We start from the raw sequence: 1,082,651 nt of genomic DNA on the forward strand, positions 1-1,082,651 counted from the left end.
TATTTTTACACTTTGAGATTACGTTACGGTAAAAGAGATAAGATGGGTGAGCGCTCAAGTTGTTCAAGGAGCGGCTCACCCAGGATCTCATAGCCGATCGCTACCGGCAGGTTTACTGTCACCTTTTCAATGCTATCCACCTTGAAAATGATATGATATCAAACCCTCAAGGGTATTTCGTAAGTATTTTGTACCGATATTCATCAGATACGCGAGATGCCAGACTTATGGTAAAAGATGTCAAGTCCAGCATGTATGACGTCCCATTACAGAAGTGCAAATAACGAACGAATCCAGGAATGCCCAACTTTTTAGGAGCGTAGCTAACTAATAATCGACTCGTACAAAATAGGAAGTGCGAGAGGGTCCAACCCTTAACAAAGATATAAGTCGAATCTAGGCGTTGTATGTGATTCACCACGAATTATACTAGTAATTCCCAAATCTGGTTGAAAATCGCAAGATAGAATAAGTCTGGCATTCTGTATATAATCTAACTATCACTTTTATAATACAGAACGCATAATAAGCGAAATGAGCGCACAATTCCAAGAATGTCAAAAATGAAAAGCAGTTTAGTGCTGTACAATACTTTTATCCATGGATCCACCATTGGAATCCCGACATGAATAATTAAATGTGGTAGGGAGCGCTGTAGGCGAATACACGTGACTTAACATAATATCAGAACAACCAATCACGTCGCCTGGGTGTCTACCTCACACGTTCTTTCGGGAATCTTTCTCAACATATCGGCTTGCGTTCTGATAGTCTTCATCTTTTCTTCTTTGGAGTTTCATCAATATTATAGTCTCTATGACGCGTTCACAGCTTCTATAGTATCTCCCGTTCATGAGAAGATGCAATATTGTGTCAAGTGGCGCGGTTACAGCGACTCTAAGATGACTTAGGATTCATGAGTTATCGATAGTGTACGATACTAAGGCTCTACAGATCTACGAAGATGCGCTTCAAGGTCGCATTTAGAAGCCAGGCAGGAAAAAACGGAGTCCATCATCTTGTCATGCCCCGAAGGGCGCACCACCACGGAAAAATAAAATACAAACAGGCCACCGCCGACTGCCCCCTCGCCGTCAGGATGGGCGTCTTTAAGCCACGTCCTTTCGACAGCAGAGGGTGCAGCCGGCGGTGCCTTCCCCCCCACAAAAAACGCCCTTTAGCGGGCGACCAGCCGATCCCAGCCGGCCTTGGGGGCCATCACGATGCGGCGCCAGATCGACTCACGATTGGCCTGCTGGGCGGCGGCGGCGGTGTGCTCGGCGGCGGCGGCGTGCTCGGCGGCGGCGGCTTGCTGATAAGCGGTGACAGCGTCATGCTCGGCAGTGGCGGGCTGCGGGGGGGCGGGCTGCGGGGGGGGGGCTGCTGGGGGGCGGACTGCTGGGCGTCGGCCTGGGCCTCCTCGTCGGCGGGCTGCTGGGCGTCGGCCTGGGCCTCCTCGTCGGCGGACTGCTGGGCGTCGGCCTGGGCCTCCTCGTCGGCGGCCGCTCGCGCGTTGGCGGCGGCCGCATTCCTGAGGTCGGCAGCGGCGCGCTCGTGGGCGGCGGCGGCGGCCCGGTAGTTGGCAGCGGCGGCCTGCTGCGCCGATTCAATCAGCGGCAATGAAATCTCTTCGGGGTCCTGGCGGCGGCGAAGACGGTGCACGGCTCGGTCCAGCCACGCTACAAGTACGCAATGCCCGTCAGCACGTCTCTCAATAACACATCCCCCTAGGGAACTTACACGGCCGGCTCTCACGGAGAGCCGCGACGGCGAACTCCCGGGCCTCGGGCGAGGCATCGGCGGGGACCTGGGCGAGGTCGATGTAGCTGTAACAGATGATCAGAATAAGCTTTTGCGCTGCCTGTACCTCTACTGGCTTCATACCGGTTATCAAGCCAGGCCCGGCAGCAGATAATGGCTCCGTACACCACGAAAAAGGCCAAGGCGACGCCCAGGGCGCCGAGGACCAAGTGCCACACCTTGGTCCCCGGGCCGAGGGCGCTCTCCAGGGAAGTGAGGGCGGAGGTGGCGGCTGCAGGAGGGGCAGGAGAGTTCATGTTGGCTTTAGTGGAGAGAGAGAGAGAGAGATGATGTTGATGTTGATGGGGAAGGAAACAGCGAGAGTAAACATCTAAAGATGCCCTGTGGCTCACTACGAGGAACCATCCTACTCGAACACCTTCCAACTTTGAGAATAATATTTCATCAAACCCTCACCGTTTATTTGTAAGGCATTTTTACCAATATCCAAGATTTACAGCAAGCCCATTCCCTTCGCCTCGAGCTCAACGATGCTTGGGATGAGATCAATCAGCTTCGGCTGCTTAGGCTCCCAACCAAAGAGCTTCCTCGCCCGAATAGCATGACCACGAGAGTTGGTGCCCCAAGCATAAACACCCACCGAAAGAACTTCCGTCACCTGGGCATCATTCAACTGCTCCACCTCCGGTGAAGGAATCAGCTTCTTCTCAAAAGCCGCCTGTGCAACAGCGCGCTGGATATCGCCCCAAACGAAAGGCCCATCTTCGGCAAGATAATAGCCCTCCTCGTTCCAAGTAGCCTTCCCACCACCGGCAGCGGCTGCTTCACCCAGGGCCAGGTAGACGTTGCTCAGGTCCTGGACGTGGACCTGGTGCCAGACGTTCTGGCCCGGGCCAACGAGAAAGCCCTTCTTGCGCTTCAGCACTGCGGCGCTGAGATGGTACGCCTGGAAGCTCTTCTGATTGCCTGGTCCGCGGCCGGGGCCATATATGGCGGGCGGGCAGACGATGGCCGTCTTCACGGCGGTGGGGTCCTGCTTGTTGGCGCCGATGATGATCTCGTCGACGTTGCGGTGGAAGGCATCCGCGGGTAGGTTAAGCAGCTCGCTAACACCATCCCAATCATTGTACTCCTTGGGCCGCTCGATGCCATATGAGTGAGCGCGCTGGTCTTCTACTGTTAGGATGCCGGTGCCTGAGGTGTGAATGATCCAGACCGGGCGCTCGCGGGTGTGGTGCTGAGCGCCTTTGGCAATTGCAGTAGCCGAGGCGACGTGGTCGCAGTCGGCAAAGTCTGCGGAAGATGTGAGTGAGTGGTGAATGCTATTAGGAGGGAAGATACACTTACGGAAGACGATATCGGCGTTCTTGACCTCTTCCTCGATGAGATCGGCCGAGTTCAGGTCGCCGTGCACCACGCGGATCTTGGGGTACTGCGCCGTGACCTGGGCCGCTTTATCCTTGCTGCGAACCAGGGCCGACAGTTGCCAGTTGGGGTGGGCATTGGCGACGGCGTAAAGGCCGTCACCGCCGATGTAGCCAGTGGCGCCAGTGCTGGGACGATCAGAAGGTTGTCAGATTGGTCGATGAGAAATACCTACATGAAGACTCGGGGGGAAGCCATAGTGGGAGAATTGAAGCAGAGAAAGAGAAAATGAGAAGAAGAAACGAAATAAAAGAAGGTCAGTGCTTTGAAATCAACGCAGTAGTTCCCACCCAATGGCGTCATCGGATATGCACGGAAGTATGCTGCCTGAGGATAGGCATGGTACTACAAGGACAGGACACAATAATAGCAGAACAGGACTAGAGTACGAAATTGATAGCTCGATAATAAACACGCAGAAGCACACGCAATACACAACAGAGGGGAATCTCAAAAATATCTCATGTCCGACTTTGGATATACATTGCATGCTGGACGCCGAACTAGAACGTGCTGGTAGCGAGCCGACTGGCCGCATTGCGCGCATCCAGTCGGTCATCGTCCTCCTCCGCAATCGACCCGACCTGGCTAGTCGACCGCACACGACCCTTGTCAGCGCCCTGGCCGTTCGCCTCATCCTCTTCTTCGCCAGCCGGAGGCGCCGTGAAGCTCCCGCTCACGCTGCCACTGATGCTGCGGCTGAAACTGTCATTCCGACGGGGCACGCCACTCCACGCGTCGCCCTTGGGGCCTTGGCTTGAGGCAAGATTCGGCCGCCGCGTCGACGGGTGGGTTTCACGGCCTAGTCGGCTCAGGCCACCGGAGGCATCAATGGCGCGGATATCCGGCCGGACGCTCTCCAGAGTAGCCAGGGTGCGCCGCTCGGCCTCGATCTGGCGCAGGGTGTATTCACGCAGGCTGAACAGGAGGTCGTTGGTCGTTCGGTCGAACCAGCGGCGTTTCTCCTGCAACAGATTCGTTGTGACGCGCTGCGTGCGTTTGGTGAGGTACTCCTCGTGGCTTTGTGCCTCCTCAAGAGCGTTGATCGCCTCGTCCACCTTGTCTGACCGGACAGACGAGCTGACCTTCAATCGGTCAGCCGCGGCGCGCTTGCTGCTGGCGCTCTGTTGAGCTTGAAGGAGATCCCGCAACAGAATGTGTCGGTTAGTCAAGGTTTCCTTGACGATGAAAGCATCAGACGAATGATAGCCCAGAGGATCGCCCATAGTAGTGGCCTCCGCCGTGGCCTGGACGGCATGGTAATCTCCCACGGTCTGAATGATCTTCCCGAGCTTGCGATAGGCCGCGGCCAAGCCAGGATGTGTCTCCTGGACGTGCATCTGACCGAGCTTGACACCGAAATCGGATTCAGCGAGACCCAACCCTACAGAAAATCAGCATCGGATCACGGCGTACGGCAATGCACTCCATACCTCGGCGAGCCTTGACTACACGGTCAACCTTGTGATTGGCGTCCATTGTCCCCAAGTAAAACATTTTGACCATCGGACGGGCCGCCTGCAGCTCAGGGGTGTCATCTGGGGGCGGCGCAAACTGCTTCAACATCTTGCGACGCACTCCGGTTGCCGGCTGCTTCATGCGCACTACAGGGCTATATCCAAAGTCGCTCTCCACGAACAGGACCATTTCGTCATCCTGGGTGAGGACATCATTGCTCAGCACGTAATTGAGCCACCGCTGCATCGACGACTTCACCCGGATCTCATCCTCATCGGTGCCTGCACCTGCGGGAGTCACGGGAGGGGGCACGGCGGGGACCAGCGCTTCCGGGTTGGCAGAAATCAAGTGGTCGGCGAGCTTGACGAATTCAGAATGGGTGCGACGGACGTCTCGGTACTGGGTGGTGCGGAACTTGGGGATATTGGTCTGGATAGCGGAGACTCAGCTACGGGTCTGCGGGCGCAGTAGCTCTCTTGACTTACATGGATATCGAACCGAAGGATGGGGTCCTTTTTCCCCGTTCGTTCTAGACTGGTAATTTTGCCTTGAATCTTGTAGGCTGGCGCCGGTGGCCTGGCGTTCGACCTTGGCCCGGGATGGTAGCGTGCGGGGTGGGATGATTGCTGCTGCTGAGGCGCGTGCTGGGGCTGCTGTGTGGCAAAATGGGCCTGCTCTTCCGAATCTGCCAACTGGGCACGCTGCAGCTGGGCCGAGAGGTTTGGGGATTGGTGTTGGGATTGCTCCGATTCGTCCGCCGATTGCTCCTGGCCTGGTAACGGTGATGACGGAACGTCATTGCCGGCGAATGTGGTGCGGTCGGCACGCGGAGAACCCCAGGGCGAGGAACCGCTGGAATGGTCTGGGTCGTGGGAGATGGCAGAGTAGTCCATCTTGGATGCAAGGGTCGCTGTCTCGGGGGCTGGAGGGAGGAGGAAGAAGGGGGGAGCTGCCAGGCGTCCGGGTTAGTACTTGGGCTGACCCCACCGCAACGGCCGAACGAACGTACCTTTGGAGATGGATGGGAGAGGGCTAGAAGAGCATGACACTGGGATGGACAATGTATTGCAATTCCAGTTGAGGTCAACCGTCGAGTTGTTTGTTAGTTCAGAAAGTGAGAGAGATGGGAGAAAGAGAGAGAAAGAGAGAGTAGAGGAATGGATGCCAAGCCTGCCGGGCACTGGACGGTGAATGAGTGACTTTAATCAGCTCCGGCCGTAACAATTCTCAACTGTACATACACCCCAACTATTGCTGATGGTCGTCGCTCCATTGTTGCGATCCCCCAAGGGGATGCGCTCGATGGTCTTCCGATTATCTTCAAAGCTCAATTACTATACCTTCCCTCGATGCCACCTACCGCGACAATGCTTCTCCACAACCCCGACGTTATTGAACGACGCCGCCGCCCTGGAACGGACACGAAACATCGGCATCATCGCCCACATTGATGCGGGCAAGACTACTACCACAGAGCGCATGCTGTTTTACAGCGGCTTCACCCGGCGCATTGGCGATGTGGACGAGGGTTCGACCGTCACCGACTTCCTTCCCGCCGAACGAGCTCGCGGGATCACAATTCAGTCGGCGGCCATTACCTTCCACTGGCCACCGGGCGAGGTCAATGCAAGCAGCCCAGATCAATCCCTTCCGCGCTCCGCAAGCCCCCACACTATCAATCTCATCGATACTCCTGGCCATGCAGACTTTACATTCGAGGTGATGCGGTCTCTGCGAATTCTTGACGGCGCGGTCTGCATTCTGGACGGCGTGGCCGGAGTCGAGGCGCAAACCGAGCAGGTTTGGCACCAGGCGAGTACATATCGGATTCCCCGATTGATCTACGTCAACAAGCTTGACCGCGACGGCGCTGCTTTTGGCCGGACGGTGCGAGAAGTGAGTTCGCGTCTCGGCGTGTACCCAGCAGTGTGTCAAATACCTTGGTTTGACAGAGGCAATGGGCCCTTTGTTGGCGTGGCGGATGCAATTCATCTCCAGGGTCTACGCTGGAAGGAAGGAGAAGATGGACGGACAGTGAAAATGGTCGACCTGCAGCAATTGGATGCCGAAGAACAGCTCCTAGCCCAGGAGCTTCGACGGGCACGAATTGCGCTGGTAGAGTTACTGAGCGAATATGACGACCATATCGTTGAGAAATTCTTCGAGTGTGAGGAAGACCATCTTGCTGTCCCACCAAGTGATATCGTCGACAGCCTGCGGCGGTGCACATTGGATCCAACGAGCAGAATTGTCCCACTTTTTGCTGGTGCAAGTTTCCGAAATATGGGCGTGCAGCCCTTGTTGGATGCCATCGTCAACCTCCTGCCCAGCCCACCGGAGACACCAGACCCAGAGGTAAGCATAGGTGGAGCGAAAGGGGGTCTGCGGCGACTGCTCTCGGGCGATTTGATCGTTGAGCAGAACGAAAAGGCTGCTAGCCTTTCCAAAGGCAAAGCGAAGAAAAGACTCGTGCAACAGACCAACCCGAAAGAGGCGATTGGCAAGCTTCAGAGCTGTGCACTCGCCTTCAAGGTCGTCAATGACGCCAAACGTGGAGTGTTGGTTTACGTGCGCGTCTACTCTGGGTCCTTGGATCGCAACAGCCTCCTTTTCAATACCAATATCCATGTCTCAGAGCGCGCACCGCGACTGTTGAAGATGTATGCCAACGACGCGGTGGAGGTTGACTCCATCCCTGCGGGTCATATCGGAGTGGTGGTTGGGCTGAAACATGCTCGGACTGGCGATACTCTTGTATCCTACGCAGGGAACAAGGCCAGCCCACCGGAGCCTCTGACCACTCTCCAACTACGACCAATTGATGTGCCACCACCTGTCTTTTTTACCAGCGTTGAACCACACAGTCTGAGCGAGGAAAAGCGGATACACGAAAGTCTCTCTCTACTGCTGCGTGAAGACCCTAGCCTCCATGTCAATATAGACGAGGAGTCGGGCCAGACGCTCCTGAGTGGTATGGGAGAGTTGCATCTTGAGATCGCGCGTGACAGGCTCATTAACGACCTCAAAGCTAAGGCGTCGACTGGTCAAATCGAGATCGGCTACCGAGAAGCTGCGCTTGGAAAGGCTGGCCCTGTCACAAAGATCTTCGACAAGGAAATTGCCGGCCGCCGAGGCAAAGCTGGATGTACTGCTACGGTAGAGCCGTTTGACAGTAAGGATGCGGAATCTGAACAGGCGGTTTCAGACGAGGCCGTCCTCCACATCGGCTCACACGATGGCAACCAGATCGTCATCCTTGCACCTGGCCTGCAAGTCGACCGCGCACCCAACAGCGACGAGGAGACAAGCCCATTCCTGCCCCCAGGGTTGGACCCCGCCATGGTGCGAGCGTCGTTACAAAACGGCGCTCTTGCTGCGCTGGCCCGCGGGCCGCAGTTTACATACCCGATGCACAACGTGCGAGTTACTCTCACTCTCGACCCCAGCGCCCATGTGTTTGGAAATGAGACCACCGCCTCTGCGCTCTCTACCGCCGCACGTCAGGCCACCGCCGCGGCGTTCCGGGATCTTATCTCTGGGGCCGGAACGGCAATGATGGAACCCGTCATGAACGTCATCATCAGCGTCGATGAGGCCAGTCTTGGCTCTGTTGTCCATGACATCTCATCCTCCCGTGGTGGTCACATTGTCTCATTGGATGAGGAAGTACCTCTTTCTGCAACAGATGCCTCGCCAACCTCCGACACTGCTGTGTCTGAAGACCAGCTGCCTGCCATTGACCCTCGTCGCGTCTACGCGCCCCCGGATCCATTCGAGTCGCCGTCTGTCGGCGGCGATATTCCTGTGGCAACTTCACGCCCGCGTACGATCACCGCCAAAGTGCCGCTTAAGGAGATGGTTGGGTACTTGAAGCACCTTCGAAGTCTAACTGCTGGCCGTGGTACATTCGTCATGAGCGTGGATCGGTTCGAGAATATGACCGCCCCGAGGCAGAAGGCAGTGCTTGCGGAGTTGAGGGGTGGCTTTTGATTTGGGGTAAATCGGGCACACACATAAAACGGCATCATTCGGGCATGCTCTGCATATAACTCGACATTGTATATTATCATCATCTTCCAAATCTCAACCCTGCCAGCGTAAACATGATGAAATTGCATAACCCTAAGCCAGGGTTCATGAGCGGGACCCTTCAACCGATTCATCAAAATATCTTATTGCGATTTGGGGCAGCGCGTTCCCTTTTCGAAATGGCAGCGGCTTTTCCCAGCACAGACCCAAGCACTGCGCGGCCCCTAGGCGATTTGTGGGACGCGTTGACTGGCCAGGTTCCTGCCGGCCAACGGTTATTTAATATCCCCTCGCCCGTCCGCACCAGTCCAATTAGCGTGGTTTTTTAGCGTCATACAGCTAGTGTAGTAATGACGCGGTCTTATTAGTTAATCGCGTCAAATTCTAGTAATCAGGCGTATTAGTGTAATTATTAATAATTAATTCGAACTATGAAATTCATCCCAACATCGACCTTTCAAACATAGCGCTATATTACCACATTGGGCGCACCTAGATCTAGATCGTGCTGCTTCTAGACCCTTTATTTCACCCTTATTCCTCTTATACTAACACCATAAACAAGCTTGTCGCCTATTTAGCTGAATTCGCTGGTGATTTAGCCCTGAATGTGGCCTTAGTAGGTCAATATCTTCTACTTCTACAAAGGCAAAGAGCTCCTTATAGAGCTTCTCACGAAAGCCTAGCTGACTAGGCAATCTAGCGCTTCCCTACTACTGCTACTACTGCTACTACTGCTTATAGACATACTAAATTCTAAAAGCATTAATAATTATAGCGTTAAGAAAGAAGTAAAGACAGCAATGATTTCATCAAGCTTACGCTTAGTGCCTAATAATAGAAATAATAGAAGAGATTAGTAGAATTCTTAGCTAAAGCAATTAGATAATTACTTTTCGCCATGATTTTGATGATTTGGATGATTTTGTAGGCCAAATTTAGTAGTTGATTAATAGAAGTAGGGAGAGGGATTATGAGCCTACTTGTCATTAACGCGTCTAGAAAATAACGCGTTGATGACTAAATATCCAATAAGAGCCCATAAATTCTAGTAATGCCTATCATTGGTTAAAAAAAATACACTAATTGAAACCGCGCTAATTGGACTGGTGCGGACGGACGAGGGGATAGTTCAGCCTCAGTGAGTTCGTGATGATGATTCGCTCAAAGATGCAGGCATTACCTAAGCCTGCTTGCTGCCATCCTGGTATTGTAGGGGGGCTGTGAGCGCTGACTATCCCGGTCTTTAATGCCCAGAGTCTCAGCCTTGCTTGCCAGCTCATAGAGCCTAAATATGGGGGCCCATCGCCCGTGCGGGTTGTCTATTCCCCTCTCCACACGGGCACCATTCGAGACGTAAACCCCTTCAGAAAACCGCGGGTGATGGAAGACCACAGCAGTGCCATCTCTCTGTCGCCGCTTACTCCTCGGAGCGCGGTGATTTCAGAAGTTGAGTCCGATGTCAGCTCTGAAGATGAAACGTTAGGACATTCCGGTTCCCAGCTGCCCCCCGGTGTTGCTGCTGTACATCACGAAGAGCACGAGGAACTTCCACCGTACTCACGCGCTCACCCGAATCAACTTGCGGGCAGGAGAGGTGAACACAGTACCACACTTCGTCGCTCGGTCCTTGCGCTGTTTCTCACAGTCATCTACGCGGCGCTGGCGCTATACTCCTGGGTTATACTTGTTCGCCTCTCGTTCCGTCCGATCCACAACCGCTCATGGCAACCATACACGATTGACACCGAATATTCTCCGTGCTATGATTTGCAGCCAATGAGTTACGCGGTGGATGCTCGGTTCTATCGCTCTGCGCAGATTATCCAGAGCATCGTTAGCGTGCTTACGCTTCCGATGATTGCGGCCGTGTGCGCTAGTGCCGCGGTTGTCTTTGTGCAGAACCAAAAGGACGGGATGAGCATGAGCATGCGCCATGTTATGGCCCTGGCCGATAATCGGTGGATGGATCTCTCTCTGGTCAATGATATAATCCATGTTGGCTGGAAGCGATGTGGCAGCGCCCTATTGATCCTGGGTGTCTTCCTCCATTTCATCGGCGCAATTGTCTACCCCATCCAGTCTATTTTCTTGACAAGCAGGCCTATTCATGTCCCTTCCTCCTGCAGCCAGTCGTACACAGGGGGTGATATTGGCGTTCTTTCTTCTACCTCGTCAGAATCCGATGGAGTCGACTCGGCCGTGGGCGGCATGGATGTGGTTATGGTCCGCAGTGCTCTCGAATCGGCCAATTCCAATAAAGTCTTTCCCCAGCTATGGCAGAGGAAAGCCGGACAGCAGTTCAACACCTTCAACAGCTTTGCAGATATGACCGACCCTTTCTACTCCGAGGTGCCTACGGGTTTCAACACGGGAGTATTACGCCAGTTTGCCCCACGAGTCAACTCCAGCACCACATACAGCAGTATCAAAGCGGCCCAGTGGCCAGCCAATTGTGACCATACTGACAACGCCTTCTTCGCTAGCTACTCATCCGTTTTCAGCGGAGATGCCAGCTGGGCAATCACCGCCTGTATGCCGGCGGATGTCAACCAATCCCCCTGGAGCTCAACCCGAGATCGTCAAGAGTTTACTGAGACCTTGTATCTGAACATATCTGTTCCTCAAGCGGTTGAATACGACAGTACGCCCGCTGGAGGTGCATTGTTTGAAATCAATGTCACTACGACAGCAGGGTATTTTGAGTTGCCCAATTACATGAACGACGGAATGCCTGGCCCATTGCTTGAGAGTGATCCCACGACTAATCTCTGCGGCACGGATTGCATTGCACAAGACACTGAGGTGTATGCGAAAAAGCGTATGCGCCGCTCCAGCACCGCCACTGGCAACACCACCTTCTCTCCAAGTAATGGGTTCACAACGGTAAACAAAGGCCCGCTGCTGACGACTGCATATGCCATGTTTGGCCCGGGTTCATTTATTGAGACTTTTCCTGCGGATTTCAGCGTCATCGAGAATAACATCCCGAGCAGCGACGTTGGCGGCTATACCTCTTACGACGTCAACGCTTGCATCGCACTCGCACCTGCCATGAACCTTTTCAGCACTCCTGTAGATGCTCTGGGCGATAATTCCGACAGTTGCATTTCCATCAGCTTCATTGAACCTAGCGAATACAGTGGCAACGCCTATCAACTGATTGAGACCTGGATTCTCGCTATATCATCGAACCAACAGCAAATACCCAATGCCTTCACGTCCGCTGCCTTCCTCTCCAACAAAAATCTCATTGAGTCCATGGAACCCTCGTGGGTTATCAATCAGGATCTCGGGTCCGAGATGGAAATCCCGGACATCAGCCTCGGCGGCATCATCGCGGTCTCCGTGCTCATGGGCCTGTACCTCCTTCCGCTACTGGCGTTAGCGTTCTACGCGAGCCGATATCCGCGCTGGACGCGCCGACTTGATTCGTTTGCCATGCTGCGGCTCGGCGCGTCGATGGGCGAAGAAGTCTTCCCGATGTTCGTTGCGTACGACAAAAACGCCATCAAGGAGCTTGATGAGGTCCCCGGAGTGGTTCGCGACATTGGTCTTTCTTCAGGGAACGCGGTCATCTCCGCTGGAAGAATTGGCCTTGGAGGAGGAAAACCGCTGCAGAAAAGGCGGAAGTATCAGTGCTTTGAAGGAGATAATCAAACTTGGAATACGGCGGAGCGTGTCCAAATACAGCGGAGTGCTAATGCATAGTTGTATAGTCCGTCGCAGAGATAGTCATGACCATGTATGGATAACGAATATTTAATTGATTGCATTCGTCTTTGATTCTGGGTTGCGTCGAGTACATATCAAATCGCCTTTTGGTATACAGCGGATCGGGTATCCGCTGTGTAGGTCCTCAAGTCTTCAAATGAGATCTTTCTAAAAACACAGCCCGTTCTTCCGCCCAAAGCCACCGACGAAACGCTGCTGCCAAGGCCGATTGACCGTAAGTGTTCCAGAATCGGGTAACATGGTGCGGTTTCCGCCCCTTGGGGGTCCACGATCCCAACGCCCAACCTAGTTCGAGTCTGTCTGAAACGGTGCTCGAGCGCCACGTGTAAAGCATAGCCTCAGGCTTGCGGGATTGCAGTTCCTTCACAGAACGATGCCGATCACCCTCAGAGGCAATGACATCACGGTGCCTGCGCATCTTCATTGGACGGCGCGACATTGAACCGAATGCGGTTAGTCTGGGTTTGGGGGCTAAGGCTCAGCCACGGCGAAGTATACGGCCTTCGAAGATATAAGAACAGGCCGGTCGGCTGCGAGTTCCATTATCCTCATCATCACCGAACCAAAGTATTCTCATTAATTGAAATCAACCATGGACTCTATCTCAGCTGCCACCCAGTCCTCCACCTTGAAGGTGGACTTGGCCTGGTCCAAATTCAAAGCCCTGATCAGCGACGCCAACGACCCTCAATCGAAACCTCTCTACATCGTCGGCTTCCAAATGATCCGCTCGCCCCATCTGACCTTCAAGTCCGGGGAATCCGACACAACCGTCGGAACCGGCACCCTGCACGCAATCGGCATAAGCCCCGATTACGAACTACACGGGTTCAAGGACACGATCAAGGCCCAGAAGCGGTTTAAAACGGCTTACACGCACCAATCGCACGCATACTCGGTCACAGACTCCCCGGTTACCATGACATGGTCCAGTAACTGCGGGCTCAAAACATGGGACTTTGTCTGCATGGACGAGAACCAAATCGCCGTGGCGAAGTTCTCGGCTAATATGTGGGCGGTTAAAAAAGCGGGGCAGATCGAGTTCCTTGGCCCCAAGGCCAATGACCCTGCTGTGCGGGATGAGATTGTTGTCACCGGTGTTACTCTGTTCTATTGCATGTGGCTACGGGCGAACAATGTGTTCAACCTTGTTGGCTCGATTTTCCTTCGCCCGGATCATGATACGAAAGAGTTGGCTTCTAAAGAGGAGCTCGCCAGTTCATAGTTGGGGTTTCGGTTATTGTTCAAGGTTCAAGGACGTGGAGTAGGAGGGTCTGTATATTTTTCAAAGGGGAGCTCAGTGTGTCCGATCAGATATCTATAGGAGTTCGGTATTTAGAATGTATTATACACAATCATGCTCTGATTGTATCTTCTTAATTTGCGCCACAACGCTAAGTGACGATAAAAACAAACTCTTCTAAGCACTTCCTCGCCCTAATCAACTCACCTAGAAAGCAATATTGCACTTTCCGCTTTCGGGCCTATGAACTCATAAAGAGCATTTCTATGAGACATCCGCATCCTTTCAGTAACTAGTGCTTCATGGTCAAGTACCAAATAGCATGGCTTCTTCTCTGCTTTCTAATTCCTACATAACCTGCAGGCTCCACCACCTTCACATGCAATTTCTCACCACCTAGGAATATGTGGTGAGAATTCTGGACGAAACTTCTTCATGTAAGAAGTATCATCCCTCTTTGTCATTCCACAGTCAAGATACTGCTGGTGAAGGTGGGCCAGTTTTTCCCTGTCGAGTTTGATCCCGAGGCCGGGTGCAGTGGGCACAATCACCCTGGAGTCTGGGCGGCCGGGGTGAGTTCGTACGGGATCAGTGACGTGCGCGCGCTGCAGGCAGATTCGTATAAATTCGAGAGTCAGGATGTGGACCGCTTGCTTTTGAGTGGCACGCCGGTTGGGGAGAGAGAGGCGGAACTGGAGAGGAGGAGTCCATGTCACTATGCGGAGAGGATGCGGGCGCCGCTGCTATTGTTGCAGGGGACCGAGGATGTTGTTGTTCCTGTTGCTCAGGCGAGGATGATGGCTAGTGCGATGCTTGAGCAGGGAAGAGTGGCGGAGGTGGTTGAGTTTGAGGGCGAGGGACATGGATGGATTGGGCAGAAGGCCATTTGCGAGTCGTTGAAGAGGACGGAGGGGTGGTGGACAAGATTTTTGACCTGATTATATACTTGTGGTATAAAATGTCATGCTAGATATATTGAGTCTTGTTTGTTTCAACAACGGCCGAGACACCGGTTACAGGTATACATATGTACTACCAGTTCTCATCCCAGTCCTCCTTCCCCTTACCCGTAGACGCAGCAGCAGCACCCTCCGCGCCCTCTATTCCGCCAGCACCAGACGGGACCGCGGCATCACCTGCAGTGGAAGAGTTGGACAGCGACGATGTTGGCACGGGTCCCTTTCGCATGGCCGCGGTGCCGATAGTACCAGACCGCGAGCCGCTGCGTTGATGCCCCGAGGCTTGTTGTTGTTCCGAAGCCAACGACGAGAAATCGTCCCAGAAGTCCCTGCGCTCGGGCTCGACGCGAGAACGGCGATTGGCAGCACGGCCATCTTCTTCTCCTTCGACGAACCGATTGAACTGGTCTGCGGCACCTTTAGCACCGGCTTGCAGGTTTTGACCCCAGCTGGCGGCTTGCGTGCGAGCCTGAGCAGCAAATTCGGATTCTGCGAGCTGAAGTGGGGAGAGAGCCAAGTCAGCTTTGTGATATTAAGCCAAGGGGGAAAAAAAGGTGACGTACCTGTTTCGCCGTGGGCTGCAAGTACGAATCGTTCACCGTCTTCGCGCCCTTGCCGATTGTCGAGGCAAACCATCCAAAACCCTTGGTCAGTGTGCCCATGGGGTCTTTTTGGAGATCATCAAAGGCTTGGTTCCCGCCTCCAAGTCCTCCAAAAGGTGATGGCCGACGCTCACTTGCAGCAGGTGGAGGCAACCCACCCCCGAACCCGGTGAATTTTCCTCCTTGTGACGGCGGAAGTGAATCAGGCCGGGTAGCGTTCTCAGACCCCAGCTTCGCAAAGTATGTCTCGTTCTGCTCTTTCTTAGTCGCTGGTCCACCGCGCTGGCTATCAGATCGCCCCAAGGAAGTAGCAGGCGACCCTGATCGGGCGGCCATCCCAGCACCCGAGCCCGCAGCGCTCAATGGCGTGCTAGACCGCGAGGCGGCAGCGTTCTTCTTCTCCTGGCCGGGCACGTACTCACGGCCCTCCACTTTGCAAGATAACCGCTCTTTCCACTCCTCTCCGGCATCACCCTCGTATCGTTCCTTGATCGTCGAGTCCTCGAATGTGCGGCCCTCGGATACGGTGACGGGATGGTTATCGTAAAAGGACTTCCAGGGCTCATTGCCTCCGAGTTCCATGCGTTGGATTTCGGCGTGCTTGAAGGCGTCCATGGTAATTGAGCGCACGAATGAAATGTGCACGCCCAGCCCGCGGTGGGTGCCAGCGCAGTTGAGGCAGATAAACGTTCCGAATTTGGGGGAAGCCTAAGAATTGACACGAGAGTGAGCAAATGCTATGATTGTATTGGTTGTGCGCGGCGTGCGTGGTTAGGGATGAATTCGGGCAAGAAGATCCTGGGTAAATGCGAGAAGGGAGGGAAACCAACCCATTGAGGTGATGGAGCACCGCAATCGCAACATCTGTCATTTCCATTCGTCTTGGAGATTCGAAGGAGCTGTGTCGTTGCCTGGTCAGTGTCGTTATCACCACACCACTTTCAATCACAGGAGTTGCGCACCTTCGTCTTCGTCTCCGGATCAACCTCCCACATGCGAGACATTGTGTTCAAGGAAAGAAAGCGAGAAATGTATAGCGATTGATAAAGTAACCTCGATCACGAGGGAAAGAGAGTGTGGCTCGATCCAGCAACCGTTGTTGGCGCTGTTGCGGGATCTGGTTGGCTGTGCTCGGGCCCCCCTCTTGTTGCCCCTTGAGTTTTTTGGGGGGGATAGGTTCACTGCGCCCGATGTGCAGGGAAATCAATGGGAACCTAGATAGATTTTGCGACTGGGGATGGGAGAGGGTGGTGAATGGAAGGCAGTGAGTGGTGTAGAGAGGGAGAATTGTTGTACGGAGCAAAGCAAGTTCCGCTTTGGCGGTGATCCGCAAGGGCTATCGTCATCCCGCCTTTACTACTTACTGTGTTTACAACAACAACAACAGACGAGCATATCATCAATCCGTGGGGTTAAATTGGGGCTAAGATACAGTACAGAAGTAAAAAAAAAGTCGTTAGGGATGAAGGACCTGGCTTATAAAGGGCTCAGGCCATGGTATCATCCGTTAAAAAGAGTCATCATCCTCCATCATAGTCTCCAGTGCCCAGCGAATTCGCTCTCTCAGACCACACCGGTCGAATAGCTAAAATATTCACAGCGGATCTTGGCGTATCCATCCCCATAGCAATCAGCAAAGGTGTGTGTTGGGTGAAAGACTTTTAAGCCTCGACAGGCGCGACGGCAGGAGTAGTGCTCTCGTCAGCCGGCGCGTTGGCTTCCTCGTACTTGTCAGCCGCCTCGTTGACATCGTCCTCCTTGCCGGGGCTATCAATGGCCACCTTGACGGCAATCACACGGCCGTCGATATCCTTGCCGTTCATCTCAGCCACGCACTTCTCCTGCAGCGCCTCGGAGGAAAGGTTGACGAAACCGAAGCCACGAGTCTTACGGCGCTCGTTGCGGGCCTGCAGCTTCTTGATCATGAAGCGCGGGATGGGGCGCAGGGCAACCTTGGCCGACACGGGCGAGTATTCGGCGAAGATCTCCTTGAGCTGGGCGGAGGTCAGTAAGTAAGTCTTCGACTGTCCGAGAGCTAACGCACCTTGTCCTCAGTCAGGTCGTAGGGCAGGTTAGCAACCATGACCTTGGTCTTGGACGGGATACCATCCTCGGGAGGACCACGCTGCTTCTGGGGACGCGCCACGCGGGGCTTGCCCTCCTTTTTGGCTCCTTCCGTGCCAGCAGCATCGCCCTCTGCGGTCTCAGCAGAGACGTCAACAGCGCCGTCAGTGCCTTCCTGACCTTCCTGACCCTGCCGCGAGGTTAGTGTTTTTTCAAGTTGAGGATGGGGCAGAAACATACAGCTTGGCCACGAGCGCCACGGCCGCCACGGCCACGAGCACGGCCACGACCGCGGCCTCGGCCACCGGTGCGCTTGCGACCCTCATTACCGCTGGCGCCCTCACCACCGCTGGTAGCCCCCTCCTTGGCCTCAGCTGACTCGGGTTTGCGGGCCAGCTGAACCGACACCTTGCGCTGGAGGATCTCCTTACCGGAGAGTCCCTCGATGGCAGCAGTAGCCTCCGCCGCCGTGGCGAGGTCCACAAATGCGTAGCCAACGGGGCGGTTGGTGCGGGGGTTCACCGGGATCGAGGTGGTCTCGCTGGGACGAAAGTGAGTCAGCATCTTGGTCTTCAAGCTCGAGTACCGAGTCGACGATGTATGCGTGGTGGTCGCAGCTTACATGGTATAGTCCTTGAAGAACTCCTTGAGCTCCTCCTCGGTGGTCGCATAAGCGAGGTTTCCGATGTACAGACGACGGCCCTCATCCGCGCTGGCAGCTGCAGCATCAGCAGCCGCAGCAGCCGCGCCGTTGGTGGCGGGGGCGTCATCGATGGTGGTGGCAGCCACGCTGTCAGTGATGGTATCGACGGTCGCAGACATTTTGAATGGGCGGTGACACAAAAGAGAATTGATGATAGATTTGTGTTTGTTTGTTGATTTTTGCCTTGATGGGTGGGTGGGTGGAAAGAACTTGACGAGGGGAGGTGGAGGGGAAGGAGCAGGGTAGCTTGGTGCCCTAGATACCGGTTGAAAAGGGGGGGGGGAAGTTGAGATGGGATTGAAGTTGCAAGTAGAGTTGACCTTTGGGAGAAGAAGAGGAAGAAAGGAAGGAGAGGCGGTCGACGGGGGGATGAGAGGGAAAGGAGAAAGGCGGTGTGCTTATTGCCGGTGGCTGGTACAAGCCGTGGACGACGAACCAACTGTACACTTATCTACGGTCGTCACTGGAAATGCTCGGCCGGCCACTTCTCCACTGGCGTGTAATCTTCCCAGGTATCAATCTCGACTTCGGTTCGAATGACCGGTGACCTCCGCGTGCGACTTCTCAACGGCTGGATGTTCGGCTCATTCGCCCAATCTCGGCTGTCCTGTGAGGTCGGAGAACAGGCGGGCATGTCCACGGTAACGCAAGACTGCCTGTTGTGTCAGTGCTGGCGACAAGCATTGATCTGGCGCAAATCACCCGTTTTTCATCAAAGTCTGGCTGTACGCCGACACTGCTAGATTCTCTTCCAGCAAGAGATGCGGACGTCGGAGAGGTCTGTGTCACCAATGACGGAATTATCCGTGGTGGTCTGCATCTGGCTTGAAGTTTGAGAGAGATGGAGTAGAGAAAGTGTCTCCTAAGATCTGGGCGCCATAGTGAGTTAGTTCCAGTGAGTGGCCCTGGCGCAAGAGCCAACAGCACCGTCTATGCTGTTGTATAGTTCCTCTTGGTCGTCCGACTCGACGACCCATTTGCCACCACGTGGATGGAATTTGGTCCTCCTGTCAAGATCGGTTGCCACACGCCATCGGTGGTGCCACCCGATCCATCGCAGTCCAAGCCCACCGTAGCTACTCTGTGTGTAATTCGGAGGATCGACGGCCTACAGCCACTAGTAAAAAGCGCAGTCTTGGCGCCCGTCACTCGTGCGAAAACAAGATTTGCTGAGTCAGGCGGACTAGCCTTCATCCCCGGTTTGTTTGGCTCCGCTTAATCTTTTCTTCTTCGTTTTGCCTTCCTGCCCGGGCCTCAATGGATGAAAGGAAGTGACTTGTGTGCTTGTCATTCTTGGTCGCCAGTTTCTCCCTCCCACCCCTGACTGCGCACATTCCGCTCCCTTCCTTAAATCTGTTCTTCCGCCCGGGGTCCTCCGCAGAAGCCCAACATGGATCACATCGAGCCCGTTGAGGATTCGACTTCCCAGGAGGGCCAGGCCGGAGCACACCCGGCCCCTCCTGAATCCTCTGCATCGCGTCCACCGCTCGCCACACTACGTCCGCGAGCCCCCTCAACCCGCGCGCGTCGCCCGAGTATTCGCCTCTCCCGCCTATCCTCCTATTCGTCCCTGGATACCGTCAACGCCCAACATCTGGCCCAACCCGAGCAAGCGGCAGCGCCGGAAGTCAGCCGGCAACCATCTGCCCGGTCCAATGTGCCCACAGACGACGAGGACGATGGATGGCAGGGCCGTCGGCGCAGCAACTCGGAGCCACGGCCAGGACGATGGTCGTCGCCTCCCCCGGATGTGCTCACGCGGATGTCGACTCCTATGCGAATGCTGCCCTTGACCGAAGAATCATCGCTCCAGAGTCCGGTTGCAACTACCCCTACAGGACTACCCGTCGAGGAGCAGGAAACTGATACTCTGCAACCGCCTCCGCCCGCTATCCCACGGCCGGAGAACAATCGAGGTATTCTGCGCCGCACCAGTCAAGCGGCTCTGAATCGGTTTTCACGGAACCGGGCGTCAACTGTGACCGGAGCGCCGCCAACACTAGCCCGAGAGAATTCTCAACGGATGAGCGAGTATGGACCTCATGTGGTTGATGTACTGGACGTGATTGGTAAGTTGGACCCCCTATATATGCCAAGGGCGGATTAACTAACGCATGATAGATCCGGAGGTGTCGGCTCTGTCCACCCTCACCAATGTGCAGAATTCTCTATTCGTGCCGAACTTGGGTGGTTTTATCAATCGCATGCCCACCTATACTATTTCGCGACCTCCACCCTCCTCCGACGAAGAGCAGGGAACTACCGCGGATGAAACTGAGACCTCGGAAGATGCCAAGAAAGAACGGCCGGGTCTGGAGCAGTTGCGCCCCTTCACGAGTATGTCCTCGGTGGTGTCGGGTCCCCGGTTTGCTGTGCTCCCTGAAGGACACGATCTGGACGGGTGGACGAAGGAGGATTTCGCCGAACTGAACGATCATGTCCGGCACATGCTTCACTCTCGCCGATCCAAGTTCAGGCGATCCATGAAGGGGTTCGGTCAATATGTGCGCAAACGTAAGTCTTTTTCGCGATGTCTTCAGGAAAACGAGCTCACCGTTTTGCAACAGCACTGGGATTTCTTGTGACTCTCTACGCGACCCTCATCACCCTGTTTGGTCTTGCGTGGGTGCTTTTCTTGATCGGTACGGACCCCTGATCTCCACCTACGACATATAAATTGATCACTAATTTCATGTAGGCTGGATCAACGTTGGCGGTAAAGAGGATTATCTCATCAACATCATCGATAACATCTTAGTCGGTCTGTTTGCCATCATGGGTGACGGACTAGCTCCCTTTCGAGCCGTGGATACATACCACATGATATTCATCGCCCATTACACGCACCTGACATGGAAGATCCGTCGCAAGCGGAGCCTCCCAGACCTGAAGAACAAAAATGACCTCCCAGCGCAGCGAGAGACGGAAGTCGATGTCGAATTCGGCGACACCCCCAAGGAAGACGAATATGAGTTCTCGGTGCTTGACCAGCGCCAACAGCTGCGATTGATCCACCACCAGAACAAATTCTCCAGATCGCACACCTTCTACAAGCCCCACGAGACAGTGACACACCACGCGTTCCCGCTGCGAATGCTCGTCGCTATCGTCGTCATCCTGGACTGCCACTCAATTCTTCAGATTGCTCTCGGCGCGTGCACGTGGAGCATGGAACCGCCCAAACACCGACCCTTCGCCCTGACCACCGTCATCCTCTGCTGTTCTATCACCTGTAACATAACAGGTGGCGTGCTGATCATGCTCGGTGACCGACGATCTCGGAAGAAGGATGTCGTCGAGCGCCTCTTCCGCCAGCAACTGACCGAGGAAGCCATGAAAAAGATGGAGAAGCGGAAGGTCAAGGAGGAAGAGCGCCGCAGTACTCAGCTCGAGCGCATACAACCGTATGACGGGACGTAAACCGTCCACCCCACCATCAATCCCCCTTCATGACTGTCACGACATCGATATCAGCACTGCGGATTGGCATCCATATTTGCCTACCAGTGCAGATGTCCTCCATTTTCGACTGTATAGTTACCTTAGCCTTGGACCTTTTGCTACAATACATGCTTGCTGCCAATGGCGATTTGGCATCAGGAAACTCGGCGTTTCTTGTGTTTCCTTCATTGCCTGGAGACAATCTTCTGATCTTATATGGCATATTGCTTTGTAATATCTTGTTTTTACCCTTCTTTTGGCTTTTGGTTCCATTGCGAGTCCATGTGTTACAATAGAGATTTGAGTAGTAGAAGCTGAATCACAAGCTTGGTCCTTTTGAGACTTGCATTGCTGAATTATTAATCCCTTTCTCTTCTTTCTTACACGTACTACGTCTTGCCTTATATATTTACGTAGAGGTAGTTTGAGAGAGCTGCCTGGTGGCCTTGGCCATTTGCCTGTTCAGGTATAGGTCTTGGCTGTCTACCTAGAGAAGAAAAATAGCCAGAAATGGCAAGAATACCCCCTTTTTGTCTTCATGTGTGGAGAAGTTCTGATGCACTAGGCCAAATACCGTTAGTGCTTCCACCAGATCGAGCTCCAATAGGGCGGTGAAGTTGAGACATCATATCTATCGATGGTGACCCTAAATAAAACGTATCTGCCTTGCAAATTTGCAGCTTATAACGTCTGCGGCTCGGTGAGCCTTTGATATTGATCAAATGAAAAAGGTATGCCATAGGTTTAAGAATGAGAACCTCTCATTACAAAGGGACCGAAAACAAACCTCTTAACACTGGACAGAGCCAAGAGAAATAGCCTCTCCCGTCTGATTGGCAGGCCAAGGCCCACCATGAAATAATTAGTTCCGACTGTGTACGCAGAATCGGTGGAGAATTGAGACCTTGGCGACGTATTATTACCGTTCACTTCCACGAACTTTCATGATCAGTCTGGACTCGCATTGGATAGGTATTCAAGGTCTTACCATAGAAAGAGTAGCCATGGGCTAACCGGTTACATTGTAACAGAAGGTGGGTCTCGGCTGGATCTGCCCGTCGAGACAAGGATCTTGGTTATGACATACGGAATTAATCGCCCCCTAAAATCGGAGCCCCAACGCTGCCCGGTGGTGGGTCCGATTTTAGGGGGCGATTATGTAGTTTTTCGAGGCCTCGCCGTGCTTTTCAGGGAGTGACCGCCGCTTTCTCTTCCTATTCTTGCTGCCCATAATGAGGCTGGATCGGAGCCCTATACACGGCTTTCGACAAACAACGACCAAGTTCAGCTCTCCTACCCTTCGTTTTCTCCTCTGCTTTCTATTGTTTTACACTGTTCTTGCGTTATATGTGCGGGCCCGGTCAGCCCGCGATCCGGGGTCGGTTTTCTTCCAACCCTCTTCCTACGAACTCTCCTATTCCGCCGCGAGACTCGAAGAAGCCGATGCCTTCATCGACCAAGTGGATCAGAATCCAGACATAGAGATACCGAAAGCGTCGAGCAACCCACAGCTATGTGTCGGACTCGCGACCATCGCCCGCGAGGGTCGGCGCTATTTCAGGAGCGCCGTCGGTACGGTGCTCGAGGGTTTGAGCGAAACGGAGCGCGCGGAAATATACCTAATTACGTTCATCGCGCACACAAACCCGTCGGAGCACCCGGCATATAATGAGACATGGCTGCACAAGGTGTCAGATCGAGTGCTGCTCTACAATTCCACGGTGGTGGATATGGACGTTGACATCGAGCATATTCACAGCCTGGAGTCTGAAGAGGCAAAGAAGGATGCGAAGGAAAAGGCCCTTTTTGACTATAGATTTTTGTTGAAGGCGTGTGAGGAAGTCGGTGCTCCTTATGTGGTCATGATGGAAGACGATATCGTCGCGCAGGACGGATGGTATCACCGAACTCGGGCTGCCATACAGTCGGCAGAGGAGCAGACCAAGGAGATTGAAGCTTCAAAGTGTAAGAAAAGCCCTTCCATAACACCGCTCGGAGCCGAGATTCGAGAACCACGCTGACTGAGTGGACGATCGAATTTAGGGTTATACCTTCGTCTCTTCTATACCGAGAAATTCCTCGGCTGGAATGCCGACGACTGGCCCGTATTCCTCTCCTACTCCGTCTTGACGGTCGCCTTTGTCGCTTGTTCGCTTACCGGCTGTCGACAATACAATAAACGTTTGCGCACGATGATCCCGAAGGAGATGATCCTTATCGCATGTGGGATCTGTACACCTCTTTTAATCGGCCTCTTCTTCGCGGCTGGGCAAGTGACGACGCGCCCTATTCCACAAGGTGTGCACCAGATGCCACGATACGCCTGTTGCTCTCAGGCATTTGTCTTTCCCCGAACACGAGTCCCCGATATTGTGGGTTGGTACACAGAGAAAGGTCGTGGAGAAGCGGATAGTCTTACGGAAGAATTTGCGGACAAGTATAATGAGATTCGCTGGGCTGTGACACCGAGCATTGTGCAGCACGTCGGACGGACCAGCTCCAAGACGAGCAGAACAGGTTCAGTGGCAAAGCTTTGGAATTTTGAATTTGAGACGAATGATCTGGAGGTCCTGCGCGAAGAGCATGATCGTATCAAGGATCAGGAATATGCCTAGCTCTCGTGTGTTTTCCCTACATTAGCGCCGGCGCATATCTCAATCTATTCAATGTTGTAATATCCATTTTTTTAATTCTACTCTAGGTCTGTCAGGACTTGAAATTCCAAACAGGTCCTTCTGTTCGTCCTCGAAAGACTATTCATGTCGCATGATGGAACCTATACTAATGTGCTAGATACAAATAACTTCCTTTTCTTCTCGATAACTTTTTTATCCTGTTCTCGCTATTTTCAAAATTCTTTCCAGTTGATAGTTTGCTCCCACGCATACGCAACTCGTAAGACTGTCAACTCATCGTGCCACCTGCCCACAACCTGCATACTAGCAGGTAGTTTGGTGCTCACATCGTCCTTTGCAGGCACAAATCCGATTGGCATTGCCAGCGCTGGATGCCCTGTAGCATTGAATGAGCAAGTGTTCTCCGTCATTCCTTTCGCCGCTTCCATTTGGACCACTGGCTTTGCGTCTACAGCTGGGAGGCGGTTCGCGGGCGACAGCGTCGTGGGCATCACTATCACGTCCACCGAGGAGAGAACGCCATCATATAGATCTTTCAGCTTACGCATGATGTTTGCAGCCTTCGGATATACGGTTGCATAGCGTTGCCAGGCGAACTCGCCAGCGAGGAGGCCATCTTTGCTCATAACGCTCATCTACATCCGCGAAAGTCAGCAGGTTTCAATGAGATATGCCTGTCTTCAACTAACCTTGCTCACCACTTCAGGTGTGTAGGGAAAGCCCTTCTTCTCGTATAAGTCTGTCAGCATCGCTTGTCGCCGGCCCGTGGCCTGTCCCATCATTCCCATATGATTCCCCATTTTGCTGAGTACCGAATATACCCCTCTGCCATGAGCGTGAAGCGGGACGCTGACATCCTGCACGCTAGCTCCCAGTTTTTCGAAGACTTTGACCGCATCTCTGAACTTTTTCTCCACGTGCGGGTCGATATCGGCCGGTAGGCCTTCTTTCAACACACCTATCCTCAGCCCCTCAATTCCGGCCGCTGCACTTTGCCTAATCAAGTGCGAATAACGTGGCACATCCTTGGGGGATGGGATCCCGGGCCCCGAGCGGTCATCAAGACCATCTGCGCCGGCAATCGCCTCTAGCAACACGGCATTGTCGAGACATGTCGTGGTTATAGGCCCAACATAATCCAAGCTCGCATCATTACTCGCGATTCCCGTATATGGCACCAGCCCTGCCGTCGGCTTGAGCCCATACAGCCCCGTCAGGGCGGCCGGGATGCGAATACTACCTCCTTGATCGCAACCGAGACCCATGTCCGTGCCGCCGCTCGCCACCACTGCCGCCGTGCCCGAGCTGCTGCCCCCAACTGAATACCCCCGCGCGTATGGGTTGTGCACCGGGCCTGTTGCTGCAGTCGAGCTGACAGCCCCACGCGACAGATTCTCGCATACGGCCTTGCCGGTGATGGTGCCGCCGGCGTCAATGATGCGCGTCACCACGGTGGCATCGGTGCGTGGGATCCAGTCGCGAAAAGTGTCAGTGCCGAGTAGGCACGGCACGCCGGCGACGCAAATGTTGTCTTTCAGACAGAAGGTCTTGTCTTGCAAAATGTTCGAAATTGGCGACTTAGAGGATAGTTCGAATCGCCAGGCCCATGCTCCAAGAGGGTTGTCCGCTGCTTGCGGGAAATGGACGTTTTGCCTAGGGCTGATAGTCTGGTCGGGTTCCGGCTGGTAGTCTATATGATAGTTAGCGAATTGATGTTCCAAACGAAACATGCAGCACCTCACTTGCCGTCCATCGCGGCCACGGTCTCCAATGTCTTTTCCGTGCGCGCAAGAAGCACCTCATAGTCCTCGATCTCATGGTCCGGTATCTCAAAGGACAGCCCTCTTGCCAGAGAGAGCAGCTCTTCCCGGGACGGAGCCATGATGACCTCTGTCAAAATATTAAAAGGCTGCTGTTTTGAATCTGCTGGCAGCGTAGTGAGAAGGTCGTGCTCCCGTCTTCGTTTGTCAAGCCCTTATCATGACCGAAGCTAAAACCTCGGCATCGCAAACCACTTCCCTAAAATACAATCAGCTGCCTGAAAATAACCATGTTGAGTGATTTGACTAATTTTCGGTATCTTCCGCCGCGAGTCAGTCCCCGCCCCGCTAAGCTCAATTCCGTGTCTCGCTCTGAATGCCGCGCGAGAGCCAATTTCCTCAATGCGCGCCGGAGACTCCGACGGAGGGACCGACCCCGCCAGATATCGGTTAGCTATCCCCGAGTTGATAACAACAACCAATGGTCACACATTATTTATTCAGTCAGGACCTCAAATAGACTCCAGGGGGTAGATACCAATTCATTCCTAGTCTAACACAATTTCCGCGCTCCGAAAATGGTCCACATTGAGCCAAAGTACCAAGTCCCCCGTGATTTTGAGGGTTACGGCGAGGAAGGGTTTGACGCCAAATGGCCCAACGGCGCGCGTATTGCGGTGTCGTTTGTGCTGAACTATGAGTGAGATTGCGAAACTCAAACACTGTTTCAGATCCATGGAGGCTAACTCGCGCCAGGGAAGGTGGTGAGCGCTGCATTCTGGACGGCGACAATATGTCGGAGCCGTACCTATGGGAGAAGGGTTCGTCGGGTGGACACCGTGATAACGCCCGGTATCTCAATGCCGAGCACGACTTCGAATACGGTAGTCGAGTGGCTTCGTGGCGGTTGATCCGCCTGTTCAAGGAGTTTGGCTGGACCTTCACGACCTATGCAGTTGCGATGGCCCTGAAGAAGAATCCAACCTTTGCCAAAGCCTTGGTGCGCGATGGTCACGAAATAGCTACCCACGGTGTGCGATGGAAGGACTTCTGGGACTATAACTTGGAGGAGGATAAGGCGTATATCAAGGAGAGCCTGCTGCTGCTGAAGGAGGTTACTGGAGAGATGCCTGCTGGTGCCTACTTTGGTCGTGGTACCCCACAGACACATCATCTGTTCCCTGAGGTCTGGAAGGAGCTGGGTGCGGAGTTCCTCTGGTCATCGGAGTGCTACAATGACGATGTACCTTACTGGCTTGACCTGCCATGGGAAAACGACCTGCCCGAAAAGGATCGGGAGGGTATGCTCTTGATCCCATATAACGTAAGTTCATACTTCTTCCATCAGATTCAATCCGTTCCGGCACTGACACATCGGATTAGTACGACTGCAATGATGGCAAATTCCACATGGCGCCCGGTTTCGGCTCCAGTTCAGGCGAGAGCTATGAGAAGTATCTCAAGAACACATTCGACATGCTGTACCGCGAGGGCGGCAAGATGATGAACATTCCAATTCACACACGTATCATCGGAAAGCCCGGCCGATGCGAAGCGCTGCGTAACTTTATGAAGTACGTCGCCGACAAGCCTGATGTTTGGGTGACGAACAGACGAGATATCGCCAAGCACTTCCGGTCTAAGTTTCCTTACCAGCCTGACCGAAAGTGGGTTGAGGACGCCAGGAAACAGGAATAAGGGCGCTGGACCTGCGCATCTAGCCCAGGTGAGGTGGACCAAGCCGAGAAATAAAGGCTTGATCTTTGCATTCGATCACTCTCTATAGCGATGATTGCAAGTACTCTGTTAATTCAATAAGTAACTTCCAAGAATTCTCCGTGGTCGTAAGTTCGACTATTATCGCTATCGCGTTATGTAGTTACACAGCTTGGCTAACTATGGCAACTGCCATTCCTCCCAACTGCTGTCACCAAAGTTCCCATAGCCGAGCGTCCAAGGTATTTGCGCCGAGGGCGTGTCGGGATCTGCCCAGGTGGCAAGCTCGTTCACAACCGCCATGGTGTCGAATTCCATCCATCGGTCCTGTAAAACCTGCAGCGGCGGTGGCATAGGTTCTCCCGGGACAGATTCGGGTCCATTCATGAATTCTTCACTCGAGACGACCGCATTGCTATCAATTTGAGTATCCTGGGCCGCCGGGGCTGCAGTGTCGTTCATGGGAATATCTTCTGTGGTTCCCGCACCACCTACTCCAGTGCCTGTCTGTTGTGTCTCCAGTCTCTCCATAGTCACGCTCACCAGCGCCTCAAATGCGTCACGGTATCGTCGTACCCATGGGGTTCGTTCTCCCATGACGAACAGCACGCTCGAGCATGCTCGAATATTATTGCTTAACCGTACACTCCACACATCACTCGCATGCGTCCACAAGCAGTAGAGCAGCACGATGCCAGAAACAAAGACGGTCTGTACGGCGATGAAACTATGTCCATAGTCGGAGTTTTGATGCAGTCTCTTGTGAATTTGACAGATCTGACCCGCCGACTCTAGACAGGCATTGTAGTAAGGGTCAGAACTCGGCAAAATAGAGAGAAAAGGCTGGATGAGGAGGCGCATGGCTCGGTGATAGTGAAGAAGAAAGTAGTCTAGGCGACGGCTGCTGTATAGATCCACAGACGCCACTATGCTGTCCTTCCACTCCTGCAGTTGCTGGTAGTGCCCTTTCGTCTTGGGAAGTAGATCTTGCAGGGTGCGGTCATTGCGGTATATAGAATGATGAATTCTAGACTCAATCCTCCTGAGCTGGAAGATATGGATGGCCTGTCGTAGTTTGTGGTCATCGTCTCGCATCACAGTGGGCATATCCACGTCGATCAACCGATCAGGAAGACTGACGGGGTAACCGAGTGCGATTGAAATGTTGCGCTCGAGTGAGTAAACAGTCCAAAAGAGCTTCCGTCGCTTTTGGATGGTCGCGGGGAGGAGATCGACCTCGCGCCGGGAAAGGTACATTCCCTGGTGAATGCAGGTACGCATGGCGAATCCAATTAAGTACCATAGCTCTTGGCTGAGGGAGCAACGGAGGTGGAAAATGCCCAGAAGGACCATGGCCTCGATGCTCTCGAGCGATTGAGGTTCTCGTGCCGCTGAAATATGCTGTATGGCTGTTGCATAAAAAGCCTGTTTGGATAGTTAGCAATATGCTTCACGGACGAGAAACCCGAATTTTCATGAGACTAACCTCCGGTGTTGGCGAGGATGTCTGTTTTTCTGTCAAAGCAAGCAGTCCAGACCCTATAGCATACACGAGGTACAGTTTGAATAACCCAAATCGCTGGTTCGCTGTCAGGGATTGCGGGTCCACACGTGAAAGGGCTTCTCTCCCTTGGTGCAGTTCCAAAATCTGATCCAGATCCAAGAAAGGATACCTCCAATCTAGTCTCTCCGAGTAGGTCTCGATGAGCTTCATACCCAAGTCCTCTGAAGGCGGTCCAGCACCCTCTGCGTGATTGTCCATAATGGAGGTAAATGGATAGCTCCCCGAACTGGGAGAGGTATCCAGACGGTCACCCTGAGAATGAGAATCCTCCGTTGACTGGGGGCTGGTCGTCCCTGCCTTGCTCATCGTTGAAGCTTGCGCGACATCACTGAGATTAAGGGCAAGATGAAGCCCAAACTGTGAAGAGTCGGCGAACGAAGATGCATCGGGCATATCGAAACATAGAGAGTTGACTTGAACATCGCCAATGCTGATACGTCCCGGCAACCCGCCCGGAGGAAACCTGGCATCCGGCTGTTCAGCCCGCGCCGGCTGATGCCGCTGGAGTTGGATCTCTAGGCAGGCGACCTTGTTTTCTAGGCTTTGAACATACCTAGACTAATTTCAGTGTCTCTCCCAACAAGTTATACATATTAATGGACGCACTTTGCCACGACCAGGTCTTCGCCGCGAATATTTTGCAAGTCGCATGATGCCCCTGATTTTGTACAGCTGGAGCAGGCGGGCAGCCGTCCGTCACACTATTGAAGATTAGCCATCAATATCAGGGACTTAAACATCTCCATCAGAGGAAATTCTAGCCGGATGTGCATACCCTCTGCTTCCTGGTCTTGCAACGCGAGCAGGCTGTCCTCCCCATTCCACGTTTACGACTTTGACTGGAAAGCTGGCCGCCCGGCGTCGTGGGAGATCCCGGACCATTGCCAGGTGGAATTACCCCAGAGAAGCTCATGCCTAATGGATAAAAAGTGCTGATGATCGAGATGGTGGAGGGGAAGCGGAGGATCCGGAAGATACGCATGCATAGGCCGTAACAGCCGATCAACCAATGGGCGGTCCACACTTGCCACCACTCCACTTAGGCGTTATCACAGATAGAACAAATGTACTTCTAGAAATGACTATGAATATAATAATTCCGACCCGACTCGTAAGTATTGAGCTAGGATTGGCGCAATACGTAATGCTAATCTACGAACCCTACCGATCGGAAATGGCCATTACGGTACTGCACTCGGCTCGGGTGGTAATTCCCTTGGGAAGATGAACACATTATGTAAAAGTCCTGGGAGCAATAAATTTAAATGCTATTGTCTTGCTCAGAAGATTTCAAGCAATGTCTTTCTCTGACATCACAGCACCATTGCCCAGCCTGATAGTCAGAACGCTTTCTCCATCAAAGAACCCCTCGGAGTCCGCCATATATTCCCAGGTCTTGGGGGTATCCTGCTTGCCCTCGGGGTAGATCTGTGTAGGAAAGAGCAGATTTCCAGCATAGTAGACTGCCGAGCTCATGAGGAAACTTAGGAAGAATCCAAGCTTGTACATGTTCTTGCTGGCCTGGTCCGTCAGGCCAGGTTTCAGGGCGCCAGCCACGCCATGAATGACGAATGCTGTACCTGCAAGCCAGGCTGCCATGGCACGGAGATTCCAGCCTTTCCAATATGTATAGGGAGAAGCCGGCTCGCGACTGTACAGTGATGGGACGTGAATATTACCGCGCCTAATAAGCCAGTAGTCAACCACCATAATACCGCAAACGGGCATCAGAAAGACAGTATAGGACGACAGAAATGTCAGGAAGCTAGTTGCGTTGGCAATTATCTTCCAGGGGAAGAACAAGGGACCTAGAAGACCACAGATGATCTGTCCACGAACAATATTGATATATCGGGGCACAAGACCGCTCATATCCGCACCCGCCGGAAGCGAGTTAGTACCAGCGTTAGTAGCCATAATAGCAAGAATCATTCCCTAAATGGAGTTAGCGTCCTGGATATTGAAACAGACTGGTTGCAGAGTGACTTACGAAGCAGGCAAAGAAAATACCGGCACGGGCACCCGCACCCCAATAGGTAGTCAGGATCGCGTCGTAAAGATCCCACACATTCCAGTAGGAAGTACCCAAGAACCCCTTCGCAGCGCTCGTAGTTCCGGCGCTGAGGAACATGATCAAGATCTTACTGATGAAGATACCCAGAGTTTGCGACCAAGTGGCTTGAGACGGCTTTTGCGCGTACCGCGCAATGTCAGGCTGGTTGATTAAAATAGGGCAAAGAGCAGCGCAGACGGAATTGATGGCTGAAATCATGGGCCAGACGAGGCTCGAGCCTGAAAGAATGACTTGCCCGTCAAAGTGGAAATTACCTAGCGAGCCGTGATTCTGGTGGATAGCCCATCCCAACACGGCGAACAGAGCGACGGTGCTGTAGAATGCCTTGACGACGAAGATGTGCCTGAGCACAATAGGGTGCACAAACATCAGACCCATTTGGAAAAACCAGTAGATGAAGAAGGCCAGCATATTTGCGCTGGTGATACCAGCATTGGCGGGCAGATGGTTTGGAATGTTGTCCCACGCTGAGCCAAAGATGCATCGCAGCAGGACGGCCATCAGCATTCCGCCATAGTAGAGGTTGGTGGAAAAGAAGATCGTTGCCACAGCGCCGCGGATGAAGATGAAGAACTTAGCACCACGCGGGCCGCCAGCTGCGCGACCCATGACGGGGTATCCGACATGATATCGTGTCGCACCTCGAGAGTTCAGAGCAACCACGATGGACAGGAAGATGGAGGCGATTGTCGCAGCAATGAGGGTGTGCCACCATTGCTAAAAGGAATCTCCATTAGGATACTGGATAGCCCCTGCTTATCAGGGGTTCTTGGATCACTCACCAGGCCAATAGTAGCCAGAGAAGCTCCAAGGTTGTAGCTCGTAGGCGAGAAGGAAGTTGTCAGGTAATATGTGAAATAGTGAATCCATCCCCATGATCGACGTTCTATTGAATATTATCATTATGTCGGTCGCCCATATTAGGGAGTGAGATTCTCGAATAGAGAGACCTACCAGGTTCTGTTGGCAGCAAATCCTCATTGTAGGCGGCCTCCTCCCCATCAACTTCTTTCGCCTCGATGGCCTTGAGAAAAGCTTTCCGAGAGCCAAAGGCGTCCGTAGTCCGTATAGCCCAGGTCATTGTGTCGTAAACAAAACAAAAACAGTACAACGAGTGGACAGATGCGGCGGTCACTCCAGGTTTATGTTAGAGAAAAGTTTAGCTTATTGCCCCGGGGAGGACCCCAGATAAAGAGACACTTTAGCTTGTACCGGGGGTGCCTTAGTGAAACCTTATTCGTGGATAAGAGATAGCTACGGAACATCTACTATCTGGGGTTGGGATTTGTTACCAGGAATCTGTCAATTTCTGCCAGTCAAAACGCTTCAACAGTAATAGTGCGCGAAGGCATAATTGCCGACCGGGATGCCCTATTAAGCGGCTGTGGTACTCCACGATAACGGTGGAGTTAGTATCCAAGTGGGGGCCTGTTCCTCCAAGCCCTAGCGGACGGAGGCTCCGAGGATATGCGGAATGACCGAACCCACTACAGGACAAGATACCGAGAATAATCTTATTCCTTTCGGGCTTACTCCATATTCCGCTATCTGTGTATCTATATCGCCCGAATGGATTGATAAGTTGGGAAATCCGACAGTTCCGTAGAGCTGACTAGCTCGTCTGGCCCGACATTAACCCACTTAGTTAAACGCGCTGAAGACAGAGAGGATGTGATGTGATAACTAAGATGGACTAACACAGCAGAGGATTACTGGTATACTTGAATCTTTGTCCTTTGGAGACTCCGAAGGCTTGAGTATGTAGAAGCGATCGGCATTTCCCCACAGTCGTAAATCACTCGGGTGAAATCATGGGGGTGGCGTCTTTTGACATGCAGCCACCCTTCAGGGCTGCTATGCGCGGACCCTCCGATGTCGGCGGAGACACGGACCTCCGATAAAGTAGCAGAACCCTGGCAAACAAAGTCAGAATTCCTTCAAGCCCGACACTTGATGAGAGCTGGTGTTCGGGACGTCTTGCCGAAGCATCACTAATAAATATATCCCAGGTCACAGCTGGTGGGTGGAATAAGACACTTAAAAGAACAGAGCAACTAGCAGATCCATAACACAGCCTTCATCGTCCGGAAACACTCATCCGAGCAGTTTCGCGCTTTCAACACATCATCAAATCTTTGCTACTTTTACTTTCAACAAACATGCCAATTGCAACTGGGCCCCAAGCGTGGAAGACGGAGGATGTCAAGCGCGACAACTCATGGATTCTGAGGCTGACCCCCGAGGAAGTCGAGGGCTTCCGTACCGCGCTTGCTCACGCAAAGGCACACCCCAAGGCTCTCCTGGATATGACGCAGGCCGATTACCCGCTGCCAGAGGCCTCTGCAAAGGCCCTGCAGCGCGCTATCGCTACCACCCAAGACCGCTGGGGCATGTGCCTCGTGAAGGGTTTTCCTACAAACGAATGGTCCGAAGCAGACATGCGTGTTGCCTATTGGGGTATGGGTCTTTACATGGGTGTTGGTCGCACGCAAAATCGCGCCAGTGAGGTGATTAACGACGTGCGCGATGCCGGCGGCAGCTATAAAGTCAAAGGCGGCCGTGGATACAATACCAACGCCGGTCTTGACTTCCACCAGGACTCGGCCGATGTGGTGGCGCTTTTGTGCCGCCGCACTGCTAAGGAGGGAGGAACTTCTAAGGTCATGAGCAGCATTGCGCTGCGCGACCGCGTCGCTGAGCTACGCCCTGATCTACTCCCCGTTCTTGAGTCCAACAACTGGTTCCACAGCTTCCAAAACGCCCAAGACCCTACCCAGCCCCCCTACTACCGTTGCCCCCTCATCGGAAAGAGTGGTGCTTATTTCTGCGCCCGTGCCAACCGCAAGAACACAGTTGCCGCACAGCGTGACTTCTCCGAGGTGCCGCGCCTTTCTGCACAGCAGGAAGAAGCCCTCGATCTTCTCGACACTATCATGCCGACGGACGAGTATTGCTATAGCATGGAACTGGAAGTCGGTGATATGCAACTGCTTAACAGCTTCGTAACACTGCACTCGCGCACGCCTTTCGAGGACCATGAGCTGCCAGATGAGAAGCGTCACCTCATGCGCCTGTGGCTTTCCATTCCCACCTCTCAGCCTCTGCCTCTTCAGTTTGCCGAGTACTGGGGTGACGTCCGAGCTGGCGCAGTTCGTGGTGGTGTCCGAGGAAGTGCCATCACTGAGGACTTCCTGAAGTATGAGAAGCGTCAGGCCGATGTCATGAATATGCCTCTGACTGGGTTCAAGCCAATCGTGACGCAAGAGGAGATGAGCAAAATTGTGGCGGCGAACTAAACAATAAATGACATTCTTGAAGGTATGGAAAGTTGACAGTGTTATTTATGTACATCGATTGAGGGTGAATTTTATGTCTATTTATTCTTGTTGTCATAATGTATTGTATGGTTAGATCTCAGTTTTTACTGGTGAGTATTCTTTTATGAATCGTTGCTTTTCTTGATTTGAACCAAAATATCAACGTATCAACCTCAAGCACCAAAAGGAAATTTTAATTGGAAAAGTTTGGTCTGCCGCAACACGGTTTGAACTTGTAATAATCGAAACCAGAGGGTCGTTCATAGGACATTGTTATCCACGGAAGTGCCAACGCAAGTCTTACAGGGTTAGGTGATTTTATTACGTGGGATACAAAACACGTCAAAAAGCGCCAATAGATGACAGTTGAATCGTTTCTCTAGTGAAACTATGCAGAATTCTGTTACACTTATGTTTTTTATGCCCCGTTCGCGAATGATACGCCTCCTGCAAGACGATCAATTTCCATCTCTCTCTGCAATCCCATAACATCAAAGAATCCCTTTGGATCCAAGCCTTGTGCCGCTGCATCATCTTTGCCAGTTTCCATGAGATACTTGTACGCACGTCTAATGGTGTGCAAAACCGACTTTCCAGCAGCACCAGGATAGATAGCGAGCTATTTCGGTGTTAAACTAAACTTCTGCGAGGGAAGTAAACAATTCAAAAACTAACCTTTACCCCCCACTCACCCAGTTGCTCGGGTGGGAACCATGGGGTCTTACCGTTGGAAACAAGATTCACCATGAGCTGGGCCAAGTCAGTGTCATCGAGTTCTTAGCGGGCAAAATGATTAGGCTTTGAACTTACCGGCATGGGTGAGAGAACCTTCACAGCATTCTTGATCTGCTCTTCCGTCTCAATGGCTTCCAAAAAGCCCATGTCAGCGCCGCATTCTCGCGCTGCAACAAGCTGCAATAGATTTTCAGCCATGCTGTAAATTGTCAGGGGCTGTTGAGTATCAAACATACTCTCTCAAGGGCAGCTTCGTATCCTTCAACAGCCAATGAGTCCGTCCTCGCAATAATGAGAATGTCACTGCCGCCATAGATTGAATCCCGTCCGATAACACAAGCGCGAATCCTTGACTTCCAGGTTCTATCAGCACAAAAAAAGGTGTGTTAGTACCAAAAGCTCGTTCGACAAAGTCCAAGCCAAAGTCTCCCAGCTGAGAACCTACTCAATGTCCACGACCTCCTTGCCCTTCAAGTGACCACATCGCTTATTTGACACTTGATCCTCAATGTGAAATCCGGCAACTCCGCACGAGTCATACGTCTGTACCATGCGAGCGATGTTTGGCGGCGACCCAAATCCAACGTCCGCGTCAGCGATGAGCGGGATCCGAGGGTCGATATTGGCGATCATCTGTGCATTCTGTGCAAAGTCGTTCAGCGATGCGAATGCGAGATCTGCTCTTCCCAGACGCGCCGCTGTAGTCATAGAGCCGCCTTGGTACTGCAGATAGATTAGCCACGCACGATAGTCTTGTCCGTTGCCACAATGAGGCGACAACGAAATCACCCACACCTACCATGACTTGAAACCCTTGCTCAATAGCAAGGCGCGCGCAGATTCCATCGTACACTCCCGGAGCCTGAATACATACACCTGGTTGAGAGAGGAGCTTTCGTAGCCGTGTTGCAGGTTTCATGTAATGCTCCGTGGCGGTGCTGTTTCCAGTGTTGTCTCCCATGGTTTCTGCTTGAGCGTCTGGTGTGCTCAAGGTGATATTCAAATTACGATGTCTCAAGATAAAAGCGCTATGTGGCGTGAGATAATTAGTACGGTAGCTAGCTACAGCCGTAAAGCATATGAATATCGGGTGCTCCGGAAACATGGGGCCTTCTGTCGGAGCATCCGACCCCATAACTTCTCCACGAATCGCACGCAGGTTCCGCATTCTCATCTTTTTAACTATTGTATATTTACCCGGACCGCTGGCTACATGTATCCCAGAAGCTCTTCCTAAGCTTCGTACATCCCGAATCCCCGGGTAGGACTAAAAAGCGACCACATCATTCAAGAAAAGACAGAAGTGTACAAACTCTCACATTTAGTACATGGTTCGTTCGCATCCGCTCAGCTGCACTTAAGCCACATATTGTGTGCAGGATCAATTCTCAAGGCGTCATACTAAAATGGCGATGGAAATCGTCCTAAAGTAAGTGTGGGTGGTCTATAAGAAATTTAGACTAAGGTAGGAGAATTAAGAACGATCTAAGGGATATGAGAGCAAGGCAAAAAAAGTGAGAATAGGTTAGAATTATGACACTTGAGAGGAAGAGGACCATGCTGCCTAGGCCCTCCTCATAAGAAGGTAAAGCCATCCTGCAGAGCGTTAGTCTATACTTTTTTTGAACTTCTCCATTTTCTATTTTTGCCTCTTACAATTCATGATATTCTACAATACAGTACCTATTTCCAAATGTATCCCTTGGTTTGCTAGTAAATTGAGTACATTAGCAGTGCTCTACTACCTAAAGAACCCCACCATTCCTTTTGGACGGTTTAACCGAGGTCGTCGGTCATATGTCGGACATTGGCCCTCCCGGATTACCCCTCCCCCTCCTTCCCATTCCGAGCGGCTATTATTCTTTAACGCGCTTCACCCACCCTATCACGCCATCCCGTCAACCTGTGAAGACATTGAAGCGACAACACACTAGCGAAAGCAGGCATTGCAGGGTTCTTGAACGGGACAGGCATGTCAGAAAAGCCAATTTTCGTGGCTGCTCATCCCCGAGCGTGTTCCACGGCTTTCGAGCGCGTATTCATGACTCAACATGACACTATTCAGTGTGTTCATGAGCCATTTGGTGACGCTTTCTACTACGGCCCAGAGCGACTCTCGACCCGATTTGCGGATGATGAACAAACCCGTTTGAACAGTGGATTCAGCAAGGCTACCTATGGCTCGGTCCTGGAGGGAATTAAGCGAGAAGCATCTCAGGTTCGACATTTTTCCCCTGCGAGCCCCCTATCTTGGATACCCCTCTGCTGTAATTCACCGTCTGCCCAATTCTCCCTCCCACAAGCACACACGGGCAAAGGGCAACCATGAAAAGGCCATCGCAGATTACAACGATAAACTTGTAACTAAATTTTCGTACCCGTCATGTCGGACGTGAATCTGTGTGAGCGAGATCATGCTTACCCTATCGACAGGGAAAGCGTGTGTTCATCAAGGACATCGACTATTATCTGTTTGCGCCTGACCGGAAGCCTACCAGCATTGCACCATCTTTGCGAAGCGCCACAGGTGATCATCTTTCTAGAGAAACCGCAAGAGCCAACGGCTGTACTCAGAAGGAGTTGAGCCCATACCCAACCTCAGACGAGCCAGAAAACCCAACCGTGATGCCGCGTGCGATACAGGAAATGTTTCATTTTACGTTTCTCATCCGCGATCCGCACTATAGCGTGCCGTCCTACTACCGATGTACGATCCCACCGCTGCGTGAGATCACAAATTTCTATTATGATCCCCTCGAAGCCGGATATGACGAGCTTCGCCGACATTTCGATTACCTGAAGGAGACTGGCCTTGTAGGACCGCATGTAGCAACACGGCCCGACTTAAGCAGTCCAGAAGCCAAGGCTGAGTCGGACTTGAAGAAATACATCGGCCACGAAATATGTGTTGTCGATGCAGATGACCTACTAGATGCACCAGCAGCCATGATCGAGGCATTTTGCAAGAGTGTCGGACTGCAGTATGACCCTCGAATGCTGCAATGGAATAGGGAAATCGATCATGCAGTAGCAAATGACAAATTTGACAAGTGGCGCGGCTTCCACGATGATGCGCTCGATTCCGAGGGACTTCAAGCGAGGACTCACGTAAGTCATAAAAAACCGCCTGTGAGACCAGAAAACACTAACAAATGACACTACAGAAGCGCGCTCCAAAATCAGAGGAGGAATTTGATATCGAGTGGAGTGCAAAGTATGGCGAAGAGGCGGCGGCTATGATTCGCAAGACGGTTGTCCAAAATATGCCCGACTACTTGTATCTGAAGCAGTTCGCTATGCGGGTCTAAGAGTGATATTGAAAATTCAAATGGGTTTTTTCGCCTTTGCCTCCATCCCCCCTTTTTTTGTACTTCCTTTTCTATTTAAATTAATCACCGAGGCAATTGATGCTGGTATCAAGCATTGTTATATATATGCATCAGGATTTTCTTGCCTGTTAAGTGGGAAGACTATTTCAACTGTGGATATACATATCTGAACTGCAGCGAAAGAATGTACGCTTTCAACGGTGATTGAATAAAAATTAGCGTATCCCATTCTCGCAAACGTTTCAGGGAGGAACTATGAGACAAACTCGAAGCAAAATGGAAAGCTACATAATATGACAGGTATGCGATCAAGGCCATACGGGCTTTAAAATATCTCTACCTATAATAGCATCCTTTAGACGGCTTATGTTAGCTTCTTTAGTAGAGATCAACGAAATTCTCTGAATTCGCCATTTCTTGAGACCACCATATAGTAGTATCGTAAACTGTCAGACCGCAAATCTGACAAACAGTCGGTATCTAGTTTCGACGTGCTCTGAGTCAGCCTCCTTTGCGTCTCCTTATTCAAGTCTATTAGTAAATATGGAAAACGAGCAAAAAAAGGTGTGGAATGCGCAGATCTACAGTCCCAGCAATTTCACCGACGCTGATGCATGGTCAAATTTTGGACTAGTGAGCGGTGCCGAAGCTGGTTCGGCAACCTCGGTTCCGGTACCGAAATGTGTATCTACTTGTTGACTCCACTCCGCTCCTATCACCCATAGTCGTATTCTTCCCAGAATGGGACGCGAAAATATGCACTGCTTTGCACTAGGATGCACGAGATATGTATGATTTGAATGTATGCAGTCATGCCAATTACCCCCACCCCTGTTGAGACTGTGATATTACACCATCTTAGTAATATTCAAGATGACGACATTTGACCATTAACTAATTGTATAAGAACACCTATGACACTGGTCATTGTACATTGATTGATATCCACGTTGGGCTTTTTCAACGGCTTGTAGAACAATGAAGATCACTCGGCAGTTCTGGCGAGGCTCGGCAAGCTCGGTGCGGGGGTGGGTGGGAAGGGTACTTTGACCTGATACAAGCAACTTATTCCATTTTGTGCACTAGACACAACTGTATGCTACCTTTGAGCTTATTTCGGACATGGCAGATCGTGCGAGGGTTGTCTGCCTGCACTGTCATTCTCGCAAGGTAAGCTCAGCGAATCCTTTCCGGGCATAAACGGCTACCAAACCGGGATTAGGTGCGATGCGACCTAGAAGATCAAACCGGTGGTGTCTGCAGTAATTGTAGAAGACGCGGTCAAATTTGCCGGTAAGGTGATAAATAGACGGCCTGTTCACATGTTAATAGATTGTTTAGCCGTCGAGGTCGCAAGGTATACGAGACTCGCTGTCTACCACGGATGATACGAAGCACCAGCCCGCGCAATGTCGAAGCAACTGGTACCGAGAGCCCATATATGCCACCGTACTTCCAGGAGACGAACATTGAGCCTTCGCCTAGCTCGACGACAACAATCCCCCAAGCTTATGTCGGTGACATATCCTTTATGTCTCCTGTGACATCTCAGCATGAGCAGTTACAGTCGCAGTTGCCAGTAGCTGTGAGATCTATCCATGATAACTTCTCCAGGGCATTGATCAGAACTATTGAGGCCACATCACTTCCACCGCAGGGCAAAATTGACGGTCTCGTCGATATATATTTCAAACACCTCTATCACCGTGCTCCTATCCTCGACCGAAAGGATTTTGTTGGTGGTAAATTGTCAGTCTCACTTTTGCAGAGCGTCTGTTTAATTGGAACTCTTCTCCGGCATCCCGGTATTGAGTCTACTCTTGAAGAAAGCGAGAAATATTATTGTAAAGTCAAGGCACTTTTATATATGAACCACGAAAAGGACTGGCATACCGTACTAAAGTGTCTTTGCTTATTAATTTTCAGGAATTTTACACCGCACACGGTGGTGAGTCTTGATTGCTCGTGGCACTGGATGGGAATGGCAGTGCGTCTCGCTCAGCAGATGGGCCTCCACCGTGAGTCGACCTATGCAAACCTCCAGAATCCAGGGAATGCACGACGGATAATGTGGTTTCTATTCGTAAGTTCGTTTTTCAAAGGGGTTCTATCAAGTTGCTAATATCTATCAAGGTTGAAGATAAACTTCAGACTGCTTGTTTTGGACGCCCATCCACTGTCGGAACATCAGAATTTGATTTACGGCCTCTAAAACTGACCGATTTTGATTGCGAAAACAGCCAGGCCGAGCTGTTTGTCGAATACGTGAAGCTCAATATTATTCTTGGCAGGATACTCGACAGTCATAGCCGGAAGAGTGATTTTGCATACTCAGAGGTTGGTGACAGGCCTATCAAACTTAACCAAATGGAGAGATGAAAGACAGTGCGTAAATATTGCTTGCTGACTTTTTGTTACTCCTAGGCAACATCTATCCTGCAATCATTACAAAATTGGCTTAATAACCTCCCAGCTCATCTTCAATTATATGATGAATTCGATCGCTGTCTTTTTCGGCGAGATGTTCATGAGATCCACATCAACTACCTTGTCTGTGTGATCGTGTTCTGCCGTCTCCTTAGTACCTCGATCTCACGTTCCACAGCAACCGTCGCATCCTTGGTGGCATCATCCTGCATTGCTCGCCTATATGAACAAATGTACTACCGCGACGAGATAAGCTACCTCATGCCAATGAATAATTGGTTCCTTATGGCAGGGTGTGCACCACAAATTCATCAAAATGCAGTCAGCCGCGGAAGAGACCAGCTTTGTACCGAAGAGTTGCATATTTTGACGAAAGTGCTAGAATGCATGCGCATAAAATGGCCTGGAACTGGGGCTCTCCTGGATATTCTAGCGCGATTATGCACCATCGGCTCCAACGAGGATGTTCATTACAGCCAGGATGCAAGTGGATCTCAGGAAACAGAGCGTATAAGTGGATTATGGACAATTGGTGCGTCAGGTTCCGAGGTTTTGAAGGGATTATTTCCATTCCCAAATACGCTCAGCCCTCGCCTTGTTTTGATTGACGAAGAAAGTGAGGAAATTGATGCTCAGCCAGCGCCCGAAAAGTCCTGGGACCTGGGAGATGATGACTTGAACTGGATTTTCAACCAGTATCAGCGGGCGTTTTAGTTTTGAATACACAATCCAGCTGGTGTTTTAGCAGAGCTCTACTTGATTGAGCATTTAAAACAGTGGCCCTGGCCTCCAATAATACACACACAGATTCTTGGTGACAGATCTGCACTGAAAGTGCGCTCGCCACTTTTCCATGTTGAGAAAAGGATTCAGAGAGGATATACCCATCCTGTACATCCGACACTCAATGTCAAGTTATTTATTATTATGTTTTAGTCGAGTAGAGATCTACACACCAGGCGAGAGCGAGCGATATAAAAGATTTGAGCGGCGTGTGTCGAGGACGAGGCGATAAGTAGCCATTGCCAGACGAAAGGAGCTCTAAACCAGAACGATTCCAATGTCTTAAGGATTCGACGCTCAATTACACGATCTCCAATCAATCCAGATTCTCGAACTAAAGTGCATGTCGCACCAGCCCTGAATTATTCCATTATTAACAACTCTTCCTGAACTTGGGCAATGCCTTTCTGCAGTCACTAAGCCCACTCAGAGCTCCCGCGTGACAAGCTGACGCGGAGCCAGGGTGGCCTCGGCCAGTGAGTGATTAACAGAATTCGCGGCCACTCCAGCCTAGACACGCTTGTTCCGTCTTGAAAGCTGGTTACTGGAACTCTGAAAGATGATTATGGAAGCAGTGGGTTGTCTGAAGAAGAAAGTTGTGAAGCTATTCTGGGCTATCTAAAACGGCTCTCACGAGGGAGTGTTGCATGTCAACCATGCGATCTCAACACTCCGAAGCTCGACGATCGTCTCTGATACCCACCTCTGTTTTGGTCCTTGAGGTAACCGCACATGGATTTCCCTGGTGGCGGCTAGCCTGAACTTTCCACTTCGGCACAGCCGAGGTTTTTTGCCGAGATTAATGATAGAGATAAAAGCAACGTTCTTGTTTCTTTCACCTTGCCACGTACTCCCCCTTGCGCTACACTGTCCGTCATGGCTCCCTTCTTCGCGCTGGGTTTTGCTGCCGCAGCGCTCCTACTGTATATTATTCGCCTGCTATTTGTCTCGTGGCAGCAGCTGCTCAAGGCCAAGAGCTTGGGCTGTGGTGCCTTGCCGCTCTACCCATGTAAAGACCCGTTGGGAATCGGCAACCTCAAGGAGTCGATCGCCGCCGACCGCGAGAACACTCTCCCAGAGCTGTCTATGAACCGTGTGACGGTCATTAGCGAACAGGAACATCGTTATGTCACGACCTTCATCTTACGCAATCTCGGCCGCAATAATATCTTTACCATCGATCCGAAGAACATTCAGGCGCTGCTAGCGACTCAGTTCAAGGATTTCGAACTTGGATCAGCTCGACGCACTAGCCTACACCCGCTGCTAGGCACAGGAATAGTAGGCCTGTTGCTTTCTGAAGCTGAAGCGACATATAGCTGACAAGGCCAATAGTTCACGGCTGACGGAGAGGAATGGTCGCGGTCCCGTTCGTTGCTACGCCCACAGTTTACCCGCGAGCAGATCAGCCAGCTAGTTCTAGAGGAAGACCATGTTCAAAAGGCGATGGAGGCATTACACGTGGCGGCGAATGGGTGGACTGCAAGCACCGATATCCAGACGATCTTCTTCCGACTAACCATCGACTCCGCTACTGAGTTTCTATTTGGCGAAAGCATAGAGAGCCAGATGGGTGCATTCTACTGCCTGAACCGACCCGAAGATAAATTCGCTTCATTCTTCGACCGCTCTCAGTGGGTTGCTGCGCAGCGGGGACGTTTCGAGAAGCTCTCCTGGATTGTTAATAATAAGGAAACCCGTTATTCGGACAAGCAAGTACATGATTTTGTGGACAAATTTGTTAACAGTGCTCTGGCTACCGCTAAGACTACTATTGAGAAGGCCCCCGTGGACGAGGAGAAGCCTACGAAATACGTCTTCCTAGATGCACTAGTTTCTATGACACATGACCCGATCGAGCTTCGCTCACAACTCCTAAACATTCTCCTAGCTGGCCGTGATACTACCGCTTCCCTACTTAGCTGGACCATCCTAATGCTAGTGCGCCACCCGAAAGTATTCCGCAAACTACGCGAAACGATCATCTCAGACTTTGGTACCTACTCTACGCCTATCAACATCACATTCGCCACCCTAAAATCATGTCAGTACCTACAGTATTGTATGAACGAAACCTTGCGTATGTACCCTGTCGTTCCCTTCAACCGGCGTTCTGCCACTCGCGACACCTCCCTCCCGCGCGGCGGTGGCCCAGACGGTCTTTCTCCTATCTTCATCCGAAAGGGCCAACACATCCTCTATAGCACACATGTCATGCACCGCCGCAAGGATCTTTGGGGCCCCGATGCCGACGAGTTTAAGCCCGAGCGCTGGGCCAACCGTAAGGCCGGCTGGGAGTACATCCCTTTCAACGGCGGGCCGCGCATCTGTATTGGTCAGCAGTTCGCGCTTACGGAGGCGGGCTACGTCCTTGTGCGTCTGTTACAGCGATTCGATCAGATCGAGGATGTCAATCCAGACCGGCAGATCCGCTGCGGATTGACGCTGACAAGCTCCCCAGCAGAGGCAGTGACGGTCCGCCTGCACGAGGCAACAGATGCTTCGACAGGAAAGTAAAATGGGAATGGAGACTAGCCTGTTTCCTGGTCTGTCTGACTGGCTCTGTCTTTCGAGTTGAGCTTTCCGCTCTTGAATTACATTTTTCACATGTATCGATGGAAATGAACGCCTGGTAGCCTAATTCTATAACATCCCTGTCGACTTAGCTTCGACTTTATAGGAGTATCTAGTGCAAGATAGATTATGCCTAGGTTTTCAAAAGTCGAGTTGTTGAGCCACGATAACCTTGTCGTATCGATACTTAGTTTGAAGTAATCCTTCATTGAACGGTACCTGTTAAAACAATAATTCGAGTCTATATTTTTAATTTTCGTTCGGCCGTCAAGTACTTCAAAATTATCACTAAAATTTACACCGGAGAACAACTTGAATTTTTCTCGTCGTTACTGTGCAGTAGCAGGCTTGACTTTAAAGAGTATAGTAAAACCCCGCCAATCCTTCAATTTGCAATATGCCTCGCTTTGCTTTTTTGTTCGCTTTGTGCATATGGAAGGTGAGTATTCCGGTGAGTACTAAAATAATGGCATTGCATCTGGCAAAATGGACTCATTAGCTCAGGAGAATCAATAATCAAGATATAGAGTCAAGACTCACACAATTGAAGCTAGCACTCCTGGAAAGTACTTTGGCAGATCTTGAGACCGAAAGACAAGGGCCCCAATAATACCCCCAGTACCACCACAAGAAATCATACTGGCACTGCAGAATGCCCGCTTCCATTGGCCCCGAATGTTGTTCGCCTGCCAAGATAACACGGCAGGAATAGTCGCATTGCAGCCGGCACACACAAGGAAGACGCCAAAGTATTGCACTCCTGGGGAGCTTGTCCATTCGAAGAGACATAAGCCGAGAATTGTCTGTAGTGAGTTGTAAACAATGAAGGGGCTGCGACACCGCCACTTATCACCTAGCCAGCCCTCAGTATACATAATAATAGCGGCGAAGAAGTATGGTGGTGTGCAAAGGACTTGCGAGATACCAACGCTAAACCCAAGCCTGCTTGATAGAATTATGGGTAAGAAAAAGGCGAGAGAATAGGCGATCACAGTACTACATCTAGAAAGAGTTAGCCAATCGAAGAGAAGAGAGGATCGACAGGTTTACAAGAAAATCATTGCAAAGCCCCAAATCTTCCACTCGAGAGCGGGTTTCAGAAATCCTGACCAACTGAACACCTCCTCTTTCGCATCATGTCGATCCCTGTCAAGTTGGTTCAGGACAAATTCAATCTCCTGTCGCGACAGGAAACTATGCGCCTTGAGCGCATCTTGAGGGAAGCTTATAATGAGCAAATAACCGATCACTGCTAAGACACAGGTGAGAAGACCCTCCATAATAAATATCCATTCCCAGGCACTGAGGCCTCCAAGACCGGCCATTTGCATGAACCCGTATGCGAGGACACCCGAGAGAGAAGCCCCGACGGTACTTATCAAGTAGAAGGAAGAGTAGCGTTTGTGGACATCATCTAGATGTATTAATTAGTTAGATGTCAGGAGAAAAGAAGCAAGCACGTTTTGATCAACTTACAGCGAGGATACCACAGCGAGAGGAGGTAAACACCCCCTGGGAAGAGCCCAGCTTCAAAGGTACCGAGAATGATGCGGAGCCCCATCATCACCTTCCAGTCCCGAACGAAAGCAAAACACTACGCCGGTCAGAGTTGACTCAGTCAATGAGGGAGGTTATATTTGTACCATCATCACAATCCCCCACAAGAAGGTGATACCAGCGAGGAATTGCCGAGGACCCAGCTTACGGACGATCATAGAGCTCGGCAGTTGGAAGAGGACATAGGGAACGAAGAAAATCAAGACAATGAGAGACTGTGAAATCAGTAAGAAAACTACCGAGGAAATAAACAGATACTAACATATCTTGACCCAATATTTAATGCTAGATCTTTCTCCATCCTACAGGGAATTAGGTCACAAATGGTATATTTTGACGGCTCTGGCCACCTACCCTGCAATTGATGCATTGCCCAAATTGGTGCGGTCCATAAGACTAACGCCAAGCAACAAACCAAGGCCTGTAATAAGTCTTCGGTCAATCTTGTGAAAAATGTGCCGCTGCTGGCGCGGCGTAAAGCCGAAGTCGTCGTTTGGGACTGGACTATCTGTCATCTCGACGTGCTCGGTGCCTTCCTTGGAATCCATTCTGAGAAGTTAGAGAGCAATTTGGTACGAGCAAAGAATAGTTTTGAAATAGTTCCCAGCACAGATCCATTAAATCATACATCCAGAGTAAACGCGGGGTTGCCGAGCTCGCTTCGGCACATTCGGTACGTGGACCGAGATGACGCGAGATGATCACTTGGCGCGGTATACTCGCCAATGGACATCATTCATTCAGCGCAGCAAACCCTGCATAATGAGAGCTTGAGGCCACGAATCGCAATTTGCAAGACCGGACTGTGCTACCACCGGACTTAATTTGAAGTTTCTTTTGTATATTTTCCCATTGGTCCCCCCGGGGTTGTGGGACTGGGTGCCCACGTATCCGTCTTAATCATTAAGGAGGCGGTCCCTTGGCTGCTCACCCTTCACACCTATGTATGTATGCAAGCTCTATTGTTAGCGTATCATAATTAAATTATCTAAAACTTATATATGCGACCATATGGCGTGGAGAATAGGGCTTCCCGCCCGATCAGCCGTACTTAAGCCCATATATTGTACAAGGCTAATTCTTAACGCGCCCTCGACACCCCTGTCATTTTAAAAGGGCGATAGAAAGTACACTAGATGCCTCGATTCCATGGGAAAGATCAGGTGATCAGGATGCGGCAGATGAATCCTAGTAAATTACTATTGGCAATTACACTCTGACAAAAGATCATTAGACTGTAGAGGGGCCTCATCAGTGAGAGCGGGGAGGGCCCGACTACTAGTGGGTGGGTAGTTGGCATGTACCTGTATAGGCTTGTAGTGTTATTAGAATGTTGCAAGTTGTTTTCGTGAGTCTCGATCTATGTTTCCAAAAATTAAACAGAAAATAAAAATTTCTAGTCCTCATAACCGTATGCTTCATAACGAAACGACACGACACGAAGCGAATATGTGCCAAGGGAAATATCTTTAACACATTGACATTTCGTTCGGTAGTTCCTGGGACTGTATCTCGCACAGTTTATATCTCCATTTCAGGATCAACAACCTCGTAAGCACTAGGAGTTGGAGTCGACGAAGGTGCTGTAGAACTCGGAGTTGATGAGACTGGCGTAAACGTGATTGGAGTGACTATCAGAGGAACTGTCATCTGAGATTGGGTTGGAGTCGCTGATGGCTGTGGTGACGGCGACGGCGGGATAAGCGGAGTAGAGGTTTTGGTTCTGGATTTGAAAGTGCTTCCCATACCATCAGTCACGCTCTTAGTTAATGCCGACCACTGGCTTTCGAGCTTTGCCACGAGAGATGCCCAGGCGGCAGTATTATCCACTGTATCGTCGAAGGAATCAATGAAGGGGGTTTCGACGACCATCGAAAGTGGGACTGATGTACTAGGCGTGCTGGTTCTCTTGGGACTGGACGTTGGAGAGGATCTGGAAGGAGTGCTTGACGGCGTAGAGGTTGATGGAGAACTCGTTGGCGAGCTCGTTGAGGAGCTGCTCGGCGAACTAGTCGAGTCACTGCTTGAAGTTTGAGATTGCGACTCAGACTGATCTGGTGTGTTCGATGGGTCACCATCTGGATCGTTGCCGGGGTTGCTTGGATCGTTGGGGTCATTGGGGGTAGGATCAGGGACACTAGGAGGATTGGGCACAGGGATGTCTGGATAATCAGGACCCGATCCTCCACCACCACCACCGCCTCCTACTCCTCCAGGAGGCCCTCCACAGCCAATATAGCATTTCCACCCCCGTCCATGCGGTCCAACAATCAGTGGAACAATATGGCCGCCAGCGTCTGTCGTGGTTGTTGTGGTTGTGCTGGTGAGACTCGCAAAGGCAGGGTAATTCGTCGATGAGTACCGGGGGGTAATCGTGATACTACCACTAGAGATCACAGTTGATGTCTTCGCTGGAGCAGGAGTGCTGGATGGACCGGGGGTGATTCCCTGACCCGAGGTCGGGATGAGAGGCCGCGACGTAGGATTGCCTGATGGGCTCTTTGAGGTTCCTCCGGGTGTATCTGGGTTGCCTGACGAAGGATTGCCATATCCAGATGGACTATTTGGCGAAGAAAGACCTGACGAGTGCCCGGGCTTATTTCCAGTCTTACTTGTCGTAGTGGTGGTACTGCCGGTTCCAGCTAAGCTTGGTGACGTGGTGGTTCCCGAAGGAATTACTGGGGTAGAGCCAGATCTGTTGGTAGGTGTAGACGAGCCTGGCCCTGCGGTCTTGGTGTCTGAATGGGTAAAGGTGTATGTCACTTCTTCGATGATTTTGCCGTTGCTGGTGTGAGTGCTGCACGATGACGGCACTCCCAGCGCGGGACCAGCAGAGCATGTTTGTGTGGCAGCTAAAACTAGCCCAGCTAGCTGCAAGCTGAGCAGCAAAGGCGATAACTTTGAAACAACCATAGTCACTTCTTGTCGTGTCAAGTCCTGCGAACAATAATAGTCGTAGATCGCGAGGAGTTGGCTGCAATATGTATTATTTAGCCTATCAGCCAAACGTGGCAATAATGATCCCCCGGCCCGCTTTTCTTTGGTTCCAAATTAAGATCTTGAGCATCTGCATCGTATGTAACTACATAGCCTTTGCCGATCCCCGGGTCAGGGAACCCAAGGTCTACACAGTGATCAGCAGCGTGCTGGTCTCAGGTTACAATAATGAAGTTCTGTAACAGGTTGGGCTGCCTCGGAGGGCCACCCGGTTTGACCATTGTGACGATCCCATTATCGATTCCGAAGATTGTCGCTTCGAATTGGAGGCTGAGCTATTTCGTAACTAATTACTGCGACAGCGCTAACTAGAACCAGCGAACTTTTGGCCCGAGAAGGCGACGGCCTTCTCTCGGCCTGACGATCCACCGGGCGAATAGATCACATCTACGACCTTGTTACTTCATATTTGGAGCTTGAATTGCGGATTGTACCGCAACGAGTAGAAGGCGAGGGCCAAAAATCCATGTGGGTACCTGCTTCTCCACATAATTATGTTGCCCTGACCCACCCGAACTAGCGTTGGAAGTCCCTGGCGTCACAGGCCAAGCACGCCACAACCATTGGTTGATAACTAGTTGCATGCTCTCCATAGTACATGTAACTATAAATATACACCACCTTTAATTTTCACTAAATATGACCCGTGATTGTATACGATTGCGCCTTTGACAATTGTTAAGCTAGCCATTACTAAACTTCGGTATCTCGAACCCTTTGTAGACCTCCAAATTTCTCCAAACAAAAAATCGGCTTTCTGTCGGAGGACTTCACGAGAGACTACAATAGAAAACTCTAAACAACCCTAAACTTGACTAGTGTTTGCGCTTTAGTAGGGACTTTTTTAGATCATCGAAGTAGGTGGTTTTGGGGGAGAGAATTTCAGAGGTAGAAATAGGGCTAATTCGCTGGTCGTACGTGTCCTCGAACCACTACTTGATTGCGAGGAATTGCTAATCTGCGGGTATTGGTATTTGTGTGCGCAACCTGCTCGCTTCTACTCGAGGGAGATCGTTGAGCGACGGGTAGAGGGGTAGGCAGCTGGTTTTGGCATTATTATTGCCTCAATATAGCGAATCTGGTGGGAGAGGGCTTGGAGAGCTCACGAATGTATGTGTAATCGAAAATATTCGTTGTATGTAAGTAAAGAAAATTTTGGAGCCTCGCCCCCATGAGGCTGACAGAGCTTTACAGCCTGTGGCCCGACGATGTCTACCAATTTTAGTGACAGCACGACACGGGGTGGATTGTTTGCGTTTTAGTTCGGTGGGTCAATACAACGCGATCTGTGATAAAAATAATGCGTAGCTTTAGCTCCACATAGCAATATTGCAGTGTCCCACAACAAAGGCTGTGAACTCCACGCCACCGGCCCCAAAGTCCTGAATAACATTGACTAGCAGGGCCCTTGGCCTCACAATTTGATCCAGGTCTCAGGGGCAGGGAGGGCGATCTGAGTAGCTGATCTTCAATAAGCATAATGGACTAAATCTGTTAAAGATGCCCATATCCTCCTGGCCCGCACTGCTGCCTGGGTCTTCATTCTAGTCACATCCTCAACCCTGTCGTAATGAAACTCTTACATTTTGCATCGGCCCTTGCCAGTGCCAGCCTTTTCACCAGCCCAGTCCTAGCTGTCACGGCCGGAGACATTTTCCGAACCATTCCTTCCCCGACGGATGGAAATTGTGCCGAGCAAAATATAAATTTGATGGTCCAGGAGGCTATCACACTCAACACTAAGGCTATCAAAGCTCTCGATACCCTCACACAAGACAGATTACTTTCCGTTCTTGGTGAAGAGGGACGGCTCTCACAGATAGCCGCGGCCGTATGGGGTGTTTGGAGGATGCCAGATTTTGGCTTCACGGGAGCCGGGATTCGGTTCAATGACAACGACAAAGCCTTGTTGAATAAGGCTAAAGGTGCATCAATTAAGTGCTCACAACACTGTGTGATAATTCTGACCTTATATTCCTAGAGTACTACGAAGAAGCGAACACCAAGCTGCTTAGCGGCAACAACAACGATGACGGAAAATTGTCCTGTGGAAAAGGGGATTGGTTATATGCTCCCGATTGGAAAACTCTGGGCTATCCTGACAGGCCATGGAAGCTCCCAAACGGTACTTGCACCTTGAGTTCTTGAAGTATATTGGTTATGCAAACTAACAACCTTTTATGGCACAGGTGGTAAATTCGTTTCGAAATATTTCTCTCAGAAGGTACTAGGCCAGTACCCAATGACGAAGGAGACCATTATGACAGATGCGGTTATTGAAGGCCACGATTATTCCCAAACGGGCCTTTGTGATGGCAAGACCCAAGGTCTGACCATAGCGAACAAAAAATATATCACCATGTGCGACTCATCGTTCAAGGCTAGCACCCTCGCCGACCTATTGATCCAGCAATCAACATGGACAAGTGGGCAGAAGATAGACGACCTCAACACGGCAGGTGCGGATTTCCAGCATGAGATGTTCCATTACATCAACCAAGGAAGTGAGTGATCGCAACTTGGAAAGGAAACCACGAATGATAGCTCTAACATCATTTTAGTTGTCGACAAGTTGACCCCCGGGGGCAACCGTGCGTATGGGTGGGCCAATTGTGCCTTACTTGCCTCGAAGAGCGACGAAGGTGTTAAATCTGCCCAATTGTATAATGCAGACAACTACCGCTTATTTGCTCTGGCAGTATTCTTCGATCGCACCTGGTGGAATGCGCAAGGGCAGAAATATTGAGAACAACCGGTCTACCATCGCGTTACCAGGAAAAGCTCCGAAAAGCTCCGAACGATTTAGTGAATTCGTTATTGAACCCCCTCTGAGTGGTGGTATCCCGAGTTACTTCTTCGTGTAACATCGCCAGGTCCTCTTAAATAGGTTCTCTAGCAGGGGAAATGCTCCTGCCATCATGTACATATACGTAAGATAGACGGAGTGCTCGTCAGTAACGGTATAACGCTTTGTTTTCCGGGTTCTTTGTCCTGAAAGTCCCTTAAAGTCTCTTTCTGATTATTTCGCTGCTGTCTTGTGCTCGACTCCTAGTATCCTGCAGAAGAAGGAGAAAAGATAAGTGGAAGACGCGCCGCGGACGCCTCTGTGTACATACCAATCACGTTATCGCCCCAGGTCAATCGATACTGACTAATGGATCGCGTACCTATTTATAGTCACTCGGGCACTAATCCTTTCTGGCCCCAATAATTTACCTATTGATATTTACCTATGCCAAGTCTTCTGCCTATGCACTGATGTCAGTGATCAGCGGTCAAGTGCTGGAAGGCTCCCAGGCATTATTGTTGTTGACAGATTTGCCTAATTGTTTTAGTTATATACTAGTACCACGTCTCATTCATCAACCGGGATTAAACATCCCACTGTGACCTACACAACCAATTTCATTCGACGATCAACCAAAAGACCGACATTCTGAACCCGCCAACTACCGCGACCTAAAAATGGATTCTAAAGCCGCAGCACCTCATGAGCTGCCCACCGATGAAGAAGGATGCAATAGGCTCCTCGAAAGCGTGTCGCAGCCGAGTTCGTTAGTGTCTGTACCAGTGATTCCACCAGCACCAGCAGACGCCTCCGAACACGTGCGGAGGGACTGGGAACGGGAGGCCTTGAAAGCGTACAACGGTCCGGGTCCACTAAAGACCATCCTTTGGAACTACAGGAATCCCGTGGTGTGGATGAATGCACTGCTCGCAGTGATCATTTTGGCATTTGTGGTTTCACAATGGGGCCGGCTGTCTTTGGCTCTGATGGCGGCGGGGCTGCTGGTGCTATTTGTGGTTGACTTCAAAATTTCGATGTATGTATTTTGGGTTTTATTATTCACACTGTCAACTTGAGGCGGTGTCGCTAATCGTGTCCTTAGTTGGATCCTGCGCAAACGCCCATTGAGACGTAATTTTTTCACCGAGTGGTTGGCGGAAAGGGGCGTCAAACGGTGAACATGGTTGAGCCAAGTCAAGCGTGGCTGGCTTATTGCTGCTCATCGCCGATGAGATCATCTGCAGAACTTATGCTGGTGTGATATCTGCGACTATGGTCCTGTAAATTTCGGGCCGCAGTTCTTACTCAAGTTGGGGGTAGGAATGCTCCGTTGTTCTTCACAACAACAACCCGGAGACAGTGAGTAATTACAACTTTATCGTCTCTGGCCAATACACACAAGTTCTTTTCGGCTTTATGGGGCTCAATATGCCCGCCCCTCGTACCGTCTGGCCGACTATATGTGGCACACCACGAGCACCCGGAAAGCCAAGCACATGTTCACTTAAGTCTGCCTTCAGTTCTCTAATCGAACACAATTGCGGCTTTAACCACCGACTTATTCTTCATTGCATCAAGGCATGCCTGCCATTCCTCCAGCTTGAACGTCTTGTTGACAATTCCATCAACGTTAACCCGCTTTCCATCTGCTCGATGTATTCTCCATTAGTAAATCAATATTGTAAAGGTAGTTGGACACCGACCAAGATAATCGATAGCAGCCGGAAATTTATAAGTCTGACTGAACGAGCCTATCACATTGATTTCCTTCTTGAAAATAATGTTTGGCGGTAGTGAAACACGATCTTCATCACCGTAAACACCGTATACTACCAACTTACCACCCTTTGTCACAAAGTTTATGGCGTCCTCCAGGATCCTCGCACTGCCGGTAGCTTCCACAACGATGTCAAACCCATGTGGGTTATCCGTTCGAAGCTTTTCCATTCTGGTAGTCGCAGCTTGTGCCTCACGCGGGAGCTCCACGTACTCATCAGCCGCGTTAAGAGACTTGGCAAGCTCCATCTTCAAGCCGGGGGGTGCAGCAATTACGGTGTGGCAGCCGCCATTTTGGCGAAGGAGCTGAGCCAAGATCAGTCCCGTCGGGCCCGCACCGAATAAAAGCACACTTGATCCCATCTGAGGGGCGATCTTGTCCAGTCCATGTGCCGCACAAGCCGCAGGTTCCAACAGCGTCGCATCCACATCAGACAACTTCTGAAACTTGAACACGCGGTATGCCGGATATGCGGCATACTCTGCAAAGCCTCCATCGACCATAACACCATGGGCAATGAAGTTGTCGCAGAATAGCTCCTTGCCCCGACGGCAGTAGTAACAGTGTCCACACAACTCGGAGTTGTCTGCCACTACGCGATCTCCGACCTTGAAACCCTGAACACGGCTGCCAAATGATGCTATTACACCCACGGTTTCATGGCCGGGGACAAGAGGAAACTATGCTTCGTTGTCAGTATTCCCAAGAGCAAGATTTATGGCTTGGCCTACCTGAGCTCCAAATTCACCATCGTGGATGTGTAGGTCTGTGCCACACACCCCAGATGCCTTCACTTTAATCTGGGCAAATTATTAGATATGAAATTGTTGACTACTTCGCTCGTGCCCTACCAAGACATCGTGCTCCCGAAGTTTTGGAAGGGCCTTCTCAACAATGCTGAACTTTCGAGCCTCACTGTACTCTATATCATCATACCCTATTCTCAGCCCAATGTACTCTGATATCAGCCTAGCAACAGTGCCACTAACCCAGCGCTCGCATAGAAAGGGGAAGATCAAAGGAGTCCGTGCTTCCCATGATGGATTCGAAGAAGATTGCACGAATTTGGGATCTGGCGAATGTGAAAAACGCTTCGCTGGAGCAATTATTTTTTCCAAAAAAAAAATTGACCAAATGCAGTTCAAGGCTCGGACTATTTACGTATATGAGGCCTTTCCCGAAAATAAAGAAAATGCAGGTTTGGAGGGGCCGGAACGAATCAGTTGGGAAATGATGAACAAGGACCCCCGAGACGGGGATTTGTGGAGACGGGGCCCCGCGTTGCTGCACTGGTCATTACGTGAGATTGGTGTCAACATGTCCCCGCAGAAATTGGACACAAGGCTTCCCTGCCTTGTGGGGACAAAGACGTTCTTAAATTAGGGATATTTTCTGGACAGCGGAAGAAAGATTATACAGAGCCTGCTGGCTTGGTCACGTAGGTGGCTCTCAGCAGATGGCCTTTGCGTACGAAAAACTGCCTGTCTAAGCTTGTAGTAGGACATGACTGATTTACTTGATGCTACTGAATAGCAAATAGGGGATGGAAGCGGTCTGCTGAGCTTGATCATACATCAATCAGCATGATATTGAACCTGACTCTCGTACTCTAAAGCAGGCTCTCGGGAAAATATTGATGAAATATTTGAAATCCAAATACTCTAACATCAAGCCTCGACATCTTCCGGAGTTTCCAGATGCTGCGCCGTCTCTCCTCCTTCCTTGGTCCGAATGATGTGCTCATCTCGAGTTTGGTATCTCTTGGGACGCTTGCTAGAGATTGCTTCCTTGTCAAGACATGCCAAGAGAGGAGGATTGCCGCGATAGTAGTCATCCATGTCCTCCAAAGTGCGGCCGGCTGTCTCCGGATAAAAGAGATAAACCGCAGGTACCATACCCGCGTTCAAGGCGATCCATACAATATAAAAGCGCCAGCCTAGATTCTGAATGCCGACGGGAGTAATCTCGACAACCATGAAATTGAAGATCCAGTTTGTAGCTGCTCCCAGGGCAGCGCCTTTTGTCCGCATTGTGAGAGAGTTTATCTCAGTAGGGTACACTAAAAGTTGATTAGCATGAAAATCCATGGGAAGGGTGATGCTTGGGTATTGAACATACACCATGGCACACCTTGCATGCCAATCCCGAAGAAAACATAATACAAGAAGAAAAAAGCCACAGATGCCGAAGCCACTTCCTCCCGGTGAGCATAGCCAGGCATCTCATTATACCGGATGAGAGCCGTGATAAAGATGTAGCAGAAGCACATCCCTGCTGCGCCGAACATCATAAGCATCCGACGGCCCCATCGCTCGACATTCGGAATGCCGATTAGGGAGAACAGCAAATATTGAACGCTATTGCAGGCTGTGAGAAGCCTTGCCAAAGACTCATCTAATCCCACGGACTTAGTCAGTACAGTTGGCAGATAGTAGGAAGTCACATTGATTCCCGAGAATTGTTGCATTGCCTGAGCGCCCATGCCAAGAATGAGACGGCGAACTGTCTTTGTGCCCGCTTTTTCATGGGCTCGTCCACGCAGAATGTCGCTGAAGCTGATACTATTTGCTTGCTCGTACTCCACACTGTATTGGATCTCACTCATTTGGAGCTGAACAAAAGGATCGCTGCTGTCTTTATCTTCAAGATCAGCAATAATTTGTACAGCCTCATTTGCACGACCATGGGCAATAAGCCATCTGTGAAAGAATAAGTATCAAAAGCACTCAATACCAACAAAAGTTTTTTTCCATACCTAGGAGACTCGGGTAACCATGGAACTGTGCAAAATAAAATTATGTTAAAGACGAATTGGAACGACAAAGGAAAGCGCCACGACACAGGACCACTAGCGAACGAGAGACCGTAATTGAGCCAATTGGCAAGAGAAAAGCCCACGAGCACTAGGACATTTTCTAAAATGACTAATTTTCCTCGCAACTGGACTTTTGATGTTTCAACCTGCCAAATGGGTGCGGTCGATGTATTGAGACCTGGAGAAGGAAGGCCGGTCAGATCCTGTATTCTTGAAGTTCCACAATGCTTGTTCCTACCATTGCCGATTCCTGCGATGATTCGACCCGTCATCATTTGGCCCAGGCTGAAGGATGACGCCTGTAGAAGAGCGCCAATTGACATGATGGTGGTGCCCAACAAGACGGTGTTTCTGCGGCCCAGCCGCTCTCCAAGTCCGTAGGCGAACAACGAGCCGAAAAAGCAGCCGACATCATAGATGGCGGTGACTGTGCCGAGCAAAGTCGTTTTTGATGGTCCTTCAAGGTGGTGCAATCGAAGAAAGTCTTGCGAGATCACGACTCCACTGAAGACTCCCTAGAATGGAATGTAAGTCGTGCACATTTCTAAGCTCGCTCGGTGTTTACACACTTGGTCATATCCGTAGAGGGTCATGTCTGCACCACAGGCCAGCGTGATCCAGAAAGTTAGCCATCCTCCTCGGAGGCCGAAATATGGCTTTCCAGATTTGAACATCTTGTGCAAAAAAAAATTCACGCAGATGTCCTTTCGCTTACCCCATGTTTCGGGCGCCATCACAGTTATTTATTACCTTAAGTTATTTCTGTGGAGATGAAGTCTGGGGTCCCGGCTTTCCCCGCCAGCATCACTAGAACACGAGCCACGAGACGGGTTGCCCGTAGTACAATGTAGGACATGTACCCTCAGCAACTTGCGAAAGTGGATCTCAATATTGCCGAAAGTGGGCTAGTTAATTCAGGGAGCTTACGTGCTTCCGCCTCTCGACCGGGATTCGTGACGTTCCCCGAGACGAGGACGACGTCAGATTGCTGGAACAAGAAAGGATTCGGCTCTTGACCACTACAATGCCAGCCGCGCATGGTTCGATGCCACCGCAACGATGCCTTCCCGCTCGCCCCACAGACAGCCACGCATACGGAAGTCCCGCGGCCGCGGCCTGCGGACGACAAGCGGATGGTGAGTCCCTGCGTCCGGAGCGTGTCGTGCCTTGCTTAATATGATTAATGCAGCATAACATGTCGGAAACGACACTTGAAGTGTGACGAGGCTAAGCCGATATGTGGTGCTTGTGCCAAAAAAGATAATCTCTGCGAATACGTCCGCTCGGGTCTTCGCAGCGTAAACGTTCCGGCCTCGGACAGAGCCATTACTGAGGCTGTCCCTGAGCTAACCACGCAGCAGACCACGTCCCAGGCGGAGAATAATAATCACGCACCAAGCGTTGCTAATTCAGACCCCGCGCTGTATGAGCCGCATGAAGCCACTGACACCGTTTGGACTATTCCCGAAGCGGACGCTAACACCCTCCCTCCTGCTCAACTTGATCACCTGTCGGGGAGTCTGGCTTCGAGCCAGAGTCCGGTGGCATTACAACATAGCTCTCTGTCGCCCTCTAATCCGTCTTTTGCGGCAGTGCGATGGTTCGGGTTAGTAGCGAGTGATGCTGCTAGGGACAGCTCGCAACTGTCGACAATTCCCAATTCCTGGGCGAATCAAAGCCTCTCGCTTGACCACTCTGGTGCTAATGGTCTGTCCCAACCCAGTTCGCTGCAACGCGCGACTCAGGTGCTGGATAGACCTCTTGCCAGTGATGCAAGTCATGACCCGACACATATCGGTGCTCCAGCAGGTAGTACGCCAGAACAGGAGCAAATTTGGCATTCACGGGAGCCAATAGAGCTTCTGCCGAGCGAAGCGACATTGTTTGAACATTTCGTACATCAAGTGAGCCCTTGGGTGTGTCAATACTGCCACGATTGTGATTTGGACATTTTTGGCTTATAACTTCTCTCTATAGATCGATCTTTTTGATCACACAAGCCAATTTTCTACATTTGTTGCACACTTGGCTGTAAGTTAATCTCCGTTTTATGGAGAGGGTTCTGCCACTGGAAGACTGATCGGGTGTCCACAGATACACAATGCTGGGCTGATGAATGCCATACTGGCTCTTGCATTTCGACATCTGGCCTTGAATCCCCGTCTGGATAATCAAAAAATGCCCAACAAAGAGGAAGCTGCGCTCCAATATTACTATCAAACTCTCCACTACGTGCAAAGAGCCATGCAATATTCTGGTTACAAGACAAGTCTGGAGCTGCTTGCAACCACTCTGATCATTTCCGCTTACGAGATGCTCGACAATTCTACTAATGACTGGGAGAGGCATCTTGAAGGAGTTTTCTTGATCCAGAGGTCTCAGACCATCCATGGAGAGTCTGGTGGACTGCATTCGGCCGTGTGGTGGGCATGGCTCTGTCAGGACATCTGGGCGGCTTTCCGCGAGAAACGCAAGACTCTTACATTTTGGGTTCCGCAGAAGCCCCTTTCTGCATTATTACCGCACGAGCTCGCCACGCGCTCAATATACATTACTGCGAAGGTGGTTAGCTACTGCGCTGATGCCGCAACCGAAGAAAATATCCTGCGTCGAATTGACGAGGCAGTAAGCCTTCGCAAGATGCTGGACGACTGGCAACGACATCTGACGATTGAGTTCTCCCCGTTGCCGCTCGGCTCAAGTGAACATTCATCGTGTTTTCGACCGATCTGGATCCGCCCATCTGCATTCGGTAAGGATGAGACATCGACTCTTCAGTAAAATCGTTGGAAAACTAACTAAGGCGATCATGTAGCTGTGGCCGTCCAATTTTTTAGAGTGTCGCACATTCTATTACTTGCTCATGAGCCAAGCCTGGGTGGGTTAGAACAGTACATCGAGCGACAGAACGTCATAAAGCGTTGCGTGGAGGATATCTGTGGCATTGCTTTGACGCTGAAAGATAATCCGTCTAGCTTGATGTCATCACAAGCTTTATTTATTGGTGAGTTATTTAATGCCACCTATCTAGGAAGCAGTGCTAACCAAGACATAGCGGGGATATTTACTCAGGAGCTTTATGCCCGAGAGGCTATATTAGAGTTGTTAGAATCCTGTCGTAGGCGGACTGGCTGGCCAGTAAGACCTTTATCTGAGGAGCTACAGCAGTTCTGGGAAAACCAAGAGCCCAGCAAAGCCGCAACTGCTGCGAAATTGTCTATGCGGCCTACTCTATGATGAATAGAAGTGTTTGGACTGACAGTGTTCCTTTGATGTATTATCTCATGTTATAAAAGAGTCTATAATCAGAGCAATGCTCCCTTCACACGTGAGCGAATGGGTAGCCTTGATGCTCTGCGAGGAGCTGTATTGTCGGAGACGGGCCAATTATTGCTGAAAAACCGCTGATCATGAGTCCGTAAGGAAGTGCCAGAGCTTGTGGACATGGTGAACTGCGTCTTGACGCGTCGATAGTGGGCTCTACGATCAATACTACTCCAGAGGGATGAAATTAGGGGCTGTTAACTGTCGTTAAAGCCGAGAGCCGTAACGAAGAACCTGAGAGTAATGAGGTAATGATTGAGACTGATGGAGACTTCAACAAGTTCAAAAGTTAAGGGAAGCAGAGTCCGAATAGAAGCCAGCTTTGGAGCCTCCGGTGGTGGGGCAGTTCGTACGCCCGTCTCGAGGTCATGCCGTCCCCCTCGCAGCTCACCACTTTTAAATAGGTCGACTGGAGACTCTCACGACGATGATTACGACAAATTTATTCCAGACCGTGCTCAGTTCCATCTAGTGCCTTCTCCTCTTATTCCCAAAATGTCCTGGAAAGACTCAAACTGCCATAAGCGCATTCTCCGCGAGGCCGAAGCCGGCCGCTACGGCGTCATCGCCGCCATCGCCTACAACATCGAGCAAGTTTTGGGCCTGGTCCGAGCTGCGGAGACTGCTCGCTCACCGTTAATCGTTCAGTTCTTTCCTTGGGCCATCGAAGCCACCGATGGCTTGTTGGTGCGTACCGCTGCCGACGCCGCCAAGCGCGCGAGCGTGCCCATCAGTATTCACCTCGATCATGCTCAATCGGAAGCTATCATCAAGCGAGCAGCAGATCTTCCTTTCGACAGTATTATGGTTGACATGTCACACTACGAGAAGGATGTTAACTTGAAGTTGACCCGCGAGCTGGTAAAATATTGCAACGAGCGCGAGAAAGCTACCGAGGCCGAGCCAGGTCGTATTGAAGGAGGAGAGGACGGAGTCATGGACACTGCGGGACTGGAATCATGCATGACGACCGCCGAGGAAGTGGACGAGTTTGTCGACACGGGTGTAGATGTGATTGCCCCTGCATTTGGCAATGTCCATGGTGAATATGGCCCGCGCGGCCCACAATTGGATTTCGAAAGGTAAGATTTAGTGTCCCATGTAAATGGAATCACTTTACTAATAGCTAGATGATTAGATTTGAGAAGGTTCGCATCCAAGCAAATGGCCGTATTAATTTGGCTCTACACGGCACCAACGGATTTGCCCCAGAGCTGATGGAGCGCTGTGTGGCTGCTGGTGTCACCAAAATCAACGTGAACCGGTTGGTTTTGGATGACTACTACGGTCACCTCCGAGAAAACGTGGGCAAGATGCCGCACACTCAGCTTATCGAGGAGGGTATCCAAAAAGTGACGGATCTGACCATGAAATGGATGGAGATCTGCGGGTCCGCGGGCAAAGCATGAAAAGGGAGGGGGGGATGGGGGTGGTGATTGTACATAGCGATATGAATTCTTCAACTCTTCTAACCAAAAGATTAACCGTGAAATTTGACGATTACTCCATGGCTTGCTTATTCTTTCCGTAGACCGTGTTCCTCCGGGTCTTAGTTCAATCGACCTTGCCATTTCCCGCCAAAGATCTTAAAAGAAATGGTGAAGTCTCATTGAGCAAGTTTTTTCGTCAAAGCCTCTAACAGAAGATGAAAATATCCTTGGCTAAATTCCAACTATCTATCTCTGTTCTGTATCAATTACCGGACAAAAAATACTGATAATCCCACAATTACTGTAATTTACTGAACATCCCACCATCAGCCAGTAATCCCGTGGCATTCACATAACGGCTCATTTCCTCGCAAGCCAAGAAAACTGCTGGGCCTGCCATATCTTCCGGGTTGCCGATGCGACCGAGGGGAATGCGTGCCTCGAGAGCGGCTTTCTTGGTAGGGTTCTTCATATCGTGGTCGGCTAGCTGGGTTGCAATAGTGCCGGGCATCAGTGCATTGCATCGGATCTGATGTTGGCCAAGGGCAATCGCCATAGACTGCATCATGGAGAGAATAGCGGCCTTCGTAGGTGTGTAATGGGTCTGTAAGCCACCGCCGAGCAGGGCGCTGACAGAGGAAATGCCAATGATCGAACCGCCGTGCCCCTGTTTCACCATCTGGCGAGCGGCGGCTTGGCAGGAATAGAAGCAGCCCTTGACGTTGACATCGACACTGTGATCAAGAAGGGATGGCTCGATCCTAGGTATATTAGCGCATTTGGCTCTTTGCGACGAGGGAAGGAACGAAAAGCTTTCGATCCCGTCATTTTATATTCAACTGACTTGAGAAACTCCGCTTGTTTGAACACACCCGCATTGGCGACAAAAATGTCCAATTTGCCCCATTGAGACTCAGCCTCTTTGATCAGGTTGGTGCCGGTCTCGGGGTTTGTCACGTCGCCGGGTAGCTCCAGAATATCGCCCGTCTTGATAGCCTTGTTTTTGATTGCCTTTGCCTCCTCGAGAAGACTATGGCGATGCACTTCATCCTGGGGTAGACCCAAGTGGTTGACGGCGACATTGCATCCTTGCGCGATATATGCCAAAGCAATCGCGCGACCGATTCCAGTGGTGCCACCAGTGATGGCCGCGGTCTTGCCTTTGAGCAGGTTCCAGGCGGGCAGCGCAGCCATCGCAAATCAAGCTATAGCAACGAACAAACGAAGAACTGGACAAAGGGAGAGTTGCAGAAAAGCAGAATGCTGTTGTCTCGAAGGGTAACAGTTGGTGACGGTCTGGAGCTCTCCCAAAAGTTGCCTCGCCGCATTGTTAGCCGAGAAGCGACTCTCTCACCTGTCGTCCTCTCGGCCTGCAATGATCTCCCTCAGTCTTGATGGGCCCAATGAGGACGCAGCGAGTGGATCGGTTTAGACCGTCTCGGGGACTCAGGTCCGCCTTCTCTGACGTCGTTCCCGTCTCGGGCGACCCGCGACTCGAGATGTGCGGGGTGGGTCTCAGGCACCCCGGAGGATGGTTTGCTTGCAGTTGAGTCTTTTTGAGGAAGGGTAGCAGGGGGGTGGTCCCGCTTGTCAGTGGTTTATAAAAGATATTTTGTCTTCCCGAATTGTCCATTTTCTTCTTGTCAATCATTCCTGTCTGCTTTGTACGCGCTTCTTTTCACAATGGCTCCCTCCGAGATCTCCGAGCGACTGGCTACGCCCCAGGCGGACACAACCCCTCAGACCCAAGTCACCCTTGGTGGAAAGATCATTGCTAGTATGTACACTGGAAGATTTATTGGGCATCCAAAATTGTGTCAACTAATGTCACGTCCGCCTAGTTACTGGCGCCAATCGCGGAATCGGTCTGGGTATCGCCGAGTGTTGCCTTTCCAATGGCGCGGCCAAGGTCTACTCCATTGATATAGGTGAAACCGGAGAGGATTTCGCTGCTATGTCCAAGCGCTACCCCGGCCAGCTCTTCGCTGTCAACGCTAATGTGACCGACGAATCCACTATCACCGCTGCGATTGATAAGATCATCGAGGAGGCCGGTGCTTTGCACGGAATGGTGGCGAACGCCGGACGTACACACCATAAAGCTGCCCTCGACTTCACCAAAGAGGAGATTGAGAACCTGTTCAATGTTAACCTCTTCGGGGCTTTCTACTCCGCACGCGCCGCTGCCCGTGCATTTATCAAGCTCGGAATCAAGGGATCTGTTGTCTTCACAGCATCAATGGCCTCTTACCGCCCCAATAAGGTATACTTCTATTAATTTCGTTTCTTTTTTCGGATAATTACTGACTTTGCATCTCAGCGCGTCCCCTCCACTCCCTACGGCGCCTCGAAGGCCGGCGTTCGCAACATGACCCACACTTTGGCAATGGAATGGGCACAGTACAACATCCGTGTCAACAGTGTATCCCCTGGCCTGGTCAAGACCGCCATGACTTACTGGGTGCCTCAGCAGCCGGATTGGGAACAGCAGCTCAAGTACTATGGTGGTTTTCCTCGGTTAGCTGAGGTACAGGAACTCGGCGGTGCCTACGTGTACCTTCTAAGCGACGCCGCCAGCTACACTACCTCCATTGACATCCCGGTTAACGGTGTTATTGGCAGTAAGTGCTTTCGAATTTTAAACTAAGTAAACTCTATATACTAACGTGTGCAGTTTGCTAAATGAAAAGGAAGGGGGGGAAGGACATGATTTTGATTTGTACATGTGAATATTATTGGTCTTCATGGATAGAATTTTGACACTGTCTAATTTCATAAATGAATGCTCTTGCATAGGTAACTTTTCGAAAGATCACCTCTTGTTGTCCTGAATTCAACTGAAAATGCCAACAAACAAGTAAAAGGCAATGAACTTCTGAAAGAAGATTTCTGTCTGATTCTCTAGATGGTAGAATGGAGATAGCCTCCGATGACTCGATCAAACTTCTCGTTCTCATTCTATGACTCGTTGTATACACATGAGGTGGGTATTTCCTTAGAATTTCGGGGTAGACGCAAAGGTATTTCCACTCGCGAATATGCAAATAACCTACAGTAGCATGTGTGCTTTGGATAATCACGCCTATGTTTCACGATTCATATTGGCTATATTTATATGAAGTTGGTCTGTAGGTGCAGACTGCGAAAAAGTATACGAACAAAATATACCACGAGAGATTATCTTCTAATGGCTAGAAACTGTCTCTTCATGCTCAGACTCGGCATGCCATACCTTCTCAGCATCGCCGACAATGCTGTCTCGCTGACGAGCGACACCGAGATTCGGGTTCTCTATCATGAGGTTTGCGAAGTTTGACTCGGCTGCCCAGACCCAGGGAGACTTGGCCGCAAAGAGCAGATCCATTTCCTCGAGTGTACGTCGGCTAGATTCAGGGTAGAGAGCCCATACTGACTTTTTGTTAGCGGGGTCAAGCATAAATACAAGGATCATCACAGAATGCTCACCGATCGGGATACTAATGAGATTGACAGCACCGAACACATGCAGGGTATTCTCACCTATAGAGCCGAAAATGTAGGGAAGAGCCAGGGTTAGTGATCTGGCGCATGTTAGCATCCTCTAATGAGACGGGGGTTGAGGAAGTCTCGAATAACATACCCATTGCCCAAACTCCAGCCAACAACACCCCAAGCATTTCCCTTAGCTCGCACCTTAAGCGGGAAAATTTCTGCTGGGTACAGCCACGGAACAGTTAGCCAGGTAGCACCGAAGACAAACGTGTATAGATAAACCATGGAAGTTGCTCCAACACCCCATGGCCCCTGGTTGTTGGGATGATCTAATCCACCACGAGCGAGACCACCTGCGGCAAACATGGCAATTGCTTGTCCTGCTGCTCCCCACCAAAGGGTCCAGCGGCGACCAATGCGATCGAGGGTGAAGACACAAATAAGGGTTGCGAAAGCGTAGAAAATGTTGTTCAATCCCGAAATCCACATTGTCTTCTGAGAATCGAATCCGGCGATTTTAAAGATAGCTGAGAGCACATTAACACCTCGGCAGACAGGTAAAATGTAGAGGTAGCTTACTTGGTGCGTACATGGTGACGCCAGCGATTCCCGACCAGCTTTGCAGAATCTGAAGCCAGATCACTAGCTGCACACGCCGTGCAATATGCAAATTTTCCTTGCCAATGCCAAAGAGCATATGGAGATAAGTGATATCTTCTCCTGATTCTCTCTCGAGCTCGACAATTGCCTCAATCTCCCTCATCTCTAGTATGGCAGCAAGTTCGTTCTCGGACCCGCGAAGACGCTTGAGGATATAAAGGGCTTCCTCCCGACGGCCCATCATGCAGAGCCAACGAGGTGACTCTGGGAAAGCCCAGCATGTGACCATGAGTAGAAGCAGCATGAAAATCTGGAACGCAATAGGGAATCGCCATTGGAACTCAGACGTGCCATTGTCAATGTAGCTAAGCCCGAATCCCAGCCAGTAAGCTATCACCACGCCAACGATGTTCAACGTGAATTCCATGGCGATGAACATGCCACGAGTCTCGTAATCGGCAATCTCAGAGCCATATACGGGAACAGTAGCGTTCAACACTCCGGTTCCGATGCCGTTAATTAGGCGAGACACGATCATCCACGTTGGGTTCATTGCTGTGCACTGCAGTGCGGCGCCAATTATCCCCCAGGCGGCACCGAAACCAAGGGACTTGATTCGGCCGAATCGATCACTGACATAACCACCTAGGAAGCATCCAAACAAAGTCCCCAGATAGTAAACTGAGACAATGCCTCCCTGCAGCAAAGTGTTGCTTACAGTGATTGACCCATTCTTCTCGTATCCCAATCCCATTCGGTGCACGTACGCCCGGGAGTCGTTGACTCCGCCCATCATACCCTGGTCATAGCCTGAGTGGTTCATCAGCACAAGCCATTCTAGTAGGCATGTAATCATTTGCAGGGGTACTCACCGAAGAAAAGAATTGCAAGGCCAGCAAGGGAGTTGACTGCTATCAACAGTGACTTCTTTTCTAGCCTGGAGGCGATCTTCCACTTCGCCCGCTCGTCATTCAACATTGTGAACATCATCATCTTTTGAGGAAAATAGTTCAAGTGTTGCAGTCCAAAGCAAACGGATTTTTATATTTGATGGTCTTTTGGGTGCGTCGAATAGCGCATGCTCCCCGTTATTACATGATCCTTTTATGCCCCTTATACTAAGTTACACCCTACCATGTAAGCCCCTGATTCGCTCAGACGCCTGATGGCCAAATTTGGTATAGGTTGGCCCGATCCTGGAGTCGGAACTGGGGTACGCTCGACTCGGGGACGCAGGACGCGAAACGGGGGCCGCTTCTGCTGACTGCCGGCATGTCATTGGATGATTTTCTATGGAGGATCCCCAAAGGCAAGGTTTGGTCGTCTGGGCATTGGGGAGATTGAGGAAGCCGCATGACGTATGTCGTGTGATAAAGAGGCTTTGCTAAGAAGGTGCACTTGGTACTCTGGTTCTGGAGGAAATCGCGTGCCATTCATAAGCATCAACCCATCTAAGACTTCTATTGTTCCATGTAATATATTTGATTATCTGCAAGGCAGCAGCAAGCCCAACTGGCGTCCTAGTTTTTGATTTCTTGTTCCATAATGTTGAGTCGCTTATTCACAAGTTCCCTGTACACACGCTACTTAAGCACATTCCAAAAATACCTCATATTTGGCCTGGAGAAGCCCTTGCTCGCGCATGTTGGTTACGAGGGTATACAGCTGGCTTCCTACTCGCTATTATTTCCTTACCTGATCGACAGGCTTTCTACTTTGACCATGAGAACCTTAGAATTTGACGAAAGAATGTCTTTGGCATAAACTCTAATTTATACCCTTTTTCCAATGACCTCTAGGAAATACCTAGTGGGTTTTGCCTCTCACAGTGCCGTCAATGCCTTCCAGGTCACTGTACAAACGCCATCCGTAGTCCAAGCTGGGATCATTGAAGCGAGCCTTCGCATCCAGAGTCGCGATCTGGGCCATGTCCTCAGGCTGTAACTCGAAATCGGCCTCTAAGTTCTCTTCAATCTGCCAGTCGATAACACTCTTGGGAATGACAGAGCGACCGCTGTTGATACCCCATGCAAGTACAACCTGCACGGCGCTCTTACCATACTTCTGGCCAATCTTCTTTAGAATCGGCTGGTCGATAATACGCATCATGTGCGCAATCTCCTTAGACCATCCAGTCTGTCGGTAGAAGTCGTTCATGTTGCCCAGGGGGCTGAACTGGATGACGTGGATTCCCTTTGTCTGCAGCCACTCGTTGAACCCTTTCTGCTGTAAATAGGGATGGGACTCCATTTGGTGAACAGCTGGCACCTGCCAAATTAATTAGCCTCCTGTCATTTTGCGACCGTATAGTATTACTGACCGTATAAGACTCGTTGATTAAGGACTCAATTTCGCCCATGCTGAAATTCGAAACTCCGATCGCCTTGACCTTGCCAGTTTTGGTCAATTTTTCCATCGCTTTCCATGTATCAATATACGTCGTTTCGCCGCGAACCATTCCACCATCAGCATCCCGAGGAAATCTATCAGATCCACGTTTAAAAGTGCATGGATAGTGCATCAACAAAAGGTCAACATATGGGGTATCCAGATCTCGCAGAGAGTCATCCAAGGCACGCTCTACATCATCGGGGTGGTAGTCAGTGCACCACAACTTGGTGCCAAGGAAAATGTCTTCACGAGGAACACCGCTCTTCTTGATGGCCCGTCCGACTTCCTCTTCTATGTTGTAAACCCGAGCTGTATCAATCAGGCGCATGCCCTTCTGCAAGGCCCGGCTCACGGTCTCTTCCTGAGAATCGGGGTCTTGGAATGTACCAAATCCGAGCGCCGGGATCTTCGCGCCGGTGTTGAGTGTGTAAGAGGTTGCACGAGTGGTCAGAGAGCGAGAAGAGGGTTGTCGAAATGGAAGAAATGATTTCCTGAACACCGTGGTCCGTGTTGCTTTGGCTGCAAGAGAAGCCATGATGTGAGATATGGATGCTGCCCAGCTAGCGGAGTTTCCTTTTCGCGGGGTTTCCTGCTGTCTATTGCTTTGTCCCGCGGAGTTCTGCAAGGCACATATAGACGGCTTTGTTCAGGATGGGCGAAAGTAAAGAACAGCAGGTCGATGATAGCTTTCCCTGGGTCATTGTACCTGAGCAGCGATTTAAATGTCCAGCTGCAAGGAAACGCGGAGTTGTCGATTTCGAGCAACTCTAAGCGGGGACTGATGGGAAGCCGTGCTCCCCGTGTCGGAGCAGTGAGGACGCGAGACGAGGGCCGAGTGCCAAGAAACACCCCTGACAGAATCGATGTGTTCTGAATCCCCACACCGGATCTGATTGTTGGAACTAAAAACCAGAAGCTTATCACTCATTGTATGGCTGACAGCAGACCCAGTTGTGGGAAACATAACCTTGGTTATTGATCGTTGTCTCGTACGAGGAGCAGAAGTCAATGGGTCAGACCCTGCCAAACTTCTGAAAGCTTCGCTGTCGGCTAATTGGTCAAGTATATTATGTTCAAACCAGTACAGTGGTGTTTCAAAGGTCTGAGACTCGCTGTTCACATAGGCGGCAGGTAGAGGTTTTCAGACTTTTGGAACGTCACTGTACAACAATAGTCTGCAATAACGTCATTCTATGATGTACTCCTACATCGGTATCTCTGAACTAGATAGCGGTTCAGATCTGTGCAGTATATAAGAAAATGTTGAGAAGAGTGCGTCCCAATCTATCAGTGACATTGTATCTATCCCTTTTGAAACAATTAACCTAGACGTCGTGCTACGCCACTGTACTCGGAGAAATCACTCAACCGTTCAAGAGTAGATTGGCTTTCTTGCAGTGATTAGTCCAACGCTTTCAAACATGGTTCCCAGCCTTTTCTGTCAGGGGCTGAACCAGGATGTCAGGGATAGAAAGGTCGTTAGTCGTAGAGCAAATCATCTTCCTTTATCACAGGGCACTTTGCAATCACTGACGGGCAAGGTACTGAGTGATCGACGGGATCGGGTAGATCGGCGGGGCCGAAGGCGAGAGCGAGGAGGCAACCGAGGGTGACCGGAGGGCGCGACGGCGGCATCGGCGGGGCTCCGGGGAGCCATGGCGGATGCCACAGCCTCGCGTGGAATGTAGGGCTCGTACAACATAGAAACAAGAAACAACGAATTTGCATAGCTGCCTATCTAGGCAAATTACGTTGATCATTGGCCACTAAGCTGCCTTCCCTTCGCTGGGGATATCCAAGGAACGTTTACGGTCCAGGTCGATAATTGCTTTCTCCATGGCCTTGAGATCAGCACCACGCACCCGCTGGACTTCCTTTCCATCCATCATGAATACAAAGGTCGGCATCGCAGTCACAACCATTTGCTGAGCCACCGAACGCACTTTATCGACGTCGACTTGGATAAAACGGACATTCTCGTACTTTTCGCTCAATTCGCCGACTTTCGGGGCCGCGACCTTGCAAGGGCCGCACCAGGTAGCGAAGAAGTCGACAACAACGGGGCCGGAGGAGGTGAGGGCTTTGAAGACAGCCTCGCTGTTATTCGCATAAACGTGAGAATTCAAAGATCAAAATCAAAGGATCGGGCCCATGCTGCTCTCTTACTTGTCAACGTTGGTCACCTTCCCGTGGGGCTCGGTGCTCGTGGAGGAACCCGAGTTCCGCGACATGTAGACGCGGAATGCTTGCGATAGTGTCAGATCATACGTTTGAGCTCTTCGTGCCATTCTTACCGATGTAGAGAAGTGTGAGGATCAGAATGTTCTTGAGCTCCATGGTGGGCGAGTTTGTGTCGTGTTGAAGTTGTCCGTTCGGTCGCGGGTTTAATTCGGTTAGTGGTCATGTGACTTCTATCTATACAACTCCAGCAGTAAACAAACAAGAATTGAATGTTCTAGAAGTATATGATCTCGTCTGCTTACTTACTAGGGATCTACATATATAATCGAAGCCCATTGCTCAGCGTTGGCAATGAGACCGTCTGACCAAAGATATATATTTGCTTCGGACCAGCCCCAATCATTTATTTTAACCAATTCCACGCCTCAGCCATCAGCTGTGCAGTCAGTTCGGGACGATCCGATCCCGGCAATTCCTGACTGACTTGGAATCCGTTACGGGCCATCAGCCAACCAATACAGCTATAGCTTGGACGATGACCCGTCAAGTCAAACTTGGCCGGAGGTGACGACATGGGAACAACCGGCGTAATGGTATCACGGTCATAGATAACATGCAGAGTTAACAATTTCCATTCTCCATTGACCTTTTGGAGGCGTGATATGAATCGTGTATAAGATGTGCAGTCATAATTGAGGCCTTCGAGATTGAACCGAATGTTAATGCTGCCGGTAGATTCGGTCACGGCTTTATCACCGTTCACTTGGACAACCACTGGGCAGAGAGTGTGTGTGGCATTGGCGGCGCCGCCGCGAGCCATCTTTTGGGACCCAGCAACAAATCCATCTATATCTCCCTCAAACCTGGAAACGTTGGGGAATGTATCAGAGGGCATGGACTGCGGAAATAGGCTAATGTAAGCGGGGGGTAATACCAAGTAATCTTGATCCCTGTCTTCGAGACATCTGGGTGGTAGGAATTCCGCAGGTTTTCCCACTGCGCCGTGTCTCGGTAATATCTCTCCCGAACAAGGAGTGACTTGATTTGTTGTTCCACCAACTGCTTCTCCAGGTCTTTCTCCATGTTTGCAAGAATTGAGACTATAAACTGTTGTCAAGTTAGGACAAAAGACGAATTTGGGAGGATACGCCGCTCCTTAAATATTGCTCACTAAATACTTCCCCGCAGTATGACCGGCTTGGCTATGCGGGACCTAAACGCTCATGTGGGACCTCTCGGTACATACACTATGCCGCTAACACCCTAAATCCATAGAAATTATGCACTGTGCATATAGTATTAGTAATACTTAAAACAAATTGGCCTTTATTCGCGAGTAACATCAGTCGATCGATCATCTTGAAGTGTTTCTGGTCGTCACAAGCGCCCCACATGGTGCGGTACCAATACACATTGCATTGTTACAAACACATATTGAGTGTGAGGATAAATGCACTGATTGAGAAATCAAAATAAGCATTGACTAGGCAGTAGTGCATAGCAAAAGCCAAGGTGTGCGTCACATCCATTCAGGGATAAAGGGGGGCAGATGAATCTGACGAAACATGAGACAACTCTTCATTCAGTATCAGACAATGCGTGCGATAGAAAGGTCTGATCTCGTCGAATGATAGGAAACCGCTGATTATCTGTTAAATTCAATGCAGCAGTATCTTTGAGTATCATTTGAAATAAGTATCCAAATATTAAAGTTTATAGCCAGCCCTACAGTCGCTGACTCAGGTTCTGATGTAGTTCGTGCAATAGCCTTGCATGAACAGTGGACAATGCTATATTATGCGTCAACTCTGATTATCAAGCGATCTTTTTAATTGGGCATTGCAAGGCTTCGGCATGTTTTGTGATTCAGGTAGGTATGCATGGCGCGGCTTCTGGTATGTGGAGTGTGCTGGTTCCTTGAAAGGCCCTGCAAAATCTCCAACGAGCAGCATATAAACTGGAGCATTGGCCAAGGGATAATTGCCAAGCCCGAAAGATCAACTCACAAATTCTTATTTTCTCTGGGCATTCCCAGAGCTACTCTACAATGCGTTGCGAAACTTCTACTTGCAGAGACGACTTGACACCTCAATTCCCTCCTCTAGTTCGCGTTGCAGCAAGGCAGGAAAGCCCAAAAGGCTCGTCAGCATCCATGATACGATTTTCAATATGGATATCCTTTGCTGCGTGGATTGCGAATTTCGACAATGGCTATTCCGGTGCCGTGTTAATAATGCCGGCTTTTCGAAAAGCATTCGGAACCTGCCACGAGGTCCAAAATCTAGCGACCGGAGCTGTGATACAGGAGTGCAATATTACGGCAATACAACAGTCTCTGATTAGTTTGAGCTACCTCTGTCTATCAATCGGAGCTTGTCTCTCTGGCATAGCTGGCAGATATATGGGCCGTCGATGGTCAATCCAGGTTGGAAGTGCGATGGCCATTATTGGCGCTGCTGGCATGCTTGGAACAGCAGGTAGCTTCCGCAACTATATGGTTTGCAAGTGCATCAGTGCCACAGGAATTGGGCAACTCATATCTACAAGCGTCACCTACGGTTCAGAGTGCATTGCTGCTCAGAGACGTGGTTTGGGACTTGGGATCTACAACATTGGTTTGGCAATGGGTAATTTTGCCTCATTTGCAGTGTGCATTGGGTCTGCAAAGCTGGCGCCTGACAACAATTGGCAGTGGAAAACGCCGATAATTTGTCAAATTCCTCTAGGGATCCTTCTCGGCGCTGGGATCTTGATGTTTCCCGAGTCGCCGCGCTGGCTCTTGAATAAGAACCGAGAAGAAGAAGCACGAAGGTCGTTTGGCATTTTATATCAAAGGGATCCCTACTCGCCGGAGGTGACCGCACAAGTTAACGATGTCAAAAGCCACATTGAATCCGAGCGTGGTCCTGGCACTGCCATTGAGTCCTGGCTCGCGATTTATCGACCAAAGTACATTCGTCGGACAGCTGCTTCTGCCCTTATTATGATTGGAATAGGAATTACCGGAATTCAATTTGTGCAGCCATACGCAACCATATTTCTCCGCGGGGTGGGAATAAGCAATCCATATCTGATCAACGTCATTATTGGGCTTTGCATTTTGGGTGGAGCCTGTGTTGGACCTTTTGTTGTTGAATATGGTGGGAGAAGATTTGCCCTTCTGTACGGGTTCGGCACCATGGGAGTTTGCATGCTAGTACTCTCATCTGTGAGTACAGCCTTGGGGATGGCTGATATGGTTGCCCGAATGGTGGTAGTTGTCTTTCTCTGCCTGTGGGCATTTATCTTTGGCGGAACTGTCGCTCCCAGCGCCTCTCTGGCTGCGGTGGAAATGCACAGCGTTTCTCTGCGCACCTATGGACAAGCAAACTCGATGATGCTCTTCGGGATATTTTCCTTTGCAGCCACCTTCTGGACACCTTATATGCTTGGTCCGAAATACGGCAACATGGGCCCCAATGTTGGCTATTTCTATGCTGGTGTGACTATGGTTGTAGTGACCTTGGTCTACCTGCTCGTCCCAGAGACAGCTTGTCTTACACTTGAACAGATTGACGATAGCTTCAATTCTGGAATCAAGGCATGGAAAACTTCAACTGCTCAAAATAAAAGATTGAATCGCACTGGAAGAAAAGCGCAAGAGAGTGTGACCGAAGAAGGAGTTGGGCAAAAGCCCGAGGATGAGAAGGCTGCAGATCTCTGGTGATTAGATTGTCTTTCTTTCTGTTTCTAAATATCTGTACAAATATGCTTATTACTCAATATACGAGCTAAATACAACCCTCCCGGGGCAACGCAAACGACGCAGCCCAATCTCCCCGGGACCACGCCGTAGGAAAATCGGGAATAGATCAGGAATTCACATTCATTTTGCCCTTCACCGAAGTTGCATTTTCAGTGGCGATATCGACATTCGGCTTCAAACCGTAGTATACGGAATTGGCCGAACATCGGCCAACGCAGGCGCTATATACTACCTTCGTGCGGGGAAGCTCGGTACCGCACAACTACTGTGGTACAACTCAGCCTAGGCCTTCAAATATCCTTTTTGCGTGACCAGTGTTAAAGAAGTCCAACTGAGCGAACCTTATAAGCTACGTACTGCCTTTCTATTTTTCAGCCAATGGTGCGCATTTGAAATTAAATTAATATTCTTGTCAGCTTGTAACTTACGTTTGACTCAGGGTTGAAGGCGTTCTGTCTCCACTCAAAAGCGCCCTACTCAGCATCATTAATTAGTTCACTCTACTCTCACAGAAATAACATAAAGGCAGCACTTATGCACCATATACTTGAAAAGGATATAGAGACTGACAAGAAGGCTGAGTCTCAGACGTTCACCAAGTTTACAGTTCTAGCTGTGGTCTTTCATCAAAAATTATATAGTACTAAGAGTTTTACAACATTTTTTCGCAGGGTTGTGACCAAAAAACGATGAGATTAGTTGAGAAGACTAAAATTAGGCATCAAATTGGCCTTTTTCATGATAGAAATGGATTTCCCGAGGCTCGCATCAACTGGCCGATGAGTCTTCCAAATGATTTCTGAAAGCCGACCTTCGGCCTTTTATAGAAGGGAATCTTAGAATTAAACAACTGATTTTGTTGACAACTCATCTCTTGAAGGTCGACAAAATCAACAGTTTCCTTCGTTGCCTTGACTGGACCAAAACGCTGAAGAGGCACAGGAGAAATTGCATTTTCTTATACAGCGTAGACCTTATATCTACATCTGTCAATTTATCTATTTAGTTGTCATACAAGTCAGCAGCGGCTTCGTTTAGGATCCGGCCGATATTGGACGATTCGCCGATTTTGACCAACTGGCCGATGCCCAGGTTGGCGCATGGACCTTCCAGGAACATAAACCAAATATTCAATCCTTTACAAAATGAAACCATTGTCTTCCAAGTTGAGGGGGTCCGATGCGAAGAACCGAGGCTCCCTGGAACATGGGGTATTGGGCGCTGCCCAGACATAAAGGGGGATTTATGTACTCAAAAGAGCGGTTCTCCCATGTATAGCTCCCTCAGACTTTGGCCGATCTCGTTCCTTTTCGGTCTCTTTCACAAATAACACCACATCGCACTCAGAATGAGATCCTCTCCCGAAAAAGATGAATTTGAAATAAACCACCTTGACAATATTGAAGCCCATATACCCGGTGACGAGTTTACCGAACATGAAAAAAAAAAGATCATTCGGTGCGTCGATAGACGCCTTGTAACCATGTGCGGTCTCACAGCCTGCGTCAGTTTGATGGACCGAACGAATATCTCTAGCGCCGCAATTGCGGGTATGAACGAAGACCTGCAGTTAAACGAGGGCAACCGAAATTCGGTCGTGGTGCTCGTGTTCTTCATCACCTATGTGCTTGGGCAAGTACCTGCCACAGCCACAGTGCGCAAATTCGGGGCAAGGTGGTTCTTATCTACCCTTGTCCTGTTGTGGGGAGTTACCATGATTGCCTTTGGCTTCGCGCATACCTGGCAACAGATGACAGCCCTTCGCTTGCTCCTCGGCCTTTTTGAAGGCGGGTTCTTCCCAGGCATCATCTTCCTGCTTTCGACTTGGTATGTTCGGTACGAGTTACAAAAACGATATGCAGGATACTATATTATTGGAATGGTTGCATCGGCATTCTCCGGAATTCTCTCCTTCGGCCTGATCCAAATGCAAGGCGTTGGAGGCCTAGACGGCTTCCGCTGGATTTTCATCATTGAGGGGATTCTGACGTGCCTCGTGGGCTGTCTATGCTACTCCTTTCTGCCCGATTTTCCTGATTTTGAATGCAAGTCGACCTCCAGAATGAGTTTCCTCAGCCATGCTGAGTGCATGTTCATGATCCATCGTGTCCAACAAGATCGAGGCGACCAAGACGTAGAGGAATTTCGATGGGTCAAGTTCTTCGCGCCAGCTTTGGACTTGAAGGTCTGGGCGTTCGCCCTCATATTCTGCGCCGCCACAGCAGTGTGCTACTCCATCGCATACTTTCTTCCGATCATATTGTCGGGCAGCCTGGGGTTTAGTGTGGGCGCATCTCAGTGCCTAGTTGCACCTCCCTATGCCTTTGCCGGGATTGTGATGGCCGCAGAGGCCTGGGTTGGAGATCGTTACCACATCCGCGGTCCAATCATCGTGGTCAACTGCCTCATGGCTATCTGTGGGCTTGCCCTGATGGCCTATGGCCAGTCAGCCGTGGTGCAGTTTGTCGGTTGCTTCTTGCTTACGGCTGGAGGTAATTCGAGTATCCCATGCGTTATTACTTACCAGGCGAACAACATTAGAGGCCAGTGGAGCCGGGCTTTCTCCAGTGCCTCAATTGTTGGCTTCGGTGGTATTGGTGGAATTGTGGGCGGGCTTATATTTCGTACCCAGGATGCACCACGTTATATTCCTGGCACTTGGGCAAGTATTGGTCTGATGCTGCTGGTAATAGTACTTGTCGCTGCCCTCAGTGTCTACTTTCATGTACAAAACAGACGGGCAGACAGAGGGGAGACTGTTCTAGAGGGCTATGAAGGGTTTCGGTATACCATCTAGGAACTCAACAATCCCCGAAAACTCATAGGATAGTGGCAAAAGAGAACCCATTTCACTAGAGATGTTTTAAAGGCTGTAGACTGAAACCATCAAAGTAGAAAAATTGGAACGCCAATGGGACAAATTACAAACAGGTTGGGATCGGACCCGCTCTGGCGTACATTGGTATAGACAAGGCAGTTGGCACTTATATACAGGTAATGAGAACCTCGCTCCTCCGCGATCAGGGCAGGATCGAGTAGCGATAGAAATGATTGTGGGAGACTGAGTCAGGCTAAACGCAGTGAAAACAAATGTCAACAATTGGGTAACAAGGCTCTGCTTGAGGCCTGAAGTGGAAAAGTCCCATGTGACTTAAGAGTTTTCGGGTGCAAGAAGCCATCATCAGGAACATGAGCAAATATGAAAAGAAACCTGGAAGGAGGAAAAGGAACGAGAGGGGCAGTGTCAGTGATGCAAGCTGCAATGGTGAAAACGCTTAAATCGCTCTCAAACCCAAAAAAGAAGACATAAACAATACAGAGAAGAGAAAAGAAATATCCAGTAAGGTGTACGGGGGAGAGCCCTGGAATAGGCCTAAGGTATTGAGTCGAGCCCTCACAGTTCGGGCCGGATCGTCTCTTCGTCAACGGCCAATCGCTCCTTGTTCTTGCTTACCATCTCCTCCAGGACATCGAGCCGTTGGCGAGTGGTCCGAATTGCATGGTCCATCTCTCGATCGGAGACCCGCTCCTCGCGCAGTCGAGCATTTAGCTCGCGCTCATCTGCGCTATTGAATCGGGAGGACCTGCGGCTAGAGGATGACCCAGATGATCGATGGGTAGCGACATTCGGGAAGACCATCCCGTCCATGCCCACGCGGTCTTCCAGCCAAGTCCAGAGCTCGCTTTCTTCGCGCCGCCACATTTCCTCGTATGCAGCCAGGCGTTGAGGTAAGTTGTGTCCTGGGCAGCCAACATCATGCGAGAGCATAGACGACCCTGACGGGGACCGGAAAAACACCATATACAGCAGAACACCGATGACCAAGATTGCAATATTGCCGCTCCATAGAGGCTTAAATAAGCTGGCAAAGGGCTCGAGGATCGGACGAACAGGCTCGAGTAAGCCCCAAGATTGCGCCTGGCCTGCATTGGCATCCCCTGCTGCCTTCAATGAAGTTCCGGCAGACGCCTCACGAGCTGCCGCGTCACCCTTCTTGCGCCGGCCTTTGGTTCGCCCAGTAGCTGCACGCCCGCGAGGAGGGACAACACCCATCTTGAGAGCCTTGACCAGCTCGTTGCCAAATGTAGTCTGGCCATCGATTGCACCTTTCTCAATCGGACCTATGAACTAATCAGTATCTAACGCTTCTGGAATCTCCGTAGGAAATTGACTTACCCTTCAACCAACTTTTGCCCGTCCACTCGATTGTACAGGTCATGAGAAAGCGCATTTGGTTACCAGCAGCCCAGGTGAAGAGATATTTGGTTTTGGTGGAAAAAACGTTTCCACTAGGCACATCGGGGGTCTGAGTAGTCAACGTGACGAGGACGGCTTTTTCTAGGTCCAGGAAGTCCAAGTTTTCTGTACTGATACATTTCGTCTGCCTGGGCCCGATGGAGCCGGGGAGAGGCTTGATGTATGAGTACTTCCGGATCCGGGTTTCATTGGTAAGGCCTTTCAGCCCTCCCTCGAATTGTAGCTCGCCGGACTTTTGATTCTCAACCAGGAACTTGGTCATGAAACCTCCAGACGCGGGACCGAAAACTAGGGAGTATACCTTCCCAAGTGGTGCCGGAATCAACTCATCTTTGATAACCTTCTCGTACTGTCCATCGGACTCCGTATATTCGGTGGGTGCATGTGTAGGCGGACCGGGGAAATCATTTTCAGCATCCTTGGTGGGCGATGATTTGTTGCCATTCTTGGCTTCGCCATTCGACCCAGCAGCAGGTGGCGACCCGTTCGCAGTCGACAATAAGCCAGAAGTCTGGCGGCTCAATCTGCCTTTTGCTGGCAAAGATGTTGAGCTACCGTTCATGCTCGCATCTCCAGCTTCGAATAGGCTATCGGCGTTGTCGTCTTCTTCATCCTCGTCGTAGATGTCGTCTTCGTCCGACAACTCAGTCTCCGAATCACTGTCGCCAACCTTCTCTGTCTTGTCACCGGTACCCGCAACACGGGTTCCGTTTACAGAGCTTTTGAGCGAAGGATGGTTGATCTTCCAAATATTGACCATTAGATCATAAGTGGACTCGCGGCTAAGTAAACTGCGGAAGGTATGCCGCGCGTGTAGAGTCTGGATGGCGATTGCATTCGGGAAGACCATTGCGGTGTTTTCTTTCTCCACCGCCACAACTTCATCAAAACTGATCACAAGCGTAGTAACCCAGCCGAGAATGTTGCTAGAGAAACAGATATGGCCTTCGGAGACATAGATGCGACCAGCCAAGATGATTTCTCGTTGCAGTGCACAGCTGTAATCCTCGATCAAGTAATCATCTTCCGGAACACTTCGGAAAAGCTGGTGGAAGTCCCTATTGCGCTTCTTGCTCGCGACAGCAAAACCGGTCAGGCGAGGAACACTGGAGTTAGCACCAGATACACCCAATGCAAGTGTACTGCCAGGGGCAGCGATCGTCGATCCTGTCGCCCCAGAAGAGCCCCGGTGCCTCCGAGCCTGTCGGCTGCGGATACTATCATTGCGTTTGATACCACCAAGGTCGCCGTCAATGATACTGCCGGTCGGAGGAGTATGATCACCAGTAATCGTACCGTCTCCTGGAAGGGAGATTGTAGATTGAACATCAACAGCCTCTTCGATTGGCGGACCGGTCAAGGTGGGCTCTGAGGGCTTCTCGTAGGCCATGTGCACCGCGTGTGCTGCACGCTTGTCTTCGAGTTTGGCAGCCGCCGCGTCTCGCTGATAGACAGCAGTGTTTCGCCGTTTCTCAGTGGGCGAGCCGGGCTTGGTAACCACAACCCCGTCAGCGGTAGAGATCACCTCGCCGGGGGGTGCATCAATATCCAAATGGCTGAAATTTAGATCACCGGCCCCAAGGGTCTCCACAGTCGTCGATTTCCCCTCTTCGCTTTTGCTGGACGTTTGATCGGCCTCATCATTAGTAGATTCGACAGAAGGGTTGTTCGCAGAAGCAGTGGCGCTCTGAGAGACGGGTCGATTCTTTTGTTGGGTGCTGAGGGTGTTGCTCAATGAAGATGCTGCGTTCTGGGCGACAGAGAACACCGATGAAAAGAAGCCACTCTGTTGATGAGCAAGGGGCTTTGCCTCTTCGAGGGGACTCAGTGATGTCGAAGTAGACAATTTGCTCGGGCCATGAGCCGCAGAAGCAGATCTCACTCGTCGATGTGAAATCATGTTCCCAGAGGGGCTCACTGTGATCCCTGCCGAGGAAAAGGAGTTCCGGGGTTTGATTGATTCGGGGGAGCCTGTCTCATTGGGCATCTTTTGGGAACTGAGCGGGCGATTCTCAGTGGGCGTTGGTGGGGTCACTGTTGTTTCCGGTGCGGGGAGGCTTGGCTGGCGTGGAGTAGTCGGCATCGGGCTTTTGCCAGGGGGATTTTCAGAAGACGGAGGCCTTTCTTCTGCGCCTGGCTTTTCCTCCGTAAGGTCGGTCCGAATGGGCGCTGGCATAGGCGGGGCAGGATCCGGGTTCGGCTGAGCTCGTTTTGATGACACGCTGCTTCGCCGACTGCTAAACAGACTCCGCCCACTTCGGTTCCCCCCCGACTTGGATGATGCACGTTCTGAGTCCTCATTGGCACTTTTTTTGTCTGGTGATGAGGAAATAGCTTCCTTGAAACGTTTTGCTGCTGAAGCACGCCTACTCCCATTGGGATCTGTCGGAATATCTAGGGTTGTTTGGGTTGCAGATCTTGGGAGACTCTCGCTTGTGTTTGACTCCGAGCCAGTCGCACTCGGGCCGCTCACTACAGAGTCCAGATCGGCATGAGCCCCGTCAGGGTAAGTCGGGTCGACAGAGGTGGTCTTGATGAGCGGAGAAGAGAGGGTGTAGAAACCGGAATGCGAGTTGTGAGAGGTGAGAGGGGGAGTTCTAGGCAAATTGGCAGAGCCAGTTAGAAGCGGTCTTTGGAGAACAAGGATACGACTCACTTGTCAGGCTCGGAGTCATCTGTCAGTAAGTTGATCACATCACCTTCCGGTGGTACCGAATCGACGGTTACGGATGACGAGGAGGTAGCCGAGGTGCTACCTCGAGACTCATTCGACCGACTCGCCTGTAAGGATCGTTCCACCACTCCGCTTAACACCGGCGGCAGATCCTCCACTGGTTTTTGACTGTTCTTTCTCTCCTTTCGCCTCCGACGTGCGTTCAACAGTTTGGAGAGACCGCTGGAGCCAGCCTTGGCGGAATCCCCTGCCTCTCCATCCTGGGTTTTCGGTCTTTCGATACTGGACGCGACGGATGACTGCTCGTTACTCCGGCCGGAGCTCGGAATCGCCTCCGAGTCCGCTGGAACCGTGTTCGAGCGACGGGACCTGCTGTTGCTCCCGATGCTGGAAGGTGGGGAGTCCTGGGGGGGCGATGAATCCTCCATGGTTCCGATCAGAGGGACACAGGGGGTGGGGGGGGGGGGCAATGCGTTTGACTTCGGCTGTGACTGATACCCGTCCAGGAGATTAGCGACGGACGAGATCAGAGACAAATGGCGATGACCACAGCATGGAATGTGGTACACGGTACTGTGTCTAGGTGGACATGGGCATGATGATCAAAGGGAAACACCGCAGCAGCGACAGAGGTGAGGCAGGAAGCAATTGGCGACGTAAGAGGGGAGTGGTCTCCGCACCTTAGTCAGCTCCAGTCACTTTCGTTGGTAACTAACTACTTAATCTCAACTATCACAGGGAAACAGTTTCTTCTTATTCGTTACTACTCTACGAGCATGAGTTAATTAGTATTTTGCTGCATTGGTGAAACGGCCTAGGTGTAGTTTCCTCGTCAGTCGCTGCAGGAATGTGGATGTCACATCGGGGCGGCCGTCCGTAGCCTGAAAGCAGTAACTACCGTCACCCACTATCGTCTCAGGTTGCTTCGGGGCCAGAGCCTAGATTAATTAAGTAGTGGAGCATCGAATCGCAACAAGAAATAGCACCCTGGTATATCGGGCGGATTATTAGGTATTGTTGTTCCTAGTATGAGAGGCGCATGTGACCTGCGCACCATACACACCGACCGATACCGCCGGCGCATGGCGTCACTTCCCTCCGACGGACTTCCCTCTTGCGCGCCCTGTCATGGAGGCCGCACCACTCACCTTGGTATGCTGAACTGCCTATATGCCTGCTTCTTGCCGCTGACTTCATCCATCTAGGCGCATACCCACGCCCGAAATGCGGTGCTCGAGACTCGCAAGTCCAACCCGGTGGCCGCCAGCGAGGAACACGATCTGGCGGCGGGTGAATTTGCCACTGCAGCTCAGAGTAGCATTGATCACGAAGTGAGTTTGGCTTCTAGACTCCTCCGTTATTTTCACCTCTGACCGGTAGATGTCCCGAAGGCTCTACGTACCCTCCGGCTACTCGAAAGCCACCACAAGAAGCTCGCGGAGATCCTAAGATTCCAGCATGAACATCCAGTTAGCGCCAATTCAGAAGCCACGACTGATACTGCACTCCCGAATCCCGCGGCTCAGCCATCCTCACCAGACGTCGGGGCCATGAAGACCACACATATCACCCCAGATACCCAGAACCAGCCTCCGAGGCTGCCGGGGAATGCCCGCGTGTCAAGTCGGGAGTCTTCCTCGATCGCCAGTGACCTCGCATCTGCACGAGGTATCCCGGCTCACCCGAGGCGTGCATCGCCTGTATCGCCAACTCTGTCCTCTCAGCAGGCCGGAGCGAAGATGGCAGAAGCGCCATCAAGAATCAAGGCGGGAGACTCGAGATGGCAAGAGGTTCCGATTAAGGGACGACGAGGCCGTGCATCCACGCCTCGACAACCGTGGTCCCCTCCCTTGCCCAACGCTGCGGAGGTTGCCTCCCAACAAGCGGTGCCTCCGAGTACCGCGGGCTCAGTCTCCCCGAAGAACACGACTTCAATGGCCGATGAGCCATTCCAACGTTTCTATTCAACATTTGAGGGTCTTATTTCTAGGATTTCTGCGCCACTGGCCTTTGCCGGACTCCCTCTTGGGCCTGAGGAGCCTAAAAAAGCGACCCCAGCAGGTCGGAAAACTGCTGCTGAAGCGAAACTGGACCGTCATCACGCAACTTCGGATCGGTCGACTGCTTCGGCTGAGCCAGATGTGAGTCGACTCTTCTCGCGAGCTGCGCTGCGATCGATTCAGGACACTCCTGGGACAAGTCCAGGAAACCCAAATGAATCGTTCTACGTTGTCCCTACTACGGGTGGCACGATGTCTTATGCGGGCATCTTGACACGGGCGGAGAAGGAAGCCCGTAGGAACAGTCTGGAGGATGCCGATGATGACTTTGTGGATGCACGCGAGACCCCTTCTTCCCCAGAAGTACGCCAGGGCTCCAATTCACGAACCTTGCGGAGGGGAGCTACCGAGAAGATCACCAACCTCCAAAACCCCAAGACTCTTGAAGAACTGCAGATGGAGAATCAAGCACTGAAGCATCTGTCCGACACGCTTTCAAAACGACTGCATATGTGGGAGGTCAACGCCCAGTCGTCATCTCTGGCATTACAGCAGTCGCTGAGGGCGATGCACCACCACAATGTCCCGTCTCCAGAACACGCTTCATCCACCGCTACATCTCCGACAGCTCAACTTTCTAGCGCTCCAGCCATGTCGGAATCAGACCCGCGGGTCAAAGAACTGGAAGAGATCGTTCGCCGCGGTGAGCAGGAGCTAGAGCGCGTTGGCCGTGAGAACGCAAAGTTGACGAATGTGCTTGGACGGTACCGAGACCGCTGGGAAAAACTGAAGGAGGGCGCCAAGACCCGGCGAGCAGAGGGCCGGCAAGGTGGTGATGGCCAAAGCAATCCGCCAGCGGCCAGCCCTAACACGCCCAAGATATCAGAAGGCACGGTCTCTCCAACCCTCGATACGGGAGCGAGTCCCAAAGCGGCATCTCGCGTGGAGGATAGCCCTGCGGCAGAGGCCGGGCTCCACATGGATATCGGAGATACTTAGCCTTCTGTATCAGGCATGTTCGTACTTGTTCCGTGCTTTACGCTGCCTCGGTTGAGAATACAGCAAGGTACCTCGGGATCGTGGTCCAGCCGGATTGAATGTCCTAAGCATCCCGGCAAGATGGCCGAGTTGGTCTATGGCGCACGGTTCAGGTCCACCCGAATCCGATTGTTATCATCAATCTCCGTGTCTCGAAAGGGGCGTGGGTTCGAATCCCACTCTTGTCATTCTGTTTTTTTTTGCCACCTGGGGATTTGATTCAATTATCCCATTATGAGTTTATGATAGATGTATACATATGATCTAGCGACTTGCTTTTCACACCCTGAAAGTTGCCAGCCCTCACCAAAAGTAGGAAACAAGTAAGGCTAGCCCTACAACCATCACACCTCCGAAGACCAACATGTTCCTCGCAGCCCGCCGATGATGCATCTCCATGGTCGTAGCAATGCGCTCCGCCCACGCCTTGGGCGGGTTCCCATTCGGAAAATCCAATTGCGGCACCTCCTTGCCCAAAAACCGGCACAGCGGCTCCCAGCCGTCATCAACAGACCACTCCAGGAATTGATGATCAGGTAAACCCAATCCCCGGATAGAAGCAACATGCTGGTCATACACCCACTTCCCATTAGAAAGAAAACTCCCCCGAAAAAACCGCGGCATCATCGTCCGACACATCGCCTGCCGAACCCAGAACAACTCCGCGCTAAACCACGACTTGCACCAGTCCCAGTCCACGGGGTTCGAGTCAAAATAGCCCATTGTCTGCTGCATGCTGTGGTACCAGCCATCGAGATCACGGCGCACGTTCAGAATTACTTTGGCGTCTGGGTACGCCGCGATGAGCTCGGGTGCAAACTCCGCTGCTAGCAGGTCACTCACGCCGACGCTGTCGCCCAGAATTGTGTCGAAGTCTTCTGCGGTAAGCTTGGCAGATTGCGGGCCCGAACTTGGCGTCGTGGTGTATTTCTTCTGGAGCAGGCGGTATGTCGCTTCTAGTGAGCTGGGCGGTAGGATCGTGTCGAAGCCATGGTATGTATGATCGAAGCCGAGGATGTGTAATGCTTCTCGTAGCGATTCGGTTCCTGACCTGGATATTCCTACTGCTAGCACTTCCATGGGCCTTTGGCGTTTGCCTGCTGGTACAGGGAGGCCGTAGACGGCATGTAATAGCCAGTCTGGTATGAATTTCATTTTGTGCGGCTGTTGTTTAAGAGAGAGATGTATCAACGCGTTTATATGGCTGCTGACAGCGGCGCATTTGTACTATTTTGGATGCTGGGGGCCTAAAAGTCGTCGATCTACCCCCTTTCACGGAATAACGACGAGGCCATGCCAAGGCGATCTGCAATGCGCCTAGGTACTGTAGAACATTGGCAAGGGCGAGCAACCGTTAGTATGGTTATCATTGATTGCAAAACTGATACATGCGACCGCGCGCCCTGGCGTGGAGAACAGGGCTTCCCGTCCGCTCAGCCGTACTTGAGCCTATTACTGAATACGGCCAACTGTCAATGCGCCCTTAGCTCTGAGATGGTGACGATCTTTTTCTTGGGGTGAGTGTGGGTGATATGCCGGAGGATCCTGGAGACTAGAGTGAGAGAGGTGAGAACAGGGTGAGAACGAGATGAGAATTCTCATGCTAAGGTGGCTACTCCCCACTTGTAACGGGCCAGGGCCGCTATTTAATCTTGGAGTCAATAATAGGCGTGTTACTAGCACATAAATGGCTGCCTGAAGCCAGCTCGAGGTAGCAGATTGTTTCTGGATGAGAGAGTGGATGGCTCTACTCTATAGCTTAAGTTCCACATCAAAGACCAAGTCAAATAGTCGTAGCTAGATTTCAAATATCTACTATCGGGTTTCCTTAGGATACCTCGCTCGCTCTATAGAGTAATTTCTAGTATTGGTGTAGCGATTTAATTCATCGACCGATTGTACTAGTACTATGCAAAGAAGCAATCATTCTTATGGTCAAAAACTTCATCACTCATTCCCAGCATAGAAGTGTTACCGGTCTAAAGAAGGTAAATCATGCCTCATTTGTCATATTGGGTAGTGTGGCCGAGTGGTATGTTCTAACACTTAATCTCACCACAAACGTCTTCTAACAATTATTTCAGGTCTAAGGCGTACGACTCAAGGGATCCCTTACCTTCCTAAGGAAGGTGTCTTCGTATGGCGCAAGCCGCGTGGGTTCGAATCCCACCGCTATCATATTTTTTTTTTCCCTGCCTACCAGCAGAGTAGCCTTTTAATGCGACCGTTTGTTCAGTGCCACCATATAAATTACTAAGGTACTAAGGTGTTCCAATCCGACTAAGGTGTTCCAATCCGACTAAGGTGTTCCAATCCGACTAAGGTGTTCCAATCCGACTAAGGTGTTCCAATCCGACTAAGGTGTTCCAATCCGACTAAGGTGTTCCAATCCGACTAAGGTGTTCCAATCCGACTATTTTGCCATTCCTCACTCGCGATCGGACTGTCGCTGACCCCCATCCACACTGGTTCCGGCTTCTGCTGAGTGATACATGGGGCGCAATTCATACTGTCATTGCTGAACCAAGAAGTAGTAATAATCTCTATATCTACTATGTTATCATGATTCTGAATAGATTTCTTCAACACAATTTCAGTCCGGCACTAAGAGCAGCCCCGAGATAGGTTGAAGACATGTCTGGTTCTCGGGCTTATCAACGGGAAAGAATTTGTATGAAGATAAATTATCCCTTGAATCCTAACGTAGAAGTTAAAAGGGGCCATCCTCCAGGATTTCCCTGTGGCAGAAGATGGCCGAAGGCCATCTGCGAACGCCCCCTTGGGGCGAACCCTCAGGGGCGCAATTCTAAGCATATATATTTAGAGCGCATCTCCCGCCGAATGTGTTTCGCCAGAAGGCGACCAGGACGGCGGCTTGAATTTCGGCCTCAAAATGTTGTTCAAAGTTTCTGGAACATTATGGGAAGCTATTTTTTATGAATTCGACGAACCGCGGCCAAGAGGAGATGGGTTGAAAGACGCTTGTGGCTCAGAATGGTCCGGTCTTGTCGTCAAACGGAGCAAGGGAAAAGAAGCATTTCATGGCGGAAAGGTGAGGCACATGCTCGAACACGGTTATGTTCCCAAAGTATACAAGGATCTTTGGATACCACCAAGCGAGGAATACCCAAGAGGCGAGTCACTCGTCGTTATGCAGAGGATGGGTAGGGATGCCTTGGGCCTATTGTGGAGCTACCCTGCAGCGCTCTCGGCAAAAAGATCATGGATTGCCAAGTTCAATCGCCTCCACATGGTGCTTGATTTAGTGACAGGGTTGAAATACGCTCACTCTTATTACTTAATTCATAGGGATACCACATTGTCCAATCTGATGCAGCAGATTCCCACCCCGGCAACTGGTTATTATCGATTTCAGATCATTGATTGGGATACAGCGACGAACGTTGATCAGGAAACTTTGTGGGATACGAAAGGCAGTCCACGTTATATGGCTCCAGGTAAGACTGAGAGCCTCAGCTACTATAGATGATACGGAACTCACACTCACAAAACCTTAGAGGTGGCCAAGCAGCAGAATCGAAGATGGCCTTATGGATCTGATGTTTACTCAGCTGGAATATGCTTACTATTCGCTGTTCAACCGCACCTGCTAAGCCCTCAGTATACCTCCATCGTGGAAGGCATTCATTACGCATATTTTACTCCAGAGGGGATCAAAGATTACCTGGCAACACATCTGCAATGGAACAGAGACCAGTATCCAGATGTTCTCAATCTGTTGTCCAAAGTGCTCTGTGGACCACAGGCAGGACGCATCACAATGGCGGACTTTGAGACGTCGCTCCTTGACTTGATGAAAAATCCCTCTTATAACGGCGATCTTCCATTGATACGTCGCCGTTAGGCTTGGGTGAAGGGAATCATTCTCAAATTTGCAGATCCTTCCGCCTTCCTACTTTGCGATCATAGTTATGTACGTGACTGCCCTGAGCATGATAAATGAGTCTGGGCCTAATTGTCGTTACGAAATCCACTAATTGAGAGTGTGGTGAGTGATTGGTTCTGTATCAAATCTCAAATCAAAAGTGTAGATTTGCTGAGTAAGAAATAGGGGCGAAATTCCCAATGTCATTTGCTGAACCAAGAGTCTGTTGTGTACGCGGTGACCTGCCTTTTTGACAAAACAGGCTGTATGTCATGGGGCTGAATGACTCACAATGATTCATATTGGTATAATCAACTAATGAAAAACCTTCAATCCGGCTACCCATCTAAATTAAGGCTCTTAGAATTTAAACCCCATGTTTCCCTTTGGTGGGTATTTGAAATCTGTTGGCTAGTTGGCATTCGGGATGGCAGAGAATTCGAATCACGCTATCGTCTTTGGCGCGTCAGGTCTAATTGGGTGGTCTCTAGTGGACCAGCTCTTAGGTTCTTACCCATACGCTAGCTCTTTCTCCAAGATTACTGCCGTTACGAACCGCCCGCTCACATTGTTCGACTCCTATTGGCCTAAACCGGACCATCGGTGCGACCTGCAGCTTGTCTCCGGCATCGACCTTCGTCATGGCGATGGCACCACATTAGCAGATTCTTTGCTGCAAAATGTCAAGGATATTCGAACAGTCACCCACATCTATTATTTGGGTATGTCAGTTATAATACTACTTCACCGTTCAAAAATTGACATTTGAAAGTGTTTACCGCAATTGATGACGATATCGAAGAAGTTGCGACCAACCGGCGTATGTTTCAGAATGTCATCGAGGCGCACAACTTGATCAGCCCCAGCCTGCAGTTTGTGGTATTTCCTGGCGGAACGAGAGTAAATACCTCGAGGAGCTATATTAAGATGGTATGCTAACATTTCAGGGGTATGGCATCTATAGCCCTGGTGGAACGTTCACACCCCCGTTGACAGAAAATATGGTGCAACATCTCCCAATCGACTACGCAAAGACTGTCGTATATCCGGCCTACCGTGAGATTCTTAGCGCAGCGAGTACAGGAAAGAATTGGACTTGGTGTGAAGTCTGCCCGGATGCAATTGTGAGTCTGTCTATCCCGCATCAGAGCGTAACTAATCCATTTAAGATCGGCTTCACACCAAACGGTTCCCAGTTCAGCTTAGCACTGCACTGGGCTCAGTATCTTTCTCTATACGCCTATAACCATGGCGTTGGTCCGGGTGGGCGTGTCAGCCAATCAAATGCCGTTGATATACCCTTCCCTGGCAATGCCGCCGGCGCCAATTCCTTGTTCTCTCCGGTGTCCAGCAAGACCATCGCCCGCTTCATGATATACGCCTCAATGCACCCTAAGACATGCGGCCAGGGCCAACTGTTCAATATTGCTGATAGCGAAATTCCATGCAAATATGGTGAGATTTGGCCTCAGCTCGCGAGATGGTTCGGCCTTGTCGGAGTGGGACCCACAGAGAACTCGCAAGCCCAAAAGAACACTCTGAAAGTTGGCGAACTTCCCCAGACCACACCCACCATGACACCCGGAGAGTATGTCGCGGAACAGAAAAACACATTCGCTGAATGTGGTCGCTTGAATGCTGTCAACGGAGGCGTTGGTGCCGGGAGTCGGCAATTGGACAGCGTGGGATACTGGCTAACTTTCGACCGACAAATGAGCTTAACGAAGTTAAGAGAGACAGGTTTTGAGGGTGATAGAGAGCCGATTCAAGGCTGGCTAGAGAGCTTTGAAATGTTTCGAAAGGCTGGTTTGATAATTTAGCTTCTCAATTGTACATGATAATCAGACGCTATTAATTTCAAATCGGTGCTGAAGGCTAGAAACGGTGTTGTAGACAAGAAATCCAGTTTTGTTAATTGTTAGCATTGGCAAAAGGCTGTCTTCACGCCTGCAGCATACAAATGCCAGCGGTTCTCCCAACTAACCAGGTGAGCGTTTCAGCTGCTTACCCTCAAACTGCATATCTTCAAACAAGACTGGTAAACGAAAAAGAGCGTTTAATTTTATTGGTTCTCTAATATTACAAACCCGATCTCTTCCTAATTTCCACCTCTGCCCCTGCATCGCTCAACATTTCAAACCGAATGTCCATGACCTTATGCTAGTTGCTTCAATATCAAGGGGTCGTGGTATGTAGTTTTTATGTATTCCAAAAGACTGGGGGTTTCGTGAGATCCCGACGACCGTATGGCCCCTACGGATCAGCTCGACTGAAAGATACTAGCCTCCAAAGCCAGCATAACCGATAATACCAACGAGTTGGCTGTTCTTTGGTTTGGACATGTCGTATATCTCTCGGGTAATAAATTCAAACTAGACATCTTTGCATATGAGCAGGCCTCGTTCTTTTTTGTATCTAGTTGACTCTGTATGCGCTTGCCTTTGTTGATAGATGTTTCACAATTTGTCACGAATGCATGGATCTCCTCGCAAATATGCCACATAGACCTGCTACGCTATGTTGCCTAGCCCACAGGGGTATAATGGCGGGAAGCAAGGGTCGTAGAAATATCCGTAAAGACTATGAAAGGTATCCGACTCCGCATAGAAAATGTTGAATCTCGATCTCAATATCGAATCTTCTCTAATTCGGCTGCGTCACTTTGCTTCCAGGGATGTTCCTGTTCCACAGACAATATAAGAGCTTCCTGCACGGGACTCCGGGCCTTAATTTCACATTGGAACGGTGCTGGATGACTGATGACGCCTGGCTCAAATTTTGGATTGATGATCTCCACTCCCTCTTGCGTGGCCTTGCTAATGTTAAATACCGTGAGAGACTGTGCCACGCTCAGGTAGACAGTATTGTCTGCCAGGAACCGACCGGGGCAGATGCGGCGCCCGAATCCGAAGACGAGATCGTGGGGATCTAGCGCAGGATTGTCACCCAGAAAACGCTCTGGCCTGAATGTCATCGGATCAGGATAAACCTCTGGATCATGCATCATGGCCATTTTGCTGATTGTCAGAGGTTGAAATCCCAGAGTCAAGCATAGTAGTATAGAGCTTACCAGATATTAGGCATGATGAGGGATCCCTTAGGAATAAAATATTGACCCCAGAAATCATCAGCGGTTGACATATGCGGAATAGCCATTGGCGCCACTGGATGCCAACGAAGAACCTCTTTCACTATAGCTCCGATATAAGGCAATATTGCGCGGTCTGCTATCTTTGGAAGCCGGCTGGGTCCCAACACGCGATCGATTTCTTCTTGCGCCTTTTGTTGCACCCCTGGAAATAGAGCCATTGCGAGGAAGAAACATTCAATAGAAGAAACAGTCTGATTCACGTTAGTAAATTAGTAACAGAAAAATCATGAAGGTGTCTTACTGTATCTGCGCCGCCCGTGTAGAGAGACGCAGCAGTCCATTTTGCGACTTCATCCTCCTCTGATCCTCTTGCGGGGACTCCAGTTCGAAATATATCGGCAAGGTATGAGGGCCTGTACTGGCCGCTCTCCACTTGTGCTCGCACAAAGGCGTACGGTCTCTCTGAAAGACTCAATAGATCTTTCTTCCAACCCTCCGCGGTCCGTTTGAACCCAGCACCTGGAAACCAAGTAGGGATATATCTCACTGTTTGTGTTACTGGCCGTCCATTCAGAATAGGCATTACTTACAGATGGGTATTATATCCACTAGCCAGGTCCCTGGCGTCGCAGCTTGTACACCATGTTCTAGTGCTTCGTTTGCACTATGGACTAAGGGATCCCGTTTGAATGGCTCGATCTTATAGCCGTAAGCAATCTGGAGAATGATGGCTCCCGCCTCCCTAGTGAGATGTATCAGAATTTCATATTCATTTGAGAATCTATACGTGCTAGATCGCTTACGTCTGAATATGCTGCGCAAGCCTGAGTGGATCTTGAAGCACTCGTAGCAGAAACCGATGAGCTTCAACCTCTTGCAGAGAATCAAATTGCGCTACCGTCGACTCCGGGCCAAAACTTGATTGTATAGCCTTTCGATAGGCTCTAAATCTTTTGGTATAGCCTTGGAACGCAAGACCTTCTCCCCATCCGACCCTGGTCGTAAAGACAAGTTACATTAGTTCGCACTTTTCCCCTTATGCTTGCAGAGGAACTTGAAACTCACATTTCTGACGCAAACACCATCCTGGGCCTTGAAGAATGAATTGCAGAGCCCCGTGTCAGTAGATCGACGGCTATTTTTGCGTCACTCACAATGACGAAGGTTTGTCCCAAGACTGTGATAGAACTGATTGGTCCTGGACGCATGTCAGTATGTCTTCATTGCAGACAGCGCCATTTAATATAGCCAAAACATTTGTTGTAAATTAGCCAGCTTACCATAGAGTGTTTTGTGTTTCAGCCAGTGCACCCAATCTTGCACACCCTTGGGTGGCAGATCCATGATGTTACCCACAATGGGCATTGGGTGGGGGCCTGGTGGCAGCCGGTTGCGTGCTCTTTTGCGAATTGATTGAGAAAAGGCATAAAGAGCCAGTATTCCAAGTGTTACGCTCAGTAGACTGATGAAATACATGATGAAAGCGAGAGTGACAGAACAGTAAGAGGAGTGTGAGCAGGTATAGCCAGAGAAATCGAAAGGGAGGCGGCTGACCTGGCTTTTCTGCGGCGCGAGATACGCCGTTTTATGTCAGGGTAAATCTCCCACTAGTAATTTACTATCGACCATCTGCCGCATCCTGATCACGTCGCGTAGAAGCTAGCGTCCAGCGCAATCTCCACATTACGGCAATTTTTTTCCGCTTTCTGCCCTTATAAATATCAGACAGGATAGATAGACAGAATAACATCGTTCTCATCATTGTCAAATAAAACTACCAGGTAGATTTACTAGTGAGTACGCGAATCTCGCACTTCAAAATTATTTGATGGAAGTACCATTACAGTACTAAGTATAGACCACAGACTATTTTCCAGGCTTGCAGGAGGTCCGCACACCCATATACTATTCCCTTGGTGCCTTTTGAACCTGTCTGCCCTATCTGGTGCCACGTAAGCTGCATGTGCGTTGCTCTAGATATGTCCAAGTGCCTTCAAAGCGCAGCCAATGATGAGGCCGATTTTTACCGATTATTCAAGGCTAACGCGATTGGGTTTGCTCTATCAGCCTGTAGTCTGAGGCGGGGAAATGGTCGGGACCTTTTAGGAACATACATCTCACCGGGATTGACTGTTCGAATGCCGGAATCAAGCCGCTGTACTTAGCACCGTGCTCGCCGGACCCAAACTCGATCGAACATTCCTTTGCATAGTTAAAGGGGTTTGCCAGAATTAATTGGCAGAAGCCCGCAGGCCGAAATTTTAGAAATTCCCTTGAATGGGGGAGTAGATGTCGTGGGGGCTCCGTAAAAGGTCATTTTCGACATGCAGGCGTTGAGGTTAAAGGATTATGAGGAGAAATATACTCCCCGTACAGCAAACTTTCTATTTGTTTTGAACAAGTATCAGCTCGAAATTAATATGCACATAAATGTTTCTTTTTACAGGCTGATATATCGGTAGTCAAACATAGAATTGGAAATGGAATTTTTTAGATGCGTTATGCCGTGGTCAGCTTCTGACAGAGTAATGGATATCGAAATTAAGGTTCGTCGGAAATAAGGTTCGAGAAACAATTGAAGAAATAACGTTGACGTGAGGAAGCTCCAACGGCCCCTCTTCCATGACGATCCGAACCTTCTACATACCTGAAATGCAAGGCCCAATTAGATTGCATATCCACCATCTATTACCCTTAAATAGTTAATCGTAGGTGCTTGATTGTTGTTCTGATTCAAAACTACTAATTTTGAGGACTGTGACCACCTTGTTTACCTTTCCTTCCTGAGCCTTGGCAGAACGAGGGGCAGCATGGCATATGGGTCAGGGTGGCGAGGTAACTTCTCCTGATCCTTGGAAGGAAGGATTCGGCGCTTTCTTTGAAAAGAGAAACCCTGAGTTCAAGGCTACGCTAGAGGAGGATGCGCCGCCAATTTTTCCGTGGTGGTCTGAAGTAGACGCTGGAAATAGGCCTAGGGCTGAGAAGCCGAAGCTGTAAATATCGTGGGACAATCACATGCACCACCGTGATTTAACAACTCTCGCCTTGTTGGATAGCAATCGATCGTGGAATGCGTACTTCATCTTTTATTTACTATCTGCACTTCAAATTTTCAAAATCAGCAGGACCAACCAGATGGAGTGCCCACTCCACTCCAAGCCCAATCACCGCACCGTAAACGTGGTATTGCCTCGAATATCCGCTGAACTGCTGCCGACCAAAACGGTAAAAGAACCAGGCTCGACAACATATTTCATGCGACTATTCCAAAGCCCCAAATCCTCAACCGGAATGGGAATCTTCACATTCACAGTCTTCCCAGCTGGAATGACCACCTTCTCAAAGCCCTTGAGCTGGCGGTTTGGAACAACCACAGTAGCAATGTCATCAGAGACGTACACTTGCACAACCTCGGTACCATCGCGATGCGGGTCAGTGTTAGTAACTTCAAGACTGACAGTAACGGTATCCGACGCAGAGACCGTGCTACGATCCACGCTAACATTGCCGTACTCAAAGTTCACGTAACTCTTCCCGTAACCAAACTCATACCAGGGAATTGGGCTTCCAAAGACATACTGGTGACCGAAGGAGAGCGTCCCGTTGGGGTATTCGACGCCCGAGTCTGTGATCTGACGACCTGAGTTCAGGTAGTCATAAAAGACCGGAATGTCGCCGACATATCGTGGAAAGCCCATGGATAGCTTTCCAGAAGGGTTGTAGTCGCCAAACAGAACTTCCGCGAGCGCATTTCCCCCTTCTTCAGATGGGTAGAACTGTTGCACCAGGGCCTGGGTCGTGTTGGAAAGCCATACCTCTGTGATGGGCTTGCCGCTGGAGAGAACAACGACAGTCGGGACGCCGGTGTCGACAATGGCTTTAATAAGGGGTGCTTGGGCACCAACTAAAGACAGGTCATCTTCGTCAACGTGCTCGCCAGTCCTGGTTTGAGATTCCAGTTAATCTACAGTATTGTCACAAAATTCAGCTCAACTCACGTCGCATTGAGTCCCTCCCACAGTTGGACTTGATCTCGCGACCACGTTCCAACCACAACGACAGCCACGTCGGACTTCTTTGCAGCTTCAATTGCCTCTGGGAAACCGGTCTGGTCATTGCTCCACCGCTCACATCCTTGCGCGTAGTGGATCTGGGCCTTGTCGCCGACGGCGTTTCTGATACCATCCAAAGGAGTGACGCCGTGCCATTGGCTCTCATAGACAACATAGTCACCATACTAACGAAGTATTAGTGAGACAACTTCCCGGTAAGTGATATGGGAAGAGACACAATCGACTGACATTCATGTATCCGTATGCCATAGGCCCAATGACGGCAATGTTACCTGACTTTTTCAACGGAAGCGTCTCATTATGATTCTCCAGCAGGATAATAGACTCCTTATCCAGATCCCTTGCAAGCTGTTTGGCTTCGGGGCCGTTCAGAATGTTGGCCCACTCGCTCTGTGGTGCGATAGTATACGGATCTTCAAACAGACCCATCTCGAACTTGGTTCGGAGGAGTCTGGACACAGCGGTGTCCACGAGGTCAACGCTGAGTTTTCCGGACTTGACCATCTCCGGAATCTTCTGAAAATTGCTACGTCACTGTCAGCTTATCCTAGACTGTCCTTTTGTGTCGCACTTACAATGAACCACCTCCCATCTCAACATCAGTTCCTGCATCCAGAAGCTGCGTAGTAACGGCTTCCATGTCAAGGGGGCTGCTCTGGCAGAGCTTGAAATACAGGCACAGTCTATCACTTCCACCGGCGTCAGTCATGACGAAGTAGTCGTAACCCCATTCGTTTCTCAGGATTTCCGTGATGGTGAGGTGGTTGGCGGCAGCCGGGATTCCATCATAACTAGAAAAAGTCAGCATGAGATACAGCCAGTCTTTCTCAAAATACGTACGATGAATAGGCAGCCATAACACCCCAAGCACCGCCATCGATAATAGCTCTCTTAAATGACGGCAGCCATCTAGAATAAACATTAGTACCAAAAATCCAGCAAAGCCCGACCAACGTACGTCGTCCGCAGTTCTCTCTCGCCGCCATGTACCGGTCCGGTATTGAGTCCTTGCTCTGGATTGCTGTATGCAGCGAAATGCTTGACCGTTGCGGCGACCTTCTTGCTCTGGATGCCTTTCACGTAACTATATCCTATTTCTCCAGCGAGATAGGCATCCTCTGAGAAAGTTTCTTCGACCTGCGACTCTTTCTTAGCTGTGTGCTCAGCATCAGACCACGCATTGTATCGCTATCATACCCGACCATAACGGGGCTCGCGAGCCAAGTCAACAATAGGCGCAAATAGCTGATTGGCACCCAGTGCGCGGGCTTGTTGGCCGATGGTCTCTCCCATCTTTTGGACGAGCTACAGGTATAGCATGTTAGATGATTTCTACGCTGCAAGTGCATGTTCCCAACAGAACAATTACTTACTTCCCTGTTCCAAGAGGAGCCGTATGCAATAGGCGAGTTGAAGATCGTCGCATTGCCAATCAGGAAGCCGTGGATACCTACCCGCGACGAATTGATCAGTTTAGTTATAGAAGCCAACTTAATCTTTTCCATAAAAATACTTACCCTCAGTCTGGACCAACGCAGGAATACCCAGTGTAGTGTTCTGCAGGAGATAATCCTGACCTCTCTTGATATTCTCGGCAAGTAATTTCCAGGACACAGGGTATCCGACTGTCAATAGAGTCAGGCATGAACACCTCTCACATATCTAGCTTGAAACTGATTCATACCGTAGAACATGCCCGCCTTCTCGGCCATATTTGCTTCGAGGCCGGAGTAGTTAAACGCCCCGGTATCTTGATTCATCCAGTTGGTGATATCTCCTGCAAGAAAGAGAAGATCAGTATTCGAGACAGTGACAGATAAAAGAAAAAATAGCGCACCCTGCATCAATTGAGCCATCTTATCCTCGGTAGTCATTCGGCCCAGCAGGTCCTTCACTCTCTCATCCACGGGTGCCTTCGCATTCTTATAGAGGGGAGTGCTAGAACCGCCATGACCAGCGACCAGTGCAGCAAAGAGCTGCCCAAGCAACAGCCCGTTGGCAAACAGATTGACCATCGCAGACAGAAATTGTTCCTGTGTTCTTAGTGTTAAATCTATGTGACTAGCTAACTAGCCATGAGGTCAGAGAGTGGAAGTGGAGGAAAAGCGAGCGCGGTCCTGCATATTAAATATGCACGTTTTCCGCCAGCCCATCTGGTCTATCACTCGGCCTGCATATCTGCGGGGGAATCCAATGCAAGCGAAGCTTGTCGGAAACACACTGTGATTGCGCCGCCACCAAACGGAATGGGGGGCAAATTTCGATCTGTGTCAGTCTCGTAAGTAAATTATACCTCGGAGGTGAGGCCGCAGTAGTACACGGCATTTGCGTCTAATGAGAGACCGCGTGTGTGTTGAGCTTAGCTTTGGCTTCCGGGGCTAGGACTATAAAGAGACGGAGCAAGTCTCCGCCCCGTCTGACGCATGGATTAGTCTCTGTTGTTTGTGCGAGGCTAATGATCCGATATCCCGGATTGGAGGGGGCAATCTCGCGGCTAAATTCAAGGACCAGCCAGCGGGGGCTCCGGCAGACATGAGGAGATATGCTCTTTGCTCTTTTTTCCACCTATTAGGGTTTCGTTCAAAACCCCCGCCGGAATTCAAGTCTAGAGTGGAGTAAACGGATTTAATTCAGTGCCCCAAACGTCTGCAACTGTCAGGATTGTTATGCCTATCGGTGGAGGAAAAATCTTTTAAACTATCGAAATCATATGTATTAAAAGATATAGTGGCATAGCATGTACCCGCAGAATGCAATGATGCCAATTATCAGTAAAACTAGATACTTCTGAACAAAAAGAAAAAGGCCCCGCGAAAGAAGAATTGAGAGAGGTGTACAAGAGTACGAATAAGTGAGTATGTATAGCTCGAGTGACCCAGCCACTCTCCCATTGTTGCTATAGTATACGTTCCGGTGCGATTATTGCCGTGCCTCGGCCTGAGAGCCAGTATCACCGGGTCCATTATCGCCATTTGCTGGAGTCGGTGCCCCTTGCAATACAGCAGTACTTTCGGTGCTTTTGTCGGCATCAGTCTTGCGTAGAGTGCCGCCCAACCATGCAAGTCCACCACTCATAGAGTCACTGAGACTGCGAACACGAGTGGCCTCCTCTTGTGCGCTCTGAGTTGGCAAGGCGTAGATCTCGGTCGCGAGGGCTGGCGTAGAGGATCGTCCGACCTCTGCAGGGGCAGCAGCCAGACTCGTGGCAGACTGAAGTCGCGCAGTGGCAATCGTAGCCGGGGTGTCGTGACCATCGCCGCCGGCAACACCAGGGCCATCGTCCCCATCCTGATAGCGAGCGAGCCCATCTCTGAATTCCCCGTCCAGTTGTCTCCGGCGTTCTAGTTTCCGTTTGGTGCGATTCTTGATTGATTGAGTTCCCTCGCCTCGCCGGAGAGATTCTGCAACTACAGCACTGAAACCAGCAGAGAGTGTGGGGAGAAAGGGTCCGGGAGAGAAACGACTTGAGATGGAATTGCGCAGTGTGTGTCGTGTAGGTGTCTCAGCACTTGTATGGCTCCGAACAGGAATATGAGGCTGGTCCACGGTGGTTGGAGTAGAGGCTCGCCGACCCTCGTTCAGCGGCGAGGTTTCTTCCACGCCGGGGGCTGGTGGGAAACGCAGCTGGACCGTTGAGCTCGGAGCCACTTCGCTGGACTGCCCTGGAGGAGTAGCGGGCCGTTCGGTACCCACAGGATGTTCATTGCGGTCAGCCCAAGGATTGGACATGTGAGATGGAGGCCGCAATGGTGACGGGTGATCAGAGGATGGAGCGGATAGTGGTGACTCGGCGGTGAGAGAACCACCAGGAGAAGACGTAACAACGGAAATGGCCGCTTTGGGAGTGGATTGCCCGCCATTGATTCCTTCAATGCCTTGGCTCAACAAGGATCCTGAAGTTGACCGACCACGCTGTGTTTCGGGCGCTGTCCGCAACAGCTGTTGACCTGGAGGAGACAAGTCGACTCTGTCCTGGTACCTTTCACCATGCAGCAGGCCGATAGCTTCTTCCTCGTCTTCTGAAGAGTAGGATGACGCATCGTCGCCCCGGACTCGGCCGCTTGTAATAAAATACACCCCCAAGAAGGTCAACAGACAGCCCCCGACAAACTTTACTGCACGCGTAGCTGGAATCGACTCGAAATCACGATAGAGCACTGCACTACCGATGATTACCGAAAGCGTAAAGAGCACAAATTGGGTCGGAATCACTTGAGTGGAATCGAAGCGCTGCAGAGCACGATTGATGTAGCGGATCTGCATCAAGGCACTAAAGACGAGGACGAACACGAGGAGGTAAGTGATCGGGAAGGTGATGACATGCCACAAGGTAAAGGACAATAATGAGGCAACGCCTTTAGTAGACAACGCTGTATATCCACCTATTGCAAGTCAGTACTAGAGGCAAAAAGGAAAAAGACATAAACACTTACCAAACAAGGCAACAAGCCCAATATCAATCAGAATGGACCTTGGACCATACGTGCCACTCGCCCACATAAGACCGATGATCAAAACGACCGACAATCCGAGATAGAGCAGAAATTCCCAGCGCGTGATCATGACCCAAATCTCATGAGGGCCGATTTTCTCCTCGGACGATTTGGCGCTGAGCACAACCACCACTGCTCCAGCAACAGCGACAAGAACGCCCCAGAAGTCACGCTGACGAAACTTCTCTTTGAGCAAACACGGCGCGATGATACAGTTGGAGATCAGGGCCACCACCCCGAGCGGCGACACGATCGATGCCGGCGCAAAGCCGTACGCCAGGAAGTTGCCCGTCTCGCCCAAACACATCAGCACCAGTCCCGCCCACCAGCAAGGGGACCGTAGGTAGCTCTTCTTGCTATCTGTGCGCGCGGTCTTTTTGTCTCCTGGGCGAGCAGTTCCATCTGACGTGAACGACTCGCGTTGACGATCCCGAGAGCGCGAGGTCCCATCTGTATCTTCGGCAGTCTCTCCCTCCTCATCACGGTACTCCTCGAAATGCTCCCTCGATCTTCCACTCTGTATCTCAGCAGTCCCATATGGACCTGCCGACCCCGAGCCCGTATGTGACTGTCTCCCGGCAGCCTCCTTCTGCGTATTATCGTGTTCCCACTCCCTCGTAATGCGGATATGGGCGTAGCGCTGGATATTGAGAGCCAAGGAGATCAGGACGTTTCCGATCAAGGCAGTCACAATACCGATCAGCGATGACCAGTGGTGTATTCCTCCAGGTTGGCCGGGTGGCGCGACAGTCGCAGGAATCAGAGTCGCGAGCCAGCCAGCTACCAGAGGCTCCTGTGAAGAGTCCATTGGGGCTAATCAAACGGAGAGCGCCAAATGACTGACTCCCAGGATCAAAGCATCCGCTGGCATTTACCAAGTGATGTCCGCGGTTGCCAAGCACGCAGACAGATAATCAATCTCCCCTGGAGCCTCGCCCCGCACGGTTTGGGGGAGGTCCGACAGTTACAGTCGATGATGGAAATAGGTCCGGATGTATTTGGTCACAATGCGACACGTAGCATGTTGGGTTCAGCTCGAAGAGAGCTTGTCAGACAACCAAGAAGGCGATGTCGAAGTGAAAATGGGCGGAGCTGGGCGGGAGGTGCATCAGTCATCATTTATTGCCTAACCACGCTGCGTTAGTTAACTAGTGACTCAAGTGAACCACACTAGGCTTGCTAACTAAAGTAATAATGCGCCACTGAAACACTAAAATCCGAATGCCCCGTGCGAATCCTCGTGTAGCTTCATTGGAGTGCCAACACGCTCGTCTCGACCGGTCGCGGGTAAACGTCACGGAATATGTAGATCGCAAGGAGGGGAAAGAACACATTTGTACAGATGGTTAGATTGGATGCAAGGGATGCGTGGGGTATCGTGTCTTTTGTTATCAGATAAATGCGCCATTTAGTATACAATTCCAAGTTGTTCATATTAAATCATCGCCGCGCTTTCTTCTTCTCCGGCTCGGGTTCGTCCTCATCGCTAAGCTCGGCATAGATCGCCTTTGGCTGTGTCTCCTGATATGCCTTGGTGAAGATGGGATCTTTCTGCGCCTTTTCCGCGTACTTCAACAGCGCCTCGCGCGGATCTTCATCGCGCATGGAGCTGAGAGGGATATTTTCACGAACGTGCTTTTCATCGGGCGTAGACTTGCCAAACGGAGTCTGTTGTGGAACATGTGGCCGACGGGGATCGCGAGAACGACCCGAGGCTGTCAGACCAACGTTGGGATGGCGGGCAGACCAAGTCGCCGAGCTGTAATGAGGCACACCGTTGGTGCCGACCACCACCGAATCGCCGGAGAGACCCTGGGATATATCAGTGGTGAAGGTCGCGCTGTCGTCCACATGGCGGCGTTTGGGTGCCTTGGACATCACGAGAGCCGCGCCCTTAGTAGACATGGTCGGGTTGTAGAGCACATGGGTCTCGGCATTGGCGGAGCCGGTTAAGATTTGGTTGAGCTTTTCGTGCCATAACACCGAGATCACCGGCGATCCAGGCGTGACGGGAGTGATCAGCTCTGCCTTCAATGTAGCCGGGTTAAGGATATGTAGATGGCCGGTTTCTGAGCCCGTGATGACATTCGCAGATGAAGGGGAGAACTGGATGTTGGATGAAGGGTAACGGGAGGATGTTGAGGGATGTGTGACTGTGGTGATTGGAGTCTTGAACTTCCGGGTATCCCAGAGCTTGATCGTGTCATCTCCGCCCCTGCTGACAACAAGTCGTCCATCAGAGCTGATATCCAAACCGCTGGTCCAAGTATCTCGCGTATGCGCATCTCGTATTTCAGCGCTCGGTCGCGTAAACGGCCCGTTACCACTCCACATAGCCAAACTGCCATCGAGAGCGGCACCAACAAGGACATTCGACCCGCCCTGCTTTGGCGAGCCCCACGCGACGGCAGTCATCTTGGTGCGGCCAGCGGATCCAGCAGCCCGGGACTTGTGCACAATGACTTCCTTCTGCGAGCGGCCTACATTGGCGTCCCAGATGCGCACCGTACTATCTGTCCCGGCAGTAGCGCACAGATTCTCATCCGTGGGGCACCAGGCACCGGTGGTTACTTCCGAGATGTGTCCTTTCGTATGGTGCATATCCCGCAAGTACATGTCCCCTTTCACGAACTCCATCAAGGTTTCACCATCACGACTGAGAACTCGCGGCTGAGCTGTTGCGGGCACCGCCAAGACATAGGCCGGCGAGAGCGGGTTGAATGCAACGTAGTGGACAGCATGGGTATCCTGTACAGCGGCTGTCTTTTTCGCCGAAGGGTCGATGGATTTGAAAGCGCGGATTGTGGAAGGGGTCATTGAAGCAAAATCGTGAAGCTTCAAGGTGCAGTCGATTGAGCCAGTGATTAATCGTGCCCCGGAAGGGTCCAGAGTCATAGTGGTCACCGCGCGCTCATGGGTTTTGAGAACAAGCTCGTGAGACACGGGGAATTCGTCCTCATCATTATCGTCGGAATCGTCAGAGTCATCATCGTCAGAGTCATCATCGTCAGAGTCATCATCGCGGCGCCCTTCTGCCTCGAGAGCGGGATCAGTGGCGGTCAATTCTTTCCTTTCATCCTCGTCCTCTCGCGGTTGCGGCTGCGCGGAGACCTCGGCGCGCTTCGAGCGGTCGATCTGAGAGTCGACGTCAACCGTCTTCTCCTGCTTGCCGAAGCCGGAAGGGAAAAACTGTTTGAATGCTTCCTCGTCGAAGCCGTCCATGGTTGGTTGTCAAGATGAAATCCAGAACGAAGAAAGTCAGACCGATAAGAACAAGCTTGTTTGCACTGTTTGTCTCCGTGGGGGGGTGGATTTCTAATCGACGAAAGAAAAAAGATATTCTTCCTTTCATTCATACCCCATTAATATACATACCACCCCTTAAACATGTCTTCCTCCAATCCTCACGATGAGGAGAGTGACTTCGTCGACGCCGACGAGGCCGAGGAGATTTTCCAGCGCGATGAAGATCAGCCTATGGACTCCGACCCGGACGACGACGAGGACCAGCCCATGACCTACGAGGAGCAGACTTTCCAAAATGACTCCGCTGCACATTTCGACTCGCACAATGACTCCGTCTTCTGCGTGGCCCAACATCCGATCCATCACAACATCGTCATCACTGGTGCCGGCGACGACACAGCCTACATCTTCGACTCGACCCCGGGCCCTCGCCCGGTCCTCCCACAGAGCTATGAGTCGAACCCACAACCGCGAGAGCGAGAGTCACTGAATCCTCTGGCTAAGTTGGACGGACATACCGATACGGTCAATGCAGTCGCTTTCACCGAGCCCACTGGAGAATATGTCGTGACAGCCGGGTTGGACGGCAAGTTGCGGGCATGGCGGGATACCACTTCCCAGACGACCGGAATGGCGTGGGACTTTGTCGCCGAGGCACAGGAGGTGGAGGAGATTAACTGGGTGGCTGTTTGTCCCTACGTCCAGGGCGCAGACGAGAAACGCAATGTCGTTGCTATTGGTGCCAATGATGGCAGCGCATGGGTATTCCGCATCGATCATACGGATGCTACGCAGCCCATTGCCATCATTCAGAGTTTCTTCCAGCACACTGCATCCTGTACGGCTGGTGCGTGGACGCCCGACGGGAACTTGCTAGCGACAGTCTCCGAGGATGGCAGCTTTTATGTCTATGATGTCTTTGGCGCTGCTGCCGCAGCAGGTATCTCTGGATCCCAGGGTACGAACGCTATTGTTGGATTGACTGCGGAGGATCAGCGGTTTGCTGTGGATGGCGGATTGTACTCCGTCGCCGTCTCACCAGGCGGCGGCATTGCGGCCGTGGGTGGTGCCGATGGACACATCAGGGTCGTCGGTCTACCTCGTCTGGCTGCTGCTGCGGCACCGGTACAAAGGGCCAAGGGCAAAGCTGCCCCGGCTTCGCAGGCTACTACGAGTGCCTCTGCGTCGGGCACGATCCTGGCTGCGCTCCAGGCCCAGACCGATGGCATTGAGACTCTTTCCTTCTCCCAGCCACCATTGACTCTTCTCGCTGCCGGGTCCGTGGACGGTTCCATTGCTCTCTACGATGCCGCTCACCGATTTGCCGTCCGCCGGCATATCAAGGAGGCGCACGAAGGCAGTGCCATCGTCAAGGTAGAATTCCTGCAGAGCCGTGCTCCCACCGCTGCTCCGCGCCCGGGTCCTCTTGCCTCTGCCAATGCCGCCCAACCAGGGCGGTCGTATTTGCTCACATCGGCTGGACTGGATGGCGTTGTCCGACGTTGGGATGCGCGCGGTGGTACTGCTGCCGCTGCGCAGGGACTGTTGCAAGAGTGGAAAGGGCACCTGCCTGCTACGGAAAACGAGGATGGCGAACAGGCTGGTGGCATTATGGGATTTGTGCAGGGCCTCGATGGAAAGCGCATTGTCACTGCCGGTGATGATGGCATCGCCTTGGTTTTTGAGGAGTAACGCTTCTCTCTCTGCATTAATGTGTCTGATGATATCATGCTATACTCATAGAGGGGAGGTTATCTTTTGTTAAGAAAAAATATATCGAGGAGCTTAGGAAAGGCCCGTTAGTGTGAAAGAAAAAGAAAACATGTTGTGGTAATTGAACATGGGACTATGTACATCCGAATCAGCCAACCCAAAGCGCCGACGGCTTCTCGTTTGAATATGAGAACAGACTCTCTGACCTGCTCCGACAGACATTCCTCCGATGAGATAACAGACATCCCGTTTCTCGTCTTATAGGGTATCCCGGGTATCCCGCATTCCACTCCGTCGTTCGTCTGTCGGCCAGCAGTTCCTTGCAAATTTCCTCTCCCTCAGGATTTCTCTAGTGGTGGCCCTCGCCATGGTTGTCGCCATGATGGTGGTCGTCCGTCAGGAAAAAGTGTTCATATGTGCAGTACGCCGCGAAAGCGACAGTAGCGATGCCGAAGCCCGGGAACAGGCCCTTGAAGCGGTTGAAGCGGCTGAAGGGACCGTAATACCGCCATGCCTCACTGGAAACTTGTTAGCATCCGATCATACCACCCATAGAGCAACCAATCGTACTTGCGAACCCAGGGATCGCGCTTGGCGAAGGCGGAGGATGGGGAGGCCGCGGCCTTGAATTGGGCCATGTCGAAGCCGGTGGGGTTGCGGGCAGGCATTATGGATAGACTGCCTGTGTCAGGAGGGGCGAAATAAAAATCAAACGAGATCAAAGCCCTCGGACGGGAACAATTGGGGTGACTGGGGTTGTAGTTAGCTGGGAGGTTGCGGGAAAGAGAGGAAGAGAGAGCGAGATCTGTGCTGGGGCAGAACGGAGGCGCTAAACCCAACTCGGCGAGCCAGAGCTGCCCGCCTTTCGAAGACCGAAAACTGACCATGAATCCCATCTTCACCCTAACCTCAAACACATCCACTCACTTCCTCGTTCACCACAAATGCCTCCTCCTGTCGGCAGATACGGGCCCTCGGCTCTAGGTGCCCCCTATGCTCTACAACAGCATGTCCAGTCCCAACACCACCCCGCCCACGCCCCATCCGCCAACTCGGCGCTTCCTCCCCCTTCGCTCGGTGGCCACCCTGGTTTTGCAGGAAACCCAAATACCAACATCAATCCCTTCACCCTGTCCGGCGCGGGCCTCGCGAACGGAATGTCCGTTGCCGGATTCGCCGGTGCCGGCGCATCTGATGGTGGTGGAACTGGGCTGGCGAGCCATGCGGCGCAGATGGGGTTTGCGCGTGGGGCACAGATGCAACAACAGCAGCTGCACCAGGCTCATGATGGCCGGTTGGCATTAGAGACGAAAGCGGGCGCGGTCAAGACGCGGATACGGGATGTGTGGAAGCACAACTTGGCTCATGAGATGGCGGTGTTGCGGCAGTTGGTGGATAAGTATCCCTATATCAGCATGGTAAGCAGCCAACATCTTTTCCAAATATTGACGTATGAATACGACTCTGGTACTGATTGCGGTTTTAGGATACCGAGTTCCCAGGGATCGTTGCGCGACCGATTGGGTCATTCACGAACAAAGCAGACTACCACTACCAGACACTCCGATGCAACGTCGACCTCCTCAAAATGATCCAACTGGGAATTACACTCTTCAACTCCGAAGGAGAGGTGCCGCCAGCTACCGGGGCAGACTCCAACGGACAACCTTTTAGCAATGCCATGGTCCCTGCGCCGTGCACCTGGCAATTCAATTTCCGATTCTCGCTGGAAGGGGATATGTATGCGCAGGAATCAACGGCAATGCTCGCCAAGTCCGGTATTGACTTTTCCATGCATGAGAAGAACGGCATCGACCCCTTCGAGTTTGGCTCCCTTCTGATCAGCTCGGGTCTGGTACTGGTGGACGACGTCAACTGGGTCTCCTTCCACTCCGGATACGACTTTGGCTACTTGATGAAGATCATGCTCTGCTCCCCCTTACCAGAAAACGAAGAGGAGTTCCATAAGCTTCTTAACATCTTTTTCCCATCGCTATATGACATAAAGTACCTCATGAAACACGCTGGCCGCAACCAAGCAGTCAACGACTCTCCTTTGACCCCAGCAGCTGCCCAGATCCTTACCAACCTGGGGCAAAAATCTGGTCTGCAAGATGTTGCAGACGAGCTCGGCGTCAAACGCGTCGGGATTGCTCATCAGGCCGGGTCAGACTCGCTCGTCACTGGCGAGATCTACTGGAAGATGCGGCAGCTGGTCTTCAATGGGTCCATCGACGAGAGCAAATACTCCGGCCAGATCTGGGGGCTGAATGGCCAGATGCCCGCGATGACCCACCACATGCCTCACCAGACCCCGAATCTCAATGGAGCCACCATCTACTCTGCCGCTGGCACTCCCGGCACCCCGAACACAGGCCACCATGCCGGTGGAGCTCACACCCCCCAGCACCATGGGGCAGGCTTCGGGGCTGTGACCCCCGGCGGATCAATGGGGGCCTTCCAGATGGGCAAGATCTGAGTTTAAAAACAACCGAATTGGGGATTGATTGATACGATATGATTGCATGTACATAAGCCCAGGGGAAATCTGGTTCTGGTTTTCTTCAATCTCCGGCATTGCTTTTCTTCTTGTCGCGTCGCATGGGCTTCTTTTTTATTCTCTTCGCTGGCACATATGTCTGCGTCTGGAGGGAGGTGTTGCGCCGGAAGGGTGTACGGCGTTCTCTTCTTTTTCTCTTTTCTTCTGATCTGGCTGGTATCTGAGTTCATGTCTGGGGGCGTTTTCACTTCGTCTCTCTACCAGTTGTCGTTCTTCTAACATGGTCATCTCGACTACTACGTTTGCTCTCCTTGGGGTTGCAGGTAGATTGGTGGGAGCGTGTGTTTTTCTAGTTAATAATGTACAGTTCATGTGCTTTATACCATCATCTCTTCCATTTCTGTCAAGCTCGCAAAACACCCTATATTTTGGGAACTGTAGTCCGAGTCCGTAGTTCATCGTGACAAATGGAAGAACATGAACAATGATTGCCGCAAAGGAGCATCTAGTTGCTCCTTTGGGCTTCCACGCTATGCCCGATCGGGTCAACGGATCCGGCCTCCGCAATGCTTGATCTAATCGCTACGTTTCGAGATAACCACGTTGATCCGACTGGGAGCTTAAATACTCGTAGGCGTTCCCTACAGGAAAACATCAAGACAGTTAAAGTGATCGAGTGACTTCCTTTGTGCATTTGGGTTGGTGGTTACACGCTCTCAACCACTTGAAACACGACACTCCAACGATATATACTTGCGATAAGAGACCAGCGCACTACGGAACGGAATGGTTCTCGACCGGCTCCAGCAGTTGACCTACCAGGTCAGCGCGACGGCGCCGCCCGCGCACCCCTTCGACCCTCTGTCAACGGTCGAGATCGATGCAGCCGTCGCTATCATTCGCAAGGAGCATGGGCGGCTCAACTTCAATGCGGTCACATTGTACGAGCCTCGCAAGGCCGAGATGATGGCCTGGCTGGCAGACCCGAAGCATACCCCCCGGCCCGCTAGAGCAGCAGATGTTGTTGCCATCGCTCCGGGCGGCCAGGTGTACGACGGCATGGTGGACCTCGACCAGAAGAAGGTTGTTAAGTGGCAGCACACGCCAGACGTGCAGCCTCTTATTACGATGGAGGATCTCCAAGAGGTCGAACATGTTGTGCGCAAGGACCCGAAGGTTATTGAGCAGTGCGCTATTATTGGTATCCCCAAGGAGGATATGCACAAAGTATACTGTGACCGTAAGTTGCTTGGAGCTGCTCTTGTGATGACCAAGTGCTAATCCTAAATCCCAGCATGGACCATTGGATATGATGAGCGATTTGGAGCCGGTGTTCGCCTGCAGCAGGCCCTAATGTACTACCGGCCACATGTCGATGACTCCCAGTACACCTACCCGCTGGACTTCTGCCCCATCTTCAACTCCGAGACAAAGCAGATCGTCCACATCGATGTGCCTCCCGTGCGCAGACCCATCAACAAGGCCCCGCCCAACAATTATTACCCGGCTGCAATTGAGAAAGAAGGCGGCTTCCGCAATGACATCAAGCCCATCCACATCACCCAGCCCGAGGGCGTCTCGTTCCAGGTCAAGGGCCGTACCATCGAGTGGCAGAACTGGGGCATCCACGTGGGATTCAACTACCGGGAGGGAATTGTACTGAACAACATCACATTCAACGATAAGGGCAATGTCCGGCCCGTCTTCTATCGGCTTTCGCTGGCGGAGATGGTCGTTCCCTACGGCAACCCGGAGCATCCGCATCAGCGCAAGCATGCCTTTGATCTGGGCGAGTACGGCGGCGGATACATGACGAACAGCCTGTCCCTGGGCTGTGACTGCAAGGGAGCTATCCACTACATGGATGCGGCGTTTGTCAACCGCGCCGGCGCGAGCACGACCATCAAAAACGCCATCTGCATCCACGAGGAAGACGCGGGAATTTTGTTCAAACACACAGACTTCCGGGACGACTCCGTGGTCGTAACTCGCGGCCGCAAGCTCATCATCTCCCACATCTTCACCGCGGCCAACTACGAGTACTGCGTGTACTGGATTTTCCACCAGGATGGAACGGTCCAGCTCGAGATCAAGCTGACTGGTATCCTGAACACGTACGCTTTGAATCCGGGCGAGGATACAAAGGGCTGGGGCACGGAAGTGTACCCAGGTGTCAACGCGCATAACCACCAGCATCTGTTTTGTCTGCGGGTTGATCCCAACATTGATGGACCCAATAATACCGTCTTCCAAGTAGACGCCGTCCAGGGGCCTGGAGAGGTCGGAAGTGCAGAGAATAAGTATGGAAATGCCTTCTACGCCAAAAAGACAAAGTTCTCCACCCCTCTGGAGGCCATGTCGGACTACGATGGCTCGACGAGCCGTACTTGGGATATCGCCAATACGTCCAAGTTGAACCCGCACAGCAAGAAGCCCGTCACCTATAAGCTGGTCAGCCGTGATGTGCCTCCATTGCTCCCGAAGGCGGGAGGATTGGTCTGGAAGCGTGCCGGCTTCGCACGACATGCCGTCCATGTAACAAAGTGTAAGTTTCTCTCTTTCCCTCCTGCCTGTGTTCCCCTGATAAACGATAAAAAGAATGCAACTAACAAAGTACCCCTAGACTCGGACGACCAAATCCACCCGGCCGGCCGCCACGTCCCCCAAACGTCCGGCGAGCCCTCGCAAGGCCTACCGGCCTGGATCGAAGCCGCGGGCAAAGACTGCTCGATTGACAACACCGACGTCGTTCTGTGGCATACTTTCGGCTTAACCCATTTCCCCGCACCGGAAGATTACCCCGTCATGCCCGCTGAACCCATGACACTCCTTTTGCGGCCGCGAAATTTCTTCGACCGCAATCCCGTCCTCGATGTGCCGCCTAGCTATGCGCGTTCTCCGTCTCAGTTGGCTGCCGGGGCTAATGCATGTGCTTGTAAGAAGAGTGATGGGTCCAGCGTTCAGGTTTAATCTGTTAAATCTGTGGGATTGGTAGTGGGGTTATGTACAGTGAGCTACTACTTTAGGGCTATTTATGTTTTTCACGTAGTTCGGGAATAAAGAAACGATTCTTCTGGATATTTGCTATGCGTTGGTCTGGTTGTTGCCTTACTCGTACCTAAGTATTGATTGAGGTGCTGCCTATTGTTCATCTCGAATCTACTTCCTTTTTGAATCAAGCCTCTACATTGTATACACATGAGAATCACCATTCAGAGCTCTAGTCTCCTAGCTATGATCACATAAAACTGGTGAGACAAACACACACCACATAGTTACAAGATAAAAGAATCCAACTGATAGCAATAGTCCTATTCATTCACCCCAAACGCCTGGCATGGAATATGTAAAAGAAACAAGAAAGCACATCTAAGCCAAACCGGACTTGGACTGCAAGTCCTTCTCAACATCCTCCAACAAACCCAGCAATTCCTTCCCCCCCTCACCATCCTTCCCCTCAATCTCCAACCCCTTCACCAAAAACTGCTTGGCCTCCTCGAGCCGACTCATCTCCGCCAAACACTTCGCAACCCGCCACCAAGCCTTGACATTGCCCACAGCCTTGGAATCAACACTAGCCTTGGCATCAACCAGCCCCTCCGGCCAAGCCTGCTGCGCCATCTGCGCCTGCGCGCGGTTCGCATACAAACCCGCCATCTCGTCGCGGGCTAGCGTGACAGGCTCCCACCCGGGCCGGGCGAGCGCCATCTCGATGGCGTACGTGTACAGCCGGACTGCTTCGACGTAGTTGTTCTTGCGGTAGGCTGTGTTGGCGCTGTCGCGGAGTTTGGTGATTTGGGCGCTGCGCTTGGGGTTGATGGGCAGTGGGGGAGGTGGGATGTTGGGCGGCTCGAGTGCGATCAGGGCGCGGTGCAGTTGGTTCAGGTCTTGTAGTTCGGCGTGCAGGGCTGTTTGTTGTGCGCTGCTGTAGGAGGAGGAAGAGGCGAGGCTGATTGCTTTGGAGCTTGGGTCTAGGTGCAGTGGGTATTCGTTGAAGAGGTCGACTTCGCTGGCCATGATGGGTGGTAGCTCGTGGCTGGGCTTTGGTTTTGGCTCAGGTGGTTCGTGGTAGATGTGGTTATCTGTAACTCATGGATATGTTAGCATGTAATTTGAAAGGAGAATGGGAAATCATTATTGACATACGCAGGAGTATGCTTGTCTGTCCGGTCTGTTGTTTGTCCAAGTGCTCCGTCGGGCAAGCTGGCCATAATGATTTGGGCGGTGAGAATCTGCCAACTACGTATCCAGCAGGGAGACCAACATTGAACAGCTAACACGTCGAGAGGCGAGGTTCACAAGTGTTGGATATTTGTTAGGATAGATAAAACATCTGATTCAATTGATCCATACCACCAAGCACAGAACAGGCCATGTTTATAATAGGTTCGCCAGCAATTATTCATCGGACCAGAAATCAACAAGTAAAAAACCAGTGTCGAAGTCCTCCAGAAAGTAACAAGAAGATCAAAAAACATGCGCCTGAAAACACCGCTCCATGGCCATGTCCAACCAAGACACAGATTAAGCTTTGGGGTATTGGTGGTTCGATTTTCCCGTCTACCAGTCAGTCATCACACATACCCCCCCTTCAACGTCCATACCCACTCATCGACGACCCATACTCCGATGGTGGAGCATAGTGCTGACCAGGCGGCGGGCCGCCATACGGGTTATACCCGGAGCTGTTATAGTCATGCAAGACACCGGCTGGAGCCGGGGCGGTGGGATCGTAGGCGCCGTGCAGGGCATTCCGGCCATTCGGGTTGCCCATGTCGTCGATTTCGCTCTGCTGCAGCAAGGCGTAGTCCTCGTCGCGGTCACTGCCGGCTTGGTTACCCATTCCGCCGGCGCGGCCGGAACGGAAGTCATCTTCTTCCTCGAAGTCGTGGGCCGGATTCGATGAGAAGGCGGCTTTGCTCTGCGCGGCGAAGGTCGGGTCTGAGACGGCGTCTGGCAGAGTGCCCGTGCGGCGGAAGTGCATCACATTGCGGAAGGATAGGTAGGCTGTGACGGCGAAAAGGAGGCTAAACGAAGAAAAGAAGGTTAGCATTGAGAGGGGGTTTTGTTTTGGTAGGGGGTCCAACTTACAAGATCACGACGCCGATAATAGTGGTCGCCGTGCTCAGCTCACACTTGCTGGCGTTGCCATAGGCCCAGTTATCGCAGCCGGACTTGCCGCTGCTGCCACTGGAGCTGCTCTTGTCCGCACGAGTCGACTTGCTGTTGCTGTTGCTACCGCTGCTGGTATTGGTGCTATCTGAAGACGAAGAGGCACCCTTTCTCTTGCCCTCAGCGACGTAGTCAGCCACGGCAGCCCACGCGGCAAACCAGAGGAGGGCATAGAGGATATCAACGGTCGCAAAGGCGTAAACATTGCCGAAGCGGCGGGCGCGCGGCCACATGGGCACGGCGACGAGGTAGATCAGACCGGGGATACTGAACCAGCACTGTCGAAGAATTAGTAAGAAGCAAGGTTCCCAGGCTCCTTCCCCTCCTCTTGAGTTCGTCGGTCTGTTCTGCAAGGAGAGAAGAAAAGAAGTGAAACTCACCAAAGCCCAGTACCAGGCCGTCCGACCGTCGATGCCCGAGCCACCCTTCGTCCAGATAGCAATCGTCATCGCCCATGCTATGAAGATGACGAAGGCCTGGACGAAGTGAATGATGTTTTTCGTGCGGCCCATGCCGCCGGAGGGTTGTGGCAGGCGCATGTTGTGGTTTTTTGGCTTGGTCGCAGTAGAAGGGAGGGTTCAGCCCAGTGTGGAAGGGGGAAGGAAGAATGAAAAGATGTCTCAGGTAGACAGCATGCGAACACAGGAATAAAAATACAGAGGAGCTGTAATATTGTGTCGGTGGTGCCAAGTAGAAGTAGTGTCCAGGAGGAGAGAAAGAGGCTTGGGGAATGATGCAGTCAGAGGATGGACGCGCGCCCGCTTTTCTTAGCTCAGCCTCATATTGTGGCTCGCCTGGTGTACTTCAATCCGCGGTGCAACACCATCATTTGATAATAAAAGAATCGGGCAAACTGACAGATTCAGACCGGTTTGCTTCTCCTGCCTCCTGTCTTATTCCATTGCTCCCTCGATACCCCAGAACAAGAGCAATGTCGAAGACACTGGTAATCACCGGGGCGACCAGGCTGTGTGCTATTCTGGGAACCCTCAGTCACGGTGGAGCCGGCACTCAGCCTGTCGCCGATCTACGTGGGCTGGATTCCACCGCATTATGTCAAGGCGGCAAGATTTTAATTAACTACGCAGTACGTATCCCTGGTCATGATTCCCTGTTCTAGGTGGCAAACAATTGATCTAACTGATCTGTTGCGAAAATATTAGTGATGGAGCTGGTTGATACAAGTGGTGAATTGGACTAGAATGTCCGTTTCTCTGCCCCTATAAATACCAGACAGAAAAGATAGCCAGAGTACCATCGTCCTCATCATTGTCGAATCAGACTACCTGGTAGAGTTACTAGTGAATATGCAAAGTCCGCACTTCCACATTATATTATAGGGGTTGAGGCTGAATGGAAACCGCTTACCAGCAAACACAACGCAAAGTAACCCGCCAGTCGGTCCGATTCGCACGCGGTCTAGATATGACACACTATATATAAGCTGATGAATCGATCGTGCCGGAGCTTGTGTCACGCGTAGTGCCCTTACTCCAGTCAGTCCAATCGTGCGATCTGCACAGCTCCAACATCTCTTCCGCTCCCTGAGGGTTTATTAGTTATTCATCTATTGATTGGTTGATTAAATCCAGTAGACCCTGTTGTTGAAGGAGAGGAGGTAGTAGATGGGAGGAATGCACCTAGTGGGCAGCCAAAATGAGATTCATTGAAGATTAAGGAGTTGTAATAGCCCCTTAATGAAAGGAGATACCACAGTGACTAACGACGACTGTAGCGGTGGTAGAGATGTTCTTCTTGATCAAGCCGGCCGGGATGCTACTTAGTACGCGCCTAAAGCATCAGCAATTCTTTTCTCAATTTCACTAGTTTTGGTCATTGTGCGGGTTGGTAATAAGAGTTCAAAATTGGTAGGTAGGGATATTTTTGTATTTCGCTGGGTTTGCATTTCGCTGGGGAGGGCCCTCACCAGCGAGAGGGGCGAGGGCTTGACTACTAGGGGGCGGGTAGTCAGTATCGCAGAATCCACAGCTCTGAGCAGGCAGCTAAAGCATGTCTTCTCACTAGTTCGGCTCCGCTGCCGAGGTCAAAATACCAATGCGGGGGATACGACTAGCCCCCAACTTCTTCTCCGAACACTGAAATCATAACTATTGTGATATACATCCTCCAATAACTAGACCTACACTATTGAAATTGTCATACCCTAATCATGTCCGACATACGAGACCTAATCCACACCCTCGCCATCGGCAACGAAGACCTTGCCTTCTTCTCCGCCCTCCCCTCCGTCCAACCCTACCTGAGCAACACAAGCCACTACCAAACCATCCCCTTCATATCCCGGCACGACAGAGGACAGAAACACGATCAATTCTTCAAGAAAACCATCAACACGCATGACACAGTCCCGCGCGTGCTGACCTTCATGCGCAGACCCGACATTACATCCAATCATGAAGACCGCTCGCCTGAGCCGCATTTTACTGTATTCGCCCAGCTCGAATCCGGGATAAACGGGTGGGAAGAAACAGCGCACGGAGGTGTTCTCGCGACTCTGTTCGATGAGGCCCTTGGTCTTTGTGCGGAGGTGTATCGGGCTTTTACTAACGGCTTTAAGGAGACTGGTTTGCTGTATACGGCTACTTTGGAGGTTACGTATCGGGCTCCCGTGCTCACGCCGAGCGTGATACAGATTCAGACATGGGTGAAGAGGATAGAGGGGAGGAAGTGGTTTCTTGAGGCGAAGATATTGGATCAGGAGGGTGCGGTTAGGGCCGAGGCGCGGTCGTTGTATGTTAGTCAGAGGGCTGGTCTATAACTAACTGAGAAACTCAACGAATGAGACGATATTGTCTTAGAACTAATTGGAACTAGACTTAACCGAAATCTCAACCACTTGTTTGTATTGCATTCATTACCAGTACAGACCACAAAGAAACGAGGCCCGCCACCGTTCAGAGTGGCATCAGGGTCACATCGTCCCTGCAGCCACCATCCGGCCCTAGGCTAGTTGGGCGCCTGGGGTAGCCCCTGTGGCCGCTAGTTCGGCTTCCATAGCCATCTCCATGCAGTTACGCTCCGCAGGCTCTTTCACCCGCATTTTGTTTTCTAGCTGCGTCTTCCTATCTGCGTGATTCAAACCTAGGGGGTTTTTTTTCGCGTCAACACCCACTTCTCTCTACTCCCCCCCTTCCCCCATTTCTCTCTCTCTCTCTCTCTCTCTATCTGTCTGTCTTTGACATAGTACGATGAGACTGATTCTACGCTTCCTAGTTGGTTTCCTTCTTCACCCCCTAGTAGCGAACGCGAAAGCAGACGCAAAGTACAACGCATCTGTTCCATTCCGACCGAGCAATATCACAGGACTCAGCGATGTCTATCTTTGGGTTGGATCGTATGTCCTCATTCATAGTGCTTTCTCTGTCTGCTCGCCTCTAAAACCCAGAAACAGGTACTACAATGCGACAACGAAGATAGAGTTCTCCCCCGAGATCGGACCATCAACCAACGAATCCGTGTGCAACCCTCTCAAAGGTCAGACATTCAGCGCGGAATATGAATCGTTCCTCGCCATAACGGAAAGAGGCCCTTACAATCTGGGCTCAAATCCAGTAAATGCCCTCTTGACCCTCTGGAACTCTGGCACAAATCTTTCATCACTCTCCGAAGACTTCGGATTCCCATGGGAATCGTCATCTCTTCGATGGTACATCGAGTCTTCCCCGTAAGTCACAATCGAAATTGCTCATGCTAGAAATTCTTATTAATTCCATGCAGCTGGGTAGAATTCGCGAGCAACACCTCAACTGAAAGCGACGCGGTCACGGATCATTTCATCAAAGATGTCTTCAACCTAACATTGTCGCCTCGCAGCAACAAGACCCCATACAACCTAACAGGCACAATTCAAAACGCCGACTTGATGCTGCGCAGCTTTGACATGAATCTCAAATCATGCGATAGCTCTACCGAAAGTAGCCAAAATCGCATGACCCTTGTTGATCGTGACTATTCGAACAATGCCGGTTGGAACTGGACATATCCCGCCGTTGAAATCCAATTTGACAGCCAAACAGCAAATTTCACTCTGAGTGGATATGCTGCTGCCATTCCCTATTACATTAATAGAGCCGATTCCTTGAAATCCTTAGGCCCAGACGAGGTGCAGGGGACCATTAAGGTTTCTTTCTCTGGTGTCATCGATTCATATCACTCCGATATCCTGGTCAACACCAGTTCAACCCCTACCTGGCAGAGAACTGTCGGGTTTGGAAACAATTCCATGAATATCGGTTACGATAGTGGCTCCTTTGGCTTTCCCCGCGCGTTGTACTGGGAGGCTGCTACAATTTGCTCTGTGGTTTCTTTAGCTTTGGTTTCTTTCTGATTACCCTCTGGGAACTGTACATATGCTTGTATGACTATTTTATTGCTAATGAAAAAGAACTCATTACCTTTGCAATGGTTTCTAGGTCGGTGGTTATATCTCCCAGCGTCCATGATGAGAACGTTTGGCTTTCAAGTTCAGTTCCCAGGAATATTCCATGTCGTCTAGCACCTTGAGGCAGCCGAGTATCCGAAGGTGCGTTTTTTGTGACGTCCTTATTAGGGTACCTTCTCTCCCCAGCTTCGTCGACCTCGAAACTTTGATCATAAGCTTTAGGTGCCGAATGACCCAGGAGGGCCATATAGGATTCCGAAACATATTCTGAGAGCAATGAACCCGAAGTTTCCTACTCCTTCTAGAAAGTACTAATAGACATGACTAGTAGAAGAATGACTTTGCTAGCAGCATCGAAAAGCGAGGACACAAAGTCATTCGTTAGATCCCCATCGAGTATAGAGCGCTGATCATCAAAGTTGGTCATAATTTGGCGTTCTTGCGTCGTGACACCGGATGTGAAATGGCCTAATTCTGCCCTAGTATCCTATCCTTTATAGTCATCTACTAACGTAGATTCCGCCACAATGGCATTGACCAGAGAGCCAGGCAGTAGTAATGAGTCATCAAAGGATGTTGGTCTTAGCCTAGAAGATGTAGAAAATGGTTCTGAGATTGGCAATTTGTGACGATTTGATGTCTTCTTAGGTAATATCGAGTTTGTAATTGAGAGTGAAATAGACGTAGGCACACATGATCCTGATGCCGTGTGCCTACATACGAATGTCAGCGATAGCGTCTAGAAATGAAAATATATGGACCTGAGGAGTTGTAGACAATAGAGAAGAAAGTGGGACAGAGGTTTGTGCGTATACTGAACTAGAAGAATATTTGCGCATCGTGATTTGTTTTTGAGAGCAGATCACTCAGTTCCACAATTCTGTAGAGACTTGGAATTCCCCGCAGGATGCTTAAAGGTATAAATCCTATTAAATTCATATATTCAATCGATATAACCTATTCGCGATTCCCTAGCTATTTTATCAACCTCTAACTATAGTATTCAGCTCTTATAATAACCCTAGTAGTCGTAATTAGGCCTATTACAAAGCCTGTTTCGTCGAAGTTGTAGATATCTTTAGGTTGAATACTATTTTCGTCGATTATACGTCGTATAAGCTCAAACTAAGGCATAATAATACGCAGATCTTCGTATAAAGCCCTTTTGTAATCATATCGACGAGAAAAGCGGATTTCAGCTCTAGATAGCGCTTCACATAGTTAGTAGCCTAATTCGTACCAATAGTCTGATTACAGCGCGCCCGTAATAAAATGTTAGCCATTTCCCCTACCATTGATGGTCTAGGGGCAGATCTACGCGAATCCATAGATAGAATCCATTGTAGGAGCGATTGCTCTTCTTTAGGAGTCAATTTATGACCATTTGCGCGCGTATCTTTGCGAAATTGGTGGCCATTCATGCGATCGCGGAGCGACGAAAGGGGTATGTCAAATATGCGCGTAGCTTCGCGAATAGAGGGAATTGCGCCATTCTGTAAGGCTTTGATTACAAGCTGGATTCTACACTCTCGATTGACAGAATTTTGGGAATTTTGATTGCGAATAGGGGGCATGGTAGGTAGTTGAAATGAGGAAGTTCACGCGTTGGGGCGCGACGGCGTTGGGTGAGCGGGTCGCTTAGGAATTACGTTAGTGAAATAGATGCTCATAGAGTAGGCAATATTGACGTGATGTTCAACACAAGGACTTCATTGCTCTGGTTTAGATCGTGGTCTCGTTATCTCGTTATGTAAATGATGCTGATGAAAATGGCCGAAAATAACAACAAAAAGGAAAATCATTCGGTCAGGCCAGCCTCCCGAGTCTGCTTCATGAGCATCCATATCTCTCGCAGGGGCTGGTAGACATGGACATGCCACCACCATGGCAGAGGGTCCTGGCGTGTGAAGAGGGGATTCTCCCAGAATAGGAACGGGGAGATCTCGGTGTACAGTATTTCCAGGAGTGGTAACAGAGGACGCAGGAACTGGAGATGCTTGTGTGCGGGGATATACGGGGCGATTCTCTCGACGAACTTCGGAGTCGGAGGCGACAATGCCGCTAGAACCCGCGCAGGTACCGGGTCTGGAGATATCACGGCCAGATAGCCGGCGATCGGACAGGGAGCATCGCGCAGCAGGTTCGCCACGGCCTCGGCACCGGGAGTGCATCCTGCAATGTGGATGGAGTGCCGGATGGAGTGTGCGTCGAACTCTTGGTCCACCAGGAGTCTCACCGATACATGACCCGTCATGCGGGCGCCAGCTTTTGCCGCAAAGCTCTGCATCAGCTTGTGGATGGCAACTGCCAGCGCCTCATCCAGACGCGACGCACCCCATTGAGATGCGCGACTATCCACCAGTCGGACTTTGATGGCGTGGACATGGCCACGCACGGCCAGGACGTCCGCAAAGAACTCGCCAAGACGAGTCTGCTGCTGCAGGACCCAGGGCCGGTCCTTGGTGACTTCAATGTCGCTCACTTCCGAGTACGTCTTGCTCATCGTGCGTTTCGGCAAAATCACCGCGCCCTCGTTAGCTATCGGATTGAGGCGACGCATCTGGTAGGATTTCGTCGGCGACCGGTGCAGGATCTTGTGTATGGAATCGCGCGACTGGACCTGATGCCGCTCGAGTACGGGCAAGCCCTTGTCCATGACATAATGCCGGAACGAGTCCGGGTGCAAGAGGCAAGCCGTCAGCTCGGTATCAAAAGCAATGCACCTGCAGCTCGTCCGACTCTCCACGACCTGGTGGGCCGTCGCATCCTCAAGGGGGGACACCTTGGGCGAGCAGGGGATCCACACATCCACTTTCTCGCGGTGGATGATATCCAGCAGGCGCGAGATGTAGTGGTCCTTGGGGATACGGTAGAAAACCAACAGGGTGCGCGACATGCCGCCGCCCGAGCGCACGGACAGGGCCAGGTCGGCGACATCGGCGCCCACGACGCGGTGACCCGCTGCGTTCCAGGCGCGAGCCAGCGCCAGGCCCGGCGCTGTGCCGACACCCGTGATTAGAATGGTTTTGGGGTAGAAGTGCACATCTTGCGAGCTCTTGTGTGGCGGGGCTGGGAGCAGGTAAGCTAGACTGCTGGTGAAGAGGAGGATGGCGCTGTCCAGCAGGATCAGGGAGCAGGACAGGGAGATACGGAGTAGATGCCAGAAGATACGGGCGCTGAGGGAGTAGAGAGTGTGGACGGACATGGTCTGTTGGTTGAGGTGAGTCATGTCGTGGGGAAAGGGATCCCCATCCCTGGAGTGGCGTTGATGATGCAAAGCTAGGAGGGGACATGCTTATCGGGCTGAGTTGCCCGAAAGATCTATGGATCATTTATCCCCGAGGCCGATTAGTTCTCACCTATATTCTCACGCTCGGCTCTGTCTGACCCCTCCTCCATTCACTTCTCGTTCTTTTGATTCATTCCATCCGTCTGTTCTTCCACGCAACCACAATGTCCACCCAAGACCGTGTCCCGAATCAGCATGCTCGCCCCGGCGAGAAGTCGGTAAATAATCACCACCCCCAGCCTATATGGCTACATGATAAACTACTAGAAAGAATAAATCTAATGCAAAAACAGCGTGAATCTGGCCGTGAGCTAAAGCTCCTGCACTTCATCTACGAGCAACCCAATCTCGATGAGATCCGCGGCCACCCCGAGAAAGTGATCGACCTGATCCATGAGTTCGAAAAGGACTACCATTTCATGAACGTCGGCGCCGCCAAAGGCCAGATCGTGACTGACCTGATCGACGAGCTCAAGCCGAAGACCATGATCGAACTAGGCTGCTACGTGGGCTACTCGGCCATTCTCTTCGGGGAGCGTGTGCGCCGTAATGGCGGGCAGCGGTACCTCAGCCTAGAGTTGAACCCCGAATTCGCCGCCATCGCCAACATGCTCGTCGAGCTCGCGGGCCTGCGCGACTTCGTGCACATCATCGTAGGCCGCAGCGACCTATCCCTGCACAAGCTGTACACATCCGGCGATGTGACCAAGATCGAGCTGATGTTCATTGACCATTATAAACCGGCTTACACGACGGACGTCAAGCTGTGCGAGCACCACGGTATGATCGTGCCGGGCTCCGTGCTCGCGGCCGATAACGTGCTCTACCCGGGTAACCCGCCGTACCTGGAGTACGTGCGCAGCACGGTCGAGCAGAAACGCGAGGCAGCTCAGAAAGGGCCGGCGAAGGGATACGACATCACGGGAATTCCCAGCACCACAGCCCAGTCGTTCATGCCGGCGAATGACGTGCCCAGCTTTGAGACTGTCGGGAACCCGGATCTGGTGTATGATAGTCAACTCCGGCAGCCGGAGGGGTCGCGGGTGAGTTTCTTTCCTCTTGATTTCAAATCCCATTCAGTGTCTCATGCTGATTCTTGGTAGGATGCAATTGAAGTGTCGCGGTGTGTGGGAGTGCAGGGGCAATAAGTGGCTAAATGGGGGTAAATTGGACATGGTGGAGTCGGCGATACTCCGACTGATCCTGAAGGTCCTGACTTGACGTGAAGAGGGCCACACAGGACTGGCTCCAGACCATCACTGCTTAGAAATACAATGTAGATGCATAGTGAAAGACTATACGAAAATTCTTTCCTCCTAGTTCGTTACCACCTATCGTATGTCATCGGGAACCCGAATCAACCCCGACTCGGCATCTGCCCCACCGGAACCATTCCTTGCCGTCGCCAGGACCTTCCGTCCCCCCGCACTGCCTCTTTATATATTCTGCGCTCGATCCTTCCTGTCCTGTCCGTCACTTTCAACTACATTCACACCACACATCAACGAAAATGGCCTCCAAGATCTACAACGTCGGCGTCATCGGCTACGGCTTCAGCGCCAAGATCTTCCACATCCCCTTCATCGCCCAACTCCCCGAGTTCAAGCTCCACGCTGTCGTCCAGCGCACCCCCAAGCCCGACGACGATGCCGAGAAGGACCACCCGGGCATCAAGTCCTACCGCACCACCGAGGACCTGGTGAAGGATCCCGCCGTCGATATGGTGATCATCACCACGGCTCCGGACTCTCATTTTGCTCTGGGACAGCTCGCCCTTAATGCGGGCAAGCACGGTATGTCTTTTTTGTTACTAGAAAGCTGAATTATACTAACCCCCGACAGTCGTCTGTGAAAAGCCCTTCACCCCGACCAGCAAGGAGGCCGATGAGCTCGTCGCCCTCGCCAACAAGCAGAACAAGCTGCTGGCCGTGTTCCAGAGTACGTCATTTCCCCGTAGAGAAGAGAGAAAAAAAAGACATCTCGTTAATGGGTGATATCGAACAGACCGCCGCTGGGACGCCGACTTCGTCACCCTCTCCAAACTAGTCAAGAACGGCTCTCTGGGCCGTATCTCCGAGTTCGAAACCCACTTCGACCGGCACCGTCCGGAGGAGCCCGCAGCCGACGCCTCGAAATGGAAGAACAAAGTTATGCCTGGCGGCGGGGCAATCTACGATCTGGGCACCCATCTCCTAGACCAGGCGGTGCATCTGCTCGGTCTGCCTAAGCGGATCACGGCCTTTATTGGTTCTGCCCGCGGCGTCAACACCTCTGGCTTTGAGGACTCGTTTACCGTGCTGCTGCACTATGCTACGGGCACCATGGTGACCGCTAAGGCGACGGTGGTTAGTCCTGAGGAAGAGCAGTTGCGCTTCTGGGTGCGTGGTGAGAAGGGGAGCTTCAAGAAGGTGCGCAGTAAATTCTTTTTCTGTCGGTCTGGACACTTTCTCACTAACCATTGGTGTATATAGTTCCACCTTGACATCCAAGAAGACCAACTCAAGGCTGGTATCATGCCCACCGACAACGGATACGGCCGGGAGCCCAGCGAGAGATACGGTAAGCCCTTTTCTTTCCTTTCCTATTTTGGGGGATTGTTGGGAACTTGTCTGACATGTTATTCCGCACCAGGCACCCTAACGACCATCCAAAACGGTTCACCCGTCAAGGAGGTTGTTCCCACCGTGGAGCCGCCCACGTACACGGAGTACTACCGGAAGCTCGCACGCGCCCTGGGTGGCGAGGGCGCGCTGCCGGCTAGCGGCGCGGAGGCCCGCGAGGTCATTCGCCTGATCGAGTTGGCGCGGGAGAGCTCGGCGACTGGCCGGACCCTGGATGTGTAATTCGAGAATATCCACGTGGGGATAGGACGTAACACGAGGTGATGAACATGATCTGCAAAAATGGTTGGATACGCTGGTAGTAGGAGTAGTAGAACTCCATGAAAATACGAAGCCCCTCTTTTTTGAATGTTTTGCCTCTCAGACGGTCTGGCAAGAAAGCATAAACATGGAAATGTGACAGCTCAGCACATGGCCCGGGGCCATGTGGCATAAGCATAAAGGCACACGATTCGACCCGACAGGTTGGGGCGGGAAACAACAAACCACAACAGGCACTGGCGGTTAGAATTCACTATCGGGAACAACTAATGCAGTCAGCGCCCAGCCAGCTTGCGGCCCGGTTTGTCGAGAGATCGATCATCGTTTCGGGCCAAGAGTCGATTTGTCTCTGGACGTCTCAGATTTGGGTTCGTCTGAAACACGCACACATGCTCGCTTGCTTTTTCCATTTCTTGTATCAAACGAGATACTGCCTGCCAGCTAGTCAGCCGATTCATTGCGTCGGTGAGAGGAGGGAGGGAGGGAGGTCTGAGCCTTCTTTCTGCCCCGTGCACCCGTTGCCATTTACATGTCTAGTCCTCCTCGCACATCTGTATCAAAATCATAACTATCAACATGAACGCCAACTTACTCCCCGATTTCAAGATCTTACCCTATCCTGAAACCACTTCACCACAACCAGAAGTAGAGCCGACCAGCAAACTAACCCTCAACACCTCATCGTCATGGACATACTGCGGACCGCTATTGCCCCTCAATGCGCGCGATCTCCCGCCCTCCTTCCACACCTGGGCACAGTCCACGATTCACGGGTGTGTACTCGACCCGCTCTTCTCATTCCTGGCCTTCGTCCACGGGTTCCTCGAGACAAACGGCTTGTCCCACTATTGGATTACGGTCCGGGCTAGTCAAGCGTCAAGCGACTTTGACGTTCCGCGTTGGCATACGGATGAGCTGTTCTTTGCAAAGCCTGAGTCGGAAGGTTCTCGGTCAAGGTTTATGTCAGGGCTGTTGTCGAGTGTTGCAGTCCCGAGGACGCTACGATTGAGACGGTATCGACACCCTACCACCAAGAAAGAAAGAACAAGCCGCAGCAGCACCCACACCAACCGTATAGCGCCAAACCCCAGCAAAAACAAGAAGACCAATCCCACAGACTGGAAACTAACAACAACTCTCCTCGGCCCCGGCACACTCTTCATCCCCACCAAAACGAGCGCCCAGGCCCGCGCCGCCCAAACCGCCGCCAAAGCCGCCGCCCGCGCCACTCACCGCGAACAAATCTGCCACTCCGTACGGTGCGCCGGGTGTGCCATGGCCGCAGAGTCGGTGCGGCACCGTTTAGGACTGGAATTGGAAGACCATGCTGTCGTACAGGCGTGGCGTGGTGAATGTGTCTTTTTGAGGATTGGCGAGGAGCACGGGGCGGTGCATTCTGAGCCCGTGGCGAGTGGGGATCGAATCTTTGTTAATGTTGTTCCTGGGCGGGCTGATGAGTTGGTGGGGTTGATGCGGAGGTGGGGGATGGCCTTTCCGAGGGCTTGGTGTGTTGGGTTGGGTGGCTAGGTAGGGTTGGGAGGTAGATATCATGGATGTGTACAAGGACATCGAGTCGGAGGTTTTTTCTGTTGGATGGATTCTTGATTTTATATCATCACAGCTTTTAATGATCTCTATGCAATTTGTCTGATCCCATTACCAATAGTCATTGCTAATGTACATACATACTGAATGGGATTCCAAAATGTATATTCAAGTTCCTAGCGGGCAAGCACCTCTTCAACCGCATATCGCAGTCTTGGCTGTGAAATCCCAGTTACAGATCACGTATACTTTCCCTCATACATCTATAAAACACAACCTAATCCCCTGTTTTCCATTCTTTGCTCTAATGACTCTTACTTCAAAACTTGACTTCCACGAACGCCTGAAGTAAATAAATGCTGAGCTAATGGCGCCAAAGTCCACCCGCTAAACCGCATCCGGGTTCCTATTACCACATGCAAATGCTGTGAGTGGAAGACCGTCCTTGTCGGGGTGCGACGACTGTATGTGTATTACTCAGCTCATAGCTTTAGTCAGCCCTTAGCTAGATCCCCGGCAACGTCCGTTGCCGGGCAATCCAGCTTTTATGACCTTCTCACTTAGCAGTCCTGATCCTCAGTCCTTATGTAATTTCGTCATTGCTCCTGACCCTAACTATTTGTCCAGCCAAGTCCGCGGAGATATGTAGACGATGTGCGCGTCCGCCAGACGATGATGTCCGCCAGTTCCACCAGCCCGGGCCTCCGGGTCAACGCTTAGCTTGCGCTACTAAATAAGGGTTTACAGGGCTGAAATATCCCCCTGGCCTGGCCTGGCGTTGCGGATATAAAAATCCGAGTTCTTGGGAATATGGCTCAATTCTCACCGCATGGTCCGGCCACGTCCCTCTCTCGGCCGTCGACATGGCACTTTGATATTGATCGCTTCATCAACCCGTTTCTTCCGGCGCCGAGATGGCATTTGATCCCGAAGCCGCTGGCCCATATGCTTGGGCACCGGGAGAATACCCCGAAAACCCTGGGCAACATCGCCCTTGCCTTTTGGTCCATCATCGGCGTCTTTTGCGGCCTGGCCCTGGTGGCGGAGGTGTCGAAGCGAGTGCCATCGTTTGAATCGAGAGATGCACCGACAATTATCGGCAGTTTTGTAAGACTCGCGCGTCGCATCATTGGACCTGACAATGAAATACAACCAATATATCTAACAATAACTAACACCGTGTCTCCAACAGGGCGCCGCCGCCGTCCTTGAATTCTGCGCCATCGACTCGCCCTTTTCACAACCCCGCAACGCAATCATCAGCCAGATCTTCGCCTGCACCATCGGCGTGGGCATCTCCAAGCTCTTTGCCCTAAATCCGCACGCAGAGGCCTACACCGAACTCGGCGGCGCACTAGCCTGCGCCCTAACGGTGGGTGTCATGGTGCTCACGAACACGGTGCACCCGCCAGCGGGCGCAACCTCGCTTCTGGCGGTGACCAACTCTCAGACCGCGGGGCTGGGCTGGTTCCTCTTTCCGGTGATGCTGCTGGGCATCGCGCTCATGCAGGCCGCTGCGTTGTTGATCAATAATATCCAGCGCCGCTTTCCGCTGTACTGGTGGACCTCGCAGCCTTTGGCTCCACCGAGACAGGATGAGGAAGTGAATCGCCACAAGGATGGGGGGACGACCATCCCTAGTCGTTATGAGGAGAGTTTAACGGATGAGCCGAGGAGATTGGTCGTGAAGCGGGGAGATGTTCTGGTGCCCGATGGAGTGGACCTGAACGAGGAAGAGAGGCGGGTGCTGATGAAGCTTAGCGAGCGTGTTTAATGCAATGCCTATAGTAGATATAGTAAGAATCGATCACCGACAACTCTGGACCCAATGATTCAGGCCTAATGGAAGACGGTTGTAACATGGGCCTACCATTCTACTAGTTTTACGTCCCAGCCCCAAATAGTGATCTGTATCTTCAATCAACAACTGCTACTGATTGAATCAACTACTATAAGGATTACCGGAACGACAGAAGCCCCCATATTGGGGTTTCTTTGGCCGAAGCAAGACTAAGTCGACGATACATGCCCTATTCATAGCCGTTGGATAGCCCTGAGTGGCAAACCAGCCTTGATGCCTCAGGCCACCATGACGTCTCCCGCCCGAAGAATTCAGCCCCACCGAACACAATTTTTGTCTCTCTTTTCTTTCAACCCTCGAGTCTGGTGTTTGACAGTAGACACCACCACAATATACAGTAAGTATCGCTTCGATCTCTGGGAGACATGCTCCCCCGGTTTCTTCCACTGACACCGTTCAGATCATTAGAGGCTGTTGACCCAAGTGGCCCCTCTATCTTCCGCCCCGCCAAAACTCGATCCACTCAGCCTTTTTAGATTTCTCACATCGAAAGAGATTGTTCGAGTCCTCTCCTGTCTCTCTCTTTCCCTCCTCAACCACCCACCCTCCCCTTTTCTCACCCCATCTTTATCCTCACCACCGCAACCATGGTCTCTGCGTCCAAGGCTGCCCGGATGGCCAAGCGTGCCGATGATCCCAAGAAGAAGGGCGGCAAGGCTGGCAAAGGCACTGACACGCCTCCCCTGCTCGATGCCAATGGCGACCCTCTGCCCGCCGAGGACCAGCCTGCCACCACCGACGCTAAAATGAAGGAGGTCGAGAAGCTCACAACCCAGATGGACAAGCATGGCCTGTCCGACCGGGTCACCACCGGTGTGCTGTCGTCTCTGCCTGCCTCTCGCGACGCCAAGATCACCTCGGTCTCGCTTGTGTTCCACGGCAAGGTCCTCATCACCGACTCGACCCTCGAACTGAACTTCGGTCGTCGCTACGGCCTGCTGGGTGAGAACGGCTGTGGCAAATCCACACTGCTCAAGGCCATTGCCTCGCGGGAATTCCCTATCCCCGAGCACATCGACATTTACCTGCTGAACGAGGGTGCCCCTCCCTCGGATCTCGGTGCTTTGGAGTGGGTTGTTCGGGAGGCACAGAACCAGCTCGACGGGATGGAGAAGAAGGCCGAAGAAATTTTGGAGCACGACGGCCCTGACAGCCCGATCCTCGAGGATCTTTATGACGTAGGTGTTCATGGACCTTTTTTTGTCGAAACGTTGAAGACTAACACCCTATCCAGCGCATGGACAAGATGGACCCGTCCACTTTCCACACCCGTGCATCGCTCATTCTGACCGGTCTCGGTTTCAACAAGGTCACCATCCACAAGAAGACCAAGGACATGTCCGGTGGATGGCGGATGCGTGTCGCCCTCGCCAAGGCCCTGTTCGTCAAGCCCTCGCTGCTCCTACTGGACGACCCCACCGCACATTTGGATCTGGAAGCCTGCGTGTGGCTGGAAGAGTACCTGAAGAAGTGGGAGCGTACACTGGTGCTGGTTTCGCACTCGATGGATTTCCTGAACGGTGTTTGCACTACCATGTTGGACATGCGCATGAAGCAGCTGCTCTACTATGGCGGTAACTACGACTCGTACAGCAAGACCCGCGAGGAACAGGAGACGAACCAGACCAAGGCGTACAACAAGCAGCAAGAGGAAATCCAACACATCAAGAAGTTCATTGCCTCGGCCGGTACCTACGCCAACCTGGTGCGCCAGGCCAAGTCGCGCCAGAAGATTCTCGACAAGATGGAAGCCGATGGTTTCATCCAGCCCGTCATCCCCGACCGCGTGTTCACTTTCCGCTTCGCCGATGTCGAGAAATTGCCTCCTCCCGTCCTGTCCTTTGACGACGTCAGCTTTTCCTACTCCGGCTCGTGGGATGACACTCTGTACGAGCACCTCGACTTCGGTGTCGACATGGACTCCCGAACGGCCCTGGTCGGCCCCAACGGTGTCGGCAAGTCCACTCTCCTGCGCCTGATGACCGGCAAGCTGTCCCCGATTGGCGGCGCTGTCAGCCGTCACACTCACCTGAAGCTGGGCGTGTACAGCCAGCACTCCGCCGAGCAGCTCGACCTGACCAAGTCGTCTCTGGACTTCGTGCGTGACAAGTTCTCCTCCGTCTCCCAGGACTACCAGTACTGGCGTCAGCAGCTAGGCCGCTACGGTCTCAGCGGTGAGGGCCAGACTGCGCTCATGGGCACCCTGTCCGAGGGCCAGAAGAGCCGTATCGTCTTCGCCCTGCTTGCCATCGAGTCCCCCAACATGATCCTGCTGGACGAGCCGACCAACGGTCTCGATATCCCGACCATTGACTCTCTGGCCGACGCCATCAACGCCTTCAGCGGTGGTGTCGTCGTCGTCTCCCACGACTTCCGTCTGCTGGACAAGATCGCCAAGGACATCATGGTCTGCGAGCACAAGACCGTCCGCCGCTGGGACGGCAGCATCGGCGCGTACAAGAAGCACCTCCGCAAGAAGATGCTGGACGCCGGCGCTGTCTAGAGCGATTTCACCAAATTGTTATCTCCAATTTCTTTTGGTTTGATTTGTTTATTTTCTGCTTTGATTCCCTCTGATGACGACGAAATGCTAGATGAGAAAGTGAAGGAATGGAAATGGAACGCGAGCGCGAAGAAGACGCGCCCAGCCCAGTCTTGAGGATTGGAAGGAGGAAGGAGAGAGAGAGGTCACCAAAAATTTTCCTTTTTCTTTTGTTTTTTATTAGACTTCGTCGGGGATCCTTTCCTTCAAGACTAGATTTTGTGCGCTTTGGAGGGGGCTGGCCTTTTCTCTCTTACTGCTGGCTTTTTTTGTTGTCTCATGAAACCCCATCCACTACATTACCCCGATGGTGGCAACGAATTGCTGTTTTTGTTTTTGTTCCTATGCATCTCCGATAGACGCCATGCGTGGTGCTTTGCAGTATCTAGTCTTTCCTGATGTCAATCTGAGTGAGGGATGCCAGTTCCATATCTGTTTATTTGGCTTGCACATTGAAGGTGTTTATTAGATTGAGAGCTAGTCGCTAGGTACTATATTGCAGGATATGGCTAAGATGTGGAGGTTGTCGGGATCGAGGGATTGACTGTCAAGTCAAATAGAATATGGCAAACTCAAAGCAGAGTCATGCTCTGGTATTTTCTAACACAATGGAGCCCAGGATGGCGAGTTTTAATGCCTCCAAAGGGTTCAAATTCATACCTCGTATATCCCGTATGCTGGCGACTTATCAAGGAAACACGCCGGGTTCACACCCCGAGACAACTGAGGTACCACTCCGTGTCGGGGTAACAACAGAGAAGGGGAATGTGAGCTTTTTGGTTTTCTTGTTGAGATGCCCAGCAAAAGCGCAAAAAGCGCACTTGTGACTATCGTCGCAATCAGTGCCCCTTAGTCCGGTCCGGCACCAGCTCCGGCCCAAACGGATCAGCGTTGCGAGTCTTCTGCTCTCGGTCCAGCTTCCGCTTCTTCGCTAGTCGATCCGACTCGCTCTCAGAGGTGACGGGCCCAGAGTCAGCAGCAGCGCTAGACGCGGCCCCGGATGGAGGAAGCTGAGATCCGCGCTTTTGGATTGCGGCTAGATTGACCTTTTCTGGGTTCTGGCAGTGATATAGCTTCTTCGCGATGCGCTTGAGATTCTTCATCTGCGCTGGGTCGGATGAGAGAGGCATGTAAGATTGGAGGAGGGCAGCGCAGTCGTTTAGGATGGCGAGGACTTTCGTGCGGAGATCGTAGAGTGGGTTTTGGAGGTTGTTGTTAGGGTCCTCTGTTGAGGCGGTGGTGCTTGTGAGTGGTCCGCCGAGTTTCGTATCGAGGTAGAATTCGGTGAGGGGGCGGTCTGCGAGGAGAAACGCTGAGAGCCAGATTTGGGAGGGTGTGTAGAGGAAGTAGACGTCTGTCATCTGCGCGGCGGACTTGAGCATCTCGCGCGTGGTGCCGTGCGCGCGTCCGATGCGGTCTGTAATCGAGGAGGAGGGAACGGGAGGAGGAGCGATGGACATTAGGCCCTGGCGAAGGTCTTCTGGTGTTTGGTGCACCATGTGAGGTGCTGGCTGGCCATTGCCTTGGGCGATGGCCGTGAGCTCCATGGCGCCGCCTTCGAGGCCGCGGAATGGGTGTCGAATGTCGAATGTGAAGCGCAGTCCCTGCATGAGCAGGAACTCGGGGGCCAGGACATCCTCAGTGGTCGTGTTTCCTGGGATGCCATCGGCAAATTGCCGTAGGGACATGTAATAGTTCTCGGTCTTGGTCGCAACGAAGAGCGCGCACGCCATGATTTGTTTCGGGTTGTAGGTCATGGGCGAGTTGGACAAATAGAAACGGCGCAGGTACTGGATTGCGGTGGCCTGTCGCATACACGATCGTTGTCAGTTTATCGATTCCATATTTGATTAACAGTGTTGGAAGACTTACCCGGACCAGTGTGGGCAGCGGCGGTTTGTAGGTCTCCCCAAGCTCCAGCAACTGCTCACAGTAATACCGTACAAAAACCAGCTCTTCCTCTGGAGTTAAACAGTCAATCTCCTTCTCCTCGTTTCCCCTGCCTTCACTTTCGCTCCCTGGCTGGCTCGTTATCGGTGTTCCCACAGCAGAGGATGCAGTCGATTGTTGCGCCTCACGGGCCCGGCGTAAGGCCGTTCGCACGCGCTCGATGGCAGCGGCATTGGTGTTGGCGCGTAGAGACTGTAAAGAGGTTTCGGTGTAGGACCATAACCGGAACTGGGAGGATGTGCGGTAGATGTCGTCTTCGATCATCGTGGAGAGGTGGGTGTGTGAGGAATGGATGATCCTCCAGGCAGTCAGAGAGAAGATCAAGTGGCTTATCGATAAGGACTCCAAAACTATTCGAAGTACATAGTCGAAAGAAAGAAAGAAACAACACAAGACACAGAGCTACATTATTTGTACGTTTCGCCATATGTAAAAAATAACAACATCTCACTCCCCCAGAAGTTGTGAAGTCACATCGCCCATCTGACCCTCGTTCAGCTCATAGTCCTGCCCTCCTCGCCGGTCGACCCCCACAAGTTGGAAGGCACCAACGACTCGTTCCACGTCAAATCCCATGCTACAGAAGCGGTCGACCAATTCTTTGTTGTATCCATCATACCTGTGGGATAATGTGAGCTTAAAGACCTTCAAAGCGTGGTGGGGAACAAACTGGGCCACATTATCTTGTGCTATTTCTTGAGTCTCCTCTGCTGCACCCTTGCTGCTCTCGCTAGTTTCTCCACGGGGAGCACCAGCATAGAGAACTGCCCATTCGCGAGCAACCCGTTCAAACTCCTTGGGTTTCCGCAGGAACATGTTGGCCACCTCGGCGTCTTGAGGGTCTTTGGGTTCCGGTGTGCAGAGCAAAGATTGCAACGAAAGAAGGGCTGACTTGACCGTTAGGACGGGAGTCCAGGCACTGGACAATGTGTCCAGACAGATGGCACCCTTTTATTCCATGCGCATGAGTTTAGGTATTTCGGAACTTGTGGAAGCGCACTAACCGTTTGGCTGCTGACATTCGGATGCCACACCTTGGTTTCAAATTTCATAGTGGGTGGACGGAATGGATACATCTCGGGAATCTTGATGTCGATGTTGTATGTCCCTCCCTCATAGGGTGTCCCCGGTGGCCCGGGAAACGAGCCTCGGAGGTGTGTGACATCGTCATCGCCGCCGACGGGCTCCGCGTTGATCTGCGAGTGGCTGTCGGCGTGGATGTCGGCAATTTCTTTCCTCATCCGCCGGATTCGGTTGCTGGCCATGGCTAATGGGCGTGTACTCGGATCAATCGGTGGGATGTGTTTGTGTCCAGCAGGATACTTATTCCCGCATCGGACAAGGTCGCGTGTCCACTGGCCGAAGGCAGAGGGGAAGATCGGTAGGGAATACTAGTGGAGGAGCAATATAGTTAGAATATAGTTTGAAAGAGAGGGCAGCAACATGATTGTATGTGCTCCTCCGAGGGCGTAGGACCGAAGCAGCAAGCTCACCTATGGCGGGGTGAGTATGAACGACCAGGTCTGAGGAGCTGGATAGGCTATTGCTCTGGCCGATGAAATATTGTAAGCTGCACAATAGTGGATGGGTGTCTCAGGTATACAGCGCGCTGGTCCAGTCAAGATTGCAATAAGAATGGATCATACATTCACGGTCAGGAAGAGAGAGGGAGGCAGGCCCGGTTAAGGCGCCGAGGCACCCACGTCATCTGTGGCCTGAGGCTGTCAGTCACGTGCACCGACAACAGCTCCCAGCTTAGCATCATCTCATCTCCGAGCATCACCATCTGCCACCCCATCCCTTCCACCCCTTGGTTTCCATCGTCTACGGTATCCCCCGAGCTCGGTGTTATCTTTGTTTCCTATATTTGATTCATTTTCACCCTCGGGACTGTGACTGCGCCCAAGTCCCTGACCTGCAAACATGGTTCGTGACCCTGCTTCATCCGCCGTCCCCTAACCCCGTCTTTGTGTGTGCTGACATATCTCAAAACAGGGTAACCAGCAGTCTAACATGGGTGGAGGCACCGGCGGTGATGGACGGGACGACAAAGATAAGAAGGTATGCCTTGATTTGCTCGCGGCCAGCGTGGCCCTCGCTCACGATTGCGCAGAAGGACAAGCCCAAATACGAACCTCCTCCCCCACCCACTACTCGCATCGGTCGCAAGAAGCGCAAGGCCGCCGGCCCAAGCACAGCCTCCAAGCTTCCAGATATCTATCCCACGTCGCGATGTAAGCTGCGGTACCTCCGCATGCAGCGCGTTCATGACCACCTGCTGCTCGAGGAGGAATACGTGGAGAACATGGAGCGCATGCGAAAGGCCAAGGCCCAAGCGACGCAAGACCCGGTCAGCCGAGGCGATCTGGATGTGATGGATCGGAATGCCGATGAGAGGAGCCGTGTTGATGACATGCGAGGCAGCCCGATGGGAGTCGGTAATCTGGAGGAGTTGATTGATGATGACCATGCGATCGTGTCGAGTGCCACTGGCCCCGAATACTACGTGTCCATCATGTCGTTCGTCGACAAAGATCTCCTGGAGCCCGGTGCCAGTATCCTTCTGCATCACAAGTCAGTCTCCGTCGTTGGTGTGCTGACCGAGGAATCCGATCCCCTGGTCTCCGTCATGAAGCTGGACAAGGCACCCACAGAGTCCTACGCAGATATTGGTGGCCTGGAGTCTCAGATCCAGGAAGTACGAGAGGCCGTGGAGCTGCCGTTGCTACACCCGGAGCTCTACGAGGAGATGGGCATCAAACCGCCAAAGGGTGTGATCCTCTACGGTGCTCCTGGAACTGGAAAGACTCTGCTCGCCAAGGCCGTCGCGAACCAGACAAGCGCAACCTTCCTTCGCATCGTCGGCAGTGAACTGATCCAGAAATACCTGGGTGATGGCCCTCGCTTGGTTAGGCAGATCTTCCAGGTCGCTGCTGAGCACTCCCCGTCCATCGTGTTCATCGATGAGATCGATGCCATTGGTACCAAGCGGTACGAGTCAACATCCGGTGGCGAGCGCGAAATCCAGCGGACCATGCTGGAACTTTTGAACCAGCTGGATGGATTTGACGACCGTGGCGATGTGAAGGTCGTCATGGCCACCAACAAGATTGAGACCCTGGATCCAGCCCTGATTCGACCAGGCCGTATCGACCGCAAGATTCTCTTTGAGACCCCGGATCGTAAGCAATTACCCATCCCATTGATGCTGGACATGGATACTAACCCTTCTCAGAAAATACCAAGAAGAAGATCTTCACTCTTCACACGTCGAAGATGTCCCTTGGTGACGACGTTGATCTGGACGAGTTTGTCAACCAGAAAGATGATCTTTCCGGGGCCGATATTCGAGCGATCTGCACGGAAGCCGGTCTGATGGCGCTGCGCGAGCGCCGGATGAGAGTGCAAATGGAAGATTTCCGTGCCGCCCGGGAGCGCATCATGAAGACGAAGCAGGACGGCGGCCCCGTGGAGGGATTGTACCTGTAAAGGGGGGTGGTGACTTGAATGTGCCAGCAGGCGCATGCTGTGTGTATTTTATTGAGCTACAAGAAGCAAAGCAGACTCGAAAAATCCCATTCCAGGCTATTTGTATACATGTAGGGAAACGAAAACAAAGGGCCCAATCTAAGACTATAAATTCCTCCGCGAACTGTATCGATCTGAGAGCAGCTCAGAGCTAATTTCTTAGATAGATTCAAAGTTCATGTCAATAACTAGTTGAATGGCCTACTCTCTAGGTTCCCGCTATACATCAAGATAGAAAACTGACAAAGTGAACATGGTCGAGTTACTATTACACCATTTATTTTAGGAGAAAGCACGTATAGGTTAGTTTCGCAAATCTACTAAATTTCCGCTCCGTGCAGAGAATCTTAAAGAAGCACTGCGCAGGTTTAAGTTTCCATGCAATAGAACTCAAGGCGCCAGGATAATTCCATCGATCGTACTTGCGGTGCAGTCTCATTTGACGCAAGTAAAGCCCGAGTGGCTTGACCTTCATGTAGCGACCCTGCCATGAAGAAAGTCTTTACCAGGCTTGTGTACTTTCTCAGATTTTATTCCGGAAGTGCAGTTCCATGATCAACCTGCGCAGCCCATGTTGTCAACTCCTAGTTCGTGACTTTAGTCACGAATTAATATGGGGTCTGGACTTACAGCTTCAATGTTGTTACCAATAGGGTCAAGGACAAAGGCACCGTAGTAGTTTGCGTGATACTGCGGCCTCAGTCCCGGAGGACCATTACATTCACCTCCCGCATCAACAGCTGCCTTATGGAACGCATCAACAACCGCGTGGTCTGTAGCTGTAATTTAGTTCGAATGAACCGCGTAATAGCCATAGGCTCTTTCTCACCAGCAGCAGTAAATCCGATATGAATGGAGTTATTGGACCAGTTCTCTTTCGCAGAGATCCAGAAGTCCGCATGACCGTCAGGACCCATCCCAACAACTCCGGGAAAGCGCCTAAGCTCAATGTATCCCAATGGAAGCAATGCTTTTTGGTACCACAGGACGATCTCGTCGAACCGCGCAGCTGGGGCCGTAATGATCAGATGATTTATCTTGCCAGCCATTTTGCCTCTTTGTCGGGTTTTTGTGAAAGATCTGGGACGCGATAGTCTTGTATCCTTAAATGACTCCTGCCTTGGGCCAGTAGCAAACACCTTAGTCGACATCAGACACTAAGCGGGGTCGGGCCGCTTAGGTGAGCAGTCAGTGAGTGCTCAGTGAGCGGACCATTGTGATGATGTCATGCTCTATGAGCGGATCAGGGCGCTCAGTTCTACTCAGGGAGCAAGCAGTGAGCAATAAAACGGAAAGAGCAAGTCACGAAGCGGTAGACATTATCCGCTACATATTGCAGCCGGGCTGGCGCCCAGGGCCCACGTGACAATATAGGCCTTACAGGCGAGGCATCAGCATGATCGGGGGGAGAATTCCTGTAGTCTAGATTTTCTACCACGTACAACACACTCCTTATTCGATTACAATCAGGCGTTCGATTGCTTCATTATTCTATTCCGTCGCAGTATTCGATTCAGTGGGAGCCGAATTCCCCTAGTTCTCCCGTCGGTCTGCCAGCTTCGACCTGGCGCGCCACTGTGCAACGTTTCCCGCTCCAATATGTCTTGTGTGTATACTGGGCTCAAGAAACAACCGGTATAGAATTACAACTTGACTCCGGCCTTTCTCCGCTGCTCCTTCTCCTGGTCCCGTAGAAACCGGCGCAAGATCTTGCCACTTGCGCTCTTCGGGATGGCATCGATAAACCTCACACCCCCCTTCAGCCACTTGTGTCGCGCCTTATGGTCCTCGACGTGTTTCTTTATCGCCTGAATAGCAGCCTCGTCATCGCCCGCCGAGCCCGACTTGACCACGATGGCCTTGGGCACCTCGCCTGCCGCCTCGTCCGGCACGGCGATAACAGCACAGTCGGTGACGGCCGGGTGCGTGAGGAGGTGGGATTCCAGTTCGGCGGGTGCGACTTGCATGCCCTGTTTGAGAGAAAGATTAGTCGCTGCCTTTCCAGACTTGAGAGATGAAGTGGGATCGCGAACCTTGACCTTGATCAGTTCCTTGATACGGTCGACGATAAAGATGTGTTCGTTTCCATTGGGGCTGACGCGAACCACTGCTTCGTCTCCTGTGCGCATCCATCCGTCTTCAAAGGTCTCCTTGTTTGCCTTGTCGTTGTTCAAGTAGCCGATCACCACGCTTGGGCTGCGGGTGACAAGCTCGCCGGGCGTATCGTACGCAGTGATCTCTTTACCCTCTGCCGTCACGATCTTGGCCTCGAAGCCGGGGACGAGTGTGCCGGATGAACCGAGCCAGATATCTTCGGGATGGGTTGAGCTGACCACCGTGCATGTTTCGGTCAGGCCTGCTTTACAGTCAGTTACAGAAATCTTGGAGTTTAGTGGGAACGTTCTCACCGTAGCCTTGCCGGACGGCCACGTTGGGGTACAGTTTCTGGAAATCGGCAGCCGTTTCCATGCCGAGTGGCGCTGCACCAGTGAAGAGAGAGCGGACGGAGCTCAAATCGTACTTGGAGCAGACGTCATGACTGCGCAGCATATTGATGATGATTGGAGGAACCTGGCGAATGTATCAGCAACCTGCAGCCGTAAACCCGACGAAGAAAACCAACCAGGAACAGCGAAGAGATCTTGAAGCGCTGAATAGAGGCCAGGTACGACTTCAACTCGAACTTGGGGAGAACAATCGTTTGATCGCCGCGGTAAGTACCGGCATGGCAGATCACCACCAGAGCATAGATGTGGCTCTGGGGTAGAAGGCCGAGGGAGACATCAGTGAACGGAGTCTTGGTTCCGGAAGGAACCTGCGACTCGCGCCAGGTCTTTTCAAAGGCAGTGACCTGTAGCGTGTTGGCGATGACATTTCGGTGCGAAATCATTACTCCTTTCTATATCCGTGTTCAGCAAGATGGACCAGATCCACAGATTGCAATGTACTTACGGGCAATCCAGACGTCCCACTCGAATAACACAAGAAAGCAGTCCGCCGGGCACCCTCACCGGGGCCCCAGTTCAGAGGCTCCAACGCTGGGAGAGATCTTCCCGCCTGCTCAATCTGGGAGATGGTTTTGTACTCTGTCGGGGGGTTGACCCCTCCGAGGATCTGCTCTGGCACATCTAGCAAGTAGATCTTATCCTTGGGAAAGCCGACCTTGGCTGCAGCCTCCAATGCAGTCGACAGCAATGGAGCACATGTGAATAGAGCCTTTGCCCCCGAGTCGAGCAGCTGGTGCCGCAGCTCATCCGCCGAGTACGCTGCGTTGGCGGGTGTGAGAATCCCACCAAGGCGATGAACCGCCCAGAAAAATGGCAATGCGTCGATCTGTTCAACGCAAACCATGCTCGTTAGATTTTGACGGAATTTCCCAAGGTGCCACGACATACCGTGTTCACGGCGAAGACCCCCACGGTCTTATCCCATTCAGACCCCTGATTCGGTGTCCAGCCAAACTCCTTCGCTAGGCCGCGCACCATGAAATCCACGCGATCGACGACTTCGCGCGAAGAGTATGTTTTGCCGCTGAGACCGCAGGTATAGGGGTCCTTCGACACCGCATGTGGCACGCGCCCATGCTGCTCATTGAGCATGAACTCACTGATGGGGATGTGGTCAGGAACATGCCCTAGCGGGCTGAGATGTTTTGGAGGCAAAAAAACCATGTTGATTTCCCTTTCGTATACAGTGAACGGTTTGTATGTACGGTGATGCAGAAGAAAATAAAAGAAGCCGGGGGGCCCTGGGGTATGTGCGGGGAAGCTCGGTAACTCTCGGATGGCAGCCGACCACTGCCTGCCGTAAGCATGAACTATTCTGTGTCGGCCGGGGTTTAATCACAGGCACCAGCGAGAGCTTAAATATTACCGAGCCCGTGCACTTCGGCCGGATAGGTGTTGGCACCCTGATTACATCACTACGTTTACGGCATCGGCTGCTACCAAGGTCCCATTCATTGAAGTGCTAGGCAGATCCATCACTCATTTTATTGTCCTTGCATTGTGATCACTCATTCGTCATGATCAGTCTGTGCCCTTGGTGCTTTGATTTCCAATGGACATCTACGTGACCACCACCGTGGGTAGTCAAGATCTGGCCAGGATCAATTCTTGGGCATGAGATCGGCGCTATTATATACCTCCTCTATCAAATCACCCATGCCTGTGGCGGAAATATACTTGCTGCGTTTCTGTTCTCTACCTCGCTGGCGCCTGATTTGGTAGGCCCGTAACCATGGTCCCCGTGACTAGAGCGCACCATGACCAGCCGATATTGTTTTCTCTCTCCTTCTTGTCTCCCATCCAACCATCCCATTGCTTCTTTCATCCTCGCCATCCTTGTTTTCATCAACTCCGTTCGTCTCTTGAGGGGTTGAGACCGTTCATCATCTCACAGAACCTCACATCCCGGTCGATACCCGTACTGCCTCTTGTTTACACCGGTGCGTTCGGGTCGTGCACCACCTTTTTTTCATCAATTTAAACCATTCCCTTACCTCCTCCTCACTCGAGGACCCGCTCGAGTCTTTGTACTTGCAGAGCTACCCAGTGAGTCTTCGCCCATTCTCAACTTCATCAAATTTCTTTCATGTGCCACATGGGCCATTGATATCGCACGATCAACTCTGTGATCGGAAATTGACTCACTAAAAACAATATCTAGATACCCCTTCTCATTTGAGAGAAAAAAGCCTTTCTTTCCTAAAGACACTGACCGGGTTGGAGCAGGATGGCTCCCACGACCAGGTCCACGGTGGCGGGACCTGTTCAATCAGACGACGTTCAATCGGGTCGCGTCACCAGAGGCAGGAAGACAGCAACCAAGAAAGGTAACGATCGCACTACCCTTCAGTCTCATACCATGGATCGCTAATGCCCAACAGTTCCGATCGAGCCACTTGCTAAGGCCCTTCGCTTGCAGATCAAGGAATCGGATCCTGAGCTGGGGCCAGTCTGTGGTAACCCGCCAGCTTGGTCAGAGGTTTGGGGCTTGGTTTTCATATCCGATAAAGCGAATACTGATGTCGGTCACAGAAACGTCCAGATCTCTGCGATGCCCTCCCGTGGTTTCGTGCCACCCAAGGGGGCCTCTATCACCTCCACGGTTTTTGCTGGGGCTTTCTCGTGGATTCTGACAGTGGTGAACGCGCATATATTGACGACGAGATTATTATCACTCGAGTGTGAGTACCATCACCCTGCTCAAAAGGTATCTTCTGACATGTTCAGTGGTGGAGGTTGCACCAAGGACAAGGACGGGAACTTGACTCTTATCAGAGACCAGGATTTTAAAAATGTCACCGTCAAAAGCCTCCTTAATAACCAGCAGTCCAAGCTTCCTGTTGGTCTTGTGATCGGTAAGCCTGGAGTTTCACATCCTTGTCCAACCCTGCTAACAACATTTGCAGGCAGCAAGAACAAAGAGCTCAAGCGCAAGCTCCCCCACCGCTACAATGTCATGGCCTATTTCCAGGTCACTGATGTCTGGTACGAAAGGGTGGGCGAGAAGACTGGGGTCAAAGTCCGCTTTGAGAAGCTTGAACTCTCGGAGAAGAGCTGGTGGGCCGCTCTGGGCTCTCCTAACCCGCCGTCGCTTGAAGAACGAGACTTTGACACGAAGCCAGAGTCTATCCAATGCCTATCCTGCCACCGCAAGAGCCCGCGCATCTACAATGAAGGATGGATGTGTCTTGAACCAACCTGCACCGACTTCTGGTATATCAACCAGAGTCGTCCAGATGCTCTTACTTTCCACCCAGACTTCTTGAACACTCGGTCTCGTCCGGCGAGAACCATACGGCCCCACCACAGCCTCATCCCTAATCTTCTGGGAACCATCAGCGAGGACGATCCCGAAGTGAGCTCGATGCGTATCGCATGGAAGGCCATTGTTTGCCCTCTGTGCTCGAAATGCGTCCCACGGATGTTCTGGCGAGGCTGGAAATGCACAGACGACGGTATTACCGGTCCTCAGCATCAATGCCCCTTCCAGAAGCTCTTCAATATGCCCCCGGTGTCTATTCGCTCGGTGGTGGATGACTTCGACCTGGGGCCAATCCAGCGGGCTCTCTATTTCAACCCAAAAATGGCGATCCCAGAAATTGATGATGAGTCCTTGTTCCCGTATCGGAAGCTCACTTACCGTATTCGGGGTGTTGGTTCCATCACTCATTTTGTGGCCAACCGAGCGATCAATTCCCAGTATGGCGGCCCAAACGACATGTTCAGGACTCTTCAGACCGGAGATCTCGGGCTGAGACGATATCGTCTTCAGCAAAGCGTTGGTAAGCACATTAGACTCCGAGCATTCACACGCGAGCTAACTGCGCATACAGTCGCCGGAACCCTGACCGCTCACTTTGCGGTCAATTTTGTAAGTACCCAGCCAGAGATGTGTAGTCTGCAGCAGAATAACAGTGAATAGGGCATGCCGTACAAGTACGTCGTTTCGGTGGACTCCAAAGGGTTTGACGAAGCCCCCGATCCCATCCTCCGAGCCCTGGGCCGTTTGACATGGGCCACAGAGCAGGCTGTCAGCAGTGCCGGGGATCATTTTCTTCCCCCGAATGAATTACTGATGCTGGGTTATTTCGAGGACATGAAAATCGGAGTATGTTCCGGGCTACACAACGTGGGAACAAAGCTAATCATGATCCACAGTTTCACGACGATGGCGAGTCCTCTCTCGGCGCCACAATCGCTACTCTCTCGCTCGGTGCCCCTTCTACCATGTCCATCCGTATGAAGTACAAATACTACCACGGACTTACAAAAGTCAAGCACCTTGTGGACCATGATCCCATTCTGGAGGGTTGCAAACATGAAGAGGAACGACTGGATCTCAAGAAGCAACTGGATGCCGGGAAGATCTCACTGTCTCATTACAAGGAGCGACTCTATAGCCTGCTGAAGATTGGCACCACCGCGGGTGGAGAAGCACCTCCGAGAATGAAACTGGAGCTCCACCATGGCGACCTGGTGGTGATGCATGGGGAGAAGCTGCAGAGCTACTTTGAGGTAATGTGGTACCTTTTCTTAGTATCTGGCACGTCCTCTGACCTCTTTCAGCACTCGGTTGCCCCAGAAAATAAGATGCGTTTTGCACTGACAGCGAGATACATCAAGCCGGACCACGTTGACGAAAACGAGCTGCACAAAGGCCGGTTCACCCTCAGTCCTGACCAGATCTACAATGGACAGTGATGATGCTGAATGAACGCCTCAACTCAGGACCTTTCCTCCTTCGATCTTGGGGTTACTACTGCTCTTATCAATTCTTCTTCTTCACCGTGGCTGATATGATTACCGATGTATAATTAGCCCTTGCTTTCTGATTTTCCTCCGTCTGGTTTGATCTCGTCTGCTTGCATTTTCCCGATGGTGTTTCTTTTCATTTTACATACCCTATTCTTTTATTCGTCTGGCTCTGCGACTTCGTTTTCAACTTGCTCCTGATACTATTCATATGCATGCAATCTACTATTTTTATCCGGTCTCGTGTCGTCATGGTCAAGTTCCAAGGTTGCCAGTGCTCCCCACATGTGGCGCAGCCACGGCTCAGCCCTGTGCCGACCACCGAAGCCATGGGTGGGCCCTTGGTTCCTCGAGGGGCCAATTCCAAGCTAATTATTCCGGTCTGTCTAGCGGGCGCTTGGGGATACTGCCAGGTAACATTTCCCCGGAGAATGATAAAACTGGGTTAGTGCGCAAGAAAGCAAGTGAGCGTAAGAGCCTCTAGTTCCCGGTGTTTGTTGTCTGCCAGGCGGTGTCGCGAGGCCCTCTACCTCCATCTGTAAGCGCCTCCATCGTCCTCCCTGCCTCAACCCGACCGCTCGCTCGCTCGCTCTCTCTCCCTTCCCACCGCCAGGGGCTGTTGTGGTTCCTTTCGTTTTTAAAATCTCCTTCCCTCCTTTGTGACGACCGGTGTCCCCCCCCCCCATCTCCACCGTTTTTCTCCATTTCCCTCGAGCGTGGGGATGCCAGCAGTTCCCCGGCAGCCCAACATCTGCCCGCGTGGCTCCTCGCACTAACACAAATAGCGCGTCGGCTCCCTCTTTCTGACCGAATTCGCACTCGCTCAAGACGATGTCACAATATCCCAACGGCTACCCCAGCGCGCCGTCGGCGCCGGGTCGCTACGACGAGTACATATCTCAGCACAACCCCGCCCAACGGCAACAGAGCCAACGCCAGCCGCGCCGAGTGCCCAGTTATTGCGCTGGGGATGATTCGCAGCAGTACTTCAATTCCCACAATGAGACAGCCGTCGAAGGGAACGGACAATACGCGGTTCAAAGCGGTCCTGGTTATGCTGGCAGTGTTGGCCAAGGGAGCTACAATCCCGCTCATGGCGTGTACGACGATGAGATAGACTCGCGATATTCGCGCACCTCCTCCGAGAACACCTCACTTATGTCGCCCAGTCGCGCTACCTCCCAGACCTCGACCATGTCCAACTATCAGCACCAATACTCGTCCGCCATGCCCACGGGCCAGCAATCTTACAATCCGCAGCAGTATGCCCTTCCGCAAACGCAAACACAACACAGCCTGGGATATAATCCAATGGCTTACACCAACTCGATCTCTACCTCGGCCTCAACCCATCAGCCCTACAATCCGGCGGCATATCAGCCCGCGGCAGCGCCAGGCATGGGGGCTTCCAGTATGGGACGACGGCCAAGTGCAGCTTCGCCGTATGGACAAACCCCTCCCACTCCACAGACCTATGGATATTCTTCTCAGCCGCCACCAGTACCTCCTCGAGGTGCGGACCATCCATACGGGAGCCGTCCGTCGACGTATGGATTGCCCCCCACAGGTCCGCCGCCGGCAACAACGATCCCGGTCACATACCAAAGTGCCTCCTCACCGAACGCCCCAACTTACTTTCCCGCTAGCTCACCATTGGATGTTGACATGCCGCCGCCCTCATCACGCCCTTACCATTCCTCGTCACAGGGGTCTGGATATGCCTCTCATGGACACAGTGCTTCCTACGATGATCGGCCTCCGGAACCACCTGTGCACCAGATCCAAGCGAACGGTCTTTATAGCCGGCCCAGCGTGTCTGGACGGACTCTACCAGACCTGCCAGTGCAGTCGGGCCCGTCCCCGGTGCCACCGCGACGAACAGACACTTTGACTCGCCATCCTCAAGCGCGACCTCTGCCCGGACCGCCACCCGACGCGGACAGCGACACCGACGGCGACGATTTCGCCTCGTTCCGATATGAGGAATTGATGAAGGAGGTGGAGGCCGCAGTGATGGATCCCCAGGGAAGTTTTACTCAGCGGCACAGTGCAACAGATATACACCTCTCGCCTGATGAGCAACATACACACACAAATGGCAGCGTGGCTACAGGGGGTGGGTATGAAATCAATTACGGCGCTTACAGTGATGAGAGCGATGCCGAGGCGGAGGCAGGCCTTGCCATGATGCGAATGGCCGAGGAAGAGGATAAAGCCCGCGAAGAACGCATCCTCCAACGGCGGGCGACGAATGCTTCCATACTCAGCTCCGGCGGTTCCTACATGTCAAACAGAGGGCCTTCGCCGCATTCTGATCCGAATGAAGATAGCGATTATGCCGCCCAAGATCTGGCCCTTTACGAAGGAGGATACGCGGGTAACATGCACTACGGCGAGGACAATACCTTCAATCCAGAGGAACACGTCGACACTGCCTTTGGCAACAGGCTCGATGTCAGATCTGGCTCACTCAGGAGTACCAATCTCTCTCCCGACGAACGAGGATATCTTGATGATTATGAGCACCCACGGATCGCATACGACTATGCCCAGCGCCTACATCATCTTCCTCCCGACGCTAGGGTTGATGCCGGAGGAACGGGGGGTCTGGCAGCACCTAATGCCCTTAGCCGGCGAATGAGTTTCGATTACGGCGAAGAGGGAGACAGCCCTTACGAACAACACCATGACGCAGATCACTCCGGCGACGAAAGCCCTTACGGGGGCGCACACGAAGATTTGTTCTTCCACCCCGGGATGCGGCCGCTGCCCCCTGCACCCGTCGAACCGTCCAATACTGACCTTGTCTCGCACCTCATGCCTGCCGGGACATATCGACCTCCGGAAACGGATGACTTGCGCCTTTATACACAGTATAGAGACCCACCGACCTCTGCAGGCTCAAGCGGGGAGACCATCACCAGTCCCTCCCAAGTGCCGCGGTCGTCGTCCATGTCCACGCCTATTGGCCCTCGTGCTGATGCACCCATCAGATCAAAAACCGATGCAGACCGTATCAAATACAAGCAACAGCAGGCCTTCCTTCTACATCTCCAAAACAAGGACCTCCCCAAAATCAGTCCGGCCGAAGCCGCTGCGGCTATCACTCTCGATTTGCCTGCCATACCTTCGGTGCGGCGCAAGAGGTTTAGCCCAGCGAAACTGTCCTCTGAGCAGTTCAAGAAATGCACTGAACCGTGGGCTCTCAGTTCTATCTTGTCATGGATTCAAGATTTGAGCAAGGACGAGACCGATCTGAAGGAGCAGGCCGTTACCGACGCAATTGTGGCGCTCTTTACCCACAAGGTTCCGACTATGAACATTGCTGATGCTGAGACGCTGGCCGCTCGCGTTACGCGCAGCATGCTCCGAGAAGAAGCATTGGTTAAAGAGGAAGAATGGGTCAAGTTCGGGTCGGGTGGTGTGTCGGGTGTTCTCTTCCAAATTACGGGAACTGGGTGTTACTCGTCGAAGCTTCACGATCAGGAAATGCACATCCAGGATACAGACAGCTTCGGACGATGCTACGCTCACCACTGTATGAGAACTTTGAAGAAAGTCAATCTGAAAGCGCAGATGATGGCCCCGCAGAAGAAGGTGGAGGACTGGGTGACATTCTACAAAGTGTCCAAGGAGGCATTGGAGTCCCACACGAAGAAGGAGATCGATCGACAGAACAACTTGCATGAGATTGTGACCACCGAAGATGCCTATATCGGTCAGTTGGATGTTCTGCGAGAGCTGTATCGCGATCAATTAGTAAACATGAACCCCTCGATCATGCCGGCCAAACGTCTGAACAAATTTCTGGATGATGTCTTCGGCAAGGTGGACTTAGTGAAGAAGGTCAACGAGGATTTCCTGCTGGCGCAGCTCAAATATCGTCAAAAGGAACAGGGTCCCTTCATTGTCGGATTTAGCGATATCTTCAGAGAGTGGATTCGCAAGGCCAAGAATGCCTACATCGACTACGCCGCCACTTTCCCAACTGCAAACTACCTGGTCCGCAAGGAGTCCGAGCGAAACGTCAATTTCAAGCAGTTCTTGAACCAAGTCCGCGAACACAAGTTGTCGGGCCGTCTCAGCTGGGACACGTTCCTCAAAGCTCCGATCACCCGCATTCAACGGTATACGCTTTTGCTTGCCACGGTCCACAAGAATATGCTCAAGGACTCTGAAGAAAAGACCAACTTGGCGCAAGCCATTGAGGAAATCAAGGTCGTTGCGTTGGAGTGTGACAACAAAGTGGGCGAGATGAACAAGAAAGCCGACCTGATGGAGCTCGCTGCCAAATTGCAGCTGCGTCCGGAGATGCAGAAGGAAGTTGAACTTAACCTGGAGCATCTGGGGCGGCAAATCATCTACCGTGGTGACCTTCAGCGTCCAGGAACTCGCACCAGGTTCCTTGTCGATACTCACGCCATCCTCTTTGACCATTACTTGGTGCTCGCCAAATCATTCAGCACGCGCGATTCAGCACGGACGGCCAAGTACGAACGATACGATGTGTCCAAGCTACCTGTTCCAATGGATCTGTTGGTTCTCGAAAGTACAAACGATGACCCCGTTGTCAAATCCTCTGTGCGGGGCGTTTCAACCGTGACACCCTCCCAAGGCGCCATGTCTCCCATGGGACACGCAGGCAACGGGACTGCCCCGGGCGCTCCATCTTCTGGCAAAGCCCTCGTGCCCACCACATCGCTCGAAAGCCCCAGGGATGACAAGATCCTCTACCCGTTCAAAATCAAGCACCTGGGGAAGAACGGGACGTACACGCTCTACGCTTTTTCGGCGCAGAGTCGCAAGGACTGGTGCGAGAAGATCATTGAAGCGAAGACGAAACATGCGGCTGCTCTCTTTTCTCAAAATGCAGAGCCATTCCGGCTTCGTGTGCTTGCAGACACTGCGTTCGCCTATTCCGATGCCTCGGCTGGCTCTAAGAGCGTCACCATCAAGGGAACGCCTCTGTACCGCGCGATTAAGGAAGTTGAAACACGATATGAGAGCTCGAAATCGCGCCCACCTCCGGTGTGTAGGACTGCAGTCAACTGCGCAACAGTCTTTCAACAGCCCCCTGGTCGAATTATGTACGCGATCGGGACGGACAATGGAGTCTATCTGGCCGACCATCACGACCCACGCGGTTGGTATCGGGTATGTGCTATGTCTTTTTTTTTAATCCGTGCATAATATTAATGCTGTTCTTCAGGCTATTCACATTATGCGGGTCACTCAGATTGCCGTGTTCGAGGAATTTAACCTCCTCCTGCTCATTTCTGACCGTTCTTTGATTGCCTACCACCTTGATGTGGTGTGTTCAACCAGCGGTACTCCATCTCATTCGCAAGACTCCGCTCGGCGAGCTCCACAGAAGTTATCTGGGAACCGCGAAGTGGGCTTCTTCGCAGCAGGGCGCATGAATGACCGGTATGTGGTCTTGTATAAGAAGCGAGAGGGACTCTCGTCCACGTTCAAGGTATGTTTCAACCAAGCCCTACTCCGGCTTTCCTAACACGAAACCAGGTCCTTGAACCTATCCTCCAAAAATCCTCCAGCAACAAATCCAAACTCCAGTCGCGCCGCTCGCAAACCGAGTTCTTCCGCGAGTACGACGAATTCTACATCCCCGCCGAAAGCTACCACATCAACATGTTTCACTCTTCGCTCGCCATCTCCACCCACCGCGGCATCGAAGTCCTCACCCTCGACAAGAAACAGTCCTGGTCCGTCCCAGACTTCCGCTCCGAAACCGCCGACGCCCACGACACCCTCCACGGCATAGCCAACCGCATCAAAGACCTCCGCCCGCTGGGCATGTTCCGCCTCAGCGACAGTGAGTTCCTAGTCGCGTACCAAGAATGCGCCGTGTACGTCAACAAGCACGGCGACGTCTCGCGCAGCGTGGTCATGGAGTTCGTCGGCAGCGCACACTCTGCGTGTTTGTACGGCAAATACCTGATTCTGTTCAATGACGACTTCGTCGAGGTCCGCAACGCTATGAACGGTCGTCTGAGACAGGTTATCGCCGGCCACGGCGTCGCCTGTCTCGACGACGGCAATAAATTGCCCGGTTCTCTTGCGAATCATGTGCAGGCCAGCCAGGCGCTTGCCAGCCCTGGTAGTGCTATCAGTCTGGCGAGTGGGCTGAGTGCTAATGGAGTACTCGGTGGGTTCCCTGGTCACACGGTCAAGATTTGCATGCAGCATCCGCAGTATGAGCGCAGCCAGGTTGTTTTGGAGCTGGTGGAGAATGAGGGCCAGAAAGAGTGATCGGTGGTGCACTTCGACAGTCATGTCTTTCATGATGGGGTGGCTGTACTCTTCTTTTCTGATTCACGTCTGGGGGGGGGGGGGGGGGGGGGGCCTTGTTTTATACCCTTTGGTTCTTTGCTTTTTTTTTTTTTTAATTGGGTCTTGGCAATGGGAGGCATCAGCTGCAAACGCATTTACAAGCATCTTGATCTTTGTATCATCTTCTGGAATTGTTGGGGCAAGGTCAGCGACTTGATTTGGTGCTTTTGACGACACCGTCTGTACATAACCTCGCGATTTAGCCATATCGTTTATTTACCGCGGAAGATTGCTTCCTCAACATGTTTTTCTAGACGTGACTTCTCAAGTATCTCAGCCTGAAGAGAACGTGAAGTGTATGAATTTGCTCTATCAAGTCGATTCACAATCGCCATATGCACAAGATATATAACTATTTACGCGCTCGCCAACAACAATAAACTCACTGCCTACCATCGCAAGGAATCCGACTAGAGAAAAAACATCTGCGATTCCACATACCTCAAATAGACTTTCTTCTAGCAAAAGATATATAATGGATGCGAGTCAACACATCAGAAGAGGCAGGAGTGGAGCAGAGCGGAAATGCGATGCGATGCAATGCAAGCAGCCCAATCCAATCCAATCCAATCCAGGGCAAAAGGATTTTATAATGGCAAGAAAAACGCAGCTTGACACGCAAAGACAAGAGACAGAACAAGACACAAGGAGAGGTAGACAAAACACAACCCCCCTCCTTCCCTTCCTCCATACATACAAGGAAAGACAAGGAAGGCGAAACGAACAAACGACACGGGATATCATCATGACTCGAACTCAACAACCTTGCTGACAACTTCGCCATCATGTCCCTCATTCCCACCTGCCTGACCAGCAGCGCCAGGAGAATTAGCAGCATCTTTCCCACGCACATTCACAACCTCTGCGCCTTCTAGAAGATCGCGACGAAGATCCTCGTCATCTTCTTCCTCATCATCCTCCTCCTCGCGGCCAAGAGCATTACGCTCCATTTCACGCTGCGCTTCGTCCATCCTCTTCTTGACTTCGGCAGCCATGCGGATGCCCTCTGTGGCGATATTGTCGAGGACGCCGCGGAGACCTTTGCCCGGCGGGACGATGCCGCCTGATGCGCCTGCGACGGTGACGGTTCCGGCGGCTGTGAGGTTTGAGGGGCGGGCGCTGCCGATGTTGGAGAAGGTTGTTAGGTTTGAGGAGAGAGAGGAGGCGGCTAGGGCGGCTGGGTGCGGGTGGTCAGATAGGTGGAAGGATTGGGGGAAGAAGGACTCGAAGAATTGTTCGAGGAGTTCGTCGGCTAGGACGACCATTCGGAAGGTCGGGAGGGTGATGTGGAGTGGGTTGTTGGGGTCGAGGGCTGGGTTGGCAGACTCGGAGACCTGGCGATTGGTTCGTGTGACCGCTGGTTTCGGCGAAGTTTCGAGGGTGGGCGAGGAGGAGTCTGGTTTGGATTCTCCTCCCACGTCGATCAGATCTTCTTCCTCGTCTTCCTCATCGCCGATGGCAAAGGAGTCCAACTTTTCAGTCACTTCGGCCGCGGCGTTCTGAATGGCGGCCTTTTGATTTCCAGGGTTGCTGGGGTCGGCGTATTCGAAGCACCGACGGATAAAGGCGCTGACACTACCCAAGAACCGTTCTTCAGCGGAGAGCCTGTTCTGCTCGACATGCTCGCGGTCCCGGGCTCCGTTCAAATCCTCCAGCGGTTGAGTGACGTTGATGATCCCTTCGAATCCGCGACGAGAAAGGAAGAGCAGGCCCTCGGACATTCGGAGAATTCCTTCACGATCAACAAGACCGGAACCACTGTCATCATAGAGATCAAAGAAGTAGTTGATGTTGTTCATGATGTCGGGGGATCCCTTGAGGCGCGCCATGCCGTTTACCACGTTCTGGAGACTCAGCCCTTCCTCAGAATCAGTGGCCCATTTGCGGTACAGACGTTGCAGGAACTCATGGTCAGCTGGCTGCGGGCGGTTCGCCCACAGTAACGATCTCCCATTGCCTCTGAAGCTGTTGTAGCTTGCCTCTGACTCCTTCTTTGACGGTGGGGGTGAGTCGGCCACAGCCCACTTTGCAGTAGCCGCAAGAAATTCACGGAAGGCGTCGTAGTCCATGTGAGTTGGGCTGGGCCCAAGACCCACGCGACCGACTTGGTTGTCTGCAGGGTGCGCAAGCGCCGAGAGGCGCTCGGATTTCTTCTTCGCCTGGAGTATTCTCTCCCCTTCAAGAGATCTTTGGTGTTGCTGCCACTGGTACAGGGTCTCGTAAAAGCGGTCGTAGATTGTTCCCAGATCGTCCACACTAAGACGCTTGCTCTCCGGCCCAAGATTGCGGATGGAGGTGCGTTTGGCAAAGTTCTCGATGTTCTCAAGAACAGCGTCCTTGTGCTTCTCACGCTGCTCGGTAATTGTGTTATGGGTGATACCCGAGAACTCCTTGAAAGCAACCACCATCAATTCCTGGAACCTGGTGATGGCCCGCAACTTCGGGTTCTCGGATCGAGGGTGTGCAGATTCATCAAGGCGAGCGAAATATGATTTCAGAATGGAGATAAACGATCCATCATCCTGGATATCCAAAAGTTCTTCGCCATTGATGCGAAGAATGGCCAAGCCAACTTGGAAAAGCACCTTCGGCCCTTCCAGGAAGAAGACGTCCAGGACTCGGAAAGCAAAGACGAGGGGCATCGAATTGATATAAAGGGAGAGGAACCATGGCAAGGAGACCACGGAGAGCTGTACATCGGATTTGACAAGGTGATCCCAGAGCACCGGCATGGTTTTCTCCACTAGTGACTCGAAAACCTTTTGGTCGAGTAGTGTGCCGTACATGGTCGTCGAGTAGTAGCCTGGCACAAGACGGTCACATAGCACGGAGAGAAGGAAAAATGCCTGGGCCTCAGATGTGTATCTGCATGGATTAGTAGTGTGCTAAACAGATGAGATCCAGGGAGGCTTACATCAACAGTGCCGCAACGACAATGTTCATAGCCTGACAATAACCAATTTCGGCGTTAGTCCAACTGTAGGCTGTCAGGACTCGACGGAGTCGACCAATTCCCTCTTCACTTTGGTATCCAGGATATTCAGGCAAGCTGCGGTTGAGATCCTTCTCAATCTCATCAATGGCAAGAGACTCTTGGCCCTCAAATTTCGCCAATGTCTCTTGGTACAGTTTAGGAGACCCAAGGCGAAGGAAAAGTGACCCAGCTGTCAGCTCCCAGATCTCACCGCGCAATCGATTCGGAAGACCGACTCTGATCAGCTTGTGGAACGTCGGCTGGCGCACGAGGGTTGTATTGCGGCCATTCTCTATAGATTCTGCGTTAGAACGTCCAGATAGAGTGATTTGATCCAAATTCATACCTCTAAAATATTCACCCCAAAGCCTCATCTTACTGCGATCACGGAGCTTGCGAGCATCGCCGGGATAGCGAAAAATCATACCCAACCCGGCATCAGGTGGTTGACGGGCATCCGAGTCAGTTCCCTCGACAAGTTTTGACTTGGAGTTCGACAGAAGGTATTCCGAATAACAGTCCGAGACAACAAGGCGCAGGCTCTCCACTTCCTTCATCGCCTCACGCAGGCCTTTCTTGAGACAATCACAGAAGCGCTCACAGGTCTGTCGACTGCCCACAAGTTGGAGGATGAGTCTTTGGGGAGCCGGGCTCAGCTCTTGCGACTTGATCAACAAGCCGTTCCAAGTAGTCAGGGCCAAAGAGAAGACATGGCTAGCGCTGTGTAGTCGTTCAACACGACGGATGCAAGAAAGTGGCAGTGTGAAGCCATTGCCCGAGGGACCGGTGCCATGTGTCTGGCCGGTCCAATTGGTCGAAGCGTTATGTGTAGCAGAGGGAACGAAGCTCGTCGGCTGGGTAGAGAAGCAGATGAATCGTTCGCTTATGTGCAGACGGCCGGTGTAGCGGTTCCCGCCGTGGGCAGCGCGGCGAGAGCTATCGCTCGGCGAGCCGCTGGATGAATGGGGGAGCGGGAGAACAAGGTCCGCGGTGATCTCCTGCAGCGGGTTCTGCGAATCTGGAAGGCGGAATTGTTGGCGGAACAGTGAAGCTTTGGAGGGATTGTTGTCGGAAGAGGACAGGGTGGGGATATTGAAGTTGGCTGGATCGATCAACGATGACGCCTTCTGGACAAACGATTGGAGCATGGTGGTGGTTAAGGGGTCCCAATGCGGTTTGGGGGAGAGGGGGGACAGCTGTTGAGGTGGCCCCGGGCACGGCTATCTGACGTTGGAGCAGAGCTAGCTCAGCCGGCAAGCAGACTCGGGGGAGGAAAGGATGCAACGTATGGTGTCGAGTGGATGAGTCAGGGGCAAGGTCATTGTAGGGTCAAACAGAGCATCCTTGGCCACAGTTGGCATCCACGGGGGAGAGGTGAGGTGTTGATCTCTTCCTATGAGGGGGAATGCTGGTGGTGCCCCTTCACGTGACGCTCAGCCGTACTACGGATTGGGGGGGCGGAACTATACATTGTTACAATTCAAGAACAGAGCAACAGAACGAATCAATTAAGGAAATAGCTGCTGTACAAGCTGTCACATAACGGGTGACTCCATGAGCCAGGCGGATAGCAATCTCATACGGTAGTAAATCATGTCACAATAGACATTGCCTCCCACTAACATATAGGGAAGACAAGGCCAATTAACCCATAGTGTAAACCTCTTTAGTTCTTGTCCATGGATCCCCGGGCCTCATCCTCGGTGTACTCGGGGAGCACATCCTCCGTGGACTCGGTCATCAGACCCTGCTTCTCGCACGCGTCACCCTGTTCCCACGCAGCGGTATGCTCCTGTGGCTGGGTTCCGCGGTAGCGCTGCCAGATAAAGACCACGACCTGTCCGACCAGCATGCCGACGGCGCTGGCAGTCAGGCCGGCCAAGACACCGAGAATGGCGGGGACAACGATGAAGTGAACCACCCGAGAGAAGGTGCGAGAGAAGGCACCGTGGTGAGGGTGGTGCATGTGGTGGCGGTGAGGACGGCCCACCTTGTCGCCCTTGTGGTGGGCGTGGTGCTTGCCCTTCATGTGCTTGCCCTTGGCGCAGTCCTTGAAGCCGGACATCTTCGAGGTAGAGGCCATGCCCATGACGCGCTCCTTGGCCGCCGCCAGCAGACCCCGCACCCGGGAAACCAGGAGTGCCTGCAGGCACTTGGGATTACCATTGCACTGCTTCCAGGACAACTGCTGGGGCTCGGTAGTGGTCCTTTCGATCTCGGTTCGGGCGATGTACAGATTGCCGTCGGGGCCCACGATGAGGGCGATCGCCACGGTGTCGAGGGGGACGGGGAGCATTTCCAGATCGAGGACGGTGAAACGGACATCGAGAAGTTGGAAATCCTCCTCGTCGGATGTGCTGGCCACCGGCATCACCTCAAGGGCGTATCCAACGGTGACCGGGGCGCTCAACTCGCCGTCGTCACGCTCCTGGGCGGCGATGATGGGGCTAGGCGGAACGGGCGGGAAGATCTGGCGACCGTTGGCCAGCAAAGTGTTGCCTTCGATCGAAAAGTCAAGGATCTAAGCAAGGGATTGAGTTAGCCAAGGAGGACATCGGCGGCGGTGGTGGTGGCCATACCAGAGATGAAGAGTGGCCATCAGTCCAGCTGAGTTCGCCGCTGTCCGCCATCTCGCGGAAGAGGCACTCGGTGCAGGGCAGGTCGATCAGCGCGTGCTGCGTCTCCTGGACGACCACAGGATGGACATTCAGGAAGCCATCCTCCACAGGCTCAACCTGGGGCTGCATCTCGGGGACGACCAGCATGGCGCTGACGCCTGCACTCAGGGCGGTGGCGCCCAGCAGGACGGAGGGAAGAAACATGGTGGTAAAGAGTGGACGTCAAGGACAAGAAGAAGGGATCAGTGAAGAAAAGAAGTAGTGTGGTGTATGGGTGTGAAGAGGAAGAAGGAAAAGTCAGAGCATTTGGGGCGGGATGATTGATGGATGGATCGATCACAGACAAAGAAGGGCGAGACAAGGAGACGGCGATCATTGCGCGGCCCAAGCGCTGATTGGGCCCTGGGCTGGTTGCGTCACACACCCTACCGGATCACGTTTTTCCGTTCCCAGAATAGTGGATTATGTAACCTTGTCGATCTAGGCTCACGGACTATGTAGTGGACTGGATCTCGAGGAGCTATCCCAACGACACCCGGTCCACGTCAAACCACTGTGCCAATCCATACTGCATCGACTCCATCCATCTCAACTCTCCAATACGCCGGTGCCGCAACTCGGCCATGACACTGCGCGGGATCTGGTTCACCGCCATCCACTCCCGATGCACCCGATGACTATGCCAGAGATACAGCAGCGTGACCAGACTGACCATGCCTAAGATCACGTCGCGGGGATGTTCCTGAAGCATGCGCAGAACCCATCGGGTGACTGCCTGGCGCACTCTCTGCTGTCGGTTTGCTAGGGCAGGACGCTGGTTGGCCATCATCGTGGTCGATGGATGATCTCCCCATCCAGGGGTGGTGTGTCGTGGCCATGTTCCTGGCATCAGGCTAGTGGCTCCTTCGTCGATAGACAGTGCCTGGGTTCTGCGCTTCTGAGGTTTGTCGGGAGACCAGGCTTGCTTTTGGGTCTCGATGTATTCTGCGAGGGACTCGCCCATCTGAACCCCTCGGGACGCAAACTTGAGTGTACTGGTCTGTGTCTGCGTAGATTTTCGGGGAGGGTCATCGGAGTGAACAGATACAGCAACGGTCTTTTCCACAGCCGACGGCTCTTCTGTCTGTGTTCCGTGCGATTGCGATGGAGGAAGCGGAGGGAGCTTGGCGAGCTTGGGGCTAACTGCGTACGCAGTCACTGGTTCAACAAACCGCAAGCCGATGCCGAGAGAAGTAAAAGGCGTGCCTGGCTGTGTCGGCGTGACAGGGGAGCTCTTGGCTTGCTCCACTTCCTTGCTGTTCCGGGTGCCTTCCCGGGGCTGCCGCAAGGGTCGGGGAAACACCTTGATGCGCTTGGACTCGAGACCGTCATCTTCGGTTTCCGATGATCCAAGTTCATCGGAGGACTCGATGTACCGAGCACGCTTCCGGGAGGGAAAGCGAATACTCCCCGGGCGACTTGGGAAGCGAGGCTCGCTGTCGGAATCCAAGCTGTTTGAGCTCGCCGAATAGACGGAGGGAGGCAGTGAGCAGGGGAAGTCCATGCCAGTCCAGTCCCCTGTCATCTTGGTGTCTTGGTCGTCGTCTTCTAGCATCATTGGATCCGTGTCTGTCGAGTCGGACATGACGGAATCCGTGGCCGAATTCTCCATCTTGATATCCCCATCGCGAGGGCTGTCTGAAATAATGGAGCAGATACTCATTAATCTGGGCATTGTCGATGCATGATTTGGGCCCGAACTGTCGAAGGAGTCACTCATTTTCACATCTCCCAGTGCTGTCGACAGGCGCTCAGGTCTTCTCGGCTGTCCAACACTCTTGCCGTTCCGTCGAACACGTAAGTGGTCCATGACAGACTGACACAAGGTCTCTGAGCCATTTATGACCTGCAAGACACTCTCCATAAGACGGCCAAGCCGTTCATTCTGCGGATCTTCCAACTCATTGCGCTCTCTCAGTGCGTCCTTCAACAAAGTCCAGTCATCCACAGTTTTGAGCACTTGCTGCCTGTACGTCTGCAGACTGGAAGACGATGTCGAAAGCGCCTCTTCCAGATCATGAACCCTCTTCTCTGTCTGGCTCAACTGCCTCTTCCAGATCTTCTCCCGTTCCGCCGCAGACCGCCGCAGGTTCGAATTCATCATTTCGAGCTCGTCGCACCGCTTCTCGACTTGCTGCGTGTAGTTCTCATTGGTCTGCGCCAGTCTCCGCTCCCGCGTCAGAGACGTTCGAAGCTCCTTGGCTTTTGTTTCGTTCGCATCCGCTCGCGATTCGCCGTCGTGGATGATGCCCTCATACTCGCTGACCTGGTTGCCCAACAGGTGGATCTGCCGCTGCTGCTGGTGAGCTTTTTCCTTGATTGCCTGGCTGTTGGCTGCCTCTTCCGAGATTGCGTTCTCCAGCTGCGCTTTCTGGATCCACTGCGTCGGGTTGTTGTTGTTGCTGAACTCCTCCTTGTTCATGCGAGTGACATCGGGGCGGGTGAGTCGGCTACCTGGTGACCTACCAGGCATCTGGTGTGGAGGTGCCATGGCCGGTGTGAGAGGCTTCCTCGGAGTATTGGAGCGGTAGCAGAATTGTCAACAGGCGTTCGAGGGTTTTATGTCTTTGAAAAGAATCAGTGTGATTTTCTCCGCTGAAACCTGGCGTTGTAGATCGAAGTACATCATCTTTGAGCCGTAGTGCAGGGGCTCTTTAGGTCTGGCATCACTGGGACAGTAGCCATTGAGAACAAAGGAGGGAGATGGGCATTCATTATTCACTACAAATAAGCCAGCTCTATTGTTTCCTAGGCCCATTCTCATTCACTTTGAGCATCTAGTTCTTGATCATGAATGGCCATCAATAGAGTGACGTCGAACTTGGTCGATCGTAGAGCAGGGCCAGTGGAATTTGTTCAATTTAAGTCACTATGCTGAGTCCTTTGCTCTGGTCCGATTTTGGGTACTTACTGCTTTCTAGATCAAGGGCGTCAAGAGATGTCTTGTAGGTTCTTTGTCCTTGTCTTAGCACCCCGACACTGTTACAAAGAACTGGATAGCAACAAGGCCAGAACAACTGCAATACAAATATGTCGGAATATCCCAGCACAAGTGCCTTATATAACGTCAACATAGAACAAAGAAAACGCTAAATGTCTCCGTCTATACAACACTACCCACGAAACCTCCGTGGCTCACAGCTTCGACGTCTTCTTGCCCGTAACATTGGGCACATCCATTCCCGAGAGTAGGAAGTCCGGGTAGCTCAGGCTCGCACCGGCTATACCACTACCCGACATGCGCCAGTTCGCGCCGTCCACTGCATGACATATCCATCTCAGCATCTAGCAGGTACATCATAGGGAAACAGAACAACTTACCGACGAGCGTCTGGCCACTCACGTAGCTCCCTGTGTCTGAAAAGAGATACACCGTCGCATCGGAAATGTCGCGAACATGCCCGAAGCGGCCGAGGGGCTGGGATCGCGTGTAGTCTGCCTTGGCATCGGATGGCAAGAGACGCTCCAGACCCTGGGAGTAGACCGAGTCAGTTTGGTGGTTTTTTTTAACATCATAGAAATGACTTACCTCCGTTTGGGCAATCGGGCCGGGGGAAATGATGTTGGAGGTCACGCCGAGGGGACCGTATTCAATGGCAACATTGTTCGACAAAGCGTCGATGCCGGCTTTGGCAACCGACACGTGGGTCTGAAACGGCATGCCCCGGTAGTGGATGGTGGCGCTGACGAAGATGATTCTTCCGCCTGTGCCAAGGGGGGATGGCTTGACTGGAGAGGGTTCAGCATGACGAGCAGGACCATGACGAAGACAAGGTGGAACTCACGCGACTCCGAGTCCATTTTGTGTTTGTTTCCCGACTCGACCAGGTGAGGAATGGTGGCCTTGAGGGTATTGTACGAGCCCAGGATGTCGATATCCATGACCGACTTGAACGCATTGACGGAGAGCTGCTCGATCGAGGCCAGGAAGTTGCCTGCTGCGCCGGCACTGTTGACGGTCCGCCTCGTCAGTATTTGGTCGCCACCAAAAAAAGAAGGAGGGGCCGGGCCTTACATGACAAAATCAATGCCTCCGAATTCCTTGACGCAGCGATCCACTGCCTCCTTCAAGCTCTCGAATTTCCGCACATCCACGGCCCCAATGCCAATCACCTTAGCCCCCTGTCGGGCAGTCGCGATATCCTGAGCCACGCGCTCTGTCTTCTCCACATTACGGCCGATGATGCATGCGTTCGCTCCGAGATGGACTAGAGCGCGGACTTGGGCGCTGCAGATGGTCCCTGCGCCGCCGGTGCAGAAGACGACCTTGTTCGCTAGGATTGGGTCAGCTAGCGGTGTGACAACGTTCGGACTCGGCACGTACCAAACAGGCCATCCTTCCAGGACTCGCTCATGTAATCTGACTTGGGCAGCGGCATTGTGGTGAAGCTGGGGGAGGTGGAGGAGGGAAGTTGTTGCGCGGATCCGTTCCATTTAGCTCTCGATAACCAAACCCGACTATCGATCGCCCCGTCGCCTTTTCCCCACAGCCGTGGACCGGACCTCGGCTTGATTATGCAACGGGCTATTGGTGTCGATCACAATGATTATTATTCTGCCCAGGACGTGGACTGAGGTAGGTTCGAGTCTGTTATAATTTTTATAATCTGCTCCGTGCTAGCATTTTGGGAGAAACTATATCCCATCTCTGCATGTCTCCAAGCCGAATAAGCTGGTCACGTATATCACGGTCTCCATGTCACGGATGACCCTCAACCTAAGCTAGACACCCTCTCTCCCTAATCATGATTTCCGTCGACTGTAGCTAGCTATACACTGTCCCCTCATAATAGCCTGTCAATCCTTCCCTGCTGCTCCTACTTTCCATCTTAGAAATCGGCGGTTGCTGGTTGGCCCGTGCATGACTGATGTCACCTCCGCCTGTTCCACTCGTCTTTGTCTCTGCAACACAACTAAACACCACGAGAGCTCGATCGATCACCTACCATGGCGTGCCCCATCACCGTCACCAAGTTCGTGGGCACGGTCTCACTCGGTCTGCTGACGGTCAGTTGGGATCTGCCTCGTTTTCCGCTACTGATGCTGACGCGATAATCGCAAACCTCCAGGGCCTATCCTACTCCACCTCAGCCATCACCGTCCCGTCACTGCAGCTGCTGCCCACATCCACCACGGCATCCCGGTGTCTCTATGAAGTCAAGCGCCTGAATCGCAAGCATGCCCTGCGCATCTCCAGCCTGGCCAACGCCTGCTTCCTCTTCGCCTACTGCATCTCCCCACCGCGTCGCAAACACCCATATCTGCTGTGGATGTGCGCGACCTCCACACTCGCCTCCCACGGCCTGGATTTCTGGTACAATCGCCAGCTCGGCCTGCAGAATTGGTTCATCAGCGTTCTTCGGGACACAACTTGTCTGACGCTGGGTCGCAAGTCTTCTGCTAAGAAAGAGGAGGACTTGGTTGTTGTCGAGGCGGAGGAGGATGTCAATGGCGAGATTGTCCAGCGGGAGATGGCTGCGGAACGCCGTCTGCAGGGCATCCGGGCCTGGTTGTCTGGTATTGCGCTGTCGATGGGAATTGTCGGGCTCTGGGGCGATCGATCTTGATCTGTCCGGATGATTAATCGCTCTGTCCTGTTCACACGGAATGTTCTTGTTTGTTGTTCTCTCTGGCGATGGCGAAATACTGGATGTTTCCCTTGAATTATCTGCTTGATCTGTTTGTGGACGGCTGTCACCATTCCCTTGTTATGAAGCTGTATCGCCACTCTTTCCCTGCCTTTTGCTCGGGATGATGTACGTCGAGACGAATAAAACTAGATACGAACTGCCACTGTGCCGAATGCTGTAATAGTTAAACAGTAGTCCCCCACACATTGTGTTCCCCAATGAATGTGGCGGTGGGGGCGGGGGTGGAGAACCTGACGTTATCACCGAACATATAAAGACGATGACCGACAGAGTGGGAGAGAGACCGGATAGAGACAACTCACCATGCATACTCACACTCTCCTCCTCATCCTCATCCTGGTGGTGGCTCTACAGTTCCTTTTCTGCATATGGAAAGCCCTATTCAGCCCCCTTCGTTCACTCCCCGGCCCATTCAGCGCCAGGTTCACAAACCTATGGTACTTCAACCGTGTGCGCCGCGGCCAGTTTGAGCACGACAACATCCGTCTGCACGAGGAATACGGCCCAGTCGTGCGTGTGGCCCCAGATCACTACAGCATCAGCGACCTCTCCGCTGTCCGCACGGTCTACGGTACTGGGTCGCGGTTCGCCAAGTCGGCGTGGTATGATGGATGGAAACACCCGGCGCAGTGGACGGTGTTTGCGGATCGGAACATTAAGCGACATGGTGGGTACACTTGATCCTCTTGCTCTTCTGATGTAGAGCAAGACGCACTCATGATGATACTAATAATGATGGGAAACAGCCGATACGCGAAAAAGATTTACCGGTCTGTACTCGATGAGCTCGTTGGTACATTACGAGGCTTTTGTGGATGACTGCGCGGACTTGTTTTTGAAAAAGTTGGCTGGGTATGCAGACCGGGAAGAACCCCTCAATCTGGGACACTGGTTCCAGTGTTATGCTTTTGATGTCATTGGGAATATCACCTTTGGGGGACGGTTTGGTGAGTTCCTCAAACGGCGAAAGGTGAAACGAGTTTAACAAGGCCACCCAGGGTTTCTGGGCGATGGACGCGATACAGATGGAATGATGGCTGCACTGGGCAAGGTATTGAGGTACAGCACAATGGTCGGGATCTATCCAGAATGGCACCCGCGACTCTTCGGCCCATTAAGCCATTTCAATTGGTCCGGTGCTGGTGGAAGAGCGCATCTCAGCAGTTTCGTGAGAGACAAGATCCGACTCCACGAAGAGAAGAGAAACGACCCGGAACCGGCGACTGATGGATTAAAGACGCAGGATTTTGTGGAGAAACTGATGATTGCGCGCGACAAGGACCCGGAGAAGGTGACGGATAATCACCTCTTCATCATGGCCCTGTCAAATGTCACGGCTGGATCTGATACCACGGCCATCAGTCTGTCGACCATTGCATGGCATCTGCTTCACTACCCCGAGACGCTCAAAAAGTTGCGATGGGAGATCGAGGATTTCACCGCACAGGGAAAATGCAGCGCCGAAGTCACTTTCAAGGAAAGTCAGGACATGCCGTATCTCCAAGTTGTTATCAAGGAAGCGCTGCGCATGCACAGTGCTACGGGGCTGCCTATGTGGAGGGTAGTCCCCGACGGCGGCGCAGAGATCAGTGGACGCCATTTCCCTGCTGGCAGTGTGGTCGGCATCAATACCTGGGTGGCTCACTACGATGAGAAAACATTCCCGGATGCAAAAACATTCAGACCGGAGAGATGGTTGGAAGCCGAAAGTGATCCGGAGCGGCTAAAGGAAATGAACCAGATGTATATGCCTGTAAGTGTGGCAACCCTTTGATAAAATGGTGGCTCTTGCTAACGTGATAACATAGTTTGGCCTCGGTTCTCGAACATGCTTGGGAAAGCACATATCCATCCTTGAGATGTCTAAATTGATTCCTCGACTTGTGCGTGACTTCGACCTCACTCCTCTACGTAAGACATGGCAGACGGAGAACTTCTGGTTTGTTAAACCGATGGATTTCGAAGTCCGAGTGCAAAGAAGAGCACAAACCACAGAAGCAAAGTGATATAGCAGTTAGCTCACACCCAAATTCAACCTCCGGTACTCCATAATAAGCTCATTTACATCGCCCATGTCCGTGTGATCGTAGCTAGAATGTGTCTGAGATGGCTCCGCCTCTAGGTGGTCGTCAAAGTAGGTACCCGTTGATCCGATCTTGGCTGCGAAGATCCGAGCCAGGTGCCAGAATTCCGATGCCTGGCGCAGAAATCCAACCTTTTTCCATATATTCTCCGCGGTATCGGGAATATCTTGATCTTCGGGGACTCTTTCATTCCAGATCCGTCTCCAGTTGTCAAGCCCTGTCTGGACGGGTGCTAGTGTCGATTCGAAAACAAGGGAGTTTTGGAGGTGAAACATGAGGGAATGAATTGCTTTGGCAAGTCAGTAAACTAAAAATATCTGAAAGCAGTCAAGCCTACCTTGTACCACTGTAAATAGATTCAGTGTCCCCAACTGCGCGTACTCGTGGACCAGATTATCCTGCAATTGGCTCTGGCAAATGCGCCTGACCACTGATACAATAGATAGTCTGTTCCTCCAAAAGCGAGTGTGGGCCCAGTCACGAAGGAGGATGAGACATTCCGATTCAGACTCGGCCTGAAAACACGCCTCGGGGCATGATACATCCATGCTCATCTCGGGGATAACCATTCGGGGTGGCGAATTGTGTAAAATGACAAGGGCTGCGTCAATCAAGAAGACAAATATGAGAGTTCTAGAGAAATCAGCTGGATTCTTCTTGTCACAAGTTGAGTGTTTCTTACCTGACTAGCTCTTCTTCCTCGGCGAACTGCTTCCACCATGATAGCGTAGCTTCATCAAGACAGAGATTTCGGTGAGAAGCATTACCAGGTCCGATGTGTCTTGCCAACTAAGATGCTGATTTCAGTATGGATGGACAGAAAAAGCACAACTGTTTTTTTTTCCAACTCACTGTGACCATAGAAGCGTGACGATATCGCCGAATGCGGGCCTGGGCTTCCACAGACCCCTCTCTCTTCTGCAGAGAGCTAACAAGATATGCCGCTTGAATACACCGCAGCATCTCCTTCTTCCAAACAATATCATCATGGCCCTGCGATTGGCTCTTCCTAAAACAAACGTGACCAAAAACGAGCTCTTCCACGCTATCAAGCCACATCTTGGCAGACTGGTGATCACTGTCGCGCGAAGAAAGGCATGCCCCAATAACCACCATCACGCATAGTAGTGCCGGCGTGGCTGCATGTGGATCGAAAAGTGGCCTGTGCACAATCGGACAGTGGGGGTACCATAGTGACCAAAAGTATTCGAGAAAGCGGCGTATGTTGGGTGGAGAGAAGAACTCTTGACATAGTTTGTGCAGAGATGGAGACCAATCCAAAGTGATGACACCGTCGTTTTGCCTTCCGCAAATGACAGTTCGGAGACTGGCGACAAGTTGGTGAGATTTGGTGTATAGTGAATCAGAGATAGAGTCTCGTGTTGGAGATGAGTCTAAATCGTGATGTAGTTCGTGGGCATCCGCATGATCTATACGAATTGCAGACTGCTGTTGCAATTTGGCTTCGTAGGCATCCACCGCGATCTTCTGACTTCGCCGGAACGACTCGCGATCTGCAAATGTTTCCAATCCACGTGAGCTAGTAAAATATGCAAGATACTCTAGTCGCTCAGCAAGGACGACGTCTGAAGTCAGTTGCGGAGAATACAGAAGATCCCAGGTGGAGAAATCCAGAGGTGACGGAATGTCTGCCAGAATATCATTCTCCGTGAAATAGGCAGAACTATCTAATTTGGCCAGCTCAGACGTGCTCCTGGAGTTACCCGCAAGTGAATCCAATACTTCTGTTGGCTCGGCGTAGTCACAACCAGTAAATGTAAAATCAAGCGCGGGTAGATCAGACTCGGGTAAAGGCAAGCTTGCCGTTTCATTCAACCCTATTGAGCAACGTCGTTTTGACTGTCTGTCTTCATCTGAATGGCAGCGGCCCTCACTTTCGGAGAGTGATTGGACTCGAGATTTGCAGGTCCTTTCATGTCGCAGGAGTACATCTCTAGGAAGAAAATCAGATCCCATATTCAAGATGCATAGTTACAGGTAGCATTCATATAATACCTTCGATTGAACGTTCTTCCACAAGACGCACAGGCGTGCGGCCGGTCATCAACGTCTACATCGGATCAATCAGCAGTGTCGGACCACAGGGCTGGTAGGTAGACGAACGAGATGCAACGTGCCGTTTCAAATGTTCTGCGCGAGTGAAAGTAGCGGGACAGGCTGTACAGTGCCATTCTGAGGCCATATTCGTTAGTTGTTGAGAGTGTTGGTTTCGGCAGCGCTGAGATGAAGTCGGGGCTGCTGATCAGTCGGGCCTCGGGGTCGTGGAGTACCGAGATGTGGAGTAACGGGGGCCCGAAGCAGTTCATTGTCAGAAAGCTTACTTTGTACATCGTTACATCGTAAATAAACGGATATCCAGTGTTCTAGGTCATGTTTTGGTTGGAAAATCTGATTACCCTAACAGTGTGTAAACCGGGACAACAACAACTGTCGAAATTAATTAATCTCAAACCGTCAAGGAGGAAGCGGAGGCCCCGGAAATGAGGCCTTGGCAGAGAAAACCTCCCCAAACTTACAATCATCTCGATCTTGGGACCTCTAGGAGTTCTACACCGTCAAATCATGGGTAACTTTACTCTCGTGAACGGCCAGATCTACACGCCAGGCCTGGCGATTGTCGACTCCCCACAGCCCTACACCCCCGAGGGTGGACGTGCGTCATAGATTCTTCAACTCCGCTGACATCCTAACTGACCCACGATACAGAATATCTCCAGGTCGCAATCGATGTCTCTGGAGACGGACGGCTGCCATGGCCCCCATCTACACAGTCCGCTAACTCTCCCACTCTCTTCCACAACATCACGTTATTCTTGACGTCCGAATCTCTCTCGCACAACTTCACCATCTCCAATGGCACAGTACCATCAAACGACTCTCAAGGCTATGTCGGCCCAGTACTAGACCTTGAGCCTTCTTCCACCGTCAAGCATGTGAACTGGGTTTGGCCCAATTGCATGGTCGGCAACGGCGGCAGCTCTTCCGATCGGGGAGAATATAATGTCTCCATGCACCAGTCTTTTCGCTGGAACGGCACCGACTATTACACCGTGTTTGACCTTCCTATCTCGGTCACTAACAGTATTCCAGCGGACTCGGCAAGGGTGGATTGTGCCTTGCTGGAGAACAAATTGCTAAGTGTAGCAGAGGTGGAAAAGAGCTCCGACGCGCTCCCGGGCCAGCCTTGGGTACGAGGAGTTAGTACTCGCATCACGGGTGACACTCCGACTGGCACTCCGACTGGCTCTGGCGCACCGGCGACCCATTCGGGCATGGGCAGTCGTTCTCATTCAGGGGCAAACCTGAAGTTGGCAGTGGCAGTGGCCGCGCTAGCCATGTTTGGTCATATGTTGTATTAGCAAGATCCGCGCGTACTAGCTTGGCAAGAGTTGTGTTGTTGCTTAATTCGAGTTACATTCCCTCCCTTGTTCGCTGTCACCGGTACTGTACTCCCAGCGATTGTAAATTGCCAGTAGAAACTGTGTAAAGCGACTTTCATGGCGAAATTATCAGTGAGACTAGTCAACAGGGTCCGCGGCGCCTAATCTGGATTCGGACAAGGGTCCCCCTAATGATTGACTAATCCCTCCAGCAATAATGACCACCTCTTCTCTCTCTCTCTCTTCATGTTGTCGACAACTCCGCAAACGCTCTCGATTTAGCATGCGCTGATCTTTAGGCTCTATGCATTCCCAGAATCAGTCTCACCCATGACATGACCCTCTTGCCTTTCTCCTCCCCCCTCCGAGTCCGCCGCCGCCAGCGCCAACGCCAGATACTCCGCGCGCTGATTATCCTTCTTGTGTTATGGAACTGGGTAGAAGTCCACTGGGTCTACCGACGACTACACAAAGCAGACGGTCTTCATCATGAACAGCCACGGCGGCGGATTGAACTGCCGCAGCGACGGGAGCGGATCTACATCGCCGGTGTGAATTGGAACAGCGAGTCTATTCTACGGAGCCACTGGAATCAAGCAGTGCTTGACCTCGCTCAGAAACTAGGGCCCGACAATGTCTTTATCAGTATCTACGAGAGCGGGAGCTGGGATGGGACCAAGGGTGCGCTGGCGGAGCTGGACAAGGACCTAGATCGTCTCCGCGTGCCTCGGAATATCACTACCTCGCCAGTCACACACGAGGATGAAATGAACAAACCACCTGCTGGCGATGGCTGGGTTGAGATCTCTCCGGGGAAAAAACAGCTGAGGCGAATTCCGTACTTGTCTCGAATGCGGAATTTGAGTCTGCAGCCGCTGGCGGAGCTGGCAGAGCAGGGGATCATATTTGACAAGGTCTTGTTTTTGAACGACGTTGTCTTCACGGTTGGTTTTGTTCCTGTCATCTCATGCATGCTTGTACTGATTTATACTGTTTTCATTTAGCCCAGTGATATACTCGAGCTATTGAATACGAACAAGGGCGCCTATGCCGCTGCCTGTTCGCTGGATTTCTCAAAGCCACCCGACTACTACGACACCTTTGCGCTCCGAGATATTGATGGCCATGAGGCGGTGATGCAGCAGTGGCCGTATTTCCGTGCAGAGCCATCTCGGCGAGCTATCAAGAACATGTCGCCTGTCCCAGTGAGTAGTTGCTGGAACGGCATGGGTAAGTTTGCTAGAAAGCGCCTGGTTCGTTCCAAAGCTAACACACACTTAGTCGCCATGCCCGCAGGTCCCTTTTACGCTAAATCACCGCTCAGATTCCGAGGTATCCCCGACTCCCTCGCAAGTGCTCACCTCGAGGGATCGGAGTGTTGCCTTATCCACGCGGACAACCGATTATCTAAATACCTGGGCGTCTATCTAAATCCACGTGTCCGCGTAGGGTACAGTGGCGATGCCTACGATGCCGTGAACCCGACTGGAAAGTGGCTATCCCGATGGCAGATTCTGCGGGGGATATGGAGTAACCGTCTTCGCCGCTGGACAACTTCCCCATTGCCGAAAGAAATGGTCGTCCGGAATCGGGTGGAAAAATGGGCTTCGCAGAGCGAACAGAACCACGAGCCTGGTGTTTTCTGTCTTGTGAATGAGATGCAAGTCCTCCATCCTCGTGGATGGGCTCATGTAGATTAATCCTAATTTTTGTGCTTGGATATAGCTGCTCCATATCCAGTTGAGCTATTTGTGAATATAGAGGCATATTTCCGTACTCTGCTCCGCAAACTCCGTAGTTTCGAGTAGAAAAAGTGAGTTGGAATGGAGGTTTCGATTTCCAATCAATTTCCTCGAACATCACCACTAGACAAAAAAAAATAGTTGGTTCAACCTCATATACGACGGAGATAAGGCAAAGACCGGCATTACTAATGTGGATCCATTGTAACGTAGTAACTAGTATAAAGAGACGAATTTGCACTCGAAAACAAAAGAATCAGAGACCAAATCGCAATAATAAGCAAAAGAAAACTATCTACAACGATGTCTGTTTCATCCGCTCAGCATCAGGCCGCCATTCTCCTCCAAAAGGGTGGACCACTGGTCGTTCAGCTGCGCGACACACCAAAACCCGGTCCCCACGAATTGCTTGTCGAAGTGCATGCTGTCGCCCTTAACCCTGTCGACCATTACCAGCGAGACGTGGGCGCTCCCTTGGTCGAGCAGTACCCATCAATCGTGAGCTCCGACGTTGGCGGCGTGGTCGCCAGCATCGGCAGCGAGGTTCAGTCCACCAGCCTGAAGCCCGGAGTACGAGTGGTGGCATTAGCTAGCTCGTTCTACTACAGAGGAGCCCCGAACTATGGAGCGCTTCAGCGCTACGTCGTCGTGCGTGCCGAATGTGCGGCCCTATTGCCCGACTCCTGGTCCTTTGTCGAGGGGAGTGTGTTCCCCTTGGCGACCTTTACGGCTTGGAATGGTTGGAAGTTCACAGGGGTCCCTCCCACCCTTGTCTCGGCCCCAGCAGGTGCTAAAAAAGAAGTTGTTCTTGTCTGGGGCGCATCCTCCAGTGTCGGAACCGTTGCCGTTCAGGCCGCCAAGGTGATGGGGTACACCGTGTATGCCACGGCTAGTGCGCAGCACCTTGATTACATCAAGAGCCTTGGTGCCACGCGAATGTTTGACTACAAGGCTGAGGATGTTGGATCGCAGATCAAGAATGCTGCGAAGGAGGATGGGGTCAACATCACAAAGGGGTATTTGGCGCAGGGAGATCAGCAGCTTGTGGTAGACCTGATGAATGAGTTGAAAGGTCAAGAGGCGAAAGCAAAACTGGCTATTGCACCCCTGGTCGACCCTGAGTTGAAGCCTCCTGAGACCGTGGAGACAACGTTTGTCCTTCCGCCTGCGGATGTTGCAGAGCGGAACCAGTGGTGCAGTTGGGTATTCAATGCCTGGCTGCAGGAGAATTTGGCTGGTGGCAACCTGGTCTCCAGTCCGAAGATTAAGGTGGTGGAAGGGGGCTTGGAGTCGGCCAACGAGGCTTTAGATGAGTTGCGCGCTGGCGTCAGTTGCCTGAAGATCGTGGTGAAGCTGTGAAAGAAAGGGCGAAATGTCCTTGTGAGATAGTGTGTTGATTATATGTCTATTCATTTCAATGTCGGCTTCTCAGTCGACAATAATATACACGAATCGCTTTTATATCCCCGCATGTATGCTCAATGCCGCAATTAGTAACGAAGTCGCCAACTACTAAACGGATGCCTTAGTAGGCTGATCGGAGTCCTGTGCAGAATTCTCCACCGGCACCGGCACCGGCGCAGGGGCAGGTTTCGCCGGCGCGGAAGGCGCAATCCAGAAAACAGGGTATCGACGGTGCAAGTTGTTGATGAGCAAGGCACACCCTAAAAGCAACATCGACGAAAGCAAGATCACCGGTAAAAAGTACCAGGACAGTTGATAGATCGCTTCATCGGTGGCCGGAAGTAGAGCTGTTGCTCCGGCGGGTGGGTGTGTGGTGCCGGTTAGCTGCATGACCACGATAGCAAGGGCAGTCGAAAGGGAGGCGGCTAGCCAGCGCAGGGACTCGAAGCGCTCAGCATCAGGCATGAGACTGAACAGTTTGATGACGCAGACACCGATCAGAGCGCTGAAGAAGTGGCCAAAGACTAAGGAGCGTGGCTGCGCCAGGGGTACCTCGATGGAACCAAAGACTAGGACTGCCGATGCGCCCTATGTGGGAGATGATCTTGTTAGCTGACACCGGTGCGGACCCCTGGGGGAAATGGTTCTAGCTCACGAAGGATGCGACGATCCCTGGGACATGGCGCTCTTTAAAATAGTCGGAGTAGTTGAAGACGCCCTGCAAGACGGACAGGCCGCAGAACGCGGCTAGGAAGGACCAGCCAGCCACAATGTATTTGTTCAATGGCGCCGGAGTCTCTGGGCGATAGCCTAACCAGTGGCTCATCCACGAAGGAAGGCGGGCGAGGCGGGAAGGGGGCATGATGCACAGCCGAGCGAGGGTCGTGTTGGTTCTTGTTTTTTCGAGGGCATTGCCGACCGTGCATATTTAAGGGTTCGGCAGCCGGCGTGAGGGGAGCGACCCACTGAGGAGAAAAAACTGCTGGCCAGCGTGCGGAGAAATTTGGTCAGCGACAAGGACGCGGAGGAAGACCTTGTTTCGGCCCCTAGTGCCTTCTAGCAGTTCGTCGCAAGGTTCCTCGTAACCGTCGAGTGCGAGCTGATGACACAGCCATCGCCTTCTCATTAAATGACCGGTCTCAACGCGATCTGACCAAGCGGTCCGACAATTCCGATACACACCATGGAGAAGTTGGCACCAGAGACTGTCCATCATATAACGGCACTTGCCGCAATCGACAAAACGGTAGCATGTTCGATTTTTGAAACGATTTCAAGTGGCAAGCCTAATGCGTCGGTTCCATTAGAAAGCCTTGATCTTAAGGCTATCAGGATCGGTGAATTTGGAAAAACTGTCACATGAAATACTCAACACATTCAAGACTATCGCAAAGGGGTGGCGCGTTGAACGAAACCCACGCGATGATACTGATGAACCTGTCGCAAAGGAGACAGGAGAGCCCGTGCATTTTCTAACCCCAACCATGGCCCTATCGAAAGAACTTACCAAGGTCTGGCGTTTGCTTTGGCCTGAACATGAGTCAGGAGACTGGAAGGAAGAGTGGCACAGCTTTCCCCTTTCTGTCTGAACCATGACATGGCCCGATACTACATCTTCTATCGGCTATATTTGACGCTGTTCAAGCATTCTCTTTACCAGTACATTGTCGTTATCTATTCATGTGAGTATAGATCACACACTTTCAACGTGCGCTCTCAACGTGCGCTCTCAACGTGCGCTCATAAAAGTGCTCCTGGGGTGCTCTCCAAGTTTACCAATTATATAACCGTTTTTCTATCGCCTTCTTCTACCGATACTGTTGGGACCACAGGCGCATCAGCACATTCGACTTGAATAACATGATGCTCAATTTCCCCATCGGCAGCCGCAATCACAACCGTGCTTAACTGATGGCCGTATAAACACGCTGAATCCAGTCCAATCGTATACCTGCCCAGCTGCAAACGACGCTTTGCATCGTGCCCGAATATCACCGTAGTCTTGGATGCTAGCCTATCTTGCCACCGGTCCCATTCCATAACCCAGCTTTCTTCTCCGGAAGTTTCAGCCGGTATATATCCAGTCTCATCGCCCTGTATACGGACGAGGCTCCGCATATGCATCACAGCATATGGATCCTGCTCTTCAAGTGGAATTCCAGGAACGAGGCCCGCATGTACGACAATTAGAGTGTCACCGAGGGAAGATGCTAGGTTATGAGGTAGCTTGATGCGCAAGATCAAAGGCAAAGCGGCAAGCCAGTCGAGTTGGCGCGGCGAAAGTACCAATGCCGTACTATGCGTTGTAGCGCTATGTTTCATACTAATGCCGGTTGTAGTAGATACGCCTTTGTCCGGGGTCTCGAAATCTTGGGCAGGATCCCTCGGCAGGTCGGCTTCAGGGTTCTCAGGTACGGCCGGACTGCCAGTCACGCCTACAGAATGCAGTAGACTATCCTTTGTGGCGTTGATCTCTGCGGCCGCATCAAGAACTGCATTGTCGTGGTTGCCCCTCACTGCGCTGGCGCCCAGCTTAATAGCCAGATCAATAACACCAGGGCTATCGGGCCCTTTATTGACTAGGTCGCCCACTAGTATCAGATGATCTCCTTTGCGTTTGTCGAAGCGGACTTTGTCTAGGAGTGCTTCCAGGGACTTTCTCATGCCATGTACGTCGCCTACAATGACCAAGCGTCCACTTGCAAGGCCATTTTCGGAAGATGATTGGGGGGAGTGCGGGATAAGATTGGTCGGCAAGTCTGAAATAAAGGTTGCGACTGGAAATACCTTGTCGGCAGTTTTCGTGGAGGTCATTTTATTAAGACTTGAAGCATATCCTTGTCTGGATGGAAAGGGAAGACGGAGACAATGAGATCAGGACCGTATGGGTGTAAGAAGGCTTCCCTCAACCCCTTGGGCGGAGAGGCAAAATTTTTAATTATGCTGAATGTTATTTACGCTGAGGCGGGCCCTCACCGCTCGCTCTCTTCCAGTGGAGGGATATGCTAATTAACACGAGGCACCCGATTCGGCCGTCATGGGGGGTATCTTCATATATGCAGGCTATATTTACACTTCGTACTCGTCATGCATCAACTCTCGGCTAACAATATGAGACTCGCCCAGTGTGCCCTTCATGACAAGAACCAGATCATCGATGGCAGCCAGGAACTTAAGGTAAGAGTTAACCGCAACGCAGAACTTCCGATAGTTCTCATCACGGATGGTTTCTGTACTGAGTACAATATCCACATGACGTGATTGCCAGAACTCGTAGCAGCGTTTCAGAAGCGGCGTGGGCAGGACCTCCGGCAGCGGGTCTCCGGTTTTCAGGGCCTGCTCCACGTTTCCTAGCACGGCCATGATATCGCCGATATTGCGGTGATCGAGAAGACCAACATAACGTGCGAGACGTGCCTGTAAGTACTCTGGCAGCGACGCAGAGAGATACAGCAGTCGGCCGACGCTCCGGTTCATATCCTCGCACAAGGTTTTTACCTGGGCTAAACGGTCGCTGTCGAATGGCGAGCCGGAAAATTCGAAGCGGAGCATCCCGATAGGAGCGTTGAGTGAATTGAGTACTTCACCAAGATCGAGCGCGATCTTCTCGGCCACCAGTCCCGCATGGCGATCAGGATGGCCCCAGCACGAGAGGAGGAAGGCATAGTGGTCAGAAAGGGAACGGATGACGTTTGAGAGCGACTTGCAGATGTGCCGCGAGGCAGAGGGTGGTCGTGGGAAGAGCTGCACGATCATGGCAGCTGCGAATCCTATGACAACGAGCACGAGTCGTCGCCAAAACACGTTGTATCCTTCACCAGGGTTGCCGTACTGTGGGATATGTCTAAGATTTGGGTCAGCGCCGCTGTATCACTGGGGGAAAAAACCGCAACTTACGTATCGTCGTAACTGTAACCCACGACGAGAATGCAGGTGGCACCACCCATCATGCAGGCCTGGAGCAAAGCGGGGGGTGCGAATAAACGTCCCCACATCAAAACAACAATCACGACTGCCATGATGGCGGCAAGGCCGTAAGGATTGCCGGGTCCATGGCCCGACCCGATATACCACGCCAGCAAGCCTAGAATACCTCCGATAACAGTGCCAATAGCCCGCGAGATAATAGAGAAGGTAAAGTCGGCCATGTAGATAAGCATGGTTGTTTGGCCCATGATGAGGCCCCAAAGTCCCTTTTCTCGGAAGTAAAAGCCTGCGCTTGACGGAATGACAGCGGGAATTCCGAGAGCAACGCTCACAACCACCATTCGTAGCGCATACATGCCATCTGGGTTAATGAGCCAGTGATAAGTGCCGAGAATAGCTCGTCCCAGACCGTTCCGTCTTTTCACTCGGTATCCTCTGCTGATGCGAAGACGCTGTTGGGCTTCTTTTGCTTGTGATTCAGCGATATCAGGATCGGTTGTGGACCCTTGTGCGGCGATGGTCGGGGCCTCGGCGTTTCTTCGGAAAACCCAGTTGGCTGCATAACGCAATCCTTTGGGTAGCCAAAGTCGGATCTTCTGGCGTTCTTTCAGAAGAGCAGTGATCTGAGAAAGAGCTTTCTCCCAGGAGTCGGCGACACCGAGGACGTGCTCTTCATAAACCATTCCTATCATGATGCCCCTAACCGAAAGGGATGTGGGGTGGTCAAGGCTTTTCAGCTTGCCAGCCTCATCAAAAATGTCTGCATAGGTCTGAATCAGTCTCTCTGTAGCCTCTGTGGCGAATGAGTTCCGTGCAGCCTGAAGAGCCTGAAGGGTCGATTGACTGCGCTCCAATGCCTCGTTCAAGTTTCGTTTAGATGGCCGACCAAACCATCCAGCTGAATTGACCACATGGATGACTTGGGCCACGGTTTCAGTGGCCTCTTGACAAGTGGGAATTATCTCTCTACTGGACTCTCGCATAGCTTCAACGGTCTCCAACCGAATGGACTCATGTTCCGGACTGCGCAGAGCGTTCACAAGATTGAAGCTCTCCAGTAGCTGGCGCATGCCGACCTCGTGCGGCTTCTTTTTGCTTTTCTTTTTCTTTTCGCCGAGCTCGGCGTTTCCGGGCTCAGTGTCCGAATCGTGATTGTGACCGGCAATGATCTCGTTCAGCTTCTCGAGCTTTGTCGCCCCGCTCAAACGAGCGATGTGGAGCTCGAGAAGAGCCACACTGTTGAGCAGGGCCAGCCGCATTGGCTCCCTGAGACTCTGGATATCTTCCGCGTTCCACCATCCTAGACCGAAGTCCAATGGCAAGAATCCTAGCGCTGGCTCTATGGTCCGATACGCTTCAATCGTCTTCGCTTTGCTTTCACGAAGACTCTTGAGAATTAGTGGATCGCCTTCTTTGGAAAGACTGACTAGCGTAAAGTCCAATGGTGCTTTCAGGAGCTGTGCCAGACCCTCAAAGCCGGCGAGCACCGTGTGGGACGTCGATCTGGGAAAAAAGAGTAGACAGCAAACCAATCCAATCCCTATGCCAATTGCTGCGGGCTCAATCAAGAGCTTGGGCAGAGTTCCATTAAATGTGGGAAGCAGGGGGGCAAGGGTCAAGAAAAGGTCGGAGATGATGGTGCCAAAAATCTGCAAAAGCGTGAATTTAGGGTTCTTAGCCCGTATACGTGCCTGGGAGACAGTTAACACACTTCTAAGGGACACTTAGCACAGACCACTGACCAACACATAGATAAACAGGCACATGAGGGAAAAGTAGACTGCCGTCACCCGGGCATCCAGCATCCAGCCGTCATAAACCAGCTGCTGTTCCACGGCTGCGACGGGTTGTCCTGTCGCATTGGCCTGGCTGTAGGCCTGTTTCCCTAGGGCTTGAAGTCTAGCCTCGGTATCAGACGACGGTCGCGCGGCCATCGCAGCCTTCATGACAATCGTACCCCATGCCCAGGCCAGACCCACGCCGACGAGAAGCGTCAGGGCTCCCAGGATGAAGATGAACACGATCCCGCTAGGAGGCACTATGAACAGTACAAGGCTGAAAAGCGAGTCAGAAAGTACTGTGATTGTGGCAATGCGCGGCAACTCACGTCGCGAAAAAAGTCGCAGTCCCGATCTGGGCATGCGAAGGCCCGATGAAGATCAGCAGCGATGCGACCCACGCTGCAACCGAGCAGCGAAACAACACTTTGAGGTCACGCGCGTTGAAATGATCTAGCCATCCCGGCAGTTTCCTCTGATTGGCGACCGGTGTTGATGTCTGGGCTGGTCGAGTGGTTTCGTCAGCCGGAGTCCCTGGCGAGGACTCCGGGGGAACTGCATCTTGTCGCGAAGCTTCGGACATGAGGGCAGTTGGCGCAGCTCGTCGATTCCGCGAGAGACCACAACTCAATTGGCAGAGGTGATCCCGATGAAGCCGACTGAAGGGGAAAGGAGCATTCCTCGCAGCCTCGAAAAAGAATGAGAGGGGGCTAAACCTCGGCTGATTAAGGAACCCGAAATCAACTAACTACGGGGGGACGATCGGCGCCTGGCCCCCCGACGTCCACTGGAAGCTTTCCCTAAGCCGAATCAGCGCACGAATTGCTCTGTTTGGGGCTGTTCTTCGTACGGTGCGGTCTTATCAATCGTTGTGTTTGTTAGGCCTAGATAGATCCAGTCCCTTTCTGAGAGCAGGTTGGTCCGGATACTAATCTCAAAGGAGGCATTGGTCTTGCCAAGATTCAGATCGAACACAATGATAATGCGCGTCATCAATCAAGACCCAGGAATTCGCTGAAAGTACCCTGCTTATTAAGACCTGCCTCCTCTGGTACTCCTATTTCTCACCAAGTTAGGTGTTTATGCTTAGGCATTTAGGGACTTGGGGAGGCTTAGGAAGGTTTAGGCTTTTTTTTTCCTGGGAAAATTAGGGTGATTGAGGGAAGTTTTATGATCTCTGAGTACGCTCACGTTGGAGGCTGTTGGAGGGCCAGGGTACTACTCTCAGCTACATGCCCTATCTCAATGGTTGCTCGCAATTTGTACCCATTTTGCTGTCTAATGCTGTCAATCCTAACTACCAATGGAGTAATGCACTTTCCCAGCAGCACATCAGTATGTGAGTAATCTTAAACCCCTGCCCGGCATTCTCCCGGCCGCTTCCATGGTTCCACAGATACAAAAACTAATAGCCAACTCCGAGCAATCCGAGCAATCTCAACACCAGGTGGGCTGTCAATAGACTAGGTAGGCAGCACGGACCCATGCTTATTCCTATTGTTCTCTACGTTCTTCATAACGTACTCTATCTCAAGACTGACGCACTCTTTCGCTGTTTCTTCTCCGATTTGATCATCTTCCAGGTAAGTGGAGTCGGGAAGGATTCAACCCAATGAGGCTCGGTTAAGTGGGGAAACCCGATGTGGTGCAGAGTCAGAACCAAATGTCGTGATTTAAGATTTTCGGAAGCTCAAAAGAAAAAAAAATACATCTGTTTTCACCTGCTGGCAGCTTTCGAGAAATTCCTGCAGTGCATCCGGGGGAGATCCTGCATGGGGTGACCATGACCGTTTCAACATTACCCACCATGGACAAGTCCGCTTTCGCTCAGGACACCATCGAGCCGGCTACGGCCAACTTCGGCGACTATGAGGCGAACTTGAAGGATGAGCTGCACCTCAACGTCGGTGGTCGTGGAGCCACGCAGCGACGTCTGCGGAATTACCAGGTCACCATGATCGGTTTCTGCAGCGGCATCGGTACTGGTCTCTTCGTGGGAACGGGTGCGGCGTACGCCAAAGCCGGTCCGGCTGGACTACTGCTGGCGTTCATTATCGTCGGAATGGTGCTGTGGTGCGTGATGCAGAGTATCGCCGAGTTGGCAACGCTTCTCCCCACGGCCGGGTCGTTTCCGCACTGGGCTACCCGCTTTATTGATCCGGCCGTGGGCTTCTCACTCGCTATCTCATACGGTTACTGTTACACCATCGCTATCGCCTCGGAGACATCAGCTGCTGCGGTTATTGTCTCCTACTGGACAGCTCTTACCCCAGCCGTGGTCATCACTGTTGGACTCGTACTGATCTTGGCCATCAACCTGATGAGCGTTCGGTTCTATGGCGAAACCGAAGTGATCGGTGGCGCCGTTAAGGTACTCTGCTTCTTAGGCTTGATTATCGTGTCCATTGTCATATCCGCTGGTGGTGGACCGAATCATGAGACCATCGGCTTCCGCTTTTGGCACGATCCCGGAGCCTGGACGAACTATAACGGCATCACCGGCCCAACCGGTCACTTTCTTGGATTCCTGTCGTCGTTCGTCAACGCCTCGTTTAGCTTCATTGGTGTCGAGACCGTCGTTATCACAGCTGCCGAATCTGTCGATCCACACCGGGCGATCCCCAAGGCTGCACGTCGGGTGACATACCGCATTGCTTTATTCTACGTTTTGGGTGCTCTCCTTATTGGGATCATTGTCAACCCGAATAACAAAGCTCTTGTCTCGGACGCGGATAACGCAAAAAGCTCGCCATTTGTTATTGCGATTACGGAGGCCGGGATCAGTGCTCTACCCTCTATTGTGAATGCTTGCATTCTCGTTGCCGCGTGGTCTGCTGGCAACTCCTACTGCTGGGTTGGCTCACGTATGATCGTGGCCATGACGACCGATCACCAACTGCCTCAAATATTTGGCCGTGTGAACAAACATGGCGTGCCATACGTAGCTGTTTTTACCGCATGGCTTTTTGGACCGTTGGCGTATCTGAGTCTCGGGAAAGGCGGCGCATCGCAAGCTTTTACTTGGCTTCTGAACCTGAGTACAATTGCCGGGTTAATCGCCTGGGCCACTCTCAGCTTCTGCTACATTCGCTTTTACGCCGCGATGAAAGCGCAGGGCATTAGCCGAGACACATTGCCCTGGAAGGCACCTCTGCAACCTTATGCGGCGTGGGTGGGATTCATCGGGTCTACCATCATCACTCTCGTTGCTGGGTTCCCCGTTTTCCTCAAGGGCAACTGGTCCACCTCAAGTTTTGTCGCTTCGTACATTGGCATCCCGATCTTCATTGTTCCGATCATTGTCTGGAAAATCGTTAAGCGAACCAAATTTCAACGCGCGGCTACTATCGATTTATGGTCTGGCCGTCTCCAGGAGGGTGAAATCGTGGAACAAGATTATCCGCAAACGCCGTGGAGGCGATTTATTGACTGGGTTGCTTGAATCTAGGCCTTTGTATATATGTATGCCTAGTTGAGCCTGTTTATCTGCATAAATAGTTTCTCTAGTTGTCTATGGTAAAAGCTCGAATAAATCACTGATTTTTGAGTCTATCATGAAGTCTTTCGATATCTGCATGAGAAGCCTTGCAACAGCCACCAACAAGGACGGAGTGAAAATGTCCACTTGCTGTCGCATCTTGGACAACTTGGGCAAGCTGTGATTCCCAAGGGCACTGCAATCAAATTAGCCATGGCGTCTCTCTCTATTAGGCTTGAAATATCTGCCCTTACCCTGGTTTTTGCGTCATCTCTGGAATCGGCTGGCTTCTCCCATGTTTGTGTGGTCGTGTTGTAAACTTCGCCATTGGTTCCATCGGGATACAAGACAAGGCAAGGGCCAGCACCCACTCTGGCCGCAAGACTGTCGCCGAATTTGCTCACCAAGCTCGGAAGCTTGTGTATTTTCGTGCAGTTGATTCCAATGCCCCATGGAGAGCCAGCATCTTCCCCAAAATCCACAGCAGCACTGACAACCTGTTCAATTGAACTCCCATCTGGTAGAACATCATCCTTTTCAGGAAAGACACACGAGATCCAGAACGGAATTTCAATCGCCGCAGCACGAATTGCTCTTCTAACAGCACGAACCTCGTCGAGCCGCGGCAGGGTTTCAAAGGAAACATACTGCACACGCCGAGTTAGATTCACCTCAGCCTCTGCAAAGAGGCGCAGTCGATCGAGATGCCAGCGGAAAAGGGCTTCTTCATTATCATGCTCAACGTCATATTTGCCGCTGTACTCCTGTCCTGGGATCATGCACGCGCCATATGGGCCCAGACTGAGCGCAATCTTGGTGTTTGCACTGCCCTTTGCCCGCTCTGCAACATCTAACGCGGTACGAAGAAAAGGCCCAATTGCATTTTTCGGGACGCCATTTGGGAAATCAGCGGTCCTTGTTCGCTTGAATCCTTCAGCAGATACTTGGTAGGTTGCGGTCAGAAGCACATCCGTGCCTGCATCAACGAAATCCTGCTGGCAGGCTTGTAGGGTTGCTGGATCAGCGACCAGCAAGTGGGATGCCCAGAGTGGGGTGGAGGAGTCGAACTTGACCCCATATTTGTCTTGCAAGGATGTTCCCAGGCCACCATCCAGAATTTGCACTGAGACCATCTTGCAAGGGTTCTATTAATTTAGATGATTGAATAGTTGGAGAATGAACGACCGAGCGAGCGGATCAGAGGCAATGTGGAACACCGAGGTTACATAATCGGAATCGACTAAGTTACTTTTTCTTCTAATTTACCTGAAAGTAAGTATAATTCAAAGTGTAATTGGTTAAAATCAATGTTCAAGCCAAACTGATCACGCCTCCGGAACAGCTGATGCCAGAGGTCCACATAGCCCGTCCATCACTGATATTCGCGCCGTTCAGGAAAGCATGGAATACGATATTGGAGCCATCGGAAGAGAAGTCTGAGCCTCCGGGTCCCGCTAGATTGCCAACGTTGCTTGGATCTCCAGACACAAGCAGTGGCGCATCCGGAGCCTGAGCCTTGGTATATGGCCCGGCCACAGAGCTGGCCGTTGCATAGCTAACATCGTACAGCGTTGTGTCATACATATTGGACGAGAAGGAAAGATAGTACGTCCCATCCACATTCACCAAACTGGGAGCCTCGATGAGCGGTCCGTCCGCATCATCACGATCGAGAAGTTGAGTGGCGTCCCCGGATAGTGTGACGCCATCGGACTCAACTTCCTGCAGCATGATGGGGGTGGAATGCGTGGTGCCGTCGCCATCGAGACTGTTACCGTCTATCTTGTAGACGACGTAGTATGTGCCTCCGTCGTCGAACCAGTCTGCATCAATGGCGCCGCCTTGGTCCAGTGGACAGGCCAGGTAGTTATCCTCTGGGGTATATGGCCCTGTGACGCTGCTGGATGTGGCAGCTCCGACGCAGTGCTTGCTGTCGTCTTCACTGGAAGCAGCGGAAAAGTACATGACAAACGTGCCGTCCTCCTGAAATTTGTGAGTATTTTCTAATTGTCTTCTTGGATCAACGAACGTACCATTTGATTTACATCAGGAGCCCACACTGCAGGGGTGGATGCTACCCATGACGGAAATGGGCCTGGCATTGCATCGACGCCAGACATAAGCTCCCATGTCGAAAAGTCTGACGACGAGGCAACCTGTACATTCACACCATTACCCGAGGTAGCAAAAGCATAGTATCCATCAGTCGTCTGAATCAGACAAGGGTCTGGAAAATCTGTGTCCAGCACTTGAACAGGGTCGGCCAAGGCCAATTTGTTAAAAAGAAATGTGTATAAAACTGGAAACAGTGCTCTGCGTGCCATGCTTGAATTGTGTCTCGTTCAGTTGACAGTATGTTTGTTTATATCGACCAGCTAGGAGTATCAACGCGAGGGTTCTACCCGTGTTTATATATTTGACACTCCCCAGACCCCGCGGTGTTTACTGATGTGGATTACTCCGGCCCCAATTACTGCAATGCTGCATTGCTACCGAAACTGGCCAAGATCCCTGAAACATCGCCCCAGAACGGCATGGCGCGCCAGGGAAGAGGAGAAAAAAGCCCCCACGACCCCACACCCTGATGCCGATCATCTCGACAGCTTAACCAAACAGAGGATACGTAAGACGGGTCCCTTTTCAAGGCAGATCTGCTTGACGATGAGGCTTTCAGAAATGGAATTTATCTGGATGTTATTGGGCAGCGCATACGTACCTAAAACTAGACCAAGAATCGCGCCACACAAGGCATTCCACTCAGCAACAATTCTCTCGATAGGCTGCTGCTGAAGGCTAAAACCCAGGCCTTCTTTTGGAACCCTCAGGACAGCCTAGGTGCTAATTTATCATCGCGGAATTTGTAAAATTTCCAGCATGGTGTGTAGCCCGGGCTCAGTGGTCGATCCTGCATCAATGCCCGCATGAACTCGATCGGCATGCGATTCTCCTTCAAAAATCGATCGTGGAAGTCAATCTCTGCCATCCGACCTGTGTCAACAACCTCCTTCCGCAGGGCATATATTTGTAACGCTCCCAGCATGTACCCGGCCTGGTACAAAGGTGAATAATCGCCGTTCAACGATCGCCTCACCTCTCCTTCAGCTGTAGCGCGTTCGTGCCCAACCTTGTCCACGAGAAGATCAATACACTCCTGTGGTGCCATCTTGCCAAGATGGAAGTTGAGAGAAAAGATAATACGGGCGCATCGATGGAGCCGCCAGAACAGCATTCCGATCCGGTTCTGGGGCGTCTTTTTGAACCGATCGTCATCCCATAGGATAAACTCCCAGTACAAAGACCATCCTTCAATCCAGAATGGCGTGTCGAAGAGACGACGGTATGGTCGATGTCTCGCATTGATGTGCATTTGCAAGTGATGGCCAGGGATCATCTCATGGAAGACCGTGGCGCGCGAGAAATGGATGTTGTTTCCACGCATACCCATCAGCTTGGCTTCATGATCCATGGAGTCGGTAGGATACGAGACAATGATTGACTCTCCCCCAAGGAAAAAAGGGTTCACTTTCTGGCGTTCAGGCGACATCATGAACATTTGCCAGGTTTCTTTTGCGATTTTTGGAACCGTGACGAGCTTGAGGTCCTCAACAAATGAGACTGCTTCTTGTGCCAGGTCCCGGACTAGCTGGGTCTGCTTTCCAGGCTCAACATAGTCATTCTTAACTTCTTCCAGGGCCGCTTGCCAATCGTCCTTGTAACCCATGCTGCGAGACGCCTTTTTCATTTCATTGATACACCAATCAAATTCTTGCTCGCCAATCGCAATGATCTCCTCTGGCGTGTATGGAATCATTTCGGCTAGCAGTTCGTCGACCAACCCATGGCGCCCGATTGGATCGCCCACAATCGCATCTTTATTGCCTGGTTTAATTCCAACCAGCTTCTCACGAATACTGGCAGAAGCAGTTTCAAGACACTTTTCCACCGCGTTGTATGGTTGTGTAACCCACCAGTCGAATGAAGGGTCATATCCTTTATAGAAGCCAAACCACTCCTTCAGATGGTCTCGCAGAGAGTCGATCATTCTGGATGCACGAAATGCGCTTGTTTTACTCGTGATCACTTTGTCGAAACCTTGGTCGACCTTTTCAATCAAGCCTGTAATTTGAATCTGCGTCTCGAAGAGTTTCTGTGCGGCATCTTTTGGGTCCATTGGAAGCACCAGAGCTCGAGCCTCGCATAGCGCCACCAACGTGCTTGCAAACGGGAGCAAGGGAGCCATCTTACAATCCTGTCTCAAATCAAGTTGCAGTTGCCGCAGTTGTCTTTCGATGTAGTTTCCCAGAAGGAGGTAGTCCACTTTCTCTTGTTGGTCGTAAAGATCAAAAGGTTGCTCATGCAGGCCGTCGAGTTCAGACATGAGAAAATGGTGCAGCTTGTCAGCTCTGCTTGGGGATATTCTTATTGGAAAGAATTTGTTGTTGTCCCTGAGATCTTCATTGAAACGTTCAATCCTGTCGCGGATTGTGTCCCCCTGCGCGCGCCGAAGGGCAAGGCCACGATCTGAAGTGGCGGAAACCATGATGCGGCTAACTGCGCCCGAGATCTCTCGTCTTTGGATGCTGTTATTGCTGGGGAAGCAGTTGTACTGTCCCGGGCTTGGTTCCAATAGGCTCAGAAAACGGGGAATTGAGGAAGATAGGGAATTCCGACTTGCAAGAGGTCGGGTATATATAAGCGATAACCAGCTGCCCAATCAACAATCACTGAATACCACAGTAGGATATTATGATTTTGTCGGACCTAGAACCCGATAAAAAGCCAATGTCGCTGGGTGATCCGAGTGGTGGGTTTACTATCTGTCAGGGTGAGCTTCCCACTAGTAATTTACTGTGCTAGGTTCATCTGCCGCATCCTGATCACCTTATCTGCCATCGCGGAAACTAGGCGTCCTCTGGCACGCCTAGTATACAAATTTTTTCCGCTTCTCTGCCCCCTATGAATACAGACATGATAGCTAGCCTGAATACCAACGTGTTCATCATTATCAGTTCTGACTATCTGGTAGATTTACTAGTGAATACGCCTATTCCGCATTTCCACAATATTGCTTCGAAATGCTTGGCCTCCCGTTTATGTCGCTTTACTCCGCATTTTTACCAAATTTGGCGCCTCGTTATCGGCCAGTGCTTGGCGGCTACACCCGGTTGCGGGGAAGAGAGCTCAAGGGTTACATTAGGGCGTATCGGCAGATGGACAAGGAAGACTACAGAAGCCGAAGCATTTTGCTTATAGTCTATCGCTGCCTGAGTTACTACCTCCATGTAAATAAATTCGAGCAATAATGGCCCTTCATCCCACTACCATCGACGGCGTGGAGCTGTGCACACAGCCGGATATCTCGATTAGCCATGACAAAGAGGCCAGCAATAAGGTCCAAGAGTTACACAAGATCAAAGAGTCGCACCAGTGGGATCCAAACCTACCCCAGGAAAAGATCGATGCAATCAATGAGGCCATCAAGACTGATGACCAGGAGAAAGCTGCCGAGTTGGATAAATCTTTCCAGGAGGAATCCCCTTATGAGTCTGTGCGCGCGGCCGTGCGCAATACGGATGGAGGTGAAGTTGCGAACACAGTGCGCGCCTGGGTGCTGGGGATGTTTTTCACGACCTTAGGAAGTGGGTTGAATATGTTCCTGAGCATGCGGTGGGTTTTGTTTTGGTCTCTCAAAGTATGGTCACTCACGAAGAAGTCTACAGGAGCCCTGCTATCTCCTTCCCTTCCATTGTAGTGCAGCTTCTTGTTTACCCAATTGGCTGTTTATGGGCTAAAGTAATGCCTATGAGGACATTCACCACATTTGGAGTGAAGTGGACACTCAATACAGGCCCTTTCACGATTAAAGAGCATACTGTCATCACGGCATGTTTTAACTTTCCAATCTCAATTTGATTTGAAGGCTGACCATTTCTAGATCATGGCAAAGTAAGTGGACTAATCCAAAAGCCTTGAAATTGTTATTAAGCGGTAAATAGTGTCTCAATTGGGTACGCTTACTGCACAGATGCCCTCTTGGCTCTCAAAGCTGAGCGTACGTATAATCAGTTATCCAATGATATTCATTCTAACATGTCTTCCAGCTCTGTACAACCTGGATATTGGATGGGGGTTTCAGCTTCTCTTTGCACTGAGCAGTCAGATAATCGGTATCTCGCTGGCTGGAGTTTTCCGTCGCTTCCTTGTGTGGTAAATCAAGCAATATGTGTCGGTCTCGAACAATATCCATTGACACTTCACTTTTCCAGGCCTGCTGCTATCATGTGGCCGGGGCAATTTGCAAACACATCTTTATTCTATGCCCTTCACGACAAAAGTCGATCGGATGCTAGCGAGACCAATGGCTGGAGTATTTCACGCTATCGATACTTTTTGTATGTGATGTTAGGAGCATTTCTCTGGTATTGGTAAGAATCCATAGCACCAATGCGGCTTCTTATATTCAAGGCTAAAAAATTACGCAGGGTACCTGGAGTCCTATGGCAGGGGTTGTCTGTTTTTGCTTTTGTCACCTGTGGGGCCGTATCTGTCATTCTGAACATACGGAAAGTAACTAATTACATATAGGGATTCGGCCGAACAATGCTGTTCTGAACCAGCTGTTTGGGGGCTTCACAGGGCTTTCGCTAATTCCCATAACTTTTGACTGGACGTAAGTTTTGAAAATTGCGAACAGCACAACACTCCATGGATGAATCTAACTCCGAGCAGCTACGTTTCAGCATATCTTCTGGACCCACTACTCGCACCTGCCCATGCAATTGTCAACACTTTCATTGGACTTATGATTTTTGTCATCATAACAACCATTGGAATCTCTTATACTGGAGCCTTGTATGAGATTATTTCCAGGCAACATTAGAAAACCGCTAACCAGGTCACAGTTACTCTGCCTATCTTCCTATCAACACTGCCGAAACCTACGACAACACACAAGCGACTTACAACGTTTCCCGGATCCTGGGACCTAACTTTAGCTTTGACGAAGCAAAATACAAACATTACTCACCCATGTTCCTTGCTCCGACATTTTTGTTGAACTACGGACTCTCATTCGCCGCTCTCACAGCTGTTATTGTTCATGTAGTTCTCTTTCATAGAAAGGAGATTTGGCATCGTCTTACTGCTGCTCGAAACCAAGAGCCCGATATTCATCTAACGCTGATGAAGAAGTATAAAGAAGCACCTGATTGGTGGTATTTGGCGCTGTTTCTGGTCTCCGTTGCATTGGGACTGGGTGGTGTTCTAGGATATGATTCACAGCTCCCTTGTGAGTACTTTATCTTGACTTACGATATAAGCCGCTAATTCAAGATATAGGGTGGGGATTCTTTGTGTCCATTATAATTGCTCTAATATTTATTGTGCGTTGTTCCTTGCCGAATGGAAGATAATCGCTGATAAGAGTAGGTCCCTACTTGCATGATCCTTGGGATAAGCAACATCCAACTGTGTATGTTTATTCTGCAACCAGATTAACTCGATATTCAACTAACATTTTCAGCCCTCAATGTTATTTCTCCATTTCTGGGTGGATATATGATTCCAGGAAGGCCCATTGCCGTTATGGTGTTCAAAGTTTTTAGCACCATTACGCTCGGACAAGCGTAAGATTGACTATTCCCGCCAAAGACAAGGGCTAACCTCATCATCAGCCAAATCTACTGTTCAGACCTTAAGGTAAGGTTGATTTTGACATAGCATGGGCCATCCACTGATTTATGCAACAGCTCGCCCACTATATGAAAATACCACCCCGTATTACTTTCTGGTGTCAAGTCATTCCAACCATCTGGGCATGTTTCGTTCAGATAGCTGTCATGAATTGGACTTTGGGTAATATCGACCAAGTCTGCACCCCGTACGTGGATTGCCCAGTGAATCTACATGCTTGAACCATTGATTTTAACATCATCCAGTGACCAATCCGCTCATTTTACCTGTCCCAATGGTAGAGCATTTTTCTCCAACAGCATTACATGGGGTAGGTCCTGCTCCTGGTGAACCATTCTCATAAATTCTCTAACTCCTAATATAGGAGTCATTGGCCCACAGCGCATGTTTGGTGCAGGCGCCATATACAACAAGGTCCAATGGTTCTGGTTGCTCGGAGCTCTTCTCCCCGTGGCCTTCTACATTCTTATCCGAGTCTTCCCGAGATCGAAGGTCAGACTTCTCAACGCACCTGTGTAAGTGAACGTATTTGAATATCTGTAGTTACGTCCTGCTAATTTGATGAAAGGATGCTTGGAGCCATGTCCTGGTTACCTCCGTAAGTTTTCAAGATATGAGTACCCTAAATTACGGCAGCGACGCTGACTACATATTCAATAGAGCCACGCCAATCAGCTACTTTTCGTGGATCATGTTCGGTCTCATCTTTAACTACTACATTCGTAACAGGTGGAGCGGCTGGTGGCATAACTACAACTACATCACGGCTGCAGGTCTTGACACGGGTCTCATCTTATCTACCGTTGTTATCTTTTTTGCAATCACCTTCCCCGGCGTGAGCGCTCCAGATTGGTGGGGCAATACAGCCCCATTCGAAACAATGGTGAGTGTCTAATTTAGCTCTTGATTATGTTGGGAGGCTGAGCTGACGAAAATATGAATAGGACTATTTATATACTGCATTTCGAAAAACCGTCCCCAAGGGAGGGAAATTCGGACCGGCAACTTGGTAATTGGCAAATGGATCGAGCATCAAGGCCATGAATTTGTTGAATGTAAATTGGGAACCTGTTTATACATTTGAGGGGCTAGAGTGATATCTAGCGTTTCATATTTCATGCAAAAGATGGTTGAATCCGCCCAGACGCTCGTTCCGCCAGCCTCTCCCTCATGAGGACCTCATACATATGCGACGCCCACGCACAGCAGATCTTTCTTGTATCTTTGGGGTCAATTATTTCCTCTACCCCAAATGCATTGGCTGTCCGGACCGGGTTCATCAGGCGTAGATACTCTTCTTCTAGCTCTTTGTATCTCTCTTCCTTCTTCCCAACTTTATCCGCCTCGCGAAGCTCATGTCGGTGTCCGACCTCAATACCTCCATCCAGCGGCAGCGAGCCCCACTGTCCGGACGGCCATGCTACTTGCATGACGGGATCGCGGCAGCTGAGCATGACACCACCAGCCACTCCAAACACCCGGCGAGTCACAACATTGAAAACTGGCATCGTTGTGCTGAAGTATGCTTTTGCTAATTCGACCCCCCAGCGCATAGTAGCGGTGCGCTCAGCGACAGTGCCGATGGCGTAACCAGCTAGGAAGCATTAGAAAATTGAAGGATATTTGGAGGTAGGAAGCAAAAACTTACGGACGTCGAGAAACTGCAAAACAGGTAGATTGAACACATCACACATTTTCAAGAGTCGAGTGAGTTTCTGACTGCCAGCCGCATCAAGAGCTCCGCCATTCACTTCACAGTTGAGCGAAATGATGCCGACCGGATGTCCGCCTAGGCGTGCAAGGCCGCTAATAGCAGTTCGGCCCCAGAGTGCACCAATTTCAAACCAAGAGTTTTTGTCAACGACAGACATAATGATGGTCCGAGGATTATACATGCGCGCTTGCCGTCGCGGGATGATGCTGCGCAAAGCCACATCCTCACGGTCCTCGGCGTCTATACATGGAACCACTGGGGGTGCTTCGCTTCCGCAATTTGGAAGATAGCCCAAGATAGTTCGCAGTTGTTCATAACACTCGGCCTCATTAGCGGCGAGATTATCAATAGTACCATTCATACAATGAACCATTGGCCCACCTAGATCCTGAAAGTCGAGACCCTCTTCAAAAGTTGCGCCTTCAACTACCTTTGGTCCCGCATTAAATAGCGCTCCAATGTCCGCTGCCATAACGGAGAAGTGGCAGGAGACTACTCGGGCCGCTCCGAGACCAATCTATCCCAAATATCAGTCAAAATCCCGCAAACAAATAGAAAGTGTTAGCTTACAGCCGGTCCAACAACTGCACCTAGGTTTGGAATTCCCATATTCAACTGCTGGATTACGTGCTTGAACGGAGCGACATGCGGCAAATAGCTCCATCCTTCTGTGCGAATGGTTGTCACGCTGCCTCCGCCTGAGCTCCCATCCACTAGTTTCACTACTGGTAGTCTCAGCGCAATTGCAAGCTTTTCAACATAGACCGTCTTTCCGGCACTTGCTCCGTCGGCATGGCCGGATCGAATACTGAAGTCGTCCGCCGTGAGCAAGACTTTCCGGCCTCGTAGCATTCCGGCGCCCTGGACATTGTTGCTTGGAACAAAGGACACAGGCTTTTCTCTCATAGGAGCAGTTTTCTTCCATGCTACCGTTCCAGAAACGGATCCAATTTCCTGGAACGAGTCGGGATCCAGAAGCTGCTCGATGCGTTCGCGCACCCATAGTTTGCCGGCCTGCTTCTGTCGCAAATAGCCACGGTGGTTGGGATCGGGGTTTGCAGCAATGGAGCGCAGCGTTGCAATCTGTCCGAGAACGTCGGAATGGTCTGCTGGCAGATGAGAGCTCGCTGCCTTGGACCTAGGCTTGGATTTGGTCGATTTCTGCGTATCTGGCGGAGAAGATAAATGCGATGAGACCTGGTTCAGCCGCTCTGCAGCCTGGGCATTGCCGCCTCTGTCGGAAGGTGGTGTGTCGCCGTCTTGTGCCATTCTGCCTGACTGTTCTGTTGAATTGGTTTTGTTGTTATCTTTGTTTTTTTGGAGAAGTTGGGGCTAGTCCGCTGGAGGGGCGGGGAAGTCCGAGGGCCGAGGTCGCTCCCATGAAGAAGTTATTAAGGAAACCGCCATGTCCAAGTGCTGTGCCGCACCAATCTGGTGACGAGTAATCTCTACGAAAACTTACATTCTTGATCGTTCACTTTCATTATACTTAGAGCTCCCATTCTGTCTTCCTCCATTCCCGATGTCGTCATCCCCGCACTCGCGGCCCATCCAGCGACTCCTAGTCGCCAACAGGTATGAATTTGCTAAAGTGAGACCCTCGCAGGCGCTTATGTACTACACATTAGAGGTGAAATTGCGGTGCGAATATTGTATGCCGCCCGGGAGCTGGCCCATCCAGTTGAAACGTTTGCTCTGTACACATCGGACGACCGTTCGCACTGCGAAATAGGACGGCCGGATCATGCAATTGAGATTCCATCTGCCCTATCTTATCTCGACATACCTCTGCTTGTAGTTCTTGCCCAGAAGCATTCTATCGACTCCATCCACCCAGGTTATGGCTTTCTCAGCGAGAGCCCCGAGTTTTCGCATCAAATGTGGCATGATGCAGGCACTATCGTCATAGGGCCAGGCTGGGAGAACCTCGCCCGCACCGGGAACAAGCTTCAAGCCAAAGTTCTAGCAGATCAGTGCGGTGTGCCGGTCTTGAGGGCTATGGACCAACCTACTGGGAACGTTGATGAGGCACGCGCCTTCGCCACACAGGTCGGGTTTCCCGTTATGATCAAAGCGGTTGATGGGGGCGGCGGTCGCGGTATTCGCCTTGTACGTGAGGAGCAGGAGCTAGATAGTGGTATTCAGCGTGCCATTAGCGAGTCACCATCCAGTACGGTGTTCGTCGAGAAAGCGGCGGTGCACGGGTTTCACCATATCGAGATCCAAGTCATCGGTGATGGCACTGGCCAAGTTCGTCATCTGTGGGAGCGAGATTGCAGTGTACAACGCCGCTTTCAGAAAGTTGTGGAGTACGCGCCAGCCTTAATGCAGGACCGAGACTTGATCGGCCGAGTGATCGACTCGGCTTTGAGGATGGCGAGTGAAATTCGTTACCGATCTCTAGGTACATTCGAATTTCTCGTCAATGAGCAGCGCGGCGAATTCTACTTTCTAGAGATCAATCCGCGTCTTCAAGTGGAACACACCATTACTGAATCCATTAGCGGAATAGATCTGGTGCAAACACAATTGCTGCTATCCGAAGGTTACGCCCTGAGCGACCTTGGGCTAGGAGTCAACACCAGAGCATCGCCGCCAGCCAATTGCTTCTCACTTCAACTCCGGCTATGTGCTGAAGACCCAAGCAACAATTTTGCTCTTAGCATTGGCAAGGTTACTGAATTTAACGTTCCCACTGGAAACGGAATTCGGGTAGACTCCAATGTCACCACATCTGGAAATAACCCGTTGGTTGTCGGTTCAAGTTTTGACAATCTCCTCGCCAAGATAATCGTTACTGCATCTAGCTGGGAAGGGACCGTCAGAAAAGCCCAGCGTGTTTTGCATGACTCGAGGATATCTGGAGTAAAGACGAACATCAACCTCTTGCGTGGTGTTGTGGCCCATGCGGACTTTATGGCCGGCAAAGTCGACACACAGTGGCTAGGATCAAAACTTAATGAAGTCCTAGAGATTGGGGAGAGACTATCAAAAGAGATTCGCAACAAGGAAGGACTATCTGGCTCTTCTCCACAACTACCAATCGCGCAAGGTAGTATGCCAGCGTCGAGTATGCTATTCCGCAAAGGTGATGCATGGTCCATCACGCTGGAGCCCCTGTCAAAAACTGGCTCCCAGCAGACAGAAAAGATCGCGCATCATCTTCGCCTTTCCCGGGTGCTCCGCAACGAATTTCCCTCCTCCCTTGCTGCTGAGATTGAGTACACTACTCCGTCGTCACAGACTGCTGTTCCATATCGGATGCAGTTTGAGACCACTTCGACTGCCGCCTCAGCTCTGGTTTCTTCGTCACACCGACGCGGTGATCCCAAAAACCCAAGACATGTGGTCCTTCCTCTCTCGGGAAAGCTCATTGAGATTTTAGTTGTCGAGGGAGAAGACGTTGCGGAGAACCAAGTGCTTGCGTTTGTGAAGCAGATGAAGATGGAATTGGAAGTAAGAAGTCCTCGAGCAGGGAAGATCCAATGGGTATATGAGATGGAAGACGAGGAGGAGGATGTTGCCGAGGGCATGCTTCTTGTTGAATTGGAGGATGAGCCAGGCCGAGCCAAGGGCGTGGAAGTGAGAGGCAAGTTGTAAGAAGGGGCCATTATATGTCTGTAGAAGCACCATTGCATGCCTGGTTTTGTCTTGGCACGCCTTTGCGCCCTGTTCCCAGTCCAAAACAAATTCTTCGCATTTGGCATAAATGCCGAAACGTTGCCTAATGAATGTCATAAAGATTCGGTTCCGGGATCAGGACTAAGTACTTTTCATAGTCAGGATCTCGCGCTAGTTTAGACCTTACCACAGCCCTGGACGGTCCGCTGCGGGCTCAAACCAATATCGACCGTCAGATGGCACGGTTTGCGCATATCTTTCGAATTAGCCGTCGGCGGACCAGAACACGACGAATACATATTAGTTATTTCTCCCCGTTACACCACTCGAGCAACGGGACCCGATCTGGCAATACCTACCACATGATGTTTACTTAGCACTTAGCTCTTCCTCTTACTTCCACTATTGAAAATATTTCACCACCTTGCTCGGCAGAGCTCTCTCGCCGCTGCTGCTTATCGCGTACGTAAATTCCCATTGCTTTGCCCTCTAGGGGAGGGTGGAAGCTGACATTAAACAGAGACGAGATACAGATTGGGTCGCAGAGCTTGGAATATATATTTAGTCTCCATTATAGGACAGTACACTAATATTGTACCCTCCGGTCTGTGTAGTTTACTTCGATGGTCTTGTCCAGAATAGTTAAGCGGTGTCCAGATACCCCCCAGGTTCGTCAACCACCTTTGTCATTCTTTCTCCTCCGTACCTTTCTAACAACCACGACAAAGAATGCAATGGCCTTTCCCTCCCCTTTCCCTCTGATCTAGCTGACCCTGGCCTTTGATATTATCCTCCGAAGCCCTGTCCTTTCTTATCGAATGATCCAAATGAACACAGCATCACCCCTCTTATCATGGTCCAGAAAAGAAGCCTGGACGACTTGGAGGTCATGTCAACCGCCGAACCTAAGGTCACAAGATTAGAAACTCAAACGTTGGAAAATCGAAACAATCGCTGTACACAAATATCCGCAAGAGATCCAAAGAAAGGCCATGATGCGTCAGTCATCTCGGCACCCCCGAAATCAAAGGCTGCGAAATTTAATGCTCATACATTGAGGAAATTACAAGCTGCTGTCGATAAGGACCCAGAGGTCAATTTGATCGTACAGATACCCATAGACTACTCTCTCCGTCTGGTAGAATTTCAAGAAGAGTTTCACGAAAAAGCCAATGAAACAACCGGTAGGCTCGATGGAAGAACAAGACCTACGCGGGGCTAATAGATGTTTTTGAGCAGAAAATTCTGAAACCACCAAACAAAACAAAAATGACGATATCCGGGATTCCCTTCGAGCTTCAGATTCCGTTGATATAGTATGGCCTCTATCTCCAACGGTGTTGGGACTACTGGGAGAAACATCGGTAATTGCAGGCCCTTTGCCAGATGGTCTCTCGAAACGATTGTTTGAACTCGTGCAAACAAGTGAGGTTCTTTGGAGGTCTCCATTCCCGGACAAGATGATGGTTTTCAAGTGTCCTGCCAATGTTGTCGTGAAGGCGATACGACGCGTGGATGATGACACTGAATATACGACGCTGCAATACCTCAAGTGTCACAAGCCTGCCATCCCTGCTCCAAGGCCTTTAGGGTATGTGCGAATGAGTGGTATAACCCTCATTTTTCAGACATATAAGCCCTCAACAACTCTTGCGACAGTATGGCCTCAACTGCACAGCGGCCAAAAAGCTGCTATTAGAGATCAGCTGGATGTGATCATGTTTGATCTAAGGTCCATACCTTATACTGATGGTTCCGTACTTGGGGGTGTTGCCGGCGAAGGTTGCAAAGACATCAGAAGGCATCTACGGCAGAGTCAGAAGCCGATTCGGAGCCTTGACGAATTTGAAGAATTCCTGTTCTCGAGCCCTCACCCCGGCGGTCAGGTATTTGTTGAGTTGCTGCGTCAACTTTATCCGCATCAATCCGAGATGAAGATTGTCTTCACGCACGGTGATCTTCGACCGGACAACATCACGGTGGATATGGACGACTGTAACCAATGGGTTGTCACTGGGCTTCTTGATTGGGAATACAGTGGTTTCTACCCAGAATACTGTGAAGCCTTCAAGTGCACTAATTGCTTAGCCCCATACGAGGAGGATGACTGGTATCTGTTTCTGCCCGATTGTATTTCGCCAAAACGACATGCTCATTGGTGGCTCCTGGATAGAATTCGAGAAGCCAGGGTCGTATGAGGTTTTCGAGTTGGCAGCCAGCTTGGGTGATGAAAGAACAGACATTGGTTTTGTGGGTATTCTTTTGGCCCTGTGCAGCTGCCGGACGAGGGTACAGTAAAGGAGAGTCAAAAGATATACTTGCTTATGGGTACAGTACTATTCAACGGACAGCGCTCATCCGCGACGTGAAGAGATTCAGATCTGTTCACAATGGCAATGCTAATACAACCCGACATGAGTGAGGGTGGCAGCTACGATTGCGCCCCAGCTGCCTGGATTATTGTTCTGTGTCTCCAAAACCTTTCCATCATCAATCAACAGATTGAAGCATCCTCTCGTATTCAAATTCCACCAATAGAGCTGGGTCGGGTTCCCTATGATCTCTGCCGCATTGTTCTGACACGTCCTGTTCACACCGAGACAATCTCCTACATCATTAAAGAAGGTCCAGAATCCTGAGCCATAAATATACAGCTCAGACCCCGAAACGACCCGTTGATACCATGCCATCCTACAGTTTGGATCGTTCGAGCCACAATTCGAGAAAGTAGGGTCAGAATAGGCAGCATCGGGGGTCCACGGCGCAGGAGCTTGGGCAGGTCCGCCGGTACCTTGCCAATATGGGGTCTCGGACTGCTGCATTCCGATGTAGAGATTTAAGGCAGAGACGACGTTGTATTGGTAAAGGGTGTTGTGCTCAAACGCGGTGCCTACTAGCCATGTGCCGCGGGTGGATTCGATCAATGCTCCTCGGCCAGTACCGATGAGTTGATTGAAATTTCCATCTAGGTCGTGATCGGCTGTCCAACCCCACATGTCTTCGATATATACCGATGCACTTGGCTTCAGATGAAGGAGCAAGAAGGCCGCTTGGCACGGACTTGGGCCCTGGCATTTCGTCTCAACAGCTGATCCGGCCGCCCCTCCAACACGAAAGTGACTGTTCCAAATGCCGACGTCTCCTGGAGAGATTCCCGCCATATTCACCTCCATCAGGATACATCCTGGTAGGACATCGGCCACGGTGAAGAGCATGTCGGAGATCTGAGCCACCCCGACCTCTCCTGGCTTGCCAACTTGCACCATGGGTTTCGGTGACTTGGCGCTGGCGAACTCAGCGCCCACCGCACTTATAGCCGAAAAGGCCTCGCCGATAATTCGGGATCCAGAAGGAATGTAGATGGTATCTGACACTAGGTACGTGCCTGCCGGAAAAAACGTGATTGCACATCCTGCGTTACGGGCGAGAATTGCATTGATGTTGTGCGTATCGTCCTAAAAGTAATCCTCAGTATGCCGGTCTGATATGGATGGGGAGAAGCGTACCATTTGGCCATCGCCGTAGACGGGGAAATTCTTCACCGTCTTGATGTTCACCACTTGCTGCACGTCATACTCCTGGTAAGTGGGGGGCGCCACCGTAAAATAACGGTCAGACTCTAGGAGGACTGGCGATCTAGGAGTCTGATAGGTTGTGCCAGGGTCATGTATACCGGCTGCTGGACCCCCCGCGAGATATGCGTTGCCATACACCCACGTTTCTGGAACATCCCCTTGCAGAAGGACCCTATTACCAGCGACAACAGTACTGTCAACCTGACTTGTTCGAAGGTTCTGAATGACAACCGAATCATCACCCGTAGTTGAATTTGGAGAGACGTTCTGGCTCTTCGTGACTACCACCGTCTTCACAGACTGTGCGATCGAGTCCAGCAAAACAAAACTTCCGACATTTCCTGCACCACCACTTGTAGCGTTGATTCCAACTTCGCAATTAGTAAATTCCATGCCCTGCAAGACCATATCAAAACCATGGGTGATGTATATCCCGGTCCTCGTCCCGGTAAATGTACAGTCCTTGATGCTGTACTGCTGGTTGTTCATGTTGATGCCGATCGCACCTCCCACAAAATCTAAATTGCCCATATATGTCCCTGATCCACCTCCGGGTGTTGAAACACCAGTGTGCTGCGAGGAAGGAGCCATATTGAACAGGACGTTGGTCAATTGGGTGGCTTGAGATACGGACCAATCCATGAGAGTGAACGTCTTGCTTGAAGGGTAAGCAGTTGAATCCAGTATCAGATTCTTGACGATAATATAGAAGTTGATGGTTGAGTCGTAAGAGGGATCCTTCATGTGGAGAAACGTCGAATTTCTAAAGCTCGACGAAGCTTTCAACGTGGGTCGCTTGATGGGGTTTCCGATAAACATTGTATCCACATATGACTGGACACTATTCCCCATCAAATACATTCCTTCGGGGAAGTATATAACAGCTGGTTTTCCCGTGGTTCCAAAACTATTGCCACTCGCTCCTCTGCCTCCATCGTCAATCGCAGCCTGGATGGCCGGAGTATCGTCCGTGACTCCGTCTCCCTTCGCTCCATAATCTTTCACGTTGCGAAAGACTTTCCACGATGAACCATTGACTATAAACGGCGAGATACCGTTATGATCGATCTCTTCGTACCAATACGATGTAGGGTATAGAGGAGTGCCCAGAGGAGGAAGGCCGGGAAGCGGAGTCGATGGCACCGGGACTAACCCGGGAACCAAAGGGTCAATAGTCAAGTTGCGCTGAGAGATTGGAATCCCATGGGGATGCGGCTTGTAATCAGCATCAACGGATGGTACGTAGGTATAAGCAGGATATAGGGCCGCATGTCGGTTTGCAGAGACTTGCTGCGCGAGCGACCTCGAGTCGAGGGCGACAAAAACGAACAGTAAAAGAAAACGGGAGAAGCGACGCATGGTGGGCAATTAGTCTGCCTCAATTGATAGTCCCAACGAGTCAACCATAGAGGAATACTTCAAAGAACAGGTAACGTATGTACACGGGTACATCAACCCTTTATACCCCTGGAAAAAGCGGGAAAACATCAGCGCAGATATTTTGATTTTGCACATCCCGACCACCAGCAAGAATTTGAATCTTTTTTAGCGTACGCCACGCTCCTCGCTAGCCTGCTTCCTCCACTAGTACTATGTATGAATACCTAAATAGAGTTTGGCAAGTCAATTTCATTATGCAGGATGTGGAATTCATGGATAAAACCCGAAATCAGAGAATGGGCTCCACTGCTTATAAGAAATGCGACATGAAATTGTGACCTTGAGACAAAAACAAGCAACACCAATTACTTATTTATTACAAGTGTCTTTGCGGGGGTGGGGGACCTCAGGGGTAGTGGCCACCAAATCACTCTGACCAGTCATGACAAGTCTGCCAAGCTGGAAACGGAAACTCCTCTGTTTACTCCGAAATCCTCCAAATTCTACCCCATTCCCGTGATTTACCCACCCTCATTTAATATCAACAAAACTTGCCACGACGCAAGACTGATTGAGCTAAAAGAGACGCAAGGGCCGAATACCGGGTTTCAGCAGCTTTTACGCCGTCTGCGATGCGACCGCGTCCGTGTAGTGCTAGCCAGAGTTCCTCTCCCCGCACGCGATAGCGCACTTCCTAGCATTTGGTGGATCGGCACAGGCCTCTCACCCGATTTCGCCGACGATTGCCCCAGGAGTCGCGGAGTGTCGGAATATGGGGTACTACGGGTATATTGCAGGCAGGCATCAGACCATGCCCCCCCCCCCATAAATGGACTTGTGGGACTCGCTATGTACTCCATAGCAGACGTCGTGGTGCACAATTCTCATGCCAATTTCTCTTAACGTCTACGTACTTGACTCTGGAGAGAACGGAGTGATATGTATAATATTGCGTCACAGGGAAAAGGAAGCCAGAGTAACCCCCAAGGGAGTTACAGGCCGAGGGGAACTGATGCGTTTTTGATGCCGACCGTATGATAAGAAACAATGATCGAATCAAGTAACTAAGTGAAGCTTTTCCGTAAAGAAGGAAAACAAAAAACCCTGGCATGTTTATTTCAAGGTAGTAAGCAATGCCAGCCTACTATAGATTGAGGGATGAATAATTTGCCTGATTGGCCCTGCTGGCGCAATGGTAGCGCGCTAGACTTCTACTTCGAGTATTAAATCTAGCGGTTGCGAGTTCGATCCTCGCGTAGGGTATATCAATTTTTTTTTTGGCCCTGGTGCGGCACACTAGGTAAACCTACCATGGTACAAGGTCTTCCCACGAGCTCCAAAACCCATCCGGGCAGAAACCAGATTTAATTCCCTCTAAGCCGCGCCTCCGCCAATCGCAGAGCGAACGTCGCCCCGCCGAGGTCGTCGGTCCATGTCTCTGCGATCTCGATCGAGAGGCTCTCAGACGGTTAGTGGTACTGGCTAATTTTGGTATTAGTACTCCTCCAATCATCTTCCACGTTGTAAGATAGCATCTCTATTTTAGGAAGTTGGTACTCATCATGAGAATTCACGCTGATTTTTTTCTCTCCAACCTTGTCACTACCTGCATTCATTAACTATCCGATAGCACTGATTTTTTTTCAAAAGCAAATTGCAAATCTGTACGATCGATGCCGGATTATTCGGACAATAGTGGCAAACGCTCGAATCACCGTTCCAAAAATTTGTGAACCTTTTGCCGGCACGATCCAATCAATGTGGCCGAACTTAAATCATAGCGCGTCAGTATGTTAAGCTGCAATCTAATCTCCACCACTTCAAATCAGCGAATGACAACTTGAACATAGCGAGATCTTGCGGGAATTTCTGTTCATCACAAGATCAGCCATGATTCTATAGTTGGATCTTAAACATAGAGTAGATTAAGACATGGCACTGCTGAGCGTTTTGTGAACATGTTTGCCAATATTGACGTTGAATCCCAAAATCCCAAAATCCCCAGACGGTAACCACACATGCTTGAGCCACTTAGATCAAACTGTAGCCGTATTGAATCTGATTCGATTAATCTCGATCAAAATATACTTCGTGACGGGACTTCGAATTCTGCGTACCTCGATTAACTCTAGATCTAGGACGTCATCATCAGTCGTGATTTCGGGCGACAGCTGAACATCCCTCCAGACCATGTCTGCATAAAGGACGAAAGAACACCCGTTGCTTCAAGGTTTCAAGACCATTCACAGATCAATTATCATACCTGTTGAAATCAAGTATCAATATGACTCCCAAAGACGGTGCCCGCTTCGACTTTGTCGTGGTCGGTGGCGGTACAGCTGGCAACATCGTCGCTAGCCGCCTTGCAGAGAACCCGAACGTCACTATCTTGGTTGTTGAGGCTGGTGTGGGAAACTCCCATGCCATCGATGAAATCACGACCCCTGCTGAAGCGATGTCCCTTCGCAGTAGCAAGTACGACTGGGCCTACAAAACTACGATGGTCAAACGTGACGATTACGAGCGTATCGAAAAGCCTAATACACGCGGCAAAGCTCTGGGTGGTAGCTCGTCGTTGAATTACTTTACCTGGGTGCCCGGCTGCAAGGCCACATTCGATATGTGGGAAGACTACGGAGGCAAGGAATGGACATGGGATCACTTGGTTCACTATCTTCGGAAGCCAGCGACATACCATGACGATGAGAAAAAGTATCCAAAAGAACTCACAAAAATTGGCCTTGGCGGCCCTATTCCAATTGCTCACTCTGCCTTGATTCCGGAGATGCAGCCATTCCGTGATCTGCTCACAAAGGCATGGAAGTCGACCGGCCAGCCGATTACAGAGAATGTGTTTGACGGCGAATTAAACGGCCTGACCCACAGCGTCAATACAATTTATAAAGGTCAGCGATCTGGAAGTTTTTTGGCCCTTCACGACAAACCAAACGTCACCGTTTGTGCGGAGGCTCATTCGAAGTGTCTGATCATCGATAATGCCGATCGCTCCTGCAAAGGTGTCACTGTGATTACTGCTGGAGGCGAATTGAACTTCTACGCCACTAGAGAAGTCATTGTCTCTGAAGGGGTGTTTGAAAGCCCTAAGCTATTGATGCTGAGTGGAATCGGTCCCAAGGACGAGTTGGACAAACATGGCATTCGCACGATCGTCGACTCTCGTCATGTTGGTCAGCACTTGCTTGACCACCCTGGTGTATCCTACGTCCTCCGAATGAAAGATGGATACGGCATGGACGACCATGTTCTTCGCAAAGGCCCTAAGCATGATCAAGCTCTTGCGGCCTACAAAAAAGGCCATGGTGGGCCAATGGGATCAGGATTCCTAGAAATGGTTGGTTTCCCTAGAATCGACAAGTATCTAGAGAAAGTGCCGGAGTATAAAAAGGCAAAGGCTGCTAATAACGGCGCGGACCCTTTTTCCCCATATGGTCAACCGCACTTTGAGCTCGACTTTGTCTGCTTATTCGGCAGTGCTTTCCAATGGCACTATCCGACTCCTAAGAAGGGCGACTATATGACCGTGATGGTTGATCTGGTCCGCCCTGTTTCGGACCCGGGCGAAGTCAAGCTCCATAGCGCCGATCCTCTCGAGCAAGCCAGCATCAACCTTAATTACTTCAATAACGATCTGGATATCATTGCAATGCGCGAGGGTATCAGATACAGTTATGACGTCCTGAAGCATGGCGAAGGCTTTAAAGACATCATTATTGATGAATACCCATGGGAGATGCCATTGGATGACGAGTCTCTCATGAAGAGGACTGTCCTGGATCGATCGCAAACTTCATTCCATCCCTGCGGAACCACCCGTCTCTCCAAAAATATTGATCAGGGTGTTGTGGATCCTTCCCTCAAGGTACATGGTATCAAAAACCTGCGTGTGGCAGATGCATCGGTGATTCCGGTCATTCCAGATTGCCGCATTCAAAACTCGGTCTACATGGTAGCTGAGAAGGGCGCCGACATGATCAAACACGATCACAAAGATCTATTTGCTCATTAAACGAGCATGTGCTATTGTTGAGGTTGCCACGAAGGAACAAATTGCCAATGTCTTAAGATTATACAATGTGAAGAGCACTGAGAGCCAACAAAAAAGGACAGAAAGAGGAAGTGGGGGTATGCATGGAAATTGTGCCGATTTTGACGTCCCCGTTTGTCTTTTTCTCGTTACTTGTATCTGTCGGGGTGCCAGCAAGGTGGATCTATGGATAAAAGTTTGGTACAGCACTACACTGCTTTCGTTTTTTGGCCTTCTTGGCATTGTACGCTCATTTCGCTTACTATGTGTTCTTGATTACAACCGAGATAGCTAGATTATACTCAGAATGCCAGACTTCTTCTATCTTGCGATCTCTGACCACATTTGGGAATCGGGCCAAAGTCGCGCTCTAATCACGTGTATGCACCGGACCTGTTCCCGTTGTTTATCAGCCTCGTACCTTTAGTTGTGAGATATCAAATCACACTGTCCCTTCTAATATCTATATTCTCTGGATCTTCCATGGCTTGCCTCAGGCTGTCAACGCTCATTCAGGTGTAGAATTTAACCCTTCTGGGAAACAGAGCAGGACTCTTCAGTCCCCACTGAGAGGGAGGGAAAGTACCTCTGCCCATTGCCCCAGGCCATCATCGAAAGGTCATCTCATTCAGAAAACGAAAATCTGATTCCCGCAGTGCTCACTAGGATTTTTTCGTGTTTTGCATACTTTGCCATTTACACTTGGACTTGGGGCTCTCCAACTCACGTGCCCCCGCATACGTCATTGCTCCCCAACCTCATTTTTCTTCTTCTTCTTTTCGCCAACCCAAAACTCGACTGAGACTTACTCAAAATGGATGACCTAAGGGTCTACATTCTCACTTACAACTGTGCTCGAAACCTCATCGACCTTGACCTCTTCGCGCAGCACTTCTTCGACACTCTCACTGACGCCCCTAACTTCCCCGCGCCGGAGCTGATCGTGCTCTCACTCCAAGAGGTCGCGCCAATCGCCTACGCGTTCCTGGGCGGCTCGTATTTGATCCCTTACTTCAATGCCTTCTGCCAGGCCGTCAAAAAAGCAACTGCCAAACAATGGGGCGAGAACTACGTGAATCTGGTGAGGGACCACACGGGAATGACAGGGTTGATGGTTTTCGCGCGCAGTGACGTGTCCGACAAGATCTCCTGGATTGAGACGGCGCACGTGGGATTCGGGGTTCAGGAAATGGGCAACAAGGGAGCTGTCGGAGCTCGCATGGGCTATGCCGCTGAGGGGCGCCCGTCGGAGACACTGGATTTGACGTTCGTGGCCGCGCATCTTGCACCCATGGAAGACGGTCTGGAACAGCGAAACTTGGATTGGCAAAGCATTGTCGAGCGCCTAGTCTTCTCCCAGCAACACGAGGGCGCGCAGTCCGACGAAGCAGACGAAAACACTGCCTTGCTTCGCGGCCACGAAAGACGGCCCTCGGACAGCCGCCGACAGGATATCTTCGCTCCCAATGCCTACCTCTTCCTTGCAGGAGATCTCAACTACCGCACCTCCAGCATCAAACCCTTGAAAGGCGACACGATACGGTTCCCTCGTCGCACTGCCGAACCCAGCAGCCCTTCGCACTATTCACATCTGCTGGAAGAGGACCAGCTCCTGCGCGAGATGCACCAAGGCAGGAGCTTCCATGGCATGTGTGAAGCGCCGATTGATTTCCCTCCGACGTACAAATACTCCGATGCAGCTCGCGATGCCGCGCGCAAGGGCGCAGACGGCGTTGAAGGCGATGACCAGGAATGGCTATGGGCGAGCCATCGTTGGCCCAGCTGGTGTGATCGCATCCTCTACCTCGATGGCCCGTCCTGGGCTGGAGCCGCAGGGCGAGTCAAAACACATGCATACAATGCGCTGCCGCTGCTCCCACAGTCAGATCACCGCGGGGTTGCACTTGCTTTGTCTGTGCCTGTCAACCCCGTTCCGGATATCGATCACATGCCATCTGATGCGAAGGTCGTGGCTCCGTTCTCGATCGATCCCAACTGGCGACATCGCCGAGATGTTGCCCGTCGAAAGGAGATTGCGGTGGGCTTGGTTGCGTATCTAGGGCTGACGTGGGAAGGAAACGGGATGCTCCTCGCATCTACGCTTAGTCTTTTCGGGGCGTGGTATATTCTTCGGACTTTCCTGGAAGGTTGAGGCGTGGTTTTTTCTTATGGTGGTGGCTCGCTTTTCCTTTTCCTTTTCCTCTTCCTATTCCTTTTTTTTTCGGGATGCATCGTTCCGGTTCGGGAGTCATCAATTCATCATAAAATATCCTTATCCCCGTACTATATGATACGGTCCAATCAAAAGCATCTAACTTTATACTGGTCGCTGTACGATCAGCAAATACAAGGCGATCTCGTGACGAAACCTCCAATACTCGTCCGTCGCGGTAATTGTAAGTCACCCGTGCGCTCGGCGAGCGACCTGACAGAGTTACAAGAAAGGTTTCTCCTGAGCTGGAAGGATCCTTACTCAGACAGGCTTTATCAGCTTCTAGCCGGGGCGAATGGTCGATCACATGAGCCGAGCCCGGTCCGGAACGGTCTGGATGCAGAATGCAGTGTGAGCAAATAGCGCCGAGTGTAAGGAACGCCGTGGCTGATCACTGCCTTGGCAGAATAGCAATAATCAGATGAGGTCACTTTTCCCTTCTGCTTGTTTCGAATCTGACATTCAGCAAGCCTTCGTTTTGCGTCCGGTCAGTCACAGTGACAGCACAGCCGGTGCAGAGGGAAAGAAAGAACTGTTGCCGACCAAGCCGAGGCTGGTTATTCCCCTTATGGCCTGTTGTCATAGTAAGGTTTTCGACTTTTGTCATACGGATCAACAGTGCCACAGATGCGGTGGGGAGCGATCTAGACGAATCGAGGCCGATGTACCGTACAGTTCCCAGCTTCTATTGTCTTCTAGGTTGAGCCACTCTGCCAATAATTGCGCCGTGAACACCTCGTTTGGTTCAATAGTTGCCTGTACTGAACCACCCGTGTTTGACCCATGGCTTTGTATTCCGGGCCGCGACATCCAGAGCAGTTTGCAGGCCCAGCCGTTGGTGGTCCACTCAGAAGCGCCGGAAGTAACCGAACCGGTCATTAGGAACCGGGCGACGACTGTGTTGCCGTCGCATCGAAAAGAAAAGAAAAGAAAAGAAAAGAAAAGTAGGGCAAGCGCAGTGCACATGAGCCAGTCAAGTGACCGGGACTGACTGGTTCTCCCGCTCACCGCGCAAGTACGACACGCGGTTGCTGACGAAACCGTCGTGTCCCAAGCTCGCTGGCTGGTCTGCTCGGGATGGTGACGATGGTGATGATGATGGGGCGGTGTGCTCGCAGCCATCCCTGTTGATGACAAGCTTTACACGCACGTCGGTCGGCTTCATCTGCCGGATTGCTGAAATGTGCAGTCCTGGAGACCCTCTACTCCATACTCTTCCTCAAACAAGGCTCCCAACAAGTCCGCCCATTAACTATTCTTGTACCCGGACCGCCAGACACAAGAAACGACCACCGGGTCGGCCGGCTCCACCGCCTCCACAGGAATACGAACGAACAGAACAATTCCCAAACCCGTGAGTGGCTGGACCGGCCGTCCTGGGATTGATTTGCATTGTTTCAAAGAAAAAAGTTCATTTCACTATCCGGGGACTTGCGACTTCAAAAACTATAGATCAGACTACAGATTTACAAATAGACCAAAAGGGGAAAATCCAGAACCCCGATCCGTTTCGATGGGAGTTTTTTTGAGTTTTTTTTTTCTTGGTTCCAGAACACACGCCGGGTGGAAACCGTGAAACGAGACCTTGGAATGGTTCGGTCCAGAACCCCGATCCATTCAGCGCCTCAACTCGAAACAACAACGTGTAAACGGCCTTGTCGGGCGAACAGACACTTAATCTGCGGCCCAACGGTCGTTAGTGAGTTCCGACTCTGTAGCGTTGGAAACAACCCAACCGTGTCAGCTGCTCCACCAGGTACTGCGAGTCATTCCAGTGCAATCCGGGCCCATGCATGGGGACTGTCTGGACATTATTGGCCCGTTCGTTGTCATGCATCGCCGACCAGCATCTCGCAGTAGATCAGAAATTGATGTACGATCGACGATCTGACATTTGCTGACGGCCCCCATTTTTGCCGGGCTTATGTTGGCCAGTGTAGTTAGTCTGTTTGAGTCGAGATGACAAGGCAGAAAAAGGAGGGCCACGGAAGCTACCGACACAACGGTGGGCGCTCCTTTTTTTTCTTTTTTTTTTTTTTTTGGTCTTCCCGCCAAGTCGTGCCCAGAGTCCCGGATGTTCAGCGCGCCCTACACTAACTACTGAATAAGGAAAAAAAGGGCGAAATAAATCCAATTAATTAAATATTAGGAACACAGCCGTTCCGTATGTAATAGAAAATGGAACCTTAAAATTCTAGTTAATCCTCCTGGTTTGTGTTTTATTTTTTTATTTATTTTTTCATTTTGCAGGTTGCTCGGTCTTCCGATATAAACCGCCTGCCTGCCTTCCCTCTGACCTGCCCTTGCCTTCTTCCCGCTATCTAGTGTCCTTCGCTCCGCGTTCTCGAAAAGACGCTACCTGACACCTCCGACGTCATCACCGCTGTTCGCCTTGGCTGTCCGGCCTTTTTTAAAGTTCGACACTTCCGTCGTCCTCTTTTTTGCTTTCTCCAGTCCTCCTTTAAGCTGCTCCCACGCCGACTTTCTCCACCCTACCACACCCTGCTTCTCGAACTCGCAAGACTTCACCAGCCCACATGATGTACTCATGCGTTAATTACCCTCGCGGCTGCCGAGGCCGGGTCAACCGGGAGGGAGCCAGATGCCAAGATTGCATTGTACGCTCGCGCTCGCCCTTTTCCACCGTGTGACATTCAACTAACTCCGGCAGTCGCTCAACCTGCGCCGTCCATCTACTACGGCCTCCCCGTTTGCGCAGCCCCGAGACTACAAACGCCAGCTACCCTCGGAGGCGCTCAACGAGTCCCCAAACAAGACCACCTGCCAGCACCTGTGACCGGCTCGAATGATGATACACCCTGGGACGGCGCGACGGCGGGATCTATCCATCCATGATCTCCGTCTGCCTCCTCACGCCCATTTCCTTTATTTCTTCTCCTCGCATATGATGCATTCGCTTGGGAGTTTATGATCGGGCCACAAACCTAGCGTCACGGCGGCTCGTTTTGTTTGCGTTTTGGTTTTTTTTTCAGCTTCGATTCAACTTCCCTTCGCTTGACCTTCTTCCCACCCGCAGCTTCTCCTTCTGTCCGCTCGCTCCCCATGGTTTTCGCTGGACTCGCGCCTTGTCCTCTTGCGCGTCTCCTTTGTTAACCGTTCCCGCCATGTGGGGGCGCCTGGGGGGAAACTTTTTTTTTTCTCCGCTCGCTTTTTTTCCTTTTTTTCCTTTTTTTTGGTGTGGATTCTTTCTTTCGTTTTATTGATTTTGAGGGACCAAGATTACGGCTGGTCTCGTGCACGGGAAATAGAGCACATTGCATGGATACCAACGGACACAAGAATCTGCCACTGGTGGGCAGTGGCGCAGATGGGCATTGGGTTTGAAGTGTATTATTTGACGAGCTTCGTCGATCCGCGATCGACCTCTCTTTTGTTTTAGTTATCTCCTGCGCATACGTTGCCGCATGTGTACTTTTGCGGATAAACACTGTTTTTTTTTTGGCTTTTTCGCGATGGCATACCCCCAATGTTTCTGCGCTTATTGACTGAATCGAATTTGCTCTTATGATGAACATTACTACCTTGTTGAAACTACTAGATCCCTTACTCTGCATCGGCGTGTGGTCTGTCCGTCTGGTTTTCTCTCGTTCTCGTTCCCGGATGAACTGCATGATTGAATTCCTATCACAGCTCCGACGTTCTAGTTTCACGCCAGACCATTCTGTCGGTACCTTCGGAATCACCGGAGCTCCTTTGGCCCCTCTTTCTGGAACACCCCCCGAACAACTAATCTCTTTCCTTCTAAAACATACAACACACTCGTCGGCAACGGTTTCCTTCCTGACTATCCGTCAGGGGCCAACAGATTCTTGTTTTGCATCCTTCGCCTTGCTCCACGTGTAATCGGGTTGTACCTAATTCCTGGGTCCGATCCTCGGTCGAGGAGTGGATTCGTCTGCAGCTGACATGGCTGACTCGGCGAGTACGGCGATGTAAGGTTAGGTCATTCTTCTACATGCTACCTACTAGCTACCTACTAGTCATTATTAGTATGAAGTGGTGCGATGTTTGATATAGTTCCTTCTTCCTTCAAAGGGTCAGTCAGATCAGTCAGGGGGCGCTGCGCTCTCGAGTCAACCCATTCCAACCCCCCTTTACACCATCGTATGGAGCCGAGCGTGTGGGTGCACAATGCACAACCAACCGGGGGGAGAGCACTGATCGCGATCGGCTGTCTCTCATCGCACACAGACAGCACATCTCCACCACATCCCGGCTGCCTGGGCAATTATATATTAACAATCGTGTGGCCGTGCCTGTCTGAAACAAAAGACATCGAGGCTGAGCAATCCCTGTTCCCCCACAAAAAAAAAACGAACTGGCGTGTTTGGGGATGTTTTGCCTGCGTCAGCAGGGGGGATAAGCCCGGCCGCACAGAAGGCTTCTAGATGTTTCGTTCTCCCCTTCCCCCTTTTTCTCGCTCAGCGACGTACTAACTACAGTTGGATCCATCGTTCGCTGTTTCAGAGTGGATTGTGGGGAATGCCACCCCCACCGTCTTCACTGGGATCGGCGGTCGATGGTGGCAGTGGTGGGTGTTGCGGCGTGGCTTAGTTGGTTTGAGTTACCTAAGGAGTGGTTTGGCTGTCGGAGGTAATCCAGGCCGAGGCAAGGTTATGAGACACATCACATAGTAATGGATTGATTGATTTACCTTACCTAAAACAAGACGGGATGGATTTTGGAAAATTATGCATGACACTACAATCAATAATGTCAGGGTTTATTGACCCGGGGCAATGGCACTGTGATGTGCAGTAGCCGTTTGGTACGTGGGACGAAGGATCCAACGTACCGCGTGGATAAAGCATAGTGCTTGCCAGGGACGGGTCGAAAAGGAATGCGATAAGGTACTGTTGGATATGCTCAACACCGGCACTATGGACAGGGTTCTAATTAATAACCCAATCTATAGTCCGGTCCAATGAGATGCAACCAGCAACTGCGAAAAAGGAATCCGTGGCTTGCCAGGCCGCAGTACTTAGTGCCCGCCCGCCACGAGGGGGCCAGCTTCCTACATAATATTTGTTGCAAGACCTTCCTCGGATGGATCCGATAACACCGAAAGGGCCCCAACCAACGTTAGGCAGGCACGGTTGGGTCTAAAGCCAAACGGCGGCTCTTCGGCGTTCTAGAATGACGAGGCTCACACCCGCAAATCCATACAAGCGCCGCTCCAACAACCCCGTGCTTGAGAAGGTCCGCATGACTCGCCAAGATTTCGGCCCGTGCTATGCCGGGCGCGCATCCTGTCAAGCTTAAGGAGGCTAACGAACTATAAGAATAGAATCACGGCCGGCCCCCGTTATGCAGAAGGCTGCTTTGGTTTTGGAAACAAGGCGGGATCTATTTCGTCTTAACCTAGTATCATTGGGGATTCGAAAGCGTCGAGGGAATGAAAGAACTGTCTATATTTAGAGCTGAGTATTTGCGTTTCCAATTTTTCTTATTGCTGCAAATTGACACTGCGCTATCCAGAATTGGAATTTGCAGCGGAACAAGGCCGCAATTCTGTCAGCAGGGATGACGCAGCGGAGGAATAGGAACCTTGCTCCTAGATCTTTACTACGGACTGGTAGTGGCAAGCATTATTGATCCTGCGTAGTGCAAAAGTACGAATCTGTAGCCAACGCTTGTCACATGCCTATAGTCAACCAGTGTGTAATAAGGCAGGATGAGTATTCAAAGAAACTCAAGCAAGAGATACTTCAAATAGATCATCATCTCAAAATAGACTCTCCCATCATTTGCCGACACACCCACCGCGCAGTTTTAGTGTGCAGTGACCATTGGCTCTCATCCTCTTGTTCTTCAGGCCGGCTTTCCTCTTGTCCATCGACCAACCCCTGCCTAGAAAGCTCACCCAGAGCCTCAAAAACAACAACCTGATCTCTCATGTGCACGTCTAGGCAACTCCTCCTTCCTGCAGACCCTTCTTCAAAGAAACCGTGAGTTTCCTCTGAAATCTCCTCTACAAATCCTCGCACGCACTGGTTGACAAAATCAAAGGCTGCAGAAACTTCGCTGTGATCCTGCTTTCTTTTGCCCCCTCGGTTTTTGGTTGCCTTGGTTGCATGTCCGCCGCCGCGACCACCATCGAAGCCGAAGAGAGCGTCGTGTCCGATTCTGAATCCCGTGGATGTGTGAGCCACGACCAGGATATACTTATGGCTGCGATGAGAGGTCGCCTCTGACGTATGGATTGTGACAGGGACGGGTCGATCTCGACTTGTGCCATCTGTATTGGAGGCAAATATTGACGGATCGAGTGTCTTCATTCCATTGCGCAATGCTCTGATGGTGATGTCTTCGATATAGTGACGGATAGTTCTCGGGGGAGCTCCAGAAACTGGATCCGAAATGTCATCGCCTCTTTGATAGCGAGAGGAATCCTGGTCCTTCCATTTGCGCTTTTTGAAATTGTTTGCTTTTTTTTCATGATTGGCCTTCTCATACGGGCGCATCTCATCCTCTTGCGAGGTGCCGGGAATAAAACTATCCGGTGCCAAAATCGTGACATCAATCTGCGTGATTTTGCCTCGCTCGTGATTCAAAAGTCTAATTGGTCGGAAGCGACTCAAGGAGCTACCATCCCACTCACTCTTTCGGGACCGGTCAATGGTTCCTGAGGCCGGGAGAGGATGAATGCAAAGGCTGACCGAACCGAGATCGACAGGTCCGCTCGACCAGCCGCGTTTGTTCAACTTCAACGATAGATGTGGAAGACCAAGCCTTGCAAGGTTTGGTACCATAACCTGGGATACATAGTCATACGACGGAGAATGTGAAGAGTTGGTTCCGCCGGTGATGTTTAATCTGATGCTATCGGTGGACGCGCGGAGTCCGACGTGGAGCATATAAGGATATAGCGCCTGGAACACGAGGAATACGGATCCTGCGGTGGGCAGGTTAATATTGTATTCCGGCTGGACCGATATATTCGATAATGAGACCACGGAAGCGATTTCCTGTCTCTTCGGAGTCGGTGCTGACGGGGGGATGAAAGTCACGGACTGTGAGCCAACTTCTCCGCCGACGACTTTGCTGCCGCTAATTTCAGCCAGAAGCTTGACTGCTGCTGCGTGAGATCCTTTCAATCCCCGTTTCCCTTGCCGGTTGCCGCGGACGTGGTCGATGGTCACCGGTCGCCCGGTCAAGGCGGACAAAGCTAGCGTATTGCGGACCAGCTGGCCACCACCTTCGAGGGTTCGACCATCTAAATAGACATGGTCTGCCATCGCACTACACGAGGAATCGTTCTTTTGATAATCTGGAGCCGCGGGGTTTGGAATGATCCGGCAAATATACAATTTGTGTTGTGTGCGAGGTAAGCGAATGACGCATCACCAACTCGCGAGTCACTCCTGCCCTAAACCCAACTCAACCACCCGACGTGTAAACAACCACATCAGACTCGCCCTTTCCTCATCCCAACCATGGCAGCGACCAGCGTTCTTTGGCGCAGTCTGGCGCTTCTTCCTTCTTTTCTCCTTCACCCACATCTTCAACTACCCAAGTCATACTTGAGCATAGTCTTTTGGCAGTATGTTTTCTTCTACATTCAACACCAGGGACCGCCTGAGACGGTCCAAATCCGCTCGGTCTATTCACAGGGCCCGTCGCGTACCCGACCCAGACAACGTGGGACCAGAAATGGCCAAGTACCATGCTGCTGCCGCGGCGTCGTGTGCCATGCGCCGGAGTGAGAGATCATCCACCGACTCCAGAAACCCCTACGACAACCACGACGAACGAAGACACCAAGGCTCGAGTCTTCAGCACTCTGAGGAGGCTTGTCCGAATGCTTTAACCTCGGTCACAATTCCTGTGACTCCGCGCCAGTCCTTAGAGATGAACGATGCGCCACGCAACCGTCACCATATCGAGGATGTTGCAGCACTCCCTTCCATTACAGAGATTGCAGGGTTTGATGGGCGTAACAGCTCGCTGCCATCGTCATACCGCCGTTTGCGCAAAGCCAAGTCCATGTTCTCAACCAGACAGCGAACTTCACAGGTCGCCTCAATCCCGTATGGAGGTCCTGCTGATCTCGAGCGCAGTCCGGACATTGCAATGCCACGAACTCTCAGGCGCTCCATGTCTTTCCTTCGAAGTGGTAAGGGCGACCCTTCGAGAGCGGTTCGACGAGCCAAGAGTCAGGACGTGGCTATTCAACTTGCCCGGCACCAGTTCCTTCAGGACAAAGGTGGAACTCCCGCTCAGCCCAGACGATCTTCTTGGTTTGCTTCCAGAAGCAGAAGGGAACACAAGCCGTTCCGGAAGACATTCCGCACCACGAGCGAAACCGAGACTGGCGTTGTTCCTCTTTCTGTACAAGCCAAATCTGGACGCGCTCACAGCAGGCCTCGAACCTTCTCTGTATCATTCAAGAGGGGTATCAAGCGTGTGTTCGGCTATTCCAAGACAGTCGAACAACAGCCTCTGCCACAGCAAATTCCTAGATCTCGTGGCGATCTAGAATACCCTGGTCGGGTTGGAGTTACTACTGATACCAATTCCGAGAGCAAACCCTACGGATACGCCATGGCCGAGCCTTTGAATTTCAATATGCCGCAACACCTCTCAGTCTCTCCCAGCCGCGACAGTCTTTGCACATCCAATTCGCGTGTTACCAGTTGGGTCGACTCGACCACAGCAAACACCATCGCAACACGGCATGACAGGCATCGAAAGTCGTTGTCTTTGATTGAAGAGCATGATGATCTGAACCAACAGCTTGCACAGGTGACCGGGACGGAGGGCATGGAGATCTCGTCTCGGCGTCCTGTTGGCAGACCACCGGGGGCCTTTGACAGCCAAGATCTGTATGCGGCGTTGATGCGGCAAATTAACAAGGATGTCTTGGAAGACGATGATGAAGAGATGATCCTTGGCACCGTGGCAGAGCATCGTGTTGTTCCTGAGCGCACCGCGTCGATATATTCGCGGCGCAGCAGGTGCACCGTCCGTCGTGTTCCCAGCGAAGAATCATTCACGTCTCCCAGATCCTTTGCAACAGCACACCGTGGTGATTCGTTGACTCCGCAAGGACGTCCCCCACGCTCGATTGCTTTTATTCCGCCTCTCAAGGTACCTCGATACATCTCGGGTCAGGAGATTGATCGGTCTCTCAGTTCCATCTCGGCCAATCGACCAGTCCGCTCGACGTATGCCGCAGTGGAAGAGTTCAATGATGGTGGAAGTGTAATCATCAACCGCTCCCCAGCCTTGACCGGCGAAACAAGCTCCCCGAGTGTGTATTCTCGAGCTACAGGCGGCGATACTCCCCCGAACAGCGATGGAGATAACTTCCCAGAGACGTGCGGAGAACCAGGAACGGCGACAATCTTTGCCAGCGAACGAACGGTTTATACTTCTCCAAAGCGTGGGTCCCGTTGCGCCTCTTCAAAGTCCCAGGTTCAGCCAAGTGCAGACTGGCAGCAATGGATGAATACCCAGATTGAGCGAATCGAGAAGATCTCTCCGACCCGAGAGCATATCAGGGAGACTGCGCAATTCCAAGATGATGATGACGAGATTTTCAAGAACGTGACCCAACGAAATCTCATTACAGCCAACAGCTCGCTCATTGGACCTAACGAGGGCGAAGGCGGCGACTACATGGCGCTAGAGCACAGATCATTGACTCAAAGCAATTTCTCTCGTCCATTCAGTCGATCTTCGAGTCTTCGGACGGTGAGATCATCTCAAAAGATCGAGCCGGGATTCAGCGAGACCAATCCGTCACAATTATCGAGAATGGATTCCGCTGCCGGATTGAATGATCAGACATCGCCTCCGCTTCCCGAGGATCAATCGCTGTCACCGATACGATTGAAGGCCCGCAACTTGTTGCCACTCCCCGAGTCTCCGACACCCAAAAGGAACAACGCTGACTGTCGGAAACGGATGCGCACTGAGGAGCAGTATCGACGGTATTCGGTGCGACGCTTGCCCATTGCAGGTGACGGCAAAGCTGCCGTGCCTTTCCGATCCCTGCGCACGCGTCTTGACAACCGAGGTTTGACAAACGAGAATGTGCGACAGCAAGAAGAGCCCGACGAGAGGATGGACAGCTACCACAGTATTCAGGATGGCCATTCGACGATCTCCAGCAAACGCATGGTGGAGATGTTTTTAAGCAGTCGACGCCAGCTCACAGGAGCGGAGGTGCCTGGTGAGAACAAAGTCAACGGGGCGTTTTTGTAGTGAATTTTGCCTGTGAGGGTGTTTGTTTTTGGCTTTTGGGGGCCTCTTATATTCTTTCCCCGGTCACTCCTTTGCGATTCGGATTGGATTGGATGGTAGGCAGTATTGACTTTGTTATAGCAGGGATGCCAGGATTCGTTTTAGTTTATATCCGCAGATTGGTGCAACACAGAACAAAAAATATGTTTATTCTATCCTCAACCAAAAACCCCTCGGAATTATTTTCTTCCCTACGACACAGAAAAATATGTATGCTAACCAAAGCAAAAGCTAAAAAATAGAGGCAGCAGAAGCAAAAAATTACTCTCCCTCGGGGAATCGAACCCCGGTCTCCCGCGCTTCTCAGTGTTAATGACAAGCGGAAATCATGACCACTAGACCAAGGAAGAAATTGACCGAGTTACTGCTCAGCCACTTGGTGCGCTGGCAGAATATTGCCGGTAATGAATTATGACCCCCAGAGACAGATCCTGAAGGAGGTATTAGGTACCTGAAGGGTACCGGTGATGTACTCTTTTGTATCTGTTGCCGTACACAAGGTACTTCTGAACCACTTCTTCAATACCTATTTGTGAGTCCTCGGGGATCAGGGTATTGCAGACCTTTCTACAAATACAACATGATATAGGGCTACACTGAGGGAACTACAAAATACCCAAAAGAGTAGAACACGCTTCAAAGAATTTCAATTGACCAGGTATACTTAAGAAATAGATACGAGCAATGCAGCAAAACTTTGCTCCGCTAACAACCAACTCTAAAAAAAATACTTACATATCATCGATTCATCATCAAGGACAATGTCAGTCAGACTAGATTCACCGCACTTAAATAATCTCCACGTAATTTGCAGGAAAGGACCCCTTCGCACCCGCCAACTCGCCCTCCCACCAGTCATCCGTGCTGTTGGTACGCTGCACGATCCGAATGCGGTCGTTTTCACGGAACGCAAGGTCTCCGGGACCCTGGCCGTCGAAGTCGTACAGGGCGCGCACGAATTTCTGCGACAGCCCGCGAGGCGGTGGTGGGGGCTTCTTCTTTTTAGCGATGGCGCTCGCATAATCTGTCTGGGCGGGCGACGGCGCGTTGTTGCGCTCGCGGCTGAAGTAGTCCATTTTCGGGCCCGCGGGGGCGTACTGGATGACGCCCGGCTGGGGGGTTGCCGGCTGGTAGTCTGATGCTGGTGGGGAGGTGGCGGCGGAGCTGTTGATGGAGAGGGTGCTGGGGCGCGTCATGAGTGAAGCGGGAGGTGAAGGGGATGGGTATCTTTGCGGTGCGGGCTTGTTGTTTGGCAGGGAGGGCGGCAAGTCCTCAGATAGGGATGGGGACATGCTGCCTTGGAAGGACGGGGGCGGGGCGGAGGACTTCTTGGTGAAGGGGATTTGGGGAATGTTGCCGTTGGAGCGACTCTTGCCGAGGATGTTGAACCGGCCGGATTTCTCTTCGGGCTGGCCGGCTGATGGCTGTCCGATGGATTTGCCCTGGGCCAGACAGTCAAAGCTCTCGAAGCGGTTTCGGGTGGGGAAGTGGGCGTCCTCCCAGTCCATGATGATTTGGTCCATTGGCGGTGGCGGCGATGGGAACCCTACTCCCTCGCAGTAGGCATGCAGGGCCGTGTAGTACTGAGCCAGCAAACGATTCTGGATCTCTATCTGCGCATTCAAGATGATAGGAATGAGTGAGAACGTGAGCGCGATCAGCTTTGGCAGGCGCCGGATGAGGTCTTCGTCTGCAGCTTGGTAGTTCTAAAGTAGGGATGAGCCTCTGTTGGTTTAGTGTATATCAAAGGGCATGCGTACTGCTTTGCCTTGGATCAGCTCTGTCTCGGCCTTGGCCAGCGACATATTGTCGCGATCGGTGCGCTTGGTCTTTTTCATGTAGCCATCGACCTTGTTTTGGTAGCGCTCGAAGTCCAGCTGTTCGGGGGATGTGTTAGATCAATCTCTTATAATAGAAGAAGCGGTTTTACCTTTCGCTCTTCACGCTTTTTGATTGTCTTCCATATTGGCGACAGGAAGTGTTTGGCCTGTTCAGCGGGGTTCGTCATGCGGGCCTCGACGTCCATAAGTTCCTGCGACAACTCGGTCCGCAGGTCGTCAAAATCTCGCCGCAGCTTGTTTGTCCGGTTCAGCAACATGGGATCGGTGTCGACGGGTCGATGGGCGGTGGGCGCGGTCGAGGACCCGACAATGGGAGCGTACAGGCCGTCGAATTCATCGGCCAAGCGGCTTTGGTATGTCGCGATAGAGGTCCAGGCATCGCGCCAGGCTTTGGTGGAGTCGATGATCTGGGGAGGGCGGGCGAAGGTTAGCAATGGGGGCGCGGGCCAATGGTTGAGTGAGGCCAGCGTACTTGGGTCAAGAGCTGATCCGCGTCCTTGATGTCTTTCAGCAGCACGGCGACCTGACTATCGTCAGCCGAGCGCTTGGTGGTCATCCGACCAAACTGGCGCTGCATGCTCTGCATGGTGGGTGATAATAATAAGGGGTGAAACGGGGAGGAAGAGGGAGAAAGAGAAAAGAGCACTTAGTTGTCACTCCGATGCGGCTCGGCCCCTTCCACTGGCTCCCCGCCTTCGCTATTTTTACATTTCCGCTCCACTTTTTGTTTCTGTGGCCACTGGATTACGACGGTATGATGATGATGATTAACTGAGGGGTGTGTTGGCTGGAGACATGTTGACTATGAACTGTTTAATTTTCTTCTATCCAACATTCATTCTGTGGTTGCTCGTAGAATGGGGTCAGGTACCCTTGATTCCACCCATGGATCTTGTTTCTGCCTCAGGCACCACACCCATCGGCTCTTTGCACCGCCGCAGCTGATCAACAACACGTCCCTCCCGCACTACTCTGCCTGCGCCATCCATGCCGCCCCCTTCCCCTGCGGGTCACGGCCCCGGACCCTCATCCCAGGTCACGGCAGACGTCGTCAAGTTTCGCTGTCTGTTCACCCATGATCTGCGTCGCAAATCCAAACGCTGGCAAGATGGCTATCTCCGCTTCCATACCTTCAACAGGCGAATCATGGTCTTCGACGAGCAGGGTAACTTCATCGGCGATCACCACTGGCGATCGGGCGAGCAAGTTCAGGATGGTGATGAAATGGAGCTGGATAAGGGCGCGCTGATCCAGGTCGGCGAGTGCATGGGCACCGTGCAGACAGACTTGTCGAGTCTGTTGGAGAAAAGGAAACCCAGTCAGGGATCGCCACAGTCTGAAACACAGCCTCGTCCGTCGCCCTTGTCTTCTCGGTCACAGGCCACGCAATCACGCTCACTCAATGATATGCTGGGCATCAAGAGGACCCCGATTGCGCACCTGGTATCGCCGTATGAGGAACGGCACCAACCCACTCCGGTTGAAAATGTCCGTCCTTTACAACCACCGCCCAAGCGACAGAAGACTTCTGCACTGGACTCCAATGCCCAACGCGCGGTGGTCGACTTGACACAACCGAAGAAGGACTCGAAGTCCATGAGGAGCGTGCCAAGCGTCACGTCAACTCGAGAGAAGCCAAGGCCTGTCGCAGATAGCCAGAGTGCACGTTCTAGTTTATCCAAGGACACACCGAGAATAGCGCCGCTCACCAAGCCCGGCTCCAACGTGGATAACATTTGCCCGCCAGCGTCGAAACCGACTGCAAGCCGTCCGGCTCCAACATTTCCTTCTCGGGATTCACCCAAAGATGCGCCGCCATCATCAGCTCAACTGCCTGAAAGACCCCAATTATCCAGGAATAGCCTGCTGGAAAAATCACACTCGTTTGCAGGGACCTCTTCAGATACCCCAATGAACACCCTGCGCATGGCCGTCGAGAAGCCGCGCAGGAAATTGATGTACCAAGCACTCCTACCGGGCGAGAAATCCCAAAAGTCGTCGAGCGAACCGTCCATGCCTCCGCCTAAAAAGCCAAGCAGTCGGCCGGCTTCGACTTCTGTAGAGACGCAGTCAGTACGTGCCCACCCGTGTCTCCAAACATCTGTGCTGATCCCTTTTTTTAGAACAGCCGTCAGTCTAAACGTTGATTCCAATGAGTTTGCGCCTTCGGCATCAACTCAGTTTATCCTCGAGGAAATGATAAGTGGCCCTAGGCCAGAGCAGCCTTATCAACCCCCTCCTACCAAGACAACATTGTCACCCGTTCCACAACAGCAGCCCTCCGCGGCAAGACGAGCTGCAACAAGCAGGCCAGCAAATGCAACCAAAGCGTCGTCCTTCTCGGGCGTTCCTGAGTTCCCAATGAACCCACCTGCAATCTCTATCCCACCAGTCCCGAGCCAAACACTCTCTCCCAACGACAACCAAAACGTTCGTCCCTCAACGGCCCACCCCAGTAAAAATCCTCAAAATACAGTCCCAATCCTACCTGCGCAAAGGCGCCTGAACGCACCTTTACGCAAATCTCTCTCCGACCCGACAGCACTTATTGGCCAAACCAGTCTCCAGCCTCGACCCGCGCTCACAAAGAGCTCGTTGAGTACGCTGGCCGAGCAAGAGGAACCCCAAGATCAGGGGCCTTGGTCAGCTGAGGCGTTGGACCTGTTTGATTTTTGGCCGCCGGGACGACCGAAACCGGGTGAGTCGAGGCTGTGATTGCTCGGTGTGTGATGCTGCGCTGTCGATCATCCCCCGGCTCGTTAGTGCCAACTTGTACAGATATACATATACCCTGTTCGACGATCTTTTATGATTAGCAATGACCATGATACCCATTTCACATTATATCTGATGTATATATATCCTGCCCTCAAAGCAAAGGTCACAGCCTACTTAGTGCATATGAATAAACAAGTCTCCATCAAAAACCCATCCCTTCTCTAGCTACCCACTCTTCTTAACCAAAGTACCTGAAAGATACGGCATAGCAGACCACTCAAAGCACCTATCCAGCTGCATACTCTCCCAACCGCCATCTCCCTCCGCCGCGACCCGCAACACCTTCTCCGTATCGCGATCCAAATGACAATCCCCAATATACCAACTCCACCCGAGAAACTGGTAAACCGCCTGCGCGAGACGTCCAGCCAGCGACCCCTTAGCCGTACGCCAGGGATTCACCACATGCTCCGTGATCAGTAGCCGACCCCCCGGTTTGAGAAGCCGATATAGCTCGCGCACGGTGCGTTCCATTTCAGGAACGGAGCAGAGGACCCGCACGCAGAGGATCGTGTCGAAGACGCCTCCCGAATCAACGTCGACGCCAACATCCGCCAGCGCAGGCACAAGTTCCGCGGCTGCGACGCCGCAGGGGAGGATGGTGTACTTCTCCGCTAGACCCTCCGACGCGGCTTTCTTGCGCAGCTCGGCGTGTAGGCCGGCGCATGGCTCTGCGCCGTAGATTGCTTTGATGGCCGGTGAGCGCAGCAGAGGCATCTGCGTGCCGGTGCCGGGGCCGATGTCTAGTACCACGCCCGAGGCGGTTTTGAGGAGTGGTGGGATTAGAGCGGAGGAGCCTACGGGTGCGTTGTTGGCCTCGTCCTCGCTGTTGGGTTCTATGGCGGCGGTGCGTGCCGGTGTTGCTGATCCGCCGAGGATATCCGTTAGATGAGATGAGTGAAGGAATGGACAAACATGTAAAGACAAAGGAGATGAAGTCGGATCCATCAAGAAGACATAGAGATGACAATGCTGTCTAGGGTAGATGCGGGATGGACTCACAGCTGAACTCGATCCAAAAGCGCCCAAACGCTTCATCGCGGAGTCGACCAGTCTGCAAGAGAGGCGCGAGGACCTGTCCTTTCTGGAAGACTGCTTCGGTGCAGACGCGGAAGTAATCTGCATAATATTCGTCAGTGCGGGCCTTTTTTTTAAGTTCCAAAGAGTAGAGAGGGAGATCCGGGTTAACAATGAAAAGGGGGAGTATATATGTATTGGGGAATCAAATGAAGGCGGCTTATTTAGAGGATATGATGTTGTTATCAACCAGATCAACAAGTACTTACGGGACATGGCCCAGATCATTAGCTGCGCTGGCTCGAACAGTCCAGAGATCCGCTCGCCGAGCGGCGGGGGAGCGTCGGATGACATTCGGGCAGGAATTTAGGGGAAGCAGTATGCGTAGAAGTAGATAGACTCAGTAATGGGGAAGCGAATATAGAGAGGAAAGAAGGAAGAATGGCATTTTATACGTTCTTTCTAGTGCGGGATTTGATTTGATGTCACGTGCACTCGGCGTTTGATCTGATGTGGAGTCAGAACTACCGTACGTCAAGATGGAGAATGTGGAATACGTTTCTGGCGCTAGTTCATTGCAAGAATAGTACTCCGCACGAATGGAGAAATTAAAGAAAGACTGGTTCTTGATCTGGACAAAATATGGAGAGAGAATTGTAGAGAAGGTAGATGAACGAGGTCACACAGGAATTATCAACAGAAGGAAAAAGATATAGATAAGAAAACGACACGAACGGGTCAAATTGGTTCCGAAAAAACAAGACTCGGAATGAACATAAACAAGGGAAGGATGGTCTCAGGAGTGAGGAGGGTGGAAGAGGTGGGAAAAACAGAAATGAAAAATAGTATCGAACTGAATAGATACCAAATTATCCAGTAAGAGAGAGACATTCTTTTAGCGCACACTGGATTGAACGAAGGTGGGCAAATTGTCGAATTGAACCAAAAACAAACAGCAAGGAGAATCGTGACATTAAGGGGTGGCGGCGCAATCGGGTTGAGCTCCCACAAACTCTATCGAAACGATCACTGGTCGATCGTGTATTGCAGACAAGACTACCTAGTGGTAGTGCTGCGAGTGGCGGTCGACCTTGGGGCTGTACCGACTGTTACGAGAAAGCGAGCTGACATCGTGCTTGCCATCGCAGCACGCGCGGACGTTCTCAAGTCGATCTTCGTCGTCGTCCTGTTGAAGGTCGTCCGCGCTGTCATTGTCATGCAGACTCTCGTTGTGAACACTAGCTGCCTGGCTGTGCCGGCCCTTTAAACTGGCAATCGATCCGCGGATGGACCCGTTGAAGATGGTGCTGAGTCGAGACGCCGATCTTTGGCCGCCGGGGACTTGCAACGAGTGGCCGCCTGGGGAGCTGAGTGCCGGTGAGGCACGGCCGGTGGCTGACCGCATGGACATCGAAGAGGTTGTGCGTTGTTGTCTGTTCTGCGACGAGAACGACATCCGGGTCTTCTGGCGAGAAGCGGACCGGAAGCCCGGGTTGAATTCATCGATATCATCCAGGGTCACGCCGTTATCTTGATCCTCGCAGTTGTCATTGGTCTCCCTCAGCAGCAGGTACGACAAAGCATTGAACCATGTCTCATGTCTCTGGCTGGTGGTAGCAGTGAACCGGACTCGTCGGCCGGGGCTGACCACTTCTAAGCTCCTGTAGTGAAGACCCGGTGGGTAGGGGTTGTCGTCTGCGACCACTCGGACGGCTTCGATAGGCACACTCTTGGTCCGCAGCTGGCTCTTTCCAGCAGTCTGCGGGTCTTGGTCACTCCAATACAAAGTGCGGGTGTACGGGTGAACCCAGAAGTAACGCCGATGCCGCGTTGACGAAAAGTCCCCAGAAACAGTCTTGCGGGTGTATTTCCAGAGGAACTCGCCGATCATCGTCTGCGTAATCGCCTGGATCATGCGTGGATCCGTGCCTGGGCCGTAGCCATGAGGCATGGGACCCGCGTGAGGGATGTTCATGTTGAACCGCTCCTCCAGTTCAGATGCAAATGACGATACCGACGACCTTCGGGACATCTGGCTTTGGCTTCCTGCCCGCAGTCTGGCTCGCGACGACCCAGTTCTGGCAGAGCCGGTCTGCACAGCCTGTTCGTTGGGGGTTCGTGGGTGCGTTTGCGCGTTGATTCGGTATGCAGATGCCGGTGCTAGTGGTGGACCCATGATAGTAGGCGAGGGTGGCGGCAGGTCGATGGACTTCTTCTCGGCGGCCATAATCACCTCGCGGTGATCGACAGGGAGTGGTGGGTGCGCATTGTGGGCAGAGACCTGGCTGTTGGCACTGCTCGGCCGCCTGTAACTTGGTGTTGATGACTGTCTCGATTGGAGACGGGGCCGAGCCTTGGGCGTTGCGAATGGGGACGCGGCGGCAGAGTCCACAGCTGCCGCTTGGATGCCTTCTCGGGAAGAAAGTGGGCGGTTGGACTCCCGATCCATGAGGATTTTATCGATCTGCTTCGAAGACAAGATCGTCTGAGACGCCTGGTCCGTGTTGACCGAGCTGAAATGTTGGCGGAGGGCGTTACCAGAAATGTCGCTCAATGCCAATCCGGCGTTATCAGAAGCGCTGGTAGTGCGACTACGAGTAGGCGGATCTTCATGAACCACCACGGCAGCGCCACCAGCTTCGCTAGGCTCGGTTTGGGTGGACAGATCTGCCACTACAGGAACGACGCGCGGTACAGACTTGACCGGCAGGGTTTCAACTGAGTTCACGGTAGACAATGAGAGTGGCCTCACTGGAGGTGCAAGGGGCTGGTGTGTTCGTGGCTGGGTGGAAACAGCATCAAGCATGGAGACCGATAGCGCTGGGTGTTGAACCTTCGACTCCGGAACCACGACAGGCTCGGGTATCCGGGCTGCGACCGGTTCGGTGTATGCAGAAGAGATTGACGAAACAACCAGTTCAGGGCTGGTTCCTGCGTCTGCAGTGATCACTTCCGGTACAGGTACAGGAAGCTGTGCCAGAATCGGTTCCGTGGATTGGCTGTATAGCGACGAGAACGATAATTGAGGAATCTCGCGCACCGGCTCGGGAACCGTGGCCACAACAGGCACAACCGGCTCGATAGTTTGGGTGAAGACGGAAGACAGGGCGAGCTGAGGGATTTCCGGGGCAGGAAGCTCATGTTGCACAGGTGTCGTCACGCCTCCCATTATGTAGGAAACACTCAGTTCTGGCCACCTAGGTGCTTCAGGCACAGTCTCCTCCGCAAAAACAGTTGCAATTCCAAGTTCGGGCAGAGGAGCCGTTTCGCGCGGTTGTTCTTGCGCTGAATGGTCATCCCATGCCATCTTTGGCGGCGTAGGCACATTGGTCAAGTGATCCGCATCTGCGGCCGTGGGCTTCAGAGGCGTCCACTGTGTTCCTGAGCTGACCAGTGTCGGAGTTTCCACTGCCTGCGGAGTGGCTGGGGTAGGATCGACAACAGTAACAGGAGTCATTGAGTCCTCCCAAGGGTCAGTCATTACGCCGGAGTCGACCATAGCAGGTTTGCGCATCGACTGAATAACGGCTTCGGAAGATCTTCTGGAGTCCAGTCCCCTGGCCGTGCGCGGCGTCGAGAGCTGCGAAGCTGCGCCGAAACCCTCATCATAATCTTCTTCGGCACCCTCCAAGTCAGCAAGCTCTGCAAACAGGCTCTGGCCGCCCTGGGCCGCCTGCTCCTGCTCGGAACTGGGAGCGGGCGAATTGCGGGCGCTGTTGGGTCGGCTGGTAGAGGCCATCGGGGCTTCTCCGGACGGGCGAATCCGTCTGAGGACGCTCCGCCTCGACCGAAGTCGGGCTCGAGGGAGGTTAATCTGGCTTGGTGAAGCACCTCCAGCCTCTTCCTCATCTTCATCCGTGGAAGCCGTGCTGTAGTATGAATTTCGATCGCGAGGTTTGCTCATCGTCAGGTTGCGAGGAGTGGCCTCGGTTTCCGTCAGATCAGCCGAATCATTACTGCTGTCATCCGCCATGCTTTCCACACCGGTCTGGAATGCTTCGCTCTCGGTAGCGGTGCCCCGCTCATTGGCCGTTTCGAATCCATCCTCTGCCTCGGTGGCAGTCTGGTAGACATCGCTCGCCTCATCAGAGGACTCTGCCACAGAGCGGCTTCCGGCTGTGGACTTGCGGGTCGGGCTGGCCTGGCCGGCATTATCCTCCCAATCGGTTTCTTGAAGTTCGACAAAGGACTGCTCCTTCCGGCCGGCACCCAAAAGGTCAGGGCGCAGAGGCTTGCGGAACGAATCTTGCTTCGTCTTTTGACGCTTGCCCGTCGAACCGTTTGCTCCAGGATCACGACGGCGTTGCTCAACTTCATCCCGGGCTTCTTGGAGCATGCGCTTCAGCTCAATTTTCTCAGTCTTCTCACGGTGAATGGTACTCTTGAGATTCTGGATCATGCGGTGAGCATGGCCAAGAGAGCTCTTCAGCGTTTCCGACTCCAAATGATTATGGCGCGGAGTGAACTTGTTTGGTGACGGAGGCGGAGAGTTGTCCGGAGTAATTTGCTCAGGCTCGTCGCCCTCGGCGTCGAGAGGCAGATCCCGAATGCCTTGTATGTCGTGCTGCCGGAGCCGCGTAGCCACTGCCTTTGCTAGCTCTTGGTTCTGGGAAGTCAACTCCTCCAGCTTCTTCTGCAGGGCACCCTTTTCCGCGTCACTGGCGTTGAGGTTGCGTCGCAAGACATTGTGCTCGGTATCGGTGGCCTTTTGCACTGCAGTGTGCTCCTCCTGTAGCTTTGCGTTGGCTTGCCGCAGTTCCTCCAACTCGCGCTCCACTGCGTTCTTTTCCGAGTTCGAAGTGCTCAAGGTGCTGGTCAGGCGTTTTTCACGGTCCGTAGCTTCTTTGACCTGGGCCTGGAGTTCATGTGTTTGTGTCTCAAGAGACCAGTTCTCGTCCTTGTAGCGCTGCTCGCTCTCGTCCAGGGCGCGTATCCGCTGCGCGTATCCTTCCGCCTCAATCTCCAGCCGAGATTTCTCCAGATTGACTGACTTCAACGTCTCCTCCCGTTCCGCGAGAAGCGACTGCAATTGGCGCACTTGAGCCAGGAGAGATGTCGAGATTTCCGTGGCGAATTCGATATCATGCACACGATTCGAAGGTTGATTGCGCTGCTTGCGAGAGGGAGCGCTGACTTTGCTGGGCGAGTTGGTAGCTTGGCCTGCGAACAAGGCCGGGCTAAGGGGTGTCTATGCGAAAAGAGTCAGCCTTCCAACTTTCCCTCAGAGATTGTCCTTTGTACTGAGATAATACCTTTTGATCGAGGGAGGGAACGTCCTCCAAACCCCCAGCCAGCCGTTTCGGAGCCAAAAAGGCGCGCGCAGACTCCCGACCGACTTCGGTATATTCCTTCTCCAAATCGGCCAGCTTCCGTCGCAACTCGGGTCCCATCTCACTCTCATCCGGCTGCTGTTCCACTTCTTTCAACTGGTCTGACAATTCCCGCTGCTGTTCGATCAATGCTGTACCCAACTTGGATGCTTCTTCCAGTCGCCGCTCAGTCTCGGCGAGGTGGGCCTCGAGGGCCCGTTTGGCCTGCGCCGGTGAAGATACATTCAGGCTGAACAGCTGCGTGTCGAATGACGAGTAGCGATGCGGTTCTCGCGCCGCGGGCGCTTGTGCAGTCGGTGACAAAAATGGGTCCTCCATCGAGGCCAAGGAGCCCCCAGCTCCAAGGCGCGTATCCATAGTCGGATTCGAAATGCTTAAGAACGGACGTGTCTGGTCTCACGACGGCTTCTGGATCCCCTTTGGTGCGAGGATACAGCTGCCGTTCAGAGACTGTGGGCACGTCGCGCGCGTCGTGCCTCCTAGTTGTGGGGTCGTTTAAGCCGCAAGCATTATCTGAATTGTGGGTGTCGAATGCCGAACTGATCGTTGGAAGATCGCCCCGCTGTGTGAATGGTCAAGTCGGCCGGCGGTCAGAGACTTATCAGTCTGCCCGGGGTCGCAAACGCGGAGTCACGCGATGAGAAAAGAGGGGAGCAGGTCGGAGAGCAGGATTCACACGTCCTGATGGCTCTCGGGGTCGGGCGGTGTTGACGATGATCCCGAACCGGCGAGATCGTTGACAGGCGCGCGTGGTGCAGCTCGATCACAACAAACGGCACGGGTTGGGGATGGAGTCGATAGTACTCGACTCGGGTAGGAGAGGGGTTAAAGAAGGAAAGGAAGAAAGACAAAAGAGAAGGGAGTACGGGCTAGAGAAAACAGAAGAAAAAAAACCCCGACGAGGGGAGGGAGGGAGGAAGCAGAAGCGAGGGCCCAGGGTGAAGAGAGTCGTGACGAGTTTGGCGTGGTGGGGAGAAAGACGGGAGAGGCCAACGTCGCACCTGGCCGATTCGAGTATGGCGTTGGGTCAATGCCTGTGTTGTTGTTGTTGTTATTATATTAAGAGAGAGTAGGGATGGGATGGGCTGAGACAATAACAATAGTATCTAGAACAATAATATTCCGCCCGCAACCGACTATCTACCACATCCCACCGTGATCAACCAAAAGCAAGACACATGCCAAAATGTTGTTGTTGTTTTTTCTTCTTTCGTCCCAAAAGAGAAATGTTTGCTCTGTTTGCGCGGCTGAGTCATGGGCATGTCGGCCCTTCCAGAAGACGATCATGTGACTATCGGGGTTGATTGATCAGCTACTAAGAGAATCACTTGGAGCTTCTTTTACTTCACTCCACCAACTTCCTCTCGACAACTACCCCAACTCTCGCCATGGCCGAAGACGCAGCAGACCCAGTCCCCCAGTTTGCTTTCAAGAAGCGCGGCGGCAAAGCGAAAGCGACCTTCCGCAAGAAGCTCGTCACGCCACCGCCTGCCTCCGACTCCGACTTCACCTCATCCGACGATGACGAAGGCCATCGCATCAAGCGACGGCGCAAGAATGCAGCCGTGACCGCATCATCCACCTCTAATGCTCGGATACCCGCAGAGGACCAGCCTACGGGCGCCGGTCCGGCGCCTTTAACAACCAGCAACGATGCGACCAAATCCTCCAACTGGTACGATGAAGAAGACCTGAGCGCGAAGAACCTACTGGGAGCAACCCGAGCACGGCCGACACCATCCACATCCTCGACCATGCCGGACGGCACCTACAAGGGAACGGCCAACTACCAATCCTTCATCCAGAAGAATCCGGACGCCCCTAGCAAGCAGTTTGGGCCGATCAAAGCATCGACGAACGTACGCACGATCACCGTGATGGATTATGCGCCTGATGTGTGCAAGGACTATAAAAAGACAGGATGTACGTCCCAGTTCCACCCCCTCTCCCTTCTCGCTATCCCTCATACTAACCATTTCCAGTCTGCGGTTTTGGCGACAGTTGCAAGTACCTGCATGCACGTGAGGACTACGCGCATGGGTGGGAGTTGGATCGCCAATGGGACGACAAAACCAAGGGCAAGCAGTTGAACGGGCGGGTGGTGTCTCAGCGCAAAGGCGCGGGCAAGACCGCCGAGGACGCGGATGACGATGACGACGAAGAGCTGCTGGAGAATATCCCGTTTGCCTGCATTATCTGCCAAAAACCCTACCAGAACCCGATCATCACCAAGTGCGGGCATTACTTTTGTGAATCGTGTGCGTTGCAGCGATACCGCAAGACTCCATCCTGCGCTGCGTGCGGGGCGGGGACCGGGGGGGTGTTTAATGTGGCGAAGAAGCTGACGGCGCTGCTGGAGAAGAAGCGGGAGCGCGCGCGGAAGCTACGGGAGAAGGCGATCGAGGAGGGCGAGGAGGTTAGCGAGGAAGAAGAGGAGGAAGAATGAGCAGCTGGACTGCAGGATCCCGATTTGTATAGTACAAAGCATGATTAGACTACACGCTAATCCGTATACTCTCATCGCATCTTTATTCACCACTGGTACTTTCTCACTGGCACCTCCCACATCAACCTTGAACTATAGATTCACGCCTGAGGCACCAAGGCTGCACCTGCACGCCCACGGGTCCTGGCAGATTCATTGCCCAATACGATCTCTGTGACGCAATTCTGCCTTGCACTCGTGTTCGGTCCTCGTTAGAGTTTGGCATAGCCAACAATAACTAGGCAACTACTAACCACCGTCTCCGCCAAGCAGTAAAGGGACGCCCTATCTCCTCAGGCGTGCGGTGTACACTATGTCGACCCACCCGGCCAAGCAGCTTGACCCCCCAAGTGAAAGTTAATGCCCTCTACGGAGGGCACGACCAGACACAGTACACGGTTTCGCTCGCCCGGGGTCTACCCAAACGCCTCGTGAGACCCATGGATAGGCAACGCTATTCCGCGGTGATTGGTGCCATCGCAAAAAAAAAAAAAAAACGGCAACTCAAGCTTTGCGGTTGAGCCAGAGCGGCTCAAGCCCACACCCGAGTGGGAGCCAATGACCCGGCCCCCGTGGGCCCTGGAACTGTTCGTCCCGCCACTGCGCCATTCGCTCGTCTCTCACCTTCTTCCTCCTCTTGACCCTAGTTCACTCTCACGACATACTCCCCTCTTCCCTCTCTTCACTCCTCTCCCCCCCCCCTCGATCTCCTTCGTCCACCTCTTGGCAATAATAGTATTAATTCACGACACCCTCCCTCACTTGCCACGTTCGCCCTCGTCCCGTTTTCCTCGAGGATTCCCCGGTCGCGATTTTTGTTCAATTCGAGTGAATTGATACTCTCCTCTTCATGGATTAGCCTTCCCTTCCCCCCTGCGATTGACCTCGAACATCCCTGGGGCTCGTCCTCCCAGTCCCCTCTCCCTTTCTTCTCCCTGTCGTTCTCTCCCGATCTCCCTCTCGCAACCACCGGTTCACGATGAAAAGCGGACTGCGCATCACCTTATGCGCCTCACTCCTGCTGTGTTTCTCATTGTGGCTCCTGGAGTCCCATCTACAGGATCTGTGCAACCAGTATCGCGCGGGCTCGTACCTGGCGGAATGGCTGGATTTGAAAGACTCGGGTCCGGCCCCAGCGACCGGCGAGGGCCCGCCTGGTGACAAGGTGATTGTCATGGCCAAGTTGGAGGAAGAGCACACCGAGTGGGTGGAAGAGGAGCTTCCAGAGTGAGTTGTTCTATTTTCCTGACAACCACAATGCCCCTTATGCTAATCACAACCCCCCATCAAACAGCTGGCAACGTGCGATTTACACAGTCAACCCATCCCTCGACTCCGGCGCCGATCCAGAACGGCTCACAACCCCCTCAAACAAGGGCCACGAGTCCATGGCCTACCTCTCCTACGTAATAGACCACTACGACCACCTCCCCTCCACGATCGTCTTCCTCCACTCCCACCGCTCGGGCTTCCTCCTCGCCTGGCACGTCGACGCTCCATTACACGACAACGTCGCCGCGATGCGCATGCTGCAGCTCGACTTTGTCCAGCAGAACGGCTACGTCAACCTGCGCTGCAACTGGAATCCCGGCTGCAAGGAATCCCACCGCTACAACCGCCACGTCACGGATCAGGTGTGGCACGATATCTTCGAGGGGACCAGTACTCCGGCCTTGAATGTCTCCGAGGGCATCTCGCCTGCGACCGAGTGGCAGCTCGACGCACCGGTGCAGAAGTACCTGCGCAAGCCGGACCAGATCGGCGCCGCGTGCTGCGCCCAGTTTGCTGTGTCAAGTGACCAGGTGCGTCGCCGTCCGCGTGAGGACTATGTCAAGATTAGGCAGTGGGTGCTGGACACCGAACTGAACGATGCCTCGTCCGGCCGCGTGCTGGAGTTCCTGTGGCATGTCATCTTTGGCATGGAATCCGTCTAGTAAGTGTCTTCGTTTGTTCGTTTCCAATCTACATATCCGCTAACAGTTATGATTCAGCTGCCCCGACGAGGAGGCCTGCTATTGCCAGGTCTATGGACGCTGCTAGACGTCTGGCCTATAACGTTTTCCCGACTTGAGCCTTTACCAATGCCCGTGGCGGTAGCTCTTTCTGCACATAGGGTTTCCATCGGCGTTATACATAGACTTTACTGGTCCTTATACCTTTTTTGTTAATATGGAGTTTGGTTTGAGGAATTGGGACCAAGCGAAGGTCTTTATAGATTGTCTCTAGCTTGAGATAACGAATATAATAAACCCATGAAAACAAACTACCAGAGAATACATAACCAGCGTGCGTATCAACTAGAGCAAGACCTTGACAGGTATAGATTTAAGCTTGTTTGACGTGTCGATCGCACATGCCATGCTTACAGTAGCTATTTGCCGTGACTGGCTAGCGCGTGTGCGACTAGTGCTGATGTAGTATCCCAGCGTTATAGGTGTCGGCTTTAACAGCCGGGAGGGGCATGCATATGATGTGTAAGGCGGGAGCTGGACAAACTGATGAGAAGGGATGGATGGATATTCCAGAAGAGTATTGTATATTTATCCGGTAGCTTTGACATATATATCTCTCTCTGCGTCTGGCGATTCGCCAACGGCCTGAAGCAGGTTTGACATGTTCCGGCCGAGAACTAGAAAGGGGTCGAGGAATTGACCCAATTGATTGGTTGCGTGAGAACAGAGAGATGATAACAGGGGGTGGAGCGAAAAAAAAATGTCCTGTTTCCTTGAGAAACTGCTTAGTAGTTCATTTCCCCGGATCCGTTCGGATACCACCGCCTACGAGCCGGCGAACAGGGATTAAGCATAAATTTATTTCATCAGTCGTTAAGTCAATACTGCGCAGGAGAGAGCATGTGAAACAAAGCAAGTGTAGCCGGCCTAGTACTTCTCGAAATGCTGCTCTACTCGTTCTACGAGCTCTGCCTTCTTCAATCCGGCACCGGTCCGTCCATGCGCAGTCAAAAACTCCCGGAGCACAGGCACGGTGAGCTGCATTCCGAGATTTGCCAATTAGTCAATCTCCCGTGCCAATACACACGGAATATCTTACCTTGGACACCGCTCCCTTCTCGTAACTCCGTCTGACTTCGTCATCAATGCCAGAGGTGCCTCCTTCGATTTTCGCCTTCTTGGCTGGAGGCCCGTCAGCATCGCCTGCTGGCTCTTTTGCGCCTCTTTTAACTAGGGTCGTTGTTCCTGCGCCGCCAAACATCGTGGAATACTGCTTGTCAAGTTCTTCGGACCACGCAAGGACATAGTCGCCCGCACGCTGCAATGTAATTAGTACACGAGGAATCGGAGAAGGTGGGTAGAGAGAAATACCTTATGGATCTGTCGATATTTAGGTACAGTCTTGTCCTCTGGCGTTCCGGGATGGTCTTCATCCAGAGCAAGAGCTTGAAGAATGCGATAATGCCATTGAAGAGCTGAGATCGATCAGCCCAACTGCATTTCCTTCGACGGATACAGACCATGACTTACAAGGGTTTGGGTACTTTTGGGGGTCATAGACAGCTTTCGGAAGTTGTAACTGCTGAACCACCTCCCGCATGGCATCGATCAATGAATCTGGAGCCACATTCAAGGTAGACTCTGGATTCTGTCGAACATCATCCGCGAAGGGCAGCGGGATAATCCACATCCCCGGAGGAACTTTCTGCACACCTTCCTCATCCACCTTCTCAGTGCCGGCAATCATGGCAGCCAAGACCGGCGACGCATTTTTGCGAGGAATGAACCAGACCAAGGCCATTTTCTCATCCTCGAGGAGTTTTTGCTGTAGCGCAGAGAAAACCCGCGTTGAGCCAACGTAGTCCTCCTCAGAGGGATAAATGAACGTGGGATGTTTGACGTTGGCCCAGAATGGGAGCGCAGCCAGTGGCTTGAACCCGATGATTCGAATCACTGGGTCGCCGAAACCCCGTAACGCCTGTTGCTCTTCGGTCGTAAAGGAAATCTGCTCGCCGCCAAATTTGTAAGCTTTCCGAATCTCCCCCTTTTCGACGGTGTGTGCAGTATCATCGGCCATCAGAGTGGTGACACCCTGTGTAATCTGAGGAGTCTCTCCTCCAAGCCAAACAAAGCAACTTCTCGCGGGTTCCTGTCGTTTCAGTAGCAGGTATCCGTTGACTGAAATCTTGAAATCGGGTCCGATTTCGAGGGCAACATTCGAAAAAAGCGCCCGACGGGCGACTGATCGAGAGTTGATGCTAGACAAGAGAGAATTGAGCAATGAAATCCCATCTCCTTTGGCTGTGGATGCGTGGGTGTCGGGCTTCAAGTAAGCAGGCGCCTCTCCGTCGCTGGGTGACGTTTTGTAAATGATATCCTGGAGGTTGTGAGCAGACAATCGGCGCCCTTAGCAGTGATTAACTCACATCATAGAACTTGGCCGTGTCGAATTCGTGGTCGGGCCCAGAAATGGGAAACAGTTCGATTGTGACGCCCAGATCGTACAGGTCTCTCGCACGAACTGTCGCAGCTGACCGAAGCGACTTGCTGTCTTCATGCGGGTTGTCATTGTCGGTGACGATGAACAGTCGTCGGGACAGGAAATTGGGAGCCTTGGACGTGAAGATCTGATTCGCACAGAACAGCACATTGGCCATAGACACTGGCTCCTCTGACGGCATCAGAATTTCGCGCGCGCCCGCTTCATCCTCTGCCAGGTCTCGTAGTTCTTTGACCTCCTGCGCCGACGGAATCCCAAGGTCTGTGAAGAGATAACAGTGGGGATATGAGAGATCTCCGCGACTTTCGTCATCTTCGTCGTAGAACTTGGATGACTTGGTTCCGTACAGCAAGACACCGATCATGTCATGGGGGTTGCTGATGATGCGTTGCTGCATCAAATGGTATGCACACTTCAGAGCTGCAGAGGTTGGAGATACTTCGCCGGGTTTCTTGGGATCGGAGGATGGACGAGGCGTCAACATCGAGCTGCTGACATCGATGGCGAAGAGCACGGCATCTTTGACGGATATGAAGCCCTAGATCCGACAGTCAATAAATTGCTCTACTATCTATAGGTTCGGCCAAGGGGACTCACCGTCTCATCGAGCTCCTCCTCTTCAAAAGCGTCCTCCTCGCGCGGGGGATTATCATCCGACATGGCCAGTCTCGTGTTGCTGGAGATGATAAGTACAAGACAAGGCCAAGAACAGCCTCTCCAACACCACTCTGTTGCCTGAGACGCGCAGGTGCAACACGGAAGAGACACGAGGGTCATGTGAGTGACCGCCTTTTGGTTCTGCCTTCTTGGCGGTCAGGAGTGCTGACTACCGACCGCCCACTGATTGGCTTGTTGTTTCCCGCGGTCTGCTTGCTTTCGCCTTCCTCTTCCATCAACCAATTGTCCTTGCCCATCATGGCATTCCGCAGTCCATTCAGGATATCTCGGCAGCTGCTCAGTGCCACAGGTGTGCGTTCGGTTACTCGCAGCTTTCTAGGATGCGGAGACCGACGATGCGGACTCGCGACTGCTGTGCCCCCGGTGACGCAGGACGTAACCGGTTCCAAGGGTCCGACAGCAATGGTGTTTCTCAACATGGGCGGGCCATCAACAACAGGCGAGGTGGAGGACTTCCTCAGCAGACTATTTGTATGTTCCAATGCCTGATTCAAACCTTGGCACCGGCTAACTTCCATGGTTGGTACAGGCGGACGGTGACTTGATTCCGTTGGGACGACTCCAATCCTATATCGGACCCCTGATCGCGCGCCGGAGAACATCAAAGATTCAAAAGCAGTATTCCGATATTGGCGGAGGATCGCCAATCCGGAAATGGTCCGAATTCCAGTGCGAACAAATGTGCAAGCTGCTGGACAAGATGTCTCCCGAGACCGCACCACACAAGCCCTACGTCGCATTCCGCTACGCCGCACCATTGACAGAAACCATGTACCAACAGTTGTTCGCCGATGGATTCGGAAATGGGAAAGGAGGTCGCGCCGTCGCCTTTACGCAATATCCACAATACTCTTGCTCCACCACCGGCAGCTCCCTCAATGAGCTGTGGAAGTGGCGGAATCGCTTGGAAGCGAAGGGAAATGGCAGTACCGAGGGAGCCATCCAGTGGAGCGTCATCGACCGATGGCCCTCCCACCCAGGTCTCGTGGAAGCCGTGGCCCAGAACGTGGAGGCCCAGCTGAAGACGTACCCGGAAGAGCAGCGCGACAAAGTGGTGCTACTGTTTTCCGCGCACAGCTTGCCTATGAGCGTCGTCAACCGAGGCGACCCTTACCCTGCGGAGGTTGCTGCGACCGTCCACGCGGTGATGCAGAGGCTCAACTTCCGCAACCCTTACCGCCTGTGCTGGCAGTCGCAGGTGGGTCCGAGTGCATGGCTCGGTGCGCAGACGAGCGATACGGTGCAGGAGTATGTCAAGCGCGGGCAGACCGACTTGATCCTGGTACCCATTGCCTTTACGAGTGATCACATCGAGACCCTGTACGAGCTGGATCTGGAAGTCATTCACGAAGCCAACAGCCCCGGCGTCAAGCGCGCCGAGAGTCTGAACGGGAACCCGGTCTTCATCCAAGCGCTGGCGGATATTGCCCACGCGCACCTACAGAAGGGCGAGCCGTGCTCGACCCAGATGACGCTGCGCTGTCAGGGCTGTCGGAGTGAGCGCTGCTTGGAGCAGAAGAAGTTCTTTGCCGGAAAGGAGCTTTCTTCGCTCGTTCTGTAAGAATTATGGAGCATCTATCTGTGTGTATATATTTCTGGCGTTTAGCTTTCGAGGCATTTGGGAGGTTCCGGAAAACGATTTGGATACTCCGAGTGTATAATTCTCTCTTGATTAATCAAACTAACTTCCGTTCGGAGCTCGGATGTAAGCGCCTTATCAGCTCAACAACCGGTTTTATCGGCCATTCCTCCTCCGACCTCTCTCTGCTTATCATCGCATCCCTGTTCGATGATGTAGGGGGAATTCTGATTCAACCGTGTGTTATTTCCCTACCGTTTGTTGAAACTGGACCCCGCGCTCTTCCCGCCCATTACAAATCATCCGGCATCGACCTTGGCATCGCGACTATTCCTTCCTGCTACCCCCATGCCCAGCGCCCATGATCATTGACCATGGAGAATGAGCAGCTTTTTGAGGCCGAGGCGGAGGCCGACACGCAGCGACAGGCGCAGCAGTCGTGTCGCTGCCGCCGGACGTGCCTCAGCTGGGCGAGGACTTTGTTACCAGGCACCGCGGAGGACGAACCAGATGCTGAGCAATCTCGCGAGACCGGCAGCCGGTGGTCGTGGAAAGGGTTCAGAGAACCGAGTGTGAGTGATTTGTTTCCCTCCGTAGTCACTACCCCAATAGTAACGGCGTCATCGACAGATCTTTTGGCTATTCCCGTTCATCCTCCTCTTCACGCTCGGTTTCGGCGGAATCGCCGTACCCAAGATCAACTTGATCCTGACCCTGCTTTGTCGCGATTACTTGTCCGAGCGAGCGGCTCAAGACCCGAGTTTTACCTACCTCCCTGTCCTCTCCGGAGACGAAAATCCCTACTGTCGCGTCCCCGAGGTTCAGTCGCTGGTCGCCCGGTTCCAACTCTACATCAATCTTATCGCGGGAATTCTTTCTGCTCTCGTGAGCCCGCGAATGGGTCACTTGTCAGATCGCTATGGTCGCACTAAAGTCATTACGTTGTGCGCATTCGGCTCTGTCTTGAACGAATCAATCACCGTGATGGTGGCTACTTGGCCCGATCAGATGTCGGTCAACTGGATGCTCGTTGGTGCCGTATTTGACGGATTGGGAGGATCCTTTACCACTGCAATGGCCCTGCTGAATTCATACGCCTCTGACTGCACGTCGCCAGATCGGCGAAATGTAGCATTCGGCTTCTTCCAGGGCGCCCTCTTCTTCGGTATTGCGGTTGGGCCCACCCTCGCAGCAATAGTGATCAAAAAGACCGGAGGTCCGTTGTTGGTATTTTACCTTGCGTTGTCGTTCCATGCGCTGTTCTTGCTGGGCGTCTTCTTTGTCGTTCCCGAGTCTCTCTCAAAGGAGCGACAGGGAGTTGCGCGCGAGAAACACCGCAGGAAGTCTGCAGACGATACCAGCTCGTCGTGGTCATGGCGCGTTCTGAACCCGATGAACCTCATCACCCCTCTCTCCATCCTTCTGCCTGCCGTAGGACGACCGAGTGTTTTGTTCCCCAACCGCCGAGGCGCCAGCCCTGCGCTGCGCCGCAACATTATCCTGCTGGCGGCTATCGACACAGCCGCCTTTGGCGTTGCCATGGGCACAGTTCAAGTCATCATTATCTACGCGGAATACATGTTCCACTGGGGCAACGTGCAGTCCAGCCTGTTTGTGTCCATCGTCAATGTTGTCCGCGTCGGCACGCTCCTCGTGGTCTTCCCCACTTTAGCCTATTTCTTCCGCACCTCGTCGCCGGACGACGGCCGTGTTCGTGGATCTGACATGATGGACGTGGTGGTGATTCGCTCGTCGCTTGTCTTCGATATCTTGGGCTACGTCGGGTATGCGTTGTCGAAACATCCCTCTGTCATGATCCTATCGGGCATCATCGCGTCTTTGGGTGGCATGGGATCGCCTATGCTGCAGTCATCGCTCACCAAGCATGTTCCCCACGAGCGGATCGGTCAGATGCTGGGTGCCACTGGCCTTTTGCATGCCCTGGCCCGCGTCGTCGCACCGACTGTCTTCAATCTAATCTATAGTTTGACCGTCGCTACGTTTCCCCAGACGGTATTTGTCTGTCTTGCCTCCGTTTTTGGGCTTGCACTAGGCCTGAGTTTCTTAATTCGGCCGCACGGTATGTCTGCCTGTGTCGTTAACCTTGGGAAGAGTCAACTAACGCTGCATCAGTGTCCCTGGAGGACGAGCCTACCTCTGGCCTGCGTGAGGCAAATGAGGAGGGAGAAGACGAACAAGATCAGCTTTTGGTGAATTAATTTGGATTGAATGCTGCCGTCTAAATAAAATATAAATCAGAATACACGAACCTTGCTATATTTACAATTTCGATTGAGTCGCGTAGATCGAGAGTTATACGGTGGGCGACACAAGCACCGAGCGCAGTTTTGCTTCCGGCCCAACTTCCTTCCTTCCGCAAAAAAGCTGCGCTTCTTATTTCCTCCGAACTCCCTAAGCTGTCCAACTCCCTCCCCATTCGAATCTCAAGTAAGGGAAGATTTTACTCTTCTCCGATCCTTTCTCTTTTCCTTCCTGCACAATTGATTCCCAACGTTGATGCACGCCCAATAACCACCCGGCCGCACTTGGCGGTGCGCAATCCTTAACCCCAATGTTTGCGACCACCTCGAAGGGGACCGCTGCTGTCCCCTCACGCAATGCCCTCCGCGCACTTCGTCGGTTAGCCTTCACTGGCTCAGCAGTGGGCAGTGTGTGTGCCATTTCAGCGATCAACTACGACGTCTACTGCCGAATCGGTGTGGCCGAACAGATTATCGAGAATAAACGCCTTCTGCACTCCTCCGTCCCGAACTACGATGCGACCGCCGCAGCACGACGACTGGCGGATCTGATGGGCTCTGCTGAGGCAGGCGAATTCATGGGACTGGGTTCCTTGAAAGACAAGCCTAAGAAGAACCCCGACCCACGGGTTAAGGGTGAAGCGTCTATTTCGGACGCGGATATCCAGGCTTTGATTCGCGAAAATGTCCAAGTCGATGTATCTTCCCCGGCGCCTGCTCCCTTGGCAAGCATCAATTGGGCGAAGAAGACCGTTGCCAAAGCCCGCCGTGCCGGCCCCGAAGAATCCGCACGGTCTCCTCTCGAGCAAACAATTCGCGGTCTGATCAAGGATAACCAGGAAATCGAGGCTGCCTATGAGTTCTTAAAGAAAGTCCCTGAGAATGAACCCATCTCTGACAAGGTACGGGAGACGGCATATTTCTTATTTGCTGCCAACTGCATGAAGGGCAACATCTTCATAGCTCGGAGACTTTTCAACCGGATTTCCACTGTGACCGAGGTGACATCGGAAGTCTGGGCGACAATGATACATTTGCTCGCGAAGGAAGGTCATGTCGAATCCGCCGCATTTATCTATGACAAGTACAAAAAGGGGCTTACGGTCCCGCCCCATTTGATGGAAATCGTGCTCCGGTGTCTCATTGAATCGAAGCGGTTGACTGCAGCGAAATGGTTTTTCTTCCGCAGCATCAGGCACGACCGTGACTGTGGGTTATGCGGGGCATATCTTGACGGCCTGTGGAGGAAAACCAGGAGCCTGGAGCTGGTCACCAATCAATTCCGAGATCTGATCCAGGTTCTGTCTGAAATTGAGCGGAAGCCGACGGAAAAGCTGTTCAACCCGGTCATCAGAGCCTGCGTCGAATGCGGGAGGCAGGAAGATGTGGTGGCCTTGTTGAAAGAGATGTCTGAGAAGCACGGGGTCCAGCCTGGATGTCGAGCGTTGGGTCTACTCGCTTACAGCAAAGCTCTGGACTGCGATTGGGAGGGCGTCATGCTCTCCTTGCGTGAGATGCACCGGCTTGGGTTTACCCAGGATAAGAGGGATTTCACGATTGTGTTCGACCGCGTCTTTTTGGAATACTGGCCGGTTCACACGGGGTCCCAAATCATGGAGTTTCTCATGACGGGCATCGAGGAGTTTAGTCTCTCGCCAGACAAGGTCCTATACCGACACATCCTCGAGGCGTTGCTTGAGAAAGGCACAGAAGACATGATCGTGGAGGTCAGTACCATGGCCCGGGAGCGCGAGTGGAGGGCACAAATCAATGAAGAGGAATTCATGAACATTATGAGGGTGCGCCAGAACGCCATGGAAGGTTCCCCGGTGGGATTTTGGCGAATGATGCAGGCGGCGAAGGACCGACATGGAAAGGCCGCCACCTCCCGTCGTATTCTCGGGGTCGATTCGATCTTGAGTTCTCAGGACCGCAACAAACTCATGCCGATCCATACACGGGCCGAGATGAGCTATGGAAAGACAATGGAAGATCTGGTAGCTGCTTCGAAGAGCAGCAACCACTACGTGCCCCTGGAAACGAAACTAGAGCATCACATCCATTCAGGCAATTTCGGGTCCGCATGGAGAGACTTTCAGGAAGCTCACGACGAGGGATTCACTAAATTCGCCCCGATTCATACCAAGCTGGTCGCCGTTGCGTTGATTCTCGACAAGGGCTCGGAGGGTCTCTTGGAGGCCCAAGACTTTATCAAAAAGGAACAAACCTACCATGGCATGCGCCATCACAACAAAGTCTTTACATCCATTTTCTTGCAACGAATCTTGAAGGTCGACGCCGACCCGTACATCGAAGGGGTCCTTTTCAAGATGGCCGTGTTTGAATTCCTCCGACTGTGCTGCGACACGCCCAAACTGCACCTCAAATGTCACGTCGTGTCTGCCCTCTCTCAGCAACTGATTGTAAACGGCAAGCCAGAACTCGCCATCGATGTGCTGACGGCATACTACATGTCCCAGTGGCGCCTGCATCTCGGCTTCAACGGGGTGCTCCTCAAAATGCTTGCGCGGGCCTACGCCACCACTGGCAATCTCAAGGGGGTCTGGTGGTGCATCATGACTGGGTTGTCGCGGCCGAAGGTGCATCAAAATGCCGACTTTGTCGCCGAATGTCGCCTCCTCCTGCCCTTACTGGAAGACAAGCTCCCGGCTGACGAGAGCGTCGCCCCCGAGACCGCGTCGACACTACGCAAGCTCTCAGTGCTGCTAGATGTGCTGCAGAAAAAAGCGACCAGAGACCAGTATTGGTTGAGTTTCCATGTCAATCCACAAACAAAACGGAAGGGTCGCTTGCAGCCACACACGGCGGACAACTTCGAGAAGTTGGTGCGGGCCCCGAATATGTGTGTCGAGCAGATCATCCAGGAGTTTGATGAAGAGATCGAGCTGGAGGGCGTGCTTGGACGGACGTTCATGCCGCTCGAGACGCTCGAGCGCGTGTGGCAGGAGTCCCAAACGACGAGCCCGCGAATCAACCGGCTGCCGGAGAAGCAGCATTACGAGCGCATTGACCTGGAGTCAACGGAGTCGGCCTCGGCTGAATGTATATAATCTTGATATCCAAACCAGTCAGGGACCGAATTGTGTTCTAGGATCTATAGATGTAGGAACCGGGATGGGCGCTACACGGTAGCGTGCAGACTGGGCTAGGCGGAGAGTTCACATGTCATGCCACCCCTAACTCTTTAGTTCACTCACTCAACACTTTTTTTTTTCTCTCTTAAACAACTACCACGCCATACAGACCCTACCATGTCCCTGCGCTTCCGATTCCCTTAATTTACCTACTCCGCGACACCTACTTCCACCATGTCCTCCCTCAATGGCCACGCCACCCCCGAGAAATCCCGCCTCGAGAAATCCCGCCTCGACCACCATGAATCCGATGTCGTGATTATCGGTGCTGGAATCCTGGGCTCCGCGCTGGCCGTCACCCTGGGACGACAAGGCCGAAACGTGGTTCTACTAGAGGCATCCATGAAAGAACCCGATCGCATCGTGGGCGAGCTGCTGCAACCCGGCGGAGTGCAGGCGCTGGAAAAGTTGGGACTGCGGGATTGTCTCGACGGGATCGACGCGATCCCTGTCAAGGGCTACTATATCTCGTACTTTGAAGAGCCTGTGGTCCTGGACTACCCCAAATTGGCGCCGTCGGAGCCCGCGCCTGAGGGGTGGACGTTCCACCATGGTCGCTTCGTGATGAAGCTACGCGAAGCCGCGCTGGCCTGTCCCAACGTCTCCGTGGTCGAGGCCAAGGCCACAGCGCTGGTGACCTCGACGCATACGGGCCAGGTGCTGGGCGTCGAGTGCATACGCAAGGAGCAGGAGATAAAGGACTGCTATTTCGCTCAGCTCACCGTGGTCGCCGACGGGTACGCTTCGAAATTCCGCAAAGTCCACCACCCGCACGCACCCAAGTTTCGCTCCAAGTTCTGGGGCCTGGAGATGATCGATGCGCAACTCCCGAGCCCCTACTACGGTCATGTGCTCCTCAGCGATCATGCGCCGGTCCTGATGTACCAGATCGGTTCGCACGAAACCCGCATCCTCGTCGACATCCCCGAGAACCTGCCCTCGGCCTCGGTGAAGAACGGTGGCGTCAAGGGCCACCTCCGCAATACGGTCTTGCCCACACTGCCGGAATCCGTTCAGACCGCGTTTCTGGACGCGCTAGAAAAGGGCCAGTTGCGCTCGATGCCCAACTCCTTCCTCCCCGCCGCCACGAACAAAACCCCCGGCTTGATGATCCTCGGCGATGCTCTTAATATGCGCCATCCCTTGACGGGAGGCGGGATGACAGTCGCACTCAATGACGTCTGTGTTATCCGCGAGCTGCTCAGCCCCGAGCGCGTGCCCAGTTTATCAGACACAAGCCTTGTTCTCAGGCAATTATCCACCTTCCACTGGACGAGAAAGAACTCATCCTCCGTCATCAACATCCTCGCCCAGGCGCTATACATGCTTTTCGCCGCCGACGGTACGTGTCCATCCTCTTCCAGACTCATTTTTCATGCCGCTGATCTGACATCATCTCTATTGTAGACCAAAACCTCAAAGCCCTCCAACGGGGCTGCTTCCGCTACTTCCAAATCGGACCGGTTGACGGCCCTGTCGGACTCCTCGCAGGCCTGATCAAGCAGCCCATGGTCCTTTTCACCCACTTCTTCTCCGTCGCCTTCCTCTCCATCTGGGTTCTGCTCCGCGAAACCCCTTGGACGCACCTCATCCTCTTTCCATACCAGTCCATAATGGTCTTTTGGACCGCGTGCGTGGTTATCTTCCCATTCATATGGGCCGAGATCTGGAGTTGATGCAATGCAACCCTGAAAGAAAAACGAAAATGCTTTCGAGCCGGGAGTTTTCGGGTACCTTTTTTTTTTTTTGGGATATTCTGCCCTCCTCCTCCCCTTCGTCGCAGGCTGACATGGTTTGATTCCATTGCTGTCCCCCTTTTTTGCCATCCTGTTTTCTCAGCGGAAGCTATATTATTCCCTGCATCTTTCGCGCCTGTACCTGCATTTCACTCGGTGTGGTTATATCCCACTCCTAGTTCCATTGACATGAAAGCAACGAGTCTCTTGAGTGGCTAGGCTGGGCTGGAATACCTGTCCTCTTTTCTGTGCGTGCCACAATTGTACTATACTATACTTTTATACCAGACCGTCATATCTGTCATACATATTGATATTGTTAATAAACATAGTCCTGATTCGGATTCCAATGCTGTAAATCCAGCCCCAATGCAAAGTCATCAGGCCTTACCGGGGTGCGCATGCAAGTGATGTAGGTGGTGATGCAAGTGATGCGCCGGCCAAAACTGACGTTTCGACGCTTGGCAGGGATGTTTATCTAGAACAAGCGCTGCTAGTTGTTATGCCACAGTGCATCGGTCTTGTCTTGAGCAATTATAATCTTAATTCTCACACAATCCATTATATCCGCCCTGCCCACGTGCAGTAAATGATACTGGGAAGGGAAAATAAACAAGCATCTTCGGTGCAGCCTACCGCGTTTATACCAGCCAATATAAACAAAGAGCAATGGCATTTTATTATCCTCTAACTTCTAGAAGCAATAGTACCGACAGCCATATGATCTACTCCCCGCATGACGCCAATAATATAGCCAATGCACGAGGCACTCCACCCACTCGCACTCATCACGGCAGGTAGGCTCAAATTGCGCCATACCATGACGACACGTCTAGCACCAGGGCCCCAGCAATCAGGGGGTATATAAAAGGTGCAAGCAAGGTCCTGGCAAGTTCTTTTCTCCTTTCTCTTTCTTTTTTCTGGCTCCCTTTCCCCATTTGACTAAGAGTCCATCACAATATGAAATAAGAATCTATACTATCTGGCTGTCTTTCTATTCCTCCTGTTTCACTTTATTTGAATGTTCATGTTCATTTCATATCCACTATTTGATCAAATCAAGACATGTCAGGTGCAGCAAGAAAGAGTCAAGAGTTCAAAAAACAAAGAAAAAAGAAACAAACTGGTCATGCGAATTCCTCCATGCAGTCAGTCAATGCACGCAATTTCCGATGCAAGCGCAGAGCAAAGCAAAATAGAGCGAAAGAAAGAAAGAAAGCCGAACAAACAGGACAGGACAGGATAAGACAAGCAGAACGCAACTCCGACACCGAATGCGAAGAAAGATATCCAGACCCAATTTTCCTCCAGATTTTCCTTTCTTTTTTTGGCCTCACTTCTTCGGGGAGTTGATAGCAGAAGAATGAAGCAGGGAGGAAGTAAGATAGAAAGCAGAAACACTCATTCGCAAAAGGGAATGTTGTTGTTCTCTCTCTCTTTCCACCCTCTCTTTTTATACAGAAACTGAAACAGAAAAAAAAAAGAAGAAAGGGAAAGAAGATGGCAAAGTCATAAGGGAATCACTCAATTAGAAACAGGGCCCAACAAACAAAAACCACGTCTAAAGCCATTTCTCATCCAAACACATACAGACAGACAGACAGACAGACACACAAGAAGAAACCCAAACAGCTGGAAAAGAGACAAAGATCGGTTCGTCAACTGAGTGCAATGGACGATGAATGCATGGATAGTAGGGCTATCTGTCTTCCTTTCCCACTCTTGCTGTTTTTCAGTTTCGTTTTTCCAGGAAGAAAAGAAAAAGATGAACCAGCCAGCTTTCTCTCACTTGTTCCCAGGACCAAAATGTGTGATGTGGTCTCGGCAAGTCCTACCTCTTGTCGAGATCCAAGGGAGTTTTTTTTCTTTCTTTCCTTCTCATTCGATTCTTTGCTCAAGGTCATCAACAATGCCGGAGATGGATCGACAAAAGACAGCCGTGCGGGGCGTGTACAGAATGGTTCCTTCATGTCCGAAAGGGTGTCAACATCAGCCTGTGAGAAGAGGCCACGAAAATGGACGTGCCCATTGTTCAACACCAACCAGACACTTTTATTCAGCCACCCTTTCGCATAGACTCGTCAGCAGGAAGCGGTTCCGCATTGCCGTTGACAGTGTTCCGCGGTTCAAGAGACGACTTGGCGGTTTTGCGGTGCTTCTTCTTCGTCGTCTGCCATCCACCATGACTCGAATCGTTCACGCCATTAACAGATCCACCCGCAGCACCAGACTTCCCTCGATGTTGGTCGACATGTCGCTCTTTGGAGTCAGACGTTGTATTGGACGAATTGTGCGACGCATCCTGGCGGCCCTTGTTGGACTTGGACTTGTGGTTCGCACCATTCACTTTTTCGGACAGCTCGACGCCGTTCTGGCGGCGCTTCGAGTGATTGGTCTGATGGCGGTTGTCGTTTGAGTGCTGCGCGGACTTGTCCCCTGGTTGCTTCGACTGGACTGTATCCTTGCCACCACCTCCTGATCCGTTTTTCTGGCGATCCAAATTCAATGCCTTAGCCTGGGTCTGTGATTGAGCCAACTTCTCAGCATTTGACAAGTGGTAGTTTTGCAGTCGGCTGGCAAGAAGCTCCGGCTGCCCGTTAGCCCCATTGGTTTGGGCATTGACAATACCATTCGGCTTGGGAATATCTGCAGACGGCCGGGTGAACCCAGGCAACTGTTCCATCTCGAATGGGACATCTTGGAAGTCCTGCGACAAGGAATCGGAAAAGCTGGCAGGCGTATTGATGGTATGGTCATCCGACGTCGACGTATATTGGCTCACGGCACCATATGGATCGTTCAACTCCGACGCATAAGGCGCACGATGTTCGGTCGGAGGAACCGAGCCATCCACGATCAAAGGACCCCGATCTCTCGAGGCAGTTGGCCGTGAAGCAGAGCGCTGCAGTTTCGAGCCTGCGGTAGGGGTCTGCTCAAAACGCCCGTTCACAGCGTCCGTTTGAAAGACCCCTGGCCGATATTCGTGAGGCACCGGAACATAGGGCGTATACCCATTCGGTAATGTCAACCCCATAGGCGAGGACAAAGGCAACATAGAGGGTTGCTGGTACGTCTGCAACTGCGGAGGGCTGATATAGTTATAAAGCCCCTGGAACCCCTGCGGCTGGTTGTCGTCGATAGAGTCTGAGCGGGACCCGTTGCTGGGCAGGCTGTTTGGAGGAAGACCATTCTCATCTTCTCCACTGCCATCACCTTCTGACGACTCGGGAGGCGGCCGTCGTTTTGAATCGAGTGGCTGTGGGAGTGTGTATAGAGGTGGGAAATTTTGAAGGGAAGGAGAATTCTGGCCTCGGGCGGGTTGGGAGTGCGCCCTGGATCCGGTTGCATTTGACGATCGGCGAGGATTACGTCGGAACTCGGGCAAAACAGATGCAGCCGATGGCGAGGGAGGGTTGGTTGTGCTGCCTTGAGTATTGGAGGCACTGATGCTGGCATACGTGGGGTTGTAGATCTGTCGGGGGGGCATGGTGAGCCCTGGGTTGTTAACTGTCCCCGATCTTGACCGCGCGTTTTCGTCGCCTGTATAGTCATGCTGTTGCTGAGGCACCGGAAATTGGATAAACGGCTGCCGGACAATCACTGGCGGCGGTCGGCCGGTAATCAGGGCCTGATTGTGCAGCTGCAATCGTAGTTCTTGCTCCTGGGCTTGAAGCAGTTGAATCTGTTGCCAAAGCTGATCATGCAAAAAGGTCTGGGCCTGCTGCTGGGCCTGCTGTTGCGCCTGCATGGAGAGCTCAGAAGGCATATTCGGTTGCCGGAACGAGTTGGCTCTGTTCGCGGTGTTGGAGGCCCGACGGCTACCCGCGAACCCTCCGCGAGGGAATTGGTTCGTATACCGGCCACCCCGGCCGCCTCCACGGCCTCCGCGAGAAGGAAGGGCCGGCGTCAGTGTAGGCCGCGGCTGAGGCGGCGGCCGCTCCCATGTCCGCTCTTCTTCTGGTGGGTATTCATACTGTAGACAGCAATCTGCCAAATCCCCTTTCACAGCAGACTTGAATGCCCTCCGCAGTTCAATGTGGAGACCCCGAAATGAAGTGTCGTCGGCCGTATTGCCCAAGTTTCTTGATGTGTTGAACGGCTCCTCCACACAGAGTCCGTTGTTCATGAGCAAATTCCAGCCCTTGGCTTCTTTGGAGATCAAGCCGCCTTGCCGCACCGAAATGACATTCTCCTGGTATTCGACCTCATGCCCATAGTATCGAAAGAATTGGTAAAACAACGCGCCTACTGACAGCTGATTCTTTCGTCCAAAGCTGGCCAAAGATTTGAGATCATCGTCAAAGGAGCAGACCAAGCCGTCGGGGGTGACTTTTTTCTCGTGCGGGCGAGCTTGCAGACTTGGGAGGATGGGAGGATCTCGTGTTTGCAGGAAGTTGATGATCAAGCAAATCCAAGTGTAGGAACTGAGGGTGCCCCCAAGCGCTACATCCTGAGGTCAGCTGGTGCAAAGTCTTGGGAGGGCATTGAGCTTACCCGCATCGTTGAGAATCCGCTTCTTCGTCCAATGTTTGATGGCCATGGCTAATGGCCGTACCCGTTCGTCGACCTCGACGTAGGTGCGAATCATGCGGGTGTTTTCTAACGCCAGAGTGTTGTTGACATTCATGTCACAGGCCAGCCTGAGCTCTGGATCCCAAATCTTGACAATCGGCACCTTCGCGTGCGACACACAAACCACTCGTTCCATCCCATCTATTCAGCCCATGTCAGCCCTGTCGTCGAATCATCGCTTGGGGTTCCAGCTTACGCTTTGCCAAAACCTCTGCCAACTTGCAAACATGTTCGAGCTCCTTGTAATCGGTGGTGATACAGATATCCACTGTAAGAGTCAGCCTTTCTGTTCCGCCCTCCCTCTGCGCCCACGATAACCTTACCATCAGAGTCACTGGAGCAGAGCTTGTTGCCCGACGAGCCAAAGACGTGGACCTTGATCTCGTGGCCCGGCCATTGCTCATTGAACAACTTTTCCAACTTGCGAAGGAGCTGCCGGCGTCGATCGTCACTCTCCGCCGAGGGTAATAACTCGTCGTAGAGGTCCATAATGTCTGCCGTCAACTTCTTCTCCGCTTCGGGCTCGAGTTTTTCTTTGAGCGCATCCTTGTCCTCCGGGAGTACCTCGGCGCCTAGGCTATATGGCATTCGTCTCCGGAAGTAGGCCATCGCGGTCTCGTATTTGCAGCCATCGAGCGGTTTTCGGGCGGAGGGGGGCAGGTGTGCGGATTCGGAGTGGGTGGAACGGGGGGAGGTACTGCCCTGGACGGGGGAGGGCGACTGGGAGTGGAAGGAGAGGTTGCGCGCATGTTGGTAAGGGGTGGATGGGAGGGAGCTCGATTGCTGTGAATTCAACGCTGGGCGAGCAGGAATCTCGGACGCGTCGGATGGCGGCCATGCCATCGTGGAAGGCGGATCCGACGCTATGGGTGAGAGGTCACCAGGTAGGTGAGAACGCTTCGCCTTCCCATCGATGGTTGAGACCATAAAGCAACTTCCAACCGTCGGAGGACTCGAACACGAGAAGACTCTCACACCACCGCACCACTCAACAACAGAGCCCCTCTGCACCAGCACAATTGAAGGACGGGGAGTGCCTTTGCACACGTTCTGGTTGGTCCACAGGGAGTTCTGGTCCGTCGATCGGGGCTTTGTGGTGTCGGAGGACGGGAGGTTGTGATGTGGTGTGGTCAGGTAAGGTGAGGTGAGGTGTGGTGAGTTGGAGGCGGCCCGGGGCGTGATGAGATCGGGTTTGGGACAGAAGAGGGGAGGCCAGTCGGTCGGCCTGACGGGCTAGTGGTCGTGGAATTGCAATGGTAGAGGAAGACCGACCCAGTCGGCGTGTGGTTGCAGAGTGTCGAGAAGAAAGGAGCAGGAGGAGGAATTCCCGCGAAAAAAAGAATCCGGTGCAGGCTATTGTTCGGGAGTGTCGATCGGCGGTGGTAAAGGGGGAGGGAGTATGAACCGAGTGTCGGGGCAGACCAGAAGAATGGAGATAGAAGGGTGGCCCCTAACCACCTCACTAGTTATCAACCACGACTACTCGTCTTCTGATGCTGTTCCATCCCTCATTCATGATTCTGGGCGGGCTCTTGATCTCTTTGTTTCGGCCGACTCTGGCGGTCGGTGGCTGTCCGACTGGTGCATTCATGCAGGTACAATATCATCACTACCGACCCAGGTAATCCTATCCCTACGAAACTATCTGCTCTTCCGGCCAGAAGAGCCGGCGGTTTGATCGTCCTGTCTTCAGCCCCCGCGATCCTTCACCCAACACGTGCGGGCGATACCCTAGTCACGTGGTGGGCAATGGAGGTTATCGTCAACTCCGCTCAAATCAACCCAAAGCCGTCAAAGGCCGAAATAGAGAGCCAGGAGTGGGGCAGGCCGTCAACGCGGACCGCCACATCCTCGATTGGCCACAAAGAGAGGCCTCGACTTGCTGGGGAGTCCTCTACCTGAGGAGTACCCTCCGGTACTGCTCTCCAGGCGGACTCGATCAAAGAATGACAGGTACCCGATACTTCGCTCGTATAGTCCTAGCGCCGGGTCAAGCCTGTCCTTCGCGGCTTCTTTGTCCTCGTCCTCGTGCATTAGTAAGAGTCGTTCAGTTACGGTCGTTGGTTCATTCTCGTTAGTTCAACTGTCCGCCACCACGAGGGGCTCGTGCAATCGATGACCAAGCGTCCTTGGCGGGCTGACTGCATGCGCACTGGATCATCATCGTACATCCAGAGAGGCGACAATGTCTAAGTGTCTGTCCGGTGGGGAGAGGTGTGGGCCGGGGTTGCCCCCGATGCCGGGCACCACGTTGTTCAGTTCACCGGAGGGGACTCGGGGCGCAGAGAACAGAAAGAACAAAACATCAAGAAAAAGAACAGGAGACAGACGAATACATAATCCTGTGCGACTCGGATCATTACTACTGTACCCCTCCACTATTAGTTAATACATAATACTGATACTAAAGACTGACCCGCCCCAAAACACCAGACGGGCCGGACCCTCTCTCTCCTTTTCGACTGGTTTTATTTCCCTCCACTCCTCCCTCTTTTCTCCTCTTCCCTCGTGCCCTCTCTCGTTCTCTCGCTCGTGCCCCTTCTCTCTTCGTCGACTCGAGAACTTCCTGCCTCGTTCATTCGTGGTAGATTGTTTTCCTTCCCGAGCCAAAAAAAAAAAAAAATCTTGGCTCCTCCGTAAGTGTGCACCTCACTCCTCCAACTCTCCCGCTCGCACGAAACACTCCGGAGTGTCGTTTGCGTCTCGGGTCAACTGGGACCGTTGAATGAAGTGGTCGCTGGGAAAGCCTTCTCAGCACGCATCTGGTGTTCCGGTGTGTGTGGACGGACACCCAACTTTACCCGAGGCCATCGCGGATGCCCGGAGGCCCTCCCCCACCGAGTCAACTGTTCGGGAGATTTTTCATTTCATGTCTCGTACTCGGATCGATCGCTCATGTTTCTTTTTGGTCGTTGACAGGTTCCTGCTGCCCTCCGGACGGATTTTCATTGTCGCCGTGGGCTTCTCCTCTCCGCCCCCCTGAATCCTCGCCGCTCGTCTCTCCGCCCCGACGACGCTCCCGGTCCCGGACCATGTCTTCCTACTACGAACCCCAGGGTTGGCAGGCGCCTTCGTCCCGCCAGGTCTCGTGGGAACAACCAGCGCCGCCCTCGCGGTCAGGTATGCTTTCGAGTCCATCTCCTCGAGTCAAAGACATGGTCAACACTCACACCTCCGGCGCTACAGGCTCGAGCTCGGTCTCTCAGCGTGAGGAGAGCCCGGCCTTCTCCTCCCAGTTCGATGGTATGGACACATTTCCCTTTTCGCTCGATTCGGCTTCCTTGCCGACGAGTTGTACACCGGATCGTTGCGGAACTGTTGGGATCGCCAACCATGCCCGAATCATGTTTTCTTGCAGATCGCTGATGAGTATATGTTTTTGCAGAGATCGACCGTGCGATCGACAACCTCGTCAAGAGCGGCAAGCTGTGGAATGCTCCTCGGCGGGATTCGATGCCCATGATGATGGGCCGGGCCTATCCCGACTACGGTATGTCGCGCTGGACGAATACCCCAGGTCTTTCCTAACTGTTTTTGAGAAGATCCTCGTGTCCCGAGCGGCCCCCAGCGCCACCATTCGATCAGCGAATTCGATAACTCGCGCATGCCCCCCTCGGGCAATCTCCAGGGCTTTTATGCCTCCCAGCGGTACCAGGGTCGCCCAAATGAGGTGGAACAGATGATGCAGGCAAAGCGTCGGATGGCAGCACAGCGTGAGCGGGAGCTCCGCAACTACCACCAGGAGCAGCAGTACAACCGAAGTACGTGGTAGCCTCTGCTTTTCTTTTCTTTTTTTTTTTTGGACCTTTGCCAGATTCCCCCCATTTATTTGCACATTTTCTATGTATCCATCGGCATTGTATAATATATTCTGGTTTGAGCTCCGTTTTTCTGTTCAGAACATTGGGTTTTAATACGTGGTTTTCTTCAAAGGCCTCCTCGCCGAGATGTCCGCAGCCAAGTCCGATCGCTCTGTCAGCCCGGCCGCCGTGAGCGAAGAAAGCCGTCGTGACCTGCTCGCGCGCCAGCACCGCGCCCTGTACGGCAATGAAAGTCCCGCCTTCTTCCCACCCGGCACCCTCTCCGACGACAACACGGACAGCCAGGGCGACGCCACGCCCTCCTCCGCCGGAGTCCGGGGAGCCTCTCCTCGCAGCGTGGACCCCTTTGGCATGCCCCAGCCTACCGGCGCGGGCAACGCTGAGGGCCCTTCGGGCTTCCAGTCGCCCAACCGGGCCAACAGCACCTCCTCGCCTAGCTTCGGCAGCGAGCAGCCTGTGACCTCGACCTCGTCCCCCGGCGGTGCCGACTCGCCTTCTTCCCGCCAGCCCTCATCCAAGCCGGCTGCCGGTGCCATTGGATCTGTTGGCCCCATCGGGTCCCGCCCTGCTGCGGGACAAACCTCTGTCCCCGGAGGCGTTTCCAACCCTGCTCTGAACAAGCGGGCCACCACCCCGCTGCCGTCCCCTCTTGGCTTCGGCTTCACCCCCAGTGATGCTCCTGGCGCTGTTAGCGAGCTTTCCGCCTCGGCCACTTCTAATCCGGCCTCGAGCGGTGCACAGGGTGCCAAGGACGGCGGCGTGGCTTTGGCTTGGAGTAACGGCAGTGGCGTCTGGGGCTCGAAGAGCGGCTTGGGCGTCCAAGCCTCAGTGTGGGGCTGAACGCCTTGACCTAATATATTCGACCTGGCTTTCTTTCTGGTGGGCGTTGCGACCAATTCTAAAAAAAAGCCATGGCCAGGGAAGGTCGACCGGCTTCTTGTGGGCGACATACAGTTTACTTCCTTGCAACGGTACATATATGGCACAGATCCTCAACATCTTGTGCCTGATCCGGTGTTCTTTCTGTTTCTTTTGTCAATCTACGTCTTTATTTCATCCACGCTGGCTTGGGTGGGGAGAGGAAAAAGGGACTTGTTGGGATTCTCTTTCCTATGGAGTCCATTCGGGTTGTTTATTCCTCTTTTTTTGGTGTCCGTGGATGTTGATTTTTTTTTCTTTTTGGTGTTTGTGTTCTGTGAAATGCTTCGGCGAATTTCCTTTTCGGCTTTCCTCCGGGCTCTGGAGTCTTCCTTTTCATCATCTACTTCTTGCGGTGCCTCTATGTATGGGCGTGGATTTCGGGTTTGGATTGGACATGGCGCTTCAGTTCTGTGAGCTTGCGTGTTTGATTGAGACGGGTGTCGAGTTCCTTGATCCTGTCGTTTCATGGTTGGTTTTGGGTGTTCATTGTTTCTCTTTGGCTGGGGGCTGTTTGGGACGCGCGTCTATCTGGTTTGGACCTGACATACCGTCCGTCTATAAGAACGACGTCAGGAGAACGGCTGGTTGGTGAAAGGATGTGTGGTTTCTGGGTTACTCTCTCTTTTTAATATTTCGGCGACGGAGAACCTGCTTCGGGGGCTGTTGGGTCGTGCAGGCATTTCGTTTCTCTATTCCAGGCACTATTGTAAAAAGAGCTGGAGTCTTCTGGTTTCTCGTTGCTGTTGTCATTCGGTTGTTCTTTTTTTTTTTTCTGGCATCGTGTGGTGTCCATTTTCTTTGCATTTCCTTATATTTTTTTTTCTCCTTGATATGGATAGGTTAGGATCCGTGTGCGTTGAAATTCGGAGTTTTTCTTATTTTTATTTCTTTCTTTCTCTGCTTTTATGTATCTCTCTCCTCTCTTCTTTGCATCTCACGCTCGTTCGAGGGGGTTGGTTTATATTTCACGGACTACTTGTTTAATGATCCTGGTTCCATAGTAATTCATTTTTAATGAATGATGTTTTCTCGAGATCGTTTTAAGGAAGGTCTATATTGTCCTAGCTACGAGGTGACGAGTTTCTTAAGGCGTCGTCCATGGATAGGTAGGCATCGTCTAGAATCAATAACGCGCAGGACGTTTCATTTCATTCTCATAATCGACGTGTATATATATCGAACCGCATCTCCCCAAAATTAAGAATTAAGACGCACCCAAGGCGCACACTGAGCAAGCAAGGTTTACTGGTCTTGAACACGGTCCACAGGACAGTGACAAGCGCACAGCAAGATCTGTACAGAAGGAGATCTAGGGGTTCGTGGTCGTCGTCTCATGTATATACCATAACGTCCATCATCCCACTTCTACGGTCAAATCAACTCACACATTCAACAAAATCATGAACAAGAAAAACAAGAGAGTAGTCCCTGACTAGCGAGCCAGCAGCTCAACTTAGACAGAGCTCGTGTTCGCAGCCGGGGGACTTTCAGGATCATGGTCCACCGGGTTCACGCCCTCGGGCACGGTAGATTCGATCTTCTTCTTAGCAGTGAAGAGGCCGGCAACACCGCGCTCCTGGTTGCGGCCCAGCCAGGGCTTGCGTGCTTCGCCGAGGACCCTGCGGCCCAGGTAATAGATCAGCTGGCCGACGATAATAAGCACGAAGGCGATGGGGTACATCCAGTGGATATGGTAGTGGAAGACCTCGATGCCGATGCAGACGCCCCAGAAGTTCATGGTCAGCATGGAGATGTTGAAGAAGGCGGCGGACGACAAGCGGAACAGCAGCGGCGCCAGGCAGTAGAACATGAAGAGACACAGCGTGTACCCGGTCAGATAGCCGCCGACTTTGCCGTCCCAGTTCGCGTTGCGGAAGGACTCCCGCTCGAAGATCGCACACTGTACGCCGTTGATTATCATTCCGAAGAACGACATCTGGCCCAGCACCTCGTACACGGGCCGGGTGCTGACGAAGTATTCCTCGCCCGTGTTGGTGAAGCCGTAGAACGTGGCGCCGAGGAGCGCGAACAGGTCGCCCTTCAGCTGGTTGCCTTTTGTCACGTCGCCGCCGTTCGTTCCGGTGATGTGGTCCGAACCAATTAGGATGCCCATGCCACCGATACAGATGATGATGCCGAGCACTTGGGTGATGTGGTAGCGCACGCGCAGGAAGATGAACGACAGGATGACGACCACAACGATGGCCCAGAAGTTGATCAGCTGCGCGCTCAGCATGGTCGTGTATTGGTATGCCAGCACAATGAAGTAATTACCCTCCACGTCACAGAAGGCAAGAATGATATCTGCCCTCAAAAATGCTGTGTTAGCCCGAGTTCTTCATGTACGACCCGCAGCCCAAACCCTCGGGGACGGGATGATGCAACATACATTTCCAGCCGTCACGCCACACCAACTGGAGCCAGCCCTTGATGCCGTAACGGTAAATCGTGTAAGAAGTGAAGACCAGGTTCAGGAGCACGTAGTTCATGAATGTCTGGAAAGCGGGGACTGCCCAATGCTGCACCCCAAGGAGCGTAGTGAAGGTACTAGTGGAGGTATTGGCAATGGCTAGCAGTTGTCTGCGTCGGGGTTAGCTTTGGACTATCCATAAGAGTCAATCTTTCTTACCCCAGAGCCAAGGTGATGTAGAACTCCTTGGTCTTGAAATAGGCCAGCCAGCCCTTCTTCTGCTCATCAACCAGATCGGCCGCCGGCAGCTGCTCCTCGGAGGAGTGCGTAGGGCTCTGGGAAACCACAGCCACGTCGACACCGTCCTTGGGCAGCGACTGCGACGACGAACTGGCATGGTTGTCCTCGCCAAACGTCTCGATGGCGCCCTTATCGGTGGAGGACATGTTGGCGAAAGCGGGGGTGCTCAATGGGGAGAAGAACAAGATGAAGAAAGAAGAAGTGAATGCCGGATCTACCAACCGAACAGGCTCAAAGGGAGCTTTTCTAAGTATGATCGAGCGCAAAACTCCCAGAAGTCGCTCGTCGATGGTTCGTACCTTCGAAGTAAGTGTGTGAAGATGAAGAAGAGAAAAATCCGAAACGGAAAAAAAGTCTAGAACCGATAAGGACTGGTGGGGAAGGGTCCGTGCTGATAGTTCTGGGCGTGGCAGAGTGATCGAGAGAGAGAGAGAGAGAGAGAAAGAAAGAGAGAGAGGGAGGGAGGATGATAATTCAGTATAGTGGTGAGGGAAGTGATAGTAGTAGTGATCCTGGCAGTGAGAAGAACATGCTCTATTGCGGACGGAGTATAGATGGCCTGCGTGAGGGACCGACCTACCTGCTGCTGTCCCACCGCTGAACAGACTCTTCGGCCCGAGATGACAGTGGAGGCCCCTGACCAGCATTTGTTCCAGGGAGCTTCGATGCGGGATCCAATAACCGACATTTATGACCTATTCACCTCGCACTTAAGCATATTTATTCTTTCCCCAGTATATGCATGCCCCCAAATACAGAGGGTCTATACTTCCCTACTGACTGTACCTGATCAAGGGGCCTGGCCGAACCCACTTTTCTCGGTCGCGTGTTGCGGCCAACTTCTGCTTCTCCTTCACTATCCATCTCGGATCCTTTCCACTCACCCACACCCCCTCCATCCATCCTCTTCTGTCCTCGACCTCTCGTCCATTCCATTGCTGTTGCGACACCTTTGCCCCGAGTGCTGCTCAGACCGGCCGCGGTGGATCCCTGCTCCCGGCGCATCCTCTCCCTTCGATCGTCATCCCCCTCCGCAGACTTTGCCATTTCATCATCAGCATTCCATTCCTTCCATCCACCCCCATTTTTTTTTTCTTCCATCCGCCCTTTCGCTCTTCGCTTACCCTGGACACTGTTGTCTCTTCGCCTTCCTCCCTGCCTCTCCTCCTCGCCGGCGCACCTCTCCCCGAGCTGGCCCGGAGTGACGAGGCGCCTGGCTGTCTTCCTCCCGGATCATGGCGCTGGACTTGCAGCCGCCCGACGGTCGCAAACGGGTCAAGGTCTACGAACTGAGGGATAATGACTGGTTTGACCGGGGGACGGGTTTCTGCACGGGGCAGACATTGGGGGTAAGCTGTCTCCCTCTCGGTGCTCGGCGCGCATTCCGCGACCACGCCCTGGGCGCCGATCGACCGCTGCCGTCACTCGGCTGGCAGCGCGCATGGCGTAAACATCAAGAACTCTAACCGATTGTTGTCTTATCAGGAGGAGCCTCGGATATTCGTCGAATCGGAAGATCAGCCCAACCGGGTGCTGCTCGAGACCAAGATCACCAAGGATGATGGCTATCAGAAGCAACAAGGTTTGTGTCCCGCCTCGGACTTCTGGAGCAACAAGCGATTGCTGATGACTGTATTACGCGACAGAAACCTTGATCGTTTGGACAGAACAGAATGGCACGGATATGGCGCTGAGTTTCCAGGAGGCAGAAGGTTGCGCGGTGATCTGGTGAGGCGCCTGGTCCACGAACCTGCCTGGCCGCATTCAGTGTCAAACTAACCATCATACTAGGGATTTCGTCAACACCGTCCAACAACATCTCCTCAGCCTGGCGGCAGCTGGTGAGTCTCATCTGATCGATCGCGGCGCAACGCCCAACCATGCGCCCCATTGCTAATTGTGCGGCCTACTTTCTCCAGATGATGCCCTATCAGACGACCTCGAAAGCTACCAATCCATTGTGTTACCGGCGCCCGAACTCGGAAACCTCGCGGAGATAGAACAGATCGTCCGAGCTGCGAGCATGACGCAGGCCGGCCGTGACGCGCTTTGCAAATTCATCATTCGCGACGAGTACATCTCCAAACTTGTCCCATTAGTGCCCATGGCCGAGGACCTGGAGAGCCTAGCCGACTTGCATCGCCTTTGCAACATCATGAAATCCTTGATTCTTCTCAACGACAACACCATCATTGAAACCGTGGTTGCTGACCCGGTTATTCTGGGAGTCGTTGGGGCTCTCGAATGTACGTGTGGTGCTTCATTTACTGGTGGAAACGGTGTGCTAAAACATGTCGCAGATGATCCCGAATTCCCAACCCATAAAGCAAACCACCGACAGTATCTGGCCGACCAGTCGCGTTACAAAGAAGTAGTGCCCATCAAGGACCCCATCATCCGTAGGAAGATCCGGAGCACTTGGCGCTTGCAATACCTAAAGGATGTGGTCTTGGCTCGGATCCTAGACGACCCGACCTTCTCCGTGCTCAACTCCTTGATTTTCTTCAACCAGATGGAGATTGTCAACCATATCCAGTCGAATGCACAGTTCTTACGCGAACTCTTTGCGGTCTTCGATCCGAGAAACCTGGATACAAAGCGCAAAGACGATGCCGTGCAGTTCCTCCACCAATGCGCAGCAATCGCAAAGAACTTGCAGACCCCGGCGCGCGCTAACCTCTTCACCAACTTCATCAACTATGGCTTGTTCGCCGTTATCGCCTTTGCCGTGAAACACCCGAATCCGGCGATGCGCACCACTGGTATTGATATTCTGATGGCCTTGCTCGACCATGATCCGGTGATTATGCGTGGGTACATGCTCAAGGCCGTTAACGAGAAGAAGACGCCGCTCACTGACACACTGATCGACCTCCTTCACACCGAGACCGACCTTGGAGTCAAGAACCAACTTTCTGAGGCGGTTAGGAGTCTTCTGGATCCTCAGATTCCCATGCAAGACCCACTCGGACGGCCTGGACCCGACTACTTCAAGGCTCGCTCCGCTAATCTTCTTTCCGATACATTCGTCCAACAACATTTCGATGAGTCTGCCAAACGTCTTTTCCGGCCGCTCAAAGAGCTTGCCAATCGTCATAGCCGTGGGTTGTGTTCTTGTGTGTTCCAAAAAATGGAAGCTGACCTGAGTCCTTGTAGTGGATAACTTGACTTTCCAAGAAGTCACGCTCTACTCGCATCTTGTTGAGATCCTCACCTTTTTCGTTCGTCAACAACAATACCGTGCACGCAATGCGATTCACAACGAGTCTCTCGCGCCCCGGGTTGCCCAGCTCCTCAAAGCCCCTCAAAAACACCTAAAACTCGGTGAGAGTGCTTGAATTCTGTGGTTAAATGGATAATCACTAACGTAATACTGTGCAGTTGCCCTCAAATTCTTTCGTGCTCTAGTCAATGTGTCGGACACCTTCTGGCAAGCTCTCATCACACACACCCCTGCCTTCGGGTTGTGTCTCGACATTATCTACGAAACCATGCCACGCGACAACCTTCTCAATTCTGCCTGCCTCGAGCTTTTCGACTACATCAAGCGTTCCAATTGCAAGTCCTTTGTCATTCATATAGTGGAGGAATACCGCGAGAAGCTTGAGAGCATCAACTACGTCGAAACTTTCCACCACTTGATTCTCCGATACGATCAAATGCAAGGATATGGCATTGAGGCCGACTTGATACCGCTTAGACGCCAGGATGAGGACATCAAGTCGCGGAGGATGCCGCTCAACGGCGGCCGATGGCAAGGCGTTAGGGAAATGGATGCGGCCGAAGAAGAATACTTTAACACGTCGGACGACGAAGAGGAGTGGACTCCGGACACTCGCGCAGCCCTTGCCGTCCATCCGCCCAACGGGGCTGCTTCTCCGTCCGTCAAATCTTTGGTTGACTACCCAGATGACGACGAAGACGACGATATTATGGATACAAACCCGGAAGACGCTCAACCGGCTCAGCCATTGGATGCCGCAGACGTCCCTGCCGAGGCTGTCACCTCTCTCGCCTCGTCTACCACTCAAACGCCACCTGCGCCTGAACGACTGGCCGAGAAGCGTCGTCGTGAGGAAGAAGATGAGGATGAATTGATGAAGCTTACTGCAGGGCCCAAGCGGAGAAGTTCCACAGCCAGCAATTCCAGTGCAGGGAGCCTGCGACGGAAAAACGGGTCGCCCATCAGCGTGGCGACCGGGGATAAGAGTGCCACCCTTGGTAATGCCACGGGCGGCGCGCCGGCCAAGAGAATCGCCATCAACTTGGGACCGACGTTGAAATCGAACGTGGACAGCGAAACGCCCGATTCAGAAACAGCTGCCGACGAGAACAACGAGAAGGAGAACAAAGACAGCCGCGGTGATCAAGGCGGGTAATCCGTTCAGCGCATTCGCATATAGTACCTCTGGCGTTCTGCGTTTCTTTTTATCCTCTAGCAGCAGCCGCTTTTGATTCTTCTTCATGCTCTTTGTGTTTCTTGATGACCTAGATACCAGGTACAGAGCGCGGTTCATCTTTCAACGTCTCTTTTCTGCCTCGTGCTGCAGTCTCTTTGGCGAATCTCTTTTCAGCTCATTTTGGATTGCGACTCATGCAATTCTGTTTCTGTGTCATTACATCTTCAGCGAGGACCTGTGTCGAGGGGATTGTGTATATTGCGCTCTGCGGGCGTCCGGGCCATTGCATGGGATCGGCCTTTGCGGTGATGATTTTTCTTTCTGGATTTAGAAACCGTGGGGAGAGGGGTGCTTTGGTGGGATCTGGGAGAGGAGTTTGGTTGCAATACATATTGCGCATTCAGTGTTCTTGATGTTTTCCACAGTATCTTTTCATAGCTCGTAGTGGAAGACGGCCGTACAGCGATAAAAGATAGTGGGGGCTCCACTTGGACCTCGGAACTTCACTTCGTCCACCGCCATCCACTTGACTGCCAGCGACATGTGGGAAAGGATGTTCTCCTCGCATTGAGCGAAGTGAAGGACTTCATTGAGATCAAAGGATGTCTCTGCAGTTGATTCGATCCATCTAAGGCACGAAAAGAACGCCTATCTGGCGGCAATCTTCCAGACAGAGGAAACCATGGCGTCACAAGTCACCCCAAACACATTCCTCACACACTGTGCCGGGCCATCATCATCATCATTCGAAACAGGCGCCACCGTCACTACAATCTTTTTCATCTCAGGAAACCCAGGCTTGATCAGCTACTACCACTCGTTTCTATCCTTGCTCGCAGACCAGCTCAAAGTGTCCGAGGGGAGCAAATTAGGAAGCTCTTTCCAGATTTATGGGTGTAGTCTGCGTGGATTCGAGCTCCCAGAAGACGAAATCCAGACGTCCAATGATCAAAACCACAAACCAAACCCCAAGATCTACGGACTTGAAGACCAAATCCACTTTGTGCATGGCAAACTCCACACCCTGGTAACGGAGAACAGCAAGACGACTCTCTCCCAAACTCGAAGTGCGGATACTACTGCTACTGTGCCACCAAGACAGAAAGTCATTCTGATCGGACACTCCGTTGGTGCATACATCGCCATGGAGATTCTCAGGCGACACCGCGAAACTTCGGGTTCGAAATCGGCCGAGTTTGATATTATTGGCGGTGTGATGCTCTTCCCCACGGTTATGGATATTGCGGATTCGCCTTCTGGACGCAAACTGACGGTATGGATTTGTTGTTGACTGACTACCCTAGTCGATGGCCATTTTCATCACTGACACTCTTCATCTCAGACCCTGCTGTCCTTTATCCCCCAACTCGCCCTCATCGTTGGGTTCTTCGTCAGATTGCTCAATTTCCTCCTGCCCAACCCGGCCTTGCGATCTTTGATCCGGTTCATGATGAACTCACCACCGGACCATGCGCTAGACGCGACGTTTGCATTTCTGAAGAGTCCCACTGGCGTCCAGCAGGCTCTGTACGTATCCCTCCCTCTTTTCCTTGGTGTATCTCATACACAAGCCGTAATCTGATATTTTATATAATATTAGACACATGGCCGCGGACGAAATGCGCACGATAACAACAGACAAATGGACCGACGATGTCTGGGGCGCTGCCAGCACACGCCCGCCAATCACGAAGCTGGTTTTCTATTTCGGGCGCAATGACCATTGGGTCGCAGAGAAGACGAGAGACGAGATCATTGCGCTTCGAGGGCAGATAGAAGGGAAGGGGCCGATTATGTTGGTTTGTGAGGAGGGGTTGCCGCATGCCTTTTGTTTAAGTAAGTTTCTTCCTTTTCTTCTGGAGTCTGAGGGGAATGGGATCGTACTGATTTGTCTAGAACATAATGATGTTATGGCTCGCAAGGTTGGGGGGATGATACGGGATATTGTAGCTGGAGATGAGGCGAGATGACGAGCTAAGTAGATCTTTGTGTCTTTGCTTAGGAGAGTAGATGCCGATCCACATAACGATAGATGGAAGTGGGCCAGGCGGAGAATCAATGATGTCCGCGCTTTTATACTTAATCGTTTGCGTAGAAAGTGACCGTCCCGTCCACACGGATCCAGCCGCAATACCAATACCATTTGGCACAAGCCTACCGGCCCTAGACAGTATGGCTAGAAATTCAAAAAGAAAGAAGAAGATTTGATTTCCCACTCGACCAAGAGCTCTAACCCCCCACTTTGTTCTGCTATATGTACGGATCTTCATTGCCCATTTGAAAATCTTCTGGCTAACTCAAGCACTGAGAGTAATAGGAGTTTTGCTCCTGACATGTAGCACCCGAAGCACAGGTGGTTAGGCCTGTCCAGCCAGCACCTCCACATTGACCCCAGAGGGACTGAGTTGCACCTGAACCGGAGGAGGTGGTAGTGGTGGTGGTAGTAGTAGTAGTAGTAGTAGTAGTAGTAGTAGTAGTAGTAGAGGACGTTGATGAAGTTTCACTTTGTCCCCCACCAGAAGTGAGACCTTCCGGGGTCACATCGGTTGCTGTGTCCCCATAGCAGACGCATGTTTCCCAGTCTGATGTGGCCTGGCCGGGACAGGCCACCGGCTCAAAGTCGACGACTGGGTTGTCCCCAAACACCTCACTCTGAGCCATGATATCAAAATGGTAGCTATATCCGTATTGGTTGGTCCCGCCAACCGTAGGGCACCATTGTGCATTGCCGTTGTTGGGACAGAGGTTGGTGACCATAACAATGATACTCTCGCCCGCATCGCCTCCAGTTCCACAGCCGCTGCATGGGGCGCTGCCAGTCGATGTCAGGTTATAGCACTTGCCACAGCCTCCACCACACCAGGACGCGCCGGCCGTGTCAAATAGGGCCTGCGAGCCTGCCGCTGTATAGACCCCATTGCCGATACCGAGCTATACACGGCGGGTTAGTGATAGGCGCAATTGAATATGGTCAGGTTTTGCTACTTACTTGCCAAGAGTCAAGGCTAGAGGAAGTACCACAACCGCAGGCGCCTTCTTGACCATCGTAATAGTGCTGTGGATCTGTCAGCTTTCCTGTCTCACGACAGCAGGAAGGAAGAACTTGCAGTTGTGGTGGCCAGGTAGGCAGAAGCAGCAGCAGTAAGCTGGAGAAGAAGGAATACTGTGGACTTCATGTTTGTATATCCAGCGGGTGATGGATCTAGATAACCAGGGTAATGAATGCCTTGGACGTATGTGTTGCTCTGGAGCGCAGTTCACGGACAAATACTTGGATTTATAACTTTCTCACCTAACCCAGTCATGTCATTAGCGTAAATTCATTAAAGCCTGAAGGGGAGAGTATCTTCATAACTTACCCGCAGAGCATTTGCCGGAGACCCATAACCGTCGCTCTAGCCTTTCCATTCGACTATAAATGCCGGAAATGTGGAGATTACTAGGAAATAGTGGACTCTACATCCGTTACAAGTCGACCGATCCTTTGAGCAGAGCGCTGCGAAATACGCCACTACTGTACATGAAAAGTTTCATATCACAGTTTGTCCAATTGCACGGCTAGATGGACTGCGTGTGGGCTGGTTTCACATAGGTGCGGGACACTAGGGATAGCGCGGTCCGTGTTAAATTAAGCACGGGGATCTCTGCAGAAGCCTCATCGTTTCTGGATATGGGGCAGAATCAAGTATTCGACATTAATCTTACACAATTTAGAACTACTTTATGTTTCACTTTTGTGAGATTGTTGCCAACTGTATGAGTTGTAGTTCGGTATCTTTGCCTGAGAGAAAATGGAAAATTTGTTTCAAGTCTTTTCTCTTGTATGTTTCAGAAAACAAGGGAATATGATACCCGCGTGGCAGGAGTACCGAAGTATAGATCGCGACACAGCCTAAATTGCCACGTAGTAGGTGGGGGGACTTGCATTTATCCTCAACGGTACTTAGAATTAGGATAAAGCAATACGCCATTGAAGTCGATTCATGACCCCCAAGGTAGCCATTTTCGGCGCCCGATTTACCGTCACTTCGCGTTGTGGTATAGATACTGTACTCAAATTTTAATGAAAGTAAGAGAATTTTCAGGTACTCTTCTCGTTAATAATCCTATCTAGCCACCGTATCATTTTCTTTACAAGTGCGTTTCGGAAAGCATGTTTCATGCTTTCTCGATCAAGCGGGGCTAGGACAACTGATCTACAGCCGAGTGTGAGATGATGGAATCACTAAAGCCCTCATTTGCTTTTAATACCACAGAATCACCAGCTCCAAGGATTTGGTCCTTGAGCTCCTCGTGCTGTAAGCATTGCTTAAAGAATCGCTTAACCGGAGACACCGTCAATTCCTTGCTATGTGCCGCACCAGGAACAAGATGCATGAAGCTATTAGCCCCGCAAGCCTCTAGCTTCTTTGATCTCATGGCCCTTCCGTATTAGCCATCCTTGCGGCGGGCATCGTTGATATTGCGACCACGAGCAATGGCATGAAATTGTCTTTGTCTGTATCACCTGCCTGTGATAAATATGGTGGGGATCTCCTTCATCTTGTTCCAATCGAGTGGCTGATCGAAAGTTCGCTCGAAGTATTTAAACCCGTCAGGAAAGGGCGTGCTCGAGTCAAAGAGTCTCTACGTTCCGGGAGCGCCGCTGCTAACGTTCGGATACGGTGAGGCTGTAGATACGCGAATCGGTCGACAAGCTGGCCACCACTGATGCCGAATAGGATAAAAGTTTCACCCTCAACCCTTCCAAAAAGACAGTATTTCGTCAATTATCGCAAGGAGAAGATGTTCGTTGCGGATGTCGCAATACTTGATCATCTTGTACTTGTTGACATCCTGAGGGTCGAGGAGGCCAACGGGGGAGCTTGTTTAAGGATGATCGAACGATCAACCAATAGTGCCTCTGCCGGGGAAAGCGGAGACCTATAGACCCTGTTGATCACGGCTGCTGGACCATATGGAGATGTAAAAGGCACCAACTTTGCCATGTCGATGAATTAGGGACGAGAAATTGTTCGAAATTCCGAATAATGGAGACTCGTCTCCCCACCATCAGCCCTTCATCATGATAAGCCTTCGTAGATTACCAACTGCAGGATGCTAATCGTCTGGCAATCCAGCTGAAGCAAATAGCCGCTGAAGGTGAAAGTGCAGGGGAGGGAAGAACTCTTATCCAAAACCTTCAGTCGGGCCCCCACGCTATCATGTACTCCACATTTTACCCCCATATTTTTTTTTCTCTACCGTACGACCTTTAGGGCAAGACCAGTAGGCTTGCCTCGTTGACCGTTTATATATTAAAACCCCATTGCCGCTAAGGCACGGAGATGTTCTAAAGCGCGCTTGTATGAACAGACGGATAGTGCTCATCGGGTAAGTGTTGTGGAAGTCTGAGGGAGAGAACCCTAACCCCACTGCTCCACGAGCCCGATTGGAATCCCTGTTCTCGAGCCTCTTCCCCGGCTTTTAGTGCCGGGTATGTGATAAGCCGCCAGGCAGCCCGAGAAGCTTGGCCACACTCGCTTATTAGCCCACGATCAGGCGGGGAGGGAAGTATTTAACATTCCGCCTATCCTTCGATGAGCAGCCTTGTTCACATCCACTTTTTCTTGGCTTGGATCTCTTGTCCACCATGGCCACTGAAATCGATACATCGCTAGCCCGAAAATTATACTATGCCCTCCCGCCTGCCATTGCAGGCTTTGCCTATGGGTGGGAGAATGCTTCGATGAGTGGCATCCTCACGATGACCCAATTTCTCGGCTACTTCCATACACCGTCTGCGTTCAGACAAGGTGTCATGACCGCAGCCTTGCTGGCAGGAGAATTTGGAGGCTCCCTCCTCATTGGGTTTTTGGTTTCTGATCGGTTTGGACGCCGTGTAACCATCTTGATCTGCGTTCTCGTCTACCTCATTGGACAGACAATCATTGTTGCCTCTCAAAATCAGGCGATGTTTATTGCAGGTCGTGTTGTTAATGGCCTGGGAGCAGGTGGATTGTTTCAAACTATTTCACTGTGAGCCTTTATGCATATGCACTGGAGACTAGAACTTCATTTTTAACCCTATGTTATAGGTACACCGCTGAAATCACTCCGCCCCAAATCCGGGGCATGATGACTGCGATGTTGAATATGGGTATCGCAGTGGGGCTGTTGGTTGCATATTGGGTCCAGTATGGGGCAGCCAATATCCAGGGCACAGCCAATGTGCTACGGGTTTCAGTTGATCCCTGGAGCTATCGTTGGCGCTATCATGCTATTCCGCCCTGAATCACCCCGATGGCTGTTTCAACACGACCGGAGCGAAGAAGCTTTACAGGTTCTAGCCAATCTTCATGCCAAGGGCGACCAGAATGCACCGGTGGTGCAGTCAGAGTACGAAGAAATTCGCGTCGTGGTCGAATATGAGAGAGGCACACCTGCTCCCTCATACATGTCACTACTGGTGGACAAGCAATATCGTCGCCGCACAGCTCTTGCCATGGGACTTCAATTCATGCAACAGATTACCGGTGTCAACATCATTCTGTACTATGCGGCCAAAGTCTTTGCGCAGACGGGCCGAACAGGACCCCAGGCTGCCCTGCTTGCCAATGGCATTGAGTCTGCCCTGTTTCTCGTCGCCTCTATATCTTTAACCCTCCTGATGGACTTTTATGGGCGTCGCAAGCCGCTTATAATTGGGCCCACTCTGATGGGAATCTGTATGATTGTCGTGGCGTCCATGATGGTCGGGTACGGTTCTCCATTTTTCAACGAAGCGACACAAGAGGTGGAGTTCAATTTTGTCAACACAGCTGCAGGAAATGCAGCAGTGACATTCATGTTCCTTTACATGATTACATTTGGTGCGAGCATAGCCTCCCTTCCCTGGACCTACCAGAACGAGGTGTTCCCGATCAATGCTCGTGGGCGTGGAACTGCCCTTTCTACTTCGGTGAATTGGTTCGTCAATTTCTGGTTGGGACTGTACATGCCAACTGCTCTGAACGAAGGCGCTTGGAGAGTGTATTATGTCTTCGGTTGCATCAATATCGGCATCTCAGTTGTTGTGTTCTTATTCTTCCCAGAGACATCACGACGCACTTTGGAAGAGCTCGACCTGTTGTTTACTCCTAATAGGCCCACGTTTGTGTTCCTTGACAAAGAAGCATGCCAGAAAGGGTCGTTGTTAAAACATGGCCTGGAATCTGGGGCTGATGCGGCTAAGGAGCTAGAGACCGCGCTGGTGACGAGCACTTATCGGGATGAGAAGGAATAGAGCTTGCCTGCGCAAGAGGAGCACTGTCGCCTTTTCTGATTTATTATATACCCTAATTTGTTGATGTTGGTAAATACATAATTTCTGTATAAAGGAATAACAACACAATCGATGTGTTGCTTTGCATGGCCAAAATGCTTTGACAACAAAAGGAAATACGAACGTAGATTCCTCGTAGCTTCCCCTAGACCAAGCTCTTCGCGAAGAATTCCGCACACTTGGCCCCCGCCTCATCGACATGATCATACAAATCCGCATGCGTAAGCCCATCGACAACATACAACTCCTTCGGCTGCTTAGCCTTCTCCACCGCATCCTCACTGTACCACTTAGTCGCCGCCTTGGTACCAGTGATCATCAGCAAAGGCCGGGGGCTGATCATATCAATGTGCGCAAAAGCATCAAAGTTGCCCATGATATCCCAGCTGCGCGGCAAACAGGTATTCGTCGCACGCGGGTGATGCGCTCTGGGGGTGCGGTAATAGTTCATCAGATCGCGGAACGAGTCTGGGAATCCTTCTGGTGCATCCTCCGGCTTGGGGGGTAGCATGTGCACGATAGGAACCTTCTCGCCGCCGACGTCACTGTTGCGGTCCTTGCCTGCGGCCTCGAGTTGCGTCTTGAGGATCTCCAGGTTGGACGAATCTTTGTCGTATCCACGGCGGGACATGGTGCCGACGCAAACTGCGGCAGACGTGGCGCACGCCTTGATGCGCAGATCTGTCTGCGTGGCGAAGGGGGCATATCCGCCCGACGCGCAGATGCCGAGCACACCGATCTTGTCTGAGTTGACATCCTGTCGGCTGACGAGGTAGGTTACAGCGCATTTGATGTCTTCCACGCGCTGGTAGGGGTCCTCGAGGTCGCGGGGTTCGCCCTCGGATTCGCCCTGGTAGGCGGCGTCATAGGTCAAACAGGTGAATCCGGCTTGGGTGAGGACCCGGGCATAGTTGGCTGGCGACTGCTCTTTTATAGAGGTCCAAGGATGGCAAATGATCACCGCGGCGCCAGAGCGGTTGGGTGAACCTGGTGCAGGAGGGTAGAAGTGGCCCGCAAGCTTCCAGTTGCGGGCGAGGAAAGTGACTTTTTGAGGCGAAGACATGATTGGATTTATTCTGAATTGAAAAGTGTGTGAATTGTTCTTCTTTTCAGGGGGGCTCTGGCCCTTTTTATACTCCTATGAAGTAGAGGGCGGGATGCGTGGAAACCCCGAAAATGATCGGAGATCAACGAGTTCTTCGGTATGACATCAGAGACTGCGCCAAGAGAACAAAGCTCCAGATATGCATTGGTTGGGATCGCATGCAAGGTGGCGATTCAAAAAAATGAGGTTGGGATTATACTTTGCGCAGGTGGATGAGAATACATGGAATAATCCTGCAGATTGAGACAGCAGTCAAAGGGGTATCTCGAAAGCATACGCCACACCCGTCTCCAATAACAATATAAAATGCCCCTGGAACACCAACGATGAAGCCAATTGATCACAGACAAGGTTGCCAATGGAAAAATGCAAATGCCATGGAAGAATCCAATTCTAGTATCCCTGTCCACCGCCCTGATAGGCCAATCCTGCTCTCTGGAATAGAGCCCCCAACACGTCCGGCTGGCGCTGCGGTTGCGATGGAGGCGGCGGCGGCGGCTGCATCATGCCATGGTATCCCGGGTGCTGCTCTCCAGGACCCATATTATGAGCGCGCACACTCCACCCATCGTCCTGGGCCCGCTGCTGGCCGAACAAATCCTTCAGTGAGATCTGGCGGCCCAAAGGCACGCTGGCCTGGACCTCCTCCAGCGGGGCAGCTTGAGTTGACGCTGCGGCTGCAGCAACATGCATACCGTTTTGACGCATAGCCTGCAGACGCTCGCGTGCCAGCTTGAGGCTCTGGCCGGCGTGGGTCGCACACTCGTGGATCAGCTGGGCGTTGATGGTGCGCGTTTCAGCAGTGGAGTTAGGCGGCGGTTCTGAGTAGATCCAGAGACCGTAGATGCGGACGTCAGCGCTCCCGGTGCCGTTGTGATTATTGCTTCGGCCGCCCTGCGGGTTCAAGGGGTCCGCGATCCCGTTCTCGCCCTGCTCGCCCTCCTGGCCCTCGTCCGCTTTCAGAATCACATACTCCTCTGTGATTTCCACGTTCTCGCCGTCTGTAAGAGGTAGGTCGAAATTGTTGAGGCCGCGCCGGTTGAGCACAAAGACGCTGTACCGTTCTTCGCCCAGGTCGCCTTGCGATAGTTGGCACACGAAAAGTGAGCCTTCCACCCCGTTCTTTTCCCACTGTCGCGTTGTCGGACTGAAGATGTACACGACGGAATAGGGGGCCAGCGAAAGGATAGAGTTCACGGATGGGTTGTGGCGGCGGATGACGGCGAGGTTGAGGTCTTCGTTAGAGCGCAGCGGCGGCGCGGGTTGCTGTTGCTGCATGTCGGAGAGATAGGTGTCGGACTCATAGTCGGTGGGATAGTTGTTGTTTGGTCTGCGTTTGCGGGCGGCCATGGTAGGAAGGAAGGAAGGAGGAACAAAGGAGGACAGAGAGGTTGTTGGGGGTGAAAGGAGAAGGTGCGAGACAATAATCTGGCGGGATGGAAGAGGAAGGTCGTCGGATCAGCGTCATCGCTTTCCACCTTGGTTCGCCTTTCGATCTTCTCCTCTTCCACTTCTCACTCCCTCACCCATCCTTTCGCTAGGGCATTGTTTCGCTGCTGTCTGCGAAGGCTGCCTACCTGGGTACTCAATTTATCTATTCTCTTCCCTCTGACTGAGCCGCTCATCCTTGGTCCGCACTTAGTTCGGCTTGGAATAACTGTGTCCACGCCCCCATCGTTTGCGCCCCTGCGCTGTACGAGCCATCCACGTCTTCAAGTGGTCCATCCATGCGATGCGATGACGGGTCCTTGATCACCTTAGTTGTTTCGAAGCTATTCTATCGCCATTGTCATCGACACTCTGTCCGGCGAGCATCTCCCAAATCACATTACTCCCCGCCGGAATTGAGAACCGAACTGCCATACTCCCTATACAATTCGGACGCCTTGATATTGTCGCATTATATAGCGGACCATTTCCAAGTCATGCGAAAATCCCTCGCTCTTTTTTAATTTCAGACCGTCCTTATAAACAACATGGCTTCCACCGTACCGCAACCCTCGCCGCCCACGTCAGTCTCCCAAGATCCTTCATCCGAGGAGGCGGAAGAAATTGAAAACCCTGGACTCGACCTCTCGTCTCTGACCCGCGCACTCAAGGCCAGAAAGGCGGAATATACCGAGCAGCGAACTATCCGGGTCAAGGTCGGCACATGGAACGTGGCGGCCCTCTCTAACACTGAGAAAGATGTAGAGAAATGGTTTGTACAAGGCCAAGGTGTCTGCCAGAAGCTTTCGGGGGAAAAGGGCTCGCATGATCATCAAAGATCTCGAACGTCGGATGGAAGCATGTCTACTGCGGGCCCCGAAAAGAAGGATGGCCCGGCCCCGTTTAAATACAGCCCGGAAGAGATAGACCTCTATGTTCTAGGGCTTCAAGAGGTTGTTGATGTCTCCTCGCCTACTGAGACACTGCGTCCATATGTCGATCCGGGACCTTCGAACCGATGGAAAGAATCAATCCGCAAGGCGCTGCCTCCAGGATATCAACTCGTCTCTGATATTCAGCTGGTTGGCCTGCTGCTCATTATTTATGCCTCTCCGGCCATTGCCGAGAGTGTTTCATCTGTCAACAGCATCAATGTCGGTACGGGGCTCATGGGGTATATGGGTAACAAAGGTGCGGTTGCAACCCGCCTGGTTCTCGGCGAGACTACAAGCTTAGTCTTTGTCAACTGCCATTTGGCTGCTGGTTCAGATAAAGGCAGCCTGGAGCGGCGCAACTGGGACGCCTCTCAGATCGTCTCGCGCGCCAAATTCGAGCCTATAGAGTCCGAACCAGGAGGCGACTCCCACATAATTGGCACGGAGGATTTTACCTTTTGGTTTGGTGACCTCAACTACCGGCTGGACATCCCCCGAGATGCGATACGGCAGGCTCTGGCTCGACACACCGTCAATGCGTTCGACACTGCACTTCAAGAGAAACACAAAGAACACAATCAGTCTCAACAGCCCTCGAGCTCCTCAACGTCAGAGGCTGCATCAGAACAGGATCTCCCCCCGCCCTCCCACAGTGAGAATAAGAGAATTGGGCCGGTGACAGACGAGGAAATTGACCCTCGCAACGACCCGGCATCTCTCCAAACGACGATATCATCCCTCCTTGCGCACGATGAGCTCATGGCGATGCAGCGTAAAGGAACGAGCTTCCACGAGGGCTGGCGTGAAGGTGAAATCACATTCTTGCCGACCTATAAATACGATGTTGGAAGTGTAGCCCTGTTTGACACGAGCGAGAAGCAACGTGCTCCTAGCTGGTGTGATCGGATTCTCTTTCGAACACAACGAGATAGGAAGAGGCATGAACGGCTCGACCGCGAGGCCGAAGAGGCTCGGAAAAGAGACCAAGAGATGCAAGCGCGTGGATTGGACAAAGCAGTTGCTGACGACAATGTTCTTTTTGATTATGACCCCGATGTTGATGGTGCGGCAAGCGCAGATGAATATGCGTCGGAAGAAGACCATGCCGATGACGCCGCCTCTCTCACGTCGCAGGACTTTGCGGAGGATCCAATTCAATTGAATAATTATGTATCGCACCAGGGTATCTTGTCATCGGACCACAAGCCCCTAGATGCTACTTTTACGTTGGCCTTCGATGCGGTCAATCCACAACTGAAGGCCAAAATTCATCAAGACGTGGTCCGTGAATTGGACAAGGCCGAAAATGAAGGCCGCCCGGGTCTCACTGTTGTCGTCGATACTCACGGGCATGAGCAGCGCGAGCAAGCGGATCCGAATGCAGTGGACTTTGGCAATGTCGCCTACGATGTGCCGTCTCAGCGGTCGTTGACTATTGCCAACACTAGCGGTGCCCCGGCGACCTTTTCGTTTGCCGAGCAGCCCGGTCCCGGCGCAGATGCCCAATCCGAGGTGACCTCATGGCTGGATATCCGCATTGGCAAAGTGGCACAAAACCTGAACGAGGAGCAAGCCGCTACCTCATCAACCGCAAGCCATACCTTACTTCCTGGCGAGGTTGCTAATGTTGATCTCACCGCACATGTCCGTGACATCGGCCTTGTGCGTCTTCTGAACGCGCAGAAAGTGAAACTGGAAGAGATTCTGATCTTGCACGTGGACAACGGCCGTGACCATTTTATCTCTGTATCTGGACATTGGCTTCCCACATGTTTTGGCTGTAGTGTGGAGGAATTAACTCGCATGCCCGAAAGCGGTGCTCGCAGCCTGGATTCCACGGGGACTTCTCACCAATCAACCAAGAACGCTGACGTGCGATTGTCAGCACCTCGGGAACTCTTCCACTTGACAGAGAGCATTTCGGAGCTGGCAGAACGTGCAGTGGCGGAGTGGAGCATGACAAATGGCGATTCTGACGAGGGCCGCCCGCCTTGGACGATAGAGCCGAATGGGACAGCATGGCCCTTCCAGCCTGATACTTGGACTCTGCGAGATCCGTACGAGCGTGCGCCACTGTCAGCCTTGGTCCGCGAGGCCCTGGACACCAACAAAGCGCTCACGGCTGTCTTTGGACCTGAGGTTTCCTCTTTGCATCGTCTGGAGATCCTTTCAGAAACTCTCCTGACCTTTCTCAACTCTCTGAATGACGGCATTGTCACAGCATCTACGTGGCAAGACATCGATCGGCAGATTGTTGAGCGCGAGAAATCCAAAGCCTCACCTCGATCTTGGGAAGAATCACAGGCCTGGGTCCTCGAGACCCTCGCCGATTTGCCCGCACATAGCGTTTCTTTCACTTTCGTCACCTTCATGCTCGCTCGTATCGCCAACGAAGTAGCGCCTGTGCCATCCTCCGCTAGCTTTGTGCCGACCCCTTCATCTTCCTCCAAGGAATCTTCTTCCAAGGACAAGAAGAAACCTACCAGCTCAGAAGAGTCAAATGCGGAATCTACAAACTCCAAAAATCAATCCTCTGCTGGTAATCCGCAGCCGTCACAGCCACCAACCCCGGCCTCCGCCGCCGCATTCATCTCCGCAGGCAGTTTCCGCCGCAAAGCACGCTCAGCAGCCTCGTCGTCTACCGGCGCTGACTCCACGGCAAACGGCAATGGTCCTGCGTTGGCTCACCGACAAGCCGTCGAGTCTGCGCTGACGTCAATCTTTGCTCTCGTGCTTGTCTCTGCGGCTGCACCGACCCCGGCGAAGGATAAGGAGCGTCGTGCATCCGAAGAACGGAAACGAATCATCATCGAGCCATTCTTAAAGATGATCGGGGTGGATGATCGGGGACCATCGGGTGGCCGTTCTTGATTCTGAGACGTTTTTGGAGGTATCGGCCGTTTTTGCTTGGTCGCACGGCGGACCATAATGCTGCTCGGTGGGGATAGACTTGTTGACCTTGGACACTATCCGTGTATATTTTGTTCCATGTCATGTGCATACCCGCCATTGGATTCAACGTGATCAAATAAACGAATTATTCATTGTTTCCAAAATGCAGAGCTCTTCTGCGACTGGAATCATATAAAACCATGTACAGCTATACTCATTCTCGCCTATATGCCGTGAATATAGTCAACTCCAATCTGTATATCGCACCTTTCAGGCATGATCAATTCTCATGTTTATAGTGATGACCATAAACACAGCAACGAAGTGAAAAGGAACATTATTAACAAATCCGCTCGGGCCATGCTCACTCCACGCCTACCCTTGCATCAGAATTCAAATTCAGCCTCCGCCGAAGAAGGTTGTTCTCCTGTCGAAGCTGCTCAATATTATTCTCGTAGTCTTCCAGCGTGCCTTCATTGGCAGACTGTAGCTCCTCGATGATCTGGAATACGCGCCAGAGACGCAAAATGATGACCAGCGGGCCGACTTCCTCGACTAGGCCCTGGAGGAAGACTTCGATGATGAAAGCCACGACGATGACTAGGGAGTCGAAGATGTGGAATTTCGTTGAGAAGTAACTGTTGTCCGTAAGAAAATACAACCCGGAACAGAGAGAAGAAACTAGTGAAAAGGACATAACTTACCCCTTCCCAAAACTAAACACCGAAATAAGCAACTCGACCATAAACAGACACGAAATCACCAGGCTGGTGATACCGAGGACATTCGCCGCGATGCCCCAACCACGGTCCACACGCGCATATTTATGATTCAACTCGCAGACGTGTAACTGGATCAGAAAATCCGCAAAGGCACAGCACACGTCGACGGTGACCAGGCCTAGCACGAGATAATGGCCCCATTGTCCAGCTAGAAAGTTGCGGGCGGATCGTCTCCACCGCGGAATGAGGGGCTCGTTCTCGCCCTCAAATAGTTGCGTGTGGGTAGTGCCAGCGTGACGGTCACCGAGTAAGGGGCTCAGGGCTGAGTTCATGGTCACTAAACTAGGGTTTGGGACAATAAGTGTTGCTCGAGGGTGGGACAGAAGAGGGGGTTTCATGCCTACGCGGATGTATCAGCCTCGAGGATCTTACCCAATCTGGACAGCTAAAGAAAGCTTAGCACGGGATTTTGTTAGGCCAAAGTCAAAGCACCGGTACTCGTCATATTAATTGGTGAGCCGGTCACCCAAATAGCGAGGTAAATATAAAACCGAGAAATAATCCATGTCCAAGCTTAGGTATCTGTGTACATACTCCCCTATTTTCGACCCCCAAAACTCGTTGTTCTCCCAACGAAAAGAAAAAGAAAATAAAAGAGCGGAGGGCATTTCACATCAAGACATTGCATCAGTTTTAGATCGGCTTCGCCGGAGTGCTCCGTGCAGAACTCTGGGAATATTCGTGTTGTCGCGAAAGTGGCGCAACAGCCGGCGCACGCGGCGGCGGAGGTGACTGTGAGCGTACTCGAGAATCAATTGACCCCATAGCAGCTTTTCCCTTCCCAGACTTGGACCGAGGCTGCGGAGCACGACGGCGACGGACCAAGCGCTGAGCAGCGAGGAGACAGTGTGATGCCGCACGACCGGGGAGGCCAAGGACCGACAAGGCCAGCTGGGAGGGAATAACAATGCATGCGCAGGCCCAGTTGATCAGCGTAAACGCGTAGTTTGGCCCGTGAGCCGCGGCGGAGCGCTGCGCTGCAGCGGCGAGGGCGAGAGCATCGCGCGTTTGCGCTTCCAGGTGCTGCAGACGGGTATCGTTGTGGTGGCTTGTGATTGCTGTGCGTTTCTCGTAGCGTCGGACAGCGCGGTTCAGGGCCTCGATCTCCGGTTGCATTGATCGTCGGGCTTCGGCGACGGCCTGGGCTACCAGCGCCAAGCCGTTGTTTGCAGGTTCCTGTGGCGAGAGCGCTCCCTCTTGATTGGAGCCAGAGGAGGCAGCCATGCGGGCGGCGGCTGTCTCGGCGACGTGCGCTTCGAGCTCGTCGAGGCGCGTGGAGAGATCTTGGACTTTGGCGGGATCAATGTCCTCGCTCGGGCCCGAGGATGCCACGATGCGCTGCAGGTGGAGGGTTCGCGATTGTACTAGCCTCAGTAGATGTGCAACAGGTCGGACTTCCGATGCCAGCAGGAAGATCGTCAGGTTATAGTTCGAGACCAGGCCCTCTGATGGTCGGGAGAGGCTGGACCGGATGCCATGCAACAGCCATGTCCCAATGACGGGAAATATAAAGCAGGACGCCAGCGCCGTGAGCTCGTGGATGTGCAGCTCGTGAGCCGCTGCTGCGCTGGTCGAAGGATGCGTCCGCGGGTCATTATTGTGCGCGTCTGTCGCGTCGGACTCATCCGCTTCCGACTCGATGGGATTGTCGGCAGCGGTGTCGAACGCACCCTCTTCTTGTCGAACTCCTTGCGCCGAGCGATACCAATCCCACGGCAGTCGAACGGACCAGTTGAGAAAGATGGCCGCCAACACCAGCAGGGTGACGTCAGTCACAACCGCGCTGCCTTCCTTGAAGAAAACCCCCGCGATGGCGGGCAGGAGGGCCAATCCCAGCGGCGCCGAATGCCAATGTGACTCCTCGGTCGGGATATGGCCTTTCGAATCCTCGAGCACGCGCGGGAGAAACAAGGAGTCGGTGGAGGAGCGGATGGAGTGACGGGCCTCGGATATCGAGTCGGAGAGAGTGGAGTTGCGTCGCTGAACCCAGCCTTCGACCGTTGGGGCGCGCAAGGGAGTCGCGCGGCGACGCATTGTCGGGACGGGGGACACCGAAGGCATGGCGAGGAGGAGGATGAGGAGGAAGAGGAGGATGAGGGTGACGAACTCCTGGGGTGGCGGCAACAACTCATGTTCATGCGAGGTATCGTGGATCTTCATGATGGCTTGCCTGTTCGGTGGAGGCCTCGGCCCAAAGTGCCCAATAGCTTCTTAGTGAACTATGACATGGTTGGCCCACTTGTCAGCCGGCGCTGTGACAGCTTGATTTGGGTTTCTTTGTCCGGGTTCTGTTCGATCAAAAATGCCTTTTATCCGGGCATGCAGTCGATCCCCACGAGCAGCCCTAACTACCCAATAATTCAACCGGCCATGGACAACCACGCCTTGACTGCAGGAGTTTGCGCGGCGCCAGACCGGTTCATGACGGCTTGCAGTCTGAATCAACTGAAATTGCCAATCCGGCTCCTGTGGTGACACGACGAGGGTGGCCATGGGCCCGGGAGGAATAAAGCTCTATTGAGTCCCCAATGCGGGTTGGCTCGGTGCGCCCAGCCAGACCCAGCCTCAATCAGACCCCCGGTCTTGTCATCACCTCCCCTTTATTCACGCGTCGGATAGAGCAATCTGCCAGTATTTCAATGGGCAGGTTCCGTCGGTCGCGAGGCCTGTCGGGGATGTGGTGCGGTATCTCTGCGACAGCCGTGGAATAGTGACTCCGGCATTGACATCGACCAGCTCGAAACACCGGATTTTCAGCGCTCTCTTGGGTTCCGCAGCAATGTCTTGATTCAGCTCGGACAGGTTGGACTCTACTGTGAATCATCCGCGTGGTTATTCTCACGCTTCTCAATAAGAATCAATAAGCCCTGATTCACTGGCGTCCCCGACAGCGGCTTGATATACGACCTACTCCAGCGAGAGAAGATGGTTCGCATCCTTGCTCTTCTTATCCGGTCGTTCCCTTACTCTTGTTTCTCCAGGGTGACTAGTTGAGCATCCAAAAAAATCAAGTTGCCTTCTGTTGAACCTCAACTGTAACATACAGCCTGTGCCACCATGGACACTCCATCAGACATGAAGCTCTATCCGACGGCAGTGGTTCTTCCCCTTCTTTCCTTCATTATCATCGGTCTTTGTATCACCCCTCTTATTCTGCACGCGAAGAACCGCAACTTTCCTACTACTTGTCTCGTCTGCTGGTCCATTGTGCTCAATATCTTCAACATCATCAACGCCTTTCTCTGGCCGAGAGACAATGTGGACGAGTGGTGGGATGGGACTGGGCTGTGTGATCTTGAAGTCAAGATTTATGTCGCCGGGTATATCGCCGTGCCAGGAACCCTGGTGGGCATGTTCCGCGGCCTCGCTATTGTCATGGATACCGACCGAGCAACCTTGGTGCCTAGCAAGGGTCAGCGTTGGCGCAATCGCTCCATGGACCTTTTGTTCTGTGTGGTTGCTCCAGCCATTGCAATGATCACCCATATCGTGTACCAGGAGAGCCGGTACCTGCTCTACTCCATCTCGGGATGTGTCAACAACTACGATACCAGCTATATGAGCCTTTTGCTGGCCTACATATGGCCGCCAATCATTTGTCTGATTGCCGCTTACTACTGCTGTAAGTGTTCCCATTATTTTGCTTCAAACTCCTACTCTAACTCGTCACTCGCAGGCCTGGTGATCATTCGGCTCCACCGGTATCGCAATGACTTCGGCGCAATCCTGCAGTCTTGCAATAGCAACCTGAACAAGTCTCGCTTTTTGCGCCTTTTCTTCCTTGCCCTGACTATGCTGGTGGCCATTGTACCCGTCGAAGGATACGTGCTTTACTACAACATTACCCTTGGGCTGCCCTGGCATCCTTACTCCTGGGACAAGCTTCACGGTCCAGCATGGTACGACATCATCAAAGTGCCCGCATACGGCCAGATATTCTTTGACCGATGGAGCCCTATCGGATCGGGCTTTTTGATCTTTGTTTTCTTCGGTTTCGGCCGCGACGCAACTCGCATCTACCGCAGATTTGCCCGGTTCCTGGGACTTGGTCACTGCTTCTCCAGCGTGGCTGGCCCAACCGACTCCCTGGGCACTGCACCACCTGGCAACGCCTCCTCTTCCACAACTCTCATCGGCTCCATTGGCAGCCGTGCCAAATTGATGTTCAAGGGGCGCAAAACCTCTGCTGTACGGTAAGCAGATAGTCCCACACCCATATTCAGATTTTTTACTGACAACTCTTAGAAACCAATGGAACTCTACCCTCGCATCCACCAGTACCTACAACGACATCGAGAAAACCACGCGCTCTTCTACAGCGCAGCCCCATCTTACCGCAACTACCCGCAGGACCCCATGGTTCCAATCTCCGTTCAGACTCTTCCGCCGCAACCCCCCGTCCCGCAGCCAGGACGGAGAAGTACTTCTAGATGACCTGTCAGCCCCGTCTCAAACAATCTGTACCAATGCCTGGGCGGAAACAAGCGAGAATTGTGAGAGTGGAGAGTTTACTCCTACGTTGAGTTTGTCCAAGAGAAAGAATTTTATTCGTGTCAAGCAGGTTATCAGCCAGCAGAGCGAGGTGCAGGTTCAGGTTTGAAGTGTCATCTGGTTTTTGACTTTCTCGTGGAACTGCGGGCGATGTGCCCTTCCTATTCTCTCGCGCTCTTTTCTTTATTATTTCATTCGGTCGTCCATAGATCGGCTGTACATGGTGTTTAATAGTTTCGAATTCTGATTTCACATTGTGCCACCTCCCGTAGTCAAACCCATGGCCTCGTTGGCAAACAAGTCTGCATACAATGACGGGTCAAAAGCACCGAAGCCTGAGCTCCCGAGGTCAACATGATCATACATGCCCACACCATCGGTCCAAGCTGCCATTAGTGGTGTTGGTGATGCACTGTGACTATTCAACATGCTCTCGTTGAAGCCAATCATGGTAGCCTCCTCGACCTCCTTCCAGAATTGCTCGGACCGCTCATCAAGGGCCTTGACGACTTCTTTCCCAAGCATTTCAATAGAATCAGCGTGACGAGCGATGGCCGGCCACTTTGCTGCTATGTCCTTTAGCGTCTGTTGACAAAGATTGACGCCCTCCTTAACGTGTTCGGGGTCGAAGGTCCCAGCGCTGGAGGACATTATGCAAAACACGCAACAGAGCCCGGCGGTATACAGAGCGTAAACGTATACCCACGTGTACAGCGAGTGTTTGCTGTTGAATATACTAGCGTAGGCAAAGATTACGCCTAGTGATGATTCAAGACAATGGGCCGTGATCTCAGGCCGGTCTCTCCCGAGAAACGGCCGAAATGCCGCCAGGACTTCCATGTGGTATGTTAGGTTGAACCACTCGACCCTCTGATAGATGGAGCGTGGTGACTGGTAAGCGGGTGCCTGCGAGCGCCATTCATCCAGGCTCTTGTGAACATTTTGGAGATGTGTGATGGTGCTGGTTGCATCGGTAGAAAGCAGTCGTTGCACCTGACGTGCCTGAGAGGTAATTTGACGAAGACGAACGAGATGTAGAAACGGGCTGATGGAGCTTGGTCCGCCTCTCCTAATACCCGCGTCTGGAGATGATAGAAGCATCGGATCTTCCGAGGGCATGATTAGCTCATGATCTTCCATATCGTACGGCAGCTCCGCTTCAATATCCTCGTCTTGTATGGCAAATGGCCAACCGAGCATTTGACTACTCCGCCGATCTAGCACATAGCAATCCCAGAATATGCGTCGGCGCATCTGAAGCTCCATGGGTGCCATCGCAGTGGTAGATAGTGGTTCAAGATGTAACCCTTCCTCAATACAGATACGGATGGCGAGCCGGGATAGATCCCACACGCTCGGGCCAGGTGAATGGTGGTATATCCGGAATAAGAGGACCAGTAGAATGCATTGGATGGCTTTCACACCCTGCAGTTGCAGTACATCCTTCGCGTGCACCATCGCCGCTGAATAATACCCAGTAACTGAGCGAGGCTCTTCTTCGACAGACTGGGTAAATACTCTTCCAATGGCGAAAGTCATGTTTAACATAAAGAGATCTATCGCCATCGGTTTTGGCGAGGTGTATACGCGATCTAATATTAGTGCAATTTCTGATACTTGCTGAAAGGGATGGACAACATGGGGCCCTCGGAGACTAATATTGGTCACTATTTGAATTGGGTATAAAGAAGGTATAGGCCACCTACTATGATTTTAAAAGACGGTCTGCCGCTGTTCTAGAAGGCAAATCGGTTGGCTCACAGGATGTGCCCTCGTCCATCCTCACTTGATTGGTTTGTTGTGGAGACGTCGAGCTTCGTCTAACATCGAACTGACGGGTTATTTGTTGCATTGTGCCTATTATTAGGCTAGCCAACCTAAACGCATGCGTGAGATATACGACCTTGTTCCCATGCAGGACCACTTACTGTTTACCACCAGCATCCCCGAGAAACTTCGAGAGATTCTCGGGCTCAGCTCTCTCCTCATTGCGATCTCTGACAGGACTATCATCCATGCATGCCACACTGTTATCTGGGGTGTCGCCCTGATGCACGTTGTGCACGACAGCATCTGAGCTAGGTGGTCGACCACCTTCTCGTAGAATTCTTTCCAAGGATGCAACCTTCATTTCCAGCGATTGTACGTATCTACCTTTTATCAGTAATGTTGCTTCTTTATGTTTGAACTATTATGGATAGAGAGAGGTCATACCCCCTTTCATATTGCTTGTTCGTTACTAAGTCTGCTATCATGCACTCGTAGCTTCCTCGCTGACATGATGAGCATGAGGGCATTTGACTGTCACAGCGAATTTTCTTCGCTCGACACCGGACACACGCCAGTGGCATTGACATGGCGATGGCTCCGGAAATGGTGCGGCTGAGAATGAAAATATCAGCTGCGGAGCAGGCGATGGTTCCGATCTAAGTTTCGCTCCCTCGAATCGCCAATCAGGGGTCAAAAGGATGAACAGGACGTTTCAGCGAGGTCTTAGAACCACCAGTAGATTGACTGCAGAGCGTGGAGATGCTTCAAAGCGGGGAAATGATAGATGTGGGGAAAGGCCGAAGCCCTAGTTCGGGCCTTTCCGGTCCTAGATCCAATATAACGAGGTAGAGACCATTCATAATAATGCCCAGCCGTGTTGACTGCAATCCCTTTATTAAAAGAGACAAACTTTTATAAGAAAAGATATGAGATATGGCGACGACCACCAATTCTCAACAGAACGGATCAGCGCCTGCGGGTGTCTCTGTCACTCAAAAGAAAGCCGAATCGACTGCCACCATTTCAAATCCGTTGCGAGATGCCCTTAAACAAGGTCATGTCGTCTCCTCACTGTCACTACGGATCTGTCGATCAATTGAGATTGTCATGCTTGCCAAAACGGCCGGGTATGAGGGCCTTTTCATTGATATGGAGCACTCCTCCTTTGATCTTGACACTGCCGGCCAATTATCAATTGCATGTTTGTACGCAGGGATTACTCCCATCGTTCGAGTGCCTAGCAATGATTCATTCTTTATATCGCGGGCTTGCGACGGGGGTGCACTCGCTGTGGTCGTTCCTCATATTCGCACTTTGGATGACGGGCAGATGGCTGTGGCAGCGGCCAAGTTCCCGCCCATCGGAAAACGAAGTGCGACAGCGGGCCTACCTCAGCTGAACTTTAGGGGCCTTCCAGCCCGGATCGCGAGCCCCGCGTGCAACGAAGCGACCTTGGTCATCCTGATGGTTGAAACGCTCGAGGCTCTCGAGATCGTGGACGATCTGGCTGCCATAGATGGAGTCGATATGCTTCTCATTGGGACCAACGACCTCACAGCAGAGCTGGGAATTCCCGGCCAGTACGATGAGCCTATCCTCAAGGACGCATATGCCAAGGTCATCGCTGCTTGTCACCGACATGGTAAGTGGGTTGGTTCGGGTGGCCTGCACACACGTATCGACAAGATTGAGGAGTTCTGCAAGATGGGAGTCAATTATGTCATGGCTGGTGCGGATATGGGATTTATTCTTGAATCTGGAGGTGCAAGAGCGATGGAGATGAAGAAAATTGATTCTATCATTCAAGAGAAACAGTTTTAGCCCATATCATAACATAATACATATGGCCCATGCCTACTTTGCTCGTTTGAATTCTACATTTGGGGACAGGCCATAGTTAATATTGTACATCAAAACGGAAAGAGTTGAACTTTAGCCACTTTCTTGTACGGAGGAAGTGGAACTAGGGAAACATCAAATCCTCCTAGCTGCCATACTTGCGATCTCAAACTCTGTTTCGAGGACCAAGGCCAGCAGTGCCGTAACAATCGAAACATCCGGATCCGAATGCAACTTGGGCCAATTAACTCGTTCGATTTGAATTTCCCCTCGGCATTTTTTACTTGTCGGAGCTTTCCGTTTATCAATGACCCGAGTCCCCGGCTCCAAGTCGGCGTTTTGCCCGAAGTGGTTCGCACCCCCTCATCTGGGGTTTATAAAGTTAATTCATTGTTCGAGACCGGCGGTAATATAGCAGACCACCTGCGGGTCTTTCCGAAAAGTATTCACTTAGAAAATTTCAGAGGGAATGATTATTATTATGGTCGTGTTGGATATGTATAGAGGCAGCTAGCTTCATGGGCAACCCACATGGTCTCTACATTAATGCGCTCCACATAGCTGCACCCCGGATTTTGTTGCACTCCATTACCCCAGACTTTCTCCGACATAGATCAGTATCTAGCCTTTCCACCCCACATAAACCTGACTACCTCTCGTCGAAAAAGGAATCTACAATTCACGATGTTCAAAGTGGTGGATCATCTGAAAGGCACGGCATTGCTGTCCATGTACGTTTTACAATCATCGTCAATGTGTTCTTTTACGTCTTACGGAAGGGACCTGCTCTAATGCATATCCAGGATCAATTTCACATGCGGAATTGCCATTCTCTTCTTCGGTTATGATCAGGTCTGATGCATACCTTCAACGGAGGGTGTCGGGGATATGCTGATCTTTTTTAAAAAAGGGAATGATGTCAGGAGTGAATAACTCCGAGTAAGTATTCCCTTCAAGACTAGAATTTTTTGCATCTCTGATCATTTTAGTGATTATATATACCGAATGGAGCTCGGTTACGTCGCTGAAGGAGACAAGCCCGTTATCACCCACCCTGTGAAACAAGGTGGCATTATTGTATGCATGAACGACTTACTCAAGAACAGTCCATAATACTGACTGTAACAGGCCATATACTACCTTGGAACTCTCACAGGATGCTTAGTTGGCGGCTGGATAGGTGATCGCTGGGGTCGTACTACTTGTATCATGTTTGGCGCCTGTTGGGGTATGATAGGTGCGGCTCTGCAGTGTTCCGCTCAAAATGTCGCGTGGATGTGTTGTGCCCGCACTATCAACGGCATTGGCACAGGAGCTCTGAATGGAATTGTTCCTGTGAGCTTAACCTCCACCAAAACATTGAAATTTTTCTTTTTTGCTTATCGCTACAGGTTTGGGGTGCCGAAGTGGCCGAACACAAAAATCGCGGTGGTTTCGTGGCCCTGGAGTTTACTTTGAACATCTTTGTAATTCAATTCTGTACCCTTTTGTGGAATAATCAGCTGATAGTTTCAGGGCGTGGTTTTGGCGTACTGGATCGAGTACGGTCTTCAATTCATCGACAACGGAACTAGTCAGCTCCGCTGGCGGTTTCCAATTGGGTTCCAGATGGTCTTCCTGATTTACTTACTGGTTTTCACGAAGATGATGCCCGAAAGTCCTCGTTGGCTAATTAGCAAAGGGCGGAATGAAGAAGCTTTATATATTCTTTCCCGTCTGCGAGCTAAAGGCGAAATGGATCATCAAGTGGATGATCCGGCCGTGCTCGCAGAATATGAGGATATTCGTGCTGCAGTTCGTATGTTTGGCCTTTCCCCGTTATTATATAGCACTCTAACTCGGTGAACAGGTCTCGAGCAGGAGATGGCCACGAAGAATACTTACTGGCATATGATGACCGGCATTGGCCAAGACAAACTCCATACTGAGCGTCGTGTGCAGCTCGCCGTATGGATTATGATTATTGAAGTCTGGTACTAAAAACACCCCTTCTATTCACTAGCTTCTCAGACACATTTTGTTAATAAAACAATAGGGATGGGATTGCTGCTGTCACAATATGGGCTCCAACCATTTTTAGGGCTGCGGGCTATAGCACTAAATTGGCCAACATGCTGGCTGGAGGTAATTCCGCCATTCCTGATTGCTGATTTCTTTCCTAATCATTCAATAACACTATGATAGTGAACAATATCTGCTATATGCTTGCCACTTTTGTGGCTGTCTTCACTCTGGATCGTGTGGGTCGGCGATTCACACTTTACTGGGGGTCCGTCTTACAAGCTATCGGTCTCTTCTTAGCGGTAGATATTTCACTTCTTCTCTTGCTGATGGATTATTCTAACACAAAAACCAAAGGGTGGCTTTTCCCAACTCGCTCTGGATCACCCTGAAAAGGGTCCTCAGTATGGTGGAGCAGCAACATTCTTCGTTTTTCTATACACTGCCGCTTTTGGTGCGACCTGGTTGACCGTACCATGGCTCTGTTTGTTTCCACTTATCCCATCATAATTCACATGACTGACATTCTATGTTAGATCCCACGGAGATTTTCCCCCCTTCAAGTGCGGGCCAAAGGTCAAGGCTGGGGGGTTGTTGGCTGGAGTATAGGCTTTGGCATGACTACCCTCCTCATTCCAAAGATGTTTGATGGTGTGCAATCCCGAAATATTTTCACAATCTGAATCTTATGGACTAATATTCATGAAAAGCAATGGGTTCGTCAACCCTCTACGTCTTTGGTGTTGTCAATATCTTGTCCATCCCGGTGGTGTGGGCTTTGTTCCCCGAGACTTCGCAACGAACACTAGGTACGTAATTACATGCATTACATAAAAGTCTGTTCGACAGTTTACTAAAACACCGCAGAGGAAATTGACCTGCTCTTCGCCTCTGACTCAATATGGGTTTGGAATGCAGAGAAGGAATTTGAGAAGCAAAAGGCCGAACATTTGGAAATGACTCATGTTAGCAACGTCAAGGCTGGTGGGGATGTCGAGCTTGGTCATGGTGATAAGTCTGAGAGTGCACATACAGAGGTTTTGGCCAATGATGAAAATGGGTTGTGAGTGGTGGCTTGAAACCAATGCTGGTCACATCTATGGATAATCTACAATGTGGAAGGAAATCATGGGATCAGAATGGACTCTATGAGTGGCTAAGGGCAGGGACAATGTATAACTTCCTAGCTATGTCAATCATGGGATGTTAGAATATCCTCTAGCAAAGATGAGAAGATATAAGAGAGATATGCGACGGACGATGACCATTTAATTTCGCCTATATCAGAGAGAAAGAGAAGGTCTAAATATAGACGTATATTGAATCTGATCACTAGATATAGCAACAGGGGTACATCTATTGATACTTCTATGGGCTGCAGAGCATTACGTGTTTCCAGTCCTTTCCTCCTCTATTTACACAGACTATGAAACTGTGACAAGGGTAGCTGATTTCACATGATTTCACATGATTTCACTGTATAGTGACCTAAAAAAAAAAAGCAGTAGGAAGAGCAGAAATATATAATTTAAGCCAAACAATCAATATAAATATCTTGCAAACCCCTGAATGATCAGTCTCTAATCATGAGGTTTGAAAATAACTTTTTGCACCTTCCTCTGATTAAACAACTCATACCCCTCCGCAGCTTTGTCCAATGGCATTATGTGGTGAGCAAAGCCCTTGAACATGTCCTTTTTCTCTCGCATCAAGTCCAACGACTCCCCATATAGGCCCCTGGCAGGACAGCGACCGAAATGCATCGTCACATTCTTCGCATAACCATCCTTGGCCGTGAAAGGAATCTCACCGTTGTGTGCCCCCACGGACGATATTACCCCAAACGGGCGAATAAGATCATACGCGAGCCCCAAAGCAGGCGTCTGGCCGACAATCTCGAGTACGAACTCAGCACCACGACCCTCCGTGGCCGCAAGAATAGTCTTCTTGGGGTCCTCATTTAGATGTAGTGGGATAGCACCAAGCGCCCGAGCTTCTTCTAGCCTCTCAGGCACCGAATCGATTGCGTAAATTTTGTTCACCCATTTCGTGGCTGCTATTATGGCACAGAGACCGACGGGTCCACAGCCAATAACAACGCTGACGCTATCCTTCAATTCATCGGATCGCATCCGGCCATACGCATTCTTTGCAGCAAGCAAACCTGTCGGGAAGATGTCTGCCAAAAGTACAACGGAGGATTCGGGTAGATCAGTAGGTTGAGGAAACAGAGTGTTGTCCGCCACGGGGATGCGCACATATTCTGCCTGGCCGCCGTCGAGTTGGGTCGAGCCAAACAAAAAGCTGTCTTCACACCGCGAAGTAAGGCCGCGTTTGCAGTAGTAGCATTTCAGGCTATATATCTGTCAACTTTGTATTCTTCCATTTGTCTGCAAATAATAGCGGTATGGATGCCTACCAAGCAGTGGTGAAGATGGAGACAACGTGGTCACCTTTTTTGAAATTCTTCACTTCTTTGCCGACCTCGACGACTTCGCCAGTGAATTCGTGCCCCATAATAAAGTTGTCTCCGCGTTGTTGGTGGCCGCGGTATACATGCATCTCACTAACGCAGGTGTGATAATTCCCCGTCAGCAACTTTATCCAATATGGATGGCCACTCGGAAACTGTGGGCGGGACATACCTGCCACACAAAGCAGCCATGCGTACCTTGAGGACTACATCTGTTGGCTTCTCGATTTTAGGCATGGGTCTGTTTTCGATGGCAATAACGCCGGGTTCTTTAAAAACCACAGCTTTCATAGTCGCAAGCTCTGCTAAGGACCCCATAAAATATTTCGATCTCGGTAAATGCTATTAACTTTATCTCCTTTGCAAGTATGAAGAAGATAAAATGAAAAACACAGATTTAAGATTATTTTATAATCTTTCAGATCTGACGGAAAAAACTATCATTGAAACGTCCACCGGTATCTGACCTGTGGCGCTGCCTTCGGAGACAGCCGAGGCCTTAAGACCCCGCTGTCTGGGGAAATCCGATGTTTCTCCCCCTCCTACCAAGACATCGGCCATCTATGCGACCGCCAAAGGCTATAGAAAAAACAGTAAAATTATTCATGAGATATTAAATGGTCATTATTTCAGACTTTCTCAAGATCGCTATCTTTATCTCCGGAAAAGTTCACCAATTCAAAGCATGGGTTCAATCACCAAGTTCACTCTCAACGACAGCTCCCTCCTACGGGACGCTGCTTACATCAATGGAGAATGGACCAAAGCCTCTACTGGACAGACCTTCACGGTCATTGATCCTTCCGATGGCGAAATAATTGCTACCCTGCCAGATCTCAGCGTTGAAGACGCCACGAGAGCTATTGAGCACGCCGGCAGCGCGTTCAAGACTTTCAAGAAAACAACAGCTCGTGAGCGAGCACGTCTTCTCCGTAAATGGGGCGAGCTCATGCTAGCCAACATTGATGATCTCGCCGCCATAATGACTTGGGAGAATGGCAAAGCCATAGCCGATTCACGTGGCGAGATCACATTCGCGGCCACCTTCTTTGAGTGGTATGCTGGCGAGGCGGAACGGACGTATGGTGAAACAATCCCATCGGCCAACCCGAATGTGCGGATTCTCACCATCAAGCAGCCCATTGGGGTTGTGGCGGCCATGGTCCCCTGGAACTTCCCTGCGGCTATGGTCAGTCGCAAAGTGGGGGCAGCTATTGCCGCCGGCTGCACTGTCTTGGTCAAACCTGCAGCGGAGACACCGCTGACATCCCTGGCGCTGTCTGTACTGGCAGAGAGGGCGGGCATTCCTCCGGGGGTTTTTAATGTGGTGCTCTGTGGGAATGACAGTCTGCCTCGGATTGGGAAACTTCTGTGTGAGAGTTCAGGCGTGAAGAAGGTTTCTTTTACTGGATCTGTAAGCTTGTGGATCTATCTATTTTTGGCACTTATACGCAACTAACAGCTGTTTTAGACTCGAGTGGGAAAGATACTGATGAGCCAGTCCGCCTCGTCGTTGAAGAAGCTTTCCCTCGAACTTGGAGGCAACTCGCCTTTCATTATCTTTGACGATGCTGATATTGCGAAAGCAGTTGAAGCGCTCATGGTGGCCAAGGTGCGCAACTCCGGGCAGACTTGCGTGTGTGCAAACCGCATTTATGTCCAAGAGGGCGCCTATGACCAGGTAGCTACTCTGCTGGTTAAGGAGATGCAGAAGCTCAAAGTTGGGGCCGGGTTCGAATCTGGTGTCAGCATCGGACCCCTGATGCACGAGGCCTCAGTCAAGAAGGCAACTGGGCACATCAAAGATGCCCTCTCTAAGGGTGCCGGATTGCTTCTGGGTGGGAACGCGTCTGGCGGTGCTTCAGGCAAGGGTTTCTTCTTCGAGCCCACAGTACTGGGAGATATGAATTCGGAGATGTTGACAAACTCGGAGGAAGTCTTTGCTCCTGTTGCTTCTCTCTTCAAGTTCAAGACCGAGGAAGAGGTGGTTGCATTGGCTAACGAAGCGGAAGTTGGCCTGGGGAGTTATGTGTGCACAAGCGACATTGCACGTATGTGGCGAGTGGCGGAAGAATTAGAAGTTGGCCTTGTTGCTGTCAACGGTGGTCTTCTGGCTGCGGTCGAGTCACCTTTTGGTGGCGTCAAGTGGTCTGGATTCGGTAAGGAGGGAGGCAAGTACGGAATTGAGGATTATTTGGTAGTCAAGTCAATCATGATTGCTGTACCCCAATCAGCGTCATGATTTGCGGTGATGAAGGGAATATGCGAAGTGTACATTCAAGGGAAATAGCCCATTTGGAATAACAATCTAGCAATATCGAGATAAGTGTACTAAGACAGGATTCAATTGTGGTTCAACAACATTAATCCCAATCATTAACTAATCAGAGTAATTTGATAGTTATATTGCTTCAGTTTCCATTTATAAGCAAAATGCAAATTCCAAATCAACTACATGTTTGAAATCCGGGTCGAATACAAAAAGTCTTTTTCTTTTGGATATAGGCTGCGCTCATAACTTGGGCTGACCTGATCGGAATACTACCGGTTCCGCAACCATCATATCGAGCCATTTAGTATTGACCTAGTTTGATCAGCAAATTTTCCGGGAAGGGCGAGTTAGATTTAGAGGCTTACATGGTCAGGCGTAAGCTCATCTATGCGGGTCACACCAGCGAGCCTCATCCCAATCTCAAGTTCTCTCCGAAGGACTAGATGTGCATACATGTCAGTTATGTCAAGAAGAAAACAAATGACAATTCGAAAAGAAAAAACCCCTCACTCACCGTCAACAGCCCTAATCACACCTTCATGCCCATACGCACCTAAGGCGTACATGAATGGCCTCCCTAACCCACATGCTCTGGCTCCCAAGGCCAATGCTTTGATCACATCATTTCCTCTTCTGAAACCCCCGTCCAGGTAGATTTCCACCTTCTCCATGATTTCTGGACAGTGCCTGCGGATCTCCAGTAGCGTCATTAACGATGGTGGCGACGTATCCAGCTGCCTACCTCCATGGTTTGACAGATATATGGCCTGAACGCCATGCTGTGCCGCTATCAATGCATCCTCTGCAGTCATTATCCCCTTGACGGCGATGGGTCCGTCCCAGATCTCGCGGATCCATTTGAGATCATCCCAGCAGAGGGTTGGCGTCAGCCACCCACCGTACGTGAATCCCAAAGGCTTTGGTTTCTCATTTGTGTCTGAGATCAGGGTGGCTTTGTATCGCTCATCACGCTCGCGTTTTCCTGGCACAGCAGAGTCAACGGTAATTACAAGCCCTTTGTAGCCAGCTTTCTTGACACGACGGAGGATATCCTCTGTCTTGTGCCGTTCCGAAACTACATAGAGCTGGTAGAACTGGCATTGCGTATCTGTCACCCTGCTGGAGGCGATAGCCTCGGGAGTCATAGATGCACTCGAGGATACCATTTGAATTATCCCAGCTTCGCCGGCGCCACGAGTAAGGCCACTTTCACCATCAGGATGAGCGAGCTTTGCCAGTGCAGCAGGTGCAATAAACACTGGAAGGGGCGAGTGTTGTCCAAGAATTGTTGTGGAGAGATCAAGGTCCTTGACATTGCGCATCACCCTAGGACGGAAGAGTACGTGGCGAAATACTTGTTGATTGAGTTCGTCGGCTTGTCTTAGAGTCAGTTGCTGTCTCTTTCTTAATTCGTGCGGGTAAAGTGTACAATGGGGATGGTATCATTAATACACGTACATAAAGAATCATCGGCACCGGAAGAGAAATATGTCCACGCTCGCTGCGTTAACTTCTGCTTACAGATATCCTTTATTGGCATTTCTGTCAGATACCTCATGCGTACTAGAAAAGTGCAGACAGCCCAAGCCTTACCTCGAAATCATATAGATTGATACAGTGCAGCAAGGGGACCTTTGGCGTGAGAGTGCTGTCCTCGACTTGACGTTGTACAACAGCCACCTTATTGGCGGACTCTGGGAGCATTCGGACAGGCCCTAGCCGTTTTTCCTTGGAAAGAGTTTCTTCAATCAATCCATCACGATGGACAGGCTCCTTTTACGGATGACCCAAGTTGTTCGCGTTAGCAAATATACGACCAAGCTGACAGAAGCCGTTTTTTGACAAGAACTTGCAGGCTTACAAATTCTTCGGTTGCATCCCTCCCCGCATATTTCAAAATAATTTCTGGTCCAGCGGGATGTTGGTCAAGGAAGTCGGTCATGTCGTAGGCCTCGCCGCGTATGATAACCCAGCAGGACGAACGCGTATTATGGCGTGAGACCTCATCTTCTGAGAGCACCATCCTGTTTGGTATGGACCAGTGTATGCTTAAATTCCCGTTGTGAATACAAAGGGGCTTTTTAGCTTTCGGTGGTCGATGACTGTCAAGTTCAACAAGCAAACAATAGTTCACGCAGAGAGAATCTCCAATTGTTCACGTGCCGTTGATTCAAATAAAGTAGGACTCTTTCTTCCTCGTCAATCATACGTCCACATCCTCGGGTATAGATTCCCCGCCCTTAAGTTTTGTATCGGCAGTTTGGCTTCCCCGCGTCGGGCCTTTCCGAGGTACAGTGCTAGAGGATGAGACGTAACGGAAACAACCGAGCCGGCATTCATGTTTGAATTAGGCCAGTACCTATTTGGATATGTCTCCGAACGGGTTGCTTGGATAGATGCACCATCTAGGTGTACAACTAGGAGACCATTTTATTGCTGGCGACCGACTCTTCCACACTAATTGGAATCTTGGTTGAGACATCTGTCTAGTCACAACTCACAAATGTCCAATATCGAGAGAAAATTGAATGAAAATAACACAATGCAAAAACAAGCCAACCAGGGCGTTGAAATTCTATCTATCACCAACGTCAGTCAAACTTACGTCTAACTATTCCTCCCAATGCTATTTGTGAAAACGATATTTGAAAGCTTTGATATTCAATATGCCAAAAGACTAACAATAAACAGTTCTTTGGGTCCCGTTCTGGAATAGGCGAGAGCATATTCTATCGTCCTTCTGACTCGACTATCCACTTTGTTGATATCCGTCGACATCTCTTGCATCGTCTTGCACTGACTAAGAACGCTCAAGGTACATCATCGTGGACGAACCATTCGGTGATAGAAACGCAGGATGCTGTCGGCGTAGCTGTTGAACTCGCCGGAAGCTTAAGAACCCTTGTAGTAGGAGCTAAATATGGGTTCGCGATTATCGACACGGTGACGGGCAAGATGAAGTATATCGCCAAGACATATGCTAATGATGAAGAAGCACAGAGGTACGTAATAAAATTACTGGATCTGGTTGGTACGGGCCAGTTCAAAGCTGTTCTGTTCTTAATGGTAATTTTATAGATACCGTATGAACGATGGAGCAGTTGATTCTCGGGGACGACTGTGGGCAGGAACAATGCGGGAGTAAGTATCTTCACGAGTAGCATTATCGTATGACAAGCAGATGCTAACAATAAAGCAGTGGTCCCGTTCTTGATAGCCCTAAAAATCGTCATCACCACGGCTCATTATTTCGCTTCGATCCCTCAGGTCACATGTCGGTGCATATCAACGGAACGTGTGGAGTGCCCAATGGTCTGGGTTGGTCTCCAGATAACAAGATCATGTACTGGACTGACAGCGTCGATGCCACCATCTACAAATTTGATTTTCGTGTCGAAGAAGGCACAATCTCCAACCGCCAGGTCTTGATCACATTCACAGACACACTCGCCGGAAAGACGACCGAAGTACCTGACGGCCTGTGTGTAGATACTGAAGGCTGTGTGTGGACTGCTATGTATGAAGGAGGAAGGGTCCTCAGGTTGTCTCCTGATGGCGAGATTCTGATGCAGGTTAGCGTTCCGGCATGGAGAGTGTCGTGTCCGTGCTTTGGAGGTAGTCATATGGATGAGCTTTTCTTGACGTCAATCGAGCTAGACGCCGAAGATATAGAAAATAGGACGAAATATGGACAGGATGGGAATGTACTTTGTGTAAAGGTTGGTGGAGTGAAGGGGTTGCCAAAAAACCGATTCGGGCAGGTTGGCGGGCTGGATCAACAGCTGTTCTCAGTTTAAGCAATGGAATAATGTGAAATCGGCCGAAAGAAAAAGTTACAGGTGTCTTTTTATGTATTGAATGATCAAGTTAAAGCGCCCGAACTTTCAGCACTGTCTGTAAGAGTAATCTCATAATATGATACCATCTCATCGACTCGGGCATTCCCTCTGATTCGGTCTACTAGAAGCCTAATTTTCCGATTAGAAATGGCTGATGAATCCAACATTGACAGCGATCCAGGACCCAACGACGTCCGCTGGTTTTGCGTGAGCATCGATTAGTAGTGTTTCAACCTAAGTCCAGAGAACCCAACTTACAGTTCTCTCCGCCTCCACCTGCTTCTTCACTGCTTCGGCTAAGGAGTCAAACATATCACGATATGCCTTCATAAACCCCCATCGACTAGCAAGTGTGGTCAAAATATGGCTGCAAGCCGCGAGATGTGCTGTCAATTTCGCGTAGGTCCATTTTGCACGAAAACTTGCCAGATTTTGCAGGCAGAAGATTAGGATCACGCCGGAATTGAAGGCAGTGCATCCCATCAGCCAAGTCATAAACAAACCTCGTTTGCTCCGCCTATAGAATGACTCTATCACCATGACGGCCGCATCTGCAATTGTGACTAGCTTTGTTTCATCCACCCCTGTGAGATCGAAAGGTCGACGAAGAGCTGGAGCGAGAATGGCTTGCCAGTACAAGGACTCGAAGTAGTCGACGCTAGTCGTGTCGTTGACAGCAACCATGTCTGGAGACTCGAGGCGCCATTGACTAAGGTGATTTAGTATCTCTTCATCTCGCGAGCTGTACGATGATTTATAGAGCGCGCTCATTAAGCGAACATATCGAATCATATGCAGACCACACTCGTGCGTATGTGGGCGTTTTAGGAACCATATAGGTCCATTAAAGGATGCTCTGTCAACTGCAGCTGGAACCTGTTCGAAATGAGTACAAGAAAGATAATAAGAAGACATGAATATACCTCAATATCGATATCTGCATCGGCAATGGCGAAAGGCCTGCCAAGCGCAGTGCTCACAAACCTGAGTGACGTTAGGTGGACATTCGGGACAATCGATTCGCCGCAACTCACCTATCAAGAGAGTATGTACTCCAGAACAACCACTTAATTTGCGCAATGTCAGTACTAGACAGCTTTTTCCGTGCGTGCGACGTCAACCGACGGTGGAATCCCAAACTAACGCATCGTCGCATTGCCAGTGCAACGAAATGCCAAGTGCTGCCTCCACACGGACTGAAGAGCGAAAAGAGCGCGAGAAGGAGCAGCACTTGCGTAGTCTCGACATTGTCAATTGTGAAAATATCGTCCAGGTACTGGCTTGCTACCAGGAAGAAATGGTTGGCGAAGAAACTTCCGTATTGCGCCATGTCGTCCGTCGCCGAGATACCCACGGCCATGACCATGTGCACGAGCACAGATTGTATTTTCTGATGGAGGGTCTGGGGGGACTCAGTGAGGACTACCCGTTCATAGTACTGGAGCACAGTCGAAGGGTGAAGGAACGGATACGAAATATGCACGTAGCGAAAGAAATGCTCGAGATGCTCGACGGCTGTCTCCTGTGGCAGTTTTTTTACCAGGTTCGACGAGATCGGGGATAAGCGGGATGTGAAAATTTTCAGCGATGAATCAAGTGGCTTTGAAGACGTTGGGTCCGAATTATCGGCTTCCATGGCCGTCTTGACGATGTGCGAAAGTGCAAACGGCTCGGCTTTAGAGTGACTGGACAAGGTACTGGCCTCCGCCATGGCGTTTAACGATAGAAAATCAATTTCGGATCCAATATCGTCTGCCACGTCATGCTGATCTTCGTTTTCCTCTTGTTCATTCCGGGGTTCCGTCTGCTGGTTGCTATCCAGACTGACCTGCGGAGCGGCTGAAGCAGCTTCCGAAATCGCTTGCTCTAGGGCCCTGGCCTTCGCCTCCAGGCTTTCAATATAGCTATTTTCCAACATTCAGTGTGATATTACTATAGCGCCAATGATAGTTCCTACCCGCGAGGCAGTTGTCGCGTACTCACATCCGCTGCGGATGCCAGCCGGTCCTTTGTCAGACAGGGCACGCGAGCTCTAGCGCACTCACCACAGCTCGGCAGCTTATTATCGCACTACATGTTCAGGCTCAGTTTATGTCTTCTTCACAATAGATTCATTGGCCCACCTTTTGTTTCCGCTGCCGACATCGTTGACATGCTAGCAGCAGTCTCGTACGTTGGCGCGATATTCGCGGACGCGAAGTCAGCGCACCGGAGGAAGGACTTTCTTCCATTGGATGCTAGGAGGTGTAGAGAAACTAGACGTCAAGGATCCCTAGAAATGTCAAATTCCAAGAAAGAAATGGCAAAAAGAATTTGGCCCAGGACGACTAGAAGGTAGCTAGCTACTCACATGACTCGGAGCCACGGAAGCTCAACACCCCCGCACGGTAGGTATCAGCCATTTAGGCCGTAGATGGCTTTTAGTCAGTTGATGATAATGACATGGACACGAGAAAAAGCAATCGTGCTACAGATATGATTCCACAGCTCATAGGCCGAATTTACATTCCCAGTGGGAACGGAAGTGTATTCAGGGTATACAATTACATTATAATCACAAAAGCGACATGAGAGGAGATCGGAGAATCAGTCACTCATCATAATTCGAAGACCCGACATAACCAACAGACAGCCGCCCTATTTCCAAGCGCCATTATCCAGGTCATGAAAGAAATATTCGTCAACCAGCAACAGATCTAAAACCGTACCACGCCTGTTTAGTGGGACTCGCTCTCGTTCTCGTAAGCGCTAGCTGGGCGTTTGAGGACCTCGAGTGAGCCTAGTAAAGGTCATATCAGCAATGAACTTTAACATTATAGTTCGGAAATCAAGCAGGGACACATACGCTGCACAATGCTGAGGCTGGATTGCTTCTTGCCCTCGGCGTCTTCATACTGGCGCATGCTAGCATCGCCCTCGACGTAGACCAGAGTTCTGAAACATAAACCGTTAGCAATCCACCTTCATTTATCCGTGACATCGCAAGACCCATACCCCTTCTGCAGACCGAGGATGTAGTCCCGCTGCGCGCCTTCCGGGATGAAGCTTGAGACGCGGAACCAGCTGGTGTGGCGGTTTTCTTTGGGTCCGTACGACGTGGCGAGGGCGTATTTGATGACGTCCTGACCGGTCGAAGTGGCCTGTAGCTCGGGCTCAGCAGCCAGGCGGCCAGTGAGGATCATCTTGGCGACGGAACGCGAGGACGAGGAGCTGAAGGTGCGCGCAGGCTGGGCCGTGGCGGCCAGGCGCAGGGAAGGGCGCAGCGATGAAATGAAGGCGGACATTGGATGTGGTGATTGGGATAGATAATGTGAGAGAGTGGGAAAGGAAGGTGATGGTGTCCTTCAATCAGGGGCGCGGGTGAGAGTGACGCGACAGTCACATGACTCGACTTTCCGCATTCGGTAATCAGTGTCGGTCTGGGTAAGTATAGGTATGGAGCAGAAAAACAATGCAGGAATAGAGACGCACAGAGAAACGGATAGTGTTATTGCGTATGCCTCTCATTGGGGTCTTATGTCAACGATGAAGACAGCCGCCTTCTATCAAAGACATCAACGCGTTCTCACCTCCGCCCCTTCAGGTTGCAACAAGCAGATAGCTGTCAAATCTCCAAATGGTCAATCTGCTCATTGGGCATGTTGTTTGTTGAGATCGTATGAGCACATCATGACGACACTCCCTCATTGCGAGCCGTTTAGGATAGTCGTAATAGCTTCATTTCTTCCCTTCTTAGACAATTCATCACATTTACCCTGCATTTCTCCAGATAGCTAGCTCTTCATTCTCAAGATTGTTGATATAAACGCCACGTGTAGAGAATTCCTCGACAAAGACCGTTATTTCAAACACCATCGTACCGTATACACAGCCGCGCATGTTCTTGCCGTGGGCCAGAACTAGTGGAACATCTCGGCACTCGAGTTGATATGCAAGGCAGGAGCAGACCTAGAATGAACTGATTCTCATAGACGCACAATTCTTCAATATGGGCTCTATGGAGGTCGTTTTGAAACACGATACAACGATCAACGCCGTCTCTCCTTGCAGTGTCTTGACACAACTGTGGAATGGCAAACCCTCTGTGTTCCATGACGCCTGTCATAACCACGGGCCTATCGCCCTTTCATCGATGTTGGAATAGATTTAGGAGCGAGAGACTCTTAAAATCAAACGCCTTTAACGAGAGCATGCTCGACTTTGGCCCAATCCCGCGTCTTGGAGAATGATTCACACCAAGCCAATTGACATTAGCTGGAACAAATATCCATGCCGCAGACGGCAATGGATCAACGCCCCTTCTACTTGCTACCCAAGCAGGCTGAAACAAGACAGTGAAGCTGCTACTGGAAAAAGCGCCAACATCTCTGCCACGAATAGCGAAGGCCTCTCTCCATTTTACTGCGCTCTCGGCGGACCTAGTATAAGCGAAGCCAACAGATTGGACTTCGTAAAAGGATCCATAATCAGCTGCCTCTCACACGCAGCAGCAGAGAGCAGCGTATTCATGAAGGAAGAATAGCGCTTTGACAAAGGTAAACCCTGTAGGAATGATCATCCAATCCAATTAAGCCTTTTATTTTCTACTTACCTCACCAAACCACTGTTGAATGGGAGTAGCATTTAAGCTAACATTCGGTGAGTATACTCGGCCATTACCGAGAGGAGTATCATGCCCTATCGCAGTACTACTACTTAGTCTTAATATTGTCCCAGATTTAACCAGTATCTCAGGAACTGGCCACCACGGCGGGCTCGTTCCCCCCGCTGCGTTGATCATGGACTTAGGGTTTGCGTTCTATAATGATCGACAAGGTACTCACCCAAAATGGATGCTGTCTCAGATGCTCCTTGCCTCGATTTTGTCCGGCCCGACAATGCCTCGAAGGCATTGTTTTCCGGTCATCAGCGGCGCTCATAGGCCAATAATATGGGGCCATGTAAGCTAAATCAGCATGCGATTGGTCCAGTTGAAGCGTTCATCCAGGAACCGCTCGAAAGTGATAGATCGACCCGACGCCACCCGCCTCCTCACCCCTGGCCAGTCGAGAAGTCTTCGTCTGTGCTTACATTTGACGGTGAACACCCGCTCGCATATATTTTATGTTCGGGACTTGATCCCAAGACGCTGGGTTGTGATCGATCTGACCGATCACCGAATCGGCTAATTGCCCGCATTCCCGTCGGTGACCTAGAGAATGGATCGGCGTGCAAGATTTCTGTATTGTATATGATTAGAATTGGCATGGTAAACACAGTCAACCAAACATCGGCTTCATCTCACAACAGGGATATTGTCGCTGCCCTGGTAGAGACGAAGTAATGCAATATGATCTATGCGGCTTGGTCAACAGCCCCGTTATCGGTCAATCTTTTCGCGAGGGACTCCAGCAATTTATGCAAGTAATTATCATCCTTACACAAAATCGTCCTGTCCAATCGACAGCTCACTGGTCTAGCGTCTATTATCCATACCCGCCCCTCCCCCTTCCCTAAAACCGGAAATATGTCCTAAACAATGAGAAACGATCACAGGGACCCCGGCCTTCTGGAATTTGGGACTAGCGGTATCAGCTCTCACGTCTCGCTCTATATGTAGGGAGAGAGTCTGGGGCTGGGCCCGAGGCTGGTCTTCGTTCATTTTTTTCCCGCCCTTTCGTTCATTTCATTATTACTTTCTGGCCCAATGGATCCCTGACGCCATTATTCTGACTGGGAAATTGGTCTGATTATTCTACTCCTCCCCTATTTTTATCCCGATAACGCGTCTCATGTCTAAATACACACCGTGACTGGAGTTTGTTGTATTTGGATGTTTGAGCGGTGTCCGGCATAGATCGATCGAGTGCAGCCAGTTTGACTACGTCTGAGATACACAATCAAAGACGCGCTTACTGTGCGCAACCCGGTCAAGATGCGACGCCAATCATTTCTCACCATCGTTCTTCTTTTCTTCCAATTCGCGGGCGCATTTGCAGCGCCCACAGCAATCCAAGAGTCACGAGAAATCCAAGAGTCACGAGAAATCCAAGAGCTACAAAATGTCGATACAACCGCGACTCTCCACACGAAACAACAATCAACGACGGCGACGTTAGTGACAAAGACCGGCGCAAATGATGCGTCGATGACAACTACGACAGACGTCGCAGCAACGACAACCACCCACGATGCTGTTTCAAATACCAGTTCCTCTATAGCGACACCAACGACGACCGTCCCTTCATTGAACACACCTATGACGGGTGGCTCTCAACCGCAGCAAGGCTATTCAAACCAAACATACTCGGGGGGTCTTCCAATTCATCCTCAAATCAGTCCAGCGGTGGGGATTGGAGGCATCATACTCCTCTTCCTCGGAGGGACTCTGGCTTTCATCGGCGTACTCAAGAAATGGTACGTCGTGGCTTATTCCAGGTTAGCATGAGTTGGTTGTTAATCTGGATTTATAGGATTCAAATATTCGTCTCAGCGACATTCATAACAGCGTTGGGTGTGACTGTAAGTGTGAAAGTGATCCATACATCAGACAACTGCTGAACCATTTTATTAGGTACTGATTGAATACGTGATGAACCCTCCCGTGAGTAACGCCGTTCAGGGTGGGTACCTGGTCGCCATATTCTGCACTGGTTTGATCTTCGGTGGATTGGCTCTTATATTCAAAGAAATCACCGAAGGTCTCGGTTGTTTTCTCGGCGGATTCTGCATCAGCATGTGGCTTCTATCATTGAAATCCGGCGGCCTCCTCTCAAGCACCGGGCCGAAGATTGGACTGATTGCTGCGCTCATCGTGGGCTTCTATGCCCTATCATTCAGTCATTACACCAGATCATACGGGCTAATTGCGTCCACCGCCTTTTCTGGTGCCACGGCGATTATGCTTGGGATCGACTGCTTCAGCAGAGCTGGGCTGAAGGAATTCTGGTTGTATATCTGGGGTAAGTTGATGGCAACAACTGACAAAGATTTCCAGTTCTGACGTCTCTTCTAGGCTTGAATAAGGAACTATTTCCTCGACACACCTACACTTACCCACTTACCCGCAACATCCGGGTCGAGCTGGCCGGGATCGTCATCATCACTGCCATGGGCGTGATATCTCAGCTGCGACTGTGGCGAGTGATCAAGGAGCGCCGGTCGAAAGAAGATAATGTACGAAAACAAGAAGAAAAGAATAAAGAAGCGGCGGAAGAAGAAGTCGGTCGACAGGTGGAAGAAAGTAATTCCCGAGAACGAGCCGAGTGGGAAAATATGTACGGAGACAGCCATGAAGGGAAGGTGCCCTCGCTGTCCGAAACCGCCGTGGCTGATTCACGAAGAGACTCGAATGGTTTTGGGTCCACAGATCATGAGAAGGATGCAGTCGAGATGCAGGATATGGGCAGCAACGGTCCATCGATGGAGCCCTCTGGTAGTGAGAAAATCCGGGAGACTGGTGACGATGCTCTGTCTGAAGGAGAGAGTTCACAGGCATGGCATGACCATAAACCAGAAGCAGAAGCGGCACAACATCCACAGGCGCTTACGATAGTTATTACGGATGCTGGTGCCAACCCGGCTGGTGAAAATGATTCGGAAAATGGCGCTATTGCGGGATCTGAGGCAGGTACACGACACTCGAGGCGCTTATCCGGGAGGTCCCTTTTGCGTCGATTTTCTCGTCAGAGCAGCAGTGGCGTCAAACAATCCTCTCAGTCACAGTCAGAAGAAGCGCTTATTGCGGCTGAAGATTCCAATCTGTCTGTGGCAGGCGTTGCGGATGATCGGGATTCTAGTTCCGACTGTCCCACCATCTCATCCGATATTCTGAACGATCCAGCCGGTGATATCCAACAGGACCATACAATGAAATTGCCCGACAATCCAGCCGTCCATGAGAAGGAACCTGTCCTCCACAGTGAGTTCGTTGAAGAGGATATCACTGTCCAAGCGAAGAGCCCGGATGGATTTTCAGCAGAGGAGGCAAAAACCGTAAGTTCTGCCTCGCAGGGAAAAGACGGCGCCAAGGACGAACGAATCCGATTAGACAGATCAAGCGTGCAAGATATTCCAGAGCAAACATCGAAAGTGGTCCATTCATTTCGCACTACAGAATGGGCAAAGCACCTGGAAGAGGCGGATGTCCCGGACTTCGAGCACATTTCGGCGGATAGTGAAGTGAAAGACAGCACGTCCGACAATGAAGAGGCTGCAGTGCCCGTCGACGTTGAACGGCTATTACAGACACCGTTTACTGCTCAGCTGCCACGGGAAGTGACAAGGTCCATGTCGACAGACTTGAGCAATCGTCGATCATATGCCCTTTCACCCGACCCGGCACACGAACTGCGTCGGACGACATCCCGGAACAGCATGTCCAGTGGCCCAGTATCCCAACTACCCAAGTCCGTATCTCGTGCTTCAATGGCTTCGAGAAACCAATCATCCGAGTCTCTTGCCATGAGACCAGACAACAACAGGACGGCACCGACACGCAGCAGGTCGACTCCATACCTGACGATTACTGCTCCCGGTGATGGGAGCGACGCGACCAATTCAAAGAGATTGAGCAATTCGCCTTCGCTCCTGGCAGTGCGAGAGAGGATGGTCCGCAACCGACAATCCATGCTATCGCTACGGCAGGACCCCCGGATGTCGCGGAGCGGGTCATCGCGCACAACACTCGCAGAGCCGTATCCGCTTGCATCGTCCCCTTTCTCGATCCCCGAGGAGCGAGAGAATGAAGAGGATGAAGAGCGCGGGAATCAGGCAAATGACGAAGACGACGTGCCGCTTTCCAGACGTCGTGACATGCTCCAGCGGCAGGCCATGCACTCGCCCTCGGCCGTTAGTCTCCAGAGCATCGAACCCATTGGATCTCCACGAGCTACGACTCCTGATTCGGGCAGATCAATCATGATGGCGGCCTGGCGACAGTCGGTCCGCGAGGACCTCTTCCAGCGCCGGGATCCGTTAGCGTTCTCTCCGCCAATTGGATCGGACAGGCCACGCAGTCTTTGGGGATCGGTGCAACAGATGCAGGAGGCCTCGTCTGCACATCTGGGAAATACCATTGCAGATGGAATGCAACGGGGCAGCATGACCGACCTGCATCGACAAGCCATGCGACGGATGCAGGCGGCGGCGCATCAACAGTTGTAGCTGGAGTTGTTTCTTTTCTGTTGTGTGTGATAGATATACCCTTTTTAACCATATTTTATTTTATTTCATGACATACTACCTCTCCTTGCAGCCTGCAGGCCTGAAACAAGGGTTATCCCCGCGATTGGCGCAAACACGGGGCACTCGTATGAGATAGATGGGTCTGATTCTTAGTTTCCGGACCCTCCGGTCCTTATTAGGGCTCGATGGTTCCGGATCGTAGATTCACCTGCCTGGGCCTCGAATTTGAGGCTGCCAAGAAATTCCAAATCATCGCTTCCTTCAATTCGTTTCGATTCTTCAATCCACTTCAATCCATTCATTCCTTCGTGTTCGTTTTCTTTCAGTTTTCTTCTTTTCGATTGCGTGTGTCGTTCTCTCCATGTCCGTCCGCTCGTTCCCCCTCCCCGCCGATTCCCAACCCGCTCTTTTTCCTCTTCAAACACGGCGTCCTTCACTTCCTCCTCCTCTTCGCTATCGTCGCGGCAGACACAAGAACGCTTGGCCCGTGGTCCCTATTCCTTGGTAGCCCCTCGCGCCCCCGTGGAGGCGACTTCGTCATTTTCGCGAGCGCAGCGGCGACAGTGCGTCCCCATCTCAGGCCAGTCGTCGCTCCCTGCCATCCTTCGCCCGCCCGCCGTCCGACTCGCCAACCCTGTCAACCACGTCCCCCGAATCACCCCGATCAGCGTCCCACCTCGCCAGCTCTCCTCCGACAGCCTACCCCTCGAATCTCCGTTGCTGAGCATCCCCGAACGACGACGCAGTCGCCTCACCCCGTCCCCGACCAGCCTGATCGTGGAGCGCAGTCAGGGCGAGAGCGAGAGCAGCCGCACCAGTATCGGTCTGCCTCCAGGCCGGCGGCGTAGCCAATACATATCACCCGCGGACATGGCTGCAGCATTTACCGGTAGCGCGGCCAAGGAGGTGGAAAATCTCCAGCCGCCCGCTGAAGTCCATCTATCGCAAGATGGCACTCGCCGCCAGAGCAATGACGACCGGCCTCGCCACGTCCAGTCACAAACTTCACTCCGCTCCCAATCCCAGATCGCTTCCGTCCCCTCGAACACCGGCCAACCCGCCGCCCCTGAGGTCGCCGAGGAACTGGCCTGGGGCCCCGCTCACCCGTGTTTTCCTCATATGAACCCGCATGTACCGATTGGATCTCAGGAGTATCTCACCACGCGTGTGATCCGGATTCGACGCGACTGGATGATCAAGGGCGACCTGGCGCCGACCTTTTCGAACCTGTATCCCGAGATTTTGGATCCGCTCTTGTCAGAACAAGAGTTCCGTCAAGTGATTGCCACTGTGAACGACTGCCTCATCAAGGCCTTTGACCCGTTCCGCCTCCGCAATTGGTTCGATGGCGCGATGGGCCTGCTGACGGGCTGGGTGTGGGATGATATCAATGCCCCTGGGATCAAGAGCCAGCTACAACATGTCGAGACCTGGCTAGAGAACTGGAATCGCGAGGTCGGGGCCAAGAACGGAGTGCATATCTGGAGTCTGCGGCGAACCGCCTACATGTCTCTCGATATCCAGATCCCCGATCCCAAGGTGGGCATTGTGCCCAGCGAGGGTCCCTCTCAACCCAATACCCGGCCCAGCACCGGCATAGGGCGCGGTGCTTGATTCGGTGTTTTTGTGTGTGATTCCCCCATCGGCCTTCTTTTTGTCTATTTTTTGTAATTGTCACTCTTGTCCTGGCCTTCTCCCTGATATCCACCAGCGGCTCTTGGTTATACCTCACTTTCTAACATGGTTTGTAATATTTTCTCTGGGTCGTGTGCATACAACTGCTCTAGCAAGCATCGATAAAAAAAATTAATCAGTCTAGTAACTATTCCCTAAGCTATGGTATACTACCTAACCGGTAAATTCCTCCCAGGGTTGAATGTTCAAGAAGGCGGTGTCCGTCGATCCCGGACCCCACATCTTCACATCTTCAACCGTCGCAGCTCCTGAAGTGTTATGCACCACCCACCACCATGCTTTCGGGCATCCTCATCTTCAACCAAAAGGGTGAGAACCTCATCTTCCGCGCCTTCCGCAGCGACTGTCGCCCGCGCCTGGCCGATATCTTCCGTATCCAGGTTATCTCCAATCCGCAGGTACGCTCGCCTATCCTGACCCTGGGGTCTACAACCTTCAGCCATGTCAAGCACGAGAATATCTACCTGGTCGCCGTGACCAAGAGCAACGCCAATGCCGCACTCATCTTTGAGTTCATGTACCGGTTCATCATGCTGGGGAAGAGCTATTTCGGCAAGTTCGACGAGGAGGCCGTGAAGAATAACTTTGTCTTGATTTATGAGTTGCTGGACGGTGAGTCGTTTGCAAAGCTTCAACGATGAATCTTAGATGGCCATACTGACTATAACCCTTCACCTACAGAAATTCTCGACTTCGGATACCCGCAGAACACCGAGACCGACACCCTGAAAATGTACATCACCACCGAAGGCGTCAAGTCCGTCATCGCCAATTCGCCCACAGACTCCAGCCGCATCACGCAGCAAGCCACTGGTGCGCTCTCCTGGCGCCGCTCGGACATCAAGTACCGCAAGAACGAAGCCTTCGTCGACGTGATCGAAGACGTCAACCTCCTGATGTCCGCAACGGGGACCGTGCTCCGCGCCGACGTGAACGGGCAAATCATCATGCGGGCATATCTAACCGGTACCCCGGAGTGCAAATTTGGACTCAACGACCGACTCCTTCTGGACGGCGGCGCGCCCGTCAGCGGAGGCAAAAACGGAGCGGGCAATTCAAGCGGCGCGATGGCTACATCCAAAGCGACGCGCGCGGCAGCGGGCTCCGTGACACTGGAAGACTGCCAGTTCCATCAGTGCGTGAAACTGGGCCGATTCGACGCCGACCGAATCATCTCGTTCGTGCCGCCGGACGGCGAGTTCGAGCTGATGCGGTACCGAGCCACGGAGAACGTCAACCTGCCGTTCAAAGTGCACCCTATCGTGCGGGAAATCGGCACGACAAAGGTCGAGTACAGCGTCGCGATCAAAGCGAACTACAGCGCGAAGCTCTTCGCGACCAACGTCGTCATCCGCATCCCCACGCCGCTCAACACCGCAAAGACCACCGAGCGCACCTCCCAGGGCCGCGCCAAGTACGAGCCCGAGCATAATAATATCGTCTGGAAGATCCCTCGCTTCTCGGGCCAGAGTGAATACGTCCTCACGGCTGAAGCGACCTTGACCTCCATGACGCATCAGAAGGCTTGGAGTCGCCCGCCGCTGAGCCTGTCGTTTAGTCTCCTCATGTTTACGTCGTCGGGGCTGTTGGTTAGGTATCTGAAAGTCTTTGAGAAGAGCAATTACAGCTCGGTGAAGTGGGTGCGCTATATGACTCGTGCGGGGAGCTACGAAATCCGGTAAGTGGTCATGGTCACATTGTGTTGTGTTTGATCTGGTGCTGATGAATTTTCTTTGTCAGGTTTTAATAAAATCGGGCATTGTTTCCTCTTGAGTCGAGTCAAATCGAGCCGAGTCAAGTCGAATCGAATCGAACATTGTCTCTTCTATGCTTGTTTGGGGAATCAAAATCAGGCCGGTGTCTGGCGTTGGGTCAAGCCACATATACTTTTTTCCTTCTTCTTTCTTTTTTTTCTTTCTTCAACATACCATACATACTGTGCTGTTAGGGTTCATAGTTCCTGACGCCAGAAATCAAGTTCTTTTTTGGTTTACTGTCTTGTTGAGAGCACGGGTGACCTTGTAGTTTCATGGACATCGAAGGATATATTAGAGACGTTTCGCCAGTATATAACGTGTCAATTCTATCCTTTCAGGTTTAAATGCCAGTGCGTATTAAGTTATTTTCTACATGGATGGGTGGATGGGAGCAGGGTATTCTAGGCTCGCAGACGAGTACCTCGATATATAACCATTCTGCCTTTACCACTATCTACATCAACCCTAAAGCGACAGCACCGAATTCAATAACTTCGTAGCCAGTCTCGAGCGCAGTATATAGTATACGAGGATATATAGTTGAAGATAAATAATTATAGTGGTATCATTCTTGAATAAGTAGAAATACAAGCTCAGCCGAGTAAAGATGGATATACTAGTACAGTGCTGCCGCCACAAACAGTGTGCAAGAGCAAGAGGGGGAGCAACGAAGAAAGAAAAGTAACGACCCGCAGAAAAGGGAATATGCATGAGAAATCGAGCACACGAGGAGGGGGAAAAAAGAAAGAAAGACAGAAAGGACAGTCGGGTCAGCTGGGAGAGTTGCAGCGAGGGACAAGTTGACACAAACAAAAAGCATTATCCGCATAGCCTGATGCGCATGGATCAATAAGGGGGGAAGGAGACATATGATCGAGTGCTGGTGTAATGGTCCAAGAAAAGAAGAGAAGAAACACGAAAAGAAGAAAAAATAACAATGCAAGACATTTTTTTCCCCTCGCAGACCCAAAAAGGGACGAGTCATCATATAGTACAAGATCCGAGACCGAAAGAAGAGCAAAGGGAGTACCTAGTTCATCGTCTCTCTTTCCGCAACCCGACGCGACCCTCTCCGACAAGAGAGTTCCACCGCCGGTTGACAGTAGCAGAGTTGCTGCGACCCATTTGACGGGCGCAGTCACTCCATTCCTGCTGGGAGAGGCGGAACTTTTCAAGGACCAGATCGATGAGATGCTGGTCGTCTTCGTTCGTCCAGCTTGTTTCTGGTGGTGGACATGAGGACGAGGGCTGTTCGTCTGCCTCTTCGATGGAAGGGAGGACGGTATCACAGAAGGCATTGGGTTGTTCGAGTGGTTGTGGTTGTGGCTGTCGTTGTTGACGCGCAGGCGAAGGAGGAGACTGGGTGATCGGTGGAGAGTGCAGAGAATAGAAGTCTGTGCTGGAGAGGCCGAGGGGCAGGTCGTAGGGGACGTGCCGGCGGCGTTTAGGGGTTGAGAAGCGGCACCGCTGATCCAAGTCGATGCCGTCGTCGTCATCCGCGCTGGCTCGTCGCCGTTTATTGGCGCCGCGCGCAGGCGCAGAGGGTGGTGGAGGAGGTGTCAGGGCGAGAGAGGCAGGTGGAGGAGTTGGGCGAGGCGACGCTGGGCGCGCGACTTTGCGCGATGAGCGTCGCGGCGACCGGCGCGGGGGGTTGATGGGCAGCGGGCTCTGAAGGCGCTGGGCCTTGGTTGAGCCGCGCGACGAGGGCGCCGGCGATCCATTCAGGAGAGACTGCAGTGCGCGACAGGTGCCTAGCAGGCCGTTGCCAGAGGTGTTGTGGCCGACCGGGGGAGGCGTCGAGAAGAGGCGGCTGGGGGTGAAGCGAGACGACCGGCGCACATCGCAGGGGAGAGCAGATGGAAGAAGCATGATGTCGGACGGCGATTAGGAGAGTATGGCAGGGAGTTGTTGTGGTGGGAGTCGCAAGAGGTGAAGAAGTGCGCCAGGGATTTGTGCGCAATCCCTGATTTGCGCCGGAGGCCGTTCCAAGGCGCGCCGATGTAGTTGGCGAATATTGAATGAGTGGAGGATGGTCTCGGCAATATGCGCTTTCGAATGCACCAGTTCCGAAGGCGATGCGACAGTGGGAAGGGTGGGGTGGTGAAGAGAGAGGGAGTTGTTAAGGGGAAGAGGAGGCGGAACGTTGGGGGGGCATAAAAGACAACACCCGCAAACGGTCAAGCGAGCATCACCCGCATTGCTCCACCGGGCTGGACAACAAAGGTTCCAAATATGTTCTGAATGGATGAGCCGGATGAACCTGGGGGCGAAGAATGAAAGAGTCTGTGTGCCCAGATTTAGATCTGATGTCAATGAATGACGATGCCTGGGTATTTGTTGTTCAGCCTTTCGTCCTGTCTGTGCTTTCCTTCCTTTGAGGATTCCCTCGTTTCGCCCTTGGCTGGGGGGTTCTTTATAAAGATCACATTCTTTCTACTGATATCGATTTTTACTTCTTCCTTGACACCCCTCCTGCCCTCGTGGCCGTGAAACCGCCCTTCCTGTACTGCCGAACGCAAGGACTGGATCCTCGCGCGAATGCCCACGAGGCGGTTCGGCCCCCTGAGACTGCACGACACTAGGGGCGATCCTCATTACGTTGCCTGTTCGGGACGACGCGTTACCATCTCGTGTACCGGGGATCAGCGTTATCGATTGTGCCTGCTGATCGGGCACGTTCTGTTCTTTCACGGGAGACTCGGTCTGACAGGGCTGTCCCAGGACACGGCCGTCTTAAGAATTACAGGGCCCATTATCGACAGGGCAAGGAGAGACTTTCCACCATTCTTGCCTGCTTACCCATCTTTACGAGTCATGCCGGCCCTTTCCTGCCCGTCCGCCTGATCGGTTCTTAGTTGGTCCCCTAATTGCGCTCGGGGCGGATCGATTCGGATTCGAATTTTCACGTCGACGCGACGCGTTCTCGGAGCGCGTCGCGCGTGTGGGGCCAATCCCAGCAGTGTTCCTGTTGATCGGGATGTCATCTATGAGCCTCTGAGGTCATCGTTCAACTCGCGACGGCGATGCGCATCGCATTGGGCGCCCGAAGGACTTGATGCTGACCGGATCTGCGCCCGGCTTATCGTCTATCATCATCGGAGAATATCCCTCGGTACGGGCCCTCCTATGACGGTGAGGCTTGTCCACCGCGGGCGGCCCTTGCGTTCGGCAGGATTGTGACTGGAGTGTATACACAAAGCACTGGACATTGCCCGTCCCTGTCTTAATCCTGCCGATCTTTTAATCTATATGCAGTGTGTTTTGTTTTGCCATTGTGGGGTGCTGAGTGCACCGGCGCCGTTACACAGACTGCCGACGCTCAATATCCATTCAATATACACGCAGTATACACGAGCTACTATCTATGGACAATCATTTGTCGGCCATTGACGATTGTGAATGGTACTACACTTCTATTGACGATTCTCATCTCATCAAGTCTCAATGGTGGAGAAAAGGGATATTCCTCCTTCCGCCGGGCTTCAAATCAAGGACCTCCTGTTCCACACACCTCACATTTCCGATATTATTGAAAGGGATCCGAACATAGTAGTAAGTGGCTGGTCTGAGTACAATGTTTGCAAGGACAGTTGCCGCTCCAACCCTCGGCCGGGATCCCAGCCCCCCCGGTTTTTCACAACTCGCATGCAAGGGGTGATCTGATCTAGTGGCCCCCGAGCCCATTCATAGGCTGCGCTTAAAGAAACACAAGATTGTGACATGCACACGCAATTCTCCGATTGCTTCTAGGGCAAGACATCGCCCTTCCCACAACGGCCGCTAAGGCAGGTCGTCTCCACTGTCAACTACCGATGTGGCTGGGCTGGTCCGTTGCCCGTACAACGACTGAACCCTAACACTATACTCGGTCTCACACTTTCAGTGACTTCCTGGAGATCCCACTCCCTTGGCAAGTGTCTTGCACCTCGACCAAACTCCCTTTATGTGAGAATCTACATTCCTGTCATGCTAGGCGCGAGATCACATTATTGCTATTGATACACAGCTGACACTAGTGCTAGGACCCCTTGGTCACTGAAAGTGGCGGTCAGCTTGATGATTATTGTGCTCAGCTCCACGGTGTGATGAGGCTATTGTGGATATTCCACTGGACCGCAGTCCCATTTGAGACACGGCCAGTGGTATCGAGTTTGATACTCGGCCCTGCGCTCCACAGCGACACCGTTTGCTGTGAAAATGTCAGACATCGTGATTAAATCCAATGGACTCACTGAATCAATTACGAGGCATTTACTCACTTCAACCCCCGGCCACACACCTGACCATACAACGTCCCTCTTGAGGCCACCGGATCCCCTTCCAAGACAAACCAGGGGCAAAGAACTTCGTGCCCTGCCGCAGGTATTAACCACACAACACCATCTCCACTTCCAATTGATGGTGTGTTCATCTCACGCTCCGTCCATGATCATGATCCAGGGGCCTGTCAGGTCTTCCCATCGCCTCCTTGGAGGAGAGTGGCTCCTGTCTCCACGAACTAGTGGTTTGACACGGTAAATCCCAATCAATGACAAACACAAAAGTCTCTCAACCCTACTTACTCATTTAGGCTTTGTCAAGGAGGTCTGGTCTCAAGGCCCCTAGGAACAAGCTGCCCACTCATTACGTTCATCATATCCACAGCTCGTTTCCTCTGGACCCAGTTGGCCCGATCTCCCTTTCGTCGGTCTCACTTGGTCGAAGCCGACTGGCTCCCTTGAGACAAGCTGACGGTTCTCATACTGCCTGTGTGGCGATGTTCCATGTTCCAGGGGCTAATTATTTAGGTATTTCATTCTATTGATCGTCCTCGACTGATTGACTGATTACAAGACAAGACGGCTTGTTATCATCGTCCACTTTTCTTTTTGGGTTAAGAGCAATTGTCTCACGAGCGCCTAGCCTCGAACTTTGGGGTTTAAGATACCCCCTGAGCGGCAATGTTCGTGGCAAGAGAAACTGGTCGATGAAGAGTTGGTTGAGTTCGTATCCCTTTTTCTGATCGATTGGATCTGTTCTTGCGCGGCCTCGCCCCAGAACGAAATTCAGTACTACTCGGCTTTTGTATCTGCGGAGATGCCGAAGGGATGATTTAACACGAAAGTAAAGGTCTGATTCAGCGTCTGTTGAAAATTGAAGCTTACTGAACGGCGTGGATAACAACATTCAACGCTGAAAGAGATCCCATGAGTTTGCTCCCTTCCATGAGGATACCATACTCTATCTATACTCCCATCTAACCCCCTAATCTCTCTGCCTCCATATCCACCAGCGAATTGTAATAATGAATTAATCAATCATACCAGTCAGCTCCCCCAAACTCCTCCCTCCAGTCCCTCCCTATAATATAAATGCACCCACCTCTATAATAATGCATACCATACCAATAAGGGTCTAATGCATATAACCCTCCACCATAACATCACCACCTCCACAGCTCGCATATAACGACCATCCCATCCCATGCCATCCCATCTCACACGAAACCAGCTACCGTTTCCCCCCCGCGTCCGTAAATGCGTCGCTGTCGCTTCCCTGTCATGGGGTTTCGCACTTCTTCGTATACCTGATCGTCTTCGTCCATGCGGTTTTCCTTGCTGTTTGTCCATGTAGTAGGTTTGGCACCGTCGGTTTGTGGTGGTGACGGACTTGCGCGGGGAAGGGGTCTCTTCTTCGTGTCCCGGGGTAGTTCGCGTGAGGACAAGGACAATCGACGGAGTGGACTTGGAGCAATGTGTTGATGGTGTTGAGCTCGAGTGTGAAAATGCGCACCAGACATCCGAATCGACGGAAGGTGTTTCTGAGCAGTCCCTTTCTGACTAGAGCGAAGGGGTTCCGGCTGGATATGGTTTGTGATTCTGGCGTTCGCATGAACTGGACGCAGATTGCTCATATGCTGCGCTGGATGAGGACAAACCTCCTCACGTTGATGAGTACGTGGTCCAAAAGCAAGAAACGCCATCGCTTCAATATCTGTTCCTGTTGGCTTATGCGGTGGCAGCAGCGACTCCGCATGCGTGGACGGCAACAGCAAAGAAGAAGAGCCCGTCTTATATTCCGGGGCATCCTCATACTCCGATTCTGAGACGTGGTCAATCGATACCTTCCGAGAAAGGTCTTCCGGACCACGAGCACGCAGACGCACTTCCATCGGCCCGCCAGCCGGCGCGGTACTCGCACTCTTCGCAAAACTCGCAAGATCAACAATCCTATTCCGAGCCTCATCCGGGCGTACAGACCTCCTCCACTCCCTCACAATCGTGCGATACAGTTCTTCGAACCGGCGTGCGTGCTCAATGTTCGTGAACCAGCTATGCCGCAGCGACTGCTTCACATCCAAGCGCTTCTCCTCATCAGTGACCAGGAGTTTGCGCAGAAAGTTTCGCGCCAGCGGGCCGGTGTTCAGTCGATCGAGCTCGTCTTCCAGGTCTTCGAGATCGCTGGGGATTGAGTTGAAGGGCTCGTTGAAGGGCGTGTACCCCGTCAGCACGACGGCGGCCACGCAGCCCAGGGACCATAGGTCTACGGCTTTGGTGTAGCCTCGTCCGTTGGAGGTATTCACTTCCCTGTTTTGTGCGTGTGAGATGCAGTTTAGGTATGTAAATTCAGGGGAGATGGGATGGGATACTCACGGGGCGCAGTATTCGGCTGTGCCGACGATAGTGGACATGCGCTGCACGGGAGGGTTGATGTACCTGGCGCATCCGAAGTCTGTGAGAACAACCCTACCCCCATCGTCCAGTGAGGTCATCAGGATATTGTCAGGCTTTAGATCGCGGTGCACGATGCGCTGATCGTGGAGATAGTCTAGTGCGAGCAGGATCTGATGGATAATAACTGCAGCGGATATGTCCTCCAGTCGTCCGCCTTTGTAGCTGAGGAAGGAGAAAAGGTCGCCGGCTGTGATGAGCTCTTGGAATATGTAGCTGGAGTGTAATTTCTCAGCATGTGTTCTGGACTTTTGTCTCTGTCGTGTTTGCTTACATTGTGTTGCTGGATCGGATCACCTTCTCAACGCGGATGATGTTGGGCTGGGCAGACGTCCTCTCAGTAATAGTCTTTAGTTTTGGGGATAAAAGCAAGCTCACATGGGATAGTTTCTGCAGAATCAGGGCTTCCTGCTGGTATGTCTGCAGTCTCTCGCGAATGGATGTCGAGTGGGAGCTCTCTCTGCGCACGGCGACCAAAGCTTTTGAAGCTGTGCCATGACGACCAATAAAGAATTTCGACACCTGCTCTTCGTTCGCGGTCTCGGGGGCTTTGGCTTTTGCGAGCTGCAAGTCAATAATCTTGCAAGCGAGTTGCTGGCCATCTCCCTTTTTGAACGCCATATGAACTCGTCCGTAGGCACCAGAGCCCAGAATGCGCGGCGTGATAATGTAGTGGTCATTGAATTCCTGACAAGATCGCAGTTAGGGCAATGAATTAATTCCACGAAAGCAAAAGAAAAAAAAAAAAAAACAAACCCTCATTTCAATCCGCTGCAGACAGCTGAATGGATCTGGCCTATTGTCTCTCGCACAGTTAAACCGCAGGTACTCGCCCTGTGCGATTCGCAGCGTATCACCATCACTGAGCAAGAAGCTGCCTTTTCCCCGTCCCATGGGATACTCATTCCATAGCGTCCCATTCAGAGAGAGATCCTGGGCATATACGAGCGGAGGGATCTCGTGTAAGATTTCTCGGTCGTAGAGAATGGTGTAGATGCGGAGATGCTTGTTGGAGACGAAGTGGTTGGGGATCACGAATTGGCTGAATGAATGCCACATTGTTAGCCATGCCAAGACGGAAGAGACCCAGAATCTTACCAGGCACGCTTGTCTCGTCCGATGTAGATGTCGTCGGTGCTGTATACCTCTTGTGGTGAGCTGGTTTGGTGCGTGGATGGGTCCCAGCGGGTGAGTGTGCCCACCAGGCAGGTTGATGCTGGGGGAAAGGAAGAGGACCAGAACAGCTTGAACATGATGGTGTGATTACGATGGAGGAAGAAGGGATGGGATGATGGGATAGAGTGAGAGAGTGCGGTGGATGAAGATGATCATGTGTGTGATACCATGTGACTATCCAGCTATACAGTTACTTCGACCGACGCATTCGCTCCTCTGCTGCTCTCGCCCGTCGCTCACGCTCCAGTCGCATCCGCATCTCGGGCGTCATCCCCCGTGTCTCTTCATCCCGTTTCTCGGCTGCGGTCTTCTCCACGGTGCCCAGGGTGCGTCCACCGGATTTACTCGATGCCTGCTGCGCTGCTCGTTCGGCGTCCTCTTGCTTGATCCGATCCATGTCAGCCTTGCGTCGATCCTTCTCTTCCTCCTCAGCTGCTTTGCGCTCCCTCTCAGCCCGGCTGTCGGCATCTGCTTTGGAGACTGGCGACGGCACCTTGGCTGCATTCCAATCCCACTTCGACTCGCCGAGCTCGTGGCGGGCAATACGGAATGCATCGCGGGTGGCTCGATCCCCAGCAAGCTCAAATGGGGTCCGGCCCTCGCTGTTGACGGCGATTGGATCCGAGCCGGCGCGGGTGAGAAGCGCTAAAACGACGGGGGCTGCATTGAGATTTGCGGCAAAATGAAGGGGTGAAGGACAGCGGAAGTTCTGTGGGGAATCGGTGGACTGGAAGGTGAAAGTTGAGGGTATGGAATTGTTCGTGATATAAGACATGAGGGCGGGGATTTTCGAGCGGCGAATAAACGCCTGGATCTGCGTTGTGTGCAGCTGGGCAGCCTCTTCTTCTGGGGATAGCTTTGGCTTCTGTGGTTGCGGTCGAGGAGTCGATGGTTTAGACGTTTCCGCCTGTCGTTTGGCCTCCGCTGCTGCGGCCGCGGCTGCCAACGCAGCCTCATCCACCTCGCTCACCTTGACTCGAGTGAGTTCCTTGAAGCACCTCATTAGCTCACTTTGGGTGGCTCGGCGCGTGTTGAAGGGGAAGCCTCTGATCCTCGGGTCATTCTGCCGAAGAACCTGGCCATCATATTGCCCAAACAGAGTCTTTCGATTGGTCTTGCCGGTGGCTCGAATGAACAACAGTTCTGCGCTATCGATCATCTGCCGCCAATCTGCCAGCAGGTCTCTGACATCCTTCTCGAGCGCCGCCTCGTTGTATCGTCGCAGACTCGAACCGGCCGAATGGGCGGCTCCCCGTGAAGCGTCACTGGCTGATTGGGAGCCACCTTGTTTCCGGCGTGTCGTGTAGCGGTGAAAAGTCTTGTGCGCAATCACCCGGGCCTGTCTCTCGTCGACGCCTCCTTGTTTCCGGTGAATCTCGGGGGCCAGCGACACGAGCATAGCAGCAAAGTGGCCACCACCGATCATGCACATAAAAATGTGCGGGCTCAGCGCCGATGTATCTTGCTGCGCGCTCGCATTGTTGGTGCGAGCCTTGATCGGAGCCAACTGCTTTCTGCGCAGGGAATCCACTAGATGATCGGGCTCGGCTTGCTCCACCGCGGAGAAGATTGTCCTGTAGACGCCCAGCGACGTATTCGACGGTAACTTGGAGCTCGACAGCCAGAACAGCGGGTGTTTGGGAGATCCTCGTTTTACCGCAGGTTCAGTCTCCTCCTCGGTCGCCTGCGACAGCTTGGCCTGTTTCTTCAATAGAGCCGCCAGGGTTGTATTTCCGCTACCGTCTGCCTCCTCGTCCTCGGATTCCGATGACTCCGACCCGGAGATGGACTCATCCAGCTCGCCAACCGCTTTCACAAACTGAATCTCATCGAGCGGCGCATTCCCACGGAGTTGAGCTTTGAGGTTATATCGGTGGTGATCCGAACGGACGTGGCTGCGCTGTTCCTGCACGTTCTGGTAGGACACTCTGCAAAGAGAGCATTGTGTCGAAGTTGCGATCGCAGCCTCTTGCGCCGCTACCTCTGGCTCTATCGGGGTTGGCTCGGGCTGTTCGGCGTCAACGGGTTGTTGGTTCGCATTCTTCGGGGACAGGGTTTCCAGAAGCTCCTGCGGCAAATCGTACACTACGATTGGTTAGTTGGGGGGAGGCTCAAAGACCGGGGAATGTTTCTGCGCACCATAAAGAGGCCTCTTCAAAAGCTCTTCCAAGCGCGCTGTGTCTACAGCCATGGTTAGCGGGGTGGAAGAAAGAGAAAGTCGGAAGTGCCCCACGATGATGGTGACGAACGATAGGCGGGATATCCACCGCCTTACATATCTTACGGAGCCATGCTATGCCTCGTTCCTAGCTAAGAGGGACACTCGACCATGTCTTTATACGTCGCCATCTTCGACTCGGCAATGATCGTTAGACTCAGTCCCGACTGCAAGTGGGCTCCGCATCCCCATATCACCCCCGGAAGAGGTGTTGTGGACGTAAAGCGTGTTTCGCGGTGCTCATTGACCGCCTTGTTCAATCCGTCGGAGCTCCGCGACATCCGTCGGAACGTGGGCCTGTCGATCTTCGTTGTATCGCCATCTGAGTGAAAAGACTCACCGTGTTTTGTCCACAGAATGATCGCAGGTCTTTTTTTTTTCCATTTACGGAAGTGGTCTCTGATTGAAAAATTCAATTTCTTTGTTTCTAGTAGAATACACTTCGATTCAAGAAAAGCGGTGCGAGGCGGGCGTAGAAAAGTATAGATGTGCCATGACCTCATAACCGAGATAGATAGACCTGCCCAATGTCCGGTCGAAAACTCCACACATCTGCAATCACATCATTCAGTGTTTATACCATTCCCCAGATCCCACAAAATCTCTAGCGAAGCTGAAGAACAAGAAAGACTGGGTGGCAATCGGGTTCGGCAAATCGCGCGGCCAGGCTTGGCAACCGAACTGTTCCGTCTGGGCCACATCCCTTGTGCTCTTCGTCATACGATAAACTGCCAATTCGGCCTCTCTGACCCAATCAATTGTGGATTACTCTATGGATGCACCCGATTCCAAGTCGCAGTGGTCGTCGCACCGTCGAGTGCGCCGCGCCTCGCGGGCCTGCGAAACCTGTCGCGCTAGGAAGACCAAGGTACGTCTCCGTCTAGAGGGGCTCAATCATGCATCGATGTCTGAAATATCTGGCTAATCCACTAATGCTAACTAGTGCGATCAAGCTCAGCCATGCTCCTATTGCGCATGTATGTTTGTGTCCTTTGGCAACTGATCAATCTTACGGTATGTAGGAGATACCAACTGATGTGAGTTTACAGACCACGGGTTTAACTGTTACTACCGATCCCCGAGCAATGAGCCTAATTCCACTACGCGCCCTGCTCAGCAAAAACGTGCTGCAAGGGCTGCCCAACAAAGGTGAGATTTTTGCCATGCCTGTAGGCGAAGACTCTAACGTTAAAGCGTCCAGTCAATCTGCTATCAGCCGCCAATCACCATGGCCTGAGGTTCTCCAGAATACGACTCTGCAAGTCTCGCATCAGGATGGATCTCCAAATTTCGTAACGAGGGACAGTCCGCGTATAGGCTATCCAAACGAGGGTGTCAATATCACATCAGACACGCCGACCGCCTCGACAGACCATCAAGATAATCCCACGCGTGAGTCTCTAACCTCACTAAGATTACTAGGATGGAAAACTAAGCACTAACAGCAGCAAACACCTCGGAGGTCTGCGATTCTGCATCTCGGGATGGGCTCAGCGGAGTGAATCTGCATACCAATGGCACCGAGTTTTACGGAAATTCATCGAACCTGGCATTCCTCAGCAACCTCTATGCCAGAGCACAAAACCAAGCAGAAAATAAAGCTTCTAATCAATCAAATTCCGCGCCCGAGCGCCATGTGAACTTCAGGCAAGATAACAATGCTCACCAGCCACATCCATCTTCACCTCACGGCAATCTCGGGTCCGGTCGCAGGAGATCCATGTCTAGTAAAGCTCAGCTTTCTATAGTAAACCTGCTATACAACGCAGATTATACCGGTCATCCTTCGCCACAATCCCAAGATGGATATCGAAACCCGTCCGATGGTGATGGCTCGAGAGGCAATTCAAATACAAGTAAAGGTAAAGTCTGGTTCAGCATGTTGTCTCTAAAATAGCTGACCGACCCCCCTCTAAAAAGCTGAACAAAAAGGCTTGGTAGCTGGGTTTGGTCATCTCCCGCATCAAGCGCAGTTGGAAATTGAAACGATCTTCATCCACAGCTACTTTACCAACAAGCACTATATACATCCGATGCTTGACAAAGAAGCTTTTATGCGACGCTGTGAAAATGAGGCACGGCCTGCTTTTAGACGTGAAGCGCTCTTTCGCGGTCCTTCCAAGTTTGGAGGACTGTATTTTGCCGTCATTGCTTTGGGTGCCGTCAACGCCAGTCCCAATGAGATCTCTCTTCTGGACCCTTTCTGTCAACAATCCGCTCAGACTCTGAAAAGCTCAACATCGGGCAAAATCACAGCAATGGACTTTGCAGATTTCTATTTTGACGCCTCCAGGAAAGCGATGGGTGATCTGTTCGCAAGTAGTTGTTTGGAGACGGCTCAGGCTCTTTTGCTATTGGTATGTACCGAATGATGTATACAGTGTTTTACAACTATTGATTGATCCTTGCAGAGTGTATTTCGTCAGAACTCACTCCAACCTCACAGCTGCTACATGTATAGTGGTTTGGCGGTTCGAACAGCAGTTGCTATTGGATTGGCCTCGGGCTTGTCTTCATTGCCCCCCAGTGCGAAGCGAGAGGCTAAGCGCACATGGTGGTATGTTGGCCCATTGTTGATATTGTGTCTCCTGACTAACTACTTTAATAGGTGTATATATTCCCATGAGATGTGAGATACACTCCAGCATATTCATAGATCTCGGTATTGACTTTCACCGTGCAGAGAGATGTGTTGCTCTTCAGGACGTTTGGATAGCGTGAAGGACCTCGACTACTACCAAATATCACCTCCGCAGCTGAAAGTAAGTATTTTCTCCCTTCCGCCTATCTGTATTAGTCCATTTTATAACATCCGTCAGCACTACACCGGTACTGCCGACCCAGACGCCGAAGATGACGATGTTGCCATGATCCCTGTAATGGTGGCTTTGGCGCAGATCATGTCCGAGGCATCTCACAAGCTCTACCACTCCACGCGCCTGTCCATGAGCGAAAAGTCACGATTGGCAATGCAACTTGAAAGACGGCTCCAGCAGTGGAAGAAAGACTTGCCCGGTTTTCTGGACGTGGATAGGCGTAGGTTAAATGATTCCGAGTGGGCGTTCAAACAGAAACTTGTATTGAGGCTGAGTGCGTGAATTCTCTCTTGCTCAAGCTTGAATGTTTGGCTGACATACTATGCTACCAGGATATTATAACACACAAATCCTAATCCACAGACCGTTTCAAGTTGCCGCAGCCGCCAACCCCGAGTCTCAAAAGTTCCTCGAGCATATCCATATATGTCTGGATGCAGCTCGCACTAGTATTAACATGCAGTATGAGTCCTTCATGCATCGCATCTATATTCGAACATGGTGAGTACATATCCGTTTCTCGAATCCATCACCTTCTCAACAAGAAAGCTAACACACTCAAGGTGGTACAACACAATTTACGCCCTTTACGGCTCCATGATCCTTTTACACCTCATTCTCTCCAATTTCTCAGGCCTACCGGACGACGAGCTCCTCGAAGATGTCGAGAAATCGCTCGAGATCTTCTCATCCATGGACAACATCATTGTGGCGCGTCGGTGTGCCGAGATGATCCGCGAAGTACTCGAAGTAGCGCGAACATGTCTCGCTCGGCGTCAGCGTAGTGGAGAAAACAGCTATCAAAGCAAGCCCCATTCTCATCTCCAAGACCAAATTCAGAGCTCGAGTGACTTAACGGGAGCCGCGACGTCTTTTCTCGACGGCACCACGAGTCTAATACCTTCATTTCCAACTGGCACAATACCAGGACAAGCAGCAGTCCCCTCAGCCGCGCAGTTCTCATCATCTAACCAGCCAGACCAAACTACTGCTACCCGATCCCTATCCTTCGAGAGTCCCCTGATGCTAGCGCAAAACGCGGGTTATCCAAGCCTGCTATCACAGCCGGATGATGAGAACTTCTTTTTCTCGCTGTTCAGCCAGGATCCGCAGCAGCAGCCGGATCCAACTCGGGTGGAGATGCTGGCGAATCTTGTCGATCCGAGCATTCTGGAGAATTTTGCGTTTGAAAGTGCTGGCGGTGGAGTATATTAGAGACAGACACTGGTTAACTAAAGTTTCTCGCTCATAATGCATACTATAATACTCTAGGAAACAGCATATCCTAATGGGTAGATACATTCGCAGCCAATACTCCCTACCATGCAATCAAAGCTCTCTTCGTTTCACGCTAAGAGGGAGTTTTATCACCCAATTTAGCCCTAGACTGACGATATCTTCTCCAATCCTTCAGCATGAACAGAACAGAGATGACAAGGCCCAGCCCCGCGAATCCAATGCCCAGATAGAGAGCTCCCCGGTATCCACGCAGGGCGTCCTTCCCACCATTATTCACTCTGGATTCGACGGTCCCTGCAAATCCGAGACCGAGAGAGATGGAGTAGTTGACGACTGTGGTGACAAGCGACGCAGCGAGACCTTGCTGATGGCGATGCATGGAGTTGCTGAGAATGAGCGTGCCGGAGGGGAAGGACATATCCCTGTCTTCGTGTTAGTTTTTCTCACTTCAGTCGGGGGACGGAAGGAGGACGTACATTCCCCACGAGGTGATTAGGCTAGTCACGAACGCCTGTGCCCAGTATGTCTGGTTCACTGGTACAGTCGCGAAGATGGCCTGCCCAGCAGTGAAGAAGCACATGGCACAGAACATGATGACACTGGGTGGTAGCTTTCCCAGGAGAAAGCCGGTGGTCAGGGCAGCAATGGCGCCTGACGGGGACGCGGCACACCACTTCGCCGTTACGAGCAAGGGCGAGTCCCCCTTGACGTTGAGCATGAACTGGTAAAAGTAGTAGATGATGATGCCGAAGCTCGACCAGCCGGCGGCAATGCACCCGAGCACCCAGGCGAGATTGCTGTTAAGGGCATCGGGAGGAAGAAGCGGACAGCGGGCCTTGCGTTCGATGCAGATGAAGACGCCGAAGAGGAGAAACCCGACGATGAGTAAAACGTAGGTGTACACGGTCTGCCAGCCGACGAGGGCGGACTGGTTCCAGGCGAAGTTGATTAAGATCAGCGCGGCCACGCCGGCGGCACCTCCCAGAAGATCCAGACGGATCCAGATCGGCATCTGATCCTTGAACCGAGGTGGAGGTGTGTATGGAATGACCAGCAGCCCGAGAAAGGCGAGAACAAAGCAGACTATTCCCATCACCCAGTAGCCCCAGGGCCACCAGACGAACTCGGCGAAGATGGAGGAGAAAACGCCGCCGACGATGAAGCCGCTTGGGGCGGTGGCACCGAAGAAGCTAAAGATCATCTCCTTGCGCAACCCCGGCGGATACGTGCGGCCGAGGATGGCGATGGCATTCGGCAGTAGCATGGCCGGACCAATCCCCTGGAAGGCACGGCAGCAATCGAAAAACATCTGGTTAGACCACACACTAAACCCGGCCAGAAGCGACCACAGCCCAAACCAGCAGAAGCCGATGATGAACATCAGACGATGGCCAAAGACATCGCCCATGCGCCCGGCCATCAGAATGAACGTGCCGACCGACAAACTGTATGCGGCCGCGAACCAACTCAGTTCGCCGGGGGTGGACGTGCCGAAAGTCTTCCCAATAATATTCACGGGAGCGATGGACATGCTCAGGCCGGCCTGGGTCATGAATTGCGCCAGGCAGACGACCCCCACGAAGGCCATTTCTCTCCATAGTTGTTTCGGAGGCGAGACGGCCGACTGAGAAGTTTCAATCGGCGCCAACGCTTCGGGTTCTTCATCTTGTTGGGTCGGTCTTACGTGCAGCTCCGCTCCACTCACGTTCGATGCGGAGGAAGAGGAAGTCCGGCGATCATGTTGGTGGAAGGACTCGGCGGCCGTCAAGGTCGACATCTGGACTTGTTGCAACCGCTCAGCCACCGAAGGGGATTCGAGATTCGCTCACAGGCAAACAGCCGACATGGATACGGATTATATAGTGCGGGTAAGTGATAGCGTAATGGAAAAAAGATTCCCATCTTGTCTGCCGAGGACCCACTCGGAATCATCGTCAACGGATGGTTCCATAAATGGTTGAAATTACAGCCGGACAGCCGTCGATTTTAAGTGGTGATGCGACAGCATTTGAACCAGTCAGAGCGATTCCGGGGGGGCGGGTCCTCTGGGTCGAGCGATGTTCCGTCGGGATGACGGCCAACTTAAAAGAGTCGGGAAAAAGCAACCTCTTCCGACGGGTCAACCCCGACGGAACTGGCACCCAAAGTCATCGGAGGGAGACCTAGCAACCCGGAAGAAGAGAGTAAAAGCAAAGAAGGCAGTTATAACACCCAGTAGAATTGATAATTGAACGAGATTGATCCTGAAAGCCTGCTCAGATTGATGATTGGAACTCGACTTATCACTTGAACCTCAGTATAACAGTGCATATACAGCGTTTGCCTGGACTCATGTTTCCCAGCCTCACGAAAGTGAATAGTCACTCTGACTCCATGAATCAACTCTTTGAACTACTGGCAAACAAGAACAGCGAATAGCAAACAATCCATTGGCATTGTGGTGGTGCAAACATGCAAACATCTAGGCCGGTCAACAGATATATAACTGAGCAGCCCCCTCACTTCCTCTTCTTCTCTTCTCTCCACACCACTCTGATCCACCCTCCACTCTCCATCTCTATATATCGCCAATATGGCTCCTCTTCCAGCTGTGTCCTTCTTACTTCTCAAAGACGCTGAAACGGAACCTTGATCCCTCTTGGACTGGAGAAGTCGATTCTGATCAACAAAGAAAACAGAGAGAATTAATTGACACTCAACCCAAGGATCTCAAATCAGTCGAACAGAACAAGATCACCACGGTGGATTGCAACGTGTCTGCTACAGAGTTGATGCCCCAACCTTTTCGACTTCACACCTCCCGTGGTCTTCGAGGTCTGGATATTTGAGCCAAATTACTGCTGCTTCTACCAATCGGGCTCGACAGAACAGCCTGTTGATACAACACCTCGGAGAAATCGGGGATGCCCGTGGAGTGTCCAAGATCCCAAAGAAATGTCGTTGTGCCTCGTGTAAACGACACGCAGCTGGACGACTGTGTCTCTGGCGTTTTGGAGAAAAGTGCAACAACTGTCTGTACCGTGGCCACCAAATCTGCTCGCTCTCCCAGAAAAGATAGAAGTAGCGGATTAAGGCTATGTTGGCGTGTTTAACTACTGGTAACTTATAGAAGTTACTAGTTTTGTTCTGGTCATGACTTTGAAAAGGACTCCCATGTTGCGGTCCGACGTTCCTATCACGTGTATGTATCTTGGTCAGCTCTTAGTTACTTGCAAGACAGCTTTTATTACACCTCCATTCAACATACCAGTTCCCTAATAATCATGCACATCTAGCATGATATCTGTATGACGAAATAGATACCTTCGCCGGACTGTATTCACGTACGACCGGTTCTCGATTTGCCCCACTGGTTCATCCGAGATTCTCTGTGACACAAGCCCTTTCTTGGTCTGACTAGGCTCATGGTCACTCTCATACTTGTATCCAGCCGCTCACCACTGGCGGCGTCCTGATTTCTAAGCGCCACCAAATGCGGTTAAGCGCGCCGGCTTCGGCTTCTGGTTCGGAGCTAAGGCCGTTAGTCAGCTCATCCACCATCCTGGAGCAGCTCGAACCTTTCTTCTCTCATCCTTCTGCGCCCAAGGACCGATTGGCTGCTACGAAAAAATGTTGGATGGCAGTTCCCAGGTGGTGCTCGAGGGTGCCCACCCGGGATTCCTCGAGCATTCGCGCCCTGGATCGGCACTCGGACCCCGCCAGCGACAGCCCTTCTGCTCCGATCCCGAGGGCTGGGGCCCCCTCAGCTCATCGAGGTTTGACCTGACGCCATGCTTTCTTGACGTGATCGTGACCCTCGTGGCGGTCTGGGGAGTGATTGGTGGTGCCGGTGCGCTGTGGCTCTTGTTGCGGAAACGCATTCCCCAGCCGGTGGCCAAGGACTGGCATTTCTATGCCAAGCTGGTCAGTGCATTCCCTTGCTTCGAAAAGGTTCATATTGCTGATTACCAAAAATCATGTAGACAGTGCTCGGCACTCTGATCTTCGCCACCGCCCTGCAAGCCGCCATTCAAGTCGAGCGACAGCCAACGACCTTTTGGGCCGACTTCCGCTTCTGGTCCTCCATCGTGACGATCGCCTCGCTCGGCGTGATCTATGCAGTGCAATACTTCGAACATTGGCGCAGCCGACAGCCCAATGGGGTCGTGCTGTTCTACTGGGTCTTTTTCATCATCGCCTACGCTATCAAGCTGCGGTCGCAGGTGGATCGGAAGGAGTACCTTCACCACCTCCCATACTTTGTTTGCATCAACGTCAGTCTGGCGCTCGCGCTTCTTGAATTTGTGCTGGAATACTTTGTTCCCAAGAAGCAAAGCGCCTATGACGCCCTGGGCGATGAAGACGAATGCCCTTACAACTATGCGGACATCTTCTCCGTCCTCACCTTCGGATGGATGACGCCTATGATGAAGTTCGGATACACCAACTATCTGACCCAAGATGATCTGTGGAATCTCCGGCATCGTGATACCACCCGTGTCACCGGTGGTGATTTGAAAGCGGCGTGGGATGAAGAGCTGCAGCGGAAGAAGCCGTCTCTATGGATTGCGCTTTTCCGAGCATTCAGTGGTCCCTACGCTCGTGGTGCCATGATCAAATCGGGGAGCGACATGCTCGCCTTTGTTCAGCCACAGCTCCTTCGGCTTCTGATTAGCTTCATCGATTCGTATCGCCACCCGGATCCGCAACCGGTGATGAGAGGTGTTGCAATTGCCCTGGCCATGTTTCTCGTCTCGATCTGTCAGACGATGTGTCTCCATCAGTACTTCCAGCGAGCCTTTGACACTGGGATGCGAGTCAAGTCGGCTTTGACCGCTCTTATCTATGCCAAGTCATTGCGGCTGTCCAATGAGGGTCGCCTAATAAAGACAACTGGCGATATTGTCAACCATATGGCTGTTGACCAACAGCGCCTGGCGGATTTGACACAGTTTGGTACCCAGTTATTGTCCGCCCCGTTCCAAATCGTACTGTGCATGGTGTCCCTCTACCAGCTTGTTGGTATGAGCATGTTTGCCGGTGTCGGAGTCATGATTCTCATGATTCCGCTGAATGGCGTCATTGCGCGGTTGATGAAGAAACTCCAGATTATCCAGATGAAGAACAAGGACTCACGGACAAGATTGATGACCGAGATCCTGAATAACATCAAGAGCATCAAGCTTTACGCTTGGAACACCGCTTTCATGAACAAGCTCAGCCACATTCGAAACGATTTGGAACTCAACACTCTCCGGAAAATTGGTGCCACCCAGTCCATTGCCAATTTCACTTGGCAGTCGACGCCTTTCTTGGTGTCCTGCTCAACCTTTACGGTCTTCGTCTTAACCAGTGATCGCCCCTTGACCACCGAGATCGTCTTCCCGGCTCTGACCCTTTTCAATCTACTCACTTTCCCGCTTTCAATTCTGCCCATGGTGATCACGTCAATCATTGAGGCTTCTGTCGCTGTGAATCGGCTGACGGATTACTTCACTGCGGAGGAGTTGCAGACCGACTCTGTTCTCTTCCAAGACGCTGTGGCGCATCTGGGTGATGAGTCGGTCCGTATTCGCGACGCTTCATTCACCTGGAATCGCTATACAGGTGAAGATGTTCTCAAGAACATTGACCTGAGCGCGCGCAAGGGCGAGCTCAGCTGTATCGTCGGTCGCGTTGGGTCCGGCAAGTCTTCGCTGCTCCAAGCATTACTCGGTGATCTGTGGAAGACGCGCGGTGAAGTGGTTGTCCGGGGCCGTATTGCATACGTTGCACAGTCACCGTGGGTGATGAATGCCAGCATTCGAGAGAATATTGTTTTTGGTCACCGCTGGGACCCGTCTTTCTACGACCTCACTGTTGAGGCCTGTGCCCTGCTTGACGACTTCAAGATCATGCCTGATGGAGATCAGACAGAGGTCGGCGAGCGAGGCATCTCACTTTCAGGAGGACAGAAAGCACGACTGACACTCGCTCGGGCTGTCTACGCTCGGGCTGACGTTTATCTTCTTGACGATGTTCTCTCGGCAGTGGATCAGCATGTCGGCCGTCATATCATCAACAAAGTGCTTGGCTCGGGTGGTCTGCTTAACGGCAAGACCAGAATTCTCGCGACCAATGCTATCACTGTTCTGAAAGAGGCGGACTTTATTGGGTTGTTGCGCGACAAGACCATCATTGAGAAGGGCACGTACGAACAGCTGTTGGCAATGAAGGGCGAAATCGCTAATCTTGTCCGTACTACGATGGCTGAGCCGGAGGATGACGGCGATGCCAGCGGCTCCGAGGATGGTCTCGCCAGCCCGCTGGACAGTTCGGACTCGACGACCGTGATTGCAAACGGAGATGACGCCTCAGATGAAGAAGTGGAGCAGCCCGGGGCTCTCGTTCCCATTCGGGCGGCTGCTGATGCTCGTCGACGCACCAGTACCGTTACTCTTCGACGTGCAAGCACTGCGAGCTGGCAGGGCCCCAGACGCAAATTGGGAGATGAAGAGAATATCCTCAAGAGCAAGCAAACCCAAGAAACGTCGCAACAGGGCAAGGTCAAATGGAGCGTTTACGGCGAGTACGCCAAGGAAAGCAACCTTGTTGCAGTTACCTTCTACTTGCTTGCCCTTCTGGCCGGGCAGACGTCTCAAGTGCTTGCTAACTTCTGGCTGAAAAACTGGACCGAGTGGAACGAAGCGCATGGGACCAATGATGACGTGGGCAAGTTCATTGGCGTCTATCTCGCCTTTGGTCTGGGCGCGTCCGTCTTGGTTATTTTCCAGAACCTCATCCTGTGGATTTTCTGCTCGATCGAGGCATCTCGTAAACTGCATGAGCGCATGGCATTCGCCATCTTCCGCTCTCCCATGAGCTTCTTTGAGACGACGCCGTCTGGTCGAATTCTCAACCGCTTTTCTAGCGATATCTACCGAGTTGATGAGGTGCTTGCTCGCACGTTCAACATGCTCTTTGCCAACTCTGCTCGCGCTATCTTCACGATGGTCGTCATTGCTACCTCGACTCCCGCCTTTTTACTCCTAGTCATTCCGCTGAGCTGGGTTTACCTGAGCTACCAGAAATACTACCTGAGAACCTCGCGCGAGTTGAAGCGTCTTGATAGTGTCACTCGGAGTCCGATCTATGCCCACTTCCAGGAATCGTTGGGGGGTATCTCGACCATTCGTGCCTATCGACAGGAGAACCGTTTCGCGCTGGAGAATGAGTGGCGTATGGATGCCAACCTACGGGCGTATTTCCCGTCCATCAGTGCTAACCGGTGGCTCGCGGTTCGCCTTGAATTCATCGGCTCCGTTATCATCCTGGCGTCCGCCGGGCTTGCCATCACCTCTGTGGCAACTGGCGGCGGTCTTTCCGCTGGCATGGTTGGTCTGGCCATGTCTTATGCGCTCCAGATCACGCAGTCACTGAATTGGATCGTCCGCCAGACTGTGGAGGTCGAGACTAACATCGTGTCCGTCGAACGAGTGCTCGAGTACGCAAGCCTCCCCAGCGAAGCACCAGAGGTGATCTTCAAGCGCCGCCCTGCCATCGGCTGGCCGGGACAGGGTGCTGTCTCTTTCAAGGACTACAGCACCCGTTATCGTGCTGGGCTGGATCTGGTGCTCAAGGATATCAATCTTGACATCAAGCCACATGAAAAGATCGGTGTTGTTGGTCGGACGGGTGCTGGAAAGAGCTCTCTTACGCTGGCTTTGTTCCGGATCATTGAAGCTGACAGTGGTAGCATCAGGTAAGCCTCGATTCAATTGCCGAAACTATATCTAGTGCTAATATGGTTACAGTATTGACGGACTTGACGTTGGTACAATTGGCTTGTTTGACCTTCGTGGACGCCTAGCCATTATTCCCCAAGATCCGGCTATGTTTGAGGGTACTCTGCGCGACAATTTGGATCCTCGTCATGTTCACGACGACACCGAGCTCTGGAGCGTGCTAGGTACGTTGGGGTGTGATTTCTATGAGATGAAAGATTTCCTAACGAACTTGAAATTTCCAGACCATGCAAGATTGAAGGAGCACGTCTCCGGTATGGAGGGCCAACTGGATGCTCAGATCCAAGAGGGAGGTTAGTGAATACCTGATGTTCTGTCCACTTTGAAACCGGTTTCTGACCTGAAGCAAAATAGGCTCCAACCTGAGTCAAGGTCAACGGCAGCTGGTGTCCCTCGCGCGGGCACTGTTAACACCTAGCAATATCCTGGTCCTAGACGAGGCAACAGTAAGATTCCCCCTTTCCGCTTTTCGCCCCAGGTGGCAACGTTGGCTGACAAGGATGGTCAATTCTAGGCGGCTGTCGATGTGGAGACGGATGCGTTGCTTCAGCGGACCCTCCGCAGCAGCATCTTCCAAGACCGCACCATCATCACGATTGCGCACCGTATTAATACGATCATCGACTCTGATCGAATCGTCGTGCTGGACAAGGGTCGAGTGGCGGAGTTTGACACGCCGGCAGAGCTGATCAAGCGAGGGGGCTTCTTTTACGAGCTCGCTAAGGAAGCTGGTTTGCTTGACAGCGACGGCCTGATCGCCTCCCCGCACATTGCGTAAAATCCAATCAGTGGTAATGGTTCGGTCAGTCCCTGCGTATTCAAGGACATGACAGGAGTGCTCAGCCAGCCCGTTGATGACTGAAGTCTCAACACGCCAACATGAGTGGCCCGGAAGCCCCGAGTCACCGGGGCCAACTCTGGATCCTGATTGTTCAATGTCAACGCTGCCTGCATGGACCACGCCTCTGGTCTGGCCGTTTTCAGGTGCCTGGGCGTGGCGCGGGCGTCTGTGCATACTCAGCGCATGTCAAGGCAAAATTGTTGAACGCAATTGCAGGGGATCCCCTGGATCAAAGGCGACGAAAAAAGAAAAGGAGAAGGAGAAAATCGGTCCTCAACAAAAATGTCGCGCCACGGAGCCTCCGGTGTTTCAGGCTTCCTTCGAACCAGTGCCGCATGGTTGAGCTATTTGCGCGAGAAAAGAAAAAAGTCTTTAAGTTTGTTTTCCTTGTTCTGATCGAGATAGTGCAGCGAGTTGTTTGTTTTGGATATTGTACATACCACGTACAGTGTAGTTAGAAAGAAATCCCAAGGCTGCATATACTGAATGACATCAGGGTATATCTTGACTCTTTTCAATCCCCGTTTCTGTTTCTGCAAGTGCTGAGGGAACGTGGCGGTGACAGCTTTCATCTTCGGCAATTGGGCATCAAGCCGTTATTTTTGTAGCGGTGAACGCTGCCACGGCGTCTGTTCGCGGTTACCCTCGACACCGCCTGTTCAACTGCATAGTCACTCCTGTCTGACAATCCAGACACTGTTTTTCGCTCAAAAAAGAGGGTCGTTTCAGGCGTAATTCGATATGGCTTCACTGAAGTAGGCAGCCAGAGTGAGTACCGGAGGCCGTAGCCCAACCAAGTCCTCACCCGCCACTCCCACCCCCCGGGTCTTTGCTGGGCCAGCACGTCAAGATCAGCTCTGTATGTCGACATCGTGGCATATGTGAGAATCAAATAGTGGCCGCCCCGGTGTATTCACTCCTTGCTGGAAACAAAAGTATGCGGAACATTGCCACGCATCTTGTGCGGCCTGGAGTACACACCGTACATGCGTCCTGCAATGTACAATCCAGCCCCCCCTTCCCCAGGCGAGCAGGCCCAGCCTGATGTCATTGCAAAAAAAAAGTGGGAGATAGCCTTTGCCTCCATCCCCGAGTGACGGATCTGAGTGAATCGTACCCCTGGTCTCCAAGGGGTAAGTGAAGTAGAGTATACAAGTCAAATCTATCAGATCTCGCATGGCATGAAGCCCGCCTTGATTTTTGCAATGTGACTTGCATAGTTTCCCCATCTGTGCTCTGCGATTGAGATGATTGGACCGCGGATGCAATCTCTGGGATGATGTTCGTTTCAGCTACGCAGGCAAGGGAGTGCATGTAACAGGAGGGGATAGAAAAAGAGGCTCGAGCTCCATTCCCGCAGGTCAAGTCGAGGACGACGTCGGCTAAGTGACAGCAAAGTATGCTCAAGGAAGGTGCGGGCCGGGGAATTATTGCAATCCTTCCAGCCGTCATGGAGAACAAGGTCATTGTCACTCGATGCGCCAATCACGCCACAATAATGCCTCTCAGATCAGATCAGAAGGCCCAGGCTCTAGATCCGATCGCCCTACATCCTGGACGAGATCATGGCACATCCTCGTCGAGTCAGATGGCTGGATCCTCCTCCTTCCCCCCCCCCCCCTCCATCATGATCGGGTCTGGCATACACCGGACCCTGGAATAGAGTTGATCATCTTAGCTTTCTAGATGAATGTCACACCCCCGAGGAAGCCCGAAAAATATTTTGCCGGATCAATCCTTCCAAGAACCTTGTTTTGCGGTTGACTTTCGGGTTCCCTCCAACTCGCCGCGAGAATCGGTACAGGGTTGTAATATCGGTGCAGTATAGATATACGATCCGCGGTCTTTTGTACAAGCCTTCGAGCGAGCAATGTTCCAGCCAGGCTCTTGCCTTTCCGATCTCCAAATCAGGTTTCGCTTGCTGTATGGGTTGCACACCGGCTCGGTAGTATTCTCTACATTACATGGCTAGAGCAAGCAGGTGGAGCGCGGGATTCAAAAGCTGCATGGCCCGGACCGAACCAACCAAGTGATCCACGTCTGTCAGCGGCGCACTTCTGTTCTTCCTAGATCGGATTTCAATGCAGCTTGGATGGAGGACCCGCTCAGCCCTGGGGAGCGCAACAGGATCACAGTTCGCAGCGCTGCATCAAAATCCACTATCTCCTGCGAGAATCTGCTTTACACATTTCAGTACTGCATCTGATCAGAAAGTGTTTCTACACTGACTTGCATCCTCCAGATCTCTCTGAACCAGGACGGCGGGTCGGGGAGGAGTGCGGATGTGATCCGGCGCTTGGACTCGGGCTTCGGAGAACGAGCAGAAGAGGGAATAGGGCCCTGATCGTCGACCGGGGGCTGCAGGATAGAAAGCCCGATCTCTCTTCCGTTGGTGTGTCGCTGGCAGTGCCTTGCGTCTAGCAGTTCGGGCTTTACGTGAAGTGGTTCCCGAAGAGAGGGTCACCGAAGAGAGGGTCACCCCACCTTCGGTATCTCCACGTCTGACACGGAAGAAAAAGAAAGAAGAGGAAAGAGGGGGTGGGTACGGAGTAGTGGGATGGATGTAAAGTCATGGCTGATTAGGTCACATCCACCCCCCATAGGGTAGTTGGCCCCAGCCACAGATCGACCGCGTGGAGCGCATATTCCCGGGAATAGAAAAGACAAAGCAGATGTTCCCACGACCGGAACAGACGCCCATTGGGTTGAGATATTAGATATCAGAAAAAGATGTGTGCATTGTGTACACCCGGGCGATCTTTTCAAGCACAATGACAACTGGAAGAATAGTATCAGCCACATCGATCGAGAGCACGGACGCAAGATCTCCGCCAGGGACGATCGAGAGTCGCTATTTTAGGAAATATCTCCGTGTCTGGAATTCTCCAGAGTTTCTGGGCCTGCATGGTATTGGGCCGGGGAATCTCTCGCCCACGCCGGAGCGGGCCTGGTGGGGGCGTTCGCCCTGGCCCGCAGTCATCTCCAACACTAAGTGAGTGCATGCATGCGATCGTAAGAGTTTTGCCAGCGACGGGCCACGTTATTTCTGACTGGGAAATTGGAGTTCTGGGAAATGGAGGATACCACAGAATTAACTAGCTGCATCGCTAGCTGGGTGGTTCGTGAGAAGCCGAGATAAAAGTGTACATAGGTACGGCGATTGTGCTCAGGGCTTCCACTGCCCTGGGACGAGTCAAGCCACACCCCCAATCGAGCGTATCCTGGTAGCTGGGTAGGTGATCCTCGGTGATGAGCAATACATGATCTCATCGCAATCCTTTCCTTTTTCAATGGTTTCTGCTACTTTCGATTTGGTGAGAATGCATGAACATCGATTTGATCTTTAATACCCCGACTCGCGTGGTTGACGTGCCAAGTACAATGCGAACAATTAACGGCCACGTTACACAGAGAACAGCGGACTTTTCCTCCGAAAGGGAGGGGCAACACAAGGTTGGAGCTATTGGTTGTCTTGGAGCTACTAGGCCAGGCGATCACTGAACCCAGGCTCCACCTGACGACAGACCCCACATCGAAATGCAAAGGGACAAGAACGAGAACAACTTGCTGAACTACTGTAGAGAATCAAGTATATGGTGACTTCGATGTGATATCGAATTTTCGGCAAGCGCGGACAATGCGGTGCCAAAAGGCCCGTCTGGTAGATAATCTTTGCAGCTATCGGGTAGTTTTTTTGTTGAAGGAGGGTACGCTGTACGAGACTAGCAGCATCCTTCCAACTGCCATTGGCCTCTAAGAACGCCGTGCCTCGGCCCTGAAAAACTGCAGAAACCAATCTTGCATCTGCTGCTGTACGACTATGTAGATTCCAAAGCAAGCCAATCCGCCAGGGCGGCAAGACTGCCTGCATGCAAGCACCAGCGCCGGGAAGGAAGCGGGTAGGAAACAAGTGTGGAGAGGTGCAGTCGTTGGGTTAGGGCTAACTAGGTATCCAAAATGCGAGAATTGCGGTACGTACTCGGCCCGTCCCAGACCCAACCCAACACAACGATGTTTTTTTCTGGAAGGACAACTAAACCATTGTGCTTGCCCCTTTATCTCGTTCCCCCCCTTCCATATACAGTAGACCGGCCGACCGCCCCCATCGCCTACTGAAACAGCCCGCCATCCAAATGGTACCTGGCCAGTCTTTCGAATGATTGCCAACCTTGACCTTCCCATTGGGACCGGGCCCCATGACACTATGCCATAAGTGGAGTCTGACAGCTTTAGTCTGCCGGACCGTCATCCCCGGGCCGCCTACCCAGGACCGGGGCGGGTCTAGGCTTGAAAGCTTTGCCCGTCAGCCAACCACAGTCCCGAGAACCAAAGTACAAGTGTGGGCCGGGGCTGCCACTACGCGCATCAGTCCAGATGACCATGAACCCTGAACCCCTGGCCCTCGGCTAGATACTCGCGGGTTCGGCGACTCCATCCCCCGAACAAGGGCCGCTGCATGACGCAACACCAGTGTTTGTCGGTCCGATGAGCGTTCGATCGCCGTGCATCATTGATCGATCGTGCCTGCGGCTGTTCGCCTCTGCATGGGACTGTGCGCTGGCCTGCGCTTTGATGTCCCGAAGATTCAAATAAAGTATATGACATTTTGTGGAATACGACGACAACATGGATATCGTTATCCCGTCTCTGCTTCCTTCCCGTCTTCCGTCGCCTAACCTCCTAACCATCCGATCGATCGTTGATCATGAGAGGAGCCCGCCCCCTCCGTACTTTGGGCTGTTGATGCCAGTGCACAGGAGACAAATTGCGTCAACTATTGGGTCTCTGGCGAGTGTCTTGCGATCAGACGTCGTCCTCGCCAGCCGTCTCTCGATCGATACGAGAACCAATATTCTGACTACAAGATTGATGAAGCAATTTTCCCAAAGTACCAAGCCCTGCTTTATGTATACAGCCACTTCAGAGTGTAACCAACCGATGAATTCTCGAGCGTTCCAGGAGTGGAGAGTGACTCGGGCACAGACATCACTTGCAGATCCACGGCGAAATTGAAAACTTCTCAGTTTACCCAATTGAGGATCTTATGCAGCAATCCCAGACACTACTAGGGGGCATTCCAGTGCCCATACGCCATTCCACCCCCAAGTGTCAGTGCTCACCTGTCATAACGCCTATTTGGAATATAGCTCCGAGGAACTATACGGCACTATCAAATGCTACTCTTCAACGCCAAGTTTCATTCCTGAGTTTCAGGGTGACAGAGATCTCCGATTTCCGAACATCTCCGTAACCCTTTCTGTTTTCTGTCCATGGCGGCAAAAGCGGCCGACCGGGTAATAACTGGTGCTGTTATGGGCAACGGCCATCTGCAACTCCGGTGTTTGCCCACGGCGATCCACCTCGAACCCAGTCGCAAAGCCCTGCCATCAAGTGTTTATTGGGATTGTTGGGAACCACAACGGGCTTCTTTCTGGGTCTGTTGTGCGCTTCCCTGCATCTGTATATGCAGATCAACCCTGCCATCTAGCTGTCAGTCCCTTTCATAAGCCCCTGTAGCGGTGATGGCCTCGAGAAGCTGCGAACCATCCCACGTTGTACTTCTTTTTTTGCTTGCTTGATTGCTTGCCCTCCTTGATAGCAATAGTGTGGCAGGGGTCAATGCGGAATACACGATTCACTACTATTGGAAGCAAATCACTCTTGATCCCCCGTCTTTGAAGTCTAGGCCTACTTGAAAAGTAAATGATCGCCCTTTCACCGGGATGGCGTAAACATGACGGACCATTCTCGCCTCCGTTGTTTAATTTGCTTGTTGGGCAGCTGTCATATCCCAACGGCGGCCTGACGCTTACAATAATACCCGAAAAAGCAATTTGGGGCCAGGAAGAACGGTCGAGCACAAAGGAATGTCAAACAAAGATAATCCCCCCTAGTGGAAATGAGCATGATCCGGTGTTAGACCGTTGTTGATAGTGTGCTTCGTTGGATAATTAATCTGGCTCTGAAGAGTATAGCATGTTGGCTATCTGATCGGGAATTCTTAGACAATGACAAATACTCAAACGCGATCTGCCTCGCACCCGCAACCTAACCCTAAACCATTACAATGGGTCTATTGATCGTCTCTGAGAGGTAAAGCGTCGCATGCATGACCTTCGAGAGGGGCTAGCCTCGCGATCAGACGAACAGAAGATTCGCAGAGACCAGACATCCGGTGTCTGGCGGGTGCATGTCGACATCACATTTCAACTAGTGTTCCCGATGCGGCACTGGGCCAGTTGCCTTGCTACCCTCCCAAGCCTCCCACCCAGCCTCACCCCGGGACGGGAGATTAACGCGGTGACAGTCTCTTGGGTCTGGATTTCATTTCATCGGTAATTTTTCATCCAGCACAGACCAAGGGGCAGCATTTGCTTCGCCCTCGGCGGAATTGTTGTCAGCCGGGCAGGCGAGAGGGTGGATCGGTGTAGAGCAAAGGTACGGCGGCTAACTCGGCGTAGGATAGAGGATTCGATCCATTGGTGACTGGCTTCTGATCTGCTTCAAGGCGAAATGCTTCAGGCGTCTCGATCTGTGCTAGAGCGTACTGCCTCCGTCTTTTCTTCTGTCTATTCGCGCCTACGGATACTCGCTCCGCAGTTAGTTAGTGTCCATCGCTTATGCCCAATTTGCTTGTATTCTCCCCCCTCGTCCTTTTGCCTCGGGAGGTCTGACCTCAGGGGTTCAATGACGGCAGTCAGTTGCTTCTGGTTCAGCTGAAATCCGCTGTCGCCGAAACCCCAGATCCTGTCATGTTAGAGGCTCTGAGAGCGCAGATCGGCACTGGCCAGTTGACTGACGGAAGCTGAAGAAAAGCGTATGAGCCACTTCTATCTCGATATTATTCCAGGATCCAGGATCATGGGCCGCGCAACCGCTTTGACTTGCCTAGTGGCTCAGGGGGGCGCCACGCGAGTCTCATTGGTGGTGACCACTGCAAACTAGCGCCGGGGCACATCGCGGCCAGATCCGATCACGAACAATGGCTGTGCCTAGTGATAGCAATGGGCGGCGGAGTACCTTCCCCCAGATTATCTGCCTAAAGACGAATCAATGCGTCTCATCACACAGAAACTCCGAATGCTGAGGACTGATCTGCGATGGCAAGAATAGCACCCACATTTATCCACACAGCGTGGCCGTGGGTCCTTCCCGACGCAAGGCAGGGCCTGTGCGGCCAAGGATAAATAGATTTTTTTTTTTTTAAAAAAAAAAAATAATAATTAAAAAAGGAATTGCTGTGCCTGACAGTCTAGTCTACGTAGGCTACAGATCGGAGGCGCCGTCAAGCAACAGAGAGGCGAGTTTGTCCTCCTCTTAGGGCTAAACAACACCCGCCCAAACAAAGAAACCACCTAGATAGAAAAGAAAGCCGAGGAACTATGCGGACTATGTGGGCCAATGGACGCCCGATCCCGAGATGATCAAGGGACAGTCTAGAGCAAGTGACAGTCCATGGCGTTCCGGAAGCCATTCCCCCCACCCCGGTCGGTGGGGTTTATGACACTAGGGATCCAGCAGGCTTGTCAAGCCGTAATGTCAAGTAAGATCTGCAAAATAGTCGGAACAGGGATCAATGCTCGATCGGGACAAGCCAGTCCGACTGCATAATGGTGCATTTCGATCAGAAAGCTCAAGGATCACCCATGCTGCTCGGTGGCACAGTGTTTGATGGTTGTGCTTTTGTTCTGTCCGGCCTAGATTCGATCTCTATTTTAAATCCCAGATCCCATCCCCTCTCCTCCCTGGTCCATCCTTCTCAATTCTTGTCCCTCCATCTGACCCGCTGTTCTGGTTCCTCTTTGTTTGGGCAATTGCGTATCCAACTATTCCACCCCGACTTTGTGCCACCTACCTGGGGTTGGGATCACAAACCAGTGAAGCTCTCCTCCCTCTTGTTCCTGCATTGCTGTCGTCGGTTGCGAACATCTATCTCGCTGCAGTCTCCCTGTCCAGCATTGTATGTGAACCCTGCGTCCCGTCTCGTTTGTCTCAACGGGCCGTCCTCCTCTGGGAAGCCGCCGAGTATCAGAATGCTGACTACCAGCCGTTAGACATTGCAAAGTGCACTAGAGCAAGTCTGAACCTGCTCCATCTCCCGCCAGTGGATCTCTGTTCTATAAAGAGAACGGTGTTCTTCTCAGAGGCCGTGTTCTCTTGTTTGATGATTATCGCTCCGCCATCAATTTCAGTTGTGCCACAGATCTAGAGATCGCCAACGAGCATCTCTTTTGCTCTAGCAACAAAATGGTTTACAGTAAACCATCTCCCGCAGCAGGCATGAAGCGGTCTGCCTCGAGCCTCCATGACGGCCCACCTGGCTGGGATGTTGCTCCAGTGAGTCTGCCTTCAGGACACGCTCTAGGCTACTGAGGCTAACCATCCAGCACCTGCAGCCCATGATGGCATCTTCGCGCCCATCATTTTGTCTTCCCTATGCTCACTACGCTCTCATCTACCTCGACCACGAGGGCAAGTTGAAGGTCGACGAGTCTGCATCCATCAAGGAGCAGAACTCGACCATCTTCACTCCGGAGGTCCGCCAGAATTTCTTGGAAATTCTGGGTGAACGAATTGGTTACCAACAGCCTGTTCGCCGTAAGTGTAGTCCCCACAATCGCTTGGTTGCAGAGTCCTGGCTAACCGGACTGCTCAAACAGGCACTTTGGAAGCATCACCTCGCCGGGTGAGGCGCCGCAAGGGAGATTATCACAGCTCCTCCCCCTCCGTTGAACGCCTGCCTGAGCAGGTATCCGATAGTGAGGACTTTTCCTCTCATGGATCGTCAGAGATGGTCCCCCTTCGCGTCGGTGACACCCAAAAGGTCCTCGGATACTACGAGGGCGCACTCAAGCACTTCCAGCAGCTCAACTGCCGCATGGTTGCCAAGGCCTTTATCAAGTTTATCGAGCCTCGCAAGCAGGTGAGACACCCTTACAATGGGGGCAAGCCTCCCCCAGGATCAGCTCCCGGAACAACCGGCAACCCTGAAAAGACCAAGCCCGAATGGTGGCCCCCGGGTGTTATGCACAAGGAGCCCGACCACTTGAGGAAAGAGTGTACGTCTCCCCCTATTTCTATCCACTCCTCGGCGCAATCTAACGTGAACATAGATCGCATTGAACTTCTGCTTCACATTGTCCGCAAGCTCGGCAATCATGGTATCACTGCCGACAAATTGAAGGAAGTCGCAGGCGACACCAAGCGCAGCCTGAAGCACCCTTCGCATGTCGAAATCATCTATGAGATCCTCCGGGTACGGAAGATGGAAGAGCGCTTTGAGCGCGGCGAAGTTGGTATGTACCACGCGGTTGCTTGCCGTGGGCCTAAACTAATCTGTGCTCAGATGCCAACATGGTTGTCTATGTCATGAACCGTGGACCTAGTCCCAAGGGCGACGAAGACGAAGAGTCCGGCGAGGCTCCCTCTTCAGTCATCGAAGAGCCAGAGCATGTCGAAGAAGGGCTGTTGTCGCCGGCGTCATCGATCGAGCAGGCATCTGCACCGCTCACAACACATATTGACACCATGTCCGCTCGTCATATCCCGGGTAATGACCGCCACATCTTCTCTGTCCCGGAGCCGCTCAGCTTCGAGAGCGCTGGCCGACATGATCGTGCGTTCTACACCACGCCTCCCCATTACGCCGACTCCTTCTCGTCCCAGGCCATGCTCAGCACTCCCGTGAGTGCGGAGATGATCAGCCCGCACGAGTCATCGGTCTTCGACTATCCTGCCACCAATCCCTTCCCAAATTCCACGCCTGAGCTTCAACGCACCGGCCAATATGACCAGTGGACGACACCGACCTTCCGCCAGAACATTTTCAGCCCCATCGACTATGGGACCCCGGGCTCCGGTCATGCACTTCCGCCGCCGGCAATGCCCTACCACATGCACATGGCCTCGCCTGCCCAGCTGCACGACATGTCGTCCCACCACGCTCATGCTCCCATGGATCAAAGAGCGCTTCCCTTCCGCACGGGCTCTCTTGGTCATCCCCACGGGATGCCGCTGTCTCATCAGGCGTGAGAACAATCTTCCCAAAAAGATTGGAAAAATACGTCAACGGACGGGCTGAGCCCGATTGACAGGCAATGAACGAATCGACTCCGAAAAATGTGGCATGGATCTTACGAATATATATGACTGATGGCTCTGATTAGCTCGAGAAGCTTTGCGCTCGTACAATGGCCTGGGCCTTGGAGTTCTTGTTTCTCTGTGCGGGATAAAAAAACGGACGGTGTCGTCTAAAGAGGTGCTGGGCAGATTCTTTTTTTTTTCCCCCTTTGTTCCTTTTCCCTTCAAAATACCTTGGGAGGCTTTACTCTCTTTGATTGTTTTTCGTTTTTGCTTGACGGTGGTCTATCTGAAGTAAGGACTGATCCCTATTTACTTTCTTGTCTCTCGTTGGTCCTGTTGGTATCCTCTGCTTGTTGAACATATACATGCTTTTCTCGGGATCGTCCGAGTAGGCTTTGTGGATAAATTATTGTTTGGTAGATATTTATGATAACGAATTTGTTTCTGGAAATGCCCTTTTCTCATGGTTCGTAGAAATGGTCCTATTGTCAATTCACTTTTCCATTGTATAGTCCAACACTAAGCGCTGGCGCGCGGCTAGCCATAAGTGGACCCGTAAGCTCGAACCGGCCCGACATCATCTTTCCCTTCAACAACGTCGCTCTCAACCACCCGCATCTTACCCGGTTCCACTGGATGGTGGTCATCCATCCCGGTCGCGTTCACCTATCCCCTTGCCGCTTCTAACACGACCGCGCAGGCCGTTCACCGCCACCTGACGTGCGCCTCCCCTCCCCCCAAATCCTTGGTCGAGCGACCTGTTGGAAACACGAGCTGCCTGGTTTGAACAGCATGGGCTGACTTCTTTGTTTTCGCCTCGGCGAATTGTTCTCGATCAAACAGCGCTTCAGATCTCTCTGCCCTCAATCCCGTCGTCCGGACCCATTTCCGCTCGGAATTTTGCCATAGGAAACAACCCAAGACAACACGCGCTGAAGGTATCTTGCAAGGTGGAGTGTTGAAACAGGAGGACGCGGCCTGTCCACTCTCTTCCGCTGCCGCGGATAGGATGGCCACCCCGTTCAACCCGTTTGCTGGCCGTGGCCAGAAAGCCGGGGCAACAGGCACGCCTGGACGCGGGCGTGGCAGCACACTCAATGCGCGCTCGGCGCCCTTTCAGACCAAGGGCTCCAATACCCCGCAGCAATCGAAGTTTCGTGGTCGTGGGCGAGGCTCCGGTGCGCGGTCAGCTCGAGGCCGTGGCGCCGCTGTTTCTGGGTCGACCACCAGCACATCGCACACTGCTGCCGGGTCATCTACGTCAGGCTCGGTTAATTCGCCGTTCGCTCAGTTGAACCAGAAACAATCTTTCTCGTCTCTCTTTGGCGGACAGGCTGCGCATCAAAAACCCTCCTTTCCCGTTGTCCCAAATGGCGTCGCGACGTCTAATCCCACCAACGGCGCGTCGAAATCGGTTCAAGCGAATACCATGGGTGGAGGAATAGGAGAATCCGTGCCTGTGGAGGATGCGTCGGTTCTGAATCATTACCACGAGCGCTACGAGCAGGTCAGCGATCCCCTCCTTAGCAAATTCCGCAGCCGTGCGTGACAGACTATCTCATAAATACTACAGCTCAAAGTCGATCGGGCGAAACGACGACAGAAGGCCATCAAAGATGGACAGATGGCGGACCCCAACCAGCCCACCTCGTTAAATCAAGCCATCACCCCGATTGGCACTTGCACCAGCATGTGTCCCGAATTCGAGAGCGTGGAACGCATTGTGCAGAAGATGGTCGACAAAAACGAAAAGGTACCTTCGACGTGCGTTGGAGTCAGTTTAAACGATGCGCTTACATGGCCACCTAGTTTCTTCACCCGTCGACGGGGTCTCTGCAAAACATGGAAACGAAAATGCTCAAACGTTTTCGACGATCGGCTGCTGGATATGACGAGCAACTCCCTTCGGATATTCGAACACCCAAGACACTACTCCAAGCCACCAACTATCTTACTCGGCATATTCTTGGTGGAAGTGAGCCGCTTGGCACAATCCACAAATATGTCTGGGACCGGACGCGGTCCATTCGCAACGACTTCTCGGTCCAGCAACTCACCCAGGAGGCTGACGTACGAACAGCAGTCACTTGCCTGGAACGGATTGCCAGATTCCACATCATGTCTCTTCACCTCCTCACCAACCCGGCGAACGAGGAGCCGTTTGACCGCCACCAGGAACGCGAGCAGCTGAACAACACTATGCTGTCGCTTATGTACTACTACGACGACAATCGCGGCCGCATTGCGTTTCTGAATGAAGATGAATTCCGCGCCTACTACATTATCTTCTCCATTCACGATCAACGACCAGATCTTGAAGCTCGTGTACAGAAGTGGCCGGCCGCGATGCTGAACTCCCCACGCGTTCAAGTCGCCCTGGAGATCTTCGCGGCCGCCTCGAATACATGGGAGTACCAGGGTGCTCTGGATGCGCGTCGACCAAATGCCATCGCACAGGGGTTTTACGCTCGCTTTTTCAACTTGATCAATTCTCCGAGCGTATCCTACCTGATGGCATGCGTGGCGGAAATTTACTTTAATCACATGCGGCAGACTGCCATTCGTGCGATTTGGAAAGCTTACTGTCGTTCGCCGGCTTCGCAGCAGCACAAGAATGAAGAATGGACTGTGGAGGAACTTACCAAGGTGCTCCACTTCGACGACGATGACCAGACGATCAAATTTTGCGAAGAACAGGACCTGGAGCTCGCCGAGAATGCGGATGGGGATCTCTATCTCAACTGGGGCAACCGCCCTGTTGATTCCGTCGGTATGTTCTATCTTCTCACGGGACGTTTTTAAGGTCCAAGGTTAACACATCTCCAGGCTTTCAACCGTCTTCTGAGCATGTCTTTTCCGACACATTTGTGGAGTCAAAACGGAGTGGAAGAACTTTGGTTGCTATCGTCCTTGGCTTGAATATTCGGGAGGCAGCGAGGATGGGCATGGTGGACCGTTCTAGTCTGCCTGAACAAACAACCACGCCATTTGCCGCTAAATCCGAGACTCCTACTCAGGAAGACTCGCTTTTTGTCAGTGACGAGGACAATACGACACCGGCCCCTGTCGTTCAACCATACGCTCCTCTCCTGGAAAATGTCCGTCCGGAGTCCCCCCCGCCATCCAGTTTCGGAAACATGTTTGGAGGTGCCACGCAGCCGCCGTTTTCCTCTCCTTCGCAGTCCCAGAACCCCTTCCAGCCTTCTGAACCTTCTAAGATGTTCGGTTCTCCCTTCCCTGGGACCACCACGACTAGTAACCTCCCGCCATCATCTTCAACATCTCCCAATCCTTTTGCTACTCTAGCATCCACCACATCGAGTCCCTCCGCCCCTTTGCAATCACCATTGGCGCTTCCAAAAGAGCCTGAGCCAGCTGAGAAAGAGGAAACCCCCGCCACTACCACACCTGCTCAGCAGCCATCGTCGATATTTTCTGGTAGCAGTTTTACCAGCACAACCGCAAAGCCGTCTACAGCACCCAACCCGTTCGCAGCTTCATTATCTTCATTCCCATCTTTCAAGGCTCCAGGGCCAAGTCAACAAGAAGCGGCCTCTGTATCGACATCGACTGTCCAGCAGACACCCTCTGTGGCTTCGAAGCCTTTTACAGCTTCTTTCTCGCCTTTCACGCCTCCGAAAGAACCATCTCCACTCCAGCAAGTTGAATATGCCACAGAATCAACACCGGAGCAGGCGCCTTCTCTTTTCCCTACCTTGCCAGCCCCTGCTGCTTCAGTCGAGCAGAAGGAGACCAGTACCTCGACCACTCTCACACCGCAGTTTGGCCTTCCTACTACCTCTCAACCACCCTCTTTGTTCAACTTCCCAGCTCCTCCATCTGCCTCCCGAACCGAACAAACTGCTCCCTCCGTTGGATTAACCCCTGATTCCAGCCAGCAGTCGGCTGGTCTCTTCAACTCTGTGAACGCACCATCTTTAGGTGGTATCTCTCAAGCTCCCTTATTCGCGTCTCCTCAGGCTACTACGACGGATGAAGAGAAACTTGCCCAAGGTCCTCCGGTGACGGAGCCTGCCCAGCCTGTATTCTCTAAGCCCAAGCCCGCACCAAAACTTTTCGACCCTGCGCCAACAACTGCCTTTGGTACACTCTTCCAATCAGCAACGCCTTCGGATCTATCCGGAAGCACTTCCGCAGTGCAACAGGAGTCGAACCAATCACAGGAAAGCTTTGATGGTTCGACTGAAGCGAGCAAGCCAAAGTCGACTGTACTAGACGATACGGCTGCTGCGAACAACGTCAATGGTCCTCTTTTGCCATCACAGACTGTTACGACCGAGTCCACCACCACCAAACCCGATGATTCTACTGAACAAATGGTGTACCTCGAGTCCACTACGTCGCCTGAACCCCCTTCCGAATCGAGAGACCCGCCAATTTCCGCGAGTTTACCTACCTGTAAGCACCGGTACATGTCGAATATCCCTCACCAAATACTAATCTATTTATTTCTTAGCTCCGGATATGAGTGAAGAACGACACCGTGCTTGGCTGGACGTGTTGAACAGAGCTGCTATGAGACGACGATACACACAAGCGCCCAGTCGGAAACGGGTTTATGAAGAGCCGATTGAAACTGGACCGACCGAGAATGGCCCAGGCCCCAAAGCAGCTAAGGTGTCAGAAGCAAAAGGACATTCTCCGCCAGCCAAGTTTTCGATGGCACGCTCCTCCATCAAACCCCTGCCGACTCTTCCTATCCTGGAACGGGTCAAGGCTTTGACAGAACGCAAGCGACCCAGTAAAGAGGAGACCGAGGCCGCCAGGCCCAAATCCACTCAGGTGGACGAAGACGAAATGCTTCTTTCTGCTGCACGGATCGCTGCTGAATCATTGAGGAGCGGTCCAAAGCTTTCTGACGACTGGTCTGATTACGGCGAACCACGAGGATCTTCCTTCAGCCCTAGCAGCAGTGTCTCCTCGCTGCATTTCGCCCGCAGTGCCTCGCCTCCGCAGACCTTTTCCCAAAGTTACAATGTCGCCTACGCTCCCGATACCCCTTTGGGACTGGGCAGGACGATGTCGCGTACCGAGCAGCGAATTCGAACGACTGGTGGGCATGGGTTGGCATACAAGCCTTTGAACTTCACACCGGATGGCAAACCGAAGTTTACACGGAGTAGATAGTTGGTATGGATGATGGCTGATGGGTTGCTTTGCGATTGATTATTTTACATGCCTCTGGACGGCGAGGTTCATTTTGCATTTTGGTCGAAGGGCGTTTGTTTGAGATCATCAGCTTTACATTGTATGGTGTTGGGGAAGTGTGCCTAGTACATAGTGTCCATGATATTTTCTTGACAGAATACCCACCAATCCATTGACTATGACATGATTGTGTTGAGGCGTCAAAGTAAACACGGCGATCTGCAGCGACTATTGCATCCTCAGGCATCAACAGCCGCACTCCCCTCCACATCGCCAACGCATCAACTTCCTCTATCCAATCTTCGCTCAATTCGCTCAATTCTCGACTGAATCGAGAGCGCTACATCATCTGAGTTAAACAGAAGCAGAAAGCTTGCCATACTATCATTCACACCACCATCCTGGCAACAGCAGCGCAGAGGTTCGTCCGTCTTGGGCCCGCGACTTTGCGACTTCATCATCATACATCCCCAGCACTTGACAACCACCATCATCTTGCAAGACTGTGCATACGTCCTTGTACTCAGTGGAGTGTGAGAACCTTCTCAGCCTCGCGATCCTCAGAAATGAGAATAGCGACCCTGCAATTCGCCCCGAGGCTGGGTGATGTCCAAGGAAATATCGAGAGAGCAAATGCTCTTCTGAAAAGCGGCAAGACCATCTCGCTGGATGGGGAAAAGCTCGGGCCTGGGATTGACATTGAGGTTTTGCGACCCGATATCTTGGTGCTGCCCGAGTTGGCCTTGACAGGTATGTGATTCGTTCTTTTTGATTGAAAGGGAAAAGAAACATTAAAATGGCTAATGTCTTGCCAGGCTACAACTTCCCGTCACTAGAAGAGATCAAGCCATATCTTGAACCAGCTGGTGGGGGTCCAAGTGCATCTTGGGCTCGGGAGACGGCCAAGCGACTGCGGTGCAAAGTCTGTGTGGGGTATCCCGAGATCGAAAAGACCCCAGAAACCAACGAAACGATATTCTACAACTCGCTTCTTCTGCTTGATGAGAACGGAGAATTCATCTTAAACTATCGCAAGAGCTTCTTGTATCTTACTGACGAGACCTGGGCTGCAGAGGGCGATGTGGAGCGGGGATTTCACGCGATGTCGTTCGGGTCCAAGCAGATTGCTACTTCATTCGGCATCTGCATGGATATCAATCCATACAAGTTCGAAGCTCCATGGACAGAATGGGAATTTGCACACCGCGTGCTAGATTCCAAGTCCCAGCTGGTGATCTTGTCCATGGCCTGGCTGACGACGTTGAGTCGCGACGAACTGGATGCGCTGAATGGCGAGCCCGACATGGATACGTTCAACTACTGGATCCAGCGGTTCTGGCCGCTTCTCAAGAAAAGAATGCAGCACGAGGAGGTCGATCTAGACGACAACAAGCAAACCATTATTGTATTCGCCAACCGCGCGGGCGAGGAGCCTCCCGTGGCGGACGGCAAGTCCCCCGCGCGCTATGCGGGAACGAGCGCCATCATTGCCATCACGCAACGTCCCGTGCCTGGGTCACGGGGAGAGAAGAAGGCAACTGAGACAAACGTTGCAGCAGAGCCACCGTTGGATGTGAAGATCCTCTGCTGGGACATGCTGGGCGCGGCGGAGGAGGGCATTTGTTTCGCGGATACCACGGCAGATCCCCAAATGGTGTTTGGGCTGCGAAAGGCGTCCGTCTGAGGCGTCTTCCCGACGCGTCAGACCCACCCACACTGGACGCAGTGGATGCCGGTGCCTTGTTTTTCTATGTTTTGGGTAACTCCGTTGCAAGGCCGACGCGGTGCAAATCCTAGGAAGACTACAATGATGGTCGTGGTGACTTGTGATGCCACTCCCCCTCCTCCCTCGTCTCCCAATCCCTCCTTTCGCCATCATCATATGTATATACATATTATCCTCCACCCCGGCCGCCGATCCCGCTGCCGTCCGGCGCGACGGGTTGCATCACGGAACCAGACGTTGCCACCTTGGTCGATCCCCAGAACCCAGGTGACGGGATGCAGACACCCGCGATGACATACATGCACCTTGATCGCCCCCGATCGGCTTCTTCAGACGCTCAGACACCCACCTTAATTTCTCCGTCGATGATTTTCCGTCGCATGACCTGCCTCCCACGAGGATGCAACCCTTGCCCAGGTTTAGCGCCAACCGTGAGAGTCTAGATCACGGGCTAGAGAGTGTCTAGACAGGTGGGATCCGCCATCCTCTCATCTCGATTGTCGTGCAGCCCTCACCACGTGATCTGGGCCTACCCCCCTTGGTTCGGGGGGGCCAATCAGACCGAGTAGCCACAAGAGGGGCACGGGATCGTTGCACCTGACTTGATACTATGGAGGATAGTGCTATCTATTATTATCAACCATTCTTGTTTCCGGCGAGATGATTATTATTTATTGAATCTGGGCGAATAGTTCACTCCTAGACGGCTCGATTATATACGGCCCCCGGGTAGCCCCCATCCGGCGATCGGCCCGTCACCTGATCATTGTGCGCAACTGGCCTGTCTGCCTCCCCGCACACCCTCACCCACCCTCGACTACGCTCCTCGCCACGTGAGCAGTCCCTCTCGACTTGACTCTTGCTCTCTACATCTCCCCCCCATCAAGCATCCCTTCTTTACAATTTATCCCCGTTTTAGGCGTTGGCTGTCGTTTTTTCTACGGCCACTTGTCCCCCCAACAATCTCCCACCTTTTCTGATTTTCACGTTCGATTTGCCAAATTCGGCTCGCGCAAACAACGTGACTTCTTGTTGTTTGAGCAGGTGACTTCTTGTCAGGTGATAAAGCGATCATCCCAAGGTACGCCTTCCTCATCCAGTCGTTCATCCCCATCCCACAAGTTGTGCGCGACGACATGGTCGCTGCGCGTCTGCCATGAGTCCGGGCCTGCCTTGCCCCCTGATGATGTCGCTGCCCCTGTGTTACCCCCCAACCGATCGCGAATGACGCGTATCTGATGTCGTTGGGGTATACACTTGATGAGCTCCTCGACTACGGCCGCTATCGCGTAGACGGGAGCTCAGTGTGCTTGTGATGGTCAGGGGGTTTCAGTTCGGATGAGCGGAATCCCACTGTGCGGTCGCAAAGGCCTGGCAAGCGCGTCTGCACCACGCGTCTCTTGTTTACCGTGGGGAGTGACTACAGATGCTCCACTGGGGCTATCTGACATGCACTGACCCATGATTGTCCTTCTCTCTCTGACTTCTTTCGATGCCGTTACTCTCCGGTCGGCACGCGATGGCTAACTCTGATCCTAAGCAGAACGACTGACGTCCTATCCCACAATGAATAGCCCCGATGGAAACACTCACAAGCGCAAGCGCGACGGCTCTGACAGCCTCGGCCCAGACCCTCAGCGTCTGAACCGCTCCTCCCACGGCAGTAATGGCAGCATGCCTGGCGAGAACCAGCCCAACTTTGGCCATAGCTCCCTGAACTACGAGCACAGCTCGGACCTGAACATTGACCAGCAGATCCTTCAGCATGTTGGTCCTCAGAATGGCATGTCGGATGACAATGCCCTGACTGCGAATGCCAAAGCGGCGCTGGCGGCACACACTCCGCAACACAAGTACCCGCCGCCCCCGGATGCCCCGTTTGATGCCAACAACCTCACCTCTGGCCTGTCGTTCGATGAAATGAACCAGACCCCCATGGGAGGTGGCCACAACCACAACTCTACCGCTGCTGCGGTGTATGCTGCCCGTGAGGCTCAGAGCATGAACCAGAAGCCGAATGTCGGCTCGCCCGAGTGGCACCAGGTCCGCAAGAACAACCACAAGGAAGGTAAGACAGATCTATCTCCATAGTATCTGATGTCAGTGCTGACCCAGAAACCCAGTTGAGCGCCGACGTCGTGAGGCCATCAATGAAGGGATCAACCAGATTGCCCGTCTTGTGCCGAACTGCGACAAGAACAAAGGTGCCATTCTGCAGCGTGCCATCGAGTACATCTGCCAACTGCAGGAAGAGAAGAAAAGCATGGACGAGCGGTTTGAGCAGCACAGCCTGACGGCCAACCACGCCATCACCGAGATCAGCACCTCCAACTCGAAGCTCAAGGCCGAGGTCGGTCGTCGCAATGCCATTGCCATGAAGTGGCTGTCGCGCTGCCGCGAGGCCGGCTTGGACTTTGATGACTACGAGGATGCCAAGGTGCTCGAGACGCTGGAGATGGACTAGAGTGGGTTTCTTTTCTGCATGTGCCACGACCGTTGTTTTTTTCTTTTTTCCCGGAGGTTAAGATTGACACCCGAACATACCCTCACTTTTCTTGTTTCTACGCGTGATTGCTTCTTCTTCTTCTTTCTTTTTCGCTGGTCAAGACTCCTCTCTTCCATCCTTCCTCCATTCCTTGGCGCTATCATCAACGATACAGTGCATCTCCCTTCAGAGATCTGTATTTTTGATCCCTTCCCCGGCACCCGCGTGATTCCCAACGGGTGCCCTGGTCGTCTGGCGTCTTCTCTTCCTCGTTTTTCTTTTTTGTGTTTGTATGCTACCACTTTTCTTTATCGTTTTTCTTTTTTTTTCTCATCTTTAATGGACTGGGCGGCGAATCTAAGGTCGGGATGGGATTTGCCTTTCGAGGCTCTGGAGCTGCGGTATAATTTGATAATTCTTTCTCATTCCCCTGCCCTCTTGCCCTTGCCGTAGTGCTGGTGGTACTTGACTGTTGTTAGTAGAGTAGATACGAAACAACGAATCCAGCATAAGGCTACATGACCAAGAACCAACCCCTCCTCTTCCCATCACCCGCTCCGCATCATCGAAATATATCTCAGAAATTCTCTCCCGCCTGCACCACATTCCCCGATCCGCACCCAACACTCTTAACAACAACGCTCTTCCCCGAACTCCCCGTCACCCTGACATCAACAGTCCCCGTCCCAAACCCACCGTCCTTCTCAAAGAAATTATAGTACGTGCGCGTGGTGTCCGTCCACGAGTTCCCATTGTCAGTACTAACCTCCAGCTGCGTGACGGGCTCATTGGCGTTAACAACCTGCATAGCGAACCAGTAGGCCGATGCACCGTCTTTCGACTGTAGGGATAGTGGGCCGGACACGTCGCAGGATGTGAAGGACCAGGTGATGTCGATTACGCCGGTTGCCAGTTCCGAGAGGGTTGAGAAGGCGTTGGTGAATAGGTCGATGTGGTTGGCTTTGCAGGAGGGGCATTGGTCTACGATCTATGGGGAGTGTTAACTTGGTTAGTTTTGGGATGTGGGTTGGTTTGTCGAGGGTTAGTTATGGGTAGGGGGAGAATAATGTATGAATTTTGAATGAATGAATGAACTGGTCTTCACATACCATAGCCTTAATCGAATTTCCTCCCGGTCCTTGGATAGACACACACGCTCCGCAATGCGCTGCATTGTCCCATCTGTCGACCGATAGCGCAGCGCCGAAGATGTCGCTCGGCAGGGTGTACCCCGTGAACGAGCATGTGCCGCTGGAGACATCGCCAGAGTAGTATGTGGCTTCGCCGGCGTTGTTTCCAGCGGAAGAGCCCGAAGAGGAAGAAGAGGAAGAGGCTGCGGTTGTTTCAGCAGCAGGCGACGTTTCCGAGGTGGTTGTGGACTGCTCGCTAGCTGCTGCATTGTCAGCGGCAGGAACGGCGGCAGTAGCAGCGGCAGCAGTAGTAGTGGTGGTAGCAGCAGCAGTATCAGCCTCAGAACTAGTAGTCGAAACAGGAACAAGGGTAAGTGTCTTCGTCCTAGTTGATTGAACCGTCACCGTCGACGACGGAACAACAGCCTCAGTAGTGGTAGTCGTAGTAGTCGTAGTAGTGGTAGTAGTAGTCGTAGTCGTAGACGGGGTAGTGGTAGTGGGAACCGACGAAGACGAAGATGGTGTCAGCGTCACCTCGACAGCGAAGGTATTAACGACAATCATATACCCCGACGGACACTGTCCTTCATCATTGGGTTGAAGGCGCGAATTGACAGACGCAGACGCGGCGGCGGCGATGCCGAGAGCGGCGGCGCCGATGAATGGTAGATGGAGGTATTTCATCTTGTCCTATTCGCAGATTTTGTCCTTGTTCTTTGACACGAAAAGGCTCGGCTGGTGTGGTGGATAGGGTGGAAGATGTAGATTGTATACAATGATAGACCTAGCCCAGACTAGGTAGGGTATCTGTTTGAAAATATGTCCAAATGAAGAAGATCAATCAACAGCATAAACTGTCTCAAGGAAAGAACAGACGTGCCAAGTTGCTACACCTGGCAGTTGAAAGAAAGGAAGGGACGCCTGGATATCGAATCACAGACTTAATAATGGAGCTGGAATGGCTAAGGCACTGCCCGATAGCAAGAGAAAGGAACGTACACTCTGGAAACAGAGAAGAGAAAGAACGAAAAGAAAAAGAAATAACAGGAGGAAAGAGAGGGCTACTATACTCTGCTGACGGGAGAGCAGGAATGCGTCCCGTGCCATCTGAAACACGCGTGGAGTAGGGCTTTGGGTTGCTAGTGGTGGCTTAATTTAGCACTTTAATCAAGGGAAATATTGCCAGGACTGACTAATTACCGAATCAATGGGAGCGATGATGCAGAGAAGATAATAATTTCGGGAGAGATTCGCTAGTTGCCTGTTGCTATCTAGGAGTAAATACTACTAAAATCACGAAAAATGCCTGCCAACCACCACACCACTACCGGGCATCCCACATAATCTCACTCAGACTCAACATCGCATCGCCACTAGCCTTCTTCGCCGCCATGAAATCCTCACGGTTGTCTGCACCGCGGGGCCCGCGCAGGATCTCCGAGAAACAGAGGTCGACGAGCACGCGCAGTTCATCGTAGGTGAAGGGTTCGCCGTTCCCAGCCGCAAGGGCCTTATCGCCTTGAGCGGCGAACTCCTCCTTCTCATACTTGGCATTGTCGATAGTCTTCTCCGCACCCTCAAGGAACCAGTCCAGGAACTTAGCGCTGCGAGGCAAGGCGACGATCTCGTGCGAGGAGTCGTTCTCGTCCGCTGCTGTCGGGTCGATGATGATGTTCTTCAGGTTCTGTTGGAGGACCAGCACATCGAGCTGGAGACGTAAGGCGCCGTTCTCGTTCATAGCCCCAATGTAGCGCGTGCAGGCGACAAAGACATGGTCGATGAACCGTGCCAAGCCGGAGGTGATGAACCAGCGCTCTGAGGACCCGAGGTATAGCGAGACGTTTGTGTCAAAGGCGATGAGGTCGTTGTTCAGCTCGAGGATGGTTGGTGAGGCGGCTGTCGGCTGGTTCATGAGGATGTGCCACCAAGCTTCGCTTGAGCTGGGGGATGGGGTCTGGGGCTCAGAGTTTCGGAGAGTCGGGGGATTCGGGCCAGACATCGTTCTTGTTAGCATGTGGATGATTCCACACCGGATGTCAACGTGCAATGTCAGAATCGCAGTACAACCAAGACCGTGCAAGGACTGCAGGGTTCGATCAAAGGCCGCTGCGGTCTCCTGATTGAGTGGAAGAAACACGGGCTGGTTAATACTGTCACGCTTAGGTCTCATCGCTCCAAATAAGGTCCACCGTCGCGACGGTCGTCCGCTCGCAGTCAGAGATGGCGACGAATCAGCTTCCGCTGCCGGGTCCAAAACCAACCGAATTTTGGTGAGATGACTGCCAAGCCATTTCTACAATGTGGATGTTAGTGGTTGCTTAGACACGGATACACACAATTCTCTTACCATGCTGTTGTACAGGAGTGAAAGAGCAACGACTGTTTTGGGGTCGGATATGATGTCGTATGGTTCCAGTGGCACCTGATTAGTACGTTTGAGAAGAAGCTCGATTTCCTGCTCTTATTAGTCAAGGCCATTGTTTACGAAGGTTCAGGGCTTACTCTATCAAGCAAGGTCTGCTTATCCGTTGTGCCTCCTTTCCACAGCTCATTGACTGTGTCACGAATATCTCCGGAGTCCGCAAACTGCGCTGCAGCTTTGAGTCGGACTCCACCTCCTTGATTCCGAGTCGAGACTTTTGTAACCATTGCTAGGGACAGATGAGCCCGAGATTTCAGGAAGAATGACCGGAACATTCTTACCTTTATACCATCCAAAACACTTGTCGTAATATGTCACAATCTGGTCAATGAGAAGCTGTGTGAAAGACTGGTCGTGCGGGATGCTCGATAACATCTTGCTAAATTCCCGCAGAATGGACATGAATTTGACCGTACCCTGTCAAATAGTCACATTAGACAACGCAAAAAACCTTGTTTGTGAGAAAACTAACCCTGAAAATAGGACGAGGAGAAACCTTCGCCCACTGAGGGTCTTCCGTGAAGGCATCAGCAGCGATAAAACTCAGCGTACACAAGTCCGTCACAGTCTCATCCAGCTGAGGGTGGAAAACGTTGACCATGAAGTCGTCCAGGAAGGAGGTCAGTGTGTTCATGGAGATGTCCGAGTTGTCCGGAACAATATCCTTCAAGCGTTGGATGAAAGAAAGCGAAGGCGGTAACAGCAGACCCATGTTGAAAACACTTGGCTCGATTAGGATCTTGTGGCCAGTTCCGGAGTTGCCCTGTCTGGATTGGGCAGTGTCATTTGTGGACGATTTCTGTCTTGTTTTGGAAACCATTCCAGGCACAGAGCTCTTTAGAATCTCATCCAGCTCATCCTGCTCAGCCTTCATCTCTGAGTTCTGATCAATATCAGATAGCTTGAACATTTTCTGCCATACGCCTTTCGTCAGCTACTGTCAAATCAAATAAAACCATGTGAATCTTCTACCTTTGTTTTATCTCGACCGGAGTAGAGCTGCCGTTTAGCGTCGGCTTCCTCGTTCCGAGAACGATAAGAAGTCTCGCCATCAGTTGCAAGATAGTCGTGCATGAGAGATCGGATCTAGTAAATATAATTAGTAAGAAGGACAAGGGAAAAGAAGTGTCTCTTACCTCGCTTTGGTATAGCTTCCACAACTCCTTGAACCCTCCGGCAAGTGCGTCGCCGGTGGTGAGACCCTCACGTTGCACAATAGCCGCGACCACATCGTGAATGACCCGATGGCCCTCAGCGATGGCCTCAAATTTGGCATACAACGCCCATAGAAACTCCGCAAGCACGTGGCCTCGCTTTTCGATCGCCTCGGTGGGTAGGCTGGTCTTGAGGAGGTTGTCTCGAGTTGGAAACCCTTTGGCCGTGCTGGGGTAGCGAGCATCAACATCTGCGTTCGTTTTGTCGACCACAGCGAACAGTTCAACCGGAAGACGCTGTTCAATCCGATCGATCGCTACATCAAGGTGGCCCATTTTGTTCAGGGCTTCGATCAACAAGTGAATATATGAGAATGTGTCGGCCTCAGGATTCCGCGAAGCGTCTTCGACCATGGGCGTCAACGCATTCAACTTTGCCAGAAAAGTGTATACTGGCCGTTCCCAAGAGCGGTTGCCGGTCCAACTGTATGAGCTGATGTCTCCCTCTGGGCTCGGTGGTTTCCATCGATCTGTGCAGTACGGAGACTTCAGGTACAGGTGATCGTGCAATTCTTCAATCAAGATATCTGTGAGTGATATTTCTTGATTGCTAAAGAACGCACGAACATCTGCCAAGGCACCAAGGTTGTCCAATTCAGAGCGGCGGAGCAATCGCAGGCCAGTGTGAAGCACCTCCACCGCAGCGAGGAATCGTTTGTCGGAGATGTGAGCCTCCAGCTTCTCAGGCAGGGATTGGATTTCCTCGATATGACAGAACAACTGAATGATATCATCGTAGTTCTGAGAGGATGTTGCCAGCCCCTTGAGTTCCGGCTTCGTCGACAGTAACCCGGACTTTGCCTCCTCCAGGGAGTGTCTCAGATCACGGACTCGGCCCTGGGAACTTGTGATACTCGACTGGATTTTGTGGTATGTTCCGATGGAGCTGTTGAATCCCTGGTGATGTTCTATGACCCGTCATGTCAGCCTCGAGCCCGTGGAAATCACTGTTCAGTCACCTACCATTGACAATCGCCTTCAAGGTCCTCTGGATCTGACTATGCATTCGGAGAAAGTCCGGCTCGCGATCCGCCTTGCCCAATGTACTCATGTCCATCAGACTCAAAGCCACATGCACCGGTATGCACTCGGTATCCGTCATGAAATCCCACTCGCGCTGGATCGACTGCAAGACGGCTAAAAAGTATAAACGTATCAGCAAAGATGTCTCCTCCAACGAAACGTTTCACGACGGACTTTCAACTGATTGCAGCTCCCCAGGATTGTCATCCACTTTCAAAGCATTAGATCCATTCTTATCCCGATTCCTGCTTTCTGGATACCGCGGCGCCTCCTTCGGACGATCAGTTCTGGAGCCCTGATATCTGTTCTCTGCATCCCCATTCCTTGTGCGCGACTGCGGATTGGATGGTGATGATTGTTGCTGCCCGTCCCGATCTCCTTGATCGCGCCGCTGCTCCGGAGATGGATTGGGGGACACAGAGCGCGGCGAAGACGACTCGCTGTAGAAACCACCGTAGCCACCAGGGCGGCGGTCCCTGCTTGCTCCTCCTGCTCCGCCGTACCCGTTCACACCGAGATTGCTGCCACCGTAGCCGCCATCGCCGCGGTCGTACCGGCCGGTGTCGCCGTATCCGTATCGACCGCTCATTCCAAACGGCTTCGAGGGGTCAAGTCCAGAAGATTAAGCTGCTGAGGACACGCTCGTTCGGTGCGATCAAGGGGCCGTGGAGGCGCAATCGGAGGGGAGAGGCGGTAGAGGTGTGGCTTTAGGTCCAGTGGATTTCGCGCAACGAAGGGCGGACAAGAACAGCGAGCATTCTTGACCGCGCAATTGCAGGGTGCTTGCGAGCAGCGATGGAGTGGTTGTGGTTGGGGTTGGGGTTGGGGTTGGGAGGGTGTTGTGTTGATGTGTTGGCGGTGGTGACGGAGGAAAGGCATTCGGAGCGGGACGAAAGTCGGGGCTCCACACGAGCTTCCCTCTTAACACTCATTCATTCTGCTTATTTACTTACACTCCATTTTACACGAATTTCCACGGAGAGTCCTAGAATCATACCGAGGATATCTTCTTTCTATCCTATTCTCTCTCATACTAGCAGTTTATCTACTTAGAGATAGGCTTGGTCTCACGCTCCAGCCACTTGGTTGTCAGCTCATCCTCCGTGAAGAAGTGGTGCGTCTTGTCCCAAATCTCGGCGTGGTAGTCGTTCACCCACTTGAGCTCAGCATCGCTCAGCAGTGACGGCTCAATCAGCTTGAGACCGATTGGCGTCATGGTAACGTGTTCGAAGCCTAGCCATTGCTTGTCGCCGAACTTGTTGGGCGGGTTGACCTCCTTGCACAGAACGACATCTAACAGCAGAGATATCAGCACATATAACAAGTTGGGATTGGTGGAGCTCTTACTCTCGATTCGAATGCCAAATTTGCCGTCCTCGTAGTATCCGGGTTCTATGAGCCACAGTTAGCGTTGATGAAGATACACAGGAAGAGGTTGACAAACCATCCGAGATGACGTTTCCAGCAGCGAGGGGCACTTCCGTGTACTGCACACGAGTCCCGATGCCCATGGGTCCCTCGTGGACATTCTGACCGGGATTAGCAAGACGAATGGCGCAGGATTGAGCTCGGCGTGCTTACCAGAAAAGACCCAATTCCGTGCCCGGTGCCGTGTAGAAAGTCAAGGCCTTCCTTCCACAGGAACTGACGGGCCAAAACATCGATGGCAAACCCACTGGTGCCCTTGGGGAACACCGCAGTGTCGATGCCAATCATACCCTTGAGCACCAAAGTGAACGCTCGCTTCTCGAACTCCGTGGGCTGACCAAAGTGGTGCGTCCGGGTGGTATCAGTGGTGCCATCCAGGTACTGGCAGCCAGAGTCGCAGAGATAAATGGCCTTGGGGTCAATGACAGAGCAGCTTCCCTTCTCAGGCTTGTAGTGGATAACTGCACCGTTAGGGCCCGTGGAAGAGATGGTATCGAACGAAAGACCGGCGAATAGATCCTTCTTGGAGCGGATTTGTTCGAGCTTGTCTGCAGCGTCGACTTCGTCCAGGGTCGTCTTCTTGTTGATCAGTTCGTTCTCAAGCCAAGCAAAGTACTCGGTCAGGGAGGCGCCGTCCCGAATGTGACACGCCCGCATGCCGTCCAGCTCAGTGTCATTCTTGACGGCTTTGGCATCGCCGATCGGGCTGCGGGCCTCCTCGACCTGCTCCTCGCCTCCCAGATTGAGACTAAGAGCCCAGGAAGCTTTGTTTGAAAGCAAAAATTTGAACGGGGCTTCGGCATTGTCACTGGACTTGCTTCGAGCTTCGCTCAAAGATTTCGCGTCCGCATAGATGGAGTCGTACGGCTTGACGGTCACATCACTCCCCAGATGAGCCTTAACCTCTGGCGTCAGCTTGTCATCTTCGACGTAGAGTTCCGCAGTAGTGGGCGTGATCACGGCATATGAGAAAAACACGGGGTTGTAGGGAATGCTAGGAATGGTCAGTTTTAAATATACCGTCAGGAAAGCACGGATTCTTACTCGCTTCCTCGCAGGTTGAACAGCCAGGCAATCTCATCGAGCATGGCTGTCATCCGTCAGCAATGTTGGGTGGGAAGAAAATAAGAATAAGGGGGTTCCTACAAATAAAGAAGGCGCCTTTTTTCTTGGTCTCTAACTCCTTGCGGAGGTCGGCCACCTTGTCCTGGAAGGACTTGCCAGCATATTTGTTGGGATGCACCCGCACCTTCTCACTGGGGCGTGGCGGGCGGTCTTTGCCCCAGACCGAGTCGACCAGGTTTTGCTGGATGCCCACGAGCGACGATCCATTCTTCTCAAGAGTTTCGGCGAGTTTGCGTGCCCCAGCTGTAGGGATTAGCACCGTGGTTCGTATCTGCACAGGCAAGACCAACTTACAGGCTGTGATCAAAGACGGATCAACCCCCACTGCCTTGCCGCCCTGAGCCTGTTCCGTGGTCCTAAAGCACGTTTAACTTCTGCGCCAGATCTATCCTTTCGGTCAATCGATCCGTACCATTCCTGCCAAGTAGGGACCCCTTCAATTCCACGCTTAAGCAGCTCCCAGTTGCTGTCCAATTGCTTCGCGGCCTGGTTGAAGTACCGTCCGTCCGTAGATAGGGCGGCCTTGGTCAGGGAGATGATCGCGGTACCGGCGGACCCGGAGAAACCAGAAATGAACTCTGCAAGGCCAGTGGTAAGCTGAGAGTGAAGACAGGGAGAAAGAAGATCGATCGCTGACCTCGACGGGCATCACACGGCGCAATGTATTCGGATTGATGGCTATCTTCAGAGGGAACAACTGTGTGATGCGAACATGAGTCTGGACCCGTCGCACATGGGATTGAATGATGGCGTACTGTATACATCCACCTTGTTCTCCTGCATCAACTGCCTCAGCCTGGTCAGGCGACCAGTGGTATCCACGGTCCCCATCTCGACCGAGTATCGTGGACCGAGGACAGAAAAGAATCGAGCTTGCGAAAGTGGCCGTTGAAGCAAACGGAAAGGTGTCCAACAAGAGCGGATGGATTGGGAGAAGAGCATGGACACCGCACGAGCGGGAAGGGGAAAGGGAGTTAGTCGCGATAACTAAGCGACCAGAAGGGAGATGAGGGGAGGGAGGGAGGATGGGTAGCCGCGCAGTTAGTGGATGTGTTGGTGGTCTCCGATTGAAACCGCGGGTCCCCACTGTGGTCATGGTTGCACTGGCCACCCTGATCTAGAGACTCTGGGGACTATGGGCACACACGGGACAAGGACAAGAATGGCCTGGTCTATTACTTGAGCTAACTAAAGCATTATCATTCGTCTTCACTTATTCTCTCTCTCCTATTTGTTGGCCTTCTTCGCTGGGCGGCTTCACCGCCCTCCCATTCTGCCCGCCCCTCTATCAGCACGTGATGATAACCATCTGTTTGTTCCCTCCTTTGACCGTCCGGAGTTCCTGGCCTCTTCGTGGAGACAGGCTAGGGAGCCATGGAGTCTGCGAAAGAAGCTCATCTGGTATGTGTTTTGCGCCTCAATCTTACCTTCCAGTTTGCTGACCAGCGTCTCAGCTTGTGACGGAGCTCTACGATCCCGCCAACCAGCGCAACCCTTCCAAGGTCAATGAAATCCAAGCGCGTCTGCAGCAACTCCAGAAGGGCGAGCATGGGTGGATGATCGCAGATGTGCTTCTTCGGGAGCCATCCACCCACCACCGTTTCATCGGTGCTCTCACTTTTACAGTGAAGATCAATGTCTCCGGGTAAGGACCCGCATCTGGCTTACATTTCCCAAGTCACTGACTCCATTTCAGCAAAGAAATCAAAGAAGATGCGGCACTGGAGGCCATGCAACATCTGGTTAACCACTTCGTTGCATTGGTCACAGAAGGTGAGCAGGCCATGGTGATCAGGAAGCTGGCCTCCAGCTTGGTGGCTCTCTTCATGCAGCCGGCTACGCCGTGGAAACGGGCCGTGTTGCAGCTTGCAGCTAGTCTCGCCAACGGAGGATATATGTCCGAGGACGGTTGCCGGGCATTGGACTTCCAGAACACGGTAATCCCGGCTCTTTCCCAAAAACAAGTCATGGCCCTCCTGTTCTTCTCGAATCACCTGGCAGAAGAAACCATGCGGCTGGGTGGGGACAAGTATGATCAAGACGTCGTTGCAGAAGGGGATCCGGACATTATGCATGACCGCAGAGGAATGTCGGTGTCTGTGCGCGTGGCCCATAATATCCGGGATGCGTTTCTTCTTTCCCAGTACGTCTTGCGGCAGGTTTCCCAGCAAGCTACAGTTCCGGAGTTGGGCACAGAGGCCATGAATTCTTGGAAGGTAAGATCAGATTTACCACTAAATTTGCTGCAAGAACCGAGTATTGATGGTGGTACAGACCTGGCTTGTTGTACATGGCAACCATCCATTGCCGACAACGGAAGACATACCAGATGATGTCTCTCACCTCAAAACGTTATGTGCCCATGACATTATCGAAGCCGTGAGGGTACCTGATCTGAGGGATAGCGCAGTGTCCGTCTTGACCTCGGTCATGGAGAGCCGACTTGTGTCCCTCGACAGCAAGGCTAAAACTCGGCTTTCACAAATTCTCATCAAGGCCATCAGTGCAAGGGAAATGTCCGATGAAGAGGAGGACGGGGACCATCTGACCCTTATAGATCTCCTGGTGGCCTTTGCTTACTATTTGGACCTGGATCTTTTTAGGGAACACCTGTCCCCTCCAAATAGCCAGCTCTTGGAAATTCTCCACAATGTTTTCAAGAGCTCTGGATATGCCGCAACAGAGGATATGGCAACACCTCGAGTGCTCGAATTTTGGAACGAGACCGCTGAATACCTGCCGGACAAGCTCGAATCCGATGATCCCCTATTCGCAGTCGTGAAAGATCAACTGGCCGCGGTCGTGCTAGGCTTATTCAATAAGCTTCTGTATCCGGATCCAGAGCATCTTCGGGGCTGGACTGATGAAGAGCGGAGTGAATTCAACGTTTTCCGTTTCGAGGGCTGTGACTACCTCCTGTCGATCTATCAATTCCTCGGCGTTGACCTCATCCGAGTCTTCCAAGAGAGTGCAACATCCAACCTTAGCAACCAGGACTGGCGAAGTTTTGAGACGGCCATGTTCTGCCTCACCTACCTATCAGAGGCAGTTGATGAGAATGGACATGCTGATGAATGCTTGGATGCCATTTTTGGGGGTAATACACTTACCCAGATCTTCACAAATGCTGGAGCAGCCATACCACTCAAAGCTCGCCAGACATTGGTGGATGCAATTGGGAAATACGAATCTTATTTCAAACGACACACCCCTTTGCTCCCAGGTGTTTTAACCATTTTGTTCGAATCTCTTAACTTTGAACCATGTGCTCAGACAGCATCACGGTCTATTCAGACTCTCGCCAGATCATGCTCTCAAGCCCTGATCGGAGACATTCCAGTTTTCCTGGATCAACTAGATCAATTTCGAGTCAAACCAACGGCGACGGTCAACACGATGCCCAGAGTTCTACAGGGAATTGCAGCGATCATTTACGCCTTGCCTCAAGACCAGGACAAGGTACAACCCCTGGAGCGAATTCTGCGGCTTCTGGTTCAGGAAGCCCACACAGCAAGGGAGGAAGGCAATGCTTCTGCCTATGAATCTGCTCGCGCCCGGGGCGACCTTGTTCTCAGCTGTATCGCCAGCGTTGGGAAAGGGCTTCAATCCACCGAAATAGAGCTCACGGATGACGAAGTACCTGAAGACGAATCGTTCTGGAGTTCTGGACCAGGTACCGAGGTTCAACGCCTAATTATGGAGGCCATGAGACTCCTCATTGTCGACTTTCCGGTCGATATCAGCATCATCGAAGCCGCATGCGAGATCCTACGGGCTGGCTATACCGAGAAGTCCGGCCCATTCGTGTTTCCTCCGTCCATGACGGTCGACTTTATCAAGAGCTTCCCACTCGGCATCTCCGGCACTGATATTATCATGGCCACCGCATCCTCATTTCTGGCGTCCTACGGCTCACATTCACTGCAGATCCGGGACGAAGCTGTGGCACTGATTTCCCATGTGGCGCAACTGTTCTACACCATGCTGGAAACCCCGGATCTCTATGACCCAGAAACGGCGAACGCGGGGATTGACTTTCTCGAGCGCCTGCTACCTAGATACCATCCAGTCCTGTTCTCACTTACAAGCCCGCTGCCATCCCCGAGTGAAGACCCGGGCTCGCAGCGACCACCCATTCTCGCCGTCCTGGTCAACTTCACCCTGCATGCCCTCTCGCGCCCGGAACCTCTTCCCATTCGATCCGCCTCCACATTCTGGGCCAACCTCTTAGCTCTCCGGCCCAGCGCCTCAGAGGATACAGTCGTGTTACAGCAAGTGCTCGAGCAATTCATGCCTTCCCTATGCCACACCCTGATTCAGCAAATAGCAGGCCGTTGCGCACGCTCAGATCTGGTATCTCTAACCGATGTCCTTCGGCGTGGGATATTCAAGCACATGACGATAGCACGGCCAAGCCTCACAGCTGCACTGGATGCAATCGACGCCCATGTCGTTGATGCAAACGGGCAGCAGGTTCCGCTCTTAGAGCCGAAAGAAAAATCACGCTTCCTCGAATCTCTCTTTGTGGCTCGAGGAGCCCGACAGCAGTCACTGGATCTTGTGCGGACCTTTTGGTTGAAATGTCGGGGCTTGAGCTATGACTATGCGCGGTAGATTGGGGATTTTGATATGGTACTGGGAATGCATAGATGGAGTGGAGTTGCGGATCTATGATATGGGACTTTTATGGCCGAGTCTCCAAGATATCTACTTGCAATTGACATATGGTGCCTTGTACTTTGCTCCGATTTGGAAGTATTTTCACGCGCGACCGGAGTCCATTATCGTAGATTAGGACGGTCATGCTTCTCAGCGAAATCATTCTGAGATGGTACCAGATGACCACTCCCACATACCCCGTCATGCACCGCCTCAGTGGCGGTGCACAATAAAAATAGCAGATACCCACACCGATGAGATGGACATTGCCTGACGCACTAAATATTCTACGTACATTCCAGAGATTCTTCATGATGAAATTCGTGCAGGCTGACTCTCCTTCCCTCCGCATCCTCTCCCGTCCGGAAGATGCCCCATATCGCCAACACGCCAGAGTCGCGACTCCCTCGCTCGGATTCCCGCAACCCGGCAACGACCTGTAGAGGGATCACCACGAGTGGCCGGCCTTGTCGCCGCTCTCTAGCCTCGCAAGTCTACGCAAATTCATGGAATGGACGCCCGTTGTACAATACACATTTGTATTGTTGGCAGCATAAAGATCAGGCTGTCGCCTCGGCATCGACATGGGCCAATCCGAATCTCCAGCCTGAGCCTGAGCCCAGATCCAGCATCGATACGCTGCTAGATCGGCTGGGTGTGCTTGAACTTTCGGACCAATATGAACGGCCTACCGCTCAGCAGACACATCGCCATGATCGCAAAAGAGCAGATGTTCAAGTAAAAGAGAAGCATCGTCCACATCCAAAGAGGACCTTTTGCTGCTTTGATATTGCCGACGATGACGAAATGGATCATCGAATTTCCCAGCCGGTTACCAGACCAGTCCAGCGGCAACAGATTCATTCGGCCCATCGACCAGCGTCCGCGCCTCAGAATATCCATCAACAAGGCTCGAGGCCTAACTCAGCCCCGCGGCGTATGCACGCGTCGCTGTCGTCAACTCCCCACCACTCACGCCCTTCCTCGTCGGAGACCAGAGTATCACCAACTCCGCAAACACCATATCGGCCTCTGCAACACAAGCGGAACTCGTCTTCATCATCGCAGACCCAGTCCCTCCTTTCCTGGATCCCACCCAATCTCTCTCCCCAGACGACATCACTTCTTCTCACCGAACTCGCCAAGCCCATCTCCGACAACGATGAAGAGGGCTACATCTACATGTTCTGGGTGACGCCTCCAAGCAGTACACGCAATACCGGCAGCACTTCACCTCATCCGCCACCACGAGAGATTGCATCGTCCCTACTTCCCCCAATTCCAGACAGTAGCAGACCAGCCCAACGCCGAAGCATTAGCGATGCTCTCCGCGCGGCACAGGATCTCAACGCCCTAAGCAGCAACCCAACCGCAACAGCACCCGGCACAATACAACTGAAAATTGGGCGCACAAGCAACGTGCACCGCAGATTGACCGAATGGACGCGCCAGTGCTCCAACGACCTGACGCTTATCCGATACTATCCATATGCCCCATCAATGTCAACGCCAACACCGTCACCGACACCACAGCAGTCCCCCTGTCCTGCCCATCTATCTCCATCTAGACAGAATCCCCCACAGCAGCGTCCTACATCATCAGGATCATTGAGTTCGACGCCTGGGAGGAAAGTCCGGCACGTCCACCGTGTCGAACGCCTGATCCACATCGAGCTCGCAGATCTGCGCGTGCGAGACTTGGGTCCGTGTGCGGAGTGTGGGAAGGAACACCGCGAGTGGTTCGAGATCGAGGCGTGCAAAGATGCCCTGCGGCGGGTGGATGAGTGTGTGCGGCGGTGGGTTGCTTGGGCGGGAGGTGATGTTTGGGGAGGATGAATATCGCAATAACAGATATATCATTATCATCACATTTCGTACAAGTCGAAAGACTCGAGCCACGAAGACCATTCCGGGTCTTGGGGATATAGCTCTGTCAGACCAAAGTCCATCGAACCCAAAGAGAAAGTTTCTTGTACGTCTGCTCCTCCAGGCTCACTCATTAAGCCATGAGAAGATACCGCAGTTGGATTCAGTAATTGGTCTAGGCCTCGCGAGAAAACCGCCTGAGCTTGCTTGCACATCTGATAGTTGCTCTGTCCAGACACGGCTAGTGAGTCACAGCACGAGATGAGCACGCTGATGTCCTGAATCAAAGTCGACCGATTGAGCGCCGCAGACCGATGAAAGCTCAATACCTAGGTGAAGAGAGGGGTTCTTGCAGCAACGTTTCAGCATAGGAGTCTGTGTTTCGTGTCATCGGCGATGGATGGTAATAACACTGTCGTTGAAAGTTGCGGCGTACGCAACGAGTACAATGTGGCCTTCCATGATCGCAACGAAGCTTCGACCGTCAGCAAGGCTCACACGACGAAGGCTGGCCATTGCGGCGAACTCTGTCGGTCATGACGAGAGGTGAGGAGGTTCCATTACCGATAATACAAATCTTGGAGGGCTTTGCATGCAGAAGAGGATCGCAAAAGATTTATCTATCACCCTGTTGACAATTAGATGTGCTGACCCGGGCTGTCGGAGGTGGTCGGAGTACTAATCCATATGCGGCTTAGTGTTCCGATATCAAATGCTCGGATCTAGATTGTCGGAGTAGACTCCACGCCGATTTCTTTAGAACTATGCCTTATCGAGCAGGAGGTAGGACCTCCGCACCTCTGAACTTACTTCCTAAGCCGTATTATTGCCGCGAATTAAATGCAGGGTTCGGACTCAGAATGCAGCCATGCCCGAGCACGCTCGAGCCGCTCCGAATGCTGCGCCGCGCTTTCGCTATAGTATAAAACCCACGGAATTGCAAAGCTAGTCTAAGCAAAATGATAAAGCATTTTACCCTCGAGACGATACCACTTCTTTCGTAGTAGTCGTGCCGTATTAGCGCCCAAAATGGACTCGAGAACGTCGCAGACCATTGTCGACGCCGAGACTGATGCGTTTGGGATGGAGCCACAGCATGCCGGTGAATTTGATGAGCCTGGAAAAACGCTCAATCTCTCGCAAGAAAAGGCCACGGCTGATGCAGAATCCGGATCTGTGGCCGCGCAAGCCAACGAAAAGCCAGAAAGCATCCAGGGCCCCAAGGGCATCAGATTCGCCCTTTTGTTTACATGCATCCTTCTTGGAAGCTTCTTTATTGGTTATGTGAGTACCGGTATGTCGCAAGAGATATGTCCAAGCTAATGGTCAACCGTAGGATACCAGCTGCATCGCGACATTGACTCCGGTCATCACCGATCAATTCCACGCTCTCAGCGACGTTGGGTGGTATCAAATAGCATAGTAGGTTCTCCGAGACAAGTGCAAGACGAGTTTTCCCAGCTGACATTTTTCCAAAAAGCCTGCTCGCAGAATCTGCGACAATGCTGGTTTATGGACAACTGTACTCCTTTTATTCGATGAAGACACTCTACATGGCGTCACTATTTGTCTTCATTATTGGCTCCGTACTATCTGCCACAGCTCCAACATCCCCGGCATTCATCGTCGGACGTGCACTGAGCGGTCTGGGATCAGCGGGTATACTAGCGGGCACGAACATGTGAGCCCTCTAACGATATACCTCGATCAGGACGACCTAGGTGATATTAATTCATTGTCTCTAGTATCGTCGCACATACGACCTCCCTCGAGCACCGGCCTATCTATTCTGCAATCTCCGGCGGCGTAGAGTGTATAGCTCTGGCCTTTGGTCCTTTCATCAGTGGAAGTATAGCCCATTACTCGACATGGAGGGTCAGCTTCTACATCATCATCCCGATTGGCGCTGCCATTATTGTACTGGTCTTCTTTAGCATCGGTCACATCCGTCGACCCGAGAATGCACACCTCAGCAGCATGGATGGGCTGAAGCGCATCGACTGGACAGGTTTCGCCATCAACATACCGATGACTCTCTGCTTGGTCCTGGCCTTGGCGTGGGCAGGAATGGCATACTCCTGGTCCAATTGGCGAATCATCCTCCTGCTCGCAATTGCTGCGGTGCTCCTTGCTATATTTCTGATCGTGGAGTACAGGGCTGGAGACGGCAGCATGGTCCCACTGAAGATGCTGCGTCAGCGATCTGTCGCTTTTGCTAGCCTCATCACCTTTTGCAATTTCTCGCATCTCGCAGTGATTGCGTACTACGTAAGCTGCAGTCCATCCTCTTTGCACTAGGAAAGTGCAGTGCTGACTCGTGACCAGTTACCTTTTTACTTCCAAGCCGTGCGCGGCGCAAGCACCTTTGGATCTGGTCTCATGTACCTGCCCTTGGCCGTGACATTGGCCATTAGCGCACTAGCCGGCGGTCCTTTGACGAGTTATATCGGCTACTACAATCCGGTCTTGATTTTCGGTAGCGTTCTCATGGCGGTGGGAAGCGGGCTCATAACTACCCTCCGGCCTGACACCAGTGCCGGAGAGTGGATCTCTTATCAGATCATCTATGGGATCGGCATCGGCCTAGCTTTCCAACCGCCCTTCATCGCCGTCCAGACCGTTCTGCACGACTCCATGGTGCCCACGGCACTGGTTCTGTTGAGCTTTACGCAGCAGTTTGGCGGTATCGTCATCCTATCCATTGCGCAAAATGTGTTCCGGAACCGACTGGCCAACAATCTGGCTATCCAAGTGCCGGGGTTTGACCCCAACAAGCTGCTGGGTAGTGGTGCGCTTGGCCTCATTAATGCGGTCCCAGCCAAATTTCGAGATCAGGTCCTGGTCGCCTATAACGGGGCGCTTGTGGACGTTTTCTATATTGCATTAGGTCTGACATGTCTGGTCGCAGTCAGCACACTCGGTATCGAATGGAAGTCGATTAAAAAAGGGAAGAAGAAATAAGCGCGTCACGTCGTGCGAGGTTTCCGCACCAAGAAGGAATGCAACGCGGCTAGCCTCGCGCTGTTTGGTATGTATTCGTTCTGTGAGGCTCGTATAGTTCATATAACGCTTAATGACTCTCGCCTACTATTCTTTGTTCGTCATGGTAGAGCAAATGAAGGTGAGTAGAGGAAGAGCTATATTATTGATAGATCCGCTAGCACGAAAGGTGAAGTAGACCTCAGTGTAGGCGAAAAGTAACAGGCCCTCCACCTGCTGTCCGTGGATGTGGGAGTGTAAGCGCGACAATCCATAAAGACTAAATCAAGTTCTTAACTTTTCACTCGGCCAGCCGATATCTTTCTCAGGGATACCCTCCAGCACACTCTTGAGCGTCCCATTACCAAGATCAACAGTAACACCCTTCTCCTTTTCTGTGTTTCTTTGCATTTCCCTCTCCTTCTCCTCCCGCTGCACCGTCTCCTTAAACTCCTTCACATAATCCCTCCCCTTCTCCTTCTCTTTCTCCTTATCCCGACCCTCCTCATCCTCCCCCCACTCCCCCCACCACTCCACCCGCCCCCCATCCTGCCCCCCATTCCCATCCCCAGAACAAAGCTTCAGCACCCATTTCCCTCCAATAAACACGGCCCACCCCCAAGCCCAGAGCACCGTTGCAAATACCGAAGACATAAGCAGGGACGGAATTAGGATCAGCTGCGACAGATCGACAAAGACGATCAGCGCGATCAGTGCGGCGGTTAGCGTGGTCACGGTGGCACCGACGACGAAGAGAAGGAGCGGGAAGCTTGCGCAGAGGGTTTGGCTTAGGAGGAAGGTTGAGAGGCGCGGGTAGCGTTCCCAGAGAGTGAGGGTGGTGGAGAGGAGAGCGGTTGCTTGGGAGGGGAGGTGGTTCAGGAGGGCTGTTAGGGTTTCCTGGAGGGTATTCGTTGTGTTGGTGTTGGATGTGGTTGGAGTGGTGGTTTCGTCATTGTGACTGGGAGGGTCTGTGGTTGTATTTGTGGCATGGTCATCGCCTGGTGGGAGGAAGGGGAAGGAGGTTGTTGGTTGGGAGGTGCTGTTTGTGGATTGGGAGTTGGGGGTGGCCATTATGCGTATATAGTAGACGGTGGATGTTGATGTTGATGTGATGGAGCCTAGAAGAGGACAGAGCTCTCCACTTGCTGATAAGATTGTGGTTCGTGTCAGCCTCAGGCACAATTACAGTCGTATCTTACATACATGCACAATACAGGATCCAGTCATCGCCCGGCTGCCGCCTTCGGCGATCCGATGATCTCGGTGTCTGGCACCTATCAGATCGCCGAGAAGGACATGAACTCTGGACGAAGTAGATATGGTATACCCGCCAGCGAGAGTGGCGAGGCCTGGTATTTGGAGGCGGATAATGCCATTCACATCTCAAAGACAAGGGACTTTAAAGAGAACATGAACACGGGACATAGTATCTACAGACAGTATATTGCCATTCAATCCTCAGTCATATACAAAGAACCCTGGAACTTTTAGATCTACCAACCGCGACCCGCCAATTTATCTCCCTCCGCCATCGACTTCACATTAATACCGACCATGGCCTCACCCAACCCCTGGCTGACCTCCGCCAGCATCTTGGCATCCTTATAGTGTGTAACAGCCTGGACAATAGCCCGAGCGCGCTTCTTCGCATCGCCCGACTTGAAGATGCCCGATCCCACAAAGACTCCGTCGCAACCCAGCTGCATCATCAGTGCCGCATCAGCAGGGGTAGCCACACCACCAGCAGCAAAGTTGACAACGGGCAGCCGGCCCTTCTCCGCACACTCGCGAACAAGCTCGTAGGGGGCCTCGATCTCGCGCGCAAAGGCCCGCAGCTCGGGCTCGGGGTCCTCGCTCGCGAGCAGGATGCCGCGCGCGCGGGAGATCTGCGCGTTCACAGTGCGCATGTGCTTCACCGCTTCGACGACGTCGCCTGTGCCCGCTTCACCCTTTGTGCGGATCATGGCGGCGCCTTCGGAGATGCGGCGGAGGGCTTCGCCGAGGTTGCGGCATCCGCAGACGAAGGGGGCCTTGAAGCCGGTCTTGGTGACATGGTAGACGTCGTCCGCTGGGGTGAGGACTTCCGACTCGTCGATGTAGTCGACGCCGATGGCCTCGAGGATCTGTGTCGTTGCCCGCCGTGTTAGTCCTTGGTCGGTGATCTCTCCTCTTTCAATTTCCACTCCTCGGATCACCCACCTGGCACTCAACAAAGTGGCCAATGCGAGCCTTGGCCATCACGGGGATGGTCACAGCCTCCATGATCTCCTTGATCATGCTCGGGTCGGACATGCGCGCCACGCCGCCCTGGACACGGATATCGGCGGGGACACGTTCGAGCGCCATGACGGCGGCGGCACCGGCTTCTTCGGCGATGCGGGCCTGGGAAGAGTCACAACGTTAGCCTGGAAACTCCATCCAATGCATTGAGTCACCCACCTGCTCGGCATTGACCACATCCATAATCACGCCACCCTTCAACATCTGGGCTAGGCCGGCCTTGACGGTGAAGTCGTTGGCGGGGGTGCCATTGGTAGCAGCCATTGTGATGGATATCGAGGACGACGAGAAGGGAGAGGGCGGAAGAAAGGAAGAAAAGAAAGAAACAGGGAAGGGAAGTGAAGATGAAGAAAGAAGAGAGAGAGACAGTGAGTCAACCACGAAGATAGCCAACATTAACCTTCCCCGCCAATAATTTCTGCCGCCAATCAGGGCCGGTGCCCCTCGTTCTCGTTCCTCTCGCATTAGAGTTTCCCGCCGACTTTCCCGCGTCGAAAATACAGCCGATTACAGTACGAGGATTATCGTTCCTCCGGCTGCGAATGGTTCAAATGACGTCAGGCTGTTATCGAACTACAGGGACAGAAGCTCTCACCTACCGACTACTACTTCATTCCCTTCCATCTATCGATAAACCACACCAACACAATGCTTCTCCCCTCAACGGTCCGCCTCGGCCTCGGCCTCTCCATTGGTCTCTCCACCGCAGCAGCCCTACACCTCCACCCGCAGTCCCCCTTCCGCGCCGCACCGATGCAATGCCAGTACACCCCGTCGTTCTTCCGGTCCGACTCCCAGACAAATCCGGACAACAGCTGGGCCGTACATGCCAACGACCCCATCTTGCAGCAGCAGGGCGGTACTACGCGGTCATCTACATCTACGGGATTCTTTTCCGCGCAGACGATGCGCCAGGCTAGTTTGGGGAGCGTGTTGGGGCTTGTGGCGGGTGTTGGGCTCCGTGCGTTTTCGAGGGTGTTGGTTGTTGTTTTGGGGATGGGGATTGTTCTTGTTGAGGTATCCAACACCACCAGTCCAGACGGGGGAGGGGAAGGTTGTGCGTGATGTGCTGACTTGAAAACTAACGTCGTAATTACTTTGCAGTGGGCTGCCTCCAAGGGATACAATATCCTCCCCATCAACCGTATGCAAAAGTACGTCAAGAATGTCGACCTGGGGCGCGCGATGTCGGCAAACCGGCCGTTCAAGATGACGTTCGGGACGGTGATGGCGCTGGCTGCGTTTGCGCAGTTTTAAGATGCGGAAGAGTTTTGTAACATAAGTATAATATAGGTAGAGGAAGTGGATAAAATTACAGGGGGTATCATGAAATTCTCTTTGTCGGTAGTCCAGTCCCGTCCCGTCTCGTCCTAGGCCAGAACCAGGTCCTCCAGCACGCCCTCCATCTCATCGCGGGACAGGGGCACGCCCAGGATCTCCATGCCGCTCGCATCCATGCGCGAAGTGATCATCTGGTGATCGTGGAACTCCTTCAACAATGTCCGGAACATCATCTCGGACGAGGCGATGAACTCCTCCGTCGCCTTCTGGTAGAGCATGCGGAACTCGATGCCTGTCTCGTTGTGTTGCTTGAGGTCCGCTGCTGCATCCGCGGGAGACTCGTCGTCCGATACGTGCCCATCTTCGTCACTCACCGAGAGCAATTCGGTGAGCAGGAGGCGGTATAGATTCCGCGCATTCTCCGGAAGACTCTTCAGCACGAAGCCAACGCCCTCTTTGCCGCCGACGCGGCGGCCCTTTCGGCCTAGCAGCGCATGGACTTCTTCGACAATGTCCGTTTCTGTGGTGAAGGGGGCGAAGGTCGTGCAGTCGTGGAAGACGAGGTTGAACTGGTCGCGCAGGCTGATGTCCCACATGAGCGGGAAATTGGGCGTGTCGGCCGTCACGAGAATGCGGATGCCCGGAGTGGCAGCCAGACGCGCGAGGAGGGCTTGGTTCGTTGCGCGCCGGAGCGGTGGTGCGTCGACCGAGTTGATCAGCACGGTCACCGGGTCTTCTGCCGGACGAGACTTGAGCACCGATTGGAGCAGCTCCAGCACCTCGGTTGGCTGGGCACCGAGCTTGGAAGGCAGGTCATCACCCATCACGGCGGAGGCGATGGTTGCAAATATCGACCGGATCGAGATGCCGGGTGTGTAGCCATTGACAATAACGATCGCCGGAGGAGACTGGGCGCCACGTTGATAGATCCAGTCGGCGAACTGCTCCACAAGTTTTCTCTTCGAGCCGTATCCAAACAAGCAGATGTTAAACCCTTCCTCGAGCTCAAAGGCCCACTGCGGGAAGGACCGGTGGTGCAGTGCACGTAGATAGTCCTTTTCATCCCTGCAAGGGTCGCGGTACTGTCTCAGTTTCTCAAAATACTCCTCGTGTGTCAACAGCGGCACTTTGTTGAGGGTCGTGTTGGATGTCTTCATGGGACCAGCACGGTTCTGGAAGAAATACCGCTCATGGGCCGGCAGCTCGCCCTCGGGCGTTGGGGACCGTTTATTCTTTGCGCCCTTGGGTCGTCCCGCGCGACGCTTCGGGCCCTTTTTCTCCTTTTCGGGTGGTTGTTCTGCCGAATCCTCTCTGGCCTCGACGCTCTCCACGGCCTGGTCTACCTCTGGCTCGTCGTCGTCGTCATCGTCCTGAAGAATCTCCTCTGCAAGCCGCTCAGAACCATCCCATTCTCCGTCCTCGTCCGGCTCGAAAAGGACCCGTGCGCTCTTCTTCTTTGCAGACCGGTCTGCATTTCTAACGCGGGAGGGCGTCGGAGCGGCGGTGGCAGACTTTGGTTTTGTAGGCGTAGCAAACAGTCCCCGAGCCTTGGATTTGTGGGTAGGCGTCTTCAGGCCAGACTCTTTTAATGGCGTCGCTGCTGCACCATTGGCCTTCTTAGGTGTCGACTGTCCTTGAGATGGTGGGAGTTCGTAGGGGGCGTCGCCGTTGGGCGCGCCGTTCAGGGCGCCATTGGCCGGCACCAGAGCGGTCCGCCGCGGCCTCTTCGGGGTTGAGGCGGCCGGGTGGTCCTCTTCTAGACCGGAATCTGAACGTTTGCGCTTCATGGTGGCGGGCGAGTCAGAGGACAGAAAGGTCAGAAGGGAAGGGAGTCAACAATACCATCAGTCCGATCCGGAGAATGTGTGCAGGGGGAGCGACGCAAGGGAGGGGCGGGTGCCTGGCAGGCGTCTCAGAGCTGATCTGGCCAGTGGAGGGTGGACTGGTGGAGCGATCGATCCGGGGGGTAGAATGTGCCAGGTAGGGTGCAGTTCATTCAGTGAGTTACTCGAGTCAAGTTGTGTTGATGTGTTGATGTGTTGATCGATCAACGAACCGATTGGTTTCACCGACTCCACTAATCATCAGCCGCAACAACAGCTTCAAATGTTGTCCACTATTGGTTTATAATTATTGACCATAGTAATAATATTCGGCTATTCTCATAATCCACAGAAACTGAGTGTTTTATCCAGGAACGAATAAATGGAGATCCACGTGACCCCCAGATAAGCCCGCGATCTGAATCCATTCAATCCTCTCATCCTTCGTGACTCACCGATTCCTTGTCCACCGGGAATAACGCCGCCATTGAACCCCCAGCGGTTCCTCTCCTCCCTCGACAATGGCCGGCCACCCCTCCTCTACCACAATGGCAGCCTCCTTTGCCCGCCTCATCAAAACCCAAGTGCGGAGCTACTCCGCACCCGCCGACAAGGCCATCCCGGCCTCGAAGCAGCGCTACATCCCCACAACAGGCACCTACCCTCAAGGCTTCTTGGTCTCGGGCACTCACGTCGGGGTCAAGGCATCCAACACCCGCTTCCCGGACCTGGCACTCATTGCCTCCGAGACGCCCTGCTCCGCTGCGGCAGTCTTCACCACCAACAAGTTCCAGGCGGCGCCGGTGCAGGTTAGTCGGGAGACGCTGCGCAGTCGGATGGGAGAGGGCATCCGGGCTGTGGTGATCAATGCTGGGTGCGCGAATGCGGTAACGGGGAAGGGAGGAATGGAGGATGCGGTCTCGATGGGGAGGAAGGTGGACGAGTGTAGTGGGGTGGAAGGAGATAGTTCGTTGGTGATGAGTACAGGCGTCATTGGACAGCGGTGGGTTCTATCCTTCCTCAAAAAGAAGAAAGAGAGAACAATTGACTGACGGATTATGAGTACAGACTCCCCATCTCCAAGATCCTCGACGGCATCCCCACAGCACACGCCAACCTCGCCTCAACCCACGAGGCCTGGCTGACCACCGCGCGCGCCATCTGCACCACGGACACCTTCCCAAAGCTCATCTCGCGCACATTCACGCTCCCCTCCGCGCCAGAGCGCACTTACCGCCTAGCAGGCATGACCAAAGGCGCCGGGATGATCCACCCCAACATGGCCACTTTGCTAGGCGTGCTCTGCACGGACGCCGCCGTCTCGCCCGCGGCCCTGCAGTCCCTCCTGAAACACGCAGTCTCGCGCTCCTTCAACTCGATCTCCATCGACGGCGACACGAGCACGAACGACACCGTCGCCGTGCTAGCCAACGGCGCCGCCGGCGGCGAGACAGTCCAAGCACCCGCATCATCGTCTGCGCAACCAAGCGCCGACTACAGCGCCCTCCAGAAAGTACTCACCTCCTTTGCCCAAGATCTCTCCCAGCTCGTCGTCCGCGACGGTGAAGGCGCGACCAAGTTCGTAACCGTGCGCGTGCGCAACAGCTCGGACTACGACTCCGCGCGAGCAATCGCCTCGACCATCGCGCGCAGCCCGCTCGTCAAGACAGCGCTGTATGGCCGCGACGCCAACTGGGGCCGGATCCTGTGCGCGGTGGGATACTCGCAGGGCGTGCGCGACGGGGTTGTCGTGCCTGAGCGGACGTCGGTTAGTTTCAGGCCTGTTGATGGCAGTCCCCCACTCCGGCTGCTGGTGGGTGGGGAGCCTGAGATGGTGGATGAGGAGCGCGCGAGTGCGATTCTCCAGAATGAGGACTTGGAGATCGAGATTGATCTCGGTGGAGGGGAGAAGGGTGCTGATGGATGTGGTGGCGAGGATGCGGTGTATTGGTTTTGTGATTTTAGTCACGAGTATGTGACTATCAATGGGGATTACCGGACGTGATCTTGGTCTGGAGAATAACCCGGACAGGTTTGAGGCTACGGGTTGAAGGGAAAAGTTCGGCATATAGAACGAAAGCATGTACTGACAATAAAAAGCATATCATTGTATACCTACCTGTCACAGGCGGAAGGTAGCAGTCCAGGACAGAATCACGGCAAAGTAGATTTATTTTGGCTTTTTGAAAATATATGATTACAGGACTCCCTGCTGAACAGGGCGGCGCTCTCGAACCTAGCGGAGACAAGAGACCTTCACTGAACGCCTGCCTCCCACCAGACCCTCACCGTCACTACCAAACCACACAGTACCACTTGCCCGTGCGAAGTACTCATACACCGGTCCGTCGAAAATGCAGGGAAGAGCGTGTGGACATGCTGTTGGCGCTAATGCTAATCCACCAGCCGGAGAAGATCATCTTTCTCCAGGCCAGCCAACAACAAACAGCATACCAATACCAATCCGGTCACCCCAAACGGCATCAGCCAAGCGAAGGGCGGGAGGAAAAGTTAAAAGACGAAGGAACAAAAAAACAAACACGAAACGAAGACATTGCGAAGGAACTGCAGCGGAGCAGTCTCTTCGGCATGCTGTTTGTGGAAATAGAAGCAGGTCTTTTGATCCGTTTAGCTGCCGGGCACCAGACCCTTCAGGCCCGAGCCGATGTCACCCTCGCGGGCAGCAATTTCGAAGTATCCGTAGATGATGCTGGAAGGACAGTTAGTGTCTGGTGTCTAGAAGATATGAGGAGAAAAACTTACGTGACAGCGAGCAGAATACCCGTGCCGCTACCCAGAGCTCCGAGGAGGTCGGAAGCAACAGACAAAGCACCAATGCAGGCACCACCGAAGGCGGCGGCGGTGGGGATGATGCGCTTGAGCTCCTTGTACATGCTCTGCTCACGGTGGCCGGACATGACCAGGCCCTGATCCTTGAGCTGCTTGGCCACGTCACGGGGAGCGGAGCCCGAGACCTCAATCCAGGTCTTGGAGAAGAGGGCACAGGCAACCAGCATGAAGCTGAGGTAGATGGCCGTGTGGATGGGGTCCAGGACGGCCTCCTTGAAGTTCAGCGGGGGCGACATGTAGTAGGCAATGCCCGACGAAGCGTAGAGCTGGGCAGAGCCCTCACGGGGCTCCCAAACTCCGAGAAGCTTGACCAGCAGGTTGTCCGAGAAGCGCGAGTACAGCATCTGGCTGATCAGGAAGACGTTGGAGGACAGCGCGGACTGGAGCATGATGGGCATGTTCGAGGTGTAGAAGAGGCGGACGGGGTAGGAGCCGCGCATGCCACGCTGGCGCGAGGACTTGACGGGAATCTCCACACGGAAGCCTTGCAGGTAGATGACCGCGGCGAAGACAGCCAGGGTTGCCAGCAGGTTCATCACATTGGGCAGGTTCTGGCGGTAGAAGGCCTCGTACAGGGCACGCTGCTTGTCGGGCCAGGTCAGGAGCAGGTGGAACAGAGCGATGATGGCGCCCTCGAACTCGGGGCCACGGCCGGTGTTGATGGTCGTGGGGGAGAAGGCCTTCCAGACAATCGACTCGCAGATGTTGGTGGCAATGAAGAGCGAGATACCGCTGCCGAGACCGTAGCCCTTCTGGAGCAGCTCATCCAGCAGGATGGCCACCAGACCAGCCACCACCAGCTGAACAATCAGGAGAACACAGATACCAGCACCCAGATCACTGGGCTGGCCGTAGAGGCCAGTCAGGACGTAGACACAGGCTTGGCCGAACGAGATGATGATGGCAAACAGCTTCTGAGCAGTCTGGTACAGCTCACGATCGGTCTTGAGGTCCAGGTTGACATCGATGAGGTGGGTACCGGCCAGGAGCTAGCGAGAAACAGGTTATGAGTACATGCCAACTCACGAATTGGGTGATGACATACCTGGAACACCATGCCGGAGGAGATGATAGGGGTGATACCCAGCTCCATCAGGGTTCCCCGGTTGGAGGCCAGCATCATGCGAAGCCAGTACAGGGGGTCGGAGGTGTCGGAGGAGACAATGCCATATAGCGGCATCTGGCTCATGACCAAGAAGATCAGGAGAGTCAACTGCAATGCGTCAGTCCCGCGAGTATTTTTCCGCGCCAGAAAACACAACGTACACCCGTCCACATCAACTTCTGGTTGAAGGGCACCTTGGTCTCAGGAGCTGCCACCTCCGGGAGGAGGGGCGTGAAGGGCTTGATCAAATCAAGGAAGCGAACTGGCGAGTGTTGTTAGCATTGAGCTGGGCCCCAAACGATGCATGGTCGCGATCGCGTGTGCGGTGGGTGCGACAACAGGGCTGGGGGGAAACTCACGGCCGCTCATGGTGACAGTCCTCCCTCAATGCGACAAAACAAGAGAAAAAAAAGGGGGAGGAAGATGCTGGAGATACCAGCAAAAGGAGAGGAAGGAATTGAAGAGAAGGGGAAGGGGAAGGAAGGGAATGTGGGAGGGAAAGGTTGGGGAAGAGTTGGGGGGAAAGAGAGAGGAAGGGAAGGGAAGTTGTTCGTGGCCACTTTTTCCGGTCGGCGCTAAGGACACTTGTTCGCCTGCCCTCTGGACACCCTGCACCATCATGAACGATGGGTGACTCAACCCCATCGATGATCGTAGACAGGACAGATGGACGAATTCCCATGGACCACCAGGATGGACTACCATTCTCCAGACAGACAGACCCCGGCGCCAGTCCACCGTCGGGGGCCTGGGGCCCTAACGAACTCGGAAGGGAGCTATCCCCACACTACGATCTAGTATAGAAATGACCAAAATGCAGCCAATTCATGAGTTGCTAACGAGGATGCTCTAACTATCGGGTATACTCTATCTGAGTCCTGCTCAGGGCCCAACCATGCTCAAACAGTCATCAATCACCAGCTCGAGTTCGCCTAACCGCGTCTTCAGACCCCGGTTCTCGTCCTTGAGCACCCCCATGACACTCCAGGCCTCGGAGGCGGGAACGCCGTGACAAATGCCACACTGAGATGAGTAGCCAGACAACCCCCCGAGTCGCGTCGATGCATATCCTTTCACGCGGTCGTAGGTCGAGGTGCGTGCGGGGGTTGGGGTTAGGGTTGGTGCCGGTGCCGGTGCCGGGGCTGGAGCTGGTGCAGCCGTGGATGTGACAGGTTTAGGTGTAGACAGAGCAATCTGCGAGATATTCGGCGACGGTGCCACGAGCGTAGAAGGCGGAGATTCGATCCCCTCGCGTTGAGAGAAGATACTGTCGGCGACACTCTCATTGTCCCCCGACTCGAACCCGGAGTCGCTCGTGAAGGTACCGTGGCTGGCGCGTTTCCCGCCGCGCTGAGGGGTTTGAAGGGCAATGGAAGGAATGTCGTCGTCGGTGGACCGTGTCCGTGTCCGTGTGGTGTTCGGCGAAGCGTCTTCTTGTTGGTCTTGTTGTTGCCGGAGACGTCTCTCCTCCTCCAGTTCCTCAGCCATGGCCTGCATGGCTTTCTCCTGCTCCAGGGCCTTGGCGGCCATCCCATCCAGCTGCATCCTCAAATGCTCGACCAGCGAGCGGGTCTCGACGAGTTCCTCCTGCTTCTCATTCTTGTCAATGAGGGCCTGGTGCAAGGAGAATGTGCGCTGCTTGTAGGCCTCTTGCATCCGCCGGAGCACCGAGTCGGCCTGGTCCCGCAGGGAGTTTAATGAAGGCTCGCTGCTTGCCAGGTTTGCGTCCGGTGCGAGGGCCTCGTCAATATCGAGGTTGAGGAATTCATCGTCCACGGGCGCTGGGAGCCCTGGCTTGACCTCTGCTGGTCGGCGCAGGCCAAAGAATGAGAACCGACGCGTGGGAGAGACCGACTTTTTTCGAGATGGAAGCGTCGAGCTCGGGGTGAGACGGGTAGCGTCCATGGTTGTGGTCGGGTCCGGGGTGATCCCCTCGGCGCGCAGCTTGATGTTTCCCAAATCCACCGACTCGGACTTCCCCTGAAACCAGTCCGACAAGACTCTCGCTTTCCGTTTGTTGAGGGTGTCTGTCCAGGAGAGTGGTGGGAAAGGACTGTTGGCGGCTTGATCTTCCAAGGTCGCGTCCAGCCCCTGTTCGAATAGAGGTGCTCGGGAAATGTATTCGGTGTTCACTCGACGGTGTCGAGACGGGAGACTCTGGAAATAACGGGTACTATCTAGAGAAGGTCCAGAAGGGATTGCCTCTGGGGCCAAGGATGTAACAGGGGCCGTTGGGCAAGGCTGCCGGGGAGCTTCATCGGAATGTAGGCTGACAGGCCGAGGAGACGAAGGGGTGGTCATCCTGCGTGAGAGAAGGGGAATGTGGGACACAATAATATTGGAATGTACAGAAGATGTCAAAATATGTATGTACGGCCGATCGGGGGAGATCAAGGAAAAACAAAAAATAAAGGAGAGGCTGGAATCGGATGATTAACGGTGAAATCGTGGTGGCTGAAGAAAGACTCCACATTCAAGCAACTCCCACGTTCTCTTTCTACCGATCAGCCATGGCACCCACGACAGGGTTGAAGCATCTATCCAACGCCCTCGCCACCCCGGATCAGCTTTCCAATTCATCATCGTCCCTCGATGGCGTTCCCTCCGACCTCGAGACCTCCATTCGCTGCGCCGGGGCCCAGCTCACCCAAACCGCCGGCGTGCTGTTGCGCCTGTCGCAGGACGTCATCGCCCAAGCGATCGTGACCTTCACCCGGTTCTGGTTGGGAGCAGACGGGGGCAGCCTGCGCATTTATTCTGTCAAGGTAAAATGCGATCTTCTTATCGATAGGATTCACACTAACGCCCGATTCCAGGATGTCTCCGCCGCCGCACTCTACCTCACAGCCAAGCTCTCCTTCCAACCGACCTCCCCTCGCTCCGTACTCAACGTCTACCACCTTCTCCTCTCCCGCGATGCCTCTCCGCTCTGGTTCGTGAATCCGCGCGGGACCCCAGCCCAACCACCCGCACCAGAAACCTACATCCTCTCCGAAGGCGGCTACCAGTCCGCGCGCCTGGTCCTCCTCCGCATCGAATCCGTCATCCTCCGCACCCTGGGCTTCGACACACATGTCGCGCTCCCACATACTATCGCGCTGACCTATCTCCAAACGCTGGGCGCAGCGCGGCCGGCCGTGTCCCGGCGGGTGATCCAACATCTGAACGCCTCGCTGCTCTCGCCGCAACTCCTGTACGTCACGCATCAGCCGAATGCATTGGCAGTAGCGGCTATCTATCTGGCGTCGCGTGAAGAAGGCGTGAAGCTGGTCGATGGCGAGTGGTGGGAGGTTTTTGATGTTGACCGCGAGGAGCTTGGGTTTCTGGTTGTGGCTATGAAGAGTACGGAGGGCTTTATGCGCTCGGAGAGGGAGCGGTGGCGGGATCAGGGCATTCCGATGGTGGTTGAAGAGGTGGAATCTGAAATCAGAAAATAACTCCTAATAGAATAATAGAATAATAGACATGATACCATATACACAAACTACACATACCACGCCCTCTGGTTATGTCACTGATAAGCACATGATCGCCCCGCGTGAGCTCCCCCTCCTGCTTCACTTCCACCGTTTGTCTTTTGTCAACTCCCACATCGATGAGTTATTCCTACACTCTTATACCGCCACCATCATGAATATCCTGCATTCCACACTATCCACCTGGCGAGACCGTCTAGCCCCGGTCTCCCGCACATCCACCTTCCGCTCCACCGGCCAAATCACCCCAGAAGAGTTCGTCCTGGCAGGCGACTACCTCGTCTACAAGTTCCCCACCTGGTCCTGGGCCGACGCCTCGTCCGAAGCCAAGCGAGTATCCTACCTGCCCGCGGGGAAACAGTTTCTCGTAACGCGCGGGGTGCCGTGCCACCGACGGCTGAACGACAACTTCGCGGGCGATGCCGGCCAGGACGATGAGATCGTGCGGGACATGCTCTCCGGTGGGACCGAAGAGCAGGAGGGTGCCGCTGGTGGCGATGAGGATGGCTGGCTCCGGACCGGCGGCGGGCGTGATCTGGCCGGGGACCAGGCGGCCAATATCCGGGATGTGCGCACCCTCAACGAATCTGGGAATCTGGGCGAGCAAGAGGACGAGGACGAGATCCCTGATATGGAAGATGATGACGATGACGATGAGGCTATCATCCGGGAACCCGCTGGAGGCTCGGGCACGACGCAGTAAGTGACCTCCCATTTCATCCCGTCCCATCACACTCACTGAGGTACGCACGCTCTTCTAGACCTCTTCGCACCTACACCCTCTATATCACATACTCGAACTTCTACCGCACGCCGCGCCTCTATCTGTCTGGGTACCTGTCACCATCGGAACCCCTCCCACCACACTTGATGATGGAAGACATCGTTGGTGACTACAAGGACAAGACCGTGACGCTAGAAGACTTTCCCTGGTTCGATGGCAGCGTGAAGATGGCCACAGTCCACCCATGCCGGCATGCCTCCGTCATGAAAACCCTTCTCGACCGCGCAGACGCGGCGCTCAAACTCCGCCGCGAAAAGCTGAAGCAAACCCAGTCGCGCGAAGAGGCAGATCGCGTCCTGCGCGCGGCGGGGAGTAGTGGTTTGGAGGGTCTAGTCGATGACACGAATGCCTTGTCCCTGGGTGAGCAGCAACAGCCCCAGACGGGTGGCGATGAGTGGGAGGTTCTCCAGCGTGACGAGGAGGAGCAGGTTGCTATCCGCGTGGATCAGTACCTGGTTGTCTTTCTCAAGTTCATCGCCAGCGTGACACCCGGCATTGAGCATGATTTCACCATGGGAGTATAAGACTTTTTCTTTTCGTTGGGGGGGTTTTTTTTTAAATTTCCAGTTCAAGATTTTGATTTTGGGGAAGTATGTGATCGATCTGCATGATATGACATGACATGACCTGGCGTTGATCTTTCTTTTATTCTGGCTGCTATCTCTGTTTCTTCTTTTCCTTTTGATTACTGCGTGGCAACACTCGAACTGTTTATCTTCGATGTTACACAACTTGCCTGCTTTTGCTCTCATTTGACTCGAAAGACTTGCTGCCGGACTTGTGGAAGTAAAGCACAGTCAGTATAAAGACCTTCTCTTCTGCTTCCTGCATAGACCTGTCACATTGTAGAGAAAGAAAGAAAAGAACATGACATGGCACTATTCCTTTCGTGCATATCATATCCCCCGCGTCCGTCGATCACCGTCAACCCACCCAGAACGCGGGAGATCGTCTTTCCCCAGGTTTGATGCGAGGGATAGACGCGAATATTATTTGACGTGTCTTAGCGTCTACCCCTCATCTTACCTCGACGAGCCCCTGGTCATTACACGCTCTCGAAGTATGGATGTTGGGTTTGTTCCGTACCTGGCAATACAACTGGGTCGAGACTGTAGTCGATTCGACGGGCAAAGGAAAGTGAGGAAAGGGCAGGAGAAGATTCACGACTGTGTCGAATGTAAACATCAAAGATAATTTGTCACTAGGCTGATGAAGAACATGTATAAACCTAATGAATGCAAGAAAAAATGTAAAAGTAAATCAAGACCGAATGTGCACGCGCACGCCCGGACGCCCTATTTCAATGATCCAACTTTCTCTCCCAAAAAAAAAAAAAGCATAGCCCTCATACACAGGCTCCGAACAGGTATCTGTAGTCGACCAGCGAGAGATCGCGGCGAACATTAAAAAGTAAAAGTAGACAGAAGAAAGAAGTGAGAAGTCACAAACAAACACAAACCCTAAACAAGAAAAGGGAGACATGTAGAAGAAAATCATACGTCGACAAGACAACAAGATGATATCGTCACAAGCAACCAAGCAATAAGCATCTGACAAAAAGAAAAAGGTCTTTCTCTCCACGCGAGCCAACCACGCCATGTTTTGTTGTTTTATAAATGTTCAGGATTGTTTAGAACAGGCCCAGAAGGATGGGAAGAGCGACAGCTAGGACGCCAGAGCCCGGCACAAGCGACGAGCCGGCGTTGTACGCGGGCAGGGAGGGCTTAGCAGACGGCGCAGGGTGCGAGATCAGCGGGGTAGAGTGGATGGGCGCGGAGGGTGCGACGTAGGCCGGCGCAGAGGGCGCGACATTGGCAGGCGCGGCGGGTGCGGCGGGTGCGGCGGGCGCGGCGGGCGCGATGTAGGCCGGCGCAGGGGTGGTGGAGGGGACGACGATGGGAGCAACAATGACGGCCGAAGGCTGCGGCTGCGCGCACGGAATAGCCTCGTGAGCCTCGTCGGCGTGGGCGCCGAAGGAAACGCCCGGGCCACCGGGGATTCCAACGCGGAAGCCACTGCCGGCGTGCTTGGCCTCGTTGTAGCCAGGGCCGCAGGGGCCGTTCTGGACCTTGTGGACGCCCGCACCGAAGTGCACGCCTGGGCCGCCGGGGATGCCGACGCTGAAGCCGCTGCCGGCGTCTTCTTCGGAGTTGCCAGTCGCCGGGGTGGTGTTGCCGGTCGTCGGGCTCGTGCTGCCGGAGCTGCCACCAAGGCCGGGGATCAGGCTAGAGCCCGTGCCGCTGGAGCCAGTAGAGCCGGGCATGGCGAGGCCCTGGGTCTGGAAGTTAGTTCGTGTTGTATATAAATTGAGAGGCTTGGATCTTACCTGAGGAGCGGACAGGACAGCGGCGGGGCCAACGGCCAGAAGAAGACACAGGAGCGCCGAGCGGTTCATGTTAGAAGGAGACATTGTATCGGAATGGAATGGCGGGTGAGCAAAGGAATGGAATGAGAGATATAGAAGTATGCGTAAGTAAAAGACCGTTGATGGGGAGCGAGCTCCAAGAATAGACAAAGATTAAGGACAGGAGGAGAACGAGTGACTGTCTGTTGATTGTCGGATGCTGAATGTGATGAAGAAACAAGAAGAGCTGGAGGGGGCCGAACTCGAGGGCCTTTATGTAGTTTTTTTCCTTTCGGACGAAGTACGTATCACAAGAGGAAGCCGTACGTGACCATCCAAGGGCCGAGCCTGGAACCAGGATGCTGCAAGGCAACAGGCTAGTCCTTGGTGGCTCTCCTATATGGCAGCCACAAGGGCCGGCGGATCAGCAAGGAAACCAGGAGGACAGGCGGCGTGAGAGGCATCATCTCGGGATGTATGTACTCCTGTGTTGTGCATTGGGAAGAAAGAAACAGGACTAGGTAGACGTCGATCCGAAGTTTATGCACGAGCCTCAACGGGGATTAGCATGGACGCAGTCATTGTTAGATTTAGAGTCGGGATTTGCGCGCGCGGTGCAAACTAGGGCGAGAAGCAAAGCAATTCCACGTGGAGTGCAGTGGAAGATGCAAGGGAGATCGCGGGACTATCGGACACCAAGATCCCCACGGTAGGAGACTGGCGCAATCGGATTGGTTCGGCGGGTTAGATCCACTGCAAGTGTATACACATCACACGCAAGGCATTTTCCAATATCAACGACAATAGGAAGTTGTAGGGGTAAATCTCCCCCCTATTATTCAGAACAGAAAGAAAGACAATTGGGTATTGAGAAGAAGAAAAATTGTATCGCATTATCTCGTCAAGCGTCTCCCTCGGACGCATAGGGGAATCAGGCAGAAAGCAAAAACGCGTCCAAAGGTCGACAGATCACGTATGTCCGAAGGAATGGATTTTCTTAGATTTCACGGCAGTTCGATCGTCCAAAGGCAGTGCCAAAATTGGTCGAGTTCTTGAACTTGATCTCCGGTTCCGCCTCACCCTGGCTGGCAAAGTCATCCGGATCAGTTTCATTCCGGTCGTCGCTCGACCCTGACGAAGTGGAGAGGATCCGCCTCGCCTGATCCAGGAGCTTTTGATCGAGTTCTGTGAGGAAGCTGTTATCCGTTTTTTCGTCATTGGTGAGACCAAGCGGCCCTTTGAGGGATGGGTCGTCGGGCAGATCGGGGAAATAAGAATCCGAATTCTCTACAGGCTGCGTGGCTTTGGTAACCGTGGGCGCAAGAGGCGCCTCCTCGCCCTCCAGAAGAACCTCCGCCTCCTCAGACTTCTGATCCTCCTTCTCCGGCTTCTCGGTAGGGGAAGCTTCTTGGGTGGATCGCTGGCTGAGGTCGCTTTCGATGACTACCATTGGGGTGTGGCCGGCATCCCTCACCAAGTTCTCAGTGGAAGGACCCAGCTCGGAGAGCTTCAGTTTGAGACTGTTTCGACGCTCGACGCTCGACCTTGCAGAATCCGGAGAAAGGGCGGTCGCGGGTGCAGACGTAGTCTCAAGGGGCGATGGGGATGGCGGAGTGATCACCCGCGCCACGACCCCAGGTGGCAAGGCGGTCGATTTGAGCGTAATCCCGTCTAGCCTGCTGTCAAGCTTTTCGATTGGCACTGGGATGACGCTCAGGCCAGAGAGATCATTGGCACGGAACTGCGAAGAGAGTGCCGCATCAAGGGAGGGCGGATTGTTACTCGTCCCTTCGAGGATCGGCGGCAGGTGGCTTGGGTCTGGGGCCTCTGCTTCCAAGAACACCCGGGTAGGTCGACCGCCCGGGCTCGACCCTTCCCACACCTGCGCCGAGGCGAGGGCCACACCACCTTCCAGCGTTCCTGTCGTCCCATTATACTGTGGGGTGCCGAACGCCGGTCGAGAAGAGGAGGCGAGGGCCGATGTAGCCACCGCAACCCCTTGGCCCTTTAGCAACAACTCCAATTCAACAATCCTCGATCTCAAGACCCGCCGCTCCTTCTCCCACAGCTGTCTTTCCTGCGCAAAGAGTCCCCTCTCTGCTTCGAAGTTCGCCCGCTGGCTTTCGAGGAGAGCTCGCGACTGGTCCATATAGGACGCCTCGAAGGCGGGTGATGTGGGGGGGTTATTCGAGAATTGTGTGCTCGTGGAGGGATTGCTGCCGGCGACCGATCTCGTGCGGCGTAGCGGTGTCGCTGTCGGAGAGAAGCGTACTTCCTTGTAGAGGCTGCCATGGCCTTCAGGCAGGGTTCGAGCGGAGGGTTTCATGTTGAAGGGTCGCACAATGGCCCGCCCGTGGGGAAATATGTGTTTATAATAAATCTATCGAGCTGATCACGCGGTAGAGACGGTGGATCTTGCCGGGGCGGACGATAGCAGAGAGTAAAAATATACGGTGTAAAGAGGAATAGGTGCCAGCAACGACGGAGTGTCTCTAAGCAAGCCCGAGAAGGTCGAGACCGTCAGTGGAGTCCGATCCAGCAGGAACCAAAGCGGTCAATCAGGGCGCGTGTTGTAAGCTGTCACCAGCATTTGCAGGGCTGCCACGCGGTCACCAGCAACTGGCGGATGATGGAGTTGGCTAGGTTAGGTTGGGCCGCAACAGGGCAACATTTGGAAGAAGAAGGGCGATGATGATGATGGATCGCGGGGAAAAGGGTGGGAATTGAGGTGGTGTTTTGAGTTGGTCAAGTTAGGGCGAGCCGAGGCTGGAGCATTTTTTCCAGTACCAGCCAGGCAGGCGGTCATAAGAATACCTGGATAAGGTACGATGTTCAGAGAACTATCAACAGTGGATGAAGATAAGGGGAAAGACCAGGGTGAAAGCCAAAAGGTGCGAACCCGACTGAAGAAGGAACCGGTGATTGGCGAGTCACGGGCAATGACGTCAGAAACAGAATGTATACGGGAGTATAGACGGGATGTCCATTCGATGGTATTGAGTCCTATCATCCATCCATCGCTTTTTTTGATATATCGACAACACCCGTGTAAACAAATATGCATAATCACGAACGCCCTTTTGCCCAAATGCCAAAAGTCCTGCGCCAAATGACCCTCCCGCTTAGCCAGTCAGCGGGCATATTATATGCACCATCAAATATCCGTGTATGCCCTAAGTTTTTCCATGTTTCATCATCATACGGGAAACCCCGGGGATGACCTCCCGGCCATCTCCTCCGACGTCATGTTGCAGGGGTGCGTGGCCGGTCCAGGCCGATGTGTCGAGTGTCAAAAAAAATATAATTATGCCACCGAGCCAAACCCCTAAACGTCAGATCCGTCTCCACATTCACCACACCAGCGACGACAATTGTCGATACACGAGGGAGTCCTTGCGGAGACCCTTGTGGACATCCTTGCGGATCTCGTCGATGCAGCCGTAGTCTCTCGGCTCCAGCGTGGACGGCGCCTCCGGGATAGGCGGGTAGTTAGGGACGATAGGGGCGACGTCGCTCCACAGCGGCAAGTTCTGGATCTTATCGGCGAGATGCTGGTGGCCGGACGGCAGCGGGTAGAAGCTGAGTTCCTTGCGCAGGGGTCCGAAGCGGGTGGCTAGGTCGAGGACGCCGCGGGCAGCGAGCTCGCCGCCGCCGACGCAGGCGGACGGGTAGTAGAAGCGCGGGTCGAGATAGAAGAGGATATTTTGGAGGCGGGGCAGCCGCGAGGCGAGCATCTGGCCGGCCTTCTCGTACTGCTTGAGGGTGCGCTTGGGCACTCCGATCTGGGTGTGCACGAAGAAGAAAACCTCGAAGCCGACGCTGCGGATGCGGCGGCGGGCGTTGTCGCTCAGCGTGTCGAGAAATGCGCCTAGCTTGTCCAGGTCGACGGAGTTGCGGAAGAACAGCGTGTTTTTCGAGTACAGGTAGTCTTCGGTCTCGGCGTGGAGCTGGCGGTTGGCGGCCATCAGGTTGCGCGCGGTGCCGTCCTCGTTCGCCCAGCTGGGACATATGTTCAGGGCCCTGAATCGGCCGCGCGAGGTGAAGACATTGCCGCGGTCATGGACGACCATCAGTGGCTTGTCCATGTACTCATTGGGCATGGCGAGCGCGTAGTCGTAGATCTTCAGCCGCAGCTCCATTGGCAGCTGAAGGAAGCGCGAACCATTGGGCTTGAAGGAGTGGTTCTCCACGGACATTTCGGTGGTTCTTGACTCCAGCACCGCAATTGAAAATAAACAAAGGGTAATGATCCTGAGCCTCAAGACGACTCTGAATGGCAATCACCAGGGTGATCTATCCCACCACGCGATGGCGAGCTGGATATCAAACGAATGAGAGAGAAGGGGAAACAAAATTAGTAGATACTAAAAGGCTGGGTGTGAACGGTTTTCCAATTCCAATCTCCTCGAAGGATTCGACTGTTCAGGAGCTACTATATATGTTCAACCAGAAGGATCGACAGCCAACGCCCATCAACGCCGTGAGCACATGGACCTCCATCCTTTTCTTGCACATGGCGCTTGTTCTGCAGCATCGATTCCGTTAGCCACATGGCAGCGGTCCCTCCCTACACGCTAAAGTTCATTTGGATAAGCACCAACTTGGGGCCGCGGACGACGAAGCCAGCACCGGCGATGCACCATTGAAGACCGGCCCCTCACTGGGGCGGGCCATGAAGGCTCGAATACCCTGCCGGAGAAATTTGCTGATCATGCAAGTCAAATCCTGCGATGGAGGACGCGGCATATCTATGCTTGATTGGGTGCGCGGGAACCCAGGGGTGAGTGAAACTACTGGCGTGGGCAGCAGACGTCGGTCTGATTGAGGATAGCCCGGCAATCCTTTGTGTCCTTTATCTTCCACGACGTTGGAAGATCGGCACCTGCTTGCCACCTGCTGTGTTTTACCACATGGCCAATTAGTGGTGGTCGTGCCCACGGGTGCCCTAGCTAGGGCCGCGCTTGTTCTGCCGTGGAAATAGATATGCAGCATAAAAGGGGGCATTGGGTAATGGTCTGATAGTGGTGGCCGCGTGAATAACTCCAGTGGAGTATATTTCCCCCTCCCTTCATACTCAACACAGTCAAGGAAAACCGGATGCAGTACATTAGTCTCTTGCCCAATTAATAAGGGAGCATCGCCTAATAATCCCGCTGTCATTAGCGGACGCCCGCCGCAACGGTTCGACAGAGGGTCGAGGCCGGCCAAATTGGGGCGAAAACACCAGGGGACCGCTTCCTGCAACTCCACCATTACCACGCGAAAGGCCTGAATGGACCTGTCCTGGCGGCGATCTAATCTTGGGGTTCGAATCCTTCGCCGATGGTGTTTCGTACCTATCGAGTGATTAACACCTCGGTCTGGCCTGGACCACCAGGCTAAGACCCGGCGCAAGGGTGAAGGAAGATGAGCAAGCATATCACGTAGGTATGTGTGATAGTCGAGCGCTAACATCTCCGCACGATATGCAGTAGCATAATGAGTTGTCCCAACGGGGAAACACCGGACAGGATCGATAGGATTCAACGAGGGATTCCGTTCGCTGTAGGAAACGGCAGCCGGTGGAGAATTACCCCTCCGTGTCCGCTCATTGTTGATGCGAATCAAGACAAAATAAAACGAAATGGATACACCTTCCTGGGATCATCGTGCAGATGTATGTATCAAGGGTTCTACAACCTGAGTGCCGTTTCGGGGCACTTCCCTACTGGGAAACGATATACCCTCCCAAACAACCCTTGTTGTTCTACCTACTCCGGTCCACTAACTACTGCATGCACCGATGGAGTCCCGCCGTTCAAGTCTTGTAAACACCGAGAGACCACGCTGCCCGCAGCACGGCTAATCCCCAGGCCATGCCGACGCTATCCCACAGCACGTTCAGCTTGCTCCCCTTGACCTCTCGCCAGCCCACGGGCACCTCGGCCACAGGAATGTGCGCGAACTCGGCCAGCATCAGCATCTCCACGTCGAAGATCCAGCCCTCGGAGTGCATATATGGCACGATATATGGCAGGGCAGGCCGCGAGAACAGCTTGAACCCGCACTGCGTGTCCTTGATCATGGCGGTCTGAGGCGGCGTCATAAGCCACAGGATCAGATGGAAGGAATGCATGAGGAAATTGCGAAGCTTGGAACGCTATATTTCAGCCGATGTCAGCTCCTCCTAGTTCGATCTGCTTTTTCCTTCGTCCGGGGTCTTTCTTGTTCTTACCTTCACCACTGCCTCACTGCCCACCATGTGCGCCCGCGACCCGACAGCCACGCCACGGCCCTCTGCATCCTCGATCCCCTGACACGCCGTGACGAGCTTCCCAAGATCGGTGAACTTGCTGGCCCCATCCGCATCGGCAAATACGACGTACCGACCTCGAACATGCCGCATTCCATGCGTGACGGCGCCGCCCTTGCCCCGATTGTGCGTGAGATTGACCATGCGAATGGTTCCAGGCGGGATCGGGACACCCTCTTGCGCCTGGGGAGTCCACGGCCCCGCATAGCCCTTGGGATGCAGTGATAACTGATGGTCGCGCGCGAACCCAAAGGCCACATCCTCCGTATGATCCGTAGACCCATCGGAGACAATCAGGATCTCCCAACCCCGATCCGCCACCGCGTCCGTGGCGTGACCGTTGGTGGCATGTCCATTCGTGGCATGTCCGTTCGACTTGCGTTTCCGCATCGATCGCGTTGCTACAGCGCCCGCGCTGCTGTCTTTTTCACTGGCTAGCTTCCCGTACATATGTTCTAGGTAGTCCACAGCCTCTTCCAGCATGCCCGTCAGGCGATCTTCCTCGTTGTAAGCCGGGACCACCACCGACACGAACAGCTCGGCGGGTTCCATCGCGCTGCGGTCGGCTTGCGCGTGTTTTTGTTTTTCGGCGTCTAGTGCTTTGACCCAGCATGGTAGCGATTGTGGTTCGGTGACGGCTCCATCTTTCGCGAGGGTCGTGTACTTTTCCTCCTCTGGTAGGGGCTTTCGGGGAACGGGTGCGACGAAGGATAGAAAGAGAAAGAACTGTTTTCCAAACCGACGAGGGAGCAGTTAGCGACCTGCAAGAGACAGACGACACGAGTAGCCGGAAATGGGCTTACCAGGGCAAATAGTCCCAGAGCTGTCGCTGAGAGTGCCGCTAGTAGGATATGGGCTGGCACGTCGGACACGAGCTGGGCGCATTGGTGGCAGACAGCCCAGGAGCTCTCCATGGTGGATGTGGGCCAAGCGATGGAGACCGGCGAGAGATAAAGAATGCCCCGATAGAAAGAGCGTGCTTAGTGATAAGTTAGGGAACCGCCATGAAGAATCATGAAGGAGCGAAGCAGAGAGGGGAAAGTTGGGGAAGGGGGAATGTTGACAATCGCCAGCTTGGCCTTACCGGTTAATGCGCAATGCAACTCCACTGAGTGGAGAGCCGGGGTTAGGTGGTATTTCTTCCGTAGTCGCTTTGATACTGTTTACTGTGGTTTAGACCTCCTAATGGACTAATAGGGAGGGATTGGTTTCGTGTTCCGGTGGACGCTGGATATATATATTTCTCGTGGTACACTCACCATGGGCTCACCTAGACAGTAGTGGGTCTATATATCCGTGAGAGCAGCATGAAAGAACTAGATCCATAAACAATAAATCGAACTACATCCGTTCACTTCAATTCCCATTACTCACCTCGGAGTCGACATCCGAACAGGTCGTGGAATGAACGCCCCCGACAAAGCGAAATGTGGCTGAGCCATACCTCGACAGTTGCCCACGCCTCGACAATCTCCCTGCTCACGCTGCGCCTCTCAGCCACGTCAGATCCCCAATGTCAGCCACCCGTCCTCAATTGTAACGCATGCAAATACCGGTGTGATCCACTGTAGGGCTGGTGTGTGTCTTCTCCCCGGGGACGACTTGCTTGCTCTCCACAGCGACCACCGCAGCCATGTCCGAGGCTCCAGCACCAGCGGCTCTCAAGCCGGGCATCCTCGTCATCACACTCCACGAAGCCCGGGGCCTCTCACTGCCTGGACAATACCACAACCCCTCTCTTCTCGACCGGACTCGCCGCTTGTTAACTCATGGCAGCCAGGGAACGCCCTCCCTGCGGGACCGCGAGTTTGCCCGATACATGCCGTACGCTCTGGTGGATTTCGAAAAGGTCCAAGTATTCATCAACTCCGTCGATGGAACCCGCGAGAACCCACTCTGGGCCGGCTCCAACACGCAGTATAAATTCGACGTGTCGCGCGCCGCCGAGCTCACCGTGCATGTTTTCATCCGGAACCCCAGCGCGTCTCGAGGAACGGGACGAACACAGGACATCTGTCTCGGGGTCGTTCGCCTCCAACCACGATTTGACACGCGGGGTGATAATGGATCGAGGAGTGCGGGATACAGTGGAGTGGAGTGGGTCGATATGCAACAGGGAACAGGCAAGCTCCAGCTCGGCGTCGAGTACGTGGAGAACCAACCTGGCAAGCTGAGCATCGACAACTTCGACCTGCTCAAGGTGGTGGGAAAAGGTAGCTTCGGCAAGGTCATGCAAGTGCGCAAGATAGATACCAACCGCATCTACGCGCTCAAGACCATCCGCAAAGCCAAGATCATCTCCCAGCGCGAAGTTCTCCACACTCTCGCCGAACGGTCTGCGCTGGCGCAGATCAACAACCCGTTCATCGTGCCGCTCAAGTTCACCTTCCAATCTCCCGAGAAACTATACTTTGTGCTGGCCTTTGTGAACGGCGGAGAGCTGTTCCATCATCTCTCGCAGGAAGGCCGCTTCGACATCAACCGCGCTCGCTTCTACATCGCCGAGCTCCTCTGCGCACTCGAATGCCTGCACGGCTTCAACGTGATCTACCGTGATCTCAAACCTGAGAACATCCTGCTGGACTATCAAGGCCATATCGCACTATGCGATTTCGGGCTCTGCAAGCTCGAAATGAAAGACGAAGACAGCACGAATACATTCTGCGGCACACCGGAGTATCTCGCACCGGAACTCCTTATCGGAAAGGGGTACAACAAAACGGTGGACTGGTGGACGCTCGGCGTGCTGCTATACGAAATGCTCACGGGCCTACCACCCTTCTACGATGAGAACATCAACGAGATGTACCGCAAGATCCTAATGGAGCCACTCTCTTTCCCCGGCTCGGACGTCGTCCCACCCGTGGCCAAGGATCTGCTCACCAAACTGCTTAATCGCGATCCAACCAACCGACTCGGGGCCAACGGCGCGCCGGAAATAAAAGCACATCCGTTCTTCCATGCCATTGACTGGAGAAAGCTGCTGCAGCGGAAATACGAACCGACCTTCAAACCGAACGTGGTACGCACGCAACCCTTTTCCTTCCCCTATACAATAAACATATCCAAGACCAGAGATATGCAAGCTAACACTGTACACAGGCCAGTCCCATCGACACAGACAATTTTGAATCTATTTTCGTCGACGAGCCCGCGCAGGACTCGTGGAATGACGATCCCATTCTCTCCCAGACCCAGCAGGGTCACTTTGTTGGCTTCAGCTTTCGTCAGCCCGTTGCCGGGCTGAATGCTGCGGGTGGGAGTATTCAGGATCCAGCCTTTATCCGTGGCTCGCAGTGAAGGGACTGGCAAGGGTTAGTTGGTTGTAGCATTTTTGCTACTTGAGTAATGGATACTGTGGTGTTTATGAGCGAGTCACCATTTGCGGACACTGAGAAGTATTTTAGAAGCATGATTCAAGGTCGGATCTCAGATTTACAACTAGAATCTGAGGAACTATGAAATTGACGCCAGAAATGGCCGCCTTTCCACGCGTAACAATCTCGCAGAACCTTGGGTTCATCCTTTTCGAGAGCTAACTTAGACAACCAGCCGATGAACATAAGCCCCCTATGTGGAAAGAATGTGTTCCACCGCCTATAATTCTACAAAAAAAAGGACGGAATACAGATCCTCACATTCGTCTCCGCCCATCACTGCCACCGCTCCAGAGAACCGAGCGCGTTAGTATGTTCGTAAATTGGGACGGAAACATTATCCCGAAAGAGGCTCCATATGTCCTCCGTGTTTTCTCATATATTGCGAGAAAAGTGGTCAAGACCAAAACGTTGAAACTATTGTCATACGATACGTAGAGTTCGACAATGGCGCATTTCTCAGCGGTAGAGGTCGGTGTATGAACGACTGCTATGACGAGACCTGTGTTATCCACTAGTTTCAAACTCGGACTGGTTGTCCACAAGAACGAACGCTGGACCGAAGTATTTGGGCACGCGGCGCCGTTCTCGTCTAGCAGCGGCACAGCACACGTAAAGCGGCGATCGGGCGTCATTTTCGTATGTTGGATCGACTGCTTTACTCCTGGCTCGCGGAATACGCGAACGTCGTAGCTATCGCTACTTTCCACGATAATGCAATGTGCCACGTCTGAGCCTGGCACCTTGTTCCGGACGAGCAAGTCCGGCGTCCGTATAGTCCGTGTCTCAACGCAGAGTATGGCCTCAATGTCTTCTAGGCTGACCACGTAGCCTCCGAACGTAGAGCGGTAGATGTGGTAGCTAGCTGACCTGGCTCGTTGCGCAGCGACTTGGCTTGTAGATGAGCTTACGGCTAGTGGATTTGGGTCTTCAGCTTGGTATGCCGGCGGGGGATCTTCATTATCGTAACGGCTCATGGTTGCTCTGGTTATTGCGGGAGATGTGTGCTGGGTGATCTGACAAGACCGCTAGGACGGTATAGGGCGCCCCGCTTGTTTGTTCCGTTTGGACGGTACATTCAACAAGATTCTATGGATGGATTATTTCCGTACTATAGTTAACAATTACACATTTGTTACTGTCAGTCGATACGATTACAGCTAAATAGGGGTTTTTGAGCAACCAAACAAAGTCAGATTAGTGTTTCAAATTAGGGTTCGGGGAACTTTCGTGAGATAATATGGGGTAAAATAGTAGTCAAGGCGCTTGAACAGCTGGTTGAACACGAAAGTGTTCCGACTCGGGACTGAAACTTCAAGGAAGTGGATAAAATAGCACAAGAATGCCCCTTAGGGAATTAGAGAACCCCTCGCCTGATCATAGAGGTCACTCCAAAATATCATATCCTGTTCCTCCACGAAATGCTCTATTTGAGTTGGATTCAGGTGAAGGCACTGTTACTGGTTCCACGTGTGCTGCTAGCTCATATTGACCGGAACGAATCCAACATTTGCTCCAGAATCCAATCCAACCTCGTTTTCTTCAGGTAACTAATTAGGAAGCCTCCATAAACTGTAGCAAATCTGCGGAATCGTCATGTTCACCATTCAAAGCTACTGACGGGCCTGGTCTTTCGTAGAAAGGCCACTCAAAATGTTCAGGGAAGAATCCGGCGTATTCCCAGTCGACAATAGCCCGGATTTTCAATGTTCGAGGATCGACAATGATATTATGCTGGGAAAGATCATTGTGGCAGAAGACATATTTGCCATTTTGAGACACTTTCCGTGGCCATTCATCTTTGTCCGAGAGCCGCATTACTCGATATGGTGGGAGTACTATCCCCGAAGGACCACCAATAGTGTCCGATTTGATCCTACGGAGGGTAGCTAGGTGTTGCTCAACCTCAGTACGGACGACACTTTTTTGATCTTCTGACAATCTTGACATAGGCACGCCGTCAATATGCTCTATGATTAACATGAACGAGTCGTCGACCTCGAAAGCACCGTACAAAGTTGGAACAGGGATATTGCTAACGCGTTGAATGAAACGTAACGCTGCAGCCTCGTTCTGGAGTCGTTCTTTCCCTAGTTGAGGGATATGCTTCGTGCCTCGAATAGTGGTCATGTATTCGCTCGGCCGAAGACCTCGTTTGATAAAAAAATTACCACAATGGTAGTAAGCTCTTTCGGCGGTCATCGCAGTAGACGTAACGAGCGACTCAGCCCCTGAATAATCTTCGAGGTTTCTAGGTTCGCTAGCATTGAGGGCCTCCTCGCTATGGCGGTTCTCTTCCATGATAGAGGGGAAATATCGCACTTCAGTCGATAGCTGATCGAAGTCTAACTGAATGAACCTCCTCTGGGGAAGTGAAGATGGCGTCTGGAGAGAAAATGAAAGCCGTCCGAAGCGATCAATTTAAGGGCCAGAATGTTTTGCGGTGTAGGTGGTGGAGGCGGAGCAACACCTCCAATGGGGCCTCCCAAGACGGCAAAGTTCAGCAGATGCTGGAATCGATATCAACTCGACTGTAATTTTCGGATATGCTATGAGCAGGTCTGGGTGAATATTATTAGGGGACCTCAAGAGCCGTAGTGGTGGTTACACAGTATTCTCGTTTGAATTTCTTACACGAGTACTGTAATACGTCACTGACCCATCTGTAAAGATATTAATTGAGCGGCAATAACCCAACAGACAACCTCTTCCAATCTCATCTGATTTTGTAATGTGAAAAGACAAGTTGAAACACCCAGTTCACTATGCCCCATAATTCTTGGTAGCATACTCCGACTTATGCCTCCCACGGCTCCTAGAAACTACAGAAACTACACCTGGGAGCTTCTGTCTCTTTGGGAACTATGGCAATGGTGCTGAAAGGAAGCAAATTGTACCCGGTACTGTACCGCAGGTCTTGGGGCATGGGATGAGTCTGAGAACTCATCTTTGCGGCTGGCCTCGAGGTAAATGAAGGTAATAAAACAGTCCATTGGATGTGGCCTCTTGATCCAGGGATTCAGGTCAAGTCCTCCGAGGAAGGGAAGTACGGGGCGGCGGCCTTGGAATCCTTCGGCGTCCTCTGCATTACGGGATGATCCATTTCCGGGACTGTTTATTATGAAATAAAGGAAGATTCGTCATCTAGAGATCCCATTTGTACTGAGTGGGATGCTGCATCAGGTCTGAATTCAGATATACACGAGAGAAAGGGAAAGGCCCTCCACCAGCTATGTTGTAGCGTCTGAAGCGCTCCCGTCAAGAGAAATTAAATGCATGCAAATTCCATCACATACTATTCTCCAAACGGCACAAGCTCATAGTGGAATGACCATTCCTCAGACTCCGTGCATCTCAATATCATCAGGTGGTGGTTTCTCGGCGGTGGTGGTGGAATCTTGTGGCGTGCTGGTGAGACCGCCACAAGTCTCTGCGATAGGTGCGGATGCTAGAGCCAGGGAAGTTGCTGTGAAGCATGGTGTAGTAGAATTGTACAAGAGCCAGCGGCCGAACTGTTATCGTCGATTAGCTGAGTGTTTCTCTTTTTTAAAGTCAAGTACGAACAGTTGCAAGCCGGACGCCTAGCCAGAGACACCGGTGTTTCCTTGGAATAACTGCAGATGGTTCCTCAATGGTTGGCCTCTCGTCCTCATCGGGGGCATCCGCGAAGAATCCCTCTGGGTAGTACAGTCGGCTCCATGCTTGACCGCGGATGTGATAGTCTTCAGCGAGTTGGTGGGGGACTCCATCTTCGAGACGGGGGAATGATTCGCTTTCGATCTTTGAAATGTTGATATCGCCGCGGATCAGAGTGTTTAGGAAAGTGACGATCCCCGCCCATGGGATCAATTGTTCATGGTGTCGCATCGCGGAGGGGTGAAGTGATAAGCACCAGATAAAAGCCAGGGAAATGTGGGTGCTCGGATACATGTTTGGATCCCCGATTTGGCTGATAATAACGGAGAGAGTGTGTGATGCGAGAGAAGTTCCCATGTTCGTAAGATATTCGACTTTTGGAAGGGTAGAAGCTGCTGTGCTAGATCTCCATTGCTCTTGTGCAGAGCTATAGACCTCTGTAAGACTAGCGTGTTGTTGTTGCGAGAACGCTTTTGTAATGACCGCTTCGGAATCGCCATATTGAAATACTGCGGCTAGATTACAGGAAGTAATATAGACGCCTTGTTGGCCCTGTTGGCCCAGGCGTCCAATATCCTTACGCAGCAGTGACAAAAACTCAACCCCTAGGGCGACGAATTGCTCAGTTGGGCGGCCAGTGAAAAGAGCTCCATGTGCTGCCACGAATGCTGTAACCATCGTGCGATTTTGGGATGCTTGCTCATTCAATAATGGATTGAAGAGCAGAAGGGCGCTATCCCTGGCATAAGGAAATGGCTGGACGCTGATCATGGCCTTGGTGTAGTAGAAGAGCTGCATGAGAATGTCTGGACGGGCGAGCACCGCGAGGTGATGCTGAATCCGTCCGACCTCGGGGTTTCTGTCAGAATCCTTGCGGTACCAGTATCGCGATACATTAGCCCAGACCTCACGATCGCGCATGTCAGTATCCTCAACGGCCATGCGATACCGCGCCAGATCACCAAGGCATTCGATCCAATTCTCCTTGTAGGTAGGCACGGTCTCTAACAACAGTGTCATCATCGAATAGGCGATATAGATGAAGGAGAGCATATACTCCAAGGAGTCCTGGAGCTTGTGGCGCAAGAGCTCGAGGAAGGAGTGGATGCCATAGCGCCACATTCGAGCGGGCATGGCATATTTCTCCGCTAATCGCTTCACGACTGGACTTGCCGATGGGTGCTGGGAGGCAAGAAAGAAGTCGTGGTGCTCATACAGCAAGCTTCGGTGGACGGCGATCATCGCTTGCCATTGTTGGGATGTCAGAACGGTCTTGGATTCTAATACTTGTTTGTCGAGCTCAATGCACTTCTTTTCCACCGCAACCAGCCCGGTATAGATCTGCCGAACTTCACCAATCAATTGTTCGTCCGTGATTGAATTGATTTCTGGCTGGCGAAACATTTCAAAGGGTGTGTTGGTCCCAGCGTCAACTACCCCCTGGTCTTTCTGAATAGCCTGCTTGGTATTTTCAAAAGGTGCACTCTCATCCTGTGAATTAACATCTTCCAGAGCAGCAGCAGGGTGTGGTGGTTGCGATGGCTGCGAAGTATCATCGCATGCATCTTGCGCCACGTCTGTCTCAGTAATGATCCCAGAGGTCACGTCCTTCTCGGAATTCCATTCCTTGGCTCCAGAAGACACAATGTAGGAGCTTAATTGCCGGGGAGAAGTTGCAGAAAGCCTCCGCCGCCTCGGCGAAGCTCGAGAGCTGCCCTGGCGGCGATATTGTGCGGTGAACGCTGCACATACGCGCGGCGATCCCTTAATGGCCCGTGTGCTTGGACTGCTGATCGGATCCCGAGGACAATCGTCCATCAGGACACCAGTTGAATTTGCGCGGCCACTGGAGAGCGGAGGACTGGCCGAATGACAGGCCCGGTTGGCCATAGAAGATTTTGAACGGAATTCTTCCGATAACAATAGTCCCATGGATCTCCTGCAGAATGATTAGATGAGCGAAACGCAGGGGGGCGGAAAGATATAACTTGCCTGGGCGAAAGTTCGCCACGAAGTGTTTCAGGTGTCCGGAGGGCGCTGGAGTCTCCGGCGATGCCGTGTTTGCGAAAGGCTCGCCGAGCTGGCCTTGTCGCCGTCCGGAAATATGGAGGGCTGTCACCCATCGTCTATTTCAAACATGATGCCATCTAAACTACTGTATAAGCTGACCGGTCGTTGTTGGTGGGGGAGAAAGAGAGGGTGTGAGAAATGGCGGGAACGACCCGGGGGCGAACCCACAGTTTTCTTTGTTTTTGGAAGTATAGAAACTCGGCGTCACTGATTACTTGCAGAGTGGGAAACAACTACTAGGGAGGAGGGGGCGCTTTTAAACAGGGACGAGGCAAACGGTCGACCGAGCTAGAAGGCGCTGTGGAATGGAAGTCCGTGTGATGTGCCCAGGGCAGGGGGCTAGTCGGTTGCCTCATGCTGTGAGTGTGGACCACGCTTAGTTGTTAGTTCTAATATTCGCGAATCTAACCCGATCTAATCGTGACTCGTTTTGTCTACTCCTAACAGTTGGACGCGCTCGTCGTAGATGCTATGGAATGCTATTGTTGGCTGGCTGCCTGCACAATGACATTTCAGCCCCCAGCGGATAGCTACGACTTGTCACGGACGCCCGGGTTGCTTCGCGCCTATCCACAGGGCGTCGTGTACAGTTGCAGAGTAGCGCAAGCGCTGCCAACACTTTTCAAAACTATAGCCTCATGTCTCAATCACTTCGTCACTTTTGCATCTTTGGTGCCCGGGAAATGGTCTTGATTTTGGGGGATGCTCCCTTGCTGGACCTTGCGCGGTTGTATGCGCCTACGTGTGTGCCCGCCGTGACCGCTCTTTCAACTCCATCCAGGCTACCGGCCCTGAGCTGTGGCTGAAGCCAATGGAAAAGAAGCCTGACTCTTTTGAGACTTCTCAAGTACCTGGGTGGGCCGACAGGATCCCCCCTCCTTCTCTTCCAAATCATCCCTTGGATCAATTGCGGACGATCTCTCTGCAGGTGCCGTGGAACTCTCCTTGGAAAAATTAAACTAGTGGCTTTCACTGGAGCATCACAGCGATGACGAACAGAGTTCGATCATCAAGTTTTGGTAGGATAGTCCGCTGAGGCCGCCGCCCCCGTCCATCTGGGTTCAAACACCCCAGCATAAGCCTATTTCTCCCTCCGCACCTCACAGTGCTCGAAGCAGTGCCATCACGAGGCATCGATGGGCCAATACTGCCAGTAAACTACTGATAATAGGTGAACACATGGCTTGTCTAGGACTCAAGCACGGCGCCCAACACGCAGATAATAAGACACAGAGTCGTCCTTCGCGGGTAAATGATTGGAGTCCGGCAACCCCCATGTCCAAGTCACATTCGGCAATCTGCAGATCTGTCTACACAACGTGACACAGCTACTGATATGATCACCTCGGAACTACGAATTTGGCAGTGACAGCAGCCAGCCCTGGGATGAAAAACGGCCTCGACCTTTTTAGTCGTGTCTTTTCGATCCACCCGGGCATCTGCTCCACACCAACCTCGATCTAGGCATCCAACCATGAGGGAGAAATTTTGACTGTATTTTTTACTATGCGCAGGATGACCTTTTTCGAAACCCTTTCAATGCAGCTATGGCTCATGTGGGCGCCAACACTGAGCTGTTTTCGCATACTCCCACCAAACCATCACAACCTGAAGAGGGCTATAGCATTGCCCTCTATACATCAAGTGGCAATCTCGAGCGCCAGTCACCACGTCCATCCAATCGCGATGGTGCGGAACGAATCGTGTAGGGTTAGGAACATACCTCCACGCCGGAATCCGCTGGATCCTCGGGGAGCCCGGGTGTTATTCAGCCGGTGCATGGTTGACCATGGCTTCGGAGGAAGTACTGTGTTTGGGGGCTGCTGCCTAAGTCATAGAGCTACTTAGTATTAGGTCTCGCTGACCTGCATAGTATTATTTGTGAGACTGTTGTTTTTAGATTGATAAACCCTGTTGCGATGATTAAATTGTGACGCACGAGGTAAACTCCGCCCTGCAGGGACATCGAACCTCAATTGTGTTGCATTTGTCTCACCATTGCTTGCGGATCTGCTTCACATCCCGAATTTAAGGCAACCCTTCAATAAGGAGGGCTTTTGGCTTTTGCGTAGTAGGTGAGTAGTACCTCGCATTTGCGATCGACACAGGATTCGTATCCCTGCTTCCACGAGCAAGGGAGATTCCTGGATTGCGGAGAAAAGTCTCTTGAGTCCGGAAGTACGATACTTGATCCGCCTCACGCAGGCATACACAGACAACGCAGATCGTACACAATGTAATCACTATTATCTCCAATCATCTTAAAATTCCACATGAGCAATTTACTTCACGTACATTACTGCACCAGACTTTCTCCGATGACACCGGCCGAGAGTTGTTGAGGTGGGGTGATCCCGTCACTAGCTTACATGTTCACCCGGGTGTCAAGCAGGGGTGGCTTTGCGTTGTTCTAGAGCACGCGAGAAGTGACCAAGAATATTTTGGCCCTGCATTTGCATTCTCCGTCCTCCGCAACAGGATTAGTTGGCGGGAAGCCATGGCTAGTGGAATCTGCCTCGTAGTCCATGCCGTTTCCAGGGAATATTATTGGCGCTGGAGTTGCTCTAAGGCAGGTTAAATGCATTGACAGTGTCACTAACAAAGTACTATATTTTGGAATCTAGGTCTGCCCTTCCCCTCAATAGGGCCGAGCGGACTAGCTATCACCTGGGAGAAGGTGAGGGCGTGACCGACGGAGGGACCAGCTGCCACTTGACCATGGTTATCGCGGCAATGAAAATTATATGATAGGAGATCATATTGAAGCAGCAACATCGGGGAAATTATTTGACCCTGGTGATTTTCTGATTCTCAAAATGGCCGTTGACTAGGCAAGTAAGTAGTAGGCCTGACTGGTAAGTCCATGAGATAGATCGGCCGAAAGGAAAAGGCAAAGAACGAAGGAGAGAGTTAAAAGAAAATGTCTCTCATAGAAATAAATTGTAAGGAAGGGAAATCAACATGAAAATACCATAGTAAATATTGGTGGTGAAGGATAGATATAGATCAGAAATGGCGGTCGCGAACGACGTCATATCTATCGCGACGCCAAAACAACACCCGTTCAACGCGCAACACCAATCCAGCCATCGTCCAGAAGATACAGAAACCACTTGGAAGTATTGAAAGGCTTTGAGCACCCAACATATCCACGTTTCAAATCCATGATCCCCCGACTCCGTCTAGCAGCGCAGCATTTCAGCTTCCGAGCAGCGACGCGACTAGACCGAGCAGCCATGTCAACCTTCACATTTCCCGGGTCGCAATTCCCGATCAAGAGCACGCCCGATCTGTCGCGAGAGGATCTTCTGTCGTTTCCCGCGTTCAAAGTATGGATCGCGACGCTGCAGCGCTCGCTAGCTCGACAGCAACACCCACAACACGAGTTCCACAATGATCCATTTGTCCTCCGACAGATCGACATCCAGTCGATTGACCGGTTTGGCGGCGGTCGGTTGGGATTTGTGAAGCTCAAGGCGGACGTATCGAATAGCCACGGCGAGTCTCTGCCGGGGAGTGTGTTTCTGCGAGGAGGGAGTGTGGGCATGCTGGTATGTGTCTCTGAATTTTCTTTTATATCGGTGTATGTATGGGACTCACATAACCCACTAGCTCATCCTCCAACCCGATGATATCCCCACCTCGCAAGAGGCTGGCAAGCGCGCCATTTTGACAATCCAACCTCGCATCCCCGCAGGCTCACTAGCATTCCCTGAGATCCCAGCAGGGATGCTAGACGACAGCGGGACATTTGCCGGCGGTGCAGCGAGAGAAATCCAAGAAGAGACGGGGCTATCTGTCAAGCAGAGCGAACTCATCGATATGACCTCTCTAGCGCTGCAGGGCGCCCCAGAGCCAGAAGATGGCGAGACGCTTCAGCGAGCCGTGTATCCTTCCCCCGGAGGTAGCGATGAGTTTATCCCTTTGTTTCTGTGCCAGAAGCGGATGCCGCGCGCGGAGATTGAGGGGCTGCAGGGGAAGTTGACGGGGCTGAGACAGCACGGCGAGAAGATCACGCTGAAGGTTGTGTCCTTGGAGGATTTGTGGAAGGAGGGTTTGAGAGATGGGAAGACGCTGGCGGCTTGGGCGCTTTACACGGGGTTGAAGCAGGATGGGAAGATCTAGACACAAAAAAGTAAGGCATGTATATGTAACACTGTGCGTACTTGATATTTCTTATTGGAATCCACGGGATTCTTTTCTGCTTGCTATTCACAGCGGGTATCGCATCAATCCGATCAAACCTTCACAGCTTCAACCTCTTCGCCAGCTCGATTCCCTCCGCGAGTGTACCTACCCGCGCGTCGATAGCATAGCCCTCCTTCTCCAGCCTCTTAATTTCCTCGAACAAAGTAGCCATCGGGACACTGAAACACTCAATAAACTCATTATCCTCGAGCTCGGGCTTCGGATCCTGGTTCTCGGGCAGCGACATATCCACCCGAACATGGACCATGTTCAAGTTCGTGGTACAGAAACCAGGATCTAACAATGCAAAAAAAAAAAAGAAATCACTCAGAGTCAGCAAGCAAGATGTAGTTATCCACCGGCGAAGTAGACCTAACTCACCATTGTACATAACCGGACTAATCTGCTCCGCCTCACCAACATAACCCGTCTCCTCTTTCAGCTCGCGCACGGCACATTGCTCAGGCGTCTCGCCCGCGTCAATCAGACCGGCGGGAACTTCAATAACGACCTGGTCGATGGGGGGCCGGTATTGTTTCTGCAAGAGGAGCTCGGCGCCAGTGGGCTTGTTGAGAATTGCCACGACTCCGACGCCGTCAATGGTACAATCAGCTGGGCGGGTCTGGTGAGATGAGGCGAGTTAGTTAGTGCCAATCGTGGGAGCGGTTAGGGAATTCGGTCATGAGATTGGTTGCTTCGGGGGTTGTGCTGTGGGCAGAGAGATGGGTCTTGCTATTTTGGGCAGCCAATTGAGACTTCAAACTTCATGTGATGATGGTGGAATATTGCCTCTCGGCCAACATGACAGTTGTAGAAGCCCCGCTGTAAGCTGATGCCCTCCCTCGGGCGAGTTGGTTCCAACAGCATTCGTTGTCAGCGGCTAGCTATGTATCAGCTAGCCAGCCTTGGGCACCTGGGCAGCTATAGTTGGAGAGTGGTATTATCCCGAAAAGACAAGACCAATCAACCCTGCACAGGTCTAAATGTGGCAGGGCATATCACACCACAGATATGCAAAACACCAAAAGAGGGCAGAAAGTAAAAAGGGAGGCAGAAATGGAAGAATCCGGATGTCTTTCTTACCTGGCGTTCAGCTGACTCCCAAGTCCGCTCTACGCCTAAAGGATCGCAGTAGGTGGTCTTGACGAGTCGAGCCCATTTTGCTTCACTGTTTTCCTGATTTTGAGGTTTCTGTCAGCGACGGAACAACCTGTGTTGTCACACATATACTACTTTGGAGAGTGAAGACAGGCGAGGAAGTGTGCATCATAGTAGGCTGACATACTAAGGGTCCCCGCGCCAGGATCTTGGACTTGGCCTGGCTGGGCTGTGTCATATCGATCAAGGAAATGTAGATATTTGGGAGAACCGTATATGTTGCAATCAGTGTAGTAGGTAATCAAGCAAGTAGTCAAGAAAGAGATTCGAGGCGGGGAGAAAGAGAGGGGCCAAAATGACGGGGCTAGCCCTTATCTTATCGCTGAAGACCGATCTATATTCTACAGATTCTACAGATTCTACAGACAGACACGAATTGAGAGATCTCAGTTGATTGCACTATCTCTGCAGGCTCGCCTTGATAAAGGGCCTGTCTATAACTGACAGCTAAAGATACTACGTAGTAATGCATACAGCTTCGTGCCGAACGAAAAGAAAAAGAACAAGTCGCAGCAGACACAGTCCAGAGCGGCTGGAGGAGAAATCCCCCAATTCGCAAGAACTGCAAGGGACCCCTTCCGGAGAAAGTAAGATAGAATTCGCACGCGCAAAGGAATCCGAAACAACCATTCGCTCGCTGTCATGACATCATGTGTGTATGGAAATTCAAGAGGAAAAGCACTTAGAGAGAAGTTTGCCGGCTGGGGCTGGTCGGGGAATTCTCGACATCGGCCATGCACTTCTCAAACTGGGACCAGTGCGTCATGATGGTCTTAACTCCCAGGTCGGTCAGGCGGCTGGCCATCTCCTTCTGCATTTCTTCGCCCTTGTAGCTGCCCACATACCCGATGACGGGAATGCCGGCGCGGATAGCCGACAAGGCGCCGGACTTGCTGTCCTCGACGGCAACAGTCTCGGCAGCGGTCTTCTTGACGTACTCAAGGGCGTGCAGGTAGATAGCCGGGTCGGGCTTGGAAGTCGGCTTGGGGAGCGAGCTCGCCGCGCTGAAGACTTTGTCCTCGTCAAAGAACTGGTCCTGGTGGACCTTCTTGATGGAGGCGCGAACGCGACGCAACGCAGACGACGACACCACGGCGAGGCCGTACGCCTTGCTGGCATATAGTTTCTCGAGAACCTCGGTGGCGCCGACGCAGGGTTGGGCCCGGGCCTCCAGCTTGGCGATGACCTGGTCCTCTTCCTGGGTGACGTAGTGCTCCAGCTCGTCCTTGGCCATTTCAAAGTGGTACTTGGACTGCAACGAGATCATCATGCCGCGGAAGTTTTGGCCGACAAAGTCCTTGATCAGCTGCTCGCCCGTGTAGCGATCGGCGATGTTGTGCTTCTCGAGGATCTCGTTGGCCAGGTCGGCGCAGGCCTCGAAGGCCAGCTCCTCCGACAACACGAGGGTGTTGTCGCAGTCGAGGAAGATTTCCGTGATCTGCAGGGCTGGATTAGTTGGTGGGCCAATGAGTGACAGGGTTGCCGAACGAACCTTAGGCATGGTGTTGTACTGTTGTGTACGAGAATTGGAAGTGCAAGGGGAAGAGTGAGGGAGGGAAGGGTAGCAATTGAGGAACAGAAAAGGTAGAAGGGATGAGTGAGTGAGTCCGTGCCTGCCTTAAGTAGACTATTGGGCCCGAGTGAAGGAGGGTCCTTGCTTCAGAGCGGGCAGGCCCGGTTCTGGGCGAGACTGGCATTATGGCGCCTGAGATCATCGACTGACGTCGGGGCCGAGAGGTACTATTACACCAGTTAGTACACAGACCTACATACAAAAAGAAGTATCTGGTACTTCCGACCATAGTGGACCAATCATGTGTGGCCCGTCCACCCTTGGTGTAGTCAGCAGCGCTTTCCCTGTTTGGTTCTAGTGTTCACCCAAACGGGGAAGGTGCCCCCCCTTCACTCCTCGTAGAAGGTCGCAGAATGAGCAAGTATAGGTAGTCCCATTTGAATTGACGATGGGTTGATGGTCCTAGTCCACATAAACCATCACTTCGTGGCAGTCACCAGACTTTGCAAAAGCCCACCTTCGATATCAGCTGACCATCTCCGGTTCTACTACAGCATGGCCAATGTAGAAGATGGCCAGAATGTAAACGGCCGGGCAAATTCGTCTCGCACGGGGTCAGGTCCCGCGTTTTTGTCGTTGCAATGTCACCCTCTCGGATATTTATTGTATGGTGGTGTCTCAACCAGGCCCTAGCGCCGCTCCATTCGTCCGCCCCTGGCTCCATTAGTGCAGCTACTAGGTACATACTGAGCAATCCTAGTGACAAAGAAGTATAGACCAGAGACGGCCGCAGAGCCACCTATCTCATCCCGACTTTAGCGTAACTATAGTTATTTGGGTTTGATTTTGGATCCTCAAGCTCTAGTCCGTGACCAAGCTCCACCTGCCCAGCCCACAGACGAGCCTGTTGTGTTCTTTCTACCAGTGAGTGAGTCGGATACAACCCTAACTTTTTCGCATCTAGTCTGCCTTTGTGTATCCTTCATGTCTAATTGCACGTTGCACACCGTCCGGTACTGATTTTCTCCTGCCCCACCCCCACCAGGTCATCCTTGATTGGCCGCTCCGGCAAGCCCGCGGCATCATTTTCGCGAACAACACTTACTCTTGTTCTCGTACATTCGACAGGCGGAGGATTGCGCTCCGGAACCAGACTGAAGAAGCACCCGTTTCTCTCACCGAAAGCCCAATCGCAAAGAAAGCCAGGGGTCAGGTAGCGAGCTCCGGAGCCAGCCCAATAGTCTCCGTGGGCCGGGACGTCTCGTGCGCCGAGAGCACATACTTGGCGCTTTCAGAATATGTCGGACTCATTCCCGACACTAGAGGCGCTACATTTCCCGTCCGCCCAGCAATCCATCTCGCAGACCCTCTCCTCCCTGCGCCGCTCGGCGCTAACCGTCTCCAACCGGCTACAGTCCATCGAGACGGACGCGGCGTTCGTGCAGGAAGTCGCAGACCACTACGCTTTGCCGCTGGTTGCCAATGAGCGCTGCGGCAGCTGGTATATTCCGCCGGCGGCCAAGTCCGGGAGTGCTTATTTCAAGAGCACGGATGGCCACGCCGGTCAGTGGGATTTTAGCTTCCGGAGGCTGAATCTGCAGTTGTTGCCCTTGGCTAGGGAGCATGGGGGGTTTGTCAGCCCCGTCCATAATAGCTACGGCTTGAAAGAAGACAAGAAAGAAAGTGGGAAGCTGACGAGCAATTGCATATTTCTTACGTCGCTGCAGCTGTGTAATCGTTGATTCTACCCGTCGGGGCAAACGTATGTGTTGAGTCTAAAGTGGACCACCGTCAGTGTCACAGTGTATTGGATCAAAGAAGCTGACAATCAATTGCGTGCCAGTCATGCCGGATGCCCTGTCGAAAACGGTCCCCATTTGGTGCGCCGTGCTCAATCGAGCTCTGTTCCCATCCGAGACAGCGTATCACCCCGTGCAATTGCCGCCGAATTACCTCGGAGTTTCCGAGGAGTCGCAGATTGAGAGTCGGATTGATGGATTTGTAGATTCTCTCACGGTATGTTTTGTTTCTTCAATCTTGATTTTCAATTGTCATTGTTCCCAGCTGATAATCAATACAGGACCTCAAACTCGACCTCAACCACCTCCGCCAACAGCTCGGCAAGCCGATCCGGGTTGCCTGGGCAAATCGAGCATATTTCTACCCCACAGATCTCCAAAAAGGCAATGCCTATCATCTTCTAGTCCTCTGCTCCGCCTCCAAGCGCGTGCACGGCGCAGAGATGTCCGAGGGCGGGTATATTCAAGGTGCCGGTGATGACAGCGAGGGATGGGCGCATGGATTGACACCGCCCGTTTTCTGGGGAAACCAGGCGACCCTGAAACGAACCGCAGAGGAGGACCTGCCCGATCTGATTGCGGATCTGGTGGCTGAACATCAACGACAGAATGCCGCTGTCGATGCGACACTCATTGTCCCGACCTACAACCTCTACATCAGTGCGAATGATATTGATATTGATATCGAAGGAAGTCGTCGGTACGATCTGGTGATTGATTGTAATGGCATTCCCGCAGCCGTCGAGGGGAATCCCAAACGTCTGAATCTGGGCTGTGCGTCGGCGAAGCTGGGGAGTCGCGATCTGCGCAAGTACCTGGATAAAGTCCGGGATTTTGTGAGCTCGCAGCTGGGGCCTGATCCGACACGCTCGTTGCTGGTGACTTGTGATACGGGCAAGGATCTGGCGGCGGGTGCGCTGCTGGCCATCCTCTGTCTGTTCTATGATGATGAAGGTAACTTGAGTCCTTTATTTACTCTGAGAACTAACCACATTATAACGCTAGAACGAACAGCTGATACATAAACAAATAGGACATTTCGATGCGTCTCCCAAGACACGCAGTATAGGCAAACAGTTCATCCGACAGCGTCTCGCGTGGATTGTGTCATCGAAGCATGACGTGAATCCGTCTCGGTCGACGCTGCAATCGGTGAACGCCTTTTTGATGCAGCCGCCAGATTATTGAAAGCGGACTGGTATCGTTTTTACCGCTTGAATCGATCCGTCCTCTTGGGTTGATCCCGTTGCGGTGCTCACTCGTTGACCACCGCCTCCACAATGGCTCCCGCACTGCCCTGGTCGAGCGAATCCAAGACTACCATATCCTCCTCGCTGATGTTGAAACCGAAGACATCCGCGTTCGAGACGATGTGCTCTGGGGTGTCCGTCTTCGGCAGTGGCACCCAGCCCTTCTGCAGCGCGTAGCGGATCAGCACTTGCTGTGTTGTGCGGCTGTATTTCTTCGACACCTCGACCAACGTCGGGTCGTTGGCTTTATAGTTGCGCACGATGGGCGCGTAGGCCTCGACGACGATCCCGTGCTGCTTGCAGTATTGATCAATGGTTCGTTGCTGGCACCATGGATGGAGCTGCACGAAAGGCATCCTAGTTAGTTTTCATTCCATAGAGCAAAGAAAAAGAAGAAGAAAAACCAACCTCGAGCTGATTCACATGTGGCGGCCAGACTTTGGCATACGCCCGCATCTCCTCAATATGTTGCACTCCGAAATTGCTGACTCCAATACTCTTCGTCTTTCCTTCCTCCAACAACTTCTCCAATGCCTGCCACAGCTGCTTGCGCCCCGCAGATCCAGATTTGGAGCTATGGATCAGAAAGAGATCGACGTATCCGCCGGGGCCTCCGATCTTCTCCACGCTCGCCAGCAGTTTATCGTAGGTCGCCTCGGGCGTGCCCGCCGGACTGAGGATCTTGGTGGTGACAAAGACCTCGCTGCGTTCGACATTGTAGGTGCGTAGAGCTTCGCCAACTTCGTCCTCGTTGCCGTAGAACTGCGCCGTGTCGATGTGTCGGTAGCCCGCGTCCAGCGCATTGTGGCACGAGCTAATGCATTGGTGGATCGGCGACTTGTAGACGCCGAAGCCCAGGCGCGGGATGCGCAGGCTGGAGTTGGGGAGGGGGAGGCGGTCGGTGATTCTGTAGGAGGACATTGTGGTGGGCGGGTTTGACAGGAGAAGAAGAGAAAAAGAGTGTCGGAGTCACGCCGTAAGAAATGCTGCTCGTTTTTACCCCTCGCCCCGCTTCGGGCGGGTGATATCATCGGGCTTATTAATCGGAGGAAGGGAGTGGTGAATGAATTCTTTATTAGGCAGTGTGTTATCCAATGCGATCAAGGTCTACTATGGAAAGGAAATACATCGTATCGACTGAGGAATATGTCGTGGTGGTGACTGATCACATTGTCTAGGCCCGATCGTCCTGGACGCTGGGGGGTGCGCCATGGTTCAGAAAGAGTAAACAGAGTCCATAGTTCGATCATTCATCAGATGGAATACAATATATTTGACTACCAAGCATATTCATATAAAGCGGTAGTGCCAACTGTACTGACGGACAACTGGAGGTATACTTGGTCCTCCGTGTATACCTCTGTGTGGTTGCCCAGGTGACTTGGGGTTCCCTCCCCGCCCCTGGCCTTAATCCTTCCCACTCTTTATCCGATAATCAGTCCATCAATCAGTCGGTGAAAGAAATCCTTCTTCCTCTGACATTCCACCGATTACCTTCCCCCCTCTTGCCTTCTGACTACTCTGCTGGTCATTGACGCATTCACTCTGGATGCCGCCCTGATTCAGCCACCATGTTGACGGTCGAGAAGTCATGGGTCAACGTACAGGAAAAGACCTTCACCAAATGGTCCGTGGCATTCCCTCCCCCCCTTTCCTCTGCCCCTCCACGGACTGACGAATCTTTCCAGGCTGAACAACAAGCTGAAGGCACGCGACATAGCCATCGAGAATCTGATCACTGATCTCTCCGATGGAGTGAGTGTCCCCACCCCCGAACGACAAGAAACACCATCCTAACATACCTACCCCCTCTTACAAGGTCACCCTCATTCACCTGCTCGAGATCCTAGGCGGGGAGTCGCTGGGCCGATATGCCTCCAAGCCGAAACTGCGCGTGCAGAAATTCGAAAATGTCAACAAGAGCCTCGATTTCATCAAGTCGCGCAAGATCCAAATGACCAACATCGGCGCCGAGGATATAGTCGACGGCAATCGGAAGATCGTGCTGGGGCTGATCTGGACGCTGATTCTACGGTTTACGATCAGCGACATCAACTCCGAGGGCCTGACCGCCAAGGAAGGGCTGCTGCTCTGGTGCCAGAGGAAGACGGCATGCTACGAAGATGTCGAGGTGCGGGACTTCTCGTCCAGCTGGAATGACGGATTGGCATTCTGTGCCCTGCTTGATATCCACCGTCCGGACCTGATCGACTATGATACCCTGGACAAAAAGGACCACCGCGGTAACATGCAGCTGGCGTTTGACATTGCGGCCAACGAGATCGGTATCCCGGACCTGTTGGATGTGGACGATGTATGCGACGTGCCTCGGCCTGATGAACGCTCGCTCATGACATATATTGCCTACTGGTTCCATGCATTTTCGCAGTTGGAGAAAGTGGAAAATGCCGGGCGGCGGGTGGAGAAGTTTGTCAACAATATGCACGGAGCGTGGGAGATGGAAAACTCGTACGAGCGCCGGGTGAAGGAGTTGCTGCGGGTGATTCGCACCCAGCGCGAGGGGTGGAAGAATGCTTCATTTGAAGGCACCTACAAGGATGTCAAGGAGCAGGCCAACCAGTTCGCGCTGTACAAGCGGAACGAGAAACGTCAGTGGGTTGCCGAAAAGTCAGACCTGGCCGCTTTGCTGGGCAATATCAAGACCAAGCTGGGGACCTATCGCCTGCGTCCCTACGAACCGCCGCGCGAGCTGAGTCTGGAGATCTGCGACCAGGAGTGGGAGCATCTGACCCACGATGAGCATAAACGCAGCCAGCTGATCAACGAGACCATCCGCGATATCAAGAACAATCTGCGCCGCACCTTCGCTGATAAAGCCAACGACTTTGCGCTCACACTAAAGACCTTGTCGCTAGCCATTTCCGGGCTGGATGGCGATGTCGAAGACCAGCTAAACCATGTCAAGAAACTGAATGACAACTTGCCCCCCCTCGACGCGTTCCTCGACACGATCGCTGACCTGGATGAGCAATGCGCAGAGGCGAATATTGAGGAGAACGATTTCACCACCTACACGCTGGACGAGCTGTCGTACGAGTTGAGCCTCGTCAAGTCGAGCATTTCCAAGAAGCTTGCATTCCTAGAGAACCAAACGGTTGCCCGAAACATGACCAATCTGACTCCCATTCAACTGGAGGAGTTCGAATCAGTCTTCCGCCACTTTGACCGAGATGCCTCAAACACCTTGCACGAGCTTGAGTTCTCCGCCGCGCTAGCCAGTCTGGGTTTGGTTTATGATGAAAATGAGATGCACGAGGTGTACCTGGAGGTCTGTGGGCCGAGTCGGCTGTCACAAAATGCAGGAGTCAGCTTTGAGCAGTTCATTCGGTTTATGGTCAGCGTGACTGAGGACCAAAACACGGCGGAGCAAGTATTCCAGAGTTTCAAGGAAGTGGCTGATGGCAAGGTATGGTTTCTTACTTTCGTTTTGTTCTTAATATATGCAATACTGACATGACATGATTCAGCCCTACGTGACTGAGCTTGACCTGCGTCACTCGCTCATCCCCGACGAAGTGATTGAGCACTTGGTGAAGACCATGCCTCAGCATGAAGGCCCTGATCTCCTTGAGGATCGGGATTTGGCCAAGTTTGACTACATCAGTTTTATGGAAAAGATGATAGAGCAGAACAAGAGGAACGGAAAACAGTGAGTGTGCCATCGGTTTTGATTTTGCACAGCGTTGCCGGTCCATTTTGGGGAGGGGGTTATTGCTTTGCTGCTGGTGTTCCATGGATTGTACTGGGAGGAGTTAACTTTTGTATGAGTCGGAGCATTGAGTGCAATTGATTCCTGATGTTCTCTTTGTAATGATTGTTTGTTCATCCTGCGCCTCTGTTTGTAGACATATCATCACGTGATGGCCCGACACTGATCCCCGGTTTGCCTGGCCTCTGCCTCTGCGACTCCTTCAACCAACATCTCCATTCTCTGCGGCCAGAACAGACGTTAACTAGACACTTTTTGTGTCACATTTCATTTTCACTCCATCAATCCCTTCTCCCACGGCCTCCAAGATGGATCGCAGCTTGGATGAGATCATTGCCGAAGACCCAGTAAGGCTCAGCCAGCCCCATCTTCGCAATGCTGTTCGCAGCTCCGGCGAATGTCAAGAAACAGCAGTACTTACTAGGCTATAGCAGAAACAGAATCGCCCCTCCAGTGGCGCTCGACGCGGCCAGGGCCGTCGGCGTGACCGTGGCGATGGCATTAGAAAGGTATGATTGCGTCTTCTCGGGTCTCGACCCCAGCATTGCATTGAACAACAAGTCGCTAACATTTGTCCTCTCAAGGTCCGCCCTCCTCTTCCTCCTTCGAATCCTCCTCTTGTGCCGTGATCACTTCGTTCTTCGCCTGCTCTCTGGATCATCGGAGGCTTGCGAACGACCATGGCCGCGGCTAAGAATTGCACAAAACGCAACATTGAATACACCTCAACTATCTGACTTGGAGCTGACCGCTCACTTTCTTTTGGATCGCAACAGCCCTATACCCAAGACCGCGTCGATTTGAATCTGTAAATACACCTTCCCTGAACCTAACCCCGCCGGCTACTAGATTGGATGGACACTGACGCGTTGCGATGAATCTCTAGCGACTGGGTGCATGACAAGTACGACGATAATGGTATGCGATGCGCTTGGACGACGGCTCTCTGCGTCCTTTTCTGACAGCTCTTCCAGCTCGCCTGTCCCGTGGTGGTCGCCGTGGCCGTGAACGTCACTCTGCGTCGCCTGATCGGTATGAAGCTCGCAATGGCAGCATGTATACATGGTCTGCGATGCTAATTACATACCAGCGGATCCACTCTTACCAAAGTTCGCGTGGAAAACCTTCACTACGATATCACCGAGAGCGATCTTGAGGTACGCACCAGACTATGCAGTTTATACAATAAGCCCCCCGGTTAATAAAGATACAGGATTTGTTCTCCCAAATCGGACCCGTCTCCAACCTGTCTCTTTCCTACGACCGCGCCGGCCGCTCTCAGGGCATTGCCTATGTCACGTACGGCCGCCTGAAGGATGCACACACTTCCGTCCGCGAGTTTGACGGAGCCAATGCGAAGGGCCAGCCCATCCGCCTGACGCTTGTGCCCGGCCGTCGCAATGCCGAACGCCCAAAATCTAGCCTCTTCGACCGCGTCGAGCGCCCAAGAGATTCACGCAGTCTGAGCCCCGGATCCGACAACGAAGATCGTCGTCGTCGCCGTGGTGGTGGAGGCCGCTCCGGCCGCAGCGACGTCTCCAAGCCTGCTCCCGATAACATTGACCGCTACGTCCCGGGGGGTGGCCGCTCTCCTACCCGCCGCTCGGGCGGTGCTCGGCGCGGGGGACGCGACAACCGGTCTCGTAACGATGAGGGCCGGCGCGCGCCAAATGGCCGTCCTCGCAAGACGCAGGAGGAACTCGACCAGGAGATGGAGGACTACTGGGGTGGTGCCAAGGAGGGCGCCGGTGAGGCTGATAAGCAGCCTGCTCAGGAGCAGGCCGCTCCGGCTGCGGCCCCTGTTGCTGCCCCTGCGGTTGCGGACGACGACATCGATATGATCGAGTAAGAATACGACGAAAGAAACGGCTTGACTGGAACTTGGTGGGGCATACGAATCTGCCCGTTTTTGATATTGGGGAGGTCTTTGTAATCTTATCTACCACATGAAATTGCCACTGGGATCTTTTGCATCTGATTTCTCTCTTTCTTTTCTTGCTTGAATGAGTATCCTGGCGAGTTGAGGTGTCTGTTTCTGGGTTCTCATTTTCTCTTAAGGACAGAACAAGATTGCTAGAAGCCGCTGAAAGAAGTACCCACGGGCCTTGAGGTACCCACGTTTCCATACAGATGCATGCGCAAGAACCGCCATCCGTTGTACGGAATAGGTAGAGAGCAATTAGAAGAGCAGAAAGCGTCCTCCGCTGTACACAGTTGAGACTGGATATCAAATCTGGACGACTACCGCCACAGGCCGTACGGCTCCCGGCATGCCTTCCACAGTTTGATGGTGCCATCTTCGCTGCCTGTGCCGTAGATCTTGCCGTCGGGAGAGAAGCTGACAGACCAGATGGGGCCATGGTGGCCCTTTTGAATCTCTGCGGACTATTAGAACGAAGCCATGATAAATATGGAGGGGCGAAGTAAAAAGACATACCAAGCTCCTCATCTGTGTGCAGGTCATAAACCCGAGCCCAGGTGTCGCTCGCGCTGCCAGTAACCAAGCGGCCGCTCTCGCTATTAACAGCAGCGCTAGCAACCTCATACCCGTAATCGGCCTTCTTAAGCAACCGCCCCGGCTGCATGCCATCGAACAGGTAAACACTCTTCCCCGCCGCGACAGTCAAGATCCCCGGGTCATTAGGTTTCGCCGCGAGACTATTCAGTTCGCAGCTCCCAATCGGGCCTTCAACGGCATACTCTAGCACGGGGTGGCGCGAGCGCAGGTCCCACCAGCGCACCTTGCGGTCCTCCGCCGCAGTTGTTACGATGTTGTAATCCTGGCTCCAGATGATGGACTTGATCGTGCCGCCGTGCACGCCAGGTCCGATCTCAAAGCTGGCTAGATCCTCGCCGGTGCCCGAGGACGAGGATGTGGTAGGTGCTGGTGGAGGGGGTGGCGACGATCCGTTACTGTTGCTACCGCCGCTTCCTGCTGTGCTGCTGCGCGTGAGGTCGAAGATCCGTAGCTTCTTTTCGGCGCCGCCTGTGGCTAGCACCTGTGGGTTGGCTTGGATGGGAAACGCCACGGACCGCACAATGTGAGCGTGCTGTAGCGTGTGCAGGCATTCGCCTGTAAAAGTGTCCCAGACCTTTCTGCGGGAGTTGTTAATTTCAGATTTGGGGATGTTGGGAATAGACAAAAAACCTACGCAGAGAAATCGGCTGCTGCGGTGGCGGCGATGGTGGCGTCGGATGAGAGACGCGCTTGCCAGACTGCGCCCTTGTGGCCGAGAAACGTTCCAATCCTGGAAGGGCTATGTTAGCTGCTATTGAACGCATGGAGAACATAGTGGACACGCACCAGTCGCCAGTGATGCCATCCCGGAGCATGGGATTGTTATCTGGAAAGCGGGTCAGTCATACATTCCACGCAGAATGATAAGCAGCTCTACCTTTGCACGCCGAGATTAAGTAGTACTGATCATCCTCGACGGTGGAGGAGAAGCTGAGATGCGTCACAGGGCGCGAGTGTCCATGACAGGTCAGCGGGACGACTTTAGGGGTATCTAGTTGAGCGGGTTAGCCACAGACACATTTGCCTGGTGGAGGATCAGTCCAGCGTACCGGAAGACATGGTGAGAGCAGGATGATGGGGTAGTCCATGAGACAGCAAAATTCAAGACGTGATCAATCGCTGCAAAACTACATAGGAGATTCGTCAGGGTCGTCAAGTCATCAAGTCAAAGCGGACCAAAGGATCGACGAGGAGCGAAAAACCCCCAGACAAGAAGGGGAAGTGAGTCTGATGCACACACACAGTCAGTCGCAAAGTCGAGCTCTCTCTATCAGGGTCCCGCGGCTTATGTCATCGAGGGCGGAGCACGTGAGACGGCGACTATTGCTCTGCTCACTCACCGTAGATATTGGGTTTCACCGCTGGATCCCTGCCCAAGGACATGTGGATTGGTATGTGGCTACCTGTGGTGAACCATAAAGAATCGATTCTGTATATGTGAAGAAGGAACAACGCTAGATGCTTCAGATTGTCTGTTTAGATTGTTTCTGTGTCCGACTGTGTACTAGGTACAAACAAAGCCAAATCATGATATCTCATGAGAGACTCCCTAATGGAACATCATCATAGCATTCTCATGTCCTTACCATCGAAGTTACAGTAAGTAGCCCTGTAAGTTCTCGAACCGTTGTAGATCGAATCCTGACCGCCCACGTGAGATGATACGCTTTGGCGGGGAACAGGGCCGAGGACAAACGACAGCAACGACATCACCAAGGAGAGCATCAGAGCTTAGCTTTACCTTCTTTGCAATCCCTTACTACTTAACCTTTCACTTCACCCTCTCTATCCCTCGGCCCGCTAGTTGTATGTATGCCTGACTTCAAGCTCTCCGCAACTCTCGAGGGCCACGGCGATGATGTAAGTCACGACCGGATCAACAACGCTTTCGCTTGACTGATTGATGCTCTATCCTAGGTTCGCGCGGTGGCCTTCCCCAATGCCAATGCCGTCTTTTCCGCCTCTCGGGATGCAACCGTCCGGCTCTGGAAGCTGGTGTCAACCCCTCCCCCCCACCTACGATTACACCATCACCGCGCACGCCTCCGCATTCATCAACAGTCTAGCATATCTTCCACCGACCCCAGAGTTCCCCGAAGGGCTTGTTCTTGCTGGTGGCCAGGATACAATCATTGAAGCTCGGCAGCCGAGCAAGGCGGCAGATGACAATGCGGATGCGATGCTGCTGGGCCACGCCCACAACGTCTGTGCACTCGATGTATCCCCGGACAGTGGCTGGATTGTCAGCGGCAGCTGGGACTCTACTGCGAGGCTCTGGAAGGTAGGGAAGTGGGAGTGCGACGTTGTGCTGGATGGTCACGGCGGCAGTGTCTGGGCCGTGTTGGCTTACGACAAGGACACCGTCATAACCGGTACGCTCTCTTGACTTTCTATGTATCTGACCTGACACACTAATGCCACTGCAGGTTGCGCGGACCAAAACATTCGGATATTCAGCACCTCGGGCACTCTGCGCAAGACTATCAAGAACTCCAGCGACGTTGTCCGAGCTTTATGCCGACTCCCTGCATCGAATCCCACGGGGGCCCAGTTTGCCTCGGCCAGTAACGACGGGGTCATCCGCCTCTTCACATTGGACGGAGAGCTCGTTGCCTCTTTGCATGGCCATGAGAGCTTCATCTACTCGCTCGCCTCGCTCCCCTCGGGAGAGCTCGTCAGTTCGGGAGAGGATCGGACTGTGAGAGTGTGGCAAGGAACGCAATGCGTGCAAACCATCACCCACCCGGCTATCTCGGTGTGGGGTGTTGCGGTCTGCAACGAGACGGGTGATATTGTCACGGGTGCCAGTGACCGCATCGCTCGAGTTTTCAGCAGAAACCCTGAACGTCATGCAGCCGCGGAGGTCATACAACAATTTGAGCAAACCGTAAAAGAATCGGCTATTCCGGAGCAGCAGGTTGGGAAAGTCAACAAAGAGCAACTCCCCGGCCCGGAATTTCTCCAGCAAAAGTCGGGGACGAAGGAGGGCCAGGTGCAAATGATTCGAGAAACGGATGGAAGTGTGACGGCGCACACATGGTCTTCCGCCACACAGGAATGGATTGCCGTCGGTACGGTGGTAGATTCGGTTGGGAGCAGTGGACGCAAAACGGAATACCTCGGACAGGACTATGATTATGTCTTTGATGTGGACATCGAGGATGGAAAGCCACCGCTAAAGCTCCCCTACAACCTCTCCCAGAACCCATACGAGGCGGCCACCAAATTCATCCAGGATAATGAGCTTCCTATGGGCTACCTCGACCAGGTAGCAAACTTCATCACGCAAAATACCCAGGGTGCGAGCATTGGCCAGTCATCTGAGCCCGTAGCGGCAGATCCCTGGGGGTCGGAGCGACGCTATCGTCCTGGAGAAGCAGAGACTGCCGCGCCATCTGTTCCCCAGTCCCGTCCTAAAGTTCTGCCGCAAAAGACATATCTGTCAATTCGGACGGCCAACCTCAAAGTTATCTCCAAGAAGCTCCAGGAGCTAAACGAGAAGCTCGTTTCCGAAGGATCCAAGGACATTGCCTTGGATCCCACGGAGATGGAAACGGTTGTTGCTCTCTGTGGCCAAGTAGAATCCTCCCAGCGCCTGAAAGACTCGGCGGCCGTGGAGTCTGGAGTGCCTTTAATCTTCAAGGTCGCAACCTCGTGGCCGGCAGCGAACCGACTGCCCGGACTGGATCTGCTGCGTCTATTGGCAGCCGCAACGCCGTTCGCTGCAACCGCTGAATACCGGGGCGAGGATCTTGTGACGGGCCTTTTATCAAGCGGGATCCTCGACTCGCCTCTGAACGTCAACAACGCGATGCTCACCATCCGCACATTCGCGAATTTGTTTGAAACCACCGCAGGCCGTAACCTCGCCATGACTCGGTTCGACCAGATCCTGACCGCTGTGAAATCCGCCCTGGCTGGGAGCGCGAGCGCTCCGAACCGCAACCTCACCATCGCCGCCACGACGCTATACATCAACTTTGCCGTCTATCTCACCTCGGAGGGCAGGGAACTCACACCTGAATCTGCTGAGCGCGGCCTCGTTCTTCTGGAAGAACTGACCAGGATCATTGCTGTGGAGAAGGATTCCGAGGCCATCTACCGCGCGCTTGTCGCCATGGGCACCCTGATCCAGGCCCTGGGAGGTGAAGTTCGGAGCGCCGCCAAGGAAGTGTACGAAGTCGGCTCGATCCTCACGAAAGTGTCGACATCTGGTCCGGGCAAGGAGCCACGCATCAAGGGCCTCGTGGACGAGATCCGCAGTGCGCTGTAAGTCTGAACAAGAAATGGGTTCGCGCATAGAAAAGATACATAGCACTCCATGATAAATGCAAGCAAGTCAGCCATTTGGCAAATTCTTTGATTTCTACTGCTCTCCGTAACACTCGCAATGATTACAGCCTTCCCTCCGCATCAACCCCAATCTCCAAAACCTGCTCAATCCCGGGATACTGCGGACAATCCAGCCCGTATTTGTCCGCGATCGACTTCGTCAAGAACCTCCCCCCAATAAAATGCCGTCCACGGTAATACTGGACACACGGCTTCGGCGCGGTCAAACTAATCAGCGCCTGCGGCATGAACTTGGCCCCCGGGCCCTCCTTCGGCGGCCCGCTCTGTATATCCCACGAACTGGGTGCGTCAACGCTCAGCACGGGGACGGACGAGGACTCGATCTGCGAGACGATCTCCCCGAAGGGAGCGCGGAGGGGCCCCCCGAAGGAGAAGCCGAAGATGGCGTCGACGACGAAGGTCGTTGAGCTGAGCGCGCTGGCGAAGTCTGTTGTGAAGGGGACAGAAAGGCTGTGTAGCTGTGTTTTCAGGCGCTGGTACAGCTCGTTTTTGCCTTCTTTGGGGTAGTACACGCTGGGTGTGTAGCCGTACTGCGCTAGGTGGCGTGCTGCTACGAGGCCGTCTCCGCCTGGATGGGTAGGGAGTGTTAGACTTGGTCGGGTAGAACCGTGGTTGGATAATGCTGTGAAAGCTCATACCGTTATTGCCTGGTCCGCAGACGACGAGGACGTTCTTGCCCTTGCTCGGGGGATGGACTTTCCATACTGTCGTTGCAATATGATTGTAATCAGCTATTTTGATAACGCTTCAGAAGTGTCGATTCGAGAGAGAGCTCACCGGCTTGCGACACAGACAGGCCCGCCAGCTCCATCAATTGGTCCAAGGACCAGCCGCCCATATCCATAAGATCCTTGTCCAGGGAAGCGGCATCTTTGGCTGAAATCGCCTGGCCAGATGTTAGTTTCCGGTGTGTCCAGTGCGTTGCAACATGCCTACTTTTAACGACATGGTTGCTGTCTTGGCGTAGCGACGAATGGTAGTAACGGATAATAGTCGTGGGGTCAATGCCGAGCGGAACATCCAGATAGATAGAACTAACGTGAAGTTGTATACAATTGCATCATAATCGAGCCCAAATCCGCGCTAACCCGCATTCGGCATCACCGGATCAACCATTCTCCGCCGAACTTTCCTTTCCTTTGCAACTCGGCGAGTTTGCGGCATCGCCAACACCACCACCACCCTCCATCTCACTGTCTTCTCCTCAGCCTTAGGACGGGCATTCGCCAACATGGTCCTCCGGATTCGGCTGTCTCGCTTCGGCAACAAACACAACCCATTCTACAACATAGTGGTTGCGCAAGCACGGTACGCTTTTTTTGACTGCCCTGGCTATCATCATCATCATCATCAACGACTTGGCTGCTGCTGCGCCAATGATCCAGATCCTTCAATTCCTTTTCCCGCATCGAAAGCATATGAATTGCAAACTGACGTGCGCTCCACTTAGATCCGCCCGTGGCGCGAAACCCCTCGAAGTCATCGGCACCTATAACCCCGTCCCTAAACAGCCGACGAACCTGTATGACGAGAACGCCAATGCGCGCGCATTCAAGGAGGTTGCGCTGGACCGGTCACGCACAAAGTATTGGCTGGGTGTAGGCGCGCAGCCCAGCGATCCTGTGTGGAAACTCTTGAGCATGGTAAGTGAAGTGTTAGATGCGGGTGTGATGAGAGCTGGGCCTTTGGGTGTTGTCCTTTGGTCATGATGGAGTTCTTGTTGGCACTTGCATTGGTTTCGGAATGTTGGCTGACTCGGGTGGTTTCTTACCTAGGCTGGTTTGGTTGAGCCGAAACCGATCACCCATAACAAGGCCTGATGGTCTTGTCTGCCTAACTGAGTGGAGTGGAGGGCAAGTGTATGGATATTTTTTCGAGAATGGGTGGATCGTCGGTCGGGGATATCCCAGCTTCTACTGGGGTTCTACTGCGGCCCTACTGCATGCTGATCGCTGCCGAGGCACTATCTCTGTGTTATGATTCTCTATTGGCATTTCTGGCGTTTACTATGACTTCAGCCGGCCTTGTATATTAGACGCTGAACTTGACATCTATTTCTTTTTTTTGGTGCCTCCTCCTTCTGCCTATCGTTCAATATCGTACCTGAGGCATATCCGTACCTCGCATGTGCCTAGCCAGGCACTAACTAAGTAATCAAAAGTGACGCGCCTATGACTGGTCGTGGCCCGGACTAAGCCCGTTCTGGCGGGAACGAGGTGTGTTCCCCGAACAAAAGGCCCTTGTGGGCACGGCCCAACCATACCCACCCCAGAGACCCCCGAATGCCTCGATCAAGTCCAGGCCATTACGCCGCCCACCCAATCCCCCAGTCTATTGGCCCGCACTGGAGGATCGCCGGTGTAGAGTTTGCGCTTCCATGGTCGGGCTGAGAGACAGGAGTCGCTCTCCTTAAGAGAGATGAAGCTACTAGGAACCATTATGGATTTCGATCGTGACTGACGGGATGAACTGCTGCACGCCCGTTTTATAGCCTCCCCCTGCTTTGTTCTGGGTATAGGCGCCATTGGCGTCTATCGTGTGGCAGACTCGAGGAATGCACTTTGTGTACATATAGGTACATTCTTGCATAGGGCCTGCCAGTGCGGCTGCCATGTACCCGGGACACTTCGTAGCGGATTATTGGGGCACGCCCAGGCTCTGAAAACGGCACCTGATTGTATTCGTGACACGTATTATACCGTCACATTGCTTCCCTGGGTACCTCGGCCCCCGCAGCGGCTGGTATGTTCCGCACAAGTATCGCCCCCTAATACTGTACCAGGCTATACCAGTCTATGTTCGCGCGTCGCAGAGGCGAGCGTACCGTGGGTTGTTGCGACCGTTCCGGCACTGCTTTTCTTCCCCCCTTCTGCCTCCCTCACTCTCTCATCTCTCTCTCTCTCTCCTCCCACTCTTTCGCATCAACTCATCCCCCCATCCGCCTCCCTTTCTCTGCCATCTCTTCATCCACGCCATCTCCCGCATCCTCTACTCAACGCGACTCTCTATCTCTCTCGTCCATAAATCACTCCCGGTACTCCCCATATCACCCACTCAGTCGCATTCGCCTCCCGCGCAGACTGCATCCGTCCATCCAAATCGTCAGCGCGCGACCAAAAAAAATTAAATTTCAGCTTTAACCGTGTCGCATCCGATGAGCGATCGTCTCACGCCTTCACCGTCCGACTGAATCGTTCATATTCACCCGTCGCGTTTTCGCATCGCGCCTTACTCGAGATCACTGTTCGCGATCACCACGCTCCCGTGCAACTCTCTTATCGTTCTTCTCTGCACAATCACGCACCCTAGGTCTTGTGGAAGACGCCACTTTGTGAGGGATGAGCGGCAGCTCCAACCAGTCCACTCGCACGAGTCCAGGCTCTTTTGGAACCACGCAGCGCACTGAATCTGTGTCATCGGGCTCGTCGCCACCGCGCCAGTCACTTTCGGAGGCGCCTTTGACGGCTCAGCATGCGATGTCGACCGACGTGTATAGCCCGAATGCGTCGCAAGCGCCCACATCGCTAAGCAACTCCTTTTCCTACCCTTTCTCTCCTCTCGGTCCGTCGGCCTCGTTGGACACCAGTATGCGCCTGAACGACTCCGACCGGAGCCTCAACGGCCTGGTTCGCGCCAATAGCGGAGGCGCGATCCTGATGCGCAAGCTGCCGCGCAACACGAGTCGTGAAGCGCTGCGCAGCATGCTTCTGTTCGCAAAGGATTTTGTCGATGCAGACTTTGTGTCGCTGGATCTGCCAGAGGATAATGGATTTTTGAGCGCGGTCGCGCGCTTCAACACTTTGCCCGCTGCCGAAGAAGCAAGGGCTCTCCTTGATGGGAAGCCAAACTCGAAGAACGATGCCACCATGATCGTGGAGATGTATCCAGGTCCCGTCGGGTCGAATACGCGTCGCAACACGATCGATCACACGGCCAATCGCGGGCTTCTGGGTGGCGTTCCGTCTAACGGCCCTGTGTCGCGTCAGTCGTCCCGATTCAACGGTACCTTCCAGAGCCTCGAGCGCCTCTCAGCCGCCAATCCGTCTTCCCAGACCATCGGCGAAGGCTTGCCCCCGGCCTCAGAATCCGGATCGCGCCTCCACAGTCTCTTCTCTCCACAGTCTCCGATCGGAAACGGCGTTGGCGATCTGCCCCGCGTCACCGGAAAGTCCATGATCGATGAAGACCCGGACGAGGAAACGGGAGAGCTGCTCAAGGATCCAGTTGGTTACGCAGAGAATGGTCACTCTGCATCGGCTTCTGCCCAGCGCCGCTCCACAAACCCTCAGATTCCGGCTGGTCGTTTTGCCAACATGTCTCTGTCAACCAATATGTCCTCGCCACCTCTCCCCGGCTATGGCCCCAGTGGTCACTCCTCGCGCATGGGAAGTGGATCCTCTGGCTACCCGCCGCAGGTCAACCAAGCACCCGTCGGTGGTGGTCATGGCTATCCATACGGTGCCCAGCACACTCCGCGCCATAGCCTGCCCGCTGCAAACCCGAACGATTTGAATCCGCCCTGTAACACACTCTATGTCGGAAACCTGCCACCCGATACGTCGGAGGAGGAGCTCAAGGCGCTCTTCTCGAAGCAGCGTGGCTACAAGCGACTCTGCTTCCGCAACAAGCAGAATGGCCCCATGTGTTTTGTGGAATTTGATGAGGTGGCCATGGCGAGCAAGGCGCTGAACGAACTGTACGGCTACAAGCTGTCCAATAGCGTCAAGACTGGCATTCGTCTGAGCTTCTCGAAGAACCCGCTGGGTGTGCGCTCCGGTCAGCCCGGCAGCATGAGCGCTTCCAATCCTCTGTCTGCGCCCGGGGCGGTTCCTGGCGGTAGCAGTCTGGGAGGCATGCACAACCACATGTTCTCCGCTGTGAACGGCCCGCCTCCTGGCCTCGCAGCTCCTCCCGGTCTCAACGTGCCGATGCAAGTGCGCAACGGCGGAGGAGCCATGCACCCACCTGGCAATCCCCACGCAGGCATGGTGGGCAACGGATCGTTCAACCCCAACTCGGGCTTAGGAATCCGGACCAACGGGGTGAACTCGATGATGATGTCGCCGCCGCCGCCGCCCCCTGGAAGCGGGGCTGGCAACAACGCGGGGCCAAATATGAATGGCTACAATTCCTTCTACCCTGACTACATGATGGGTCGCTAAGCCCCCCTGTCTTCAAGAAGCATTATATCTTCGATAATGTCCGGCATGTTTTGACGAACTGGGGTATCAGGCGCATTGGGACCTTCCTTTACTATTCGCGAGCTAGATCAGCATTCGGCGGCTGCATACCTCTCGGGAGTATTGTTTTTCCTCTTTTGATGTTATGGATGATGTTTTTTTTTTTTTTTTTTGGCTTTGTCTTTTTGCATGGGAACCCGGGCGCTCCTTTTTTTTCCACAGTTTGCCTTTCTTTTCGCTTGGGAGGATTGCATTTCAGGTCATTGATAAGTTTGTATTCCTATCTGGTCGATGCGCTCGGGCAGTGCGGTCGATTATGTGCTCGCTTTTGTTCACCCTCATACCCTTGTGTTTATTCTTATCTTTTGTTCTTGTCTTACTTGCTCATTTCTTTCTTCACACACCTACGTCCTAGGTCTGTGGCCGGACACGTCTTGTGTCTGGCCAGATTAGGGTCTCTGATCCTCCCTGTTCTTCTACTGTGATTCCCCCCCTTTTTTTACATTCATCTGCAGGATCCTTATTATTGTTGCATTGTCACGCGCGGGCTGAAATGGATCTTGTGTTTTGTCTTATCCTGTTTGCGAGTACGGAAGAATGGTCTAATGTCGACTTTAATATCTTTTTCTCTTCCTTTTCTCCCCCACTGGCATGAGCTACTGGATTCCGTGGTCCTCGCTCGACATTGTCGCTGGCGTTTCTCGGTATGGTCTTTGCCGCCATAACAACATGTTGTATCTCCCCTAGCGATGGGGAAGACGGCGTCCGGCTCTCATGTTTGGTTTCCAATTTGTGCATTTGCTTGGGGAGTAGCTTGCATTGCTTTGCTCGATGGCTTTCTGCTGTATTAGCTGCTATCACTTGACCTTTTTTACCAAATCTCCCATCTTGCTTGGTTTCACTGATAGTGATACAGTTGCTTTCATCTGTACTTTATACACAAATGGACTACTGCAGCGGAAATCATTCTCAGAAACGGGTTGTAGGACTCTGATGTACTAGTTATTTATTCATAATGTTAAGGGCTTCATGGTCACGTGCTGTGGTGGAAAAACTTCTTCCTCCGCGGTTCCCCTGCACTTCCCAAACACCTCGTCCACCTCGCGGCCACCAAACCCATTTCCTCTCCAACTGGGTCAATGGTGATGATACCTCTTCATCCTTGATTTTCTGTCTCGTCTTTTCTTTTTTCTTCACTCCTTTTCAAATCATTGCTGCCACAATTTCCTCCAAGATGCCACCCCGGATACAAAGCCGGCGTGTGTCCAACACCCTCCTCCCCTATCTTTCCTCGTCCTCCTCATCTCCAGCCTCCCACTCCTCCCTTCTCCCCTCCCGCCAATTCTCAAGCACACCAGCACAGCAGACGAAGCTGCGCCGAGAAATGTTCGCATGGCTCAACACCACGGGAGCCACACTGAAACATCACGTCCCCGGCGAGACCAACTACGTGACCGGCGTGGTCCGAAACGTCATGAGCGATGGCGGCTCGAAGCTCCCATTCCCCAACAATCCTACTTTTTTCAGCGAAACCGTCTTGAGCGAGGAGCTGCGCAATGAGATCTACGCGCGTGTCACGCAGCAGAAGAAGAGTATTCGCGCTGTCAGTGTCGATATGGGGATTGATATGAATCGTGTGGCGGCTGTGGTGAGATTAGTCGAGTTGGAGAAGAGGCAAAGAGCTCAGGTATGCATTGTTCTCTCGTTTCTTTTTCTTGCCCCCATCCATTCCCTTTCATATGATGAGACACAACAAAATCGATTAGTCTTGAAGACATCGGGCATCACTGCCTGACTGGTTAAAACTCCCTTTGTTGCTGAAAATTGCTGTCACTGTTCACAATTTGTTTCGCTATCTTAATAGTCTGGTGACAATGACTTACTGACTTTCAAATCAGGGAAAACCACTGGCCCTGCCCTATGCACGAGCAATCCACGAAATGGTCCCTGTCACACCGCTCTCTCAAGATGGCGAGCGACAAACTTACCACGAACCCATTAACGACCTCCCCGCCCACCCATCGACCGGCGCCCAGATCTTCTACCCGGTGCCTGAGTCGCGAAAATTCACCCGCGTAGACGCCGGCCGAGTCTTCTCCGGCGCTCCGGCAATGGACCACGAAACAGCTGCGAAGATCTCCCACCCCTCCGACCTAGCCGAGGGCATAATGGAGAAACCCAACTCAATTGAATGGGTCGGCAAGGGGGACAACGCCCGCCAGGTGCTGCAGCCCGCAGATGTGCGCATCCCGCACCCACAATTAGTCAACTTCGAGATCGATCGCATCAACGAACCTCTCGCCCGCCGGGAACGCGCAGAACGCCAAGCCCAACGGATCAAGAAGCAGGATGAATTGGAGCAGAAGCGTCGCGAGCGCGCCCAGGCGCGCCGCGAGGACCGCACCACCAAGGTCGAGCCCGCGGACTCGCGCTTTGAGTATCACTTCCATGATACTGTCGTTAGCAAGGAGACTACCGGTCCTCACGGCAAGGGTCACCTCGCTCCTGGTCGGAGGTATGGAGTGCCTTCTGAGGATCGTAAGCGCGGTATCATTAAGATTCCGACGCGTGTGGGGGCCTGATTTACCACGGTGTGGAAGTTGGACGTTAGCTGGATGCGTCCCGGCTGTACTTGTACTTGTATATGTAGATGGAGTTTTGTCAATCTATACAGACCTACAGAAGATACCATTGTTATAGGTGGCCTGCAATGAATGACCTCGAGGCATCTTCTCGATCTACAGCATCTCGAACATGCATGTTTTCTCAAAGTAATAATGGAGGTACTCCCCAAGCGGATGCTGGACGGTTTATATATATCTGCATATATATTTCGTCAAACCCATCTTCTTTATATCACCGAGAGCAACAACATATAGAGATGGAAGAAAGAGAATCACGGACTCATCTATCTGTCCACTTTACTCAAGAAATTGGCGCCGGAGCAGCGGTTTTTCGGCCTCGGTTGACTTTACGATGAAACCCTTTCCCGACGCACGCGAGACTGAGAACACGAGGAAAGAGACCCGCCCCACTTGCCCCCCTAGGATATCTGGAAGAGCGGTCCGAGGAAAGCATGCAAAGTGCGGGGAACTGGCATTCCCGAGATCATTTGCACCTGATGCAATATTCTAAACTTGACTATGATAATTGATCCCTGATTCTCTCGCTTGAAAGGGCGCGGTTTTCTGGGGAAGTGTCTGTGCACACAGCAGGAATATTGTGGGTTATCACAATGATCCCCAAGGTGGGAGAGGGTCCTGCCTGTCAGCTCCCTTCGGAGAATTCTTGTCTAATAAGGACTATCATTCAAAATTAGTTGATTTAATGGCCCTCACCGAGCTCAATCCTGAAAGTCACTCTTCCCCAAATGTATCAGAACAAAGTGTCTCGACCACTCGAGAGGCGCATTCGAAGGGCAGCGGCGGCTTGCTATCACTGCCACTGGCGTAAAGTACGATGCGATGCAGCACTTTCCGGATACCCCTGCACAAACTGCAAGCTCGATGAAAGGACCGATTGTACTTTGCGCCCTAACACCACTGCACGCTTCAAAAGACTTCAAAAAGACGATGGCGAATGCTCGCCTCCAAAATCGACGGGAGCGGATGGCCACAAGCGTGTGACCCCTTCGGCATCCAGTGAGAATGAATCCAGTCCTCAAGCCGAGTCTCTGCTGCAGGACTTGGGCTCTCCTGATATGCCGGCGCAGATGGACACATACTCACCCATTGAAATGCCCGATTCAACCAACCTGCCTGACCCCTTAAGCATGGACCCATCTCAAATGATGATGGATAATGCTGGGTTTGCCGTTCCTGGACAGAACTTCCTAGACTTAGAGGGTCTACCTACTCTTCCAATGAGCGAAGTACATATTTTGGCAACCAATGGCTGTCTGGAGATACCACCGAAGCCTGCAGTCGATGTGTTCCTTGGGAAGTACTTCTTACTTTTGCACCCCTGCCTTCCTATATTGGATGAATCGCACTTCTGGAATGTTTACCTCCAGTCCAACGACAGTCCGATTGGCTCACCAAAAATTTCTCTTTTCGTGTTTCAAGCAATGCTACTTGCTAGCTGTGCGGTACGTCATCCACAGGTGTATCCCATCTTCTTTTTCGAAATCTTATGAGCAACCTAGTTTGTACCCATTGGTATCATCCAACAATGTGGCTTTATCGACATTCATCATGCCAGAAAGACACTTTACAATCGCGCCAAGGTGAGTTTTGAGAAGCCCACCATTTTGTAGCCCACTATTAGTTCTAAAGAACTATTACTGCGGCTTGCTTAACATGAAGCAGTTAATGGATTGGCTAAAAACGTGCTGTTTTTATCTAAACAGGTTCTGTATGATACAGGCTTCGAAAATGATCCCTTAGCCCGGTCTCAAGGTTCTATGCTGCTTACATTTCACACCACCGCGGAAGATCCAGAGGCAACAATGACGTGGAATCTATGTGCAATTCAAAACGCCATGGTGTTGCGAATTGATACCAATATCCCAGAGAATAACCCAAAGAATCTTTCCAAAAAGCGGCTGTGGTGGTCCGTCTTTGTGCGCGACAGAGTACTGTGGCTCGGACGTCATCGTCGGCCTCAGTTTATTTCAGCTAATTTCACACCGAGAATCGGTTATCTGGAGGAAGAGGACTTTTCGGAGGAGATCATGTTTTCTGCGGTATATGAGCCAAAGGCTAAGCGCGCGTCTTTGGAGATATTCCAAGCGCAATGTCGACTGGCAATAATTTTGACAGATGTCATATTGATCGCTTTCTCAGCATCAGACGGGTTTGTTCCATGCCTGTCATCCGAAGAACTTCGTACAAGCCTCGATAGGATTCGAACAATCAAGAGCAACCTTGCTCGGTGGAAGAAAGAGTTCCAAATGACTTTGCGCCCAACGGAGCTCTCACAGCAAGAGACCATTGATATTCTCACTCATCTGACAATGATGCACTATCAGTAAGCACTAGTGGCTTGGTTGAATGCCAGGACTTGCAAGCTTAAGTTCTGAATTTACTAATTACCGATTCCTTTTAGGACTGCCCGCATGGCACTCGCTCACCATGAGACTCTTCTTCTCGAAACGCATCGCGAGATTCTACGAGACAGGTCTGCTACGATGCTCTTGGATATAGCAAAAGAGCTGCAAAGTTCTGTGTCTCAAATGACCCAAGCCATGGCGTATTTTGCCTCCAAAGACTTTACAGAAAACATCCCACTGGCGGTGTAAGTACATCAGATTGGTTGCGTTTATAGTCATGGATGAATTTCTCAGTCTTACAAAAACTATACAGACTGGCGTACTGCGGGACTCCCATGGTTCTAGCAGCGATAGATGTCAAACTGTCGTCCTCATACTCAGAGATGCTCGAACGAGGGCGCACACTCAACAACTGCTCAGGAGTGGTCACTCAATCTCGAAAAGCCTACGACGTGACAGACTTATTTTCGGAGGGTACAAATGAGATACTTCACCTCGCGTACACAATCACGAAGAATCTCTTTCGCGAAAATGGAACGCAACAGAACGCGACATCGACGAATGAAACCCCCGCATGCTTAGGTTCTCGCTCCACAGGTGCCGAAGAGCAACGTGGCGGAATGGTTCCTTCATTCAAACGAATAAAAATCAAAGGCTGGATTGAGGCTTTTCTGAAGTACCCCCGAGCCTACCTCTTACTATCCACGTGTATTGATCAGAGCATGGCAAGCGGCCGACTTCCACGAGCCGAGTCACTTCCGCCCCTGGTGCAGGGGACAATATCTATGATTCTGGGACTGCCTAAGCTGCCGTGGACTATCGAGGTGCCCAAGGATTTGATTGGTGACCAGGCAGAGACGGCAGTCGAAAAATATAACAAATTTCGGAACAACAGTGCTCCAAATGCATAGGAACCCCGTCTCAATGATATCTGGTCCTGGACGCCGTTGAACAACCTGACTGGGAGCTCTAACAGTTCTGGGGGCCTAGGCGGAAATGGAAACATGATTGGCACAAGCGCAGAGTTTTGGGCCGGTGACAGCAGAAAATCTGCAGAGATCAACCGAGATCTGGCTTGAACAGTCATTCAGTCCCATTATACGCGAAGTGTTGTTGCTAAGTTTCTAAATCTGAAGATCGTACGATTCTGGAAGCTCCATGATGTTATTGAATTAGTGGAAAGGTGTATTCTATAAACATTTTTGCTCTAATCCTGGGTTTTAATACTCTCCCCTCTCTGTACTTCGTCACTCTCACTCAATTGCGACACCGAGCTTTCGATCTCACTGAGCTGCGACACAGGACTTTGGATAGCCTCATCCCGGGGACCGGCCTCTTCATCCGTCTTTTCCTTTGTGCGAGCATCCAGCGCTGGCGCAAATTTGCTTCGGATTCTGATCTGCTTTCCATACTTGTAGAAGAGGAAAGGAATACACGCTAGCAAGGTAGCAACGCCACCGATGAGACTTCCTCCACCACCAACACCCAATGCGGTGAACATTTGGTTGGTGAATAGCGGTGCAGCAGCGCCGCAGGCCGAGCGGGCAATGGTGTTTGCAGCAATGGCAGAGGCAGCGTACATCAGGTAACAATCCACAAGGTAGTTCAAATATGCAACAAATATGAGAACCAAAGAGCTCGCGAGAAAGCACCCAGCGATAGTAGGAACGATCCAGTGGACATAGCTTCGAGAGAAAGTCAGTCTCTTCGCACTGCCGCAAGTCGGGGACCATAATACTCACTTATATTCAGCCGACCATGCAAACCAGAACATGGTTGCAGGAAAGGCAACGCCACCAATCATCCCTAGGACTAACCGATCTTCAGGAACGCTGTCTTCCATTTTCTTCTCACCCCTCTCAATACGTCGCTGGCGGATCTGAGTGTCAACCAAAACAATAAGGCTACCGATCACTGCCCCAACAATGGTACCAAGCAAAGGCAACTCGCCCACGCCCGAGTTCCACCCGCGCTTTTCTTGGAACACAATGGGATAAATGGTGAAAAGCATGTAGAGCAAGGTATAGACGACTGCCATGTAGATGGCGCATAGTAGAGAAATCGGGTCGAACAGAATAATCCATGGCCGCGTCAGCGCCACCTTGTAGATCCCGACAAGCGTCAGATCGCTGCTCTCGATCTTAGCTTTCACATTCTCGTACCCAGGAATCTTTGCCTTCCGAATGCGCTTTGCCTTGTTGTACAAAACTATCGGTCCGTATGTCTCCGGGATGGTCAACATCACGACAGCCGTTACTCCGCCAAGCCAGAGGAGCACGTAAAAGCTCCATCGCCAATCCTCCTTTAGCTCGAGAAAGCCTGCGATAACGGGTCCAAGGGCTGGTCCGACGTAAACCATTGCAGAGAAGCCGGCCATGGCGTTGGCACGCTGTAGCGGATCCCATAGATCTGCGAGGACTCCCGGGGCGTTGCTCAAAGGAGCGGAGACGAAAGTTCCTGTGAGGAACCTCCCCACCAGCAGGGCGCCCAGATTGGGCGCGAAAGCACATAGGAAGTTGAACGCGATGTAAAGCGTGAAAGTTGTGTAGAAAATCCACCGACGGCCGTAGAACTCGCTGAGCGGAGCGAAGATAAGAGGACCGGCGCAGTAACCGAGCAGGAAAAGTGTGACGGTGAGCCCTGCTACCTCGGTCGACACACCGAATTCCTTGGAGATGGAGCCAAAACAGCCACTGGGGGAGCTTGAGGCGAATGTGGCGTTCACGACGAGTAAAACGGCACTCATGGTGATGGTAACACGGCGAGCCATCGACCAGTTGTGAGGGTTCTCGACGTCGCCGGGCGCGAAGTCGACAAATCCATCTTCGTTGAGGTAAAGGTGAGGTTCGTGACGAACATCTCGAGATCGATAGGGTTTATTGTTCGCGTAGGACAGTATACGCACGATAGCTTCCATCACGAGTGGGGGAGGATGAAGAGATTTGAGTCCCGCGCAGGTGACAAAGTTGGCTAATCCATTTCTTAGCACATGCGCGGCTGCTGGCCGTGATTTATTTCAAGATTATGACATAATTTTCTGGGAATATTCGCTCTTCTAAGCTTTGGGGGGCTGTAGTTTGTCAAAGTCCGCGCCCGAAGCTTTATCTCCGGGAAACCACGTCCGAAAGCGGCCTGTGGAGCGTTGCGGTGAGAGATGCCGATTGACCGAGACAGCCCATTACGGCGTGAGCGCCGAGTGGTCACATCTATCGCTGCAGGTCAAGCTTTGCCCTTTAATGCAGGGGCCCACATGCATAATGACTTTGTGAATATTTGTACGAATAATCCAAGTCGAATGCTGTACAACACTTATGAATAAAGTCATGATATGTTTGGTCGTGGAATTGCTACTGACACTGAGCCCATCCGTGAGCAGGGGATGAGCGGCTTGAGTAAGCCCACCCCCAATAAAACGCACCCCACCAGCTTCGTTTACTGTCCAATGATTTCCCCTCTGCATCGCCCGTCTTTCTCCTATCAACAAAAAGCTAGCGTCAACAATGTGACTCTTGTTGGGACTATGGCCAGGCTCTTATTTCAGTGGCGAAGTGCGTGGTGGGTCATGTTCAATAGGCCTATTAATCCTTCAACATCCTACGGTATTCTAGCCGTTTACACTAGGATTTCGAATCCATAATCATTGTTCGTCCGCTAGCGACGTGAATCAACACCGCTAGGCTTTTTATACATCTACCTGCAATTGACAAACATCGATTGTCTTTAATGTTGAAGCGCAACAACCAATTCTCCTTCTACTAATTTGCGATGACCGATCTTCTAGGGCCATGTTCTGCTCCTAGGAATAATAGGACATAGGGCAAATAGGGTTTGGCGCAGTCTAATAAAGACTACCTACTGACCTACCATTACAAAACAATAATGTCAATCCTTCTTGTCAATGACAATGATTGAGTCGAAAAATTGACGGAGATACGCGGGCTGAACAATTCGAGGTCACTCATGCCAAGAACTAAATGTCTTCATTGATGTTTAGTTCCATTAGAACTCTTGTATAGCGCCTGCAAACACTAAGCAGTCGTTTCCACTAGAAGTTTCTCGTGTTCACTTGAAGTTTCTCGTCCTCACTTTTCCTTACTACTCAGACGCGCCTCTCGCTCTCCATCTCACGGCCAGAGCCAACACCTCGCTTCTGGTTCTCCATCTCACGGCCAGAACTAAGACCCCGCTTCTCATTCTCAATCTCATGGCCAGATCCAGCGCCCAGCTTCTCGCGCTCTATATCAAGGCCGCTAGCATCACCACGTTTTTCATTCTCAATCTCATGGCCAGATCCAGCACCACGCTTCTGGCTCTCCATCTCACGGCCAGAGCTAAGACCCCGCTTCTCATTCTCAATCTCATGGCCAGATCCAGCGCCCCGCTTCTCGCGCTCTATATCAAGGCCGCTAGCATCACCACGTTTCTCATTCTCAATCTCATAGCCAGCGCGAGAACCTCGCTTCTGGTTCTCCATCTCACGGCCAGAGCTTAGACCCCGCTTCTCATTCTCAATCTCATGGCCAAGGCCAGCACCACGCTTCTCGTAGATTCCGACCCCTTGGGCTCTAGCAATGCCATGTTCGTTTGAGATAGGTGCAGCAAGAGCCAGACCAGTGGTCATTGCGATCATGACAATAGAGAGCTTCATAATGATAAATGTAGTCTAGAAAATTTTAGTTAGCAATTCAGCCTCATCTCAACAAGCTTTGGACAAACCGGCTAAGGTACGTGTATTTCGAACAGTCGGTACTTTAAAAGAGCTTAAGGGAACTTTGATTCTGGGTTCTCGAAGCCAGCTTTAGTAGGTTTATATAGTCTGATCAAGATCGACTTTACATTACTTAAGTAGCAAATTGTTCAGGCATGCTGAGCATGAGGGACCCTAGAATTCGTCATATGGGATGACATCCCTTGTAAGTGGTGCTGATAACACACATCATTCCAGTCCACGGTGGATCCAAAAAAACATCTGGAGCTAACATCACGCGTATATTCATGTCTAACAAGTCTTAGAATGCGTTTAGGTGACGTTTAATATTGTTCAAACAGGATATATACTGCGTGACGTCTTCGTTAATGCTTCGAGACTACAAATCATCCCTAGATTGACGTCACATACAATGTTCATCGCCTTATTACATATGTTCTTATGCGAGGCCTGAGAATGATGCTGATCGAGAAATGGGCGTGTTTCAGGGACGCTAAAACTTAGATGGGGATGTAGAACATTATTGTCCCTTTTTTACGTCAGGCTCTGCAGCGACAAAATCCAGATGATTTCAATTCACAATCCCGTCATGCAAGGAAAAATTCCCCGATAAGAAACATTAGATATCCCATTCGATGATAAGTACTTGAGTTTCCTATGTGGTGTCAGTTTCCGGGTCTTGCTTAAATTTCATAATTGAGTCTATCGCGCAAGCCAGATTATCACGGAAGTTATCCTTCGAAGGGTCCTCTTACAAGTTCGTCGAGGCTAGCCTATAATGTCCGCTCCCGATTCCTTCAAAGAACAACCCTACTGGCCAGTCCGTGGAGAGGAAACAGACTCAGAGTTTTCTGAAAGATCTCCTTTCATTAAGTCTACAACTGGTCAGAATCCCCATTACCGCCTCGTTTGGCCGTGGATACTTTCTACGGTTTCACTGGCTTCCGTCTTGGCATACGTCCTATTTCAACAGCAAAACGATCACTGGTCTCAAAGTTTTGCATCAGAATCCCCGGCTTTTCGGACCGATCTCCACGATGCACACCCGCACATTTTATATGAAGAGCGCGTGTTCTCTGGAAAGCTATGGTTTAACGAGAGCACCGAGACTGTCTACCGAGACATCGACCCATCCGAGACTCAGTACTTTGGGCCTCCGACCCCTGAGATAGATGCCGCCTGGGCTAATTTACTTCGAGGTAATTCCTTATCCGTTATTCTCAAGTCTCTTCAGCCACCGAAGCCTTTCTTTGACTTACCCATCGTTAACTCCATTTGTTTTAGGCGAATTTGTACGAATGACTGCGGAAGAAGCGGCACCGTACACGCCGGAATTTACTAGAGATCCTGACACGGATTACTATTATTTCGAGTAAGTTTGGATAAAGATGACGGTGTCTCGCAACAACTATCTAAAGCGTCTCTTAGACCAGACATGTTTCATTCCCTCCATTGTCTGAATGCAATCCGAAAAGAGCTTGACAATGACTATTATTCGAAACAACCACCTAGCCACATGGACATGGAGATTCAAAACGCAACCACCTTCCCACCAGACTGGGATCGAGTTCATATGGACCATTGTCTTGATCAGCTCCGGCAAACCATCCAGTGTCAGGGAGATCTATCTCCAGTTCCCTTGTATCATCACAAGGGTGTGCCAATTGGACTTGGAGTTGGACAGACTCATACATGCCGTAAATGGGAGCCGATTAGACAGTGGATGGATGATCGCAAGAAACGTCATCATGAGAATTTGGACTGGTGATACTCTCATAAAGGTGTAAAATGAGAAAATTAGAGCAAAAATGATAGATATTGGCTGCTACAGTGGTTCTCTCTAAGCACCTACCACCTGAACTACGATGTTGTCAGTTTCCTTCGTTAGGGAAGTCAAGGGAGATATATATCCTCCATTTGATACTGTACCTGAAATGGGAGATTTAGGCTCCGATCATCAACAAGCCCTGCGCCTGTACAGTGTTTAGACCAAGGATGAGACGCATGGTCCGTTGCATTGCAGCTGGCCCGAAACACAAGCAGAGTACAAGGATCTAAACACTCCTCAGTTCCACCCATCATGCCCTCCTCTTTCTCTTCTCTACGTATATACCTAATCGACAAACCACAACCAGCAAAATGACATCTCCACTGAAAGTCCTCATTTGTGGAAGTGGCTGCGCGGGCCCAGCACTAGTCTACTGGCTCATGCGGCTCGGCCACCGTGTGACAGTGGTAGAGCGATACCCCACACTACGAGCAGCAGGCGCACAGATCGACCTGCGCGCGCAAGGGATTGAAGTGGTCAAGCGTATGGGGCTACTAGAGAGCGTGCGCGACAAGCTCGTCGACGAAGAGGGCATGCGGTTCGTGGACTCGACAGGGAAATCATGGGGCACGGTTCTCGCCAACAAGAGCGGGCAGGGCGCGCAGAGCTTAACCTCTGAATATGAGATTATGCGGGGGGATCTCGTGCAGATTCTCTACGATGCGACGAAGGACCACGAGGGCGTGGAGTATATCTTTGGAAAGAGCGTTGAGCGCTTCGAGCAGGATGACCAGAAGGTGACGGTTTATTTCTCGGACGGCGCCGTCGATGACTATGACCTCCTCGTCGGGGCGGATGGACAGGGCTCGCGCGTTCGCAAGGCCATCCTCCCGCCTGGCGCGCCGGATCCATATCGCCGTATCGGGGCGTGTGCGGCGTACTGGAAGATCCCGCGCCGGGAAACGGATGATAGGATGGCGAGTGTATATGCCGCGACTAAGGGAAGGGCTATTTTCCGGCGGTGCAATAGTGGCTCGACGCAGGTGCTTGTGTCGAAACGGGACGATGGCAACGAGCTTAACAGTCTGGCGCGCGCGCCGGTTGAGCAGCAGAAGGAAATATGGGAGGGGATCCTTCGCGGTGCTGGGTGGGAGACGGAGCGGTTTGTGGAGGGGATGAAGTCCGCGGATGATTTCTATTGCCAGGAGCTTGTTCAGGTGAGAACGGAAACTTGGTACAAGGGGCGGGTGGTTCTTCTGGGTGATGCGGGTTACTGTCCGTCGCCGTTGACGGGGATGGGGACCACGGCTAGCTTTGTTGGGGCATATGTCCTCGCCGGAGAGATTACGCGACATCCTGGGGACCTGGTCGCTGCACTGGCAAGCTATGATGCCGTATTCAGGCCGTTTGTCCATGAGATGCAGACGCTTTATCGGGGATTGGTGCGTCTTGCCATGCCCATGTCGCCGTGGGTGATTCGCATACGATGCTACTTTACGTGGATGGTTTGTTCCCTGAAGATTCCTGACTTTATCTCCAAGTTTTCTGCGGCGGATCGGGGTGGTTGGAAACTGCCCAAGTACCCGGAGCTCATGGCCATTGAGAAACAGTGAAATTGTTGGATCATGTATGTATGTGATAGGCGGATAGACCGTTAGATACGATTCTTTGCCCAAGAATGAAAAATGTTGAACTGCTGGTCAGTTATAGATGCATTCATATAGTACTAAGCTTATTGCTCGATAACAAAAAAGAAAGTAGGCCAAAGGCCGAGATAAGCAAATATCTCAAACATCAGGAAAGACATTTGGACATCTCAAAAGTCGTGTGCGAGATGCCCGCTCCGTGTATATGCAAGTAAACATTCAGGAACACCATGCCAAAAGACACGAGCAGACAGAGGAAAAGGCGGATGCGTATGCAGTCACAAAACGTTAAAAAGGTTAATGCAAAGAAAAAAAGTCAGATGGCACTGGTGCAGGCCAGAGAATTATTCAGAAGGATAGTGTTGCCATGCGGGGTATCCAAGTGGAGAGACAGATAGTCGAAACATATGGAGAGATCGGTGGTGGCCGTACGCCGAGAGAAGAGTGGGAGAAGCCTAGATCACTGACCATTCTGAGAAGGCTCATCGACAGGAGCAGGAACAATAGATTCTGCAGGCGTTAGGTGCGGACTCGAAGGCGAATCTGTGTCGCCGCTGCCGCTGCCCCAGGAGTCTTCGCGCATGATCTCTGCGGCATCAGGTAGGGTAGGGCGTGGTCCGTGTGGTTTGTTGGAGGTGGTAGTGCGCAGAGACGATGGAGAATTTGGTTCTAGGTTGACCAGCTTATTATCGCCTGTCTGCATCGGGCTGACTGCGCTGTCGGCGGAGGGAGACGAAGACAGGGGCGAGTCGATGAACCCGCGCCATTTGCGCCAGCCCTCAAAATCGATCAAGGCCTGCATGCAACCCCACTCTGTCATCTTTTGCCGAAGCCATGGGAAACCGACGGGTTTTGTCAAGAAATCATTACAGCCAGCCGCCAGCGCCTCGTGGCGGTCACTTTGCAAACTGCTGGCCGTCAACGCGACAATAATCACCGGACTCCGGAACAGCGAGAGATCAGCCAGCGTATCCTCCTCACTGACAGAACGATAGAAGCCAGGTCGTTTCTCGTGTGGAGATCCAGCGTTGGTGCTTGAGGCGCTGGAGCGCCCAGAGGCCGTCTTGGAAAAGACTCCAATTCCATTTAACCGCTCCAGCCGTCGGATCTCCTTCGTTGCATCTAATCCGTTCATAACTGGCAGCTGAATGTCCATCAGAACCAAATGGAATCCACCCTGTCGCCATTTCCGCACCGCCTCTTCTCCGTTTGCTGCGCACTTCCAACGCACACTCAATCGTTTCATAAACGCCTCCAGCAACCGTTGATTGATGATGTTGTCTTCCACGATCAAGACATTGATGGGAGGCACCGTGCCGTCGATCAGGCCACCAAAAACCGTAGCGGGCGACGGAGAGGGCTTTCCTTTGCGTAAATTCCGCGGCGATACTATCGGTGCTGGCGGAGTGTGCGCCTTCATCTGTGAAGATTCAGCCGGTGCTGCGGGTGGTGTTGGCACAGCCGGGGCCGATGGAACGGAGGGAGTTTGACTATGAGGGGAGACGCCAATATCTGAGAAAGTCAGTGATCATTCTGCATCTTGTTCGGATCACATACCCGTCACGGGAGGCACTTCATGTTGGGTTGGCGAATTTGTGGTGTGCCGCGTGAGCGGAGGTCGACGGTGATGCCGGGACCTCCCCGGGGATGGCAGGGGAGGGGGCACACCAGTATTAAGGATGGAGATGGCTGGTGCAGTGGTAGCACCGTTCGTCGGGTGTGGTGGCGGTGTCTGTCCATTGGCGTTCACAGGCATGAGAGGGAAGTAGTCGCCATGTTCGCCGGGCTCGGCATGGTGGTGATGATAGATCGAATGGCGCGGTGACGGTTTCGGGGTTCGACGCGCTGGCGCATCGATGACCAACGCCTCTTCGATTGCCTGACCTCCGGGATAGTATATGTCGAGGACTGTGGCTAAAGATTCCTCCGGGTTGAGCAGCCGCTCCGGGTGGGCTTGTCGATTCGAGCCTTCTCTTGGGGTGATTCTGATCACAATATCCGGAGAATCAAAGCTCTTACCGAGCGAATTAGCGTACTTCATGATAACCTGGTCGCGCAGCTCGTCCACTACCGCGTCCTCCAAGCACGGGACCAGCGTGGCCGAGCCACCCGGCCGCTTGACCCAAATTCGGCGCTGCACCATCTCGGAAGGGTCAGGAGGATCCTGTCCACTGCCCTGACCACTTTGCGAGGAGATGGGATCTCGCCGCAACAGCCCGTTGATCAAATGGTTGTGCGATACAGGGAGAAGGGATTGTCGACGGACGGAAAGGCTGGAGCGGCGGTCGGACAAAGACCAAGACGCAGAAGGGCGACGGTCGTCTACAGGGGTCTCGACGACGGTGTCTAGGGTTGTTGGGGAGATCGGAGTCTCGACTGGCGTCGGTGCTTGAACTTCGACGTGTACCGCCGGGAAGGGAGTGTCCTCGGAGGTTTGGGGCGTCAGCAGCGGAGGGGTGTCAAGGAAGGACGGGGCGTCGACGGTGAGAGGTGTGTGTAACGACGAATTCGTGGGCTCGGTCGGCGGAGGGGTACACGCGCGATGGTCGTGAGGAAACTGGAGATCTCCGGGCGGTGGCGAACCGGCCGACGGAGGCTGCGGGCTCCTGGTGGAGGAACCTTCCTGGGCGAGCGGCGACGGAGCGTCGTCGTCGTCGTCGTCGTGGTCGGCAGGATCGGAGTCGCCTGAGCAGCGGGAGACGATGCTGTAGGGGGACTTGTCGCTGGCGGAGTCGAAGAGGTGCGGAGGACAGGAAGAAGAAATGGGGTGGTGGACACCACGCGGGCCCGCCCCGTTGCCCGTTTTGGGTGACAGGGATGATCGGCGTAGTAACTTGGCCTTCAGACGCGACAGCCGTCCGTCGGGCATCATGAGAGTGATGGTGCTGGTCACATCACCGCATGCGTCGACCACAGCTACCGAGGAGGATAAAGGAGGGTTGGAGCTAGTAGCTAGAGGGGTCAGGGGAGGGTCAGGGGCTGACCAGCTCTTTGTTAATTTGTTTTTGGGGGCAGAGACCGATGTCTCGGATGTAAGGCTTGAGTGAAGAGTCCTCGGGCCGGAAACGCTGGATGAAAAACGAAGAAGACAAGAAGAGAAAGAAAGAAAACAACAGAAGGAAGCAAGAAGAAGAAGAAGACGAAGAAAAAGAAGAGGGGGAATAGTTGACGATCCATTCATGCACCTATCCGACACTAAGTATACCCCAGGATTATTGTTGACTGGTTTACTTTTGTTTGAACTTCATTCTGTCTGCCCATCGTCTCCATTCCCGACACCTAGGCCCTTTTCCGAGTCCTGATTTTCCTCCGTGTCATTTCTCTGCAATTCCAACAGATCATCAATACTCTTCCCCGCAGCCTTGGCCTCTCTCCGAAGTTGGCGGTACCGGAAACGCCAGATGAGGTGGCTAATGTAGATGCCCACTTCCAGGGCCACTCTGTGGAGAGTTGTTAGTTGGCATGCGATCCTATCAGGATAGGTCAACCTACACAATGATATACAAGACTCCAGCCAGAATGTCAAAGGTCCCTTGTGCCGCTGAGAATAGGTCAGCCAGGGACATAGCGATCGATCATTTTCCAAGGCATCAATCATACCTAAAGCGAACAGGGAGAAGAGCCCGCCCATCGTGTCAATACCCAAGAACACCCAATCTGGCCGAGCGGTGTTAGGGTTTCCATCTCCATCTCCTCCAGGGATGACCACACTCACTGAACCCGATCACGCGCCCATCTCTCTTCCACAGCTCATAGTACGGAGGCAACAAGCCCGCAGTAAGTAGGATGGCTGCGACGACCCCGACAACGAGATCCGGCCATCGCACGCCGTTATTATATGGAATCTGCGAGCGACGATGAGTATTGCTGATATCTCACTTCGAGGAGAGGCACATACTCGCAAAGTGAGGATCAAAAGGGTCTCCAAGCCACCAAACAACACAATCGTGGCGGCACATATCAAGGCTGCCTTCGCCCGGCTATAATTACTATTGCCAAACGATTAGCAGGAAGTCCTCACTTGCCACCGGACAGCGCTCACTGATTGTAGTACAATATCTGACTCCAACTAATCAGGGAAAAAAAGCAAAAGATCTGAGGCTGGATCTGCAGCGGAATGTTCACTTGCTGTGCCAACAGAAAATAAAATGGTCAGTCACGGATGGCATGTATCGATGTCTTCCGAGTCACGATCTCACCTGCAGAATCAGATATGCACCCATAGGAACGGAGCCTGCACGAGACACGGACATCAGCATAAGCACGACTTTTATCTTATTATTAGTCCAACAAGAAGGCCAACCTACAGCTTGCCCACAGAAACATCATAGCTGCTGGAAACCCATCGGTCTTCTTGCGTTTCCAATTGTACCAGATCTGAGGCACCAGCTGGATACACCAGAGCACGGTGCCGATGGTGCCCAAGACATTAGATGCCACTGTGACGTCGCCTGCGTTTGACATGGCGACGAAATGCAAGACTCGGTGGTTCAAAGATCAGACCAATATTCTCTTCTATCGCCTCAGGACAAACTCCCGATATCTATACTCGACCCAACACTCACAACCCTCACGGCCACGTATACCCAACGCTCAGAACGTAGCTGCAGTTGATTTCAATATGCACCGCGTGGCACATGAACGGCCAAATAACAACTTCCGGAGCCAGTCAGAGCAGAAAACAGTGTCGCGTGTGGGGTTGGAAGCAGCAGCAACCAAGGAAATAATCCCGAGGGTGTCCGTTGTCTGGCGGCCAAATAACTAGATTTCTAGCAGGTAGGAGAAGTGTGATAATGTCGAGTCGGGACGATATATAGCTAGCAAACAATGCAGCGGTGAAGCTGAGACCCGACCTAGACAGGGGAGAGATGAATCAAGATGAGATAGGATGCCACCAGCTTGGGGGTATCATCAAGTTTGCAGCAGCACAGTGCTAAGTGTCCGATTAATACTCCGCATTATGATTATCTGTCTGTCTGAAGATTCGGGGCCAGAGGGTGATTATCTCCGCTAATTATCAGTCCTCTTTGTGACTTGCGCTTGGCAGAGGGGGACTAACACTGTTTTGGTCAATCGATGGAGAAGAGAGTGACTAACAAACTGGGCATTGTGAAGGATGCGATCAATCTCACCAATCATTGTTCGCTCGGCGGAGATGAGGGGCCCTACGATGTCATCAACCTCCAGCACAGAACTAAGTGTTAGTGCATAACTACGACATGTACCAGTATATGTACCGGATTTTGGACATAACTTGACCATTTAGAGTACAAATTCGGCCTTGGCACTTTTTGGCTTTGAGATAAAACACATCACCTTTGGGTTGCCAAGAACCAGGTACTCGTCGTAATAACCCTCCTGCCTCCGAAGCCTGTGTATATTTCGCAACCAATAAATCATGGGGCCATCTATAGGATTATTTTTTAAAATATCTGCAGCGCGAACCATCTTGGGGATTTGAGCACGAAGCTCTAGATGGTGGCCATGCGGTTTAAGGACGGAACCAGACGTCGCAGTTCCGCGGTATCACGAAGCTCTAGATGGTGGCCATGCGGTTTAAGGCCGGAACCAGACGTCGCAGTTCGGCGGTATCGCCAACAATATCATCCAAGATGACACGATATTCCTCGCGAAACGGAACCATCCTGTCCGTCAGATCGATGTTACTCGCGTCTATAACTTTGGACACCGCTCCCTAGACCACCGTCATGCCCGCTACCCAGTCAATCGACGAACTTCCAATTGACTGGGAATTCGATAAGGCCATTCAGCACGTAAAGACTTTCAAGGCAAAGGGTTCATGGTCAGCTGTGGGCGACGGAGACTTGAAGACATCCATTTCTATGATGAACAGGCCAGGTTCTCACACCTCCCCAGCCATCCGGAGATACTCGAAGAAAGAAAAAGACTTGTAGAGCAAGCCTTTGCCATATCTGGTGAAGAGCTAGACCTGCTGTGGGTATGTTTATGTTTTTTATCCGTTTATTGAAACCAAAGGCTAGCTATGACCAATCTTGCAGCTACAGCAAAATCGGTCACTGTTGAGATCGCATGAGCAAATCATGACGACACTCCCTCGCCAAGAGCCGTGGAGATAGTTCAGAACTTCATAATTTCCTCTTCTAGACAATTCACTGCATTTTCTACATTTCATTCTCCAGATCGTCAGCTTCTCATTCTCAAGAGTCACAATTCTATTTCGACACTCTGTGCCACGAAGAGCTCAGAGTGGTCAGTCGTAGATTCCAGGAGTGCAAGAGGAGGAAAGCCTTATGCCATAATGGCTGATAGCAACGGAGAGAACCCTGGCGAGTCCTAGAAAAGGTTTCTGCGTGCTGAAGTTCTCACGATAATCGCAGCCACAAGAACTCGCCTTTTCTAGCTTGAGATGCAAGAGCACTTGTCCACCCCCTCAGTGCTTCCACTTGTCATATTCTACATTCTTTACGTGTCTACCTTATGCTAGCTTTAAGTGATTCTGCTTTCTGCCATTGAAGCTCACAGCTGAATCTTAGAAGCTCATTTTGATGGGACCGAAATTCTCATTAGGAAATCGCGGTTTTGGAGGTATTTGAGCCACCCTCCGAGTGTATATATAAGAGAATCGCGCGGAATTTGGGCGGTGAGTCAATCCTAGGTACGCAATAATGGCCTACTTCTGAGGCGACGGCATAACTAAACCAGGACGGAAAAGTTCTGGAGGCGAGGAAAGCCTGGTCCCGGAACACACGGACGGTAGTTATGAGGACGACCAAACGGGCGGACTTGGCACTGGGTCTGTTCAGACTACTGATGACGCCATGGTAGCACACACAGGTAGTGGCGAGGGCCGTAGCGGAGGTGGTATCGAGAGGGAGACTTCCGGTAATGGGCTCGGGGAGGAAAGCTTAGTGATATGAGACCTCAATGTTCTGGAATAAGCGCGGTTTGGAGGCGAGTAATACAATTGCACAGTCTGAATTTACACTTATTTAGCCTCTATGCTGCAGCTTCAGGCGCCCATACTCAGTGGCTTGAGAGGCCCTAGAGTCCGGGGCTCAGTCTTCATGGGGCGGACACTTGCTCGCTTCGATTCGCGCTAGATAGCGGTCTCGTATAGCAGCATGCATGTAAGCAAGCTAGATGGAGCAAAGCGAATTCTACTGCTACTTCACACTACTGCTATTAGTAGTTTAGCTTGGAAAATCGGGATAATATCGGTTTGATGGCCCCTAGTGCAACAATTTTGCACATTTCTCTGTTACGGTTACACTTGTCAGAAGGATCTGTGCCGAGAACCCGTTGTTTCCTACAGGGTAATTTCTGGGCTCGGTCTAGTTGGATGCGGTGTGCGTTCTAGGTCTTGCCTTTCCCAGACGTGGCTGCCTACCCTGGAAGTCGCGGGGAAACCACACCCCTAGGCGGAAGGTAGTTAGCCTACATATTGACCCAGCACTTTGTTTCCATGATTGTTGACAGCTCTCAGTGGGCACCGTCAGGGCAGCTTCATGCATGGAAGACCTTGTCATCCATTCCTAGAGCCGATAATCTCTGCACTAGTCTCTAGTTGATCGAAGAGAGGATTTTAAGAATTCTAGGATTTGTGAGGGTGAGGAGAGGATGGGAACGAGTAGACCCTGGATCCCCTCCACCGCGGAATATCGGCTCTCTCGCGCCCCTGTTGAATGAAACGCGACCCGGGAAGTGGTCGGAAGTGGCCCACTTGGGACTAGCATCGGCCTTAATTCCCCGCAAACCAAGCAAGGACCAAGCTTTCGAACAACTGAGTCCCATTTGATTTTCTCTATGTTGTTCCTCTCTTAATTTCGTGAGCCAGCAGACCGGAGTCGGCGCCAGGGTGGTGGCTTTTGGCGAGCAGGTGGCTCAGATCGGATCAAAGCACCATCTGCATAGGCGATGGCCAACAAGGACAGTCTGCTACGTAACATGAGACATAATGCAACAATTTTAGAAGTCATACTTGGGAACTCGAGCGAGTTCAAATATATGTAATGCCGAGTGGATGTCCACGACCGTTGGTATCTGGAATTATCAATAAAACAGAACAGGGTCAAATTTCTAGAAACATCTCGCCAAGGATTCCTTGGGAAAGCAGGACCTTTGGCTTTTGTGGAGTCAGCTCGTGGCAAATCTACCCCCTGTAAGCTGTAAATACACGGACCCTTTATTGCATTAGCGTGGCGCTACTGCAAGCGCAAAGACACTACCACAACATGCAAACATGAGGAGGACCAGGGGGGGGGGAGGAGACCCTATTGTGATCCCCACTCTATGCCCATATCCGGTCGCAAGAAGATTGGCTCAGGGGCATTCGAGATGTATGAAGGGTGAGCAGAAGTAATACGGAGAAAATGCCGACCGATTCCCAGATTTAATGGAGACGGATCACATTTCATATAAGAAGCAGCGGTTTCAGCTGCCCGGGACTTGTCGAGGGGATCTTTAAATCAGAGCTCGCTTCTCTTTTCAAGAGGCACTGACCATTCTCAGTCCCTCGAAGCGCTTGTCAATTTAGTTCAGACAGTCTCTAACTATCCTCAAGCATGAAGGTGTCCGCCTTCGCTGTTGCCGTCCTAGCGAGCTGCGACTCCGTGGTCGCAGCGGGCGTTAGCCCTCGCGACCAAGATGGCACTGATGTACGTGAACCCATGGATTGGGCCCTGACAATCCCACAACGAGATGCAAAAGAAACCTTCATTAACACCAAACTCTTTCCTTGCTGACAGTCTCTCAACAAGAGAGCTAAATTGCCCATGCCTCCGTCGCCACCCAGCTACCCATCCCCTTGGATGAATCCTAAGGGAGTGGGCTGGGAAGAGGCCTATGAAAAGGCCAAAGCATTTGTCTCCCAGTTGACGCTGATGGAGAAGGTTAATCTGACGACTGGAACTGGGTGAGTAGAGAGTTTTAGCTCCATCATCAGCTTTTGTTATGCACTGGACGAACGCTAACGCCAATTATTTAGTTGGGAGAGCGATCAGTGCGTCGGAAACACTGGATCTGTGCCCCGATTGGGCTTCAATGGCTTCTGCACTCAGGACTCGCCAGTTGGCGTCCGTCTAACCGACTTCAACACGGTATTTCCTGCGGGAGTGACGACAGCTGCCACGTGGGATCGTGCCCTCATGTACGCCCGTGGACTGGCGATGGGCCAGGAGCATCATGACAAAGGCAGCACTGTCCAACTCGGCCCGGTGTGTGGCCCGATAGGCCGTGCCCCGGAGGGCGGTCGGAACTGGGAGGGATTTGCGCCGGATCCAGTCCTTTCGGGTGTTGGAGTAGCCGAGAGCATCAAGGGCATCCAGGACGCCGGTGTGATTGCATGCGTTAAGCACTTCATCGGTTACGAGCAGGAGCATTTCCGGAGCGCCGGTCAGGATGATGTCGTTGCGTCGTACTCTTCCAACATTGACGACCAGACCATGCATGAGATGTATCTGTGGCCCTTTGCCGATGCCGTTCGTGCTGGTGTTGGCTCAGTTATGTGCTCATACAACCAGATCAACAACTCGTACGGATGCCAGAACTCGAAGGTGCTGAACGGCTTGCTAAAGAACGAGCTCGGGTTCCAGGGCTTCGTTATGAGCGACTGGACTGGTCAGCTTACTGGCGTCGCGAGTGCTGCGGCTGGTCTCGATATGACGATGCCGGGAGACACTGCGTTTGACTCGGGTGAGAGCTTTTGGGGTGCGAACCTGACGTTGGCTGTGGTCAACGGCACCGTTCCCGAGTGGCGGATCGACGATATGGCCATGCGAATCATGGCTGCCTACTTCAAGGTTGGCCGTACTATGGAGAACCAAGTACCGGTCAACTTTGACTCGTGGTCCTTTGCGACGGAAGGGCCCCTTCATTTTGCCGCGGACGAGGGCCACCAACAGATCAATTGGCACGTTGATGTGCGTGGCGACCATGCGAAGGTGGCCCGGCAAGTTGCTGCTGAAGGCTCCGTGCTGTTGAAGAATAACGGCATCCTTCCTTTGAGGAAGGTGAAGCAGGTGGCAGTGATCGGCTCCGATGCCGGTCCAAACTTGGACGGTCCCAACGGTTGCAGCGATCGGGGATGTGATAACGGCACTCTGGGTATGGCCTGGGGTTCCGGCACTGCCAACTTCGCCTACCTCGTCACCCCTGATGCCGCCCTCCAGGCTCGAGCTATCCAAGAGGGTTCAGCGTACCAGAGCATCTTCGACGACTATACAACCGACGATTCTAACACACAACAAGGCAATGGCCTAACCGCCATCCCGGATTTGGTTTCACAAGCCGAGACGGTATCCATTGTCTTTGTAAACGCCGACTCGGGCGAGGGCTATATTACTGTTGGCGGGAATACAGGTGACCGTAACAATCTGACCCTTTGGCACAGCGGCGACGACCTGATCAAGAATGTGTCGGCCCTGTGCGACAAGACCATTGTGGTGATCCACTCTGTTGGTCCTGTGGTTGTCGAAGACTGGTACAACAACCCTAACGTATCTGCTATTGTCTGGGCCGGTATCCCGGGCGATCAGTCTGGCAACGCTATCGCGGATGTCCTCTACGGAGACGTCAACCCGTCGGGCAAGAGTCCTTTCAGCTGGGCGAGTGATCGCAGTCAGTTGCCCGACGTCCTCTACAAACCCAACAACGGCAAGCTGGCACCGCAGATCGACTTCACTGAGGGTGTCTTCATTGACTACCGCGCTCTGGACAAGGCTGATATCACGCCCACATTCGAATTCGGTTTCGGCCTCAGTTACACTACGTTCGAATACTCTAACATTCGGGTCAAGAAGAACAAGGCGTCTGCGTACAAGCCAACCTCAGGCAAGACCATCCATGCGCCTACCTTCGGCTCCTTCAGTAATTCTCTGTCCCACTACCTGTTCCCCAGTACCTGGAAAAACGTGAAGTACTACATTTACCCGTACTTCACCAGCAGCGACCCCGCCAAGATTGCGGGTATGAGCGATCTGCAGCCTGCCTCCAAGTTCCTGCCCCCCAATGTCAATAATGGAAAATCTCAGCCTCTACTGCCCGCCGGTGGTGGACCTGGTGGTAACCCACTTCTCTACGAAGAGCTGTACACCGTGACAGCCTCCGTCATGAACACCGGTTCCGTCGCCGGCGCCGAGGTCGCGCAGCTGTACATCAGCCTCGGAGGACCCAAGGACCCCAAGGTTCAGTTGCGTGGCTTCGATAAGTTGTTTCTCAAGCCGGGCGAGACGGGAGAGCTCTCTGTCTCGCTTACCCGTCGAGATCTAAGCAACTGGGATGTTGTCACTCAGGACTGGTTTATCAGTGAATGCCCAAAGAAGGTGTATGTGGGGTCTAGTTCAAGGAGGCTGCACCTTAGTGCCGAGCTTTAAGTAGATTGATAGGTAGTCAGAAATACTAGGTTCCTGATTCGTTCGGTCACTCCATCCATTCGTAGTACCGAGCCCCTCATGGACCTTTAATCATTAGTCCTCTCTTCTGTGTCACTCAGCTAGCTCTTCCAACTTAAGTCTTTTGTGCTCTTACTAAAAGCCGCTATAACATTCACAAGTCCCTTTATATCAAGCTCTTTCTAAAATTGACTTTGGCTAAGATTATGAGCTTTTTTGTGTATAGAGTATTTTGTAGACGTAAACTTTAGATACGTAAGTTAGCCTCCCAATCCTAGAACCCGAGGATCTCTGTTTACAGATGCGACACCCTCGGCCCAACCTGACCCTTCCCGCTCAGACCCAAAGCCTCGCACACCTGCCCTGCGACTCGATCGCCACTCCAATAAGCGCCAGTCGTAGTTCCCAGACCTTCAAAAGGCGAGGTATGCTCACCAGCAAACCACACCCCTCTCTCTTTCCCCATGCCTTCCCTCATAACCTCGATATCCTTGTCCGCCTCCTGAACCCCAACCTGGAAATTGCAGTAAGAACCATTCCCAGCCCAAGGATCATTCTGCCACTCCGTCGCAAGGAACGCAGTTGGCACGCAGTCTGAATTGGAGGCCGAGAATTCCGGGAGTAGGGAATAAAATGGTCGAACAAAGGCGTCCAGGAAGGCGTTGTACTGCTGCGAGTGTTTAGGTAGGTCCTTGATTTGCGAAACGATGTAGCTTCCACAGTCGCCGTAGGTGTAGAAGAGAAGGGTTGGGTGGGCAAAGTCCTTGCCCAGGGCGGCCAGGGAAAGACATTCTTGGTTCCAGGGGATGTTGGCTGGGCGTACGGTGCTCGAGATATCTTGTGGGTCTGGTTCGAGGAATTGGGTGAAGGGTGGATAGCTGCTGGCAATGGCTTGGAAGTTGGTTGTCTCGCTGTGCCACCATGCCCGCGGGAAGGTCACATATACTTTTTCCAGGCGGCCGTAGGAGATGTTGTCAATTGCTGCGGATAAACGGGGGGTCAGCGCGGGACTGAACATCGATTTGTTCCTTTTTAGCCAGCCTAAAGGACTAGTGACAATGACTTCATCGAAGGTGTACGTTTTATTGGCCGAGGTTGTGACGGCTATTGGAGACCGGGGGGTGAGTGATTGTCTCGGCTGAGCGTCGATTCTAGTAACGGGTTCGCTGAGGTGGATATCGGCGTGCTGCCTCGCGGTGCGGGCAACGGCGTCAAGGATGGCCTTGAAGGTGGCGGTCACAAAGAGATTGGCTGTGCGAGTAAACATGTCAGCCCATCCCTTGAGCGGCAAGGTGTAACTTGACTTACTTCCATCGATGCATTGCTCGAGTTTGAAAAACTTCAGACTCTGTCGCCATACCGGCTCTCCCATATACGTCCCCCACAGCTTGCACGATTCCAGACAAAGCGCTTTCTCCGCGGCTGTGAAGCTCGTTTGTTCCACCTTCTCGCAGAAGTAGTCCAACAAGCTGCGTTCAGAAGAAATGCTGTCGCCGTGGTTCTCGCTATATGCGAAGGCATCATTGATGGTCCCCCATACGAATTTGGAGACTTTTTCGTCCATCTGCTCGTCTATGAGCTTTCCGTCCGGCCCCAAGGTGGCCTGGACGCCATCCCAGTCCTCGAGATGGGTTTTGGTCAGTTCGGCCAGCTCGATGATGGGGTTTGTTCTGGTGCAGTGGATCCAATTGGCCCCGCTATGCAATCATAGAATTAGAGTTGTTGATCGCAAAGAGATAGCGTCATGACATACAGGTCAACGAGATGTTCTCCAATCTTTTCTTGAACGATCTGATATCTAAACCGTCAGCACAGTCATCGGAGAAGGGATTTGTTGACGCACTCTGCCACCCATCCGATCCCTCGCCTCAAAGATGGTAACACGAGCGCCGTTTTGGATCAAGAGATCAGCACATCGCAGCCCCGCCAGTCCGGCGCCAATGACAGCGACATGAGGTTTTCGTTCCATGATGGATATGCTTTGTTTGTCAAGACGATGGGCGTGTGGTTGTTACGAGGCAGAGATGGGTGCCCTAGAAGATGAGCCGTATTTTGGAATAATGGCCAGATATTCCGCATTAATTAAGGTCCCTTGGAAATGAGTGGTTGTCGAAATACCGCGAGAGTGGGAAACAAGCCTTTGGGGGATTCGCGTGGACCTGCTCCATTCGGCATGGACACCTTCCAGTATCACGCTAACCCGATAGAGATCAGGGTCTATCGTTCCTGCGTAGTGGATCCGTGCGTAGATGATCTCGGGAGGAAGAGGTACAAATGCCGATAGGTACTCATATCTGGCTCCACTAGTAGTAGAGTTTAAACCTGTTGGAACTCCGAAAAATTGGCTATCAATTTCACAACGATCCGGATAGTTGTATTACAATCCCTTAAGAGATTAGGCAGGCCAACCGCGTCGTGTTCAAGACCATGTCAGCGTATATTTACAATATCCAAAGACAGCTCCCGGCAGTAGAAAAATTAATAAGTGGCTGTAAAATATATAACGCCAAAATGCAGGTCGCCCATAGAGGCAAAATCGAACAGAAGATGGAGGAATGGTTGCGTGGCATCATTGATCGGTGGTTCAAGGATAAAGACATGACGAGGGAGCTCCTGATGCCATGAAGAAAGCCCTATCAATTGCCATCGCGACGAGATACGAAATTTTCATATCGCGTGCGTGTCCAGCGGCGCGCGGCTTTGCCCCAGGTCATCATTGGAACTGTGGTCATCATAAACACAAAGCTGAGGATGCCAATCTCGACAAATACCATCTTGGTGCTCTGTACGTTTAGCCAGATTCCTATATCCACCAATTGTAAGAAAAGCTGTCACAAATGCTGGAAGTGAAAAGGACTTACCGGCACAAAAAGTAAAGATACAGCCAATTGAGTTGTTTATGACCGACACGCCAACCATGCCCTCCAGAACCATTTCGGGATAGGCATCCTGCAGGTAGGCCAGAGACAAGTCTCCGGCGCAGCCCCAGCCAAAGCCAATCATGCCGAGACCGACATACGGCGCGGGCCAGTTCATACCCAAGTCAGTGCCTATGCCGAAGAGTATCAGACCCGCCGATCCGATGAAGGCGGCAGGATACATGAGCCACAGACGATACTCAGCTTCAAAGAGGTTGTTGTTTCGCCGTGCATACCACTCCACAAACTTGTCCGAGAACCAGCCGCCATAACAACAGCCGATTATCGCGCCGATCAACGTCGGGATATTCATCATAGCGGCACCGTTGGGCGAGTAGTTCCACGGTGGCATAACCCAATCGTCGTCCTCAACAGTGAGATAAAAGGTGAGCCATGCGTCCTGTGCACCCCATTGCAGGCCGGAGTACCAGACACCAGGGAAGCTGAAGACGCGCAGGATATGCCACATCGTTTTCAAGTATTGCACGAAACCGGTGCCACGCAGAAGTGGTGACGGTGTGACGAGGGCGATCCGCTGCCAGTATGGTTTGGGCGCATCGCTGCTGCCGTTGTCATCCAGATCGCTGAGCGATGTGGCCCATACAGGTGTATGCTCCTTACTGGCGGATTTCACCTCTTCTGCGGTCGGTGAGGTACTAGACGTGGTATCGGTCACGGGCATATCCCCGCGCAGGTAAACTTTGCGGTCAAACGTAGTCTCCTCGAAAGTAAAATAGAAAACGATGAGGGTCCCGAAGGAGATTATTAGGGCGAACCAGCCGACCCAGCGCCAGCCGACGCTGTTGGCAATGAAGCCGGCCAGCAATGGGCCTAGATAGGTGCCGATACTAGTGGCCAGAACATAGAGACCCATGACGGAGCCACGCTGCTGCTCAAAGAAGAGATCCGAAAGCGACAGCTGCGCAGTGGCCTCAGCGCACGCCTCTGAGGCGCCGATGAAGAGCTGGTTCCACAAAGCGTCATTTGGGCCCATTGTACGCGCCAACCAGGTACATCCGATCAGGGATGACAGCAGACACACGATATACATCATGCGGCGGCCATACAACGAGGGGATTGGCGCGGTCAGCAGCGTGCCGTAGCCGATGCCGATAAAGAGGATGCCGGCTGACGTATTCATCAGGGTCCAAGAAATGCCTAGTTGACTATTCATACCATACTGGGCAGCTGCTACGTCGTTGGACGTGGCGGCCGTGAAGCCGACAATAAACAACACAAGCGCGGCATGCCAGTATTTGCGCGCTGGTGACCAGTTGAGCGGGTCATTGGGTGATTTGGTCGGCTCCGGAGTCAGCTTCAGATGCTCGTCGCTGGTGAAGAGGATGCGAGTGCCCGCCAAGTTCTCTAGGTTCTCGGACGCGGCCATGACGAGCTGACCACCATATACCTAGGAAGAGAGTGGGTGACAATTTCTTATTATATGTTAATAATAATACATCAAGATCTAGAATATTACCTACCGACAACTCGTGCAGCTGCTGTTATCCCCGGTGGCATCAACTGCCGACATAGCAACGGAAGAGAGTTTTGCTGGCGTGGCCCAAAACATACCAGACGGGCGTCTGTGCACCCGTCTGGTATGTTTTGGGCCATTATCATAAATTAAGCCTTATCTTCACCCGGTTGGACATACTGTTTTGAAGCCCCGATTTGCGCCCGAGAAGCAGCTAAAGTGAGGGCAGAGGGGCCCAAGCCCAAGCAGGGCCTTTCTATCTCGTGGGGTAGATAACAAGAACTAACAAGCACTTGGCAACGCCCTTGATTCTTTCTCATTGGGTATTAGTTTTGTGGGGAAATACATGTTATGGCAGGGGAATGAAGGGAACACTGGGAAATCTCGAACGACCCGGGGAATTAGGATATTTAACAGTCTGTCGAATGGCAAATGCTTGTATCAACTAGTCAAGAGCCTATGGTGCTTTTGGTCTAGCGGTATAGCATTTTTGAGAGAATTCCCTGGAGTAAAACTCCACAACCACTTGACCCGGGCAGCAGTTACTAGACCAGAACGATCTTTAATATAAGCATGGACATACTGCTTTGGTCTAATGTCAGCAGGGGAGCCTTATTTATACCTTCCGAGGATTTACGCTACGATCTACCACTTCACCACTGCAACTACTGCTAAACCCTTGCAACACATCGATAGCAACCATTACTACCACGAAATTACACATAGATGTCTACTTGCCAACTCAAGATGTCTCAGAGTTTTGCCTATGCCTCCGTGATATCCTCCAGTCGGAGTAAACCAAGTAATTGTGGCTCTGGCCTGGCTGAGATGCTGCGCAATACCCTTCAAAGCAGCCCAACCGTCACGCCAGCGCCAGAGTCAAAGCCTGTCCAGGAGGAACATAAAAAGAAGCGCATCATCGTCATCGGCGCCGGCATCTCCGGCTTGCGTGCCGCCTCGACTTTGCAGCGCCATGGAGTCGACGTTGTCGTCCTGGAAGCGCGAGACCGCATCGGCGGCCGCATCTGCACGACGCGCAACGGAGGCCAGACGACGTGGGACTTAGGTATGTGTGCCTTGTACACACGAGTCGGTACTGACCGCCGGGCTTGCGATGGGCCCTTTGGATATCACGCTTGACGCTGTGTCAGAACTCTCGGTTGCTGGACTTTGCTCCTCTTCTCCCTCCCTACTCCAAACCCCCTGTAGCGAGGCGACTAAACGTCTCTAGGTGCGGCGTGGATGCATGAGACGTCGCAGAATCCGCTCGTCAAACTCATTCGCGCCCTCGGGATCGAATATTACTACGACGATGGCACCCCGCTGTACTATACAGCGCAGGGTCGGGCCGGCGCCCAGTTCAAAGCCAAAAAAGTCGCTGACGAGTTCGCGGACTACGTCGACTGGTATTACAAAGCCCATCCAGATGCAGAAGACCGCAGCGTCGATGATTTCATGCAGGAGTTCATCAGTCGGCATGAGTTGATCACCCACGATGAGCGCCTGTGGGCACCGCAGGCCGTCCGCGAGATTGAACAATGGATCGCCACGAGTACGGCCGAAGCCTCGTCCAAATATCTCCAGTATTTTATCACTGAGCGCAACCTATACATGAAAGGTGGCTACGACCGAATAGTCGACTGGACCGCCGGACCGCTACTCGAGAACCCGCATGCGCTGCAACTGAACCATCGGGTAACCCGCGTGACCTGGAGCGATATCGCACAGGGACAGGATGCTGTCCGTGTGGAGTGCGAGGATGCTGCAGGCTGCACTAAGACGGTGACGGGTGACGCAGTGATCGTGACCGTGCCGCTGGGCGCCCTCCATCACAAACTCCTCACATTTGACCCGCCGTTGCCGGACGATATCCAGCGTGGTTTTTCTCAGCTCAGCTACGGCGCACTGGGGAAGGTATTCTTTGAATTCAGTGAGATATTCTGGTCAAAAGACAACGACCAGATCATCTATTATCCATCCCCACCCGAGCTCAATGAGGACATCGACGACTTCTTGGGCTCCTCACCCAGATCGTCCAGCAGCCGCGAAACGCCAGAGGACAACATCCTCAACTATCCAACGGTGACTGTGAACCTGATGCTAGTCGCCGACCGCAGGGAGCTCTGCGTGCAGATCGCCGAGCCGCTGACCCAGCGGATAGAAGCCATGACCGATCCGAAGAAGCGGTACAAGTTCTTTGAGCCGCTATTTAAGCTCATCCGCACCGAGCCCTACAAAGCTCTTCCACGCCTAATCAAGATGGAATGCACCCAGTGGACTCAGGACCCGCTGGCCGGCTTTGGTACCTATTCCTGCGAGAAGGTCGGCGATAATCCACACCTCATCATCGCGGCACTCGAAAACAATCGCCACAGCGTCCTGCAGTTTGCGGGCGAGCATCTAACTCGCGTAGGCCAGGGATGCGTCCACGGTGCCTTTGCCACTGGCGAAAAGGCGGCTAAGCGTCTGCTCGAGAAGTTCAACTTTTCCTTCAACGGCGACGGTATAGTCAGTGTGCCTAATTAATCGATGCCCGTCCAATGTTGGCAATTTGTATGCGCAATAATGCCTAGCCTAGTTTTTGATCTTTAGTGAGGATATAATCACGACATAGTCATAGAGATCTGTTTGCTGTTCTATCCTGTAGCCTACTCTCATTCTTGCTGATACAAAGCTGTAGCCGCGATGCATTGAATAGGCGGTAGCTCAAAAGCTCCGTCGCGGCTGGCAGGGGTAGAAACTGGTCTAGTGACGCAGTTGCAATGCACTAGCGTCCTTGGTTCGATAGTACTCTTGATTGCGATTTCTAGAGCGCCTTAGCCCAGGCATCTCCATGAACCAGTCAAAAAGGGGGGTGACGTTCCACCTGACTAGAAGCCCTGGATGACACTGACCGTTTTAGTGGGTCTAGCTCTGACTAGGTCGGGGCTAGACACCAGTACGTACTATAGTTAGCTGCAGCAGGGGCGCAGGGGTATCTTCTTATGACATAAGATGACCACAGATTGAAAATCCCGCAGACAGGCAGGTGCATGGATGTAACCATATAATCTATCAGCTGACTAGGGCGGGTATCTGATAGAGGCATGGGGCTATATAAAGACCCTATAGCTCATTAGATTTTATAGTTGAATGACGCTTTCTGTCCTCATTCCTCGCTATACCTCAAAGCAAAATAATCCAAAGCTACTACATCATAAAGTCTATCTCTTGCTCAAAAATTTATCTCCATGAGTGTCGCCAGAACGGAAGATAATGGGCTCGGCATAGAACACATTATGCGTGTACCGGGCTCTCAAGATGCAGCCAACCCAATCTATCTCGATACAAAAAAAGGGACCTACTTCAGAAAATACGTTCGCGATATCAACAATGCGACAGCGCCTGAAATGGACACTATCGAGTATATGTGCGCCTATAACCCAGATATCCATGGAGATTTATGGCTAGTGTATGAAGGGAAAAAAGGTGTCGTTCAGTTGACAAGAGAATATTCTGAGGTGTTCTATGTCGGTTTCGACCTGTCGCCTAGTCCGAGCACCTACTATTTTGACCAGGAACTATTTGATAGCATGTTAGCGCAGGCGAGGAGTGATCTACCTCTCCAGGAGGAAGCTCGTAAGTGGAAAGTAGGATTGGACGCTTGTTATAAGGCTATGCGGACTGGGGCCCAAGGCGAATTTTTCTTCAAGTGCGATAGTGCATAAATGTTGTTGAAAAATATGACTCCTCATATGCCGTAGGGGCCAAAATGACTCTCCCCTTGGATATGCTAGTCGAGTAAGACACACAACTATACAAAAACAATCATCGACCAAATCCATTGTTTCGCTTCAAAAGCAAAACTCTGTTCACTTAACTGTGTGCACAGTACCTAGCTGGTGAGACCAGTAGTTTCTGAAAGCACAACATTTCATAAGCATATTTGTGCTGATTGGTTCCGCAAGACACATGCTCAATCGACGAGTAGAACTGGAGATATTATAGGAGATGAGATACATAGAATGATCCAGTGAGACCTAGAGTGAAAAATTCCAATTTCCAGCGCGGATAACGAATCCACAAAACTGATAAACGCCAGGATCGGATGCTGTAAATGATGACAGAATGGGAGGAATGCGGGGATAGTCTGGAAATTAAGTCTTCTCGGTGATCTGCCGTTTTATTGTCTACTACACAGACAGCGGAGCCTTGTGCAAATTATTGCACCGGCGTTTCGGCGTTTTGAATTGCATAAATTTGGGGTATTAACGCGGACACTGATTCCATGATAAGTAGATTTATCTTAAACTTGCCGCAAACAATTGTGATTTACGAAACTGAAAGTCAAGTTACAGAGCCTTCCACATTTGCCAAGTTGGTAATGTTTCAATCGATATTCCGATATTTCAGTTCCGTGATCTGTAGAGCGGACTGAACTTTTCGTCGTCCCTAGCCAATGCGAGATTTCTCGATAAAATCCAAAGCCCTGTTTAAGTAGACCAAAAATTGCTCTGGGTCTTCTGTCATCGGGAAATGACCCATACAGTCCATCTTCTCAAACTGAGCACCCGGGATTTTAGCTGCCGCTGCTGCACTTACTTCCGGGGTGCAGCTATAGTCATACTCGCCAGTAAGCATATACACGGGACATCTTGAAGTGTCAATGTGTTCTAGCCGGTTTCTGCCATCCCAACCTTTGAAATAGAATTGTAAATCTCCTTGGAACACTCGTGCGGCTTGAGACGAATATATCCACCATATGAGTTGTTTGCGTGCCTTCGTTGATGTTGGAGACGTCATCCCACACACGCGCTCTGGATTGATGATCGATTCGTTGAAGTGACCTCCCAGCTCATAAGGAGGTTGGACCAGGGGCAGATATTCAGCTGCTTCAACCGGGATAACGCCACCTACCCCCATTTCTTGGGCTCGCAAAGCGACCGCAAGACAAATATGACCAGCCATGCTGGCACCAGAAACAATGGGCTGCATCAAATGCAGCTTTTTAATCACCTCGTGTATGACTTCGATATATACTTCCTCGCTATTTGCATAGCCTTGCGGTACTTGTTTGGAGCCCGGAGACGACCTACCATGGGCTGGCATGTCGAAAGCATACATGGTGTACCGCTCTTGAAGACTCTTGTTGTTCATCAACTCATGGAATTGCCGGGAGTCTGCACCAGCTGTATGTAGCCACAAGATATGCTTCGGTCCATGTCCCGCGCACTCGTAAAATATCTTAGTTTGACCGAAGGCAGAAATTTTGAGCCATATGTATTTCCCCACGATGCTATCCTCTTCCACGCTGCCATCGTCGGCGTTTTGATCGATTGCCAGTACTGGCTGATTGTGCATGATTTCCCGAGCGGTTTCAAGTACAATGCGCCATACGCCGACGCTCTTGCTAAATGCACTGATATCGCCTGAAATCCCAACGCCGGATTCTTTTCCAAAAACACGCAGAATGCCCCAGTATGATTGATAGGGTGCTTTCGGCACCTGTTCAAAGAATTTTTGCCAATCTTGTGACCTTGCCGACAAGGCAAATTCCGCAACTGTGGAACGATCGAACTTGATGCGAGCAGCGCTGGACTGGATAGACACGAGGAGAGTTTCGTTCGTGTCCGATGCGAGAATAGAGAATTTAACATCATGTTTAAGAGTAGCGACTTTGAACTCCTTGTTGCCGTTAAGAGATGTTTCAATAGCAGGAATAAGTTGTTCAAAACATAATTTGAGATTCCAGGATGCCATGTTGGCAAGTTTGAAAGCGAACGTTGAAGTAGCGAGCAATGTTATGAGTATCGGTGATCATGAGCAGGGCTTGCGCAGGTTTAGCTGTTTGGATATAGCGGGTAACTTAGTAGTAGACCTCGAACCTCATCGTCTTCTTAAGGTTGAAGAGCGGGGTCGGGCGATAAAGAAAACATTCGGCGATATTTTGAGACCTTTCTCCGCATTCTGCGAAGGATTCCCTCTAATTACCCCGGATACGTCGGCACAACTACATTTGTCCAATCGGCGATCATTGTTTCCGGCGTTTGCTAGAACATGTCGTCGGATTATCCATTTTGGTGTTTTGTTTGACCGGTACTTAGCACGTGTCGCTGTCCCACAGCTGCTCGCCTGTAAAAGATTGTTAACATTAAATCACTAGGTGGGTTCAATTATCCCCATCTTCTTCTGGTGTGCTAGGGCTGGCTACATAATAACTACCTTTTTTCTCGCCTTAACGGCTTTATTCCATCTGTCATCTTTCTATCAATCGACGTAAATCCGAGGAAGGAATTTACCCAATAAACAGTTCCGAAATGCCACTAATTCATTCCGAAATTCATAAAGAAGGACCATAACATAACTCTGACTTTCTGATAGAAAGGAGAGAATGAAGACTACAAGACACTTTCAGACCTACGCGTCCTCCTTGTGCAACGTGAACTGCAGCTGCTTCTCAGTAATACGCTCACCCTTCTCCATCTCTCGCCCTTGAGCGAAGCCGCCCTTTGTCTTCCAGGCTGGAGTGTTGAGAGCAAAAATCTCCTCGACCTCTTCCAATGGCTTGCCGGCTGTCTCAGGGAAGCATAGAAAAGAATGAATTGCCATGACAGTACAAAAGACACCGAAAACTAAAAGAATTCAACGTTAGGCAGGGTTCCGATGCGAGAGCAAGTAGGGGGCATATCGTTGGATATGCACTCACCGAGGTAAGTTTTCCAAGCAATATTGACGAACGCTGGCGGAGTGAAGTATCCAAGCGCAAAATTCATGGCCCAGCAGGCTGCAGTGGAGATTGACACGCCCTTGGCACGGAGACGAAGAGGGAATAGCTCTGGCGGATATGTCCACGATACTGGGCCCCAAGTCGGAGCAAATGAGGCTACAATAAGATATGATGCAGCAATGACGGCTTTAGATGCGTGCCCGGAGATGACCCACGACTCAGCAGAGACGTGGTGCAGTCCTCCTGGCGGGGCAGGATGGCCGTAGGTAGCGAGAATACCGGCCGTGGCATACCACCAGATGGACAGGGATATTGCGCCACCGACAAGAACAGGGCGTCGGCCAATGCGGTCAATTAACAAGAGAGCTGGAACTGTCATGCAGACATTGATCACGTAGTTGATCGATGATGCGATGAGCCCGGCGTTTCCAGAGAGGCCGGCCTAGAAAAAAATGGTCATCACAAAGCACATTGTCAGAGGTCACGGTTTGACTAGAATAAACCATACCATAGCGAAGACGTAGGTGACATAGTACATGATGACGTTCATGCCGGTCAGCTGAGACCAGAACTGGGTGAAGATGGCAATATGCGTCCGCCAGATCATGTTGGGCTTGACTAGCTCTAGCCATGTCACATCAGCATTCTCCCTCTCAAACTGGCAGAAGTCCTTGATCTCTTGCATCTCTGAGACGACAAACGGGTGTGTCCTATCGCCCTTGGAATGCACCAAAGCAATGACATTCTCCGCCTCCTCCCACCTGTCCTTCTTGGCCAGCCAGCGCGGCGACTCGGGAAGCAGGAACATGGCAAAGAACAGGAAGATGGCGGGAATCATCTGCAGGCCCCAGGGGATCCTGAACGCGGTGGACGAGGGTGGATGATCGTGTATGCCGATAAAAGAGCACCCGTAAGAGATGTAGTACATGATGAGGATTCCCCAGGTAATAGCCCATTGCTGGGCACCGACGAGGCGGCCTCGCTTGGTGGGAGGTGCAATCTCGGTGATGTAGACGGGTACCTGAGCGGAGCAGATACCGACTGAGATACCATTGATGATGCGGCCGACGATGAGCATGGGGATGTTCTGGGCAGCGCAGACCAAGATGGAGCCGACACACCTGAGCTGGTGGTCAGTACAAGGACAAAGTAGAAGATACACAACGAGCGTACCAGATGACAGAGCCAACCTGAATAGACGTCTTACGGCTGAATGTGTCAGATAGGGGACCAGAGATGATGGCACCAAGAAAGGAGCCCCCAGCCATGGATGCAACGATGCCGCCTTGGACATCCGGCCTGGGCCCGGCACACTGCTGGACGTCCTTGGTCGGATCGTATGTCTCGGGGGACTGGTTGAAGTAGCAAAGAAATTGCTGCGTAGAGATGCTGAAGAGGCATGGTGGTCAGTATCTTATGAAGAGGAGGGCAGCCATTACCTGCTGCTGAGGACTTACATGGCAGACATAGAGGAGATGTCAAACCCAAACAGGCCCCCGCCAACAATCGCGACAGCGGCGATGGCGTAGATATTGCCAATAGGCTTCATCTTGGGGGCACTGAAAGATTGACTTGATAAAAATGATAACTGCTTGTCACTTGAAGGACAGAGAACCTCGGAAATGAAACTTGTGGCTCGGATCACTTGGGAACTATAGAGTACTGATTTCACTGGGGCAGGAAGCGGCCATAATATATTTATCTCTCCAACCCCAGATTCCTAAGGTTTTGCTTCGTCCCATCCGGCCAAATCGAGTCCGAACGAGCAGTATTACCTAGGACATACTCCGGATGGAATGCATCAATGCTATGTGCTGCCTGCTGAGATTTTTGGGAGAGTCGTAGCCAGTTACCGCTTTAGGCCAGGAAAATAGCCGCCTTGGCAGATGAAAGCCGGTTAAAGAACTGTAGTCAATTTCCTAATCCTCTAGATCGGGGCTTGAGTACTCATCTGCTTCTCCGCATTTTCTCTAAATGGAAAATGGGGCCGACTCGATGTGCGGGGAGGACAGCATCACCAAAAACTTATCCGACTAACGATGCTTTGTGAGAAGGTAATACGCCGAGTGGCATCAGCTGCGGGACTCGCTGCTGTTGAGCTCTTCTGGGTGTCTGGTGGCCCGCCTATTAATATGTGAGTGAGGTCGCTCTTTTCATGTGTTATCAATCCCCCACGCCTTGCGTTCAAGAGCTGGTTTGCAAGTCAGTTTCTGCACCAAGATAAGGGTCAAACAAGCTACAAGCAAAACACACGGACTGTTATTCCAGAATGGTGCAATTGGAAATCGGTGCGGCCGTTTTGGCTGCTGTCCTCAACATTGGGACTGTCTCTGCATCAAACAATGGCCTTGCCCTCACTCCTCAGATGGGATGGGTATGTCTCGGCATCTTGAATATGTTCATTGACCGACCTATAAGTGACTGGACTAACAGCTCCTCAAATAGAACACCTGGAGCTCCTTTGGCTGCGATGTCGACGCCAGTGTCATCCTGGACACGACCAGGCAGATCGTCAAGTACGGCTTCAAGGACATTGGCTACGAATACATCATCCTTGACGACTGCTGGTCCGATGGCCGCAACGCCACTGGCTACCTGCAGCCCAACATGACCAAGTTCCCCGACGGCATCAAAGGCCTCGCAGACCAGATCCACGACCTAGGCATGAAGATTGGCATCTACTCCAGCGCCGGCACCCTAACCTGCGCGCGCTACGCCGGCTCTCTTGGCTATGAGGACAAGGACGCTGCTGTCTGGGCCGAATGGGGCATTGACTACCTCAAGTACGACAACTGCTTCAACGAGGGCCAGGAGGGAACCGAGAAGCTGTCATTTGACCGCTACAATGCCATGAGCGTGGCCCTCAACAAGACTGGCCGGCCCATACTATACAGCATGTGCAACTGGGGCGTTGACGGCCCGTGGCTCTTTGGTCCTACCATTGCTAACTCGTGGCGTATTGCTGGCGACCTCATAGATACTTTTGACCGGGACGATCCGCAGTGCCCTTGCGTTGAGAAGGAGGGCCTGGACTGCAAGGTTCCTGGCTTTTACTGCTCCATAATGAACGTCGTGAACAAGGTCGTTTACTTCCCCTCCAAGGCCTTCCCCGGAGCTTGGAATGACTTGGATCTTCTCCGTAAGTCTCGCAATCGCAATTTCCATTGCTTCGAAAGGGGACTTAGAAGCTGACATCTTATATAACAGAGGTCGGTAATGGCGCAATGACGGACGAGGAGTACATCACGCACTTCTCCCTCTGGGCCGCAATAAAGTCGCCCATGGTCATGACGAACGTCTTCGCCAAGATTGACGCCCGCACGCTATCCATTTTGCAGAACACGGCTGTGCTAGCCGTCTCACAGGACTCAGCCGGCTCATCTGCGACCCGTCGCTGGCGCTACTTCGTCGACGACACCGACGTCTTCGGCCAGGGCGAGATCCAGCTCTTCACGGGTACTCTCTCGGGTAGCGACCGGCTGGTGCTGTTCCTCAACGCGGGAACTAAGGACCGCGAGATGAACGCCACGCTCGAGGAGATCTTCTGGGAGAGCGGCGTGGGTGGCACGGCGCCGCAAATCCAGGAGGCATGGGACACTTACGACCTGTGGGGGGGCCGCATGTCGAACGCCAGGGCCGCGGGCATCATTGCAGGCAACGCTACAATCCCGCTCAATATGACTGCTCAGGGTGGCTCGCCCAGAGAGGTCTACGCGCAGACACCGCCGTCGAATAGCACAGCGCTGATGGGCACCCGTGTCGGAGCCGTGAAGCCTGGCGGTAAAATTACGGTGCATGCGAAGGCCCACGGCGTCGTGATGCTGCGCTTGAGGCAGCAGCTTGACAAGGAGAAAGATGAGCTTTGAGCAGTTGCAAGCTTGGTCTAGTTTCTATCATAGTATCAAAAACATGAAACCTGTATATCTCATATGGATTATTTTTCTTTCACCAGGTGGTACGAATCATGGATTTTTGAATCTCAGTGACTAGCCAAAGTCTGTCTATGTTCGCGCTTCCACCTCAATTAGCAGACGTCTCTCGGTACCTATGTTTGTAGGCAATTCCAGAGATAGCATTTGAATTTACCCAGAAAACCGCCGATGCCAACGTTATATTCAAGTTGTCAATGCATAGTTAGTGTTCGGATCAAGAGATACTCCGTAGTCATGCCATATTCCCAGTCAGATGCTTATAATTATTTCACTACCCCACAGCTCCGCGCAATTCCAAAACGCGGGCAAAAGCCGGAGACGATTGGTTTGAAAACGGCCGCTCGCTCCGACTGTGTTTATCGCATCGATTCTTCGCGGTGAATTTTGACTTGTGATGACGATCAATATGCGGTATTTTGCCATTCGCTAAAGATGAGTTGGTGAGTTCTCCTAGCCCAGCAGCATGGGATAGGACGTGCATCTGACTGTCAGAACAGCAAAGCATGTCGGCGCTGTCATTACAAATGTAGAGCTCTTAGCAGTACCTTCGTGTGATTACTGTGCTCGTCAAGGAAGGCCCTGGCTGATATTCTCTGTACCAGGCGACGGACAGCTTCCTCGCTGTGGCCGATGTGTCCGGGCACGGCGTGACTGCGTGCGCGAGCCGCCCCGTCAGTTCTACCAGGTTTCTCGCCATGGGGTCGAGCGCTCGTTCTCATCTAGCCAGACGTGGATGTCTCTGCCTCCAAAGGGTGTGTACGAAGCTTTCTCTCAATAGTCGTGAACTGACACCAAATCAGGAGTGGTTAATTTCGTCAACGTCGCAGAGCCATCCGGTGCCGGGTCCAGCGCCGATTCCGCTAGTCCTGGCCAGGGAGGAAAGGATACGCATATGAACATGACTGCAGCTCCGACATTCTTTGCACAGGAAGCCACCGGGTCGACTCCAGCTGGGGAGAACCCGGCCTCTTCTAGCATGTCTTCTCTTTCTGCCTCGCCACCTCCAATCCCGGTATCTACATCCCGAGCTCAGGCCAAACCTACTTCGCGGGACGTACCTCTGCACCTGTCTGGAGGCAATGTGCAATCTGTCTTTCAGACAGATCAGTCCATCCTGGAAGATGGAACCACCATAGACGCTGGCACCCATCTGCCGCTCCCCGTGAGGCGCATTTATCTGAACCCGCCAACCTGGCCATTGCAAGACCCCGAAGAGGCGACTCTTCTACAACACTTCATCAACCAGGTATCATTATTTGTAAGTGAGCCCGTGAGATGCCTAGTTGAAACCCTTCATAATTTGCCCCTGCTAGTTCGACTTCTGTGACAAGGAGCGCCATTTCGCAACCGTCGTGCCCCAGCGTGTCCGCACATGCGGCGCTCTCTTAAGCGCCGTCTTCGCCCTGTCCGCTCGCCATCTCAGCCGCATCAGCAACTTTGACCCCACAGTCGCGGACCGGCACTATAATGATTTTCCAGATATTCGCTACACCACTGAAGACCAGGTCATAGCATCGCAGTTCTTCTCTCTCGCCCGGATTGTGCTCGACAGGAACGACCCGGCGCATCGCATTACGATGCTGGCCGTAGCGGAAAAGGCGCGGCAGCGTGTCTGGATCATGTGCGGTGTGGGCTTGTCAAACCCGTCGAGTCCTGCAGCCATCTTGATTGCCTGTATGGGGATTGCTCTATGCGGAGACTGTTTTGATGACCACCGGGATCGGGAGAAGCTGTGCTTTGTGCTGGAGTTTACAGAGGACACGCGAGGGTGGCCTACGGCTTCTATTGCAAAGACACTGAAGCAGATTTGGAACAATGCTAGTTAAAATTGAATACCCTTAAAATTGAATGAGATTACGTCTCAACGTTTGAAGATCATGCTCTATCTGGACCCGATCTTAAGCGTAATCATACACCGTCGCTGGTTAACAATTGTTAGTGACACTGGAAAGACACAATTCGTGTGCAAAGATGTCTTGAAATCACGTACTTCACATCAAAAAAGTTACACCATCTCTTGTCATAGGGTCTGGAGCTGTCGCAGAATCGAATATCGGTTGCCAGCCTGATGACATTTTCAGGGCTATAATTGATAGTCGATGCATGAAGCTGCCAAATGTCAGTACTACTCACTCAGGCTGGCTTCTCTGCTTGTCAAGACTCACAATATAAGGTAAATGGAGCACCACGTCTCCAGCCTCGTAGTCTGACGCCATCCACCGCTTCCCGTATTTGCGCCCAAACTCAGCCGGATTGTTGGAAAGCAGTCCGTTGGACAGCATGTTGCGGTTGAACGCATTCTTGGTCTCTATTTCCGAGAAGCCTTCCTTCCTAGCTCTCTCCAAGAAGTCCTTCTCAAACTGCTCGCCCAGCTCCTGGCTACCCTCCAAATAGATCAGCCCCCCGCCATCGATGCTGATGTCCCCCATCGGACACCACGCCGTCAGGTTCGACAGGTCGCCCCAGCGCAGGAAGATCTGGTCATAGTGCACGCCGATGGCATGCGTGCCGGGAATATTGTTGCGCAGCAGGCTGCGCCGGAAGAGCAACGTGTTGTCGCCCCAGCCAGTCAGACGGGCAATGAAGGCTGTCAGGACAGGGTTCTGGCAAAAAGCCTCCGTATACCACTCCTCGCGATGTGCCTGGATTGCCAGGTCGACGAACAGCTGGGCCTGCTCAGCGCCGGGGCGAGAGTTCTGTCCGGTTGAGCCTGCGCCGATGCCGGGAAAGGCAGAGGTGTCCTTTGAGCTATCATAGATGCCCTCGACAGGCGCGGAATCAGGGTTGAGGACGCCGCTGGGAGACAGGAACTTGAAGTACTCCTCTCGCGCTTTCAGCACATCGGCTCGAGGCAGAAGCTGTTTGACAAAAAGGTAACCATCTCTGTGTAGACGAGCTAGGAGGTCCTCGACGGGTTCGTCTGGCGAGGACGGTTTCAGACGGGTCACACTTGCTGGTGCTAATGGGCCATCGTTGACAAAGAGCTGAGGCAAGGTATTGTCTTTGCCATTGATAGCAAGAACATCCATAACAAGGAAGGCAGTGAGTTCTTGAGGGCAGAAAAGTCCGGACGTATTAGCTCCGGCGAAATATGCAGAGGAGAAGGAGGTGTCGTCGGAATGACCGTCCTATATATTAATGACAGCGCTGAACGCAGGCAAACGGAATATCATTCGGCCCTCTGGCAAATCGAGCTCGGGCTATCATCGGATCGAGGAGATATTGCTTTCCATCTTTTTGCCGGCCCTTGTCGCCACAAAAAATGGGCTGGATTGCTTGATCGGGGCCTCCGTTACGCGAGGATCGCGGGTGATTTTGATCGGCCACGCGACATCTGATGAGGCTGTCGGGCCTTTCATCTGAACTAAGAGTCGGGCCCTATTTCCGCTTTAGGCATACGGGAAGTTGTCTGTGCTGGAGATCCATGTGGCACGCCCGCAACTCCGAAAGCACCGACCTTTTTAGGCGGTATTGTTTCTGAGACTAATCTTTGAAAAGTGAGGATTATCATGTATGGGAATTGGGTTGGGGTTTGAAGTATAAAATTAAATAAAATAAAATCTCCGACGCATGTCCCACACGTGGTTCAGATATGCACGGTATGTACATACCTGCATATACATAATCAGATCTCTTGAGATACATATAGAGTGGAATGCTGAATGTGGAACTCCGCCGAAAGACCCTTTGTGGGCGAGACAAGGAAACGAAATGCCTTCACAACGGTCTGAAACTAGGCACTGTAACCAATTACAATACCCAAATAATACGCAGAGCAGAGACAGCAGATCCAATCCTGAGATATGTAAAATTTTTCTTTCCATGTACCAATCACTCACTCAGGGGGTTCGAGGCAAGTCCCAACAATAATGAAGGAAGCCGGAACCAGCACGCAAAAACACATCGAAAGAAAATACCGCGGGTAAGGCACCCGCTTTTGAGGACAATAAATAACTAATTCCATCCAAACTAAATACGTTCCAAAAGTCGAAGAGATAGAGAGAGAGGGAGAGGGAGAAAGAGAGCGTGTATGACAAGAAGAACAAGGGAGGCCATCAAGACGTCACGTTAAATAGGGGAGACAACAACATCAACAACACACACATACATCGAGATCAGATTCCAACGGGTATCAAGGGGAGAAGAGGAACCGATTTTGCGGCAGAGAGTAGGGAACCCCGAAATGAAGAGGGGAGTAGAGCGGAGGACATCAGGGACGCGACAAACTGGCACGATCACAAGAGGATCAGGTAGTTTGATGGCGCAATGCCGGTGTCTCCGCTGGCTTTTCTCGCCTGCCACCATCGGCCGCTCACGTCGGATACTTCGAGAATCTCGTGCTTGCCGAAGCTGATCTCGTTGGCGTCCTCTGGGTTGGCATCGTATGAGTAGATGGCCTTGGCACGGTAAGGGTAGTCGGTGGGCTGAGGCACTTCGCCGCCGACGTCCGGGGCGGTCGTGTTGGGGCCGGGGCTGGCGCTGGTTGCGCCGAAGCGAGTGAGAGTCGACTCGCGTTGCTCGGCGCCCGGAGCGCCGCCGGGGTAGCCGGACATGGGCGACGAGGTCTCGAAGCCGCTCAGCTGGGCGGATGTGTACATCTGGGGAGTGTTGCTGGTGGCCATGGTCTCCGGGCGGCCGGTGAACGGGGTGGACATTGGTCGGCTGTCGCGGTAGGAGCCCGGGTGTTCCTTGTTCAGAGCGAAGGAGTCGATGAAGCCACGGTGCGAAGCCTGGGGGGTTGAGCCGAAGTAGAAGATCCACACGATGATCACCATGGAGAGGAGGATGAACCCGGCTCCAGCAGCTTGCCACGATCCCGCGTTACCATAGACCAGATTGTTGGCGCTCAACGAGGTCAGGACGAGGCCGCAGGCAAGATAACCGACAATCTAGATCCGGTTAGTTATACCAATCGCAACAATTGGGAGGGGAGGTCCAGTAAACACATACAGCAACGCCATAGATGTGGGCCGTATCCGTTCCAAACACGATGATCAACCCGATGATCACACAGAACATGTACGAGTTGGCCCACCACGAGTAGTTAGGGTAATTGGGGATGCCGATATCGCCGATGATGGACGAGATGAAGGCGATGAGCCATGCTAGGATGGAGATGGAGACGGTCGCGAGGGCGAACGGATCACCGAGGATGTTGCTCGGGCGGAATCCGGCCATTTTGCCTGAGGGGTTGGGAAAAGATTTTTCGGTATAAGTCACCATGAACGAGGTTCACGCAGGGGGTGGACGGATGAGGGCCGGCTCGATGTCGCTGGGGAGTCTGCAGACGAGTCGGGCGCGCAGGCGATATGGCAGGACAATGATTCCCGCGGTGGATTGGCTGAAGTTCGATGGCGACAGGGCTTTTTTAATGAGAGTACGTAGCTTGATGAAAGTGTCAGTCAAAAAGAAAAAAAGTCGAAAAAGGTATTCGTGGGGTCCAGGAACACGCGGTCGCGCCCCGTGGAGAGAAGCGAAACAGAGGCTCAGAAAGAGGGGGCGTGACCCAGGAGACAAAGGGGGAGGGGGAAGAAGAAGTTGGAACACCCCGGATTTGTAGGTGACACTTACCAGAGAAGACAGTTCGCAGCACCAGGCTGGGCAAGAAAGAAAAAGAGCGAAAAGAGCGAATAATAGATAATATTGATGAAGGAGAAGGGGAAAGAGGAGAGAGAAAAGCCAACAAGGCGGACAACGGAAAAGGAGGACGGTAGGGCCCAGGCACGGGTGGGTCCGGCCCCAATCACATTCCAGGGGCAGTGTATACTTGGGCATCAGCCGCGGTGTACTGGTCGCTTTCGATTCGTGCGGATAATGGTACTTGACTATGAGCAGAGTGATCGATCAATCATTATGATCTCCTACGGAGGAGATACCTAAGCATACTCCATCCCCTCCGGTGGAATAATACTCTCCAGCGGACCGATCTATTAATATCGAGGCTAAAACGTTAGTCCGATGGCACACGAGCCACCTGGGCTCGCCGAATTGTTGTTGCGGACGAGCTCCACTTTCACGGACTAGTGTCGATGTAACGGGGTTGGTCGATGGACTTTATACCTATGCAGCTGCACTATATCTATACAGTAACAGTGTCATGCACCCCGACATGAAAACGTCGACAGACATTCCATGACTTCACCCGGAATGCGACTGGAAAAGGACTAAAAATAATGATGACAACATCCAAGCCCGCCCGATAAGGCTACGAGCGATCCAATGACAACGGAATTGGCATGGAGGCGCAGACTAGCCAGCCAAAGAAATAAACACGCCCCCAACACCATCGTACATGTGGATGTCCATATTCCCAAGAAAAAAACAAGGTCCGACCGACAGACCGACAAACACACAGGAAGAATCAATCTAAACCTCATTCTCTCTCCCCTCTCTAACAACCTCCAACCTCCTAACCTCCCTCTCCACCCCCTCTAGCCTACCCTCCCATTCAGCCCAACACTCCCCGCTCCCCACAACCCCGACCTCATACCAGCGCTGCAGCACGCGCGCAGTTCTTATCCTCAACTCCGAAATAGAAGCCGCCTGTTCCGCCTGCGTGCGCGCGAGATTGTCGAGCTGCGGCTGCAGCGCGATGAGCGACGCGGAGCTCTCTGCGTCGGGGATGGGGAGGTCGTTGAGTGATGTGAGTCGCGAGGCGGTTTCGGGGAAGGCGGTTGCGTAGGAGAGGATAATTGATGTGAGGGTTTGGGATGTTAGGCCTTCCGGGATTTGTTGGGAGGTTGATGAGGTGGTCGTGGGTTGGAAGAGGTCCGGGAAGCGGGAGTCTATGCCGCGCTGTTAGTGGGAGTAGAGATCTGGGGAAGAAAGGAGACATACGGAGTTGGAGCACATCGCGCACTGCGGGAACGCTTCTGCTAAGTTTCTCCAGCTCGTGGTCCAGTCGGGCGACGCGGCGGGAGACCGTCTCGTCGAGAGAGTCTGGTCGGTCCGGGGTAGTGGGCACTCCCGTGTAGTCGCTGGCGCCGGTGAGGAGGTAGGACAGACGACGGAGACGCGCCTCGAGGAGCTCGATGGTCGCGCCGGCTATGGCATCGGTGTCGGCCATGGTGGGTGAAGGGAAGACTTGGGGTTTATTTAGGAGGATGGATGATAAGGAGGGTGGATGCAAACACGCCAAATAATAGTAGGTGGGGACACTCCACTACTAAACAACTGGGCTTAATCAACAATAACATCGGACAGTATCATTAACGAACAGATCTAGTAAACTAGATACATCTTTTGTGTCATGGCATGCTCGTTCTATCATCGCTCATATCGTGTGGGCATCATGCATCTACTCCGGCTCCGTCATGTTCTCATCAGGCTTCACCTCCTCCCAACCCGAATCCGCCGTGGCTGGAGCACCCAGTAAACTAGACCCGGCCTTTTCCTGCATCTCTTGCTGGCTTTGGCCCGGAACCTCTCCGGTGGAAACACCCACCTGCTGGTCTTTCTGGGAAGCGGACTGGCTCTCGGGGTGATTCGGCGGCGCATCCCACTCAGCAGGCCCCGGCCAGTCACTGTCAATCGGATCCGCCGAGGCCGGGTCGCATTCCGCCGCGAATGCCTCGTTGTCTTTGTCGACGAATCTCTGTTACTGGATTAGCTTCGCACCATGATATCACATCACAAGGTAATCTAACCTGAAGCTGTGACAGAGCGGCCTCCTCCGGAACGCGCATGGCGTTGTCGCTCGCATAAACCAAAAGGGCATTCCTCCACTCTTCACGCGCCGCATGGAGGACTTCAACCTCACGGACTGGCTTAGCGGTATAACCGATCACGTCGCCATGTTGCGAGGCGTTGTTGTCGCCTTGTGCTGCCCGTTTTTCGGCCTGTTTGGTCTTGCCATCCTCTGCGGAAAAGCTGATCCGCCACCAGTGGTACTCGCTGTCGACATCCATCGCGTCTCCAGACCCGCTGGGGTTGTTACGGCGCAGGACATAGGTTACATGTGGTTCGGTACACACGCCTCGGAGGGTGTATTTGTGGACTGGGGGTTCGGTGGGAGAATCGGAAGGCTCTGTGAGTGTCTTGGAGTAATTGCGAAGAGCTTCCTGTGCACTCTGTTTGCGGGTCTCCAGGTCTGCACATCGGTGATTATCAGCAGGTTAAGCGCACACATACTCTCTCGGAAAATGCTTACTTTTCAGCTTTCCTTCGATCCAGGCAATTTTCTTTCGCAGTTCCGCCGCAATGCCCTCTGCGCGCTCCATGGTCAATGGGGGCTTGCGTTCGCTACCGTCGTCATTCTTCGGCCAGTATTTCGGCACAGCAATAGGCACCGCCTCCGCAGCTTGCTCAAAGAGCTCGACGTATGTCAGATTACCCTCGATTGTCTTTGGGTGGGTGTAGTGATCGATGCGTCGCTCCACTTCCAACAAGTCTTCCTCCATCTGCAGTCGCTTGGTCCGGTACTCACGGGCCAGCTCTCGGCAACTGCTCAGATATCGATCCGGGTAAAAGACAGCTGGGATCTTGATCCCCACTGACGTCGCGTCTCCGGTAGCATCGAGCTTGATTGTGAGAACCTCTGCGACATGCTCCAGCCAGACATCATCCAGGTCTTGCCCGGGCGTGTCACTCCACATCGCGTAGTCGAAGACGTCGTAGAGAGTCTGGCCTGCCGTCTGGCGATGATAATTCTCGACGGGAGGGGCGAAGGTGAAGAGCTCCTTGGATTGAGGGTCTTCATAGTCGTAGGGGTCGTGTTTGTATGCGTGTGACAGGAACGTAGCGGCCATCTGGTTGTCAGGGTCTGCTCGAATGGCAGCGCCGTGCCATGCTTCGAGGAACCGAGTGACGGACTCCTCCGAGTCGGCCGAGGTGGAAAATATGCATTTGAGGTTTGTCAGAGCGTCGGCGCTGCCGAAAGCGCGCTCGGTAGAATCCAAGAAAGCCACTAGCCGTTGGGTTTCATAGATGATGTCGTCCCAGCCATCGTCGCCATCTCTGGCCTCGTGGATGGTCACAATCTTGGGGAGGTTGATGGTTTGGCCATTCCACCACTGCGTATCGTGTCCATAGTCAAACAAGACCTTGTTTCGTAGAAGAAGAGCCTCGCGGGCGAGGGGGATGTTGTGGAGAATGGTCAGGAACCCTCCCAAGTAGAGATTGTCCTGGGACGGTCGGATGAAAGCAGGCTCGTCGTCGATTTTCTTCCGATCTTCGGGGTCCGGGCTGATGACGACCTCTTGGGAGGACGTGTTGAACAGGGTCATCGCCCACGCGCCCTCGTCGTAGTGGTCCCTTGTGGCCTTGCCAAAGTGCGATTCGCCGGTCGAAGTCACCACCCCAGTCTCTTGCTCGTCCATTCGCTGGTTAAGAGACATGGCGACAGCCCGCTGAAGTTCCTTTTCTTCTCGCTCGGCCAGGCTTAATCCCTGCCCGGAATCTGTGACGTCGAATCAGCACGTGTTCCTTTCAAGGTAGTTGGAAGGGCTTCCTCACCTGTAGGACCTTGCGCAGCAGGCTCTGCCGGTGCTTGGTAGCCTGCTTGGTAGCCAGTGCCTTCCGGAGTATCATGTGTATTTGCTCGGGACGGAGGACGAGAAGGAGGGACGGTCACTGAGGCGCGCGGGGCATTGTCGCGAGGAGGGAATTCGAAAGCTGGAAGGAGAGATGTCAGTCACTGCGCAAGTCGCCAAAGGGCAAAAAACATACAGGGCAAGGGGGCTTCCTGAAAGTAGCCGCTCGTCTGTGTGTGTAGCTGTCTGTCAGCGCGAATGGCGAGAGCATGGAGCTCCAGGGTGTCAACAGGAGGCACTGTACCTTTGGGTGAGGACCTGTGGGATCTTCAAAGTAGGCGTTGATGGCTTTCTGGGAATCGAGGTAGTTTGCCTGTGGTAATCGACTGAGTCAGTGTCTGTGTGGGAATGGGGGAGGGTTATGGGGGGTCGCTTAGTCGTACCTTGAGGAAGCTGATGGCCTGCTCGCGCGTGGTGCTTGTAAAGCTGACGAAGTTGGCGATGGCCTCCTCGGGCGGTTCTTTGTCCATGGTGGGCTGTCAGTCTTCGGCATTCGAAGGAGTGTGCGACCGATGGTTAGCGGGACATGGCAGGCGGAGGGTCGGTGGAAGGGGAGGAAACAAGCCCGTCGCGAAGAAATGCGGGAGTCGATCTTCCCCACCACATGACGAATCCGCAGATAAGCAATGCCTGCATGATGTAGTTAGCGATGTGCTTTACATGCCTATGTAGTTAACTAGTGCACACATGTATAGTTATAGATGTTCAGTATGAATGGTTCATGTGTCCGGAAATACTTTTAAATCTATTAATGTATCACCAATTTTCTAAGTGCCTATTTAACTATACCTACCAGTGATGCATACAATAGAGAAAAATATATATCTATCCCACATGGTCTTCAACAGGTACACCTAATCCTATACATACACATCACGTCACTCTAATCCAGCAATTCAATACCCGTCATTCATTCTGAGACCTCATGAACCAGAGAGAAAATGGTTAGGCGTACCACACATCAATCGTCGGGAGTGTTCTAGGCTAAACCCTCCCCACCATACAGTCCTTCGACCCGACCAACCTATTATAAAAATTACTCTTGATCACCCTAGCCTATATTTCATTGTGTTTATCTTTTCACTCTATCATGATTGCATAGGTCGGTTGTTCGGCCCCGCATCCATCCCGGGTGGGTGCGGGGAAAGCTCCCCGGCTAACTTCGTACTTCACCTTCTTTCCCTTCTGTCATTCTTTCCATTTTTTGCTCACTCCTAGTAACCCTCGACGGTACAGTCCATATTGATTGTTCCTACGCCATTAGCCTATTCCGGAACTCCATCACCGCCCACCGGACACGCAAGTCATGCAGCTTCGGTAACACCCTACCTACCCCCCACTTCGAAAACAAACATGCCTGGCTCTCACTACGGACTGCTGGGGAAGGCCGTCCCCCGGACGCGTCTTCTTTCTGGCATCACCTGTTCAACCCGAATCCGAGTCCAACACCAGGTCCGAAGGGGCCTGTTGACAGAGAGCTATGCCAGGGGCCCATCGCATGTAAACACTTCTTTCTTTCTCCTCCCTGATAACCAGTCGCAATGAGTTCAATGCGAAACTAACAAAATCCGTGATCTACATAGCCTCCCTTGATCGAATCGACAGTTGGGGAACACTTTGCCAAGATCGTTGCGCGGTGCGGAGACCGGACAGCGTGAGATAGCTCCCTTGTTTGATCGGTGTCAGAATAGGGCATTGATCAAGTGTTTAGCGTTATCTCGAAACACCAGAATGATAGAGCTACCTATGCTTCGCTCGACTTTAGAAGTAATGCCCTCGCCCGTGGGTTGGAGTCGGTTGGTGTTCGCAAAGGAGAACGGGTTGGGGTTATGTTGGGGAATTCTATGGAGTTTGCGGTGGTATGTCTGTCTATTTCTGCGCGTATCGCCAACACGATATTCATCATGACGGGCAGGCTACGTACGCATTGTTCAAACTCGGGGCGATCCTGGTAAGCAACTCAGTGCTTGAGATAGATGATGGCATTAACACCATAGTCCAGGTCCCCATCAACCCATCCTTCAATGCTACCCAGGTCGTCTCGGCACTCAGCCACCTAGAAGCCAGCCATCTGATCATCAGCGCCGAAGCCAATCTGCCCCGAAAAGATCCACGCAGCAACCTCCCGCTGCTCAAGAACTTGGCCGATGATTTGTCCCAACCAAAGCTGCAATCAGCCGTGGTTCCTTCGTTGAAGAACATTATCACGGTGGACAATTCCGCGGGCCGTGTAGACCTCTCGGCATATAAAAGCCTCACGCCGTTCTCCTCGGTCATGTCTCAACTAACCGCAGACGGGCACCCACTGCCACCACAGGACCTCTCACCGCATGACATCGTCAACATCCAATTCACCTCGGGAACAACAGCCATGCCCAAGGCCGCATGCCTCAGCCACCGGTCAATCCTGAACAACGGCGCCCAGATCGGAGATCGAATGCTCCTCACTCCGAACGACATCGTCTGCTGCCCGCCACCACTATTTCATTGCTTCGGCTGCATCCTGGGATACATGGCGACAGCCACGCACGGCTCCGCGATCGTCTTCCCAACGGAATCATTCAACGCCCGCGCCACACTGAAAGCAGTCCAGGAAGAGCAATGCACCGCGCTGTACGGCGTTCCGACCATGTTCCTCGAAGAACTCGGTCTGATCGGGGAAGGCGAGGTCGCTGACGAGGGCTTCCAGCATCTGCGCACGGGGATTGCCGCGGGAAGCAGTATCCCCGCGGAGCTGATGAAGAAGTTGCACCGTGTGCTCAATCTCACCGAGCTGACTATCTGCTATGGCATGACGGAGACCAGCCCCGTCTCGGCGATGACCACGACCGATGATCCGCTTGATAAGCGGATAAATTCAGTGGGTAGACTCATGCCTCATGTTGAGGCCAAGATCGTTAGCCCGACGGATAAGAGCCAGATTCTTCCCGTTGAGACACGCGGTGAGCTGGCCGTTAGCGGATATTTGCTTATGAAGGAGTACTGGGACGACTCCGCGAAGACCGTGGAGGTGATGATCCCAGACGAGACAGGGAAGGTCTGGATGCATGTAAGTTGAACATCTCCCTCAGTTTTGAACAGTGCTGACCTTACCTGCAACAGACCGGCGACGAAGCTTCCATGTCTCCGGACGGCTACATCAGCATTACCGGCCGCATCAAAGACCTGATTATCCGCGGCGGCGAGAACATTCACCCCCTCGAGATCGAGAACTGCCTGCTCGCCCATGAAGGGATCGCCGATGTGTCTATTGTCGGGGTTCCTGATGTGCGATACGGCGAGGTCGTCGCCGCATTTGTGATTGCGCGAGATCATGGCTCGAATGCCGTCCGCTCGGAGGAAATCCAGCAATGGGTGCGTGAGAAGTTGAGTAGCCATCTTGGTAAGTTAGACATGTCACTGAGGTGAACCATGCTGATCCGTCTGATAGTTCCCAAGTATGTCTTCTTCCTGGGACCGTCGGAGCCCTTCCCCAAGACGGCAAGTGGGAAGATCCAGAAGTTCAAACTGAAGGAGATGGCTGTCAAGCGGTTAATGGAGCAATGACTGTGTGTACATAACTAAGCATGAGCTGTAAATAGTCCACCAAAAGATGGATATGCAATTGATCATGTTATCGTATCGTAGTATCATCACTTCAGCCCGGCGACCAGCGCCAAAGCAGCCAGCCAGCCCAATAAATCAAAAATCCTGAACCCCCGTCTCACCCTTCAACTCCCTCTCCCCATCCTCCTTCCCCCCAGCATCATCATCCCCAACCACCCACTCCGGCTCCTCTTCCTCAAAATACCTCTCCTGCGTCTCCGACCAATCATCCAACTCCTCATCTTCATCCACAGCCCCATACTCAAAATCCGAATCATCGCCGCGCAGAAATCGCAGCCCCATCTCCCAGCGCCACTGCTTCTCGCCCTCCTCCTTGCTGCCGGGGATCTCATCGCGGTCCTCGGCGAGGATCTCCCCGTCCGGACCGCGCGCGTAGCTCAGCATGGCGTTGGGATCTGGGTGCGCCAGCGCATCCATCTTCGCTTCAGACCGTAGCAGATCTGCCTCCAGGACACCTGAGAATCCCTTCGCGCGCCCGGATGCTTCTCTTTCCTGCGGGGATTGGAAGCGGCGGATTAGGCGGTCATAGAGGAGAGGGTCTGTTGGTTGAGTGGGTATGTGTTAGCATTAGCATTTGGAAAGACGATAGTTATGATTATGGTGTTGTTGTTGCTGCGTTGTGCGCGGGAAAGAGAGAGAGAGCACGCGGACCGGCTAGCTCGAGCTCTGCCGAGAAGTACTCGGGATGTAGGTCTAGATACCGTTTTCGACGGTTCTTCGTCTGGATGGAGGGTTGGTGAGTGTTGTCGCGGGAAGATTCCGGCGAGGACGACTTGAAGCCCGTGTCCATGGGGAAATGGGGCATGGTGGTTGTTGTTGGAACAATGTTAATGAAATGATGTCGTCAGAAAGAAGTTGGGAAACGCGGAAAGAGGCGGCAAAAGCAAAAGCTCCAAACCATATCGTAGCTCTTTTTTTGCTTGCTATCCTGGCACACCCTCTCTTGAACATGTAAGATCTTAACTCAACCGATTTTTTCTATTCTACATGCTTCAATTCTCCAACTGCATGCTAACTATCCTCAACAGACGCGCTGCTCCCCACATTGCGCGTCAATATGCCTGTTGATCAATTTCTCCGGCAAGTCGACCTCCCGCGCCTTGGCGCCGGCGCAGGGCTGCTCGTCCTCCTGGCATTCTATTCTCCCGTGACGGTACTGGTACTCTCCCCTGTGTATGGCGGCGTGCCAGCGCACATCTTCCACAGCTACGGCGTAGCCATCTTCGCCGGAGCAGGCTGGTTTCTAAAAGACCAGGTGCAGCGACGCATCGGCCGTCTAGCGGGCTACCTGCTTCCAGTGCTGGCGTTCTGGATCCCAACCCTGCAGTACTTTGTCATGCAGCAGAGCTCGCTGCTAGGGAACCCCGCTGGCCCTGCGGTCACCGAGCTTTTCGGGTACTACCCGCTGGTCTTTCTGACGGTTGCGTTTGCTGGCAAGCAGATCCAGGCGTCGCTTCGCCTGGAGGCGCAGGGGGACTTGGTCACCGAACATGTCCCGTTGCTGGGGTCGTATTTCATCTATTCCATCGGCGAGCACTTCGCCAGGGCTTTTGTGTCTAGAGTCATTGGGTTCACGTTTCTTTTTACTCGCACCGGCATGCAGCTTCTCATTGCTGCGGGCTATGCCGCCGTGATCCCGTCGAAGTTGTTGCTTCTGGCACTTCCGTCACTGCTCTTCTCGATGACTTCAAATGTCCATATTGGCCGAATCTCCGCCGTGAACTCGGTCCTGAAGACTGAAGGTTACTCCTTGCTTGCACGCCAGGACTCGTCGACGGGGTACATCTCCGTCTTGGAGAACCACCAAGATGGTTTCCGTGTCATGCGCTGTGACCACAGCCTCCTCGGCGGACAGTGGACTAAGATGGTGCCAGGTTACCGGCCTGAAGTCGAAGATCCTATCTATGCGGTCTTTGCCATGCTCGAGGCTGTTCGACTGGTTGAGCCGGAGCACACTGCATCGCGCGTGGACGCAGCCAGCAAAGCGCTGGTGATGTATGATCTCCCCCCGGTTCCATCTTATTTGCAAAGTAGATAATTGACAACAAGCTTCTAACAGCGGCCTTGGAATCGGTACAACGCCTTCTGCCCTAATCAAGCACGGCATCGACACGACCATCGTCGAGCTCGACCCTGTCGTGTACAAATTTGCCACGCAATATTTTAACCTGCCTTCCAACCACATCGCTGCCATCGAGGACGCTACGAAATTCGTCAAGCGTGCCCAGTCAAATGCCCAGCAATACAATTATATCGTGCACGACGTGTTCACCGGCGGTGCCGAGCCCGCCGAGCTATTCACCTTCGAGTTTCTGGAACAGCTGAACTCGCTGCTCAGAGATGACGGAGTCATCGCCATCGTAAGCTTGTCCCAACACCTCCCCTAACAACCAAACCTTTATCTACTATATTAACCAAACTCCAGAACTACGCCGGCGACCTAACGCTCTACCCAACCGGCCTAATAGTCCGCACCATCCAATCCGTATTCCCAAGCTGCCGTATCTTCCGCGAGGAAGCACCCGGTGGCGCTGATGAAGAGAACCCCAACTTCACGAACCTAGTGCTATTCTGCAAGAAGAGTACCAGAACCCCGCTGCGTTTCCGGGAGCCTGTGGAGGCGGATTTCCTGCGTAGTAAGTCGCGCGAGTCGTATCTCGTGCCGAAGCATGAGCTCGACCCGGACATGTTCGCTGCTGTTCCCAAGAACGGGAGAGCGGTGCTTGTGCAGAAGGAGGTGGGTAGATTGCATAAGTTTCAGGACCGGGGCGCGTTGGAGCATTGGGCTATTATGAGGAAGGTGTTGCCTGATGCTGTCTGGGAGAATTGGTGAGATAGGATTGAACTGTTGGTGTATGTGTGTGTATTGGAAGGGGATCTACTCAGGAAGGGGATAATTGTTAAAACCACGGTACAACTCAACATCACATCACATATCCTCTACAATTCACATCATGTGCCAATTGGATCCATGTATACCCCAAGCTTCTATCCTAGCTGACGCGCACAAGCAGACTTCTAATCGGCCACACTTGTCATTTCAGCAGAAATCAGAGTGTCTTGGTTTCCAAGAATCTATCTCTCTATACTTTCCGATCCCCGAAATCTTTTTTCACTCCCGTTTAGCCCAAAATAATGGATTTTGCCTGTTTACACCTGAATAGAACCATTCCCCAAGTGTATATACATCATAAACAGGTAATCCTGTCGCACGGCGAATCGCTTCGCCGTGGGGTGCCATATTGGTGCACTCCAGCACAATGGCTCCGATTTTGTGTTCGGCGTTATTGATTAATTGTTTGGACTGCACAACGAGCTCGTCTTCGACCTTTTGAGAATTATAAGGTTCACCTTGCGAGACGAATCCTCTTAGATGCCCCTGGGATGGAGCACCGCAAATCCGTACTATAGCTGGATCAATATCGAGTTCAGTCAAGTGCCTATCTGTCAGCCGGCCAGCATCGTACGTCAGGACTCCGATCTTGTGGGCAGGGTGAATGATCGCGCGGAGTGTTGGAATCTGAATAAGTGACGATGTGGCTATAGGTATGGGCAGTCTGGCAGAAAGTCTGTTCGAAATAAGCCTCTTGAGCCGCAGGGCAACTAAACTGTCCTCGAGGTGATACCTTTTTTGAGCCATAGCAAGAAACCCGCAGCTTGTAATAATTCCGACAGCCCCGCGCTCGGCTAGTTTAATTCCAGAAGCGACAAAACGCTCAATGAAGTCATCATCGTACGCTTTATCCGTCACAATCTCAGAGACAGATGAACCAGGAACTGTCTCCCGAATAAGGGGGAAGCTCCATGTTCGCTCGTTATATGGATCACCCGGGGGCCTAGCTATGTTAACCTCAACAGCCAAAAAGCCCATGGGTGGGGCATTCTGAGTGGTCATATTGTGATAAACTGTGATTGGGATGGATTCAACTGTCTGGTCGGTGAAGGTGATGAATTAAAGGAGATCTTTCTGGAGAAGATCGTCGATATTAATGATACTAACCCACGTATTACTGGTCTTTTATCTTCCATCTCCGAAGCATAGATAGCGCCCGAAGGAACCCCTATCTGTTTGAGAAAAAGAAAGACCATTAAGATACGGAAAGTGCCGGTCTCGAAATGCGTGGAGATACGTGAAGCGGGGAAGCGGAGGTACAGCGAAGGCGTGGTAGTGTGGTCGGGAAGTCCCGAGATATTGAACCTCAATCCGAGGAAAGTACTTGACGCGTGTCAAATAAGCGCAAGAAGGCCAGAATCATTTAAAATATCGTCATCGGCCAAATCGCACATCCGATTTCTCTATCTCCTCGTCTCCGAACCACACCCACCAAGTCCGCTGATTCAGAATGTCACCCGGTCGAGCTGAAAGTAAGGCCAGGATCGTTTGCCTAGGTGCACCCAAATACATCGGTAGCGATTATCTCAATGATTTCAGCAAAGAGTTTGACTTCGAGGTGCTTGACGCCTCGGATCGCGCCGAGACCAAGGAAAACCTCCCTGCCTTGATCAAGACACGAGGTCCAATTGACGGTTTCATTATCCGCATGGGTACGCCTCCTTACGAACCGTTCGACAAGGACCTTTTGAAATCCCTCGTTCCAGAATGTCGCATCATCACGTCGGCCTCAGCCGGTTTTAACGAATTCGATATCGATTGGATGGCCAAGCAAGGTATCGTGTTTTGCAATTCCGTGGATGCAGTTGCCGAGGCTACTGCCGACATGGCCATGTTCCTGATACTTTCCGTGTTGAAGAACGCCTCGAATGCGGAGAGAAGCGCAAAGGCAGGGAATTGGAAAAAGAATATGGTTCCTACTCGGGATCCAACCAATTTGACATTAGGAATCGTTGGCATGGGCTCCATAGGCAAGGTAAGTGCTTCGAACCATGGTCAATCCTCGTGGCACTGTACTTCAACTAAGAGAATGTCTTCAATAGTATCTTGCCAGGAAGGCTCTCGCCTTCAACATGAAAATTCGCTACTATAACCGCCGTCGACTTCCGGAAGAGATTGAGCGGATGTACAACGCGATTTATTGCCCCTCATTGCACGAACTACTTGGCAGTTCCGATGTTGTATCTCTAAATTGTCCGCTCAACCCGGAGACAACAAACTTAATAAGCGAACCTGAGTTTGCTGCCATGAAGCACGGTGCTTTCTTGGTCAACACGGCTCGAGGTGCCGTAGTTAAAGAGTCTGCTCTGAAGGAAGCCTTACAATCAGGAAAGGTTGCACGTGCTGGAGTCGACGTCTTATGCAATGAACCTAACGTTGATCCCTGGTTTTTAGAGGAAGTCAACAATGTGACCGTGCAGCCGCATTTGGGTGGCCTTACAGATGTCGCTTTCCACAAGGCTGAGAAGGAATGTTTTGAGAACATCAAGGCTCTCTTTAAGAGAGGCAAAGCAAACAGTCCTGTAAACCTGGGACTCATGAAGCAATAGGCTTTGATGGGATTTGTGATCTGTTACCTTGAAGGTTCCAGAGTATATAGAATTCAATATGCCTCGTAAACATCGTACTGCACAGCACAAGAACTACACAGTTATCAATATCCTTAAATAGTTATTATGTGTTATATTATAGGATCTAGCCGAGGATCTACGAGGCCAAAGATGCAGAGCCAAGTAACGTTTATTGAATAGATTATAGATTTCAATCGCGGGTCAAATATAAAAATCTGTCAACTGAATACGGATCACACCTGACTCTGATATGTCAACACATACTAGCCTTTTCAGTATTGGCCTCCACTGCAGGCTCAACGGACCTATAGCGAAGAGCAGTATATCAGACTTGTATTCCATCAATGGCCCAAGATCGTGACTTGAAACTTACTGCAATTTGTCAGATGTCTCAACACCTGTCAGCAAACTCGGGTCACGGGAGCGCTTGTAGGCGTTGAACCACGGCCCGCAGAACAAGCTATCAATCTCTTCAACGCCCAGGCCAGCAATCTCAGGAACCATAAAGAACACATAAGCAATTGCAATACAGTTGAAGGCAGCAAAAAAGACAAAAGCGCCCCAGTCATTCGTATTAGCTAACAACGAGGGAATTCCGGAATTGAGGCCGTAGAAAAAAAGCCAATGGAACATTTGACAAAATGCGCTGCCAAAGGATCGAATTCGATTGGGCCATAGCTCGCCGCCAAAAAGGTAAGGAAGAATTAATAGGCCTGATTGAATATCAATGTTAGTTCGAAAGGGAAGAAAACGAAGTTCAATCAACACGGGCCCTCTCACCAATGGCGTATCCGAAACCGTGGAAGAAAATAGCGACGATGGCACCCTGGGCGGCATTGGTAGAGACGGGGCCCTCTTGGCGATATTTAATGAAGATGCCAATATACAAATCGGTGATGACCTGAATGGTGATTCCGATAAATGCTGACTTCCGACGCCCCATAGCATCAATGATGAAAAAAGAGGCAATCAGTGTGAAGAAGAACTTTGCCAGGCTGTACATGCCACTTAGAAATATACTGTGCGTGGTATTATCGCTAGCACCGACAAGAGTCAAGATCGGAACGAAATAGGAGCTGATTGAATTTGCGCCTGATAGTTGAGCAAGAGCAAATGCCATGAGGGATTGTGTCAGACGGCGTAGGTTTGCCGGGATGAGAAAAGTCTCGCGAACAATGTCAAGCATTCCAGGCAAGCCGGTCTCCTCACCTCGTTCCTTGGCAATGCTCTCTTGGATCTCCTGGAGTTCTATCTGTACTCGAGGGTGCTCAGCTGGTAGTCCACGCAGACGTACCAGAGTTTCGGTAGCCTCTTCCTGCCTGTTGACGAGGAAGAGCCAGCGAGGCGATTCGCTCAAAAAGAAACTAGCGACGATGCAGAAAAAGATGAAGATGCAGGGCCCGAACCAGACAGCCTGGTATTGCAAGCGACTCACTTCTATACTATGGTACACACCATAGACACAAAAGACTGAGACCCATAGAGAGAGGAGCATGGCCACACTAAACCATGTTGCGAGGAGTCCACGGATTTCGGTAGGCGCAATCTCGACAATGGAGTTAGTTCCTGTCACTGTGAGAGGGCCAATTCCCAATCCACTGATGATTCGTGCGGCATATAGCGTGCCAATATTCGGGGCAAAGGTGGCTACCAGCTGTCCGGCAATCCAGATGAGCATATGGAGGCGCAGTGACCAGAGTCGACCGACCCGGTCATTGATGAAAAAGGAGAGTCCTGCGCCCACCCCGCATCCAATGTACACCAGGGACACGAACTTGGATATTTCGTTGGCATTTGCCCCGGAACTAATATTAAAGTGCCGCTCAAATCCTGGCAGCGATGCCACGACCGAGGATGATCCTTGGTCCCAAGCTGATCGTTCTCCTGGTCAGCAAACTTCAGAGGGAAATGCAGTCTATAGAGCGAGACCTACTCAGGGGAATACCAGAGCAAGCATAGAGGGCCACAGAAAGTAGCAGTCGGGCGTTGCAAATCAGCTCCCTGGGAGTCGCCCGAATTACACGAACATATTTGGCGACTGTTGATTCTGTGAAAATCGTCTTGTAACCCATCGTTTTAGTTTCTGACAGAGAGAAAGAGAGACAGCAGAGGGCATAGATCCCAAGCAGAGCAGAGGATCATAGTAAGATCCTTCACAGACGTGCGAGTCTCATGCATTTTAACTTGCCGTAGAAAGTAAAGATAAGCTCAGGCCTGATGCATGGCCCCGGAAGCGGCGAAGTGAGGAGAAACCTAAGAGAAGTCGGTAGAACCCGAGCAGCCACCGGTTTCTTCCTATCAATCCACCACTATAGCTAGACGACATAGTACAAAATAATCTGGGTGCTCTTTGCATACCACACTCTATCGCAATCAATTATGGAGAAAGGAGATTCGGTCATCGTGGTGGGCGCAGGCGTTTTCGGTCTCAGTACCGCCCTGCATCTTGCCCGCCGCGGCTACAACGTGACGGTCTTTGACCGACAAGCCTATGACGAGTCACAATACTCCTATCTGCAGGGGGCAGATGCTGCCTCCGCCGACATAAACAAAATCATTCGCTCTGCCTATGGAGGACAGACAGAATACCAATCTCTATCCACTGAGGCGATTGCCGCGTGGCATGAGTGGAACGAAGAGCTCGCCAGCGGCAGGACAGTTCCTCCGGGAATGACTAGCAAGGATCGCGTTTTCATTGCAAATGGGAATATCTCCATGTCCACGGATGAGGAGTTACCCCCGTGGGAGCAGGCTTGTATCGATGGGATGGAGAAGGCTGGGCACCATAACACACAGCTAGCGACCACAGACCCACGCCACTGTGAGGTTGCCGCAAGCCGTGGGCAATCATCTTACATGGATCCATTTCAACAGAGGCGCCGCGGACAGAATCCCGTTGGGGTGCTAGACACAACAGGGGGAATGGCCATTGCCGACAAGGCCTGTCGTCTCGCGCTTCACAAGGCGCGTGAAGCTAGTGCGAAATTCATCTTCGGAGCCCAAGCTGGATGCCTGCAATCCTTAAAATTCAAGGGGAACAGGGTTACTGGAATTGAAACCCGGGATGGAAAATCACATCAAGCTGCAATGACTATTCTGGCCTGCGGCGGTTGGACTCCAGTGCTGTTGCCAGAACTGGATGGTCTCTGCGAAGCCACAGCTGGTAGTGTGATTCTCATGAAAATACCTACCAATTCGCCACTATGGGACCGTCTGGGACCGCAGCAGTTCCCGACGTTTACATTCAATATGCGTGCTGGAAGCCAAGGGGGTCTGTATGGATTTCCTCGCAATGAAGATGGTTACTTTAAAGTTGGGTATCGCGGCACCAAGTACACCAATCCTGTACGACAGAGCGATGGAAAAGAGCGCAGCACGCCCGCCACAAGATGGTCTGTCGCAGAGCGTGATGGAGCCCAGCCTGTCGGCGAACGACTTACGGATTTCCCGCTACAAGCGTGCCAAGTCATCAAAACATTCTTGGACGAGTACCTGCCGGAACTGTGCGAGGAGAATATTTCCATCGCAACTACACGAATCTGCTGGTACACTGATACGTTCGATAACCATTTCGTGATTGACCGAGTGCCAAGAAAGCAGGGCCTGATGGTTGCTACGGGAGGCAGTGGCCATGCATTCAAGTACCTTCCCAACATTGGAAATTGGGTGGTAGATGTTATGGAGAATGTCAATACAGATCGCAAGGCTATTAAAGCCTGGAGATGGAGAGCCTTGGGAAGTGGGAAGCCAATCAATAATGTCATGGAGGGTTCACAAGGAGAACGCGCCTTGGGGAACATTGCATTGTCTAAAGAGTCAGTAGTGAAACAGTCGGCAAAGGCAGCGCTCTGAAAAGCAATTCTATACATTAGCATGTTTAGCAGAAAGCGTTAAGAAACCATCTCTATTTTCAAAGCAGAAACACAGGTGATCAATGTCAATATAGTGTCAAATATTAATATTTGAATCTAATAGAATACTCAACCTTTTTCAGATTTTTTGTCATTTGCTACATACAGAAGATATATCCATGCGGATTATTTACTGCAGAAAATCGCCTTCGGACACCTTGAGGACAAACTGATATTCCGGCATGAACTGCATGTACATCACTTCTGGACTGCCAGTTCCCTTTTTCGTATACTCAGCTTCTTCATCACCCACAAATGTCTTTTTCAGTCTCGGCGAAGCAAGAGAAGCCTCAACAAGGAGCTGGTTGTGACATGCCCGCTCCAAAGCAATGAAGAAGGCTGCCGCTTCGGCAATCGTGCCACCAGCAGTCAATGAGCCGTGGTTCTGAAGGAGCAAATTCTTTTTAGTCGGACCCATAGCAGAGGCAATACGACAACCCTCTTCGGCCGCAAAAACAACTCCCCCGAACGATGGGTACACGGCTAAGTCATTGTAGAACATGCAGCTATCTTGATTGAGCATGTCGATAGGTAATCCAAAGGTGCTCCATGCTCGAGCGTGGGGGCTATGAGCATGACATACAGCGTGCAGGTCTGGTCGAGCGGCATGAATGGCACTGTGAATCATGAAGCCAGCGGCATTGACAGGCTTGTCGGCGCCACCCACACGGCGGCCTTGATCGTCGACCTGGACCATGTCGGAGACAGTGAGCATGCCAAAATGCACGCCATATGGGTTGAGCCAAAATGTCTTTGTGTCAATAGGATCTGTTTGAAATAGTCAGGCTAATTTCTCGCTCCGTAGTGTTCAGTAAACAAGACAAGTAGTTAGGACGTACCCCGTAAACTGATATGTCCGCTACCTCCATCGGCAAACCCAAGCTTCGCAAAAACACGAAAAGCCCCCGCCATCTGCTCAAGCTGCCATTTTCGTCTCTCTAAAGCAGTCTCAGGCCATGGGATATGATGAAGACGCTTGACTTCGCCTGTCCCGGGTTTGGATATGTTCAACGCCCGGCTAGTGCCTTCGGACTTGGTCGAGGCAGCAAGGGTTTGTTCTGTGGTGGCGGTAAGACTCATTATGGCATATGTTCTCGTATCTTGATATGGAAGCAGATTCTGACAGCCCTTCGTAATAGATTGAAGCTTCTCAGGTTGCGCTTTGCCTCGAGGGTTGGTGCGATTGGTCGAGTTTCGGCTTCTCCCGAGATTGACTACGGAAATTCCCGAAATAACAATTTCAGCCTCGTGGTAGCATCAGCATCGCAATGATCACGTTGATCGGGAATCCCCATCTATACTGACCAGAAAGGCTTGTGATGGAAGTTTCCGTCTTGTGGTTATGGGTACCCGTCGAGGAGTTCATTTATCATGAGCCGATATCCACGATAACCCTCGTGGATTATCAGTTCTGACTAGAGAATCCCAATCTTTCTGTGTTAATTCTCTATCTTTCCATGATGCCAGTTGATATTCCCGTTGAAGCTTATAATCGGCCTCGCACGTTTGAGCACAGATATGTCGACGCCGATATCCTTCGTACTCGCTTCGCCGTGGCCATGTCCAACATGTACAAGGCGGAGGTACCACTTTACGGAGATTTGGTTTCTATTGTACAAGGTGTTAACCAGTCTGTCCTTGCCCAAGATAGTACCAACGATAGTGTCGAGCGCATTACTCTCGAGCGCCACGGTGCTATACGTCTAGGCAGTCCGTATGAGCTCCAGGTTGCTCGTCGGCTTTTTGGCCTATTAGGCATGCATCCCATTGGCTACTACGATCTCTCCATCGCCGGTCTTCCAATGCATGCTACATGTTTCCGACCGCGTGATGCTCAATCTTTGTCCAAGAACCCCTTTCGAGTCTTCACAACACTTCTACGACCTGAGCTCTTGGAATCTTCCGAAGCCCGGGAGCGTGCTCTAAGCCACCTTCAACAGCGCAAGATCTTCAGCGATGTGTTGCTTGATGTTATGAGTATTGCAGAATCACAACAGGGCCGCTTTACCTATGACCAAGCAGAAATATTTGTCGACAATGCCCTGGAGTCTTTTCGCTGGCAATCTCTGGCAGCCGCCACGTTTGAAGTGTACAACACATTGAAGAAAGAGCATCCTATCTTGGCAGATATTGTCTGCTTTCAAACTGCTCATATCAATCATTTGACACCCCGAACTCTCGATATCGGCCTCGCTCAGGTTGCTATGCAAGCTCAGGGTATGAAGGTAAAGGACAGGATTGAAGGCCCTCCAAAACGCGAATGCCCCATTCTTTTACGGCAGACTAGCTTCTTGGCTCTTCAGGAAGCTGTTAGCTTCGCGTCTTCGAGCAATCAACCTGGTGAACTTATCGATAGCCATCACAAAGCTCGTTTTGGAGAGATTGAAGAGCGAGGAGCAGCTCTAACTCCAGCTGGGCGCAAGCTATATGATGAGCTATTCAACGAGGCGATGGAAGTTTCCCGTACCACGGCACAGAAAATGGATGAAGCTGTGGCTCGGGTCTTTACTAAATACCCGGATACGTGGACCGAGCTCCGTCAGCAGGGATTAATCTACTGTGAATTTACTCCAACCATGAAACTCCTCCCTGTACACTTAGCAACCCATGACGAGACACGCGGGGACTATCTCGAACAGCTTGTGCTGGCGGGAATTGTGACTGCTGCACCAATTACATATGAGGATTTCCTTCCATTCTCCGCAGCTGGTATCTTCCAGTCCAATTTGGGGGATTCGTCGTCTTCCGTTATGGGCCAGAACAAACCATATCCCGACCGGAAAGGTCTCGAAAAGTCTCTTGGTTGCGCAGTTCTGGATAGTAACGCCCTGTATGCCAGCATTCAGCGGAAGAGCATTGAAAACTGTGCGCAACAGTTGGGGTTGAGCACATTTAATCTATTTAGGAATCTATCATGATAATCGGAGTACCTTTCTTTAGCAGATATAAGGTTTCGTACAAGTTCTGCGCTTATTACCATATCGTATCACGCAAGGTCTGGACGCAAGGTATACTGTATGGTCTATATTTCTGAAAAGGTATTCTTGATCATAATGCAGTTCCTGATTTTAGTCCACTCATCAACAAGTTCTTCTGCTTCCACAAAGAGAGCAAAAATTAGGAGGATTCCCGGCTTCGAAGTTGCATGTACACAGCTGGCGCGCCGTGACTTGCTCTTTCCACTTTAATGCTCACCCTCGCTCCATGAGTAGAACTGAGCACGGCGCTGAGCGATGTGAATAAACAGTCTTAACCTTTTCACACATCTGCCTACCGTTGTCTAACATCGATTGTCTTTATAGTTGAAGCTTTCTAGTTTGGGAATAGTGGAGGATATTATGTGTAGGGTCGCGGAGATGTATATTGTGGAAGGGCGGGTCTATCGAAACTCTTGGTGGAGAACTTTAGTTGGTTACCGGTACTGATAAGATCGGCCCGTTTCTAGTTCTGCGTGGGGAGAACTTCTCCCCGCTCCTCCCACGATTCCGTAGACACACCCTTGTCAGAATACGAAACATCATGGGTGAGCAGGACGACGGAGACCGTTCGGCCAAAAGGCCACGCATAAGTGAGCGTACCCTCCTAGCTTGCATAAGCTGCAAGCAGCGCAAATTGAAGGTCGGTACTCCTGTTCCCCGTTGGCTCAGCGACGTGGCGATTGATTGAGAAACCATCGAATCTGATTTGGGTCCTTAATATTTCAAAGTGCGACGGCAAAAGCCCAAAATGCAAAACTTGTGCACGAACAAATCGAGGTACGATTCATTTGAACTATCAACATAATTTTGACTAACAGCACCCAAGAATGCCTCGTTGAAGACCCAGCAACCGGCTTGCACAGACCGCGGGACTATGTAAAAAGCCTGGAAGCTCGCGTAGCACAACTTGAGGGACAACTGCAGCAGTACCAGCAGGAAAAATCACCAGATCACCAGGATTCTCCAAGTAATGATCCAAGAGGTGCTTCTGCCGATGACGCAAGCTCAGTTGCTGTGGAATCGACTTCCAATCTCGACCTGCTCAGTAATGAGGTAGCCCTGTTGTGCCTGAGTGCTGCTGGTCGTGAGCCACAATTCTTTGGTCCATCTTCGGCCGTCTTCTTCTCCCGTATTGCCAGCGCGAGCATCGACTTACCTCTCAAGCAATCTGGTTGGAATGACTCACCCCGGATTGGAGACAATATCGAACATCACACCAGGTCACGCTCGAGTCCAATGCCTCCAGTTGAACTCCCATCTTCAACAAAAGCCGCCATGCTATCCCAGGCCTACTTCAAAAGCATCCATCCACAATACCCCTTTTTGCACCGGCCGACTTTTCAGTCCATGGAAAAAGAATGTCTGAGTACCAGCACATCAGGTGATATCAATACAGCTGATTCGGCTTCTCTGTTCTTTGTGCTCATGGTCAGAAGCCCAATCCTTGCGTCGCGTAACGGATTGATCATTATACTGACACCCTTTCCTATAGGCTTATGCAATCGGTTCATTGGTCCTAGGACAGTCTGAGACAGAAGCGGCCCAAGTGATTTAAACCCCAAGACAAATTTTATCAGTCTCATATTTGCTAACTCCTTCAGGTGTATTTTTCATGGGCCGTTGATCGTATTGCGCCTTTGCTCCACGTGGATGGGCTGCAGTCAATCCAGGCTCTTCTTTGCTGTGCAGTTTATTCAATAAGATCTTATAATGGGGCTAGTCTCTGGTTTGTCCCCTATTGAGTGTTCACAGAAAGAATCGTTCGTGATTGCTGATGGTCTAAATTAGGAAGCTCTCCGGCATGGCAATTCGACAATGCGTCGAGCTCGGCTACCACCGTAGCACTGAGAAATACAGAGCCGGCGCAGACTCTTTAACCAGAGAGATCTCCAAACGCTGCTTCTGGGTGGCCTATGATTTGGATTGTGTAGCATCGTTCATTCTGGGACGCCCAAAGGGAATTCCAGACAATGCTATTGATGTCGAGGTAGGGCATCCTATCCCTTTCTTTAATTTACTAAACACCGGCTTATTGCTGACGGTCTGAATGATAACAGCTGCCTTTCGACATTGATGATGAAAACATCACGTTCGATGGTTTTCTGCGCCCCCCGCGATCGTCGCCTGGGGAGCCTCGAACAAGCATGACCGGAGTTATCCACGTTATTAAGCTGCGACAACTTTGGTCAAAGATCAGTGACAATCTATACCCAAATATATTCCGCCTGGCAGAAAATAATTTCTATGATTCTACTCGGTTTGAAAATCTACGCCAAGAGCTAGAAGAATGGCGCTCGGGTGCGCCAGATGAGCTTGATACCTTGAACGCCTCCCCACTCTCTGTATTTGACTCTCCAAATTGGTTCCATATCGCTTACGACTATTCAATTCTTTTATTGTATCGCCCCCGAATAACATGTCCGTTGGCAACACTAAGAGATCCTCATAAATCTCAGTCCATCGATGCGGCTTTCCAGATCTGTTCAGACTCCGCTCGCGATATCTGCCAGCGATATCGTCGTCTATACCAAGTTCGAAGTCGCATTCAATTCACATGGGGTAGTCTTCATATTCTATTTCTCGCTGGACTGACCTTCAATTACTGTTTGTGGCGTTCACGTCGCGTCCGTGAATCCACCCCCCAGAGCGTGGTGGTCAACACTTGCATGGCTTGCACTACGCTACTAGTCATTATTGCCGAACGCTGGAGTCAGGCATCGTCTTACCGTGACATTTTTGAGTCCCTATCTGAGAGGACTATCAATATGATGTCCGGAGACAATTGTAACACCCAAACTGAGGGAATGGGTGTTTCTTCTTCCGCGCAGGTTGCTGAATTGCTAGCCCCTCTGGCGTCAAATCCAGACCTCGATCCAGATGGCTTGGATTGGATGAATAGGGATCACAACCAGGCAAGGCCTCCAGATATGGAATCCTATGCGCCAGTCCAGGAGTGGATCATGGGAATTGACTATATGCCTTCGGCCAGTGATCCCCAGTGGTTTACTCAAGAACTACTGGATGAAATAGGGGACTTTGCGAGCCTCCCAAGTAACAATGGCCAGCTGTGAGGGATTCTTTGGTTTATTCAAGGTGCCTTAGCAAGTTTGATTGGCAATGTGTCATTTCTCTGTACAAAACTCGTCGAAGGTTGACTGCAGCTGTTTGGCACACCGTAACACCAAGAATGTCGAATTCCAGCGAGTCTTCACATCCTGGATAGGAGCAAGCCCTTCATTCCCTATCTGTAAGTTGTAAAAGGCCTCACGTCGTTGAGGGCTGGCATTAATATAGACAGTGAGGCTTCGAACCTTGTAATTCCTTTATAAGCTATGTAATAAGGTAAAGGATAGAAGATTGACTACTCACTTCATTCAGAGTAAGAGCAATGTCTGCATTTTGTGATCTCCCACAAAGAAACTGTACACGATCTTCTGACCACTGTCTCTCTGTGGTTTCATTGCCTGGGTTTGCTTTCATCTATCTTACAAGAACATTTAGGCGAAGTTGAGTAACGTGGGCAAGGTAAGAGGAAAATATTGGAGAGACCAATATAGTAGTGACTAGATAAAAACAGCATCGATTTTGGCCACGGATCTATAGTCCTTCTTTTGATAGTAGAATATGAAAGCCCTTCTCGAGCCTCTCCATTACCAGGACATCCACTTTGTTCTCAGCGAACATGTTGGCCAAGTCTATGAAATCCGGTTCCTCCCCTTCTCCCGCAGTAGCCCAGATTTCTTCCACCATCTTCTGCAGAATTGCACTTCGCCGTGGAGGGTTTTCTGCCGCAATAGCTAGATTTTCTGCAACAAGGGACATTCGACAGATGTTGGTCTCAGAACCAGGTCTCCTCTCCACTCGATATCTTGCCATTATACCATCATAGATGCTGCGGTAGTAGGCAAGACATTGCGGTGAATCTTCCCATACGCCTTCTGGTTCGTCCACGTATTCCATAGATTTCTTATATCCGTACATGGCTGGGTCCCAATCGCGTGTGAGCCATCCGGGGTATCTCTCGTTTCCGAGGCTGCGGGGCACAGCAGCGACCCCATCCCAATCAATGAGACCCAGGAGCTCCCCTTCTTCAGATACAATAAAGTTCTGTATGTCAAAATCTGGATGCGCAAGAACGAAGGGATCCATTCCACAGGGCTCGGGAATCCAGCTAATGAGCTGACGTAAGAGCGCTACGAGACCTTGGGAAATCGAGTTATGTTCGGGATGTATGTCGAGCATAAAGGTGTAAAGTTGTTTTGGGTCGCTGGATACTGCACACTCGATATACATAGGGTCATCGTCTGGGTCTTGATGAATAAACCATCGGTCAAGCATAGCCTTGTGGTCAACTCGTCGCGTAGGCCCAATAGTGGGTGGACTCTGCGTGCTGTCGGAAACAATACAACCACTGGTTTGAAAGGTGAACTTGTCTAGCTGCACCATTGCCGAGGCGATACTTTCTAGGGCGCGAACTCGGCGCGAGTGAACGATGTCCGGGCTAGCGCCGTTCATGCGGTGTCCAAACCAGACATCGTATAGAGGAGTTCCAGAAACAAAGCCCATCAGAATATAAGGGCAACCGAGAGCGTTTTGTGTGGTCGGAGAGAAGTCGAAAATGTCAGGTAGAGGGATGGCGGTCTCGCGCTTTAAGAGGCGTATGGTCTTCGCCTCAGAAGCTAGGGCCGCGGCAGACAACTCGTCCCATTTTCTCTTTGTGCCGTTGATGGGGATCTTCGCTATCCAGCGCAGACCTGTATCGAAGGTCAACGGAAATAGAACGTGGTAAGACCCAAATAGAGGTTCAGCGATTGATGGTTTCGTATTTGGCCTTGTATGAAGTGGCTGGATACGCTGTAGAACAGCGCTTGCAAGCACGGCAAGCTGCTCTTTGTCAAGAGCGGAAAGAACCGCAGAGAATAATTCTGCGTCCTCATCATTATTGTCACGAGAGTGCAAAGAGGGTGACGGCTCAATTCGTGGTTGTGCCATTCTGGTTTTAAGGGCCGGGCAGGAGAGTCGAGAGACTGACTTGATGTTAGGCCAGGTCGGGAATTTACTGGGTTAAATGTTGGTCGTCTGACATAAGATGATCCGAAGTAGATTGTTTTGGCGCCGAGTCGAGGATCACCCGTCCGGGCGCTTCTCTCAAATAGGCAATTATATGAACAGGTGCCACTGCGTCGCGGATAACCGCCAGGTTGGGCTGAGTGGTGTATGCTCCCAAAATAAAACAATTATCATGATACGTTGTAACCGCGAGCTCTTGCCGGTTTTAACAGACTCTCCGCCAGTATCTTGCTTTCTGCTATTCCCATGGTAACCAACTGACCAGATACCTGGGGAAACGAATGCTGTCGGACGTTAGTGGACTTGCGGATGGAAGTGGAGCGGAGGGAGGGCTACCTCGCTGATCGCCTGATCACGTGGCGGTACTTTGTGCTTGGGCCGGTGCTGTTTAGGAAGGCCTGCAGGCGCGATCACATTCAATGTAGATTGATTTGGCCTAAAGCTTACCGGTAGGGCGTGCCAAAAACAACGCGAGTGGGACGAATTAAAAGCCAATCTTTGGTACTCGGCTCCCGAAGAGCCCCACCGGCGGCATATGACCATACGATAAACCAATAGCATCGAATCTTGTCGTGTGTACACTGGCGCGGCGAATGCACAGGCCGGTCGGAGTTCTCACAGTTCCTTTGTTTCTCTTTTGCAACATTTCGTTTCCAGCTATCTTAGCATTGGGCTGTGCTGCGAAATCCAAGGTCCCGCAAGTTCTCACCACGGGGTGCATTCACCAGAACAACCTCCCGCTGCTACTTTTATCATGACACCACAGACCACGAGGTGGGCCGACTTGTCTATGTATCTGAGGAATTCGACTCAGAAACCCATGAATTTCGATACACAATGTTCGCTGTCGTCGACTCAGACGACGTCATCTACTACGGCGAACTACCTACCCGCAAAGCTGAGATCTTATTCCCAGGGTTGCCACTGTCTGACGCCAATCAGTTGTGTCAGGCGCCACTGGAGCTCGCCGCCAATGTCCAAGTCTTCATCAAGCGACCCAACATTTCCCAATATGATGTGTATAAACGATACAATGTAGTACACCTGCTCGCCCAAAGCTTTTTGGAGGCGGCCCGTACCATGGAATTTCTGTTCGCACACCCACATCCTTATTTCATCCGGTACCACGGCTGCCGCTTCCGGAGAGGCTACCTGACCGGAATCGTGCTCAGCCGCCATTCGCACCACCTGAAGAACTATCTCAGTCGCGGAGTGGGAAATATCGATAAGAAATCATTCATGAACGCGCTTGAGTCCGCTATTTATCACCTACATTTACTCGGCTGGGCACACAATGACCTCAACCCGACGAACGTGCTGGTCGACGACTCTGAGGCCAGCGGTGGAATGCCGGTCCTGATCGACTTTGGCTCGGCCGGGGAAATCGGTAGTCTACTGGGAACGTCCCGAGGTACGAGTGGTTGGATTGAGGGTCGGATTGAGGACTATACCACTTCTAAGAAGGAACATGATATCTTTTCCCTGGAGAAAATGCGTCTCTGGTTGGAGAACCCGACTTTTGACGACGATTGAGTGGGAAAATAGTGATCTATGGAGCCTATCCACCACATGGCAAAAGCACGAGACTGGCTTTGCCACTATTCTGTTGACACATCATTACTGCCTTGTACCACGGCCATGCGGACATCTCTTGACCCTGGCTTTGGATTCCTAGCCCCTCACATGGATGTTTCCTGGGCCATGATAGTAGTCTACGGGAGAAAGGATATGGTGTGTTCCTGGGAGTTAGAACGTCTCCTGGGATCAAACAGATCAGCTTCGGGAGATCCAAAACAGTTTCCTGCGAGAGATGATGGTTCCTCGTGCAGCTCAGATCATAACAGGGGCTTTTCGGACAACGGCCGGTGCAGCAGTGGATGTCGAATCTACAGATAATACTCGAAATACCGCCAACGCGTGTTCCCCCGAACAAGCGCGCCGTCATATTAACCGACAACCAAGCCGCCATCCAAGCCATTCAGAGTCCCAAGCACCCGTCTGGCCAGTACATTCTGGTCGAGACGGTACGAACGCTTGACGAGGCCTGAAGCCAAGGATGGGAGGTGCAATTTCGATGGATCCCGGCACACGTCAGAGTGCCTAGTAACGAGGCGGCTGATCAAGCTGCGAAAGACGCCGCTGGGGATGATCCGAACGTGAGAGCAAACGCCGAACCGCTACCAGAACCAGACTCCCTGCGAGCACTCACAGCAACCGCCAAGTCTACCATTCGTCGAGCGATGAGAAACGAGTGGCACCCTGCGTGGGAGAAATGCAAACACGGCAGAGAGCTCTTTAGGCTCGGAGTGCGACCGAGGAAAGCGATCCTCGATACACACGTCGTCAACAGATCAGCACCTCAGGTAGAGCTGCACAGCGAAAGAGAGAAGAAAACCACGTGAACAAGGGTTTCCGTGCACTGGATGAAGCGTTTGAAAGACACCTTGAGCAAGAGGGCAAAGGACAGCAAGGCAAACCTAGCCAATAAGGGATTGCCAGACAGAAGTATGGACACCGTCAAATGTCGCCCCGTACGAACAGGGAAATGGTAGCCAGTCGTTATAAGGATAATCTTTGTTCCATCCAAAGTCCTTCATTGCTCATGTTTTCAAGTATGATCAGAAAGACAACTATCAGAGCTACTTTGCGAAAGCATTTTGAAGCTCACGATCATATTTCTTCTTATCGGCGAGCTTGGTCGCCACAAATTTTCCCACATCTTTGTCCCAGTAAAATGGCATGATTTCACCAATCTCCCCTGGGCAGTGCTTAGACAGCAAGGGTTGAATGTGCTCGTAGAACAAGCTGAATAGACCCGTAGGACTAGAGAGTGCCAGGGAATACCAAAACGTCCCTGTTGTCCATGCTTGTTCCATAACTTCCGATAGTCGTATCGGTGCGTCCCCGGCATCCTTTGAGAGTATATTGCTAGACTTCTCTGTCTCCTCAGCACTCATAATGGTCAATAACTCCTTTCGAATTTTATCATATTCCTTGACATCAATCTCATCCACACCATTATTCGTCAACCAGTAAGGAGGTTCGACCATTTGAATGGGCCGAGAGCAGGCCCATTCGAGATCAACCAGGCAAGTGATATTCCACTTATCATCAACGAAAATGTTGCTCTGATGGAGATCTGTCAATGTAAACACGAAAGGTCCACGAGCAAAATCTCTGCAGAAAAACAACGGCGCTACTGTCCGCATTGCAGCCAATGCCGACATTTGATAGCCGCAATCTTGTACGTTGTTCACAGCATTGGGCTGATTTCGCAGGCGGCTGTCGTGTACTGCTAGGATATCCGATACATAAGACCCCACAGTGGAATAGGTATAGTCGCGGGACAATTCGGTCGGGATCTTCTCATTTTCCAACTCTTGCAGCTCCATTGAAAGCGGGCGGTTGCTCAATGTTACATATCCTTCCCTGCTGATAATGAAAGATCCAATACGAGGTAACGGTGTTCTGCTGATACTCAGCAGGATTTGAGAAAGACCTCTGAAGAAATTCGTCCGCAACTCGACATCGGTTTGTTTTTCAGACCACGTGTTCGAAAGCATCGTCCCTTGTGTTTCCTCAATGTACTCTATCAACAAATATCCAGCCTCGCTCACGCCATACAGAGCCTTAATTTTATTTGGATGGCGAACGTAGTGTGAAGGCACCGGCAAACGAAGCCATTGCAGAAACCGACGGCGTAGGATGTGGAAATAGCGGCTAAAAAAAGGCAGGTGTTCAATTCGGGCGAACTATATTGTAAGCATTAGTCGGTACGTCTTTACCAAGGGCACGCTGTCGTACAGTTTCACCTGTTGACATAGCAAAACCGTATAGTCGTGGAATTGGGACATCTGGACAGTTTTGTTCAAGCCATGCGTAAGTACCAGCTTCGCATTGGATCTTTTCATCCCCGTTTCCAGGCCGAAAGCCCTCCCCGACGCGATACGGAAGAGGAAATCGGAGCATGACACGATGTCCCGGCTGCCGTCGGTCCGTCCAGTTATCAATAGTAACAGGAATGCAAACGTTGAAGCTGCCACGGAACCAGTCTTCCATTTTCGCCACATGGCACACATTGGTCGATCTGAAACCCAAATGATGAGCTATAATAGATTTCATCCATTCGCGTTTGTCATACAGACGGGAGAAGAACCGACACTGCTGGTCGAAATATCCCAGCTGATGCAGGATATTTACCTCTCGTTCCTTGGCGAGGGAATACGTGATTTCTTCTCTGAGTAGCCGACGCTTTCTCATCTTGAAAATGGCTAGGACCAAAGTTCTGCTATGGGTCACAGTGCGTTTATAAGATACATAAGTAGTGGTTGCAGGTGCCAGGCCCTTCAACAAAAAAAGGAGCGAAGGGGAGTTTGGCCCTAGTCCTAGCTTGGTGAAGCTGCCTGCATTCTTCGGGACGGATAGACATTTCGCCGAAACTAATGATCGCCCGCGATCTATACTAACTTTATTATTACAATTGGTTCATTATACTAATAGTATATACATTACAACTCAGTATTCTTGAACTACAAGTTTATTAGTTAGTTCTTTATTATCGGTGGACCTGTTCCCTGTCCGGTAACACCGATCGAGTGTGGGGCGTTCACTATCAAGACAGAACAGAGCGGAGACCACGAGGGGAGACTTAAAGACGCGGGTCACACGGACGGAGTAGCAGGATGGGCACAGGAAAGGTGGTGAATTGTCAAACCAAGGCCGCAAAGAAGGTCATCGAGGGAAGAAGTGAGAGAACAATCCAGTCATTTGCGGAACGAGTGGACTACATAGGTTGCGTGAGCGCTCTGTGAGAGAGTAATCTGTACCGCGTCGCTCGAAAAAAGGCCGTTCCAAAAGCCGGCTAGCCTTCTCAAATCGCCACCTGCGTAGGAAAGCAAAATAATCTCGATCCCAAGAGGTCTGAAGGTAGAGGCAACATGGGCTCAGCCGCAGGTAGTCTGATTTGACAATGATGAGAACGATGGTATTCAGTCTATCTATCCTCTCTATTATTTATAGGGGCAGAAAGCGGAAAAAACTGCCGGAATGTGGAAATTGCCCTGGACGCCGAGTTTCCATGATAGACCAGGTCATCAGGATGCGGCAGATGGACCACCTAGTAAATTACTAGTGGGAGATTTACCCTGACAGAATATCATAACGAATGATATCATTGGCAAACTGCTGTCTCGACTAGGGTTCTGTTGTTTGCGGGCGAACAACGGCCTTTTCGGGAGCTGATGGCGTGGGCCTCAACTAAAAATCACTAACGACAAGTCCGTCTTTACAGGCCTCTCTCCTGGGTCTTGATGAAGTGCGCGTACCTGGCCTGGACCTTGCCCTCCATTGACGTCACCCTCTTGTTCAGCTCAACGTTCTCGTTTACGACCATGTTCAACCTCTGCTGCAAGATCGCTTCGTGCACGGCGGTATGGACATGACCCCGGTCGGCAACGAGCCCGTGACCATGACCAGGAGGCCGTCCGCGGAAGCACTCGCTCACTATGTACACGAACTTGGCCATGCGCGAAGCGCAGAATCACTCCGGGAACAGCAACTTCTAGAAATCCATCTACGAGCCCATGGAGCCGGTCGACAGGCACTACGCGACGTCAAGCACCTAGATATGAACGAGGGCAGGGACATGATATCACGAATTCGGAGTTGATCGCCTCCAGGACCTTGTACGCCATGTGAACTGCCTGTACCAAGGAAAAGTCTAGATCAGAATTGCTTAGGATTATCTACCGCAGTAGTATGTGGATTTGTAGACCTGCACCGATTTTTTTGGCTCACTCTTCCTGAGGCCCTGTGATGAACGCCTCATAATCGAACGAAGCCACTTCACCACTATGTCATTCGATTAGCCAAGCCAGAGTAGGGGCTAAGGAAATTTTCTTACAATGTCCATCTCATATTTGCAGCGCGAACACAGCGAATCAGCTTGATTAGTTGCCTTTCTGCATCGGTGAAATCCATAACTTTCTCTAACTCTTGTATGAATAGCGGCTCGAAGGGTGCATCGTATGGAACCACACACGGAACCATTGCGATCTCGAAGAAGCGGGGATAGAGGCCGGCAAAGCCCCAGTCCACAAGACAGAGAGAAAACCCGTCCTCCTTTAGGATCATGTTTCTTCGACAAAGATCTAGATGGCATAACACGAGAGGGTAAGGGGTTAGGTCGATGGAGTCGTTGCGTATCTCTAGGCGCTTGTTCATGTAGGTATTCAATTCTTCGATTGAGTAGAATTCGGTGTTCGCGCCATAATCGCCCCATATATATCCCTGTGGTTTACCACCACTAGATGGGCCGGGCCTCTTATCTCCTTGGATTTGACTTAGGTGTAGGACTATGTTAGCCATGCGGGGCACAATGTCTAGGTGGACTTCGAGATCCACGTCTATTAAGCTCCGGCCGGGGACATATTCCATAAAGAGATACCCTTTAGGGTCTGACGATTCATTCGATTCAATAAAGCGGTAAACGCGTGGGATATAGGCAATACGACGATCGACTCTGCGGTATGCGAAATCTTGTGTGGCTGCTTCGGAGGCTGTCACCCCATAGCCATACTTGACGGCGATTTGCTGGGAGACCTTGATGACCCGGTCTCCATACTCTTCCCCCCCGATCTTGCCCCCTTCCTTCTCTGCCTGGTGACAAAGGTTGATCAGCCATTTGTCGCTGGCGGCTGCGATATCCCAAGTCATGGTAGTCTTGGGAGGGTATAGGTCAGCTGCCAACTACGGAACGTTCACTCCAGACTGTGACTCACACTAGTCCAGATTTGGTTAGACTATATGAGTCATGAAAGTCATGTGATCGAATTCCCATACATGAGCTTCCTACTTCCACGCTCGTACTTCTCTCTGCCCACTACCGCCTTATAGATCGGAATAGAAGTTTTCTATATTCTTAAGTTGTTGACATTACATCTAACCTCCTAGAGTATCCTTATATACATCTCAGTTTTAGGCATCTTAGCCTTAGTCTTTCTATAGGTATTAAGCACTTTATAAGCGCTTATAAAGCGCATAAGAAGCGAGTAAATATCGATTTGCTTATTTACTTCCTATCGTAACCCTTAACCTTATAGAACGCCTTACTAGGCATAACAATAAATGATTCATTCTTTTAAAATTTAGTATAACTACTTTAGATACTATATATATAAAGAGATAGGGAAAAAAGAAGATTTTTAGGGGTAATATAGATAGTGATAGTTATCCATAGGCAATAATTTAGGTGTGTGCTTAGTATACTTTAATGTAATTATTCTGTAAAATACGCTAGTAAAAAATATTAGCGAGTCCTTAGTCCTGATTGCTTGCTTTTAGCGTCATTTGTAGTTAGGACTAAACGCGCTCTAATTGGCATATTAGATATATACTCTAGTCTTAGGGAGGGGGGAGATGAGCTAAATGATTAATAATATTAAGTCTAAAGTAGCTAGCTCTAAAATGAGCTAAGCCTAATTAGTTTTAAGTTATAGTATATAATATTAGGGCAAAACTTATATAGAGTTTATTATAATTAGGTTTTATAGAAAAATAGCCTTAGGTAGTAGCGATAGACTAATATAGTATATAGTAGTAAGCTATTTTTACTATAAAAGAATGATTTAAGGGGAAGCTATATTTAGTATATAGTAGTATCTATGAATTAATAGTAGTAGTAATTATAGGTATATACTTAATACCCTATACGTATTAACTAATAAGGCTAGGGTAGCTATTATATTAATAAAATATATATAGTCAGCTCTTATCTAATATACCGCTCTATTAAAGATAATTTATAATAGCTAGTTAGAGAAAGTCGTACGTCTTCTAGGTAATAGGTCTATTAAGGGAACTACCTAATAAGAACCTTAATATAGTATTATAAAAGGTACTAAACGATAACCTTACTAACGATAAGAGATTATATATTATAGCTAAGATTATAATTATACCTTTATACTATAAAAGTAATATATAGAGAGTAGCGCTAGTATAGTTTCGTAGTAGGGTACCTTAGTTCCTTTATAAGCTAAGAGTTAACCCTCTTAGAGACTAATAGGTCGAGATAGGAGATAATAATATTAACTTTAACTACTATTTCTTTAGATTTACCTAGCTCTATACGCTAGACGAATAGGAGCTAGTAGTTACTAAGTAAGGACTTTTATAGTTATAATATCTATACTAAGAGGGGTAATACTAACTAATAACGCTATATAGTATTATTACTATTACTAGACTAGATAGATATATATATAGATTATAGTAAGGAAGAGGAAATCTTAGCTAGATATAGCTCTATAACTTCCTATTAAAGGATCTTCTATAGTACTATATAATAATCTATAGGTATAACTCTAAGCTATTAAGCTATAGAGTTAATATAATCCTTAACTATAGGTAGGAGCTAATAGAGGAGATTAAGAAAGTTAGGAATATAAAGGAGGTAGGAGATACTATCTAGTAGTACTATTAGACTTATCTATTAAGAGTAAGTTTAGGCTAATTATTCGACTAGCTCTAGTAGAGACCTCTAATATTTATTATATATAGTTTTAGAGGTATTATCTTAGCTTATATATAACTACTATCTAATTTTAGGTACTATATATAATATACTAATACTAACTTCTAGTATCTAGTAAGGGCTATCTAGATAATAGAGGGAGACTACCTAGCGATTATATCGCTTTATCTAGCTATATATAGTATAATCCTCTTTACTATCCTATATAAAGGATTAGTAATAGATGATATCTAGTAGATACTAGTAGGGGAGAAGAGCTATCTATAAGAGTAGTTACTATAGTAGATCTCTACTAAATTAGACCTACTAATCTACTAGCTAGCGGATTTTAAAAACTTAATTAGAGATTAAAAAGTAGTTAGCTTCTATAAGATAGGGTAGATAAGGTAGTTAGTACTAGTATATATTAGTCTTAGTCTAAAATAGGCTATAATATATACTAACGATTATAATAGGACTTAGAAAGTAGATAATAGAAACGTACTAGGGATTTTATAATGATAGTTAGTATAGACTTAACTCTTCTCTAGCTTCCTAACTATATTAAGGATAAGGTACTACTATATACTAATTACTTAATAGTAGTTAAATTTAATATATATAATACGCCTAGGTATCGAATAGCGCTTAATAAACTATAGTAGTTCTCTAAAGATACGCTATTAGTAGTAGTAGCTTAGTTTAGTAAGAGACTTACTCTAGGGTTATTTTATAAGCTAATAGGAACTATTTCTAGTATAGACGTATCTAAAGCCTCTACTATACTCTATAGTACCTTTCTAGAAGGACCTACTATTTATAGGCTATATATCTAAGATTAGTATAATTAAGGGAAAATATAAGGCGATTAGCTAGGGTTATAAGTAGGTAGTATTAGTAGGGTTAGCTAGTATTAGGTTAGCTATCCTTATAAGGCCTTTAAATAAAAACTAATCTTAATACCTATTAGAAAAACCTAGATAGCTATTAAGTATTTATATTATATATAAGAATTAATACTAGATATATAGGTATTTTAGATCTATACTAGTAATACTATATAGTTAGAATAGGGCTACTAGTAGATTACTATAGTTATAGAGATTCTAGGATAAGACAATCTAAAGATGAATATCCTCTAGCTCATATATTATTAGCTATATGATCTAGGTAATAGGCGCTAGCTAATGGTATTAGATAATATAGATGATGATAGGATCTTTTTTAGTAGTAATATATCTAATAAATAAGGGCTACTAGTAGGTTTCCTACTATAGGCCACCTATAGGGCGATCCTAATCATATTATGAAATGGTCTTATAGCGTAGAATTTAGTAGGGAGTAATAGTTATATAATTACTATTTAGCTAATTAATAAAATAGAGTCCCTAGCCCTATTATAGGCTAGGATGCCGCCCCTATAATCTAGCTACTTTAAAGAGGACGAGAGGTCGCTAGTTTAGGTATTAGAGTATATCCTACTTGCTATTACGTAAGTAGGGGCCTATATCGTAAGTCGATCACTATAGGTTATAGTCTCCTAGTACCTTTAGTTATTCTATGAGAGCGTATCAAACCAGATATATCTTCTATAGCATAAGGACGCTAAAGACCTCTAGTAGGACGCTAGTATTTAGTATGTAGTCATTATAATATAGTAGCTATCTTTTAAGCAAATTCGTTAGGAGCAGCTAACAGCGACGGATTTGCTAGTATTAATGAGCATGTTTAATCGGTAGGGCATCCTAGAAGGCCTTATCTGTAGGGATGGTGATGGGCTCTAATTTGAAGATGTAGTAGCGCTGTTAGTCAACTATTTGCTGATTCAGGTTGAACTTAAGACTATGTCTTTTGATATGCACCGACTTATATAGTTATTAGTCTGGACGTGGCTAGCGATCTACCTTGAGCTAATATAATAGTAAGAGAAGTCGCGAGCGATCATGGTAGAGATGTTTCCTAATAGATAGTATGAGAGCTGGAAGGAATGCCAAAGGCTGCTTTCGCATACGAAAGAGGTAACGAGGTCTATATATAATTAGTATGAAGAGGATTAATTGAATATGGCCATGCTCTTATCTAATTATAGATGGTTTTAAGATCTCTAAGGGAAATATGAAGAAGCAGAAGTAATACATTGATAGGCGTTAGAAAGATATGAAGATATGCTTAGATATAAGCATCCCTCTACGCTCGCTAGTATTAATAACCTTAGTAATGTACTTAATAGCTAAGGGAAATATAAAGAGGTAGAAGCAATATATTAATAGGCGTTAGAAGGGTATAAGAAGGTACTTAGATATAAGCATCTATATACTCTTACTAGTATTAGTAACCTTAGTAATATACTCTCTAGGTAAGGGAAATATAAAGAGGTAGAAGCGATGTATTAATGAGACCTATAAGGGAATAAGAAGGTGCTTAGACGTGAGCATCCTAATACGCTTATTAGTATTAGTAACCTTAGCTTAGTATTCTCTAGCTAAGGGAAATATAAAGAGGTAGAAGCAATATATCGATAGGCGTTAGAAGCGTATAAGAAGGTGCTTAGACGCGATCATCCGCATACTCTTACTAGTGTTAGTAACCTTAGCTTAGTACTTAATAGCTAAGGGAAATATGAAGAGGCGGAAGCAATACATCAATAGGCGTTAGAAGTATAAGAGAAGGTGCTTAGATGTAAGCATCCTAACACGCTTACTAGTATTAGTAATCTTAGCTTAGTGCTCTCTAGGCAAGGAAAATATGAAGAGGCGGAAGCCATCCATCAGACGCTAGAATGACATGCAGACGTGTTTAATCATAGACATCCCTAAATGGTCCCTACTTTCGATATTCTTAGACTTCCTAGATCAACATAGGAAACGTGAAGAGGCTTAACAATTCTAGACGTATATCTATATGATTTAGTGTAAAGCCCGCATAGAGATATAATAGCTATTCTTGGTGATTTCTTTCGCAGCCCTATATACCCCATAGTGTGATGTGTTCCCGAAGTACTTTTAAGTTACTAGAGTTATGTTTCCTTAAAGCAGGCCATCCCCTACTTGCGGAGAGTATTATGGGGCGGCTATTCCGTTTAGCGGCCCTAGTAATTTTCATACATCCAGTTACATCACTATTCACTTCCTGTGTATTCGCCTGATCCGTATTTTTGTTTGATGTACCTTTTTGCTGCCAAGAATCCTACCAAAATTGGTATATTTCCAGGTTACAGATTTATGACGATAGAAAAAATAATATGCTAACAAATTATGTAAAATGAAACAACATATTGTTTTCGTATCCATCTCAAGCGTTTGTGTGGATGATGTTGACGTGATGGTAGAAAACAGCGGATTTTCGAGTAGTGCGAGTGGTCCTGTAATCCACCACTTTAATTCTTGGTAAAAACCATTTTGCAAAGAGATATCGAATAAGAAATCAAACGATTATTCTTTCTGCTGCTCGCAGGCAGTATTGAATATGTGGATGAGGAGTAACAGTGCTCAAATGTGGAGGTACCTGGTGAGCGTTTCATCACACAGGGCATTTCATGTCATCGGGATGGGGGTTAAACTGCGTTCCAGCGGCAGTTTAGACCACATGAATATAGATAGCGCTAACGGAACATTGTTTTGTTGAACACAACTTTGTCTTGTTCAACCTTGATAGCATCGACGGTGATATAGCTGCAATTGCTATTTTGGTTGTCTAGCTACGTTCACCTAAAGGTGAGTTTTGTTGGATACCACTGTGCAGTTCAACATTAAATATCTAGTACAACCCCGCCATATGTGTTGGTTGGTATTACACAAGTCCAGGCAAGTTCACCAGCCCTTGCCTATACTGGACGTTTCCCTTCAGTTTAACCTTTTTTTACTACAAGAGCGTTACTGCATTTAGCGTCACATAGGTTTAGCGAGTTTCACCTAGAACGCATCTAAGTTCGATTCAGCTGAATATTGAACACAGCTTCTTTAGTAGTGATGCAGTTAGTACCAATCAAGTCTAGCCTAGTTCAGCCAACGTAATCTATGTTGAACACAACGAGTCGTTCCATCCCTGACTACATTCTAACACCCCAAGGCTGTAGCTGGCATTCCGCGCGTCTATAGGACACCTATTGAACAGTACCGTGTTGGATGCAAGATCAGGCTATACTTATAAAATAAGAAACAATTTTAACAAAGTTGGCATCATACCGGATTATGGAGATATTCCTTTTACGAGGGTAATTTAAAGACACAGGAGAAAAATCTTCGTCTTCATTAAAAGTATAGTCCATCACTTCATGACGAGATCAAGTAATATCACGCGCTCGGAGGAAAGAATGAAATGTCGAGAAATGCTATGCGAGCATATCCGTAAGAGCCGCGAGACCCCTTACCCTCGAATATTTAATATGGACTGCTAATCAATCAACAGGGAGAAACCTCGGAATCAGTGTAAAGACCGTGCATCTCCGACTCAAACCAAAAACATATGACAAATATCACTGGAAACTAATAGAACCATACAACGATGATATCTGGAAATTATTTCAACATGGTCCGAACCAGATTCCTTTCAGCGGGCTTCCTAAGAGTGCACATGAGACTCTCCAGCGATACATCGGGAGCAAGTTCGAGGCGCTCGCCACCGAAACTTGTCTGTCTATAGAAGTACCTGATCAGGTAATTGCTAGGTCTTGTGAAAGTATTTACGGGATAACATTTGATTTGGTTTAATAGGATGGTTCTCTGTGGCGACAATCCGATTCTATCCTCACGGAAAAAATTGCTGTATTGGAAGATGAGCAAGTAGAACTTGAAGAAGAAAATGCTGAATTTAAAGAAAAGGTAAAATTTCTTGAAGACATAAAACGCATAGTAGAGGGGACTTTGGCGTAGGAACGGCGCGCTTAGGATATAGAACGAGGAGAACTTTGCTAAGAAGCCGAGAACTTGAAATCAGCCGCCGACAATCTTCGCCTGGTGATTAAAAGATTTATGGGTAGTGTTATAGGATATTACCAAATAATGACTAGGCTTTAGGAAGATGAACAACTACCATCTATCAAGGAACTGCTTAAGCAGGCCGATGAGGAGGAAATTTTTGATTAAATTTTGGACGGAGTGCAAGCCAAACGACAACCCTAGATTATTCCGTGTCCTATCTTGTCTACATTGATTTTTAGTTATTATAGTCTGGGATGAAACATTTATAGCATAGGACAGATGTGTCACCTACGAAAGATTATGTCTAAAATGTGAACTTCACCTTTTTTCTTTTTGGAACATCCGTACCGCAGATTGGGTCTTCGTTCAGTCGTTTCTTATTAATTGTGCTCTTATCAATTGGGCTTTTATTAATTGAGCAGTAACATTCTCGGGAAGGCGGCCATTGATCAGTCTTATGGTCCGACCGACCGAAAACTGCGTGAGCTTGTTGCCTTTTACGGAGAACAGTCAGCGATGTTGGGAAGCCACCAATTTTTCTACTACCAGTTTTGCTAGTGATTTCAAGTCAAAAATCTTTATAGAGACTAGGGACGTAGAAGGAGATTTGTTTGCGGTAATATCTGCAGATTTTGCAGCCGTCATGTTCCTGAACTAGACCCAAACTAACTCCATTATGCATCGTAAATCGTGCCGATAGTAACTCTTTCTCCACAAGGGCAAGAATTCCTTCTAGGAAACTTCTACTATAGAGAACAGATCTATTGCAACGGTACTGTCCATCTATGAAAGTAGGCTCTTCATCGAGTTCAAAGAAGAACGAAGTCGTCAAGAGCGCACGCGCAAGATCATCAGGGATCTCACATGGCATTTGAGACAGCTGATCGATGTGCTCAACGTTGTCTAACTCGGGCAACTCTTCCCCTAAATCTTTGTCCAGTCGGAATATGTCTTCCTTTATATCTTTCGGGAGATCATCCAGAGCATCTTCAAATCCTTTTTTTCCATTAGCGGCTAGTAAAAAAAGAAATGCGCGTAGGCCACGGCCAATAAACCCATTTTGAAAGGTTCGTTTGGACGGAAGCTTGTAATCCTTAGAAGTTTTGGGACGTGCGTATCCTATGCCAATGCTGATCACAAGGTCTGGCCTCCTAGCATCTGGCCAAATACTCATGGCTTCTCGGATTGCAAACTTAAGTGGATAGTTAGCTAGAATACCTGCATCTTAGAGGGTCCCTATATTCTGTAAATACTAGGCTTTGAAATAGCTTTCCATTCTCGTTAGCGGACCTTTGGACGAACGCGAGAATGAGGATAGACCTGCCTCAGAGCAGCAACACAACACCTCACCCTAAAACGAGTTAATCATTTATGAATCACGCATTGACAATTCATCAAATGCTGGAATAACGCTACTCACGCTTGCCAGAGCAACGGCTCTTCATCAACATTCTCTAGCATAATAGATGTATACGAGGCTTCCTCGCCTTGGTTGCGAAAGTGCCTATAGTTTGAGAATAAGGAAACGGTGCCATCGCTTTCTACTTGGCTTGTGGTCAATGCTACTCGGACTCCGGGTAGCGAACACGGAACATCGAACAAATATTGGGTAGTTCCGAAAGACTTCTGAAGTGCGCTGTTAAGGTTTGTCAAGTCATAAAGAGCATCGGCCTATAGACGTCTCAGGAAATCCAAGAATTTGGCTATCTGGTTTGTATGATGTGATTTAGATTTGAATATCTCCCGAACAAGCGGTTTGAATGTTTCCATTGCATGTCGTGCGCTAGATTTTTTAATGGCAGTCTCCACCAAGATAGGCGCACCTAAATATATGAATTAGTCTACGGGTGCATTTCAAACCCAGGTCGGAATTCTCTCGAGCAAAGCACTAACCGACACTCGTGCCCATATTAAGATCAATATCTTCTCGGATTGGTCTGCCCCATCGTCTTCTCTCTAGTTCAAGCAAAAATTTTAAAGTTATTATTCCTCGAACTCTACCACCATCAAGCACAAGAAGATCAGGACGTTTGGTAGGTAGCAAATCCCGCGCCATATGATTTATTTTCCTTTGACAAATAACACAATAAGGGATATTATAATGATATTCAGCCCGGCCAGCCTGTTCTCCCCAGACTTTAACACAAGTAGTACAAATCGCGTGGCCGCATAGAAGCATTTCGTCTGTTCCTCGGAGCAGACAACTTAAACAAGTTGTATTTGACCGCAAAGGCGCCCATAAAGAACTATGCTTTTCCATACTGTTTTTTCGATAAATTATAGTGTTGGAATCTCGTTTGAGCTTAGTAAAAATGAAGCAAAATTGGAGCTTTATGGCATCACATCCAAGCTTCGCTGTCTCTAGAGAGGCCACTATCCAAGCTTCACGGCATAGTTTCGAGTAATGTGTGTTGAAAGTAAGAAGAGGATTGAATTCTAATATTATTAGGATACATATAAAACTCTGGGAAATCGGAATTCAAAAAACCCGAGTTGAGCAAACAAAGCGGAACTTACTATGCATCCCGTTCGGATATGCATCCATGATCAAAGCGGACGCAATGCAAATTGCAATTTCGGAAACGGTTTTCCCTGAATTAGTGACTAGCTTAATGAAGCTTTCAAGGTGCCTTGAAGCATTTGGAGCGACGTCGTTGCCTTCTCTAGCAGCTTTAATTGAATTGAACGGACGATTGGGCTCTCGGGTCAAATGCTCTATAGCTTTGCGGAAGAGGGCCTCGATGTAGGTAGCTGTAAACAGAAGATTACTTCTGTCTCGTAGATTACGAACAATCTCTCTATCACGTGTAATTTCAGCATGTAGGTCAAGAAATCTCGCATCGGGCGACAGAATATGGAGTTTCCGGAGGTCGATGGTTAATACGTCAGAAACCAAAGAGTTTAGTAGAGCCTCTCGTAGAGACTAGTCGATTAGGTCGAACCCAGCAATATTTGCGTTCGGGTCAGTAAGCACAATGACTAGCTTAGGACGGGAGAGAATAGGCTCCTTGAAATTCTCCGTTATCTTAAGCCACGATGTTAGCAATTGGGTTGTTTCGGGCCCACCGATATCATCAGAAAAAATGTAGATTATATCCGAGAATGGGAATAAAAGAAGACTATAAATCAAGTCTCAAAGATCCGAATATGATGAATTATCTTCGTAACACATTTCAAACTAAATGCCCTGAGATCTTCGGTAGTTCAAACATGGCCGGGTGTCTCTATCACACGGTTTGTCCATATTGCCGTCGATTATAAAAGTCGGATACTAAGCTTCGACGGCAGTTTCACTCAGATGAAGCTTAGCGAGACTACGGGAAGGATTCTTCCGTATGTTGTTAGAACGAAATAACACGCGTAGAGCCTCTGATTTGCTCTGTTTGCCGATAAAGGTAAGCACCGAAGGATATTACCGATTTGGGTCAGACATGCTCTAGACAATCCTACGTAATTGCCCGTCATCCTCAAGGATCCACCTATCCTCCCGCTTTGTGATTCTCAACCATTGCGACATTATTAACACCGAACGGAACCCCAAATTCAAAGAACAAGTTCAAGCCATGTTCTCTTACATTATATAGAGAATTTAAAGGGACAGGAATAGAGACCCTCAGCTTGACTCAGTCTTGCCTTTCGGCCGACGTCTCCCAAAATTAATTCGAGCAGGGAGAAATTGAATGGGCCGCAAAACAATTCAATGAAGTTAATTGATGTATGCACCTATTCTGAACACTAGAAAGCAAGGAACTCAAATATTTGCAAAATTCACAAAAAAGTAAAGAAATCCCAGTTGTGCTCATACTTTGAAAGGAAAATATTAGCGTCAGATATTTGATCTAACGTTGACTACCAATTGTCACAATCCAAAAGATACCGACTGCACCAAAAATGATTCAATTTTTTACATTCAATAAATCTTGTAGCGATGGTAGTTCATTCCAGCGGACCTATTCAATAATCGGTTCGATAGACGAAAAGCAGCCAGTTGATTTGGTAGAGAATTAGACATAAAATACCTACAGTTAGACTTTCAGTATGTACCTTAGTTATCAGTTCCGCAGAAACCGAGATTTCCGTTATTCCTCAATTTATTATCGATGCTATAGACTGTTTTTCAAACGGAAAAACTGGTGATTGGATGTTGTCTTGGTCGAGGGGGTTTTCACCATGTTCATCAGCTACCTCGGGCCGCGTTGAATGCTTTCCTTTCCCGCTGCTACCTTCACCTTTAAGGAGTAGAGCCGCCTGTGCCTGGTTTGCACTTTGCGCATGAGCCGTCCATTCGTTCTTTTCGACACCTGTGAATGACATAGTGGCAGCTGAGGAACTTGGAGTGAATACTATCCCATAAAGATCTAGCAGTTTGGAGCGCTCTAGTCTTTTTCGGTTCTTGTGCTTAGCCTTCAAATGACACATGATGCCGTGTAGAGTCCCGAAACTGTCCTTCCCACATACTGGACATGCAATATAAACTAATTCACCATCAGACTATCGCTTCTAAAGCGGACGGCCCATAGAGTCATATCCTATCGGACGGCCATGTTTTTTCTCTGAAAAGGTGTCTTCTATTATATGGAAATTATTCAAGATCATTGAGGAATCACCATCAACAACTTTTTCGGACGCTGTTGTGGTTGGTATATGCGGAGGTGATTGCGGAAAAATCTCCGTCTCCACCGAAGACGACGGCGATGATCGGTTTGATTAGAAGAAATCTCGCTGTCCGAAATGTTGTTGACTCAATGATTCAACTTCTATTGGGATAGAATGTGACGAGACTAGATGTAAAATCTCTGTTGCGGCGGTTTCATTTTCGTGGTGTGTCGCCGTGCCGTTGTAAAATTTTTCCCAAGAGGTGCGCAGACCCTACATAAGGAGATTAACATTGCAAAGTCCAACATATTATCAACTTACGTACATATTCCTCGCCATCTAATCTTTTCATGGTTTGGAGAAACTCAGCATCTTCCCGTTTCCGCCCAGCTACCTAGAGATTGTGTTTCGCCAAAATGGTGGACTTTTGTTGCGTGACGTTTGCTAACCGTGAGTGAATGCTATTCAAAAGTGCCACTCGTCTCATCGCGGCTGTAGGATCCAAAGACTGTCTACGGGGCCAAAAAGCAGTGGTTTGCGAGTTGGGGTCCATGTAGTAGTATGAACATCAAAGAAAATATAGTTGTGGAGAACAACAGCAATGAAAGCATTTAATTCAGGAATATATTCGGAGCTTCAAGGACTTAAATAGGGTTCAGAATATCAGATTTCTAGTTTACCGCGAAATTCAGCCTTGCCCTACCCACGCAGAGAATTGTTCAACGAATTTTTAAGAGTCTACGGAGCATTATCCGCTATAGTCAACTTTCACGAACCGTGCGCATCTGAGTTCAATTGATCGTTCAGTTCACCGGTACTATCAGTTATTTAAGACGTAATTCTCCATTCATGGCTGGTTCCCGAATGGGAAAGTTCAACAGAAGGTTGCACGGTAATGGTTGACCGTGAATCAACTCTTTCCTCTGTGACTTGTCCTGATATGGATCAGCTTAGGAATTGACCAGGTAACATCTTAAGTATGACATGTTTTGCTTGATATTAACGTACGATTAATTAACAACATGATGTTGACACTCGTCGCCTCTGTCGACCTGTGTTCTCCTCCCACCTCCCAGCCATTGCTTCGTTAAGAATTGCCCAAATTTTAGTTTATTCACGATATACCTGTCTCAGTTTGACCTGTTTTCAGGCAAACCGTGTTTGTACGCGACGAATTGAAGCTACTCCCTTTGGCCATTTATTGCTACAGCTAAATTCGAACTCGGCTTCCATGTTTTGCCCGGAGAAATTATTTCAAACCCCAATGCCAAGCCGGTAGTGAAACACACTAGACCAAAGCCGGTTAGGCCGCAGCTCACTCCCAACCCGTCAGGAATGGAATGTAAATTATTTGACAACACTCATACAGAATATTTTTGTCAGTTACCGTCGCTCTCCCCAACCGAGCCTCAGCTGTTGCAACACTAATCAACCTAAATACAGTAGAATTTGGAAACAATTTCCCCTCTGGACACATTTTGGTTGATTCTCGGCTTGTACTTGATAATACGCTAGTCCAAATACATACATAGCCGTAGAAATCATTTTCTGATAATAGACATATTTAATACGTGGACAATTCAATTACGTATGATTTCTATGTTACACACTCCTCCCCTCCATGCCCCTTCAGGCTGGTTTCTCTAACACCCCATCGTTTTGCAATTACCACTTTCGAGAATCACTAGATCGACAATAGTGCAGTCGCTTGCGGAAACTGCTTCCTCCTTCATGGAATGTGTTCTCCTCTTGGACCCCACTGCCAAGATACTAGCGTTAAGGTTTTATGGCGAACAAGGTGCTGAGCGGTAGTAGGCGGCAAAATTGCGGTCTAAGTCATGACGTTATCAAAACCGTTGCTCACGCGATAGGTACTGGACGTCTTTTCTTTTTCCCAAAGTGTCTTGACAGATCAATCCAACCTTATAAAATCATCTACTCTTGTAAGAGCATCTCAAACTTCGGATACTCATAGGAGAAAAAGTTGTTCTCTTATCTCCCAACTATAGACCGCGGTAAAAATCTTCTTTTTCAACTATCAACGGACAATTAGTTAGCTTAAGTGCTTTTCCTTAGCATATTGAGCCAAATCCTATCTATTCAAGAAGCGTTAGATATATCTAAGTAGTTTAGATCGGATGAATGGATTCCTAATGGTCAAGTCCTCTAGAGTAGCGTTCCTCGCGACATAGCCTAAGATTAGGCTGATGGTAATTACCTCTAGACGTTAACTACTGCAATAGGGCCGCTTATAAACGAAAAACATCTAGATTGTCTCAAATCAAAAAAAACGTCTTAGCAGTGGAGTCGCTATATCTATGGTGCTTCTATAGTCTTTGCTTGGCATATAGCTTAGGGAGAAAAGGTTATACTACTTTTACCTCCCCCTCTAGAGCGATTCCATCCGTTGGGTCTATCTTACTACTAAGTTCTTGAAGAGCCTATTATTAAGGGCTTAGTTAGCCGCTCTACTATTGATAGAATAATTATAGTATATCCTACTATTAAAGAGAGTAAGAAATATTTATATGAGCTATAGCCGAATAACGAAGGTGACGAATGGTTATAACGATTTGGATTAAGGTGCTTTGAGACAAACTGGAGGCAAACTAGACGCAATATAAAGAAACTGAAATTTTAGATGCTGACGACTATTCTAAAACAATATGATCAATATAAAACAAATAAGGTATGATCATTCATAGGATCGCTTATTTCTAGCGGATCATCGCTCATGGTCTTACCTAGGTCGCCTATATCTAACTAGCTAGAATTGTTTTACTAGTTACGATAATTTTGATTTTATTGAATAAGCTGCTACTATTGTTGTTAGTCGGACTTTTATACTCTCTTGCTAATAAAATACTGGGGGAAAATAAAAAATACTACTATTCTTTATAGTAGCAAGCTGATCAAGCATTTACAGTTGAAGAAAATATTATAGCGACCTAAACGGCTAAGGCCCAGTAGGAGGTAGCAAAGAATCTTAAGGACAAGAAGAAAGCTGAGACAAAGGCCTAGTAGGAGGTAGCAAAGAAGCTCAAGGACTAGAAGAAAGCTGCGGTCGAGACCCAGAAGGAGGCAGCAAAGAAGCTTAAGGACAAGAAGAAAGCTGAGACAAAGGCCTAGCAGGAGGCAGCAAAGAAGCTCAAGGACAAGAAGAATGTACAAAAAAAGGTTTAAAGGAGGTCTTTTCAATTATGGGTGTTATTTGTTCATAACTTTTGTGGATAAAAAGTGCGCGCTAATGCCCCAGATTTAACAATCTGAGGGTGGAAGTAGTTGGCTTTTGCTAGTCTCTGGTACATGTATAACTATATTCTTTCTACAGTACAATGTGAATCGAGAGCAATGTCTTATATTCACTTACAGTATACCCCCTGCAGAATATCATTTCATATACTGTACTGTACAAATTTGGGTACACTCTTAACTACCGGCCATCAAGGCTCATTACAACCAACCGTCAGTCATTTGAAGCGCTTTGTTTCTCATATGTTTAACGTACTGTATCCTCTGTTGAATTCTGAATTTTGTTGTGTAATAATTTTTTCTATAATCCACTCACTAGGAGTCAGTCTACTTTTCAATCATGCATTTGAACATCCTAGACATGTAAAGCAACGTCTTTATGTTTTGAAAGAACCGTACGCTGTAAGTTTGGCGTGACGGCCCCTGTATCCATGTTATCCGTATCGGGCCTAGTGTGTCTCGAGTTAGGGTTCCAGAAACAATTTCCCCGCATAAAGCATGGAAGCCAATTTCGAATTTAGCTGTACTGTATTTGAATACAGTCAGAGACAAGGACTACTTTTTGATTACATAAGCCAAAACAGACAACAGATTGTCTCCGCATGGTCATCTCCCCCGCAGCGTTCACCACTTCTCCAGTCTCTTCCTCTCTACTCTCACAAGAGAGCACCAGTCGCATAGCCATGGTAGTCGGCCGCACGAGGAGCCAAGGCTGTTTTCTCTGCAGAAAGCGCAAAGTGAAGGTGAGTATACAGCACCCCCTTTGCACCAATGGCACCAATGCCTATGCTGAATTCGTAGTGTGACGAGACTAAACCCTCCTGTCGCAATTGTGCCGCCTATGGCCAGCAATGTCCAGGATACCGCACCACCGTCCCCTTGGTTTTCCTTAGCGAGAACAAAAAGGCTGAGCGGCTCGTCTTGAAAGATCAGAGGAAGCCCGCTAAGAACATACCGAAACCCGCGGATAATGGCAGTGACAAGGATCAAATTGTTCGCACGCCGTGCGCGCTCCAGTCAAATGACTTAGCAGTCCCTCCCTTCCTATTTGATTCATCCTGGGAACACCACGCCCACTGTTATTTTCTCGACCAATTTACCCTCCCCACCGAAACCGACGGCAGCCCCGGACCACTCGACTCAATACCCTTGCTATATGCATGGTGTGAGAGAGCGAATACGACTGCGAACTGGGCTCCACTGTCCAGTCTGTGTGCTGCATTAGACGCAGCAGCGTTCGCATCCCTTGCGAATCGAGCCCTTGTACCAGTGCTAGCAGTTCAGGCTCGGAAGAAATATAGCGTGGCTCTACGGGAGCTCAGTCGAGCCCTACAATCCGTAGAGGATGCGGTCCGTGATGAGACCTTGGGAGCTATTGTAATGCTCATGCTCTTTGAAGATATCAACGGTGAACGGAAGAGTCTGATGAGCACCCATGTTTCGGGCATCCAGTACTTGCTGAAAATGCGTGGGCCAGGACAATTAGGGGATCCTGCGACCCGATCCTTGTTTCATTTTGCATTCACTCAGATGGTGAGCTCTTCTCTCTAATCCCTGGAAGATCTGTATTGACGAGACTAGTTGATTCAATTCATTGGGCTGAATGATCCCATGCGGATCGATCTAGATTGGCTGCTGGAAGTGCTGACCATTCCGCACCCGATCTATAACATGATGGCGGGAAATATCAATATCAGCAAGTTTTGCGCCACTGTATCACATGTCATCTCCGACAGTTCGAAATGTGACACCTATACTCTGACATCGCTGCTCGAGCGTGGCGAGCACCTGGACTTAATGTTCTCTCAATGGTTCAATAGCCTCCCAAACAATCGGCTACCGCGCAAGGCCCAATCACCCACCGGCGAGTCTATCATCCTCTACCCCGACTCTACCTCCGCTGGGGTATGGAACTACTACCGTGGAACGCGGATCATTCTACAACGGGTAATCTTGCAGATACACCGTTCTCTAGAGATATTAGTCTTGGGAAACGCCTTCACATCGGGTACATTCTTACCACGTAACCCCGAAGAGATCATCGTCGAGATGATAGGCGAGATCTGCGAGTCTATCCCCTTCTCCCTAGGAGACTTAGACATCTTCGGCCAACATACCCCCGATTCAAGCTATGGCAAGGTGGGCATCAAAGCGGTCCAAGGATTTGCCCTCATGTGGCCACTTTTCAGCGTCCCCCAGAGTGGCTATGCGACGCAAGAGCAGGAGTCGCAAGCGCGAGAGGCTCTGCGTCGGATTGCGACGACCCATGGTATTCGAATGGGAATCGTTATGAGTCTTGAAGAGGTGCAGCTCGGCCGTTCGTGCAGTTCACATAGCTCTGCATCAGGACAGTCGTGAAGTGTGCAAATACTATATTGGCGAATGAGTGTATACAGCGGATGCCATGTCGATTGTACGAGTAATAGGATGATAAATTACAGCCTGCGATCAATAAATAGTTAGTAATTGGATGCAGCATTGACACTTTTGACTGCGCCTGCAACTTACCAACGATCTTGCCACGGTGAGTACGAGTATACCTAAAGTGGCCGATTTGCACAGTCCACTGCTGCTGCTGCTGCTGCTGCGGCGATCAAACAAACGACGGCGTTAAAAAAAAATATTGCTCCTCGGGCAAATGTGTCGGAGTGGAATTCCCACTAGTAATTTACTAGGATCCATCTTCCGCACCCTGATCACCTGATCTGATCTATCGAATTCATGCATCCAGTGAAATTCCCACACACAGGCAGTTTTTGCCGCTTTCTGCCCCCCTATAAAATCCAGGATAATAGATAGACTGAATACCATCGTTCTCATCTTTGTTGAATCAGACTACTTGGTAGAATTACTAGTGAATACGCTTATTCTGCATTTCAACAAAATGTAAGGGCGTTCAATTACTGATATTGGCCAGGTATTATCAAAACGTGAATACCCCCTGCCCTGAGCCCCGCACGCGTCACGTGTGTTTCTTAGTAATTTAACTCCTTTTGTTTTTCCTTTGTCATCATTTTATTCTACTATGGTCACGTGCTCTGTTTCAAACCAAGCGCTTTGGACACTATTTTGGGCTCTGGGAGTCATTCTCTCGGCTGTCAGGCAGGCCTGACAGCACCCCCGCATAGCGGCTGTATCCAAAGCAAGCTACATTGGACGAATGAAATATTGATTGATTGATCGATTGCTTAATGTTAGCCTCTAGCTACCGCGCTGTATATTAGGCTAATACTTGAAGAGTTGTTTGAGCAGTCTCATCATTCATCATGGCAGCATACGCCATGAATATAAACAGCCTTCAATATCTAGAGGGCTAAATATTACCCTTCTGCCCAATTATGTTTGTATCTGGAACTTCGTTTAGGTTATATAAAATGAAGTAAAACACTAGAATTTTTCGAATTCGGAATCCAGGTCATTAAATTGACATCGTTTTTTAAGTTCTCTATAGGCATAGTGTCAGGACAATCATTCAATTTAATAGCATAAATAACTATCCTAAATAAAGCGGCTGGCATAATATTATGGCCATTTGGCTTACGATAGCTTAGCTAAGTAAGAAAAAGCCAGAAAATTCTGTATGCCCTATGACACTGTTTTGCAGCAAGGACCAAAGCATTATAAAATAGACCTAGGAACGAAGACTTCATAGGTATCCAGCTCTCCGTCTTGAATCTCTAATTTTCTCTCAATATTAAACGAAAATATCAAATGGCAAACACACGGTCTTCGGTTTCAAGGGTTCGGCAAGCCACATCTCGAAACACACGATCTTCTGCTTCAAAGGCCCAGCAAGCCACATCCCGACCTAAGCAATCAAAACAGACGACAGGTTCTGCAACCGTTGATAAACAAGGAAAAATTTCTCAGTTCTATGTGGGTTCCGACGACGGCCAAAAGGCGTCAGTGGCCACGAGGAACGTTTGGTATGAAAATATTGTTAAAGAGTTTCTGATGGAGCAAGTGATTCTAGACCCTAGGAATTCTAGAATGACTGGAAGAGTGAAAGCAGGATATCTCTTGCAGATAGCGCTCCCGAAGGCTATGGAACAAATCGACGAGTTTGCTGAAGCGATCGCTGCATTTGAACGCCGTTCTAGCCTCAGATCTAGAATGATTGGTTGAAATATAGTGAAATAACCAGAAGAATGGGACGAACATAGCTTGCTTCTTAGGTTTTAGCGAACAATAGTTTCCAGCCCTAGAACTTATTTCCTTCTCGATTTCCTTTTTATCTTAGGCATCTTTTTTAATGAAATAAAATACACAGATTGACAGTATTTCTGGAAAATGGTGTCACCAAAGGAACGCTAGGCCATGTCTAGCATAAAGAAAGACCTTCAACCTCTACGCCTCTGTTACGTCAAAATACTAGATTATTGTATAAGCTTGGTTTATATTATTTATCTCTTCACTTTATGTTTAAATATGAGCTTTCCTGCATCTCAAATCCGAGTTTGCTTTCACTTTGGATGTCGCATTGACAAATCACATTTTGACCCAAAAAACACTTTCAAGTGATCATTATATCTCGGTCAGATTTTCAATTATCGCGGTATTTCTCAAAGGTGATGTAAAGATTTCATTTCCAATGCCTAGTATAGCGAGGAGTCCGGGAGAAGAACGAATCAAGATGTGTCGATCCATATTTCGAGGAAATGTGTTATTGTATGCCCACGACAAGAATAGTGTTACACTAGACCTGAAGCCCACAGCCAGGAAACTAGCCACGTAAAATAGGTGCAAAATAATCAACATTGTAAGGATTGTCTGGTAGTAAATGATTATATTATCCGTGCTTTTTTCCTATAGCACCTGGTATTCCGAGAAATGCAGCTAAATTGGATGCCAATAGTCAAACAAAGAAATTGAATTTCTGTTGAGAGGGTAGAGAGTCTGGTGTGACATTGATGCCTAGGGCAACAGCCTCATAGGACGCTACATCGCCTGCCTCTCTCTCCTCTTCTCCTCCGGTTGAGAGCGAGCCAGCTTTAGCATCTTCATCTCAAGGAGATTCATCTGCTTCTGTTCATTTATGTCCCGTAGGCGTCTCCTGCCTCTGAGATTTCCAACTGTTTTCGTCGATTTCCTGCCTTCATGTATTTGCAATAGAAGATGCCAACCATATTTGAGGACATCTTATAATCAAGATCTCCCATTCTAGGGGACACAGATGAAAGAACTAGATCAAATAGGAAGCGATCAGGGGTGGCAAATTGTCCTGAGGTCTGTCGCTTACTCGGGTGAATTAGGCATTATTGTCATGCCAGGACTGCATATGAATGGATCCTAGATTTACGCTCAGATATGAACCATCTGAGAATGCTGTTGACCAAATGCAACTTGATTACCGCTCGAGAGTCTGCTGTAGAGCGTTCTTGCTTTTATCCTAGAGCTTGATCCTCTTATTATTCGAGGCAGACGCCAGAAGTAGGCCATTGGGGCAGAATGCCTTTGGCGACACCAAATTCTGAATGGGCCTTGAGAGTCAGCTGCTAGTAGCACGAGAATGCTCTCACTCGCCAGGCAGTGACTGAGGAAAAGGCACTCGCGAGATCGGTAATGTTTGACTACGCTGCTTTAGAATCAGATGACGACCAGCCATCAGCAGCAAGAACTCGTTAGTTCAAGAATCGTCGCTGAGTCCTCGCTATTATGAATCGGTATCCTGTATTTATCCTTGGTTCTCTTATTGTTGTTGTTGGATGAATGTTTTAGTTTAATACGTATAAAATGAGTCGTAGTAACAATTTATATTGTCAGCCTCATCGTAGTAGCTTGACGACTGTCTCATGTCCATTCTGTGCCTCTAAAGATAGCGGCGTTTGATTGGATTTAGGTAGAGATTGAGCATGGGCTCCTTCTAGCGATTTTTGAGTTGTCGCTTCTTGCCCATATTTTGCAGCCCACAATAATGCCGAACTTCCATGTTGTTGTACATCGTAATGATAAAGATAGGGATTTAGGAGATTGTAAGGGCGAGTATTTGTTCGAGCAAAAGTATTTATATCCTCCCCTAATTGCAGGCTCTCTGCGATACACTGCAGCAGTTCATTTGGTATTCGCTTGATGGTAAACTATCTGCAGGGAGGCAGTGTAGAAGTGTAGAAGTGGAGAATAGGGCATTCACTATTAAATTTACCAGGTAGTGTCATTTGTGACAATGATGATAACGATGGTATTCTTTCTGGCTATCATGTCTGTATTTATAGCAGAGAAGTAAGAAAACCCTACATAATGAGATCTGTCACATCACGGCATAGGGCTCCGGATTAGCCGAATAAGCTTCAGGATGCGGCAGTTGGAGGCCTAATAAATTACCCAGTGGGTGATTACTCTGAGAGGCAGTAATAAATCGGATGATAACAGCCAGAGGTAGGGTGAGGACGAGGAACCACTCAGGCATACATAAATGAAAGGATGGTTGAGGAACAAAGCTATGTGGGAATATTAGACGCTCGCCCATCCCCTCAATGGCGACCCGCGTTCTGTGGAAATCCGCCTCTCTAATTAGTCCCTGCGCCCGGAGATACACCGCCCTAGGCGCGTCGCTTGTTGGGTGAGAACTTGTCCGTGTCCTTCCACTCGCACTTGTGACTTCAATCTGCTAGTGACGTTCATCGGTAGTATTGTGTAGAGGCGTCTCGTGGGTATCTCGGCATCTCACATGAATATTGGGAAGAGGATTACGCGCGCTTGTGAAATAGATTGCATGCATACAGTTATAAGATGCATAGTATGATACATATTACATACAGTGGTCATTGAGATCTACCCATTATCTGTGGCTAGTGTCTTTGGCTGTGGGGCTCAAAAACAATTAATGTGTGCAGTGGTGAAGCTGGTTTTGCTCGCCTCTGTATGCTGCTCTGAGTTTCTTGGTGGTCTCGCGCTCGCTGTCTCCCTTGGCCATGAAGCAGACGTAATTCACCCAGCCATTGCTAGTCACGCCGTTTCCGCAGTTCTCAATGAGGTCTGCGTTGTAAAGGAGATAGAGGATCGGGGAAATCGGCGACCCTTGGGGGATGCCCGTTGGTGTCGGAACAGCCCGAGGAAAATTAATAACAACAACAATAATGGTGCTTAGAATTTTATGCTGGCTTGTTTGGCGCAAAGACCTCTAAAGAGGATGGCTTTCCATGATCGCAATTTTAACTCAATGAGGTTAAAATAAGATAAAGAAAAATGATTAATGAAAAACAACTGTAGAAAAAGACAAGCAAGCAATAATTTCCAGAATATACCGGGTTTTATTTCGGATAATATAAAAAATACGATACCTTCGATTATTTGATTTCGAATATGAACGATTAAATCTGACATTCAAAATGAATACATAAGAGCCTGTATTCTAATGAAAGAAGCTTAAGGTGCCCAAAGCTCGCCTTGAATGTCCTGAAATCACGATGGGTGAACTCAGCCGGCGATCATGCTCTGTTTTGTCATATCTTCTTTTCATGGTCTCAGCCCTACTCTTAGTATTTGTGGGGATCGGATGTACTGAGAAGTCAAGCCCACAAAGAGGCCTTTTTTTATGGAAGTACGAAGCCACCCTGACGGCTTCCCACCTTTTATGTGCTGAAATATTGACAATATGCAGGCTAACATGACGGGATTTTCTGCTGATTTGGGAAATGTGATAGCAGGTAGTGTAGATAAACGATCATTAATAGGCCACACCTCTTCGGTAGTTTCAAGTGCGGAAGAAAACGCCAATGACGTAGGCTCTTCAATTAAAGATGGATCAGAGCACATTGGAAATACTGCAAGTGGTGCTATTCAGAGTGCCGCATCCGCTGCGAAAGAGTTACCAAAAATCGCTCAAAATGAACTTGCTGAAGTAGAATCAAATATTGCAGAGTTTTATTTGATAGGTTTGTTGGGGTATTGTAAAGGAAAATACAGTGAAGCAAACTCAGTTATCACAAAGTGCAGTTCTCCGAGTGCTGGCTTCTGGTTTAACTTTACGGAAGTATTAGGCCTCGAGACGACCTGGGCTGAAAAGCTTTTTCCCATCAGAGATTCAAAAGGCGGAAATAGTATATCGTGACGCGTCACAATTTATGGATGCAGCTTATATGATTGCCTTTATATTAAATATCGCAACTTGCATCAGTGGACCACTTATTGAAACAAAATATCAAGGCTCTCCATGGATCCGTAAAGTGTTTGCCATCATTTCAAGTGTAAGAATCATTCTACCCATGTTAGAGAAAGTACAGGCTAACTTGTTGCTACAACGCTCAGATAGCTATGGTGTCTAGCGCGTTGGCTTCTGCTACAGCAACCGGGATTTACGTTTCATTTGTTATAGCTCTAAATGCGGTTTCTACTGAAGTTGGCATTCAAGCCAAGATCGGTTCAGCGATGATAAGTGTCACTTGGCTGTCTACAGCATTATCTATTGTTGGTAGAATAATTTGGGGCATCAGCTCCCACCCCAGCTCACGAATCATGGGAAGAGACCTTCTATCGTGAGTCCATTTGAACAATGGAGGCAGTCATTTTCGTCCTCGCAAAGTTTTGTAATACAGGGAAAGTTGGGAGCGGGTTTGGACGGTCAGATAGCGCCGCCAGGTTACGATCGTACCTGTACTTATCACGGAGGCAAGGCAAAAAAGGCTTCACGCGGTGCACCAATGTGAATTAAGTATCTAGGTCGCAATGGTCTTCATTATGACCCAATATTCAGATAGAACCATTCAAGTACAGTATTCATGCAACTTCTATTGGTAGTTTTGGTAGTCTACATTTCGCTCAATGGAGTGAGCATATGGGTTTCCATGAGCATCATGAGAATCGGGCAACCGCGTTAATACTGAAAAAAAGAAAGCGCTTGGCTAGTCAACTGTGGATGAATGAGTGCGAGGTCTCCAGGATATGCATTGTAAACGAAAGTGAAATGTCAGTTTTTGTTTCTCATTGCCCGGTTCGGATTCGAAGACACGCCATGGGAGCAGCCTCGCAACACGAACACAACTAGGCAACGACAAGCCTTGACGAGGCTCCAGGAAGTGGCACACTTTGGATATATGTACACGGATATATATAGTTGTGGTATCCTGCATATCGCTCCGGCAATTGATTGTAGCCCACCAATCACTAGGCTGAGCGCGAATTCGTATTTTGGCCTAGTGGCTATTCAATTTCGGCGAGAGGGGTCAGGGTAAATGAAGACTACCTACCTACCTACCACTGTATAGTAGATCAGACCCGGGATACACTCCCAGACCTCTCACGGTATTATGTAGCTGGAAGCATTTCAGAGATTCCTTGCCCAGCTTCGTCCAGGAACTGCTTCCAACGTCAACGAATCACATCTTTCAATCAGTGGACACATTTTGGAAGTTCGAACCGGCTTTGGGCACTGGATTAAATCACGCTGCCCTCGTCGTGGGTAGGCTTGCCCCAGCCATTCATTCCATTGAGAAAACAGATGTTATATCTCTGGTACGGTAGCTACGGTGTGCCCGAAATGACAATACTTAGTCGACTTGACCCACAAGCAACGGCAGGCCTAGTTGGGTCAACGTGAAGCGCATCGCTGACGGCGATGCGTCGAATTTACCAAGCGGTGGTCATTTCGCAGATGCTATACAGTGTAGCGGCATGGTGTCAACCACTGTTAACTACCATGAGGGAACCCAATAATATCTGCTAGCCAGGTGTCGATACTGTACAGAGGCGAGCCGTATGTCTGATCAGTGGCGCATCGACCTACTCCACCATGACCTGGTCTGCGGAAAATGAAAAAAAAAGGAGTTGATTACCTCCGCTCGATGCTACTGGATAACTAAGTCGTGCCTATGAAGCCGACCTCGCAGAACTTGATCGCAAGCTGAAAGCAGATGGTGACACGTCTTGGCCAGATCACGAAGGCGTGGAACCTGCTTGGACAAGTGGTTCAGCGGGCGGCAGCGGAGGAGAAGGAGGTCGGGTAGGAAATTGGCTCAAGGAAACTGAACGGGCAAGATTATTGCGATAGAAATCTCGCTCGGATCGGTAGTGGTCTTGCTGCTGCATCAAGGTACGGATTATCTCGGTCTGACCCCGCAGGCTCTCTCCATGCCTTTGGATCTTTTCCTGCTGCGATTTGATGTGCTGCTCAAGCTGTATTTTGTTTCGCTTGCGATTGCGAAACCTCCGCGTTGCATCCCTCATTGCTTTGCGCTTCTCTGTCTGTCTGGAGGATCCAGATTTCAGGTTCAACCCGCACGGAATCAACCTGGTCGTAGACTGTGTGCTCTGCGCCATCGGACCCAGCCCAGAACACTCCTTGACAGGCCACTATCCAGTCGTGGCTGCTAGTGCTCGGTTCATGGGGTCGATCGTCCCGTATAGCGGCGCATTCGAGCAGGATGCCGCACCGGAAGAGGATATGTTTCTCGTGGCAGCGGAGGAGCACCCAAACTGAGAATATGCCGACTACACTGTAGCTGGGATGCTTTCCTGTGAGCTCGGGGTAGTTAGCGGGCCCGGCCTAGCACTGGTCGGTCGCGAGTGCAGGGTCGGTGTTGAATAAAGCGAGGCCGAAGCCGAGGGTGGCGTACTCGGTAGAGAGGCAATTGGATTGAATACAGAATTCAACGATAATGGTGAATTTGAGACAGGCTGCTCAGAGAGTTTGGGTAGACTAAGGTCGACGGCGGCTGCGCGATGCTCCAAAGCGCGCGGCTCCCGGCCTTTACCGCCCATAAACCCCACCGACGGCGACCCTGAAGTCAGCATTGGACGCGGTTGAGATCTGGGGGATGACGGCTGCCGAGCGAGAGTATGCACAAGATGGGTCGCCTGCGAAGAGCCATGACGCGGACGAGGAAGAAAAAAAGGACGGCGCCGGAAGGCGCAAGGTTTCGCGAGGGCAGCTATAGCCTGCCTCAGCCATTGCCTGCGCGGGGGAATTCAGGATGGCAGGGATGCCGATGGGACGCAGCGGTATTGATGAATCCAGGGGCGGCTCGACAGGGCCATAGGAGGACCGCCGGTGGCTTGCGAGCCTACGCTCAAAATCATCTTGAGGCGCATTTTCGAATGAACCTGAGCATTGAGGTCTCTGCCACATAACACACGTGCTCAGAGTATCAGTTACAGAGGCGCTCGAAATTAGTTTCACCGGTTTATTCCCACGGATTCTTTCCTGAATAGACTGGGCGCTAGAAATCCCCCTCGCAATCCAGGAATGTCGCATCCGAGAATGACCACAAAGCTCATTTTTGAATATCGCTAAAGGTCCCTACGAAATGACTCTCTCCACCCTTTCGTTGCTACCTGGTGGCCCGGCGGTGGGTCCCTGTCTCTTTCTTTATCTCGCCTAGTAAGCGTGAGGCGAACCCAACAATTAATCATTCTACATGTGAGGCAATTGGCCAACTCTCAAGGACTGCGCCAGTGAACACCATCTCCAGCCAGCATGTGGAGCCGTTCGGGTTCGGCGCTGGAGGCGAGGAGATTTCCTATTGGCGGTGTCTCACCTAACCCAACAACTATCCTTGTCGCCCGTGGGGTGATTAGACAAGGTCATGAGGTTTGCCTGACTCGCCTGCTAAAGTCGGCTAGTTCCGGGGAGTGGACTCTGTCTCTATCAGCTGTGCGGCACACTCAAGGAGACATATTTTCTGCCACTAGGTCACAGCCGCACCTGAACTTGCCGTAAGGATGCTCACCATAATGTCAAAGTGAGAAGCGTCATTTTATGAGTGTAACCTTCCCTTCCTTCGCGCGGTGATTGGTGCTTCCTGTGCTGATATAGACATGGCGAATGTTGGTTGGCCTGGCCGATCGTTGTCGGTTGGACCCTTACAAGTCTTACCGATCAGCGGCGTGCTGCCGCGACGCATGCGAGTCTAGATTGGCGCCGCTGCATATATTCGCACCCTTCCCGTGTGGGTCCCTGAATAGCCTACGAAATCCATTAATTGTCCCACTGTCCTGCCACGGCCGCTCGGGTAATTATGTGCTTTGATTGACTCTTGGGCCCTCACTCTCAGGGGCGAAATACGGAAGATTTGTTCACCTGCATAAGTGGGTCACCTTTCGCTAATGATATTCAGCTTAGAAGCGCCGTTGGTGATTCAAGCCGTCGGGGACCACGGAATGCGGAGCCTTCTTAGCGGACGGAATAGTGTGCAGAGAAGAGCCAGATGGTGTTCGGGCTCCCCATTTTCACCTAATACACCAGCCGATCATGTGTCTAGTGGAAACGAGGGTCATGACGCGCTAGATACATTCTGATTGGCCTATCTGTATTCTATTGTCAGCCTTTATTTAGCCTGGCTGCGCTGCGCGATGTGCAATGGCATATATTTGACCGCTGCTGGCGCTCGGAGGCAAAGGATCCATTCGAGGAGAGTCTTCGTTCTTTTTCGTACCCATCCCCCAAACCCTACCCCCTCCTACGCGCTCTCTCCCTATTACTATATCCGACCGTTCTTTCCAAGAGTATTTAGTTTGCGCAACCTAGGTGTCTTTGGAAAGTAACCTAACCAATCTTTCTTCAAGTTGTTCAACGTTGAAAATGGATTCAAATCTTGTGGACAAAGATTCTTTAGATGGCGAAAGACAAGAAGACAATACAACATTGCCTGATAGGGAGGGACAACCTCGCTTACAACAGTTCGATCCCTCACACTAAAAACTACTCGCCATTCTAGAGTTATCGCGGTCATTTCACGCTATTTTCCAAGGTGACACTAGCATCGCAAGGTATTTCAATGTACCGCTTATGAGCGACACTGTGGTAGAGAGGGTTGCCTAGCTATTTAACGAACCGCATCCGCAGGTCATTGAATCTGAGAACGATGACTGTGGTGACAGTATTAGTTAGATGGACATCATCCGCGACCATACGTGCGAGCCGAAGCTCCAGAGCGATGGCAGCTATTATTGTCGCCTTCAGAAGCGCAGGGCGTTGGTCAAAATATCCGAATATGACCGCAACTTGATTTTCTCTAACGATCTCCGAAATCTTGTTCACATCAAATCCTACGGAGGTGATGTGCAGGCGGAAAAAGATACGATGACGCTGGTGAGGACGGAAATATTGTCATGGAATGACATTGCCTTGAAGTGTTTGCATGCCCCCGAGATGCTTAATTTTCTAGCAATCGCTGATTTGGTTGAGAGCAGTGGTTGATATGAATAATAGCATTCTTGGCACCCTGGATTCCAAGCTGGATGAGCTTAAGAAGCCAGACAAACCTTCTTGTTCCGCTCAAGCTGAATCGAATTCCGCGTGCGTCTCTAATGAGACTGACTTGCAAGCTCACTTGCCACACGAAGCTTCTGGTAGGCGACAAGGAGTAATGATGCGAAGGAGAGGCAGAAAAAGTGGGCGTGAGTCTTGCTTTATGGTGACTTGACAGAAGCTTTTTGTTGACTGAATATAGGTTTGCCTCGCAATCCTCCCTGGACCGATGGGGAATTAGACAAGTTACCCTTATAGTTCGAGCCGCGGCGCCATCAGTCCCGAGACGAGATTGAGCGTGATTTCCTGCGCGACTTTCATCGTTACCGAAGCCTCCCTACCATCCAGACCAAGTTCTACGATCAGAAAAAGAAGAACAAGAAAGGCGTCGGACACCGCAACAAAAGAAAGACTGTTCGTGGAAAACAAATAGTACCGTCGGCTACTGTGACCCCGCTCATTCCTTGTACGATAGTAAATCCTGAGACTTTTGAATCGTCCTTGATAACAGATTCGCCTGCTTGTCCTGAAGAATCTCCTTGCTCGACCCCTCCTCGAAGCTCTCAAGAGCTATACACATTGGGCAGAGATATTGCTGAACCTAAGTAGTCACCGTCAGGGCATCCTCACGTAGAACTCTCAGAGTCACAGGGTCCAGAGAATATGGCGGAACGGGCCTTATTAGGTCAGTCTGCGAGCTCGAATGATTCTCAGCTAAGGACACTTGAGCTTAGCCAAGCTTATACCACCGAGATGGTCCTAGGGATCGAGAGGTCCTCCAAAACAGAAATTCAAACAAATGGGCTCTCTTCTATTGATCGCGAAGGCGCAGTTGAGAGCCACAAAGAGGACCAGCATGTGTGCGGACCAGAGTCCGGTTCCTCACAAGTCGAAGGCAGGCGGCCGTCTAGTTCAGAGAACGGAATACTGTTCGAAACGTTGGAAGCTCGCGGGGAAGCCCTGATTTCTCAGAACCATGCGGCCGTCACAGCCAGCCCCGTGATGAGCAACCACAGCAGAGGATCCTACACTAGGATTGAATTCACTTGTCCCTCCTTTACAGCTACCGATGACCACGACTTTATGTCTATCGGTGCAGATGGAGTGCAGCCGATGCTAAGCAACCAAATGGAATGCGGAGGACCAGAAAAATCCGAATCCGAGTATCAGGAGAACCAGGAAGAACTGCGACAGAATGTCGAACAAGATGATAATGATCGAAATATCTCACAGAGACCCTTGAAGTTTGTTGGCAATCACAACATCGTGTTGCCTAAGCCTTCCAGAAATGAGGCTCAGCCAGAACGGGACACAACTTTTACCAGGGGCTTTTTGAATCCACCAGATAACGTTCCGTCTATCTCAAACTGCCCCACGTCCGAATCCCTTGAACGAACGAATCTCGATACGGCGTGTGATCACCTATTTGACCACATCCGAATTTTGGGAAACCCAAAACCAAACGGGAATCGGTCCAAGCCCGATGCGCTGCTCAGCTGCGCATCGCATCTCCAGCAGAGAAATGTCTCTGGCGTACAGGAAGAGATGCAAGACCAACAATCACAGAGTCGGAATGCCGGTGCTCCGGTACCATCTACACCAAATTTTCAAACTGCATCCTCAACTAGTGTCCCTGGACTCGGACGGTGCCGGGTGACAAAGCGAAAGCGAACGTATAGCCCCAGAACCACGACTAACTATGTGACTTGTCGACGCAGGAAAAAGAAATGTGACGAGCAATCTCCTTCATGTAAGTCCAAAATTACTTTGAAGCGGCCTTTCCGGGCGACACCCCAGATATCGTTTTAAAGGCTAATTGTGCTCTGTAGGCAACACCTGCATTCGGGCTGGATTTAAATGTGAGGGTTATATGCTACAGACTACTCGACGCAGGCGATAGAGGCTTTCAAGCTTAGAGAGGCTTGTTCCGCTAATGCCGAGACAAGACTGTTTAGACATCAATGGATGGTCTACACAAGAAATGCCCCAGCCCCTTAACAGACAATCTAGCATAATCGAGGTCCGCTGGCCACCAAGGCCAGCTGTGACTGATACGCAGGAACGGAATTGCGGCACAAATGGCACACGTTCCAGCCTCACGTCCTGGTCGCAACTTGACATGCTCAGTGACTCCCATCCCTCACATATGGTTCTAGATAATCGGAATGCTCCACAAATACTTGGATCGCATGAGAGTCAACCCAGGTCCGATCCTCCCACACTTAGACATCTCCTGAATTGAAACTTGGCAATACCGCACGAAGTATATCAATTAATGGTGCATTTTTCTCAAAAACAAGTAATGGGATATTGGAACGCTCTACTATACAGTACATGTACATGGACATATACGGCCAAGATAGTTGCATACAGCACCGCTAATTGGTGGGTCATAGCCATTGGAAACACACACGCTCAAGCCGTAATCGGTCGATGTTACAGTGCCTTGAATACATTGAAAGTTCCTGTCTCATGGACTATATTTCATTTGCTAAAATGAGAAGATGTTGACCTAAATACAGTAGGTTCTCGTTCAAATCATTGGCTACTGGGCACCGCTGTTCTACTATACACTCATTATCTTGGCATTGACCTGTTCACTACGTTTCGCCGCCGAGGAAAATGCATTCCAACTTTCTGTTTCCGCTGCTCCTCGTGCTAGCGAGCGTCTCTGACTTATCGGACCGAGGTCGCCGCACGCTCGGCCCACAGCTTCCATTCTGGGAGAGGTACCCCAGACAGTGTCAGCGAAGTTGTTGCCCTCATCTGTACCCTTTTTAGTCGTGGTGCTAATGCCTCCGGAGATATCCTAATTGGTTTGAGCCCACAGGCCAGGGTTTGGGGTTCGCCATTGGTCCCAAGTGGTGGTAAACCTTTCGACCGTGGGTCCAGTCCCGGCGAGTCTTCTGACTATGTTGTGCACTGTACAGTTATGCTGGTCTGGTTTTTACTTCTTTCCATGGTTTCATCTACTGAAGCACTGATTCTCCAATTCCATCCTGGTCAGCAAGATCGTAGGCCATTTTTTCGCCCTGACTATCGGTTTGCACTGCGTTCCGAGTACGTTGCCCCGTAGCCCGAGCCGTACTGTAAAAGTGAAGTGGTGTCGACACTTGGGGCCTCACAAATAATTGCACCGTTCCCAGTTGGGTCCAGCAGAGTCCCTTAGGAGGACGATTCAGATGATGGATACAAAGATATCCTGTCAGATTTCACTGCACAGAACCCTTCCGTGAGGTAAGCGCTACAGTATACAGTGGGAAAGTAGGTACAGTAATCGCATACATTTCTCATCCAATCAATGTAACCAGCTGATGCTGTGTTGAATAGAGGGTAGATAGACAGACCATATTTTTTTCCGCATAAGACTTGGACATTACTTCTGCTTGAACAAACAGCGTGAACCAAGCAAGGGATATTGGTGGGTCCATGAGAACGAACGAGCATTTAAATTCATACGGCATTGGCCACTGTGCTCGAAGATGAATATGTTATTTTCCACTTCCACAACAAGATGCAACTGCACAGTTGGCTTTACCTGCAGATTCACGTGGTACCACCCTATCCGGAATTGGTGGAGCCTGTGGACAAGGAGCCGTTGACCAAAACTAAGCCATGACTAGAGAAGATCCGGGGGCGTACATTATAGTGCGTTGCATTATGAGTTACGCGGCCTCCATTATCCTTGCAAAGAAAAGCAGGCACATGCATTTACCGCGATTAACGTTCCGAGAATCGTTCATAACCGCTGCGCCCCGCGTCTCTCAACCGTTCGCTAACAAATTCACTATCGCTCCCGAATCTGTTCGTTGTCACCGCTATGTCAACGAAAATGAAAACGTCCTCTCAGAAAAAGATTGCTTCTAAGCTCTTGCACATGCTAAGAAATGTGGCAGGAGGGAAAGAAGTCTTAGTAAGTATTATAATCTAGCGCCGGTCCACAGTTTGCTCATCACACCTGCCACAGGATTCTTTGATGTCCGATCACAAACGCTGTGGTTTAGTAGCTAAAAACCTCTACAATGTCTGCGAAGAATTGGTTCAGGATAGGGAGCGCATCGAAAACCGTATCGAAAGAGCGACACATCTAGATCCGACCATGAAAAATATGCTCAGAGAACTGGGGATCGAATCACCGTTGCTGGAGACATCAGCTAAAGCAAGCGGTGGACAATGGATTGACCACGGCCAAGTGAATGATCGTTTCTCCGCTGGCGATACGGCGCCATAGACTCGATAGCCTCGGCCGAGTGCGACGCAGCGCTCGACTCTTCATCAGGGACTGCCGGCCACAACCCAGAGACCGTCTCCTCCGCAGCCCATCTCGGACCTGGGCGGGCCGTGGCCAACGAGCCAACACCCATACGCAAGCTCGGGAAATCCTCTATCGAACCACGTCCAGCCCCCGTCTCATCTTGCGCCGGGGCTCCCTCAAGGCCCGATGGGCACAATGCAGCCGTAGAATGGATTCATCGTTGATCCAGGCCAGTTTGGCGCCTCGACTGCCAACGGCAACGGGCTCTCTGTGCACCCCTCTCAGATTCCGACGACTCAATAGGGTATAGCTAACTAGGAGTTTGCTGGATAGAACCAGAACCTAGTTTCCGCCGCACCTACGAATGGCCATGCCCAACATCCCGATATATACGACCTTGACCGCTTTTTTGATAGCCTAGGGGGGAACATTTAAGTGTTAAGGGGCGGCGGTACTATGTATCTTGTGTTATCTACTTAATGCGTATCATCTATATGAAAGCCTAGCTCCACGCTAATATCTCGTATTCGATCCACGGCAACAGCTGCTGGATCTCCTTACTTCGCCGAGACATCCTAATGTGCATTGTGCAAATAACGGTCGACGTAGGAGGCTCTTAGTACACGATGCCCTCGGTGCTAGGCAAGCTACCGTGCATAGACTTAAGGTCCCGTTTAGGGACGGCAGCTGCATCTGCCACACAATGATCCTTTGTTTGTATATGCCCGTTTCTAGGGCATCCTTTCCCTCGTCCCTTTCCTAGGTTCTGCTTGTGTAGCAGGACCCTACCCAACTCTATAGGGGGCGACCCTCGTTACGATCTGATAGAGCTTCTTGAGTGGATTAAAGATCGCTTAGGATCTAGGCTTCTGAGCGGAGGACGAGCCTAAGGTATCCCAAGGACTATCGGAGATGGAAAAACGACCCGTCCGAGCAAGCTCTCGCTACGTCCATGTGACTATCGCCCCCTTACGCTCTTCGGCTAGGAGGATAGATGCATGCCCTCGTCCGGTCTAGTGTGGCGAATATGGCACGTGGTCGGCCTTAAAGTAGACGCGGCGGCGAGGGGCCCTGTCCCACAGTGTCTGATATAACCCCGACAAACCAGAGAGCAAGCACAACGACAAATTGACAAATGCAACCCTGTCTAGTCTAGTAAGCTCTAATGGCGGTGGTCAGGGTCAGCGTCTAGTTCCTAGTCTTGCCGCTAACGAAGTCTAGGCCCAGCGTGTCTAGTACCTGAGTAAATGTATATTATCTAAGAGCCATCCTATTATCAACGTAGTTTCCTAGGTTGAAACGATGCCGTAGGAAAGAAGGCTTAGACAATTTGATTTCCTTTCAACGTAGCCTAGGGGCTCACTCTGGCAATGAGAGGGGCAATAAAATCGTCTTCCTACCAATAGACATCAACACCGATCGTCAAAAGTACTGGGCGGAGACTAGGCGCTAGTGAGGGTCTGTGCCAATCAAAGGATTCTAGCCTGGCGGCCGGAATCCTTCTGATTGGTCGAGGATGATGCCATGGCTAACGGTCGAGTAGGGATCCAGTTATCGATAGGACAACGAGGTCGCTAAAGCATGAAACTATAGCAAGCTAGGCTTGATTTAGTAGGATCGACTTGATCAATCTAGAATTAGGCGCTGAGAAATCACGCTAAATACGGTCGTCACGAGGGTTTCACGCCTAATGCATAATCACGTGCGGCGCGGTGTGGTGACGCGACGGGCCGCTGATCAGGAACACTCCTATTATAACGACCTACTCACTCGCCATGTCTACGTCAACCTAAGGGCCAACATAGTGGCATCGCGATGGACGCGAAGGTTACGCTCCTGGGATGGGGCTTCCTATGGTGGAACGATGGTCAGGGTCTGCGGGACAGCTGCGTATGGCGCGGTCGTGACATGATGGCAGGGGTGCTAGTCTGATTGACTGCGCCGTAAAATTGATTGACTGCGCCGTAAAACTGACATGGCGAAGGCCTCCTCCCTAGAACTAGCCCACCTGACTAGGCGAGTCACACGAACCTGATCGCCTAGCCTAATAACCTCATTGGTGACCAGGATGATTGTTGGGTTCGCTAAAAGGCCGTCTACAGGAGATCTCGCCTCTGACATCAGAGCTCTATCGGTTTACCAGAGAACGGATTGCGTCATCTTATAGACAGATAGCGCTGCCCTAGAGACTTAGCCAATTGCCTTACGTATAGCAAGGGTCATTGTTGGGTTCGCATTTACACCTACTAGTTGGGATAGGGAAGGAGACAGGGGGCCTGCGACGCAGCGACTACCATATGGTAGTGAGACATGTTCCTAGGAAAGAGAGGGGAGACCGTAGCACCTATCCCAAGATGAGTGTTCTGGCCATCCTCAGATGTGTCGGTCCTGAACTATGGGACATAGGGTACTCGCTGTGACCTGCTGACGCAATCGGTATTAGTCCATTTTTCTAGCCAATACGAATGACGGTTACGTTAAGGAGGCTCACTTTGAATGGCTCACCCTCCGTACCGCGGGGATGGGACTTGCCGTAGTCGAAAATGGCCCCCTTGAGGAATTCTTAGAGGCACACGGCTAACTATTACGGAAATGGGAGTTTCTACGAGTGGGCCACGTAGGCACAGAACTACTGCCACACTAGTCTAGACAAGGGGTCAATAGATCAGGGTCTATTGTTGTTGACTGTGGGGAGGTTGCAGTTGGCATCCCATCAGAGTGAAAACGGCCAACGGACATGCGCTGTCACAGTTTGCTATCGAAGATGAGCGCATTTACGTAGCTACGTCTGGCACTACACAACTCTGGCCGAGTTACCTAAACAGTGGCGTGATGGATGTTTCTCTTTTGTCTATGACTTAGTGTCCTGCCGCTGAGGTCATCTCGGTGGCGTGTTGGCTTCATCCCTACTGGTGAATAGTGACTATGGAGGCTACAACGCTGCAGTTGAATCACACGAGTCTGGCTGGGTTGACCTGCGCGGTGTTGGCTTCATCCCCGCGGCTGAACATTGACTATAGAGGCTACAACGCTGCAGGCGGATCACACGAGTCTGGCCATGTTGACCTGCGTGGCGTGTTGGCTTCATCCCTGCTAGTGAACACGGACTATGGATACTACGACGCTGTAGTTGAATCACACGAGTCTGGCCGGGTTCGCTTGCGCTGTGTTGGCTTCATCCCTGTAGTTGAACATTGACTATGGAGACTACGACGCTGCAGGCGGATCATACGAGTCTGGCCGGGTTCGCTTACGCGGTGTTGGCTTCATCCCTGCTGGTGAACACGGACTATGGATACTACGACGCTGCGGTTGGATCTCCTTTGTCTGGCTGGTTTAGCTGCATGGTGTGCTGGATTTACTCATGTCTTTCACTAGTGATTATTACTATTATAACACTACCGTACACCAGATTAGTCTCCATAAGCTAAACCTTGGTGCCCCCTTGGATGGATTATTTTAGGCAATATGGACCTCATCCACTCTAGCGTAGTTGTACGTAGAACCACGCTAGCGTAGGCACCGCATATTGAATAGTATGGTGTTAGATGCGACGTGGGTCTAGTTTCTAGGCTCAGTATAGAGTGACTAGTATCTGAAGTTGCTAGTCAATAGGGGATTAGCCTATTGTGTCAAGCGGAGACCGTCACCACGAATCAAAGAGCATCTATAGGAACCTCTATAAATTCGGAAATTAGATTGGTGGAAGAAAGCTTTGCCGATAATTTCCCCAGCCATTTGGATGCATCTCACTATAAAGCTGTTGAACATTGCCGTCTGGAATCCGTGCTACCGTCTCTGATCCTGCATGTTCGAATGCAACAATAGGGCTTGAGTAGGCCATTCTGTAGGATACGTGGAAGCTATTAATTGGTTCCCTCGATGTATTGTTTTCTTGACCCGTTTTTATATTTGGGGCAATGCACTGGTGGTTGAGTACTCGCAACATTCTACGCGTACTTACAGATCTTGATCATCTCTTATAGTAATATTTTCTTCCATCTCTTATTGAACTGGCAATATCCTTTAAATACTGTGCTTACATATACTGTACTTTGTGCACAGAGTCACAAATATGGGAGAGTCCAGCACTAGAGGGATCACCGCCCTCGCCACGTTCCCTAATAACTCTGGCGCCCTCCTATGGCAACCAGAAGACAATCGACTAGGCAAAAAGTTGTAGGCACTCCAGAATCAATAGCCGTCTCTAGGATCTGATCCTCAAATCCCTAGCTATGGGAGACTGAAGCGGCTCTCATCCAAGAAAATCGTAAGGTAGAAAAAGCCTAACTCCCGTCAGCGAACTTCTATGGCTGGAAACTGGACAGATGAGGAACTCGAATCCCTTCTTCCTTTCATTAAGGCGAGACGCTCCATTTCGTGGAGCGATAAGGTGAAGCTATGGAACGAAATGTTCGGCACAACCTGGTCTACAGAATCCCTACGTGGGCAATACAACCGGATTACAGGGCTGGGCACACGAGTAAGAGCTCTAGTCAGACCCCTAGCAACTAGCGAACCGGCGGAAGCTTCTTGTGAGCCACGAAAGTCATTGGTAGGCCGTTCGCCCACGTCTGCCAGTGTCTCACATGCCTCTCGCCTAGCGCAATAGATCGACCTCTCAGGCACACGCGGCATTAATAGCGTCAGTAAGATTGATCCTTAAGAACGGTTGGCAGGCCATGTTGCCCCTGATGCTGTATCAGACTATCGACAATTAGGCTCTAGCCATGTCTTTACAATCAGTGAACTCCTTTCCACCTATGATCCTAATGAAGGTAAATCAAAGACACCTTTTTATGTTACCAGAGATCTTTAAAAATCCTAGCTAACTAGTTCGTTTAGGCATCTCGAAGGGACCAGCAGGCCAGGAAGGAGAGGTCTTTTACTCGCTACATCAACATCAGGCATCTTTGCCACGTATGGATGAAAAGATCTCACAGCAGGCCTACGCCATCTGCCATAACCCGCTTCTCTCTAATCCTGCCTGTCTTTGTCTCAAAACAGCGCGAGATGACGGCTGTGAAAGACTAAGTAGCCCCATATTCAGGCCGATGTTAGCTCGATCGCCCAGCCCTCAATCAGGACGGAGCTCCACGGCCAGCCAATCCCTACAGTTGTAATCATCGCCAAGCCAAAGCTTGGCTTCTAGTTAGACGTCTCACAGGGAAAGCATTCAAGGAAGCAGCGGTGGTAAATTATAGTGGCCGGATGACAGTTGTGCTCAACTCTATCAAACATTACATGAGCAGTTATGGGAGGTCCTCAAGACGTAGAGTGGGCCCCCACAAACCCCAACGCGCCAGGACCAAGAGGCGCAGATCGAACATGCTTAGAGGCCGGCACGGCAGGATCGCGCAACACAGACCGACCTATCGCAGAACCTGGAACCGCAGAGTCTAGTATTGCAGAAAAAGCCCCTACACGAAGATCCTCCCAGGAAAGGCGATGGCTATCCTGCTAAGTGCCAAAAAAAGAACTGCCGGCGCCTTCAGCCTCTGGACGTGTCGCCGGATCGGAATTCATTCGGCCATAGTTCCGCTAGCACATCATCTTCCCAGGATGGTACCTGGCGCGACTGGGTGCTAGGAGGGCTTTGGGGAAGAGGAAATGGCAGGACAATGTAGCTCATCTGCCTAGGAGTAAATCCATCCGCACAAGTTTCTTAGTGAATCCGATTCGAGTTGCAATCTGCCCGTCTCTTTTTTTCCCAGAAAATAAATCCCTGATGTCTACTTTAGGACACCGCTTTGTTAACTTTGGCAGAAATATAACGGCGACTGTCAAAAATCGACAGCACGATTACCCTAAATGGAAATGCAATACATGAATGAATATTTCCCCGATTAAAATAAAGCTGGGGGTGCCCAACAATTTAGAGGGTAAAATCATTAATAAAGACTAGTACCTCATGGGAAATAGAGAGAGGGTAATGTGATACGTCCAATTCTTGACAGTGACTAACGTTAATGGCCGTAACCAACCGATGGGTCATCATTATAACACCGTAATGTCCCAGGGGTCATGGTAGTTCTGTCTATTTTTGTCATCCTCTACGTTTCTCCCTTATCCGTCGCAGCCTTCGTCTTAATCTCATCGACCACATATCTCATTCCATGGAGCCGAAAACAATCGAAGCAGAACAACTCACCGACCCCTCCTTTTGCTGGAGCAAGGCACAAAAGCATTTGTTCGTCACCGGAGAATTCCGCGCGGCATTTGTACCAAAGCTATTTCTCCAACTTGAGTCTCACTCACCTTCATCATCCGTTATTCACCATTATCCATTCCTAGAGGCGGGAAGATGTCCAACGGTCCTCGAATTACCAAAATGTCTCACCATTTGCCAACAGAGATAACGCTTTTAATAGTGGCATGCTTACTGTAGAGGCAGAAAGAGATATGAACTCGTTATCTCAAACCAACAAACAATTTTACAACGTCTTAAATCCATACTTATATCGAAAGAATTCTCGAAATTCCAAATCTTCAGCGCTGCTTTGGACTGCTCGAAATGGGAAAACTGCTACAGCCCAAAAGTCTCTCCAGGCAGGGCCAAACACCATGGCAAAATATTTGCCTTTGCGGACAGGATTGCACCGATGCGAATATCAGGGAACAGCGTTATCCCGTGCCGCAGAGTTTGGACATGAGGCAGTCGTGAAGCTGTTACTAGAATCCGGACAGGTCGATCTGGATTCAAAAGCCAAGCTAGGTTACTGTACACGCCACTCACCCACGCCGCAAATAGTGGAAATAAGGCGGTAGTGAAGCTGTTACTTGAAACTGGAAAAATTGATCTGGACTCATGCCCAGACTCTCTGGCATAGGTTAATGTTGTTCGACCTTTATGGTATTTTGAGGCGATAGTGAAGCTGATAGATACTTGGGGCTGGGCAGGTGGATGTGGATAAGTGAAGTGACCAGTTCACTGATAGTTAGCATCCAAGGCACAGTTTAGGTGGATCCTACGATGGTTTATGTGAACACGCTGGGTACTGTACATGTAATTGCTTGTCGCTGGGCATCGCTCATGCAGCTAAGAAAAGCTTTGTCTGTTCCCGCTCATCAAAGCGGAAACCACTGCAACATCTAAAGACATGACCTCTATTGCGTAGGGAGTGTCTACAGTACTGTAGCGCCAATAGTACGGTCTACTGCATTTGTTTAGAGCACGTGACTCACGGTCAAAATTCAGTGTGAAAATTCAGGAAGTTCACACTTCTTTGCTGCGCTAACGTAAACGAATTGGGTTCGGACGGACAGGCTGGTCTCCGTTAGGCACGGCATCATTACAGGTAGCCAGCCTCCATCGCGACCAGCGGTACCAGATACTGCCCGCATATTGTCAAGGTGCAATTGTGCTCTTTCGTTATTTCAGGGCTCCTCGGATATTGTGTAAACCCGAACGTTCAACAACGAAAAATGTTTCCTCAATCATCTGACTTGAACGTTCTAAAGAACGACCAGGGAATCTATCGATCAATGCCTCAACCTTTGGAGGCCGATAGCGTCCAATGAGCCTTTCCAGTGGTCTATTTAGTGAAACTGAGACGCAACTCACTCACCATTTGAGTTCTTTGCTCTCTCAATTCAGGCAGTGTTGACATCTTTCCACAGTATTGTCACACCGGTTGACCAATTTCCATTTTTGTGGATTACCTTTTACTATTAGGCCAATGCATGAAGTGCTATTCACCTCATTCTTCATGCAATAAATGCCACGGGGACGTCAGTGATAGAGTACTTTTTGGTATCCAAATAGGCTATCCATGAAATCCCTTAAGCAGATGCGCTAAGTAAACATATTTTTCTCAATTATGACTACTAGTACTATTACTGATTTTTGTTTAGAAAGTCGAGGATGTTTCACCAAGATTACCCGCAAATTGCTCTTGAGCAAACCCAAAAACCTAGTGAAGACTTTTATTCCTATTCCTACGCGGAGCCAACAACAGATCCACCATCATACCAGTCACAGTTTCCACTCCAACGAAGTGAATGCTTTTCACGTTGCTTTAAATGCCACCGCCATCGTTATCCAACACATTGCCGATGGAATCAACGTGACCCAATGAAAATCCCACGAAAAGGAATTTGTTTTCGGCCAAATTGTGTTGCCAGGCAGATCATGTTAGAAACGATACCTGAAATGCCAGCATAAGAATGAACGATCTGGCTGCGACGCAAGCAACTGTCTCAGACCAGCGTAAGGCTGTGCGATATATGGATATATATCCTCCAGCTTTTATTCCTTTGTGGCCGTAGAAATCTAAAGCAAGCTACATCGGGCAAATGAACTATTGATTGATTGATTGATTTGTGGCCGTAGAATATTTAATGTAATTATACTTGAAATATTTCCAAAATCAAGACCTGATGTTTACTATACGGAAAATATAATACTATAATGCATAATATTTAGGTCTTCCTCCGGTCTAAATCATTGCCTTCGAAACCTCGGCTTATATAATACGAGTACCCGCCCCCTAATTAGTCGGGCCCTCACCAACGGAGAGCGGTGAGGGCCCGACTAATTAGGGGGCGGGTAGTCATATTGCGGTGAAATGCATAAATTGGGAGAACCAAAATTTGCTAACTAGTTATTATTGGGACATTTAGCAATCCAGATTTGCTTGCGTCCGGGCAGCCAGATCAGAAGAGAAAACGATGAAGGTATTTAATTTGAGTGCTATGGATGACGGGACTTCCAAGTTAGTCAAGAGAAAGAGGAAGAGGGAAAAGAAACAAAGAGATTCTCTGCTATCTACAGAACCCATATCGCGTGCCAGGCATAGTAGCCTCAGACACCGCTCATCAGGCTGGTCACATTGCTATTTGTCGGAGCGAGTATTCTGGTACACAGAACAGTAGTACGGAATGCAGCCAATGATTCCAAAGTAGAGGTCACAAAATGACTTGGTTCCTAGCTATCTGAATTATCGCTATCTATTGCGATGATTCTCCGCATTCTGATTATTTAATCGTTCCGACCAGGAGCTGTGGGTGAAGCGCTGGAATGCTAAACGTATTATACGGCTGACACTTATGATTCCATTGGTCAGACCGGTTTCCACTGTCCCGTAACGCGACATACTAAGCCATAACATTAATTTTTATTTTTAAGGTATAACTACCGTGTGTTAAAGAAATCCGAGGAAATCTTCTCAGGAGATTGCGCAAGATAGACAGAAATTATATGCTCTGAGCCAACAAGGTCTTGATAATCAGGCCCAGAAATTCTTTTCATCTTTCGCTTGGATATTACCATTCTCACCCTGTCTTTCAGATTGTAAAGAAAAGTCGGCAGAGTCCTGGGCATTTTCAAGACGACCGACTCCGACGCAATATGAGGGGCGAGGCAATGAAAACACCGGAGGACTTCGCACGATCAACCTTGGTTCGGCATTCTGAACATAGTCTGCAGGGGTTTTCCGGATTATTGGGAGACTTTGTAACTGCTTAAATATTGTTAGCGAAACTATCTAATCTAAAATTGACGACTTACGAGCTCATCCTCAGTGGGGCACGCCTCATCTGGCTTTGTAACAAATGTATAAACCCATCCACTCGGCATCCGCATGGTCATCCATATGTTAATATCGTAACGGTCATTGAATTCTTTTAGTCTTCTAAAAAGATTATGTCGGCGCTTACGTATCTGTTCTTGCTGCGCTCGGTCGTTTGTTCTGCTACCGGTTTCCCCGCCTTTCGGTCGCGCCATCACAGTAAATGATTCGCGCTTTTGTTCACAATTCCGAATCAAATTGCGCATCGACTTATCGATATGTCATGCGGAAACAAATGAAAGCGTCAATGGCTGGAAGGACTGAGAGGGGGTGTTAAGATTATAAGCATTACATTCAGCTGTCGTCGGTTGAACGTGATAATTTAGCTTATTTTGAACCTATAGGAATCTGGTAACATACCTCATTCAAAGAGGTAGACATTTGATGGAGAGGATCTTTAAGTGTGAAATTCAATTCCGTCGATTTTTTTTATTAATTAAAAAAAAAGAAGTTCCGTACTTCATGAGGAAAAAAACGACGGAGGACGCTTAGTAGGGAACATAACTTCCTATTTTGATATTTTCGAACGATATGGTCCCAAACGTTCATAACATCGATAAAAGCCCACGTAGAACAAAGAACGTACGAATATGTATCCCCTTACAAAACGAGGGAAATATAATTGTTTCTAGAAAAACTATAGAGGCGGAAGAAAATCTTTCTATCCCCGAGCGTTAAGCCCAGCCGCTCCTACCGTAGTCGCTTCAGCAGACTACGATTGACATGAAATAAAAATTATTATTCAAAACACGAAATCAAAATATCTCAAGGCCGGGCACAGTTTGTCTTAGAAGACGCGTTAAACATTAACTTTTGTATTGACCTCGTGTTTCTATGGGTGAAATTGCCATAGTTAGCCAGATTTGTAGAAACTTAACATCTTTGTCGTGAGCAAATCTTAACCAGTGGGCTTTTATTATACTTATGTATCTATACTAAGTTTTTCGGATCAAGATGATTTATATTCAAGCCAACCTCGACTTTCTCTAGCTTGAGACACGCAAGTGGTTTCACGTCAAACACCATATTCTACGCCAGGTCTCCCGCCTAACCGTCTAGAAAGACATTCCTATTTTAGATTGATAATGCAGGTCAGTATATACTCTCCTGAAAACAGCATGTAGTTTTCTACCAATCCTACCACAAACAATCGTTTAATTAGATCTTGTTGAACGCTCCTAGTGAAAACGTTCAAATGGTGAGATTTACTTAGACGAACGTAGCTATTTTGCTCGACCATTGACAGTTAAGTATCACGTTCGCTTTTTCAATCTGACTGCGCTATCAACTTCTACTTAAGACTGTTTACTTTTTGCTCAGCTGACAGTGTTCAAATTCTCTCTTGTTATTCAACGGTCAAAACACGCTATCTGGGTAAATCTAAATACTGTGGCTTTTTTGCCTATACTGTAGTTTAAGGGTTATTGATGTTATAAGTCGTTCATTTTTTTTTAGTTTTCGTTATTACTATATGCGCCATCAGCTACGCTCAAATAATAGTGTTTAAATCCTCTCTTATTGTTTAACAGTCAAAAACGCGGTTTTTTGAGCAAATTATTGATACTACATTACCATTATCGACAGACTTGTAGGAATCAACAATAACTGTTAAACACGCACCAATCGTTCAGGGCCTGGCAAATACATCAACAGTCACTAAGAATCCATGACTTGGGTAAGTTCAGCATTCTCTAGAAATCTTTATTGGCAGGTTGAGGAAGCTTCTTACGGAAATTCAATGCCGCTTGGTCACCTCAAGATTTTGTAGGATTCGTCAAGTCTGTAACTAGAGAATGCTATGTATTAAAAAGGATCTCATTCAAATCGCTAGTTAGGAATAATTCAAATATTGTATTGTACCAACCTAACATATAGTAATATGTCCTGGATTTCCCTTAAGTTCCTAGCTACACATGGCCTTCCGGTTTTTGCTATAAACTCTTCTCCTATAGTAGCCGATGGGCTATCGCAAACCTCTATTCCTTAATCACTTTGAAAAGGAAAAGTATTACCAATACCAGCAATAGAACACTAGCCATAGATGCGATCAAAGTGCTAAGCTAGTAGCAACCTACAAATAATAGGGCACTCAAATATCTCTCATCAGACGAGGAGGTTGCAAGGTTGACCTATATACAATTCAGGATAATCGAGAAAAATGCGAATGCAGATATCATAGGGCCTTGAATTCGAGCGAAGTACGCTTGATACTAATAATCCACCCGTTGATAATGGCTTTTTCCTAAGAGAAGGGGCGCATAATAGTTTAATCAGGTCAATCAGATCTCTCTGTAAAGATATCGTCCTAAAACTTCGTTATCCGTGATGTCGTGGAAACAGGTAGTGAATTAGCAGAACTAAGGCTAGGTTACTTCTTTAGGAACTAGGCAGAGAGCTAGATCTTATGCAATTCGTAGATCTGATTCATACTAAATCAGGTAGAAATACGTTCGTAGATATCTGAGTACGGCCTTTCTTAGCTTCACCGCCGCACCATATTTAGACGGATCGCCTATAAACGTATCCTAAAATAAGTAGGACGTTATGTACTTAGGAAGGGGTTTAAGAAAGATTTGGTTATCGAACCAGACGAGATGTAGTTAAGGATCCTTAGTAACGATAATCTATCGGCCCTTTACTCGCTATCGATACAACAGAGAGATATTGCTACTATCCTACTTCGACATCTACTAGAGTCGGCCTAATATCGACTTGAGGTCCTCTAACTAGACTTCTTTGAGAATGAAATCAAACAAACCCTTATAATCGCTGATTTTGATCTAGGGATGACCTAGCAGATAATCAAGCGATGTATCGAGATTACTATTGAGCTGATCGTCTTTGTGGAAGGGATATGGCAATGAAGAGGTTTCTATGTATGTTAACATTCTCTGAAAGTGCTAGATTTGAAATAAACTAAAGCTTAAGATGATGCTGACTATTGGGAAATAAATTAGAAGGATTGCTTTTCTCAATAAAAATTGTCGTAAAATAGTAGGTTTACGTTTAGCCTTGTGAAAGCTTTTGGGAGCTTAGCCTCGCTGGAACGCAATGCTGTCTGACACGACCATCTAGTACAAGGCACATCCACAGACAGCCTAGTCAACGCGGATCGGCTTTAGTAATGACAAAACTACTTGTCGATAGCTTAGGTATTATTTACATTTTGAGGTATCGCTAGTAGATAGTGGTATGCGAGTAGAGAGAAATATATATATTCAATAGCTGGCCAAACGAAACGTCGAGCCCCTTCTACGCGATGAATTAATAGAAACATAGGAAATTCTCATATGCTAAAAGAGTCTATAGATCTAAAACTAAACAATAATCACTTATGTTGCATGCTTGAATCTCCTACTCAGCTTTACGCTTCTCCTCTGATTTCGAAAGTAGCTTATCCCTAGCTTTAGACTTCTTTTTCTATGTGGAATCTTATTTCGTCACTATTATGTCGCGTTTCTTCTACGCCTTAACGATATCTTCGTAGCTCATCACTTTTGCCTATCCTATAACCGTTAGGCTACTAGATTATCGATACGCCTTTTCATTGTTCTACTTAAATAGGATCTAGTTCTCCTCTAGCAACAAGGCGCACTCTACAAAGACATTTTCGGCTACGCGGCTTAGTATCTATAGACGATGTTTAAACACACTATCTAGACTCTAGGTGTCTTATTCTATCTCACTACGAAGTAAGGCGAAATGATTAGAGGTGTTTAGAGTATAATAGAGATTAGCAGATATGGTCGGATGGTCTATAGGGATCGTAGTCTATATCTTAGGCTAGGACGCTTCAAACTCTTAGAGGACGCGAGACGGATTAAATAGAAAGAGGCCGCTTCTTGACTAGGCGGATCGTATATTACGAGGTATAAATGCCTCTTTTTAGGCGCGATTATAAAGATACGTAAAGTATGGCTTACTAATAGTACTCACCCTAGCCTAACATGCCTACTTAACCTATGCCTAGTGTACCGTTTTTAGAGGACTAAAGACACCTATATCGCATAGCTATAGTTTGTGAGACGTATAAGAAGGGAGACAATATAAGATAATACGGTTGGCAAAGTAGAATTTCATGACTTCTAGGGACTTATAGGTGCTAAAACCATCGTAGATTAGAAGCTATAGCCGACCCCCCGCTTAGTCTTAAGTCTATAGATCGAATATATGTTTCACCTAGTATAGACTAATATCTATATTCGTATAGCCTATTTTAGAGTAGGCAAAATGCTACCTAGGGGTGGCGTGAGTGGTCTACGAACTACGATAGGTTATAGCCGGCTAGATAATAAGAGGATGTAGGAAGCGACTATTAGCGGAGATACATTTAATCACTATAACTAGCATCCGCTTTACCGTGGTCCCTCGATGTTTTCTTAAATCGTCCTTGCTAATAAGTACCTTAACGGAGTTGAGAACGCTAAGTAGAACTCCTATCTCGTCTATATTATATATATTCTCTAGGAGAATGGCTAGGTTAGCTAGCTCTTAGCCGATGATGGCAAACCAGTGTTAGACTTTGTCTTTAATCTAGTAGCCATCTCGCTTCTAATCGATCGCTCGTAGCCGTTGCGCTTTCAACTATAGGTGGCGTTCGTAAAAACCCTGTGACTAATTCTTTCTTAGAGGTCGGACCTCAAGACTAGGGTCTATGATCTAGAAAACTAAGGATCGCTAGCGCACGATAATTAGGGCGAGCGATCGTAAAAACTTGACTAGAAGTAGATAGCCGTTATCTACTAACTATAACATATATATAACTAGCGCTTGTTCCTCTTGTAGGGTGAGATACTACTAATTAGCGGCTTTATCGGCGATAGAGGGTTTGTTATTAGCCCGCCGCTATAAGGTAGACGTGGGGATCCTAGTCGATCTCGACTGAATAGCGTATGATGTCCGCGCATGACGTAGATAGGTGGGAGACATTGAGGACATTTTTTAGTGAGAATCCTATAAGAGATCTAACTTACTACTTAAAATGAAGCTATTTAGACTATGAAAGGGTATAGGAGTATGAATACTGCGAATTTATATGGTCATTACTAAGTAAATAGATTCTAGGACACGATATGTATTCTAGATAAGTACTTGAATCCTCCTTAACCAGCCTTAACTAAGATCCTTTTGAAGCAAATTTCACTAGTTAGATATAGCGAATCCCACAAAATCTTTAGGAGACTAAACGGCATCGAATCTCTATATGAGGCTTTACTACCGTGTTAATAACGATATCTAGAGAACGCTAAACTTACCTAACTCGTAGATTCTTGATGACTGTTAATATATTGCCTAGACTCAAACAATTGCGGAGTGTTTGACATTTATTGTTGATTTCTATAGTCTATTAATGATGGCAATCCTAGGTTTGAAGTTGAACTTAGATACTATATATTTCGAACGTTGAATAACAAGAGAGAATTTGAATACTATTAGTTAAGCAAAAGTAAATAGTCTTAAGTAGAAGTTGATGGCGTAGTTAGGTTGAAAAAGTAAATATGATACTTGACTACTAACAAGCGAGCAAATATAGGTGCGTTCGTCTAGGTAAATTTCACTATTTGATAGTTTTTACTAAGAGTATTTGTTAAGATCTGAGTTGAATAGTCGTTCTTATAGGATTAGTGGAAAACCATACGCTACCTAGATATAGGTCATTAGTCATATATAGTTCTAGGTCTATAGGATCCCCTAGAGAATAGGAAATTTTTGGTTCGCCCTAGATATGTCTTACGTAAACCTTCTCCTTATAAGGAGCTAAGTCTAAAGTAGCTAGCTCTAAAATAAGCTAAGCCTAATTAGTTTTAAGTTATAGTATATAATATTAGGGTAAAACTTATATAGAGTTTATTATAATTAGGTTTTATAGAAAAATAGCCTTAGGTAGTAGCGATAGACTAATATAGTATATAGTAGTAAGCTATTTTCGCTATAAAAGAATGATTTAAGGGGAAGCTATATTTAGTATATAGTAGTATCTATAAATTAATAGTAGTAGTAATTATAGGTATATACTTAATACCCTATACGTATTAACTAATAAGGCTAGGGTAGCTATTATATTAATAAAATATATATAGTCTACTCTTATCTAATATACTACTCTATTAAAGATAATTTATAATAGCTAGTTAGAGAAAGTTATATATCTTTTAGGTAATAGGTCTATTAAGGGAACTACCTAATAAGAACCTTAATATAGTATTATAAAAGGTACTAAATAATAACCTTACTAATAATAAGAGATCATATATTATAGCTAAGATCATAATTATGCCTTTATACTATAAAAGTAATATATAGAGAGCGGCGCTAGTATAGTTTCGTAGTAGGATGCCTTAGTTCCTTTATAAGCTAAGAGTTAACCCTCTTAGAGACTAGTAGGTTAAGATAGGAGATAATAATATTAACTTTAACTACTATTTCTTTAGATTTACCTAGCTCTATAGGCTAGACAAATAAGAGCTAGTAGCTACTAAGTAAGGACTTTTATAGTTATAATATCTATACTAAGAGGGGTAATACTAACTAATAATGCTATATAGTATTATTACTATTACTAGACTAGATAGATATATATATAGATTATAGTAAGGAAGAGGAAATCTTAGCTAGATATAGCTCTATAACTTCCTATTAAAGGATCTTCTATAGTACTATATAATAATCTATAGGTATAACTCTAAGCTATTAAGCTATAGAGTTAATATAATCCTGAACTATAGGTAGGAGTTAATAGAGGAGATTAAGAAAATTTAGAATATAAAGGAGGTAAGAGATACTATCTAGAGGTACTATTAGACTTATCTATTAAGAGTAAGTTTAGGCTAATTATTTAACTAGCTCTAGTAGAGACCTCTAATATTTATTATATATAGTTTTAGAGGTATTATCTTAGCTTATATATGACTATTATCTAATTTTAGGTACTATATATAATATACTAATACTAACTTCTAGTATCTAGTAAGGGCTATCTAGACGATAGAGGGAGACTACCTAGCGATTATATCGCTTTATCTAGCTATATATAGTATAATCCTCTTTACTATCCTATATAAAGGATTAGTAATAGATGATATCTAATAGATACTAGTAGGGGAGAAGAGCTATCTATAAGAGTAGTTACTATAGTAGATCTCTACTAAATTAGACCTACTAATCTACTAGCTTATAGATTTTAAAAACTTAATCTAGGACTATAAGGTAGTTAGCTTTTATAAAATAGAGTAGATAAGGTAGTTAGTATTAGTATATATTAGTCTTTATATAAAATATACTATAATATATACTAACGATTATAATAGGACTTAGAAAGTAGATAATAGAAACGTACTAGGGATTTAATAATAATAGTTAGTATAGACCTAGCCCTTCTCTAGCTCCCTAACTATATAGAGGATAAGTTACTACTATATATAGATTACTTAATACTAGTTAAATTCGATATATATAATACGCCTAAGTATTAAATAGCGCTTAATAAACTATAGTAGTTCTCTAAAGATATACTATTAGTAGTAGTAGCTTAGTTTAGTAAGAGACTTACTCTAAGGTTATTTTATAAGCTAATAAGAACTATTTCTAGTATAGATATATCTAAAGCCCTAGCCATACTCTAGTATACCTTTTAAGAAGGACCTAATATTTATAGGCTATAAAGCTATAATTAGTATAGTTAAGGAAAGATATTATATAATTAGCTAGCATTATAAGTAGGTTATATTAGTAGGGTTAGCTAGCGTTAGGTTAGCTATCCTACTAGGAAGATATTTAATAATAACTAATCTTACTACCTATTAGAAAAGCATAGATAGCTATTAAGTATTCCTATTATATATAAGAATCTATACTAGATATATAGGTTTTTTAGATCTACGCTAGTAATATAGTATAGGTAGAATAGGGCTACTAGTAGATTACTATAGTTATAGAGATTCTAGGATAGGACAATCTAAAGATAAATATCCTCTAGCTCATATATTAGTAGTTATATAATATATATAATAGGCGCTAGCTAATAGTATTAGATAATATAGATGATAGTAGCATCTTTTTTAGTAATAATAAATCTAATAAATAAGAGCTACTAGTAAGCTTCCTACCTTAGGCCGCCTATAGATCTATCTTAATCATATTACGAAATAGTCTTATAGTATAGAATCTAGTAGGGAGCAATAGTTATATGATCTAGGTTTAGCTAATAAATAAGGAAGAGTCCCTAGCCCTTTTATAGGTAAGGATTCTAGTCCCCTATACTAGAGAGTCTAGAGAGGATGAGAAGGTACTAATCTAGGCATTAGAGTATATCCTACTAGCTATCACGTAGGCTATAGTGTATATTACTAACTAGTTGCCCCTTCTTACCATCTCTATATACCTTTGACTTTTCTATAAAAGCGAATTAAAGTAGATGTAGCTTCTCTAGAATAAGGATTCTATAGATCTCTAGTACGATCCTAGCATTCAGTATATGGTAATCATAACATGGCAGCTATTATTTGAGTAGATCCGTTAGGAGCGGCCAGCGGCGATAGATCTCTTAGCGTTGATAAGTATGTTTAATTAGTAGGGAATCCCTAAAGATCTAGTATACGACTACGATCAAGATATCCTAGACTTTCACAATGCATTAGCGCTGCTACTCAGCTATTCTCTAGTCTAACTAGAAAGGAACGAATAGTTGTTTAATATGCACCGCCTAGTGCAGCTATTAGTCTAGGCGTGGCTAGGCATGTACTAGTAGCTTAACGGCTAGTAGGCCAAATCTTAAGGGATTATGGCATAGGTATTTCTAAATAGAGAGTATAAAAACTAGATATAATGTCAATCGCTCATTACGTATGCTAAAAGTGTGCTAAAGTCTATATGTAACGTAGATGATGAAGATTGACTAAATGCCGCTAACCTCTTATCTAATTATGGATGGTTTCTAGACTATTAAGGAGCTTATGAAGAGGCGGAAGCGATATATCGATAAGCGTTAGAAGTATAAGAGAAGGTTATTAGACGTGAGCATTACTCTACGCTTAGTAGTATTAGTAACCTTAGCAATATGCTCTCTAGCTAAGGGAAATATAAAGAGGCGGAAGCGATGTATAGATAAGCGTTAGTAGTATAAGAGAAGGTGCTTAGACGTGAGCATCGCTCTACGCTAAGTAGTATTAGTAACCTTAGTAATATGCTTAATAGCTAAGGGAAATATAAAGAGGCGGAAGGGATGTATTAATAAGGCCTAGATAGGAGTAAGAAGGTGCTTAGACGTAAGTATCTCTCTATACTTACTAGTATTAATAACCTTAGCTTAGTACTTTATAGCTAAGGGAAATATAAAGAGGCAGAGGCAATATATTAATAGGCACTTAAAGGATATGAAGAGGTGCTTAGGCGTAAGCATCCTAATATACTTACTAGTATTAATAACCTTAGCTTAGTACTCTCTAGTCAAGGGAAGTATAATGAGGTAGAAGCGATGCATTAATAGGCGTTAGTAACATAAGAGAAAGTATTTGGATGTAGGCATCCATCCACGCTTACTAGTGTTAGTAACCTTAGTAATGTACTTAATAACTAAGGGAAATATGAAGAGGCGGAGGCGATATATCAATAGGCATTCAAAGGATATGAAGAGGTGCTTAGATACGAGCATCCTAATATACTTACTAGTATCAATAACCTTAGCTTAGTACTTAATAGCTAAGGGAAGTATGATAAGGCGGAAGTAATATATCAATGAGATCTAGAAGGGAGTAAGAAGGTGCTTAGACGTAAGCATCCTAATACGCTTACTAGTATTAATAACTTTAGTAATGTGCTTAATAGCTAAGGGAAATATAAAGAGGCGGAAGCGATGCATTGATAGGCGTTAGTAGCATAAGAGAAGGTGCTTAGACGCGAGCATCCATCCACGCTTACTACTATTAGTAACCTTAGTAATATACTTAATAACCAGGGGAAATATAAAGAGGTAGAAGCGATGTATTAATAGGTGTTAGTAGTAAGAGAGAAGGTGCTTAGTTATAAGCATCCTAATACACTTACTAGTATTAGTAACCTTAGTAATGTGCTTAACAACTAAGGGAAATATAAAGAGGTAGAGGCGATATATTAATAGGCACTTAAAGGATATAAGGAGGTACTTAGGTATAAGCATCCTAATATACTTACTAGTATTAATAACCTTAGTAATGTGCTTAATAGCTAAGGGAGGTATAAAGAGGCGGAAGCGATGTATCGACGAGATCTAGAAGGTAGTAAGAAGGTACTTAGACATAAGCATCCTAATATACTTACTAGTGTTAATAATCTTAGCAATGTGCTCTCTAGGCAAAGGAAATATGAAGAGGCGGAAGCGATGCATCAACGGGCGTTAGAAGCACAAGAGAAGATGCTTCAGCGTAAGTATCCTAAATCAGTAACCAGTCTCGATCATGTTTAAACTTCCTTAATCAATATATGAAACGTGAATAGGCTTTATAATCCTAGATCTATATCTATAGCATTTAGTATAAAGGCACCACATATAAAGACATAATATCTATTATTGCTTATTTCTTATGCAAAAATATGTACCCTTATAGTTTAATGCCGTCCCAAAGTACTTTTCTAGAGTTATGTTCCCCTAAAGCAGGCCATCTCATACTTGCGGATAGGGTTGAGGCTATTCTATTTAGCGGCGCTAGTATTTTTCAAATATTAAGTTATATAATAATTCCCTTCCTATGTATTCCCCTTATAAGTACTTTAGTTTTATGTACCTCTCTGCTACTAAGAATTCTACCAAAATCGGTATATTCTCAGGTAACATAATTTTGATGCTAAGGGAAACTAATATAGGTAACTAGATGGCTGAAATGATGCAACGTTCTCTTTCTCTTCTATCTCAGACGTTTTTGTGGATGATCTTGGCGTCATAGTATTAAACAGCGGATTTTCTAGTAGTGCGTGTTGTTCTGTAATCTGTCGCTTTGGCAGTGTGAAATCTTTATTTGAAAAGAGCAATTGAATCAAAAATCAAATAATTATCGTTGCCGCTGCTCTGAGACATTATAAAATATGTGAATTGGCAGTGACGTCGAGGACCACGTTTCGAAGGTCATCGAAGAACTTTACAAGGATCCGGCCCTTCGGCAAACATTCGGACTAAGAGGTTCGATTCGTTTTGAAAACCATTCCAACACTTTGAGCCCGGAACAGGAACTAGTAGAAGGATTACGGAGCGTGGACATTCGCGGTCGCCCTACGCGAAGACGTTCGCCTCGTTTAGCTGAGCGTGAAGAGAGGGCATCGAGCGCGGCCACTCGCAAACCGAAGACACCACCGCCAGTCCGAACCAAGAGGCCCCGTGCTGATCAGTTTTGTGTTTACAACATTCCAAATGAGATCTCTGAATCTACACATCGCGTCGCTGCCTACATCAAAGAATACAAATCCCCGCACAAAGTGACACTGGGCCATATATATGAGGGATTGGGGGACATGGAAGTTGATGAAGTGATTCAGGAGAAGGATGATGAACCCTCCAAAGTTCGGTTCCAGCGAGCGCTGGTCGGACTCCTTTCGCAGCCATTTGACTACATGGTCCGTGCTCGTACGCAGGTAGGAGTCTTTACCACTGGCGAAGCAGATATCTACTTGCGGATTGGTGAGGACCCTTCCACACTTTTTTACCACCTTTCCGTTCCAAAGGGTGACGTTGGGCATGAAACTGGGTGGGATCCCTATTCAGACCGCCCAAATCGTTTACACTTGACTGCGGTGGGTCAAGCTCTCGCTTTTACCCTCCAGGCTCTCAAGTTACGTCCCCGGAGCCAGGCTTGGGGACTGCAAGCAACAAATACGTTGCCAACATGGGAAATTGTACCTGCGGACATTTTGGACGATATCTCCGATCAGGACGTGCCTTCTTCTGAATATCGTCCGCCAAAAACAGAAGAATCTCTCCGATCATCCCCGATACAACTACGCCGCCGGAGACGCAAACCTAGCACGAGTGATTGTCGGCCATTACATGCCCATAGCAATTCTGATGAGGATGATGACCCTCATACGCCTAGCCGGAATCCACACATTTCTCGGAAGATTAACCGGAGCCGACCAGTATTGGCCAGCCAAACATCCATTACGGCTGGACAAAGCTCCTCCGAGGAGAACCATCGCCGTTACTGCACGTTGAAGTGCCTAAGCGGATTGGTACATGGAGGGGAGTTAGATCAGGCTTGCCCCAATGTCTGTGATCATGGTCATGGAACAACGCGTCATGTTATCAATTCAAAAACGTTCGTCCGCAAATTACAACGGCAACTCTCTGAGACTGTCAATGCAGATTGTGAGATCATCGGAATCCACGGTTCTCGAGGCGCCCTGTTGAAAGTGACTCTTTCGACACACGGATACACTGTGCCCGCGAAATGTACTGTGTCGGAGTTCCGTGATCGCCTCCGACATGAAGCAGCTGTATACGACAAACTTCGTCCAATCCAGGGCATATACATCCCTCTCCACCTCGGAAGCATTGACTTGGCTCATCCCTATAGCTACGATGGGATTGCTTATCTGGAGCACATGATGCTGTTGAGCCCAAGCGGGCAATCTCTGGACCTAGCACGTAGGGAATTGGGCCCAATTTGTCTCGTTTCCAAATTGACAGAGTCTCTATCAGCCATACATACCCGGCATGTCGTTCATAGAGACCCGGCTCCGAGGAATTGGTCGTACAACCCGGAAAGCAAGAATGTGGTGTTTTTCGATTTCGAAAGAGCTAAAATTATCGAGCCCCGTCCGGTTTTGGGTATGATTTCACCGAACCGCAAACGCAAAAGGATTGAACATATTGGTCTGGATAAGAAGCATTGGGGTACAGAATTTGCGGAGGAAATAAACAAGGCAGTGTATGAGTTGCGGTGCTTACGTGTACCGCCACGGAACCAGCAGAACCAGGCATAATGTGGCCGATGACTATCTTGTGATTCGGAGATGGATAGTATATCTTAGCCACTTGTTCTTGAAAGGAACCACATCTCATGGAATACCACCTTATGTACCCCATGGGGGTCTGAAGCTGAAGAAACTGCTTTTGGTGAGTCAGGGTAGAATCTCTGAGTTCTGCCCCAACAGCGTCAGAACATATAAGGGTCTATATGACGGTCGATACAGACCAGGAACAAAGCGGCAGGATGAGATACAGTAGTAGAGAGTGGGGAAACTTTTTTTAATGCTGGGTTCTCGAAATCTAACGTCTGTCTAGCCCACTGCTTCAATATTTAAATTTCACTGTTCTTCAGTCCCATCCAGAAAATTTTCCACCACCTTTGAGTACCATCCAGGCTTGCCACTCTGATACAACCTCATCGCAGTCGCTAGATATTGTCTTTTAGAATCCTGCAATGCCGTCGAAAGACGGTACCCGCCCACTGTAGCCGGGCCCGCTTTCGCTGGTGAGGGCGGGGTTGAGGTATGTATGGAGTGGGCTCCCCTTCTTCGTTGCGCTGAGAATGTGGCGACGTGACCTGTGCAGGCCTGGAACGCCCTGCGTGGACTTCCATTGTCGAAGTGGGGCGCCCTGTGTGTGTCCTATGCACGTTGCGCTCCACTACAGTCACAAGAGCGGGAATGTTCGTTGTACAGATCTACCCATCGTGTATATAGCCCTCCATGTCTACTCCGGTTTCTCTGCTTCCAAGGGAACCTGTTGGATCGAATTTTGTAACCACGAAACATTTACAACACTCAACATGGGTAGTGCCGGTTCTGTGACATGGCTTCAGAAGCTCTCTGAGCAGTGTAAGTGGAGCTTCTATTGACTCCAGTCTCTACAAAATGGCTAATTTAAGTTGGCAGTGAATGTGGACGTGGACTGGATGGACCCAGCATACACCCTGAGCATGCCCATCAAGCCACACGACATGACTAGCAACCAGGGCTGGGTTCACGAGCAAATTTGTAACCCAGTCAACAAAGAGCTCTTCAGGCAGGTGGTCAAGGAATACAAAGACCAAGGCTGGGTGGCAATCTATACCCGCATGGTATCCCGTCTTCTTTCCATGACCGCAAACCCCGATTGACGCATTCACAGGCGGTCTTGATGTCTAAAGCCAACATCGACAACATTCAAGGCAGGGTCCTTCTCCAGACCCTCCCTTCCAATGCCTATGATACCCAGAAAACTCTGGAGCACGCTCGAGCCTATGCGAAGGAGTTCGAGAGTGTCAGAGTCTCGAAGGATCGGTTTTGCATCAAGATTCCCAGCACTGGTCCTGCCTTGAACGCGTGCCCCATCCTGTTGGAAGAGGGCATTCGCCCCCTTGGGACTGCCCTTTTCAGTGTACACCAAGCGATTGCCGCAAGTCAGGCGGGATGTCTGTACATCAGCCCCTACTATAACGGTGGGTCACCCTTCTGTTCGTGGAATTCGTCGCTGACATCCCCCGACAGAGGTTCGTGCACACGACGAACAAGAGTTTTGGCCTAAGCCAGATGACCCAGCGCTGCTGCACCCGATGTCGCCTCGTCTGGTTCAGATCCTGGAGACGTACAAGCGACTTTACAAGGAGACCGGCAAGGAGCAGCCTTTCCTCAAGAATGCCAGCTTCATATCTCCACAGGAAGCAATGGCAGCCGGCGAGCTGGGCTGCCAGTCGGCGACTATCTCTCACCAAGTGCTTACCCAACTAGCGGACCTTCCGTACGATGGAGCCAAGCAACCTGGCGAGGGCGTCCCCAAGCCCGAACACCCGTACCGGAATGCAGCACCGACCCCAGAACGACTGAAGAAGATTGCACAGACCGACCCTCTGATTGGTCCGAATTGGGATGGAAAGTTGTCGAGAACTGACATCGACTACCTGGCCAATGGAGGTGTTGAGCTGGATAAGGCAAACGAGGCAGACCCTGAGACCGAGAAAAGACTGCGTGAAGCCTTGGCATTGTTTGTCGCTGCTGAGAAGAGAAGCCAGGCGAAAATTGAGGAGGCTATGAAGAGTGGCTAGATGCATCCTGTGATGTATGATGTCTTTCGTTTATAAAGGTAGACTTCCGTGATTTGGGAATGAATGTGCGGATTGGCCGACAACTGTACAGAGGCAGAGCACGGTATCTTTGATGTTCCAACCTGGCTAGGAAAATCGGTACCTGCACAGTACTCTGGCGAGCTATCTCTCTTTGTCCTCGATGCAGGGTTGAAATTTTTTGACTCTCGCGATTTGCTTCACGATGTAGGCACTCATTTGTAAAGGTTCGATCTCGCCAAGTGATTGAAAATCGCCGCCTGAATCCATGACTTTGACTACGCAAGGAACAAAGTCTACGACGTCACTCCGTTTACTTAAGCCAACAATTCGTATGTTCGAGTGGCACCTCATCACATGCTTCTACGGCTGGTAAGTCTGATCTTGAGCAAGTATGGCCTGACCGTCGTTGAACCAATGGAGGGGAATCCGGTGTTTGGATTCGACCATCTCAATCGAATTGAAGGCTGTGTGTCAACTTCACCGATTGATCAAGTTGGGGACAAAATGTGGCTCACGGATTTGAACTAATGCAAATTGATACATCTATCATGTGGGTGAGATGGTGAGAAAACCTCCGCGCTACGTCCGTGAGACGTTGACCACCGCTCCCTTCACCGCCCTGGCCATTCACCATATCACCACAACACACATCTCACCACAATTATGCTGTCATATTCACCATCAGAATGATGATGGGTAAACATCTTATTCATTCCTTTTCTTAATTTTCTCTTCTGTCAAGGACTTGCCTTGCACTCCGTAGTTTGATTACTGCTCACTTTAAACCTGGCACTAAAAAGAGAATCCGAGGAAACATGCCTGATGCTTTCGGAACCAAAATCTCATTTTACCCACAAGCAAGGTTCTTTTATTGTCTTATTGTCTCTCATAATCTGGTACGAGGGGTTGACTCTCCAAGACAGCATATGTCGGCTGGTATCTTTCCTAGTTTTGTCCTCTAGACTCTATACCAGTCCCTCAAGTGATAAAGTTTGTCCACTCGAGAAAAAGACTTCACCGAATACTATTTAACCCGGTTTTACGACCTCAAAAATGATCAGCGTGATTCAATTTTGTTGTAATTCAGAGGAAGATTGCTTGTATTCTTTAGACAGGAAAATTGAGGGTTCATATACAGCTTCCCAGATTGATTTCCAATCAATACCGGCAATTCCATGAAGGAGTGGAATAGATTCCGGTATCTATGGTATATCACAACATCAAGAGCTAGCGTCTCTTCGGGTTTAGGGCATTCATCACATTCAGCCTCATGAGCTTTTCATGCCAAGATAGCATTAAGGGTTTCAGGCATTGCCAAGTTCTATATGATCAACAGCGCTACCGAGAGAGCTTATGCATGCTAAGGACCTTCCTCCAAAACATCCCTCCTAAAGCACAGAGATGTCGAGACTAGGATACTCAGGAACAGCCTGATTGAGACAATAGATTAGTTATTGATAAGAAGTTCATGAATGTGGCTTAATGGGAAGAGTGACCATGATTCTGATGATTCAGCTAATTCTAATAATTTCGATTACCACCGTAGCCAGGACCAGGACAAAAACCGTCATCAGAGCAAACGTCGGATCTATGGAAAGCCTTATATCCATTGCAGTGCTGAAGACCCTCATATATTGACGAATACGACCAAATTCGACCAGGGGATGATCAAAAGCGGTGCTACGCAAATCCTTGATCTCATGATGGTATCGATTCAATTTCGAAGCCTTCCCAATAGAAGAATACTACTATATTCGGTCCTGACCTGCCACGCCATCGACTATGAAGCCCAAGCCTTCAAACCAATCAACGTCATCGGCAAGGTCTACAGTGCGATTATAAAAGCCGAGTCATCTGAATTTCCTTTATTTCCAATACCTTTTTCAGCATCTTCATTAGTCTCGAAAGTCTAATACCTCATACATTATCTATGAGTACAATGCTGGTGTTTTCTGAATGGTTCATTAAGTACAATATGAACCTTTGTCAATTATGCCTCTCCTGAATTAATGAAAGTCTTTTTATCGTGTCTATAGCTCAATGATTGAACATCGGAATATTCTAGTTGATCGGCAGCCTTGGCAGACTGTGCAAGATAAGAAATTTTGCCAGGTTGTATTGACAATGAAGACCTTCAGCTATCGTGTCAAGTATGAAATTCACGTCAAGCATTCGATGGTGCAATCGACCTCATTGAAACAGAAACGAACTCTGTCTCATCATCATCCGTGATGTTCCACTGCAAGGAATAAGCCCCATCTTGCTTCGTCTTCTTGGCGTAGAACAACGAAGTGTACTCCCCACTCTCAGTCTCCACGAGTAAAAAGTGCCCATACCAGACAAACTTAGTTGTAACCTCGCTCGAAGAAGCATCTCGAGTGAAGCCGACCTGGTGCCCAGTCGAGTCTGCCCTTGGAATGTAAAGTTGTTGGTCAGTGAATATCTTGCTGCTATTGTTGTGCGAACCCAAGCTTGAAGTTTCGTTCGCTGGGTTTCCAAGTAGTAGGCCAGAGGGGTCACTGGTGACTAGTGAAGGGATAAATCTTAGTTTTGGTGACGACAAATGCGGCTGATATTCCTTACAGGCAACTTGGGCAACCTCTGTGGCATTTGCTAGAGCCTTGTTTGCGACGACTGCATTTCCTTTTTGGCTCATCAGCTTCATGCAAATTGATATGCTTATCTTTCCCTCTTGAGTGAAGCTTACCGTCGGCATAGTACAACGGGAGCCCTCCAATGGCATCACCATAGGCATAGAGACTATACGAGTCCGAGGATGAAGAGGCCGGCTTCTTTACAAGCACCGCAGGTACCAAATAGCTCAGGGAGAGGAAGAGAAGACCGATTGCTGGTGCTCGCATTTTGGATCAGATTGAATAAAGCAAAGTAGGAAGAAACGGGGACGGGGAGTGATACTCAATCGGAATTCGACGGTTCAGTTAAAATAATCAATGAGTCAAGCGAACTAACACAAAATAAACCATTGCGAACTCACATGTTTCTGGATTAGTGTCCAGCACACGCGTTATTCGGCAGTTTTTGACATGGCACGTGTCCACATACGGACCCACATCCCCATATATGTGGAAATCCCTAGTCGTGGTCAGTAAGTGGGAATATGTGAATTAACGCTCTGTACAGGCAGCAACAACTCCAATAGCGTAGAAAGCACCCGTAGAAACAGTTTGGAAGACATTGAATTACCAACATGCTCGACTACTTTCCTTCCGACTCGGAACGTAATACGGAACTCCATTTGCTAACCAAAAGTATTTTAAACTCTCGAGAAATGTTTGCCAGAGCTTGAAAATAACAGAACTGTGGATCTCAGACCGAGTGAACACGCAGACTCGATAGACTGTACTTGCGCGTACTCGACGTTTAGTGCATGGCCTATGCCTAAAATGGACGTAGGTTCTCGGATAGAGTGGATCTCATCAGCCATGCCGGGAAGCTGACGACAATCAGAATTAATCTTGGTTTCAAAGTAACCTTCCCAAGCGGGAAGCATTTTCTAATCAAAATTTTACCAATTGAAAAAGTTTGCCATGTTTATGGTATGTTGTGAACCTTGGTGTTGTTTATTGTTCGCCGTAAGCTCACCAAGGTTCGTTAAATCCGAGGAGAACACAAAGACAATTAGACCCAGCGTAAACTGGTAGAAAGCTAATGGGTAGGATGCGCTGATAAGTAGCTCCGAAGGCCTAATCTAAAAGATCCTGTAGCCACCCAGCGCTCGCTTAGTTCTAGTCTTTAAATTTTGCCAAGACATTAGACCAGGCTGAGTATGCCGCGTAATTCGACCAGAGTGATGAGGCCGCGTAGCTCGATATGCGAATCGATCTATCTTTATCGGGAAAATTGTTTCCAAAGATATGAAGACAGGCCTAAACTAATCAAGCTTCCATAGGCTGTATTTTGAAGGCAGAATATTGCTTTTGTCTAGCTGAGAACCCCTGTTGTTGAATTTCTACTCGGGTTCAAGCACATTCGTTCGCGATCTACACCACGATTTCATTGAAATTTGTTGTCGTCCGCTTAGTTTTGGCTATAATCCTGGGTCTTATCCTGCCTTTTCGTATTCTACCATCTCTTTCTACAATATCAGCCAAGATGAGGCCCAACTCGATGATCGCCTCGTTCTTTGAACTCCTCGCCACAGTCTCCGCGACAAGTATTTCTATGTCTCACCCTGCACGGGAAATTTTATCTCCCTCAATTATTCCCACCTCATCCAACGGTGTAGCAGCCAGTGCCTGTACAGGAAACACAGCTGTTACGCGAAGAGAATGGTGTCAATATGATATTCACACGGACTATTCTACGGTCGTCCCTGACACAGGCGTTACTCGAGAGTACTGGCTGAATTTAGAGCATGCCACCGTGGCACCTGACGGACGTTCCCGGATGGCTCTCGCGATCAATGGCTCTATTCCTGGTCCAACGATCCAGGCAAACTGGGGCGACTACGTCGTGGTACATCTGACAAACAACCTACCAGGTGACCTGAAAAACGGTACTAGTATTCATTTCCATGGAATCCGGCAATTGTATACGAACCCGAATGATGGTGTTGTCTCAATCACCCAATGCCCTACCGCTCCCAACAGTACAATCACATATAAGTGGCGGGCTATGCAGTACGGCACGACTTGGTATCACTCCCACATCGGGCTGCAGGCCTGGGAAGGGCTTTTCGGCGGTATTGTGATCCATGGCCCTGCCAGTGCCAACTATGATGAAGACAAGGGCGTGATTATCGTGAATGACTGGGATATCAATACCGTCGACGAGCTATTTGGTACAGCCCAACTCGAAGGGCCACCTACCCTGGACAATGCCTTGATCAACGGTACGAATGTCTTTGGGTTTGACGGGGTTGTGAACCAGACTGGAACACGGTTCAATACCTCCTTTACAGAAGGAACATCATACAGACTTCGTCTGGTAAATGCGGCGTGCGATACACATTTCAAGTTCATGATCGACAATCACACTATGACGGTCATTGCTAACGACCTGGTACCAATTGAACCATATCAGTCTAATGTGCTAAATATTGCGATGGGTGAGTTTGATACGTAAACAATTCAATTGAGAACAAAATTAACTTATCCAACAGGCCAACGTTACGACGTTATTGTCAAGGCAGATCAGGCACTAGTGGCAAAGAACTTCTGGCTTCGCGCCATTCCCCAGACAGCCTGCTCCGAAAATTTGTCACCTAACAACATCAAGGGTATTGTGTACTACGGAGACTCCCCCGCAACGCCCTCAACGACAAAGTACAGCTATACCGACAGCTGTGTTGATGAAGATATGTCGGACCTGACGCCAATTGTCTCCGAAGCTGTCTCCACTCCATTCTACAATAAGTCCGAGTCTGTCTCACTGGCAAAGAACTCTCATAAACTCTACCGGTGGAGACTGAATTCCACTTCCATGCATGTCGACTGGACGGACCCAACTCTACTCGAGGTCTACAGGGGCCACCACTCCTGGGCCAATTCCAGCGGGGTTGTCGAACTTCCCCACAAGAACGAATGGACCTACATAGTCATCGAAACTGAACTTTCTGTACCGCATCCGATTCATCTGCACGGGCATGACTTTGTGATTCTAGCCCAGGGAAGTGGAACATACGACGGAGACGTAACCTCTCTCGCAAAGCCCCCTAAGCGTGACACTGCCATGCTCCCAGAAGACGGATACCTTGTTATTGCCTTCAAGACGGATAATCCGGGTGCCTGGCTTTTGCATTGCCACATTGGGTGGCATACGGAGGAAGGGTTTTCGATTCAGTTTGTTGAGCGGTATGACGAGATCAAAGCATTGATTGACTACGACAAACTCAAAAACAACTGCAAGAGCTGGGACTCATACGAAATCTCTTTCAATGTTGAGGAGAATGACTCGGGAGTTTGAGTTCGTTTCCCTCAGAGTGATGCTCAGAGAGATCGTCGAGTTGCTTCTCTAAGAGTGTCATTGGACGAGCGTTGAGGTACCCTGTTCTAACGCACTGGCTACCATTATCCTTTTTTTTTTATTTTCCCATTTCTGTGAATAAACAAAAATCAACGTCCATTCGTTTACCACTGTTGAGAGGTCCCATCCGGCAATCGCGACCTGGAAATTAAGGACGCAAACATGTCATTTCAAGTAGTAATCCAGAACATTCAAGACCACACACAGAGTATCCAGATTCCCAGAAGACGATATCTAACAGACGACAAAGGTTTTACAGGTAGCAGTAGTAAACAGGCGATAATAATATCCCAGACGACAAAAAGCGGAGTACACGATGCTCAACGCCATTCGTTCCAGTCAGAAGCTGAGGTAGTAGTTTTTCGGCGTCGGTCGATCTCAGTGTTCAAGGCTCACAGCGATCCTGTTGCCTGTCGGATGGTGACATATCTAATCGGATAGTTTGCAGGAGCTGTTATTCCCCGATTGCGTGATGATGGTTGTTGTTGTGGTTGTTGTTGTGGTTGTTGGTTGCTTCCATGTTTTGAAAACCCTGCATGCGTCTAACCTTCACGACCACGCCGATTCTGCTTGGCTTCCCTCTTCAAAAATAGGGACTGGCACCGGTAGCAATGACGAAGAGGGAGGGATTTAACGTTAATCGTTCTAGATGCTCCACAACTACAGTCGCCCAGCGTACTCGCCAGGGGCTATCTGTGCACCGCATCAAATCGCCCCCTGGTGATTCGTCACCACCCTTTGACATAGTATTCCCATGGCCCGTAATCAGTGGTATAGCTAGCCCATGAGTCCATGTTGGAGATATCGCTATGCCTGGCCGGGCTGTCAGTGCTCGACTTCAGGCCATCGCCACAATGGATCGGAAGCGTTCACTTATGAGGCGCTTTCATCTTTGGGTACTTTTTATTGATTTTCATGACGTGGTCGGTGTGTTATCGTCTCAAGGAAATGTTAGCGGCCGAGTTCGATCTCTGACGCTCCCGGACAACATTTTGGTGGATTGAACCAATCAGTTCACTAGCGACCATTTTACGGCGCATGTCATGAGGGAAGTATGTCACTGGCTGCGGTGGAGACGGGCTCACAACGATGGGTGTCGTTCGGGGCAAGTGAAGATCGTCTCGAACGGACACTTCGTCAGTGTCCGAAGAAGAGGACAAGATAGATGGCCCTTTGGTGGTGTTAGGATGGATATTTGTAGCACAGGATTGGGCCAAAAAACACTTCCTCGCATCGATCCCTGTTGGTGATCATCGACTGCCACCCATTGGAGAGGTTCGTGTCGTGTTGTTCATCAACCCTAGAGCTGCCGTTTTCAATGACCGAGTCCTCCCATTCGTTGTCCTCCGGGGGTTGTAGTTGACGACTTTTTGGGTTGCTCGGGAACTTGTCTAGTGGGAGAACCAGACTGGATAAGTGGATAACTATCATCGTGAACTATGGAATATCGTTTTTTGAGGTATACCCCTAAGATGTTGAAGGCTTATGGAACGGGTTTGGTTAATTGATTTGTATCGTAGACTAGATGATAGATTGGGGGATAGTCGAGCAAAAGCACTGTAGGAAAATAATGGCCTTCAATAGTCAATGAATTTACAGGTAATTGGCGGTGGCATCATTTCTTCACCAGCCGTTGCTATTACCCTTTCCCATTTTATCCAATGAGCAAAGTAGAACTCAGAGTGTTAAATTCTTCACAAACGATAAGAGTAAGCGTCGACTCGGTGATAGGCGGTTTTATTGGTTAGATTAACAAGCAATTTCAATTCCCCTGGACATGACGCCCGCTTAAAGGTTTTATTCTGTTTCATTAGTTTAAATCATAATGATAGGGAGAGTGGATTCACCTCCAAGAGCTCCCCTAAAGAGAGGCTTTCCAGTTGACGAGGTAATTTCTGGATCTCGGCACTCCATTCATGAGACGATGTATTTTTACCCATCAGTTTGACGACAATATCTGCTGAAGCATATAGCTTCAACGTCGCAGGATTCATTTCCGAAGGTTTGATTTGGCAGCTGTTCTCGACGCCTACTACCGATGATACTGATTAGTTCTCTTCTTCGCGAAGCACCGGATCTTTCTGTCTTTCATACCGATCTTGATATTGCTAGAATGTGTGAGAAAAACGGTTTCCACACTTAGGGTGGCAAGGACTCTCCCACGATCAGACAAATACTGAATTCCTTCCAGCACCTGCCATCGGTTAGCATCGGATTGAGATATATTGTAGAACCGCCACTTACCGGCCGGACGATTCCAACAACTTTAATCGCAGTGATCATACATTTTGATGCCAATATCTGACCGACTGAGACTTCCACTGGTTCCTAGATTAAGAAAGCCACCCCACCGTGGAGGTACAAATCTTGTAGGGCTAGAAAGCTGGAGTGCCAGATTTGGTTCATGAGCTCTAGCAGAGTTGGGGTGGAAAACGACCCCTACTCAAGCTTTTGAATATATACTAGGCGTTTTCTTTCACGTTTGTGTCTTGCAAGGAGGAGAGGCCGATCATGGAAAAATTCGGCAATTGCCTCAAAGGTACTCCACGGGTCCTGAGACAGCTATCGGATTCCGGAATCTGGTCGCTCTTGCTGAATATTCACCTAGTTAGAGGGGGTGAAAGCAGTGGCCGTGGTTTGATCTAGTGCGGATGCAAGATTATAGGATGCAGGATGTGGATTCAGCTGTTCATCGCAGAAGGTAGATTCGTCAACCCATATTGTCGGAGGTCGTTTGTGCTTGAAAGGGTTGCTTTTCGCCATGCTGTGTAAATTTAAATGTCCAGGAGATGCAGCATCGATCGCCCATCAGCTAGCGACCTCTTATAGTCCTCTAGTACTGCTTCTCACTCGTGGAAGCTAGGCGACCTCATATAAAGAGATCGCGCTAATAAGATGCGTGCAAGTTCTATCCTGCTAGCGATAAGCCGCCTCAGTTTACCATATTTGATTAAGGGGCTGTTGAGCGAGCTCACACATATGTTAGTAAATTCATTTACGTTTGATATCTGAACAGCCAAGCACGTCGTGGTGTTGAAACAGAGCCTCACTTATTGCTTGTTTTCCACAGACTCCTCATTAACATGCACTTTGGCACTACCTAGTTGGCTGTATCCCCTAGCCTGCAATAAGCACTGCGAGGAGGGGCAGGCTTTGATTACAGTAGTTTTCGAAATCAGCTAATTATACGCATATGAGACATGAGTCTACCGCTATGTACCCTGACACTCTCTGACTCTAGAGAACTTCCTTCCGCCTGACCTCCTCGATGCTATTCGTCTTTGGTTTCAGGTCTCCCTTTATGAAAATGTTCAGCAACAGTTTTGCGGCAAAAGACTTGGGACTCACAGAAAAAGCCTTCGTATCCATTTATTTCGGCCGCAGATTCAGAGTCTGCTAGTCAGCTTGGTCCACAAAATTGTAAAAAAAAAAAAAAGAAGACTCACGGCTTTTCCTGTTGACGAGGACACCGTAACATCCATCACCGTCGCTGTCAGGCTGTTACCAACGGCGTGCACAGCAGTGAGGCCTCGAGAGAGTACCCAAGCATACAGTATGCACCCTTGAAAACTCTGACACTATTTTGTACTAACCTATACTGCGATAGGAGACCCCGAAGACTACCTCGTCTGCCTTAGACATACATTCCCTCAACACGACTCTCTTGACTAAACTTCTCTAACAATTTTTCACTTGACTCCGCCGCCCTTTCTAGATGTTTGTAGCTCATTCGCTCTCCGTCCACCGTGGCAAGTGCGTGTGCGATAGAAGTAAGGTTTTTGATCTAGATGATGAAAATCAGTGGCTGAATAATAACTGCTGCCTCTAGGGACTGACCTCGCGCCCATTCAGAGAAAAATTATCCAGCTAATGTAACTCGTCGTTCCCGACAATAGCAGCTCCCTAGGCTATGCGTGCTCTAGACAACTGATTTTTCCAGATCGCTCTACGAAACTCCCTTGTCAAGTCCTCATATTTAATGGTCAGATGAACGCGGCTCATGATTGCTTCGTCAAACTGAATCTTGCGATTCGCTGTGAGGAACAGGACGCCCTAGTAGTATTCCAGCTTTCGAAGGAAGATTGTCACAAGGCGATTATGGACGCCATGGTAAGAGGTTCGCTGCTCTATGAATGCATCTGCCTCGTCTAATAGTAGTACGGCGTTAAAGTGCTTCGTAATCTTGAATATGTGCTTAAGCTACTACTTAAGCGCACTAGAATCACCTCCATCGATAGTAAGTTCACCCGCCGATATCTAGGCAAGTTAGTAAGCTATTAGTAACGCGTGATAGATAATGCTTATAGAATATAGAGGAAGATGAAATCGCTCTAAAGTTGCCTCAACGGTAAAGGTCTTTCTGATACTAGTCGGGCTACTAGGAAAATCAGATAGGAAGCAATAAGAAGATCTTTCTAACGCACTATAAAAGGATATTGAGCCCTTGGCCCTTCCTATCGATTACATCGTCGAACGGTACCGCTAGTACTAAACCTAGACGGGATTCTACTAATAAGGAGAGTAGCGTTTTAGTCTTCGATGGGATCTCTAGACTATCGAAGCATTGAGGGGACCACTACACGTCTAAAAGAGTACCAACCGCACATTCCACTGACTTCAAATTAGTCAAGACGCCTATGCGGAGGCGCATAATACTTATAGAATAGCTTTTCCTTAAAGCTAAAATAGCAAACCATTAGGCAAGCGATCAAGAAATCGACCTCCCGCAATTCTTGTCCATCTATGCTATCATCTTATATTCTCTCTTTCTCCTGCTCACGGACCCTGCTAATCAACGTATTTATATCAATAACTAAAAAGCCATCCTAATTTTTCGCCTAGATATCCTAGAGCCGAGGTTAGGAGTAATTTGGCTATATTTCATAGAAAAATGTATTATTAACTACTACTCGATAGTTAATGTTCATTTTGAAAGGCTTCCCCTTATTCATAAAGAATGCGCTACTATTACAATGTTGAATGTACGAACCGGCTAAATCACGGAACTTCTAACCTCCCCCTACTAGCTCTTTTCGGACGTGTTAGTGGTTTGGATGATAGTAGAGAGGGAATGCCTCGAGAGCCTCGATTAGCTTCGATCCGCGGAACTTCAAAATGCATAGAAAGATGCCTATTTCACCGAAGTTGGCACCGTCATAATCAAGGAAACGGCACTCGAGCTTAAAAAATGCCACGTCATCCTTAGTCGTCTCTTCGCCTATATCAAATACAACGCATCGCGGCTCTCCTATGCCGAAGCATGTGGTATAAACATACGACCTAGGTTTGAAAAGTGCCTAAAGAAGGTCATATATGATATGGTTATGCTCTAGTATGGAATCGAGGCGTTGTAACGTAGCTACGTATGTTTGTTTAAGGTGGTTGATGAGCAAGCGGAGATTATCTATATGTATGGATCCATAGTCCGAATTGTCGTTTATGCTCTCCGCATATTTGTTAAGCTCTAGGAGGAAATGAAATAGCACATCTTGCTTAATCTAATTTCAAGTCAGCGTTCTCCTTATAGGTAATGTTTGTTTCAATTACTAATGGTTTGTCTTCTATTAAGCTAACGGCCTTAATGTCATATAGTACCTCACATACGACATCGCGTAGGCCTTCTAATTTAATGTCTATGTACGGCGTTACCTCCTCAGACCTCTAATATAATAATACTATTAGCCGACGCTTAGTCTTACAAGCAAAGATATTATATACTAATACGTTCACGAACAACAAATATATACTCATTATGATTATCTAGATCATTTCTAGTCTCCGTTGGCTTAGTAATCTTGTATTTGCATGCTTCTTTGTCCTAACTAGACCTAAGTCAACCATTTCTGAAATAAGGATAAGGGAGGCCGGCTAGGGGCTTATACATTTCTATGAATGTTTTGAATTAGGGTATCGACGTATGAGATGCCTATTCCTCAAACGATTTAAAATCATCTAAGGTAGTACGGATCGGAGTTTGAAGATTAATTACTTCCGCTGCCTAAATGTTCTCTTCCTTTTTATAGCTGGCAAAACAAGACTAGGTAGGCTTAGTTGCCTTAATACTGGTTTCGACTAATAGATATTTATCGTGGATGAGGTTCAATAATAGCTGCTCTAGTTGTAGTATGTCTAGGCTAGCTTAGGAATGGTACTTAAAGACTAGAGTGTTTAGAGGTTCTCAGTTGGTAAGATCGACTAGCATCTTTTTAAGAAGCAAATCAAAGAGACGCTTTAGACCCTTTATAGAAGTATGAGGCTTAGCCGACCCTATAGGTAGGCTATCCGGTAGCGTTAAGCCTTAGGGGCGGGTTGATGCCTTTATAGTGTTCTACGCTAATGTCATATTGAGCAGTTGAGCGACTAAGACGTAGTGATATAGTATGGGAAGCTAGTATGAGTGGTCTAAAAGTTTGGAGTGGCAATAAAAAAGAAAAATCGTCGACGGCCTAAGGAATTGCTACTTCTTATTTGATTTTTACCTTGGCCGTCTATGTAGACGTATTGCATCGCTACATATACATCGGATGTATATGTAGCGATGTAATGCGCTAATTAGAAGAGTGACTACTCACCTATTCTATGTTAATACTAATCTAGGCGAGTCTATAAGCTACCGTCGGCTAGGAGCTAGTTTAGTTCTAATAAAAGGTACAAGATTATGCCTTACTCCTAATTCGGTCAATATATGAATATATGAATTATCCTAATGTAGAAAATATGCGATTTAGTAGGATAGACTAAAATAGGGGTAGTTAGCCGATGTTAGGATGACTAATAGACAAACGGATCAGAGATAGTTAATTCTAAAACACCCTACTGTCGTCATCTATCGATGAATACCCTCCTTAGCAAAAAAAAAAATCAGACAACGGCACGTAGGAGTCTTAAGGGCTTATAGCTTCTAAGGAGTCTTCTTCTATGAAAGACTTAAATAGGATTTTTGCGAAAGATGGCTTTCTATTTATAAAAGACGAGTAAGCTAGGCAACGAGTCGACGAGATAGAAATAAACGCTATCCCTTTCGCCTCTGAAAGAGGGCTAGAATTCTATAAGATTAACGTTCTTAATGATCGAGTATATGCTATGATGCTCCTAGCGCGAGACTTAAAGATTGACTTCGTTTTAGCGGAAGCGTTATATACTCGATGCTACCTTTGAGTAGTTCGGCTTAGGACTCTATCGAACTTTTAGTACTATACCTAGCGATTATACCTTTCGATAAAGCGATCTAGTTTCTAGGCCTAAGTCTCTATTAGTATAATTCTAGAGAAAGGGGTCGAGGGTTACGTTTTAGAAAGCGTCGCATCTTAAATAAGTGGTCACTATGAAGGGAGAGAATAATTTATAGAGAGCTCCTCGTATAGCACTTATGCGGCGAGGACTTGAGCCTATCGAGGTTACGTTTGAGCATAGTGGATTATAAGTTGATTTATATACCTATAGAACATTATCTAATATGATAGATAGCTCTATTCGTGATATACGCCTATTCGTCGAAGTCTTAGAAGGAAGTACTATTATATTCGGAATCGCTTCTAAGGACGTGTTGGACAAATAGTAGGCTCCTATAAAGCTCTATAAATTACTTAAGAAAGTAGTTAGTAAGATGGAGGGGCCTAATTGCGGCATAAACGTGATATACTTCGATGGCAAACATAACGCTTAAGGGCCTTTAGTCAGCCTACTACCTAACTAGTTTAAGGATCCTTCTTTAGGATTTGGTCATACTTGGTTAGCCTCTTCTTAGTGAATATCTAGATAATCTGCATTCGGTAGGGTTAAGGAAAAAGCATATGACTCCTATATAAGATCATAGCTTAGAGTTATTGTGATATCACTGAAGATCGGTGCATACGGCTGGCGTATGAGGACTTCGTAGTCTGACTCGGCCTGTCTATGCGGTAGCATCTTCGGTGGGAAAGCCATGTTTGGTAAATTCGTTGATGAGTTTGCCCCATTCAAATTAGGTGATGGAAATAATGGTAGTTGCAGCAAATTCTCTCCTTCCCGATAAGGCGAAAATTCTATAGATAACACTGTTAATAACGGGTTAGGAGAATTTGTTGAAGACTTACCGCAGAAGTTTTCGCTAGTAATGGCTACTGCATCTGTCGATTCCGCTGGAGCCCTCTTGCGCAATTTCGAAGTATTCATTGGTGGGCAGCCATCAATTTGTTTGGCTCTTCGTTTATTTATCTGTTTTTTTCTAGACTCGCCACTTGTAAGCGCTTTGTTGAGCTTCTTTGCCGAGAATCTCTTGAGCTGTGCACATCGCTCTCTTCAGTAAAACCCCTTTGCTTCATCATAGGCTTCTTGTTTTGTACGACACGTGTGTCGAATAAATTTTCGTATCTGTTTATATAACTGACGACAGAAGACGCATATTTCGTGGCACTAAACATCTAAATCTGACAGTTAGCTTGAAAGAGCGTTAGGCACGACATGTCACCTACGCGACTCATAGTGGCGCTCGAGTCCTGCTCTCGTCTTGAAGCGTGCTCTTCGATGGCATCTGGGATATGGGCACAAGGATGAAATGGTTGAGTTGATAGCAGTATGATCGCCAGTATTATCTTCGTCTTAGTCGACACTATTGCTCTCACTCAGGCCTTTAGTCTCATCACTATTATCGATATCACCGTCATCGTCAATATCGTCTCCGGTATCCCACTCGCTGTCGACATTAGCCTTATGATCTTCGCAGGACTCGCTAGAAGGCTCTTAGTGACACTTGCAACGCTCGTACGCTTGACTCTGATGAGGCAAATGTGCTTGAGCTTTAAGTAATCTCACGGTCAACTATTGCTGTTCCAACTAGAGATCTATGTCAACAGAGTTCTCGAAAGTAGTTCCGTATCACTAACCTAGTAGTCCGCGATGTGATTCCGTAGTCCTTGCTGTGTCTCAAAATAGTTAAAGCAAATCTGACATTGTAATCGCCTTGCGCTTCGATCGTTTTTGTATGTTTTGCTCGGATCAATAGTGATGAAACGGGTATGGTTTTGCATCTTATCAGGTTTGTAAAGGTTCGAAAGGGTTCTATGACTGATCGAGCGGGGTTACCCTAAACGTTAGGGTGCGGGTACTTAGGTATATGCCCTTTGCCATAAGTCGCTCTAACGATTAGGTGTCGAAGTAGAACTTATAGGGGTATAAAATCTTACCGTCGGCTGCGCTACTTAGGTCAGAATCTTTTAAAATTCCTCTCTTCTCTTGCCCGGATCACCATCTGCTCGTACGGAACATCGCCCCATCCCATATAAACATGCCCAAATGCTCCGAATGCAATGATGTTACAGGTAGGCCACCGAAACGCCAAGAGATACTACTTACTAAGCTTGGTACATAAATAGTCGACGTCCCCCTTGTGTTCAAGGAAACCCAATTCAACCCTCGAAAAATTTTCAACACGTCTCTCAAGTTGGCAAATTCTTTTTATCTCCCATGGATTGCCTCAAATGGAAAAGCGACATTAGCCAGGAACCCTCTCTACCTCAAATCGACTGGAACGCGCTGACTCAATACGCGATCAGACTAAAATGTGGACAGTCTGAAAACACGGCACGATCCCTGAAATGCGATATTCCCCCAATATACAGTATGGGTGGAGTGCATATAGTTCGACTCCTAATTTTTGAGGACGGAACTAGATGGGTTGCACGTATACAACTACACAAAGAAAATCCGCACTCGAAGATCCTTTTGCTTTCCGAGAAAGATACACTTGGTATCATCCTAGAAAGAACAGATATCCCCGTTCCAAGAGTCATAGGGTATGATGAGTGTCAGGATCGTATTGGACGTGCCTTCATGATCATGGAATTCATCCCGGGCAGTACAGCAATGGATGCTTTTGGCGGGCCGCAAGTTCATAGGGGTGCAATACCTCAACAATATAAGGCCAAGTTCTACGATGACATCGCCTACATGCAGGTACAAGCTAGGGAAGGGAAATAATTATGCAATGTCTAACTGCTTCATAGGCGAGCATGACTTCAATACGGTTCCCGAAAATTGGCGTGATCTCGCAACGTGAAAATGGATCTTACGATATTGACCCTATACCTGGCCTGGGGGGTCCTTTTAGTACCGCACAAGACTATTTTCTGGCATGGGCAGACAATGTGGAGTTTCCAATGGGAGAGGCATTAATACGTGTTCAATTGTCTCAATTGCCGGTCGACATGGCGGAGGAAATCATCCTGTCCATTCAGAAGTTTCCTTTCCTTTTCAAAGAAGCTGTGAGAAGAATGCCCTTAAGTCAGGGGCCATTCCCCCTTCACCACCCCGACTTCAATCACAGCAATGTCATTGTAGACGATACATATGGCATCCTTTCGGTTATTGACTGGGAAGGCGCTTCAACGGTTCCGTGGGAGATAGTGGAATTTCCGATGTTCTTGTACACAGTTCCTCCGCCAATTGACCTCCCGTCAAAGTATGACTCCACTGGAAATCCCGTCAGCCCAGAGATTCAGAAGCGATGGAAAGAACGACAGGGTTACGTTGAAATGGTGCAGAAAGCCGAAGAACGGAAAGGTATCGACTGCATATTGTCCGCTACGCTAGCTTGTCGCGACATTCAGAACCTTGCCACTTCCATAAGGCTTTACTCTGAAGTGGGCAAAGTTGGATACTATTGCAGACTTTTGGACACTTTTTAGTTAATTCGAGCCATCCGAGCTTAGGGTCATATTAATGCTCGCGCATTTAAATAAATTCAAATCTCTAGAACTGACGAAACAATAGCTATGCAAGCCTTGTCTTTGGTGCAGAACGATAAAAATGCAGCTTGCTATGCCATTGCGGAGCTGAAGCCTTAGTCCAACTTGAGCCGTGATCTTTTGGTCCAGACATTAGAAAATATAATCGGCATAGAAACTTGTAGGAGCGCCACTATTGTTGTTTGTCGCTACAAGTAGGTCTCAGGAGCCAACAAGCGCTCAGTTTTCAGGATATCCTATCTCGATCGTGGCTAGATGCAGATAAATGCTGCACCATTCCATTTTCGGCTAGCTATCAGTAGCCACTGCTTTTTGTCCGCTATCGCCATGGCAAAATGCGTGGTTTATAATCCAGATTCCCTCAGGATGAAATAACCCGAGCGGAAACAATACGCTAGTTCTTGAATCTTAATCCGCTGGATGATGAACGGCATTAATCAATTTGTGGGAACTACGAATTTTCACCGTAGAAGTATAAATTGGACCAAGGATCAGAAAGTCAGTAAAATAACTCATCTCAGAACATCCCCGCACGAATAGAAACAATAGAAAATTTCGACCGATAAAAAATATCCAGGCAAATTCTATCTGCTATCCCTTTTGCATTCGGACAACAACCAAAATCTCTTTAGGAATTGCTTCACATAGACATAGGGTAAAGCATCTTAAGTTCCTTCTTCTTCAATCGCTCAAAACAATCGAGGATGATGGCCTTTTTGTTTTCCAGCATGACAAGTCCTCTCTGCTCAGGATACTCTTCGTCATATAGAACAGAATTTCGAACTTGTGTCTTAGTGGCCCAATAGAAATCAATATGCTCATCATCCTTCAGTTCGATATAGCCTTTTTTCGTACCAAGTTGCTGCTGTTGGTCATCGGACCATATGCGTTCTGGTTTTATTTCTTCAGAAACGTCCATAGGGAATGTGTAACCGGCCATTAGAATTCCCTTATAGACCTAGGTACTCTTGTAGACGTGGTGAGAAACGTGCCGTCCGGTCAATTTGACCTCTTCTTTAGTCTCACGTGTCATAGTCTGCAGTATGGTTTTGTCTTTTGGCTCACGGCTTCCTCTAGGGCCCTCCTAGGTCCTCGGCCATGAATTCTTCTTGTCTTTGCCGTCATCATCTTTGCCGTTAGGACTGCGCTGACATAGCAAGACTTTTGCGTTTGATAGATCTTCTAACTCGTAAGATAAAATGATTGCACTAGCAGAAAACCGTTGAATTCCTGGTTGCGTTGCTTGAAAATTGACAAAGGGGATGTCGACATTTTCGATAGGAATGATATAAAAGGCCATAGTTGTTAGGATTGAGAGAAATATACTACGGAAAGGACAACAAGCCTCCTTTTATAAGGCACTTCCTAAGCGTCCGGTAATTCAATAGTAACAAATCCGTTGAATACGATATTCAACGATACACAGCCTTCCTACCCTAGCCCCTTTTTTAAACCTTTCTTGGCGTAAGATCTACTACATCGATAGCGATGAAAGTCTGTCTACAAGGGGTGGGTATTTCCTTGTATAGTATGGTTCAGAATGCATAAAGCTCATCAGAGTAGATTGTGCTGTTACTCGTACAATTGCGCCATATTCAAAGATAATATACAAGATTCCTTCACTGAAAGGCCGCACAAAATTCATCAAGAGCATTTTTTCCTCCTTCTAAATGGACTAGCTCTGGATGTGTTAACCACTTGTCTTTGGTCTCATTACCTTCACAGACGGCAGCTCGAATTTTCGCTTTCGTGACAGTGATTGGCAGACCATATTCGACTTGGTAGACCTTTTTGACTTTCGCTTTAGGTGGCTTTTCTAGTGTTAGCATTTGCTAGACGGAAACTCAGTTTACTAACCTCGAATATTGTTGGCACATGGGACTGTGTTTCATCCTCAGAGGCATAGTGCAGGGCTGTACCCGCTCTAATGTCTGTCGATAGGTCTGAGACGTCAACTGGATTTACGCAGCCATTCTTCAACCTTGGAAAAGAAGCATTTGGGCATAGGCGGTTCCAGTCGTCAGCTTTATTGCGTCCCATGCATCCGATCATGTAGTCATGAACAAAGCCCCAGAGGCCCATATTCGACAGCGGATGTGGTGTCCGGGAAAGGCCAGTCCGGTTGAAAAATCCCAGCAAGTTTTTCGACAGGAGAAGGAACATATATGGGGCAAAAAAGGATAGCGGCACGATCGGGGAGGACAATAAACAAAAAATCAGCAAAAAAAGCAAATACCTTTAGGGGCCATGGTACTAGCGAGAATCGCGAAGTTAATAGGATTCCTGTATGTGATATGTGCTCGCTAAACACTACCGAGCTTATTATTGACTAGACCTATGGTTCAGGTTCAGAAGATACGCTCTGGTAGCATTTCATAATTTTTGCTAGATAATGTTAAGTCAAGCAAGTGTGATCAGCATCCCGCGCTACACAGAAGCCAGTATAGTTGAGGGAAATTGAAGCAAAAAAGGCTCTGGAGTTGAGTATTTTACATGACTGGTATACATTTTTAGTCCCGTGGCCCAGAGTGTAACATGGAATGCGAGTTGTCTAGTAATATTCACGGCAAAGACCGATCACAGGGTCCATCTGATTGAGAATTCGCTCGATTTCAGTTCGCACCTAGGAGACGCCATGTTGCAGGTAGCTTGGATCCACACGTGACCATATACTATTACTGCCCTTCCCCGCAGATCCCACTCGCAGAAAGCGAGCGAGTGAGCGAGCATTCCGGAAAACGAGTAGACCGCCATAATGGTATTCACCCGGTTCTGGGGGCGCAAATATGTGATATAGCAGCTAATAGACCTATTCCTGGACACTCGCAGATGGGACACTACAGTCCCTAAACAAGGCTTAGAGGAGTGCTGGGCCCTTTCCTTCTCACATAAGCCGCCGAGGCGGCACGAAGTCGACTGGCCGCTTGGACCGTCGGGTAGACTAGTCAAGGGGAGGACTACACTATCGATAACCGGGGCGATAGAACCTATTTGACAGCGAAATTAAAGCCCCTGGTCGATCCCATCCTAAAGGAGATGACATTGGAAGTAGGTATGGAGGATAGAAAACGAGAGCCTCGTTAACTTGATTAGGGATGGAGATACACGATGTATCGAAGGTCTGTTATTCGACTGATACCCGTCGATTGGGAATCCTACGCTATCCCTATTAACGTCATCGCCGACATTCCCAAGATTCAAGACCTGTCTGGCAATATCGAAACACTGCTAGTGGGCTACTACTTCATATTGTCCACGGACGTCATCATCTATCCCGAAGCAGATTATCTGGTTGTGGAAAGGGAACTGGAAGGGCACTAGTAGGCCTAGTCCCCAAAGATGCCTGCTTAAGAAGTCTTAGTGCTATGAGCGAATGCCTGGTAGGCACGGAGTGAGCATCTCCGGCAAATAAGTAACCTAAAGCGTCTTTGAAATAAGTGGAAATGGATTGCACTAAGGGCATCTCGTCCGGTCCGTAGCTAAGAATGTTATAGATCTCTGTTAGCCTAGAATGATCGGTTAGTCATATCTCCTGGTAACTATTTCATTCGTATGTTGCTTACTGAACCGTATTCCCTATGAGATAGTGGACAATATAGGGAATGTAGTATAGTACCTAACCCTATTCGCAGAATGGGACGGTCGTAGGTCCTAATTGCTTAGCCATAGCTTCATAGCTCTTAGTGTTGTAAGTAGCGAAACGACTAAATTAGGCTGGTGTTCGGCTTTCTACATCCAAAATCATTAGCGTGAGTTATTACTAGAGCGTCAAAGAACTCACCTAAGAGGAAAATTTCCTAGCTCTTATGCCCCTAGCCATTCGCTAAAAGCGCCGCCATGCATCGATTAGCCTATAGAGCGCCGTAGCGATACTTCTCTAACGTTACATTATTTTGGTCTCAGCTAGTATAACGCCTTATTATGTCATTAGTCGTTCCCTTCGAAACTCCGACTCGCACCATAACCACATAGTAGGTGCAAAAAACTAGGCTCTAGAAATCAACCACCCGAATCGCGAAATTTCGGTCGTCTACGCACTAGGAAATGAAGGTTCTATATTGGCAGCCCCTCACGACTAGCTCCCGCCTTTCTATGGGTACTATGAGAGGTAGAATGGTGGCATCATATTTCTCGTTGAAGATGGCAGCGCTAGAATGGCCCAAAATTAATTTTAAGGCCTATTGGTTCCTAATAGGCGTGTTGATACCCACGTTTTCTCTCGCCTTCTGCTATTGTTCTTCCGAGGGAATGGCATAGACGAACTTGTGTAGCTATAGTTTCTATCTTTTACTCTCTCTAATTTGTGCCTGAGATCGGTTTTGGTCAGCGAGCTGAGGTGTGCACCTAACAAATCGAAAACTGCTTGAGGAAGGCCTTCCGACCTGGGAGAGCTTAAGCCCTAAGGCACTAGTCGAGGCTAGGGAACTTGATCCGGGCTTCTTAAGAATTACGGACTCGAGAAACTTGATGTATTCCTTGTCGTTGCCTTAGAAATCATAAAGTCGCTTAGACATGATAGTGTTATAAGCGTGTAGGTTCTCAGCGTGGCTAGGGCTATCTTCGTTTTATGCCCGTTGCGTGAGGAGGAAGGTACCCGGGTACTTACTCGATTTGGAAAGTGCAATAGGTTGCTATAGGGTTTCTATGGCGGCCCTAAGGCGTTGAATTATTAGTAGATGATCGTGTTCTAGAGTTGTGCTTGTTCTGTTTCCTTACTTCTAGGGGGCCTAGCCGCCTTCGGAGGTTCTTACGACCCTCGGACCCTTTCCTGCCTTTAGGAGTACCGGAAGTAGGAATCATCCGTCGACCTGGTAGATCGCGCCGCTCTAGTATAGTGTGTGAGGTATTCCGCTGTCTACCGACGATCCTCTAAGTCTGAGAAAGCGGTCTAAGGCTTTTGTCAATGCAACCCCGAAAGATTTATATTTGACTCCTAAAACGACTGGAGGTACCTAGTAGCCGTGGCTCTTCCTACTTATAGTGAGAAAGATAAAAATTTACTCTTATAGTCACCTATCCTAAGTCGATACTCGACATAGTAGGTGCTCGTTTTAATAAGGAAGTTGCCCTATACATTTTCAGGCTCCCTTCTCCCGATTTTCAAATGGCTCTTGTGGTCAGTATTACTCGGGGCTCGTTTGGATTTTACTATACTGATTACAATATTTGCAGACCGTTCGTGTCGAGTGCGATCAGATTAGCGAAATAGAACGCGTGGCTGGCAATGTTGTCTGGGTCGCTATTCCCCTAGGCAAAAGTCAAGTCGATCTGGCTGTGGAACCGAATAGCGTTGATCTCGTTAATCGTAACTTTCAAAGCTTTAATTATTGTAGGCTCCTGAGCCTCGACCCGCTATTCTAAAGTGAAGCTGGCCGTCCCTATGTTGAGACTGTATGCTGCGCCCTGGCCGACATACGCCAAAAATACTCAGAAAAAATGTGTGACCTCTCCGTATTATGGGATACAAAGCTGGAGGATTGGTTTGTGGTGGAAACTGAACGCCTCGATAAACTGCTAATGCTTTTCCGTAACTAATGTGCTAAGTTAGGGCCTGGAGGCGAGGGACTATAAGGAAGGGTAGGTAGTATAGAGAACACGCGCATTCAGTGTTATTTCTTGCAATGGAGCTTTCGTAGATGTATTGTACTGGGTCATGTCATCGATTCATCTGAAATTACAGAGTCTCCAGTGTTGTTGAACCAGTGCCTTTTGTTCCATGCGAAGACGAACGCTTCCGGCGCTTTGCAGACATAGTTGCCAATTGAGGATTCCTGTTTCCGACCATAGCCTCGCTGTGTCTTTTGTGTGTAGGATTGGAGCGTTGCATGAAATAGAATTCGTCTTGGAGCTCGAAGGATTTATATCGCCATGTCCTGGATTGTTGACTTTTGAGCTCCACTCTCGCTGTACGGTTGCGCATAGGACCATTGGATATAGGCTCGGAATCTTTGACAATCTCCTCCTCCCGAATGAATAGCATATCTAGGGAAGCAAATGCTTCTTGTAATTGATGCGGCGATATTTCATGCCGAAATAAGGGGGATGAGTGTAGATGAGAAGCCATTTCCTTGATCAGATGCTGATCAGGATCGGCGAGCAACGATCTTAGAGGGACATATTTACTAGACGTAGGAACCACAGAGACACTGATACCAACCAGGGCTAAACTACTACTCTCCCTAAGAGGTGCACTTAGTAATCTTAAGACAGATTTTTGTATGTAAAGCGCATTTAGGCCCTAGGCAGATATCTGTTTAATGCAATAGAGAAGGTGATGGAGATTCTCGCATAGCTACTTACTCGATACTATAGTATCGATAAAATTCTGTTGCACTAGATACTTACGAATGTCGTCCTAGCTCTATCGCATCTCCGGGCTTATTGCTTGATAGCCGTTCTGTTTCATCTCGTCGAACGTTTCCCCGCCTATCCGCGGGTCCTAGTCAATTATATTACGATAGATAATGTCTTAGAGTTGTCGAGTATCGCCGATCTTTGCCGGGAGAGAGGACTCGAGGAGCACGTAAGAAAGGATAAGTAGCAATTGGGAGAACGATAGACGCGCCCTAATTGAAAAGGGAAGTTCAATCTACGCAATTGATCGGTCCATTTCTGTAGTATGCTAAGGGCCAGTGAGAGACCAGGTTTAGGGATGAAGGAAAAGACGGAGCTAAAAGGGAGAGCAGGCCCTTTTTAAAGCCCGGGTCGGTACAAGATGGAGGTTACGAGATTCTTTACTTGTACAATACAATACGAATGCGCCCTTGGGTGATATTAGTGTTAACCTGTAACTTGATTTGTAAATAACATTCAATATGCGCATATTGTATATTTCGTGTTAGTGAGTTGATTCAACTCTGATCAGCTATAAGAGCTAGGAGGCCGTTCCTAACGTTTTTAATATATGGTTACCGAATTTGGGGAGTGAAAGTTCTAGATAGTAATATCCTAGATAATAGCGATTCTCGTAGAAACAAGGAGAGAGGTGCTCGAGCCTCGCGACTTCGAGTCCTGCTTAACCAAACTATGGCTGGACAACTTAGGCGCCCTATCTAAAGATCTTCACTTCCTCTTGTAGGCGGGTCGCTAGTCGTGTAAACCAACCTTCTAAGGTATTAGCGAAGTTTTCGTCTATCAGCTACCCCTATAAGAGACTAAGAACAAATCGACTGTGCCATGACTTTAGTACAGATAATCCGACCCCTGACATCATGACCACGTAGATTTCTGCTAACAAATATTTGTCTCTAATGCTAGGATCCCTTCTGTAAAAGGATCTACAGATTGTAGCAAGACGGTTGTATACTAGTATAAATATGGTCCCAGCTGGTGAGTCCCTCTAGACGATAACCATATCTTGCTTTTTGTTAATGTAGTTCGAGCTAAAGTGTTATTTGGCCGACATACTCTAACTGACTTCATATATTGCTCTAGAATAATGGTTTCTAACTGGAAAGTCGCCTAGGAAAGAGTAAGCCATATAAAAACATAAATTCTTAGAGCGAATATACCCTAGGAAGTTACCATAGGCCACCCGTGTAGCCGAGGCTCTAAAGACATGGAAGTAGTATATGGGTCTACGGTAGCTTATATGGCCTTATGCCGTAGAAGTGAGATAGACTAATTATTTTACTAGGAGGAAAGCTTCGAAATTCCTAGTACTAGTGATAGAAGCTAGAGGATCATCTAGGGGGAATCGTCCTTAAGTAGGTGAAATTTGATTTGCGATACTTTGCAAGAAACAATACTCTACTTGCCTTAGGATAAGTAATTGGACGTTAGTACTTCTTTTTATAGATCGTAACGTACCTATGTTACTTTCCCTAACCTAAAAGCGAATGACTCTTGTTAGGCCCTTTAAGCGGCGCCGTGGGATTATAGAAGTCTAGCTTAAAGAGCATTGGCTGCGCGGGTACGTACTTAGCGCGAAACCGCGGTCTAGCCACCTTAGGGGGGTATTGTAGCGTATCGGGAAGAATGATGGTATCGCCGCTTACTATCGATGTAGATCGATTAGAGACACTATTAGAGGGGCTCTCTCTTTCTGCGTATAAGAAACGCGTAAGTAGATAGTACATTGCCTTCCTAAAGGAACTGATAATCTTCATCTAGTGACCAGCAAGATATAAAGCTCTTAGGAAACCGCAAACGAGACCCGATCTAACTAAAAAGCCGTGGTCGAAATGATATAGCGGGATGATCTAGCATTTAGGTAGATGATTTCGTCAGTCGGCATAACGTTCTATTATATAACCAGCACACGGCTAGAAAGCTTTCACTCATTTGTCTAACTATCACAATAGCTATCACACTGTCAAAAGGACGAACTACCCGTACACTCACCCTATGACCCTTAAGGCTTATCGTATTGCGCACGTAGCTCTACCGATCCCTAAACAAAACATAGATCCTCACAAACTTTCTTTAGTTACCTCCGGTTACCAAAAAGATATAGGAGTCGTATTTTATTCGAAAAAAAATCATGCCCATGTTTCTAAATTTCCCAGGGCTTCCGTAAGACAATATAGTCCGGCACGCGTCGCTTTAACCTTTAAACCCATAACTACAACGCCATCAACCTCCTTGCGAAGAGCATAGATTTTTTGAACTACAATATCTTCCATAGACGAGACCACGTCCTAGATAGTGGGATTGCTCTCAATACCGCGCTAAAAACGACTATCAGAGATATACGGACGTAATCACTCGCTATCATAGCACACGGCATCAACGATTTTTATTATAAGATCCTAGGCCAAGGTTTCGTCTGGTTTCCATTCCGAGGGCGAGTGATATAGAATCATCGCTAGCATTTTCGCGCTCCGTTCTATTATATGCCCCGCTACGATAAGTCCGGCCTAGCGCTAGTCCTCATAGCTTTCGGTATGGCGCAGAATCTAATTTACGGCGTGGACGTAGTCATACGTCGCAGCATATGTCAGGAAATTACTAGGGGGGCGGAGCCCACGCCTCCAGAACCACTCGAACATTAATTCTGGTTTCTTCTGCCCTAGAAGTGTACACCAGCTAGGTAATTCATCACTGGGGTAAGGCTTTCCTAGATCCACACCTCGATCCAATAACTCTATTGCTAGATCAATATTGGCAAATCGACAGATATTCCTAATCTCCTATAGTCCAAGGGAAGATAGCCTAGCATCTAGTAATGATTTGAGCCGTTTCCAGCAAGCTTAAAACCATAGTAGGTTCCATGTAGAAGCTTGGAAAATCGTTTTCCTATCTCCCTCCGGTTCCCTAATCGAAAAAGGCTTAAAGATATGCTTAAGATCTATTGAGAACATAAGACGATGAATTAAGTCTAGTTTGTTACTTTTGACCGTAAGCCAAAAGAAACTATACCTAGTCTAACAAAAAGAGGAGGCCGAAATTGCGTGATGATCAAGTAGAAATTCAAAGTATAAAGGACAATTAGCGATAGTCCATAAAGCAAGGTCATAGGGAGCGTTCTCATCGATAATGTCCTCGCGGCGTTTGGTATGGTCAAAATCGAAGTAGAGCTTCTAATTGATTTCAATAGTTTTTCGCAACGACAAGCCTTTGAAAACAGCCTCGATTCTCTCTTTGATCATTGAGCTCCTCTTCTTATTGCTTAGAGCTTGGAATGTATGAAGTGCCTCATGCGAGCTAAGGGGTTCGGAAAAGAGGCTAGACTTAATGATGCGGTCTATGCATTCTGATGGCAGTTTTTCGATTCTATCGAAGAGGGAAAGGCTTTAGAGCGAGGGTTCTTCGTATTTATGGCAACTAGTCATTTTGATTTGCAAATTTGGGAGTAGATGATGCGGGTCGTTTGATTGTTTCGAAAGGAACGGTCGGAAGGTGAAGGCTTTATAGTTAACCCTAAAAAGGACCTAATTTCAATCTTTTTTCTTATCCTAACCTATCTAGCAAATTGACCTAAGGGTGTCGCCTAGGATACTATTTAGTCTAGGATGTTAGGGAAGACCTAAAATCACCTGATTACGCCTACCCTAGGGTGGATTGGCAAGATCTTACTTAGACTATGACTACTGAAGGCACGTTTGCTAGTAATTAAATATTTATTTCGGGAATTACTTAACTGCTCGAATGCCTCGGCTTAGCGGTAGTACTAATTCTCTCTTTTCATAGTAGACGATGAATATCAGCCGGAATCTTAGGCTACTAAGCCCTACCTAGCTCATGCAAAGACTTCTTAGCTATAGGACTTTCCTACTATTAAATTTTTGATTATGCGCAAGACTCGTAGACCTCTTTCTTCTCACTCTATGATCTAGCAAATATTCGGGACATACCTATTTAGGGAATTATTATATATAAGAACCTACAACGTAGAATCGCTTTAGAAGATACTAGAGATAGTAATCGCTGACCTGCTTAATTCTAAACCATTCTTTTAAGACAAAAACAGAGAGCAACTAGAATATCCGACTATAAGTCTCCTAAGCTCATAGTTGTAACAAATTGATCTCTTAGTAGTAGATTTTTCTAGCTAGGCTATGTTCCTAAGGGGATATCATCTTTAGATGGGTGTTAGTGCCCTCGCCGGCACTCTTGCGAATTGGGCGGAAACATATCGAAAGTAGTTCCGCTTAAATTAGTAATGGTTCACTTATTTGCGGAGAGTTAAAATTTCTTTCCCTAGACGATCGATGTCGGCGTGTAGCTCTTTATTTTGCTTTTTCTGGCGTAAGAGTCGCGACGCTTCACTGTTCGCTTTGCGTTTCTTAGATTGTCTAAGTAAGCCCGATTCGAGGTTTGAATCATACGGAATGCTGCCGGGGGTGTAACTTTTGAGTGATACACTGTGTTGTATGGTATTGTTTAGAGCTGGTGAAATGCCCTGTCGTGGCTGTGAGGGTAGGAGTGGCCTTAGAAAGGCGCGCATTTCTGATTGTGCGTTTCGATTTAACTCTATTGATGGTTTAAGAGGGCTAATCTGTTGCTAGGCCTAGTTTTTCTTGATTTTCTCTTCTGGCATTTAGTCCGATCTGGATACTGATAAAAGTAAAGGTTGATGAAGAAGGTTAATTTCAAACTGGACTTAAGGGGTATGAAATTTGATGTACGATAATTTTTGGGGTGATGTGAGTCAATTTATAGAATGGAAACTATTACTGATTGACTACCTAGGGCCCGATTAGTGAATTTTCTGGATAAGTATGTCGCCTCCTTAGATCGCGGTTTGCTGTACGGATGTGGTATAGTCTAACTGTAGGACAATAAGATCAAAATTAGGATTGAATAATACTAATATATCTGCGAGTTCTAAGAAATTGTCGAGTATTTCGTATTAGACTAATTTTTAATTTCCTCTCTTGAACAATTGGAATTTATTTCTAGACGGGGCGATAGTTCGATTCGTATGATGGTGACCCTAATTCTAATTATTTGGTCTATCTTCTATACCGAAAAACTAGATAGAGAGAATATCTTTAACAATGGTGGATGTAAACTAGACTATTCTAGAGGACCGACTAATCATATAAAAAAAAAAGTAGTACGCGAATACCTTCGAAATGTTACTTCATTTGCCAAATGAATTCCTACGGGGTATCGTAGAGAACCTACAATCTAGGAATGACACGAACGAACGCTTTTGCTCAATAAGTCAGGATCGATCGACAATCTAGCATCATCCTAGCTAGTTGATTAGGCTCTAAGTCAACGAACAATATGTAGAAAGACACTATCTCTAGCACGAGTTAGGCTAAGAATGGTTTAGAAACGTGTGTCTAAAGGAATGCAGCTAGGGTGAAAACTCTTTATCGATTATTTTGCTCCCCTTTATATTTCCACTTATGAAGTCCTTTACGCTGAATAGGGAGAATACTTTTTAATATATATTTTATTAACTCAAACTTCTTTTAAGTTAGGAAAAAGTAATGCGATTAATGAATATAATTAAATACTTTTAAACAACCGTAACATGGTTATAAACCTGATGTGTAATTGTTTCTTTCTCTAATATGACGTATAGCAAAATCGGGTTTGATGCGTTGCTCATATATTATAGCGGAGTAATTCGTAGGATCTGGTCTTGGCATCTGTTTTAAGCGACTTAAGGTATACGCGACGGGGTGGAAGGCCTCTACGGCAACTGGATTTGTGGCGACTAACGGACGAGAATATCACGGAGGTAGACTATTTCGGCTTGGTAACGCTCGCACTTCGCCGTTAAACATCGTATTTCATCCTGCTAAGTGCTTAATTGTTGCTGGCGTTGGCGATAGGCTCGCGATGACACGGCGTTATTCTTACGCCTTTCGGCCTTAGTAGACGATCCGGATTTGAGGTCTAACGTGTACGGGATCTGACCGTTCCTAGGTGACCTAGGTAATGATACTAGGTCCCTTAGGGAGTGCGAAGTGGTTGTAGGGATATGTTGCGCTTTAGAGTCCTAGAGGATGCGTTCGAGGTCTATTTCTGGCTACCAAGGAATGAAAAGGTGGAAAGAAGGAAAATGTTGTAGAACATAGTTGAGCTACCATAGCTTAGGTTTCAACCTTTAATAGAACAGAAACTAGGGACTATATAGGGAGACACTCGTCATAGATTCGCGAATTCGATAATAAAGTGATTGACGGCACCCTGACATGGGTTCATCTGTAAAGAGAAAAAAATAAGGTAAATAGAACTAATAGTTCGGGCCTCTAAGTTACGTAGGATAAGATATTAAGCAACCTTAGGCTTGAGAAGTCGCTTAGAAGCTCGCTATTATTCGCGCGCTTATGTAGTGCGTCGTCTTGCTCTTAACAAACTAGCGAGGCTGAGGTTAAATAGTGGGTAGGAAATGTTCATATCTACGGAACTATAGGCAGCAAAAGTAAGTAGCGAATAAAGGACTTTGCTCTTGAGGTACTAGGATACCTGGATCTTTACAATTGAAACTGTGTTCTTCTTTGCATTAGGGGAAATTTATAAAGTAGGGTTTCTCTGATCTAAAGATTAAAACGTAGTCTACCCCGAGATAGGGCCGATAGTCTAGCGTCGCTCTAGTAGAAGAAAGAAGCCTAGCTTCTTGGTCTCGGTCTGGTGCATAATATGACGATAAACTTTTGAAGCGTGCTAGAAGAGCTACGTATAGTTGGTATATATATTCTGACCGCCCGAGCTGGTAGAATTAATTAGGTAGCTAGCACGTGATGATAGCTGCCCTACGCTATGACTAATGGCCTCTCGTCAACTTCGCCTTAGGTCAGGCGGAGATTTAACCCCTCTCACCCTCGCGAGAAGGTCATATACTAGCCACCTATAGTAGGATGCAAGCACCTACTCCCTCTACGATGAGACTCGAGCCGATTTCACAAAATATTAAGCCTATCATCGATTCTATACGGGATCGAATCGCGGAAGGCCGGGCGGAGCATATAGTAGAAAACCCTAGCGGGTAGGCGTATAGAGGGGTGGATTTTCTAATAGTCGTTGAGACGTTGTAGGAAGAAATCTAAGTAGAGCTCAAAGAATATTCCTTCTATATGAATACCGCTTCTCTACCTATTTTCCCTAGTAGACTACTAATTCTTTCTAGGTGTTGGCCTACATAGTGCGATACTTTTTTAAAGGCGCTAATATCCTAAATCGCTTTTATCTAAATAAACGCCTATTAATCATCCTAATTAGAGGCGCCTTAACTCTCTCCCCTAGTAGTCCGCTTCTAATTGACACCTATTGCTATATCGAGAACCGACCAGCTCTTTCTAGTGATAATATTGATGTGATTTTCGTTGTATATGAAATACAACCTAAGGATGCATAGCGACTTGCTCTTTCACATCTAGGGATTCGTTTATATATTAATATGGCGCTTAATAATAGTAGATTTATGATGAATGGCCCTACGAAAGAGACGCAAATCAACAACAATCCTATCGAACTATCTAATATACTAATGGGTTAAATTGAGACATAGGCAACAATGGCTATACGTTACTAGACACATTGGGGTTGCTATTACAATTTTAGGCGGTAGATCTAACGTCGTTTCAGGAATTTGTAGAAGGAAAGCCTAATCCCAATCAAAAGGGTTAAAGCCGAATTGTGGCATGTCGGATGGCATTGTTGTCTTGTCGCTTCTATGGGGCGGGTCGACTTCTATTTGGCCTAGGCTGGCATCTTACGCCTTACTTTGTTCATCCGTCTCAATTGTTATGTTCGATGCGAAGGCTAGTTCTATTCGCTTACTCTGGCCCTACTTAAGACACTTAGATTCACGCGAACGCTTTTGGCCGAATTGCCGGTCTCGATAAATTCCTTTACACACCTTAGTCCTAATCCTTATATATAGTGTAACACTTACTACAACTCTTCACATACTTGGATAGACAATTGGATATCTAATAAACCTTTGTCTCTACAAAGGTAGACTATTCTAAAGACTCGCGAATTAATGCGGCTAATAATTGTAGATGTCTATATGGTAACCCACGGAATGTAGTGAAAACAAAGAAAAGAAAGGCATAGACTCTACGGCTTCCGTAAATATACTCGAAGGAATGATATTTTAAACTATACTAGATCGCTTTCCGAGCCATTTCTATATTCTGTCCGATTTCGTCTAAATACTTACTTACATATCTAGACCCTCTATTATCTACATCTTTTGATTCTCTTTTTAGGAACTCGTTCTAAGGCTTTTTGGTTTGCTGTTCTACCTAATCTAAGTAGTCACTAGCAAAAGAATACCGTGCGAGCCCTACCCGGAATTTTGTTGTTAAGCTAGAACCGCGTGTTACTAGCTTAATGTCAACTAGGCGAGGATCTAGCTTAGTCTAATCTTTTCCTTGAGATATTGCATTATGTCCCTCCTTATTTGTGAAGGAGTGTATTTCTTTGGATTGCTTTTGAAGTTTTTCTATGAATTTCTTTACTTCTGATTTGATCTCCTCGATACGAGACTGGCTTAGGGTTTCTAAACGTGACTGAGGATGTAGAGAGCGTGCTAATGGTAGAGATTCGGGGAAGTTTCGACCGTTATGCTGGATATTGTTTGCTTGTTGGCTGCTTCTATTGTTTATTGAATTAAGTGTATCTAGCTGTTTAGGATCGATTGAAGACAAAGAGCGTGAGACTTCTAATTTAATGGCTGACTGGTGAGTATCGCTATCACTAGATAGTCGACATCGTAGGGCTCGCTCTAGACTATTAAGCGCAGATTGTAGCTGTTGGCGGTGATGCGAAAGCAAATTCTGAACTTTTATCTTAGGCATAGTTGACGATATGACTATAGCTACGTAGATAATCTCATTAATAGGGCTAGTAGTGTCTATTATGATAGAGGGGAATGATATTGTATGGTGGTGGGGTGCTAAGGTACAAATAATAGGATACGCTTCCGTGACTTGGCATTAGATCGCGATCTAATGCTAAGACTTAGGGGTATCGGACGATGGTATACGTTAGCGTATAAGCCTCCTGCACGCGTTGTTACCTCATTATATGGTTAGCAACGCTACTCGCCACTCATTTACTTAAGGGGTCTTTACTCGCGCTAATGCCTATAACTTGCTCGTATACTTAATATGGGTTTGTGCTATCGTGCCGTCGTTCTAGACCTTCCTTAGGGCGCTATGATGTAGTAGCGTGCTTTATCGGTGCTGATCCTATAGGGTGGAGACGTTAGCCCTCCTTTAGGCATTAGAAGTGAACCACTCGCTCTAAAGTATAGCTAATACTATGATTCTATCCCATCTCACTAAAAAGGAATCTCGCGCGCTTGAGCCGCTATAAGCACGTTTTAATAACGGCGTTACATTATGCAAACTAGTGTAATACCTTATAACTAAAGGATGCGTTGCTTTTTTCTAGAGTAAGGGGTCTATAGAGGCTAAATTTTGGTTTTTTTTATAAGTACCATAGTTGGATTATCAAACCGAGAGTAGGAACGGAGTTCCCTATCTACGATCACTGAAATTGGAATTTGGGGTGCTGCTTAGTTAGGAATTATTGATTAAGGCTTAACAAACATACATATCAATCATAATGCCTAGAGTCTATACCAACCTATTGAGTGCTAATGACCAAAAGCTGTCTAAGCTTTGGGGGGAGGGGTTTGAGGGAAATTCGGGCGTCTTAGAAGAGGCTGAGAGTGGTCTTGTCATAATTTACAACGATATATATGGAGTGCTTAGGCTGGCTAAGAGCTAATATCATTTAGGGATGCTTGACTGACCTTAACGATTATAATAGCTATCGCTATACTACGCCCTTTGTTTTACTAGTCCTCCTAAACAAAAATGAAGGTTGTACGGAGAAACCAGGCATTTAAAAGGATTAATAGGAAAGCTAGCTTTGCTTATGTCGCCTTCTTAGTTTAGTAGGATGGCATTTTGTACTCTAGTAAATCCTAGGATCGATTTGCATCCCTAAACTCTCTAGAGGAGCTCGTAGACGTTCAGCAAGTTCATACCGAAGACTAGGGCCTGATAGTAAGGGCTATATGGTTAATAGTGTACATGAAAACGCTAAGTCTTCTATTATACGCCGATAGAACCGATCTTAAGAAACGAATCTTCTGCGAGGTCGCTACGTACGAAATCCTTTGGCAAAGTCCTTATCTGAATATTACGTCCTACTACGGTTGCTAGGAGACTTGAGGTCGAGTCTCTATACTATGTTTTAAGTAGTATAGGTCAACATTGCTTAAAATAGTTAATCCGACACATATGAGTAAGGAAAATTTCCGCTCTAATAGGCGGGAACTAGTTAATGACAACATTAAAGCGAGTCTAAACGGGATTTTAGTGGGAATTAAACACCTCTACTCGCTTAGCCTAGTGCACAACGATATAAACCCTGGCAATGTGATGTTTGATGAGGATGGTACTCCTATCCTTATTGATTTCGATAGCTACCGGCAAGCTAGAGAGCTATTACTTAAGATAGAAACAAAAAGGACGTATCACTGGCATGACCCTCGCGTTAATATAGTATAAGAGGAGAATGACCTTAACGCATTCGAGGAATTGAAAATCTAGTTAATTAGATCCGAAAATAACAGATTTATATTCGAATAGTCCGATGTTCGGGCAGGGTCAGACAGGTGTAGGATATGGGAGCGTGGCTAGTGGCTAGTACTAGAATTTAGAGAAAGAGAAGCCCGGAAAGGCGCCTATTGTAACATGGCAATTTTTTATATAGTGTGGTTAAACTGCCTTTAGTACATTAGAAATAGGAGCCGATATTGATATATTGCTAGACTTAGGTTTTAGCTACGTTGTTTTTAAGGAAAATTCTCGGATTTTTGTTTCGATATATTTACAACATCTGATAACGACACGTTTGATATGCTATGAGAACCTTTTTGTGTCAGAATATACACTTAGCTAAAAGAAATTGGAAATGTGATTGCTATAGTTTCGAGACATATTAGATAGGAAAGATATTAAATTTAGTATTTTGATATATCGTCTATTGTCTATACCTTCGGTATAGGGACGCAACGGCTCTATTAATGAAATTTTTAGTTACTTTAATGTACCTCTAAGGTGGAGAGCGTACCAATTCTGCTAGATAGGGAGGCCAATTATCTCTTAGTATCGAATTAAATAAATATATTTGACCGTCTTTTCTAGTTCGTAAGATGACGAAAATATCCGATTGGAAGTCAATGCTATATTTCGCCGCTATTTTAAATATCGTTTTTCTACGTCTTCGCCTCTGTTGCGCCTCTACGCGAGGTAGTCGATTGCTTTGCATTAAAGTCAGCTCTTAATGGAATTATAGCGAGCTTGCACTATTAGGTGATACCTAGTAGTCTTTCCTTATTTCGACGTTTTATAACATATAGAGGGCATTTACCTTTTGCTATCTGTTTTAAGTAGAAATTACACCTTTCCGCTAGTTGAACTAGTCTAATTTGTCTTACTAAGCTCTATATAATATATTGGGTCAAATAGCAAGTCCTCATTTTCAACAAATGTATTCTTTGAGGGATCTATTTAAGTCTAACTAGAGTAAATTTTGCCGAGACAAATAATGTGATCGCTAATCAAGTTTTGAGCTACGAATTATAAGATTACTTCAACGCAAAAGTGAAATGGTAATACAAGGCCAGGGCATTTTCTATGCAAAAATCATATTGAACTACCTCTTTTAGAATTAGTGGTAAACGAAAGACTTTCTTAAGTAATTCATACCTATATATAAATTGTAGGGTGTAGAAATGTTTGTCTACGGTAGGCATTATTAAGTTGAACTGCCGGCTACTCTCCTTCTATTTTCCGTAAGAGTTCGACGTGACCTACTTTTTCAAAGCGTTTAGGTTAAGTTAGTAGGCATCAAAATATATCTTTGGCACCTACTTGTCATTTAACATCTATTTACATCTACTATAGTTGACTAATTGGTCCTAGTTTAACGTACGGGTGGTCAACCGCTTAAACATTGAAGTACAACAAAAAATAAAATAAAAAATTAAATAGAAATAAGACTAAGGGTAACATCCGAAGCGACCCCCTAAAATAAGTCCCTCCGTAGGCTAAGAATACAATGTTAAATAAGGGCGGAGAAAGATAAAAACTAACCGAGGTTAATATTCTATTCGTTACGCTTAAGGAAATTCCTAGGTCAATTGTCTACTCAGATAGTAGCTAAGACTCGGAGTAGGGTTTGCTATGCTAATGTGCTCCCAGAGTGCTCTAGGATTACTCCTAGAGTCTAGTAAGAACTCTGGTCTTCTCTTAGAGTACTCATAGTAGGCTCAAACTAACGTCTAGAGTATAGATAAGTTTTACCTATAATAGTAGAATACGGTACCGTCGCCTCAGCTCTTAAAGATTATAACCCTTCGTGCCTAATGCCAGAGAAACCTTTCAGATCTACAAGTCGAGTTCCACGTATCAATATATCACAATCACTCGTCTTTAGTCCCTTTAAAACGTCTTTTTATCAATTTCTACAATAGCCCCTTTACTATAATTAAATTTCAATTCTAGTAAGAAGGTAGAGAGGCCATCGTGCGAAACATTAAGCAAATAGATAGGTGATTGTTATCTAAAAGAACCTTCTAGATTACGAATACTTCTAATAGCCGGTATTTGGATGGTCTTAGTGACTCCGCCTCGAAATACGGCTTTCTCAATATCAATATCAAAACAATAGTGCGCCTAAAGGAAATCAACGGTTTTCAACAGACATAATAGTTCGTAACCCAAAGGACGCAAATAGCTGGTAAGGCCTTGACTTTCGGGTCCGATCAGAGGAATATCAAATGTTTCAAGCAATCGGTAAAAATGGCCTTACTTAATAAAACACGTAGATCCACCCTTAAGAATCATAAAGACGAGAACCTTCCGAGCGATTAAAGCCGCTTCCAAAGAAAGATTCGACAATCTCTACAAACGAAATCTTAATAGGAAGGGCTATTAGGCCATCGAAGATTGCCCTCTGGTAGACTATCATCGTAAAGGTAAAAATTAAATTTGACTTTACGAGTAAGCTGAATTTCCTTAAACCTCTACCGCAAAAGATTAGGTTCTCTGCTATGGCTTAAAATGATTTTTAGATTTGGTAGGAGGCTTACGTAGGCTAGGTTTTTGAAAAAGGGGAAACTTAGCTTACTCTAAAAGTCAAGTAGTTCTAGACGAATCAAGGAGGTAGGGAATATAACACTACTAGCTAGGTCATATTTATGCACCTCGAGGTATTATAAAAAGGCGAAAGATTCAAAAGAGGCAATTCCGAAGATTTCACTCTTAGAATCACAATTACCTCTAATGTTCAAAGTAAGCTCTATAAGATTATGGCCGGATGAGTTAAGAGCGGTAACGATTCCCTCTACTTTTGAATAGCGGCTTAAGGATATAGAGTCCTATAACTCAACGTCGTAGAGTTTAAAGATCTTAAGGCTTCGGAAACGCCGTAAAAGCTTGATGGTACTCCGATATTTTAATTAATATAAGCTAATTTCAATATGCTAGAGTTATAGTTCGCCTTATCGCCGTTAGGTGCCTAGCTGGTCGCGGTGGATGGGATATCGAGCAAGGCTTAGTTTATTAAGACTAAATACCGTGTTATATGCCTTACGGATATCTAGGTCCTATCTAAGGTAACTAAATATACGATCTTAGAATAGCTTAGCCGTACTCGTATGAATAGGAATCGATAAAGAGCGAAGTTTTAAGGCCCGCGAAAGAATTAGACGGAGAAGCTATACAAGCGTTTCTATATACTCGAGCTTACTAAGGCGGATAGATATATAGGCAATTTCCTATCTAAGAGATAGGCATTTCTTTATAGCCTCTATAAGACCGCTTAGGCGTTTCTATAGGCCTTTCTAATCGTATAGCCCCGAATAAAAACTTCTAAATATAAGTAGCTATACAAAGTTTCGGAATTTAGTTGATACGCGGTAGAGGTTTTTAAGAGACTAGCCATCTAAATAATGGCAAATCATATATAATCGCTTAGGTACTAACGATTCTATGGGAGCTTCGGTAGATGCAATCTATCTAATATATTAGAGAAGTCGAATCGAAGTGATACTATGGTTAGACTTTACTTATATATTGTTACGGTTCCTTTTGTAGAACTCTCTTTTTAAGCGCGTGCGGATCATCGTCTATTTTATTAGCTTGGCGTTTCTAGCTTCGGGTCTATATTCTGTCTAGTAGCTGACAATTTCGTAGGTTTGGGTGTATATATATCTTTATAGTCAAAAGGGGCTACTAAGAAGAGATTATAGAATCTTAATAGCCACGTTTAAATAGGTGGGTAGTATGTAAGGTAGATGGCTGAAGGGAGCGCTCGGAATACAAATGTGGGGAGAGTCTAGGGATTAAATAACTATAGGAAAAAGGGAAGGACACTAACCCTACTCGAGAAGGCGGCTGTAGGAAGGGAAGGGCTAGGTTACGAATCCCCTACAATATGTAGCTACTTAAGGGGCTAACGATGGACTATCCGCTGAGAGCTAATCGACTAACCGGCGAGAACATACCTAGTATGTGGCAAAACTAGGCCTGAATCCTTACTACTAGAGGTAACTTTACGTACTAAGAATATGGAACGAAATTTCGAGCGCGACTATATATATCGTCCCATATATTTCCTAAAAGCTAATAGGTAGCTAAGAATACATAAACTTAATGAAGCATTTCGGAGTTACATATGTCGACTTAGGTCGATTTAGGTAGTTACAAACGTTCTCTTTTAAGCGTCGTACACTAAAATACCTTGATAGACCCTTTACTCCTCCCTAGAAATTGTTTAGAAAACTCCCTAGCTACTTTCTTCTATAGTAGACCTAGCTCTTCCCTTAGTCGAACTAAAAGGTTCTTTTCCTCCGTAGTCTAAGTCTTTCCCTTTCTTATGAGACTATGTAGATCGGGACGGGTCTCGGTGTACGGGGATGCTACGTAGTTCTGTCCGTGTAGCGGCGCTAAGGGTATATCAAGTTCTAGACCCTAGGCCGTTAGAGGAGGAGTAGCACCCTAGCTTAGATGATTAAATGCACATCGAGACATGGCTGCCTCAAAGAGCTAGGAGAGAAACTCCAATTTTTCGCTTGGCGGCAATGCTGAAAATTAAGACTTAAGGGCTATAAAAGAACATTTTTTTAGTTAGGAAGAGGCCTTCTTACGCGAACGCCTATAACGTCCCGCCGGCCTTTGAGAGCTTAACTGTTCCTAGATTTTGGATACTATAAGAGCATTTGTAGGCATGATGTTACTTTCTACCCTATTATGGCTAAGGCTGGCTATTTCGTTACGTAGACGGCAGCTAGTGAAGGTAATCTCGTCATTTGTAGGTTTTCGAGTATAATCCGCACTAAAATCTAGGTGTAGTATTAACGGGTCGATCGAGTTAGTAGGTTCTTTACATTGATGCTATAGAATTCCATCTATAATACCCGTTGAGGGATAGCGAGTTCTAGATATAGTAGAAGGACGTTCGCTTAGTACTTCAACGATAGCCGTTAGTACAAAATCGGGCCGGCTACTATTCACGTAGACGTCGACTAGCGGATGGGAAGGAAGGGGATGCCGATGTCGTTCTTGCTTATATTTCCCTACGGCAAGGCCACGGACTGAAAAAGAAGAAAGGGGGGTTTCCGCGATTGAGATGGGGCTCGGATATCGGCATAAGTCAATAGGATCAAAAATAGTACAATTAGGTGTCGGTTGCATCTATAGCCGAAACGTATTAAGGGCAAATTTGGTACTAGTCATTATTAAAGGGAAGGGGAGTAGGGGAGGGGGTAGGGGTAGTAGGAACTAGAATAGCTAGGGGTATAGGGGTAGTAAGAGTCTAGGAGAAGGTTAGAGAAGGGGAGGTTTTAGGTAGATAGTGAAGTGCTAAGAGGTAGCAAGTCGTGCCCCTTAGATTGAGAATTTGTTCCCCCTTTTATAAGCGTATTGCATAAAACCACGATCGATTGTTTTCCTAGTGACTTATAGCACTAAGTAAACACGTGCTGTTAAAGTACGTATCGGCCTACACCTAGACATAGTTAAGAAATCGAACCCTCCGCGCCTTTGCCTATCTATGTTACTACTACTAGCATCCTCGTCTGGCTAAGGAAGAGACGCGTTAGTATAGACGGCTCGTACGCAACTCATTATCTAATAAATCATCTCGCCGTCCCTCCCTATAGAGAGTTCTGGCCTCGTACTATAGACTAAAGAAACGCCTACCTACACTAGAACATGCATTAAGATATAATACGGTATTTTCGCTATTAGCGCAAAAACCGCGGAATTCCTAGAAGGCTATCGACGGAGCGAGAACGAGACCGAATCGCATAGATTAGACAATGTGACTGGAGCCACGTCCAACGGCTCTACCGAAGAGGTGCGTTTTAGGGAAGAATCCGTAGCGTGGGACACGAAGCGATGTAACCTAAGGCGGCGGAGACACTAAACTCAATATCTGAGGCCCTTTTCGGTGGGCTAAGGTAGCTAGTAGCGAGTCCGTACGCTGCAGCAGTAGGAAAGAGTGTGTCCTTGTGTTCTTCGCATAGGAAAACGAGATGAGATCAAGCCTACGTTTCCCTAGGATTAGACATCACTAGGCACAGAGATTCAGAAAAGGGAGTATCGGGAGCTAGCTAAGAGCGATTATGACACTCACAGCGAGCCTATGGCCCGTAGCGCACACGCAGACTGGCCCTAGGTTCGGACGGCGCGGCATCCTACGCAGGCTAGCGAAAATGGGGCCTATACGCTTAGCTAAGGGCCCTAGCGGGCCAGCGTGAGGTGGGGGCGGAGAAGGGAAGGGACGTAGGAAAAAATAGGAAGAAGTGCGTCGCTCTAAGGAAGGGGCGCGGCGGTGGCTTTTATAGATGGACGGTCGTGGAAACGGAGCGGTAAAACGGCGAGAATGGCGCTAGCCTCAGACGGGCGGGCGGTGGCCGGCGCTATTCCTAAATAGGCAGTGGAGTCACTGTGTACGGCAGGCGGTCGGGCGCGGCAGGCGGACGGACCAATGGGAGGCGGCCGCGGGGCCCCGCTAACCGACACAACTAATACTTATCTAACTATTTAATACGTATCTACTACTCTAGAGACTTATCCTAATAATAAAGGGCCTAAGTAAGGCGCTTTTTAGCATATTCTATCTTAATATATAGCCTCTTACGTTATCGCTATTTTCGTGTACCTTCTATATATAAGAGGCGCTAAATTAACCGCCTATATTCCTTAAAGTCGATCTCTTTAAGTAGATCTTAGTATTTAATAGACGTATCATCAGAACAATTAGATGAGTCTTCCATTCCTGGCTATTGTTCCAAATTTTGAGGGGTCGCTTGTCTTCAAACTCTTTGATAGGACGTCATGAGCATTAGAGGATCTTGAGGTGCGTCATGTTGGGGAAGAGATACTTTCGGGATTTTCTCACATCACCTACTCCCAATATTACAAGAAAGACATTGAATATATCTACCTACTATGTACGCTATAGTTATACAGCCCTTTCAGCCCTATATCAAACTCACATCCTTGCCCGCTGCGTCCGCTGACCCGACTCCCCAAAGACAATCCGGCGATCCATATCCACACTCCGAGCAGACACTCCATCACCACCAGCAAGATGCGCAAGAGACTGCCCATCCTCCAAAAACTCAAACCCATACAATGCCGTCTCCTTTCTCTGCATCCACCGCGCCACCACCTCCCAAGCAACCAGCTCGCCATCCCTCGCAGCATCCGCCACAAGTAATGTACCACAGACAAGCCAGCCCAGCCTGGAAAGCAAGGCGCGGCTATTCAGCCGGAGATTATCCGCCGACTGGGCGAGGATATGTGCTTTCAGACTGGCGGACGCAGCACGAAGTGTCTTCGACGCGGGCGTGGACACGGACAAAGCCGAACCAACAGAGGTGATGTCCCGGATCCACTGGTCCAGACTCTCGAGCACCTGCACCCCATCTCGAGCTTTAAGCACTCGCACCACATCGTCAGCCATGACATTTGTCGTACCCTCCCAAATACTCAGCACGTTAGCGTCGCGATACAGCCGCGCGATATTCAGCTCCGCATCCTCATTCTCCAAGTATCCAACTCCACCCATAGACTCCATGCACTCCGCCAGGCCGGCAATCGCCGCGCGCGCAGTAGCAGCCTTCGCGAGCGGGGTGACTAGCCTGAGCAGATGGGCTGCTATTTTGGGGGATGAAATCCCCAGCACGGCCGAGTCGAGCTGCGCCGTTCCACCCCCATTCTCTGAAACACCGAGTAGTAGAACGACCAGGAACGAAAGATGCATCATAGCCCTATACTCGACATGCTGCTGCGCCAGCGTGCGCACATGTGCCGGCGTGTCGAGGAGTAGTCTTCCCCCGGAGGAACGCACACGCGCATATCCGCGCGAAATAGCTAGCCCGCGGCCCCAGAGTCCCACCGCCGAGACTATATTATGGATTCGCGTGATATTGAGGATGGTGCTAATTTCCTTGACCCCCGTGCCCGGAGCCCCAATCATGTACGCGCGCATGCGCGACAGGACCAGTTCAGCGGTTGGGAGGGCGCGGGTTCCGAGTTTAGATTTGAGCCGCTGGATCTGGACACCGTTGAGCTCGGGCTCGCTGGTTTGTCGGTTTTGGCGGCGCATGGGCGCAAAGAAGGCTGATAGTGTGCCGTCGGGGAGTTTTGCCAGCATCACTGCCATCTGTGAGTCTGTTGCTGAGCTGAACCATTTGAAGCCGGAGACGGACCACGGTCCGAGTGGTTGGCCAATGCTGTCTGCGTCGAGGCGGCTGTCGGATGCGGTAAAGTCAGGTGTATAGGTAGCCTGCGTCTCCGTGTTACGGACATCGCTACCACCAGGGCGTTCTGTCATCCATTGCCCGCTCGTCCATGCCGTTTTCGGGTCTCGGGATATGAGATGGCGGAATGCGGTCTCGAAGACCTGTCTCTCTGTAGAATCCAGAGCTTGGGGTTGTGCTTGCGCTCGCTGATCTGTAGATGTCTTCGCAAGCTGTATGGAAAGTAACCTCGCCGCTCCATCCGTCATCGCCGACGGACAGGTTACGATGGCGCTACTGCCGCTCCAGAGATGGTACTTCAGGAACTGATAAACCCGGCTATGCGGACCATACTGGTTCTCGTGGGCGATGGCAACCATCCCCTCGGAGATACCCATAGCCGAGAGCGCGCGCCATCCCTCGGAGGTGACGAGCTCGTCGACGCGATGCCCGAAACTGTCCCATGTGCGTAGGTAGGGTGGGTTGCGCTCTGCGTCTGCTAGATGGGCAAGCACGCGACGATCTAGCACGCGGGTCCCGAAGCTGGAGATGTCGGGCTTGAGGGTCTGTTGTAGGGATAGAGGGAGGTAGACTGTATTGTCTGGTTAGTATTGGGAATTGGGTAGGGACTGAATTCCTGTGGGGTGTGGGGAGTAGCTACAGGTGAAGATCCGCTTGAAGGCCTCGTCTTCGTCAAAGGCGTTTGTTAGGCGCGGTGGCTGCTGGAAGAAGCCGGTAGACCCGCTAGCTGGCGTGGATGGATGCGAGGGGGCCATTTCTGCTTATTGTTGCGCATTTGTCGCAGTAGTTAACTTGTTGGACAACAAGTGAGTGTCAAGTGAAATCGAGGTGGCGAGAAACCGAGGCCCGTCACATGCATGCATGCAACCTTAATCTTAATCTCAACAACAACTATAGAAACAAAACAGAATTGATTGATTGGTATCATCGTGTCTAGCCCCGAAAAGCCTGGATTCTCCAAGTGATTATGTACTCGAGATCAACTAAAATACAAAGAATGTCCTCTTCCCCTTCCTCACGTGGACGGACTGCCGCGGGGACTGCTGCCAGGTTTTTTGACCAACCCGGCGAAGAAGTTGGCCAGTGCCTGGTTGTGTGCTTTCTCGTCACCTGGACTGGTCGGGGGCCCTTCTTTCCGTTGGGCTCGATTAGCTTCGCGGTCCTAGAAAGAGAGAGACAAGGTTAGCGGGGATTGGCAGATAAAGGGAGAAAGATGGTACTCACCTTTAGCTTCTTCAGCATATCATCCGCATCCACCTGGATGCCTCCCATGTTGAACTGCACGGGCCCGATGTGCTCGTTGACCCGGCCCTGGTCATCCATCGGCGACATTTCCAGCTGCGGAGTTTGCTGATTCGCGCGGTCCTTTTCATCCTCAACCTTGAGCTGCTCAAGCTTCTCGAGTTGCTTAGAGAGGAAATTCTGCATGTCGGACGTCTCGATTTCTACGGAGTCGCCATTGGCGTTGCTGCTGGCGTGAGCGACCGTCCTGTCCCGGCGTGGATCCTGGATCGTCTGCTCGAAGACCGTCACGGCACTGCCGCCGTCCTCCTCAGGTGTGTTGTTCTCGACAGGCTGCTCGAAATCGAGTGGCTCAGGAGCATCTTGGATTTCAATCGACCATGCCGTCGACACGCCTTCCATGTCGAATCCTTCCCGAATAATCCGGATCTTGCCCCATGAATCCCAGTTGGCTGGGACGAGAATCTTGTCGCGGTCGATGACATTATGTTTTAATGACTGTCGTTTCAAAAGAGAATGTATACCCAGCGACGAATGGATCAGACTCTGGAGTGAGTTTGCAAGGAAAGGGGTTGTATAAATGAGGGATGCGCCGTCTGTCACGGATTAGAACTAGTCATATCTGCTGCCATACTGGTAGGAGAACTCACGCTTCAATAAGATTGTTCGCAGGAACTGGAGAATGAAGTCAAACTCTTCTTCGTGCCACCCGTGGTCTTTCTCCAATTTCTCGATCTTGTCGGCCTGCAGGACAGAATCAGCAATCGCCCTTACAACTCGAATCGTGCAGTGCCACTTACTCCTTGACAGACAACACACATGGGGATTCCAAGTCCTTCATCCCATTCGCCCGGTCCCAAGGGTATCGTGACAGGACCTCCCGAGCTCGCTGCCGCAGCAGCGCTGGCGTCCATACCTCTCTTACGATCACGCCACTCCGTCATCGTCTCTTCCATGGCAATTTTGGTCTCGTCGTCCACAGAGACCAGCACCGAACGAAGCAGACGGACCCATTCTCGTAGTCGTCGGATCCATGTCCACGGATCTGACCAGTCCATAAGAATTACCACCAGCGTTTCCGGCACGGATTGGGGAGTCAAGAGCGGCTTGAGGAGAGGTGCGAAGGACAGAGAAGGTTCAGATAGGAGGTACGCCGAGACACGCGCCAGAGTATCTTGATAAAAGGCGAGAGTTAGCAAAGCTCCAAATCCAACAAAAAATTGCCGTTAATATACCTTCTCGGTCGGCGTCGAGGACATCTCGATATGTGTATCCCAGCGCAAAATGGTTGGCAATCGGCGGCGTCTTGCCTCTGCGCTTGTCGTTCACCAAGCTGGGGTCGGCCGATGTGTCTGCTGAAAGAGTGTCTAGGAACTCTCTCTGGCTGTCCGGTGTCCCACCTGTAGTTAAGGCGATCAATCAAATCAGCCCTCAAGTCCGGACGAAGAAGGCAGGGGATAGATAGCCTCTGTTCAGGAGATGTACGCACCGAGAATCAAAAGGTTCTTCTCCGGCAAGCGCTTTCCGTTGGCTACGCCATCCAGCAGCGAAGACCAGATGTTCTTTTTGGAGCCATCTTTGCTGGTTGGCCGACTGTTGTTGTTGTTGCTGTTGGTCGCCGATTTCGAACCGCGATTCGGGCTGGACGACATCGTCTGGTCAAGTCCCACCATGCCTCAATCGGGCATCAACCATTCCAAGCGCCGGAGACAAGCCGCAGGGTCGTCGACGGAACGGGCGCGAAAATGCGGTGCCGTGTCGGGGGGTTCGGGTTGCAGCAAGGATGCAGCGATCGGGTCAGGGGAATCGAATCGGGTGTTGTAAAGCGTGCGGAAGGCAGAGGGCGCGAGATGCTCAACGCGATAGACACCACTTGGTGGGATCGTGAAAGCCCCTCGAAGGAAAATAAGTGGGCTGTGGCCAGACCAAATAATGTCGAGTCAGGAGTTGTTAACACGGTCAAGTTGAGTAAACATGGGCGGCGTGCGGGTGGGACCCAACTGACTTTCTTTCTTTCGTTGCCCGTTTTTCCCTTCTGCAACACCACCACCATGAACTCCATACGCCAGACTCAGGCGCTGAACAAGCGCGAGCTGGAGAATGCCGTGTAAGTTCTATGCTGACCTGACCCCCTGGTACATCAGGAAGGCCCACTAACTCTCCAACTTTCCTACAATAGACCTCCCGAAGCATCATGGCACGCCGACTACCGGGATACAGCTTACATCTACATCGGCGGGCTCCCATTCGACCTGTCCGAGGGCGACATCGTGACCATCTTCTCTCAATACGGCGAACCAGTGCACATCAACCTGGTCCGCGACAAGGAGACGGGCAAAAGCAAGGGCTTCGCATTTCTCAAATATGAGGACCAGCGCAGCACCGATCTAGCCGTGGACAACCTGGGCGGCGCGACAGTCCTGGGTCGAATGCTCCGGGTAGACCACGCGCGGTATAAGCGCAAAGATGAGGAGGAAGAGGAGGACAATGTTGCCAAGCTGATGGGCGATGCGACGGCCAGTGAGGACAGAGACGGCGACCAGCATGGCGGCCAGAGGAAGGGACGGACGAGCGACACAAAAGCGATACGGCCCATGCTCAAGGAGGAGAGGGAGCTCGAGGCGTTGATTCGTGACCATGACGAGGAAGATCCCATGAAGGAATTCCTTATCGAGGAGAAGAAGGAGGAGATTGCGCGCGCAATTGAGGTGTGGAAAAGCAGTGAGAAGAAGTCCTCCCGCCGCCGAGACGACAGCAGAGAGCGATCTAGCCGTCATCATCGTCGGCATCGGTCACATTCTCGGGAGCGCAGACATCGAGAGGACCGCTCTCCGGCTAAAGAGAGGCGATCGCGGCACCGCGAGCAGGACCGGGAAGAGAAACACAGAGATCGGACGCCGGTGAGATCGCGCTCGCCCGAGTCTCGCAGGCATCGGGACCGACATGACCGCCGTCGCTGAGAGATCATCGTTGGATTCATTATTGCATCTAAATTATGGTGGCGGCATGCTTTCTACTACAGTTACCCACCGCCGAGATATCGCTTCCAGCCCTCCCGCACACAATCTCTCTTTCCTTCTTCGCCTTCCCGAAGAGCAAACTTCTCCCAGCGCCCTTCTCTGCCCGATCCAATCACCAGCAGGGTCTGATCATCCAACCAGCCGATGACGCCCTTGGGGGGTCGGCCCAAAGACGATCCGAGCGGTGGCACGTAGGGGGACCCCGGAGTGGCCGCCTCATCGCCGATCTCGAAATGCGCATGGGCAAAGGAGTACACGTCAGAGAACATTCGGGGCAGCAGAGGAATTCTCCCTAGGATTCCCCATTTGTGGCTGGTCTCCTCGGACGGCGACGCCGGCGACTGGCTGCGGCGCGGTGTGTGATGCAGATGGGGCAGATCGAAGATATGCAGGGTAGATTTGTCGGACGTCACAGCCAGTAATGTGTTAGATGGGGAGAATGCCAGAGAGAATATCACCGCGTGGTCCACGCCCCGTCGTAGCTCGGCTAGTTTGGTGCAGTTAGCCGTCGCAAATATTCGAATCAGCGTCCCCACTTCGCTCGCCGTGGCCAGCGCCTCCCCGTCGGGACTCAAGGCCATCGCCCGCAGTGGCGAGCTATGGGCGGGGATGATGCTGATATTGCCCGTCTCCAGCTCGATCATCTGCACCTGGCCGGCGGACCGACCCGGAAAGGCGAGCAGTTTTCGTCCCAAACAAGCCAACCCCAACGGGTTATCCGTCGTCTCGAACACGGACAGCTTCTGCGGCGGATTGGAAAAGGCGAAGACGTGCACGCTGTTCAGCAGCGCAACCACGATGCGGGACTTGGAGAGCCGGACTCCCAAGACAGAGGTGCGAAACTCGAGTGTGATGGCCGTCTTTTGCTTTGCATCGTCCCAGATCACCAGCTGCAGCGAGAAACGGTTTGTAGTGAGTACAGGGGTGATGTTATCGGACCGGCTGCCGCGCGCACCTTGTTCTGGGGGAACTTGGGATTCCGTCCTCCGCCCACGATAGCCAGGTAGTTGGACTGGCCGAGCATTTCAGCAACGCCGATGCCTGCATTGAAGTCTATCGCAGAATTCCACAGGGAATTTATCAGCAAGGGGTGCTACCGAACGGGGGTTTTTGTCTCACCTCTGGAGACCTTGAGCTCGCATGGGTTTGAGTTGAACACTGTTGTTGGTTAGCCCGGTAGGTAGTAGGTGGGAGTCCATATCTTACCGCAGAACCCGGTGTCCAGGCCGACAGAGAAGCAGCTGCTGTCATGGTTGAAGGTGGCGGAGAGGGAGTAGGGCCCGACTGACTCATCGATGACCTGGCGGGTGTCCATGGCGGGTGGGCATCTTCGTGAGGAAGAGGAATAGAATGCTGGATGGTTCCCCAGCTGCGGCGATAAGCGGATAAGCTTCCCCCGGGCGAGCTGTGGATGCCTGAGGCAGTACAATTACCTAATTACTCGAATGTGGGCCACTGGTCAACCCCTGAGCCGCGCAACGGACGAACACCGCGGCGCATGAATTAGAGAGGGAAGTAGAGAAGCGTACGGGAATAGAGGCGACAATTGTAGTATATCGTTGCATCCCTCTCAATTATTCTGGTGAACTCGAGAGCACGAACTATAGTAATGTGGGTGTGCGCGCAGTCCCGTGATTGGCCCGATGGAAGGGGAAAGGGGGCAACACTCGCTCTTCCCCCCTAACTCAACTCAGGAGAGCTTCGAGTTTCACACCCTCCTTCCCTTCTGTGTCTGTCCACTCCTCCTCTACCTGCGACTTTCATTTCTGTCCTTCATCCCCTTCTCCTACTCCTTGTCTAGCCCACCATGTCGTCGGCTCTCAACGCGGTATGCTCTTCCCCTTTTTTTCGGCCCTCCACTCGCTCCATGCATCCGTCCCCTCGACACCCGCCCAACAAAAAAAAGTGACGGCGGCCTCATCCACGGCAATGCTAACGGTGCCTCCTTTCTAGATCAAGATTCGCCGCAAGAAGAATGTCAAGAAGGGAATTCAGTTTTGTTTGATGGTGTGCGGTGCCAGCGGAACCGGTATGCCTCTCTCCGGGTGTTCATGCCGCCAATTGTTGCTGACACAACCGCCATCTAGGGCGCACAACCTTTGTCAATACTCTCTGTGGCAAGCAGGTCCTGGAGAGCAAGGAGGCTGACGATCCTGACCATGCCCACATCGAGGAAGGTGTCCGCATCAAGCCTGTCACCGTCGGTGAGTGGATTCGTGTCTCACATACTAGGCCAATGCTGACCTGCGGATCACAGAGCTGGAATTGGATGAGGAGGGCACTCGCATCTCCCTGACTATCGTCGATACCCCCGGCTTCGGTGACCAGATTGACAATGAGGCGAGGTACGTTACCCCCATCACCACCTATGCAGCGCTCCTCCCCTCCTGACTAATGTTTCATCAAGCTTCGGAGAGATTGTCGGTTATCTCGAGCGCCAATACGATGATATTCTGGCGGAGGAGTCGCGGATCAAGCGTAACCCGCGATTCAGGGACAACCGAGTGCATGTCATGATGTACTTCATCACGCCCACCGGCCACGGCCTGCGCGAACTTGACATCGAATTGATGAAGCGCCTGTCTCCGCGCGTCAACGTCATCCCCGTCATCGGAAAGGCTGACTCGCTCACCCCCGCCGAACTGGCCGAGTCCAAGAAGCTGATCATGGAGGACATTGAACACTACCGCATCCCCGTCTACAACTTCCCCTACGATATCGAGGAGGATGATGAGGACACCGTGGAGGAGAACGCCGAGCTCCGTGGCCTGATGCCGTTCGCCATTGTCGGCTCAGAGGACTTTGTCGAGATCGACAACCGAAAAGTGCGCGCCCGACAGTACCCATGGGGTGTGGTTGAGGTTGAGAACCCCCGGCACTCGGACTTCCTGGCCATCCGCAGCGCCCTGCTGCACAGCCACTTGGCTGATCTCAAGGAGATCACCCACGACTTCCTCTACGAGAACTACCGTACCGAGAAGCTCAGCAAGAGCGTGGACGGTACTTCGTATGTTTTTTTTTTCCACATATCCCCAAAGAGAGACACTAGCTAACCCACTGAACAGGGGCCAAGATTCCAGCATGAACCCCGAAGACCTTGCTTCGCAATCCGTGCGCCTCAAGGAAGAGCAGCTCCGCCGCGAGGAGGAGAAGCTGCGCGAGATCGAGCTCAAGGTACAGCGCGAGATTGCCGAGAAGCGGCAGGAGCTGCTGGCCCGCGAGAGCCAGCTCAGAGAGATCGAGGCTCGCATGGCCCGCGAGGCAAGCCAGAGCAATGTCAGCGAAGCCAATGTAGAGGCCTAGATATACCCTGTTGTTGTCGATGCGGCTCATTCAGCGGGGCGCCGGTTCGCAATGTGATACCGTTTGTGCCAACATCATGGACTTCGTGGCACAATGCTCGTTTCTGTTTATGGGGATAATATTGACTGTTTATTCACGTTAATAGCTTTTTTTTTTCTTCTTCTTCTTTCCTTCTTCTTTTGTTTCTTGGAGGATGGACGGATATAGAAACCCCATCCATACTTCCTGTCTCCGGGGGAAGAAGGTTGGGGGCAAAAAAGCAGGTTCAAGTACTACTGCCTTGATCTCTGTGCTTCTTTTCGGTCATGCTCTGATGTATATTTCTGGCGACGATGTCGCCATTGTCATCGCCAGAGACAAACATCATCCCCCAGTTTTCCTGTCCTCTCTATCACCTCTCTCACTCTTGTGTCGATTACTATCTCCTGTTTCATCCCTGGTACCATGTCCAAAGTCGCAGCGCAGCAAGATTCCCTGTTCTCCTTCTTGCCTTGTCTTTTGTCTTCTTTTCTCTTTTTGCTAATGCTTCTCTCTCTCTATCCATCCTCTACCCTGGCCCCTTTGTCTGTTCCTTATATCTTTCTCGTCTGTCTTCCTAGCCCGCTACTAGTAAATGAGGAAGAAAAAGTACCCTGACTACTTTCCGGCAGTCTTTTGGAATTTGACTGTGCACCTTCTCTCTCTCTTTCTCTCTCTCTGTGTTTTGATTTAGTTTGGGATTTAGGGGGGATTGCGTTGTGTAGACACTGTTGTAGATATATATATTCGGTTGCGTGGGCTTCATGATTGATATTTCGGGGGCTCAGTACTGTGCCAGTACTTGCACTTGCATTTGCTTATTCCACTGAAAACATGTCCTACAGGATTGCATGACTCGCCTAAATACCACTATCTCTTTACGAAACACGGTGTTCTTTCATCAAGGTCCCTTTTGGCCAATGAGACCCTACCCACCCATCTACACACCCAACTACACACCCAACTACACACCCAACTACACACGACACAAGAACTACTACAACACCTCCGACACACCCAAGCATCCCACATAACGGCATTGCATTGCATTGCCTGCCTGTTTAAAATAAAGTAAAAGCGGATAGATACCTCGAATTGCAACAGTGCCTAGGTACAGACAGAAGAGAAGAGAAAAATTGGGTAGGGTCAAGGGAGGCAAAAGATGCTGCAGACGAACGGGAAGAGAAAAAGCAAGACGAGAGAGAGATGGAGGCGCAAAGCAATGAGCACACACACATCCACACACACACACAAAGGAGAAGACAAGAATAAAATAAAGACAAAAAGCGGACACGACACGCAAGAAGTGGTATTTGCGCTCCATTGTACAGAGGGAGGAAATGAGATGGTGGGAAGAGAAGGGAAGTGAAGAAAAGACCCTGGGCGACGGAAATCGGATGGCGAGACGGAGAGAGGGAGGAGAGGCAAGGCGCGCGGGCAGTCGAAGAGATGATACGCTCGGCGTGGAATAGGAATATGGACGGTGACGAAAGGTTCAAACCAGTATTAAAAGGGTGTTTTTTCATGAAAGGAAAAATGCAAATCGGCCCTTGTGTCCCTCCTCTCTCCGTCTTTCTTTTCTCTTTTCGATCCCAGATCTCCTTGAGACAGTTCCAAGGCAGGAGAACCATAGGGAGGATTCACTGAATGCTATGCCCCTGCAGAACTTCAGATTTGATTTGGTTGTTTGTTCCAGAAGTCCAAACTGGCAACCACATCCTCGCCGCCTTCGTCTTCGTAGGCGTAGATGATCTATTTTTTCGAAAAGTTAGCGCTTGAATGTAAGTGGCCAAGACAAGAAAAGCTTACCTCTCTGGTGGAAGAATGCAACATGCGGATGTTCTTCCCGGTCATGATGTGAATGAGTTCGCTGGTTTCGACGTGTCGAATCTCAACAAAATAGGGCTCAAACGCCAGGATGTACGGGTACGAAAGCGCAAATGCGTTCGGCGTGCCCTCCCAAGAGATCTTCCAGTCTGGACGGGCCCGCCAGCCATTTCGGTTCACGAAGAAGGAAAAGTCACTGTAATTGAGAAGGAACTCTCCATTCAGACGCTCGATGTGGATCGGCTTGACGTTCTCTTTCCGTGCAACGAAGTCGAGTGATGTATCGGCCTGATCCAGAAGCGACTGGGTCTCTGTTGTCTCGAGACTGACCACCTCGAAACCGCGAGCGCAACCGACGCAGAGCGTAGATCGCAGGAAGTGAATTGACGAGGACTCAGCAGGAATATAGTACTCCTTGAACGGCTTGAGGGTATCCTGACCACTTTGGAACATCTTGCTGACTGCCGACTTCTTCCTGCCATTGGCCAGATTGTCCATGGGCTCGTAAACCTTGATGGTACTTGACAAGGCGGAAGTCTTGACCGAGCACACCAGGTGACGACCCAAGCCGATGCCGGTCTTGAAAAAGTTCGCGTGGCCCTGGATCTTCTTGGGTCGTTTGGCGACGGAGTTCTGGCCCTCCGTTGAGTTGAGAGCCTCCATAGGATACGACGAGAGGGTCTTGTTTGCCAACACCAGGAGTAGTTGATACTCCTCCAGAATATCAATCTGAGTGACCTGGCTTGCTTCCAGGACCCTTTTCGGTTTGGCGGTCTTGTCCTTGGGCCAACGATCTGAGATGTAGATGCCGCTGTCCGTTCCGTGGACCAATTTCCGACCACCATCAATCGGTACAAGACAGTTCACACGGTTGATAGCCGTGAAGAAGTTCTGGGACAGAATGGTCTTGTTGTAGAAGTTGCTGTTTCGCTCCCAGAGCTTCCTCTGTTGCTCTTCCACCAATTCGATGAATTTGCGCCGCTGGGCAGGTGTTGTGGCATAGAGAGTCTGCTCGTAGCCTCCTTTGCCGAGATGTCGGAAGGTGATCGGGAGCTGCCCGTCCTTGGCAGGTGGCGCATTGACAACAGCTCTGTTGGCGAGAAGACCGGACGAAGGTCGCTTCGCAATTCCTAGTCGTGGGACAACTTCGTCCATCTGCGCGATCACCAAGAGCTCTAGAGGAATGGGCTTCTTGTATACCCGGTACTCCTCACGCTTATTCACCACTTTGATCCGGACCAGTAGCACAGCGTGATCGAAGAGATATGCCGTGACCTCAGAACTATCAGCAGTAGTCTTCTTGAATGCCATCTTCGTGAGCATTTGGCGGTTCTCTTCTGTGAGCTTCAAGTCCACATAATCGCCCGGGTTGAACTTCAATGCGGCGTTCAACTGCACCAAGTTGAAGTGGTTTTCGGCCTTTCCACTCTCAGTATTGACTCGTGACAAGAAGTTCTTGATCATTTTCACGGCCTTGGGAATGTCTTCCTTGTCGGGGCTGTCGTCCGCAGTGTTCTTCAAAACTGATTCCAGCAGAAGCGGATATCGGGCGAGACGAGTAGTCGGTTTCGTCAGGTAACCGTTCAATTCCAACTTGCGAGATTCTTTGAGGCGCTCGGTGTCCTCGACGAATTTGGCAAAGGGCGGGTTGGACGATTTCTCCTTTTCAAACTCGTATTTTCCATAAAGCTGGTTTGCACCATACTTGATGAACGGATCGAAGCGGGGCACATGTTGGAGGAAGATGTCACCAACGGTCTTGACGACAGGGCTGTCCTTTTGCCGCGCGTTCAATGCCTCACAGAGACCGCTGTTGACCTTCAACACTTCCAAGCAGTTCCCAAACACAGTGCGAATAAACTTTTCGCGCCGATGTTCCGGGATGGGAGAATTGACCGTGGCGCTCCCACTGCGCAGGGGCCGCATCCAGAAGTCGCGCAGATATTCCAAGTCCTTGACGAAGTCGCGTTCCGTGTACATGATCTCGAAGATGATTTCCTGGCGTTTCTTCTCATGGTCCTCCACCGCATCCGAGATTTCCTTGGATACCGAGTTGATCCACAGCTTTTGATTGTCATTGTCGTCATCGTCATCAATATGTAAGCTACCCTTGGAGCCAGTAGATCTCAGGATCGGCTGAGGCTTCAGATTCAAGCGTGCCTGCTGCTCCAGCCGTCGCGGACAGGCAATGGAATAGCAGAGACTATCCCGATTGCAGGTTGGAGAGTAACATTCGGTCATGAGGGTGAACACGCCGTTGACCTCCGAGCCAGGGGTTTCCTCACCCATCGTTTCTTTGAATTGATAAACCTCGCCGGGAGCGTCTCGAAGCCGATGGTCATAGGTAACATCGTGGAAGAACTTCTGGGCATCAAGTGCACGGCCCAGTAGCAGGGCAAGGTTTCGATCATTCGTCCTGATGATAGTACCAATCAGATCAACTGCATCGGACCCAGAAAAAGCGTTTTGATAGGACAATCCGTTCTTTTGGCGCTCGATAAGGGAGATTTTTTCGCGGAAAATATCGGCCACGCGAGAAAGTAGGGCAGGATAGACCACGGGGAATTTCTTGCTTTGCGAGTTATTAGAAACGAGGGTCGCCTGTCCGGTGGATCTCTGTGTGGCCTGGCTCTGGACACTCATTGTGCGATCGGGTATGGCAGTTGATGCCATGGACATGGTCCGGGACTTGATCGACGCATCGCTCGGTGGGCGGGACTTGGCATAGGGATCGGGAACTGGCGGGAGCTCCGCATCGAACCTACCCACCCCCGGTTGCTCGTGGCTAGATGGTGGCCGCCTGGGCGGAATGGACCGTCCGCTGTTCAGCATGTGGGCATGCTCTCGATCCGACGCATACGTGGTCATGGACATGGCACGCTCGTTGCCATGCTTCTCCGGAACCAACCGCCCCAACTGAGTTATCGGTTGCCCCGCCTGATACGGTTCTCGCCGCGAGGCAATGGCAGAAGTGTGGTTGAAGTTGCTTGGCGGAGCCGGGTACGACGGAGCCGGACCTCCCAATTTCGCCATCGACCTCGACCTTGCGGCATCCGAGTTCAAAGCGGGAGGAGGCATCGGTCGATGCATGTCCCGAGAGTCGGGATATTGCGGCGTCGGAACTGGTCTAGGGTCCATGCGTTGCGGGCGAGGGTAGGCGCGTGGCGGGTACGGTCGCGGAGGTTGCTGCGAAGACATCGACACTGTGCCGGGATTGTATGCCTGGTAGTAACCGTTAGGAGGTCCGGGGGCATAGCCGTTTGGTTGTCCTGGTGGCCCTGGTGGCCCTGCGGGCCCTGGTGGGTATCCGTTTGGCACATGGCGTGTTGGCGGCGGCGGCGGTCGCTGGAATTGAGGTTGGGCGACTTGCGAGGACATTGTGTGGGCACGAGCCTGGGAGAAGTGCGGCGTCTGCGCATTCATTGTGTGCGAGCGACTCTGTGGTGGAGCGCTGCCAAAAATATCGGCGTATGCAGCATCTCTCTGTACGGGAGAGGCATGAGCGTACGGCCGGTGGTTCCGGCGCTGGCCCCCCAAGTCCGCCATGTTCACGAAAAAAAAAAAAAAAAAAAAAAACCGGCAGCGACGAGCGACGGGGAATTCAAGAGGTTGTGAGGAGGAGAGGGATAGGCTGAGATGCGAAAAGAAGAAAAGACGCCGAAAGGGGGTATTCGCGTTGGTCGTAGAGAGCGTTCAGGGCGTCGCAAGAGTCCGGATCAAGATCGTCGCCAACGAAGAAAAAGAGTCGGAAAAAGCCACAATCACACGGCAGACAATGAAAAGGCCAAGTAAGAAGCAGGATCCGAAATGTCTTTGTGCAAAACAATCACCATGCCATCGGTCGTCCTCAGTTGTTGGGGGGGAGGTGGAAGAGGCGGGATCAAAATCAAGCGTGAATGATGAGCGCCAGGAGCCGAGAGCGCAGCAAATCCAGGGCTCCTCGTAAGATCATCCCCTCAGCATGCTCCTGTAATTAACGGCAGTAGAGAGATACCGGGGTGTTGGGGTTGTGAGGGAGATAGGCGTTGGTGGTTGTGTGGGGGGGTAAAGGAGGGGAGTTAGTTTGAATGTTGAAGCCCAGGAGAAAGAGAGTGAGAGAGGGAGACGGGCGAGTGACCGCGGAGGCGGTATCGTATGGACGTGGTCAGATGGGTGTATTAACCCCCCTTATCTATGGGATAAAATGGTAATACCCGGACCATACCGCTCTTCGAGGCAAAACGGAGTGTGGGCAACCGAATCATTAGTTTACGGCCGTCCCGAAACTGACACCCAACATCTTCACTACGACTACGGACTTCACCTCTTCCCTTCCTTTCTCTTCCCCCCTCACTCCTCCTTCTTTTCTGATCTGTCTCTGAGAGCACCGCCAACATGGCCGACAGCGACCTCGCGCCAAAGTTCGCCCCGTTCTTCTCCTTTGTGAGTGGCCTGCCTTCGCTCCTTCTAAACCGGAACTGGACCAGGAAGCTAACAGACTCTCTCCTAGGCTGGCATTGCGTCTGCAGTAAGCTGATCGACACCCTGCTTCGATAAACCGTCCAGCTAACAGCCGTCTCCGAAGATGATCTTCGGGTGTACGTGGTTGACCTCGCGACAACGATAAACACAGTGCAGACTCCGATCAGAAAGCTTACAATTCTTATAGGCGTGGGAGCAGCATATGGCACAGCCAAGTCGGGCATCGGGATTGCAGGCGTGGGAACGTTCCGTCCGGACTTGATCATGAAGGCACGTCGATTGCTCCAGTACCGTGGGAGAGGGTTCGCTAACCAGAGACAACACTGCTACAGTCGCTCATCCCCGTGGTCATGTCCGGTATCATTGCCGTCTACGGTCTCGTCATATCCGTTCTCATCGCCGGAGCGGTGAACCCAGACTCGAACATGAGCTTGTACACGTACGTTGCGGTGGTCAGTGGCTGGGACAGAACAGGCTAACGAGCGCGGGTTAGGGGATTTATGCATCTTGCGGCGGGACTGTCCGTCGGCCTCTCAGGCGTGGCCGCAGGATATACGATTGGAATCGTCGGTGATGCGGTACGAGTGCTGCCCCCCAACGACTGGTATCTCTCTAACCGCTATGTATTCTCTAGGGTGTGCGGGCATACATGCAACAATCACGGGTGTACGTGGGAATGATTCTGATTCTGATTTTCGGCGAGGTTCTGGGCCTTTACGGGTATGCCATCTTTCTTTTTGTGGTTCGCATCTGCGCAGTCTGCTAACACGAACCACCAGGTTGATTGTCGGCTTGATCCTGAACTCGAAGTCCTGAGCGCACACGCTGTATAATTGCTTCTGCGGCCACGACCCTAGTGGCGCAGTATCATTCGCCCGTTTCACCGGCGGTGATGATGGTGCTGGGGGCGGTCCGACCAGCGCAATGGCCCTCGATTGCATCAGGGCACCCCGATTGACTGGAGTGAGAACAAGGGGACCATGTATAATAAATAGCGTTCACTCCCCAACCCTCGGACCAAATCGGTTGCTTCCATCTCTTAGCATAGACTCTCCCTCCCCGTATTGATCCGGTCAACCGCTGTTGGATTCAGATCAGCGTACTCCAGCCCCGCCCCCATGCGATAACGTCAGAACCCGGTTCGCCTGTAATATAAGCAAACACGTTGCGCATTATTAGAATCTCTGCCTTGTTCCCATTTTTGAGTCCCGAACCTATTTTCGGGGACAGCTGCGATTGGGGTTGCGGCTTACTTGGCTGTTTTTTGGGTCTTGGTTCTCCTGACCCGCCGGCGGGGCGATAGTGATCGCTGCCATTTCAATGGCGACCGGAACTGTCCAGCACCCTCTCATCACACACACTACTGAGGTGCCGGGCACCACAGTCATCCCCCGCATCGACATGCGGCCAGACGGCCTCCATGAGCGAGGCAAGCAGCTGGTCGAGTCCATCCGCTCCGGGCCGCGATCGGCGAATCCGTTCCTCATCACCGAGCGCGCCGAGGAGAAGCAGATCACCCTCTCGTCTCGAGATCTCCAACTCAGCGACTTTGGGCTGTTGAAGACCCTCGGTACTGGTGAGTCCGGTCTTGTCTTCTACCAATGCTTGCAACTGGCTAACTCTGCCACTCTTTTGTAGGGACTTTTGCGCGAGTGTGGCTCGTCAAACCGAAAGAGCAAAAGGAGGCGGACAAGAATAAAGTATACGCTCTGAAGATACTGCGCAAGGCCGATGGTGAGTTATTCTCCTTGTATAGAGACTCAAGATGAGACAATATGCTAATAAAGGATCAGTGATCAAACTGAAGCAAGTGGAACATGTGCGCAACGAACGAAAAACCCTCGCCGCAGTGGTGGGACACCCTTTTATCACAACCCTGAACGCTTCCTTCTCTGATGACCAGAGTCTCTACATGCTGGTACGTTTCCCGCGCCCCAGTGCTGTCAGGTCAGACAGGTAAACTAACCGTCGACAAGCTGGATTACTGCCCTGGAGGTGAGATCTTCAGCTATCTCCGACGCGCACGGCGCTTTGATTCAGAGACCTCGACATTTTATGCCGCCGAGATCACGATGACGATTGAATATCTGCACGAATCCCACGGCATTGCCTACCGTGATCTCAAGCCAGAGAACATTCTATTGGATGCCGACGGCCACCTCCGACTCGTCGATTTCGGGTTCGCCAAGCAAGTCGGAAACCGCGAGACATACACCCTGTGCGGCACGCCAGAGTACCTCGCCCCCGAAGTCATTCACAACAGCGGCCACGGGCTTGCAGTGGATTGGTGGGCGCTGGGCATCTTGATCTACGAGTTCCTGGTCGGCCAGCCTCCATTCTGGGACCAGAATCCCATGCGCATTTACGAGCAGATCGTGGAAGGGCGTCTGCGCTTCCCGCCAAATATGCCCGCCTCGGCGCAGAATATTGTCTCGCTCCTCTGCAAGACTAACCCGTCCGAACGCCTGGGCCATATCTCCGGCGGCGCTTCGAGAGTCCGCGCGCATCCGTTTTTCCAAGACATTGTCTGGGATGATCTGTTCTACCGCCGTGTCAAAGGCCCTATTCTCCCCCGCGTGTCGCATCCGGCGGATTCTAGTAACTTCGAGGAATATCCCGATCCGCCAGATAGTCGGGGTCAGAGTATCTATACCGACGATCTAAGAAAGAAGTACGAGTCGCTGTTCAGTGATTTCTGAGTTTGCTATTTGGAGGAAAGTCTCGCTTGCCGCCATCTATCTTTCTCCCCTCACAGAGAACCTTCGGATGGGGTAAAGACTTTGAAGTTCTCTAGGCCCCCAGCGGTGGCTTAAGCTTCTTCGAGGGGACGCCTATCCCCTCTTCACCCAACCCCACACCCCAACATCCGCCAATCGGACTCATACACTTAAACACACCCCTCTCTCTCTACGATTTTGGCGGGACACCAAGGTGATCTACATACCTGGCCTGCGGCGCTCACTTCTTGCTCCTTTCGAACTACAGATTTCCATTTAATCCTTGGCGTTGCCTTGCTCACAGCTCTTTCTCCCAAGACATTATATCGTGCTTGGTAGAGAGGCGTGTTTCTTGTGCTTTCCTGTGCTTGCTGTTGATTATGATACATGTTTGCCATCGGGGTTCTTTTCCAATTTTCGAAACCTGGTTCTGGTTCCAGCTCGGTTACGATGTGATGATGTTCTCTGTTCTCAATTGACCACCCCACCGGTCTCGTACATACTTGTTTGATCTTGATCTGAACATACCATCTTCGTTGGTCTTTGGTTGTTTATTCTCTTTTTTTACTGGCACTGTTTATTTCGGTGGTTTGGTTGGCGATATGCTTTGCTATCTTTTCGATGTGTATGTTAACTACTATCTGTACTTGTTTGCTGCTCGAGCTGCTTTTTAATATGTTATGGACATATGCTGGATCACTCTGGATAGCCCTTAAGGGAGACCGTATCAACACTTTCTTGAACTTTGCAGTTGGAATGGGATGTTATTTTTTTTTGTACGCGCTCGCTCTCAATGATCAGTCAATACTTGATATTCCGGTACGTGATTTGGATTCATGATAACCGTGACGTGACATTTTCCACTTCCCGTAACAACTTTCTATTCATGTATTATCCTCCTCTCGATTTCGGTAAGGGGTTAAGTATCCGAAAAGGTATGGCACTAGAATGGAATGGTGAATCATATGTACATATAGAGGAAAAACCGATCTGGTCTTCCTGTGCATATCGGTGTGCACCTCAGTTCGTCTGGGGTGGGCCGAAAGTGCACGAATAGAGCCCGCGGATGGCCTGGTTCGGCCGCATAGCGCGATCAGCCTCGCCGAAAAGTGCAGTGCATCTGTCAAGCAGGGATATCGCTTCCATGGCTGAAATGACCGCAGGTCGGAGTTTGATGGTGGCCGAACAGGCATCGAAGCGGTCAATGTTGTTGTGAAGAGGACGGACTGTCTTCACCATGGCGGAGTTAATGGTAGGGGTGTGTCGGTAATCGGGTGTGGTATGATCTAAAGCGAGGGGTCTGTTTTCCATATTCCTGAAAGAATAAATGTCAATATCAGATGTGAAATACAACACCGAGAAATCTAACCTCCGAAGTCATGCTTCACAAAGGCCATCGGATGATCAACATCCTCGGCACCCATCTGGCCGACGCCAGGACTGAAGCTGGTAATTGGCAGAACGAGGGTATCGCCGACCTTGCGGTAGTCGACCTGCTGCGTGAAATCCTCGTACGTGATATTCTTGTCGCCGGCCGGAATATTGAAATACTCCGGGTTGTTGAAATAGCGGAAGACGGCATCAGTCCAGGCGGCTGGGCCTGTAAACTCGACGACGGTCCGGTCCATCTTGCCCTTTTTCAAAATACCAGCTCTCTTCATCCGCAGCGCGTGCTCGGTGATGTGCGCGACGATATCGCGCAAGATCGGATGCCCCGGTTTGGACATGATGGTCCACTGGCAGAACTGCAGGCGACGCGAGTACCAATCGGCCCAGTCCGGGCGGTCCGGATCGGCCTCGATGCCGACGACAAGGCCTACGGTGGACTTGTCGAGCTTCTCGGGCAGCCAGTGGATGACGGGCTGGATCGCGTGGGTGTCGATGTCGCTGTAGATGCCGCCGCGGGCCAGCAGTACCAGATACCGGAAGAAGTCCGCCTTCAAGACGGCCAGTGGCATGGAGTCGTACGCCTCGAACACATCCGGGACCATCCCATACAGGTATTTGATCAGATCGCGCTGCGTGTCATCGGGGATGACCTCGTGCACGAACCCGGGGTTCATATCCGTCCAGCTAGCCTCTGGGACGCGCAGCTCTTCTGAAAACCAAAATGATGACGGTTGGTATTTCCATGTCTGCCAAATATACGCCGGGAAACTGGGTGCGAGGTCGTAGGGGAACTGGTAGCGGAGGCGCTCACGTAGCGGCGCTGTCGCCGTAGCGCCCAGGTGCTGCTGCTGCTGCCGTTCTTTGGATTTCTTCCCTTGTGTCTCTGGATGCGCTTGCGCATTCTCTTTCTCTTCGAAGATTTTCTGGACAGGCCGATAGCCCGGGGCGTTGGGGAGGTCGGAGGATCGGGACGCTCGGAGGATGACGATGACAGCGATGAGGCAGAGGGCGGCGAGCAATGACTTGCGGAAGGTAGGCATGGTTGGCGACGGGATTGGTTCGAAAAGCGCGTGCGCTTGAGTCTCCTCAAATCCACAGCCCGTGTTTCCTCCGCTGGTGTCTTCCGGTCTTCCGCCAGGCGAAGACTAGGAATGCGGCGAATTGATCACGAATGGGTCTTTGGTGGTTGTGTGGTCGAATCTCAGGTCAGGGGTATCATGAGAGGGACATGTCTGCATTTGTAAGGGACATGAATGGGTGGGTGAGGTGTTGCTGAGATGCGACCTCGGATGCCGGTCGGAGATCCGCAAACAGAAAAGGAGACCCAAACAGGTCGCAACAGGAGGACAATGGAGACCACCACCGGAATGGTTACCCCAGTCGGAGTAATAAATCAGAGTAGAGGCAAGCAATAGGCCACGGCCGTCCAGCGTCCTCCAGGTGGTCGGGTGGAACGGGAAAGATTGCGCACGGTGATCTGGGGATTGCGCTGACTTGTCTCGGTGCTCACGTGGCGGCCGCTATATTTCGGTCGCCGGATTGGACACCGCCAAGTACAAGTATGCTAAGTTTGTGTGAGTAGTGCGTGTCGGATTCTTATTCTCTCTGGCGATTCTGCATTTCGTCGTTTTCTCCTGTTCTTCTCCACATCCGTTGGCCCATCACAGCTAGTCTCATCACACTGGAGATGGTGTCCCTCTATCGCCCTATCATTCGCCTGAGCACAGAGCCCTAGCGCGCCTACCGGTTCCATGTAACATGTCCGGCGCAGGACCTAGCGTTTTGCTCTCTCGGTTAACGCTCAAATAATAATGATGGAAGAGCCGAGATTCATATCCACGAAACCACCCTTACGAGCCAGGGAGGTAGTAGTCTCTGAGACTTGAGCCTGACCTTACGACCTCACAGGCTCTCTCGAAATCGAGCTTTCTAGAAAGAACAAGATCGGGATTGACGATACGCCAGCTAGCAGTCCTAATGCCCAGCCCATGGTTCCCCAACCAAATGAAGCCAGCAAAAAAATATTACTGGGCCCAACACGTGCGGTACCATGAGTGGGATGAATATCAGCACGTGGCCACTTTGCTGCCATTTGATTATCCGTTGCACAAACAGTGATCGGACGCTATCGAATGAAGCTAGGGTTAGTGTAATGATGAAGTTACCCTAGGGGACACAATAAGACGGGATGAGCTTAAGAGAAATGTGACACGCCCTAGCGCACTCCGTGAAGGGGGTCTTGACTATCAGAGCCATTACTAGGTGCCAGCGGGTTTGTTAGAATCTCTCCTTCTCCTTTTTCTGTGGCTTGCTGCTCGGCTGCGAGTTGTCTTCTCTCGATTAATATCAAGCGAAGGAAGATATCAAGCCCGATAAATCCAAAGACGAGAGCAAAGAAGACGTAGTATCTACCATAGTGGTAAAGAACACCACCGAGAAGAGGCCCGCCACTGCTCCGAGGCGAAGGAGATGAGTTGTATTGACTAAACGATCTCCTACGAAGGAAAAGACTTATCTAGGTGACACCATAGGCACCCCGCATCATCGGGATAGGTATGTAGGTTCAAGTGAAGATAGGGGGCTAAAATTAGGGATGAGAATACATACCTAGCAATGCAGGGCGATCAGTGCTTGGCTCCGCCCGACGTGAGACAAGCAGGCAACCATTCGCCATGACTGGTTCCACCCGGACCCTTGGAAAAGCTTGTTTGCAGGAAGACTTCCCCCCTTCCCGGTCGATTATTGTCCCATTTTGCCGAGCAGGATTTGCAATGGCAATCAGAAAAACAAGAAAAGGTGTGATCGTGGGTGGTCTGTTGCCAAGCGCGGGGAAATCCCCTAAACCACCCAGATCGCAGGAATTATGATAAAATCGGAGCCCGCGCTGATGTGATCCAGGCTCTTGAGTTTCAGGGACTCATTGTGCATCCCCTGCTGCCTAACATCCGTGGAACCCGGCCCCTCCCGCCAGTCAGCATACATAAATATCTCAGCACTCGACGTGGAGTTGTCCATCTAGATTGCACCATTTCAGCGCCCTCCAATTCATACAGACACACACCCACAACAGCCATGACACTTCTTCCCACCCTCCAACTCAGCTTACTCTACCCAGCTGAAGCACACTGCCAGTTATTATAGGGCTCAGACCTGTTTGATACTCAGTAAACGCGCCCAAAAGTCTCCCGTGGCACCAGTTAGGCGATGGCGGACAGTCCGAAAAAAGACCCCGCTTATTCGCAGGCTACCGAGGTGAGCGAGGTGTTTGACAGCGAGAGGAGCTCCCAAGGCACATTCGATGCAAAGCCGCCCGCCAAACCGGAACAAGGGAAAAGAAAATGTCTCCTCTGGCCACCGCGGAATCGACGAGATCGGATTATCCTGAGCGCTCTTGGGATTCTGGCAGCCGTGCTTCTCGCGCTAGTCATCGCTCTGCCCATTGTCCTCACCCGGAGGCCCCTCGCCTACCACTACAGTGGCCGGCCCCTGGATCCCACATATCATGTCGTCGAGAACAATCCCGTCTTTGGGGTCTTTGATTTTCCTGACCCCGGTCTCCTCCACCACAATGGCACCTGGTATGCGTATGGGACGAACCCCAGGAGAAACGACCCTTCTTCCATCCATGTTCCCGTGGCCACGTCAACCAACTTTATCAACTGGACTCTGCACCATGGCTATGATGCAATGCCGACAGTGGGCGGATGGGAGCGTGAAATCAATCACTGGGCACCCGATGTGATCCAACGGGTATGTAAATTTACCGGAAATACTTCAACTATATTCTAATAACATTTGCAGGATGATGGAAGGTTTCTTCTCTACTACGCTGGAGAGGTAAAGAACTATCACAAACACCACTGTGTCGGAGTAGCAGTCTCGCAAGGCGATGACCCAATGGGTCCATACATCCCTGAAAAGGAGCCTTTGGCCTGCCCACACCAATACGGCGGCGCCATCGATCCTTCACCATTCAGAGATGTCGATGGCAAATTGTATGTCACATACAAGGCCGATGGAAACAGCGTAGGCCACGGAGGTTACTGTGGCAATAGCAGGGCGCCCATAGTCTCCGTCCCGATTATGCTCCAAGAGATGGAGAGTAATGGCATCACCAAGGTTGGGGAACCGGAAATCATTCTTGACATTATCCCCAGCGATGGCCCGCTTGTTGAGGCCCCCAACATCATCCGCAGAGAAGACGGCACCTACTTTCTCTTCTACTCCTCTCACTGCTTCACCTCGCCCTGGTACGATGTGAAATATGCCAATGCGAGATCGATCAGAGGGCCCTACACACGAGCTCCTCAGCCACTTTTTGAAACTGGGGATTTCGATCTCCAATCGCCCGGCGGTGCTACCGTTTCTCTTGATGGAACAAAGATGGTCTTCCATGCGGACTGCGATGCGAAGAGCCGGATCTCGGGGCCTCGCGATTCAGAACATAGCTGGCGGTGCATGTATACCGCGGCCATCAATATTCAAGCCAACAATACTATCGCCCTGTCCCCACCTGACCTTACGGCTTCTACAAATTCTACGAACCTCCCAAATAACGAGACAGCAGTTGATTGATTTTCCACTGCGATCAGCCTTGATAGCTACGAAGGAACCTTTCTTTCATTTATCTACATTGCACCTGGAGTTCAAATGTTTCTTTTCTGTGTTAGCCTTGAGCGTTGTTCATTTTTGCGTGATTGTCCCTGGATAGAATTGTCATGCATATTAGATTTTGAAGCTCTGTTCACCTTTCTTTGTTAGTTCGTTTTGTTTCAATAAGGAAAAGAAACACCGGTCTAGCAGTTCATTGTAGATACCAATAATGGCGCCACAATATGTAATATACTTTACCTACTTGACCTGACCTGTCTACAACCGCAACGTGACCTGATTAGGTGCTTTGGCCCCTTTTTGCCACGCTGATGTATTTATCTCCCCAAACCCGTGCTCACGTTCGATTGTACCCCACACAAGCTTCAGCTCCACACATCTTATCCCTGAACAACCAGCCAAAAATGCTTGATCCCCCGTGCCAAGACAGCCCTAACTTGAAGTTCGAACTTGCTGCGCCCCCGCGTTGGAGATTCGCGGCCGGTGATAGGCTCATCGGCCACTTAATCCGCGACGCGCCGGTCGTCACGCCCAAGGCCACCCTGAAAGTGTGGTTGACAGGGAATATAAGAACCACAATCTTACCGCCATCTGCAAAGACCACACAGCGTCGCTATGTCGACGACTGGGACTTACTGGAGCAGACGGGAAGCGTCATTTTCAACGGTCCTTTGCACCTTCCTGACGGAGGCGAAAATGCTCTCAGCTGGCCTTTCGCAATACAGATTCCCTCGCAGACCATTGCGAGGGAGGACTATATGAGCAAAGAGAGCTTCCTGCCACTGTCCCAGGGCCATCCTTTACCAGGGTCCTTTGAGTCACATGGAAAGGATCGCTCCTCAGAGGGCCTCATAGAGTATGCTCTCCATGCCAGATTGCACTATACTGTTGGCGCGTCCCACAAGGTTTTCAATGCAACTTTGCCCATCCGGATACGACATCCAATTCAGGAGACTGGCCCGCTCACATTCATGGAGTTCTCTTCACCAGAAACGTTTATGCAAAGCCAGCGACTGCTTCCGGGGATGGAAGACGCCGACTTATCACTGAGACAAAGGACTCAGAAACTTCTCGGCTCGAGTAAGGTGCCCATGTTCCAATATAGGATTGTCGTGTCTTTGCCTACCGTCATTCAACTTGGCAGTCCGGACCATATTCCGATTATACTGAATGTTGTTCCTTCGCTCTCAAACACGACCGCCTCCATCAGGGACATTCCACGGATGGCTCGAATCAATTGGATCAGATTGTATATCAAGCACCATACGACAGTCCTTGCGCTGCATGACTTTAAACTTTCCAAAACAGAGTCAGCTAAACAGTCATGGTCTGCCGACCTAGATTTGGAAGATGCATTTGAGCAGCTCAAGACTCCGCTGGTGATATCAACAGGAGAGGACAACAAACCGATTGATATCGGCACCATGCTGCGTCTTTCTCTTCGTTCCAACGGTGGTTTATTTAGCGAGGAAAGGATGCTCACATGGACTCCAAACCCGATTTCCCCGGATTTTACAACATACACCATCAAGCATACCCATGAACTCAGGTTCAAAATAAATCTAACCATTGCAGGAGAGACCCAGACTGTGAAGACCAAAGCCGCAGTGAAGATAGTTGGAGCAGATTGAGACGATTTGCACTGTATAACAATGATGAAGAATATGACTTTACATGCCTCCTTCCAAGTTCAACAGAGCAGCACTGGAATAAGGCACATCGACAACAACCATTCCATCGGGCCCAACCTTGAGTCTCTCATCGCTCGTGACATTGTTCATTCGAACGGGCTTCCCGTCCTTCAACTCGTAATTATACGAGTAACCATCCCAGGTAACCCCCGTAAGGGCATTGCTCCCGTTCGCCATGAGGCGTTGCACCGACACGAATCCAGACGCAATCCGAGGAGGCAATTTGAATGAATACTTGACCGATGGACGATCCCCAGCACCGCCCGAGGCAGAGCCAGAAGTATAATTGTATTCTGCCATATTGACCACAGCAAGCCGCGCCAGGTTGCCGCCGACATACGCCGCATAAGCAGACTCAGTATCCTGACCGAGCGGGAGGTTGAGAATCTGCACATCGTCCCCGCCCCGGGTCATGGCAGCCACCATAGCATTCCCGTAGTAAGGGGCTTTTGTCCCGATTGCGGTCTTGTTGGTTCCGATGGGCTGCCACGATGCGTACCGATAGTCCGTTCCTTGGTGCATGTATGTTCGGCGGATGCCCTGAGATGCACAGTACAAATTCCAGTCCACGCCCCAGAGAGCGGCTCCGAAAGAGTTGGAGAGACCTTCCTGGCCTTCGCTGTAGAGCGAGTTGGTTTCTCCTAGGATGTAGGGAATGCCGGGGGTCAGCTTCTGGGCGTTGAGCGTGTTCATCAGATTGATATGCTCCGCGGCATTCTCGACTACTGCTGTATGATTCATCAATGTCTTCTGGAGCGTGACGCCTGGCTCATCGGCTCCTCCCATGTAACTATGCAAAGCCAATGGTTAGTTCTTCCAAGGGTTGTCACATTTAGCAGCGGAAGAGGAAATGCTTACTTGTGCTCGGAATTGAAAGCAATATTTTTAGCATCATTCAGACCATCTTGCCAGGTGGTAAGCGCCTTGAGGGCACCATCAATTCCCCCAAACGAAGGCGCCATGTATTTCGTCCGAGCCAGCTTGGGACAGTGGATTTCCATCTGCTTTTTAAGGGCAGCGGTTCGATTTAGCCATTGATCGACGTAATCTTGCTCGTTCCACGAGGGAGGCCTGACGGCACCCTGTATGGCATTCACAAAGTCGTCGGGCTCGTTTCCTAGCTCCCAGACGAGCAGGTTGTCGTGGCTGAGGGCTTCGCAGACTAGCGGGACACTGTCCATTTCCAGCTGTATATCATGGGAACTATTCTTTCCGAGGTTGAACCCATGTGAGAATTTGGTGTTCGGCCATGTTCTGTAGGACTCAAAGTACGAGGGCCCTATGTAGATGATGTATGGATAATCCGTAGATTTGGAAGGAATGTATGTCCCGTTGACAGCGACATCCAAAGATGAGTTAAAGAGCGCGTAGTCCCTGTTGTGCCGAAGTTAGAGGTGTGTTCGGACAAGATAGAAAGAGCAATCATACTGTGTATTGCCGCCAACTCTGATATGCGGCTTGGCTCCCTGCAGATCAGCCAGGTTGTCGAGGAGCTGGTTGGAGTAAGAATTGGGCTGTGATTTGTTCCCTACAGCGGTTTAATATTAAGTGAAGGTCGACCTTGGGGACAAAACATACCTGCGAAGTCTGGAAAGAAGACAAATTCAATAGAGAAGCACACGAATGGTGATAGAACTGCAGCTCCTGCCGCGCTGGGAGCAGTCGCTGAGAGAACATGTGTATTACTACTTCTTGTAGCTGCGGCGGCAGCACCACCACCACTACTAAGAAGCAGTAGAACCGAATTGTACAGGTTCATGGCTTCCTGACTTGATTGTTGGATGTGTATGGAGATCGACGGGAGGTTGCGATGCGGATCGCATAAAGAGATGAAATCAGTCGGCTTGCTTATTTCTTCCTTCCTGCAAGAGTATTTAGATCGGCTAATTGATTTAACCCGAATCCTTTGTTGGAGCTTGCAACGAGCGAAGAGAGGAGTAAATATGCCCGACAGATAAACAATCATAACATGCCAAGATAAAGGGGCCAAAAGCCTTTCTAACTCTTTCCTCTCGAGTAACTATAGAGAGTTTCCCTCGGTTCGCTTAGAGCCATGTTGCATTGTCAAGTTGCAATGACCCGGTTCCCGATCGGGGTTTTTAGGCCAGAAGAGGGGAACTCAGATATTTCCGACAACAACAAGTGAATGCATATGATAAAGTGGATATAGTCTTTCAAATAATCTAGACCCCAGTCATGCAAGTAATTTCCCGATTCAATTATCGTCATGTTGCATTATTGCAGAGTTGTGAACCTCGAAAATTGCGTGTTCGATCTTCTCGTCCCCACATCTAATGCCTTCTGCATTCCGATTGACGAATCAATGCGGGGAAGATAAGGACCCCTTCCGATATTCTTGCGGGTATTTTAATGCCAGGATCGGCATATGATCCATCTGTAGACTTGGCAATGGGCGATGATACAAAGGATAATGAGACAGAAGATGATATATTTCGGCGCGAGGACTCCTGCTGTTTCGCATGATCTCATGCCTGGAGCTCCTTGATGGCATCCAAATAAGTACCTCGTCAATTTGAATCTACTATTCATCATGCTTCATCACAATTTTGTATGGCTATTTCTAGCTCTGGCTAGCACTGTCTGGACACATCCGTCCTTGACAGAAGTCCGTAAGAATTGGAATTGCCAACATATGTATTCTGATTTTAAACTGATAAATATCGCAGACACTTCACCACCGAAAATAAGCATTACTCAAGTAAATTCATCCACGAGATGGGTTGAAGGCAAGCCTGATGTACAGCTCTTTGACATCGTGCTCAACAACACCGGCACTGAGAGCTGGCTGACAACTAGTGACAATCTCCATGTCTGGGTTGAGTCGGAAAACCTTCAAACCGTTCAACCCGCAAAGGTGAAACGGATCCGCCCCGGCGATTCCGTGATTGTTCAAGTCAGCGTCCAAAATAACAAGGACGTCCCACAAGGGTCGACAGGACCTGCGACAGCAGTAGCTCACTGGGGCAAAAATGCTTCAACATCCCACTCTATCACGGCTAGGTACGGCATGCCCACTTACAATGCCACTGCGGCATCATTTGATCAGCACGAGTCACCAGATTGGTTCCGAGATGCAAAATATGGCATCTTCATCCACTGGGGGTTGTATTCCGTGCCTGCGTGGGGCGGTATTGGTAAGAATGAGAACTACGCAGAGTGGTAAGCACCAATGCTTTTATGTCTTCAGCGGGAGGTTTGCTAAAGCTTCGTTGAATATAGGTATTGGTCTAGTCAGATGAGCCCAGACGATCCCACCAGAACATACCAATATCATCTCAAGCATTATGGCCCAGATTTCCTATACGATGACTTCATGGCAAACTTTACCGCCGAGGAGTTTAAGCCTAAAGACTGGGTTGACTTGATCGCTGATGCCGGTGCCAAGTATATGGTCCCCGTCACCAAACACCATGATGGATTCGCTTTGTTCGATATGCCCGAGACTGTTTCCAAACGGAACTCGGTGAAGCAGTCTCCTCATCGGGATTTCCTTAGGGTACGTACGCCCAAATGGCTGGACGCCTGGGGGAAAAAGAGTTCTAAAATAGAAACAGGAGATCTTCGATGCAGCGAAAACGTACCAACCATCCCTGCGGAGAGGAACATATTTCAGTATGCCTGAATGGTTCAACCCAGCGTTTTCAAATTACACCTGGCTGGATGCGTTTGGAGTCGGTAAGAACAACATTGATATTATTTCCTAGAGTCGCGACTCACATATTCCAGGACCCCCTAAAAACCCTTACACCAACGAAACAGTCCCATACACGGGCTACGTCCCAGTCGAGGATTTCCTCCCCGATATCCAATTTCCGCAAATGCAAATCCTAGCCTACGAATACGAAACAGATATCATGTGGTGCGACATCACCATGCCTACCAGCAGATTATCCGCCAAATTTGCCTCTGAATGGATCAATCGCGAGTACGCCAATAACCGCCAAGTTACAGTCAACAGCCGATGCGGAGTCATAGTAGGGGATTTTGACACTTCAGCTGAGTATGCAAGCACCCTTGAGCTTTCCACGCGTCACTTCGAAGCCACTCGAGGTATGGATCCGCACTCTTTCGGGTATAACGCAGCTACGCCAGACTCGGCGTATCTGAATGCCAGTGGGATTGTCACCACGTTGGTCGATACCGTGTCTAAGAATGGCAATCTGCTTCTGGATATTGGACCGAAAGGAGACGGGTCAATTCCGGAGATTATGCAAACCAATCTTCGCGAGGCTGGAGTTTGGATCAAAGCCCATGAAGAAAGTATTTTCGGGACCAAGTATTGGCCGAATGGCTTTGGACAAGGCAATTTCCGGTACACGACTACGGATGATGCATTTTATATCCATATCTCCAGTAAACCGGGTAGTGGAACTGTTGTCCCGGATCTGGTGCCGTATCTGGATGGTGATCGGGTTACAGTTGTGGGTGGTTCACTGCACGGCACTGTCGTTGATGCGAAGACCAATGATGATGGCTACCTCGTTCTTGATGTTTCGAGGAAGGTGGCCATGGCTGATAAGTATACGTGGACGTTTAAGATTGAATATTGAGAATGAAGGAATATTGGATTAGTGGTCTTCACTGAGTCGCATTCCTGGAGCGTAGTAATAATCGTATAATGTGTGACTGCAAATTTCGGCCAGCAATTCTCTTTTTCCAAGATAAAATCCGGCCCTCCTCTCTCCAGGACATGGTGCTCTTGATAAATAAGGAGGAAGGAAAAAAAATACGATCGCTAACTTTGTTTTCCTTTCGGTTTGCCGTCTACAGCCCGATCTGCTTTAGCAACGCCACGCGATGAGCTGTCGGCCTATGGTAACGAGGGCGGCTGAGACTTAACGACAAAGACACAAACCTACCAAGGGTTCTTACTGAGAGATGTTTATCGGCTGGTATTATTTCATCTTTTTATCAACATGAACTACTTCATTTCCTTCTCATCTTCGAAAGATCAGCTGATCAGGTGGGGGCCTTTTTGTCCCGAAATTACAGATCAGACTCACATCTTTCGATCTGGCGGTTATCTTTGCATCAATCAACCATCATGGCTCTCCCTGGTAGACCCGAGAATGATGATTCCATTACCATGGCTATTGGTGCAGACCTGACTGCAAGGCACACGAAGGAGGAGAAAGTGCCTGCCAACCCGACTGCCCAAAAAGGCGACGAAGAGATTGAGAACCCCTCACGTCCCCGGGGTGTCAGATTTGTTATTCTCTTTGTCTCCATTCTCGCTGGCGATTTCTTCGTCGGATATGTATGCAATCTATGGAACAATTTCTCGCCACACATTCTCTGCCGTCCCATTCGCTGAGTTGAACCTTTGCAGGACTCGAGTTGCGTAGCAACACTCACCTCGGTAATCTCGGATGACTTTGGCACACTCAACCAGATAGGCTGGTATGGAACATCATAGTAAGACTATCCCTGCTCGCATTTCCAGCACGAACCATCGGTGCATTGCTAATACAATCCAATCCCCAGTTTGGTAGCATCTTGCTCCACAGTCCTTATCTATGGCCAGGTATATTCCTTCTACTCAATGAAGACAGCCTATATGATATCATTCTTTTTCTTTATCATTGGCTCTGTAGTAGCAGCCTCAGCTCCCAATTCAACCGCATTCATTATCGGACGCGCCGTGAGTGGTCTAGGATCAGCTGGTGTCTTTGCTGGAAGCAGCATGTTCGTCATTCCCGGCTCCTACGTCTACAAAGACCTTGAACAATCGCTAACAGGCTAAAGAATCGTCGCAAATATGACATCCCTCAAACATCGGCCTGTTTACACCGCTATGTCGGGCGGCGTGGAGTGCATTGCGTTGGCCTTTGGTCCTGTCATCAGCGGTGCTGTGGCCCGTTACTCAGAATGGAGAATCAGCTTTTACATCATTATTCCGGTAGGCGTTGCGGTCATTCTGTCTGTGTTCTTTTTTGCGCACAACATCCAACGCCCGGAGCATGCCGACCTACCCAGCAAAGAAAAGCTGAAGCGTCTGGATATACCAGGATTTGCGGCCTTCGTCCCATTGGTGATATCCGTCATCCTTGCTTTGGAATGGGCAGGCCCAGATTACGCGTGGAATAACTGGAGGATCATTCTTCTGTTGACACTGACCGGAGTTCTCCTGCTTGTCTTCCTCGCGGTGGAATACCGAACCGGCGAGGACAGCATGTTTCCTTTGAAGCTCATGTGCCAGCGATCCGTCGCTTTCAGCGCTTTGTTCACCTTCTGCAACTCTGCCGCTCTTTTCGTGACAGCCTATTATGTGAGTCCCACCCCACATCTCATACCTTCAGTCAAAGACTAAGAAAACACAAATAGCTGCCTATTTATTTCCAAGCAATCCGCAACGCCAGCACCTTTGAATCCGGGCTCATGTATCTCCCCACCGCAATCCCCTTCGCGCTCGCCATTCTCGTCGCGGGTCCTATAACCAGTCTGATCGGTTACTATACTCCCGCGATGGTCGTGGGCAGTATCCTCATGGCAATTTCCACAGGCCTCTACACAACCTTTTCCCCGACAACGCCGCCCTCGGAATGGATCCCATATCAAATCCTGTATGGCATTGGTGTCGGCCTGGCGTTCCAGCAGCCCTACACAGCGGTTCAGACCGTTCTTCCAGACTCTGCAGTAGCTACCGGACTGGTGGTGCTAAGCTTTACACAAGAACTCGGCGGCATTGTGGCATTGTCGATCGCACAGAATATGTTCACCAGTCGACTGGCGCGGAGTCTGGCCAGGGAGGTGCCGGACCTAGACGCGAATGTTGTCTTGAAGAATGGCGCGCTGGGGATTATCAATGTCGTGCCGGAGAAGTATGCTGAGGGCGTGAGGAGTGCGTATAACGATGCTATCATTGATGTATATTATCTGGCTCTGGCATTGACCTGCTTGACCGTTCTCGGGGGAATTTTCATCGAGTGGAAGTCTGTCAAGGAAGAGAAGATAGAGGGCTCTGACAAGAAGGAAAAGGAGAGTGCGGTTCAGGAAGGTGAAGCGAGAAAGCTAGCTTGTGGCACCTGAGACGGAATTGTGATTGCTACGGTCTCTTATGCAGAGTGTACTGCTATATTCCAGGTGATGGGGGTCTGCATAGCGCCGCAACAATAGAATTGCTCTACCAGACTAAAAATAGAATCATCATCACCAACAATAGCCCCCAAGTGATGATCCAAGATACCTCAGCGCAACACGTCGATCCAATTTAGGCATCTCTTTTTGTTTTGTTTTTTGTGGTAGGCGGGAGGCTTACAAAGTCTATTTGGTCCATTTGGTCTGTTTGTTGATGCCGGAGAACACCCAGGGCTTTATGCCGATGCGTCTATTCTACTTCGAGCCAACATATATCGGGCCTGTATTGAGTGTCCAATTCACTCCAAACGTGGTGAATGTCCTCATAGGCATTACTTTATCCCATAAACAGCCTATTGGGTAAATCGATTCACACGATGGGCAATGGGATGCCAGACAAGACTGGCCAGCCAAAGAGTGGGGACCGGACATCATTGTGATCTACACTTACCCCAAGGGACGGAAATGTGAAGACGCGGAGCCACTGACGGGCGGGTCTTCCTCAATGCTGTTAGTCCAGGGGTAAAGTAGAAGCCGATCTGGAGGATCAGATATAACCAACACAGTATCGCATCTTCCGATGCTTCGGAACCACCTATTGAACCGTCATATCGAAGGTCAGTGCACTGCCTCGTGGGGAAAGATCAGGGATCCTCGATCCTTTAGCGCCAACGCGGCCATAACATGGAATTTCAGGAGACGATACTGGAGCTGAGGACGGGAGTGGATGATCCAGCTTGACCCATTTAAAAGAGTCATGTTTCCCCTTGGCGATTCCACAACGCCGAGAATATCGAAGGTGCTCCACGCGGACTGTCAAGAGCTGCATAATGCAATTAAGACCGTCTCTTCTCCTGGCCGTGACAGGGTTATCCATGACTGCCTTGAGCAGCTCGCCCTGCCGCCAGATCTCGGAGATCTATAACCAAACAAGCAAGGCGACTGGTGGGAGCTTCGTTTCATTCATTGAACCGTAGATGAGCTAACGAAGAAATTTCCCAGGATCCTCAAATCCCGCTCTTCCAGGGCCGCTCGCTTATGAATGCCTGCTAACAATGCCATTCAACGCCGAGCGGGGCGCGAAGTTCATTCAAGAGTTGAGAAAACTCATGCAATGGCAAACCACACTCGAGGTGCTCAAAGGTACGCGCGAGGCTCATCGTCCATGACCCATTTGATCCATTGAGCCTGGCCCGACTGACCCTGGGCCTCGCACAGATCCGCCATCCGGATATCCCGTTCCTCCAACCGACCTCCTCGCCGGGTTGGACGACTTGGAAAAGAAGGCCAACCACGCGGAGTATTCATCTCAGTTCGAATTCGACTGGGCTATCAATAAATTACTGCGGACTGCGTATGACGGGCACCTATGGATAACCCTTTGTTCCCAGGGAATCTTTGATTTCACTGTAAATCTGCCATTGGTATCGGTGTCAAGTGACGGAGTGAAGCTTCCCAAGATTTATACCGTGGGTAAGTCGGCTCACAGAGGCATCAATCATGCCAAATATGGAAGGCAAGCAGAAAGCTAACCCGACTCGATTCATCTAGGAGATGCGGCACTGCTTGCCAGCGATCCGGGCCTCGTTTCTCCACTGGCCTCAGTTAATGGCCAAGAAGCGGTCTTGTTTTTCAATGATTTTGCCCTGAACACTGCCTTCCAAGATCCAGATGCGAGGTATGTCCATTCTGAAGACTTATGATATGAAACCGTTGGAAGGTCATTGACACCCATAACACCAGATACAACACTCTATTTCACGCTTGGCGGTACCCCACTGAATATACTAGCTCGACTCACGCCGGCAGTTGGGAGTTCAACAAGGGCATCTGGCCCGGCAGCCCAGAATTCAAAGTGGAATTTGCTAATGGAACGGTGATGCATGTTCAGACGACGGCTACGGCGGGAATGGCCTACTCCCCATCTTACCAGAATGGCAAGGATATCTTCCAGATGGAATGTGTGCCTCACCCTGTACCGACCGCTTTGCCGAACCCATCCTCTGTGTCGTCCCCGCCGGCCGCCAGCAATTTGACTTCCCTGCCCTTGACATCCCAAACCTCCACTAGGACTAGGCCCGCTTCCTCGGGGACACCTAGCACATCTTCTACGCCTTCGACATCCCCCATAACAAGTGGTTATCCTGTGCCAATCTTGCAGACTGACGATTCGGGTTCAGTCTCGGGCTACTATTTGGATCATCTTGGACTGAAGAGCGTGGCAGTTCTCTTCATTTCAACCTTTGCGCCAGAGGCGGAGGACTTTGCCGCCAAAGCAACTGAGTTTGTCTACATGGCGAAGCGGGCCGGAAAGAAAAAGCTCATCATTGATCTGTCATACAACATGGGCGGCCCAACTTACTTGGGAGTAGACTTCTTCAAACTGTTCTTCCCCAACCATCATGCGTACACTGCCACTCGATTCCGTGCCCACGAAGCCTCCGATCTCGTCGGCAGGGCACTATCGAAGGTTAAGAGAACGCAGTCAAAAGTGATTGCGGACTCTTTTAGTTTTGATTTAACTACCATGGTAACGCCAAACCAACAGTCCGATTTCACCAGTTGGCCGGACGCTTATGGTCCACATGAAGAGCTCGGCACCCAGATGTCCTCTTTAATGGCCTTGGGCAATTTTACGCTGATGTCGACCGAGGGCTCTCCGATTCGGGGATATGGCCCTGCAAAACAGAACGAAACTGTACCACCGTTTGCCGCTGCAGATATTCTCATGGTATGTTCGATTTGTGAGTATTTTATGGGCCTTTGCATTGTTGACAGAGTATGAATCCCAATTACAGGTCACAAACGGAGTCTGCATGTCCACCTGCACGACCTTCGCCGAACTCATGAAGAACATCGGGGGTGTTCAAAGTTTGGTATTCGGTGGCCGTCCTCACAATAGACCAATGCAAGCCATTGGAGGTACCAAGGGCGAGGAGGACCTCTCTAGTGGCCAGCTTCCCCTGCTGTATCAAGTAGCCCTGGAGGTGGCAACCAATGCCACGCAAGAGGGCAATCCCACTCTCACTGATGCGCAACTGAAGCGCCTCAAGGAGATCACCCCCGCGACCAATGAACAAGGTCCTTTGACGGGGCTTGAGACGATCAGTGTCAACTTCCTCAATGGCTACCGGCCTGGCCAGGAGCATATGCCCCTCCAGTTCATCTATGAGCCAGCCGATTATCGTCTTTTCTATACCTGGGAGAACCTCGCGCACCCTGACATAGCTTGGGCGGCGGCAGCCAGGACATTCTGGGGCGATGGGCTGTCGGTTAAGGGGACGTCCGCACACGCCGCTCAGCACCATCGTAGAGTGCATCACCATGCTTGAGAGATATTTTCTGCTCGGCTTGCTTGGTAAGAGTATAGTAGAGAACAGTAACCACCCTTCCTACAAGTCTCAGTTCTCACATAGCCCAATTTACGCAATTGAATCGACAGTTTCAATCGTAAAATATACAATTCGGAAGGGATCATGTCGGAAGCGTCACTTGGCTGTCTACATCATTCTCCTTTGTTGGTAGAATAATTTGTGGTATCAGTTTCCCACTTAAGGCCACAAAGTATAGGAAGAGATCTTGATGGTGCATGCATTTGCAGCGGCAAGGCAAAGAGGGCTCCATGAGGCACACATGGACTGTCGCTTGGAAACGCGAATTAGGTATTTAGTCTGCATTATGCACAACAAAGGATCTGGATCTTTTGACATGAATATGAGAATTAACGCTGCGGAGTGATGATAGGCTGACAAGCCACCACATTTATAACTATGACAGAACCCCCATTGTACAAGCACCGAGGGTATAAGAACCACTATGCAAAAAGGAAAGACAAAAAAGGCAACCTCGGAAGGAAGCGCGTAATAGTTATTTACAGGCGACACTACTACTTAACGGAGACGTGTCTCATTAGCAGCGGGCAGGGTCTCATTCAGCACCGACTTCGACAACGGCGGCACCCAACTCCCATCCACGTCCCAAATAGCCGCGTCCGAGAAATCCTCATACCACACCCCGCCCAGCGCATTCACACGGATGAACCCGAAGCGGAAGAACTCCGGCTCGCCCTCGTGCTGGCGGGTCCATTCGAATTCAGGGACGGAATGGTCTCCCCGCGGAAGAAGGGCGTGGAGACGCTCGACGTCGTTGATGAGCACGCTGAGGCCATTGGCGCGTGGGTTCAACGGCGGGAAGTTGATAATTAGGGTATTGTTATCGTCGGGTGATTGAATGGGTGGGTCGATCAGGGGCGGCGTGGTGCCTAGCCGGGCGCCGTCGAGGAGGGCGCCGGGGGTTTGGAGGACGGAGTCGAAGCCCCAGCGGGCGATGCCGTTGATGAAGAGACCGACTAGGATGCCTTGGTATAAGAGGCTTGGTCGGGTTTGTAAAGTTGTGCCGGGCAGGAGCAGGAGAGATAGGATGTAGTGGTGGATGCGCAGGTTCATGTGTGGGACCGCGATGAGGAGGAGTACGATCGCGACGAGAAGGACGTAGAACCGGAACATTTTCGGGAGGCGGCCCTCGCGCCGGAAGGCGAGTGCTTGGCCGATGGCGATGGCGACAAGAGAGCTGACGATGATGATCAGCGCGGTGATGGCGCCGGGTTGCTGTTGGAGATCATGGGGCGTCAGGCGCGAGATCGGGATGCGGTCAAAGGTGTCTGTGTTCAGCGCGCCGACCCAGCACCCGCCCAGCCACAGTATGGTTTTCTCCCAGTGGGCGTCGAGGTCGCGCAGCGTGTGCCGTACAAAAAAGTAGTACAGCGCGAAGCCGACGAATGCGCCAGGCAGAAACCGGCCGAGGGTCGCAGAGACCAACTCGTAATAGTTGGGGGACGAGGGCGGGTCCGACGACATGGCGACCTGGAACCAGACGATGAAGAAAATCGAGGTGAAGAACGCAGGCGCCGACACCACGGTCAGTGATAGAATTGTCGTCATGGCCACCGAGAAGGCGAACAGTGTCCACCGGATATCCGAGCACTCGGCCATCTTGGCCTCACTTGAGCCGGACGACGTGGTTTCGCGAGTGAGCACGAAAGACATGGGGAAAGTGGACGGAAATCCAATACTCTCGATGCCGTTGTGCTCCACAGACTGGTAATTGCTATGCGCGCCGGTGCGGCGCAGAATGGCACATCCCCCGGACGCATCATCAACCAGTCCGGCGTGCAGCGCCGATACACAAATCGACGAGTCGCCGCGGTAGTTGCCACTGCTCCGTGCGGTTTCATCAGAACCACCGACCACCAGCGGCCGGTAATTGAGGTCCTGGTCGCCGACATTATATGGCTCCAGGAGAATAGCCTGGGAGCAGCCAGCAGGACAGCGGAAGGCAAAGCCCTCCTGGTCGAATGGACGGCAGAGGTCACCATTCAGTCCGCAGTTGGTAGCATTGGACCTGATGGGAATTAGTCGAGGCTTAGGTTGAATTCGGTCGGAATGAAAATTGAAACATACCACAAGCGATCGTGACACGACAGCTTGACAGGCTGCCCGTACCCCGGAATCTCCTGCTCGGCCACCGAGGCTTTCAAGGCGGAGAAAAACACGACAATCCAGAAGACCAGTCCGCCGAGAAGCAATGCGATTTTGGCATTCTTGCGCGGGAACCACCGGTCAACCAACCGCGCCGGCGCGGCCTGCCACTGGGGTAGCCAGGGCTGGATGTGGTAAACGTGGGGTGGCGTGGGACCGCGCAGCCAGGCACAGAGTCCCGAGCGGGATTTCCGCTGTTCTTGTTGTCTGTCATGGTCGTCGGCGGGTGAATCTGATGTACCATCTAGGCCTGTTGTAGGCAGCAACGGCCCGTGCTCGAGATCATCGTCGGACTCGGCCTCGTGCGCCTCCTCGTCTCGATACCGAAAGTCCTGCAACGGATACTCTTCCCTCGGTTTCTCGGCAGAGGCCCTGGCGGAGTCTTCGCCAGCGGTCATTATTCCTGCGCGGGATACGAAGAAGAATAAACTAGACACGAACAAGCGACCTGGAAGGAAGGAAGGTAACGGTTTCAACATGACAGCCGCAAACTGAAGGGGCCGTTTTTTGCTCTTAGTCATCGCGGCCACAGCCATGGATAACTAGAAGCGACACACCCGAGACCCAAGGAACATTGGAAGTATGCAAATGCATTAATAACTAACTGACGACTAACAAAGAACACCCGCAACCCCAAATTAGGTACCTCGTCCTCCAAGGGTATCAGCATAAGTCGTGATTCGTTTGCCTCCAACCACGCTAGATCGGCAGCAGAAATGCGACTCTCCACCAAGTCATGAAAACGATCGATCGGTCACCAGGGCAAGCCATGGTACGAGCGCGGGCCGACTGCAGCGGTTTGATGGACATATTCGCCCGCGGGCTCTCGTCCTTTACACGGCAGGGGCAGGAGAGCGACCAAAGCGACGGCGGCCGGTACTAATGGGTAGATCTGTTAGCACTAGCAAAAGACCCCGGCAGAGACCGGGCATGGAGAAGTCACTTACGTTCCGGCATTAGCGCCAGTGTCCTTGCGAACACGGAAGGTGAACCAGATGCCCTATGCCGATCATTAGCGCGCGGTCTACAGTCAGTTGCAATCAAGGAAGAAACCTACCACCAGAGCCGAGACCAGCCAGAGAATAGCAGACACGAAGCTCATCGCCTCGGCGGCCTTCCAGCGCCCGCAGACCGAGTCGTGCAGGAAGCTCCAGTGCCAGATGCTGCCGCAGGGTAGCTGATGGATCGCGTTGACGAGGACACCAAAAGCGGCGAACCAGGCGAAGGAGATGAGAATGTCCACTGTGTTTAGATGTTAGAACCAAAATAGATCAAATAGAAGCTGAGATGGAGGAAAGAAGGGCAGTGTTTGGTTGCGCTTACATGGCCACGAGAAGAAGCCCGACGAGAAGGGAATCAGCCATAGCAGGCCCAAGAGTATGGATAACCCGGCGATGACTTCGGTGTAGATCCACCTTGCCTGCGGCCAGGGGTGGATGTTGGAGAAGGAGGCGAGGTAGTGGCCGATGATACCCGCGACGACCTAGAGGGATACTCGTGAGTGGGAGAGGACTATGGCATGGTAAGAACGGCATCAACATACCGCCGCAAAGGCAATCTCCCCCACGCGGAGGATCATAGACACAAGGCGCGAGACCACAGGCATGGCGACGGCAGGTAGCTGTGATGTGCTGAGCAGAAGCTAGTCGGTAGTGAGGCAGGGAAAGAGAAAAGAAGGGGAAAAGAGAAAAACGAGGTATATGGAAAGATAACAAAACAAATCTGGCGGCTGGGGATCCAGCACAGGTATATAAAGCGCGCCCGACAGCGACAGAGGCCCGTCACACAAGCCCAGTCCGTTCCAGCAAGCCTGCACGCAAGGGCCGAACAGCCCGGATCATCCTAGGCCCAGGAAGCAAGTTCCATGTCATGTCGTCAGATACACCCCGGACGCAGGCTAGTCGGGAAACGAACTGATCGACGCCGCCTTGACTGACCGCCACTGATGCGTGGCTGGATGATGGTTCGGAGCAGGGAGTAAGGAGAGGCAGAGGGAGAGCCTAATCTGGATAGTTTATTATTATTATTATTGGTATTATTATTGTTGTGGCTGTTATTCCTCGAGGTATTATTTGGACCGGTTGAGGACGTGGCTGGTCCTGTCCACCGGTATTGTTATTGTTCTGGTCGAGGCCATAGTCACGATCACCCGGACTATTGACGACACTACGCGGGCTTTAATCTATCCCGCCCCACTGATCGGCGTCTAGTGTGACATGTGCCGTGGCTGAGAAACTATGGCTGGTTGGCCGGGACGGGAATTCATTCGTGCCAGCTCATTGTTATTGCTGTTATACTTCTCTCTCTCTCGCCAGCAAGGAACGCCCTTGCGCTGATTCAGCAGTCCATCTGACCTGCCTCAGCCATATGACGTGGATAGTCGAGAGCCCTTTGGCATTAGGCACCAAAGACAGACAGCAGCAGATCCGGTGGCAGACCCGCGTGTGCGTGGACTATGAATAGCATACTGGGGATCCACTGCCCGCGAATGAACGTGTATGTATGTACGTAGATACAGTCTGTAGGTATTATGGTCGACCGCAAGGAAACAGCAGAGGTGAAACAGCCTCCCTAAGTACTTTTCTTGTCGTCCAGGAACCACGCCATGACGTCGCGCCATACCCCTTTAGCGCCCGTCTCGATCACGTCCCCATGGCACGGAATCAACCGGTCAAAGTCCCACTTCTCGATCCGTCTCACAGACTCGGTGAAGACCGACCGGTTCCGCGACGAGAGAATCCACCACGCAAACCGCCTCTGACCTGTCGCGGGCGGCGCCGTCCCCAGCATCGGGAATACCAGCCGCGTCAACAAATTCGGCTTGGTCCCTTCTGCGCTCTGGGAGTATTGCTCCTTGGCGGGCAGGTTGAATAGCATATCGGCCTCGATCACGGTCTGGGAGGGCTTGTGCAGAAACACGAGCTCGCGCGACCCGTGTCCGTAGACGTACTCATTCTCAAACTCGGCGTCGAACTCCGCCGAGATGGCCTTGGACGAGCCGACGTCTTGCGGCTTAAACACGTGCTGGAACGCGGTGGTGGTGTCCTTGAACTCGGGGATCGACTGCCGTTTCTCCCACAGGCCGTCCGGCGCCAAGATTTCCGCCTGCGGGAACGCCTTCTGCCACGCCGTGAGGTGAAGATGGTGCTGGAGATCCGGCGCCGCAATGTACTTGACATTCCCGCCCAGCGAGTCCACTTTTTCGCGGACTTCAGGGGTTAGGTTGACAGGCGAGAACACGGCGAGGGAGCCCGTGGAGAGCTTGACTGAGACACATGCAAGGACGACGTTAGCTGGGCAGATCGCAGCATGGCAAGGGGAAACCAATGCAGAACAGTCAACCCCGCTGGGGTTTGACATCGAGGTGGGTTCACGCGTCCTTTGCCTGCAAGGGTCGGTGCAAAATGCACTATGGACTCACCCAGCGTCCCTCGGCCGCCGAAGCGCAGGATTCCAAAGCGCGCAAACGGGAGACTCATAGTGACGATGTCTGGCGTTACTTGGCGAATCACCATTGCCGCGGACGGGTTCGAGGGGAAGAGCTGCGGCATTTTTGCTGGTGTGGCGCTCGTGCGCGCTTTTTCGATGCTGGAAAGCTCCCTGGCGTTGGTTTGTCTCGGATTCGCGCCGCAGATGGTCGTCTTGGTGCAGTGTGCTGACTACTTCAACTCTGCAAGACACGAATAGAAAAATAGTGAAGACCAGTCGAGGCGTGAGACACTCTTCTTAGGGACTGGCAGGAGGGTGGAAGGGGGGATGGGCCAGATAGAGCTGGGGCAGCCCGGGGGCGGGAAGTGATGTAACCCGTCGAAGCTTATCATGCCTCGGTCCGGACTGAGGCCCGTTCGGGGCAAACTATATACCGTGGATGGGACAATGCCTATGGTTCTTTTCTAGCTGATCCAATGTAAGGTTCATTCAATGCGATAACTTTCTATGCGACGGGAATTATAAAGAGCTGGAAAACACAAAATCAAAGGGTATCGTATGGGAGATTATTATCTGGTCGTGAGAGCTAACCAGACCAGGCCTGGTTGGTCACCGCCTCCGTTTCTTCGCGATGGGGGATGATGCATTCGTTAATGTCGAACTCGCGAACAAGCTCTTGCCATGTCTCGAAATCCAAACTGAAGATGGCCTGCTGTTTTTTGACGCCTTGCCGTTGAGCCTCGCTGGGTAACCAGGGAACCGAGGAGTCTGTCAGGATCACGGTCAGCATTTCAATAAGAAACCAAGGGCACACGGCGACTCACGAAGACTCGGGATTTGGCGACTGTCCACCTGCAGACCGATGTTCCCATCGCGAACAAGGAAGCTGATGTAGAATAAATTTTCAACGCTTTGCCCGAAAGAACGGGGATTGATGCAGACTTGGAAGAGGTTTAAGCCGCCATCATCGGTGATTCCATGATTTGCCGCCGATTCCTGGACTTGCTCCAAACTGGGTTCAGATTGACCTGTCTGAGCCAGTATTTCAACCAGGTCGTCAGAAGCTGCTTGGTTGCGCTCCCGCAGTATGTCCGCAAGCAGTTTGTTGATTGTCGAGCACATGAAGGCGAGATTGACGTTTTCCTGATCCCCGAGGTCCTGCTGCTCAAGCTCATTGGGTTTCACGGCATTTGCTGGATCGATCCGCTCGTGCGCTCGCCGCTGGGTCATTTGGCGCGTGCGCTTTTGCACGGACAATGGGCCCAACAACCAACCTGACACGGCCGGCCGAGCACTGTACGGTAGACACGCGTGTCGACCCAGCCAGTCCCAATTCATCGCGTCTCCCGCATCCTCCTCGTCGCTCGCATCGGGGTCTCTTTGGCTTTGACGTGGTCGGCGGCGCTGGGTTCCGTGGGACGGGGAGAGTGTGGGTGCTTCACCCTGGCGCATAAACGAGATACATTTGGAAACGAATTCATCAACGTCGATCCCGGCCGTCGCGTCTCCGAGAGCGAGCTGCGCGGTCTTTTTGTGCGAGAGATCGGCCGCGTTGACTAGGAGGCGGGAGTCGATCGTCGCGTCGGAAGTCTGCTTGACTCCGACGAAAATCTCGTTCGCTTTGGTGACCGTTTTGTAGAGACCATCATTTCCGGTTTGCATATATTCGGATCGCGAGTCTTGATGTAGACCGTCAGCAGGCCCTCCGCGCCCAGGGGAGAGAGTATTTACCGTTGAGTTCTCGCGTCAGATCTCTCAGTCCTTTCCGGATTTTCCTTCGCTCGCCCGCATCCTGATCCGGATCGTAGTACCGGTTCTGGGCGTTGCGTTGCGACATTGGCACCTGCGACTGGACGTTCGAGTCGTGATCGGTGAGGCGTCGCCGTTTGTTTGCTGAGTCTGGAGGTGGCATCGCGGTTCTTTTATTGACACTTCGGCGAGGATTCTCCTTGTCCGAAGATCGCCCTGGTGATGGGGAGGGGCTTGAACTGATGGGTTGTTCGTCGAGCTGAGCCCCGGCGAGACGTGCCATGATTAAATCGCACCCTAGCGCGTGTCGTGCAGGTGACGAGAAAGACAAACAAGCAAGCGCAAAAGTACGGTTGCTCGATGCCGCGCGTATGACAAACACCAAACGATAGGGAAGGAACGAGACAGGTAAATAAGGAAGATAAACAGATGATATCAAGACCAAAGGAAGATGGAAAAGTCAAAGTCGCGCTCTATTACGCGCCATCCCACGTGACCGGTTCCCCCCCCATCATCTGGACTGTCCGGATCGCTCTTGCTCTCCCTCCTACTCTCTCTCTCTCTCTCTTTTTGCTGGAAGGACCACAGGATGGAGGCATTCACCTTTGCTGTTTCTACACAGGTGGACTTCCCCATCCATGTCAAGATGTATGTGCCACTGGAACTCTACAGGCGACCACTCCAGCTGACAGGCCCGACAGTGGTTCACTAGAAGGGAAGCAGAAGCAGATCCCCTACTCAGTGCTGCTGAAGAACCCAGAATTACGACACCTGGGCTCTACGCAAAACCCGGCCTCGGATTTATTTGTCACGGTGCAGGTATGGTCGGACTCGAAACCCCTCGGCGTGCCTCTCCAGACCTCGTACAAAGCATTCAAAGCCAATCGAGCATGGAACGAATGGCTGCAGATGCCCATGGCCCTCAAAGATGCGCCTCGAAACGCACAACTGGCAATTACGGTCTGGGATCTGTCCCCGCTGGGCGGTGGCGGAGCCCAGGCTCATGATGTCCCCTTTGGCGGAACGACCATACCACTGTTTGACGGCGAGGGCAAGCTGAGGATGGGTAGGCAAAAATGCAAGGTGCACCGCAATAAAGTTGCAGATGGGGTTTCCTCGACCACAACGCCGTCAGTGCCACCGCCGAAGCGACGCATGCCCAAAGCTCGTGACCCATTGGGGCCGTCTGTGGAGGAGACCGAGCTGGAACGGGTGGAGATTTTGATCAAGAAGCACGAAATGGGCGAAATTCCACGGATCGACTGGATGGACCAAATGGTATTCCGCCAGCTGGAAAAGCTCAAGATGAACGCCGAGGAAGCGGCCCGGAAACGAGCCATTCTGTTGAAAGCCACAAAACAACAGACGATGGACGAAAATTCCGAAGAGGATGAACGCGATGACGAGAATTTTGTCCTGTATGTGGAATTCCCACGCTTCGACCATCCGATTGCCTGGGCCGATCACCATTATCCTCCTCCGCCCATTTCGTCTTATCCCCAGAATGCATCCCATCCAAACTCTACCTTGAAACCTGTCCCGGAGGTCCGCTTTGGTCCGGGAATTGAGGGAGCGGACGCTACAGCAGTGATTCGGATATATGATCCGGAAGTGGGACAGGCAGGAAACCCCTGCGAGGACAAGCACCGTCGGTTGATCCGCAGCCATAGGACTGGTATCATGGACAGAGACTTGAAGCCTAACCCCAAGATTCGGGACGAGCTCAACATCATTCTGTCGTACGAGCCAACACAAGATCTTACGGCTGAAGAGAAGGATTCTGTCTGGAGATTCAGGTACTATTTGACGCGAGAAAAGAGAGCGTTGACAAAATTTGTCAAGTCCGTTAATTGGCGAGATGTGGGAGAGGCCCGGCAGGCTGTGGAAATCCTTCCCAAGTGGACCGAAATCGATGTGGATGATGCTCTGGAGCTTCTGGGTCCCACATTTGATAATCCGGCGGTGCGGTCATATGCGGTGGAACGACTGCGAAAGGCAGACGACGACGAGCTTCTCCTCTATCTGCTACAGTTGGTCCAGGCTTTGAAGTACGAAGAAACTGCCGAGGGCAGCGTTGACGAAGCCGCGCACGACTCCTCACTTGCCAATTTCTTAATCACGCGCGCTGCCAATAATCTCAAGCTGGGAAATTACCTGCACTGGTACCTGATGGTCGAGTGTGACGATGCTGGCCCGGGCATATTATCGGCGCAGCGGCGTCTGTTTGCGCGGGTCGAGTACTATTTCATGACCGAGCTGGAGAAAGTGCACCCTGATTATCGCAAGACACTCTTGCGGCAAGGAGAATTCATAGCCGTGTTGACGAAGGTCGCCAAAGATGTCCGTTTCTCCAGGGAGTCCCGGCCCCAGAAGATTGAAAAGCTGAAGAAATCACTGCGTGACCCGAAGAATGACCTGATTCACATTGACCCTCCATTACCACTTCCCCTGGACCCAGATGTTCTCGTGGCAGGGTGTTTCCCGGAAGAATCCAATGTCTTCAAGTCAACATTATCTCCTTTGCATATCACTCTCAAGACTACGGACGGCCGCCGATATCCACTGTTGTTCAAGGTTGGCGACGATATGCGACAGGACCAGCTGGTCATTCAAATCATCATTCTCATGGATCAGCTTCTTCAAAAAGAAAATTTGGATTTGAAGCTGACACCGTACCGGGTCCTTGCCACCAGTTCAACGGTCGGCGCTGCACAGTTCATCCCCTCCACGTCTCTCTCGGCAGCCATGGCCAAGTACAAATCCATCCTCGCATACCTGAAAACAAATAACCCGGACGACAACGAGCCGCTTGGCGTGCGCAAAGAGACGATGGACACATACATCAAATCCTGCGCCGGATATTGCGTCATCACCTACATCCTCGGCGTGGGTGACCGCCATCTTGAAAACTTACTGCTTGCACCAGACGGCCATTTCTTCCATGCCGACTTCGGCTTCATCCTGGGCCGTGACCCCAAGCCCTTTGCGCCGATGATGAAACTCGGCAAGGAGATGGTCGAGGGCATGGGCGGCACGACATCACCAAACTATCTCCAATTCAAGCAGTACTGCTACACAGCATACACCACACTGCGCAAGTCCGCCAACCTGATTCTGAACCTCTTCAGTCTCATGGTCGACGCTAATATCCCGGACATCCGCGTCGAACCGGACAAGGCTGTCCTCAAGGTGAAGGAGCGGTTTCACCTCGAGATGTCGGAGGAAGAAGCCATCCGCCATTTCGAGCAGCTTATTGGCGACAGTGCCAATGCTATCTTCGGTGTTGTCATTGACCGCTTTCATGAGTTTGTTCAAGGCTGGCGCACTTGATTTTTTCTGTTCGGATATATGGCGTTTATTTGTTAGGGCACTACTATGGTTAGACCTGCATAAGAGTTGGCGTACGATGATTTAGATACCCGATGAGAAACCGACTTATTTTTTTGAAGTATCATTATTCAAATAAGAACTCGTCGCTCGATGATCCAATTAACCAGGTTCTCAATTCCTCGAAAGCATCAAGGTCGTTTTTCTCCAATGCAGTGTCAACATTAGGATCGTACCACTCATGCGTCCTTCCCGTTTCCGTCTCGGGCAACGACTTCCCAATCTGCCGGCAGCTGCCAAAATCAATGATAACGGCCGTGCAATTCTCGTCGAGCATGATATTGGCGGGGTTGATATCGTTGTGTACAAGGCCAAGCGAGTGAAGGTGTTGAATACCCGCCAAAATCCCACTCAGACTCGCTTTAATGCTGTCGTCGACATGTTCTCGCTCACTAGAGCGGAACGTCCTCTTGTTCAGGTGTCCCGGGTTGACCCTTTCTTGCAGTGTTGACGTATACCGCTTGAAGCATAGGCCAGAGACTCGACCTTTGGTCTCTTGGCAGCCGTAGTAGGTTGCAATGTTCGGGTGCGGGTTTTGTCGAAGGATTTCGCACACTTCGACCTCGTAGGAGATTTGTTGCTCGAGATCTGATCCACTAGTGTATTCGAAGAGGTCTGGCGTTTTCATGTATATCGTTGACCAAGCGGCCCTCACTACGGGGCCCCGGTCTTCTGTTTGAATCTGCCGAACGTCGTCAAGCTGTTCTAGGGAGTCTGGGGCCCCAAATCGATCTTTTGATTTACCATAATACAGAATGCCATTCTGCTGAATGAAGTACGAGACATAAGAGAAACCGAATATGCCGTCGATGGTTTTGAACGCCTCGTTTCTCTGCACAATATTCATTTTATTCAGAGGCACTCGTAAAGCGGCGGTGCGATGCAGTTTTATCTGTTGGGTTTTCCAAGTGATGTTCGGTAATGGATGATAAACAGGAAATGAGATGTTTGACTAGGTGGGTTGAGGAGGCAGCGCATAAATGGAGAGCATGCATGCTTATGTTTGCTAGGACACGACAAGATTTGTCACACCGTCTCCTCCGAGGCTCAAAAGTACATGATAGCGATTTTGGATATCATAGCCAACTCTGTAGTTATAAGATCCTTATACTCGTTCGCGAATAGAAATTTACGAATCTGAATGCAGTGGCAACTTCCTGGTCACATCATCCATGAAGTCTGACATGACCATGCTCCCAAACAGACCCTGCTCCGCGGAAAATATGCCAGCACCCGTCACGTTAAGCTGGCCTTCGGTGAAGTTGGTGGAGCTAGGCGTCGCATACGCACCCATGTCGAACGAATTCCACGAAAGAGAACTGAGATCGCTCAGCAACCAGTCGTCAACCATGAGATCCTGGCCAATCTCTGCAGCAGTAGCAGAGCCGGAACCGACGGCTCCCAAAGAAAAACTAGCCGCATCGATAGAAGTAGACGATGCCTCTATATTTGTGCTTTCAGCCTGGCTCTGGCGGACAGAAGCCGCCACGTTAGTCCCTCCATCAGCGGCTGTGTCGTCGTCAATGGCGCCAGCGATGCGGGCAAACTGGCTAGCGACGCGGATAAGGATGCAAAAAGTCGGTGCGAGCTGCCTCCGGCGCAACACGGCGAAGATGGATTTAACCGACTCCTTGCAGCGTGACTGGGCTTCCGAGAGAGAGTTCCCGCCAGACTTGTTAGTGAAAAGGTCAAGGCAGAGTACGAAGACGGCATGGTAGATATAGTAGACATCCAGCCAGCTGGTAGTGTCGAGTATTCCACCGTCGGCCAGCAGGTGGCAGTACGAAACCGTCTTCTCCGCTGCCTCAAGACAGGTTTCCTTCATGAAGATGGCAGTATTCTCATCTGCCGTTGCTCTCAGCGTTCTGCCAGCATCGCTGTAGCCTTGTCGCTTCAAAAGCTCGCGTCTCTCCCAGTCGAGAAAATGTGGTCGCGTAGCCAGCATTATCATGTACTGATAGTAAATATGCAGCAGCAGCACAGCCCGTCTTTGATGTGGGATCATGGTCCTCCATCCCGGACGGAGATAAGCCGGCTGGGCGCTGTACCAGGACCGAAGCTCACCAAGGAGCTTCTGCGCCTTTGACAAGGGAGGTAGTTCCGCCTCATCGTCGGGAGAGGCGTAGGCGCTCTGCCGTACTTGCCCTAGAATCCGCGTCAAGTGCAGCAGGGACTCGGTATATCTCGGAGGCACTTTGCCATTGTCCGACATATCAGAGCCATCCGGCATCTTTGTGCTCACCTCAGAGTCGTTTATAGCGGACGGCCTACCGAGCATTACAGACAGATTTCGCTCAAAGGTATAGAGCGTCCACCAAACCCGGCGTCGCGTGGCCCACTCGACGGGGTCGACGCCAGTCTTATTTGGGAGGTCACGATGCATTCCCAGTGCAATGGCCATGCGCAATGCGCAGCCGAGGAACATCCACGAGGCATTTCGTTGACCCGAGTTGTGTTCATATAGTTGTAGTAGTAATAGTGCTTGAACATTGGCCAGGCTGGTTGTGCCCACTAGTTGGCGGAATGACGAGCGCACGAGCGCCAGGTAACTCCGCTGAATGGAGGCTGCCTGCTGCTTGTCGTGCTGCTCGAGGGCCTGCGCGCCGAAGACGAACACCATGGCGAGACAGCACATCCATCCCGTGTCGGTTGTCCTGAGGGGTCCGGGACGTGGCTCCCACAGCGCCTCATAGCGGAGTTGGAACATGTCGCGATGAAACAAAGGATAATCGGGATGAATCTTGTCAAAGAAGGCCAGCATCAAGGCATCAGAGGTTTCTCTCGGTGGGAGCGAGGGCGCCGGCGCAACATGCGTCTCTACTACATCCGGCCCGGTCGCCGGCGTCTTTGGCAGGTTGACGGCCGCAACATTATCGCCAATCTCTTGAGCCGTATCCTGCAGCTCGAGGGCCTTGCTAGCTCCGAGAGTCGCAAAATCAGCTCGAAGAGCGCTCTGGAAGGACGGCGCTGAGATTCGATTGCTCTGGCCAACCAGCCTGCGGATCGCCATGACGAACCAGAATGAGCTTGATGGGCCGACATAGTGTCCGACTCCCTGCGCAGTTGGGATCAACTTTTCCCCTGTCGGTTGATTTTGATGAGCCAAATCATCGTGGTCGTCTGCCAGTGTGACGCCACAGCCGGTTCCAAGCGGAGCGTGAGTAGTTGGACGAGAGTTGCGAGGTGTCGTAGGACTGTGTGTACAGGAACCAGCATTCAGCTCGGACTTGGCACTGTCAAAAAGATCTGGTGCAGGTGAGAGGTCATCTGGCGGTGGCATAGGAATGCCTCGATCCCCTGCTAAGCGGTAGAGCCCTTCCAGGCTCTTTGTATCCTCTCCAGGGAAAATTCCAGTTATAAGGGCATCTAGCGCGCGATAGCGCTGGCTCAGCGTCTCGACACTGCCATAGACGCGGTGTTTTCTCGGAACAGTAGTCTCGCACCTGACTTGATTAGCTGCACAGTTGGTGCAGGGATCGTCTGGTGCTGTGCGGATGCATTTTGCCCGCCGCCTTTTGCAGTGGTCGCAGCTGACGGCAGCGCGCCGTCGAGCTGCATCTGGAACTCGCTTGCTCCGGCTGCCGTGGTGCTGGGAGGACATGGATGCAGTATAGGTCTGCGGTGGAACAACAGATGCGTGGAAGGATGACCCCGGAAGTAGAAAATTGGCGCTGCAGAGGCGAATATCTGGACGAACCAGGTTCATCCTTCAGTGGAGCCCTCATCCCCCAGAGTTCGGTGACTTGCCGGAGTCTCCACACCTCTCCACACTTCTCCACGAGTTTAAGTGGCTATAAACAACTGGTCGGGAAAGTGCGGTGAAAAGGCCGGAACGATCTATCCGTGCCGACTTTTGGCTAATCTGCTCGAGGTCTCTCTTGTCATCGTTTTGTATAACTATTTCCAGTGCCAGACTGCGCACGATGTGGGCTCTACAGTCATATTGGTACCATCGTTCGGCTGCCGTTAGGAGCAAGATCAATATTGCCTAGAGCATCCTCTCCGTTCCACTCATCCACACCGAAGACCGTTTTCTTGGGAGCGCCCGTCATTCAAGGCCATGTGAAAAATGGCAGATAAAACCATACTAGCTGATTCGCCGACCTTGGAGGAGGTTGAAGTCGTTGGCATGAAGAAGCGGCCAGAGCAGACCGTCAAGCTCGATCCCCATGGCTTGCCTCTGTTGCCTCAGCCCAGTAGCTTCAAGGATGATCCCCTGGTTAGTGCTTCTGTAACTGTCCCTAATGTTTGAAGGACGCATAAGATGAACAATCAGGATTCGTGAAGTGCTTGGCTCTCCCACGAACGTTATGCTAATGATTATTAGAATTGGTCGAGCTGGCTGAAATGGGTGGTGCTGCTGCAAGTCAGTTTTATGGCCTTCCTCGGGCCATTTAATGCAGCGGTCCCTAATCCCAGCTTAACCCTCCTCAGTGAGGCGTTTCACAAACCAGTCAAGAGAGTAACATACAGCACAACCACGTCTATCATCACGGGAGGTGTCTCAGTGAGTTCACTCCACGCCGATATCTTCTGTCCTCGATAGGCAGTCTGAACGTGAGTGACATAAAGCTGACCGAAATTGAAAGCCTTTTCTCTTCGTGCCATTCGCCAATGTCTACGGCCGGCGGCCTATCTGTCTACTCGCGCAGATTATCACCATCGTCTCCCACATTGGCACCGCTTACACAACTACGATGCCCGCGCTTTTGGGCTGCCGTGCACTTAACGGTATCGGTTTTGGAGGTATGATGGCCTTGGGAACTCCGATGCTCAATGACATGTTTTTCATGCACGAGCGCGGAGAGAAGACAGGGCTTTATACAATTTTCGTCACGAACGGTGCTCACATTGCAATTTTGAGTAGGTCCTCTTCTATTCTCCAGGTGGCATGTGACTGATCCATTTTATCTCTCATAGCTGGAGGGTTTTTAGGAGAAGCCGCGGGCTGGGAATGGGACTTCTTCATGCCCGCCATTGTGACCGGTGTATCCTTCCTCGTCGCCTTATTTCTTCTTCCCGAGACCCTCTTCTCTCGAGATCCTCTTTTCCTCAGTGGGCGGACTCATGAGCGGAGCTACTGGCAGCTTCTGACCGACCTCAAGGGAAATTCAATCCCGCAGCGCCATCTGCACGCTCAGGACTTCCTTACCTCGTTCTATATGCTCAAATACCCATCTGTTTCGCTCCCCTTCTGGTGCTACACCTGGAGCTGGACTTTCATCAACATCTTGCCCGCAATATCCATGGCCAAAATTTACTCGGAAGTGTACGGCTTCAAGAGCGGCGCCATCGGCCTGTGCACAGGGATTCCGCTGATCATTGGATGTGTGATCGGTGAGTTGTCGGCTGGAAAGGTCAGTGACTACATCTTATACCGGAAAGCCAAGCAAAACAACGGTGTATGGAAGCCGGAGCACAGACTATACCTTACTTGCCTTTCGGGCGTCTGCGGACCAATAGGCATGATTATCTTCGGGGTCTGCGTGCAGAAGCACACCGGCTTTATTCCCCCGTTAGTAGGACTCGGTGTTGGTAAGTAACCAACTACTGAAAATAAGAAGTATTGAATGATCTGACAGTCACCCTTCGCTATAGGCGCCTTCGGTCTGCAAGTTACCTCGACCTGTCTATATGCGTATGTTTCCGACTGCTACCGTCCACAAACCCCCGAATCGGCCGTGTTGATGAACCTGAGCCGCGGTTTATCCTTCGTCGTTGGATTCTTTTGGGATGAGATGGTAACGAAGATTGGGTATGCCTGGACTTGGTCCTCATTGGCACTGGTCTTACTGGCGCTGTGGCTCCCCATTCTGGGACTGATGATCTGGGGTGAGAAGTGGAGAAAGCGACTGGGAACGCCCCAGTTCCACCAATTTAGCTGAACAACCGGACCGAGCGTGAAATTTGGACTATGGAGTGTAATGTCTTTGTGAGGGCTGTATTCTATCAACTGGCTGTATCTATTAATATTTGGTTTGGTTAGTTGTTAGTAAAGTAGTTCGTTAATACTAAATCGAGGGATCAGATGTGGATGTCTAAATTTTATTGCACTGACGTTTAAATAATATAATATTTGCAAAAGCCAAGTCTGTCTAAAGAATACTACAAAGTCTCACCAGTCGCTTCTCTGCCTTATCAGTCACGGCATCCCTCTCCTTCCTCTGCGCTGCCAACTCCTCGTTAAGCGCCTTGTCGGCGTCATACCCAAATAGCTCGTCGAGGAACTCCTTGCGCGAGCGGATATTAATGTGGCCCTTCCAAATACCCGGGTGTGCTAACAGCCACTCATCACGCTCACGCTGCTTCTGGCCGTCCTCCATCTGTGTAAACCAGCGGCTGCTGACGCTGGCTTCCGCCACCATTGCTGTACGTTTGATTCGCAGCTTCTCGTACATCTTTAGTGCCTGTGGCAGTGTCTTGGTGGTGCAATAGTCCGCTTGCGCTAGAATCCCGCCTAGTATGGCGCCGTCCTCGATGCCCATAGCCGCCCCCTGGGCGAGGTAGGGAGTCATGGCGTGAGCGGCGTCTCCGATCAGGACCATCTTACTAGATGGATGCGTCCAAGTCGGGATCTCGTCGTTGGTGAATAGCTGATTAACGAGTACCATGAGTCTGCAGGTCAGACATAAAAGAGACTGAGGAACTTACCCGCCACTCCAGAACCTTGTCGACAAGGGATAGCATCTTGTCGATCCTTGGGTCCCAGTTCTTAAAGGCTTCACGGACATCTTCGTTGGTACCGATCTTCTGGTTGACGCCATCCTCCATGTTCACGTCGCAGCTGTTGCATAAAGTTGTCAGTCATCCACTCTCGCTTTAACCAGCATGGGATCTTTACGTGAAGACGAAGTTAACCAAAGTCTCATTGACACCTTCCAGAAGGTACGAAAGAATGGTGCCGTGAGGTCCGATCCAGTGATTGTTCCGTGGTATGGTGATCAGCTCCTCCAGTTCAGGGATTCCCTGCAGCTTCTTGGCGGGCAATGTTACACGGTAGACCATCTGGCCAGTCGGCACCGGCGGGCTCTTATATCCAAGCACAATTTCCCGACAGGTCGAGTGCAGGCCATCCGAGGCCACGATGAGGTCCGTCGTCAGCTGTTGGCCATTCTTAGTCGTCAGAGCCGGAACATCGGGCTCGACCTTGACGACACGACTATCGAGGTGGATAGTGATGCCGAGCTCGGCCGCCCGTGCTACAAGACCACGATGGAAATCGGCGCGGTGAATATGCCAGTAGGGTGATCCGTATTCCTCCAGAGCTGGCTTCTTGAGCGGGCACTCCACCAAAACTTCGCCTCCCTTCCATCGCATCATCCTCAGATCCACGGGCTCAGTGCAGTACTTGCGGATGTGCTTGTCAATTCCAAGGCTACGGAGTATCTTAGATGAATTGGAAGAGACCTGAATGCCTGTTGTTTTTTCCCGCTATCAGCACGAAGAAGAAATATGGATAGCCAGCAATGAAACAAACGAAAGGCATCCTTACCTGCGCCTATGTAGGTGATTTCTGCTGCGCTCTCCAAGACGATAACATCGTGACCTGTCTGAGCCAGCGATATGGCGACAGTGAGCCCTGCTAGGCCAGCTCCGATGACGATGATTTTCTGCAATCGTAAACAAATGACTCGGCAAGTCCGAATAAGCAGACAAAACTTACCATTTTTTATAAATTTAGTTGGGCTGGGCAACCTTCAAAAAGGCTTCGGAGGATATAACCTTATGGTAAATCGCAAGGAGCTGTTTGAGGTTCTGAGTACTTGATCAGAGAAGGAGCTTGTGAGGAGAAAGAACTCCTTGGTCTACTTTAGTTGTACATAAGATAGAAGATACTCGCAAGTTTATTCTAAAAAATAAGTCAGATTTTGGGGTCGCTGGCTCCGACCGTTCTTCTGATCTTTGTGAAAACATTGTAGGCCAAATTGTTGCCGGCACAAGACAGGCGCGGAAGGAAACAGCCGCCACCGGACCTAGTCTTCCGCATATTCGAACTCAATCATGAAACAATACCCTCAATAATATTCCCCGCCCGGCAGTGTTTATCCTGCCACTATTGCCTCTATGCTTTGTTTAGCCGTAATGCCGGATATAATTCGCTTCCTTCATCTACTCATAATTTACGAAATATTCACTCGCTTGGATTTATTGCACCATCACCTGGCATATTCGAATGCAGCTGAGACATTTGCATCACACCTGTCAACGATTCCTAGCATCGCCATTGAGTATCAAGATGAGCAGTCTTCCAGAGCAATGCTGCACCCTTCCACCATTCAAGACGGACTACAAGCCTGTTGGTGAGATTTTCATGATCAAGGTGGAAGGGCAGGATGAGCTTGAGATCTACTCGACCGGTTCATCCGAGGCTAAGACTGCACTCGTTGCAATATTCGGTACGTGCAGACTCTCTACGTAACTTTTCTGATAGATCATGGCGATGTATGGTCGGTAATAAGATGTAATTATGGTGCACGAAATTAATCTAGAACGCCAGACATTTTTGGAATGCACAACAATACCCTACAGGGCGCAGACCACCTGGCAAAGAGCTCTGGGTACCGGGTTGTTCTTCCTGACTTTTTTAGGGGTCAGTCCTGGCCGGTTGATAACATACCTCCCAAGGAAGGCCGACCTTTCCTGAACAAATGGATTCAAAGCGTAGGCTCCTGGGAGAAGGTCCGACCCGGTCTCCTGGCAACCATCGAGTACCTTAAGGCCAACGGCGTGACCACTATCGGAGTAAGTTGTTTTTAGCGTTCCTGATAGGAACGTTCCCTTCCACCTTCCCATAGCCAACACCTATTTATATGAAATAGTGCTCACGCTTTACATATTTACCAGGCCTACGGCTTCTGCTTTGGTGCTAAGAAGCTCATGCAAGGTGCGCACGAGAACCTGTTTAAATCTGTGGCTCTCGTGCATCCATCTTTCTTCCAACCTGAGGACGCAGACAACGTCAATGTCCCGGTGGCATTGCTCCCCAGCGGCGGTGAGGACCAGGCCGTCATGAATGGCTATTGGGAAAGAATCCAACAGAAGCCCATTGCCAAGAATTCAATCAGACAGGACTTTGTGAGAACCTTCCCTCTCGCAACTACACTTACTACTTCCCTTTGCCTCTTTTGCCAGACGTTCAATCCTCAACCAAGCTAACTGGTTCTTGCCTCGATGCATAGTTGGACGTTCACCATGGCTTCGCATCAGCAAGATCAAACTGGGACGACCCCGAGTTGGCGAAGCGGGCCAGAGATGCCTATAAAGTGATGGAAAAGTTTTTCCACGATACTCTGTAGCCTTTTCTAAGGTTATTTATAAGAATCCTTTCACGTTTCTTTGACTCTTGGCTAAAATCACACTTATATTCTTCAACCCAAATCGAATACATATACTATATTTCTTCCAGACTTCCGTGTAAGCTCTTTCAGCATACAATTGGCTATACTGCTTGATTGGTTAGCCTTTCTGTCATATGCCGGATAACGTAATTCCCAAGCGAGTGGGCCAGCCGAAAACACCATAGTAAATGCATCATATTTACAACTCGATATTTCAACAACCACAAGTTAATTTTATTTGATTATTGGCATGGTAGTTTTAATAGACATGAAAAAATGTATAAATAGCTCTCAATCAAAATTTAGAAAATATTTCCTTGCATTACCAAAAAATACAGCTACGGATGCGACAAATATATGTTTCTAAACAGCAGAATATGTTATACTTTTTAAATCCCATAGATAGGCTACGTATGATCCAAAAAGTACTACTATGTAATAAAATTTCATTTTAAGCTATTTTTGTTGAGATATTGAGTTGTAAAATATTCCATTTACTATGGTGTTTCGGCTGGCCCACTCGCTTGGGAATTACGTTATATGCTTTTGAAATGTGTACGTGATTCGGCTTCCTCCTCAGCTACCATTCCCAGCGTGAAGTGTCTTTATCCCCGTCGTCATCGTCCCGTCTATATGAAGGGTCCGGTTTAGCGAGCTCCCACATCGCTATCCACTTGGGACCTAACTCGATCGGGAGTTTCGGCTTGCCGGCCTTGCAGAATTGCCCGACGAAGTAGCTACAAGACATCAGTCAGTAAGCAAGCTCGCCGGGATGATGTGGCAAGTACATGCAGTGTCTGTGTCTCTCCGTGCCAGACTAAACTACTTGCTCTGGTCACATTGGGGTACCACCCGTTCTCAATTAGCTTGCTAGATCGTCGACAATAGTTGGATTCAGTGATAGATAGAGAATGAACATCGACTTACGGAAGAGCCTTAACAAAGGCTGCGCGGACTTTTCTCCCTTTCGTATCTTTCAAGACCCCAAAATGGACCAGCGCCATTGCTATCTCCCAGGCGTAACCCTGGAACGATCTCCCACACAAGCCAGATGATAAACCCACCAGGGACTAACCCGGACCGATCCTGAGTACCATTCTTGTACCCGATGAGCTTGGGTGTATTACTTGAGCGTTTTTGAGTGAGGTCCAGATGGGCGATCAAATCAGGCGGGGTTCATGTTGTGGCCTGTCGGCCTCTGGTATCCGCATCATCCATTTCAGTTTTATGATGGGGAACTTGAATGTAGACTCGCATAAAGGCTTTTTTGCACGTGCTTTTGGATCGCAGCATAGGAATTTGGCTGAGCCGAAAGAACGGACGCCGGAGTAATCGTGTTCCTCCTTGTCGACCTGAAAGTCACGCTCGCTCAGCTTCTCGAGGATCTTCCACTGGGAAGAGAGGGGTTTATCAAGAGTGATAATAGTTCCAGGTTGATGCCCCTAAGGAACCAGGTCGAGAATGAGGATGACATTGGAGCTGTTTGGGTTTTCTGGGTGGTGGGGTATAGAAGGAGAGTTAAGGTGAGGCTCTCATGTGGGTCAGCTCGGGTGGCAGCACCGGAACACGTGCTGAGCCGTTTACTAAGCGGGGGCATAGTGCGGGCGGAGTCTGGCCTTGTTCAGTATGACTCTCTAGATCTGCCAAATCCTGCGCCTCTCTAATGACAGACGGTCTCCGCCACAGTAGTGCAGTGGCACACAGATAGAAATCAACGGACCATGCTGGGCGGCTGAGACTAATATAAAGGGCCGTGCTCTCCCATCACTTCAAAGCATCTTTATCACCCCTCCTCAGCTCAATCACTCTCGTCACCATGGGCAAAGATAAAAAGCAAAAGGAAAAGCGGCAGATCCCGCTAGACCAACTGCCACTTGAGAAGAGACTGCACGCCACCGTATACAACGCAGACGATTGCAACGCCGCAATCCACGGAGAGCGAGTCCCAGTTGCTTTGGGTCTTGAAGTCTCGCGTCTCTGTGTCATTCACGGCATCCGCCATCACCATGGCTTTGCTCAAGATCTCCGCGGGGTCATCCCAGAGTTTACGCGCGCTTTAAACGCTCGCGATATCATGAGTGGCATCATTCCTGAAATGAATAATCCCGAAGACGTACCCTACTGTATCTGGCATCCTGATGTTCCGAGTCAGGAGACACTTCGAGCCCTGATTCAGCGCTATCCCCATCTGGTTTATCACGCCGCGTGGGCCTGTGCGATCGCCGGCTATATCGATGTATATAAGGAGCTTGACGTTCTTCCGGAAGTTCACGTAGCAGAGGAGGCTAGTTATGCTTGTGCAGAGAGAAAAAATGAAGGCAGTGAGGCCATCTATCAACTCATTGTGTCGCAACATGTGAAATTTGCTGTCTTCAATGACTACAACCGAACAGTGGACATTTCTAACCCCCGCGTTGCATCATGTAATGGCAACACCGCGGTTTACTCAAGTCTTGCGGCTCGACAGGCACATAAAAAGCCTCGCGTCAAACCGCACGATACTTCTCACTACTTCAATACTACCGAGGATTGGGGTATCGATGACCACGATTGTGATGCGCCCCCGCCACCAGGGGATTATCTCCCGCTTTTGTATGGACCGCTGCCCGTCGACCTTCCGCCAGTGGACAAGAGCAGACTCATTCAGGTCGCCGCATACACAGGCGACATCGATCGCTATACGCGTTTGCGACGACCCCAGATGATAGAAGATGAATTCTTGTGTGTGATTCGTGGAATCTATCATAACGTCTTCTGGGCCAAATGGTGGAGCTCACAAATCCCCGAAACCTTCGGGAATGAGTTTGGGAATGGCCGCAATAAAAGAATACGATGCGCTATCAATGCAAGGCGTATTATGAGCGACGATGTTACTTGGGTCACTGATAGTACTCCCGATGGTTTACTGCCGTGCAATATCTGGTGGCCCGCGGTGGCTTCTCCTGAAACATATGAGAGACTCGCTCGTAAGAGACCCGTCATGCTTGAAAGATGCCTGAGGGCCTGTATTGCAGCGGATTACCAGGAGATGTGGGACAAGTTATTGGTGTCATCATCCAGCGAGCTTGCTACGTCTGAAAATATCGCAACAGAAAGCACGACAGGCAACGAGACTCAAGATTTGAAGCTTCAGCGACTCTCTCAGATGGCTACTACTGCACTTTTGATGGAGGCCGAACAATCGACCAATGATCATTATCTACGGGACATACAGGCGGCTATGCCCGACAAAGTCGAGGCCCTGGGACACTGCCGCATTTATGATTTCACCTGGGAGAGCCACATCTCTGCGAAATTCCTGTACTCGCCAGGCTCAGACGGGTATAGGCTGCTCGATAGAAATGATCCGGTTCGGCTGGGAAATAACGAAGGTGCGTATGATGGGCTTTGGGCAAAGCTTCAGCATGTGGACTTTGCTGTTTTTGTGAGGGATGTCATTGGACTGGATCACAAGATATGGAAGGAGAAGGGAGAGAGGGAGTCGGGATCAGAATATATCACGATGGGTGAGCTGTACGAGGCCTTGGAGGCCGATAAGACTTTGGCATAAAAGGTTATTGGAATCAACTTGGACAGATCAGTGAATCAATACATGGATCGTAGCTGGTTGTACCTCTCTTGCACCTCCATCTACATTAGCGTCCAAAGCTAGTTTCAGATTATGTAACCGGTGACGTCGGGCTGCCCCTTATCTGCTCGGGTGTAGCACGTGGCTCGTCGTGCACTGAGCGGGGGAGGACCAATCACCGGGATCCTCCTTACCCCTGCTCCTGCATTTCAGTCCTTCAGGGTAATTGATAGACAGGCTAGTGATATATAAGAGACAATGCTTCCCTACCCGACCTCTGCGCCCCCACTTGGCTTTTGCTTTTTTGCCTCGCACCTGCAACATTCACAGAGTCGCCTTATTATGCAATGAAATCCTCCCCCTGGCATCTGTTAGTCCTGTGCGCGAGCTGCACGACTCAGATCGCAGTCGCGACAACGATCGCGACCTTTACAGATGACAACTGTCAGCATCCACTCCAACAATTGAAGGGACAAAATGGCTACCCGAGTGGTAACTGTACCGAGTTAGGAGAGGCTGGTCAATATGGAAGTTTCAAGGTCATCGAGGAGGATCCAGGTTGTGCAGGTATGTTGATTCCCAATTTTTTTTAAATACTTCTGTGTGTCGGCGGAAAGCTCACAATAACCACCCAATCCAGTGACGATTTATAAGAATGGCAAAGAGACATGCCCACTGCTCGGCCGAGAACCCGCTCCATTGCAAGCCTGTTTCGGCTCGTCGTGGATTTATTTCAGCATTGACAATTGTCAAGGCCAACCATCTTCAACAACTTCTTTGTCAACAACAGGGGTGACGACAACAGGGGGTACGGCAACAGGGGGTACGGCAACAGGGGGTACGGCAACAGGGGGTACGGCAACAGGGGGTACGGCAACAGGGGGTACGGCAACAGGGGGGACGACAACACAGGAGACGACTACAAGCCCGGGCACACCTGCGACAACGACCGCGAAGACAGCACCGTCGAGTAATGATAATAACCACGTCGGCGCCATTGCAGGAGGCGTTGTCGGAGGTGTTGTAGGGATATCACTAGTACTGGGCGTGCTGTGGTTCCTGTGGAGGCGACGACACCCGCGGCACAAAGGACGCCGCGCAGAACTCCCGTCTTCCGAGTCAAATCATGCTTTAGGTTTGAAAATGTCAGAGCTGGAAGCACCGAAGGCGGTATATGAGGTGCCAATCACAGAGTCTTCTCCTTCAGAACTTCCAGAGTCCAAGGCCCTTCCTTCAGAACTTCCAGAAACCAAGGACAGGCCTATATACCACCCCTGATCGCCTGCCCGGGGGAACGTTGGAAATAGCATCGAAGGTAGCCATTTTCGGCGTCCAATTTACCATCACTTAGCGTTGTAAAATAATATCTATCTATCATACTGCCAATTGTTTTGCTTCCAAGCACCTTTGCATTGAGTTGCTGAAAACTTTCCAGGCCACGAGTATAGCCAGCAGGATCGTTAGATAACCTAGATTTCTCAATTTCTCTCGTCACAAATCTCTGCACACCGACATACGACAGTAGTGTGGAAAATACTCTTTCTGCCAGCTGAAATTGTGCACCTTTATAGTCTACAAAGTATACTGTCCATCGATGGATTCGTTGTATTTCTTAAGGTCGTAATGCTTTAAAGCTCCGTGCAATGAGACTAAAACTAAAGATTGTAACAATGTCCTTAAAACAAGGCATTATATAGCAACAGCTGCCTCTACCGTAGTGAGTCATTAAACAAAAAAAAAATCGTTAGCGTTGATGAGAAGAATTTGTATAACAGCGAGAAGATAAACTCACCATAGATCACCCTACTAGTAGACATCTTCTAGGTAACGGCTGACATTGGCGGCTGGGCCCTAAAAATGCTAGAATTGATTCGAAAAGCATCCACGTACATCTTCAAATTTGCTAGAGCCCTGATCGAGTAGGATTCAAAATTTGATCACCGGGTAAAGCTTCTGAACTTAAAGTGTGGATGCTTCCTTCGCGTCGATACCAATGCGGGTGGCGTTGGTGGCCAGAAGATCGATATTTCCAATAATATATTTTTCTTCTCTAAATCATACTATTGCCCGAGATTGCATTGCCGGAAAGGATGTATCGAATCAACGTACATGACATTGTTGATATTCAACTATTTGACGGATTCTAAGGGCTAGGCGACGGCCCTATTTGGGACGTGTGTTTCAGTCATGATACTCCTACATGTGGTAATCGAACAGTTAAAGCCAATGAAAATCGATCTGCTAAAACAATTTATTTTCATCCCTGTAATTTGCTTCGTTTGGACTGATTGTTCCCACCGGGAGGATGTTGCTTTTGAATTTTGAAATCCTCATTAGCCCCCTTTTATGAATCCTCGGGGCCCCATCCTGTGAATCCTCAGGGCCCCAGTTTGTGAATCCTCAGGGCCCCATTTTGAGAATTTCTGGGGCCCTATCCGAAGAATCTTATATTAACTGGCAGTTATTCCGTGACCTTTGAGACATGTTAAAAGCTCGTTTTGCCCCTACTTGCCGTGTTTGCTGATACGTCTTTGATCTTCCAAGCATCGGTTCAATATGCGGCTCATCTGGTTGTTATTTCAACTGGCGATCATAGCCTCGGCTATGCCTGGGCGTAATAAGCCAAGAGATGCAGTTAGGCCATTTCCCTTACCAGCGGCAACGGGGTCATCTCGCTTGCCAGCGGCAACAGGGTCATCTCTATTGCCAACGGCCACCCCAAAGGGCCAAGCGCTAGAACAAGGTACATCTCACTTCTTCTACCTGTTTAGCTCGGGAGTAATGGTTCAGAAGACAGTGCCCGAATTTTACACAATGGATCGAAAGGCAAAAAGCATGGCAAAGTTTGCTCGAAACATGGACACCACAGTGAGATTCAAACCGCTTTTGATATGGTCTAAGCTAACTTTAGTTGTCAAGAAGGCTCCAAGAAATGCCCTGGCTGCGCAGCCGCCAAGCCAGCCAACACTGCCACCAAGTCACCCGACTGCGGTATTCATGGAGGCCCAGACGTGACGGGCGTTGTCTGTACCTGTACCAATAGTGTCACAAAAACGCTTCCCTCTACCGCAACGGGTTGCCCAGCGACGATTCCTGCCGATTGGACCACGACAACTGATTCGGAAATCTCAAAGCCATCTAGCCAGATCCCGTACTCGTCTTTCAATGAGGATGGGGCGCTTATCCACTGTGCGTCGTCGAGGGTGACAGTGTACGAAGCTAGTATAACGGACACGTTATGCGCGGGGTCCACCTCGACTGACTCTGTCTCGACGGGTGTCACGCCCATCACATCAATCTTGACCGCTACTGAAGCGCCGGTTCAATCAGGTAACTGGCTCTGGTATACAGGGACAGTAACAACAGGGACAGGTGCATACAACGCCACTGCAGCGGCATTTGACCTGGCAGGCAGCTTTTACACAGCTTTTAGCAGCGCCTGCGCCACTACGGGCACTCCTACTATCTCGTCGACCAAAGCGCTGTCCACTGTTACATTTTCAACCCTTCCAGGCGGTGCCGTGGGCTCGGTCACGACAGTAACCGAGCCGGTGACCTACTACGCGTGCTCCCCAACAGAAGTAGTCGTAACACCGTGGGCAGTTTCCTCCGATGAATCATCAGGGGGCATTGACTCGGGAGGTTCCTTAGCGGTTGCATTGATTGAGTCTCATTATTCATTGCAGAACCGCGACACATGGCTTTGGAACCTAGCATGGGCTGTTGCGTATTCGACCGCCAATTCTTTTTCCCTCGATTACACCGACAACCCAGTTGCTGGAGGGTACGACGCGACTTCAACCACCTCCAACTTGTACCCGTTCTTCACGGTCCCCAAAGAAGTCAGGCTCATTTACGGCAATAATCTCGACAATGGCCTGGAGCTAGAAGTAATGACGGCGCAAATGGTATGGGAGAAAAGTGAAGCGAGCGCGCAAGCGTGCCTAATAACTGAAGGTATCGAGAAGGGGCTGATGTTGCTCCTCAATGCGGCGATAGGACCCGAAGCTCAGATATCGATGGAAATGAAGACTGTCGTGTCGGCCGCAATACAAGTCAGCCGTATGGTATTCTCATGTTATAGTGACTGAGCGATTAATACATTCCATTATTCTTTCTTTCTTTCTTTCTCTAAAAATCCTATATAATCGTCGCCTACATTCGGACCCCTAACGGTGTGCGTTTGTAGGTCCTGCAGACACTTGCGCAGCTCGGTACACCACGGGGATTAACGGTCCTGGCCCCCCTGGTTGGCTCCGTGTGCGTCGCCCCAATCGCGCGTCCCCGTGCCGCCGGACCGCCCAATCACCGTCCACCGTCCGCGATCCCTGGATCTATACGAGCTCATGGTAGTCGGGTTTCATTGCCAATTAAATACAGGACTGCTTATAGACGATCTGGGATCAGACAATAGAATGAATCTATTCAACCCCGGTATGAACCCAATAGGTACAGATTGCCACAGAATATACAGCACATAATATCCCTAGCCAGAACGATCAAACCAAATCAAGGTGTCGGGCATATCGGCGTAATCAAGAGTAGCCCCGAATCTGGCCGCCTTGCCTTCGGCATTGACGTGGAACTCGGCCTTGATTACGACCGCCGGATCTACACTCCACAGGCACTCGAACACCTCCGCCAGGAAGAATTCTCCAGACACGTGCTTCAAATTCATTCGAGAATTCAAGCTTCCCGCCATGGCGATGTGGAGGCTTGACTGGTCATCCGGTGTCAGACTGATGATCAAGTCTGGGTAGGCAGGATGCGTATATGTGCCCACGTAGTCTTGCAAAGACAGTGAGTGCAAACGGCCAGGCGAAGGGACAGAGGGATACAGGCGTTCCCGAGCTGTCGACCGCATCTCTTTGACTTTGGCAATCTTTTTTTGGGTTCTGAAAAGATTATCAGTATTGATAGCAAAGGATTGACTAGCATAACATGAGGAAAAGAACATACAGATCAAAGAGATCAACACGCTCTTCTTGTGGGACGTTGAGTAGATCATCTATCAGATGCCATGCTAGCACTTCACGTCCTGGACCGGCAGCATTGCAGAACACGGCGATCCCCCAATCTCGCTCGGGAAAGTAGATCATCGTACTCGTCATTCCATCAAGGCCTCCGGGATGCAGGATGACAGATTCGTCACGGTAAGTCGTCGACATCAATCCAAGGGTATATAGCATCTGCCTCTTGAATTGCGGAAGCATCTTTGGCGTAAAAGAACGGGGCTCAAGCAATGCCGCATAGCCTGCTTTCGATAGCGGACCGGATTGCCGGATCATTGAGCGGATATACTTTGCGTAGTCGAGGACGGTTGATATGGTCGCCCCGGCGCCACTCAGGGTCCCTTCACAATAGGGAACCTCCCTAGGTTCAGAGGAAGCCTCGTCCCAATCATAGGCTTTGGCCAGCGTGGCCTCATCATTCGACGCAGCGTACTGCCGTGCATCTTCAAGAGAGAAGAAGGTCGAGTTCATCTGCAAGGGCCCCCAGATGTGCTTGCGAAGAAAGTCGCCCAGCCATTCCCCAGTGACCACCTCGATCATATGCGCGACAGTGATAAACATGGCGTTAGAATATTGCCACTTCGTTCGGATCTCCTTGTCCATCGGCAAATGGCGCAGGCTGCGGACAACATCGCGCACAGTCCCCTCGCGACCCAATGTCAGCATATGCCCGGGCAAGCCGGTTCGATTAGAAAGCGCGTCCTCCAATGTAACATGCGATGTCGCGTACGCATCTTGGAGGACAAAGTCGTCACGGATGAGTTGGCTGAGCGGCGTCGTCCATTTAATGTGAGGATATTTCTCGTCATCATCGACTAATAACGAGGCCGCGGAAGCAGTGAATGATTTAGTTGTGCTGCCCGTATAGAACAGCGTCGACGGCCGGACCGGAATGTCCGGCAAAGCAGCAATTCCATATCCCTTATTGGTCAGTATCGACAGCATCTGGAAGAAGAGTGTTGACGACGTACATCAGCCCAGGTTTCATCGCCATCAACGACTGCAATGGCGACGCCTTGGATATGCCACTTGTCCAACGTACTCTGCACCAACTTGGCAAAATCCTCGTTGAGTGGAGACAATTTGTTCTTTCGGGGAGTTTTTTGGTCGTCTGTCTGCGTTTCAGGCGTGTTGAACGCATCCGGTTTTATCATCAGTTCTGCGGAATTGCCAGTGACTGCTGCCATGGCGTATACAATAGTGCTAAAGAAAGGTGCGGGAGAAGCGTTTTTTGGATGCAATCCATGGCCTTTATCCTCCAGGCCCGCTGTTCTAGCGCAAATCCATTTCAGGCATAATTAAATCACATTGATCGTGTTTCTCAACGGGAAGGAGAATACCGAGAGCGAGGTGGAGTCTCCGCGCTAGACACTTTCGGTGAGAAAGAGCGATGGAGCAACACTATTGGTCAATGCAACCCCAGGTCACTAGCCGAGCTGAAATTACTGGTCAATTCTACAAGTACTCTTTTGGCATATAAGCATCTTCAATATCAATTTTAGTACATGCGACCACAGGGTGTGGAGAACAGGGCTTCCCGTCCGCTCAGCCGTGCTTAAGCCACATATTGTGCAAGGCCAATTCTCAACGTGCCCTCAATACCTCTTTCGTTTTAAAGGGACGATAAAAAGGTGAGCTGAATGAAAACGAAGTAACACACGTACAGGGGATGGGGAAGGGAAGGGTGGAAAGGGGGAGAAGTGATTTTTTTTGTGGCGTTCCTCTTGGCTTTTTGACCGTTTTTGCTTCGTCTCCGAGGACCTTAGTGAGGTGAGATGAAGGAAGGAAATTGGGTGAAGATGTGAGGTGGAGGTGAGAGAGGGAGAGGGGGGTTTCTTTTTTCTTTTCCTTTTTCTTTTTCTTTTTCTTTTTGTTTTTCTTTTTCTTTTTCTTTTTCTTTTTCTTTTTCTTTTTCTTTTTGTTTTTATTCTTTATTCTTTTTTTCTCTTTTGGTCGACTGGCCCTCTTCGGAGGTGACCATGTCTGAATGCATACTGTCGGCGCCTCAGGACACCTTGGTTTCCTCCTAGATATACCTTTTACTATTCACCATAGACTCTCTGTCCACTAGAGTTAGATCTTGTAGCGAACCCTCATCAATAAGGTGAGAGAAGTATTTAAAAAACGATAGGATTAGAATTCAAATCAAGCACTCAGAAATAACCCATACAAAAAGCATATACATCCACACGGATTATTCAAGCTAGTATAAAGCAAGACAAACACCAATAGTCAGCATTTTATCCTAATTTGATCGCTCTAGAGATCCTCATTCCACTTTGCCATTAAGGCCGAGCTTAATGCTTCAAAATTCTCTTCCAAAAGCTCCTAGGTGGCTCTGCGAGAGCATCATCAGTCGTCGTCGAAACATTGACCATATCATTGGATTGAAGGCTTTGGTCAAGTTTATCATTGATCTTATCCACCTTTGCCGAGGGCTCGAAGAACTGGTCACAAGGGCACGGAGAGTCGCACGAGCAATCTCTAGTCCCCTCTATTTGCTTGGCCCCTAAAAATCGTTGAGGATTGTATCTACAATCTCTGTCATAGCTATCGCCGCTACCCTTACGGTCCTGAGCCAGCTCGTATCGCATCTGCTGGTTTGGATCCCGCCTAAAAGAAGCATTTGTCCGGTTGAACTCACTAACACTAAGTCTTGATATAGCGGTATAGAGTTCAGTGTTTTCAACGGTGCGTTCTTTATAAATATTTGCCAACTTTGTAGTGATCTGCATTCCCTCTGTAAATAACTGACCCATCTCAAGAGTTAACTCCGCAAGCAGAAGGTAATCAGTTTCAGTAGGCTTCTTCTCTGCCAAGTTGAGGAACTCTTTCCCTAGATTATCTAGCCGTTGGACTAATATCCGGCGAGTATGCTCGTTCTCAATGACAGAGGTGAGTATATCTTGGCTAGGCTGGCATGAATCGTACTGTGGAGGGCGGTCGTGGTAGTAGGGGACTATCTTCGATTCTTGACCATCAAAATATAGTTCAGACATTTTCAGGGATGTTAAAACGAGTCTTATAAAGTAGATTTTGGTATTAGGGAGGAAAAAAAAATCCAGTTTAAATTAGCAAAAGAACATATGTATCCTAGCTTCTATTGCAAACCAACTGCCGCCTAACATGGATTGTAGAGCCATGGTAGCCTACGCCACCACATCAATTCGAGCTTAGGCTAACCTAGAAAGGTTTACTATAACCTTTTCATATAGCTACATATTCTTCATTAAGTATGGCCGACGTCTCGGTGGCTCGTCCCTAAAAACGGGACACATTGCATTCTGTGAAGTTGCTCGACATATTCGGGTGTCCAGGCTATGATGTGAACTAGAAGCTATGGGATTGGAAAATAGGGGTTTAAACTCTCTCGTGCGACGAAATCAAGGGAAGTCTTAAGGAAAAACGAAGAAAAAATGTAGTTGGGTGGGTGACCACCAGCGAATCCTGACTGTTGCATGTCGGGGTTCATCTCTTTTTTGCCCCCCTCGGGTCTAGCGCCCTTTCCCTTCAGGCCTTCAGGCTCTTCACCTGAACCGCCTGAAGCCCTCTAAACCACACCTGAACCCCCTGAGCGACCCCGACACCGCTAACGTTGCCACTCGGCTAAAGTTGCTACGTTCCTTGCCCCCTGCCCGTTGCCTCTTTGCTGTCCCTGTCTCGCTGTCGCCTGTTCATATATCATCACCCCTCCACCGCCCTCCTTTCATCGGGTCAAACTAATGCCCTTACTAGCGCCTCCACGAGATCACGGACACCACGTGCTTCGTCCCCGCCACAGGGTCGGAGAACCCGTACTATCACCTCCGCATCACGGTCACTAGCGGCGGCTGCCATGGCTTCCAGTACCTGATGTCGCTAGAACCCGCATCCAAGATCGACGTTGAAGAGGACAAGGTCTTCAAGGGCGAGGGAGACGTCGCGGCGGTAGTTGGCGACGCTAAGGTCGTTATAGACGAGCCTTCGCTAGAGCTTTTGCAGGGTAGCACTGTAGACTATACGACTGAGTTGATTGTTAAGATTGTGGATAACCCAAGGGCTACGAGCAACTGTGGCTATGGAACGAGTTTTGATGTTATTGATTAAAACGGGATCAAAAGTATGTATCTAGCTATGGATCTGGATGAGAGTGGCATGTTTTTTTAAGTAAAATTTGATGCTAAAGTAGTCTACATCTTGATTTTAGTATTAGTATCTACTTAGTAGAGGAGGAGAATCAAAGGATTTGTTTTAATGGTTAGAATGTAGGGCATAATCTACTAACGTAATTCACTAGCGAGTCGGCCACCCAAGCGAGCCGGCCACTAAGTCGCGATCGCGCCCCAACTCGTCAACTTCTTCATTTCAACTACCCACTATGCCACCAACACGCAATCGATCCTCGCGAAATTCGACTGAGCAGGAGGGGCGCATCTTATTAGCTATCCAGGCTATTAAAAACCAAGAATTTCGCTCTATCCGCGAAGCTGCACGTCAATTCCAAATACCGCGCTCAACCCTACAAGATCGCGTCGACGGCCACCCCTTCCGCCCTGAGATCCGCGCAAATGGTCATAAATTGACTCCTGAAGAAGAGCAATCGCTCCTACAGTGGATTCTATCTATGGATTCGCGCGGATCTGCCCCTAGACCATCAATGGTAGGGGAAATGGCCAACATTCTATTACGGGAGCGCTATAATCAGACTATTGGTAAGAATTGGGCTACCAACTATGTGAAGCGCTATCCAGAGCTGAAATCGCGCTTTTCTCGTCGATACGATTACAAAAGGGCTTTATGCGAAGATCCGCGCACTATTATGCCTTAGTTTGAGCGCGTACGACGCACAATTGACGAAAACGGTATTCAACCTAAGGATATCTACAATTTCGACGAAACAGGCTTCGCTATGGGCCTAATTGCGACTGCTAAGGTCATTACAAGAGCCGAATACTACGGTCGGCGGTCGGTAAAACAGCCAGGGGATCGCGAATGGGTCACATCGATTGAATGTGTGAATTCAACAGGATTTGTGCTCCCCCCAACCATTATCTTCAAAGGGAAAACCTACCACTACGAAGCTTGGTATGACGACCTACCCGTCGATTGGAGAATCGAAATCAGCGATAATAGTTAGACTATAAACCAAATTAGGCTTCGATGGATGGAAAAGCAATTTATCCCTATGACTACTAGTCGTACGAAGGGCAAATATCGACTAATCATTATAGATGGCCATGGTAGTCATTTAGCGCCTGATTTTGATAAATTATGCGCTAAAAACGACATTATTGCAATTTGTATGCCTCCGCATTCGTCGCATCTATTACAGCCCTTAGATGTAGGCTGTTTTGCCCCCCTAAAGCGCGCATACGGGGGGCTGATTAAGGCTAAAGCGCGATGCAATATCAACCATATTAATAAGCTTGATTTCCTTAAAGCTTTCCCACAGGCTCGCACAGAAGCATTCAAACCATCAACAATTCAAAGCGCTTTTGAAGCAGCTGGTTTAGTGCCATATGATCCAGATAGGGTCATTTCAAAGCTTAATATCCAACTTCGGACGCCTACCCCTAAGGTAGTCGACCAGGTAGTCGATCAAGCGCATAGAGCCCTAAAACGCCAGCGAATCCTAAGCAATTAGATCGCTAAGCTTCATCAATCAAAAGCCTGATTAGTCGTCAATTACAAAGCGGATTAAGCCCTATAGAGAGGCAAATCGACCAGGTTATCAAAGCGACGCAATTTTCAATGCAAAATACAGCAATCCTTCGTGAGCAATTACAGGGATATCGTGCTGCGAATGAGACACAAAAGAAGCAGCGCCAGAAATCTACAAAGCGCATTGCCCAATCAGGCGGATTTGGAAGTCATGAGGGTAGGGAGGCATTTAATAGTCCAAACCAGGCTAATGAATGCCAAAATGCCCCCCCCGCGGAAGTAGATGCATCAGCTTCTCAACCAATCAGGCGCGCCCCCCCACGATGCAGCGACTGTTTTCAAGTTGGACATAAAAGAACGCATTGCCCTAATAGATCTGATAGGTAGAAATTTGAAATTAATGGCGTTAGTGGTTTAATAAATTAATTTAAAATAGTTGTAATTGGTTGGGTGGCCGGCTCGCTTGGGTGGCCGACTCGCTAGTGAATTACGTTATATAATTTACGATGAGTAATACGGTACAAAGGATTTCGTGCGAGTAGATGCTCCCTAAAATAATCCTTCTACCTAGATATATCAACGTTTCTTATTATTTTAGACAGTAATAGAGAGAAGGTAGAGGATGCTTCTATTATAACGAGAAAACGTATATATTAAAAATAGGAGTACGTTAGCGACATAAATGTCATATAATAGTCTATAATAGGGTAAATAACGAAATTCATGCTAGTGCGGTTAGTTTGCGGTTATAGATGCGGTTAGGAAAATGATAACCAAGACCGCAAATCTGCGGTTACGATTAGCAAAGCGGTAACCACATTTACGGTTTTGCCGCACTGGAGTTTTGAGCATACAAACCTTACATATCAAGAATCAGAGACCTAGCAAGAACGGTGTGGTTCTGTTATTCGAGGGAGCCCTTAGAATATCGAAGCTATAGTAAATCATTTGAAGGATATAGGGCTGTAACATAGGTCTAATCAATACCCCTTTGTCCCCGGAGCCCCTATCACAATACTCTCACCAATATGCGCCGGTGATATCCCGTCCAAGACATCGTCTGGCCCAACATAATCTCGCGGCTCCTGCAATGCTCCCTTCATCCGACTGTACGGCGGAGGATCCAGCAAACAAAGGGCATAGTAGGACGAGAAACTCAAAACGAGGCCCATGGGATAAGCGAAATAGTACATCCGAGTCGCTGCCTCGGTGATATGCAAACCGAACACACCGAGAAAGCCGTAGAAGTTCGGCGCGATACCGATTACGTAGGCGATATATGCGCGGTAATTCCAGCCCTTGTGGTAGTAATAACGTCCTAAAGAGCTGGATGTATAGAGGTCCGGGATGTCGAAGTATCCTTTCGAGACGAGAAAGTATTGGCAAATCATGACGCCGGTGATGGATGAGAGGAAGATTCTATGCATCACCATCAATACAGTGCATAAGCGTTCGGAACAGACAACATACTGATACGATGCTAGCCAACTGACAAAGCTGGATGCCGATCCCAAGATATACCACGGGCACATGGCATAGGAGATGATGGCAGCAATGTAAAATCCTCGACGGATGGTGATGAACCTGGGCCAAAGCGCAGCGAGGTCATTGCCAGCAGGGATGGAGTTTTCGAAGATTGAAGAAATCACTGACGCGTATGTGAAGCCGAGAGCCAGGAAGAACACACCGGCACGAGTCCCGGAGCTGTAGTGTTTGGTGAGGAGCATGTCCATCAGATCGATAGGGTTCCAGACAAGCTGTGTACGATCAGTGAAAAGGTTCAGAGACACAATAAAAGAAATGATCAAGACATCGTACCTCACCGAAGATCAGGACTGAACTAGACACAATTAAGTTTCCAATCAATCCGTAGATCAGAGTTGAGAGTGGAAATCCAATTAGCTGAGGCCAAAATGCATCCCTTGGTTTTCTTGCATAACGAAGAAAATCGGCCGCATTGGAGGCATAGGTAGCACCGTTTGCACAATAGATCCAGATGTACTTTGCGATGGCCCACGATTTGGCGCTTCCCGAGATGGTGCTTCCCTGGCGAGCCACGGGCCCAAGGCCTCCTGCTTCTACCAACGCCCAGACTAGAAGCGCGATACAACAGGCCACAAAAATGGCGAGTTTGGTGTACATATACGGACGGAGATCCGGGATCTTGACATGCAGCAGAGACGTAGTCACGATCCTGATATCAAGCCTATGTTAGTACGGGCGAAGAATGCGGCCAGGAGGCACTTCTACCAGAATACCATGAAACCAATCATTCCACCCGAGTTCAGAGCTGATAATCCCGCGGGAAATACGTCCGGTATATTCGCAATAGACGGGAATAGGGCATGTAGCATGACATAGGCACATTGCCCGCCTTGCACTGCATTGACACCAGTCCATACCAGAGTCATCACCACCCGATTTACGATGGGCCAATAAGCGCCCCAGACGCCGAAACAGGCACGCGCGATGACTGGGTAAGGGATATGGTAGACAGCGCCGGCTCTACCGTTGACGCAGAATACGGCTGCAATCATAACTGACATCTTTTAGTTCTTCTCGTCTTTCCACTCGGGGGGAACAGACAACTCACTCTGTCCACCAAGCTGACACATCAAAGCTTCCCAGAGACTCAATCCCGCAGCCAACGCGGCCGATACACCGTAAAAAGTCGCTGGTGTCGCATTGGCAGAGATCCAGAACCAGAAGTACGCCTTCCAACCGTAGGTCCGTCGATTCTGCGGTACAGGACGGAGATCAAGATTGTCAAGCCACTGGTTGCGACCTGACCCGTGATTTTCCTTGTATTCCTTTGTCTCGAGTAAGGTGATGAAAGTCATCTTGATGGCACCCAGTTATGGCGGGACTATTGAGCAACGACGAGCATTATCATATTATACATGCGTTATCATCTGTCTATATCTCTATCTCTATCTCTATAAATACGAATAATGCAATTTCGGACTTGAAGCCACTGTTTGGGTTCAGACCTTTATCGGAGCGGAGATCCGTCGGTTCTCCAAGTGCAACCGATAAGGGTTCGTTGGACTTGTTTATCCGATAGGCCTTCGTTGGCGATAGCTCTATTCATTAGAGAATATACCGGACGACCGTCGGCCAACATGAATTTTGCGAAACATCTACTCCGGAGACGGACTTTGGTCAGTATATTATACAATAACCTCCAGTTCAATCTTGAATCAACAATCATCTCCAGCGGACTAGGGCAGAAAAAGGCCCGGGCAGATCACCAATTAAAACAACACAACCAACGAGACGACAATGGCCACCGGAGTACTGCACCTTCCTAAAGCCGAAGGACACACCATTCTCCAGCTCACAAGCGCGTATGGCCCCGTGTACCGTACCATCAAGACGGCGCCTCCTCGCGATGCCACTACCGAAGAAATCCCCTTTGTCGACATCTCTCGCATATTCGACGAAAACCTAGAGGTTCGAAAGGCAGTCGCCGAGGAGATCCGTGTCGCAGCTACCACGATCGGATTCTTCTACATTAAAAACCACGGGATTCCGGACAAGGTCATCACCGCAGCACAGGCGGCAGCGCAGAACTTCTTCCACCAGCCGGAGGAGATCAAGCAACGGGTCAACCAGGCCAACTCGAAATGGTTCAACGGATGGAACGGCCCAGATTCGCACCGAGCAAACCCTGTGGAGTCTTTGGATTATCGCGAGAGCTTTGGCTTTCGCTACGATCCACGCTACGATCCGAGCGTCGAGGATGTGGACGCCATCCCACAAGAGATCAAGGACGGCTTCCGAGCGGAGGAATATTGCTGGACACAGACGGCCAATCTGCCACACTTCAAGGCCGACGTGCTAGAGTACTGGCGTTCATGTCTTGCTTTGGCTCGCCGATTGATTCGCATTTTTGCTCTGGCGTTGGACCTACCGGAGGATTACTTCGATCGAATGACATCCCACCCGGACGCTGCCGTGGCGTTGAATTACTATCCCACGATTCCAGAGAGCGCGGCCAAGGAAACCGACGTGGAAGCTGTGAGCATTGGATCGCATACGGATTTGCAATTTTTTACCATGCTCTGGCAAGATCAGAATGGCGGTCTACAGGTACTGAATCGGGACGGACAGTGGCTCAACGCGAAACCCATCCACGGCACGTTTGTGGTGAACATTGGTGACTACCTGATGCGTATCACCAATGATCGCTTCGTCTCGACAGTACACCGGGCCAAGAATTTTACCAAGAACGAGCGATATTCCATGCCATTTTTCCTGGGTAAGCAGAAACCCACTTTGGGGGAACTGTCTTCATTAATGCAACCTAGGATTCAACTTCAATGAGATCTGTGGCGTCCTACCCAGCTGTGTAGACGACGAATACCCAGCCAAGTACGAGCCCATTTCATGTTCGGAATGGGTTCATTTGCGCTTCAAGGCGACCAATCTCGAAGGTGGTTCTGGCTATTAGTGGAAGGGATGAAAGAATTTGTAATAATGTATACCCAGCTATATCTTGTAGCATAAACAACATGTATCCATTCCACACCCACTGAACTAGAACCCGACCCTAGCTCTAACTTCGCAGATAGTAAATTGAAGCATATAATAGGAACTGTAACTCCGGCACTTTCCGCGCTTATCAGGCCCGTGAGATAAGATGAAAGCATGACTGTAGAAGCCACCTCCAAATCACTTACTTCTTGATCCCGCGCTCATGGCGCAAAATTATGTCGGACCGCACAACAATCTTCGAGAGCTCCATTAGAAAAACGGACCAGGAGAAAGAGGAAGGCCGCGGCAAGAGGAAACGGCTCAACCGCCCAGTGAGCGCATGTGAGACCTGCCGAAAGCTGAAAACCCGCTGTGAGATTGTTTCGGCGAAGAGGGGGTGTCGACGGTGCACGTTATTGGGGTTAATCTCTTTCTTTGAAAATATAAGAAGTGACATACTAACAAGTTAATAGGATCGGCTGTGACTTGCCTGGTGCGGATGATCGCACTGCTTCTGATGATAGAACATCTATCGATGAGGTCCACACAAGACTAACGCGTCTCGAGAAATGCCTGAACAGAAAACAAACCGAGCTCTCAGGAGACATTGAGTCACGACTGGCACGCCTCGAACGAAGTATTGAAGAGCTGTCATGGCTGATTCGTGGGTCTACGCGCCCGCAAGTTCTACCGCGTCAAGATACACATACTGCACGCTCAACGACCAGTGTCGAATCAAACGACAACCCGGCAACCGGCATTACAAGGCCGGTTCTACTTGTGCGCAATTTGCAAACTCAATTCTTCGGTCCAAAGAGGGACTTTTCCGACGAAGTCTTTGCTGTGGGTAGCGTCGTTTCCGCAGGAATCATCAGACTTTCACTGGCTCGCCATCTCATCCAGATGTAGGCTGCCTTCATCCACTTACATTCCTTGAAAGGATTTTATTGACTAGCGCTAGATTTGTGAAACACTACGGTCTTTGGATCTCGGTCAACCATGTGGACGATTTCCCTCCGGACCTCGAGCAGCACTATCCTCTCTTGTTCAGCACAGCCTGTCTGTTGGCATCTCGATTTGTGCCCAGCATCGGCAGAACGGTCGACCATGAGATGTACTTGATGATCCGCCGATTGGCGGCCAGCGTTGTCCTGAGGCCCCCGCCTCTTCGCTGCGAGGACTTGCAGGGTCTACTATTGTTGAGCATGTTTAGCCCGACGATCCAGACGGCAATGCCGATAGACAGCTGGTCGATGAGCGCTCTGGGGATCAATCATGCGACATTGCATCTCAATGATTCTGCTAATGTACTTGTCCGTTCGATGTCTGGCGATATGCTGCGGCGGAAATTGCGTATATGGAATGCCTTGTGTCTGACTCATATTCAGTGAGTCCTTCATTCTATATAAGTTGGGTCCGAACTAATGAAAGGGACAGATTCTCTATTGGAAATGGCAGGCAGTCAATGGTCAAGCAGAAGTTCGTGGACTATTGTTTCGAGATCTTAGAACTCCCCGCTTCATCTTTCGAAGACGTTAGACTTTCCGCGGAAGTCTTGCTATATTGGAAAACAGCACATCTTCTCAATCATGGGCACAAACTATGGGAGAGAGAGAACGCGGAATTTGGTGAACTGCTGGAATGGAAAGCATCGTGGGAGCAGGTTTTCAGTGAGTAGACACCTTTCGATTCCATTCTCTGAAACCTAACTAACAGTGTAGATAATCCCCTTTCCATCAACCTCCAACTTAGCTACATGTTCTGCCATCTCCTCCTATACCGCGTCTCCCTGCGAGCGCAGGCCCCGTCTATCGTCTTCAAAGAGGCTGCACTGAGGGTATCCCGCGACATTCTTGGGAAATTCCAAGAACTCGATTTTACCGTCATCCTCGATCTCCCCGACTACTACTTCTTCATCGTCATCTATGCGGCACTCACGTTGTGCAAATTCATCATCAGCGACCCTTTGATTGCGATGACGCAGGAGTGGTTGGAGGATCTGGCGCCCAACGAAGAGCATATCGCGTTTCGATTTGGGACGGTTCTTCGAGAGATTCGACAGAAGGCCGTGGCCGTAGGGACGCCGATGAATCGGATTGATGATCCGGATGGATTGAGTTCTACTTTCAATGAGCATTATGCATGGGACGTGTTTATGGCAGGGTATTGCCCACAGAATATTGGTGAGTTTGTGTAATACACGAAAGTTATTCCATATTCATATTCCTCCGATACGCCTCCGCCAACCGGCCGTAACTCTTCTTGACCTCCTCCACCTTCTCGACATATCTCGCCTGCTCCTCCTTGTCTTCAATGGCAGCTAGTAACTCCGCAAAACTCAGTGCAACAAGCCGCTTACTACGCAGCTTGTACTGCGGCCGCACCTGGGGCGCCGACCCATCCAGACTCGCCTGTCCAGCGACCTCGCCCTGCCGGATATTAAAGACATCATTGAAAATATCCAAATCCCCATGACACTCAAACACATAATGAGTCTCCTCGTAGGTATACATGTAGACAAAATTATCGAACCCAGACCAGAGAATAGCCGACAGACACAACGAGCACGGTTCATGCGTCGTCAGAAACAGACACTCCTTCACGTCGGGCCTCTGGTCCGCGGGTATCTCGAAAAATTGCTTCAATGTCCAGGTTTCGCCGTGCCATAAGGGTGAGCCGCGTTCTTGGTTGGTGTCTGCGTAGACCACGCTGAGGTCGGATTTGAGGAGGATTGCTGCGCCAAAGAGTTTGGAGCCGCCGGCCACGGCCGCGGCCGAGAGGGGGTGGATGTCTTTCTCGATGCAGGTGCATAGGTTGTCCAGCAATTTGCTTGGGGGATGGAGGGTTAGGGGATTGGTCATTTTGCCGGTGTTTTCTCTGGCGATGTTATCTCGATTTTGGATGCCTTGGTGTGACTGTCCAACTTCACGCGATTGTAGCAAGGGATATGTGATCAAATTTTCCGATGAAGTGAATATGATTCTAATAGTAAAATCTTCCTTCATATATCATGTTGCCTCAGTTTTGTGACTATTTTTTATTATTTATATTGTTTCTGATCTCTTATCGTCGGGGCCCGCCGACCGCCGGATCACCGACACAACGCGGGGAGTTTTGTTCGAGCTGTGGAATTGATACAGATACAGCGCTGGTCACTAGATTAAGGTGATCCTGTGCGGAGCCAAGATCGAACACAGATCGAGCGATTCTCTCAAGCGTCAAATACGGGTACAGCAACTACACCGTCAACCCCGGCAACCCCGGCAACACAGAAACCTGCAGTCCTGTGAGAATCCAGAGCTCGGAGATGGACTATCTAAATTGCCGATTGTTTTGTGTTAGTCAGCTTGCCCCCCATAAATTGCCAGATACGGGCTGTACTATAAATTCTAAAAAGGCCTTATAGGTCTTAATATTTAGAGGGTTTTTAGCTTAGGGATAGAGCGAAATAAACCTAAAATAAATAGTTAATTAATTAAGTTAATATCACTCTAGAAACTATGCTAATAGTACTAACTTATTAAAAATATTAAGTATTCTACAGGACGGCAAGCAGGGCGCCAGAAACCGCTCTCATTGCACCCCCTTTCTGCCGCCCCCGACCGCCTGTCCAGCTCCGCCTTTCCCCTGCCCTTCGCGGTCTAGCGCCTCAGGCTGTGCCCCCTTTGGGCCTAGCGCCGGCCCTGGCCGCTTTGACCACCCTCAGCCAGCTGCCCGCCATCTATAAAAGACCACGGTCCTTCCCTCCCTCGACGACGCACTTTCCCTCCTCTTTCCCTCCTCCTTCGACGGCCGTATCATGTCAGGCTGTGTTGATAGAATCTTTTCGAAGTGTCGCTAGAGATCACGCTGCTACGGGGCTATCTTAGTCGCCTTCCTACTCGTGAGCCTTGCCCGCTGAGCACCTGTCTCATTCCACTAGCATCCTTTGCACAGTCCCAGGGTCACGTCTTGGGCATCCTCGACACTCCGCACGCCTCGCTCCGTCCGACTTCATCCGAGGTTGCGGTAAATAGCAACAAGTTTGTATTGCTCTCTTCCTTAGTAACTTAGCTTGAATGCAACAGGGTATTCTCAACTATATGTGCAAAATCGTGATTGGTATGCTGTCCATGAACTGGCGTTTGATCTTGCATTTGCACATTATGACACCTTCCTGCAAATTGTATACCTCACGTAACTATACGTTTGAAGTTTAAATGCCCCAAGATAAGACTAGATGACGTCTTTCTTCCGTTGCCTTACATGCACCTGCCTATATGTATTTCCCTTTTCTGTACCAAGAGACTTCATGGTGACCTGAGGCACTCATATAGATTCTGCCAGAGTTCTCCGCCTTAGCAGGGCGACTAGAGAATGCCCAACGCGCATCTTCCTCCCACGTCGATAGCAACACCCATCAATAGACCAACAAAACGCTAGCAGCCCGACTAGCAAAAACCACATCGACAGGTTCTGCAATTCAGTCTACATGGAGAGAAAACCCTCTTCACCAATGGCACCCACATTCATGGTGTCCGCACCAGGAAAAGCCATTGTCTTCGGTGAACATGCCGCGGTGTATGGTAAGCCCGCTATTGCCGCAGCTATCTCTCTCCGATCCTATCTCCTCGTCACTACTCTCTCCAAATCTCGACGTACCGTCCAACTGAATTTCAGGGACATTGGCTTAAACCATACTTGGGAAATCGACACTCTGCCATGGAAGGTCTTCCACCAACCTTCCAAGAAAAGGTCCTATTACTCTGTTGTGGACTCCCTCGACCCCCAATTTCTCGAAGCCATCATGCCACATGCAGAGGCCGTGTCGAAGCACCTTCCAGAGAAGCAGCGAAAAATCCACATAAAATCTGCGACCGCCTTCCTCTACCTCTTCCTCTCCCTAGGCTCCTCGAAAAGCCCTGGATTCATCTACACTCTTCGATCTACCATTCCTATTGGCGCCGGTCTAGGTAGCAGTGCCAGTGTTTGCGTCTGCTTGAGCGCAGCGCTGCTCCTTCAGATACGCGTCCTTGCTGGACCCCATCCTGATCAGCCTCTTGAGGAAGCAGAGATGCAGATTGAGCATATCAATCGGTGGGCATTCGTGGGCGAGCTATGTATACATGGAGACCCTAGTGGGGTAGATAATACGGTCTCAGCAGGTGGAAAGGCTGTGATGTTCCAAAGAAACGCCTCTGGACCACCATCCGTTATTCGTCTCACTAAGTTCCCGAGACTACCACTCCTTCTCGTCGACACTCAACAACCACGATCTACAGCTATACAGGTGGAAAAGGTGAAAACATTAAAAACGAATTACCCTGAAATAACAGAGATGGTCTTAGATGGAATTGGCAAACTTGCAACTTCTGCACTGGAGCTGATTTCATCGGCTGATTTCCATGGTAGTGGCACCTCTGAGGCTCTCGGACACTTGGGAGCCTTTATTGGTATGAACCACGGGCTCTTAGTTTCGTTAGGAGTCTCTCATCCCCGTTTAGAGCGTATTCGCGAGCTCGTGGATTATGCGAATATTGGTTGGACAAAACTCACCGGTGCTGGAGGTGGTGGATGTGCTATCACGCTCTTCCGACCAGATATCGAAGATCAAACTATTGAAGAGCTGGAGAGGAAATTCACGGCAGAAGGATTTCAAACATATGAGACTATCCTAGGTGCCGACGGAGTTGGGGTGCTTTGGCCTGCCGTATTCCGAAATGGCACTGATGGAAAGTCTGGCGAAGAGATTGATCAGGAGATGTTTGAAAATGCTGACGGCGCTCAAGGTATCAACCAGCTGGTTGGAGTGGGAGTACAAGAGAATCGAGAAGGCTGGAAATTTTGGACGCGAGATGTTTCTTCAAGATGAAACAGTTCATTCTGGTCAACTTCTACCTCTTGCGAGTGTGTCATGCCTGCTGTCCTACACATCATGTATGTATATACTCACGTTGAACTGCCGTTGTGAAGAGCTAGGTGCTTTAGATGAGTGTTGAAGCGATGGCCAAATGGGCCTTCCAATTATCCATCTTTGTAAACAACTAAGTTTCTAACACCCTGGAAATCCCATATACTAGCTTTTGCATTTGCATAAGAGCATGGGAACCCCAGCCATGCGGCACGGGACAGGTTCAAGGAATAGGGATCAGGCGAAACAGGGGGAGCCCTGCAAGTCAGTGCCGCAAGAGCTGAATTGCATTGTTGTTTGCGTCAGAGCCAGTGGTGGACCAATAGTGCATATGTCATACAATCTACCCGGAGGCGTCCGTCGGTCCTCCCACCACAACGCCGAATCTAACATCCACACTATAGTCACCGTCTTAACTGCCTATGCGAAATAAAGCGTTGATGGTGTTCATTCTTCAAAATGGATGGAATTTCATCCGTGGCGAGCGATATTGCGGTCATTCAACTCGCCAGGAGCCTTGTGACGATTTGCGGAGGATACATTCAGAGGGTGGTGAACTGCCGCCAGAAGCTGCTAGAGGCCGATTGGATGGGTGCGGGCCCACCCGCTACCGATCGAGCGTCGCGGGGTGACTGCCGCCGTACTTTGACTGGGATAAAGTAGTATTTCATTTAGGGAGGCTAAGTCACTACTTTACATCTGTAATGGTTGAGGAATTTAATCTCTTTGTCAGCCGCCGGGTCCTAGTTACTATAAAATATAGGATAATGGCCACCTAGCGGCGTAGTGCTAGGTTTTATCTTTACGAGATCGCTAAGACCTTCCCTATACTAGAATAGGCAAATGCACCTATTCAACTACGGGGTTCAGCCTTTAGGCAATTTTGGGTGAAGAGTATTTAGGGTCCTGAATTGCCGCCTGAAGCCGCCTGAAGAGCGGCGGGATCGCCCATGCCCGATTGGGCGACCCTGACCATCACCATACATGTGCTGTTGCATGTATATTTTCTTTTTTTTTCTGCCCTCACTATAGAAGATCACCTTACATTTGATTGAGTGATTAAAGTAGAGTTTTGGTCCAAAACTCAGTCTGCAACTCCATTGAAGCCCGGATTGTCTCTTCTTTATGCCAGCCATGCCCCTCCCCTTCGAAAATCACCACTTCAGCCGTTTTTCCAACTCTTTTCATTGCTTCCTCCATTTGTGTTGCCTGGGATACTGGCACAATCGTGTCGATATCTCCTTGCAGAAGCAACAGGGGAGCCTTGATTTTCTCCGCATGATAAACAGCACTCCGTTTTCTATAGAGAGCTTCCTGTGCCTCCTTAGTCCATTCGCCTTTGCCTAATACGAGTCCGAGGATGTATTGGCTTTCGAATTTGTGCGTGATCTCTGCAAACCCTTGCAGACCGCTGATGCCATAGAGACTGATGCCGGCAGTCCAAACATCGGGATGCGTATAGAGTGCCTGCAGGACGGCGTAGCCACCGGCACTCTCGCCCACGATACCAACTTTGTTTACGTCGATAAGCTTCTGTGAGGCAAGATACGCAACGCAGCTGGCGGCATCGGCAATATCAGCCTCACCCCATGCGCCGTCGAGAAGCTCGCGATAGGCTCGTCCGTAGCCCGTGGAACCGACGTGGTTAACCAGCACATACGCATACCCCCGAGACGTCCAATACTGGGTTTTAAGAGCGATTGCAGGAGTTACGTGGCTGGTTGGACCACCATGCATCCAGACCAGTAAGGGAGGCAGTGTCCCTGCGGGTGCTTCGAAGGCTGGATTTTTGGGTGCCACAAACATGGCGTGGGCGTTGCCGGGACCTTCGCTGTATGTTCGGGGGAATGTGATATGGCGTGTCTGAGAGACCAGAGCGCTTGACATAGGTTGCTCGACAGTGGCTCGAATTAGACTGATAGAGATACTGTCACCAATGTCGACGCGGTAGAGAGCTTGAGGAGCTGTCCGAGTGCTTCCAATGACAGCAAACGCTGTAGATGAGACACGGGCCAAAGCGTTCCTCTGGATATCGACGAGCTCTAGAGATAGATCCTTCCACGAATTGGTGTCCAGATCAATTATGACAAGATTGGAGGTCGCATTCTGGGTGGCTGATGCAACAATAGTGCTCGTGTCCAACAGAACATATGTGCAGCTAAATCCATGCATCAGTTAAACGTTCCTTTCATTTCGCTTTCTTCTGTTAGAATCGAACATACTTGCCCAAGCATGGCTCTCTGCTCCCAAACTCGGCTGACTCGAGCCCTTTCAGATCAATCAATTGTGCTATACAGCCGTTGAACCGATATAGCTGCCAGTAACCCGTCTTGTCGCTGACGAAGAAGAGAGTACCGTCTGGACCCCATCGAGGCTGACAGATACTCTCGACGCCTGCTTGGCCTGATATGACAGTGTCATTCACTAACTTTCCCGCTTCCCATGTGGCTACATGCAGAACCGAGCCTGTCCACGGCATATCGGGGTGATTCCACTGAATCCAGCAGACTTGCGTTCCGTCCGGACTGAATTGGGGGTGTTGATAGAAATCCGCACCCTGGACAACAGTGGATACATTGCCCGTAGCTGTATGAATAGCCACAATGGTATTCGTAACAGCCAAAGTAGACTGAAAATCCTTGCTATGCGTCTCCTGGACAGCAAGAATCCACCCCTGCGTGGGAGGATAGACGTGGAAATCGGCGAAACGCTCAGACTCATTGGGAGTTACAATCGTCTCAATTGTCCCAGACTGCGGATCTAGCAAGAACACACCGTTCGTTGGATGATTAGTAAAGATCAATTTGCCGTTCGGGTGTATCGCAAAAGAGCCACCGCCATATTCGTGAATCGTGCTCTTTGCGCTGTACCCCGCGGGCAGGACATCCCTGGTTGCCGAAGCGAGTACCTCAACGATCACAGATCTGCCCCCTTCCGCGGGACGAGATTCAAGCGCCCAAATTTGTCCAGTGGATTGCTTTCCTGTTAGCTGAATCGCAAATTTAATGTGAACAGGAACCTACATTAGCCTGGACTCCTTCGAGCTGGATACTACCTCCAGAAAGATGCTCGGCGGTGATAGGGCTGGCCCATTTCCCGTAAGGTGCTACTTGCGGGGACATGATGTTGCTGGTTCCGTAGACAAGTTTTCGATGTTGGCTTGGACACCTAGACAGATGCCTAGAGGTCTATCTGGGCCGATTGTTCTTATTGCATTAGTAATGGACTAGTATAATCGGTCACCGCCGGTGTAAGCCATCGGCTTGCCTCGGCCTCGCTCTACCCTACCTGATATAGACCGTCGTTACACTCGACCGGTTCAGCACATTGGAGCAATTAATCTTGAAATATTGTGTAACATTTTCGCCTATTTCTTCTTCTTTCTCTTCGTCGTTTCGCGAACCTAGCCTGAAATCTACTCACTCAGTGGAGTCCACATTGGGGAATTCGCAAGCGACACCGAATCAGACATTGGGGTTTGGCTTTTCTTACACGGATCTTATCAATAAGATCCACCGGGCTCGCAAGCGACATCAACTCATATCGCTGGTTGGCTTTACTTCCAAAATAGTTAGTCGAATCTTATCGGAGTCGACTCTTAGCTATTTAATCCTCTTGATTCTTTCTATGATAAATAGTTTGGATGTTCGCATTAATATTCGTAACAATATCAACCTAACCCAATTCACTCACTATCGCATCTACAGCAGGCGATGACCGTCTTGGATGTGTACATCGACAATTATTGTGGCATTTAAAGCCGGTTGCCTTCGAATCAGCATGGCAGGACTGGGGAAATATCGAAGCCCGCTTTTGTCGCTTTTTGGTTTACTGAATGAATGTAGAGTAACCCATTATTATTAACCGAGCCCGTGATCTGCTGCTTAGAATGACACCATAATACATTCAACCACAGTTAAACCTCGGTGGTTTCTTCCATAGGAGCCACTGAGGCACGACGTTCTCCGTCCTCTCCAGCGTGAACTTTGCCTTTCAAAGCATCCACCGCACCGGTCTTTCCGATTACAATCCCCTTGTACTCTCTGGTATCGTCGACCTCCTTGATATTGAGATCTTCAATAAGGAGAGCAGATGCAATTGCAAAGGCCTCGAGGATGAGTGCGATCAGCAACATGAGGCGAAATGTGCTCGTGTATGACTTTCCAATAGCATCGCGGATGGGGGAGCCCCACGGATATTTCATATCAATCGAAATGTCTCCTTCGATCTCAGGGAGTTTGCTGAGAGCATCTTGGGGAAGATATTCGCGAAGCCTTCGAGGAAGGATAGCTGGAGAGAAGCCAGTGTTAGCCTGAGATAAAGATAATTTGGCACATTACATACCAGTCCACACCCCACCGGCTACTGCCCCGCCAATGGCACTTCCCACTCCGAGTGACGCAGTGTACAAAGCAGTAACCGAGGCCATGTCTGCAAGAATAAGCACTTAGCCAACGAATTCGATTCTGGGAACAGGGGATCCTACCAGCCTGGCTCACTGAAGCCTGCATTCCAAATTGCATAGTGTTGATTACCCCTTCGCCGAATCCCAGGATCAATTGGGAGACAACCAGCGCACCCAGATGGTAGTGTCCGTTGATGTACTTATATGCCAATCCGAGTCCGAGCATGTTGAGTGCGTATCCAGAAACCGTAATCCATTTATATCGCCTTGTATATTTAACCAGGAAGGCCGCTGCAAACTGACCGGGCACTCCGGCAAAGGGAACGAGGACGGCAATATTTGTAGCCGCCTTGACAGATAATCCGGCGGCGACTAGTTCATAAGATGTGAGGTAGTCTTGGAGAAGATAGAGGGCGGTATAGTCGATTAACGACGCTGTTGGGCTTAGCATAAGCTCTGTTTCCTATAGGTGTGAGCTTACCTGCTAGGCCAAATATGACGGTCCGACTTTTGAACAATCTCATGGATAGGGTAGGCCAGGGAGCCCACATAATTTCCCACACGACAAAGGCAACGAGACTAACGGCGCCAATAACCAGCATAACAATGATATGGGTGGTTTTCCAGGTACTCGATGAAGACGACGCTAGCGTAATAGGCACGAGTATCAGGGAGAGTCCGCCGGCAAACAGAATCAGGCCCAACGGGTCTAGTCGTACGATATTCTTCAGGTGATTCCGACGCTTGTAGGTCCCCTCAGCCTTTCTTTGCTTAGTTGCCTTTCGTTTGTTGTAGTAAAGAGATGCCAATAGTGGGGACCCAATGATGGGAATCTATATAAGTTAGATGGTATACACAAGATCCGGCGTATCTGGAGCACTGACCAGAATCGCAAAGATTCCAAATCCCCACCGCCATGAGATTTTCAGAACCGATGATGCAAATGGACCTGTGATCTACAATACTTAGCTGGTACGAGGGTGGTATGGGATCTGTTCTGACTTACCCATGTGGTGATGATTGATGGAGCGTATGGGATCGCATTCATCAGAGCACGGTTGTAAAGATCGCTCGAGTCTATTTTATCTTAGCAGGAAAACAATGCCCAACAATAATTCTTCTCATACCGCCCGCAAGGATTTGAAGCATCAGCGTGATTCCTACACAATTAGCTTGAAATCTTTTCTCTGCGGGATGGACATAAACCCACCCTCGATACCGATAACCCAAAACACCTGGGCACCAGCGTAGACACCAATCGTCGCCGAGGATGATAGCATGATCAATCCGAGCGTTGCCATCAAAATGCAAAATAAAAACAACTCCAGACGTCTGTTACCTTAGGGTTAGAGGGGTTTGTTTTCCAAGCAGGGTGCCAAAATTATGTTCATACCCATAGACGTCGGCAAACCTCGCGAGCGGCTGCAAAGAGACTAGTCCTGTCAGTCTGGGCAGTACGTATCAATGAGGCGAATGACAAACCTGATGCGATCACTGCTTGCACCACAGCAATGGTACCCACAAGCGGAGCTGAGCTGAAGCTGCTGGTCGCATACGGCGCGAAGGTGGACGACGACGTATTGTTCAAGTTGGTGACAAAACTCATTAGACCCGCAGAGATCCAGATAATGATCAACCCTCGAAGAGTCCAGTTGCGTTTGATGCCGTCCAAGTCCGCCAGCCCAGTGTCATCCTGTGCCTCAGGGGGGTTCCTGGCGTCGGTCGGTCCAAGAGTCTGGGTCTGCATCGTGCCCGCGTCGTCGGTGGCGTGCGCGCTCATCTCGAATAACTTCTGGTCCTTTGGACCTGTTGGGTTGTCGGAGGCATTCATTTGGTGAAGAGTCGACAGAACAGAGATTTCGAGGGCGCGTGTTTGAGCAGGGATGCACTAGCGCAAGTGACGGTTGTATGCAGCCAAGTTGCCAGAAAAATCACAACATATTAGTTAGTACTGGGCCTTTAATACGCCATTGGCAATAGCAACTGATGGCGCATCCAAACCATTGATAAGAATGAGTCGCGACGGTTCGCGATGGTTTGTCAATAATCACCAAGTCGGAATGAAAACAGTAGCTGCACGGACCCTCGTTCTCGCGTTGCCTGTTTCGGCCACTCCTTGTTGCGTTGGATTGGCCAGTCGACCCCGCAGACTTGCCAAGAGATCTGGCAAAATCTGAAACGGGGAAATTCTATCCGATCTGCCTGGGCGTCCACTATATGTAGTGGGTTGAATTCTGAACTCAGAAAAATACTTAATTCTGGAGTGCCCAACTACCAAACCTGAGAGATGTCTTTCCCTTGACCTACAAAGCTTTAATCTCTCGCCTAGCCATCCAGAGAAAGCCAACTCCCGATAAAAAGCCTACCAGAACCCTGGTCGAACTATGAAACTAGAATCTAACCATTGATCCAAAGAACAGTGACCGACCAGATTCATTATTGATCATTCCCGTCATCTACCGATCGAGTTCGTCCATCCTATTTGATACTTATATACCAGACTTGGAGTAATCATGGAGAATCCTATATCCATGGCTCTCACGGCTTGATGTTTTTGCTAAACAGGCAAGCAAACCACATTGTTATACAGCTCCCTCTTCAAACGATCCTTGGCACAGATGGCCACTTGGAAAGTGGTATCGCTCTGGTAAAACTCCCACTTTTCCTTGATGTCGCTATCCACGATGGAGATCCGGTAGATATCATGACCTTGTTGCTTCATCCCCGTGATTAGGCGCATGATTCGTTTGATCAAGGCCAGGGGCATCCCATCCTCGACCGCCATGCCGTGATCTTCCAGCTTTTCGATCCAGGCGTTGGCCCAATTCGCCACTGCAATATGCGGACACAGAGACGCACACAACATTAACAAAGACAGGATTCCGATCTTGAAGGTATGTTTGTACAGACAGTCGTCCAGATCGAGACCGCAGGTAATCCGGAGAATCAGGCTTTCCCATGGGAATCTATCGCGTGTGAACTTAGGACGGAGCTCAAATCCGTCAAGTTGAGTCATTCGGTCAAAAGTCTGGCGAGAACTGGAGAACTGCGCTGCGGCATAGTATGCGTAGTTCATCGCTGCTTCGTATGTGTGGAACCGTAGCGGTTCAACGTGCAACTCCTCCTCTGTATCTCGAACCGGCTCAATGGCGGTGGAAGTGAAGGTCTCAATGGGGAAATCTGATATATCAAGCTGCGAGTGCCAGTCGTCCAGGCGTACACGCTGATGCTCAATTGTCCTACAGTACGACTCGTCGATGTTGGCTAATTGACGTGGCGTGCGATTTGGCTCGCCAGGAATAGCAATCCGCTCGACCAGGGCCCCAAAAGCTGCTTTCTTCTCATCTGGCGTGGCTAGGCTGGTACCGCGACACACACACCAGTCCAAGATGATGTTTCGGGTCGTGGAAAACGTCTCACATAGCAATTGCGCGATAGAATCATACGAAGTCGCGCCATCCCCTACTGGAGAGGCCAGGTCTTGGAGCTGGATCGCTGCCAGCGGCCGTACGCGACCGGATCCAACTGTGAGCTGCTTGTTGATGGACAAGGACCGCAAGCTTTGCCAGGTGCAAAGCAGTTTCTTGTCAATCTCAGTTGTTCCCAGCTCTATTTGCGACCGGGCAGAGCAATGAAGCCTGTTGATCGACTCGATGTGTTCGGCCGCGCCAGCGATTGAGCCCGAATCCATCTCTATGTAATGGAAAAGCAGCGAGGTAGCAACTAGGTAACAAAGTGTGTCCTTCGGGAAACCATCGACGTATTTTGCGAGCTCGCGGATTCCTCTCCCGTAGTACTGTAGGCTGCGGTATCGATGGGTCCGTTCGGGAATGTAGGTAGAGTTATCTTTGGAAAGTATCGAAGATTCAACATGGGCCATGTGCGACGCCGATACTGCAAGGACCGCATATCTAAAAGGCAAAAATTCGGGAATGGTCACAGTTAGGTCAGCAAAGACCGGGGGTAGAATTGGAGTAACAGAAGTCGTCCACTGGGTAAAGTAGAATTCTTCCAGTGTATCAGTCTGTGTTCCATAGTCAAGCAGGGCTCGATCCGCGGAATCGGGATCGAGGTCTTCGGTGTCGTTTTCGACATTATTACTGATCAGAGTATTCGGTGACGACCCTCGACTAGATGGTCCCATCTGACTGAAAACTCCCTCTTTCCTCGATGACTCTGGAGACCGAGGATCCGAAGTGCTCTCCTCTCCCGGTATAGACGCGCTATCGGACATATCTGCGTCGACCCCCGGGAGAGCGACAGGCGCCCACTCAATAGTATCAAAAGAGTGTGTCGCTCCTTGCTCCAGGACGGCCGGCTCGGCGAATCGATATTTCACCACGTTGCCATAGCCATCGCAGCTCAGCCCTAGCCGGAGGCACGCTTTGCAAGATGGCTTGCCTTCATCGCACTGTATAGTACCTCGGATATTAGCTTCCAAGGAACCAAAGAAGTAAACGGCTAGTCTGGAATACCTTGACTCGCCGTCGCCGACAGGTATGGCATCCCGTTCTGCTCCGGGTGATATTGGTCTTTTTTTGCCTTGTTTGCCGCGCCATGGCCGGGCATCCGCGCCCGGATCTTTCTGATAAGCGTCCGATACGGTGATCTTATAAAATGCTGTTATTTAGGCGTGGCCCAGTACACGTCGAGCTGGAACGGCAGTCTGAAGGTCGGCCAGACGTGAATGAGATGTGGATGGGTGGGGATAAGACGTTCGCGCTAGGCCCGCATCCACTGTGACTATGTACACACTTTACCTAGTAGGTACTAGTCAGTAGCTATCACATGACTAAATGAGGATGAACCAAGTATCAAACTCAATTCAGTAATATTTGGGCACTTCCTATACAAGAGAGAACAAGCTAGAGAGCCAAAAGCGCAAAGTAAATCAAGTGACGAAAAATTAAAGCAGAGGTTGACGCATCAGCTGCAGCTTCTACCGACAACTTGGGTCTATATCACCCGCTTAGCACTTCAAAAATTGTGAGAGCTCACATGTACTATCCCTAAACCCGCGGGTCGGACTCAGACGGTCATCTATTTTTAGAAGATTCATTTGCCTCATTCGAAAGGTAGACAAACTATGCATGCATATGCATTACGTACGTAAGCGACAGTCGGATCTCGGAACTGTATGTGTGTCACTATTATGTCCGATTGACGTAAATTTCACCCCCATGATTTGCATAGCGGGAGCTTCAAATCTGGATTCCATATCCATAGAAATAACGTACGAATTGCGTCCTGCCATCGTCATGTACGCCGTGTATAAACCAGTTACAATGGGCCCAAAGCCCTAGATTTCCAAATCTCACAGAATGTCGAGTTGCAATTCAAGATTGGACCATCGCGTCGCAATTATTGGTGCCGGCGATGTAGGCGCTGCAGCCGCTAATGTACTCATCCTTCAGTCTGCCACAAGTGAACTACTCATAGTTGATATAAACGCAACCCTGAAGAATGCCCAGGTTAGCGATCTTTCCGATGTCAGCTATGTCTGTGGTAGCAAGACACGTGTACGAGCTGCCACCCATCAGGAGGCAGCACGAAGCGATATTGTGCTTATTACTATTGGATCAAAATATTACGCTGGTAAGAAAGAGTGATAGCTGGAGATTCTGTTTGGGCCCAGGTCTCATGGTCATTTTAGGTGAAACAAGCGTTCAACACACTTACCAAAAACTCTCGATCGTCCGGAGTGTTATCAACTCAATGAAACCGTTTGGGACAAACACAATTCTTCTCGTCGTGGCAAACCCTGTCGATCTCTTCACATCATTCATTCGTGATATTTCTGGTTTACCCGAAACCCGAGTAATAGGTTCAGGAACCTGGCTCGATTCTATCCGCGTTTCGAGCATTTTGGCGGAAAAAGCAAAGGTGAGCTCAAAGTATTGATTCTATTAATGCGACATAGCTCACTCTGATAGATGGCGACTAAATCGATTAACCTCCCGATCCTGGGTATCCATGGAAATTCACAAGTTGTGGCATGGTCTGCTGCAATAGTAGATGATACACCTCTGGATAAAGCACTGCCACCGACTGCACTTAGTCGCGACGACGTTCAAAATGAGTGCGAGAACAGAAAGCAAAAAATGATCCGCGGAAAGGGTAAAATGTCTCTTGGAATTGGATCTCTGGTCGCCCGTATCTGCCAGGCCATCATATCAGACAATGGCAGCGTCTGTCTCATCAGCCATTTCCAGCCTAACTGGGGTTGTTGCTTCAGCTTACCCGCGGTGCTAGGTAAAGCAGGGATCGTCAAGACACTTGAGATCCCATTAAGCTCTTCAGAGTTAAAATGCCTAGAAGAGTCGATAAGGGATCTGAAAGACCGACTTGCGAAGATCTATGAGGAAAAGTAAGAGTTCAGAATGAGGTAGTGTTTGGACTATCAACCATACATAAAATATCGGAATATGCCGGTTGCACTTCATCAAAGTGTTCGTAAATTGATCTCAAATTTTTCAAAAATATCTTCATTCAAAGCTCTCTATACTGGTGTATGCCTATTTTAGACGCTTCCCCGATGCGATGACATTCCTCACTGCGACAAAGCTATCAGGGCTGACAGAGATCGAATCAATGCCGGAATTGACCAAGAAGGCGGCAAATTCCGGATGATCGCTCGGCGCCTGTCCGCAGATGCCGATCTTGCAACCTTTTTCACGAGCCACATGGATAACCTGCGCAATCATGCGTTTGACAACCTCGTCCTGCTCATTGAACAGGCCTGCCAACTCGGTTGAATCACGGTCAACCCCGAGGATTAACTGAGTCAGGTCATTGGAGCCGATCGAGAAGCCATCGAAGTGCTGAGCAAATTCAGCGGCTAAGATCACGTTCGATGGTATTTCACACATGACATAGACTTGGAGGCCCTTCTCGCCCCGCTGGAGCCCGTTCTCAGCCATGACTTTAAGAACTTCTTCTGCTTCAGTGACTGTACGGCAGAAAGGGACCATCACAATAGCGTTGTTGAATCCCATTTGTTCGCGCAGCCGTTTGATCGCGCGGCACTCCAGAGCGAAGCCTTCTTTATAGCGTGGTGAATAGTAACGTGAAGCGCCACGGAAGCCGAGCATTGGATTCTCCTCGCTTGGCTCAAATTCAGAGCCACCAATGAGGTCCGAGTACTCGTTTGTTTTGAAATCGCTCAATCGGATGACTGCTGGCTTAGGAAAGACGGTTGCACAGAGGGCCGCAAAACCACGCGATAGCTTTTCAATGAAGTAATTAGGCTTGTGGTTGTATCCTGCCGTTAATTCCGCAATTTCTTCCTTGGCTTTATTGTCCTGGAGTCGATCGAAATGGACAAGTGCCATAGGATGGATTCGAATGTCGTTGCTGACAACGAATTCCATGCGGACAAGACCAATCCCGTCGACTGGAAGTCGCCACCAGCGATACGCCGCTTGTGGGTTCGCGAGGTTGATCATGATGTTTGTGTCTACTGGAGGTAGACTGCCCATATCCAGCGTCCGAGTAGTGATGTCGGAGGCGCCCTCGTAGACGAAACCACGGTCACCTTCAGCACAAGAGACTGTCACGTCCTGGCCAGAGTGTAGAAAATAGGTTGCATTTTCCGTTCCCACGACAGCCGGAAGACCCAGTTCACGACTGACAATGGCAGCATGTGAGGTGCGCCCGCCTTGGTCCGTGATTATGGCCGCGGCCTGCTTCATGAGGGGGCCCCAATCCGGATCTGTTGCCTTCGCTACCAAGATAGAACCAGGGACAAACTTGTCAAGATTCTGTTTGTTTTCAATCAAGCAAAGTCGACCCGCGACTGCCGCGTCTCCAATAGACAAACCGGACACCAGAAGCCTGCCCTTTTTGCTGACGTCGTATGTCTTGAACGCCCCAGTATCACGGCGTGATTGAACGGTTTCTGCCCGAGCCTGAACGATGAACAGTTCATTTGTGAGGCCATCTTTGGCCCACTCTATGTCCATTGGAGTTCCGTAGTGCTTCTCAACTGCACAAGCCCATCTACTCAACTGGAGGATATCCTGGTCGTCGAGTGTGAACGCAGTTTGCTCAGCTCTCGAGGTTGGTACGTTGCGTGTTGGCTCATCTCCTTCATTGTCGTAAACCATTTTCATTAACTTGTCGCCGCGCTTTTTTTCTATGATCGGAACGAAATTTGTGTCATTCAATAGCGGTTTGAAGACTCGATACTCGTCAGGGTTGACAGCGCCTTGTACTATATTCTCCCCCAGTCCCCAGGCTGCGTTGATGAGAACAGTCTTGTCGAAGCCACTCTCAGTATCGATGGAGAACATGATACCAGATCCACTAAGGTCAGAACGAACCATCCGCTGGATTCCAATGGAGAGCGCGATACGCAAGTGATCGAATCCTTTATCCTGACGATAGCCAATGGCACGATCTGTAAAAAGCGAGGAATAGCACCGCTTACAAGCGTCCAGCAGCGCATCCACCCCTGAGATATTCAGAAAGGACTCCTGTTGGCCGGCGAAACTCGCCTCGGGCAAGTCCTCTGCTGTCGCGCTTGACCGAACGGCGACGCTCAGGTTCTTGATCCCTGTTTTAGTCTCCATCTCGCGATAGAAGTTCTTGATTTCATTCGCAATATTGGTGGGCCAGGTGCCTCGGAGAAACAGGTCCCGTACATCATGACCGGTGTCAGCCAGGGAGGCTTTTCCCGATTGCCATTCAGCGATCAACGAGGCCATCCTGTCTTGCATTTTATTTTCCTTCAAATACTGCCAGTAAGCCTGTGAAGTTGTAGCAAACCCTGTGGGTACGGTAATTCCTTCCTCCGCTAGAGTACTAATCATCTCACCAATGGAGGCATTTTTGCCGCCAACCACACTGCCATCCTGCCGTTTCAAATCCTCGAAGCGAATTACCAAACGCGCAGCATCGCCGTTGCGGCTATTGCTTCCGATTTCCGACATTGGTGTATTCAAAGATGCTTCCGGAATCAATAGGTCGATCAAAACATATTCATTCCAATCGAGGTTAGATGGGCTGCGCCAGTGACCAGAAATTCTACGCCCGAATACATCATGTAGTGTCACAAGTCCCAACGTCTGGGTCCGCCGGTCGGCCTGTCATCCAAGCATGCCCCGGATGTTGGACCCGAGGAGGCGCCCTCCTTATTGAGATAATGGAGCGGTATGCATCAAATAAGAATTTTTCATATATACAGAGGTCCCCAACAGTAGCTATGATTCTGATCGGGTGAGACGGGAAAAGGCAAGCTCTCCGATGAAATATCCAACGAGCACGGCGAAAAAGAACCCAACATTCATAGTCATTACCGCAATCATCCTTCAAGACAGGTCAGAAAAACTCATTAGGCATCCGCTCAGATGACTAGAAACAACTTACAATAGGTATGCAAGTCCTTGGCTGATCGTGCGCAATGCTGCTCGAGGCAGATTCACAGAAACTCGCCATGCTCGAACGACACTTTCTTGCTTTGGTTTTTCTTGGCCTCCATTGATAAGAATCAGGTATTGTGAATTTTGCGCGGCCCAAAAAGCGTCCAACTTGAACAGTGTCGCGACAAGGGCTCGCCAAATAATAGCGAGGAAGAAAAGAAAGAACCAGGTGCCTACGTAGCCAGCGGTGCTGGTTGGCATCCATGAACTGGAGAATAGCATCGCGGAGAGATTGTTCGTATTGAAAGCCATGTTTGACATATCTGATGACGGCATCGTCGAGTTTGACATGGTCGCGGTCGCCGTAGCCATATCCATGACGGGCAAATCGAGAAAGGGATGTTCAGGGAGTGATTGGAGTGAGAATAATCATCCCTTGTTGGAGGAGTCGCTCAGGTGATGCCGTCCCCGATGCACACGAAATCACTAATAAAGGGAAATCTGAAAAGCGAACAAGAATTGGGACACCGTGGAGCTATTAGTTATTACAACCCCACAATAGGATGCAGTCGTCGGCAGCGAAAACGAAAGAAATAACTCACGCAAATGTGCTCAACGCTAAACCGCAAACGGGCAAAAAGGAGAAGCTTGGCAAGAGCCGGCTCCGGTGATTCGACAGGTGCCACGGGCGGAGTGGAGACCAGTATCAGTGGGGAGTGTAGTTATCTCCGATCCATTAATAATCCTACACTCGTCCTGTTCTCTTCTGCCATTGTCATATTCCAACCTTGCATTGTACATATCCGTCAAGATGGACATGGATACAGGCATGTCTGGAGGCCCGGGCCTCACGAACGCGGGCCTGAACATGTCGAATAATACGGTGGCCTCGGATTTCCTGGCTGCTGTTCTAGATGACTCGGTTTTGCAACAGTCCGATTATGCGATAGCTCGAGCCTTTTGGTACGGGATTGTCATCGTGATCGTGCTGGCGGGAATCGTCAACTGGAGTCGATGGGGATTACTGAAGTTAAGGTCAGTGTCGTCTACACGGAATCAGTGATGGATGGCTAACCTAAACCTAGATTACGTGCCGCTGCAGCAAAACATCCACGACCTGCTGCTTCTTCTAACCCAGTTACATCGCTGCTGGCTGGCTGCACTGCGGCCATTCGGGAGGTCGTCTACCATCAACTCACCCCCACAAACTCTTGGTTGCGGGTCTCGACATTCGGATCAATCCTGCTTATCCTGGTGTATTTTGGATACGTCATGGGACTACTGTTCTTCAACGTTGAATATCCTGGTGCTCAACACTGGGAAGCGCAGGGTCTCCGCGCAGGATGGCTCACGATCGCTCAATTCCCTCTCATACTTCTCCTTGCTGGGAAGCGGAATTTAATTGGATATGCCGTGGGTATATCCTATGAGCGACTGCACCTCTTGCACCGATGGGTAGCGCGGGTTATGCTATTGACCGCTACCATACACGGCGGTGTCCAAGCGTACGGCTGGCAGAAGAACAAAGTTTTGAAGCTTGAGATTGATACCGATAGCTGTATTCCGACAGGTAAGATGCGACAAGGAAAAATAAAAAAATTCAATGCTCGCAGGCTAACAATCATCAAGGATTCGCTACCTGGATTATCCTCCTTTGGTTAGTGTTCAGTGCAACAGCTCCTATCCGAAATTGGCGGTATGAGTTCTTCGTGATTCAACACATCATCACTTTCATCGGCCTTGTTGTGGCCATTTTCTACCACTTACCCTCTACCGCCCTATCCTCCAGGATCTACGCCTGGATTGGAATCGGCGTTTTTATTTTCGACCGCCTCGTGCGGGCTCTTCTATTTGCATTTAACAACATGAAACCAGCAAAAGCAGTCATCCACGAGCTGCCTGGCGATGTCACCAAAATCCGGATTACGTCGCCCCGAATCAAAAATTGGACTCCAGGACAACATGTGTTCTTATCGATTCCTGGATTGGGACTTGGTCAATCACATCCGGCCACCATTCTCTCAATTCCCTCATCTCATGATAATGATCTCGTCTTCATCTTGCGGGCCTACCGGGGCTTTACTCGACGGTTACTAACCTCAGCTCAATCATCCACCGCAGATCTGCTCCAGAAAACTCAAGAAGAGGAACAGACTGTACAAATAGAAGGTCGGATGTGTTCTTTGATCGGCGGTCCGTATGGTGGTTCACATTCCGATTTCGCGGCGTTCGACACTGTTCTTCTCATTGCGGGATCAACGGGTGTTACATTTACATTACCAATACTCCTCGATATTGCTCAGAGGTCACAAAATCACGCCCTCCCAGTCCGAAGAGTTATATTCGCCTGGGTGATCAAGAAAACGTCCTGCACAGAGTGGGTTGCGGACGAGTTACAACGAGCAATGAAAACCCTAAGCAGCGCCGGAATTGAAATCGAAGTTCAATTATTCGTTACCTGCGATATTGAGCCGGCCGAAGCATTTGAGAAAAAGGCAGGGTGCAAGTGCAGCGTTTCTGAAGGACCATGTTGCTGCACGAGGGTCCAGGATACTTCGGATGCAATTACCTCAACGGAAAAGCCAACAGCGGGCACGCCATTGTCTTTCCCCTCTTTTACCTTCACATCAGGTCGGCCTCAGATTAAACCCCTTCTGTGGGATATATTGGATCATGCCCGGGGGGAAACCGGTGTTGCAGTCTGTGGACCTCTAGCGTTAGTGAGCAGTGTCAGAAATACGGTCGCTACTGTTAGCGAACAACGTGGCTCTGACAAGGGAACTGGTGCTCAGGGAGTTTATCTACATGCCGAGAGCTTTGCTTGGTAATCTAAATGCACGTTAATGAGGCACACTGAAAATTTTCACCGTTGAGTAGAACTAAATAAACACGGCAGGAGCTACGTAACAACCAATTTGGTGAACATGTGGTATGCCGTGACGATTCATTGATCTCTCCGTTCTCATGCCACAAAGTCCCGAAATCATCTAACATGGACCATGGCCTTGTACAAGATGCTAAGAACGCAACAGGTAAGAAAATACGCATGTCCTTCTTGCGAGGGATCAAGTTGTATCCTAAGGCTATTGGCTAGTTATTTTTGATTTCGACTGCGATTTCTTCATCTAGCCTAATTATGTACTTAATGTCGGCGTATGAAGTCTTCCTAGAGAAGCGAGTGGCAGCGAAATAATCATTCATCGACAATCGGCTAGCTCTTCATCGGTTTGAACCCGACTTCCTAGCTCAACCCACTCATTATTCATATCGCCATGATCCATACCCCATATTCTTTGATCAGCAACATCGTAACCGTGATTAGACTGTTTTGGGGAGGCATTAGGTTCAATGCTAGGCGATCCACTGCGAAAGTCTCCCCCATACTGGTTGACAACTCCTGCGAGAACATCGCCATCTGAATCTTGTTCCTCAGAACTGGATCTGTATTTTGCGTCTTCGTCATCTTCCGGAGTTCCTTCACGGCAGGCCCAAGCATCTACAAACCGAAGAACCTCTCTTGGCCACCAGCGCTTCATAAGCAAGAGCCGGAAAGGAACTAAGGCGATAATGAGGACTGGAAATGCTGGTGCTCCTCGAGTCAATGTCAGAATGAAGATTAGAACTGTAACTGCGATCTGAAGAAGAGTGTAAAGATGGATTGGAAGGTAGGATGGTGTGCCCTCTGCAAGATCATCGGAGGCGCTTTTCTTGCGAAGAGACGCCGGTAGTGGTGGAAGTTCCGATGGTGGTGTAAGGAGATAAAATGTACGATACAAGATCGGACTAGGCGAAAGCGTTAGTCTCCAACACCGAGGGCACAACACTGGTACGTACTTCACCGACAGACTCTGCTCCCCCATGAAGAGAAAAAGACCTGCCAGGACACTAGTTGGCGTCAAGCCAAGAACTTTCATGAACGGAGGACTGAGAAACAGCATGATTGCTGCAGCGTGGAGAAAAGATGACCAACGCTGCTCGTAAACACGCTGGACTTCACGGGTCTGAATTTTCTCCTCGCCATCAACAATGATGCTTACTTCCTCCTTTTCCGCGTGCATCAAAGACTCCGAATGAAGGGGGGCCTGCGGTAGAAGACCGTTGGCTGGTGGGATACCAAGAACTCCACAAAGAGCCGTGGTTGTTCCTAGCAAAATAATGTCCCAAGCAAACCCTCCTGGTTTGCGAGTCCCATACCGGTCGATGGTGCAGATGATAGAGCTGACTTCATGGTCGAAAAAGAACAGCATCGTGATGATCAGCCCGGGAATGATAGCACCAAAGACCCATTGCAAGGGTAGTTTCCAGAATTCAACGAGAAAGGTATCCCGGTTCGGTGAAGTTGGTCGGAATGAGCTGGAAACTGGCAGTGTCATCTTATCCAGGTGCGCGAGTTCACCTATGTGAGGCAAACCAATGAATAAGATTATTGAGATCGCGGCGGCATACTCTTTCAGCCCGGTTCTCACATAGCGATGGAAGAGAGGGCGCCAGCTCTCCGCCGTCGAAAGGAAGATGGCAAGAAGCATGGTCCCAACGGCGCCGATCACGGCATAGAGGAAAGCCGCGAAGGAAAGACTTGCGTGGGCTCTCTGAAGCTCCTGGATAGCCTTGTGGAAATAAATGATAGAATTCAGCAACGAAAAGACTTCAGTTGCGAATGTCGTCACGTAGCGCATGGTCCAGTCGTGGGCATTAATGATGGCTAGGAGATAGTGTAGCCATGCAGAATGGATCAACGCCCATGCCATGAATGACAGGAAATCGATCTGACAGGCCATGGTCATCAGCATTTCTGGAATTAAAACTTATTTGGAAATTACCTTGAAAGATTCGATGCAGAGTGAATATATGTTCTCTGCCAAGACACTGAACGGTCCCGTTACCCCCAAGATGGTGAGAGGCTGGATCGAGAAGCTGGTCTCACGGAGGTTAATCATTTGCTGGCGGAAATGACGTCGGAACAAGACACTCACAGTGAGAAGATAATCCCGTTGAGTCCAGTGCTGAAGACAACTTCAATTGTCCCCCAGCTCTTGCCTGTCAGGACATACAAGTCACTTGCAAAAGTGATTCCCGGGAGGAGATTGGTAAAGAAGACATAGACCGCGCTAGCAAAAATCAATTGATTGAACACGGTCCAGTCTGAGACATATCGTCGGCGTAGATTCAGAATATCTTGCTTCAGTAGCCGGAATGGACGTAGCGGTCCCCCCGCAGCCACGGAGCCCCGCAAGACGCGAAATGGCTTTGGCGTATGCTTCGACGGTGTAATGATGGAGTGGGCGTCAGGGTCTTCCAAATGCCCCTCCGAGTCAAGATCTCTGGCTTCATTTCTTTCAGTTCGTCTCCGCCGTCGGGCTTGTGATGCCTGTCGAACGGAAGAAATTCGTGTTGATGGTGGCCGAAAAGCCGACATTAGCGGCATTATCTAGATGGTCGATTGGTCTAGGGTCATTCAAGTAGAGCAATGTTGTAGCCAGCGGGTACAATCCAACCCTTATACAAGCATCAGGACAGCCGGAAACATAAAAAATGACTATTTCCAACCAATGGCAAGTATCTTGAAAAGCACATGTGCAAGTTCCTGTTGTTCATGTGTAAGATGAAGCGAGTGTTGTATTGTAAATTTGGTAGAGCGAACGAATTACAGTAGCACCGCAAAGTCCTGAGAGACCCCCCCCTGACCGCCTATTTTCTGCCACTTATTTTCTGCTAGCAAGAAACCCTTCACCGCCTCCCCGTTATCATAGTTACCAGTCGGGCTCCTGTCTCTTAGCATTACCATCATCCTCATTGAAATTGAAATCCATCAATCCCCACTAGTTCCTGAATCCCTTCACGGTTCCTGTATTGGGCCATCCATTATCCTCCTAGCCTGATACGGCTTCCAACCTTGAGATCCTTCTCCGTCCTGTAGTTGCCCTCGATAGAGCCCTGGTCCCAGATCGGACTAGTGGCGGAACCGCCACCAACGATTACCACGTAAGGCTACAGAGCGCCCTAATATAAAGTGCCGTCCTGTCAGCCTCAAAGTTCTAGATTTCTTGAGGTTCACCTGTAGAGCGCATCTATCCTTATATTATCCTGCTAGCTTCAGGAGTCATTACCGTCATTCTTGTTCTCTTATACATCCTCTGGTCAGGAACACTCTTTATATATACTTAATTCCCGTACCCGGATAGAGACAACTCCTCTGTTTGCGAACATTTAGAGTTCTGCGGTGATTGCAGAGGCGAAGTACCCGCCGGCCTACGAAAGCGAAACTAAGAGAATCACTGCTCGGAACATTCCGATCACAGTACCAATGATGATCCAAGAAGCATACGTCGCTCACGACATGGCTGTATACTCATATATGGATAATACGAGCGGACATTTCTGTACTCATATCGGGACCTGGCTTCAAACCGCAGGCTCCGTTCGTCGGAGATCGCAGCAATTCAAAGCCGGCATCTACAGTCGCGCCTCAGCAATATATACAGTCTTATTCACTGCCGTTAGAAAGCCAGTCGAATATTCTCTCAACCAAGTACTGGCCACAACCATATCTACAATAGGATACCCCTCCAGCCATAACCTGATATACTAGGCGTCCTAGTTGCTTCCTTCAACAAGAAATAGACAACATGAGATCGACCTACGTTTGGATTGGGGATCTTCGTGTCACCTTGACCCAGAACTGGTCAGGGTTGGCATTCAGCCGCTCAATGACGGGTAATTCGTAGTCCGGTGTCACCATCTCAAAGTTATACCGATGTACCAGCGTGGCAACCAAGATCTGCTGTTCAAAATAGGCCAGGTTTCGCCCGATACAGGCGCGAGGCCCGACACTGGAAATTGGTCCACCGTCAGCGAAAGCTCCCACGATCAGCATGGATAGATACTCACGAGAATGCAATGAAGTTTCGCTGCATCACATTCTTCCGCTCCCCCTCGGCCTCCAACCACCTCTCGGGTCGGAATTCGTATGGCTCCGGAAACAAGCTTGCATCGTGATGGATCGAGTACGCCGGCACCGACACAGAAACGCCTCCGGCGACGTAGTGGCCCGCGATCCTTGCACCTCCCGCGGGCACTTCGCGCGATAGGCCCATGGAGACAGGAGGACGCCGTCGCATGGCCTCATCGAGACAGGCCTTGAGATACTTCAAGTCCTTCACCTGTTCGTAGGTGAAGGCGTCATCTCTATTGGCAGGCATGACGGGGTCAAGCTCCTCGCGGAGTTTGGCCATGACCCGGGGGTGTTTGATGAGGAGGAACATTACGTTCGCCATTGCCGTCGCGGACGTGTCCTGCTTTGCCCGGTGGTTAGCTGCAAATCAGATGCAATTCTGGTGCGTTTAAGAACGAGTCGGGGAGTGGAACGAACGTTGCCAGCGGCGATCATGATGTTTGATTCACGCAGGATCTCGCTATAATCGAGGTTGTGCTCCCCTTGGTCTTTGTCCGTCATGAAATTCTCAAAAAAGTCGCGGAAACCATTGGGCTTGCCGTTGCGCATGCGCTGGCGGACTTTGTAGTTGCACACGTCCATAAAGATAGCGCCGGCGCGGTTACCATCAAGGAACCAAGTGAACCTGTGGTCACGTCAGTGAAAAATGCTCCAAGATAAAGGGGCTCAGCGTTTTCACCTCTTGAGTTGGTTGATAAGAGGAACCCAGGTGGCTACCAGTACATCGAAGTAGGAGCTATTCTGAAAGGTCGGAATTATGTGAGTTTTGTATTGCTTCCCATCACCCGTCTCCGCAGTAGCAAGGTCGTCGCCCATGTCCAAAAAGCCGAAGCTGTGCCCAAACGCCATTTCTCCGATGGCATCGTACGTGAAAAGGTTGATCCATTTGTATAGGTTGATAAATCCACGTTTGGGCGCATCGGGATATTGTGGTGGGCCGTGTTTGCAGAAGCCATCAAAGGTGCTAGAAAGTTTGAGAATAACGGTGTGCACGATCGGGTCCACATTGACGACGCTCTTGAGAGCGAACGCCGACGAGAGGAACTTGCGCTTCCGGGCGTGCACCAAGCGGTCGCGGGTGTTGGTGATGCTGTGCTCGTTCACTCCAAATTGATCTGTCCCTGAGAACGTTTCGTAGAATTCATCCTTCATCATACCCGATTGGAAAGAATAAATGTCGGGAATCGCTCGTGGGTCCGCGAAAGACACATGATTCGGTTGTATACGGACAACAGGGCCGAGTTTCTCGTGGGCCTTATGAACGTACTTTGTCCTAGCAGCCTGGTATTGGATGACTGCCATCCACCAGTTGCTGAGACCAGCAATGCTCGGTGCTGGGAACTTTCGAAGATCTTTTTCATCTTTGAAGTAGATGAAGATGGGACGCAGAAGGCCCACGAGAATGGCAAAGCCGGCAAGGCCAGCGAAGAACATCATTTTCTAGTTCTTTTATGCAGAGTCAAGGCAATATGGAAACCTAGTCCAAGATAAAATCGCCGTCTGCTAGTCGACGAGTACACCGACGGCTTTTATCATCGTAAGGTTGCCCCGCGGGGACGCCCGATCGCGAAGGACTTCCTTCCATGGGGAGTGTGCAAGTAGTGGTTGACCAAGCCCGCGCTTCGGTGTCGACTGCATGTTTCACCTTTCCTTCCTCTGCACGGTGAATATTTGGAAATTGCAAGCGAGATGGACTGATGATCGTCGCTGGTCGTTTGGGCTAGAGGGAATCCTTTCTTCGCTTGCAATTCCCGAAAGCAGTGATCAATGCTCCTGGGTTCCCCCTCGAGATGGTGAGAATTGACAGTCAAAAAGCCGCGTATCTTCATCCGAAAAGGACCATTCCTGCATCGCGCCCGCCGCAATACTCCTGGTGGGCCACGCGACCTCACGTTCGACGCGTCCCAGCATAGCAATGAGCGTCTCTTGCTGAGCTCGATCGGTTAGCCAAGCCGCGCAGACCGAGATGGCATTGCAAGCGGCGATTTTAGCCTCGATATCGTCTTCGGTCACACAGATACCGAATAGGAGTCCAGCGTGATAAGCTATATGTTCTTGGAGCAATCGCTTTGATTCGTTGTGTCCAAAGCCAATTTTGAGACGGCCGGGATCGCCAACCGCGAGGAGGATCATCGTAATGTGATAATACTGCATCCCCAGCGCATGCCACGGTTGTGAATAATATATCGCTGGGAATGCCTGTCCTCTGCCCACATACAAGGGGCGAAAGGAGGCCGGTTTGCGCTGCCACCATGCCTCGGTCTTCAGCTTCAGGTCTTCATATGTTCTCCGAGATTTTTCCCAACCGAAAGTAAACGCAACCACTTCGGCCGTGATCCAGACAATCTTGTTCGCCCAGCCCCATTCGTCATTGGGAGTGTCGAGATCCATTTCGATCGCGTACGTCTTCATGTTAAGTTTTAATGGTCGTTGCTGACTTAGAGCAATATCAAGGTCCTGTCGTATGAAAATCCAAAAGGACGCTTGTCCAAGACCGCCGGTGGTTATACACGTCCTTTCGGAGTTCATGAAAGCACTAGTACCGCTGAGATGACGTTCGGAATCAAAGCCCGTTATCGCGGAGGACATTTGTTCAAAGTTGCGGAGAAGCACAGTGGCAGCTATAACTTCGTCGGTTATGTTGTCGAGATCGTCCAGCATAGGAATAAGGAGCTCGACACAGCGCTCGTGATACATTTCTGCCACCAGGGGATCGTACCCCGCTGTTCGCGACAAATGGTGCGCTGACACCGCTAGAATAGCACTCAAAAGCAGTCGAGATCTCGTGGCGAGCTCGGGGACCAGTCGGCCAAAATGATTCTGAGAGTCACATACATCTAACAGACGAGCCCTTGAGACGATATAATGGTGGAGGAGATATGCCTCTTCACAGTCAGAAAGCTTTCCTAGCTCCGTGAAGCGGCTATCAGGCGACAATGGTAGACGGAGATTTGAAGCTTGAGGTTGGTGAATACCGTCCGAAACGGGACCTTGGACCGCTTGCGCGATATCAACACCACAGAGCGGACCATGGAGTATGCCGTTGAAATGATCGCTGCTGGGAGACAGGAAGTCATTCTCGATTCGGTTCTGCGGCGACGTAAGACGGAGATGCTGATAAGATGGTAAGCTGTGGGAATGAATAGATGAGAAGCTGTGTGAACGATGTGCCAAAGGGCATACCACTGGTGCTGGCGGCGGGGTGAACCTCGGTGGCGTAGGGTCTGGGGATTCTGAAAGGACGAGAGAGTTTGAAACCGGGGCGTATGAATACAATGAACGGGTCTTGTTCGTCTCATCAATGAAACTCACTAAAATGCGCTTAGCAGAGGCCGGGGGGGGGGGGGGGGGGGGGGGACTGGCAGCATAGTAGCACATACTATTCACGTCCTGTAAGGGCATCCATAGCTGCTCCCCATCGAACAGATAATCAGCAGCTCCATCCCAGTCGTCATTGGCGGCCTCCCTCGTGGATCGCACCCCATGGACAAACTTGACGTTCCACCCTCGTACGCATTCTCTGCCTCCCGTGTGGCATCTTTTACACTTTGGCAGCTCTTCGTCGCCTGTTCGCCCAGTCAGCCAGAATATCTACAAAGCCAAAGGCTCAGAACCGGCCAATAACATTTAACACGCCTATCCCGACAGGTCAAGCTGAAAGCGTGCGTTAGTGCTCAAGACAGCCGATCGCATCAGGCATCTGGGTTTCCCTACCAGCCAGTTCTAGTGCGCCGCGTCTTCACTTCCATGGCCGGGATATCTACCTGCAAGAGCTCGTTTTTAGTTCTCGGTATTTGTCTTTCACGCCCTAGAAGTCAAAGTGTATCGCGTGCGGATTCCAGTTCTAAATAGACGGTATGACCCAGGGCGCTCGTGCGGGGAAAGCGGGCAGGCGACTTTCACCCTGTTAGCGGAACTTGGAAAGAGGCGAGGCTCCTCATACGTAGGCGGGGCCGTAGTTTTCCCAACGAGAGCAACTTAGTCCCATCTGGGACGGAGCAACTGGCCGAGGAGCCCATGAAGAATTCGGGCGAGGATGTTACTCGTTACCGTCCGGGGTTAGCTCCGACGAACTTTGCTAGGAGACACTAATAATGGTTTTCACACCGAAATCCATTCACGCATACAAAGTCGGTACATGCAGGCGACCAAAGGAAGTTGTAGACGAGGGAGGAAGAAAGCGACCCACAATCACGCCTGCATTTGGACATATAAAGATGTGGCCATCGTACCCCAGATCACTTCCCCAGATTATCCCCAGATTTCAACTCGCCAACAGAACTGACACACACCTCGGCCATTGACAGTAAGCACCAATTCATCATGGGCTTCGCTTTACCCTACTATCCGGCCTGGTATGGCCAGACGTTGGTCGTCATGATCACCACCTGTTGTTCGGCAGGGTTCATCCTTTTTGGATATGATCAAGGTGTCATGTCCGGTATTATCGGGGCCAATAATCAGTTCGGAAAGGACTTCGGTCATCCAAATGCTGGGCAACAGGGCACAATTGCTGCTGTCTACGAAGTAAATCTTTTTGGAAGGGCCCTTGAGATTATTTGGGACTCATATGATGACAGATTGGTGCCTGCGCTGGGTCTCTCGCAACTATAGCATTTGGCGATATACTTGGACGTCGCCGCACCATACTCCTTGGGACTATCGTGCAAATCTTTGGGTGCATTATCCAGGTCTGCGCCTTCACTGTGCCTCAATTCATCGTTGGGCGAGTTGTCACGGGTCTTGGTGTTGGTGCCCTGACTTCAACCATCCCGACGTACCAGAGTGAAACTTGCCCATCTAAGAACCGTGGAAAGATGGTCGCGGTCGATTGCATGGTTACCCTAATCGGGGTCGTCTGGGCGTACTGGTAAGTGCAGTCTTCTACAGAGTCCACAGTGTTGAAATCCGCTGACGACAGGGGAAAGGATGGATTATGGCTTCTCCTTCATTGACAGCCCGGTCCAATGGCGATTTCCTGTTGGCTTCCAGCTGGTTTTCTCCATCATCACTATCGTGCTGGTTTTATTCTTACCTGAATCACCCCGGTGGCTTGCTCAGCATGGTGATCACCAACAGTCACGCGCTGTCATTGCACGCTTGGCTGGGCGTGGGGTCCTCTTAGATGACACGCAGGTGACGCTGATCTACGAGGAGATCCAGGAAGCTATACGTCTTGAGTCTGAAGGTGGACCTTTCAAGTACAAGGAGCTTTTAACTGGTGGCAAGCTCCAGAACTTCCGTCGTATCCTGCTCTGTATTGGTGTCGACGGCTTCTCTCAGCTTTCCGGTATCAACCTGATCACCTACTACGCACCAGTAATTTTCCAGTCGATCGGTCTCAGCCGTAATCTTTCCCTTCTCATTGCTGGGTTCAACGCAACAGAATATCTTTTGGCGTCGCTGATTCCCATATGGATCATTGATAGGGTCGGCAGAAGACAATTGATGATAACTGGGTCGGTCGGCCAAGCGCTTTCCATGTTGGTGCTCGCTATTTGTGTCAGCGATGGTAGCAAAGCTGCCGGCTATGTTGCCTGCGCTTGCCTATTCACGTGAGTCTGCTGGTTCAGCAACGGTTCCATTGCATGCTGATGCATTGACAGGTTCAACACGTTTTTCGCCTGGGGCTGGTTGACCACTCCATGGCTGTACGCTCCAGAGGTCTGCACTCTGCGTATTCGCCAAAGGGGTGCAGCCTGTGCGTCTGCCGCCTTTTGGATCTGCAACTTCATCGTTGTCGAAATCACACCCATTGCCGTCGCCAATATCGGCTGGAGGACATACATCCTCTTCTTCTGCACCAACGCTGTGATTACACCGGTCGTGTACCTATTCTTCCCCGAAACTACCAGCATGCCGTTAGAATGCGCCGATCACCTCTTTGAAAAGGGCGGATTCACCAAGGGGGCTCATCGTGGCAAGGAGCATGTCAGAGAGGTCATTGAGCAATACAAGTTCGCTCACCGAAACACCATCTCGGCACGGACAATCGACTCACCTCCCGTGGAGGTCTACGAGGACAAGACGGATACTAAAGAGGAATATGCATAGATGACCAAGCAGCCTCAATATCATCTGCATAGGTATTCATCACTCTGGATTCCGGTTGGATCATCATGTCAGCTCGTTAAGAGTACTAGCGTGAGAAAGAAGTGTACCGATTTGACGAGAGCTGTGGTGGTAACTTGGGGGAGGAAAAACAAATTTGGACACTATATTCTCCAAGTTGTAATCAAATAGATGCGCGCCTATATTGACTATGATGCCGCGTTCATACATCATGGGTTCCAAGCGGTGAAAAGAGGATATTAATACCTTATTCGACGGTAACCTAACTCGGGTGATTGGGCCTGGCTTGTGCAAGAAGTTAGCGCAGATCTTAGCCACTTGAAAAATTGTAGACCTTGAAGAAAAGAACAAGTCTATGGAGAAGGCGAAGGCGCAAACGCCTGAGAGTGTATCTGTCCATGAGATCATAGAGTAGTAGCTATCTCTAGTCATATTACGCTAGTAATTTCCAAATGTGGCTGAGCAAGGATGATTAATCGCGAGTGTGGTGAAGCAAAGACGGTTCCACTTCCACGTGGAATACAGATGAGCAAAATAGAGAGATAAACATAGACCAGCTTTCAAACACGCAAGCTGCCACGATATCATCCCAGGAGCCATATTGTGTCAATCACGACAGGCAGTTAGTTAATATCCAACCTAGCCATAGGACCAACGATAGGCGACGTTTCTAGCCCGACGAACTCGCTCATCATGTAGCGAACAAAAAGCTCCACCGGTGCCATCTCATCGTCCTCGAAGCTCCATAGTGGCGAGTACTGCAAAGTCAGGCCTTGCCAATCATGAGAGGCTTGAATGATTCTTCCGTGGTTTCGACCAGTGTAAGAGAGAAACAAGACCTGCTGTCAATTAGTCGACACAATTGACTGGAGGATCGCGTGGTATGGACACTTACTGGGTGGACAGGGTGCTTCCGAGAGGGCCCGCAAGATTTTCGACACATTATAAAATTCACAATAGCTGACAGTTCACATGAAGTAAGGCTTGTATCTGCGTCATCTGCGCTGACATCTGAGGCGACTGAGATAATTGCATGGGGCATTAAAGAGCTCTGGACATCCTCTACATAGCCTGTCCAAATCTCCAACACGTCCCAATGCGGCCCCTTGTCACGTCCAGGCCGCACAAGTGGATGGTCGCACGCGTCCCTATAAAAGTTTAACATCTATTCTTATCGAAATCTTCGCGCTCTCCGCGGATCACTTACCTCCGTATCTTCCTGGAAGGTACAAGGTCTGAGTTAAAAAGGGACGTGGATAGTCCCATCCTGTCCTCCTCTTTTATCTGCCAAGAGATGTGTTCGGACGTTTGACTAGCTTGAGCGAGCCAATCCTCGTCATACATCTGTCTTTCTAGGTTGTATCTTTCGGTGGCACATTTGATGGCCTTTTCTGAATCTGAAAATACCTCGCTGAACTCCTCCAAAATAGCGTCATAGTCAGGTCGACAGTTCAACGGCGTTATACCTCCGTCCATAAGGAGAGGGTCAAGCGGATACTTCTCCAAAACTTTTTCTGGATGGGGATGGAAGAAGCATGGATCAAACTGCAGTCTACCATCCTCAGTCATGTCAATTTGAGATGCTTGAATCCCAAAAATCCGAAGATCATCGGGAGAAAAGAAACCGGGTTCGCCACTGCGAACCTGTTGCTGTAGGCGATTCAGGCTATCGTCACGTGTGGCTTTTGCGTCGACATCCATTCTCGCAGAGAATAAGCCAAACAAGGAGGCTGTGATGATGACTGAAAGGCGCTGCAGACGAGGCGTCGAGAAATGTTATTGCAGAAGTATTAGGGGTTATCTAAGAAGAGATGAAGGCGAGGTGAAGGAGAGGCGAAGAAGAGGTAGCGATTCTCGCGAAGTACGCAGAGCAATTACAAGCTCTGGTACCTTAATAACGTCGGCGTTGTGTAACTACCTGAGCCAGAATAGGATTAGCGCATCCCAGAACAGGTTGGTTTGGAGGTAACGTTTGGTAACTTAAGTTCAGTATAGGTTCCATTACGCATCTTCTATCTCAGGCTTCTTGATCTTTTGTGCTCTGCTCACGCTCGAATCGCCGCATCCATTGAGGATTCTCGCGGGCGATGTCGAGAGCCGTCCTCCCGTTCTTGTCCTTCGCCATCGGATCTAGCCTCTTATCCTGGAGCGCTTTGAACCATGAGTAGGCACGATAAGAGTCGAGCCTCGCGACTTGATGTAACAGGGTCTGCCCAGAGGTATCTGTATCCGTAAGGTTGTAACCAGCCCCTTCGAACATTTCAAGAACCTCCTTACAAATCGTATCATTTTCAGGACCAGCACTGCGGTTACCAGATCCCTGACATGTTCTTAAGAAAATCTCAAGCGCGGAAGAGCCGTCCATATTTCGAGTTTTAGCGTCGACCCCTTTGTCTAGAAAGACCCGTATTAGACGTATTTGTTCATCTCCTAATACTTCGGTCTCCACTGGCAGCGACGCAGCGAGATAGTGTAGAACGGTGTTGCTTTTAGCGTCGAGCACAAAGGGGTCTGCGCCTCCGGAAAGAAGTTCATCAACAGCAGAGTCGAGTCTGCAGGTGGGTGTCCCATTATCTCTTGGCCAGTAAAGACCCATTCGTCTTATCGCAAGCTGAATCGGGTAAAAACCAGCAATATCAGGCTGATTCACTAAGCTTGGACAATTTTTGATCAAATATTTCAGTGCAGCATCAATAACTGGGGGACTGGCCGCTTCATGATGGTAGCAGTTGAAAAGCTGATGAAGGGCATTCCGGGCATATTTATCCACAGCAAGGAGATCCGCGCCTCGTGACACAAACCACTCGAGAAGTGTGTTGCGCTCTGGTGGGCTATCGAAAGCGGCTGTATCTGCCCGTAGGCTTCTGAAAGTGGCTTCAATTGAGGCATCCAAGCCTAGAGGACTTCGGCAGGCGGCAAGGAAAAGTGTACGACTCTCAGGGTCCCGTCGTTGTATATCTAGCGCGTCCCTATCCCCGAGAAAGCTCAAGACAGGCGAGATGAGGAGTGCTTCTTCGAATAATGCGTGGATAACACTACGCACACCGTAGTTCCGTGGATACGGGGGCGTATACTCAGTGGCTGTTTCATATTCTTCATCGGTCCCGTAGTCTGAATCCTCCATTGCAGGAATACGCTTTCCTTGCTGTCGGAGATCGTTGAACTCAAGTTCTTTGCGTATTAGTTCAGTAGTAAACATTTCTGCCATCGAGAAGTCTGCTTGTTCAAAGTCGAATTCTTCAACGCCGGGCTCTTCTGGAAATAGACCTCGGCCTTGGAAGGTATGGATAGGCTGACGGAATAATGCATACGGGTCTGCACCGCGGTAAAGCAAAGCAGTTGTCATACGCGTCAGCGTTTGCCTTGACTTAACTCTAGCGCCACGGGTATAGACATCCGCAGCGGCACATAGTAGTGGAGGTGCTTGGCTGAGATCCAAGTGAAATATTGGAGGATGTGTGTTCTTTTCCGGACTGCACCAGTCCTCTGCTACACCGGAGAAACGGGATGGTAGGTCTTCAAAACGGGCGTTTGGGTCGACCCCGGCGGCCAAAAGTGATTCTACCCTGGCTACAGACCCGGTGAAAGCCGCATACCAAAGGTCCAAGGCGGCGAAGTTCTGCACTTCGGGTGGCAGCATGTTGATGGTTGCCAATGAATTGAGATCGGTTTGGTCAATTTCGCTGCCAAGATTGACTCTGTACTGGCTCCTTCGCCCTTTTTTAGGGTGGGTGATGGGTTTGACGAACGCCAGTAGTGAGTCACCAGGTGTTTCAACGGCCCAGGTGCGAGTAGACGATCCAACTAATGGTTTCTGGGGAAGGTTAGTCCGTCAGGCTACAGTACTTTCGGAAATCGGTGTCACCACCTACACACTGTCTATTCTATTCCTAGTGCCAAGACACACTTAACTATTGTGGTAATAATCTAATAATAAGGGGGGATCTCAGACTTTTGCGGTGCCACTATATGCTCACTCACCGTAGATACTTGGTTTCACCGCCCTGGATTCCGCCTGATTCGCGGCGGCAATTTCCTGCTCTTTTTTGTCTTCTTCACTTCGCGTGTCGCATTGCAGCCGACTGAGGCAGACGGCTGGCCAATACATAAATCAGCAATGACCCGCCTGTTATCTGGCTGGATACCCTTTTAACTACTGCATGCCGGCGATGGCGGCCAAGTTCATCCCGCGCCAGATCTTCCCTCATTATGGGTCGATCCCCAGGTCCTACTTTCTGGGGCACCATCGCGCGGGCTTGACCAAAATGAAAAGCATGCTCTCGTCAATAGATTATGTTATCGAATGTCGCGATTACCGTGCGCCCATCACTTCAATCAATCCCATGTTTGAAGAAGCCTTGGGCAACAAGCGACGCCTGGTTGTCTATACCAAGCGAGATCTTGGCAGCTTGCCTAAGTCGTCTGCACGGAATCAGGTGGGTGACAGCCGCTCAGTGCCTGACATATCCTTGTGAGTCTGATTATTCTGTTTCTAGATTGAGCAAAAACTCCAGAGGTTCGATACGACCTCCGCCACCTTCTTTGTCAGCTCGTCTTCCCGTCCGGACGTCAGCAACATCCTCAAACATCTCCGGGACGATGCTGAAGGCCCCGATAAACTCGTCGGGTGTCGTGTCCTGGTGGTTGGAATGCCAAATGTTGGCAAGTCGACGCTTATCAACAACCTGCGAAACCAAGGTGTGGGCAAGGCCAAGGCTGTGAGAACTGGCGGGCAACCGGGTATCACTCGCAAGATCGCTACTCCGGTCAAGATCATCGAGCGAGAGCATGGGTCGCATGTTTATGTCGTCGACACGCCAGGTGTGTTCATGCCTTATGTGCCGGACGCGGAGAACATGCTCAAACTCGCGCTCTGTAACTGTGTCAAGGATTCTGTGATATCGCCAATCACACTTGTGGACTACTTGTTATATCAGATCAACCTGCATGATGCGCAGGCCTACAAACGGTGGTCTGAACCGACGAACGAGGTGGTGCCGCTGCTTGATACGTTTGCGCGCCAGACGGGACTTCTGGGGAAGGGCGGCGCTCCCATCCTGGATTCGGCGGGCATGCATTTTATTCAAAAGTGGCGCGCGGGCGAGCTGGGCCGATTCATCTTTGATGATCTAGAGGCAGAGAAGCGGCGTCTGGAGGACCCCTCACAGCCAGTCCGTCTCAGCATGACCCAGGCACTGAAGGCTGGACGAGGATCCCGCAAGAATGGCTCCAATACGGATGCAAATGATACCCCTTGATATTGTGTACATATGAAAATGATTTTTTGCGAGAACTTGTAAAACACCGAGAAATCAGCCACGACAATGCTGGAGATGGAATTGTTTTGCACAAGCACCGGAACGCCAGAATAGAAACCAAACGCCAGTTTCAAGTGATCTTGTCCAGCAGTCGTCGTCGCCTCCGATCCACAAGCTCTTCTTGCACTTCCTCGAGCGTGGGAAGCCGCCATTCCACCCCATCACCAGCGTCACCGGGTAATGACTCCCATCCATCCTCGACATCATCATCACCCTGACCACGCAGGTGCTCCACAGCCTCCTTCTCCTTCTGCCTCTCGTACAGCAACAGGGTCCCATCCTCCTCATCCAGTCCATATCCAAAGTAATTCGCATCGACCTTCTTCGTCGCAATATCACCACCCCTTCCGGGCGCCGTATCCTCTTCCTCCGGCGGCCGTTTGCCCCGAACAGCAGCCTCAAACATTTCCTTAACACCAGGCAGCTCCCTCGCCCGACCAAAGTATCGATAACCCTTGCCGCCACCCGGGATCTCACGCCCCTCGTCATCGTACACCCGACCCGTTCCGCGCATGTAGTTCGGCCCGCCCAGATTCCGGATCTGCATCTCCCACGCCCATTTCTCGCGCATGAGCTTGTTGATCTCGTCGTTGAGGTCGCGGATCTGGTAGTCGCTCAGGCTCTGCTCTTGGATGCGCGATACCTTGCGGGACACTTCGCGGAGGACCTGCCCGCGCCATCGCTCGCACATGCTGACGTTGTCGACCGACTGGATGGCTTTCGGGCGCCGGGTGCGACTGATGTCGATGATGCCCATGTCCGCTGCTTGTTGCGCCCGGAAGCGGAACAGCATGGACTGCGCTTTTTCACTGTTGCGAGCCTATTTTTGACCCGGGTTGGGTTTTCATTAGCCAGGGGAGCTCATGGAATGAGATTATGCCGGAGTATAATCGGCGGAGCTTACCATTGTGAAAGATTGGCCGTGTCGGCGCTCGAATGAGGTTGAGGGAGTGAGTAGTGAAGAACGAGAACTCGGCTTGGGGACTGGTCGTACCCGCCAAGATGGTCACGTGGGCTGCTGACTACAAGCGGCTATAGATCGATCAAGAATGAACATCAACCATCAAACAAATTCCAATTGAGACATAAAATCGCTTCGCCGAATAAAAAACGAATTTAGCAATACAAAATTTGGCCAATCAAGCACTATGAACAGTGGCCACCAGACAAAAACAACCATCCAGTGCAACATATACGCCTTGCCATCAACGAATCCATGACTGCCATTCGTGTCCAACGATGATCCTCCAAATCCATGTAAACTTAGAGGAACCCCTTAGTATTACTCGGTTTCCGCTGGGGCAGCTCATTATAGACGCCGCTTCCACGACGACTGCCCACATCACTGAGAGCAGCCAGAGGTGCTCGGCTAACGGTGCTGCCCCTCTCAACACGCAGTGCTTTCCATCCCTCCAATTCGCGTTCCAAGCGGAGCGCTTTTTCACGCTCTTCCCGCAGCTCTCGCTCAGCACGGCGGGCCTGCAATTGTGTCTCTGAATCGCTGTGCTGCAGCTCTTCGATGTTCCCAAGGAGTCGTTCAATCTTGTCTCGAGCCTTGTTGATATCGTCGTTGAGCTGGGTGTTGATCTTCTCGCGTCTGTCAATCTGCGACTGTAGGTCCTTGACTGTGCGATCGACATTGCGAAGAGAACGCTGCTCTGAGCTGTGCTTGTTCTCCTGCTCCTCGAGGTGGGTCTCCAGCTGCAGTAGAAGCCGTGTTAGCATTCATCACCCAATATAGAAATGAATGAAATCTTACCTCCTTGATCCGTTTGTGTAAGAAGCGGACATCCTGGCTACCAGATGAGTAACTCTTGGTTTCGAGGTCAACGCAACGGAGCTGCGCCTCCTTCAGGTTCTTCTCCAGAGCAGCCTTCTCCTTGAAGAGTTGTGCGTTGGTCTCTCGTTCGGCAGTGACTTCTTTCTGCATCTCCGTAGCGAGAGCATCGGCACGACGCATCTTGCCAACAGCAGCTGCAGAGACATCCTCCTGCTGCGCTAGGCGAGACTTGAGCTCAAGTAACTCACGGTCCATGCTGGCAGCATTGCGCATGGACGGGCTTTCGCCCTTGGCGAGATCCTGAAGACGTTCACCAGCCTCGGCCAGTCGGCCTTCCAGCATCTTCTTGTCTTTGAGAAGCAAGTCGCGCTCCGCGGTAGTATCATCAACAGAGGTGCGAAGTGTTCGCACTTGTGACAACAACGACACAATCTTGCCCTGGGCCTCGCTGTGGGCCTTGACGGCCTCTTCGTGTGAAGTGGTGACGTCCTGCAAGGCAATGTCCATACGGGACTTCTCCTTGGCCCAGGTCGAGCTGTTGAGCACTTCGTTGTCCCACTTGCTTCGAAGGTCCTCGAGTTCCTCGCGCAGACGACTGTTTTCGCCGCGGACGTTGAGCAGACGCTCGCGCTCCACTTCGAGTTCGTGGTTGATTGTCGAGAACTCCCGCTGGTATTTCTTTCTGGTCTGTTCCATCGATGTCTCCTTATCCTCGATATCAATGGCTCGCTGGTTCCGGTAATCTTCTAGCTCATTTTGGAGGCGTTGCTTGGCCTGCAGAGCACCCTGAAGCTCGGCAGCTTGGTCTTCCATCCGAGCCTCTAGGGACTGTGTTTGTTGTTGTAAGTACTCAATCTGGGCATCCATGTCCTTGCGCTCTGCCATGACCTGTGCATAAGTCTCTTCGGCTTCTTTGCTTTGTGACTTGGCGAATTGCTCGGCGCGAGAGGCCTTGAGCACTGCGACTTCGGCCTGCTCTAGTTTGCTGAAGTACTGGTCGGCACGACTCTTGTACAATGTCATGCTGGACTCCAGATCGGCCGACCTGGATGTCTCGGCGTCCAGACGAATCTGCAGGTCCGAAAATTCCTGAAGAAGCTGGTTGCGGCTGATAGAGTCCTGTTCTCGCACCGATTGAAGTTCTTGGGCCTCGGACCGGGCGTCACGCAATTCAACCTCCTGTGTCGCCTTGGCGCGCTTGAGCTTCTCGTAGTGTGTCTTCACCTCGCCAAACTCGGACATGCTATCGTTGTGGACCTTGAGCAGAGACCGCCGAGAGTTCTCCTGAGAGTTGATCAAGTCATACAGTTCCTCGTGGGACTTCGCCTGAACATCACGGAGTGAGAGTTCTCCAGACCGAATGCTGCGCTCCAGGGTCGACACCTTCTTGGCAGAGTCGTCAAGTTGGTCGTGGAGACGGCCATTCTCTCGCTCCAGGAGATGTACACGGCGAATGGAGGGGCTTTCATCCTGCCAGATATCCCGCATCGGTGTCGAGCTTTCCAGCTGGCTTTGGAGGTGTCTGTTCTGCATCTCGGTCATCTGGAGCTTATTCTGGAGCTCTTCGATCTCGGCCGCCGTATCCATCCGCTTCTGGTATCCCACGGTATCAACCGTTCGGTCCGAGCGGCCAGAGTCATTAACTCCTTCGTAGACATTGTACCGTCGGTTGGGCGTGCTGGGGTTCGAGTACTTCTTCATGGCATTTTCAGAATTCTTGCGGAAGTGGCTTGGGGTGCGGTTGTTGGCCACTTCATTCTGGTCAATCTCTTCAAGGAGAGCACGCTTAGACGATGAATAGCGTGCATCAAGCTCCTTCATTTCGTCGGAGTGACGCCGGCGCATTTCTGAGAGTTGGCTCTCGGCTCTCGAGTACTTCTCTTCCGCCACTTGAAGTTTGCTCTGCACGGTTTCGAGAACCTGTGCCATGTCGACTTGTTTGGAAAGGTGTGGCTTAACGGCTTCCCACGACTTGGTGGATTCTTCGGTGGCTTCAGGTTCGAAAACCTTATGCAGAAGGATGAGCTTGCGGTGCAGGCCCTCAATCTCCTTGTTTGCCCTATCGAGATTGCCCTGAAGTTGTCGTGTGTTGGCCTGAGCCTGGCCCCGCAGCTGCCGTTCATTTTCAAGGTTGCGGTTTGCCTCTGCGAGCTGAATGTTGGAAGTGGAAGCGGCCTTTTCAGCGTTGCGGCTCGTCTTGTGCTCGCGATTGACCTCGTGGTTGAGATCTTCCAATGTCAAGGATAATTTCTCCTTTTGTTTCTCAAGAGTCGTAATAGAGAGCTGCGAGTCCCCGAGCTGCTGCCTGAGCTTCTTGTTCTCTTCGTCCAGCTTGGCTTTCTCTTTTTGAAGGTTTGTCAGTCGCATTTTGTTGTTGTCGCTGGCCTTGGAGTTGGACCGGGCAAGGTCGAGATTCTTTTGCTGAATCTTGGTGAGAAGAGATCGGTTATCATTTTCAGACGCTGTCAGTCTGCCCTTCAGAGTCACGAGCTCTCTTTCAAGACGTTCCTTGTGTTGATCATTGCGGAGGCGGAAGTTGTCTGATTCCGAAATGAGCTGCGTCAATTCCTGAACTTGGACTGACAGCTGAGACCGCTCCTCTTCAATCTCGTCAAGTTGACTTGACTTGCTGTCAAGGTCTCGTCGCAGGCTAGCAATGCGCTCGTCAGCCTGCTTCATGGTCTTACGCTCGATCTCGGCCTCTGCATTCAATCGGGAGCTCTCAACATCGCTGAATCGGTCACGAAGTTTGATCAACTCTCCTTGCACATCTTTGCGGGCTTGCTCGGCATGAACGCGAGCCTCTGTCGCGCGGCGGAGGGAATCTTGTTGAATGTACATCTCCTTCTCGATTTCAATCTTGGAATCGTTAAGATCGTTGTACTTGTCGGTCAGTTGAGCCAGATTGTGCTCGGCCAGCATCTGTACATCATCCCTCGACTGGCGTTCACGGCTGAGGTCTGCTTGTGCTTTGAAGAGCTGGTCCTTGAGATCTTTCACTTGCTGTTCCAGCAGTTTCCTGCTCTCGCCGGCCTCGGCATCTTCGGTGCGCTTTTCTTCCAATAGTCGTTTGACATCTGCTGCCTCGCGCTGAAGCTGTGCCTTTTCCGATCGCATGGCATCAGACTCGGCTTGCACTTCGCGAAGGCGTTTCTGCATATTATCATGACGTGTCGAGAGAGATGTCTTCTCAGAGTGGAGGCTCTTGCGCTCATCCTCATGCTTCTTCACATCGTTACGAAGAACGGCCAAGTCACTCTCTTTGCGCCGCAGAAGATCCTCATAGCCGGTGGAAGTGGAGGAAAGTTCGGAAAGTTGCTGACGGACAGACCGATTGTCATCCAGAAGCTCTTTGGTCTGCTTCTTGGATTTATCAAGATCCTTGGTTGTATTGGCAAGTTTGACATCGAGATCTTGATCCGTTTTCAGCAGTTTGGCCTCCAAGTCCTGAAGCTTGCGATCCTTCAAATTCAAATGGCTCTGAAGCATTTTGATTTCCCGGTCAAGTTCCTGGATCTGACCATTCTTGCCAGTGAATTGGCCTTCGGTGTCTGTAAGCTTTTGGTCCAGCTCGTCCAGTTGAGATTGCAAATGGGTTTTGCCGGACTCCAATTGCTGAATGATCTGCCCGGCTTGCTCAAGCTGTGTGATCCGGAGCTGAAGTTGCTCTTCGGTTTTCTTCTTTGCCTCGACCAGTTCGTCTAGTTGCTCTTCCAGATTTTCCTGGTCTGCAATGGCACCTGCCAGCTTCTCTGTGAGTTCGCCTTCCCGAACCTGCAATCGCTTGAAGATTTCCTCCTTATCCAAAGCGAGAGCCCGCTCGCTTTCTAGTGTTTTCTGGATCTTGTGGATTTCCATCTCGGTCCGGCGTCGCTCCTCGTCAAGCTTCTGGCGATCTGCGAGATCTTGTTTCATCTTAACCTCCAGCTCTTGGATTTTGTCGTCCCGTCTCTTGACTTCCTTTGCTGTCCGCGTATCTCCCAGGAGTGGCTTCATGCGCGAGAAAAGCTGCCACCAAGGGCTTCCCTTGAGCGCAAGGTAGGAATGGAAATTTTGCTGGATAATCCTCGTTGCCTCGGCACGATACAGCCGCTTGTTCGAAATCCGGCGCTGCACGAAGCCTCTGGCGAGGCACTGGAACCGGGTCATGATACTCCGAATGAGCTGATCGCGTTTCTCCTCCAGGTCCGCTAGAACTCCAGCTCTGAAGAACACCTTAGTTCGGCCAACCCGGTACCAGGCTCGGTCCATTCCAAGCTTTTCGAGCATAATCTTAGCTGCGCTTTGACCCTCCAAATAGCCCTTTGGCATGTTTTGACAAAGAACTTCGTACCGCTGTCGGAATTCGGTGAACGGAAGACGGTTGGGAAAACCTGTGCGAGCAATCCGAATCCCCTCAAGGACGCCATTGCACCGGAGTTGATCTAGCACCAACGGAGCATGTAGCATTTTCGGGCGCTTCTTGTGGTTTGGCAGTATACAACGCACGAAATGGGGATGTGTTGAATGCAGCTGTGACATGAGACTGGACAGTTGCTCTTTGTGTCGTTGAGCCACCGTGCGGAAAAGTCCCTTCTTGACCCGGTTACGAGGATAGTCGCCACCGTCTTCATCGGGCTCGGCACAATCAGAGAAGAGATTGGCGACATGTCGCTCCTTCGAAGCTGCCAGAAGACGGGTAATGTTGTCGTTCAAGGGATCTTTGTTCTTTTCCAGCCAATCCTGTGTGTTGTATTCCACTTCTGCGGCATAATGAGTCAAGACGAATCCCTGGTTGAGACGAGAGGCGCGATATTTGCGAGACTTCCGGTCCCACAGAGAGTGAAGCTTTTCGGTGAATGACTTGTCTGTGGCCTTGGGCATCACGCTGTCCTCGTCGAGGCAGGAAAATATACCAATCGGATTGGTCAATTCGATCAAGTCGATTGTAGGTTGGAGGTCTTTTCCAAAGTCGATAAACTGCCACTCGATTTGCTCACGAGCATACTCTTCCTGCTCCAAAACAAACATGTGGTGGTTGAAGAATTGCTGTAGCTTCTCGTTCGTGTAGTTGATGCACAGCTGTTCAAAACTATTGTTGTCGAATATCTCAAAGCCGGCAATATCCAGAACGCCAATGAAAAAGTTCTCGTCGGCTGCCATGGCACGGCCAAGTTGACTGTTGATTCGAGAGACCAAGTTCCCAAAGCCACGCTCGTAGATTCCCTTGGACAACGCATCAAGGGCCAGGCGGCATTGCTCAGGTGTTTGAACCTTCTCGACCCATTCTCGACCCGCCTTGACTTTAGGATGAAGTAACCCCTTCACAAAATCTTCCGAAGATATGCCCAGCAGCTGGCAGGCCTTTTCCACGCTGGAGTATCCATCAGATCCAAGTGCAGCTTGGTCTGCGCGTACGCTCTCCTTCACAATAGATACGTTCCCCAAATGGAGAACAGCAGCGATTGTGCGGAGAATGCATAGCTGGTCATTGTCGGAAAAGTTCATAACATGGAAGGCCTCGATCAAGGAGTTCCATTCATCCCGGTCAGAAACGCCAACAATCGAGTCGTTGCCTTCTCTCGTGTAGGCAAAGTCCTCGATTTGAAGATCCGACAGGAGAAGGCCTTCGCGCGTTTTGCGGTCCGCACCTTGCAGAAGCTGATAGAAAATGTGGTAGTTTCTCTCGTTCGGGTTCGGCTTCACCACGCGAGATTTCTCGAGAAGATACCAATCAATCCATGCACCAGAAATCTGACCTGATCGGGAGAACTCAATTCGAATAAATTTACCGAAGCGGGACGAGTTGTGGTTCCTGACGGTCTGAGCGTTTCCGAAGGCCTCGAGGATGGGGTTGGCGCGCAGGATCTGTTGTGAGAGGGAAGAGAACTGCTTCGTCCCTGACCGGCCATATGGGGTATCTGAAGTCGCAACCGCTGCCAGATACTGAATGACCTTCTTCGTGTTCTCTGTTTTACCGGCTCCGGATTCTCCACTACATCCCCAGATAAGATCAGTTCCAATTGGCCATCCGTTGGTCGGTGGCAGTACTCACGTCACGAGAATGCTTTGGTTCTCGCCTTCTTCGACCAAATTCCGAAACGCTTCATCTGCCATGGCAAAAATGTGTGGTCTGGTCTCCTCTCTGCCACGGCCTTTGTACATCTTCACGTATTCATTGGTGTAGATCGGCAGGGGGCAGTATGGATTTATCGTCACCAAGAACAGCCCCGAATATGTCTGTCAGCCAACAAAGTCAGCACATTAGTCTAATGGCCGTATGGAGAATTCACGCACGTAGATCAAATCCGACTGGTATCTGGTATGCAGGTTATGGACCACGGAGGCCTCGTTCAGATGCGTGAGTTCGGCCATATCATCTGCCTTGTCGAATTTGGCGGGGTTGACCTTGTCGACTTGGTCCGCCTCCACTTCTCGTTGCTGCTAGGGGTGTCAGCTACGCGGTGGGGAAACACGCTGGGGGACAGCTCGGTCACATACCTGGCCGTCATCGCTCTGCACCAACAGTCGTCCGTCTTCCATCTCTTCTAGGACCAACCCCCGTACGAACGCCTTTTCGGAATCCCGAAGCCATACGTATTTGCTGCCGGAAAAGTCATTGTCGCCCTCGAGTCCTCGAATTTGGTCGGCTCCTCGTCGTAGCTCTTCGGATTTGATAAAGGTTGGGGCGAAAGTCCCCGACGCGGCATTGAGCTTTGCTGAATTGGACCGTTCCCGGTTTCCTAAACCTTTCGACCACGTCGGAGATGTGTGTGAGACCGACGCATTGCGCAAATGTCCTTTGGGCGACTCGAGTCCGCTCGACGGCGTGACGATGGCAGACTGGGGTCGCGTAGGTTTTGGCTGAGTCGCTGGCGAGGGGGAAGACCGAGCAAATGGATTGGCACGCTTGGGGCTGCCATTTAGTTGAGAGGGAAGCATGGCGAGGACAGATCAATGGGACATCCTTAGGCCATGCCAGTCAGTCGCATCGCCTAATTTGTTTCGAGATCCGGATAGAGAGGAGTGAGAAGGTTGGAAAGAGAAGTCGAGAGTGACTTCAAACAATGTTAAATGGGGGTGAATCAAAAATCCCAAGCAGTCTCCGCGACCGAAGTAATAATCAGTCTCGTGTTGCGGTGGGGGAGGGCGAGTGCGTGTTTGTTTACTCTGCGTTCCTCGGGCTCCCGCCGATCGCTGGTGGCCCGTGCGTATCTCGTCATGTCACGTGCCCTCGGCGCTTGTCTCTTTTTTACCCGCTGAGATTCTTCTTGTCACTCACCGATCAATCACCCACTCCCACCACAGTCTCTCCCCCGCGCTTTTCTTTGTCTCCTTCTCTCCCTACTGTCTTCCACGATTTTCCACAGAGACACCCTCATCAAGCATGAAGTGAGACCGTTGGGAGCGTTGGCAAACTCAACCCTTACCGGCTCCCGAGTCTTTATTCTACACGCGGCCCTCATGATGCGGGAACGCTTGAGATGACTACGCCTTCCTCTCGTTTCCTATGTGCTGTGATCTATACGTGTGAGATCGTTATCTTTCTCGTCTAGACCAGCGCAACCATTATGTCCAACCAACCACCCACTTCGTATAATGGCTCTGCCAACTATGCGCCGGAGTGGGCTTCTTCATATCCTGCCATGATCCCACCAGAATTCACCGTCAACTCAGAATATACTCCATCATCTCAGCCACCTGTTCCCCATCATGGATACCCACTCGACTACAATCTCCACAGCGTGAACGCGAACGCGCAGATCGCCTCTCATGGAGCTTCGGGGCAATTCTTCCCGCCTTTCCCATTTATGCCTCCCTTCGACGCGTCTCAACTCCCCCCGTTCCCCCCTATTCCACAACCACCAGCTAGTTTCTCTCCGTTTCCGATGCCAATAGGATCTTCGGTTCCTCAATACGCGCTTCCAGGTCAACCAACAGGGAATGTTCCCTCCCAATCAACCGGGTTACCTAGTGGCGCGAGAGCGATATCAACTCAGTTTGACTCGAACCGGGAGGAAGGTGAGGTCAGTGAGAGGGATTACGAAAAATCATCCAGATCGAACCGCCCCGTGGCCTCGGGGAAACGAATTTCAGCGGAGTGTCAGGTTTCAGACCGCGAGGAAGGGGAGGCATCCTCATCTGACTCCAGCAGGAGCAGCGGATCACGTACTGTCCACCAGAATACCTTTGTACTTGTTTTCATGCTAACATCAGGCAGCATACAACCCACCCATGTCCGTTTCCGCAGATCCAAATCTAGTTCATGCGATAGATACGCCAAACCTGGACACACAGAATACCATACCACATTCTGCCGCTTCACTCACCAAATCTGTGGCACAACTTCGGGTGCAGGCGCAGGGCGCATTGCTGAGCTTAGCGCCTCACAAAATTCGCTACAATGAGTTGGTTGCTGAAGGCATTAATCCCAAGATCCTCAGACAGCTCTATGAAGAAGTTGGAATTAAAGTTGTGCCACCCCGGTCTGATCAAACCAAACTGGAGACCTCGCAGCTGGGCTCACAGCCCAGCACCCTGCCAACAAGACCAGGAACGGCAAAGGAGAAAGACCCTGCACAAAAGACCATCCTTGCGGTACCAACTCCCTCCAGCTCTTCCACGGCCGGACCGAACGGGAGCACGTCCATGGAGAGAAAATATGTCATCGCTCGAATGCTTGCAGAAAAGGCCGCCAAAGCTGCCAACTCGAGTGTTCCAAAGACAGATGTGCCGAAGGAAGCAACTGGACCTTCCAGCGAAACTCAGCCCAAAAACAAAGTGGAGCCCTTCAGGGTGAAGAACAAAGCTCAGACGGAACTGGCACGGCAACGAATAGAGGAGCTGAAACGACAGATGTTGCTCAAGAGTCAACAAAAGGTGCAGCAAAATGGCGGGCCAGAAACCATTGCCGGGAAATGTATTGAGGCTAGTCAAGTCTCTGTACCCTCTAGTTCTTCTCCGTCCACCATTCAACACCCGCTTCCTGTTCGACCTCCACTGCCGACCAAAGCCAACCCTGCTGGAATTCCTGGGTTATCCATGGCCGAGTCAATGCAAGATACAGATCGCGAAGTTCAGAGCCAAACTGTTGCCGTTGATCCAACGCCCCTCGCCCGAGCAGCGCAGCGAAAACGACCTCGGGCGTCCGATTTTGATGAGCCCGTCGCGGCTCCGAAGAAACATCTGAGTCAAAGCAAGGGCCAGCATGGTGCGGCAGAGAGGCTGGTCATCGACATCAGTGACGATGAATCTCTCTATGGGGATGATGAGGGTGGTCTCATGGATGTCGACTCGAGCCAAGAGCAAGATTCGGATCCTGTGCCGACTGCAGAGGCTTTACTGTTCTCGTTACAGAACATCGCCTCTTTACCCACGAGAACCTCCACGTCAACCCCGCAAGCTTCCTCTCGGCCCTCTGACCAGGAGAGCATTCGAAAGAAAGATCTGGAGATTCAGGCTATGCACAAGCGGATAGCTGAGCTTGAGCAACGGAAAAAGGCAAGACTGGGTCCTGGCCCAGCTCACTCGCCTCAGTCTTTTGACTCCGGTGCATCATCATCAGCTGGACAATCGAGCGGCGCCGAAGCCGAAGCCACTGATATGTCTACCGCTCCCGTTCCTAAGACAACACCAGCTGCAGATGTCGCCACTATAAGTACGGGTCGTCCGAACCTAATCGATTCCTTCAGTGATTCGTCTGTCAGGGTTCTAGCGTCTATGAAAACCGAACAGTTGGACAGCTTGCGATCCAAAATTCTGCGAATGAAAGCAATCGAATCTGGTCTCCCTGATTTGGATGCTGAGATAGTGTCATCTGAATCACACTTGTCTCATTGCAGGCAGGAGGCCGACCGACTTCTTTCTGAAATTACCAAGGGAAAAGAAGGGCGGTTTCTATTGGTTGAAGAATTGAAACAGCTTGGTGATGAGATCAATGGCTTGTCATTAGATGATCTGGATCAGCTTCGCCGACAAGCAGAAATCAAGGAACAAGAAATTGTGGCAAAAGAAGGTCAGTCGCCGCTTACATTAACCTGAGGTTTCCCCATTACTTACAATTTGCTGGCCTCATTCAGTCATCCAATCCTCCTTGCACGTGCAAGATACCAATCTTCCGGATGCTCATGCCCTTGAACAAGAGGACACTGCCGACACTCCAGGTTCTCCAGAAGATATCCCTGTGGAGCGGCCTGCAGCGGACGATGCTATGGAATCCATCGCAGAATCGTCTCCTTCTGTATCCGACTCTACTGGGTCTTCCATGGACGAGTCTGCCGACGAAGAATCTTCCTCTGATGCTGATGCGCCAATCACTGAAGGCGCAACTCCAGAAGATGTGGAGATCGTGGACGCGGATACTCTGCACCATCCTCTCCCTGAGCAGCCGTCCGCCCCGGCTGTCGACCTTGCCGCAGAACCTTCTGTGGCATCCGATACCCACGCGAGTGTGCGATACGATTCCCTTGAATCTTCAGAGGCTTCAGAGGGCTATGAGCCACCAGAAGCCGATGTCGAGGAAGCTGTCGACCAAACCTACAGTCCTCCTTTCAGCCCCGCCCCTCCCGATTCTGTCAAAAGCACGGCAGAGTCAAGTTCTTCGATTGATATGCCCCCAGCTGATGAAGCAGTGACGGATGCCCCTCCGGTGTCAGTTGCGAATCAAGCGTCGGGTTCACAGGTTGGCACTCTTGAAGTATGAAAATATCGTTAGTCCATCGAGGATACACTAACAGCCATCCTGCAGAACCAAACATCTGCTGCCGATCCCGAGCAGAAGTTTTCTCCCTACATCAGCCCGCTGCGAAATTTCAAGGCGTATCGCTATCACCCCAATTATTCAGAGGACGTTTCGAACGGCTACCGTTCGCTAACTTACAGCCATGACATTGATCCTATGAAGTATCTCTGCCCATACGAGGCTTCCGGTGGCGTCTGCAATGACCGGTCCTGTGAATTCCAACATTTCCGGGATATGACTCTCAGCGGTGCGTCGACAAGTTGAAAAGCCGTGCCACATTTTTTACTATTTTGCCTCTCTTGTTTTATGGACTACTGTCTCGATGCCCTTTTTGAGCTTTCTTCTCTTCCCTTGCACTTTTTGGCCACTTTCATCGTTTGTATGCTGACCACAGTGCCATTAACCCCAATAGATGACAAGATCCTGATCCAAATGGGAGCCGCTCGAGAGGGCAACACCGAGGAAGAAAAAGAGACCTACCTTGCCGGTCTGAAGGAGATCATCAACGAGATGCGACGTGACAAGGTGAAAGACTTCACCACTGTGGCCGCCGAAATAGCCGCATACCGTAGACGCTTTCTCCAAGACCCGTCGCGCGTCTTGTCCATGTAACATCCCTCGCCACCCAACCTTTGAATTTGCTGCAAGTCATCCAGGTGAGCTGCCACTCCAAGTTGCCTTTGGAAATTTGTCATGCGGGGACTTCTCCCAATGGCAATCCTGGCACCGAATGATCAAGCGTGATCAAGACCATTTCTGTTTTGGTTTCAGTTATCCCTCCGCCTCCTCGTCCCTCGTGATTTTTTTTTCACCATCTCCTCCCACGACATTCCTCTTGGCTAGATGTTCGTGAAAACACGTTTTGCCCATTGTCTTTCCAGCATCATTAGCCCGCATGGCGTTTTTCTTTCTTTCGACACAACACTCGGACATTTCTATTCTAGACAAGGTTTTGTCGAGCGATCTGCCTTAGCGAGGCGTGTGTCACTTTTTCTATCATGGAGAATTGGCGTTGGCGCTGCTGCACCATTTCCTCCGGTCGTAACAGAATTTGGCTCAAAAGAAGGGTTCAACTCGGGCCCATGATTCCAGCCAGCTAATCTGCACTTTACGTGGGGGAGGGATATTGTATGACTATGTCGCGTTGGTCGGCAACGCAACACTTTTCCATAGTGTGAATATCAAGTTTATTTTTATCACAAATCTTTTTTTTTATCCTCCGGCACTACGTCCTACTGTACATCCTTCGCGCTTTTTCTTTTTTTGGGTCCTTGTGATGAGCAAGCCAGTCTGCCTGACCATCGCATGCTGGATATTTATATATCGGCCCACACCTTTTCCGTCAGGATTGTATGCAGTCTTGGATGACACAAAAATATCTTTGACGTATTTCGAAAATGTAGAAACATGGCCAATAGACGACCCGGGGTCTGCAATTATCCAATAAACAGATCGGAAATTCCCACCGCTGGCCCCCCGAGAAGAAGGGGCGGAACCTTCTTTGGTTGTTCTATTTTAATGGCACAACAAAGAGACAGAAATAGAAAGTGAGTATCATGAGAGAAAAGAGATCGAAGCCAGGACAAAGAATATGGAGAAATTTCTAAGTATAGGCAGGAGAGGTGTTCCTTCGGTCGGTCGGGGGCGGAGGACTGGGGTTGTTGTGGACCACGGAGATCGTTGTACTTTGATGGTCTTGGCCGAATAATAGTTCCACTAACCGTTCTTGCTGTTGGTGAATTGTGGGATTCAATAACTTAGTTAGTGAAGTGTTTTGCCGTTATTTAGTCATATCTACAATTGGAGGTCCAAGTACGTAGTTAGTTGGTGGAATAACTACATACTATGATTTAATTCGAACAGTAGGCCCAACTGATCTACACTGTGCGCAAGTCTAGCCATTTGGCACCGAGAGGATCTGACACAAGCGCGCCGCCGAATCGCAACTTTCGCCCTCTATTGCACCGAGGCACAAAGGGGCTCATTGGTTCGCGGCGCGGATATTCGCCAGCCTCACTCCGCCGCGGTCAGCTCGCGCACATGCCCAGCGTTGCATGTGGCGCAGGGACAGTCAGTCTCGTGCCTGCGCCCGACACCTCACCTAACCACCAAGGTTTGCGTTGCAAGGAGTAGATGATGATCGTACCAACGGCGCGACGCGACCCGGGTGGAGAGGCAACCCGTAACTGTTGTTTCTCCGCGGACTAGACTGAAATTGGCGCAGTAACGGCCTGGCACTGGACATGGCGGCACGCTGAGTGACGTAGTCTGTCGTGAACTAGTTCTACGGGGAGCACGGTCCGTTGGAGAACCTAGCACCAACAGACACTCATACACAGCCACATGCATTAGGCGAGGTTAGTGTCAAGCGTTAAAGGGAAGGTCAAGGGGCGGAGAGAAGAGGGCATAGTGGATGTGGCGGAGGCCCGGGTAACTAGACAAGACCGCTACATTTAGGCGGGCGGTAGGGCTGGATGGTGTGCAGGGAGCGCCAAAGGGCGGTCGGTGGAGTCGGGTCGAGGGAGCAACAGGCTTGGGGTCTCCACCGGGGCGCAAGAGATAGTGCCGAATGCCTCGCACCCGAACGGGGATTCTGCACCGATTATTGGACCGGGGGAGGCGGTCGTAGCCTCAGGTTTTACCAGGGTGTTTCATGGGTGCTGCTTGTGGCCAGTGGTCGCCAGTGACAAGGTGCCTGGTCAGGCCGGCATGGCGCAGTTCTCTTGCGACCAACTACGCCGTTGTTTGGCTTGACCTATGATGTAGGAGGTATATGCCAATATTCAGGAAAGAAAGAGTCACACGATTTTTATCTTCTTTGCAAAAAAAAAAAAGAGTCATAGTCATCGGAAACAGTTAACCCCAAGCCAAGGCAGACAGGGATCCAGCCCTGCCCTGCCTGCTTACTCACCGATGCTAAACCCAAACGAGAAGCCGAAGTATAGAACGAACAAACGTCACTCTAGGTCTACCAACTCGAGCACAAAATGACGCAAAACCAATAAATCAACCACAGGACGCCCGAAGATGCTGCATTACCCAATCCCAATACCCGCTAGTTGCAAATGGCGCAGAAACTCAAAAATAAACCAATCGTTGTAACATAATCAGAGGTGTCGGAAGCGCTGCGCCATTGTTAGATGAACTGTTGGATGCCGATCTCGGTGTTGGTTTCTCTCACCATATTCTGAAGAAAACCCGCAGAGATACCCCTGTCGAGTACCCTCACTTGACATAGGTGCACAAGCTGCACGCATCATGGTCGCAGACCACACACCGGGGCTGGTGGTTGTAAACTTTGGGCCCGTCGTCACATCGGCAGCAGATGTACATGTACGCGCCGGAGCAGGACTGCATGCCGTGGACGGGCATAGCAGTGGAAGAGGAGGGATGCGTGATGCGAGAATCCCGTTTGAGCGGCGGTAACCGGGGCTCATCATCTAATAGGTCTGTGTACGAGAGCGTCGGTTTTGACTTGTAGCAGAAAGTCTGGGGCCCGTCGAGGGAGGAGGCAGTGACGGCGTACGGAGAGGGGAGATGGTGGAGACTATGAGAGGAGGCCGTCATGCGTCGAGAGGTTTTCTCTTCGTCACAGAGCGAGCAGCGGGATCTGCCGCACGAGATGCAGGCGTCGTGAAGGTCTCCGTTGTGAGGACCAAAGCTGCACTCACAGCAGTACCACACGGACGACATGGTGGGAACGGAATAGATATAGCAGCGAGATTCAGGCTGAACCGACAGTATTGTTATTGGAGAGGAAGGGAACGTCGTGGTCCCAATCCAGTCAGATGGAAGATGGTGAGGATGATGATGATAAAAAATAAGAATCGAGGACCGGAAAGTAGAACAGAGTTATATAAGTCTCAAGGAATGGATTCATTGGCAGTGAACCTAGCGCAAGGCAGGCGAGCATGGCTAGGAAAACAGGTAGCAGCCCCGGGGCTGTTCTGCGCACCCACATCGGGGATGGGCTGGGCTGTCACCCGGGTCTCTCCCAGTCATGGAATGGGGCGAGCTCTAATTGCACATCATTCTGGGGCAGCAGCCGAACATCCAGCGGCGCGGGTTTGGAGCCTTGGCGACCTGGCTGGGGGAACGCTCAGGGCCATCCATTATTTACTATCGCGAGCCGGACATTGGCCTAGCGGGCCGCGCCTGCGGAAACGGGTGGATCATTGTCGATGATGTCGAAGTTGACTCAGTCGGCGCAGTGGTCACGGGTGGAGCTAACGAGCAACTAACTGCGCCCAGGCAAAACCCCCGTTCACCGTCTGTCGGGGCCTTGGCTTCTAGGTGAGGGCGGGTGTCGGCGCATCAAGTGACGGTCACGAAGTATATTTTGGCGCCGTTGGAGCCTTGCGGGAGCCTTGATGGCTTCCGATGATCTCCGCGGCCTGAGGATTAAGAGTCATCGACGAGTCATACTACATTCTGGGCCAACTGCTGCCTAAGTCAGGACATTCTGGATGCTTCATGTTATCGACCATGCGGCCAATGGTCGTCGTTGGACTCCCACCACCCCCATGTCTCACCTTGTCCTCCGTCTTTACATTCGAAGAGCGAACGACTCTCGCGCAAAAATTCATAATATTCGAGGTGATCGGATTGATCGTCTCCCCGAGCAGATCCATCGATAGGGTTCTTATGGTCGGAGATCATCTCCGATCACTCACCATCTATAATATTTCCTGATAGTTCGAAGTTGATACAGAAATAATCCAAATCCCTCGAGATACCCGCGGTAGATGGTTCCTGCTCCTGGTTCCTTGGAATCCGGCCTGGATGATTACGTCAGGTGTTTGCCCTGTTTGCGCCAGTCACGATTCACATCGTCACCTCGGCTACTCAGCCTTAATGATTGCCTGACCATCACGAATCTTCTGTTGGACTCCCTATTATTCTTCCTCGGCCGTATTTGCTATTCCTCTCATTTATGCAGTGAACAGCGCTGGTCGGGAGAGTCTACCTCCCCCCCTCCTCCCATGGCGACTGCCGCGCAGAAGCGCGTCAATCTCGCCGTTTCGAGAGTCATTCCACCGGTGCTGCTGGGCGCGGTCGTGTACGCAAGCTATGCGGTTACAAAACCCCTTTGCAGTGAGTTGCGCACCCTATCCCCAACGTCAATGCGCATCGCACCACTAACGCGACACTCCAGTCGACTACCTTATCCATCCCCAGCCCTCCTATAACCGATCCCCCCGAGTCGGCGCCGGCGCCGCGATCCTCGTGCTCCACTATGTCCTCTTAATCCCCGTCATCACTACCTATGCACGGCTTCTGTATTATGTGACCTGGAAACCGGGGTATCTCCCGCTCGGCGCGGAACGCGTGCAGGAGGAGGCCTCCAAGCCCTCATCAAAACGGCATCGAAGAAAGCGCACCATGAAGAAAGCCGGTGATGCAGAGAAGGAGGCGAGACGACAATCAGACCCGGAGCATGGATTAGATCAGAATGCGGGAGGGAAGGCTTTTCAGTTGGACTCGGAAGGACTGGAACGCTTTTATACCAAAGATGTCTTCGTCTGTCAGGAAGACGGTCGGCCACCGTATTGCTCCTCGTGCTGTCAATTCAAGACAGACCGTGCGCACCACTGTCGAGAAGTTGATCGCTGCGTTCGCAAGATGGATCATTTTTGTCCCTGGTATGTTTGGTATCGTATTGCATGCGAACCTGGTTGATTAACCGTTCTCTAGGGTCGGCGGCGTGGTGTCAGAGACATCGCTGAAATTCTTCATTCAGTTTGTCGTGTATACCTCCTTCTACTGCATTCTTGTTTTTATCGCGTCTGTCTACTTTACAGCCGAGCTGCGACACAATGTAAGTGCAGAATCGTTCCTTGTCCATACCTGGTGCTAACGCCACCCCTCGCAGACTGGAAGCGTCAATCCATATTGGTGTGTCTGCATTGGACTGTAAGTAATGTGTCGTCTCCACTCACCGGTCCTGTATCTCACCTGTGTCTAGGGGTGGATTCTTTGGACTATTCACCTGCGGCATGACGCTCAGTTCTCTACAACTTGCATCTTTGAATCTCTCCACGATTGAGAATCTCAACCGCGGATCTGCCATTTGGACGCTCGCCGTCCGCGTCCCAGAACACCTTCTCGAACGACTATGGGTCTCCGAGTCCCCTTGGGCTCCCCCATTCCGCATGGTCTCCTACCCCGCAAAGCCCCTTTCACCTCCATCTTCGCCCCCATCATCCCAAACACAAATCGACGCGCAACCCGCAGAAGAATCGACACCAGACCGCCACGTCTTCGCCATCCTCCAAACCCTACCCGGTGAAAACCCATTCGACCTGGGCAGCGCGTGGAAGAACCTGCGCCAAGTCATGGGCGACAGCGTGGCAGAGTGGCTGCTTCCGCTGAAACAAAGCCCCTGCGCCGACCACACCAGCTTGGAAAGCGCCTATGCCTTGGGGCCTGTGGTGACGCGCTTGAAGCAGGAGGCAGGGCTAGAAGCGGCACCGCCACCGCCACCGCCCGCTGAGAGGTGTGAAGCGAGGAATCATAGACGATGATGCATGGCGTGACGATATCCCTGGTTGCATTCTGGGTTGAGTTGGGTTGGTCTTATTATGGGATGGGTACAGAAAGCATTGTTATTAACTAGCATCAGATGTAATACTAATTCCATGCATTGGATATTGATTCATGATTCATGTTCAACCTGTCTCTGTGGTGCGGTGCGATATACCAGGCAAGAGTCCCTATTGATATACTCCGAGAAAGCAAAATAAAGCCCGAGATCGGATCCCGTACATCCCAAACGAACGAAAGAAAACAGAATAAATGTGTATATCAGACAAGAGATCTTCGGATTAAAAATGTCGTCCCATACATAGTACCCTCTCTCTCAGAGTTCTTTCACCTAACATTTACCGTCGAGCACTGCGCACATTTATAATGCGCGCAGATGGGACATCGGCCTGGTGCGAGAGCTGGATTGACCAGTTGGCCACAACCGCAGCATTTCCACCAGTCCGCTCTTTGGTGGATTGGCGTCATAGTAGTATTGGGGTGGGTCGGCAAGGTAGATCGGGAATGACTATGAGTATGTGTATGTAGAGCGAGAGAGCTCGAGGATGGTTGGGTATGGTTATATGAGAACGTAGGGCTATTGTATTGTTTTATGCCTGATTCAGCACCAATAGCGAGATTGTTGTAAGGCATGTTGTAGAGATATAGTGTAGTGTGTATCGATTATGTGAGGAATATATATTCGTTGTTGAAGTAAGTAAAGTCCAACAGACTCTCGACAGTTATAATGAACAGTAATTGAATCCAATTCAATCAGAAAAGAACTCAAGTATAGAATATAGAAGTATTGCACAAGAGGTTATACATCTTTTATATCCATTTTCCCTCCTCTGCATCCTACATGTTCCCCCATTAGACCCAAGCGAAACCACACCCGGGGCAAAAGCAAGAAACCAGGGAAACCGCATCAGTGAAGCGACGCCGGCCCTGTATATGCATCTGCATTGCCCACAGCCCACACCCTGGTAGGGACGAGGGAAGGGTCGGGAAAAGAAGGGAAACCAGGGCAGAAAGCGGTGTGCCGCATTGAAACAGACAACCGCCTGATTCGCTCTCTGAGCACACCCTGAGCATGGGGATGAGCGCCCTGAGTATGCCTACCCCCCAATAAAGTGCACCCCGCTAGTTTCGTCCTTGTACAACCTGCATCTCGTTCTTCCTGCAACAATGGGGCTGGCGTCATCCATGTGATAGACGTTGGAACACGGAACGTATATAAGCCCGCAGGCACGCAAGCTGTGTGACCCACATGTTTCCTTCGAGAAGTATCTTCACCCTGCGCAGAAGACGAGAGAGGAGCAGGATTCACTCAACGCTCCAAAACTTCGATTGCGTACGACCTTCTCTCGCGTCAAAAGTCACACAGTGACCAGACTTCCACCGACCTCAGACCCGCGGAAGACCCTTATTGAGGCCGCATCTTGTTCACCTCATCGAGTACTTTTACTTTATTACGCGTCGGCATTACTTCCTCTTTCTTCGGATTATTTATAGGATGCCGTCTCTGGGTTGTGGATAGTCACTCATCTCGTATTCATCTCCATTACTCAAAAATAAGCCACAGAAGACATAATTCAAAAGTCAGCTATTAAACCCGAGTCAACATCTCTTCGGCACTAGCTTTGACCTTTGGGCACTGGAAATGGGCCATTCAGGGCCTTTGGGAAGTTCGGCGTTCCATCTTCATTCCAGGCAAACTTCTGCGTACGAACCGTACGATAGATATTCGCTATTCGGAACAAGTCAGCACCATCACCATCGACCAATTGAACATGAAAGCCACTTTGGGGATGAAATCCACAACACTTACCTGAAGGATTATCCGTCGTCTGCGCATGATAGACAACATAACTCTCCGTCCCATCGGGACTAGTCGTGTAGCTCGCATGACCCGTTCCGTAGATACCAGCATCAGGATTCTGGTGGAAGACGCAGCCGTCTCGGTGCTTTCGCCAACTTTGATAATTCATCGGATCATCACCCACAAGCTCCAACATACCCAGGCAATAGAAAGGCGTATTCACCCGAGCTGCCGAGTATATGACGAAGTTCTGACCCGTTTTGGGATTGGTGAGTTGTTGCGGGCCTTCATTCGTCGCAAGCCGGACAGGTCGCCCGTACGGAACTTGTTCCCAGGGCTCAGTGGGGACAGAAATCATCCGTCTGTCAAGGAGGCTGGAGGAAACGTTCCAAGGGCTGTTCAGGTGAGTGATGCAGAGATTTGCAGGCCAGGCACTGTATGTATTCTCCCAGCAACTGTAGATATGATAAAGCTGATCTTTGTATTGGAAGTAGGTTCCATCGATAGCGAACTGGTCGAATGTATTGAGCATTCCCTTCATGTTATAATTCGAAGTCCAGGGGTCGGGACCGTCACTTTCTAGTACGAACATCCGGTGGTTGATAGCGGGACACTCGAAAGGGCACATGGCATCCTGGAGTGGGTGAGGTGCATCTGCGTCGGGTGTTGCGCTGAAAATGATGTACCAGCGATCTCCAATGTGATGGATCTCTGGGGCCCATAGCTGTAAAATGCATCAGCCACAGAAAGTTGAAAAAAAAAAACATTTGAACCAATGGAGTCAATTGGCACTGCATCCAGCTTACATCTGTGGCCCACGGTGCACCACTAGAGGGATTAGGATTGAAGAGAAGTTTTTCTTCCGCATTGTCCCAATTATCCGTCATAGCACGAGAACGTTTCAAGGTGATATTATCGTTGGTCGAATATGTGAACAAATACGAACCATCGTAGTGCGTCATGAATCTGAAAAGAAAAATTAGGCCACATTGTGCCTGGAAAGACTGGCTTTCTGCGTCGGCATTACTTACGGATCGCCAGCGTTGATTGTCATAATGGGATTCGAGTATGTCGCGTTTGTTGTTTTGTTAGTGCCTACTTTGGCTGGGTCAAACTGGTTTGGCGTTGCTCCCTCGTTAGGATTAAATGTCTGCCCATTTGCTAGGAAAGCAGACGAAAGGACGAGCCATCGCACCGGCAAACGCATGGTGATGGCTTGATGGGTATGGCAGTTGGATTAGTGGAAAGCAAATTCTCCAGGGCTTCACTTGGAAATTGCGGCGGCATTTATATTTCAGACGGAGTTTTTATTCAGCAAGGCCGTGCCGATCTAGGGTGCTGCTCTAACCTAGCAAGCGAGATTTTGGGGTTGAGACGCCCCCGCATTTCCCAGCCTTGTGGGGATAGAGTTCTACCTCGAAAAATTTGAGGGGTAAATCATGAAAATAACCCTATAATTAGCTTCAAGTTAATACATACCCCAGAAGTCGGGCATTGGATATCCTCGCAGCAGTGCTACAGATGAATCGAATGGAAGATTGGTAGTAATCTATGTGGTGCTGAGGACCAGTACTCTGACAGTTTTTATGATGTTCTTCTGGCAGGGGAAGCCAAGTTCTGTCCAAGAAGAGGACCTGGGGTGAAATGGTTGTATCGTGCTTGAACCTCGTCCCCTCAACCCACACCCTCTTTTCCAACGGTTCCCAACACTCGCAGCGGTTGGCGACATCAAGAAGTAGCTAAGGACTGCTTCCACCTTATTGCGCTATATCACAATACAAGCAACCGGTTATGAGTAGGAAGATGCCTAGTCGATGAATTGCAAAGTCGCTTTCGGGCCCGGGTCTGACGCAACGTTTGCCAAAGTGGCTCTCGGTTCTTACGGATTGTCCGCATCATACTCGTATTCTGCGCTGTGGATACTACTGTCGTTTGGAACACCACCGCCTAAAACCCGGGGATACTGTCGTCTAAGAACACTGTCGTCTTTGGGATTAGCCTGTGTGGGATCTTGTACGTTCTGAATTACTACTGTCTAGGATACTACGACTAGGGAGCTGCACACGACCGTAGGTCGTGTGCAGCCTGAGGATCAAATCAAATCAAACCCTCCCGCCGTGAGTTTTGTCCAAGCATACTTAAGGAATACTTACTTTGCCTCTTTACTCCGGATAGTTCAAATCCGTCACTCAAGAATACTCCTATAGGCCAGGCCGAGTCGAACGTAAGTTGGAACCGGACAAGCGGCGGTTAGCACGCACCACCTACAGCAACCCGACGCTGTGGTCTTTGTCCGAACACACTCCGAACGCACCAACCATCGCTTTTCACCCCGCGTGACATCGCAATAATAAAAGGTCGCCTGGAGTCCGCCTCGAGCTGTATATTGGTTACATATAGGTAGTAGTCAAAACACGATTGTCGATATTTTCTGTTTCAATCCTTCCGTCTTTCAATTGCGCTTGCGATTCTTCTGCAGGCATAGTTTCACGTGACAACATGGACGAGAAGCACAGCACAGGCGTCTCCCAGGAGGTGGTGCAGAGCACCTTTAGTAAGCCCCAGGCTCGCAAACCGTATGATCCGAACGTGACGTTCGAGGAGTACCACTACTATGCGAACAAAACAAGGGAGGAGGAGTCAACTTACGCACCTCCGAAATTCAGCTGGCGCGACCTCGTTTCGAAGACGCCAGATGGGGTGGAGGAATCCCACCTGTCAGCAACGGATTTCGCAGACGAGAATCGGCTTCATATCTCTGACGAAGAATGGGCTAATGCCAGTCGTTCGTTCAGGTCGGCGTCATGGGGGGCTTGTAAGTACTCGATAATACTGCCGCTTTGACCGTGATAGCTGATATACGCTGTAAAGGCTGGTATCTCATTGCCGAAGGTATGGAAATTCAAACAGACCAAGATATCCACAAAATGGGAGACTCACCGTGCAACAGATATCATGGGTCCATATGGCAGTGGATTCACTATGGGAACATTGGGATGGGGCCCAGGTTCGCGGAAACGGTCACTCTTGCCCCAGGATATCACTGACTCGACACAGGTGTCGTATTCTACACTGTATTTGGCTTGATGGCTGGATACTCCGGCTACCTGATCTGGCGCGTCTTCTTGGGTGTTGACAGCTACCAGTTCCCGGTCAAGAACTACGGCGATCTTGGATACCGGACTTGGGGCAAATATGGCCGCCATGTGACGAATGTTCTCCAGGGAGTGTCCCTGTTGTTCCTGGTTTCTTCGGTCACTTTGGTATTCGGAGAGAACATCTCTCAAGTGTCCAGGTTCCAACTGTGCTATGCCGTCTGTCCGTTGATCTTCGCTTTCGTTGGCCTCTTCTTTTCGCAAATTCGCAGCCTCAAAGCCTATGGATGGGTAGCCAACGCTGGGGTATGGATGAACGTGTTTGTGATTATCATGACGATGGGGGTCATGGCCAACACACCCCCTAACTACGCGATCTCGAGATTGGGATCAGCAGGGAGTGCGGTAGACTCATCTACTATCATGCCCGACAAGGATGGGAATTATCCACCGATTATACATTACAACAATATCCCTCCCAATGGCTTAGTCGGCACGGTAAATGGCATGCTATCTGGCGTACTGGCCTACGCTGGGGCGCAGCTGTTCGTCGAATTTATGGCTGAGATGCGCCGTCCTATGGACTTTATCAAGGCGATGTGGGGAGCGCAGTTCTTCATCTACAGCTTGTACTTGACCTACGGATGTGTCGTCTACCACCTTCAAGGTCAATACTCCTTCAATCCCAGCTACCAGGGCGTCAGCATATACGGCTGGCAAACAGTGGGAAACATGGTTTCACTTTGCGCCTCCCTCATCAGCGGTGGGTTGTACGGGAACATCGGCATCAAGGTCATCTACAACAATATCTTCTTGGATATCTTGGGCGCACCACCACTGACCACGAAGCGCGGCAAGATCTTCTACGCATGCATCGTTCCGATGTACTGGACTGTCGCCTTCATAATCGCCGCAGCCATCCCGGACTTTTTTGGCCTGAACAGCATCATCTCTGCCTCCATGCTTCTCAACCTGACTTATACCCTTCCCCCCATTTTCGCGCTCGGTTTCGATATTCAAAAGAATGCCATCCGGTCCGAGCGCGGAGAAGGCTTCGACCCTGTAACCGGACAAGTGCGCAGGGAGGGATCTACCGTTCAGCGATGGATGCGTGGCTTCTTCAGCGGGGGAAAGATTCAGGTCGCTATCAATACCTGGCATATCGTTTATTTCCTGGCGTCTCTATCTATGTGTGGCTTGGGTATTTGGGCTGCTACCGAAGGTGAGTTCGACATTTTCTGCTCCATGATTTCAGTAATGTACTAATCTCCTCCCAGGTATGATCACTGCATTCACAATTCCGCAATTGAACTCGTTCTCTTGCGTGTCGCCGCTGAACCTGAACGCCCAATGATCCATTTGCTCTGTGTCTCGTGGTGTCTCACTGTCTGCCCATTGAAAGTCCTATTTGTCGTTCATGATTACATGGGTAGCCAATAGATAATCGAACTCTTTCGAACAGCGACCCTCTCCCGTAGCATATCATTATCACGCGCGTGCTGAGGTATTCTCTGCCCTCCTAATTATCGGATAAATCTTGCCGAGTTAATTCTACTGTGTTGATAACGAGAGCCACCCTCAGGATCACCAATAGGGGTAAGTGAGGGCAAGTGGAGACCTCGTTCTCCGAGACCGAAAGCTTTCTGGTCTTATCAAGCTTGCCCTTACTCCGAGGCCCCTCCGATAGGAGTGTGATCGGTTCAGATACTCCGATGCAACACTCCAATCTAACACTCCGAGAACCCCACTGCACAGTTGTAGATTGCCTCCAAGTTCACCTGGTAGCATAATGCACTTCATCCGCCAGCTACGTGATTGATATTTTACGAAATACTGCGACTTCCCATCCAACCGCCATAAACGGGACTCGGACGCGGCCGAAATAGCGGGACATGGCAGAGAGCGCATGAAGTGGAAGCAGTGATAGGACCTATCATTAGTTCACATTTCTGGATCGCTAGGCGATTCGGTATATCCCAGGCTCACCGCGTGAGGCACCTATCGACCGCAGCCCGGATAGGAAAGGCCCCACTGCGAGACACTATCCTGTGTATCTAGGTGCATAATATATACCCGCCAGGGGCGAAGGAAGCGGCATGTGGAGGCTATGTGGGGAGGCGCGTGGTCGAGGAATGCTCCGAACCACTCGTTGAGGTATTTGGACCGGGAGACTTGAACCTCTACGATTGCAATTCGGGGTTCGGGTATTGACTACGCCTCACGATTGTACGGAAGAGGCCGGGACTCGCCCTGCCTCTGGGGTGTTATGGCGCAGTCGAAGAGGATGCAGGAAGAATATGGCAGGGCGGGTGTATACTTCGGGGTACCCCGGCAGATAATAACACCAAGGTGAACGTTGTTAACACTCTTCCGGCTAGAGAGTTAGTAAATGTGGAAAATATACTCCCAGATCATACCGCTGGTCCGGCTGGCGGACATGGAACCCGCCCAGGATCTATCAAGTAATATCCTCCTCTCGGAAGAAGCAAAGAGCCACTAAAGGTCAATACCGGCATCTGGAAAATGGATCTCCCACATAGCTGAGCTAGCGTTGTAACTAAGTTACTGCCAACTACTGCACTGGTCAGGGCATACTGGAGGCGATGCTGCAGGCCGCCAATCACACATATTTCGTCGATGTGGTGGATACGTCCACGTTGCGTGGGCTAGTTCGCCGACCAGCAGAAAAAAAAGACTATAAATCGGTTGTCTTCGCTGGCCGGAATAGTAGTTCGTGAGCTAGTCCCTTCACATCGTGAGGGGACCCCCAAACCAGCTTTCTCTCTCCCGCCGGGGAATGAGATCATCGCCCACTATCATTATTCCACTCGGCACGCCTCACTTGACTTCGCCCGGGTGCGTCGGGCGCTATTAATCAAAGGAACCAAGTGGAGCGGAGCCAAGAGAATGACAGTGAATGACTGGCGTTGACCGCCACGAGCCGCGGGCATTGTATGGCAGCTGCGCGCAATGGGAGGCATGGAGTCGGTGACGATCTTTGGGTGGGCAAGATGGTGGTTCCATGGTCCTCTTTGTTTACTCTTTGCCCTTTTCAAGTCTGAGGGACTCGGGAGTTTTCAAGTGGACCGCCATCCACCCACAGTGCGTCATGGCAATAACCCACTCGGTCGCGCTTTATTATTAAGAACCGTTTTCCCTCAGTCAGGCACTTCGCCATCTATCTATTAATCTATTTCCCCTGAGATTGGGCATCAACGCCACCGCGACGACAAGGACTGAAAAAATCGCCAGCCTTGACTGTTGCCCCTATTTGCTCTTTCTCTGCCCTCTCGACGCTTCCGGAGTCTTCTACAGGATATAAATCCCCGACATCCCGCTTCTCCGGGCCCTCCTTTCCCCGCCCTCTCAGCATTGCTGTCATCGATTCCTCGAATTCCCTGCCCACCACCGCCAGAGGCAGCGATGAGCTCGACATACTACCGGAATCTGTCCCCCGGGCGGCACCAGTACATGGACGATCCGATGCGGGCTTCCACGGGGATGATGCATCTGGGCTCGTCCTACGATCCGCACGAGACCCCGCGGAGCAGCCGCGATGGTTATGACGGTTACCGATCGGATGTGCCGCATCGGAGCTCATCCACTCGTCTCCCCAGCCACAGACTCGAAGCCCAGCCCGTCGCCTCGCAAACCTACCGAGACCCGGGTCAGTCGACCAAAAGACGAACCGAGTACAATGTTCGACCGAAGCCCCGGAGCAATACACTGGACCAGTATGACACGCCCATGAGACTTGCGGTGCCGTCTTCTTCGTCCCATCACCGGCCGTCGCCGGTGATCACTTCTGGTCGTCACCACTCGCCCAACCCATCGCCCCGGGATTCCGGTCAATATCTGGCTCCTGCGTCCGCTCGAGATGGAGGGCGTCATCGTCGAGTTTATAACACCGACTACGCGAGTGATACGGGCCGGCGACATCCCCATGATGCAGATCGACGAACAGGGCACCGTAGCTCCCGCGTTCATCCACGGAGTCACCCCCCGCATCCAGCATATGATGGTATGAGGAAGGGCGAAGATCTTGATGACTACGATGCATACTCCTATACCACTCCTAGAGAGCAATTTGATGTGGACTACCCGGTCCGGACGAGCCACCGAGCACCACGGCACAAGGAACGACCGCTCAGCATGACGGAGATGGATGATCCTCCACCGTGGCTGGTGCGTAGCAAGGAGCCCCGGTCTCACGGGCCGCCGCCAAGCTATCGTGGCTTTGACAAGCTCGACACCGAACACGAAGGACGCCCACGAAACTCGGCCCATGGCGCGGACGATGGTCCTGCTACTTCCAGATCGAAACGAGGGCCGTACGAACCTGCTCTCGTTTCGGCCCACCATGACTCCGATGATGGCTACTCTTCACATCCAGAAAAGCACGGGCGTCACCGTTCCCGGCGCGATCCTCCCAGGTCCCATCACAAGGGAGATCATGACCGATATGCGGATGATAGACCTTCTAGGAGACATACAGATATGGAGCGGATGGCCCCAGGACTAGGCACAGTGGCCCTGGCCGGTGGTGCCTATTCAGACATGGAGGACTACAACCACCATTCCTCCAGACGCAGCCGCGGAAATCCTCGCGACTATGACCGCGGGTACGATCGGGTCCAACCCCCATCCCGCGAGCCAGACAGCCCTGAACGAAGCAAGCAATTATCCCTAGAGCCCGACTCCAGTCATGGTCGCAGTCGACCAAGCAGGCGCTCTCAAAAGCCCGCCGAGAGTGAATCGGACATACACTCATCCGATGAAGATCTCCGCAACTACCGGCGCGAACCATCTTCATCAGAGCGTCGCAGACACAGCAGCACAGACAGTTCCAGCGACGCTGATCGATCAAGCAGACGGACCCGGGATCGCTCGTCGCACCGGCCCCGGCCCTCGGGGTCTGAAAGAACGTCGGATGACTCTCGACACTCGCGGTCCGGTGATGACAAGCCGAGAAGACCCATTGCAGTGGAGCCACCCAGTTTCAAAGAGCCCGAGGCTTCCCGGAAAGGTATCCTGAAAGCCCCCCGGCCCAGCTTCCCCGAGGAGCGCAACCCCGTGCGCGAAGGTGTTGCGCCGCTCAAAGATGCCCATGAACAGGGGGTTCCGCCGGGTGCGCGATGGACGAAGATTGATCGGAGGCTCGTCAATCCGGCGGCGCTGGAGATGGGCAACGAGCGGTTCGAGGAGCGGTCGGACTATGTCATTGCCCTGCGAGTGTTGAGCAAGGAGGAGATTCAAGCGTATGCTATCAAGACGAAGGAGATCCGAGGTGAGCTTTGCTTTTGAACATTATCTTTCTAGCATAGAAAAGGAGGTCACTAACTAGTGTTTGTTCAGATGCTCGGCACCAAGAGTCTGTACGAGACAGGCGTCATCACAGAGACGAGTCTCATCGTCGCGGCCATCGCTCTAACGAGTCCTCGAGTGCTACTGACGACGAGGATGAAGAAGATGAGACCCCGAAGGCGATTGAAGCCCCGCCGAAGCCGACCTCAGAGCAGGACAAGCTTTCTTTGCCCTCGCGGCCGCGCGAATCGACTCACACGGCGACAGAATCTGAGCGGCCTCGGATGAACCCTACTGCTGTGCCCGCCGAGGAAAGATCTCATTAGACCACAATCTTACTAGTCGAGACGCGGCCTGGGCATTGAAAGGGGCTTGTTTTACATGATGTCCATTCTAACCATCGCTAACCACCTTTCTGTTGAGCTTCCTCGTCACTACATGCATAACATATAGCCTAGCATTCTGTTTGAATTGTGTATATAAAACCTCTTCATACCCAGCGCATTTCTTTACCACGACTGAACAGAATAGACCTCGTTATCCTCAGAGACCAACCTGCATTCCCTGCGCCGCACACATGGCTTGCGCCACCCACCGTCTGGATTGTTAACCAATACGCAAGACCACAGACAGCACAGAATCTCCACCCGACCGGCGCTTATGCACCTCGAACGTACATGGTCCATTAGTGTATGATGATAGCCGACCCCTAGCAAGTGATGTACACTGTAGCAATCGCAATGCCTTGGATGATTCGGAAATGATAGACACGACGCAGTGATACCACCGCACATACCTTGTTCTAGCCATTGCGCCACAACAACGTTCGAAGCAAACATTCTGGCACACCGGTGCCCTGTAATAGGCGCCGCGTATCATGGTTTGTGCTGCATTACTCAGGCCTCGAGGTCTTGTGTCGTCATTGCGCGGGGCATGAATCCCTACACCTATCCATCTCGTTCAACAGCCCGGGATGACGATAGTTATGACGGCGATGATGCCACTCCCTCTGTATGTATCTTACCTGCTACCGTACGACGGGCGTTGCTTGCTACCACTAACGACAAAGGCCTAGGGCCAGTCAGCACCAGTGGATAAGTGCTTTTCCCTACACGATTTCTAGGCACGCGAGCGACAAAGGAGAAGAGTGGGAAAGATTGTATTTTGCCTGGTCTTCATTCGCTTATTTGACTTTTTTCCCTTCTTTTTATTATTTATTATTGTCTTTCGGGCTCTTTCAGGCTGAAATCTACTTATCCATAGCTGGGGCTGTATAGTAGCCAGGTGCGGCATTTTCTGCTTGCTTTGCACATCGCCTAGATTGTAGCGGGCAATGATTGGCCATGGCGCGGTCCATGTTCCCCATTTTCAGCCTGAATGTACTTTAGTGAGGTTAGGGTACCAGACGGAGGGAAAGCTCGGAAACCGAACTCCTCGCCAGATGTGATAAATGGGTGGGAAGAATGAATGATAGCAGTAATATTCAGCGGTGATCAAAATTTTTTCAAATTTTTTCATTTGGCGTAAGCGTGTAAACTACCTCCTTTGTTACGATGGCATATGCACATCTGCCGCCCCTCGATCTGACTGTGTCGCAAATCCACCCAAATGAAGTCCACGCGTCCCCATACGGAGTCATCCTCCGACCGCAGCGAGGGCCTCGATTCGCGGGCCAAATCTTCCGTCGCGTCGATCCGCCGTCTGGGGTGGTGGAAATATTTGCGCCACATAGCAAATCATCAACAATCACTCGCCCTTTAGTTAGTATTTTGTTGTCTGTGCTGTGCTTTGATTTGATTTGAGGGGGGTGCGAGGGAACAGGGGCGCTGGGTTTGTTTTCACGCCCGATTAATGCCCGAATCGAATCCTGTGCCGGATCTTGAAACTGCTGATGTACAGTAAGTACCCGTAGTATGTAGTATAGGTGTATTACTTGTCTCTTGGCCTGACGGGAAGAGCTGCTCGTGGCGATAACGGCCCCCATCATGTCTCCTTCCCTCCCCGTCGGGGATCGACGCGCCGGCTATGGGGGCGAACTCGAACCCTAGGTTTGCTTGTGGTGGGCATGGTGTCTGAAGAACTAGACCAGTCGCAGATTTTTTTTTGGTTTTTATTTTTTTTTTTTATTAGCACTCGGGTCCAATCTATTATGGTTCAGCGACTGGGGCAAGGGCTCAACAAGGTGGATCATTTTTGAGTTGTGTGCTTCGCAATCAATTTCCTCGATAGAAAGCAAAAGAAGACGACAACGAAAGCTACGAGTAGGTATTGCTCCGGTGGAGACCTGAGGGGCCTGACGGACGGACCGTGTACAGTTAGTTGGGAGCTAGTCACTGGTGGCCAGGCCCTAAGTATAGGAACAGACACCCCCTCCTCTTCACTAGATTACATGCGATCCTCTTGGATCATTGTGGGCGAGAATCCATCTGCAGCTGCGGTCTGGAGAAACATCCTGAAACAGCATGTCCGCCACGCGACACGCCATCGGCGCAGCTGCAGGAGCACAGCACACCCGAAAGAAAATCGGTGGCAATCCTTGACCGCATGATCGATAGGGTGGTCCATTATTACGAAGCGAGATCCATGGGAAAACAAACCCGTCTAATTTAGAGTGTATATATGTGTCTCAGTAGTTTTGGTTGTAAAGTAGTTGGTTGTCTGTCACTGTGCGGTCTGATAATTGATTGACCCCCGTCGGCTCCGGATGGTGGGGCCGGAAATAGTTAGCAGTCGCTTTCTTGTTGGCTCGATGCGGGGGCGAAACCAATGACCAGCACGAGTTAGTTTGGCATGCAAAGCACGAAGAGGGGGGGGAGAATCGGCGAGAGCCGCCCTATGTGAAGCTCAGGATGTGGTAGTGATCCCGGTTCTGATTAGCTGGCTAGCCAGGCGCTAACTCGCCGGTACCATGGAATGGGCGACGTGCGGAGTTGGGGGATGCCCATGGATTGTTGCCAATGGCCATTGCATCAATAGAGTCAACCGGGGTGTGACAACTTTAATCAATTCGTTGACAGACACACGCTAAGATGCCCGTCTATTGCTTGCTAAGCGGCTAAGCGAATGTCCATCGGCCCTCTCACCACGGAGATTTCCTCCATGAGGTTATAGATAGTCGGAGTAATATGCGCGCTGCAAGGGGGAGCGAGAAGACCCACGAAATTTGCGTCCCAACGTGCAGACGGGGCCCTCATGTCGGAAGCCAGCCAGAGCTGCAAACGAATTCAGTAATAGGCCGCTCAGGCCTGTCGCTGGTTTTTCGTCTGTTCTTTGTCGCCGGAGCATGACGCAACAACCCTCCCCGATCGACGGCGGCGTAGTGATTCTTTCTTTGCCCTGGATGTCGTGTAGTAATGAGCGGAGTGAACCCTGGCCCGACCTTGTCCAACGTCTGGCTATTTGCCACGCCCCAGTCGATCCGGGGCGGCAGTGGCACTTCTTTGTTAACCCCTGGGCTGATCAACCGCTGGCACGGTTGTATTTTTTTTTTCTCTCTCGTTTTAGTCTGCTTACTATAATCCCGATACCGACGGTGCAACCTCTCTGGAACTGTGTGACATTGCGCGCTGGATGGCATGTGCTCACCGAGGAGCGAAGTTCATACCAGACCGGAGCTACATACAGAGCTAGCTTTGGCAGTGGCCAGACCACGCACCAGGCCAGACCACACACCAAATTTGGTAGCACGGCAGCGACCAGTGGGTCTATCTATGTCTCTTTCCACCCGAGAATCGTTTCTGCGAAAAGAAATTACATTTGCTGTGAAGTCTCAGCTGGGAAAAAAAAAGAAAAAAAAAAGAGAGGTGGGTCAAAGGACACTGGCGAGGCCGGCACCCTGCATCGATCACGGAGCGATGCCAATCATGGCCCGTCCACAGGCCACCGTTTCGCTCGGCCCCAGAGTGGAAAAGAGGGTCGTGCACCGCGATTGACTGGATTAGCCCCAACCTTGGCCTGAGTTCCTGAGATAGGCTCCCCAGTGCCTCCCGAGTCTCCGCCCGTGCAGCCAACAATAGTGGACGATCTCTCCTGAATGGCCGCCTGAAGACGAGGACTAGCCTGCTTCTGGAAGGAACCGGCATCCACAATCTTCGCCGTGAATAAATCAATGCAACGCCGTATTATTTTCAGCGAATTGTCTGGTCGTCGCCAATCGGCACGTTGATTGCCCCTTACGGCCATTACTGAGCCTCCGGAGCCGATTACCCGTTCCTGAATGCTCTCTGAGTGGGAGGGCCCCTTCGACTGCTGGAGCGTAGGCCTAATCAGGAAACCACAGATGGAGGATCGTCTGGGATACTGCGGCCTCTCTCCAATCATAATCATGAGAAACCCAATTCACAGACCTTCGCGGAAGGCCCCGCGGCCCCCGGACTACCGATCTTTCTCTTGGGCATGGGCGAGAGAACTGCACACGCGGATCTAGTGAAGCGGAAGGGGTCGGGTGCCGAGATGCCGATTGCAGACCAGTTACCCGGAGAACTCGCTCTCCTCGGAAGGTGTGTACAGAGTACAAAGAACTTCGGGTGCTAGTCGACGTCACAGTTGCTTCTCGAACCAACAGCGTTTTGACCAGAACAGCGCCAAGTCCAACTAGCCTAACGCCATTCCAGACTAGGGGCGAACTCGGGTGGAGGCCCGCATCGGAGCATTGAGCGATCTGCCCGTCCATTGGTCCATCCGTGTAATCGACGAGTCAAGGCCGGTCTTGGGCGACCTTGTCTAGACTTTTAGTTAGTGAGTTAGAAGCAGCCAGATCAGGACTCGACCGTGCCGCAGGTTCGAGAGAAATGCGGCGCAGCTTCGTCGTCAGCGGGAAGCAGCAGCATCGATCATCGTACGGCCGTGGAACTAGTTCATCCAGTGGCGGACAGGGGGGGTTGAGGATCAGCCGCTGCGCCTTTTTCGACCGGGTTGCACAGCGACTTTCTGCCACTCACGAACGCACTCGGGTCACAGTGGGCGGCCGTTAGGCTGTTTCGAGTTTATTTGGGGAGAGTGAAGGAAAAGAAACAAGGCTGAGTCCGATCACTTCAAGTGGAGTTCCGCAGCAGCAACAAAGAAAGCCCCGCCGATCCTTCGTTCGATATACTCCGAGATGTGGAAATCGCACAAAAAGGGTACCTGAAACCGTCCTTTAGTTACATACCGTCAGCCAGCCCATCAGGCCGTTCAACTCCGCAATTGCTTCTGGTGGGGTCGAGCGTTTGATGCTGCTGGAACGTCATAAAGGGCAAACATTAGGGTGCCTTTCAAGCCCTAACACATCTGGATGTAAACCCTCCTTGATAACGTCACGGGTCCACCTCTTTGTCTTTCGTCCTCGAGCGTATCAGCGTCCCTCCACTCCTCCGAGGTCTGTTACCTTTGTTCTCACCACGCACCGTTCTGCATGGTGCACCTCATCGCCCCCTTGACTATTCCTCTCCCAGTATATCGGATGTGAGCCCGGCTGTAATCGCTCTGCTGCACCTATTCGGGTCCATATTATTATTATTATTCCCGCGGTCCTGTCAGAAGATTCCTCTTCCTCCCTCTCTCTTTCTCTCCACGATTCTTTTTCGTGTCTGCCACCATTCCCCATTAGGCTTTTATTCTCTTCCTTTTTTTCCCTTGTCTTTTTTTTTTCTTTTTTTTTATTATTTTTCCCACCTCTTTTTATCGCTCATCGACAACAGGCGAGAAATGGGGCTCCCCGGTGCAGCTAAATAACAACCCTGGACCCTCCACCGGCCTGTAACTCGCATCGCAACCGTTGCCCACGTCGAGTCCTGAACCCCAGTCAGTAGTCAGTGACTAGCCGTCACGCAGCCTCACGGATCGCCCTCGTGCCCGGATCCATTGTGACAGTCGCTCCACGCGCGCTTCTTCCTCCCCTGGTCATTGCTTTCCCACTGCCGCCAGATCGTGATCGGATCCCGCCCAGAAAGCGAGTACCTCGCCAGATTCAAGCATTGACTGCGAAAAGTTGTCATTTTTTGACCGGCATGGTACAGGCTGACCTTGTTCCTTCGCCCGTTCCTGCCAACTACAAGGAAGATCCTGTGGAAGATCCGGTAAGTTCCTTGTTTTGTCTCTTCTGCCCGACTGCAATTTATGTCTTGTGTTGTGAGAGTCTTTTTCCCTACTTGAATATCATCAGGCCATTGGTAGTCTTTTTTTCTTTCTTTTCCTTTTCTTTGCCTTTTGCTGTCTCTTTTTTCCATGTTGGTCTCTCGGAGTGCATGTCGCTGCGATTTTGGTCATTGCAGCGCGATTCTTCTTTGCAAGGAGCTATGCTGGTACTCTCCAGTTCAATTCGTTCAATGGCCTGGGACTCGGACAAAGGAGTGTTTTGCCCTCTCTGAGACACGAAGGATAAGGTCTCGTCAGAATGCTGCACGGCCAAAGGTCCATCTTCGCAAAGCAATCAGCGGTGCAAGGCATCACTCAGCGCAATGCTTCCGAGGCTACCCCAGCTGTACCAGCTATCAGCGGCTCCGACGCTATGGGGCAGATTTTCAGCCTCGAGTGTTTGATTCTCCCGGGTTCGCAGTCTTGAGACACCAAAGGTGACACAGATCTGCCGCATTGCTTCGACCCTGGACCGGCAATCCTGGCAGCACCCTGGCTCTTGGTTACGCACCAAATGCCCTCACCCCTGTTGCAAGGCATTGCTGCTCCGTGGCCCAATCCAACCCCTCCATGACCGGATGCCATGCTTACGGTTTCCACATACTGTCTTGATTTATGGCGTCACTCCGTCCGTTCTTCATCTGTTGTGTCCATAGACTCTTCGTGTTTTTCTCTTCTCCTTTTGCTCTCCCGCGGCCACCTTGTAAGGTTGTCATATCACCATGCAGTCGGGCTCGAGCAGTTGTGCGCTGAACATCCGATTCTTCCTTTGATACTGATAATGCGCTTCTGCCACAGCTTCGTCACAGCAGTTCGGGGCATCCGGGCTCACAACAGTCTCAGCACTCCTTACAACAACCTCGATCAGCCGGACTTGTACAACCACAGAAGCCCGGCCCTGCGTCGCCTATTCAACCCGCGACCTCGATCCCCTCGGGCACATACTCCCACCGCCTAGGAAACAGCGTCCTACAGCCCCAGAGCCCATACGGACCACCGTCGCAAGAATCACCCTACTACACTACCCACCCGACTCCATACACCACCTCGTCTACCCCGGGGCAGTATCACTCTAGCGGTAAATTTAGCTCGGTTGCTCTCTCTAGTCGGTGACCATAGCACTGACACGCAGTCTGTAGGACCGCCCGACCTCATGGCAACCACCGCTCAAATGCAGAGACCATATCCCCCAATCTATCATACTCCTCAGTCCGGCTCACCGGCGTCGGTGGCATCGCAACCACCGCACGACCAGCATGGCCGCCACATCTACACACAGTCGCCCCAGATGGCGCCGCAGATGTATGGATATCCGCCGTACTCACCGATGAACCCCGTCCAGCCCTCACCATACGCCACACACCCGTCTCCTCAGCAAAACCCACTTACAACGCAATCCATGATGATGCCTCCTCAAACCACCTCAGCGCAGATGCCGCCACACTCTTCCGCTCTATCGAACAGCCCCATCCTCAAGATGGACTCGTCGCAGCAACCCACTCCACCGCAACGAGCGATGCTCAACCCGCCGCTCCCTGGACCAGGCAACCCCAGCATGCAGGCCAACAACGCCCATCAAAGCCCGCCGCTAGGAACCAGCTCCAGCGCAGCCCCTGGACCCATTCCCGCCACAACACCGCTGGTCGTGCGGCAGGACAGCAATGGGGTGCAGTGGATTGCTTTTGAGTACTCGCGCGACAGGATCAAGATGGAATACACCATTCGCTGTGACGTCGAGTCAGTGAACGTGGATAACCTCAGCCAGGAGTTCAAGACAGAGAACTGCGTGTATCCGCGAGCGTGCTGCAGCAAGGACCAATACCGGGGTAACCGGCTGGTTTATGAGACCGAGTGCAACGCAGTCGGGTGGGCGCTGGCTCAATTGAACCAGGCCTTGCAAGGAAAGCGCGGACTCATCCAGCGAGCCGTGGATAGTTGGCGAAACAGCAACCAGGATCCTCGGCTGCGCAGTCGGCGGGTTCGCAGGCAGGCCAAGATCAATCGACGGGCATCGGCTCCAGCCCCTGCTCCTCCTCCGCATATGGCTGCCGCCAGTCCGGTCGCTCCTGGAATCGGTGGTGGTGGTCATATGGCGCCGCCGGCGCCTCGCCCGAATCTTGGGTCCATGTCCATGGCTCATCAACATATGCATCATCATCATGCTCATGCTCAACCAGATGGAAGCCCAAACCATGAGGAAGTCAGCGGTATGTTTCACCATATATGATGTTCATATTCTGTTCCGTTGTCGTTCGATGTCTCTTTTGCACCGTGCGCGGCGGGATATGCCCTATGATCATGTATCCTCTACCCTACCTAAAGGGGGAATTCTCTGGGAACGGCGTTTTTACCTTGTATGTGCTGTATGTGTATATGTGGGATGTTGTTGCAGTGTGCATGTGTCTCTCGATGGCTGTATAAGACGGTCGTCGGTCCACTCGTGTATTCCTTATCTGGACTGGACATGCTTCTTTCATTCTTGTGTTGGCTTTCTTTTGTTCGTGTGTTATTCCTCATACCCTGTGCGCTCTATCTATCGTCTTACCATTTGATACCGCCGCGTTTCTTGTCATTTCTTTCTTGTCATCTTTCTTTTCTTCTTTTTTCCCCCTTGCAACCTGAATTTGTCACCCGACATGAAGTACAGCGTAGGCTAATTTCTCCCTGTCCTGCTTGCGTCCCCTACTATAGGCACCGCAGAATATCCTACTGGTGTACCGCGTACATCCATTGACACAGGTCGTCTCCCATCTGCAACCGATCTCCGCCCCGCGCAGGTTTTCCACGGCTCTCTTAATCTACCAGCAGCGCCCAGCTCCAGTGCTGGGCCGTCGATGCCGCCGCTCCATCAGGGAAACAGCAACTTCAACCCTGTGGGTCGACACCACCCTATCGCGACGCCCAGCCGCGGCGCCGACGACGACACGGACGAGCAAAATCCCACGCATGCCGAGCTCTTCGGCTCGCTGCCTGGCGGCAAACGCCGCAAGTTCCTGCAGGTAGACGACCCGCAGCGCGGAGCGCGCGTGCGAGTCAAGATCCTGCTAGACGATGTTAAGATGCACGAGATCCCGGACTCGTACCGCCGCTCAAACGCCGTCTACCCGCGCACCTACTTCCCCGTGCAGATGAAAGACGCGCCGGGCCAGGTCGTTCCGGGGAAGCGCTTCTTCCGAGACGACGCCGAGCAGGCCGACGACGCCGAGGCAGCGACAGTCAGCCGGACGCTCGTACCTGCGCCGTCGCTGGACGGTGGCGAGCGCGAAATCGCGGTGCCACAGCTCTCGCGGCGCAAGCACCGCAAGGAAGTTCTCCTCAATGACCTTGCCTACCGCATGAGCTGGAGCCAGAGCCGAGCGTTTGCCGGGCGCACGCTATTTTTGCAGCGATCGTGTATGTTTGTTTGTTTCACTTTCTTCATAAATAGCCCTACCCAAGTTCCATCCCCCGGCCGGGAGCACGTGGGACGGAGATCCCGGGCGCGGCTGAAACATTGTCTCACCAAAGAACATGGCTGACTAGTTTCCGGTTACAGTAGACGCTTACCGCAACAAAATGCGAAGCAGTATGTTGGCCGCCGGACAGGACCCGGCTACCATCCCCGACCACTTTGACACGCGACGTGGCAAGCGCCGGTTTCTCGAGCGCGCTGGCCGAAATCTGGCGACTGAGTCTGGTGAGACCCATGGGTCCGCGGCGCAGCGGAGTGCGGAGGAAGTTGAGGGCTAGTCGTCAGATGGTGGGTTTATGGCGTTGGCTTTTTCTTTTTTTTTTCTTCCTTCTTTTTCTTCTTTCTATAAATGCTTTGGGATCCAAAAAAGGGAGATGGCGATGATGGGATTGGGTTGGCTTGGAAAGGACAGGATTTGGCGCTGATCAATATTAGGGTTAGGATTCTACAGGATGGAGGATGGGATTTTCTTAGTGTTCTTTTGTGTTTAGGGCTATAGTACGCGATACCACGAATGAATGAATTTTCTCTAACGTCAGAACGTTCTCGGATGTCTCTGCTGCAAGGAATTTTGGCGATGCCCAAAAATAGACACTCTAGGCTGCCAGGGCCAGGGTCCACAAGGGTCCACCCCAGGGTCCGATCCAGATGGGCTGCCCTTGATATGGATTTGTGATCAGACAGATCGCAAAGAAGAGGTTGTACATTTGGAAATGATAAAAGCAGTAGAATAATAGGAAATAGGTACAACATTAATTAGTCGTGCCCAACCAGCATGAGTATTCTGGTTGGTGTGGTAACTACTGCTATACTTAGTCTCCAGCACTGACCCGGTTGTCCCGGCCACCATTTGTTGACTGGTTGCAAGCTAAACCCCATTATCTCTCTCCCTTGCTGTCGTCCCTTTCAACCTGACACCACCCTCAAACACAGCCTCATCCTGCTGATTTTTTTTCCTTTCTCTTTTTTAATCTATTTTATTTCCGTGTCTACTTTACCCACCCTATCGTCCGTCGTGGGAAACCGTGGATCCCAACCCTGGATTCCAGTCCTAGCGTGCTATGCCAGTCTAACACCTCCTTCCGCTTTTGCCTCCTCCCTCGACTGATTAATCCCACCACCTTCTCCCTCCTCCATTTTTCTTTCCGACAAACAAACCTGTCGTTTGAATTGCTCGCAACGCAATCATGTCCGGTCCACATCGGCGATACGACAACTCCAACTACGATGGCCGTGATGTGCCCCCGCCGCCATCCCACCGCTACTCGCAGTCGATGCGAGACAACTCGACCGTGACGCCGGACGTGGACAATCTCGGTCCGGCCTCGGTGGGCGGCGGCATCAGTGGGATCGCGCTGGGTGTGGCCAATACCCACGATCGACTGAGCGGCGTCGATGCCGTGCGCGGCATGCAGAACAACGATGGCTTCACAGGGCCCGCCGAACGAGGCTACCACTCAACCCCCTCCGACAACCCCTACGTTCCTCCCGCGGCATATAGTAGCGCCGAGTCATTACGACACGACCGGTCATATGGCTCCAACATGGCTCTGGGTGCGGCGACGTCTCCCCCAGGCATGCAGACACCCGGCCAGTCATCGACACACCTCGGCGATGAGGGCCAATCCCACCGCAGTAGTTTCATAAACCATTCACGCTACAACAGTGGTGGTGGCGGCATTATTAGCGACGGGCCCTATCAGCGCCAATCCCACTACAGCGGCTACAGTGGCGCGAACATACCGCTCGACATCAACCCGGATGAGATTGCTGACGACGGTGACGACGATGGATTCTTCACTCCGGCACGGAATCGTGGATCACACGGAGCGGCTGCTGCAGCAGGCGGTGCGGCCGGTGGGGCAATGTTGGGCGGCTTCTTCGGAAAGGGCAAGGGTGCCACTGACAGTGGCCCGGAATACGGACCAGTCCCTGGTGGTGGCGGTTTGGAATCGGGAGATGGAGAGAAATCGGCACGCAGGAAGCACATGGAAGGTCGTAAAAAGCGAGGATGGCTCGTCGGCATCCTGCTTGCTGTCATTATTCTCGGCGCGATCATCGGTGGTGCTGTGGGAGGCACGCTGGGAAGCCGAGATAAATCCGGGGACGGATCATCGAACGATCAGAGCGCGGCGCAGGACGCAGCGGATAATGGAGATCTCGGCAAGGACTCCGCGGAGATCAAGGCGCTGATGAACAACCCAGAGCTGCACAAGGTGTTCCCCGGCATCGACTACACCCCGTGGGGAGTGCAATATCCGCTGTGTCTCAAGTATCCGCCCTCGCAGAACAACGTCACCCGCGACATGGCGGTGCTGACGCAGCTGACGAACAACGTCCGGTTGTACGGCACGGACTGCAACCAGACGGAGATGGTGCTGCATGCGATCGACCGGCTCGAATTGACCGACATGAAGGTCTGGTTGGGCGTGTGGATCGACTCTAATCACACGACGATCAATCGCCAGCTGGATCAGCTCTACAAGATCCTCAGTGAAACCAAGGACACCTCGATTTTCAAAGGGATCATTGTCGGGAACGAGGCTCTGTACCGCGCAGGACCTGACATCCAAACCGCCGAGACCAACCTGCTCGGCTACATCAAACAGGTCCGCACCTGGGCCGGCAAGCACAACATTGACCTAATCATTGGCACCTCCGACCTAGGCAATAACTGGAATGCCGAGTTGGTGGCTGCCTGTGATATGGTCATGTCCAACATCCACCCTTTCTTCGCCGGTGTCAGCGCTGAGGTAGCCGCCTCCTGGACATGGGACTTCTGGCAAACGCACGACGTGGACCTGTCCGCGGGTGAACCCAACAAGAAGCAGATCATATCCGAAACCGGTTGGCCCAGCGCTGGTGGTAAAGACTGCGGTGCGAGCCCTGAGTGTGATCCTTCAACGCCAGGGTCGGTTGCCAGTATCGATAACATGAACACTTACATGTCGGACTGGGTCTGCCAGGCTCTGGAGAACGGCACCGAGTATTTCTGGTATGTATCTCTTTTGTTGAGGACTTTGTGAATTCTATCTAACTGTCTACCATAGGTTCGAGGCCTTTGACGAGCCCTGGAAAGTCATCTACAATACCCCCGGCGAAGACTGGGAAGATAAATGGGGCCTGATGGACGCCGGGCGCAATGTCAAACCGGGCCTCAAGATTCCAGATTGCAACGGCAAGACTGTCTCGTCATGATTACTGGCTGTCTGACCATCTTAATGGGATCATGATCATTAAAAAAACATCTGTGCATATGTGCATTGTCTCACTCACCTCGCCTCGCCTCCTCTACACACCATCCTCCCCTCCGCCCGACCCTCTCCACCTCCGACAACTTATACCTACCTTTCTGCATCCCTCCGCCGCCTACTACTCTTCATGACCCGTGTCTCTCCCGGGTCCGCTTCTATCTCCCTTCCACCGGCGTTTATACTATCAATCAGCATCTTTGTACCTCTTCATCAGCGCACTTTATGCTTTGTCTTTCTGGACAGTTTATTTTTCGGGATGGTGTTTTTGTCTGGCACGAGTTGGTGGTATTGATATCGATATTTGGTGTTTTTTCTATGCGTGTGAATGCATGGGTTTCGTTGGGTCATGTTTTATGTGAATATGTTCTGTTACGTTGGATTGCTTTGAATCTCACGAGTCTATCTTCATTATATGCAGATTCTGTAAGCCACTTGTAAGCCAATATCTATCCATCTATGCCAAAGGAGCTCCAATGCACCATAACACCGCCATATATATATCAATCCAAAACCCAAGGTGGGTCAGCCGAGAAATGCTCAATCGGATGAATCACCATGCCTCGCATATAACGCCAACCGCCAAAATGCTTCCTCACACGGCGGAAAATCCGGCATTAACCGCGGCCGTGTGTGTTCCAAGAAAGACCTGAACTGGGAGTCGATTGTATCGATCTGATTACAGAAGAGAATCCGCGGCCGAGACAGGAAGATCTGCAGGAGATGCTTGGACTCTGCGCCGGGACAGAAGACCACCGAGTGTTGGGTAACGAGATCGAATGCGGCCGGGTGCTCGACGACTGTGATACCGAGGGACTCGAGAAGCTCGCGGTCCAGCGTGTTGAACACGGGATCTTGTGCATATACTGGGACCGGACGGTCCTGTTGTCGCCTCACCAAGGCCTTGATCGCTACCAGCGCAGCGAGCTGATAGAGACACACCGTGCGGCGATCAACCCAGCCGCCGCGCAGGAAGCCGCTCGGGCTGCCGAGCCCAATGCACACGATGGCCTCGACGGGAGGAGTAGCAGCCGCACTACTGGCAGACTCTGGCAGTGCTAAGCTTTGGAGCAGTACCTCTCGCACCCACGCCCACGAGCGCGAGTCCGCCCACTTCTCGCCGTGGCTCTCGAGCTGCGTCTGCAGCTGCGCGAGGGTTAGCCGGCTAGGTGCTTCGGCTGGTGCCAGTACGGGCTCTTCTTCCTCCTCCTTCACCACTTCCTTGTCGTTGTTGTCCAAGGGTGTATTAGTGCGGTGCGTAGTTGTGCGCATTACGCGCCGCACGTTGCTGCTGCTGGTGACATGGGTCCAGCCGTCGTCGTCGGTCACTTGGATCCGTTTCTGGGGAGTTGTGCGCCGGGTGCGCGAAGTGTGGGGCATGGCGCAGGGGTTATTATATAAGGTGGTATATCGGCATTATGAGTGAGTATTGATATAGTCAAGGTGTAGACCACGATATAGACGATGGGATGAATGAGAATGTGGTTTTTTTTTCGCGGGGAATAATTCGAGATTCTTGGCGATGCTTACATCACTCTCGTCCTATTCCTGTTCCGAGCCCTAATTCCTCACCAGAACTGCTCAGTACATTTACTTCTGCTATACCTTCACAATAGCTGACTGAATAATGTATTCATATGCACTCACTGACTCCCATTTAGCTAACGGACACCTACAGCAACTGCTTCGACTACTGCGATCCCGTCACAGCTAAGCGCCCGATGCAGAACACACTCCACCGGCACCAGGCAAGACCCGGTCTAGCGCCAGCCCGGGCGCTTGGGCGTCCGCAAATCAGCACGCTCAGTCCTGTGCGACGAGTGATGGCACTTGCAGCCGGCCGTGATCGACCACTCGTCCAGCTGCACAGTCGGTCACACCAGCACAGGCAAGAAGACATGGAGCAGCGGTGCCCCTCAAAAAAGACGCTCCCCCGATGACTCGGGCGTGCTGGGTTTTCCAAGCTTCTTTAATTCCTTCGTTTTGTATACATTCACACAGACTCTCTGTCTCTCTCACACACTCTCTCTCGCCATGGGCTTACAACACTCGATAGCGCAGTGGTCCCTCGTACTGCTGCTACTGTGTCTCGGTCTGGCGGATGCCCACACCATCATCACCTACCCGGGCTACAGAGGGAATAACCTCCACACGAACGGCACTATCCAAGCAGCCAACGGACTGGGCGTGGCCTACGACCCCAAGAATGGCACACTCATGTATCCCTACGGCATGGAATGGATCTATCCTTGTAAGGGGATCTTCTTTCTCTTGTTGCTTGCATTTGAGCGAAAGTCATCAATCATCCACTAACCACTCCCGAAAAAAGGCGGCGGCATGCCGACATCGACAAATCGCACCAAATGGCCCGTTCGGGGCGGCGCTATTGCGGTCCAGCCGGGCTGGTTCCAGGGCCATCAGACCGCGCTCTTCTACGTGAATATCGGCCTCGGCGCCACCCCGTTGAACATGAGCCACCCGGTTGTCTCGCCCTTCCAGATCACCGGCCCCTCGAATAACCCGTACCCGGGCACCTTCTGTCTCCCGCAGGTTCCGCTGCCTGCCAACATCACCGTGGTCCCGGGCGATCTGGCTACAATCCAAGTAGTGGAGACGGCGAAGCATGGCGCTGCTCTGTACAACGTAGGTCTTTTTTTTTTGTCTTGTCTTGTCCACGAATAATATGCTAATTGATGATTCTAGTGCGTCGACATCGAATTTGCAGCCGTCAACGACCCTGAAATCCAAGAAGTGACCCGTCACAACTGCTTCAACTCGACCGACCTCAGCTTCCAGTACATGTACACAACGAGCGGGATCGGGTCTGGGGCCAACATGCTGCAACTCCCGACGCGCTCGACCATGGCGCTGCTGCCGTTACTGCTGGCCATCGGCTTTGGCGCGTTGATGTAGATAGCCATTGCTTATTGTTGTGTGTCATTATTGCATTTGTGTGCGCTCTGCTTTCTAATTTTTTTCTGCTTTTTGATTTCCTTGCTTCATACCCTTTGTTTTCCTAATATGCGCTGCGTTTCTTCCCTCAAAATGCAAGGCCGTCCTGACCCGGCGTGAAACATGTTTGAGATCTTTCTGGCGTTTGTGGGTGTTGGGATTCTCATTTCTCCGGTGCCATATCTGGACAAATACATTCGAGGCCTTGGCCGTCCTTTCTACATTGATTTCCAATTTGCTTTGTAGTGAGTCGTAGTTGTATCCATCAAGTAACTCGAACTGCGTGCTTGAATTCGTGTTTTGGTTCGCGACGTGGCAGGATGAGTGGTCGGTCGCGGGTCCAGAGGGCGAGTTTGCTTCCCGGATGTGGAAGTTCAAGGCTGTTGTTGGTATGGAGCGACTGGTGATGACGAGGGGGAAAGTCTATAGTATTAAGTGAGGGAGTGTCTCATAGTAATAAAACCGTGGGCCCGTTGTAGTTAGTTCCTGGCCTGAGAGTCAGCAAGCAGGGATACCTCTGGTAGGTGGGCAGTTCAGTCATGACGCAAACCCGCTTACTCCCTCCAAGTTCACAACCAACTTCATCTTTTCTCTCCCCGTCTGCCCATTCCCTCTCCCTCCCATTCCCCCACATCTTCTCTCGTTTGTTTCACCGGGCTCGAGTCGCATTATTCTCAATCACCTTCTTCCTCCCTCTCTCTCTTCTCTTTTCCTCCGCTTCCGCACACCCGCGGAGACAATCGTGACCAGCAGGTCGTCCCGACCGACCCGCTTCGACCCCGGCGCAGGACCCTGCAGTATCCGGCTGGCTCTCCACCCTCACTCATTGCCTGCCCGCAGTAATCATGTTCGGGCGCCGAAAAAGAAGCTCCTCTCATCACCACCAGGTATGTCGCATTCCTCGAACCGACTCCGGGTCATTTTTCCTGCCCCTTTCCACTCCGGTCCGGCCCCGGATCAATGACGATGCTGGTGCATGAAAACTAACCTGCGCTCCCCTGATCTAGCCTCTCTCCACGTCCGCGTCGCAATCAGCGCAGAGCGCTGCCAGCCAAGCCTTTTTAAAGTCCAAACCATCGTCTACCAGCCTGTCCTCCGCGGCTGCTGCAGCCGCTCTACGTAGTCTCACGCCGACCCCGACGCCCGTCGAAAATGTCCAGACAAAGCGAATGGTGCAGCGGCGGTCCTCGACGCAGTCGCCGCCGCTGCCGCTAGGTGGCCAGGCCACTGCACGTCGTTCAGCAAGTCTGAGTGGACCTCTGCGCCGATCAAGCAGCCAGACTTCCATGAGCACGCGAAGTTTTCGCGAGTCCTCACCCCGTGGCGCAGTGGCCGTCGCCAGATCTGCGAATCATCCCGAGCCCATTGACGTGCCTCCGTTACCGCCCCTACCACACCAGTATTCATCGCGACAGCCCGCCAATCGTCGTTGCTCGAGTATGGAACCGGCGACACGATCGGCCCCGGCTGGATCTCCGGGATCCCCCCGCACGAAGAAAACGCGAGGAGTGAGCGCGGATGGAGATCGGGATATGCGGGCAGTTGCAGCTGCCGCTCACTCATACAACCACAAACGATTTAGCAGTTTGGGTTCGGTACCGGAGCTGGGGCGTTCTGCGAGTCGGAATTCGGTGAATTTTTCCTATCCCACTGGTGCGCGCCCAAACTCCCCGACCGGGACGTCACAGAACCAACCTATGACTTTGGAAGACGCGATTCATGAGCTGCCGTCGACGGAGGTCTCGAGAATCCAACACTCAGTCATTCGGGCTTCTGAAAAGCCTGTCAAGACGAAGCCGAGAATGCACGCACCGGAGGGGACCCATCTGGCACGCAAATCCGCAGGCGGTCCCCCTGTTGGCACTGCGGTTGCGGCGGCTCAGGCAGTCATTGCGCCAAAAAGCAGTTCACCCGCGGACACGGGACACACCCCCCAGGAGCGGGTGGAAGATGAGGCAGTGACCTCCGGCTTGACAGGGGACCACGGTGAAGATGAGTTACCAGTCAGTATCAGCAACCCAGAAACTGTCCATCCTTCCTCACGGGCCGTCCGTGCTCAAAGGCCGACCACGGTTCCTGAGGAGACTGGGCCAGCCGAGATTGCCGATACCGGTATTCATAATACCCAAGGGCGTGACAATCGATTGACCAGTGCCTCCCCGACCATCGATCACGTTGAGGCAGTTAGCCCGAATCAAGCTTCTCTCTTGTCTGAACAAGAAGCTAGGTCGCAACAGCATTTGCGCGAGTCGAGCAGTCCAGGCCGATCAGCTCGCTTTGCCAAGTTGCTTTCCGTTACTGCGGCTGGGGAACAGGTCCACGAGCCGCCGCCGAGATCCATATCTCCAGGCAAGTCGGCCCTGAAACATCGGGGCAACTCTTTATCCCCAGATCGGAAGACTGGGATCCTTGCCAATGAGATATCCGATGGCACCTCAGTGGCTTCTGACGAAGGGCCCCGCGTTGGTGCGAAGAAGCGGTCCATCAAAGTAAGCTTTGATGACGAGGCGGAGGTCGTCGGCATCGCAGCCAGCCCTCCCACCTCACCCGAGGAGCCTCCTCCTGACTCGCCTACCGGTAAATCCAAGTCTCGCATGAGTTGGTTTGGGATTGGCAAAAAGAAGCCTTCGTCACCGTTGGAGCATGGTTCTAGAAATGACTTCGACGAGGTGATGAAACCCCGGCCAGCATTGCCCTCGTTCGGCAGCGTACGAGGCAATCGGGAGGCCGGGCTCCAGGAATCGTCAGTCCCGGAATTCAGCGACAATGATTCAAGTGACTCGTCGGAGGGTATGGAGGGACCGGCCGTCTCTCTCTCGAACGATCACGCTCTTGGGGGTATACTTCACAAGCCTCAGCATCAAGAAGCTCGCCAACTACATGGGACTAACATCCTTGAGCAAATGTCTGTCGATGGAGCTCCTACCGCTCCTCAAGCAACGGTCAGCCCAGACGTGAAACCGGCTGGAGTAGCCATCGCGGGAATATCTGAGCAACCGCCATTTTCCGGTGTAGAATCGGAAACGTCGGTACCATCTATCGCTGTCCAGCCTGCCACCCCCCAGTTGGAGGAACCAAGGCCCAGCATGGACCGGTCGAGCATGGAAGGATACAGGATTCCGGGTGGATTCCCGCCCTCGCGTTCAGACAACAACCTGAAAAACACAGCAGTTTCAACGACGCCGGCGGTGGTCAGCGCTGTTCCAAAGCTAAATGATGTGGAGGACACTGAGGGAGAGTCTGATAGCATCTACAGCGACGCAGCCGAGGACTTCGATGGAGATGGATATGGGTCTATTAATGCTATTGTTGATAGCCGGTCGACCCCGAGGTCTTCAGCACCATTGGATAGTCACGACAATACTCCAAAGCCTATCAGCCAAACAACACCCGTGGACGGCGAATCCGATGACATTCCGGATGAGGCAGCTGAGGACGCTCGTGCCTCGACGCCTACCCAGGCCTCGTTCAGCAGACAAATATGGGAACTGCCCTGTCCATCTGAATCTCCACCGCTTCCATCCAAGCCGCAAGCTCAAGCCCCAGCGCCGCAGAATGGTTCCGTTCAATCGGAATCGAAAATACAGAAGAGACCCATGTCTGCGGACACCTCCGTTCAAAACCCTCGAGGGTTAAGCAATGCCGGTTCTCCAGGGTCTGTTACCAATAAACCACGACCAATCTCTCTTGGTCCAGCTTTTCAGCCCGGTTTTCCTCCTTCTCTTGGCAGAACCATGTCGAATGGCAGCGATTCTTCTAGCAGTTTTGTTCGCGCCAGCCCTACTCCCCGGCGAGACGGCTCGCATACCATGCGAACATCGTTGAGGTCTGGCGGGGGACGTGCTCAGCGACGGTCGTCATCAGGACCGCCGGACTCGCCCATGGAATACCGACCAACCTCCTCTGGCTCGGCAACAGCCACAATGCGGAAGACGCTGCGAAGCCCCAGCTCTGGAGGCGAGCAGAAATTCTCGTTCTTCTCGACCAATAATAAGAGCCCGAGAGCGACGGTCACCAAGAAGCCTCCCAAATCGAAGACATCGCGATTCGTCGCGTCGGATGATGAGGACAGCGACGCTCGCCCCCAGCTTTTCCGCAGTCGCTTTGCGAATTCGAGCGATGAAGACGAGCCCAATAATACTCTACGGCCCGTTCGTGGTATTCCTCGCCGGACGAATGAGCGTGATGGAGATTCGACCGAGCTGGAGGACAGCTCGGAAGAGGATCGCCGCCAAGCCCAACGACGATCCATGGCTGCAACGCAATCAGAACCCACTCCGCCAGGGTCTCGCGGTCAGAACGCACCAGGAAGTATGTCTGGACTGGCAGCCGTGGCTCGCCAGCGGGGTATGACGCAGAGGGAGCTGGAAGAGTTCCTCATGATGCCGCCCGGGGGGCGCAAACCGGGTCTTTGGAAGCGGCTCGGTCTTAAGAAATCTAAGAATCCAGATCATCGAATCCGCAAAGCAGACGTCGAGAGCCCCTCTCGTCGAGATACGCCGCTGGAGCGGTCGCGTCTGGAACGCGAGCAGCTGCGCCAGGAGCCCGTTGTGAATGAATCTCATGGACACACGACAACCACGGTCAGCTCCAATCATGACCAACCAGCCTCGTCACCAGCCTCGTCGCCTAGGCTGCTGAAGAAAGGGACGAAGCGGCCTGGTATTCCTTGGCCACTGCGGTCTAACGCCTCCGAGCAGACGAGCAACAGCGCTCCCTCATCCCCGCAACAATTCTCGCCGCCTGCGCCGTCTACACAAAATGGCGGGCATAACAGAACTGTGATACTCAACGACGTACCCGCTAGCTCAACCAAAGAGCCTGCATCGCCGCTGGTGTCCAGCCCCGGCGCAGATACGAACGATGGCAGTTCCGTCGCTGCTGCGGAAGAAGATCATGGACCCGTTGCGCGAGACGTGGTGATCTCCGGCTCTGGACGAAAGAGACGCTTCCCGCTACTTCGAAAGGCTCTCCGCCTCAAGGCTTAATCAATGTTAGGTGCTTGCTGTGTGGAGCCTTTTCTTACACTTTTTCTTCACTTGCACAAAGATTGACTTGACCACGTACACGGGCTTTAACTTTTTTACACTTCCTTTCTCTGTTGATGTTTTGATTTCCATTTGGGTTGACAAACGAGACCCGTGACTGACCGATGTGGTCGTTCCAAAACTACTACCTACTTCGATATCCTCTCGGATCTAATCCTAATGACCGATGTACACGCCTCTTCACCTTTCGTTCTTGAATTTTCTTTTGAGGGGGGAGAATTGATAGCCATTCTTCCTCCTGCTTTCGTTGTGAGATACGGTCACTCGTTCCGACATGGTGGTGTGTGTGTATGATTCTTGGAATTGTTATACTTCCCTTGATACCCTCTTTCGGTTTTTTTATCGTTGTCGTTTCAGTTTCGGTTTCATTCACACACCGTCTCTGTACTATTTGTCCCTCGTTTAGACATACCTGATGTTTTCGCCTTTTAGAGACGTGTTTTGTATCATAGACATGGTAACAATAATTCCACCATCCATCAATTGCTCTACGAATTACCCCCTGTTCCTACGATGATGAAATTAAGTACAAATTCTGCAGGGAGATCATGGCGTAGTTTAGGTAGCCAGCCCGCCCCCGTGCTGTGCTAGGATCACAAGCCCAGTCAAGCCCCCCCTCTCGAGCGCGGCGATCATGGCGCCAGGAGTGGAGTCGAGCTGGGAGTGCCCTGGCAACCAGCCACGCTCCAGCGAACACGGTTGCCGAGTGGGCGGAACTAGCGGAGAGAGAAAAGGCTGGAGGATCTAGCCCAAGCCCGCCGCTGCAAGATGAGCTGGACCGGTGAGGCTGGACTGCGTGGTTGTCAGCCTAACTTGCAGGCTGTGTTTCGGGTGTTAATTAACTATGACTTGTCACTCAATTGCTCCCGATTCTTCATTTATTCCAGTCAGGGGCATTTCTGAAGTGTCACTCACTGATGATGTGCCCTGCCCCAGAAATAAATCACGAATCCATTGAACAAACACATGTGGACCACACCCACCAGATCCGATTCAACCCGGGGCCGATGGTTGCCATGGTGACGGGTGGGTTTCCCACGCTTGGCCAGCCTTCCCTGTCAACCATGTGAAGCGTGTTGAGAGGGAGCATTCCCCAACCACTCCGGGGGCGGGTAAGAGATGCAGATGGGAGGAATGTAGCGAGGAACTGTATAGCTACGGATATCCTGGTGGAAAGATTTGGCGATCAACAAAGTCCAGAACAGACGGTTGGCCAAGCTCGAGAGTGCTGGTGATGGCCGAGGTACTGCTGGTTGCTGGCCCCCCCCCCCCCCCCCCCCCCCCGATCCGGCTTAGGGTAGTAAACAAACAACCAGCCATAAATACACGCTCGTTGCTCCTCGCTCTCTTCCACTCCTTCTTCTTCCCTCCTCCTTTATTCTTCCCCAAGCTTAAATCTACTCTCTTCCACCTCTCAATCCCACTTATCTCTTTCGAGAAAGACTTTCTTCTTCCTCCAGAAAACAAGTCTTTTCTTGTCTAGTCTTTCGAGTTGTTCTTTAACAGTTCGAAAGGCTTTCGAGAAAAGACGCCGTCAAGTCAGTCAATCTGGACTTTGACGCCCGTGTCCCTATTCCCTTCAGTGTCTTCCCGTCGTCGTACCGGAGTGACGCTGTCTCTGAAACTACTCAAACGAGAGTAGAGGGAGAAGTCAATCTCGAAGCCACTTCGCGCGTCGAACGGGAAGATACTCGAGGGTCTTCGGCTCAGCTCCCCAATCCTCGTTTCTACGGAAAAGAAGAGGTTGATCTGCGTGTGCAACAAGACGACCGCCGTGCTCCCCGCAACTACTCCGCCGAGGTTGAACTCACCCGTGAGCGGTAAGTTCGTTTTGTTTTGTTTTTTGTGTTTATTATTGTTTTTCGATTCCCCCTCCGTCCCCACTGGGCGCAGTGGAGTCTTCTCGCCATGTTGGCGCTATTTGGTCTTGCTCGGCCCATCCGGGTCTAGAGTCGTCACGGATTTAGTCCTGGGCCGACTTAGTGCCAGTCAGGCTCCACTTTGGCCCCAATCAGCGGTGACGGGTGTTTTTGTTTATATATCCACCTTGGGAAGACTCAAAACAAAAATACTAATTATTTTCTTCCAGCTACCCCAACTACCAGCAGCCCTCCGCCCGCTACGAGGACCGCCCCCCCGTCTACGATCAGACCGTCGAGACCCAACTCGACCTCACTGAGAGAGACTACCGCCGCCGGACCTCTCCTACCTACGACTACGACGTCTCCTACGACCGCCACTACCAGCCCGCAGAGTCCTACGGCTACCAGCAGCAGCAACAGCCCGTCTCAACAGACATCCGCGTCACCGAAACCGTCCGCGACTCCGCCGCCCCAGCATCCAACAAAATGGGCTACTACGACGACGAGGGCCACTACCACTCCTTCCGCCGCGGCGTCGAGCGTGCCGCTGACCGGATCATGCACCCTTTCCACCATAGCGACCGCGAGGAGGTCGTAGTAAACGAGCAAGCCGGCCCAGCGCGCTTCAGCGAGTCGGCCCGCGAAGACGTCCGCATCGTCGAGCCGCGCAACCGCGGCTCCGTCGGCGAGACCGTCCCTATCCCCTGCCACTTCATTCGCATTGGCGACATCCTGATCCTCCAGGGCCGTCCCTGCCAGGTCATTCGCATCTCCGTCTCCCCCCAGACGGGCCAGCACCGCTACCTGGGCGTGGACCTCTTCACCCGCCAGCTGCAGGAGGAGTCCAGCTTCGTCTCCAACCCCTCCCCCTCGGTCGTTGTCCAGACCATGCTCGGCCCCGTCTACAAGACCTACCGCATCCTGGACCTCCGTGAGGACGGCCGTCTCGTCGCTATGACCGAGACCGGTGATGTCAAGCAGGGTCTCCCCGTTATCCCGCAGGGTTCGCTCTTCAAGCGCATCCGCGACGCCTTCGCTGATGGCCGTGGATCCGTCCGCGCCCTTGTCATCAACGACGGTGGCCGCGAGCTCGTCGTCGACTTCAAGGTCATTCACGGCTCCCGCCTGTAAATTGTCTTTTTTTGGGGGCAGGGCAACTGTGTAGACGTTGATGGACATGACATGACTTGATTGCTTTGGCTTTGGAGCTTGTGTATTTTTTTTTTCTTCTTTCTTTTGTACGTATCTGCTACCATTTTCCCTGGATGTTGGATGGATGGATCTTGATTTTAAACTTAAAGGGGGAAAATATTGTGGTCCTTTTGTGTGTGTGTGTGTGTGTGTGTGTGTTGTGTGTGCTGAATGACTTAACCCTGTATCTAAGTGACTATAATGCAAATTAGGGGGTTTTCTATAAATTCTGCTTTTATTCGTGATTTTGTAGCTTGAGAGATGTTTTCCATGACTGTGTATTCTGTAGAGAAAGATTATTTACACGCAGTTTGGTGGTTTGGGAGTAGAAGGTGCGTGTTGTGTGGCTGGCTGGATGAGGTGAGGCCTTGTTTCCTCTGGTCCGCAGCTTGAAGTATTCGATGTCGCTGGCAGTTCTCCTCACGCTCCTGAATTTTCTCAATTGATCAAGTCAGGTCTCTTTTTGATTATTATATTCCAAATCAATGCGTACAAGACTTTGCTTGATCTCGATGTGAGAGTAAAGTGACGCTGCGCCAAAATATATATTTCCATTTCCCTCCACGCAGCATTTGGAGAGCAACACAACACATCACATCAATTACCACTCAAACAACTTTATTGACAGACACAAACAAGAGTATATGTCATTGACCACACTACACTAGACAGGAACAACACCAAGGAAAGAAAAGAAAGCCATATATAAACCAAAGCAAAACCAGGCCCACAACGCCAATACAATCAACAAGCAGATTATCCCCAAGCTCCGACCATAAGCACCAAAAAATAAGTCCAAGAAAGCAGCCAGCAATAGAGAAAATGGATAATCAACACCAACACTCAGCAATCCATAGTGATAGCCGTGAAGAAGCAGGGGAACCGTATATATACCATACCGTACCGAGGACGTGTAACCGATTCACAAATTTCAACGCACAAGCCAGGTGGACAGATACTCGGACCTTGGTCATGGACAAGAGAGGACAGAAGAGCTCAAGAGTAGGAGCAAGAGTAGGCGCAGGAGACAAGAGACAAGAAAGAGTAAAAAGAACCGCCAAATCTAATCCTGGAGTAACAACAGCCAAAGGAACATGAACATGACATGAAAATGAACAAGAACAAGAGCCGGCGTTCTCTGCAGTTAAATGGATGGATGAATCACGACGCCGATCGACAGAAAGCGAAAAACCCAGGAAAAAAACTCAGAACTCCGACCAGAGCGGATATCCTAATGTACAGCGGCGGATGCAGGAGAAGAAGGGCGAGAGGAAAGAGTTGAGGTGAGGTGAGAGTCATCGAAAGTGAAGCGTGGGATGGATAGGCATGAGTCGAGAGGGAAAGAGAGATTCTTCATTATTGACCATATCGGGTTTGATCAGTGGTTGAGGAGCAAGCAAAGGTATCAAGGTAAGGCTGCTAGACTCTGCCCAAAGTCAAGTCAAGTCACACACAGACTTGGTTGTTTGGGACTACCGCTCGCCAAACTTGCCGTATTCTTGCTGCCACTTGAGCAAATGGCGGGTCAGCACGTCCATCATCTCCACGCTGCTTAGCTCTTTGAAGTCTTTCTCGCGAGCCAGAGCATCGCCATCGCCGTCTGTAGTCGCAGGCCCGGAATCGCCGCCCTCGCTGGCGGCTAACGGCATGGCGCTCTCGATCTGGTCGACCATGCTCTTCAGCAGCAAGCCATTCGCCTGGTCTCCGTTGCCGGTAGGGGTAGAGGAGTTCTCGCTGGCGACGGCCATCTCAAGCTGCATGCGCGAGATGAATTCTAAGATGGCTGCGACGCGTCGCTTCATTTCATTCATCGTTGTCCGCTGTGGATGCATGTGCCGCGGCTTGCTTGGCCGCCCTGATTCCCCGCCATTCATGTGTACGCCGTTGGGACCGGTGGTTCCCACCCGAGGCGAGTCTCCTCCCACATCGTGCGACTGGCCACGGCGCGGTGAGTTGGCTGACTCCGTGCCAGTGCCGTTGACATCCCGGTCCTTCGTGTATTGGTTGCGACCGACGCGGCCGCCACGACGTGCACCAGGACGGCCTGACTTGCGCGTGGATTGGCGAGCTGGGGCTGGTTCTTGAGGTGTGGGGGTAATGGGGCTCGCTTGTGATGGTTCAGGCTCGACTGGAGCGGGCTTGACCGGGGATACGCTCCCATTTTCGGACTCTGGGAGTTCATCATGTCAGTTTCGAGTCGCGCAGAGTGGGTGGTATTGGTCACTTACCTTCGCCTCTCCGTCGACTTGATCTTTCCTTGCGACGTTGAGCTTCTGTCTCTACTTCCTCTAGCTCTTTCGCCATTTCCTTCTGCCCTCGAGACGCAGCTCTTTGTCTTCGGGTCCCATTCGACGTAGATTTGGCTTTGGACTCGTCGTCCGAAGGAGGCAGAGAGGTAGCGTTATTCTGTTTCGAGGCGGGACCGGGGGATGGTGAAGCTGTCCGTTGGCGCTTGGTCCCTTCTCTGTTTCTAAATCACGAGGCATGTCAGCTGCCGTTTTCACATGGCCACAAATGCGAGGTACATACGCTTCGCTATCACTTCGACTGCGTTTCCCCCGCCGAATCGTGGTTTCATCGTCAGAGCTTTTATTATCTTCCTTGCTCTCCTCAATTGCCCGTCGGATGAGTTCCTCTTCATCGTAGGCGGCGTCGCGGCTGTTCATGGTGGAGCGCCGCTTCGTACTTGACATAGCGCCCTCACTGAGCCGCAACTTGGGGTCTTTGGAGCGCCGTGACGTATCTCGGGAGGAGGCTGGAGAGGATGGGGCCGGGGAGAGGGTGGCGAGCGGTGCGACGGGAAGGTAGGTTGAAGAGCGTTGTCTGGAGGTCATCAGCATGGTTGCTTCGGAGGGGGGGAAAGCTTTGCGGCAAAGAAGCACAAGGCATCGGCGAGCTGCATATAGAGACTGGTGGTTGTGCCCAAGCCAGCTTGAATTGTCTTAGCCTCTCGGCTGGTGGCCACCGCAAGAACGCACAGTCGAGCGCAGTCAAAATGCAGTTGCCGATGTCCAGAAAGTCAAAGCAATAAAAATCCCAAGGGTAATTGATCATCACTTACCCGTTCGATTCGCCTTGGATCTTATGCAAGTCCTTGCGACACTCTTCACAGAAATATTCGTCGGGGCTCATCTCTTCGTCCATAATACCCACACAGCCACCGTGCTGCCACACTTTACACAAGTCACACTGAATGAACATGCTGCCAACATCGTCCGACAGGATGTCCGACGAGTCGGTGGGCGGGAGTCCCGATTCGGGGTTCTTGCCGCCGCGACCGACGGCCTCACGACGAGAGGGAGGCAAACCCGGATATTCCTGCGAGCCGCAGAGACATCGGGTAATTTCTTCCTCCTCATCCTCTTCGGGGTCATCTTCGTCTTGTTCGCGGGGTGGATCGGGGTCTTCGTCGTCGCGGGCGCGTTGACGCTGCCGCGTGTGTGGGAGGTCATTTTTCGAGCCGCTTTCGCCATCGTCGATGGACTGGGACCGCTGACCAGACGATCCCTGCGGAGAAGGGCCTTTATGGTTCGACCGGGTACTTCGTTCCCTCGCCATGGATTGGGAGGAGCTGGAGGAGTTGACCTGCTGGAGGAGGGTAGGAGAAGGCTGGGTAAGGCGAGCTCGGGAGGAGCGACGAGGGGTCATGGCGGTGAAAAGCCGCAGACACTCGAGAGGGAGCCCTCGTAACTCGTAGGAGATCGAGGATGGTATAGGATCGAGGGCTGGATGGGGGTCAAGGCTGACTGGTGGGTGCGAGAGGGCGAGGGAGCTCTCTCGCGCGTTTTCTGCGAGCTCTGCGCCGGGGTCGAGGGAAGGAGGAGTCAGACAATTGAATGAAGCAGAAGCAAAGCGTCACCAGGCTCGCAGTAGAGCCCGATGACTACATAGTCTTCTGGGGGCGAGAGGGAGTATGGTGAGGGGGACACTAGAGGAGGAAAGAGGAAGAGTGAAAGAGAGAGAGAAAAGCGCCGGAACGGGAACAAACTGGAAGGCCCCTGCTTCCCCGCTCTCGACGCGCTTTACTCATCCACCTTCACCATTCCTCCCTCTGCCTCTTTCTCTCTCTCTCGGTCATGTTATTCTTTCTTCTTTCTTTTCTTCCCCGTGCGCTTCTCACCACTCCATTTATATCTCCTGTTTCCTCGAAATTCGACCCCCGACCCCCGACCTCAGTTAGCGTGACCCCGGAGCGAGACCGAGTCGTTCGTCCGTCTTGAAGGGATTGGCGAATGGCGGGCGTGCTACGTTGTCTTTCGAGCGACTGCCTCTACACTTTCTGTCTGGCGGGTTCAATTCCTGCCTTGTTTCCTCTCGTGGCGGTCCGCAGAGCCTACCTAGGGTGAGCGAGTTGGTTATTGGTGTGTACCGTGGTCAGAGACTGCTCGATGGCGATAGGCATTGGATGGGAGGAATCATAATTAAGGGAGCGTACTGTCCACAGTCGGTACCTCTATAGTCCCTATCGGTCTATAGTCGCAACATCGGACTAGTGATCGAAATGTAGAAGTCGAAGGTGGACTACTGTATAGTTCTCTGCTCTGCCCTTTCCCAAACAGGCTAGCGTTCCGGCACCCCCGTGACTCTCGCTTTCTCTTTCACTTCCGTTGTTCAACCCCTCGTCGTATCTTCCTCGGCTCCCCACCGTTGCTTGTTTTTCTCTCTGCTGCTCCAGCTCGCCTTGGCTGGGGCTGTTCCTGTTCTTGTTCGCCCATCACTGGCACTACTGATTTCCCACACACTTTTTTCCCTTCGGTTGGATAGTGCTGATTAATAACGCTTGCTCGTTGTGGGTAAACCCATATTCCTCCTCGAATCCCGCGGCCCATTGGGGGGCATGCCGACTCGGTGAATGACACGGTGCAGAAGAAAGAGACACCGTGCTTGCTCCCTAGTTGTCGCGTGGAGTGTCACCGCAGACTGCTCACATTGGATATCAGTCTCCCGATCAGCCATCTCTCCCCGACACCACACATTCCCCGAACGACTGGCCCGCTTACAGTCAAAACCGGTGGAGGGGGAAACAAGGCAAGAGACATTCGAAACACACCCGTTGGTCGTGGTTGAGGGCGAGAGTTGAGAACTTGCATGATGACTGCGATGTTGAGTATGTCCTCCGTCTCGGGTCCGCCAGATGGCCTTCCGGGCTCGGACCTGGAACATGTCAAGTGGTGTTTGTTGGTGACTCGGTTACTGACTTCGTGTGCACTCGTGTAGACGGGACGCTCAACTCGGCCCCTGACACACCCTCTCCCCTCTATCCCGAACGTCTGATTCGTCCGCTCCCCAAACGAACCCTGCGCTCTCGCCTGTCCACGGACACTGCCGACACCATCCTGTACCCTCCCTCTCTGCCCGTGTCGCAGATATTTTACGGTGTCTCTCCGGACACCGAAGAAGTGGTGAACAATTCCAAAGCCTATGCGCGGCTGCGGCAGACCCAAAGCGTCGACGGCTGTGCAGAAAGCCACCAAAGCCACCAGCACTATGATTGCGAGGTAGCAGCAGAGCTGGACAGCGGAGATGAAGACGGGCCGGTAGTTGTTCGCCGGAGTGCTGGGTTTCGAGGGTCTTCACCGTCCCCATCCAGCACCCACCCGAACACTAATGGCGATGGTCCTCAGGTGAAGTCGCCGGCGGGCCCGGATGGTTATGACGCTTTTGAAAATACCAACAACAAAAAGAAGAGAAAGATTCCAACACCAGGGAACTCGGGGGGTCATCACTCCGCCTTGTCCCCGGAGTTTGCCAGCATGGGCTTGGCAGCTCCGAATTCAAGCTCCGCCGCGGCTGTCAATGATGGGGTGGCCACCGGGACGTACTATGGCAGCGGTAACCCTGCGAGCCCCTTGGGTAGTGGTATCTCCGGGTCTGGAAGAGGCCGCCTGGGGCGGAGCACCGTTCGCAGTGGCAGTGGCAGGGGCCCATTGTCAGCTAACGCTCAGAACGCGTGGATGAACACTCGAGTTCCGAGCCGGCGGGATGGGCTCATGTCCTCGCCTGGACCACCTGGTATGCTTTGATGACGTTTTGGTGAATCCCCGAACAAGCTGACCTTATTTGCTGTTAAGATGATTCTCCGACTGATCAGGGCATCATCTCTACCGCAATTGCAAATGCCGCAACACGTTCATCCCCCCTTCGAGGCCCCAGCAACGTCAGCCTGCTGGACCAAGAGAACACCACCCCCACCAAGACACAATTCACCTTCACCTGCGAATCGGATTCTTCCAAGGGCATGGCGATGCAGCGGAACTCGCACTCTGGTCCGCACCGCTCGCCTACTTCCCCTCTTGCCGCAGCGAGCCACAATGCGAGAGGATTCTCCACCCAAGGCACGCAAACCAGTCCGAGCATGGCTACACAGATGAACCAACACGGTTCACCCGGTACGCAGATCCCGTCTGGCCAAGGCGAAGAACAAGCTCCGGTGGGCCGCAAAAAGAAACGGCCACCGGGTGCGATTTACAGCTTGGCCGCACGGCAACGCAAGATCCAGCAGCAGTACACCAATCTCCACCATCCGCCAGCCATGGAAGATATTTGGATTTGCGAGTTCTGCGAGTATGAGAGCATTTTTGGCCGCCGGCCCGAAGCGCTTATTCGGCAATACGAGATCAAAGACCGGAAGGAGCGGAAGCGCCTGGCCGAGAAGAAGAGACTTTTGGAAAAAGCGAAGATGAAGGGCCGTAAAACCAAGAAGGCCACTAAGAACGCGTCAAAGCAGGCCGCTGTCCACCAAGTTGAAGAAGAGGCCTACCGTGAGGGGTATCGGGCTGGGTTGGCTGGTGAGTCCCCTGGGCATCCGTCCGATGAGGAGGAGGATTACGAAGATGAAGGCGATTTGATCCCCGCCCCGGCGTCCATGCCACCCGCCCCAGCTGATATAAAGCCGCCTCTTCCCACTGGAAACCACCCAGGAACGACTGGCACGGATCCCCCGGGAATTGCGGATGCCGCAGCTAGCAGACCCGCCTGACAATAAACGTGGTTAGGATTGCCGGGCTGGGTGTTTGATCAACATGTCTCGATATTGATGAGTTTGATGCGTCTTCCTTCTTGCGATCTCAGCAATTTGTTGGGCATGTTGAAGAATAGCTGATGACCACCCTTATGGCTCGTCCTTGGAATGGTTTGTCGGTTTCTTGCCGCAAACCTTTGCAATTATTGGTCCTACCCACTGTCGCTTCATTTCGGCTGTCTTGGCGTACCCGGTCTGTTTGTCGAGTGTTTTTTTCTTTCTTGTTGGTTATTATTGCATGCATCCAGGAACTCCCCTCTCAGGCATATCGGACTCGAGCGCAGTCATCGGGTTGGTTGGCCTCGCGCGGGTCCTGATGGCGTTGGAACAACCCCCCCATGTTAGGTGTGCTCTTTTTGGCAATGATGGAAATGACCCCGGAGATAGCTGTGCAGAGCTTCTCTGTTGTGTATTTGTAACCATGGAACACCGTTCTGAGCGATGTGCATATGTTGAATTTGATTGTTTTGATCTCCTCAGTGTGGTAGTTGTTAGGGCTTTGGTAAGGCTTTGGGCTAGACTGTTCTCATCGACCTATCAATTGAGCCTTGATCGATCAATCGGACTTCTCAATAATAACACTAAAATCATGTTATTATTAGGCCATCTGACTGATTGGACCTGGTGCACGAACTCAACCGCCACGCTGAAACGTCCCGGATCCGCACCATTTGCCGCGCGCCAACTGAAGCACTCGCCAAAACCACTGTTGTATTATTATCTTCCGCGTCACGCCCTCACGATAATAATAATAGCCGTGTCATCATCATAATCATCGATCGTTTCATCTCAAACCTCCATTGGCATTCTGTTCTAATTTTAACATTTCCCAAAGAAAGTGTTTCATTGTCCTCCTCCCGATCGGATTCTGATGGCTCACAGGCTCCGACACCATGCCGACACAGTGGAGACTCTGAAAGAAAGGCCAGCGCCGATGGGTTTCATTGTGCGCGAATGGGCGTATCCCAAAAATAACAAGACACCTCTTTGTCTCTACCTTTCTATGGAATCGTTTGGGCGGGATGAGATATAAAACGTTCCCTGTCCACCACACCAGGAACAGCAGTTCATCCACAAATCAGTCGCCTTTCCTTTTCTTTGCACGCCTGTTCATTATTATCGTTCTGGTTTTTCTTCTACTTTCTTTTTATTGTTGCAAGACTTTCACTCGATCCTCGGATCTATTTCTTTGTTCTCTTGTGGCCTGCCGTGCGGGTCTCCTGGTTCATTCGCCCTTGCTCCTGCTTCCTCTGAGCTGCTTCTTATTACCGCAGTCTCTCCACTATATGTTTTTGAGAAACATATAGCTAGACTTATCACGGACATCCTTTGCGCTGCGCGCAACCTTTTCCTTTGCATATTATACTCGAGAACTACATTCGCATCTGTGCTTTTTGATTCTTTGCGGCATTAATCCCTAACTCGAACCAAAAATCATCGCATCAAGTCCATGGCATTTGTTGCCCTCAAACTCCTCCGTCTGGGCTACTCGCAAGCCAAAAACCACAAGTCCAAGAACCAACAACCCCAACCTCAGACCCAGCAACCGCCTGCTCCTTACCCAAACTACCAGTACGCAATGCCAGACTACTACCCCGGCGGATACCCACCGGGCGTCGCCCCCGGCGGTACATATCAGTACCCAATGGCACCAGCTCCAGCTCCAGCGGCTGCAGCACCACCAGCAAGCAAAGGCTCCAAGATAGTCTCAATGTTCATGTCCGCAACGCGCTTCCTGCAGTTCGTCTTCGGACTGACCGTCATCGGACTCTACGGCCAAGACGTGTCCTATGACCATCAAACCCTACACACCTGGAACCCGGAATGGGTATTTGCTGTCGTGACAGCCTTCCTATCGACGGTGACGACAGTCGCGCACTTCGTGCTGCCGTGCTGCCTGCGCCGCATCAAGAGCAACACGAAGCCGGCGTTGCTGCTGCCCCAATTCTCGTGGGAGTTTCTGCTGTGTATCCTGTGGTTGGTTCTTTTCGGGCTCTTCGGGAAGATGTACATTGGTGTTTATCCTGCCGGAGAGAATGCGGATTCGGGGTCGGGCTCGAACTCGACTTCGCCTTCTACTTCCAGCTCCAACTCGACTTCTTCGGTGGGTTCGAATTCGAATTCGAATAATACTCTCTCGAGTATTTCTATCAAGAGAGATTCTACTGCTTCGGGGCTGGGTGATGCTTCTAAGATTGATCGCATGCGCCATGCTGTCTGGATTGATCTGCTGAATCTGGTCTTCTGGTGTCTCACTGCCTCGTGGATTCTGCTGCGGTATCTGAAGGCTCGTCGGGCGGCGAGGGCGGCTTGGAATGAGTCTGGTCAGGCCGAGAAGGGTGATGCGACTGCTTTCTGAGTGGCTTTTCCTTTTGTCTCTCTTGGTTTTCATTTTTATTTTTCAAAAGATGTGGTCTTCAATAAATACGTGTGGCTGTGGTGTGAAGATGAGTCTGATCGATTGTTTACAGTTTGACTTGACATTTTTGAATCAGCTCATGGCGTTTTGGTGGTGTTTTTTGTTCTTTTTGTGGCCATGTCTCCTTTTTGGGCTCTTTTGACGGTGTGACTGACCTCTTCCGTGTTTTGTTTCATACCTATCCTTGTACACAATACAAGGAGTTAGTAACATTTCACATTTGCCTTGATTCAAATCTAGACTCTGTACTTCATCAGTCGATCAATACCGGCGACCGCCAAGGGTGATTGTGCAGGTATGCATTGGCTTGAATGCCATCGTCCATCATCCAATCCACCATCCATTATCGACATCAGGCTTCCTCAGGAACAAGAGTGTCATCCTCTGACCCAAAATCACACCACTCCGCTTCTTTCTCAGGCGTACTCAAATCCATCACAAATTGCTCCTCATCCTCCTTTTCCTCCTCATAGATAGTCCCTAGGATAGCAAGTCCCTTCTTGTGACTGTACAAACCAGGCTTTCTGGTCCTCGCCAGATGAAATTTCCACGAATTCAAAGCAGCCACCCACTGATTCCGGTAGTCTCTCGGCAAGAGCTGATCCTTTTTGGGCTGTGGGTGAATAACAGAGGTATGGTCCTGCAACATCCACTCAAAGAACTTCTGCTCCCGCGGTGCAGGGAGCCACTGGCGCTGGGCCGTGAACCATGGCCGGATCGGGACGGGAGGTGCCTCCTCCCCTGCTGGGAGGGGGTCGCGGTCGTTGATGATTTTGAGGAGCTCGATAAGCATCGCGGCGGAGTTGTCTGCTTTTGCGAGCTCGAGTTGGGTAAGGTTGGGTGACGAGGGGGTGGCTGATTGTTGGTCGGTAGTGTCTGGGGGGGAAGGGGTGTCTGGTAAATCTGAAATCTCTGGGAAAGAAAAGAACTCTTCAGAGGAACTAGGGATCTCAAGTTCAGAATTCTGCTTTGTGGCCTGGGTCGGCGCTCTCTTGGGGTCCTCACTAACCGTCTGTATTCCCGGCGGCAGGATGGGATCCTGTTTGTCTGATATGGCGAGCACCGCCGGGGTGATTTCCGGACGCCTGGCTGGGTGATCTTTGTCTGAGATTGCCAGATCAGTGCTGGAGGGTGTCATGGTGCCGGTGGTGCCAGTGTCCCCGTGTGGCAGCGGCAACGATGCTTCAATGGACTTGAGATCGATCCAGCTTGTTGCGGTGGTCGTATCCGAGCCCGCTGTGACACGAGGAGACAGCACAGAATCATCGTAATCGTACAGCAGATCGAAAGAACCAGAATCATCGTAGGTGTTGGAGTCTGGTCTGGTTGGAGACGAAGACGAAACCTTAGAGACGGATAACTGCGAGGATGGCCGGCGGTTGAAAGCTGGTCGACGCCGTAGGCCTCGCTTGGGTCGGCCAGCGGCGAAGGATGTCTTCTTCTGTCCCATTCGAGCCGGCTGGATTTCCTGGGTATTCAGCTCAGATATATTTGGGGTGGGAGGGTTAGACGGGTTACGAGTGATGCTATTTCCATCGGGTTGCTCAAGGAGGAGACGCGTAGTCTTCTCCTGCTCACTCTGCGCAGTGCGCGGTTTCTTTAGGATTGAATGGAGCTCAGCCTTGTTTGTGCTACCGGCAGGCTGGGATTGAGTGTGCACGCTGGTGTACTGGAGGTTTGGGATAGTAGGGGTCGGCGGGCCATTATCAACATGTACAGCCTATATCAAAGAATCAGAAAAGACAGAACAAACACGACGACAGTGGTGTACATATATACCTCGCTATTACGACGCATCGCGACCAGCTCTTGCGAAGAAGACGGCGTCATGATTCGCAGGATCAGTCTATCCAAGGTCTGGGTGGTGATTGAGCTAGAGAGACGCTGGCTGCCCCATATTCTCCAGAAGAGATACTCCAGTCGGAGCTCTCTTTCATTGTTGCTCGTCTGACGCGAGACATTATAGGCTTCGCAGAAGTGGGTCAGCGTCACCGACTGTTTTATTGGCAACGATCTTGCATACCCTTCCACAAGTTCTTGATCACTAAGAGGTCCACTATTTCTCCATTCGGAGCCCCATCCGGGGCCATGGACATGGTGATCAGGCTATGCGAGAGCCTTTGCTCCATCTTGCGTTAACTTGTAAGACAGATCAGGGCCTCGGTCCGCTGGGCAGAAGATCCGATCAATCTTCAACAAGTACAAGAAAGAAATGGGAATAAAGATGCAAGGAATGGCATTGAGAAGAGGATGCCAGTTACATGATCATGATCGGATCGAGTCTCAGGTATCAGGGCGGATGGAAAGATCTGTCGCAAAGAAGAATCAAGTATCTAGTATGCAGTCAGGAACGATGCTCCGGCAGGGAAGGCCGAGTATCTCACCTTGATATTGTCTGATAAACGCTAAAGGCGGAGACAGGTCGGTGGGAGTGCTTGAAGACAGAAGGGGTACGGAGGGCGCGTGTGGTGTGTGAAGAACGCGAGGTAGAAGGAAAAGAAAACAAAGAGGCAAACGGCAGCACTGTCCTTAAGCATAGCAAATACACGATTTAGGCCACCGGCTTGATACCTCCAACAGGAACTAGAGGCGGCCTGCAGAAGACCATGGGTAAACAAAACACTCTGATGCAAGGTTCCCGTCGCTAAAAAACAAGACTGACGACATCTAGCAAGATCAAACTCTTGAATTGACCTTCTAGCCCTAGCGGTCTGTATGAACACAGAGCGGCGTCAGGTTCCCGTCATTTTAAGCTTGTTGTCGGGACTTCGGGACGGGCCGGCATTGTGGTGAGCTTTTAATTGGAAGACACATTAACCTTCGCATTCAAGAGAGTTCGACTGCTCTATTTAATCAAGGTGAAAGGTTCACTCATCACATTCCCTTTTGCTTGCCCCTTGTAAGAAGCAGGGATGCGGTGACATGGCCTAGCCCTAGATGATGCCTTTCAGACCATCACACTGCAAACATGAAAAGAAAAAGAGATTGCGTTGGCTAGAGAACTCTCAGCGGAGACAGAAAAATGTATGCCATCTACCGCATGGACTTGCGTCCATGTTCAGGCTAACTGGCCCAGAGTCGAATGTGTTTCTCTCATGCAAGTTCCCGTCGGCAGAACAGCTGCAGCAAGCTTGGTTCAACAAGGGGTAGGACATCGGCGGAATGTCGGATTCTTGCAGAATAAAACTCGGCTGATTGGCAGTGTGCTGCATTCACGAAGGCTGGACTCCTTATCCCGCCCTTGATATCCCCGCAATGCGAAGCAAGTTCGCGCTAGCGGTTCGGCCCACTGTTTGGAATGCAGAACGATGCGGAGAATCTGGAGAGCAGTATCTTAAGAAATCAAACGATCTTACTATCCTGGTATGTTATAGTCGGTTCAGGCCTGATTGGACTACTAAATTTAAAGTGTAACAAACCAACATCAGGTCTCCAGTTTAAGGAAAATCCCATACATCCATCTCGCAATTAATCACGCCAAGTATCAAAGATGCCGAGACAGAATCCCCCGATTTGCTAAATCTAGCAAGCCTAGAACGTCTACTTCCATATTCCGTAGTGATATAAGAACGTGAATTGACGACAGCCAGTGTCGTTGAAATCCGAAAATCGTCAGCTTACTCTGTCACTATACCTCTTTCTAGAAGAAATGCAGAGGGTTCAACACTTCATTGAATGGCTTGAGTTGACGACTCAATCACATTATTGCTCATTTCCTGGTGCTTTCTCGAAATGTGAAAGCTGTACTTCGACAACTGGCCCACCACCAGTAGTGACGTATGCAGATTTGCCGTCATTGGAGGAGATATTCACAGACGAAGGTCTTCAAAGTCTTCAAAGAGAGGGGTTAGACAAGGCAACTGTCCTATAGCGACAAAGTACCAATCGGAGAAACAACAGTGGTCGTCATTATGAAGCACAATCCCGAATGTGGGCCTCATTAGGCAATCAACGCCGGGCGGAAAAACATTCTTGATCACCCCATCAGCCACCAAACTCCGAGCGTCAAAACTTGCACGGAGAGGGCGGGCCCAATCAATGCACAGGAGGGCGTTGATCCTTGACGTCCTTTTCTGAGCTATGTCCCTCTTCTCCTGTCGCGGCCTGGATGCGCTCTTCAGCCTCCCTCGCCGAGGGGTCTGGCAGCAATTCCAGGACCACCCATGTTTGTTCCTGGCGCGTAAGCTCTATACTTGGCAGCAGACGATCCCAGCACAACCGCTAGCCGATCCGGTGTCAATAGTCTGCATCTCCGACACGCACAACTATCAACTCGAGCTCCCACATGCCGACATTCTCATCCATGCGGGCGACCTGACAGAGTCGGGGTCATTCAAGGAGCTGCAGACTACAATAAATTGGTTGCGAGCACAACCGCATCCGACCAAGATCGTTGTGGCAGGCAACCATGATCTACTTCTAGATCCAGAGTGTGACGCTCGAACCAACCCGCAAGGAGCCGCCGAACGGAAGATGCTTGACTGGGGAGACATCATCTACTTGAAGAACGCAGAGACTACTATCGTCTGTGCCAATGGCCGACGCCTGCGAATATATGGCAGTCCCCAATCGGCCCGATATGGCACACCGGCATTCCAATTTCCTCGTGAGCAGGATGTCTGGGCTGACACTGTCCCGGATGGCATTGACGTGCTCATCACCCACGGGCCGCCACGTGCACACCTCGACAGACTCAGTCTCGGCTGCGTCCATCTTATACGGAAACTCTGGTCTGCTCGGCCACGATTGCATGTGTTTGGGCATGTTCATGAAGGCGCAGGAACGGAGTGGCTGCAATTCGACGCCCTACAGGAGGCGTACGAGCGGACGGTTGTTGCTGGTGGCGGACTGTGCAATCTGTTACAGACATTCCGTGAGTTTATAAGAGGACTCTTTCGTCCTGCCGCCGAGGCGAAATGTCTGCTTGTGAACGCCTGTATGGTTGGTGGCTTCCGCGATGAGGAACGGCGGCAGCCCATCAAAGTGATTATGTGAGATTGCAAAAAGCGATAGATATAGAACATTGGCAATTGAATCAACCTTTTTCTTGTTTCATAACCTTGGATTTCGATCGACATTGTCATCGGCATCATTGGTGGCTACCACCGATATGTCTTGCATATCATTACCATCATAGCGCACAGACAGGGACTTCTTGCCTCGAAAATGGCAAAACCCGTCCTTTCTACTTTGCATGTTTTTCGCATTTAGTTTTTGTTAGATGGGTGCCAAAACAGACGACTTCCACAGGGGCGCATTGGCCCTTCTGCGCACGGCAATGGTGGTGATCACCAAGATGGTTCCAATGAGAATTCAGGTGGCAAGGATTAGTCAGGGCCACTGCACGTTCACCCTCGGGATTTCCTGTGTCCGTGGATTTATACACACGTCTCGAGGTCTTTGTAGCCGACGGCCTGGGAGACAAGGCGGTTAGCACGGCATGGACCACCCGACTAGACGGTGCCGAAATTGACTGTGGGTCTCAATGGCTCAATGAGCAGGTAAGCTTTTCCAGGAGTGGGTCAGGACAGGCACTGCCGCGTACTGTCAGAGCGCTGCGACAACCAACTCATCCTTCCGCCACTGTCCGATACGGTGAACGGAGCTCCACTCGCCTTTATCGCCCGCGACGCCACTGAGGACATCAGTGAAGATCCTGTCGTCACTGCGTAACCTGGCACTATCATTTTCCAAGGCCATGGCGGGTGGTGGGAGAAACTGGGGAACTCAATTCTTCTTTCTACTTTCTAATTTCACTACTCTGTTATTCCATCTATACTCGTCGTACTAAGGAAGGGGTTTCCCCGGGCTCTTTTCCGATATTATTGGGACCGGTTCTCCTATGCCCCCACCTTTGTTGACTTGATTTTTTTTCTTCTCTTTCTTTCTCCTGTGTCCTCACCACCTGTTCGTTTGTCTTTCTTGGCTCTGAAGATCCCTTGGCCTTCCTATATTCTTGTCAATCACCTGGTGGCAGAGGCTATCGAAGGAATAAAGCGTCACCCTAACCAGTAGCCATCATGGAGGAAGGGGATACCGGACGATCGCAGGAGAGAGTGAGTCGAAACAAGCTCACGATCAAAAGAGGAAATGTCTTCTAACGGCTCAATCACGCATGTAGTCTGATGCTCCGCCGGCGGAACCACAATCGCCTAGCCGGAACCGGGCTGCCAGCGACGCGGCTTACATCTCACCTAGAAGATCTGCTGCTGATGAACCCCCGAGTGGCACTGACTTTCGGCGCCGTAGCTCGGCGTCGAGGCGAAGCGGTACCAGTGGAATCCCTAGCCTTGTTCCCCGTACCACTCTCGCTCAAAGAACCGAGGGCAAATTCACACTCGCTGGGCCCGATGAAACCCCCCAGCTCCGGCTGGCCCAGGAGCCATTCGTTCAACCTGGCTATGCTGATCTCAATCCTTCCTATGAGCAACCTTCCAACGCGAGGCCGGTGTGGTCTTTGGCCAAACCGCTGCCCCGTGTAGTGCGACCAGGCATGGTGCCGACCAAGGATGAACTGCTGCAAAGCCGGGCGAATGCCCTGCAGCCGGCCGAAAACTCGCAGAAGGTTGGTCTCGAGGTCGATCCCAATGATCTGGAACGCGGCCGAATTGACAAGACAGCCGACCCGCGGAAAATGGCGGCGCAGGTTGAAGATGCTAGGTTGCAGCGCGAGCAAAACTTCATGAACAAAGTCCTGAGCGGCGATGCGACCTCCGCGAGACAGACTTCACGCATCTCGCGTACTTCGTCGGGCTATGGCAGGCGCCCTTCGGGCTGGGATATGCCCCCGGAGCACTTGTCGGCGGTAGAGGAAGGAGGCTCCCAGGAGGACGATGAGCAGGGGCAGCAGGCAAACCACAGTGATGAACCGTTGCAGCCCGTGCCAGAAGAGCACGAGCCTGACGGTGAAAGACTAGACAACATCTTGAATTCTGCCGAGCTGGAGAAGGGAAGCTTACCCGAGGATCTGCATCCGCTGATCCAAGATCTGGTCGAGGATGAAGTGCACAACAACCACACCACCTGGTCCGTCATCCGTACGCACCATCGCGAGGCTCTGGCCGAAGCACTGGCTGTCTTTATACAGCTCACGATCGGTTTCTGTGCCGATTTGGCTGTGACCCTCGCCAACCAGGGTAACCCTAACACGACCGCCTGGTCTTGGGGCCTGGCGACCATGATGGCCATCTACATTTCTGGTGGTGTTTCTGGTGCTCACCTCAACCCAACCATCACCATGATGCTGTGGTTCTTCCGTGGCTTCCCTAAGCGCAAGATGCCCGAATACTTCGCCGCTCAGTTCCTCGGCGCTTTCTGCGCCGGGCTTGCGGCATACGGTGTCTACTATCATTCTATTCAGAACTACCTCCTCCTCAACTCGGAAACCGATATCATCACTAGCTTCGTGACCAGCCAGCGGGAAACATGGATCGGTCCTGGGACGGCTTTCTTCAACGAGTTCATGGGCACGGTCTGCCTCACCGTCACTATTTTGGCCCTGGGTGACGACCAAAACGCTCCTCCCGGCGCTGGTATGAACTCCCTGATCATCGGCCTGGTCATCACCTGCCTCAGTATGACCTTCTCCTACCAGACCGGTGCGGCATTCAACCCGAGCCGTGACTTTGGTCCCCGTCTCGCTCTTCTCGCTATCGGATTCCCCAGCGACCTGTTTACCAATCCCTACTGGTTTTATGGGCCGTGGGTTGGGTCTCTGAGCGGTGCTTTTATGGGTGCATTCCTGTATGACTTCTTCATCTTCACTGGTGGAGAGTCCCCGATCAACTACCCGCTTGAGCGAAGCCAGCGGGCGCTGAAGAAGAGTGGGAGGAAGTGGAAACGTCGTCTGCACCTTAAAGTAAACTAAGTGTTGAATACCTTCACTAGAGCTGAGAATTGATACCCCCTCTCTTGTTGGGCCTGGGATTACAAGGAATACCTTCTGCTGGGTTTATCCACGGGTGTATTCGGCCAAAAGAGCGTCGACAATGCCTTCTGTATCCTCCTCGTCGCTCTCCTCTGACGTAGTCTCATCATGCTCACCCGCATCCGTTTCCTGTCCTTTGTCTTCCTCTTCTTCCTCTTCCTCCACTTCAAATTTCCGGATCCTTTCCTCCATACCCGCCTTATTGCGGACGAGATACTTCTTATCTTCGATCTTGTCGTTCACCTTGAACTCAGTTGTGGTTCTTGAAAGCTGAACAGTCCCCTCGCGTAAACCTCGGGTATGTGTGAATAGTTCGTCCAGAAAATCTTCGGTGATCCATCTTTTGATGATAAGGTAGTTCCCATCTCCCTTGTGTATTAAAACCGGTCAGCGTAACGGCAATGTGGTAGACATTCAAGATGCGTGCAATGCAAGACTTAGATATTACCTCATCCCATTCCCACTCTAGTCCATTTTCGAACCCATATTCGAACAAGGTTTCAGGAGTGATGTGTTTGCGATTGACCTGTTCAACCGTCTCAGCCATGATAGAAAAACTAGTAAGTCGAGCTCATTGCGCCGTACTCTGATCCACGTTGTCCGGCGATTTTCCGCCGATTCCTGTTTCTCTTCTTTCTTTTCGATCCGGGAAGTCGGCCCGTACGTCCCGCTCATGATCATCGTTATGTTCCTGGCCTTGACCTGCTCAATGCCTTCGATGAGCGTACGGTATTCGCCGAACTGGACCCACTCTAGGGTTTCTTCTTGATCCTTCGTGAATACACTCGTCGTAGCCACTAGCGCTTCATATTCTCTCGCATCTAGCGCGGATAACTGATCTAGCAGCGTGGCTTTGGAAGATGTTCTCCATTCTTGGAGCTGAGATTCGATCGTCGAATGCGGGAGTCTGATGTAGCTGTCATCGTAGCTGATATGGAGTTGGTGCTCCGTTACGGATGCTTTGGGGGAGATGATGTGGACCCTAAAGGTGGGCGAAGGCGATGATTGTTGAGAACGCGGTATTCTGGAGAACAGAGCTTAGCATGCTTAGTACCTCTGGGATCTAATCGATATTAGGTGATCCCGTCATGGTCTTACTGTTTGCTGGGATCGCCCTTTTCACTGGAATTGATTCCGCTGTTGTGCCTCGAACGAAATGAATCCTCTGGATTAAAAAATGCTGCTAGGAGCACATACCTGGGCCCTTCATCTTCTTGGGTGTTATTATCCACCACAGTGGGATCTAGCTCACTGCTCCGCTAGCGTTAATTCTGTCTGAGCATACCCACGGTCGACAATATGCACATACAGTGGAGTACTTTCCGCTGCGCTATTCGGTCCAGGGTCCGTTATGGTCGCCAGGATCTCGGAGGGCACTGAATATTGGGAGAATTGGGTCTGCTCTCCTTCTAAGGGTATTTCCTTGTCGGATTGGATATTGGAAGCGCCAGCAGTCTCCTTTTCAGTGCTACCTGGCCGCGCTTTCTTCGCTGCAAGAATGGACCGAACCAGCAAGTCCTGATCCTCTCTGGTATAGGCAATAACCGCCGCGCCGCGTTTATGATGCTCCCCGTATCTTCGAAATTAGCGATGGCCCGTGACGATTGTACATAAGAGAGTACATAGAAGTGACTTACTGGCTCATGAGCTTCCTCGAATACGCCAGCATGGCGACCTGAAGCATCAACATCAACGTCCCTTTGACATTTTGGAGCTCATTCCGCATCGTATCCATTCCCGGTAGTAGGAACGGCCATTTGAGCTTCTCTGCGTGACTAAGTTTGACCTTGCCTGAAGTCCCGGGTTTGGCACGCAGCTGTTTGCTTGCCTTGCGCAAGGATTGATCCAATGAGATAAAGATCTCTTCGCAGTTTTTTGCCAGGCTCATGACAGTTCCCAATCCCTTTGCGTTAAAGATACTCTGGTTGGATGCTGCGGTCTCCGCATCGTGGACGGAATTCATATCGTCATTACTGCCGTCTTTGTCATCTGATATTGGGAGTCCATTCCCGACGTTCTCCTTGGCTAATTCACCCAGTTGCTGCAGGATACTGGCATTCAGCGACACGTCTTTCGCGATCTTGGTTATCTGCTCCGGAGCCGTTTTGATCTGACCTGCGAAGGTCATCAACTTCATGGAGCATTGCACACCGACTGTTGCAATTGAGAGGATGGCAGAAGCAGCCCCGACGGCCTCCATTGTCCTGAGATAAAAGGACCGGCGTCTTGCGTGTTGCTACGAAACAAATTTCACCCAAGCACCTGGTGATGCTAGTGCGGCTGAGAGAGAGAGGGGAAGGGCGGTGAAGGGCGAGAGTAGGGCTCGAACAGCTATAGTATACCGTTTCTGAATAGTGCCTTAAGAGCGATGAAACACAAAAGGCTCCGCTCTATAAGAAAAACTGCTCAAGTGGCTGGATGGTTGGCTGGTACACCAGCAAAACGGTCCGTCCTATCCCATTCGCTCAACTCCAAGCCATCGCAAACTTTTTCCTCTTTCTCCCCCTGAGGATGATTGAAAGAAAACCCAAGGCCTCGATTGAGCTGAAGCATTAAATAAACAAGTTTTTTTGACCTGATGATTTGAATGATGAAAAAAAAAGATATGAAAATATGAAAAATACAGTCGGTCTATATCGCATCCGTGAAAAGAAAAGACAAAAACCCCACAAATCAATATCATGCTGAACAACAGAGCAACAGATATTTAAGTCAGGGTGTAGCCGCCGTCGACGCGGAGATCCGCACCGGTGATGTACTTGGACGCGTCGCTGAGCAGGAAGGTGACGGCGCCCATGAGGTCTTCGGGGGTACCCATCTTCCCGACGGGGATGAGGGAAGTCCACTTGTCGCGCAGCTGAGGGTTCTCATCGAGAATCTTGCGGGTACTATACAAGAAAAAAAAATCATTAGTAAAACTGATGTGACACCAAAATCCAACAATGGCTCCGGGTCGGTCTTACAGAGCAGTCAGCATATATCCCGGACTAATGCAATTAACTCGAATATCGTGACCAGCCCACTCAACCGCGAGTGACGCAGCCAGATGTCGCACCGCAGCCTTGGCAGCATTGTACGGCGCCTGGGGCTGAGGCACGTTAACAATGGAGCCAGACATGGATCCGATCATGACGATGCTGCCGGAAGCATTGCGCTCCATGAGATGCTTTGCGACGCCTGTGGCGAAGAGGTAGGTGCCGTCGACGTTGACGCCCCAGAGCTTCTGCATGCGGTCGAACGGGTAGGAGATGGCTTCGAAGTTCTCGGTGAATCCCGCTGATGTGACGAGGTTGTCGATCTGGCCGTGTTTGGCGAGGCATTCGTCTAGGGCTTTGTTCACGGAGTCGGGGTCGGCTACGTCGGCGTAGTGTGCCGTGACGTTGGGCATTCTGGTTATAGCGGGTGGAGTTAGCTACTAGCCACGGCGGTGGCGGGCTGGAGCAGGGATGGAGATAAGCTCACTCCTCCAGACCGGGGTTCTCTTTGCGGAACTGCTCGATCAGCTTGTGGGCCTGTTCCTCGGCTTCCTCCTCTGGGTAATCGTTAGCGGATGGGCTCCCCGGTTCTTGCTGTTGGAAGCAACATACTATTCAAATCAACAATCGCCAAATCCGAGCCCGAAGCAACCAGACCCTGGGCCATAACAAGCCCCAAACCGCGCGCACCTCCAGTAACCATACTCACCTTATTCTCAAGAGAGAACTGGGCCAGGGTACGCTTGAAATGCATACCGCCACGACCCTGGACAATAGGCTGCGCGGGCATCTCGCTGTCAGGCGGGTAGGGGATGTGGACGCTCTCGTCCGTCCGGGCAAAGCGGCCTTCATGCTCGCCGGAGGCGCCCTCGGGCGCTTTGGTGGTCGCCGCTAGGAGAGGGTCTTTCTTAGGATCATCTTTCTTGTTGGCGCGGATGGCTGTGTATGACAGCGGGCGCAGGGAGGAGCTTAAGACAGGCCGCGAGACGACGGCTAGAGCTACTGGGCGGGTGGGCAGAGCTCGGATGGAGCGAGCGACCGTAGGTTGGAACATTTTGGAGGGTTGGTGAGAGCTTCAATGGGCACGTTGAAGCTGGAGAGGAGAGTGGTCTAGGAAGGAAGTATGTGCAGCAAGGGGATGGATTAGTATGTCGAAGGAGAAGAAGGGAGAGAAGGGAGAACAGGAAGAAAAGAGAGGAAGGGCAGGAATGAAAAAAAAAGGAAAAGGAAAACAATAATAGCTGTCGGAGCTTTGGGTCAGCTGGGAATGTTGAAAAAGCTAGAGGCAAGTCTGATGTCAGTGGGTCCGTGGACGGGCTGGGTGTTGTCTGGCTCCAGATCGATCAATTCGGTGGTCCCTTCCTCTAGCTAGTCCAACAGCCTGCATCAGGGCCGGCTCTATTGACTTCCTCCGGGCAAGAATCATGCAGTCCGCCCTGCAGTACCTCCATTTCGCCACTATCCCCCCGCTGAGCCAGTGGCAAGTCTCGACCACAACATGACGCTATTGCTGCTGCTTACATTCGTTACCGCCATTTTACTGGGGCGGGATTCCCGCCTGTTGCCCGTTAGCCAGCCCCAGAGTTCCAGATCCACTCCACCGCGGATCTGATCCGATTGTGATTGTTATGAATTGACAACAGTGCAAGTGACTAAGTACCCCACAAAACTCCCTGAGCAAGTGGCCCCCGAGACAACTCCACACCGAGGACTCGACTTTCCCTGGCCAGACGGGTCGACTAATCGGCGAATTCGACGAGGGGAGTGCCGCTTTTGCATTGGTCCTGCAGGAACATGTCAGTACCGGTCACGGGGCGGATCATGGGACCGCCGTCCGGTCGTTCCAGAACAAATCAGGAGGTGAGCGCGTGACTGGACTTACTCCTTTTTGATGCACAACCTTGAGAATCGTGCCGCGTTGCGGACTACGGATCACCGTCTCCATCTTCATACTCTCGATTACGACCAGCGGCTGGTCCTTCTCGACCTCGTCGCCGGCCTGCACGTCCACCCGCAGCACCTTGCACGGCATCGGCGCCAGCACGCTGTTCGTCACGTCCTTCATCCCCAGCGCTTTTTCCATCCATCCGGCCCGCGGGACGGTCAATCGGTACTGCGAGCCGCGCTGGAATGCGATGATCGTGTCCTCGTCCCGCACGACGGTTGTGTCGAGCCGCGTGTGGGGGAAAAAGGAGGTGACCACCCGCGAGCTCGGGCCGAGGTGGCTTACCACTTGCTCAAAGACCCGGTCGCCGACTTCCACGTTGAAGGTGTTGTCGGCAGTCTGCTGCACCCGCACGGTGAAGGTCGTCCCCGCTGGAGCCGCCGGTCCCGCAGACTCGGTGAAGCTCAGCTGGCGCTGCTGGTAGCTCGGGGTGAAGCCGACGGACGGGCCAGAGCCCGATTTAGAGTCGCGGTGTAAGCATGCCAAGGCGACCTGGGCCAACACTTCTTCTTCAATGGTCTTCTTGGCGAAGAGTTCCTCGCGGTGTTTCTCAATGTAACCCGTCTCGACCTCGCCGGCAATAAAATCCGGGCTCTGGCACACGGTCTTGAGGAACTCGATGTTGGTCACGGGACCCGCAATCTCGTACTGCTCGAGGGCAGTAGCCAACTTGCGCAGGGCTTCCTGGCGGGTGGCTCCCCGGACGATCAATTTGGAGATCATGGGGTCGTAGTGTGCGGAGACGTCATCGCCCTCCACAAACCCAGCGTCGATCCGGATGTCAGCCGTAGTGTCGGGCGTGCGCACATGGATGAGACGTCCCGAGTCGGGAATGAACCCCAGATCCGGATTCTCGGCGTAGATCCGGGCCTCGATGGCATGTCCCATCTGGGCCATGTGTGCCTCCACCTCCTCTTGTGTCAGTGGCAGCTTGGCCCCCTCGGCCACGAGGATCTGCCAGTGGACCAGATCCTGGCCCGTCACCATCTCCGTCACGGGATGCTCGACCTGTAGTCGCGTATTCATTTCCATAAAGTAGAACTCGCCCGAGTCGTTGTCGAAGATGAACTCGACCGTGCCGGCCCCTTCGTAGCCTACCGCCAACGCCGCGGATCGGGCTTTGGCCCATATGTCCTTGCGAGTGGCATCGGGGAGATGTGGGGCGGGTGATTCCTCGAGGACCTTCTGGTGCCGGCGCTGAATACTGCAATCTCTCTCACCCAGGGCGACGCTGTTGCCGTGTTTGTCCGCAAAGACCTGGACCTCAATGTGCCGAGGTGTGGTGATATACTTCTCCACTAGCACATGATCGTCGCCGAACGAATTCATGGCCTCTGACTTGGCCGACTCGAGCTGCGCCTGGAACTCGGCTTTGGAGGACGCAATCCGCATGCCCTTTCCGCCGCCACCCTTGATGGCCTTGATGAGCACGGGGTATGTGATCTTGTCGGCTTCAGCTTCGAGGAGTTGCGGGTCTTGGTTGTGCCCGTGGTATCCCGGGACACAGGGTACGCCTGCAGCGGTCATGATCTCTTTTGAGCGGCTATTGAAATCTGGGTTAGGTCAATGCCTCCACAGTGGAGTAAAAGTAATGCATACCTTTTATCACCCATATCCTCAATCGCCTTCCACGGGGGTCCTATGAAGACCAGTCCCGCTTCGGTACATTTGCGCGCAAACGCAGAGTTCTCACTCAACTATGTAGTTCCGTCAGTAGCTGGTAGGATTATTTTTATCAAGTGAGACGAAAACTCACAAATCCATAACCGGGATGTATCGCACGGCACCCTTCCTTGCGTGCAATCTCAATAATCCGATCGCCATCCAGATACGCCGACACAGAGCCCAAGTTAAACGCAAACGGTGAGCTCAACGCATGCTGCGCTTTGCTGTCTGGATCTGTGTAGAGGGTAGTCACGCGGATTCCACGCTCCGCCGCTGTCCGGCCAACTCGGCTGCAATCGGTTAATCGGCAAGGTCTATAGAACTGTACAACAGCAATGAAATGGATTCACCTACAGGGCAATTTCACCACGGTTCGCAATGAGAATCGAGTCCAGCGAGGTATGAGCGCCTGGCGTGCTCGACACCGAGGAGGCCGCTCGTGTGGTTCTGTGGGCCGCGGTCGGGGTGAGGCGGGGAGCAATGCGGAGAAGGGATGAGAGAGGCATGGCGGAGGATCAGCCAGGACTGAATTAGAGGCTGAGAGGGATGATATTCCAGAAGGCTCAGCAGAGAGACATTATAGGTAGAGATGGTATAAGGTGAGAGAGAAAAGAGGAAGAAAGAAAGAAAGTAACCTCAAAAGGCCGATTGTTGTCATTGCCGACGCAAAGCGAACTATGCGGGGGAAACCGCTGGTCACGTGAAGCACAATTCTACCATTGATGCAACGATGTATGGATATTCAAGCTATGTACATGTAGTATTTACGCATGGCTGGGGATGATCGCAGCCCGCCGGAACTCTTCCCACCAGGGGAAATTCTCATGTCGCGTCCCATCCTCTTTCAACTGCACAGGCGATGTGCAGTACACCGCACTCATGAACCACGGGTTGTCCGTGGCCAGCAGGGGCTTGGTCCTCTTTCGGGCAGGACTCCAGCAATAAGTCGCGATGGTCATCCGACCCGTCTCGCGATACATCTTCATAGCATTGGTAATGAAGTGTCTGCGCTGGATATACCAGGGCTCATTGGCCAGAAAATCCTCCCACTGCTTGTAGGGGAACGGGTTCTCGAAGGCGGCGTTGATAACCTCGTGCACCTTGGTACCCGCCGGGAAACCATACTTGGAACAAAAGTAGTTCGAGGCCGCGTCGCCCAGATGCGCTTTCCAGTGCCAGATTAGCGAGAACTCGGTCGCGATGAAGGTCTGGTCGGGCCGGAGGCGAGGAAGCACGTAGTCCAGCATTGTGCGGTGGGCGGGCAGTCTGGGAATGTGCAGATGGACATCGACACCGTCGAGCTGCGGCTTGGAGGCAATATAGCGCAGGAAGCGCTCGATGGCGGGTGTGCGCTTGGCGGGCAGGTCGAGCCTGTTCAAGGCGCCCATGTACAAGCGCGTGGGCAGGTGATTTCTCTCCCGGAAATCGATCACCGCGTCGGCCATGCTCTCGTAGAAAACATTGAGTCGTTCGTTCTGCTGGCCCGGCTTTGCCTCGATCCAGGGCTCGTTTCCGATCACCATCATGTCGACTCGGGGCATGACGAGCGCGAGAATGCGCTCTAGGACCTGCAGCTCGGCGACGTGCTCGGCACTGCCGGGCTCGGGGAAGTCGCGCTCTTGGTAGTCCCACTTGAGGCTGATAATCATTTTGAATCCGGCGTCGATGGCGCCAAATACCGCTTTGATATTTGGTCTTTGCTCTGGGTGCGGGACGTCCATCTGATGCATGTCCAAAAAGCCGCGGATCCACTTGGCGCCGACAGCGCGGAGCTCATCATGGTCGCCGTCGAGCAGTCTCAATGACTCGTTGTAGTTGGCTCCGAGAATCCCGTCGGGAGGGAGTGGTTGGGATGCCATGTTGCGAGTGTTAGGTTGTGAATGTGAGGTTGCTGTGTGTTCGGCGAAACAGGACAAATGGCCTCGGGGGCCTGACCTCGCCACTGCCAAGTGGATCTACACTTAATTGCCATCCACCAGGCTACGATATTAGTTTTTATACTAGTGTCTACACAAGAGGAAGACGGTAATAAAATACAAGATTCAATTCCCGTTTCGATCCGAAGAGGTGTCATGGTCATATGTATACCAACGTTTTGAAGATATACATATACCTCTCTAGACCGAAACGGCGTCGCGGTAGTACCTAAACTAACATTTGAAGATACACATATTCTCCAGCAACAAGTACAAAAACAGGGGGCCTCGTTAAAACCAGGACCTGGGAGAAAAACTCCGTAGAGAAAACTACCCAGCTGGAAAGAGTACCCCCGTACATGAATGATAACCTGGCCATCCCATAGTCATAGTACAATCTGTCTCCCTCCCTTCCGAACACAAGACACAAGCACATTTCACCGAGAAAAGTTCTCGCAAATGATCTCCCGCTAGGACCTGGGCCCGGGTCCTAGCAGGAGGGTGGTCGAGGTACTGAATCAGCGACTGATCCAGACCTCTAGGGTTTCGTCACCAGCAGTCTTCACCAAAGTTCTTTCCTCAAAATAATAAGAGCGCCACAATTCCTTCATCGATTCCGCTTCGACTCCCTCTTCTTCTTGCATCTCCTACTCCGATCCTGTCTGCGCGTCTGCTCGGTCCGCGGAGGACGCTGAAGCCGAGTCCAAGGCCGCCGATCTTCATATTGACACTGGTTGTTTTTCTTCTTCTCCTTCTTCTTTTTCTTTTGCTGTTTGTGGTTGCGACGTGACTGATTCTTGATGCCGGTGCAGTCGATGCGGTAGTAGCGCCGAAGGCGAGGCCCCGGAGGAAGGTTGAGGGGGGTTGCCATATTGGTTGTAGTGGTGGTGGTGATACGGATGGTAGAAGTAGCACCAGTGGTGGTAGTGTTGTTGCTGTTGTCATCCCACCGCCGCCAGTTGAGTGTTCCGGCTGCGGTGTCGAGATGAGGGTAGAAGTTTGGCATGCTTGTTCGGTAATACATGCGATTTTCGTTTGCGCAGCTGTGCTGCCATTCCCATCTTCCGTTTTCGTACCTGATGTAGGCTGATATTAGGTCGGTGGAAGGTGAATGTAGGTTGTGGCGTACCTGGATCCGAGGGTTAGTATGCTGCATTTGCCCACTACACACAAATATATGCGAAGATATATATAAGGACGAGTACAAGAAAAGATGATAAGCTAGACATGAAGACTAAAAACCAAGCAAGTAACGATATCCATCGCGTACCAGTAGTAAAATCGAATCAGGTGAGGAATAAAAGCCAACATCCGCTCGGCCACTAGGGATTGCCTAGTGGCGCTATCAATCTGATTACCGTAAGGGCGCATCGGGTTGATGAAAAAGAAAGAAACCAGAGGGGGAGAAGGGGCTTCATATAGCTTTCCAGAGGTAGCATGGTTTGAATCAGTTTAGTCGCTTTTCACCTCGATAGAATCGGTCTAGTCAGGATCAACTCTGGTGCAGAAGAAGACCAAGCCTAATAAGGAACTGAATGTTATGAAGCCGGAGTCGGAGTCAAAAATAGACTGGAAAAATATTATTGTTGGTTCATTATCAAATTTGTATAGCTGGAACGACTGGATGCCAAGGCTTACCTGAGCAGGATTTGGCAGGATCGGCCGTGACGAGTATTCGAGATCCGCCTGAATTTCTTTCTCCCTCACCTTTTTGTCCCCGACTCACTCGTTCCCTCGATGTCCTTGACTCTTGCATAGTATATATGTAACTACACTCAACCCATCTCTCTCGTTACTTCTGCATCGATTTTGCATTCCCTTTCCCAACACTCGCTTCCTAACTCGCGCTTTTACCTCACACCGGCATGTCGGATGACGAGGAATACTACGAGTTCGAAGATGACTATCTCTGGGATGACGTGGTCCCGGACCTAGTCGTGAGTACCTCCCTTCCAACAGTTCACGAAGAACATCCAAACCTATCACTGCATAACCTCCGACGCTAACCCGCCCTCCCTTCACGCAGGACGAACTCGCCGCAAGCTCATACTACGACATCTCGTACTACGACGACCCCGCGCAGGACGTGCAAGAATTCTTCAGTGACTGGGAATACTACTCAGATGACTACTACGACGAGGATGCCTCAGCAGCGCCGAAAACAAAGCCGAAACCCACCACGAAACGCAAACGCGAGACCTCCCCTTCCGTGCACCGCGGCCCCCCACCGGTCCAGTCTACCACAAAACCAGATATCACTTCCTTCCAAGGCGTGGTTTGGAAGACACCCAGCCTGGAAAGGGACCAGGATGTCGCCGTGCAGATCTACGAGCCGGGCTACGGGGACAAGGTTGCCCTGCTGGAGAACTGGCGCGAGGTATTCAAGTCCGCGCAGCCGGGTCTGGATAAATCGCGCCTGCGCAAGAAGCGGGCGAGGGAGGAGTCACTTCGGCCTAGTCTCGCCACCGCTGTTGCTGCAGTTGAGCCCATGGAGACCGATGCGGTGGATATTACGACCCCACTAGCAGGCAGCGAGGCGCCGCATCAGCTAGACAGCTCAGATCAAATATCGGACGTGCTATCATTGGAAACCCTACGCTCGAAGGACGGGGACGCGGGCGAGGCGTCCAATACCACGCCGGAGCAGGTGCTGTCCCCCAATAACGCACCCAAGCCTGCTGCCTTGGCTCCTGCCAAGAGGGGTCGGAAGCGTAAAGCGGAGACCTCGGTGCCGGAGCATGCGAGTAAGGATGGGCCTGCTGGGGACTCGGTGAAGCCGCGGGGGAAACGAGTTGCGTCAAGGAAGGTCAGTGGTGGTAGTGGGCAGGCTGGTGCGTCGCAGGCGGCGGGTTCAGTGCGCCGGTCGACGAGGCAGAAGAAGTAATTCAGCCTGGACATTTGCACATGTTTTGGATATCCGGCGTTTCTCTTATTTGTGATATCGCATGACTGGCATAAACAGAACACATTTCAACGGAATTGCATCTTATGGTTTACGTGGACAGATATAATCTATTGATCGAATTTGTAGAACAAGTTGGACAACACTACGCATACTCCTTGTTAAACGCACGACCGATGACCATCCGTCGAATCTCGCTCGTGCCCGCACCAATCTCATACAACTTTGCATCCCTTAGCAACCGCCCGGCAGGGATCTCATTAATATAGCCGCTTCCCCCCATGAGCTGAATCGCGTCCAGAGTACACTCCGTCGCCCGCTCAGCGGCATAGAGGATTGCTCCCGCGCAATCCTGCGTCCGGACCACCATCTCACCCGATGCTACGGCGGCTTGGTCGACCTGTCGCGCCGTGGTATAGGTGTAGGCCCGCGAGGCGGCTAGCTTGGTGTACATGTCCGCCAACTTGCCCTGAATGAGCTGGTTGTGCGCGATGGGAGTTCCAAACTGCTTTCGCACGTGAGTGTAGGGGAGGACCAGGTCAAGGGCTGCTTGCATAATTCTGTGAGGTTGTTAGTTAGTATAGAAGAAAACAAGAATGGTTTGGAGTGGCACATACCCCAAGGGCCCAGCGCTCAGAACAAGTCTCTCCAGATCCAACCCCTCCATCAACACACGAACGCCACGGTTCACCTCGCCCAGCAGGTTCTCCCGAGGAACAAACACATCCTCGAAGATCAGCTCCCCCGTGTTCGAGCCGCGCATGCCCAACTTGTCGAGCTTGCGCGCACACGAGAAGCCCTTGGACGACTTCTCCACGATAAAGGCCGTGATCCCCTTCGAGCCCTTCTCGGGCTCCGTCTTGGCATATACAACAATAAAGTCCGCATCAGGACCCTACCCCACACTGTATTAGTGATGGTACTTTGTGATAGAAAATCACACTCACATTGGTAATCCACATCTTGGTCCCATTCAACACCCACCCACCGTCCACCTCCTTCGCCGTCGTCTTCATGCTCACGACATCCGAGCCCGCCGAGTGCTCGGACATGGCCAGCGCGCCGACCTTCTCACCAGACAGGAGGCCAGGCAGGAATCGCTCTTTCTGCGCGGCCGACCCATTGAGTGAGATCTGGTTCACGCAGAGTTGCGAATGCGCGGCGTACGATAGTCCGATACTGCCAGAGGCTCGGCTGAGCTCTTCCATTACCACGCAATGGGCCTGGTAGCCCATTCCCAAACCGCCGTATTCTTCATTAGCCGTCACGCCGAGGAACCTGGATTTGATTGTAATGGTTAATACGGTTTGGTCGTATGATCAGAGTGCGGGGGCTCTATGGGGGTTCATACCCAGCATCACCGAGCTTCTTCCACATGTCTGCAGGAAACTCATTCTGTTCGTCTGTCCGTGCGGCCACCTCGGCGGGGATCTCGCGACCTGAATCAAGATCCTTGTGAGCGATTGAGCCGACAGTATTTACCAGGGACGTAGTCAACTCACGAGTAAATTCCTGCACCCGATCGCGCAGTTCCAACAAATCTTCGTCGGTGGGTGGCTCAAAGCCTGCTGGGTGTTTGGTCGACACGGTCCGCCATAAACGCGGGGAGACGGCAAGTGTGGGGATGGGCTTGCGCACCCGTGAGAATGAACGGGCGGTGGAGGAGCGGAAGACGGAGGATAGAGGGGAGAGGGACGCCATGGTGGGAGGATTAGAGAGGACAAGTGAAAGGAAAGACACGGAGGAGTGGTGGAACTCTTAAGGGTTGATGTTGCAGAACTGCGCGGCACCCGTCGGGACAAACAGACCAGGGCCGCTTCGGATGTTCTTGTATGGCGGTGATTGATTTCTAGAATCAATTCACTGACATCTCTCGATGATTCAAACGACTGTATTAATTCTATTTTCTTTTCTTTTTCCATCCCTATGAATTCTCCTCCGCACCATTTCTTCTCCCTGTCTGGCTGTTGTTGTTGTTGTCTGCTCGGCTATCCGCGGCAATCGTCACTCCGCACTGGGCCTCTCGTGCTTCTCTCTCTCTTTCTTCTCCCTCTTCTTCCTTTTCCCCTTCGACCATACTCACGATACTACCATAAATCAATGCTATGCTATCGACACAATACCCTGTCTGACTCTCTCTAGCAGAGTTCTTCCTGTCGTCTTCCTCTCAATAGCTTCTCCACACATTCTCCCCGCAATGCGCGCCCCGTCCCCGCTTGTTCTTCGGAGCCTGGGCTCAACCCGAGCTGTGCGCCGCAGCCAAACTGCTCCTCTCCTCAGACTCTCGGCTCGAACGATTGCCAGCTATACACATCCTCACCATGCATCCGCACTATCTGTCCTCCCCACTGCCGTGGACACCTCGTCGTCCGAGTACCGCGAAAACAGCCAGCAGATGCAGGAGCTCCTGGATCGGATGAGCAGCCTGCACGCGAAAATCGGACAGGGAGGAACTGAAAAGGCGCGTGAGAAGCACATCGCACGCGGCAAGATGCTGCCGCGGGACCGTATCTCTTCCCTGATCGATCCCGGCACGCCCTTCCTAGAATTGTCCCCGCTCGCCGGCCACGAAGTCTACGAAGGCGAGGATGTGCCCGCTGGTGGCATTATCACGGGTATCGGCACAGTCGAAGGCGTCAACTGCATGATCGTGGCCAACGATAGCACCGTCAAGGGTGGCACGTATTACCCGATCACCGTCAAGAAGCACCTGCGCGCACAGGCAGTGGCCCAGGAGAATCGCTTGCCCTGCATCTACCTCGTCGATTCAGGCGGTGCCAATCTGCCTCACCAGAAAGATGTCTTCCCGGATCGGGACCATATCGGGCGTTTCTTCTACAACCAGGCTCGCATGAGCTCCCTGGGGATCCCTCAGCTGTCCGTTGTGATGGGTCCCTGTACCGCCGGCGGCGCCTATGTGCCCGCCATGAGCGACGAAACCATTATTGTCGAGAACCAGGGCACTATCTTCCTCGCTGGCCCACCACTCGTCAAGGCTGCCACGGGAGAAGTGGTCTCGGCCGAGGACCTGGGCGGCGGCCTGCTGCATTCGACCATCTCCGGCGTGACCGACTACCTCGCCGTGGACGATGCCCACGCTCTAGTGCTCGCCCGACGCTCCGTCGCCAACCTGAACTACCCTATCACGCGAGGGCCCCTGCAGTTGGAGAATGCCAACACCGACAGCCTCGTCATCAAAGAACCCCTCTACGATCCCGCCGAGCTAAACGGCATCGTTGGCACGAACCTGCGCCGCCAGATCCCGGCGCACGAGGTGATCGCGCGCATCGTGGACGGCAGCGAGTTCGCCGAGTTCAAGCGCGATTACGGCACCACGCTGGTGACGGGCTTTGCGCGCATCCAGGGCCACCGTGTCGGCATCGTCGCCAACAATGGGATATTGTTCTCCGAGTCCTCGCTCAAGGGCGCCCATTTCATCGAGCTGTGCGCCCAGCGCCGCATCCCTCTCGTGTTCCTGCAGAATATCTCGGGTTTCATGGTCGGCGCCGATGCAGAGAAGGGCGGGATCGCGAAGAACGGAGCTAAGCTGGTTACAGCTGTCGCCTGTGCGGATGTGCCCAAGTTTACAGTCGTGTTTGGGTCGAGTGCTGGTGCTGGCAATTACGGGATGTGGTTAGTTTTTTTTGCCCCTCGACCTATGGTTTTCTATTCTAACATCTGCAGTGGCCGTGCCTACTCCCCCCGCCTACTCTTCATGTGGCCCAACGCCAAAATCGGCGTGATGGGCTCCGAACAACTCTCCGCGGTCATGGAGGCCGTCGGCCGCACCGCCGACCCAGCTCTCAAGGCTCGCATCGACCATGAATCCGAGGCGATCTATTCCTCTGCCCGCCTATGGGATGACGGTGTCATTCCACCCGCCCAAACGAGGCATATGCTCGGATTGGGACTGACAGCTGCGCTGAGCGGAAAGGCCGAGCCGAATGTGCAGACCCGGTTCGGCGTATTCCGCATGTGAGAATAAGGGAAACGGACATATAAAACAGACTAGAAGAGGATACCAGAAACGTGGAATGAAATATATATTTTCACACATATATGTTTTTGTATCCATCCATCCAATGTGCCAGCCAAGTCAAGGCAAGCAAGCACTGAGCCGGATCCTACCAAGTATTCACAAAAAAAGAAGCATAAAACTTTTTGCCCAATTCTTCCAAAAGAGCAGCAGATAGATAGACAGACATGGTTTCCAATTCATGGAAAGCAGGTGGCACCCAGCGCGCAGACAGTCAAGCTTCCAGAAAGGACAAAAATGAAGGTGGTGGTGATGATGATATTGTATGTTGTGGTGAGGTGAGGTGGGGAGGAGTATGCCAGCGAGGCATTGATTCTATCGTAAGGCGCATAAAACACAGAGGCGTGACATAAAAATCGACGATGAAGAAGAAGAAGCGCGTCGTAGTGTCGTATAGAAAAGACGCAGAATAGATCCATGGCAAGCAAAGCAACCGTTTCCTTAGAGAATCACACACCGCCCACCCGCACGACGACTCTGCCTCTTTGCCCTATCCTGACGAAGAACCGGCCCCTCGCGCGCCTTCCGAAACTCCGTGGGTTCACCTAGATCCTTACGGATAATCTGACGGCACAAGTCAACGAAGACCTCGTTGACGTTTGCGCGGCGCCGCGCAGAGGTCTCGTAGTAGGGCGCGTTGCCCCAGTTTTGGGAGAGGCCGAAGGCGCGCGCGCGGGGCACGGCGCGGTCGTCTTCCAGGTCGGATTTGTTGCCGACTATCACGAGCGGGACGTGTTCGTCGTCTTTGATTCGGATGATTTGTTCGCGGAGTTCGGCGAGTTCGTTCAGCGAGGAGTTGCTTGTTATTGAGAAGACGAGGAGGAAGCCTTGGCCTTGTTTCATGTAGATTTCTCTAGGCGAGGGTTAGTGGTGTTGATTTGGGAGCTCGGAGATAGTTGGGTGAGGGTTATTACCTCATGGCCGCTGGGATGCGGTTAGCAGGGTGATTGGTAGATCTCGGGGAATGTGGTGGAAGGACTTACTGAACTGTTCTGTTCCCGCGGTATCCAAGCTTTTGATTCCCAAGGTCAGCAAGACTCGACGCCAGGTAGTACGCTATACCACCTACATTTCTAAGATGCATTGTCGGCCCTAGAGGAACGGCATTAATGTCTGCTTTGGCACAGAGGTACAGAGACGCAACTTACATCAACCTCAATCTGTTTCCGGTATGAATCCTCGATGGTAGGGTCGTAGCTTTCGATCCAGACATTTTGGACAAATTGAGCTGTCGATACAATAGTTAGTTTCCGAGCTTCGGCCCGAGGCACGCGACCCAGGCAGTAAATACACACCAGTCAAACAACTCTTGCCAACACCTCCTGTTGTCGAGAATACCTGTCGTCAGTGGGGGTGTTCCTCGCGAGACACAATGGTCATTTATCGGAGCAAAGCAAAGCTTACCAGCACCCAGCACAACAATATGATACTCCCGTCTACAGACTATCGTCAGACACAGCCATTGAGGAACCCCAGACAATAGAAATACTTACTGAGGCCGCATTGAGCTCCCAGATATCCTGATTATTTATATAGAGGTGGTGGTGGTGGTAGTGGTGATGGTGGGGTGTGTGGTGAGATAAAAGACCGAGGTCAATTGTAAGCGTGTTTGTTGTTCCCGAGGAGAGCTACGTGACCGGATCGCGTCGTGGTAGCAGAATATCACTTGTCGTCTAATGAGCGTGGTTATGGTGGTTCCCTTGTCGTGTGCGAGATTCCTCCCATTCAGTAGTAAACGATGAAGCACGGGTCCCGTCGGTAATAGCGTGGCACGGTCGTCTAGGCGGGAAATGGATCTTGGGGTCCGATGGGCAGAAGGGAGCGAGAGATAGAGAGAGACAGAGAGAGAAAGCAAGGAGGGCGAATCAATTACATCGGTGAGTAGGCAGGACCGAAGCCGGATTCTGGCTGCAATAATGCCAGACGGTGCTGACTAGAGGGAATTGGAGAGGGGGTGTGTTGAGGGTGAGTGAGGCGGTGGGAATCACTCGGAAGTGTGTGCGGGATGAAAGTAGGTGGGCCGGACGGGCCAGACTATGACTAGCCCGGGTCTGCATGTTTGTGCGGAGGAAAACACCCAAAAGGACAGGAACAGCGGACAAAAGTCGCATCAGTGCTATTATTGATTGCGGAAAATCACAGATTCCCCGATCGTGGAATATTTCTTACAGCAGCTTTCACATTGAAACCACAGGAGGTAGATAGATCGGTGGTACAGATCGGCTTAGTCCGTTGGCTACCTATAAACAGCAAGGGCGATTTGTGATCGGGGATAGCTGGTGGGGTAAGCCAACAAAAAAAAAGAATCGTGACAAGAGTGGGATTCGAACCCACGCCCCCTTGCGGAGATCAGGACCTTAACCTGACGCCTTGGACCAACTCGGCCATCTTGCCTTGCTTATGGGAAATATCGGAGGGCTGGTCTACTCGAAGTGAAGGTATATTGACCAGGGTATCAGTGAGGTTGAAGTGGGTTGTACTTAAGCGGAAGAACTAGGGGAATTCGATATCTTGCTCTCGAGACGAATTGAAGGATCGGAGAAGAACGAATGCCAGCATATAATCAAGAGTTCTACTATCCCGTCCGACGTGGTGATGTTTTCTACTCCAGATATCAAGTGATTAGGAAGCTTGGCTTTGGAACAAGCTCGACAGTCTGGTTCTGTCGCGATGTCCAGTATGATAACTGCCATCTACTACATAGTAATGGGCTGCTAAAAATAGGTCACCAGAAGGAAAATACGAAAATACCCGACTTGTCTTTGGAGATGCAGAGGAATATCTGGAAGGCGATAACAAAGTCTTCTTCCTGTTCATGTGAGGAATGCTGCAGGAGGATCCAGACGAGAGACAGAATGTCCGAGAGCTGCTGCTCATGAACCTTGGTCTGATGTTCATGGACTGTTTAGCCATCACATAATAGTAGGGGACATTTCCTCTGCAGCAAGATGTCTAAACTTGAAACTTCGATATAGATTAAGGATGAAACATTATTGGGTCATAGTGATCTATGGCAGCCCTATACGTCATGCGGAGGTTGCCAGGCAGGATACCCGTTCGGAAAGTACGGTTTGTGTGACGGATATGCTTCAGGATATCGTCAGGAGTAGAGCGGAATGAAGAACTGTCGAGTCCTGTCGGCTGACCCCATAGGGACTCTGAGGACTAGCCCTGCTGCTGCTTTTCACTCCCGAATGGCATCGGACCAAGGGTTGACAGTAATAGGCAAATCCTCACATGCCCCGTGCATCTGATCCCAGCCGAAGAGTACGTCATGGAGGCCCACGTGACCCGCACGGGCGCAGAGATACGGCCAGCTCGTCCGCTTGCATTTTCTCATCCCTCGCTCTCGCTCCCTAATAATTCATTATCGCAACTCCCCAAACCCTTCCGTACATACAACCTGCAACACCAGCATCATGTCCTCTTTCCAAGACCGTGCCCAGCATTCCATCGCCCAGCTCGATAAGGAGGTATGTGCCCTTTTGTGCGCTGTTTCCCTGGTGCCTCACCAGCTCGAGCCGTGCCCGACTTGACCTTTTTCGGGCGGAGCGGATCTCGATCTCATCTGGCCGAACTGTGTTGGACTGACACTACTCCGTTATGGTAGCTCTCCAAGTACCCCGCTCTCAACAACCTCGAGAGACAGACCTCCGTCCCCAAGGTGTATGCCATCCTGGGTCTGGCTGGAGTCTACTTCTTCCTGGTCTTCTTCAACATCGCTGGCGAGTTCCTCGTCAACTTTGCCGGTTTCTTGATCCCCGGCTACTACTCGCTTCAGGCCCTGTTCACCTCGGGCACGGCGGATGACACCCAGGTAAGATTTCGACCGGATGGCTTGTGTTTATGACTTGTATGCTGACTGAACGACTCTTGTAGTGGCTGACGGTATGTTTCGGATGATCGAGAGCACCACATGGCTTTATACTGACCTGACTCCAACAGTACTGGGTTGTCTACGCTTCCCTGACCGTGGTTGAGAGCGCCATCAACGCCGCCTACTGGTTCCGTAAGTTGCCGATAAGATCTCTCATGAACCAATTGCTAACATGAGAAATATAGCCTTCTACTACATCTTCAAGTTCGTCCTGATCCTGTGGATGGCCCTGCCCCAGACCAAGTAAGCAGATCCCCGCCGAAACCACTAGAACACCGCAAATTACTAATCACTTCACAATCCAGCGGGGCCCAAATCATCTTCCACTCCTTCCTCCAGCCCGTGCTTGGCCGCTTCTTCTCCAGCACCGGCACCTCCACCAACCTCCGCGCCGCGGCTGATGCTGCTGCGAACAAGTCGCACTCCACTTGAACGGACCGCGCGTTTTCCGCCCGAGAATCGCAAGAGACAATACTCGTACATCTGCGCACCTAGCGTGGCCGTGGATTACGGGTCCCATCGGTTCTCTGTGAACAGTATGAGGAGGGGAGCATGATTGTGGGATGTGCAGCAGACCCAGAGTTGGGGTTGGCCTTGTTATAGAGTGGACCTAGGGGGGGGAGAGAGGTCTAGGTGGGATAGCTGCTTGCTGGATATTTGATATGATGTAATCTTTTATTTTCATATTTACTTGAATGGTAGTGGAGGAGTTAGCAGTCTACTGGGATTCTTTTTATAGGCCGGTACAGTAGTTTTCGCATCCAGCTTTACTGCCCACTCTTCCGACTTGACATACCCAACGATAGATTTGTATTTCACGTTTGATAATGCTATTGACGGCTTATCCAACGAGGAACCGCGCATTTCGGATTTATTTTCCGGCAATGAAGTCTTCAAGAGTATGGTGGTAAAACTGATTTCAAATGTCACTGGAATAAGAGTACAGTGATCCCTATATCCGGAGCTCCCATGGGATTTTCTCGAGGCAAAGAAATACAAACAGACAGACGCCTCCAGGTAAAGAAACACAAAACGCCGAAATGGCAACTAAAATCAGACTCCATAACCGTCATCAATTGCTCCCCGGATTGGCCTGCAGATACCGGGAGCAGTCGTCAACCGTGACATCGCGAATGCTGCCATCTATACTGAACCAGGTTGGACAGGCTCAAGGACCAGCCGTGGCGACGAGTTCTGTGAATGCACTAATGCACTCATCAATGTGTAGACTCAATAAAGCCCAATCCGATTGCCCCAGCCATCCGTCCTCGGATTGACCACGATCCGGTACGGGAAGGGATTCGAGTCACTGGTGGTAATGGGAGGAATATGGTCTTTGTCCTTGTTAACGACGGCCAGGATCTTCAGCGCCGCTTTCTGCAGCATATTCCCCATAGCCTTGCGGACTTTCGCTCGTTCTGCCAGACAGACATTGGTTAGCATGAGTGAGCTCAAGGGCGTCCTGTTCGTTCAGGAAAGCATACCAGATTCGGTCCGCGGCGTCGCAATGGTCACATCCAGCGTCCATATCTCCCAACACACCTCCTCTTGCCCCTTCCCAGCCAGTCCACCAAACCAAAGACCTGAACGACGCCGTTTCTTCTCGTAGAATTCCACGGCTATCCGGCCCCTCACTCCCCCTCCCCCACCGGCACCACCCGCGGGGTTTCCATCGGCAGCGCCAGCAGCGGAGGAAAGGTGCTGACGGACTAGTGCGGCGACTCGCGAATCGATCAGTGTCTCGAGGTCGGCGTCGTTGATAGCGGGGAGGGTGAAGTCGAGGACGTCGAAGGTGACGGGACGAATGGAGGGGAAGTAGCGGTGGAAGAAGATGAGGTTGAGGACGCCTGGATTGGATCGCTCCGTGGGTTAGTGTGTGTCAATCAGGACGTGTTTGTGTTTGTTACAAACTCACCCTTTAATACATCGCGCACCGTGGTGGTGTCGGCGAAGATCTCCAGGAAGTACTCCGGAGGGGTTCTGCGGGGCTCCATCCCCGATCGTCAACGGGCGTGTGGCTCCAAACTGCGCGGGTATCCGAGTCCAGAGGACAAGGGTGAATTAACAGAGTGCAGCGGAGTGCTGGTAGACTGCTCTGGATGGGATCATGGGAGGGAATAACGTGTGGTGGCCAAAGAAGGTGTTGAGAGGAGGTGATGACGATGTGGAATGGATGAGGGCGGCCAGTATCGGCCATCGATCGGGCTGGGCCGTTGGTTATCGCTTATCCGGGGTGAGGTCGAGCGGTGTTCAAGAGATGGAATAACTAAACTCGAGGGGTTCTTCGATGATTTTCAAAATAAGAATGAAGACACAGTTCAGTCCGTCGCGACAGGGGTTGACTCGTTTTGTTGTAGCACAAATGGTGCCCTAATCCGGAGCGTCACGCCGGAATGGGATCGAATCACAGGCACTTTGTAGAACTGTTCCTGAGTAAATAGTTGGTTCCAGAATTGAAGAGTTGTCTTTGGCGTTCACAATAATAAAGAATCCAAACGTGTGCTCCTAATTTATGCTTAACCGCAGTGGCAGCTCACGTTGGCCTACTTAACTAACCGAGGCCGATGATCGCCCCAGCCCAATAGATCCGCGACCGAGGTCTTGTTCTTCCGCTTCCCTCCCCAGCCACTTCAACTTCACCATTTCACCACCACCATCCACCACAGCCAACTCACCATGATAGGCGCCACCAGGCGCTGGTTCCAACGCAATCGCAGAGGCCTTGCGATCGGGGCTGGAGTCCTGGGAGCTGGCTACTTAGCCGGCCAGTATGTGCTGTCCAAGATCTCCGAGGCGCGTGAGCGCATGAGCAGCGACCGCATCGCCCGCGAAAAGTGAGTTCCATCATGCTTGACCCTGTGCAACGTCAATCGAGATGGGATGCTGACCGGCCACGCGGCCGCAATAGTCTGCGTCGCCGATTCGAACAAAACCAGACCGACTGCACCTACACCGTTCTGGCACTTCTGCCCACCGCTACGGAAAACATCGTCGAGGCTCTCCCCGTCGAGGAGCTGACCAAGGAGCTGCAGAAGAAGCGCGCTGAGAGGTTGGCTCGTCTCAGCGCCGGGGAGCCTCCCGGCTCGGATATGAGCTCGGTGTCACCCAGCTTGCCGGAGGATGATCGCTCGAGCTTTCAGAGTGAGGGATATGTTCACACAAGTCAGATGGCCGAGTCTGCGGATGATGGCCAACCCAAGATCAAGCGTAACAAAACCCAGCTGTGGAATGAGGTGAAAATCACCTGTATGTGATTTCTTGCAGAGTGCGTGGGACGATGATACTGACTCTCGCAGCCATCACGCGATCCTTCACTTTGATCTACACGCTCTCCCTGCTCACCATCTTCACCCGCATCCAACTCAACCTCCTCGGCCGTCGAAACTACCTTTCCAGCGTCATCTCCATGGCCACACCCCAGACCGACTCGACGATTAGCTTGGAAGACCATGATGAATTGACTCAGACTCTCGGTGACGACTTCGAAACCAACCGGCAATACCTTGCGTTCAGCTGGTGGCTGCTTCACCGGGGGTGGAAGGAACTGACGGAGCGGGTCCAAATGGCCGTGACAGAGGCCTTTGGTCCTTTGAATCCGAGGGAGGATATAAGCTTGGGCAAGCTGTCGGAGTTGACGTTGCAGATCCGGAAGAAGGTGGAGGGTGGCACAGAAGAAGAACGCCGGTATGTGCTTTTCTTTATCGTGTCGTTCTTGCTGACTGACACTACTTGTAGGTCCCAGAAATGGCTGTCTTGTCTGCTACCCCCGAGGGAGGAAGAGGAGTTTGTTTTGCGGGAGTCCGGGGTGGAGGGAGTGGCGGACCCGTCTTCTTTGCAAACAACCTCGACCCTGCGTCATCTCTTGGATGAAACCGCCGACCTCATTGAGTCGCCCACCTTCTCGTACGTGTTGACTCTTCTCAACAACGAAGGGTTCTCGCTGTTAGTCGACCAAAAATGCGCCACCGATGCCTTCCGGCCACCAACCTCTGCCCCAGAGACTGCACCGCAATCTTTTGAGTCAGTCGCTACCGTTGTTCCTCTGGCCACAGCAGAGCGCAAGACGAAGCTCGCCAACCTGCTCGCCGTGCTAGCGCGCCAGGCCCATGTGATTGGCAATGGTACCCACCCGCCGAACGAATATCTGAATGCACTGGACCAGAACGTGCGCGAGCTCGAGGCATTCTCGGCTGTGGTGTACAGCTCGAATTTCGACCTGGAGCCGCTAGGTGCGAAGGAGAATGCTGGATCTAGTACCTTGAACGATGCTGACTCTGCTTCTTCGTCATATGCCCCTGTGATGGTTGAGACCGAGGAGACTGCTAGCAGCAGCGTTCCGGTCCTGGTTGATAATGACGAGAAGGAGGAGGTGGAGTCTCAGGCCCAACAAGAAGGAGTTGAGTCGTCTTTCGAGCAGGCCTGGGGTAAGGCCACCACGACGGAGTAATTGACCCGCTCCTTTGAAAGTTGATGAGCGTGTTATTTCTCCTCTACGCATTCTTGTACTCTGCTATTCTACTATTTCGATTATATACTAGATTTGATGATATGATTGATACCTTTTTTTTTGGAGTCCTCGCGACTTGATCCTCTGCTTCAAACGTTCTAACAGTACATCATTAAGAGTATGCTCAAGTGTTTTCTTGCCTGAATGAGTAGTGTTTCTATGTCCGCGGGTGATACGGTCTTGATTCCAACATGTACTGCTCAGAGCTGTAACTGATAAGGATACATTCTGGATATAGATAGCGATCCACATCGGCGACTTCCGCCGGTCTATATCCCCGACGGGACAGAGTCAAAGCTACACACATCATCGCGATGCCACCACCCAAGCTTACAGACCGCATCAAGTCTATCCAAAACGTCCGACTAGCCCAAAGCTCTTCCACCTGGGACATCCAGATCGGATACCCTGACTCCTCAAAAGATGGCAGCATCACAACCATCACCCCGCCCTCGTCCGAGGACATCTCAAATCCCCCTCTGGCCCTTCCAAGCTTAACACACCCACACATTCATCTCGACAAAGCATTTATCCACAGTTCACCCGAGTATGCACATCTGCTGCCCTCAAGTGGCTCTTTCCAGGAGGCGCTGTCCTTTACCACGAATGCTAAACAGCAATTTACTCGTGAGGATCTTCTTCGCAGAGGGGAGTGGCTACTGGCTGAGTCTGTTTCCGCCGGCGTGACTGCGATGCGGGCCTTTGTTGAGGTCGATTCTGCGGTGAAGTTTACCTGCCTGGAAGCGGGTCTTGCTCTCAAGGAGCAGTGGAAGGATTCGTGTGAGATTCAGATTGCCTGTTTTGCACAAGACCCGATCTTCTCTGGGGAATTTGGAGAGCAGAATAGGAGTCTCGTGGAGGAGGCGCTCTGCAATTACCCCGGCATCGACGTGGTCGGAACGACGCCTTATGTTGAGTCGAGCGTCGAGGCTGCGAAGAGAAATATCGAATGGGCAATTGAGCGCGCTCTCCAGCTCGGAAAACATGTTGATTTTCATCTGGACTACAACCTTGACCCCGAGAGGGGAGCCTTGGTTTGGCATGTCGTGAAGATCCTCCGTGAATCTCGCTGGACGACAAACTCCACAAGAAAGCGTGTCATGCTGGGACATTGTACGCGCCTGACGCTGTTCAAGGATGAAGAATGGGAGAGACTTGCGCGCGAGATTCGTGACTATGATCTACCCGTGAGCTTTGTGGGCTTGCCAACTAGTGACCTGTACATGGCATCCTCGCCCAGCGCATCCAGTGATCAATGCCCCCACCACCGGCCGAGAGGTACTCTACAAGTCCCAGAAATGATCCGGAGGTATGGCCTCGACGCAGTGCTTGGAGTGAATAATGTCGGCAACGCATTCACGCCCTGGGCATCGCCGGACCCGCTCTTCTTGGCCTGTTTGGGTGTTGGAATTTATCAGTCTGGTACACAGGTAGACGCGGAGCTTCTATATGAATGTGTCTCGACTCGTGCTCGAAAGGCAATCGGCTTGCCGTCTGCTTCAGGCTTAACCTTGAGACCAGGCGACGTACCTGATCTGATATTGTTCTATGACCGAGACGAGACTGGATGCGAAGTGTCTCGTCCACGCTATAGCGTGGCGGATGTTATCTGGGATCCGCCGGCACGATTGAATAGAGATGTTTTGAGGGGTGGACGACTCAAGCCTGCTGCTCTGCCTGGCTGGAGCCTAGATACTCGCTATCAGTTTGCATAGTCATCATGTGCGTTGCTGATATGTAACCTAGTTTTATTACTGGAGGGAATAGTTACATCAAGTCTGATTGATATGCTCTATCCTGTTTTCTATCCGAGTACGTCCGTTGGGGCTATCTACCGCAAGTCTCTATTCAGAGTCGGGTTACCTTGTCCTAATGTCTGTGGTCAGGTGAGGTTGAGTTTCTCATGTTCCACCACATGTGTTCATCCAGAACGGCGGATATGGGGAAATCCAACATAGCCGCTTGCCCATTACTGGCTAGGCTGTACCTTTAACTATCCCAACCAAGCAGGCATGCCCCGGCTTTAGCAGGCCGCGGGGTGAATACTACGGTAGCAAGACCGTCAAGAACCCCCGAAAATGAGGGATACGTTATGCCGGAGAATTAGTCACATTTAGCGTTTCAGATGATCTCCATAATGACCCGGGAATCTTCGCTGATTTGCCAACCCGCTTTGACCACTAATTTCATATCGCGATCCGGCAATCTAGCAATATATTTGACAGGAACTAATAAATTCTCCACCGGACGAACCAAACATGTTCGCGTGATGTTTTATGTATATTATTTAATGACTATCGCAATACCAGAAGCCACATTTTCTGGCCAAGAGTGTGGTACCGCCAGAGCCGAAGCCACGCGGAGGGCCGCACACCGCCGGCCATGCGAAGAAACCGATGGGATTGGAGTCGGTGTATATAACGGCCCCCATGATTATTAGTTTCGTCAGTGTTGCATCCATTTCCGTCCTGACTGGGTACATTAGGCTAAGAGCGATGGTGAAACGAAACCAAATGGGAATATGGCCCGAGAGGGTGGTGCGCCTCTGCAAGCCAAATGCTGAAGCACGGACATCCACTAGCCCCCCTCTGGTACCTGCAGGATCAACTAGCCCCGCAGATTTGGAGTAAATGCAACACCAGGAACCGCAGCATATGTGATAGGCTTGCCTCTGCCTCTGCGTGTGGTTCGGCTTTTCAGAGTTAGCGCCAGTCTTTATGTTGTACAGTCGATCGTTGAAGTTCTAGGAATTTGGTCCCTCGAAAAAGCAGCCTCATACTACCATTGGATTGTGACATCTGGCCCCCCTAAAGAAAGGAATCAGATCTGGAGCGATAGAGCGCTTCCTTGGATTGCTGTTGCATTCAAGTCAGGAAAGGGATATGGCCCCAAGTGACATTTCATGTTGCACAAATAACAGCATCATGCGTGCTGACGAAGATGTGTGTTACCGTATCTCCCACGTGCTGTCTGCAAGATGGCTTCTTACATTTGCAGGTGGTGGCTAATGGGTGCTAAGAGTTTTACATACAAAGAATACTCGAATGCTAGTTGTCAACTTGAATAAGGAATATGCAAGATCATGGTTCATGAAAGAAGCTTGGAAATCGTAAATATGTACACGAATGGGTTGAGTAGACCTTAAATGCAAAGGGCAGACTCGGGCTTCCTCCATGGGGGAGGGGCGGATTTAGCTCGAAAAGATTTATCACACGATTCAGCGAGGGGATTGGCTGAGAGACAGCCCGCAATCACTGGACTAAGCCAAGACCCAAACCAGGGGTCCGGCAGGAAACGAATGTGGCGTCAGATTGACTTGGGAGGGCTAGGAGCTAGCCTAGCAGGGAGAGCCGGTGGTAAGGATGCTGTGCGCCTCCTGGGCGTAAGTGCAACCATTGTTGACATTGGAGTCGGAGAAGGCGGCGGCCCACATCATGATTCCGCCGAAGGCAGGGTTGCTGCTGTAGTTGCCAACCAGAGTTGCCAGAGAGCTTGGCTCGAGGTAGTATTGAGCACCGCTGGACGAGCCGGTGGCGCCATCGGGGGCAGCAGGCACACCGATGAAGATCTTGGCGTTGGCGGACGGGGTGTTGGCAACGTTGGAGACCCAGGCGTCGTAGTTGATGGTCCCATCCACGGAGCAGCCGGGGTTATTGTAGAACTGGACCCAGAGATAGTCGAACTGGGAGTTGGTGATAATAACCTGCATGTTGGGCTCGGGAATGGGGCACTGCGGCGCGCCAGTGATGTAGTAGGTATTGGCGGAATCGGAAGCAAAGTTGGAGCGGAGCGTGCTGATCATATACTGATAGTACTGGTTGCCGCTGGAGGCCTCGATATCGAAATCCCAACCGTTCACGAAGACATCACCGAAGGGACGGGGCACGGAGCCATTGCCCGAGTTGCCGTAGGCATCCCAGAGGTTCTGGCCGATAGTCTCGGCCTCCTGCTGAGACTCCAGCGAGTACGCACCAACGGCTCCACCGAGGGACAGAATAATCTTGATGCCGGCCGACTGGCATGTCTTGATAGCTGAGGCCAAAGCATCGCATTGCGAAGGTTCGCCAGTGCCTCCGGAGATGGAGCATGACTGTCCAATGATACCGGACGCGATATCGTTGCCATTGCCGTATTGGTACAGGAAGGCCAGGACGAGGATATCAATGCCAGAAGTCCCGTTGCAGTACGAGGCCAGGTCGTTGTTTTCCTCTACGCCGCCACCATTCTGTCCCCAGTAGACAACATTCTGGGCGCCAGCATCAGCACGGGGATAGTGCCTGATCTTATGGGGCACAGCCGACACACAGGTGGCCAGGAGACCCAGACCAGCGAGGATAGTGGAATACTTCATTTTGAGTGAAGATTGAGTTGGTTTCAAAAAAGAATAAAGGAATGAGAAGCAGGCAGAGATCAACTCTGTATTCAAAGGAATGAAAAATTGATAGGTTCGTCAAGAACCTAAAGAATATAGTCGAGTAGACGGTGGTGGAAGAAGTCCGATGATGAAAAGAAAAGATGAAACTGCGAGCGAGCGAGCTGTATTTATGTTCTCTTGACTGCAGAGGACCCCATGAATGGAGTCAGGGATTTAGCCGGTACATTCCAAAGACCCAACTAGAGGTAGGATGTGCTAAAGACGCACGGTCACATTCAAAGGGTCGAGATCTATCACAGGAGGGTTGCAGTTCGCCGCGTGAGGCACGGCGGCTCGATTGATTGTCTGGTAGACGTGACATTCCGACGACTAGCGCTGGGGCACGCGGCACAGCACACGGCGCAGCTACGAATATTCCTGTACTTTCCTGAATGGGCCATCGCCACCGTCACATCTCTATAAATGTCTAAAGGCTTTAGAAACAGGAAATGTAACTCAGAAACCTCACGAAAGGATCAAAGTCTTGCCCCGGCAAAGAACTGATCTCCCCGGGTGCACCCATTTTGGACAGGTTACAATGTAAATCCAACTCACAGTTTCGAGATCCCTGGACGGCCCGCCCTTCCCGGCCCTCCATCAATAAGGTACAGGTCATACTGTGCAAACGTCTGGGTACTGGATGACTTCAAGCCAGCTGACAAAATTTGGACACGCCGGGAATACTTTCTAATTCGAGATAGCATTCTTGAGCAAGTGGATATCACGAGGTTCAAGGAACACCTCTTCCCCAATTTTAGACCAAGGCAGAAGACGGCGAAAGCCGCAGTAGTACCCGTTAAACTGACACTAACCACTAATTTCCAATTTCCTCGAAGATTCTAGCCCAGGAATTTGGTGTTCACCTGCATTATCGGCCCCGGTGGATCCCACGGGTGGGTGGAGCCCCGCACGAGCGATTCTACTTTGGGTCAGATGCTACATGGCTGATTCACGCGGCGTTTGAGATACAGTCGATCCTTAATTTCCACGTTTCTGACTGGTCATCGGGGTTCTGCCAGTCCACGGGGCCGGAGCAGTATACCAAGCTCAATGGTTTGTTCCTGGACCAGCCAAAAATCCAAGCCACTCCGTCATCCCTCCGATGTAGTATATACTCCGCGGAATCTGCAAGTCATCCAACATTTATCAGCTGGCAATGCACTTCAGGTGCAACGACGGGCGACATACCTGGGAGGATAAACCGGGGGCATGATATTCCTTCGTATGTACGCGGCATGGCGATCATACAACCATAGAATCATTATCACCCTACATCGCACCCTTCAAGAGTCGCGCGACCAAAAAGCGACATCGTATTTATCAACCCTCAACCTGGCTACCACTGTGTTACCAACACTGGAAGTCAGTATGCGCCCGGGAGGAAACAGTAGGACTCCTAGAAATATATTCATGCAGGCCCCCAACACGACCATAACACTTGATGACAATCTTGTGACACACGATATTCGAGGTGGTGTAGGGAATTTAGGCATACGATAAAGGGCTTGAAATGTGTACATTATGCAGATCCTCGGTATATACGACTGCCAGGGCATGAAGAAGAAGGCTCCCATCCGGTCGACCGTACTTGAGCCACATGCTCTATGTGCCTTTTCTCGATGGGCCCTTTGTAGATTTCATAATATCTTGGTAGAGCCCCCTTTGAGTGGATGCAGGCTGCTTAATATAGATAATGCGAAATATGAATCTTGCGTTTTAACGCTCAGATAAAGATCTACGGTCACAGCATAATTCGAATCACCACGGTAGTAGACACGAAATATGTATTTCTACCGGTTTGTGCATTTTGAGCTATACTCTTTTAGGAATGAAGATCATCGCCAATTCCTCCCATTTGAAGAAGGATAGAGACGTAGTTTATTAATTGGAAACTATGATTTGAGCTTCCAATAACGCAGCCCTTTCACAAAGAAATATTACCCTTCCATCAAAGTCCCACCAAGGTAGAGGCACTCGCCAGGCCGCTCTTGATGTGAAATCAGAAGCACGCTATTAGAGGCATTGACGATGAGCTCACCCTTTTACACAGGGAAGATGATTAGTAGCCTTCGGGCGAGACTAAGATGGTCTCTTTTGTATCTAAATCAAATGCAATTACATTTCGCTCTTTCCAAATCTTTCCAAATGTATTGTCCGTGTAGTTTGAGGGTAGCACACGTTCTGGCCTTACTCCCCAACATGGATTGTATGTTTTCCACCCTCCACATCAGTCTCGAACAAGCCGCGGCTATGGTCGAACATTTTCATCACGCACTCATGCCCATCCACAAAGATCTTTCCTTTTGAGGTCGTCAACTGCAATTGCAGCTTCCCAGCAGTCCCCTTGGGAACATCGTATTGTATAGTAAGGCCGGCAGGTCCAATTTTCCAGCTGGCGGAAAACTTGCCCAGTGGTGTTGTGAATCCACCTTCAGCAAATTCAAGATCTCCAGTCTGGGGGTACAGAGTCCAATCTTTCCCTCCCGGGGCAGTTGGTTGAAGGCCGACAACATATGAAACCAAGGTATCAACTGGGCCAGTACTCCACCCGTGCGCATGAGATGGATAAGAGCCGGCTTGGTCATAACCTTCATTTGCAGTATAGAGGAATGATCCATCTTCGTTGTAACCCTCGATCATGGAACTCTCAGTGCCCATTGGGTTTTCGAGATACCATCCCCAGCTGAGACGAATTAGATCCAGGGCACGTTGTGCTTTGCCAGCTTTCAGGTGACCCTTGATTTCGTAGCTTTCCACGTATGGAGATATGCTACCAGGACATTCAGGGACCCTTGCGCCAATGGGTCCCCAGTTCGTGGTGAGATAATCGCTGACTTTGTCAAAATGGGATGAGTTGGCGGCGTCGAAAAATAAAGCCATACTATTTCCATCCTCAGGGAAAATGCTGCTATCCATCGGATTGTTTTTGAATGCCCTTTTAGTATGTTGGCATTAGCTTCCGAGGCAAATGATCAAAACATGGGAGAAAAGGTGGAATTTTGCTTACCCAACTGCAGGGTCCCAGTTGTAGTTTGCAGAATTAACGGCGGCCTTCAGCTTCAATGCCATCTGTTCCCATTTGGCCGACAATTGTGGCTGTTTGAGCCAAACTGCAAGGCTGGAGCCAGATTTGAGCGTTCCATACATAAGCATGTTTCCGATAGAGCTATAGCCGGCAGCACTCGCGGATCGCCCCCAGCCGGATGCTCCAGTAACATTGAGTAGTCCAGTGTCATCAATTTTGGCAGTTATGAATGCCATTGCCTGCGTGTAGTTTGACCAAATGGATTCAAGATAAGCAAGATCGTTGCTGTACAGAACATAATCGTGCGTTGCTATCATTGCTGCCATGTGGTAGGCATCAGACCCAAAGAAATTAATTGGTGGACCAACTTCTGGCAACGCTCCTGTATCTGAGTCCTATCAGGGTTGGTTTAGCTTTGCACTTCACCCTGCAGCAAATTTCAAAAATAGAAACAGGACTTACCTGATTGATGTAAAGTATATTGAGAGCATTCTTGCTGGCTTGGAGGTCGCCGAGTCCAACAAGAGCACTGGGGATAGAAATCCCTAAATCGCCGGCCCAAACAGCTCGGTCTCGTTTTGCTCCGTCCACTAGGACACTGTCTCCAGGGCCCAGGTTGGCGTCATTAAGCCACCCTTCAGATGGCGCAGGCCAGGCTCGACCAGTATCAGGTGGGATGCTGTTTGCCTGCACTGTATACGCGCAGGCGTACCAGATCTTGTTAAGCAAGGTGTCGCTGGAATGAAAGTAACCTCCGTAGGCTCTCAGGTTCGGCCATGATGGCTGAAAATCAAGCTCAACCTTGATAACGTCCAGGGTAACATGAAAAGCGGTGCTGTTTGTGAGCGTAAATACGCTGAGATATCGAAAGCCTCCGCGAAGCTTACTCAGAGGTGTAGTATAACTTCCTTCTTTCCATTTGTCGGACGAAACATCGATAAGAAGCGCCCCATCAGGCCCAGAGCCACCGTTACTTTCATCCGAGTTAAAGCCAGTGAAGTTCTTAGCTTCAGTGAAAGCAAGCCCAATGGCACCTTGTCCCATTGACTTGAAGTTGATGGTCACTAAACCTCCAACTTCTTGTTCGAAGTCAAAGACAAGCAGAGAACCATTGCCCGCAAGATGACTAGCCCCAGGGTACTCTCTCAAGAAATCATTGTTTTCATTGAGAATCCTCTTAGGGGAAACCATGCGAGATGCGGGTGAGTACATGTTCTTCTCCCAGGGACCAGGAAAAGATGCCTCGAGTGGCCCACTGCAGGCGGTATTGCCCCAACATGCTTCACTCAAATTAGAGAACAACAGAAGAGCAGGTATTAGAAGGTCTTTGAATGAACTTTTGATATGCATGGCTGCTTTGTACAGAGTTGGAATAGCTAAACAGACTTGCACGGATATTTGAATGTATTTATACTCGTTTTCAAAGTTTTAGGAGACGTAAACACTTGATTTTTGCTCAATACCCTCGGTGATTAAAAGCCCGAAGTGCGGACTTTCCCCGCAAAAAGGTGATCCATGCGCGGGGAAAAGGGGCTCGCAGACCTTAGTGGTAGTTAAGCGGGGGGATGTTTCGGAACTTCCCGACAAACTTCCCGACAATTCAGATGGGACAAATACAACAAGTGAGTAGATGCAAAAGGAAGAAGCTGTTAAACATCTTCTGACATTCGTTGGGAATATGGTAGCCTGAGCATCAATTCGCTATGAGAAACTCGATATCCAATTCCTTTCCTCAAGACCTCTTCTTAATGTTGATCTTCACGTGCTTGTTTCCAACAACAGTGGCGGTCATTGAGGGCTTTTTGGTCTTTCCTGCTTTCCCTGATACCCTCCACTCGGCCTCTATATACCCTCCAGAGGATAGCGGCATCTTGCCCTTTGCCCACTCAAGACCAAGCCCCTCGGCAACGTCCCACGCAGGGTCAAAAACCCACTCGTATTCTCCCATGGCATTGTTCCATTCCGGTCGAACGCCCAGAATGTAATTACTGAAAACGTATGTCGCTGCCCCTCCCCAAGGGTGACCTAGACTTGTAAAAATACCAATTCCTGGACTGCCATCTTGATAGAGGTACTCCCAACTCGCTCCAGTAAAGTACTCGTTTTGAGTAACCATCTTGGGCCAGAAGACTTCAGACAAATTTCGAATAGCTGGTAGAACTGCCTCTGCGGGCACATTGTATTGTAGATGAGCAATGAAGAGTGATTCGAATAAGAAGCCTTGGGTGTTTGGCGACAATTGCGTGCTGGAAGCATCGCTCGCTGCCGAGTTGTCCTTGTAACCGATTTTCAGAAAGACATCAGAGAGGCGAGCGACACTGCTAGCAACACGTGCAGGAGATGCAATACCAGCCCGAATTGTGAACGCAGTGGCGAGGATAGCACTATCATTGGGCTGAGTGAGTGACAAGCTGTAGGCACCTAGATCGTCATTCCACAGGAGAGTATTGATGGCATTGCCTAGTCGAGTCGCCATCTTTGTCCAGGACGATGCAGTTTGTGATTCGTCCAAAGCAGTAGCAACATTAATCAATTGGTTGAGGGTGACGAGGAATAGAGCGGTTGGTGCTGTCGCATTTTGGGAGCCCTGCGCCGTAAACCAGGACGCATCAGGGCTGGCCATAAGCCCAGAAGCCGGGTCGTAGTAGCGATCAACCAGAGTCTGAACTAACAATTTAATACCGTCCCAATTTTTGCTCAGGAGTGCCTTATCATCAGACAGTGCGAAATAGTCCGTGAGCACCAGGAGGAAAAAGAATTGGTAGTCTGTTTCTCCAAACTCTGATGGATAATAAGCCTCGCGATACTGCTTTCCAGCTCCCATGTAAGCCTGAATGGGGACAAGACCATGTGCAGGGCCTGGTGGATATTGCCAGTCGAATTCAAAACCGATCATGCTTTGAATGTAGTCGAAGCGGCCGCTACTGCTTGCAATGATGCGCGAAGTATGGGCGAAGTCACCGATCCAAATTTCTCGATCTCGCTTGGCACCATCAAGGCAGACTGAATACTTGTTGCTTGCGATCCCAAACTCCTCTAGTATGTCGGTTGACGTCAAAGAGTTCGTGTATAGCACGCTTCCATTCTGTGCAGTCACCTTGACATCTTTGAAAAAGGCTTCTTGGTTCAAGTATGGCCCAAAGCCAAATGTACCATCAGTCAGACTTCCTGACCCCCAGGACCCGCTGATGTAACTGACAAAAGGTGCATTCTCAATAAAGGCGATCTGTTGGCCGTCCACAGAGATCGCATATCCCGTGGAATTGATGGCAGTGCTAATGGAGTACCACTTGCCATCCTCAATTGTCATATTCGAGATTGAGTAGGTCTGCGGAGGCGCTGAAGGTAAAATGGCTTGGTTTATGAGACTAAACCCATATCCTGCAATCAAGCTGTTTTGTGGGAGTGAAGTAATGTTGGAGCTGATCAATCCCGACCGGTTGGAGGTCAACACAAAGTAAGGACCGTAGCCACCGTTCGCGCCGCCAGCGACTCGCCATCCTGTACCTCCAGTGGATATCTTGGTGGAGAAATCCAGGGTGTAGTTCCCGAAACCATTGCCTAGTGCAGAAACAGCTGGATACTGGCCTCTGATGAGGGCGCCTTGGTCAGACACTTCCCAGGTGGAGGGCTGTGAGCCAGCATCCACGCAGGCTGCCTGTACAGCACGTGCACCCAAGTTCCATACATCTTGGTACATATCCTCAGAGGTGGAGAAGCTCCCCGGCAGAGATTCGGGATCTTTGATGTCTACCGAAGGTTGAACTCCAACTTTGCTGATAGTGAGGGACGTGTTTCCTAGAAGGGTGATGGATTGCCATCGAAATCCACCTTGGATAAAGAATGACTGGGCTTTTCCGGACTTGGTGATATTGAAAGTTTCAATGCGGAAAGAATTCATCAGTCCATTGACATACAGCCTGTAACAACTATCAGTCTCCATTGGAAAATTATTGACGAACAGAGGGTTAAAATACCAGGGACCGTCACCCTGGGGCAGTTCAAGACCATCGTATGGCTCAGAATATTTTAACTGAACCTGGACGGCTGAGCTAGGGGCTTGAACTTCCACAAAAGGGAAGCCACCAACTTCGGAGCCGTAGTCGAAGGTAAGCACAGGATTGTTTTCGTTCAATGTGATACGGTTCTCTCTGTAAGCTTGAAGTCCATCAATTGCCGTTGTAGAGCCAAGATGGAAAGATTTTGGCGAGAAGGCTTGAACGGTACTCGCCGTCGACAACAACGGCAAGACCAATGCCGTTAGCAATAACATGGCGCTTATTCAGATTTTGGTATGCAAGGAATCCAAATCTGTATTTCTTTGAAAGTAAAAGGAGGAAAGATGGGGTACTGTCGATCGCGCTTCCAGCTACCATTATATGTCCCAAACAAGGTTTCTTGGAATGCGCAGCGCCGGACTCTATTGACCCGAGCAATCCCAACGTTGCATCTACGACAATTTATTCTTTGGAAAAGAAGTTTCACTAGGTGCATAGCAAAGCGTAGACTGAAGCTTATGCAGTTTTGAGCAACATATTACTGAAGACAACCTATTGATTCGGGGAAAGAGAAGGATCTGGGCACAGGAGGCTTGTCAATCTCTCTTGGCTTACTAAAGAGAACCTAATAATTCGGAGAAAGAGAACGCGAAATAGAACGTTAGTTTTTTTCGATTCATAGTACATCTAAACAATAATGATGTCTTGATCATCTTGTAAAGGCCAAATTAAAACTAGGACCAATGCTTTCACGACTGGTGACTACCCTGCCAAGCTCAGAGTGGGACACCCCTTGTCGGATTCTGCCCGCCAATTCTTCTTGATCTTCAAGCGTTGTAATAGTTCCGCGTCGTTGCATAGGACTTATTCCTTCCTCTTCAGTCTCACTTCCCTGAATCTCTTGTCTAGTTGTCTCTCTCGCCAGCTGACGTTCCTCTTGCTCCGCGATTGCTGCCTCGACCCGCTCTTGTAATTGTTTTTCGTCCACTTCCTGCTTAATTGAAGCGTAATGTGCACGTCGATACACACCGATACAGCTAAGAACAAGTCCGATAACCTCATAGGCAAACATAACGGGGAGTGCGAAGTTGAGCTGCGGATTGCAGCCACCGGACCAGTTGTCAACGAGAACCTGGAAGACGCTATGCGCAGGCAAGGCATAGCCCCATCTATAAAAGCCAGGCGATAATTCAAATGGAAGGAGAATAGAGGTCACATTGAGCACAACCCAGGATATCAGTGCCATTGGCACAAACGGAGGAGAGACCCAGATACTGAAAACGTCGAGAACCAAAAAGTTCAAATGTGCAAAGAGCCACAATGTCATCCAGTTGAGCACGAACTGGCTGCCGTTTACGTGCCAGCCATGGCGAAAAGCCCAGATTGCGCCTGTGGTACACAGTGAACCCAAGAATGTGTAGACACCCGACAGAATTAGGCGAACGATTGCAATTCGATGCGATGCCACAAGCGTATAGAGTCGAAACTGCTGATAGAGACCGTTGATGGAACCCAAGAAAAAGAATTCTTGGATGAGTATCAATATGATCACCAATGTATTGTAGACAAGTCGTGATCCTTGTGTGGTCGGCTGTATGTTTATCGAAGACAAGGTCCAGGGATTGGAAAAGACAGCAATGGCACCAGGATCGGAGCTGTTCAGGGCCTGGATGATTTGTTTTCCACCGGCCTGAGTGAAAGCAACTCGCGCGGCTTGGGAGAGAGATTCTACGCTCCCGTAAATAGAGGCATCAGCCACGGTCGGATAACGCGCCTGATTCCAGACTATGAAGAGAATGTTGCTCTGGTTGTACGCAGAGGCAGCCGAGCCACCCCCCAGTGCGGCTGCTAGCCGATCTGAGGCATTGGACACAACATATAATGCTGCCCAGTATTTGATGTTGCAGACTGCGTTATCGATCTTGGTAGTCTGCGGATAATCTGGCGGGGGTTGCTCAATCAATGACGGGAAACCCGGACTTTTGAGCTGCTGGTTCGCAGCTCGAACTGCACTGCCGATCGCGCCGCCATCGTAGTCGACAAAGAGAATATTCATGTTATGAACATGTGTAGTCTGCTGAAAGAGAGATCCAAATAGATAGCAAAAAAGTCCAAGGAAAAGAAATTGCAGCAGGAGAACGTTGATGCTAGCTGCTTTGAGAACAGACATTCGAAGCGGCTGAACCGAGGGGTGATGGATGCTGGGCCGGGGCTGACGCGCCTTGGGATAGAACTGCATGGTAGGCATGATTGGATGCGCGCGCCTTTTTACAGTGACATTCGAAGGATGCAGTACGTGATAAGGAAAGCTTCGTGATGATCAGTGAGAAAGTTATGGTGGACCGGAAGTTGAACGAGTCATTGGATCATAATCTTTTGTCAGAAAATAAAGTTGAGATCTGAAGACACGCCTGGCCCGGGACAATAGTAAGCAATTGTTTATGGTACGAATGCCTCGCCGCTGTTGATCGTCCCCACTGGAATCTGCATTCCTCTTTCGTAAAAACAAGGTGATTCTGAATCAGGCTCGGTTTAATTTGCGAATTAAATTTGGGACGCCGCTTCCAATTTTTCTAGTATCGCAAGCTGTCTCTTCCCAGGAAGCAGTCGATCACACCAACCTACGAGACAATCGCATTATAGCCCGGGTAAGCAGTGCTACGGTCCGCGATTTGGGCCTGGTGGCCGGATTTACATCTTAGCTTCCGACCACCCCGGTTTTTAGCTCTGCCGATCGGACATCTTGGCATTAATTTGCGCTTTATCCTTTTGAATGTCTGGTTCACTATGCGCCCTCCCATCTCTGCATGGGGCATTAGTCCCCAAGGCGAAAAGGATTGTGGAGTTCAAGAACGGTGATATTTGAAATTCAATGAGTGAAAACCGTGCTAAAATGCAGTGAGATGTCAAGCAAATAACTGCTGGTGCACTATTTCTATTTACAGAAACAGCCGCCCGTAATTCGGAAATGGCGTGGATAGAGGACGAAGCTTTATTCATCTTTATCTAGTGCTTCCCGTCTCCCAGTGCTCTTTGGGTCCAAATACGGCCTTTCTCCAAGACCGACAGCGCGATGGCCAGTCCGTGGACCAATCTCTTCATAGTCCCAGGTCGCTGCGTGATACACCGACCTATTGTCCCAGATTGCTATCAAATATGTCAGATATAAGCAGTCTGCAAACTTAAGTATAAGACGACATACCGAGATCATTGGGATTTTGCCAACGATAGCGCACTTGCAGATCATGATTCTCAACGATCAACTTTACAAACCAGTCCAGGAGATGTCTGCTCTCTTCTTCGGTCACTTCGTTGACTTTCTCAACATGGCTGCCCACGGCGAATACACTTTTCCATCCTGTAACAGGGTTGGTGCGGATAACTGGATGTTCAGCGCGCAGCTCTTCCCCAGTATTCTCAGGGGCACCGCGAGGGCGGCTATAAATCTCGAAGCCGCTCTCTTTAGCCGCTTGGTTGAAACGAGGCTGCGCGTACGTTGCTGTCAAACCTTCTAGAAATTTCTGGTATGGCTGCGAGAGGCGGTCGTATACCTCGTAGCCAGAAGCCCACAAGGTATCTGGACTAATGCATGAGCTTTGTAAATCATAAGAGAAAGATGTTTCATGCTTACCACCACCCGTCTTAGGGAGCTCTGTCAAGCGCAAGATTGTGTAGTCGCTAGGAATGGGCTCAAAGGTTATGTCGCTATGCCATTCCCTTCTAGCGGTCTGTTTGCGAGTATTACGGTATGAATACAGCTTCTGCCGGAGCTGTGAGCTGATCACGCTGATTTCGTCATCCTTGACACTATGTTCACGGCCTGAATTTGCAACTGGGTGAATGTGAAGCCCAGAAGTTCGTGGTTTACCCGAGAGCTCTCCAAGCCGCTGAGCCAGTTCTTTCTGCAAGTCATCGTCCAGACCATCCTGCTTTCGGAAGAAAACCACTCCTCGCTGGGACACTGGAATGTATTTAATAGCCTGGAACCATTACGAGACACTAGCACCGACCGGTAATTGCAAGATCTCGAAGCAGTTCATCGGAGTTCGGGGCACGAAGGAAGTCCTTCAGACTTGCATTGGGAAACTCGCGTCCAATGGTTGGCGTGACATCGAATGACTCAAAGGCATCCAGTGCACCATTTAGTTTCAGAGGCACTCGCTCGGTGCCCTTCAACGGGAGTTTGCCTTCTACAGTATGCACTGCTGACAACGCGGGCTCGGTGATAGAAGGGGCCATAATTATGGAGAGGAATGTACTTGCGATCCAGAGGATTTAGAATCTTGAAACTAAGGAGTAGTTAGGAAAACTGCAGGATGGATGTTTGTTTTATACTCTTATTTCACCACCTCTTACCTGACATTCGATGCCGATATCCGACCTCGACCACAGTATCCTGGCCACATGTAGTCGCAACCCCGCTTTGGATGAATACATACAGATCTCGCACATTTTCCTCCAAAGCACACCTTTTGATGTAAGTTGCTGTGGTTGGACAATAAACGTTCTGGGTGCTTTGCGAAAAGTGGCTGTTATTCGCAATAACCCCCAAAAATGGAGAATATCTGCTCGTGAAAGGCCCGGATGTAATCAACTGACGTTCAGTGGAACGGGGACGATGGCACGATACAGACTAGAAGTTGCGAGACGCTGCGCTATTACAAATTGGGCATTTGTACCAAGTGTGTCCATTGAACTTATCTGCGCTAAGCACTTTGCTTTTCTCGTTGATGCCATCGTCCATTAACGGGAGCGGGGAAGATTGCACGTGTACCAACGCTCGAAGCACGCTATGCAGAAGCCAGCACGATGTTAGAAGTCTGGAACGGAACACGGCACACACAGAAATGAGGATACAATCTTCTCTATTCAGTTGGCGTCCAGGGTTCCCGTCCAACTTGGTAACACTCCTCAATGTGCCAACCGAAAGTCTAGCCGTTTGTTTCCCTCGTCCTTGGTGGTTTCCACGTAATGTACCTTCTCCTCCTCAGACATGGAACCCCACTTCTGTTCCCGTCTCGCATTGCGGAAGACAAAGTAGATCTTAGTAAACAGGTAAATAAAAATGTTTGTGACCACGAGTGCCACCAAAACCCGGTTACCCCTTCGATAGCGGGGAGCATCATCTATGTCGGGTTGGATAGGAACGGATAAACCTTGGAACGAAGCACTTACCGGCCTGATAGATATTTGCCGCGATGATTGACGAGGCCTGGACGCACATATTATACATGGCAGCCGAGACCGTACGAGACCGAACAGTGTTTGAGTTCCGAGAATTCCATCCAACCTGGATTGCATGTGCTGCATCTCTTGTTAGATACCGTGAATTACAGAGATCCCTATGGATTGGCCTCACAATTTGGATATCCTAGGAGAAGAGTCATCACCGCCCACGCAGACCATTTGTTCGCGGTGTTGATGTCGACCACATACAAGTATACCACAAATGGTAGGGTCCAAATTTGTCCAATCACGGACACCAGGGTTAGTTGCCCGGTAACCTCAGATATATATGTTATGGTGAGCATCAGTATCATGGAAAGTACTTGACTAGGGATGGTCAAGAGGTTGGTCGCAAAAGTCCCGAATCCCAGTCCCTTCAATATTAGCGTGAGATACTGTTTCGGAGTTGTCATTGGAGTCTCAAATGTAAGCCCAATGATGTACAACGGCCATAAGTCATAGTCAAGAAGGCTCTTCCAAAGTAGCTTGGGGGTGATGGGTTCTCTGTTATGCATGCTGCCTTTGCTGGGATCATCACGGATCACCCGGTTCACCATGATCGTTTCCTCCCTAAGGAAAATCAGTCTCCAGTATTAGGCACATATATTAGTAGAAAAGACTCACCGTGGGGTAAACCAGCCCGATTTGCCCCGTGACCAGTTGGCCGTTTGGCACGGCCCTGGAGGCATTAAAACATACGCCGACAGCCCGACAAGCAACGTGATAATTCCCTAATCCCGAAGTGAGATTCATGTATTGGTCCTAGTGGATATCATGCTCGCCTACCTCCAGCAGGAAAAGCCAACGCCATCCAGCTTGGCCTTGGACACCACGAAGATGCAATATACCAAAGGCTAGGAAGCTAGCAAGGATATCCGCAAAATTCATGGCTGTCCAGAAGAACCCAAGACGCAAAGACAGTTCAAAATGCTTGTAAAAGTATGAAAGATATAAAATCACCTAAAAGCCTTCGTGAGCGACAGTTACTCTATTCGGTCACCGCATTGCTGCAACTTACGTCGGGGATAAACCCCCCTTGTAGAATCCCAAGCAGCGCTCTGCATATGAGAAAGGCCGTTCGTCCACTCAGCCCGTACTGCGCCATGGCGACCGCCGACCAGACCACCATTTGCGTGGGGATCCACCTGTCTGGGCCTATCCATTTACTGACAAGTTGAGAGGGTAGTTCGGCACAAAGGAACGAGAGCCGAAATACCGTCATTCCAAGATTGTAATCTGAAGGCAGACTGAATCAGCAGTCATGATACTTTCGGCAAATAATAAGGCCTTCACAATACCGTCGGTTGTCATGTGCAAATCCTCGAGGAAGTTGTCGGTCAGTGCCTGTTGAAGATTGGACCGATCCAGCTCTAAAGCCATGAACATGATACATGTAAAGACCATAATTCGAACATCAATCTTTTGAACCAACCGGTACTCCTCACCCCATGTCCATCGGGCAGATGAATCGAACCGATGAAGGTTTTCCCAGTCTGCCCTGGGCTGGTATCCCTTTGCAGCATTTGGATCATCATAAACCGAAAGCTGGGTTGCTATTGTGTCGGGGTCAAACTGTTTCTTTCGCTGGAACCAAAACCGGCGTTCTTGCTCAACTTCCCCCAGAGGTGCGATATCTCCCTCAGATGATAGTGACGATTTTGTGACGTCTCGAACGATAGATACCGACTCGTTGGCGCCACCCTTATAGTGTGAATCGGAAAATAAGGTGGTTAAAGTCATTGTGTAATGTTGCCAGAGCTATCCTGTTCATATGTATTATATATGCTAAGAGGACCTATGCTGAAGGCAACGACTTCGGAGTGCCTTTATATATCAATTTAATCTACTACTTTGGCCATGTAAATGTTTCCGGAAATGGGGTTTGGAAAGAAACTTCACAGTGGCAGCTTTCACCATATGGCCAAGTATGGGGCAATTTCTATTCATCTTGGTAGCACATGTAGCGCCATGAGGGGTCAAGCAAAAACCAGGTTGGCTGAGAACCCCCGAAAATGTCATCTTGACCGTCAGATATTACACCATGTTGTTAATGCATAGATGGCGCCATTGGGACATGAGCAATCTTCCCAATAGAGTTACCGATATTAGTGTACAATGCAGGATAGATTGACGCTTCTCATACTGCTTGCTCCATGTATTTTTTACCTGTTTTAGGTCACCCAGAGTCGGAGTAAATGGAGCTTCGCCCTTTTCTCACTATGCCTCACTCTGCAGATGTCCATCCAAATGTCGGCCGCACTTGGCTAAAGGCCAGCAGGCTTTTCAAGATATAATTATCCTTATTGAACTAAATTTCGTCTGATTATTTCCTTCGGTGTTATGTGGAATTATGCGGCATTGAAAAGCCTGTCGCCATGTCTCGGCAATAGAAAGATCGTACTTGCCCAAACGCCCCGTGGCCATGGAGTGCGATCAAAGATAGACTCCTCTCCATACACTTATGCTTTGAGCATTTGTTTGTAGGCCGTTACCCAAGAAAACGAGTTAACCTTTGAACGATCCCTATTTGACCGTATCTTATCTTATAGAACATTTGATTGCAGCGTCCTGTGAGTCAGTGTCAGATACTGTAATCTCTGAGGGAACGAAGTCGACAGGGGAAGTAGGACCGAATCATCTGACATCGACCCCGCCCAACAACCTGCCTTTCTCTCTTTTCTCATCTAACATCTTGGCTGCATTCATTGGAAACCACTGTACAAAATCTTGTACTATTTCCAGTCAATATTTGCCCCATATTCTCTTTTTACCGCCACCAACAACAAAGCATCGCCAAGCTCAAAATGGAAAATCTGACTGAGGCTCTAAGAAAAGCTCGCTTGAGTGCTCCATCTGAAGAGTCTGAGCAGTTGCTATTTAGACCTCAAGCAGGTACCGAATTGGCGCTGACAGCTTTAGATGAGATTCCCCGTTACCTGTTTCGGGTCGTCTCCCCGCATTCCGATGGGACAGCAAATGAAAGGTGGATGCATTCAGAGTCGGCCTGCCAGGACTGGGATTCCTCTATGGAAGACATTTTTTGGAACTTGAATAGTCAAAAACGGACGACCATAGCTCGGACGCTCAACTTGCATCTTCGATGGTGGCCAAAGCACGGCCTGAAGGACAATTTTATTTCATGGACTAGCTGTTGCTCTTCGCAATTCAGTACATTTACTATCGGCATTTGAGCCCCGAAGATGGATCGAGCTTAGGAGAGATCAAGCTATATGCGATAGATACGACAAATTTTCCTAAAGGAACATTTCTTTGCGATTTGGATCTAATTGATACTTTTGGGAAATTTGATGATCATCCACCAAGAAAGAACCTGGAAAATTTACGCCATTTTCGCAAGGAAACCAAAAACTATTTTGGAGAGTACCTTTCACAAGGATCACTGAAGATTGAGGGCAAATGCGAGATCATCTTAGCCCAGTCCCTCTTTGAAAGTGATCGATTGCGCCGCCTGCAGAGTCATTTTCGCAGATTCCAAAACCTATCATTTAAAAATGGGAGACCGATATGGGTACAAGAAGTCATTCGTCTTCGTGAAACCATTTGGCGATCTTCCGACCCACAAACCTCATCTTCAGCAGAGAGGTGTGATCGTTTAGAGGCTGTCAAAGAGATTGTGCAAGAATTTCAACCCAGCTGGAGATTGCCTCTTGCTATCTACTTTTCATCACTTGTTGGCCCTGAATCCTTAATTGAAAGCAGGGGTGCCGCAATTTACAATAATTTTCTCCGGTGTTTGCAACCTACCTTTCCTGACGGTGCGTTTACCAATGACTGCACATTATGCGAAGATTTAATATATGACTGCGAATATTGAGAAAATTTAAAGGACAACAAGCGTTGCGACCTTCCAACATGAAAATTATCGCCCCAGATACAATGCCCGAAATGAAGCAAGTCGAGAACATTGTTCAACAACAATACAAGTACTACGAATTGGAAAGAGCGCTAGGTTGCATTAGTTTTTGAAATCAGTTATATCTCCACACTCTCACGACTTGATTCCAAAATAGATCCATAAGGTGCAAATCCTGATTGGATAGGTCATCAAGACCCCCGCCTTCTCGACCACTTCCTTCACTCTTCCTAAAATAGTCTTTGTATTTTACACGAAACTCCTATACACTCAATACTTCTACGCCCTCCATTCTCCATCCGAAAAAAGCAAGCAGACTTCCTCCAATCGCTGTCTTCCAAGCCTGTAATATCTAAAATTAGTCCTCACGAAATGGCTCTGAGGCTCCTTTTTTTGAAGTTGCGTCTCATCTGTGAAATGATAGAGAGCCAATCCTTCACCACGTCTCAGATAGCTAAAGAAGCTGAATGTAGCAGCAACCTTACGATCAGTGATATTTGTAGAGACTTACGCCAATCTGGAAGCATCCGTACACCCTAGTCTCGAATACGTCGGATAGTTAATAGTGTCAGAGTGGGATTCTCACTAAAAATTTACTCGGATCCATCTGCCGCATCCTGATCACCTGATCACTTCTCTGGAACCTTGGCATGCAGTGCAATTTCCACATTCCGGCAATTTTCCCCGCTTTCTGCCCCCTATAAATTCAGACATGATAGCTAGACAGAATACCATCGTTTTCATCATTGTCAGTTCTGACTACCTGGTAGAATTACTAGTGAGTTCGCTTATTTTACGTTTCCACAAATAGTTCCTCGGGTTCCTAGACTCAGCCTCGCCCTTAGTTCCTCGCTGAAGAAACGAATTCGGAGTCTACACCAATCATGAAGGAAGTTATTTTAGCTCCATGCGCTGGGCAACGGAACCCTAGCAAGCCCCTTACAGTGGGAGGACAGAACATGAAATCACTGCTAGCAGGCTTGGCACGCTAGTGTATAATTAAAATAAATTACAATTGAAAAGACACTCGAGTACATACACATTTACGTAGGTATTTGGTGTACCACTCATCTGCTTCAATCGATGCTTGCATGCCGCGCGCCATCGTCATGGCGAGATTGATAATTACCTGCTCCCTAAAAATATAATTATGCGATTCGGGTGTAGTCTACGATAATCAGATAATACTAGTAATTAGGTTTCAAAACAAGCCCTATCCTAATAGAGTATAGTGATGGGTAGGTCTACTAGCGGTGATTTATTCTTTCGCTCGGCACTTGGCATCCATGTCGTCTATAAAAAGTAAGCACAACCCATGATTCGGAGTCTCTCAACACGTTAAATCATCCCACAATTACCCCCACCTACCCCACTTAGAACTCGCAATGCCATCAATCAGGCGTCTTCTACCCATAGCTCTTGCCCTCGCGGCCACTACAACGGCAGCCACTTGCCCCCAGAATTGGTTACAGAACACCTCAAATGGCGATTCCAAATGCTGCTACGGCAACATGCTGATTGAGGGTCGCGATGCCTATTGCTGCGTTTACGACATGACTCCCAGCGTGGAAACTAGTAGTGTTTCTACAGCGAGCACGACAAGCGTGGATAATTCCGATAATTGGTCCACTGCCGGCGATTGCCTCGCAAAGATTCCCTTCACCGCGAGCGATTATTCAGCTCAGGTCTCTTCGGCATCATTGAAAATTGCAGCTGCTACCACAACTATTGCGACCAACGAGGCGATTTCTACGAGCTCAGTCACGAGCTCCAACACAAGCTCGGGTTCTGCAGCTTCCACCACCAATGCGGCCATGCCGATTGCCACAGCTCAAGAAATAGTGCTGGGCGGTGCCGCAGTCGTTGCCTGCCTTTTCGTGCTGTGATCAGGATGGGGTTGGCAAGATGTTGTTGGCAAGATGTTGTTGGTTGGCTGGCTGCCTCAGTAGCCAGGGGCTGGTTGGAGCATTCCGAGTTGTGAGTTTCATGTTATGTTGAGATTATTCACATGAGGGCTCTGAGCCATCTCTGAAAAGCAATGGTAGTCCTTGGAAGGTCTCTGTCAGGTTATTTAGCTTATTGGACGAGCCCAGATGCAGTTTGAGGCTGGCAACGAATGAGCTGCGATATGGTTGGCAGAGACCATATAAATTAATATAATCTTTGCATACCAAATTAAAGCTCTCCACCGCATAGCCACAGCCTTCTGTGTTATGACTAATGGGCGTAAGACGAAAGTACACAATGTGACATTCAAGGGAAAGGGAGAAGATCAGACGGGCGATCTTCGCATCAGAACTATCAAGCAATTCTACGTAGTTCTTTAGATTATTACGGTGTTATGATGCTACCTCATCTTTTATGTTATCTTAGTACGGCCATTACTATTACGATTTTGCCCACATTTTAGAGCAGTGGCCTGGAATGGGATTAGCGCATTTCGAATTTATGTTCCGGAGATCAAGTCGTGAGTTTTGAGGTAAAACTGATTTCGTAAACTGCTGTAGCGCAATCTTAAGATTTTCGCAGTCTGAATCTCTTGTATCTTTTTGGACAAAGTACTCTAGATCGAGTTAGAACAGCCAAAGCAAGTAGTCGCAGCCTACATTCTGATAATGTTTTCTCAGAGGATTGACATGATTTCGGTTTAGCCGATCCAAATGACTTGCTGGATCGTACGGGCCAAAGACTTTCAGCAAGGCTTCGCTCAGTACAGAACCTGTGTAAAAATAACTATGTTGGCTATTTCATCCAACGCGGCATAGGGAGCGCTAATTTCTCATTCTTTCATTTTTTAGGCAGCGCAAAATGGCTAGTGTTCGCTTCTAGTGCTCGATTGTGAATTATTTCAGTGAGTTGATAGATGTTTTGCCGTAAATGATCTCGATTCTAGGGTCAATAGACAGGGTCATCACTGGGAGAATGGTATAGAGAGGCACGGATATAGGAATGTTTAGCAGTTTCGTGTAACACACATTGTCATATGTGAGCACTCGTCCTGGAACCTGGTGAAGTACACGGGCTTATTCACACTACAAAGGGAGGAGGGCGTTTAGCAAGTTTGATATGCCTAGTGCCGGAAATTGTAACCACAGTAATCCTTGAGGAGCACATTCTGTTGCACATCCTTCCTTCTGTGGAATGCTATATTATCGACCAGGAAACCCTTCGCTAGTTTTAGTGATTGTAGTAACTGCTATCACCCGGTGTCCTTGTGGGAGAATAAATGGAAATTGACTCCATTGTACAGAGATTGATGGTCGCAGCATTGATTTAACATGGGTTGAAACAGAAGAGGGCTGTACCCAGAATGACTTACTTTAAAAACAGATCAGATAAAAGTTTAGAAATATTGAAGTGGAAAAGATCATCAGTTTGAAACGTTTACGTTAAGAGCTTCGTGTCCAGTCAGAATTCATAGCCATACCACCCTGCCTGGATAGCACTTCCGTTTATAATCAGCCTCATCCCGTCATTATCCTGAAAGGTGTCAAAATTTCTATCGGCCGATACATGATGCAGTAAACTCCTATTTATGCCGTTGTGGAGCAGCGCTATGTCCCTTTGTTGGTTCGTGATAGGGAGTCGGTTTTTCGCCATCGCTTTATGATTACACGCAATACTGACACAATCCCCCTCATGTCCTCCTATTGTTCATAGTTATTTCTGTTCAACATCTGTTTAAATGTTTCAATCGCCTTTTTTACCTTTTTCAAAGAGTTGCGCCTAGGCCTATTGGCTCCCTTTCCATTTTCGCATAACGCAATCGGGGCTGCAGACGACGTAAGAAGCACCGACCACATGGCAGACTGATTGTTGCACGCAAATGCCGAGTAGACCTAGCTATGCATTGGTCTGACGCAGCTGCAAGGTTAAATAACCAAAATGCAGTGGACTTTTGAAGATAATAAATATTCTACCCACCAGCTCGGGATAGTGAGCTCTCTTAGCCGCACCGACAATGTCCAACACAATAGACACCACTAAATTGGCCCTGATCCCACAGGGAGCAGCTTATGGCCTCCTCATTGGACTTGGAGTTCTTTTCTGCGGTGTAATTCTCGTCGCAATTCGAGTACAGAAGGCCTATCTGTCAGAGGATTCCGGGAAGAGTGAGATGTTTATGGTTGCAAATCGATCTGTTGGTACGGGCTTGACTGCCTCTGCTGTGTTCTCATCATGGATGTGGATCAATGAAACGGTGTTGGCGGCTGCGATGACCTATCGTTATGGAATAGCGCTTCCTCTGGTATGTAAAACGTTGTGATTTATGCCCTCGCAACGGCTAACACGAAGACAAACAGTGGTGGGGATCTGGTCTGTGCTTCCAAATCGTATTAATGGCCGCTCTGGGTGTCATGTCGAAGATTCGAGTTCCCTATGCGCATACATTACTTGAAATTGTGCGAATGCGATATGGTCGGATTGCCCATCTAACGTTTATCGGACTCAATCTGGTGAACAACGTCTTTGGATGCGCCTCGATGATCATGACAGGTTCACAACTTATCTATGGAGTGTCGGGGATGAACTTTGTCGCGGCAACTATTCTCATTCCACTAGGAGGTAAGCTTGTACAATTTACCTTTACGCCGGACCATGATCTAAGTCTTCATAGTCGTACTCTACACCGCAGTGGGCGGTCTCAAAGCCACATTCCTGACCGATTTCTTACACACTGCGATTGCTTTAATTCTCATCATATATTTTACTCTTGCCGTCTTAACCAACTCCCAAATTGGGGGACTGAGTGGCCTATACGACAAGGTCGTGGCTACAGCAAGCGATAATTATGTTTCCGGAAACTACGAGGGATCACTTCTCACTTTCAAGTCAAAGGGTGCCATCATCTGGGGGTTGATCCTGAAATTCGGGAACCTGGCCCTCGTTGTTATGGTGAGGTTCTTGAATCCAAACGTCCTCACAGTCACAGCTAACGTATCACAAATAGGACACCGCGTTCTGGCAAAAATCATTTGCGACAGAAGTTCGGGCCACAGTCCCCGGCTACATAATTGCTGCGCTAGCGGTGTTTGGGATACCATGGGGACTAGGAACCGTCATTGGGTTGGCGACTCGAGCGATCCACAATACGCCAATATTCCCTACCTACCCTGGTCCGCTTACTGCCACTGAGGTTAATATGGGCATGGTCATGCCATATACCCTGAAGGCTCTCATCGGAGATGGAGGGATTATCGGCTTCTTTTTCCTCCTTTTCATGGCTCTTACCAGCACAGTTTCCTCATCTTTGATTGCCGTCAGCAGCATTCTCTCCTACGATGTCTACAAAACCTATCTCAATCCGAAGGTGACAGACAAAAGCCTCGTCCGGGTGAGTCATTTGACAGTCGTCATTCATGGTGTGTTTATCACGGGCATTTCAATTGCTATGAATTACGGAGGCGCCAACATGACTTGGATCAACTACTTGCGGCCTGTTATCTCATGCCCTGGTATCGTCCCACTAGTACTCACCTTGTTTTGGTCCCGTCAAACCCGCTTGGCTGCAATTGTCGCTCCTATCCTTGGATTCTTCACAGGCCTTGCCGTCTGGCTTGCAACTGCCAAGTCGATGTATGGTGCCATTAATATCGGTACCACCTCAAACGAGTATCCGGCTCTCTATGCAGCCATTGCATCTTTCTTCTCGCCCGGTCTATACTCCGTCGTGCTGTCGCTCTACAAGCCTTACAAATTTGATTGGCGCGAATTTTTGCGCATCGAACTGGCGGATGAAGCTCAACTTCATGCAGGGTCAGACATGAGTACTCTCAATGAATCTAGCGAGCAAGACCAGTCTTCGTCAGAGGCTGGCTCTCTCAAGCCAGTTCCTGAGAAGAAGCAGTCAGAACCTCCAAACACCATTGACCTCGAGGATACTGGTGCATTCAACGAAAAAGGGCCTGTGTCAACTCCGTTAACAGTTCCAGCTAGCCTCGACGACATCCAGCATCCATTTGACCAAGAAACTTTGAAGGATCTGCATCGATGGCTAAAAGTTGCCTCAATACTTTTTGTTGTTGTTGTTCTAATAACATTTGTCGCTTGGCCCCTTCCACTATATCGTGACTACGTGTTTACGAAATCATTCTTCTCTGGCTGGACAACAGTGGCCATTATTTGGCAGTTTGGTGCATTTGGAGCCGTTGTGATTTTCCCGCTCTACGATGGACGACATGCAATTGCTAGAGGTGCTACAGGCGTCTGGAAATCTTCTCTGGAGTACTTCAAACGAGGCAAGCTGTCTTGATTCTTCTGATGGAAAGATGTCTAAAGATTCAACCCGCGCTTCAAATCAAGAGATGGTGTGAAAATTAACTCAGAACTATTATATTAACAAAACATATAATTAACTTGGGCTATTTAAGCACATAACAGCATCTTTTCAAGATTCGGATTTTGTGAGAACGACTAATCCATGTAGATTCTCTTGAGAGGACATGACTCATGTGAGCACTGATCTATGTGTGGTTGGGATATGAGATAATCTTATTTGACAGCCTATTCACATATGGCATTTCATTATCAGAGGGGAGACACGAACAATCCCCTCTCATAAGTGAAACATTATTTCCCATCCATTATTGCGATCTAAAATCCATGTACTCAACCACTAACCCGTCCGGATGTCGAAACCTCGTCTTCCGGCCAGTCGGTGTATCCTGAATAGGCTCGAGAATTTCGGAGCCTGCTGCAGTCAAAACACCGATATGATGCTCTAGCTGGTCGACCTTGATGGTCAGGTGGGTCGCACGGAACGGTGCCAGGTTCTCCTCTTGTCCAGCAATGACTAGCACCGAAAGATGCGGAGATGAAACAGCTCCAAGGACGAGGCCTTTGTCGGGATAGGCAAAACGAAGCGTTACTTCTCCATCTAAGAGTTTTGTGTAGAAGTTGAGGGTTTGGTCGAGTTGGTCTGAGTTAACAAAGACTCGTGTGAAGGTCTCCAGGATCATGGCTTCTTTTAGATGATAGAAGACGATCTGGACATATGTTTGGTATAAAATTTGATTATTTCCAAGGTTCTGGTGAGTCCGACAATGGACACATCTAATATATAGTACAAGGCTTTCTTCCAGGAGGTTGGTTAGGATTATAAATCAAGAAGATTACCAAATCGGTAAGCTGATATCTAGTGAGGTCAGATTTCGGAGCGAGTACCTGGGAATTCGCTGAAAGTGCCCTGCCCACAGGGATCCACCCCTGTAGGTACTCCCAGACTTGCACTTGGGAGTACCTTTAGAACGCTAGCCAACTTATTTCCTAGCGGACGGGTCAACCAAGCGAATGGGTCACCCGTTGGAGATAGGTTTGGTTGATATTGTCGAACCATGCATGCGTCTTCCCACACTAAGCACAAGATTAGTTCATCTCCTCTACTAGACCCAACTGGTATATATTCGGCCATCGTGATAAGTATATCACACATGGAAAATAGGGACGTTCTAGATAAACTGTGAAATATATGCTGGCAATGTACTATTGCGGTTGCCTCCAAATACTATCATACCTGAAATAGAAAACAAAGCGCCCTTGCCCTGTATCGTGCTCTACAATGACCATGTGAACTATTGCGTTTGGCGTTGTTGGAAAGCAAACCGGCGTTTCCCACCCCGTTAGCGCCAACGGTCATCACTGCCCTCATACTTCTTTTACCGCTCGCTGCTTCCGCCATGTGTTCGTCAAATATCTTTTTTCAAGACAACACGATTATGTTCTAAGAGGAACACCCCAGGAGCCCAGGAGTTCAAAGAGGCATGGCCAAGCCCCAAGTCCCAATCCCGATGGGACTCCTCGCCCTCCCACCCGAGCTGCTCCTGTTCATCTGCCGCCTCCTTTGCTCCGTCGACGTCGCCTGTCTCTCGCTATGCAACCACCGTTCTCTACAAATACTGGGCGACCGACTCGCCAACCCCAACTTCAAGGTCGATAAGGCGAACAGCCACAGCCGAAAGCGCGAAATCCTATTGACCCGGCTGAGCAAAGACAACCCACCCTTCTACTACTGTCATTTCTGCTCGCACCTGCACCGCTGGAATCGCGTGCCTCTCCCCGGCCCAGCATTCCACCCGAACAAGCCCGCGCTTCGCTGTCTCCAGAATACAGACCACATCCCGCTCCTGGAAGCAACGCGCGTGCACAAGAACTTCTCCTACTACAAGTTCTACTACCATCACCTCCAACTCACAATGCGGCGAGCCTTTTACGGTGATAAATACGGCATCTCGACGCGAGCCCTGCAATTCACCGAGATCCAGACCACGCTCGAGGCCGACATGATCACATTGTTAGCGGTGGAAGCGCGCGTCATGAAATCTCCGACCCCGAGTCTGGGCCTGCGCATCCAGAACATGATCGGCGTCACACGATCCGATATCGAGCTGCTGGACAGCTCCAAGATCAAATTTCTGGGGATCTGTGGCCACATCGACATGACACGCGACTTACTCCCAATCCTAGTCGCCGAAACTGTGAAGACCTACCTGAGCCAACCCGCGGAAAACCAACACCAGATAAGAATCAGAGTCTGCAACTCCTGCCACACAGATTACAAGCTCGAGATCAAAGAGTACGGCACCAAGTGGGTCGCGCTGGTGATCACCAAATGGTTGGACCTGGGCTCAGGCCACCGCTTCGATGACCCAAAGTGGAAGGCCCTTACTCACTATAACTGCGAAGTCAGGGAGGTTGGCCCGCGGCGCGAGGCAGGCCAGACGCGCATGTACTTTGAGAAAACACTTGGAGGGAATGTCTCCGAGACGATGGCAACGACGATTAATCTGTGCTGGTTGTGGAATTGGAATGTTAAGGGCAAGCCGGGGATGTTGAAGTGGGGAGATTCGGCGTGGATCTCGCAGCCGAATTCGTCCGAGGGCTTTCTTTATCGTTAAGCATTATTATTGATAGGAAAGGAAGGGACATTCAAGCTCTAGGTAGCTTGTGTAAATGAACCCAATGGTTTAGGCCACTTTGATACAGATCCCAATCCACTCCCTCCCTCTTTCACTCCCTGTCGAAGACGTCGTTAAATGCTGGTCACAAAGAATCAAGGCAGTCCCTCTAACTCCAGCGTAACATCACGATATCTCTCCCTGAGTGTATTCAGTTCCACATGATCTTGCGCAACATGCCGCTTCATCTTGTCCAACTGCTCCTGCAAATCATCCGCCCACTCGCGGCGATAGGTAGCATGATCGGAGGTGCTGATAGTCTCGCAAAGGGCATCGAGCAGTCGTCGCAGCTCGGTGGTTCGGCGCCCAAACTCCAGGCAGTAGTCGTACTTTGCGATGAGTTTCGAGGCGACCTCGTTGCGGGTTGCTACGAGGCGCTTCTTTTGGAGCTCTTCGGGGGATAAGGTGGTGTTGGTCTCCGTGCTGGGTCTCGGGGCGATCATTCGGTACTTCGTCTGGGCGTTTTGAGACTGTGTTAGATTAAGGAAAAAAGTGTATGTGAAGGATATGAAGGCGAAGAATCTCTCTCTTACCGCTTGGCTTGCTGAAATCTGTGGCTTGTCGAGAGCGTTCCTGACGGGTATCTTCTTGCGCTGTTTGTCGATATCAGTGTCTGACTGTTCTGTTTCTGCTGGTTGGCATGGCGTCGCCGTTGAAGGACGAGATACCTTGTCCGACTGCGAGTCCTGGGAGGTTAGTTTTTCGTTCTCGCGGCATATTCGCCAAACCAGATATCAACACATGAACGAGATTTGTGACTTACGCCAGCTGGATCCATCGCTCAGTCGTGTGGAACGAGCTCCGTGGAAGAGATGGTTTACTATCGCTGAAATCGGGAGAATGGATGTTGAAATGGGGTTGGAAGTGTATGGAATAGGGTTGTGGGAGATGTGGAAAGAACGAAAGTCTCGAGCAGTTGGGGTGAGTGAGTGAGTCTGTCTCTTGCGTTGAACATGGTCAAATAACAATCCACGAGTAAATACTTCATGGAGCAGCTGCCCAGTCCTGTCAACCCCATTTCCTATAAACAGAGAGACTAGAACCACCACCGAACAAGTACAGAGACGAAACAACCTCTCCAACGATCTTCTTCAACCTATACATTAACAAAACCATCAGTGTATCCAGAACAATCTGAGGCACTATAGAACCCTCCTCCTACCCCCATTCAGTCACCGAATAGCTCAACACATCCCTTAAATTCCTCGCAAAGTCTTCATGAAACACCACCCCATCCTCAAACCACAAAATCCGCGTAGCCGTCCGCAGAATCTACTCATCGGCCATAACACCGTCGGATGCACGCAAAAGGCCCGTAGCAACATTCACTCACCAGGCCGTCCATCCCAAGCAAAGAGAACCGTTGTACCACAGGTTCCAGTCATATCCTCGCCGGAGTGGTAGGTTTTCGATGAACCAAGGAGTAGATCCGGCCCAGCGGGAGAAGGCGAGATGTGATCTAGCGGACCGTAACATCTATCCTATCACGTTCAATCCGTTGATTAGGCGGTAGTCTGTGCAGAGGTTGAGGGATGCGAGCCATTTGGTTCTGTCGGATGGGTGTGTCAATTCATTACTCATAGGAGTGGTGAGGAAGTCGATCGAGAGTCCCGATGTGGGTCCGTGAAGATGTCCTGGATTGAGCATAGCGAGGAACTAATGACTTCGCACCAACCACAACCAACCTGGGAATAGGGCTGGCTATCCTCTGCGCTACTTTCTACATGGACAACAATTGAACAGAGAATGACTGTATTGATCTCACTAATGACATGTAATTTCTCTCAGCAGCAAATGAAATTCATCAACCAATCATAAAAAATGCATCACAACAAAAGGGATCCCATTTAAATATCGTCCTCATCGGAGAACACGTCCTCGCCACGCTTGCGGCGGGCAGCACGGTCCTTCTTCTTCTTGCGCAGCTCAGAACCTAACAAATTAAATGTTAGTGACTGTTGAGATCATATAAAGGGAATACGTATGTAGGGTAGGAACTCACCAGTAAGCTTCTTCTTCTTTGCCACTGTGATCTTGTTGCCCATGGCATCGAACTTGTCCTCCTCATCATCACCCTTCTGGTCAAGACGGGGACCGGAGCCTTGGCCCTGGACCCAGTTGTGGCCGGAGGGAGTCATCTTGCCGTCCATGACGGACCAAACTTCCTCAGTGAGGTTCTCAGTGAACTCACGCGAGTGAGTGATGATGACAACACCACCCTCGAAGGACTTGAGGGCCTTGGAGAGGGCACCGAGGGAGTCACGGTCGAGGTAGTTGGTGGGCTCGTCCAGGACGATGACGTGGGGGCGCTGCCAAGAGCAGGCAGCCAGGACGACCTTGACACGCTGGCCACCGGAGAGACCACGCATGCGGGAGTGAGAGACCAGCTCGTTGTCGAGGCCGAAGTTGGCGCAGTGCTGCTCGATCTCCTTGCGGACCAGGGGGCGGAACTGACCGGAGGCCAGAGCCTCCTTCTGGTCAACCTCGGCGACCTGCTTGGGGTGAGACACGATAATCTCGGAGCGAGGCAACCAGGTGTTGTCGTTGCTCATCAGCGGGGTCCACTTCTCGCCCTTCATGCCGACGTTGTCACCCAGAGACCACGAGATCTCGTACTCGTAGGTGTTCTTGAACTTGCGGCGGGAGTGGATGCCAATGACGCGGCGGAGGGAGCCCTCAACCTTGTAGATCTTCTCCATGGCCTTCTCGTCATCGTCGGTGACGATCTTGTTGGCACGGTCCATGGTCTCACGGTCCTCACCGGTCTGGAAGCGCCACTGGATGTACTCAGAGGGAGTGGCATCGAGGTGGTTATCGATGTGGGCGAAAGCGTGTTGTTTGATGTAGGCGATACGGATGTTCTCGTGCTGGTAGACATCACCCGAGGTGGGGATGAGCTCACCAGTCAGGACGTTAACGAGAGTCGACTTGCCGGCACCGTTGGGACCGATAACGGCAATACGCGAGCCCAGGGACACCTGGAAGGAGATGTCGCTGATCTGGGGCTTGGGAGTACCGGGGTACTGGAAGGACATGTTGTTGACACGGGCGATGGCCTTGGACTTGGTCTTGACACCCTCGAGGAAACCGGGCTCGGGGAACTTGAACTCCATGTCGGAGGCGCTCAGCTCGTAGTAGGACCGGGCGGAGGGAACGCGCTTGACGAACTCGCTCAGGGTACCACGGTAACGCTTGAGCTTGAAGCGCTCGTAGTGGATGACGTGCTGGATAACATCGTCCAAGAACTTGCTGTCGTGGGAGACCATGATGGAAGTGCAAGGCGAGTTCTTGAGGTAGTCCTCGAGCCAGGCAACGTTCTTGACGTCCAAGTGGTTGGTGGGCTCGTCAAGCAGAAGAATATCGGGGCTCTCGAAGACGGCACGGCACAGAGCCAGCTTCATCTTCCAACCACCAGACAGGGCGGTGATGGGGCCCTCGATCTGGGCGCGGGAGAAACCGAACTCGCCCTCGAGCTTGCGCTCGACTTCCTCCTGCGAGATCTCCAGGCCGACCTCACCCAGCTTCTTGAAGGTCCAGCCGATGACAGTCAGCTCGGTATCGGCAGCGTCCAGGTCGTGCTCGACGTAGACGGTCTTGACCTCGTCCTTCTTGGGGAAACCCTCGAGCTGCTCGTTGTTGATGGCGCGCATGAGGGTGGTCTTGCCGGAACCGTTGGGGCCCAGGAGACCGTAGCGCTGGCCACGCTTCAGACGCAGGTGAGTCTGGTTGAGCAGGATCTTGGCACCGTAGGCCAGAGAGAAGGTGCAGTTGCACAGATCCTCACCCTCCTCCTCGTCGGAGGGGACCTCGTCAGCGGCAGCGGCCTCGGGAGAGGCTTGCTTGCGCAGGGACTCGGCGATGGACTTGGCATCGGTCTCACCGACGATGGCGGTGATGTAGGGAAGGGCGTTCTGGGTCCAGGTGACCACCTCGCTGTCCTTCTCGTCAACGAGCTGACCGGCGATGGCAGCGACGTAGGTGATGACGGCCTCGCACTGAGGGATCTGGCTCTTGTACTTGGGCTCCAGGATCTCCTTGAGGATGGCAGAGACGGTGGAGATGTCACCAGCGGTGGAGATCTCGGGGATCTTGCCATCCTTGACATTACCAACACGGGAGAGGGTGTCGAGGGCCTGGCGGGTCTTCTCACGGGCCTCGGGGTCGGCCAGGGTGTCGTGGTTCTTCTCCAGACGGGGCATCAACTGAGGCAGGAAAGGAGCAACAATCTGGGGGTCCTCGACAAGCTTGCACATGTTGTCAACAATGACAGCGGCCTTACGCTTGATGGCGGTCTCACGCTCAACGAGACCACGGTCCAGCAGGGGAACCATGATAGCGAGAGTGGGGCCGGTGACATCGGACACGAAAGTGGTAGCACCGAGCAAGTGAACGGTCTCGGCGACGTTCTCAGGCTTGGCAACACACTTGATGAGCTCGGGAATGAAGCGCTCAATATCCTTGTTGACGATCAGGCCGCAGACCTTCTCCATGGTAGCGTAGGCGGTCTTCTTGATCTCAGCCTTGGTGTCCCACATGGCACCGGAGACCACGGGAATCAGGTTGGGGACCTGGTATGAGAGCTGAGCGGGAGCGGACTCGACGAGGGTGTCGATGCAGGACAGAGCGGCCATCTTCTCCTGCCACTTCTGGGCGTTGGCGAGGGAGTCAAGAATGGAGGGGACGATCGCCTTGACGGCATTGCCGTTGATAGCCTGAACGAGGGCGGCAGCGGCGCTCTGGGCGGCCTCCCGGACGGGGGTCATCTTGTCGCCGACAGCGGCAAGAACGGGGCCAATGAGCGACGCGAGGTGAGGTTCCACACCGGGAGCGATGGTGGTGTGGGACGCAATGGCGCGGATGCCCTCGAGGGCACGCTCGCGGACCAGAGCATCCTTCTTGTTGGCAAGTTGCTTCTTGAAGGTCTCGACGGCCTTCAGGGGCAGGGTCTGCTCGGGGATGGGACCGCCGAAAAGAGTGGCGAGGTTGCCGGCAGCGGCGTTGACCTCATCGGGGCTGGTCGAGACGTTGAGGTTCTTGATGAGGTCCTCGAGGACAGCGACCGACTGAGCGGTCTCCTTGCCGGACACGGCAGGGACAGATGAAACGTCGACGGCAGGCATGTTGGAAGAAATTTTGGCGGTGTGAGGAGTATTAACTGTAAAGAAAGAAAGATGCAACTTTTGTCTTCTCTTCTATGAGGGGTATCGCTCGGGTGTGGTGTGGTGTGTGTATGTTCTTGTTGGGTTGGTGGTAACCCGTGAAAAAAAACTGCGTTGGCTGACAAGAACGCAGCGAACGCTCTCTATGAGCGATGGGCAGGGATCTATTCTGTCTATGCAGATAGAACAAGGAAAAACAAGAAAAGAGAGGACCAGACCTCTGTATGGGGTTTGGGGGAGAGAGTAAAAGGTGAGATGGGAAGAGGAAGGAGAGAGAGGGAGGGAAGAAGGGGGGGCGAGATATTTATCGTGCGACTTGCCTCCCGCGACCGAAATTTTTTTTTTTTTTCCGTCCATTGTCCCGCGCTTGACCGGATCGGGTTTAGCGGACGACTGATTAGGATAAGCACTCGCCCGAATTCCTTCCGGTTGATTGGTTGGTCGGGACACCGCCTCTCAACGATGAAGTTACCTGAGTATGGCCGAGTATGGGTGAGGCGAATCCAGAATGAGCAGAGGACGAATGATTTTATTATTCAGATTATGATTATTGCGCCAGATTAGAGGGTGAGGATTTACGACGGACGATGTTGGGTAGTGGATATCCCGATCAGCCTCGAGGGCTATCGTGAATCCGGGGGATAGAGACTGTCAGGCTAGCCCCGGGGGCCTGGTGCTATTCCTGTCGCCACTCATGATCGGGTGGCGCAGTCTTTTTTTTCCTTCGTCTTGTCCAATACTTTTAGAGTTACGAGAATTTTCTGGGACATGTTCCGTTGTTCTCCGCGAACCAGACTGTGATTATACCAACCTACCTGCCGCGGCTGGCTGGACTAGGCAAGACCGTCAGCATGAAAGAAAAAAAAGGAGAGACCGGGATCTGCAGGTTTCGATCGACATGGCTATCCCCGAGAGAAACAACCCTGTTTGATCGTTTGTAGTCAGGGGTAAATCAGCCTGGGTTAAACTGTGATGGACTGCTGGAGGCATCTAGGGATGCTGAAACGAGGCATGTACACAGTAAGATCTGACTGTATGTATTTTGGACTCGGCGCCGCTTGTTTTCTTTTGCTGTTCTTTCTTCTTCTCACCGCATCTTATCCGCTATCGTGATGTACCCGTCGCAGCCGATAAGAAATTTTTTTTTTTTTTTAGTTCAAGCTGCCACCCTGCCCCGTCCGATCCCCCGAGCAACCCTTATTCCCCCAGAGAACAGAGACGCAAACCAAGTGGCGAAAACCGATCGGGTCGGGCAGGCTCAGCGATGTGGGTCTGGACCGCTGGCAGAAAAAAAAAGGAAAAAAAAAAAAAGCCAAAAAGAAAAAACCCTTGCTTCGACAAAAAGATTGTTTCGTTCCGCTTCAGGCGATCGATCCGGCATTCCTGATGGCTTCCGCAACTCCCGTGCGACGAATTACGCCGTGCTTCTGGAAGCGACGGAAGAAAGTAAAAATTTTCGTTCTTCCTGGCTCGGCCTTCTTCTCTTCATCGCCACTTCTGTGCTGTTCTAGCGGTGGTTACGTTGCGGCGAGGTCATTTCCCTCCATCGGCGTTATTATCTTAGCGGACCCGCATGGCCGTTCGCCCCAGTTGTCTATATTATGGGGATGGGGGAAATTAATAGGGCCCCCTCCCCGGGGCTAGTCTGCATGTATCTCACTCGCCCCTAGAAGGAATCCCTGCGGAGGGAGAGGATCCACTCGTAAGGCGCCCCTATTCTTCCTGCAGGCAGTTATCGCCAGCTGAAGCGATAAAAGTAATCCGGGGTAGTCTCCACGCAGTGATAAGGATAAGGGCGATAGTCGTTGATGTTGTACAGCCGGATCGAGTGCGTGCTACAGGCCACAACTCGGCGGCCGAATAGATTTTTTTTTTTCACAGGGATTACTCACAGGGATTATTTCCAGGGGAATATTCGGGAGCAGCCCCTTTCTCTCTTCCGGGTTTGTTTATTGGACGCCGCGCTCAGGCCTATGCCTGATACATAGCGCAACAGCCACCCTGGATGGTTGCCGGCCTATCACCGGCAAGACAAATCAAAAAGGAAATTGTCACAGATGCAGGTACCGTGTACACGGCCTCCGGACGGACTATTTTTGAACTATTGGCTCGATCACTGGGTGGAACATGGCACCGCAGCCGCTGCAGGGATTGGGCGCTAAGATAATCAGGGGAACACGGCCGTGATTCAAGCAGCGCTGGTTAATTGTCTGTACACAGTGGGAATATGTAACTATACGGTGCGGCAGTATAGATAGATGGGTAGGCACAACGCAAAAGAGCCCAAGCAACCCACCCTGTACAGAGAGAACCTGGGATATCGGCATATCGCATGGCCGCATCAACAAGGGTTAAACATCTCCCGTTTCTCCCACGGCAACCCAGCGATCCTCCTACCGCGCCACCACGGCACCTTAATCGCTAGACGACGAGCTCGACGAGCTGGAGCTGGAGCCGTGACGCTTGTGATGCTTGTGCTTCTTCTCCTTCTTATGCTTCTTGTCTTTCTTCTCGTGCTTCTCACTGTCCAGTAACCAGATACGTTAGCCACATGCATCACTTCGAACACGTTCCCACACCGACCCAGATCAACTTACTATTCATGATGCGCAACATTCGCACCCACAGCACCCAAGATCGCACCGCCCGCACTGCCCATCACCCCACCACCCATCTTGTGGCCCATAAACCCGCCTGCGGCGCCGCCGATCAGAGTCGATCCCAGACCGCGCTCGCCCTCGGGTCCTACTGCGCCAGGCGGGTATCCCTGCTGCGCGCCGGGGGGCGCCGCGTTGCCGTAGTACGAAGAGCTCTCGCCGCCGTGTTGGGGCGGGTACCCCTGCTGGGGGGGATAGCCCTGCTGCTGAGGAGGATAGCCCTGCTGCGGCGGCTGTCCGTATTCCCCCGGCCCGCCGGGGTAGCCCTTCTCGCTGTAGGAAGGCGGGTTGCCGTGTTGGCCGTAGGGCTGTTGCTGTTGGTTGTATTGTTGCTGTTGCTGGTGGAGAGGGTTAGTTCCTTTCCTTATCTCTGCGAGATGGTCTTGTCCCTCGCGCGATCTGTCTGCGACTTACTTCAGGAGGGTAGTAACCTTGCTGAGGCGGGGCGCCGTAATTTCCCTGTGGTGGGTAGCCCTGGCCACCCTGCTGGGGCGGCTGGCCGTAGTATTCACCTCCGTAGCCTTGCTGGGGAGGGCCGCCGTAATAGGACATGGTTGATTGTGATGAGTGTGTGGAAGAGTTGAAAATGACAGGAGCAGGAAGAGAAGATGGCGGTGTCAGGGGAAGAAGTTATGGGCAGCGGGGCAGCCAAGGGCACAGCCACCGTCTGACTCCACAGCCACTGTCCATATACACAGTATACCACGAATGCTTATGATTGTTGAGATCTGTGTAGAGAAATGGATTTGTAGGGTGTAGGTCTGCTGTAGACTAAGAACAGAGTGCACAGGTATCTACATTCGTACATCTAGGTAGACGTCGACTGTATACCGCCAAGAAATCCGATCTTTTGGCCCCTACCAAAAATATCAGGGAGAGAAGAAGTGTGATACAGTCATGAATTAGCAGGAAATATAGTAAGGTCATCTTACTCTATTTCTAGATACATGTGTAGCTCAGTCCATGTTCAGCATGGACTGTTGTAGCCGAATCCGTGGATAGAGCCTCAGGTGCCTAACCCCAAGTGCTACATACTTGCTCTGGTTGGGATGCACCTTGTCCCCTTTTGGACATTTGCCATATTCAATGAAGCTATATCATCGTACTCGTAGAATTGTTCTTTCCTCAATACCCACCCTTCGGTGAATCAGTAGTATCTCCTCCTATTCTCTATTATTTACACTTCCACCACTACCACTTCCCTCACGTTGCCATTCGCTTCTATTGTGTCTTGCCTCTATTTCTCCACACCAATTGTTGATTCACAGTGAATACAACCTCAATCTATATCAAAATTCTCCCTTTAGCACTTTGGCTATCCTCGATTCCCTCACACATCTTCATATCGTTCAACATCAACCTCGACCATTCACGCCATTCAAGCCATGGCTAACAAGGCACTCATCACCTCCCACCCTCGCACGGCCACGAAGCCAAAGGAGAAATCCTTCAACATGCCCTTCGGCCCCGAGGTCGAAATCTTCGACGAAGCGAGGGGCATCTACACCAAGCAGGCCATCTTCCAGAATGACCACGCCACTACCACCACTACCGCCATCAACTCCAGTTTTGTCAAGCCAGCAGACATGACACCCTTCCACAAGGGCTACGACGCATTTCTCCGCCAGCAAGAAAAAAAGGCTCTTTCGGCTCAGGCTCACAAGAAGCGGATCACCACGGCCATCGCCAGGCCGGTCAAGTCCCCTCCGTCTCGGGGTAGCTCTCTCACGGGCACCCCATCGCCCAAGCCTATTGTGCGCACGGCCAAGAAGGGTGTCTTCCGGGTTATCAAGCCCCGTCATCCTCGGATGAATCTGGATGAGTGGCTGCGGAGCGGGAAGGCGGCTTTTGTGGATGAGAAGAAGTCGGTGGCTTGATTTTTGCTAGAACGGATGACAAACTGGGCTATAGTTGATAATTGAGGGAGGGCCGACAATTGGTTTCTGGTCGCTGTGTCTTTCTTTCATCTGAAGCTTGTGATATCGGGGCGTGTCGTCGGTTTAGAGACTTGGAAGATAGTGTATGTATATCGCACTATGTCTACAGTTTACAATGGTCTTTTACAATGGAGAGGAGGATAGGAATTGAATCAAGTAGATATAGAAAAAAAAAAAAAAAAATTACAGTAAAAACAGCAAGAAAAAATGGAACAAAAGAAAATCATTTCAAATAGACTAAATAGATTTCATCACGAACCACTGTATCCCATCGTTAGTATCATTGTACAATGAATTCTCAAGAAGAGGTATGTACTTACCCACGTCGACCGCGACCGCGACCGCGACGGCCACGGGCAGCCGGAGCAGCGGGGCGGGCAGGAGCGCGGGTGGGCGGAGCGTTGGGGGTTGCAGTTGTATCAGTAGGGCGGCAGGAGGGCGCTGCAGGAGCGCAGGCTGGGTCGACCGGGGCGGGCACAGCAGCCGGTCGTGGCGGGGCGGAGGCAGCAGCAGGTCGTGGCGGGGCGGGGGCAGCAGCAGGACGAGACGGGGTGGGTGCGGGGGGGGGGGGTTTGTAGTCGGCCGGCGCACAACGACGAGCTCCTCGTCGGCTTTGATGAAGCCCGAACGGACGGCGTGGTGACGCAGGATAGTCGTAGATGCCCAGGCGCCCATACTGGCGTCTCGTGAGGATTTCGGGAGTTCCATCCACTCAATGGCCGCCTTGCGGACGGCGCACCGGGCGGACGGATGCCCCCACTGGCCACACGTATAACATTGGAGACCTCTCTGCAACCAGTTATATCAGAAATTGTAATCGATATATGAATATCTGGTGGGGTACTCACTATCTTCTTGCGTCTGGGTCCGTCACGGAACACCGGCTTATCGGGCGGGGGCCTCTTGGGCGGGCCGCCGGGCGGAGGGGGGGGCGGGGGGGACGGGCCATCAGCAGCAGCTTCAGCCATGTCTAATGGGAGATATCAGTATGTGTAGATGTGTAGACGTGTATGTATGTGAGAAGGCTTACCGAGGGTGGCTGGCGGATTGGGGGTTGGGGGGGCGCGGGGGTGGTGAATGGCAGGGGGGGACGAGAGAGCAGAAGAAAGACAGAAAGAAAGGAAGAAGGAGGAGGACCTCGATCGGAGAATTTATAGCCTGTCAACAAGCTCATTCACTGCCGAAGATCACGCAGATCACGCGCGCACAGACCATATGCACGGGCCACACCCGAGGATCCCCTGGCACGCCGGGACTAGATGAACCACGTTTCTACTGCGGACCGGAGGAAAGAGGCGAGTTGCTTCACATCTTCCCTGATGCTTGATGTCAACTGCCTTATATGATTGCGTAGAGCATCTCAATGCAAAGTACGTCGTATGTCAACCTCCTATTCTTTTCAAATCGTGATACAAGTATTCTGGCCACGAGGATCAGAACTTGAACTTGGGACGGGTCCTGAAGTGTTTGGTGCCTTCAATCTGGCTGTTTCTTGGGGACATGATGAAATAGGCGAGAGGCTTCATAAAGGTTCTGATCTTTTACTCATACAGCATTGCATGACAGTATCGAGGATCTGAAGTAAAGTACGTAGTCGGCCGATTACCCTTGTCTGATGAAATCGCGATACGAGTATTCTGGGCGTGGGGATCACGAACTCGGACTGGGATGCCTCCTTGAAAGTTTTGTATCTACAGGTTTTGTGAGTCGCGTCGATGGGCCACCGGTCGATACCTACACCCCAAGACTGGTCCGCTTCACACTCATTCCGGGCCTCGAAGCAGCTCACACATGGCTCTGCCTGTCATGTCTCTTATTCTACCGACTTTTATGCCCGTGTGAGGTGACTCTCATGGCCAAAATGAGATCGTTCACAAAAGGTTCGCAAATCTAGGCTCCTTCGGCTCTCCCTGACATCCACCAGGACTCTATCCGATTCGGCTATCGATCATATTGTCGAAGACGCCTTGACGAGAACAGTGAGACTGTGGCGCAATGCCGCGCTCGCCTCGTTAGTCCACTCAAGTATTCTCTACCGCAGATTTGACAGTTACATCCGCGTGAAATGCGAAACTACTTGCTATTTGGACAACATGCAAAAAGCTGGCCATTCACCGTCACTCCGCACGGTGAATACAGTCTACGGCACCAAGTTCCCTTGGGATATTTACAGACGCATTGTTGAGCACTGCAGTTGCATCGCAGACTCGACTGCGCGTTTCGAGTGTACCACCTCGGGCAGAATGGCTATTGATTTGCCAAACCGCGAATTGCCTGCCCTTGGTGGACTTCTGGGTGCGCATAGAGGTACACCCTTCGAAACAACTACACTGTGGATATTTCTGTCGTGCCGTTGCTAACCATACAGACCTAGCCGAATGATCTCGCATTGTCGACTTTACGATCGAGCATCTCAATGTGCTGGAGCGCGTCTCCCCGACGACCACCACCAACGCCACAAAGCGTGCGAACGAAGACAATGACAACAACAGCGACCAGGAAGGCTACGAGCTCCACAAACAGAAACTCGTCTTTTGTTCAGGAATCGGTGGAATGTACGATTGAGGGAATGCGACCGATGAAAGTTGGTATGCCGCGCCGAGCAGCGCGCCCGGGGGCGTTTACGAGGGATCAGGGATTGCAATCGAGACCGCGATGGTGGGATGGACGTATACACCCTACGTAGGTGGATACTGCGCTAGCAAGGACTACGCTGGTCTCCTTCACGGTCCTTGTGAACATGCCCCATGCGGTAGGACAGAGTCGATTCAGTGGCATCGGAATCCAAAGGACTTTAACCAAGTGCTTTGTGATGCCTGTTACCAACACGTTAGGAAAACAGGAAAGCTCCGTACTACGAAGCTAATTGAGGCGAGTACAGTCAAGGCTCTCGCTGGACCCCTTCGCGGTCCTTGTGAAAATGCAGTATACGGCAGGGAAAAGTCGCGTACATGGTACCTGAATCCAAAGGATTTGAACCAAGTGATTTGTGATGCCTGTTACCAACGCGTTATGACGGTAGGTCGGCTGCGCACTACGGAAGAGATTGAGAAGGCTCGATTTAGGGCTCTCGGGACCATTCACGGTCCTTGTGAACAGAGCCTATGCCGCGCGAAAGAGTCGAATCAGTCAGTGGCGCCGGAATCCAAAGGACTTAAGCCAAGTGCTCTGCAGAAACTGCTATTATCCCTGCGTGAAGAGAGGCCGGCAGAAGCGATTGCGAAGGGTGGAAATCTATCGGCTAAGATGAAAGTGGCCAAAGCGAAAAAGTCGAAGGTATGATTTGGTTACGCCGAACTGTCTAGCCTTTAACGGCAGTCTCAGGATAATTTACATCCTACTTGCAGCCTACTGATGTCTTTTCTTAGATAGGTCGACGTGAAGAAATGTTCGGTTTAGTTTGGGCCCGGGGGTCGTATTCCGGGTGGCTTGCGGGGACCGAGTCATGTTTCTTCAACCCCACCCTACTCCACACTACACACACACACACTAACACACCTCGGTCTGAACAGATCAACATCGGAATAAGTCTCATCCGGGGAGGAACGTGCTCAGAAGTACGGACTCCGAAGGGGGCATTTCACTGGAGTGTCCCGAATAGCCGGCTGCAAACAGAAAAAGGGCAGACCGTGTCCCCTAAGCCGATTACCGGACATCTAGCTGGCTCGGAACTTTTTCTGTGGACCGCAGTGCCAGCCCCTGATTCGTGCTGGATCCCCTCGCTGGGCCACACTATCCCCCAGAAGGCTCAAGATCGGCATTCCCCGAGAAACCAGGAAGCGAACCCGTGCTTGGAGGCGTCCGAATAAGCGGGGTTGGGCTTGGGGAGTTTAACGGACCTAAGTACATCGGTCCGTTACTTAAGTCGCGTGGCTCCGGCTTTCTTGGTTTCTCTTTCTGTCACCCGCTCTGCACAACCAGCCATGGCGGACATCCAGGAAAAGCCCCAGCAGACCAACGGGGAGGCTATTTCCTCGCCGGTGATTGAGGAGCATATGAGCGCCAGGCAATATGTGATGACTCGGATTCCGACCCTGGTGCCGCCCATGAGGCCGGCCCCGAACCCCTTCAAGGCGCTCGCGATGTTGAACACACAACAGTGGCTGTTTTTCTTGGTACGTCTGACTTGCCACTCATATTTTAAATGCTAATGAACATCAGGTCGCCTTCCTCGGCTGGACGATAGATGCCATAGATTTTTTTTTGGTCTCTCTTACAACGGAAGATCTGGCAACGAGCTTCAAAACGTCGGTCACTAATATCACCTGGGGCATCACCCTCGTGCTCATGCTGCGGTCCGTCGGCGCGATCATCTTCGGTATTGCGTCCGATCGTTATGGCCGCAAATGGCCGTTTGTTGTCAATCTGGTCCTGTTCATCATCCTCGAATTGGGCGCGGGCTTCTGCCAGACCTACCAACAGTTCCTGGCCTGCCGCGCCCTGTTCGGGATTGCGATGGGCGGTCTCTACGGGAACGCCGCCGCCACGGCACTCGAGGACTGTCCCTCCGAGGCCCGCGGTATTGTCTCCGGTCTGCTGCAGCAGGGCTACGCATTTGGCTACTTGCTTGCTACGGCGTTTGCGCGTGGCCTGGTCGATACCACCTCGCATGGCTGGCGCCCGCTGTACTGGTTCGCAGCGTGCCTGCCCGTTCTGGTTATTGTTTTCCGCCTATGTCTGCCGGAGACCAATACCTTTATAAGGCGGCAGGCGATGCGGGAGCAAGTAAGCGGTGGTGTGGCCAAGTCTTTCGTGGAGGAGGGCAAGGTCGCGCTCAAGCGTCACTGGCTGCTGTTGGTCTACTTGGTGCTGCTGATGACGGGCTTTAACTTTATGGTACGTAACACCGCACCGAAAATGGTTTGTGGGCAATTGCTAACTCGTCCTAGTCTCACGGATCGCAAGATCTCTACCCAACCATGCTGGAAGCCCAGTTCAACTTTTCCCCCAATGCCGTCACCGTCACTCAAGTTGTCGCCAACCTCGGCGCGCTGACGGGCGGCACGCTCTGCGGCTGGGCTAGTCAGATCTTCGGCCGGCGGTTCTCGATCATCGCGATCTCCATCGTCGGCGGCGCGCTGTTGTACCCATACACGTTTGTGGAGAACCACTCGGTGATGGCTGCCGCCTTCTTCGAGCAGTTCATGGTGCAGGGTGCCTGGGGTGTGATCCCCATTCACCTGATGGAGCTATCCCCAGGTCCCATCCGCACATTTGTCGTCGGTACCGCGTACCAGCTGGGTAATCTGGTATCGTCGGCGAGTTCGACCATCGAGTCGACCATCGGCGAGCGCTTCCCGCTGCCCCCGACCAAGACCGAGCCCCATCGCTACGCGTATGGCAAGGTCATTTGTATCTTCATGGGCTGTGTCTTTGCGTACACGATTCTGATTACCTTGGTCGGTCCCGAGCATCTCGGCCGCGAGTTTGACGCCGAGCATGATTCTGATTTGGCGGAGGTTGCTGCCCACCGTGGCCTGGCGAACCATGGCGATGATACTAGTGATTCTGAGAAGGGGGCTGCTAAGCTGTAGGAATAATTTGCTTTGCTTCTTTGATTTTCTGATGAACTATATACCAGGTTAATGCTCATGGGTGTGACTTGCTATGGAATATTGTCGTACTATCAATCCTAATAAGATAAATTCTGGTCAGCTATGCGCTTGAAGACCGTCACTCCCTATCCCAGAGAAAAGAATCATGGTGGATCCGTGTCTGCTTAATGATAATCGTTCACTCTAGCGTTCGCCAGTCATTGGGTTGAAGTATCTTCATCTCCACTATACAGCTCGAAATAGAATAAGAAATCAGCACCTACCTTACCGCTGTTTTCCCAGGTCTTACTCGTCCTTTTATAATTCCCCAGGCTGCGGGGAGATCAGCCACCCCGCAAACACCCTGGTCTATATGCGCTTACCTACGTAGTGCCGTCTACTCTAGGTCACGCCATTCGCCGGCTAAATGCACTCATTGGATCGCGATATTATGTGCTTTAATTTCGAGGAAATTACTACCTACAGTATCCACCGCTGCCCAGCAGTTGGGGATCCGACTTGGGGACGGGTGTTTCACTCAGAGCATTTTCTTCCTATCTTGAGATACAGAATAGTGTGTTGAACGGTGGCAACTGCAGGAACCTACAGGATTTGGTAGCTCAGCAGATGCCTGCACGACACGCGTCCAGCGTTTGACCGGCCCGTTGATAAAAACCGGCGATCAGGCAGGTGATGTCTCAGTCCGGCGCCGCCTCGACTAGTCTCACCTGCCACGCTGGATTGGTGGAGGCAAATTAGTATTTTCGGACAAGCGAAAAAGACAAAAGTCAACGTAGACGGAAAGAAGAGTTGAATATTTCACACGACAGGCTTTGAAGTTTCTCGTCCAGGGCACAAGAAGCAGGTAACGTAGTACCCAGAAGTTCTGCCGACCCGCCTAGTGCCAAGTCTTTCGCTCTCTCCCCCGAAACTTCACCTTCACTCACTTCACCCATTCCACTCCCACATTCCTCCCTTCCTCCCACCTCCACTCTTTCCCCCTCCCTGTGCGGACGCTCCCCCTTGCCAAGAGAGAGTCCGTGGGCGCTGGATGAGTCCCGGCTCCGCCTCCCTCCAATGCACAGACGCTCGTCTGGCTCCCCTGTCGAGGCCGACGAGGATTCAGCCTCTCGCACCACCACACCCCCGTCCTCCTCGGACGATCATGGCTCCAACTCCATCGACTCCGCCAACGAGAAATCGCGGTCGCAGATAGCCCCCCGAGGCACCTCCTTCGACACTCGCCGCGACGGCAGCTCGACGCCGCGCTCCCGGAATTCGAGCATGTGGCGCACCCCGTCCTCCCATCCGTCCAACGATACCAAAACCATGCCATTGGCCTCGCCCCGACTTCCGATGGAGGCCCCTTCCCCCGATGGCCGCCGCTGGCGACAGTCCCGCCTGCGCAATCCCTGGACCAGCTCCATCCTCACGGCCTTCACCACCTGCGTCGCGGTCGCGTTTCTCATCTCGATTGTTCGGTCGTTCACCGGTCGCCAGGCCGGGAGTAATGGCTGCGGCGTGCCCATGATGAGCCCAACGTTTATCAAGATGTTGGACTTTGACACGGAGCACACGCGGTTCGCCAGCAAATACAACCTCTACCTATACCGTGAGGAGGGCGTGGACCCTTACACCCAGGATAATATCGGGTTGAATGGCGTGCCGGTCTTGTTTCTTCCAGGCAATGCCGGCAGCTATCGACAGGTCCGCTCATTGGCCGCCGAGGCCTCCCGATACTACTACGATGTGGTGCGCCACGACGAGGACCGGATCGGGGCGGGCGCCCGCAGCCTGGATTTTTTCATGGTGGATTTCAACGAAGACATGGCGGCGTTCCACGGGCAGACATTGCTGGATCAGGCTGAGTACGTGAATGAGGCCATCGCGTACATTCTCTCGCTTTATCATGACCCCCGGCGGTCGCGGCGCGATCCCGGACTACCCGACCCCAGCGCAGTCGTTCTCATCGGGCATTCCATGGGCGGCATTGTAGCACGCACGTCCCTGACCATGGCCAATTACCAAGCCAATTCAGTCAACACCATCATCACCATGTCGGCACCGCACGCGAAACCTCCGGTGTCCTTCGACTCGGACATCGTCCACACCTACAAACAGATCAATGACTACTGGCGCGAGGCCTACTCGCAGACTTGGGCAAACAACAACCCCCTGTGGCACGTTACTCTGATTTCCATTGCCGGTGGCGCGCGTGACACTGTGGTGCCCTCAGACTACGCGAGCATTTCCTCTCTCGTTCCCGAGACGCACGGCTTTACCGTGTTCTCCTCCACTATTCCCGATGTGTGGATCGGCATGGACCACTTATCGATCACTTGGTGCGACCAGTTCCGTAAGGCCATCACCAAGTCACTGTTTGAGATTGTTGATGCTCGACGCCCGAGCCAGACGAAGCCCCGAGCGGAACGCATGCGGGTGCTGAAGAAGTGGTATCTCACCGGACTTGAGTCCGTGGCAGAAAGGACGCTCTCACAGAAAGAACCAAACACTCTCTTGACTCTCGAGGACAACGCAAACACAATACTCGCCCAGGGCCAGCGTCTGATCCTACGAGAGTTGGGCCAGCAACACGGGCCAGATGTTCGCATGCTGCCGATCCCACCTCAGGGCATCTCGGGCAAGAAATTCACCTTGCTCACCGATCAGCCAATCGATAAGGACAGCAACCTCGAAGTGCTCTTTTGCAGCGTCTTCCCACTGAGCAATGGCCGGTCAACCGTCTTCGCTTTGAACTTGGATTTCTCGGGAGGCACTGTGGGCTCAACCCGCCTCGCTTGCAAGAGCGCCGCCGACGATGCCATTCATCTGCCGGCTTCCACGCGGCAATCGCAGCATCCGTTTGACCGCAGCCCGCCATTCTCCTATCTTCAGTACGATCTCGAGGACCTTGCTGAGCACCAGTTTGTCGCCGTTGTAGACAAAGCCAATACCCCTACTCAAGGCTTTGTCGTTGCTGAGTTCTCAGACAGCTCGGATGCCATGATTCGTGCCAAGGTGGGCCTGGGTGGTCTGCTGAGTGCCGGCCTGAAGATGCGTCTTCCTGCGAACCGGCCCATGCTCACCGAAGTGAGAATTCCGGCATTGCATTCCAGTCTCCTTGATTATCGACTCAAGATCACGCGACACCCCCAGAGTCCGGAGTTGTTCGCTCCGCTTTTGCGGCAATCCATTGGCGACCCGCACGAGTCCAAGTTTTTTGTCAACGTCGATGATGTCAATGTCAACCTCCACGGCATGGCACCATTCGTGCCACCGCCGCTCCGCGAACAGGCTGCCTCGAATGGTGTTTCGTTCCAGCTCTGGACTGACCCGAGCATTGGTTCGACGGTCGACATCTCGCTACAGGTGGACATCACCAGCAGTCTTGGCGAGCTGGTCATGCGGTACCGCACCATCTTTGCTGCATTCCCGCTGCTGGTTGTGGCGCTTGTCCTCCGCAAGCAGTTCCAGATTTACGATGAGTCGGGATATTTCATCCCCTTCACCGACGCCCTAGATCGTGCCATGCGGTCTTCGCTTCCACTGTTGCTGGTCGCCATGTCGTTACTTGCTTCCTCGCTGGCTAGTCATCAGAGTCTCCCTCCGACGGACGACCCATTCCATTGGCGGACGAACTCCACCGAGACTCCCATCGATTTCACGAAGAATGACCTGTTGTTGGGATCTCAAGATACGTTTTTCTGGTTTCTGGTTCCGATCTTCGGTCTCATCAGCGTTGGCGCCTGCGTTATTATTAACTACCTGGCTCTGGCCATTGTCAACATCTTCTCTCTGGTCTATGGGATCCTGCATAGCAAGTCGGGTTATATCCGACGCGAGGAGCGAGTGTATGCCGAGTACTATTCCTTTGGATGGACTTTTACTAATTGCAACAATAGCAACCTGCCGATTTTCAGCCCGCCCACTCCGCGACGGCGTATCATCCACACTGCCATCCTCCTGCTGCTCGTCTCAACCATCATCCCCTACCAGTTCGCCTATATGGTGGCCTGTATCGTGCAGCTAGCCACATGCGTCCGGGCACAATGGCACGCCAAAGAAACCAAGTCCGCATCCCATCTCAACTTCGGCAACTACGCGCACTCGATCTTGATCCTGATGCTGTGGGTCTTGCCAATTAACGTCCTGGTACTCCTGGTCTGGGCCCACAACCTCGTGGTACACTGGTTCATGCCCTTCTCCTCGCACCACAACGTCCTCTCCATCATGCCCTTCCTCATCCTGGTAGAAACCATGACCAGCGGCACAATGATCCCCCGCATAACCACCCGGTTCAAACACGTCACCTCGATGATCTTCTTCGCCATCGCCATCTACTCCGCGATCTACGGCGTCTCCTACGCCTACCTCCTCCACCACCTTGCCAACCTGCTCGCTGCCTGGTTTGTGGGTCTCTATCTATTTGGAAACAAGTTTTCCCCCCGCCGCCTGTGGCGCATTATCGATGGCGAGGAACACGCTCCCTCGGAACCTGGGAGTAGTCACGTCAAGAAGAAGCCATGATTTTTTTTAAATTCTATGTTAATTTTGTTTCTGTCTCTTTCTTCTTTTCCGAGTCTCCTTTTTCTTACCTTGCCTTTTTTTGTTCTGCGTCTATGGAGTTGTGTTCCGCATCTGAGAATGGAGTTATGGTGGGTTTGTTTCATTTTCTTTTCTTGTTTGTACAAATGGCGGGATGATTGTGTTCTTCCTGTCTCTTGAGATGAGACTGGGCGGAGAGGGATGGAGAAGGGCCAGTTGTTACTCTGACTCGCTCCTCTCTACCCACCGGCAATCTCCTGTCTTTTTTCTTTTCTGTTCCAGTCCTTTTCCTCCTGCATCCCGACCCCTTAATCTTTCTTCCCCATTCCCGCATGGCCGTCTGTCCGTCTAATTCCATCATGGGACGTCTGTGCTACAATTCCTTCGATTCGACGTCGGGATGCTGCTGCCTTTCCACCGAAGGGTCTGGCGTATATACCCATTTTGTCTTCTCGTCTTTTAATTTTCTTTTCGCTTCTCTTTTCTGTTTCTTTTACCCCTGAACATAGAGTGTTTCTTTGACTGGGATGCGAGCTGCGTGCGCATGGCGAGTCAGCGGAGAAGATGGTTGTGGTTGATAGATAGAGTATCCTACTACTTAATTTTCTTATTCTTTATCTTCTTTCATCAAATTTTGTAGACTGTTGACGCTTGTCGTAAACAAATTGCCGGGAACGAAAAAGACGAAGATGAGAGTCTCCGAGTCAATTCAGATAGATATCAATCACCCTTTCTCGCTATGCAGATATCCCTCATGTCCAGCACTTTGGGACAGTTAATTCTAATATACAATAAACTAATACAACACCATCCCCATAGAATCCAGCTCATTTACCGGCAATCCTACTGCCACCCTTCTTATCCGGAGCATCCACACCACGCCTTGGCGAATTTGCGTCGCCCTTTGGCTCCGAGTCCGAATATTTCCTGCTGAGCATATCCCTCGCGGAATCCTTGAGCGTGAACGCGTACTGCGCCGCAGGCTTGGGTCGATCCCACCAGATATCCCACCTGTTCCACGTCTCGTCACGGCTTATCCGCGGCACGAGAGCCGACACCCGTCGCCAGTGATGCCGCATGAATCGGTAATTGATATCGTGTGCGCGTCCGCCTTCGTGGTCGAAGGTATCTTCTTTCGCCAGACCTAGTGTTAGGTCTTTGAACAGGTTTTCGTCGGCTTTGTCTTCCTCTCCCACCTTTCCTTCCTTAAAGGTCCGTTTCGCTGGCGTCCGCTGCTTCACGCGGGTCCATCGTACTGTCCCGTCCACCAGACCGTCCAGTGTGCGCAGAATATTGTCTGGTAGTGGGGGGAGAAGACTGTCGAGCACATCCTGATACCATTTCTGGCGAAGGTTCACCTTACGGACATGCGGCACGGGCTGGCCCCAGCTATTCTGCGAGGGAATCGAAGGCGCAACCGTCTTGACCTGCGCTCTTGGTCGGCGCTGCTGGATCTCTGGATTGTTTATCTGGGACTTGAGCAGCGCCATCACAATAGCCGGCGGTTGCCAGTCATCCCCGAAGTTGGTCTTCTTGTTCGTCACCACATGCCGCACGGCCTCGGTGTCGGCGGGGACGGGCTCCGCTAGCATTTCTGCTAGAAGTTCATGCCGCCGTCTACCCGTACGGCCGTATGACATGTATAGCACTTTGGTTAGAGATCGCAAGCGACCGACTTGGGCTTTGCGTAGCAGTTGTGTTGTGGCGCGGGCGGTTTTGTCGAGGGCTCTCAGAGTATCCTTGGTCTGCTTGCGATGGCCGACGATGCGGAATCGCTGTATGACCCAGTCGTGCATGTAGCGCCGGGCCACTGGATCTGGGAGATAGGATGCATCGCGCAAGAGGGTGCGGAGGACGATTCGCCAGTATTCGGGGTGCTCGCGTCCGAGCATTATCGTGGGAGGGAAAAGTGACCGGCCCAAAACGGCAGAACGCGAAAATCCCTTTTGCGTGTCACGGGCGACGCGCCTTCTCTTTTCCCCCGCCCCGATCCCATTTACGGCTACTACGACAGACCGTATTACTACAGATATCGCTCCAGTAACACCAGTTCTTGCCTGTGTCACGTCTTACCCCATTATCCATCCCTACACTCGCTCTTCTCCGTGAATGGTCCACGTCTAGGGCGGTAGCCACACGCGCCTATCCCTTTCCTCGCGTCATCTCGCACAGCCACGCACACCCCAGCGAGAGAGAAAGTCGATGCCGACCGCCCTCACGCCAAATGTCCTACTCACAAAGCAGTACGGGGTCGAACGGCATGGCATATAACATGCTGAATGCCTCGCAATCCCTCTCCTCCACGCCTCGTGCCACGCCGCCGCCCCCAAAAGGAGGATCGCAGGCCTCCTCCTTTGGCATTCCAAACGGCCTACCCCGGGGTAGTTTCGGCGGATATGATGGCTCGAATGACTACGACAAGCCGCAGATCTACCGGGTTAGTTTCGTCCCACGATTAATGTTTGCGCTTGTACTGACCGTCACCCTCTTTTTTCTAGGCTGTCTATTCCAATGTGTCCGTTTACGAAATGGAAGTTAATAACGTCGCGGTGATGAAGCGGCGGTTCGACTCCTGGCTGAACGCAACCCAGATCCTGAAAGTGGCCGGCGTGGTGAAAGCGAGACGAACCAAAACCCTGGAGAAAGAGATTGCCGCCGGTGAACACGAGAAGGTGCAGGGAGGCTATGGAAAATACCAAGGCACATGGGTCAACTACCAGCGAGGCGTGGAATTGTGTCGAGAATACCATGTCGAAGAGATGCTGCGGCCGTTGCTGGAGTACGATCAGAGCCCCGATGGCACCGGCGGCCCTTCCCAGGGGACTCTGGACACGCCTACAAAGGAGCAGGCGATGGCGGCTCAGCGGAAGAGGATGTACAGTGGGGTTGATAACCGGAGTATGTCTCAGCCCCAGCAGGGCACATTCTTCCAAAATATCTCGCGCACCGCGGCAACCGCCGTCAATGCCCTCAGCAAGGCTCGATTCGATTCACCCAATGCAAACAGCCGCCGGCCCAGTATGGCTCGGAAGTCTTCGCAGCAGATGAACAGCCAAGAGTCTATGGCCTTCAGCAGCCAGCAGAGCATTTACAGTGTTTCCGACAGTGGATTTGGGAGCCTGCAGAACCGCTACCAGGGTCCCGATGACCATGATGAACAGGTAGAGCCACCACGCAAACGCATGCGTTCTGCATCACAACATGGCCTGCCGGCTAGCTTGCACCGGGAGCCATCGAACCTGTCCATGCACGATCCTACGCCGACGGAGCCCAACGACTCCTTCTACCAAGACATTGATCTTCCGCCACCCCCGCCAGACAATGGCCAAAAACGCGGTCTCGAGACACTGGCACCAGCCTCGACTCCAGAAAGATTCCAGAAGATGAAACTGATCATGACTTTATTCCTCGACAAGCGGGCGAAGGATTTCTCAAATCACCCAGCTCTGGTGCAGCTGACTGGATATGACCTCGAGATTCCTCTAGACGAGTATCGAAACAACGCCCTGCATTGGGCTGCGATGCTTGCACGGATGCCCCTGGTCAATGCACTGGTCGCCAAAGGCGTCGATATTTCACGGACTAATGGTGCTGGTGAGACGGCCCTTCAGAAGTCTGTGGGGACACGGAACAATCTTGACTACCGCAGTTTCCCTCGTTTGCTGCAGGTGCTCGCTCCGACGATCGACATGGTCGATTACAGCGGACGAACCATTCTGCATCATATCGCCATGATGGCGGCTACGGGCGGCGGTGGCCATGTGTCTGCAAAACATTACCTCGAGTCACTGCTGGAATTCATTGTGCGCCATGGTGGTATCGTGCCAACCACAAACGGAGATTCCGCGATGAACGGGTCTCACAACCCCGATGTGATCTCCTTGGGGCGGTTCATCTCGGAGATCGTCAATCTACGTGATGACCAGGGCGACACTGCCCTCAATCTGGCGGGACGGGCTCGCTCGGTACTTGTCCCGCAGCTTCTGGAAGTGGGCGCAGACCCTCATATCCCCAATCATACTGGTCTGCGCCCGGCGGATTATGGTGTTGGTGTCGATATGGTTGACGGCGCCCCGCAGTCCCAGCAAGCGTCAGATCGGAGCGACACGTTCATTGACCAGCTGGCAAAATCCAAGAAGGAGATTCTCGATGGTAAGTTTTCCTATCTAACATACCCACGATACTCCCTAACAACTTGTCCAGCGACGATGTCCCAGATCAGCGCGATGGTCGAAGAGGCTCTTGGTGGTATAGACCGAAAGCTTGCCTCAAGTGTCTCTCAAAAACAAGAGAAATTCGATCACTGGCATGCGAAGATCCGCGAGGCGGCCAAGGCTCGACAGATCGAGCAGAAGCAGTTCGATGAGCTGAAGCGCAAGTCTTCAGATCGAGTGGAGTTTGACCGGCGCATCAAGAACCTGGAGCGGTCTGCAGAGGGCTTGGTCACTACCATCAAAAATGAAGATGGGTGTGATCCGTCTAGAAATGCTGTTGTGGGTGATGCCGACCAAGATTCTGGGATTGACATCACTGTTTTCGAGACCTTATTCTCCGACACACTCGATGCGGCCTCTGGGTTTTCTACAGAGCAGACCGCATTCCTAACCTCCTTGCCAGCCGAGACTGTGCTCACGCATCGCGTCAAGTGCTACAAAGAATTCAATGCCGAGCTCCTGGCAGAGGTTGACGGTCTGAAAGCCAAGAACGCTGTGCTCGGTCAAAATTACCGCCGCATGGTCATGGCATGCACGGGGTGGACAGCGGAGCAAGTAGATGAGGCGGCAGAGGGTTTGACCCAATGCGTCAAGGAGTTGAACGATAACCCCGTCCCGGAGGACGAGGCCATCGAGATCCTCATGCGGGATCGAGGACAGGACTGGTAAATGTGTGATCTCTTAACTTAACTGTACTTTTTTTTTTTCCTCTTCGGGCGTCCAAGTGGGCTGGCTGGGCGGCGTTGATGCTTTCGAACTTTGTGTGTGATACTAATACCCTCTGAGACCTCGCCAATGGGTTCACTTGGCGCGTCTTTGTGTTTACGCTTGTGAATGAACGTGTGTGTGTACATTGGTCAGCAGTGTCTTGTTCGAGTCCCCTTCATTATCGGATAGAACTCCCGGCGTAGTCAAGTGATCTAGACCGGAGAATGCGATGTCTCAGGATTACTTTAATGCCGCCAGTCATGTTACCCTGATTCGGAGAATTCTAAGAGGAGCGTTAGGTGGTATTCGCTAAGACATCCAGACTATTGAACGCCAAGCGGAGCCAAGCGCCACCACTCGAAGTTGGTCACGCCAAGAAGACCCTAGTTCGTATTGGAGACGGTCAGACCGAGACACAAATTAAGATGGCAATCTAGAGCGATAGATGAGATGCACATGGGGAATGGATCATAAATAGGTCCTTAGCTCTGCAGAATCTGACTGTATTTTGGGCTTTCATCATTTCCGTACGGACGGCCATGCGTGTCGCTGGCTTTCTCGCTCTGCTCGCCGGGCTCTGCGCGAGCGTAGAGGGCGCGCCGAGGCACCTGGAACCCTATGAGCGGAGGACCCAGAGTCACACTTCGACGGTGCGCGCTCGTCACACGGAGTTAGGCCAGTTTGAGCACCGTGGCCAAGTTCCGACTTTAACGATCGAGAAGACGAGCACAAATCCGCATCCGATTACTTTGTTGTCAACCATCCATTTCACAACATTTAGGAAACTCAACCCGGTTACTGTGACGGAGACAGATTTGGTATCGACTACGGTCTATGTCACTGCCGCGGCGAATACCGATGTCGTCTCGGTCACTTCGACCGAGTTTGAGACGGACACTGTCTCGGTGACTCCGTCCGCTATCTCTAGCACCGTCTCGACAGACACCACGGTCACCGTCACGTCGACATCGACTGTTCATGCTTCAGGCGACTTCTTGCCGATTGCATTTACTCTTCCAACGGACGCGGCAGTGGTGCCAATCAAACGAGAGGTCGACCACAACCGGTCAAGATCGATTGGCTTTAAGGACCTGCGGCATCCGCAGGCTGTGAAGTGGGTAGAAGAAACAACCATCGAGACCATCATCATCGAGATTTTTGTCGGCAAAGCAATCACCAAAACCGAGCCCGCATCGAGAATCACCACCCGAACAACCAGCGTCATTACAGCCACGTCCACCATAATCCCCTCGGAGATCCCAACAACACTCATCTACACAACCACCTCAACCATATCCTCAACAACAACCCTCCTACCATCAACAGTAACACTCAAGCCAACAAACACTGTAACAGCATCAAGCACAACATCCCTCTACGCCGCCTGCGCAACACCCAACATCGCCGGCACACCACTATCATCGGACTTCGGCTCCCTAGCCGGTGGACATATCTCGCAGATTTGGTGGACACCTGCGCAGATGCCCGGGGGTACATGGCTAAAAATCGATGCGAGCTCGGCGTATGACTGCTGTGTGAGCTGCATACAGGATGCCAGTTGCGCATTCAGTACTTTTGGAGCCGGGTACTGCTATTTGGTCGAGTCGACTACGTGCTCCGAGTCGAATTATGCGAATGCGCTTGTGGTGCAGGGTGACAGCGATGGTTTGATGCAGGTGTCGAATGGGAATTGTGGGGTTGTTATTGAGGGTTCTGACTAAATTTAATAGGTATGGGTGGGAGTTTGGCGGTCCTTTCTTTGCATTTGCATTAGCATCAACATTTGGAGTTGGGTTGGAGTCGGCTAGCGATCATTTTCTTGCATATTTCCTTTTATAAATCAAATACACGATCAGATGTCATTTCCACTGCGTTGCTATCTGTACATCTTGCTCCAATACTTAATGGGTCTGGGATGCATGGACGGCGACATCTGGCTAAATGGGAGACGAGATTACCCGAGTCGGCATGCCATTGGATTAGGATCTATACTTAGCGACCAAGCTTCCCCGGTCCCCATTTACCCCATTTCCGGCCATTAGTACACAGACAACATCATCCCCGCGGCTGCGGTTAAAGTGGTTCGAGTAAATCTACTATTTAAACCTGTGGTGCCAGCTACGAGTAGCGGGGTCCTTGTTCATCGGTTGAACTAGAGGGAATAATCGATTCGAGTCACTGCCAGTCTTTTCCCGAACACACCACTACAGAAAATGGCCACCGGACTTCTGCGCGTAAAGGGCGACAATGTCGTCGACCAGAACGGAAATGCCGTTGTCCTGCGAGGAGCTGCCATCGGGGGGTGGATGAAGTGAGTCGTTCTAGTACATCCTGAATAACCCCCACTCCCCACTCCCCACTCTTCTGACGATCAATACTAGTATGGAGAACTTCATCACCGGGTTCGCGGGGCACGAATCACAGCACCGAGCTGCAATGCGCAAAGTGCTTGGACCGGAGAAATACGAGTTCTTTTTCGATAAATGGCTGGAATACTTCTTCACCGATGCAGACGCCAAATTCTTCGCGGAGCTAGGTCTGAACTGTCTCCGACTACCCTTCAACTACCGCCATTTCGAAGATGACATGAACCCGCGCGTGCTGAAAGAGTCTGGGTTTAAGCATCTGGATCGGGTGGTTGAGCTGGTTAGTATATATTGTGCTGCGACAATTACAGATTGAATGAACATGGACTGACTCCCAATTTTATATGTATAGTGCGCTAAGCACGGTATCTACACCATCCTGGATATGCATACCGTGCCTGGCGGCCAGAACCCGGACTGGCATTCTGATAACCCGACTAGCTATGCCGCTTTCTGGGACTATAAGGACCACCAGGACCGCACGGTGTGGCTGTGGGAGCAGATCGCTGCGCGGTATAAAGGGAACCACTGGGTTGCCGGGTACAACCCGCTCAATGAGCCCTGTGACCCGGAGCATGTGCGGCTGCCGGCGTTCTATGCGCGGATTGAGAAGGCGATTCGCAAGGTCGATCCGGATCATATTCTCTGGCTGGATGGGAACACGTTCGCGATGGAGTGGAGAGGTTTCGACACCGTGCTGCCGAACTGCGTTTACGCTATGCATGATTATTCGGTGAGTGTGATATCTAATGTGCCATATATCTGAGATTTTCGGGGTTCTGATATATCTAGTCCATGGGATTCCCCACTGGGGACCGATACAAGGGCACGCCAGACCAAAAACAGCACCTCGAGAGCCAGTATTCCCGCAAAGCGCAATTCATGAGCACACACGCCACACCAGTCTGGAACGGCGAGTTTGGCCCTGTATACGCCGATCCAGCTCTCGATACCGACGCCGAGACAATCAACCAAGAGCGCTACAACTTGCTCGGCGACCAGCTGCACATTTATGACAAGCACCAGATCCACTGGTCTATCTGGCTGTACAAGGATATCGGTCTGCAGGGCATGATTTACACCAACCCGCAAAGCAAATGGAACCAAAAGATCAAGCCCTTCCTGGAGAAGAAGAAGGATTTCTGGCTGGACAAATGGGGCCGCCGTCCCGCCTCTGAGCCGGAGGCTGCACTCCAGCCTCTGGTTGACTGGATTGATAAGGTTAGCCCGACTGCGAAAACTACATATCCGACCTCCTGGAACACGGAAATGCATGTTATGCGGAATGTGTTCAATTGCTTCTTAGCGGGGACGTTTGTGGATGAGTTTGCGGCATTGTTTCACGGGATGGAGAAAGATGACCTGGAGGAGCTGGCGCACAGTTTTCATTTCGATCAGTGTGTGCAGCGTGAGGGATTGAATCAGATCTTGAAGGAGCATGCGAGGGTGAGGAAGTAGAGGGCCATAGATATAGTGCGTGGAGATAGAGCGAAACAGCTGCCGCTAATGGTCATGGCCATGTATTGCCACCCACTTCCCTTAACACCACGCTATCGATAAAAAAATGCAAAGAAAAAAGATCGCGGGGTGAAATTCTACCACATTCTCTGGACGACCAGGCTTGTCTGACAGAGATTCGGTCTGGTGCTCGCTGCCATAACCTAGCCTGACCCAACTTCCTGTCTCTTCAGCCTGGAACTTAACGAACGCCCACAACGCTTCCACGGTCGACGCGATGGCCGATTCTCCTGCGTCGCTGAACAGCGTCTTTGACGGGGCTTCTCCCCTCAAAGATCGCTACGATCCCATTCGATTGACCTCCGAGAACCTCGTCCCGATATTCGAACTCCCACTCGCCAGAAAGGTCCTGGGCGATGATGCGTCTGACAACGAGGCCGTCGCAAAGCTCGCGCGCGCCGATATCTCCTACACCGAATTTGTGGCAGGGAAGGCTCGATCGCTTCAGCAAACCGCCAACGATGGGTTGACCCTTGAACAAACACAATCGCAGATTCTCCATCTTGGTCTGGCTGCTCTGTTCGCCTTCTTACAGTCCAATGTCACCGGTCCGCCTCTCGACTTTAACCCGGCGGAGGTGGCTTTGCCAGCTCCGCTGCGATCCGACAAAGCTACCATGCGGACTGTCCGAGAAAAGATTATTCGAGACCTGTCAATCGACGGCGAAGCCGCTTACAAACTTACCCCGAACGCGGAGCTCTTCTCTATTGCCAAAGCGATATTGGTAGATGCAAGCATCGAAGGCCCGATTGTGTCAAAGACAGCACGCATGCGCGTCAACTTCCTCCACCAGAAAATGCTTTCCGAAGTCACAAGCACACTGCAGGAATTGATATACAAGGATCTAGACGAGCTAGCTAAGGCGGAGTTAAATGCGGACGAAAAGGGCCGGTTCCTGCTGGAGCGATCGTTGGTGCATACGCATCACGGCTTTGATGCCAAAGCCCGCAGTGATATCGAGCAGTCTGCCAAGGTACGGCAGTTTGAGTTCGCTTTGACGGGCAAGATGGGCAAGCGGACAAAATTCCAGGAACGTGATACCAGCCAGCTGGTGGTTCTGGCCAAGAGTGCGGACGATAGACCGGATGCTGCAAAATCATCGGGACCGGAGAAATTAGATTTGAACGACGATACCCTTCTCGAATCTATCTCCTTCTCGGAAAATAGCAACCAAACATCAGTCTCGGTCCAGGAGGAGCTCTCGCCAGCTCTGACGTCTGTGGATGCCAATAATCAGCCAATCCTCAACCCAGTGGACTCGGCTCTCTTGTTGGCTTTGGTCTCTGCCATTACAAACACTTCTCCCGAGAATGGCCTGACCCGTGAAGAAACAGCCCCCTACGCCACTCGTGTGCTTGAAGGCGGCAGCTCCAACTGGCAGATCTACACGCAGGCTCTGCTTGTTCGCAGTCGTGTCGAGGGATTCCGCTCTCGGACGGTTGAGAGATCTGTGCTGCAGATGCAAGCTCTTGTAGATCAGGTTCTTGCGGATACTGCCACGAATGATTCGGCGGCACAACAACCATCTGCTGAACCAAGTACCTTCTTGCCTCGACCTGAAAAGTCGGAGTCAGCCCCTGCTGCAGACAGGTTGGAGTATATTTGGCTTCTCAACTTCTCAACACGATGGGATCTCGAGGCCGAGCTAGCCAAGCGTTGGGTTGATCTGGGCGGTCTGCGTACGGCTCTTGAGATCTATGAGCGACTCCAGCTGTGGGCAGAGGTTGCTCTGTGCTACGCTGCCACCGAGCGAGAAGAAAAAGCCAAGAGCATCGTGCGCCGCCAACTTTACCACGCATCCGGCCCCGATGAGGACGACGAAAGTGAACCGTTCGATGGACCGGAGCGGTCACCCCTACCCGCAGAGGCACCACGCTTGTTTTGCATTCTTGGGGATATCGATAAGGATGAGAAGATGTATGAGCGTGCCTGGGAGGTTTCGGGGCAGCGATACGCTCGCGCTCAACGGTCTCTGGCTCGCCACTATTTGACCCTTACACCGCCAGAGCTAGAGAAGGCCGAGGCTGCCTATCGGAAGAGTCTGCAGATCAACCGACTGAACCATGGGGCCTGGTTCGCGCTTGGATGTGTCCAGCTCGAGCTCCAGCGATGGGACGATGCAGTTGACTCCTTTACCTTCACTGTCCAACTTGATGATACTGATGGCGAGGCATGGAGCAATCTTGCTGTGGCCATGCTTCGTATTTCTACCCCTGAGCCCACGCCTAACACTATGGTCAGCGAAACCGTTGAGGGCGAATCACCCACCGAGATAGACCCATACAAGCGCCAACGCGAGGCTCTGGCAGCCCTGCAGCGTGCAGCACAGCTCAAAAACAACGATGCCCGGGTCTGGGACAATGTCCTAACAGTCGCCGCAGCAATCCCACCGCCAGCCACCCCATTCCGCGAGGTGATCGCCGCTCAGAAGCGTGTAGTTGAACTTCTTGGATCCAAGAAGGGCGAGAAGTGCATCGACCTACCCATCCTGGGCATGCTCATCGATTTCATGGTCACCACCTTCGATTACGACTCTCTCTTCATCCCATCAGAAGATCACGATTCCGCACCCGTGGTCCGCACTGGCACAATCCCAGGCCAGATCCTCTCCCTGATTGACGATAAAATCGTCCCGCTGATCACCCACTCCTCTATCCTATGGCTCCTCGTCTCCCGCGTCGAATACTGGCGCAACCGTCCCTTCCGCGCCCTCGAAGCCCATGAGAAAGCATGGCGCGCGACAGTCGCTGCGTCCGTCCAGGGCGCGTTCCAAATGGGCGATGAGAAGCCCTGGCTTGACGTTGTTCGTGCGACGGAGAAGCTTGTTCGTGATGGATATGCGCGATACGGTCCGATGGATCGCGAGGATCAGAAGGTTGAGGGTGATGCGGAGGCGGAAATGGTCGCTAAAGACTGGCGATTCAAGGCTAGGAGTGCTGTTAGAGGTATTTTGGGTAAAGGAAAGGACTTTTGGGAGGACTCGGATGGGTGGAACCGGTTGAAGGAGTTGCAGGCGGAGGTCACAGGAAACTAGTGCATGAGATCATGGATGGGCATTTGTGAATATAACCATTGCAGTGATAGAAAAAGGAGCAATTGGCGATTTAGAGCTTGCAATGAGCATTTGCAGGTTATCAGATTCAATTTGCTAGCGAAGAGTATTTTCAGCTCACAGAGCCCAACTATTATCTACATGTATGAATTAAGCCTTGCCTTCCAGCTTCCGCTTAAGCATCCCACAAAAGCTCTCGAAAAGCACACTATCCATCCCCTGGATCCAGGATATCAGCACCTGCACCTCTTTATTTTCTGGTTTCTGCCCAATAGTCAATCTTGCCTGCACACGAACCCCAAGTGCCACCTGGTCCGGAATACTGGTGGGCTTGACTGCAGCTCCATCTTGGCCAGCAAGCTTCATCTTCCGACGAGCCTGTCGAGACCAGACATTCTCAGTCGCGAATCCAGCTCCGGCACACAATGCACGATCCCACGTCCAGAACCAGGGAAGTAAGTTCATCTCCGCATCTATAGCGGTGCCGGTGTCATCAATTGATGCTTCCCGGTTTAATGTAAAGGTGTACTCTGCAGGAAAGGGCAGGAGGTGTTTTGGAAATCCCGGTATGCCGCGTGCCGCAGCCTAGAAAGATGTTAGCGGCCACAATCCTTTTATTGATAGAGCCAGTTCTCACCATAGAAGGCCGACGGTCACCCCAAGACCACGCCACAGCCCAGCGCTTTGTCTTGCTTCCCTGCACGAACTCGGTGACGGCGTAGTTATTGTTAGAATGCTTCATCAATTTTTCGACAATGACAGAAACACTGCTCAGTTTGCCCAGCATTGACGTGTACCAACGCACACGGTCACGCAATTGTAAACTTTCTTCAAGCATGCGTGTTACGAAGGCTACCTCGCCTCCATGAGTGACCATTTCTACTTCGGCGCCGGTGCATGCCTGTAGTATAATCAGTATTTTAGCTGCATGAATTTAGAGACGATGGAAATGAGATACTGAGAATGGGGGGCGGGCTTTGAGCTCGGCAGAGTGGATAAGCTCGTCCCGGGAGGAGTAGAATGGGGGATTGCACATGGTAAAGTCGAAGCTGGTTGGTGGTTAGTAGAAAAATAAGGAAAGATTCAGATTTCACGTACGTTGCATCACTAAGCTCTTTGACGGGAATAAGGGGATCTTCAGGACTGGATGCAATGATGCGAATACGAGATTGGAGGTTGTTCAGGGCCACGTTGTGTTGGGCGGTGCGTATATTATTCGCATCGATATCTGCAAGGCTTATGAGTAAAAGCCAATGTAGCTCATTTTCAGAAATTTTACCAGTTGCAAAAAATCTCCACCGTGGGCGGAGCGTACAGCCCAGTAGTGGGTAGATACTACAACAGCCAGTTCCACTAGAACAGGTCAGAGAATGGAGTTGACATGTCTCAATAGGTGCGGCGTACATATCTAAGCCGACCACCTCGCGTTCGCGGGCATGTTCATCTCGCAGCACTCCGTGGGTAGAGTCGAGCAGGTCTTGCAACCACAGAATATAATTGAGTCTATATCGTCAGAAGATGCTGTTTCAGGGTGCTTTGCTGCAAATCTCAACGCACCTGTTGGGTACCTACAAGGTAGTCAGTAAAGCGTTTCGTCTGATTGAAATATCGTATTTCTTACCGGTGGACACAGTCTATCATCTGGGGCCTCGACCTTGAGTTTGAAATCTTGCTGCAGCAGGCTGGTGGTCAACTGGCTGTCGTGGGAATTAGATGCTTATCTCAGCTGCTGTGAGGGTATTGCATTTCCGTCTTACCGCACAGCTTGTGGATCATTGAAGTCCACTTTGCCGTCTTTCACACTGTCTGGCTTTCAGTAAAGGTGTCTCCGTGGCGCATCGAATGTTCACATACTGCTGGGCAAAGTCGGGGGACTGCAAAGCTAGGGCGGCAAAATCAACGTCGTTCTTGTAAAGATTGCGTGCAGACTGCATTTTCCTTGGAAGCTGCACCCAGTATAGGTCTTCAGAGAGTAGATGAATTCAGGCTGTCGGTTGAAGCAGGTGAAATATATGTTGGTCGTAACTATTTAACTGAGCAGCTAAGTCTTACTAAGGCGGTCATGTGATCGTTTAGGTCCTCATTTCAGCCATAGCTAAGATCGGTGTGTATACAATTTCATGCTATTATTTAAATCATTATCTCGTTGGGTCTAAAGAGTAGTAGTAGTAGTAGTAGTAGTAGTAGTCAAAACTGCTACTGTCATGTATGCTCATTACTACTAGCTTGTATGATCATCACTGTTTATATGTGCTTGATTTTCGGACTTTTCTTGTCCTAATTTCCTCGAAAGAAAAGCCAATTTATTAACAAAACGTCTGGACTGATTTTTTGAGTGTGTCTCAAGTCAGCAAGACCCTTCTTTCCTCTCCAATCGCCTCATCCTTTCAAGTCGCCAGCCAGCTCCCCATCGCATCTCAATCATCAGCAGAGGAACCATGTGGAGTGTAATTCCAGCAAGCAACAGGAATGTCCAGGTGGCAGTGAGAGCATCGATTATAGGCTGAATGACTGCCACACCCGCGGCACCGATCAGGCAGCGCATCAGATTGTTGACAGCCGTTGCGCTAGCACTAGCTCCTGGGTACAGGTCAATAACCAAAGCGCTATTGATGGTGAAAATAGCCGTGGCGCAGTAAGCGATGATAGTCTGAAGGATGATCGGCAAAGCAAGAGGCATTCTAAGTGACACCCCATATACAGCGGTGCAGACGATAAACAGGGCAGTGATCCACCAAGTGTTGCGCATGCGAGCGTGTTCAATTGGAAAGTCTGGGTGAGTCTTGGTAGTGATGCGTGTCTCGAGAGGAAGATTATGTCGCTGACAGTATTCACGCTCTGTCCTTCTGTGGTTATAATCCATCAGATAGCCAATTGTGTATGACCCAGACATGCATCCAAACCCTGGTAAAAATTAGTTGAATAACTCATGTTGGGTAAATGCGCTTACCGTTTCCCAGGAATGTTAGCCCAATTTTCAAGGTGCTGAGTCCATATCTCGCCTGGAAGAGGGCTGACGTTGAGGAGGTGATCATGGACCACACGGTATACACAATACTGCCAAAGAATAATGTGATAAAGACGTCCTTCTCAGTGAGGAATGCGAGAGGAGCCAGAATTGTCTGAAAGCTGACTTTGGATTTGTTTTTGTCTGGAATTGCACCTGCCTGCGTGCCATTCTGTCCTATGAGATAATAGATGAAAGGCTTGCTGTGACCATTGAGACGGACACTTCCATTGCCGGCCACGGTGCGAAGTGTTTCTGGAAGGAAGAAGAGAATTGACATAAGGCTTATTCCGGACATAATAACCAAAGCCCAGAATATGGATCTGAATCCAAGGTATTCAGACAAGATACCACCAAAGACTGGTCCAATACCCTGTCCCAACATGCGAACTTGGATGCGTGAGCTTTGAATATTGAGAAAAGTAGGGTCAACTTACCACCACCAAATATCCCAACCAAACTGCCTCTCTCCGCTGAGGTAGTAATGTCACCGATCACTCCAGCCCCTAAGCAAATTAGTCAGTAATTCAACAGGTTATATGAACAGCCATACCAATGGATATCGTCGCTGAGCTGCCAGCAGCTTGCAACGCACGGAAAGCCATAAGCTCTCCGTAGTTTGTCGAGAGGCCCAGACCAATATTGGCAATAATGTAGACAACAAATGTCCCAATAAAAATAACACGGCGCCCAATCACATCAGAAAAGGAACCCCAGAAGCTCGGAGCCAGTCCCTGCACAATCATATATACGGTGACGGTCAACGTCGCCAGTGACATGGAAATATTCAAGTCCTATGCAATGGTAAGTCAGAATGACAACTCCAAGAAAGTTGCTTTCCACTGACTTTTGACACCGCGCTCAGCGCAGGGAAGTAGATATTGGAGGACAGAGGGGAGAAAATGGCGGCCATAGAGACGATACAGACTATCTGCAACTTGCGAGCTCGGGTGAAGACATGGTATGGAGGTTGTGGCTCAGTCTGGCTTTCAATATTGATTGTGTCCGAGAATGTTGAGGGTGTTGTAGGTTCCTTTTCACTGAGAGGTGAGGAGATGGGCGTTGATGTGATGGAGCTCTCTGGTGTCAGATCTTTGTTGAGCGTTTCGGTTGATGTAAATGTGGACATATTGGGGAGATACTTTAGACAGGCAAGCCGAAACTTGCCTATATAAAGAAAGACAAACTTTGTCCACAAGATGTAGGATCAGAACATTTGCTGCTCCAATCTTGTTGGATAAAGTGAAAAAGTTGGAATGGTATAGCCCTTTTTGTATGTCGACGTCACCCACAAACCCCCTTATAGCACTGCCCCGAAAATATTGAAATGGGCCACGCGTTGAATGTCAAGTCAATGTGCTCCACTGTGGGTTCGATCAAGGGGATCACCCGCACCTTGTCTCCTTGGCAAATGGTGACCTCGAAAGGAATATAGTCAGCAAATTTGTAGTGTTCGGTTTGGGATGCGCGCGGTTTCATAAAGCACAATACTGCTTGAAGAAATTCCGGTTGGCTATCCTCAGACACTACGGTGAACGTACTCTAGCTCCAGGATGTATGAGAGGTAGAGGATTTTGTTGTTAGGCTTTCAATGTTCTCTGAACACTAATCTCATAGTATAAAATGCCATTACCCACTTGAAATTCCTCCGAAGGCTAGCACACGCATGCAGTACGCATCATCTACGACCGATCTACATAGCAGAACTGTCACGCAATCAGGTCTCACCCTAGGACTGCGTCGAAATGGCCTCACTGCAACTACCATGGAATAAGTTGATTATTAGTACCATGATTTGGTAGATTATCATCCTAGCTGTTCCGTTGATACAGCTTCTCCGACGCATGATCAAACCAATAAAGCCGGAGACCTAAGATTCAGCAAAGTACATCTCTTGTAGGTGGAAGCAGTTTAAGGGTCATAGCGCAATTATCAAGGCTGAACGTCATCGTATGCTCAACTACAATTGTCCCGTTCAGAAATGCCAAGCGGGAGCAAAATTGTCTCAAGGGAATCACGATCGCTTACATATGCGACAGCTATTACGTATACGCTAATCCCCTTCGGAAATGTTTTTTTAGATAATATACAAGTAAAATGAACCGCTGCCCTTGTTGTTGAGATAAAGCCGCCACCCATGATCAAGGGAGCGGATACGTGCAAGGGCCGCAACAAGCCCAATGGCAGTGCACTAATGGCAAGATAAGCGCGCGAGGTCCGTATCCGTCAAATTAATCAGTGATTGCATACGCATTTTTAAGCCAAGACATCATCGGTGGAGCGAAAAGGGATAAGAATGCGTCCCAGACCTGCTTGGGACAATGTTCGGTATGATCGACAGCCGAAACGGCCTTAACATTTGATAGTCAGTGCATAATGATGCTAATCATTGCCGATCCGACCCACTCAAGAACCCCCTTTGACAGGGTTCTCCCGTCGGAAAGTATGGTTTTTTGGATTCTTACTGCTCTCCGAGTCTCTCCGAGTCACACGGGCCGAAGTCATTATTATCTCCATCGTGACTAGACTAGATCGAGGTGCAAACCTGACCAGAATCACAGCATAGCCCGTCAAGGACTAGGCATCAATCTCAACAGCTTGCTCAATCTGCGTGCATGGAATTCAATTGGCCACTTACAGGAACGTTTTAGCTGGAATTCTTTCGCCGATTACTTTCAGGCAGTGCAGGGCTGATCCAAATCAGTTGGATTAGCAATTTTGAAGGCCGATGGTGTCAATGGAATTCGGTCTTCATGATCGGCCACTGTCAATAGGATTGAAAATTGACACCACTGTCATGAAATGTATGTATCCTAATAAGGGCAAGGAGTCGGAAAGCCGTGCACAAGGCCCCGTTCATGTTGGGAAATGGCCGTGGCAGATTGGTCGGAGTCAAGCTCGCCGATAACTATCATATTCATCCAAAATCATCACTGGCCTGGACGCTTGTGGAGTCGGATAGTTCTGGTTACACTGCGGCAGCTAAGCCACTTCTTATCGACTGCTCGTGTGACATCAATCGAATTTAGGTCCTTTTTTGCACGGATATGGGCATGGAATTCGATTAAAAGAAACGAAAAAAACCTGGCGGTCTCGATACGGTAGTTCGGTCGTGCCTACAGCAGTGTTAAGGTAAAAGCAATCCCAGCATACCCTCATCATATGGAGCTCAACCCCAGTTTCCCCTTATGCAGATCGACTTCCCCCATCAATAACCGCATGAGCTCTGCCGTTTGAGAAATACTCATTATTGTCTCACATAATTACGCCCTCTTCGTTTATTGGAAATTACAGCTCTACCATGATCTCCATATTGGAAGAGCAGCTCAGTGGAGGGGACAGTGTGCATCGCATGGGTCTTCATCTACTACAAATTGCAGAATACGAGTGTATTTATTTGTTCAGGTTCGTCACTCGTATTGGAGTTAGATATATGTCTATGCAGTCCTGGAACCACCCCGACTCTTACCCCCTCTCCCCCCTCTGCCCCCTCTGCCGCCTCTTCCCCCTTTCCCAGGTCGCCTTTTCGGACCTTGCATAGCCTCTAGATCTCGTTTTGCAAGGTTCAGTGCCCCATGTGCGAATTTCCCAATGGTCGGACCACCAATACCACGCTCCCTCCGTCCCGAAGAGCTCTTTGACGCTTTAGGCGCTGGTTTCTCCAGAATAATACCATTCTCCTTTGCCTCACGCCTTCGCTTTTCTTCCTTGGTTGCTGCCTTGGCTTTGATGCCTCGCCGATGTGACGAAGGCATTTTCTCCTGTTTATAAAGCGATGTCTTGGCGCCAATAGCTTGCATGCGCAGGTCCAGCGCTTTGAGTCGGTTTTTCCCTGTCGGAGCGAGGTCGGATGCGGATTCGAGGAGGTGGGATTCGCGGAGGAGACGCTGGAGTGCAAGGTCTTGTTTGAGGTTCTCGGCGTCTCCGGCCTTGTCGTCGTCTGAGTCGGAGGCGTCTTTGGTTATTGTGGCTGGTTTGGAGGTGGAAGAAGATGAAGATGGAGGTTTGGCATTCTGCGATAAGGCATCGATTAGCATGGAGAAAGAAAGACAGATCAGAAAGAATTAGCGCATACCATGAACGCTTTGCGCGCTTTCTTATCCATGATGTCGTCCGGGTCTACACGGGCGTTCTTGTGTTCCACCACTTGCACTGTAGGCTCTTTGTCGCCTTCATCGTCAAGGCCACTCCATTCGGATTCTGAGACCAGTTCGTCCTCTTCGCTCAGATCCTCGGATTCTTCATCGTCGGCGGTCTGGACGCTGGGTAAATCCAGCGGCTTAAACTGCGCTTCGAAATATTTGCGGAACACGTCCTGCGCATTGTCTTCTGGCGGAGAGCTGGGCTCTACTGGATCCGCCGGTTTGACAGCGGTGTCTCTTTTTCGTTTGCCAATCATTGTATAGTAGTGTTGTTGAACATCACCCGATCACATCGCCCAAGTTTTTTTCCAAAGCTCAGGCCATCACGTGCGATAAGATAAGCAAATCTAGGTCTATGTGTGACTACGTGACTACAGGTCAGCGTACCCCGGCAGAAACCTCAGCGTACCCCAACATCGGGCGCACAAGTTGATCTTGTCTTTCAACAGTCTTAGTATTCGGCGAGGGAACCTTTATTTCAGAAGTAAAAGAGGTTTTACGTGCCGAATTCAAATGATATGGGAAGGCCTGTTAGGCTGATCTACACCTTATTATGGAGCCCATTTGATTGGTGCAAGCCTAAGCGGCAAAACAAACGGTCGCGTCAAAACGGGACCGAGCTGTGATCCAGAGCTGGCTTACTATCCTGCATTATGTTCAAATTCTGGCAGCGATTGAGGCCACCTTCACTCCCTTCGCCAGTAACCCTGCATGTTCAATTCCGTCGCTGCTCTCAGCGAAAACTATCCGACATGGGAAACAAACCTAACACAATTTCGCCACGACCCTTGTCTAACAGCTTTTCCCAAGGGAGAGATATGAAAAAACCGACCTCATGTCAGTAGCATAGTCTACTATGAAATGCAATAGCCAAGGGAGACGTTGTTGTCACTGACTGCATTGCAGGCCATGATCCGTATTCTTACACTGGTGGAAGATGGCTTAATCGGGACGAGCTCGAGCGAAACTCTCGCCATATTCAGTTTGACTTTTCTGCGCTTTGTGCTAGGGCTATCTGGGTATGCCCAGGAGCCACCAAGGTCATCAAGCATGAAAAGCGAGAAGGTGGGTTCAATAGAGTCTTTCTTTTCACAATGGACAATGGTTCTCGTGTTGTGGCAAGGTTGCCGACCAGTATTGCCGGCCCTCCAAGGTTAACAACCAACTCTGAAGTCGCAACGATGACATATTGTAAGCCAGACCCACATACATACCTGCCTCGTTGAAGATGAAACCGCCATGCTCATTGATTCCTGTTTCGTATAGTACAATCCAAGGTCTCGCTTCCAACACCGAGAATCCTGGACTGGAACGATGATCCGTCAAACACAATCGGCGCAGAATATATCATCCAGGAGCATGTGGTGGGTGTTCAGCTGCACCAACTGTGGCCCAAAATGAACTCGGAACAACATATGCTGTGCACTAAGGCGCTTTCCTTGGCGATGAAAGAGATGGCCTCCTTGGATTTTCCGGCCTATGGCAGTCTGTATTTCTCAGATGCGCCGCTAGACTCGTACCTGAAGGTTCCTCTCGAGCAGGGCTTTTGTGTTGGACCACATTGCAGTCCGGTTTTCTGGAACCGGAATCCGGGAGAACTTGAACTCTACGGTGGTCCAAGTCCCAATTGCGGCCCTTGTCATTTCAAAATTGCTCCATCTTCTCTTTAAGCAACAGTTCTAACGTCAAGAGCGCAAAATTAGGGGAAGACCTCAGAAGCTATTGTCTAGGCTTGATAGAGACTGGTTTCTCTCGTTTGCCGAGAGAACCCATTAATCGCGAGCTTCTCCCTCACCAAGGGTCAATTCAAGATCACATCCGCTTATTGAAAACCAGCCAAGAAGTGATGCAGAGGTTAATTGAGGATAAGCGCATTCAGGACGCTGCTACTCCAGCTCTCCTTCACCCGGATTTTCACATGAGAAATATCTATGTCTCGGCCGAGGAACCGACGGTCGTTACCGGCCTGATTGATTGGCAGTCAACGAGCATTGAGCCTGCATTTATTTATGCCAACGAGACACCTGACTTTGCTGCTCTTCCTAAGGGGCCCGAGGAAGACACGTTCGAAAAGGGACAAAGCGAACAAAGGCTTCCTGGCCACAAGGAAAGAGAGTGGAAAGATGCATCGATCTGTTATCAGACATATGATGTGTGTATGAAGGGACTTGCTCCCAAATTACGCCCTGCAAGGTTACTTGACCCGTCTTTGCTTCGACTATTCCAATACTGTCACACGTCCTGGAGAGACAGTGCCACAGCAGTGCGCCAAGATTTAATTGAGCTTTCAGCTCGCTGGGCAGAATTGGGACTGCAGGGCTCGTGCCCATTTTCTCCAACTGATGAGGAACTGAAAGAGCACGCTCGAGACTATGAAGATTTTGAGACCGTCCAAAAGCTCAAGTTATGGCTCAGAAACTCCCTCCATACGAATTCCGACGGATGGGTTCCGAACGATGTATGGGACGCTGCGAAAAATGCCCATCGCGCAGCCTATGATGAATGGATACAGACTGCCAAAGAATCTGAGTCTCGTGGCGACGGTCTGACAGTAGAAAAAGCGGACAAGTTGTGGCCATTTGATGCTAGATAAAGGACAGGGTAATACAATTAATTTTAAATTCAAAGAAAAGAGCAAATACGGAGAATGAGTAATACCGATCAATAGCTTGGACCGAGAAACTTCAAGAATTCTTCCTGGGCACATAGAAGTATTGTAGAAGCGGATTCGGAGGAGGAATTACTTTATTCCAGGTTAACTGGCAGAAAGTAGCTCCCGTGGGGCGATATCGAGAAAACACTTGACTCTCATGACTAGCGGGCCGCAATCAGGCAACCATGACCAAATTCCGGCCATGTATTGACTTGCACTCGGGCCAGGTGAAGCAGATTGTGGGCGGCACGCTCAGTCATGTCCCCGAAGACCTGAAAACAAACTACGTGTCGACCCTCCCCGCCAGCCACTATGCGGGACTGTATCAGAAACATGATCTGCGCGGGGGGCATGTCGTCAAGCTGGGCCCGGGCAATGAGGAGGCCGCATTGGAGGCCGTGAAGACATGGCCCGGTGGGTTGCAGGTGGCTGGTGGGATCACGGACAAAAATGCGCAGTACTGGATTGATCAGGGTGCCCAGAAGGTGAGTACTTGATCTCATCTGCATTGATTCAATTCCCTCTATTCTAATCGCAATGTAAAAAGACCATCATCACCTCCTTCCTGTTCCCTGCAGGCAAATTCTCCCTCGAGCGTCTCGAGTCCGTTGTCGCTGCTCTGGGCGGCGACACATCCAAGCTGGTCTTGGACCTCAGCTGTCGCCGAAAGGACAATACCTGGTTTGTGGCCATGGACCGCTGGCAAACCATTACCGATATGGAAATCAGCCAAGGTACATTCGTTTCAAGGTTTCCCGATTTTCTTGAACTAACTGACTGACTGGGTCTAGATTCTATTTCACTTTTGGAGCCCTACTGTTCCGAGTTCTTGATACATGCTGCCGACGTGGAGGGTCTGCAGCAGGGCATTGACGGGGAATTGGTCTCGAAATTAGCGGACTGGTGCACTATTCCCGTCACATATGCTGGCGGTGCACGCAGTCTCGAGGATCTGGAGAAAGTGCATAGCAGTAGCCAGGGCAAGGTGGACTTGACCATTGGCAGCGCACTGGATATCTTCGGGGGGTCCGGGGTGACCTTTGACGAATGCATTAAATGGAATAGAGAACATTAACTAAATAAATCACTGAATAGAAGAAAATCCCATATCCGATGACTTCTGTAGTTCTGAAACATGCATCCTCACAGTTCCGCCGAAAGCGGTCTAGCCTGTCCGCTCCGCCCGCCTCCGTCTCTGTCTCGGCTTCAACGCTGCATCTCGTCTCTCCCTCGCTCCATCCCCCATTACGTCCTAGTCCACGAGCGATCCCTTCGATCGCTCCCTCCATTCTCTCCACCCACCCTCTCTCCAGTCCGCCCCCGCAAAGATGAAGCCGATCGTGTCAGCGTTGAACGCCTGGTCCTGGTACGCAGTTTCTCCTCGTCATCATCCTCTACCGGCACACATTTTATTCCAGCCCCATCCACCCATGTGCTATCTATCGGACAGACATCTCTAACGCGGAAACAGTGTTGTCATCTCTCTCTTCGCCATCGTCATCCTCTCCGTCCTCGGCTCCCTATACAACGTACGTCTGCCCGTCCGGCCCCCATTCGCACCTGCTCTTACGCAGCACCTGGCCATCTCACCCCCGAACGTCGAAAAGCACCCACCCGTTGGCTAACCGAAGATTTATCCTATGTGAACAGAGCAATAACCACGGTTACACCGGCTCAGAAGGCGAGCCCGAAGACGGTGCCGCCGTCGCCGCGTCTATCTATACCGCTGTCTTCGTATACTGTGTACGTTTCCGCCTTGCCACACCCACACCTACTCCAGCAACTATAAGAGGGAATGAATCTGTGTGTCGCTAACTGTGAGGTCATTGGGATGTTATAGGGCTTCTTCGTCTTCTGCGCTTTCCAAGCTTACCTTCACGTGCGGGCGAGCAGGGGAGGCGCCATATCGCTCCATTAGAACCGCGCGCCAACTTCTCTTCTTCATTCGTTATCCGGTGTCTATCTGTCATGAGCTCTTTTTTTTCCCGTCATTTTTATCGGCATCCTTGGTGGAGGGGTTCGTTTTTATAGCTCGGTCTTGATCGCTTTCGTCGAGATATCTGGGGAGGGTTGGGAATGATTTAACCTTGACGGACAGTCTTGTGATATGGGACTGTCAACCGAGCGCTGTGCGTTGCTTATGGCTAGCTATCCTAGGGCTGGTATTCTCATGCCCTGGTGAAGAGCACACCCAACGACCTGCTGCATGTACATAGACTGCTAGGGATTATTCTAGTGATTTGATGGATACAAATCGCGCGTCATCGTACTTGGGTCTAAATAAGAAATCGGGAGTTTGATACCCATCTGATAATCGCCTCGAACTTTGTATTCAACTGTAGCGGTATATGTATGAGACCAGAACTATACATAGACATAGACATCATTTTGGTCATGAAAAGGAAAACAATATTTTTAAAACCCGCCAACGCCGCGTATATGCAAGAAACGCCCTGCCCATGTAATGCCACGTTTATCTCAATGTCGGCTCACTCCTCGTCCTCCCACGGATCCAACATCTTAGACATATACGGCCCGTCCAGAGTGTATCCCAGCCGGGCGTAGTAGCTGCGCACGCCAACGCCTGAGATAACACTCATCTTGCGACTTCCATGCTCCTCGCGCGCGATCCGCTCCGCTTCCTCCATCAGCAGCGTGCCAAAGCCACGGTGCTGGAACTTGCGCGCGTCACGGCCATGCAGCGGGACCGCAGTTCCGTAGACGTGCAGTTCGCGGACGATGCTGGTCTGCTGGCCGGTGAACTCGGGGCGGAAGGTGTGGGTGGCGCTGCACTTGCGCAGACGGAGCAAGCCGATCAGAATATCCTGCTTGGGGTCTTCGTAGGCCAGGAATGTCTCCCAGCCGCCGTTGGCGGCGTAGTCGCGGCGGATAAGCTCGACTTGCGACGGGCGGATCTTGTTCTTGACTTCGTTGATGCCCACCTCGCGGGTGCGGACGTCGCGGCAGGTAGTACCGAAGTCCTTCATCCGAGCGAGAGCCAGCTCACGCAGATTGCCGTTCTCTACCCCCGAGGTTACCAGCGGCATGGGGATATCGCGCTGTACGCGGTAGATGCGGGTCCATGGCGGCACCAGAGCGAGAATACGAGCCACAATATCGATCAGTGCGTTAGGGGTGTAGTTCTTGTAGCGACCCGTCCGCCACAATTCATAGAGACCGGTACCCCGAATCACGAGCGTCGGGTAGATCTTCAGACCGTCAGTGCGGAAGTCAGGGTTCTCGAAGTACTCCTGGAACTGGAAGAGATCACGTTCCATCCCCACATTCGGTAGGTCGGGCATCATATGGCTGACGACCTTGAACCCGGCATCCTTCGACAGCTTGAACGTCTCCGCCACGGCCGCCACGGTGTGGCCGCGGTTGGTATCCCGTGCGACATCCTCATACAGACTTTGCACTCCAATTTCCAGTCGTGTGCACCCATAACGCAGCATGCTGCTGAGGTGTGTATCGAGGCAGTAATCCGGTCGGGTCTCAATCGTGATGCCCACGCACTTGACGTTGCTCATTTCTCCCGCCAGCACGGCTTCGTCGACGTTGTCGGTTTGGTATCCGCTCAAAGCGTTGTGAAGCTGAGAGATAAAGGTGTCGCGATAGTCTTCCGGTAGGGACATGAACGTGCCTCCCATGATAATATACTCCACTTTGTCCACGCTATGGCCGAGCGCCTTGATCTGGTCCACCCGCCCTCTTGCCTGTTCGAACGGATCATATCGAGCGCGGATCGCTCGCATCGACGTTGGCTCGTAGCCGGTGTATGATTGCGTCGAGTACTCGAAATCGGAATCAGGACCGCCGGGGCAGTAGACGCAGATGTTGCCGGTGTAGGCGATATGCGGGCATCGGTGAGGCTTGCACATGACGGCGACGACGGCGATACCAGAGGATGTTCCTGGGATGGTCAGTTTGTGATTCTCAGAAGAACAATCGGAGGACGTACGAATCGGCTTTGCGATCAGCTTCGGCAGGATGTACTTCTTGTAGTGTTCGGGCACGGCGGCGATGATGGCCGTGAGTGGTGGAGTGGTCTTCAAACGGTGCTTCTTGGACATGGTGGCTCGCAGCTTGTTGAGGTTGATGTCCTTCTTGGGCTTGGAGGAGTCCGTCTGCGACTCGTGTTCCTGAATGAGGGCATTGGCAATGTCGGAGCAGGCCCGCATAAAGCGTTCGTTCTCGGGCAGCTGCTTTGGGCCCTTGGCCTTGGTGGCCGCGGGCATAGCCATGGTCATGGTGGCCATGATGAGAGTCTAGGCGAGACCAGAGAGTGCGTAGCAAGATAATGATCAAAGGGAAGATATTCGAGAGTGCAGTAGTTAGTGGGGTGAGGTGAAGAGTCGGGCACGATGACAAAGTTCTGCACCCGAAAAAGTCCCGGTCGCGCATCCCGACTGACTTTCCATCCCCGAGTTGCCCTTCTTCACCTTTCTTTTCACCTCCCACCACCTCTCCCCTCTACCCTCCACTCTTTCTCAATTGCTGCCATCATGCAGGCCTTCCGCCGCAATACCTTCTCGGCCCTTCACAATGTCGCCGCCGGGCAGCGTCGGTCATACATAAAGGCCACCTCTGCATATGCCGATACCGTGAACAACCTGAAGATCAACAAGGACACTCGGGTTCTCTTCCAGGGCTTCACCGGCAAGCAGGGAACGTAAGTTTGGACTCTGCCAGTGATATCGCCCTCATATACTGACTTGTTTTGGCGGCCCAGGTTCCACGCCGAGCAGGCCATTGCTTATGGTAGCTATCCCCCCCGTTCGTCGCGATCGCTCGAGACCAAAATTGACACAACGCAGGCACAAATGTCATCGGTGGCACAAACCCCAAGAAGGCTGGCACCACCCACCTTGACCGTCCCGTGTTCGCCAATGTGGCCGATGCCGTGAAGGAAACCGGCGCGACGGCGTCTGCTATTTTCGTCCCGTATGATTCTGCGATAGCCACACATGCATGGAATTCGGGAAAAGCTAACGTCTGGCAGACCGCCACTGGCTGCTGCTGGTATCGAAGAGGCTATCGCTGCTGAGATGCCCCTGGTTGTCTGGTTGGTCTCCTGCTGTTGAGCGAAAACAAAAAAAAGTGCGAAAATATCCTTTACTGACCCTTTTCGCCGCGATAGTATTACCGAGGGTATCCCCCAGCACGGTACGAATTGCCTTTCCCAAAGATACCAAGAACACGAGCTGACTGATTCCTCACAGACATGGTCCGCATCACCGACATCCTCAAGACCCAGAACAAGACCCGTCTGGTCGGCCCGAACTGCCCCGGCATCATCGCTCCTGTAAGTCGAGCTCTCCAAACCACCAGCACCACGCAATTCTAATATGTCGGGGGATATTTAGGGTCAATGCAAGATCGGTATCATGCCCGGCTTTATCCACAAGCGTGGCCGTGTCGGCATCGTCTCCCGCTCCGGTACCCTGACCTACGAAGCCGTGAACCAGACCACGATGGCTGGTCTGGGCCAGTCGCTCGTCGTCGGCATTGGCGGCGATCCCTTCTCCGGCACCAACTTCATCGACTGCCTGAAGATCTTCCTCGAGGACGAGGAGACCGACGGCATCATCATGATCGGCGAGATTGGCGGTTCCGCCGAGGAGGACGCCGCCGAGTTCTTCAAGGCCAACAACAAGCACAACAAGCCCGCTGTTTCCTTCATCGCCGGTATCAGCGCTCCCCCGGGCCGTCGTATGGGCCACGCCGGTGCCATCGTCAGCGGCGGCAAGGGCGGCGCCGACTCGAAGATCTCGGCTCTCCAGGATGCCGGTGTCGTGGTTGAGCGCAGCCCTGCCTCGCTTGGCAAGACTCTGCTCGCTGAGTTTGTCAAGCGTGACCTCGTCTAAATAATTCCTCTACTTGTTGTTTAAAGGACGGATCTGAGGTTATATCCATCTTATAGGGGTGATGATCTTGTTGGCTTGTCCTTGTTACATCTTGGTCTTTGGGCCCCAACTCTTGTATTCTTTTTCTCCTTTGTGTTAGAGACCCTTGAAAGTAATTAGTTTCATGTAACTTTCTACTTTGTATATCTTGACTGCTTGTAGACGCTCTGCCTGGATCTCTAATTGCTCGGTTAATACCACGCCTCCAATGTTTCCATATTGACCGATCCGCCAACAGTCCTAATATCTGCGGCTAAGTGCTCAGCATAAATGAATTGCCAGATGGTAAAGTTTCTAGCCTAATGCAATGTGCTGTCGAGGAATCGCTTAGGATCATAGCATCGTGTCCAGACAAAAGTCTATCAAATGCAAACCCATAATCCTCAAATATGTACCAGCATAAATGATTGTATTTACAGATAAGAGCTGATCTGGGAATAAACGCCAAAGTGATATACAAACAGACAACCCGCAGCTTCCAATGCAAAACTTCATGGATGACAAACAAATCCCGCACGCAATGTAAACGCCGAAGACCAACCCGAGAATGAATGGAGTCAAGAAAAACAAAGCGGTTTTATTTCATCCACGACTGCTGCTCGTCCGATGGAACCTGCGCATACTGCTTGTTTCTCCGCCGGTCGCGCAACATCCCATACCCCACGACGAGGGCGCACAACACGCACGCAACGACAATGAAAGCGACGAGGCTGCCGATTGTGGCCACCACGTTGTACGCCTCCGTCGCCATCTCCAGCGCCTTGGAGGCCGAGGCCTGTGCGTTCTCGATCGACGCCTCGTCGTAGTCGCGCATGGAGGGCGCCTGCGGTTCGCCGTTGGCGTAGGTGACCGAGGGATCGTCTGGGTGGGGATCCGTCTCGCCCCTGAACCAGGCACTGTCCCAGTCCGGGGTTGTGGTGCGCTGGATCTCGGATGTGCCGAGCACGATGCCCTGGGCATCGAGCGCGTCAGCGGTGATGAAATCGAGGTAGCCCGAGAGGATGTGCATGCTCTCGAAGTCGGTCTTGTTCGTGCTTCCGACGAAGACGGCCTCGCCGGTTTCCCGGGCCCGGGCGTGAAAGTTCCAGCTCGCGACGTCCGTTGCGCCGTTCCAGCTGACGTAGAGGGTCGTTACCATGTGGGACTCGTCGGTGCCCCAGACGTTGGCGATCAGGTCGGGCGGTGCGCTGGGACGCCCGACAAATGGGAACTTGTAGGCGCGGTAGGTGGAGAAGCGGTCGGATTCGAACTCGGCGGCCATCAGGACGTCGCCTTCGGCCGAGTGTTCGGAGATGTACCCCTTTTGGCTCCAGCCGACGAACATGTGGTTGTTGGGCAGGACCTGGGCGTTGCCGCGCAGTCGGGTCAAACGCTTGTCGGGCCGGTTGTATCGGCGCAGGACGCGGGCAGTGTTGGGGTCCGTGCCGGTTTCGATCTCGATGATGAAGGCGCACGAGACTTCCTCGTCGTTGTTCAATTCGTCGGAGCCGTTGTTCAGGAAGGAAACGACATGGCGGGTCCCGTTCGACTCGAGGAACTTGATATCGTGCTGCTTGGAGAAGGTGAAGTCCTGTTCGAAATCCGTAGCATGGCCTGCACCACCCAAGCGCCACATTATGCTCCCGTCCTGTCCGGAAATCAGGTAGATGGAGTTGGTGAAGCGCAGGGAGATGATGTAGTCGCCGGCATCGTTCTTGTCGACCGAGTTGATGTGCACGTAATCCCAGCCCGGACGTGGGGAGGTAGGGCTGTCGGGACCAAACAGGGTCGATTCAATCAGCGGGATTTGCGGCCAGCAGTCCCACGAGTGCTCCACCTCTTGGCTGGACAGATTGATGCTAGCGAACCCTCCGGATAGAATGGAGGTCATTTCTTCCGGGCGGTTGAACTCGGCCAGATCGATATCGTGCGCCTTGTAAAACGTCGCCAGGGCCGTTTTGCCATCATCGAGGACGTTGAACTCGTGGATGTCGAAGGCGCCCAGGTCGTGACGCATGGGGATCGAGGCGTGAATGTCGTACTGGTTGTTCAGAATGACTCCGTGGCCGTTATCATTATCCGCTTGCGCATCGAAGCTATGTTGGCTGACCAAGGATAGGAACGGCGTCTCGCCGAGACTGTTGACCACCTTGAAATCGAAGACGTTTCGGTTTTCAAACATGCGCGATCCCGCCCAAATCAGCATCTATTCCGGTCAGCTTGTCGTCGTTGATCCTCGAGGGCCAAAAACCTACCCCGTCGCCATCGTAGATGTACGGCCCGACCTGGTAGGGATCGAACAGGTTTGTCGGGGAATCCGGGTCCATTTGCAGGTAGGGCGCGACGAACCAGTACCCCGGACTTATTCGCGCGCGGTCGTGAATGTGCACATTGTATTTCAAGGCCCAGACGTCGGGCAACTGCGGGAATCAGGATCGGACACTCGTGGGTGTTAGGGACTCACGTACGGTCCGGAAGGACATTAAATCATTTTGGATGGACTCTGCAACCACGCTATGGAAAAACAAAAGAAAGGACAGGCCACGGAGATGCATGGTGAGGGTTAACAGGGAGCGACGGTACTGCTCAAGCGCAGAGGTGCCATCAACGAGGGAATAATAATGTGTATGGGGGAATGGGAGGGAAACAGCCCGTTGGGGCCGCCTAGGGGCCCATCCCTACTTGTAAGACGGTGCCTGGATCAAACCAGGGATTTTCCTTGGCCTACGACAAGGCACAAAATTGCGGATCCGCCCCATATATTGCGTGACCAAGGGTTTCGATGATGTGGACCCGGCGCTTTTTGATTGTTCGACAAGCTTCATTGTTAAAGTTAGATCCACGACCCTAACGCCCAGAGGAGTGTGGTGCGACCGAGATGATGTTACCTATCATCCTAGGGGCCGGAGCCACCGGGCTTGTAGGAGGATGTACATCTCCACATGATTTCGCTACTATTGGAAATGTGCCTTTCCCTCATATTCCATCAATGGACCAGCAAGGACGCACAGCATGTGGGCCTAGGCAACAACCAGTGGGGGCCGCCGATTGGTAAGGATTCGGTCGGCGGTGGCCAGGGGAGACGCGTCGCCCCTAGGCCCTAAGGGCAGCAGAGACTTCTGAGAGGCCCGGGAATCTGAAACACTGCAGGAATTTCCAGAATAAGCATAAGAAGCAGATTTATTATTGTACACATGCACAACCCCGTAGTGACGTAGAATATGTTTGAATTCTCTTTAACTAGACCCTCCGGAGGGCCCCCACCACCTCCTCCGTCCTGAAGATGTCAGCGAACTCGCCCTCCAAGCTCGCGACAGAGACCTTGTGAACAGTCTCTGCGTCGAACCCCCCTTTCGCGAACGTCGCCGTAGCGTCCGCCACAAGAACAATCCGTCCCTTTCGCACTCCGCCTGGGTTTGCAACTTCTGCCGAGGCATTCGCTTCGACGGACCGATCCACGACCCCGAGATTGGCAGCCATGCGGACCGTCGTTGAGACACAGTGATCCGTCGTCAGTCCCGCAATCAGAAGCTGTCGGATCCCCTTGTCCTGCAAGTGGGCGGCCAGATCGGTGCCGATGAAAGCCGAATTAACGCTCTTCCAGAACACGGGCTCCGAGCCGTCTGCGGCGGGCGTTGCAAACTCCAACGGGTGGATCCCCTTCGCCGGGTGGCTTGGGTGGAGGGGAGATCCTGGCGTGGTCGATGAGTGGAAGACGTGAATCACTTCCACTGGATTGGACGACGCACGGTCACGGGCGGCCGAGAGAAGCGACTGGATGTTCACTTCGTAGAGAGGGTTCGACCGGCTGCTACCCCAGTGGGAGACCGTTGATGGGTGGCAGAAGCCCGACTGGTTGTCAATGAGGATGAGGGCCGTCGGGAGTCCGAGGTCGAGAGGCGGTGCCATTATTGCTGCTGGCTGTAGTTCTTGATGAGTCTGGTTTGGGACTGAACACAGCCGCAGCGTGAATTGTCGAGCCAAACGGTTTGAGACACGGCACCGTTGAGTGTCATTGTCTGACTCAGGCTGATTTTTTCGGCCTCCTTCGCCCACCCACCCAGCAACATCCCATTTTAAGCTAGGAAAGTACGATTCCTTCTTGAAAGCCGCTAAATCCGGTATTCAGAAGTACTGAAGATCGTACAGTGGTGTTCAGTAGAGTCTGATGCTTCTTACCCGCTTAGGTAGTAGGTAGAGCTCTGGTTTCAGACTGGGTTGGAACACCACTCAGTGGTATATACTGGTGAGAAACACATCGGTCGTTATATACTCGCGTATTCGGTCTTTGATAATGCATTCATTCGTAACACATGAATAATAACATCCTTGGAGCAGACGACTATATATATCAATGATAATGTCCAAAATCGAGCACATGAACCATCCTTTACTGCTTCTCAACTGGATGTTTCTCCAAACTCTCGTACCACTGAAGTGTAGATCCGATCATGAAGGCCCATGATCCCCAAAAGGTAGCGAGAGATGTCTGGTACATCACACCAGACGAGCTACTGCTGCCCGGTCCCAGCGCACCGCAGAGAGTAAAGCCAATGCCCCCGATGAAATTCCAGGCACCAATGTGCCAACCCAGAACATGTGGAGCGGGTTTCCACCATTTGGACTGGGTCTCAAGGGTGAAGAGTAACCCGCTCAAAACAAAGCCAAGACCACCGACGATCTGGGGGACCCAGTATACTCCATCGGTAAGGCCTAGGCTCATATTATTGAGGATTCCAGGTAGGCCGGTGAAACCCGCAATCCAGAAGATCGTTGCTGCAAGGAATTGGACCAGAGATGCCAAGAAGCCCAGCTCGTGGAAGTAATGCGTGCGCAGCTCTGTCATGGAAGGCATCCATCGGAATGATCTGCCGTCGGGCGACGTCGTGACGTACTCCGCTTGGCTCCGCGCTTGGTGATCAACGCCGAGGAAAGATTTTCGGTTTGAATGATGGTGCTGACACGCGTCGATGCTCGGCTTCACCTCTGTCATATGTTTATATGCGTCGCCCTCGGCCTTCTGCAGGACCGTTTCGAGTGCCCAGCCGAAGCAGCTGGTCTGATTGGCATTGACGGCCTCCAGGAGTAGTAACACACTGCCTATCTCGAACACGGTGGCACCGATAAACGCGGTAATCCCGCCGCCGAGCAACGACTCGTTCGAAAACTCGGTCTGCGGGTCAACGAGCGGCAACCAGGCGAAGAACGCATTGATAATCCAGATCACCGAGCCAACCGTGAAAGACATAGCAACCAGCCACGACACATCCCAGTAAGGGAAGGACGTGAACATTCGAAGAGTACCTTGTGCAACGGCTTTGAAGCTAGTCGTTGGCACCGGGGCCGTGTATCCCGTTTCCTCGGGGGACACGCCATAGTCGACCCGAAGCGCATGGCGACCTTTTCTGTTATCGCGAGATCGCCAGAGACGGTCAACGTGCGCTGGTTTGGTGGCACTGGCACTGGCTATTTTCGCTGGAGGTGCTTCCTCCGCGACTTTGGCATCTGGCTGACTAGCCTCGTACCGCGCCGAGGTGGGATTGAGAAAGGAGAATGGGCCCTTAACATGGCTCTTCTTCAGCCTTAGGTGTGGGTGGTCGCCAAGAGGGTCTCTCCCTGAGCGGAATTGGGAACTCCGGGGCATTGCTGCTCCACTGGGTCCGAATCTGTGGTGGTCTTGTAGATGCGCGGTTGCTTGGCGTCGTCCTCGAGCGTAAAAGGGGGTTGGTGCCTAGGGCAGAAACTAGTGCCTCAGGTTACCACTCTTTATTTGAAACAAAACAAAACATACTACCCCATCAGCAAGGGAAGCTACGCCCATGGTGAGAGACATTTGCTTGTTTTTCAGAAAATAATTGTAAAGGAGTTTTTATTACGAGGAGCAACTTTTCTGCGCCGGGAAAACTCTCATTAATCTCAAGATAATATTTGCGCTATGTCCATACTGAAGACAGCTCTCGAATATTCAGGTGGACATCTGTTGTTGGACCCCCCAAAGAGAAAAGCTGAGCATATGTGGCATTGTCACTCGGAAATATTTGGGCAGTCATAGTAGTCTCTCCTTCACCCCCAAACACCTCCACGCTGGACCAGTCCACGAAGATGCGCAGGTTGACTTGACCATCCGAGTTTGCGGTAAGGGGTGCGTGGTATTGGCTGGCAAATGTCGTATCAAAGGAGACATTTCCGGACTGCCTCCGGTCAACAAATAGTTCACTGCTGGAAAAATTATAGCCAATCCGTGTGAGCTCTGACAGGTTGGAAGTTGCTCGAACGATGATTCCAAACCCAGAGGCCGTTGATTCAGAGCCGGAGAAACTCAAGTTGATTTCCATGGCTTTTCCAACAGACCCGAGTGGTGTTTTGCCTTCGGCAACCGACTTCCAGGAGTGTAATCGGGTGTGTTGACCCGTGATAGCCCGCCATTTCTCCGTTGGTTGTTGTACAAGAGTCGCTTTCTGGCCAATGGTTTTGAGAGAGAGATGGCGAGGAATTGACATAGCACTTCGCCAAGGGTATGTAGGAATATTCCCTCCGTACTGCCAGTTGTTCATCCATCCGATTTGAACATGGTCTTTGTCAGGCAGTCCGTTGTACCCGGCGGCAGCATAAAAGTCTGGTCCCCAGTCCATCCAGTTGGATGTTTGGTTTCCAGGGTACACAGTATTTGCATCAGGTGTAAATGCAGTCCCGTTGAACGTTCCGACGAAATACTGTGTGCCGGAGCCGACAGTGTCGGGTGGGCCATCGGGGTTGAGTCCAACCACCATGACCCATTTCATGTTCGATTCGTCTCCATTAAGCGGAAGAGGAAACAGACCAGGGCATTCCCATGCCCCGCCGACGCCATTGTGCGGCCCAAACTCAGAAGCAAGTGTCCAGTCTTTCAGATCATGAGACGTCCATATAAGCAGCTTGTGTAGTGCCGCTAATGTTGTGACAACAATCCATTTCCGAGTCTGCTCATGCCAGAAAACGTGTGGATCTCGAAAGTTCTGGTACTGATTCTGATATGGAGCTGGCGGGTTCTGAATGACAGGATTCTCAACGTCATATGTAGTCCAAGTCATCCCCTGATCCAAGCTGTAAGCAATGGACTGCGATTGTTGCGATGCCTGAATACGCTTTCCGTTTGGCAGAGTCTGGGCTTGAGGGTACTGGATACAATATGAGTCGTTTTGAGAATAAGAATAGAATGGGTCTCGTCCGGCGGACTTACATCGGAAGTATACATGGCCACCAAAGGAGTCACGCCATCCGTGCCAAAACCACTGGTGTTATTCACATCCGCAACAGCACTTCCGGTGAAATACATCTCAGTGATATTAGAAGGATATCCTCTGGCGAGGAAAGCGACCGGTTGCTGTTCCCAGTGTGTTAAATCTGTGCTGGTCGCATGACCCCAAGACATGTTTCCCCATTGGATTCCTCCCGGATTGTACTGGAAAAACAAGTGATATGTCCCATTGTGGTACAGTAACCCACAAGGATCATTCATCCAGTTCCGTGCAGGAGAGAAGTGAAATTGAGGACGGTAGAGCTCAGCATAGTTCTCGGCAGATATTGACCCGAAGAAGAGGCCCAAACCGAGGAGTTTTTGGAGTAAACCCATTGTGGAATGACGGTCGGAACAGTGTGATTCGCACAACTTTGGGATTCCAGAACGGTCGTTGTACGTATTTATGGCTATGGGATTTCTCTCGCCATTTCCCCGCACTCCACGGAGTTTACCTGTACGTATATGCCCGAAAGTAGTCGTATCCACCCCTCTGTGTTTCCTCGGAGAAATTCAAAGTTAGATCTACGACACAGCTGCCAAAAGTGTCGATCTAGGAATTTTTGTTTCACTACTGTAGCAACGGGGTTACTACGGCGATTGTTCGGTTTCTATGCGGTTGTTCACTCGACGTTCGGAGAAACTTTTTTTTGCGTGACTTCACAGCCATCTTGTCTCGTGAGATCGGGAAAATAGAGGGCTTTAATTACATCTGCACTGTTAGAAAGACCACTGCACATACTCAAGCGTCCCTCAAAAAGACGTCCCAAGCCATACATTTCCCAAGGATTAATGCAATGCATAAATAGTAGTAAAAGTAACCACGCACGTTATCATCGGTGCCGGAACTAATGAGGAACAGTCTCAAGGGAAAGAAGTATGAGATATACCAGCAATGACCGCTCTGCAGGTGTGTGGCTCAATCAAGATACTGGTAGTTAAATAGGCTCCTGATTGAAAAATGGCCCCCACTGCTAGACTTACATACTCTGTTCGTAGTATTCTTGATGTGTCCATGCTCAGAAAGGCCATTTACTTCATTCCCTCTATTTTTCTACTCTGGAAAGGGCTAAGAATCTTATTCTCTAAATGAATGATCCATTAATAGCCGTTACTCTTGCGACTTGCACTAATTTGGGGGTCAAAACCAAAGAGACTAAAGGAGGCGAAAGGAATAGCAAATGGGGGCGGCCTGCTGCGGTCGTCATAGGCCGGCAGGCCCCGGCGGACCATGTACGTACGGACTGCCTAAACAAACCTTGCCTACAATCCAATCAGGAAAGCCCCATGTTGGATTTCAGGGCTGAAGATCTCGGTGCATGCTGTAAAGAGGGCCAAGAGCAAGCGAGCAATTTAGATCTTGAATATAAAGGCCGAGGCATCACCAAATGGCGATTATCATGGCCCAAGAGCATAAAATATGATTTACTCCCTCTGACCCGACCCTCTATCTATTCTCCAAAATGGCAAAGTTCATCGCTGCGCTATCACTCTTTTCCATCGCCCACGGGCTTAATCAAGCTTCAGAGCATTCTGTGCCTGTGGAGGGCGGTTGCTCTGTGCTCCCCACCTACAATCCAAGCCTTCGCACGGCTGGTCCATTCCGCCTCAGGGCCTCAGACTGTGACCTTGCAGATGCATCTCGAAGTTCCTGCAGCTTCCTGCGCTCTCCAAGCAGCATCAATGTCTATACTACGGGCAAGCCTGAGGATGGTGGTGTGCAGGAAATCAAGTCCGGCGAGGTATGTTTCCCCGGCATTTTATGCTACTTTTCTCGAGCCAATACTAACAGATACCCAGATCACATTTGTGGACCGTTACAAAGAGGGATACTATCCCGGTTGGGTTCGCTGTGTTGACCCAGCGGCTGATGCGCCTCAGGATGCGCTCCCGACCTTCCAGATCAAGGTCCCCACCAAGATTGGCGTCGACCCGATGCCGGAGGAATGGAAGACTATCCGAGTGGCCAACAACGAAAACTCCGCGCGTATGGTATGGGGTGAATCCGACGATACCCCGACTCTGCCACTCCAGATGTATCATGACTATAGTTGGGGCAACAAAATTGCAGGTATCAATGTCGGTGCCCACAACTTCACCCGATGGGCTGTCGAGAGGGTTGAAAACGCAACTAGCCTCCCGGCTCACAAGGAGTATGCGTCTGTTCGCCTGCTGAGAAAGGATTCTGAGGTCCACCGCAACGATGGCGAGTTCACAACCTTATTGCGTATCGAGGGAACAGATTAAGAATAGAAGCCCTACCAGATCGGCCGCAATTGGAAAACTTTGCAAGATTTGCAATAGCCATCCAAGGGTCCTTTTCCCAAGACATGTATTTGAGTTCAGCGATTGGTTTTGCAGAGCTGGTTCGTTTTTTTCTTGGAGAGGTCTTGCAGCGTAAGCTGTTAAAATGGGCTTGGCCTACAATTGTCACTTGTATATATAATGAACCGAACGAGACCTTCAACATACTCACGTACCTGCAATTGGGTACTGAACCTCTATTTAGGCATCTTAAGCCAGTATCCTTGATTTGAATTTTTTAATTTCGCAGTAACCTGGAAATTTAGTCGATCAGATAGATAATTAACTTGTCTATCGATGACTTTGAAACTTGATGAATGTATATACAACAGATAGGCCACCTCTTCAATGAATGCATGCTAAAAAGAACGCCGTAAAAACATAGCAAGCATTGATGAAAACCAGTAATTATTGAAAGCCATAGTAACACTACAGTGCCAGCGCAACACCAAGCAGAGCGGCGGCGCCAACGCCAGCAAGGCTGGCGGCACCGGCCGTTGCAGCGGGCGCACCGGCAAAGGTGGAAGTTGCAGTGCCGGAGCCTGAAGGAGTCCTCGAGCTGGTACTTGAGCTAGTCTGGAGAGGAGTTGAGCTCGCTTGAAGAGGAGTTGAGGTCGTTCGGAGAGGGGTCGAACTGGAATAGGCAGGCCTGGTGGAGTAGACGATCGGGCTGGGGGTGAAAGTCCACCAGCTCGTTGGCGCAATGCTGGGAGTGCTGGTATATGGAGTCACTGTCGGTAGTGGCTGGTTGAAGTAGTAAAGTTCCTCAACGGCGACTTTGGAAGCGTAGGGTCTGATGGTGGCGGGCAACTCATAATACCATGCCGGGTACGTGCCCCACTCTATGGCATCGATCATGGACTGCCGTGCAACAGGGTCGATCATCATTTCTTCAACCCACGTACTCGGGATAGCAGATGCGATCGCAGGAATGGCAGATGCGGGAATATCATAATATGGAGGTGGCACGGAGCTGAAAGCCAGTGACGGCTCGACAGGTTCTTCGTACTCATAACTCGGGGATGCCAGGGCTGGGGCGGCGAAGAGGAGACCAACAAAGGTCTTGTAATGCATCATGGCGCCGGGAAAGAGGCTGTTTTAAGAGGCAGATATTGAAATAAGTACAATATGTTATAGTTATAGGGTGGACCGACTCAGAATAGTTTCCAACCCGGGGCTGGAGGGGGCCCGGAGGGCTTAAATAAGTCCAAGAGCAGCCCGTCAGCTAAGTGTAGGTTTTTTTGCCTCTTCAAAAATATCCTAGAACACGTATGAGGCTTAATATTATTTTAGGATGTCATCGTTCGATGAAGTGCCTGTGGCCAATCGCACGCTTTCGGCCCGAACTTAAAGTCTACTTTGGCCCCAGTAGTTGTTTCAAAAATGCACTCCGCCACATCTGACGCTATAATAGAATATGGTCAAAGCAAAGCCCTGAGCATCATTCCTTAGGTGATTGTACAGGTAGCTCACAGATAAAGGCACCTCTAACATGTGGTTTCAGATATACAAAACTCCGTCAATAGGTAAAGAGAGAAGAATCACCCCAAACACAATTCGTTTTCATACACTGTGCGGCCCCAAAGTCTTGGCCGTGACATCACGGATGAGGATGTTGATTGGAGATCTAGGGTTTCTGAAAAACCGCCCCTAAGGAATCCCCAGATCGGCGGGGCCACGTTTTCATCGTCACGACAAATTGTTTGGACTGCTATCCGTTGCAATCCACAGCCCCGTAGGCTGCACACAGTAAGACTGCATGTTTATCAACGGCCTTTCTAGGAAATCCCTGATTTCAGAGTGTTTGGTCCGTTTTTCAGGAAAATCTCTTCCACGCCACACTGATGTTCGCCCTCTATTCGGGAGGGGCCCTTTCTTGGGGATGACCTTCAACGACGTAACTGTGGTCGCATCATTAAGATCTAACATTTCATTTATCCGCTAGAGCTAATAGTAATAATGGGGTTTCTTCCCTTTTCTGCATTATGCGTTGATATAGTCCGCTAACTCTGTCTGATTTACTCTGCGAAAATATCTCTCTTGCACTTGAGGAAAATGAAATGCTTGAGTAAAAGCCGTAGACGTTGATCTTCACTCAATACTCTGTACCTCAATATCAACGATTATAACCATAATGCCAATCCGACGTGGCAATATCCTCACGAATCTTGTACGCCCCCTCTGCCTCTTCCAAAATGTTCATGTCTACATCCACAATTTTCATGCCCTCTTCACTGTTCTCAAATCTCTCAATGCAGCCCACAAATGGCAAGGCCACCTGAGAGAGCCCAGCAAATCCTTCCTTTTCAGGCCCAGCAACGTTGCAGAACACCACAGCACAAGTGTTCTCAAAAGCTCGACTTACAACAGCAGCATCTAGGAACACACCTTCAGACTTGGGATTTCTCTTCATGCCTATCTCTGAGGCATCGGTATACTTCCAGTACGCAGGCACAATGATCATCTTGGCGCCCTGTATGATAAGCTCCCGGAAAGCCTCCGGAAATGCCAGATCCCAGCAGATAACCATGCCAACTTTGCCCAAAGGCGTATCAAATGCAGTGTGTCGAGTATCGTTCTTGGAGCCCTTGACATAAGGCCTTTCGGGATGCCAGAGATTCTTCTTCTCGTATCTGCCGCAGATGACCCCATTGTTGTCAATGAAATAAGTGGCGTTTACAATCGTACTGTCATCGTGGAGCTCAGCGAAGGATCCAGGTACCACGCAGATGTTGCACTCCTTGGCTAATGCGCAGTAGGCATCGAGGTATTTCTTCCAGTTTGCACATTGCTGCCGGATAGCTGGATCATGGCTGGGGACAAAATCGGCGAGGTGATATTCAGGAAGAACTGCGAGTTGCGCTCCAGAGGCGGCAGCTTCACGAATGAAAGTCACGGCTCTAATATGATTCGATTCTATTTCGTTCGGCTATTTCATATAAATTTAGTAGTTGGTTCTAATTGGTGCTGAGCAACAGTTGTTACCCACCTCGGGATAGAATTGTATAATGGCAATCTTATGGTTCGCCATGGAGAAAGATATAACCACTGTGAAGGAAAGTCGGGTTTTCGGATAAGAGATATCTATCTAAGTGGAAACGGGGAAGGCTCGGCTCCCCTTTTATAATCCAGATAGGCTAATCAAATTACGTACTATACGGAATTCCCCGCACTCAATCGAACTTCCAAATTGGGAAAAGGCTAGTCTGCTTTGCTGTAGTTTCCTCGGCAGTGAAGCGTTGCAACCCCAAAGACCCTTTTGCGCTTAGTGGTCTAGATTACTGACAGCTGACTTGGACTTCATGTTTCCTTTCTCACACAATGGAACCTCGACTACATTGGCCAGAAAAATAATTGTCTTAAGCAATTATATTGTTGCCTTAAATGCAGAGACGCGCAATACTTTATAACTACCATCTTGTGCTTATTGAATTTAGTCAGAACAAGCCAGAAACCTATTGGCGAGACTCATATAATTTTTCAAAACGGCTTCGATATCAGACTGTCGTAGACCCCTGGTGTTTCTTTGCACTGTAGCGAAAATATGTCCCCGCAACTTTGACCCGAAATCTCTTTCCATAATAGATGAATAGCAAATTGCCCATCATTATAGCAGTTACAATGAGGCCAAATGTCACGTAAAACCAGCTCAGACCAACGCGGTCACACCAGGGCTGCAGCGCAAAAACAAACACAGTCGAAATTAGGTTGCGAATAAAGGTAACGCCGACGAGTGAGTCGGCAATAATCTTAGTAAATGTCAGCTTTCAGTCACAACCAACATCAGAAGAGGCTCACATCTGTATATGCATCAGTCAGGTACGTCAATGCAGCACTGCTAGCCGGAACAACCCCAAAGGAACTGATCCCCAAGCCAAAGGCCGGAAGAAGCCAATGAGACCCATTATTCAGCCCAATCCCAAACATGAAAAGGCCTGCGGGCACAAAAGGGATAAAAGCCACACTTAGCCAAAGTCGCATCTCAGGCTCAAAGACACCTCCATTCCTTTTTGCGAAGAAAAGAACAATCGAGTCGCTCAGAGGGCCAGAAACAATAGTGGCCAGACTGATGCCAATGAAGGGCGGGATTCCCATTAATCCAATCTGTGCTGCCCCAAAATTGTACGGAGGTAGTGTCATGACTGATGATAAAGTCGTCACGGGGACAGTAGTGCAGGCCGTCATGATCCCATATTCCACGGCCATAAAGAAGACCCCTGGAATTCCGAACAAAATCATAAACGGCTCATAACTATGCCTTGTCAATTCGGTAAATGAGATTGGAGCTGAAGACCAAAGTGCTAATTTCTGCCAGTAGCTCTTTTCCGGAATTGAATAATCAACCTCGACCGCAGTCGAATGCTGCTGCTCTGCCTGAGCCATGGCGGATATCTTTGCTGCTGATATCTCGGTGTCGTCTTTGCCGGTAGGGACGGTAGGAGCAGTCTTGTCCTCAACGGGGACACCGTCAATGGTGGACGAGTAAAACATTGTCTCTTCATACAAAAACACAAATGCAACGAGCCCGGCTCCAAAGAGAATTGCCATCCACCACCAAACCCAGCGCCAACCCTGGGAAAGAGTGATATAGCCACCTGCCAAGGGGGCAAGTGTAGTTCCAATACTCATGAACCAGTAGTAAATGGTATTCATGAGTCCACGTTGATGAACAAAGTAGACGTCTGCCACAGTCATCTGCACCAATACTTCTGCCAAAGCTCCAACAACGCAGCTCAACACGTTGACCAGCATAAGATCGGCGACGGTTTGCATTTTGGCACTCCAAACGCTTATGCCACATTGGACAATGGTACTGAACACGTAGACCGGGCGACGGCCAAACTTTAGGGCAAAGGGCACTAGAATGAGGCCACCGATGCAAAGAGCTCCGCAGCCGGCAGCGTAACTATCGTTCAATAGCGCAAAGCTGAAGCCCAGTTCCGCATTCACGGGGCCCCAGGTCACAGTAGCAATGTCGATCCTGGACAAATTAGAAACTTCGCAATAGTCTCTTGCTTGGGCACTTACAAAGAAAGAACCATTACGACATAGTAAGAAACAAATGCAAAATTCAGGTGTTTCCGCCATGTTGGCCAGTTCTGCAAGGTGCGAGTCTCTCAGCGCTATATTCTTAAAGTATATGAAGCGTTCGTACCCACCAAGGGATCATTTGGATCTCGAGAGGGCTTCGGCTCTAGGATGACTTCTGATGTTTCGCCTGGCTGGGACAGATCTGTCACAATATACCGTCAGCCGAAGGCCATATTCAAACCCCTTCTCCATTTAACCAGAGAGATCGTATCCCTAGTTACCTTCAAGTTGCACAGTTCCAGGTGGCCACTCTGGATCCACTGGTGGATAGCTGGAGGGCATAGTGTTGCCTGTCATAAGTGTAGAGGCTTCAATGAATTGGCATCGAATTCAATAACTAAGAGATGGAGGGACCAGTCGCAGAACTGAATTTGCTACTCAAAGTTGGCTTGAAGGCTATCTTAATATTCTTCTGTATCCGTGTAGCGAGATTCCTTTTTGCTCAGTTCAATATGTCTCTTATCGTCATGGCGTGAACAGCCGTCTAGCTAACAGCCATTCACAGCCCAGCATAGGGGCGGAGAATGGAATGCGGCTTGTCTCAAAAGGGAAGTTTGAAGCAATAGCCAATAAGCGATGAATGTTGGCTAAGCTTATCATCGCTCGACTCGCAATGCGGGGAAATAATAGCCTTGGTGATAACAGAATTTTGGGTAGAATGGATCCCTTGTCTTCCGATATACACTTCCAATTAGTACCGGACCCATTGATTTACCTCTATGGCATTTGCAGTTCGGTCGCCACGACTCCACTTGATCGTATATCTGTTGGTTTACCGAGGAGGCTTGTGCTGAGCGCGTCGGCATCATTTCACCCCCCGATTATTGCAGGCTCAATAAATTCAACAACTCCTAATACTAGACAGTCGATCCATATTTCCAGGTTTCTTCTTTATATCGTGCACAAAAAATAACAGGCAATCACAACTCAACATGACTCGGTTCATAGCTCCTCAAAAACCTATCTCTCCCGCCGAGGTCGATATGTTAGCTGGCTCCACTGCCCCGGATCGCCCTACGAAATGGGCCAATGGCGACAATTTGCGCGGCCGATTAGATGCGACGTCAGGTGCGTGTTATTCTACCCAATGAAAACGATTCCACCACGAGCCTTGGCTTAACTTCCAGATAACCATTCCTGGGCGAGACTAAGTTCTCATTTCTCCCAGATACGAATCTAGATCACCAGGCAATAGCGGTGCCTTACATAACTGGCCTCTAGACGAGCTCGGCAACCGGATCATCTAACAGGAAGGTCCTCCCGATCGTCATTGTTAATAGCGTGCATAATTTTGGAAACACGCAGGACCAAATAAATAGGCTCGTGTGGGATCTTTCTTGCTATTTCGAACACAGGCTTGATTCCTTTTTCAATAATCATTATGACCTTCGTCTTCAAGAATGGGCGCGTTTTTGCGCCTTCACGTCCATCGGCCAATGCCGACAATGATTTTGCCGGGGGAATGATCATCGAAAAAGACCGCATCACCCATGTCGGATCCCTCGATGAGACTCAGTTTCCTCAAGACGCAGAGGTCATCGACTTGCAGAACAAGATTGTCATTCCTGGCTTTATCGATAGCCATGTGCATATTCTGCAATTCGGCCAGTCCTTGTGCAAAGCAGATCTTATAAAATGCACATCCCTCGAGCAAATCCAGCAGACTATCAAGTCCTATGCCGAATCTCACCCGACACTGCCGCGAATCATGTGTCGCGGATGGATTCAGTTATCCAGCAACGGAATTGCCCTAGCCAGTATGCTAGACGGCATCGATCCACGCCCTATCTATGTTGATTCCTTTGATCTTCACTCAATGTGGTGTAATTCTGCTGCATTAGAAGAGATGGGGGCCCATACTGCGCCTGACCTGCCCGGTGGCACTATCCATCGAAATGAGAATGGAAGAGCCTCTGGTCTACTGGACGAGTCTGCACTGATGAACCTCGCCTGGCCATATCTGGAGAGCGTCACGTCAACCGAAGACAAGCTGAGCGCTCTGGATACGGCAGTGAAAGCGTACACCGCTGCCGGCTATACGGGGATGGTAGACATGGCCATGGATGATGGCACATGGGAGATTCTGAACCTCTATCGCCGAGACAAAGGTATCCCATTCCACATCGCTGTCCACTGGCTTGTCCCGTTCACGGCCGATCAACAGGCCAACTTCAAGTATGTGGACCGGGCTATTGAGCTTCGCAAGGAGTTTACCCAGCAGGATTTCTGCATCGCAGGAATCAAACTGATCTGCGATGGGGTTGTGGATGGTTGCACTGCGGCTCTACGCCAGCCATACAGCGGCAAATCCGATCCCGTCGAGCCCATTTGGCCTGCAGACATGTTGCAGGAAGTTGTTCAGCGTGCAGATGCAGCCGGCCTCCAATGTGCTATTCACGCTATCGGCGACCAGGCTATTCATCAGGCAATAAACGTTCTCTCGAACGTCGGCACGCCGGGTCGGAGACACAGGATCGAACATTTGGAATTGACCTCTTCGGAAGATGCCAAACGGCTTGGTCAGCTAGGCATCACGGCATCTGTTCAGCCCGTCCACTCTGATCCAGGGTTGTTCAAGGCTTGGCCTAGTCTTGTTGGCCCTGAGCGCTGTAAGCGTGCATTCGCCTACAAGGAGTTCTTGGACGGAGGAGCGCCTCTTGCAATTGGAACGGATGCCCCAACGGCGCCGCACTTCCCGCTTCCGAATCTTTACAATGCTACGACTAGGCGATCTGCTATCGAGCCAGAGACGACCAACACTGTCAACCCGCATTTCGGACTGACACTCGCTGAGGCAGCCACAGCCGCCACGACTGGTGCAGCCTATGCGCGGTTTGCAGAATCCTGGACTGGAAGCTTGAAGCAAGGGTTAAGCGCGGACTTCTTGGTGGTGGACATGCAGTGGACCCCGGAAAAGCTGCTGCAAGGGAAGGTATGCCAAACCTGGTACCAGGGAAGGAAGGTATTTGATTTAGAAGCGGCTTCAAAGAAGTGACGCCCATGTTTAATGTCCTTGTAGCTCTATAGAACAAAAACAATTGCGATGGTTATGCACTGTGATAAATTTTCTTAGATAATAAAATCCATGTTGATACGTCCCCACATTGGTTAAAATATGGAGAAGCATCACCGTGACATCACCATATTTCCCTCCCACCCAACGCAAAATATGTACAATCTGATCCGTATTCATATTCTTACATCATAGCTTCCAGGATGTTCCCAGTACCATTCTTTCAATGAAGCCGGATCACTCGGCTACAACTGTCATCAAAGAGGTCTTTCTACTCCTCCGGGTTAGATTGCGGAGCAAGATCAGCGTTAGTAGCAGGGAGGTCATGGCCTGCGTCAGAATTATAAGCACAGCTCGTCCCATAGAAAATCACAAGGAAAGCAAAGATAGTCACGCACTTCCTGCTAGATCCTTCTTTCCCGGCGAGTGTTGTAAGTTTTTCTCTAGATCCTCAAAGGCATGCTGATGCGCGAGGTCGGCACATACGGCTCGTGGCGAACTGTTGGAATCCGGAAATGTGAGCTTCAACTTCTCAGAGGGATAGTCTCTAGAGTCACATACGGTGCCACGTTTCTGTCTTGAAAGACATCTTGATTGTTGAAGTTCTGCGCAACCGGTGGGATCCGAGCGTGTTGGTCAAAGAGGCGGCGGCGATCCGAGGATGTAGTACTTTGAGAGTTACTGTGGATGGTAGTTCCGGCCATATTGTGCGGGCTTGTTGTACTTTTGACTAGACAGGAGTTACGAAAAGCTTGGGCTGATGGTTGTTGGTTGTTGAAGGATAATGAGGAAGAAATGTGGGAAGACAGCCTAGATATTCTCAGCCGATGGCCAGGTCATGCGGGGGAATGGTCATTCCACGGTATCCCAGGATGTGGCGAATATAAACCGTGAACGTCATTGTCATTTGGATAAGATAAACACGGATGGAGGATGCTGTCAGATAGCATCGATACCTATAATCGTTCTCTATCTTCGGCACTATTTACTGTTCAGAAACTTCGGCCTCCGTTTTACCCACATCCTCCGGCCCAACGGTTGTCTGCGGTCCCTTGAACGTCTTCCTGGCATGGAGAGCATAGTAAAGTATAGCACCGCCCCACAGTGCTCCATTGATGACAACAGTGTAGTTCATATTTTGCGCTAAGTTATACAAAGTCAGTAACAGAACAGACCATAATGCCACAAAAGAAGACTTACGTGACGGGTTTGGTCCCTCAGTAGGAATCATACTGAGCACAATCACAAAAGCCATATACACGATGGCCACAACCGCGATCGGCTTGCTTAGATACTTGCCCGTGTAGAACTCGCCAGGGACGAACTTGTCCTGGCCCCATACCAGACGCGCCAAAATGGGCACTAGCCAGGCGAGGTCGTTGCCTGCGACGGCGAGCGAGAACAGCGCGTTGGAGGCGGCGTTGTCGATAAGCGCGAGGAGGCCGATGATGACCGCCATTCCACAGACGCCGCAGACCATCCGGACGGGCTGGTACTGCATCAATGCGGATTTGCTGACTTTGCGGAAGAAGGATGAGAATGGTAGCGCGCCGTCGCGGGAGAAAGCCCAGCTTTGGCGCGACGCGGCAAGGACCTGGTGGTTCTTTCGTTAGTATTTCACGGTCAGGCAACGAAGGAGAAGGGAATGCGGAACGGACAATGCTAAGTCCCATAAAGTATTGCACGATCATGACCACAGCCATGAAGCCGAGCGCTCCATTCTTGCCCAGTGCATCAAAGTAGACCTACGCATAGGTAGCTAATCAGTACAGAGATCAGAGCTGTAAAGAAAAGGTAAACACACCTGAGCCATAGGCTGCCCAAACTTCGAGTTCAAAATACCCTCGACATTGTGACTCATGGCCGTCGCGATTGTAGCCACGGACAAAAACCCTAGAATGCCACACAGGCCAGTAGACCAGACAATCCCCAGCGGCACCGCGCGCGAAGCATGGGTAGCCTCCTCGCTCATGTGGACGCACGAGTCAAAAGCACCAATGGTCCAAATGGGCGAGAGCCACGCCATGATAAAGGCCCAGCCCGTCGGCCATGTCGTGAGATTGTCGACTTCGCCGAATACATACGCGCCCGAGTTGACAGGCGGGTGGTTCTTTGCTTTGCCGACGGGGAGGGCAATGGCTGACGCAACCACGAGCCCGATGTTCAGAAAGATGCAGGCAGACTGGATCTTTGGCATGATTCTCCCGAAAAACGTGGCGATGAAGCCGTGGGAGATTACCGTGGCTGCGTAGGTGCCGTAGATGATGGGCCTTGAGGCTGTCCAGTTGCCGTCGCGGGAAATGGAGACCATGGAGAGGAGCATATTGGCGAATCCATCTGAGAGAAAGATATATTGGTTAAGTAGGACTATGTTGTTTATGTTTGGCAAAACTCACAGTCTATGGAGCAGATACCACCAATCAAACCAATGGTATTGCTATACCCGACCACGAAGCTCAGCGGGTTCTTCCATTTCTCGGCGCTGTAGTAGTGAGTCCAGAAATAAAGACCACCAGCCGTGGGCATTGCCGATGCCAGGTCGGCCTAGAAAAGAGCCATGTGTTAGCCCAATGCGATATACAGACCCAAAAAGAAAAAGCACACCATTGCCAAGCTGACAATAAAAATAAAGCAACTAGCACACAGCCAGCCTAGTAAAAGATAAGATCAATAGCCGTCACGAAACTCGAATCTAGTATTTTTTATAACATACCCTATTGCACCAGTCAGTAAAAAGGCAACATCCATGTTTTTTATGCGTGCTCGAGTGCAATATTTACCCAAACCATTCCCACCGGACCCGCAGGCATGGAAAACGACAACGTCGACGCAATAGACGGCAACAGACCCATGATACTGAACGCGACGGCGAAGATCTGCAGCGTAGAGTAGTGGCGGCGCAGCTCCTGTTTGTATCCCAGGGTTGCTAGCGCAGCGTGTCAATTGAGCGAACACAAAAGACCACAGGAGCATGGGTTCAATTGCACGTCCGCAGAGCACAATCTCAGGCGCAGATAAGACAAAACTCACCCAGCAATTCCATATCCCCAGCCTCGGGAGCATCGTCAACGGGCGGACTGGCGCCGCTGGCGGAAACGGATTTCTTTATTTCGTCTAGCATTTCGGCGGCGTTGTGTCTTTCTGTGCACAGCTGCGATCTTGGTCTGTGTGTGCAAGGAGGGTGTGCAGGAATGAAGGGAGGGCAAGGTCGTCCGTATTAATACATAAGACACGAGAGTAAGCAAGCGGCTTCGAAAGGGTTGTACAGACAAGAAAAGAGCATGGAAACTTCGGCCAGACCATTACGATTGACTCGGGAAACCAGTCTCTGATAAAAATAATCATAAACCTAAAGCCCACCAAATCTATGCCCGCGCGCCCAATCGTCATCTTCTCCTCACTTTCGGCACGTCCGAGCGACTGCCTGTCTTGTTCGCCGCTGGGAAGATAATCATCCCCGAGCGGGGCTGGACCCGAGGCGAGTGGCTGTAGGCGGCAATCTAGCAGAGTCAATCCTGGCTGAATCGGTTGCGAGCGATGAACCCACGTGAGGATTGGTAGAGAGAGATAAGCCGTGCGTCCTTCTGAGTGGATGGTGTGATAGCGGGCCTGATATCGTATAGATATGACAGATAGGGGGGATGGAGCTACCCCGGACTGACCGACGCAGTCCTTCACAGTCAGCCGTTATCTACCGGGTGGGCCCTGTTTCGGCAGGAGAGTTTGACACGGCGCAAGCACTGCCTGACGCAGATTAGACTCGGAATCACCTCATTGTCTCGAGTTTGGACAATTGCACAGCCCGTCTATTAGACAAATGAGAAACATGGCGCTTGGCTGGACAGCATGTCATTATTCATACCTAATAGACTTCTTAGAAGACAGGATATTCACTGGCTGTAGAGCAACAAGGTCGTTTACCACATTTCCGCGCCTCGGTGTGAGCAAAAGGCATTAAGCGAGTGTACGAGTGCTATAGGTATATGCCCCTTTCCCGAAGCCGGCGAATCAAGAATTCATTTGCTACTCTGTTGTAAGGCTTCTTAGACATCGTGCTCCTAACTACCAAGGACGTTCTTCCTCTTTCATGTTTATTGAATCGTCTCCTCTAGGACATTTGCAACCTATTCACAGGATCTCTTCCTTGGCGCTCCGAGGCGGTGATGCTACAGAGAGAACAGAAACAGCCGCCGGGGCTCACTCACCATGGAGCAGATGATGCACACGGCAAAAAGAGACAGAAGACGAAAAAGACAACAGTTACGGAAATAATGCAGCACCCAAGCAACGCACAAAGCTAAATATACATGCATGGAAAGGAAACGGACCCGCCATCAAACAGCTCCCGGACCCGGGCCCTTGTGGTTCGATTGGTCGAGCAAGAGCGTGGGCTTGATAAAGTCCTCGTCGATTTGGCGGAACCACGCGGCGTGGTCGCCGCTTGCGCCGCCGGAGAACAAGTCTCGGAGGGCTTCTCGGGCGCTCAGGGCTGGCTGGCGCGAGGGCGAGACGCTGGTAGGGGTGGCGGCGTTGTGGGGGGAGGGAAGGTGTGAGGGCTGGCTAGCCTGCGAGGCTGAGCGGCGCATGCGTGATGAAGTCGGCGCCGCGTGGGCAGCCGGCGGGAGGTCGTCGTCGGAGATGCCCTCGAGGTCGAGGTCGAACTCGTCCGGATGGGTGGGCTGACCGTTCTTCTTGCCGGTTGGGGGCAGGCCGAATTCGTCGTCGCTGGCGCTGCCAGAGCTGGGTCCGACATTCCCGTTATTGAGCAGGGTTGCAGTAGAGGAGTGATCGCGCCGAGCCTGTGCGTCCTTGGGGCTGTAGGCTGTCGAGTACATGCGCGTGTGGGTGTGAGGTGGGCTCGGACGGCGGTTGTTCCCGCTCGAGTAGCTGTGTGCTCGATCGCCCAGGTCGGTGCGTGGTGCACCACCGACGCCGTCGAGAGGAATGTTTGCCTCTCCATACCGCGGTGTATAGCCGATACCGGTGTCAGACCGCTTATAGTAGGTACCACCGTTGGTGACCTCGATATCGAACTCATCGTCTGAATCAAGCTCCTCGACAACACCAGTCCGAATACCCATGATCTCCAGCATGCGAGCCGTGGTGCCTCCAAAGACAATGACAGTGAGCACCACGACAACGAGAACGGTGGCCCGTAGTGACGCCGCGTTGACACCGGAGAGACCCGCGGCAAGCGCAACGCCGACAGCACCGCGCAGACCAGCCCAGAAAAGCATTGCCTGGTAGGCGAAGGGCAGCTCATCCGCAACCTCCACTCCACGGCGCCGCGCACGGTACCGGAGGAACCAATTAATCGCCTTCGAGAGCGGGAAAACGGCGAGGTAGCGTGCGAGACAGATGCCGAAGACCGCCACAAGGATAAACAGCGGGTTGAACTGAAGGTTGGGCTCGACGAACAAATCCAGGCCGAGATAAATAAAGATGAAATTCTCCGACAGCTGCGCCATCACTTGAAACAGGTATTTGGTGGACAACTGTGTGCGTCGCGACATGTTGTAGTAAGCGTAATGCTTGAGGGTAATTCCGCAGAAAAGGAGCGAGACAATGCCTAAGTCAATGAGTTAGTCTCCCCTCACATCGTCCCAAAAAAAAAGACGTTGGCACCTACCAGAGAGATATATGCCATTGGAGAAAAAGTAGCTGGCATATGCAACAAGAACCACGAGACAGCTCTCGATCTTCGGCATCCGACGCACCAACGTATACTTAAGTCCCAGCGCGGTCACGATACCCGTAATGATACCGATGACCATACTACCAAAGAAAACGAGCAAGAAGAGCCCGATAGCCTCAAACAAGTTGAGGATGGTCAGCGAGCCAGCCTCGCTGTCCGCATACTTCTGCGCGGTCTCAAACAAGACGATAGCAACGGCATCGTTCAAGATCGATTCGCCAAAGATAATCGTGTACAGCTTCGGCTCGACTTTGTACAGGTTGAAGATGGCCAGGATGGTGACTGGGTCGGTAGCGGAGAGCGTGGCGCCCACGGAGATAGCCTCCACGAAGGAGATGTTGAGCCCTTCCAGCGGGATTCGCGTCCACAGGTACAGAACCAGGCCGAGCACGATGGCCGAAATGAAGGTGCCCGCGAATGCGAAAGTGAGGATTGTGCCGATGTGGCGGAAGAAGTTGGCTTGGTGTAACTCGTAGCCTGAGGCGAGGATGATGGGAGGAAGGAGGAGGTTGAAGAAGAATTGGTAGTCGAAGGCGACACTGTCTTGGAGGTTCGATTTGGGGGTTAACCGGATGATCAGCCCGACGAACATCCCTGGACCTCGTTAGCACACGTCTGCCCAGACCCTTCTTTGGGGAATTATGGCCATACCCGCAAAAATCGATAGGACCGTCTCGTGCACAGCCTGGATCTTCCTCTGCTGCAGGATGTAGCTCGTGAACAGGGCGAAGATCAACAGCATGATCATGATAAACAGCGCCCAGGAGCTGGTCATCTCCTTTGCGCCCGCCTCGGGAGTATCTGCAGGGTGCCAACACGGGTCAGATTGAACGGCATCTCGAGAAAGTGGATGTGGTTGCATGCGTACCATCGGGGTCGGAGTCGGAGTCCTGTGCTCGCCCTGTGGATTCGAAAGAAAGGTTAGCACAAAGGTCTCCAAACACACCCCTCCAGGGAGAAAACGTACGAAGCAGGAAGTGGACGGCATCGCCCATCAGTTGGGTGGCCATGTTGAGCCAACAACCCCTGCGGACCCGAGCAGCGCGGATGATATCCTGGTAGTTTGCTCGCGCAGCAAGTCTAAAGCGGCCAGGACCAGATGCGCATAATCCACAAGTATGGGTTGTAGGCGGATACCCGGGAATTGCGTCAGGAGCACAGATGGGAAAGTCCAGAAGGTCGATGTTGCGCGTTACGATGTGCCTTGGGGGTTGAAACGCTGGAGGGACAGTTCGCCTGGAAGTGAGTGAGTATGGTCAGGGAGATACAGTACGGGGATTATTGGGAGACTGTGGTGCAAAATTACTGTTATACGGGGTACGTGTCCTGGTAATACCGTATGTGTGACACGTGGTCCACCAAAAGTGCCAAGAAACGGCAGACGCGGCGGATTGGAGGGTTTGTTCCATATTGGGAAGTATGTCTCGTTAACTAACAAGTATGCCTCTGGACTGTTCTATCTTGGAATTTTACCGGCCCGGCCCTTCAGCCAGCCGCTTCGTCAACCACGCCGCCACCAGGGCAGCACAGCCTGCAAACCGGAGCACCCATCCCACGCTATCATCCCACGGCTCGCCGCGCGGTTTCTGCGCGGCCTTGAAAACAGCGCTGCAGACCAAACTCGACAGAATCTGGGGGAAAGAAATAGCCACATTGTGCAGTCCAAGAATAATCCCTGCCTGAGCGAGATTCTCCTCGTCCGGTAGTGGTTGTCCGTTCTCGACATCCTCGCGGGGGCGGCTCTCGCTCTCCTCTTCATCGGCATCATCTTCGGTGTTTGCTGGTGCATATCCAGCAGTAGCAGCAGAAGAAGAAGAAGTGTGAGGGTGGCGCACTTCTCCAACGCCTTCGGACAATGCTGTCTGGCGACGGCGTAACCGCCGATCAACATCAATGCGAGACACCTCTGCCGAGATCAACGCGAAAGGCGCCCACAGGGCGACGGCCCAGCAGATACCGACGAAGCCGACGACGACCGTTCCAGCTTGGTAGGAGTAGATGAACACCGTGCTGAATGTGCAGACTGCGAAAAGGACGTGGGAGAGGAGCCATGTTCGGCGGAGGGTCAAGCCTGGGATCTGTAGCCGCGAGAGCCAGGTTGGTTTCTTGTCTGCGAGTGGGTACTTGTCTCCTGGTTCGTTGAGCAGTGGCTCGGATGCTGTGCCTGTCGGCATGGCGGAAAATGATAGCCGGCGAGGAATGTCGGGTTCTTCTTCTTCTTCCAAGTTGTTGCTCCAACTATCCGGTTCTTGCGATGTTGTGGGCCCTGCTTGGCCAGCGTAGGTTGGAACGACAAATAGCGGAAGAAGCATATTGGCCGCGAAGGATATGATCGCTTCAACAAGAAGCGCAAATGTCCCAATTCGCGTCGCTTCCTGCCAAGCACGATCGATCTGATCCTTGGAAAAATCCGGATTCTCCTCGAAGATCGGATTGACATATAGCTGGCCAATGTAGGTAGTCGAGTAGAACAAAAACGGGAACCAGCCTACCCAGGCAGCCACCTGGACCTCGCAGACGCGGGCGATCTGCGGCGGAAGGTTCTTGATCGATTTAAAGGTCTGTCGAAAAAAAGAAACAAGCCCGAGTTTATCGGAAGGAGGCGGGCCTTCGAGGCGAGGATCGCGCTCTTGGATGTAGAAACAGCTGACGGCCAATGAAATCAGGAGAGAGAACGACGCAATCGAACAGAGAACCTGGAACTGGGTACCGCCGAGAAAAGGGACGTATCTGGGCAGATCGATATATCCAAAAATAAAGCCCAAGATGTTGCCCACGCCCGTGACCCGACTAGCCCACGCGTTAGCCAATTCCTGCTGGTGCGCAGGGCAGTTGTCGACAATGAAGGCGCGGATGCCCGCTTGCACTGAATGAAATCATCAGCGTCCCCGCACCATAGACGTAGAATAAGGTGACATACCTGTATTAATAGCAAAATCAAGACAATACATAAGAACCGTCGCCGCAATAATAACAACCACCTTCAACCCCTCGGACGCCGGGTCAACACCAAAAATAGACAAAACCCCGCCAACCAGCTCCTGGACCCAGGCCAGAGCCAATAGAGAGATCACAGTGGCCACACTGCCGACCAGCATAAACGGCTTCCTCTTACCCCATGAGATGCGGCAATTGTCACTCCGGATGCCGATGTATGGCTGGACCAAAGTGCCTGTCAAAGGGCCGGCGATCCATACAAAGGCGAGGAGTGACTTGCTCATTCCCAGAGAGAGGAGGTATGGCTGGTTAATTGTATTTAGTACAGATAGGGACTGACTGGGATCGGTTAATGACTTACCGAGCCGTGAGATAGTTCCACGGACCAGACGATTTGGAGACTGTCCTCAGGTTAGCTTTCAGAATACCGTAAATACTAATCATGTAGATAAATATAAATTTACCCTCCGATCGATAGAGTGAGTATAAATAGATACCACCAGCTCTTGGACGACTCGTCAACATCGTCCACGCCGCGCCCCGCGGGCGCCATGTCGGCGGCGTCCGCGACGTAACCTGCAGCCATGAGAGGGGGTCTCTCGCCTGGGAGATGTCCTCCTGGCAGGCTCACTGAATTAAATCAAAGAGAGAGAGATTCCGATATTTGCAGATGGCAAGCAAGGCTGATGAGGTGATATGGAACTAGGGGAACGACGTCAGCTGCCATGGCACGTGATCGGACCCCAACATTCTAATGTAGTGAAGATGTGCAACTTGAAGTTTTATCCAATTCAGTTCGTTACATAGATCTGTCTATAATATAGTGCGAGTCGCACGGCCGGCCTTCCCACACTCCAATGGACAATACCGGACGATCCACCAGAAGCGTTCCTACACCCAGAAAAGTCCCGTACCCGCCAGGCGTATTCTGACCACCGCAGATCAGACAACATGTTCGAGAACCGAAAAAAAAACACGAGGGAAAAAATGCGAGAATGGCAGCAAAAAAGGCTGCAGGAGAATCATCAAAGGAAATGCCGACCAGGATGGTCGAAGGTGGTCAGATAAGAAGGAACAGGAGGCAAACATTACAACACCGCACCGTAAGCGCCAAGGGAGGCCAAAGGGCATCAGAAGCAGAAGGCGGGGAAGCTTTCGCTGACAAAAGGGATGTGCTAGATCAATGGATTACACGAATCAAACTCACAGCCGCTGCTGGAGCAGTTGAGGCGCTATCATGTGCGGAGCAACGACGGTCTGCATGGCCGATGGCATGCTCATGGACCCGGGGATCGGTGCCATATGTGGCACGTGGATCATATCCTGCGCATGCGCCGGCGGCGACATATCGTCTTCTGGGGAGCCGTAGTCGTGGGCGTCATTCTCCAGATCATCCTCGTGGGTGAACGGGGCCTGGCCATCTTGTTGAGCCTCATGGATGCGTCGATGTCTGAGAGAACTAGTCAGTAAGAGAAGAGATAGGGCTGTCCGAAGGTAATGCTTACTGTGCAAGATTATCAGAGCGCGAGAAGGCCTTGCTGCAGTAAGGGCAGGGGTACGGTCGTTCTTGGGTGTGAGTTCGCACGTGTCTAGGCGCCCGGGTTAGTCGGCGGCTATCGAAAGATTTCATCACACGGATATGCAACGCAGATCCGCCCCACCAGGACGGGAACACAATTCAAAAATAGAGCAGAGAGCTTACCGTTTAAGATGCTCCAACCGCTTGAAGAGACGCCCACATGACGGAATCGGGCACGAGTGGGATTTCTGCGGATACGGCCCCAACTCCATCATGGTAGCACTCCTTGCGCGACGAGTTGGTCCGGGGCCCGAGCGATCCGCGCGGCTGGTTGTGCTATTTTGGACGGTGTTTTGTAAGGCTGCGCTCGTTGGAAGAGCGGTGAAGTCATCAGGCGGGTTCGACAGGGGCACGCCGTGCTGCTCGGCGCTCTTGTCCTCGACATTCTGCATTGGGGTTCCATGACGCGACATTTCCTGGAGCAAGTCCTTTTGCGGGAGCATGGCACTCGGATACGTGCGTGCAAGATCTTGGTTAACCTCGTCTTCGCCAGAAGGACCGACCGAATTCGAGACAGATCGGCGGAGATCACTGGGCTTGTGCGCAGCATAGGTGACCGGCTGTGAAGGCGGCGTCGCGGACTGAGCCTGGGTCATCGCAGCAGCATGAGCGACTGGGGGAGGGATTGATGATCGTCGTCTCCGCTGCTTGTAAGTCGGGGATCCCTCGACGGCCGAATATACATTGGATGAGAAGGATCGAGGCGCAGAGTATTGACCACCCGACAGATTGGACGGCGGAAGCTGCATCATTCCTTGGTATCCAGTTCCATGGGACATGTCGGGGACAGCCGTGTAAAGACCCGTATCTTCATTGGCAATGTATGCTGGCTCAGCCCCTAGTCCGACCGTGTGCTGCGGAGGAGTTACGGGTTCAAAGGACAATCCACGGTTGCTGTAATCCTCAAACTGAGACGAAACAAAGGACGGGGCCGGGGAGTACTCGTAAAAAGTCGGCATGGAAGAATGACGCTGGTGAATGCGGGCAATGGGCATACCATTACGGTCGTACTGAATGCCATAATCCTGTTCGCGCTTAATGATTCCCTGGACCAGGTTGTTCGAAAGGGGCATCGGTGTGTTGCTGTACATGGCCTGGCTGCCAGAGTCGTCCTGCATCAGAGGAATCGTCGGTGGAGCCATCTGCGGAGGAGGCATTGCGTCAACGGTCCGAACGGGGGAGGTGGGCTGGCCATATGTCGTACTTGCGTGGGCAGCAAATGAGGACGAATTTGCCTGTTGTGCCTTGGTCAATTGCTCGTACAAGGACTGGGACGAGTCGAATTCGAAGGATAAAGCCGGTTCGCTGACGGCAACGGTCGTCGCCTCCTGGTTCATCTTCTCGCGCTTCAGGTCGCGTTCGAGCGCATCCAGAAATAGTCGGTCGTGAGGCACGCTATACCAGTAAAACACTTTTTGCTTCTTCTGGGTCCGGATGCAGTTGTTCTTGTACATAAAATCCAGGAACGCGCTCTTGGGCTCCTCCAGGGTCGCATCAGTGCCGGCCTTGAGATTTCGCAGATCCGAGAAAATGCCTTCCTCAAACTTCTTCGAGTTCTTCACGGGGCGGCCAAAAGCCTGGAATCGAAAGGCGAGACATCGGACGATGTCGGTGCCGGACATGTGAAAGAGGTTATTCCAAAGGACACAAGACACGTAGTCGCCCGTGGGGAGGAGGAACCGTCGAATGAGCTGATCGGGTTGCCAGTCGACAGGCGCGGACAAAAGAAAATATTTCACTGCGTCGGGTGTGTGTCAACAAACATGACCCTCGAATGCCAGATCCCGCTTGTGATCGACTTACAGTTGTCAACTTGCTGCAGCGCAACTTGCGCGTCCTGCGGCAGACTCTGCTGTGCCTCGGTCGATAGCATGAACGTCTCCGGTTTCTGAGGAGGCGCCATAGGGGCGCCCGGTTGGGAATACATGGCTACACCACGCGCACTGTAAAAACCATCAGCGCCCGACCGGGAGAAGACAGTCTGATAACGCAGGCGCAAACAAAGGGCGGTGTTCCAGATGGGACACGGCTGGACAAAAGACTGGTCCCTTCCGTTCTTTGTTGACTCCTTTGTTGTGAGACATGCATGACGGATTCAGTTTCCGACTCACCTTCCAAATGATTCGACTCGCGGTGTCGGATCAGAGGTGCGCGAATGGCCGCGATAAATATGCGACAGAGGGTCGTTAAGGTAATTTCGGAAGGATGGGTTGGATGGAGACGCGAAACGTCAAGAGGGCCAGCCTCAGGTGAGCGTCGAAAGGGAGAAAAAAAAAACAAAGAAAAAAGAAAGAAGGATCAGAGAATGAAACAGGACCAGCCAAGTTGCAAGTCTCTGAGGGAAGGAGATGGTTCGCGCACAGCGGAAGCAAGAAACGAAGGTGAAGATGGGTGGAATGAAGAACTGACGATCCGAAGAGAGGAGAGAAGGAGAAAAATGGCCGGCCTGACTGAGGGACGGAGAGCGAAGCGCTGGGATGGTGTTGTGACGGTGTGAGACAGGATTACACCCTCACAAACGAGGTAATATACACGTATGGTCGAGTTTATGACCGTATTGTGGTACTGTTACCAGACCCGCAGCGGGTGTGCCTGTTGAGCCAGTGGGTTTGGGGGCGACGAGGACTCGGTATCTACTGACTGGTTTGCCTCTGTTCTCTCTTCACCCCCCGTTCCTTGCAGTCCTCCGTCTAGGATCTGCACTCGCACATCACACATCCTCTTTCCCCCCTCCTCCTAGCACTGGTGACCGGACTGCAGACGGTCCGTGCGAGGGACCAGTCCTACTCGACGAGGCTTCTTCCGTGGTGGGGCCAAGAGGGACCCGCCAGGTAAAACTGGCGCTGGGAACCTGAAGCACCCGCTGGGTGTGTTTCACGGGTTCAGTGGGCGCTTACTCGCAGCCACTGAAACCGAGTCCTACTGGTGTCCCACTCGGCCTCGATTTTATCTACACTATTGGTCTCCGGCTGGGCTTGTTGCTTTTCCCGAGAGATCATCCTGCGGGACGCATCAGATGGGACTCGTCTCCCCAGCCTTGCCTGCACGGTGACCCGTCGATCCATTATGTGATGTATTCGTCGGAGGAATAAGGTGACACCCACGAGCGACCGATTCAACGGCCCACCAGCCAATATGTCATATATAGAGATCAGCGGCGTCCAGACCAGGACCGACCGTCCCGACGGCTACAATCCCATGGTAGAAAGACGGACACACAAAGGAAAACCGAAAAGCTTGGCACCACGAACATTGGGATTGGGTTAGTAAGACGAATTGCCCATGAAGAACCAATTATGATCGCGAAAGGGGGGGGGCTTGTCTCTCCCTGGGTCTCGGGAGAGCGGGTGTCTCATGGGTTGAAAGAACGCTCGACTGAACTGGGGGGCTGGTTCCTATCCCGCTCAAGAACAGGTTTCACCTCACCACCAGTTGATTCGGGTCAACTCTCCCCGCAGAATGATAGACTCTTGATGGAGGTTTCAACGGTGCGACAACGGCGGCGGCCCCCTGGAAATCTCAGTTGTGCAGACCACGAGAAGGTCAAGGTTCGTTTGATCGTCCACCCTGAAACGATCTAGAAGCTCTGGTAGGTAGTCTAGGCCGCACGGGAAGACAAACCGTTTAACAGCCCCTGATGCCGACTGGGATACTCCTCTTCTGTGGCAGACCCCAATCGGAAAAGATCGATCGTCTCGAACGGAGTCCGGCCGCTGATGTCCCACTGATGGTCAATAATGGGGCCAGATCTTCTTGTGCACGGTAGAATACATAAAGTGCGCGGGAAGGAGGGCACTGGGACCCAAACACGTTCGGCCTTGCAGACAAAACGCAAAAACGTGGTCAGGGGGTGGCAGGGTAAAACTATCGGCCGCGAGACATTCTTAACCCAAATCTGGAAATCTCCGACTGGTCTCGTGTTGCTCTGTGCATTATTCCATGTCCCACAGGGCTCCTGCGTAATTCTCCGCTTGGCCGAGCTTTGGTGATCGCAGCCGAGATGGAGCACTAGTCATAACTCGAAACGGTTCGGCTGATTTCTCTTCACAATCCGTCGGTACTATGCATCAATTGTATATCGCCGTTATGTCATGAGGGAGTTAGGTCCGGCTCTAGTATCCAATTTGGCCCTAGCTGCAGTGCGCCCTCTAGACGACGGTACATTGTTCGGCAATAACTAACCGAATGCGGCTTCTTTTGACTAATATGTCTGTCGTGCCAGTTCTACACGGATTCGTACTTGCTATATCAAGCAGCAGAAAAAAAGATAAACCACTTGGGGGTAACCGGTGGGTTCAGATTTATATGCGGATAGTAGATGTATGTACACAGTCAATTATCAAACAGAGTCGACGCTCTTCCTCCTCTTCTCGACCATAGCCTCCTTCATGAACGGACTTCGCGCTCGGATCTGTCTTCCCCAGAGGAGCACCATAATCGGCGCAAAGGACAAGGCCAGGGAGATAAATGCCAGCACAGTGCTAGCCCACTGAAACCCAAGATGCGAGTACATGCTCGCGGCGGCGAGCGGCAGGAAAGCCGAGAAGGTGTTCTCGCCCGTTGCGACGATGCCAATCACGCTGGCGGCGTACTTGGCATAGGCATCAACCAAATAGTCCGAGATGCCCGTCACAACAATCACGCTGCCGGCTCCCACCATTGCAAGACCGATGGCTGGGGCGATCCACGGGAGATGCGGGTAGGATGTCCAGGCGTAGGTGAACATGCCTCCAGAGATCCCAACCATACCCCCCACAATCGCAAGGTACAGCCTTGCCTCTGGGATAGGAGTCCCGGGGACTTCGGTATTGCGGGAAGCCGAGCTGAAGTACAACCGGCCTGAAAACAGAGTCCCTGCCCATCCTATGCATTCCCCGATCACGATGGCCGATTGGACGTATCCCGCCTGCACGGCGGTCCAGCCGTACAACCCCGAAAACACCTGCTCGACGGACTGCGTGAACAGGTAGAGCGTGCCCACGGTAAAAGCGGACCATAACGTCGACACAAAGACCACAGACTCGGTGCAGAACAAGAAGAGTGGCCGCGCTGCGCTGCGGCCTACGATCCGTAGCATCGACTTGCCTTGGCTATCGATCTCGTGCTGGGTGTAAACCATCTTTCCCTCCCGCCGTAACGCTTTCGCGCGCTCCCACAGAATAGCAATGCCGCGGCACTCTTTGAAAAGGAAGAAATAAATCGGGAAGAAAGCGCCGTACCAGATCAGCTGGATGTAGCCGATCCACCTCCACGAGAGAAACTGGAAGATAGACGCTCCGACAACGGGTCCGATGCTGCTGCCAGCCAGATAGAAGACGATATACAGGCTGATGGGGACATTGCGCGACTTCTCGCTGTCCCACACATTCCCAATGACCGTGGCGGAGGTATTCGCCAGGATGGCGACGCAGCCGCCGGCGAAAAAGCGCGTCACGATCAAAGTGGCGAAGTTCTGCGCCACGGCTTGCGGGATCACAAAGCAGAGGAAAATGCCATAAGTCAGTAGAAATACTTTGCGCATGCCGAAATCCTCCATGAGTGGCAGCACCAGCAGCGAGAAGCATCCGCCGCCGATGGCCCAGCTGGTCACTGTCCAGTAGGAATTGGGGAAGTTGGCATCGGAGATGTTGAACTCGGTGTTGATGGCGTCGTGTGCGACGGTGATGATGGTGCCATCAATCATTGTGATGAACGTGAGCCAGACTGCTAGGATGGTGACGGTCCATTTCCGGGAGTGCGACCAGTTGTATGGATTGCCCGGGTCGCGAGGTCCGTCCCACGACAGGACGGTTATGTCGGAGCCAGGTTCATGGTCATGTTCTGGAAGAAAATCGTTAACAATGATATCCTGTTCGAAGCGAGTGGCGTGCTATACCTGTTGCCGGATCATCGCGGCCGCTTACATCGCCCCGAGAGAATACCATCAGGTATTGATATTGATCGCTGCAAGAGAGATACCAGCCGTTCCTGATCTCCGATGCTTTGATACTCTGGTGGGGGTAAAGAGAGTGACCTCACGTTTCCGTCGATTTTGAAAATTCCTCCAATATATATATCTGCCTTTGGAAACCATTCGCCACCTCAACACAGCAGAGAAACAGAGACGAATTATAAACAGATAAGAAGATGAAGTAAAGAAGAGAAGAAAAACTCTGCGTACCCATCGCTAGCCCTTCACGACAATACCCCGGCATCGAATCCACTAAATCCTGGTTCTCCAGACAATAACCGCTTTCGGAATAGCGCCACCATGTCCTAACCTCAACAACCAGCACAACGGGGTCCGGATCCCTGTGGAGACCCTCGAGCTAGAACAGTTTCTGGAAATTATGTGAAGAAATTAGCTAAATGATCTCCGATGGCGGCCAGCACGGACTTCTATACAGCGGGATTGGCGTCACCTGAGATGTTGTCGCTTCAGCCTCTTTTCAAGAGATGACTAAGTTTTTTTTGATTGGTTGATTTGAACCGTTTTTGACGAGGCCTGGTTAGCCAGAATTGAGTGGCCCTAGTTACTACTGTAGCAGTATACTATTTAGGTCAAGGAACAGAGAGTATGTAGCGATATCAACATGACCTCAGTTTCAGGTTCAGCCGAGTAAGCTCATATTCTCATTAACTGTCTTTGTCTGCAAATACTGCATGTTCTTAATTTACAATCTGATATCCATTTCCCCGTGCCGTTCCTCGATGAGTCCCAGACCGTCTTACTGGGGAATCTCAAGAACATAGCGGCCGGCGATCTTGCCTTGCTCTGTAGAACATCTGTGTTAGCCTTACGTGTAATATCCAAAGCGCGGCGCAAAGTAATACGTACGCATCAATTCAAAGATCTTGGGCAGGTCCTCCAGTGGCGCAACTTTGAACGGCGCATGGATCAGGCCGCGGGCGAAGAAATCCACGGCCTCGACTCCATCCTGTCGGTTCCCAACATAACTGCCCTTGATATTGATCATCTTCACCACGGTTTCAAAGACGGGAGCCTTGACGAATGCATTGGCCGGCATGCCGATGGCGACGATGGAACCGCGCGAGCGAACGTAATCACATGCCTGCTGGAAAGGCTTCTCCGAGACGGCGAGCAGGAGCACAGCGTGAGCGCCCAGCCCTCCGGGCGTAGCGGCCTTGACGTCTGCGACGATGTCCTTGGTTTTGGTGAAGTCGATGAAGGTCTGGGACAAGTTAGCAATAATTGAAGACGATTATAGCAAGAAAAATAGATACCTCCGCGCCCAGCTTCTCACACATAGCACGCTTCTCATCTCCGCCATCGATGGCAAGAACGCGCAGACCCATCGCCTTCGCATACTGCTGCGCCAGAGATCCGAGTCCGCCACCAGCACCAACGATCGCGACCGTCTGACCGGGACGAGCACCAGACTCCTTGAGACCCTTGTAGACGGTAATACCAGCACAGAGAATCGGCGCAACCGCATCGAGAGGCACCTCCTCGGGCAGCTTGGACACATGCGCAGCCTTGCCAATAGCATACTGCTGGAACGTTCCGTCGACGGTGTAGCCCGACAACTGCTGCTCGGCGCAAAGAGGCTCGTCGGCTGTCTTGCAGAACTCACACGACAGACACGAGCCATTCAGCCACTTGATGCCTGCGTGGTCGCCGACCTCAATGCCCTTGGCCAGCTCTCCCTTGGCGACCACCACACCGGCGCCTTCGTGGCCGCCCACTAGCGGCATCTTCAACGGCAGCGGCCAGTCGCCGTTCATGGCGTGCAGGTCCGTGTGGCATACGCCGGTGTACTTGATGTTCACGAGGACCTCGTCGGGCCCTGGCTTGGGCACCGGGATCTGCTTGTACACCGGTGGGCCGCCTTTCTTCTCGATCACTTGCGCCCATTGCTTGTCTGGGATGGTGGGAGGCATTTTGGAATGTGGGTGAGGATAAAAGGATGATGGATAGTGGTGGGAAGAAGAGTACGCTACAAGAGAAGGAGAGAGAAGAAGTAAGGTGTGGACGATGAGGGAGTATAAACAAGTTTGTGTAGCAATGCATGATTGCATGACCTGAGCTGATCACACTGTACCTGACCAATGGTCAATTTGGATTTTTCTACCTGCTCCGTTTGCGGGCGTCTTCTACACCTTTGCTGCCAAGCTGCCTCCCATACCAAAGCGCCGCTGTACTATATATACTTGACTCCGATACAGGCAAACAACAGTTCTCGTGGACACGAGAACTGCAAAAACCACGTGAATGTATAGGCTTAGCTGCGACATCCCCATAATAACAAAAGAACAAACAAATAACAAGAAAAAGAGCCGAGATGCAGGAGGACTGTCAGGGTGTCCGTCTCGTTGATGATGACGTAGTCGACTCACCATGGCTGACAAAGCGCTGATGGTTCCATCTGGATGTCTACTATGAAGGATACTGTCTTCATTCTACATTCCTTGGGATAAATAGGACCTTATTTTGGTTGCCAGAAACTGTGGAGTACAAGTAGTTTAGCTTATTCTGACAGTCACAATAAGGGAACGCCGTCATCGATGGTCACTCCAGCTTGGATTACAGTAATAGGAAATGAATAAACAAATCCCACCCACTGGCTACCTAATGATCTCCCAAAGTAGAACTTTAAGGTTGAAGTGGTAGTTGATGGGAAATGATCTTATCTTGGCAAAAAAAAAAAAAAAAAAAAAACAAGAAAGGAAGGGTGTGAGAAACGCAACCGTTGGGATCTAGGGATCATGCGCATCCGGCGGATGGTTGAGTACATAGTTCGTGCTAGTTACGGATGTGGCCGGCCCGATGATAAATAGGGATCAAAAGAGCAGCAGATGACTAGAATCAGAGCCAGACAGCAGACTGAAAATCTAGGACGGCCAGTTATAGCTATTTTGCGCCTCTGATGGGTGCTGGGATTTTCTCCCGGTTGATCTATCACCGGGTGAGACAGATCAAAGCCAAGGGAGCCGGGATCGGACTCGTCCTGTGCAGAAGACCGCGTAAATCAACCATGATAGACTGTGTTTTTGCTCAGAAAATAATATTGAAACATGAAAAAAAAAAGAAAACAGAAGAATAAACAGTTTCTAAATATGCCGGAATGCCCCCATTGCTCGATTGGGCGCATCTCGCTGAAGGTGTTTGTATGCATTTTTCCAGAGTGAGCCAATAACCCAAGAAATTTCACACTGTCAATAAACAGAGGAATTAGAAGTAGCTAGAATAGTCATGCATCCTGAAATCCTCCATCTATCCTCCTCTATTCTGGTCTGAGTGAACGAGTGGGTGCTCTCCCATACCCTCTCAGCTCAGACACGATCAACGAACGCAAAACGCCTCGACCCAAAAAACTCCCCTTTCCTTCCTACCGGCCCTCCCTCGTCCCCGGCCACTCATTCCTTTTTCCATCTTCGCATCTTTTCATCATCCACCATCGGGGTCCCCGACTATCCCCCTAATACCGCCATCCCCGGCACCCTCCTCCCTCCCTCCGTCGCTCGCTCGATCGTCGACAGCCGCGCATTCTCTTCCACGCCGCGCTGCTCTCCTGCATCTTCCCACCACCAAACGAACCCATCCCTCCATCCGGTATTTTTATCCCGTCTGCTCCTTCTTCCTTCTTCTCCCATCCTCTTCCACGCCCACCTCCATTCTCCCATCCTTGCAATCCCATCTCATCCCACTGACGTCGCGTCACGCTAGATCTTCACTCGCCCCCCCTTGAGACCAGTCCATGGGTGCCACCCACGGTGTTTGATTTCCTCCTCTCCCATCCCCCGCCACGAGTGACTTATCTCTGCCGCGCTCGTCCGCCAACGGGGACGCGGTCACCATGACGGGCGCTCCGCCATACAACCCTCAGTCCTCGCCGAGCCAACAGCAACGGTTCCCGGCGTACAGCTCTCCAAGCAAGAACCACCCGTACTATCCCAGCAATGAGCAGCAACAGCCGCCGTCGCAACAGCAGCAGCAACAATATCCGCAGCACCCGCCCCAGACGCCTCCTGGATACGGGCCATCGTCCATCGCGCGAAGCCCTCGCTTTTCGCAAGCGTCTCCGCCGATGCCGGGTTCGCTGCCCACGCCCTTGAATGGAAGCGCGCCGCCTCACCCTGCCCATCCGGAGCCCTCTTCATCCCAATACCAGAGCCATTCGACCAGTGGCACTCCTCAGTTGCCGCTTCCGAGGCCCTTCTCGGGGTCTGTGCTTCCGGGCAATGGAGCATCGCCTTACGGTCCTCCGACGCCTCATGGCCACCCGCCGAGCGGCTTGGATACACACTCGCAATCTCCCTCGCGGGAACCGGAATCGCCATATCGCATGAGAGGCAATGGCGCCGGATATGGATCCTCTATGATGCGAGAGGCACGACCCGCATCTCCCCAAGAGACAGTACGTGACAGAATCATCTGCCAAAAAAAAGCTTTTCTGACCATCTTTCTCCCCATTCAGAAGCCAGCGCGCGCTGCCGACCCGATGTCCTTCGCCAGCATCCTTTCTGGGCCAACGGATGATCAGTCCTCGAAAAAGCCCTCTCCTTCTTCGGCTCCGTCTGCCGCGCCTGCGCCGCCTGCAGCTTCCTACGATCAACACCCGCAACACCACGACGCTCGTGGAGCTATGTTCCCCAAGTTGGACTATCGTCAACCTCATGATTTGGACCGTCGCATGGATGCGCCGTCGGGCCCCAACGGCTTTGCGGGCCCCGACCCTATTCGGAATGATATCCCATCGAACAATCTACCCCAGCGAAAGCCCTTCCCACCGGGTGTGGACTTGGAGCAGATTAACCGGGCTATGCATGAGATTGATCAGACCGATAAAAGTGACGTGGAAGGCGCTGGATTTGAAGCGGACCGTGAACGTTACCAGGAAAAGTGCCAAAAACGGACTCTGGATAGCAGCCGTGCAGAGCACGTTCGCCGCAAGGTTTGTCATTTGCTTTTTTCCCCCTCGAGTGAACGATTACTAAATACTCACCAGCGTCGCCGCAACAATTTCCTGATCGAGTTGGGTCGATCCTTTGAGAGACAGGCAATCTTGGGATCAGAGCGTTTCCGTGGCCTCAATGAGTCGTCCGTCATGGCCGAGGTGCAGCAGAAGGAGGTCCAGGACGAGAAGGAGCGGAAGAAGGATATGCAACGGAAGCGTCGCCGAGAGAACACGGTGCGTGTGGAGATGCAGAAGAAGTTGGAGGCCGAACGCAAGGCAAACAAGACGCAAGACTCCACGGAGAAGGCCAAGTACCTACGTGAAGCCGAACGTGCCCAGAAGAAGATCCGGTCAACCAAGCGTGCTCTGGAGGGAGGCAATGCCCAGGATGAACTTGGGGAGGTCACGCCATTGGCCCCGAACCTTGAGGGCGGCATGACTACCCAATTCCAGATTGGTGGTCGCTCTCCATCGCGCCGCAAGACCGGCGGACGCGCGGGTCCCGTCACGCGCCCGAAGAAGTCCAAGGAGCAGAAGCAAGCGGAGAAGGACGCTGCAGAAGCTGCTTGGTGGGGTATGGACGATGACTACTACTACTACGACGAGGAACCGCAAGAATCGCGAAGAGGCCGCGGGAGGCTTGACAGACCAATGTCGCCGCTGGAGTATGACAGCAAGAGCTACAACCAGGTATACGAGCAAATCTGGCGCGATATTGCTCGCAAGGATATCCCCAAGGTGTACCGCATCAAGACCATATCTCATACGACTCGCCAAGAGAATTTGCGCAAGACGGCTCAGCTGGCCAGCAAGCAGTCTCGGAAGTGGCAGGAACGCACCAACAAGAGCACCAAGGACACTCAGGCTCGTGCCAAGCGGACCATGCGTGAGATGATGTCTTTCTGGAAGCGCAACGAGCGTGAGGAGCGTGACCTGCGCCGCCTGGCAGAGAAACAAGAACTGGAGTCGGCCAAGAAAGCCGAGGCAGAGCGTGAAGCCAACCGACAGAAACGGAAGCTCAACTTCCTCATCTCCCAGACTGAGCTGTACTCTCACTTTATCGGCCGAAAGGTCAAGACTGCGGAGGCAGAAATGACTGGAGATGCAGCCACCGCCGGCACGAACGAGACGATCCAATCGGGCAAGCCGCAGGCACACCAGATTGATCTCCCTGATAGTGTGGCAAATCCCAACGCCAAGGTCACCAACTTCGAGGACTTGGACTTTGATGCCGAAGATGAATCAGTCTTGCAGCAGGCGGCTATGGCCAACGCACAGAACGCCGTGCAGCAGGCACAGGACCGTGCTCGTGCTTTCAACCAGGAACAAGGCCAGGACCAAATGGCTGCTTTCGATGATGGGGAGATGAACTTCCAGAACCCCACCAGTCTGGGTGACATCGAGATCTCACAGCCCAGCATGCTGAACGCCAAGCTGAAGGAATACCAGTTGAAGGGTCTCAACTGGCTTGTCAACTTGTACGAGCAAGGTATTAACGGTATCCTGGCAGACGAGATGGGTCTGGGTAAAACCATCCAGTCCATCTCCGTCATGGCCTATCTGGCCGAGTTTCACAACATCTGGGGTCCGTTCTTGGTCATTGCACCCGCTTCCACTCTGCACAACTGGCAACAGGAAATCACCAGGTTCGTCCCGGATATCAAGGTCCTGCCGTATTGGGGCAATGCCAAGGATCGCAAGATTCTTCGCAAGTTCTGGGATCGCAAGCACATCACCTATAACCGCGAGTCCGAATTTCACGTCCTGGTCACCTCTTATCAACTTGTCGTTCTCGACGCGCAGTACTTCCAGAAGGTCAAGTGGCAGTACATGATTCTCGATGAGGCTCAGGCTATCAAGTCTTCTCAGAGTTCTCGGTGGAAGAATCTGTTGCAGTTCCATTGCCGTAACCGTCTTCTGTTGACCGGTACACCCATCCAAAACAACATGCAGGAACTGTGGGCTTTGCTGCATTTCATCATGCCGACCCTGTTTGATTCCCACGACGAGTTCAGTGAATGGTTCTCTAAGGACATTGAGTCCCACGCTCAGAGTAACACCAAGCTCAATGAGGATCAATTGCGCCGTCTTCATATGATTCTGAAGCCTTTTATGCTGCGCCGTGTCAAGAAACACGTCCAGCAAGAACTCGGTGACAAGGTGGAGAAGGATGTTTTCTGTGATCTGACTTACCGCCAACGTGCTCTTTACGCGAACCTGCGGAACCGCGTCAGCATTATCGACCTCATCGAGAAGGCGGCCGTCGGTGACGATACCGATAGCACGACGTTGATGAACCTGGTCATGCAATTCCGCAAGGTTTGCAACCATCCCGACCTGTTCGAACGTGCGGAGACCAAGTCCCCCTACTCAGTCGGCTACTTTGCGGAAACCGCCTCGTTCCTCCGCGAAGGCTACTTTGTTGATGTACGTTACTCGACCAGAAATGTCATTGAGTATGATCTGCCACGACTCCTGTGCAGCTCCGATGGACGCCTGGATGTTCCTGGCCCGAACAACGCCCACGCTGGCTTCCGGGGCAAATACCTTTCTCACTTGATGAACATCTGGACGCCGGAGAACATCCAACAAAGTGCTCGGAACAACGGTGCCTTTTCGTTCCTGCGGTTCGTTGACACCTCCGCTGGGGAAGCCAGCGAGATGGCCCACCTGGGCGTTTTTGAGCGTGCAACCCGCCGGCGTGGCCTTCCCAACCGCTTTTCGCGCCTAAATGCGGTCTATGAAGACGATGAAAAGACCGTTGCACCTCACTCGATGCTGAACATCGTCGACCGTAATGATCGCCAGGCCCTTCAAGACCTTGCCACAGAGGGTCGAATGCGGGACCTGATGACTGTGTCGCGGTCGTCTTTTGAACGACAAGGCCTCGGCTTGATCGAGCCATGTGCTTCTCCAGCCGCCTCCGCGCCCCCGATCACTATCTCCTGCCGGAACCAAGCTTCGTTGCGGGAAACTGCCGACACCCTCTTCAACGCACCTGTTCAGGAAGCGCTCTTTGGCAGTCCTGGTAGACAAGCCGAAGAGTTGATTCTCTCCAACAAGCTCGATCCCGTGCCCTACTCGCTGCCACCCATTCTTCCTCCGCCACTCTCGTCGAAGGGACGTTACACTCATATCGAAGTGCCTTCCATGCGACGGTTCGTGACAGACTCGGGCAAACTGGCCAAATTGGACGAACTGCTGGGACAGCTCAAGGCGGGCGGGCATCGTGTCCTACTCTACTTCCAGATGACACGCATGATCGACTTGATGGAGGAGTACCTGACTTACCGGAACTACAAGTATTGCCGCCTCGACGGCAGCACGAAGCTAGAGGATCGTCGCGACACCGTGGCGGACTTCCAGTCACAGCCAGAAATCTTTGTGTTCTTATTGTCCACACGTGCCGGTGGTCTTGGTATCAATTTGACTGCGGCCGACACGGTCATCTTCTACGACTCTGACTGGAACCCGACCATCGACTCCCAGGCCATGGACCGCGCTCACCGTCTCGGTCAGACCCGGCAAGTTACGGTATACCGTCTCATCACTCGCGGCACCATCGAAGAGCGGATTCGCAAACGTGCTTTGCAGAAGGAAGAGGTGCAACGAGTTGTCATTAGTGGTGGTGCCGCCGGCGGTGTTGACTTCAACACCCGGAACCGCGAGAACCGCACCAAGGATATTGCCATGTGGCTCGCGGATGATGACGAGGCCGAGCTCATCGAGCAGAAGGAGAAGGAGGCGCTCGAACGGGGCGAGAATGCTGCTGCTAAGGGCGGGAAAAAGGCCGCCCAGAAACGGAAGCGAGACCTTACGCTGGACGACATGTATCATGAAGGTAAGCTTGCTTGTGGATATTTTTGGCCAATACTGATTGACTTGCTTTTACAGGCGAGGGTAACTTTGACGATCAAAGCGCGAAACCGTCGGGAGCCGCCACTCCCTTGTCGGCAGCTGATGGCATCGAGACCCCGTCGTCCGTTCCTGGCGGGAAACGTGGCCGTGGCCCCGGCAAGGGGAAGGGGACATCCAAGCGTGCCAAGACGATGAATGAACGTCTACGCCTCATCGACGGCGATGGCGGACTCGGTTGAATCGAGTGAACCCTTCTTGTGTTTCAACTACTTTGCAGATGGATGACGGCGTTTTGCTTTTTGCGTGTGGCACTTTTCTATATTACCTGTTCTTTGTTTTCTATTCTCTTCTTCTTATTTTCTCACGGGCAGAACATCTGTACTGCTGTGTATTACCATACAATCTTGACTATTTGAGTGGCAGGAAGATTCATATGAAAGGGGCGTGGTTTCGGTTCGTCAGGTTGATGACTGAGGGGGGTGATGCGATGTGCATGCGGGCAAGAAAAAGATGTGTGTTCGGCGATAGATTTGAAACCACTTTCTGGTCATTGTGTTATCCGGTGGCGGTCTTGGGGAGTTCTTGTTTCTTCTTGTTTTTCTTCTATCCTTGCTGCTTCTTCAAAGCAGGGCACAATAAAATCGGGATTTTACTGGACACTGGAATTAAGGCACTTGGTTGAGATGTACCGGCGTTAATATTGTACTACTGCTACGGATCTGTGTCACCGGCCGTATGTGTGATTTGGATATAGATCTGCTCTGCTACTACGTGGCCCTAGAATCTCCTACGTGTGGCATCATGTGCGTGATCACCTGCCGTATCCTCGGCCATTACCTAATCATCTTCCGTCGCTTTCCTTATCGGGCATCATCTTCCGGCACTGCCGACCCGCTCACCAATCACAGAGGGGGAAATGTCAGCCGGACCCTACTGAGTCAGCACCCCCCCGATTTCAGTCTCGATCGATCTGTTTTCTCCTCTTTCCCTACATTATTATCGTTATTGCTTCGCAGTCCTCTAATTCAATTCCACTCCAATCATGGAGTCCCTTCTTCAGCAGTCTCGCTCTATGTGCCCCTTCCTCAAGCGGACCTCGCCCACTGCGCTCCGCACTCTCGCCACGGCTACTCGCCCCAACACCAGCCCCGGTGGCGGAACCATGTCCAACCTCCAGGTCCTGGCTCGCCGCTGCCCGGTGATGAGCAAGGCGCTCGCTGTGCAGAGTTCCCGCATGGGTGGCTCCAAGCGCTTCACCTCGTGCGCGGCCGGAGTCGGTGGCATCAAGCCTTTCTGTCCCGCTGGGAAGAGGGCGCTGCACACGACTGGTGGTCACCCGGCCAGTCTGGCTCCCGGAACCTACGAGAAGAACGAGCGAGGTAGATAATTTTCTGATACAGGTGCTTGCAATCACACTAACCAATCTCTAGCTCGTCCTACTCTGGCCAACACGATTCCCTCGACCTCCGCTGCCACCGAAGCCGCGGTCCGCGGACCAGCTCCTCGTGCGCCGATCAGTCCTCCATTTGATTATAGTGCGTTCTACAACGGCGAATTGGAGAAGAAGCACAAGGACAAATCGTACCGCTACTTCAACAACATCAACCGGCTCGCCAAGGAGTTTCCTCGGGCCCACACGGCCTCCTCTGAGGAGCGCGTGACGGTCTGGTGCTCGAACGACTATCTGGGCATGGGCCGCAATCCGGAGGTGCTGAAGTCGATGCACCAGACGCTCGATACTTACGGGGCCGGCGCTGGTGGCACGCGCAACATCTCCGGCCACAACAAGCATGCTGTGGCGCTGGAGGATACTCTGGCAAAACTACATGGAAAGGAGGCTGCACTCGTGTTTAGTTCATGCTTCGTGGCTAATGATGCCACACTGGCTACCCTGGGCAGCAAGATGCCCGACTGTGTGATCTTGTCTGATAGCCTGAATCACGCCTCAATGATCCAGGGCATTCGTCACTCCGGCACCAAGAAGATGGTCTTCAAACATAACGACATGGAAGATCTGGAGGCTAAGCTGGCTTCTCTGCCGTCGAACCAGCCCAAGATTATTGCCTTTGAATCTGTGTACAGCATGTGTGGATCTATTGCACCCATTGAGAAGATCTGCGATCTTGCCGAGAAGTACGGTGCCATTACCTTCTTGGATGAAGTGCACGCGGTTGGCATGTACGGTCCACACGGGGCCGGAGTGGCCGAGCATCTTGATTATGACGCCTATGCTTCGCAGGACTCTGCCGCGCCGCAGAGCACCAAGGGCACGGTTCAAGATCGGGTTGATATCATCACTGGCACGTTGGGCAAAGCCTACGGCTGTGTCGGCGGGTATATTGCCGGTTCCGCCGCCATGGTGGACACTGTTCGGTCGCTGGCACCGGGATTTATCTTTACGACTTCGCTGCCCCCCGCCACCATGGCTGGCGCCGACACGGCGATCCAGTATCAGGCGGCCAACCCCCGCGATCGGGTTCTGCAGCAGCTGCACACGCGTGCAGTCAAGACGGCTCTGAAAGATCTGGATATCCCCGTTATCCCCAATCCGTCGCACATCGTCCCGCTGCTGGTGGGCGATGCTGAGCTGGCCAAGCGCGCCTCGGACAAACTGCTCGAGGAGCACGGCATCTACGTGCAGGCGATCAACTACCCGACGGTTCCTCGAGGTGAGGAGCGCCTGCGCATTACCCCGACCCCAGGCCACGTCAAGCCGCTGCGCGACCACCTGGTCCAGGCCGTGCAAGCTGTCTGGAATGACCTAGGCATCAAGCGCACTAGCGACTGGAAGAGCCTGGGCGGATTTGTCGGCGTCGGCGTCGAGGGCGCCGAGGATGCTAACCGGCCCGTGTGGGAGGATAAACAACTTGGTCTGGAGCCAAACGAGTCTCTCGAGGCAGCCGTTGCGCGTGAGTTCAGCGCCGCGACGGCCCAGCTCCCTCCGAAGCTGAAGACTGGCACTCCTCTCGGAGCTAGTGCTAGCCCGGCTATTGCCTCTACTCCTGCTGTCGGAGTAGCCGCATAGACGTCTTTTCTTCGGCTGACCGGAAGTTGTTTTAACTTTCGCACCTCTGGGCTTGTTGTGTCTCGCCTTCTGTCCATTCTTTTCACGTATAATAACTCATATGGCGCGGACATGGCTTATGGTCATATGCACCCGCCTCTTTCTTGCAATGCCAATGCAAATGCAAATGTTTTCCCGGAACCTATATGTATGAAGTGATTCATTTGATTTCATCTCATTCTATCTCATGTCTCCTGTCTTCACATTTCTTGTCCATATCCCAATTTTTTTGTCTTTGGCCGGGGCTGGCTGGTTTTAGTCACCCTCGGCTTGAATATGCATTCATCGCGTATGTGTGCATGCTGTTGATTTTGATTTGTGGCCCTTCTGGCTTGTCTTGGGCGAGTTGGATGTGTTGTCAGATGTACTTATTCTACGCTACTTTAAGTGGTCTCTCGTGGGATTTTGGCGGACTGTCGGACTAGCTTGTGAACAGATGACATTGGTTCTTTGGATTTCTTATTTCTCTTAAACATAGGCATTATTTTTGGGGGATATAGGCTCACATAGGCTCGAGCCATAGTATCCTGCTGAGGGATACCCCAATAGTCCCGGCTTAAAGTCTTCCCCAGGAGCCTCGCCATCTAGTTACCGAGTGATGCGTCCTTTCGCGGGGGCAACTCCCATCCCCACACCATCGGACTCTCCACTCGGACTCTCCACCTCCGCAGCAAAAAGCCAAAAAGTCCAGTCCAGTTATATATTCACCCCCGCACTGACAATGGTCCGGGGGGAGCCAACGTATCTACGCAGACCACTCCGTCTCCTGAATAAACATGGAAAAAGACACGTCGATGCACCTTGAAGAGGCTGGGTCGCAGTATGCGACTCCTTTTGTGGAGAACAAGGAGTTGGAGAGAAGGTGCGGTGCCGACCGACTTCTTGCCGTGGATGGAATCATCCAAACAAATGGAACGCAGCTAATGAGCTGTTCTCTAGGATATTGTGGAAAGTGGACGTTCGGCTGATTCCACCGTTGTTCATCATGGTTAGTTTCTTTGCCTTGGGTAGTTTTGTTCGCTCACGTCCATGCTGATGACCATTCTCTGCTAGTATATTCTTAATTGTGGGTGATTCATCGATTTTCAATACTCGGAAAGTCAACTAATAGAAAAACTATGAATAAAGACCTGGACCGAAACAAGTAAGGAGTTCTTGCATTCGGGGGACGATGCGAACAAGGTTGACTCATGGTATCAAAAACAGTATCGGCAACGCCAAAGAAGCCGGCATGGCCAAAGATCTGGGACTCACCTCATCCGATTACTCTTTGGCCGTCTCGATCTTCTTTATCGGATATCTTCTACTTGAGGTGCCGAGCAACATGATTCTCAGCAGGACTCGCCCGAGTCTCTATCTTCCCGCTCTTATGGTTCGTTCGTTCCTTATGGTGTCTCGAGTTCCTGCGCTAACAATACCTGGGAAATTTAGGTTGTTTGGGGTGCCATGGTGTTCGTTTTTCTAGATAACCGATCTCGAATACTTGCTGACATGTTATAGAATCGGCTATGTGGGCGTTAACTCAAAGCGCGGTCTTATCGGTCTTCGGTTCGCGCTGGGGTTGATTGAAGCTGGATATTTTGTGCGTTGTCAAGAAACACAAACAAGAAAGTGTTATAACTGACCGGTGTATCATTAGCCCGGCGTTCTGCTATTCATGAGCAACTGGTACAAGAAAGCCGAGCTGGCTAGGAGATTCTCTATCTTCTATTGTGCGTCGCTCGTGTCGGGTGCCGTTGGTGGCCTTATTGGTAAGTATACACCTAAGAGACTGTTTACTAGTGCTGGCTAATATTTTTCCTTTTCTAGCGGGCTTGATCTTGGAGAAGATGCAAAACCGAGCACCATATCCCGCGTGGAAATGGCTATTCCTCAGTACGATTTGCCACTAACTAACTAACTATTCATTTCATGAAGCTAACACAAATATTATCAGTCGAGGGTATAATTACAATTGGATGCGCCCTTATTTCCATGTAAGTGACCAAACTCCCTCTCACAAACTTCGTGCTGACCCTGACTGGAGATTCGTGCTACCCGACTTCCCTGCTACGACTAAGTGGCTCACACCGGAAGAGCGAGAATATGCCGTTCGACGTCTAGAACAAGATGATAACTCGACTCGTGCGGGAGATATCTCTCACTGGCAGAGCTTTACGTCGGCACTGCGCGATTGGAGGACCTGGCTTTTCTTCTGGGCGCAAACTTTTTGCACCTGTGCTGGTACCATCACATACTTTGTGCCAACTCTGATGGCCGCTTTGAATTATACTGGTCAGAGTGTGCAATATGTACGTTCTTCTGGACTCCTGCTTTTGACCTATGCTGATGCGATGATATTCGACACTGCAGATGACGATTCCGATCTGTAAGAACCAAGATCCTGGGAAGTTTTAGCTTGGAGTATCCTCTGACTTACTATCTTAGATATGGTCGCTTTGGTGATCGTCCTAATTTGCGGCTTCTCTTCGGATTACTTCAATGAACGACCAAAGCACATCATGGCCATGGCCGCCATGTCCACAGTCTCTCTGATAATCGTGGCCACGGTTGATAATGCCAAGGCTCGCTACACATTCCTAGCACTTGGTTTGTTTCCTTGTGGCAAGAATATCTCATGACGAATGACTAATATGTTCCAGGCGCTTCTGGTATATGGTGTTGTAGCCCATTGACACTCAGCTACCTATCCAACACGATCTACCGGCCAGCCGAGAAGCGGGCAGTGGCTATTGGTTTTGTGAAGTACATCCCGTCCCACGCGCCCTTTCACTGCCTTGATACGGTACTGACATTTGTACAAGTGCCTTCGCCAATCTATCATCAGTATACGGAGCATACATCTGGCCTGCAAGTTCGGCGCCGGAATACGTGCCCGGATTTGCGGTTACCACTATTCTTATGTTTCTCTGCATCGTCACGGCGCTGCTTCTCATGATCCTGACGAAGAAATATCCTTATGAGAACACTAAGGATGGGAGAATGGGAATGAACACACAATCCACCATCCAGGGGGGCTCTAGTTCGTCGGAAACCGTGGAATAATTGAATAGTGGCTCTGAGAGGGAGAACAAATAACTAGTTCAGACAGGCCTGCTTCGTGTATGTTTTTCTAGAGTAGCACCACGATCTGGCTTTGGCGTCGAAGATATGGTAGCAACTTCAATGTATTCGAATGAGTTTTTGTCAACTTCTATGCTCCTAGAAATCAAACGCTCTATAATTGTGGTGAGGTCGATTGTTCCGCTGCGTTATAATTCGAGGAATTTTGCCGAATGAAAGTGGAGACTCCGCAACTCAACCTCCTGGTCAGTCAGTCACTTTCATCTTCATCATCAAGGCGGCGAGACAAGCTCAGAGTATCAGAAGTATGAAGCGTGCTTTTACTTGCAGTTGGTCCGATTGCCGTCGATCCTTCGGGAAGGCAGAGCATCTTCAGCGCCATGAGAGAAGTCGTGAGCATCATCCGAGCTAAACTTCATTCTCCCGATGCTAATATCCTGAGAAACTAGATACCGGCGATGCTCGATATGAATGTCCATTGTGCCAAAAGCGCTTTGGTCGACGGTATGAGATGCCCTCCTTTTTCTGGCGCTGACTGACCTGATGGATTGTGAATGTCAGAGATGTGATGACGAGGCATGCTGCTCTCCATGGGGAGGCTTCTGGCTCGATCAAGAGGTCCCGGAAAGTGTCATGGTAAGGGTTTAGCTGTCTACCTACTACCTACTCATCAATTATCTCACCATTTATTAGCGTTCCATGTGTCGCTTCCAAGCTTCGTTGTGACGGACAGCCGGGTACACCTTGTCGAAGATGTCTACACTCTGGTCGATCGTGTTCCTATCGCACAAGAGATGGCATGCCACCCACTCCTCGAACACAGTCAAGCGAAATGCTAGTATCTTCTACCGCAACGGGCACTGGCTCAAGCTTGCCCACGGCGCCAGGAAATCCTGAAAGCAGTCCATTGCTCCGTGAGAGGCAGACTTCAGGTGCAAACATCAATATTTCCCAGTCATCTTTGTTACCAGCATACTCGCCCTTGGGAGACGATGACCTTGCTGGAAATGCTCCACCACAACCGTCTGGTATGTACTCCCGGCGCCGTCGACTTTTTCCACGCTCATCGGGTGATAGATGATTTTGAACCATTCTCATTCGGTCCACTTTATGATCTCTCGATTGAGCCCTTTGAGAGCTATTTGGGATGGAACCTCGGTGATGAAGATATTGATCTAATGAGAAATCTCAACGGGGCTTCTCCTGACACTCCTCCGGCATGTTGGCCTCATTTCGCGACTGCGCCTCAATTGGCTGCGCATCCAGAGTCGCAAACAGTGCAGGATGCGGCGACAATGCAGTTGATACGAGATGCACAACCAGCCGATAGCCCCTGGGTAAGGCATCTATCTGTACTTATGAATAAAATCACCGTGCTCACCTATCATAATCCAGCCCCATGTCTACAGACCGAGCAGAGACGATGGACGACTTAGTATCCCCCAGCTCAATGTCTCTTCAATTCCGCAGCCGAGCTTGCATGCAGCATACCTTGAGCACATGGATAATTCCACGCGTGAAGCAATTCTGTCGCTCATAAGTACTGCTCATCAACCTCATTGGTCACCAGTCGACGTGGCAGCTTTTCCATCGGCTCGCACGTTGTCTATCTGCATTAATCTCTACTTTCGACATTTCCACGAAACGCTACCTATCGTTCGCCGCTCAACCTTCCAATCAACCGAAGCCAGTCCGGTTTTGTTGATGTCAATGGCAGCCATCGGAGCAACGTACTCTAAAAATGGTCTGACTGGAGTCGCTGTGGCTCTCAATGAGTTATGCAGGAGAGCAATTGCCTACCTCAGGGAAAGTGACCGGCGTGCCATGTTTGATACATCAATCGTCCAGGCCTGGCTGCTTCAGTCAATCTTCGGGCTTTTCTGTGGCTCTCGGATGCTCTATCAACACTCCGAGATTAGTCGTGGTGGATTGGTGACGGCTGCCAGACGGATGCACCTTCTTCGCCCCGGTTTTTCATTTGTCAAAGAGCTCGAACGGCGTCCAGCCTCGGCCTCACCTGAAGAGGTAGGGCGAGCATACGCAAAGGATGAAGAACGCTGTCGATTGGGATGGGGTATTTATGTATGTGCATAAAGCCGCTAACAAAAACCATTTGCTAAGATTTGTCCATTTCAGCTCTATGACATGCAGATATCCGCGCTGCTGAATATTTCGCCACATTTCTCGATTGGCGACATTGATATGGCATTACCCTGCGATGAGGAGATGTGGGAATCTCGCCCTCCTCGCGGGCATCATGACTTTGCCCAGTCCCCTAGTGACGCCCTGAATTTCCGTCATGTGCTTGAGCGACTGCTGTCTGTTGGCAAGCTGCCACAGCCATTAAACCCATTTGGTCTTTCTATCATTGCACATACTCTCTATAGGTGGCTATACCCGATTACTTCTGCGGCTCGTTGCTGATTATCGATTTTAGGTTCTGCTCTGATGCCTCTGCGCTGGATCCAATCTGCCCAGCTCGGTTCCCAGAGAACGCCTCGTTCTATCGACTACAATTTTCTACAAACTTGAAACAGTAAGCCGAGACTTTGCTAATCCTTGAAACAGCTTGTTGTTGACTTGTCACAGCAACCCGCAGGAAATACTTGATCAGCTGTCAGTGTGTTTTCATTTCTTGTCCTACACGCCCACTGCCCTTCTTGTCAGTGTCTCAGCTCTGTCCCATCTTGGGCATCTGCAATTTACTTGGCCAGGGTTTTTGGATAAAGTAAAGATCGCCGCAGGCAAGTCCGGGACCGAGGAGAGTGAACTCAATGCACGTGCGTGGCTTTGCTCGAGAATCTCTGATGATGTGGTCGGCGCAAGATCTATCCTTGTTCACGCTGGACAATTAAATGCACTTCTGATTCGGTTCACATTTGAGTAAGTCTTCGCTAACAAAAGATGAAGGCTAGTGCATTTCAAATACTTACTAGTTCTCTAGAAATCCATGTGAGGCTATATGGACGTTCTACGCTGCGCTCGCGTTATGGGCGATCATCAAATTTGGCAGTGGGCTAAATATCTCATCTTCTGGTCCGAAGCGAACGGTCGTGACATGTAAGTCTTGTGTCTGCAGTATGACTCTACCTAGCCCCTGACATCTGCCATCAACCATTGTAGGGTCTGACTTCGACGATGTTCACGAGTGGATCCAGCATGGAGGTCAGGCTTCTTTCCAGGGACTTGGAAATTTGGCGGATTTGTCCGAGTCAAAGCTTTTGTCCACATTTAGCGAAAGATTGGAGTCTATGTCATGGGGCATCTCTCTCCAATTTCGCCATGTTTTGATGAATCTATCCAAAGAAACAATCTAAGAATAAACGAATTCCTGTCAAGTTGAATCAAACAATTGCTACTGCGCACCGATATAAAGCATTTGAACCGTAGAGTTGGCTTATGTAATAGATGATCCTAATGGCTGGCTCAATGGAGACATTCGTCACGCGCTCGGAGTCTCCACCAAATTTCTCCACATTGTTCGCCGAGGGGCAATATCCTTAGGTTTGGCCAATCTGCCGACTATGCTACTAAACAACGGCTCTCCACTTCGTTATATGTACACTTTTTGACTCGACATCGGCAACTGAGATCGGTATCTCCACCGGACTTGCTGCGAGATTTGAGTAGTCGTAATTGATAATCTGAGGGGTCCCCCTCACCTTCAGCTAAATGTCGCTTGCTTCATTCTCGCAAAGAGCTATACGCACTGCAATCACAAAAATGTCTGCTCCGTCTCACTTTAAGCTCAACACCGGCGCCTCAATTCCAGCCGTTGGATTGGGTGCGTATGACCTTCTTTTGATAAGATTCGATTAGCTGCTAAAGAGGCTGCAGGAACATGGCAGGCAAAGCCAGGAGAAGTCGGCAACGCTGTCGGTCATGCACTGAAATCCGGATATCGACACCTGGACTGTGCCTTGATCTATCAGAATGGTGAGTTGGTCTTTCGCTCGCGTGCACTTAGCTATGCTAACATTGCGACTCGATTAGAGAAGGAAGTTGGCGACGCGATTAAAGCGTCTGGTATTCCACGAAAGGAGATCTTCATCACCAGCAAAGTGTGCGTCAGTCAGGAATAGTGATAAGACAATTTTTGCGTGCTAACTTCATGTCTTTGCAGGTGGAACACCCACCAATCCAATGTCGCCGAGGGTCTTGCGCAGACGTTGAAGGATCTCCAAACGGACTATTTGGACCTCTACCTGATTCATTGGCCAGTGTTCGTTTGCTTCCATTGCCTTATTCTCTGAAGCTTTTTTGCTAATTTGTTTTCGCATGTCAGTCGCCTCGTTTCCAATGAGACCTCGCAGTTGTTCCCTACCAACCCTGACGGCACCCGCTCTGTGGATGGCTCTTGGGATCAGCGGGAGACTTGGAAACAGATGGAACAGGTTTACCGTTCCGGCACGGTCAAGGCAATTGGGGTGTCTAACTTTAGTATCCCCTACTTGGAGAATCTTGAAAAGACCTGGGAAGTCGTTCCTGTCGTGAATCAGGTAAGATTCTCGTTCCTTACTTGCTCAAAGAGGTTACTTGTTGAATTTGGGTAACAGGTTGAACTGCACCCGTACTGCCCGCAGCATGCGTTGAAGGAATGGTGCGAAAAGAGAAACATTCTCCTGGAAGCGTATTGTCCCCTTGGATCAACAAGTACGTGCGAAACCTATAGACTATTCTAGAGACACATGAAATTGACAGACTGACAGGCTCACCACTGCTGAGCGACGCCGAGATCGCCGGCATTGCAAAGAAATACGGTGTGACCCCGGCGACCATCTTGATCTCTTACCAGGTCAACCGGGGCTGCATTGTGCTGCCAAAGTCGGTGACTTTTAGCCGCATTGAGGACAATCTCAAGGTTATTTCTCTGTCCAAGGAAGACATGGATGCCTTGGAAGGAATGGCAGCGGCAGGTAAACAGCAACGTGTCAACACGCCGCTATGGGGACACGATCTGGTGAGTTCTGTTTCTTTCACTTATTCAATGGGCTTGTCTTGCTGATCCTGCATTATTACAGGGATTTGATGACTGGTATGGCCCTGGCAATGTCAACGCGCCGAAACAATAGATTTGGAAAGAGTGAGATAGGGCTCAGCCCTAGCAAATTCCCTTGCCCAATGGACATTGATATGAAATTGTATTGCCACTACTGTTGTTATATAGATAGATCTGATTTTAGATATATTGAAACCGAGTTCTTGTTGTTTAGCTTCTCCGACCAAGTATCTACTTGCTTGCCATGTAAGTTGAACTTCAATAAACGTGCACACAGCCCCCAATGTATCATGGGATTTCTTACCAATTTCTGCATCTTCCAATCGAAGCTCGCCCTAATAGACTCAGGAAGATAAACAAGCTCCCTCGGCGCAGCCTTAAACCCATACCTCCCCTTCATAGCCTGCAACGAAAGCGGCTCACGGAGCTCATAAACACTAACGATCTTGTATGCGAAATCATATCCATCCCAGTTCGGATCCCGGTTATTAAAATCGACATTTCCCAGGCCATCCTCGGGCAGTGGTGCGTCTCCAGGATTCCGTGTTGCGGCTGGGAGGATCTCGCAGATGTGCGTGATACTGGAGTATGGAGCGGTGCGGCAGAACCAGATTCTTTGCACAGAGTGGCTGATACGATATTTTCTGAACTCGTAGTTTTTGACCCCGTCGACTATCTGTGTCATGTATGGGTCTTGCATGGCGAGAATGGCATCGGTGGGAGCGGGGCTTGGGCCTGCTGCTGCCTTTGTGGGAAGGGGTTCGTTGCTCTGCATTTGCTGGGAGACGTGAGTATGAACTTTGAATTTGCTAGAAATGTAGATAGTCTAAGTTTAGTTGAGTAGGCAAAACAATGAGTGTGCGTAACACCCCCGGGGAGGTTGCTACAAAGTTGCGGTGCGGCTGATGTAGCCAGCGCATATTCAATGCCACCAATCAGGCGAGACCAATAATCAAGGGATGTTAAGATCGTTGGGTCGGTGCAGGAAGAAAAGATGAATAGTGAGTTCTTTTGGATATTTGACAGTATCAGAGACATTAACAGAAGAAGAAAGGGAAAGGCCAACAACGCCAGATGAATGACACGAAATATCAAAACATTTGTATCATCTTTTTATGCCCACAGAAAAAGAAATGCAACTACTTCCGCCCGCCACGGCTAACTTTGGGAAACTCCACAGGCACACGCAGACGAGCCACACGACGCGCATGGGCCTCGGCCTTACCACCCTTGATATTCCACTTGCTGAACTCCGATTCGCGTGGCCGGTCAATGCGACAGCCTAGCTCGCGGAAGTACTGGTAGATAGTGTTCGAGTCGAGACGCAGGTCATCCCGCAGATCAGCGGGATCAGTAGCAAGCTCATTGGGAGAATTGCCGCCGAGGGAGCTGGAGCCACCATCCTTGGCAGGTTGGGGAGGGATATGCAGTGAGAGAGCACAGATAGTAGTGTGCAGCAGCGTGAGGTCGTGCTTGGAGACCATGCCGCCGGTAGGCGCAAAGCGACGACGAACGGCGTCGATTACTGAGTCTGGGAGCAGGTCCTGCGGAGCAGTGTCTGTAGACTGCTTGCCACCCTTGGCTGCGCCAGTGGTGCTCGAGAGAATCCGGCGGAGGTCCTCTCGAGGTGGCATCCGCTTGCTACCTGGGGCAGCGGAGCCCTTGGCATCACGGCCTCCGCTCTTCAGGCACCGACCGAACTCTACCAGAAGCTGGATGAGGCGCAGGACTTGCAGTTGAGTGATGTTACCGGATTGAACAACTGGACCGATCCGGTTGGAGACAAATCGTGAGACTGTGCTGATAGCAAGACCCTGCTCAGCTTGTTCCTGCCACTCTTCGATCTGCGTAAGCTGACGCAGCGTGGAGTGGCCATTTGGAACGAGTGTCTCAAGTGGGTAGACATCAGACGGGTGAGCAGCAGAGAGATCCGGCGTGGGTAGAGGCTTGGCAGCTTGCACCTCGGCTTGTACGTTGTTCGCTTTGGCCACACCGGTGGTCGCATCAGCTGGCAGCGAGGAGAGAAGCGCCGCACCGGCTTGCGAGACGACACCATCCGGTGCATTCGATAGCTGAGCATTCTCTGCAAACGATTGAGCAGATTTCTTTGCTTGCTTTGTGCCGAAGGTGTTGGTCAACGCCGTGCGCTGCGCGCGCATCGAGAACTGTATATAGATGTCAGCGAAAACTCTTCCTAACAGAACCACAGAAAGCGTACCATTGCTTCATCCTCTGATTCTGCCTCCTCTTGGCTGGCCTTCTTGCTCCTAACTGCGCCTCGCACCTTCACCCTCCGCGCCTCCACGACTTGCCATGTCTTGCGCTCTGGATCCACGACAGCGACGTAGTGCTTTATCTGCGAGTCGGCAGCGTCCTCGTTGCCCTCACGGCCGACAAAGTCCACCTTTTCATGATCGGACGACTGCAAAAGCAATTCAGAGGACACGATGCCCGGGTTTCGGCCTGATGTTGCAGATTTCGAGACATGCTCGCGAGTTTTGCTGTACGGGGTGTAACGGAGCGTCTTTGAGTTTGGAAGGCCCGGGGTTGATGCTAATACAAAGTATTAATAAAACAATATCTTGAGGGAAAAGCGCTGAACTCACTGATTACTGGCGCCAATTCGCTGCTGTCGTCAACGACGCTGGCTGCCAGCGGGGGAAGAGCTTGTAGGTCCCGAGCGGGCTTTTTGCTCGGGCGCTCATGGCGATCGGAGTCGCGCTTGCGTTTCTTTTCTGTTTTATTGGACGGCATAATGGCGAGAAACCACGACCGTCAAGTTGGACAACAACAGACTTGTTTCATCACCGTTGGAGAAATTTGAGAGTCGGCAGAAAAAAAATACTGGTTACTAATCCAGAAGGCGGTCAACTGGGAGCACACAACAAGGGCAACAAGTGCACTACGTAATTGACACAGAGAGTGCTCTACAGTGGAAGACAAGGACAAAAAACACTCTGGAAGTCATTGATTCATCGACAAGCATAGCTATCTGAAACCTAAGACCGCAGAGCTTTCCAGTGATTTTTTCATAAACCCTCAAAAACCTCCCCATGGCTCTACCCGGCACTCAGAAAGGACCAAGCATGCGAGCAAAAAGATTGACCAGCATCCCCACCACCGTGCTCATAAGGTCATAAACAGACCCTTCCAACCCCTCACTAAACACAGGAGCCCCTCAGAGTAACAAATGTGCATAAACACCATGCCCAGCAATCAGACGACCGACGTTGAATGAATCCACGCGAGTTGGGAAGATAGGGAAAAACGTTTGAACGGTCGGATCCCATCGGACGAGCTGCAGCTTCTTTGGACGAACAGAAACACCATCTGGGCAGGCTACTCAAGAAAAGAGAGACGTGGAACGAAGAAACGAAAGGTCGTAACATCGGAACATCAATTGTCGTGTTCAGCGTTCAAACATGAGCCTCGACAGGAGGAGCTGAGATGGAGGGGGCGAGTAGTTTATTTGCTAGAGGGAGCTGTTAGCACAAATGCTTGTTTGTTTGGGTGACACAAAACAAGAGACTTACGATCTGGCGCGCATCTTTCTGCGCTTGCGCTTGAGACGACGAACGCGCTTCTTTCTCCACTTGGCTCTCATCTTCGTAGATGGTTCGAGACTGGAAGGAGGTTAGTCAATTGTTATAAGATTCATTGAGGGGGAGGGGGTGCGGACACTTCTGCGAGGATGAGGAGGATGGTTGAAGGAAAGATGAAGAGAAGCGGCAGATGGCGCCGCTTTGTGCGTCAGGGAGCTTACTCAGCAGAAGGCTCGCTTGGTCGACGCTAGTCCATACGAGGGAGCACATCACGTGACCCAACAAACCCCCATCACTACGAGACACTGGATATACTTTATTGGGAGAGATTCACAGCAAATAAATTGCATTCATGCTTGATCAGCAATTCACAGCATGGCAACTTCCATCACATGTCACTAAAAAGCCAAAAAACAGCATTTTTTGAGCATAGCCATCTCGGGTATAAGGTCCGCACTGCCCTATATCGCAAGGTCCATAAATCATCACTTGAACTTCACATGCCCCATGGAAAATGGGAAATAAAATGGGAAGCAAGCCAAGTACTTGAAAAGACGTCTACAATCCAATTAGTACTGGTACCGGTAAGTGGGTGCCATGTCACCCAAAAACTCTTCCTCCTCTTCATTCATGGTCGCCGGATCGACTGCCGCCTTGTCCCTCTTTCGGTTCTCAAACCGCAGAGCCACGAGGTAAACAACACATGATGCAGCAGATAGACAAATGAAAGAGATGCAGATAATAAAGCCTGGGCGGTATTGTGGAGCATCCTGGGTCTGGAAGGAGTAGGCCGCAATGATACCCCCGATGTTGCCAAATCCAATCTGCCAAGCCGTTCCGACGCTGCGCCGGTGGTGGCCACCCAGGTTCATGGCGAACCAGCACACGATGACGGGCATTGCGCTGTAGCAACCGCTCGTCACTAAGAAAAGAGCAGCGTACTCAGCATGCGTATTACTAACTCCGTGGATGTTCAACAACATTGCAAACCCAACGATTGCGACTGCAATTGGGAATAGGGTGAATGCAAAGCGGTGTTTCAGCCGGTCAGAGGCAAATGCGATCATCAGCGAAAAGCCGAAGGCCACCGCCCAGGGTGGAATGGAGTAAAGCTGGGTCTTGACCGCTAGAGAGGGAAGGGAGGTTAGCTCGAGTAATCATGTTGAAGATCAATCTATACATACCACTGTATCCATAGCCTTCGATAATTTGAGGCGCGAAATACGCATATGAATAGGCCGGAACAATGAGGCCAAAGTACATGAAGCCTCCGACGAAGATCTTGTCTATAAGAGCAATCAGTATGACGCGCCAAGTATGGCATTGTGGTCCACTCACAGTCCTTGAAGACAGCCAGCACTTGACGCCAGCCCAGTGGGATATGGTGTGCGGATTTGCCCACGTCCTTAGCCAATTTAACGCGAATGAATTCTCGCTCTTCTTCGTTCATCCATTTGACATCTTCGGGGAAATCAGGGAGGAGGAAGAACCAGGCGAAGGAAACAACACAAGTGATCACGCCCTCTATGATGAACACCCATCTCCAACCGCTATAGCCTCTGTCTCCGCCCATCTGGCCAAAGCCGTAAGCCAGCAGTCCACCAAAGGCACCGGCCAGGGTGGTAGAGCTGAAAAAGAAACTGAAGCGCTTCTGGGCCTCAGACCGTTTATACCACATTCCCATCAAATAGAAACCTGTCGCACATGAGTCGTCGGGCTATTAGAGAGGATCCAAAACAACACTCACATCCAGGGAACATGCCCGTCTCAAACACCCCTAAGAAAAACCGTGCCGTCATCAGGCCTCCCCAGGTTGAGACGAGTCCTTGGCAGATCATTACCAGGCCAAACATGAACATGCAAAATGACACTGTGGAGAGAAGGGGATCAGTGACACATCTCCAAATCTGAGGCAAGGCTAAACATACACCACACATGAGGCTTCAGCTTCTTGAGCAGAACATTGGAAGGCACCTCAAAAAGAACATATGGTACAAAAAAGATAGTGAGGGCCGTGTTGTACTTGGTGCCTGTCTCGATATGCAGATCGGTTTTGAGGTTGAAAAGTGCCGCATTACTGATATTCACCCTGTGCGACGACACCAAGTCAGAACCTGAAGGAGACAAAATACAGGGAATTGATTCGCGCTCTCACCGGTCCAAAAAGGCAAGTAGATATAGAACACACAAGCAAGGCAAGATATGCCAGTCAATCTTGGCCATCAACTTGCGCTCGGTGGTGGTGGTGAGCTGTGGAAGCTCCAGGTCCTGCTGGAAGACCTGGCTCTCTCCACTGTCGCCCTGTTTGGCTTCTGCGTGGAGACATTTTAGTTAATCACGGATCTAGAAAGATTTCTGCTAGCACAGAAATGACCGGGTGCAGTAATGCAGAAGCAACGGGTGACATGGAAGATCAGATGGAAACGCACCAGGAACCCCCATGATTAGCGACTTCGCCTGCCTACAGAATGCGCTCTGAGAGGTGGGACAGGGTTGCCAAGAGGAAAATGCGCAAATCGGGCTCTCGGCTCTTTTAAGGGCGCCGATCTGTGAGGAATGTAAACGATCCGCTCGTAGCGTACACCGCACCTGCACAGAAAAGTGAAGAGAAGAAATAAGAAAAAGCCAAGAGAAAGCGCGCAGGTCGGATTTTTGAGTCAGCTGAGCTGGAGAATTCGTTAGTTGCAAATTACTGCATTGCTCTCTGTCGATCTACGCCGATCCCGGCCTCTGGCCGTCTAGATTTCAATCATCCAACCGCCTTTTCTCAGCTGCTTATGCGTTGTATGCATGCTGGATGGTGTGATTATCAGGCCTGCAGTGTCAAAAACTTTGAGCACGTATAACAATCCCCCTGTGATCGAGCATTCTTTTTTTTCCCCTCGGCTCCCCGCAGACTTCCCCGACCTAAAGGGGGGTCTCCGAAAATGACTAACCTGGGCCAAGAACACTAGTTGGGGAAGGATCGCTAATAATGATTTGTTGACTCTGCACAACTTCGGAGTCCGTTTTTTATCCTCCGGCATGCATATGTAGTTAGGCGTTCTGTCCTCTACACTGTGGAAAAGCAAGGCAAACTCAATGTTGACGAACTACTTACCCTAAATCGACCGATCTCCCGAAACGGTCCACCGGGTCCGACTAAAACAGCAACCCATTCGATGTGCTTTATCTTCAATTTATGATTTATTGCGAAAAGGCCAAGAAAATTGCCAAAGCCTTGAGAGCGTCTTCTAGTCCTATCGAATTGTACGGACGGGGGCTCATTACATAACAATTGTAGAAAACACAAGTAGAACCCCTCCCCGCATCACTCAACGGCAACAACCTCAACTTGGAAGGCTGCATTGCAAGGAAGCCAGTTCACCCCAACATTCGTCCGCGGCGGCTGGTGGGGTAACATTCGGCTATACACAACATTAAAATCCGGCAGATTAGGCGTCTCTCGAAAGTAAACCTATTCGATGATTAACAACGATAAGAGATGATACAGAAAAAGAGGACTGGTACCGTGGTCTTCACAATCCGATCCAGGCCAGATCCTGCTGCTCTGAGGATTGCGTCTATATTGCGAAAAATCTGAAATGCCTGATCCGCCCTGGTGCCTTTAATGAATGCTCCGTTGTTGTCGGTGGCAACTTGACCCGCTACGAAAATGGTCCCGTTGGCTTTAAATGCCTGGGACTGGAAGTATTTGAAGCCAATTGTTAGTTTGCAGTGTGCAATTATCAGGGCTGCGATGTGCCGGGGCAGTAGTACTTACATATTGACCCAGTGCTGCCAGAAGATTTAGTTAGTGGCAGATTTCCGACGATGATGTCAGGGGCAGGTACTTACGACGCGCTGCTTCTCTTGTGTGGATACGCTGAATGCCTGGCCGTGATACTGATCCCACGATGCTGTCGTAAGCAGGCGGCGCGGCTGGCCTTGGATTCATAATGAGAAAGTCTGACGGGGTGTGGTGGCAGGTCTGGTGTTGTCCTGACTGCAGTATGTAATAGATAAGGGGTACAAAGTCTGTTTTTCCCAGAAAAGTGAGTGTTCATGCGACCAGTTATTAAAAATAGCACTAATGTATTTTAGCCTTGTGCCCTGTTTCAGCGGAGTTCTATACGGCAGCCTATCAGCATCGGGAAGCCTCGCACGATGCTCTTGGACATGGATTCCCCACAATGACATAGCTGGCTTCATCTTAGACTAGCGAACTACACAGACGAAAATCACGAATGAGAAAGAAAACAGTACGTCAGTTTGGATACTGATAGAATACCACCCCAATTCCTCAAGCACTCTCCTGGGCCAATTCTTAGATTCACTGCATCTTCTCAATGGAAGTGGACGGGAATGGATTTTCCACAGCCTCTGTGGGATAGAAGGAGTTAGCCTGTAGTCGCCCGTAATAATATATTGCGACCGCAGACCCAAAAAGGGATCGCTTCGATTCTTGCGGGTTCGTGCCGCTGTCGTCTGGAGCGATACGGGGCCAGACTATTTCTCCTGAAAGTGAAGCCCTCCCACAGCATCGAGAACCTTGAAGACCATTGACTCCTGCGGAGCAGTATCGATCACGCGGGTGCTGTTACATAAGCTCTCTGTAGGCACGTCTTGTAAAGGAGTGCAAGGTAGAGACGCCGCGATCCGTTCAAGGTGGTGGTGTAAAGTATGTATATATAAATATAACAGCGGTGGAGGAGGGAAGATGGGGGAGTGCCTTGTTTATATTCGTGGGAGGATGGCTCTTCTGGGCGGGTCCAGCCTAAGCAAACATGGCTGAATGCACAGGGAAGGCATCCATCACATACAACACAATACGGAACCATTGTTAGGGCTCAATCCGTTTGCTACCATTCAGATGACCTGTCAATGGATATTTGGTGGCAGATCCTAGCAACCAAAGCGCGCAAGACTTCTTTATCCTCCATATACCAATTCATCGGTCCAATGGCCCAACCCTAACCTCCTCCCTTTCCTGCAGCTTGCGCGCATCTTCCATTTTCTTCTCGTTGGCTCTGCCCTGGACCCCCAGCTTCTCAAATCGCTTTTTCCCACCGAAAAGCGACTTCGTGATGATATCCGCCGCTTGGCCACGATTCAGTTCCTGAGAGCGTGCTCGTTTGTTGTGAGCCTCCAGCCTTTTCAGGAACTTGCGCTGCCCAGTAGTCACCGAGGCTTGCCTCCAGGATTCTCGCAACGAAATGTAGCGTTCCTGAAACTTGCTTTTTGCAAAACTGTCTGCTGCTCGCACGGCGGTTTCCAGGTCCGGGCCGGATGCAATCTCTCGTGGCCGGGTGAAGACTTGGACGTCTGCCTCGTTTTTGAATTTCATGACATGGTGCACAACCCAAAGCTCGTCTTGTTTCTCTATGGTCAGCCACCCGGCTGAGTCGGTCAATACGTATTTCCGGTCGCTGACTTGGACCCAGGAGTACGAGCTGAGCATCCGGATGTACCTTTCGGTGCGGATGTCATTCAGAAGGTCGAAGACGCTATCATATCTGGTCATGTGCACGACCTTGGTATCGTCGTCTTCTGAGAGTACAGTGGCCGCTGGTTCTGCGGTATCATTTGATTCAACATCCAGCTTCTCTTGGAGCTCGTCGGCGGTCTTCCGTAATTCGTCTGTGCTAGCCTCTTTCAGCACTTCGTCGGGATGCAATCCAAACAGGGTAGGAGCAGTCAGAATTCCAGCTTCCAACGATGCAACCATGTCAATAATGTGGCAATTCTTCTTGCCAGGAAACAATCTCAGGCCTCGCCCGATCATCTGGATCAGCAGGTTTCTAGACCGTGTGGGTCGCGCCAGGAGGACACAGTCGATATTGGGGATATCCGTGCCCTCGGTGAAAAGCGCACAATTTAACAAGACAGGGAATTCCTGCGCTTTAAAAGCCCGCAGCTGCTCCGCGCGAGCGTCCTTGCGTGTGGTGCCAGTGAGGTAGCGAGCGTCAACGCCATGCTCCCGAAAAGTTTCAGTAAGCCTCTGCGCATGCGCCACATCCACACAAAAGACCAGGGTTGATTTCCGGTCTTCGGCATTGGCTAACCATGCCCGGACAGTAATATTGTTGATCGTGGGAGTGTTAACCGCGTTGGAAAGGCTGCCGACGGCAAAGTCACCAAATTGATCTTTCTTGACATGTTTCAGGTCGGCCCCGGACTTGACCGTGGTAAAAATCGCGTCTGACAGCCAGTTGTCTTCAATCATGTCCACGTAGTCCTTGTGGTAGACGATGTGATCAATGGCAGCACCCAATTTAAGCCCATCGAACCGCGAAAAGGTCGCCGAAACTCCAACCAGCACGGGTGAGTCGGCAGATGGCTCGTTTAGTCCAAAATGGTCCAATGCTTTGCGGTAAGAAGGCGCGACAATATGATGCGCCTCGTCGACAAGGACCAGTTTGAACGCGCTGGGGTCGAATTTGTCGATACGCCGCGCAAGGGTCTGGATGGACGAAATGATGATATCTCCTCCTCCCGTGGCGACATTATTGCCCATTTCGATTTCCACGATGTGATCCGGGTATGCGAGGCGGCAGTGGCGCGCGGCCTGTTCGACGAGCTCCCGCCGGTGGACGATGATCATCGTCTTTGTTGCTTTCGCGTCATGTGGAGGGATTCGGCCGATGAGCTGTGTGAAAATCACGGTCTTCCCTGCTCCTGTTGCTAGTGAAATCCCCAGGCGTCGATGGCCCTCGCCCAAGTATTTCAGCACTGACTGAATGGACTCCTCTTGGTAGTCGCGCAGGACGATGCCTGGGGGGCCCAAGGGCACCGTTGAGTTCAGGTGCACATGGCGATATTGCCAGCGACATGGCACCAGTGGCCTCTTCAAGTGCCGCGCGAAGAAAAAAGGTCCGATCCTGCGAACGAACTCCATGCGAATGCCATTGAGGAAGATCAAAAGCTCAAGGAGCTCCAGGACAGAACAAACAGAGCAAACACCCTCTTATCGATAGCAACACCGTTCCTCCCCATTTGAGACTTTTTTTGCTTCTTGAACTCAACATCATTATTATTCCCAAGCAGTGATGTGTCGCTTCTCCGGCATATCGCCCATGTGCCGCGAGTCACTGCAATCCTCGCGACCATGAGCAGCACCAGTGAATACGAGCCGGACCACGATGACGGCGATCCCGAATCCGACTTCGAGCCATCCGAGGTGCCTTCTTCGCCTGCGCTCGATGCGCTGACAATATCCTCCTCCGCCGGCGATCCAGAATCCGACATCACACATCCCCGACTTGCATGGCTGTGGTCGCAGATTCAACAGCTTCCTCCCGCCGCTCTCGAGGAGTATAAGCGGCTCCTCAGCGAAACCGAAAACGGCACTCAATATGTAGATAACGAGGAGCCGCACCTGGTGACGCAGAACGGGGCTGTGCTGTGGACACCTACGGAGAAAGAAGCACTTTTCAATGTCCTCGACCGACAGGGCAAGAATGGAATCCCGGAAATCGCGGCGGCGGTCGGCACCAAGTCCGAACTCGAGGTTATGGATCATCTACGGCTCCTGCACCGCAGTTTGGAGGTCGAGCACCTGTTCAAGAGTCACATCCGGCCGGTGGCTTTGGCGGATATCCCCGCCGCTGAGGAAGTCAGCGAGGAATGCGGCGCTTTACTGGATCGGTATGCGGAGGTTCTCGTCGTCGATGAGGAGCACAAGGCGGCGATCGAGCGCAAGCGAGAACACGGCCTGAACTGGGTCATCACCGAGACACGTGCTCAGAAGATTAAGGATGGGAAGAACGACGATACGGCGCGTGAGGGTGTCTCTCTTGCATCAGGTCTGCTCAACGTCCCTATCATGGTCCAACTGTCGCGCCGTGTTTTCATGAACCTTGGTGGATCAAGATCAGAAGACAACTGGACGAATCTTGTCATGTCGGAAGAGGAGGAACCATCTATGACCGCGGATGCACTCCAAGATTTCTACGCTTTGGTGATCAGCATCACACGTCGCCTGATCCAGTCCTCGATTTTTTTTGCCATGTCCCGCCTGCGCACTGTACAGCGGCGCGGGAAAGAGAGAACGAGTGTCGTGCGCAAAAGGGATGTGCGGACTGCAATGGACGTACTGAACATGAAGCGCGATAGATCCGATTTCTGGATTAAGCTCGCACGCCGGAATCATCTTGAAGTGGCCGACATGAAAAACCAAAAGGGGTGGGTTCCTCGAGTGTTTAGCTACGACGAGATCGAACAAATCCTGTCTGGCGATGACGACTACTTCAACCTTGTTTCTGAAACAGGTGTGTTACCAGACGATCAGCCGGAGGAGCCAGCAGAGGAAGAAGAAGGCATCGGGAGACCGCCATCTCGAGCCTCTTCTGAACTCTCCGCCCCACTATCTGAATCAGAATTATCCTTCCTGGACCCTGAAGACGAACACGCAGACACGCTAGACAGAGAACGCAGTCGTCGCGGGGAATTAAGACTTTGGAACAAACTTGAGCGGCCAGCACCAGCTTTTCTCGACGAGCCAATCAAAGAAGAAGACGACGAGAACGACCCAGAAAAGAATAAAGAGGTCATTCGCAAACCCCACGGAGAACGTAAGACGAAACAAGACCTGGTCGACTGGCGCGACCACACCCTTTACCGCAGCGAGTGGGAGGATTACGGCTACGGCATGGAAGATCTGGAGGAAGAGCTAGCCGAGAATCGTCACAAGAGGCGCCGTCTTGATGATTCTCTCGCGGAATCTCCTCTTGAGCATTTGCAAGATGTCGAAGACCATGAAGTCCATGTTCCTGAACTGGGAGATCACTACGACGAGGAGCAAGAACAGGTTTTCAGCAATGAGGACCAAACCCAGGAGATGCAAACCAGGGAAATCGATCACTACCCCGAACTCCCACCGGAGCCTTAACAGTCGTTTTCGCCAGGCGTGCGGCTCATCGCTAGAACATGCCGTCGCAATGGAAATACGAAATACCCCTAACTCAGAGACTTGAGCAACAGACAGAGAGTTCCCATCAAAAGACATAATAGTATTAATGAGAAATAAAACACATTCAAGAAAGACCCCGACCAACCAACATCCCCCTCCTATCTCATATCATATCCATCACCTCCTTAAGAACAGTCGACTCCCCAGTAGAAACGAGTGGAGTCGGAATTCAATCAAACTCAAACTCCAACAGATAGTAAGTAGAAGCGCCTTTTCCAAGCCAAAAGCAGATAAAAGAAGAATATTCATAACACGACAGGAAACAGACCGTCAGTAAAAAGAAAAAGATTGCAGACTCCATGAGTATGGCCCCCTCCCATTTTCTCCCTGACTCGAAAAGAAATCCAGGGGATATCGTACATAGGTGGATGCAGGAGAGGAAGAAGAAAACAAGACACTACAGATCCAGTGTCTTGAAGTCGCCTCCCTCAACACTCAGGGGCTCAGTGCCAGTACGGGCATCACCACCAACAGGCTGGAAGCTGTAGTGGTTGCCAATGCCCGCGGTGGCGGCGTTCGCAAGCAGAGCATTGGTATTCTCATTGGGACCTTGCAGGCTAACGGCTTGCAGAGCATCCTGGGCTTCCTTGACGCGCTTCTTGAAGGTCATCCGGTCCAAGAAGAGCTGCTGGCGTGCCTGCTCGAGTTCCCGGCGCTCGGCCTCGATGATCTCCTCCATCTCGTTGAACTGCTGCAGCTTGATCTCGAACTTCTGCAGGGTGACGTTGACCGCAGCGGAAACCAGGCGGGTCATTTCTCGCTCCTCATGGGAGGCGAGCGCACCAGCACGCGCCGCAGAAGCGGCAAGTGCGACGGTGCTGAGCGACTGCTTCGACTTGTCGGTGGTTTCAGCCTCGCGCACAATGTCCACATCCATGGAGTCTTCGGCCTTGACCGTCTCGCCTTCCCTTTCTTTGCCCTTGTCCTGCCCCTTCTCGAGTTGCTTCCGCAACTCTTTGCGGATCTCCTCTACAGATCGTCCGGCAGCGGCAGCGGCCACGGCGGGCTCAGCCATCTGGGCTAGGAAAGCCACCACAGACAAGACCGGGTTCTCGGCCTGGCTTATGGGGTCGCGTCCACTCGTGGAACGCATGTCAGGAAGGTCTTCGAGGTATTTGTCCTCAATCTCCAACTGCAAAAACTTCATCACGCATTCTTCTCTGGTGCGAGTGCCGACATGGCCGGCGATCTGCTCCCAGTTGTCGTCAAAGTTCTCCAGACCCTCCAGCAATAAGACAAGCTCTGAGTCCGACCACGGTGTGTCCTTGTCAGGCACATGGGTGTGGGACTTGTCCTCAAGCTTGACAAAATCCGAGGCATTGTGGCTGGAAGGCATTCTGCCTTGAAGGAAGCAGTTAGGGCACAGGTCATATTTCGTGTCGGGCAGACTGGCATTGCCTGATGCCGGGGCCGACTTGGCATAATGGAACCGCAGTCGGGTGCAATCGATACCGCAAGAGAAGCAGTGAGACTTCTTTTTGGGCTCCTGGGCAGCGTTCTCAAGATCCTGGGCAGAAGCTCCGTTCGCTTCGCCGTTAGTCTGCTTCTCCTTGTCGTCGGCAGGAGTGATCGCCTTTCCTTTCTCGTCATAGACATTACGGCGGACTTCGAGGTTGAGCTCAGACTTCGTAGCAGGAGTGGCTGAGGCCGCTCGGTCGGTGGCAGGAAGAGCCTTGCCAGCAGTGACGGAGTGGTTCGGTCCGGGCTGGAACGGCTGCAGACCTCGTGGAGTATCGGCGATGACTCGGAAGTGACCAGTGAATGGCGGGCCGATGTTGGAGGGCCGCGTCTGAGGGTCGACCTAGATAGGCGTTAGAAAAAGGGTCTTAAGCCAAAACCAAGACTTGGATACGTACCTGGTAGTTGATTAGACCCCACTGTTCAAGGAACGAGTGAACGCGCATGATTGCGCACACATCTCCAGCAAGGTTGCGACGGCACGCGGTAACAGTCAGATACTCGATGGGGTTTAGGCGATAAGTGTTGATCATGAAATCACGGTAGTCTTTGTAGATGGCAGGGGTCTTGCTGCGGTTGCGGCCATTGAAAAATTCTGCGAGGGCCTTCTTCTCAATCGCGTGGACAGTGTGCATATCGAACCATGTCGAGTAGCTGGGCAGGATGATGGCGTGTGTTTGCGCGACAAGCTGGGACCGGGCGGAGGCTTCCAGCGCCGACTTGGACTGCACCGGTTGTTCCTCACCTACAGCATCCGCATCTGCATCGGCAGGTGGCTGCGATTCTCCTGCCGCATCTTCCAGGCCTTCGGTATCGCGCTTGGCATCCGTCTCCGTGCCGCCCATCTCCTCATCTTCAGCATCGCCATTCCGGGGCTTGGGGGATGCTGGGGCATCGAGGGGATTGTCTGGTTCGGTCGAGGGCTCGATCTTCTTCTCTGGGGATTGCGCTTCTGGGCCGCGAGTTAGTATTCCGATCTTGGTCTCATCCCGGGGAGGCGATTACCTGAGGCGTGGCTGGAGGCGCGCGTAAGCTCAGCAGCCCCCTCGGCACCAGTCACGGGCTGAGAATTGTCGGAAACCCCGAGCGGGTTGACAGGAGTGTCATCCATGATGAATCACGAGTCAAAGCCTGCCGTCGCGAACGACAGAAGATGGCCTCCTTGCCGGTCTGTTCCTGGGGTGCAATGCACGGGCAGAGCACCAGTGAAGCTGATAGTACGTGCAGAGACAATCACGAAGGACCAAGCCGAGCAATGGAACGCTCGATATGAAAGACGGGGGCGAATGGGATGATGCAGGCTCGGGGGCTCGATGGTTGGATGGTCAGTCGCGACACGCAAAACTCGCGGCCGCTGAGGTTGAGCCGCTAACCGAATAGAGACTAGCGTGTATTAGATAAGCCTATTGTATATTCATAGCAGGGCAACACTGCAAATATCTCATTTGCAGCCCTTTATGTCGGGTACATGCAAAAGAATATGGGGACATTTGAAACCGAAACCAGAATTACTTGCTTTTGGGGCTGGAAATGTCATTGGCTGAGTTGATAACGTCAATGTTTTCGCACACCATGTCAAACGGCTATGTGATAGGAAGGTATTTGAGCATGCACTAAGCACTGAAAATTAGGATAATTGGTAGTGAGAAGATCAGCATTAGTTATTCTACTGGACATCTTGTCCCATTTTAATAGCTTAAAAGCGGGAACATAATAGGGTATGCACGAGGCTCTTGTGTTTGATTGTGGGAGTGAGAGTTAACATTTATTCCTTTGCGTTCGCTTCTGCACCACTTCTTCCGTCAAAGTTTCCACAGCATTTGGAGAAGAGATAGCCAGGACAAGACCAAAGGTTTGAAAGCATGAGAGTCAATTTGGATCCCAAAAGCAACGGTAGGACCGTTGAAGGACGATCCTCGACTACGTCTGAATGCCATTCAACACGGGCACGTCCCTCCAGTTTGCCCCTTCTTTCTTAATCACCTCTGCATCGTGGCTAAAGAGCCATTTCCGCCGGTCTTCAAAGCCCCAGAAGACTGGGTTCTCTGCCGTATCGAGAGCCAGCTTCTTGTCACGCGTCTGCTGCTCCTGCCCGTCATCAATATGCAAGATGTACTGGTGCTCACGCGTCTTGGCCTGCACGAGGCCCGCTCGCGGCATGCGGATTGTTTCGTACTGCTTCAGGGCCGTGGCCATGTCCACATCCTGCGCGAGTACCTGGCGCAAAACGGCGGCGTCTTCAAAGGACTGGGCGGCGCCCTGAGCCAGGTAAGGGAGCATGGGGTGACAACTGTCGCCCAGCAGCACGGCCTTGCCCGAGGGGTGTGTCCAGCGAGTAAGATTGGGCAGGTCACACAGTCGCCACTTCATGAACTCGCCCGTCAGGGCACAGAGCTTCCGGACCTTGGGCTCCCAGCTTGCGAATCGGTTGCACAGATCGCTGTTGTCGCCTTTGACGACCCAGACCTCGTCCGTGGTTTCGTTGTAGGAAGTAGCACACACGACAATGTTGTACATCTCCCCGTTGCGGATAGGGTAGCCAACCAGGTGTGCGTCCGGCCCGCACCAGGAAGTCGTGCAGGGGTCGAGGATAAGGTGGGCCAGATCCGGGTCGGCCAGCAACTTTTCGCTGGGAATGAGGATTCGGTAGGCTATGTCGCCAGTGTCCCGCGGGACGTCGGGCTGGCCGGTAAGCAAAGGCCGGCAGATGGACTTGATACCGTCTGCACCCACGATCAGATCGGCTTTGAAGACTTCTCCATCCTGCGTAGTCGCCATCGGAGCGTCGAAGTCGTAGGAGACGACACGCTTCTTGGTCAAAACTTTGACGCCGGCTTTCTGGGTGGCATCTAGCAGCGCCGCGTGCAGGTCTGCCCGATGAACAAGCCAGTAAGGTGACCCATGTGTCTCGACGATGTTGTTGAAAGGCAGATCAAAGATTGTGCTGCCATCCTTCCAACGAATGAAGTGATATCTCTGCGAAGTCGACTTCTTCATCCTCTCTAGGTCAACACCCCATCGCATGAGCAGGCGGCTCGAGTTAGGTGGGATCCTGATACCCGCTCCAGCCTATGAAAGTTGCTAATGTGAGCCAAAGTCCTCGCCCGGGGTTGATATTGAGGCCTTACTTCCGCGAACTCGGGAGCTGCATCAAGAATTGTGACCTTGTGGCCGTCGGTCTGCAGGGCGAGCCCCGTCGCTAGGCCGCCCAGGCCAGCGCCGACAACAAGGACGTTCAACGATCTGGAAGTGTTAGGCATCGTGCTGTACAGCCAGAGTAACTCGGTGAGGTTCACAGTCGTTTCACAGATCGTCTGAGTAAGAGTGGTAGCTAAATTCGTTCTTCTCAAGATGGCGGTTTTATAAATGAATGATGGCAAAGTTCACTGATAGCAAACCCGCTTCTTCCTCCCCGCGAAGATACTGATGCTCTCTGCGAATGCAAGCTGCCGCATGGCCGGATCTACTGTTCGAGTGGTAACATTAATTATCGGAACACTGCACCCGACGGAGAGATTTGCCGCTGGACCCGCTACCGTTCGTCGGTTCATCCCTCGGTTCATCCCTGTCTATTCTGATTTGCTCTGAGCCAGGTTCCGATGGGTAATTTTAAGGCACCTTGACTCGATTATTCCCAGTTTGCGGTTCCCCTGATAGTGTGTTGCTAGGACTTGCTTGGTATGGAACAAACTACTGTAGACATACGCAAGCGGTAGGAAAAAAGAATTCCAGCCACACTCTAGAACTGCGAATAGCGGTTTGTTTCTAGTGGGGATGTCCCTGTAAATTCCGATAACAAAAAAACGAAACTACAGACCCATTTCGCCAGAGCCATCCCTGACCTTATCTAAGAAAGGAACTTGGTGATAATCACACGGAAGTCCTCAAAGCCGTCAATGTAGGGTACATGCCCTGCAGACTTTACAATCTCCATCCTTACGGGTATCTTCTTCCCACAGTTCCATAGGCTCTCTTCCACGGCCTTCCGCATCTCCTGCATCTTGGACGGCAGGTCCGCATCCTTCTCCCCGGCAATAATGAGAGCCTCGTCACAGCCATGTCCCACCTTGGGATACAGCGGCCTGAGATCGAAAGATGGGTTGCTAAGAGCGGTGCAACAGGCCTCGAGCCCCTTGATTGTAGTCGTCGCCATAGACTTCTCCATTCTCGCCGTCTCTTCGGGATGCTCCGCCATCCACTCTTCGCCGAACCACCGCTTCCTCGTATTCAACAGGTCCTCTGACATTGATCCCGCTTCCTTGGCGGCGATTGTCCTCGCGGCGAAGTTATCTGGGATGCCTACCACGGCTGGTGAAGCGGCAATGGCGTCCGCTACAATGATCTTGTTCACCATGCCGGGATGACGCGCAACAAAGTACACGGCCTTGATGCCTCCCATCGATACCCCTACCCAGGCATGCAGTCTGCTGATTCTCAGGTGTTTTAAAAGGTAGTATACATCGTCCGCCAGGACCTCGAAAGACATGGAGGACATCTCAGATTCAGATGGTGCGTTAGAGCGGCCATGGCCCGGTTGGTCGTAGCGGAGGACCCGGAAGCCTTGATCTTCCAGTACAGGCACGACTAGATCCCAGGAAGTCAGGTCCTCCGCTAAAGAATTGGAAAGCAGGAGGATGCGATCTGAGGAGGTCCCAGGTGACAAAGTGTAGGCCATCTCTCGCCCGCTTGGAAGGGTGAACGACTCCATCATCTTGACGTTAGACCGTAAATGTGCGTGCTCAGCCCAGGTGACAAGCCGAGGTGTGAAGACGAAGAAGAACAAATCCTTAAAGATTCCATGGCTTGTGGACTGCTGTGCTGGATGATCTCTCAACCATACTCGCGACACAATCAGTAGTTTGGTCATGCGGATAAATACCTCCGCACCGGCAGTCCGGGGAGAAAACTAACCTTGTGGAGCATTCCCGGAAGCATGCGCCCGCCCTCTTCTCCTATTTCTCCACGCTCGCGCGGTCCACAACTCCGACGCATCTTTGACTCCGCATAGACGCACAGGCTGCATGCAGAAATCCTGGCGCAAAGCGCAAAAGGGAGTCGGAAGAGATTCGACTACGGTATCCGAAACGACGGACGACCACTATTCACTTTTCCAGTGAAGTACTTGATGGCCGAGGCTTCGGCAGCAGGGCCGCCGAAAGGCCGGTCCAGGAGGATACCAGACGCATCCAGGAAGCGATCTGCACATAGCTGTAAGTTCAATTTACACATGTCCGCAGCAAGTGTTGCTTTAAGACGGCCATCAGTGACCCCAGGGTCTGACATATGTACTAGGCGACTTTTGTCGAAAGGTTAGCTTGCTCTTACTGTGTTATACTTGCGATACGGACGGCCCGGCCCCTACAATCGCCTTATGCAACGATGTAAGCTGACAACAAGTGTCTATTACGATGGCACCAATAGCGGCGTTGCAAATGTGTTCTACTTCCATCCGGACACGGATGTGTCATGTGCCAGAACCATAATCTTGAATGCTCCTACACGCTTCCACGGAAGACCCGGTTCTACGGAAGTGTGGATGATTTGAGCTACCGGTAAGCTGCCTCACAACTACCATGCGTGCTGTCTCGATCAGCCGGCATTGACAGCTGGTACGTCCTTGCTTTAGATACAAATGTTTGGAGGCCATTGTACGTGGTGCATTTCCCAATGACGCCATTTCCACAGTCCCGGATCTCGTCCAGCTGGGAGAACGCATGGGATATGTCATGCCAGTCTTGTCTCATGATGAAACACCAAGGATGGAGGAGCTGTTAAAGGATGTTTCTACTACAGCCGATGATCAAGGTGTTTCTGGGTCAATGGAGTGTGCAGCTTCATCGTCACCGAGAACAGGTGCCACAAATATCCAGAGCGAGAGTGAGAGAAGAACCTCTTTCGACCAAGGACCTGAAACAAACCCCCGTGTAGACGAACCTGTGGGACTCATCAGAGACACAGCCGGGCGTGAGCATTTCATCGGCCCATCTGGGAGCCTGCAGTTTCTGGGCCAGCTCCGGAGGTTGATTCTCATCTCTCGCAGCGAGCAAGTAATTGGCTCCCCAGCGTCCACTCAGCTTACGGCTACGTTCATGGAGGAAGATGCAGCTCAGGCTCTCGAGGCAGACGGAAACCAAAATGAGCACGCGGAACCGTCTTCAGGAGTCACTGGCAGTAGTACCAACGAGGAACAGCAGATCGAAGAGCGCTCCCCTGCTCTGATCCAGGATTTTGCCAGCATCCCGGTTGATGACATTGAGGAGACCAGAAGGCAGCTTCCGCCTCGACATATTGTCGACTCGTTGGTACGGCTGTACTTCAAAGACGTACATCCGGACTTTCCATTATTCCACCGCGGGACCTTCGCGGAAGAATACGAGACATACATGTCTACGGAGCGGTATTATCAGCAGCCGACAAAAGCGAGCATGCATGTACCGTCGTCTACCGTACCTGAGCCAGGCTGGCTAGGCTGTTTGCACATGATGATTGCCTTTGGCTCACTGTCTAGCCCCTCTGACTTTCCTCCCAATCTCGACCTCACTTCCCTGTCTCAACACTGTGTCCGCCTAACCCGTCAGCTGCTGCCACATTTAATCTCCAGATGCACTCTCTCCAATATCCGAGCCCTTCTTCTTCTCTCCCTTTTCCTCCACAACCACAACGAACGAAATGCGGCCTGGAACCTGGTCGGAACCGCCATGCGTTTGTCCTTTGCTGTTGGCTTGCATCGGGCTAGCGATAACGGGTTACATTTTCGGCCCATGGAGAGGGAGGTGCGCAAGCGTGTTTTTTGCACACTCTACAGTTTCGAGCAGTTCCTTGCGTCAAGCCTGGGGAGGCCGAGCGGGTTCTACGACTTCGAAGACGTTGAGATAGTCCCTCCCCGTGAGGGTGTGCTGGACGGCGGCTACGATGAGGACGACGAGACTATGAAGCTTTCCCTGGAGCTACAGATTATCCTGGCTAAGGCGAGGGTCTCAATTGCGGTAAAGACGCTACCTGTGGCTAGCGACAAAAGAAGCATAGACGGCTTGGCTCGGCAAGAGCAGTCTTCGAGGGCGACGCTGGAGGCTTTGAATCAGTGGAGGAACGCCTTGGCTTCACGCCACGTGTTGAACATTCCATTCATTGGAGAGGCCGAAGATCTCCTTTGCCAAGGCGTCCAGGAGGCGCCGCGGATGCCATTACAAGAGCTCAAAGCAATGATGGGCTGGCAGAGTCGACATAGGCTTCGAGCCGCTCTGGTGCTGCATCTCCAGTACAGATACATTGCCATTCTAGTCACGCGATCTGCTTTGCTGCTATACGTTGCATCCTCTCAACGGAATGGGGAAGAGCTCCCCGCCGCTCTTAGCCGAAACAATGGCGGCACTGATCAGTACTCTGGCCCTGTAGAGGAGCGCCTGTCAGACATATGCGTCAAGCACGCTGTGCAGCTCTGCCGCCTCATCTTGCTTGCCGACTCCTTCGACCTAGTGAACGGCATCTCGGCTATGGACATTTTCTATGCCTACTGTGGCGTCATGGTACTTATCCTGCGATCGCTGCGGATTTCAATTTCTACGAGCCATTATCACGACCAGCACGAAGCGCGCCTGCAGACAGAGCTGCGCCAGCTGATCGCCCAGACGCGAGAGGTGCTTATGCGCGTAAACAAATGCAGCACAATGAAGAGGTTCGCACGCGTCGTCGCAACATTTGAGGATGGGTCGAGACAGGACAACACCAAGCCTGCTGTTTCTGTCCCCAACCAGTCGGCGAACGGTCGTCTGGCTACAGCGGGAAGAAATGCCCAGGTAGCCCCTGGGTTTCGAACTCGGCTAAGTGACCCTATTCATTCTGCCTCGGACGGCCGGCGAGCCAGCAACCTGGCAGCTGCTTCGGGAGCAGGAAGAACATCGCTTGATGCTTTTTCACTGGTGGCCTCGCAGCAAGACCCCATCAGCGTCCAGAATGGGCAAAGTACCGGAGTTGCGCCAAGGCTCGGCATCCAAGATGCCCCCGGGCAGCCAAACTTTCTGACGTCCTTTGATGGAGAACCGGATACCAGCGGTTGGATGGACTCATTGCTCAGCCTGGACTGGGCTGGTGTGGTGGACTGGGGCGATGTCGAATCCCTTCTGGTACGAAATTCGGGGTAACGATGTCTCTGGGAGAATATCTGGTTGAACATAGTAAGTCGACGCGTAATTACTCGGTAGGGACGTGCCCGAAATACTTTCAGCCGAGGTTTCAGCTACCAAAGGATAGATAAGGCCAACATCTTCTTCGCCGTCAGAGCCTCTCGCGAGAACGCAGGTCTGGGGGCACACACCAAAGGCAAAATCGTCTCCGCCGGTGCCAAGCTTTTGACCGGCGATTTGACTATATACAGGCCTTGCCTAGACCTACCTACAAAGGAACTTGGTCATATGACTCTATAATTGGGGACAGGGAAAGACTGATACAAATCCAATATATACATCGGGTCGTGCAAGGTATATTGAGCGGTCTCAGCTTGTTGCCAAGTTCCTCGAGGAAAAGAGCAGCTCGATGTGTCGGTTGACTCAATCAACACATTCGAATAAGATGTAAAACATCGCCTCAGGAGCAGCCTTTCAGTGCGTATATTATGAAAGCGAGTCATTGTAGCTATTTAGACGGAATGCTTAGAATGTAAGGACATCCTGTACAAGGTTCTTCGATAGGCTCGCCTTCAGTCTCTACTCCATCCAGGGTCACCACCCTTGTCCCGGATCTCTTTGCCTCGCCACATCAGAACACCCATAGTAAAAGGGAAGAAGAAGACGGTCAAAGCAGCGAAAAGAGCAAATGGAGAGGTAATTCCGAGCCGGGCGATCATCGGCTGTACAAAGAACGGACCCGTATAGGAGAAAATGTTGCGAATCAGATTGAAGACCAAATTCGCCTCTGCGCCCTGGCGAGGGTAGCATTCCAGGATATAAGTTTGACTAATCAGATCATTTCTCTTTGTCAGTGGAATTTGCGCCATGATAAATTAGTCAATAGGGTTATGATCATACATCACCGTTGTGCCAACCTCAATGCCGAATATGTAGATCGCTTGGCCAACCAGAGGCGTGATCCAGGCATGTCCGAATTGGAGCGATGTGCCAAACATGATTAGGCCGGCTGGTACTGCGACCAGTGATGGCCAGACGGCTTGGAGACGGTACTCAGGTCGCCATTCCCGACCATGCTTCATCTTATGCTTCGCAATGTAATCGAGTGAGGGTCCAGCATAAGCCTCACCGATTAACGCACCAATCAAGCCAGAGAATCCAGTCAGACCGACATCGAGCACGGAGAAGTTATACTGCTCCTCAAATACGAGTGGGATCTCGGCGGTGATACCCACATGCATCATGTAGGCTATACCGAACCAGAACGCCGAGAGTATTACCGCTGGGAACTTGAAGAGCACAAAAGGACGCGTGGCAATGAAAAAGAAGCTATGCTGCTTCTCCTCCCGGCGCTTGGGGATATGGATGCCGTATCGGGCCCAGAGTGTCGATTCGCCTGGTGTGGTCACAAATGACTGGTCCTGGGTGGTCGTGGAAGCAGAATCTGGACGTGCTTCGCGAATATAGATCGTTTCTGGGAGAAAGAATACCTGCATTATGAGGCCTACTCCCATAAAGATTAGGGGTATCCACTGTGACGCCGGCCAGCCTAGATTCTTATTCTCTATGATTGGCCCACCAATACTGTCAGGACACTCAAGTCAGCTACTGTTTTCCTTGCTATATGCGAGCAAAAAATGCGCTGAACGACACTTACATTGTCCCAAGGAACGGAGAGACTACAATAGCCAATGTCGATATACCTATATTCTTCCCTTTTTCATGGCGGAAGAACTAAAAAAATACGCCGTCAGCTTTTTTTAGGGGCTCTCTTCAAGGAGCAAAAAGCAAAAAGCTCTGTGGTCAGGAGGCACTTACCATATCTCCGATACTCGCGGGCCCCAGTGTCCAGAATGCCGAACCACCAGCCCCGAGAATGACCCGGCCGACGATGCAAGCCGCGTACGTCTTGGATGTCGCAACGACAATAGCCCCAACCATGGCGATAACGTTGCATATGAGCAGCACAGACCGGCGCCCTATAAAATGACTGAGCGGGCTCCAGAGCCAGGGAGCCACGCCATACAGGGCAACGGGCGTATTGCCCAGGTAAACAGCTGTCGACTTGGATACGTGCAGTGACTCGGCCAGGGGCACAGTCCCCGTAACTAAGGTGGTCACGGCGACGTAGCAGACGAGTGCCAGGTACGAAATGGTGAACATGGCAGCATGCTTGCGGAACCATGACCAGTTTAGCGGGTCGTTAGGGTCATTGGACGGCTGCGGCATCAGGATGATGCCGTCGCGCATCTTGAGGTTGGGCGCCACGGAAGCGTCCTCCTCATGCTCCGAGTTCTTCTCCATATCTTTAATCATGTTGATAGCTGATTAAGAGGAGATCAGCATGCTCCAGTCGGCATAATACAAGGCAGATTGGACAGAAAATCGAAAGGCCTACCTTTAGAAGTGATGGGTCGACTCATGGGGTATGACTTCTTCTTTCTTGCCCATATCTGTTGTTTACCGGACAAGAACCCGCTGGACCTAAGAACTGGCTTCAAAGTCCCTCGGATGTTAGGAATCTAGCCCAGTTATAGGGAAAAAACCATGCTGGGGGAGTCTAATTGACGAATGGACCTCTCCCCAATGATCGTCCGACGCGCGTGGTAGACACCCAAATTCATTCTAGTATCTCGTGCCGGCCCCAGTCGGATGTCTGCACCCAGGAGCGGCCAAGTCTCAGTATCGGATAGTCCTCCGATGCCCGTACCAGACCCCGGATTACTTGCGGAGAAGAGGGTCCCAAGGGCCACATTCTCGGAAAAACCCCCGCAACCTGCCATGGCAATTACTACGAGATGTGATGCACTAGGCACTATCTCCATTAAAAGTGGAATGCGGATTCGAGGGTGGTAAATGCTTAATCGGCTGCCGGAGTACTCGGCATGACGGATCGGTGCCTCCGACCAGAAATAAACCGCTCGAGCAATGATGGCGCGCATGTGGAGATCGGTGTACGCGCCGCTTTTACCGTTCCTTCGCCAACCTTGAAAAGAGACCAAGATAAAGAGGCAAGACATATGAAGGCATTGTTTGTAGGGCAATATCATCATTTTGTTTGACCAAGGAAACCCTACAAACTGGTCTATTTCTCTTGCAACCTGTTCGCGCAAATTGTTGCCGAACTCATTCACTTCTGTCTCTTGCCAATACTACAATGAGCTCACTCTCTGTGCCGGAGGCGTCCCTCGCGGCGATCCAAGACCAGAACACAAAGATCATCTCTGTTGCCAAACGCCCAACACCAGTTCCTGTCGGTACCCAAGTGCTCGTCAGATTACACTACTCAGGGGTCTGCGCAACAGACCTTCACCTGGCCCGCGGCAACATTCCCTACCTACAGCCTAAGGTCTCCGTAGGTGGTCATGAGGGCACAGGGGTAATCGCCAGCCTCGGCCCTCAGGTAGACACCGGGGAATGGCGTATTGGAGACCCGGTAGCGGTGCGGTGGGTGCATATTGTTTGCGGGAAGTGTGAAGTCTGCACGACTGGCTATGAGAATCTGTGTGCAAGTCGCAAACTAGCGGGCAAGGACATTGAGGGCACCTTTGCCGAGTACGCCATTGCAGACAGCTCATATATGGTCCGTCTCCCGGCTGGGGTGAGCGACGCTGACGCCGCACCGATCCTATGCGCCGGTGTCACAGTTTACAAGGCACTGAAAATCGCCAACCTACGCAAGGGCTCGTGGGTTGCTGTGTCTGGCGCTGGTGGTGGCTTGGGTCATCTAGCCATCCAATACGCACGCGCCATGGGGCTCAAAGTCGTGGCCCTGGACGCTAGGAAAAGGGATCTCTGCCTGAGTCTGGGTGCGGAGGTTTATATCGACGTATTAGAGACAAAGGACTGCGTGTCCGATGTCATTGAGGCCACGGCTGGCGGCGCTCATGGTGCACTCATCTGCGCCTCGTCTGCTCAGGCTTATGCCGATGCCATCAAATTTCTGAGGCGGGCTGGTACCCTCGTTTGTATCGGCTTGCCCGCGAAGTCTACATCGCTCCCCTTGGGACCTGAGGACTTCGTCGGCAGAGGTATCAAGGTTATGGGTACATCTACTGGAGATCGGCAGGACACACTCGAGGCCCTTGATTTTGTAGCCAATGGCCAAGTGAAGCCGCAGCTAATTGAAAAGAGATTGACGGATATTGAGGGCATCTTGAAGGAAATTGAGGATGGAACTGCGTTGGGCAAAGCTGTCGTCAAGATAGCCTGAGATTCCTGCTTGAACTATATCTCAAATTTACTATCAGACCACAAGAGGATCAAGATATAGCCTCAGATAAGTCTGGGTTTGTTGTTTAGAGTGATTGATAACCCTAACTGCTTTCATATCTAAACTTTATTAAAAGCCGATACTCACAGCGAATTCGTAACCATCTTACGGGCTAACGCTCAATGATCGACCCGAGGCCGATATCCAGATGATCTCTCTCCGTTTCACACAGTAGCAAGCCGACGGACCAAGGCCTGTATTTCTTCAGTTGTCTTCTCTTCAACTCCAACCAGCTCATTATCGTCCCGTTCCCAGGGGTGTGCAAGTGATTTGTTGGCAATACAATATTGAATTTGCACGCCAAAAGTCATCGGGGTAATATTTCCTGCACGCAGGTCTTCCATCGATTGGTCCAACAGAGGTTTCATCTCCTGGGATGTTAAGTTCCAATCCCCTTTGCCCAAAGCATCTCTCGCAATTTGCAAAAGCTGAGCCTGAGACAAGAACGCACTGTGAATGTACACCGGCCTATTGAGAGTTTCCTCGGCTCGGAGAAGAGCACCAGCAGTCGCCTTACCAGCGTCTTCGAGGGTTGTCCACGGAATCACATTCTCCCCGCTATCGAACATTGTGGCTGACTTTGTTTTCAGCTGGATACCAGCAAATCCAGTTGAAAGACACCAGTCGAGAAAAGCCCCACAGGCGATCAGGGTGAAGGTCATGCCCGATCTCTCTGCTTTCTCCTTTACAGCACGGTAAGACTCGCGTTTGCGCGCAAACACTGGCATTTCATGAACCCCCGGGAGATCTGGGTCGAGGCCGTAATCACTTGTAATACTGCGGGCATGTAAAATAGTCCATCAGTAGACTTTATAGGAATCAATTTGGGAATTTGGGGTGAAAGAGACTCACAAGCGATAGACGCCACTGGCAACTGCAGCATCTATTAGACGTAGCGGTGTCTCAACCTCATTTGTGGAAGTGTTATCAACAACCGCGTCTTGGTCTTCGATGGCTGCCGATAACGATTCGGTTGAGTCAAAGTCGACGACTCTAACCGTAACATCGACCGGAAATTCCCTAGGTGTACGACTCAACACAGTAACTTTGAATCCTTGACTGAGAAGCGCCGCAAGTGTGTGAGAACCTAGGCTGCCAGATGCCTAGTAAACGATCAGCTTGAGCACAACGATGAATTCGGAGGTCATTACCCCTGCAAGGGCTACTTTGGTGATCGTCTTCGTCATTTTGGTTTTAGCATCTCAGCTGCTTTTGCGCGACTCGATAGTCAGAGGACAACTTTTATATATCTGTCGGCCACTGAGGTCTCAATCTGGACATTTTCGGCCTTAAGTGATAAAGCCGACCTAGTATTTCCCGAATTCGGACATAACAAACAACCCTGTCTCGCGAGGGCCGAGCCGTGTCCGCAACCATCATAGACTGGGCGGCGATAACGTCAGTTATCAACGAAAATCCGTCGATTAGTAATGGCCAGAAGGGAAGGTGCTTCTTTCCACAATAGGTAGATGCAGGAGGCGGGTGTTGCAAAAAGGTTGAAGGGGGTCAGGCGTCGAAAGTGAGGTCATGGCCCTGAATGGAGCTTCTATTCTAGATGTAAATCGCCCGCGAATAACAAGTCGGGTGCAGATAATACGGCTGATGAGCTCATACCAATTAACAGTAAATTATAGGCTTGGTCCGTCACATAGGACCGTTGATCAAATAGGACAAGTAGCACGGACAAAGACCTACACGGCAATAACTAACATGAAAAAAGAAACAACTAGTCATTTGTCAGATATATCTCCTCAGATATCCTGTCGGCTCTTCCACTCCCCAGCGCATTTTCCATAAGTCACGAATTCAATGTGGTCACCCTGTGCTTTCAGCCACTGAATCGTTCGATCAATCATGCCAATAACATGTGCCATCCCACTGGTGTCCGGATGCAGGACAATGGGGAATAGGAAGCCCTCGCCAGTCTCCAGCGCTTCATTGTACAGAAACTCGAACCTGGCTTTCCAGTTATCCTCAATCTGGACGGGACTGACAAAGCCATGAGAGTTTGGCACGGCGGGCAAGAATTGCATTGGCGTCATGTCTTCCATGTACCAGTTACAAGGAAGCTCGACGAGGGTCTTGGACGTTGCCGGTTCCGGAGCTGGCAAGGGATACATCCAGGACGATGCAGAAACGCTGGCTGTGAAGTCGATTGGGGTGATTGCCGGCGCTTTGCGGAGGAAGTAGGCATTGGAGTCGTGATGGGTGAGAGAAGAGTCTTCGCGCTCGTTAGTCCGAATTACATTTTTGTTCTCGAACGAAATCACATTAGACCATACCATATAAGAATCCCAAGTTCTCGAGAACTTGAACGGTGTGTTCCCTCAATTGATATAGCGGTGCCCTCCATCCGCGCGGTCTCTGGCCTGTCAACTCTGTTGCCAGGAGGACGCACTTTTCGATGACCTCCCGTTCCTGCGTCTCGGTCATCTGCGAACTGCCCTCATGGGCGTATCCATGACAGCCAATCTCGGCACCTGAGTCGACGATTTTTTTAGTCTCCTCGGGGAACGACTCCATAGAGTGGCCTGGAATGAACCACGTCACTGACGAGGCAATGCCATGCTTCTGGAAGAGCCGCAGTAGACGAGGGACGCCAACTTGGGCGGCAAAGTAACCGCTGCTGTAGTCGGAAAGACCGTTGCTGGGCGATGCTCCGGTGCCGAGAAAGCCAGATACCGCATCAAAGTCGACGGACAGAAGGACCTGGGCGCGGCATTTCGGGGCGGTAGAAACCACTGGCGGCATCTTGTTGATCGAGTTAACAGGCTGAGAAGGATGAGCAGTTCGGATCGTCGTGGATGGGGCGCTATCGTTATTAACTTCCTCCTCACCCCATACCACACGGCCTTCCATGCCGCCATCGATAGACAGGACTTGTCCAGTGATGTGACCGGCCGCTCGGTGGCTCGTCAAGAAGGCCATGGCGCGGGCAACATCGCCTGGCTGTGCGATTTTGCGCAGGGGCACTGTTGCCTCGGCCTCTCTCCATCTCTCCTTGGGATCATCCAGTCGGCCTTCGATCAACGGCGTGCCAACCCAGCCCGGGGCGACGGCGTTGATCCGGGCCTTACTGTTTAGTCGGACAATCTCGTTCTTCACACCGCGGACGAGCCCATACTGAAGGCCAGCCTTGCCCGATGCGTATTCGGTATGTCCTGCCTGGCCGAACTTGCCAGTCTCCGAGCCCGTCACCACAATAGCCACATTCTCCAGCTCGGCTCCATTGGCCGCGGTTTGCGCCTCAGAGACCGCGAGAAGAAAGTGCTTGATTGTGAGGTACGTTCCCTGGATGTTGATCCGGTAGGTCTTTTCCCACATGTCCAGAGGGATCTCCCAGATGTTGCGCCAGGCGGACTCATCGGTGATTCCGGCATTGGCCACGAGGATGTTGATTGGTCCGAAATGCGAGACTGCCTGAGCGATGCATTCCTGGATCGACGTTTCGCACGAGGTGTCGCCCTGCACCGCGAAAAAGTTGGGGTTCGCTGGCGACGGAGGGGTAATCGGTCGGAGGTCGTGGGCGGTCACTTTGCAGTCTTGTCCTATCAACCGTGTAAGACAGAATTATGCCTATCAGATCAGTGAACCCTACCGAGAAACTCTTGTGCTGCCTCGGATCCAATGCCTCCTGCGGCCCCGGTGATGAAGACATGGTATCCTTCTAATCCCAGGAAGGACATCCTGGTGGACGGTGTTAAAGAGGGTGGGGTGGGGGTTCCTAACATTCAGTCCGCGGAGATGACTGACGTGAGCTCAACCGAGCAAGCTATCGCAAAATATTCATAGGCCGACCGCTTCTGCATTTCGTGGAATTTCCGTGAATGTTCTAATCCGGAAAGTCTCTGCGATGATCCACCACGTCGTTGCATAGCTTTGACGCCATCCCTCCATAGGAGAGAGAGAGAAAGAGATGATACAAGACAGCTGATCGAATGCAGCATCGTTATTCTATCTTTTACAACACTGAATTTACTATGCTCATGATTTCGAGTTATATAGGATTTATACTATTTTTCTCTTGATTTCGTCTCATCTCAACCTCATTCTTTGTCCACAAAGCCTTGCTTTGCTTTCCCCCATCAATGTTGGGAATCTGTCCCATGATACTTCCGCTAAAGGCCTCGCTGGCAAGGAAGACAATCCCTTGGCCACCGCGTCTTCTGGGACTGTCTGAGCAGTCGCAGTGGTTGCTTGAGCATCGAGCCACAGCTGCCTCGGATTTTGGCTGCATTCTTCTTGAAACACCGGCGTGTTACCGGGCTCCGGCGCAACTGCAACCTCGCGGCCTCCCTTGAACACTTGGCCGAGGGTCATCCGCACTCCGACTGCGAAGGAGCCCATACAGGACTGTCGAGTCGCGTAATCCGGATTCCCGCGCTCTCCAAACTGCCCAGACTCTGATCTCACGAGGATCAAGGGAACGTTCATGATATCCGGGGTGGCGAGTGATTTCATATTTCTCAGCTATGCCCGTGCAGTGAAAGAGGTCCCTTTGACGTTCATCTAGAAGCTTACTTTACCGATGTTAGCCGTTCTCACCCGAAAGTAGACCTTCGAGATATTCTCTAAAACTCATATTGGAGGCCTATTCTAGCGTCTTCGGTACAGCTCACTCCGCACATACACTTTCCCACTACCGCCACACACTCCTCGCTCGCCCTTTTCGTGACGAGCGGCATGTCGGTTCCTGGAGTCGAGGTGGAATATGCAGACTCTAATGAAAATACTTAGTTAAAATCTAACTCCGGATCTATTCTTTTTCAAACGGCATTCCACTCTCGATACCACCGTGCCGTCGCTTTGAGAACGAGTCCACTTGCAACTACATCTGAACACTGAGCCAGCGTGTTACTCTCGCGCTGAGCTTTGGTCGTATCGAACTGTATATCTCGTTCCACTCGATCCGTTCCAGATCCCCAACGACTCTTCCATAAATCCAGAAGTTTGATACTCGGATTAGTCTGCGGGTCTCGGTCACTCCTTTCCAGACGAGTGAGCCATTCGCTGACGGGTGATACATCGAATGTGAATCCCGCTTGGCGAAGGGTGGGTAGGAAGTCATTCGTCCAAGAGAAGGCACGTGGATGGAGTACGTTGAAGAATCGGGCTCCCCGCACTGGATTTCCGTCCGTGGTGGGATTCTCGAGGATTAATTCACAAATAGTGCGTGCGCACTCGTCGACTGGAAGCCATCTACACTGTTCTCCTTTCAGATCTGGGAGAAGGTGGATCGCGTCTACAGATCGTACCATGAGGGGGATTGCCTCGCTGGTGCTCCAGATGTGGGCTTGCGTGTCTGCGACAATCTGCCCGATTCGTGCGACTATCGTGTCCGCTCCTGCTTGCGTGGCTGCGTTGTTGATGATGTGTTCGGCACAGAGTTTAGACTGGCCATACCCGGTTGGTTGTGCATGTTGCAGTTGGCTGATGAGGGATTCGGGGATAGTCGCCGGAGCTGGCGAGGAAAGAGCGGACGAGATGGATGAGCAGAAGAGCACCCTTGCTGGCGGTGCACAGACCTGAAGAGAGAGGTTGAGAAGCTGTTGAAGCGACGAAAGTTGGGGATTGAAGCTCTCCAGCGTCAAGTTGAAATCCACGGGCCAGGCCGCATGGATAATTTCTGTAGTTGATCGCAGAATCTCCTGGTGTTTCTCCAGTGTTTCACCGAAGTTCGTATGACTGAGGTCTCCAGGTAGAGCGATTACCTTTGAAAACGCGTCTAGTGTGACATCGATTTCACGTCTACGAAGGGATTCCAAAATGCGATTCCTTGCAACCTCAGAGCTTGGATCAGAGTCGCTGTTCGCAACGCGGACTAAGCAGATGATTCTCTTGGTCGATGCAGAATCAAGGAGAGTCTTCAAAATGTGACAACCTAATGAGCCTGTGGCGCCAGTGAGGAGGACTGTTCTGCCGTCTGGTATGGAAAGTTGAGTTCGTGGTGACATGACTGGGGCTGTTGGGCTGAAGTTCGAGTACCTGACGATCAACTCTGACATCAAATCGAGATCCGCGAAGTCACCGAGATCTTGGACATCTTTGATATACTTGGCAACCCTTGCTATTGTCATATTGCGATATATCGTGTCAGCACCGAGCCTCTTGCGCCTTTCCGGCGATTCTATGTAGAATCGCTTCCGGATTGTGGCCGACAATTGAACAGCTTTCAGGCTGTCCATGCCAGCGTTGAACAAATCACCATTGACATCTTCAATATCCAGACCCATGTCTTCCCTGCAGATGGCGAGAAGTTCTGTCTCCAAATTGGGCAGATCTGGCGTCTCGACCCCACACGTGTCTTGCTCAATTCTCTCATACATGTCGTTAATATCCTTTTCGAAGGCCAGATAGACCTTAGCGCGAATTATGGTCCCTTTGTCAGTCTGTGGGTATGGTACTCCAGCCGCGACCGGGAGAATTGCTTGCTTGCTGATCTGGGAAAACTCTTCGGCCCGTGAATTTGCATCTTCCACGAAGGGCCAAATGTTGTCGATGAATTCGGCATCTGTCAGATTTTGGGCGCTAGGACCCTTGAAAACCAACAATCCTGGAAAGTCTTGCTGGATCCCAAAGACAACTGCTTCGGTAACCAACGGATGATCTCTGATGCGGCCCTCAATAGGAAGAGGAAGCACCTTCTCCCCGTTCACGAGGGTGATTCGATCATCCATTCGACCGACATGTTTCCAAGCTTCCGGGATTGTAGGATGCGGAGAGAAGAGATCGCGTGAATGGAAAGAATTCGGTGGATGGTCTGAATTAGATACGACTTTTGATCTGAGGCCGTCCAAGATAACTAGCTCGTGAAGCTGATCGGCGACGGGCTTCATGTAAACGTAAGGCTTTACGTTGGAATAGAATCGTAGGTAGTTCCAAGTAGTATCCCCTCTGGGGCGTCTCGACGTCGCTACTTGGCCACATTCGGTGGCGCCAAACGTAACAATCAGATGGACGCCGCTGGTAACCAGTCGATCTCCCAGTTCATCAGGGCAGGAGCTTCCTGCTACAATCACACTGCCACATTGTGCTAAAGCGTCAATGCCGTCCTGCGTCTCTGCAAGGAGCTTCAATGCATAGGGGACTCCGAAGAAAGCCTCTGGGCGGACATTTTCTAATGCCTCCAGGAGGTAATTCGACGCCAATGGCAGATTATGGTCGTACATATAGAGAAGACCTCCCTTGGAGATTGTGCGAAACACCGTGGCGAAACCAAACGTGTGATACAGTGGCGCAGTGAGAAAAGACCGTGAACTATTGCCATTCTCAAAATTCTCCAGACATGCTCGATGCGTTTGGAATATAGGTTTGTTCAAGCCTGTTGAACCCGAGCTATGCATGATGAAGGCTGTGCGGTCGGCAGCGCCGGCGATTTTTTCGTTCTCCCAATCAATTCCAGTCGTCAAGCCGGTATCGAACACATCCCTTTCCGGGGTCCGAAGGGCCTGGACGGCCCGGTGCTTTTGGATGCGTTCTGCAGCTGCCTCGAAATCTCGCATGTACACGAGAGTACTGCAGTTGGTGCGGTCCAGCAAGGAGACAGCTGCCTCCGTTGCGAGGCGTGGGGACAGCAGGAGCACCGCATAGCCTAACCTACTCAGTCCCAATAAGGAGACGAAGTATTCGAGGGTTGATTTCCCCAGGATAGCAACCACCCTGACTTCGTTTCGATCGTGCCACTATGAGTTGATACCCTCAGCTAAGGAGACCTCCAAAAGGAGGAGCAAGCAGAGATATTACTAACCACTGGCTGTAATTGACATTGAAGATAGGCTGCGGCGACCCCCTCCGCCAGTCCGTCGAGGTCTCTCGCTCGGAAGAATTCATATTCATCGTTCGATCCGGTACGGCCGGAAGTCGGAAATGCAATGATGGGGGGTGCATCTCGGCCTCCCTCGTCAGTAAGCCTCCTGATCAAATCATCGACGGTATTTAAGCGACCGAAGTGACTGTCGTGAAACCCCATTTTGGTTTTCTGGTTTCCTTCTCCCAATAAGCGGGTTAAGTTGTAGAATAAACCCCCGACAAAGTCCTCTCCAGGGAAGGGAGAAAGATCAACCAAATTGTGCACTTCATTCACCGAGTGACTAAAGCCGGAAGAGTTGCCTTTCACAACTTAGTTCGAATACCAGCCCGAGATCCGCCGACTCACTCTGAGACTCTGAAGAACGTGTTTAGTAGTTGACTGGCTAGCTGCAACTGCACACTTCATATGGAGTAGAGAGAAAGCGCCTAGATAGGAATAAACTGCAAGGATTTGGTTTGGATTGAGATTTATTTTCTCTTCATCCTGCAAGTAGTCGGTTAGAGCCTAGGCTGAGGAGGAGGACATGACTCGCCCCCAAGTCGGGCGCGGGGTTCGACTTGCCGGCGAGTATCTGTTCTTCAAAGTACTCCGGAAGTACCGTAACTACGGAAATTCACACCAAAAGTTTTTGCGCACCTGAAGTCAACGCCATCCCTTTTAATAGGCTTGTGGTCATTTTCCTTGTATTGTCCTTCCTTCTCTATACTCATTCCCTCTTTCTAGTCTAATGAGCTCCTCAATATGCCTTGGTGGGCGTTCAATCCACTCCTAGGCGCTCTTGGGGTAGTTCTTGCCACGCTTGATGCCATGCCAAATTGCATCTGCCCGGTTTTTGGGTGCACCCTTCTCTGTAGTACATTATTTTATCCACGGTCAACAAGGCTAAATTGCATTTTAATCAGGGAATCTCTAGGTCAAAAGGCGTTGAACCATTACAATGTCATAGACTCGCTGCTAGAATTGATGATTACAAGTAGGGGCTTTATCCTCTTAAACCATTTTTTTAGGCATTTTGGTGATTCTTAGTCTGTAGAAGTTGTAGAAGCAAAAAGGGGTAGTTGGGAGGGGGGGCGTGAAAAGCTAGGGTCGAAAACCAGGAGAAAACAAAGCTAGCAAATTATTAGTTACACTTTGATCCACATGCGTGAGAACTCTTGGCATGGGCCTCCGTACTCCGTACTTTGATACAGGCTGAGCGATCGATATGCGTTGACGTGTATTCTGGACCGGAAGTTATATTCAATCCAGTATCTAGCGTATTCATAATCGTTATTCTAAAATATGAGCTGTAGATCAAGAGCTCGCGGATCGGAACAAAAAAAAAAAGAGTCCTCAAGTTCCACCGATCCATCGTCATTTATGCTCCTGAGTTTTGAGATCTGTGAGTTCGATCTGTTGGTGAACTTCGGTGACCACTCCGATCGCATTCCGAGATATGTCGCTCCGCTCGTCGCTAGGGATGCTGTTTACTTCCTCGCCAGGCGCCACCACCGTACGAATTATCCTCTCCTGCGACTGGCTCCGTTCCGGCCAGGTCCCACTAGACAGCACATCGAGCTCATCCCGTCCGTTCTTTAATCCACCGCCGCCCATGGATCGGTAACTCTTGCTTCCGTTCCCGTACTGGGTAAATTGGCTCGAATATTGTGCGTAGCCAACGGTTCTCCCCCGTATCCGCTGCCAGATAGGCATCAGACTGGGTAGACATGCGACAACTACACCCACACTTCCCTCGATTGACGTCCATAACCCGGCGTATGTGTTGGAATAGGTGATGTCGTTGTCATTGATCAGTGGCAGGGTGCTAATGCGATAGAGCGCAATTGCGCAGACAAATCCACCCAGCAGAAACACTCCAGAGATGGAGATTTTTTTGCTCCGTGAGATCTGCAGCCGCCACACAAGTGGCATCGGGAGGAAGAGTATGACGATGTCCGTGAAGGTGTTGGTGCATGCAAGGGCAATGTAGAAGCTGACATTGTCCACACAATGGCCCCCTGGAATTTCCCGTTCCCAGAAGAACTTTAGGGGTGTGCATTGGAAAATGGCAGCTATCTGGAAGGTTATGTACCAAATTCCTAGGAATATCAACAGACCATTGCAGGCCTGCTTCATTCGAGTCAACGGGAAGATTCTCTTGTAAAACAGCAAGATTGAAACCTGGATCGTTGGACAAATTCATTAGCAAAGGGATAGAAGCGAACATTTGTTCACGATCTTTCTCACCTTGATCATAGGCAATGTGGTATTCCAAAAGATCTGTAGGACATAAAGAACCTTTTCGTAATGGGATCTCTGTGAGCAAGTGACTAGTAAAGTGATTGAAATCATGAAAGCTCACAAGCATGTATCTGAGTGCCTTCTTCTCTCCAATCTCCGATGCATGTCTTCCCAGCCCAAAGTAGACGCCGACATATTCACAGACGCAATTTCCGTATGATAAGAGCTAGAACACGTTCCCTGGTCATTCGAGGTTCTGTATGATTGAATGGAATTTCACTCACCAACGATGCCACGATGCAAAAATCATCCACGTACAGCCTCCCTCCACTGCTCTGCCGGGCGTAGAGTCTCAACCCCACAGCGAGAGTCGAGATTGCGACCAAGAAACTCGTCACAATAATGATGGACCACTGCCGAGAATTGTATGGCAGTCCCCCGATGTAATAGTATGTCATGATGGTCCTGTGCCGACACGGTTACTGCCAGAAGGCAGGCAAAAGTCTGCCAGGAAGACTTATAGTATACCCCTTCCTCTCTGGTGCAGTTTACCATGTCAAAGGACGGGTGAGGGCGTTGGATGAGAACCAATCAAGTTATGTAGCTAGTGGTTGGCTAGAATGCAACCTGGGGCCAGAAGGGCCACGCGTTCAATATACATGACAAATTTCTCGTCAATCCTATCCGAATCAGCTCGGGCTAACGCTGATCTATCTTGTTTGCGAAGGAACTGATCATCAGGAGTTGAATCCCGGTCATTTCACCGTCGCAGCAAAAATCTTTCTCTTAAAATCGAGGTCCGCATTGATCAAATATACCATTGGGTGCTTGACCTTCTGCGGTAGTTTTGTTCGGAGTTCACGACCTACCTCTGCACTTCGCTCCTTGATTTCGATTCCTCACCATGTCAAAAAATCAGGCAGAGCTGGAGGTTGTGGATAGCAAATCACCTGTGGGGTCTGAGACTGATCCCAAACATCGAGGCAATATCGTTCTTGTCCCTCAACCCTCAGACGATCCCAATGACCCTTTGGTGAGTCCTTGCATACTCATCATTGCTGAAGACTAGATCGCCTCCTACTTACACAAGTGCAAGAACTGGTCGCAACTTAAGAAATATTCCATTCTGGGAATCCTCTGTCTGACAGCATTCTCGGGGTTGGCTTCGTCTTTGGCAAATCAATTAGGGCTTGAAGCCCAGGCGACGCTGTACGACAAGACGCTTACTGAGCTTTCGTATACGGTATGTCTCTCAATCTTGCTTTCTGCAGTGGCTGTATCTTGTATATTGTTTTTCCTTGATAATGTACTGATACCATCTACATAGATCTCTGCAGCAGTCGCAGGTATCGCTGCCGGGCCTCTTTTCATTGTCCCTTTGGCCCATATATTTGGTCGTGCCTCCATTATACTTTGGACTTTGATAGGATGCATTTGCTGTGGGATTTGGTCCGCCCGAATGACAGGACCAGATGACTATGTGTCATTTATTCTATCACGTCTCTTCGGTGGGATCTTTGGATCTATCCCTTCCATCCTGGGACCCCAGATGCTTATGGATCTTTTCTTCCTTCATGAGCGAGGAAGGGTCTTCACAACGTTTCATATGTGCTTTCTCATGGGTACCGTTGCAGGCCCAACTTTCGGCGGCTTTGTCGTTCAGCATGTTGCGTGGCCGTTCGAATTTTGGTGGACAGTTGCACTGCAATGTGCTGTTGCTCTTCTCGGTAAGTAGCTCACGATTATTGTGCGATTTCTTCTGTTCTGATGAATTTCTGCCAGTGTTCTTCTTCCTGCCTGAAATCGGTTTCACTCGAGATGGAGGCAGGGTCTACCCAAAACAACCGGATGGTTACGTTGCGAACAGAATCGCTACTTTCTTTCCTGGCACACGAGTTGCTCATCGTGATGGGCTTCAGGAAGCCGTGAGTATAAACATCTGTACCTTGAGCCCACCCAATCCTCTGACTGAATTCTCCATAGCCTCGATCAGCAATTGCGCAGTTGCTTATCGGTGCTTCGCCGGTGGGCCTGCTGGCGGGGACATACACATTTGGATTCTTCGGTTGGTTCGTCAGCGTCAATACGCTACTTACTGTCTTCCTCCAAGAACCAACAGAAGTTGGCGGGTATGGATTCACACCGCAACAGAATGCTGGATGTAAGGAACCCTCTCCATACCCGTGATCGACCGACCTAATCTTGTATTTGTGTCAACAGTCTCCTTCGCTCTATGGCTGGGTGTGATCGTCGCTCAAATCTGGGGATGCATGTTCAACGATCGGATCCCCTTGATATGCGCAAGACGAGCTGGTGGAACATGGAAGCCTGAGTACCGTCTCCACTCCCTATGGATTCCTTCAGTGTTTTTCATGCCTATTGGTCTGGGCATTTTCGGCTCTGCCCTCCAGTACCATCTCCATTACATGGTTCTCGCCCTAGGCAGCTTCCTCATCACGATTGCCGCATTCTGCAGCATACCCGTCGCAGTCAACTACCTGATTGAGTGCTTCAGGGATCATCCCACTGAGGTTGCGTGTATTATGGGCACATATCGACTCACCCTCGGACTGATTGTGCCGTTTTTTGTAGATCAATGGATCGCCAGAGTAGGAGGACCTGGCTGGGTTTTCGGAATGATGGCATTCTTCTCTCTTTTTGCATTTTTCTTGGTGATCATTTTGATGTTCTTTGGACATTCTCTTCGCCAGATCCACCTGGGCAGCCTCTCGAAAGACGAAGAAGGAATGAAGGTTACAGACCAGGATTCTGATTGAGTGGCGATGGTTCTATAGGTTAGACCGAGCTTACTTCACTATCGATTAACACTATGGCTTAATTAGCCAGACATGCCCACATCCCTGCACACACTCTTGTAAGATCGGGGCTCCTTATGGAAGTGGATTCTACAATGTCCGGCCAAGGGAATTGTGCTCGTGGTATCGCAGTTCTGACCGATCTTCAGATTGTTGTCTCAGTACTAGCGGACACTGGGACCACACAACTCTACGTTCCATGGACAACATCCGAGCGTCTCCAGTAGCAACCTCCTCCCTACAATATATGGATGTAGAGACTACCATTGCATTACTCACCTCAACTGAACTTTAATTAGCCTTGCTTCTACGCAATTGGCCCCCGGGTAAAGCGTACCTAGTCTCTGACGGCCCCGCCCAAGCTTTCCGGCATTCTACACCCCGCACATAGGCAATAATTGTTACGACCGGTAAATAATGGAACCTACTCACACTCTCCCCATTAACCTAGTTAACAACATAGTGAGTTAGTTTAACCATCGGCATGCCCTTTTGCTAACTAATTCGGGCGAATGGAGATTCGGGTCAGGTGACACATGGTTCTGCAGAACGAGCTTGTGGATCGCCGTCAATGCGCTCCCCAATCCCAATCATGGAATCGGGTCGAAACATTCCACGATGGCGGGGAGTTAAGTATACTGAACCCCTCTTTTCCATTTGTCAGCGCTTACTCGGATCCCGACCTGAATAAGCCTGAATAATCCTCCCCATCCCGAAATTCTCCACTTATGATGTAAACAAGTACTTAAGCAGACCACCCCCCAGTCCTTGTCGGTTAGTTAACCAATTCTTTGTCTATCAATCATTACACCCAATCAATCACTCATCATGTCTCTCAAACCCATCACACTCTGGGGCCACACCACCGGGCCCAATCCCTGGAAGGTCGCGATGATCATGGAAGAGCTCAACGTTCCCTATGAGCTCAAGCTCGTCGATTTCGCCGACATGAAGAAAGCACCCTTCGAGGCCATCAACCCCAATGGACGCGTTCCAGCCATCGAGGACCCCAACACGGGCATCTCCATCTGGGAATCAGGCGCCATCATCGAGTACCTCGTGGAAACATACGACAAGCAACACAACATCAGCTTCGCTGCAGGCTCAAAGGAGTACTACGAAACCAAGCAGTGGATGTACTACCAAATGTCCGGCCAGGGACCATACTTTGGGCAGGCTGTGTGGTTCACGCGCTTCCACGCCGACAAAGTCCCCAGTGCGATCGAGCGCTATGTCAATGAGATCCGTCGTGTTTCGGGCGTGCTCAATGGCGTTCTCGAAAACAAGGAGTACCTCGTCGGCGGCAAGTACAGCTTTGCCGACGCCGCGTTTGTGCCGTGGTTCGGGGTGTTGCCGCTCTGGGCGGACAAGATCAACCTGGAGACGGAGTTCCCGCATGTCAATGCCTGGTTGAACCGTATCAAGGCTCGGCCAGCTATTGCCAAGGTCTTAGATGATAAGGCCAAGGCCATGGCTGCGGAAAAATAAAGGAATCAAATGGCAGGTGCAAATTTTAGTCAGAGGACATAATTCTGAAATAACCTCTCTCCACGTCTTGCCAAGCCCTCCAATAATAGCCATTAACTAATCTTTGTGATCCACATGACTGTCCGTAGATTATACTGCGGCCATGAAGTAGTCTTATCTGGCTGAATGTAGTTCTAGACTAGTTTCTTAAGAACATACCTTTGAGTGCGTGAAGGTACGAACGGACTGAGACCGCATGGCGTTGCTCTGTTTCCTCACAATTGCATTAATGCAAAATTAAAACCTTGATCATTTTTGAACGACCTTGGATTAATACCGAATGTTTTATGATCAAATTATCATTATGACCTGGATTCAGCCGCGCTCTACCAATTGATGTACAGCGATATTCGAAATCAGATATACCACCATATACCCTCTCACATTGATTCCCAACCCCTAACCCGAAACAAGCTAGCCTAAACGTGGCATGGTCGTAGATCCTCTACTCCTGAGAAGAGCAGAAAATTGAGCCTTGTATTTTACGTGATAATGGCGAGGCCTTGAATGATGTATTTTACACGAAACTGATATATACACATGCTACCTCCCTTGCAGATCCTTATAGTGGTGTTGCTAAAGTCTGAAACCCTCCAAGGTACCTTTCTTTACCGCCTTTTACCGCTTCCTTATAAGGAAAATACCGCCCATTAGTAATAATTTTTGAGTGGTGCGGACGCTAATTGGCAGCAGAGTATTAGCGCGGTACTTGGGAGAGTCAGACTTCAGCACTGCCACTGTACCTACTATCTAATTTCCTGGCCAACCGGCTTCTTCGCCCATTATGTACTCTACTCTAGAGCCAGTCTTTCACCACGTCTCAAACGCCTTAAACTTTGCAAAACCTGAATGCAGCAAGGCTACTTAGCCAGCTCATTTACCGTCAAGCGAATATTTTTGAAATGCTGCTTCGCTTACCAAATGAACTACTGCAGTGTATCGCAGAGAACCTGGAAGTAGCGGAACAAATAAACGCTTTGGCTCGAACAAATGCCAGGCTTTACAGTTGCCTAAATCCTTATCTTTATCGTTACGATGCCCAACACCGTGGAAGTTCGGCATTATTGTGGGCTGCAGAACATGGGCAAGAGGCAACGGCTCAGAAATCGCTAGAAGAAGGGGGTCATGTTCAATCTCTATCTGTGTCGAATCAGACGCCGGTGACGCTAGCGGCGGCAAACGGGCATGAGGCAGTAGTCAAGCTGCTACTCGCCGTACAGGGCATCGACCCCGACTGCAAGGATTATGACGAAATGACACCGCTGTCGTGGGCAGCAAAGAACGGACACGAGGCGGTGGTCCGGCTGCTACTCACAACGAAGGGCGTCAATCCAGACTCTAAGGATTCTTACGGACAAACACCGCTGTCGTTGGCGGCAGCAGATGGGCATGAGGCAGTAGTCAAATTCTTGCTCGCCGCGGATGACGTTAACCCGGATTCTAAAGATTCTGCGGGGGGGACTCCCCTATCGTGGGCGGTAGCCAGGACTGGATGTGAGACAGTGGTCGAACTGCTACTCGCCACTGAGAGAGTCAACCCTGATTCCCAAGATAAAAACGGCCGGACTCCCCTATCGTGGGCAGCAGAGTGGGGATATGAGATAGCGGCCAAGTTGCTACTCGCCACAGAGGGCGTCAGCCCGGACTCTAAGGATTATTATGGACGAACTCCCCTATCGTGGGCTGCGGGAGGGAACGGATGTGAGACAGTGGTTGAGCTGCTACTCGCCACTAAGGGAGTCAACTATGATTCCCAAGATAAAAACGGACGGACTCCCCTATCGTGGGCTGCGGGGGGTGGGAGTGAGACAGTGGTCAGGCTACTGCTCGGCACCGAGGGAGTCGACCCAGACTCTAAGGATTCTGATGGAAGGACGCCGAAAATGATGGTAACGACATGGAACAGACATCTGGTAGTGAAGCTGCTGCTTGCCGCTGAGGGCGTCGACCCAGACGCCAAGGATTCCACCGGACGGACTCCCCTGTCGTGGGCGGCAGGATGTGGGAATGAGACAGTGGTCAAGCTACTACTCGCCACTGAGGGAGTCGACCCAGACGCTAAGGATTCTGGCGGACAGACGCCGTTAATGATGGCAGCAGGGCGTGGATATGAGGCTGTGGTCAAGCTGCTTCTCGCCATGGAAGACGTCAATCAACACTGCAAGGATGTTTACGGGCGGACGCCGCTGTCTTTGGCAACAGAGATTAGACAAGAGGCAGTGATCAGGTTACTACAATGAGGGCTGGCCACATACATTGTTACTCCTATAGCGAACAAACATTGCAGAAGGGAGCAGGAATCATGGAAACGAGGAAACTGTCATATGGAGTGTAACATTTCAACTCGATAGTTTATTTGGTCTACACAAAAATGGCACACGCCTAGACTTGTCGTATAAATCGGTAATTTCAACGGACAAAGCCGTAGGGCGTGGTCCCATGCTCTAAGCGGGAATAATGCCGGTTATGGCTGACTGGGCGAGCGCCCTTTTGACTGTGGAGCCTGAACACGTCATTGAACTACACAGGACACATTCACACACGTGGTAGACACTCAATGCTACTCGGAGTTATTTGCTCAAATAAAGTGGCGCTTCAAATCAGATTTTTCATTGTCTTAACTGTGGTATGGGCAGCTAATGGCCGCTTCGGACTAACATCGGAGTAAAAAAATAAATGGTCGCGGCTCGGAGTGAATTTCGGAGTTCCACTGGGAGCAGCAAGAAGTTTCAACGCGCCCATGTGCGGTCCAAAAACCTGGAAAATTGTTATTGCTGTATCACCTCTCGCTTTCTATATCTGGTGCCCTGCGATAGTTGACGGACGTGAGCTTTGGTGCCTCCCAGGCCCCAATAATTGTTGTTCCCAAGGTTTCCACTAGTAGCTGCCTCGTATACACTTTGAGTCATCCCAAGCCACAACGTAATTAACTAATCATCCGGCTCTTTGAAATAATTTTGGTTGTCTGCTTCGAAATAACTGCCACAATTCTGTGGAATAAGCAGTTTTGTGTCAAATAATCGATGCCGCTATTAGCCGCGAACACGTCTCGCCACATACTACAAGGTCTCCATTTTGATCCGAGCAGAGACCCTTTTTTGCCCTGTCTTCGATTTTTTTTTTTTTTAGAGTCGGCAAGTGGGACCATCCGGAACTCAAGATGGAGGCAGTCCAATTTCTTTGGAATGGCCTCTAAATATCCAGTAGGTACGATGTACAGGCAGCTTTGTGAAACGTAAACACCCAATTTGTACATCAGCAATGAGCCACTCAAACTTTCAACCGCCTGTAGTCAATAATGATGATTATGCTATTGAGAAGAGTCCAGACCTGGTCGACTTAGGAACCCGCCTGGCGGGATCCCGAGTGGGCTAGCCCTGCTGCTCACGATGATCCACACGCCCTTGAGAGAGGCTGATTGGAGAGAAAGCCACACCGATGCGAACTCCGAACCCGAAGTGGATCCCCAGATGAACAACCATGGCGATCGAGGATGAGGCGTTATGACACTTCTCACTGTCGTCACTTCTAGATTCAACCATTCGAGTCATGGATTGATGAGCAGTGGGTCTAATTTCTTGTCGGAGTTGATGAACGGAGTTAGAAAAAAAGAGGTAATAACCAAGTATAAGACCGCAGGATTCCTTCCCTTCCCATCAACACAGAACAACATTCCTCATTCTTCAAACCAAAACCGAAGACTTTACAAACCCTCAGACAAACCCATATTCTTGGATCCAAGAACAATCTACCCATGGCCTACGCTCTGTTCATAAGACCACCCATCGACAGAACCGAAGTGGTTACCTTCTCCGACCTCGTCTCATCCGTCGTCATGTCCTTCTCCAGCCTCAGACAATCCGTCAACAACTCCGAGCTGAGCACCATCATGAGGCCTCGCTCGTCCAAGAGCTCCTCCCGTAGGAGCTCTTCCTCGAAGAGGACATTGGATAAAGACGCGACCTCTACGCATTCCACGGTCTCTGCCGCGACAACACTCCAGGGCAACGAGGTCCATTCCTCCAAAAAGAAGTGGTTCTCCTTGCACACTTCCTCCAAATCAAACAAGGACAAGGTCTATGCCAAGAACGCGACGCACAACGAGGCTGCTGCAAACTACTTTAGCTTGCGCTAGCTTGCGACAAAACATCCCTTTGTGGCACGGCCACTGATTCTCTGCTTGATACCATCGCGTTCGGTATTTTCTCTCTACGAAGAAACGACCCTTGAATAAAACCCTAATGCCGCCCTTATCTATACTCCGCGTCGGCAATGCAATCCAACTTTAATATATGGGATACTGGTGATTTGATATTTACAACTATGTTGGCGCATGTTCAAAGCTTTTCCTTTTCTTTTTGTCCAAGTGAATCATATACAGTAATATTCAAAAGCAAACAAACTTCCTATTCTTGCGCATTGATTCCTAAACCCTAATATGATATACCTTAGTAGGGCGGCTATGAAAGCGGTAAAAATAATATACAGATTGCTAATTTTGACAGGGGGGGCGCTACACGCGGCCGTACCAGGCAATAAATTATCTCTGTTTTCTGGTTGCGACGTACGCTTCATCCCTAAGCGCCTCCTTGCTCCCATCGGACTTGTATTCTAAGATGGATCTATCTCTATTCGGCCAAAACAACCTTCTCTACACACAGGAGTCATTATCAAGATACCAGCTGGTTGGATATCATCCAGTCAACCTTAGAGATACTTTTCAAAGTGATCGTTACAAGATACATTATAAGTTAGGATGGGTAGGCTTTCCTATAGTATGGCTTACGAAGAACAGAGAGTCAGTGAGTGTATCCCTAATTAGCTTTGCTTATTCCTAGCTAATCTTAAGCTAGTCGAAATCAATGGCTCTCGTTGAAGATCACGACTATAGATTCGTCGGTATCGCGAGAGCTACGAATTTTGAAACGTCTAGAGAGGCATGCTCACAGAGAGTTTTCTTCAAATTATGTTGTTTAGCTACTTAATGCCTTCACCTACGAAGGCCATAACGGAGTCTACTAATGTCTTACTTATCCCTTTAGTTGATAAGATCCTCTTAGACTACTATGAGAGCCACGACAAACTCTGCTTAGAATCCATACTCCCACTATCTACGTAGCTTTTAAAAGTTATTAAGCTCATCCATAGTGCCGATATATGCCATAGAGGTAAGGGCGCTTTTCCTCTACATAAATTCGCGCGTTAATACCATTTTACTCACTTCTTATTAGACATTAGTAGCTAGAACATCGCATTTAGTTGTACTTACTTATAGATATAACTTAAGGAGCAGATTTTTGATGTTCTTAGATTCCTAGAAGTTGAGCTACTAACCTAGGTTAATAGCACGCCATTAGGAAATAGATTACCGACCTAGCTAGTCAAGGTAGTAGAATAGGATAAGTAGATTGACGAAGACGACGAAGATATTAGGCTCCTTGATTTTAGAGAGGCCTTTTTCTAAGGATAGGAACCTAGAAGGCTGGCTAAGCTAGGTTTATTTAGGGTGCTAGACACGATTTTCATAGATAATTTTGATTATCGGGTTGACTTATAGCGTATAGGTTGCATGGTACGTCAAAAATGTTTTTTTGCAACAAACATACTTATAAGCATATAAATTGTAGATTTATTCCTTCTTATTCAAAACATGGCTATTCGAGTATCTTAGCAATAATGAAGATATCGTCTTCTACATGATTAGCTTTGTATAGAGTTTGCTAGTCGAATAGGAGTCTAAGTAGAAATCTATGTTAATAAGATCCAGTCATGATCTAGAACTAGAATAAGGTAAAAATTCCGATACACAAATAAACCTAATGCTAATCTTGCTCAAATATTATAGACCATCGATGCTTAAACGGAAATTTGCTGGGTTAGTGTCCAATCCGATACTTGAGCCTCTACTTCATATGATTCAAGGACTGATGCGATTCTTACCGTCTAGTCGCCTAACTGCAAAGGACGCACTTGATTTGCTTGCTAATGCTCAAGAATAGCGAATAAATTTAAACAAACATATCGATCGTCTACTGTGAAGAAGGGCCGCGTTATCTAATATGGCAAATGCACCCAACCCATATCCAAAACGCCAATATCCAACGTCAACACGTTCTTCTATACCCTTTCAATAACGGGTATCTTTTTCTTAACATTCTAAACCCATTAGTGAATATTCTCCACTAGAATACGGGCATTTCCTGGCTTAATCCCTTTGCCAACAAAGAATCCTGGATTTTGATCTTTGTAAATGTGTTCAAGTTCAAAGCCATCTGATAGCGTTATGTCACATGCTTGTCGCAAAAACTTTCTCTACGAAGAAACTTCTAAATCAGGGCATGGGTGTTCATTGGCCTGAACTAGTGCAAGCCTGCTACAAGTAGAAACTTAGGATTCTGGCAGAATTTAGGAACGTTCTGGTTCATCTTCTCTTCCTTCTCGGCCTTTTATGGCTATCTCTAATATTGCGATTAGGAAAAATATCAAAAGGAGGGGTTTTCTCCCAACACCAAGTTCTACTAAACAACGGGTTCTTGCCTAGTTATTTTTCTTCTTTTAGCAAATAACACTAAATAAATTTTGATCTAAAACATCATTCTTGCTTGATACCCATTTCTATCCCTTATTCACCAAGTACATATTATATCCACCTCTGTTCATGCACCTTCTCGCTGTCTAATTGCCAGGAAATGCTGGTTGCCTCTGCCTTCATCTCATATGAGACTTCTAAATGTTTTCTGTGAGCAATTAAGAATCTTCACCTTCTTCGCTTTCTTCGCCTTCCAGCTTTTGCTCCCGCAAAAACAGAACACAAATAAATGCTGCCAAAGCCAGGCCGAGTTGAAGCACTGTTTTGTTAGTTGCAAATATGAGCTTCTGTCGGGGTCAGCGACCTACTGTGTCCGTATTCCAGACCATTCACACACGCTTTGACGATGGTCTCGTGTAATGGTCCCGTCAATCGGCGAATGTAGTCGATATTCGACAGGACGGAGTCAATTATCTGGGCAGAAACATATCTGTAAGTTGCTGTTTAAATCGATCACCAGCAAATAAGGCATACCTTTTTTCTTGCCTCGTGACCTGCCAGTCGCTGCTCCAGATCTTCTCGCAGAGTGGTCTGGAATATGGCATTGGTGGCAGCCATGCCGAAGACGGTGCCGATATTAGAGCTCAGATAGTATCCGGATGAAGCGACAGCCATGTCTGCCTTGGTGATGCTGGAGGTCAATGCAATAAATCCGGCCGCTTGAACGAGTCCATTACCGAGACCACTAACACATTCAGTATCTGATCAGGATTTTTTTTTCCAGAAAAACTCACCCTAGTACGATATAAAGTGACTCCCAAAGATTGATGTGGCCTGTCCAGCGGAGGACGAGAAGCAAATAGCATATGGAAGATAAAACTGTGGCTACAACGAGAAGCCATTTGTAACGACCGAACCTAGCTTGTCAGATGGTGGAAAACTATAATCAGACAATAACATACCGTCTAATTGCATGCCCACCGATAAGACCCGCCACCGCAACGCCCGCAATGGCAGGAAACAGATGTGCTCCTGCGACAGATGCGGAGGCATTTTCAACCAGCTGAAAGAAAAGTGGTACGCTATACATCATCTGTGACAGTCAGTGGCGCTCTCCAGGAACACTGGAACGAATGCTTACCCCTAGCTGGGCTGATGTCTGAAAAAAGGTGGTTAGATACGCGAGCACGACGGTGCGTGAGCGCAGCACCCGCAGCGGAAAGATAGGCTCGGCAGCCCAGCGCAGCTCCACAACGACAAATAGGCAAATAGTCACCGCACTCAGAACCAGACAGCCTAGTATAAATGGATGTGTCCACGGCAGCCGTGGCCCGGCCATCTCGAGGGGCAGCAGCAGCGAAACGATGGCCACGACCATGCAGAGCGCCCCGGCCCAGTCGATGCGGGAGAATCGGGCTAGCGGGCTCGAAAATTCTGTCGACTCTGCATCCTCCTCGGTGGAGGTGCTCGGAACAAGGCGCGCTGTCAAAATTATGGCCAACAGAGTCGGAGGACACTGGCCTAAGAAAGTCCACCGCCAGCCAACCGAGTCAGCCAGATATCCACCGACAGGGCCACCCAGGCTACGGCTGACAGTCGCGACGACGTTGACATAGCTTCTCCAGGGGGCAATGTCGCGCTTGGGAACGAGGTCTGCTGGGTCAGCTGTCAAGAGGCCCGGCGATATGGATATGGGGCTTACCAGTTATGCAAATTGAGACTAGTGAGCCCATTCCAGCACCACCAATGCCGGAAATGGCGCGACCGAGAATAGCGATGGGGAGCGATGGTGCAAGGCCACTTTTTAGTATCATCCTCTGTTAGACATGCCGAGGTGCGCATTGAGGCGAAACATACCAGATCAAACTGTCGGCCAGTCAGTCTCTTGAAGTGCCAAAAAATCACAGGAAGACCTACCATCCCAGCGAAAAGAAGAAATACCCCACAATCAATAAATTGGATCGACCAAAAATATCACTCAGCTTTCCATACTACGTAGGGCTGTTAGTTGCATTCCTGTCATACGAAGTTCTGATCTTACCAATGGCTGCGCCGCAGTCATGGCTAGGATGTAGCTCGTCACCAGCCAACTAGCATCCTCAAGGCGACCCAGGTCCGAGGCGATCTGGCTGTTTGTGGCTAGTACTAGCGAGCCCTCGGCATTGGCGATGAAAACTCCTGTTAAAATTCTGAGATTCTGCTAGTGCATAGGAGGCGAACATTCTTACCGATCAAAAGCACTCCGATAACGGCCGACGCGGATTTTGGCCTTGGTGCGTGCGCCTCGACATCGAGCAATGGCGTCTGTTCATCGGCCATGGTGTTTGAGATACAAGGAAGAAGTTAATTCCACCAGAAAAATTATTTAGCCAGCACGCCATATGACCGAAGGATTCACTTCCCCGCTTCGGGTGGATTCTCCGCATTGCCCCCACTAAAAAGCCGCGCATTAGCCCTAAGCATTGTCCCAACTCTCCATCTCTGGATTCGATGTTTACTATATCGCCATGAGTGTCCGTCTAACTACCCCTAAGTCTAACGTCTCGACTGTCGAGGCAGACGACGCGAATGCGGCCACTGAGAAACACGACAACATCGCTACGCTTAGTGTCATCCATGGCTTAGCGATACCCGACAGCGAAGAGCGGCGCAAGCGTTTCTGGTGGAAGCGGGGGCCAAAACACGATCCCGACGCGATTGCGACGCAGGTGAGGATTGACGCCGAAATTGAGAATCAAAATCTAATATCTTTATAGATCAGCGTCTTTGATGACCCTGCCACCGCAGCGCAATACCAGCCACGCGATGACTGGGAAAACATCAACCGCTTCGATCCCGAGGCCCGCTGGACATGGGGTGAGGAGAGCAAGGTCGTGCGCAAGCTGGACCTGTACATCATGGTATTTGCGTGTGTGATGTTCATGTCGCTCGAGCTTGATCGCGCCAATATTTCGCAAGCTAACTCGGACGATTTCTTGGAGTCTTTGAACATGAACACCAATGGTAGGTAAATTAATTCAAAATTTCGATCAGAGATGCTGATTATCGCTAGACTTCAATCTCGGAAATACCGTGAATAAGGTCTGTTTCCTGCTGGCTGAGATTCCGTCGCAGCTGATAGGCAAGAGACTCGGCCCCGACCGTTGGATCCCCATTCAGCTTCTACTGTGGTCCGTTGTGTCCGCCTGCCAGTTCTGGCTCAAGGACCGAGCTACCTTCCTCGCTTGTCGCGCGCTGTTGGGCATACTTCAGGGTGGCTTCATTCCCGAGACCGTTCTGTTCCTGTCCTACTTCTACACTCATAGCGAGCTGTCACTGCGGTTGAGCTTCTTCTACAATGCGATTAGTCTGGCCGAGATCATCGCATCATTTCTCGCCGTCGGCCTGCTATCCATGCAGGGAGTAGCCGGGGCGGAGGGTTGGCGGTGGCTGTTTTTGATCGAGGTAGGCTGGTTTTGGTCAAGATGGAATTCGGCTAATCCTCCATGTTCAGGGCTTGATCACCCTTGTTGTCGGTTTATTGGCTGTCGGCCTCTTACCCCCGGGCCCAACGCAGACCCGCGGCAGACTACGAGGAAAGAATGGGTGGTTCTCAGAACGGTGAGTTTTGATTAGACGCTGTAGAAGTTTGTGCTAAAGCTGTTCAGAGAGGAGACTATCATTGTTAACCGTCTCATTCGCGAAGACCCGGGGAAAGGAACGATGCACAATCGACAGCCCATCACGCCGAGGCTGCTGTGGCAGAGTCTTGGGGACTACGATCTGTGGTGAGTAGTTTCTCTCAAAGAAACTATGCATACTGAATAGAAATAGGCCGCTTTTCCTTCTGTCGCTCGTCTTCCAAACCCCGGCCAGCCCACCAGGAACATATTTGACCCTTTCGTTGACTGATCTCGGCTTCAACACCATCCAAACCAACCTACTCACCATCCCATACGTCGCGGGAACTAGTAATTCTCCCAAATTAAAACTTGAAGACATTTTCTGACTCTAAATGTCAGTGATTACCATGTTGTCTTTGACCTACTTCTCCGAGGTATTCGGCGAGCTTTGCTTGACCGCGCTCTGCGGCCAAATATGGGTGTTTCCTTTCCTCGTGTACATGAATGTCGTGAATATGACTACCATAAACAAGTGGAAAGCATGGGCAATAACCTCTTTACTTCTATGTTATCCCTCGGGTACGCTTTTTCCATCTCGCGTTTGAACTTGGGTCTAACTTGCATGTCTAGCTCAAGCAATACAGGTCGGCTGGGTCTCGCGGAACTCTAACCTCGTTCGGTCTCGTGCCATCTCTGCTCCAATGTACAACATGGTGAACCAGGTCGGCGCCATCATTGCCAGCAACATCTACCGAGCAAATGACGCTCCCCGTTATGCAACCGGAAATAAGGTTCTTCTTTCCCTGCTAATTGTCAACATCTTCATCTACCTATTCACGAAGTTCTATTACGTCATGCGCAACCGCCGGCGTGAGGCAAAGTGGAACTCCATGACCAAGGAGGAAAAGATACATTACCTGGAGACAACGACCGATGAGGGGAACAAGCGGTTGGATTTCCGGTTTGCCCATTAGCATTTAAACGACTTGCCAATGACAAATTAGATTCCAGAATGTATATTCAGTACATGTGATAAGTATGGGAGACTATTTACTTTTTCGTTCCTGTTCTTTATCAAATCCATTCATACCACGGCAATCCATCTCGAAAAATCATTTTCCTCTCATCGAACTGGGGCCCCTCAACATCGAGAATATACCCGCGTGCACATTCCTCAAATCTAACTCTAGTCGTCTGCTCCATCTCGTAGAAGTTGTCGTGCCGTGCATGTAAAGCATCTTTCAACGTGAGGACCTCGTCGTGGGGATGCAGTGCTTTCCACGGCTTGACGCATACTTGGCCTTTACATGACTTCAGGACGAGGAGCAGTGAGTCGAGTCTGGGGACAAGTTTCGTGAGATCGGTGTCAAGAATATTATGAGAAGGCAATTGTTCTTTGTCTTCGGTCGAGAGCAGGTTGTGCAATTGGTAAAGGTCGGTCTGTCTGCTGTTAAAAAGGCTACAACCGATTGGCTGGTCATCTTACCGTCATATCGTAGAGCTCGTGCTCATTGTTGCACCAAACTGAATAGTAGAGGTTATATCCCTCTCCTTTGATTCGGAGAGCTTTGTACGTATTGTTGTAGGCCGACAAGTCGACTGTCGAACATTGCTGTTTTTAGCCAAATGTAAATTAAAGGAGAGGAAAGCATACAGTCATAGATACCCTCTCCGGCTGCAAACCCCCAATATTCAACGGTGACATGCTCTTGTCTCTCGTCGCGCACATCTTCAATTTGGTCCTGCGTCAGAGGGATGGGGTCGCCATCGAAATCGGGTCGAAGCGGGATACCTAGCAACTGAAGGAAGGTTGGAGCAAGATCTGTATGCGTCGTTACAATATCTGTGGTTGCATTCTCGGCGATTCCGGGGCCGCGTACAATCAAGGGGATGTTTATGTCCTCCTCGTATCCGCAAGACTTGCCTGGTTGGAGTCTGTGCTGACCGATGTGGTAGCCATTGTCGCTGCTGTAGATAACATATGTATTGTCAAGAATATTGTGTAGCTGCAAGCGGGCGAATATGCCGTCGACCATCTCGTCAACGGCCTGCAGTGCACGTAGGCGAGTACGGTAGAAGTGATCGTTGTACTCGACATTCGTCTCATTTTGGCGCTTCAGGGTCTTGATCCAGTTCGCTCCTGATGGTCGATCGGGATTAAATGAGGGGGTGCGGGGAACTTGCACTTCCTTGAACAAATTTTCATGTCTCTTTGCAGGGATGGGCGCACTGAAACTGAAGACTGGGTTGTCATCTAGGCCCGTTCCGTCCATAAAAACGTTGCTGTGAGGCGCAATTGGGGCAATTGTGAGGAAAAACGGCTTCTGAGCATCGACAGCCTCATCAAGGAGACGGTTTGCCTTTTGTGCGAGGACATCGGTGGTGTACTCGCCCTCGTAGCTCCGGGGTGTTTCACGGTCCCGTTGAAATGTGCTGTTAAGATAGTCATACGTGAATGGATCAAGGAGAAAGTCGGACCCTGTGAATCCAGCCGCAAATGGCCTGTCGTAGTTATCAACCGTATGCACGTTGAACAACTTTCCAGTGTAATAGGTGTTGTACTGCGCTTCCTGCAGCCAGACCGGAAGATAGTTCTCGTTGAAGCCTTGCGAGATAAATTTTGGATAGCCGCCTGTCAAACATTTAGCAAGCATTTGCCTATCGACGTAGAAGGAGGACTCACCGTATGGAGGATTGACGTCAGTGACGTTCGTGTTGTGAGCCAACTTCCCGGTCCAGAGGGTGACTCGGGACGGACAACAAACGCTGGTTGTGCAGTAGTGGCTGCGATAATGGGTTCCCTTGTCAATAAGGTGCTTCTGTACAAAGGGCATGTAGTCTAAAGAATCGAGATGGGCATCCTGATCATCGGTCAAGATGAAGACGACATTAGGTTTGCGGGGTGCCGATAGTGGCTGTTGCTGCTGTGCAGATGCAAGACCAGCCAGTGTCAGCAAACAAGCCAGACCACGCATATCTTTCAATATGCTGTATAGTGTAGAATTATAGGTGTGTAGAAGGTATATTTAGAGCGTATGCTCAAACTCCACCCCGCAGGACCAGGACTGCGGCGCGGTGCGGCATAACGTAAAAATGAGTCTAACCTGATTGAGCTTAAGGCATGCATCATCTGATCCAGTTATTAGAATGAGGAATGTCAACATATCTTCTGAAGGTTTACAGTAAACAATTAAGAAGCTATCTATTAAAAGGAGACTTTTTGGATACCATTGTATAGTTGGTTCATAAGGCCAGATCGTGGCCGGAGTTTACCTTGTATAACTCCACCACACCTATGAAAACGTGAACAACTTGGACTTAAACCCCACTCTCGTGGGTCAGTGATAGAGGTATGGGTAGCCTAACAACAGCGCTGCTGAGTCTAAATGTGTAGCACAAGAGGGCCAGGCTAGAACACCACGTGGGTCTATACCATCGACCAGTTGTGCGGCTATTCAAGCGCAACACCGCAGGGTACTCATACTTATACGATATGTTTTCCGTCGCTAGGTTTACGCAAAGATATATTTGGCAAGGTAGGAAATAACATAGGAGAGTTGAAAGTTCAGCAACCAAGCTAGCTTTTTTATAGTCCGGTCCAAAATATGTCACTTGGTCGCATCTGTAGATGCAAGCATTTTAAAAACAAAATACTCCATCCAATAAATTTCGAGTTCGGATCCATCTGTAAGGGTCTCAGTGCGGCGATCGCGTAGTTTCGCCAAATCTCACCTGGCTTGTCTTGTCGACTGATTGTAGCGGGGACAATATCAGGGATGACGTAATGAGAAATGTGGACAAAAGCATAAAGGGCGTTGCACCTCTCTCCTGCGCATGCCTCGCGCCGCCTGCTTCGAGTGATCCAAGAACCAAAATGCCGACAGTGCCTCAAAATCAGGATGTTCTAAACGCGGGTCGCAATACACAGCTTGACAGTCGGATACTACGGTTCACGGAAAATGGCACCTTTCAGATATCCGTATTTGAGGATTTGCACTTCGCCGAAGGTATTTCTTATTATCGCTTTGACGACTAGCATTAAGTGTGTATCCTGACCAAATTCAAATACTTAGATGTTGGCCACGATATCATGACGGGCGTGGTCATGACCAACGTTCTCTCTGAAGAAGAGACGCAGCTAGTGGTTCTCAACGGGGATCTGATATCCGGAGAATTCGTGGAAGGATCGAACTCCAGCACATATCTCCACGAAATTGTGGCCCCTTTGGTCAGCATGGGGAAAGTTTGGGCATCGACATACGGCAATCATGACAGCGAGGTATCCTTGGATCCGATGACGGATATTTATGAACAGGAGATACAATATCCGAACAGTCTGACCCAAAGCATGATTTCCGGACCTAAGGCTGGCATAACAAATTACTATCTGCCAGTTTATCCACACAATGCTTCTGAGAGTACTCCCGCACTTATCTTGTGGTTTTTTGACTCAAAGGGTGGGCATTATTCAACAAAAGCAAGCAAACGCGCGACAGAGAATAGCTCAGTCGCGAGGGGGGACTGGGTCGATGAAGATGTAAGACGAGTCCCATTTGATTGTCCAGAGAAACTTAACTGATTTATCTCACACTAAGGTTGTTGAATGGTTCATACAAGCAAAGGCCAATTTGGCGGCTGCGTATGGACAAGTCATTCCATCTCTTGCGTTCTATCACATTCCCGCCCATTCCATGCTCCAGTATCAAGAAGAAAACTTTGATTCCCACGCAACTCCGGGGATCAATGGTGAAAAAGTGGCGTCGCAAGGCTCCATGGACACCAAATATATAGGACAGGACCGCCACTTCATGCACGCTCTTCTTCACACTCCTGGGTTAATAGCTACTTTTAGCGGTCATGACCATGAAAATGATTGGTATGCGCCAACTAATCGTAGGTTGACTGGTTCGCTAATAAAGTTGCAACAGGTGCTTCAAATGGGACGGTCGGATCATCGACCAAAATCTAACTGGAAATGGAATCAATATGTGCTACGGTCGGCATACTGGATATGGAGGGTACAGCGATGTCACCCGCGGTGGACGCCAGATTTTTCTGGATCAGACGACTATGAACGATGAAGTCAAAACATGGATTCGGCTGGAGGACGGAACCATTTCAGCCCCAGTCACATTAAACGCGACATATGGTCAGGATAAATATGGTCCAGACCGATATAGAGTAGGGCCACGGAGTGAGATACGGACTTCGGGAGGTTCTAGTGCTTATGATCCACTGGTATCACCTTTAATGGTCTCTCTTTGGCTTTCAATCCTGTCGTTTTGGTACTGGAGACGCTGATGAGATAGGCATGGTTATCATCAACATTTTATAAATTAAAACCGCTGGAATTTCTTCTTTTACAGCTATCCTCTTACGTATAAGCTGTCTTAATTCTCTAATGTCTTTTTCTCTTCCATCGACCTTTCCTCAGGGCGTCCTGACAGGATCAGTCGAAAAAAATAACACGCATTCCTTGTTTTGAGAATCAACTTTTCTTCATAGATAGAGAGAGTTCAATTGAGACAAGAGATATATTTGCGACATCACCAGCATTCTGATAACATTGCTTTTCAACATTTCTGTGCAGTATAGTAACAAGCGTTTTTGTCGGTCAAACGCATCTGGTTTGGAAACAAGAAAAGGTGTCTTCACCATCTTCTAAGCTATCAAGCTCCGGTCAACACTCTGCTTGTTTCACATTCACCGTTCTTCACCGTTCTTCACCGTTCTCATTCCCGATGGCATTTACTACTGCAGAGGCTATATGATTATCTATTGCTTTTGTTCAAGTACATACGACCACAGGGTGTGGAGAACAGGGCTTCCCGTCCGCTCAGCCGTACTTAAGCCACATATTGTGCAAGGCCAATTCTCAATATGCCCTCGATACCCCTGTTATTTTAAAAGGACGATGGGAGGTGTCCTAGGGTGAGTGTGGGTGATATGGGTGAGAAATTTAGAGACTGGGGTGATAGAGGTGAGAACGGGGTGAGAATTATCACCCCGATGGGTGAGAAGGGCTGATCCCCTCTCCCCCTGGGCTACCGTGAAAAAGATAAATTCAGGACCTAGGGCCCTTTATCCTCTTCAGCATTACTCTACTAATCCTATAAGCACGATGTCTACCGAATTAAAGATCCAGAAAGCTCTTGAAGAGCGTATTGCACGTGCTGCGTCACGTGGATTCACGCGAGAGTACCAGGATCAGCGGGAACAAGAAGACAATACCATCTGCCATAAGGAACTCGCACCCGCGACGCTTGAAAGATATGACCAGGCAGCTTTGCACTGGGCTCTGTAAGTTTTCAGTCTATAGCGGCTAAACGCATTCTAACATTTAGTAGATGGAGACTTACCCGGAACGAAGCTAAAGATGCAAACTTCTCTAAAGACGAACCTGATCCCACTCCCCAACTCCTCAAACTATTCGCAGAAGAGTACATTGTGACAAGAAAGAATTTACCTTCTCAAAAGACCGCTTGCCACAACTTCACTAGCTTCACGTCGAGATGGGAGCGGGAAACCTCGCGGTCTCTTCCAGCTGAAGTCAAAAAAGATGTCCTAAACGTAAGACCTAACACATTCGCTTTTTTAGCGCATAGTTGCTTATATTTTGATAGTTTATTAGGACCGAATTGACACCTAAACATGGCCTCTCTACAAAGCCCAGAGAGCGGTTTATGGTAACGGCAAAGGATATGGATATACTCCAGAGGCACCTTTTCGTTGACGACTGTCATGACTACAAGCATGAGAGAGCGAGAGTGCAGACTGGAAGCTCGCTTGCTCTTTTCGCCGGCTCAGGTGCGAGAGCTGGTGCGATAGTCGAATCGAGTGCTTATCGCAAAAGCAATGAATGTCTATATTATCGGGTTTGTCTTACTTTGATCAGCCCGTCACCCTCATCGCGCTAACGAATTCTCATAAGCATATCAAATTCCAGATTAAGTGGAGCAGAGAAGGTAGTGGCTTAAAACGTTGGGTGACAATTGACCCCGAATTTCTCAAGGGATTTCGTTATCGCGATGATACGACCTCGTAAGTGTTACGATTTACTAGTGCTTTCTGAACATCATCCTAACAAAACGGCATAAAGACCTAAGAATTGGTTCAATGAACATCCAGTCCTTGGTATGAGTTTTGTATTCTGGGTCATTGTTCATGGTGTAGCCGACGGGGCCTTCAAAGGCTGTGATACTGTGGAGCAAGTTCTTGCTATGGAACCACCTAAAGGAAGAGAGTCATTGGTTTTTGATTGGAACGAAAATGTGAGAAACCTTGCATTCTTTAGGATGGTTACTCCAGAAGGGCCTCATACAAGCAAGGGCTTGACCTTCGGTTCGTTACATCATAACTTCACGAGCTTGGCCCAAAGAGCTTGCTTTCGAAACGTATTGAGGGTGCATGGAATTCGAGGAGGGGTCGCTAATAACATTGACCGTAGGTTATTCCACTACTGCGGAGGTTCATTATACTAATTTTTTTATTAGCTAAGGCATCAGAAGCTACTCGTGGGCAAGCATTAGACCATCAGAATCACGACACCTATCTTAAATATCAATCCTCCCTCAAAGCGTTGGACATACAAGCGATATACTATGATTTAGAGCCTGATTACGAATGCCGAAACATGGAACAGAGCATGGCGCACCATCGCGATGTGAACGCTCCGCAGAAACTAGATGCAGCCGCTATCGCACAATTCGAGGACGAAGATGAAATTATCAGGATAAATGACAGGATCCACAATCTAACTCGGGACATCGCCGGTGAGCCTGAGGCCCATGATGAACTTGTGCTTGAAAGGTCTCGACTCTATAATATGAAAGCCAAACGGTTGCGCGCATGGAAATTGGAGTTCACTAAAAAATGGTGGGAAACATCATACGATGAGTATCTCTCTGGGAATGAATCCATTGAGCGCGACACAACTCTTCTTTTCGAGATTTATGAGAAGTATTTGCCTGAGCGTGCCCGCCTTAGGTTGAACCTATTCGATAAAGTGGCTTTGGATAGCAAGACTGGTCGACAGTGCTTACAGGACATGGTAACGCTTTGCAAATCCACAGAGCGAACTGTTTATTACCCTGGACTGTCACCTACGGAGGGACGTTGCCCGGTATGCTCGAAGTCTATGTCTGAGTAAGTTCACAGTCCTTCTTCGTTCACAGTCCTTCTTCTTGAGCAAACCTAATAACAAGAAACAGAATTTCGTTGCAGTTCAGAGCAAAGCATATCTTGCAGTGCCGAAGGAAATCTTTGAATGGGGCAGCCTACCAGCAATGCTACAAAAACAATAAACGCGCCCATCGCAGAGCAAAACGCGAATTCGTCCAGTTCTGCTATATTTGTGCCCATGTCTTTGAAAACGAAGATACTTGGATCCAACATTGTGATTCTCACTTACGTGAACTCAAGCCACGTTGTGGTATTTTGAGATTCCGATATACACTTGTTGCGCCTGGCTTTTGTCCATTCTGTTTGGGTGACACCTCCAAAAAGGCTGATGAGCGATTCCAACAGTGGATGGCCAAAGCAACCCTTTTGAATCACATTGATGCTCACTTGAATTCTCTGGGTGATTCAACCCCCGTCTTCTGCCCGCATCCATGCTGCGAGGAAAAGGAATACGAAGACACTTTACACCTGCAGCGTCACTTTTTTGATGCTCACTCAATTGAGGAGCCACGCTCAAATTGTGTCACTCGGAAACGAAAGTGGCAATCTGAGCCCGAGCCTACAATGGCATGCCGTGGGAGGCTTTGTGAGCATTTAGCTTGTCGCACGCGTCTTAATGATGCGCATGCTCCCACGGCCCCATTCAACGGCAGCTTTCTCCTTGAGACAGCGCCGAGCGATGAAGATATTCGTATAAGTACTGTGGACGAATTAATGGCGGAATTCGAGCGATTTGATGAGATTAAGGCGCAAAACAAGAGCGACAAATGTGATGCAGAATAAATTATTGAATTAGGTAACGGTAATCCGACGGTTGTTCATCCGATACTAAGCTAGAGCGCTGTATTGTTGTAGCTCCGAGCTTCGTGAGGAAATGAAAATGCATGAACAGCATGTTTATTTTCAATCCCAAGCCCGTAGCTATTAATGAATTCCTCCGACAGGAAAAAAAAAACATAGTGTATGGACACAAGTCAGTACCACAGGAGAAAAGAGGCAGTCCAGGCCTCTTCGTTGAGTACTAATCATGAAACGATAGGGATTTGCTCAATTAGATGAATGAGTTGCAGGATAAAGGCTTGCGTAGGGGTGAGAGGAATCGCGATCGCTCGTCTTGGGAATCGCATTGTTGAGGACTGATGGACGTCGAGAGCAAAGAGTCCGTGGAACCTTGATCAAGGAGGGTTCGATACTCGTGGAAGGAATATTAGAGAGATACTAAAGCCGAGAGGGGTAGCTACTAAATGACAGCCGAATGGCGTGAAGCAGAAACAATAATGGAAAACGAAGGTAAAAGTGGTAGGATTGCAAAGCAAGAGCAAGGGGTGTGGATTTGACATGTTTATGTTGTTGCAATAAACCTGCCACTACCTTTTAGGAGACGGCTGACGTCTGGATTGGCGTTATGGCTACGTCTTGTTTCAGATGTGCAGACCATTATGATTTGCACTCTACCCGATAAATGCTATCCCTTCTGATTGGACGTAAACAACTTCTTTGACTGCTACAAGGAGAAAGTTCTTGGCGGAGACCTTTTTGATCGCCTTAGGGAAACCATAAGGCACCTTCTTCCGGACACTTCATATAAAGGTGAACTAATTCAGATTTTCTGCCCCATATTTCACCTTTTTTTCGCATCGATACAGATTAAGAATTTACCTGTTCTACGAAGTCCTCATGCCTCACAAAATGTTCTCACGAGCAGCAAACCTTCTTCCTTTGGCACTTTCGGCCACCGCTTTGATCTGTCTTATTATTGTTTTTGTGGGATGTACCTCCCCGTCTTCTCCAACAAGTCTGTATTTCATGAAGGTGAGCGTGGAACGACGATGACTCTGACTTATATATGGTTTGTAACTAATGCATATCATAGGTAGAATTTAGTAGTTTTCCGGAGCTTGGTCATCTCCACCTCGGCCGGTCGCTTTCGTCCAGCCTGGCTGGAGTTGCCCACAAGGCGGGAGGCGTAGCTTCGCATGCTTCCAACGCCGCGGAGCACACGGCCAACCAGGTCAGCAATAGTCTTCAAGACGATCTCAAACTGCACCTTCCCGCATACTATTCGATAGGGCTTTGGGGTTATTGTGAGGGACAACAAATTACAGCACCTCCCTCCAACTGCTCCAACCCGAGCGTTTCATTCTCGTTTAACCTATTGAAGATCTTCGACTCTGTGTCGACTCAAATTGAACAGCTGCTACCACAGGGGAATTATGAGACCCTTTCAGGGTTTCGCGATGTTTCTAAATGGTCGAAGTCGGCTTACATTTTGGGCTTCATCGCAACAGCCCTCGCAGTTGGCTTTGGAATCACCTCCATCATTGTATCATGGGGGAAAAAGCTATCCATTATCTCTTCTATTGTACGTCTAATCGAACGGATGAGGCTAGCAGTAAGAAGACGCGCTAACTGCAGTATAGGTGGCATCCATCTTCCTCACTGGTGCGTCAATTGCAATGACAGTGATATATAGTTTGATTACTGCTAGTATCCAGAGCGTCCTGCAACCTCTGGGAGTTCATGCCAGCGTTGGAGCGCCTATGTTTATCACCACGTGGCTAGCAGTAGGCTTATCTATCGCTTCTCTACTGATACGGTTCATAGAATCCTGTTGCTGCTGTATCTAACGTTGGAACTGATGGAAGGATAGAGAAAGGACGAGAGGAACTCTGGAAGCCATACGATAAGCAGACCGCAAAGTGGCCATTGGATACTGTATGACTCAGTATACATAGGTGAAAGTCCTACAAGACAACAATAACACGCAAGGGAAGATATACCGTACCGAAAGAAAGTAGCGTTGCTTCTACTGTCCTAAGTAAAGTTCAAATTTTCTCCTAAATTTCACTAGCTCAAGGCCGACTACCATACTCAAAAACTTCAACCTCAAAATAAAATGTTCTATTGCAATCTTTTCCTCGAATTCCTACAATACACTACTGACGCGATATTCAAGATATCTCTGAAATCTTGGCCTACGCGCGTTGTTACATCAAGCTAAATAGGAGTTGGAAGAGAACAAAATTTGATCATCATATCCTTAAAGCCCTCCGAGGATGCGCAAGAGTTGTTGTATTCTTAGTTCCACGTCCGCTGCTAGAAGTAGGGCTCTGAAACGACCCGCAGGACACCAAAACGGACCTGCGGGCACCAAAAAGAACCCCAAGGCACTTTTTTGGGAAACCTTTTTGGGATATACAGGGGAGAAACCTAACGTGTCAGTAGCCTTGCGCCGTCCTTCTCGTACTTGGATAGCTACTCGGAACTACTCCTTACAAGTGGAAATTGAATCAAACAGTATCGCCTTGCTTCACTCAGACGGGCGCCGGGGCAAAATCTCGAAGATCTTTCTATCAAAACGCGAATCGTAGGGCTCGAGTACCGCAGGGGCGCTATACGGTCTGGGACACAGAGTCTAACCTCTCATAGCGAAGCAGCGACGCCGTTGTTATGAAGTGGCACTAGACCGTTTTAATTTTCAAGGAATATATGCTAGCGTGTTACTCATCTTATCTCATTCAGCGCCCACACTCGTTACAAAAATAGGTTTTGAAATTCCCTGCAGACTCTAATTCAATTTGTTAAGCGAGAAAACATTGACAAAAATTCAGTAAATCCAAAAATGAAACAACAACAGTTAGACAACTCAAAAAAGCAGTAAGCGACATCCAGTTCAATAGCCACCAATAACCCTGTATCATCCAATAGTATTCCTTATTGTTTCGAGTGCCCGTCTATTCAAACACAAAACAGCCACAGCTAGTTACACCCGAAGCAGCGGTATGAGAAACTGGAGGAGAGCTTGTCGGGGAGCTCGAATCGGAAGAAGACGAAGAAGAAGAAGAAGAAGAAGAAGAAGAAAAAGAAGAAGAAGAAGATGTAGATCCCGAACCGAAAGCAGATGAAGTAGAGGATGGGTCGGAGCAAGTTGTAGACTCCGAGTTAGAAGCCCCCGAGTTGGAAGCACTACACTGGCTACCAACCATGAGTCCATTGTCCAGTGTACATGCCGATTTATCTCCATTTTGATTGAAGAATGTGACTATGCCATTTTCATTCACCACAATCCAAGCATTTGGTTGGCCATTCTCTGTGCCACAGGCATCCACGCTAACAATAGCTTCCGTTTTGCGAGTGCCATTTTTGACTTCGCTCAAGTCTGGGGGTTCGTTAATCACATATAAGGGATGAAAATTGAAGTTAACATACTTGAGCAGTCATCTCCGTCGAGTAGACCCAAAGATGCAGAGTATCCCATGCAACCATAGTTATCATCAGACCATATCAAACACTGGCCACTATGATCGATGATCTCAAAAACACCACCGAAGGATGTGCGTACATAGACGCTAAGTAGAAGCACAAGGATAGAGAAGCGCATTTCCTTGATATTCACGAGAACTGATGGTGTGAGAGAAATTAGAGATATTGCGCGCGGCATCTGCACATTTAAATATCCTCGATTATTCTCTTTTTGGTACAAATGGGGCTCAAATTTCTGTGGCAATAAGCTTGCGACACCTAGAGAGCTATAAGCTGCGTTAGGTCCCACTCACTTTGAACCGAAAAGTAAAATCAATAATCCGCGGATCCCCCCCAAACCCCCAGGTGTCCTTATTGACTTGGATTTCAATTATACATACGTCATGTGCGTGCATACAGAACTAAAGTATCTAAAATGGTACTCTAGCGACTAAACCGGATCGCAAACCATGCCTGTCTGGCTGAAACATGTGCCTTGCGAGTACAAGAAGTGATTTTTTAATATTAATCTTCCATTATAGTATATCTTAGGGCATCTGAAATTTATTTTCCAGACATGCTATTATGATGGTCAAAAGGCAACAAGACCTCCAATTGATGCAATAGTCATGCATGCTCATTTTAGAAATTAGACTTAGGATACCAAAAATGAACCGTTAACCAACAACTCGCAAATTTGGTCCGCTAAACCCTTGTTGGGTGAAGCATTTAGTTCACTAGGCACATATTTGCAACGAATTAACTAAGAGACACGAGCTTTAGGATAAAGATCGTCTGTATAAAAGTATGTTGAGTATAAAACAAGATTGCTCGTCAGTGGTATCAACCCAATTTGAATGAGAATGGACTGATTATCGATTCCCCCTGTAAGCTACAGTAATTCAAAGTTTCTTTGCTTCCCCGTTGGTCGTATCGCAAATGAGATAACCTATCAAAACCTCAAAAAATAGGGCTTAGAGCTCTTCAGACTCTTCAGAAGATTCCCGGCTTGGTCCTTGAAGACGCTTGGTGGTTCGATCGTCTGTATCTGCCTTTCTCTTTCCCGTTTGAACATTATAGTTCAGTACGTATTCTTGGAGCCTGTCCAATGAAATCAATCCTACCTCATTCTTTCCTTGAGCTGGGTTGTCTCTTTTACCAACGAACAACAGACGCTCTTTTAGTGCCTCCTCATAAGTCTTGTTTATGTCTGGTATCCCAATGCCGAACTCATTGATGACTAGAAAGATATGTTTCCTAGAAAGGTCTTGTAATGTCGATCGCAGATTCAATCCTCCTGCGGTGCTGAATTTGTAATAAATTCGAGATTCGAAGAGGAAAATAACTATCACCTCTCGTTGTGACTGATACCATATCCTGAGAATATCGGCAACACTTCGACGCACAGATAGGTAATTTTTTTTTTCCATAGGGCAAATGCAAGATGGATCTTCAAACCCTGCAGCTAGAGGTGGCGGAGGATCTGGCGTACCACTGGGATAAGGATCTATGTCGACTGCTTCACTTGGACTGTCCCCTTTTGTGACCGGCGTACCTGGACTCCGAGAGTATTGACTTGACGCTTGATCTGGCGGTATCTCTTCTGTTTGCATCTGATATGTTATCACAGAATGGGAGCTGGGCTCAGCCGCTTCCATAGGGCTTCCCTGCTGATGGTCGGAGACATGGCTAGTTGGAGTAGAAAGCACTAGGCTGTCCTCTGAGTTATTAGAAGGTTGACAAGGTGCAATAAGAGGCTCTGCATAATTTTCTGTCCCACCAGCTGGTCGACTAGATATCATGTCTTGAATGGCGTTTCCAAAAAAACAGTACAAAATTTCCCTCGTCACGCCAAGTGAAGTTGGATATTGTGCAGCTGGCTGATCTTGTTCAAAGATTTTCTCGAGAAACAAATGTTTTCGTAGTTGATCATACTGTTCTCGTGTTGGGCTGTTAAATCTGTGCTTGGCCTCCTCTTCACGGCTGTTTGTTGTAAATTTAGCGGGGTCGATGTTTTCATCCGAGTACTTTGGAAGATTGCGAAGAAAGGTGTATAGCCTGTTGGACATAGACTGCACTCTGCGATCTTCAATTTTGTAGAATTCTTCTTTACAAAGAGATTCAATGAAGCCTTTTGCGATATTTTGATTCAGATTTTGACTTCGGAGAGCCGTGATTTGATCCGATTGAAACCCCAGACGCTCCGCCAAGATTGCTAGCTTTGTCAGGCTTGATTCCTCAGTAGACCAACCAAAATAGCGACGATCATTCTTCACACGATGCTGCTGATGTGTGAAATGTCTCAGTGCAAAAAGCCATAGCTGCATCGTACAGACAGAAAATGAATTTGCGGTTTGCTGCATAGTTGCAAAGTCATGCTCAGATCTCTGGATCTCGAGTGATCGCTCAGTCCCGACCATGTTCCATTGACGAAGCATGGTTTCTCGAAAGCTTCCCCTAAACTTTGGTGGACAAAGACAACGAAGTGCCTTAGCGGGTTCCTCAAGAAATAATGTGTCCTGAGTGAGTGTGTTAAGCGATATGATCCTCCCTGGAGTGGAAAGCAGTCGGTCTCGCATTACTTCTCTTTCCCCAGCCCCAGCAACAAGAGCAAATATTTGACCCGACTCGACAAGTTCGGCAATGCGGTTTCGATCTTTCATAGAGGATTGGGGCATCAGACCTTCAACTAGATGGATAGAAACTGGGTCCACATATGAAGCAGCTTCCCCTTCGAAAATGTGGGACCACCTCTCGTACATTCGGTTCAAGTAACTGTATAATATCTAGCTGAATCAGTAGGCGATATGAAAGGCATAGCATAGCCATCTTACCTCTGGGTATTTCAAACCAAGCATCCTCTCAATCTGCGACGTCTTTATAGGTTTCCATAATCCTATAAATGGCAATAGTCTATCTAGGCTATTGAGTAGAAGCTCATTGCGTTGTAAGCGCCGTATGTCTTTCCGCCGACCATCAGAACTCAACCTCGCCCACCATTTCTTTTCTTGGGCTCTGTTTCGTGAAATCTGGTATAGCCTTAGTGTACGATAGATTTCGCCATCTGTAAATTCGAGACTTTTCGTCGATTCTTCTCTAAGCTGAGTTAGAGCCTCTGAAGGAATGGCTGCGAATTGTGTTAACCTTCTTTGTTTCCAGCTAGATCTGAATAAATACACACCATCCAGATATAAATCCACTAACCACCTTCTCTCTCCAAACGATTCAGCAGCTTTTAAACGGTGTTTTCCATAGACACAGGTTGCCTGCACGTCGCCTTCGAAGAAAAGTTGCGGCTGGTTCGTTGGGTCTAAAAGCGACTCCCGCGTGAGACTTGATTGCAAAAGCGCCCTAGACAGTGTTTCTTGGTCGATCAGCGCAGCGACTCTGTGTTCTGGCTCAAGACTTCCACACCCTTCAATCTGAAAGATTTTGAGAAGTCTTTGAACATTCTGTTCATCAAAGAGCCGAACCCCAAGAAAGATGTCTTCTTCAAACTTCAAGTGTTGGAATTCAATGATGGCACATCCCTGGTAACACTGAAGCCTTTGAGCGGCAAGTTCATTCGTTCGCTGGCTGAGAGGATTGTCCGAAGCATCCATTTTCTCATTTTTCGATACCTTGAGCAGAAGCCGGTATTTAACAAAAGCTGCGACACTGTTTTAGGTCGTAAACCTTGGCTCGGCCCTAGCTGACTGGGGACCCCAAGTCCTGCTCGACCCCTGAGCCCCCAGTCCTGCTGGACCTCCAAGTCCTGCTGGACCCCCCTGTCCTACTGGACCCCCCAGTCTTGCTGGACCCCCAAGTCCTGCTGGACCCCTCAGTCTTGCCGGACCCCCCAGTCCTGCCGGACCTCCAAGTCCTGCTGGACCCCCCTGTCCTGCTGGACCCCCCAGTCTTGCTGGACCTTCCTGTCCTGCTGGACCCCCCAGTCTTGCCGGACTTACCAGTCTTGCTGGACCTCCAAGCCCTGCTGGACCCCCAAGTCCTTCTGGACCCCTTAGTCTTGCCGGACCCCCCAGTCTTGCCGGACTTACCAGTCTTGCTGGACCTCCAAGCCCTGCTGGACCCCCAAGTCCTTCTGGACCCCTCAGTCTTGCCGGACTTTCCAGTCTTACTGGACCCCCAGCAAGACCACTGCCAGCGATCGCCGTATAAGCCGCTTGCCGAAGATGCGCGCTGCTTTCCATTCTTTTGAGCCCAGTTCTTATAGATGAGAATACATTTATTCAGGATACAGTAATCATACGCCTCATCTAGCGATGGGGTAACTATAGGGCATGTGCCGGTGTAATTCATAGTCTATGAAACCTAGCATCATTCCGTGGCTTCAGTCTTGCTAGCGTGACTGCCCACCCGAATTCCCATAGGCAAAGTCTCGAAGTAATGCCGTTTCAAACTCCACGCTCCCCCAGGGTTGGCAAGATGAAGAAATTCATCCTTTAGTCAAATTAGTAATAATGTGTATCAACATGGCGGATTATGGAAACTAACTTTCATCAGCAGCTCAACCATAGTCTCTGTTTTGGTTCTCTGCACAAAAGAATGGGCCATCTCCGAAAGGAGCGGCATATCCACGTCCTGAATTGACTCAGAGAGCGATGCAGTACGATCGCTCAGTGACACCACGATCGATCCAACTTCTTTGATATCATCCTTTACTATGTCAGGGGACTTCTTATCCAGTAGGCAATCGCCAATATTCGCTTCTAGCGGGTTAGCGAAATACATGTTTTATACATAGGGCATACCAAGCTTGACTTCGCCTTGCCAAGTCAGAAGAATATTGCTGAAATTTAGCAAGCCATATGAAGACTTCAATCCTAAATGAATGTACTTGAGTCCTTCTAGGACCTCTCTGCAGATTGTCGCTATGTCTGCTTCGCTGAATTGGACGGCACCTGCAATACAACCGAGACTGATTGCCATGTGCTCGTACTCGTACACCAAATGAAGTGATTCTCTAGACTGGAAGTTATCAACTAAGGCTATCAGGTTCTTGTGACTGGCAAATTGCAGCCGTCGAAGGGATCGCGGGTTTCGGGCTTTGCGTTCCTTGATAAGGCAGATTGGTAGACTCTCGGTGTCTTTTAAAGCTATCACTCCTGGCCCGGCCTGATCAATATTGTAGGATCTATGATACTTCTCGCTTAAACTCTTTTTGGAATAGGCCAAGGTTTCGCTCTTTTCACTTGCCTTGATTGGTACTCCAAATCGATATGCATGATTTTTCTCAACCAACTTCTTTGGTGGGCTTGCTTGGCTCTCAATCTCTTCATTGTCAACATCTCTTCTTTCTGTTTGCCACAAAGTATTGGGTAAAACAGTATCTCGCTTCGCATTTGGAGCCATTATATACGGACAGTCATATATCTTGTTCAGATCAAATCATGAAGAAAAATGGTACGAATATGCGCTTCAGCACTCTTCGACTTTATACGTTTCGCTATGAAAAGCATCCCTGCGGTTTTGGTGTTCAGGTGAAGAACGTGGCAACCCATGGTTGGTCTATGTTGGTGTCCTGCCCAGGTTTGCCGCCTGCGTTCCGTTTCAGAGTCGTAGTACCAGCTGCGACACCGAAATGGTATGGCACGTTATCAGTGAAATTAGTTATTTCATAGAACAGTTGCGACATGCATCTAGAGTCTATTATGCAATAACCTGTTATCATCTTCCTAGTGTCAAATTGAGTCTTAGCTGGTGATCAAGAAACGGAGCGGTAGAAGCTTAGGCGATTCCATTTAACAAGTCCTATTTGGTTCGATACGTTAGATTTGAAGATTTCACCTGTGCGGCCGGTAGCCCAGACAGAATCCAAACGAGGAAGTTAATCTATTTCACTACTATGTAAGACGGGAGATCCAAGTTGAGAGAGGAAAGAAAGAATGGAAGAAAGAAAGTAACGAGAAACAAGACCATCTTATACAAAGACAGTCACCTGTAGTTACACGTGACTAGATCCGACACAGTCCCAGTTCTGGTCCCAGCGCTCAGTGACATCTGAAAGTTAAACAGCTAGATGTGACATTGCGCAAATTCGTTCCATTTCCATCTATTTTCTATATCCATGTACTGAGCTCCCTCATCATGGCTTGAGAAAAGCGCGCAGGCTCCCTGTCTGGCCCCATGGTTGAAATTCCGGTTCAAATAACTCCACCCCCTTATCCACACGTGATCTAACCAAGTTTCTGATGTCATGCCGAGTTTGAGCCTGGGCACACACTGTTGACTCAATGTTAGTCGCGCTTTTACTCCAAGAACGGCGGGGGACTAACCCGATACTAAAAAATTTCCCACTTTGATATCTATTTCCAAATCTAGTTGCTCCTCCCAGTTCGCACGTCCGCTGTGCACATCGATGAGACCATTGTCACCGATGCGTTGAATCTCATTGCCAGATTGAGCACGCAATGGGTCGTAAATTGAGACATGAAGCATCTGACGCAAAATTTAGCAAACAAACCCACTAAGAACGAAGTAGATACTAACATATCCATTATCTTGCCTAACAAGAATTTGCAGCAAGTCACGCGCACTCTCCCAGTCACCAACCCTATCTAACTGCCAGACGAGTGAAATCCTTTGCGTGCAGACTTCAGCCTTTTCATGGCCATCCAGGAGCTCCTTGATATATGGTAGCTGAGCTGCTATGCCGATGCCTGTAGCAATCATGAATATATGTCCATAATCGCCAATAGTGTCCGTCAATCTCCAACTTATGGAGGACGGGCCAAAAGGGCCGTCAATCCAGGCCCCACACTCTCTGTTTGGCTCAATGCGATCAAGAAGTCTCTTTGTGAATCCGGAACGCGGCCGAAGCAAGATCGAGATCGAAACTGCCCGGCCGCTAATGTCACTTTCCCACCAGCTGATTGCAAAAGGATGTGATTGAAAAAGGTAAAAGATCCCCACATGAGGAACTCCTAAGTTAACGCGTTGGCCGGCACGCACAGCCCATGGTCTGGGTAATGATAATGTTATTCGAGCAACATCACCCACGTGGGTTTGTAGACTCATTCGAACATGGCTTCTTCCTATCACCACATTCCGATAGATAATTCGAATCACCTGCAATGCCCCGGTTGTAGCAAAAGAGCCTATATATGCTACTGGGAGTATCCACAGACTTCTTTCGGCTGAGCGGGTGTGCTGCCAAATTGCGTAGACCATTGTAATCGCACAACCTAAATGGGTAATAAGGAAGACTTCGTAGACCCTTTTCTTGACCAGTGGAAGAATGACTAAAGCCAGGAATAAACTGGCAGCCTATGATAAACTTCAATATCGGCACATGCTTTACGAATATTGGAGAAACATACCAGGATTCCATAGAAATTAGTCTCGTTTGTCCAAGTGACCGACCTTGTCCGAGCGACTATTATTATGTGAATCACAGCCTCAATAAGAGCCACTAATGCAAACGAACGGTGAAGGAATCCATAAGAATAGAGGGAAACCCCAAGAAGTCGAGCACCGAACTCGTAGCCACCGCCTAAGAACATTGGGATTAAGTTGATGAGCGAGAGCGTCGCAGCTCTTTTTCCAGCGTCTTGACTGGATTGGACTTGAAGGACATTGCAAGTGATAGTGCCGGCGACATAAAGAGCTGTCAAGATCAGATGGGCCCTTGAGGTAGGCCCAAGTCCTAGGAACCGCCAATGGGACCGGGCATAAATTATATGACCCAACAAAAACGGTCGAACGCGAGAAGATAAGAACGGCGAGGTTGACAGAAATGAAAATGTGTGGATAGCAAGATGATACAGCATAAAAGAGAGAATGATAAAGCCAAGGACTACACCGTAGATTGCCTCCGGCGTGGTCGGGAATTGGTTGATGCCAAGTAATTTCATCCTTTGTTCATCAGAAGAGAGGAAGGTTTATTCCGCTATATTTCCAGGCACTACAAGCGAATTTATAGCCTAGGTCAAGCTCTTCTGGGCCCTTGGGCCACGTGAAAGGCGACCGTGAATCAACTAGTAGTCGCAAATTTGCTTTATTATCGGACCAATGATCAACCAAGGTGATTTGAGAGCGTCATTAGGACCTTAAGCTAGCCACTTGGCTTAGGAGGTAAGGCCTGATTGCGTAATATAAATTGGCAACACTGGCCGTGTAGGTAGATCTGTAGGTAGATCCATCTTCAGTGGTTTTCCATTCAGATTAGAGTGGGGTGACAAGGAGAAAATGGGATGTGAAAAGATAAAACCAATTGAAATAGATTAAAATTAAATCGTTTACCTTTAAATGAGTACACAGACCTTCATCGCCTATAAATTTTGGTCACAGGATCCTTGCTCGGTCGCTATGTTTTGGTTTTCTGCAAAGGTGAGAAGAAGGCAAGCAAAATTCCTGTTTTGGTGGCAGGGATCCGTTCTGGTGTCCAGCGGTCCGTCTTGGTCTCATGAACCCGCAAGTTGATTGGCTTTCACTATTGGCACGACCCCAGGGTCAATTTATCCTGCGTTCTCTTGTCGTAGATCATACCGTTCGGGCCCTCCCGGCGAAGAAAATGTAGGGTTGCGCGCAAGAACAGCTGGTTGGATCCTCTATTGCCACGACTCTATACGTCGCTTGCGACACTGTCAAGGGTGTGGAGATTAAACCAGGTGGCCCCTAATAGTCGAATGCCCAATCCTCCATTATTTGAATACAATGGAGCGTTCTGCCTTAGAAAGTAGAAATCAAAGGCATCAAATGGATTGCTTATTCACAGTTTACCATCAGGCTTGCTACAGTGCGTCTCGAAACTGGTGTCACCACCTACACTCTTCCATTGTTTCTCGAACCGTAATGCCAAGACCAGCTAGTCTATGTTTGGAAGTTTTTCCGGAGTACCCTTGTCAGTTGGACGTGTATTGCTTCTTACGTAGAATTACTTCGTACTTTGAATTATGTATTCGCTTGTAAAATCAATACATCTGACACCTCCATACCCCACCCCCAAAACAGCTACCTGACGGAGGTGGATCAACAATCAATCACCAGTGGTCGAACCAAGATGGCCCCAAACCTGGCTCCTTCAAAGCATGAGCTTATCTACGACATGATCCACAGTGGGGAACTATCTATATCGCAGGTGGCACAGGCTGCAGGCTGTAGCAGGAGAACCATCCTAAGCATCTCTTCTAATATACGGATGTTTGGCAGCGTCAAAGCGCCGCCTAATAAAGGTGGACGACCCCGTAGCATAACTCCAGCCATGCTCGAGGCTTTATGCGATCGCCTGCTCGAAAAACCCACTTTGTACCTTAACGAGATAGCGATTTTTCTGTGGGACGAATTCGCCCTTCAAGCAACAAAAGCGAGCATCAGCCGCGCCCTTGCGTCCAAAGGCTGGTCAAAAAGACTACCTAGGTCAAGGCCTAAGAGCGCAACCTAGACCTTCGGGACGAATACGTTCACTTTATCTCAGACTTCTAGTCTTACCACCTTGTCTATGTGGATGAATCTAGATATGATAAAAGGATAGGCTTTAGGCGAACGGGTTGGTCCCACTCGGTACCGCACTAGTTCAAGTATCTAAATTTCATCGTGATCAACGCTATTAGATACTGCCTGCATATGCTCAAGATGGCATTGTTTTGTCTCGAGTGTTCCGAGGTTCAACTAACGCGTCCGTCTTTGAGGATTTTATTGAGTAGCTTCTCTAGCACTGTAGGAAGTGGCCCGAGCCGACGTCCGTGTTAGTCATAGACAACGCATCCTTTCATCACTCTGACCGAATAGAACAGCTATGGTCAGAAGCCGGCGTAAAGCTGGTGTATTTGCCTCCAAATTCTCCAGACTTGAATCCTATCGAGGAGTTCTTTGCTGAGCTCAAGGCTTTCATCCGGCGGAATTGGCAATCCTACGAAGAAAACCCAGATCAAGGATTCGATAACTTCCTCGAATGGTGTGTTGACATCGTTGGTGCAAGAAGGAACAGCGCAGAGTGACACTTCCGGCACGCTGGCCTGGTCGTAGAGGAGATATAGCGCAGCTACTACTGCGAAGTTCGGAACTAATCTCACCAGTTGAGTGGAACGGATTCCTGAATTTTGGGTATGACAGTATCCATAGATACTGTATCTAACGCATAAATTCTTTTACACATCAATACTGTATCACCATACCAACCAAACTAATGCAGCAGTTTGTGACATTAACAAACAGATAGCATATTTAACCACCCGCCAAGACGTAAGCCGGCAAGATATTCCAAATGTTTCGACACGTCTTTTCTGACATCTAATATCTCAACGCCCCATCTTGAAATCGATCCTTGGTGTGATCCGTGAAGACAATTGACTGATAAACAATCTTAACTTGTCAACCTAAAGGTGACGCGCAATCTAGCCACATGGAAGCACGACTGTGTTCAGGGACCACCAAGAAGGAGCTATGACTGTCTTCCACAGCCACGCCCTTTGTCTGTGCAATATCACAAGCGCCTGCGAGTGATGGGATGCTCAGTCTTCAATTCTGCTGGTGAGAATTCCAGAACTGCTCCAGAACAGAGATAGAGCACCAATCACGATGGCTAAAGGGGTAGACGCATTCTGTAGATCGTCCGGATGAGCTCCAAGCCACAACCAAAAGAATGCAAAGGGCCCAGCGAAGATGAGGCAATGATAGATTAAAACGTAGGTGGATGAAACCGCAAACACAGTTTCAAGGCCCCATATGGGTGAAGTCTGGTCTCTTTCAAAACCCTTCGTTCTCTTCGGGATGCGTCCCAGGTGCGAAGTACCGGTTAAGGGCGGCATGCAGTCATGTGGAATTGGCCAGGTACATGGGAAATGACACGTGTAGAAAAGAGTCATGAAGGCATGACGTGAAATCGGTGGGTTCTTAGCATCAGAAGCTCCCGCACGGGGACTATAGTGATAGTCCACGTGGGTGGGAAGGTCTTTATGCTCACGAACCATGCGCTCAAGCGTCAGTCTGTTGAACTAATGTTTATCAGCGCCTGTAATGGAAGGTATTTTGGATGATAGAATACCTTCACAACCTCACAATATTCCAAGCGCCAAATGGAGAACCATAATCTCAGTCGGCCACGATGAGTCCGATAGCACATGTTAAGGTCCCGGAAGACACTGTAGTCAGTACTTTGATTATTTATCGAGATTTGAGCAGGTATTAGGGTTCGCCGTGCCCCTTGGATGCCAACCAATATCCAGCTTTTGGTTTGGCTAGTTGGGTCCAAAGCCGCTATCTGAGCTCGCCGGATCGCGATGGGGTTTCCTTGATGAGATTGATTCGGAGTAGTCGCACTAGATTGACCGTCACCGCGAGGCCGTGATTCATGCCTTGGGGTTGATGCGGACGTGAAATTCCTCGTCGGTGTATATCTTTCAGCCGCTGTTGACAACGTTGCAGCACAAGATACTGATGAGACTTTTCGGAATTTGCCTTCAAACCAGGCTTTCTGGAGCGGCCCTACTCTTTTTGTTCTGCACCAGTATGATGGCCGAGGCTTGTCGTCAGACACAGCCAGTATCTTCCTCACTAGGTCGGATTGCTCGATAGATATTTCTTCCCACTGACGCGCACCGCACGTCTGCTAAACGTTAGTATTAAATCGGGATCGAAGAAGGCTGAACTTACACAATACCAAAAAAGTCGCGATTCACCGTCCCGTAGCATCCGCTTCCGTGATTCGAGAGGCCACCAGTTCCATCTCACGTGAGTCTTGTCTTCCACCCAGGTTTTGAATCTATTCGTCAAAGAAAGATCTTGCTCCTGTGATACCCAGATGTCTTCTTTACGGATAGACAGGAGCACATGCCTCAACTCAGTTGAAAAGAAAATGAGCATGAACTCTTTCAAAAGAACCTGAAATGATACAGCCCCTCGTAGGAAGGCTTTCAGCTCGGAGATGTAAGGAAACTCGTCTTTCTCGGTGTCATCATCAGAGTCTGATACTGAAGCTTGGTCATCAACTTCCTGATACTCGTGTCCCAGCCATTTTTCGATAAGGTATTTGTTTTTCAGCGGAATTCGGAGGTCGGCTCTGTTGCTATCCGAAATTTCTTCCCGCTCTTCTTGGATATGAGTAGCAATCTGTTGGCTGATCCGATATCTTCCTCGCCTACTGCGTAACAATCTGGCGACGGTTTTTTCTGCTTCAGCATCAGCCTCTGCGGAGAGGTTCTTGTGAAATGACTTCAGTAATCGCCGCATATTCTCCACGAAGCGTTGTGTGTCCATATAGGCCATTGCTTTCTCACACAGTAGTCTGAAATGGGGCTCCTCGGTCAGGAACATCCTAATAAGAGCTTTGCCCGTCATTCCTTCGTTTGTTGTTTCATCAGATGCTTGTGAGTCAATGTCATCATTGTCGGATGCGAGGGACTCAATATCCTCATTGTATGAATGTTTGGTCTCATCAGTATTGGCTGCAGCGCGCGAGTCGGTGTCATCTCGAAGAGCTGCCTCCGAGGACACCGTCATTGTTGTAGGACGTGATGCTGATGCGTAACCCGAGTCCCTTTCTTGGTCTTTCAAGCGTATATGAGATGGAGTACCAATCATGATTTTACGACCCATTTCATACGCCACCTCAGAGACCATCGCATCATTCTTTGGAATCGCAAACCTTGCTGCTCTTTGTTGAAGGATACGGTCTGATTGAAGATACTCCCGTACAGAAAAATGCGCTATGCGAACAACAGATGTCGGAAGTCCGTCGTCATCTTCAGTCATCGATACCACCACGAGTCCACCACACATTTCAATAATATCATCCAGATAAGATGAGCGACCCTCGCTGTCAAGTTGTGACAGTTGATTAGGACCAACAAGGGTGTCAATCAGCTCATTTGAAGTGAGAGGTTCAGTGGAAAAGCAAAGTAAACTCAATGCCCTTCGCACATCTTCAACGTTTCTTTCGTCAATACCGCACAATATCCGTGCATATGTCTCGTCGAGATCGTGAGGCAAAAAGCGCAGGCATTGGTCAAGCTGACGCCAGTTTCGCGCCCTTTCAAGAACGCTTAATTGGGATTCGACATATCCAAATCTGTATATAAATATAGTTAGATTAATAGTTCATGATTCTTTGCTGTCGAATACGTACACTCCTTGCGCATTGGCCGTCAATTTCGTCTGAATCTCGTCATGACGATCTTTAAACCTCTGGAGCCTCGAGTTATTTTTGAGCTGGTGAGAGAGAAAGTCTTCTATGTCCCTGTCCACATCTGAATATGCTATAGACAGGTCCTGGTCACGCGAAGGGTCCAGAGATCTGCGGATATCAAGCTCGTCCCGACTAGTAACCAAAAGATGGACACTAGGCAAGTACCACTGCCTTATAACCTGTATCGCCCTTAGGACGCCCTTTCTCTTGTCACCTCGGGGGCTCTCGTCTAATGCATCGAGCAGAATAAAGCTATCGCGGAATTGGCTCAGGAGATTGAAAAGTCCGTTGAGTAAAGCTTCCACGGTGGGGTTACCTGGGTTGTGCGACTTATACAGCTGCTCTAGAACCTGTTCGCCACCTTGAATCTGGCCTGATAATTGTAATAGTAATGCGCGTAACATACTATTATCATCCTGCATCGACTTGTCGTTAAAATCAAAATAAAAGAACGAGAAACCTACTCGATCTCTATCCTTCCTCTTCAGGAAAGTGTGTTGGATTGCTGTTGAGCAAAGGACTGATTTTCCACACCCTGCGAAGCCATTGAGCCAAAGAAAAGAATTGCGCTGCACTAGCCATTTCCCGAAATGATTTCCGCTGGTAAACCATAGACCAGTTTGAGGGTGATGCTTTCCATATTTCGCGTTATGATTGATTGATGCATCAGGGGCCATAAGCCAGGTTCGAATCACTGAAGAAACCTGACTCATGTTTGTTCGCTCGAGAAATGATTTGAAATTCGATGGTTGAACCTCGATCTGGTAGTCATTTTTTACTTGTAGGACATCAAGCGCTGATAATAGGAGTTCGCGTATCTCGCCAACGAGGTCTTCGAGCTTCTCTAGTGTGCTTTCGCGGAATGGATAGGCGACGGGACGTCCAGCGACTTGAATAGGGTCTTTTGAATCGGTGGTTGAGTCTGTATGGATTTGCTGGCATTCTACGTGAAGCTCTTCGGTGAGTGTCTGCCACCTTTGTGTGATCTTCTCGAAACCTTCTTGGTGTAGCACTTCTGCGTTGGCTCGAAGTCGGCCATCCTGGACTGCAGTTGGAAGGGATAGAAGGACGCCCCGAAGATCCTCAAATTCCAGCATGAGTTTTGCCAGATTGGCGTCTTGGTCCTGATATACGGAGTAAAAGTTGATCAAGGATTGCGTCACTTTGATCCCAAGTGAAAGCAACCCTGCGATCGCAGATGCAATCGACAACTGATCCGCCATCGTAACCGTTCGTGTTTGGAGAGACGGAGCGATAGTACAGCAATCAAGTTGTCAATCAGAAAGAAAAATTAGTACTATTTTGGATGAAGGTAGGAAGTGGAAAGAGGGTAAGCCTTAGCGAGAACGCGCATGATGAGGAGGCCGGGGGGGAGAGGGGGGGGGCTTTGAGGTACGGAGACCTTTGTTATGGTCCTGACGCATGAAATACAATACAATACACGATGGCAGAGGTACGTACATATTAATCCGTCCAAAGTAGTTGGAAATATTTTTCTACAGAATATATTAGCTGTATTGGCATTATAGGCGAGAAACAGTGGAAGAGTGTAGGTAGTGATACCAATTTCAGGAAGTACTGTACCCAGTAAGCCCCCAGATCGTCGAGGGTGGCAGAGAAAAGTGACACCTTGCCATGTTCTCAAGGCCAACGATATTTTTGTTTGTCTCGTTTGCATTTCCGTGGAAACTTCGGATATGTCTTGTCATCCCTAAGGCGTATCGGCTTGTAAACCGTCGGTATGAAAAAGTACGTTCCGAAACCATGCGGAGAGAAATGCAGTATGCCGGTGAGGGCTATTCTCTATTCATCATAACATATTCTAGACTGAATTACCATTATTTTCGTTGCAATTGACTTCTCTGCGTCGTTTTACCCAAAGGCCAGTGTCACTTACGAACCGCCGGGCGGCACCTACTCTCACGCATTGCCATGGAATATTCTAGTTGCCTTGGATCGCCAATTCAGTTACAAGACGGAAGAATGTATTATGATTACAGTAAGTCACTGTATTGATTTTGACACAGGAATATTGATATCCCGGGACTATTCCTAATATAGACTAGCGGAATTTGACATTACGGTTCGAGAAACAAGGAAAGAGTGTAGGTGGTGACACCAGTTTCGAGACGCACTGTACTGTAGCCGTCAGAGTACACATATTATAGATTTATCCTCGGATCGTCAACCTTTGACCTAATATGCTATGAGAGACAAGTCTGCATAGTTTATAGATCTTCGTATTTGTCATGTGTCTGGCTCTGGCTTATTCAATTCTCGAGACTGGGTACATTTTTCACAACATCCTAACATATATTTATAAAGACCAAGTATTGCGATATGTTGACCCTCTACAATCAACTGGTGTCCCCTTAACTTAGTTTGCGCGGTCACGTATGCGAGTCGCCTGGATGTGTTCTTGTTTCAAAATTTCCAATTTCCCGAATTTGTATATGATAACCAAACTGAGAGAAGAGGCCACTGAGATACCAGAGGCAATCACAGTCAAGAGAGCCATGATCGACCAATCGCCGTGGTGGGCAGTATATAGACTAACGATCGTTGTGAGAAGACCAGCTAATGCATTTAAAAGTGTGGGCCTGCAAAAAATCAGTAAATGATTTTCCTCGAGTTGGACTTGATCGTACAGAAATATACGATTGACAAGCCAAATATAATTCCCCCGAAATTCCCTACACAGCCATCCCATGATAGCTAGTCCTGCGACGAAGAAGAAGCAGGCAGTCGCAAGGAGAGGTGGGTTCTGGATGGTGTTTAAGACCAATTCACCCGCTTCGCTTTGCACCAGGTCATTTTTGAGTGCGTTAGATGTCTGGAGAGACGTAAAGGTGCCTGGCATGACCAAGTACCCTGCAAGAAGGATCCAGTGAGCTGCACTTGCAAGGGCATTATATTGAAAAGGAATTTCATCGGCTTCCACTATCATCCGCACATAGCGAGTTTCGAGGGATTCAAGAATCAAATCATTGTTCCCATGATTCGAAGGGGTAGGGACTTGAGGTGCCATTTTTTTTTTAATTCCAGATCAGAACGGGATCTGAGCCTGAGAGCTGCTTTTATCTTCAGACCAGCTCGTTTGCACCCGAAACGGCTCGCACAAGGATCCTGGCTAGAAGGAAATCGAAAATAGGACAGATTGTTTAACGGTTGATAAATAAATTGTTTTTTAATATAGAAATACCATTTGTACTGCCTATTTCCTCATTCATCTATTCACTCCTACTGTTCCTTATATCCTAAGAATTGGACGAGTAATTAATGGTTTTCGTCGTCGCGACTTATTGTTGCCTATCTGAAGGAGGAGCTTTCTAATAACCATCCTAATTGTTTTCTTGAGGCACATTTTCCAAAGCCCCCTCCTCCCTGACATTAGGGGCCGAATCCGTGTCTTCGTCATGATTATCCAATGATTGAAGTAGCTTCCCTCTGGTGGCAAAATACTGACAGAGCCGTTTCAGATCGTCGCTAGAGCTTTCCTGCAAGCGTTGCATTTCACTAAAATTATTTCGCTCCAAATTTGGATAGTGCAGCTCCTGCCGGTATTTCAGTTCTTTGATCTTAGTATTAAGTCTGGTCATCTTTACCAACACCTCGTCTGGAGGCGGCCATGAATTGTCATCTGCGGAATTGTAGGCGTAATATTCTCTCGGGTGGGCGATGAAAAGGTAAACATCCGCGTCACAGGATTCGGCAAGTTCATGAGCTTTTCTTTTCAATGTCTTGGATCGCTTCGTGAACTTGACTCGGGCATTCCTATCAAGATCAGGACCACCCATAATTTCAATGCCGTCTGATAGTAATTGGAGCTGAAAACTAAAAAAAAAAGCGGAGACAAGAAAAAAAGCAGGGGGTTGGCTGTGTCTTCGCGAGGTTTTTGACTTAACTACTTGGACAGGGAAAGTCACTCTATTTATACCCTAACGTTTTTCCCCGGTGAATTTATTGCGTATTCATAATTAGTCTGTTTTCTATCTCCAAAATTAATCAGTCAACCTAGCGCGCGTTTCCTAGGACCAGCATCGGCCGAGCCACTCGATTCGCGCCTGCGCCTTTTACCCCTCGGTGGACTACCGATAACGTCACAGCTGTGGCATGGATTCCGGCAGGGGTATCCATGGTCTCCCCGGCCAAATGGCGACTGCAGTCCTTGCCTTGATGCAAACGTAGCCACGCTCTCAGGAAAGCCACTGATTCTCCAGCGTCGTTTGGAGTGGGTCTGTATAAAGATGTTCACTGTGTAGTCTAAATGGCGGGTTAGGAAAGATATAGGGCGGTTGTAACATCCACAAGAAGGACAGAGACGGTCTAGACCTCCAAAATCGTCGATCAACCCACAATCTGAGACAAAGCTTAGCCCTTCAGGGTAAAGATGTTCTAATGCCGTAATCACCTTCCAAGCCGGCCCCTTGCAGCGTACTGACCCACGACACCAAAATGGTGTCGCGGTATGTTGGGGCAATGAGCCGACGACAAAGAAGAACCTCGAGATTAGCAATGTGGTTGCCGCCTCCCGCGCCATCCGTGCACTGCCGACTTGACCTATAACAAGATTCCGGTAGTCCTCCATGGCCTCAACGGCGTCAATAGTATGCGGTGCATTTCCCAGTGACACATCAAGGCGATGGCAGTCTCCTTTGACTAAATCATTTAGACGACCTCTCCATTTCCTCCAATCGTTATCAGTTTCCATAGTAGACATCCACGCGTCGAACCCTCGGCGCACAAAACTATCACGAAAAATGTGGCGAAAATGCGGGGTATGATCAATCGACTGGGGTTTTCCAGTACCCAGGGACAGCATTCGTGTGGAACCTATGGCCTGAGGCCAGATCTGGGAGGAGATCTGGCTTGCAATCTCTCCTGCAAAGTTATACTTTAATCCGCCGTCTTGGAAGGAGCCAATACCATGTAGGTCCACAGGCGTAAAGAAGCTTGCGATCCAACCGTTCAGCTCCGTTTATGCAAAGATGATGCTTGGGAGCTACTTACAAAGGGGCGGCGGCTGTGGCCCTGGCACTGGGTGTCTGTTAGCGTTGTGATAGCGTGCAGTGCCGTGTGACGAGATCAAACTTACGCTCTCCACAACGTGGGCTCGTTCCGTGTATCATCCGGGCGTATTATTTGGTAATCTAGTTGTGTTAGGAGAATCAAGTGATAAGAGCTCGTCGAACTTGCCACATTCGCCCCCCTGTTCCTGGGACGCATTGAAATTTCCAATCACAAAGGTACTAGTGTCTCTGGAAATGCTCGTGGTTACTACTCCAACTTTCGAACCGGAACGTCTGGGCCCCAGAGGATCTTCCCGACTAGCACCAAAAATACGACGATCCCCTCCAAAAGCACTTTTCAAGGCCTCATCAAAGACCCGTGAATCATAACAGCTGTCATGTAGGAGCCATTGGGCCCATCTTATCATTTCTCCTAGTAGAGATTTGTATCCAGAGATTCGATAAAGCAGCAGAGGCCAGGTTGAATGGCGTCTTTCGCGAAAAATACCACGCGCCAATGTATTGAAGCGCTTCGAGCAATCTGCCACACTCCAGAACATCGCGAATAACCCTAGGGCAATGTGTCCTCCTGTGATGTCTTAGTAAGGATTCCCTTACTGGAAATATTAGCGTTGCATCACGAGATACCTGACTGACCGGAACTTGTGCCAAGGGCAAGAGACACCACATCTTGAATAACGCACGGGTGCAAATATTCCTCTACCAGAAGTAGAAACTCCAACGGAATCACTCCTCTGACCCCCCCACCGTCGATGGCAAGGATTGTAGGGCTCATGGTTGGTGGGAGAACATCCACAATCAACGGCCTCTGATAGAGACAGTAAAGACAGCCTTGGATCGTGAATTGGTACTCTAAACCAGGGACAGGTGATCCGAATACCTGAGCACAACGGTCGCACACTGTATGTCCACAGGATAGAACGTGTTGTGCGGGCTGTAACAGACAATATAGACAAATGTGGTTACTCCGTAAGCGGCATAGTCGACCACTTTGAGATATTAGTTGTTTTTTTCGTAAAGATGCCGAGGAAATTTTTCTTTCTGAGTACTGCTTAAATAGGCCGGAAAAGTGGCATTCAATCAAGTTAGTTTGTTCTGTGGGACATGCATCAAGCCACAGTGCTTTGGATCGGCGATAACTTTGAATCACGACGGACCGATATAAATTTCTAAAAACATCATGGGGATTTGTCGCTATTTGATGTCAGTCTTCTCCTGTAAAGTTATGGAACAGAAAGATCAAACCAAGCATCTCAGGTACATAGTGATCCATAAAAAGGGCCGACGCAACTGATGGGGCTAATTCGGTAAGGAGGAAGTTCGCGCGGTGGCCAATTTCAAGATAGTGCACCAAACGTGATTCTGCGCACAGACAGACTGGACGATCCTTCCTCGTAGCTGTCACAAGATCGAAGGGTTTAGATATATCGTGCAAGGTGTGTTGGACAGCTGATTGGAATAGGGCCATGAAATGCGTCCCGTTCGGTCGAGTCTGATATTCCTGTCGAATAAAGGAAATCGCGTCCACTTGTTCCGCAATCAAGGCTTTCAGCCGCTGGAATCTCGCAGTATCAGATATATGATCATCCTGCAGGTACATAGATACAGTGCCGGAGAATATCCCAGACAGATCTTTGTATCCCCTCTCTCGAATTTTGCGGTGGAGCAGATCCATGTTGGGCTCATTGCTCTCTTCTTTCTTTACCTCTGTTCCATATATGAAAATCACTCTGGGTAAAAGCGCCTGGGAGAAAGAAGACGCGGAGCGAAGCTCTAAGCAGCCAACCAAAAAGTGCACAACCTTATCAAGATCAGGTATGTCGTCGATAGAAATGCAAACCACGTCCGTGAAGACAAAAATCAGTCGCGCCCATATCACTAGCAGCATTTTCCCCGCGGAATAGCTGTCCCAGGATACAGGGAGACCCATGCCGGCTTCAATTCTAGTTTTAGGCCAAAATCGCTCTATTTGTAGGATCTCACCGTCGGCCAATAGAATCGGCTGGACGCTTTCCAAAGAAGCAATATTGGGTCGAAGCTTAATTTGGGCCTTGGAGACATGCCTCTTTATATTGTTCAAGGGACACAGTTGTTGAAGAGCGTAGCCTCTGGCCTTTCCACCGAGGAACACACACAAAGATGGATATTGGTTTTCTGGGTCGGGAAGCTCGGCGACCACACGTTGCAGCCGGCCGTGGTCCAGGATTGCAGGCCTGAAGTCTTCCCGAAGGCCAATGTCAAGCCAGCCAATATCTATGGAATTCTGCATGATGGATCCAAAGCGAGCGTGAAATTCAAATTTTGTCTTTTACAGTCGTGTATATTGGTGAATATTTAAACTGTGCATTTTCCCTTCAATTTCGCAGCTCGTTTCATACGGAGGGTGATATTTGCCTCTACCCAGCTTGTGCAACGGCCATCTGAATCACACCACTAGTTCTCACCCCATTCTCACCCCATTCTCACCCTGCTCTCACCCTGTCCCGCTCATAGCCATATCTACCAATCAATCTTTTTTTTTTTTTTTTTTTTTTTTTTGCCACTGTACTTTTGCCAAGTCACAGGATAAAAACAACGAGGATTACAGAGCCAGGCATGGCGGGCTAGGGAAGGGGTAATGTGAACTACTCTGCGCCAGACTGCGCCAGACTGCGCCAATTCATCTCGCTTGACCGTACAACCAATCACGTAACATGATCTTCCAACACTTCCAGATCCTCCAGTCAATGAATCAGCTGTTGGGAACCGGAGCGCTTAAAATGAAAGAACATAAAGGGCCCATTTTCCTGCGGCTGTAAATGACGCGCATCCTTCTTTGCAGCCTCTAATATGTCTGATTCCGTTCGCAATCAAGCCCGTCAGGCTTCCATGTCGTTCAATTTCCCAAACGATCCTTGGACAACCCACCACTCTTTCCTATATTCCAACATGGGTAGCGATACCTTAAACTCGGCGACAAGCAATATTACATACAATACACTCAATAATTTCGGCGAATGGGAGGATACTATCATGGGAAACGACGATATTGCCTCCGAATTGTACCAGCAACCCCCAAGGGATTCAGAGGCGACAGATGTTGGCCGGAATGGATATCTTGACATGTCACAGATCCCCAGGTAAATTTTTCTTCCTGACGAATTCAATTCGAGCTAAGAGACCAGAAATCAAAATATTGATGATATACCACCTTCGTCTGCAACAAACACACAGAATTCCTATAGACCGGATATACTGCGTTCCAACATGACCGAGAGATTAGCCCACACGATGGAACGATTTATGACCACAATCAGCCAGTACGGTGCGCTATCGCACACTGTCGACTCTAAAATCGATGGCCTAAATACGCAGCTTGGCAATATGGAACATCGTCTCGAGAGTATGAAGCATCACTTGGATGACGTCGACAATAAAATGGCTACCTTAGACGCGAGATTCAACATTCTCGATGGGTATCTGCTTGAAGTCATAAAGCGGGAGCAGGTGGCAATGGAGAAATTTGGTGACTTGGCCAGTCGTTATCATAGAAAAGACCTGTAGGTTTCGGACCGATCAAATGAGATGACATAAATATGATAGAAATTATCTACTCAGCCACCGTTCACTAAAAGTTGTAGATACATCAATAACTAACTAGCTTCACCTCTGTTGTAGAACATCTTTAAATGTTACGCGTGAACTCAGCCCCATTTCCGTAGTTAGATTCCCAAAGTGTCAGATATCGCTGCTCAGATTCATGAAGACGTGCAGTTGCTCGAGCGAGGGCATCTTCCAGCGAGTTGAAAATATCAAACATCGACTCTTGAAACTGCAAGAGTATCTGTTTGGTCTCTTTATGCCATAGAAGCTCTGCCTTGAGATAGCTCATCTCATACGCGGATTCTTCCAACTGGGCCTTCATGTCTGGAGACAGTTGTTTTGCACGTTTCAACCGGGACGGTAGTCTCTCGAGGTTGTGTGATGTGCCTCCAAGACACAGAATTCGATGATCTGTTGGGGTGATCTCTTCGGATATGGGTTCTAGGCGCTGCCCAGAATAACGACTCATCGTCGAGATACAAATGTCACTAAAGAAGGTGCAGTCTTTGATCAAGGCAATTTATCAGGAGCACTTCAGAGAACAATATTGATTGAAATCACCTAGCGGAGCGTGTTACACCTAAAAGTAATCAGAAACCATCTACGAATGGTGTCTTCTACTACCTATCACCCGATGACGCAAACCAGGGTGAGTACTATACTGACAGGATCTAAAGGCCACAGGATTAGGGCATCCTTGGACTCTTTTTCGGAGCATCAGAAAGTTCTGTAACTGGCGCCACTTACAACAGTGATTGCTTTTGGTGACCTAACACCTATGCGTCTTAAGTAGGGTTGTGTTCGATTCATGCCCATTAAGGTAACCGCCCGGGTTACGGTCCGCGTATGAACCGGTAGCTTTCCGGACATACAATTTTATCCTGGTCCATGGGAGTGGGGTCATGAACCAGGATGTTGTGGAAAATGATCAATGATACGTGAGGTGGAAGCAGCAATAAAACTACTATTCCTTTGAGTCCAGATGTGACGCGTATTTGTTCACGGGATTCATTGATATCTGTCAAGAGACAGCAGTCAGTCAAAAAGTTCATTTACAGTTTCCGGCCACGTCTTCCGCTGGACCTTATCTTAAGGCAACAAAACACAAAATACTATCACGGTATTAATCCCCCCACATTGCGCCATCTAGCATCGGAATGCGCCACTTGGGCCTATTCGGGACAGATCTGCTAAAACGTACTTATGGCGCTCCAGTTTCCGATCGGCAAATCACTAGAAAACCGATCGATTGTCTCTGTCTTGTCCAATAGAGTGATGAATCGGGTCTTGCGTTTAGCTTCCTGACGTGATCCCACGCATGAAAGCTCCTATGCCATTTGACAGGTCCCTGCGGTTTCCCAACATGTCTTTCTCTGCGACATCGAAACAGCTCTGCCACACTAAACGCCCCTGCGACACTGAATATGGCACTGCGACATAGAAAATGGCTCTGCGGCACCCATTGTGCCCGCGATCTTTTCATTTTGCCATTCTCACACCACACCTATGGCGATCAAGGGTGACATGTTTACCTAGGTTCTTAATCTTGTCCAACCAGGCACTGTTATTGCCTACAGGGTGCCTCAATTGATAAAGACAGCAGTCTATGAACTTGTAGCAGAAACCCCCGATCCATCTACTCGTTCTTTGAGATATGTCTTTCCAATCCCAATCGCAAGATCACAAGGCATCACTGCCGTCTGAGAACGTCTATCACCAAGTTAAGCGATTGAACTCCACTGCACTGATATGTATACTAATCCAAAGCCAATATTCTAGTACGACGCGATCACTGGGAAATACGACTGCAATAATTCTCTCTTGATAGAGAAACTACTGCGCCAAGAACAGCAATCGAAGCTCTATCAAGGGCATCTAGAGGCTCGAATTTATAGCGATTTTGCGGCCTATAATAAGTTACGCAACCATTACATACAACAAGAGAGAATGTTTTCAGGGATGCAGCTTGAAAAGGCACAGTTTGAGGCTTCATTGCGCCATGCAGCTGAGGCCTGTCATGCATTGGCTCAGGATCTTTGCTTGGAAAGAAAGAAGGTGCAGGAGCTTGAGTCTCGTCTTAGGGAGTTATATCCGACAATTAATTCGTGGTTTCAGCGACTGACTCCAGAGGGGCAAAAGACTGCAGGTTTCAATGAAAAAGAGAAAATGGAGCATCTTCTATCGGAAAATCAGCACCAACGAGAGCTGATTGCTTGCCTTCAGTCTACTCTCCATTCTCGTGAGCAGACAGTGCAAGACCTGAAGGCCACGTTAGACCAGGTTGTGCAAGAGCTACCTTCAGGCAAAACCTGTGAAGATGGAATGGATACAGTCGCATCTGAAAGGCCCTCTCTGTGTTCCTCGGAAGGATCCTGTGTTGAGATTATCACAGAAAAACCTTCTTCGCTTAGTGGAGAGGTTTAACTAGAACCGTTCTTACTGTGCATAATTTGTCTATTAATGCCATGAACTTTACCATTGGAGGCTTTTCTATATGCTCATAAACCCCAATACAACATCCATGCCGTCAAAAGTTATAGATACATTATTTCATGGCAGGCCTGACCCACAATGGGATGCATTACACAAGACAGCCAATCTAGATAAAGTAGGAACAGGCAATCTAGCCAAAAGTAGTTCCCCAACTATCAAAAAAAAAAAGCTCCATTAGGCCGTACCAGCCATAATTTACCTATATTTTGAGCTGCACTTCTATAATACCAGCACAGACTGTACCATGAAGATCGAACTAGGAGCAACGCAAGTGGAGTATACTATACTTTTCATTCAGCATACTATTTTGAATCCACTATCACCTTGAAATCACCGCCCTCGCAGTAACAGATTCTTACATCGAACTGCAGATTAGATGAGTGTGGAAAACAACTTCACACTCTCAGGAAAGACAGGTCGAGGAGGGGGGGGGGGGGGGGCAGGATCACTGTCATATCCTGGAGAACCAGGAAGCGCTCCTCTTCCCTTTTTTGTACGTCGCCTCTTTTAACGTAATTTGTCATTTGAGAGGTCTGTGTCAAAATTAGTGGTGATCAGAAGAGCGACGGTACCCCACGAGCTTTTGCCCGTCGTCAGTGGCGCTTCCGCGTAATTAACAAAAGCAAAACCACGCCGCTAAGTGGGGCCAACCAGACGATGAGAGGGTACTACTTGCTTAGTGCTCGCCAGGGGTATGTGGGGAAGCGCGTTACTAGGCTATAAATCAATACGGATCAGCCGTATCTCGACGATCCACAACGGCGGTTGGCTGAGAATCGACAGTGCCTTGGGTTCTGGATCGGGCCTTCCGACCGGGCTGAACCAGCGGGGGAAGCCAAGCTGTTTTAGAAAATGTCAGACAGTAGCTGCCTCACATTCCGTGTTCCCCGAAACCTAAATTGCCAACAGCGCCTAATGATCTTGTGGTATTGGTGAGATTTCTTGCTCTGATGAGCTTGCGATTCTAGGCTCTTTGAGATTTGGGAGATACAGCTAACCGTCTTAATGAAGACACGTCCTGTTCCCTGCCCTTGTGCCCAAACTTGGGGCCATGACGTCTAGGCTATTAGCCCGGCATTAGCGTTGTACAGATATTCCAACATACCAACAAAAATTTTTTGCCATCCACCCCCAATTTTCATTTCGGAGCCGCAAAATACCACATTTCCCTAGACCATTTTTACTCTTTCATTGTTCCCTTGTGTCCCAAGCAGAATGTTCCCAGGATTATGATAAAGGAGGAGAATACATAACAGGGGACCAAATACCCCGTACATTGGCAGATCCTATTCTGCACAATGATAGTTTAGGGTTCAATTTTGATTTCTCGTTTCGGGGCAATGTCAGGGGAGTGTAATCACGGGATCCTTCGCGTAACAAGCTTCAATCATCTTTCAAATTGTCGAAAGACTATTTCACAGTTCTCTAAATAATAAGAGTATTGCCAAGAATTATGGAAGCCAGGGTCAACAACTCCTTCAGCAGGAAGTTTCCACTCATCATGCGAATCTTGGACAGAGGAGCCTTTCCGATAAATACCAGGGATGTGAAGTAATTGGTTCACGGAATCGGGGTACGTTGGAAACAATCCTGAATTAACATCATGCTTTCATTTCAAGTTGCATTTACCATCACATAGGATTATTCCTCGAGTGCCTCTGCGGTGAGCCAGAATTCCCAGTCAATCGGATCCTCCTCTCCATTGAAAGAACCATTGCCAAATAAAATATCGTCTTGCCCTTCGCAAGTTGATGAAGTTAAATATGTATCACTTCCGACACAGGGCCCGGATGAGGTGCCTGTTGGTATTAAAAGTTGTCCCCCTGCATTGAACTGGCAAAAACAATACTCACTAGTACCAACGTTGCTTGAATCTCGGTCCTGAGTCATATCTGCTCCAAGTTTCTCTAATTAAGAAAAAAGGAGTTCGGTCTGCCCAAAAGTAGCTTTTACGAATGAGAAGATGAACTTTATCCTGTAGGTACTAGGAATCACCATCGTAGTAAAGTAGGCTGATCAGGGAATAAAAACTCTGTGTTTAATAACGGCTATGACGGCGACATGCTGAAGGACAAGTTTGTACTGCGACACTGTTTCAGGTCGAGCCGCTACTTTGGGGCGCGGTGCGTGCGTAAGTCTCTATGATGCGCACACAGGCCTGGGAAATCGCTTTTCGCTCCTGATAGAAGTAATGGGGATGAAAAGACAAGAGGTCCCTTCCTTATCTACATATACTAGGAGATTCCTCCTTAAATGTTCTATTTACGCTTCCATATTAAACGGTATCATTTATATTTTCAGCAGATGATTACCACTTAAAAATGCTTTTATGTCGCCTTTCTCTTATATGTGGTGCCACTGCGTTGACTATCGGACGTCTTCTTCTGCCTGGGTCTTACGGCCGCCATTTTGAGGTAAGCATTTCAACACAATTGTGTCTGTCTTGGACAGAGAACGGAAGCGCGAAGGTGTTTCTGATTACCTGCCAGGAGTCTGTGGATGCTTCGGACTGCGTCGCCTCGCCAACATCTGCAGAGGCAATACATAACAGCGAGAAGAAGTATTTGTTGCTTCTTCAAGACCAAGGATTATGCTAATAGCAACAATACAGCGCTGCCTCAGTATCCTATAATATTGATGGAATAACATACGCATCCAGTCATGCAAAGAGGGCCACCTCTTTCCGGGCCGATTTAGCACCAAAGGAAATCAATTCGATGAAGATCCATGTTTTCCCTCAGCAGATAGTGACAATATTTGCCCCATTAACTCTCCCCACCTCAGTTGGCAGCTATATCACCACAGTGCCAGCTCAAGCGCCGACACAGACGCCAAAACAGACGCTAGCACAGCCTCTCGCAACTAGCAAGGCAAAAAAAACCACAAATACGCTCATTCTAGTTGCGAGGACCTTTTGGACATTATACGATGTTGCAGCCTCCACAGGAGGGGTTTTAGTGATGGACTTTCTTCATCGGCGCACAACACCATTTCTATTTCTATTAGCTCTTGATGGTTTTCGTGAATAGTAGACAAGACTAAGCCTCACAATTTGAAGTTTAATAGGGGACTTTAGAGCATCATATCTCATTTCCAACTATAGTGATTGTAGATAGGTACTAGTAACGAAGTTATATTTATCCTCTTATGCGTCGGATGATTCGCTATTCCCTACTAGTCAAGTAACGAAGTGGCTTTTAAGTAGCCAAAGAGTGAATAGAATCTACGCAAGGTCGATATTAGCACTAGAAATACTATATTAGGTCAAATCCAATAGAAATCACGTTTTAACCTAAATGATAACGGCAATCTTATTTCCACGGAAATCCAACATTACTATGAGCTTGAAAGACGCAGGATTAGCAAACCTAGAGTTCCCAGAATGATCTAATGCAGAACTCTCTTCCAAATATTCACGTGACTTCTCATTCACTATACTATAGCAAAATAAATAAGCCTAGGTTCTATCAGTCTCTTATGAGAATCCAAGAACGTGTGTACTACAGAGCAAAGATCAGCCCTCAGTTTTCAAAGTCAGACAGAATCTCTAAGAACAATGATCACCTTATCAGATTTGCCTGTTGAGTTGTTGGGATTAATCACTATCAATCTCGACTACTCATCCTTAAGGTCGCTTTCTTTGGTGAACAAGCGGTGCAGAGTCATTAGCACCTCGGATGTTTTCTACTCAATCAAGATCGACTTCTCAGAAGATGGGCTAGAGAAACTGGGGAAAATAGCAAGATCTTCCTTGGCACCGTGCGTGAAGGCACTTCATTATGATGCATCTAACCTACTTGATCCGCGTATGTCACTCGACTGTGGTTTTTTTATTCGCTAGCTTATCTTTATAGTTATTCAGCATCAGGATTACTTCTCCACTTGCGTATATACACCGCAGGAGTATACTAGGGATCTAAATGACTTCCAATGGAACCTAAGAGGCAAGGAGTTCTCTTATAAAGCGATACACTCTTACTTTAGAAGGCTCGCTAGAGATCAAGGTTTGCTTTTAAAAGAGAGGAGTGATATTCGCATATTCTCAGAATCTCTTCCATATCTCTTGAACCTAAGAGCCATCAAGCTTTCCTTTACTAAAACAAGAGAGGATCAGTTTCTATGGTTCGCTAACCGCTTATTTCTCGAGAGTGAGGAATCGTTTCTAATTCACCTTGAGACGGTGTCGAGAGGTATAGTCGCAGCTCACCACAATGAAATAGCTATTGAATCAGTCGAGATTGATGGGCTACATCCAAAATCTGCCTTTACAGATGCCAATATACCGGAAGTTGTGAAAGCTGCCCTGATGTTAATCAAAGACTTCAAACTAGTGGATAGTCCAAGACTGTTGAAGTTGATGTCTTCTGTCCCTTTGCCATCATTGCGGCGTCTCGAATTGGCAAGCTGTTGGCTTGTGGGCTCAGATCTAGTACAGTTTTTGGAACTCCATGAAGTGGTCGTACAACATGTACATTTCCACAGCATTAGACCATTATATGAGAGCTTACAGCAGATGGGTAAGTGTATGAAGTGCTTGGAAGAATTCTGGGATATTTTGTCTGGTGCTGGAGATATTGGCGAGTTGGCACACCTTGTAATTTTACGAGACCCCGTGTCCTAGTATTGACCAAAGATTTATCTATTTTCAGTGGCTTACTATCTGTCGTATACCACAGAAAAAATAATAGTCTTGGAGTCGGATTTTCAACGCTTGTATACTACCGCTGTCATAGTAGGTCAGTAACCTTAGACTAAGAGGTATTGCCACTATGGTAAACCACTATACCTGATAAAGATTTAAAAAAAATTAATATTGGTTGAACCTGAAACAGCTCCACACCAGAGAGAGATATATAAAGCCCGTGGATCACTTTGAATAGATCCGTCGATTTCTGATCAAGATGGACGAACAACCTCACCTCCCGGGTAATGAAAAGCGGGCTTCTTGGAGATCAACATGTAGGAAGCGCCTTTCTCTACACATATGTAGGTCAAAACATGCCCTCAAAACATTTATACTAACAATAGCATTAGGGGAGACACTTGGTATCAAAGTGAAGCCCTCTGAAGTGCGATTGAAGACCGAGGATTATTTGCTCTATGAGTGGCAGATAGATGATCCGGCACTGGAACCACTTTTTCAGAAACATCTAAGTAAGCACTCGGTGGGTGCCTATATGCTGCTTCACCGAGAAGTTGGTCAGAAGTTTCGCGCAGTACACCCCGAGAAGGTGACTCAAATCGTGGCAAAGTGAAAAGAAATCCAGCTTATGAGAAGTATCATAGGAAAATAAAAAGCAGTTAGATCTAAATCTTTTGGCTAATTTACAAGCTGAGAACCTCAATCTCAGTGAGAAATTGAGGATTGCGGAAGAAAAAGCATGTCGTCATGAACAGGCCTTGAAAGAGGCGGAGGAAGAGATCAACAATCAGAAGTCAATCCTCAGAGAAGCCCAAATGACCATTCATCTTCATCAGCAGGACATCTTGGATTGGATGGCGCTTTCTGAGTGGTATCAGCTTAGATGCTTACAGTGCTCAGAAGTACTGGGTCAAGCAATGGCTTTCCTGCAAGGATTCCCGTCTGAAATCACAGCGTGGCCTTCAGGTCAGGCTTAAGAAAATCTGTTAAAGTCTCTGTACTCCTCTTCTACAGCAATACGAACAATACGTTCCAGAATAATAGATATGAGATTCGTCTGTGCTTGAGTTCCCTAGAGATATGTGAGGGGCGGGCTCTGCTTTATCACGTCATTCTGTTTCTAAGAAGCCAAGGTTAGAGAAGCATCTCCAATTCGTAGGGAAGTGGATAAAGAACTTAAAGTTCATGTTTCGCGCTAGTAGCCATCCCGACTCCAACAACTCGTCTATGGACCTGCAGCACCTTTCTGGGCCTGCAGCACCTTTCTGGACCTCCAGCACCTTTCTGGACCTGCAGCATCTTTCTGGACCTGCAGCATCTTTCTGGACCTGCAGCACCTTTCTGGGCCTCCAGCACCTTTCTGGACCTGCAGCACCTTTCTGGACCTGCAGCATCTTTCTGGACCTGCAGCATCTTTCTGGACCTGCAGCATCTTTCTGGGCCTGCAGCACCCTTATGCTATCCGCGACTACAATTCAATTGCATAAATGCATATACTTGTTTATGAACACGCCCTTATCCCGGGCATCAGCTTTGGATCTCAGTCCGAGTGGATATATAAATATAGACGTATCCTATCAACAAGTACTCTACTTCTATCAAATCAGAATTTTGCTCTGAAGATGCCTAAGGGAAAGAAGAAAAAGGCCAAGAAGGCCCAAAAAGATGCTCGTGATATGCAAACGCCCGCTTCTGACCGGGCTTCAGACCGTGGTTCCGACTCTGAGCCCCCGAATGTCGGGTCTTCGGCTCAACAAGATGTGGAAAAAGCTCACAGCCGTTTGAACAAGTTCACCCGAAGCCCCACCCGCAAAGAGGATTTTGCTCCAGGAGAGCTAAATGATGACCACGAATCAAATGACAACACTGATACTGAACTAGAAGATGCGTCTGAACAGGACGTTCCGGTTGAAGACAAACCTGATCCTGTAGGACGCTGGGTTAAGGACATCATTCAAGATGAGGCCAAAAAAAGGTCTGAAAGAATGGTTGAAGAGTTCTTCACGGCCGTTGAGCCCCAATATGAGGAGTGCATACAGTTTTTCCAGAGACTTAACCAGCAAATCAGGGCAGCTAATGATGCACATGGTATCAACGACATTGATAACGGCATTATTCCTGAGCGTTTCTACGTGGATCTATGTCAGACTTGGCGGCAACAGCACACGAATGCAAAAGAGAATAACTCCCAGGAAGGCGCATGGGAAGCATTTCACAAAACCCACGACCTTATAAAGCTTTTCAATAAACGACACCGTCTTCCTAAGTCTTGGAACATTAGCTCTGTGTGGGCCCAGCAAGATATCGGCAGCCCAGATCCCAGAGCCGATGCGGATTCCGACACAACCAATTTATCCAATAGTGACAGTGATGAACCCAAGCACCTGAGCGAGCTTTCAACAAACGAAGAGTCCAGTGCCGAATACGAACTTGACAAAAATGGTGATCAGTCAACAGGTCTTGATGCTTTAGAAGCGCGAACCATGAAACAGCAACGTCGATTGACCTCAGCTAAAGTCTTGTATTGGTGGCCTAAAGGAACTGGCTCCCAGATATTCGTGCGCTATGGAGACCGGTTGACTTCAATATATCGTATTCGGGCTGGATCACATGAAAGTTACAATCCGAGTCGCGTAGAACGCGTTTTGACTACAAAGACTCGTGGTACAGCCAAAAGGATTGGGACCAAAAACGGGCTTCCCGAGGAGTATTGGAAGTATGAGCGGAAGCATGTTGAGGATATCCTAGGAGTTGGTTGGAAAGTTGAGGAAGATGACGAGAATGGCAAAGATGTTCTAAGCTTGCTCCAGCCTGGAGGAGGAGCAGTTTATCCACAAACTCGAACACTTGTCAAATGGAAAGATGGAGTCTTTACCTTGGAAGGGAGGACTTTTATACGCCGCATTACTACTGGTTCCTCCCTAGAAGGTGATAAGGTGATATACCAGAAGGCGCAAGAAATGGAGTCTGCTTATCGCACGAAGCATGGATTGGATGAAGACGATGATGATTATGGAAGTGATGAAGGTTTCATTGAAGATGACCAAGACAGACGAAGTACCAGAAGTCGCATCCGCTTCGAAGAAGCCAGTGAAGACAGCGGCGTAGGCAGTGATGCGGACAGCGACGCGGGCAGCGAAGACTCCGTTCGATTAGCCTACAGTCGCAGAGACAAGGAAAGGACAAGGTCCAAGAGATCCACCCATTATCCAACACCGGCGAGGCAAAGAGGCGAGAGACGTCAAAACGGACACACGACGAAGGATGAGAGAATTCGCAAGCTAGAAGAGGAGCTCGAAAACTTGAAAATTGGGAGAACAAAGACACGAAGACAAAAGGAGGTAGAGCACAGTCAACCTAAGCGTGGAACCAGAGAAAAGAAAGGACGGGAGAGACGGAACTGACGAGGTTTGTATGAAGAATTGATATGGTTTGTTCGGATTGTGCGATTTTACTACAGTGAGCTGGTCTCAAATTTGCCTCAGATACGTTTCGCTTTTGGTTGCGTGCAGTTATTATTTTTGAAATTTTCACAGAATGCCATTTGTTGTCTTCGTCTTTAAAAATGCGATGGCCAAAACCCCTTCAGCCTCAGCATCATCCTTCTCATCTCGTCCGGCAAATCGTAGTTACCCAAGCAGAAAACCAGAAAACTGCCTAATGCCTGTCCTCCGGTAACTTTCAGACAGACTGCATCCTTCGAATAGTGCTTAAGTCCGGTCGGCGAAATGCGGGGGGTTTGGGGTCATCCGTCTCGTGGGATGGGCGTGAGTTTTGTGCGGAGTTTTGTGCGGAGTTTTGTGCGGGGTTTTGTGCGCTAGTTCTGTGCGGCAATTTCTACTTCTCTGGCTATATAAGACAAACCACCGCCCCTCCTCCTTTCTGCCTTCTCTTCACTATACGCAAATATTCTTGCTTTACTTACATCAATAAATCATGCGACCTAAACGAGGGGCCAAGCGCAAGTCCTGCAATTCTTGTCATCAACAGAAGAGGAAGTGCGACCTTCCGTCTCGCATCGAGGAGGGAGAAGAAAACTGCTCAAGATGCGCCCAGCAAGAAATCGAATGCCATTTTGAAAGCTCAGACATTTCATACGTACACAAGCGCCAGCGTCTGGAGCACCGGGGGCCGAGCTCAGAGCCCAGTTCGCAGGAAGAAGTGGTCACCGCTATCGAAACGACTGAACACAGCTCACAGCCCCATCTACCGCTTAACGGAGAAGTCACGATTATGGAACCTCACTTGTTCCAGGAAGAAGCTTCTGGCACGCTTATGGAGCACTATGGTTCTCTATCGCCAGAAATCTATGCCGCTACAGTTGTGCTGTATGATGATTCCAGTTCGCGCTACTCGGCGAGCGCTTCTGACCTCAGCTTAGAAGCGTCCTCATTCCTCCGTCATATTTTCAACAGAAATGATCCGCCACACATTTCGAACACTGCAGAACATTCAGCTTCACGAATTTCTGACTCGCCAGCTTTAAAATGCCCTCCTTCGACCCAGGTGAACGCAGAAATGCATCGCCTATCCGACGTAGTTAATTCAACGGGGAACCGCTTTCGTGAAGCCTTGCGGGAAGCCTTGCGGATAAGCGGCGACGCAACATTGCGTCGAGATATTGATCGAGATATACGGAAGTGCAACCTAAGCATAACCGATTACGCTCGGTCGCTGCATGCATTCTTTGCTTTTTCGGGCCTCTCTCATCCCTTTATTCTAGAGGATGCGTTTTGGGAGGACTTTCATGCAGAGAGAAATAGTTCTTCCCTTATTTTAGCCATTGTGTGTCACGGCCTACCTTTCACAAAGGTTAGAGACAAATGGAAGAAGCAGCAGCTCCTTGCTGACAAGTGCATGGAAAGGCTCATACGAACCAAAGCCTCCAAAACCGGCACCGACTCGGTCCGTCTTGATGACCTTGAAGCGATGGCCCTCATGGTGGATTTTAAATACGACAACGCACGCAGGTCCTCAATGCGCTCAACTCTGCGGAACCTATTTATGACACACGACGCTCTGGTCTTGATGACATTGCAGTCTCGAAGTCGCGGACAAATGGACTCGGATCCCTCAGCAATGTTAGCACGTGCTGACGAGCGCTATACGCTCCTCTACTGGCGCGTATACGAATTCGATTCTTTCCAATGCCTCGATCACAAGAGCCTTTCTCTCATTCAAGACAACGATCTGGATCTGACCGAGGATCCGATGAGTCATGAAGCTGGTGGCTACCTCGATGCTATCCTCCGCTTGTCCATTATAGCGAGGCGGATTGTTAGTGCGCTCTGTAACGCCACAGCGAGAGCCACGGGTATCGAGAGTAGCGATATTCCCTTGCTCTACGAGCAGCTTCAGCAGTGGCGCAACAACAACTTGCCCCATGAGTTGCGAAGGCCAATAAATAGAGCCGGCGAATTTCGAGAAGAAAGCCACACCAGTGGGAAATATACTCCAATTCCAGCAAGCAGACAAATACACGTTCACCGTGCAGTTTTGTGGGCACTCGAGATCAATTGTTACCTGCAAATCGACGACTGTGTTGCTCGATACGGCTTTAGGGATGGAGGTACAGTCCGTACAGAGACAACTGCTCTCCGTACGGAGTACGAGAGTTTGGAGGCTACACTCGAAGCGGTCGATCTGGCTGGCTCAATTCGAGAGCGTCGGCTCGAGGATCCAGATTCTGAGGAAAGACCATTGGTTGATCTTGCACCATCAACGCTACGAAATATTTGTGCCAACGTATGCAAATTGGTATGTTCGCGTGGCAAAAGACTATCAAAGCTACCTCAGCCCCAAACTCTGGGAAATCATTCAGGTCTCCGTCGTGAAGGGTCTCGCGGAGTTTCTGGGAAAGAGGTTCTTTGGCAGCGAAGGGCAGATTATGCCGGAATAGCTAAGGCGCTTCGAGATACCGTAGCCGCAGCGTCATCTCACTGGGACACGGAGCAGATGCTTGGGTGTCTCGATGACCAGCTCGCCTTTTTACAAGATGACTAGATCTGGAGTTCTGGGCGCAAGCCAGCTTGCTTCACGAAGGCAAATAGACGGCAACGAACATGCACATTCCACTGCACTTTATTTTTGCAGAAAGCATGCTCGCGTCACACTCCCTCCAACAAGGCACCAAAGATTAGGATGGGAAACAGGCTAGAAATGTCTTCAGGCGGATTACCAAGCTGACTACCAACGCGTGTGAGGCAATCATTTCAGTGTCTAATATATAACAATATATGAGAACTCTGAAATTTGACTGCCTATTCTATAGCCACCACCCTGCCATCCTAGTACGTCATCCGTTACCCGAAAGGAACCCCAACAATTACCTCGTACGGCCGAGGAAATTCGCAAAGAAATTAAGAAAACTATCATTATTTCACCGTAGACCAATCCAAGTATTTCGGTAAATCAAACTCTAGAACTACCTTCATTTGGAAGGTGTCCATATCCGATATCCGGTGCAACGTCTAATTCCTCTTCAGAGGGCCACACTAGCTTTCCATTCGACTTCAAATGGGAGTCTAGCTTCTCCCCAGAATGGGTCGCTTGAACGAAAGTCAAGTCTCCTTTGCCCTTAACATATCCATGGGAAGCTGTATGGGTTTTGCTAGCAAGCTGGGCGTCGTCTTTGAAGCAGAGAGTGACATGCCAACCTAAAGGATCTGCCTTATGTACGCCTCCCTGACTGGTACTAGGGTGCTCGTTGGACCTGCGAGTCGTAATGCAATGAAATATTAGCAAAGTCTTCTCCAATAACCTTAGCCACAAAGCCTATCTTTCCGTTCATTCTCCTAAGATAGTTGGCTTTTAAGTCCTTCTTACCTGATGAGGATGGCCTTGGGGTAGAGTTTCCTGTCCCTGGCGGTCTGGTAGGCAAGGGCGATCAAACCTCGAAGCCTGTCCTGATTCTGTGGGAGCATTCCTCCGTAGAAGTAGTACTTCACAACGTTGATGGTCGACATTAGAGGCGAGTGATTCAACTATTATAGGGCCGGATCTTGACTGTTTTCACTAGAGACAGGCTGGCTTAAGTTCAGATTCAGAAAAGTGGTTGGGAAGTAAAATTCGCCATGGCTTGTGGACGGCCTATGTTTTATAGTCATTAGAGAATCTCTTGAACTAATTAGATTGCAATCTAGTTGCAGGGGGGTAACCTGTTTCCAAGAATTTAGACCTAACCTCTTCGGAAATAATTGCAGGAAGAGTTCAATTTTCGAATAACTCTTCGATAGATAATTGGTGGAACAGACATTTTTGGTAGTATTTTTGGATGTATAGCCGCCCAACTTCTCCAGTCCAGTCTATTTTTGGATCATTTCGGTGAAAGTTGTTGTCTTCCCATTGACAAGTGGATTGGCTGCGCTGCCCAACGAGGCGCGCGTTAAGTATTTAAAGTCTGTTGTTGCACTACCCTGACACGGGTCACGTGATTCCGCGGCCGACCGTGCTTGGTCATCTTTTAGCCCCAGGGGTCCCCCTTCGATGGACACACATACGTGCTGACAAAGTCCCCCTAAACGCCAATTCATCCCTTATCAACGACCTTGAAAAAACAACGTGGCTGCAGGCAAGCTTGGTCTTTTCAAGTTATGGCTGTGTGGCGGGGGAATTGATCGAACCTTTCGGTGCCCAATCATTTACCGGTCTCCCATCTTCCGGTAATGGCCTTTACAATCAGGTCACGCAATTCACTCTGGGCTCATCAACAACGCTGTATATATCAGCTCTGTCTTCACCAGACACTGTCCTCGTCAACTTTCTTTCCTTACTTTCGGAAACCTCCTATTTGTGGACTTGAATTCAGGTCGACCATGGCTTTCCAGAACTCCACATCCAGCACTGATTTTGATCCACCCGCCTTCAAATACGAACCGATCGAAGAAGTTGAGAAACTTGAAAAGTACCAGCCTGGTGGATATCACCCTATACATATAGGAGATGTTCTTCAGTCTCGATACCGAGTAGCCCACAAGCTGGGCTACGGAACCTATTCAACTACCTGGCTCTGCCGAGACTACCAGTCTAATAAATATGTGGCAGTCAAAGTTGGAACCGCGGAGTCAAACGCTCGAGAGGTTGATGTCCTCAATTATCTCAATCACTCTTCTCCACTTGACCACCCAGGCAGGGCAATGATACCCTCCGTTCAAGACAAATTCATACTCCACGGCCCCAATGGCACCCACCCTTGCTATGTGACAGCACTAGCAATGTGCAGTGTCTCTGGCGCGAAGGACGGATCATATAGACGTATATTCCAGGCCAGGACAGCACGCTCACTTATTGTGCAACTTGTACTAGCTGTCGAGTACATCCATGCTAAAGGAGTCGTTCACGGAGGTAAGTCTTCACGTTTTATAGGTTTGACAACCATATACTCTAATACAATTCGTACATCAGATCTTCACATCGGCAATATCCTTCTGCGTCTCCCAGCTGATTTTAACCAGCTCTCAATTGAGCAGCTATACGAAAAGTACGGTTCCCCCGCGTCAGTGCCAGTTCGTCGTCTTGACGGTCAACCCCTTGAATCTGCCGTGCCATCTAGGGTCGTCCCTCCGATCTGGCTTGGAAAAGCCTCGGAGGAATTCTCCCCCGCAGAATCTAAAGTCTTGCTGGGTGATTTTGGAGAGGCATACAGACCCTTAACAGAGCATCGGTGTGGCTCGCGCGCACCCCTGTCCTTTGTACCCCCTGAAGCGCGATTTGAGCCAGAGCGGGGCCTTTCCTTCTCAGCTGACATCTGGACTCTCGCGTGTTCCATATGGATAATACTCGGCCAGCGCCCCTTGTTCGAGGACATACTTGCTACATCGGACGACATAACTGCTGAGCAGGTTGATACTCTAGGGAAATTACCTCCACGGTGGTTGGAGAAATGGGAGGCGAGACACGAATATTTCAACGAAAGTGGAGAACCAAATCCAGGTCGACACGTGAGGTCTTGGGAAGACCGCTTGGAAAAGCACATTCAACTACCACGACAGAAGGCTGGAATCCCGGGATTTGATCTAGAGGAGAAAGCTGCCGTTATGAAAATGTTACGGTCGATGTTGTCTTTTGAGCCGGAGAAGCGGCTAACTGCTCGGGACATACTAAAATGCGAGTGGATGGAGAAATGGTCATTGCCGGACTTTGAGAAATCTCACTTTCAGGAGCGCCGAAGCTGCGAAGAATTCTCATGATATTGTTCATTCCTCTGAGTCTATTTTGAAACACATGAAGCAGCAGTGGTAACGATAATAGCTCAGTGCATCATATTTGGTCCTTTTGTCGTCTACCGTACACTTATGGTTGGATAGGCAAAACTCAAGCCTTTGTCAACACCTAACCCATGCGCTGAATATGATGGGATTAAGATTGGTCTTAAGAAATAAATAATATGTCTAATCATCTCCTGCACGCTGTCCGGCATGCGAGGCTAACGCTAAAGTAGTGATTAAACCACGCCTATTTCAGTCTTCTGTCTGATACTAGCCTCACACATAAGGTTCTTCGCTGTGGATTTGGCGTAGGATAACTTTGAGTGAGAATGTGTCGCGGTCCGGGGTTCTGCCCATAGCGTGAGCTCTACACCGGTTCAATATGGGGCCAAATCACCCAGAATCACTTCAATAAGAAGGTTCTTTGCAGAGCCAAGATCGAAGCTTTTCTCTCCTTAACATGTGGTATATCACTAAGCCATGAGTCGACGGGCACTGTTCGCTTTAGTCGAGTTCCTTGTTCTCCAAGAAGATTAACGCGTTCTGACCCGTCGAATTTAAATCAACATCAGTAATTATCAGGTCATCATACCTCTGAGCACTCGATTGTGGGCCTTGGTTCAGAGCCATCCTGGTCAGAAGGCCATATTGCAAGTTCTTAAAGAGTGAGTGAATAGCGGAACGCGTAAAAGTAGATTCTGAGATGAAGTAGGAGCTGCCTCGAATTTATCAATTATTATAGAAAAGACCGCACGGGCTTGTCTTTGGTTGTTCATGGCATTTCAAAAACCCTCAAATACGCCGCATTGAGGGGTGCAACGAAAACAGATCAGGTCATGCAGGGTGTTGACATTTTAGACTAGAATTTACAACACAAAATTTATGTGACCAGTATGTGGCTTGGTCACAATCTATAAGTACTTAGCTACGTAAAATCCTGTTCCCTTGGTGACCGTCCACCTTTTCCGATGCTTTCCAATCCATGGTTTCTGGGCTAACTTTGTGGCAAGTCATCCTTGTTTGTTTATAAGACCATCGGAAGTCTACTCTCATTCTATTTCTATATTTCATCTGTCATCTGGTTCAAATCATCAAAATTGCAATGGATTTCCGACTCAACTTTCAACCGTTCTCAAATAGTAAGTATACTCAGTTTTCTCTGGATAGGAAGCTGACATACTCCAAGTTGTGGTCTTATATGATGCTCGTGGGACTTCTTTTACACCTTGCCCCTCCCTCCTCGAAGCATGCCGAGAGAGATATCGCCAGCCTCGAGCATGCCACTTCTGGCCTGCATATATCTACATTGTCATGATGAGTAATTCCAACTATTATACGATCAATAGCTCTCTTGGCTTGCAATTCCGTCAAGTACTTCGTCATCATCTTGAAGATTCGTCTTTCGGGGCGACTTTTATGGGTCGCCTCTCATACATCGCGCTTGCACTGCAAATGGAGGTTTTAATTCGCATTGACATGTTTTACAAAATTCCTGGACACGAATGTGAAGGACATTCCTCGAATGGAACTGGTATCACAATGGCCGAGAGAGCCGTGATGGAAGTCCTTGAACCTATTTATAATGCGGATCAAAATCTTGAAGCGTGGAGAATTGAATTCTCGTTCTCTGATTTCCGACCTCGGGTTGCTCTGACTGGATCACTTGAGGACCTGATTTCTGCATTCAGGTTCATCCGTGATTGCTCTTGATCTTGTTTCTATCCATCCTTGGGCCCCTTTCTTGTTGCCTCTTTTAAGTAGGCAGCTAATTTTCTACCCTTGGCTTTCTCTTTAGTCGCTTTTGTCTAACACTATTGTGCTTATTTGAATGTAATTCAATGATAATAAATATTCCCCTGCTATACTTGGATCTCTTGTTCTGTGAGCTCATGTCGTGCTTCTTAGTGAAAGAGGCTTAGTGTGTGTCTCTAGGTGCAGTATTGGCCTCTAGGTCATCTTCACGATCAAGGAAGCATTTCCAAGGAATCTAATACGGACCAATTGATGCAAAGGTATTCCAGAGATTAAAGACAGTTTAGAGGGCTAAGAAAACATTCCATCTGATACAATAATAAGAACTGATAGGTAGAGATGAGACAATAAACCTCACTGGAAACAGAAGAAAAATGGGTGGCCACAGAATGAGCGCACTGAACGTTCGGGACCATTTACCTCACTTTTTTCAGAAGAATTTGGAGAGTACACCATTCCGTCTGTTTGCGGTTGCTCGAATTGCCGGGTATGCGCTACCAAGCTGTGTCCCGTCGGTCCAAAATCCACGCCTTTATCAAGGCTATTCCTAGGTGCTGGTGAATAATAGTCCATGCCTCGTTTTCGTGAAATAATAGATGGCTCATCCCCATCCATTACATAGAATGCCGACGTGAGAACCACTCTATCAGCCAGTCTCATATCCCCTCTTTGAGAGCTTTTAATTGCCGGAAAGGGATTTAGAAGCTGGCGTGTCATGTCTTTCGGGTTTTGGGACCTTTGGTAATTGTAGTCGTGATCGATAAGGTATCCAAATTTCTCCACAAGACGTGGAAGAGCTTTGGCTGCCTTAGCTCCTTGGATGATTGCTGAGAGAGAGAAATGGTTTTGCAGGTCATCGAGTTTCTGTGTACTGTCAATTGCAATCCTTAAGCCAGTCTTGCTCTAACATACCACTGCAAGCTTCTCGATCTCCAGACCCACAGCTAGGTCAGCCGCAAAACACTCCTCAACCGATCGACTTAGATCATTCCATCTCTGGTTGATTCGATTTCGAACTGGGCTGGTTGTCCCCGTAAGCACTGATATATTTAGCTGCCGCAAAAGGATGTAATCCTCCATTGTCAGATTTGTTGCAAATATATCTGGTCGTAGCCATTGAATCCGCCAAAGATAATCCGTGTTGGTATCAAAAGGTCTTGCCCAGTCCACATTAGGTGACTGATAAATCTGAAATCGAAGGCGTAGTACAGACAGTTGCTGTAATATACCCTTCAAGGACATAGAGGTCTCCAGTATATCCTCTAATTGCCGAATTATAAAATAATAGAGGAATTCGTTCGCGTGCTCGCTGTTGTCAGAAGTCATGTTGTCACAGGCGTCTTCTATGGCTCCGTATATAAAAGGGTCTGCTTGGATATCCTTCAAGGACTACTTAATGTCAGCAAGTTTGCTAGCAGCAAGGTGAATCGGGTCATACATTTTTCAGCAAAAGCAACCGTTCCATACGATGCTGCTTTCGTTGGCAAAAGGTGTGCAATGTCCAACTGAGATGGTCGTAATGCCACACGAACACCTCTAGAGCTACCGAGGAAAGGCCAAACGCTCGACGTACCAGGTCCGAAAATTGAAGGCGCCAGAAATTGCGTTCGCTTTGCCAATTGAGGCTATTGGCCAGCTCAGCCAGATTAACCTGTTCGCCTTCAAAATCCGAATGCAACCAATCCCAACGTGGAAAATGAAAATCCGTCTGTGGTCGGTCGTCAAGACCGAGTTCACGTAGTCGTCGGATCGTCTCTTCGTCTTCAGCCCCTTCATTCTTTCCTAGAAGTACTTTTCCTATTTCTTTTCTCCATAGCTCTTTTTTCTCTGCTCCTGCACCACTTCTCATTGATGGCAATTGGATGTCCACTTGCGTTGATGCCGTGCTCGAAAACGAAGGCTGGGCCACGAGACCTATATGTAGAAGCTTTTAGTTGCTGTAAACCAAAGATAAGAATTCTTAGCCCACTGTACCTCTCTGAACACTCGATTGGGGGTTGTTGAGAGCCATTTTGGTAAGAAGTAGTCCGTATCGCGAACTCTTAGAGGTGAGCGAATGGCGAAACGGGCTGAAGAAAAATCTGGGATGAAGCAGCGGTACTCCGATCTACCCTTTTTTTATATAATGGGCCGCACGGACTCGTCTTCGATTGGTCATGACATTTCAAAAACCCTCAAATACGCCGCATTGAGGGGTGGGACGAATACGAACCATTTTAGACTAGGATTTACATTAAAAAAGTTCTAGCCCCTATATTGAAGATTGACCAGTCCAGTGAACGTACTAATCACGGCTCGTCGGCTCGTTTATTTATTCGCATTTTATTGGACCTCACGTTTTTAATGTATTCTCTAGCGGGTCGTACCCACTGGCTTGGTCTTAATTTTAGGAATACTCAGCTCCACGGCATCCTGTTCCCTTGGTGATCATCAATTCCCTCTTCTAGTGCAAGTAAAGACAGTTTCTGGGCCAGCTGTTTGACTAGGCCATCCCAAATGCTATTTAAACCCTGGCAGTTCCACTTGCCGCAAGGTACAGCCATCGTGTGTTTCGAATGTGAGTAATAAACCTGATAAAATCCATTGCTTTCTAACTGCTCAGACAAATAACCATGGACTATCAGATGTTTTCTCAACCCATTAGCCTTTCTCTCGGAGAGGTTATCATTCCCTCCTCATTGGACGGCTTTTATTTCCCTATAAGCCGTTCACTTCTGCAGACCTGCAGGACAATGTCCTTGCAATGGTCCGCAGGGGCTCCGAAGAAGGTTGCCGGTCTTGCGCCAACGCGATTTCATCTGGTAGTGATATATATCGCATTAAGGGAAGATCCTCTTTCTCGATCAATTCTCCCATCTGTGGGTCCCGAAATCTTACTTATCTTACAAACTCGCCTCGACATCCCGAGAATAACAGACTCCGATCTATGGGAAATCATGAAGTTGGTTATACTCTTAGGAACAATAGTGAAAGTGCGGGGCACACCGGCGGTGGCTGAGCGTCTGTATCCCGATGACTTCCAGAAGAGAAGATGGGTATTGGAGGTGTTTGCCCCTAGGTTTGGAGTGACATTGACATCACGTGGGTCGCCCGCGGAGATTCTTGACTGTATCGACTAGATGTCTTGATCATGCTCAAATGGATTGAGAAGTCGCTGGTCTTTCAAGACTATTGGACAATTGGCAAAAATAGGCGCCGGACTCATAATATCTTCATACATGTCTCTCACGGATCCGTTCGAGAAATTTGAGGGCGGCAGACCAAGTAAATTAGATTAAGGTTCAAAGATATCGCAGGTACTTCAAAGACTAGGACCAGTCATTATTAGCCTTGATTGTTTTGAAACGGTTAGTTACACTTACGTATATATTCCGGACGAACGTATGATCAAAAAGAAAAAGTAGCTCTCCGAATCCAACTCGCTGCACATTCTGCAAACATAGGAAAGGGAAGAGAGGAAATCTCTAGTGGCTGCACTAATTGCAACTTCTTTACATGGTAAGGACGCTTACTAAAAGTATCTGATCTGGTTCAAGGTAACAATGCAAGTTCGGTCTGTGATTCTTGATACACAATAGCTTTCGTTCTGTTGTCACTTGTCAAGACCCTATTATACATTATTAGTCAGGAAAGCTTTGATGTTTGGGTTCTCGGGGACAAACAAAATTTCAGTCTCACAATAAGAGCCAATTTAAAACACTCGTGAAATGAGTATGTTCCTCTTCGACCCTCGCCCAATGGGAGATCTTTCTTGGGAACGACTCTTCCAATGGCCATATAATAATAACGAAGGAAATCCTGCGTCTCTGGGCCCTTGATAAGCAGTCCTTTGTGGATATCGTCTTCCTTTTCTTCGCAGTGGAGATAAAATGGCTTGGTATTCGAGAAAAGGACTAGACAGAGTGGACAAACATAATCCTTTTTCGCATTTTCAACGAGCTCACTCAAGAATGGAAGCCTTTCTGCCACGGTATTGGATTTTTTAGGGCCCCTTTTCTTTAAAACGTATTCAATTTCAAAGAAGGCGTAGAATGGGCGACGCCCAGGCCGTTGTCCGGCTTGCTTGAAAAGCGCTGGTGAATCCTCATAGGAAAATTTCCCCCAATTCAACGCTTCCTTGTAGCTAGTCAGAAACAGGTTGAAGTCCGAATTTCTTTGTGCAAACCCATGGTGAATATGGTCGTCCCTCTGCTTATCGTCGAAATGCCTATACAGAAGGTCCTGGTGGCGGAACCCTTGAACACAAGGGATGCAGACAAATTGCAAGCCGGAGTTTTTCGAAATTTCTATCAACACTAAAAATTTCCTTTGTGTTTCGTCCATCACAAAACTCGTTTGAGGCAATAGAGTCGACAAGGAAGAGCAGAATGTTGCAACGAGCGGACAGACTTCAGAAAAATACCCTCTCTCCCAATTTTCCAAGAGCACTAATATAGGAAAGAAAGGTCGGACAGATGAGGAGACGTACTCTATATTGAGTGATTTCAAGTTGCCATCACGAAAAGGGTGAACAGAACTGGTAGATCAAAGTAGGGAGAGAAGATTTATATCGCCAAAATACACGTAGATACTTCCTCGGGTGGGGATTCCTTTCTAAATATCAACATATCGGCAATAAAATAACTCTACCCTGACGTGGAAATCTTCTGGGTTCTTTCCTACGTCAATATTACGCCTAGGTTCTCTTGCATTTTAGCTAAACATACAAGACAACCTGTAGCTGCTAGCATTTGATCATTCACCGTAGCTTTCAATTTTGTCTACGGACAGATGTTCTGACTGGCAACATTATTCAAGAGCTAGCCTTGACACACAATTGGCGAAATCCTTGAACATAACGGACACAGGTACATTGCAAGCCAGAGTATGTATTGACTTTGATTATCTAGAGCTGATGAAAAGCCCGAATAGCCCTATAGTTGTTGCAAAAGTAGCAATGACCCTAAAAGTCGCACATTTGTCCTAAGTAATTTCAGCTCAACTGTAGTGGCGATTCAATTGACGTCAATCTGCTAGGCCTAGTTTTGCTCCTTCTGCATAGCAGGCATCTGATCTATTGCAGACTAAATAGAGAAAACAATATCTGAATACGTTTATTTTCTTGAGTATTCTTTCACGTTAAGAAAATAATGAAGGCAAAGCATTTTATACAAATTAATGTAGTCAACTAAAACAGAATTGCAACACGGTTTCGTTTGCTCAATCTAAAATTCCTAACCACCTCATTGAAAGATTGTCCCTATCTAAGATTGCGTAAAACACAATCCGATTCGATGCATTGTTCGCACAATGGCACCTAGCGTGGTATTCTAGCCAGGTCATTCCCGAACAGCCAGCGTGTCAAGCGGCGGGGTGGCAGGTCTCGATGGCAACTGCTCTGAAGGCAAGTAAACCTTGAGTTGCTCGAGGAAGAAGTCTCGCTCGGTTCGGTAATGATCGCGCTGTTTGATCAGAGCGCGTATCTCTTCCTTTTGCTCGCGCCGGCGTTGACGGTAGCGTCGCGATGCGTCAGAATCTCTCCTGCGCCTTTCAGCCGTTCTAGATGAGCCGGTGTCGTCTATCATGCATGGAATCAGACTATTCTGAGGTGATTCAGGTGATCGTACTGATTGTGCATGAGATTGCGAAGCGGATGAGGAGCCGTGTTCCGCCGGAAAGGTGGTTATAATTTTTTTGAGGTCCATCTCTGGCTCGTGGAGTAATATTAAAAAGAGCGTAAGAAATAAGAGAGATACAAGACAACCAACCTACTATGGGTGGGTTTTTAGTTCTTTTATACATTAAGAACTAGGGACTGAACAAGGAGACATTCGACAAGTATTCATTATTCTCCAAACTCTTGAATATGAGCTCAAAGAAAAATCGTATGATAATGCTAGCCTCATTGTACGGATATGGTATCGTTCAACTATAAAGGTGGGGCTTTTTTGCAGGTGATCTTCAAAGACAGCATTTGAAGCTAAACTAGGGCGTGAGCATGCTCTTAGTATATCTAGACCTTCCTAGACTAGCCGGTGTCACGATCAGATCCAGAGAAGGAGTATCATTCAACGAAGACAACGAAGCTGAAGAAGGAAGAAGAAGAGAGAAGGAAGTAGGCCTAATGTACACAGTCAAACATGCAAACCATGCAAACTCGTCCTGAAGTCCATTGTCAATCCCATCGTCACAGCCGGTACGACTTTTAATTGAACTCGGATGAACAACACATTTCTGTAGGTGACTATGGTAGTTATAGTAGAGTTGAGATAAGCACTTTCTACCTCATGCTATAGAGAGCCAGGCCTGGAGATTCGTCATCTGCTAGTCATTGTAGTAATGTGGCGGCTAGATTTACAGCGCATGAGAGATTTTTTCGGAAATGTGTTCCAGATTGTCAAGTCACATAGGAAGAAAGTTATCTGCCTGAGATAAGAGTTAATTGCCCGGGCAATTAACTCTTATCTCAGAGATTATGGTTGGCTGTTCCTCCGGCTCTCCCTTGTTTACGAAAGCTTTATATCACTGCTCTACGTCACGTTCTCTACGTCAACGTGACAAGACCCCACGTACTCACGTGATATTGGGCTCATCTCGGTTACATCACGTGAGATAAACCCCCCCTTCTCTCTCAACTCGCCCCTCCGACGAACAACTTCTTTCAAACACTTCTTATAATCTTGTGAGAAGCCCAGAGAGAGCCTCGAAACAGCGATGGAATCGAGTCACAAGATACAACAAGCAATAGAAACACGATCAACCAACTACGAGTCCGAAGAAAAGTTGAAGTCGAGAGATATCCAACAAGCAATCAGCCCTGCGATTTCGGATGAGGCCGAGCGGACGATTCGAACGTCAGGACAAGATCTTGTTTCAGAAAATGTAGATCCGACAGGGAAACATTATCCTTTCCGTATTCTGCAGCCAAACCGATATGTTGAACGCGTGGTTGTGGAATGGTTCATGGTTAGTTCGAAGCATCCTGTGGTCGTCCGATCTCTAAGTATAAGCAGAATAGATCGAATATCGAAAGAGTGGCGACCAGGTTCCAACGGACCATTTCCCCCGACCCGAGGTCGCATCTTTTACAATGGTTTCTGGTATCAACAGCTGAGATGCCGCGCCCTGGGACTATGAGTCAGGGCATGTCTCCGGATGATAAAACGAAAATAATTGTCTGGATTGCATTGGGAAAACTTGGTACGGATAATGGACTCTTGCATGAAATGGCAAGTGGTCAAGACATGAGTCTAGATGGTCATGAGAGGATCACTTTTTCTGGTAAAGCGGGCGGGCTGGCAGTGTTGTTATTATTAAGCATGTGAAGATTTCAAGTGCTGGGGGGTATGAATCTGATTATCTGCGACTGATCTAGTTTGAACCCGAATCAATAATCGCACCATCTGCCCCAAATGTCAACCTACCTGCCGAAGATAACAAATCCCACTCTAGCGAAGCAAGTGCGTTAATCGAATCACATGGCGGAAAGGGGTTTGGTACTAAGCCAGGAAGATCGTCGTTGGCCTTGATGGGGTCTTCAACTGTAAATGAACGAAGAGCGGTGCCCCAATCAAGTAGATCTTCGTATGATGCTGGCTGGCAAGAGGACAATGGATTTGCTAGCTCAAAAACAGCGTCCTCTTGTCGAGAAACCAACCTCGTGAAATCCACTGGCGGCTGAGCCCATTCTGAAGAGGTTTCCCCCACAGATGCCAAGGACGCGCGATATGGTTGAAGTGAGTCAAGCACAACTCCCGGTTCCCCAACTGCTTGAGTAGAACAATGCAGCACATCTCTAGTTGTCGTATTTGGCGGACATGAACGTGGTGCAGAGACTTCTTGATTTGTTCGTACAGCAGGATCTGGTGGCGAAAGTGGTGATAGGTCACGAGCCTCTTCGGACGCAGGCAGATTCTGGTAACTCTGCAAAGCCTGGGAGTTTCTCTGGATACTCGAGATAATATCGGCCGCCTGTTCGTCCTCTGATAATGACTCATTGGGCATCGTCGTGTTCATAGATGTTCCAAGGATTGAAAGCTCGTTCTCGGAAAGTGGTGGGGAATTTGGAAATTGTTCCACAATAGTTGCAGGAGACGGTCGAGACACTTCCAAATCTTGGCAAGATTGGCTTGCCGATGTCGCTATAGTAGCTCCGATGGCTCGATCTGCCGGTATAATATTTGTATCGCTAATAGTGCCGTTCAAATAACCCAATTGAAACTCGCGCGAATTTGAGACTGCCGTATAGTTGGTTGTAATAGAATCGAACGCCTTCAGTAAATGTGACCGAATACAAGCCTGAGGAAGTGTTTCTATGAAGAGATTTATCGCTTCAAACTCGATAGGAGTCCATGAGTGCCTCTCAAAGCTGGAAATGTAAGCACTGTTTTGGCTGTTCATGGAGACAGAAAGACCTACCTTTTCACGGTGCTATCTTGGAAGGAAAGTAATATCCCCGTATGCGCTAGCTGCTTCCATTTCCAACCAGCTCGGGAATAATATTTGATTCTGTTCCTGATCTTTTCTTGACTCTCGGGGTTGGCATTAGGCCAAAGCTGTGTAGTCATAGAGCGTAACGCGGAGATAAGAAGTGGTCTTTCGCGCTTTGAACTGGTCTTCGGTATACATACGCTTGGTCTGACTGTGCTTTCTTCACGGAGAGCTTGCTGGAACTGCTCGATCTGGTCTGAAAGTGTGATCAAAAGAATTCTTCGTCGTAACGGATCAACTTCGCACATCCTCTCTAGATCATTGTAGCAATTCCGGATAACGCTTTCGTCAGGTGAGCTACCATGCCAAAATAGTGCTGGACAGGAAGCCCATAGCGTTGAACATGCCAGTAGGGCTTTCGTCTGCTCCACTGATATCGACCAATTTTTTGTTATACGTGCAAGTATGTCGACCCTCTTTGCTTCTAGCCTTTCACCACCACTTGATGTGAAGTTCCGAAACCAGTCTCGACGTTTGTTAAAGACCGATCCAGCCTCTCGCTCTTTGCCGGTTCGACGCTTTAGTTTTTTGCTCAATGCGCAATGAAGAGCCCTTATTTGGTCGGGTGATCGAATTATTCTATCCAACAATTGGCAAATTTCCTACCAAAAATTAGTATTCGATTTCAGGTTCTGCCATCGGGAGATATACATTGTCACCAGCTTCCTGGACAAGTCGACTAATTTTGGAAAGGCTCACACGTATATCTGAATTTACCTGTATCTTGTTAGTAGTACGATGCAGAATATGGGATGGTAACTTGCTTGTGGGTTCATCATGTTGGATATGTGTTGGAGGAAAAGTGTTTCTGGGGAACGCTTCATCCTCATCAATCGTATCACTGATTGCGCTTTTCCTGTTTTAGAATAATGCATAGGGCTTGACGCTAATGCGACAGGGATATTAAATAATTATTCTGGCAACTAAGTCGCATTGGCCTCTTTGCCTTGATCAGCATGCTGGTTTGGAATAAGAAAATCATCCAAAGACCTGACGACCTACTAAAATTTTCTTTGTTTCTTTCCTCTTAGTTTCCCACGGTCATATAGCCCACTCTTACTTGTACGGCCAAATTTCGACCATTCTTTTTGCAATGATTGGCATATGTTCCCACGCTAATGCAGACGCAATGTGATATATGTGCACGTGCATGTGTACGTACATCCCTGCTGCTTTAGTGGTAACTTAGACCCTGGAGACGTGCTGTCCAAGATAAGAGTTAATTGCCCGGGCAATTAACTCTTATCTTATCTTATATCGGAGCCAGATCGTGGTTAGAAAAATTGCCGCTCAGAATCGGGGCAAAATAACCGCTAGACCAAAAATGTACCATGTGCGCAATTCTTAGTCTATACCGTCATTTTCCATCTAAACAAAAATCCATAACAATTTAGGGGTCTATCAACAGCGCATGCGTCGAATAGTGAAAAGAGAATGTAGGCTAAATGTCAGCACAGGAGAGAATGCTAACATGTATTTAAAATTTATCATTATATAAAGGCCCGCTTCCCTAGTATCATCCCACTAACTTCACGATTTCCTAAGTCTAGTCACTACACGTCTAGCTATCGTCTTAATAAACCTCTTCTCCTACCAAGGACGGTTACAAAACACTTTATCAAAGGCAGGCAGCCCTCAATCATTTATTTCACTTTGGCCATACTACTGACTATACACTTAGATGTGTACTTGGCAAGCTAAGACTTGCACTGTCTGCAATGCCGTAGTCGAATCGTTTCGGACTTTGGACTGTGGAGAACACCATTCAATTTCTGACCCTAATTCCCTTATTGTCTGGGTCAACGGTCGTTGTGATCCTTGCAAATATCCCACGCCACCTTAGTTTCGTCTAAGACTTCGGGGATTTGGATATTCAGGCGGCATCTCTAAAGTATGATCTTCAATAAAGGGCGGAATCGATCCATCCCCATTGCAATCGTGAAGATGTACGACATCCTCGTTGACGGTTTTGGTTTGTCCCGGATTAGCCTTATAAATGGCCTCTTGCCTGCTGAGATGAACCACGATGACTGGAAGGCTATTTTGTTTTTGTTCAGGGAAATGCCCTAGTTTAGCATCATAATCCTTGTTAGAGATATCGATCACAAAGAATATGCGCGCTCTGTATTTCCGTATTGCTAATAGCCTTATGTCTGGTGTTTCTCCTTGTGCATCGTATAGTTTCTCTTCTCCGATAAGTCGAACAGCAAGTAGAGCAAGGTCATTTTGTGAATCGCAGGATGCACTCCAACGGCAGGCCTGAATCCAATGAGGACTCTTATCTGACACATGAACGAGCACGCGCATTGGCTTTTCTCCCACCATAGTGGACTACCGATCTTAGTGTTGTCTCTGGCAGTCTGGGGACGAGCTGATAATCGATAGGACTTACGCGTGTTGGAATAAGATTGTGTGTAAAAATAATTTAGGGTTGTAATGAAGACGGCGGTTTTGAGAAAGCGTGATGATGGGGTTGAAGTTTCTCAAGGGGTGTCTTATGTATGTCTCACCTGTGGCCCGTGCTTGGTTTGCGTTGTCGCTTAGATAATGCACATTCCTAGCCATCCAATAGAAGCTGGCAGTAGGAAGTTCGCTCCTCTAATTTGCTGATCGCCGTGCTATCAGAAGATTCTTGAAGCTGCCTCTTCTTTCGTTGATCAAAAGGCAACTCGATATGTGCTTCTCGCATGCTTAGTACTAAGTACTAAGTCACTTCGGAAATGTATCAAGAACTGGTCAAAAACTTCTTGAACAAATTTTCATCTTCAGGATCAAAGTCGCCGAAAACAAATATTGTTTGTTGATGTCATCTCTACATAAGAGTAGTGACAAGCCCTTTTGTTCCACAAATTCAGAGATGTTCTCGACGAGGAAGCCAAAAACTACCGAAGGTAATTCGATGATATCTCTGACAGTGTACGAGAGCATCCAACACACGTAGTATGCCTCTTCTTTCGTTGATCAAAAGGCAACTCGATATGTGCTTCTCGCATGCTTAGTACTAAGTACTAAGTCACTTCGGAAATGTATCAAGAACTGGTCAAAAACTTCTTGAACAAATTTTCATCTTCAGGATCAAAGTCGCCGAAAACAAATATTGTTTGTTGATGTCATCTCTACATAAGAGTAGTGACAAGCCCTTTTGTTCCACAAATTCAGAGATGTTCTCGACGAGGAAGCCAAAAACTACCGAAGGTAATTCGATGATATCTCTGACAGTGTACGAGAGCATCCAACACACGTAGTACCTGTGCATAGTCGGCCGGTCTGAGTTGCCGCTGCCACCAAGATCGTGGCCTATGACCTGCACGATGGAGTGCCAAACAATTCACCACGCTTTGAGCACTGTCTCGATAACGGTTTCTCTACCGTAGGCGGTGGTGTGAGAGGCTCAAGGACACTCTCCGGTGGAGTAATTCCAGTTGCCATGGGAGGTGCACGAGAATCTTTGGGGAGTGGTTTGTTTATGGCGCAGGAGGAGAGAGGGATGGAGACTAGAGTGTCACGTGGGATTGATATGCTTACCATGATTCGTCAGAATGCGTTAGTCACGTGATATATAGCTGTCTATGCCCAATGAATGCTATTCTGCTAATCTTGAACTAGCATAGAGATGGTTATGTTTGAGGGGAGGGGGAACGATCCAGAACCACGAGACTGCTCGACGATGAAGCTGGGTTTGGAAGCGCCTATTTGCGAAGGCATTGAGCCCGGTGACGCTGTGCAATTGGTGGCATTTGAGCAAACAAAGAGGCAAAGTGCAGATGCCAAGGGGCCAAAATGTATATGGGACGGTCTCACCCAATAATTCCAGGCTGCTCCTTAGCTAGCGCGTTAGCTAGAGGGAGTCTGTGCGTGACTCGATTACGGGTCAAGGACCAAGGGACGGGCCGCAGCGCTATGGAAGACCCAAGGATGCCAGTTGTCCTGCTCTGCTAGCAACCGATCGCACTTAACATGACTATCACAGATGATTGATAATATGCCCTCTCTAAACAGTCATCTAGTAATTCCCAGTCGTAGAATACAAAATTTGCTTTTCTTCCGGCTTAGTAATTCGCTTCTGTGCATCCTCCTTTGTTAGGACTCAGGAGCTTCGAAGCACCTCGTATGTGGCTATGTGCAGATTCTAATGAGTCTAGTGTTTCAGGTAAAACTGCTACGGTCCAATGGTTGTGTACCCGCAGTTCAGCTGGAGCGGTCAGTGCGGTGGTCGCGCGACTTGGGTGATTTCTCACCCTGTTCTCACCCTGTCTATTGCGCACTCACCCATCTCACCCCCGGTCGCGCGACGCTCACCCACTTCTCACCCTAAACTCACCCGGGCGACACCCACCCGACTACTGGCCGCAGACAAGCCACACGCCGGTCAGTTAGTAGTTGGGTGGGTGACCACCAGCGAATCCTGACTGTTGTATGTCCGTGTTCACCCATTGTTTTTTGATTCGTTGGGTTTAGCGCCCTTGGCATCCGCCCCTTCAGGGCGTTCAGGCCCTTCACCTAAACGCCCTAAAGCCCCTCTATTCTTCACCCGAATGTCCTGCACGCCCCTAAAGCGCTGACGTGTTCTCTCGGCTAAACCTACCGTGTCTCATGTCTCCTATTCACCACCACTACAACGCCCCTTTGCCTTTTCAAGGGCCCATATTCAACATGACTGGCTCGCGCTGTGGTCGTCACCATTCTCTGCTATGCTCTTAGGCACATTCTCTCTAAGGAGGCTAGAGTGCGCAGAAGCGAATAGGACGGACGTGCTAATAAGAATGGCAAACTTTGAATCTATTGCCCTTGTGTGCGGATCCTAGAACTAGCGGATTTGGACGGACCGTACCGTGCTGATCGTCTATTAGGGCGTCACTATACAGATCCTCCACTCATAACGTTTTTCTAATCCATTAAGGGCTTGCTTAGTAACTGATTCCCTTCCGCATAATGGATATTTTTTAGAGTTCTACGTTTAGAAAGGCCAAATCATAAATCCTAATGAAGCTTGAAATCGTGATACTCGTCGCGGCCTACTTTTCCTTATATCGCGCAAAGACTATGTTAGGATTGCATTCTAGTATCCTACCCACGTATTAACCTCCGGCGTGCGGCTTATATGTAGCTAGTAGTTAGGTGAGAATCATTAGCGAGTTGCGTAGGCGCTATATAGACCTCTTCTAGCAGACCGCTAGCTAAGGAGCAGTCTAGAATTATTAGGTAAGACCGTCCCATCTATATTTTGGCCCCTTAGCAATTACACTTCGCTACTTTAGTTACTTAAATACCACTAATTGCACCGCGTACCTAGGCCTAACGGCTTTTTAAATAGGCGGTTCTAATTTCAGCTTTACCACCGAGTAGAATTAGGGTCTATATCGTTTTCCTTAGAGATAAGCAGCTATTTCAGATAGACTCTAGACTTCTAGCTAAAGAGGGACCGGTACGGCTATCACTTTAGGACTTTGCGATAGAAGAGCTCTCTCAAAATTATATGGGTCTCGACCGCGAAATCCTTATTACATCGAAGCAGCTTTATGATTTTCTTCTAACCGCCGAAGCAAGGCAAGAGACATAGACGCAACTTTAAGGCTCAATCAATAGATTCGACCAGGCGCTTTGAAACGTCGTCGACCTTACACCCCCCTAGAACAGCCACGCTTAGAAGACGAAGGATCTATTAAGAGGAAAGAGAAAGTAACCGTAGGCGTCAAATTAGCGACTATCGTCTGAGGTCTTCATCTAAGGACTTTAAGAGTGAGCTACATTTAACTTGTAGATTAATTGTTGCTTGCGCTCACCTTGCTATCAGGCTACTTTACTATTATACTTCTTAGTAATTCATAACGCATCTAGTTAACGCTAAATGGAAAAAACGCATATATAGTCCGGATCATCCAAAAGTAGAGAAAGTCAGATGCCTAAAAAGACCTAATAAGTATAAAAGAGATGAGCTATTTCCCCTTCTCTCGTACCTCTACGATATCCTACTAGTTCAACATTTGCATATACTCTATAGCCGCACAACTATTCGCATCTTTCAATACTCTAAGAAAACAAACCTAAGCCTCTCATAAATCTTCTAGCATATGCGGATCGGGTATCCTTACTTAATCATAAGGTTCTCTACAGTTGTTGTTCTCCTGATAGGAGACCTCTAATTTGTTTCTTTCTAACAAATATAGCCATTAGTCCTAGAAACCTCGGATCATACTCCACCGTTATCATAGTAGTATGACTCTCACAACGATATTACGGAAAGATCCTTTAACTAAAGGTACTAAGGAAGTAGGAACTACCCTCTATAACGAGTTTTAAGTGACAATTCGGTGCTAAACACACTATGAGCGCGAACAAACGTTAGCTATTAAGAAGTCACACAATTCGTTTTATTTAACTAACCTAGTAGAAACCTACTTTGCTATAGGAGACTCTAATCCTAGTACAAAAGAAACATTAGAAAGAGATAGGACTAGTAATATGGACTTTAGTTGGTCGAATACAGCCATTTTTATATGCTATTGTCTATTATTAAGAATTGGATCTAGTACGTTTCTTCTAACAACATAACTATACCTAAAGCCATAGATCAGCGAGTAGCTCCTCTATAGTTCCTCGCTCTTCCGGTCGCCAACGTAGGGTCCTCGAAATGAAATTTATGAACATATCCTTTTCGTCCCCTTCGATGACCGTAAGCTTATTTTCAATTCCTCTTAACTTCGAAATGAGATTAGGAAACTTGAATTAACCTATCTTTTAGTTAGCAACACATTTTCGGGCGATATCATTTTTAACTAAATACCATCGTCATCGAAATATCGTGAACTTATGTTTCTACGCTTAAGTACATTATGTAGTAGAGAACCTATTAGAGATATGATAGACGCTAAGTACTACTCCTCGGTAAAAGACGAATCTATAGATAGCGTAGAATAATCAAACGGGCCGGCCCTACATAGTAGCTCCTAGACCTAGTTAGAATGTTAGAATACCTAGGAGACAGTTGAATCTATTAAGCCTTACTAATGCGCCTAGATTCTATATATTAATACTATAGTCCTAGCTGGCTCTAATGATAACCTTAGGAGCTTAGAAACTATTAGGCTAAATAGTGTGATTATATAGGGACTTGTCTCTATAAACGGAAAGCCCAAAATCCGTGATTACCGGCCTCCTAAGGTTGTCTACTTAAAAGCCAAAGTCATTCCGTAAGAGATATATTATTCTGTCTTTAGAATTCTTGTAAGGCAAGGGATTCTCTCTCTTATCCTAAGCAACTTTTTCGAGTATAGACTAGTCTCGAAGAGCTATAAGAATATTGTCGGATTTCAAATCTGCCATTGTTAGAATTTCAAACATAGTAATAAGAATGTTGTTATTAGACCGACCTATATAGATAATATGAGTCTCGGTGTAAAGATAATAAAGACCATTCACGACCATCCGAATGATCGGCCTAAGAACATTAGGAGGAAGGACGCTATTATGAAAGCGTTCCCTAAGCATCCATAGTGGCTCATAGAGGGGATCGAAGACCATATAGATATGATTTCCGTATGGCCCTAGTAAGTCGAATAAGTCAAGCAAAGTACGGACAAAATACCTCCCTTCGTGGATTGGATTTGCTTGAGTTATATGCTACGTGATCCGTAACTCTTTTTATGCACCTTCCTTAGATGCGTAATTATTTGCGTTGACCTTTATTACTACATAACGTAGAGCAAGCTAGCGCTACCTAGAAGGTTAGAAGGAGGCTATATCATATTATTTTAGGACTTACTAGCGGAGATCCCTAGCAAGCTAGACCGTAGAGCTAATACCCTACCTAAGTTTAGTAGCCACTTAGTAGCGGTTTACAAGTATCATATAGAGCTATATAGGATAGAAATGCTTAGGGTTGTAATGCGGTGTGCGCTCCTCTTTAACACATTAGGAAGTTCGGAGAACTTTAGTTAGGGTATATAGGGCTTTATAAGGGCTTAATTAAAAAACCTTAAAAAGCGACATTTTCTGTGATTTTATTACTACCGTCATTATTAGACCTAAAAGTTATAGCTAGTCGTAAAGTCTTAGTAGGGGTAATATAAGGACACTATATACGGACTAACGATAAGTCAGCCGCGGAATATAGATGGATCCCTCGCTATTAACTATTATAGCGTTCCTAATCTATACCTATACCGACTTTGTAGGGCCGTCGACGTATAGCATATGCTTTGTAGATAGCATCGCCTACTTAACTAAGCCTCTACGGAATTATCTACTAAAATAATAGTACTACTATATTATGTCTTTATTTATCTTATCTTCGGGCTATGCTAGAAGGATTATTTCGCTCCTTATTAATAAGGCTTAGAGATTAATAACATAATCAGAATATAATGGCGCTTAAGATAGTATGATAGTGTAGAAGCGCGTAATAATTAGTAGATAGCTTCTTTCTAATCCTAGGCATGCTCTAATATAAGGTCTTCTAAGTGTTTTCTTGTTTCTCATTATGCGCGATACTCGTACGCTATGGTAATATGTATAGGAAATAAAAAATTATTACGAATACCTACGAAAGTCCTTTAAGAATGGAATTATATTATTAGTGCTAGAGAGAAACTAGCTATCTATAACGTTAGGGATAGAGGTATCTAATATAAGACTATAGCCTACTTAAACAAACCACATCTTTCCTATTAAATATAATCTTAACTATTTAGCCTTATTATATGGCTCTTGTAAGTAGCTTACTTAGCCATCGTGATACTAATGACCCGAAGTAAGGCGAACACCCTCTTTAGTAAAGATTTAACTAGATACTCTTTTCTTTTCATCCTTATGTGAATCGTGCTCCTTGCTACTAAAGATTGTTAATATTGTGACCGGATAGGAGAGAATATGACTAACGCTATTTCTACCCTTTTAGCCTTTCTATTAAGCTTTAGGTTGTTTCTGATTGCCTTAGTAATCATATCGTCGTATTTGGGGATTGCTTCGGTGCCTTTCTAGATGATCTAGAAGAAGAACTAAGTAGTAGTTGAGAAAGCACAAGACATGTTTTAAATATAGATTAAGAAGTAAAAAGTAGCGCTTAGGAGAATCAATTATGTTCGAATCAACCATAGAGCGGGCCTCTTTATATAAGATAGATTATATAGTCTAAATAGACCTATGTTTGCTAAGACTAGCCGAACTAGCTAGTGAAATATACCGTCTAATTAGATTTTAGCCCTAACCCTAAGACGCATTCGTAAGTAACACGTTATAGCCTACTCCCGCAAATTGACTAGACGAATTAGTTAGGATAAATACTAAGACGACTTACGGCTATTACTTTTTAGGAGGGAGCATTCATTTTTACATAGTACCGTTTAAATCTCGCAATATGTATAATACTATAGTACAATCCATTTATATTGTTTTAAGAAGCTACTACTATCATCTTCAAAATCGCTTAGCAATTGCTAGGTAGTTTAATAAGCCTTTAGCTAGATTTAGCACCTAAGTATATTAGCTAAACTAGAATTATTAAAATCAGCAACTCCTTAGGTTCTAAGATCGGGATAATTGACTAGGTAAGTAGGGAAGGCATTATCGCTTACACTAAGCGTAAGATAACTATTTAGATGAAAATCAGAGGCGATTGTTGGCTCTAAGCGGCCAGCTATTAGCGTCGCGTCGTTAGCACTCCTAGGACGGCCCGGCGCCTAGCTAGCACTATCCTTAGAGGGTAGTTCCTATTAGCCATAGTATTTAATAGAAAGTTTGGCTAAAAGGACAGAAGAAAATAGATACTTATGCCTTGCTTAGTGATAAATCAAATGAATTTATTGTATGTAGGGACGGCTTGCTTTGCTATATTAATGTCTTATAAAATGCCGCATAGAGCTCTATTTGGCACCTAGAATAGCGTAACGTAACGAACTCTTCATGTTAGGATAAATAAAAAGAGGTATTGCGCTAAATAACATATCGCTAATAGGACTTAGAGCTTTGTTTGCATTTCGAGACGTAGTGAGGCTAGCGAAGAACTAGGGATTAGTCCTAGACCGCCCTACGAAGGTAAACACTTCTAGAATATTTTGGTATAAGGCAATGCATCTAACGTAGGGGTAAAAGCGTAGTCTACCCTATAGGGGTTGCATATACAAAGAGTTGAATAGGGAAAATGGACATTCGATTAACTCCGTGATGATTCAGGATCTATTAAGGAATTGCAAATTTTGGAACTTATAGAGGATTTTCTAACTGATTTTAGTTGCTAGCAATGACCATCTATATACGGGCGTAGCATGATAAATATTATTCAGCCCTAAAAAGATTGCTCGTATGATTATGGTATTACCTTGCATTAGCGCTAAATGTCTCCACCTAAATAACCCCGTACTCTTACAAAGAACGGCCGGCGCATAAATACGCCGCTAAATCTAGTTAGAAAAGCTATCATATTCGGGCTATCTCTCCTAAGCTAAATATCGACGAGCACTATGCTATAGAAGCAGCGGGCATTTGCCTTCGAAGGCAGCGACGAAGCTTATATAGCATTTCTCAAGACTCGGCTCTTAACCGCTTTATACTCAAGCGCTAACGAGGCATCTACTCCTACTTCCGCTACTCCCCTCCCTAGTAAGGATCTAAAGATCTTATACTATGACCTAAGCGCAAAATGTGATAGAGAGCATCTAGATAGTAATAGCACTATTATCCCTAAACTATATTCTTTCTAAGCGATTTCCGTTGTCGCGCCTTAAGGTTTGAGGGAGCTAAGATCATTCATTAGGGATATCGGAAACATTCAATACTAGGGCAAGAGAAGAAATGAAATAGGTCTATCTTCATTAGATACCAATAGGTTTACGGTATAGATGCTTCGAGGTCAGCCAATAGCTTCAAGTATATATAGTAATAATAACTTATAGCATTACCCAAGCCTTTCTCCTCTAGACAAGAAAGAGTTAATACGAAGAGGATGCGATTATAGCGCATTATCCTATAAACGAGAAGTCTATAGTGATCTAATTCTTCATCTCGCTAAGTATTAGCAGCTTATATTCGTATCCCTCTACTCGGTCATGTTATCTAATAGGACTCCGAAAGACGTTGTGAATTAGATGATGCGTAGATATGTTAGTAATACGACTTTAGAAAACCTTAAGCGACTTCGTCTTAGAAGTATCTAGGTAAACCGTTATATAGCAGATTTGCTAGAATAGGGCTAGGGCCTTCGAAGCTAGGAAATTTTCCTATTACGTCTATTGTCCTTTTTTTATTCTCTCTTTGCGAAGAAGTTTAAAATATTGACAATGTAAAGATCCTCGATCGATCTAATAATATAGAAGATTTGCAAACACAAAGGATAGTCGGTCAATATTTAGTACTACAATAGGTTCCTATGAACCACGTCTTCTAATTTTTGAAATAGGGTTTATTCTATATTGCATCCCTTATTTAGTCAAAGTCATTATAGGTGAAGAATTGCAGTATAGGATCTAGATGAGACTATAGAGCTAAGAGCTAATGTATATAGGCTATCTAATATATGCAACTACCTAGGGTACGATATCACACTTGTTTCATCGATTTACGACAATTTCTTCAATAAAGCCAGCCCCTTCAATTTTAACCCTTTCATATATGCATACGATGATCTCGTATACTTTAATCTATTCGATCACGTCGGTCTCGGTGTCTTAGAGAACTTGTCGGAAAGTGTTTCGGCAAGCGAGGGAGGTTAGGTTTAGCTTAAAAGTGTTTATTAGTTGTAGGCGAGCATAGGATAGATCTTTCCTACTTACCTTTGAATATAAGGCATAGCAAAGACAGCTACGAGTCTAGGCTTAATAGTGACTTTTCTATCGATTTTCCTTATTAATCCGTGCTCTAATATACCGCCTAGATCGCTCCTTGTAGTCTCTAATATGTCATAGACTAGGATAATGTTGATAGGACCCGGTAGATTCTCCTATTTGAATGACGTATGAAACATCTAAACTGTGAACTTCTAATCCTAAATAGCGAATTAATAACTTTCTATTAATATGAATGTCAAATAATACCTTAAGACTAACGGCTGCTAAAAGAGGTTTGACGAAAGGCGATACATCTATATGCTCATATTCCTAATTTCCCTTTAAGTCTTCTTAATATTTTATACTAGGAAGTACTCGAGCCAAATTGTCTAAGAGCTTCTTCGCATCTTCGTTTAGGAATGAATCAGTCATATTAGGTTTGTGATGATGTTATAATAACGACAAATAGATCCGGTATTCCCGACAAAGAATCCTAGACAATTCCACTAAAATCTAAACAACGTGCCCGAATATGCCTCTAGTGCTAAGAACCTAAAAGAAGCCTTCTAGTAAGCGAAAATTTCGCTAGCGGAGGTAGAGGGGCGGAGGAGTGAGAAGAGAGACAAGAGAAAAATTACGACAAGATGTTTAAAGCCACGGCGGGGTAGGAGGGGCATCTTTTCTGATTATAGTCCTATGACTCTAGTTGACTAGTACCTAACGTCAAGTCGTACATAACCTTTAAGAAACTTAGGTAACTACTACCCGCCCCCTAGTAACTTAGTAGTCGGGTATATAGTTACTTCAAACGAAAAAGCTTATCCGTTTGATAAAGAGCTATCTTAAGGAGAGCCAATGGTCTTCCATTTAGTCTACTATTGAAGTCGTATCAAATTCTAAGAATGCATGCGTTCCTTTTCTACATTGCATTAACTAGTACTATAGTGCGGAAAGCAAAGAAATCGGGCTAGTACGAATTTAGCACTTAATATATAAAAGAACGGAAAACCAACCTATAGGAGGTTGAATAATTTATATCTCTCTCCTTTCTTACGCCTTTTTTTCAATATTACTCTACGAGCCAGAGATAGACCTCGAAAGAATTATAACTACCTTTCCGGCGCAACACGGCTCCTTATCCGCTTCGCATTCTCATACACAATCAGTATAGTCACCTGAATCACCTAAGAATGGTCTGATTCCATACATGATAGACTATAGCGGCTCATCTAGCACGGCCGAAAAGCGCAAAAAGAATTCTAATGCATCGCGACGCTACTATAGACGCCAACGCGAGCAAGAAGAAGAGATACGCTCTCTTATCAAACAACGCGATTATTACTAAAACGAGCGAGACTTCTTCCTTAAGCAGCTTAAGCTTTACTTGCCTTTAGATTAGTTGCCATCGAGACCTTCTACCCCGCCGCTTCAATCTCTTAAGACGCTAGCTATTAACCCGAAATGAATTAGACTAAACGCGCGACTTCTTAGGGCCATTACTACTTTTGTAACTACTCTAGGGCTATCCATTAGTTCTAAGTAATTAAAGTTAATACATACTCCGGATTCAAATGAAGAGCCCCGTTTATAACAAATGTAGGTGCGAAAAATACACGAATAAATTATGTTCTATAAGGGCGACCCTCTAATAAGTCATGACTTTAAAAATATGGCTATTAGCTTCTAAGAATCTTTAAAGAGATACAATTTGTATTTGTAAACCTTATGAAAATTCTAGTAATTCTATAGATATAAGGAATTAATTCTAGTAAAATACGATATATCACAACTCTTAGGAGGCAGAAAACTCAATATAGTAAGACACTTCATTATAATCTAGCTAAATATCAAATGCTAGTAGCTATGAATATCTTAGTAGCCGCAAAAAGAGGCATATAAAAGGCTCTAGATACCCGAAGTCGATAAATGTCCCTTATACTCAACCATCTAATATAGTTGGCTACGTCAAAGTATCCGCTAAACTAAAATAAGTTAGTCGAAAAAGGTACTTATTGTCTAAGAAATAGACTCGACGCAAGATTATTACTCCGACCTAAATGATCCTAACTTAGGAGACATAGAGTTTTTAGGGTATAGCTTAATTAGTACTACTTCCCCCCCTCTAAGGGTGATAAGTGACGTGGTAGAATCGAGTAACCCGATAGAAGGATCTATTATCTATGCTAGAGGAGGGAAAGAACCATATAATAGATTCTTAAATTATAGTCTCGCTAACCCGTAGGACGTATATAGCCCCTTTTTCTTTGCTATATAGACGAACGAAACTAACGCCTTCTACTAGCTCTAAAAAAGAATTAAAGAACTCTATAGAGAGTAGCACCTATATCAAGGACTAGCCATTGTCTATTCAATTAGTAACGTAATTAATTAGGGTTGCATAACTAGCCACCCATCTACTAAGGGTATATTAGTCTTTCGACCCTTCTAGAGTAACGGCCGACTAGGAACGGTCACTATCCGACTATATCTAGCATCGTATAGCTTATTAAAAGCCGAATTCCTGATTTCGAAGACTCCTCTAGTTATTTATAATTTGCGATCAGATCAAATACTCTTTATACGAGGCTCGCTCTAGATAGAGATATCGATACCCTAGAGTAGCTATCTTGTCTAGTAAGGGTATTTAAGAAGACCAATAGGTCCCAATTTCTTCTCTCTAGATGCTCCACCATTCATAAAGATTTAGTATAAACCATCGACTATTGTTTAGACAAGGTATCATACTAGCGCGTTGCATATACGCAGAGGGCTTCTACATAGTGTTAGTTAAAATCGAGACAATAAGCGTGAAGTTCTAACTAACGTGATTCTCATATATATTTTGATAATCAGATCTTAGATAACATAGTATACGAGCTATATCTATGATTTCCTTATAGTCCCCGTTTTATAGTATTTTTGAAAATCTAGATTCTTCGGCGCTCGGTAAACGTCGAAACATAGGCAAAATAGGTAATATAAGAAGCGAGATACTAGAAGAAATTGCATTCTTAAGACGTAATAGCTTTTAGCCTTATTGTAAAGCATGTATAGTGCTAGCGTTGTCTAGAAGACCTTCTTATTAGATGAAGGTATGCATTATTCTATGACGGCGCACGCCACACATAATAGGTAGATCTATACCTTGTCTTCTAAACTAGCGCTACTCCCTTCGAGCTAGGGATGTCTAGGAGAGAACGGTTTTGAGCTATCTTTCCTAGGAGCCCCTATCCATCTCCGCTGAATTCAAACCTATTAGTCTTAGGTCTTCTCTAGCTCTAAGTTGGATTGTAGAAACTAAGGCTATTAGATCTCTTCTAAAAAAAACTCGGATGTTTGATAAGTAGGTAAAAATTCTATTAAGTAAAGATTCCGCCGTGATAGGGGAGTTCTTACGAGTCAACATAGTGGTAGAAAAGTAGGAAGATTTAGGGTGTGTGATAAATAAATGTAATGGCCATAAAAGCTAGTCCTAAATAGAAAGATTCAGAATGCATCTACACCTACCTATAGTCTAGCTAGGATGCGCATTCTTAGAACGTGAACAATAGGTCTAGCGTAGTCGTATAAGCTAGGCGGTCATTAGCGAATATATAATTTTACATATATGAATACCCGAAGCTCCCCTAAGCGTATTGCAATGTTCCTTAATAGTATTTATTTATCTTCCTAATCTCCTTTTCCTCTCTCTTACTACTACTACTTAATTTTCTTTTATATACTAAAGTAGTAGCCAAAAAGTTAAGAACCCCGCGACCGAACTATGAAGCTTAGATATCTACTAATAATAGCTCTCTAGGAACTACTTATTAGCTTCCTAGGTGAATGCATAGGGATATATAAGGTTAGTAAATCGAATTTCAATCGACCTATGGCTAATACCTGCAAAGTCTAGCGAAGTAGAGGTCATACGCGTGAGTAGAGTTGAATACGGCGAAACGGAAATCTTAGTTCGACATGCGAAAATACGAGCCGAAGTCCACTAAGGAATTACGACCATGAGTAAGTAGTTCGAATATTCCTAGTTGACCTAGCTACTAGGAGGAGATAATGCTATTAAGGGATTTTATCTACATTTCCTATAACATATAACATTAATAGCGAATAATATCTTGGGAATAGTATGCCCCTAAACTCTATCGTACGAATGACTATAAATCATAGAAGACTAAACTAGGTCTTTAGCAACGCCCTACTTCTCTAGACTTATACACGTGCATTCTAAACCATACTATATATGGTAAATATAGGCAAATCACTATTCGAGAGATGGCTATAAAAAGATTATACACCCCCCATATCGTTCTTAGTCTCTTAACCTAAGTCTATTAAGGCATTATAATACTAATGTTCTAATCTAGTACGGAAATACCTCCATTTCATGTCCTATATCGCTAGTAGGAGGAAGATATTAGGCTTATGCTCATAGCCTTTAATGTCTATGATATTAGTTAATCGATACGCTACGAACTTTGCGACTAAGAGCTCCTACGAAACGCCCTCCTCGAACGCGAAGTAGATATAATTAATGACTACGTTAAGAGCTTATCAGCAATTCATGAGATACGACATCTTAGGAATCTACCCGTCTAGCACAAGGTAGAAGTGATCATATAGCGATTAAGCATACCTCCCTTCTAGCCGCCTTCCTAGCGTTGGTTCTCATAGCCTCTAGGCTATGACCTTACTACTAGAGAAATTGCTAAAGAAATTAGAATTAGGAGTCATTTTTGCTTTAACCACATTGCGTTTGAAGACATGGTTCGTGCCTCGCTTAGGTATCCTACACCTTTAGTAGAGTGGTTTCTATAGTAGCATCGAGCACTCTACTTCCTTCTCAAAGAGCACCTACTTGCCTACAAAAATAGAATTCCTCTATATGTAGAGGTAGAAGAGGTTCGTAAGCCAGATTTAAGGCTTCTAAAACTACTCTTAGGAATTCGTTAACAAAATCTGATAGGACCTTCGAAGATAGAGTCCATTTGCCTATCAAGCCTTAGTCTAGTGTTTACTTAAGGTCAGATATAGTACAAATCGCGTGTTTATATTAACAAGTCTAAGTTTTAAATTTATCGTGGGACCTATCTAACGCCTCTTTTAGGATTATAATTAGAGCCTAACCACGACCTTTACGCGTTTGAGCATGCTAGCCGTTCGTTTTCATCAACAATACAACAATACAATAGATATAAACTAGGAGCTTCTTTTTGATACTATAGTCCCATTCTTAGAACATTACTTTACCTTGACTTCTACTAAGGATCACGCTCATACTCTAACAAGAATAGATTTAATTAAGTTCGCGGCCCTATTGAGATAGAGCGCTCTTAATTAGAAACTTTTAGTAAAGAGGCTCCTTACAAAGTAGAATGCCCTAAGCATATCTATATGGGAGTGCTACTCTGGCTTACCCGATCTGATCCCATACATTCGAAAATGCGCTCTAGTAAGTTCTAACTCTTAGCCTACTCAACACTAGGCTCTAACCGTTTTAGTAGGTTCTCCGTATCACTAGAAATTATCACTCTATGACGGCTATCCTAGATAGACTTCGTGCATATAGTCTATCCGCTAGGCGGCCTAGTCATCTACTTCCATCTAGTCTTTATTCTATCATAGATCCTATAGATGGCTATGCTAAATACCTTAGGCGGTATTATGGCATAAACGGCGGTATCCCATTTCTAGTCGCTTACATTCGTGAGTACGAGCTACATAGCGAGACTAGGCTCTAATCATTCCTCTATTTCATAAAAAGTACTCTACTAATTAATGAGTGGTAGTAATGTCACATTATTGACTAGATTTAGTCCTCTTAGTCAATCTAAGTTAATTCAATATTAAGCCCAAAGGATCTACTAATTAATGATCTCGAGCCTATCTAAAATTGGCCGCATTATAGGTGCCTAAGAGAGTTCTAGTTGCATTCGAGCTAGGATTAGGGGGATAATTTCCGTCGGTAGAACTCAACGAATCATCGTTTTAATAAGACATTTGTCCTTTAGAGGGTCTTAACGGAATAATCTAATCTAGATCAGGTATTCTAGTTGACTTTGAGCCATCATCCGGCATATGCCGGACCTTTAAGACTAAAGGGCCGCGGCGGTTTAATCTTATATGTTTTCTCTTATTAGTTGTCATCTCGATCCCTAGTTAATAACCCTAAGCCCGAATAGAATCTATACTACGTCTTTTCCTAGTAACTTGCTCATACTCGTTTAGAATTTGTGGCTAAGGCAAATAAGTTCGACTAGGCAAAAATTCTACTAGCTTTCTTTTCTCTAAAGGACTCTACCGGCACCACTTGCGCAAATTAGATCTCGTAGCTTTAATTTTATTTGGCGAATTGCGCGTATTTTCCTCTAGAGGTCTAGAATTTTCTAGAAGACTAGTTCTCCTCTAGCCTTACACGGTAGAAAGGCTCTCTAAAGCACCCTCTACTATATTAGTAGATGTCGTAGTATTAGAAACAGAGTTGAAGTTTTCATCAGGTTCAACGGGCAACACTTCTAAGAGCGAATTATGCCTTACATGATTGTTGACTATGCCTCCGACCAATTCTAGAACTCTCTAATAGTTAAAGATTACTATAGTTGTTAACGGGTACTACTAATCAAAAGTCGCATTTTTTAGAGCTGCCTTACCTTTTAAAGCATCTTCGTTCAATTAAGTCAGATCCACGACCACCTTAGATCTAATGTCTAACTCTTTCTGCACGTCATTAGGGTTAGGCCAGAACTAAAACAACCTCTAAAAAACTAGCGAACAAAGCGCATCGCGATTATCTTTAGTCATTTCAACGAGCGTCCCTCGGATGCGACAGCGGCACATGCCATTATCGTAGGTCTCGAATTAGTCAATGGTTACTTCTTAGATAAGGTCTCCCTAGCCTAGATGGTCTTCATAATGTTCCTCACTTTCCACAATCTATGGATGAGGGCAGCTAAAGGATTCGCTAATTCTAGCCTCGATTCTATTAGCGAATAAAGGCACGTTTGAATACCTCGCTATGCTCCCATTGTCATTAAGAATAGCAAGATACAATTCTAATAGCTTTAGAATTAGAGATAAGTTTTCCCGTAACGGTTCGAATCGTTGTAGTTGCCCAACTTTCTTATAAGCAAAAAAGTCTACTAGACTATTAGGCCTACTATTCAGACTATGGCATAGGAGGGCATTCGAACGAGTTTCTATAGGTATAGGAAACGCCAAAGAGTGACTAGCTTGCCGCATCTTAGTCGTAGTATAGAGAGGGATTAGGAGACAAATCAAAAAAGAACACTTATAGCACCGCTAAAGTACAACTTAGGAAGTTAAAACAATTTTTAGTATATTAGAGCTTACTTTCCCTCTTATAACAGTTTTAGTAAATACCTATTAGAATCTCCGCTAGCGGCAAGGCCTACGGGCCAATTAGTACCTATCGCGACTAGAAGTAAATGTAACCTTACGGCGTAGTAGGATGTTAAGTTAGGCTTATGACTTAACTACTTAATTATAGAGGCTTTAGGGTAAACGTTAGTTTTGACTATGCCGCATAATTCATAGCGATGTACTAACTAATCACGCCTCGGTTGATACGAGTCTTTTCGGTTCTAGCGCTAGCGAACCGCCACTACTTAGCGCTAATGCACGCGGAATCACGTATACGTACACCTAAAACCCTTAGCTAATGTGATAAGGTGGCTATATTAGTTTTTAAGTCGAGCGAAGACCAAATATTACATACGGCTACAGCGATCATATACTCTAAGAAATTATATAACATTGTTTACCTTCTTAACCTATAGACTTAGCTGATTAGAAAGCCGAGTATGAATTTGTATAAGAACGTGAAAGACGACGGGGATCTGCCTAGAACATATTAGATTCTTTATCGTGGCTACAATTAGACTCTTTAGGAGCGATAGTCAAAATAAATTCGATATATAAATTCGATATATAAATTCGCCTAAAGCCTATTTCATTTCGACGCCATATAAATCAATCCTACTACTACTAGCGGCACGAAAAGCCACATCATTACCCTCTACGACAACCGCTTCATCTCTTACTACAACACGATCTACACCTTCTCATATAACCACTAATATACGGGAACGGCACATCTAGTATAGCCCCCTACCCATTACTTGTCTTAAACTCTAGAAGGCGGTCGTCGGCATCTATCGCCTACGAAGAGGGGCCTATAGAACTATGCGATAGCTAAAGGATAGTAATTTAGATTCGGTCACCCTCTAGCGGCGTAGCTCTTATACTAGCTATTGCCCCTTTCGTAGGGGGAAGTTCCGTGGTGCTATAGGGTTATTATACATAGTAAGACTAGCTCGTAGGCTAGGCCGAGCGGCTCTTAATTTCAAATAGCTTTCAGGTGCGCTAAAACTCAGATTTAGTCGATAGACACTTAGATAGTTAGTTGAGGCTCTCTAGCGTAGGCCGAGTACTATAATACGGAGAAGATCTTCTCTATTCTCTTTTATTCTTGTCTAGGTACGTTATTACGCATGGCTAGTAGCCCATTTCCTTCTCTATTTAGTCTAGCACTTTGCTAGTAGGGGCTGTTTCTAAAGCTTAGATGACTCTCTACCTCTACATTTGGTCTAGCGCATTGCTAGTAGAGCAACTATTTCGACCTTGACCTAAGTATAGGTCTAGGTTGTCTTCCCTATACAAAGAATCAGACATTCGTTCCGTGAGGTAGATCAACGAAGGGCCTCGTGTTTTATGATTTACGACAAATCTGAATATAGCAAATGATAAACGAACTGATTTATACAACTAAACTTTTAATAGTAAATCAAAGAAAAAAGCGACAACGGCTCCTAACATCCTTGTCCCCTAAATACAAATATATATGCCGTGGTTGTAGAATAATTACGAGGCCCTTCTCGTCTATATTTCCTAAATAGAAGTAGTAAGCTCCTACAAATAGGGCTATACTCTATTAATGTAGTTTTCCATTCTATATACTACGTTAGTAGCTATTCAAAATGAGATTCAGAATTGATTACTTTTACTTCTTAGATATTCTAGACGCGATAACCTTTAAATTATGGAATACGGTATAGATATAGACGTAATTTTGCTCTAGCTAGCTAATGCGCTCTTATAATTCAACTAGGGATTGATCTATAGGCCTCCTACTAGAGGATTCGGGGCTAGTCGACAATCCTAGAAGAAAATGGGTAGAGTCCGCGCCCTCCCTTAGAAATTATAGTAGCAAGGGAAAAGAGTCTAGTTATTTATCTAAGAACTCATCTAAATAGAAATCCTTAATATTCTTAGAAGTAGTATATTAAAATTAGGAAAAGCGGCATTAGATTGCTCACCCTAGTTGTAGAAGGAGTAAAGGTTAGTAGTATCTATAGTTGCGTTAATCGAATCATTAGAAACTCTTAGGTACGATGTGCTAGATGTCTACTACAACGACAAGAGTTAGCTAAAGCTGATCGGCGCGGCTATGCTCAGAGTATTTATATCCCTACCTATCCCCTAGGGATCTAAGACAAATTATCTTAAATAGAAAGATCTCCTCCTTGGCGATTCTCCGTTCTTTTATTTAGCTAGTCTTACCATCTTATCTTAAATTAATTAATTTGCCATTGTATGATTCTTACTATATCAACCAACTCAAGCGCACTAGGTGGCCATAACAAAGTATATTACGAAGAAGAAGAGGCTCTTCTTAGGTATCTCAAGGGATTAGGGCTATCGTGGTCTTAGATCGTTACCTACTTCAACTAGAGCGTCCCCTCCGATCAGCAACGGAACTATAGGGGTTTAGAGGCTAAATAGCGGTAATTGAATAAGCAACATTTAGTATAAATTCCTCCCTTTACCTAAGGCAATTTGGCTTTTAGTATACTAACTGATACTTAGAGACGACGACGGTGATTTAGTTTAGAAAATCAGCGTCCGACTCTAATTGGTTACGGTAATTAGGACCTCTAAGAAAGGATATTCTATTGTTTGCCTTCCTAGACTATAGAATTGGCTGGTTGGAAAGTAGAGTGTTCTTAGACCATAGAATATAGCGGAAGATTTGCCTAGTAAAATATCAGATTCTTTGAGACGGCTATAAACTACTAGCCTACATTTTATTAGGGAGAAAGGGATCGGCGGCTATAGGCGATTAGTATATCTCTATGCCTTACTAAATCCAAGTTAAGATAGTCTACGAGGTTCGTCTATCTAGACCTTAGCAATTATGTTATAGGGGAGATTCTTGACCGCCTAGTAGCATAGCTATCTTCGCTACTATAGGGATATATAGACTACCGCGAGTCATGTTCCGTATCGCTATGAGAGAAGCTAATAGTCGTATAGGTGGTCGAACGCTTTGCCGAAGCTTAAATTGAGTTTTATAACTACCCCAAATAGTTGCTAATATGCTATTAGTACTACGGCTACTCTACCTTTGATTTATGCACTTTGCATAGACGGTTAGTAGTATGGTTTCTCAAACTTATATGACTCACTCTCCTTTCACTCTGTTTTTAGTCTAGCCTTTTGCTCGTAGGGCTATTTTAGAAAGCTTAGATGACCCTCCTTTCTATGCTACTTTAGTCTAGTATGTTGCTGATCTACCTATAAGGCTATTGCCTAGGTGGGTTATGATGCTATACCCTATTTTATTTCGTGGACCAGGCAATTTACCGTAACCCTCTATAGCTAGACTTTCGCAGTGCCACTATAAGAAAGATGGCGGTACGCTTCTATGTAATCTCCATATAGCACAACCTACGGAAGACCGTACTCTCTAGTAATCGAGATCCTATTATAAGAGACTTTCCTATTAATCGACCATAAGAACGAATACTACTACAGAGGTATATAAGTGTGCTTATGCCACATTCAAGAACTCATAATTTCTTTTTTCGAAGCTTCTTCAAGAGCTTTTCCATATATGCGATTACTCACCCTTAGGTATAATTATCTAAATAGCTTTAGGCCTATTCCCTCTATGTTGAAGTTGTAGTGTAGCTCCTTGTACGTTACTCACGGCCTAGTGAACTTAATGAAAATAGTGGTCCTTTGTGTCATATGCGACGTCTATATGCATAATCAGATGTTTTAAACTTTGGCATTATAGAGTATTTTCAATATGTTAGCATAACCCTCGGAAAGACTATCTTTTCATACGCTTAGAGGGCCCGAAATTTACAACATCGAGAAACTTCCGTTTGTTTGATTTGTCATATACTAAACAAGTCAATCTACCTTAATAATCATTCACTACTATACTAAATAGGCAAAGAAAACCTTGCTAGGTTTCAAACCATCTTATAGTCTAGGGAAAGCCACTAATCTTCCGTAAAGCTTTCGTACTAATCCGAAGAGAGATCGTAATCTTATCCGCTAGATTCCGGACGTAGAATAAAACTTACTTCCTATAACGATAGCAAACCTAACATATATCGTTAGGTTCATACTCTACTAGTGTTTCTATTTTAGTCACAAACTCTATCCTAGAGGAATAGAGCGAAGTAAGAGCTAGCATCGCATAACGAGGATTAATACGATAGCGGATTATTCCTTAGTAGTAGTAAAATCCCTACTCGTACGTAACTAGACTTTCGAGTTTGAAGAAGAAGTTAGAAACTAAGAGAGCAGTCGTAATATCCATAAGTTATGACTAGGGATTATAGTAGATCCTTCGTTTCTAAAGCTCTAGATTTCCGACGTCATCTAATCGAATTGGAAATAGCAATTGCGTATCGAGACGGAAAAAGTCCCTTTTCCGTTCTTAGTCGAGTCCGTTTCTTACATCCCGGACACGAGTAGGGCTATCGAGGAAGTCTATGAAGGACGACTAGAGCCGATGGAGAGAATGCGACGTCTTAGTGCCGTTAGAGATAGTCTTAATGATTTCTCTAGTTCCTAGGGATATCGTTACATCGCGAATAGTACTCTCTATCTATAAGCGGGTTGCCTCCTATATTGCTAGTTTAATTAGACTTAGAAAGGCTAAACCACCGTCCTAAAACTCTTTTCCGGCAATTATAATAGGTTTAAAATAGCTATTCTTATTAGGCAAGGGGCTCGCTTTTGAAATTGTAGAGGGCTTACATAGGAGTAGTAGTAGTTACACGTGCTCTAAGTTTACTTAGTAGCTAGAAAAAGTAGAGGATAAGGTTTGAAAACTCACGCTTGCTACAAAAGTGGCTTATCACCTTTCTCTTCGGGGCGTACAATTGAGTAGCCTATCGATTAGTTAGTATTATGATTATTATTGCTTATGGCTTTTTATTTTACCGTGCTAGCTACTCGGCTAAGAAGGGCTATTGTAGTTCGTAAAGATAGACTAAGTGTTTCTACTAGAGGTAGTAGTTAGTGCGACCTTAGTCCCTAATACGATGCCTAGGACATACCCAAATAATTGACCGTCTTTTAACGTTTCTTAAAGAGCTCCCTCAAGGAACCGTTTATCATATATAGCATTAGTTCTTAGGTAGTAGAACATAGACCTTAGACGACTAATAATAGACCCCGACCGAGAGAAACATCGACGAGCAAGCGTCTTAAAATTAGCGGCATACCGAGAGATCGGCTACTACTAATGAAATTTAGCAAGAATAGTTAAACTACCTCGAAATCGTTAGCTTAACAAGGATCGTAGACCTTAGAGGATACGTACTAGAACTTGTACCTAGAGCAAGGTCTATCATCTTATGTAGTTGATAGTCTCTGATTAGCCTTTGTAGTTCGCCTATAAATTCTAGAGGGGTGACTCCTCTTACTCCTCCTCCGTCAATACCTATTAGCCTTACGCCAGCTATACTTAGCTTTAAATTGACTATTACTTGCCCTCTATTAGCAAATATGTATTCTAATTTCATTTGGCTCTCCGTCCTAGGAATAGGGATTCCGAAATTGGCGACGCATTAGTCATATATAGAGTGACCGTAGCTTAGGTGTCGCTCTAGGTATCGACGGAGACAAGTTAAATAGACTATATTACTATAAAGCTAGCGGAAGAAATTCTTGAACTCAGTAGTAGTTCTTTTGTAGAGCTATGCCGCATTCATATAGCCCTATTCAAAAGATTCGAAAAGGTTCTTATACTAGTGAAGAACCTCTTTATCTAGGTATCGTGAACACGAAAAACCATAGTAGCTTCTAAATATAGCGTCATAGTTCATTTGGTAGAGCTTTAGATATATAGCTCTAGGATCAAATACTTTTTTTCATTAGCGAATGTATTATAAGAACGAGGACTAACTAATAGTGCATGCGTGGCGGGAAAGCATCCATTATGATGCTCGACGCAATAAAGTGGGCTATCATATCATAGGAGATCTTCGCTCGAGATGTCAGTTCCAAAAATCTCCGTAGATATATTAGATCCCTCTCAACGGGATTACCTAATCGAGACATTATAATAAAGTCGAATTTTTCTATAGGTGCTATCGCTATATGTTAGACGGCAAGCTCAAAAAGGGCAGAGAAATGTAGAGCGGAAAAAAGACACTAATAGTGGCTATAGATGACCCTTATTTCTTTAAGCTGATTTCGAAGCTCTACTCTAAGACGTTGGTATCTTAATAATGCTGAGAGATGCTTACTAGAAAGCTAGAAGATTTTAATAGATAAGAAACTCGCTCTTATTTACGTCCTATAGCTAGAACCTAAGGCTATTTGAAACTCGTCTATCCGTGCGTTTCTAAACGTACCGTCCTCGGAGACGATAATAGAGAGCCTAGGACGGACATCAATGGCCAATAGGGAGGCACTACTTATTTTAACCTAAGCTATTAAGCGTAGCATAACAGCTTCGAGAGTTGAGAAGTCATCGGCAAATATACTCACGATATCACTAAATAGGAAGATTAATCTTGAGTAGACAACATCTATCACTAAGCGCGGTAATTCGTTATACCATGTTACTAGATGTATGATTGTCTCGTGGCACTAGACATGGCTAGGCTCTATATAAGGCTTTTCGAATGGATTGCTATCTACGAATAGGAGCGGGTAGTCGCCTTTTAAGGATTCCGTATCGACTCGTAGATTAACGGCTCCTTTTTCCCCACGACGTCCAATATTATTGCGATAGAATATGTTCCTTAAGGCCTCGTCTTTTGTGGCTGTTCCTAGAAAGAATACAAGCTAGGGTTTTTGAAGATTAGGGTCAGGAATTTCCTAGATAAGAGTCTTAAGGCGATTTATTACCTCAAGAGTAAACTCTTTAGCATTACGCTTCTCAATAATACGGAGCTAGGCAATGTATTTATAGGAATCTATCTTATTAGCGGAGGTAAAAGGTGTATTGTCTCCTTACATGCTAATCAGACGTTTTATAATAAATAATAAATAGGGAATGAAAACACGCTAATCAATCTTTTAGCATATAAAGCGATATATGTACAAAATGAAAATGCGAAAATCGAACGAAGAAACAAAGCTAAAAATAAGATATTGACTTAGCGGACTAGCGCTTGCAGACAAAATGAAATGTCTACTATTTAAGAAAATTCTACTCATCGCTTTCTATCAACCGAAAGCTCACCGATAGCCATGATTTATTTTTGATTTAGGTCTTCTATATTTCTAATGTTTTCTTCTAGCAACCCGACTAGTTCTTGCAATCTATAGGTAGATCGTAGAAAGCCGCTAGCGATTTCAATGTACTTCTTACGTTCTATATTAAGAGCCTATATAAAGGTATTACGACTATTGCATTTTTCGAGCTCGCTTAATATGCATTTTGTTAAATCGGAATTCTTGTTTTCTTTCTATAAGCGTTTAGAGTATTAGGGAGAGCTTTTTCAAAAAAGTAGAGGCGGATGGTAATACCGAATGTACCTTTTCCTAGTTCATGTTTTCGGTATCATAGAAGGATAGAGAACCGAAAACCAAACGAATTGTTCAGATAGATAGCGCAATTATGGCTAAAAGGAAGGAAAATTAGAAAAAGGAAAAACTATGTTCTTGTAGCTTTGTGTGAGCCTTTTAAGGGTCTAATAGTGCTGCTATAGTGATTACTAACTAACCTAAATTCTAGTTTGACCCTCTAGTAAATGTTCTACTACCTAACTCTTGAACCTAGAACTACCTCTAGGGATACGTCACAATTGTGTTACCTACGAGGTAGGATCGTATCGCCTACGAAAAGGATGAACGGAGGAATCGCCTACGAAGAGGTAGCGCCTACGAGGTAGGATCGTATCGCCCACGAAAAGGTTAAAGGGAGGAATTGCCTACGAAGAGGTAGCGCCCACGAAGAGGTAGCGCCTACGAAGCTAGATCGTATCGTCCGAAAATAGGAAGGAGAGGAATTTCCTACGAAAAGGTGGCGCCCACGAAGCTATATCGTATCGCTCACGAAGATGCTAAGGAGAGTAATCGCCTACTAGTAGTATTAGCCCCGAAGAGGGGCCTATGAAACTTTGCGTGTGCCTAAGGGATGCTAATCTAGGTTCGGTCATCCTCCGGCGGCGTAGCTCCTATGCCAGCTATTGCCTCGTTCGCGAGGGGGAAGTCCTATACTACTAATAGGGTTACTAGCACTAGCTCATAGGCCGGACTAAGCGGCTCTTAATTTTAAACTACTTCCGGATGCGCCAAAACTCAAATTTAGTCGATAGACGCGCGTAGGTTGGCTAAGGCTCTTTAGTACGGGTCACGTTTTGCGATATAGAGTTGATCGTCTCCTATTATATCCTACTATGGTCTAGTATGTTTTTAATAGAGCTATTTCCCACAAATCCACTAGCCTAAGAGTAGGTCTTAGATGTTTTCCCTATGCAAATAATCATACATCGTTGCATTAAGTGGGTCAACGAAGGGCCTTATGCTATATGATTTGTGACAAATTTGACTATAGTAGATCATAGATGATATACACAACTAAATTAACAATAGCAAACTAAAGACCACGAAAACAACCCCTCCTAGTGCCCCTATCCCTAAAGACATATGCTATGCTTGCGGGATAATTATACGGCCCCTCTCTATATTTCCTAAATAGAAGTAGTCAGCTCCTACAAAAAGGGCTATAGCCGGTTAATATAGTTTTCTAATGCCTCGATTGTTCTATATACGACGTTAGTAGCTATTAAAAAAGAGGTTTGAAAAGGCTGACTTCTGCTTGTCCGATATCCTAGACATAGTAAGCTTCAAATTGTCGTATAGGGTATGGAACTAGTCGCACTTATTCTCTAATAGGCTAACACGCTCTTGCAATTCAACCAGAGATTAGCTCAGACTCTAGGCCTCGCTATTAAAGGACTCACGACTCGGGGACAATCCTAGAAGATCGTGGGTAGTGTCCTCTCCCTCACCCCCGGGCGTTACACTAATAAGGGGGAAAGGGTCTAAGTATTAATCTAAGAACTCATCCTAGGAGAAATCATTATTCTCGGAAGTAGTGTACTAGAGATTAGGAAAAGCGGCATCGGCCTATTCACCCTAGTAGCGGAAGGAGTCAAGATCGAAGGAGTCAAGATCGGTAGTTTCTATGATCGCGTTAATAGAGTCGTTGGAATATCTAAGTGCGAAAAGCTAGATTTATGCCTTCGCAGATACGAGTAGTAAAAAGCTAACATGTACCTCTTTTGCCCAAAGTATTTATATCTCTGCCTGCCCCTAGGCGTCTAAGACAGAATATTTTAAATAGAAACCTCGCCGGCGATACGCGGTTCCTTTCTTTAGAAAGTTCTATCATCTTCCCTTAAATATACTAACTAGCTCTTAGAGGTAATAGCGGTTTATCTAATTTAGGAAATCAGCGTCTAACCTAACTAGCTCGTAAAGCCTATAGTAGCGAGGGTGATCCTATGAGTAGTAGACTAAAATAAACTAATTTTAGAACGAATACAAATTTCCCCTAGCTTTAGAATTAATATTTGCGTACCAGTCACTATAGATCCTATAATGAGCTCGTAATCCTAGGATTGAGGGCGCGTATGATATATGATCAAAGCATTTCCTTAGGCATGAGACCCACCGGTATTTGAGACATAAATAGCTAGCTAATAGCACGTACTCTACTCTCTTGACCCTCCCTTTAGACTTACTTTGTCGCGATGCAGAATTTGCTAGTATGAGTGTCCTCTCCGATGTGCTACTTTACATAGAACTAACTATTAAGGAAGATGACATTATCCGAGTATATTACAACCTCATAGAGTCTTCTTCGAGGGTTTTTTGCTCGTGAATAGCACCTCCTTAACCACACCTCTAGGATTGAAAAATCTCTACACGAGGCCGGATTACAAAACCAATAGGGGAGAATCGCATATAATGCCCTTTATGAATAGTATAACTAGCTTTTTAAGGAGTATACTAAGCTACTTAGAGCGTACTAGTCACTCGAAAGCCACATTAATAATCTTAAAATGCTTAAGCATACCGAGCTAGACTTAATGGCTACTTAAAACGAAAGTAGCCCTAGATTTGCGAGGGCTTCGTAGGAATGTAGGGAAGTAGAACATAAGAACTAGGACAAGGTTAAAGTTGAGGGGGAGTAGCACACGCTATCCAATAACGGCATAGTTAGTCTACCGGATATATATACCTTACGGATTTAAACAATTTATGACTAAATTCTCGTGAATATTTCAGAAGTTACTAACGGATAATAGCTAGTTGTCTCATTCTAGGTAACTCGTATTTAGTTGATTATAAGCAACGCCGTAAAGTTCTTCGGCTAGTAGAACTTTGACCTAAGGGAGGCCTTACAACGTGCCGCCGAGCTTGTGCTATTCTGGTAGGATTATTGCGTTATCTTCGATTTAAGCCTATAGCCTATAGAAACCGTGGTGCAAGATGCATTCGCGCTTATCGATGTCTAGTCTACGAGCGAGTGACTCGATTAGTCCTCCTAGTATGGTTAGGGCGGGGCATAGAGCGCATGTAGTAATCAGAAACCCCTAGGTCTGATATCCCTTAAGAGCGCTACCTTATATCGCTATAGGCACCATCTTCCGCATCTAACTCATGGCCCCGTTCAAAACGGGGCGTAAGTCTTCTAACTTGCACCTCGAAATCGCTTCGCTATACACTCTATAATTGAGAATAGTATCTATTCTAGATTCTTTCCTAGATGAAGTCTCGTACATCTTTATATCTAGATGTGGAAAAATAATAATAGGCATCCCTTATAGCGAGTTCGAGTTAGTTTCCCGCTTAATACTAGTTTTCTACCTTGATACATCCCTCTCCCGCGGATGTCCTAAACTCCCGTACATTCTTAGCATTAATATCTTGATTAATATTCTGCAACTAGGCCTTCGCTCCTTTACGCTCATTTAGTGATCCCTATAAGATGTTCCTAATGTAAGGAGTTGCTCTTTTCTAAAATAGGCGATAATAATGAATATTGACGGTCCGACAAGCTAAGACCCTCTCGGGGATATATGAGATGAATATGCTATATGGCCCTTCATTAGGATCCCGTCTCGTAAAGTCGCGTGAACTTCTAACGTTACGACGGTAACGAAGTCCTACTAGGGGAGCTAAATGCGCAGGAGGTAGAGTAATCATAGAGAATAAAGTAGGGTTTGTTTTTTTATTAGATTAAGCATAGTCTATATAAATCATAGTGCCGCCTTCTTAGGCTAAAAAAGGAAACAAAAGATTTTTAAAAAAGCAAAATGTTAAAAAATAAAAAAAAAACGTTATAAAATCCAAATTTACTAAAAGAGGCGATTGCGCGTTTTGCACCGAATAAGCTTTACGCAAACCCAAAGCTCGAGTATAAATTCAAATGATTATTTTCAAGTTAAAGAAAAATTAAATTATTTTGGACTTTAGACTATCTTATAACCCAAACATTACGACATGTCTACTACTAACTCTAGCCGTCGGAGGCCGGTAGAACATCGAGCCAGAGAAGAAGGGCAATCCCCCGACTATAAGGATGAGCTAGAAGAGGACCGTGAAGAAGAACAAAGCCACGAGGAAGGGCAAGACTACGAGGGGAGACGAGATCGTGAGGAAGGACAAAACTAGGAGGAAGTACATGACTACGAGGAGGAACAAGACGCCGAGGAGGAATATAGCTTCGGGGAAGACGACCTTCCAAATACCGAGCAAAGGGAAGTCAATACAGAGCGGGACAGCCACGTTGATAGGGACTCTATCTAGTGGCAACCATATACGTAGGTCGAGACACTCTAAGCATCTACCGCACGACTTTATAGAGGGCGTTTTAGTCGAGGCACCATTCTAGCTTAGAGAGGCAACAATACTAGAAAATCAGTGATCTTAGGGTACAAATGTCGAGGCAAGTGCATTAGGCGAGTTGAGCCAGCGGCTAGGCGATATGTCGACACTGGTAAGGATGGCTATGCGCATATACCCAGTACGTATAGGGGACGGAAGAAAATGGATAGAACAAATGATTACTAGTCCTAGGATGATATCGTAAGCTTCGGCACTATTACTTAGCGCGTAGAAGGAAAATATACAAGCAGCCCTACTACTATACTTCGTCCGATGAGAAAAGCATAGTACCCTAAAACGTATGTAGGGGTGATTTAGAGCGACTAAGTATTTACCTTCGAATCACGTAGCAACATACGATTCCTTCATAGAGGGGACTACTACGAGGTAGATGTTTATATCTATCGCCTAGCCATTAGTTAGGACGGCGATTACTAAGAGAAGCTTATAGGGAGAAGACTACATTATCCTAATAGAGGCGATATATAGAATATGCACTAGAGGAACTAAAATGCTTATAGGGGTGCCTATTAGTTATAACCTCGTATAAAGAACGATCGCTAAGTTGTTAGCATAGAGGAGCGGTCTATTAAGGAACTTAATAATAAGTTCAACGAGGAAAGGGAGGTAGGAGAAGAAGAATATAGTAATGAATAAGATCTTACGGAAGGGGAAATCTAAGAGCAAGGGCAAGAAGTAGAATTCGACTATGACTTTGATTCTAGTGATAATAAAAGGCCTAGTAAAGTAGTTATTCCTACGCCGCTAGCTTCACGTAGAGTGACCCTAGCCCGTAGGACGTTAATTAGTACCCCTTCCGGAAAGAGAGGCTAAGTGCTATCTCCAATATCAGAGGAATTCTACACCCCTTATACACTAGGAGGCCTCTAGGGACGCAGAGAGTCCTCGAGAAGCAGAAAACCCCTCTAATCTTCCACATAAAGCAGCTAGTCTATACCCACTCTAGTAGCATCGCGAGAGCCGCACGGGGCTAGTTAGCGAGCTTCACAATATAAACGACGCGGTCTAGGCATAAGTAACGAGTCGTCAACGCCGCCTAGGACTTTATGGTCTTAGGCTACGTCGAGTCGAAGTAGACGGCCTATACGTACTCCTTCGTCCTAGCTACGAGGAACACTAGATCGGAGCAACGGACCTTCACCTACACCTTCTAGGTAGGATGCCTAAGGCACACCGTCACGCCATAGTTAGCCTACACCTAGTTCCTCAACACGTATACAAGGAACACCGAGTCGCATACTAGGTCACAACAAACGGCGGATACAAGGCTAAGGCACGCCTACACAAAGCGCCTAGTCGACCCTAGACCCCATATCGCAGCCACATGGAACACCAAGTAGAGGTAATCGGCCCACGCTAACACCTAGGCAGATCGCCTAAGGCACGCCGTCAAGCTATAGCTAGCCTACACCTAGTTCCTCGATACGTATACAAGGAACACTAAGTCGCACACCAGGTCACAACAAACGGCGGACACAAGGCTAAGGCACGCCGACACAAAGCGCCTAGTCGACCCCTAATCCCATATCGCGTCCGTAAGGTACCCTAAGTAGAGGCCATAGATAGCAGCGAACATCTCCTAGTCGAAACATTAATAGAACTTCATCGTAAGGGGCTTATATCCACATACTAAGTCGGAGCGCTCGTCCCTCGCCGGCGCCATCTATACAGCACACCTAAAGCACATAATCATAGGGTAGTAGGTCTACACCTAGCTCCTCAAGACAAACGAATCAACAAACTTTAGCTCAGAACACCCTAGTACAAAGCGGTAATAGGCAGCGTACTCCTCGTAGAAGGCGATAGAATGCTTAGTAGTATAATTAGGGCGCTCGGCGCGTGCTACGTTCAACAAACCAAGCAGCGCAATAGGAGGAAATAGCTTAGTAAGGATTAATAGGTATAAAAAACAAGGAGCTAGACTCATTTGCTTGTTTCGTATTGTCACCTATCTTAAAATTGTCTAAATTGTCTAAATTGCACTATTTAGTACCTTTTACAATGCTTCTAAAGCTATCATCGTTTAGTAGCAAGATTAGACTTACTCGAATAGAATAGGTCCTACCTAGAAGAGATGAAAATAGGGTCTTAGGTGGAAAATAATATCAGTTTGAATTTGAAGCTATAGTATCGAATCATACGGTGTATACATAGGGCAATTATAATATTATATTAATTAATATAATCTTCGACGGCCTAAGAAGCCATTAGTAGCTACAAAACATGTAGGACTACCCTCTAAGGGTAAAACCCGTAAGAAGCCGAATATATTAGGATAGTCTAGGGATCCAATCTCTAGCAAAAAGGAAGGGATATATTAAGCGTCGACTAGATAGGTAGAGAGTGTAAGAGCCAATTTGCAATACGTAGTAGCCAATGCTTAGGAGTAGACATACCTAAGGGATTATTTATTTGTCATTTGACCTACATTAACGTGGTTTAAAAATAGTTCTCTAACTATACAAAGTTAGATTTGTCGACTAAATATAGAACTTCCATTTTGTAGAAGTACGAAATATTAAAAAGCGCACTTAGACATTAGCTTATTGACACTAAATAGCGACTTTATTTAAGAGATGAGTTCTCACAACGATTATAAGCCACATTCAATTTCATTATACATCGGAGAATAAGCCAACATGCTAATCTATCGAAGTCTTATCTAAGAATCAAAAACATCAGACTCTCTTTATGATAAAGAATATAACACGGCAACGCCTCTCATTGCCTCTCTCCTCTAGAGCAAGCCTAGTGAACGGTATTAGGCTACTAAGCAGCTAGAAGAATTAAACAACGAAATCAGATAAAAGAATAGGCTAGCTAAACTACTAGCTTTCACTAGGTATATCGACCCTACTATTTTCCATTCGGTCGCGTAGCGTCTTAAGAGCGCATCTTTAGCATTTTTGGAGTATAAGGACATAAGACCATTCTATATTGCAGAGGAAGGCCTTCGAAAAGCGATCAACGCTCATAATTAGCCACTTTCATAGAATATTAAATGGGAGTAGTTCCTAGACTACTATTGCTTCTTTACTAGTAACGATCTACGGGCAAATTAAGAAACTAATACCCCTGATTTACTATATGGAGAAAGGCCTAAAAGCTTTGATGAGGTATCCTCTAATGTTTTAGAACGTCTAGATCATAAACCTTATGGAGAGGGCTTAAGTTATGAAGGATATGCCAACTAAGACGATACGCCATACTAAGACGATGCATCCTACTAAGACGATGCATCCTACTAAGACGAGGTATCCTACTAAGACGATGTGCTATACCAAGACGATGTGCCATACCAAGACGATGCATCCTACTAAGACGATACATCCTACTAAGACGATGCATCCTACCAAGACGATGCATCCTACCAAGACGATGCATCCTACCAAGACGATGCATCCTACCAAGACGATGCATCCTACTAAGACGATACATCCTACAAGGATGATTCGTCTATTAGTTCTAGCAAGCAGTCGAGCACGGACAAGAACTACTCGAAAAGTAGTCCGCCTACTATTAATCGTAGTAATGGCTTCTTGCCCTAGGGAAAAGGTGACGAAAATAATTATGCCGAAGATAGAGGCGTTAGTCTCTCCTAATAGAAAAACTACGTTTCTTTAACCACAATTCGCTAGGATGCCTAGGGAAAGTACGGAATGATGCTAAGCGTAGGCTCTATCTTAGGACAGCGAGAGACCAAAATAGGGTCACTAGTTATTATCGGTTATACATATCAAGGAAAACGAATTGCTCGTGTTAAACCAGTAGGAAAACTAAATTCTAAAATGATTAAACAATTTAGTGCTAATCCTTAGGCATAGACTCCCTAACTTCGTGGCGGAAGTAGAGATTAGTCCTCCCTCGAAGTAAAGGGTGTTAGACTAGTCGCATAGGAGGTTGATGAGCCGGAGATTTCTAATATAGTAGCAAATTTATATCCAACGGGAAAAGATTACTATCTAGAGACATTTGTGTAGGTGCATTAGGACGACGGGATTTAGACCTAGGAGTCTCATGATAGCTTTCGATCTATCACTAACGATCTGAATGCATACGAAGTAGACATTCTAATATACTTTTTAGCGACATCTTAGTTAGCCGACTACTAAGAGAGTCTAATAGGCGAAAGGCTGGTTTTTCCAGCTCCTAAGCTAAGGGAAGAAGTCGCGGAAAGCAAAGTCGTTCGTTGCGAGCGAACTATGATACCCGAGCCAGAGCCTCGACACCAATCTTCTAGCTAATCATCTATTGCATTGTATGAAAAATTTTCTTAATTTTGAGATCTATTGTTTTTACAGTGGCGACCGTTATCGCCTTCCATTCAGGAAATATGAGATCTTCTCTTCCCAACCCTAATCACATGATACACTAATCCAGATATGCTTATTCTAGTATTTCAAAATCTGTTTTTAGGTCGAGTGGTATAGAGCCGAACGCGTATAAAGCTGAGTAAGCCGTATTATCGTGTATTGTTATTACAGCTCCAAAATCAAACTACGCTCCTCACGCTATTGTCCAACTCAAGCGTCACAACTCTCTAGAGTTATCCAACAGTCTTTCTAGGAAAATAGCGATCCAAAATACCATATAGTGGATTCCCTGACGGGATTAACTCCATTGTGCGCTTTTGGGATGAAGCAGTAGTTCAGTTTATGCTACTATCATCATCAGAGTCCCTAGAGAACAAAAGCTGATTAGACCAAGGTATCATTACTAAGGGTTCTATTAGAGAGACAATATAGAAAGATACGTACCAGGTGCCCAGAGTGAAACCTGCAGCGGTGTCTTCAGACACAACTACTTCCGGGTAATCCCAATTCCAGGAGATTGAAAATCGAGAAAAAACAAATTTGGAACTCATACTCTTACCACGCCCTAAATGGCGAAAGTACTTATGAGCTCGGGCCCATTTGTCGCAGTCTAAAGGGCAGTGATGTGTATAAGAGTCACGGCCTTCTTCCCAGTCATAATTCCTGAAGAAATCGCGCCTGATCTTAGGATCGGGGTTCAGCTCAACGAAACGTGCGCCTTGTCTAAGGCATGAGATGGAAAGAGCGTCCAAATTCAGCATGTTTGTGCTGATATATTTGAGAATAGGATTCCACCTCTCTCCTTCGGGAATGCAAAGTCCTGTCATGCAAAGTGACACGATGTTTTGATGTTTTCTAAGAAACTCAAGCAATGCATTGACTGTGACTGGGAAATTTATCAGGCAACAATGCCTTAGTTGACGCAAGTAAACGTTGTCCGCGATTCTTGTGAAGATTGTATAGTAGCTTTCGGGCACTAGTACACCGCGGTGATGATCGAAGTCGAAGGCGAGGTATAATTTAACAAGCTTGGCTGCGCACTGAAGTAGCTGCTCTAGGCCAGAAAGGTTGTCTGATTTATAAGCAACACCTCGGCCCTTTAATATAGGCCCTGTGGAAATTGACTGCATCGAGCCTTGCTTTCTAGGAGGGTTCCACTCTTCACTAGAGACATTCAGTCCAAGACTTTCGATCGGTAGGTGAATGTCACTTAAGCATTTCCCTTTTATCTTTTTGAGATGGAAAGCGATGTCCCTTACTGGGACGCTGCAGAGTCGACCTAGCTCACTGTTGGCTTCACAACCTTTATAGATGCCTAGTTGCCGCAATGTAGTAGAGCTCCTCGCTGCGGCTGCTAGTGTGAGAAAGCACACATGGGATGCCCACCGAAACGTGAATGAGTGCCGAAGGGGTATGTTTATTTCGGGCGCAATCGTAATATAAGGCTGTAATTTGATCTCATCTAGTGCCGAAAACTGATTCAGCGCATTTAATAAAGAATCAATAATGAATTTATCCGACATCGTATTGCGCTCCTTCTGTAGGTTCTTCAGCCATCTTAGATTTGCTGGGTCTCTGCTTCCATAGAATGTTTCGAGCTTGCGCCTTTTCGGATAGTGTCCACAGTGGTCGTAAAATGTGGCTTGGATGATCAAGCGACGCACAGCATTTCGAAAAACGGGATGTGTGGCGCGTTTATCCAATGTCTGGAGACTACCTGACGTGAGATCTGTTCTTGCTTGCGACGCGAAGAGAAGGAAGCGAGGGCCGAGGCATCGCTGTGAGGTGTATTTGCTCACAAGGCGCAGGCTTTTGATGGTGTTGAGATCGAGATATTCGTTGATTGCATCAAAGATCTCCGAGGGAACGCGATCCCAAGACATACTATGGATTGTAGATGAGACCTCACTGTCCAGCCTTGCCTATGAATTTGACCCTAGATGGGCATCCAGGAAAGTGCCAGGCCCTATACAGTGAAATAACTGCGAGACGCAGATGAGGATTGCGGACAGGTTGCTATTAGGAGAAGACTTGGTCGCGAGACCAGTGTGAATATTTGATAGAAAATGAAGAAAAAGCAATGTGTCTTATTTACAAGAGTTATCGCTAAAGAGCCCTTATGCTTACGATTCAGGGGCGAAGGGTAATAGTTGTCCGTCATGTGATGGGGGCATTGTAATCCTTACAGTTGCCAGTCAAATGTTTGCCTTGTCTGTCACAGTACATGGAATTAGAACGCGTCCACCGTCCGTGCTCCTAGTATTGAATCTTGTACCTTACATGCTGATGTCATGGAAGGCTTGGTATTGTTACATGGTAGATACCAAACAGTATATTTACATATGATCCGTATTAGGTTAGCTTATCATGTGATTAGGGTTTGCAAGAGCATCTCATATGTCTCCGATATGGAAGGCGAGAACGGTCGCTACTGTATTTCATGATACTCGGTACTCTATAGGGGATACGCGACCCAAAAAGAGGAACGGACTTGGTTGATATTCCGACGATATAAAACTGAAGCGTTGTGCGCGGAACGTGAACTAACCCCTGACTGATGGCGGACCCACCCGCGGGAGGGCCCGAGACCCCTCCCACAAACACGCAAGAAACCACCGCCAGCTTAACGGAGGACGACCTCGAAGCCAGAACCACCACCGAAAGCCGGAAGCGAACCCGGAGTGGAGATATATTCGCTCCGTCGGATCCAGCCGGTCGAATCACCACCAAGGAGGTATGGAAACTGATCAGCACGCTCAAGGACATCATCCGCCACCAAACCACGACCATCGCAGCCACCCAAAACGAACTCTAGGAGATCAAACACAACCAGAACGTCCTCTAGGAACAAAACGAGAGGCTCCATAAGGAAGTCAAAGCACTACGGGTGCAGCTTGAAAGCGCCCTAGCAGTGCCCGCGACTAGGACCTAGGTAGCAGTCGCAGCCAATGGCGGCAATGCCACGCCCTCGCTGAACCACCAACCACCCGGGAAAGAGCAAAACTACGTCCGAATTAGCACCTAGAGAACCTTTGTCGATCTAAGAGACAATCAAGACGGCGACGGAAACGCATTTGGACGGTATCTCCCCACCGATGCCGTCAACACCCACATTCGCACCGCATTGCAGAGCGACGATGCAACGAAAGATGCCCAAGTAGCGGGCATTGGCACTACTAAGACCGGCTATCTTATTCGATTCAAAAATACAGAGTCGGCTGAAGCAGCGAGTAATAAAACTAGATGGCTACATAAATTAGGCAACAACACGAAACTGGTCAAACCACGGTTCGGTGTTGTAGTCCACCGTACCCCTACCGAGGAATTTGACCTAGAAACAGGGGCCACCTAGGCAGCGGAGAAGATCATCAACGATAACGACCTAGCGGAACTCGGTTGCCATATCGACGAACTAGCCTAGATGAAAGCGAAAGATAAGGCCTTAGGGAAGTTCGCATCGTTAGGAATCTGGTTTGACTCCGCAGAGGGAGCAGAACATTTGCTGCGAAACGGCTTCATTGTCAGCTAGCACTACATTCCTTATGTTGAGCGACGCGAGATCAAGAAAAAGAGGTGTTTTCGGTGCTAACGGTTCGGACACTTAGCGTGGACGTGCAAGGAAACGCCACGATGCGGACACTATGTAGGACAGCACGAGCGGGAACGATGCCCACTAGGAATGAGAGCGCGGTGCCTGGATTGTAGTGGCGAACATCCGACCGGCGATCGACAGTGTCTAGGACTAGCGACCTCTAACCTCGTTAGATGTTAGAGACGAACCTCCGTATCCTATAGTTGAACATGATGAAATCTAGACTAAGAATGGAGGCACTGATTAATGATCCTCAAAGTCAAGATCTAGATGTTCTTCTGATCTAGGAGCCCTCCATCACCACGTACCGCACATACGTCAACCACAGCGCCTAGCGACTATATAGGCCTACCGCACAGCTCGATGCTGGTCGGTTCCGCAGCCTGATCTACGTCAATAGACGAATCTCCACCTCCTCACACCGTCAAATACCATGCGACCACCCAGATATTGCAGCCATTAAGATATGGACAGCTAACTCTCAAATACTCCTCTTTTCTATCTACATACCGCCAGTACCACTTTTCACCAGCGATGACGCATCGGCGTTGCCAGCCCTCACCGCGTTTCAAAGCGCCATCACAGCTACTACCCAAAACGAGCAGCGGTCGACCAGTATCATTGCCTCCGGCGACTTCAATCGACACCATCCGATGTAGGGCGGCAATCACATCGCGCCTAGGTTTATCGAAGATGCCAGCGACCTAATCGACTTTTTCTAGACTCACAACCTCCATAGCTGCCTCCCCCGAGGCACGGCAACGTACTAGGCCTTGAATAACCTAGGACAAAACTCAACCATCGATCAGACAGTGATAGACCGCCCGGACATGCTCGTTAAATGCCATCTATACCACGAAAACTACGGATCTGACCACCGCGCCACCTACTCGGAATGGAATTTGCAGCCTCAGACTAAACTAAGAACCAAAGCGAGGAAAGCATACGAGCGGGCGGACTAGTCCAAAATCGGCGAGGAAGTAGCTCGTCAGATGCGTCCGTGGAGGGACATTAAGACCCGGCCAACACTCGACTGAGTGGTGGAGAAGCTCACATCAGCGACGACCCAGGCGGTTAACCGATTCACGCCCGATATGCGCCCAACGCCATACTCTAAGAGATGGTTTACCCTAGATCTTAAGGTACAACAAGTGGAAGTCAATCAACTACGCAGGAGGTAGCAGGCGAGCTACGCGGAACTCGGACGAGACCATGCTAGCACCGCGGCTGCCTTTCAGGCCATACGACAAAAGCGGCGAGCGTGGACCCGGACCATCGAGAAAACCAAAGCATCACACTAGAGACAGTTCCTAGACGAGGTAGGCGAAGGGAAACTCTAGAAAGCCGCGACCTACATGAAGCCTCGAGAAACATAGGGTTGTACCCCAACATTACGAGCTGGCTCGGAGGAGATCATCCAGAACGAAGACAAAGCAAAGACGTTCCTCGAGGCGTTCTTCCCTATTATGAACACACCCGAACCCGGGCCACCGATCTCACCATACCCGGAGCTCCCGTGGCATCCGATCACGGAACTAGAGATTGGGCGATCACTAAGGACAGCGAAGGGGTCGACAGCACTAGGGGAGGACAACCTACCGATGCTAGTCTAGAAAAATCTATGGGCACATCTAAAGACCTTTATTGTCCGCATTTTCACGGCATGTGTAGATTTAGGACACCACCCAAAACAATGGCGCAGTGCGAAGATCATTGTGTTACGGAAGCCAGGCAAGCCAGATTACTCGCTTCCTAGCGCCTACCGACCAATCTCACTACTAAACACACTCAGCAAGCTTCTCGAAGCAGTTATAGCGCGACGGCTGTCCTATCTGGCAGAAAAGCATGGCCTGCTGCCGAACAGCCAATTCGGCGGACGCCTAGGCCGAACTACCGAGTAAGCCCTATTGGTGCTGTCTAATGCGATCGACCAAGCGTGGTATAAACACAAGGTGGTAACCTTAATTTCGTTCGATCTCAAGGGTGCCTTCAACGGAGTAAAATGGGTAAGCCTAGATCACTCGTTACAGGCGAGAGGGATTCCGATGGTAGTACGGAAGTAGATTGCAAGCTTCATAAGTGACCGCCATACCAACATCGGATTTGACGATTTCCGTTCTGAGATAGAGTCCCTCGCACATGCAGGACTAGCGCAAGGGTCTCCACTCTCTCCTATCTTGTTTTCATTCTTCAACGCCGATCTGGTCGACCAACCTATCGACTCCCACGGAGGCGCGTCGGCATTCATTAACGACTACTTCCGATGGCGAGTAGGCCGCTCGGCCGAGGAAAACCTAGCTACTATACAGTCCGAAGACATCCCTCGAATCGAGAAGTAGGCACGGCGAACCGGATCTAGCTTCGCCGCAGAGAAAACCGAACTCATCCACCTCACCAGAAAGAGGGGAGAGCACCTAGAAGGGCAACTTAGTTTTGATAGAACCGACGTGAAGCCGTCACCTATAGCAAAGCTACTAGGGGTGATGTTTGACCAGGAACTCCGCTAGAAGGAACACGTTCAGCAGGCCATCAAACGTGCTACCAAAATCACGATCGCTTTAAGTAGGCTACGGCATTTGCGTCCAGAACAGATGCGATAGCTCTACCAGGCATGCGTCACGCCTATCGTGGACTATGCATCGACAGTCTAGCATGACCCGCTTCGGGACAAGACCCACCTCCGACAATTAAACACAATACAGAGAGCCTCATTGATCCGGATTTTGTCGGCATTCAGAACGGTAGCGACAACAACGCTAGAGGTAGAAGCCTACATACTTCCTACACACCTCCGTCTCCGCTACCGAGCGCAACGCACCATCGCAAGACTACACACTCTGCCTCGCGATCACCCCATCTAGAGTGCCCTATCACGAGCTTAGAGACGTAGGGACAATATGAGATCACGCTATAGGTTCCCCCTCGCGGAAACTCTCAAGACCATGGACCCGTCTAGGTTGGCAACCCCAGAAACGATCGACCCGAGACCACTGCCCCCATAGAGTGCCGAGGCGTTCGCGGAGATTGGGATTGAGCCAGACCGAGAATTCGCAAGAGAGCGCGCGGACAAGGCACGGTCATATTCCGACCTCGTCCTCTATTCAGACGCCTCAGGGCGTGAGGGCCATCTAGGGGCTGCCATCGTCACACTCAACGAAAACAACGAG

At 50.4% G+C, this 1,082,651-nt stretch overlaps 331 protein-coding genes and 4 non-coding genes across 335 annotated transcripts; 158 read left to right on the forward strand and 177 right to left on the reverse strand.

The window, feature by feature from the left end:
* Positions 1-1,218: 1,218 nt before the first annotated feature.
* On the reverse strand, positions 1,219-2,057 carry PFLUO_LOCUS6116 (uncharacterized protein; the record flags this gene model as incomplete). The annotated part of the gene is made up of 3 exons (XM_073783630.1): positions 1,219-1,679; positions 1,741-1,826; positions 1,885-2,057. 3 exons carry the CDS (start codon positions 2,055-2,057, stop codon positions 1,219-1,221), a joined length of 720 nt encoding a protein of 239 aa, XP_073640166.1.
* A 197-nt stretch (positions 2,058-2,254) lies between these two features.
* On the reverse strand, positions 2,255-3,384 carry PFLUO_LOCUS6117 (uncharacterized protein; the record flags this gene model as incomplete). Its single annotated transcript, XM_073783631.1, has 3 exons — positions 2,255-3,054; positions 3,109-3,314; positions 3,362-3,384. 3 exons carry the CDS (start codon positions 3,382-3,384, stop codon positions 2,255-2,257), a joined length of 1,029 nt encoding a protein of 342 aa, XP_073640167.1.
* Positions 3,385-3,689: 305 nt separating this feature from the next.
* PFLUO_LOCUS6118 (Vacuolar protein sorting-associated protein 17) lies at positions 3,690-5,537 on the reverse strand (the record flags this gene model as incomplete). Its single annotated transcript, XM_073783632.1, has 3 exons — positions 3,690-4,570; positions 4,620-5,073; positions 5,130-5,537. 3 exons carry the CDS (start codon positions 5,535-5,537, stop codon positions 3,690-3,692), a joined length of 1,743 nt encoding a protein of 580 aa, XP_073640168.1.
* Positions 5,538-5,901: 364 nt separating this feature from the next.
* Positions 5,902-8,634, forward strand: PFLUO_LOCUS6119 (mitochondrial; the record flags this gene model as incomplete). The annotated part of the gene is made up of 1 exon (XM_073783634.1): positions 5,902-8,634. The coding sequence occupies one exon, from the start codon at positions 5,902-5,904 to the stop codon at positions 8,632-8,634; it is 2,733 nt and encodes a 910-aa protein (XP_073640169.1).
* A 1,422-nt stretch (positions 8,635-10,056) lies between these two features.
* PFLUO_LOCUS6120 (uncharacterized protein) lies at positions 10,057-12,384 on the forward strand (the record flags this gene model as incomplete). Its single annotated transcript, XM_073783635.1, has 1 exon — positions 10,057-12,384. One exon carries the CDS (start codon positions 10,057-10,059, stop codon positions 12,382-12,384), a length of 2,328 nt encoding a protein of 775 aa, XP_073640170.1.
* A 616-nt stretch (positions 12,385-13,000) lies between these two features.
* PFLUO_LOCUS6121 (uncharacterized protein) lies at positions 13,001-13,633 on the forward strand (the record flags this gene model as incomplete). Its single annotated transcript, XM_073783636.1, has 1 exon — positions 13,001-13,633. The coding sequence occupies one exon, from the start codon at positions 13,001-13,003 to the stop codon at positions 13,631-13,633; it is 633 nt and encodes a 210-aa protein (XP_073640171.1).
* A 1,050-nt stretch (positions 13,634-14,683) lies between these two features.
* Positions 14,684-16,216, reverse strand: PFLUO_LOCUS6122 (Zn finger-containing GTPase- Activating Protein for ARF; the record flags this gene model as incomplete). The annotated part of the gene is made up of 3 exons (XM_073783637.1): positions 14,684-15,106; positions 15,174-15,920; positions 16,175-16,216. 3 exons carry the CDS (start codon positions 16,214-16,216, stop codon positions 14,684-14,686), a joined length of 1,212 nt encoding a protein of 403 aa, XP_073640172.1.
* Positions 16,217-16,873: 657 nt separating this feature from the next.
* PFLUO_LOCUS6123 (uncharacterized protein) lies at positions 16,874-18,098 on the reverse strand (the record flags this gene model as incomplete). Its single annotated transcript, XM_073783638.1, has 4 exons — positions 16,874-17,206; positions 17,257-17,466; positions 17,517-17,817; positions 17,899-18,098. The coding sequence occupies 4 exons, from the start codon at positions 18,096-18,098 to the stop codon at positions 16,874-16,876; spliced, it is 1,044 nt and encodes a 347-aa protein (XP_073640173.1).
* Positions 18,099-19,369: 1,271 nt separating this feature from the next.
* On the forward strand, positions 19,370-21,399 carry PFLUO_LOCUS6124 (uncharacterized protein; the record flags this gene model as incomplete). The annotated part of the gene is made up of 4 exons (XM_073783639.1): positions 19,370-20,048; positions 20,101-20,493; positions 20,547-20,621; positions 20,678-21,399. The coding sequence occupies 4 exons, from the start codon at positions 19,370-19,372 to the stop codon at positions 21,397-21,399; spliced, it is 1,869 nt and encodes a 622-aa protein (XP_073640174.1).
* A 1,253-nt stretch (positions 21,400-22,652) lies between these two features.
* On the forward strand, positions 22,653-24,035 carry PFLUO_LOCUS6125 (uncharacterized protein; the record flags this gene model as incomplete). The annotated part of the gene is made up of 2 exons (XM_073783640.1): positions 22,653-23,385; positions 23,464-24,035. The coding sequence occupies 2 exons, from the start codon at positions 22,653-22,655 to the stop codon at positions 24,033-24,035; spliced, it is 1,305 nt and encodes a 434-aa protein (XP_073640175.1).
* A 233-nt stretch (positions 24,036-24,268) lies between these two features.
* On the reverse strand, positions 24,269-25,938 carry PFLUO_LOCUS6126 (uncharacterized protein; the record flags this gene model as incomplete). The annotated part of the gene is made up of 3 exons (XM_073783641.1): positions 24,269-24,691; positions 24,746-25,709; positions 25,799-25,938. The coding sequence occupies 3 exons, from the start codon at positions 25,936-25,938 to the stop codon at positions 24,269-24,271; spliced, it is 1,527 nt and encodes a 508-aa protein (XP_073640176.1).
* Positions 25,939-26,394: 456 nt separating this feature from the next.
* Positions 26,395-27,514, forward strand: PFLUO_LOCUS6127 (uncharacterized protein; the record flags this gene model as incomplete). Its single annotated transcript, XM_073783642.1, has 3 exons — positions 26,395-26,516; positions 26,573-27,140; positions 27,200-27,514. The coding sequence occupies 3 exons, from the start codon at positions 26,395-26,397 to the stop codon at positions 27,512-27,514; spliced, it is 1,005 nt and encodes a 334-aa protein (XP_073640177.1).
* A 198-nt stretch (positions 27,515-27,712) lies between these two features.
* Positions 27,713-29,836, reverse strand: PFLUO_LOCUS6128 (uncharacterized protein; the record flags this gene model as incomplete). Its single annotated transcript, XM_073783643.1, has 4 exons — positions 27,713-28,957; positions 29,019-29,649; positions 29,703-29,768; positions 29,829-29,836. 4 exons carry the CDS (start codon positions 29,834-29,836, stop codon positions 27,713-27,715), a joined length of 1,950 nt encoding a protein of 649 aa, XP_073640178.1.
* A 550-nt stretch (positions 29,837-30,386) lies between these two features.
* On the reverse strand, positions 30,387-32,251 carry PFLUO_LOCUS6129 (uncharacterized protein; the record flags this gene model as incomplete). The annotated part of the gene is made up of 4 exons (XM_073783645.1): positions 30,387-31,031; positions 31,087-31,887; positions 31,953-32,056; positions 32,125-32,251. The coding sequence occupies 4 exons, from the start codon at positions 32,249-32,251 to the stop codon at positions 30,387-30,389; spliced, it is 1,677 nt and encodes a 558-aa protein (XP_073640179.1).
* A 1,078-nt stretch (positions 32,252-33,329) lies between these two features.
* Positions 33,330-34,466, forward strand: PFLUO_LOCUS6130 (uncharacterized protein; the record flags this gene model as incomplete). The annotated part of the gene is made up of 1 exon (XM_073783646.1): positions 33,330-34,466. One exon carries the CDS (start codon positions 33,330-33,332, stop codon positions 34,464-34,466), a length of 1,137 nt encoding a protein of 378 aa, XP_073640180.1.
* A 439-nt stretch (positions 34,467-34,905) lies between these two features.
* PFLUO_LOCUS6131 (uncharacterized protein) lies at positions 34,906-36,183 on the reverse strand (the record flags this gene model as incomplete). The annotated part of the gene is made up of 6 exons (XM_073783647.1): positions 34,906-35,106; positions 35,163-35,237; positions 35,298-35,399; positions 35,459-35,585; positions 35,668-35,945; positions 36,022-36,183. 6 exons carry the CDS (start codon positions 36,181-36,183, stop codon positions 34,906-34,908), a joined length of 945 nt encoding a protein of 314 aa, XP_073640181.1.
* A 1,080-nt stretch (positions 36,184-37,263) lies between these two features.
* Positions 37,264-38,530, forward strand: PFLUO_LOCUS6132 (uncharacterized protein; the record flags this gene model as incomplete). Its single annotated transcript, XM_073783648.1, has 3 exons — positions 37,264-37,440; positions 37,656-38,330; positions 38,387-38,530. The coding sequence occupies 3 exons, from the start codon at positions 37,264-37,266 to the stop codon at positions 38,528-38,530; spliced, it is 996 nt and encodes a 331-aa protein (XP_073640182.1).
* A 4,107-nt stretch (positions 38,531-42,637) lies between these two features.
* PFLUO_LOCUS6133 (uncharacterized protein) lies at positions 42,638-44,278 on the forward strand (the record flags this gene model as incomplete). The annotated part of the gene is made up of 2 exons (XM_073783649.1): positions 42,638-43,042; positions 43,097-44,278. The coding sequence occupies 2 exons, from the start codon at positions 42,638-42,640 to the stop codon at positions 44,276-44,278; spliced, it is 1,587 nt and encodes a 528-aa protein (XP_073640183.1).
* Positions 44,279-45,381: 1,103 nt separating this feature from the next.
* Positions 45,382-46,440, reverse strand: PFLUO_LOCUS6134 (uncharacterized protein; the record flags this gene model as incomplete). Its single annotated transcript, XM_073783650.1, has 5 exons — positions 45,382-45,749; positions 45,812-45,929; positions 45,979-46,107; positions 46,155-46,194; positions 46,247-46,440. The coding sequence occupies 5 exons, from the start codon at positions 46,438-46,440 to the stop codon at positions 45,382-45,384; spliced, it is 849 nt and encodes a 282-aa protein (XP_073640184.1).
* A 4,808-nt stretch (positions 46,441-51,248) lies between these two features.
* On the forward strand, positions 51,249-51,635 carry PFLUO_LOCUS6135 (uncharacterized protein; the record flags this gene model as incomplete). The annotated part of the gene is made up of 2 exons (XM_073783651.1): positions 51,249-51,393; positions 51,451-51,635. The coding sequence occupies 2 exons, from the start codon at positions 51,249-51,251 to the stop codon at positions 51,633-51,635; spliced, it is 330 nt and encodes a 109-aa protein (XP_073640185.1).
* A 1,566-nt stretch (positions 51,636-53,201) lies between these two features.
* On the reverse strand, positions 53,202-54,456 carry PFLUO_LOCUS6136 (uncharacterized protein; the record flags this gene model as incomplete). Its single annotated transcript, XM_073783652.1, has 5 exons — positions 53,202-53,323; positions 53,519-54,134; positions 54,186-54,254; positions 54,306-54,391; positions 54,444-54,456. 5 exons carry the CDS (start codon positions 54,454-54,456, stop codon positions 53,202-53,204), a joined length of 906 nt encoding a protein of 301 aa, XP_073640186.1.
* Positions 54,457-55,121: 665 nt separating this feature from the next.
* Positions 55,122-56,943, reverse strand: PFLUO_LOCUS6137 (uncharacterized protein; the record flags this gene model as incomplete). The annotated part of the gene is made up of 5 exons (XM_073783653.1): positions 55,122-55,513; positions 55,573-56,153; positions 56,210-56,234; positions 56,508-56,784; positions 56,839-56,943. 5 exons carry the CDS (start codon positions 56,941-56,943, stop codon positions 55,122-55,124), a joined length of 1,380 nt encoding a protein of 459 aa, XP_073640187.1.
* Positions 56,944-58,447: 1,504 nt separating this feature from the next.
* PFLUO_LOCUS6138 (uncharacterized protein) lies at positions 58,448-59,050 on the forward strand (the record flags this gene model as incomplete). Its single annotated transcript, XM_073783654.1, has 1 exon — positions 58,448-59,050. One exon carries the CDS (start codon positions 58,448-58,450, stop codon positions 59,048-59,050), a length of 603 nt encoding a protein of 200 aa, XP_073640188.1.
* Positions 59,051-60,088: 1,038 nt separating this feature from the next.
* PFLUO_LOCUS6139 (uncharacterized protein) lies at positions 60,089-61,002 on the forward strand (the record flags this gene model as incomplete). Its single annotated transcript, XM_073783656.1, has 2 exons — positions 60,089-60,675; positions 60,732-61,002. The coding sequence occupies 2 exons, from the start codon at positions 60,089-60,091 to the stop codon at positions 61,000-61,002; spliced, it is 858 nt and encodes a 285-aa protein (XP_073640189.1).
* A 319-nt stretch (positions 61,003-61,321) lies between these two features.
* Positions 61,322-62,217, reverse strand: PFLUO_LOCUS6140 (uncharacterized protein; the record flags this gene model as incomplete). The annotated part of the gene is made up of 2 exons (XM_073783657.1): positions 61,322-61,784; positions 61,868-62,217. The coding sequence occupies 2 exons, from the start codon at positions 62,215-62,217 to the stop codon at positions 61,322-61,324; spliced, it is 813 nt and encodes a 270-aa protein (XP_073640190.1).
* Positions 62,218-62,706: 489 nt separating this feature from the next.
* On the forward strand, positions 62,707-63,705 carry PFLUO_LOCUS6141 (uncharacterized protein; the record flags this gene model as incomplete). Its single annotated transcript, XM_073783658.1, has 4 exons — positions 62,707-62,800; positions 62,865-63,286; positions 63,344-63,644; positions 63,698-63,705. 4 exons carry the CDS (start codon positions 62,707-62,709, stop codon positions 63,703-63,705), a joined length of 825 nt encoding a protein of 274 aa, XP_073640191.1.
* A 502-nt stretch (positions 63,706-64,207) lies between these two features.
* Positions 64,208-65,950, reverse strand: PFLUO_LOCUS6142 (uncharacterized protein; the record flags this gene model as incomplete). The annotated part of the gene is made up of 4 exons (XM_073783659.1): positions 64,208-64,431; positions 64,489-64,583; positions 64,643-65,021; positions 65,074-65,950. The coding sequence occupies 4 exons, from the start codon at positions 65,948-65,950 to the stop codon at positions 64,208-64,210; spliced, it is 1,575 nt and encodes a 524-aa protein (XP_073640192.1).
* A 950-nt stretch (positions 65,951-66,900) lies between these two features.
* On the reverse strand, positions 66,901-68,020 carry PFLUO_LOCUS6143 (uncharacterized protein; the record flags this gene model as incomplete). Its single annotated transcript, XM_073783660.1, has 2 exons — positions 66,901-67,362; positions 67,415-68,020. 2 exons carry the CDS (start codon positions 68,018-68,020, stop codon positions 66,901-66,903), a joined length of 1,068 nt encoding a protein of 355 aa, XP_073640193.1.
* Positions 68,021-69,251: 1,231 nt separating this feature from the next.
* Positions 69,252-69,822, reverse strand: PFLUO_LOCUS6144 (mitochondrial thioredoxin; the record flags this gene model as incomplete). Its single annotated transcript, XM_073783661.1, has 3 exons — positions 69,252-69,582; positions 69,652-69,730; positions 69,780-69,822. The coding sequence occupies 3 exons, from the start codon at positions 69,820-69,822 to the stop codon at positions 69,252-69,254; spliced, it is 453 nt and encodes a 150-aa protein (XP_073640194.1).
* A 5,072-nt stretch (positions 69,823-74,894) lies between these two features.
* On the forward strand, positions 74,895-76,208 carry PFLUO_LOCUS6145 (uncharacterized protein; the record flags this gene model as incomplete). The annotated part of the gene is made up of 1 exon (XM_073783662.1): positions 74,895-76,208. One exon carries the CDS (start codon positions 74,895-74,897, stop codon positions 76,206-76,208), a length of 1,314 nt encoding a protein of 437 aa, XP_073640195.1.
* Positions 76,209-76,805: 597 nt separating this feature from the next.
* PFLUO_LOCUS6146 (uncharacterized protein) lies at positions 76,806-80,771 on the reverse strand (the record flags this gene model as incomplete). The annotated part of the gene is made up of 3 exons (XM_073783663.1): positions 76,806-77,533; positions 77,589-80,266; positions 80,326-80,771. 3 exons carry the CDS (start codon positions 80,769-80,771, stop codon positions 76,806-76,808), a joined length of 3,852 nt encoding a protein of 1,283 aa, XP_073640196.1.
* A 700-nt stretch (positions 80,772-81,471) lies between these two features.
* PFLUO_LOCUS6147 (uncharacterized protein) lies at positions 81,472-83,342 on the forward strand (the record flags this gene model as incomplete). The annotated part of the gene is made up of 3 exons (XM_073783664.1): positions 81,472-81,495; positions 81,549-81,674; positions 81,735-83,342. The coding sequence occupies 3 exons, from the start codon at positions 81,472-81,474 to the stop codon at positions 83,340-83,342; spliced, it is 1,758 nt and encodes a 585-aa protein (XP_073640197.1).
* A 114-nt stretch (positions 83,343-83,456) lies between these two features.
* On the forward strand, positions 83,457-83,569 carry PFLUO_LOCUS6148. The gene has a single exon. It is a non-coding gene; the product is annotated as a tRNA-Leu (tRNA).
* A 115-nt stretch (positions 83,570-83,684) lies between these two features.
* On the reverse strand, positions 83,685-84,536 carry PFLUO_LOCUS6149 (uncharacterized protein; the record flags this gene model as incomplete). The annotated part of the gene is made up of 1 exon (XM_073783665.1): positions 83,685-84,536. The coding sequence occupies one exon, from the start codon at positions 84,534-84,536 to the stop codon at positions 83,685-83,687; it is 852 nt and encodes a 283-aa protein (XP_073640198.1).
* Positions 84,537-90,333: 5,797 nt separating this feature from the next.
* PFLUO_LOCUS6150 (uncharacterized protein) lies at positions 90,334-91,723 on the reverse strand (the record flags this gene model as incomplete). Its single annotated transcript, XM_073783668.1, has 8 exons — positions 90,334-90,609; positions 90,660-90,877; positions 90,949-91,100; positions 91,162-91,275; positions 91,337-91,353; positions 91,424-91,450; positions 91,513-91,556; positions 91,639-91,723. The coding sequence occupies 8 exons, from the start codon at positions 91,721-91,723 to the stop codon at positions 90,334-90,336; spliced, it is 933 nt and encodes a 310-aa protein (XP_073640199.1).
* Positions 91,724-93,522: 1,799 nt separating this feature from the next.
* On the reverse strand, positions 93,523-96,446 carry PFLUO_LOCUS6151 (uncharacterized protein; the record flags this gene model as incomplete). Its single annotated transcript, XM_073783669.1, has 11 exons — positions 93,523-94,300; positions 94,357-94,595; positions 94,660-94,957; positions 95,007-95,222; positions 95,272-95,340; positions 95,390-95,568; positions 95,629-95,736; positions 95,805-95,881; positions 95,949-96,056; positions 96,116-96,208; positions 96,269-96,446. 11 exons carry the CDS (start codon positions 96,444-96,446, stop codon positions 93,523-93,525), a joined length of 2,343 nt encoding a protein of 780 aa, XP_073640200.1.
* Positions 96,447-97,350: 904 nt separating this feature from the next.
* PFLUO_LOCUS6152 (uncharacterized protein) lies at positions 97,351-99,732 on the reverse strand (the record flags this gene model as incomplete). Its single annotated transcript, XM_073783670.1, has 2 exons — positions 97,351-98,813; positions 98,865-99,732. The coding sequence occupies 2 exons, from the start codon at positions 99,730-99,732 to the stop codon at positions 97,351-97,353; spliced, it is 2,331 nt and encodes a 776-aa protein (XP_073640201.1).
* Positions 99,733-100,364: 632 nt separating this feature from the next.
* Positions 100,365-102,146, reverse strand: PFLUO_LOCUS6153 (uncharacterized protein; the record flags this gene model as incomplete). Its single annotated transcript, XM_073783671.1, has 1 exon — positions 100,365-102,146. One exon carries the CDS (start codon positions 102,144-102,146, stop codon positions 100,365-100,367), a length of 1,782 nt encoding a protein of 593 aa, XP_073640202.1.
* Positions 102,147-102,311: 165 nt separating this feature from the next.
* PFLUO_LOCUS6154 (60S ribosomal subunit assembly or modification protein) lies at positions 102,312-103,862 on the forward strand (the record flags this gene model as incomplete). The annotated part of the gene is made up of 1 exon (XM_073783672.1): positions 102,312-103,862. The coding sequence occupies one exon, from the start codon at positions 102,312-102,314 to the stop codon at positions 103,860-103,862; it is 1,551 nt and encodes a 516-aa protein (XP_073640203.1).
* Positions 103,863-104,232: 370 nt separating this feature from the next.
* On the reverse strand, positions 104,233-104,551 carry PFLUO_LOCUS6155 (uncharacterized protein; the record flags this gene model as incomplete). Its single annotated transcript, XM_073783673.1, has 2 exons — positions 104,233-104,401; positions 104,454-104,551. The coding sequence occupies 2 exons, from the start codon at positions 104,549-104,551 to the stop codon at positions 104,233-104,235; spliced, it is 267 nt and encodes an 88-aa protein (XP_073640204.1).
* Positions 104,552-104,827: 276 nt separating this feature from the next.
* PFLUO_LOCUS6156 (CCR4-NOT core DEDD RNase subunit) lies at positions 104,828-106,362 on the forward strand (the record flags this gene model as incomplete). The annotated part of the gene is made up of 2 exons (XM_073783674.1): positions 104,828-105,301; positions 105,370-106,362. The coding sequence occupies 2 exons, from the start codon at positions 104,828-104,830 to the stop codon at positions 106,360-106,362; spliced, it is 1,467 nt and encodes a 488-aa protein (XP_073640205.1).
* An 807-nt stretch (positions 106,363-107,169) lies between these two features.
* On the forward strand, positions 107,170-109,353 carry PFLUO_LOCUS6157 (peroxisomal copper amine oxidase; the record flags this gene model as incomplete). Its single annotated transcript, XM_073783675.1, has 3 exons — positions 107,170-107,623; positions 107,678-108,928; positions 109,007-109,353. 3 exons carry the CDS (start codon positions 107,170-107,172, stop codon positions 109,351-109,353), a joined length of 2,052 nt encoding a protein of 683 aa, XP_073640206.1.
* A 399-nt stretch (positions 109,354-109,752) lies between these two features.
* Positions 109,753-110,400, reverse strand: PFLUO_LOCUS6158 (uncharacterized protein; the record flags this gene model as incomplete). The annotated part of the gene is made up of 1 exon (XM_073783676.1): positions 109,753-110,400. The coding sequence occupies one exon, from the start codon at positions 110,398-110,400 to the stop codon at positions 109,753-109,755; it is 648 nt and encodes a 215-aa protein (XP_073640207.1).
* A 574-nt stretch (positions 110,401-110,974) lies between these two features.
* PFLUO_LOCUS6159 (uncharacterized protein) lies at positions 110,975-112,094 on the reverse strand (the record flags this gene model as incomplete). The annotated part of the gene is made up of 3 exons (XM_073783677.1): positions 110,975-111,410; positions 111,475-111,833; positions 111,936-112,094. 3 exons carry the CDS (start codon positions 112,092-112,094, stop codon positions 110,975-110,977), a joined length of 954 nt encoding a protein of 317 aa, XP_073640208.1.
* Positions 112,095-113,725: 1,631 nt separating this feature from the next.
* Positions 113,726-114,334, forward strand: PFLUO_LOCUS6160 (uncharacterized protein; the record flags this gene model as incomplete). The annotated part of the gene is made up of 1 exon (XM_073783679.1): positions 113,726-114,334. The coding sequence occupies one exon, from the start codon at positions 113,726-113,728 to the stop codon at positions 114,332-114,334; it is 609 nt and encodes a 202-aa protein (XP_073640209.1).
* A 247-nt stretch (positions 114,335-114,581) lies between these two features.
* PFLUO_LOCUS6161 (uncharacterized protein) lies at positions 114,582-115,903 on the forward strand (the record flags this gene model as incomplete). The annotated part of the gene is made up of 3 exons (XM_073783680.1): positions 114,582-114,586; positions 114,968-115,240; positions 115,294-115,903. 3 exons carry the CDS (start codon positions 114,582-114,584, stop codon positions 115,901-115,903), a joined length of 888 nt encoding a protein of 295 aa, XP_073640210.1.
* Positions 115,904-117,755: 1,852 nt separating this feature from the next.
* PFLUO_LOCUS6162 (uncharacterized protein) lies at positions 117,756-119,162 on the reverse strand (the record flags this gene model as incomplete). Its single annotated transcript, XM_073783681.1, has 1 exon — positions 117,756-119,162. The coding sequence occupies one exon, from the start codon at positions 119,160-119,162 to the stop codon at positions 117,756-117,758; it is 1,407 nt and encodes a 468-aa protein (XP_073640211.1).
* Positions 119,163-119,410: 248 nt separating this feature from the next.
* Positions 119,411-120,394, forward strand: PFLUO_LOCUS6163 (uncharacterized protein; the record flags this gene model as incomplete). The annotated part of the gene is made up of 3 exons (XM_073783682.1): positions 119,411-119,464; positions 119,540-120,289; positions 120,350-120,394. The coding sequence occupies 3 exons, from the start codon at positions 119,411-119,413 to the stop codon at positions 120,392-120,394; spliced, it is 849 nt and encodes a 282-aa protein (XP_073640212.1).
* Positions 120,395-120,756: 362 nt separating this feature from the next.
* PFLUO_LOCUS6164 (uncharacterized protein) lies at positions 120,757-122,089 on the forward strand (the record flags this gene model as incomplete). Its single annotated transcript, XM_073783683.1, has 5 exons — positions 120,757-121,039; positions 121,089-121,184; positions 121,251-121,654; positions 121,718-121,805; positions 121,878-122,089. 5 exons carry the CDS (start codon positions 120,757-120,759, stop codon positions 122,087-122,089), a joined length of 1,083 nt encoding a protein of 360 aa, XP_073640213.1.
* Positions 122,090-124,483: 2,394 nt separating this feature from the next.
* PFLUO_LOCUS6165 (uncharacterized protein) lies at positions 124,484-125,447 on the forward strand (the record flags this gene model as incomplete). Its single annotated transcript, XM_073783684.1, has 2 exons — positions 124,484-124,780; positions 124,866-125,447. 2 exons carry the CDS (start codon positions 124,484-124,486, stop codon positions 125,445-125,447), a joined length of 879 nt encoding a protein of 292 aa, XP_073640214.1.
* Positions 125,448-126,121: 674 nt separating this feature from the next.
* On the forward strand, positions 126,122-128,037 carry PFLUO_LOCUS6166 (ABC transporter ATP-binding protein arb1; the record flags this gene model as incomplete). The annotated part of the gene is made up of 2 exons (XM_073783685.1): positions 126,122-126,712; positions 126,769-128,037. 2 exons carry the CDS (start codon positions 126,122-126,124, stop codon positions 128,035-128,037), a joined length of 1,860 nt encoding a protein of 619 aa, XP_073640215.1.
* An 878-nt stretch (positions 128,038-128,915) lies between these two features.
* Positions 128,916-130,290, reverse strand: PFLUO_LOCUS6167 (uncharacterized protein; the record flags this gene model as incomplete). Its single annotated transcript, XM_073783686.1, has 2 exons — positions 128,916-129,881; positions 129,949-130,290. The coding sequence occupies 2 exons, from the start codon at positions 130,288-130,290 to the stop codon at positions 128,916-128,918; spliced, it is 1,308 nt and encodes a 435-aa protein (XP_073640216.1).
* Positions 130,291-130,473: 183 nt separating this feature from the next.
* Positions 130,474-131,291, reverse strand: PFLUO_LOCUS6168 (Ubiquitin-conjugating enzyme E2 1; the record flags this gene model as incomplete). Its single annotated transcript, XM_073783687.1, has 2 exons — positions 130,474-130,974; positions 131,031-131,291. The coding sequence occupies 2 exons, from the start codon at positions 131,289-131,291 to the stop codon at positions 130,474-130,476; spliced, it is 762 nt and encodes a 253-aa protein (XP_073640217.1).
* Positions 131,292-131,949: 658 nt separating this feature from the next.
* Positions 131,950-133,515, forward strand: PFLUO_LOCUS6169 (ATPase of 26S proteasome regulatory subunit 4; the record flags this gene model as incomplete). The annotated part of the gene is made up of 4 exons (XM_073783688.1): positions 131,950-131,952; positions 132,022-132,087; positions 132,140-133,208; positions 133,262-133,515. 4 exons carry the CDS (start codon positions 131,950-131,952, stop codon positions 133,513-133,515), a joined length of 1,392 nt encoding a protein of 463 aa, XP_073640218.1.
* Positions 133,516-135,197: 1,682 nt separating this feature from the next.
* PFLUO_LOCUS6170 (uncharacterized protein) lies at positions 135,198-137,225 on the reverse strand (the record flags this gene model as incomplete). The annotated part of the gene is made up of 5 exons (XM_073783690.1): positions 135,198-135,910; positions 135,963-136,125; positions 136,178-136,453; positions 136,507-136,887; positions 136,950-137,225. The coding sequence occupies 5 exons, from the start codon at positions 137,223-137,225 to the stop codon at positions 135,198-135,200; spliced, it is 1,809 nt and encodes a 602-aa protein (XP_073640219.1).
* Positions 137,226-138,288: 1,063 nt separating this feature from the next.
* On the forward strand, positions 138,289-140,762 carry PFLUO_LOCUS6171 (uncharacterized protein; the record flags this gene model as incomplete). The annotated part of the gene is made up of 9 exons (XM_073783691.1): positions 138,289-138,388; positions 138,443-138,540; positions 138,594-138,742; positions 138,789-138,916; positions 138,968-139,843; positions 139,895-139,932; positions 139,984-140,169; positions 140,220-140,576; positions 140,628-140,762. 9 exons carry the CDS (start codon positions 138,289-138,291, stop codon positions 140,760-140,762), a joined length of 2,067 nt encoding a protein of 688 aa, XP_073640220.1.
* An 882-nt stretch (positions 140,763-141,644) lies between these two features.
* Positions 141,645-147,083, forward strand: PFLUO_LOCUS6172 (Rho guanine nucleotide exchange factor; the record flags this gene model as incomplete). Its single annotated transcript, XM_073783692.1, has 4 exons — positions 141,645-145,841; positions 145,884-145,967; positions 146,023-146,289; positions 146,337-147,083. The coding sequence occupies 4 exons, from the start codon at positions 141,645-141,647 to the stop codon at positions 147,081-147,083; spliced, it is 5,295 nt and encodes a 1,764-aa protein (XP_073640221.1).
* An 824-nt stretch (positions 147,084-147,907) lies between these two features.
* On the reverse strand, positions 147,908-151,286 carry PFLUO_LOCUS6173 (GTPase activating protein (GAP); the record flags this gene model as incomplete). The annotated part of the gene is made up of 3 exons (XM_073783693.1): positions 147,908-150,029; positions 150,079-150,430; positions 150,485-151,286. The coding sequence occupies 3 exons, from the start codon at positions 151,284-151,286 to the stop codon at positions 147,908-147,910; spliced, it is 3,276 nt and encodes a 1,091-aa protein (XP_073640222.1).
* A 518-nt stretch (positions 151,287-151,804) lies between these two features.
* On the reverse strand, positions 151,805-152,960 carry PFLUO_LOCUS6174 (uncharacterized protein; the record flags this gene model as incomplete). Its single annotated transcript, XM_073783694.1, has 2 exons — positions 151,805-152,659; positions 152,718-152,960. 2 exons carry the CDS (start codon positions 152,958-152,960, stop codon positions 151,805-151,807), a joined length of 1,098 nt encoding a protein of 365 aa, XP_073640223.1.
* A 316-nt stretch (positions 152,961-153,276) lies between these two features.
* Positions 153,277-155,286, reverse strand: PFLUO_LOCUS6175 (uncharacterized protein; the record flags this gene model as incomplete). Its single annotated transcript, XM_073783695.1, has 1 exon — positions 153,277-155,286. The coding sequence occupies one exon, from the start codon at positions 155,284-155,286 to the stop codon at positions 153,277-153,279; it is 2,010 nt and encodes a 669-aa protein (XP_073640224.1).
* Positions 155,287-155,930: 644 nt separating this feature from the next.
* On the reverse strand, positions 155,931-157,174 carry PFLUO_LOCUS6176 (peroxisomal 2 4-dienoyl-CoA reductase sps19; the record flags this gene model as incomplete). Its single annotated transcript, XM_073783696.1, has 6 exons — positions 155,931-156,055; positions 156,117-156,267; positions 156,325-156,524; positions 156,581-156,744; positions 156,811-157,069; positions 157,120-157,174. The coding sequence occupies 6 exons, from the start codon at positions 157,172-157,174 to the stop codon at positions 155,931-155,933; spliced, it is 954 nt and encodes a 317-aa protein (XP_073640225.1).
* Positions 157,175-157,742: 568 nt separating this feature from the next.
* PFLUO_LOCUS6177 (uncharacterized protein) lies at positions 157,743-158,362 on the forward strand (the record flags this gene model as incomplete). Its single annotated transcript, XM_073783697.1, has 2 exons — positions 157,743-157,802; positions 157,865-158,362. The coding sequence occupies 2 exons, from the start codon at positions 157,743-157,745 to the stop codon at positions 158,360-158,362; spliced, it is 558 nt and encodes a 185-aa protein (XP_073640226.1).
* Positions 158,363-158,749: 387 nt separating this feature from the next.
* PFLUO_LOCUS6178 (uncharacterized protein) lies at positions 158,750-160,220 on the forward strand (the record flags this gene model as incomplete). The annotated part of the gene is made up of 3 exons (XM_073783698.1): positions 158,750-159,113; positions 159,193-159,393; positions 159,445-160,220. The coding sequence occupies 3 exons, from the start codon at positions 158,750-158,752 to the stop codon at positions 160,218-160,220; spliced, it is 1,341 nt and encodes a 446-aa protein (XP_073640227.1).
* Positions 160,221-160,460: 240 nt separating this feature from the next.
* On the reverse strand, positions 160,461-161,391 carry PFLUO_LOCUS6179 (uncharacterized protein; the record flags this gene model as incomplete). Its single annotated transcript, XM_073783699.1, has 4 exons — positions 160,461-160,747; positions 160,868-161,163; positions 161,213-161,319; positions 161,383-161,391. The coding sequence occupies 4 exons, from the start codon at positions 161,389-161,391 to the stop codon at positions 160,461-160,463; spliced, it is 699 nt and encodes a 232-aa protein (XP_073640228.1).
* Positions 161,392-163,113: 1,722 nt separating this feature from the next.
* PFLUO_LOCUS6180 (uncharacterized protein) lies at positions 163,114-163,910 on the forward strand (the record flags this gene model as incomplete). Its single annotated transcript, XM_073783701.1, has 2 exons — positions 163,114-163,204; positions 163,258-163,910. The coding sequence occupies 2 exons, from the start codon at positions 163,114-163,116 to the stop codon at positions 163,908-163,910; spliced, it is 744 nt and encodes a 247-aa protein (XP_073640229.1).
* A 356-nt stretch (positions 163,911-164,266) lies between these two features.
* On the forward strand, positions 164,267-165,631 carry PFLUO_LOCUS6181 (uncharacterized protein; the record flags this gene model as incomplete). The annotated part of the gene is made up of 3 exons (XM_073783702.1): positions 164,267-164,875; positions 164,936-165,161; positions 165,213-165,631. 3 exons carry the CDS (start codon positions 164,267-164,269, stop codon positions 165,629-165,631), a joined length of 1,254 nt encoding a protein of 417 aa, XP_073640230.1.
* A 345-nt stretch (positions 165,632-165,976) lies between these two features.
* On the forward strand, positions 165,977-167,032 carry PFLUO_LOCUS6182 (uncharacterized protein; the record flags this gene model as incomplete). The annotated part of the gene is made up of 1 exon (XM_073783703.1): positions 165,977-167,032. One exon carries the CDS (start codon positions 165,977-165,979, stop codon positions 167,030-167,032), a length of 1,056 nt encoding a protein of 351 aa, XP_073640231.1.
* A 153-nt stretch (positions 167,033-167,185) lies between these two features.
* PFLUO_LOCUS6183 (uncharacterized protein) lies at positions 167,186-167,903 on the reverse strand (the record flags this gene model as incomplete). Its single annotated transcript, XM_073783704.1, has 2 exons — positions 167,186-167,665; positions 167,733-167,903. The coding sequence occupies 2 exons, from the start codon at positions 167,901-167,903 to the stop codon at positions 167,186-167,188; spliced, it is 651 nt and encodes a 216-aa protein (XP_073640232.1).
* Positions 167,904-168,856: 953 nt separating this feature from the next.
* PFLUO_LOCUS6184 (uncharacterized protein) lies at positions 168,857-169,891 on the reverse strand (the record flags this gene model as incomplete). Its single annotated transcript, XM_073783705.1, has 1 exon — positions 168,857-169,891. The coding sequence occupies one exon, from the start codon at positions 169,889-169,891 to the stop codon at positions 168,857-168,859; it is 1,035 nt and encodes a 344-aa protein (XP_073640233.1).
* Positions 169,892-170,146: 255 nt separating this feature from the next.
* PFLUO_LOCUS6185 (uncharacterized protein) lies at positions 170,147-173,365 on the reverse strand (the record flags this gene model as incomplete). The annotated part of the gene is made up of 4 exons (XM_073783706.1): positions 170,147-170,921; positions 170,975-172,695; positions 172,747-173,059; positions 173,112-173,365. 4 exons carry the CDS (start codon positions 173,363-173,365, stop codon positions 170,147-170,149), a joined length of 3,063 nt encoding a protein of 1,020 aa, XP_073640234.1.
* A 1,224-nt stretch (positions 173,366-174,589) lies between these two features.
* Positions 174,590-176,224, forward strand: PFLUO_LOCUS6186 (uncharacterized protein; the record flags this gene model as incomplete). Its single annotated transcript, XM_073783707.1, has 1 exon — positions 174,590-176,224. One exon carries the CDS (start codon positions 174,590-174,592, stop codon positions 176,222-176,224), a length of 1,635 nt encoding a protein of 544 aa, XP_073640235.1.
* Positions 176,225-176,315: 91 nt separating this feature from the next.
* PFLUO_LOCUS6187 (AdoMet-homocysteine methyltransferase) lies at positions 176,316-177,393 on the reverse strand (the record flags this gene model as incomplete). The annotated part of the gene is made up of 2 exons (XM_073783708.1): positions 176,316-176,456; positions 176,515-177,393. 2 exons carry the CDS (start codon positions 177,391-177,393, stop codon positions 176,316-176,318), a joined length of 1,020 nt encoding a protein of 339 aa, XP_073640236.1.
* Positions 177,394-177,571: 178 nt separating this feature from the next.
* On the reverse strand, positions 177,572-178,296 carry PFLUO_LOCUS6188 (uncharacterized protein; the record flags this gene model as incomplete). The annotated part of the gene is made up of 2 exons (XM_073783709.1): positions 177,572-178,243; positions 178,294-178,296. The coding sequence occupies 2 exons, from the start codon at positions 178,294-178,296 to the stop codon at positions 177,572-177,574; spliced, it is 675 nt and encodes a 224-aa protein (XP_073640237.1).
* A 785-nt stretch (positions 178,297-179,081) lies between these two features.
* Positions 179,082-180,638, reverse strand: PFLUO_LOCUS6189 (uncharacterized protein; the record flags this gene model as incomplete). Its single annotated transcript, XM_073783710.1, has 1 exon — positions 179,082-180,638. The coding sequence occupies one exon, from the start codon at positions 180,636-180,638 to the stop codon at positions 179,082-179,084; it is 1,557 nt and encodes a 518-aa protein (XP_073640238.1).
* Positions 180,639-181,562: 924 nt separating this feature from the next.
* Positions 181,563-182,471, forward strand: PFLUO_LOCUS6190 (uncharacterized protein; the record flags this gene model as incomplete). The annotated part of the gene is made up of 5 exons (XM_073783712.1): positions 181,563-181,927; positions 181,981-182,143; positions 182,196-182,206; positions 182,257-182,312; positions 182,362-182,471. 5 exons carry the CDS (start codon positions 181,563-181,565, stop codon positions 182,469-182,471), a joined length of 705 nt encoding a protein of 234 aa, XP_073640239.1.
* Positions 182,472-185,067: 2,596 nt separating this feature from the next.
* Positions 185,068-186,935, reverse strand: PFLUO_LOCUS6191 (uncharacterized protein; the record flags this gene model as incomplete). The annotated part of the gene is made up of 3 exons (XM_073783713.1): positions 185,068-185,546; positions 185,601-186,183; positions 186,237-186,935. 3 exons carry the CDS (start codon positions 186,933-186,935, stop codon positions 185,068-185,070), a joined length of 1,761 nt encoding a protein of 586 aa, XP_073640240.1.
* Positions 186,936-187,544: 609 nt separating this feature from the next.
* On the forward strand, positions 187,545-189,266 carry PFLUO_LOCUS6192 (uncharacterized protein; the record flags this gene model as incomplete). Its single annotated transcript, XM_073783714.1, has 1 exon — positions 187,545-189,266. The coding sequence occupies one exon, from the start codon at positions 187,545-187,547 to the stop codon at positions 189,264-189,266; it is 1,722 nt and encodes a 573-aa protein (XP_073640241.1).
* A 1,826-nt stretch (positions 189,267-191,092) lies between these two features.
* Positions 191,093-194,221, reverse strand: PFLUO_LOCUS6193 (uncharacterized protein; the record flags this gene model as incomplete). The annotated part of the gene is made up of 3 exons (XM_073783715.1): positions 191,093-191,280; positions 191,983-192,742; positions 192,794-194,221. 3 exons carry the CDS (start codon positions 194,219-194,221, stop codon positions 191,093-191,095), a joined length of 2,376 nt encoding a protein of 791 aa, XP_073640242.1.
* Positions 194,222-195,420: 1,199 nt separating this feature from the next.
* On the forward strand, positions 195,421-195,505 carry PFLUO_LOCUS6194. The gene has a single exon. It is a non-coding gene; the product is annotated as a tRNA-Arg (tRNA).
* A 1,021-nt stretch (positions 195,506-196,526) lies between these two features.
* Positions 196,527-198,269, forward strand: PFLUO_LOCUS6195 (uncharacterized protein; the record flags this gene model as incomplete). Its single annotated transcript, XM_073783716.1, has 1 exon — positions 196,527-198,269. The coding sequence occupies one exon, from the start codon at positions 196,527-196,529 to the stop codon at positions 198,267-198,269; it is 1,743 nt and encodes a 580-aa protein (XP_073640243.1).
* Positions 198,270-199,101: 832 nt separating this feature from the next.
* PFLUO_LOCUS6196 (uncharacterized protein) lies at positions 199,102-200,439 on the forward strand (the record flags this gene model as incomplete). Its single annotated transcript, XM_073783717.1, has 1 exon — positions 199,102-200,439. The coding sequence occupies one exon, from the start codon at positions 199,102-199,104 to the stop codon at positions 200,437-200,439; it is 1,338 nt and encodes a 445-aa protein (XP_073640244.1).
* A 5,801-nt stretch (positions 200,440-206,240) lies between these two features.
* On the reverse strand, positions 206,241-207,758 carry PFLUO_LOCUS6197 (uncharacterized protein; the record flags this gene model as incomplete). The annotated part of the gene is made up of 1 exon (XM_073783718.1): positions 206,241-207,758. The coding sequence occupies one exon, from the start codon at positions 207,756-207,758 to the stop codon at positions 206,241-206,243; it is 1,518 nt and encodes a 505-aa protein (XP_073640245.1).
* A 415-nt stretch (positions 207,759-208,173) lies between these two features.
* On the forward strand, positions 208,174-210,729 carry PFLUO_LOCUS6198 (uncharacterized protein; the record flags this gene model as incomplete). The annotated part of the gene is made up of 1 exon (XM_073783719.1): positions 208,174-210,729. One exon carries the CDS (start codon positions 208,174-208,176, stop codon positions 210,727-210,729), a length of 2,556 nt encoding a protein of 851 aa, XP_073640246.1.
* Positions 210,730-211,032: 303 nt separating this feature from the next.
* PFLUO_LOCUS6199 lies at positions 211,033-211,118 on the reverse strand. The gene has a single exon. It is a non-coding gene; the product is annotated as a tRNA-Asp (tRNA).
* A 438-nt stretch (positions 211,119-211,556) lies between these two features.
* On the reverse strand, positions 211,557-213,195 carry PFLUO_LOCUS6200 (uncharacterized protein; the record flags this gene model as incomplete). The annotated part of the gene is made up of 4 exons (XM_073783720.1): positions 211,557-212,474; positions 212,529-212,645; positions 212,699-213,016; positions 213,082-213,195. 4 exons carry the CDS (start codon positions 213,193-213,195, stop codon positions 211,557-211,559), a joined length of 1,467 nt encoding a protein of 488 aa, XP_073640247.1.
* A 401-nt stretch (positions 213,196-213,596) lies between these two features.
* PFLUO_LOCUS6201 (uncharacterized protein) lies at positions 213,597-214,756 on the forward strand (the record flags this gene model as incomplete). The annotated part of the gene is made up of 2 exons (XM_073783721.1): positions 213,597-214,682; positions 214,733-214,756. 2 exons carry the CDS (start codon positions 213,597-213,599, stop codon positions 214,754-214,756), a joined length of 1,110 nt encoding a protein of 369 aa, XP_073640248.1.
* Positions 214,757-215,552: 796 nt separating this feature from the next.
* PFLUO_LOCUS6202 (uncharacterized protein) lies at positions 215,553-216,758 on the reverse strand (the record flags this gene model as incomplete). Its single annotated transcript, XM_073783723.1, has 3 exons — positions 215,553-216,250; positions 216,390-216,506; positions 216,674-216,758. The coding sequence occupies 3 exons, from the start codon at positions 216,756-216,758 to the stop codon at positions 215,553-215,555; spliced, it is 900 nt and encodes a 299-aa protein (XP_073640249.1).
* Positions 216,759-217,464: 706 nt separating this feature from the next.
* On the reverse strand, positions 217,465-222,091 carry PFLUO_LOCUS6203 (uncharacterized protein; the record flags this gene model as incomplete). Its single annotated transcript, XM_073783724.1, has 2 exons — positions 217,465-221,592; positions 221,657-222,091. 2 exons carry the CDS (start codon positions 222,089-222,091, stop codon positions 217,465-217,467), a joined length of 4,563 nt encoding a protein of 1,520 aa, XP_073640250.1.
* Positions 222,092-223,122: 1,031 nt separating this feature from the next.
* PFLUO_LOCUS6204 (RNA-splicing factor) lies at positions 223,123-224,180 on the forward strand (the record flags this gene model as incomplete). Its single annotated transcript, XM_073783725.1, has 2 exons — positions 223,123-223,657; positions 223,717-224,180. 2 exons carry the CDS (start codon positions 223,123-223,125, stop codon positions 224,178-224,180), a joined length of 999 nt encoding a protein of 332 aa, XP_073640251.1.
* Positions 224,181-225,198: 1,018 nt separating this feature from the next.
* On the forward strand, positions 225,199-226,259 carry PFLUO_LOCUS6205 (uncharacterized protein; the record flags this gene model as incomplete). Its single annotated transcript, XM_073783726.1, has 3 exons — positions 225,199-225,446; positions 225,514-226,152; positions 226,211-226,259. The coding sequence occupies 3 exons, from the start codon at positions 225,199-225,201 to the stop codon at positions 226,257-226,259; spliced, it is 936 nt and encodes a 311-aa protein (XP_073640252.1).
* An 839-nt stretch (positions 226,260-227,098) lies between these two features.
* On the reverse strand, positions 227,099-229,331 carry PFLUO_LOCUS6206 (ATP-dependent DNA helicase II subunit 1; the record flags this gene model as incomplete). Its single annotated transcript, XM_073783727.1, has 6 exons — positions 227,099-227,209; positions 227,271-227,489; positions 227,543-227,646; positions 227,702-228,548; positions 228,598-229,209; positions 229,269-229,331. 6 exons carry the CDS (start codon positions 229,329-229,331, stop codon positions 227,099-227,101), a joined length of 1,956 nt encoding a protein of 651 aa, XP_073640253.1.
* A 255-nt stretch (positions 229,332-229,586) lies between these two features.
* PFLUO_LOCUS6207 (ferrochelatase hem15) lies at positions 229,587-230,910 on the forward strand (the record flags this gene model as incomplete). The annotated part of the gene is made up of 2 exons (XM_073783728.1): positions 229,587-229,820; positions 229,879-230,910. 2 exons carry the CDS (start codon positions 229,587-229,589, stop codon positions 230,908-230,910), a joined length of 1,266 nt encoding a protein of 421 aa, XP_073640254.1.
* A 392-nt stretch (positions 230,911-231,302) lies between these two features.
* PFLUO_LOCUS6208 (uncharacterized protein) lies at positions 231,303-233,147 on the forward strand (the record flags this gene model as incomplete). Its single annotated transcript, XM_073783729.1, has 3 exons — positions 231,303-231,500; positions 231,559-233,008; positions 233,062-233,147. 3 exons carry the CDS (start codon positions 231,303-231,305, stop codon positions 233,145-233,147), a joined length of 1,734 nt encoding a protein of 577 aa, XP_073640255.1.
* Positions 233,148-233,500: 353 nt separating this feature from the next.
* PFLUO_LOCUS6209 (uncharacterized protein) lies at positions 233,501-236,260 on the forward strand (the record flags this gene model as incomplete). The annotated part of the gene is made up of 1 exon (XM_073783730.1): positions 233,501-236,260. One exon carries the CDS (start codon positions 233,501-233,503, stop codon positions 236,258-236,260), a length of 2,760 nt encoding a protein of 919 aa, XP_073640256.1.
* A 258-nt stretch (positions 236,261-236,518) lies between these two features.
* PFLUO_LOCUS6210 (Squalene epoxidase) lies at positions 236,519-238,020 on the forward strand (the record flags this gene model as incomplete). Its single annotated transcript, XM_073783731.1, has 2 exons — positions 236,519-237,686; positions 237,752-238,020. The coding sequence occupies 2 exons, from the start codon at positions 236,519-236,521 to the stop codon at positions 238,018-238,020; spliced, it is 1,437 nt and encodes a 478-aa protein (XP_073640257.1).
* Positions 238,021-240,136: 2,116 nt separating this feature from the next.
* PFLUO_LOCUS6211 (uncharacterized protein) lies at positions 240,137-243,495 on the reverse strand (the record flags this gene model as incomplete). Its single annotated transcript, XM_073783732.1, has 4 exons — positions 240,137-242,523; positions 242,575-242,793; positions 242,849-242,920; positions 242,976-243,495. 4 exons carry the CDS (start codon positions 243,493-243,495, stop codon positions 240,137-240,139), a joined length of 3,198 nt encoding a protein of 1,065 aa, XP_073640258.1.
* A 2,189-nt stretch (positions 243,496-245,684) lies between these two features.
* On the forward strand, positions 245,685-247,313 carry PFLUO_LOCUS6212 (uncharacterized protein; the record flags this gene model as incomplete). Its single annotated transcript, XM_073783734.1, has 4 exons — positions 245,685-245,895; positions 246,038-246,142; positions 246,195-246,413; positions 246,586-247,313. The coding sequence occupies 4 exons, from the start codon at positions 245,685-245,687 to the stop codon at positions 247,311-247,313; spliced, it is 1,263 nt and encodes a 420-aa protein (XP_073640259.1).
* Positions 247,314-248,847: 1,534 nt separating this feature from the next.
* PFLUO_LOCUS6213 (uncharacterized protein) lies at positions 248,848-250,250 on the reverse strand (the record flags this gene model as incomplete). Its single annotated transcript, XM_073783735.1, has 3 exons — positions 248,848-249,698; positions 249,784-249,974; positions 250,024-250,250. The coding sequence occupies 3 exons, from the start codon at positions 250,248-250,250 to the stop codon at positions 248,848-248,850; spliced, it is 1,269 nt and encodes a 422-aa protein (XP_073640260.1).
* Positions 250,251-251,339: 1,089 nt separating this feature from the next.
* On the forward strand, positions 251,340-254,483 carry PFLUO_LOCUS6214 (Platinum sensitivity protein; the record flags this gene model as incomplete). Its single annotated transcript, XM_073783736.1, has 8 exons — positions 251,340-251,453; positions 251,590-251,686; positions 251,751-251,832; positions 251,896-251,945; positions 252,024-252,350; positions 252,405-253,205; positions 253,261-253,428; positions 253,486-254,483. The coding sequence occupies 8 exons, from the start codon at positions 251,340-251,342 to the stop codon at positions 254,481-254,483; spliced, it is 2,637 nt and encodes an 878-aa protein (XP_073640261.1).
* A 703-nt stretch (positions 254,484-255,186) lies between these two features.
* Positions 255,187-256,474, forward strand: PFLUO_LOCUS6215 (uncharacterized protein; the record flags this gene model as incomplete). The annotated part of the gene is made up of 4 exons (XM_073783737.1): positions 255,187-255,777; positions 255,847-256,031; positions 256,105-256,340; positions 256,401-256,474. The coding sequence occupies 4 exons, from the start codon at positions 255,187-255,189 to the stop codon at positions 256,472-256,474; spliced, it is 1,086 nt and encodes a 361-aa protein (XP_073640262.1).
* Positions 256,475-256,796: 322 nt separating this feature from the next.
* Positions 256,797-257,435, reverse strand: PFLUO_LOCUS6216 (Endoglucanase-5; the record flags this gene model as incomplete). The annotated part of the gene is made up of 1 exon (XM_073783738.1): positions 256,797-257,435. A coding segment is annotated over one exon (639 nt), but the record flags the coding sequence as incomplete, so codon positions are not given.
* A 3,277-nt stretch (positions 257,436-260,712) lies between these two features.
* PFLUO_LOCUS6217 (uncharacterized protein) lies at positions 260,713-261,768 on the forward strand (the record flags this gene model as incomplete). Its single annotated transcript, XM_073783739.1, has 1 exon — positions 260,713-261,768. One exon carries the CDS (start codon positions 260,713-260,715, stop codon positions 261,766-261,768), a length of 1,056 nt encoding a protein of 351 aa, XP_073640264.1.
* A 184-nt stretch (positions 261,769-261,952) lies between these two features.
* PFLUO_LOCUS6218 (uncharacterized protein) lies at positions 261,953-262,870 on the reverse strand (the record flags this gene model as incomplete). Its single annotated transcript, XM_073783740.1, has 1 exon — positions 261,953-262,870. One exon carries the CDS (start codon positions 262,868-262,870, stop codon positions 261,953-261,955), a length of 918 nt encoding a protein of 305 aa, XP_073640265.1.
* A 435-nt stretch (positions 262,871-263,305) lies between these two features.
* PFLUO_LOCUS6219 (uncharacterized protein) lies at positions 263,306-264,262 on the reverse strand (the record flags this gene model as incomplete). Its single annotated transcript, XM_073783741.1, has 1 exon — positions 263,306-264,262. One exon carries the CDS (start codon positions 264,260-264,262, stop codon positions 263,306-263,308), a length of 957 nt encoding a protein of 318 aa, XP_073640266.1.
* Positions 264,263-264,888: 626 nt separating this feature from the next.
* On the forward strand, positions 264,889-268,146 carry PFLUO_LOCUS6220 (uncharacterized protein; the record flags this gene model as incomplete). Its single annotated transcript, XM_073783742.1, has 1 exon — positions 264,889-268,146. The coding sequence occupies one exon, from the start codon at positions 264,889-264,891 to the stop codon at positions 268,144-268,146; it is 3,258 nt and encodes a 1,085-aa protein (XP_073640267.1).
* A 385-nt stretch (positions 268,147-268,531) lies between these two features.
* Positions 268,532-269,221, reverse strand: PFLUO_LOCUS6221 (uncharacterized protein; the record flags this gene model as incomplete). The annotated part of the gene is made up of 2 exons (XM_073783743.1): positions 268,532-268,805; positions 268,872-269,221. The coding sequence occupies 2 exons, from the start codon at positions 269,219-269,221 to the stop codon at positions 268,532-268,534; spliced, it is 624 nt and encodes a 207-aa protein (XP_073640268.1).
* A 361-nt stretch (positions 269,222-269,582) lies between these two features.
* PFLUO_LOCUS6222 (uncharacterized protein) lies at positions 269,583-271,109 on the reverse strand (the record flags this gene model as incomplete). Its single annotated transcript, XM_073783745.1, has 1 exon — positions 269,583-271,109. The coding sequence occupies one exon, from the start codon at positions 271,107-271,109 to the stop codon at positions 269,583-269,585; it is 1,527 nt and encodes a 508-aa protein (XP_073640269.1).
* Positions 271,110-272,006: 897 nt separating this feature from the next.
* On the forward strand, positions 272,007-273,549 carry PFLUO_LOCUS6223 (a-factor receptor; the record flags this gene model as incomplete). The annotated part of the gene is made up of 3 exons (XM_073783746.1): positions 272,007-272,571; positions 272,626-273,142; positions 273,195-273,549. 3 exons carry the CDS (start codon positions 272,007-272,009, stop codon positions 273,547-273,549), a joined length of 1,437 nt encoding a protein of 478 aa, XP_073640270.1.
* Positions 273,550-276,317: 2,768 nt separating this feature from the next.
* Positions 276,318-277,031, forward strand: PFLUO_LOCUS6224 (uncharacterized protein; the record flags this gene model as incomplete). The annotated part of the gene is made up of 1 exon (XM_073783747.1): positions 276,318-277,031. One exon carries the CDS (start codon positions 276,318-276,320, stop codon positions 277,029-277,031), a length of 714 nt encoding a protein of 237 aa, XP_073640271.1.
* Positions 277,032-280,630: 3,599 nt separating this feature from the next.
* PFLUO_LOCUS6225 (uncharacterized protein) lies at positions 280,631-281,567 on the reverse strand (the record flags this gene model as incomplete). The annotated part of the gene is made up of 2 exons (XM_073783748.1): positions 280,631-281,405; positions 281,470-281,567. 2 exons carry the CDS (start codon positions 281,565-281,567, stop codon positions 280,631-280,633), a joined length of 873 nt encoding a protein of 290 aa, XP_073640272.1.
* A 641-nt stretch (positions 281,568-282,208) lies between these two features.
* On the forward strand, positions 282,209-283,765 carry PFLUO_LOCUS6226 (uncharacterized protein; the record flags this gene model as incomplete). The annotated part of the gene is made up of 2 exons (XM_073783749.1): positions 282,209-282,937; positions 282,995-283,765. The coding sequence occupies 2 exons, from the start codon at positions 282,209-282,211 to the stop codon at positions 283,763-283,765; spliced, it is 1,500 nt and encodes a 499-aa protein (XP_073640273.1).
* A 270-nt stretch (positions 283,766-284,035) lies between these two features.
* Positions 284,036-285,499, reverse strand: PFLUO_LOCUS6227 (uncharacterized protein; the record flags this gene model as incomplete). The annotated part of the gene is made up of 5 exons (XM_073783750.1): positions 284,036-284,107; positions 284,161-284,234; positions 284,310-285,170; positions 285,254-285,323; positions 285,389-285,499. The coding sequence occupies 5 exons, from the start codon at positions 285,497-285,499 to the stop codon at positions 284,036-284,038; spliced, it is 1,188 nt and encodes a 395-aa protein (XP_073640274.1).
* Positions 285,500-288,671: 3,172 nt separating this feature from the next.
* PFLUO_LOCUS6228 (uncharacterized protein) lies at positions 288,672-289,710 on the reverse strand (the record flags this gene model as incomplete). Its single annotated transcript, XM_073783751.1, has 3 exons — positions 288,672-288,700; positions 288,832-289,538; positions 289,706-289,710. 3 exons carry the CDS (start codon positions 289,708-289,710, stop codon positions 288,672-288,674), a joined length of 741 nt encoding a protein of 246 aa, XP_073640275.1.
* Positions 289,711-290,351: 641 nt separating this feature from the next.
* Positions 290,352-290,918, reverse strand: PFLUO_LOCUS6229 (mitochondrial; the record flags this gene model as incomplete). Its single annotated transcript, XM_073783752.1, has 3 exons — positions 290,352-290,413; positions 290,480-290,568; positions 290,629-290,918. The coding sequence occupies 3 exons, from the start codon at positions 290,916-290,918 to the stop codon at positions 290,352-290,354; spliced, it is 441 nt and encodes a 146-aa protein (XP_073640276.1).
* Positions 290,919-294,057: 3,139 nt separating this feature from the next.
* PFLUO_LOCUS6230 (uncharacterized protein) lies at positions 294,058-296,778 on the forward strand (the record flags this gene model as incomplete). Its single annotated transcript, XM_073783753.1, has 4 exons — positions 294,058-294,061; positions 294,122-294,135; positions 294,188-294,575; positions 294,629-296,778. The coding sequence occupies 4 exons, from the start codon at positions 294,058-294,060 to the stop codon at positions 296,776-296,778; spliced, it is 2,556 nt and encodes an 851-aa protein (XP_073640277.1).
* A 382-nt stretch (positions 296,779-297,160) lies between these two features.
* Positions 297,161-298,413, forward strand: PFLUO_LOCUS6231 (uncharacterized protein; the record flags this gene model as incomplete). The annotated part of the gene is made up of 2 exons (XM_073783754.1): positions 297,161-297,166; positions 297,268-298,413. The coding sequence occupies 2 exons, from the start codon at positions 297,161-297,163 to the stop codon at positions 298,411-298,413; spliced, it is 1,152 nt and encodes a 383-aa protein (XP_073640278.1).
* Positions 298,414-298,769: 356 nt separating this feature from the next.
* Positions 298,770-300,241, forward strand: PFLUO_LOCUS6232 (clathrin associated protein complex medium subunit; the record flags this gene model as incomplete). The annotated part of the gene is made up of 3 exons (XM_073783756.1): positions 298,770-299,106; positions 299,176-300,172; positions 300,235-300,241. 3 exons carry the CDS (start codon positions 298,770-298,772, stop codon positions 300,239-300,241), a joined length of 1,341 nt encoding a protein of 446 aa, XP_073640279.1.
* Positions 300,242-301,286: 1,045 nt separating this feature from the next.
* On the reverse strand, positions 301,287-302,120 carry PFLUO_LOCUS6233 (uncharacterized protein; the record flags this gene model as incomplete). The annotated part of the gene is made up of 1 exon (XM_073783757.1): positions 301,287-302,120. The coding sequence occupies one exon, from the start codon at positions 302,118-302,120 to the stop codon at positions 301,287-301,289; it is 834 nt and encodes a 277-aa protein (XP_073640280.1).
* Positions 302,121-305,727: 3,607 nt separating this feature from the next.
* On the reverse strand, positions 305,728-308,214 carry PFLUO_LOCUS6234 (uncharacterized protein; the record flags this gene model as incomplete). The annotated part of the gene is made up of 6 exons (XM_073783758.1): positions 305,728-306,817; positions 306,884-307,177; positions 307,236-307,282; positions 307,340-307,648; positions 307,718-308,003; positions 308,060-308,214. 6 exons carry the CDS (start codon positions 308,212-308,214, stop codon positions 305,728-305,730), a joined length of 2,181 nt encoding a protein of 726 aa, XP_073640281.1.
* Positions 308,215-308,327: 113 nt separating this feature from the next.
* Positions 308,328-310,328, reverse strand: PFLUO_LOCUS6235 (uncharacterized protein; the record flags this gene model as incomplete). The annotated part of the gene is made up of 2 exons (XM_073783759.1): positions 308,328-310,222; positions 310,277-310,328. The coding sequence occupies 2 exons, from the start codon at positions 310,326-310,328 to the stop codon at positions 308,328-308,330; spliced, it is 1,947 nt and encodes a 648-aa protein (XP_073640282.1).
* A 799-nt stretch (positions 310,329-311,127) lies between these two features.
* PFLUO_LOCUS6236 (uncharacterized protein) lies at positions 311,128-314,386 on the forward strand (the record flags this gene model as incomplete). Its single annotated transcript, XM_073783760.1, has 11 exons — positions 311,128-311,223; positions 311,309-311,332; positions 311,405-311,747; positions 311,801-312,217; positions 312,276-312,712; positions 312,767-312,912; positions 312,964-312,984; positions 313,039-313,117; positions 313,175-313,391; positions 313,546-313,672; positions 313,735-314,386. 11 exons carry the CDS (start codon positions 311,128-311,130, stop codon positions 314,384-314,386), a joined length of 2,559 nt encoding a protein of 852 aa, XP_073640283.1.
* Positions 314,387-314,522: 136 nt separating this feature from the next.
* On the reverse strand, positions 314,523-316,187 carry PFLUO_LOCUS6237 (uncharacterized protein; the record flags this gene model as incomplete). Its single annotated transcript, XM_073783761.1, has 2 exons — positions 314,523-314,832; positions 314,887-316,187. The coding sequence occupies 2 exons, from the start codon at positions 316,185-316,187 to the stop codon at positions 314,523-314,525; spliced, it is 1,611 nt and encodes a 536-aa protein (XP_073640284.1).
* A 1,832-nt stretch (positions 316,188-318,019) lies between these two features.
* PFLUO_LOCUS6238 (ATP-binding cassette glutathione S-conjugate transporter ycf1) lies at positions 318,020-322,951 on the forward strand (the record flags this gene model as incomplete). Its single annotated transcript, XM_073783762.1, has 6 exons — positions 318,020-318,313; positions 318,373-322,130; positions 322,183-322,337; positions 322,398-322,466; positions 322,528-322,619; positions 322,688-322,951. The coding sequence occupies 6 exons, from the start codon at positions 318,020-318,022 to the stop codon at positions 322,949-322,951; spliced, it is 4,632 nt and encodes a 1,543-aa protein (XP_073640285.1).
* Positions 322,952-331,294: 8,343 nt separating this feature from the next.
* PFLUO_LOCUS6239 (uncharacterized protein) lies at positions 331,295-333,046 on the forward strand (the record flags this gene model as incomplete). Its single annotated transcript, XM_073783763.1, has 5 exons — positions 331,295-331,351; positions 331,402-331,612; positions 331,675-332,073; positions 332,128-332,310; positions 332,361-333,046. The coding sequence occupies 5 exons, from the start codon at positions 331,295-331,297 to the stop codon at positions 333,044-333,046; spliced, it is 1,536 nt and encodes a 511-aa protein (XP_073640286.1).
* Positions 333,047-334,106: 1,060 nt separating this feature from the next.
* PFLUO_LOCUS6240 (actin cytoskeleton and mitosis protein) lies at positions 334,107-338,245 on the forward strand (the record flags this gene model as incomplete). Its single annotated transcript, XM_073783764.1, has 5 exons — positions 334,107-334,604; positions 334,671-334,850; positions 334,907-335,867; positions 335,924-337,516; positions 337,575-338,245. 5 exons carry the CDS (start codon positions 334,107-334,109, stop codon positions 338,243-338,245), a joined length of 3,903 nt encoding a protein of 1,300 aa, XP_073640287.1.
* Positions 338,246-338,832: 587 nt separating this feature from the next.
* Positions 338,833-339,950, forward strand: PFLUO_LOCUS6241 (Carbon-nitrogen hydrolase; the record flags this gene model as incomplete). Its single annotated transcript, XM_073783765.1, has 2 exons — positions 338,833-339,016; positions 339,082-339,950. 2 exons carry the CDS (start codon positions 338,833-338,835, stop codon positions 339,948-339,950), a joined length of 1,053 nt encoding a protein of 350 aa, XP_073640288.1.
* A 1,608-nt stretch (positions 339,951-341,558) lies between these two features.
* On the forward strand, positions 341,559-342,456 carry PFLUO_LOCUS6242 (basic helix-loop-helix protein; the record flags this gene model as incomplete). Its single annotated transcript, XM_073783767.1, has 2 exons — positions 341,559-342,060; positions 342,116-342,456. 2 exons carry the CDS (start codon positions 341,559-341,561, stop codon positions 342,454-342,456), a joined length of 843 nt encoding a protein of 280 aa, XP_073640289.1.
* Positions 342,457-343,054: 598 nt separating this feature from the next.
* PFLUO_LOCUS6243 (uncharacterized protein) lies at positions 343,055-344,291 on the reverse strand (the record flags this gene model as incomplete). The annotated part of the gene is made up of 2 exons (XM_073783768.1): positions 343,055-343,465; positions 343,587-344,291. 2 exons carry the CDS (start codon positions 344,289-344,291, stop codon positions 343,055-343,057), a joined length of 1,116 nt encoding a protein of 371 aa, XP_073640290.1.
* A 640-nt stretch (positions 344,292-344,931) lies between these two features.
* On the reverse strand, positions 344,932-348,855 carry PFLUO_LOCUS6244 (exocyst subunit; the record flags this gene model as incomplete). Its single annotated transcript, XM_073783769.1, has 9 exons — positions 344,932-345,900; positions 345,955-346,062; positions 346,110-346,258; positions 346,311-346,446; positions 346,502-346,942; positions 347,002-347,115; positions 347,166-348,151; positions 348,207-348,380; positions 348,441-348,855. 9 exons carry the CDS (start codon positions 348,853-348,855, stop codon positions 344,932-344,934), a joined length of 3,492 nt encoding a protein of 1,163 aa, XP_073640291.1.
* Positions 348,856-349,311: 456 nt separating this feature from the next.
* On the reverse strand, positions 349,312-351,650 carry PFLUO_LOCUS6245 (uncharacterized protein; the record flags this gene model as incomplete). The annotated part of the gene is made up of 10 exons (XM_073783770.1): positions 349,312-349,559; positions 349,614-349,658; positions 349,711-349,795; positions 349,848-350,688; positions 350,739-350,784; positions 350,841-351,062; positions 351,114-351,175; positions 351,232-351,397; positions 351,457-351,516; positions 351,575-351,650. 10 exons carry the CDS (start codon positions 351,648-351,650, stop codon positions 349,312-349,314), a joined length of 1,851 nt encoding a protein of 616 aa, XP_073640292.1.
* Positions 351,651-352,193: 543 nt separating this feature from the next.
* PFLUO_LOCUS6246 (member of the karyopherin-beta) lies at positions 352,194-355,433 on the forward strand (the record flags this gene model as incomplete). Its single annotated transcript, XM_073783771.1, has 4 exons — positions 352,194-352,220; positions 352,274-352,464; positions 352,516-353,035; positions 353,094-355,433. The coding sequence occupies 4 exons, from the start codon at positions 352,194-352,196 to the stop codon at positions 355,431-355,433; spliced, it is 3,078 nt and encodes a 1,025-aa protein (XP_073640293.1).
* A 414-nt stretch (positions 355,434-355,847) lies between these two features.
* PFLUO_LOCUS6247 (uncharacterized protein) lies at positions 355,848-357,314 on the forward strand (the record flags this gene model as incomplete). Its single annotated transcript, XM_073783772.1, has 1 exon — positions 355,848-357,314. One exon carries the CDS (start codon positions 355,848-355,850, stop codon positions 357,312-357,314), a length of 1,467 nt encoding a protein of 488 aa, XP_073640294.1.
* Positions 357,315-358,373: 1,059 nt separating this feature from the next.
* Positions 358,374-358,767, forward strand: PFLUO_LOCUS6248 (uncharacterized protein; the record flags this gene model as incomplete). Its single annotated transcript, XM_073783773.1, has 2 exons — positions 358,374-358,628; positions 358,681-358,767. The coding sequence occupies 2 exons, from the start codon at positions 358,374-358,376 to the stop codon at positions 358,765-358,767; spliced, it is 342 nt and encodes a 113-aa protein (XP_073640295.1).
* Positions 358,768-359,531: 764 nt separating this feature from the next.
* Positions 359,532-360,305, forward strand: PFLUO_LOCUS6249 (uncharacterized protein; the record flags this gene model as incomplete). The annotated part of the gene is made up of 2 exons (XM_073783774.1): positions 359,532-359,538; positions 359,689-360,305. 2 exons carry the CDS (start codon positions 359,532-359,534, stop codon positions 360,303-360,305), a joined length of 624 nt encoding a protein of 207 aa, XP_073640296.1.
* A 303-nt stretch (positions 360,306-360,608) lies between these two features.
* On the reverse strand, positions 360,609-361,394 carry PFLUO_LOCUS6250 (uncharacterized protein; the record flags this gene model as incomplete). Its single annotated transcript, XM_073783775.1, has 1 exon — positions 360,609-361,394. One exon carries the CDS (start codon positions 361,392-361,394, stop codon positions 360,609-360,611), a length of 786 nt encoding a protein of 261 aa, XP_073640297.1.
* Positions 361,395-361,816: 422 nt separating this feature from the next.
* On the reverse strand, positions 361,817-362,867 carry PFLUO_LOCUS6251 (Pyridoxal 5'-phosphate synthase subunit snz1; the record flags this gene model as incomplete). The annotated part of the gene is made up of 3 exons (XM_073783776.1): positions 361,817-362,446; positions 362,523-362,705; positions 362,763-362,867. 3 exons carry the CDS (start codon positions 362,865-362,867, stop codon positions 361,817-361,819), a joined length of 918 nt encoding a protein of 305 aa, XP_073640298.1.
* A 384-nt stretch (positions 362,868-363,251) lies between these two features.
* PFLUO_LOCUS6252 (uncharacterized protein) lies at positions 363,252-363,860 on the forward strand (the record flags this gene model as incomplete). Its single annotated transcript, XM_073783779.1, has 2 exons — positions 363,252-363,620; positions 363,708-363,860. 2 exons carry the CDS (start codon positions 363,252-363,254, stop codon positions 363,858-363,860), a joined length of 522 nt encoding a protein of 173 aa, XP_073640299.1.
* Positions 363,861-363,973: 113 nt separating this feature from the next.
* PFLUO_LOCUS6253 (Origin recognition complex subunit 2) lies at positions 363,974-365,671 on the reverse strand (the record flags this gene model as incomplete). Its single annotated transcript, XM_073783780.1, has 1 exon — positions 363,974-365,671. One exon carries the CDS (start codon positions 365,669-365,671, stop codon positions 363,974-363,976), a length of 1,698 nt encoding a protein of 565 aa, XP_073640300.1.
* Positions 365,672-366,255: 584 nt separating this feature from the next.
* PFLUO_LOCUS6254 (glutamate N-acetyltransferase) lies at positions 366,256-367,712 on the forward strand (the record flags this gene model as incomplete). The annotated part of the gene is made up of 2 exons (XM_073783781.1): positions 366,256-366,710; positions 366,776-367,712. 2 exons carry the CDS (start codon positions 366,256-366,258, stop codon positions 367,710-367,712), a joined length of 1,392 nt encoding a protein of 463 aa, XP_073640301.1.
* A 623-nt stretch (positions 367,713-368,335) lies between these two features.
* On the reverse strand, positions 368,336-370,031 carry PFLUO_LOCUS6255 (translocon subunit; the record flags this gene model as incomplete). The annotated part of the gene is made up of 5 exons (XM_073783782.1): positions 368,336-368,417; positions 368,471-369,546; positions 369,603-369,770; positions 369,824-369,924; positions 370,022-370,031. The coding sequence occupies 5 exons, from the start codon at positions 370,029-370,031 to the stop codon at positions 368,336-368,338; spliced, it is 1,437 nt and encodes a 478-aa protein (XP_073640302.1).
* A 513-nt stretch (positions 370,032-370,544) lies between these two features.
* PFLUO_LOCUS6256 (uncharacterized protein) lies at positions 370,545-371,963 on the reverse strand (the record flags this gene model as incomplete). The annotated part of the gene is made up of 1 exon (XM_073783783.1): positions 370,545-371,963. One exon carries the CDS (start codon positions 371,961-371,963, stop codon positions 370,545-370,547), a length of 1,419 nt encoding a protein of 472 aa, XP_073640303.1.
* A 209-nt stretch (positions 371,964-372,172) lies between these two features.
* Positions 372,173-373,099, forward strand: PFLUO_LOCUS6257 (uncharacterized protein; the record flags this gene model as incomplete). Its single annotated transcript, XM_073783784.1, has 2 exons — positions 372,173-372,427; positions 372,479-373,099. 2 exons carry the CDS (start codon positions 372,173-372,175, stop codon positions 373,097-373,099), a joined length of 876 nt encoding a protein of 291 aa, XP_073640304.1.
* Positions 373,100-373,292: 193 nt separating this feature from the next.
* Positions 373,293-374,446, forward strand: PFLUO_LOCUS6258 (E2-like enzyme; the record flags this gene model as incomplete). Its single annotated transcript, XM_073783785.1, has 2 exons — positions 373,293-373,837; positions 373,900-374,446. 2 exons carry the CDS (start codon positions 373,293-373,295, stop codon positions 374,444-374,446), a joined length of 1,092 nt encoding a protein of 363 aa, XP_073640305.1.
* Positions 374,447-375,552: 1,106 nt separating this feature from the next.
* On the reverse strand, positions 375,553-376,332 carry PFLUO_LOCUS6259 (uncharacterized protein; the record flags this gene model as incomplete). The annotated part of the gene is made up of 2 exons (XM_073783786.1): positions 375,553-376,200; positions 376,249-376,332. 2 exons carry the CDS (start codon positions 376,330-376,332, stop codon positions 375,553-375,555), a joined length of 732 nt encoding a protein of 243 aa, XP_073640306.1.
* Positions 376,333-377,263: 931 nt separating this feature from the next.
* Positions 377,264-378,592, reverse strand: PFLUO_LOCUS6260 (uncharacterized protein; the record flags this gene model as incomplete). Its single annotated transcript, XM_073783787.1, has 1 exon — positions 377,264-378,592. The coding sequence occupies one exon, from the start codon at positions 378,590-378,592 to the stop codon at positions 377,264-377,266; it is 1,329 nt and encodes a 442-aa protein (XP_073640307.1).
* A 1,024-nt stretch (positions 378,593-379,616) lies between these two features.
* PFLUO_LOCUS6261 (uncharacterized protein) lies at positions 379,617-380,462 on the reverse strand (the record flags this gene model as incomplete). The annotated part of the gene is made up of 1 exon (XM_073783788.1): positions 379,617-380,462. The coding sequence occupies one exon, from the start codon at positions 380,460-380,462 to the stop codon at positions 379,617-379,619; it is 846 nt and encodes a 281-aa protein (XP_073640308.1).
* Positions 380,463-382,063: 1,601 nt separating this feature from the next.
* On the reverse strand, positions 382,064-383,472 carry PFLUO_LOCUS6262 (dolichyl-phosphate beta-glucosyltransferase; the record flags this gene model as incomplete). Its single annotated transcript, XM_073783790.1, has 3 exons — positions 382,064-382,405; positions 382,481-383,284; positions 383,362-383,472. The coding sequence occupies 3 exons, from the start codon at positions 383,470-383,472 to the stop codon at positions 382,064-382,066; spliced, it is 1,257 nt and encodes a 418-aa protein (XP_073640309.1).
* Positions 383,473-384,191: 719 nt separating this feature from the next.
* PFLUO_LOCUS6263 (Serine/threonine-protein kinase) lies at positions 384,192-385,858 on the forward strand (the record flags this gene model as incomplete). Its single annotated transcript, XM_073783791.1, has 2 exons — positions 384,192-385,580; positions 385,661-385,858. The coding sequence occupies 2 exons, from the start codon at positions 384,192-384,194 to the stop codon at positions 385,856-385,858; spliced, it is 1,587 nt and encodes a 528-aa protein (XP_073640310.1).
* A 1,631-nt stretch (positions 385,859-387,489) lies between these two features.
* On the reverse strand, positions 387,490-388,236 carry PFLUO_LOCUS6264 (uncharacterized protein; the record flags this gene model as incomplete). The annotated part of the gene is made up of 1 exon (XM_073783792.1): positions 387,490-388,236. One exon carries the CDS (start codon positions 388,234-388,236, stop codon positions 387,490-387,492), a length of 747 nt encoding a protein of 248 aa, XP_073640311.1.
* Positions 388,237-389,487: 1,251 nt separating this feature from the next.
* PFLUO_LOCUS6265 (uncharacterized protein) lies at positions 389,488-391,461 on the reverse strand (the record flags this gene model as incomplete). The annotated part of the gene is made up of 1 exon (XM_073783793.1): positions 389,488-391,461. One exon carries the CDS (start codon positions 391,459-391,461, stop codon positions 389,488-389,490), a length of 1,974 nt encoding a protein of 657 aa, XP_073640312.1.
* A 3,416-nt stretch (positions 391,462-394,877) lies between these two features.
* On the forward strand, positions 394,878-395,766 carry PFLUO_LOCUS6266 (uncharacterized protein; the record flags this gene model as incomplete). Its single annotated transcript, XM_073783794.1, has 2 exons — positions 394,878-395,192; positions 395,254-395,766. 2 exons carry the CDS (start codon positions 394,878-394,880, stop codon positions 395,764-395,766), a joined length of 828 nt encoding a protein of 275 aa, XP_073640313.1.
* Positions 395,767-395,887: 121 nt separating this feature from the next.
* On the reverse strand, positions 395,888-397,055 carry PFLUO_LOCUS6267 (ADP-ribose diphosphatase; the record flags this gene model as incomplete). The annotated part of the gene is made up of 4 exons (XM_073783795.1): positions 395,888-396,126; positions 396,211-396,451; positions 396,913-396,992; positions 397,052-397,055. 4 exons carry the CDS (start codon positions 397,053-397,055, stop codon positions 395,888-395,890), a joined length of 564 nt encoding a protein of 187 aa, XP_073640314.1.
* A 614-nt stretch (positions 397,056-397,669) lies between these two features.
* On the reverse strand, positions 397,670-398,488 carry PFLUO_LOCUS6268 (uncharacterized protein; the record flags this gene model as incomplete). The annotated part of the gene is made up of 2 exons (XM_073783796.1): positions 397,670-398,425; positions 398,480-398,488. The coding sequence occupies 2 exons, from the start codon at positions 398,486-398,488 to the stop codon at positions 397,670-397,672; spliced, it is 765 nt and encodes a 254-aa protein (XP_073640315.1).
* A 1,310-nt stretch (positions 398,489-399,798) lies between these two features.
* On the forward strand, positions 399,799-401,487 carry PFLUO_LOCUS6269 (tRNA A64-2'-O-ribosylphosphate transferase; the record flags this gene model as incomplete). The annotated part of the gene is made up of 4 exons (XM_073783797.1): positions 399,799-400,063; positions 400,344-400,516; positions 400,581-401,253; positions 401,333-401,487. The coding sequence occupies 4 exons, from the start codon at positions 399,799-399,801 to the stop codon at positions 401,485-401,487; spliced, it is 1,266 nt and encodes a 421-aa protein (XP_073640316.1).
* Positions 401,488-401,554: 67 nt separating this feature from the next.
* On the reverse strand, positions 401,555-402,470 carry PFLUO_LOCUS6270 (uncharacterized protein; the record flags this gene model as incomplete). Its single annotated transcript, XM_073783798.1, has 2 exons — positions 401,555-401,890; positions 401,958-402,470. 2 exons carry the CDS (start codon positions 402,468-402,470, stop codon positions 401,555-401,557), a joined length of 849 nt encoding a protein of 282 aa, XP_073640317.1.
* Positions 402,471-403,120: 650 nt separating this feature from the next.
* Positions 403,121-405,223, forward strand: PFLUO_LOCUS6271 (alpha-actinin; the record flags this gene model as incomplete). Its single annotated transcript, XM_073783799.1, has 4 exons — positions 403,121-403,176; positions 403,238-403,304; positions 403,369-404,976; positions 405,038-405,223. 4 exons carry the CDS (start codon positions 403,121-403,123, stop codon positions 405,221-405,223), a joined length of 1,917 nt encoding a protein of 638 aa, XP_073640318.1.
* Positions 405,224-406,176: 953 nt separating this feature from the next.
* On the forward strand, positions 406,177-407,128 carry PFLUO_LOCUS6272 (uncharacterized protein; the record flags this gene model as incomplete). Its single annotated transcript, XM_073783801.1, has 4 exons — positions 406,177-406,183; positions 406,254-406,311; positions 406,370-406,436; positions 406,493-407,128. 4 exons carry the CDS (start codon positions 406,177-406,179, stop codon positions 407,126-407,128), a joined length of 768 nt encoding a protein of 255 aa, XP_073640319.1.
* Positions 407,129-407,520: 392 nt separating this feature from the next.
* Positions 407,521-408,856, reverse strand: PFLUO_LOCUS6273 (uncharacterized protein; the record flags this gene model as incomplete). The annotated part of the gene is made up of 6 exons (XM_073783802.1): positions 407,521-407,657; positions 407,717-408,375; positions 408,432-408,527; positions 408,584-408,623; positions 408,675-408,788; positions 408,847-408,856. 6 exons carry the CDS (start codon positions 408,854-408,856, stop codon positions 407,521-407,523), a joined length of 1,056 nt encoding a protein of 351 aa, XP_073640320.1.
* Positions 408,857-409,652: 796 nt separating this feature from the next.
* On the forward strand, positions 409,653-412,070 carry PFLUO_LOCUS6274 (WD repeat protein Lub1; the record flags this gene model as incomplete). The annotated part of the gene is made up of 3 exons (XM_073783803.1): positions 409,653-409,657; positions 409,715-410,169; positions 410,224-412,070. 3 exons carry the CDS (start codon positions 409,653-409,655, stop codon positions 412,068-412,070), a joined length of 2,307 nt encoding a protein of 768 aa, XP_073640321.1.
* A 121-nt stretch (positions 412,071-412,191) lies between these two features.
* Positions 412,192-413,098, reverse strand: PFLUO_LOCUS6275 (uncharacterized protein; the record flags this gene model as incomplete). The annotated part of the gene is made up of 4 exons (XM_073783804.1): positions 412,192-412,718; positions 412,789-412,854; positions 412,928-413,036; positions 413,087-413,098. 4 exons carry the CDS (start codon positions 413,096-413,098, stop codon positions 412,192-412,194), a joined length of 714 nt encoding a protein of 237 aa, XP_073640322.1.
* Positions 413,099-413,381: 283 nt separating this feature from the next.
* On the forward strand, positions 413,382-413,970 carry PFLUO_LOCUS6276 (mitochondrial; the record flags this gene model as incomplete). The annotated part of the gene is made up of 3 exons (XM_073783805.1): positions 413,382-413,458; positions 413,601-413,793; positions 413,926-413,970. The coding sequence occupies 3 exons, from the start codon at positions 413,382-413,384 to the stop codon at positions 413,968-413,970; spliced, it is 315 nt and encodes a 104-aa protein (XP_073640323.1).
* Positions 413,971-415,488: 1,518 nt separating this feature from the next.
* Positions 415,489-417,312, forward strand: PFLUO_LOCUS6277 (cell cycle RNA binding protein whi3; the record flags this gene model as incomplete). Its single annotated transcript, XM_073783806.1, has 1 exon — positions 415,489-417,312. One exon carries the CDS (start codon positions 415,489-415,491, stop codon positions 417,310-417,312), a length of 1,824 nt encoding a protein of 607 aa, XP_073640324.1.
* Positions 417,313-418,564: 1,252 nt separating this feature from the next.
* On the forward strand, positions 418,565-419,912 carry PFLUO_LOCUS6278 (uncharacterized protein; the record flags this gene model as incomplete). The annotated part of the gene is made up of 2 exons (XM_073783807.1): positions 418,565-419,017; positions 419,229-419,912. The coding sequence occupies 2 exons, from the start codon at positions 418,565-418,567 to the stop codon at positions 419,910-419,912; spliced, it is 1,137 nt and encodes a 378-aa protein (XP_073640325.1).
* A 3,615-nt stretch (positions 419,913-423,527) lies between these two features.
* On the reverse strand, positions 423,528-425,237 carry PFLUO_LOCUS6279 (uncharacterized protein; the record flags this gene model as incomplete). Its single annotated transcript, XM_073783808.1, has 2 exons — positions 423,528-424,005; positions 424,063-425,237. 2 exons carry the CDS (start codon positions 425,235-425,237, stop codon positions 423,528-423,530), a joined length of 1,653 nt encoding a protein of 550 aa, XP_073640326.1.
* Positions 425,238-426,419: 1,182 nt separating this feature from the next.
* Positions 426,420-426,968, reverse strand: PFLUO_LOCUS6280 (uncharacterized protein; the record flags this gene model as incomplete). Its single annotated transcript, XM_073783809.1, has 1 exon — positions 426,420-426,968. The coding sequence occupies one exon, from the start codon at positions 426,966-426,968 to the stop codon at positions 426,420-426,422; it is 549 nt and encodes a 182-aa protein (XP_073640327.1).
* Positions 426,969-429,167: 2,199 nt separating this feature from the next.
* Positions 429,168-430,409, forward strand: PFLUO_LOCUS6281 (uncharacterized protein; the record flags this gene model as incomplete). Its single annotated transcript, XM_073783810.1, has 1 exon — positions 429,168-430,409. One exon carries the CDS (start codon positions 429,168-429,170, stop codon positions 430,407-430,409), a length of 1,242 nt encoding a protein of 413 aa, XP_073640328.1.
* Positions 430,410-430,902: 493 nt separating this feature from the next.
* On the reverse strand, positions 430,903-433,311 carry PFLUO_LOCUS6282 (Two-component response regulator SSK1p; the record flags this gene model as incomplete). The annotated part of the gene is made up of 2 exons (XM_073783812.1): positions 430,903-431,954; positions 432,000-433,311. 2 exons carry the CDS (start codon positions 433,309-433,311, stop codon positions 430,903-430,905), a joined length of 2,364 nt encoding a protein of 787 aa, XP_073640329.1.
* A 375-nt stretch (positions 433,312-433,686) lies between these two features.
* Positions 433,687-434,906, reverse strand: PFLUO_LOCUS6283 (uncharacterized protein; the record flags this gene model as incomplete). Its single annotated transcript, XM_073783813.1, has 8 exons — positions 433,687-433,882; positions 433,935-433,983; positions 434,043-434,099; positions 434,158-434,287; positions 434,341-434,431; positions 434,485-434,570; positions 434,642-434,676; positions 434,750-434,906. 8 exons carry the CDS (start codon positions 434,904-434,906, stop codon positions 433,687-433,689), a joined length of 801 nt encoding a protein of 266 aa, XP_073640330.1.
* Positions 434,907-438,985: 4,079 nt separating this feature from the next.
* On the forward strand, positions 438,986-441,793 carry PFLUO_LOCUS6284 (beta-glucosidase; the record flags this gene model as incomplete). The annotated part of the gene is made up of 3 exons (XM_073783814.1): positions 438,986-439,078; positions 439,181-439,335; positions 439,408-441,793. The coding sequence occupies 3 exons, from the start codon at positions 438,986-438,988 to the stop codon at positions 441,791-441,793; spliced, it is 2,634 nt and encodes an 877-aa protein (XP_073640331.1).
* Positions 441,794-442,106: 313 nt separating this feature from the next.
* PFLUO_LOCUS6285 (uncharacterized protein) lies at positions 442,107-443,780 on the reverse strand (the record flags this gene model as incomplete). Its single annotated transcript, XM_073783815.1, has 3 exons — positions 442,107-443,508; positions 443,565-443,602; positions 443,655-443,780. 3 exons carry the CDS (start codon positions 443,778-443,780, stop codon positions 442,107-442,109), a joined length of 1,566 nt encoding a protein of 521 aa, XP_073640332.1.
* Positions 443,781-444,447: 667 nt separating this feature from the next.
* Positions 444,448-446,116, reverse strand: PFLUO_LOCUS6286 (Major Facilitator Super; the record flags this gene model as incomplete). Its single annotated transcript, XM_073783816.1, has 2 exons — positions 444,448-444,614; positions 444,673-446,116. 2 exons carry the CDS (start codon positions 446,114-446,116, stop codon positions 444,448-444,450), a joined length of 1,611 nt encoding a protein of 536 aa, XP_073640333.1.
* An 834-nt stretch (positions 446,117-446,950) lies between these two features.
* On the forward strand, positions 446,951-448,729 carry PFLUO_LOCUS6287 (carbohydrate-binding module 1 protein; the record flags this gene model as incomplete). The annotated part of the gene is made up of 2 exons (XM_073783817.1): positions 446,951-447,269; positions 447,435-448,729. The coding sequence occupies 2 exons, from the start codon at positions 446,951-446,953 to the stop codon at positions 448,727-448,729; spliced, it is 1,614 nt and encodes a 537-aa protein (XP_073640334.1).
* A 1,905-nt stretch (positions 448,730-450,634) lies between these two features.
* Positions 450,635-451,942, reverse strand: PFLUO_LOCUS6288 (uncharacterized protein; the record flags this gene model as incomplete). Its single annotated transcript, XM_073783818.1, has 1 exon — positions 450,635-451,942. One exon carries the CDS (start codon positions 451,940-451,942, stop codon positions 450,635-450,637), a length of 1,308 nt encoding a protein of 435 aa, XP_073640335.1.
* A 657-nt stretch (positions 451,943-452,599) lies between these two features.
* On the reverse strand, positions 452,600-454,458 carry PFLUO_LOCUS6289 (high affinity glucose transporter; the record flags this gene model as incomplete). The annotated part of the gene is made up of 5 exons (XM_073783819.1): positions 452,600-452,814; positions 452,889-453,351; positions 453,418-454,030; positions 454,083-454,298; positions 454,367-454,458. 5 exons carry the CDS (start codon positions 454,456-454,458, stop codon positions 452,600-452,602), a joined length of 1,599 nt encoding a protein of 532 aa, XP_073640336.1.
* Positions 454,459-455,178: 720 nt separating this feature from the next.
* PFLUO_LOCUS6290 (uncharacterized protein) lies at positions 455,179-456,775 on the forward strand (the record flags this gene model as incomplete). Its single annotated transcript, XM_073783820.1, has 3 exons — positions 455,179-455,283; positions 455,355-456,048; positions 456,117-456,775. The coding sequence occupies 3 exons, from the start codon at positions 455,179-455,181 to the stop codon at positions 456,773-456,775; spliced, it is 1,458 nt and encodes a 485-aa protein (XP_073640337.1).
* A 799-nt stretch (positions 456,776-457,574) lies between these two features.
* PFLUO_LOCUS6291 (uncharacterized protein) lies at positions 457,575-458,667 on the forward strand (the record flags this gene model as incomplete). Its single annotated transcript, XM_073783821.1, has 3 exons — positions 457,575-457,593; positions 457,642-458,099; positions 458,155-458,667. 3 exons carry the CDS (start codon positions 457,575-457,577, stop codon positions 458,665-458,667), a joined length of 990 nt encoding a protein of 329 aa, XP_073640338.1.
* Positions 458,668-458,970: 303 nt separating this feature from the next.
* Positions 458,971-459,870, reverse strand: PFLUO_LOCUS6292 (uncharacterized protein; the record flags this gene model as incomplete). Its single annotated transcript, XM_073783823.1, has 1 exon — positions 458,971-459,870. The coding sequence occupies one exon, from the start codon at positions 459,868-459,870 to the stop codon at positions 458,971-458,973; it is 900 nt and encodes a 299-aa protein (XP_073640339.1).
* A 1,206-nt stretch (positions 459,871-461,076) lies between these two features.
* Positions 461,077-462,019, reverse strand: PFLUO_LOCUS6293 (Transmembrane osmosensor; the record flags this gene model as incomplete). Its single annotated transcript, XM_073783824.1, has 2 exons — positions 461,077-461,730; positions 461,792-462,019. The coding sequence occupies 2 exons, from the start codon at positions 462,017-462,019 to the stop codon at positions 461,077-461,079; spliced, it is 882 nt and encodes a 293-aa protein (XP_073640340.1).
* A 1,188-nt stretch (positions 462,020-463,207) lies between these two features.
* PFLUO_LOCUS6294 (uncharacterized protein) lies at positions 463,208-463,907 on the reverse strand (the record flags this gene model as incomplete). The annotated part of the gene is made up of 2 exons (XM_073783825.1): positions 463,208-463,626; positions 463,679-463,907. 2 exons carry the CDS (start codon positions 463,905-463,907, stop codon positions 463,208-463,210), a joined length of 648 nt encoding a protein of 215 aa, XP_073640341.1.
* Positions 463,908-464,138: 231 nt separating this feature from the next.
* On the reverse strand, positions 464,139-466,841 carry PFLUO_LOCUS6295 (uncharacterized protein; the record flags this gene model as incomplete). The annotated part of the gene is made up of 7 exons (XM_073783826.1): positions 464,139-464,435; positions 464,488-464,930; positions 464,991-466,238; positions 466,295-466,453; positions 466,508-466,541; positions 466,616-466,684; positions 466,755-466,841. 7 exons carry the CDS (start codon positions 466,839-466,841, stop codon positions 464,139-464,141), a joined length of 2,337 nt encoding a protein of 778 aa, XP_073640342.1.
* Positions 466,842-468,232: 1,391 nt separating this feature from the next.
* Positions 468,233-469,917, forward strand: PFLUO_LOCUS6296 (uncharacterized protein; the record flags this gene model as incomplete). Its single annotated transcript, XM_073783827.1, has 4 exons — positions 468,233-468,322; positions 468,374-469,420; positions 469,474-469,753; positions 469,802-469,917. 4 exons carry the CDS (start codon positions 468,233-468,235, stop codon positions 469,915-469,917), a joined length of 1,533 nt encoding a protein of 510 aa, XP_073640343.1.
* Positions 469,918-470,052: 135 nt separating this feature from the next.
* Positions 470,053-470,782, reverse strand: PFLUO_LOCUS6297 (uncharacterized protein; the record flags this gene model as incomplete). The annotated part of the gene is made up of 2 exons (XM_073783828.1): positions 470,053-470,516; positions 470,629-470,782. 2 exons carry the CDS (start codon positions 470,780-470,782, stop codon positions 470,053-470,055), a joined length of 618 nt encoding a protein of 205 aa, XP_073640344.1.
* A 252-nt stretch (positions 470,783-471,034) lies between these two features.
* On the forward strand, positions 471,035-472,810 carry PFLUO_LOCUS6298 (uncharacterized protein; the record flags this gene model as incomplete). Its single annotated transcript, XM_073783829.1, has 3 exons — positions 471,035-471,972; positions 472,037-472,337; positions 472,403-472,810. 3 exons carry the CDS (start codon positions 471,035-471,037, stop codon positions 472,808-472,810), a joined length of 1,647 nt encoding a protein of 548 aa, XP_073640345.1.
* Positions 472,811-474,320: 1,510 nt separating this feature from the next.
* On the forward strand, positions 474,321-475,419 carry PFLUO_LOCUS6299 (uncharacterized protein; the record flags this gene model as incomplete). Its single annotated transcript, XM_073783830.1, has 2 exons — positions 474,321-474,845; positions 474,913-475,419. The coding sequence occupies 2 exons, from the start codon at positions 474,321-474,323 to the stop codon at positions 475,417-475,419; spliced, it is 1,032 nt and encodes a 343-aa protein (XP_073640346.1).
* Positions 475,420-476,197: 778 nt separating this feature from the next.
* PFLUO_LOCUS6300 (uncharacterized protein) lies at positions 476,198-477,118 on the reverse strand (the record flags this gene model as incomplete). Its single annotated transcript, XM_073783831.1, has 2 exons — positions 476,198-476,692; positions 476,735-477,118. The coding sequence occupies 2 exons, from the start codon at positions 477,116-477,118 to the stop codon at positions 476,198-476,200; spliced, it is 879 nt and encodes a 292-aa protein (XP_073640347.1).
* A 701-nt stretch (positions 477,119-477,819) lies between these two features.
* On the forward strand, positions 477,820-479,292 carry PFLUO_LOCUS6301 (uncharacterized protein; the record flags this gene model as incomplete). Its single annotated transcript, XM_073783832.1, has 1 exon — positions 477,820-479,292. One exon carries the CDS (start codon positions 477,820-477,822, stop codon positions 479,290-479,292), a length of 1,473 nt encoding a protein of 490 aa, XP_073640348.1.
* A 189-nt stretch (positions 479,293-479,481) lies between these two features.
* PFLUO_LOCUS6302 (uncharacterized protein) lies at positions 479,482-480,431 on the reverse strand (the record flags this gene model as incomplete). Its single annotated transcript, XM_073783834.1, has 2 exons — positions 479,482-480,119; positions 480,191-480,431. The coding sequence occupies 2 exons, from the start codon at positions 480,429-480,431 to the stop codon at positions 479,482-479,484; spliced, it is 879 nt and encodes a 292-aa protein (XP_073640349.1).
* Positions 480,432-480,811: 380 nt separating this feature from the next.
* On the forward strand, positions 480,812-482,269 carry PFLUO_LOCUS6303 (uncharacterized protein; the record flags this gene model as incomplete). The annotated part of the gene is made up of 1 exon (XM_073783835.1): positions 480,812-482,269. The coding sequence occupies one exon, from the start codon at positions 480,812-480,814 to the stop codon at positions 482,267-482,269; it is 1,458 nt and encodes a 485-aa protein (XP_073640350.1).
* A 3,657-nt stretch (positions 482,270-485,926) lies between these two features.
* On the reverse strand, positions 485,927-487,321 carry PFLUO_LOCUS6304 (uncharacterized protein; the record flags this gene model as incomplete). The annotated part of the gene is made up of 1 exon (XM_073783836.1): positions 485,927-487,321. One exon carries the CDS (start codon positions 487,319-487,321, stop codon positions 485,927-485,929), a length of 1,395 nt encoding a protein of 464 aa, XP_073640351.1.
* Positions 487,322-488,236: 915 nt separating this feature from the next.
* On the forward strand, positions 488,237-488,932 carry PFLUO_LOCUS6305 (uncharacterized protein; the record flags this gene model as incomplete). The annotated part of the gene is made up of 1 exon (XM_073783837.1): positions 488,237-488,932. One exon carries the CDS (start codon positions 488,237-488,239, stop codon positions 488,930-488,932), a length of 696 nt encoding a protein of 231 aa, XP_073640352.1.
* Positions 488,933-490,038: 1,106 nt separating this feature from the next.
* Positions 490,039-491,253, reverse strand: PFLUO_LOCUS6306 (uncharacterized protein; the record flags this gene model as incomplete). Its single annotated transcript, XM_073783838.1, has 2 exons — positions 490,039-491,119; positions 491,177-491,253. The coding sequence occupies 2 exons, from the start codon at positions 491,251-491,253 to the stop codon at positions 490,039-490,041; spliced, it is 1,158 nt and encodes a 385-aa protein (XP_073640353.1).
* A 19,036-nt stretch (positions 491,254-510,289) lies between these two features.
* On the forward strand, positions 510,290-511,036 carry PFLUO_LOCUS6307 (uncharacterized protein; the record flags this gene model as incomplete). The annotated part of the gene is made up of 1 exon (XM_073783839.1): positions 510,290-511,036. The coding sequence occupies one exon, from the start codon at positions 510,290-510,292 to the stop codon at positions 511,034-511,036; it is 747 nt and encodes a 248-aa protein (XP_073640354.1).
* Positions 511,037-547,163: 36,127 nt separating this feature from the next.
* Positions 547,164-548,630, forward strand: PFLUO_LOCUS6308 (uncharacterized protein; the record flags this gene model as incomplete). The annotated part of the gene is made up of 1 exon (XM_073783840.1): positions 547,164-548,630. The coding sequence occupies one exon, from the start codon at positions 547,164-547,166 to the stop codon at positions 548,628-548,630; it is 1,467 nt and encodes a 488-aa protein (XP_073640355.1).
* A 788-nt stretch (positions 548,631-549,418) lies between these two features.
* On the forward strand, positions 549,419-550,672 carry PFLUO_LOCUS6309 (uncharacterized protein; the record flags this gene model as incomplete). Its single annotated transcript, XM_073783841.1, has 4 exons — positions 549,419-549,467; positions 549,525-549,709; positions 549,760-550,069; positions 550,119-550,672. 4 exons carry the CDS (start codon positions 549,419-549,421, stop codon positions 550,670-550,672), a joined length of 1,098 nt encoding a protein of 365 aa, XP_073640356.1.
* Positions 550,673-555,100: 4,428 nt separating this feature from the next.
* Positions 555,101-556,618, forward strand: PFLUO_LOCUS6310 (uncharacterized protein; the record flags this gene model as incomplete). Its single annotated transcript, XM_073783842.1, has 2 exons — positions 555,101-555,545; positions 555,816-556,618. 2 exons carry the CDS (start codon positions 555,101-555,103, stop codon positions 556,616-556,618), a joined length of 1,248 nt encoding a protein of 415 aa, XP_073640357.1.
* Positions 556,619-591,333: 34,715 nt separating this feature from the next.
* Positions 591,334-593,361, reverse strand: PFLUO_LOCUS6311 (uncharacterized protein; the record flags this gene model as incomplete). Its single annotated transcript, XM_073783843.1, has 2 exons — positions 591,334-593,177; positions 593,247-593,361. The coding sequence occupies 2 exons, from the start codon at positions 593,359-593,361 to the stop codon at positions 591,334-591,336; spliced, it is 1,959 nt and encodes a 652-aa protein (XP_073640358.1).
* A 260-nt stretch (positions 593,362-593,621) lies between these two features.
* PFLUO_LOCUS6312 (uncharacterized protein) lies at positions 593,622-595,500 on the reverse strand (the record flags this gene model as incomplete). Its single annotated transcript, XM_073783845.1, has 6 exons — positions 593,622-593,768; positions 593,831-594,444; positions 594,499-594,592; positions 594,649-595,022; positions 595,084-595,248; positions 595,338-595,500. 6 exons carry the CDS (start codon positions 595,498-595,500, stop codon positions 593,622-593,624), a joined length of 1,557 nt encoding a protein of 518 aa, XP_073640359.1.
* Positions 595,501-595,899: 399 nt separating this feature from the next.
* Positions 595,900-596,808, forward strand: PFLUO_LOCUS6313 (RNA-binding protein Cwf29; the record flags this gene model as incomplete). Its single annotated transcript, XM_073783846.1, has 2 exons — positions 595,900-595,955; positions 596,028-596,808. 2 exons carry the CDS (start codon positions 595,900-595,902, stop codon positions 596,806-596,808), a joined length of 837 nt encoding a protein of 278 aa, XP_073640360.1.
* A 62-nt stretch (positions 596,809-596,870) lies between these two features.
* PFLUO_LOCUS6314 (5-bisphosphate-binding protein) lies at positions 596,871-598,183 on the reverse strand (the record flags this gene model as incomplete). Its single annotated transcript, XM_073783847.1, has 4 exons — positions 596,871-597,758; positions 597,824-597,921; positions 597,988-598,026; positions 598,075-598,183. 4 exons carry the CDS (start codon positions 598,181-598,183, stop codon positions 596,871-596,873), a joined length of 1,134 nt encoding a protein of 377 aa, XP_073640361.1.
* Positions 598,184-598,675: 492 nt separating this feature from the next.
* PFLUO_LOCUS6315 (Cell division control protein 11) lies at positions 598,676-600,171 on the forward strand (the record flags this gene model as incomplete). Its single annotated transcript, XM_073783848.1, has 6 exons — positions 598,676-598,696; positions 598,822-598,897; positions 598,956-599,072; positions 599,126-599,213; positions 599,276-599,875; positions 599,934-600,171. The coding sequence occupies 6 exons, from the start codon at positions 598,676-598,678 to the stop codon at positions 600,169-600,171; spliced, it is 1,140 nt and encodes a 379-aa protein (XP_073640362.1).
* Positions 600,172-601,857: 1,686 nt separating this feature from the next.
* PFLUO_LOCUS6316 (RHO1 GDP-GTP exchange protein 2) lies at positions 601,858-605,439 on the reverse strand (the record flags this gene model as incomplete). The annotated part of the gene is made up of 2 exons (XM_073783849.1): positions 601,858-601,941; positions 601,999-605,439. The coding sequence occupies 2 exons, from the start codon at positions 605,437-605,439 to the stop codon at positions 601,858-601,860; spliced, it is 3,525 nt and encodes a 1,174-aa protein (XP_073640363.1).
* A 2,358-nt stretch (positions 605,440-607,797) lies between these two features.
* On the forward strand, positions 607,798-609,176 carry PFLUO_LOCUS6317 (Cytochrome c oxidase subunit 1; the record flags this gene model as incomplete). The annotated part of the gene is made up of 4 exons (XM_073783850.1): positions 607,798-608,053; positions 608,116-608,211; positions 608,271-608,395; positions 608,454-609,176. 4 exons carry the CDS (start codon positions 607,798-607,800, stop codon positions 609,174-609,176), a joined length of 1,200 nt encoding a protein of 399 aa, XP_073640364.1.
* A 1,382-nt stretch (positions 609,177-610,558) lies between these two features.
* On the reverse strand, positions 610,559-611,623 carry PFLUO_LOCUS6318 (6-mannosyltransferase Och1; the record flags this gene model as incomplete). The annotated part of the gene is made up of 1 exon (XM_073783851.1): positions 610,559-611,623. One exon carries the CDS (start codon positions 611,621-611,623, stop codon positions 610,559-610,561), a length of 1,065 nt encoding a protein of 354 aa, XP_073640365.1.
* Positions 611,624-613,787: 2,164 nt separating this feature from the next.
* On the forward strand, positions 613,788-615,158 carry PFLUO_LOCUS6319 (uncharacterized protein; the record flags this gene model as incomplete). The annotated part of the gene is made up of 2 exons (XM_073783852.1): positions 613,788-614,333; positions 614,385-615,158. 2 exons carry the CDS (start codon positions 613,788-613,790, stop codon positions 615,156-615,158), a joined length of 1,320 nt encoding a protein of 439 aa, XP_073640366.1.
* A 440-nt stretch (positions 615,159-615,598) lies between these two features.
* Positions 615,599-616,825, forward strand: PFLUO_LOCUS6320 (uncharacterized protein; the record flags this gene model as incomplete). Its single annotated transcript, XM_073783853.1, has 1 exon — positions 615,599-616,825. The coding sequence occupies one exon, from the start codon at positions 615,599-615,601 to the stop codon at positions 616,823-616,825; it is 1,227 nt and encodes a 408-aa protein (XP_073640367.1).
* A 39-nt stretch (positions 616,826-616,864) lies between these two features.
* On the reverse strand, positions 616,865-618,066 carry PFLUO_LOCUS6321 (uncharacterized protein; the record flags this gene model as incomplete). Its single annotated transcript, XM_073783854.1, has 2 exons — positions 616,865-617,675; positions 617,744-618,066. The coding sequence occupies 2 exons, from the start codon at positions 618,064-618,066 to the stop codon at positions 616,865-616,867; spliced, it is 1,134 nt and encodes a 377-aa protein (XP_073640368.1).
* Positions 618,067-619,436: 1,370 nt separating this feature from the next.
* On the forward strand, positions 619,437-621,456 carry PFLUO_LOCUS6322 (uncharacterized protein; the record flags this gene model as incomplete). The annotated part of the gene is made up of 5 exons (XM_073783856.1): positions 619,437-619,515; positions 619,573-620,065; positions 620,126-620,402; positions 620,461-620,581; positions 620,633-621,456. The coding sequence occupies 5 exons, from the start codon at positions 619,437-619,439 to the stop codon at positions 621,454-621,456; spliced, it is 1,794 nt and encodes a 597-aa protein (XP_073640369.1).
* Positions 621,457-622,422: 966 nt separating this feature from the next.
* Positions 622,423-623,935, forward strand: PFLUO_LOCUS6323 (uncharacterized protein; the record flags this gene model as incomplete). Its single annotated transcript, XM_073783857.1, has 3 exons — positions 622,423-622,430; positions 622,652-623,174; positions 623,231-623,935. 3 exons carry the CDS (start codon positions 622,423-622,425, stop codon positions 623,933-623,935), a joined length of 1,236 nt encoding a protein of 411 aa, XP_073640370.1.
* Positions 623,936-625,038: 1,103 nt separating this feature from the next.
* On the forward strand, positions 625,039-627,315 carry PFLUO_LOCUS6324 (uncharacterized protein; the record flags this gene model as incomplete). Its single annotated transcript, XM_073783858.1, has 5 exons — positions 625,039-625,126; positions 625,202-625,456; positions 625,535-625,661; positions 625,727-626,714; positions 626,782-627,315. 5 exons carry the CDS (start codon positions 625,039-625,041, stop codon positions 627,313-627,315), a joined length of 1,992 nt encoding a protein of 663 aa, XP_073640371.1.
* A 558-nt stretch (positions 627,316-627,873) lies between these two features.
* Positions 627,874-629,918, reverse strand: PFLUO_LOCUS6325 (uncharacterized protein; the record flags this gene model as incomplete). Its single annotated transcript, XM_073783859.1, has 2 exons — positions 627,874-629,383; positions 629,443-629,918. The coding sequence occupies 2 exons, from the start codon at positions 629,916-629,918 to the stop codon at positions 627,874-627,876; spliced, it is 1,986 nt and encodes a 661-aa protein (XP_073640372.1).
* Positions 629,919-630,353: 435 nt separating this feature from the next.
* Positions 630,354-631,126, reverse strand: PFLUO_LOCUS6326 (uncharacterized protein; the record flags this gene model as incomplete). Its single annotated transcript, XM_073783860.1, has 5 exons — positions 630,354-630,399; positions 630,468-630,520; positions 630,578-630,762; positions 630,844-631,003; positions 631,064-631,126. The coding sequence occupies 5 exons, from the start codon at positions 631,124-631,126 to the stop codon at positions 630,354-630,356; spliced, it is 507 nt and encodes a 168-aa protein (XP_073640373.1).
* A 965-nt stretch (positions 631,127-632,091) lies between these two features.
* Positions 632,092-634,981, reverse strand: PFLUO_LOCUS6327 (uncharacterized protein; the record flags this gene model as incomplete). The annotated part of the gene is made up of 5 exons (XM_073783861.1): positions 632,092-632,786; positions 632,942-633,175; positions 633,541-633,717; positions 633,774-634,628; positions 634,681-634,981. 5 exons carry the CDS (start codon positions 634,979-634,981, stop codon positions 632,092-632,094), a joined length of 2,262 nt encoding a protein of 753 aa, XP_073640374.1.
* A 306-nt stretch (positions 634,982-635,287) lies between these two features.
* On the forward strand, positions 635,288-638,028 carry PFLUO_LOCUS6328 (Phosphatidylinositol (PI) 3-kinase; the record flags this gene model as incomplete). The annotated part of the gene is made up of 2 exons (XM_073783862.1): positions 635,288-635,346; positions 635,400-638,028. The coding sequence occupies 2 exons, from the start codon at positions 635,288-635,290 to the stop codon at positions 638,026-638,028; spliced, it is 2,688 nt and encodes an 895-aa protein (XP_073640375.1).
* Positions 638,029-638,152: 124 nt separating this feature from the next.
* Positions 638,153-638,932, reverse strand: PFLUO_LOCUS6329 (uncharacterized protein; the record flags this gene model as incomplete). The annotated part of the gene is made up of 1 exon (XM_073783863.1): positions 638,153-638,932. The coding sequence occupies one exon, from the start codon at positions 638,930-638,932 to the stop codon at positions 638,153-638,155; it is 780 nt and encodes a 259-aa protein (XP_073640376.1).
* A 282-nt stretch (positions 638,933-639,214) lies between these two features.
* On the reverse strand, positions 639,215-641,686 carry PFLUO_LOCUS6330 (uncharacterized protein; the record flags this gene model as incomplete). The annotated part of the gene is made up of 1 exon (XM_073783864.1): positions 639,215-641,686. One exon carries the CDS (start codon positions 641,684-641,686, stop codon positions 639,215-639,217), a length of 2,472 nt encoding a protein of 823 aa, XP_073640377.1.
* Positions 641,687-642,154: 468 nt separating this feature from the next.
* Positions 642,155-643,970, forward strand: PFLUO_LOCUS6331 (uncharacterized protein; the record flags this gene model as incomplete). The annotated part of the gene is made up of 5 exons (XM_073783865.1): positions 642,155-642,304; positions 642,413-642,592; positions 642,675-642,948; positions 643,006-643,620; positions 643,684-643,970. The coding sequence occupies 5 exons, from the start codon at positions 642,155-642,157 to the stop codon at positions 643,968-643,970; spliced, it is 1,506 nt and encodes a 501-aa protein (XP_073640378.1).
* A 210-nt stretch (positions 643,971-644,180) lies between these two features.
* On the reverse strand, positions 644,181-645,751 carry PFLUO_LOCUS6332 (uncharacterized protein; the record flags this gene model as incomplete). Its single annotated transcript, XM_073783867.1, has 5 exons — positions 644,181-644,678; positions 644,737-644,869; positions 644,927-645,500; positions 645,578-645,695; positions 645,749-645,751. 5 exons carry the CDS (start codon positions 645,749-645,751, stop codon positions 644,181-644,183), a joined length of 1,326 nt encoding a protein of 441 aa, XP_073640379.1.
* A 570-nt stretch (positions 645,752-646,321) lies between these two features.
* PFLUO_LOCUS6333 (uncharacterized protein) lies at positions 646,322-647,381 on the forward strand (the record flags this gene model as incomplete). Its single annotated transcript, XM_073783868.1, has 4 exons — positions 646,322-646,481; positions 646,583-646,827; positions 646,930-647,160; positions 647,265-647,381. 4 exons carry the CDS (start codon positions 646,322-646,324, stop codon positions 647,379-647,381), a joined length of 753 nt encoding a protein of 250 aa, XP_073640380.1.
* A 1,858-nt stretch (positions 647,382-649,239) lies between these two features.
* Positions 649,240-650,973, forward strand: PFLUO_LOCUS6334 (uncharacterized protein; the record flags this gene model as incomplete). The annotated part of the gene is made up of 1 exon (XM_073783869.1): positions 649,240-650,973. The coding sequence occupies one exon, from the start codon at positions 649,240-649,242 to the stop codon at positions 650,971-650,973; it is 1,734 nt and encodes a 577-aa protein (XP_073640381.1).
* Positions 650,974-655,477: 4,504 nt separating this feature from the next.
* Positions 655,478-657,190, reverse strand: PFLUO_LOCUS6335 (uncharacterized protein; the record flags this gene model as incomplete). The annotated part of the gene is made up of 3 exons (XM_073783870.1): positions 655,478-655,886; positions 655,951-656,924; positions 656,975-657,190. The coding sequence occupies 3 exons, from the start codon at positions 657,188-657,190 to the stop codon at positions 655,478-655,480; spliced, it is 1,599 nt and encodes a 532-aa protein (XP_073640382.1).
* A 5,433-nt stretch (positions 657,191-662,623) lies between these two features.
* On the reverse strand, positions 662,624-663,814 carry PFLUO_LOCUS6336 (uncharacterized protein; the record flags this gene model as incomplete). Its single annotated transcript, XM_073783871.1, has 5 exons — positions 662,624-663,062; positions 663,114-663,400; positions 663,462-663,483; positions 663,646-663,736; positions 663,790-663,814. The coding sequence occupies 5 exons, from the start codon at positions 663,812-663,814 to the stop codon at positions 662,624-662,626; spliced, it is 864 nt and encodes a 287-aa protein (XP_073640383.1).
* Positions 663,815-664,925: 1,111 nt separating this feature from the next.
* Positions 664,926-666,096, forward strand: PFLUO_LOCUS6337 (uncharacterized protein; the record flags this gene model as incomplete). Its single annotated transcript, XM_073783872.1, has 2 exons — positions 664,926-665,904; positions 665,954-666,096. 2 exons carry the CDS (start codon positions 664,926-664,928, stop codon positions 666,094-666,096), a joined length of 1,122 nt encoding a protein of 373 aa, XP_073640384.1.
* Positions 666,097-666,355: 259 nt separating this feature from the next.
* PFLUO_LOCUS6338 (uncharacterized protein) lies at positions 666,356-668,316 on the forward strand (the record flags this gene model as incomplete). Its single annotated transcript, XM_073783873.1, has 5 exons — positions 666,356-666,525; positions 666,593-667,024; positions 667,081-667,506; positions 667,557-667,789; positions 667,841-668,316. 5 exons carry the CDS (start codon positions 666,356-666,358, stop codon positions 668,314-668,316), a joined length of 1,737 nt encoding a protein of 578 aa, XP_073640385.1.
* A 10-nt stretch (positions 668,317-668,326) lies between these two features.
* On the reverse strand, positions 668,327-668,980 carry PFLUO_LOCUS6339 (uncharacterized protein; the record flags this gene model as incomplete). Its single annotated transcript, XM_073783874.1, has 1 exon — positions 668,327-668,980. The coding sequence occupies one exon, from the start codon at positions 668,978-668,980 to the stop codon at positions 668,327-668,329; it is 654 nt and encodes a 217-aa protein (XP_073640386.1).
* Positions 668,981-673,068: 4,088 nt separating this feature from the next.
* On the reverse strand, positions 673,069-675,131 carry PFLUO_LOCUS6340 (uncharacterized protein; the record flags this gene model as incomplete). The annotated part of the gene is made up of 3 exons (XM_073783875.1): positions 673,069-674,167; positions 674,232-674,986; positions 675,033-675,131. The coding sequence occupies 3 exons, from the start codon at positions 675,129-675,131 to the stop codon at positions 673,069-673,071; spliced, it is 1,953 nt and encodes a 650-aa protein (XP_073640387.1).
* A 794-nt stretch (positions 675,132-675,925) lies between these two features.
* PFLUO_LOCUS6341 (uncharacterized protein) lies at positions 675,926-678,245 on the reverse strand (the record flags this gene model as incomplete). Its single annotated transcript, XM_073783876.1, has 10 exons — positions 675,926-676,299; positions 676,354-676,440; positions 676,496-676,849; positions 676,896-677,247; positions 677,299-677,370; positions 677,421-677,491; positions 677,542-677,574; positions 677,625-677,746; positions 677,808-677,847; positions 677,897-678,245. The coding sequence occupies 10 exons, from the start codon at positions 678,243-678,245 to the stop codon at positions 675,926-675,928; spliced, it is 1,854 nt and encodes a 617-aa protein (XP_073640388.1).
* A 726-nt stretch (positions 678,246-678,971) lies between these two features.
* PFLUO_LOCUS6342 (uncharacterized protein) lies at positions 678,972-680,973 on the reverse strand (the record flags this gene model as incomplete). Its single annotated transcript, XM_073783878.1, has 2 exons — positions 678,972-680,825; positions 680,890-680,973. 2 exons carry the CDS (start codon positions 680,971-680,973, stop codon positions 678,972-678,974), a joined length of 1,938 nt encoding a protein of 645 aa, XP_073640389.1.
* A 1,956-nt stretch (positions 680,974-682,929) lies between these two features.
* On the reverse strand, positions 682,930-685,344 carry PFLUO_LOCUS6343 (uncharacterized protein; the record flags this gene model as incomplete). The annotated part of the gene is made up of 1 exon (XM_073783879.1): positions 682,930-685,344. The coding sequence occupies one exon, from the start codon at positions 685,342-685,344 to the stop codon at positions 682,930-682,932; it is 2,415 nt and encodes an 804-aa protein (XP_073640390.1).
* Positions 685,345-686,584: 1,240 nt separating this feature from the next.
* On the forward strand, positions 686,585-687,435 carry PFLUO_LOCUS6344 (ferric-chelate reductase Frp1; the record flags this gene model as incomplete). The annotated part of the gene is made up of 2 exons (XM_073783880.1): positions 686,585-686,808; positions 686,859-687,435. The coding sequence occupies 2 exons, from the start codon at positions 686,585-686,587 to the stop codon at positions 687,433-687,435; spliced, it is 801 nt and encodes a 266-aa protein (XP_073640391.1).
* Positions 687,436-690,081: 2,646 nt separating this feature from the next.
* Positions 690,082-690,710, reverse strand: PFLUO_LOCUS6345 (uncharacterized protein; the record flags this gene model as incomplete). Its single annotated transcript, XM_073783881.1, has 3 exons — positions 690,082-690,126; positions 690,240-690,539; positions 690,594-690,710. The coding sequence occupies 3 exons, from the start codon at positions 690,708-690,710 to the stop codon at positions 690,082-690,084; spliced, it is 462 nt and encodes a 153-aa protein (XP_073640392.1).
* A 1,700-nt stretch (positions 690,711-692,410) lies between these two features.
* PFLUO_LOCUS6346 (uncharacterized protein) lies at positions 692,411-694,159 on the reverse strand (the record flags this gene model as incomplete). The annotated part of the gene is made up of 4 exons (XM_073783882.1): positions 692,411-692,603; positions 692,662-693,065; positions 693,143-693,350; positions 693,405-694,159. 4 exons carry the CDS (start codon positions 694,157-694,159, stop codon positions 692,411-692,413), a joined length of 1,560 nt encoding a protein of 519 aa, XP_073640393.1.
* Positions 694,160-694,489: 330 nt separating this feature from the next.
* On the reverse strand, positions 694,490-695,757 carry PFLUO_LOCUS6347 (uncharacterized protein; the record flags this gene model as incomplete). The annotated part of the gene is made up of 2 exons (XM_073783883.1): positions 694,490-695,545; positions 695,671-695,757. The coding sequence occupies 2 exons, from the start codon at positions 695,755-695,757 to the stop codon at positions 694,490-694,492; spliced, it is 1,143 nt and encodes a 380-aa protein (XP_073640394.1).
* Positions 695,758-697,560: 1,803 nt separating this feature from the next.
* PFLUO_LOCUS6348 (uncharacterized protein) lies at positions 697,561-698,779 on the forward strand (the record flags this gene model as incomplete). Its single annotated transcript, XM_073783884.1, has 3 exons — positions 697,561-697,595; positions 697,654-698,280; positions 698,332-698,779. 3 exons carry the CDS (start codon positions 697,561-697,563, stop codon positions 698,777-698,779), a joined length of 1,110 nt encoding a protein of 369 aa, XP_073640395.1.
* A 2,035-nt stretch (positions 698,780-700,814) lies between these two features.
* PFLUO_LOCUS6349 (uncharacterized protein) lies at positions 700,815-702,437 on the reverse strand (the record flags this gene model as incomplete). The annotated part of the gene is made up of 1 exon (XM_073783885.1): positions 700,815-702,437. The coding sequence occupies one exon, from the start codon at positions 702,435-702,437 to the stop codon at positions 700,815-700,817; it is 1,623 nt and encodes a 540-aa protein (XP_073640396.1).
* Positions 702,438-702,966: 529 nt separating this feature from the next.
* On the forward strand, positions 702,967-704,055 carry PFLUO_LOCUS6350 (Mitochondrial GTPase 1; the record flags this gene model as incomplete). Its single annotated transcript, XM_073783886.1, has 2 exons — positions 702,967-703,233; positions 703,294-704,055. The coding sequence occupies 2 exons, from the start codon at positions 702,967-702,969 to the stop codon at positions 704,053-704,055; spliced, it is 1,029 nt and encodes a 342-aa protein (XP_073640397.1).
* A 130-nt stretch (positions 704,056-704,185) lies between these two features.
* Positions 704,186-705,022, reverse strand: PFLUO_LOCUS6351 (NineTeen Complex (NTC) component; the record flags this gene model as incomplete). The annotated part of the gene is made up of 2 exons (XM_073783887.1): positions 704,186-704,935; positions 705,020-705,022. The coding sequence occupies 2 exons, from the start codon at positions 705,020-705,022 to the stop codon at positions 704,186-704,188; spliced, it is 753 nt and encodes a 250-aa protein (XP_073640398.1).
* Positions 705,023-705,378: 356 nt separating this feature from the next.
* PFLUO_LOCUS6352 (class II myosin) lies at positions 705,379-712,816 on the reverse strand (the record flags this gene model as incomplete). Its single annotated transcript, XM_073783890.1, has 5 exons — positions 705,379-705,816; positions 705,875-711,869; positions 711,930-712,114; positions 712,172-712,318; positions 712,376-712,816. The coding sequence occupies 5 exons, from the start codon at positions 712,814-712,816 to the stop codon at positions 705,379-705,381; spliced, it is 7,206 nt and encodes a 2,401-aa protein (XP_073640399.1).
* A 1,293-nt stretch (positions 712,817-714,109) lies between these two features.
* Positions 714,110-717,227, forward strand: PFLUO_LOCUS6353 (uncharacterized protein; the record flags this gene model as incomplete). Its single annotated transcript, XM_073783891.1, has 4 exons — positions 714,110-715,889; positions 715,954-716,570; positions 716,622-716,862; positions 717,028-717,227. 4 exons carry the CDS (start codon positions 714,110-714,112, stop codon positions 717,225-717,227), a joined length of 2,838 nt encoding a protein of 945 aa, XP_073640400.1.
* Positions 717,228-721,597: 4,370 nt separating this feature from the next.
* PFLUO_LOCUS6354 (Palmitoyltransferase pfa5) lies at positions 721,598-723,139 on the forward strand (the record flags this gene model as incomplete). The annotated part of the gene is made up of 5 exons (XM_073783892.1): positions 721,598-721,709; positions 721,771-722,257; positions 722,310-722,433; positions 722,488-722,528; positions 722,581-723,139. 5 exons carry the CDS (start codon positions 721,598-721,600, stop codon positions 723,137-723,139), a joined length of 1,323 nt encoding a protein of 440 aa, XP_073640401.1.
* Positions 723,140-724,774: 1,635 nt separating this feature from the next.
* Positions 724,775-726,013, reverse strand: PFLUO_LOCUS6355 (uncharacterized protein; the record flags this gene model as incomplete). The annotated part of the gene is made up of 4 exons (XM_073783893.1): positions 724,775-724,887; positions 724,969-725,683; positions 725,766-725,925; positions 725,991-726,013. The coding sequence occupies 4 exons, from the start codon at positions 726,011-726,013 to the stop codon at positions 724,775-724,777; spliced, it is 1,011 nt and encodes a 336-aa protein (XP_073640402.1).
* A 1,445-nt stretch (positions 726,014-727,458) lies between these two features.
* PFLUO_LOCUS6356 (uncharacterized protein) lies at positions 727,459-729,408 on the forward strand (the record flags this gene model as incomplete). The annotated part of the gene is made up of 5 exons (XM_073783894.1): positions 727,459-727,774; positions 727,831-727,851; positions 727,910-727,966; positions 728,017-729,276; positions 729,332-729,408. 5 exons carry the CDS (start codon positions 727,459-727,461, stop codon positions 729,406-729,408), a joined length of 1,731 nt encoding a protein of 576 aa, XP_073640403.1.
* A 2,069-nt stretch (positions 729,409-731,477) lies between these two features.
* On the forward strand, positions 731,478-733,684 carry PFLUO_LOCUS6357 (uncharacterized protein; the record flags this gene model as incomplete). The annotated part of the gene is made up of 2 exons (XM_073783895.1): positions 731,478-733,341; positions 733,410-733,684. 2 exons carry the CDS (start codon positions 731,478-731,480, stop codon positions 733,682-733,684), a joined length of 2,139 nt encoding a protein of 712 aa, XP_073640404.1.
* A 5,661-nt stretch (positions 733,685-739,345) lies between these two features.
* On the forward strand, positions 739,346-743,201 carry PFLUO_LOCUS6358 (uncharacterized protein; the record flags this gene model as incomplete). The annotated part of the gene is made up of 5 exons (XM_073783896.1): positions 739,346-739,414; positions 740,271-740,550; positions 740,612-741,679; positions 742,212-742,865; positions 743,008-743,201. 5 exons carry the CDS (start codon positions 739,346-739,348, stop codon positions 743,199-743,201), a joined length of 2,265 nt encoding a protein of 754 aa, XP_073640405.1.
* A 909-nt stretch (positions 743,202-744,110) lies between these two features.
* On the forward strand, positions 744,111-746,121 carry PFLUO_LOCUS6359 (uncharacterized protein; the record flags this gene model as incomplete). The annotated part of the gene is made up of 2 exons (XM_073783897.1): positions 744,111-745,918; positions 745,974-746,121. The coding sequence occupies 2 exons, from the start codon at positions 744,111-744,113 to the stop codon at positions 746,119-746,121; spliced, it is 1,956 nt and encodes a 651-aa protein (XP_073640406.1).
* Positions 746,122-746,714: 593 nt separating this feature from the next.
* Positions 746,715-747,554, reverse strand: PFLUO_LOCUS6360 (uncharacterized protein; the record flags this gene model as incomplete). The annotated part of the gene is made up of 1 exon (XM_073783898.1): positions 746,715-747,554. The coding sequence occupies one exon, from the start codon at positions 747,552-747,554 to the stop codon at positions 746,715-746,717; it is 840 nt and encodes a 279-aa protein (XP_073640407.1).
* A 654-nt stretch (positions 747,555-748,208) lies between these two features.
* On the forward strand, positions 748,209-749,087 carry PFLUO_LOCUS6361 (uncharacterized protein; the record flags this gene model as incomplete). Its single annotated transcript, XM_073783899.1, has 3 exons — positions 748,209-748,425; positions 748,504-748,817; positions 748,878-749,087. The coding sequence occupies 3 exons, from the start codon at positions 748,209-748,211 to the stop codon at positions 749,085-749,087; spliced, it is 741 nt and encodes a 246-aa protein (XP_073640408.1).
* Positions 749,088-750,092: 1,005 nt separating this feature from the next.
* PFLUO_LOCUS6362 (uncharacterized protein) lies at positions 750,093-754,114 on the forward strand (the record flags this gene model as incomplete). Its single annotated transcript, XM_073783901.1, has 2 exons — positions 750,093-750,098; positions 750,134-754,114. 2 exons carry the CDS (start codon positions 750,093-750,095, stop codon positions 754,112-754,114), a joined length of 3,987 nt encoding a protein of 1,328 aa, XP_073640409.1.
* A 1,076-nt stretch (positions 754,115-755,190) lies between these two features.
* PFLUO_LOCUS6363 (uncharacterized protein) lies at positions 755,191-757,167 on the forward strand (the record flags this gene model as incomplete). The annotated part of the gene is made up of 3 exons (XM_073783902.1): positions 755,191-755,200; positions 755,703-755,994; positions 756,264-757,167. The coding sequence occupies 3 exons, from the start codon at positions 755,191-755,193 to the stop codon at positions 757,165-757,167; spliced, it is 1,206 nt and encodes a 401-aa protein (XP_073640410.1).
* A 1,532-nt stretch (positions 757,168-758,699) lies between these two features.
* PFLUO_LOCUS6364 (Histone deacetylase complex subunit) lies at positions 758,700-760,875 on the reverse strand (the record flags this gene model as incomplete). Its single annotated transcript, XM_073783903.1, has 4 exons — positions 758,700-759,397; positions 759,456-759,697; positions 759,757-760,050; positions 760,289-760,875. The coding sequence occupies 4 exons, from the start codon at positions 760,873-760,875 to the stop codon at positions 758,700-758,702; spliced, it is 1,821 nt and encodes a 606-aa protein (XP_073640411.1).
* Positions 760,876-762,336: 1,461 nt separating this feature from the next.
* Positions 762,337-764,206, forward strand: PFLUO_LOCUS6365 (uncharacterized protein; the record flags this gene model as incomplete). The annotated part of the gene is made up of 3 exons (XM_073783904.1): positions 762,337-762,400; positions 762,445-763,239; positions 763,299-764,206. 3 exons carry the CDS (start codon positions 762,337-762,339, stop codon positions 764,204-764,206), a joined length of 1,767 nt encoding a protein of 588 aa, XP_073640412.1.
* Positions 764,207-765,698: 1,492 nt separating this feature from the next.
* On the forward strand, positions 765,699-766,607 carry PFLUO_LOCUS6366 (uncharacterized protein; the record flags this gene model as incomplete). Its single annotated transcript, XM_073783905.1, has 1 exon — positions 765,699-766,607. The coding sequence occupies one exon, from the start codon at positions 765,699-765,701 to the stop codon at positions 766,605-766,607; it is 909 nt and encodes a 302-aa protein (XP_073640413.1).
* Positions 766,608-767,019: 412 nt separating this feature from the next.
* On the reverse strand, positions 767,020-768,763 carry PFLUO_LOCUS6367 (uncharacterized protein; the record flags this gene model as incomplete). The annotated part of the gene is made up of 3 exons (XM_073783906.1): positions 767,020-768,387; positions 768,447-768,634; positions 768,691-768,763. The coding sequence occupies 3 exons, from the start codon at positions 768,761-768,763 to the stop codon at positions 767,020-767,022; spliced, it is 1,629 nt and encodes a 542-aa protein (XP_073640414.1).
* Positions 768,764-770,747: 1,984 nt separating this feature from the next.
* PFLUO_LOCUS6368 (uncharacterized protein) lies at positions 770,748-771,662 on the forward strand (the record flags this gene model as incomplete). The annotated part of the gene is made up of 1 exon (XM_073783907.1): positions 770,748-771,662. One exon carries the CDS (start codon positions 770,748-770,750, stop codon positions 771,660-771,662), a length of 915 nt encoding a protein of 304 aa, XP_073640415.1.
* A 1,025-nt stretch (positions 771,663-772,687) lies between these two features.
* PFLUO_LOCUS6369 (uncharacterized protein) lies at positions 772,688-774,534 on the forward strand (the record flags this gene model as incomplete). Its single annotated transcript, XM_073783908.1, has 2 exons — positions 772,688-772,723; positions 772,789-774,534. The coding sequence occupies 2 exons, from the start codon at positions 772,688-772,690 to the stop codon at positions 774,532-774,534; spliced, it is 1,782 nt and encodes a 593-aa protein (XP_073640416.1).
* Positions 774,535-774,618: 84 nt separating this feature from the next.
* Positions 774,619-776,794, reverse strand: PFLUO_LOCUS6370 (uncharacterized protein; the record flags this gene model as incomplete). Its single annotated transcript, XM_073783909.1, has 6 exons — positions 774,619-774,963; positions 775,043-775,120; positions 775,180-775,618; positions 775,792-775,845; positions 775,904-776,170; positions 776,232-776,794. The coding sequence occupies 6 exons, from the start codon at positions 776,792-776,794 to the stop codon at positions 774,619-774,621; spliced, it is 1,746 nt and encodes a 581-aa protein (XP_073640417.1).
* A 507-nt stretch (positions 776,795-777,301) lies between these two features.
* On the reverse strand, positions 777,302-778,623 carry PFLUO_LOCUS6371 (uncharacterized protein; the record flags this gene model as incomplete). Its single annotated transcript, XM_073783910.1, has 4 exons — positions 777,302-777,482; positions 777,558-777,983; positions 778,057-778,126; positions 778,182-778,623. 4 exons carry the CDS (start codon positions 778,621-778,623, stop codon positions 777,302-777,304), a joined length of 1,119 nt encoding a protein of 372 aa, XP_073640418.1.
* Positions 778,624-779,308: 685 nt separating this feature from the next.
* Positions 779,309-781,685, reverse strand: PFLUO_LOCUS6372 (uncharacterized protein; the record flags this gene model as incomplete). The annotated part of the gene is made up of 5 exons (XM_073783912.1): positions 779,309-779,353; positions 779,452-781,057; positions 781,114-781,211; positions 781,271-781,469; positions 781,534-781,685. The coding sequence occupies 5 exons, from the start codon at positions 781,683-781,685 to the stop codon at positions 779,309-779,311; spliced, it is 2,100 nt and encodes a 699-aa protein (XP_073640419.1).
* A 258-nt stretch (positions 781,686-781,943) lies between these two features.
* Positions 781,944-783,038, reverse strand: PFLUO_LOCUS6373 (uncharacterized protein; the record flags this gene model as incomplete). Its single annotated transcript, XM_073783913.1, has 1 exon — positions 781,944-783,038. One exon carries the CDS (start codon positions 783,036-783,038, stop codon positions 781,944-781,946), a length of 1,095 nt encoding a protein of 364 aa, XP_073640420.1.
* Positions 783,039-784,960: 1,922 nt separating this feature from the next.
* Positions 784,961-785,979, forward strand: PFLUO_LOCUS6374 (uncharacterized protein; the record flags this gene model as incomplete). The annotated part of the gene is made up of 2 exons (XM_073783914.1): positions 784,961-785,032; positions 785,122-785,979. 2 exons carry the CDS (start codon positions 784,961-784,963, stop codon positions 785,977-785,979), a joined length of 930 nt encoding a protein of 309 aa, XP_073640421.1.
* Positions 785,980-786,142: 163 nt separating this feature from the next.
* PFLUO_LOCUS6375 (uncharacterized protein) lies at positions 786,143-787,698 on the reverse strand (the record flags this gene model as incomplete). The annotated part of the gene is made up of 5 exons (XM_073783915.1): positions 786,143-786,557; positions 786,615-786,892; positions 786,945-787,275; positions 787,349-787,436; positions 787,500-787,698. The coding sequence occupies 5 exons, from the start codon at positions 787,696-787,698 to the stop codon at positions 786,143-786,145; spliced, it is 1,311 nt and encodes a 436-aa protein (XP_073640422.1).
* Positions 787,699-788,194: 496 nt separating this feature from the next.
* Positions 788,195-789,976, forward strand: PFLUO_LOCUS6376 (mitochondrial; the record flags this gene model as incomplete). Its single annotated transcript, XM_073783916.1, has 2 exons — positions 788,195-789,630; positions 789,682-789,976. 2 exons carry the CDS (start codon positions 788,195-788,197, stop codon positions 789,974-789,976), a joined length of 1,731 nt encoding a protein of 576 aa, XP_073640423.1.
* A 498-nt stretch (positions 789,977-790,474) lies between these two features.
* On the reverse strand, positions 790,475-790,952 carry PFLUO_LOCUS6377 (Ras- protein rsr1; the record flags this gene model as incomplete). Its single annotated transcript, XM_073783917.1, has 2 exons — positions 790,475-790,886; positions 790,948-790,952. 2 exons carry the CDS (start codon positions 790,950-790,952, stop codon positions 790,475-790,477), a joined length of 417 nt encoding a protein of 138 aa, XP_073640424.1.
* Positions 790,953-792,342: 1,390 nt separating this feature from the next.
* PFLUO_LOCUS6378 lies at positions 792,343-792,427 on the reverse strand. Its single transcript has one exon. It is a non-coding gene; the product is annotated as a tRNA-Leu (tRNA).
* Positions 792,428-793,452: 1,025 nt separating this feature from the next.
* Positions 793,453-794,342, forward strand: PFLUO_LOCUS6379 (ER membrane protein DP1/Yop1; the record flags this gene model as incomplete). The annotated part of the gene is made up of 6 exons (XM_073783918.1): positions 793,453-793,506; positions 793,644-793,850; positions 793,913-793,921; positions 793,979-794,042; positions 794,096-794,153; positions 794,216-794,342. 6 exons carry the CDS (start codon positions 793,453-793,455, stop codon positions 794,340-794,342), a joined length of 519 nt encoding a protein of 172 aa, XP_073640425.1.
* A 798-nt stretch (positions 794,343-795,140) lies between these two features.
* On the reverse strand, positions 795,141-795,904 carry PFLUO_LOCUS6380 (uncharacterized protein; the record flags this gene model as incomplete). The annotated part of the gene is made up of 3 exons (XM_073783919.1): positions 795,141-795,328; positions 795,395-795,757; positions 795,826-795,904. The coding sequence occupies 3 exons, from the start codon at positions 795,902-795,904 to the stop codon at positions 795,141-795,143; spliced, it is 630 nt and encodes a 209-aa protein (XP_073640426.1).
* Positions 795,905-796,586: 682 nt separating this feature from the next.
* PFLUO_LOCUS6381 (peroxin) lies at positions 796,587-798,357 on the forward strand (the record flags this gene model as incomplete). Its single annotated transcript, XM_073783920.1, has 4 exons — positions 796,587-796,744; positions 796,819-797,156; positions 797,207-797,594; positions 797,646-798,357. The coding sequence occupies 4 exons, from the start codon at positions 796,587-796,589 to the stop codon at positions 798,355-798,357; spliced, it is 1,596 nt and encodes a 531-aa protein (XP_073640427.1).
* Positions 798,358-798,731: 374 nt separating this feature from the next.
* On the forward strand, positions 798,732-800,132 carry PFLUO_LOCUS6382 (uncharacterized protein; the record flags this gene model as incomplete). Its single annotated transcript, XM_073783921.1, has 1 exon — positions 798,732-800,132. The coding sequence occupies one exon, from the start codon at positions 798,732-798,734 to the stop codon at positions 800,130-800,132; it is 1,401 nt and encodes a 466-aa protein (XP_073640428.1).
* Positions 800,133-801,754: 1,622 nt separating this feature from the next.
* PFLUO_LOCUS6383 (Chitinase 2) lies at positions 801,755-802,768 on the reverse strand (the record flags this gene model as incomplete). Its single annotated transcript, XM_073783923.1, has 1 exon — positions 801,755-802,768. One exon carries the CDS (start codon positions 802,766-802,768, stop codon positions 801,755-801,757), a length of 1,014 nt encoding a protein of 337 aa, XP_073640429.1.
* Positions 802,769-805,018: 2,250 nt separating this feature from the next.
* On the reverse strand, positions 805,019-807,047 carry PFLUO_LOCUS6384 (uncharacterized protein; the record flags this gene model as incomplete). The annotated part of the gene is made up of 3 exons (XM_073783924.1): positions 805,019-805,766; positions 805,839-806,251; positions 806,319-807,047. The coding sequence occupies 3 exons, from the start codon at positions 807,045-807,047 to the stop codon at positions 805,019-805,021; spliced, it is 1,890 nt and encodes a 629-aa protein (XP_073640430.1).
* Positions 807,048-807,588: 541 nt separating this feature from the next.
* Positions 807,589-810,129, reverse strand: PFLUO_LOCUS6385 (uncharacterized protein; the record flags this gene model as incomplete). Its single annotated transcript, XM_073783925.1, has 2 exons — positions 807,589-809,776; positions 809,834-810,129. The coding sequence occupies 2 exons, from the start codon at positions 810,127-810,129 to the stop codon at positions 807,589-807,591; spliced, it is 2,484 nt and encodes an 827-aa protein (XP_073640431.1).
* Positions 810,130-810,563: 434 nt separating this feature from the next.
* PFLUO_LOCUS6386 (uncharacterized protein) lies at positions 810,564-812,102 on the reverse strand (the record flags this gene model as incomplete). Its single annotated transcript, XM_073783926.1, has 1 exon — positions 810,564-812,102. The coding sequence occupies one exon, from the start codon at positions 812,100-812,102 to the stop codon at positions 810,564-810,566; it is 1,539 nt and encodes a 512-aa protein (XP_073640432.1).
* Positions 812,103-812,846: 744 nt separating this feature from the next.
* On the reverse strand, positions 812,847-814,093 carry PFLUO_LOCUS6387 (uncharacterized protein; the record flags this gene model as incomplete). Its single annotated transcript, XM_073783927.1, has 4 exons — positions 812,847-813,001; positions 813,057-813,431; positions 813,486-813,815; positions 813,865-814,093. 4 exons carry the CDS (start codon positions 814,091-814,093, stop codon positions 812,847-812,849), a joined length of 1,089 nt encoding a protein of 362 aa, XP_073640433.1.
* Positions 814,094-816,298: 2,205 nt separating this feature from the next.
* On the reverse strand, positions 816,299-816,820 carry PFLUO_LOCUS6388 (uncharacterized protein; the record flags this gene model as incomplete). The annotated part of the gene is made up of 1 exon (XM_073783928.1): positions 816,299-816,820. One exon carries the CDS (start codon positions 816,818-816,820, stop codon positions 816,299-816,301), a length of 522 nt encoding a protein of 173 aa, XP_073640434.1.
* A 6,095-nt stretch (positions 816,821-822,915) lies between these two features.
* On the forward strand, positions 822,916-825,207 carry PFLUO_LOCUS6389 (uncharacterized protein; the record flags this gene model as incomplete). The annotated part of the gene is made up of 4 exons (XM_073783929.1): positions 822,916-823,203; positions 823,259-823,520; positions 823,573-823,850; positions 823,906-825,207. The coding sequence occupies 4 exons, from the start codon at positions 822,916-822,918 to the stop codon at positions 825,205-825,207; spliced, it is 2,130 nt and encodes a 709-aa protein (XP_073640435.1).
* A 331-nt stretch (positions 825,208-825,538) lies between these two features.
* PFLUO_LOCUS6390 (uncharacterized protein) lies at positions 825,539-825,913 on the reverse strand (the record flags this gene model as incomplete). The annotated part of the gene is made up of 1 exon (XM_073783930.1): positions 825,539-825,913. The coding sequence occupies one exon, from the start codon at positions 825,911-825,913 to the stop codon at positions 825,539-825,541; it is 375 nt and encodes a 124-aa protein (XP_073640436.1).
* An 801-nt stretch (positions 825,914-826,714) lies between these two features.
* On the forward strand, positions 826,715-827,848 carry PFLUO_LOCUS6391 (tyrosine protein phosphatase 1; the record flags this gene model as incomplete). Its single annotated transcript, XM_073783931.1, has 1 exon — positions 826,715-827,848. The coding sequence occupies one exon, from the start codon at positions 826,715-826,717 to the stop codon at positions 827,846-827,848; it is 1,134 nt and encodes a 377-aa protein (XP_073640437.1).
* Positions 827,849-828,003: 155 nt separating this feature from the next.
* Positions 828,004-828,686, reverse strand: PFLUO_LOCUS6392 (uncharacterized protein; the record flags this gene model as incomplete). The annotated part of the gene is made up of 3 exons (XM_073783932.1): positions 828,004-828,378; positions 828,442-828,594; positions 828,672-828,686. 3 exons carry the CDS (start codon positions 828,684-828,686, stop codon positions 828,004-828,006), a joined length of 543 nt encoding a protein of 180 aa, XP_073640438.1.
* Positions 828,687-829,755: 1,069 nt separating this feature from the next.
* Positions 829,756-833,028, reverse strand: PFLUO_LOCUS6393 (translational elongation factor EF-1 alpha; the record flags this gene model as incomplete). Its single annotated transcript, XM_073783934.1, has 2 exons — positions 829,756-829,841; positions 829,911-833,028. 2 exons carry the CDS (start codon positions 833,026-833,028, stop codon positions 829,756-829,758), a joined length of 3,204 nt encoding a protein of 1,067 aa, XP_073640439.1.
* Positions 833,029-835,481: 2,453 nt separating this feature from the next.
* PFLUO_LOCUS6394 (uncharacterized protein) lies at positions 835,482-836,276 on the reverse strand (the record flags this gene model as incomplete). The annotated part of the gene is made up of 3 exons (XM_073783935.1): positions 835,482-835,590; positions 835,665-836,062; positions 836,139-836,276. The coding sequence occupies 3 exons, from the start codon at positions 836,274-836,276 to the stop codon at positions 835,482-835,484; spliced, it is 645 nt and encodes a 214-aa protein (XP_073640440.1).
* Positions 836,277-837,109: 833 nt separating this feature from the next.
* PFLUO_LOCUS6395 (uncharacterized protein) lies at positions 837,110-837,601 on the forward strand (the record flags this gene model as incomplete). The annotated part of the gene is made up of 1 exon (XM_073783936.1): positions 837,110-837,601. One exon carries the CDS (start codon positions 837,110-837,112, stop codon positions 837,599-837,601), a length of 492 nt encoding a protein of 163 aa, XP_073640441.1.
* Positions 837,602-837,884: 283 nt separating this feature from the next.
* Positions 837,885-838,629, reverse strand: PFLUO_LOCUS6396 (uncharacterized protein; the record flags this gene model as incomplete). The annotated part of the gene is made up of 3 exons (XM_073783937.1): positions 837,885-837,922; positions 837,982-838,450; positions 838,510-838,629. The coding sequence occupies 3 exons, from the start codon at positions 838,627-838,629 to the stop codon at positions 837,885-837,887; spliced, it is 627 nt and encodes a 208-aa protein (XP_073640442.1).
* A 2,955-nt stretch (positions 838,630-841,584) lies between these two features.
* On the forward strand, positions 841,585-843,195 carry PFLUO_LOCUS6397 (Carboxylic acid transporter; the record flags this gene model as incomplete). Its single annotated transcript, XM_073783938.1, has 3 exons — positions 841,585-841,776; positions 841,823-842,497; positions 842,551-843,195. 3 exons carry the CDS (start codon positions 841,585-841,587, stop codon positions 843,193-843,195), a joined length of 1,512 nt encoding a protein of 503 aa, XP_073640443.1.
* A 1,077-nt stretch (positions 843,196-844,272) lies between these two features.
* PFLUO_LOCUS6398 (GPI inositol deacylase) lies at positions 844,273-847,722 on the forward strand (the record flags this gene model as incomplete). Its single annotated transcript, XM_073783939.1, has 2 exons — positions 844,273-847,046; positions 847,098-847,722. 2 exons carry the CDS (start codon positions 844,273-844,275, stop codon positions 847,720-847,722), a joined length of 3,399 nt encoding a protein of 1,132 aa, XP_073640444.1.
* Positions 847,723-848,567: 845 nt separating this feature from the next.
* PFLUO_LOCUS6399 (uncharacterized protein) lies at positions 848,568-849,632 on the reverse strand (the record flags this gene model as incomplete). Its single annotated transcript, XM_073783940.1, has 1 exon — positions 848,568-849,632. The coding sequence occupies one exon, from the start codon at positions 849,630-849,632 to the stop codon at positions 848,568-848,570; it is 1,065 nt and encodes a 354-aa protein (XP_073640445.1).
* A 332-nt stretch (positions 849,633-849,964) lies between these two features.
* Positions 849,965-852,623, forward strand: PFLUO_LOCUS6400 (transcriptional regulator swi6; the record flags this gene model as incomplete). The annotated part of the gene is made up of 3 exons (XM_073783941.1): positions 849,965-850,177; positions 850,239-851,892; positions 851,944-852,623. 3 exons carry the CDS (start codon positions 849,965-849,967, stop codon positions 852,621-852,623), a joined length of 2,547 nt encoding a protein of 848 aa, XP_073640446.1.
* A 578-nt stretch (positions 852,624-853,201) lies between these two features.
* Positions 853,202-854,383, forward strand: PFLUO_LOCUS6401 (uncharacterized protein; the record flags this gene model as incomplete). The annotated part of the gene is made up of 1 exon (XM_073783942.1): positions 853,202-854,383. One exon carries the CDS (start codon positions 853,202-853,204, stop codon positions 854,381-854,383), a length of 1,182 nt encoding a protein of 393 aa, XP_073640447.1.
* A 492-nt stretch (positions 854,384-854,875) lies between these two features.
* PFLUO_LOCUS6402 (uncharacterized protein) lies at positions 854,876-856,486 on the forward strand (the record flags this gene model as incomplete). The annotated part of the gene is made up of 4 exons (XM_073783943.1): positions 854,876-854,973; positions 855,044-855,308; positions 855,381-855,761; positions 855,821-856,486. The coding sequence occupies 4 exons, from the start codon at positions 854,876-854,878 to the stop codon at positions 856,484-856,486; spliced, it is 1,410 nt and encodes a 469-aa protein (XP_073640448.1).
* Positions 856,487-856,763: 277 nt separating this feature from the next.
* Positions 856,764-859,580, forward strand: PFLUO_LOCUS6403 (uncharacterized protein; the record flags this gene model as incomplete). The annotated part of the gene is made up of 1 exon (XM_073783945.1): positions 856,764-859,580. One exon carries the CDS (start codon positions 856,764-856,766, stop codon positions 859,578-859,580), a length of 2,817 nt encoding a protein of 938 aa, XP_073640449.1.
* Positions 859,581-859,748: 168 nt separating this feature from the next.
* Positions 859,749-861,532, reverse strand: PFLUO_LOCUS6404 (uncharacterized protein; the record flags this gene model as incomplete). The annotated part of the gene is made up of 10 exons (XM_073783946.1): positions 859,749-860,183; positions 860,236-860,499; positions 860,557-860,647; positions 860,697-860,826; positions 860,914-860,951; positions 861,003-861,101; positions 861,156-861,166; positions 861,220-861,295; positions 861,356-861,400; positions 861,453-861,532. 10 exons carry the CDS (start codon positions 861,530-861,532, stop codon positions 859,749-859,751), a joined length of 1,269 nt encoding a protein of 422 aa, XP_073640450.1.
* A 4,510-nt stretch (positions 861,533-866,042) lies between these two features.
* On the reverse strand, positions 866,043-867,004 carry PFLUO_LOCUS6405 (pre-rRNA processing and 40S ribosomal subunit assembly; the record flags this gene model as incomplete). The annotated part of the gene is made up of 2 exons (XM_073783947.1): positions 866,043-866,618; positions 866,681-867,004. 2 exons carry the CDS (start codon positions 867,002-867,004, stop codon positions 866,043-866,045), a joined length of 900 nt encoding a protein of 299 aa, XP_073640451.1.
* A 1,589-nt stretch (positions 867,005-868,593) lies between these two features.
* Positions 868,594-869,340, forward strand: PFLUO_LOCUS6406 (uncharacterized protein; the record flags this gene model as incomplete). The annotated part of the gene is made up of 1 exon (XM_073783948.1): positions 868,594-869,340. The coding sequence occupies one exon, from the start codon at positions 868,594-868,596 to the stop codon at positions 869,338-869,340; it is 747 nt and encodes a 248-aa protein (XP_073640452.1).
* Positions 869,341-869,585: 245 nt separating this feature from the next.
* On the forward strand, positions 869,586-870,475 carry PFLUO_LOCUS6407 (Enzyme that catalyzes the fourth step in the histidine pathway; the record flags this gene model as incomplete). The annotated part of the gene is made up of 3 exons (XM_073783949.1): positions 869,586-869,885; positions 869,948-870,134; positions 870,192-870,475. 3 exons carry the CDS (start codon positions 869,586-869,588, stop codon positions 870,473-870,475), a joined length of 771 nt encoding a protein of 256 aa, XP_073640453.1.
* Positions 870,476-871,889: 1,414 nt separating this feature from the next.
* On the reverse strand, positions 871,890-873,659 carry PFLUO_LOCUS6408 (Elongator subunit; the record flags this gene model as incomplete). Its single annotated transcript, XM_073783950.1, has 2 exons — positions 871,890-873,313; positions 873,362-873,659. 2 exons carry the CDS (start codon positions 873,657-873,659, stop codon positions 871,890-871,892), a joined length of 1,722 nt encoding a protein of 573 aa, XP_073640454.1.
* A 246-nt stretch (positions 873,660-873,905) lies between these two features.
* On the forward strand, positions 873,906-875,267 carry PFLUO_LOCUS6409 (ligase of succinyl-coa; the record flags this gene model as incomplete). Its single annotated transcript, XM_073783951.1, has 7 exons — positions 873,906-874,072; positions 874,133-874,161; positions 874,218-874,344; positions 874,403-874,465; positions 874,541-874,566; positions 874,623-874,705; positions 874,767-875,267. 7 exons carry the CDS (start codon positions 873,906-873,908, stop codon positions 875,265-875,267), a joined length of 996 nt encoding a protein of 331 aa, XP_073640455.1.
* A 616-nt stretch (positions 875,268-875,883) lies between these two features.
* PFLUO_LOCUS6410 (uncharacterized protein) lies at positions 875,884-877,840 on the reverse strand (the record flags this gene model as incomplete). The annotated part of the gene is made up of 3 exons (XM_073783952.1): positions 875,884-877,491; positions 877,541-877,705; positions 877,754-877,840. 3 exons carry the CDS (start codon positions 877,838-877,840, stop codon positions 875,884-875,886), a joined length of 1,860 nt encoding a protein of 619 aa, XP_073640456.1.
* Positions 877,841-878,525: 685 nt separating this feature from the next.
* Positions 878,526-879,194, reverse strand: PFLUO_LOCUS6411 (uncharacterized protein; the record flags this gene model as incomplete). The annotated part of the gene is made up of 1 exon (XM_073783953.1): positions 878,526-879,194. One exon carries the CDS (start codon positions 879,192-879,194, stop codon positions 878,526-878,528), a length of 669 nt encoding a protein of 222 aa, XP_073640457.1.
* Positions 879,195-879,675: 481 nt separating this feature from the next.
* On the reverse strand, positions 879,676-880,929 carry PFLUO_LOCUS6412 (uncharacterized protein; the record flags this gene model as incomplete). The annotated part of the gene is made up of 1 exon (XM_073783954.1): positions 879,676-880,929. One exon carries the CDS (start codon positions 880,927-880,929, stop codon positions 879,676-879,678), a length of 1,254 nt encoding a protein of 417 aa, XP_073640458.1.
* Positions 880,930-881,218: 289 nt separating this feature from the next.
* PFLUO_LOCUS6413 (uncharacterized protein) lies at positions 881,219-882,696 on the reverse strand (the record flags this gene model as incomplete). Its single annotated transcript, XM_073783956.1, has 2 exons — positions 881,219-882,442; positions 882,505-882,696. 2 exons carry the CDS (start codon positions 882,694-882,696, stop codon positions 881,219-881,221), a joined length of 1,416 nt encoding a protein of 471 aa, XP_073640459.1.
* A 1,328-nt stretch (positions 882,697-884,024) lies between these two features.
* Positions 884,025-884,808, forward strand: PFLUO_LOCUS6414 (uncharacterized protein; the record flags this gene model as incomplete). The annotated part of the gene is made up of 2 exons (XM_073783957.1): positions 884,025-884,303; positions 884,362-884,808. 2 exons carry the CDS (start codon positions 884,025-884,027, stop codon positions 884,806-884,808), a joined length of 726 nt encoding a protein of 241 aa, XP_073640460.1.
* Positions 884,809-885,294: 486 nt separating this feature from the next.
* PFLUO_LOCUS6415 (uncharacterized protein) lies at positions 885,295-885,942 on the reverse strand (the record flags this gene model as incomplete). The annotated part of the gene is made up of 1 exon (XM_073783958.1): positions 885,295-885,942. One exon carries the CDS (start codon positions 885,940-885,942, stop codon positions 885,295-885,297), a length of 648 nt encoding a protein of 215 aa, XP_073640461.1.
* A 1,039-nt stretch (positions 885,943-886,981) lies between these two features.
* PFLUO_LOCUS6416 (uncharacterized protein) lies at positions 886,982-887,896 on the reverse strand (the record flags this gene model as incomplete). The annotated part of the gene is made up of 2 exons (XM_073783959.1): positions 886,982-887,794; positions 887,855-887,896. The coding sequence occupies 2 exons, from the start codon at positions 887,894-887,896 to the stop codon at positions 886,982-886,984; spliced, it is 855 nt and encodes a 284-aa protein (XP_073640462.1).
* Positions 887,897-888,648: 752 nt separating this feature from the next.
* Positions 888,649-889,953, reverse strand: PFLUO_LOCUS6417 (uncharacterized protein; the record flags this gene model as incomplete). Its single annotated transcript, XM_073783960.1, has 1 exon — positions 888,649-889,953. One exon carries the CDS (start codon positions 889,951-889,953, stop codon positions 888,649-888,651), a length of 1,305 nt encoding a protein of 434 aa, XP_073640463.1.
* A 1,384-nt stretch (positions 889,954-891,337) lies between these two features.
* PFLUO_LOCUS6418 (uncharacterized protein) lies at positions 891,338-892,951 on the forward strand (the record flags this gene model as incomplete). Its single annotated transcript, XM_073783961.1, has 1 exon — positions 891,338-892,951. The coding sequence occupies one exon, from the start codon at positions 891,338-891,340 to the stop codon at positions 892,949-892,951; it is 1,614 nt and encodes a 537-aa protein (XP_073640464.1).
* A 1,003-nt stretch (positions 892,952-893,954) lies between these two features.
* PFLUO_LOCUS6419 (GABA-specific high-affinity permease) lies at positions 893,955-896,090 on the reverse strand (the record flags this gene model as incomplete). Its single annotated transcript, XM_073783962.1, has 7 exons — positions 893,955-894,112; positions 894,170-894,563; positions 894,628-894,714; positions 894,774-895,306; positions 895,366-895,513; positions 895,750-895,895; positions 896,000-896,090. 7 exons carry the CDS (start codon positions 896,088-896,090, stop codon positions 893,955-893,957), a joined length of 1,557 nt encoding a protein of 518 aa, XP_073640465.1.
* A 1,213-nt stretch (positions 896,091-897,303) lies between these two features.
* On the reverse strand, positions 897,304-902,187 carry PFLUO_LOCUS6420 (CPA1 (nhx1); the record flags this gene model as incomplete). Its single annotated transcript, XM_073783963.1, has 9 exons — positions 897,304-898,538; positions 898,599-899,258; positions 899,316-899,465; positions 899,533-899,565; positions 899,632-899,744; positions 900,138-901,530; positions 901,585-901,906; positions 901,963-902,002; positions 902,099-902,187. The coding sequence occupies 9 exons, from the start codon at positions 902,185-902,187 to the stop codon at positions 897,304-897,306; spliced, it is 4,035 nt and encodes a 1,344-aa protein (XP_073640466.1).
* A 617-nt stretch (positions 902,188-902,804) lies between these two features.
* On the reverse strand, positions 902,805-905,083 carry PFLUO_LOCUS6421 (uncharacterized protein; the record flags this gene model as incomplete). The annotated part of the gene is made up of 4 exons (XM_073783964.1): positions 902,805-903,051; positions 903,107-903,190; positions 903,304-904,918; positions 904,984-905,083. 4 exons carry the CDS (start codon positions 905,081-905,083, stop codon positions 902,805-902,807), a joined length of 2,046 nt encoding a protein of 681 aa, XP_073640467.1.
* Positions 905,084-907,519: 2,436 nt separating this feature from the next.
* Positions 907,520-909,344, reverse strand: PFLUO_LOCUS6422 (uncharacterized protein; the record flags this gene model as incomplete). Its single annotated transcript, XM_073783965.1, has 2 exons — positions 907,520-909,000; positions 909,341-909,344. 2 exons carry the CDS (start codon positions 909,342-909,344, stop codon positions 907,520-907,522), a joined length of 1,485 nt encoding a protein of 494 aa, XP_073640468.1.
* A 543-nt stretch (positions 909,345-909,887) lies between these two features.
* On the reverse strand, positions 909,888-911,061 carry PFLUO_LOCUS6423 (Alcohol dehydrogenase; the record flags this gene model as incomplete). The annotated part of the gene is made up of 3 exons (XM_073783967.1): positions 909,888-909,934; positions 909,998-910,352; positions 910,405-911,061. The coding sequence occupies 3 exons, from the start codon at positions 911,059-911,061 to the stop codon at positions 909,888-909,890; spliced, it is 1,059 nt and encodes a 352-aa protein (XP_073640469.1).
* A 1,916-nt stretch (positions 911,062-912,977) lies between these two features.
* PFLUO_LOCUS6424 (Putative DNA helicase ino80) lies at positions 912,978-918,175 on the forward strand (the record flags this gene model as incomplete). The annotated part of the gene is made up of 4 exons (XM_073783968.1): positions 912,978-913,538; positions 913,599-914,075; positions 914,130-917,919; positions 917,973-918,175. 4 exons carry the CDS (start codon positions 912,978-912,980, stop codon positions 918,173-918,175), a joined length of 5,031 nt encoding a protein of 1,676 aa, XP_073640470.1.
* An 803-nt stretch (positions 918,176-918,978) lies between these two features.
* On the forward strand, positions 918,979-920,961 carry PFLUO_LOCUS6425 (uncharacterized protein; the record flags this gene model as incomplete). The annotated part of the gene is made up of 2 exons (XM_073783969.1): positions 918,979-919,315; positions 919,367-920,961. The coding sequence occupies 2 exons, from the start codon at positions 918,979-918,981 to the stop codon at positions 920,959-920,961; spliced, it is 1,932 nt and encodes a 643-aa protein (XP_073640471.1).
* A 1,270-nt stretch (positions 920,962-922,231) lies between these two features.
* Positions 922,232-923,621, forward strand: PFLUO_LOCUS6426 (uncharacterized protein; the record flags this gene model as incomplete). Its single annotated transcript, XM_073783970.1, has 9 exons — positions 922,232-922,372; positions 922,432-922,451; positions 922,501-922,582; positions 922,640-922,751; positions 922,810-922,875; positions 922,937-922,976; positions 923,027-923,291; positions 923,353-923,368; positions 923,428-923,621. The coding sequence occupies 9 exons, from the start codon at positions 922,232-922,234 to the stop codon at positions 923,619-923,621; spliced, it is 936 nt and encodes a 311-aa protein (XP_073640472.1).
* Positions 923,622-927,786: 4,165 nt separating this feature from the next.
* Positions 927,787-929,135, forward strand: PFLUO_LOCUS6427 (uncharacterized protein; the record flags this gene model as incomplete). Its single annotated transcript, XM_073783971.1, has 8 exons — positions 927,787-927,847; positions 927,901-927,999; positions 928,057-928,126; positions 928,187-928,285; positions 928,349-928,562; positions 928,620-928,716; positions 928,773-929,023; positions 929,085-929,135. 8 exons carry the CDS (start codon positions 927,787-927,789, stop codon positions 929,133-929,135), a joined length of 942 nt encoding a protein of 313 aa, XP_073640473.1.
* A 1,066-nt stretch (positions 929,136-930,201) lies between these two features.
* On the reverse strand, positions 930,202-931,816 carry PFLUO_LOCUS6428 (DNA-directed RNA polymerase I subunit rpa49; the record flags this gene model as incomplete). Its single annotated transcript, XM_073783972.1, has 3 exons — positions 930,202-931,227; positions 931,281-931,615; positions 931,669-931,816. The coding sequence occupies 3 exons, from the start codon at positions 931,814-931,816 to the stop codon at positions 930,202-930,204; spliced, it is 1,509 nt and encodes a 502-aa protein (XP_073640474.1).
* A 1,357-nt stretch (positions 931,817-933,173) lies between these two features.
* Positions 933,174-935,046, reverse strand: PFLUO_LOCUS6429 (High-affinity nicotinic acid transporter; the record flags this gene model as incomplete). The annotated part of the gene is made up of 7 exons (XM_073783973.1): positions 933,174-933,730; positions 933,789-933,890; positions 933,943-934,299; positions 934,352-934,474; positions 934,533-934,693; positions 934,760-934,916; positions 935,034-935,046. 7 exons carry the CDS (start codon positions 935,044-935,046, stop codon positions 933,174-933,176), a joined length of 1,470 nt encoding a protein of 489 aa, XP_073640475.1.
* A 2,488-nt stretch (positions 935,047-937,534) lies between these two features.
* On the reverse strand, positions 937,535-939,481 carry PFLUO_LOCUS6430 (Putative ATP-dependent helicase IRC3; the record flags this gene model as incomplete). Its single annotated transcript, XM_073783974.1, has 1 exon — positions 937,535-939,481. One exon carries the CDS (start codon positions 939,479-939,481, stop codon positions 937,535-937,537), a length of 1,947 nt encoding a protein of 648 aa, XP_073640476.1.
* A 210-nt stretch (positions 939,482-939,691) lies between these two features.
* Positions 939,692-941,473, forward strand: PFLUO_LOCUS6431 (uncharacterized protein; the record flags this gene model as incomplete). The annotated part of the gene is made up of 1 exon (XM_073783975.1): positions 939,692-941,473. One exon carries the CDS (start codon positions 939,692-939,694, stop codon positions 941,471-941,473), a length of 1,782 nt encoding a protein of 593 aa, XP_073640477.1.
* Positions 941,474-941,951: 478 nt separating this feature from the next.
* On the reverse strand, positions 941,952-944,123 carry PFLUO_LOCUS6432 (SWI/SNF and RSC complex subunit Ssr2; the record flags this gene model as incomplete). The annotated part of the gene is made up of 3 exons (XM_073783976.1): positions 941,952-943,355; positions 943,411-943,964; positions 944,018-944,123. 3 exons carry the CDS (start codon positions 944,121-944,123, stop codon positions 941,952-941,954), a joined length of 2,064 nt encoding a protein of 687 aa, XP_073640478.1.
* An 809-nt stretch (positions 944,124-944,932) lies between these two features.
* On the reverse strand, positions 944,933-946,272 carry PFLUO_LOCUS6433 (uncharacterized protein; the record flags this gene model as incomplete). Its single annotated transcript, XM_073783978.1, has 2 exons — positions 944,933-946,081; positions 946,141-946,272. The coding sequence occupies 2 exons, from the start codon at positions 946,270-946,272 to the stop codon at positions 944,933-944,935; spliced, it is 1,281 nt and encodes a 426-aa protein (XP_073640479.1).
* Positions 946,273-946,859: 587 nt separating this feature from the next.
* Positions 946,860-947,879, reverse strand: PFLUO_LOCUS6434 (uncharacterized protein; the record flags this gene model as incomplete). Its single annotated transcript, XM_073783979.1, has 1 exon — positions 946,860-947,879. One exon carries the CDS (start codon positions 947,877-947,879, stop codon positions 946,860-946,862), a length of 1,020 nt encoding a protein of 339 aa, XP_073640480.1.
* Positions 947,880-948,771: 892 nt separating this feature from the next.
* Positions 948,772-951,153, forward strand: PFLUO_LOCUS6435 (uncharacterized protein; the record flags this gene model as incomplete). Its single annotated transcript, XM_073783980.1, has 1 exon — positions 948,772-951,153. The coding sequence occupies one exon, from the start codon at positions 948,772-948,774 to the stop codon at positions 951,151-951,153; it is 2,382 nt and encodes a 793-aa protein (XP_073640481.1).
* Positions 951,154-951,707: 554 nt separating this feature from the next.
* Positions 951,708-953,558, reverse strand: PFLUO_LOCUS6436 (uncharacterized protein; the record flags this gene model as incomplete). The annotated part of the gene is made up of 4 exons (XM_073783981.1): positions 951,708-951,963; positions 952,036-952,625; positions 952,954-953,459; positions 953,534-953,558. The coding sequence occupies 4 exons, from the start codon at positions 953,556-953,558 to the stop codon at positions 951,708-951,710; spliced, it is 1,377 nt and encodes a 458-aa protein (XP_073640482.1).
* A 734-nt stretch (positions 953,559-954,292) lies between these two features.
* PFLUO_LOCUS6437 (putative secondary metabolism biosynthetic enzyme) lies at positions 954,293-955,348 on the forward strand (the record flags this gene model as incomplete). Its single annotated transcript, XM_073783982.1, has 1 exon — positions 954,293-955,348. One exon carries the CDS (start codon positions 954,293-954,295, stop codon positions 955,346-955,348), a length of 1,056 nt encoding a protein of 351 aa, XP_073640483.1.
* Positions 955,349-955,572: 224 nt separating this feature from the next.
* PFLUO_LOCUS6438 (uncharacterized protein) lies at positions 955,573-956,595 on the reverse strand (the record flags this gene model as incomplete). Its single annotated transcript, XM_073783983.1, has 3 exons — positions 955,573-956,185; positions 956,261-956,511; positions 956,560-956,595. The coding sequence occupies 3 exons, from the start codon at positions 956,593-956,595 to the stop codon at positions 955,573-955,575; spliced, it is 900 nt and encodes a 299-aa protein (XP_073640484.1).
* Positions 956,596-957,159: 564 nt separating this feature from the next.
* On the reverse strand, positions 957,160-959,094 carry PFLUO_LOCUS6439 (uncharacterized protein; the record flags this gene model as incomplete). The annotated part of the gene is made up of 3 exons (XM_073783984.1): positions 957,160-957,629; positions 957,691-958,956; positions 959,007-959,094. The coding sequence occupies 3 exons, from the start codon at positions 959,092-959,094 to the stop codon at positions 957,160-957,162; spliced, it is 1,824 nt and encodes a 607-aa protein (XP_073640485.1).
* A 1,474-nt stretch (positions 959,095-960,568) lies between these two features.
* On the reverse strand, positions 960,569-963,377 carry PFLUO_LOCUS6440 (putative NRPS-like protein biosynthetic cluster; the record flags this gene model as incomplete). The annotated part of the gene is made up of 3 exons (XM_073783985.1): positions 960,569-960,607; positions 960,664-963,090; positions 963,156-963,377. 3 exons carry the CDS (start codon positions 963,375-963,377, stop codon positions 960,569-960,571), a joined length of 2,688 nt encoding a protein of 895 aa, XP_073640486.1.
* A 1,194-nt stretch (positions 963,378-964,571) lies between these two features.
* PFLUO_LOCUS6441 (uncharacterized protein) lies at positions 964,572-965,129 on the reverse strand (the record flags this gene model as incomplete). The annotated part of the gene is made up of 1 exon (XM_073783986.1): positions 964,572-965,129. One exon carries the CDS (start codon positions 965,127-965,129, stop codon positions 964,572-964,574), a length of 558 nt encoding a protein of 185 aa, XP_073640487.1.
* Positions 965,130-969,082: 3,953 nt separating this feature from the next.
* PFLUO_LOCUS6442 (uncharacterized protein) lies at positions 969,083-969,742 on the forward strand (the record flags this gene model as incomplete). The annotated part of the gene is made up of 1 exon (XM_073783987.1): positions 969,083-969,742. The coding sequence occupies one exon, from the start codon at positions 969,083-969,085 to the stop codon at positions 969,740-969,742; it is 660 nt and encodes a 219-aa protein (XP_073640488.1).
* Positions 969,743-973,616: 3,874 nt separating this feature from the next.
* PFLUO_LOCUS6443 (uncharacterized protein) lies at positions 973,617-973,916 on the forward strand (the record flags this gene model as incomplete). The annotated part of the gene is made up of 1 exon (XM_073783989.1): positions 973,617-973,916. One exon carries the CDS (start codon positions 973,617-973,619, stop codon positions 973,914-973,916), a length of 300 nt encoding a protein of 99 aa, XP_073640489.1.
* A 2,612-nt stretch (positions 973,917-976,528) lies between these two features.
* Positions 976,529-978,629, reverse strand: PFLUO_LOCUS6444 (uncharacterized protein; the record flags this gene model as incomplete). The annotated part of the gene is made up of 11 exons (XM_073783990.1): positions 976,529-976,629; positions 976,679-976,784; positions 976,845-977,055; positions 977,105-977,227; positions 977,273-977,403; positions 977,452-977,963; positions 978,013-978,110; positions 978,168-978,176; positions 978,228-978,301; positions 978,352-978,488; positions 978,539-978,629. 11 exons carry the CDS (start codon positions 978,627-978,629, stop codon positions 976,529-976,531), a joined length of 1,593 nt encoding a protein of 530 aa, XP_073640490.1.
* A 188-nt stretch (positions 978,630-978,817) lies between these two features.
* PFLUO_LOCUS6445 (uncharacterized protein) lies at positions 978,818-980,886 on the forward strand (the record flags this gene model as incomplete). Its single annotated transcript, XM_073783991.1, has 8 exons — positions 978,818-979,018; positions 979,067-979,313; positions 979,363-979,754; positions 979,804-979,910; positions 979,958-980,077; positions 980,124-980,260; positions 980,312-980,491; positions 980,543-980,886. 8 exons carry the CDS (start codon positions 978,818-978,820, stop codon positions 980,884-980,886), a joined length of 1,728 nt encoding a protein of 575 aa, XP_073640491.1.
* A 100-nt stretch (positions 980,887-980,986) lies between these two features.
* Positions 980,987-982,887, reverse strand: PFLUO_LOCUS6446 (uncharacterized protein; the record flags this gene model as incomplete). Its single annotated transcript, XM_073783992.1, has 4 exons — positions 980,987-981,352; positions 981,399-981,511; positions 981,567-982,544; positions 982,596-982,887. The coding sequence occupies 4 exons, from the start codon at positions 982,885-982,887 to the stop codon at positions 980,987-980,989; spliced, it is 1,749 nt and encodes a 582-aa protein (XP_073640492.1).
* Positions 982,888-996,044: 13,157 nt separating this feature from the next.
* Positions 996,045-996,533, forward strand: PFLUO_LOCUS6447 (uncharacterized protein; the record flags this gene model as incomplete). Its single annotated transcript, XM_073783993.1, has 1 exon — positions 996,045-996,533. A coding segment is annotated over one exon (489 nt), but the record flags the coding sequence as incomplete, so codon positions are not given.
* A 7,270-nt stretch (positions 996,534-1,003,803) lies between these two features.
* On the reverse strand, positions 1,003,804-1,006,681 carry PFLUO_LOCUS6448 (uncharacterized protein; the record flags this gene model as incomplete). Its single annotated transcript, XM_073783994.1, has 4 exons — positions 1,003,804-1,003,880; positions 1,003,954-1,005,341; positions 1,005,399-1,005,831; positions 1,006,168-1,006,681. 4 exons carry the CDS (start codon positions 1,006,679-1,006,681, stop codon positions 1,003,804-1,003,806), a joined length of 2,412 nt encoding a protein of 803 aa, XP_073640494.1.
* Positions 1,006,682-1,013,734: 7,053 nt separating this feature from the next.
* Positions 1,013,735-1,014,031, forward strand: PFLUO_LOCUS6449 (uncharacterized protein; the record flags this gene model as incomplete). The annotated part of the gene is made up of 1 exon (XM_073783995.1): positions 1,013,735-1,014,031. The coding sequence occupies one exon, from the start codon at positions 1,013,735-1,013,737 to the stop codon at positions 1,014,029-1,014,031; it is 297 nt and encodes a 98-aa protein (XP_073640495.1).
* An 8,796-nt stretch (positions 1,014,032-1,022,827) lies between these two features.
* Positions 1,022,828-1,023,720, forward strand: PFLUO_LOCUS6450 (uncharacterized protein; the record flags this gene model as incomplete). Its single annotated transcript, XM_073783996.1, has 2 exons — positions 1,022,828-1,023,647; positions 1,023,698-1,023,720. 2 exons carry the CDS (start codon positions 1,022,828-1,022,830, stop codon positions 1,023,718-1,023,720), a joined length of 843 nt encoding a protein of 280 aa, XP_073640496.1.
* Between the last annotated feature and the right edge of the window lie 58,931 nt (positions 1,023,721-1,082,651).

This window comes from Penicillium psychrofluorescens (assembly GCF_964197705.1).
Source record: "Penicillium psychrofluorescens genome assembly, chromosome: 4".
Taxonomy (NCBI): domain Eukaryota; kingdom Fungi; phylum Ascomycota; class Eurotiomycetes; order Eurotiales; family Aspergillaceae; genus Penicillium; species Penicillium psychrofluorescens.